At 41.8% G+C, this 1,139,581-nt stretch overlaps 1 protein-coding gene and 1 pseudogene across 4 annotated transcripts; one reads left to right on the forward strand and one right to left on the reverse strand.

Annotated features, from left to right (window-relative positions):
• The first annotated feature begins 84,956 nt into the window (after positions 1 to 84,956).
• Positions 84,957 to 865,840, forward strand: KCNH8 (potassium voltage-gated channel subfamily H member 8). 4 transcript variants are annotated; one of them, XM_077491398.1, is made up of 17 exons: positions 84,957 to 85,684; positions 468,892 to 469,125; positions 587,459 to 587,590; positions 608,324 to 608,448; positions 613,041 to 613,281; positions 628,607 to 628,764; positions 648,448 to 648,655; positions 701,538 to 701,618; positions 710,432 to 710,629; positions 725,681 to 725,880; positions 730,523 to 730,772; positions 751,389 to 751,603; positions 758,635 to 758,673; positions 781,783 to 782,117; positions 814,110 to 814,216; positions 852,485 to 852,564; positions 860,869 to 865,840. In XM_077491398.1, exons 1-17 carry the CDS (start codon positions 85,609 to 85,611, stop codon positions 861,586 to 861,588), a joined length of 3,399 nt encoding a protein of 1,132 aa, XP_077347524.1. In that variant the 5' UTR covers positions 84,957 to 85,608; the 3' UTR covers positions 861,589 to 865,840. The 4 variants fall into 4 exon arrangements, with proteins under 4 accessions (XP_077347524.1, XP_077347525.1, XP_077347526.1 ...); XM_077491399.1 differs by having other exon boundaries at positions 701,541 to 701,618; XM_077491400.1 differs by lacking the exon at positions 758,635 to 758,673.
• LOC143998222 (small nuclear ribonucleoprotein F pseudogene) lies at positions 228,518 to 228,964 on the reverse strand (annotated as a pseudogene).
• Positions 865,841 to 1,139,581: the final 273,741 nt, after the last annotated feature.

Below are 1,139,581 nucleotides of genomic sequence, written 5' to 3' on the forward strand. Positions count from 1 at the left end.
AAAGGACGTCGGGGGACGAGCGCGGGACTTTCGAGGGGTGAGGTAAGTAAAACGGGGGGCTGGGGGCTCAGGCAGTGTCAGATGTTTTTTCACCTTAATGCATAGAATGCATTAAGGTGAAAAAACATTTACCTTTACATCCCCTTTAATATTTAGAGGCAACTAAAAAACGTTATTGTTTGTTAAGATTATGCGTTTGTTGTCAGTTTTAGTAAAGATAGGGAGATTTGCTTTAAAAGAGTAGAACATTTTCACTTTGCAAAGTGACTATAAGGAGAAGTCATGATCGAGTATTTACAATGAACAGAGATTCACAATATTCACAAAAATAAGTGAACATTAGCTTAGTGAAATTAACATTTTTTAAATTTAAATCTGTTAGTGAATCAATCACAAAAAGTCAAATAAAACCTCTCACATTTAAACTAATTAGCACATTTCGCACGACCTAGAGCACTGTGTACATGAATGCAGTAAACTGTTTTTCCTAGCTCTTGCTGAATACAAGTGGAGCTGTAACATTATAATGTGCTAATTAATATCCTTAGAGCTGAGTAAACTAGATTTAACTGATGTAATATTCCATATTGGAATAGGCTGCATATACATGGCCATTATAAATCAGATAAGGGGCACATTTTTGTTAGTTTGGTAGTTTCCATCCCCTAAGTTTTTAAAGGTGAACTCCACAAATATGAAAAATGCCATAGGATGTATTCCTTTAAAAGTAAATACATTTAAATAATCATGTTGTGACTCTTGAGCTGCATTTTAATTTCAAAGTATTTTATTGTATATAAAAGAGTGAATACAGTGGAAAAGATATGCTATACAAACATCAAGATGGGAAGTATCTCTTGCACAGCCTATCCATGACTGTGCAGTTTGCTCATATGGGAGAAGGGTGAGGCAAACAAGAGGTTTAAAGTAGTTGCAAAGCTGACCTGTGATCCGACAGGAGGGCACCCCCCCCCCATCTGGCACCCCAACTGGGATCAATCTGTGCTCGATAGGAAGGACCCCCCCATCCCACCCCAGAGTCTCTCATTGGCAGAACTACACAGAGATCCCTTCCCTTTGGGAAACTACAACGCAGGAAGGCCTCCGTGTGGATAAGCCTGTCATTTTCCCATTAATAATGAACAGATGAAGAGAAGAGAAAGTGGAAAAGAGAAGAGGAATGGGTAAGAGGAGGAGATTGGAGGAGGAGCAGTAACGGGGGATGGGGGAAAGGGAAGAGAGGATGGAACATCAACTGGAGTTTACGGAAAATCTCAGGGAGGCATTGAGTTTGTGGTTGATGAAGATCCTACATAAATGGCCCAGGGCTCCCAGGTTGATTCAAATCTGTTGACCATGTCTGAGATTATGCTGGCTAGCTTTTCTTGTGACATTATCCAGGAGACTTTTCTAACAACTTCTAGGAATGAGATCTTGGGATTTTTCCAGGCTTTAGCCACTGTAAGTTTGGCCCCCAGAAATATGAGACGGATCAGTCTCCGGGAAGCTTTGGAGATGTTTGTGATATGGGCGTTGAGAAGGGCTACCAAAGGGGACCTGGGGATCTGGCTGCCCACAAGCCTCTCAATCAAATTGAACACCTTTCTCCAGAATGAGCGTATTCTGGGACACTCCCACCAGATGTGAGACATATTGCCGTTTAGCTTACATCCTCTTAAACAGAATGAGCTTATTCTGGGACACTCCCACCAGATGTGAGACATAGTGAGACATAGTGCCGTTTAGCTTACATCCTCTAAAACAGTGGTCCCCAACCTTTTTGGCACCGGGGACCGGCGTAGTTGAAGAAACTTGTGCCAAGGCCCAGGGGGGTGTATGCAGCTTTTCGCCGGCAATTTATCGGGCGATGGCTGGCGTTGGCGCTTCAATCATCCTGGCACCATCATTGATATGATGTTAGGATGATGGAAGCGCATTATTTCTATTATTACATTGTAATATATAATGAAATAGTTCAACTCACCATAACGCAGAATGTGCCAGAGTGTCACTTGCCACGTCGCCTGTCACCAGATGCAGATTGTCACTTTCCACGTCGCCTGCCTTCAGATGCAGCTTGTCACATCGCTTGTCACCAGAAGCATTTTGTCCCTTGCCACGTCGCCTGGCACCAGATGCTTTTTTTGTCCCTTGCCATGTCACCTGCCACCAGATGTAGCTTGTCACTTGCCACGTCACTTGTCACCAGATGCAATTTGTCCCTTGCCACGTCACCTACCACCAGATGCGGATTGTCACTTGCCATGTCGCCTGCCTTCATATGCAGCTTGTCACTTGCCATGTTATCTGAAATCAGATGCATTTTGTCCCTTGCCACGTCACCTGCCACCAGATTTGGATTGTCACTTGCCACATCCCCTGCCATCAGATGCAGCTTGTCATTTGCGATGTCGCCTGCCATCAGATGCAGCTTGTCATTTGTCACGACACCTGCCACCAAATGTGGATTGTCATCTGCCACCACATGACTGTTGTCACTGCAGTGGTGGCAGCACAGGTGGGCACATTAGTTCAGAGGCAAGCCTGCACTAATGGGTAGTAAGGAAGAACAGCGGTGGGGCCCAGTAGTGAGAGATGATCTCACCTGCCTCAGCTTCAACAGTATATCAGTGTTCTGCCGCGCTGTGTCGGCAGAGGAGCAGTAAAGCGGGTGGGCAGTGAGAGATGATCTCATCTCTCTGTTCCCTCACCTCACCTCACCTCCAGCGTTATAGCATCCCAGCTGTGAGCACGGAAGAGCGGCAATGCAGGCGGGTGGGCGGTTGGAGATGATCTCATCTCACTGCTCGCTTGCCTCCGTATAGCGGCCCCGCTGTGAGCGCGGAACAGCGGTGATGCGGGCGGGCGGTGAGAGATGATGTCATCTCTCTGCCTGCTCCGCCGCCGCTCATCAGAGAGTGCAGCCTTCGTGGCCCGGCTGCAAGCAGGCCACGGCCCGGCAGTGGGCCGCGGCCCGGGGGTTGATGACCCCTGCTCTAAAACATAGAGGGTCCGCCCCCAGAAACATTGAGGCAAGACGTGAGGGGGTGTAGTACCATCTCGAGAATATTTTTGAGGCTGGCTTCTATTAGTGTGGTGTTTAGGATGCCCTTTAAGGAGTTGAAGCTTGCTTTATGCCAGACCCCCAGATCCCAGTGGAATTGTAAATCTGACTCCCATTGTTGCATGTGAGGTGAATTATGAGATGGAGAGGTAAGTGATGAGTAAACCACCGAGACACCCCCCCCCCCCCCCCTTTGGTCCATGGCTTGACCACACCATACTTCGTATTCTGTAAATCATGGCGGGAAAGGTTTGTCCTTCCAGTTTTTGGAGAAAGTGTGAGATCTGTCCGAATCTGAACTTTTCAGAACTTGGTAGATCCAACTTTTTGGCACAATAGGAAAGGGTGATCAGGCCTGTTGCTGTGAAAAAATTTCCAATTCGGTATAGCCCCTTATCCAACCACCATTTAAATGCTTGGATGTTTTGTCCTGGGGGAAAGTCCGGGTTGTGGAATAGTTGAGTAAATGGTTTGTACACTGAGACTAAGGTTGCATGGGAATGCATTGCGTCCCAGAGAGCGAACATGTGGGAGAGAGGGTAGGGGCCAAAATCGAGGGGCGGGTTTTCGGTTTCGACCAGAGTAGATAGTCAAGGGTAAATTGAGGTACTGCCTGCCTTTCCATATGGACCCAGTCTGGTTTTTCATATCTCAAATAAATCACAGAGAGTTTTGCTATTCTGGCTGCCAAGTAATATTTGTGAAGGTGGGGTAACCCTAGGCCCCCTTTCTGTCTATGTAAATAAAGTGTTTGTTGTGGGATCCTGTAACCTGCCGCCCCCCCAAGTAAATTTGAGGATTTTGCTTTGGAGCGACTTAATTTGAACTTTTTTAATAGGGATTGGTAGTGATCGGAAAAGGTAGAGGAGTCTGGGGAGCAGCGTCATCTTTATTGAATTGATTCTCCCAAGCCATGATAAATTGAGTTTGGACCATCTTGAGCTGCATTTTGGGGTCTTACTTACTTACTCTGAAATATGCAACTGCTCCAATCCAAATATCACAATCCCCAGTTATGGTTTGGAGAGAAACGAGTAGATGTATTGGAGAGGTGAACACAATTTCTCCTCATACACTGCTTTAGGGTAATCTGAGCCTCTCACACCTTTGATCCATATCAGAACCTAGTGTTTGGTTGAAATATGGAATTAAAACACTCCAACGGACCTCTGGTTCCAGCACCGCATGGAGTAGCTGAGTCTCCCTCAGCTCTCGCAGCATGATCCGAAAAACGGCTTATAAATACTTGCCCGACCCCAGCCTAACACTCCCCCCCAGCTGCCAGCAACTTTCTGGGGGACCCTCCACTGTCTCAATGGATCGCTTTGTGGAGAAAACTGGCCCACGCTCTCTCACAGCTGCAATGGTACCCCATGCCCAGCCACAACTGGAGGCCCCGGCCTCAGTCTCCCTGGATAAGGCAAGGGATGAGCCAGCCATGGAGGTAAGCACTCGCACTCATACTGCACCCCCTCCCGACTCCAGACCCCTCTTCCCCCGCATCCTTCTGCCTCCTCACCAAGCCTGGGAGGCGACAACACCCACCGTATCACCCACGCAGTAGCAGCGCTCCTATCCCCCATGATAACCGCCTCAGTGGAAAAGGCGGTGGATGTGGGGATGAGGAAAATTAAGGCCCAATTAGGGGAACATTCCACTGGACTACATGAGGTGGAACATCGCCTCTCAAGTTTGGAAGAAGAGGTGTATCTACCGAACAAGCTTAGGACAAGACGAATCAATACATACTCCAAAAACTGCACGACCTAGAGAAAAGATCCAAAGGAGCAATCTGAGATTCGTAGGGGTTCCAGAATCTTTACAGTCATCAGCCATCGCGGAATTCTGTGCCATCGCATGGGCGACTTCGCCCCTGACTGCAAATCTCCTCGCCCCATCATCGCAAAATATCTTAACTACACTGACAAAACGACCATCCTGCAAAAGTTCAGGCAAATCAGATCTCTTCAAATCGATGGCAATTAAAATCTTGATTTTCGCAGACTATTCTTTGGAAGTCTCAAAAAAAAGGAAAGCATTTCAAAACATTTGTTCAGAGCTTCATCAGTGACAAATAAAATTCACTTTGGCCTTTCCCATGACCCTTTGCCTCAAAGCCCCCAATGGGGATCTTTTCAAGACCCCCCTGAGGCGGAAGTCTTCCTGTGTTTACTGCGACCTGATGCACACTGACTCCCAGCTCAGAGTTTCCCCACACTATAGCCCTCTGGACCAACAAAGCCAGAGGAAGGATTCCCCAAAACACTTCAGGTTGTCTGGACCTGCCCACCGGAACACCCCACGCTGACACACAGTCTCAGCACCCACCATGCCTTCCTTATGGACACAAACAATACTCAGTTCATGATCCCTAAGCCTAATTACATGAACTAAATGGGTATTTGAATCATACGCACCTGACTGTTCTCTTGTCCTTGCTCATGTCTTCTTTTTTACTGTATCTCTCTGCACTTCCATACTGTTGTTGTACAACACCTCCTATGGCCTCACTGTGTTTACCCTCCTCCTGGTCTGGCACCTACGTACAGCCCTCCACAGTGGCAAATGGCACTAAATTACACAGGGGGCCTACCCACCTTGACGCCGGATCGTCAAAGAGAGCTGGTTCACACAGTGACTCTATGTGGGAAAAAGTGAAGTTGTTCCAATGTTTTGTATTGGTTATGTTACCCGCCCCTACCTTCTCTGTCTGCCCCCCTCTTCCACTCCTTCTTCTCAGTGGCACTTATCAAACACCAGTCCATCCTGACATGTACTGACAGATTAATTCATCCCCTCAGTCCTCCAGTTGCTGTAAATAGTAAACTAACCCATACCACACACACACGTCTTCACCCACATGAGAGTTACCTCTTGGAATGTGAAATGGCTCATGTCCCCCTTTAAAAGACTCAAAATACTCCGTTACCTTAAAAGACTGAAGACAGACATCGCCCTACTTCAGGAAATTCACCTTACTCCCTCTGACTTCCCCCGAATGAGAAAGCTCTGGGTGGGCACTGTTCTGGGCTCCAGTTCACTCAATCCTGAAGCATGGGTTGTCATTCTCATCCACAAAACCCTCCCTTGAAAGGTGCTAACCGTGGACACTGACAACCAGGGCTGCTTCCTCTCCATACATATGAAACTGGGAATTAGAGAACTAGTAATTTCCAATGTATATGCCCCGAACAATCCCAGCAAACACTTTCTCAGTGAAATGAATACCTGGCTGCTACACGACCTGCACCTACTTCATATAGTTGGGGAAGATTTTAACACTATCTTGCATCCGTTAGAGGACAGATCTTCCTCCAAATGAATCCGACCATCACCCACAACCTCTGTACTTTCACACTTTGCATCCACAATTTACTCCCTTCACTTTCATGACATCTGGTGACTCTACCACCCAGCAGACAGAGAATACACCTTCTACTCCAACCCTCATAGCATCTTTACTAGAATCGACTACCTATTTTGTACTGACCACCTCATTTCAATGCTTTCAGGGGCAGATATTCATGATATTGTCATATCTGATCACGCCCCCATCTCGGTATCGTTAGACACCCCTGACTTACATCCCACTCCCCAGCTCTGGCATTTTCCCTCGTATCTCCAAAACAATTTAGACTTTCAACACTACAAGGAAGAAGCTTGGTCTGAATTCTCTGCAGCCAAATCTCCCCGTGCTGACAGCCCAAACCTCTTCTGAGAAGCTGGTAAAGCCTTCCTCAGAGGCCACATCATGTCCTATTTTGCTTCTCTCAAAAGGAATACCTTGGCAAACTAAAAGAAAGCCAGTGCTAACATATGATTGGCGCAACGATCTCTTTGCTCTAGGGATTCCCTTGAAAACAGGGAAAACTGGCAGGCAGCAAAGGACATTCGACATTTGGGCAGACACCCTCTAAAGGACACACAGGCCCCATTGGGAAGCCACCCTCCATAAATTTGGCAATAAAGCCAGCAAATTGTTAGTAAGACTCTGCAAAGGCCCCTTTCACCCGTCGCCCATTACCTCCCTACGGGACTCTACAGGTAACATAAAATCCACACAACAGGACAAAAACAAAATTATGCTTCAATACTATTCTTCACTATATTCCACAGACTCCATAGACATGAACACGGCCAAGTCTTTCCTGGACAGAATATCCCTGCCCAAGGTTTCTCCCTCCCAACTTGAAGCCCTCAATGCACCTATCTGCGCCTGAATTATCTAATGCCATTCGGAACCTAGCTCCCTCTAAAGCTCCAGGCCCCGACAGGTTTACAGGGGAATTCTATAAGGGCCTACAATCCATAACCGAGCCCACTCTCCTCATGGTCTATAATGGTATATGGTCTGGTGGCCCCTACCTGCCAACTGGGAAGCAGGCCATCATCAAACTACTTTCAAAAAAAGGCAAGGACCCCCAAGAGCCATGCTCGTACTGACCCATCTCACTCTTAAATCTAGATGTAAAAATCCTCCCAAAAATAGTAAATTCCAGACTAGCCACCATCATTCCCTCTCTGATCCACCCAGCCCAGTCAGGCTTTGTGAAAGGGAGAATGGCTACTATAAACATTCAGAAGGTGATGCTAGCACTGGAGCATGCCAAGAACAACTGGGGGGGGGGGGGGGGGATCATGCCAGCGTCACCGTGGACACAGAAAAAGCCTTTGAAAATGTCAGCTTTGATTGGATATCAATGGTCCTAGCAAAAATGAGCTTTACGGGTCCCTTCAAGCACCTCGCCTCCCCTGTGGCCAGGTTGGTGGTGGCTGGTCTCCTCTCGAATGAATTCCGTCTCTATAAAGGCATGAGACAGGGCTGTCCCTTATCCCCCCTCCTCTTTAACATTGCACTAGAACCCCTCTCTCGATATCTCATGCAACAGGCCCCATTGTATGGCATCAAAATTCGCACTCAAGAACTCCGCACATCACTCTTAGCGGATGACATACTAATTTTCTCGACCAACACCTCCCCCGACATGTCCACCATCAAAACAACCTTTGATGAATTCAGGCTCTGTGTGGGCCTCCGCATAAACTACAGCAAGAGCAAAATCCTCCCTATAGGCACATTAGCTATCCCTCCATGGGTTCACCACTCACCCTTCACAGTAGCCAACTCCTACATTACTCTAGGTATTAACATTGGGAAAATACCCTCTTCTATCTATCACCTCAACTATCCCCCATTGATAAAAAAAAACTCAAGAATTGGGTAGATTATTAAAATGGTCAGTTTTGCTCGACTACTATACCCACTCCAAACGATCCCATTGCTTTTGATACACAAAGATACCTCAATCCTAAACAAAGCCATCTCTAATTTTTTATGGCAAAACAAAAGACTTTTGCAAAACTGTATCTTCCCAGGCACGAAGGGGGCATTAGTCTCCCAAATATCAGAGCATATAATCTTTCTTGCTTATTGAGGATAGGTCTAGATTGTATTTCGCAACTCTCTTGCTACTCCAATTATTTTATGGAATCTTCAATGGCACACCCCTACTCCTTGGTGGCCCTCCTTCACTGCAGATGGAAAGCTACTCCCTTACCATTACAACACAATCTTCTGCTCAGAGACACAGGCATAGCCTGTAAGTAAGAAAAACACTAAAGCTATCGCCCTTTATATCCAGACATCTCCCGATTCAAGGAAATCCTAGCTTCCCACCGGGAATGGAATACAAACCCTTCTTTTTCTGGCAGCAAAGAGGGCTCACAAAATTCTCCAGCCTATGCACGGAAACAGGATGCCCCCTTCACTTCTCTGTCATCACAGAAACAATCTCCCTCCCTCAATCCCATGCTTTCCACTATGTGCAATGTGTCAGCTTCATGAGAGATTCATGCAGAGAAGAAAGGAAGAGATATCTGACGTCCTTCACAGATAAGCTACTACAAGGGGAGTCCTATAAAATCTCAGATATATAAAAACCTTTCTTATCAAAGACCATCCCCTCCATTGCTTCCTCATATGTGGCAAACTGGGGGAAAGACTCTATTGACCCAGACTTAGTGGATAAGATCCTTCAAGGTTATAAAAAGTCCCACCAGTTGACCCCCAATGAGGTCTGGAGAGAAACACATCTCAAGATCATGCACTGCGTTCACATACCCTTCCTTTTGGTTAAGAAGGTCCAAGGCACAGTCAACTGCACCATGTGTTGCCAGTCAAAACCATCCCACCCACCGATTCTGGGCATGTCCCTCTATCTCCACCTTCTGGAACCAAGTTATCTCCTACATTTTTGATATAACGCTGCTTAAATTACCTAAAGACCCCTTACTTCTCATATTTAGATACTGGGATGACCAAATACTACCGTGGTCCCCAACCACCCGTCCCTTCTATAAAGACTGGGCCTTGATCTGTCTCTTACTAGCCAGAAGACTTATTTAAAAAAACTGGACTTCATTGCATAGCCCACAGATCCTGCAACTCAAACGGGAGCTCCTAAAATTGCTTCATAAGGATAAACTTAATATCGATTTCAAACAAGAAAACTCCCATACACGTTTCTACTCCAGATGGTAGGCTTTCATGCAAGCGGCCCTGACTCAAGCAGAGTTGCAAACTTTTGAAAGGTTCTCATTCTCCTACCATGAGTCTCTCATTACTACCACCACTGAGGATGATATCTCCAGCTTTGACCCCACAAGTATGGATCTAGATGCTCTAACTCTCATCCAACCTGTCCACAATCTCTCATCTCTGGCTACTCCAACAGTCTCCGCCCCATACGTGGACATTCAACACATGTTGTCCCATTAGCTCTAGATGGCATCTCTTTATTATATGGTTTATCTCTTTTTACTGGTGAACAACATACTGGTGTTTGTTCCCCCCTCATCATTTCCCCCCCCCCCACTTTCTTCTCTCTCCCTCCCCTCATTTCTTTCCTTCCTTATCCCCCTGGTTACCACTAGTAGTCTTTTTTCTAGGGACCCTACATGTTGATACATCCAGTTACCTCATCATGGTAAATGTATCAGAGATACCTGTTGTACCCTACATTTGTTATTTGTTTTTACTCATGTCTGTAAGAGACTAGACTACAGTTTTTGTTTTATATATTGTTTCTTTTTTTTGAGAAAACTTATATAACCACTGTTATGTACTTTGTAACACTTTCTCTTTCAATAAAATCTATTGAAAAAAAAACACTCCAACAAGTTTTGTCTAAGGGATATCTTCTTACCTTTGACAGAATGAGAGTGGTATTGTTGCTTCTTTATTGTTCAATCAGCAAGTAAATGTGCAGACAACAACCATGTATTCCCAAGCTCCAGCAGAGAAAGAAATGTCACCTTCCTGGCTTAGCTAAGTAACAGAGGTACTGTATATGAATCATACAAATGACCAGACAAAATTATCAATCATTTGGCAGATATGCCAGTTCAGATACAGTGCCTTGAAAAAGTATTCATACCCCTTGAAATGTTCCATTTTGTCATGTTACAACCAAAAATGTAAGCGTATTTTATTGGGATTTTATGTGATAGACCAACACAAAGTGGCACATAACTGTGAAGTGGAAGGGAAATGATAAATAGTTTTAATTTTTTTTTTTTATAAATATGTGAAAAGTGTGGCACACAATTTAGCCCCCCATTGTAGAGTCACTTTTCACTGCAATAACAGCTGCAAGTCTTTTTGGGTATATCTCTACCAGCTTTGCACATCTAGAGAGTGACATTTCTGCCCATTCTTCTTTACAGAATAACTCAGGCTCTGTCAGATTGGATGGAGAACATCTGTGAATAGCAATTTTCAAGTCTTGCTCCAGATTCTCAATTAGATTTAGGTCTGGACTTTGATTGGGCCATTCTAACACATGAATATACTTTGATCTAAACCATTCCATTGTAGCTCTGGCTGTATGTTTAGGGTTGTTGTCCTGCTGGAAGGTGAACCTCTGCCACAGTCTCAAGTCCTTTGCAGACTCTAACAGGTTTCCTTCTAAGATTGCCCTGTATTTGTCTCCATCCATTTTCCCATCAAGTCTGAACAGATTCCCTGCCCCTGTGGAAGAAAAGCATCCCCACAACATGATGCTGACACCACCAATGTTTCACCATGTGGGCATGGTGTGTTCAGGATGATGTGCAATTTTAATTTTCCGCAACATATAGCGTTTTGCTTTTAGGCCAAAAAGTTCAGTTTTGGTCTCATCTGACCAGAGCACCTTCTTCCACATGTTTGCTGTTTCCCCCACATGGCTAACTGCAAATGGGACTTCTTATGGCTTTTTTTAAACAATGGTTTTCTTCTTGCCATTTTTCCATAAAGGCCAGATTTGTGGAGTGCCTTTGCCTCTGGGTGTCATGCTTGTGGATATCAGAGTGTTGCTATGCCTCATGGGATTTGTAGTTCTACAACAGCTGGAGGTCCTCTAATTGCATATCCCTGGTCTATCACATAAAATCCCAATAAAATACATTTACGCCTTTGGTTGTAACATGACAAAATGTGGAAAATTTCAAGGCACTGTATGTATTTAGCTGTTTGCCTGCAGTTCTATTTTAAATAGAAAATTGATCATTTTGATCAATAATTAGTCTGGCTTACCCCAATTTTTACACTTTTTGTAACTATGCATTTGTATTACTACTAATAATAATGATAGTTATCATTTTATGCTCTTTAATAGTATAATAGAGCAGTATATGGTTTATACGCAATTTAGGAATTTAAGAACTTTAACTTTGAAGAGAAACTCATTAAAGTCAATCAAGAATCATCCTTCAATCACTGTTCTGAGTGCTCTAAGCTAATGTAAGCTAATAACTGATTGGCTTTTATTGATGCTTGCACTGTGTACATAATTCCTGCTCATTGCACTTCTTATTAAATAAGCCCAGATGTCCTGTTTTGTGTAATTATATTGCAGTTGAGGTTGGTCTGTAGCAAATCTTGCCCAGGGAATAAAAAAAAATCTCTAGCTGCTTCATTACTAATTACTGGATTAGATTCTTTGTACTAAATTAGCAAATATGAGTTTTTTCAGATACTAGGGGAGGAAGCGAATATCATGAGATCATACAATCAACACAGTTAATGTTCAAAATTGGCACAGGCATTTACCCAAGTAGCTTGGGCAGCTGCATGACCCAGATGTTTAAATCAAATGTGCAGTTTTCTCTGCAAACAACATATGTGCCTTTTCCTCACTTCATCAACTTTGACATCTGAAACATAATGTTGTACATGTGTTTCATAAGTGGATTTTTAAATAATTGCTCTGGTGTCAGTCTTGCCTAGTAAAATTCTTTAAAACGCTTTATTTAGCTATATAAAAAATGCATACATATTTGGCTCCACAATCATATACAATTTTTTTTTATTTTTTTTTTTTTTGCCACCTCAGTGAGTTTTATGCAGGAGATTTAATTCACCTTGCAGCTCATTTATATCTCCTCCCAATTCTACATCATTGTGGCATATTTCCTTGCTTCTTTCCTTCCCTTTTCCTCTTTAACTCCTTAATCTTGGTCAAAAGAAGGAAGTTTTTTTTTTTTGTACGACAAGTGTAGGGTTTCCACAATTAACAAATATCCACCTTGCATACATAAGTAATACAGTGTGGCAGGGCGCCCCCGACCCGCACCTCGCGCCGGGTGCGCCCTCCACCCCAACCTCCCCATCCCTCCCACCCACCCCCCACTTCGAGCACACACTGCTAGCACGAGCCCCGCCAGCAATGAACAGGTGGCCAAAGGGCAGTAGCAAAAAGGGGAACAGAGGGGAACCAAGGAGAAGGGAACATCGTCGCCAGCGCTTCAGGAGGTACTAAGTCGCCCTCACAATAACCTCCTCTGGGGGATAACCCATATCGATCAGCCACGGGTTCCAGATTGCTCCAAATTTTTTAAGGTTGTTTTGCTTTATGAACATAGCTCTCTCGCACCAGATGGTAGAATTGATTGCATTTGACCAGTGTTTAAATGTCGGGGGGTTTTTGGCTTGCCAATTTACAGCTATCAGCCGTCTGGCCTGGTATAAACATCTCAAAACCGGCAGCTTAATTAAAGGGGAGATTCTATCCTCCTCAAGAATCCCTAATAAGCAAATCCTGGCCTCTGGTTTCAGGGAGATCTTAAAGATCCTGTTTATGCTAAGTACAATTTTTAACCAGTATTCATATAGTTTTGGGCATTTCCAAACCATATGGAAAAGATCCCCCCGTAACCCACATCTGGGACAACTATCGCTAGCTTTCCTCCCAATTTTCCACAGTTTATAGGGAGTATAATATATTCGGTATATAAGAAACAAATGTGACACACACTGCGAAGGGGCTATAGAGACCAGTCTCCCCTGCTCGAGGATCTTGTCCCATTGTTCCTTGGTTATCGGGCCCACATCACCTATCCACCCCAGCCTGCTCTTCTCCGGGCCCTCTCCCTTCAAGGTCCTTCCCCTAATTTTGGTATACAGTCTGGAGATCTGGCCTTTTACTTGCCGACGGTCAATGAGACCCTGGAGTAGAGGGATGTCGGTCCGTTCAATCTCAAGTGACCCGTATTGAGCTTGGATACCATGTCTAAACTGTAAATATTTGTAAAATGTCTTATTGGAAATATCAAATTCCTGTCTGAGGGCTTCAAAGGATTTCATTGCATTCCCATCGTACAATTGCACCAACCTATTAATTCCCTGTCTGGCTCATTCTAGAGATCTGTCTATATTCTTTAACTCATGTAAGTGTCGATTATGCCATAGAGGCATATAACCGGTTACCCCCACATATCCCAAAGTTTGTTTTGCCTTGTGCCATACCTTCCTCATTAGTGTATTGGTGGGGGATCTATGGGCAAATGAGTTAGCCTCTAGGGCTTCAACAAGTAGCTTATGGGGTACCCCGTCCATCATCAATTTGTGGTTTGGGGACCCTCCCTCTTGGAGCCCTGCCCCTTCTAGATGCTGGAGTTGGGCAGCCAAGAAGTATGAACTCAAGTGGGGTATGGCCAGTCCTCCCTCTGCTACAGGGAGCTGCAATGTCTGTAGACCGATCCGAGCATGCCCCTTTTTCCAGATTAAATCTCGGATAAGTGAGTCCATTTTTTTAAACCACTTCTGGTTAATCCAGATTGGGGAGTTATGTAAAATATACAATATTTGTGGCTGCCAGATCATTTTTATTAAATTACACCGTCCTGCCACAGAGAGAGGAAGGCCACACCACCTGTTAAGTTTCTGCTTCAGTTTTAATAGTAATGGTAGTAGATTTTCCTTGATATACTGATTCACTTCCCCGGAGATCCAGATACCCAGGTACTTCAAGCTGGGTACTATCTCCAGGCCCTGGATCACCGGTGGCGTCCATTGGGCCCCAGGTCTAAGCAGTGGTAGGAGAGCTGATTTGCTCCAGTTGATTACAAGGCCAGATTGTTGGCCAAACTCCCCCATCATCTGCACTACCCTGTTCAGGGTTGAATTCGTGTCCCCAATGAAGAACAGGACATCGTCCGCGAACAGGGCGATTTTATCCTCCCCTCCTCCGCGCCGGAAACCCTGGATGTCCAGGCGTGATCTTGCCATGACAGCCAGGGGTTCTATGGCTAATACGAACAAGAGGGGTGACAATGGGCACCCCTGTCTTGTACCTCTCTCCAACTGGAAAGCCTCTGAGAATTCAGACCCCAACTTGACTTTCGCCCTGGGCCGATTATAGAGTAGTTTTGTCCATTGGATAAATTGAGTACCAAGGCCAAACCTCTCCAACACTCCCCACAGGTAGCCCCAGTCCAGGCTGTCAAAGGCCTTAGTCGCATCCAGGGCCAAGATGGCTCCCGGCCCATCGTTGTCCCTGGGTGATTGAATATTAAGGAAAACTCGTCTGATATTGGTACTGGTTGTCCTGCCCGGAATAAAACCCGACTGGTCTGGATGTATAAGTTTATGAATGTATTTATTTAAACGGGTTGCTAAGGCCTTGGCTAGGATTTTAATATCTGAGCACAGCAAAGATATTGGGCGATATGAAGAGACTTCCTGTTGGTCTTTGCCTTCCTTAAGTATTAAAATTATGTTGGCTTCCAGCATTGAGGCGGGGAGTTCACCCACCTCAAGTGCATGGTTCAATGTCTCCAAGAGCTCCGGCAGTAGCGCTTCACCATAGCGCTTGTAGATTTCCGTTGGCAACCCATCTGGGCCTGGGGATTTATAGTTGGGCATTGCGGCTACTGCGTTTTTCAATTCCTCCAACGTAAGTGGGGCCTCGAGACATATTTTATCTTGTTCTGGTAATGTTGGAATTGTTGCTTGAAGTAGAAAATCCGTATCAAGAGTGCTTTGACCCCGCCGCGGTGATTTGTATAGATTATTATAGTAATCATAGATTACTCTCATAATCGCGGGGGGGTTAGAGACAAGGTCGCCGTTTGGCGACTTGATCACCTGCGCTGCTGTAGGGGAGCTATTAGTTTGGACCAGAAGGGAGAGGGCTCGACCCACCCTCTCCCCTTCACCGAAAAGGTGTTGCCGTTGGAATATTCGTCGGTTCTCTGCCTTTTTTAGAAGAGCCATTTTGTAGGCTTGTTGGCTATCTAGCCATAGCTTCTGCCTTTCAGCTGTTGGAGCATCTAAATATGCGCTTTCCGCCATGGTGACCCTATTTCTTATTGCTGACTCCTGTTCTCGAGCTTTCTTTTTAGTTATGGTAATTTGTTGAATTAATATACCTCTAATGTAGGCTTTGAGAGAATCCCACACTACTCCGGGTGAGGCTGTACCCTTGTTTATTAAAAGGAATTCCTTTATCTTATCCAGGAGAGGACTAGAGCTATCCATTAGCTCCAGCCAGCCGGGGTTTATCTTCCACTCCCTTGGGCCTGTTCTAGCTCCCAAGGACACCGTGATGGACAAGGGGGAGTGATCTGAAATCCCCCTTGCTCCATATTCGATGTCCTGTACCACTTCTGCTGCCTCTTTATTTCCAAAAATCATATCAATTCTTGACAACGTGAAGTAGGTCCTAGAAAAACAGGAGTACTGTTTCTCCTGGGGATGCCGCATTCGCCATAAGTCGCTCAGTCCTATTTCGGATAAGAGTCCCTGCAATCGCCCTGTTCTAGCCCCGTCAGGTTTAGGAAACCTATCCAGGTTCCCGTCGAGTGTTTCGTTAAAGTCGCCTAGTACTATCCACGGGACTCCCGGCTTATCCAGACAAAATGTCAGTAGTTTATACATTACCTCTAGCTTAAAGGGAGGGGGTATATATATATTGGCAAAGATATAATATTGCCCTCTCAACAGGCCATATAGAAAAACAAATCTGCCCGCCTCGTCGATAGAGGCCTCCTTACAAACAAAATCCGTGCCCCTCCTAACTAATGTACTCACTCCTCTTGAGTATGACGTATGGAAGGAGTGATAGTATGCTTGGAATTTCCGATTATTTAGCTGTGAAGCTGTACTGGGCGTTAGATGTGTTTCTTGCAGAAAAAGTAAACCTGGGCCCCCCTTCTCAGTTTCCAGCATAACCGCTGTTCGCTTCTTGGGATCTCCCAACCCCCTCACGTTCCACGATATAATGCTCACTCTACCCATAGCCGCTGGGAGTCACTATGCCGGCAGGGGGAGAGGGGGAAGGGAAACCAACCCTCTCACGGCAGGTCCCCCACCCCCCCCCCCCCAACCCGGCCCCCCGTACCCACAGTGTGCGCTCGAAGATCGCCCCTCCCTCCTACCCTCCCACCCACCCCTGCCTACCCATAGCCCTCCGCCCCATCCATCCCCTCTCCTCAAGGTGTCCCTTAACTCCCCCCCCTCCCCACCCCCGCCCCTCTGCCCATCAGGGCAACCCCTAGGGGTCATTATGGTGGCCCTCTTATGCATACACACCAAAGACCCAAGGCGCCCCGCCCCATCCCCCCCTCCCCTCAGCTTACCCGGAGGTCCGCCCCAGCTAATTCCAAGCATAATGTTCATATAACATCATATAACACCATCTTAATCAAGTATTCAATTGGGCTCATCCCCTCGTATAGATAGAGAGCGAGAAAAGACAAACTCACAAAAAAAAAAAAAGAAAAAAAAAATAAAAAAAAAAAAAAAAGGAAAAAAAGGGTTTGCATATATATATTATATGTTTGTGCTATTTTCCCCCTGTGTAGGTAGCCCTACTTAGTGCAATTTATCCCTAAATCCAATATAAATACAGTCCCATCGCTCTTATTATTCTATAATTGCTATTCCTTTGTTATACAATTCCCCCCAGTATAGTGAGAGAAAAGAAAAGAAAGAAAAAAAAAAAAAAAAAAAAAAAAGAGAAAAGGAAAAGAAGAAAAAAAAAAAAGAAAGGAGGGGGTGCTAGCTTGACCCCCACCTACATAATAGAAGGTGTCCCTAAAGTCCCATTTATTATATAACATTCCATCTCTAGTCGATAAGTGCGTTTGTGCCTATTGTGTACATACGATATACTAAATGTTTAAGTGTATTTGTTTCCCTTTTCCCCCCTTCCCTCCCCTCCTTTCCCCCCCCCATACCAAACTCACATTGCCTATACATATTACAATGTCTCGAATTACATAGCATACCATTCCTAAGCATAATAATTCTGCGAATATAATTGACTTAGCTAGTTGGTGATTAAAAATTTGAACGTGTAAATCTCGAATTAACTAAAAAAAAAAAAAAAAAAAAAAAAAGGAATCTTTCTTTTCTTTTCCCCCTCCCCTCCTCCCTCTCAAGGAGGGGAGGGAGGAGGATACCAAGAGGGATCCCCAGCTCCCCAGACACAATAGCACTGGGGAGTACTAAAGATCCCCCTCATGTTCCCCCAACCACCTCCTAGCCTCACTTGGGGTGCTAAAGAAGATGGTTGAGCCCAGAGCAGTGACGCGTAGTCGAGCTGGGTATAGCAGTGCGTAGGCTATATGATGTACTTGCAGAATACGCTTGATGGGGATGAATTCCGCCCTCTGCTTCTGGAGGTCTGGTGAGAAGTCCGGATAAAATGACACTCTAGTCCCTTTGTAAAAAATATCCCTTAACTCTCTGACTTTTTGCATCAGGATAGCTCGGTCATTATAATTCATAAATTTCAGTAACAGTGGTCTGATGCGGCCTTCTGGTAGCCTAGCTCTAATTGGCACTCTGTGTGCCCTTTCTATAGCAAAGAGTGCTGTAAAGGAAGCGTCCCCCAGGAGTTCTCTAAACCAGTTTTCCAAAAAAACTATGGGGTTAGAGCCCTCACTCCCCTCAGGTAGACCAATCAAGCGTACATTATTCCTGCGATTTCTTTTCTCAAATTCATCTAGTTTTGACGTCTGGATAGTAAGTTGCTTCTGAAGCCCAATTATTTTTTGCTGGAGCGGATAAAGCTCATCCTCCACCGTGCTTAATTTTCCCTCGAGTGCTGTAGTTCTTTCCACTGTATTACTCAGCAATTGGCCCATAGAGTGCAATTCAGCTTTAATGCTGGTTAGCTGGTTATCAAGGCCACGGATAGAATCTTTACAGTCATTAACTGCAGTCAAAATGTCTCGTAGCGTGGGTTCACCTTCCCCTGCTAGTGGGCGTATTATGGATTCTGCTGGTGCTGGTACATTGCATGTTTCCATACCTTCCACTAGCCCTGGGTTATTTGCTTTGTTGCCAGTTGGTGAGGGGGTAGGGTTTAATGCTAGGTGGCCAGTGCTTCTCCTTTCTGCTGTCGTCCCTAGTGGCCTGGACTGCCCGACTGTCTGGTGGTGACCCTTCCTAGTTGGAGAAGTTGCATGTGCATAGCGTTCGAGTTTTGCCGCTGCTGCTGCAGAGGCCTGACTTGCTTTTTCTTTGCCTGCCCGGGTTTTCTGGCTCCCCTCACTAAGGAGTGTGTCCTCCGTAGCTCTTTTACTAAGCATGGTCTGCGGCTAGGGACAGGTTAGCTAGAAATGAAAAAATGATTCGGCAGGAAATGTAGCAGCGGTGAAGAAAGCCCTCTATGCTATATTATTACAACACAGAGAAATGCCGCTAGTACAGCGACTTTAATCCCTATGCTTAATAATCTTAGTAAGCCCACACCAGGAACAATGCAATTTGCGTTTTTAAGTGCAGTTCAAATGGTATAACAAAGACCAGTAAATTTATGTTGCAATAGGAAGTGACCTTCAGCTCTCAAGCCCTTAGGGGACAATTCAGCAGTCAAACCGAGTAATTACACATTTTTGCTTATCGCAGGGGAAGCAGGGAAAAATAGGGAGTTTAAATGGAGGGTATCCGCCATATATGAATCTGCTTATAGTCAGTAATCATACATGCCAAATCTTGTCCCATGCGTTTTTTGCTGTATTTCAACCTCCACACCCCCCTCTCGTCTCCCCGTGTTACCGCTCAACCCGGGCCGATGCCACGGGTTGTACAGGTACTCCGCTTGGCAGATTCAAGGTTCCGGGATCCCCGTTCCACATGCGGTATTCAAAGAAGGACCTCTTCCGCGCCACAGTTCGTCCGCAATCTCGCGGCACTTTGGCCTGTGCAGTGACGCAATCTCTCCTCGGCTCTCCTCCGGGTACGCCGCTCGCACCACGCTTCACCTCGGGGACGCTAGGAGGGGATCTCGCGATAGCTGAATCACCCGCGGGATCTTCCTCAGCCACTACGGACACCCAGGCTCTGCTTCGCTCGGACTGCCTCCAGAGAGTTTACCGGGGAGAGAAGTAGGGTCAACGCAGTATAGACCGCATGTTCTAAGGGCGCTTCATCCAGGCAGCTAACGAGGGGGACGAGGGGAGGAACAGGCAGCGCTGCCTCTCACGCTCTCACTCACTCACTCATCCGGCCACGCCCCCTGCAATCATATACAATTAGTTGGGCATGGACATGACACAGCTTAAGCTTCCACTAATATATAAATAGTGATTTCTATGATCAGTTATGTTAAGTGTGATGTAATATTCTATCTATCTATCTATCTATCTATCTATCTATCTATCTATCTATCTATCTATCTATCTATCTATCTATCTATCTATCTGGTTCTGCCCTTTCACAGAATGAATACTCTTATATATTATGGCAAAAGCAGTGATGATGTGTAGTGCAGTAGTTCATGGCAACTAATCAAAAAGGTACCTAGATCGACTGCAGGGGGGGGGGGGGCGTGGCTACCGAGCTACTGCATGGACGTGTAAGCAGTTAGCTCCGTGCTAGAGTCCGGGAAAACGACGCCTTACAGAGAGCACTTCAGCTCCAATTTTACACTACCTGCTTGGGAACCATCCCTCACTCCCTCGCCATGGCCAAGAAGAGAAAAGGAGTCTCGCAGCTCCATAAACTCCAGCATTTCTTCCCGCAAAAAGACCGAGGCCTAATCCAAGATGGCGCCGGAGACGCTTCGTCGCCTGCCTCCAGCGGATCCTCAGCATCCTCGCCTAGCCCGGGACCCTGCACATCTGCTTGCCGAGATCCTCCGGATGTCTCCACTCCGCTATCCCGGAGCCCGGCGAAATCTAAACCTCGACTGACGGAGGACACGACCGCTGACAAGGTGAGCGGGGACCATGATGGCCTAGATGACACCAGGGAACTAGCCGAAACGCTCCAATCCTTTCCCACTACTAACCAACCGGTGTCTGACACCACGCTGAAAGACATGTTAGTGTCCCTTCGCAGCTCCCTCCACGCGGACCTGATGGACTGCATGAGAAGCTTTAAGGCAGACATGGGGGAGCTAGGCGACAGAGTGTCACATGTAGAGGAGAAAATGGGAGACTACGCTACCTCGTATAACTCACTGGTCGATGCCCATAATGAACAGGCTGACGAAGTGTCTTGGCTTAGATCAAAGGTCGCTGACCTCGAGGACAGATCCCGCCGCAACAACCTTAAAAATTAGGGGGGTCCCTGAAGTGGTCACCCCAGGTCAAATATTGCAATATGCTCAAGCTATGATGAGATCCTTTTTGCCGGACGCCACTGAATCTGATTTAGTGATTGATAGGATTCATCGTATCCCCAAGCCGTCCCACCTACCAGACAACATCCCTAGAGATGTTCTTATGCGGGTACATTTTTACCACATTAAGGAAAGTTTCATGTCTGCTCACCGCAAAAATAAGCAACCACCTGAATGCTATGCAAACATCCAACTTTTTGCGGATTTGTCCCAGTATACCATGCAGAAACGCAAAGCCCTGCTATCCATTACTAAAGCCCTGCGTAACCACGCCATCTTATACCGCTGGGGATACCCGGCTAAATTACACATTACCAAAGATGAGCAGGTGACTGTGGTGAATTAGTTGGAAGAGGGACTAACGCTTCTCCGCGCCTGGGACATCCTTCCAGCTCAATCAGAAGCACGCGCTTCTTCACCATCTTCAATGGATGTCAGTAAAACCTGGCAGGTTGTATCCAGGAAACACAAAGCTGCCTCCTCTAGGAGAGACACTTGATCTCTCCATTACATATTTCCACCACAAATATGAATACCCGGCTCTCCTGGCACGTATGCCACTAAGTGTTTCTACACCCCATGACATTTAGTGCAGTAATTCTGCCACGGGCTCCTGAGAAGGGCCCTTTTCTTAATATTGAGCATGATATAGCTCTAAGTTCTTTCTTTTTTATTTTATCTTTTTCTTCCTATATGCAGCTATGTTGGTTTTGTTTCTCCCTGCTTGCTGTTTTTCCTTTTTTTCTGCTCTACTCCCTCCCCCATTTCTTCCCAGGATGGACCCGCCATACTTCTCGGATTTTCCGTCTTATCTATGAAGACCACTTCCGCAGCTGGACATTCGATGACATCTGTCTGCCCAGTAATACATTGGTATGCTTACTCTTATCTTTCCCCTGTAGTTGTTGCCAATGGTAAAGGTAGTCACCTTTAATGCACATGGGCTTAACCACCCGGCTAAAAGAGCTGCCCTCTGGAGGGAGGCCGGTAGACTGAGAGCCGACATCCTATGTATACAGGAATCACATCTCACACTGCAGGACCAGCATAGACTTAATCACAGAAAATTCCCCCATGTTTTCCAGGCTTCAGTGTCACATAAACATAAAGGAGTTGCTATTGTTATCAGTGCTTCGGTAACCTTCACCCTCAAGTCTCTTGTCACCGATCCAGGAGGTCGTTATGTCATTGTCATTGGAGACATTAACAACAAACTCTATACAATAGTCAGCCTTTATGCTCCAAACTCTCATCAGCTGAGATTTCTAAAACGGCTATTGAAAAAAGTTGATGCAGTGAAGCAAGGTACTCTACTAATTGGGGGCGATTTCAACATCACCACGGACTACACTATTGACACTACATCTAAATCCAAAAGGCCTTTACCTACACTCCAGTCCACTCTGCACTCCGAAGACCTATATGATATCTGGAGATGCCAACATCCTGGTGAAAAAGATTTTTCATTCCATTCGGCTAGGCATAATACTCATTCCCGCATTGACATGATTGTTGGAGATAGAAGCCTGTTAAGGGCAACATCCTCCTCCGCTATCCATGATATATCTTGGTCGGACCATGCACCGGTCTCGATAGTGGTGGCGGAGAGGGATGTCCCATTGGGAGATTTTGTGTGGAGGGCCGACTCGAGTCTGCTTCGGATACCCAGATATGTGACCTCTTTAACAAATACACTACAGGAATTTTTTGATATCAACAAAAATTCTGTCTCTGATCCTATGACCTTGTGGTGTGCCCACAAGTCATATATGAGGGGTATTTTGTTACAACTCAGCTCCAAACTTAAAAAACAGAGATCAAGCAAATTAGACTCTCTGCTTCAAGAAATTAAAAACATTGAAGCTCAAAATAAGGTCACTCCTGGGGCTCCCCTGGCGGACAAGTTGACGGCCCTCCGTTATGAACTGAGGGGCTTACTTTTGAATTCTCCTGACAAATATATCAAAGCTCTGCAGCTTAATCACTACGCTTATGGTAATAGGGCTGGGAAATTACTCGCTAACAAAAAAAAGAACATAAAACCCGTAGTAGAATCCCCTTTATCAGAAATGCTCCTGATGGTACTAAAATTTCAGACCCTAGAGGTATAGCAGATGCTTTTGCCACATATTACTCCTCTCTCTACAATATAGATAAAGACCCTGACACAGTTCAACCCATGGAAGATGATATTCAAGCCTTTTTACAGACCCTTAATCTCCCAGCCCTATCCAATTCACAGCTGACATCTCTTAACGCCCCTATATCTGTGAAAGAAATACAAACAGCTATTCATACGTTACCCCTAGGCAAGTCACCTGGCCCTGACGGCCTCCCGAATGACTACTATAAAGTATTTAAGACAGTACTATCTCCGACATTACAAGCCGTTTTTTCCAGAGCAATTTTGAACGCCTCTTTCCCTCCAGAAATGCTTAGAGCATACGTAGTTACTATCCCCAAGCCTGGTAAAACTCCAGATACCCCTTCAAATTTCCGCCCTATATCTCTCCTAAACACTGATGTCAAACTGTATGCAAAAATACTAGCCTTACGACTTTTGGACATTCTGCCTTCCCTGATCAACCCTGACCAGTCGGGATTTACAACTGGTAGACAGCCCTCGGACGCGACCCGGAGGGTTGTCGACTTGCTCCAACACGCAAAATCCTGTCGGACGCCTTCTCTGCTCCTCTCTTTGGATGCGGAGAAGGCGTTCGACAGGATACACTGGGGGTATATGGTTCATGTCCTTAAAAAATTTGGGTTCACTGGACCCATATTATCAGCTATTCTAGCTCTTTACTCGTCACCATCTGCCCAGGTATATACTTCAAGCACATTGTCCCAGATTTTTAAAATCACAAATGGTACGAGACAGGGGTGCCCCCTCTCTCCTTCCATCTTTAATTTACTTATTGAACCCCTCGCAGAAAAAATTAGATCACACCCGGATATAATTGGCTTCACCTTTCAAAACACCTCCCATAAGATCAACCTATTTGCAGACGATGTCATCTTATTTCTGAATACCCCCACAAAATCTTTACCCTCCGCTCACTCTATTTTACAAAGTTTTAGCCAAATTTCATATTATAAAATAAATTTTTCCAAATCTTTAATCTTACCGATCAATGTTCCTACCAATCTTAGGGACACTTTACAAAACTTGTTCCCCTACACCTGGAGCGAGGTAGGCATAACTTACTTGGGTCTCCGGATAGTTGCTGACCCAACTGAGTTGGCTGATATCAATTACCGCCTGCTCTCTGACCATTTGCTTACAGAAACTACCCGAATATCCAAAGTAGAACTCTCATGGTCGGGGAGACTGGCATCCTTTAAAATGCTCCTCCTGCCACAAATCCTGTATGTTTTCCGTACATTACCTGTACCTCTTTCTCACACACACTTAAAGAAACTAGACGCCATAATTACCAAATATGTCTGGCAATCCAAAAGACCTCGATGCTCGAAAGCTCATCTACTGAAACACAGGAATGCAGGAGGGGTAGGATATCCAATACTTCTAGATTACTATAGGGCTTCACTACTTGTCCAACTTAAACAGTGGTTTCGGGATACAAAGTCCTCGCCATGGGGATCTATTGAACAAACATTAAGCCCTACTAGAACGCTGATGGCTATGCTTTTGATAGACATGTGGAAACCATTTCCACTTAAGACGCTTCCTTTGACTGTACAGGCCTCCTTGCTGGCTTGGAGAGCTCTCTGTGATGCCCCTTCGTCAGGTGATAACTTAATTAACATCCCCATTCCTCTAGACATATTGGCAGATATTATTCCTAATGTACCCATTAAAAGATGGAGGGATAAGGGGATTGAGACGGTTGCTGACTTATTCCATGATAATTCTATGAAATCTTTCAATGATCTCGTCAAACAATATGGGTTCCAAATTCAAGACAACTACCCTTATGGTCAGGTTTCCCACTTCTTTAGGTCGCTCCCATCCCATAGATTGTATGTCCACGAACTAGCGTGGAAATATCTTACTTCAACACAGACCCAAAAGAAGGGAATATCTATATTTTACTTACTATTTCAACAAAAAACAGTGTTTTCTAAAACATCATCTCATATTAAATGGGAAAGAGACCTGACAATCACTTATACCAATCAACAGTGGCAGTCCACATTTAGAACTTTGTATAAAGCTACCAGATGTATCACTCACTGGGAACTCCATCAAAAAATTGTCCTGAGATGGTATCTGACACCCTACCGCCTGAGTAAGTTCTCCCATGATCACTCACAACAATGTTGGAGAGGTTGTGGGGAAATAGGTAACCTTAAACACATCTTATGGTCTTGTAGAAACCTGAATAGTTTCTGGAATTCAGTGTTTCGTTTGATTTCCTCAACCACTGGGATACTCACCCCCCCTAATATAAGTCTTGCTCTTCTAAACCTGGGTATAGAGCTTTTCCCTCCAGATCTCTGCACCGTGGTTATCCATATACTTTTGGCTGCTAAATCGCTTATAACAAAAAAGTGGAAGAGTGCTGTAGCGCCAAATATATCCGATTTATACCATGTTCTTCAAACTACCTCTACATATGAAATCCTCCTCGCCCGGAAGCGGGGGTCGGAGGGAAAGGCCATACGGCTTTGGAAAATTTGGTTGGAACAGTTCCCTACATGAGCCTCCCCGAATAACTAATTTGAAGACTATTTATTATAATTTAGTAATTTTTCCTTTCGATGCAATGTATGTTACTGATTGATCCCTTTGAGATATGCCTGTTTAGAAAAGAGGTCCATCCGATACTTACCCAAACAACTACCTACCAATCATCTCCATCCTTCTTTGCTTACCCTTCTCTCTCTTCTTTCTGTCTTCCTTCTTCCTGTCTTCCCTCTCTCCCCCTATTGCATACGTTGGAACTTCTACATTCCTAAGTGTAAATTGTTATAGTGAACTTGTACTAGATAATGTTCCATTCTACTTTAATGCTACTGTTAACAATGCTGATGCTGAGTTACTTGTCCAATTCCTCATTCGTCTGCTACATGTTGTATACTTTTTCCTTGCCAAATCATTTTCTGATGTATGTATTATCCTTGTTCTGTTAACTAAAATTCTTTTCAATAAAAACTATTGTGAAAAAAAAAAAAAAGGTACCTAGATCAGTGATTAATTTCATTTCAATTCGTTTAATTATTGCCTTATCTGCCTATTATACTCATCCATACTAAACAATTCTAACTCCCAAGCCCTCTTAACTGCTCCAGTTGGGAAAAGGGACTTTGGTGCCACGCAAACCCCAGAGACATGGAAAAAAATCTGGGAGGCATGATTCTGCTCTCCCCACAATGTTATAACTTTAGAAAACTCTTTCAAAGTTCTGTCTCAATGGTACTTTACCCCAGCTAGAATTGTGAAATGCCTTCCCTCCTACCTCTCTACATGCTTTAGGGGATGCTCAGACCTAGGAGTCATGAAGCATATATGAAGGACGACTTCTAAGGTTAAGCTCCTGTGGATCAGAGTCTACAACATAATCAATTTGATGTTACGTATAAACCTGGGCAAAGATCCTTTCCAGGCGCTCTTACATAGACTGATCACAGGCATTGCCAAATGAGAGCATACCCTAGTGACACATATATTTTCCCCCGCGAAGCAGGCGATCGCAAGACCATGAAAGTCTCTGATTCTCAACTTCGATGAGGTGATAAGCCGGGTGCATTGTATTCTGGTGAATGAGAAACTGATGGCGATATTAACTGACACACATGACAATTTTTTTACGTATTTCACAGCCCTGGCTAGATTATTGCCCTCTAACACAACCGCTTACACACTTTCTAGAATTGTAATCCAACATTATGGGTCAACATACCTACAGTGAACCTCCAGGACAGAGGTGGTCTTCCTCCTCTCCCATCCCTGCCCCCTTTTTTAATGATTTTATTTTCTCTTCTCTTTCTCAATTTCCTATCTCTCTTTCTGGACTCTCTCTACTAAAGCACTGCCTTTCCTGTGTTTCTTGTTATGCCTTCAAGCAAAAGGGGTACTTATATTTTGTCCTATAGATGACTGCACTGCTCTCTATAGCTGAAAGGCTTTTTTTTTACAAAATAAAGCAAATTGCATTTCCAGGCAGGTTCTGATTGATTACATACTGGTACGATATTGCATGGGACGTTCACCCCTATGTTATTGTTGAATGTTACAAATTTGCCGAGAGGAACTTCTTCTGTATTGGTTCATATTCTTGCACAGATTTACATTTGCTGCCTAACTGGATGTTTGGATTACAAAACAGTTTACTTTTTCTTGTCATTTCTATAGAATATAATAAAACTAAAGCGAAAGAAAGTTTAATTATGATTGGCTGCTATGTGTTACAATTATTACATAACACATAGTATTAACATTGCTAGGATAAGGTAACTTTTTTTTTAATCTTTAAACTTTTTTATTTTATTTGCTTTATATTCAAATTTACAAATATTGCCACAAAGTAATCACATACAATAATTCCCCTTACAGACAAATTTCCCTTATCCCCCCTCCCATCCTCCCTCCCCCTATCAACCCTCCCCCCCTCCCATTCCCTCCGCCAATAATATTCCATTCAAACTTTATACAAAAGAAAATTTTTAAATAACATCAAACTTAAACAAATTACTCATTCCCTTCTCCCATCCCCCTCCCCACCTCTCATTCATTCCCTCCTTCATCCATCACTCTTGCAACTTACTCACCCTTTCTCATTGCTCACCCCACTTTCCCCATATTTTAACAAACTTCCCATAATTACCTCTTTTCCTATATATGTATTCCTCCTTTTTTATGTTATCTTTCACCCTTTCCATCCATTCCTTTACTGTAGGCGCTTCCCTCCTCTGCCATTTAAACGCAATTAATTTCCTCCCCTGAAAAAGGCATCTAATGACCGCTGTGTGGATATCCCTTCGTACCTCCTCTTCTTCTATCAATCCCATTATACAGATTTTAGCTTCTACTTCCAATGATAACCCAAACACTTTATTAATTTTCCCTATTATTCCTACCCAATATCTATATAATCTTGGGCATCGCCAAATCATATGTATTAAATCTCCTCTTCGGTCCCCACACCTTTGGCATTCTGCATCCTGTCTACTCCCAAATCTGAACAATTTGAGAGGAGTGTAATATGCCCTATGGATTAAATACATTTGAGATATACTATTTGATGGAGATAAGGAAACTTTCGCCCCCAATGCCAGAACCTTTTCCCACTGTTCTACCGATATTGGGCCCACCTCTCTTTCCCATTTTGCCTTTTTTTTCTCCTCTATTACCCCTTCTTGTTCTGTTCCCTTTAGATACCTATAGATCTCAGAAATACCTCCTTTCGATATATTATAGCTTATGATTCTCCTGAGTGCTGGCATCTTACTCCATTCCAACTTCCTGTTTCTAAATTGTGCCTCTAACGCATGTTTAATTTGTATATAATTAAGGAGGTAATAAGCCGGTAACCCATATTCATCCCTTAGTTCCTGAAATGTTTTCAGTCTCCCGTCCTTATATAGTTGTACTAAGAAGTGTATGCCCCTCCGATCCCATTCTACTAATCTCCCCATTTTCTTAATTTCCTCTAAGTTTTTATTTTCCCATATTGGTGAGAATTCTGTATATCCTCTGTACCCCAATATTACTTTTACCTCCTCCCAACACTTTACCATCAGTTGGACTGTGGGGCAGCTGGTCCTAAATGAGTCGGCTTCCACGGCTTCCGCGACCGTATTATGTGGAGTATCCCTCCCCAGGGGTCCACCCCCCCTTCCTGTCACTGCCACCAGGTTACCTCCCCTCATATACTGTAATTGGGCAGCCAGAAAATAGTATCTCATATTAGGTAGTGCCATCCCACCCATTTCCCTTGGTCTCTGTAGTACTTGTAAGCTAATTCTTGCCACACTGTTCTTCCATATCACCTCTCTAAACAAACTTTCCATTTTTTTAAACCAATATTTTGGAATCCAAACCGGTGAGTTTTGTATGACATATAATATTTGAGGCATCCACACCATCTTAATTAAGTTGCACCTACCGGCTACTGACAGGGGGAGGTTCTTCCATATTCTAATTTTACGTTTTAATTTTGACATAAGTGGAACTAAATTCCCTGCTATATACTGCCTTGGGTCTGCCGTCATATTCACTCCCAAGTACTTTATTTGTTTAACTGTTTCTATTTGGGATACCTGTACTGGCAGTGGGGTATCGAGGGGATCCACTGGTAGGAGGGCAGATTTTTCCCAATTAATTTCAAGTCCAGAGAAATACCCAAATTCTTTTATCAGGGTCATTGCCGCCACCAATGAGGGCCCCGTGTCCCCTAATAACAGCAATACATCGTCTGCATACAAGGCAACCTTTTCCTCTTCGTTCCCTCTTTTAAACCCCCGGATATCCTTCGCCTCTCTCAAGGCTATAGCCAGAGGCTCCATCGAGAGGGCGAAAAGCAGGGGCGACAAAGGGCACCCCTGTCTTGTCCCCCTCTCCAAATGGAACCCCTCTGAACATTCCCCATTTATTCTCACTTTCGCCCTAGGGCCTGTATACAGTATTCTTATCCATTGCATAAATCTCGGACCAAATTGAAATTCCGCCAACACCCTCCTCAAATAATGCCACTCCACACTATCGAAGGCTTTTTTTGCATCTAAGGACATAACTGCTCTATTCCCTTTGTTTTCTGAAGGAATCTGAATGTTTAAATAAGTGCGTCTCACATTCATATTTGTGGACCGCCCTGGGATAAACCCAGTTTGGTCCTGATGTATTAGTTTTGGTATTATGTTTTTTACCCTTGTTGCAAGTACTTTATAAGGTAACTTTAATGTGCATGTGCAGTGGTTACATCATCAGTCCTCACCCAACGGATGAAAAAAGAAGATGCTAGGCCCAGAAAAAGAGTAGAAGGATCTCATAACTACTATTGGTCCTTGTGTTTTATAATTAGCAAGTTTACCCTACCTACATGGAATTTTAGTGTGGAGTGGCCTCAACAGCATTTGTCATATTACCCCGTAGCTTCCCCTTTTTAAGTGATATGAGATCCTTCTAGTCTTTTTCTGGGCCCAGCATCTTTTCTTCACCCTTTGAGTGAGGACTGATGATGTAACCACTGGGCATGTACATTAAAGTTACCTTATCCTAGCACCTGGCTACATTCTTAGCATCTGGGACTCTACACTGTATTGCACTGCACATTCATGACAGTCAATGTACAAATCTAAACAATTGCTGGTATACAAGTAAAAATACTATTATTTGGCAGAAAAGACAAACAAAGCCTCTTTTACAAAAAAAAAAAAATTATAGCTTCTCTTTAAATGAATAATGTACTCAGATAAATAAATACAGAGGTCTCCATCACTGACAGGATCCAAAACTATTATGAATGCAATTTCTGAGTTTTGATTGGTTGCTATGGTTCACTGCAATTGATACACTGCTTAATTAAATTCTCCTGTACCTATCGCAAGGCAACCAATAATTTAATAATGCTATTCAGATTTTTAGCACATTTTAAGGGGAAAGGTTTACAAAAATGTGAAGCTTAATGAGTCAATTTTTTTTATGGTCACTCATGCTTCTATCATTAACTATCTACTGTGTCTGCATGTAGCTATATCAAAGAAGTAATACCCATCTCTATATAATCTTGACTCTTTGGGGTACCACAGAATTAGAAATTGCACTACAGTAACAAGTGTAATAGATCATAAATAAAATAACTAGAAAACGAGTGCCCATTCATTGAAAGGACTGAATACGTTGGTACCATGTTGGCAAGTGCTGAGGCATGCATTGGTGCAGTGGCAGTAAATGCATAGGTTGGTGTTTGTGCAATGGTGACAGAAATGAGGGCATGTGGGAAAGGTGGTGAGAGTGGGAGGGGAGGATAAGGGACAAGTGCAGTGGAGGGAGTGGGGGTTGGCAGTGGTGAGAGTAATGAGGGGGTGTAAAGGCACAGTTGTGGTGACATTTCTGGCATGGTGGTGAGAAGGGGGGAGTAGTGCAGGTCCATTGGGAACATGGTGATTGTAGGGGGTTTGCTGACCTGATGGCTGTCTGTTTCAACTTGTGCTTGTCCAAAGTGACTCGTGCCTAGGTTTAGCCACAGATGGGCAATAAATCAAGTGACTTCCATGCTGCCCTTCGGTTCCCCACTCACCAGATTCTTGCACCCCTACAGGGGTAAAATGCATGTAGTGAGTGTACTGGCTGTATCCAGAGAAAACACCTCCACCTTGGCTCAGCAGGCACTTGGGTATCCAGATCAATCTGTCCCTCCGGGGTTGAATCGCCTCCACTAGATAAGGTTGCAGTAATCACCTCTTCTGTATCGAACTGTAGGATATCCTCATGAATGAAAGAGACGGGCACTCATAGTGTGAATCCGGATGGTTTGTTTATTAAAATAAGTCAAAGTAAAAACAAGACTTGACACAGTCAAGTATAAAGCTAGCATGCCCTGGTTGCAACCCATGAACCCCAGGATCGGCGTGCGTTCCACCGACCAGAACTCTGCAACCAGAAGTGACATGAGTGCTTACCAAGCTCCGGCTTGGACATTTCATCATAGGACATCGTCTTAGGTGGTCCTACGACAAAAAATGATATAGGACACAGGATCAGTACACCCTCTATGACATCTACCTCACGTATTGGGAAATCACTCACCATTCATCTGAGAAGAGTGACAATTTTAAAGAATAACCCTTCAGGTGACAGGAATAATTATCACCCATTTATTACATATTCACCTAGGAGTAGTGACTCATTGTACAGGATCACTCTTCAGGTGATGGGCAGCACCACCTACCACTACATATACACAATCTTTTAACACAGAAGCTTCAATTGAATCACTCCAGGGGAGTCAGCAGCCTAGCCTACACCTAAGCATGAAACACAACAATTTATATATGAGGTTTAGTAGTGTGAGCTGCCAGGCTGTGTACAGCAGAAGCATGGGGGTAGAGAGGTGGTGTGAGCTGATAGGGCAAACAATTAGAAGACCCACTGCAACACAATCTCACATATTGAGGAACCACTTAGAATGCATTGCATGTGTTGCAGAGTGGACCTAGCATTTAATTCCTGAAGAGATCAAGATTTCCTTTAACCTGTAGAAATATTTGCAAATATTGACAAACAGTTCTGAGTACCGTAAATAGATATGCGTAACAATCAGCGCCACCAATTCCTATAAATAAAGTGCTAAATGCTACTAAGTAAATAAATATTCTAGTGCAAAATTGTATGAGTAACTAATTGTCCACAGCTGTTGCAACACTCTCAGTGAATCACAACACCGAACAGTAAACACTTATTCCAAAAGTGCAGCGCTGCCTCAAAAAAACATACAGTTGTGCTCATAAGTTTACACACCCTGGCAGTATTTATGATTTCTTGGCCATTTTTTCAGAGAATATGAATCTCTCATTTTCTTTCTTTTCTTTCACTCATGGTTAATGTTAGGCTGAAGCCATTTATTATCAATCAACTGTGTTTACTCTTTTTAAATCATAAAGAAAACAGAAACTACCCAAATGACCCTGATCAAACATTTACATATCCTGGTGATTTTGGCCGGATAACATGCACACAAGTTGACACAAAGGGGTTTGCATGGCTATTAAAGGTAAACATCCTTATCTGCTTGTTTGCTTGTAATTAGTGTGTGTGTATAAAAGATCAATGAGTTTCTGGACTCCTGACAGACCCTTGCATCTTTCATCCAGTGCTGCACTAACGTTTCTGGATTCTGAGTCATGGGGAAAGCAAAAGAATTGTCAAATGATCTGCTGGAAAAGTAGTTGAACTGTATAAAACAGGAAAGGGATATAAGAACATATCCAAAGAATTGAGAATGCCAATTAGCAGTGTTCAAACTCTAATCAAGAAGTGGACAATTAGGGGTTCTGTGGAAATGAAACCACGGTCAGGTAGACTAACTAACGATTCAGCCAAGACTGCCAGGAAAATTGTTCAGGATGCAAAGAAAAACCCACAAATAACTTCAGGTGAAATACAGGACTCTCTGGGGTTTATTTGCTAAAGGCAAACCCATTTTACACTACAAGTGCACTGCAAGTTGGAAATGCAGTTGCTTTAGATCTGAGGGGAAGATCTGAAATTAGGGGAAGCTCTGCTGATGTTATCATCTAATCATGTGCAAGCAAAAATGCTGTTTTTTTTTCCTTGCATGTCCCCTTCAGATCTACAGCAATTGAACTTCCAAGTGCACTTGCAGTGCATTTGTAGTGCAAAGTGGATTTGCTTTAGTGAATAAACCCCTCTGAAAACACGTGGTGTGGCTGTTTCAAGATGCACAATAAGGAGGCACGTGAAGAAAGAAGGGCTGCATGGTTGAGTTGCCAGAAGAAAGCCAGTACTACAGTATGCAAATGCCACAAAGTATCCCACTTATAATACACCAAACAGCACAGAGATGAGCCTCAAACCTTCTGGCACAAAGTCATTTGGAGTGATGAGACCAAAATGCAGCTTTTTGGCCACAACCATAAATGCTTAATTTGGAGAGGAGTCAACAAGGCCTATGATGAAAGGTACTCCATTCCTACTGTGAAACACGGTTGTGGATCGTTGATATTTTGGGGATGTGTGAGTACAAAGGCACAGGAAATTTGGTCAAAATTGATGGCGAGATGAATGCAGTATGTTATCAAAAAATACTGGAGGAACATTTGCATTCATCAGTCAGGAAGCTGCGCATGGGACATTGCAACAGGACAATAATCTAACACACAAGGCCAAGTCGACCTGTCATTGGCTACAGCAGAATAAAGTGAAGGTTATGGAGTGGTCATCTCAGTCTCCTGACCTCAATATGAATGAGCCACTCTGGGGAGATCTCACACGTGCAGTTCATGAAAAACAGCCAAAGAATTTACAGGAACTGGAGGCTTCATGCCAAGAGCAATGAGCAGCTTTACCATCTGAGAAGATAAAGAGTAAACACAGTTAATTGATAATACATGGCATAATACAGCCAAACACTAACTATGAGTAAAAGAAAAGTGTTTGTATTATTATTCATATTCTCTGAAAAATGTCCAAGAACGCATAAATTCTGCCAGGATATGTAAACTTATGAGCACAACTGTATATCACTTGTGCAATTGCCTATATTATTAACCAGTCTTATGTGAACTAATAAATATTTGCTCTAACAATGTGCTCCAAATATGTGCTCTAACAAATCTGGAGAGAGCTTTTTTATATTAGCCACACGCCATCTTCTTGTCATGTGGGATACCTTGCAGAAGCTTTATTGATGTAAGACCACTGTATTTCCCTTATTTAAGTACCCCTGCACAATGCATTTGCATGATATATATATATATATATATATATATATATATATATATATATGTATATATGTGTGTTCTATATATATGAATGTAATATGCTTTCTTACTAGACATTTGGCTCTATATGTTTTTAAATCCATGAAGAAGGGCATCAAGCCAGAAACGGTCTTACAAAGAGCCGTTATGTATCCAATTTTTATTCTACTTGGATTTGTATATTCCACATTAATTTTTTTTTAACTCATGAATATTTTGTATTATACTCAATAAACTCCTTTTTTTATACATACTGTGTTGGTTCCAGTCACCTTTAAAATCCCACTCCTTGGGGGTTTTCCTTTTTTGTTTGTTTTTGGTGACTATTAATCAGCTATTTTTCTGTGAATATTGGGTCCCTTTTTCCATAAGGAATTTCCAATGTATATAGTTCATATATGTATATTTAAATCTTGATTGTTGTGAGCTTCAGTCCTTATATACAAAAACACCACTGTGCTCCTCTGCTCTCCAACAGATCAACCTTAATTGTGCACACCGCCACCAGCTGCAATGCTTGCTCACCTCAGAATTCAGTTAAATTAACTCAGAAATGGTCTTTCTTTCCCTCTGCTGTGGTTTCTCTCCTCCATACTAGAAAAACTGCTCTCTCAATTCAAAAACCTCACAGGTGATTTCAGATGGATACAGCTAATGATCTCTCATGTAAAGATTCCTTCTACATTCTCCTTTCTTTACTCCAGGGACTCCGCTCTGCTATTCATTTAGACATTGTGCATTCGTTTTCATCCGAATGCATTTTCGTCCGAATTTCAGGTATTTTCGTTACCGTTTTAACAAACGAAAGTGCAGAATCCGTAAAATGAAAGATCCGACATAAACAAATACTTTATTTTCATTTTCGTTGTGACAACAGTTCGATATAGATAGGAGATTCGACATGACTCTGACAATAACAATCTGTGTCTACCGAATCTGTGGTCAAATGTGCCTAACCTTAACTCTATTAGTCCAGGATTATTCTACATAGAGAGAAAAGATTCGACCTAGAGAGAAAAGATTCGGCATAGAGAGAAAAGATAGCTGCTGGAATTAGGTGGGGGAAGCAAAATAAAAATAATGATGATGATGAATGTTATTGGCTGATTGTAACCAAAGAGGAAGAGCAGAAAAATAGCTAGCACTAAGTACACACGTACAGCCAACTTACTTTCACTTACAATTACTTGCAAAGAGAGACACACACACTGAATCATTTCAGAAGACAGTCAATCTTAGCTGGTCTGTTTGTCAAAGAACCTGAATTATTTAGCAATTAAGCATAAGCACAGCAGCAGAACAATAGGGAAGCAAGCTACAGTTCAACTTAACTTTTTCATAATAATCTGCTGCTATTGTGTTAGTGGTGTGAACTTGATAGTGATACTAGTGTTGCTAGTGTTGTGATAGCCTCAGAGGCTACCCGTGTTGCGCGCAGAGGGGGGGATTTATTATTATAGATTCTATATTATAGATTGAGATTCTACTGTATATAGATTCTATATACCCTATATTTTTACCTGTCTAATCAGTGATCACTACCACCAGTCCATTTTCTGTTTGAATTTTATACAATATACATTCAACATGAACGACAAAGATTCGACAAAGCACCGAAAAACATACAAACGTTGAATCTTTGGCTTATGGTGTGTGTCAAAAGTTCTAAGAAGATTCGACGGAGCAGCTAAAGCAAGGGTGTCCAAACTTTTTTCAAAGAGGGCCAGATTCCATGAAGTGAACATGCGTGAGGGCCGACCATTTTGCCTGACTTTTAAAAGTTTATTGCAAACGTAATACTATTCATTTCGTAACATTGATGACAATATATGATGATATATACTATATATATATATATATATATATATATATATATATATATATATATATATATATATTGCCTTGCGAAAGTATTCAGCCCCCTTGAACTTTTCAACCTTTTGCCACATTTCAGGCTTCAAACATAAAGATATAAAATTTTAATTTTTTGTGAAGAACCACCAACAAGTGGGACACAATTGTGAAGTGGAACGAAATCTATTGGATTTTTGAAACTTTTTTAACTAATAAAAAAATGAAAAATGGGGCGTGCAAAATTATTCGGCACACTTGTGTTAATACTTTGTAGAGCCACCTTTTGCTGCGATTACAGCTGCGAGTCACTTGGGGTATGTCTCTATCAGTTTTGCACATTAAAAGACTGAAATTCTTGCCCATTCTTCCTTGTAAAACAGCTTGAGCTCAGTGAGGTTGGATGGAGAGCGTTTGTGAACAGCAGTTTTCAGCTCTTTCCACAGATTCTCGATTGGATTCAGTTCTGGACTTTGACTTGGCCATTCTAACACCTGGATACGTTTATTTGTGAACCATTCCTTTGTAGATTTTGCTGTATGTTTGGGATCATTGTCTTGTTGGAAGATAAATCTCCGTCCCAGTTTCAGGTCTTTTGCAGACTCCAACAGATTTTCATCCAGAATGGTCCTGTATTTGGCTGCATCCATCTTCCCCTCAATTTTAACCATCTTGTCTCTGCTGAAGAAAAGCAGGCCCCAACCATGATAGCTGCCACCACCATGTTTGACAGTGGGGATGGTGTGTTGAGGGTGATGAGCTGTGTTGCTTTTATGCCAAACATATCGTTTTGCATTGTGGGCAAAAAGTTCGATTTTGTTTTCATCTGACCAGAGCACCTTCTTCCACATGTTTGGTGTGTCTCCCAGGTGGCTTGTGGCAAACTTTAGACGAGACTTTTTATGGATATCTTTGAGAAATGGCTTTCTTCTTGCCACTCTTCCATAAAGGCCAGATTTGTGCAGTGTAGGACTGATTGTTGTGCTATGGACAGACTCTCCCACCTCAGCTGTAGTTCTCTGCAGTTCATCCAGAGTGATCATGGGCCTCTTGGCTGCATCTCTGATCAGTCTTCTCCTTGTCTGAGCTGAAAGTTTAGAGGGACGGCCAGGTCTTGGTAGATTTGCAGTGGTCTGATACTCCTTCCATTTCAAAATGATCGCTTGCACAGTGCTCCTTGGGATGTTTAAAGCTTGGGAAATCTTTTTGTATCCAAATCTGGCTTTAAACTTCTCCACAACAGTATTACGGACCTGCCTGGTGTGTTCCTTGGTCTTCATGATGCTCTCTGCGCTTTCAACAGAATCCTGAGACTATCACAGAGTAGGTGCATTTATACAGAGACTTGATTACACACAGGTGGATTCTATTTATCACCATCAGTCATTTAGGACAACATTGGATCATTCAGAGATCATCGCTGAACTTCTGGAGTGAGTTTGCTGCACTGAAAGTAAAGGGGCCGAATAATTTTGCACTCACCACTTTTCAGTTTTTTATTTGCTAAAAAAGTTTAAAATATCCAATATATTTCGTTCCACTTCACAATTGTGTCCCGCTTGTTGGTGATTCTTCACAAAAAATTTAAATTTTATATCTTTATGTTTGAAGCCTGAAATGTGGCAAAAGGTTGAAAAGTTCAAGGGGGCCGAATACATTCGCAAGGCACTATATATATATATATATATATATATATATATATATATATATATATATATATCTTCTCCGCTCAGGGTAGCAAGGAGCTCAGACATGTCATGTTTAAAATTATATATATATAAATATATATATATATATATATATATATATATATATATATATATATATAAAATCTATCTTCTTTAGCCTCTGACCAATCCCCAAGCACCTCTCGGGTAAGGATGAGCTTGAGTGTTTTTTTTTTTTTTTTTTAAATAATAATCTTTTCTTTAGCCAGCCAAATCCACCAGCGCCTCTCAATATAAGGGTGAGCTCAGGTGTTTTCTGTTATTTTTTTAAATGATAATCTTTCCTTCAGCCAGCCTAATCCACCAGTGCCTCTCACTGACTGAAAGGAACCGTGTTATGTTATTTTTGCTGTGAATATATCTATCTTCTTTAGCTGAAAAAATCCCCTAGCGCAGCACTCATTGTTAGTATAAGCCGGGCTGTGTTGCTGGGCGTGTTGCTGGGGCATGTTCAGAAGTCGATGTGCCTGAGCCCGCAAGGAAACTGACAGTGCACAGCGTCACCGCCAATCACAAGCACTGTGACATTTCCCCCATCTCTGCATCTGCAGTCTGCAGATGCAGAGATTGGGAATAGTCACAGTGCCTGTGATTGGCTCTGCATGCTTTCAGCTTCATAGCGGCTCTGGCACATCGACTTCTGAACATGCCCCAGCAACATGCCCAGCAACACCCCCTGGCTCATCCTAAAAATGAGAGCAGTGCTCGGGGATTTGTTCAGCTAAAGAAGATAGATATATTCACAGCAAAAAAAATGAACATGCTCGAGCTTGGGGGCCACAGATGGATATATTATATATTGTATTGCCCTCTGATTGGGCTTCTTCAGTAGAATAATAGTAGCAATATAGGCAATTGCACAAGTGATATATGTTTTTTTGAGGCAGTGCTGCACTATTAGGATAGTTCTGAGTACAGATCGTCTCCCCTCACTAAACACGTATTTGTGGCTTTTACATATGACCTGATCTACTGAAATGAGCTCCAAATACATTATTTGTTTCTGGCATATGCTGGGATTGTTGTAAATTAGAGGAGATCAGTACACTGGGTCTGGGTCCTTCTTCCTACGAATGCACAGTAAAACCCCATAAACGTATGCAGGGTCAGGAGACAAATTAGTATCCTGGCCCATAAAAAAAGTCTGTTCAACTGCACACATATGCAGGGATTTGTAAAAAAACGACACTCCAGCCACAGAGAAAACATTGGTGGGTTGGATCAGCACAATGGGAGGGGGAAAGGGGGAGAAAACATTTAAGAAATGATGTTTGAAAGTTTCCTTATCATTCAAGTTAAAGGCAGCCATAAGTCAATTATATATACTGTATGTGCAATTTAATATATTGCAGAATAAATATTTTACCAATAAAAAGGCTGAACTCTGAACTGCTTGAAACATATTAGCGTGGACATTAAACTTATAATAGTTCAGATTCAGAACTATTCAGATTTAATAAGCTGGAAGTTTCCAAAAACATACTGAAAACCTATATTGCCTGCCATTTTGAGAAACCCCCTCTAAAGTCTTCATAGCCCACATATCACAAGGCCAGCAATGCAGATTAAAATATTAAGCCCCCCTTGACATTGTCATTAAATATCTGCATAAATGGGTTGAGCATTTTAAATAATCTTATTGCACTGCTGATTCAAAACAATGCAAGGGCACTGTTGATTGGTAGTGGCAGGCTATGTGATCTAGGCTGTCTTAGATGGGAGCTGGAGAGTAAGAGGTTTTTTTATTTTTTTTATTAAAGTGTTTAAAAGGTACATTTGTACCTCTTTTCACTCTAAATTAATACATTTCAATTTGGCAATGCTGTCATAGGCCTTATTAATGCATTTGTGGCATTTTAGTGGTAGCTATAAAACAATTTTTATTGTTTTATAAAGGTGATACAAAGGTAAGTGGTACAGGACATGTTGACTTTACAGTTGTAATTAACAGTCGATGCAATGGAGGGAGGGAAGAGGGAAGAGAGAAAGAAAGGGTAGAAAAAAAAGAAACAAAAAAGAAAAAAAAAAAACGAGAAAGAAATGGATAAGTAGGTGGTTACACAAACAGTAATGCAAATACTGGTTACTACACAGAATATATCTTATCAGGATTAAGATCTAGGTCACAGAATTCTTATATTTGTTGGTCCAAATTTTCCATTGCTTATCAAATAGACCGCACTTCAATGTATTTATAGCAAGAGCACGCTTTATAGTGTGGTGTTGGTTCACTCTTCTAATTAGGTCAGAGATGTTTACCGTCATGGCAGTTTTCCATTGTTGTAATATCATGGATCTAGCAGAAAGAAGGATGTTGGAAATAACAATCTGCATATCATGTGGAAATTGTTCAATACCCATATGTAAGATCCCTAGGGATGGATTGGGGTGAGTGACGATACCCGTGAGTGATGTTATTAGTTGGAACACTTGGTTCCAGTAACTAACCAAATTGGGGCACTCCCAAAACATATGCAGTAGGTGTCCTGGCTGTCCACAATTTCTCCAACATGTACTCTGGGCAGATGGAGAAAATCTTGCCAGTCTACACGGTGTGTATTGCCACCTGTTGATAATTCTAATGGTCATTGCCCAATGATTAATAGAACGTGAGGCTTTTTGGATTTCTCGAAATGTAGTTGTCCACTGATCATCCGTAAATGTTTTTCCTAAATCTGCCTCCCATTTATTAATCGATTTTGTTTTCACAAAGGATTGTTTATCCTGTAGAAGGGAGTAGAAAAGCGAAATGCCTTTCCTGGTGGGGCGTTCGCGAGTTAAGAAGTTCCATGCACTGGATGGCATTGTTATTGTAGGGGGAGGGTTACGTTTCAGAAAATGTGCCACTTGGATGCATGTAAATTGGTACTTGTTGGGGAGATTGTATTGAGCCATAATCTGTGTGCTGGAAAGAGCTGTACCATTAGACAATAGGTCTTGGATGGTATGGATACCGTGGTTGGGGAACTGCTTTAGGGACAGCATAGGGATTTTATGCTCGAGCAGGCTAAGCGGAAATTTGTATTCCACAGCATTTTGTGATTTATGGGTATGATGTAGGAAGAACCTCCATGCCTGTAGGGAGGCTATGAGGGTGGGGGCCATGGAATCGAGAGCCCAGGGTTTCCAGACATCACTCACGAGTAGTGCCACTAGATCTGGCATTGGGGCCATATGCCTTTCCAGCTCAACCCAAGGTGGTGAATCTATAGTTTTGAACCAGTGTTGGAGTTGGTCTAGTCTAGATGCCCACAAATAATCATAAACGTCAATTAGTCCCACTCCACCTACTCGGTTATTCGGGATCAGGTTGCTAGGAGAGCAGCAAGCTTTTTTACCATTCCATATGAATTTCCACAGAGTAGTAGACAAGGTCTTAAGGAAATGGGTTGGGATAGGTATAGGTATGGATCTGAACATATACAATATGAGAGGGAGAACTAACATCTTACACGCTGCCAATCTACCCATCCAGGATAGTTCAGTCTTGGCTATGCATTTAAGCGTTTCATCTATCTTTAGAAGCAGTGGCTTTATGTTGACAGAGACTAGGGATTTCGTGGAATTGGTGATTTTTATACCTAAGTAGGGTATGCTATCCTCTTTCCATACATACGGAAGTGTGGTTTGAAGTTGGAGTTTGATACGTTTGTCAATTCCTAAATCTAGAATCAATGATTTAGCGAAATTAACTTTATAGTACGAAATCTCACCAAAGTTTCATGGACTAAGGGGAGAGACCTGGATGGGTTTGTCAGCATCAGGACAACGTCATCGGCAAACAAATTGATAACGTGGTTATGAGATCCTAACACGTGTCCAGTAATATCGGCCTGGGATCTAATGGCCTCCGCCAGAGGTTCTATCATAAGGTTAAAAATGGTTGGGGATAGTGGACACCCCTGACGGGTGCCATTAGAAATAGGGAACGGTGTGGAGAGCATTCCAGCTGTTAAGACTTGGGCGGATGGATTGGAATATAAAGCCAACATTGCGTTGGAGATGAGACCGTGAAAGCCAAATTTTTGGAGGACTTCTTTCATATAACACCATTCCACCCTATCAAACGCCTTCTCTGCGTCTATGGAGAGCAGCAGAGAAGGCGTTTTAGTTAAATTAGCATAATGAACAATATTAATAATACGTCTTGTAGCATCAGAAGTTTGTCTCCCCCTGATGAAGCCCATCTGGTCACTCTTAATTAAGGAAGGCATAAACTCCGACAGTCTAAGGGTGATAAGTTTGGCGTAGATCTTTATATCCGTGTTTAGGAGAGAAATAGGTCTAAAATTACTAGGGGTAGTGGGATCTTTGCCAGGTTTGGGTATGGTGGTCACGTATGCTTTTAACATTTCATTTGGAAAGGATGCTGAGTGTGCTGCCTGTGTGAACATCTTTTGGAGATGCGGGGAAAGAATAGTGGAAAAGGTTTTGAAATATTCATTATTTAGTCCATCAGGACCGGGGGATTTCCCATGAGGAAGTGAAGTGATGACTGATGTTATTTCATGACTTGTGAACGGTGAATTCAGCAATTCAAGCTGTGTTTCGGAGAGTTTAGGGAGATCTAAATCTTTGAGGAAATGCTGTATTTTGGGAACAGTAGGTTGAGGAGTGTGGGGGTCGGTGCTAAGGTTATAAAGCTCACTGTAATATTGTGCAAAGTGGTTTGCGATTTCCTGAGGATTGATGATTTTATGATGGGATGTAGGGTGTATCAGGTGGGAAATCCTAGTTTTGGTGCGTATTGCTCTAATCCTATTGGCAAGATATTTGCCTGCTCTATTTGCACAGGCGTAGGTACGTAACTTCAAGCGTCTAAGGTAGAAATCATAGTTTTGGGCCAAGTGATCTCTCAATTTTTCTCTAAGTGAAGTTATTTGAGTAGTCTGCTGGTGAGAGGGAGATGCTTTATTAAGGGCTTCTAAATTGTGCATGTCGGAAGTAATGGAGTCTATGGTTGCAGTATACTTCTTTTTAGCTCTAGCTCCTAGCTGGATAAGGATGCCTCTAATAAACGCTTTATGGGCGTTCCAGAGTGTGAAGGGACTCTCTACTGAATGTTCATTTTGTTGGAAATATGTTTTAAGGTTTTGAGAAATCAGTTCCCTGGTACCGGGGTCCTGTAGTAATCTAACACTGCATCGCCAGATGGGTGACGAGGGGGAGACACCCTTCTCATGAATAGAAAGTGATATGGTAGAATGGTCAGACCACGTAATATCATATATCTCAGAGGATGAAACATTTTGTAAGGTCCATTGATCTGATAAAAAGAAGTCTATTCTGGAATAAGACCCATGTACATGGGAGAAGAATGTAAAGTCTTTCTCGTTGCCATGTGTGCATCTCCACACGTCGTACAGTTTTTCAGAATGTAGGACCTTATTTAGGCAGGTGTTGTTGTTACGTTTGACATTAGAAGTGTCAAGTTGTGGGTCGACAATGAGGTTTAAATCGCCACCAATAATGAGACTACCGTATTGGATAGATTGTATTTTACGGATTAGTCTATTCAAAAACCTAATCTGTCGGGTGTTTGGGGCGTATATGGATACAATGGTGTACGGTTTAGAGTTAATATCACCCTGGAGAATAATATAGCGACCATTGTCGGCTGTGATGGATTTCTTGAGATGGAAGGAGACTGTGTCACGGATGGCAAGAAGAACACCTCCGCTTTTTTTATTTGGATTATTTGCCAGGAATATATGTGGGTAGTTTTTGTGTGTACATTTGGGATGGTTGTCCTGTTGAAAATGAGTTTCCTGCACACATAAAATATCCGCCTTTAGTTTATGAGCTTCGGTCCACAGCGAGTAGCGTTTCACGGGGTGGTTGAGGCCTCTGGCATTAATGGAAACAAAAGTAATGGTCATATTTCAGGTGGGAAAAAATGTGCAGGTGTACTCACAGTGTCCTTCGAGAATTATTAGAGTCATCTGATCTCCATGAGGTTGACAGAAGAGATGCTGCCATGGTAGTTAGAAATGTAGTAGGACAGGAGATGAAGGGTCCATAATGTGTAGGTCCAGTGCTAATGAAACAAAGGGTGTAACCACAAAAATAAACAATAACGTATAGAATAGTAAAAATAGAATCATATAAGCGATCCATATGCAAACAAAGCTGCAGAAATGACAAATGTCAGGGGTAAGAACAAGGAGAGATGAAGAAATCCTTGTGTCCAGGGAGAGAACATATTTGTCAGCGTTGTATGATCATTTACTGCCATCAGTGACATTTTTGGGGGCTCGTCTGCGCGAAACTACTTGCCACTCGTCCGGAATAGGGCGTAGTTGTGTTGCAGGTGGTTCCAGAGGGCTTTGTTGTGGAAGTATGCCCCATTGACGCAAGAGTGCGATACCTTCAGCTAAAGTGGTAACTGTGTGCGTGGTACCATCATGTGAGATGGACAACTTTGCTGGGTAACGCCACTTGTGTGGTATATTGTGGTTGCGCAAGGCCTTAGTGATGGTCGCTAAGTTTCGGCGCAATTGCAGAGTATGCCTTGATAGGTCAGGGAGGAGGATCAATTCAGCATATTGAGAGAGGTTGTTGCCCCGAGTATGAAACGCAGTCATAATTTGTTCGTTGATATGATAGTAATGCATCTTGAGCAAAACATCCCGAGGGGTACCTTCAGGGAGAAATGCTGGCTTGGGGATTCTGTGAATCCTGTCAATGGTCAGTTCTTGAGGAGATAATGTAGGGATAATGGTGGAGAATAGCGTGTGTACATACTGCAGTAATTGATTTGGAGGTATGGCTTCAGGAACACCTCTGATTTTAATTTTGCACCTCCTAGAGCGGTCCTCGAGGTCTGCAACTTTACTCTTTAGCCATGCTATCTCTTCATCATGGGACTTGTGGGCCTCTACTAAAGTATTGAAGGAAGTAGTGCATTCCCCCATGTTGCGCTCCACTTGATCCACTCTATTACCTAGGGCCAATACTTCCCTATGGCAGTTAGTGACTTCTACAGTGAGGTCAGCTTGTATGGAGGCTTTGAGTGACATCAGCATCTCCTTAAGGACTGTATCTGAGACCGGTCGATCGGATGTGGGGTAGGCCACAATCAGGTCGGATGCCGGTGGATGTATAGCATGGCCTACAGGAGCAGATCCGCTTACCTCCATGTCACGGTCCGCTCAGTTTGCGTCTGGAGAAGATATCCGTTGCCTTTGTTTGGCTGGGCTACTAGTCGTTGGGCTATTCGTCCCAGAGGAGGAACCGCTGAGGGAAGTCGTTCGGAGGTGAGGTTGTTGCGAGGCCTGCTCCTGAATTTCAGTCACACACGATCCGGCGCCATTTTGTGTGATTCCGCGCGCTCTGAAGAGGTTCGGAAGTTTCCGCGGCGGTTGTTGATTCTTTCTATTTTTTGGCATCTTCGGTGGAAGCGAAGGTGTCTACACTGCGTTGTAGATAGGTTTATGTGGAAATATGTCACCGATGGAGTTGCGATAGGGTTGTTCTCTCCGGTGGTCGAACGGAGCTCTCAGCTCAAGCGTCCATCTTGGCGCTCAGTCGCCACGCCCCCATCGGTAGCTCCTCTTTAATAAGAACTATTTCCCAATAGTTGTATTTATTATACATCTTTTTATTACCATTGTAAAATTAGTAGAGCCAAACACCCCCCCCCCCCCCTCCCAGTTCGGTTCGCACCAGAACCTGCGAACAGACCTAAACTTCGTGTGAACTTTATAACCCTATTAAAGTCTATGGGACTCGAACGTTCAAAATCGAAAGTGCTAATTTTAAAGGCTAATATGCAAGCTACTGTCCTAAAAAGTGTTTGGGGACCTGGGTCCTGCCCCAGGGAACATGTATCAATGCAAAAAAAAGTTTTAAAAATGGCCAGGCTGTGGATATGATCCAGGAGATGGTTAAAGGCTGTGAATAGGATACAAGAGGTGGTTAGTGGCTGCGAACAAGATACAGGAGGCGGTTAAAGGCTGCGGACAGGATACGGGAGGTGGTTAGCGGCTGTGGACAGGATACAGGAGGTGGTTAAAGGTTGCGGACAGGATATGGGAGGTGGTTAAAGCTGCAGACAGGATACAGGAGGTGGTTAAAGGTTGCGGACATCTGTGATACTTTATCACACCCATAAATGGAACTTCCGCTGATCGGAGGGGGGAGCAGATACCTGTCAAATCCACAACGTAATGTCTGCCCCCCCCACTGCCTTCTGGGAGACACACAGGTACCAGAAGACAGCAGGGACCATTCAGGAAGAGCAGCATGACTCACACATGTGCAGTAGGAAACAGGCTGCGAAGTAGTAAGGCTTTACTTCCGGTTTGCCTTAGTAATGATGCCGACGCCTGCACACGTAGCCGAGGGATGACTTTGAGTGTCAACATTGCGGGCTCCCAGGACAGGCAAGTGTCCTTATATTAAAAGTCAGCAGCTAAAGTATTTGTAGCTGCTGACTGTTATTTTTTTTTATGTAGGCAGAACTCTGCTTTAAAATCTCATGAGGCACTGCCGCTTATCTGGTAACTGCTTTCTATGCAATAAAACCAGGAAATCTCCCAACCTACCCATCCCATACCAGTACCTTTCATCTCTTACCAGACTCCAGAGAGCCATGGAGTCAGTAGATGCCATTCTACTAGGAGTGAAATCTAAATAAATGCTCCATAAACTAGAACACATGATCATAAAACTGCACAGACTCCCAGTCTACAACTCACAACAGCCTTCAGCTTCGGCTCCTGGCATGATGTGGTGGTGACATATTAAATCCATGCCGCACTGCCTGCTCTGCCAGACCCCACCGGTGCTGAGCATTATCACATGTGCTGCTGGGCGGGCAGTAGTATGGTTTTTAATTGCCTGATACACCCCAATGTTTTGAAATAATAAGCTTTTGGTGGAGATACATTGGAGCCATGGTGTGGTTGAGAGCCGTCTAGTGGCTTCTAGTGGCTTTCTTTCATGCCATTCATTGAATACAATTGTGTTGTGATCTGGGATTGGTCACAGTGATCACATGGTACAGACAGAGCCAATCACAGCCCATTTGTACCATATGAATAGCTGTGGCTGGCCAATGACAGCTAATCACAACAATACACAGTGTCTACACACTGTCATTCAGTGAAAATATTTTCTTAACCACTTGCCGAACAGCCGCCATCATACAGCAGCAGGTTGGTATGACCCCGTAAATCACCATAGGTGTATGTCGGCACCTTTAAGGGTGATAGCAAGCTCGTGCGCACATGGAGAGGACCTGATGCATGTGGCCCCGGCACGAGAGCCAGAATGGGGACATGTGTATGTAAACACACAGATCCCGGTTCTGACATGGGAGGAGAGACAGATGTGCTGTTCCTAGTAGGAACAGTGAGTGATATGTCTCCTCCTCCAGTCAGCCCCATCCCCCCACAGTTAGAAACAAACATGAGGGAAACACATTTAACCCCTTGATCGCCCCTAGTGTTAACCCTTCCCTGCATTTTTATAGCACTGAACGCTGTATAAATGTCAATGGTCCCCAAAAAAGTGTCAAAAGTGTCTGACCCATCTGCCACAATGTCACAGTCCCACTAAAAATTGCAGATCGCCGCCATTACTAGTAAAAAAAAAAAAAAAATACCATAAATCTATCCCCTATTTACGTCAATTTTGTTTGAGTATAGCATCGCACGATCACGCAATTGTCAGTTAAAGTGATGCTGTGCCAGATTGCAAAAAATGGCTTGGTCATTAGGGGGAAATCTTCCGGTCTATCTGCAAGTGGTTAAAGCAGTGGAATTTACTGCTATAAGCAAACAAAGTATGCAAAAAAAGAAAAAAATCTTGATCAACTCTATAGATTGGTACAGTGTTATTATGGTAATACTGTATTGCTCTGGTTACAGCATTTTTTTTTTTACATACTGTCATCAGTCAGTGTCCCTGGTCACCACTACACCACACCAGTTATATGATGATGCTGCACTGCTCTGGTGACAGTATGTAAAAAAAAAAAGAAAAATTGAAAAAAAAATTGCTTTCTTCATTTTCCAAAAAAGTGTGCCAAAAAATTACAACTTCAAAAAATGTGCCATGCTTTTTACTGAATACCTCAGACTGTCTACTTTCCAAAAAAATCATTTAGGGGTATTTGTACTATCCTGGTATTTTCAGGTTTAAAGAAATGAGGCCGTTAGTACATCAGGATTGATTAATTTTCAGCTATATATACCATAGTTTGTGGACTCTATAACTTCCCTACAAACAAAATAATATACACTGATGTGGGTTATTTTCTCCAAAGAAATGCAGCAGAATACATTTTGGCCTAAATTTATGAAGAAAGATTATTTATTTGCAAAGTTTTTTTGCTTTTTTCTTTTTCATTTATTTTGGAAAAAAATATAAAATAAAACCCAGTGGTGAATACATATCACAAAAAGAAAGCTCTATCTGTGTTAAAAAAATTATAAAAATGTCATATGTCAGTGTTGCTCTCTGTCAGCCACAAGGGTACATTCTATATATTGTTATTAGCATTACTGTCTTGTTTATTATACCCCTCTTTTCCTTGGTATAAACCGAAGAGATGTATTTAATACAGTTGCCATCTCCCTGTTACTTGTGACCAACTTCTCCTGCTCATCTTTTATGGGGCCAATATGTCCCTACCTCACCTTTTTTATACCCCTGATATGATTATTTTGGAGAAAATTACATCCCTCGTGCTCAGAATCGCCCCCTTGGGTGGGCTGGAGAAGCTGATCCCTAGAACGTTTGGCTGCAATCCCCTAGAGTTAATATACTAACAGATATATGTGGCATATATATTCTCACATTGTTTACCCACTGCTTTGGTTTTATGACATGATGTGCATGCCGTAACTGTATGTTTACTTAGATTATTGTCTTTTACCATTGATTGTTTTCTCAGATTTTTTTCATGATTTCTAGTTGTTACTGGCCTGATTTACTCCTCCTAGGGCCAACATACTATTACCTTGCCCTCTCCTCTTGTTGTGTCTTCCCCTTTGCTGAACTTGTATTTGGATCTATGTCATACATTTTTTGGACTGTTGTCTGTTGTCTATTGGTAAGATGCTCCCCACCAATCCTTATAGTATTGTGTTTTATGTGTTAACTTCTCTTTGATTGTAACATTATATACTTACGCAATATATGTATGTTCGAATGATGTCATTGCAACTATGTATATATTTTTCTATGTATTTCCAGGAGTGATAACACATATCCCCTGAAGAAGCCTAAAAATCGGAGATGCATTATGGGATTGTAACTCCAAGATTACTATCTATTATAAATTATGTTTGTAAATATCAAAAATTAAATGATCCAATGTTTTTAATGCATTGAAAATTGTATTTTCACACACACACACACACACACACACACACACATTATATATATATATATATATATATATATATATATATATATATATATATATATATATATATATATATATATATATATATATATATATATACACACACACACACATTTTATCTGATGTTGTGATTTTGATCATTGTCACCTTAAAATTCCCTGCTCTTTGCTTGAGTATTCTTTTTCTTGTCTTGTCCAATATTGATGGGATGCGATTTCCTCTGGCCACCCTATCCTGTGCTATCAACAAGTTATTTTTTCTGCTCTGATATTATTTGTTACCACTTTATTGCTTTCTCTACTCTTCCACATTATTCCATTGTCAACAACAAGGTTCCCATACACAAGTTTCTCATTATTCACATTAGAACAATCGGACCGTCATAAGTATTCCAAAGACGTGATTCCACTGTTCAACAAAAGCTTACAACAAGCAGTTTGTGCACCACTGATTTATTTTTGTACCATAAGCAGAGAATAATAAAGAAATATCTGGCCTTTTTTCCACCTAACCAATGTATGCATACCCAGGTGTGATCTAATGTTTCACTCTGCAATTTGTCCTTCATATGGGCATTAAAATGACATATCTAGCACACACTAATGTCATCCAGCAAATGGTTAAAACATTTGTTTCTTACATCCACCATGTCAAAGGTTTGACTATTTGATGAAGCAGGAATCAGGTAAAGAATTTACCTGACCCAGGTTTTAGAAAATATGCTTCTGCTGATCCTCTGTCTGTGTCTATTCTCCAGGAGATTGCTCAAAACACATAATAAGGTAAATAGAGTAAATGTTATACAGTTGCATTAGTGATTTTAGATTTTTTCTTTTTTTTTTTTTTATGAGGTTATAGTAGATGTTAACCTATTTAACAGGACATGTCATGAGCATTTAATGACATCTGTTATTACTGAACTCTCATTTGAGAATGCCAGTTATCTGCCTGTCATTCTGATGCTTTAGCTACCATGCTGTTTAAAAGATCATTCACCCCAGTGGCAATGTTATACTACAGTTGCTGGTGGGCACTGCAAAGGGAGCAGTGCTGATGCATTTTAAATAATGTATTGCACTGTTTATTTTATTCTTTGATTATTCAGTTTTATTGAAATGTCAAAAATGTACATTTGATTCACTTTTATTCACCATCATGTTTCAGAGTGATGTAGTAGAATGGCATGCAGGGCAGTCATGTAAACTAAACTAATAGGATGTAAGGTATTTACATATATAAATATGTATTTACATTGGATACATTAGGCAAGGCTGTCTTGTTCAGCCTAACACATATGGTGTAATTGGGCCCTTAGCCCTGGTTCACACTGCCACGACTTGTCATGTGATTTAAGAGTTTAAAGTTGCATGACAAATTGCGGACCATTAACTGCAATGGAACCATTCTAATTGGTGCAACTCAAGTCGCTCTGACTTAGAAAAAGGTTCCTGCACTACTTTCGGTACGACTTCAATATGACTTGCATTAACTTCTGTTACAGAGGTCGTATACAAGCCATCACAAAATTGCGCAGGGATGTCGTTCAGTTTTGCGAAAGTCGCATGACTTTGAAGTCGTAGCAATGTGAACCCAGGCTAGGTAGATGATGTGGAACAAGTGTAAAGTCAAGTATTTTTCAAACTCTTCTGACACTCATTCACATCATGCTTGTTCTTGGACTGTGACTGAAACGTATCAAAGTCAGGTATGGCCAGGTGTTTAGCATTTCAGAATACCTGTATGTTTCCACTAAAGGTAATCCTCAAATTTTTTGATCATGTGCACAGCTGGATTTGCTCATATTTGTTATATGTTTCCTTGCCAATGCAGGAAAAAGTACAAGGTTCACTTAGCTTTATCTCTTTCAAGCACTATATTCACATTTTCTCACTTTCAGCACTTGCAGGTATGGGTGAGCATGTAACTAAGACAGTGTTTCTGAACTCCAGTCCTCAAGGCTGAAATCCTAAAAACATGACCTGTTGGGGTGCCTTGAGGACTGGAGTTGAGAAACACTGGACTAAGGCAATATTTGATACAACTGTAGATAGTTCATTACAGGCATTAATGCAGAGCTCCCCCCCTCCAAATCAAGCTGACACAGCACAAATAGGGATGAGCTTCGTGTTCGAGTCGAACATACGTTCAACTCGAACATTGGCTGTTCGCCCGTTCGGCGAAGTCCGAATGTTTTGGTCCATTCGCACCAAATTCGTGTGGCGCTCACGGCCCACAATGCACTGCGATGGCGCAGTGCATTGCTGGCTCATGATTGGCCAAGCATGCACTGTGACCCCGCATGCTTGGCCAATCGCAGCGCCAGCAGCGAGGAGAGCCATGATTGGCCACAGGCAGGATGCCTGTGGCCAATCATAGCTCAGGCTGTGTAGTGCACGCCCCACACTATATAAGGCCGCCAGCGCGGCGGCCTTGTGTAGTGTGTTGGCGTCTGAAGCAGTGGGTGTTCTGTGTACCTTCAACACAGTACACACCGATCGTTTTCGGCCGATTTTCGATCTTGCTGTTGTGTAGTGGTTGTTGTCTGCGTGCCCTGACCGCAGTATACACCGCTATATTCACCTCACCTATATAGCTAGTGATCTATCTTTTATAATAGAGCTTGCAGTCAGTAGTGTTAGGAGCTAGTGCGTGCTGTCTGCGTGCTCTGTACCCAGTACATACCGCTATATCCACCTACATAGCTCTTCTCTATTTGAGCCCACTTGCCATCTGCAGGAGTTATTGGAAGTTGTGTGTGCCTCCAGCACAGCACAGTATACATCTGTATATACCCCTTTATCTCTGGTGTTCTATAATAAAGGCATCTGCAGGAGTTAGTGGGTGTTGTGTGCCTCTAGCACAATATACACTACCCAACTGCTTTTTTACCCAACTCCTTCAGGCCATTACCATGTCTGGAAGGCCAGCAAGGAGAGGCAGACAGGCGCGAGCCGATAAAAGAGGGCAAGCAGGCTCTGTGTCTAGAGACAACAGTGCTGGTCGTGGGCGCGGTGCATTGTCATCAGCACGTGGCCATGGGACACGCTTGTCCTTCTTTTCGGCAGCTGGACATGTTGAGCCGCAACATGCCAACGACTTGGTAGAGTGGATGACCAAGCCCTCTTCATCCTCCTCATCCTCTCTCACCCAGTCTCAGGGCACTAGCAAAGCAGCTGCCAACGCATCCTCTTCCCTCCTCTCAATGTCATCATCAGTGACTCCTTCCCTAGACCCACCACGTCCTCCTGAGGAGTCTCCTTAACTCTTTGAGCACAGTGTTGAGTACATGCTCCAGGAGGATGCCCAGTGTTTTGTAGCCTCTGATGATGACACTCAGCTAGAGGAAGGCAGTAGCGTGAATGCAGAGAGAGGGGATGCTCAAGAAGGACAGCAAACTGGCAGTCATGTTCCACAAGCTGCAGCATACTGCCAGGTTTGCTACAGCGATGAAGAGGGTGGGGATGATGAGGGCACTGACTCCACGTGGGTGCCTGGTAGGAGAGAGGAGGAGGAGGAGGCACATGTCCAACGAGGCAGGATGCCCTCCGGGGGCCAGCTTAGGGGCAGCACACTGACTGAATCACACCGCAGAGCTCCGCCTGTGCAAGGCGCTGCCTCTGCACGTTATGCTAAAAGTTCTTTGGTGTGGGCCTTTTTTGAGACGAGTGCATCAGATCGCACCGCTGCTATTTGCAACATATGTCTCAAGCGTATCTCGCGTGGCCAAAACATCAGCCGCTTGGGCACCACATGCTTGACCAGACATATGTTGACCTGCCATGCAGCTCGTTGGCAAGCGTACCTCAAAGACTCACACCAAAGAACAAAGCGGCCCTCTCCTTGCTCCTCATCAGCTGGCATCTCCAACCCCACTAGACCTTCAGTCCTCTCTGAAACCTGCTCTGAGAGGAATGAAGTTGTAGAATTAGGTGTGTCACAGCCAAGTGTTTCCGGGCACTCTGCTAGCAGTACACCCACGTCCGATTATAGCAGGCAAATGTCCCTGCCCCAGCTGCTGGACCGGCGAAAGAAGTTCACTCCCAGCCATCTACATGCCCAGCGGTTGAATGCTAGCTTGGCTAAATTGCTAGCACTTCAACTGCTGCCTTTTCAGTTGGTAGACTCGGCCCCCTTCCGTGAGTTTGTACAATGTGCGGTTCCTCAGTGGCAGGTCCCCAAACGCCACTTTTTCTCACGGAAGGCGATTCCGGCTCTCTACCGGCATGTGGAAGGCAATGTCCTTGCCTCGCTGGACAGGGCGGTCAGTGGTAAGGTGCATATTACCGCTGACTCGTGGTCCAGCAGGCATGGACAGGGACGTTACCTGTCTTTCATGGCCCATTGGGTCACTCTTCTGGCAGCTGGGAAGGATGCAGGACAAGGTGCAGTAGTGTTGGAGGTTGTTCCGCCACCACGCCTCCAAAATGCTACTATTGGTTGTGACACACCTCTCTCCTCCACCCCCTCCTCTTCTTCTTCCTCCATGGCCTCTTCCAGTGCTCTGTCCTCAGAACCAGCAGTGCTCCGTAGGCGTTCCAGGGGCTACGCAAGTACGCAGGCAAAACGATGCCATGCCGTGCTTGCGCTGGTTTGTTTGGGGGACAGGAGCCACACTGGGGCGGATGTTTTGTCAGCTTTGCAGGGGCAGGCCGAGAGGTGGTTGACGCCACGCCAGCTTAAGCCAGGAATGGTGGTTTGCGACAATGGCACCAACCTCCTCTCCGCCCTCCGACAAGGACAACTGACCCATGTGCCCTGTGTAGCTCACGTCCTTAACCTGGTGGTGCAGCGGTTCTTGGGCAGGTACCCCGGCTTACAGGATGTCCTGAAGCAGGCCAGGAAAGTCTGTGTGCATTTCCGCCAATCATTTAATGCCTCTGCTCGGCTGGCTGAGCTCCAAAAGAAGTTGAACCTGCCCAAGAACCACCTTATATGTGACATGCCCACCAGGTGGAACTCAACGTTGGCCATGCTGCAGCGGCTGCACACGCAGCAGAGGGCCATCAATGAGTACCTGTGCGACTACGGCACCAGGACAGGGTCAGGGGAGCTCGGATTTTTCTCACCACGCCAGTGGGGCATGATCAGGGATGCATGCATTGTCCTGTCACCGTTTGAGGAGGCCACAAGGATGGTGAGCAGTGACAGTGCATGCATCAGTGACACTGTACCTCTTGTCCACCTCTTGGAGCATACGCTGCGTGGAATAATGGACAGGGCACTTGAGGCAGAACAGAGGCAGGAAGAGGAGGACTTCCTTGCCTCTCAAGGCCCCCTTTATCCAGACAGTGTTCCTGCTGTGCCACCCATCACACAGGAAGAGGATGAGGAGGAGGAAGAGGAGGAGGAGGATGATTGTGTCAGCATGGAGGTGGAGGCTGGCACTCAGCATCAGCAGCAGCAGTCTTGTAGGGATGATTTACAGTCCCAAGAAACACGTGGACTTGTACGTGGCTGGGAGGAGGTAGCTGCGGATCATGTTGTCCTTAGTGACCCAGAGGACTCCGGACTGAATGCCTCAGCTAACCTACGCTGTATGGCCTCCCAGATCCTGCAAAGCCTGCGGAAGGATCCTCGTATTCTTCGGATCAAGGAGAGGGACCATTACTGGCTGGCCACTCTCCTTGATCCACGGTACAAGGGTAAGGTTGCCGACCTTATCTTGCCATCGCAGAGGGAGCAGAGGATGAGACATCTCCGGGAGGCCTTGCAGAAAGGTCTGTGCAACGCGTTCCCAGAGACTGGGAGGTTACAAACTCCTGGTCCTGGACCACGTGTTGCTGAGGCATCGGTCAGAAGGAGCGGTGGAGAAGGTGGCCGTCTGACTGATGCTTTCAGACAATTTTTTAGTCTGCAGCCCCAAGGTATGATCGGTTCCAGCAACCATCGCCAGCGTCTGATTTACATGGTGCAGGAATACCTAGGGGCAAGGTCAGACTTGGACACCTTTCCCACCGAAAATCCTCTGGCTTACTGGGTCTTGAGGATGGATCACTGGCCAGAGCTTGCACAGTATGCAATTGAGCTACTGGCCAGTCCTGAATCCAGCGTTCTTTCGGAACGCACCTTCAGTGCTGCTGGTGGCTTTGTTACCGATCACAGGGTGCGGCTGTCTACCGAATCAGTTGATCGACTGACCTTCATCAAGATGAATCAGTCTTGGATCACCCACAGCTACCAAGCACCTGAAGCTGATGTAACCGAATAATTTTTTTTGAAATATCACATCCCTTCAAGACTGCCTATGCTGATGCTGAGTGACTGTCCTGTTATGTTGATTGTCTATCCTCTTCCTCCTCCGATGAGATGTTGGAAGAACATTTCTGTTTCTGGGTGATGCCATCAGCCCAATTTTTCTGCCCCTGTTTAACAGGGGCGTTTAAGTACAATTTTTGATGCAATGCTTTGCAGCAGGGCTAATTCCTGCAATAAAACAAGAGTATATGGGAGAGGTTGCAGTGTTGTGGGACCAGCACCAGTGCCTAAGGCCCAATTTTTCTGCCCCTGTTTAACAGGGGCGTTTAAGTACAATTTTTGATGCAATGCTTTGCAGCAGGGCTAATTCCTGCAATAAAACTAGAGTATATGGGAGAGGTTGCAGTGTCGTGGCACCAGCACCAGTGCCTAAAGCCCAATTTTTCTGCCCCTGTTTAACAGGGGCGTTTAAGTACAATTTTTGATGCAATGCTTTGCAGCAGGGCTAATTCCTGCAATAAAACTAGAGTATATGGGAGAGGTTGCAGTGTCGTGGCACCAGCACCAGTGTCTAAGGCCCAATTTTTCTGCCCCTGTTTAACAGGGGCGTTTAATTACAATTTTTGATGCAATGCTTTGCAGCAGGGCTAATTCCTGCAATAAAACTAGAGTATATGGGAGAGGTTGCAGTGTCGTGGCACCAGCACCAGTGCCTAAGGCCCAATTTTTCTGCCCCTGTTTAACAGGGACATGTAATTACAATTCTTGATATAATATTTCACAGGAGGGCCCGTTCCTGTGCCCACCCAGAGTAACTGTGAGGACTTATAGTGTTGTGGCACCAGCACCACAACCACCAAAGGTCAATTTTTCTACCACTGTTCAACAATGGCATATAATTACAATTCTTGATATAATCGTTCACAGCAGGGCGCTCCAGCGCCCACCAAGAGTCACTTTGAGGGCTTACAATGTTGTGGCAAAACCAACACCTTGTTCCGCCATTTCTGCAGACATATAGGGCAGGCCCCTACTTTCAAACATCCAACTTACAAACATCTCCTACTTGCAAACGGAAGGAGACAACAGCAAGTGAGATGAAAAAAAATGGACGACAAAACAAATTATACAGGGGTGATTACCCTTCCCTATGTTTTCCAAAAAGCTTAAAAATTTTTTTTTTTGACTGGAGCTACACTTTAAAAATGTACCAGTTGAAAATTACAAACAGATTCAACTTAACACAACAAACCTACACAGTCCCTGTCTTGTTTGCACCGCCTGTATACTGCTGTTCTGAGTATATAGGGCCTGGGGGCCACACGCATTTCCTTTTTTTAATATGGGTACGGGGTTCCCCTTAATATGCGTACAAGACCCAAAGGGGCTGGTAATGGGCAGGGAGGGCTACCCATGCCATTTTTCTCAATGATTTTCAACCATATTGCAGGAACCAGATATAACATTAAAACCGCAAGCAGCTTTAAATGACGTTATTTCCGTTAAATGTCATTTTGTGCAGGGACTGTTCTAAACACGGGAAACATGTGGCACTTCACAGGCATACTACAGACACCCCCCATGCACCATATTTAAAGGAATATTTCATTTTTTTTCCACTTTAATCGTCATTAAAATCAGTGCTCCAGGGGGCGTGGCCGGCAGCCGAGGAGTATGGCCGCGTAGTTAGAGAGCTCCGTCCACCGCAACATTCCGGAGCTTATCACCGCATACCTGGGCCTCGTTTCACAGCACTACTTACCTCTCCAGGACCGGGTAACCGAGGAGATCATGTCCCGCCGCAGAAAGGAGGCCAAGAGACTGAGCAGGATGACGGACTTCTACCGCCAGCCCCGCAGTGTACAAGCCCAAGATGGCGCCGGTAAGCAGCATGTCAGGGAACGTGGCACACAGGCAGAGGAGCATTCCCCCAACACTGAACATAGGCAGCCCCGTTCAGGATCATCCCCGGGGGATAAGCTCACTTCACCAGCGGCGTCCTCCACCTCCAGCCCAGTGAAGACAAAGCAACCCCACTTGCAGGAGAGGGAGGAGGATGACTTTGGTAACGCTTCCCTAAACGACACTAGGGAACTACAGGACTCCATCTTGGAATTCCCCACTAGTAACCAACCTGTGATTGACACCACATTAAAGGACATGCTAGTATCTCTTCGCAGCACACTACACGCTGACATTTTGTCTCTTGCAAGCAGCTTTAAAGCAGAGGTCAAAGCGGTGGGAGACAGGGTCTCTCATATAGAACATAAAATGGGCGAATTCGCAGGGACTATTAATGAAGTCATTGATGCCCATAATGAGAGAGATGATGAGCTTATTTTGATGAAAGAAAAACTGGCCGACCTTGAAGACCGCTCAAGGAGAAATAATGTAAAGATCCGCGGGATCCCAGAATCAGTTAAGCCAGCAGAGTTGCATGCTCACTTCCAAAAAATGTTGCAGGACGCTTTACCAGATGCCTCTGTGTATGATCTCGCTATTAATTGGATCCACAGGCTACCCAAGCCCAAACATATTCAGGATCACTTGCCCAGGGACACAATTGCCAGAATTCACTTATTTCAAACCAAAGACAAATTTCTTTTGCAAGTAAGAAACCCTGAAAACTTACCAGAATCAGCTCAAGGTCTGTCCTTCTTCCCTGACCTATCTTCTTTCACAATGCAAAGGCGAAGAAATATGGCGACTATTACGAAACCTCTACGGAATCATCGTATTCCCTACAAGTGGGCATACCCGGCTAAACTTTTGGTTTCCTATGAAGGGAAGACTTTCACAATCAAGACAGTGACAGAGGGCATGCGTCTTCTGAGTGACTGGCGTATTTTTCCAAGGGAAGAAGATACCCTTTCTGCGGGTTCATCCCCACGTCCAGGTTCCCCCACCTGGTCCAGGCCCGGCACAAAGTGTTGACCCAGGTACTCATTATAATATTTCAGTTTAGAGCTCCAGGACTTGGTGGAATTTCTAGCTCTCTATAAGCCCTCCGTTGATTAAGGGTATTCTCCCTACAGATTCTTTCAATCGCCTGTTTTTATTTCTGTTTTTTTCTCTGTTATTGTTATTTTTTTATTGACTGTTTTCGATTGCGCACTCTCTGGTGCACAAAGCGTGGAACACTCCAAAGCAACGCCTCTATAGTAGGCCAACGGACCATTCATATACCTATATGCAGTACCATTCCTGGGGACCACTTATCCTGACGGATTGTCTTTCCTTTATTTTGTTCTGTTTTCTTTTTGTTTGTTTGTTTTCTCCTTGTTGGGTGCTAACTCCTTGGCTCGGGCCAACACTAATTTCGTGAAGTTTGATAATTTTGTTATTGGTTATTGCCAATCAGACCTGTTGGGCAGACTCTTACCCCGGAGATCTGCAAAATGGGTTTCAAGATTACCTCATTCAATGTCAGGGGGCTGAACAGCCCGCAGAAACGTGGGCTACTTTGGAGAGAGGCGAAGAATCTGCGGAGTGATATCCTGTGTTTACAGGAAACGCATTTCCGCAGTTCCAAGCATCCGCAACTTCAAAATTACCACTATCCTACAGCTTACTATTCTAATGCACAAAAGAAACATAGAGGAGTGGCTATTTTGATAAGTAATTCAATCTCATTTAAATGTATCCATGTTGAATCGGACCAGTCTGGTAGATTTATTATTTTGATAGGGGAAATCAACAACGTTGCATACACCTTTATTAATGTGTACCTGCCTAATACCAGGCAACTCTCTTTTTTACGTAAAGTGTGGAAAAAGGTGAATGCAGTGCGCAAGGGATATCTGATTTTGTGCGGGGACTTCAATGCTGTCCCCAATCACTCTCTAGATGTTTCTACAAACCCTTCTAGAACAGGAAGCAGGGTTTCCCTTGCGCGCTTCATGGCCTCAGAAAGTTTGTTTGATGTATGGAGGTGCCAGCATTCCACAGAACGCGATTACTCTTATTACTCTACTGTACATAAATCTTACTCAAGAATAAATGTTTTTTTGCTTGATAAATTTCTACTCCAAAAAGTCAGCTCTTCCTCTGTCCATAATATTACGTGGTCAGACCACGCTCCGATATCCATTGAGGTGGAGGGGTGGCGTACAGAAACGAGGGCAAATAGATGGAAAAACGACACATTTTTATTTTCTCACCCGAAATTTAAAGCAGAGATCGCAACTGAACTGCGTGGTTTTTTCGAACTCAACGCCCCGTCGGTGACAGACCCTTTCATTCTTTGGAACTCTCACAAGGCTTTTGTGAGGGGCATCCTCATTAAAATGAGTAGCTCAGCCAGAAAACAATCCAACCTGAAGGTGCAATCCCTTATCTCCCAAATAGAGCACTTGGACTCAGTGAACAAACAAACCCCAGATCCCTCTATAGGCAATCAATTAGATAATTTGAGACACGAGTTACGCCTTTTGTTGATCTCACGTCAAAATAGGTCACTGGCAAATTGGAAAGCTAGGTTTTACCAACAGGGTAACCGGGCGGGGAAACTTCTAGCCAAGCAAATAAAAGAGAGATCGGTTCAGCAGAAAATCCCCTTTATTTACCACCCCGTAACTGGTTCTAAATTGTCCAATCCTAAGGATATTGCGAACGCATTTCGAGATTACTACAACGCTCTCTACAATCTAAAAGACGATTCGTCCATCTCTCAACCCTCCCCTGCTGTGATACAGGAATTTTTGGAGAAAATTTCTATCCCTAAGATAACTCAGCCACAACTAGATGTCTTAAATGAACCGATTTCTTTGAGCGAGCTATCCAAAACGATTCTGGCCATGCCTTTAAATAAATCCCCAGGCCCTGACGGATTCTCGGCGGAATATTATAAGGCATTCTACCCAATTTTGGGTGGGTACCTTCTTGACACCTTTAGGAAAGCCACCGTAGACTCCTCGTTTCCGTCGGAAATGCTATCCGCCACAATAGTGACACTCCCAAAACCGGGTAAATCCCCAGATAAACCTCAGAACTTCAGGCCTATATCTTTATTAAATGTGGACTTGAAGGTCTTTGCAAAAATTTTGGCAAATCGGGTATCAAGTATTCTTTCCACACTGGTCAAAAATGATCAGGTGGGCTTTATCCCGGGGCGCCAGGCGCCGGATGCAACCAGGAGGATCCTAAATTTAATTCATGCAGCCGAAATATCAGGTGTCCCTTCTCTGCTTCTGACTCTAGATGCAGAGAAGGCTTTTGATAGGGTCCACTGGGGGTATTTGGGACAGGTGCTCGATAAATTTGGTATCTTGGGAACTATCAATTCAGCCATCTCTGCTTTATATTCCACGCCCTCTGCCATGGTCTATACTGAAGGCATGTTCTCCGACTCCTTCCACATTACAAATGGCACTCATCAGGGGTGCCCGCTGTCGCCCCTGATCTTTGCCCTTTTGATGGAACCTCTGGCAGAAACGATCCGCACACATCCTCAAATAGCCGGTATTACGACATCCAAACTTACACATTCTATCACGTTATTTGCAGACGACGTTATTTTGACCCTAAAACACCCCTCTTCTTCCCTACAAGCAGTACATGATACCCTTGCACAATTTAATAAAATATCATACTATAAGGTGAATTCCTCAAAATCTAATATCTTAGCTATCAATGTCACTGAGCAAACTAAATGGCTTCTGGTGAAGTGATTCCCATACCCTTGGTCTGCAGACCCCATCCAATACTTGGGAATATATTTAACATCGCCTAGTGCCAACACTTTTAAGGTGAATTTTCCGCCCCTCATATCATCTATACAACAGGAACTTATAAGGCTGAAGAAGTTTTACTTATCATGGATGGGCAGATTGGCGGCATATAAAATGCTAATTCTTCCAAAGTTACTGTACTACTTCAGGGCCTTGCCAATTGCTATCCCTACGTCATTCTTTACTTCAGCCCAATCGCAGCTACACAAATTCGTTTGGGGGGACAAAAAACCCAGATGCCCATATTCTTATCTACTTAGGAAGAAAGATATTGGCGGCATGGGTTTGCCTGTTTTAAAGGACTATTATGTAGCGAGTCTACTAGACCAAACGAAATTTTGGATATGCCCCCCGGTGGAGAAACAGTGGGCCTCGATTGAGGGCTCTTGGCTTCTACCCGGTACGCCATACTCCACACTATTGGCATCTTCCTTTACCACCAAGACTTTTAAGTCGGCTTTCCCTATAGTGCAACTGGTTATGGACACGTGGAGAGGCTTCGTGAGGGACGGGGCGTTACTCCACCCCTCGATTGACATCTCTATCCCCCTCTCATCCATATGCACACACATCCCGGATTTGGATTTAGGGGTTTGGGAGAAGTCGGGTATTACATTGATCTCAGATTTGTTGGATTGTGGCATACCCCTTTCTTTTGAGTCACTTATGCATAAATTTGAATTACCTAGGTCGGAATATTTTACTTATAGACGATTAGTCTCGTTCCTGTCTCAACACAAGGGTTCAGTTATTTCAATTCCGCGACAAGCGTGGGCGTTCTGGTCTGATGCATCTAAAGTTAAAGGGGGCATTTCTTTATTCTATAATTTACTGCAAAATAAGAGCTGCTTTGTGAAATTCCCCCCCCCCCTTCATAAATGGGAAAGCGAACTTTCTGCAAAGTTCTCGGACGATCAGTGGAGGAACGCTATTAAAGGTAACAGTAGATGCATCAGATCGGTTAAGCACTGGGAAGTCTCACAAAAAATCCTACTTAGGTGGTATTATACCCTTTACATCACAGCAAAATTCACCCAGGGCAGTCCAAATACTTGCTGGAGAGGGTGTGGTAGGGTGGGCACTCTGTGCCACATGCTTTGGGAATGCCCCCTCATCAGAGGTTTCTGAAGAGGGGTGTTCTCCTTGACTGGCATCCTAAGTGTGGGATCTCCAGAGTTGGCGTTGTTAAGCTTAACTATTGATCAGTTCCCACCTTCCTTGAGATTGATAGTGACCCAGATTCTGTCTACAGCTAGACTATTGATAGCAAAATATTGGAAAAACCCCTGCCCCCCTGGCAAGGGGGAATTGGTCAGAAGAATTGATGAAACGTATAAGCATGAGCAGCTACTGGCTAGTATGGAAGGAAAATACTCAAAATTTTGTTTTCATTGGTCCCCATGGACTAACATTAGGAAAATTGCGTGATTTGATATTTTTTTTCTGTTGTTTTCATATACGGTGTTAAAATCCACCGTTATTTACCTGTTTTTTTTCTGTATACTTTGAAAAGTGCTACTTTTGTTATAGAACAAAATGGGGCTTGTTACCCTCTGGCGCCCAGTGGGTCACAGTGTACAATTCTATTAGTATGATGTAGACTGTAAATTGACACATGTATGTTTGCCATTGTTACCAAATGTCTGCCTTTTCTGTACACCATGCAAGCCTTTCAATAAAAAATATAAAAAAAAAAAAAAAAAATCAGTGCTCCCGCCAAAACGGCCGTTTTTAAAACTTTTTTTTGCATTGACCCCCTGGGGCAGGAGCCAGGTCCCCAAACCCTTTTAGGACAGTATCTTGCATATTAGCCGTTAAAATTAGCACTTTTAATTTCGAACGTTCAAGTCCCATAGACTTCAATGGGGTTCTAACGTTCGTACGAATTTGGGGTCCGTTCGAAAGTTCTGGTGCGAACCGAACCGTGGGGTGTTCGGCTCATCCCTAAGCACAAAGAAGCAAGAGTTATAATAACACCACTAGTATGAATCATTATACAGTTTCATTGATATAGCATTTCCTATAAGTTATGAAATGATTCACAGAAAGTTTAGTATACCTCATATATGCACATTAAGGCCTGATTCACAGGACATTAAAAAATAGCCTGTTAGAAACAAAATACTAAATACATAGCGGACACTTTAAATACAAGCTGACACACTCTGTTTGCAGGAGACTGAGAGGTTGAGCTCTCAGTGGCTCTCACTTCTTGTCAGAGGAACTGAGCTCAATGAACAGCTTGGACTCTTGGGCCAATGGTTCCAGCTGTCCAATAAAAAATGCTGCAGTGGAGGCATGCCTCTCACTGCAGTGTCATAGAAGGGGCATGTGTCTAAAAGACAAATGCTTCCTTCCAGCCCAGCCCTCTTAACTACAAGGAAAAAACAAGTGTTTATGTGTATAAGATTTACTTACAAAACCAAGTTTTTCTCACACAGTTAAGAGGGAGAATGAGAATCTGCTGCCTGCTGAAAAGGTACTGTTATATTCAAGCTAAATCATATATTTAAATGCTATGTGTTATAACATAATAATTTATTATTTATCTATTTACTGTGAAATTACTGGTTGGAAGTTATAACTTCAAACTTCAGTAATTTGTCCGTTAAGCCACATGCTTGAATACAGATTTTGCAAATGTAGTAAATTAGCATAAAAACAATATATAATAATTATTTGTTTACTATTTATGGTAATTTTTAACCCCTTGCCACCCAGGCCAACTCTGACACCTCTCTCCTACATGCAAAAATCATAATTTCTTGTTCATACAACACAGAGCCTTTGATAATTACTAAGTGGGTTAGATAGTCACCATCACGTGATTGGACACTGGCAACCCTAATTACAAGGCGAGTTCCTCCCCTATATAACCCCTCCCAAATGGAGAGTACCTCAGTTTTTTCAGCAGTGTCTAAGGTGGTTGGTCACGTTGAAGATGTGCTAAGAAGAGAGCTCTGTTTGATGGTCTTTACGGGGCCTAGGAGCTATACAACCGGATCCATACCTCGGGGGAATAAATATGTCTAAGATGGGTGGTAAACGGGCATCATGAAAGAAGAAACAAGGTTTTGCTTGTAATGTCTCTCTTTGAGGACTGGGCTCTGGGATCCAGCACTTTGGGGCACAAATTAAAAGTTGCATGAAAAGTTTTCTGGCAGAGTCTTCTACAGATCCAGGGAAGAGGATCCTGTAAGTAGTAACCCAGAACCCTGAAGTTTGGCACAACATTACCCGCCGTGATGGATGAAGGTTGGATCTGTCTGTTCTTAGCAGTTTCCTGCAGCGGGTATAAGGTAAGTGTAGACAATCCTAGGTATTTACCTTAAGGATTATCTTCTACGAGTAGTTTTCATGTCTCACCTGGTTTCCGCCACTAGAGAGAGTAAGAGACATACCTGGTGTTTACTTTCATGCCTTCCAGGATACACGCTTAGTGAAGCTGGTCTGTGAAGCCGCTCCCCTCCTCCGCTGCAGGCTCTGCCACATAAACTGAAAGGGGGATCCCACATAGCCTTGGGATCCTACTTAGACCTCCGGAGATCTCCTTTCTTCCACCTCACCCTCAGCCACTGCCATGATGGTTCTACGTGTGTGCACGTGCAGGGTGCGTGCTTTTACGATGGATTTCACAGGGAAGGAAGGGGACGTGGTTGCAAGTCTGACATGCACGTGCGGCGTGCATGGCGCATAAGTGTGCAGACGCAAGGCAGCAATGTTTAAAGCCCAAGCTGCCGGAGCCCCTGTAAGTGGTGGGACACAGAGCTGTGGGCAGTAAGCATCTCAGTGGATTTGGATCCAGGCATACCTAAGACACCTACTCAGCATCAGGCTGTTAAGTACTCTTTATCTATTGTACTTAGCCCATTTTCACTCCTATTTTGCTTTTTTGCACATTATTGATCACGATTTTTATTATTTTACCTATATTTTTTTGTCCCATATCCGTGTCCACGTTGAAAGTGGGTATTTATATTATCACAGTTCACATTGGAGCACAACACCATCACTCGAGTGGGGGGAAGGCTGCTGCAGTTTGCAGATGCCTAGTGGGAAGAGGTTTAGGACAAATGGGTAACCTCCACAGTGTCTCTGGGCTGCAAGCTGGAGTTTTGGGAGCTTCCATCCCGCTTTCTAAGGTTAAGAGTCTCCAAAGATTCAGAAAAAAGGAGACCCTTGCTTCTTGCCTTAGAACACCTGTTATCTCAAGGGGTGATTATATAAGTAGCTCCAGAAGAGCAAGGCTCAGGGTTCTACTCAAACCTCTTTACAGTTCCAAAACATTCGTTCTTTCCGCATGGAGTCAATCCACTCAGTGGTTTCCACCATACAGGGAGGAGAATTTCTGGCATAGATTGACATCAAAGATGCATATCTACATGTGCCAATTTTCCCCTCTCACCAAAGGTTTCTAAGGTTTGCGGTGGAGCAGCACCACTTCCAGTTTGTGGCCCTAACTTTTTGGCCCCACCCATGGTAAAGTTAAGGGCTCGAGGCACAGCAGTAACAGCTTATCTGGATGATTTGCTACTCATAGAACAGTCTGTAGTATGCTTAGACCGCAATGTCCTCAGCACAGTGAAGTATTTAGAGTACCTAGGCTGGATCCTCAATCTAGAAAAATGCTCCTTACAGCCCCTAAAAATGCTGGAATATTTGGGCATGGTCATAGACACAGTCCAAAGCAGAGTCAAAAGCCAAAGCCATAAAGGATTTTGTCTGAGTAGTCAAAGCAAGGAAAAATCCTTCCATTCGACTATGTATAAGGTTATTAGGGAAAATGGTAGCCTCATTCGAGGCTGTTCCTTAGGCCTAGTTTCACTCAAGACCTTTACAGAGCAGAATCCTATCTGCCTGGAACAAGAGAGTTCAAGCCTTGGGTACGTGTGCCTGTCACCATGGGTACACCCGAGTCTCAATTGGTGGTTACTAACAGAGAAACTACTGAAAGAAAAGCTCTTTGTTCCAGTTACTTGGAAGGTCATAACCACAGATGCCAGCCTTGCAGGCTGGGGAGCAGTTTTGGAAGAAGCCTTCCCAGGGAACATGGTCCAGAGCTGAAGGGCTCTTGCCCGTCAACATTCTGGAGTTTTGGGCAATTTGTCTGGCCCTAATGGCCTGGACTTACAGGTTGCAAGGCTGTCCTGTCCGGATACATTCAGACAACACTACAGCGGTGTCCTATATCAATCACCAAGGGGGCACCAATAGTCTGGATGTCCAGAAGGCGGTGAATCACATTTTTGCTTGGGCAGAAAGGCATGTACCTGTCTGCGGTCTTCATTCCAGATGTAGAAAATTGGCAGGCAGATTTCCTGTGCCTCCAGTATTGACACTTTGGGCCCATTTTGGACATTTTCATTTAGAGGTGTACTCACTTTTTCCAGCTGTTTAGACATCAATGGCTGTGTGTTGAGTTATTTTGAGGGGACAGCAAATTTACACTAAACACTCAGGGTAGCACCGCTCTAATTGTGAAAACCTTCAAAATTTACACTGTCATACAACCTGTACACTCACTACTTTACATTGTAGCAAAGTGTCATTTCTTCAGGGTTGTCACATGAAAAGATATAATAAAATATTTACAAACATGTAAGGGGTGTACTAACTTTTGTGAGATACTGTATATATTAAATGTCACCAGAAAAAAAAGCAGTATCACTATGGTGACATTGTATTTCTGGTTATTGGTGGTTATCATGTACAATGACTGGGTGCTCTGATATCACTGTATTTCAGTGCCGCCAACTATTATCTTTATCTCATGTCACTATGATCACCTCCATAGCAGTACATTGTCACCAGACTAGAACTGACAGTCCATATCCCTAATCAATGCTACACCAGTCATTTTCCCTAATCACCAACCCCCACTATCAGTGTCCTTAATCGCTGGGCCACTCACAGTGTCCCTAAACACCTCCGTTCACTTACAGTGTTCCTAATCACTGCCACCCACTCAGTGCCCCAATCGTTGCAGTATACTCACAGTGTCCCTAATCACCACAGTCTATTCACAGTGTCCCTAATCACTACCGCACCAGTCCTATTGTGCCTGATCACTGCAACACCAGTTACAGTGATCCTGATCACTGTCACACCAGTTATAGTCTCCCTGATCACTGCAAAAACCAGGCATATTTTCCTGTTCACAAACACACCAGTCATATTGTCACTGATCATCCCCATACCAGGTACAGGGTCCCTGACCACCACCATATAAGTTATAGTGTCCCTGATCACCACCACACCAGTCCTAGTGTCCATGATCTTTATTACACCAGTCATATTGTCCCTGATCACTGCCACACCAGTTACATTGTCTGTGATCACTACCACACCAGTGTAGTGTTGCCTCTGCCTACTGCCTGTACCAACCCTGGCCTGTTTATTGACCAAGTTTCTGCTTGCTACCTGGACTGATTCATTGCCCGTTTGCTGACCATGTCTCTGCCTGTGGCCTGAACTGTCCCATCTGCACAGCCTGCTGACTATATCACTGTGAGACACTAGGCCAGTGAACATGGCATTTTGGAAGCAGCCACATATCAGTAGGCTGGGCTTGCTTGGCTTATAATATACACAAGATACAATGTACACAAACAACCCTAGAACACTAAGTTAAGGATTATAGTGGTGCCATTTAGGTAAAATATCAAAAACGTCTTATTGTACAAAATGTAAAATATATGAACATGACATACAAGTATATAATATACCACATTAAAACAGAAAATGATGATACCCTCAGTGTTTTCCTCATCAATACCACTGCAGTTAGGGGATGAGTAGCTTGCTGTGGCTTTGATGCAGGGGCGTTTCATCGGACATTGCGCCCTTCTACAGGTAAAATATATTGCAGCCAAGCTCTCAGTTAATAAACAGAAGCATAAACAGTGTCATATTAAAAACAGAGTCAACTTCTCATCCATGTGTGACTTGGACTCTGGTCGTGCATTATCTTTCCGGACCTTAGCCCAAAAGTATTCCTTGCCGGATTCCTCTGCTTTCCACTATGGCCAGTGCCTCAGCTTTCTTCAGAAATCCTGCAGGGCGGAGCACTCGAGGTTCAAATCTTCTCTCATCGACACGCTTCTACGATAAGATTCCTACAAAATCTCTGAAATCTACAAACCTCTACTTCTCAAAACAATACCCTCTCTGCATTCATCCTCGGTATCTAATTGGGCGAAAGACTTTCCGGATGATGACATAGTCGAAAAGATTCTGTATGGCCTCAACTCAGTATATCGTCTCATCCCGAACAAATCTTGGAGGGAAACTCAACTTAAAATCTCACACAGAGCGCATATACCGTTCCTCCCATCGGGGATACCTCATACTTCTCAAGCTTCACAGTGCCCTCTTTGCCAACAATCAAAACCTACTCTTGCCCACCGCTACTGGTCTTGTTTGGCCATCTCCTCGTTCTGGGATCGCATATTGGCCTTCATCTTTGAAGTCACACTACTGAAGCTTCCCAAAGATCCGCTACTCCTCATCTTCGGATACTGGGATCCTAAACTACTCCCATGGTCGGCTGCCTCCTCACCCCCAGGCAAGGAATGGGCCCTGATTTGCCTGTTGCTTGCCAGGAGAGCCATTCTGGCACACTGGACTGCCACTACCACCCCTTCAGTTTCTCAAGTCAACAGAGACCTCAGGCACCTTCTTCTCAGGGACAAACTTAACACAAACCCACTCCAACCTAAAGCCACACAACGTTTCCATAGTAGATGGAACCTGTACATCGCCTCCAAACTCACTCCACAGGAACGGACCCTCCTCAAAGACCATTCTTTCACACGCACTGACCCCCTGCTACCAGCGAACTTTACTGCAGTGTGAAACTTTACTACCCAGTGTACAACACAGTATATCTTCTATTTTTTTTCAACGCCACACCCCCCACCATCAGTTGGGATCCCACCCTCCTCAGATGCGGACTGCTATACTATACCAGGCTTGGCAAGCCTCCCCCCCCCTTTTTCTCCCCCCCCCCCCCTCTTTCCTTCTAGCATTCTGTTATTTTTTTTTTTTTTATGCATATTCCATGTAGGACCTTGGCTCCCTTGAAGGATTCCATGGTGCCATGCCATGGCATCCGCAGATCCATCCAGTTGAGGTCATCCCCTTCTCCTTCTTGTAAGGGAGAATGGTTTGGCCTCCATTTCCTGCAAGGAGTAATATGTTTATGTTTTCAATGCATTTAATTGTTGATGTGACTACTTTCTCGAGATTCAGACAGCTCCTTTAAAAATGCCTTTATTCATCTTACGGTATTTTCTTTGTCTTGTACCTTCTTTTCAATAAAATTTATTTGAAAAAAAAAAAAACAGAGTCATATTAAAGGAGTTATCACAACAAGGCTTGAGGCAATGACACACTTGTGTCTTCCTGCTGCCATTCCTCACTAACCTCTGTAAACCTTGGCCATATTAGAAGCTGTGGATGGTGGACTAGACATTATGGATACTAGATATGTACCCACCCAAAACTATGCCTATAAAGGGCTGAGTGGACTACACTATGTGACCAGAGGGCTGGCAGGGGTTGGCTTTAGGATGACCATTTTGATATGACTCTGCTTATGCTTCTGTTTATGAACTCTGAGAGCTCAGCTGCAATATATTTTCCTGAAGAAGCGGGTTATGTCCTGTGAAACACACCTGCGTCGAAGCCACAGCGAGCTACTCATCCCCTTACTGCAATGGGGTTGATGAGGAAAACACTGAGAGCATCATAATTTTCTGTTTTTAATGTGGTATATTTATATACTTGTATAACGTGTTCATATATTTAAAATTTTGTGCAATAAAACTATTTTGATATTTTACATAATTGGTACCGCTAAAGTCCTTAATTTAGTGTGCTATGGTTGTTTGTGTAGTCTATTTCCATAATGAGGCATCGGACAATTCTTGTCCATCATTAGAGGGGCCTCTATTGAAGTCCCTCCTTCCATTTTGTTTTCTCTGGCAAGATACAATATCTGGCATATAATCAGCCCAGACAGTGAAAAAGTCTCACACATGTGGTATTGCCATACTCAGGAAGAGTAACGGAATGTGTTTTGGGTGTAATTCTAAGTGTGCCCATGCTGTGTGTGAGAAATATATTCTTGAATTGCCAACTTTGTGTAAAAATGTAATATTAATTTTCCTTCCCCATGTTCCTAAAAACTTGTTTGAAAAAAATGAACCATGCCTCCTAAAAAAATCCTTGGGATGTTTATTCCCCAAAATGGGATAATTTTGTTGATGTTTCCACTGTCCTGGTGCTCCAGGGCCTTCAAAAATATGATAGGTGCCCTCAACAAATTAGCGTCTTTTGAAATTTCATGGCCTTTAAAATGCTCCATCTCCCCAAAATTCTTTAACTGTTCAGAACTGTCCCAATACCAATTACATCTAGCTACTTTAAATCCCTTCAGACTATACTCTCTAAATGTATATGGCAAGGTAAAAAAGGCAGATACGCTAATGCAAAACTAATAAAGCAACGCCCTATTACCTGGCCTCAGTACTTGCACAATCAAGAGAGTGGTTTCTGCCCTCCCCTTCCACACTCTGGGGCAATATAGAAGCCTCCACTTTCCCAGGAGGTAATCTATCTACCTGGTTATTCTCCATCACCCTTGGAGCTAAAATCCCTTCATATGTTCCCCAACAATTTAAGCAACATTTAAAGCCTGGAACTCATTCCTAAAACTCAGCTCATCTTACCCCATCAAGTCCACTATTAAAATCTCCTTAGAGGCGTTGCACAATATTATAGAATCAACATCCTATGCAGTATGCTCTCTGACGTCACCCAAATGATAATACCCCTGCAACCTAGCCAAGCACTTTTATCTCTTGAAATGGAACATTGCTCAAAACAGCTCAGACATACCATGACCAATGTATAAATGTCAGCAAGACTTAATATTACCAGAAAATGGAAAAATCCTGACCCACTTACACTGTGGGATGTGGTAGTTATGACAGATGTACACTTCACTTGTGAACAAATCCTAGCATTAATGACCAACAACTTTTACCAAAAAAACATTCTCATTCTCTTTCCTGCATTTTCCAAAAACTTGTGGTGAAAAATTACATTTTAAAAGACACACTATGCCTTTCTCTTCAAAATGGGGTCATTTGTGGGTGTTTCCACTGTCGTGGTGCTCCAGGGCCTCCACAAATGTGATAGCTAGTCAGGAAACAAAATATGTAATTTATGCTCATTGAAAGCCCAAATGTACTCCTTGGATTTTAGCCTCCTCTATGCATCTAGGCTGTGAAAAAGTCCATAAATACAGGCATTGCAGAATGTGTTTTGTAATCATAAGTATGCCTATGCTGTGTGTGAGAAATAACTTGGTAAAATGACAACTGACCTTACATGTTAGAGCCTCAAGAAATGAGATAGGCAGTCAGTACATAAAGCTTGATCAATATATATATATATATATATATATATATATATATATATATATATATATATATATATATATATTTATATTTATATATATTTGTAGTCAGAGTCAGGATACTGGAGGTGACGTAACCCCAACTACGGCAACCTGAGGTGTTCCATGGTCACCCGTGAGAGTAAGCTTAAAAGAGGGCATACCCTGAGTATAAAAAATGGAAAAAAGGGGAAATGGCCAGGAGGGAACCCGGAAATGTAAGCCAACTAATACGTAGGGGAGGAGGGGGGATTATATGGCCCGACTCCTGCTACAAACACAGGCTAGCCAATGGCCAGCCTTCAAACTTGTAGTCAGAGTCAAGATACTGGAGAAGACGTAACCCCAACTTTGGCGACCTGAGGTGTGCATGTTCGCCCATGAGAGTAAGCATAAAAGAGGGCAAAAGAGACACCAACTAGGTACAGAAAGTGAAATCTTATGAAAAACATGACAAACAAACATAATCCAACAAAATAGTAAAAGTATGTTTGACTTCCACATGGGGATCAGGAATGTACGGACTATAGCAAGATGATTGCCAGTGTCCCATGTATTTGATGACATCGGATGCCGCAGATATTGCCCCGATCCTAAAAGAATGGCCCGTGAACTGTTTTGGGTTCAACTCCAAGTTTGCAATCAGAATCCTAATATGTACGATGAACTGACTGGAAGCAAGAGCCTGTGTAGGGAAGGGAAGCAATGGTCTGTCTAGCGGGGCTGCTGGAAACATGGTGCCAAGCTGATCCAAGACCTTCACTGGACATCAGACAGGGTTGGTACTGTAATAAATAATTACAAAGTCCTGCATAGTGATTGGAAAACCTGATGAGACAACCCTTGAGGAGATCTGGTGTGTGAATACCCATTCGGGATACCTCCCCAAGTCTGAGAAAACCAATGTAGCTAAGGAAGATCACTGCCTTGAGGACCCACCCCAAAGGGAGAAAGGGACAACCAATCTGCTAGATCACAGAACATCTGACCAGAGATAGGCAAGCGTGTGACCCCAGGCTTCCCCTGCATTTTCTGGGTACCTTTAAGCAAGGCTTTAATAGGATGAGCTGCAAAAAAAAAACTGTCTGTCAGGGTGGAGAAGTAAAAACAAGTGCTGTATACCTGAAAGGTATAGCTTAACCACTTGGCGCCCATACTACGTCTATTGACGTCATGGGCTTTTTCGGTGGTTATATCTGAATGATGCCTGAGGCCACAGACATCATTCAGATATCGGCGTTTTCAGCCGGCGATTCCCTGCACCATAAGAATGATCATAGCGGCTGTTCCGCTGCTTGATCGTTCTTACGGACGCCCCCCCTCCCGCCGCCCTCCAGTGCTTGTACCGACTCACCGCTTCCATCGGTGACAGAATCTGCCGCCAGTTACCATAGAGATTTCCGGACCAGATCGTCCCCGGAGTCTCTATGATCGTTCGGAGGCCGGGCGCGATGTTATGACGTCACGCCCGGCCTCGGTATTCAAATTAACGGCGCCGATTTGGCAGGGAAGCCAGGATCGTTTTTTTTTTGTTTTGTTTTATTCTTCCCAGCCTAGAGGTGAGATATGGGGTCTTATTGACCCCATATCTCACTGTAAATATGTCCGATCGTGCCATATTCCTATTACAAGGGATGTTTACATTTCTTGTAATAGGAATAAAAGTCATCAATTTTTTTATTTATTTTTTAAGTGTCAAACTAAAAAAATAAAAATAAAATTAACAATAAAAATAAAATAAAAAATGTAAAGCGCCCCTGTCCTCGTGAGCTCGCACACAGAAGCGAACACATACGTAAGTCCCGCCCACATATGTCGCCTATGGGGATTTTTAAATACCAAAGTTTGGCGCCATTCCACGAGCGCGTGCAATTTTGAAGCGTGACATGTTGGGTATCTATTTACTCGGCGTATCCTCCTCTTTCACATTATGCAAAACAATTGGTCTAACTTTACTGGGTTTTTTTTTTTTTGCATGAAACTGTTTTTTTTTCTGAAAAAAACGTGTTTGAAAAATTGCTGCGCAAATACCGTGTGAGATAAAAAGTTACAACGACCGCCATTGTATTCTCTAGGGTCTTTGCTAAAAAAATATATATAATGTTTGGGGGTTCTATGTAATTTTCTAGCAAAAAAATTAGGAATTTTACATGTAGGAGAGAAATGTCAGAATTGGTCTGGGCACAAAGTGGTTAATGGTATTAACCACTTGAGATCCGCACTATAGTCAATTGACGGCTACAGCGCGGATCTCCTTTTCCGGGACTACGTCTATTGACGTAGTCCCGTGTACGAGCGGCCTGCGCGCCCCCTGAGGGGCGCGCGTGGCGCGCTCTGTGATCGGCTAGTCCATGAGACTCGCCTGATCACCGATCCGTGCAAGGGGTCGATCCCGACCCCTTATCACGTGATCAGCTGTCAGCCAATGACAGCTGATCATGTGATATAACGGAGCCGGTAATCGGCTATTATTCCTCCTCGCGCTGACAGCGCGAGGAGAAAAAAAAAAGCCGATCACCGGCGGCCGTGATCGGGACATCAGTCCCGATCACGGCCAGCCCTGCTAGCGACCACCTGCCCCCTGCCAGTGCCCACCTGCCCCCTGCAGTGCCCCACTTATTAAAAGTAAGTGCCCCCCGTCAGTGCCACCCAGCAGTGCCCATAGTGCCACCCAGCAGTGCCCACAGTGCCACCCAGCACTGCCCACAGTGCCACCCAGCAGTGCCACCCACAGTGCCACCCAGCAGTGCCCACAATCTGCCTCAAAGGTGCTGCACCCCAGCATCAGTGCCCAGCAGTGCCGCCCATCAGTGCCCAGCAGTGCCGCCCATCAGTGCCCAGCAGTGCCACCTATCAGAGCCACCTATCAGTGCCACCTATCAGTGCCCATCAGTCCCATCTATCAGTGGTACCTATCAGTGCCCATCCGTGCCACCCATCCGTGCCACCCATCCGTGCCATCTTATCTGTGCCCATATTTGCCCATCAGTGCCGCCTTATCTGTGCCCATCGATGCCACCTTATCTGTGCCTATTAGTGCCGCCTTAACTATGCCTATCAGTGCCCACCAGTGCAGCCTATCAGTGCCCACCAGTGCAGCCTATCAGTGCCCACCAATGCAGCCCATCAGTGCCCACCAGTGCAGCCTATCAATGCCGCCTAATCAGCGCACTTCAATGAAGGAGAAAAATTACCCGTTTGCAAAATTTTATAACAAACTATTAAAACATGATTTTTTTTTTTGCATCTTTTTTGGTTTGTTTAGCAAAAAATAAAACTCCGAGCTGTAATTAAATACCACCAAAAGAAAGCTCTATTTGCAGGAAAAAAATGATAAAAATTTCATTTGGGTACAGTGTTGTATGCCCGCGCAATTGTCATTCAAAGTGCATCAGTGCTGAAAGCTGAAAATTGGTCTGGGACTGAGGGGGGTTTAAGTGCCCAGTAAGCAAGTGGTTAAAGGACAGTGACAACTTGTTATGAAAATAGGCCACAAAAGTCATCATGTACTTGATATCCCTACCCAATTGCAGGGATAGAGGGACATGAAGCCACAGAAACACCGCCATGCTGTCTTGTATGCCCGGAGCGTGTTCCTTGACAGTGATGCATACACCAGGATGGATGCCTGCAACCTGAGTGCATCTAATCCAATGTCAGCAGGGCAAATAGTGGAACTGGCCTGCCCACCTGATCCTCTTCTGAATGCTGTTGGAAGAAACGCCGGAAACCTGGAAATGCAAGCCGATTAATACGTAGGGGAGGAGGGGGGATTATGTGGCCTGACTCCTCCTACAAACACAGGCTAGCCAATGGCCAGCCTTCTAACATATATATATATATATATATATATATATATATATATATATATATATATATATATATATATATATATATATATATATATATACACAGTATATATACAGTATATACATTATATTACCAACATTATTGGGACACCTGCCTTTACACACACATGAACTTCATTGGCATTCCAGTCTTATTCTGTAAGGTTCAATATTGAGTTGGTCAACCCTTCACAGCTATAACAGCTTCAACTTTTCTGGGAAGGCTGCCCACAAGATTTAGGAGTGGGTATATAGGAATGTTTGACCATTCTTCCAGGAAGCACATTTGTGAGTTCAAGCACTGATGTGGATGAGAAGGCCTGGCTTGCAGTCTTCACTCTAATTCATCCCAAAGGTGTTCTATTGGGCTGAAATCAGGACTCTGCTCAGACCAGTCAAGTTCCTCCACCCAAAACTCATTCACCCATGTCTTTAAGGACCTTGCATTGTGCACTGGTCCAACTCATTTGGTGGAGGTGGGATAATGATGTGGGGTTGTGCTTGGCCCCACTGAAAGGAACTCTTAAGGCATCAGCATACAAGACATTTCCATGCTCCCAGATTTGTGAGAACAGTTTGGGGATGGCTCCTTCTTGCTCCAACATGACCCTGCACCAGTACACAAACAAGGTCCATAAAGACATGGATGATCTAGTTTGCAGTGGAGGAACTTGACTGGCCTGCACAGAACCCTGACATCAACCCGATAGAGCACCTGTGGGATGAATTAGAGCGGAGACTGCGAGCCAGGCCATCTCATCCACATTAGTGTCCAACCTCACAATGGCGCTTCTGGAAGGATGGTTAACATTCCCATAGATATACTCATAAACCTTGTGGATAGCCTTCCAAGAGGTGGAGAAGCTGTTATAGCTACAAAGGGTGCGGCAACTTAATATTGGTCCCTATGAACTAAGACTGGGATGCCATTAAGGCAGGTATAAAATGTATATCTGACTCTATCTATCTATCTATCCATCTATCCATCTATCTATCTATCCTATCTATGATATATATATATATATATATATATATATATCATAGTTTGTAAAATCTATCATTTTCACAAAGCCCGTTTCAAAAGGATTGCAGAAAAATTAGTATTATGCCCTGTACACGCGGTCGGACTTTCCGACGACAAAATCCGTCAGAATTTTTCCGACGGGTTTTGGCTCAAACTTGTCTAGCATACACACGGTTGCACAAAGTTGTCGGAAAATCTGATTGTTCTGAACGCGGTGACGTTGAACACATACAACGGGACTATAAATGGGCAAGTAGCCAATAGCTTTCGTCTCGTAACTTATTCTGAGCATGCGTGGCACTTTGTCCATCGGAATTTTCTACACACGATTGAAATTTAAACGATTGTATTTTGTTGTCTGAAAATTTTAGATCCAGCTCTCAAACATTGTCAGAAATTCAGACGGAAAAAGTCCAATGGAGCCCACACACGATTGGATTTTCTGACAACATGATCCGATCGCACATTTTCCGTCGGAAAGCCTGACCGTGTGTACAGGGCATTAGTTGTGCTCCATGCACTTCTTCAGAAGGGTATTATTTTGTGGATCACATAGTATACCTCATTGAAACATAGTGATAACAGTGAAAGAGGAAAAAAGTATGCCAGCATTGGTTGTGTCAGTGTAAGGAAAAAAGGAGGGGGAGACGGGGAAGGGGCATAAAGGGAGAGGGGGTTAGAGAAAAGAGGGACAGAGATGGAAGGGGGAGAAGTAGAGGAAGGGATGCAATGCAGCAAAGCTTAGCCCCAGAATCTCACTTCTACTGGTGTATTTTGTAATAGAAAAAAGTGCAGAGCAACTCAAAACATAGAGTAAGCCAGTATATAAGTCATTCTCTGACCACAATCCACCCAAAACTGAAATATCAGTTCTGGCTGGACTTGCTCTTTAAAATGCCTTATGGGCCATTTACATTTTACAGTGCATTAATCTGCATTAAGTACAGCAGTAAAATGAGAGGGCTGCCAATGCTCTAAAACATCCTGAAATTCAGACATGACCTTCTTCTTTTTAACACAACGCACCACAATGCACTGCTGTGCCTTAGTGTGTCTGGGTGCCATTTAAAATGAAATGTATTACAAAGAAGTAATGCATACTATGTGTGTTACTGTGTATTACCACAAAACAGGTATAAATGGATCCTCAAAGTATTTGCACATTGTCCACACTATAATATAGTAAAAGGCATTGATAAGAAAATTGATGTGCAAATTTGTAACCTACCAAGTCCCCACGTCTATGCTGCATATAAGGCTGTGTACTCTCCAGGCAAATAGTCCAGCCCCCAGAGACCCCAGCCACAGCCTTCTTCATTATGCCAGGGCCAAGCTACATATGAGGAATAGTGCAGCAATGACGTAGCTCCTGGCTATCTCTCTGAACACTTAGTGAGTCTCTTACATCTTCACAATTAGTCATATGCCCTGTACACATGACCGGTTTTCCAGTCGGAATAAACTCTGAAGGTTTTTCCGACGGAGTTCTAATGGACTTCCGTTGAAATTGTCTTGCGTACACACGATCACACCAAAGTAAGATCGTGAAGAACGTGGTGACGTACGTACAACCAGACTAGAAAAAGGAAGTTCAATAGCCATTAGCCAATAGCTTCCGTCTCATACTTGCTTCAGAGCATGCGTCATTTATATATATATTACAATATATGATGAAAACCTCCTGTTGGACTTTTTCTGTTGGACATTCCGCTCGTGTGTATGCAGCATGAGCCTGCTTTCACACTGAGTCGCTTTACAGGCGCTATAGCGCTAAAAATAGTGCCTGCATAGCACCTGTAAAGAGCCTCTCCTTCCTCTCACTCGAGTGTGAAAGCCCGATTGCTTTCACACTGGAGAGGTGCTCTTGCAGGACGGTAAAAAAAAGTCCTGCAAGCAGCATCTCCTAAAGCGCCCCATACACCGCTCCTAAAGTGCCCCTGCCCACTGAAATCAATGGACAGCACCGCTAAACCACTTGCAAAGCCCTGCTGCAGTGGCGCATTGTGGGCGGTTTTAACCCTTTTGCGGCTGCAAGCGGGGGTTAAAAGCGCCCCCACTAGTGGCCGAATAGCAGCACTAAAATGATGGTAAAGCACCACTATGGTAAACCGCCAATGCCCCAGTGTGAAAGAAGCTTTATTTTCAGTAACTTTAGTCACTTTATTAGCAATCCTCACATATAACTCATGAATGTCAGTCTTACCCATGACCTCAGTAGGCTTTGCCCTCTTTATTTGAGTGCATTGGGTTAGGGGCAATTCTGTAATTTCCTCTTCTTCAGTTTGACCTTCAATTTACCCCATATGACCATAGGGTGAAATAACATCAGGCCTTACTTGCTCTTTAGCATCCCCTGCAAATGCAACAGAAACTTTCATACTGTCACCATAGGGGACAGCAGACACTTTAACACAAACAGCTTGGCTTGAGGATTAAGGCCCCGTTCACAACTGTATTATCTACTGTGGTATCCAACAGCATAGAGCAGGCCACCATACCATGCCCCCACTGGCCACATGCCAAGCAAGGTACTAGATGACTTTTTACAAAGGAGCTTCCCTCCTGGTGACTCTCAGCAGGGTGACATTAACACATGCCTGTTGGACTGCTGAGCCAAATCTCTGAAGAAGCTTCCAGGGACACACACTGTTTGGTTGCTATGGGAGATTTCAATCTCTCACCTGAAGCTTGCTAGATTTTAACGACACTCTGAATCCTCTCTCCATGAAGAATCATTTCTTTAAACTTGCCACAATCCTCCAATATCTTTAGTACACAGTCAGCAGCACTGTCCCCACTGGCATTGCTAGGAGCAACTACACTCCAATTCTCATGGCACTCAAAGTGGGCTTTCCATTTGTGGTATATGGAGTCACCACTGCCAACAGACTTATTGTCTAGTCCCCAGAAGACTCCCAAACAGGCAGAGTTTGTACAGGCACCCGTGGGACTTCCACAGGTGGTGAAGACACCTCTAGTCACCAGACTCTGTTCATTATCTTAGCAAAATAGTCCCTCTTTCTTAAATACCCCATACCACAGACACTCCATTTTGTTCACTTCTTAGCACCAGCAGATTCCCTTGACCTGAACACATGCAATTTGCTACCTCTAACCACTTAACACTCAAAATAACACGTACTTCTCAGCAGTGGACTCTTATTTTACCCAGTGCCTACTTCCACCATATGTGGAAAGATTGGCTAGTATAGTGCCTCAAAGCCACTCACCAATTCTAAGGCTTTTCTTGCCCATTTTTAATAAACAAAAATATCACCAAACTCTTCTCTGGCCCATAGGCTTAAGCCATTGTCTGTTCCTCCAGAGAGTACTCAAGCTCTCTTGTACACACTCGCACCTCTGATTTCTCCTTTGCAGACACACAAACTTCTAGGGTGGGTGGAACTATGAACTGCCAACACCTAAAATCAGTGTACTGGTTACAGAAAAAATGCAGACATAGGGTTTGAGGGTACATCCCACCAAATGATCTAAAAAGCTTCTGACCTCTAGGATGCAATCCAGATCTTACTAATCCTAGAAGAAGCTGAAACTCCAGTCTTCTCTATAGGAGGCAAGCACACTGGAGCCCAAGTATTGACACGGATAAGAAACCCGAGTGCTACCAATTTTCCTTTATACTAAGCACAATGCACAACACTGTCTGACTTGTTATTTGTAGGATTTATGTGTTTTTAATGTTACCCTCAAAGTCATATGAAAAGACCTTCCCCCCACTGTTTTACATTCTTTTTTCATTGGTACGTGGCTCCAATGGTAATGCCAAGCTATCAGCCCTAAAATGGGACAGAATTTAACTCATAGATTTTAATTGGATTTGCCACATTTTGAACACGATTTTCTAAATCCTGGGGAATTAAACTTGGACTGATTCACCCCTCACTACCTCATAGCCTCACCAATAATGCTAGAATCTCTGTGGCTTTTGGGAAGTTTAATATGGACTGTAAGCATTCCATCTGCATTGGCCTCAGAGGTGTTTTTAGGAGCTGCAATATCTTGTCAGTGTAGCAAGGAATCTCCTCCACCTCACAGTAAAGGCAACCAATTACAACTGTGATGGTAGCTTTGTGTTCAGCATTGGGTACACAGATGATTCCTCAGAGAGCCAACTGCCTCTGAGCTACCGGTCTCTCCTAGGAAATGATTTATGTTCTACCTACCAAATGGGGCTGTCTTACAGTTACTTCACTTATATCATGCTGCTCCCTGTACTGTACACCGTAAATCTCTCTGCTGGAAACCCGACAGCTTCCTGAAAAAGACACGAACTTCTCAACTGCTGATAAAGGGTGTTGCTATTTTTATACAGAGATCTCCATTGCCGGTCCTTTGTGTGTTATTTTTCCTTCCTTCTCATAACACTGTAACCTCATAAATTGCAATTGTCTAGTAACAAGGTACATACTGCACTGTGACATCCAGGAGGAAGATTAAACACACAGGCTATGCTATGAATTCAAGTCTGAAACACAAAAGAATATATTTAACCATTTTCTTTGTGCCAGTCTGACCGTGTTGATATTTTTGGCTGCTGGAGTATTAAACAATTCCTGTTATATGGATTGTGATATTACATTACAGCAGCTGTGAGTTAATGGGTGGGTTTAAGTAAATGTAAAAAAAGATGATCCTTTATATTAATTGAATAGGACAAGTTTTTAAAGAAAATCTGACCATTTCTGGTCTTCTTCTTAAAAATCAAGTTGCCTGGCTGTCTGTGCTTTGAATAATTTAGTGCAGTTGTTGACCTGCAACAAGCATTCCATTTAAAAAAGTCTGCACACCTGGTCAATGCCTTTGAACATTCAGAAGCAACTGGATCAGAATAACAGTGACGGATAGCATTTTTAGAAGGGGAAGTCCGCAATAGCAGCCTGCATATTTTCTCACTACAGGCTTCATTGAAATGGTGTAGTGTGGATATCATGTAGTAGTTTTTGTCATGACTTTCACGTTATTCCATTCATATTGGCTGAAATTCCAGAGTAGGCTGAAAGTTAAAGTGCTCCCACTAGCTTCTAAATAAAAGAGAAGAGGTAAAAGAAGGAAGGATGACACAAACTTCTTTTTTGCATTTTTTTCCCAATTGTAGCTTTGACAGTACCATGTTTCATGTAGGGCAAGGGTCTTGGGCAGGACTCAGTATTCCAGCATTACTGTATTAGTAAGGGTGGAAGAGTTATGGCAGATTAATTGCTGCAGGCTAGAATAAACTCCCCTTTTTAATAACATGTAGTTATACAGCACTGGGGCACTATCAATTTCCACAGAAATACAATACTATTTCCCCTCAGGCAGAAGTCATTATAACTGCTTTCTGTCTTTTCACTGGCTTTGTTCAGTGTGGAGCAATAAAAATTTTGAATCTGCTTTAGTTTAATAATTATCAATAGTTTGGTCTACCATAGCCGATTTAACTATTTCAGAACCCCCAACCTTGTTTTATTTTAAACACTAATAATGTTTTAATGACCTGGATTGTTCATTACTATGTAAATCCTATACAGAAAAAAAAATATTTAATCCCCAAATTGATGACATTTAGTTTGCGAAATCACTGTGCATTGCATACTGTTGCTAACAAAAAGCATACTGGTGGATATTTACTAAAATTGGTGCAGATGGAATCTGGTGCATCTGTACATAGTAACCAATCAGCTTCTCACTTCAGCTCGTTCAGTGAAGCTTTGACAATAAAACCTGAGAGCTGATTGGTTAGTATTCACAACTGCACCAGATTTTGTGTGCACCAGCTTTAGTAAATCTCCCCCACCATTTTTTTTATCTTCTTTTCATTTCTTTTTCCTATCAATATTCACTAGCTTCAGATTTGGCTGGATATTACTCAGTACCAGCTTCCTAATGGTGACAGCACCCTAAAATAACTGCAAATTGAGTGTTGACACAGCCATGTATTATTTCTCTCAGAAACACAAATGACAGGGTGACAACTTAGATTACTATACAACTGTCTGAACTGTGTATCAATAAAACACTTGTTTCTAATATTTTTTAATACTTTGTTGCAGCTCAGTGCTACTGATCTCCTGCAACCACTTCCTGATCACAAGAATGGGCTCCAACAATCTCTACAAGGTTTTTCCCATGGTTGATTTCCTTATGGGGACAACAGTTGACCATGCCAGCATAATGTACACTATGGGGGTTATTTACAAAAGGCAAATCCAATTTGCACTGCAAGTACACTTTAAAGTGCACTTGGAAGTGAAGTCACTCTAAATCTAAGGGGTAGATCTGAAATGAGTGGAAGCTCTGCTGATTTTATCATTCAATCATGTGCAAGCTAAAATGCTGGTTTTTATTTTCTTTGCATGTCCCCCTCGGATCTACAGCGACTTTAATTCCAAGTACACATGCAGTGCAAAGTGGATTTTCCTTTAGTAAATAATCCCCTATATTACCAAAAGTATTGGGATGCCTATATTTACACACACATGATCTCTAATGGCATCCCAGTCTTAGTACGTAGGGTTCAATATTGAGTTGGCCCATGTTTGCAGCTATAACAGCTTCAGCTCTTATTGGAAGGCTGTCCACAAGGTTTAGGAGTGTTCTATGGGAATGTTTGACCATTCTTCCAGAAGCGCATTTGTCAGATCAGGCACTGATGTTGGACGAGAAGGCCAGCCTTGCAGTCTCCGCTCGAATTCATCCCAAAGGTGTTCTATCGGGTTTGAGGTCAGGACTCTGTGCAGGTCAGTCAAGTTCCTACACCCCAAACTTTCCCATAAATTTCTTTTTAAACATTGCTTTGTGCACTGGTTCCTGTTGAAACAGGAGGAGGCTATCCCCAAACTGTTCCAATAAAGTTGGGAGCATGAAATTATCCAAAATGTCTTGGTATGCTGATACCAAAAGAGTTGCCTTCACTGGAACTAAGGGACCAAGCCCACCCCATGAAATACAAGCCCACCCCATAATCTCCCCTCAACCAAACACAAAGCAAAGTTCATAAAGATATGGATAAGCGCATTTGGGGTGGAGGAATTGGACTGACCTGCACAGAGTCCTGACCTCAACCCGATAGAACACCTTTGGGATGAATGAGAGCAGCGACTGCAAGCCAGGCCTTCTCATCCAAAATCAATGCCTGACCTCACAAATGCACTCCTCACAAGCCATGCCCCTCTAATGCATTTCATCCTCTCATGGGCTTAATCATAGAGCTCTACTTTTTGATTACCCATATTTTGGAGCCCACATTCATACATACATTTACAATCAATCAGTGAGATAGTGTTAAAAAATGCAAAAAAATAAAATAAAAATAGCAGACGGGAACAGACCAAGAACTTGGACAAAGACCTTCATGGCAAAAAGCTGCATATTTAAAAAAAGAATGAAAATGACTACAACATTGTTAATAATACCATGTTAAAGTTTTTATGTTTTATTAATTCAATTTGCACATACTTTAAACTATGACCAAAACCCCCAAATCCTGATTTCACGTGCTAGTAACACCATACTGACCCATATTGTGCTTTATTATGTAAGCCCTAGTAAGCTTTCTGCTGCGAGTGAGTTGGTTGGCGTCAACCCTTGTCAAATTTGTGTGGCTTCAGCTTCTCTCCTCCCATGCCAGGTCCCTCTAATGCATTTCACCCTCTCATGGACTTAATCATAGAGCTCTACATTTTGACAGATTACCTATATTTGGAGCCCACATTAATACATACATTTGCAACCAATCAGTGAGATAGTGATTAAAAATGCAAACAAATTAGCAGATAGGAACAGACCATGGTCACCCCCCTAGGAAGAACCTGAACAAAAGACCTTCATGGCAGGTTCACCAGGTATTATTAAAATAAAAGCTGCAAAGAATGACAATGACTATAAAATTGGTATTATCTTTTAAAGGTTTTATAATGTTTTATTGATTACATTTATACTATGCCCAAATCCTGATTTCACATTCTATTGACACCATACTGACCCAAATTGTGCTTTACTATGTAAGCCTTGGTAAGCTTTCTGTTGTGAATGGATATACATTGAATCGTTATTAGTATACAGTATTAGCATTCTCCAGTTTTAAAAAGCAAGCACTCTTCACTATTTGTGACTTTAGGTGAGATGGTTGTAGCTAATGATGGCAAGATACACAGGCTTACTAGAAATAATTGTGGATGAGGCTGTCACGCTGCTAAAGTTGCCCTACATAACTCATTACAGAGAAGCACAAAAGATCCTCCTGTTTCCTTTGGAGGTGTGCGAGGCATTGTCTAGAGAGCCTGCAGAAAATGCAAGGAGGGATCGTCTCTCCAAATGAGGAATCGCTAAATGAAATAGAGAAAGGGCTGCATGCTCTGCTATCATAAGTCCCAGCTGCTCTCCTGGCTAGCGTCACTCCATCAGTCCTCCTGCTTTTGTATTGCAGACTAAAGTCACCGCTTGCAGGAACCTTTTTTCCTTTTTTTTTTGTGCTTTTACATGAATCTAAATATAGCTCTGTGGAAGGTTACGGTTCTGTAGAGTGCAATGGTGCAATTTAAGCCCACAGTACAAAGTGAATAATCAGCACGGGGCTGGAGGATTGAGAAGAGAGGAAAACAGGCTGTCACCTAATATTGATTATTTCCCTCCGAAAAAAAAAAAGGGGGCTAACTGATTTTGGCTTTTTTTTTTCTCCCCCTCCTATTTAGAGAACTACAGTCTGGTAACTTTGGTTTGGGTAATAGAAATACAGAGGCATTTTGCGGAGATTACATTAATCCATTGCTCGGGTTTGGAGAGAGCTGGCTGGGGAAGGTCACAGCTGTGCTGCAGCGTTCAGGATAAAGCAGACTTCTGGTGGACTGGGCGCTCCCAGGGATAATCAGGAGTCACCAGTGACTGCACCCCCCCCACCCCCTCCTCTTTTCACCACTACCACCTCACCCGCCACCTCCTCTTCCTCATTTCATCCCTCCCCCCCTCAGCACTTTCTTCCAAAACACCCTTGTTTATAAACTTTGATGGAGAATTACACACCGGGCTGGAAAAATGCCTGTTATGAAAGGATTATTAGCACCTCAGAACACCTTCTTAGATACCATAGCGACTAGATTCGACGGAACACGTAAGTCTTTACTTTGTTTTATGGTAATGCTTGCAGGGAGTGACAGCAGTCAGAGATCGCTGGCTGATTTCTATGCACTTTTATATTTTGTCATGGTTTTAGATTCATTAGTTAATAGTCTTTAGGTGGCATTTTGGATGTCACAATAACTTATTTATTGATCTGCTTCATTGCCACTTGCTGTCAGCTCAGTTATGTGTGTTATAAGGCAGTCATAGCAAACACTTATTACCAAGTCGTTATGGGAGATAAGGATTAGTGCATTTCAAGTTTACCGTGTGCACAGCTAGATTTCATCAGAGCGGACAGCTCCATACATGTACCTTGCGAACTTACAGATTTCAGCACCATGGATAGCTCCATACGGTTACTTTATGAACGTCTATATGTCAGCACCATGGATAGCTCCACACGGTTACTTTACGAACATCTAGATTTCAGCACCATGGATAGCTCCATACGGTTACTTTATGAAGATCTATCTTTCAGCACCATGGACAGCTCAATGCATTCACCTTGGGCGTATTGCTATTTCAGCACCATAGACAGCTCCATATAGTTACCTTGTGCACCTACAGATTTCAGCAGCACAGACAACCCCATACATTTTCTTTGAACACATCCAGATCTCCATGGGGAGCTCTGAACAGTTGCCTTGTACACCTAGAGATTTTAGCACAGGGGCAACTCCATACAGTTACTTGGTGCATATTAGTATTTTAGCATTATGGATAGTCCCATGCAGTTACCTCAGTATTTCAGCACGGCGGACAGCTCCATACAGTTACCTTTGCACCTACAGAATTCAGCACCATAGACCAGTGGTTCTCAAACTCAGTCCTCAAGTACCCCCAACAGGTCATGTTTTGGGAATTTCTCATAGATAAAATAGCTACCCAAAATACAAAGCCATTGTTTCTGATTTGCAGCACATGTGCAAGATTAAAGAAAACCTGCAAACATGGCCTGTTGGGGTTTTTTGAGGACTGAGGTTGAGAACAATTGCCATAGACAACCCCATACATTTTCATTGAGCACATCCACAAACAGTTGTCTTGTGCACCTAAAGATTTTAGTACTAGGAGCATCTCCATAAATTTACCTGGTGCACATCAGTATTTCAGCACCACAGACAGCTCCATACAGTTACCCAATGCACATCATTATTTTCATTATTTCAGTACCATTGGACAGCACTATACAGTTACCTTGTGCACCTACAGCACCATAGACAATCCCATACATTTTTTTGTGAACATCCAGATCTCAGCACCAGGGACAGCTACTATCAGTTGCCTTGTACACCTAGAGGTTTTAGTACGGGGGCAACTCCATACATTTACCTGGTGCACATCAGTATTTCAGCACCACAGACAGCTCCATACATTTACCTGGTGCACATCAGTATTTCAGCACCACAGACAGTCCCATGCAGTTACCTAGTGCACATCAGTATTTCAGTAACATGGATAGCCCCATGCATTTACCTGGTGCACATCAGTATTTCAGCACCATGGACAGCTCTATACATTTACCTTGTGCACCTACATATTTCAGCACCATAGACCAGTGGTTCACAACCTCAGTCCTCAAGTACTCCTAACAGGCCATGCTTTTGGGAATTTCTCTTAGATAAAATAGCTCTCCAAAATACCAAGCCATTGACTCTAATTTAAAGCACCTGTGCAAGTTAAAGGAAAACATGCAAACGTGGCCTGTTGGGGGTACTTGAGGACTGAGGTTGAGAACCACTACCATAGACAAAATCTCAGCACATCCAAATCTCAGCACCATGGATAGCTCCGACTAGTTGCCTTGTACACCTAGAGATTTTAGCACCAGGGACAACTCCATACATTTACCTGGTGCTCCTTCATATTTTAGTACCAGAGACATCTGAATGCATTTACCTTGTACAGTTCATGTACTCCTCAGCCTTGAGCTGTGTTATTGGGCTTGCTGTTTTCTGATGTAAATGCTTGCTTTTGAAGGGATTATGCTGACTGATCTATAGAGGGATGGCTACATTTTAGCAGGGAACAGATGCTGCTGAGCTTGAACTGCTATAGTAGTTAACCATTAGGCTATTTTACTTGAAAGCATCTCTGGTGAAAGTTTTATGTAATGTGAGTAATACTGCCACTGTGACTTTGCTGAGAAAGTAACCGGCCTCTAATTATTTTTACAGTGGATCCACTAAGTCAGGAATTGCATGTTTTACAAGTTCGTTGCTAAGTTGCTGAGCTGATAATATACACCAATCAGAAAAAAAGATATTGTCTAGTTATAGTATAACCATATTTAGGCCTATAGTATCGGTTTACAAACTATTAAAACAATTTATCATATAATCTTACAGCTGATGTGGAGTATTTTCTTTCTGTACAGTGTATTGTTTTTATTTTAGCTATGTGACATAACAACATTGTCTAGATTATTACTATTTATTATTATTATGTTCATTATTATTATTAGTAGTAGTACTAATAGTATTTTGCCTCTACTTTTGATTGTTGGCAACACATTGATGCCCTTTCCAATTTGTTAAATTAATCAAATTCCCCTGCTGATCTGTCCTGCTGTCTCTGTTCAAGGGAAAGCTTCCCTGTAACCCCCTTTGCCTCTGTACATGCTCACAGTTCTGTACTAATAGCCATCTCATGATTGATTCAACAGAAGGCTTTATGGAAGATGCAATTCTAGGATATTCAGCAAAGGAGTTATATTAATAACTCACCATGGATGTAAATTAGAACAGGTCAGGCCCCTATAAAATACAACGTAATAACAAAAAATGATCTGCCATGGTAATATTCTATATTTGTAGGAATGTGAATTCATTCCCTGTGAATAAATCCTCAGTTCTCTAGGAATAAGATTAGTGATTCTGTAAAGCAGATTGAAGGGAAAACATATTTAATAAAGATAATCTCAAGACTAATGTTTTGAAGAAATAAGAAATAAATACCCAATCGTGTCTGCCATTAGGAAAATGTAGTTGAGCATGCTCTAACTTTTTTTTAATCAGTAGTGTGTGTTCATTAATCAGTGTTCAGTGGTGCGCTTTACAGACATTATGCATAAAATAATTTTATGTACAGTAATGTTCTTTTTTTCTCCCTACTTGCTTACAACAAAGGCATGCTGAATGTAATATATGTTGGGGAAGTTTGGAAGCAGTCCTTAATGTGATCATATTGACAAGTTAATGAATTGGCAGGAGACTAGTACAGCAAAAAATTGAAAATATGTGAAGCTGCCATTTAACTCTTGTTGTCTGTGGTGTTAAATTTAGATATATATTAAATGCAATAATCTTTATAGAATTTATTTAATGGCTGGAAACTACTATATTTAATAATCAGTGTGAGGTGCAAAGATTTGCTTAAAAATATGGCATTTTTTCCCCCTAGATGATTCATTTTAAACTAGACCATGCACAAATGAATGAAGTTAATGCACTCTTTTAATTTAAGCATATCACATTGGATGGATACAGTATGCTGTCATCAATGATAGACTAATCCAGTACTGAATCTCTAATCCAAGGGAGAATTAATTATAATTCTAACCAACCATGCAGAAAGGGAATCCAGATTTCATCTGCAAATATGCCTCACTTAAGGCTTAACTTCTTTCTTAAATGATATTTTACACAACACACATTGATTTAGCACAAAATGAATGCAGAGAACTCAAGGTTGCAGCATGTTTTGCTGTAATGTGTTTGCACTAAAAATAATAAAACTGTAAAGAGGATTGAGGTCAAAATAACCCCATGTTCTATATTTAAAATGATGTGTCGTGACATAAATGTTACCAGTCTCAACTATATTGTTTTAATGTCATACATGTATAGCGAGTGAAACTAAAAGTTACCAAGCAACTCAGTTATCTAAAAAAATTATGCATGTTAATAGACATGTTATAATAAATCAAATAGTGTAGGTTGATGTACGATTGTCAGTTTTTTTAAGTGAATCCCATCAGTTCAAGTAAACCTGTCACAAACCTGGATAAATCAAGTATTTAATTAAATACTTGTATACACAGAGGTCACTTTCTGTTAAAAGCACATGTGAAATTATCAATCTACAGGCATCAAGCTGGGTCAAGTTACATAAACTGTTCATGCAAAAGTTGGGCTTGGCACTGACCCTCCTACCTTCTGAGGCACTCATCTGTTAATGAGGCTGCTCATCACTAAGGTGACCTGTATTAGGACAGGTAGGTGGGAATGGGTGAGGACACGTTTGAGATATAGTGTAAAAGTCAAAATTTGTATTTCATTTCACCTGCCTATATCTCCGGATATATGGATTGTTTTAAGATGCTTTCATCGAATATGATATTTGAACATCTGTCCCTAGTTTGTGAAAGGCTTATTTTAAGTAGATGGAATGCAAACTTTACTTATTCCCAGGTAAAGTTCAGATATATAGCATATTTCATAAATACAAGAAAATAATAGGATGTCTTTCATTTTAAGAGTGACCACAAGTGCTTCAGTTATCCATTTACAGCTGCTACTATTCATTATGCCTTTAAGTAGAACAGCAAACCAATCAAGCCTTTATATTGAGAAATAGTAAATTATTATGTCATATTGCATATGTATACAATATGTATGTTTCTGCAAACAACAAGTTAGTTGAAGGGCCTTTGCTGATTTTTAGGAGTTGTGACATATACGAAACCTGATCCCTTAACATTGAAACCATTTATGATATTTTTATAACATTGCAAGTTTGTTGGGCTCTATAATTTAATATGCTAAAATGAGATAAAGTTTGCTTTACTGTGATAATAAATGTAATGTAAGCATATTAGCACATTATCTCTTTTGATTGAAATGTCTAAATAAAAATAAAGGTTCAGTTTTGAACGAACACTACTTTAATTCATTTAAACATGACATATGCTTATTACTCCAGTGGCTAAGATCTGAGATGCAGATACGAAGCAGAGCACAATTAAATATTTAAGTATGAAAAAAGAAAGTATCAGGGCATAATAATAAGGAGGTTATGCCTAACTGGAATTGGCATTTTCCTTCATCCACTGTGGCAAGAATAAAGTAAAGAACGGAGAACAGTCACATGAATCATGTATCAATCAAATTCTAAGTGAAGTGGGACTTTGAATGTGCCTCAATGGGGTGCAAATAATAGTTTATAACACCATTTTAAAATAATATAGAAAAGCTTTATTTGCTATCTGTTGATGGGGACTTTAAAACATATTACAGTCTGAGAAAAAGTAAAGTTTACTGTTTCTTTGATCCAGGGTGTGCTGGTCCTGGTGTAAGATGTCAATGATATTTCCTACGCATTTCGCGGGAAACCTTGCTTCGTCAGGGCCTTTAAAGCAGCAAAAAAAAAACATATAAGTATTGAAAATGGCTTAAAAATACAGAGTTAACAACATTATGAAGTAATGTTGGGTAAACATGGATATTACATAAACAACATGTAAATAAACTTCTACAAGAACACTATGGGGGTTATTTATGAAAGGCAAATATACTTTGCACTGCAACTGCACTTGGAAGTGCAGTCACTCTAAATCTAAGGGGTATATCTAAAATGTGTGGAAGCTCTGCTGATTTTATCATCCAATAATGTGCAAGCTAAAATGCTATTTTTTATTTTCCTTGCATGTCCGGATCTACAGTGACTTTACTTTCAAGTGCACTTGCAGTGAAAAGTGAATTTTCCTTTAGTAAATAACCCCCATGTCATTGTGGCGCATTTGTGATTGTCCATTAGTAAAATCCAAATACATCAAAATATAATTTTGATAAAAAATACAGTTACATATCATCATGTTTCATGTGCAGCAGTGTCTCATTAACACAAGAAAAAGGACCCCTGGTCTCTCTCTGGCAAGACCCGATAGGGTATCCCCATGGGTTTACCAGGCTCATTGTTCCTCCTGGACTGATATGCTACCTGCAAAGTCTGAAGGTAAACCATAAATGAATGTATCTTTTAAAAATAGATTGAATATCTAGATGTACAACTAGATTACCCTCCTCCCCCTTCTCCTTTTTGGACGAATATTGCATTTGTGAGGCACCGCTGCACATCAAACAGTATGATATGTAACTGTATTTTTTTGTCAGAATTCTGTGTTGATGTATTTGGATCTTACTAATGGGCAATCACAAATGCTCACAAATGACATAGTGTTCTTGCAGAAGTTTTTTTTTTACATGTTGTATATGTAATATCAATGTTTACCCAACATAACTTCATAATGTTGTTAACTCTGTATTTTTAAGATATTTTCAATACTTGTTTTTTGTGCTGCTTGAAAGGCCCTGACAAAGCGGGGTTTCCCACGAAACACGTAGGCCATATCCTTGACATCGTACACCAGGATCTGGATCAAAGAAACAGTAAACTGTACTTTTTCTCAGACTGTAATATATTTTAAAGTCCCCATCTATGGTTGGCAAATAAAGCCTTTCTATATTCTTTTAAAATTGTGTTATAAACTATTATTTACACCCCACCAAGGCACATTCAAAATCCCACTTACCTATACTTCAAATTTTAACTTTGTAATTTTTAGGGACAGCGCCTCCGTGGAGTTATAATTATTCCACGTCTACTCTCACCCTTACATAATCATGTATCAATCAGATTACTCTACACCAGTGAACAAAATTTCCATTTTTTATGCTGTCTTTGTGCATTTGCAGTACAAATCTGTACATTTTCAGTAACATAGCATGCATGTATAAACCACATTTATCAACACATCCTTTTAAATAGCTGCCATATATGTATTAATGCGACTTCTATTGCTTATTAACCCATTGACTAAACAAATTAGCCATAATACTAATTATTTTTTGAAATTTGATAATAATTAAAGGATTGGTAAAAACCAGTATTAGGAAGTATATTAATGCATATGTATAGGAAGAATATTACTATACCATTACTTATATACTATTGTTTCAAACAGAATTATAGCTAAATATTAAATACTATAGACAATAGTATAAAAATAAATCAGTCCAGTTCCTGTAAATTTAAATACTAAAACAGAGCTTAAATAAACATGATCTTGTAAACAAAACCATAAAAGAGTATAAAAAAGTCCTCTGTGCAGTATTGGTGATGATAACAGTTCAATCAGCGTTAAAAGGTGATATTGGTGATTAAGTGTTGTTACAGCACCATCCACCAGAATTCCAAGAAATTCACCACGTGTAGCATACCTCCTCAGGGGGTTAAACTCACCAGACAAAGCTGATAAACAAGCCTTTAAGGAAGTATTCCCTCAATAGGTTACCATTGTGCCATCATCATCCACTGGGGTCCAACTGACATATGTGCTCCAAAAAACGTCATAGAAGAAGAAGAGAAGAATTGCACCTAGCGTAATCCTATTTTATTGAACGTTTCTCACATAAGCCAAACAACCCCCCTATAATATTCTACATACAGATATTAAATACACCAACTAATGTATTTTGTGTATTGTATTGTATTAGGAAATACTTATCTGTATATGAATAGTCTCTCAGTCAGCCTTTATATTTGCCTCCAGCAGTTATTTTCAGAGCCAGATTCAAAATGAGAGATAAAGCAATTTAAGCCATTTAGATTTTATTACATTTCACAAGGAGCTGGCTGATAGGAGAGCAGAGTTTAGGATGGAGATCATTAGTATGTTGCTTCACCACCTTCACTCTCAAAGTACAAAATTAGGTAGTCCTTGACCAAGCTATGTTGCTTTAACTGCAGTAGGAAAAAGTGATGTCAACATTTGTGCTGTTTGACAGAGATGCTTAGATTAGAAAACTGGCTATCATAATACGCATTTTTTTAAATATAAGGCAGGCCAGAATTATGTATTTTAACTATTAATTTAGCTGTATGCCTAAACTAACAATTTAAATCATGAACATCTGCTATACAGTATACAGTTAATAGTACACAGAATTTGAGGAAGGCTTTTTGAGGAAGGCACATAATTTGTGTACAGTATTGAAGAAGGAAGCTAGTATCCCACATGCCTTCTTTATATGTTCTACTCCTTTACCCAACCTTGTGTTTCATCCACATCTAGCTGCTTTATAGCCTGTAATATATATGTAGTTCACTACAGTGTTATAAGATTGGACTCCTCTTCAGAAGGGAGCAGGTAAGAATGGGTGTTAGAAGGAATTTCCCTTTGCACCGTTGACAGCTTGACTCCCTAAATTCCCACAATTCCTTCAGCAGATGGTAATATCAAAGTAACCTTTTACTAAGTGGTACCTTTATAAATGGTCCCATTATACATAGTTCATTTGTTCACTGTATACAGTATGGAAAAATGGTTGGTGGAAGTGGTATATTGGGGTTGATTTACGAAAAGACTGTTCACTTTGCAGTGGAAATTCCCCGTAGCTTAGCGAATGATGTGAAGCTCTGCTGAGTTTTATCTTCCATTATATAAATATATTTTTTTACTTTCCTTGCAAATTATTGGGTATTCTTTGCAAAATGAATATTTTTCACATGCACTAAGCTAAAGAAATAATTACTATGCAAAGTAAACAGCATATTTGCCTTTAGTAAATTAACCCTATTGTGTAATTTTTTATTATGTTGTATTTAGGTACAGTATCCAAGGGTGACAAAATATGTATTGTGTATATCTGTTATTAGTAAAATGTACTAGATTCCAAAGAACTGCAACCTGAGTTTTTATTGGATGTCATTGCTTAAATTAGGTGAAGCTTTGCTGACTTTTATCCTCCATTCATGTGCATGCAAAAATACTTAGTATAGGAGGATATTCCTGCGCCAAGTCAGGGTAGAAATAGATGGCGTACTGCTGCACGCCATCTGAGGGGAAATGTCTGAACCCAAAAGAATTATAAGTAAAAAGAGTAGTGGTGCGCTGTACTGGGGTGGGATTTGCCTACCCCCACGGAAACAGTATGCTATATCCACAATTAGACTCAGCAAATAGCAATCTTAAAAATAAAATAGGTATAAATATAGGTACAACATAAACTCAATTGCTCAAATAAAACATGTGTGTGAATCTGTGCGGCATACTACAATAGCAAGTAGTGATACTTTCAGTGTTCATAAAGTGGTAAAAAAACATTAATACGCAATCTATGATAAAGAATATAAAATATAAAATATATATATAAAATATAAATTGAGGCAAAATTCCAAAGTGCAACGTGTTGCGATAAGTTAGAAATCACATTAAAGTGCAAGTGCTCTAATGTAATAAAAACAGGCAACCTTTCAAATATATGCAAATATATGATAACAAACAACATTAGTATAAAAGACAAATGTCCATTTAAAGTGCAAGGTGCTGCGATTATTCTCGAAATTGCTAGTGCTCCAACGTAACAACTGTGATTAAATGTGGAAGAATTGCGATGGGGGGCAGTGCTGCTAGTGATGGGGAATGTATCCTTCGTGGTTCCGTATAATCTGGTGATAGGTGTACCCTTACCTTACAGCTGTAAGGTAACAGCATGTATAATGACCTTTGGGATCCTTGGTGGTATTTCCCTTTAACATCCCATTGTGGTGTTCCCAGATCCTGGCAGGTTATGTTGTCCCTTTAAGGGATTTATTTGGGATATTGCAGAAATAGGGTCCCTCAGCAGAATGGCATGTATGTGGGTTCAAGAAAACATGGAGGAAGGATGCCCCATAGTGTAGTATGTTTAAACAATCAGTTTTTATTTAAAAAATAAAAAAAATTAAAAAGACAAATACTCACAAACACAGAGTGCAAACAAGCGTTGTATAAACGACCAGCGGGCTTGGCGTGTGTAACTTGACGCATACTAAGCCCGCTGCTCGTTTATACAATGCTTGTTTTCTTGAACCCACATACATGCCATTCTGCTGAGGGACCCTATTGCTAAAATATCCCAAAGAAATCCCTTAAAGGGACAACATAACCTGCCAGGACCTGGGAACACCACAATGGGATGTTAAAGGGAAGCACCACCAAGGATCCCAAAGATCTATATACACGCTGTTACCTTACAGCGGTAAGGTAAGGGGACACCTATCACCAGAATATAAGGAACCACAAAGGATATATTCCCCATCACTAGCACCACTGCCCCCCCCCAATTGCAATTCTTCCACATTTAATCACAGTTGTTACGTTGAAGCACTAGCACTCTGTGCGATTTCGAGAATAATCGCAGCACCTTGCACTTTAAATGGACATTTGTCTTTTATACTAATGTTGTTTGTTATCATATATTTGCATATATTTGAAAGGTTGCCTGTTTTTATTAGAGCACTTGCACTTTATGCGATTTCTAACTTATCGCAACACGTTGCACTTTGGAATTTTGCCTCAATTTATATTTTATATATATTTTTTATATTTTATATTATTTATCGTAGATTGCGTATTAATGTTTTTTACCACTTTATGAACACTGAAAGTATCACTACTTGCTGTATGTGTGTTAAATGGTGTTGCGCTCCACACAAAAAATATAAATAAATTTATAGATATAGATACAAATATATATCTTAATATATAATACACAAATAATTATGAAATAGCTGCTTGTGACTGATTAAACTAGCAGTTCCAAAAAGTGAATAAGTGCCATCTAAGTAGTATCCATTCACATACAATATGACGGTTGGATCGTTTTAGACTAAAGTGCTTCCAGCGACAATAAACAGTAAAGTGCATCCAGTGTCCATAAAGATAACAAAACTAAAATGTTTGTGATGAGAATCCAAAGTTATGATTCAATCCATAAAGTGCATCAAGTGAAGAGAAAAAATAAAAATTATACAAATAATAAAAATAAAAATAAATACAAATTATGTGTAAACAAATATTAACAAAACAAAAAATAATACATTTCCAATAAAGTGCAATCAAATAATTAGATCGTGTTGGCTGTGGTCATGCCGTACGCTGTGCGCAGAGGTCGATGAGCAGGAGTCTATGATAACTGATATGAGTGATGGTTTATGACTAAGCACCTAGAAGGGACCACCTATATTACCCATACCACCTGATTGCTGGAAGTAATATCTGCTGTCTACCTTACAGCAGTGAGGTAAGGTAGTCATTGCACCTAGTGTGTGGACACCGATTGTTTGAAGATTCACAAGATCACCGGTGGAGTTTTACTTTGTGGTCACGGAGTCATTATATGCTTATGACACAGAGTGGATTCACATAGTGCACGTCTAAATATGGACTAATGTTTTTGTTATAGAAAGAGACATTGCCACCGCTATTGGATACTAATTATTTGATTGCACTTTATTGGAAATTGATTATTTTTTGTCTTGTTAATATTTGTTTACACATAATTTTTATTTATTTTTATTTTTATTATTTGTATAATTTTTATTTTTTCTCTTCACTTGATGCACTTTATGGATTGAATCATAACTTTGGATTCTCATCACAAACATTTTAGTTTTGTTATCTTTATGGACACTGGATGCACTTTACTGTTTATTGTCACTGGATGCACTTTAGTCTAAAACGATCCAACCGTCATATTGTATGTGATCCAACCGTCATATTGTATGTGATTGGATACTACTTAGATGGCACTTATTCACTTTTTGGAACTGCTAGTTTAATCAGTCACATGCAGCTATTTCATAATTATTTGTGTATTATATATTAAGATATACATGTATATCTATATCTATAAATGTATTTATATTTTTTGTGTGGAGCGCAACACCATTCAACACACATACAGCATATCTATTTAGGGGAGGGTTTGAGCCCCTGTCGGTGTTTTGCTGCAACCATAACTTTTTTCTTTTTTTTTCTTTTGTTTAAACATTGTGGCGCAAGGATAATTTATAGCTATAACTACTTGCTATTGTAGTATGCCACACAGATTCACACACATGCAAAAATACTACTTTTTTTCTTTACTCTCCTTGCAAATGATTGGGTATTTTTTGCAAAGTGAATTTTTGCCACATTCACTACAGTAAGGAAAAATTCCTATGCAATGTGAACAGCCTATTTGCCTTTAGTAAATTAACTTCATTTTGTACGCTAAGCTGTATTTATGTACAGTATCCAAGGGTGACAAGATATGTATTGTATATATGTGTTATTAGTAAGTTGATTCCATGGGAATGCAATAACCTGAGCTTTTATTGGACATTATTGCTTGTAGAACATTAGGCTTTTCATACAGAGTAATAAAATAAGTAATTTCATGTTATTGAGTGGTATGTCAAACCATTTGCCCTGCTCAATTACCATGGGATTATTGTGTTTGCAAATATGTTCCCAGAAAATAGGAAGCAAAACCAACTTCTGCTAAATAGTCAGCATGTAAGAAATTTAGAACTGTTTGTAAACTTTCAAACATATACTTTCTGGTATGTTCTAATAGATACAGTTTGTTGGCTTATAAAAAGATGCAAAAGTAGTTTAATGTTCTATACTGCTGTGAAGCACTAACACAGGATTTTTGCTGGAGTCGTTCTACCTCTCATATTTAAGAATTCTCAAGGTATTTCTGATGAATAGGAACATTAGAGTCCAACACCAGGTCCCACAAATCATATGTTTTTGTCACAATTAATTGGCCAGGGGCTTGAAAATCTATTTGTGCACATGGGACCCAATCAGTATTGCTGCAGGTAAAAGGGCAGTGTGCATGAACAATAAATTGAGACAGAACCGAGAGAGGAGAGACTTTTCTGAACGATTTTGATGAGTCTGATTTTGTTTTGGATAGGGTAGGGAAGGGTTTTGTTTTCTGTGTCCCATTTGGAAGATTTTGCTTCATTTCCTGCCCCAGAGATGCAGCAGAAAGTGAAAGGAATTCTTTATAGCATGGCAAGGTTTCCACCCTTGTTTCCAGAACAACTGTCAACATTAAAAGATTTACCTTCACTTTTTGTTCTGGTGAATCTTTAAACTATTCAAATTCCTATTGCTTTTTATTTAAGTGACAGAGTTGTTTCCCAGGAAAAACATAGATATTTCGTTTTTTTCAGCGGGGATGCAGACAGCGAGAAAAGTGTGTAAAAGTTAGGTGGTTTTACATATGTGTACATGTGATCTGCTAGATCTTGGCTTTTTAATATCATGACAAAGAAAACATGTTTTGGCTACACATAGACATTGAGTGTGAAAGTCATTATGGAATAGTACTATCAAGCGCCCTTTAGTAAATGCCTACTATCCTGCCATAGCCTGGGAACTGTCTCAGTGTACCAGATATGCATGAAATATGTTTTGCGTAAAAAAAAATTTAAAAAGAGAAAAGGTAATCAAAAATCCAGCATCCATCTAAATTTTAAAAAATACACTGAAATAGTAGAATGGGTCCTGATCCATGCTAAAATCCCTGGAACATTGAGGAAAGATGCCATGTCCCAGTATCCCATGTCTGGGAAGCATTATGATAAGGTCGATTTGCTCTGAATTGCTATTAGGCTATAAAATAAATGAATAAACCAGATGTAAAAATTCCTCCTTTACAGCTATGGCCACATTGATGTGCCTCTGTGTTATAGGATCTGAAGGCTTTCTGCAATACTCTTTGAAAGAACTGCTTGCTTAATATTATATTAAGCATGAGAAGTTTTACATAATGCATTTACATATACCAGATGCTGGTGTAATTATATTTTTAATTCTATCTTTTTTTTTTTTAAGCTAATTTTCTTTATTGAAGAAAGGAGTAAGACACGATTGTACATTACACCTATCTAGCTTACACAAGAATATTAACTTGGCAAACATGTAGAGGATGGTAAACAAGTACTAAGGTTTACAATGATCTGATAAAGTAGTCATATCTATAGTATATCAACATGCAAATATTCAAGGAGGGTGGTCTGGTTTAGACACAGCATATAGGTTTAGTAACATTGTAAGTATTCTAAAAGGAGAGATAACGTGCAGGATATGTGATACTCTGGGGCAAGAAAAATGGAGAAGAGAATGCAGACCCATTGCCCTCAAGTAAGGGCCTTTTATAATTTTTTTTTTTTTTTAATCTGAAGCTGGAATTCAGCATTTACAGATCTTACATGTTAGCAGAATGTAGTTAATGATCCAACCTGACATTATACTTTTGATACTATTTTTGGAAATTTCCTGATACAATTCCAAATATTGGCTACTAACAACATGGAAACATCAATATGTGGGGAAGTTTATACTTGTCTTAAATATGTGTGTTATAGGACTCTACATAAATGTTAACTTTGTCAAGAATAATTAGTTAATATAACAAAATCCCTAATCAGTGAATGGATACCGCTAAAAACATGTATGGCAATATCTGAATGTTAGTCAAAAATAATCTAAAATCAGAGTTCACATTTAGTTGTTTGGAAATGTTAACTTCTTACCTGAGGTTTACTTTCAATTTTGCATCATACTGTATTCATGTGTGCAAAGGGGTGTCACATTATTGAGATGCAGCTAAAAAGTTGTTGTTTATTTTTGTGGCTTTACTTATGTTCTACAGAAGTTGTAAAATCATTGTTTTGCAGCTTCCTCTTGTTTCCATGGTAACACTATCAGGAGTTCTATAGTGATTCATTATGACTTTTTTAGGGTTCTATCAGAATTGCATTAATCTCCCAGGTGCCACATTGTGTTCAATTGCTTATTTATGTGTATATGGACATGTTAATACTTTTTGTTTTTGTTTTTCATGTGCCATTTCAGTATTTGAATGGTCCACGCTAAAATAGTCAACTTGGATATAGTGACTATGCATGCACAGTGCCACACCATGCCACAAGCATGGTGATGCCATCACTGCCCACATGTACTATGTCTTATCCTTTATCATTGGCTGTCTAGTCCTCAGCCATCCCTTCCTGGGCTCACAATCACATACAAAAGTTGCTCATCCCCCAACTAATAGCAAGGGGCATAAATACCCCCTGTTCATAGTCTTATACAAATTTGATAGACTTATGAACTTTTTTGCTATAGTGGGACCCTACATAATTTGTTACTAGCTCCTTAACTCTAGGATAAGAAGAATTTTAGTAGCATAAAAAAAATATTTGTTTTAATAACAAAAGCCTTGTGCTTTTATTGTTTGTATATGGTTGCTAGTCAATTCAACATGTTGAGTTCATCACATATAACCTTTAAAAATGTTTCTCTTTTGTGAATCTCCATTGAAACTTTGAGGGGTCAACTGGTTTTATATAACCTGCTTAGAATGTACTTGACTGATAACTTTCCTTTAAAGGGGTAGTGACATTGAGCAGTGACTGCTAAGGACAGTAGAGCACAAGCTCTAGATTCTACCCTCTCTGCCACTGCTCAGGTACGTTTTGATGTTCAACCATGTGTCTAAAGTGTCTGAACTGGAGATTTTCTCAGCCTCTTTAGAGTTATTGCTATGATGGTCCTTCCAGAGCCTACCACAAACACAGACGCACAACACACATATCTGCTGTCTTTTGACATGTCTCTATTGATATCCCTTTAATTGTGTTTCCTTTATGTATGGCCCTAGGCTTCTCCCAATGTGCCACCAGACATACCCTAAGATGACTTTGGACATGAGGGAGGTTTGATTAACCTCCTTTTATAGCTGTCCTAGAATGGGAATGTATGGATCTTGCACCTCAAACTTGTACCAACACAACCAGTATGGTTCCATGCATACCATTTTTGTCTTTTAACCACTTTCAGACCGGACCAATTTGCTGGTCAAAGACCAGACCACTTTTTGCGATTCGGCACTGCGTCGCTTTAACTGACAATTGCACGGTCGTGCGACGTGGCTCCCAAACAAAATTGATGTCCTTTTTTTCCCACAAATAGAGCTTTCTTTTGGTGGTATTTGATCACCCCTGCGGTTTTTATTTTTTGCGCTATAAACAAAAATAGAGCGACAATTTTGAAAAAAACGCCTTATTTTTTACTTTTTGTTATAATAAATATCCCCCAAAACTATATAAAAAAACATTTTTTTCCCTCAATTTAGGCCGATACGTATTCTTCTACATATTTTTGGTAAAAAAATCGCAATAAGCGATTATTGATTGGTTTGCGCAAAAGTTATAGCGTTTACAAAATAGGGATAGTTTTATAGCATTTTTTATAATAATTTTTTTTTTTTTTTTTTACTAGTAATGGCGGCGATCTGCGATTTTTATTGTGACTGCGACATTGTCGGGGACCCATCGGACATTTTTGACACATTTTTGGGACCATTGTCATTTATACAGTAATCACTGCTATATAAATGCAGTGATTCCTGTGTAAATGACACTGGCAGTGAAAGGGTTAACCAGTGGGTGGCAGTGTAGGGGTTAAGTGTTCCTAGGGGTGTGTTACTAACTGTGGGGGGGTTGGGCTTTCATTTAGTGTACACTGATCTCTGCTCCAATCACATGGAGCAGAGATCAGCGTCACTAGTTGCTAGGCAGAATGGGAAAATGTTGTTTATACAGCATTTCCTCCATTCGGCCACTCCGTGAGACGATCGCGGGGATGCCCGCGGCGATCGAGTCCGCGGGTCCCGCGACCGGACTCACGGGGGTCCCGACCAGCGCGGGAGTGCGCCGCCGGCGGCGCGCTCCCGATGGCACGGCGGCAACTAATATTGGACGTACATGTACGCCAATATGCCTGCCCGTGCCATACTGTCGACGTACATCGTCGTGCGCTGGTCGGGAAGTGGTTAATGAAGACTAGGGCCTCTTTAGAATAAGTTCCCCAGGAAAACCCATACTTTCTTCTGGTGATCCTCGAATCCTACCTTTTCATCCTCTGCCAGAGTTTCAGCATATTCTGGACTTTCTAATGGCTTGAGGCCTGACATTGCTAGTGAGCATTAAGCAAGTGAGCAAGTAAGTGTTCTGGTGTGCCTTAAATGACTGGCAATTGCACTGATGGTCTTGCCATGTGCAATCGTACAGCACATTCCTGTGCACATGTCAGGCATGTACTTCTTTATGAGAATTCCATTTTTGGACAAGCTGGCACATACATGTATGATAGTTATAGGGAATGCCTTGGCTGATGTAAGGATACTTTTATTTCAGATAGATATATCACCTGCTTTCTTGCATGTGGAATACATGGTCTTGACATATATTACAATCATTAGCATAGGTAGGACAATCTGTGTTGAATGAAGACTGCAATGAGCTTTGTTGATAAGGGTCCTGTGCTCAACAATATTGAAATTAGTGATGAAGAGGGGCCATATTTAATTTAGCGTTTAATGTGCTTGAATGTACTCGCCACAATGTGTAACACTGGCAACTGTTATATACACTTTGGAAATTGCAGCATAAACTTGTAATAGCAAAAAATAAAAATGTTCTCTATATACTGTATGTTTATATATGATAACGTTGATATTTCTTTTAACTTTGTGCACAAATACATTTAAAGTGGAACTCCAGGCATTCATACAGCTAAACAAAAATATGGATATGTTGTAAGGGTGTGTTATATGGCCTATATTTGATGTGGATATCATTTTTTCCCTCTTTTCTCATCAAGGATTGTGCTAGAAGTATATTTTTAAATACTTAAATACAGGACATACAGTATATATCATAGTTGAACCATTTCTGGTGGAGTGGGAGTTTTTATGATGTGTTAAACAACAGTTAGTGCAACAGGTGTTGATTATAATGGTCACAAGTTTGTTTATTTTAAATAAAATTCCGTATAGTTAAGGATGAGAACATTATGTTCCTAGCATGTCTTTGATGCTAATCTTTATGGTATTCTCATTGTTTTAGTACTGAAAAGTATTTTAATAAAGATACAGTGAAAAAAAAATGTGTTGCAATATAACTTAATGAGAGATCACATAATCCATCACATCTGGCAGATGGTGGTAGATGAGAGATGCCATTATCCTTTACAAGTGACGGGTGACCCATTCATTCTCTTGTTTCTTTACATCCACTCCAAACTTGCAATTGACACAGGAGAAACATATAAAGATGGACATATTAATTCTGTGCCATTTAGGGGCAAGTTTTGTTTGTTGTGGTAATGGATAAGAGAAGTCAAGGTCATCATTTATAATGTTTTTGTTTTTTCTTTCATCTTTTTTCTAGATCAAGTTCTGTTTATGGCAATGTATTTTGCTAAGATTGATCTTGGAGTGTATAAAAACCCTGGCAATATCATATTTGTTAAATAAAGTTAAAAATAATAAATAAAGGTTTGGCTATCCCTAATGCCAGGTCTTATTATCTGACATCCCAACTTAAGCAATTAAATGGATGGAATACTATAGACTGAGAGGATCCCATACAACAAATCATATTCTCCTAATATGCTGATAGATCCATTAGCGTAGTCAATAGTTTTTTACCATTTTTATACAAACGTAGACATCCTACATTCTAGTTTATACTTAGGATCTGGACCACGGTTAAAAAATATACTCAGTAAGAGGGTTATACACAATATATGCCTATATGGAATAATCCACCACTGCCTGGAGTGGCAAAACTTAAAAGTTTTGATTTGTGGAAAAAGGCAGGTATTCAGTTTCTTAGCCAACTTTATTATAATAATGTTTTGCAGTCATTTAATAAACTGGCAGTGAAATATCATTTATCCAATAAATTCTTTTTTCAATAGTTACAGTTTTGGCATGCCTTGCAGAGCCAAGCAAATACCTTTTTATTAAAATATAATCCTTCATCAGTTGTAGCTTTGGCAGTTTCCACAAGATGTGCTAAACAGGGATTAATGGGAAATATATATTCCTCTATTCAAATGACAACTAGAATCAATTCACAAGGGTAGCTTTGGATGGTGGTACAAAGACCTAGAGACGCTTAGTGATGAGGAGGAATGGGCGGCAAGCTCTGAAAAATGTATTTAAGGTATGTTTATATTCCACACAATGTTTGACCCAACTATTTATCATTCATAGAGCCCAGCCCACTACACTCCTTTAAATCTGTATTCCTGGGGCAAAGCAACTACACCCAATTGCCCTAGATGTGCACACGGTACAGGCGCATTGCATCACTACTGGGAGTCCTCATTTGACATGTTTAATTCCTTGTGCTTAACACAAGTACAGCCTAATCCAAAAGTTACATTGCTGGAGGTTATACTGGAAGATACCCTCTCAGTTGAAGTGCACGTGATGTGGCTGAGAACTGTGTATATGGCACATAAACTTATTTTGTAGCAATAGATATCAAACTGTCAACCAATGACAAATCAATGGATTAAAGCAATAAATCTTAATTTCAGATGAGAAGAACTGACTTATAAACCTAGAAGATGTCTTAAGAAATTTGAAAAGATCTGGCATTGGTGGTTAGTGTCTAATCTGATTGAGCAATCAGAAGATTATATTAATGATATAGGAAAATAATAAAGAAATACAATATTGGAGCAAAATAAACACATATAAAACATGTACCATTATGGAATAATGTGAAGGAGGGCATTGAGATTGAGTCCGATGTATGTCCGATACGCAGATAGGGAAGGGATGTGCTTTTTTTATTCCTCTGTTGTAGGGTGGGATTATGTGATGGAAATGCTATGTGTTCTTCTTTTTTTTCTTTTCTTTTCTTGTTGTAGAATGTGAAAAAACACAATAAAAAATGAGCAGATTAACCCCCCCCCCCCCCTAACAATGACCCTTTCTTATTTGTTCCCATTTGGTCTATTAAAGACATAATTAAAGCCTTTTATTCTATCTGTTTGATAGGTGCAGAAATACCATCCTGATCCTGCCAGAAATATTGCATACACTGACAGGATTTTGTTACTACTTTTGCAACCTCTTTTTGTTGATTACCATACACCTTACTTCTATGGTAAAGAGAAGGAGGGTGTTCTGTAGTCCTAAAACACTTCTGTAGGGTGACAATGTTTCTTCTGCTTAGATATAATACACTGTGCTGTGTCTATATAAAAACTTTACTTAACAAATCTTCCCACCACTAATAATCAGTTTAAAATAGTACAAAATAAAATGTTGGGGCCTTCTTTCTTCACTAATAACTTTTAATTATAATTACTGTTTTCACAATAAAAATAATTCATTCATGAGTTTGGCTTAAAACCAAAGTTATTTATAGTTTTGAAAAATGGCAAAATAATTTGTCTGTTTGCGACCATAGCAAATATTTGCAAAAAGTATACATCCTGGCCTCTGAACTGTGGTTAGGTGGCTTGGGGGGGGGGGGGGGGGGCAATAATATGAGTTTTCTCATGTTCCATCTCACTCCCTAAAAAAAACCCAGGGTTCCCAATATCAGCAATTTTTGTCAGTGTGTGTTGGATAAATCTGTAGTAAGAAGGAAGACATGATAAGGGGATTGCAGGGAAATTATAGTTGCTGCTATACTATACAATGGGGTAAATGGGCTGTAAAGTACAATATGCAGTGCAGTGGTGCTATGCACAGTCAGTGTGTGTTGGAGAGAACTGGAGTAGATAGGGAGATTTAACATGGAGTGTTTAATAGGGAGAGTTTTCAGAGAGAGAAAAGTGCTGCTATACTATGCAGTGCTGATGAAAAGTGCCATATAAACAGTGCATTGGAGTTGTAAACAGTCAGTGTGTTTACAGTACTTCTAAAGCATGCTATACCCAGTGCTATATTGTACCACATTTCAATAAATTACAGTGTAGTGGGCTACATAGTGTGTAATATTCCTTTATATACAGTGCATAGAGTTTCTACAATATTTCTGGCTTTCTTTGTGTCAAATAATACAGTCTCATTTTGATTTCTTCCTATCATTTCTCTTTGAAACTGCAGGTTACAAAAGTCACTTACATAGTTTAAATTGAGTCATTACAATATGTATGGCCTTTTTCTGTTGTTTTTTTAAATGAAAAAACATGCCTTGTGTCTCCCTATGAAAATGTAACTGCAGCATACAAAAGCTGCTTACATAGTGTGTATCAAGTCTGTAAAATTTGTGTGGATTTTTTCTGTGAAATAATACTCTCTAATTTTGCTTTCCCAATTAAATTCTGCCTATCTCTCACTCTTAAATGAGAGCCTACTAAAGCTGCTTACATAGTGTACACAGAGCCTGTACAAAATTTCAGGGTTTTGTCTTCAATATAATACACTTACATTTTTTTTCCATGATAAAATCTGCCTTTTCTCTGCCTACATGTTGGTAAAAGTGCTAGCATAGTGGCAATATAGTCTGTACAATATTTCCAACTTTTGCCTCAGAAAAACCGCCATTGTCTTCCCCTCTTAAATTGTATCTTAGCTAAACTGCCTACATAATGTGCTGCAAGGATAAAAACTTCAGGGTGAAAATTGCCTCAGTGCTGGAATGTGGAGATTTGGTTTTGAAGTGTTTTACTGGATTCAGGTTTGACATTTTTATAAACTTTTAAGACAAAACAACGTGGTACTGTAAAATATAAGTTCACAATTATTATGAAACTTTTGCCATTGGCCAATTAGTATGATGCAGCGAGCTTTAGATTTATTTTTATAAGAAGAAAAATAACCCATAGCTAGATCTGTTGTCACTGTTACAACCTTAAAAAGCCTTTTTTTTTCAAATTGAAATTAATCAGAATCTGGTGCTGTTGTATTTAGGCCAAGCTTTATATTTAATTAGAAAAATCAATTACATATGCTAAATATGCAATGTTTGTGAAATTAGTATTGATTTGCAACACCAAATACAACTTAAAACATCTCCCATGCATGTAATAGAAAGGAATGGCATTTTTTTCAATGTCTTTCTTGAAGTCACGTAAAAAGGAGAAACTTGTCTGCACTGTATATTTTTCAGTACCCAGGTTCCTTTTGCTTGACAATTCCTTTTTGATTCGTCTTGAAGATACCTGTATATAGAATTTTATGGAGTTTAGATGAATGTTCACAATTTTCTGACTGAAACCAGGTTGCTCTGCTCATCCTTATCCTCTACCTTAATAGTAATGGTTGGAAGTCAGCTAGGGATCTGTGGTTTTATGCTAGTAAATTGGTGAGATGACACCTTTGGGTCATCGTGGATGTGGGCAACATCATTAGGCAGTGGGTAATTGTGATAGTGGGTGATCACTATTGACTTTTTCATGGCATGCCTTTATTTTTGAAATTTTGGGGGGGGGGGGTGAATAATAAGGGATACTGTACCCAACCTAAAAAAGCTCCAATAAAAAAAGGTAAACAATGTCCCCTAGCTTAGGAATCAGATGTTTTGAAAATGAGGCATTGGAAACTCATAGGTAAACAACTCTAGGCAAGAAGAACTGAATGTTATATAGCTACTGTATATGTGAGCCACACATACAATTACTATCTGCATTGGAAATCCTTAAAGAGGAAGTAAACCCTGATGAGTTTACTTCCTCTTTCATTCCCTGCAAAGGCAAAGCATAATGGACTCCTATGCATCGCATAGTAGCCCATTATGTGTCACTTACCTGACACAGGAGCCAGCGAAGTCACTGCTGTCCCCTGTAGTCCGGCGCATCCATCTTCTCGTGGGTCTCGCAGCTCCGCCGCTGTCATTCAGCGAAGCCGCGATGACGTCACTCCCGCGCATGCGTACGGGAGCCGAGACGCGCGGCATCTTCGTTATCGAGAATGCCACGCTCGGTGCGCTCAGTGCGCCTGCGCCCCGCTGTCTACGGCGCATGCGCCGTAGACAGCGGTGCCCGTCTTCGGGCAAATATCTCCTAAACCGTATAGGTTTGGGAGATATTTCTTGGACCTACAGGTAAGCCTTAATCTAGGCTTACCTGTAGGTCAAAGTGGTTTGTAAGGGTTTACAACCACTTTAAATTAAAACCATTTGCAGCAAGAATGTTAACTCACAGATAAGGGCAAATGAAACAACAGCTACAGTATAAATTTAGATATTGTTTAGCAATTATGCAAATTACCTTTAATGAACAATTTCCTGTTCAGTGGAGCATTGTTTATCAGAAATAGCATTTAATCATATCCAAATATTCTTTTATTTTTGTATTACATAGTAATCTCATAAAATGCTGTGTAATACACATATCTGTTGTGATTGTCTAAAGATGCTGGATCCAGAATGATTTCATTTAGTATCTATTGATAGTTTAGCTATTGATGCAAATCAGCTCTTTGGAACCAAGAGACATAAAGGTCACACTCCTACACTGAGATGACAACTTTGTGGGTTACCATAAAATCTTTAAAAGAAAGATAGTCAAAAATAGCACACCATCTTATAAATGTGAAACAACATCGTATTCAGGACATTTCTAGATGGCTGCTAACAGGAAGATTCCAAATTGAAAGGGACTATAGCCTAAATGCAAATCATGTGTCTGCTTGGAACTACAGTGCATAGAGGGTTCTCTTACATGTAGGGCATTCATTCAGTGTGCAAGGAACTGTGGGTAATGGGTGGCTGTAAAAAACTGGAATCCCTAACAAATAGTTAGTTTGAAAGCAATAACAAGGATATTAAACCAAAAATCACAAATATCTGAAACCTTCCAGCTTGCTGAAATATTCAGAAATTATGTAAACCCTACAGTGAAATATAATAAATTAATTACCCTGCATATTTGCAAGAGAGACAGTTTTTTAATGTTTTCTCCATAATTCTGTTTGTTTTAACCTGGTAATTCTGCTAGTTTTAAGGACCTTGGTTAATTTATAGTAAAAAGCTGACAATACTGTTAAATCACTGCTAAAACTGGTCTTAACAATCTCTCCCTGCAGGGTGGACATGTACTGTAACAGATCAGGCCTTGCAAGCCTATTGGGAGCTGCAATAATACTGGGCTTTGCCCATGAAATCCCCCCTAACACTGCTGCACAGGATGCGTGGTGGCATGATTCCTAGAATATCAGACAAAAAATATATTTTTTGAAATGTTTTCATCAGCATTGCTTGCATGTCAGTAAACTGCTCTGCATGCACTTCACTAACATCATTTCTTTATGCTAATATTTACATATTCTTTAAACTCTGCCAAAATATTATGGTAGTCAAATTTTGTACCTAATTGGCAAATAGTGGAATTCCTGAAAGGCTCTTTTTTACTGCACAGGTGTTTACTTGCTAAAACATAACATAAGGAATGAAATGTGTCTATGCAAAAAAAAAATTATGCTGAGTTGGCAGAACTTCAAAGCTATGCGTTTATGGTGCTTGCTGAAAACAAACTAATAACAACATTTTAGTTCAATGAGATTCCTTATTCAAGTCTAAATTTTTAAATAAAAAGAAACAACCACTACTTAAAGAAGAACTCTAAGCAAATTACAAAAATCTGTAAACACCTTTAAACCCATAAAATTAACCATGTCGATGCCCGTGTCTTCTTTTGCATTTGTTTCAAATTCTGACACCTAGTAGAAATCACTAGACATAAGTGATGTCTAGACATCAAGCTTTCGATAAAACTGGTAGATTGTACTGGCATAAAAAGATACTTGTATGTACGGTACAATATTCATTTGTGCTTATAGTAAAAAAAAAAAGAACAGTAGAAAAAAAAACATAATTACATATAGTTACCTATATTTTGTGCTGTCTCTTAAAGTTGTTAGATAGCAGCCGGAACAGCAAAGGATCAATTGCAAAGTGAAAAAGTTATAAATAAGTGCAGCTCTAATATACTGTCTTAGAATAAACCAAGGCTGAATATTTGTGCAAGGTGTACACTGTATGTGAAACCCTTGGATGGTGAAAAAAACGTTGATAAATGTGATTACATAGAAATTAAATGTACACAATATACAAGGGTAATTGGTGAAAACAAATCCTAAAGGGACATGGCACTCAATGTAATACTTAGAGTGACATATCGATCTATATAAGTAATTCAGAGTCCATAAATGGATGGGCAAAACATCATTATGACTTCAAATATAGGATTGTGCAGAAAAGTTGCAGAGAGATGATCCACCATCCACCCTCCAAAAGGATTGAGACGGAGAGCAAGAGGAATGATCTGTCCCATATGATGTAGTTATAAGTAAAGAAGGAAAAGGCCACATAGTGTAATTACATTAGGAAAGGATATTGTATAAAAGGAACACTCACATTTGTGAAAATAAAAAGCATTTGGTATAAAGTATGATGCAATGGCATCAGCAGAGCCTGATTCAACGCATTTCGTCTTATAAGACATCAACTGGGGTGCTGGTCCACTGCTGCCACTGCATTTAAATAAAGTAATGTTTTCCCCATAATGAGATACAGCTCTGTGGTGTTAATTGGATGTGTTAATGTTTACTTCCTGTCATGGCCAAAATGGCACAGTAGCGTGCGGTTCAAGCCTCATTCTGAAATGAAGGACAGCAGTGGAAATTATGTCACTGCATACACTAGAGTCATTGCACGCTGCTCGAGGTTATGTCTAACCAAGTCTAACAATCAGGCGCTGGAAAAGGAAATCAAGTCTCATTTTCAAAAACAAGCTTGACGGAAGCAATAAATAAACCTCCCCTATATATGCTCAGAGTCTGCAATGGGCAGCGAAGAGAAAAAAGACTAATGGTTGGAGATAGAAATCGATATAACAACCAATGCGAGAAGTGACTCAGTGCCATGCACAATGGGACGCCCTATGAGGTGGAAGGAGTCCTTGTGAATTTTTTGAGTAGTACATAGTTGGAATTCTGGGTGCAATGGGTACTAAAAATGCTCTTTCTTTTCTATTTAGGATATGTTGGTCATAACCCCTTGTAACAAGTTTTTCTAATTATTTTTTAAAAGATGAAGTGGGATTATTGGGTAATTCTTTCTGACTGTATCTTGGTCACTTAGGATCCTATACATTTTGTTTTTGTAGTTTGGTTAGTTCCTTAGTGCTAAGATTAAATACTCCTTTACCAATTAGGTTCTTCTTTTTTCTCTTCGCTGCCCATTGCAGACTCCGAGCATATATAGGGGAGGTTTATTTACTGCTTCCGTCAAGCTCGTTTTTTTAAAATGAGGTTTGATTGGTTTGATTTCCATTTCTTGCACCTGATTGTGAGGCTTGGTTAGACATAACCTCGGGCGGCGTATGATAACTCTAGTGTACGCAGTGACGTAAGTTCCGATGCTGTCCAAAGTCATTCATTTCAGAATGAGGCCTGAACCGCACACTACTGCGCCATTTTGTCTGGCACAGGAAGTAAATATTAACACATCCAATTAACACCACAGGGCTGTATCTCATTATGGGGAAAACATTACTTACGTACCCAAAAAGATTTGCAGCTATAATTACAGCGAAAGGTGATTCTACAAAGTATTGACTGGGGAGCTGAATACAAATGCATGCCATACATTTCACATATTTATTTGTAAAACATTTTGAAATCCATTTATCATTTTCATTCCACTTCACAGTTGTGCGCCACTTGTCTATCACATAAAATCCCAAATAAAATACATTTACGTTTATGGTTGCAAAATGAAAAAAATGTGGAAAATATACAAATGGACATTCTTCCTGATCCCCCAAAAGGCAATCAGATATTCCCTGGATCAACTTTACCTACAGATATTAGTATCCAGTTATATTATGAGCATTTAGAAAAAAAGGCCTTTTGTAGTTTAAGGTCTAGAGGCCTTTTTTAATACAATCTACTGAGCTGGTCAGAACCAGTTCTTGAGGGAGTCTATTCCACATTTTCAAAAGCTTTTACAGTGAAGAAACCTTTCCGTATTTTGGAATGAAATCTCTTTTTCCTCCAGACGTAAGAATAACTCTACAATGAGTACACTATATGGACCATTTATGTAGTTACATATGTTGATCGTATCCCCCTTAACCACTTGCCAACTGCCGGCCGTCAGATGACGGCCAGGCAGTGGACCTATTGTGGCAGGAGGGCGTCATATGACGTCCTCCCATTTAAACAGGGAATGCGCGGGATCATGCGCGCGCATCCCTGTTCCTTCGGTGGCGGCGTGTCACGGAGACACCGTACACCACTGAGGGGGCTGAACAGCCATTGGATATGGCTGTTTACCACGTGATCGGCCATGATGAAGTCACGGCCGATCACAGAGGGCTACATCCCCACTGTGCACGGTGTGTGCACGTGATCGTGTGCACGTGGTCGCGAGTGCGATGCACGTGCACGTCGGTGGTGGCGTGTTCCCGGGAACACTGCTCGTCACCAACGCTGGTAAACAGCCATTGGCCGGCTGTTTACCCATATAATCGGCTGTGATCGTTTCACAGCCGATCACTAAATGTAAACAAACCACGGTAACGAGATGTTACCGGGGTTCTCCTCCACACACACTGATCGAGCGTGAGGAGGAGATTGCGGTAACATCTAGTTACCGCCTACAGTGTACACAAATCACACTGATTTCCCCCCCAATAAAGAAGACCTGTCACCACCCATCATAGTACCTGTCACTCACAGTCCATCAGAGTACCTGTCACAGCCCATCAGAGTACCAGAGTACCTGTCACAGCCCATCAGAGTACCCGAGTGCCTGTCACAGTCCATCCGAGTACCTGAGTACCTGTCACAGCCCATCAAAGTACCCGAATACCTGTCATAGCCCATCAAAGTACCCGAGTACCTGTTACAGTCCATCAAAGTACACGAGTGCCTGTCACAGTCCATTCAAGTACCTGTCACAGCCCATCAAAGTACCTGAGTACCTGTCACAGTCTATCAGAGTACCTGAGTACCTGTCACAGCCCATCAGAGTACCCGAGTACCTGTCACAGTCCATCAGAGTACCCGAGTACCTGTCCCAGTCCATCTGAGTACCCAAGTACCTGTCCCAGTCCATCTGATACCCGAGTACCTGTCCCAATCCATCTGAGTACCTGAATACCTGTCACAGTTCACCTGAGTACCTGTTGCAGTTCATCTGAGCACCTGAGTACCTGTCACAGTCCATATAAGTACCTGAGTGCCTATCACCGCCCTTCAGAGTACACAAATACTAGTTACCAGGCCATCAGAGTACCCAAGTACCTGTCACCAGGCCATCAGAGTACCCGAGTACCTGTCACCAGGCCATCAGAGTACTCAAGTACTTGTCACCAGGCCATAAAAGTACTCAAGTACCTGTCACCAGCCCATCAGAGTACCTATCTGCAGCCCATCAGAGTACCTGAGTACCTATTTGCAGCCCATGCCTCATAGAATATACGTTGGGGTGTTTGGTTTTCAAAATGGGGTCATTTTGGGGGTAATTCCATTGTCCTGGTGCTCCAGGACCTTCAAAAGTGTGATAGGTAGGAATGAAATGAGATGTGTCATATATGTTCCTAGAATGCCTGAAGGTACTACTTCAATGTTCGGCCTCAGGCTGTGTAAAAGTCCTACACATGTGATATTTCCATACTCGGGAGGAGTAGCAGAATGTGTTTTGGGGTGTAATTTTTCCTATATACATGCTATGTGTTAGAAATATCTTATAAATTGCCAACGTTGTGTAAAAAAAATGCATTTTCATCTTTTCCATATTTTCCAAAAACTTCTGGAAAAAAATTTACCGTTCAAAAGATTCATTATGCCTCACAGATTATACGTTGGGGTGTTTGCTTTCCAAAATGGGGTTATTTTTTGGACAATTCTATTGTTCTGGTACTCCAGGGCCTTCAAAAGTGTAATAGGTGGCTGTGAAATTAGATGTGTAACTTTTGCTCGTAGAATGCCTAAAGGTGCCACTTCAATGTTGGTGCTCTGTATGTGGCCATGCTGTGTAAAAGTCTCACACATGTGGTATTGCCATACTCGGGAAGAGTAGCAGAATGTATTTTGGGGTGTAATTTGTTGTATGCATATGCTGTGTATGAGAAATAACCTGATAATATGACAATTTTGTAAAAAAAAAAAAATTTAAATAAATCTTCATTTTGCAAAGAATTGTGGGAAAAATGACAACTTAAAAAAACTCACCATGGTACTTACTTAATACCTTGGAATGTCTACTTTCTAAAAAGGGGTCATTTGGGGGGTATTTGTACTTTCCTGACTTGTTAGTATCTCAAGAAATGAGATACACCCGATGTACTGAAGGCCTGATCAGATGTTATAAATTTTCAGTGATTGGCACCATACTTTGTAGACTCTATAACTTTCACAAAGACCAAATAATATACACTAATGTGGGTTATTTTTACCAAAGATATGTAGCAGTATACATTTTGGCCACAATTTATGAAGAAAATTACTAATTAGCAAAATGTTATGACAGAAACAAAGAAAAAAGGCATGTTTGTTCACAAAATGTACAATATTTTTAATTTATAGCACTATAGTATTAAATACCACTACATGAAAGCTCTATTTGTGTGGAAAAAAGGACGCAAGTTTCATATGGGTACAGTGCTGCATGACTGAGTAATTGTCATTCAAATTGTGAGAGCGCTGAAAGCTGAAAATTGGTCTGGTCAGGAAGGGGGTGTAAGTGCACTATATTGAGGTGGTTAATCTCCTCTTCTCAATAGAGAATACATTCAGTTCAGCTAATATTTCCTCATAGCTGAGCTCCTCCATGCCTCTTATCAGTTTGGTTGCCCATCTCTCCAGTTCCCCAATATTATTTTTGTGAACTGGTGCCCAAAACTAAATATATTCCAGATGAGGTCTTACTAATGATTTGTACTGGGGCAAAATGATATCTCTCTCTTTCTGCAGTCCTACCTCTTGTAATACAAGATTAGAATTTTGCTCACTTTGGAAGCCCTGCTTAGCATTGTATGCTATTAATAAGCTTATGATCTACCAGAACACCTAGATCCTTCTCCCCCATTGATTCCCCCAGTTGTGATCCCCCTAGTATGTATGATGCATGCATGTTTTTTAGCCCTCAAGTGCATACCTTTACATTTTTCAACATTAAACCTCATTTACCACACAGTTACCCAATTAAACAGTGCATTGAGATCAGCTTGTAAATTGGAGACATCCTGTAAGGACATTATTCCACTGCGTAGCTTGGTGTCATCCGCAAAGACCAAAATGGTACTTCTAATCCCAGACCCCATATCATTTATAAATATATTAAAATGCAAGAGTCCCAACACTGAACCTTGGGGTGCACCACTAACAACCCTAGACCAGAGTACGAATCATTAACCCATACTCAATGAATACAGGCTTTTAGCCAGTTTTCTATCCATTTACAAACTGATTTTTTCCAGCCTATATACTTTACCAGAATAGCCATAGTGGGTTATTTGGGGCTCCCCAATACGCCTTTATATGCACAAAGCTGAAGATTGTATTTAATACATTTGCCTTCTCTTTTTCCTCAGTCACCCATTTTAGATTATTTTGTAAATGGGCTACATACTCAGACCTGACGTTTTTAATATTAATATCTTTTAAGAAGAATGTAGAATTCAAATTGTAGGTTTATTGCCCCGTTGTTACATTATGAATGATTTTTGTACCTCTGTACTACACTTTAACATTTGTATGTTATCAAGACATGAATATAAATAATTTTAAAGAGTGCAGTGTTCAGACACATTTCTAGCTGTCCTTCACTATAACAGCAGCTATAACCATGTTGTGATACCCTATAGAAAGCTCAGATAAATGGACTTAAGGACATGGGTTGTATACACCTCATGAAATGCATTTTTTGTTTCCGCACACCTCTCACACAATCTCCATATGAAACAATTAATTACACTGCAACAAGCAATATAATACAGTAATAGTAGCCCTTCTGGTGCTGATCCCTAATCAGTTCAACAAAGTTCATCTAGAGCAAGAAATGAAAAGAATTCTCACTCGCCGCTACAGTTATCTATTTCCTTTGTTGATGTAATTTACTACACAGCAGGTAAAAAGTTTAAAACACCAATGCTCTGGTGTTCTAAACTTTTTACCTGCTATGGAGTGAATTGCATCAATAAAGGAAAGAAATTGAACCTGGCCATCATGAGATCATTTCTTTTTATTTTCTTGCTGTTGATTAAATTTTATTACATTCAGCAAAAAAAAAAAAAAAAAAAGAATCCCTGTAATATATACATATAGGTCAAACGATAGGGTAGGGTTGTCATATAATTTCTTATTTTATCTTACAGTAAGTGTTAGTAGTTAGTAGTAGTGAAAGAGTGAACATGTAGTCTATAGGAGCTCTGCCCGAAACATAAAAAAATGCCAGATAACAGTGGGGAGAATGGAAGACTTATTTACCTCTAGACCTTAAACTACACAAGGTCATGTCAGAATAGCTCAGTGGCCCCATCATCAAACTTCAGATTATTTGATGCCCAGCACAGCAGTTCTCACACACTGCTCTCTATCTGTCAAGAACTGTTGCAGCAGTGACAGAAGAAATAAGAAGTGTGTGAAGCGTTGTGATGGTCACCCTTCTGTGTCACCCAGTGCCCCAATACTGCTTCTCCCCTCATCTCAATTATTTTTCCTGTACTGTATCTTTTCTCCACCTCAAATGTCCCTTCCTAATGCTCCACACCATCACCTACAGCATCCCCTCCTTATTGCCATTCTCCCTCCATTCAATTCTCCCCCTTGTGTTTCTCCTTCTCCTCCAGTGTACTAGTAGTGGGTAAGTGGCACAGCAACCACAAACCAGTGAGACTAGGGCATTTTCTTTGCAGCTCTTTGCATAGTCTGAAGCTCATAGGGTTTTAAAACACCACAAGTAATATGTACCCCCCAAGTAATATGTATCAGTATGTACCAGCAAAGGTGAAAGAAAGTGTAATGACTAATAATCACCTATTAGTTCTCATCGGTCATTATTTTGTCAATTTTTCTCAGTTCAAGAGTTGGGCCCCTCATACAACATTTTGCAAAATGGGCAAAGGGCCCTCTCAGCCCCTATTCTGTCTCTGAATAATAGCATGTGTGCCTAGTAAATGAAAGGTTTTCCCATATGTTGATTGTGTCTTCTTTAAAGCAAACCTGAAATAAAGATAAACCTGGTACTTCTGAGTATAGAGGCACACAATGTTCAGTGCCTGAGCAGCCATTTACAAGGCCTGAGCACTGTAAAATCAGGTAAGATGGATGGCAAGCTCTGTGAATAGGCTGACTTTATTATTTGATGTTTGTAGTTCTCCAGATGTCAATATGGGCATCTAAATAGTGAAACTAAGCAAAAATCTATATGGTGCCAGTTATACAACTTTAGCCTTGTTTTTCCTTAATAAAAATATACTTAAATACACGATAATGGATACATTGATAATGGATAATTTCACTACTGACAAACAAAGCATATAAAATAGTAGTAATCCAATTTTTATGATTAATATTATTTCTACTTTCTGTTGTCTGGTTGAGCAGAAAGGGAATGTGGTATCCATTTACTGTAAAAGAACAGCAGACATTTGTATATGCTTTTATTCTGTAATGGCCTGTCTGCAAGTTACTGTTGCTTAGACACTATTTCTTAAGAAACATCATTATGTTTAAATGTTTGTGTTACCAAACCAGCCTTGAAAGAAATCCAAGAATGTATTTTCTAAAGGCTTCATGACCTCTTTTTACTGTCAGTCCTAGCAACCACAATAGGATAGCCTAGGTAGTTCTAGAAACCGTTGACATATGCCAGAGAAAATATGCAAATACTGTACGTTCTGAAACTGTACATGATGGTCTGTTTGATGAAAAGTGGATACACCCACCACAAAATGTGCAGCTGCTCCATGGTTCAATAAACAGAGTTGTCAGTTATCATCCAGCTTCAAGTTGTCCAAATATGTTTAAGTAAAACAATAGCTAATGACAAATTCACATCACAGGAGGCAATAAAACTGCTGTTATAACACTAGCTTAGGTGGGAAAATATAAGAACAAAAGCAATACATGAACAAACCAGAGAAATTAACTTTAAACAAATGAATAGCAACCAATGTGTACGTTAAGAGATCACCAAAACGAAACTGGCTTATGCTGATACCATTCACCTCTTGTATATAACAGGCTTGTTTATTAACCACTGCAGCCCCGGAAGATGTGGCTGCTCAATGACCAGGCCATTTTTGCGATTTGGCACTTCGTCGATTTAACTGACAATTGCGTAGTCATGTGACGCTGTACCAAAACAAAATTGATGTCCTCTTTTTCCTACAATCATCTTTTGGTGGTATTTGATTACCTCTGTGGTTTTTATTTTTTGTGCTATAAACAAAAGAAGAGTAACAATTTTGAAAAAAAAAAAACACAATATCTTTTACTTTATGCTATAATAAATCTGCCACATTTTTTATCAAAAAAAATATTTTTTTCCTCAGTTTAGGCCAATATGTATTCTTCTACATATTTTTGGTAAAAATAAATCACAATAAGCGTATATTTATTGGTTTGTGCAAAGGTTATAGTGTCTACAAAATAGGGGATAGATTTATGACATTTTTATTATTATTTTTTGCTAGTAACAGCATTTTTTTATCAGGACTGCGACATTATGGCGGACACATTGATCACATTTTTTAAACCATTGACAATTATACAGCAATCAGTGCTATAAAAATGCACTGATTACTGTGTAAATGTCACTGGCAGGGAAGGGGTAACACTATGGGGCGGTCAAGGGGTTAACTGTGTCCCCATGTGGGTTTCTAACTGTGGGGGGGTGGGACTGTCTAGGAGGAGAGAGAGATCGGTGTTCATACATAGTATGAACACACATTCTGTCTCCTCTCCCCTGAAAGAACCAGGATTCTGGTTCTCGCTCTGTCACGACGACCAATCGCGGGAGCCTTGGAGTCATCGCACACACCAGCACTTGTATCGGCTCTGGGCACACGCAGCTGGTGGCCAAAAGGCAAAGTGATGTAAGGTAAGGTCGTTTCTCCCAGCCATGCCATTGTAAAAGTGTGGCAGCTGGTCGGCAAGAAGTTAAAGTGTTTTAGTAAGAATGCTCTATGCTTCAAAAATTTGTCAGAATGAAATCTGAACAGGACAAATGCACAGAACAAAAACTTAAATCTGATTAGTGGTTAAAAAATAATACAGATAGTTATTTGGATACACCATTTAATAAAAGACAACTGTTGTGCTGAGGTTGATTTTGGAGTGAAGTGATCCCACACAGAGTCTGTCTGCTTGCAGCTTGTTGTTGTGTATGGCTGGAGACAACAGTACCACTGGATACACACAATAACAACTTTAGTGTCGGGGTAGGACACATTCTAATCTAAATGCATTTTGCTTTGAATGGTTTTATATTGATAAAATGCTTTTACACTGTGCAGCACCTGTTTGTTCTCTGTGCATGTTCGCAAGGAAAGAGAATGAGGATTTGAGGAGGAGAGTGGACTGATTCATAATCCATTATTGGCTGGATTAGGCAGATTGTAACATGTGATACCAAACCAAAGTTTGCTGCTGATTAGCATTTGGTGAGTAGCTACTGTTTGTGGTGGAGGAAATTATGGCATTGACAGACACATTGGAGGAGAGATTTCTTTTGGGAAACAAACACTTTTTCTGGATGACCTTTGTTTGCACATGGATTTTGTTGCACCTGAGCTTGTTTAACTGCTTTGGATACATCATTCATTGGAATGCATGGGACACTTTATTGAATATATTAATTTGATTGCACAGGACACTTTAAACCTTTCCTACCGCCACCTTCTGGCACTTTAACTACTTGCCGATCGGCTACCATTGAGATACTGCAACAGGTCAGCTCTATTGAATGTAATAGGCACTGGGATTGGACAAAGGGGGACCAATCAGCAGGTCTGCAGGCCACCCGTTGTCACTCCCCAGAGAGGCAAAACGCTGTAAACAAGGAAGATTGCCATTCTGACAGGGAAGAAAATAGAGATCTTGTGTTCCTGCTAAGCAGGAACATGGATCTCTGTCTTCATCCAGTCAGACCATCCCTCACACAGTTAGCAAGCAACAACTAGGGACACACTTAACCCTTTGATTGCCCCTGATGTTAACCCTTTCCCTGCCAGTGTCATTAGTACAGTACCAGTGCATATTTTTAGCACAGATCACTGTAATAATGCCACTGGTTCCCCAAAAAGTGTCAAAAGTGTCAATTAGGTGTCTAATTTGTCCGCCGTAATGTCACAGTCCCACTAAAAATCGCTGATCGCTGCCACTACTAGTAAAAAAATAAATGAATAAAAATGCCATAAAAATATCCTATAGTTTGTAGACGTGAAACTTTTGCACAAACCAATCATTATAGGCTTATTGGGATTTTTATTTACCAAAAATAGGTAGCAGAATACATATTGACTGAAAGTGATGAAGAAATTAGATTTTTATTTTTTATTTTATTGGATATGTTTTATAGCAGAAAGTAAAATATATATATATTTTTTGCAAAATTGTTTTTTTTTGTTTATAGCGCAAAAAATAAAAACCACAGAGGTGATTAAATACCACCAAAAGAAAGCTCTATTTGTGGGAAAAAAAGACATACATTTTATTTTGGAACAGTGTCATACAACCGTGTAATTGCCAGTTAAAGTAAATCAGTGCCTTGTCACAAATAATGGCCTGGTCATTAAGGGGGTAAAACCTTCCAGGGCTGAAGCGGTTAAGAGCTTCTAAATGTCATGAGGCAGAAGTGAGCATTCAGGTCATGTGACCGCTGTGATTGGCTGTCACAGCAGTCACATGATCAGAAAACTGCCAATTGCAAGTATGCATCAGGAGCATGCCCTTCTCCACTTGTAATTGTGCATGCCCTTCTCCACTGATAATTGTGCTCTTCTCCACTGGTAATTGTGCAGGGTGCACGCTCTTAGAACAGAAATGTGTTTACATAGGACTGCGTATATGCGGCCTCTCACCATTAAATCCCACCAATCAAGAAGCAACATATATGAGAACCATATAGCACTGGACACTTTATACATTTTTCCATGCTATTCTTTTATTTATTCATTTATTTTTGCATGGCATTTGCAATATTTGCTTTGTTTTTCAGTTTTTCAGGGACACTTCATGAATTGGACTATTTATGCTTTTTATAGTTTGCACAAATTTCAGGAAGTTACACTGTGTATTATATTGTTGGGCATTGCGAAAAGGGTGCAGCATGGTCACCATGTATAGGTTATTTTGAAAGCTGATTAGCTTTTTTAGCGATAGCAGCTTTCTCTTTTCCAAATATTTGTTTATACATATTTATTTTTACATGGCAAAGGCTGTTTAAATGTGAATGCAACATATAAAAAAGTCTCAATGGAAAAGTCCTTTAAAATATTGCAGCAGCGCTTCCTGCCCAATCTATTTGACCGGACAAGCTTTTATACAGTTCATACATGAGCACACAGAGGAAACGGAGGAGGTCTATTATGGCTTTTGCCATGTTCTTGTAAAGAGAAACTTCCACCATACACTTGCGGGAAACTTCCCTTATGGGGATGCACGCACCAGAAATACAGCAGTATTGTGCTTTTAATAATAAACATGCATCTCCACCATTCCACCACAAAAAATATCACCAGATGTCAGTCATGCTATCAGGGGCTCCAGTAAACCATGTGAGAGGAATGAAATATTCACATAGTGTAATACTGCTAAAAAGTTTTATTATTCACAAACACCCCTTTATACAAATTAAGCATACCAAATAAAGGTTAAAATGAAGCAAAGGATAAAGTTCACTGTGCCTGTGGGTTTTCCCGGTCACTGGAAAGATGAGAGAGTGTCCGCTGTGTACAGCAGTGGTGTGCTTCCTAGTTCCTCGGCCCGTGGAACGCACACGTCACCTCCGATAGATCACATCACTGACGCGTTTTGTCACTTCCTGACTTCATCTGAGGGCGTCTTTTTAATTCTTGCAGTTAAAAACCCACCCCATTAAAAAAATCAATTCCAGAGACAAACTCTCCAGGTCCTCACTTTTTTCTTTAAAGCATTGCCTAGTGCTGACATTGCTCCATTAAAATTAACATCAGTGGTGGTCAGTTCATAAACAAAGAGTTAACATCAATGTGAATGCTACTCCGAAATTGTAGGACATCCATGAGAGAAGAGAAAAAAATTTAAAAAAATTATGATAAAGATGTTTAAAGCTGCCCACCTAGCAAAACACCGCTCTGCGCCTTGGGTGAATCAAATCCCTGTGATCACTGAGTGGCAAATATAAAATGCAAATGCAAATTAAGACAGCAGCTAGTTAAATATAATACATAAATGTGAATGCAATATATTAAAAAAGTCTCAAAGGAAAAGTCCTTTAAAATATTGCAGCAGCGCTTCCTGCCTGATCTATTTGACCAGACAAGCTTTCATATATAGTTCATACATGAGCAGACAAAGGAAAAGGAGGAGGTCTATTATAGCTTTTGCCATGTTCTTGTAAAGAGAAACTTCCACCATACGCTTTACCACATGCGGAAAACTTCCCCTATGGGGATGCACTCACCAGAAATACAGCAGTACTGCACCTTTAATAATAAACATGCTTTTACACCGGTCCACCACAAACTTCTACCAGATGTCAGTCATGCTATCAGGGGCTCCAGTAAACCATGTGAGAGGAATGAAATATCCACATGCAATACTGCAAAAAAGTTTTATTAATCACAAACACCCCCTTTATACAAATTAAGTGTACCAAATAAAGGTTTAAATGAAGCAAAAAATAAAGTTCACTGTGCCTGTGGATTTTCCCGTTCGCCGGAAAGATGAGAGAGCGGCCGCTGTGTACAGCAGTGGTGGTAGATCACGTCTGACGCGTTTCATCACTTCCTGACTTCGTCTGAGGGTGAGTAGCTTTCTCTCAGGCAGTTTTCCTACCTGGGAAGCAAAACCCCCCTTGGATTTAACACTGCCAAGGTGGCCTGGGAAAGAATCAGATTCCACCTCAGTTTCATACATTTGAATGAAAGCATGCAAGATAAAAAATACCATCTCTCAACCACCTCAACTTTCATCTTGCCTATATATATATATATATATATATATATATATATATATATAGCCTTGAAAAAAGTATTCATACCCCTTGCAATTTTCCACATTTAGTCATGTTACAACCAAAAACGTGAATGTAATTTATTGGGATTTTATGTGATTGACCAACACAAAGTGGCACATAATTGTGAAGTAGAAGGAAAATGATAAATGGTCAATAATTTGTAGAACCACCTTTCACTGCATTTACAGCTGCACGTCTTTTTGGGGATGTCTCTATCAGCTTTGCACATCTAGAGAGTGACATTTTTGCCCATTCTCCTTTGCAAAATGGCTCAAGTTCTGTCAGATTATCTGGAAAGCATCTATGAACAGTCATTTTCAAATCTTGCCACAGATTCTCAAATGGATTTATGTCTGGACGTTGACTGGACCGTTCTAATCTTTGATCGAAACTATTCCATTGTAGCTCTGGCTGTACATTGTCCTGCTGGAAGGTGAACATACACCTTAGTCTCAAGTCTTTTCCACCACACATAGCGTTTTGCTTTTAGGCCGAAAAAATACATTTTGGTCTCATCTGACCAGAACACCTTCTTCCATATGTTTGCTGTGTCCACCACATGGCTTCTCACACACTGACAATTGGACATCTTATGGCTTTCATTAAACAATGGCTTTCTTCTTGCCACTCTTCCATAAAGACCATATTTGTGACCTGCACAAATAATAGTTGTCCTGTGGACAGATTCTCCCACCTGAGCTGTGGATCCTGAGCTGTGGATCTCTGCAGCTCCTCCAGAGTTGCCATGGGCTTCTTGGCTGCTTCTCTGATTAATGCTCTTGTTGTCCAGCCTGTCAATATAGGTGGACACCATGTCTTGGTAGGTTTGCAGATGTGCCATACTCCATTTCATTCCATTCCATTCACTCCATTTTAGGATGATAGATTGAACAGTACTCCATGAGATGTTTAAAGATTGGGATATTTTTAACTTCACCCTGCTTTAAACGTATTCACAACTTTATCTCTGATCTGTTTGGTGTGTTCTTTGGCCTTCATGATGCTGTTTGTTCACTAAGGTTGTCTAAGAAATGTCTGAGGGCTTCACAGTACAGCTGTATATATACTAAGATTAAACTACACACAGATGGACTCTATTAATTAGGTGACTTTTGAAGACTGTTGGATCCACTAGATTTTAGTTAGGGGTGTCAGAGTAAAGGGGGCTGAATACAAATGCACGCCACACTTTTGATAATCAATAATGATTTGTAAAAAAATTGGAAAACCATTTATCATTTTCCTTCCACCTCACAATTATGTGGCACTTTGTTTTGGTCCATCATATAAAATCCCAATAAAATACATTTATATTTTTATATTTTTGGTTGTAACATGACAAAATGTGGAAAATTTTTCAAGGCACTGTAATATATATATATATATATATATATATATATATATATATATATATATATATATACCGTATTTATCAGCGTATAACACGTACCGGCGTATGACACGCACCCCTAGTTTAGGAGGGAATTTTAAGGAAAAAACTTTTAGGAGGGAAGTTTAAGGAAAAAAAAATTACATTTAGATGCCCATCAATGCAGCCTTATCATTGTCCATCTGCAGCCTTGTCAGTGTCATTTGCAGCCTTGTCATTCAGCCTTGTCTACCATTGCAGCCTTGTCAGTGTCATTTGCAGCCTTGTCATGCAGCCTTGTCAGTGTCATTTGCAGCCTTGTCATTCAGCCTTGTCTACCATTGCAGCCTTGTCAGTGTCATTTGCAGCCTTGTCATGCAGTCTTGTCCACCATTGCAGCCTTGTTATGCAGCCTTTTCCACCATTTCAGCCTTGTCATGCAACCTTGTCCACCATTGCAGCCTTGTCAGTTTTATTTGCCTCTTTTTTTTTAAATGTCGCCGCCGAGATACAGAGCCAGATGTCCTGTGTATCTCAGTGGCGTGCGGTAGTTCTCGGTGGCCTCCGGCCGCCTTTGGCTCTTCTCGGCAGCTTTCGGCTGCCTTCGGCTGTTCTCGGCAGCTTTCGGCTGCCTTCAGCCATTCTCGGCAGCTTTCGAGAACAGCCAAAGGCGGCCGAATGCCGCCATAAAGAGCCAAAGGTGGCTGAAAGCCACCCAGAGGCTCAGAACTGCGGGGGGTCAGCTTATAACACGCACCCGCAATTTTCCCCTGCTTTTAAGGGGAAAAAAGTGCGTGTTATACGCCGATAAATATGGTATATATATGTGTGTGTGTGTGTGTGTGTGTGTTACAAATGCCTACAATATATATATATATATATATATATATATATATATATATATATATATATATATATATATATAGACCAATATAACCACTCAAAAGCTGTAGATGTATATATCAGAATTTCCACTTTTGTTAGTTCATGCTCCAGAACAGTGGTCCCCAACCTTTTTGGCACCGGGGACCGGCGTAGTTGAAGAAACTTGTGCCAAGGCCCAGGGGGGTGTATGCAGCTTTTCGCGGGCAATTTATCGGGCGATGGCTGGCGTTGGCGCTTCAATCATCCTGGCACCATCATTGATATGATGTTAGGATGATGGAAGCGCATTATTTCTATTATTACATTGTAATATATAATGAAATAGTTCAACTCACCATAACGCAGAATGTGCCAGAGTGTCACTTGCCACGTCGCCTGTCACCAGATGCAGATTGTCACTTTCCACGTCGCCTGCCTTCAGATGCAGCTTGTCACATCGCTTGTCACCAGAAGCATTTTGTCCCTTGCCACGTCGCCTGGCACCAGATGCTTTTTTTGTCCCTTGCCATGTCACCTGCCACCAGATGTAGCTTGTCACTTGCCACGTCACTTGTCACCAGATGCAATTTGTCCCTTGCCACGTCACCTACCACCAGATGCGGATTGTCACTTGCCATGTCGCCTGCCTTCATATGCAGCTTGTCACTTGCCATGTTATCTGAAATCAGATGCATTTTGTCCCTTGCCACGTCACCTGCCACCAGATTTGGATTGTCACTTGCCACATCCCCTGCCATCAGATGCAGCTTGTCATTTGCGATGTCGCCTGCCATCAGATGCAGCTTGTCATTTGCCACGACACCTGCCACCAAATGTGGATTGTCATCTGCCACCACATGACTGTTGTCACTGCAGTGGTGGCAGCACAGGTGGGCACATTAGTTCAGAGGCAAGCCTGCACTAATGGGTAGTAAGGAAGAACAGCGGTGGGGCCCAGTAGTGAGAGATGATCTCACCTGCCTCAGTTTCAACAGTATATCAGTGTTCTGCCGCGCTGTGTCGGCAGAGGAGCAGTAAAGCGGGTGGGCAGTGAGAGATGATCTCATCTCTCTGTTCCCTCACCTCACCTCACCTCCAGCGTTATAGCATCCCAGCTGTGAGCACGGAAGAGCGGCGATGCAGGCGGGTGGGTGGTTGGAGATGATCTCATCTCACTGCTCACTTGCCTCCGTATAGCGGCCCCGCTGTGAGCGCGGAACAGCGGTGATGCGGGCGGGCGGGCGGTGAGAGATGATGTCATCTCTCTGCCTGCTCCGCCGCCGCTCATCAGAGAGTGCAGCCTTCGCGGCCCGGCTGCAAGCAGGCCACGGCCCGGCAGTGGGCCGCGGCCCGGGGGTTGACGACCCCTGCTCCAGAACACATAAAAATGATCCTGTTCATACTTTCCAGTATTTTTTTTACTATATATATATATATATATATATATATATATATATATATATATATATATATACCTCCCACTCATTCAGCCTACTCTATACTCTATCCCGGACAAGATAGATGTATCAGGATGATAAGTTTAGGGAAAATGTTATATTAAATAAAACCTCTTACATACACTATGCCATACATCATAGGTGGAAAAAAATATATATATAAATGCATTGGCACATAGAAGAGATCAGGAGTTTTTCACAATATTACAGATTTCACTTTTTGTTGAACGCATGAATCACATTAACATTGTGCAGTACACAATTTTAAAACTACCTTAAAATATAAATTAATCCAGCACCATGACAGGAGACAACAAAGAAACATTCTAGCTAGAAGCATTCTAGCTACAGTGACCACAGTTTTTCATGTTTTTGAGGGCATTTCTCAGTGTGTATCCCGATTTATGTAGAGGAAATAGAAAGTTAATGAGAGAGTTTCATTAAAGGGAAACTTGGACTGTCAGCATTTTTTCACTTTAGAATGACAGCAGTTAAAAAGGCTTGTAGGTATTCTGTTCCCCTGTGGTGGAGATATGAGATCCCACTAGGCTCAAGGAAAAGTTTTGGTAAAGGGATCTGAATTATAGTTATATCTGTAGGTAAGCTTCTGTGCTTTTCCATATTTCTGCACTATTAAATCCAGAGATGAACACCTCCAACACAGAAGGGGAATGAATTTAAAAAGTTTTGAGTACTAAACTCATTTTTGAACATACTTTGTAAAATATTGGATCATTTATCAAAATTAATTACCTTGTTTCCAAACTTCAAAAGATGCAATGGTTTTGGTGCTAGTGTTGCTATACTTGAATTGTACAAGGGTGAAGGAATAATAAATAAAACACTAGTAGAAGTTCAAAGAATCATGTAATCTACTACAGTATTCATAATATTGGTGGTGGAGGTGGCCTGTGAATAGAAGGATATTGAGCATAACAGTTATAAGTGCAACTAACATACTTTGCTAAAAAATGTTTATTTTAGTAGGTAACAATACTTTAGCAGTGGTGGTACAAGTATGCTATAGCAATCAGCACCTTTTCATTAGTACCCTTTACGCTAAAGCACCAACCTGACTTAAAAAAAAAAAAAAAAATATATATATATATATATATATATACACATATATATATACATACATATACATTATATATATATATATATATATACAGTGCCTTGCGAAAGTATTCGGCCCCCTTGAACTTTTCAACCTTTTGCCACATTTCAGGCTTCAAACATAAAGATATAAAATTTTAATTTTTAGTGAAGAATCACCAACAAGTGGGACACAATTGTGAAGTGGAACGAAATCTATTGGATAATTTTAACTTTTTTAGCAATCAAAAAACTGAAAAGTGGTGCGTGCAAAATTATTCGGCCCAGCGAGGATCTCTGAATGATCCAATGTTGTCCTAAATGACTGATGGTGATAAATAGAATCCACCTGTGTGTAATCAAGTCTCTGTATAAATGCACCTGCTCTGTGATAGTCTCAGGGTTCTGTTGAAAGCGCAGAGAGCATCATGAAGACCAAGGAACACACCAGGCAGGTCAGTAATACTGTTGTGGAGAAGTTTAAAGCCGGATTTGGATACAAAAAGATTTCCCAAGCTTTAAACATCCCAAGGAGCACTGTGCAGGTGATCATTTTGAAATGGAAGGAGTATCAGACCCCTGCAAATCTACCAAGACCTGGCCGTCCCTCTAAACTTTCAGCTCAGACAAGGAGAAGACTGATCAGAGATGCAGCCAAGAGGCCCATGATCACTCTGGATGAACTGCAGAGAACTACAGCTGAGGTGGGAGAGTCTGTCCTTAGGACAACAATCAGTCGTACACTGCACAAATCTGGCCTTTATGAAAGAGTGGCAAGAAGAAAGCCATTTCTCAAAGATATCCATAAAAAGTCTTGCCTAAAGTTTGCCACAAGCCACCTGGGAGACACACCAAACATGTGGAAGAAGGTGCTCTGGTCAGATGAAACCAAAATCAAACTTTTTGCCCACAATGCAAAACGATATGTTTGGCGTAAAAGCAACACAGCTTATCACCCTCAACACACCATCCCCACTGTCAAACATGGTGGTGGCAGCATCATGGTTTGGGCCTGCTTTTCTTCAGCAGGGACAGGGAAGATGGTTAAAATTGAGGGGAAGATGGATGCAGCCAAATACAGGACCATTCTGGATGAAAACCTGTTGGAGTCTGCAAAAGACCTGAAACTGGGAAGGAGATTTATCTTCCAACAAGACAATGATCCCAAACATACAGCAAAATCTACAAAGGAATGGTTCACAAATAAACATATCCAGGTGTTAGAATGGCCAAGTCAAAGTCCAGACCTGAATCCAATCGAGAATCTGTGGAAAGAGCTGAAAACTGCTGTTCACAAACACTCTCCATCCAACCTCACTGAGCTCGAGCTGTTTTGCAAGGAAGAATGGGCAAGAATTTCAGTCTCTCGATGTGCAAAACTGATAGAGACATGCCCCAAGCGACTTGCAGCTGTAATCACAGCAAAAGGTGGCTCTACAAAGTATTAACGCAAGGGGGCCGAATAATTTTGCATGCCCCACTTTTCATTTTTTTATTAGTTAAAAAAGTTTCAAAAATCCAATAGATTTCGTTCCACTTCACAATTGTGTCCCACTTGAAATGTGGAAAAAGTTTGAAAAGTTCAAGGGGGCCAAATACTTTCGCAAGGCACTGTGTGTATATATATATATATATATGTATATATATATATATATGTATATATATATATATATATATATATATATATGTATACACACATGTTTATACTTACCTGCTGTGTGCAATGGTATTGCACAGAGCCACCCCTTGCGGGGGCTTGCTATGGGCGCAGATGTGTTTCCATAGAAACACAATGCGGCTAGGCCCTGCCCCCCACTCTCTGCTCACTGGATTTGACTGACAGCAATAGAGGTGAATGGTTCCTGCTGTTCTCAGAAAAGCCTGTGAGACCACTAAGAGAGGGAGACAAGACCTGCAGCTGGGCACAGCATTGATACCTTTTCAATTTTTTGGACATTTTCATTAAAATAATACCTGGTCTTCCTAAAGACCCCTTTTAGGATGTCCTGCTATAGAGTGATACATTTCTGTCCCACCTCTCAGTTGTGCTTCTGCATTGTTTCCCTGTCAAGTGGGTTTCTAATGAAGACTACAATTGCCTATTTTAGTACACATTACACAACAGTGGGAAATGCCATGCAGCCACTGCTGAAGTTCATGAAGACTGAAAGTTGCTACAAAAGGCTGTAGGGGGTCAGCTGTACTGACATGCAACAAATGATGAAGAAAAAGGTAAAAGCAAGTATTTTATAAAAATTAGCAGCTGTTTGATTTAGCATATGCTTAAGTGAACAAAATGTAATACATTTAGGGTTTACATCTACTTTAAGTAGAGGCTCCTCAGAAAATAACACCTACAGGCATGGGTGCAGCAAATAATATGGAAGATCTAGCCCTGCTGAACAGTTATGAGAGGATGCATACTATGTTGGAAGCATAAGGAGAATTTTCATGTTAGTAATTTATTTCAAGATATGAGGAAATTATATGAATACATATAAACATAACTTCCCTTGACCTAATTGGTTGTTAAAATGGGAGACACAGTAAGGGCACTGGTGTGGCAGATGTTCAGTAAATCACTCTCTAAGAATGTCATGTTCCATATATTAATATATGTTTAGGTATGATTTGTGCCTTGATTTAGTATTCTGATTAAACACATTCACTCATGCCTTAAAGCCCAACTCATGGAGCAAAAAAGAGTCTAGGGGATAAGGAATAAGGTGTAATACTTACCTTGTTCCTCTCTCCAGCAGGCTCACTCCATCTAACCTCCATGTAACCAGTCTCCTGCAGTCTCATATCTGAGACTCTCCTGCAGTAGCGTGCTTGTCTCTTCACTCACAATGTGGTACTAATAGCCCTCCATTGCACCCGATGTTGCCTGAGTGCCTACACACAGGCCAATACATAAGAGAGAGAAGAGTGCTGGACCCTGCTGGAGTGAGGATTATGCTAAGCAATCCAGGCTCTTCCTCTACCCCTAGAGTTAATGAACATTTAAATCTTGCAGTGGGGGCACACTGAAAGGTTTTTTTTTATCCATCTGGGAAATTTGGCTTTAAAAATGTTTTACCATTTGTGGCATTGTGTGAAAATCTATCATAAAGCCACAAACGTTGCTATTTTCTAAAACAGCCCTTCTATATATGTCAAATAATGTACTGTGGCCTGTTCACAGTTATTAGAGACATTTTTCTTGTTTGACTGCTGCGGTACAGGACTGATTAAAACTGTCAGATGCAATTAGAGCATTTTTGTCAGGTAATTATAATTACACAGCTAGTTTGATGTTTTATAACAATCATCCCAATGCGTATACTTATTAAAACAAAGTGGTCATAATTTATTTGTATTGATCTAAAAATAAATTTCAGCAGGATAAGCAAGGATGTTGCAACCTGGAAGTATGGTTTTACATTTGTCTTCTAACTTAAGATCTGCCTAGTTACTGAGTTTTATGTAGAATAAAAATAAGTTAGTAAGACTCACCTAGCACTATCTAACATTGCTTAACTTCCCTCTCCTCCTCCCCTCTTATCCTCCCCCTTCCCCCCACCTTCCTGTTCCGTCTCCCTTATTTCTGCCCTGATGTTGCCCCTAACCAGGGGTAATGTTGTGGTAGGCTATTCGCTTAACACTCTGCATACAGCTATACCTGTTTCATTACAATATTTACAAGTCACTTAAGATATTGAATATTTGTTTTTATGTACAGTCAGGAAGTTCTTCATCTTGGACTATTGTACTGTATGCTTTATTTCAAGAAAAATCTATTGAAAATAAATAAGTAAATAAATAAGTCTGTAAGGACAAAAAGAAAAAGGAAAAAAAGAAGACTTCTGTATGTAGAGATATACACCTTTAGGCGGAGTTCACACATGTGAGGGGGGAATTGAAGCTCCCCTGTGAAGATAAAAAAATATTCATTCAGCGCTTCCTCTCCATTGTAGTTGTACATCAGCTGACCAGGGAGAAGGGGAGGTGTAGTGAGGAGGGGGAGGGAATTTGTGTCCAGAACGGAACACATCTGCGAATCAGATGTGTTCCCATTGAAGATCATGTGCCTGCAATTCGCTCCACACTGCCTAGAAAACAAACACGTTTTTTGTGCAATGTGGACTGCGGATGCAACAAACATATGTGAACCAGACCCATTGAAAAGAACATATTTTCAAATGTTCTACGAATTGGATGTGGTGTAAACAGCATCCAATTCGCATATATTGGAACCCAGCCTTAAAGAAAAAATGTAGTCTATTTTCTACGTGAGTATATTTTGGGTTATTGTTGTTACTGACTTATTTTACATACTTTATATTTTTATTATACAGTAGAACAAAGGTAGAGATTTGTAAATTAGCTATATTCACATTGACTGCCTGCTTTACAACTTTTGAAATTAGATACCAGGCACAAAGAACATTATAGAGTAATATAATTACGTTGTACAAAAGATAAAAAAAATATCAGAAAAAATATCAGAATCCTTGGGCAGCACTGCAAAGTAGAGGGTATATAATGAGAAACTACAATTACTCCAATGTACATATATTACTCCAATGTACATATATACAACATAATTATGTTTTTTAAAACCTAAAATGCACAATAATTAGAATATTTACACCAAGCTGATTTTTTTTTTTACATTTCTATAAAATAGAATGATTTTCAGTTGCTAATACAGTAGTGGATTTGTTCTTGCAGTGAAAATTACAAGCAGGATCATATTTAGGTATCAGGTTGCCCCAGGCATGATTGAATAATGAAGCCCTTTTGTACAAGTTCTACCTTATTTCATGTCATTATTTTAGTAAAAGCTACTGATAGAATGCTTTTTTTTGCAGATAGCATAATGTCTGCTCTGTATGCAGAGCTATGTTTTAACTGTACAAAGCATTAAACAAGAGAAAAGAGGTTTCCTGACTTATAACAAGTCTTCTGACTCCTCTCAACATCCCCTAATGCCGCGTAAACACGACCGGACTTTACGGCAGACTAGGTCCGATGGAATCAGTCCATTGGACAATCCGATCGTGTGTGGGCTAATCCAATCGTTTTTCATTTAAAAAAAAATCAGACGGACCTAGAAATAGAACATTTTTCAAATCTGTCCGACGGACTCAATGCCTATTGGGAAAACCGTTCGTCGCTATGCTGGTCCGACGGATCAAAGATCAAATACCACGCAAGGGAAGCTATTGGCTACTGGCTATTGAACTTCCTTTTTTTTAGTCCCGACTTATGTCATTATGTTCAAAATGAATGGACTTTCGAATGGACTTGGTCCATTCGTGTGTGTCCAAGTCCATTTGTTCAGAAGTCCGTTGGGAACTCCGCTGAAAATTCCGCCGGGAAGACCATCGGACCTAGTCTGCTGGAAAGTCCGTTCGTGTGTATGCGCCATTATATGTATGTTTTGAGACTTGTGCTCCCTCCACCCCAAAATCTTGTTGCCAAACACTAATCTACAAGTACCATATGTCAAAAACAGTCATGACTACAGGTACCAGAGATTATAAGAATTTTTAGTTCTAATGACCCCTTGGTAAAATCTATTCATGTATTACAAGGCTTTGGGAGGAGTTCATTGCATATCCATGTAACTGTCAGGTCAAAAACAGCTTTCCTACTAATTAGGAACCCATCCACAAAATGAATGGGGTGGGGGGGGAAGCCTACTTGGATATCCCTAAATGAGGCATAAATGGGGACCAGGGAAGGTAGGTCATAATTAGGTATGTTTTAGCAAGAACAAAAGGTGGTCACCGAAATGGACTAATATGCTGACCAACGATTCGGCTGCCAATTATTACATATGACAAGATGTGTTCAGTTACACCAGTCAGTCTGTGCTACTGGAGAAGGACTGTGTTTTCTCACCTGGACATTACGGCATAGTTGTATCCAAATATGACAGTAAACCTGCATAGGAAACAGCTGCCTCAAGTTATAGGGAAGCTATTATTTTGAGGATTTTGTTTACACTTTAATTTGCATTTTTGTAAAAAGGACTGGGTGTACGAAAGAATTGTACATTGTTATGCCTCAAACTGCACTTGAAAATATAATTAAATATTCCTATTTTCCTATCAGCTTCTGTCTGTTCTACAGCCTGCATTAAGTAGTACAGCTTGACTAGTATAGGGTTTAGTGCACCCTTCCTTGGACAAAGACCTGAATATAAAATATGTAAATAAGCATGTGTTATCCTAGAATGTTACAAAATGTTAAATAATTATTACAAAATGATATCCGCTTGTACAGCTACGGCTTCATTATTTTTCTACTTTGAGCAAGATTTGTTCACTTTTCCCTATTTAGGCTCATTTCACACTAAACACTGTAAAAGACTTCAATGGAGCCGCATCCAAAATGCAAGTACCGTGATTTTGCCACGTTTTGTGTTTTTTTTTAGCTGTACATTCACTGTATATAATTTGCTGCTAAGGAGGGGGCCAGGCAACATGCCCTCAATAAGGGGGTGGGTGCTTTGGTGCAGGGGGGGCTCTTCGCCCCCCACCCTAAAGCACCTTCCCCCCATGGTGATGGGGACAAGGGCCTCTTCCTGACATCCCTTGCCTGTTGGTTGTTAGGGTCCGTGGGCAGGGGGCTAATTGGAATCTGGAAGCCCCTTTTAACAAGGAGGCTCCCAGATACTGGCCTCCCCCTATGTGAATTAGTATGGGTTACATTTTACTCCTAACCATTCACCACTAAAAAGTTTAAAAAAGTTCCTCTGCCGCCGACCCACCTCTGATGCTGTGTCCCACTGATCTGTCCATGCTGATGTCAAGCATGTCTTAGAAAATGATGGGGCGTGGCCATTGAATGACATCATCCAGATGCCTGCCCCTTGTGATGTCACAAACCCATCATGCCCCGGTCGGTGATGCCACAAGGGACAAGGCCTCTGAAAGATGTCATCCAATGGCCACACCCCTGTCGTTATCTAAGACATGTTTGACATTGGCGTGGACAGATCAGCAGGACACAGCATCGGAGGAGGGTCGATGGCAATTGTGGCAGCAGAGGAAGAAGAACACCGGACAAAGAAGACAGGAGAAAGAAGAAGCGTGGAAGAAGAAGTGGGAGATGAAGACTGGAGGAGGAAGATTGCAGAGAAGATGGAGGAAGACCGGAGGAAGAAGCATGGAAGAAGAAGATATTTTTAATAAAAGATTTGTCAAAACCTGTCTACTGTATTTTTTCACACTACACTACTTTTTTGTGGTGAATAGGTAAGGGGTACAATGTACCCCATACTCATTCACATAGGGGGGCAGGCCAGGATTTGCGGACCCCCTGCCCATAGACCTCAGAAACCACTGGGCAAGGGTTGTTGGGAAGAGGCCCTTATGCCCATCAAACGCCCACCCCCCATGTTGAGGGCATGTGACCTGGTATGGTTCAGGAGTGGGGGGGGCACCTGCTCATCCCTTCTCTTTCCTGACCTGCCATGCTGCATGCTTAGATAAGGGTCTGGTATGGATTTTGGGGGTCCCCTCTGAATCCATACTAGACCCAAGGGCCTGATATGGACCACACCTGTTTTTTTTCACACTTTTCTTTAGTCGACAATTCTTTTTTTTTCCATTCAGCTGATAACTCATTGGTTATTAAGGATATGGTGGCCGGCTTCCTGGCGCCCTTCTTAGCAGCCAGCTTATATAGTGTTAAAAAATGCAAATGCGCAGCAAAATCGTGGTAAAGTTGCGGTAAAAACATGTGTCCAAAAATGTGGCAGGCACTGCATAAAGCACTGCAGAGCTCAAAAGTAACATGCATAGATGTGAATCGAGCCTTAAGGCTTGCTTAGATTATTTCTTTTAGATTGCTAATGTATGCTCTTTAAAAGTATGTACCACCATTCAATAACAAAGTAATTGAAAATGATTAGTAATATATCCATTTCCAGATGGCAATGGGTGCAGATTTTGCAGCATTTGGAAATATTTAGAAAACAGAAATAATATCAACATTATAAATAGCACAAACACAAACAGTACAATTAATCTTATCTATGAAAAAGGATCAGTAAACTTTATGTTGTACAGTCGGTGGTTAGCATTAAAATTGTTAGAGCTAAGCAACATCTGGTCATGAAAGCTAGGATGGATTTGTCTTTGAATTATAGCCAGCAGAAGCACTGCATGGAGGCTTAGCAAAACAACTTCCTTTTAAACATGACAATCATCTCTTTTGAGAGAAGCTGAAGTTATGATATTATATGAATTGACACATGATGGCTATGTCAAATTGAAAACATTTAGTTTTTTGGGAAAGACCAATTACCAGTATTAAAAAAAAATGGAGAAACACATCTTCCTATATCACAGAAGTGTTTGTACTGCACTTATAAACAATTACATTCTTGTTATAATTCTTGAACCTCCCTTTAACATGTGGAGACCTGATTCTTGATTGTGGAAAACACATACATTTTATTTTCAGACATTTTTAAAACAGCACTCAAAATAGAAAATTAAGCCTTGATATGCAGAACGAGAGCTAGGCTACCCATTTAGTATTTCAGTGTTTTATCCGTCAATTTTACATTGTATTTTTTTAAATGTATTTGCCTACTCCCAAACTGTCATCTGAAGTAAAGCACATAGCCAAGTATTATTCTCCACATTTTTTATTGTGCATTAAAAAAGAAAACAGATACAATTTTACTTGCTATCTGCCAATAAAACTTAACCAAAAAGTGCATTCTATGCATCCAAAAATATAACAAATCAAATAATTATTATTCAACCAAAAAATAAAATAAAAACCTCATGCATGTGTCCTGCTTCTTAACCACTTGCCGCCCGCCCTATAGCAGATAGACGGCGGCAAAGTGGTTTCATAATCCTGACCGGACGTCATATGACGTGATCAGGATTATGAGCCGCTGCGCGCCCCCGGGGCCGCGCATCGCGGCGATCATTGTTGCGGGGTGTCAGTCTGACACCCGGCAACTACGATCTCGGTAAAGAGTCTCCGACGGAGACTCTTTACCACGTGATCAGCCGTGTCCAATCACGGCTGATCACAGTGTAAATAGGAAAAGCCGGTGATCGGCTTTTCCTCAACGCGAGTAGAGGAGAGCCGATCGGCTGCTCCTCTGACAGGGGGGGTCTGTGCTGATCGATTATCAGCACAGCCCCCCCGAGGATGCCCACACTGGACCACCAGGGACGCCACCAAACCACCAGGGATGCCAAGGACAAGGTATGCCACCCTAGACCACCAGGGATTCCAGTCAGTGCCACAATGGATGCCAATCAGTGCCCATAATGGATGCCAATCAGTGCCCACAATGGGCATCACTGATTGGCATGCATTATTGATTGGCACTGATTGGCATCCATTAGTGCAATATATTATAATACAATGCCGCCTATCAGTTCCCATCTGTGCCGCCTATCAGTGCCTACCCATGCCCACCTGTGCCGCCTACCCATGCCCACCTGTGCCGCCTAACCCATGCCCACATGTGTCACTTATCCGTGCCAATTTGTGCCACCTATCAGTGCCCATCCGTGTCGCCCATCAGTGCCACCCATCAGTGCCGCCTATCAGTGCCACATATCGGTGTCCATCAATGCCACCTCATCAGTTCCACTTCATTGGTGCCACCTCATCGGTGCCCATCAGTGCCGCCTTATCATTGCCCATCAGTGTAACCCCATCAGTGCCCATCAGTGAAGGAGAAAACGTACTTATTTGCAAAGTTTTGAAACTGAAACAAAAAAAACATTTTTTTTTTCAAAATTTTCGGTATTTTTTTATTTGTTTAGCAAAAAATAAAAACCGCAGAGGTGATCAAATATCACCAAAAGAAAGCTCTATTTGTGGGAAAAAAATGATACAAATTTCATTTGGGTACAGTGTAGCATGACCGTGCAATTGTCATTCAAAGTGCATCAGCGCTGAAAGCTCAAAATTGGTCTGGGCAGGAAGGTGTTTAAGTGCCCGGTATTGAAGTCGTTATTATAGGGGGTTAACAATGCCACGAGTTTGTGAAAGCAGGGGTCCATCATCTGCAGATAATTCCGAAAATCATCTAGATTATTTATCTGAAGCTCCCACAAGGCATATGACATAATTGGTCACGATTAATAAAGCAACCAATTTTTGGTCTAAGAACTCCTCCTCCTCCTGTTCCTGGACTGGACTTGGGCCAAAGCAATAGCTCCAAGGCCAATAATAAATAACACCTTATCTCCTCTGATTCCACAACATGTCTGGTTAAGGAATGGCCATTCAGAAACTAACTGAAAAGCGCTAAATGAAAAATGCAAAATAAAAACACGTGAATCAACACTCACCAAACTTGTACTAACACAAAATTGGCACAAGGAGCCCAAAGGGGGTGCTAAAGAGCTGAAAAAGAGCTGAAAATATCTGAAAACCATGTAGTACGTCACTACATAAATTTTTGTTGGCTGACAATTTCTTGCCGTTTGTATGCAAGACAAAATCCAGGCACATGCCTTTGGACAAAAGTATGAGGTTTTGTCTGCAGAAAATCTGATTGTGTGTACGAGGCTTTAAGGTTACAGAAATAAATAGCTATGGAAAAATTATACATAATTACTTGATTATAAACAAATACAAGGGAAAGTCATATAATAAAAGGTAAGAAGAAATAAAAAAACTATAGGAAGGCATGTGTAATTGTAGACAGTTACGAACTCCTACATGCAAAAATGGTATAACTGAGAATAAAATGATACTGGTGCTTATGAATAATGTTTTGAGAAACATGCAACACTAAGTGCCCAATCAGCTGTGTCATGTATGTACTCATTATGATAACTTATAATTTATTGAGCTGTGAAATGCTCCTACCAAAAGTGTAAACACTGTATATTGACAAAATAGCTATATAAGATACAAACTGAGCACACCACTGCAGAAAGCAATGCTTTACTTTACAGCTTTGTCTATTAGCTCTCCTCTGACACTATTCCCTTGTGGTGCAGCAGTTAGAGAAAAGCAAAAGTTAGCAAAAAATATATATTAAGCGTTTACACAAGGGCAGCAGAAAAAAAACTTGCTTGTTTTACCTAAAGAGAAAATACAAACCTTTTCTATATACAGTAGTTACAAAATTAAGTTCAGAAATAATTGATAAGTAAAACAAATTGTTATTTTGCTGATTACTGATTGATCTGGTAATAATAAATAATTTAGACTTATTTGCATTTTATTGGACTCTTGCAACACAAAGTTGTATGTAGAAAGCAGAAGGGGTTTTGGGACTTTAACCACTTGACAACTGGGCACTTAAACCCCCCTCGGGACCAGACCAATTTTCAGCTTTCAGCGCTCTCACACTTTGAATGACAATTACTCAGTCATGCAACACTGTACCCAAATGAATTTTTTGTCTTTTTTTTCATACAAATAGAGCTTTCTTTTGGTGGTATTTGATCACCTCTGGGTTTTTTCTTTTTTTGCGCTATAAATGAAAAAAGACAGAAAAGTTTAAAAAAAAACACATTTCTTTGTTTCTGTGATAAAATTGTGAAAATTATTTTTTTTTTTTATATATATCATTTTTATTAAAGAATAACAGATACATCAGATAATACCGAATATAGTCATAGACAATTTTACATTGTAACATTCGACAACAACATACAGTGCAATACTTGGCTGAGGACATTACCGTTGTAACAAACTATCTTTTACAGTTATGAATAGTAACGGTGTCCACTCCAGCTGGTCATCCCATCATAGGACCCTATCTAGCCCCCTCTGGTGCCCCATCTGGGCTCACACTGCGCCAGAGGAGGTTCGACATGGGAAGGGGAATTAAGCAATCATATTCCAGCTAGTAGTACAATTTGCAATAATGTCTCGGCTTCCTAAGCAGTTAACAGACTTCATACTTCAGAGTTATTATTGTAGATGATATAGTTATAAGGGTATCAGGAAAGGGTAAGGGGAGATGGGGGAGGAGGGAAAGGGTTATGTCTTCAACGCCCGTACCAATCTTTCCAACATTTCTAAAAATTATTAATTTTTCTTCATACAAGAATCTCATAATGTTAAGGTTAATCTCATACATTTTTAAGACATAACACACTCCTGATTAATTGCAAGACAGCCTTGCTTGTTCTCTGTGTGTGGAGTCTTTCATGTGAATGCCAGAATTTACAGTTGCGGTTCAAAAATAATCAACCTGGCAATAAAACAAAATTGCCAGCATCTCTATGGTTTAATTACATCTACAGTATCTGGAAATTAAGGTAAAATTTTAATAAGAAAATGGAAATTGAAATAGCTTCCTCCAGAAGCATTGCTAGGGTGTGGTCCGCACCCGGGTGACTCCCGCCTGACAGTGAGGAAAGTCCTGGTATTTTTTATTTTTTTTCAGCTGACCCATTCACCCTGCAGCCCGCTGGGCTGGAACAACACACCTCCAGCGCCGCGCCACTACACACACTACTAGTATCTCCGCCCAGGCGGCACGGCGGCTGCACACTGTGAAGCTGTCCTCCTCTCCAGACTCCAGCTGCTGCCCGACACCCAGATTTGGAACAGGTGCAGGGGGGTGTTCTGGTGTCCACCGCCAGCCCGAGCCCAGGGTGAGGTGTGTGTGTGTGGGGTAGTTGCTATGGTACCAACACGCCACCAAAGAGCTGGTGGGGGAGGACTCTCAGTGTCTGGCACCCTGGCTGACCTGTGCTGTGCAAGCTATAGGTAATATATATATATATATATATATATATATATATGTATATATATATATATATATATATATATATATATATTTTTTTTTTTTTTATATATATTGTGTAATATAGCCCCCACCAGACCAGCTCACTCAGCTACTGTACTTATTATATCTAATATAATATATCTGTGTCCAGCAGCACCCCCCTTATTAGACAAACAACACTCACTATATTATATTAGCTGACTGAGCCACCCCCACCCTGAGCTGGTCTGATGATGATGATAGGGGGTGCTGCTAGACACAGATATATTATATTAAATATAGGCACAGTAGCTGAGTGACACCCACCCACCCTGAGTGAGCTGGTTTCATGGGGGGGCTCTGTGCCCACAGTCACCAGGTAGCTTAGCCCAGTGCCACCAGAGAGAGTGCCACACTGCCCAACGCCACTAGACAGAGAACCACACTGCCCAGTGCCTCCAGAAAGAGAACCACGCTGCCCTGCTCCACTAGAGAGAACTCCACATTGACCAGCACCACCAGAAAGAGAACCACACTGCCCGGAGCCACCAATGAGAGTGTCACACTGCCCAGCACCACCAGAAAGAGAACCACACTGCCAAGCGCCACCAGAAAGAGAACCGGACTGCCCAGTACCTCCAGAAAGAGAATCACGCTGCCCAGATCCTCCAGAGAGGACTCCACACTGCCCAGCGCCACCAGAGAGAACTTCACACTGCCCAGCACCACCAGAGAGAACTCCACACTGTCCAGCGCCACCAGAAAGAGAACCACCATGCCCAGTGCCACCAGAAAGAGAACCATGCTGCCCAGCTCAACCAGAGAGAACTGCACACTGCCCAGCACCACCAGAAAGAAAACCATGCTGCCCGGCACCACCAGAAAAAAAAACACGCTGCCCGTCATCCACCAGAGAGAGCGTAAAACTGCCCAGTGACACCAGAAAGAGAACCACACTGCCCAGCACCACCAGAAAGAGAACCACACTGCCCAGCACCACCAGAAAGAGAATCACGCTGGCAAGCACAACCAGAAAGAGAACCATACTGCCAAGCGCCACCAGAAAGAGAACCACGCTGCCAAGTGCCACCAGAGAGAGCACCATACTGCTCAGTGCCACCAGAAAAATAACCACGCTGCCCAGCACCACCAAAGAAAGCGCCACACTGCCCAGCACCACCAGAGAGAGTGCAACACTGCCCAGTGCCACCAGAGAGAGTGCCACACTGTCCAGCACCACCAGAAAGAGAACCACACTGCCCAGCACCACCAGAGAGAGTGCAACACTGCCCAGTGCCACTAGAATGAGAACCACACTGCCCAGTGCCTCCAGAAAGACAATCACCCTGCCCAGCGCCACCAGAAAGAGGATTTAGATGAGGAGGACTGGACACATGCCCTGGAAACACTCCCTTAGACATCTCCTTCCCAAAGGCTATCTCAACTTTTTATCATACATAGGGCACATTATACTCCACAAAAATTCTATGCCTGGGGAAAATATATAACACTGTTATGCCTACGATGCTCTCTATTTAATGGCTTTCTTATCCACATTCTTTGGCGAAGTCCAAAGCTTCATCATTATTGGGAAAAAATATTTATATCTATAAATTGATTATTCTCTACTGATATAACAGGAACACCAAACTTTGCATTATTGGGTATAATACCCGATGGTGCATTATCAGTAGAGATGTATACTATGTGGATAAGATTCCTATACTTAGCACATAAAGTTATTCTACAAAAATGGACATCCGTTGATCCTCCAACTCATAAACAATGGGCTGAGAAACTTAATTATATACTTAAGAGAGAAAAATTAACATATAAACATAAAGGTACACCCCAAAGGTTTGATAACATATGGTCACGCTGGATAGAACCTAGTAATGAATTATACGATGGTTTGGCTAGTAGAGAGGAGTGAAGGTAGACATGTGCAGACTAGAATATTTCGTTTCGTTTTTTCGTTTTCGTCCGTAAATTTTATTTATTTAGTTACTCCCGAAATTCGTTTTTATTTATTTCGTTTTTCGTGCAAAAATTGCATTCGTCCGAAAATCCACATGAATTACGGTCGAATCTGTCTTGGAAGGCTTATGGTATCTGTCGAATGGATAAAGAAGATTCGATGGAGCTGCTAAACTATATAGCCTATAGGCGGAGCATTCGATTGCCGAAATGTACGATTGCAGTGTCGTATAGTTGCGACGATCCCGTTGAATATTATTATAAACGTGCACCGATCCCGTCGAATATTATTATAAACATGCAACGATCCCGTCGAATATTATCATTTTTTTTTTTTTATTTACTTCCCCCACCCAATTCGAGTATCGTTTCTCTCTGTCGATTCTGTTCTCTCTATGTCGAATATTTACTCTCTGTCGAAGCTTTTCTATATAATAGGACTAATAGAGGTAAACGAAACTTAGGCACATTCGACCACAGGTTCAATAGACATATGGAGTCACGTCGAATCTCCTATTCTATATCGAACGGTCACTTCGAATCTCCTATTCTATATCGAACTGTTGTAACAACGAAAACGAAAAAAAGCATTTATTTATGTCGGATCTTTCGTTTTTCGGAAACTGCACTTTCGTTATCGTTTGTCAAAACGAAAACGAAAATACCTGAAATTCGGACGAAAATGCATTCGGACGAAAACGAATGCACATGTCTAAGTGAAGGTAGAGGAGATAGATGGGAGCAAGGAGCTGAAGTAGAAGGATGAGGAGTAGAAGAATGTAAAAGGAAGATAGTTTGATAATGCTTGGAGAAAGAAGCCCATAATTTGACGATTGATAATGGGGGAGTTCAAGCCGATGTGGAGAATTTATTAGTGCTTTCACTATTTTTCCTTTATTATATGTTAAGTTATGTTAGTCTGAGAGGTGCAAGGGTTGTTTGGTTGGTGTTTTTTTCTTATTTCATGATACTTTATGGATTATTTTGATATATTATTTGTTTGTATGTATTATAATAAAAATATAAATTATTTGATTACAAAACTAGGGGACAATGTGTCTTGAATGGGGGAGCTTTCCATTTCCCCCACAAGGTATCCTCCCAATGCTAAGTGTTGTGACCTGCTAGGGTTCAGGAGAGCTGGTGTATACTCACTATCCCTCCCTTTTCTAGCAAGCTAGGTTGTACCGCAATGCTCTGTACTAGATTCTGTTCTCTGTTTATAAATAATATATGTAAAGGTTTGGTAGGTAAGGTTGTTTTTTTGCTGATGACACAAAAAAGTTCAATAGGATTGATATTCCTGGAGCTGTCTGTAACATAGAAAATAGTTTGACATTGCTGGAAGATTGGTTAAAGCAGTGGAAAATGTAGTTCAATTTTTCTAAATGAAAAATAATGCATTTGTGTTGATGAGAACTAAGGAGGAAGAAAATTGGGGATATTTACTGTATTTAAGATGATTCCAAAATGAGAAAACAGTGTGGCCAAGCAGAAATAAAAGTGAATATAATTTAAGGGTGTATCAGTGATCACTGACAGGAGGAAGGAATTGTTGATTCCCCTAGGCCTCTTAATTTAGGATACTTAGAAAACTGTGTCCAGCTCAGGAGACATCACTTACAAAAACATAGAATAAAAAAATATATCAGGAGAGACCTCAGAAACTTAAAGTACAGTCATTAGTAAAAAAGGGTGTGGGAGACATGACTTAAATCTTTAAATACACTAGAGCAGGGGTCTCAAACTAGTGGCCCTCCAGCTGTTCCAGAACTACAAGTTCCATCATGCCTCTGCCTATGGGAGTCATGCCTGTAACTGTCCGTCTTGCTATGCCTCATGGGAATTGTAGTTCTGCAACAGCTGGAGGGCCACCAGTTTGAGACCCCTGCACTAGAGGGTAAATAAGGTTCAAGAGGGTAGTATTTTCAATATAGAGTTAAGATCGAGAACACAGGGAAATTACCTCAAACCAGAAAGAGCAAAGTTCAAAACTCACATTAGAAAGTATTATTTTACTAAATGATGAGTTAATGCTTGAAATTGTCAGAAACCATGAATCAGGCCGAGACAGAAGTACAATTAAATCACACTTGTGTATTAAATAAAAATAAAAGGTAAATAGAGTAAGCTTAGTGAAAGCATAGCCGGAGTCCAGTAACCAGATCAAAGTAGTCAGCGGGTCCAGAGTTCAATAACCAGATCAGGTAATCAGCCAGGCCAGTGGAACAACAGCAAGCAGGATAAGGAGCCAGAAGGGATGTCAGCAAACCAGTCTTTAAACAGAACCGCAGAAGATGGTTTCTTGTGATGTGACCAAGGCAAAGGCAGAGATGAAGTTAGCTGGACAGCTTTATGTAGGCGGATCAGACGAGCAGGATTAGGAACAGCTGGGTAACAGTGGAGAGAGATGAGAGCTAGCAGCTAGCTGACAGCTGAGCAGCCAGCCCAAAGAAGGAAGGGTTAAGCCAGCCCTGACAGAAATAGACTCTCAGCAGAGGTAGTGAGTCAGTCAACATTAAAGCGTAACTCCCCATTTGTTGAGAAAAAAAACATTCCCTCTGGGTGATCTATGTACATTGCAAGGATTATAACAACCTTTGTGGCAGATTCCTACCTTTTGTTATTTTGAAGAAATCTCTGTTTCTGTTTCTGTTTCTGTTTCTCTGTGCCCATGTGGAAAATTAATCTAATGGGAGTGGTTTCATAATTATCAACCAGCTGTGGCACCTGCAGAGCACTAATGAGGAAATCTGCTGGGCCTGCATCCCTGGACGTGTTCCTATTGGAAGTATCTTACCAAAAATTAAATTTTTGTTCCTGGGATCCCTGAAATCTGACTTGTATCTTAGTGCAGAATTCCGTGAAAATCAATGAGATAATCTCACAAGCAGGAAATTATGTTTCTGGAGTGTGTTCAGTACACATTCTGTGTACAGAACAACTCCAGGTAGCCATATTGCATTGCATTTTCTGAAAATGACAGCAGCTGCAGATTGAAAAGAAAAGGTAATTCTTAATAACATGCAATTGCAATATGACTTGTGTTGCAATTGTATATGCTATATTGTTTTTCCTGATTTGCTATTTTGTTTCCCCATGAAAGTGGAGTTACCCTTTATGTGGATTCAAAGAAGCTTGGGACAAGCATTAATCTACTGTTCTACTCTTCTAAAAGATTAAAAAATAGGGCAGACTTAATGGAGCGCTTGTTTTTTTTGTTTCCATGTTTCACAGTTTCCAGGCTGGGTTTGTAGATCCTCCCACCCCTACAAAAGGGCATCATTTTTTCAACTAACACAATTGATAGACATTATTCCTCCCAGAGAAACCACCAACACCAGCAACGTGTCATTGTTACTTCTATGGATTTAAATTATGGAGCGCTGCTCCATCTACAGACAATAAGAGTGAGACATTACTCCTTCTCCCCCTAGTTACAGGCCTTACGCCAATTTTTACTAACCCTAGCAAGGGATTTTTTTACTCCTACCCATCACTAAGCCCCAGGCTTACTCCCACTGATGCTGATACATTTTCAACTCCCACTCATGACACTGTGCCCACGTAAGGTCAAAAGGAATGTAACCTTGGCAATTGTTTAGAAATCTGAGGGATCTTGGGTTACACTATTCTATGTTATGCACAGTCATCCATGGTAAAGGATACCACTTTAGCTTTTAATATATTATGGTAGGCAGACTAATGATTTTTATATCTTTGCAAAAAATATGTCCCAGTCAAAATGTTTACAGTCAGTATATTATACATTTCTTAAGTTCAATAATTAAAAATATTCAACATTGTATCATTGTTCCATTTATTCTTCTTAAGCTAATGACTATGTAGTCATAGATTATATTGTAGACAGATGGCCAGATGTATATATCTTTTAAAAGGAGGAATACATTTAAAAGCTAATGAGGAATGAATATAGTGATTACATTTGTACACTAAGCTAAAGTTATAATTCTGCTAAATGTAGGTTTTATTAAAATAAAATAGTTTATGAATGAAAATGCAAATATTTTAAAATTTGAAGAAACACAGTGGCATTAGCAGTAGGCTGGGTCATGTATTAACTATTATTTCTCTCATATTTCCTGCAGGGTTAATGTGTTGGCATAACTATCATCACCAACCCAGCCTATTTCTGACATTTGTTGTTTACATGTTAATATCTGTATTTTTTACTAGAAAATGACTTATAACCCCAAAACATTATATAAATATATATAAAATATATATAAAATATTTTATGACACACCATATTTGTGCAGTGCTCTTACAAATGTAATTTTTGAATAAAAAAAAAAGAAAACAATAAAGTTAGCCCAATTTTTTTGTATAATGTGAAAGATGATGTGACGTTGAGTAAATAAATACTAGAATATGCAATCACGCTGCCTCTAAATCAGGATGAAATAATAACTAAAAAGTGACACTAAATGACTAAATAGGTAAGTGTTTCATATACAGTGCCTTGAAAAAGTATTCATACCCCTTAATATTTTCCAACTGTTGTCACGTTACAACCAAAAACTTAAATGTATTTTATTGGGATTTTATTTGATAGATCAACACAAAGTAGGACATAATTGTGAAGTGGAAGGAAAATGATAAACGGTTTTCCAAATTTTTTACAAGCAAATATGTGAAAAGTGTGGCGTGCATTTGTATTCAGCCTCTACAATACTTTGTAGAACCACCTTTTGCTGCAAATACAGCTGCAAGTTTTTTTGGGGATGTCTCTACCAGCTTTGCACATCTAGAGAGTTACATTTGTGCCCACTCTTCTTTACAAAATAGCTCAAGCTCTGTCAGATTGGATGGAGTGAACAGCAATTTTCAAGTCATGCTTCAGATTCTCAATTGGATTTAGGTCTGGACTTTGACTGGGCCATGCTAACACATGAATATGCTTTAAACTAAACCATTCCATTGTAGCCCTGGCTGTATGTTTTGGGTCGTTGTACTGCTGGAACGTGAACCTCCGTCAAAAACTCAATTCTTTTGCTGACTCTAACAGGTTTTCTTCTAAGATTGCCCTGTATTTGGCTCCATCCCTCATCCCCTAAACTCTGACCAGATTCCCTGTCCCTGCTGAAGAAAAGCATCCCCACAACATGATGCCACCACCACTATGTTTCACAGTGTTCTCAGGAGATGTGCAGTTTTATGTGTAGAGGTAAACTAGCATTTTGCTTTTAGGCCAAAAATTAACATTTTGGTCTCATCTGACTAAAGCCCCTACTTCCACGTTTGCTGTGTCCTTCATATGGCTTCTTGCAAACTACAAACAGGACTTCTTATGCCGCGTACACACGATCAAACAAGCGGGTGGAAAAGTCCGGCAAACTCAAGTCCGCCGGACAATCCCCCCGTGTGTAGCCTCCGGCATACTTTTTTGACCCGAAAGTACGGTGGACTTAGAAGGCAGTGTTGCACTCCAATCTTCCCGCCGGACTCGCATTTCGGCGGACAATCCGGCCGTGTGTGCGCCAGTCCGCCGTACTTTTGAAATGAACGGACTTTTCCCGCCCGGAGAAAAGTCCGCTCATTTCGAGCGGGTCTGCAGGTAGGTGGGGCCCGCGAAGGAGACGCCGCTGGCCCCGCCACCTGGTATGGACTTAAAGGGGAACCCCAACGTCGAAAAAAATCGGCGTGGGGGTCCCCCCAAAGTCCACAACAGACCCTTGTCCGAGCACGCTACCCGGCCAGCCAGGAAAGGAGGGGAGAGCGAGCGCCCCCCCCCCCCTCCTGAGCCGTACCAGGCCACGTGCCCTCAACATGGGGGGTGCCTTAGGGAAGGGGGGCCGCGCAGCCCCCCCACCCCAAAGCACCTTGTCCCCATGTTGATGAGGACAAGGGCCTCTTCCCGACAACCCTGGCCGTTGGTTGTCGGGGTCTGCGGGCGGGGGGCTTATCGGAATCCAGGAGCCCCCTTTAATAAGGGGGCCCCGGATACCGGCCCCCCACCCTATGTGAATGAGTATGGGGTACAATGTACCCCTACCCATTCACCTGTAAAATAAAGTACAAAAAAAACACAACACACAAGATAAAATAGTTTATTGCACAGCTCCGGGGGTCTTCCATCTTCGGGGGTCTTCTCGCCGGACTCCTCCGCTATCTTCTTGTAGCTCTTTTACTAGCGGAGGAGCCCGGCATTCTTCTTCGTCGCCGCGGCCTCTTCTTCCGACTTCGGGGGTCTTGTCCCCCTCTTCGGTTCTTCTGCCGGGCCACCGCGCCTTCTTCTAGCTCTTTTACAGGCGGTGGCCCGGTCTTCTATCGCCGCCGCTGTCGCCGCCGCCTTCCGTTCTTCTGTTCTTCTCTTCTTCTTCTTCTTCTTCAGATGTTGCCTCGCCGAGTCCTCCGCTCACAATGACGGGGACCGGGCACGCGGCGACTTATATAGGGACAAGGGGCGGGGTCTTCGGTGGATGTCACATGGGTTGATGTCACATGGGTTGAGGTCACATGGTACATGTTACTCCTAGAAGCGTGAGGGACACTTCCACATATTAACAGATTTGTGGAGTGCATGACTAATAGTTGTCCTGTGGACAGATTCTCCCACTTGAGCTGTGGATCTCTGAAGCACCTCAAGAGTTTCCACGGGTCTCTTGGCTGCTTCTCTGATTAATGCTCTCCTTGCCCAGCCTGTCAGTTTAGGTGAACAGCCATGTCTTGGCAGGTTTACAGTTGTTCCATATTTTTTCCATTTTTGGATGATGGCTTTAACAGTACTCCATGAGATGTTCAAAGCTTGGGATTTTTTTATAACCTTACCCTGCTTTTAATTTCTCCACAACTTTATCCTTGACCTGTCTGGTGTGTTCCTCGGCTTTCATGATGCTGTTTGTTCATGAATGTTCTCTAACAAACCTCTGAGGGCTTCACAGAACAGCTGTATTTATACTTAGATTAAATTACACAAAGGGGGACTCTAATAATTAGGTGACTTGTAAGGGCAATTAGTTCCCCTAGATTTTAGTTAGGGGTATCAGAGTAAAGTGGGCTGTACAAAAACAAATGCATGCCACACGTTTCAGATATTTATTTGTAAAAAAAAAATTTGAAAAATATTTATCATTTTCCCTCCACTTACCAATTATGTGTCATTTTGTGTTGGTGTATCACATAAAAAAAACAGTAAAATACATTTATGGTTTTGGTTGTAACATGATAAAATGTGGAAGATTTCAAGGGGTATGAATACTTTTTTAAGACACGGTATATAAAGTGCCAGTGTAAATTCAATCCATAAACAAACATGTAATGCAAAAAAGCCAATGCAGTAAATAATAAAGCTTTGTATAAATTGTACAATAAAAAATGTCTCTGTTTGATAAGGTGCTTCATAAAGAGGACAGCACAGTATAATGTCAATTTTCCACTTGTGATCCTTTCACCAGGTGAAGTGCAAGCCCACCTCCATTAAAGACCCCTAAGGGTCAACAAAGCATGTACATGGGTCAATCTGATGGACCAAACTCTGGTGTTCAGGTTCCTTTAGCCCTTGTACACACAGTCGGAGGTTCCGACAACCAAATCTGTTGGATTTTGTCCGACGGATTTTGTCCGAAACTGTTGTATACACACGGTCGGACAAAGTTGTCGGAAAATCCGACGTGATGGCGTTATTTCGTTACAACGGGACTATGTTCACGCTAGTAGCCAATAGCTTTGGTGTAGGAATTTGATCTGAGCATGCGTGGCACTTTGTCCGATCGGAATTCTCTACACATGATCGCAGTATGTCCGATCGGAGCATTTTGTCGGAAAATATTTCCGGCAGGTTGGAAAAGTTGGTCCGACGGATATTCTGACGGAAACAGTCCGATGCAGACCACACACAGTCAGAATATCCGACAAAACGCTCCGATTGGACACATTCCGACGGAATCTCCGACCGTGTGTACAAGGGCTAACATGTTACCACACAGCTCACATATTGGTCATAGGAAACAGAAAAACAACCTCCAATAGTGCAGTACCTGGGTTATTAGGCTCAACACACCACACAGAACCCGCTTCATAAAATAAACTCACATTTATTGGTAAAAAACAAACGTATAATAAAATCCAGCATCTCACATAAACCAGTGAAAACTCCTGCTGCTAGGCTCAACCTCTATGTGTTACTCCACCAATGCACGTGGCTTCATCTGGAGAGAACCCCACTGTGGCATCGTCTTTATGAAGCAGGGAGGGGCTTGTCGAGCACTGCAGGATTCTATGGAGAGATCAGATGAAAATGGACAGCCGATCCCCGCTGAGCAAGTGGATATCCATCCGCGTGAAAGGACCCTTAGTGTCTCAAGAAATTAGATCTCCAGTACATCGGGTGTGATCAATTTTCAATGATTGCCACCATAGCATGTAGACTCATATACTATATACTTATTTGGGTTATTTTTACCAAAGATATGTAGCAGTATAACTTCTGCCCAAAATTTCAAAAAAGAAATGACCAATTTGTAACTAAAAATGAATTACTAATTTGCAAAATGTTATAACCAAAACTAATAAAAATGCATTTATTTACCAAATTGTTGGTCTTTTTTTCATTTATAGCACAGAAAAATAAAAAAAAGACAGTGGTGCTTAAATCCCACCAAAAGAAATCTCTATGTGAAAAAAAGGACAAAAATGTCATATGCGTACAGTGTTGCATGACTGAGTAATTGTCATTCAAAATGTGAGCATGCTGAAAGCTGAAAATTGGCCTGGTTAGGAAGGGGGTATAAGTGCCTAGTGGGCAAGTGGCTAAACACCATTTACATATGTTGGCACGACTTACATATGCATACGTTTCTGCATGCAAGCTTGGAGGGACGGGTTGCTTTACACTTTGTTTTTATTTTATTCTTATTTATCTTACTTTTTATTTTTACACGGTCTCTTTAACCACTTCAGGACCGCCGTATTGCCAATGTACGTCAACACAATGGCACAGGCAGGCACAATCACGTAGATGTACGTGATTGCCTTCCAGCGGGTGGGGGGTCCGATCGGACCCCCTCCCACTGGTTACGGCAGTCCGGTTCGCTCCAGGAGCGCTCCGTGATGAGGGGATGGCCGTTGGTTTTTGGCCACCCCCTCTGGATCGCTCCTGGCCAATGAGAAGCTTCCTCCCACTGTGTATTGTTTACACAGGAAGGAGGAAGTGATGTCATTCTCCTCGGGGCGGTCTTTTTGACCGGACTACGAGGAGAAGACTAATAGTAAGTGTGCACCAACACTACACTGACATGTAGGTACACACAGGCACACAAACCCCCCCCGATCCCCCCCCGATCGCCCCCCGATCCCCCCCGCCCCCCCTCCCCCCCCAGTCACAGTGTCACTGATTGCATTGATCATTTCTTTACTGATCAATGCATTCAGTGTCAGTTGTGACAGTAAAAACTGTCAGGACAGTTAGTGTTAGGTCCAGGGTAGCCCCCTATCACCCCCAATAAAGATTTAACCCCCTGATTGCCCCTAGAGTTAACCCTTTCACCCCTTTTGCCAGTGTCACTAAGCGATCATTTTTCTGATCGCTGCATGTGTCGCTAGGTAGCTAGTTATTTTTTTAGGTTCACCGCCAGGTTTTTATATCGCTAGGTACCCCGATATACTACCCAATAATGGTTTTAACCCCCTGATTGCCGCTAGTTAACCCTTTCACCCCCTTTTGCCAGTGTCACTAAGCGATCGTTTTTCTGATCGCTGCATTAGTGTCGCTACAGTCGCTAGGTAGCTAGTTATTTTTTTAGGTTCACCGCCAGGTTTTTATAGCGCTAGGTACCCCGATATACTACCCAATAATGGTTTTAACCCCCTGATTGCCGCTAGTTAACCCTTTCACCCCCTTTTGCCAGTGTCACTAAGCGATCATTTTTCTGATCGCTGCATGTGTCGCTAGGTAGCTAGTTATTTTTTTAGGTTCACCGCCAGGTTTTTATATCGCTAGGTACCCCGATATACTACCCAATAATGGTTTTAACCCCCTGATTGCCGCTAGTTAACCCTTTCACCCCCTTTTGCCAGTGTCACTAAGCGATCGTTTTTCTGATCGCTGCATTAGTGTCGCTACAGTCGCTAGGTAGCTAGTTATTTTTTTAGGTTCACCGCCAGGTTTTTATAGCGCTAGGTACCCTGATATACTACCCAATAATGGTTTTAACCCCCTGATTTCCGCTAGTTAACCCTTTCACCCCCTTTTGCCAGTGTCACTAAGCGATAACTTTTCTGAACGCTGCATCAGTGTCGCTAGTGTCGCTAGGTAGCTAGTTATTTTTTTAGGTTCACTGCCAGGTTTTTATAGCGCTAGGTACCCCGATATACTACCCAATAATGGTTTTAACCCCCTGATTGCTGCTAGTTAACCCTTTCACCCCCTTTCACCAGCGATCACAGTATAAGTGTCACTGGTGACGCTGGTTAGCCAGTTAGTTATTTAGGTTCCCCGTCAGGTTTTTATATAGCGCCAGGGACCCCCATATACTACCTAATAAAAATTTGAACCCCCTGATTGCCCCTAGTTAACCCTTTCACCACTGATCACCGTATAAGTGTTACGGGTGACTCTGGTTAGTTTGTTTTTATAGCATCAGGGCACCCACCATTTATTACCCAATAAAGGTTTAACCCCCTGATCACCCGGCGGGTGATATCAATTAGGTTTTAGGGTCAGGGTCTGCGTCGCCCCAGGCAGCGCTAGGTTAGTGCCAGTACCGCTAACACCCACACACAAAGCATACACCTCCCGTAGTGGTATAGAATCTGAACAGATCAATATCTGATCTGATCAGATCTATACTAGCGTCCCCAGCAGTTTAGGGTTCCAAAAAAACGCATTGTTAGCGGGATCAGCCCAAATACCTGCTAGCACCTGCGTTTTGCCCCTCTGCCCAGCCCAACCAAGTGCAGTATCGATCGATCACTGTCACTTACAAAACACTAAACACATAACTGCAGCGATCGCAGAGTCAGGCCTGATCCCTGCCATCGCTAACAGGTTTTTTGGTAGCATTTTATATTCAAATCCGGAAGGCAGTGCTTAGTTTTCGGGGTCCCGTACGTGGCTAGGCTCCCAAAAAGTCCCCCACATGTGGTATCCCTGTACTCGGGAGAAGCAGCAGAATTTATTTTGGGGTGTAATTTGACTTCTGCCCATAGCATGTGTGAGCAATATATCATTTAGTGACAACTTTGTGCAAAAAAAAAAAAAGTTTGTAATATTCCCGCAACTTTTGGCAAAATATAAAATATTCCATGGACTCAACATGCCTCTCAGTAAATAGCTTGGGGTGTCTACTTTCCAAAATGGGGTCATTTGGGGGGGTTTTGTGCTATTTTGGCATTTTATGGCCTTCGAAACTGTGATAGGTAGTGAGGAGTTAAATCAAAAATTTGCACCCTTAGAAATCCTGAAGGTGGTGATTGGTTTTCGGGGTGCCGTGCGCGACTAGACTCCCAAAAAGTCCCACACATGTGGTATCCCCGTACTCAGGAGAAGCAGCAGAATGTATTTTGGGGTGTCATTTCACATATGCCCATAGCATGTGTGAGCAATATATCATTTAGTGACAACTTGGTGCAAAAAAAAAAAAGTTTGTAATATTCCCGCAACTTGTGGCAAAATATAAAATATTCCATGGACTCAACATGCCTCTCAGTAAATAGCTTGGGGTGTCTACTTTCCAAAATGGGGTCATTTTGGGGGGTTTTGTGCTATTTTGGCATTTTATGGCCTTCGAAACTGTGATAGGTAGTGAGGAGTTAAATCAAAAATTTGCACCCTTAGAAATCCTGAAGGTGGTGATTGGTTTTCGGGGTGCCGTGCGCGACTAGACTCCCAAAAAGTCCCACACATGTGGTATCCCCATACTCGGGAGAAGTAGCGGAATATATTTTGGGGTGCAATTCCACATATAACCATGGCATGTGTGAGCAATATATCATTTTATTTTTATTTATTTTTTTGTCATTATTCAATCCCTTAGGACAAAAAAAAAAAATATTCAATGGGCTCAACATACCCATCAGCAATTTCCTTGGGGTGTCTACTTTCCAAAATGGGGTCATTTGGGGGGGATTTGTACTGCCCTGCCATTTTAGCACCTCAAGAAATGAGATCGGCAGTCATAAATTAAAAGCTGTGTAAATTCCAGAAAATGTACTCTAGTTTGTAGACGCTATAACTTTTGCGCAAACCAAAAAATATACGCTTATTGACATTTTTTTTACTAAAGACATGTGGCTGAATAAATTTTGCCCTCAATGTATGACTAAAATTTAGTTTATTCGATTTTTCTTATAACAAAAAGAAGAAAATATCTTTTTTTTTCAAAATTTTCGCTCTTTTTCCATTTATATCGCAAAAAAAAAAAATCGCAGAGGCAATCAAATACCATCAAAAGAAAGCTCTATTTGTGGGAGGAAAAGGACGCAAATTTCGTTTGGGTGCAATATTTCATGACCGCGCAATTACCAGTTAAAGCAGCGCAGTGCGAAATTGCAAAAAGACCTCTGGTCCTTAAGGTGTTTATTGGTCCGGAGCTGAAGTGGTTAAATATTTTTTTTTTCACTTTTTTCCCATTACAAGGAATGTAAACATCCCTTGTAACATCCCTTGTAATAGAAATAAGCATGGCGGGTCCTCTTTAATGTGAGATCTGAGGTGAAAAAGACCTCAGATCTCACATTTACACTTAAAAGCAAAAAAATAAAAATAAAATAAAACATTTACTAAAGAAAACAAATTGGCCCTCTAAGACCGTTAGGCAGAAGTGATGCCAGACATCACTCCGATCCTCCAAGGGCATAGAGTCAAGTGGGGGCCATCTTGCGCTCACTCGATTTCCTGCCCATCACTCCAGGGGATTGGATTGTAGACATGAATTAGTTTTTGTCCGAATGCATTTTCGTCTGAATTTCGGGTATTTTCATTATCGTTTTAACAAACGAATGTGCAGAATCCTAAAACTGAAAGATCTGATATAAACAAATGCTTTATTTTCATTTTTGTTGTAACAACAGTTCGATATATTTAGGAGATTTGACATGATGCTGACAATAGCGATTTGTGTCCATCAAACCTGTGGTCGAATGTGCCCAACCTTAGCTCTATTAGTCCAAGATTATTCTACATAGAGAGAAAAGATTTGACATAGAGAGAAAAGATTAGAGATTATAGAGACAATAGCAAAAAAGGTTGAATGTGCCTAACCTAGCTCTATTAGACCAATATTATTCGACATAGATGGAAAAGATTCAACATGAAGTCACCGCGAGCGGACATTTATGGTCAGATGATCCACCCATAGGCTATATTAGAATTCTAATGTTTGTTGACTAGTAATAATAATTAATACTAGTGTCATACAACATTATAAGTCTACTATAGCTTTGACCGTACAGTTTAGCTGCTCCGTCGAATCTTCTTAGAACAATCGACAGACATCATAAGCCTTCAATGACAGATTTGACCTTAATTATTTCGGACTTTCAGATGAATGCATTTTTTAACAAAATGAAATAAATAAAAACGAATTTCAGAAGTAACTAAATTAATACATTTTTCGGACGAAATCAAAATTCTGAAACAAAATATTTCAGTGAGGCACATGTCTTTTGGATTGTTTCCCCCTCTACCGATGGCTCTGGTAAATGGGGAAATGACTGGGAAGTGATGGAAGGGGGGGGGCACCTCTCCTGTGGCCTATAATAGGGATCCCATGGTGAATCCGCAACCGGAACCACTTTTATCAGACACTGAATCATCTACTGTGTAAAAAAATACTGGGGTTATGGCAGCTAGCTGCTGCTATAACAACGGTATATAACAGTGATGGCGAACCTTGGCACCCTAGATGTTTTGGAACTACATTTCCCATGCACTGCAGAGTGCATGATCATCATGGGAAATGTAGTTCCAAAACATCTGGGGTGGTTCGCCATCACTGGTATATAACGTCAAAGTAAAGAGGTTAAAGCATGGCAGTTTGTTAGAAAAACTGTGTGAGGTCAGACAAGAATGTTACTTTACCACTGAGGAGTCTGCTTTCAATATGGCAGCTCTGCATGGAAACCAATCAGCTTCCAGGTTTTATTGTCAAAGCTTAATTGAAGAAGCTTATAGGCTACCATGCAAAGGTGCACTAGATTTTGCATTCTCCAGTTTTAGTAAATCAACCCCACTGTATAGAAAGCTCAGTTGGATTGCTCATCAGTTTTGTACATATATATCTTAACATTTCTGTAAAAAGGTCAAGTAAAGGCTATAATGTTAGATAAAGTTATACATTTAAAGAGGATAATACTATTCAGTGGTGGTAACATCACTGGCCTTTGGTAGTAAGTCCAATTTAATGTTTTTATTTGTTCCTTAATATTAGCTAAAGCCTATTTATTTATTTTATTTAAGTCATTTCTATACTGTCAGGGCACTTTCACACTGCCAGCATCCAGGTGTCGGTGGTAAAGTACCGCTATTTTTAGCGGCGATTTACTGTCATTTTAGCGGCACTATTCGCCTGCGAGCGCATCGGTTTTAACAGACAGTGGCTGAAAAAAGGTTAAAACTGCCTTGAAAACACAGCTGCTGCGGCGCTTTGCCAGAGGTTCGGTGGCACTGCCCATTGATTTCAATGGGCAGGGGCACTTTAGGAGTAGTGTATTCAATGCTCCTACAGAGCTGCAAAGAAGCTGCTTGCAGGACATTTTGTGATGTCCTGCCAGCGCAGCGCCTCAGTGTGAAAGCACTCTGGCTTTCACACTGGGATTGCAGCTGAGGCTTTTTTCAGGTGTTTTACAGGTGCTATTTTTAGCAGTAAAGCAAAAGATCTCCCAAGCAAAAATGGAAGCCAGTTCCTTAGAAGTGGGCAACTTCTTAAGTGGAATAAAATGAGACATCTTTGAGAACCAGCCAACCCCTAAAAAGATAACTGTGTTACTCTGGGAGTTGGGTAACTCCACAATGAAATCCATAGACAGGTGAGTACATGGCCTTGCTTCATTAAGTATGGGTTGTAGGAGGGCCACTGGAAGGTAGCCACGTAGACTAGGCCACCAGAATTGTTGGGAAATGGCCCAAAAGAGTTGATTCTTCCCAGGGTGGCCAGCAACCTTGGGAGAATGGTAAGTCTGGAGCACGGCAGTACGGAGACTCTCTGGGACAAAACAGCAGTCACACAGTTTCTCGGGAGGAGCATGGACCTGAGCAGCAAGAATTGTGTCACCCAAAGGAAAAGTGAGACTGGTGCAAGCCATAGCCAGAATAAGATCAGGGAGAATCACAGGAACCGGAACCAACTCCAACTTGGAAGTGGAGGGAAATTGTTCTGACAAGGCATCAGCCTTTACATTCTTAGTACTGGGTAAGAATGAGACAATGTAATTGAAACTTGACAAGAAAAGAGCCCATTGTGCCCTTCTGGGAGAGCGGTGTTTAGCCTCAGACAAGAATGTGATATTCTTATGGTTAGTAAGAATGAGAGCTGGCACAGTGGTTCCTTCTAGGAGATGTCTCCATTCTTTCAGGACTAAAATGATCGCCAAAAGTTCTCTGTCACTAATTTTGTAATTGCACTCTGCAGGTGAGAATTGCTTGGAAAATTAGCCACATGTCATGGTTATGCAGTGATCTTCCTGTGTTTGCTTACCTTTCCCCATGTCTTCAGACTAAGAAGCCAGCCTCTTCCACCTGGGGTTTTTTATAACCTCTCCTCTAAGCATGGCTCCACCCCAGGCCTATGAGGGAGCCCTATATTAACCTGTGCACTGCAGGCCTCAGTGCTGATCAACCATTGTGTATTCCATTGTGTATTAGCTTCCTGGTTCCTGCCGTGTGCTCTGCTACTGGTTTCCGTTTCCGATTTTGGCGTGTCTTGACTATCCCTGCTTGCCTGTGACCCTGACCTTTTGGCGTGTACCCGACTATCCTTGTCTGCTTGTGGCCCCCGACCTTGGCTTTGTCCCTCACCATCCCTATCCTCCTGTTGCCTACTGTGGGTGTGAGCTGGGGGATCCTGGGGGTCGCGACCTGGAGCCAGTTGCAGCCAAGTCCATCCTCACCACTGGAGGCTCTGGTGAACACCTGCTGGCTCTTAGACTCCGCGCCCCAGGGAATCTCACGCTCTATCCCCAGTGGGATCTGTCCCCCGTCTGCAGCAGTCAGCCGTAGGGTCCACAACCTTGCGGTGCACTCCGGATCCCTACGGTGTACGGGTACATTTTTAAAGTGTAGCTACAGTCAAAAAAACTATTTTTAAGCTTTTTGGAAAACATAGGGAAGGGTTATCACCCCTGTATAATTTGTTTTGCCGTCCGTCTTTTTCAGAGCACGCAGACAGCACGCACAATCTCCTACCGCTGACTGCAAGCTCTATTTAAAACGAGCAAGATAGTTAGCTATATAGGTGGATATAGCGGTGTATACTGCATTCAGAGCACGCAGACAGCACACACAATCTCCTAACACTGACTGAAAGCTCTATTTAAAACGAGCAAGATATTTAGCTACAGTATATAGGTGGATATAGCGGTGTATACTGCGTTCAGAGCACGCAGACAGCACGCACAATCTCCTAACACTGACTGAAAGCTCTATTTAAAACGGTCAAAATATTTAGCTATATAGGTGGATATAGCGGTGTATACTGCGTTCAGAGCACGCAGACAGCACGCACAATCTCCTAACACTGACTGACAGCTCTATTATAAAAGATAGATATATCGCTAGATATATAGGTGAATATAGAGGTGTATACTGCGGTCAGGGCACGCAGACAACAACCACTACAGAAGAGCAAGAACGAAAAATCGGCCGATAACGATCGGTGTATACTGTGTTGAAGGTACACAGAACACCCATTAACTGCTACAGATGCCAACACACTACACAAGACCACCGTGCTGGCGGCCTTATATAGTGTGGGGCGTGTACTACACAGCCTGAGCTATGATTGGCCACAGGCATCCTGCCTGTGGCCAATCATGGCTCTCCTCGCTGCCGGCAATGTGATTGGCCAAGCATGCAGGGTCACAGTGCATGCTTGGCCAATCATGAGCCAGCAATGCACTGCGCCATCGCAGTGCATTGTGGGCCGTGAGCGCCACACGAATTTGGTGCGAATGGCCCATAACGTGCGGAATTCGTTCGAACATAAAGCTCATCCCTACTCTCCATTCACACCTGAGACCTTTTAACAATAATGAGCCACATCACACCGGGGCAGGAAAATGACTAACTGGGCCCAGTTTGGACATTTTCACTTAGGGATGTACTCACTTTTGTTGCCAACAGTTTAGACATTAATGGCTGTGTGTTGAGTTATTATGAGGTGACAGCACATTTACACTGTTATACAAGCTGTACACTTACTACTTTACATTATAGCAAGTTTGTAATTTCTTCAGTGTTGTCACATGAAAAGATAGAATAAAGTATTTCCAAAAATGTGAAGGGTGTACTCAATTTTGTGAGATACTGTATATCATGTTGAATATGACTGCTCTGTTCTGGCAATATATTTCTTCTCTTCTCTTTTTAATGATTTTTATTGAATAGTAATATTGAATATTACCAATAATACAGAGTTCATTGGATAAAAAAGCTCACATATCATCCTTGAGGTATTGATATGTATACAAAGTGATATCACACTGAGGCACATTATAACTATCAACATTTGAAATGTATAGAAGCAAAGACCTGCAGAGCTTCGGGGCAAGCGCACCAAAGAACTAAACCACTGAAATATCAGCAGTAAGCTTTATGACTGGGCAGGGGTATATGAGTTGTAAAAACAAACCAACCATCATTCTGCTACCACATCATTAATTAAACATTAATTTGGTATAAGTGACAGCACTATTGGGGTTGTGAGACATCCTATGTTTGCTCAATAAGAAAGAAGAATAGAAAGAAAAGGGAAAGAAGAAGAAAGAATCTGACCAGAACTCCATGCTTCCCCCACTGGAACTTAACAGGATGGAGATTGTAATGTAGGTAACACAAACAAGAGTTCCTAACACTCTCAAATGTGGCTTCTTTGTCTTGCAATATGCCAATTAATTTTCCATGCAACATAATCCATGTAAGTTTATGTTTCGTAACATAGATGTCTACAACTGGTGATTTACATGCAGTAGTTACAGTCATTTTGACAGAAATCATAAAAAAGATGTGTTTGCAAATGTTTGGGAATTTTACCAATAGGCTAATTTAGGAGCCATGTCTGCGGCCTCTTTGGGATATTTACACTCTCGTCCAATCATGCTTGGCCTTGCGACAATTCTATCAGGTATTATCCATTGAACCTTCTTGGCCACAGCCTCTAAAGCTTTGGGACAAAGCATTGGGATACATTTTGGAAAGCCTGGCAGGGATCAGATACATTGTAATAAAACATTAAAGGAGAAGTCCAGTCTGAGCTTATTCAGCTAGGCTTTTCCTATGGGTCACAGGAGCGCAATTCGTTTGCACTCCTGTGACCAGTTTTTGGAAGAGAGAAGGCTGAAGTCTGCTCTCTGCTGACTCTGGAAGTCTGGACCCGCCAGGTGCCTGGACCGATGGCAGTCAGCCTCTCAGCGAGCCTCTAAAATGCTGAAATGGCTGATCTCCACCCCTCCACAGCTCAGCGCTCCAGTGAGCGCGGGGGAGTAGGGCAGAAGAGCTGCTGATTGACAGGCAGCAGCTCTTCTTTCAGGGAGGAGAGATAACTGAGCCATGTTGTAAAGCTTTAACAAAATTTGATTCCTCTGATAGCAGAGAAAAAAAGTGCAAGACAGAAATGACACTTAGTGCTCTTAATTGAGACACACTATAGAAGGATATGCATTGTTCATATTTCATGTCTAAGGTTTACAACCAGTTTAAGACTGTTGAGGGTACATCGTCCAGATTCACATTCAAAATTGCAAATTATATATATGTATACTTCCCATGGTAATACATAAAGGAGATATAGTGCTCTAGTGATTATATATATATATATATATATATATATATATATATATATATATATATATATATATATATATATATATATATATATATATATATATATATATATATATATATATATATACACAAAGCAAAATAGAAAAAAGCAAAAAAAACATTTGCACTTCTGAGAGATGGACTATGCCATCAATATGATTCGAAGTTTCACTGACTTTCTATAGTGGAGGACCCAATAATAAGCAGAACAGAAATACATTAAGAGAGAACCCACATAAGGAGGCCAGTTCTCAAGTGGGGCAAGCCTCCTGGGATCTGGCATGTCACCTGGTTATATGCCAAATTGGTGAAAGGGGAGCATTTCTTATGGAGCTCACTTTGGGTGACCTCCGGGTCAGTGTTGTCTTGGGTGGGATAGTAGAAACAATGTCCAATTATTTCATTATATTCTCTCTGCCCTGGAATGTGGAGAACTAATACAATTTACCACAATATGGAAAAGACAGGCAAAATGAAAATATTCATTTATATTTAATGTCCTTCTCTTGTAAATAATGAAGTAAGGGCTTGAAGGCTCACCTCTTTTGAACTATAGCTGGTGAGAAAACAGAAAACATTTGTTTCACATGGCCACAATGCCTTAGATCAGTTGTCTCTATTGCTTTCTGCATCACTTGCTCTTTGATACGATAGAAGTGAGGTTTAACTATAATACCTCTGGGATTTCCCTCTGCCCTGGGTGCTCTGTTAGCACAATCCACTTCCAATCTATGATTGGGATACATCTGTGATTGATTCAGGGAGACCACGCAATCTAAAATTATACCTGCAGGATTTATTTTCCAGATCATTCATTTTGGACAGAGTTCCCACTAATTAGGTGTGAAGATCTTTGATGCTTCCAATATTCTGGTTTGCTGTGCCTATGGTGGCATTTAGTTTTGTTTTAATAGTATCTATGCGGGCCCCCATATCCTTAAACTCTTTTTTTAGTTCAGTAGGAATTAGTCTGCTGACTTTCTCTAATCCCTATTCCAAGAGTTTGGGGAATTTAGCCAATATAATGGGATTGCTTAAAAATATACCAGCTGAGGCTGCAGTGGCTGTGCACTGGAGAGCTCTGGGTTATTCCCTATACTTGGCTGGATATTTATCGTGTCCTCTATAGATCTATCCAGGGAAGAAGATGTAGAGTGTTGGGAAGCTGCACCAGAGTAACCCTCAGCAAGCTTGTCCGATGATTGAGTAGAAAATAAAGTGGGTCACCCAGTCCAATGTCAGAGTCCTGAGCACTTTCTTGGGCAGCAGCACAGGAGCAGCTCTGTACCATATTGACCTCTATGGATGCCAGAGGTGCTGTCCCTGAGGCAGTAATTGCTGGTTGTTTGGACTTTTTCTTGGCCATCTGCTTGGTGTCTGGAATAAGCGGGAAGCTATATGAACTGGGTCAAAGCTGAGTCTTTTGTAGCCTCTGTAATCAGATGAATTTGACCGCTAAAATGCTAAACTGGAGAATCAAATGTCCTCCATTCCTGGCTTCACACATGCACCCCCATTTCTTTTCTTCTTATGTTGAATAGGAACTAGTTTGCCTCAATTTAGACTTTAAATCTGGTTGAAGAGTTTGCTTACATTTTTTTTAAACTTTCTGCAATTCTCAGACAATACTTCATTATGCCAATCTGCTGTATAGAGACATGTGGGTCAACATTGATTATCCCCTGGATGTCTCATGCTATATTGCTAGTGAAGTTACACTGTGGTATGTTTTACCAACATTGCGGCCCATGGCCCAGGTCATTAGATGTCTAACACAACACGTTAATTATGTTGTCTGTGAGACTTAAAAGTGTGACTAATGTAATCTCACTGCTGTGCAGACCATGACATACAGACATGTTAAAATGATTATAATTGGTAATTAAATTTTTTTACCTTTTTAAAGAGTTTTAACTAATTATACAATTGATACAAAAGTTACCTAAAGATCTCTACAGCTGAATGGTTTTTCTTGAGCTGTATGACAGTCTCCTGAACCAAGGATGATGAACTCATTTTCCAGACCAATTTAACTACTAAAGTAAGTGAAACATTGGTATATTTCAGAGATCGGAATTTTTATTTCTAGTAAATTAAATCTTTCTAATGACATGTTTACATATAAATTTGCATTACACTGCAATATGATTACATTATCTTGTTAGTGATAATCTAGTCAGTATTTTAGTTTAGTTTTAGTAAAGCATCTAGCTACATGTTTTTACTTGTAAAATCAGGTTTATTTAATAAGACATGCCAAAGTACAGTGAGGAAGTAGAAAGTGCAGTTAACTGTGTCAACCAATCATATTTCACATATCTGACTATAATGTACTGAAATGTAAATGGCTGAAAAAATGACTTGCACATATATATATATATATATATATATATATATATATATATATATATATATATATATATATATATATATATATATATATAAAGTATATATGTGTGTGTGCCATATGATAGACACAGACTAACACATATTGACATATGTATATGCAATACATATCAATATGTACAGTATCTTTTTAAAACACATCTTAAAATTCAGAGAATATATGATCATTTTGCAATGTATTTTATGCCTATTATTTATGCAATGATCCAATAAAATGCATGTATAGCCAAAATCCCCCATCCCACTTGGATAAACTAGGGAGTTAATTCCTTGCTGTCTGTGTCCCATTGGAGAAAATTGCCCTTACTTCCTGCCCCTGAGATGTAACAGGAAGTGAGAGGGAATTTTCACAAAATGAGGGGGAATTGACTATTACACAGTTGTCACCAGAACAGGTGTCCCAATAAGGATATTTCTATTTGACTTGTATTGGTGACATTTGTTAAATGTTGGATTTTCCATAACTTTCTGTCCCAGTGGCAATGGTTTTTCAGAACAAGTACATAAATCTTTCATGCAGGAAAAGGATAGTAATAAAAATCTAAATTTTAAAACTACATAATAAAAACAGTTTTTCTATACCAACAGTAAACTTTAAATTTGACCAAGCAGTATAAAGCATGTTTGAGGCTAGACAATTTATCCACTTCGATAATTATATTCATCTATACAAACTAGAGCTATCTAGAGCCCATATTTTCACTAATCATTAACGATCACCTACAGCAGACCTAAGGTTGATTCCACAAAAAAAAATTGTCACCAGCTGGTAACTCATCACAACAATATATAGTATACTTGGTTTCATTTATTAAAAGAATATGTAAAACCATTTACTAAAATTCTTAACATGTTACTGTAATTTTAGGATCGTTTTCATTTTTTAATCTGAAGTTTTTATTAAAATAACTATTCTTTCATAAAGGTTCTTGTTCTGACACTTCTTGTTATACGTTGGCAATGCCCTCTCTTTCATTTGTGCTCCTACATTGTCACCCTGTCCCATGGGATTGCAATGGAGACTACAAGAGGCTGCTTCAATATATATTAACCACCTCACACCCACGCTATAGCAGAAAGACGGCTACAGCATGGGCCTTACTTGCCAGGAATGTCCATGTACATCCTCCTGAGCATGAGCTGCCTGTGGCCCCCAACGTGGGGCATGCAGGGCATGCTCTGTGATCACAGAGTCAATTTATCCCAGCCCCTTACCATGTGATCAGCTATCAGCCAATGACAGCTGATCATGTGATATAAACAGAAGATCGGTAATCTTTTTTCTCCCCCCACACTGACAGCATGAGGAGAAAAAAAAGCCGATCACCGGCTTCTGTTGGGGGACATCGATCTCGCACATGGGGAGCCACCTCCGCCTCATCTGTGCCCACCAGTGCCACCGGCTAGTGCCCAGCAGTGTCACCTACCAGTGCATATCAGTGCTGCCTATCAGTGCCCTCCAGTGTCACCTATCAATGCCCATCAGTGCCACTTATTGGTGCTGCCAATCAGTGACCATCAGTGCCTCATAATCAGTGCCACCTTTCACTGTTGCCTATCAGTGTCACCTACCAGTGCCCCCCATCAGTGCCTCTTAGCAGTGCCCTTCAGTGTCACCCATCAGTGGCACCTATTAATGCCACCTATCAGTGCCCATAAGTGCCGCCTTATCAGTGCAGCCTATCAGTGCACATCAATGAAGGAGAAAAATGACCTGTTTGCAAAATGTTATAACATACTATAAAATTTCATTTTTTTTGTTGTTTTTTTAGCTAAAAATAAAAAAAGCAGTATTTAAATACCCCCAAAAGAAAGCTCTATTTGTGTGAAAAAAATTATATGAATTAAATTTGGGTAAAGTGTTGCATGATCACCCAATTGTCATTGAAGGAGTGATAGCGCTAAAAGCTGAAAGTTGGCCTGGACAGGAAGGGGGTTTACGTACCCAGTAGGCAACTGGTTAAGCAGGCTGGATCCACTGTTTGTCACCATAAGGAAACCTGCTCTGATAAATGCCAGAGAATCATTGCTGTATACATAAAATCAGGAAGCTAATGCAAAGATGCCACAGAAAATCAGCAGCACTAAGATGCAACTTTGATCTATGTGATAAATGTACATTGCAGGTATTAAAAAATACATTTGCTACAAATCCCTATTTGTTCCTCCTGTGAAGGAATAACTGGTTGTTCTTAATTATCTTTTGGGTACTGATTCTCTTTACAAGTGACTTTTCAGCTGATGCACCTACAGGGCTCTAATGAGGAAAGTTTCAGTGCCTGCATACCTTTAGATGTAATTAACCCTTTAGAAGAATCTCACCAAAAATTACACTTTTGTTGCAAAGGATGCCTAAATTTGACTTGTATCTTAAAGTGTCATTAAACCCACATCATAAAAACTATTAATAAATGCTGATATGCATGCTGTTCATACTCAGTCATTCGCTGTGGGATTTGTTTTCTGCATTCTGCAAAAACCTGATTGATCCTGCTCCTCTTTATCTCCAACTATTGTTCATGTCCCCAATACGGTTGGGAATTTTGCAGAGCAGTGTTGGCAGCTACTGCACATACTGAGTTTTCAGTGAGTTTCAGTGCTGAGAATTCCCTCCATATCACATCTGAGACTATACAGTCACACATGTGGGCATACACACAGTGAAAAAATACAGCCCACTCCTTCCTTCCTCCCCATGCCCATTAACCAGCTAAACACAATAATAGCGGGATATTACATATTGATTGATGGAGGCTTTACCTCCCTGTTATTCTAAAAGACAGGCTGGAGGGGCGGGACACAGCCTGTGACTAACAGAAATCTGCCCACACCATGCTATTGTCCAAAATAATAAAGATTTGATTTTAAATATATATTTGTATAATGATTTAAAACAGTCTATTGATACAACATTTTTATCCTTACTCTATATCCCAAAGACTGTTTTTTATTTTATTTTGAGCCTGTGGGGCTACCCCTGCTTATGTTTCCCTGCAGACAGGCTGGAAAGAGTTGGGTCATGTGACAGCTGTATAACGATTATGAAAAAGGGTACTTTTATTTTATTTATTTTTTATTAAAATAATTTACATACAGAAATAGAAGGGCCAATGTAAATTAAACAGTGCATGTTTGGTATAACTTTAATGAAGACTTCAGTGAGCTAGCCACATAAGAATAAAGTGAAATTTCTGAAGGTGTTCCAAGCACCAACTATGTATGGAACGGCTCCAACTTGCCATATTGCATTGAATTTTACTGAAAATGACAGTGATGTAGATTGAAATGGAAAGGTAATTTTTAATAACATTAAATTACAATATGGAGTGTGTTGCAATTCTATACGCCATATAATTTTTTAAAATTTTCTTTATTTTTCCACACCAAAGTGAACTTGGTCTATACAGTAAATAATATGAAAACAGTATTTAAGGCCGCGTACACACGCGGGGACTGTTCGCCCAACTTTGTCCGTCAAACAGTTTCGGCAAACAGTCCGCTCAAAATTAGCATGGACGGACATGCCCACACACGACGAACGAACAGTTTGCTGAAACCGTGCGCGATGACGTGAACGGCACGTACGACGGGACGAAAAATACGACGTCCTATACACTGCATTATAACTTTCGGCGTGTAAATCCTTTCTGAGCATGCGCGGAACTTAGTTTGACGAACAAGCCTACACACGGGCGGACTGTTCGCTCAAACAAGGTTTCAGCGGACAGTTTTACGGAATTTCCGAAAAACCTTGTTCGTCAAACTGTCCGCTGAAACTGTCCGCTGAAAGCCCACACACGAGCGGACTGTCCGCCCAAACACTGTTCAGCGGACAAAGTTGGGCGAACAGTCCGCGCGTGTGTACGCGGCCTTATTCTAAAAATTGTTTACAATACACAGTGCTTGAGCACAATACATGCTAATTAGTTGGGTTTAACCTTACTTAACTGGCATCTGGAGACACCCAGAACACATGAAAATGGATCAACTCAGTCAACTTTATATACAGGTTATAATAACTAATTTAGAAGAACAAACCTGACTGATACCCATGCTAAAACATTTACTTTAAACACTAATATAGTACACATAAGCTGTTACAAATCCACTTTATGTACACCACAATATGTAATATCTTGTTTCTTTCAAGTAAACCTTGCAAACAATTGAAAGCTTATCATTGGTCATTCAAAAAAAAAAAAAACCTTTTTCAGCTAGAGCCTACTCTAGCTAATCTGTGTAAGTAAAGCAAACAAAAGTTTCCAGCTACTACCCTGGTTTGTCAGAAAGCCTGTTTTGCGCTTTCCTCTGATCCTTGTACACTTTGGTACTAATAGTTTTCCTTTCTAACTTGGGATTTATGTGCTCCCACCCATCCTTCTTCTGTCTAGTGTCCACTAGACTCTAAAGCATTCTAATTTTAAAGGTGAGTGGTACTTGGCTTTCTGAGTTACAGGGACTAAGCTTAGTCCCAATCCAACTCTTACTAGTGAATTGAAATCGGGATCACAAAGTGAGAGACTTAAAGGAGAAGTAAAGCAAAAGCTTGTTCGTTCTGCAGTTTGTTCTGCACTCCTGTGACAAGTTTTCAGCCTGACAGATCATAGAAAATCTGTGCAGGGAAAAGCTGCAGGCGTCAGGAGGGTCAGAGATGCTGCTCGGAATGACCATGGATTGGGGGTGCAGGAGCATTTGTGGGGTGATCTGACTGATGGGGGGCACATATGGACCCCCCCAAGCCCCATGCAGCACCTAAAGCCAAAGGGAGTGGAAGAGGAGGGGCGACGGCTAATGGGAGGGAGCAGGGAGCGGGTGTGGTCGGATCGGGTGGAGGGGGTAATTAGTGCTGAAGGGGCAGAAGGGGGTGCAGTGGATAGGAGAGTGGAGGGGCAGTTTTAGATGGAAGGGTGCAGTGGGGATGGAGAGGCAGGGGGCAGGGAAGTGGCATGGGAGGGGGGCATGGGAGTCACATTAGGGGTTAATAACTCTGATCAGCGGGTTGTTTCAAATCTTCTTTTTATTATTATTTTAGAAAAAAAAAATCAACCATAATACATTCTAGTACATTTACAACATTATACATAAACCCCATTCAATATATACCGCCTTTATTATCATCAACATACCCCCAAACACACAAACAAAGTAAAAAATAAATAAAAAATAAATTAAAAAAAATCCACCTTACCCTTCTCTCTCCTCTTACCTCTCCCTCCCTTTTTACATTATAAATATTCCCTCAATCCATTTGAGAGCCTGAACTCTTCCCACTGCTTCCATACCATTGGTAACTGATTATTTATATATCCTTCTTCTCTTATTTGTTTTTCCATGTAACATATTTCGTTCAGTTCACATACCCATTCCCACACTGTTGGACTCACTGTTTCTTTCCATTTACGTGCTATTATTGTTCTAGCTGCTGTTGTCATATGTTGCATTATCCCATTTTTCATACTATCCAATGACTATCTGATGTAAGAGAGAATAATGCTACCTTCACATCTGGAGCCAATTTTTTTCCAGTCACTTTTTGGTATATCTCAAAAACATTTAACCAAAAGTTTTTTAGTTTTTTACAGCTGAACCAAATATGTTCCATTGTCCCTTTTTCTATCCCACACCTCCAACATTTCTCTGTATTTCCTTTGTTAATTTTTTTTAATGCTACTGGACTCCAATACCACCTCATTGTCACTTTATAATTTCGTTCTTGATGCTTTACCGCCGTTGAGGTTTTATGTATTATTCCTAAGATTTTTTTCCATTCTTCTTCTGTAATTATTTCTCCTAGTTCTTCTTCCCATTTTCTTATTCCTATTAAATCTCTAATATCTCCTGTAGGTAACAACGATACATATACTTTAGATAGTTTATTCTTATGATTCTGCTTTTTTAATATCAGCGGGTTGTAATCCACAGATTAGAGTTATAGAATTGTGCAGCAGGTGCTGCTGAACAATTCTGATATAAGCTTATGGTCATTGAAGTGACCATGCGCTTATAGGAGAGGGAGAAAGGAAGTCCATATGCCATACTTACTTGGCCACCTGCAGGCACTTCTGTTGGTCTATAAGGCATACGGACTTGGCAGTGAAAGGGTTAAATCTCTGATTTACTAATGACATGTTTGTCTATACATTTTAAAAAGTGTGACATTCCCATGTAGTCTAATTCAATCCATTTTCTGTATGGCTGACTTTTTGTGGTAGATCATTGTCAATTTGAAACACAGCACATGTTTATTTAAAGTGTTACTAAACCCAGTAATATAAAAATAGTTCAACCCCCCCCCCCCCCCCCCCCACACACACACACACAGTGCCCACAGCTTATACATTTTATTTTTACATTAATATACTGCCACTATATAGCTTTTTGGATGATCTCTATACCACAGTTACATGATAAACTGCACAGTTTCTCCAATGCTGAGAGTTCAGGTAGGAGAAGATTTCCACTACAGCCTGTATACACACCCACATGTCGGATGTCAATATCATGTGAACAGGCTAGCTCTGAGAACAAGTAAATGTTCTCTCCAGCATAAAAGACACAACTGAGCATGTGCAGGTTTGCTACCCTGCCTGTGTTAGCTGGCCTTCCCCATATAGACATTGCGGGAGGGAAGGATCTATGCATACAGGATAAAACAGCCTTTTTACACAATGCAGAGGATTAACCCCTTAAGTTCCACAGTGAGTATAACACGCATGCTATGCTGCATATACAGACTGATTTTCCTGTTGTGGGTTTAGTAACAATTTAACAATATTTTTCTAGCATCTTATTAGCATGCCTAGCTTTGACTAGTGTTGTCAGGAGATGGCCAAAGGTTATTTCTTAATGCCTTAATTAATCTTTTTTAAATATTTTTTCTAATGGCCTAGGATTCCTTCTGTCACAATTCTATTTAACAGAAATTGGGTAAATCTGAAAAATGTTATAGCTAATAGGAAAACTAGAAAGCCAAGGACAAAATTCCAAGCAATTATAATGCTTTGGCCAGGGAGCAGCAAAGCATAGATTTATTCAAAACAGCAATATTTTAAAATCTGTTCAAATTTATAGTTGCTTCTTCAGGCTTTTGCTGTTGTGCTTCAAGGAGAAGTATAGCTTGTGAATCATTTCATATAGTCCTGACAATATAAAACTATTAAAGGATATTCAAAATTTCATCAAAATTACACGTTGTTATCTATAATTGTATACACATTGAGCATTAACTATCAGTGCACTCTTTGGCCATTAAACAAAACATATACCATACTTTTTTAAGGAAAAAAAGGCCAATTATATACTTTATAGTACAAAGTGCAGCGTTCAGAAGTTCAGCATTTGGGTATGCACTACAGTACGTACAGAGTGCAGAGTTCAGGAGTGCACTATGTAAAGAATGTAGGGTTCAGGTGTGTGCTATGTAAAGAATGCAAAATTCCAGAGTGCATTAAGAACAGAGTACGGGATTCAGGAATATGCTATGTACAGTATGCAGGATTCAGTAGTTTGCTACATACTGAGTGCAGGGCTTAGAAGTGCACTACATACAGAATGCAGGATTACGTCACACACTAGTGCAGATTTCAGGGTTCAGGAGTGCGCTAGTACAGAAATCAGGGTTCAGGAGTACACTGCGCACAAGGGGTATAGGGTTCAGGAGTGTGCAACTTAGTTATCCACTCTTCCGACTCTTCTGCATGTTGTGGATCAACACGGCCAGCTGTCAAAAAAAAGGACAAGCATGCCCCACGGCCACATGCTGTGGATGCACTGTGTTCATGACCACCACTGTTGGCTGTAGACATAGAGCCTGCTTTAGTTGCCTGTGAGTGTCTGCTTCTCCTTGGTGGCCTTCCAGACATGCTGTAAAATTTTATTAGCAAAACAGTGCCTGAAGTTTACTAGAAAAAGTACACCAGGAATGGCCTGCAGTCAGATATAGGCTTGGCTAGACTAGAATGCAGTGGATATATATATATTTATGTAGGAGACTGTATATATATTTTATGCACTGCAGATCACTGAAACACCTTCCTGCCTGCAGTATATTAGAAACAGTACACCAGGAATGGACCGCAGAGAGATCTAGCTAAACTGTATGCAGTGGATATAGATATATATATATATACAGTGGTGTGAAAAAGTGTTTGCCCCCTTCCTCATTTCCTGTTCCTTTGCATGTTTGTCACACTTAAGTGTTTCGGAACATCAAACCAATTTAAACAATAGTCAAGGACAACACAAGTAAACACAAAATGCAATTTGTAAATGAAGGTGTTTATTATTAAAGGTGAAAAAAATCCAAACCATCATGGCCCTGTGTGAAAAAGTGATTGCCCCCTAAACCTAATAACTGGTTGGGCCACCCTTAGCAGCAACAACTGCAACCAAGCGTTTGCGATAACGTGCAATGAGGCTTTTACAGCGTCCTGGAGGAATTTTGGCCCACTCATCTTTGCAGAATTGTCCTAATTCAGTTACATTAGAGGGTTTTCGAGCATGAACGGCCTTTTTAAGGTCATACCACAACATCTCAATAGGATTCAGGTCAGGACTTTGGCTAGGCCACTCCAAAGTCTTCATTTTGTTTTTCTTCAGCCATTCGGTGGTGGACTTGCTGGTGTGTTTAGGATCATTGTCCTGCTGCAGAACCCAAGTTCGTTTCAGCTTGAGTACACGAACAGATGGTCAGACATTCTCCTTCAGGATCTCTTGGTAGACAGCAGAATTCATAGTTCCTTTTATCACGGCAAGTCTTCCAGGTCCTGAAGCAGCAAAACAGCCCCAGACCATCACACTACCACCACCATATTTTACGGTTGGTATAATGTTCTTTTTATGAAATGCAGTGTTCCTTCTACGCCAGATATACTTGGACACACACCTTCCAAAGAGTTCCACTTTTGTCTCATCGGTCCACAGAATGTTGTCCCAAAAGTCTTGGGGATCATCAAGATGTGTTGTGGAGAAATTGAGACGAGCTTTGATGTTCTTTTTGCTCAGCAGTGGTTTTCTCCTTGGAACTCTGCCATGCAGGCCATTTTTGCCCAGTCTTTTCCTGATGGTGGAGGCATGAACGCTGACCTTAACTGAGGCAAGTGAGGCCTGCAGTTCCTTGGACGTTGTTGTGGGGTCTTTTGTGACCTCTTGGATGAGTCGTCGCTGCGCTCTTGGGGTAATTTTGGGTGGCCGGACACTCCTGGGAAGGTTCACCACTGTTCCATGTCTTCGCCATTTGTGGATAATGGCTCTCACTGTGGTTCGCTGGATTCCCAAAGCTTTGGAAATGGCTTTATAACCCTTTCCAGACTGATAGATCTCAATTACTTTCTTTCTCAATTGTTACTGAATTTCTTTGGGTCTCGGCATGATGTGTAGCTTTTAAGGATCTTCTGGTGGACCTTACTGTGTCAAGCAGCTCCTATTTAAGTGATGCCTTGATTGTGAACAGGTGTGGCAATAATCAGGCCTGGGTGTGGCTAGAGAAATTGAACTCAGGTGTGGACAACCACAGTTATAGTATGTTTTAACAAGGGGGGCAATCACTTTGTCACACAGGGCCATGATGGTTTGGATTTTTTTTCACCTTTAATAATAAACACCTTCATTTACAAATTGCATTTTGGGTTTACTTGTGTTGTCCTTGACTATTGTTTAAATTGGTTTGATGTTCCGAAACACTTAAGTGTGACAAACATGCAAAGGAACAGGAAATGAGGAAGGGGGCAAACACTTTTTCACACCACTGTATATATATATATATATATATATATATATATATATATATATATATATATATATATATATATATATATATATATATATATATATATATATATGAAATACACTGCAGCTAACTGAATCACCTACCTGCCAGAAGTATAGTAGCAACAGTACACCCCCAGGAACGGACTGCAATGAGATCTAGCTAAACTGTATGCAGTGGATATATATATATATATATATATATATATATATATATATATATATATATATATATATATATATATATATATATACACTAGACTGACTGTATATATATATATATATATATATGAAATACACTGCAGCGAACTGAATAATCTTCCTGCCTGCTCAATCTAAATGACACTCTCCATCCATGCCGGAAACGACACACTACATGAGGCAGACATGCAGTCAGCCTTATATAGTGTGGGCGTGGACTTATTCCCCCTGAGCCATGATTGGCAAAAGGCACCCTGCCTTTGGCCAATTATGGCTCTCTTAGCTGAGGGTACTGTGATTGGCCAAAGCATATGAGTCATGGTGCATGCTCTGGCCAATCATCATACAGCAATGCACTGTGCTCCCACAGTGCATTATGGGCCATTACGTGCCACTCGGTTTTGGCGCAAACAGCCCATAATGTTCGGTTTTCGACAAACAGGCGAACAGCCAATGTTCGAGTCTAACTCATGTTCGACCCAAACAGAAAGCTCATCCCTACTCTGCAGGACTCTGTGGCTCTGCATAATGATAATTATGGATGTCACTGGAGAACTCAAGGAGAGACCCAAGGCAGCTACCCCAGTTACTTGGGTCTAGCAAAACTCATGGATCCTATGCTCCAACTTTTTACTCTACTGTCCTGCATATTTGGAGAGTAACATGTCATCTTAAGAAACCATTACTTTCTGTAGAAAAAGAAACAGAGAAGAAATCCAGAGGATGGAAAACACACAAACCAGGGGTACCCCTGTATGATAGGTCTGTATTATATAGCATGGATGTGATGAGGAGGGGAAGAAAGGGACAGGCCTTGGGCTCTTTTGCTGAAAATAACTTTTTCTTTAGAGTGACTTTACTTTTAAATATGAAATTCTCTAGCACAATCCAAATCCACCTGAAACCTAAAAACCCTATGCAGACAAACTTCTTGGGATGCATGCCTCCAGTTTCAAACCTTTAAGTTAGATCTTTGGTACAGCACTTTAGTCTATTTGGGCCTCTGTTTGGTGGGAGCCAAAAATCATATATAGAAGAATTATTTCTATCACTTCTGTAGATTGTTCAATGATGTAACCACTATCCTCTCCCCTTCTCTTATATAGCCGATGACAGCTAGGAGAGCTAGTGTTACTGTCAGGGTCGAACACATGCACCAGGTTTTTTTTTTCTTGTGAGTCAGTGGGTGGTGAGCATCCTGATTAATTATGGATTTACAAGGAGAAATTTTATTGGGAATTTTTATAATAAAGCACTCATCAAACTTTTGAGTGTCTATTTCTAGATTACTACAGAGGCAAATCCTGCTGACAGCAGATGAGTCATGGTTTTTAAAGATGCCGGCGGGTACCACCATTAAAATACTGCAAGTTTTCACTACTAAAATACCACATCACTACAAGAAATAGCGCATGCTGTATTTTAGCAGTGTTCTATAGTGAATTGTAAAAAAACATTTGAAAAAGCTATGAGCTATTTTGACACTGTTCTTTAAGTGGTAGATACTGTTTCCTGAATTGAGCCCAGTTTTGCTAAATTAAAATATATGTATGCTACCTTCCCTGATGTGCCGAGTGATAGAAATGTGTATATCATAAGTCTAGCTGTACAGAATTAGAAATCCTTTGACAAGTAAAGCACTATACTTTAATGTGTCAGCACATTGCCAGCCCATGAAAAAAATTCAGAATTAGTAAGCAGTACTTAATAAGCAGTCCATGGGCTTGTATTACTTATCTGTATAGCAGTTAATTGGTTTGAGTTTGCTAGATGATTATTATGCTGATGATTGCTATGCTGTATCAGAAACAACATAAACTATGCAGTAAAATAAACAAGTGAAATTATTTCTTTTGGGCATAGTCTGTTTGCGGATGCCTAATGAGTTGGAAATTGGTACTAGACATAAACAGTCACTTGGGTAATCTTTCAAAAGAATAAAAACCACGTATTTATTACATTTGTGAAACATTGATCATACGAAAAACTCTTTCATCTAAAGAATTTTAAAGTTTTAATACATGTCAAGCTCAGAAATTCTAAAAATGCATTTAGTTATGAAAGCCCAGAATGTAAGTGATCTTTGTATTAACCAATTTAGCCCCGGAAAAATGTACCGCCTTCCTTACCAGAGCACTTTTTGCGATTTTGCACTGCGTCGCTTTAACTGACAATTGCGTGGTCGTGCGACATGGCTCCCAAACAAAATTGACATCCTTTTTTTCCCACAAATAGAGCTTTCTTTTTATGGTTATTGGCCACCTCTGCAGTTTTAATTTTTTGCGCTCTAAACCAAAAAATAGCGACAATTTTAAAAAAGAGCATTATTTTTTACTTTTTGCTATAATAAATATCCCCAAAAAATATTTAAAACATTTTTTCCCCAGTTTAGGCCGATGCGTATTCTTCTACATATTTTTGGTAAAAAAAATTGCAATAAGCGTTTATTGATTGGTTTGCAGAAAAGTTATAGCATCTACAAAATAGGGGATAGTTTTATGGCATTTTTATTGATATTTTTTTTTTTTTTTACTAGTAATGGCAGTGATCAGCAATTTTTATCATGACTTTGACATTATGGCGGACACATTGGACAAATTTGACACATTTTTGGGACCATTGGCATTAATGCAGCGATCAATGCTAAAAATTGCATTGATTACTGTAAAAATGTCACTGGCAGTGAAGGGGTTAACCACTAGGTGGCACTGTAGGGGTTAAGTGTGTCCTAGGAAGTGATTCTAATGGTGGGGGCATGGGCTGTATGTGACATATCACTGATTAGCGCTCCCGAATTACAGGGAGTACTGATCAGTGTCAGTGTCACTAGGCAGAATGGAGAGATGCTTGTTTACATTAGCATCACCCCGTTCTTCCTCACCGCGAGACGATTGCGGGTATCCCCATGGACATCGGGTCCGCGGGACCCCTGTTCATGGAGCACCTGGAGGGAAGGCCTGCAAGCCAACTCTTAAAGGGCAAGGTACAGGTACGTTATTCTGCCTGCAAGTGCCCTTCTGCAGCAGTATATCTGCATGAGGCGGTCGGGAAGCGGTTAAAGCAGAGCCTTTTTTTTTATCACCCCCATGATAGTCATCAATTATGTTTTAAAAATCGGCATATTCTACATCTGAAAATGGTTTCTCTGTTATTACAATTATTGGTACTCCCTGTCCTTTTCCAGCAAGTGCCCATCCCGAATGTGGGCATCTGAAGCCCACTAGGAGTCTCTCGGCTACCCAGCAAGCACCTGCCGATCTCGCACATGTGCAGTGGGACTTTACCATGGTTAGAGCAATGAAGTCTAGCATTTCGTCATTTCAGGTTTAGAAATAACATGATGCTAACCGTGGAGTATGCCCAATGACTCCTGGGATTGATTACACTGGTATCCCAGGAGCTAATGCGAATAAGGATATGATGAATTGGACTGAAAAAAGGTACTATATATTTTTTTTTTTTAATTACACTATCCAAAAAGGAATGGTGGAGCGATCAGCAACACATGTGAATGTGCATGCGAATTAGGGTTGAACTTCACTTTAAGTTTATAGAGAATGCACTTTATGTTGTGTGAAGCTTTTTAGCACACTTTTTAATGTAATTAATGTAATACATATGCATCCAATATTCAAATTTCTTATTGTTTGTGTAAACCTTTTTTTAAATGACTTACAGTGATACCTCAGATTGTGAGTAACTCAATGAGTGGTTTGCTAAAAGAGCAATTTTTGAAAAATCGAGACTCGGTTTGCGAGTGCTGTCTGCTCGCAAAATGAGCAGGATTCAAGCCTCTTTGGTGTGCAATACTGCATTTGGACAGAGGTGCGGGAGTGCCTGTGACACATGAAGCCACTGGGATGCACTCGGAAACACTCGGAAACACTCCATTCCCGAGTTTTCCAAGCCTCTCCGAGTGTTTTCAAGTGCATCCGATCGGCTATGAACAGTTTCTGAGTGTCTCCGGCGACCCCCACCTTTGGCCACATGCAGTACTACATACAATAGAAGTCACTGTGGAATGAATTATCTAGGTTTCCATTGACTTCTATGGGGAAATTCGCTTTGATATACGAGTGCTTTGGATTACAAGTATTCTTCTGGAACGAATTATACTCTTAATCCAAGGTACCACTGTATATCTAAGAACGCATTCTTGTTTCCATGAAATGGACTATAGTCTAGCATTTTTAAAGCTGTGCTACTATCTCCAAAACTGGAAGGGCAATAAGACTGTTAATGTATCGGAGGTAAAGACACTAGTTTAACAAAACGACGTCTTCGAATGACTTAGCTATCAACCTGTCGTGTTCATCCTTGATGAATACAGTGTAGGGCTTCAGCCCTAAAGATTTGTTCTTATGACAACGATCATATGTACTATCTTATGTATAATGCATCCATTCACAACTGTGTGTTCCATTTCCCCGTTTACCTGTTTTCTTGTTTTATCAATCTCTGAAAACAATAAAAATCTACAGTTTCAAAAAGTCGTGCTACTTTTACAACACTAAAAGGATTATAACATGTTTTTAAGTTTTAACATTAGGTCAAAAACAATAAAATGAAATACAATAAGATTACATTAAATATTACCTGTCTTACTGTTAGTGCTGACAACCTTGACTCTCTTGAAGCGCTATGGTAGCTGAAGAATCTTCGGCATCTGACACCCTTTCTTGGAAAGTCGGATGTCTGTTCCCCTGTTGCATGCTGTAATTCTATTCCTGAACCTTATTTCCCTACTGTGTGGCAGGTGGGTTGAAAAATGCAAGCTGGAAAATGGTCTGCATCCTCGAAGCTGTACACTAGAATCTACAATTCCACACAGGCAAGCGATCTCTACTAAACACCACAGAACTAATATGGTGATGCCTGGACACCTTAAAAAGTGAAATGGCAATGTAAAGTGATCAAAACAGGGAAATTATATTTAAAACTCAGCCTCATCTATCTTGTGACCATGTTAGAAAAAATCCATTGGTTTTCTTTTGTTACTCTACATTGTTTAGTATTTCTTCTTTTAAAGTGCAAATCCTCCTATAGATATTTGCAGGGCTTTCAAATCAACGTATCTTTTACCAAAATTGCCATAACATGATGCGCTTAGAGAATTGCAGAATTTCCCCTTTATCATAGAAAGATTATTGACCGAAGGATTAGTCATTAGGGATAAGCTTCAAGCTCAGGTCAATGGAGGGTTTTACCCAAACTCTAGCTGTTTGAGGTTTTCTGAATGGACAAACTAAATGGCAAGATTTGGCCTGTTCACCCATGCCAAATCTCTGGCTGTTGCTAAAGCCAAGAGTGATTCATTTAGTGACAGTATCGCTACCGCCACTAGAAGAATGACTTCCTAGCATGCCCATTGGTTTGTTTCCTATCCTCAAACAGGTTAGTAGATATTCCAACGGGTCTAGTATCGATTTTTAGAAGAACTCCGCACTATTTTCTTTTTTTTTTTTCAGTGGAGTCCCCCTGAACATCCATACAGGCCCTCTTTAAGAACCTAAATCCCCTATCCCTTTTTGTTTGGGCTTTTGTTTGTGCGGGGTTCACTGTAAATCTTTACCAGACCCTCATCATGGATAAGGGTCTGATATATAGTAAATGTTGAAGAGATTTCCCAGCTGCTTTGCTTACAAACAGGATGAAGCCAGCCAGAAAATGTGACAATAGGTTTTTTATTTTTTTACATCCCCAGTCATGTTATTTACCCACTTGGTGACCACCTGCCCGCAATGTACTGCATGTGAGTGACTGCTGTGGGCAAAGTGACATATTAGTACATTGCTGCCTACCTCCAGATTTAGGGCATATGCAGCACCCATTGTGATTGTACACAGTGGATATGTCCTGGCCAATGATTCAAGGCCTGGAACTGCTGATTGGCTGTGTGAAATCACAGCCCAGAGCTCTGTGTTGGTAAACAACACAGAGCTCTGTACAGAGGGAGCAATCTGTCAGTTTCCCATCCTTGTAAAGCAAGGATATTTAACCCGTTCCCACCCAGTGTCTTTAGTGTAGTGACAGTGTATAGTATTACCACTGGTCACTGTATTAATGTCACTGCTGATGTCAGTGACAGTTAGTCAGTTCACCCCAGCGTCAGTTAGTGTCAGATTGCTTGCTGTACTATTGCAGTGCCAATATAAATCACTGATCCCTTAGTAGGATCTAAAAAAATATATAAAAAAAATAATAAATCCAGGATATATACCATAGTTTGTAGGCTCTATAACTTTCACACATACCAATCATATACATGTATTGGGATTTTTTTTTTAAAACATGTAGCAGAATACATTTTGGCCAAAATTTGTAAAGAAATTTGATTTTTTTATATGTTTTATATCAAAAAGTTAAGTTGTTTTTTTTCAACATTTTCAAAATGTTTTCATTTATATCGCAAAAAATAAAAAAAACGAGTAGTGATCCAATACTACCAAAAGACAGCTCTTTTTGTGTGAAAAAATAATCATAAAACATTTTGTTTGGGAAGGCTCAGCAATGGCATGCAATGCCAAACTGCTGCTAACAAAGCAAGCGAAATATTGGCATGCATTAAAAAGGGATCAACTTCAGAGATAAAATAATAATATATATATATAGTAGTATGCTGTCTAGTTCTGGGCACCAGTCCTCAGGAAGGATGTACTGGAAATGGAGTGAATACAAAGAAGGGCAACTAAGCTAATAAAGGGTCTGGAGGATATTAGTTATGAGGAAAGGTTGTGAGCACTGAACTTATTCTCTCTGATGCCTGAGAGGGGATATGATTTCAATTTATAAATACTGTACTGATGACCCCATAATAGGGATAAAACTTTTTCACAGAAGGGAGATTAACAAGACACGTGATCACGCATTAAAATATAAGAAAAGAGGTTTAACCTTCAACTACGTAGAGGGTTCTTTACTGTAAGAGCGGCAAGGATGTGGAATTCCCTTCCACAGGCGGTGGCCTCAGCGGGGAGCATCTATAGTTTTAAAAACTATTAGATAAGCACGTGAATGACCACAACATACAGGGATATACAATGTAACACTGACATATAATTACACACATAGGTTGGACTTTATGGACTTGATGAACTTGTGTCTTTTTTCAACCTCACCTACTATGTAACTTTGTAACATTGCATGACCACACCATTACCAGTTAAATTAACACAGTGCTGAATAGCAAAAAATGGCCTGGTCATGAAGGGGGTAAAATGGTCCAGAGCTCAGGTGGTTAAAGGAATTGTGTATTTCTAATGTTGCACTTTAAACTATTTAAAAACATCCACTCCCCTCATATTACCCATGCCCTTTTTACCAAAATGTAAATTGGCCTTGAAAAATTACAGAAAAAATTACAAGCTTTGACCCCCATAGTTCTGAATGGGTGTCATGGTTATGCAATAGTTTGTCTGCTTACCTGTTCCCATGTGTTCATCTAGAGACCAGCCGACCCTCACCTGTCTGCTTTTGTAATCCATCCTCTGGCATGGCTCCACGGTAGCTCCTATCAGGGAGCTCTATATTAACCTGTGCACTGCAGGCCAACGCTGCTGAACAACCTTTGTGTGTTAGCTTCCTGTTACCTGCCGTGTGCTCTTCTGTTGTTCCGTTACTGACTTTGGCATGTCCTTGACTATCACTGTTTGCCTGTGATCCTGACCTTTTGGCGTGTCCCTGACTATTCCTGTCTGCTTGTGGCCCTGACCTTGGCTTTGTCCCTCACTATCCCTATCCTCCTGTTGCCTACTGTGGGTGTGAGCTGGGGGACCCTGGGGGTCGCGACCTCGAGCCAGTTGCAGCCAAGTCCATCCTCACCACTAGAGGTGCTGGTGAACACCTGCTGGCTCTTAGACTCTGCGCCCCAGGGAATCTTACGCTCTAACCCCAGTGGGATCTGTCCCCCATCTGCAGCAGTCAGCCGTAGGGTCCACAACCTTGCGGTGCACTCCTGATCCCTACGGTGTGCATCTGTCACCTCGCCTCAAGGTGACCTGACAATGGAGTTCAGAGTTCTGTGTTCAGGTTTTGAATTTTTTTTTTATTGTTTGGCAAACCTCCAGTGACCTGAACTTTGCTTAGTTCACTCATCGCTATTAGTCATAGAGGATTTGCATCATGCTGAAACATGATTACATCTTATGCTGCATACACACGACCGGACTTTTTGATGGACTAGGTTCGGCAGTCTTCCCGATGGACTTTCGGCGGAAGTTCGACGGACTTTCTGAATGAATGGACTTGGCCACACACAAACGGACTAAGTCCGTTCGAAAGTCCATTCGGTTTGAACATGATGATGTAAGATGGGCCTAAACAAGGAAGTTCAATAGCCAGTAGCCAATAGCTGTCCTTGGGTTGTATTTGGTCCATCGGACTAGCACACAGATGAATGATTTTCCCGATTTTTGTCCGTCAGAATTGAGTCAGTCGGATAGATTTGAAACATGTTTTATTTCTAGGTCCATTGAATTTTTTTCCCGAAAAAGGATCAGACTAGCCCACAGACGATTGTATTGTCCGACTGACTTATTCCGTCGGACCTAGTTTGCTGGAAAGTCCGGTCGTGTGTACGCGCCATTACACTGTACTCAGTGTTCCCTATACTGCCCTGTTATGGGTATAGATATTTAAATTAATCAGAGGCAGTATTATAAGAACAAAGATTGTAGATTTAGCACCTGGTCTGCTTGCAGAGACGTTTGCAAAGCCAGTCCACCACTATATAAAAATAAACAGTCAGTGTAATTTTTATGGGTGGATTTATTTTTTATTTATTTATTTTTTATTTTGGTGACATGTAATTGCTGTCAAGTGGTGGGATCTGTATAATTCTGACATGTAACCAGTTGATGTCAGCCTTTACATAGGTGATGCATTATTTTTGCTTATTAGAATAGATGGTAAGGCAGAATGTGTGCATTGAGGTTGCTAAAATAGATTATCATATAGTATGATTTGTGCTAGTTTAAAAACATAACAAAACATAAAGCAACTGGCATACTCTACATGTAATATTATTCTGAGGCTCCGTTAATATATAGGCATTTTTGGGTGTTTTCTGCTCTAAGCCTCAGCTCTAAAAACGCCCAAGACAAATCCCATTCATTTTAATGGCCCATGTTCACATCTGAGCATTCTGTCCCCTAAAGCAAAATGCTTGTCGCTCAAAAAAGTACATGAGCTTCTTTTTTGGCAGATTACAGGCATTGGTGACCGTTTGAACTTTAAAACACCTGTACAAAAACACTGCAAAAACAATGCAAAAAAAGCCACAAAAAACACCTGAAAATTTCATGTAAAATAGCAATGCCTAGATGTGTACGGAGTCTTAACGTCTACTGGCATAAGCTTACAGATGAAAACACGTTTGAATATTGCTAGATATCTCTGAGAAGGAGCTGATAAATGAAGGTTAAGAATTGTACCAGAATGCAGTAGGGAAATATAATATAGTACAAGGGAAGCAATTTGTTATGTATGGATAAAGGCATTAGAAAATGTAATTTACAATTTTCAAATACTGTTTGCAAGTACATATAACTGCATACCAAACACATTTCATAAAATGTTTTTTCAAGAATCATACAATCTGTAACTTATTAGCTAAGTGTTTTTTATTTTTTTCAAGAGCTTCTTAAATATATAACCTTCATGGCTAAATAAACTACATTCATATTTAATACTCAATTCCAGATAAAAAATATCAACCTGACAAAAATGTAACTCTTTCCTACACTATTGAAAACAAAACAAAAAACAAACAAAATGTATTTAGTCTTTAAGGTAGCCATGCTCATAATCTGATATCTGTTATTTTGGGCAGTATGAAAAAAAATCAGGCTATCTATTGGGGTACCTCAGGTCCCCAGCACTAGCTTCTGAAGACCTCTTGCATTTGAAGTTGGAAAACATAATGTATTGGACTATTGTTCACGCAAAATTGGCAGCTCCCTGAGTCTCCCAAAGTCTTCAGTATGATTTACACTATGGATATTCATAGATGAATGCTGGTTAAAAAGACACACGATCAGACTTTAAAAAAAAAAAAAAACATGGATTTTTCTTCAAAGGTTGTTGGCTCCAACTTGTCTTGTATACACATGGTCACACAAATGTTGGTCAACAATTACGAACAATACGCACATGATATCTAAATTACGAATGCTAGTTTTACAAGACACTTGATTCCCAGCATGTGTGGACTTTTGTGTGACAGACTTGTGTACACATGATTGGAAAGTCGGACAACACAAATTTGTTGATGGAAAATTTGAGAACCTGCTAGCCAACATTTGTTGGCGGAAAGTCAGACAACAAATGTTTGATGGAGCATACACATGGTCGGACTTTCTGCCCACAAGCTCACATCCAACATTTGTTGTTGGAAAATCCGAACGTGTGTACAGGGCATAAGAGTGTTTACTGGCCTTGAGGAATTTTTTTTCCTGTTTTGCAAAATAACAGTGTAATTACTAGGAATGGATGAATATATCTGGTTTCGGTTTATTCTTCAAACCCATCTTAAAGGCCAATAATTGCAAACTTAAATCTAAAAAATCAATACTGGCCAATAAAGCTCTATGTAGGTGTTACAAAACAGTACAGTTCTTAAGCCTCATACACACGATTGGACTTTAAACAAACTTTCCCGTGGATTTCTGTACAAAGGGCATTGGCCGTGAACTTGTTAAGCATACACAGGGCAGGACTTTTTTAGCCAACTTTCACCAAATCACATGTTTTTTTCTGCTCTTTACTGCCACCCTTTGGTCAACTTCTGTATTGTTGTCTGATCCTTTGCATTGGTTCTGAGTATGCATATTTTTACTTTGAACTAAAGTCCTATGGTTTTCTGTACAGATGATTGGACTTTTGTTGCCGTAAAGTTTGTTTGCAGAGTGAACTTTTGTCCAATGAAAACTGAAAAAGTTTGACCGATGGAGTGTACACACGGTCGGATATTGCCTTAAAACAGCTAATTTGCATGTTTGTTGTCAAAATGTCAAATGTCAAATGCCTTTACAGATAGCTTCAGTGAAACCCTGTTATATCATCACATATTCTCCATGTATAATACTTTTTTACTTTTACATTATTTTTGACTTAAAGGTGGCAGCAGTGTCACCCAATTCTGATTAATTTCAAATGGGAAAAAAAATATTTCTTTAGGTAGTTTTGGATGCAGCCCTTGACCAAGTGGTAATAGACTTGAATTCAATGGTTGGATATTGAACAGATATAAAAGCTATAGGAAAGTTTACTCTTAAAAAATGAAGCTAAAACAAAGGTATTGGTATCAGACAGTGGAGGTGGCAGGAGCAGGTAATGGTGGTAGGTCGGCAGAAGGTTGAAAGAGCTGGAAATGGTAGCATGCCTGGTGATGATCAGGGCAGTCAGTAGAAACTAGCAATTGAGATGGGCCAAAAGAGTTGACAGGAGCAAATAATGGTGGGAGCAAAGGTCCAGCAAAGGTGGGAGGAGTTGGTAAAGATGGCATTCTAGGAAAAGTAGCAGGAGCTGATATTGGGGACAGGAGCTAGTAATGATCACAGTTCAGCAGAGGTGGAAGGAACTGGTAACTAGTGGCAGGAACTGGTAATGGTAATAGTCCAGCAGAGGTGGCTGTGCAAATACCGTGCAAGATAAAAAGTTGCAATGATGTAATTTTCTAGCAAACAAATTATGATTTTTACATGTAGGAGTGAAGTGTGAGAATTGGCCTGAATGCAAAGTGGTTAAGGGAAGCCAGACAGTAAAAAAAAAAAAAGGTATGAGACAGCATACTAAAAGTACCGTTGACATCAAATCAACTAAAACAAAGAATTAGAAACAAACACTCGTTTACAAAAATACAGTAAAGGTATTGATTAGCCAAAGAACTAGCAATCAGACTAAAAAGTACAGTTTCCTTCCTAAAGTTTAAAAGCCCTTGCAGGGTATTAATATTGCCTTCAATTAAGGGTGCCTATAGTTTTGGTTTAATGAGAATTCATACTCAACAAGAAACCAAAATTCACCACGATTAATTACTCCCAAGAAAGTTTTAACTCAGTCAGTTTAAAGTGATAGTGTTGTTTTGCATAGAGCAGCCCAGATCCTCTTCTTCTCGGGCCCCCCCCGATGGTGCTCCAGGCCCCTCCCTCCTGCCAAGTGCCCCAAAGTGAGCAGCTTGCTGTGGGGGAACAGAAGCATGTTCATTCACACAGAGAGCTGCATATTGACCCTAACCCCTCTCTCTCCTCATTAGCTCACTGGCTTTGATTGACAGCAGCCAATGAGGAGTGAGAGTCCCGAAGAGCCGAGGCTGTCATTTACAACCACTTTAAATTTGAAATTTAGAAATTCTGCATGTGCACAGAGTAAAAAGAAATAGTAGAAGAATACAGTTTCTGAAAAAATATAGGGATAAAAGTCAATTCCTGGAGCTGTGTTTTTTTGGCTAAAGGTTTGATGGCACAGAAAGCTGAACATTTGCTAGAAATTAATTTTCTACTCCCTTGGGGTCAAAAACAGACAGATCTTCACAGTTCCTAAATTCTTCATGGCAGAATTCCTCAGAATGCTAAAAATGTCTTTAAAGGGAACCTATCAAGATGTAAGTATAAGAGATGCTGTTGTTTACTTGTTTATGAAGGACCATGCTGCAAGCCTGTCATTCTTATCCTTGCTTTACTGCTTAGAGAGAAATCTATAACATTGAATGACACATATATGGAGTCTGAGAGGCTGCACACCCTGATAACAAATATTTGAAAAAAAAAAAAGGGGAAGGTTCAAAAGTATGAGTCAAAAATGTGTCTATAAATCTGTGACCACCTGTAAGTCCCATGGCCGTTAGTTGCCTCCCTTGGGGGGGAAGTGAGGACGGCTCCCCAACATTCTCCGGGACCATCAGTGGGTAAATCGACATTTTTTTTTTGTGTTTTATAATATAAGAACCCCCTGAGGAAGATCATAATCTTTAGGTCGAAATGCATTGGGGCTTTTCCCGATCATCGGACAGTACAGCCATAATCTAACCATTGTGGGTTGATATTTTTGAATATACACTTTTCAATTAATATGGTATTGTCAACTTTTTGTTTCCCATTTCCAATCCATTAGCCTTGCATTGTGTATACCAGAGCTCATATTTTAACTCTTGTATTAATATTGTCAAATTGTCATTTGATAATAAAATTAATATATATTTTTACAAAACCTTTTTGACTTATACTTTCTACTAAAAAAAAACACGGGGAAACTTCCTCTCTTTTTTCAAATACTGCTTAGAGAGTATCTAATCCTGAATGAGCAAGTACACATCAGGTATCATATCATATGCACATGTTGGTTTCAGGTCAATGCCTCTAAACGTAGTGAAGCTCAGATTAGCAAAACAGCCACGGAACTTGCACCTTCACCACCCAATCAATCAAGGTTTTACATCTGTTCAGTTTGTGGAAATATACATTTTGCAGAAGGTTTTGTTGATCCTACAAGCACATTCAAAATCTCAACACAACATAAAAAAGCTTGTATAAGTTTGTCACTTGGATTAAAGAAAAATGGACAGAAAAAACACCTGGGGCACCCTATGCCTAATCATGAATCCAGACCTGTTACTTTGTTCTTTTTCTTGTCAAGTCAGTGTAAACCAACACTGTATTGTATCATTCAATTCTATAGCATTTGTTTATTAGATATTTTAAATAATATTGCCTAATGTTAAGCTCTCCATATATTGATTTCTTCATTTAATGCTTACTGCTTTGAAAAATAACTATATCGTTGAACAAAAGTATGGTTAGTATTGCTTCTTTTAATTAAGTTTCAGTAAAAACTGTCCTTGTATTTTGTTAAAAAATCTTTTGTCTCTAAATCCTCAGATACTGTTTTGGAAATGCTTCTTGGACTACAGAGAATATCTAAAAAACGTCTTTGTGAAATAACTCATGCTGATATATGCAATTTATCAGCACTTTCATAACATGACCCGCTTCTTTAGAATTTAATTGCAGTGACTGAATAAAGTAGCATTGGTACGCAACAGCATTACATGAATCATAAGATATAATCCATCTCAAATGAAAAAAAGAGAAATTAGAATATATACAATGCGATCCAATATTGTGAAAGCATTCAATCTGCCAATTCATATTTTTTTATAAATGAAAATAAAATTGACTTAGTCTTTCTATTAATATACATATGCCAGAGCTGGTAAACATTTGTTTTACATTTTTTAGCGCAGTACATTTTTATATGTGTTGCTTAGATATATAACAAGGCAGCTTAATCCCCATTGGAATGAAATAAAGAATACCATGATGTATGTTATCATTAGAGATCAGTGCATCGATCCACACTTTAATGATTTGATCCAAATCAAATCAATTTATAGCCTGCAGATACTCATGAATATCATTACATCCACCTTTGACCTAGCAGCATTTAATCTCCCAGCTTCTTTATGAACATTAAAGAAAGCCAATGGGGCTTAAAGGTATACTAATAAGATCATATTATTGCACTTAGTAACCAACTTACAAAGAGTAACAGTGCCTTGCAAAAGTATCCCCCCCCCCCCCCCCCCGGAATTTTTCGTGGTTTGTTGCCTCACAACCTGGAATTAACATGGATTGTTTGAGAAATTGCATAATTTAATTTACAGAGCATGTCCACATCTTTGAAGATTTTTTTTATTGTGAAGCAAACAAAAAATAGGACAAAATAACAGAAAAAGTTAATGTGCATAACTATTCACCCCACTAAAGTCAATACTTTGTAGAGCCATGTTTTAGGGCTATAATAGCTCAAAGTCACTTTTGATAAGTCTCTATGAGCTTGCCACATCTTACCACTGGGATATTTGCCCATGTCTTGTCTTCTTTGCAAAACTGCTCCAGCTCCTTCAAGTTGGATGGTTTGCACTTGTGAACAGCAGTCTTTAAGTCTGACCACAGATGTTCTATTGGATTGAGGTCTGGTCTTTGACTAGGCCATTTTCAAGACATTTACATGTTTCCCCTTAAACCACTCAAGTGTTGCTTTAGCAGTGTGTTTGGGGTAATTGTCCTGCTGGAAGGTGAACCTCCATCCTAGATTTAAATTAGACACAGAGTAGTACAGGTTTTGCTGAAGAATATCCCTATATTTAGCACCATCCATCTTTCCCTTAACTCTGACCAGTTTCCCAGTCCCCACTGCTGATGGTGTTCTTTGGGTGATGTGATGCGTTGGGTTTACGATAGACATTTTCTTTAATAGACAAAAAGTTAAATTTTAGTCTCATCAGACCAGAGCACCTTCCTCCATACATTTTGGGAATCTCCAACATGGCTTTTCGCAAACTCAAAATGAGCCATTTTGTTTTTTGCTGAAAGGAATGGCTTTCTTCAGTCTACTCTGCCATAAAGCCCAGGTCTATGGAGAGTACAGCTTATTGTATCCTATTATCATAGGATAATATAGATACTCCAGTCTCTGCTGTGGAACTCTGCAGCTCCTCCAGGGTTCCCTTAGGTCTCTGTGCTGCCTCTCTGATTAATGCCCTCCTTGCCCGCTCCATGAGTTTTGGTGTGCGGCAAGAGCAGGTTTGCTCTTGTGCCATGTTCGTTCCATTTGGTTATGATAAATTTATTGGTGCTCCTAGGGATCATCAAAGAGTTGGATATTTTTTTTAAACCTAACCCTGACTCAACACCATTGTCCCTTACTTGTTTGGAGAGTTCCTTGGTCTTCACAGCAGTGTTTGGTTAGTGGTGCCTTGTGCTTAGGTATTGCAGCCTCCGAGGCCTTTCAAAAAGGTGTTTATATGTAATGATAGATCATGTGACACTTAGATTGCACACAGGTGGACATCATTTCACTAATTATGTGACTTCTGAAGGTAATTGGTTGCACCAGAGCTTTTTATGGGCTTCATAACAAAGAGGGTGAATACATACGCACGTGTTAATTATCAGTTTTTTATTTCTGAAAAATAGTTTCATGTATATATTTTTCTAATTTTACTTCACCAACTCAGACTATTGTGTTCTGATCCATCACATATAATCCAGATTTTAAAAAAACATTGAACTAAAGGCTGTAATGTAACAAAATAGGTAAAAAGCCAAGGGGGTGAATACTTTTGCAAGGCACTGTATTTTTCCAGTGTAGAGGGAAAAGGAAACAAAGTTTCTTGTTAGTTTACAAAGACAGAAAATACGTTTGAAACAATATAACTCTCCCTTCTCCCTGCAACTAGTCAACCTCGGACATCCTATAGTTAAAAAAAAGAATTGTAGGGGACATAACCAGATTGCAGATAAGTATTGCTGTTTGCGCTATGTTTTGTTTTTTCTTAGGGACCTAAAAAAACTAAAAACATGATTAACTATAATAGATTGTCTTTAGACTATGTTTTTGTTATAATCACTCCCTGTGGATGTTCAGTACAGAAATGTATGCACATTAATACCCTATATTTAACCCTAGACATGGTTTCTATATGAAGAGGAAACCAAGTGCAGGATAGACTTAGACAGATAACTGTTTGGATTCCATTTTAGTACATTTTTAGTAAGCTATTTAACATGGAAAGATGATTTGGTAATTTCAAAGGTTTTTTCATATGTCATATTTTTTACACATTGTGAATGAGTAAATCCAAAAGATGCTAGAGGCATAATAATAATAATAATAATAATAATAGCATTCTCCCTGCCCTTCCTTATTATAAATCCATCCCTTTTGGTATGATATTTAAGCAGAAATGCATACATTGTTTTTAATAAATTTTCCATAAAATAACACAAAAAACAAAACAGCGATATAACCTGTGGATTACAACCACTTGAGTTATACCACTGGATCAGATCAGGTCAATTGCTTAAGGAGTGGAATTGTTTATTATTTGTTCATCTCTAGTTCTAATTAGTGATGGACGAACTTCCGACGGGACGTTTCGCGAACGCGAAACGCGAACGGACACAAACGTTCGCGAAAACGACCGTTCGCCGCGGGCTCCATTGACTTCAATGGGAGGCGAATTTCGCAAACCTTTAGGTCGAATTTGCGGCCACGGGGTAATTATTAGGGGGTAGCACGTAGTCCCACCACCTGGACAATAGCATAATACATGTATGAGGTGAATTTGGGATCGATAACTACAAGCATTTTTTTTTTATTTGGGAAATTGTTCTGACAATTCAGGACTATGGAGCTAATGAAGGCAATGGAGGAGAGGGAAGGTCAGGGACCAGGGTAGGCAAACAAGAGGGTGCAGGAGATACAGAGCACTGACAGCAGCACCGTAATACAGAGCACTGACATCAGCACCGTGACATACAGCGCTGACAGCAGCTCCGTGACATACAGCGCTGACAGCAGCTCCGTGACATACAGCGCTGACAGCAGCTCCGTGACATACAGCGCTGACAGCAGCTCCGTGACATACAGCGCTGACAGCAGCTCCGTGACATACAGCGCTGACAGCAGCACCGTGACATACAGCGCTGACAGCAGCTCCGTGACATACAGCGCTGACAGCAGCTCCGTGACATACAGCGCTGACAGCAGCTCCGTGACATACAGCACTGACAGCAGCTCCGTGACATACAGCGCTGACAGCAGCTCCGTGACATACAGCGCTGACAGCAGCACCGTGACATACAGCGCTGACAGCAGCTCCGTGACATACAGCGCTGACAGCAGCTCCGTGACATACAGCGCTGACAGCAGCTCCGTGACATACAGCGCTGACAGCAGCTCCGTGACATACAGCGCTGACAGCAGCTCCGTGACATACAGCGCTGACAGCAGCTCCGTGACATACAGCGCTGACAGCAGCTCCGTGACATACAGCGCTGACAGCAGCTCCGTGACATACAGCGCTGACAGCAGCTCCGTGACATACAGCGCTGACAGCAGCTCCGTGACATACAGCGCTGACAGCAGCACCGTAAGCAGCCCCAGGAGGAAGTCAGCACAGCACAGGGATGGTGTGATCCCCTCATAATAAGAACCCCCAGGAGGAAGTCAGCACAGCACAGGGATGGTGGGAGCCCCTCATAATAAGAACACCCAGGAGGAAGTCAGCACAGCACAGGGATGGTGGGAACCCCTCATAATAAGCAGCCCCAGTAGAAATATGACACCGCTCAACCTCTTCAAAGAGGAGGGTAGGGGCATATAGTACGGTGTGCTTTTTTGGGTCAGGGAAGTGAGCCAAATGAATTAAGAAGGTCTGTGTGCTTGATTCCAAAAATTGTTTATAGACATATACATGGTCTACTGATCACATGTGTTGAATTCCTCCGAGATCCATGCCTCATTCATTTTTAGAAATGTGAGGTAGTTAACACTGTGGTGAGCTAGGCGAGTACGCTTATCGGTCACAATCCCCCCTGCTGCGCTGAACGTCCTTTCGGACAGGACACTGGATGAGGGGCAAGCCAACAGTTCGATTGCAAATTGGGCAAGCTCTGGCCAGAGGTCAAGCCTGCCCACCCAGTAGTCTAGGGGTTCATCACTCCTCAGAGCGTCCACATCGGCCGTTAACCCAATGTAGTCGGACACCTGACGGTCTAGGCGTTCCCTGATGCTGGATCCGGATGACACCTGTCGATGGGTCGGCTGAAAGAATGACCTCATATCCGAAGTCACCAACACATCTTCAAACCGGCCTCTTCTTGCAGGCGCTGTTGGATTGGTACCCGCAAATCCTTCTCTGGGAGTGGGAATTGCTCCTCTGCCAGCGCACGCAAAAGCAGAATGCAGCATTTCTCGAAGCAAGGCCTGGAAGTGCTGCATTCTGACAGCCCTCTGCGACGGCGGTAACATTTCCGCCATTTTGTGTTTGTACCGGGGGTCTAAGTACGTTGCCACCCAGTACTGGTCCTTGACCCTCATGCTTTTTATACGGGGGTCCCTATTAAAACACTGGAGCATGAAGGCCCCCATTTGCACTAAAGTGGAAGCGGTGTGGTGGCCTGGCTCCTGCTCATCATCCAGGATAATGTCGTCCTCTTCATTCTCCTCTCCCCATCCTCGCACAACAGGGATCCCAGAAAGGTTTAAAGCATGCTCTTCTTGCTCCTGCTCATCCGCCCCGGCACCATCCTCCTCTGACTCCTCATCAGACTCCTGTTGTTGACTTGTCTCAGATAGAGTAGCCCCCCCTGGGAATTCATCCAGCATTGCGACTTCCTCATCTTCCCGCTCCTGCTCCTCCACAGCCTGATCAATGACACGACGCAATGCACGCTCCAGAAAGAAGGCATAAGGTACCATGTCACTGATGGCGCCATGGCTGCGACTGACCAGTTTGGTGATCTCCTCAAATGGCCGCAGAAGTCTGCATGTGTCGCGCATGAGCAGCCACTGGCGCGGTGAAAAAAAACCCAGCTCCCCAGAACCGTTTCTTTCGCAGAGTTCATACAGGTAGACGTTAACTGCACGTTTCTGCTGGAGCAGCCTATCAAGCATATAGAAGGTTGAGTTCCATCGCGTCGGGCAATCGCAAATAAGACGTCTGACCGGCAGATGGTGTCGCCGCTGAATGTCAGCAAGGCGAGCCATGGCCGTGTAAGATCTTCTGAAATGGGCCGAGATTTTCCTTGCCTGCCGCAAGATGTCCTGGACCCCAGGGTATTTGACAAGGAATCGCTGCACGACCAAGTTTAAGACGTGTGCCATGCACGGCACGTGCGTGATTTTGCCCTGTTTCAATGCGCTAAGCAGATTGGCACCGTTGTCACACACCACTTTACCAACTGTCAAATTGAGCGGTGTTAGCCACTCATCTGCCTGTGAACGCAAAGCTGAAAGGAGTGCCGGGCCAGTGTGGCTCTTTGCTTCCAGGCACAACAGACGCAGCACGGCATGGCAACGTCTCACCTGGCATGTGGAATAGGTTCTGGGGAGCTTGGGCGGTGCAGTGGAAGAGACGCTAGCAGCGGAAAAGGAGGAGGCAGCTGAGGAGGAGAGGGAGGAGGATGGAGTAGGAGGAGGAGAAGAAGAGTCAGGCCTGCATGCAATCCGTGGCGGTAAAACCAAATCTACACGGGTGCCACGGGTTACATGCTTGACGGCCGTCAGAAGGTTCACCCAGTGGGCAGTAAAACTGATATACCTTCCCTGCCCGTGTTTGCTAGACCACGTGTCTGTGGTCAGATGTATCTTGGCACCGACACTGTGTGCCAGAGATACATTCACTTGCCGCTGAACATGGCCATATAGCTCTGGGATGCCCTTCTCTGAGAAATACTTCCTTCCTGGGACCTTCCATTGTGGTGTTCCAATGGCCACAAATTTGCGAAAGGCCTCCGAGTCCACCAGTTTATATGGCAGTAGTTGGCGGGCTATGAGTTCTGACAAGCCAGCCGCCAACCGTTGGGCAAGAGGGTTATCCGGCATCATCATTTTTTTACGCTCAAACATTAGGCCCACGGAAGCCTGCCTTTTTGCAGAAAAATGTGAGCTTGGCGTGATGGAAGGTGGAGTGGAGGACAATTGTGAGGAGAGAGGAGAAGGAGAAGTAGAAGACGAGGCTGGACGGTGAGAGCCTGCAGTGTGGCTTTGTGTGTTCCGTTGCTCCCACTGGGCTCGGTGATGGCTGCTCATGTGCCTTCTTAAGGCGGTCGTCCCTAGGTGAGTATTGGGCTTACCGCGACTAACGCGTTGACTGCAAAGATTGCAGATGGCAACGCTATTGTCAGCAGCGGACACGTTAAAAAAAGCCCACACTGCGGAGCCATGTGCCGGTGTCCTGGGAGCGCCAGATGTGACCGTACATGGTCGATGACTCGCTCCTGATACATTTGCAGTCTGCTTTGTCCCTGCTGTGCAATGTAAGTCATTGCTGCTTCTCCTCCCTATCTGCTGGTCCATATCTCCCTCTGAACTCCCCTCCTCTTCCTCTCTTGTGGGCACCCACGTGACATCACTAGACACGTCATCATCAACGTCACCTTCCCCACCGCTATAAGTAGAGTAGGCAGCAACACCGGGGACCAACCTCCTCCTTGGGCTGATCTGGGTACTGGCGTCAGACTGCTGAGTAGCGCTTGTTGCTACCTCCTCTTCCTGATCCAATACCAAGAGTGGCTGCGCATCAGAAATGTCCTCTTGATATGGATCGGAAAATAATTCCAGTGACTCAAGCGGAAGGTATGTGGTGGTGGTGGTGGTGGTCGTGTTGTTGGTGGTAGTGTCTTTGGGGGTGCACATAGCAGAGAGTGAAGAAGAGGGTGCAGATCGAGAGGATGAGGAGGGTGCAGAAGAGTAAGGCTGAGCGAGCCACTCAACCAAGTCTGGTGCATCCTTTAAAGTAATTGAACGCACCTTCTGCAACTTCCCACTTTGGCTCAAGCCTGTTGCTCCTGCCCTACCCCTACCACCCCTGCGGAAGGGCCTGCCTCTTCCTCTGCATGTCATTTTTTAAATGACCCTGTGACAAAACTCTTAGTCCCTATACCGCTGAAGGACTGCTGCAGTATAGGTGAGCGGTCAGCAGTGGTGCACGTCAACCCTATCTATTGTGGACCGATAGCGGTCCTTACAGAACAGCAGACTGTACCGCACTCAAGCCTATGTACCGTAGCACCCTATACCAAGTTACCAGTCCTTATAAGAACTTTTGTGGACCAAGCAGGTTGTGTATTAGTGTTTAGCAGACTGTACGTCAGTCCCTATACCGCTGAAGGACTGCTGCAGTATAGGGCAGCGGTCAGCAGTGGTGCACGTCAACCCTATCTATTGTGGACCGATAGCGGTCCTTACAGAACAGCAGACTGTACCGCACTCAAGCCTATGTACCGTAGCACCCTATACCAAGTTACCAGTCCTTATAAGAACTTTTGTGGACCAAGCAGGTTGTGTATTAGTGTTTAGCAGACTGTACGTCAGTCCCTATACCGCTGAAGGACTGCTGCAGTATAGGGCAGCGGTCAGCAGTGGTGCACGTCAACCCTATCTATTGTGGACCGATAGCGGTCCTTACAGAACAGCAGACTGTACCGCACTCAAGCCTATGTACCGTAGCACCCTATACCAAGTTACCAGTCCTTATAAGAACTTTTGTGGAACAAGCAGGTTGTGTGTTAGTGATTAGCAGACTGTACGTCAGTCCCTATACCGCTGAAGGACTGCTGCAGTATAGGTGAGCGGTCAGCAGTGGTGCACGTCAACCCTATCTATTGTGGACCGATAGCGGTCCTTACAGAACAGCAGACTGTACCGCACTCAAGCCTATGTACCGTAGCACCCTATACCAAGTTACCAGTCCTTATAAGAACTTTTGTGGACCAAGCAGGTTGTGTATTAGTGTTTAGCAGACTGTACGTCAGTCCCTATACCGCTGAAGGACTGCTGCAGTATAGGGCAGCGGTCAGCAGTGGTGCACGTCAACCCTATCTATTGTGGACCGATAGCGGTCCTTACAGAACAGCAGACTGTACCGCACTCAAGCCTATGTACCGTAGCACCCTATACCAAGTTACCAGTCCTTATAAGAACTTTTGTGGACCAAGCAGGTTGTGTATTAGTGTTTAGCAGACTGTACGTCAGTCCCTATACCGCTGAAGGACTGCTGCAGTATAGGGCAGCGGTCAGCAGTGGTGCACGTCAACCCTATCTATTGTGGACCGATAGCGGTCCTTACAGAACAGCAGACTGTACCGCACTCAAGCCTATGTACCGTAGCACCCTATACCAAGTTACCAGTCCTTATAAGAACTTTTGTGGACCAAGCAGGTTGTGTGTTAGTGATTAGCAGACTGTACGTCAGTCCCTATACCAATGAAGGACTGCTGCAGTATAGGGCAGCGGTCAGCAGTAGTGCACGGCAACCCTATGTATTGTGGACCGATAGCGGTCCTTACAGAACAGCAGACTGTACTGCACTCAGGCCTATGTACCGTAGCACCCTATACCAAGTTACCAGTCCTTATAAAAACTTTTGTGGACCAAGCAGGTTGTGTGTTAGTGTTTAGCAGACTGTGCGTCAGTCCCTATACCGCTGAAGGACTGCTGCAGTATAGGGCAGCGGTCAGCAGTAGTGCACGGCAACCCTATGTATTGTGGACCGATAGCGGTCCTTACAGAACAGCAGACTGTAACGCACTCAGGCCTATGTACCGTAGCACCCTATACCAAGTTACCAGTCCTTATAAGAACTTTTGTGGACCAAGCAGGTTGTGTGTTAGTGATTAGCAGACTGTACGTCAGTCCCTATACCAATGAAGGACTGCTGCAGTATAGGGCAGCGGTCAGCAGTAGTGCACGGCAACCCTATGTATTGTGGACCGATAGCGGTCCTTACAGAACAGCAGACTGTACTGCACTCAGGCCTATGTACCGTAGCACCCTATACCAAGTTACCAGTCCTTATAAGAACTTTTGTGGACCAAGCAGGTTGTGTGTTAGTGATTAGCAGACTGTACGTCAGTCCCTATACCAATGAAGGACTGCTGCAGTATAGGGCAGCGGTCAGCAGTAGTGCACGGCAACCCTATGTATTGTGGACCGATAGCGGTCCTTACAGAACAGCAGACTGTACTGCACTCAGGCCTATGTACCGTAGCACCCTATACCAAGTTACCAGTCCTTATAAGAACTTTTGTGGACCAAGCAGGTTGTGTATTAGTGTTTAGCAGACTGTGCGTCAGTCCCTATACCGCTGAAGGACTGCTGCAGTATAGGGCAGCGGTCAGCAGTAGTGCACGGCAACCCTATGTATTGTGGACCGATAGCGGTCCTTACAGAACAGCAGACTGTACCGCACCCAAGCCTATGTACCGTAGCACCCTAGACAGACCAAGTTACCAGTCCTGATAAAGAGCTTTGTGGAACAAGTGAGTTGTGAATGATTAGCAGACTGCAGCAGAAGGGCAGCAGTCAAGTATAATATTCTTTCTATATTTGGAAGAAAGAATATTATACGTGTACAAGCCTATTACCGTACCACTGATACCAGTCCTGAAAAGAACCTTTGTGGAACTAATAGTAACAGCAAGTCTTTAAAATTATCCTCACTGCCTGACACACTGCTTCCTGCCTGTCCCTATACAAATTGGCAAAAAAGAGTAGGCTGGAACGATTAGCTGGAACAGCTCTTTTGTGGACCTGATAGTAACAGCTAATGATGATGATGATGATGATGATGAAGAAAGACTAATCTGGCTGAGCTGTCCCTAAAATAGCAGCATACAGCGCTCTGTCCCTTTATCTAAACTGACAAAAGAAACTCAGGCTGCTGACCTAACACCTATACCAGTCCTGAAAAGAACTTTTGTGTACCAAATAGCTAGCGTTTTCTCTGTCCCTACTCCACACAGGATCCTTTCCCTACAGTGACAGAAGAAAGAATGTAAAATGGCCACCGGATCGGGTGTATTTATAGGTTAGGGGGAATGTCCAAGTGTCCATGAGCTGTCATGTCTCAATTGGTTGTCCTGTAACACATGATAAACGTGTCACGAAAGGTTAAAGTTCTTGTATACATTAAACACGTAAGTCCGCCGGGGCGAACGACGGAAAAAGGCGTTCGAACCCGCGGACGGCGAAAGTCGGAAATTCGCCGCGAAACGACCGCCGGGCGAACCGTTCGGCCATCACTAGTTCTAATATTTCACATCACATGGCTACATTTGTTGAGTCTGTGAGCTTACAGTCTGTGGGGTATAAGCTGCAAATCCGAAGTCTTTCAATGAAAATCCCCTCTGATGGCAATAAGGATTTTCACAGAAAACCACTAGATTTAGAAAAATAATGTAACCCTTAAAGCTCTGTACTTAAATGAATGACATACCACAATACATACTACAAACAATGTATTTCACTAAATAACAATAATAATAGCGCTGGCTGTGTGATAGAAATAATATCGTTCAGAATTTTTTAAGCTTTACAGCAAAAAGATATTGCACAGCATTTTAGACACCATTAGTCCTTGGTCATATTTGTGGCAGTTTTTTTTACAATTTCAAACAGTTTCAATTCACTGGGAATCCCAAATTTGATCTCAACCCCTTGGATTCCATTTATTGTTAAACTGAATTTACAAATTGGATCAAAAGCTCTATCAATTTTTTGTGGCATTGCAAGAAGCATTGCTAATCAATAACCCTTAATGCTGCTATTATTACTATTATTATTATTACTATCAACATCATGATCATCATCTTGATTATTCAGTATATTTGCAAAAGATACTGTGTCTGGTTTGAACCATTTTAAGGTGATGCCAGACAAAAATTGTACCAACTCTAAATTAGGTCTCTTTACTGTGCAAGCTAAAATACTGTTGTAAAAACTAAAAAATGCATTCACAGGACTTTTTCTCAACTTTTCAGAATCCTATGATTGCGGGAACAGCCACAGCACATATTTGTGGAATCCATGTGAGGTCAACGCGTTTTGGTTATTAGTGTCCTAATGATGGCCACGCTAATGGCCAAAACGTATTGACCTTACATGAGACAAACAGCATGATCAACGGTCAGGATTGTTTGGCCTTTTCAGTTCTTATTTTTGATTGTATATTAAACATTTTGTAAGCTGTAAAAGATTAAAATAAATAAATCATGAAAACAATAATAAAAGCATAACTCCAACCAAAACTTTTTTTTTTTGAGTTTTGGATACCGTGGAAAAGGTTTAGGACCTTTGTCAAATTGTATTGCTATTTGTGTGCCTATCTTGAAGATTTTCCCTAAGGGATCATTCAAACCACATGCAGTGCAGTGCTTTTTTTTCTGCATCAAAAAAGTATAAAAATTAGTTTATATGGATTCCAATGCATAGTTCTCCCCAGGGCAGTGTGTTTCAGAGCTTTTCAGTTCCAGAAAAAAAAGTGCAAAATGTAGCTTTTTTCCTGCACAGAACTGTACTGGAACGCAGTAAAAATCATCAAAAATGCATCAAAAACACACCAGATACCCCGCAAAGTGGAAAAAAACAGGAATAAAGAATAAAAAAAGCATCTGGAATGTATCCAGACCCGCATCAAAAACACATTGAAAATGTACTTGCAGAAATGCATTTGGAACGTATTTGGAAGACATTTTTGTGGTGTGAATGGGCCCTAAAGGTATTACTAAAACCTTATTTTAAAAATCCTATATTGTTCTAATATAAATGATGTAAGTATGCTCTTCTTTGATTAAATGTTTTTTAATACTTGTAATTAGATTTTGGATTTTTACTGAATCTAGATGCTTCCAAGTCCAGGTGCTCGCCTGTGTGTGTTGAACAGATGTGGAATTAGAGTATTTCTTTTGTCAATAAAGTTGTTTAAAAAAATTATGAAGGACCAAATCCTGTAGACAACAGCGTCCTTGTCATGTTGCCCCAGTGGGAGTTAGCTCCTAAGCTGAAAATGTAGCTTTTGCATAAAAAAACATGGCATTGAAGGGTTGTCACGCTAGGGCAGGAAGTGCCTTACGGGCAGTATCAAATATTATAAAAAGCACAAGTGAAAGCATGTATTACAAAAGCTGGTGCTTAAGCATAAGCTGCTACTAGGAAAGTTTTATTTTTGGGTTCACGTGCACTTTAAATTCCACTTAATTTGACAGGTATCAGACAATCAAGAATGCAAGGAAAAAATCTCTCCAATAAGGACACGGACAACAATAAAAACATATTTTTTTAGTGAGTGAGTAAGGGTAAGAACCCCTATTTTTTTTTTATCGATCTCTGTTTTCCACAGTGAAAACTCTATTTAATCAGATTACAGACAACGCCTAACTCCAAATTATTGGATGATGTCACATTGCTTCTAGAGCCTTGGGAATACAGAGCATCTAGAATCTTGCCCTCACAATGGTTTCTGCTCACAGTATCTAGCCTGCTCCAAATTTTCCAGGAATCTGAGAAGTATGGTGACTTTACGGCCATCAATGTGGAAGGCAGGAGTAAGAGGAGTATAAAGCTAGCCTTTTTCTTTATATGTGCATTTTGGAACCCTTAAAGTGTTACTAAAGTCAAAGATTTTTAAAAAAATTTGAATAACAAACATGTTATACTTACCTCCTCTGTGCAGTGGTATTGCACAGAGTGGCTCCGATCCTCCTATTCTGGAGTCCCCGGCGGAGATATTGGCCCCTCCTCTTTATTTTTGGGACTACCATAGCCAGCCACTGGCTATGGGGAGACCGTAGTCTGCGAGCTCCCAACCTGTGTGTACCTAGATCCCCCCTTTATTTTCACTGCATTTGATTGACAGCAGCAAGAGCCAATGGCTTCTGCTGATTCTTGAATGCTGTGTAAAGAGAAAAAGAGGGGAGAATAGATGCAGTCATGCACATCGCTGATCTCTTCTCCCCTCTTTTCCCCTTCACACAGGGAAGGGGGGAATCATAAATACTGAAAACTTTTTTACCTTAAAGCAAACAATGCATTAAGGTAAACAACTTTTTAGGTTTAGTAAAACTTTAACATAGTTTATTTTTAAAGGGATGGAGCCTTACAATGTACTGTAAGATAGGCTTCAAATACGTTTCTCTCTCAGTGAAAATGCTGCTTTGTGCATTCACAGTCCAGTGCTCTGTGTCAGAATATAAAAAAAATTGTGCTACCGATGCAAATCAAACAACTTATAATAAATCTATACCTTGGTTTGCTGCAATCAAATATATACCACCCAGTGGATAGGATAATAGAAAATTATTTAAAATATGTGGATTGCGCTAACTGCTATATAAATACTACTTTTAAACATTTATATATATAATATAAAACATAAATAAATAAATTCATGCTGATGTGTCTAGCTGTGCCAACTAAAAATATTAACTCTATGAAAACATCTTCCACTATCATTTACAATATTGCTAGTGACTGATCACCAGAAAGTGCAAGTGCCCCACATAAATAAAAACAAAAAATAATAATAATAAAATAATAATAATAATAATAAAATAATAAAATAATAATAATAATAATAAAATAATAAAATAATAATAATAATAATAATAATAATAATAATAATAATAATAATAATAATAATAATAATAATTATTATTATTATTATTATTATTATATATATATATATATATATATATATATATATATATATATATATATATATATGCAAAGTGAAAAATGAATTAAAAGGCTAGCGGTATACTCCTCTTACAGTACAATAGATGTCCTCAGTGAGTGATCAATAATAGCTTTCCTTTTTAAGTGCTTCTATATCCACCAGTAAATGTGACTTCACCACCACCTAGTGTAATGACCACTCACCAGATATACCAAAATATGCACCTTTGGTTTATTTAGGATAACCACTACATTGCATTGCGGCCTTTCTGAGCATGGAGAAAGGGATCTCGATCTATCACCTAGTCTGCCCCTGTGTCTCCGTGTAGAGGCGTGCATTCCAAACAGCAGCGTGCGTTCCAAACAGCAGCGTGCGTTCCAGGCCCCACTTTCACTAGCCCAGAAATTATGAAAATATTTCCCAGCAGCCTCTTTGCATCATCAGGTTGGGGGCTGCTGGGAAATATTTTTGTAATTTCCGGTCTAGTGAAAGTGGGGCCTGGAACGCACGCTGCTGTTTGTGTAGCGCCGTGCATTCCAAACAGCGGTGTGCGTTCCAGGCCTCAATTCCGCTAGACTGGAAATGACGAAAATATTTCCCAGCAGCCCCCAACCTGATGGTGCAAAGAGGCTGCTGGAAAATATTTTCCTAATTTCCGGGCTAGCGGAAGGGAGGCCTGGAACGCATGCCGCTGTTTGGAACGCACGCCTCTGTTGGAACGCAAGCCGCTACACGGAGACACAGGGACAAACTAGGTGATAGATCAAGATCCCTTTCTCCATATACATGGCTGGATAGCTTGGTGCCGGCTTGGGGGGTACTGAAGCATGCAAGTTAAGTTGAAGGCTGGCCGCAGGCCAGCCTGTATTTGTAGGAGGAGCCTGAGAGGGCTATTTAAACCTCCTCCTCTCTCAGGGCCAGTGTTGGTAGGTTTTCTGAGGGGGAGCATGTCTTTTCAGAGCAGCAGTCGGCCGCCTGCCTCCCTGGGTCCACTGGCTTGTGGTGGCCGCCCTGCCGTCACCCCCCCCCCCTTTTTTGTTTAACCATGTTCCAGCATGGAGGGGGGTGGCGGCCGTCGGCGGTTGTTTCCCCCGGCGTTCGGGTGTGGGGGGGGGACGGTTCATCCATCCGTCCTACTTCCTCCCTTCACCATCCACAGCTCTGGCTGGCGTGCCGCCCGCCCCCTTCTCCTGGTGCTCATGCTGGGGGGAGGGGGTGTCCTTTCGTTATGTTCCGCCTCGCTTGGGGGGGGTATTCAACTACTCCCCTTGAATGTGGCTCCACGAGGGAGCCACCTGCCTGGGGGTCGCCCACCAGCTCCGCTCTCCAGGCATCATTCCACTAGGGAGCCGCACGCCTGGTGGGTCTCGGATATGTGTCTCCTGGTGAGGGGAGGTGGAGATAGTCGGCCTCCCCCTCTCCCCTCGCAGGTACGGAGCACCCGCCGTTTCTCCTCGTGGGGGGGAGGGGGAGATAATCGGCCGCGCCGCCTCCCCCCCTTTCCATATGCCGTGTTCCGCCGATTCTCCTGGCGGGGGGGAGGGGGAGGTAATCGGCCGCGCCGGCCCCCCCCCCCACAGTGTGCTGTGCACCCGCCGGTTCTCCTGGCGGGGGAGGTAAACGGTCGCGCCGCCGCCCCCCCGCCACATATGCAGTACACCGGCTGATTCAGCCGTCCTTCACTCTCCCCTCCCTCAGCTCTCCAGCAGGCAGTCCTCTCGGTCTTCCTGCCAGGGGGAGGTGATCGGCCGTTCTTTGCCCGCATCCTCCCCTCCCTCAGCTCTCCTGCGTGCAGTCCGCCCCTCCCCCGGTTTCCCACCGGGGGAGGGGGGTGGGCGGTGGTCCTCCGCCTTGCGATCTCCCCTCGGCTCTGGGTGGCCAGGGTGCAGCCGCCCGGCGCTCATGGGGGGGGGGGGTGTTTGCGTCCTCCTCCTCGCACCTACTTCCTGGGCAAGAATGTTTCATTAGCAACAAAAATAAAATAACATCAAAGAGCAAGTCGATTGCTGCAGCCAATTTAGATGTTTTCTTTCCTTGAGTTATATTTTTATAATAAGCATGTCAAGAATTTCTCAGTGCGGGTCTGATTGTCCAGAAGAATATTACAATGAAGTTTTCTATCCTTCCAGTAATTTTCTGACATTCATTTCCATCTGTTTCAGTTTTCTACTTGGTAAAGTGTTTTGAGGATTGAGGACTGAAAATGGAATGAAAACGAAATGATAGTACAGCAGGGAAGTAACTGCAGAGGAATGACTCGTGACTTCCTTATGGCTTTATTCTGCTTTCTTATAATGGAAAATAAATGTTGAGCTCCTGGGCATTCCTTGTACCTGCTAGTTTAGGCTCAATTCACACAATGCAGGTGCAAGTAAGCATGCACGTGTTGCTGTGCTGCCCATTCACTTCAATGGGCTTCCCTACACATGAGAAATGCTCAAAGTCCTTGACCATGCGGTACCATGCGCTTCGGCTTTGCCATGCTATGCTCTGCCAATTGCTGCATTCACCCTTTTTGGTACTTTTGATGCACTAGGACCATTGAAATGAACATACACTACATCAGTGGTTGGAGGGGTGTAGTAAAAACACATCTCAACCAAGTTTTACTGCCTTCCAAATGTAAAACGAGCCCTTACTGTCCCCCCCCCCCTCTGAGCTGCTCATGGTGGGCCTCCTGAGCTCCACGTGTTGGGTCTCCCCCTCCCCCCCTGAGCTCCTTGTGGTGGGCCTCCTGAGCTCCACGTGGTGGGTCCCCCCCCCCCCGCCTGTGCTCTACGTGGTGGGTTTCCTCCGCCCCACCCGCCTGAGATCCTCATGGTGGGCCTCCTGAGCTCGACATGGTGGGACCCCCCTCCTGAGCTCCACATGGTGGGCCTCCTGAGCTCCACGTGGTGGGTCCCCCCCGCCTGTGCTCTACGTGGCGGGTTTCCTCCTCCCCATCCGCCTGAGCTCCACGTGGTGGGTCTCCTCACCCGCCTGAGCTCCTCGTGGCGGGTCTCCCCACCCGCCTGAGCTCCACGTGGCGGGTCTCCCCACCCGCCTGAGCTCCACGTGACATTTCTGTCACGGCGTTCTGTCCAGCGTTTCTGTCGCAGCGTTTCTGTCTCAGCGTTCTGTGCGGCTTTTCCGTCACAGCGTTCTGCGCTGCATTTCCGTCACAGCGTTCTGCGCTGCATTTCCGTCACAGCGTTCTGCGCTGCATTTCCGTCACAGTGTTCCGCGCTGCATTTCCGTCACAGTGTTCCGCGCTGCATTTCCGTCACAGTGTTCCGCGCTGCATTTCCGTCACAGTGTTCCGCGCTGCATTTCCGTCACAGCGTTCCGCGCTGCATTTCCATCACAGCGTTCCGCGCTGCATTTCCGTCACAGCGTTCCGCGCTGCATTTCCGTCGCAGCATTCTGCGCTGCATTTCCGTCACAGCGTTCTGTGCAGCATCTCCTGTTAGCAGTCTGTCCGGCGTTATTGTCATAGCGGTCTGTCCAGCATTACTGTCATAGCTGTCTGTCCAGCTTTTCGGTCATAGCGTTTCTGTCCAGCATGTCTGGCAAAGCGTTTCTGCCCTGGATGCCTGTGATAGCGTTCTGCCCCGGCATGTCTGTCGTAGCTTTCTGGCCCAGGACTTCTGTCATAGCGTTTTGCCCCTGGATTGCTGTGGCGTTTTTGAACCAGGATTTCTGTCTTTGCATTCAGTCTCAGCGTGTTTTCGGGATTTGCATTTCTGACTAGGATTCTGCTGTTGCGTCGCTGTCACAGTTTTTCTGTTAGCATTTCTGGCCCAGGATTTCTGGCATGTCATTTATGCCACAGCGTTTCAGTCTTGGCTGTTGCTGTCATTGCGTTTTGCCTCTGTTTCTGTCACTACGTTTCTGCTTCAGCATTAAGTTTCAGCGTCTTCTGTCATGGGTTTTTTCATCATGGCATGTTGTGTGTCTGTCTCAGCGTTTTCTGTCTCAGCGTTTTCTGTCTTTATGTTGCTGCCAATATGCCTGTCATGGTATTTCAGACTTGGTGTTCAGTCTCAGAGTTTCTCAGAGGGGCGTGCTTCACTCATGGCATACTCTGGTAGTCGTTCGTCTTTGTTGATTGTCATGTCCCATCGTGTCTGTGTCATGTTTGTACCTGGGTCAGGTAGCTAGGGCTCACACGTCAGGATCTGTCACGTCTATGGATCCATACGGGCTGAGGTTTCGTTTATTAATTGATTGTTGTCCTCAATCTTCTCGCCCGTATACCATACGTCATACGTTGCATGTTCAGTCACCACATCTATACGACTACCCACCATTGCCTGTGGGTACACTAGCCCTGAGTTTTCAGTTAATTACCTGCCTCTGCACTGCAGGTTACTCGGGCTCACTTACCACTTACATGTTGGGTGGGGGTCCGTCCGTCAGGTTCTTTTACGTGCAGTGGTCTTGGCTTTTCTGCTCATGTTTCATTCTTAGTTAGGCAGGGGGGGTATTGTGGTTCTCATGTCTGGTTGTCTGTCATTTCTCTAGTTTGTGTTTCAGGTTGGGCCGTCCTGGCATCCATACCGATATCATCCATGCTTGCTATCACTTCCTTCAGCCCGGCCATTGTTGGGGGCTACTTGATTGGTGCTGATGTCTTTTCACCACTGGGCTCACCCTTGGGTCGGAAGCGAAAAAAATAAATAAATAAAAAAAAAAAAAAAAAAAAAGATGTTTCTTCAGTTGATGTCCTGTTGTGCTGAGGCCCTGGCTACTGCCCAGGGATATATAGTGTCTCTCAGGGCGTTTGTTAAGCCACGTTCCCCGTGACGGTCCTTGGGGGCTAGGTTGGGCAGATGTCACAATGGTTTTGGATTCCACTCTTGGCTCTGATCTTGTTTGAACTTATTGCCTGGAGTTCCACTTAGGGACATCAGTCCAGTCGTCTTTTCCGATCCCCAGCTTGTTCCAAGTAGGGGGGGCTTGGGTATGTCTGTATCATGCCATGGGGACTATTTCCCTGGGAGGGAGTTTGGCCCTCCTTGGTTCAGGTTTCTGTCCCAGTTGTTGGGTTCAGGCTGTACCATGACCCGATCGTATCCGGTGGGACCTGGGTCCTGCGTCCGGTATGGTTTCTCCAGGTTGACAGCATTATTGCCATGGTGCATGGGCCTTATCTGCTTACTCTGTCACATCCATCAGGTTTCCAGCTTTTCGCACTCCTGCTAGTGGTCTTTTTGCCACTCACCCTCTTGGGGGGGGGGGGGATGTCTCTGGTCTATTTCACTGGTGTTCATTGGTGTATTTCGCGATCTTTGCAGGGGTTTCCTCGGGCCAGGCCTTGTTCCATTCCCCTCTCGTATCCTCTCATTTCACAAGCAGTTCATTCTCGGGTCTGGGTGTCATGGGCATCCGGCTCAAATTCAATCTTTCAGAGGATGTGCAGTTGGGTTAGAGTAGTGTCACAGGTTCGATAGGGGGTTTCCTTCTCATCGCCAAGTCAGGAGTCGGGGTGTTCTTTTACCATTGCGAACACTTTCCGGTTACTTTCTGGATACGTACTGCTGCCGTCCGGGAGCACACCTTTATCTGTGATGGTTCATTACCTTCCCTTCTTCACCTAAATTTTGTGTCTTTTTGCCCTCTTCTCAGGCATACTGACCAGCTAGGCCAAGGCACACCTCAGGCCTTGGTTCTTAGGAGTATCGCATTTCCCGCTTGAAGACTCTGACTACAAGTTGAAGGCTGGCCGCAGGCCAGCCTGTATTTGTAGGAGGAGCCTGAGAGGGCTATTTAAACCTCCTCCTCTCTCAGGGCCAGTGTTGGTAGGTTTTCTGAGTTCCCACCCACCCGTTCCCCAGTTTCATACATTCTCATAGTATTTTGTTCTTATTCTTACATTCAGGGTATGCCCTCTTCTCAGGCATACTGACCAGCTAGGCCAAGGCACACCTCAGGCCTTGGTTCTTAGGAGTATCGCATTTCCCGCTTGAAGACTCTGACTACAACTGTATGTTTTTGTAACCTTTTTAAAATTACGAGTATTTACACGCCACTTGGAAAGGCTGCTGGTGGATCCATCTTGTAACAGAGTGGTTATCCTAAATGAACCAAAGGCACATATTTTGGTATATCTGGTGAGTGGCCATTGCACTAGGTGGTGGTGAAGTCACATTTACTGGTGGATATAGAAGCACTTAAAAAGATAAGCTATTATTGCACTAAAGTGATCACTCACTGAGGACATCTTTTTTACGGTGGCACAGACTGTTTATGATGTTTTTATGGACTGAGAGTAACAATTTGCACAAGCATTCTTTCGGTATTTTTTATTTTTTGTGATTTTTAAATTTTTCGCTTTGCATATATATTTTTTTTATTTATGTGGGGCACTTGCACTTTCTGGTGATCAGTCACTGGCAGTACTATAAATTATATTGGAATATGTATATATATATATATATATATATATATAGAGTTAATATTTTTAGTTGGCACAGCTAGACACATCAGTATACATGTATTTCTGATATATATATATATATATGTGTATATATGTATATATATATATATATATATATATATATATATATATATATATATATATATATATATATATATGTGTGTGTGTGTGTGTGTGTGTGTTTAAAAGTGGTCTGTGTCAAAATAGTCCAGTTAGGTACAACTTGAAGTTAAAAAAGTTATTTTTTATATATATATGTGGAGACATTTTTTTTTTACTTGTTTTTATTTGGTTGTCTTTTGCTTTAAACAAGAAAGTGGAAAACAGGATTACTTGCCCCTGATAATGACAGAGAGTCCTCCCGCCCCCCCACATTACATTTTAGACAGCTGTTTCTAAAGTATAAAAACGCAGCTCCCAGGCTATCATAGTGCAGGCAACCAGCTTTTCCAGATCACTGGGAAGGCAGGTGGAAGGGTTTTTTCCTTTTCTTGTTTAAAGGATGTATAAATATTGTATATATGTAACAGATGGAGTATGTATTATGTGCAACATTTTCTATACTGTAGTTTTGCTGCATGCCAAAATACAGTAGCTTAAAGATTATCTTAGCATAAAATTAAATAATCATCTGCCACTATCTGTCGAGTAACCTCTATCAGGTTTTTATTAGATCAAAAGCTCTATAAGGATCTGAAATTCATGGGGCCTGTTATATTGCTTTTGGCACTGCTCTGTATTCATGTTTATTGAGAAATTTTGCATTGCAAGAGTTTTATTTTTTATTTTAAGTTTCAGATGGATGGTTTTCAATGGCAGATTGAAACGTTATTGATGAATTTAAAATGATAAATATTGATACGATATTATATATTAGAATATGATATGACTTGTTACTAGTGCAAAATAACCTTGGCAGTTAGTTTTTTTCCATATTTATTGTCATCTTGGACATATTCATCATTACTAGTGGTGGCTGGTACTCAAATTTTTTGGGGGGAGCAAACAAGCTGAAAAAAAACCCCATCAATTGCAGCCTCACTGTGCCCATCAAATGCAGGCACTGTGCCCATCAATTGCAGCCTCACTGTGCCCATCAAAAGCAGCCACTGTGCTCATCAAATGCAGCCACTGTGCCCATCAAATGCAGCCACTGTGTCCATAAAATGCAGCCACTGTGTCCATAAAATGCAGCCACTGTACCCATAAAATGCAGCCTATGTGCCATCAAATTCAGCCACTGTGCCATCAAATGCAGCCACTGTGCCCATAAAGTGCAGCCACTGTGCCCATCAAATGCAACCACTGTGCCCATCAAATGCAGCCACTGTGCCCATCAATTGCAGCCACTGTGCCCATCAATTGCAGCCACTGTGCCCATTAAATGCATCCACTGTGCCATCAAATGCAGCCCCCACCCACCTGCTGTCTGACTGGCACTTCCCCCATCTTGGTGAGGGGTCAGGCAGTGGCTAGCTGTGTCCTCCATGCTTTCTCTGTGTGTCTCTTCTTGCTTCCTGCTGGGGGCCCAATAGCAGTGCCTGTCCTTTCAGCCAATAAGGTGATGGGTATCAGACCCACGGTACCTTATTGGCGGAGAGTGTTGGGTGAGCAATACCCCCACATGACTGATATGCAGGAGTCCTTGTAAAATCAAGGATCATTGTCACTTTGAGCTATGCAGGCGCGCCATAACAGTTAAGTGCCTTCCCTGTACAGAGCCTAGAAGCATTGTTGTGCAGAACTGGGGGACCCCTCCCAAGTGACTCCTTTGCTCTGATGTGTTGCATGACACATTGCCAAAGATAAACCTCTGGGGACTTCTTTTTGCTATGAGTCAAGTGCCACTGCTTCTGAGGTCTGATTAGAAATTTTGTTGTGAGGTAATTTTTGTGGGAAGGCAGGACGTTTCTTGGGCAAGGAAGAATATTTGCTTAGGAAGCAATACTAAGGAGAAGCAGATTTGTTATTTTTTCCTTATGAAGTTTCTAAAGAGAAGGTACTCTTAAATTATGTATGCATGATTGTACATTACATGTATCTTTGTGCTGTGCATTAAGTACTCTTGACCACTCCACTCTGTATGCTCAAAGTGCAGTGACCAAGAATTATACAATGTACAGTGGGAAGGACCATGCAATGTATGGAACAGCATGCCAAGTGCAGCATTCAAGGATATAGTGAATTTTTTTTATGTAGTAAAATTCATGTGTTTTACTACAGGAAAACAGACAATTCTGAATAGGTCGTTAAACTGGCCATCCGTGGGTTATTTTTTTTTATTCAGCCAGATGGCTAAACGACCCATCCCTGCGGTGTGTGCTGCAGTGGCGGCCCGTCCATAGGGGTCACCCGGGCGCCGCCCCCCCCCTCCCATAGTGTAAAAAAAAGAAAAGAAAAAAAAGTAAAAAAAAGAAAAGTAAAAAAAAACAAAAAAACGGGCCATTTAAGACATTAAAAAAAACGTCACTTAACAATTCAACATAGTGTACTGTGGCGCCGGCCGCAGTGCACTATGAGAAGCGCCACATCGATGCAATCACAAGATTGCATCCATGGCGCTTCATTTGCAGGTTAAAAACCCACCTTGCGTGCGCACTGTAGAACGCCACACTGTAGAAACCCGCCTTGTGGCACACTGTAGAACGCCAGTGCGGCGCACTGTAGAATGCCGACTAGTTTCCGCCCGTAAAATCACTGTGATTCTACGGGCGGGAGCATTGTCATTCAAAGACAGGCAGGTCACTTCCGGATTTCGGCTGATTCACGAAACCCGGAAGTGACGTCGGCAGCTCCGTTCCTCAGCCCGAGCGGAGCTGCAAGACAGTGAGGTGAGTGGCATAATTGCTGTCTCTGGGAAAAAAATTAAATAATTAATTTACAAATAATTATTAATTACCAAATGCACCCCGGCCGGCCTAAGCCTTTACTAGACCACTCTCTGTTGTGTGCTGTGCAGGAATTATTATTAGAGCAATAAGCAATTTGTAAAAGAAACAAATAATTTAATGCTTCTTGCAGGAGGATCACATCATGCCATGCGGTATTCTTATTCAGCAAAGTGCATAGTAATGGTCTGCTCTGTTGCTTGTTGTTACTCACAGTTAATTTGCTGGCAAAGACATTTTTATAAACCTTTTTTGTATTTTAGTGTAAATATGAGATCTGAGGACTTTTTGACCCAGATCTCATATTTAAGAGGACCTGTCATGCTTTTTTGTATTACAAGTGACACCATTTAAAAAAATATATATATATAATAAATAAGAAAAAAAATTATTTTTAAAGCACCCAGTCCCGACGATCTTGCGTGCATAAGCGAACGCATACGTGAGTACTGTGCCCGGCCGCCCGCATATGAAAACGGTGGTCAAACCACACATGTGAGGTATCGCCGCGATCGGTAGACTGAGATCAATAATTCTAGCCCTCCTCTATAACGTAAAAGATGCAACCTGTAGAATTTTTAATACTATGGGTGGAAGGAAGTGGAATACAGGGGACGGATTGGGTGGATTATATAAGGGGTGTGGTTTATGAGAAGTGGGATGGGCCAAACGTGATGGGCGGGGTCTGGCGCCCCCCCATCCAAAAACTTCACCAGCCGCCTGGTGTGCTGTGTGTGTGGGACTACTCAGTATACACTGATTCATACTGCAGCTGATTGGCTGCATGCGCTGATGAGAAGTCGATTGATAGGTTGGCTTCTCATGAAAGGTAATGGCCATACAGGGATGGAAATTTCAATCCATGTATACAGGCATACCCCACTTTTAAGTACATAATGGGGTTTATTTACTAAAGCTGGAAAGTGCAAAATCAGGCTCACTTCTGCATAGAAACCAATCAGCTTCCAGGTTTTATTACCAAAGCTTAATAGAACAAGCTGGTTTTCAAAGCTAACTGGTTTCTATGCAGAAGTGAGCCGGATTTTGCACTTTCCGGCTTTAGTAAATAAACCCCATTGTGTACTTAAAAGGGGGTAGTTAGCTTTACAGTATTAAATGAGAAGATGGGACATCATATGATTTTTACTACTTTAGGCTTTTCACTTTATTATGGCCTAATTTACACTATTGTGTTATGGTAAAAAGTGCATGTTTCAACACCTCCCAACAGTGTCAGGGTCCATGAACAATGTGTTTTACATTTTTTTTTTTTTACTTCTTCTGGAGTTTTGTATTTGTTTCTCCTGCCTGTAGATGCAGCTCAATGATATTTTATGTGTCCATGCACATTAGGACATTTAGAGGCATACTTTAAAGAGGAAGTAAACCCTGATGGGTTTACTTCCTCTTTTTTTCCCTGCAAAGGTAAAGCATAATGGACTACTATGCATCGCATAGTAGCTCATTATGTGTCACTTACCTGACGCAGGAGCCAGCGAAGTCGCCGCTGTCACCTGTAGTCCGCCGCATCCATCTTGGTTGTGGCGTCTCTCGCAGCTCCGACGAATGACAGCGGAGAAGCCGCGATGACGTCACTCCCGCGCATGCGCACGGGAGTCGCGTCTCGGAGCTCCGACGCTGCCATTCGCCGGAGCCGCGATGACGTCACTCCCGCGCATGCGCACGGGAGTAGACAAATTTGGCAAATCCATTCTTGGACTTGCCGCATTTAGTGCGCCTGCGCGCCGCTGTCTACGGCGCATGCGCCGTAGACAGCGGTGCCCATTTTCGGGCAAATATCTCCTAAACCATATAGGTTTAGGAGATATTACTTGGACCTACAGGTAAGCCTTAATCTAGGCTTACCTGTAGGTCAAAGTTGTTTGGAAGGGTTTACTTCCATTTTAAGCTCAGCGTTTAGAGGCAGAAAAAAAAAACCCTTCTGGATTATGTTTTTGAGAGGAGCTTTAAGGCAGAAAACCCAGCTTAATGCTCCTAAATGCTTCTAAAAGCAGCACTTACGAGCATTTTCATTTTCAAGTGTATATTGAAAAATGAGCAGCAGGGAATGTTTTGGAAAAAATGCTTGTAAAAGCAAATGCCCACAAAACTCTCCTAAGCTCTTATAATATGCAATATACAATATGAGCTACTCTGAACACTTTTTATACTGCTTTTTCTGCAAGAGCTTCTGGCATTTTTACTGCTCCTAATGTGCATGGACCCTAAATGGATCCTAATGTATTTGTAATTTTTGGATTGCTCTCATTATGATTTCCCAAAGTATTTGTTATTTCTGCTATGTTCCCATTATGATTATATGAAGTGGAATTTTGTTATTTTCTGACAATCTTTTTCATGTCACTGTTTATTTCACTTATAGGCTCCATGCACACTGAAGCTCAAAAAAGCTTTTTCTGGATGCCAGATTGCTGGCAGAAAACGCTGGTTGAAAAACTTGCTTTTAACAGCGTTTTGTACTAGCGTTTATGAGCGTTTATTAGCGTTAGCGTTTATGGGCGTTTTCAATAAAAATACACAGAGGACACTCCAAAAATCCCACAGTACATTCCAAACTCCCACAATGCATTGAAAAAAATAGAATGCCGAACACTAATTAACGCGCGTTTATGAGCGTTTATAAGCGCTTATGAGCGTTTATCAGCGTTTGTCGTTTTTTTGCGGTGAAAATGGCACTTTGAACGCAAATTTCTGGCGTTCAGAAAAAAGTGCATAAACTCCACTGCTCATTAACCAGTTGCCGACCGCCGCACGCCGATGTACGTCGGTAGAATGGCACGGGCAGGCATAAGGACATACATGTACGTCCCTTGCCTCCCGCGGGTCGGGGGCCCGATCGGGCCCCCGCCCGGTGCCTGCAGCGGTCGGTTTTCGTCCGGGAGCGATCCGGGACGAGGGGGCGGCCATTCATTCATGGCCACCCCCTCGCGATCGCTCCCGACGAATAGAAATCCCCGGTGACATCACTTCCTCTCCTGTAATGTAAACACAGGAGAGGAAGTGATGTATTCTCTCCTCCGTGTCGGTATTTTTCGTTCCGACACGGAGGAGAGCGGATCGGTGAGTTGCACCAACACTCTACACACACAGTAGAACATGCCAGGCACACTCACACCCCCCCTTTACCCCCCGATCACCCCCCCAATTACCCCTGCCCCCCAGTCACAGTGACACCAATGTCATTTTTTTTTTTTTTTTTTTTTGCATTGGTGTCATTTGTGACTGTAATAACTGTTAGGGCAGTTAGAGTTAGCCCCCTTTAGTTCTAATGTACCCCCCTAACCCCCCCAATAAAGGTTTAACCCCGTGATCACCCCCCGTCGCCAGTGTCACTAAGGCTGGGTTCACATTGCAGCGGTTTATGAGAACGAATGTGATTCGCACCGCACTGCAGTGCAAATCACATCCGATCTCTGTGCGATTCGAGTTCAGCCATTCGCCGCACCCGCCGCACCCGCCACACCCGCCGCACCCGCCGCAAATTCGCACGGGACCCTTTTTTTGGCCCGCAGCAGAATCGGATCGCATGGGTGTTCACACCATGCGATCCGAGTTTGCAGATCGCACTGCGATATGCGAACTGATCTGGGGGTGTCAGTAACATTTCACTGACACTCCCAGCAGTTCGCATAGGGCAGTGTGAACTGCCGCCGGGAGGCATGCGATGCGGGAACCCGCCGCGGATTCGTGGCGTTCCCGCATCGCTCCAGTGTGAACCCAGCCTAATAAGCGATCATTTTTCTGATCGCCGTATTAGTGTCACAGGTGACGCTAGTTAGGCAGGTAGGTATTTAGGTTCGCCGCAGCTTTTTATAGCGCCAGGGACCCCCATATACTACCGCATAAAGCCCCCTGATTGCCCCCTAGTTAACCCTTTCACCAGTGATCACCATATAACTGTTACAGGTGACGCTGGTTGGTTAGTTATTTTTTTATAGTTTCAGGGCACCCGCCATTTATTACCTAATAAAGGTTTAACCCCCTGATCACCCGGCGGGTGTCATTTGTGACTAATAACTGTTAGGGCAGTTAGGGTTAGCCCCCTTTAGTTCTAAGGTACCCCCCTAACCCCCCCAATAAAGGTTTAACCCCGTGATCACCCCCCGTCGCCAGTGTCACTAAGGCTGGGTTCACATTGCAGCGGTTTATGAGAACGGATGTGATTCGCACCGCACTGCAGTGCAAATCACATCCGATCTCTGTGCGATTCGAGTTCAGCCATTCGCCGCACCCGCCGCACCCGCTGCACCCGCCGCAAATTCGCACGGGACCCTTTTTTTGGCCCGCAGCAGAATCGGATCGCATGGGTGTTCACACCATGCGATCCGAGTTTGCAGATCGCACTGCGATATGCGAACTGATCTGGGGGTGTCAGTAACATTTCACTGACACTCCCAGCAGTTCGCATAGGGCAGTGTGAACTGCCGCCGGGAGGCATGCGATGCGGGAACCCGCCGCGCATTCGTGGCGTTCCCGCATCGCTCCAGTGTGAACCCAGCCTAATAAGCGATCGTTTTTCTGATCGCTGTATTAGTGTCACAGGTGACGCTAGTTAGGCAGGTAGGTATTTAGGTTCGCTGCAGCTTTTTATAGCGCCAGGGACCCCCATATACTACCGCATAAAGCCCCCTAATTGCCCCCTAGTTAACCCTTTCACCAGTGATCACCATATAACTGTTACAGGTGACGCTGGTTGGTTAGTTATTTTTTTATAGTTTCAGGGCACCCGCCATTTATTACCTAGTCTCACTAGTGTACCCCTAAATTTAGGGGTGTCTACTTTCCAAAATGGGGTCATTTGGGGGGGGTTTGTGCCATCTTGGCATTTTATGGCCTTCAAAACTGTAACGCTCTTAGAAAGCCTGAAGCGGTGCTTGGTTTTCGGGGCCCCGTACGCGGCTAGGCTCCCAAAAAGTCCCACATATGTGGTATCCCCGTACTCAGGAGAAGCAGCAGAATTTATTTTGGGGTGTCATTTCACATATGCCCATGGCATGCATGAGCAATATATCATTTAGTGACAACTTTGTTAAAAAAAAAAAAAAAAAAAAAGTTTGTAATTTTCCCGCAACTTGTGGCAAAATATAAAATATTCCATGAACTCAACATGCCTCTCAGCAAATAGCTTGGGGTGTCTACTTTCTAAAATGGGGTCATTTGTGGGGGTTTTGTGCCATCTTGGCATTTTATGGCCTTCAAAACTGTAATAGGTAGTGAGAAGTGAACTCAAAAATTTACGCCCTTAGAAAGCCTGAAGGCGGTGCTTGGTTTTCGGGGCCCCGTACGCGGCTAGGCTCCCAAAAAGTCCCACATATGTGGTATCCCCATACTCAGGAGAAGCAGCAGAATTTATTTTGGGGTGTCATTTCACATACGCCCATAGCATGTGTGAGCAATATATCATTTAGTGACAACTTTGTGTAAAAAAAAATAAAAAATTTTTTTTTTGTCATTATTCAATCGCTTGAGGCAAAAAAATAAAATATTCAATGGGCTCAACTAAAAGCTGCGTAAATTCCAGAAAACGTACCTTAGTTTGTAGATGTGACAACTTTTGCGCAAACCAATAAATATACAGTTATTGACTTTTTTTTTACCAAAGACATGTGGCTGAATACATTTTGGCCTAAATGTATGACTAAAATTGAGTTTATTGGATTTTTCTAATAACAAAAAGTAGAAAATATCATTTTTTTTAAAAATTTGCGGTCTTTTTACGTTTATATCGCAAAAAATAAAAATCGCAGAGGCAATCAAATACCATCAAAAGAAAGCTCTATTTGTGGGAAGAAAAGGACGCAAATTTTGTTTGGGTACAACATTGCATGACCGCGCAATTACCAGTTAAAGCAGCGCAGTGCCAAAGTGTAAAAAGACCTCTGGTCATTTACCAGCAAAATGGTCCGGTCTGAAAGTGGTTAAAGCTGAAAAACGTCCATGTGTGCATGGACACATAGGCTAACATAGAGTGGAGTTTATGGGCTTTTAAAAATAATGCCCAAACTCCAATAAACTGCAGTTTATGAGCTCCAGTGTGCATGGAGCCATATACTTTATTTGCTGTTTATATGTAACAACATAAAAATGTGATGTAAAAATCACAATCACAAGGAAGATAACATACCATTGGTGGGATGTGTCCTTTATCCTGTTGTGTTTTGCTTTCACCAGAATCTTCCTCCTCTGATGCCCCCATTGCCATAATCTTTTAGTGTGATGGGATTAGTAGAACTAAGTTTGTGTTGAGTGCCCAACTATGCCTGCCCTTTCTGCCCAGATCCTGCCCATATCCTCCATTTATAGAAGCTGATACTACAACTTATATTCAAGAGCAAAAAAAAGTGTAGCACTAATTACTGCAAACAATATATTAAAGTACTCAAATAGTAATGATATGATAAAATGGTGAATACTGCAAAGAAAATAATAATGACGTTTCAATGTGCTCAGACAGTGACAATGTGTAAATAGCAGCAGTATATGCAATGCTTATCACAGATCAGAAATCAGTGTATATAAACAAATATACATGCATACACTGTATAGGGGATAACCCATGATGATGTTAAAATAAAAGGTCCCACACAGTGAATAGTCCAATCAAGTGATCTGTGATACAATTGCCCAAAGTTGTGGTGATATAACAGAAAATCCCACACAATGAATAGTCCAATCAAGTTATCAGTAACTCAATCGCCCAAAATTGTAGTCAGTGTGAGTCTTGAATCAATCTCGATAGCTTTACAGGTGGAAATCAGATAGAGAGATAAAACGCTCTTAAGTTGGATACAAGTAGCAAACAGCAATGTATCATACAGGCTTGAAGTGCTAGAATCACTAGCACACAGGGAGGACAGAGCCAGACGATCCAGGCTACAAGGCGGCCATCATGGAGAGTAGCGCCTATCCACACCAAACATCTTGTGATGAAAACGTCTCAGCAAAGGTTCCAAAATGTCTCAGAATAATCCCATGGTGTAAAAAACAAAAATGGAAAAGAACGTCAATAGTGCAGGTCAAAAATGATCTAAAACTTTATTTACATCTTAAAGTAAAACAGATGTGACACAAAATGAAAAAGATTAAAAGCAATGTGGGAAGGGTAAGATAAGCGTATTCCGATGCGTTTCGACACAATAGGTTATCACCTGGAGCGATATGCCCCACCCGAAAAAATAGAAAAAATAAAAACACTCTCGCCTCCTTGGAGGCCTCTCATCGACTTCCTGCTCTGTGCTTTGACAGTTCTTATATAGGTGTATTTCTGCCTGCTTTTAACATCCCCCTTGAGCTGCTGGATGCTCTCCTGTTCCATCTAACTTTCATTTGTTTGAAATGAGCAGTACGTTAGCTGTAGTGCATGGATACTACAAAATCTATAGTTTCTATTCAAATAAAAAGAGAGGGTGGCTATGTTCCTACATACAGTGGGATAATGGAAAATTAACGTGCCATCCTCTGGCATTAGGAAGTCAGATTGCAGGAGCAAAACAAAGACATTTGGAGATTAAGAGGAGGCTAGGAGCAGCAGAAGATACACTTTGAGATAATAATATATACTTTAATAGATATTTTTTAAATTAAAGTTTAGTGTCACTTTAACTTGAGTGCTGGCTGTAACTTCAAGCAAGCTTTCAGCAGGCTTTAGCAAACATCATAAGAGTTTGATTCCTTCTAAAAACGTACACTATGCAGTGCTAGAACCAACTTTCCAACAAAGATCTGTATTTAGCAGTTCCACAATAGAGCTGAATAGAACTTCTAGGGCTTCAAGAAAGGTACTGGAAACATTTTGAAGGTTAGCTAAACCTGAAAAAAAGGCAGCACCTGTGCAGTATAGTGTTCATGCTAGGTCTCTGTAAGATGCAGAATTGAGCTGAGTGCCATGACAATGAAACGGGCATTTCATCATGCTCAGGAGTTTCATCCTGCTCAAGAGTATTATCATCACAGGCTATCTAATAGCAGAAGACAGAAGATGCCAGGTGTGGATGAAGAATGGTTGGAAAAGGAACAGAGGGGCAATGCAGAGCTCACAGCTGTCATTGATGGAAGAGGGAAAACACAGAGGTAATTGCACAATAATGTACACGTATGCTGTATACACATGCATCTTATGGCAAATGCTTCCACACACCCTGATACATTAACTGACTTGGCTCCGCCTAAATGTTTCATAAATGGTTGGTGTAGCTGATGCACTTCAGACGATCAATTTATATATGTTGAATGTATCATCTGACAGAGGATTTGTATTTCTGTCCATCCAGTCCTGCATTTTACATAGATCTGCTAGACAGTACAGTTGAGTTGATGACCTGTGATTTTTATTCTACAAACAAAGAAATACAGCTGGGTAATCTCTGTGTTCCCAGCATGAGACAGGGCAGTAACTGAGCACCAGCAACCATGTCCTTTGTTGTTCTGCTCCGTCCTGCTGACAGTATTTTTCTGGTCAGCATATGTGTATATGGATGCACAGGGGCGTACCTAGAGCATTTGTCACCCGGGGCAGATCCTATATCTAGCACCCCCCCATCTGGCAATCATCTAAGTGAAATACCACTGGGCACACACTTACCACAGAGGTGCTTGTTTGCAGGACAAGAAGGCGTGGTATGATGCGCTTGGTGACAGTGGAATTAGGATGTAAATATTTCTGGGATGTTCGCTGGGTTGCAAAGCATGAAGAAAAGTGTGGTTCTGCAATGTGCAATGCATGTTAACCACAGGGACCAGGAAATGGGGACAGAAATGCATTCCAGCTGGCACTTCCTGCTGCTGTATGGGTCATTTCTGCCCCCCCCCCCCCGCATTGGTAGGTCACTGGATGAAGCACTGAATTGACTCCTAACTCTGCCATTCCCTCTCCCAGTCTGTAAGTTGCCCTACAAGTGAATTACATTCACATTAAAACACATTTATATCTGAACTTGATCTTTATCCTCAGTCTCGTTCAATTATATAGACTTATACCACTTACTCACTGCACTCTTTAACCACTTTGTTACTGGGCACTTAAACCCCCCTCCTGTCCAGATCAATTTCCAGCTTTCAGCACTGTTGCATTTTGAATGACAATTGCGCGGTCATACAACACTGTACCCAAATGACATTTTTATCATTTTTTCCCACAAATAAAGCTTTCTTTTGGTGGTATTTGATCACCTTTGTGTTTTTTTTTAAATGTAAAAAGATCGAATTAAATTTTTTTTTTATATTTTGTTAATTTTTTTTAAAACAGGTCATTTTTCTCCTTCATTGATGTACGCTGATGAGGCGGAACTGATAGGCACAGATAGGTGGCAGTGATGGACACTGATCGGTTATTCTGATAGGCAGCACTGTTAGGTGGCACTGATTGGCACCACTGGTGGGCATTGATAGGTGGCAATTGCAGGTGGCACTGGCAGGGGGTACTAGTGTGCACAGATGAGGCATAATTGCCTCTTCCTCTTCGGGACCAGTGTCCCTTGCAGATGAGCTGGTGAGCTGCTTTTTTTCCCTCACGCTGTCAGCATGAGGAAAAAAAAAAAGATTACCAAGCTTTTGTTTACATCATGTGATCAACTGTCATTGGCTAACAGCTGATCACACGGTAAGGGGCGGGGGAATAGCCCCTTAGTCGGATCGGTGATCACCCGAGTCACAGGACGTGCACAGGGAGCGTGTACAGGGGAGGCCATCATACGACGGCCTCCCGGAAATTCAGGTCTGCGCTGTGGCGGTCATTCGGCTATAGCGTGGACGTCAATCGGTTAATTTCACTGCACAGTTAAGCTCCCCACAGTGTGCATTAGGAGATGCTGTAAGTCTTATGGAGTATACCTCTTTTGCTGGATGGATACTCTTTCCTCCCCAGTCTTATTGTCACTTGCCCACCCTATAAATCATTTGATTTCAATACTTTTTATCATGGGACTCAGCATCGTATGGGTGGGTGTTACCACAGGTTCCTCTTTTCAGGAAGTTCGCTTCTGGCTACTCTCACCAGCCATACTGGCCCCTCTCACCAGCCATGATCTCCCTGCATAGAAGAGAGAAGCATATAGAAATAATGGAGATGTCACTGGGTCCAAAATATGGTATTAATGTTTAATGAATAATTTCATTAGCATGTTGGCGAGGAGGGAAAGCAGTAGTCAAGGTTGGCAAAATTTAAGTAGATTCAATTTTAAATGTAATTGATTTTAAAAGAAAACATACACTACCTACTTCAATTGATGTTTTTATATCTGCCTGGATTTCATCTTTAACCACTTCCCATCTGGCCACTGTATATAAATAGCAAGGTGGGACATGTGTCGTTCTGGGAAAACAAATCCATACTTCCTTCCAGAATGTGTGCTTATGTGCAGCCTTTCGGTCATGTAGTGATGTGATCTTGGATTACAGAATGGGGTACAGGGCTGCTATGATTAGTACCATCTGGTTGCCGTGGCTGATCTCAAAGATCACAGTAAATAACTGAAAACAGTGGCTGTCATTCATGACACCATTATTTAGTTCTGTGATCTCTGTTATGGGTCACAGTGTTCACATGGTACAGGGCCAATCACTGCAGTCCTGTACCATGTTATAGGTGTGGCTAATCACAGCTATCAGAGTAGTTCTCAATTAGAACTGGGCAAACAGTTTGAGCCAAACAAAAGTAAAGCCCAAACATCGCTTGTTTGCCCATTTAGTGAACACTCTAATTTGCAGGGTGCTGGGTGAGATATTCACCCACTGAGTGCCCCAAAATGCACTGCACACTGCACTCTAGGGCCCTAATTGGATGAAGCAATGCACTTGATAGCTGGTTAGGTGCAATGCTTTGCCCAATCAGGGCACAGAGCACAGTCATAGCCATGATTGGACAAAGTCCTGATGGCTTTGCCCAATCGTGGCTCAATGCTCATATTCCCACCCCACGCTATAAAAAGGTTCCTTCTTACTTCCTGAAGATGGCCTTTCCTGTTGGCTGAAATACATTGAGACTTGATTGGGTCATAACAACACCAGATCCACCCAAAAAACGAATACAGAAGGCGGCGACAGAAGACAGGGCCACCGCTAGTAAAAGAGCTGGAAGTATGAAGCAGAGGCCCAGCAAGAAGACTCGAAGAGGGGGACAAGACCACCGAAGTCGGAAGAAGAGGCAGTGGCGACAGAAGACCGGGCCATCGCTAGTAAAAGAGCTGGGAGAAGAAAGCGGAGGCTCGGCAAGAAGAACTGAAGAGGGGGACAAGACCCCCGAAGTCGGAAGAAGACCCCCGGGCGGCAGCGGCGGTGAAGAAGAAAGCCGGGCCCCTCCTAGTAAAAGAGCTATCAGAAGATAGCGGAGGAGTCCGGCGAGAAGACCCCCCCAAGACGGAAGACCACCGGAGCTGTGCAATAAATTATTTTAAAACCTTGTGTTGTGTTTTATTTACACTTTTTTCATCAGGTGAATGGGTAGGGGTACATTGTACCCCATACTCACTCACATAGGGTGGTGGGCCAGTATCTGGGGACCCCCTTATTAAAGGGGGCTCCCGGATTCCGATAAGCCCCCACCCGCAGACCTCGACAACCAACGGCCACCCCCGACTTCCGCCATAGTCCGTGGTTTGTCCGCCGCACCTAGTCCGCCGGAAAAGTCCGGTCGTGTGTGGGTACGTCCGCTCGTTCGGAAAGTCCGGTGGACCTCCGCTTCAAAGTCTGGCGGTTTGTCCGCCGGGCTGAGTCCGCCGGATAGTCCGATCATGTGTACGTGCCATTAGTGGTCATGCACAGGCTTATCCTGCAAGCACGGTTTGACTATCTTTTTAACTAAAGAAGTCAAACTGATCTGGTAAGCAGATTACATATCCATTTACTTTTGGGTGTCGTTTCTCTAAATCTATATTGAAGGCATCATTTAGTGGTTTTGGAAGATATCATCCCATTTGGAAGATTTATGCTGGTGGACTTTCACTAATGCTGTGTACACACGATCGGACTATCCGGCGGACTTAGTCTGGCGGACAAACCGCCGGACTTTGCAGCGGAGGTCCGCCGGACTTTACAAACAAGCTGACCTACCCACACACGACCGGACTTTTGAAATGAACGGACTTAGCCACACACGGAGAAAAGTCAGTTCATCTTGAACGCGGCTCCAGGTAGACGGGACTAGTGCAGGAAGTCAATGTTGCCGCCTCCATCAGCGAGATTGACACCTTGCTGGCCTGTTACCTGGTATGGACTTAAAGGGGAAGCCCTACACTGAAAAAACGGTGTGTGGGTCCCCCCAAGACCATATCAGACCCTTATCCAAGCACGCAGCCCGGATGGTCAGGAAAGGGGGTGGGGACGAGTGAGCGCCCCCCTCCTGAGCCGTACCAGGCCACGTGCTCACAACATGGGGGGTGCTTTGGGGAAGCACCCCCCAACCCAAAGCACCTTGTCCCCATGTTGATGAGGACAAGGGCTCTTCCCGACAACCCTGGCCGTTGGTTGTCGGGGTCTGCGGGCGGGGGGCTTATCAGAATCCAGGAGCCCCTTTAATAAGGGGACCCCAGATACTGGCCCACCACCTTATGTGAACGAGTATGGGGTAATAAATATAATATAAGGTTTTTAAATAATTTATTGCACAGATCCGGTGGTCTTCCGTCTTGGTGGGGGTCTTCTCGCCGGACTCCACTATCTTCTGCTAGCTCTTTTACTAGCTGAGGAGCCCGGCTTTCTTCTTCGTTGCTGCCGCCGCCCGGGGGTCTTCTTCTGGCTTCGGGGGTCTTGTCCCCCCTCTTCGGTTCTTCTTGCCGGGCCTCCGCTTCCTTCTTCCAGCTCTTTTACTAGCGGTGGTCTGGTCTTCTGTTGCCTCTGTTGCCGCATTCTCTTCTTTTCTTCTTCTTCCTTGAGATGTTGACTTGACGCTGTCTCTGGCCGCAATGACAGGGACGCGTTGTGCGGCGACTTATATAGGGATAAGAGGCGGGTGATGTCCTCCGGGACTGTGACATCATAAGGGGCGGAAACATCACCCAGTGACCCCGCCCCTTGTCCCTATTTAAGTCGCTACACAACGTGTTCCTGTAATTGCGGCCAGAGACAACGTCGAGTCAACATCTCAAGGAAGAAGAAGAGAAGGCGGCGACAGAAGACAGGGCCACCGCTAGTAAAAGAGCTGGAAGTATGAAGCAGAGGCCCAGCAAGAAGACTCGAAGAGGGGGACAAGACCCCCGAAGTCGGAAGAAGAGGCAGTGGCGACAGAAGACCGGGCCATCGCTAGTAAAAGAGCTGGGAGAAGAAAGCGGAGGCTCGGCAAGAAGAACTGAAGAGGGGGACAAGACACCCGAAGTCGGAAGAAGACCCCCGGGCGGCAGCGGCGGTGAATAAGAAAGCCGGGCCCCTCCTAGTAAAAGAGCTATCAGAAGATAGCGGAGGAGTCCGGCGAGAAGATCCCCCCAAGACGGAAGACCACCGGAGCTGTGCAATAAATTATTTTAAAACCTTGTGTTGTGTTTTATTTACACTTTTTTCATCAGGTTATTAAAGGGGGCTCCCGGATTCCGATAAGCCCCCCACCCGCAGACCTTGACAACCAACGGCCACCCCCGACTCCCGCCATAGTCCATGGTTTGTCCGCCGCACCTAGTCCGCCGGAAAAGTCCGGTCGTGTATGGGTACGTCCGCTCGTTCGGAAAGTCCGGTGGACCTCCGCTTCAAAGTCTGGCGGTTTGTCCGCCGGGCTGAGTCCGCCGGATAGTCCGATCATGTGTACGTGCCATTAGTGGTCATGCACAGGCTTATCCTGCAAGCACGGTTTGACTATCTTTTTAACTAAAGAGGTCAAACTGATCTGGTAAGCAGATTACATATCCATTTACTTTTGGGTGTCGTTTCTCTAAATCTATATTGAAGGCATCATTTCGTGGTTTTGGAAGATATCATCCCATTTGAAAGATTTATGCTGGTGGACTTTCACATATTTTATGACCACTAATGCTGTGTACACACAATCGGACTATCCGGCGGACTTAGTCTGGCGGACAAACCGCCGGACTTTGCAGCGGAGGTCCGCCGGACTTTACAAACAAGCGGACCTACCCACACACGACCGAACTTTTGAAATGAACGGACTTAGCCACACACGGAGAAAACTCAGTTCATTTTGAACACGGCTCCAGGTAGACGGGACTAGTGCAGGAAGTCAATGTCGCCGCCTCCATCGGCGAGATTGACACCTCGCTGGCCCGTCACCTGGTATGGACTTAAAGGGGAAGCCCTATGCTGAAAAACGGAAATGGGGTCCCCCCAAAGTCCATATCAGACCCTTACCTGAGCAGGCATCAACATGTGCCCTCAACATGGGGGGTGTCAGTAAAGTGTGAGTATAGTGTACCAGTGTAGTGTGAGTGCAGTGCAGTGTTTAACACAGCATTACATAACATTTAGTGCTGTATACAGTGCTGTTTTTGGTTGCTGCTGGGTTTTTTTTGTCCTGTGCGTGACTCCTTTTTTAAATTGTTAGCTGTAGTTTTTCTGACTGCAACGCAGTTGTTCCCCCTTTTTGTTTTTTTTTATATATTTTTTATAACATGTATTTTTTATAACATCCTCAATATAAAGTGCACCAAACACCACTTTTCATTGAATAAATTGCATCCAATTACACATTTCACAGTATCTATTGTAGCACTAACCCCCGAAGGAGCTGCTGGTTTTATTGGTGCTTACCGTTACCTCTTCTGCTCGCCTCCTCATCTTAGGGGGGTCCCATGGAAAGTAGCCCAAATGAAGATATATCAGACACGTGGTCCTTTTTGAAGATTTATTTAGGGGTAATACCAAAGAAAGACACAAGACACAGTCCTTCAATAGAGGGTTAGAGGATAAGGGGAGTTCAGGCATCTAGTAATTGCAGGTTAGAGGTATCAGTCATATCCAGAGGACAAACAGTTCCACAGACTGGATCCAGCACTCAACGGATAGGCCCCTCTCACTTGACCTAGCAGCCGATGATATGCTAAACAAAGTCTCTGCCACAGACTTGTTAATTGAACTTAGTGGTTCTTGAGAGTAGATGCGGCACAAAGTCTCTGCCACAGACTTGTTAATTAAACTTAGAGATTCTTGAGAGTTTTTAGGAAGAACTACCATACAGTACCAGATTCTTTCAGCCGACCCAGCGATACTGTAAGGATACTGATCTGGGATGCATCCTCAAACTGAGTTTCCAGGCTCCTCCAGAGACACCAGCCTTGCGCTTGGTCCTCCACTGGAAAAGTCCTTCCCTGGATCCTTCAGCTTTCCTTGGCTTCTCTCCGCAGGCAAGACAGCACAGGACCACCCCTGGATCAGTAGGCCCCAAGAAATTCCTGGGCCTACACTCTCAGTTGCGATGCCTCGGGCCAGCAGGCCCCGAGACACAGAAACCATGCAACACAGACACCAGGCCAGGAGGGCCCTGGGGTTGGGATCACAGACCCCCCGAAAACGAACCCAGAAAAATGGCGTTGGTATATTAAATACCCTCTCCCAGAATGCACAGCAGGGAAACCACACCCACTGAACCATTTCTGAGCAAGAGGCAATATTCAATGCATCCAGCCTGCTGTTGTTCCACACCCACTGACAGTGACAGCGACACCGACAGTCAGGTGGGAATCAGTGCAACCCAAATGGGCTGGTACAGAAACCAGAACTTTTATAGAAATTGTTCTGAGCCAAACTACAGCTTCAGATAATTACATTTGAAAAAACAATAGCGTCTGCTCATCAGGAGCAGGGCACTACACTATTATATTTGGGTGATAAGCCCCCCATCATGTCTGGGAAGCCAACAAGGCACAAGACCTTCCCATGCCACTGTGAGGGGGCCGGCAGCATCTGTGTCCACAGGCAAAGGTGAACATGGTCTGTTCTCAGGCAGGGCACATTTTTCTCTGTTTAGTGGTGTTGCCCATGCTATCCAGCCATTGCATGCAGAGGAGGTGGTGGACTGGAATACTATACCATCCTCATCCTCTATCACCAAAGTTGAGACTAGTGAGCAGGCAACCGCAGCTGCCAAAGCAGCTTATTCTACCTATTTGTCCACAGCTACTATTGCCATAGCAGCATCATGCATGGAGGAGTCAGCTGAATTATTCAAACACAGCATCAGCTACTTGCTTCTTGACAATTTGCATGCATTACTTGATTCTGATGCTGGGTCTGAGATTGAGGAAGGGAGTAACACGTGACTTGGATGACAGATAGAGCAGAGGAGGAAAGTGATGGGGAGGCACAACCCAAATGAGACAGTAGCTGTCATCTCCCAGCCCATGTCCCACAACTAAGCTGTATGGGTCTTTTTTTAGCACATGTGCAGCTGATCGCACTGTTGCAATTTGCAATCTCTGCAAGCATACCAAGTGTGGCAAAAACACCAGTCATTCGGGTACCATATGCTTGCAAAGGCATTTAACCCCCCACCATTCAGCCCATTGAAAAGAGCACCTGAAAGCCACACAAAAGGAACACTATTCTTCTCTTCCTACTCCCCTTTCGTGTCTACCCTCGCTATATCTCATGACTTCTTAGGCAGTTCCAGATAGTGTAATCCTCAGTGACCCCAAGGACACTGCTTTTCATGCTTCCTCAAACTTGCAGTGCATGGGCTCCCTTAGGAGGAGTAGAAGAGAAGGAAGAAGATGATGAGATGAGAGAATAAAGCAATTTCCAAATTAGCTTTGTAAATTTATTTTGAAACTTGAGGTTTTTGTTATAAATAGTTTTTGTATGTTTTGTTAAAAAAAATAATGTCCAACAATAACCTCAAAAGAAGTTTCAAAATAAATTTACAAAACTAATTTGGAAATTGCTTTATTCTCGCATCTTGCCATCTTCTTCCTCCTCTTCTACTCCTCATATATACAATACATGATTACACCTTATTAGAACTTCTCCAAGATGTCCATACAATGCCCCATAATATACTCTTCTGTATTGGCAAGCTGCATGTTCCTGTAGCCATCCACAGAGACCAGGTATCCCTTGTATTTCATACCCCACTTCAGTTTCACCATTGCTAATTTACCAGTAAGGCCATTATGGAATGGTTTTGGGTTTAGTGTCAAACTCATTCTGTCTCTGAAGCCACCACTGATCTACAGACCAGTGAAAGGGAGAAAAAATTTTTTCCTGTGAAATGCTCTGAGAATACACCGCTGGCGAGAGCAGGAAATGGCTAGAAATACTCTTGATGGATGATGAGGTCACTGACTCTACTTGGGTGCCTGATAGAAGACAGGAGGAGGCGGCACGACTCCAATGAGGCAGGAAAAAAAAATCACTTAAAAAGAGTGTGTTTACTCTATGGGACTTTACATTGGGTTGCTGGTACTCAATTTTAGTACGAGAGTAAAAAACTAATTTTCTAAAAAAATATATTTACTGTTGAAAGCTATAAAATTACTAACTATGACATATACCAAAAACATCTAAAATTGATGCACATTGAGGATATTGGAAATATACATGAGACATTAACCACATGCTGACCGGGCCATAACCGAAAGACGGCTACAGCACAGTCGGCTTATATTATATGCCCCCTGGGGCGTGCTTCCGGAAATATCCACGACCCCCGGTCCAGAAGGCCCGGTGCATCACAAATCACGGTAAATGCCCGCTGATAGCAGCTGTTTACCACGTGATCGCTCCATCAAATGACCATCAATCACTTGTAAACAAACTGGCGTCATGTAATGACGTTGGTTCCTCCCTCCCCTCTCTGTACCGCTCAGTACAGTGCGAGGGGAGAGGGGGAGAAATTGCAGCAGCGCTGTGGGCTGGATTTGTAGTGCCCACAGTGCTGCTCAGTGACAATACTCTGCAGTACTCTGCCCATACTGTGCAATACTCTGCCAATGCTATGCAACACTGTGCCAATACTCGGCCAATACTCGCCAATACTCTGCAATAAATTTTAACAGAAACAAAGAATTATTATTATTTTTTTTACCAAATTTTCTGTGTTTTTTGATTTATAGCGCAAAAAATAAAAAACCCAGTGGTGATTAAATACCACCAAAAGAAGTCTCTATTTGTGGGGAAAAAAATTACAAAAAATCATATGGGTACAGTGTTGCATGACTGAGTAATTGTCATTCAAAGTGTGAGAGCACTGAAAGCAGAAAATTGGTCTGGTTAGGAAGGGTGTTTAAGTGCCCAGTGGTCAAGTGGTTAAACCAATTCTATCAGAAAATAATACTACACAATAGAAACAATCCAATGTTTTGAGGTGTTTTGGAAGTAAAGCTCTTCTTTAGGGATAGTGGGTTTAATCACGTCAAATTGTGTGTCTACAATAGAGCAAAAAAATAAAAAGAGAACAATATCTGCAAGTATGTACAGTGCAATAGGAAATCAAAATATTAACAGTGAACATGGCCAAATTGATCAAATACATAATAACCATATCGCACAAAATAGTACATATATAGGTACTGACCATGTACATTACATGGATAGACTCTCCAAGACCTCTGTAGCATCCAGTGGGAGATCGATCTGCCACAGCTCCAGCTCCACAGGGACCAGAAGACAACAGGAACAAAGATAGGTGGAAGTAAGGGGGGGGGGGGGGAGACCAAGAGGCAGAAGAAAGCCCCAGAGATAGACCCTAGGTCCCCCAGATGGGCAGTGAGCCACAGCTGTCACAGCAGTTCCACAAAGGGCACCCCCAAACAATGCACGTCCCACTCCATGAAAGGGGGTAAACCAGGACCAAAAATAAAGGAAATGGTTCTCCACCTCTTCTAAGTCACTAGAAGAAATATATAAAAAGGTTACCATGTAACAAAATCTAGTAAGCCTTGCGGGTACATATAAAGAAAAATGATATACATATGTCCAACAAAACGTGGTAAGTTAAATCAAGACATACCCTCAATCCTGACTCGCAGTGTATGTAACCACAAGTATAGAGAGACAAAAAGAGACCATGCTTGAGTGATCAGACTGGGGGTAGAATGAATAATATAACCTCCTTCAGCTGTGTTAGGCTTCAGAAATCTGAAGAAATCAAACACAAAAGAGCAAAGTATTAGCTCTCCACATCAGTGCTGAGCTTATATAAAGATCATAATTCAGTCAAACAGTTTTATCAGCTAATGAACTTACCAAGCTGGGTTCAGTGTCTCATAATACACTGTGGTTTGCTGCATGCAGGAGGAAGTGATTGCAAAGCACCTGTTTAAATACAAGTGTCAGGCAGTAAAACAGCCCTGTGATAGGTCAGCTGTTATGTGAGGGAGGTACGGCAAGAGACATACTGGAATTGGCTGGATGCCCCCGAGTGCAGTGGTGTGCGGCGCCACTCCCCGCATGCCACCCGATAGATTGCATACAGAGGCAACATCCAATTAGGATGCCGCTATGGCGTGCCTATGTCAGGCATAGGCTCCGTGAATGCTGGAGCTGCATGGATCATAGGTGATGTCGCCCCGCCCCACCATCCAGTGACACAGACCCGCCATGTCCGTTGGCATGGTAACCATGCATCCAATGAGGCAGGATGTCCTTTAGGGGGCAGCTTAAGGGCAGCTTCCCTACTGCAGAGCTCCGCAGGTGCAGGGTGCTGCTGACTCCTCACTGATTTGGAAAGTTCCTTGCTGTGGGCCTTTTTTGACACTTGTGCAACAGATTGCACTGTTGCTGTTTGCAACCTATGTCTGAGGTGGATCAAGCGTGGCAAGAACAGCAGCCGCTTGGGCACCACATGCTTGACCAGACATATGATGACCTCCCATGCAGTCCACTGGCAACAGCACTCGAAAGACTCACATCAAAGAAAAAGGCGGACTTCTCCTTGCTCCTCATCTGGGATCTCCAACTCCACTATACCTCCAGTCCTCTCAAAAACCTGCACCGAGAGGAATGAAAGTATAGCAATAAGTGTCCCAAGTACTTGCAGCCAATCTCTTATCAGTACACCACCCTCTGATTTTCGCAGGCAAATTTCCCTATCCCAGTTGCTAAACTGTAAAAAAGAAATTCGGTCCCAGCCATCCACATGCTCAGCGTCTGAATGTTAGCTTAGCCAAGTTGCTAGCACTGCAACTGCTGCCTTTTCAGCTGGTAGACTCTGCCCCCTTTCGTGAATTTGTGGAATGTGCTGTACCTCAGTGGCAGGTTCCAAAATGCCATTTCTTTTGATGGAAGGCCATTCCGGCTCTCTACCGGCATGTGGAAGGTAATGTTTGGCCTCGTTGGAGAGGGCAGTCAGCAGTAAGGTGCATATTATCGCTGACTCATGGTCTAGCTGGCAGCTGGGAAGGATGCAGGGAAGGGTTCAGTATTGTTGGAGCTTGTTCCGCCACCACACCTCCAAAATGATAGTGGTGATTCTGCCACAGCTCTCTCCTCCACCCCCTCCTCTTCTTCTTCCCTTATGGCCTCTTCTGCAGATTTTTCCTCAGAAACGGCCATGCTCAGTAAGTGTTCAAGGGGCTACGCAAGCACTCAAGCAAAAAGATGCCATGCAATACTTGAGTTGGTCTGCTTAGAGGACAGGAGCCACACTGGGGATTAAATTCTGTCAGCTTTGCAGGTGCAGACCCAGGGGTGGTTGATGCCATGCCAGCTTCAGCCAGGAATGGTTATATGTGACAATGGCACCAACCTCTCTCCGCCTTCTAACAGGGACACTCTACCCATGTTCCATGTTTGGCACACATCCTAAATTTGGTGGTGCAGCGGTTCTTGAGCAGGTACCCAGGCTTACAGGATCTCCTGAGACAAGCCAGAAAAGTCTGCAGTAATTTCCACCAGTGCTCGGCTGGATAACATTCAAAGGAAATGCCCACCAACCGCCTCATTTGTGACATGTCCACCAGGTGGAACTCAATGTTGGCAATGCTGCAGTGGCTACACACACAGCAGAGGGCCATCAATGAGTATCTGTGTGAGTATGGCACCAGGACAGGGTCAGGGGAGCTTGGCTTATTTTCCCCATGCCAGTGGCTACTGATCAAGGATGCATGCACTGTCCTGTCACCATTTGAGGAGGCCATGAGGATGGTGAGCAGTAACAATGCATGCATCAGTGATACTGTCTCTCTTGTCTTCCTGTTGGAGCACATGCTTCATAGAATAATGGACAGTACACTTGAGGCAGAACAGCAGTAGGAAGAGGAGGACTTCCTTATCTCTCAAGGCCCCCTTAATCCAGATAGTATTCCTGTGGGCCTGCCAAACACACAGAAAGAAGAGGAGGAGAAGAAGGATTGTGTCAGCATGGACATGGAGGATAACACCCAGCAGCAGTCTTCAAGGATGGTTTTCAGTCCCCAGAAACCCAAGGAGTTGTACGTGGCTGGGAGGAGGTAGTTACAGATCATGTTATCCTTAGTGACCCAGAGGACTCAGAATCGAATGCCTCTGCAACCGTATGCTGCATGGCCTCCCTAATTCTGCAAAGCCTGCAAAAGGACCCTAGGATTCATGATATCAAGGAGAGGGATCACTACTGGCGGGCAACCCTTCTTGATCCATGTTACAAGGGTAAGGTTGCAGAACTCATCCTGCCTTCTCAGAGGGAGCATTTCCAGACCCTGGGACGTTACAATTTCCTGGTGCTGGACAACGTGTTGCTGAGGCTTCGTTCAGTCAGAGGAAGAGCGGTGGAGAAGGTGACCGTCTGACCGATGACAATTTTTCAGTCCTCAGCGCCAAGGTCTGATTGGTTCAAGCAACCATCGCCAGCATCTGCATTACAGGTGCAGGAATATCTAGGGGCAAGAGCAGACTTGGAGACCTTTCTAACAGAGTATCCACTGGGTTACTGGGTCTTGAGGATGGACCATTGGCCAGAACTTGCTCAATATGCAATTGAGCTACTGGCCTGTCCTGCATCTAGCATTTTTTCTGAACGCACATTCAGTGCTGCTGGAGGGTTTTGCAATGAATCATAGAGTGCGCCTGTCCACAGACTCCGTTGATAGGCTCACATTCATAAAAATTAATCAGTCTTGTATCAGCAGCTATCAAGCACCTGATACTAATATAACTGATTGATTATTCTATGGATTTGTGATCCTTTGAAGTCTTATTATACTTTTGGTTTGGGGCACCACCACCACTGCCTAAGGCCCAATTTTTCTTTCCCCATTTAATAGGAGTATTTAATTACAATTTTTGATCTAATATTTCACAGCAGGGCCCGTTCCTGCACCCAACAAGAGTATCTGCGAGGGGTTACAGTGTTGTGGCACCACCACCCAAGGCCCAATTTTTCTGCCCCTGTTTAACAGGAGCATGCAATTACAATTTGTGATCTAATATTTCACAGCAGGCCGTTCCTCCTCCCAACAAGAGTATCTGTGAGGGGTTACAGTGTTGTGGCACCACCATCACCACCAAAGGCCCAATTTTTCTGCCCTTGTTTAACAGGGGCATGTAATTACAATTCTTGATCTAATATTTCACAGCAGGGCCCGTTCTTGTGCCCACCAAGAGTAACTGTGAGGGCTTACAGTGTTCTGGTACCACCAACACCTAAGGCCCAATTTTCTGCAAAGTATATAGGGCCGGCCATATAGTATATATACTTCTGTTCAGAGTATACAGTGCCTGGGGGCCCCACCACACCATTGAAAATAAATTGGGTGTGGGGTTCTCCTTAATATCCAAATGGCCTGGTAATGGGCCTGGGAAGGGAGGGAACCCATGCCAGGGAACCCATGCCATTTTGACTTTTTTTGCTTTAGAAATGCCATTTTGCTGTGCTATTGTTCAAAACACGGAAAACTGTGCCACTTTACAGGCATAGACACCCTCCAGGTCTGATATTTAAAGGAATATTTCATTTTTATTGTTTTAAGCATTGTTAAAATCACTGCTCCCGAAGAAACGTTTGTTTTTAAAACTTTTTTTTGCATTGATACACATCCCCTGGGGCAGGACCCGGGTCCCCAAACACTTGTTATGGCAATAACTTACATATAAGCCTTTAAATTTAGCATTTTTGATTTTTCACGTTCATGTCCCATAGACTTTTAATGGTGTTTGCGTGTTCGAATGAAATTTTTGCATGTTCAAATGTTCTGCTGCAAACTGAACCAGGGGGGTGTTCGGCTCATCTCTATTCACCACCATATCAGTTCCAGAATCCCTGATCACTGCCCTACCACTCACAGTGTCACCATAAGGACTTGTTCACATGTACAATGCTTCCTGAAGAGCCACTTGTGTTCAGATCGCTCTTCAGAGAGCATTTGATAGGCAGTGGGAAGGTGTTTTATTGCCTCCTCACCACCTATTTTGTCCCCATGGACCCCGCAAAAGCACCTTTATTCACTTAAATGGGTCGCAATAGGTAGACATACAGGGGGTATAATTTCTGCAACAGCTGTGAAGCAAAGCATCGTGACTGTAGCATATGTACACCTCCGGCCACTGCTTCTGCAGCTAAAAGGGGTAATGGTTGAGGGGCAGTAAAACATCAGCTTATCAGCAAGGTTTTACCACCCCAAACCTCATGTGTGAACATGCCCTAATAGTGCAGCCAGTTCTCCAGTCATTACCACACCAATCACAGTGTCTCCAGGCCAGTGTAGCTAAAATCAGTGTTCCCAATTGTTACCACACCAGACCAGTACAGCAAGCAACAGTTTTGCTGATCACTGCCACACCAGTCCCGGTGTCATAAGAACAGTGTATGCCAGCAGCAATGTTCCTAATCATGCCACACCAGTCGCATTGACACCACACCAGTGTAAGCAGTGTTCCTGATTGCTACCACACTAGTTCCCAGTGTTAATAGATCAGTGTAAGCCAGCAACAGTGTTCCTGGTTGCTACTACCCACTTATCTCACCACACTAGTGCAGTGCTGCCTCTGCCTGCTGGCTGTAGTAACCCCAGCCTGTTTATTGACCAGATTTCTGCCTGCTGCCTGGATTGATCTTTTGTCTGTTTGATGACCATGTCTCTGCCTGCTGCACTGACCCATCTGTACATCTGTTTGACTATATTCCTGTGCAATACCAGTACCAGCCATTCCCTGTGGACAACTGCATTCCTGAAACCACAGGAACTCTTGTGGTCTTCTTTTCTTCAGCTTCCTGTACTTCCTGGCCAATGAACATGGCATTCCTGGGGGCAGCCACATATAAGTAGACTAGGCTTGCTTGGCTTATAGGAACTGGGTTTGCTATAGCTGATGCTACACTAAGCTATATTACCTCACTCAAATAGAGGTTACCATTACAGTGGATTTCTTTTTACGCAATTGGTTGATTTGTGTGGTATACAAGAGACGATGTCCAGTACATAATCAGTCCAAACAGTGAAAATGTCTCAGAAATGTGGTATCTCCATACTCGAGAAGAGCAGCAGAATGTGTTTTGGGATGTAATTATAATTATGAGAGTAAAAATCTGGTACCAGGACATCTCTGCATTAATTATTGATATCTTTATTTAATCCATCAAACCATAAAAAAGGAACCAATTCCTAAAAATTAGGGTGTTTCAGCTTCCTACTAAGGCCAATGTTAAGCAGTGTACACAGGATCGGATTTTCCGAAGGGGAAATGTGTGATGACAGGCTGTTGGTGGAAAATCCAACCATCTGACAATTGTTGACAAATGTTGGATGTGCTCATTGCCAATTTATCAACATTGATAGCAACCAGATATTATCAAATGAACAAAAATATAGGCCCTCACACTATGCAAATTGCCAAACACCCAGGGTGGTCTATCTTTTGACCTGTCCCTATGGTTACTTTTATGTCGGCAAAATGAAATTGAAACTGCATAAGAGGGTCTATAGACATGTACACAGCATGAAAACCTGTAACCCAGATCTCACATTAGGTAGATATCCTGGGGATGTTCACCAGGGTAAATTCCCCAATATTAGATTTTTGTTATTGGACCATGTCCATCCTAGCACCAAAGGTGAGGACTAGGACAAAACTCTGCTACAGAGGGAAACTAGGTGGATAATGGCATTATGGATCATCTCTCCACCAGGACTCAATGATTGTATAAGCTACTGCCCCTTTCTAGAGGGTTTTACATCAGGCAGATGGAAAGGACTGGGCTAGTTGCCCCTTCTAATCAACCTTGGCTGGCTGTCCCTCTCTTTCTTTTCTTTTTTTCTTTTTTTTCTCGGTCTCTTCATGTTGCTCTGTTGTCCTTTCTCCTCCTGGCTCTGTCTTCTTCCCCTCTTCCATTTTTGGTGAATTGAGGGGTATGCTCTTGGGGGTACACAGGAGAACAGGGAGCATGGTGTGTTCTTATCTCTAATTTATTTTCTTTGGCAACCATGTCATCTTGCTCTTTCATGTAATTGCTTCTATATATGGGATAGATGTTAATCTGTGTCCCACTAATTATAGTCCAATATGTGAGCTTATCCCCATTCCATATGAGCGTTTTAGGTTTCACCTTCCCCCTGTGATGTTTCTTCATTGTAATTTTATCTTTTTTCCACTAGAAAGCAATTTGGTCGTGGGGCTGCTGTGACTGCCCCCCAATGGTATTGTTTTGCTGTATAATAGATATACATTAGTTTTTGTTTTTGTTTTTTAACCTGTGATCACTTGGACTCATTTAGATGGAGTAGACTTTGCACTTGTTTTTTCTTTCCTCTTTTTGTATTTCTTTGGATCCTAAATTTAATTATGGTTCCATGTCTCCATGGAGCGCATGGCGCCGCCCTCTATTCTATGTGGAGGGACCATCATGCATTCCCCCACCTGGTGGGTAATTGGTGCCCAGTGCGTGCACTCTCGCTGCATCATTGCGCATGTGTGGGTGCAGCGGTTGATTGCACAGGCTTGGGCGTCCGTTGCCATTATTGAAATAGACCCCTGCTCTAGGCAATTCGATGAGCACTGCAGAGCGGGGTGCTGTTTGAACAGAGGGTCTCTTGCCTATAGGGTAAGCTTTGCCTTTGCTTTCTATCTGGAATCTATTTATATTTATATAATCTTTGACCAATGGCTACTATTGGTAATTATTTATACTCCCTTCTTTGTATAATGATCTCCCTTAGGAGGTCTAAGGCTAAAGGACTGGGCTGCTACATATGGATAAGAAGCCACATTTTAAGGCTTTCTCTAGTGCTATTACTCATAACCTACTAACCTTGGTAAATATTTCGTTTTTTCGTTTTTTATTGATTCCATTTTTTCTTCCAAACTATTTTTTGGCATTATATTGGATTAGATGATTGAAAATGGACATGGATACATAGGCACATTTCTTGTTTAGAAATATGGAACATATTGCATGGTAAGTGGTAGCTTTAAACACTGCTGTTCATCTGTGCCCTATGGTTGTCAAATATCCATGTTTATTTTATCTTAATTGCTATGATATGTTTTTTTTTTCAATTTTTTGTAAAAAGACAAAAGTATGACTGTATACACTACTATTAAAAAAACCCTGATGAAGGTGCTTGAACCAGAAATGCGCCGGGTACTGGAGACCACTTTATACCGGAGAGTAACAACTTTTTTTTGTCATGCAAACCATGTAACCTGTCTTTTTTCTCTTCTTTGTTTCTCCTTTTTTCTATTTTTGTACACGTCTGCCTTATTTTTTGTTATACGTTTTTGAATATACGGTCATTTTTATGATCGAATGATTTGATGTACACTCATGTGTGGTTGTTGCCTGCAAAGTCCCAATGAAGAGGGATTTTCTTCTCTTGATATACAATTATATGTCATATATCATTAAATGTCTGTTGTCGGATTTTCTGAGCGTGTGTACACAAGTCCATCAGACAAAAGTCCATGTACAAACACACATGCTCGGAAGAAAGGATAAGCCAAAAGCGGTCAGTCTTGTAAACTAGCGTTCATAATGGAGAATTAACATTCGTAACGTGACAGATTATGAAATCTTGAAATGCGGTGCATATTCTCTTCTTCTTTAATGGGATAATAATGAAGCTGCTTTGCTGGTGATACTGATGGAGTAAGTTCAAACACATTTTCAAAGGCTTTTTTTCTAGTTATAACAAAAATAATATTATTATGTTTTTTGGGTATTTTTTTGGGCAAGTGACCACAACACCATTATCCTGTAGTTTTTAAGATCAATGATACAACTATGTTGGTGTCCCTTGTCAATTTTATATTGTATTTTTTTAACTGTAACTGCCAACTGCCAAACTGTCATTTGAAGTAAAACACATAGCCAAGTATTATTCTCCACAATTTTTTTATTGTGCATTAAAAAAAGAAAACAAATAAAATTAGACATGCTATCTGCCAATAGAACTTAACCAAAATGTGAATTCTATGCATTCAAAAATATAACAAATCAAATCATTATTATTCATCCAAAAAATACAATAAAAGCCTCATGCGTGTGTCCTGCTTCTTAATATAGGAGGTCAACAATGCCAAGAGTTGGTGAAAGCAGGGGTCCGTCATCCGGAGATAATTCCAAAAATCATCTGTAATACTCTCATGGAGCTCCCGCAGCAAAGGCATAAAAAGGGGGGAGAATTTGGGACTTTAAATGAGGCAAATACCTCCATCCCGGTTATATAAGAGAAGAAGGAGAACAAGGTGGAACTTTAAATGAGACATGCAGTCAACAGTGGTGGGCATGAGCAATGGCGTGTTTAATTTAAATCATGATAAAAATATCAATAGTAAGATACATGATAAAACAGCAAATTTCATATATATACACATATAAGAACATGAATTACATGACAGTATGCAAACCCTTATGCTACATTAACTGAGAGACTTCCTAACTGCTTGAAATTGCTGGTAGCATTGCAAATATATATATGAATAAAAATAATAAATGGCAACAATTGATCAGTTTAAACATAGCATGTGCAAGCTAAAATGCTGTTTTTGTTTTTCTTGCATTTCCACATCAGATCTACAGCGACTGCACTTCCAAGTGCACTTTCAGTGCAATTACACTTTGCACTTGTAGTTTGCATTTGTAATGCAAAGTAGATTTTCCTTTAGTAAATAACCCCCATTGTCTGGGATTTGGGTGGTCAGTTGGTGATGAAAACACCATTGATTTCTGACAGGGCTAGCAGGTATTTTTCGATACTTGCTGAACATGTACTTAATTTTTTTTAAAGAAAACAAATGCATCTACCACATGCAAGGACTGGTAAGCTGAAATGTATTACATTTTTGTCATTGGGTTTAGATAACGTTTAAATCATCTTTTTATTGATATACTTATTTGCTTTGGGATGCTTCTTTTACGTTTTACATTTGATAGCTGTTGGATTGAGGGAATATCTGTGTGCTTGATAGGTTTCAGACAGAACCAAAAGAGAACATCCCTTCATTTGCTACAAAGACAATAATAAAACAAATTTTCTATCATAATGAAGCTATGCCAGTATTTTATTGTTGCAAATATGACCATAAAGGAGATTTTCCCTCATTTCCGGTTTAGGTGACAAGTGTCAGACAGAATAGAAAGCTGTGGCACACTTAGAAATTGGCAGAATAAGGCAGAGAACACAGACAACAATTACTGTAATTGGCACAAACAAATCCCCAATGAAAAATGCAAATGGTATTTAAATGCAGACAGAGTTTAAACACTCTACCCAAGATATTTTGAATAAAAAGACTGATTATAGCTGGGGTTGAGCATTGATTGCAGATTGGGGCAGGCAATTAGAGAAGCAGTTCACAGAAAGGAGATCTCTACAAATGACCCAGATCCTATAGCAACCCATTTTTAGATTCCAACGCTTGTATAGGGGGTTTGATAGGAAACAAAATTCATTCTAGAGCTCTGATTTAAAATATTGTGAGATTTAATGTATATTTTTATCTGTTAGTCAGGGAACTGATGGCTGATAATCACAAATCTCTAGTACTATTTCCACAGTATAAAGAACATCTTGTTGCCAACTGAGTGCTTCATGAATTTTGCATGATTAAATTAAACTCCAGATATAACACTACAACAATTCACTACTTAGCTTATTTTATATTTATATATTCGTATAAATATTTACCTCAAATTTATTATTCAATCTTGCCAAAAGTATTTTAAATCACTGATGCCTCTCATCAATAACTTAGTTGTAGGATGGTTGTGGCTCTTAATCTCACTACAGTTTAAGTATTTCTGAACAGTTATTTTTGGGAACAAAATTAACCCATACCTTTATGTACAACATGCCAAATGTATTGCCATTGTAAATTTGTAACAAGTAAATAATTATATTTCTAAAAATGTGTTTTGAATTTTACAGGCTGGTGGATCAATCCATAAAAGTATGTTTGAGGGAAATCAAAACAATATTGCAATGAAAATGAAACCAAAAGGGTTAATTCACAATAACATGACATTTTAGCTTTTTTTAATACAAATTTGTTGAATCACAATCAATGTCTATGACTTCGTATATCTGTCAATAACTTTGGCACTGAGATCATCATATCTAGCTCTTACTCACAAGGCACATAAGTCTTAGGGTCAGTTCACACTAGGACGACTTGTCAGGCGACTTAGCCGCCTGACAAGTAGCATCCCATTCTGTACAATGGAACCATTCAAATCAGAGTGACACAAGTCGCTCCGACTTAGAAAAAGGTTCCTGTACAACTGGGGGCTACTTGAGGCAACTTTCATTGACTTCTATACAGAAGTCGTTTTGCAAGTCGCCGCAGCGGTCGCGTTTGGGTCGCCTGAGGCAGTCGTGCTGTAAGTTGTGCTGCCTCAGTGTGAACCGGACCTTACTCTGGCTGTTTTTTTTTATATGTTTTCATTTACTTTTATTATTGCAGCAGGATAAGTGAGATTAAATGATGGCATATTAGGCTGAATTCTCCTTTTTAACATATATATACGAAACCAGTGGGCAGTTCAAATCAACTGCCACCCGTAACTGAAGTATTAATCTGATATGAATATGTCAATCCATTATGGCTAAACAAATTGTAATAACAAATGACAACCAATCACATTTTCTTTAACTTAAACCACATTACTTTTTATTAGGTGCTTAAATCCCCCATCTTCCCTTTCACCATTCTCCCTGGACCATCAGGACAGAAACTGAGGAGAAATCCAAAATGTGAAAATTTAAAGCTCCCAAACAGTGAGATTTGTCAAAGGTGGTCTATCCCATCATCTATATTTATATATTTATTTTTAGTTTCTTTTGTTTACAAAAAAGTTAAGGAAAGTTACCCCAGTGGGAACACAGGGAATATTAAAATAATCATTATTAAAATAAATATGCCTGTAGATTGGCATCAAAAAAGATATAGATTACACAAATAAAATCTAAGTTCAGAGCTTTCTTTTTTTGTGCAAAATATTAGAAATGGTACATTATAGTCAATAATAAAGAGAAAGGAGAGCACTCACATCCATAATTAAGGGAAATATACAAAAAGGAAAGGAGTACTGATTAGTAGACCTTGGTCGGACTTTAAAGGCATAAGAAACAACAAAGAAGTGTGAAAAAATTGGGCAGGGGCAAAATGATGTGGATAGTGGGGAACAAAAAACGATGGAAGGGCAGGTTTCTTGGCCTTAAAAGCCTACTAAACAATGTGGTCACTACCTGACAGGATACAAGCACCAGCACAAGGCTGTCTCCCAGGGGCCACACTTTATTGCTTTATTCTTGAAAGTCTGTTGTATATAGTGTGGACTTTGCTCTATTATTGCATCTGGATAATCCTGTCAGGTAGTCACCACATTGTTTGGTGGGCTTTGAAGCAGAAAGCAGAAACCTGCCCTTCTATCATTTGTTGTTCCACACTATCCACACCATTTTGCCCCTGCTCTTTGGATTTGTCTATCTAATTTTGCCTCCTACTTGCTAGCACATTTGGCTGGCTTTCCTGTGCATGTATACAGAGTATTATATCTATTAGGACGGTACTTTTTCGAGCTATTGCCTGCATATGCTTATTTGAGATGAATCTCTCTGCAAGACAGTGAGATCTGTTCTTTCTATTTTGCTATCTGTAGAACCTTGATTGTATCCTGAAGAAGCCTAATGGTGAAATGCATAGATACACAAGGACTCACTGTACATTATGTATTAGTATACATGATTTTTAATCTCTCTATGAATATTGTTTTTTTTAACACTTCTTTGTTGTTTCCTATGCCTTTAAAGTCTGACAAAGGTCTACTATTCATTACTCCTTTCCTTTTTGTATATTCCCGGTACATTATAATCATCTTTACATGTTTTACCAAGTTGGCTTCATTTTATGGTCTGGGCTTTTATGTGGCATTGGGTTCACTTTAAAAGCTGCCCTATAAGCTGTCTTTACTTACCATTGTTTTACTTTCTCATTGCTTCATTCAGTGGCAAAAAGAAAACATAGTGCCACTGGCTATATAACTATATATGGCTTTATGGCTATAAAACTTCTCCACAGGATGTGCATAGAGGATTCTTTACTGTAAGAGCGGCAAGGATGTGGAATGTGGTTTCAGTAAGGAGCATTGATAGTTTCAAAAAACAATTAGATAAGCAACTGAATGACCACAACCACTGCCAATAGCATAAAGCATGCAAGAGCTTATGTGCTTGCTCTATGCCAAAGTACCTCCAGGCCTTTCTAGACTAGTTGATTAAACATAAGCAAAGTGGACAATGTCAACCAAACTTTAAATGACATTCAAACAGGCTGAGGTCAAACCAGAAAAGGTATAAAGCGTCGGTACTCCTAACGAGTACATGCTATATGTTTAAATTTCATTTTTGCCTAAAACTGTAATGAGTTTTGGGACTAATTGTGCTAAATTGTACTTTGGCATTAGTTTGGCTGGGCTGTATAGAAGTTCTGCCTGGTCATAGGTGGGGTTGTACACCTGTGGGAGGCTATAGAACGCAGTCTGGTTGGACGCATTGGGTACCAATCTCTGTCTCGGAACCAATCAGTGGGAGTTTGTCTAGCTGCGTAATCCGGGAAGGGGTACTTAAGGTTCCCGAAGTCACGTGGTTCGGGGTTTTCTGGTCTAGAAGTTGTTGCTGGCTCCGTGGTCCTGGTCCTCCTGACCAGCCCCTGGGGGCCCTCAGGGCCTGGGGTGCGGATCCATCCATTTTTGAGTCTTGGAACTGGCTAGTTGTGAGACACAGTAACTGGAAGGAGGATTCTAAGGTGTTCCGGTGCCGTCTCGGGTTTTGGAGAGGCCCAGCAACTCTACATGCGACCAGGGGAAGACTCTTTGGTAAGAGAGCCACGCACAAGGCTGGCTGCTCGATAAGAGCCTGGAAGCTGAGCTGCCATGGACATTGATTGAATCCACAATTCTTATGGTATCACCGGACAGGCTGAAAGGTTCTGGTACAGTAAGAAAAGTTCTACCCTTCCAGTTGTAACTAAGTTTCCAAGTTTCCAGCCAAGTCTGTGTGAGAGACTTTGAATAGCTAGAAGTACCTGTTGGCTGCTAAACCCAAAATTTAAGGATTTATCCAACAGTTAAAGAGTCCAGTTGCGAGCAGCTGTTCCCTGGATTGTGTACAAAGAGAGAGACTTTTATTGAAGTCAGCAGTTCCAAGAACCTGAGCTAAACTCTACCTGATACATTCTATTCCCAACTTAGAGACTGAGTTTGTTCAACCGTTTTATGCAAAATAAAAATCCTAACAAGGAATTAACAAGTGTCGGTCTCTACAGTTACTGGGTTATCAACCCTGGGAACCCCTAGACAAGGACAGTGAGTACGAGCTGGAGAAGGTAATCGGTAAGCCCAGAAAAAGTTCAGCTGCTCCTTCGGGGGTAAGTGCTACAGGTAAAATAGTGCTGGATTGTCAAACAGAGAGAAAACAGGACAAAGAGTCTAGCAGGGCACTAAATCAGCTGTTCAGATACTGCACAGTGCCAAGAAAAGACAGATTTTACCAAAACAACCCCTTTTAAAGCTATCTATAGTATCTTCCAGAATATGTGAAAGAATATTTAGCATTTTCACATAGCAAAATATATTTTTCACATGTAAAGATTAAAGCTCATTTCCTCCAGCTGCAAAGCATGCCCTTTGGCCTTCTACAGTAACCTTGAAGTAATTATCTTTCTACTGAACTCTCTATTCTATTTTTTGCTGCTTAATTGAAAACAAAGTATCCTAACATCTGCTCTACAGCCATAAGGGTTACGTGCAATACAAAAATAGCAGCATTGATGAGCATAGGCGTGCATGGCCTATTGTATTAGGGAGCGCACCCCAAAGCTCAAACACACATGCTTGTATACTGTATATATATACATATATATATATATATATATATATATATATATATATATATATATATATATATATATATATATATATATATATATATATATACACTATATACAGTAGCAGCTGAACCAGCTGCCAGTCAGGAATGCAGGTGGAACCCCACATTATTGTCGGGATTTCCCCAAAGTCTGGAGTGGCTCAGTGATGCTAAAGCCCCCTGTCAGCTGATTTTGGGTTGCAGGAGAACAGAACTAAGTGCACTTCTGTGACCCACATAAGAAGTATGGCCAAAATAACTCTACTCCCTTCTGCTAGCAAAACTTCTTCTACATAAAACATTTACTTGTTTTCCATGTTCTAACCTGGCCTAAAATATGGCATATTTAAATAACCTAATATAAAAATAAGAATTTTACTGATAATGTGGGGTCAACATGTATACATGGCTATTGTGCCTTTTGGTAAATCTAGTCCTGTTTACAGTCAATAAATAGTCCAAGACTCTTGCACATGAAAACAACCATATGTGCCTAGATTTTAGCTAGCAGAAGTGTAAAAAAGGGCGTTATGGAAGCTATATAATTCTATTACAAAGTTATGCAAGTATGAGTTTACCTATCATTAACATTGTTTAAAGACTAGAGAGGCCGCTTTTTTATATACCATACAAGGGAGAGGGGCCTCCTTTTTATATGACTTCAAGGGTGACATAAGCAAAGTGATCACCAGCATACAATCAATAGTAAGTGAATCTCTTATTTGCCTCCATAATTGCATACTTTGCTTTTATGGTAGCAAATAAAATATTAATTTGATATTAATGGTGTGCCAGTGATCCATTGCTTATAGACTTTTTTTTCTGATAGCGCCATCTGTCAGTTCACTGCAGCACCCATCTGTGGTCTTTGGTTGTGAGGAGTGCACATTCATTTTCAAAGGTGAACATGTGAAAAACACAATTTCTTTATATTTCCTACTTGAGGATACCTTTAATTTGTTGGTGGTGTTATGAAAAATGATGATTCTTATGGTATTCTATAATCACATATTTAGCGTGTGCAATTGATTTTGTAAGATTTTACAATTAGCTTGGCTTAAATACAGCACATGCTCCTTAATCTATTTGATTTCAGCTTGAAGGAAAATAGCTTTTTTAAGGTGGTTTTGGTTGCAACACAGTTCTTTATCCAGCGGTAAAAGGCCTGAACTGAACAATGAAAGGAGTTGTCACAACAGATAAAAACAAAATTCCCATACACATGGGCCAAATGTCAGGAGCCGGGTAAAGAAAACCGCCATTCAGCCTGTGTGTAGGAAATCTGGCAGCCAACTGACTCTCGATCAGTACTCGCAGCCAATGGTGAAAAGCGTTGATTGGAGTGTTCTGATGGGAGACGTGTCCCCCAGTCAGAACGCAACAGCCTGGGGGGGAGATTTTTGTACTAACTTTGCATAGTATGTATCAGGCTTAAAGCAAAAGTCCTAACCCTCATAACAATTTGGCAGGGGAAAAGTAGTGTAATAGTATATATTTTGAACTTCTTTTTTCCACAGTACTGCATTGTATTGTATTACAATCTACATTGTTTTAGTCTGCAACCTCTGCAGGAGTTGGCAGGAAAAGGCACACAATCCTATGCATAGCAGCCACTTTATTTTAAAGTTCTGCTATTGTGCCCTTTTCCCTAAACTCATTATCAGGAGTGCATTTCAGCTATTTTGTTGGGCCTGCTAATGTTTCCTTTACCTCCCCCTCTTTCTACTCAAGAGCACATAACATTCATTCAAATTTTTTGGCCAGGTTCTTTGTGCTGCCATTTCATACTTTCCCCCATACTCCTCCTCAGGATCACATGGAAGATATTTTTGTTGGTCCTTATAATGCACCACTTTTTTCCTGCTTTTTCTACTCAAAGGCAAATAGCATACATAATATGTTTCTGGCAATGGCGGTATCTGGGAAAATCTTAGTAGGGTCCTTGACTCATTTCTGCAACCATTTGTCCTTGCTTTGCCATCCTTTTTAAAGGACATGATTCACTTTTTACAGTCCATTAATGAAATTACTTTGTTTGAGGAATCTTAGTTGCGATTAATGTCGAGGTCTTGTATAGCTCGATTCCTCACACGAAAGGAATCACTGTTATACAGAAAATTCTTCAACAAGGCTCCTGCTATGATTGAGCTTTGAAGAAGTTCATTATCAATGGACTCAAGTTCATTCTCAACCATAATTTATTTTCTTTCAATGACTCCCACTACCTCCAGGTGCAGGACGTTGCGATGGGGACTTGCTGTGCCCCATCGTACGCCGACCTGTACCTGGGGAAGTGAGAGCAGGCCCCCCTAGGTGGTGAGGACCTCATCAAGTACACGAGCCACATATCTACATGGCTCCAGTACATTGATTATGTCTTCGCCATCTGGGAGGACCCTGAGAAAAAATGTATGGAATTTTTCAATCTTATTAACCCTAATGATTACAATGTGAAATTTACCTTTACCTATGACCTCAACACACTCACTTTTTTGGATGTTCAGGTCAAACGGAATCCCGAGGGTAAAATTTGTTGCACCCTGTTCCGTAAGAGCACCAATGTGAACGTGATTTTACATGCAGACAGCTTTCACCCCACGCCCCTCAAAAATCACACATTCCCGATCAAGGCGGTGATTGGAATAAAACCTTACTTCAGTTAGAGCAGAGATGGATTTTCCAACTACACGCCACTCAATATCCAGGTTTAAATGAGTCTGTCTCGTTTGCCCCCGTTCCTGAGAGGTTTTTCCTCAGGAAAAACTCATTAAACTATTTTGTAAATCATTACTTATTAGTGAATTGTGACATTATTCATCGATTAATGTCACTCTGGACAAATTTTGCGTAATCTCTGCATTTCCTTTTTAATTACATAATTGTTTCATATGTTCTACTTTGTTATTTAGTTTCATTGTGATATGTATTTATTTGTTGATATTAGTAATTATGCTATACATGTAATTGGTTTTCTGCATGTCTGATTTTGTGCACATTTCCTCATGTTACTACAGTATTTTGGGCATAACAACATCCCTGTTTGTTGTTCAGATCCCTGCATGCTGTTTTGGCTGGGCCCCATTGGTGGGTGGTCTTCACGCCCTGTGCGCCTTCCCAGCAAGGGGGGCTGCTATAAATAGAAAGAAAGTGTTGATATTTTGAGTCTCCTATCAAAAATATCAACAGGGGAGTATGAGCATGGGGACTATTGCAGGGCACAGATAAACTTTTTTTACACAGAATAGTATCAAGACACTAATATTACATAAAAAGCGTTTATTCACAAACTTATATACAAACATAAAAATGCACGTCACACAGTGGTAGAGACGAATATGGTAATGATTCGACTAGTTTCGCTTTACAGCTTCATCAGGATATTACCTAAGTCTGAAAATACATAAATTTAGTATAACAAGATATTGTACATTCGTCATTACAGTATCAGACTATAATCATTTGCAAATGGAGACATGGTTAGAGTGTTTCAAAGTGGGACTGCGCTCCTACCTCTCCAAACCTATTCCCGTGCCTGGTCAAACCCAACGGTGCACATCAGGAAAAAGGATCCTTCCCGGCGACTGGGAGGGGATTATATTGTCAGGCTGGTGACTTGGATCCAAATCTAATTGACATAGACTGAGTATATAAAAAGATAAAATGATATGAGATGAAAATATGATAAGGTGCTACGAGTAGGGGAAAAGGGCTCCAGTGATGGAAAAAACACCGATCCGGAGAAAAGGGTGAGTAAAGATCACCAGCATAAGATATAGTGAACAACCGTTGAAGTGAGAGCGTGATTTGGTCCCAGACCTCAAAGAAGAATCCGCTTCAAGGTGTAAAGAGTGAGAGTGGTGTGGAAGATTATGAAAAAAGAGGATTGTGACTAATCATCACAAAGAAATACAAAAAGGAAGAAAACTCCACCAAGTGTAAATATCAACCCAGTAGTTAAACATAGTTACCCTCTCATCAAATTGAAAAGAGAAGAGAAAATATAATAATTGGTCCCGGAGGTACAGGGCAGGGAACTGGTTAGCCAGTAAGGTAATCGGCAGGGGATGTAAGACAACAGGACATGCGATAGGGATTTCCTTTTTTATTTAGTTGAGTAGTAAGTATAGAGCCCACAGTTCCTCAATGCCATACTGATAAAAGAAAGGCAAAGCATATTATCGTTTTTGTAACGTGAATAAATACCTCGATAGTCCCATATAATGTCCCAAGTTGTATCACTTACCCCTGCATCACCTGCACCCTGGATTTCCTCCGGGTCCGGTCGCCACCGCTGACTGGCGTATGGTACGCCATTAAATACCCCTCAACCCCGCTGTAGACGCAACGCCGTGTCGCCGGCGTATAACGTCAGCGGGGTCAATGGTCTGAGCAGGGCGCATGTCATTGACCTCCATGCGCATGCGCCCTAGTGCTCCGGGCACCAAAAACATGGCCGCACCGCTAGTATAGCAGCGTCGGTCCAAGCAGGTGTCCGGTAATGGGCGCATGCACGAGGGCCACAGCAGACATGCGCGAACTGCGCCTGCAAGAGGGGGAAGCGAACCGCCCCCTCGTACATCAGCACGGACAGGGAGAGAGGCCCCAACCCCACAGTCAACACTGGACGTGGGTGACCGCCCCCTCTCATCCGCAGACCAAATCAGCCGCCGGAAAATAAACCACCCGCACACCCCTGAGTATACAGGACTGATCAGGGACATCTGTCAGGAGATGATTGAAGCGCAGCAACACCTCTCAAGAGAATAAAAGGAGCAGTTTTATATTTAAATAGCACATGTCAAAAATTTTATGTATAGAATACCGTACAATAAAGTAGTAGATTACAAATATAAGAAAACAAAACATATGTACAAAGACATAAATATTTTTCTGCATTGATGCTATTAGGAACACAGCTGGTAAATATGTTCAACAGAGTCCCCACAAAACTTGGGGGCACCCCGCATGAAAGACAAATAGGAGGGGGGTTCCTTTGGACTCCCATTCAGGGATCCTACTATAGGCCATGAGAAAGGGATCTAAAATAAGATCCTTCAGAGTGGAAGACCACCTATTAAGAATTACGTATTGGATACACGCAATCGTTAGTATGGAATTATAAAAAGGCTTTAAATGTGTTGGTTTCATTGAGCCCAGGGGGGACAAGTGCATTTAATTTTTCTATACATAGGGCCTCTTTTTGTAGTAGTATTTTGTCCCTGTTGCCACCCCTGATATCAGCCGAAACCACTTCAAGTGCCACAAACTTCATAATTCCTACTTTAAATCGATGATATAAGCCGATGTGTCAGCCACTGGTAGTTAGTTTCCCATTAGTGGTATAATATATGTGGTCTCCCATTCTCTGTCTAAATTCGCGTATAGTTTTGCCAATATAGTATGCACCACACTGGCATGTCATTAAGTAGACAATGCCAGTGGTGCCACAATTGGCCGAACATTGTAGTCTGTAATTATCATTATTCGGGAGGATCACAGATGTTCCAGAAGCTATCCAGGGACACATAGAGCATTGGCCGCAGGGGAAGGTGCCCTTATGAACAGATCCCGGGTTAGATTGTATCTGATAGTGGCTGCTAGTCAGCCGATCCCTAAGTGATCTGGCCCTTCGAAATACAATTTCCGGGGTTTGCCTTACATATTGTGTAAGTATGTGATTCTCTGTGAGTAAATGCCAGTGTTTAGAGAGTATAGTTCTAAGTGTATCGTGATGGGCCGAAAATTGCGTAATAACTTTAACTGTTTCTGTCGTGGTTTTTTTCTTATTGGGGTACAATAAGGAAGTTCTCTTATGGCCCATCGCCCGATTAAAGGCCTTTCTTAAATTTGTAGGGGAATAGCCCCTGAGTAGGAGACGTTCTCTAAGGGCTGCTGCTTGTATGTAGAAGTCCTCATCTCTTGTACAGTTTCTGCGAAGCCGCAGGTACTGTGCAAATGGAATGCTACGTAGCAATGGTTTGGGGTGAGCACTAGATGCATGCAACAGAGGGGGACAAGTGCATTTAATTTTTCTATCCATAGGGCCTCTTTTTGTAGTAGTATTTTGTCCCTGTTGCCACCCCTGATATCAGCCGAAACCACTTCAAGTGCCACAAACTTCATAATTCCTACTTTAAATCGATGATATAAGCCGATGTGTTGGCCAATGGTAGTTAGTTTCCCATTAGTGGTATAATATATGTGGTCTCCCATTCTCTGTCTAAATTCGCGTATAGTTTTGCCAATATAGTATGCACCACACTGGCATGTCATTAAGTAGACAATGCCAGTGGTGCCACAATTGGCCGAACATTGTAGTCTGTAATTATCTCCATTCGGGAGGATCACAGATGTTCCAGAAGCTATCCAGGGACACATAGAGCATTGGCCGCAGGGGAAGGTGCCCTTATGAACAGATCCCGGGTTAGATTGTATCTGATAGTGGCTGCTAGTCAGCCGATCCCTAAGTGATCTGGCCCTTCGAAATACAATTTCCGGGGTTTGCCTTACATATTGTGTAAGTATGTGATTCTCTGTGAGTAAATGCCAGTGTTTAGAGAGTATAGTTCTAAGTGTATCGTGATGGGCCGAAAATTGCGTAATAACTTTAACTGTTTCTGTCGTGGTTTTTTTCTTATTGGGGTACAATAAGGAAGTTCTCTTATGGCCCATCGCCCGATTAAAGGCCTTTCTTAAATTTGTAGGGGAATAGCCCCTGAGTAGGAGACGTTCTCTAAGGGCTGCTGCTTGTATGTAGAAGTCCTCATCTCTTGTACAGTTTCTGCGAAGCCGCAGGTACTGTGCAAATGGAATGCTACGTAGCAATGGTTTGGGGTGAGCACTAGATGCATGCAACAGAGTGTTGCCTGCTGTTGACTTTCGGTAGAGACTTGTCTCAAGAGTTCCATCTGGATTTTTTAGAATATATATATCCAGGAAGGGAATCTTCAGAGAATCCGAAGACACCGTAAATCTTAAGTTCAGATTATTTTGGTTAATTACTTTAACAAATTCCAAAAGTAGTTTTTTTTGAGCCAGTCCAGATGATGAATAGGTCATCAATGAATCTGAACCAGCATAGAAGATACTCCAGATGGACCTGAAACAAGTCGCTCGAAAAAACTTGCCTCTCCCAGGCGCCTAAATATAGGTTCGCATAGGAGGGGGCACATGAAGTGCCCATGGCAACACCCTGTGTCTGCAAAAAGTATTGTTCCTCAAACAAGAAAAAATTACGAGTAAGGATAAACCTTAGTAATCGAAGGATAAATTCATTTAAAGGCCAGGAGGACTCCTCCTGTTCCATAAGGAACATCCTGGCTGTCTCGACTCCCCCCTCGTGGGGAATACTTGGGTAGAGTGCTTCTACATCCAAGGCCACGAGGAGGGAGTCGGGAGGAACCACGATGCCATCCACGTGTCTCAGGAGGTCCGTAGTGTCACGGATGTATGACGGAAGGCCTGGTAGTAAGAAACTATCTACAAACTTACTGGCATTATCAGTTAGTGAGCCGATACCCGAAATAATGGGTCGGCCAGGTGGTTTTCTTAGGTCTTTATGTGTTTTGGGCAAGCTATAAAAAGTGGGAGTGCGGGGAAATTTGGGAACAAGAAAATCCAGGTTTCCTTATCGATCCGATCCTGACAATAGGCTTCCATACAGATATGTGTGAATTCACTGATAAAATCTGATACTTCAACCAGAGAAATTGGTTGATAGCAGATCCTGTTATCGAGTATTTGATGGCACATGTCACGATATTGAGAACTGGACATAATAACCACATTGCCCCCTTTGTCTGAGGGTTTTATGACCAGTTCATTTCGCATTTCTAGGTTCTTGAGGGCCTTTTGTTGTTTGGAAGATAAATTCGATGTGTATGGATGCAAATCCGTTTTTTTGAGATCTCTGATACATTCGTATAAGAAAGCCCAAATCGTCGGACATGTCATCAAATCAGGGAATTTTTGGGATTTCAGTTTAAATTTACGGCTTTTAGATGTGCGTGACATCTCGGTATCAGGAAGATCCAAAGGTAAAGAAGTCACCAGGGTGTCACATTCCATCATGGGTTCCTCCGTGGCTCCCTCGTCATAAAGAAGAAGGAGATCCCGGAGGGCCCTGAATTCCTCCATTGTGAAATGCTTGGTCTGTTCTACTAATTCTCGTTCAAGGTTTGCATTCACTCGTTTATCATCAAAGATGTACTTAAATGTAAGATTTCTCGAAAAGAGGTAGAGATCTTTAATTGTCTCAGTTGCATTAATTGGTTTTAAGGGGCAGAAACCTAATCCCAATTTTAAAACCTGAATTTCCTCTGTGGACAGGGGAAATTGTGTTAAATTTATAATGTCTAGATTGGTTGATTGAGAGTGCTGGGAAGGGGAGTGGAAGGAAGTGTGGATTGTTTGCGGGTGAAGGTGTCTATTTTGGTTTGCTGTTTTTTGCTTTCCAGCTGTGTTGGGTCTAAAACATCCCCATCAATTGGGGATTTCCTAGAAAGAGCAATGGATCCCAAAACTTTTGGGATCACATTATGTAATGTGGAAGTACTAGGTGTAGCTGATAAAGAAGTGGGAGAAAGAGAAGTCTCTACAGTATTGTGTACCATCTTTTGTTTAGAGGACGACTTTTTTCCTTTGCCCTGAGTGTTCGGGGGGGGGAGCTATAACATCTGGGCTCCCTCTTTGTTTTGGTGAGTGACCTTTCTTGGTCATTGATGCCAATGAACACCTTGCCCTCAGCGTTCCCAATCACTTCCGGCATCCTGCGCCCTGCACACATGCGGTGCTGCGCGCCACGTCACAACGTCATGTCTTTTTGGCAGAAGTGACGACAGTGGTCGGGAACTTCTGCCTTTTGAAACACAGAGGGAGCCACACATGATGTGCTGCATGGCAGCCATTGGCATCCCTCGGCCAGTAAGGTAAATGGGAGGTGATACCAAACCAGCGGCAGATTCCAAATTAGTCCTCTATTAGGAGCACTATATAACCTTCAGCATGTGGGCTAATCAGGAGATGATCACCCTGCATCCTGGTGGACAATCGGATGTCTCCCTCTCCCTTCTAGGAGTAAGCAATACATATTTTATTTCTTTTCACCATGCTCACCTACCTTGTTTTGCCTGGATATGTTCTAACTTAACATTCTATTTGGCAGTCTTTATTAATAGGCATGTGAGCCATCAATCCCTTCTAAGATGCTCATTCAGGACAATATTGTTACTTTTGTTACCCACACAACCATCACTTCATTTCTTATTCACACACCTATTCACTCCTCTGTCACTTATTTTCACACATCCTTTGCTTGCATTATATATTTCAGTATTTTCTACTCACATTTTCTTGTTTTTCTTTTTATCAGTTCATCATTTCACATTAAACCCATCATTCATGGCACGTCACCATCCTTTTATATTTATTCTTCTTCCCACAATTCCAGTCTCACTGTCTATTTCCATATCCCTCATTTACTTTCCTTGTCTTTGTTTTTCACTTTTTTTTTATTTATTTTTGTTTTGCTGCCATTTTACTCACTTTTTTGATCATTTTTACCGTCCTTCATCTTGTTTTTCCATCCCTCACATTCATTTATTCTTTTTATTTTTTCATCACATCTGCTTAGTTTCACTTATTGTTTCCCTTTTTACTGTTATCACTTTCATTTCCTTCCTTCATCTGTATTTCACACACTCCTGTCACTTCCTTGTTTCCTATGTTCACCGTCCACCCACATTTTTTTGTAGTCTTTTATATACTTTTTGCAATTTTGCCTGTCACTCCCCCTCAATCCACACTTTTTCAATTATTTTTCACACAGTTCCATATCTTCCTTTTTCACATTTAACATCCCCACACACTACACTTTCTATGCTATTTCCTTTATCACCAGTATCATTGTCTCCTTTTGGTATTCACCAACATTATCCATTTTTCTTTTACTAAGTTTTGATATTCTCCATAGGCCTTATATCCAATTACTGTATTATTAATGTCTCACACAATATTTAATTAACCCTTTAAGTGGAGTTTCCCGATCATCCACATTAAGTAATATCCTACCATTATATATATATATATATATATATATATATATATATATATATATATATATAAATATATATATATTTTTTTTTTTCTGGCCTCATGTTTTGGAATTCTGCTGCAGGTTTTGACCCCACAGGGCCTGGTAGGCCCTGGGGGCATTTACGTGTGACTCCTTGTAAGCCGCACTCGGTGGTGTCGTCCAACCTTGGGGTACTCTTGACCTTCAGTACGTTGGATTATCTGCTAATACATATGGGATTTGGAGTTGAGAAAAGAGCCCCACCTCTTGCACTTATGTAACTATGGGAGATGGTCAGTGTTGCATATATATATAATCGGTCATGCATTTTTCCAAATTTGATATACTAAATGTAGTCTTTTTGCAGCAAACTTACCCTCTGAAGAAGACCCCAACAAAATGGGTCAAACTTACCCTCTGAAGAAGACCCCAACAAAATGGGTCGAAACACGTCAAGTTTTGTTATATTTATGACATGTTTGTTATTTAATGCCACGTACATTTTTTGTAATTGCAAAATCTGCATCTTGTGGGTATGCCCTTTTGAGAGGTCATATTTTAACTTTCATGGAAGATTTTGTATGTGAATAAAAAACTTTTATAATAGTACAACTTTCTTGAATCTTTGCATTTACTTACCTCGCTGCCAAAAAACCCTTTTGGGGGAACTTTCCCATATTATATTATTTGGGGTGTGCAACTTTACCTCTCCCCATATGCGTATTTCCCATGATTTAGGCAAATAGCATCTATTTTTTTTATTTGGCAAAGTCTTTTGTACTGCAACCCCTCATAAATAATGTAATCAAAGATTGTTGACTAATTTTCTTCTTCTATTCAAGGGAGTAAACAAAGAATTATTTTTGGCCTAATGCATCCTTTTTCTTTCCTCAAGGGTGCATAGCAGCTATTTTCTATGGAGTTATAATGCAGCCTTTTCATTCTCTAAGATGCATAACAGACATATTTTTTGGCTTGCTAATCTACACTCTTCCTCCTCCTCCCCCTAAAATGTGCATATAGGTAATTTTAAATAGACTCCTAATGGTGGCTGTTGCATCTCCTCTAGGGTACAAAACAGCATTTATTTTACCTGCTAATTCACTCTTTTGTGGTAGCTAGTAGAGTGTGTTTATATTTCCTCAACCAACTCTCAGCTTTCTTGTGAATTGACTTCCATGGGTACTGAAAATCCCCTACGTTGCCCCTCATTTTGTCTGCAAGGCACCTCTGCCCCTCCTGGGCACACAGGATAGGCATCACATATAGGTCCATTTGAGATAGACTAATATAGTCAATATATAGGCATATAGGTCTATTTGCTTATAATTTCTGCACTAAATCAAGACAAGTTTCTCATCCTGACAACTGCGACTATGAAAAAGCTGATCAAGCATGATCTTGTACTTGATCAGCTTCAGTGGGGTGAATAGGTGATATTGGGGGGTCTAATGTCTCCTTAAAGAAGACCTGTCATGCAATTTATACTGTTGCATACTGTAGTGATGTGTCAGTCCCCATGTAATGGCAATAATGTTAAGTAAAAAAAGGTTAACAAAATGTAAGTACACACAATAAATAATAAAAAAAAAAGGTAAATGCATGTTTGGCCTTTTTATGAGAACAATAATTGCGCTATTCACTTTATTTATCAATGTGTATGGCAGAGTAAAAACAATAATTCCAGGATTCTGTAAATAATAAGGTCTAAACACTTTAAAAGTATTGTCTATGGACATTTTTTAATACCAAAATTATAATATTTTCACAGAAAAAAAAATCCAGAAGTTTTACACAGAATGAATGCTCACTATGGGGGTCGATTTACTAAAGGCAAATAGAATGTACACTTTACAAAGTGCAGTTGCTCCAGAGCTTAGTAAATGAGCAAAAGCTCTGCTGACTTCCATTATCCAATAATCTGCAAGCAAAAATGTTTTATTTATTTTTTTCCTTGCATGTGATTGGGTATTCTTTGCAAAGTTCTGGAGCAATTGCACTTACAGAGTGCAACGGCACTTTGCAAAGTGCACAGCCTATTTGCCTCTAGTAAATCAACCCCTATGTAAGCAGGTTTAGTAGAAGGATATACTGGGCAGGTTTTAAACAAGAAAGCAAATTTAGACTGTGCACTTTGCAAGTGCAATTGCACTTATTTTCCGCAGAGTTTAGTAAATGTGAGGAGGCTCTGCTGATTTCCATTGTTTAATCATGTACAAGCAAAAAGTAATTTTTTTCCGTGTACCTGATTGGGTATGCTTTATAAAATGAAGCCCTTTGGTGGTCTACTTTAGTAGACTGCAGATTCCCAGTGATACAACAAGCAGGTTTATAATCAAGAAATTATTTCAGAGAAAAGCAGGAATTATTGTACTGATTCAATGCACAATTAGTGAGCAAGCAGGTTTTGATCAAGATATCAAGGAAAAGTTTATTATTTTAAAGAAAGCCAAATAAATTGCACAGACTTGATGCCCACTATGTAAGCAGTTTTATTAGGCCCCACATTGAGAGGTGAACACTATGCAGGTTTTAATAAAAAAAAAATCAACATTAACCACTTTCAGACCGGACCATTTTGCTGGTAAATGACCAGAGGTCTTTTTACACTTTGGCACTGCGCTGCTTTAACTGGTAATTGCGCGGTCATGCAATGTTGTACCCAAACAAAATTTGCGTCCTTTTCTTCCCACAAATAGAGCTTTCTTTTGATGGTATTTGATTGCCTCTGCGATTTTTATTTTTTGCGATATAAACGTAAAAAGACCGCAAATTTTGAAAAAAATGATATTTTCTACTTTTTGTTATTAGAAAAATCCAATAAACTCAATTTTAGTCATACATTTAGGCCAAAATGTATTCAGCCACATGTCTTTGGTAAAAAAAAAGTCAATAATTGTATATTTATTGGTTTGCGCAAAAGTTGTCACATCTACAAACTAAGGTACGTTTTCTGGAATTTACGCAGCTTTTAGTTTACGACTGCCTATCTCATTTCTTGAGGTGCTAAAATGACAGGGCAGTACAAAACCCCCCCAAATGACCCCATTTTGGAAAGTAGACCCCCTAAGGAAATTGATAAGAGGCATGTTGAGCCCATTGAATATTTTATTTTTTTGCCTCAAGCGATTGAATAATGACAAAAAAAAATTTTTTTTTTTTTTTTACACAAAGTTGTCACTAAATGATATATTGCTCACACATGCTATGGGCGTATGTGAAATGACACCCCAAAATAAATTCTGCTGCTTCTCCTGAGTACGGGGATACCACATATGTGGGACTTTTTGGGAGCCTAGCCGCGTACAGGGCCCCGAAAACCAAGCACCGCCTTCAGGCTTTCTAAGGGCGTAAATTTTTGATTTCACGCCTCACTACCTATTACAGTTTTGAAGGCCATAAAATGCCAAGATGGCACAAAACCCCCACAAATGACCCCATTTTAGAAAGTAGACACCCCAAGCTATTTGCTGAGAGGCATGTTGAGTCCATGGAATATTTTATATTTTGCCACAAGTTGCGGGAAAATTACAAACTTTTTTTTTTTTTTTTTTTTTTTCACAAAGTTGTCACTAAATGATATATTGCTCATGCATGCCATGGGCATATGTGAAATGACACCCCAAAATAAATTCTGCTGCTTCTCCTGAGTACGGGGATACCACATATGTGGGACTTTTTGGGAGCCTAGCCGCGTACGGGGCCCCGAAAACCAAGCACCGCCTTCAGGCTTTCTAAGGGCGTAATTTTTTGAGTTCACTTCTCACTACCTATTACAGTTTTGAAGGCCATAAAATGCCAAGATGGCACAAAACCCCCACAAATGACCCCATTTTAGAAAGTAGACACCCCAAGCTATTTGCTGAGAGGCATGTTGAGTCCATGGAATATTTTATATTTTGCCACAAGTTGCGGGAAAATTACAAACTTTTTTTTTTTTCACAAAGTTGTCACTAAATGATATATTGCTCACGCATGCCATGGGCATATGTGAAATGACACCCCAAAATAAATTCTGCTGCTTCTCCTGAGTACGGGGATACCACATATGTGGGACTTTTTGGGAGCCTAGCCGCGTACGGGGCCCCAAAAACCAAGCACCGCCTTCAGGCTTTCTAAGGGCGTTACAGTTTTGAAGGCCATAAAATGCCAAGATGGCACAAACCCCCCCCCCCCCCAAATGACCCCATTTTAGAAAGTAGACACCCCTAAATTTAGGGGTACACTAGTGAGACTAGGTAATAAATGGCGGGTGCCCTGAAACTATAAAAAAATAACTAACCAACCAGCGTCACCTGTAACAGTTATATGGTGATCACTGGTGAAAGGGTTAACTAGGGGGCAATCAGGGGGCTTTATGCGGTAGTATATGGGGGTCCCTGGCGCTATAAAAAGCTGCGGCGAACCTAAATACCTACCTGCCTAACTAGCGTCACCTGTGACACTAATACAGCGATCAGAAAAACGATCGCTTATTAGGCTGGGTTCACACTGGAGCGATGCGGGAACGCCACGAATGCGCGGCGGGTTCCCGCATCGCATGCCTCCCGGCGGCAGTTCACACTGCCCTATGCGAACTGCTGGGAGTGTCAGTGAAATGTTAATGACACCCCCAGATCAGTTCGCATATCGCAGTGCGATCTGCAAACTTGGATCGCATGGTGTGAACACCCATGCGATCCGATTCTGCTGCGGACCAAAAAAAGGGTCCCGTGCGAGTTTGCGGCGGGTGCGGCGGGTGCGACACGAATTCAGCCATACTATCTGTATAGCTGAACTCGAATCGCACAGAGATCGGATGTGATTTGCACTGCAGTGCGGTGCGAATCACATCCGTTCTCATAAACCGCTGCAATGTGAACCCAGCCTTAGTGACACTGGCGACGGGGGGTGATCACGGGGTTAAACCTTTATTGGGGGGGTTAGGGGGGTACCTTAGAACTAAAGGGGGCTAACCCTAACTGCCCTAACAGTTATTAGTCACAAATGACACCTGCCGGGTGATCAGGGGGTTAAACCTTTATTAGGTAATAAATGGCGGGTGCCCTGAAACTATAAAAAAATAACTAACCAACCAGCGTCACCTGTAACAGTTATATGGTGATCACTGGTGAAAGGGTTAACTAGGGGGCAATCAGGGGGCTTTATGCGGTAGTATATGGGGGTCCCTAGCGCTATAAAAAGCTGCGGCGAACCTAAATACCTACCTGCCTAACTAGCGTCACCTGTGACACTAATACGGCGATCAGAAAAATGATCGCTTATTAGGCTGGGTTCACACTGGAGCGATGCGGAAACGCCGCGAATCCGCGGCGGGTTCCCGCATCGCATGCCTCCCGGCGGCAGTTCACACTGCCCTATGCGAACTGCTGGGAGTGTCAGTGAAATGTTACTGACACCCCCAGATCAGTTCGCATATCGCAGTGCGATCTGCAAACTCGGATCGCATGGTGTGAACACCCATGCGATCCGATTCTGCTGCGGGCCAAAAAAAGGGTCCCGTGCGAATTTGCGGCGGGTGCGGCGGGTGTGGCGGGTGCGGCGGGTGCGGCGAATGGCTGAACTCGAATCGCACAGAGATCGGATGTGATTTGCACTGCAGTGCGGTGCGAATCACATTCGTTCTCATAAACCGCTGCAATGTGAACCCAGCCTTAGTGACACTGGCGACGGGGGGTGATCACGGGGTTAAACCTTTATTGGGGGGGTTAGGGGGGTACATTAGAACTAAAGGGGGCTAACCCTAACTGCCCTAACAGTTATTACAGTCACAAATGACACCAATGCAAAAAAAAAAAAAAAAAAAATGACATTGGTGTCACTGTGACTGGGGGGGCAGGGGTAATTGGGGGGGTGATCGGGGGGTAAAGGGGGGGTGTGAGTGTGCCTGGCATGTTCTACTGTGTGTGGGATGTGTTGGTGCAACTCACTGATCCGCTCTCCTCCGTGTCGGAACGAAAAATACCGACACGGAGGAGAGAATACATCACTTCCTCTCCTGTGTTTACATTACAGGAGAGGAAGTGATGTCACCGGGGATTTCCATTCGTCGGGAGCGATCGCGAGGGGGTGGCCATGAATGAATGGCCGTCCCCTCGTCCGGGATCGCTCCCGAACGAAAACCGACCGCCGCAGGCACCGGGCGGGGGCCCGATCGGGCCCCCGACCCGCGGGAGGCAAATCACGTACATGTACGTGCTTATGCCTGCCCGTGCCATTCTGCCGACGTACATCGGCGTGCGGCGGTCGGCAAGTGGTTAAATTGTATTATTTCACAGCCACAAAATGGACTGAAATATTGTTATTATACAGGATTTATATAGCACCAACGGTTTGTGCAATGCTTTAAAACATGTGGCAGACAGTTTACAATACAAGTTTACAATACAATTTAATACAGGGGGCAATAAAGGGGCCCTGCTTCTTAGAGCTTACAATCTAAAAGGGAAGGTCAAGTGATACAAAAGTTAATAACTGTGAGGGATGAGCGGATGGAGAAAGTAGAAATACAGTTGTTGGATGCAGGATAGGCTTCTCTGAAGAAAAGGTTTTTCGGGGATCACCTAAACGTTCAGAGTTGGAGATAGGCAGATTGGGATAGGGAGTTTTATAGGGTGGGAGAAGCTCTGAAAAGTCCTGGAGGTGAGCATGGGGTGAGGGGACAAGAGAAGGAGAGAAGGAGGTTTGAGAGGAATGAAGAGAACTGTTTGCTTGGTATTTTGAGACTAGGTTAGAGATGTTGCTAGGGCCAGAGTTGTGGATTGCTTTATAAGTTATTGTTAGTATTTTTAATTTAGTTTGTTGGGTGAGCAGAAGCCAATGGGGGAATTAGCAGAGAGGGGTGGGAGACACTGAAGGAGGATGAGCCTAGCAGCAGCAGCATTCATGCTGGACTGAAGGGGGGATAGCCTATGTAAAGGTAATCCAATGAGGAGGGAGTAGTCAAGGTGAGAGATAACCAGGGAGTGAATTAGAAGCTTTGTGGTGTTATTGGTTAGGAAGGTGCATATTTTGGAAATGTTGCGTAGGTTGAGGTGTCAGGCTTTGGACAATGATTGGATATGGGACCCAGAAGGAGAGTTCAGAGTCCAGGATTTTACCTAGTACCCTGGCATGCCGGAATGGGATGGATGTACATCATATACATAATTTAATCAAATGTTTAGGCTGCATTTGAAACAGGAGAGATTGCTGACTAGGTTATGTGTATATGTGAATACACTCTATAAGAGTCCCTATAAGAGTTTCCACATATATACAGCTAGATCTGAGGATTCTTAAACAAAAGTAGTAATTACCTTCAGAGCTTGTCATGCTGACTGCTTTTAAGGGCCCAGGACAAAGAAAGTGCACAACTTGGTAAAAATCCCTTACATCTCTCCCTATTCTTTCTGTACAGTGACTAATATAATGCTCCCCAATTGGTCACTGTACCTAGCAAATGTTTATTGGGCATAGCCTGATTGAAGGCTTCAAAGAAAAATGCTTTTTAGAACCCATGTGAGATGTGATAAGGGAAAACAAAGGCTAGACCTTTCAAATGGAAACATATTTACAGTAACACCAACAGGGAAGCTAGAAATGGTTTGATGCTGAAAAACACTCAATGGTCTACATATAAGCATGTTATGAGCAAAATAACCTATTCATGTGAGATAATATAATACATGCTTACAACCAAATATATCAATTATCAAGTAACTGTTACAGAGACATCACACTGGGGGAATGCGTCTACACCACTACACAATAGGACAGGTCCACCTCAACTTGACGGAATCCACTAAAGTATATAAGAAAATTCAATACAAAGCAATTTACAAAACTGAGATACATAATGTAATACCCTACATGAAAAGTCCCTCTAACCCAGGGTACATGCCATGGCATGAACAAGGGAAGAGCAGACCATACACAGTGCGATGTAACTGTAGATGCATGTTACAACTCTTTAAAAAAAAGTACAGGAAAGATTATTAAAGAAAAATTAAAAGAGGATTATGCACAATTTATACGTATCTAAATCCATATAATACATATGCAGATGAATGAGTTCTATATATCTGTAAACAAAGTGCATGCCTGAACACACATTACAAAAATATCCAATTGGTCCATATCTGTATGGGCCATACATAGTTAGATCCCAATCCATACATCGATCAAACCAGACAGCCATCTATTTAACCCAAAAATGATTTACAGCTGGCGGGCTCATTCAAGCATGGAGATGAGGTAGCATTTAAATGTATGGTCCATCTCATCTCCATTTGTAGCAAACTTTTGTGTCAGTCACCCCCTCCAAAGGTCCTGATGTATTATTTTTAATGCTAGGAAAGAGGCACGAGTAATACATATTAGTGCAAAAGCTACCTATGGGTGATTTTAGACTACCCAGCCGCATAGCATAGACCTGTTCACATATATGCATCCAAAATTGTCCCTACATATAACAAGCCGCAATCACATCTGATTAAGTATATAATATCCATTGTTTTTCAAGTGACAAAATGTCTTGGTCAGACTGTTTTTAATAAAAAAAAATTGAGTTTATTTGTTTCACTGAAAAAAAATCGAAATATTATAAGAACTTTCACTAGGCTGCATCTTGAATAAGATCCTCCCTAACAAGTGGGAGAATAGCGGCCCAGGAGGGAAGGAGTTACGGCTCCAGTGACCTGAAGGGAGGACCAGGAGGACTGGACATGATCTCCCTGCACAGGGCCAAGGAGCCACAGTCTTAGGAAGGCTTAGGAAGGGGAGTTGCGTTACCTGGCGGCAGCCATGTATCTCTAAGCCCAGAGCAGAGTTGCATGGACCTGGAGAGGGACCCCTTGGGAAAAGGGAGAGACCCTGTGGCTCACGTGGGTGAAGTTGTGGACCTGGAGGGCGAACGCACTGGAGCGGATTCGAACCCTCAGGAGGTGGAGGGAATCCCAAGAGGGATGGCTGAACCCTTGGAAGGTGAAAGCTTTGGTACTACAAAGCCACCAATGAATCTGCAAAAATCAGCAGGGCCAGGATGATATTAGACAAGGAGTAGCTAATATCCAAGATATGACAAAATTTCATATGGAAGTGTTAAATTCTCTGTTGGATCAGATTGACAATCAAGAAAATAGAGATCATAGGCAAAATATACTTTTAAGGGGCCTGCCTGAAATTAAACAGCATTCTTGAATTGCTTCCAAAGGTGATCAGCTAAGCTTGTTCCAGTCAATTCTGGAGCCATCCACACCAGATAAGATTTAAATAGATTGAGTCCATCGTGCCCTTACCCCTACCCCCAAAATGTAGAAAGACCAAGAGATGTCATTTGTAAATTACATAGATATCCAGTCAAAGAAGCCATCATGAAAGCAGTCCGCAATAAACCTACGGTTGATTTTGAAGGTGCACAAATTGCTCTATTTCCAGATTTATCCTATAGAACTCTTATGCAACAGAGAACGATTAAACCCTTGTTGGAAGTCTTACAAGCAGCTGAGGTTAAATATCATTGGGGATATCCCTTTAAGGTTATAGCAACATGGAATGGAAAAACAGCAACACTTAAAACTAAAGATGATTTGCTACACTTCAGAGAGGTGCTGGAGCTCCCTCTGGTGAACTTTCTGGATTGGAGACTGAATAATTGTAAACCATCACTACAACGACCAGAACAATGGCAACAAGCGCCGTTTAAAGGTCAACGGAAGATCAATGTGGAGAGAAAGGACTATAATTTGGTCTTAGAAGGACATGCCAGAGTAGGGGGATAAAGTTAAAAAGGTTAAGAGGGAAGGAGCAGATTGCCTAGAATTGATTGGGAGGGATATTCTTTAGGTGGGGAATGCTGTTTAGCTTTCTTTCTCTTTGTTCTCTCTTCCTCCCCCCTTTTTCTCCCCTTTTTTTCCTCTCCCTTCTTCCTCCCAAAAAATATCTCTTCTTTTTTTCTTTTCTTACCCCTTCTTTGGGGATATTGGAGGCAATGTGCTGAAATACCGCTAAATAAGACTATAAATGGAAGTCCGGGGTTCACAAGGTACTCTGTTCATGTTTTTATCCATCTTTCCCCCATTAGGCCAGTCCCAAGATAAGGGACTATGTTTTCTGCCAAGAGGCAGAAGAGGGAGGACTTTGTGCACAGGTGGTGCACCTCTGCACGGGCTCATCCTCCCTTTAGGGGAATGTGCCATAGACAGTGGCACAGTAGGTTATGGGTTTTAGATGGTTTTGTGTGTTTTTTTTTCTCACCTCACCAGATTCATCCAAGGTGAGAGAGTTCAGAAAGCCGGGAACAGACACCGATCAGGTGCAGCAGCATAGTAAGAAATTCAGGGAAATAGTGAGAGAATGACAAGTAGAATGAAGATTGCATCATATAATGTGAGAACTTTCACTAGGCTGCATCTTGAATAAGATCCTCTCTAGCAAGTGGGAGAATAGTGGCCCAGGAGGGAAGGAGTTACGGCTCCAGTGATAATGTGAGAAGGCTCTGCTCGATTGGTAAGAGGGGCCGTCTCTTGCATGAACTGCATCCCATGAAGGCAGAGATAGTATTTCTGCAAGAGACGTACAGTATTTCATGGCAGGGTCAACCCCTTGTATGCCTCTTTTTCCATATAATCAATGGTTTCATGCACCCTCACCCATTTCTAGGGCCATAGGAGTTACAAAAGTTATTCTTTTAGTCGCATTGGTTGTTATACCTGGAAAGCCGATTGCCCACTCTAAAAATGGTACCGGATGATGCCTGCAGCTGTGGGCATCATCCCGATATAACCCCCGAAAGCCGAGGCTGCATATCTGCGTACGCTCGGGGGGAAGGGTATAAACAATGCCCCTTAGTACTGACAGAAATACGAGCAGACCCTGAAGGCCACATTCTTTTTGTTAAGGGCAAGATCCAGGGTCAGTGTTATACCCTCGCTACTATATATGCCCCAAATAATCACACCGTTAAATTTCTATCTAAAACTTTGGACATTGTGGGGAGGTTCCGGGAAGGTTTACTGGTGGTGGGAGGGGATTTTAACATTACTTTGGACCCCAGTTTAGACACCTCTTCAGGGAAAACCTTTGTGTCTCATAAGGCTTTAAGGCATGTTAAACAGTGTACAGAAAAAATCACTTCCAAGAGGAGTCTCAAAAGAAGAAATGAAGAGGTTCCGCTTTGGAAGAAAAAGACAGCTACTTTGCGCAGAAGTAAACACACGTGGGAGGAAAATTAATCAATTTTAAATAGTATTTTATTAAAGATCAAAAACCACAATAATCTATAAATTACTTTGCCATCTGGCAATATAAACTAATTATGTTAAAATGGCAGAATGTGACACACCTAAATCGCATAAAAAACACACATATATGGTGCACCAAACAACCAAATACACATATATACATACAGACAATAGACTAACAGATCACACAAAATGGACTGGGCGCCTCAAATACCACATATTCATTCATGTCCTTGGGCGAAAATAGCCATAATTATTAATTACCAAGATATTAAATATAATAGGAGATCAATGCACATGTGGTCCCTAGGGTAGTGGAAACCTTAACTCACAATATTTAATGGAAAACTATGCCGTCTAATTTGTTGCTGCTGCCTATTTTTTCCTCAGAAAGGTATCAATTAAATTGTCTCCAGGTGACAAGTATAGTTAAATCCTTGCGCAAAATAGCATTTCAAAGAAGTCCCATTCCTAAAGATGCCGCTATGTCCACTAAATAGTCCATTCCATACCAAAAGATCAAATTAATTATGAAATTTGTATCAGGGAGTGCATGCTGCTTGTTATTGAAGGATCTCAACACAAAACATAAACAGTGCCTTCGCTCTCTGCATTTGGTGGACAGTTGGAAAGTGCTGCACGAGAAGGACAGGGATTTCAGCTATTATGCCCTGTACACATGATTGGACATTCCAGTGAAAAAATCCATTGTTTTTTTCAGATGGATTTTGGCTCAAACCTGTCTTGCATACATACGGTCGCATAAAGTTAAAGAAGAGAACTGCGCAATCCCTAATAATTCTATTAGGATGTAAACCACTCTACCTTAAAGAAGTGTATCTTGTGATCTATTATTCTAACACACCAAACTTATGACTAAATAAACCATAAGACATTACTTATAACTAAATACAATAAACATATATATTGCCCCTCATAGGTTATAAACCAAAAGGAAAAAAATATACAATTCTAAGTCAACGATTCAAAGAAAAGAAGCATGTAAACTAGAATCAAACAGTACTGAAAATGTATGTGATAACATAAAGTCCATTAAAAGTCCAACTGGAGAAACACCCTGTGTGGAAGGGATCTATTCAATCGTAAAACTTTTCAATCAACGTGAAGTAAAACCAGGTGCACCTCCACCAGACAAGTAATAATAGCCCCTTACCAGACGTCCCGGTAGGGAGCACTTAATCACAAAATGGGTCTGAAGATGGATCAAACTTGAGCCCTCCAAATGGAACACTTTAACGTAAGACAGGTTAGGAGATACGCCAGTCATAAACCATCCAGCAGGGGAAAACGCTGTTTGAAGCGGGACTCAGATGTGTAGCATTGTAGAATCAAGGAAGGTTCACCATAGGGAGGAAAAGATGCTCCAAATAGTGTAAAATCATTTATTAAAACAAAAATATAAAACAAGAGATGCACTTACAAACATGAAAGAACATCGGGCATATCATCAAACTGGGCAAGCGTCGGCCGATCGCGAACACCAATCGATATCCCTTCTGGTACCAGTTCACATGAGGCAAGTCAGCGTGTCACGCCACCCAACGCGTTTCGTGAAAAATTCACGTCGTCTGGGGTATGGGTGACACGCCATATTGCCTCCATTATATAGTGAATGTTGGAACAAGCCACCTCCTCCGTTGTATGAGGGCCTATTTCACTTCCGGGATCAAAGGACCAGGCCTCACTCTCATATCCAATAGAGTGCGAGCCTATTTCACTTCCGGGATCAAAGGACCAGGCCTCACTCTCATATCCAATAGAATGCGAGGTCAAAGGGCCAAGGCGGCGGAAGTGATCCATGCAATCACCCGCCCCTCTCTGTTTACGACTATAAAACGACGCTCCTTACAACGGCGTGACAACACGCCGTATGTAACGAGCGGATGACGCCACATCGTACGTCACGAGCGGATGACAACACGCCGTACGTGGCGAGCGGATGGACGGCGCACATCACCCACTACAAGGAAGTATGTGCGCTCCATCTGATGCCAAGTCTCGCTTTCAATACGATGTGCGTAACGAGCGGATGACAACCCACCGTACGTAGCGGGCGGGTGGGCGGCGCACGTCACCCCCTACAGGGAAGTGTGTGCGCTTCATCTGGTGCCATGTCTCGCTTTCAATACAGTGTAGTCATGGCTCCGGACCTCCATAGCAAATGAATCTTCCTCCATATCATGAAGGAGGAAGAATAAAGAACTATATATATATATATACCTCAAATAAAACTAAATTAAAAAGGGAGGAGGGGACTAGTCCAACCACAAAATTAAAAATTATTAACTAACACTTAATAATCAAAATGGATAAAACATACAGGGCACTTTGTAATACATGGCTAACTCATTATGTGGTTAAACACTTCATAATATTAAGATAGCGGTATTAACTAAGCTACAAAGTTCACCCACAGCAAAAAGTAAAAGGGGCATACACAACTGTATTATGTAGAACTCAGTACATTATGAGAAAAAAGATATTTCTCTCTCAAAATGGAAAGAATGGGAGCTTACAAGAAAAACCATCAAACGCTACATTGAGGTAGAAGAATCCACAAATATCCAGATCCCACAATGTCTGATGGAAAAAATCATAAATGCTTTGCGTCTGTGCCTAGAACACTGGCAGGAACAACACGTTAAGCATTATTAATAAACGCATTAACGTCTGTATCTGTGTTCATACCGTAAGGGGTGTAAGTTTTTAGTCTATGGATCTCCTAACCTGTCTTACGTTAAAGTGTTCCATTTGGAGGGCTCAAGTTTGATCCATCTTCAGACCCATTTTGTGATTAAGCGCTCCCTACCGGGACGTCTGGTAAGGGGCTATTATTACTTGTCTGGTGGAGGTGCACCTGGTTTTACTTCACGTTGATTGAAAAGTTTTACGATTGAATAGATCCCTTCCACACAGGGTGTTTCTCCAGTTGGACTTTTAATGGACTTTATGTTATCACATACATTTTCAGTACTGTTTGATTCTAGTTTACATGCTTCTTTTCTTTGAATCGTTGACTTACAATTGTATATTTTTTTCCTTTTGGTTTATAACCTATGAGGGGCAATATATATGTTTATTGTATTTAGTTATAAGTAATGTCTTATGGTTTATTTAGTCATAAGTTTGGTGTGTTAGAATAATAGATCACAAGATACACTTCTTTAAGGTAGAGTGGTTTACATCCTAATAGAATTATTAGGGATTGCGCAGTTCTCTTCTTTTTCTTTGTCTTTATATGTATATTTCACTTTGGGTATATATTAGAATTGCTGCATCACACATTTTCGTTAAGTATACACTGTAGCGCAGATTTCCTCCTCCTTTTTTTCTCTGTTCTTTTCCAAATAATAATCTCGCGGCTTCAGTAGATAGGTTCAGTCCTACACTATGGACATCTTTGAGTTTAGAAATAAGAGGGTGATAGACACGGCTGGGGTATTTGATTCTACACCCATATCTGCGGGTTCAGATATGAAAGGTGTATTCACCAGACTAAAAAATCTCACCACCTCCGAATTACATGCCCAGTGGGACATTGCATTCTTTGAGACATATCTCAGAGAGGGCATGGTCCCCAGGAGTCTCAGGTGGGAGCTGAGCCCACACAGGGATGAGTCCGACATGGAAGGGTGGCAAAAGTTTTTTAATGATTCAGGGCTCTGTCTTTTACGATTTCTAGCTCAAAAAAAGAGCGAGAAATTAGCCCGCCTTGATGAAGAAATCAAACTAATCAAGGAATCACTAGTTCCTCTGAGCACTACTGAAGAGTATAAGGAGTGTTCTAAGAACCTCCTTAAAACTCTTGAGAAAGAGGAGAAAGAGCAAAAGCTCAAGAAGAAAAAGAAGTTCATCAGGGACAAGGAGGATTACCAGTCTGGGATCATCTTTCTATGGCAGAAGAAATTAGCCATGGAAAGAGAACAGATGGATACTCTTCCTCCCAATGCTCCTAATAATACTCAGAGGGGTCCTCCTGAGGCAGTCCCAAGGGACAACATAGTGCATTATCCCACAGAATGGGTACAGGGTGTCAGAGTTACACCGAGCAATCAGGCCCATCCGGGCACAGGTCCATGGCAGCTACGAGGTAATACCTCTTTGTCTCTGGCATCTCCAAGACCCCCGTGGGCTTCCCCGGGGAGGGGACCCGTAAATGGGAGATACAATAACAAAAACAAGAAAAAGTACAATAAGGGCCCTTATCAGGGTGGTCATCAGAGACCTACCCTAACTCAAGGACCTGGCAGTTATCCAGTATGGGACTCCATTCAAGGGTTTGACCAAGAGAGGTCGGTATACTCCAATAGGAGAAATCAACCTTGGGAAGTTCCGACTCAAAACCGTTTCTTCCCATTGGCAGACTTTGAAGCCCCATACATGGGGAGCCAGAGAGAGGATAATCCCCAGCAAGCATCATACCCGATTAGATCACAGGGGTAGATCAAAGTGCAGTGTTTAGGCCCTCCCAACCCAGCCATGACTCCATCAATAATCGTGGGTGGGATTTTCCCAGGGACCACAGAGGCCTGAAAAGGCCTATAGAACCAAGAGGGGAGTCAGAGGGGGAGGCGGATACAAGCAGCTAAAACGAAAAAGGCACTAGGGGAGGGTATTTTTAATCTCAGCACCCAGGCACTTTCCAACCCCGAAAAACGGCTTTTGGATAAGGGTCTGAAATTTGCTCCACCAAGATGTCTGAGTAAATTTCAGACCTACATGGACATACACAAGTTTGTACGCAGATTAAACATCAAGCGGTACATGTTGGGTAACCCCATTCAGGAGAATAATAGGTCGAGTCCGGTCTTTCAACATTCCGGCCTTGCCAATGCATCCCTTTTCAATCCCCCAGGGACACTGGCTCCTAGTATCAAAGTCTTTAGGGATCTAGTACTTAAGGATTTGGATGGGATGAAAGTAAAAAAATGCAAACTTCGGGGGGGTGATCTGCAGAAGGGTTTGGATTCCCTCTGCAACAACAAGTCCCTTGTCATCAGACCTGCAGATAAAGGGGGTGGCATTGCCATCCTGGACAGGTGCGACTATCTCAAAGAGTTGCATCGTATTACTGATGACAGGGAGACCTATTCCCTGCTTAGCAGGGATCCAGTGATTAAATACAAAAAGGAATTAACAGGGATTGTAGATGAGGGCTTCCGTAGAGGGATCCTTAAGGACAAGGAAAAATCTTTCCTTATACCTATGGCCCCTAGAACCCCAGTTATCTATTATCTCCCGAAGCTACATAAGAGTACTACCTGCCCCCCTGGTCGCCCTATTGTTAGCGGTATAGACTCGGTGACGTCCAGGGTGGGCAGGTACATAGACTTTTTTCTTCAGCCACTTGTGAAGAAAATCCCATCATACGTGAGCGATACTAAGCAAATCCTCAATATGTTAAACTCCTTCAAACCAACCCCAGGCTTATGGCTTGTGACAGCCGACGTCACATCACTTTACACCATTATTCCCCATGAATTGGGTTTTGAAGCCGCCAGGGTTTATTTGGAGCAAGACTCTGGTTTAACACAGATCCAGATTGATTTCATTTTGGCCCTTTTAGATTTTGCAGCCAAGCACAATTATTTCTGGTTCGATAACCAGTTTTATCGTCAAGACAAAGGGGTTGCCATGGGGGCCAAATATGCCCCCAGCTTGGCTAACTTATTTATGGCCAAATGGGAGGAGGATGTCATCGATTCTCCCAGACGACCGGAGATAGTGCTGTGGGCACGATATATCGATGACGTCCTCCTCCTTTGGGATGGTGACGAACATGAACTCCATGCCTTTATGGAAGGGCTAAATAACAACACGAGAGGCATCAAATTTAGCTATGAAGCCAGCCAGGAAGGTGTGAACTTTCTACATTTAAACATCAAGGTTAATAGTGAGAGTTTTGTTACCTCCACCTTCTTCAAATCCACAGATAGGAATTCCTACATTCCTATGGGCAGCTGTCACTTGGACTCCTGGTTAAGGTCGGTCCCTTTGGGACAGTACCTACGCATAAGGAGAAACTGTTCTGATACCAACAAGTTTGATGAGCAAGCCAAGTTACTATCTCAGCGGTTTTCGGAGAAAGGCTACGCGGCAGACCTGTTGACCGAGGCTTATACAAAAGCACGGGAGAGAGACAGATCTACCTTGCTGGCAGATAGGGAGAGTGAGGTCGATGCCAATCAGTCTTTACTACCCTTCGTTACTACCTTCTCGATGCAACATCAGAAGGTTAAACAGCTTATCCGTAGACACTGGCATATTTTGACCAGTGATCAAACTCTTGGAACTATCCTACCGGAAGTCCCTAGAGTGATTTTTAAAGGAGTCTCTTCACTAGGCAATATGATTGCTCCTAGTGTACAGAACCCCCCTGTGAAGGACAGATGCTTCTTTCAGAACCTCAAAGGGTTCTATAGATGTAGGAATTGTCAGGTGTGCTCCTACAATAAGAACAAAAATTCTAAAATCCTTGAATTCGTCTCCACCAGTACCCAGAGAAGATATACAGTGGAGCCGTTCATCACATGCTCATCAGAAGCAGTGGTTTATCTCATCCAATGTCCTTGTGGGCTTCAGTACGTGGGGAGAACTAAGAGAGCCCTCAAGGTCAGATTGAATGAGCATATCGCCAACATTAAACGGGGTTTTGACAAACATCCCCTTTCTAGACATTATGACGAGAAACATGGAAGGGATCCGTCTAACACCTTGTACATGGGGATTGATAAGTACAAACCCCACTGGAGGGGGGGAGCTCTGGTCAGAGAGATCTCATGGCTGGAGATGTCGTGGATCCATAGACTAAAAACTTACACCCCTTACGGTATGAACACAGATACAGACGTTAATGCGTTTATTAATAATGCTTAACGTGTTGTTCCTGCCAGTGTTCTAGGCACAGACGCAAAGCATTTATGATTTTTTCCATCAGACTTTGTGGGATCTGGATATTTGTGGATTCTTCTACCTCAATGTAGCGTTTGATGGTTTTTCTTGTAAGCTCCCATTCTTTCCATTTTGAGAGAGAAATATCTTTTTTCTCATAATGTACTGAGTTCTACATAATACAGTTGTGTATGCCCCTTTTACTTTTTGCTGTGGGTGAACTTTGTAGCTTAGTTAATACCGCTATCTTAATATTATGAAGTGTTTAACCACATAATGAGTTAGCCATGTATTACAAAGTCCCCTATATGTTTTATCCATTTTGATTATTAAGTGTTAGTTAATAATTTTTAATTTTGTGGTTGGACTAGTCCCCTCCTCCCTTTTTAATTTAGTTTTATTTGAGGTATATATATATATATATATAGTTCTTTATTCTTCCTCCTTCGTGATATGGAGGAAGATTCATTTGCTATGGAGGTCCGGAGCCACGACTACACTGTATTGAAAGCGAGACATGGCACCAGATGAAGCGCACACACTTCCCTGTAGGGGGTGACGTGCGCCGCCCACCCGCCCGCTACGTACGGTGGGTTGTCATCCGCTCGTTACGTACATCGTATTGAAAGCGAGACTTGGCATCAGATGGAGCGCACATACTTCCTTGTAGTGGGTGATGTGCGCCGTCCATCCGCTCGCCACGTACGGCGTGTTGTCATCCGCTCGTGACGTACGATGTGGCGTCATCCGCTCGTTACATACGGCGTGTTGTCACGCCGTTGTAAGGAGCGTAGTTTTATAGTCGTAAACAGAGAGGGGCGGGTGATTGCATGGATCACTTCCGCCGCCTTGGCCCTTTGACCTCGCATTCTATTGGATATGAGAGTGAGGCCTGGTCCTTTGATCCCGGAAGTGAAATAGGCTCGCACTCTATTGGATATGAGAGTGAGGCCTGGTCCTTTGATCCCGGAAGTGAAATAGGCCCTCATACAACGGAGGAGGTGGCTTGTTCCAACATTCACTATATAATGGAGGCAATATGGCGTGTCACCCATACCCCAGACGACGTGAATTTTTCACGAAACGCGTTGGGTGGCGTGACACGCTGACTTGCCTCATGTGAACTGGTACCAGAAGGGATATCGATTGGTGTTCGCGATCGGCCGACGCTTGCCCAGTTTGATGATATGCCCGATGTTCTTTCATGTTTGTAAGTGCATCTCTTGTTTTATATTTTTGTTTTAATAAATGATTTTACACTATTTGGAGCATCTTTTCCTCCCTATGGTGAACCTTCCTTGATTCTACAATGCTACACATCTGAGTCCCGCTTCAAACAGCGTTTTCCCCTGCTGGATGGTTTATGACTGGCGTATCTCCTAACCTGTCTTACGTTAAAGTGTTCCATTTGGAGGGCTCAAGTTTGATCCATCTTCAGACCCATTTTGTGATTAAGCGCTCCCTACCGGGACGTCTGGTAAGGGGCTATTATTACTTGTCTGGTGGAGGTGCACCTGGTTTTACTTCACGTTGATTGAAAAGTTTTACGATTGAATAGATCCCTTCCACACAGGGTGTTTCTCCAGTTGGACTTTTAATGGACTTTATGTTATCACATACATTTTCAGTACTGTTTGATTCTAGTTTACATGCTTCTTTTCTTTGAATCGTTGACTTACAATTGTATATTTTTTTCCTTTTGGTTTATAACCTATGAGGGGCAATATATATGTTTATTGTATTTAGTTATAAGTAATGTCTTAAGGTTTATTTAGTCATAAGTTTGGTGTGTTAGAATAATAGATCACAAGATACACTTCTTTAAGGTAGAGTGGTTTACATCCTAATAGAATTATTAGGGATTGCGCAGTTCTCTTCTTTTTCTTTGTCTTTATATGTATATTTCACTTTGGGTATATATTAGAATTGCTGCATCACACATTTTCGTTAAGTATACACTGTAGCGCAGATTTCCTCCTCCTTTTTTTCTCTGTTCTTTTCCAAATAATAATCTCGCGGCTTCAGTAGATAGGTTCAGTCCTACAATATGGACATCTTTGAGTTTAGAAATAAGAGGGTGATAGACACGGCTGGGGTATTTGATTCTACACCCATATCTGCGGGTTCAGATATGAAAGGTGTATTCACCAGACTAAAAAATCTCACCACCTCCGAATTACATGCCCAGTGGGACATTGCTTTCTTTGAGACATATCTCAGAGAGGGCATGGTCCCCAGGAGTCTCAGGTGGGAGCTGAGCCCACACAGGGATGAGTCCGACATGGAAGGGTGGCAAAAGTTTTTTAATGATTCAGGGCTCTGTCTTTTACGATTTCTAGCTCAAAAAAAGAGCGAGAAATTAGCCCGCCTTGATGAAGAAATCAAACTAATCAAGGAATCACTAGTTCCTCTGAGCACTACTGAAGAGTATAAGGAGTGTTCTAAGAACCTCCTTAAAACTCTTGAGAAAGAGGAGAAAGAGCAAAAGCTCAAGAAGAAAAAGAAGTTCATCAGGGACAAGGAGGATTACCAGTCTGGGATCATCTTTCTATGGCAGAAGAAATTAGCCATGGAAAGAGAACAGATGGATACTCTTCCTCCCAATGCTCCTAATAATACTCAGAGGGGTCCTCCTGAGGCAGTCCCAAGGGACAACATAGTGCATTATCCCACAGAATGGGTACAGGGTGTCAGAGTTACACCGAGCAATCAGGCCCATCCGGGCACAGGTCCATGGCAGCTACGAGGTAATACCTCTTTGTCTCTGGCATCTCCAAGACCCCCGTGGGCTTCCCCGGGGAGGGGACCCGTAAATGGGAGATACAATAACAAAAACAAGAAAAAGTACAATAAGGGCCCTTATCAGGGTGGTCATCAGAGACCTACCCTAACTCAAGGACCTGGCAGTTATCCAGTATGGGACTCCATTCAAGGGTTTGACCAAGAGAGGTCGGTATACTCCAATAGGAGAAATCAACCTTGGGAAGTTCCGACTCAAAACCGTTTCTTCCCATTGGCAGACTTTGAAGCCCCATACATGGGGAGCCAGAGAGAGGATAATCCCCAGCAAGCATCATACCCGATCAGATCACGGGGGTAGATCAAAGTGCAGTGTTTAGGCCCTCCCAACCCAGCCATGACTCCATCAATAATCGTGGGTGGGATTTTCCCAGGGACCACAGAGGCCTGAAAAGGCCTATAGAACCAAGAGGGGAGTCAGAGGGGGAGGCGGATACAAGCAGCTAAAACGAAAAAGGCACTAGGGGAGGGTATTTTTAATCTCAGCACCCAGGCACTTTCCAACCCCGAAAAACGGCTTTTGGATAAGGGTCTGAAATTTGCTCCACCAAGATGTCTGAGTAAATTTCAGACCTACATGGACATACACAAGTTTGTACGCAGATTAAACATCAAGCGGTACATGTTGGGTAACCCCATTCAGGAGAATAATAGGTCGAGTCCGGTCTTTCAACATTCCGGCCTTGCCAATGCATCCCTTTTCAATCCCCCAGGGACACTGGCTCCTAGTATCAAAGTCTTTAGGGATCTAGTACTTAAGGATTTGGATGGGATGAAAGTAAAAAAATGCAAACTTCGGGGGGGTGATCTGCAGAAGGGTTTGGATTCCCTCTGCAACAACAAGTCCCTTGTCATCAGACCTGCAGATAAAGGGGGTGGCATTGCCATCCTGGACAGGTGCGACTATCTCAAAGAGTTGCATCGTATTACTGATGACAGGGAGACCTATTCCCTGCTTAGCAGGGATCCAGTGATTAAATACAAAAAGGAATTAACAGGGATTGTAGATGAGGGCTTCCGTAGAGGGATCCTTAAGGACAAGGAAAAATCTTTCCTTATACCTATGGCCCCTAGAACCCCAGTTATCTATTATCTCCCGAAGCTACATAAGAGTACTACCTGCCCCCCTGGTCGCCCTATTGTTAGCGGTATAGACTCGGTGACGTCCAGGGTGGGCAGGTACATAGACTTTTTTCTTCAGCCACTTGTGAAGAAAATCCCATCATACGTGAGCGATACTAAGCAAATCCTCAATATGTTAAACTCCTTCAAACCAACCCCAGGCTTATGGCTTGTGACAGCCGACGTCACATCACTTTACACCATTATTCCCCATGAATTGGGTTTTGAAGCCGCCAGGGTTTATTTGGAGCAAGACTCTGGTTTAACACAGATCCAGATTGATTTCATTTTGGCCCTTTTAGATTTTGCAGCCAAGCACAATTATTTCTGGTTCGATAACCAGTTTTATCGTCAAGACAAAGGGGTTGCCATGGGGGCCAAATATGCCCCCAGCTTGGCTAACTTATTTATGGCCAAATGGGAGGAGGATGTCATCGATTCTCCCAGACGACCGGAGATAGTGCTGTGGGCACGATATATCGATGACGTCCTCCTCCTTTGGGATGGTGACGAACATGAACTCCATGCCTTTATGGAAGGGCTAAATAACAACACGAGAGGCATCAAATTTAGCTATGAAGCCAGCCAGGAAGGTGTGAACTTTCTACATTTAAAAATCAAGGTTAATAGTGAGAGTTTTGTTACCTCCACCTTCTTCAAATCCACAGATAGGAATTCCTACATTCCTATGGGCAGCTGTCACTTGGACTCCTGGTTAAGGTCGGTCCCTTTGGGACAGTACCTACGCATAAGGAGAAACTGTTCTGATACCAACAAGTTTGATGAGCAAGCCAAGTTACTATCTCAGCGGTTTTCGGAGAAAGGCTACGCGGCAGACCTGTTGACCGAGGCTTATACAAAAGCACGGGAGAGAGACAGATCTACCTTGCTGGCAGATAGGGAGAGTGAGGTCGATGCCAATCAGTCTTTACTACCCTTCGTTACTACCTTCTCGATGCAACATCAGAAGGTTAAACAGCTTATCCGTAGACACTGGCATATTTTGACCAGTGATCAAACTCTTGGAACTATCCTACCGGAAGTCCCTAGAGTGATTTTTAAAGGAGTCTCTTCACTAGGCAATATGATTGCTCCTAGTGTACAGAACCCCCCTGTGAAGGACAGATGCTTCTTTCAGAACCTCAAAGGGTTCTATAGATGTAGGAATTGTCAGGTGTGCTCCTACAATAAGAACAAAAATTCTAAAATCCTTGAATTCGTCTCCACCAGTACCCAGAGAAGATATACAGTGGAGCCGTTCATCACATGCTCATCAGAAGCAGTGGTTTATCTCATCCAATGTCCTTGTGGGCTTCAGTACGTGGGAAGAACTAAGAGAGCCCTCAAGGTCAGATTGAATGAGCATATCGCCAACATTAAACGGGGTTTTGACAAACATCCCCTTTCTAGACATTATGACGAGAAACATGGAAGGGATCCGTCTAACACCTTGTACATGGGGATTGATAAGTACAAACCCCACTGGAGGGGGGGAGCTCTGGTCAGAGAGATCTCATGGCTGGAGATGTCGTGGATCCATAGACTAAAAACTTACACCCCTTACGGTATGAACACAGATACAGACGTTAATGCGTTTATTAATAATGCTTAACGTGTTGTTCCTGCCAGTGTTCTAGGCACAGACGCAAAGCATTTATGATTTTTTCCATCAGACTTTGTGGGATCTGGATATTTGTGGATTCTTCTACCTCAATGTAGCGTTTGATGGTTTTTCTTGTAAGCTCCCATTCTTTCCATTTTGAGAGAGAAATATCTTTTTTCTCATAATGTACTGAGTTCTACATAATACAGTTGTGTATGCCCCTTTTACTTTTTGCTGTGGGTGAACTTTGTAGCTTAGTTAATACCGCTATCTTAATATTATGAAGTGTTTAACCACATAATGAGTTAGCCATGTATTACAAAGTCCCCTATATGTTTTATCCATTTTGATTATTAAGTGTTAGTTAATAATTTTTAATTTTGTGGTTGGACTAGTCCCCTCCTCCCTTTTTAATTTAGTTTTATTTGAGGTATATATATATATATATAGTTCTTTATTCTTCCTCCTTCGTGATATGGAGGAAGATTCATTTGCTATGGAGGTCCGGAGCCACGACTACACTGTATTGAAAGCGAGACATGGCACCAGATGAAGCGCACACACTTCCCTGTAGGGGGTGACGTGCGCCGCCCACCCGCCCGCTACGTACGGTGGGTTGTCATCCGCTCGTTACGTACATCGTATTGAAAGCGAGACTTGGCATCAGATGGAGCGCACATACTTCCTTGTAGTGGGTGATGTGCGCCGTCCATCCGCTCGCCACGTACGGCGTGTTGTCATCCGCTCGTGACGTACGATGTGGCGTCATCCGCTCGTTACATACGGCGTGTTGTCACGCCGTTGTAAGGAGCGTAGTTTTATAGTCGTAAACAGAGAGGGGCGGGTGATTGCATGGATCACTTCCGCCGCCTTGGCCCTTTGACCTCGCATTCTATTGGATATGAGAGTGAGGCCTGGTCCTTTGATCCCGGAAGTGAAATAGGCTCGCACTCTATTGGATATGAGAGTGAGGCCTGGTCCTTTGATCCCGGAAGTGAAATAGGCCCTCATACAACGGAGGAGGTGGCTTGTTCCAACATTCACTATATAATGGAGGCAATATGGCGTGTCACCCATACCCCAGACGACGTGAATTTTTCACGAAACGCGTTGGGTGGCGTGACACGCTGACTTGCCTCATGTGAACTGGTACCAGAAGGGATATCGATTGGTGTTCGCGATCGGCCGACGCTTGCCCAGTTTGATGATATGCCCGATGTTCTTTCATGTTTGTAAGTGCATCTCTTGTTTTATATTTTTGTTTTAATAAATGATTTTACACTATTTGGAGCATCTTTTCCTCCCTATGGTGAACCTTCCTTGATTCTACAATGCTACACATCTGAGTCCCGCTTCAAACAGCGTTTTCCCCTGCTGGATGGTTTATGACTGGCGTATCTCCTAACCTGTCTTACGTTAAAGTGTTCCATTTGGAGGGCTCAAGTTTGATCCATCTTCAGACCCATTTTGTGATTAAGCGCTCCCTACCGGGACGTCTGGTAAGGGGCTATTATTACTTGTCTGGTGGAGGTGCACCTGGTTTTACTTCACGTTGATTGAAAAGTTTTACGATTGAATAGATCCCTTCCACACAGGGTGTTTCTCCAGTTGGACTTTTAATGGACTTTATGTTATCACATACATTTTCAGTACTGTTTGATTCTAGTTTACATGCTTCTTTTCTTTGAATCGTTGACTTACAATTGTATATTTTTTTCCTTTTGGTTTATAACCTATGAGGGGCAATATATATGTTTATTGTATTTAGTTATAAGTAATGTCTTAAGGTTTATTTAGTCATAAGTTTGGTGTGTTAGAATAATAGATCACAAGATACACTTCTTTAAGGTAGAGTGGTTTACATCCTAATAGAATTATTAGGGATTGCGCAGTTCTCTTCTTTTTCTTTGTCTTTATATGTATATTTCACTTTGGGTATATATTAGAATTGCTGCATCACACATTTTCGTTAAGTATACACTGTAGCGCAGATTTCCTCCTCCTTTTTTTCTCGGTCGCATAAAGTTGTCGTAAAATCAAATCGTTCAGAACGAGGTGACGTAAACCACGTACGACGGGACTATAAAGAGGGCAGTAGCCAATAGCTTTCATCTCGTAATTTATTCTGAGAATGCGTGACACTTTGTCTGTCGGAATTGTCTACACACGAAAGGAAATTAAACAATAGGATTTTGTTGTTAGAAAATTTTAGATCCAGCTCTCAAACTTTGTGTGTTGGATTTTCCGATGGAAAAAGTCCAATGGAGTCCACACACGATTGTATTTTCTGACAACACAATCCAATCGCACATTTTCCGTCGGAAAGTCCGACCGTGTGTACAGGGCATTATTCCAAAACATGTAATGTATATTCAAGGATCGATATGTTGCTGGTCGATCAATATTATTTGAATTATGTAAATTCATCAACTATTGAGTCAATCACCATATCAGACCATGCCAAAATAAGCTTAATGATATATCCTGCATTCACTGGGGGCATGGAAAGAACATGGCGATTGAATGAATCTATATGATAAACAGAAGGTGGAATCCCTGTCCTGCACATTAGCATTATATTTTGTGACCAATACATTAGAGGAGTTGTCTGACCAAGTGGTATGGGAAGGCCATAAGGCGGTCATCAGAGGTCAGAGGGGAATTAATTTCCATGGGGCCCATTTAAAATCTGGGGACATGCAAAGACAAGATAAACTGCGGGTAGATTTAAAACAGCTTCTTGTTCAAAATAAACACAAATATTTTGCCCACCATTTCCATGAACGAGGGAACAAGGGTGGGAGATTATTGGCTAGACAATTAAAGAAACAACAAGATCTACGCCATGTTCACACTATAAAGGTAGCCGATAAGCAGATAGTGGACACCCAAGCAGTAGCAGCTGAATTTTATTTTATTATTTCACCGCTTTTATGGGTCTCTATATAATATAGACTCAGTTCCTGTGGGTGGCGATCGACAGCAGGCGTGCGGACACAATTCAGGAGTATCTTGAGGCCTCAGAGCTGCAAGCTATTCCATCTGCGGGCCTAGAGGAAATGGAAAAAGCTATTTTTATTGAAGAGTTGGAAGGAGGCTTTAATTGGGTAAAAGCCCAGGACCAGATGGTTTCACTAATGTGTATTATAAAAAGTTTTCCTCAATCCTGTTGGCTCCTCTGTGCAAATACCTTAATTCTGTTTCAGTCTCTAACCCATTGCCTCTAGAGGCACTGTTGGCTTGTGTGACGGTTCTCCCGAAATCAAGGAAGGATTCTCAGTGCTATGCCAGCTATAGACCCATCTCCCTCCTCAACTCTGATACTAAACTCCTGGCTAAAATTCTGGCCTTTAGGTTACAAGACCATATAGATTCACCCAGATCAAACAACGTTTATGAAGGGCCGAGAGGCCAGAGATAATACTATTCAGGTCCTGCATGTATTGCATTGGATGAAAAAGGGATTGAACCAGACCCCAAGCATAGTAGTTTCAATGGATGCTGAAAAAGCATTTGATAGGGTGGGGTGGGAGTTTATGGTCAGAGTTTTGAGGGAGATGGGTCTGAGAGAAAGGATGATGGGGTGGGTGACGGCATTGTATGCAGATCCTAGAGCACGGGTTAAGGTCAATTGTAGATTATCAGATTATTTTGAAATACGGAATGGGATTAGGTAGGGATGCCCATTATCCCCATTGTTATTTGCTATGGCACTGGAGCCCTTTCTACGAACGATTAGGGGAAATAGAAGGATTAAGGGGATTTGTATCGGATCAACAGAATATAAGATCTCAGCTTACGCAGATGATCTACTGTTGTATCTTTCTTCTCCCCATGAGTCCTTGACGGAACTGATGTTGTAAATAGACAGGTTTGGCCTTATATCTAATTTTAAAATAAATATTGAGAAATCAGTATTAATGCTGAGCCATGTGCCTGTGAGGATGAGGAATACTCTACAACAATCTTTTCCTTTTGTTTGTCGCCTCCATTCTATATTCTATTTGAGGATTTAAATCTCTTCAGATGTAAAGCGCCTATATGATCTAAATTATGGACCCTTGGTGGTATCTATATTAAAAGATTTACAGAAGTCATACTCTGATGTAGTTCAGCAGGGTAAATGCGCTTAAAATAAGTGTAATCCCTAGACTTATTTATGTTTTACATACCATACCCATAACACTCCCACAAACATTCTTTAAACAAATATGAAGGGCTTTTATGAGCTTTGTGTGGGGAGATAAACACCCTAGGTTGGCATATGAGATTCTGAGGAGACCAAAATGGGAGGGTGGGGTGGGACTTCCAGACATAGTGACTTCTTTCAGAGTCAAGGCCCTGGTTCATTTTATGATCTGGTGCCGTGATTCTGCTAGTAAACTTTGGGTGCCTCTGGATAAAAACACTAGCAGGTGGGAACCTGGCTGTAGCCCCCTGAATTCCTGGATTTATATAGGGGGTTATCAGAATATGCTTCACCATTGACAAAAATAACACTATCTATTTGGGATAGAATAAATAGTATGGGGAAGGATTCCCCTGGTTCCCCCCGCAGAGTTTAGACCATTGGGGATGGATGGGAAGGGTGATTGTGCTAGCATGGCCCCCAAAGGGTATATTGCTACCATTGAGAGAATTGGTTTTGAGATTGGGGGAAATACCAATGGCCGTATGTAAATATTGTCAATTGATGGATCTGTTTAATAAGTAGAAGCATCAGGTTAGGCCAGAAAACCCAGTTACTATTTTTGAGGAAGGGTGTGTCAACTTATCAGAGATGGGACATATGTTGTCTTGAATGTATAAGCTGGTTCTGAGTGTCCAAAATATGACAACTCCCTATTTTATCTGAGAATGGGAAAGGGAGCTGGGTTATAATTTTACATCTGAACAAATTAAAAGGGTAATGGGGCAACACAACATACCTCAATAAGTTCCCATATACAGGAGATGTCATATAAGTTCCTGACAAGCTAGTATTGTACACCGGTTCAATTGTCTCAAATATACCCATCGACAGATGTTAACTGTTGGAGGGAATGTAATCAAATGGGTTACTTTCTTCATTTATGGTGACATTGTCCAACAATTAAAGTATGGTGGGAGGCGATAGCTTCTTGGATTAAGAAAATTACACTTAGACCTATAGAACCCTTCCAATTACATTTTCTCTTTCATGGGATGCCATCACATGCAGGGTTTTATAAGAGAAGCGTTACTCCACACTTGCTAAATGCAGCTAAAATATTGATACCTAGATTTTGGAAACAGTCTGGATGTCCCACTATAATAGATTAGAAGAGAGTGGTGGACAAAATAATGGAAGCAGAGAGATGCATACATAGAGTTAAGGACCAGCAGAATACATTTAAAGACACATGGGCAGGATGGCTGTACTACTCCTCAGAAATAGGGGCAGATTAAACCCTAAGGGGGATAGTGCTGTGTTTTGGATTGGATAGTCTGTGGGATGCATCTGGTGAGGGGAAATTTGGAGGGGGTGTTTTTTTTTCTACTCTCTCCTCCCTGGGAGGCACAGTGGAGAGATGATTGATTTAATCAAAGGAAGAGGATAATTTATAATGGTAAATTAGGCACAGGATAGGCAACATGTAACGAAAACCACACAAAGAAGGGTGGATTGGAATATTGAAATGAAAAGAGGAGAGGTATATGAAGTAGTAGGGGGAGGTTATACTGAATAAAAACACCAAATATAATAGAACACAAAAATAGTAATATGAAATTATACACCCCTTTTTTGTGTGTGTGTCTGTTTGTTTTTTGTTTAAAACATGTAATAGGGTGCTGTAAAGCCTCCTTCTTAAATTATATTTTGAATAATGTGTTGCACGAAATGAATTTTGGTAACATCAACTGAATTAGCTAATGACACACATTCATGCTAGGTTCACACTTCTGTGTGTGGCCGCGGGTGTAGAAATCACATAGATTCCTGCACCTGCAACCACCCGCAAAATGCACTGCTCTGTGAAAACTCATGAGGCTGACATTCATTCTGAGTGGCCCCACACGCATGTGAAATTACAGTGCGTGTGTGGGAAGAGCATGGAAATTGCATGGTCAAAAACCATGTGATTTCCCTGCGACCACATTTTTGAAAAGGTGCATGTGGAAATGCATTGATTTAATTTGAATGTGTTGCCATGCCCATGCAAATGCAGCATGCAAAAACACCTAGTTGTGAACCTAGTGTAAATGTTATCTCTCCTCATCTACTTCACGTGTCTCCAACACACACACTGACTGTAAAATAAAGGCTGGTACACACAATACGTATTTTTTTTAACAAAAGAAATTGAGAAGCTCACTGTACTAACTGTGCAATGTTAGTACAGTGATCACCTCCTCCCAAGTTCTCTGTTTTCTGACAGGGGGACCAAACACCCCCCCCCCCCCCCCACACACACACACAGAAAACACTGCTTTTACAGCATGCCCCATTCCTCAGTCAAACAGGCTGCTGTACACTCTGGCCGAATGTTGGCTGGTTCAACCGGACTATATTCAGCCATTGTGTATCAGCCCTAAGACTTTTCAGTAGCATTGTATAGGATAGCAGTAACTAGCTCTCCCTACACAGATTTTGTTTTCTATGTCTATATGATTCAGGTCTGTCCAACAAGTATAGCAGTTTACAGCAATCACAATCAGTAGCTAGCTCTACCTGCACATAATTTGTTTTATATACCCATATGTTTTAGGATTGTCCAACACACAGTTAGTGTATCTGTGAACAGTGTGTAAATAAAGCAGTTTCAGTAATCAATAGCAGCATTCACTATCCTTTTGCAATCTTTTTAACTACTCCATGCCTGCACCAACACACACTGACAAAAGGCTGCTGGGAACCTTGACTTTAATAGGGAGGGGACTAGCACATAAGACAACCACCATGATTGGCCCTTGAAGATACCTGCTCACAGTTCTGAGGCCAGGAAGTGCATTGTTGGTAACTGATTGTTATAGACTCAAAGGCTGCATTATTATTTTCTCGAACCATGAATTACTTGGGTTTGGGTTGAACTCATGCTCAAACTCATCCCTATTGGTTAATGTGAGTTACATCTTTTTTGCACAGCATAAGGTAATCGTCTGAGATCTTTACATCCAAAACTCACCTCTAGCAATTCTTTTCAGTTTTTCTTATAGAGTAGGAAAACAAAGAATCCAAAAATGTACTTGAAAAATTTAAAGAGGATGTACAATTATTTACTTTATTTTGTGTAATATATTAAGGATGATCTGCCAGCCGTTTTTAGGAATGTTTGTGTTTAGGTGGTTTGGCAAATAGTCAAACTAAATAGGACTTTGGCTGTGTCAAACCTCTGACTGCAGCAGGAAGTGAAACATTTAGAAGCAGTATTGCTACCACTGCTATATATCACAGCTTCCTGTTTATAGCTCTTAGTGGTTAGCTTAAAAAAAAAGAAAAGACTGGTAGGGATGCTGTAAAAAAATCATGGGTTCCACCCCAAAATTCATACCAGGTCTCTTATACATTTTAAAAGTGACCCTTACTGAGCATGCAATTGGCAGCCCAGGGAAGGGGGGATAAGTACGCAGCGTCCACTCCTTAACCATACTAAGCGATATACCCTCAACATGGGGGGGGGACCCCTCTGGCAAAGCACCTTGTCTCCATGTTAATGGGGACAAAGGCCTCTTCCCTACAACCCTGCCCTGATGGGTTGTGGTCGGTCTGTAGCACTCACACCAGAGCCCAGCAGCAGTCAGTTGGATGGGAAAGAGGGAAGGGGGACACACTACTGCCATATATGCTTCTAGGTTTAGACTGGATCCGTGGGGGAAATCACATACATTCCTGTTCAAATCACATGTGATCCTTTGCAGTGTGATTTGAGCCCTTTCATTTTGTATGGGCTCAAATCTCACCGCAAAGGTATCGGTTCCAGGTACAGGGGCATTTCCGTGAGTGACTGATACTGGCACTGATAGTGGTATCGGAGCACACCTAGTTGCAGTACAACATCATATCTAAACCTCAAAACAAAACTGTGATTGCAGCTTACTAATCCTTAGATTTCTGCCTAGTGATCCTTTCAGTAACACACTTCCTTTCCCAGTATAACAATGTTCATTTACACTACTGTATCAGAACAACAGAAACAGAGTGGGACTACTGAAAACCGCTATTTTCTTGTCTATTACATATATGGGTAGGATTCTGTAGTCCTCAGAGCAATATATTTTAAATCATAGAACAAACAACATAGTAAGTAATCATCTGACTTTATCAAAAAGATCTAACAAAATGATTTCAATAGTATATTCAAAAGATCAAAAGGGTGCAAATTAGAGAAGCTCATTGTTGGTCACTAAACTCTACCATAACATTTCTGATTTATAACACATAGTTGCATATTCCTATTTCTCATGGCATGGATCATTTTACTTGGACTTATAAAGTTGAAATGTGATCAAAAAAGGTTTAACATTTAATAACATCACAGCTTCCTTCTTTGGTAGTGTGTTACACAGAGCCATGTAACAGGTCAACCAGTTGAATTGGACAGCAGGCACATGTGCAATTACTTGGTCTTAAAGTGGTATTAAAGCCAAAAAACAAAAATGTTATATATTTCAGCTTACCAATTGTTAGTTATGGGGGCTGCATTCATTTTCTTTTCTAAGCTTGGTCTAGAGTCCTCCCACACTGGATGAATGAGCACAGGGGCACCATTGGACAGCAGCTTTTTTAGTCTTTGAGGAGGATGGAGTTAGATGGACTAGTACATTTTAATACATTAACACATTAAAGTGAACTCTAGGGCCGCGTACACACGGGCGGACTGTTCGCTCAACTTTGTCCGCTGAACAGTGTTTCAGCGGACAGTCCGCCCGTGTGTGGGCTTTCAGCGGACAGTTTCAGCGGACAGTTTCAGCGGACAGTTTGACGGACAAAGTCTTTCGGAAATTCCGAAAAACTGTCCGCTGAAACTTTGTTTGAGCGAACAGTCCGCCCGTGTGTAGGCTACTTTCGAAATGAGCAAACTGTTCCCGCTCGGAGGAAAGTCTGCTCATTTCGAGCGCGTGTACAGGTAGGCGGGGCCCGCGACGGAGACGTCGCGGGCTCCTCCGCCTGGAATGGACTTAAAGGGGAACCCCAACGCCGAAAAAAATCGGCGTGGGGGTCCCCCCAAAGTCCACAACAGACCCTTGTCCGAGCACGCTACCCGGCCGGCCAGGAAAGGGGGGCGAGCGAGCGCGCCCCCCCTCCTGAGCCGTACCAGGCCGCGTGCCCTCAACATGGGGGGTGCCTTGGGGAAGGGGGGGCCGCGCGGCCCCCCCACCCCAAAGCACCTTGTCCCCATGTTGATGAGGACAAGGGCCTCTTCCCGACAACCCTGGCCGTTGGTTGTCGGGGTCTGCGGGCGGGGGGCTTATCGGAATCCGGGAGCCCCCTTTAAGAAGGGGGCCCCCGGATACCGGCCCCCCACCCTATGTGAATGAGTATGGGGTACAATGTACCCCTACCCATTCACCTGTAAAATAAAAGTACCCAAAAAAAAAACACAACACACGAGAAAAAATATTTTATTGCACAGCTCCGGGGGTCTTCCGTCTTCGGGGGTCTTCTCGCCGGACTCCTCCGCTATCTTCGTGTAGCTCTTTTGCTAGCGGAGGAGTCCGGCTTTCTTCCTCCCCGCCGCCGGCCTCTTCTCCCGACTTCGGGGGTCTTGTCCCCCTCTTCGGTTCTTCTGCCGGGCCACCGCGCCTTCTTGTAGCTCTTTTGCAGGCGGTGGCCCGGTCTTCTGTCGCCGCCGCCTTCCGTTCTTCTGCCGGGCCACCGCGCCTTCTTATAGCTCTTTTGCAGGCGGTGGCCCGGTCTTCTGTCGCCGCTGTCACCGTCGCCGCCTTCCGTTCTTCTTCTTCTTCTTGTTCTTCTTCTTCTTCTCCAGGAGATGTTGACACGACGCTCTCTCCGGCCGGAATGCCAGAGCCGCCCTGCGCTGCCACTTATATAGTGCCAATGGGGCGGTGTCACATGGTATATGTCACATGGGTTGGTCACATGGGTTGATGTCACATGGGGACTATGACATCGTAAGGGGGCGGGGTCACCATGTGACATCAACCCATGTGACCAACCCATGTGACATATACCATGTGACACCGCCCCATTGGCACTATATAAGTGGCAGCGCAGGGCGGCTCTGGCATTCCGGCCGGAGAGAGCGTCGTGTCAACATCTCGTGTCAACAGCCGCGCGGCCCCCCCTTCCCCAAGGTACCCCCCATGTTGAGGGCACGCGGCCTGGTACGGCTCGGGGGGGGCGCGCTCGCTCGCCCCCCCTTTCCTGGCCGGCCGGGTAGCGTGCTCGGACAAGGGTCTGTTGTGGACTTTGGGGGAACCCCCACGCCGATTTTTTTCGGCGTTGGGTGTCCCTTTAAGTCCATTCCAGGCGGCGGTGCCCGCGACGTCTCCTTCGCGGGCCCCGCCTACCTGTACACGCGCTCGAAATGGGCGGACTTGCCTCCGCCTTACGTGGACGAGTCCGTTCATTTCAAAAGTTGAGCGAACTGTTTGGCAAACAGTTCGCTGAAACAGTCCGCTCAAAAAGTGCCGTGTGTGGGCAAGTCTGCTCATGCAAATTTTGAGCGGACTGTTGCGGCAACTGTTTGACGAACAAAGTTTCAGCGAACAGTCCCCGCGTGTGTACGCGGCCTAGCTCACACTGCAGTTACACAAGCAGTTACAGCATCAGTTTTTTACTTTTTTTGGGATAAAGGTTTTACATGAATAAATAAACACTGATCATTGTAAGCACCCCTGTCATTGGTTAATGTTTTTTGGAATAAGTTATCAGTGTGATCCATAAAGGTTTGCAGGATTTGTTTGACATTTTTTTACCCTCAAAAGTCAGACCATTTTCTATTTGTTTTACAGTAGATGTTACTATCTCATAGCCATTGTTTTCATATTATGTTAAAATTTCTATACTTACAAAGTTAACAGAATGGAATATATGAAAAACATTTGAAGAAACAATATGGTAGTCCAGGGGTCTCCAAACTTTCTAAACAAGGGGCCTGTTTACTGTCCTTCGGACTTTAGGGGGGCCGGACGGTGGCCATTGGGTGACATCAGTGGGAAAAAACAATGCTCAATAATTGGTGTCAGTGGGAGCAATTGTGCCCTATCTTTAGTGGCATTGGGAGGAAATTTGCCCCATCGATGAGGTCATTGGGCCCAGTTGTTGGTGTCATTGACATAAAGTGTGCCCTATTGTTGGTGTAATTGAGCACAATCATTGGTGTCAGTGGGAAGAATTGTACCCCATTGTTTGTGTCATTGGGCTGAATTATGCCCCATCATTTGTGTAATTGGGCCCAATCGTGTCATTGGGCGGAATTGTGTCCCATCATTGGTGTCATTGGGCGGAATTGTGCCCCATCATTGGTGTCAGTGGGAAGAATTGCTCCCCTTCATTGGATTCTGTGGAGTGGATGAAATAGTGCCCCAAGGGTAGGATAAAGTCAAGCAAAAGGCCACATTTGGCCCCTGTGCCACAGTTTGGAGACTACTGCTGTAGTCTAACCGTGATATTAAAGGCTTTTTTTTATTTTTAAAATAACAAATGTCATACTTACCTGCTCTGTGCAGTGGTTTTGCACAGAACAGCCTCAATCCTCCTCTTTTCAGGTCCCTCGCCAGTGCTCCTGCTCCCTTCCTTCTGGCAAATACCCCCAGAGCAAGTAGCTTGCAATGTGGGCATTGAGCCAAGGCTTTGCGTGTCCAATTTTATATATAGATAATAGTGCGCTTCTGGTTACTATGTAAAAATTGAAATACTGAAAATGTATCAATATACAATCCAAAAGTAAATGTGCATGTTCATTCATCTACAGAGCCGTGGCTCAGCCCCACCCATTCTCTCTCCTCATTGGCTTACTGGCTGTGATTGACAGCAGCCAATGGCCCCCGCTACGGTCTCAGTCAATGAGGAGGGAAAGTTCACAGAGAGGCGAGTTTCTATTGCACATTACTGGATCGCAGTTGGCACATGTAAGTATTAGGGGGCTGGGCGGGGCACTGCACAGAGGTTGTTTTGCCTTAATAGAGAATGCATTAAGGTTAAAAACCTCAAGCCTTTAGAACCACTTCCTGTGGATAATTTAGTGGATTGTGTTCTACTTTGCATTTTTTCTAGTTCATTAGTAGAGATGGGCTGAACAACCCTCTGTTCAGTTTGCAGCAGAATAGGAATGCCAAACCCCATTAAAGTCTATGGTAGCCGAACAGGAAAAATGAAGGCTTATATACAAGTAATTGGCCATAACAGGGGTATGGGGGTCCAGGTACTTCCCTGGGTGACATGTATCAATGTACATTTTTTTTTTAAAACAATCGTTATTCAGGAGCAGTGATTTTAACCTCCCTGGCGGTTTTTAGGTTCTAAACGCGGTACAATTATTTTGCATGAAAATTTGGCATTTTATATTGTAGTCCTGTAATTCTTAGCAATAACTCATTTAAATCTGTCCAAACCAGAGTCTAGCAGACATCCCGGGTATGATAAAGTTTGAAAAATGAAATCATAAATTATAATATAATAAATATTTATAAATAATTGTACCAAATAATAATATAACAATAATAAAAATGATTCAACAATGCGAGTATATACGGTAATCAAAACAAAAACACTGAAATTTGCTCAGTTGCAGAATTGTCACTGTCATTACTTTTCAATATTTGATGACGGATCTCCGCACAAATCGATATCCCTCAATTCTGCGAGTGATTCTAATTTATTATCGCTGTTTTCTAGCTGTCTAAAACCATTTTTGATGTAAAGGGATAGTTTTGGTTGCTATGGACAATCTCCAGTTTCCTGGCATAAAAACAGTTTTTATATTATAAAACTGCATGCAGGACACTGGGCAGACCTCTAGGGACAAAGGGGATGTGAAATAATTACATACAGCAATGTACTCTGTAAGCTTACATTATACTGTATGTATAGTGAGTGTTTCACTTTTTGAATTTGGCGCCGATCTCTGTCCCCGTGCGTCACAACGCTCGCAGGGCACGGAGATCGGCGATGTGATGAGTCGAGCGGAGGACGAGCCGCTCGTACAGTGCGGGGGCATCGCTGGATCCAAGGGAGAAGGTAAGTAAGCTCTTCCTGGATCCAGCGATGCGGTCCCGAGTCTGGCTCAGGGTTACCGCTTTTGGTATAAAAATTCCACCCCGAGCCAGACTCGGGAACACCATCAGGGGGTTAAAGTGGTTGTAAACTCTTGCAAAACACTTTGACCTACAGGTAAGCCTAGATTAAGGCTTACCTGTAGATCCAAGAAATATCTCCTAAACCTATACGGTTTAGGAGATATTTGCCCGAAGACAGGCACCACTGTCTACGGCGCATGCGCCGTAGACAGCGGCGCACAGGCGCACTGAGCACGGCATCGTCAACGATGAAGAAGCCGCGCGTGCCTGCTCCCGTGCGCATGCGCGGGAGTGGCGTCATTGTGGCTTCACCGAATGACAGCGGCGGAGCTGCAAGACCCAACCGAGAAGATGGATGCGCAGGACTACAGGGGACAGCGGTGACTTTGCTGGCTCCTGTGGCATGTAAGTGACACATAATGGACTACTATGTGATGCATAGTAGTCCATTATGCTTTGCCTTTGCAGGAAATGAAAGAGGAAGTAAACCCTGATGGGTTTACTTCCTCTATAATGATGCTTAAAGTGCAACAATAAAAATTATAATTTCCTTTAAATATAGTAATATAGTTGCCGGGGGGTGCCCTCTTGGTGCATCTGTAGCATGCATATATATATATATATATATATATATATATATATATATATATATATATATATATATATATATACCATACCATCCTGCTGAAAAAATGAAACAAATTTAAATTGACCTGCGGTTGCAATTGCCAACACCCGGCTATGAAAGAAATGTAAGAAAAAGATTAGCATGCACCGGTCTGTGACATTACAAGAGGGGTTGGGCCACCAGGTGACATTGCAAAGTTGCCCTGCCCCTACCTCTATTAGAATTGTCAAAGTGTGGAGGAGGCATTTGGCTATCCTAGAAGGCGGAAGATTTTTTGGGGATATTATCTTTCGGGTCGGCGGTGTGGCGGGCCGTGTGATTGACAATGTATTTACATCGAGAGACGCTGTTTTTTTATTTTTAATAAAGGATTTGTCAAAAACTTGTCTCCTATTTTTTTTTGCTAACACACTCTCTCTCTTTCTTTAAGGCATTTAAAGTGGTTGTAAACCTCTGACATGAAAAATTAACAAAGCATATCCTTCTATAATGTGTACTTGTCTCAATTATTGCACTAAGTCGGTTATTTACGAAAGGCAAATCTACTTTACACTACAAGTGCAAACTACAAGTGCAAAGTGCACTTGAAATTGCACTAAAATGCAAGGAAAATAAAAAACAGCATTTTAGCTTGCACATGATTGGATGATAAAATCAGCAGAGCTTCCACTCACTTCAGATCTACCCCTCAGATTTACAGTGACTGCACTTTCAAGTGCACTTTCAGTGCAATTTCAAGTGCTCTTTGCACTTGTAGTTTGCACTTGTAGTGCAAAATTGATTTGCCTTTTGTAAATAACCCCCTAGGTGTCATTTCTCTCTGCTGCGTTGTTCCTCTGCTATCAGCATGAACCACTTCTGAAAATGTTTCCTGATACCAAGAGATAAAAGCTGACGAGGAGGGACCTCCAGTTGATTGACAGCCTCAGCCCTGTTCCTGTGTGTTGTGTGAAGGGGCGTGTGTCTCTTCCCTCCAATTAACTGTCAGAATGCTCTTCACTGAGCTCTGCAGAGTGTAACCTCAACGCTCCGCCCCCTTTTTTTCTGAATTCTCAGACAAGCTAATGAATTCAGCAATTTTAATGGATATAGAGAAGAGAAGATTTCAGATACAATGTATGTAGGAAGATTTGTTTAATCTCTGTGTATCACCTGAAGATAGTCACTTCACTGGGTATACGTAATGGTTTACAACCACTTAAATTCAATCCCGGAAGGTTGTATGCTTCCTCCGGATGCTTTACATGCATACTTCTGAGTACTGCCCAAAGCAGATAAGGAACCTGGACCATGTGGCAAATATGGACCTATAGCCCCCCTTAAAGTTATTGTAAAGTCTCTTTTTTGTTATGAAAAATAACAAACATGGTATACTTACCTGCTTTGTTGCAGTGGATTTGCACAGAGCAGCCCAGATCCTCCTCTTCTCAGGTCCCTCTTATATGATCCTGGCCCCTCCCTCCTGTTTAGTGCCCCCACAACAAGCAGCTTGCTATGGTGTCACCCAAGCTGAGTCACAGCTCCGTGTATCCATTCAGACACAGAGCTGCTAAACCAGTCCCGCCCCCTTTCTATTCTCATTGGCTGTTTGACTTTGATTGACAGCAGCCAATGGCACCGCCCTGCTGTCTCAGCCAATGAAAAGTCCTGGACAGCCGAGACATTCTTACAACTTTGCTGGAGCTAGAGGGATCTCAGGTAAGTATAGGGGGGCCGAGGGGAGCTGCTGCACACAGAAGGCTTTTATCTTAATGCATAGAATTCAAAAAGTAAAACACACACATTACATACAGGATAATGTATTCTTACAGATTACATTGCTGTATGTTATTATTTCACATCTTCTTTGTCTCTAGTGGTCTCTCCAGTGTCCTGCATGCAGTTTTATATTATAAAAACTGTTCTTTATGTCTGGAAACTGGAGATTGTCCATAGCAACCAAAACTTTTCCTTTACATCAAAAATAGTTTTAGACCAGCTAGAAAACAGTGATTATAAATTAGAATCACTCGCAGAATTGAGCGATAGTGATTTGTGGGGAGATCCGTCATCAAATTTCTTCTGTGTTTTTGATTTGATTACATTATTGAATAATTTTTATTATTATTATATTATTATTTGGTAAAATTATTTATAATTATTTATGTAGCGGCCACAACCCTTGGCAGGGTGGCCTTAACTTTTGGGCTTACCGGTTACCTCTGCTTGGCTGGTTCTTGCACACCTAGGGGTTCCCAGAGTTAGTACCCAACACTTTGGATGCTGACACCATAAAAGTCCTTTAGAAAAGTTTTTCTTTACTTGCCCTCTGTTCTCATATGGGAACAGAGGGCAAGGGTGAAGAAACTCAGGCACCTTGAACTGCTAATATCAGAAAGTCTCTAGTACCACCCAGAGAGTAGCCAGTCGCAGCTGGGTGCTTCAAGGCTGAACAAATCTCTAGCCAGAGATTATGCCAGTCAGCACTTTGATCCAGAACTTGTGAAACCTTGGATCTTGAGTAACTTGTAACTGAAGTGAACAGGAACCTTTTTCCTCAGTACCTGGAATGTTCTCTGTCTTCTTAGCAGTACTGGAAAAAGTGTGTCCTTCACAACTCAGCAACCAGACACTTCTCAGGATGCCAGCTTGTTGGCCCTCCTCCGAAGAGTCCTCCCCCGGTCACTTACACGAGCTGCGTGCCCCTCCAAGCCGAGAGCACACCCGGACTCCTTGAATCCTCCCTCAGTTACTGCGCCTCAGACCAGCCGGTTCTGAGACTCGAGAACAGATGGATCCTTACCCCAGACCAGGCGGGTCTATTGGGGTTAGCCAACCGAAGCATGTTACGGAGCGATGAACGCTCCCGTGACCCTTCGCTGGGCTACCCCGGTCCAGAATCAGGAACAGACCGCTAAGGCCTCACGAACAGAACACGTGACTTCCACATCTTAAGTACCCTACCCCACACTCCTCAGTGGGGCCCGGCACACCCACTGATTGGCTCCGGGAAAGCTGATACCTAAAATGTCCAACCAGGCCTGGTTCTGAGCCTGTCATGTGCACCTAACTGTACACATGACCAGATAGAACTCTAACACAGCCCAGCCACAGCCCAGCCAAACTGATGTCAGTTAAACCTACATAATTAACCCTCAGTACCCCTTTACTGTTCTGAGGCAAAAACAAAATTTGTACATGACAGACACTTTGTCCAAAGTGTCATCGCTACATTTATTATATTATAATTTATGATTTCATTTTTCAAACTTTATCATACCCGGGATGTCTACTAGACTCTGGTTTGGACAGATTTAAGGGAGTTATTCCTAAGAATTACAGGACTACAATATAAAATGCCAAATTTCCATGCAAAATAATGGTACCGCTTTCAGCACCTAAAATCTGAAATAATTATACCGCCAGGGAGGTTAATGTAGTCCTGAAGCTTTTTGCTAGTTAGTGGCAAGTAGACTTTATTTTATTCCCTAATTGTTTTGTAATGACCAAGTAATGACACGTTGAGAGTAATTGACCATATACACTGAGCAAAACTATAAACGCAACACTTTAGTGTTTGCCCCGTTTATCATGAGCTGAACTCAAAGATCTACAACTTTTTCTATGTACACAAAAGGCATATTTCTCTCAAATATTGTTCACAAATCTGTCTAAATCTGTGTTAGTGAGCACTTTGGCAAGATAATCCATCCACCTCACAGATGTGGCATATCACTAGGCAGCCGCCTAGGGCGCACTGCTGCCTAGGGGCGCCCGGCCACTGGTTTCCCTTCCGCGTCTTCATGCTCTTCAGGCTGCAGCGGGTAACTAACTCAGTCTCAGGCAGCTGCTCCATCCGACCGGTAGTGTCATTAGAGGCGCGGCACAGCACTGGAGCCATCGCTAGAGGAACCAGAGCTGATGCTTCCTGTATAGTGTCGCCTCCTGTCACATGGGCAGGGCAAAGGGGGTGAAGTCAGGGGTGGAGCCAATTGGGGCGGCAAAATTAGGTTTCGCCTGGGGTGTCGAAAATGCTTGCACCACCCCTGATGATTAGATAACATGATTATTGCACAGGTGTGTCTAATGCTGCGTACACACGATCAGACTTTTCGATGGAATCTGTCGGAAAATTTGATCGTGTGTGGGCTCCAGCTGACTTTTCTTTCCCAAAAGTCCGATGGACCTAAAAATAAAACATGTTTCAAATCTTTCCGATGGGCTACTGGCTATTAACTTTCTTATTCTACGTCATCACATTCGAGTCCATCAGACTTTTGGAGTGATCGTGTGTGGGCAAGTCCATTTGTTGGAAAGTCCGGCGGACCTCCGCTGCAAAGTCTGTCGGATAGTCAGCCGGGCCTAGTCCATCAAAAAGTCTGATCGTGTATATGCAGCATTAGGCTGGCCACAATATTAGGCCACTCTAAAATGTGCAATTTTACTTTATGGGGGGAGGGGGGGGGGTCTAAAAATCAGTCAGTATCTGGTGTGACCCCCATTTGCCTCACGCAGTGCAGCACATCTCCTTCGCATAGAGTTGATCAGGTTGTTGATTGTGGCCTGTGGAATGTTGCTCTATTCCTCTTCAATGGCTGTGCAAAGTTGCTGGATATTGTCAGGAACTGGAACACACTGTCATATACGCTGATCCAGAGCATCCCAAACATGCTCAAACAGTGACATGTCTGGTGAGTATGCTGGCCATGCAAGAAATGGGATGTTTTTTAGCTTCCAGGAATTGTGTACAGATCCTTGCAACATGGGGCCGTGCATTATCATGCTGCAACATGAGGTGATGGTGTGGATGAATGGCACAACAATGAGCCTCAGGATCTCACCACGGTATCTCTGTGCATTCAAAATAACATCAATAAAATGCACCTGTGTTCGTTGTCCATAGCTTACGCCTGCCCATACCGTAACCCCACTGCCACCATGGCCCACTCAATCCACAACATTGACATCAGCAAACTGCTCACTCACACAACGCCATACATGCTGCCTGCCATCTGCCCTGTACAGTGAAAACCAGGATTCATCCCTGAAGGGAACACCTTTCCAAAGTGCCAGATGCCATCGAGTGTGAGAATTTGCCTACTCAAGTTGGTTACGAGGATGAACTGCATTCAGGTTGAGACCACGATGAGGACAACAAGCATGCACATGAGCTTCCCTGAGTTGGTTTATGACAGTTTATGCTGAAATTCTTTGATTATGCAAACCGATTGTTGCAGCAGCTTTCCAGGTGGCTGGACTCAGAGGATCTTAGAGGTGAAATGGCTGTATGTGGAGGTCCTGGGCTGGTGTGGTTACACATGGTCTGCGGTTGCAGTTGGATGTACTGCCAAATTCTCTGAAACGCCTTTGGAAACAGGTTAGGGTAGAGAAATGAACATTCAATTCAAGGGCAACAGCTCTGGTGGACATTTCTGCAGTCAGCATGCCAATTGCACGCTCCCTCAAAACTTACAACATCTGTGCCATTATGCTGTGTGATAAAACTGCACATTTTAGAGTGGCCTTTTTATGTGGCCAGCCTAAGGCACACCTGTGGAATAATCATGCTGTCTAATCAGCATCTTGATATGCCACACCTGTGAGGTGGGTGGATTATCTCGGCAAAGGAAAAGTGCTCACTAAGGCTAGGTTCACATTGCTGCGATGCGGGAACGCCGCGAATCCGCGGCGTTTTCCCGCATCGCATACCTCCCGCCGGCAGTTCACACTGCCCTATGCGGACGGCTGGGGGTGTCAATGTTATGTTAATGACACCCCCAGATCCGTCGGCATATCGCAGTGCGATCTGCCAACTCGCACAGGAATCGGATCGCATGGTGTGAACCCCCATGCGATCCGATTCCGTTGCGGACCCAAAAAAGGGTCCTGTGCGAGTTTGCTGCGGGACAGCTGCGAGTTCAGCCATACTATCTGTATGGCTGAACTCGCAGTGCTACGGAGATCGGATGTGATTTGCTGTGCGAATCACATCCGGATCTCCCCCCGCAGCAGTGTGAACCCAGCCTAACACAGATTTAGACATATTTGGGAACAATATTTGAGAGAAATAGGCCTTTTGTGTACATAGAAAAAGTTGTAGATCTTTGTGTTCAGCTCATGATAAATAGGGGCAAATGCAAAAGTGTTGCATTTATAATTTTCCGGTCAAGGGGAATGTTGCTCTGCTTTCTACAGATGCAGAAAAGGCATTGTATTGGATGAACTGGCAATTTATTCACAGTGTTTTACAGCATATACTGTAGGTCTGGGTCACCATATGAGATTATGAGATTGTTGTTAGAGGCCTGGAAATCTCTTTGTGTATCCTGGTTAGGTAGAGTAACTGAAATCAAAATGACTCTTCTGCCTAAACTCCTCTACCTGTACAGAGTTATCCCTATCCCAGTTCCGTCGTAGTTCCACTGAATTGTACAGTCTCGGGTATTCAAGTACATATGGGGGTCAACTAAGCCCAGGGTTCTGAGATCCGTTCTTCTCCGTGATAGACTTAGGGGTGGTCTTGGTATACCAAATTTTACTTGATACTGCCAAGCTGCCCAACTTGCTCAGATCACTCTATTTCACGCAACCAGCGAAATCCCCATATGGGTCAGTCTGGAGGCGATCAAGCTATATCCCCTACTGATAGCCAATGTACTATGGCAGTGATGGCGAACCTTGGCACCCCAGATGTTTTGGAACTACATTTCCCATGATGTTCTTGCACTCTGAAGTGTAGCTGAGCATCATGGGAAATGTAGTTTCAAAACATCTGGAGTGCCAAGGTTCGCCATCACTGTACTATGGATTCCGCCTTCAGCTCATGGCCCCATATCTAACCCGATCACAAGCCACTCATTAAAACTATGGGACAGGTTGCGTGGCCCCTATAAGCTGGTCTCTCCACATTCCCCTTTACTTTCCTTTCTAGGTCACCCATTGTTCTACCCTGCCTTCAAGGAGCCCGGGTCTTTTCGCCATTTGTCTCAGGCTGAATAATTGATCTTGTCACTGGTACCTCCCTCAAGCCTTTCCCGGTTCTTCAAGCCCAAAGCGGACTACCCTCTACTGAGGCCTTTCGGTACCTCCAAATAGCTCACTTCGTCAGAACAACGATTGGTTCTTGCTCCTCTCTTGACGGTATGTCTTTTTTTGAAAAGATAAGCTCCTCGGACCCCTACGCCCCAGGTATTATATCAGATATTTATACCCACCTAACCGCCCTCCCGACTGCCCTTCCTCTCTATGCTGCGCAGTGGTCCAAAGACCTGCAACTGACTCTTGATACGGAGGACTGGTCCAAAATATGGGCCAATACCAAATCATCCACCCAAAATGTAGTGGCTCTGGAGGCTAATTATAAAGTGCTTATGCGGTGGTATCTGGTCCCTGCTAGGATCTCCAAATTTATACCAAACTACTCGCCAGTTTCCGAGGCTGTGGAGGGAGGGGTACGCATGCCCATATCTGGTGGACATGCCCGATAGTGCAGCAATTTTGGCAAGCAGTATTTCAGATAGCTTCCACATTACTCCACGACACCTTGGCTCATGACCCGGCCCTGGCACTTCTAAACCACATACAAGGAGACTACACCAGAGCCCAATCCCGCCTCCTCCTTCAATTGACTACGGCTGCTAAACAGACCATCGCCAAAGCCTGGAAAACCCTGAATCTGCATATAGCTGAAACTAAAAATAGGGTAACCCAAGCCATTATCCATAGCAAGATTGAGGCAACAATATTGGATCGTGTCCCTCACCACTCTCGAATTTGGACTCCCTGGGCAGACAACTTTCTACCTCCAGACTTTGACACAAGCCTTCTTGTGCCATAAATTTAGTCCCCCCTGAAACTGAATGGTTTGATGGCCCTCTGGGCTCCCGTGTGGTCCCGCCGACACTGTCTCTTTCTCTCCCTTCCTGTCCCTTTTTTCTCTTGCTATGTCTCTCCTTCCTACTTTATCCTCCTCTCTTTCTCCATAAATTCCCTAGTTATGTTCCTTATGACAAGAACAAGGTCCTTTGGCTGACTATCCCCCATACCCTGCATTCTCCTCTGCCTCTACAATTTGTTTATTGTTTTATATTGATGTTGGGTCGGGGGTTATTCTCTTTTCTACTGGATGTCCTCTTAGCGAATACACCAGTATGTTCCCTTGTTCCAACTTAGAGTGCACTAGTAATTTGTTTGGAACCGTATAAACAACGTGATATATGCACTATGTTTTTTGTATCTGGCGTTATGTACCGTGCTCTCAGACTTGAATACTTCTGTCTGTATCTTCTGCTCTTATGTTGCTCGCAATAAAAAAATTTAAACCGAGATTATGAGATTGCTTCTTTGGAAATGTATCTGAACATAGTAAGTAAATTCTATCAATAAATCAACAAACTCAGGAGTTTGCCATGCTGATTTATTATACAGCCTTTTTTAAACATTCAAAATATGTACACATTAAAAAAAATTGCTTGACTCAAAAAGGGATATTTTAATTTATTTATCACTGTCGTATCGCTTTTACTCCTTCAATATTTTTGTTGAAGTCATGGACTTGTTTAAACTGTTATCATACTTTCTACATAGATTATTAATGCTCAGGTACAAGAAGCATGGTAGGCTAACATAACCTCTCTCTCTCTCTAATGATGTGTTGGTGAATCTAACTCTGTAATTCGTTTTTTTTTTTTTATATCTGCATATTTTGGCTTTCTAAATGTGTGTAGTCTCTATTTTCTGCCCTACAATATGCTCAGCTTGATGTCTGCACACATTATAATAAAATCTCTTATTTATGCGTATTTGCACCTGAAGTGCACAGATTCCTGAATGCATTTCTGCTTGAATTCTCAAGCCACACATTAGTAAATCCATCCGTTAATGTTTATGTATAAGGTGTATAAGAGCTTTTGCTTATTGAAATGTTTGCAAACATAAATGTGTGCTTGCAAATATGAAAGGGAAATATACTCAGCCCATACGAGCTACTACCAAATTTTTCTATAAATAGATAGTACAATATATTGTGTAAGTTATTCTGCACAGGGTATCATCATAAACCTATTTGTATTTTTTTTACATTTTGTATCATATCCGGAACTGGAATAAAACATCATTGTCCAGTCACCGAGGAAATATTTTTAAAACAGCTTTTACCAAGGAACTATCTTTTAACTTAGTTGTAAAGAAAACCTGTCCTTTCCTGACTATATTAGCCCAAAAAGTCCATAAAATATGAACTTTTAAAGTGAAGTTATGCTATCATATAGAGATGAACTAGGAATGTTAATTGTAACTAAGCTGAACCCAGAAAAAATGTATTTTTTTCCAGCTCTTTCTGAAAAGACATAAGGCACTGTGACCTTGACTGCTACATTTGAAAAAAGAATTGGTGAAGTTACTATTGCTCACTTTTCTCTTTGCAGGAGAGAAAGCTGTACCTGATAACCTGCAGCCAAAGGCCTTATTTACACAGATGGCTGAGGGGAAGGAAAAATGGGCAGTTGAGCCATGTTTTACCCATGGATTTTTTCTCAGAGGAAAGGTGCAGGAACTCTCCCCTTTTGAATAACCCATTGGTCTCCACCCCCTACTCACCTCAGTGTACCATCCCTTGGTTCCACCCCTTCCCAGTACTTCCACTTTTAGAGAATACTAGGTATTATTCAGTGGTGTTAGTTAAAAAGCCACACTAGATCTCCCCAGCAATAACAGATCCACCCCAGCAACAATAGACCCCATCCCAGCTACACTAGATCTCCCCAGCAATAACAGATCCACCCCAGCAACAATAGACCCCACCCCAGCAACAATAGATCCTCAGCGATAATAGGCCCCCCCGGCAACAATATATTCACTTAGCAACAAAAAAACCTCATCTCAGAAACAATAGATCTCTCCAGCAATAATAGATCCCCCACCACAATAGATTTCTCAGCAACAATAGACCCTCATCAGCAACAACAGATCTTCCAGCAGCAAGCAACAATAGACCTCTCCCCCAACAATAGATGCTTCCCAGTAACAATTGACCCCTCAGCAACAAAAAATGCCCCCTAGCAGCAACAGACCCCCCATACAAAACCCCCATGCATCCAGAATCATAGACTCTCCAGCACCCCTTACCATTGCATATATTCAGTGGAGGTGCCAGAAGTGTTTTTTCCCCACGTTCCCACTGTAAAAAGCCCTGGTTTTACCACCCCCAACCATACAGCTCAAAGTAGCTATGACAAAAATATACCACAAGCTGTATTTGGGAGGCAGTACCGCTGATAAACAAGACATGTTCAAGTGTGCTGCGCCGTGGTGCTGTTGCCTTTTAGGGGCTAAAACTTTAAAAATTATCTATTACAGATCACTTTTCAGAGTGGGCAATGACAGTTACGAGAGAAAACAAGCCCTAAGGAATACTTTGCTTCTTTATCTGTTTTGTTGATCTGTGCTTTCCCAACCTCTACTGCTGCTTCTTGATAATTACCCCACCAGTCATCAGATCACACGTCAATGCTGGTGGGAAGCCAGCTTTGAGATGGGAAATCAGAGTCCTGCTCCTTGTTGATTTACCAAACCACCTCCACACAGAAACAGATGAAAACAAAAAGGCATATAAAGTCATTAATGGGGAAAACATCAGCTACATTAAGCATAAATGCAATTTTGGTGACTAGTTCTTTGCCTGTTATGGTAAGTGATTAGCTTCCACATTACAAGTCTCCTTTAAAAACATAGAAGAGGCAGGCCACCCAAGAAAATATTTTTAGGTGCTTGTCAGCAGCTGGTTGTAGCAGCCCTGTTAATAATGCAACCAACACTAAAATAAATACCATACAAAGAAAACATTTATTAAAGTGGTTGTTAAGCCACTCTAACCTGTATACACTATCAACACTGCCTCCTATTGTAGTATCCCCCTCTGTGTGGGATTTATAAAAATAAATGCAGCAAATACCTAATTTCACTGCCGAGATTGCGATCACATGACTGACCAGCTTTCTCCTATATTCTCTGAGAGCTGCAGTGGGCGGGGATGAGATTCCTCTGCTGATGTCAGTCTGGAGGGGAGGAGGAGAGGAGGAGAGAGCTGGCTGGTCATGTTATTCGCAATCTCGGCTCTTAACCACTTTCAGACCGGACCATTTTGCTGGCTTAAGACCAGACCACTTTTTGCGATTCTGCACTGCATCTCTTTAACTGACAATTACGTGGTCGTGCGACGTGGCTCCCAAACAAAATTGATGTCCTTTTTTTCCCACAAATAGAGCTTTCTTTTGGTGGTATTTGATCACCCCTGTGGTTTTTATTTTTTGCGCTATAAACAAAAAAAGAGCTACATTTTTGAAAAAAATGCATAATTTTCTTACTTTTTACTATAATAAATATCCCCAAAAATCCCGATACATTTTATTCTACATATTTTTGGTAAAAAAAATTGCAATAAGCAATTATTAATAGGTTTGCACAACATTTATAGCGTTTACAAAATAGGGGATAGTTTTATGGCATTTTTATTAATATTTTTTTTTTACTAGTAATGGCGGCGATCAGCGATTTTTATTGTGACTGTGACATTATGGCGGACACATCGGACATTTTTGACACATTTTTGGGACCATTGTCATTTATACAGCAATCAGTGCTATTAAAATGCACTGATACCTGTGTAAATGACACTGGCAGTGAAGGGGTTAACCAGGGGGTGGCAGTGTAGGGGTTAAGTGTGTCCTAGGGGTGTGTTTCTAACTGTGGGGGGCTGTGGCTGTGTGTTAGGCAGAGATCAATGTCACTTGTTGCTAGGCAGAACGGGGAGATGCTGTTTACTTCCGCATCTCCCCATTCAGCTTCCCCGTGAGATGATCACGGGTATCCCCATGGCGATCGAGTCTGCGGGACCCGTAACCGGACTCACGAGGGGCCCGACTGGCGTGCACATGCACTGCCGGCGGCACGCATGTGATGACACGGTGGCATTTTTAAAGGGACGTTCCTGTATGCCCATATGCCTGTCCGTGCCATTCTGCCAACGTACATTGTTGTGAACCGGTGGGGAAGTGGTTAAATTAGGTATTTACAGCATTTATATTTATAAATCATTCACAGAGGAGGAGACTGCAATAGGAGGCAGTGCTGATGGTGTATACAGGTTAGTGTTATGAGAGCAGCAGGAGGGGGGGGGCTCACACACAGACAGAGAGGGGAGGGGGAGTTGGACACAGGAGCAGAGAAAAGAGCTGATAGCAGGCTGCTGATGGCAGAGGCATGTAAACTGACCACAGTGTCTGGTCTCAGCAGCCATGATACACCGTGGTAAGTTTACAGAGGGGTGGGGAGAAACTGACAGGATCAGCCAGGTTTTTTAGGTGTTACACAGGACAAAGACTGTGTCATATATCATGCTTTAACCACTTCAGCCCCGGAAGAATTTACCCCCTTCCTGACCAGAGCACTTTTTGCGATTCGGCACTGCATTGTTTTTACTGACAATTGCACGGTCTTGCGACATGGCTCCCAATCAAAATTGACGTCCTTTTTTTTCCACAAATAGAGCTTTTTTTGGTGTTATTTGATCACCCCTGCGGTTTTATTTTTTGCGCTATAAACAAAAAAAGAATGACAATTTTTAAAAAAAACGCATTATTTTGTACATTTTGCTGTAATAAATATCCCCCTAAAATATATATAAAAAATGTTTTCCTCAGTTTAGGCCGATACATATTCTTCTACATATTTTTGGTAAAAAAAAATCGCAATAAGCATTAATTGATTGGTTTGCGCAAAAGTTATAGCGTTTACAACATAGGGGATAGTTTTATGGCATTTTTATAAAAAAACATTTTTTACTAGTAATGGCGGCGATCAGTGATTTTTTTTTATCATGACTGCGACATTATGGCAGAAACGTAAGACATTTTTGACACATTTTTGGGACCATTGTCATTTATACAGAAATCAGTGCTATACAAATGCACTGATTCCTGTGTAAATGACACTGGCAGTGAAGGGGTTAACCACTAGGATGCAGTGTAGGGGTTAACTGTGTCCTGGGGAGTGTTTTTAACTGTGGGGGCATGGCTACGTGTGACATGTCACTGATCTCTGCTCCCGATCACATGGAGCATCTCCCCGCTCTTCCTCTCCGCTAGGCGATCGCGGGTATCCCCACGGCGATCGAGTTTGCGGGACCCACGACCCGACTCACGGAGCTTTCCATGGGCGTGCGCCCTCTTAAAGGGCAACGTACAGGTACGTTAGTTTGCCTGTACGAGCCCTTATGCCAACGTATATCGGCGTGAGCGGGTTGGCAAGCAGTTATAGGAGCAGGATCCTTTTTTGGGGGTTAACAAACACTTTAAGTCCTCACACACCGTTTTCTCCTTTACAAGCCCTAATGAAGGGACGTTGCTCAGCCCCCAGCTTAATTGCCTTATTTTACATTGGTATAAACGTGTATATTACCTGTAATATCACAGTGTGGTGCTTCAATTCTAGATCTATGTATTTCTGTAAAATGTTTGTTATTTCCTTGTTATGTGAAATCAGAAGGAAATAAGAAGTTGCAACAACAAGCAGGACATCAGTAGAATTCATATGCAATTAACAGAACTGCATATAAAAGTTTATTTTATAATAGTTAATACCTGTAAATATCAAATCTATCTGTATTAGCATGTTTTTGCATAAGTTACCAAGAGGAATATTTTTTAAATAACGCAAACAGTGATGGTGCAGCACTATTCCACATAAATTAGCAACAAAAATACAATAGCATGCAATAAATCATAAATGCACTAAATCAATATAAAAGATTATAGTGCACCTCCCCCATCATAATGTGTGTTCCCCATCAAAATGTGTGTTATAGAGTGTAAATAAATAGAACATGCTGTGTCCTAATTAAAAACAATATCATGCACACATTTTATATCAAATATCAAATAAGGAGGATATGCTCCCCATTGTACTACAACACACCTCCCCCTCTCATGAGCCGATCATATTATAAGAGACTTATTTATTTACATAACATATTGATGGGGGTGCACTATAGTTTTTTATATTTATTTATTGCACACTATCATATTCTTTTCACCTATTTATTTATTATACAATATAGCGCTGCACTATCACTGTTTTAGTTATTTTGGATACTCAGGAGGATATCAGTTGTTGAGCAACTAAAAGAGTGAACAGGATATACTACTTTTATCAACATTTTTAAAATGCCCCAATTTTTGTCCTTACAAAGTATTGTAGACTTGCCTCAGACTTTTTTTATTAACAATTGCGTTTATTGAATATGTGCAGCGGTACATACAAACAGAGGTACAAATAAGCTTAGTCAATCATCAGTATATATCAAATCATGCAGCAGATATGAGGAACCTGAAGAGTCATACTGTAATTTAAAGTGGAAGTAAACCCATTCATAAAACAGTTTCATTTCCGGCAACGTGCCGGAAATGTAACACTCCCATTGGTTGTGCTCTCAACCAAACTGTCAAACCATCCAATGGCTGGTGTCATAACTGATCACATGTGCAGCATCATGGCAGTTGTAGATTAAATAGAGGTAAAGATGGCAGCTTCCTTGGCTAAAAACGATAGGGGGGTTTACTTACACTTTAAGAAAGTGTTGTGCCTTATATAATGTACCTTAAGTAACCATGGCAAACAAGAGCTTAGCACAGGCGTGTGGTCAGTGCCTAACTTAAAGAGACATTAACAAAATGGAAAAAAAAGAGGGGGTGGGATAAGGAGGGTAGCAAGAGGATAGAGAGAAGATGTGGTAGCTTAAAAAAATATAGTACTCAGGTATCACTTAATTCCCCAAATATAGAACTGGAGGTATTACTGCCTGAAACAGTGAGACCCTGTACCTCCACCCAGCCAGCCCAAATCTTTTCAAATTTTCTGGACAGTTCTGGCTTATATATGTAAGCTTATATAAAAGAAAAACACCATTAGCTGCTGCTTTCCAGCTAGAAAATATAGGTGGGATCGGTAGTTTCCAACATAACAGTATTTCCCTGCTAGCATAATAGGTTGAGAAGAAAACAAACAACTTGGTATGTTTAGATGCCTCCACAAAATCAGTGAGTCCTAGCAACACTATCAATGGGTCCAAAGGAACAGACAGGTTACTAACTGCATTGATAGTGTCCAATACCCCAATCCAAAAGGGATGTAACTTTAAACAAGACCAGAACAAATGGGCAAATGTGGCCTCGGCCATATCACAATGGGGTCAGGCCGCTATCCTGTCAGGATAAATTGCAGCCAGTCTCTGAGGAGTATAGTACACTATGGATGAATTTCATTTGTATGAAGTGACCACAAGCAGATATCATGGTAGGGATATATTGCAGACGACAGTCCTCCCAGTCATCTTCCGTCAGGGATGGGATGTCCACCCGCCTTTTAGTATAGAGGGACACCATTCTAGGAGTGATCAGAGGGGATAGTAAGGAGTAGATGGATGACAACATTTTAGGCAAGTCTTCCTCTATTAACAAGCATTCCAGGGGATCAGTTGTTGTAACAGGGGAGGATGGAAATTGAGCCACAACTGCAGAAAAATGGAAGAACATCTGATTAGGCAGGTTGCACATGCGTTAAAGCTTCTCAAAGGAGAGAAGAGCACCCCGGGGCATTATATGGAGCAGTATCCTTATGGCGTACAGAGGCCCAGATGGCAGAGTAAACAGGTGAGAAAGTGTAGGATTACCCCAGAGTGAAGTATAGGGAGAGTAAGCTGCATTCATGCCATATTGAACCCTGGCCTGCTTCCAAACCTTCAGCGTCATCCTCATAGGAGTAGTGATAGCCAGGTTAGACAGTGGCCCCCCTCAAACATTAGAAAAAAAGATTACATTATACAGCATGCTTTATTTTATTTTTTTATTATTTAAATGAAAGTGCCGTGTCCTTTATGTACTTAAATCCAAACTCATCCTGATATGTTTATATGTTTATATGTATATATGTAATATATATAATATAATATATTTATATTTTATTTTTATTATTATACTGTATACATTTTTATAGTGCACATTCTGCATGCGTTTGATTTATTGCATTCATATGTAGGAACCATTCATTTATGGAGGACAAGCTCCTCAAAGAGGTTGCTTAGAATATATTATAGCCAGTACAGGATGTAGAGCATAGATATATTGAGAATCGCAATTAACCTACAACTGTGTAAAAACAGGTATTTTAGTGAAGACAGCATCAGTCATTCTAGAAGTGTAGTTTAAATTGCAAAATTTTAATTGTAATAGCACTCATCTGGAAAAGGCATGACCTACAAATTTACATCCAATATTAACTGATTCCCTGCTAATGCAAAATGTCTACTCAGGCAGTACTATACCAGACTAGGGCTAGCAGTCATTCTCGGATTAGCAGTTCCAGTATCTTAGCAAGGTATAAGGTATGAAGTGCAACAATTCATAAGGTATACGAAAGCCCATTATCTCAGTATTTATTTTAAGGTCACTTAAACTAATAATAATAAGATTTAGAAAATATTGGGGTTGATTTACTACTAGTGATCCACTTTGCACTGCTAGTGCACTTGAAATTGCACTGAAAGTGCACTTGGAAGTGCAGTCGTTGTAGATCTGAACAGAAGATCTGAAATGAGGGGAAGCTCTTTTCTTATTTCCCTTGCATATCCCCCTTAGATCTACAGCGACTGGACTTCCAAGTGCAATTACAGTGCAATTGTAGTGCAAAGTGGATTTGTCTTTAGTAAATTAGTAAATAACCCCCAGAGTTAGTGTTTTCAGTCAGCTGAATTTGAGCTGTTGTATAGTAATAATTTTCACTCTCACCGTGAGACACCAGGGGGAGCTTTAGGCTCCTTTTCCAATTTTTTCAGGCTCTCGCTTTTTTTTCTTTGATATGAAAAGCCTGTTGTTTATTCATACAAACAAAACCGAAAAGCAGGTACCAACAAAAAAAAAACACCACATCCCAAATTGAAACAAAGAATTAGGGGGACTGGAGGTCACAAACCTCGGGACTTTTTAGGTGTTGGTTATATTCAATTATATAAAGACAATTACAATTGTTTATGGTTAAGAAATTACATATTTTATTACAAAATTCATTAAAATAACAACATCACATGAGACAATTTGAAATTTGCATAATCAAGTTTTTCATTTTTAAAATAAACTTTACACATTTATCGTTCAATACCACACTTTTCTCTCATGTTTTGCTCTGCAGAGCTTCTTCAGGAGACATTGCGTGGCGACTATAGAACTATAAGCAACAAAAAATACTGTAAATGCTCATGCATGGGTCATATGCTTTTTATATATATATCCAAAAAAGATAAGAAAATATAAAATATATTTACAAACAAACAAACAGGGAAAAACTAATTATACTCTAGTCTTGGAATCTAGTCTCTAGTGTCTAGTCTAGAATCATTGAAAATGCACATCTGAAAGTAAAATAAAATAAAATAAAACAAAAACAAAAATAGCCTTACCAGAAATATTTTTTTTTAAATAAAATATATGTATATTTTTGTGGCACTGGAGAAAAATTCCAAAATTGATGATAGGTAAAGCCCCTGTGTCTTTCCCTTTAAATAGATATGTAGATGGGAACTATATCTGGTATTTTTCCTAAAACCCGGAAAAACAAAAAATAACAATGAATAAAAAAGCAAGTAGTATGTTAATGATTTTTACGCCCTCTTATTGTCCATGAATTAAATAGATAAATTACCATTTCTTTTTCAATTGAATTAATGCAATTATAAATAATCACATGGCTTCCTCAAAGGAAAAGAAAAGGAAAGGAAAACCTCAAAAAGACTACTTGCTTTTTTATTCATTGTTATTTTTTGTTTTTCCGGGTTTTAGGAAAGACAAAGATAGCAGTAAAACTCCTCCTAACGCTATCCAAAACCACAGAAAAAGTTTTGGTTGGACATGCACTTCAAAAATAGCTAAAATATACATGTAATTTATCCAAAATTTTTACAGCTTCCATTAAAATAAAATAGATGTTAGGTCCTTTACTTTACCACAAGTTTAGTTTAATGTGTAGAAGAGCATATTCTTATACGATTTGGAATTCAATTTTCGATTGCCTTTTTTGATAAAATAGACTTTCTTCTTTGACTAACAAATTATTTTAAAGCATATTTCAACTCAAAAACATAAAAATTTAAATCATTGGCATCTGCCAGATGACAAAGAGGAATGGAGGGATGGTGCATCCTCATCCAGCATTTATGGAATTTGAAGGAGGAAGACTCCACCAGAAGAAGTATCCATGAACATTGCACTAGTGGATGTGGAGTTGTAGGAAAGCATGCAAAAAATGAAAATAAAATAAAAAAATAAATAAAATGTATTTTTTTTTTTTTTTGTAGAAGAGCATATTCTTATACGATTTGGAATTCAATTTTCGATTGCCTTTTTTGATAAAATAGACTTTCTTCTTTGACTAACAAATTATTTTAAAGCATATTTCAACTCAAAAACATAAAAATTTTAATCATTGGCATCTGCCAGATGACAAAGAGGAATGGAGGGATGGTGCATCCTCATCCAGCATTTATGGAATTTGAAGGAGGAAGACTCCACCAGAAGAAGTATCCATGAACATTGCACTAGTGGATGTGGAGTTGTAGGAAAGCATGCAAAAAATGAAAATAAAATAAAAAAATAAATAAAATTTACAGGTCATGCACAGAAGGATCACATTACATTTTTAGATGTCACTTTATTTCACAGAGATGAAGTTGCTATAGGAAGCCCAGCTGGAGTAATTCTCTTTTACAGACTAGATAAGCACATGTCCGAGAAATTCCTGTTGGACACTTTATTTGGCTACATTAGAATTGTATTTTTTTAGGATTTTTTAAAAGGCTGCAGATGAATTAAGATAACAATTTAAAGAAAATGGCTATATATATATATATATATATATATATATATATATATATATATATATATATATATATATATATATTTAAATTGTAAATAGAGATTTTGGTGCATGAGGACATGACGTCCTCTTGTTGGGGGTGGGGCCTGACCATGGCGCTGAAAGTGAGCATGAGAGGGTGATCCAAGAAGATCTGTGGGAGATCTGTGGTGTGAGAGGTTGCGGTGTCCCACCTTATGACACTCCGACCCTCATTATTCCCCGCTGACCCCTTATGCGGGATACTTATGCTGGATACTGGTTCACAGTGAAGCTGAAACGCTACACCAGTGGGAAACCAAGTGAGCTGGGCATTCAGAAAACCCCTTGCTTCTCCCCTACCTGTTCAAGGAGACCGGCCGGGAGTGAGCTGAGCTGGGGAATTCAGTGAAGGGGTGTCCTGGTGGATGGTTCTTTGGAGCTCTCAGAAGGCATCACAGGAACGGAGAAAGTGGAAGAGAGCGGAGTGGAGCAAGGCCAGGAGATGCTGAGGCTCGTGTCAGCTGAGGAGGTGGTGGAGGAGGAGTAATCAGGGGGGAGATAGTGAGGAACCATGGGAACGGAGCACAAGGTAACATCTGAGCCTACCTGCCTAGTGAACGAGAGAGAGAGGGAGGGAGCGGTGAGTGCAGTAACAGATATGGAGCCAGAACAAAGAGGGGGGAAACCCTTGAGTCCTGGATGATAAGGCAATTAAATTCACACAAACATACACAGACCTGCTCCCTTGGGGTCTATCTACTGGTACTGGTTTAAAGCATCCCTTTTTAGTTAGTCTGCGATGCTCACCTATTCTAGTTTGCAGGGTACGTATTGTATGACCTACGAATAGAAGACCACATGAGCAATGCAGAACATATATAACAAATTCCATAAAAAAGGTAATACATTGTTTAATCTTGAAGGACTTGCCTCTATTAGTAGTTATTTCAGAGCAACCATGGGGAACTGATTGGCAAGTGAGGCAGACTTTCTTCCGACACTGAAAAATCCCAGTTCTACTATCGAAAAAAGTTCTAATGTCAATAAAGGATCCATTAAACATAGTGTTGCGCAACATTTCTGCCAGGTACATAACAAAGACTTTGGACAAATAGAAGTACTTGCCATCGACGCTAATTCCTAGAGGTACCCTAACGGAAAATGAAAGGTTCTCCCTTCTGTGCCGAAGGGAGAATTTTATGTATATATTTATTGAGTTCCCTCCTGCCTGAGAGACTCAATGAAGAAATTGATGTCCTCAGTGTGATTCAATAATGATTTAGTCCAGGCTGTTAGTATAATATCTTTGTGTCTTTTACTAATATTTCTAAAAATTCCTCCTGTTTCAGCCAATAATCAATTATCAATTCTCTTTAATACCAAGAATTCCTTACATTTTTTAGTATTTATGAAACTATAAAAAAAACAAATATATATATATATATATATATATATATATATATATATACACAGTGCCTTGCGAAAGTATTTGGCCCCCTTGAACTTTTCAACCTTTTGCCACATTTCAGGCTTCAAACATAAAGATATAAAGTTTTATTTTTTTGTGAAGAATCACCAACAAGTGGGACACAATTGTGAAGTGGAATGAAATCTATTGGATATTTTAAACTTTTTTAGCAAATAAAAAACTGAAAAGTGGTGCGTGCAAAATTATTCGGCCCCTTTACTTTCAGTGCAGCAAACTCACTCCAGAAGTTCAGCGAGGAACTCTGAATGATCCAATGTTGTCCTAAATGACTGATGGTGATAAATAGAATCCACCTGTGTGTAATCAAGTCTCTGTATAAATGCACCTGCTCTTTGATAGTCTCAGGGTTCTGTTGAAAGCGCAGAGAGCATCATGAAGACCAAGGAACACACCAGGCAGGTCTGTGATACTGTTGTGGAGAAGTTTAAAGCCAGATTTGGATACAAAAAGATTTCCCAAGCTTTAAACATCCCAAGGAGCACTGTGCAAGCGATCATTTTGAAATGGAAGGAGTATCAGACCACTGCAAATCTACCAAGACCTGGCCGTCCCTCCTAAACTTTCAGCTCAGACAAGGAGAAGACTGATCAGAGATGCAGCCAAGAGGCCCATGATCACTCTGGATGAACTGCAGAGAACTACAGCTGAGGTGGGAGAGTCTGTCCATAGGACAACAATCATTCATACACTGCACAAATCTGGCCTTTATGGAAGAGTGGCAAGAAGAAAGCCATTTCTCAAAGATATCCATAAAAAGTCTCGTCTAAAGTTTGCCACAAGCCACCTGGGAGACACACCAAACATGTGGAAGAAGGTGCTCTGGTCAGATGAAACCAAAATCGAACTTTTTGCCCACAATGCAAAACGATATGTTTGGCGTAAAAGCAACACAGCTCATCACCCTCAACACACCATCCCCACTGTCAAACATGGTGGTGGCAGCATCATGGTTTGGGCCTGCTTTTCTTCAGCAGGGACAGGGAAGATGGTTAAAATTGAGGGGAAGATGGATGCAGCCAAATACAGGAGCATTCTGGATGAAAACCTGCAAAAGACCTGAAACTGGGACGGAGATTTATCTTCCAACAAGACAATGATCCCAAACATACAGCAAAATCTACAAAGGAATGGTTCACAAATAAACGTATCCAGGTGTTAGAATGGCCAAGTCAAAGTCCAGACCTGAATCCAATCGAGAATCTGTGGAAAGAGCTGAAAACTGCTGTTCACAAACTCTCTCCATCCAACCTCACTGAGCTCGAGCTGCAAGGAAGAATGGGCAAGAATTTCAGTCTCTCGATGTGCAAAACTGATAGAGACATACCCCAAGCGACTTGCAGCTGTAATCGCAGCAAAAGGTGGCTCTACAAAGTATTAACGCAAGGGGGCCGACTAATTTTGCACGCCCCACTTTTCATTTTTTTATTAGTTAAAAAAGTTTCAAAAATCCAATAGATTTGGTTCCACTTCACAATTGTGTCCCACTTGTTGGTGATTCTTCACAAAAAATAAAAATGTTATATCTTTATGTTTGAAGCCTGAAATGTGGCAAAAGGTTGAAAAGTTCAAGTGGGCCGAATACTTTCGCAAGGCACTGTATATATATATATATATATATATATATATATATATATATATATATATATATTTATATATATATATATATATATATATATATATATATATATATATATATATATATATATTTGTATTTTTTTGTCCATTTTAAATATCGATTTTAAATACAATTTTCTTATGTATTTAATTTTTCATCACTATTTCTCTTCTTTCTTTTTTCTTTTTTCTTATTTTTATCATCATTACACAATTTTTCCTTCTCATCTTCCATTTGATTTATTATAATAATTTTTCTTGATTGCAATATATTCTTTGTATCTAAAATTGTGGGTCTATGCAATAATTGTACATCTGTATTTAATTACTTGTCTTTCGGACACAAGGGGCTAATGTCACAAGAGCTGACACTCTCCTCCCCCTCCCATTCACATGCCTATTTATCTTGCTTTGCCATCAGCGCCCGTGACTTTGACAAAGTGCAGGCACGTGAAACATGCTAGTCATGGTCATCATGGCATTAAAACGGAGTTGCCAATCTACCCAGAATTGGTCTCAGTACAGCATTGGTCTCATTGGCACAAGCCAGAGTGCCATTCAGGAAGCCAGGTCCCAGCGTGGTTGGCCAGTCAGCGGGCCGGTGGAATCTTCTGACGCAGTCTACAGTACACTTCTGGTCACAGTGAGTTTGCCATTCCTCGTTCCACCCTCTGTTGCACCTCAGCAAGTTGTAACCCTCCCATTCCATCATTCATGCACATTGCAGCCACAGAGTCTGCCACTGAGGCTTGGTACTTACGGATCGCTGACACTATCATTTCAGAGTACTTCATTCCTGACAGTGATTTATTTGATTTTACTGTTTGATTAGAATTTTCAATGTCAGACTTTTCACTTTGATGTGCATCCAATAAAATAACCTGATTGTTTACATTATCTACAACAATCTCTTATTGCTGACACCCATCGAGCGCTGCATGTTTGTCCGACTTGGGACAATTGCTGACTCAAGTGTGTCAAGAGACAGAAGGAAAACAGATAAACAAGCTCAAGAATTATTAAAATTAAAAGAACAAGTTAAGGGTATGCATTTAGATCAGAGGAGAATGTTATATAAACTAGAGGACCAGGAGAACCAAAATAGAAGACAGAATTTAAGGATCTGTGCTCTACCAGAAGAAAGAGGAGAAGATCTAAGAAAAATAATGAATAAAATATTAACCCTCTGTTGGATAAAGCGGTAGAGGACTGCTTCAAGATCAAGATTCAAAACATGGCAGCTGATCTACCTACGACCACCATTAAAATATGAAGGGGTGATCTCCAAATTTTCACAGACCTGGCGCCAGAGATGTTGGCTAGGCCAAGACCCCTCAAACCTCTACTGGAACAAATGCGAATTAAGAACATTAAGTACAGCTGGGGTTTCCCTGCATTTCTAATAGGCCTGAAGGATGGAAGATCAATGAGATTAAGATCTCCACAAGAATTCTGTAACAAATTGGACTTACAAGCTCCGGTTATCCTAGGATGGACAGAAGAAGAAATATTAACACAGAAGGAAGATGAACAATGGCTGCATAGAGCTGCAAGGCAGACTTAAAAACCAAAACAAAGATTAAGAATACCCCAGAGACTGAATAGAAACAGGTTGTGATGGAGGATGTGATAAGATAAACAGAATTTAATTTGAACAGAGCAGAAACAGAAGAGAATAAGTGGAAAAACTTTTTAGCAGAATAGGCTTAAGGGAGTGAAAAGGAGAACAGAAATGGATAGGGGTGAATCAGTCGCAGTGGGGTGAAAGGGGGACGGAGAGTTGGGACACTTGGATCACTGAAGCGCTCTGGGCCCAGCCCCCCTTTTTTGGGGGGGGGGGGTGGAGGGGAGGGATGGTCAGAGTCTCACCCCAGGATAAGAGAATCATTGGTGGAATGATGGAATACGGATCCGGCAGTGGTTCTGGGGCCGAAAAGGGGCCAAAGAGGGTGGGGTGGGAGGGAAAGGGGTCCCGGAGATCCCTACCTACGTGAGTTACATAAAATTGATTATTTTTCTCCCGGATAGGTTAGAAAAAGTGAGTACTGTGATTAAAGATGACATCAATAACATTTATATCATATAATGTTCGCTGGCTTAATACGCCAACAAAAAGGCATACAATTGTAAAGGAGGTTAAACAGTATAAAGCTGGGGTAGTGTTCCTTCAAGAGACGCATATTTCACACAAGGTTAATGTAAAGTTGTTCTCGAGAGACTATCCAACATGGTTTTATGGGGATTCTACAACAAAAAGAGCAAAGGGGGTAACCATTGGGGTAGCCAGAGGAGTTCAGTTCATACTGGAGGAAAGGATGACAGACCCTGAAGGTCGATACCTCTTCCTAAAAGGGAAACTATACAAAGTAGAATGTACCCTGGTAAACATCTATTCCCTCAATAATAACCCAACACATTATTTGAGGCAGATCATAGGGAAGTTAATGGCCTGAAAAAAGGAAGTGTGATAACAATGTTATAACAGGAGATCTAAATTTTTGCTTGGAACCAAGAATTGATAGTACGTCAGGGGCACAGGGGACTAAGAACGTACAGTTGAAAATAATAAAAAAATGAATTGTTTTAGTGTCAATTGCTGAACACATGGAGAATGAAGCACCCCAAGATAAAGGATTATACGTTCTACTCCCCTGTGCATGCGGCAAACTAAAGGATCGATTATATAATGGTCGAACATAGGTTTCTAGAATTGGTGACTAAGATGAATATCGAAATAACAACATTGTCAGACCATTCCCCATGAGCATGGAAATGAAGATACCTGGAACCCAAAGACAACTAAATTCATGGAGATTAAATGAAGAACAAATACAGAGTAATGAAGAGGAAGAGAAAATAAAAGAGGCAATAGAACAGCATTTTAAAATAAATGATAAAAAAGAGATAACAGAGGCCACCCTTTGGGAGGCCCATAAGACTTACATTAGGGGTATCCTGACAGAGATAGAATCAAGAAAAAAAAGGAAAGAAAAAAAGAAGATGGAAATATTAATAAAAGAAATACACGAATTAGAACAGTGATATAAAAAAAGGGAGAAGGGAGTGGCTTCTGGCACTAACGATAAAAAGGAACAAACTCAAAGAACTACTGGATCAGAAGATGAGGAAGGACTTCAATAGAATTATAAAAGATTTTCTTCCTTTCTGGGTACCTGTTTTGTATGGCTGAGTATTTATGTTGAAGGATCGTCTATCATCTCATCAGTGAACCTGCCATTCTGTATCATTTTCTGGATATCGTTCCAGGCCGTGATGGGTCCACGATTTATTACTACAAAAAATTTAAAGAAAATTTAAGAAGAAAGAGACACTAGGGTGAGAACATTGCTCTTGCTTCAGAAAATTAGAGAGGAGAATACCCCAGGTCTACTCCTGTCGATTGATGCATAAAAGGTGTTTGACAGGGTAGACTGGGGATTCATGATGAACACCTTGGAAACTATGGAGGTGGGCCCAAGGATGGCCCAATGGATTAAAGTTTTATATAAGTGTTCCATCCCAGATGTGAATGTCAACGGGACTTTATCTCCCCGCTTTGAAACATACAACGGAACGAGACAGGGGTGTCCCCTATCACCCTTATTATTTGTACAATCATTATAACCTCTGTTGGCAACAATAAACAACAACCCAGATATAGGAGGGATTAAATGGGTTGTAAAGGTTCATTTTTTATTTTCTAAATAGGTGCCTTTAAGCTAGTGCATTGTTGGTTCACTTACCTTTTCCTTCAATTTCCCTTCTAAATGTTTTTTTTTCTTTGTTTTCTTTGTCTGAATTTCTCACTTCCTGTTCCTCCTCAGTAAGCTGTTCAGTAAGCTGTTCTGGCTGACTAAACACCGCTTGGATGATAGTGTGAAGTTTACTGAGGAGAAACAGGAAGTGAGAAATTCAGACAAAGAAAAAAAAAATTAAAAAGGGAAAGGTAAGTGAACCAACAATGCGCTAGCTTAAAGGGACCTATTTAGAAAATAAAAAAACAAAGCTTTATAACCCCTTTAAGATAGGAGAGAAGGAACATAAAATAAGAGCTTACGCTCATGATGCACTGTTTTATATTTCTAATCTTAGGATTAATGCCCAAGCTAATGAAGACTGAAATATTATGGAGAATTATCTAACTTCAAAATAAATCTTTCTAAATCAGAAATTTTAAACATAAATATAAATAAACAGGTAGAATGGTGCCTACAGCAATAATTTCAATTCACTTTTAAGACAGAATTAAAATATCTAGGAATAAGATTAACATCATTCCCAAGGAAATTATACCAGATAAATTATATCCCATTACTAAATGTCAGAAACCATGAATCAGACCGAGACAGAAGTACAATTAAATCACACTTGTTTATTAAATAAGAATAAAAAGGTAAATAGAAAAGCGTAGTCAAAGCATAGCCAGAGTCCAGTAACTGGATAGAGTAGTCAGCCAGGCCAGAGTTTAATAACCAGATTGGGTAATCAGCGAGGCCAGAAGTCAGGGATCCAAGTAGAGCAACAGCAAGCAGGAAGAGGAGCCAGAAGGGATGTCAGCAAGCCAGTCTTCAAACAGAACCACAGGAGATGGTTTCTTGTGATGTGACCAAGGTGAAGGCAGAGGTGAAGTGATCTGGACAGCTATAAGTAGGGAGGTCAGATGAGCATGATCAGGAACAGCTGGTAACTGTAGAGAGAGATGAGAGCTGGCAATTAGCCGACAGCTGAGCAGCCAGCCCAGAGAAGGAAGGGCTAAGCCAGCCCTGACACCAAATAAAATAAAAACGGAAATAAGAAAAATAGCAACAAGGCCCCTCTCATGAATAGGACCAATAAATACCATAAAGATGGTAATAGTACTGAAAACTATGTACAAATTCCAAACCTCCTACCTCAGACATATTTGAAAACATTAAAAAATATAATAACTACGTTTATTTGGTAGAATAGGAAACCGAGAATCGCATTCTTGATATTAAGGAGAGACAAAATGCAAGGAGGGCTAAAGGTACTAGACTTTAAAAAATATTATAATGCAGTGTTAATATCACGAGTAATGGAGTGGACAAGAGGGAAAAATTAACAAAGATGGGTACAAATTGAGAACATAATGAATGATACAAGGTTTGGTAGAATCATTTGGATCCCACCTCAATATAGAGCGCTACACATGTGATGACACAAAATGTACTTAGAATATGGGAATATGGGATCCAATACATAAACAAGGTAAATGGGAATATAATTCTCCACTAAAATCACTGAAAAAAACAAACTATTTTACACCAGGAAAAGGGAAATTATTTGGATATTGGATAAAAAATAAAAATGCACAATTAAAGAATATAATGGAAAATGGGAAAATTTGCACATTTCAAGAATTAAAACACAAGAAAGATTGAATGGTGATTAATGAATGGTGGTGCCTTCAGTTGAAACACTTTGTCAGAACCTTGCCACAACCAATAAGATCAGTGGAAGATCTAAGGCCACTAGAAAGGCTGAGTAGGGCATCAAATACATAAAATGGTATATCACAGATTTATAAAATTCTAATGGCAGAGGAAGGGCTGGAGGCTCCGCAATACTTAAAAAAATGGGAAAAAGAATTGGAAAAACTAAGGATTACACAAAAATTAGGAACAATTTTGAGATTGGTACATAACTCCGCAGTTGACTCTAATACAACAGAGATGACTTATAAATGCCTCAACAGGTGGTTTATAACCCCAGACAAAATAAGTAAATATTAAACAGGGAAATCACCATATTGTTGTCAGGGTTGTATACTAGTGGGAAAGATGGCACATTTATGGTGGGATTGCCCAAAAATAAAAAGCTACTGGAAAGAGATCTTACAGTTAATAAAAGAAATTACTAACAGAGAAATATTAAAACCTTGGATGTGCTTGTTCCATGGGATAGAAAGTTCAATAAAATAATATAAACAATCTGTGATACCTCATCTGAACAATGCAACCAAAAGTCAGATACTAAGATATTGGCAAGAAACAGAAAGCCCCACAATAAAAGATTGGATCGGAAAGGTAGAAGAGACATATAACATGGAATATCTGAGATATAGTGGAGATGAGGGAATAGAAGGAATGATAAACAGATGGAAAGAGTGGAAGGCATTTAAGAAGAGAATTAGATATGTGGAGGCTGGAATTGATGACAGAGAAAAACCAAATAAGCTAAGAGGAACATTTACGAAAAGACAAATGCAGTTCACTTGTGGTGCAAAGTGGATTTGCCTTTCGTAAATAACCACGAAAGGCAATTGCAGTGCACTTGTAGTGCAAAGTGGATTTGCCTAAAGGCAATTGCAGTGCACTTGTAGTGCAAAGTGGATTTGCCTTTGGTAAATAACGCCCTTAGTCTTGGATTTGAGAAAATTAAAATAATTATTCAAAGGTATGTGGAAAATGTTAAAAATGGGGCAAAAGTGGTAGTAAAAAATAAATATCTCACTATACAGGTAATTATTTATCCACTACTATGGTCTTTAGAAAAAGAAGAAACAGTACTTTATTTAAGAGTTAAAGGCATGTTTACATGTGGTAGTGGTCATTGTCCTTCTTGTGCACATATAAAAGTAAGTAAAGGAAAAATAAAAATAAAGAATTTATATCTGCATCACTGAATAGACAATTCATCATAAAGTATTTTATTAACTGTAACACACATTATATTGTATGTCTGATAATTTGTGAGAAATTTTATATTCAGTATGTAGGTGACACCATCAGGAGATTAAGAGATAGGTTGAATGACCATTTAGGTAACATAATTAATGGTAAAAGAACAAATGTTCCTAAACATTTGTTGACATACACAATTCGGATATAACATATTTAAAGATACAGAGTATAGGGGAGATTGTAAAGGCAGAAAGAGGCATAGATACTGTGATGGGGTTTTCTTGAATCCCTTGGTCTGCTGGGAGGACCTATATATTTGGGTGGAGTCATATGGTCTATGTTCTGTGCCACCTGGATGGCTGTCTGGGTGTACGTGTGTCGTGTGCCCTGGGCTGCTAGGCCATAGGTTGGGCCTATCCTGGGGGCATCTGGCTGCTAGGCTGTGTGAGAGTCTATCCAAAAGTAAGAGAGCAGGGCAGGGTTGGGATTGCGGTTATCAGTCCAACCAGAAGGGACGGTTCTGCTGGCCGGAGAACCTTCCAGTGGTAGAAAGGAAGATGTCGCAACAAAGGGACCATCCACCTTATTATCAGGGACCACAGTGAGTAACTGGAGCAAGTACCAGAGCAGCATTCTCACCGAACGGGCGCAACGGAGAATCTGGAAACTTCAGGTGGTGATCAAGTCAGGGACTCAACCAGCAGATGTGACGCTTGCAGAGCAACCTTGTGTCAAGCTAGGGACTGAGCCAGTCAGCAGGGGTGAAGCTTGAAAGGTATCTGGAATGCTAAGCTAGGGACCCAGCAGGGAAGTGTGGGTGATGCTTGAGGTAGGTATCACCACAAAGATTGGAGGAGCTAAAGGGATTCAGAGTCAGTGAATCAGAGGGTCTAGTGAGAGACCGAGATCTCAGTGCTGAAGAACTACAAGAGGAAGTTGTAGTGAAGCTGAGGGAACTGTTACATTTAAGTTGGGAGCCGTTAAAGACTGTTGCCATAGGAAACAGCATTCCTGCATATGCAGATGTGGAACCTTGCTGGGGCCATTCCCTGCATGGCTGTTCTCCTATTGAAGTCTCGGTGTCTGCCAATTGAAATTACAGCTACTTAATACATATAGAACACGTGTGGGACTTTAAATGAGATCCACATAGACATGTGCCTCCATCCCTGTTCATTGGCAAAAAGGAGAGGGTTTGGTAGAATAAAAACAAGGTGCTATTGATTTTTAAGGTTCCGTGATATTTGCGCAAATGTTTATCAAATCAATATTTTGTTAAGAGGTTACCATGTTCAGTTTTATGTAATTATATTATATCCTTTGTATAATAATAATGATTTTTTATGATATTCCTGTCTCCATCATGTTGCCGTTATAGTCCACCATTGCAGGTACCAGAAACATTGTTTCCAGATATTTTCCTGTTATTTTTCTGTACAAGTACAGCTAATTTTACAAAATCCCTGCTAAATTCCCACTAAATATAAAAGGTGAAAATCGAACGTACACAAAAATGTAAATAACCAAATTTCTCTACAATCTGAAGATTTTCATTTTTCACTTAGGCCCCTTTCACATTGGGGCAGTGCGGGCGACGGCGGTAAAGCTAAAGCTAAAAATAGCGGCGCTTTACCGTCATTTTAGCAGCGGTATGCGGCCACTAGCGGGGTGGTTTTAACCCCCGCTAGCTTCCGAAAAAGGGTTAAAACCGCCAGCAAAGCGCCGCTTTGCCAGTGGTATAGCCCTGCTGCTCCATTGATTTCAATGGGTAGGAGCGGTTTAAGAGCAGTGAATACACCGCTCCTTCACTGCTCCAAAGATGCGGCTAGCAGGACTTTTTTCACCATCCTGCCAGTGCACCGCTCCAGTGTGAAAGCTCTCCGGCTTTCACACTGGAGTGAAAGGGGCCGTTTTTTTCAGGCGCTACACAGGCGCTATTTTTAGTGCTGTAGAGCCTGAAAACCGCCCCAGTGTGAAAGGGGCTTTATAGATTTCAGAGTTTGTAAAGGACCTACTAAATAGAAAAGCTTAACCTGTATTGATTAAATCAATAACACATATTTGTCAATTTAAAATTTTTGTTAGATGGTGAAAATCAAATGTATGCTATTGCATTGCTCTAAAATTCTGGAGGTTTTAATTTTTCACTTATAGCTTTCAGAGTTTGTAACAGAACCCCCAAACCAATGATTTTCTGAAGGCACATGACCTGTAGCATAAATAGAAGGTGCTACTGATTTTTAAGGTCCTGTGATATTTGCACAAATGTTTATCAAATCAATATTTTCACAAAAAATACTCTAAAATCATTATTACCAAAAAAAACAGCAAATTTTACTAACTTCCTGCTAAATACCTACTGCATATAAAACATAACCTGTATTTTGGTAATACATAACAAATATTTGTACATTCAAATTGTTTGTGAAATGGTGAAAATCCAGCATACACAAAAATGTCTCCTGCTAAATTCCTAATAGATATGAAATCTTAACCTGCATTGAGTTACACTCAAGTTTAAAAAAAACACTATTAATCCTTATTTGCATACAAAAACTTTCATTCCTGCTTAAATACTACCAAGGCCTTGTTCAATGGGGTGTGCTAAAGTGTGTTCCCATGGAAAGCCATGTTTACCTGCATGGAGATGTACAGGTGTTCTGTGCACCCCTGTGCAGGCAGTCCTAGTTATGTCAGTTGGGACTCAGCAGCTGCAAGGACAGATCTGACATCTGTTTTGGTGTAGGTGCATGGCCCCAAACGTAGACAGTGTGAGTTAAGGGATATGCACCCACATGGACGGTTTGGAGAAGTGGCTGTGTGCCTGCAGCCACTGTGTCCCAATTGATATGGATGGGACTACCTGCACAGGAATGCACTGAACACCTGTGCATTCCTCTGCAGCAATTGACATCAGTGGGACTGCCTGCATGTGCCTGCTTGTGCATCCCTGTGCAGTTAAATATGGCCTCCCTGTATAATGCCCCACATGAACGAGGCCTTAGGCCTTGTTTAGACTTGTGGTTGGGGGAGGCAAAATGTGCGGTTAAGCTGCATTTCTGTCACCCACCAAATGCCCCCCCTTAAGCTGCAATAGGTAATGGACAGGTTGACCCAGCTTGTAGTGATACTACCTGTCAAACATTACAAAATCAATGGGGAAGCACCACAAAAATCCTGCAACCTTGTGCAATGCATGCAGTTGTGGCGCATTTGTCAGAAAACTGGGGCTAAAACTGGTTATGAGGAGGGGTTGCATCACTTCCTCACCATCTGTCAGTATCCAATGGAGCACAATCTGTATAATAATAATAATAATAATAATATTTGTAATAATTTATAAAAAAAATTGGGGGGGGGGGGCTTTGGAGAGGCTTCAGAGGTCTAAACAGGCCTCTAATATCTTTTTTTTAGACAGAGAAAGGAATTAAAGACAGTCCCTCTCTCCGCAGCCTGAGCTTCCCCGCGGATGAATGAATAGGAGTCAGCAGAGAGTCTCACGTTTATCGCTGACTGTGTTGATCGCTGACTGTATTCCTTCAGAAAAAGAAGGGGGCTGGTAAAACACATGTTTACCAGCAACCACACTTTCCATCCTGACAGTTATCAGACAGTGGCTGCAGCTGGCAGAAAGGGGAGGAGGGAGAGCCAGACAGCGATTGCAGGTAGGAGGTCCAGCCATCAGTTAGGTGGGGGCACTGATGGAGCAGTCAAAGCAGCAGGGAGGGATCTATTTCGCCAAGTAGATCCCTCTGTGGTTGCTCTGCAGCACCGAAAGCTGGCAGGAAGGCAGAAGAGTGAAGCTGACAGTTGCAGGGTAGCCACAAGGGGATTAGGATTTGGGAGGTGGGAGATCAGTGCTGGGGGATCAGAGCAATGGGGCTGAAGTGGTAGGGTAAGAAAGAATTAGATGGGGTTGGGGAGCATTTTAGATGATAGCAAAGGCAGGTGGACTGGTGGAAGACACATCGCAGTGAAGCGTAGGCGGGGGGGTCACTTTTTTCGTCTTATCAGCCACTGATCAGAGCTATCAGTTTATTCAGCAGCATCTACTGGACAATTCTGCTATAAGTTCATGGTTACTGAAGTGATTTAAACCTGTTCAGCTGCAAGCAGTGCTGTAGGTGTAGGGGTCAGCCCCTAGGATTACTGAACTATATTGCACTGTGTTCCATCTATAATATATACAGCCTGCTATTTCCAGTTTAGCCACAAGATGTCACTGTTGCTGCCGACCCTTCAGAGGAGAGGAAACAGGAAGTGGCAGTGAGAGAGAACTGTGAGGAGTGTGTGGGCAGCTGAGGAATTCCTGTGCGGAGCTGAGGAAAAGTCAAGTATATCAGGGTAGCTTCAAAATTTAGATCTCCCAGACATTTTTCCATCAGCCTCTGAAAGGTTCCTGGGGCATTAGACAGCCCAAATGGCATCCTATTAAATTCAAACAGACCCATGGGAAGTATGAATGCTGTCTTTTCCTTGTCTTGTTCAGCCACCGGTACCTGCCAGTATCCACTTGCTAAATCCAAGGTGGAGAAGTATTTAGCCCGCCCTAGGGCTGTTAGGGACTCTTCGATGCGAGGCAGAGGATATGAGTCCCGCACTGTGCACGCATTCAATCTCCGGTAATCCACACAAAATCGAATGGTGCCATCCTTCTTCTTGACAAGCACCACTGGGGCTGCCCAGGGACTTTGACTACCCCGAACCACTCCTGAATCGATCATCTGTTTCAGCAATGTCTTCACCTCTTGATACAACTTGGGTGGAATCTGTCGATATCTCTCTCGGCTTGGGGGAGTGTCCCCCGTCGGTATCTCATGTGTGATAGCATCTGTGCAACCAAAGTCATTGGCATTGCGGGCAAACGCAGCTTGATTCTCCCACAGCATGGTTTCAACTGCTCGTAAATGATCCGGACTTAGAGCTTTCACATCTATCTCCATTTGTTCCAAGATGACTGTCCCATTCCATTCTGGGGTCGGTGCCTCTGCAGGCTTTGCAGTAACTGCCAAGGTCCAAGCAGAATTGCCTATCGGAGCTAGAGTCACTTCTCCCTGACTCAGCACTTCTCCCCGATGTAGGTACACGCGAGCCAGTTCCACTCCTGGCACCAGAGAGACTTCCCGTTGTCCAACGTTTACAGCTCTTATGGGTACTCGTCCATTTTGGACTACTGCCAGTGTCCGGGCCACTAGGACATCCTGACCTAACTCTCCCAGGCCTGCAGGCTCAATGATCACCTCCATACCTTCAAGGTTGCGGGAGGTTCCCACGGGCAAAGTCAGTATAGTCTCCCGATCAGGAGGGAGGGTAAGGGTAGCCCTTCCCGGCACTCGAATATTTCCTACAGACTGATGTACTGGGACACTCTTCTGTGTCCCACAAAACCGGATTAACCGTTGAAATGCCTTTTGCGTTGGTTTGTGTGGAGTGGCATTCTTCCAATAGCCCGGCCCCCTTTTAGTGAACATAATTTGATCCAACTCTCGCAGGATATTCATGCCCATTATCACCGGTACATCTTCTTTGAAGGTTTCAGGGACCAGCAGGATACCTTTTTTTCCAACTTCCTGTCCACACAGACGTACATTCATCCATACGACACCTGTGACAGGGATTTGTTGCTGGTTAGCTGCTGTGACCCGGATCAATGTCCCCTGTTCTGGCTTGGCCAGTGCTTGAAAGTAACGGTTGAAATATGACTCAGGCATGGTCGTTACCTGTGATCCGGTGTCCACTAAACAGTTGACTGGAATGCCTTCAAACTCGGCTCTTATGGTGGGACATCCTGCAACCAGGTGTTCGGAGCTGTGCTGAGTGGCCTGACACTCTACTTCCCCCGCAGTGTGCCTCATTACTGCGGGGGCCTGAAGTTTAACGCCGGCTCTGGGCGTCTAGGCAGGTCCCTCCGGCATTCTCTAGCGAAGTGTCCTTTTTCTCCACACCGCCAGCACTGAGCCTCTCTGCGTTGTTCTCTCTGTCTGTGTGCGGGAGGCGCCCGTAGGCCTGGACTGGCCGAGCTCACTGGAGGATATGGAGTTGTCCTGGATCTTCCAATGCCATACAGTCGGTGTAACTCCTCCATCACTTTCCCTTGAAAGCATGCTCCTTGATCTGAGTGAATCCATGGGGAAGAAAAGGGTTAAATCAATCTTTAACGGCAGCACAACATTGTTCATAATACATACAGTTAGACCAAATAAACTGATCAGCATTGTACCTGTTTGGTGGAACCCCTGCAGTAGACCTACTAGATCTCCGAAGGTCTTGTCTTTCTGTTAGGACTTGTCCTTCCTCCCTTGGAGCTGGTACTGGTTCTATAACAGGGGCTTCATCACGTGCAGAGTCAGGAACAATCCACCAGTCTTCAATATTATTCCCATCGGAAATGACAAATTCTGAGGAAGGGGCAGGGAGTGGTGTCCTCTGTGCAGGTATCCGATCTTCTGACCGACATGGCCGTAGCATATTCCTATGTAGAACCCTTCAAGCGACTCCAGACCATCTGCCGGTTAGTAGGCCAGAGATTGCAAGAAAAGACTTATACTGACCGTCCTCCCATCCAAGAGATTCCGTTGCAACCTGGAGACCGGGTGCTGGTTCGAGAGAAACGGCCCAGAGGCAAGTTGAGTGAGCGTTGGGAGGTACAGCCGTACAAAGTGATCAAGAGAGTGTATCCCAATGGTCCAGTTTACGAAGTTCGTGTTGAGAATGGGGAGTCGGCTTCAAGGGTTCTACATAGGAATATGCTACGGCCATGTCGGTCAGAAGATCGGATACCTGCACAGAGGACACCACTCCCTGCCCCTTCCTCAGAATTTGTCATTTCCGATGGGAATAATATTGAAGACTGGTGGATTGTTCCTGACTCTGCACGTGATGAAGCCCCTGTTATAGAACCAGTACCAGCTCCAAGGGAGGAAGGACAAGTCCTAACAGAAAGACAAGACCTTCGGAGATCTAGTAGGTCTACTGCAGGGGTTCCACCAAACAGGTACAATGCTGATCAGTTTATTTGGTCTAACTGTATGTATTATGAACAATGTTGTGCTGCCGTTAAAGATTGATTTAACCCTTTTCTTCCCCATGGACTATATAGCAAGGCCGAGGACGGCCACCTTTAAGCGGGGAGGCATGTAGGGGTCAGCCCCTAGGATTACTGAACTATATTGCACTGTGTTCCATCTATAATATATACAGCCTGCTATTTCCAGTTTAGCCACAAGATGTCACTGTTGCTGCCGACCCTTCAGAGGAGAGGAAACAGGAAGTGGCAGTGAGAGAGAACTGTGAGGAGTGTGTGGGCAGCTGAGGAATTCCTGTGCGGAGCTGAGGAAAAGTCAAGTCTGCCCTGAGGAGAGGGAGACTTTGTGTGGATAAAGAGTCGCAGTATCCAGCTAAAGATCGGGCACCTCGGGGAGAGAGAGAGAGCTGTGGTGATTTTGGGCCGCATCTGTGTTCATCCATCCGTCCCAGACGGGCAAGCTGCAGCACTAGGAACTGGACTTCACCTGCCTCATGAAGGAGGCCAAGACAAGGGACCCTCCAGCTGTCTAACAAACTGTGAGTGAGCACCGGTGCTGGATTGTGATAGGGAATAGTACAGTCCCTACTGAGATAGTACGTTGTAGAAACGTGTCCCGATAAGCGGGAATCAGGCAGGACATATTAGAAGAGGGTAGCCTGTATCACTGTGCATGTGTTGGCGGGAAAGCCATTTTGTGTACCACATTCCAGTTAGCCTTACTGTAAACTACTGTGAATTGTTAATACTGTTATCCTCCTCCTCCGGCCATTATATCTTACTGTTTAATAAAGCCGGTTTTTGTTTCAGCCTCCTTGTCTGCTGTCCCGTACTTGAAACCTGCATTGCGGTCTCCTATACCTCTGACCGCTACATAGGTCTGTACGCTGTACTTACCTGGCAGCGAAAGGGTTAATATACTGTCATTTTTTTGCCATTCCATGGGTGTGCACAATTTTAAAGCATGACATGTTAGGTATCTATTTACTCTATGTAATATCATCTTTTTAATTTTTTTCTTTAAAAATGGGTATTAGAGTGTGTTTGTGTGGACTAAAATTCATTAAAGTGTATTTTTTCCTGAAAATGTGTGTTTGATAAACTATTATGCAAATATCAGGTGGCATAAAAAATTGTAACAGCCAACATTTTAATACTTTAGGGCCGTTGCTTTTAGAAAATAAACATTGTTTGGGAGTTCCAAGTAATTTTCTTTGTGGCACATGTATATCAGAGATGTCATAATTGGCAGGGTAGGTACCGTATATACTCGAGTATAAGCCGAGATTTTCAGCCCCTTTTTTTAGGCTGAAAGTGCCCCCCTCGGCTTATACTCGAGTCACCGCCGTCTGCCTACCCGATCTGCGTGTCGTGCAGACAGACGGCGGCCATTCCACTATTCAAAAGCCGCGCCTCCCTGTCTGTGATAGGCGGAACACTCAATTTCCCAGCAGTCAGTGGTCCGCCTATCACGGACATCCGCTCATCCTCATACTACGGACGAGGATGAGAGGATGTCCGCGATAGGCGGAACACTGACTGCTGGGAAATTGAGTGTTCCGCCTATCACAGACGGAGGCGTGGCTTTTGAACAGTGGAATGGCCGCCGTCTGTCACAGACGAGGAGGAGAGGTCCGGCTTTTGAATCCTGGCATGCCTGCCGTATGTTTTTTATACATGCAGATCGGTGCAAAATGGCACACAGAGGCTGCAGAAGGACACAGAGGCTGCAGAAGGACAAAGAGGCTGCAGATTGGCACACGGAGGCATGCACAGGACACAGGAAGGCTGCAATGGACACAGTGATGGTCACAGGGATGGTCACAGGGATGGACACAGGGATGGACACAGTGATGGACACAGTGATGGACACAGGGATGGACACAGTGATGGACACAGTGATGGACACAGTGATGGACACAGGGATGGACACAGTGATGGACACAGTGATGGACACAGGGATGGACACAGGGATGGACACAGTGATGGACACAGGGAGGTATACAGCTGCAGATGGGCATTGTTGACCCTCTTTTCCACTCTTTTAAGCTGTAACAGTAGCTGCTGCATGTCTCACCCTCGGCTTATACACGAGTCAATAAGTTTTCCCAGTTTTTTTGTGGTAAATTAGGGGCCTCGGCTTATATTCGAGTCGACCTATACTCGAGTATATACGGTAAGTGGTGAAATAGCACTGCATCTAAACCATATAAAGTTTTGTGTAAAATAAAATGTTAGACTCCTCTGTGCCCCAGTACAAAACCGGTACCTTAGTATAAATCCAGGGAAGTTATCAGGTACTTCTGACATAGGTCACATGTTGTGCCTATAATAGTTTTATTCTTTTAGTATATTTTATTTATTTTCATCTGGTAATAAACTTATTGTCATAGTGTCATAGGGCGGCTACACTCACTCTCCTACAATATCTATGGAGGAGCAATATAGCTTACACTTGGACATCAACATTTTCAACCAGTGGAGAGGGTAGTGTTAGATGCCCCAATAGATTTAGATGGACTTCATACAGTTGACTAACAAATTAAAGTCTAACTCTAGCTAACATTTTAAAGTAAAAATGCATTTTTTTTCTTTTCAGGATACAAGTTTTAACTAAATGAATAAAAGCTGACAATTTTAGACACAGGACAACTTTCTTTTTTTTTTTAAATAAGTAAAAAAATAACCGACTTACTGGCAGGATCAATAGGTAATAAAAGGTAAAAATAGTGTAGCGCTTCTATGGTGATAAGTGTAATCAATATAAATTAAAAGGATAATCATATAACAGAGATCATATGAGTAATATGGATGGGTGAAGAAAAAGTCCAAAAATGGGCACAAATTTCCACAATGCAGCTGGCACGAGGATGGCCAAACCGCCTCAAAGCAGGAGGGAGATCCCACTAAACGAATGTGTCCATGTGAATCAGCTTGTCTGTAAACATCAAGGAAGGTAGATAAGTACTTCTTACCAACTCTGTTGGACTCACACAGTCGTATGACAGTTGAGTCTGAAAGGCTTGAGGTCACAATCTGGGACCAAGGAGTGGATCGGGGGAGGTCCGTCAAACTGGTAAGGAAACTCCAAACGGCTGTATGCCCGATGATGTATTTCACAGATGGAACATCAGGATAGTTTATAATCCAGCTCAGACGCGGCCCATTACACAACGATACTCCAATCACCCCAAGATGGGGAGGAAGATGTTTGGGGGTTTAGACCAAAAAAAAGAAAGGGAAAAAGAAAAAAGGGCTCCACATGGTGCGGGTCAGACGGTATAAAATAGTAATTTATTAAAGTCAAAAGATTATTAATGACTTAGTGATCACAAAAAATTGAATAAAAATGAAACTAAAAGCAATGTAGGGTGCCAACAGCTAGCCCAACGCGTTTCGACACATATGTCTTCGACAGGGGCATGTCGAAGACATGTGTCGAAACGCGTTGGGATAGCTGTTGGCACCCTACATTGCTTTTAATTTCATTTTTATTCCATTTTTTGTGATCACTAAGTCATTAATAATCTTTTGACTTTAATAAATTACTATTTTATACCGTCTGACCCGCACCATGTGGAGCCCTTTTTTCTTTTTCCCTTTCTTTTTTTTGGTCTAAACCCCCAAACATCTTCCTCCCCATCTTGGGGTGATTGGAGTATCGTTGTGTAATGGGCCGCGTCTGAGCTGGATTATAAACTATCCTGATGTTCCATCTGTGAAATACATCATCGGGCATACAGCCGTTTGGAGTTTCCTTACCAGTTTGACGGACCTCCCCCGATCCACTCCTTGGTCCCAGATTGTGACCTCAAGCCTTTCAGACTCAACTGTCATACGACTGTGTGAGTCCAACAGAGTTGGTAAGAAGTATTTATCTACCTTCCTTGATGTTTACAGACAAGCTGATTCACATGGACACATTCGTTTAGTGGGATCTCCCTCCTGCTTTGAGGCGGTTTGGCCATCCTCGTGCCAGCTGCATTGTGGAAATTTGTGCCCATTTTTGGACTTTTTCTTCACCCATCCATATTATTCATATGATCTCTGTTATATGATTATCCTTTTAATTTATATTGATTACACTTATCACCATAGAAGCGCTACACTATTTTTACCTTTTGCTTGTTGAACTTTGTTTGTTTTTGGTGTTGGCTGCTGTTTCGGCTGTTGTGGCTGTTTTTCTGTATATATTTGACTATAGCGCAGTGTTTTCCCCCTATTTCAATAGGTAATAAAATTGTGTCACATGACCGACTCAGAAAATAAAATACTGTTGTATTGATCTTTTATAACATATTTATTTCACTTCCAGTTCTTATATTAATACTAATGAAAAGTTCCCTGATTGAACACCTTTCACCACACTGTCAAAGCAGTAGAAAAATAAAAAAAATGTGGCTCAAGTTTCACCTGTGGTTTTATAATTAGTAACTCATTTAATATAATTTTAAAAGGGAACTTCGTGTTTTCAAATTAACAACTTTTCTACCATGGTATATTTTTTATTTTTTTTACACATGTGTTAAAATCTGATTTTATTTTTTTTTGCTATAAAATTACTTTATGCCCTCAAACAAATATAGTAAGTTTCCTGAAAGCAGAAGCCATGTGTAAGAAAATGGTAGCAGTTGTCATTTTTATATCACATTATGCTTACACAATTGTTCAAGTGTACAGTTTTAGGAAAAAATACACTAAAATGAATTTTAGTACACACTAATGCAATATAATATCCTTTTTTGGTAACAGAAAAAAGATAGCGTTACATTGAATAAGTATATACCAAGCATGTGAAGACTGAAAGTAAATCAATAGGCAAAACTTTTTTTTGCATTTTGGATAAAGCAAGGGAGGATTATAGCTCCTGCCAGATTGTTTCTTGTCATCTATATCCCATTTTGTAGATTTCCCTCTACTTCCTCTTGCATAGCCAAATCCCTGCAAATTAAGAGAATCCCTTGGGGACCCTCACGTCACCAGAACCATTGTCCCCATTGGAAGATTTCCCCTTATACTTTTCTGAGGACAACCCAAAATTTGTGATTTTCTTTTCTTTCACTCTCAATGATAATGGTAAACAGGAGAGTGTGAATTTCCTTAACAAGGGCACAGCAATAAAAACTGACAGGGGCTTATTAATCCCTATCCACTCTATCCAAAGCTAAAAAAAGTTTTGCCTTTGGTTATACTTTAAAATTACTTGTGAAATGACATAAAACCATGGTACCTAGAATTCTAGATGATGCTTTAAAAGCCTTTAGCCCTTGTACACACGGTCGGATATTCCGATGGACAATGTCCGATAGGACCATGTTGTCCGATAATCCGACCGTGTGGGGGCTCCATCGGACTGTTTCCGTCTGAGTATCTGACGGACCAAGTTTTCCAGTTGGGCTATAAAATTTTCCGACAACATGATCCGATCGGACTTTGTCCGATTGTGTGTAGAGAATTTCCGATCGGACAAAGTGTCACGCATGCTCAGATCAAATTCCTAGACCAAAGCTATTGGCTACTAGCCTGAACATAGTCCCATCGTAACGAAATTATGTCATCACGTTCTGAATGATCGGATTTTCCGACAACTTTGTCCGTGTGTATGCAACAGTTTCAGACAAAATCCATCGGACAAAATCCGTCGGACAAAATCCAACGGATTTGGTTGTCAGAATGTCCGACCGTGTGTACAAGGGCTTACAGGTTATCAGGTTAGAATTATCCATGAAATCTGGCCCTAAAATATTGCTCTCACGCTGAAGTTTGGGATGATACAGGTGACATGTGTGGTGCAATTTCTGTTTACATATGCATGCGAGCCCTATATGTACAGTACGTGAGCATTCGACTGTATATACAAGGGGGCTGGAGGTATATTGTTTTAAATTGTTATTTATTTTATGACAATCTGTTTTTTCACCTAACTCTTTTGCTATTGCAAGGGGTAAACAGGCCTTCTATGTGATAGCATGGGTAGGTTACAGGTCCTTTTTATGGAGACAAGTGGGTTCTTTTAGACCCCCCATGTCTCTCCTTTTCTCCTGTTCCTGTCCTAAGGGATTAGGCTCTGGGGGCAGAGTGAAACATGTTGGGGACGTGTCCTGGTTGGAGCCTGGGATGAGGATGTGTAAAGCACAGATAGTGCTTCATTCACTGCTTATCTGGCTATATTAACTGGGAAATGGCAGTACCTCTGTCCCAGGTTCCCCAAAGGAATGGGAAAGCCAAGCAGCAGTGAGCAAAACCAGTGTGAAGGGTAGCACCTTTTTAGTGCTGTATGTCATCGGTTCATTCTATAGCTACCCAGATCACTTTTACATGGCAGCCGATCACTGGCTAAAAAAACAAAACAATACCAAGCTCATGGCTGCAATCATGTTTATTTCAAACAGAAATATAGAAACATGGAGGCATGGCATGCATGAGCACTCTGTATGGCCACCTGAGCCGGGGGTTCTCTGTGCCAGAGAAGAACCGAATCATCCACGGGGAGCCTCAGACCTCCACAAGCTACCCAGTTTCCTGCTACCACTTCAAGAGTGCTACGGCCATGTCCTGAAAATGTAAAGATGAGCAGCGCCCGCAGAATCTCACAGCTTTTTTTCCTGCAGCCAACGAGCTGAGGGCGCCAAGGTAATGGCACCTCCTCAGCTTCCCACTCCTCCGTCTCATACACTGACCTGCCAGATGCAACTTTCGGGAACATAGACAGCCTGGCGGGACCCCTTTACCCCCATCAATCTGCCACAACTAGCCCTGTGTCAGACAGTCTAGTAAAAGCTTGAATGCGGATGAAATCCCAGCAGCCAGTCCCTTCAGAATGGGAGTCCGGGGATTAACCCTGCATATATCAACACTGTTCTGCAGTCCTCAATAGCAGCTTTTCCCCCCTCTGGCCAACCTGTAGCTGACACTACTTTAAAATAAATGCTTCTCTCACTACAATCCTCCTTACATGTAGATATTTCTTCTCTCATACACAAGTTCACTTCCTAAACGCAATCAACGGGAGAAAAAGTAAACTATTTCAAACCTAAAAAGGAGGAATGTACCACCACTATCAATGGTTTGGTTGATGCATACGATGACAGCAAGGACAAACATTTATGGATTAAAACTAAATTGACAGGCCTAGAAGAAAGGTCCTACCACAACAATATCAAGCTGCGAGGGGTCCCTGAAACTGTCCAAGCCAATGACCTTCAAAGATATGCATACAAAATGCTATCTTCCTTACTGCCTGACATTCCTCCCGTGGAATTATTGTTTGAACGCGTCATTGCAGCCATAACACCTAGACCTTTGCAATTGGCAGATACTATACCTAGAGATGTTCTTATGCAGATTCAATTTTTTTCAAGTGAAAGAGCAGTTGCTTTCCAAGGCATGGCCCCTAGGTTATCCTGCTACCCTGAAGATCACGTATAATGGCTCCACTTATGGCATTACGACTCTAAATGGTGGATTAAAGCTCCTACATTCATGGGACATACTCCTGATTAGGGATGAGCTTCGTGTTCGAGTTGAACATACGTTCGACTTGAACATTGGCTGTTCGTCCGTTCGGCGAAGTCCGAACATTTTGGTCCGTTCGCGCCAAATTCGTGTGGCGCGCACAGCCCACAATGCACTGCGATGGCGCAGTGCATTGCTGGCTCATGATTGGCCAAGCATGCACTGTGACCCCGCATGCTTGGCCAATCGCAGCGCCAGCAGCGAGGAGAGCCATGATTGGCCACAGGCAGGATGCCAGCTCAGGCTGTGTAGTGCACGCCCGACACTATAGAAGGCCGCCAGCGCGGCGGCCTTGTGTAGTGTGTTGGCGTCTGAAGCAGTGGGTGTTCTGTGTACCTTCAACACAGTACACACCAATCGTTTTCGGCCGATTTTCGATCTTGCTGTTGTGTAGTGGTTGTTGTCTGCGTGCCCTGACCGCAGTATACACCGCTATATTCACCTCACCTATATAGCTAGTGATCTATCTTTTATAATAGAGCTTGCAGTCAGTAGTGTTAGGAGCTTGTGCGTGCTGTCTTGCGTGCTCTGTACCCAGTACATACCGCTATATCCACCTACATAGCTGTTCTCTATTTGAGCCCACTTGCCATCTGCAGGAGTTATTGGAAGTTGTGTGTGCCTCCAGCACAGCACAGTATACATCTGTATATACCCCTTTATCTCTGGTGTTCTATAATAAAGGCATCTGCAGGAGTTAGTGGGTGTTCTGTGTACCTTCAACACAGTACACACCGATCGTTTTCGGCCGATTTTCGATCTTGCTGTTGTGTAGTGGTTGTTGTCTGCGTGCCCTGACCGCAGTATACACCGCTATATTCACCTCACCTATATAGCTAGTGATCTATCTTTTATAATAGAGCTTGCAGTCAGTAGTGTTAGGAGCTTGTGCGTGCTGTCTGCGTGCTCTGTACCCAGTACATACCGCTATATCCACCTACATACCGTAGCTGTTCTCTATTTGAGCCCACTTGCCATCTGCAGGAGTTATTGGAAGTTGTGTGTGCCTCCAGCACAGCACAGTATACATCTGTATATACCCCTTTATCTCTGGTGTTCTATAATAAAGGCATCTGCAGGAGTTAGTGGGTGTTCTGTGTACCTTCAACACAGTACACACCGATTGTTTTCGGACGATTTTCGATCTTGCTGTTGTGTAGTGGTTGTTGTCTGCATGCCCTGACTGCAGTATACACTGCTATATTCACCTCACCTATATAGCTAGTGATCTATCTTTTATAATAGAGCTTGCAGTCAGTAGTGTTAGGAGCTTGTGCGTGCTGTCTGCGTGCTCTGTACCCAGTACATACCGCTATATCCATCTACATAGCTCTTCTCTATTTAAGACCACTTGCCATCTGCAGGAGTTATTGGAAGTTGTGTGTGCCTCCAGCACAACACAGTATACATCTGTATATACCCCTTTATCTCTGGTGTTCTATAATAAAGGCATCTGCAGGAGTTAGTGGGTGTTGTGTGCCTCTAGCACAATATACACTACCCAACTGCTTTTTTACCCAACTCCCTTCAGGCCATTACCATGTCTGGAAGGCCAGCAAAGAGAGGCAGACAGGCGCGAGCCGATAAAAGAGGGCAAGCAGGCTCTGTGTCTAGAGACATCAGTGCTTGTCGTGGATGCAGTGCATTGTCATCAGCACGTGGCCATGGGACATGCTTGTCCTTCTTTTCGGCAGCTGGACATGTTGAGCCGCAACATGCCAACGACTTGGTAGAGTGGATGACCAAGCCCTCTTCATCCTCCTCATCCTCTCTCACCCAGTCTCAGGGTACTAGCAAAGCAGCTGCCAACGCATCGTCTTCCCTCCTCTCAATGTCATCATCAGTGACTCCTTCCCTAGACCCACCACGTCCTCCTGAGGAGTCTCCTGAACTCTTTGAGCACAGTGTTGGGTACATGCTCCAGGAGGATGCCCAGTGTTTTGTGGGCTCTGATGATGACACTCAGCTAGAGGAAGGCAGTAGCGTGAGCGCAGAGAGAGGGGATGCTCAAGAAGGACAGCAATCTGTCAGTCATGTTCCACAAGCATACTGCCAGGTTTGCTACAGCGATGAAGAGGGAGGGGATGATGAGGGCACTGACTCCACGTGGGTGCCTGGAAGGAGAGAGGAGGAGGAGGAGGAGGAGGAGGAGGAGGCACATGTCCAATGGGGCAGGATGCCCTCCGGGGGCCAGCTTAGGGGCAGCACACCGACTGAATCACACCGCAGAGCTCCGCCTGTGCAGGGCGCTGCCTCTGCGCGTTATTCTAAAAGTCCTTTGGTGTGGGCCTTTTTTGAGACGAGTGCATCAAATCGCACCGCTGTTATTTGCAACATATGTCTCAAGCGTATCTCGCGTGGCCAAAACATCAGCCGCTTGGGCACCACATGCTTGACCAGACATATGTTGACCTGCCATGCAGCTCGTTGGCAAGCATACCTCAAAGACCCACACCAAAGAACAAAGCGGACCTCTCCTTGCTCCTCATCAGTTGACATCTCCAACCCCACCAGACCTTCAGTCCTCTCTGAAACCTGCTCTGAGAGGAATGAAGGTGTAGAATTAGGTGTGTCACAGCCAAGTGCTTCCGGGAACTCTGCTAGCGGTACACCCACGTCCGATTATAGCAGGCAAATGTCCCTGCCCCAGCTGCTGGACCGGCGAAAGAAGTTCACTCCCAGCCATCCACATGCCCAGCGGTTGAATGCTAGCTTGGCTAAATTGCTAGCACTTCAACTGCTGCCTTTTCAGTTGGTAGACTCGGCCCCCTTCCGTGAGTTTGTACAATGTGCGGTTCCTCAGTGGCAGGTCCCCAAACGCCACTTTTTCTCACGGAAGGCGATTCCGGCTCTCTACCGGCATGTGGAAGGCAAAGTCCTTGCCTCGCTGGACAGGACGGTCAGCGGTAAGGTGCATATTACCGCTGACTCATGGTCCAGCAGGCATGGACAGGGACGTTACCTGTCTTTCACGGCCCATTGGGTCACTCTTCTGGCAGCTGGGAAGGATGCAGGACAAGGTGCAGTAGTGTTGGAGGTTGTTCCACCACCACGCCTCCAAAATGCTACTATTGGTTGTGACACACCTCTCTCCTCCACCCCCTCCTCTTCTTCTTCCTCCATGGCCTCTTCCAGTGCTCTGTCCTCAGAACCAGCGGTGCTTCGTAGGCGTTCCAGGGGCTACGCAAGTACTCAGGCAAAACGATGCCATGCCGTGCTTGCGCTGGTTTGTTTGGGGAACAGGAGCCACACTGGGGTGGATGTTTTGTCAGCTCTGCAGGGGCAGGCTGAGAGGTGGTTGACGCCACGCCAGCTTAAGCCAGGAATGGTGGTTTGTGACAATGGCACCAACCTCCTCTCCACCCTCCGACAGGGACAACTGACCCAAGTGCCCTGTGTAGCTCACGTCCTTAACCTGGTGGTGCAGCGGTTCTTGGGCAGGTACCCCGGCTTACAGGATGTCCTGAAGCAGGCCAGGAAAGTCTGTGTGCATTTCCGCCGATCATTTAATGCCTGTGCTCGGCTGGCTGAGCTCCAAAAGGAGTTGAACCTGCCCAAGAACCGCCTTATATGTGACATGCCCACCAGATGGAACTCAACGTTGGCCATGCTGCAGCGGCTGCACACGCAGCAGAGAGCCATCAATGAGTACCTGTGCGACTACGGCACCAGGACAGGGTCAGGGGAGCTCGGTTTTTTCTCACCACGCCAGTGGGGCATGATCAGGGATGCATGCACTGTCCTGTCACCATTTGAGGAGGCCACAAGGATGGTGAGCAGTGACAGTGCATGCATCAGTGACACTGTACCTCTTGTCCACCTCTTGGAGCATACGCTGCGTGGAATAATGGACAGGGCACTTGAGGCAGAACAGAGGCAGGAAGAGGAGGACTTCCTTGCCTCTCAAGGCCCCCTTTATCCAGACAGTGTTCCTGCTGTGCCACCCATCACACAGGAAGAGGATGAGGAGGAGGAAGAGGATGATTGTATCGGCATGGAGGTGGAGGCTGGCACTCAGCATCAGCAGCAGCAGCAGCAGCAGCAGTCTTGTAGGGATGATTTACAGTCCCAAGAAACACGTGGACTTGTACATGGCTGGGAGGAGGTAGCTGCGGATCATGTTGTCCTTAGTGACCCAGAGGACTCCGGACCGAATGCCTCAGCTAACCTACGCTGCATGGCCTCCCTGATCCTGCAAAGCCTGCGGAAGGATCCTCGTATTCTTCGGATCAAGGAGAGGGACCATTACTGGCTGGCCACTCTCCTTGATCCACGGTACAAGGGTAAGGTTGCCGACCTTATCTTGCCATCGCAGAGGGAGCAGAGGATGAGACATCTCCGGGAGGCCTTGCAGAAAGCTCTGTGCAATGCGTTCCCAGAGACTGGGAGGTTACAAACTCCTGGTCCTGGACAACGTGTTGCTGAGGCATCGGTCAGAAGGAGCGGTGGAGAAGGTGGCCATCTGACTGATGCTTTCAGACAATTTTTTAGTCCGCAGCCCCAAGGTATGATCGGTTCCAGCACCCATCGCCAGCGTCTGATTTACATGGTGCAGGAATACCTAGGGGCAAGGTCAGACTTGGACACCTTTCCCACCGAAAATTCTCTGGCTTACTGGGTCTTGAGGATGGATCACTGACCAGAGCTTGCACAGTATGCAATTGAGCTACTGGCCTGTCCTGCATCCAGCGTTCTTTCGGAACGCACCTTCAGTGCTGCTGGTGGCTTTGTTACCGATCACAGGGTGCGCCTGTCCACCGAATCAGTTGATCGACTGACCTTCATCAAGATGAATCAGTCTTGGATCACCCACAGCTACCAAGCACCTGAAGCTGATGTAACAGAATAATTGTTTTTGAAATATCACATCCCTTCAAGACTGCCTATGCTGATGCTGAGTGACTGTCCTGTTATGTTGATTGTCTATCCTCTTCCTCCTCCGTTGATATGTTGGAAGAACATTTCTGGTTCTGGGTGATGCCATCAGCCCAATTTTTCTGCCCCTGTTTAACAGGGGCGTTTAATTACAATTTTTGATGCAATGCTTTGCAGCAGGGCTAATTCCTGCAATAAAACTAGAGTATATGGGAGAGGTTGCAGTGTGGTGGCACCAGCAGCAGTGCCTAAGGCCAAATTTTTCTGCCCCTGTTTAACAGGGACATGTAATTACAATTCTTGATATAATATTTCACAGGAGGGCCCCTTCCTGTGCCCACCCAGAGTAACAGTGAGGACTTATAGTGTTGTGGCACCAGCACCACAACCACCAAAGGTCAATTTTTTCTACCACTGTTCAATAATGGCATGTAATTACAATTCTTGATATAATCGTTCACAGCAGGGTGCTCCAGCGCCCACCAAGAGTCACTTTGAGGGCTTACAATGTTGTGGCAAAACCAACACCTTGTTCCGCCATTTCTGCAGATCATATAGGGCAGGCCCCTACTTTCAAACATCCAATTTACAAACATCTCCTACTTGCAAACGGAAGGAGACAACAGCAAGTGAGATGAAAAAAGATGGACGACAAAACAAATTATACAGGGGTGATAACCCTTCCCTATGTTTTCCAAAAAGCTTAAAAATAGTTTTTTTGACTGGAGCTACACTTTAAAAATGTACCAGTTGAAAATTACAAACAGATTCAACTTAACACAACAAACCTACACAGTCCCTGTCTTGTTTGCACCGCCTGTATACTGCTGTTCTGAGTATATAGGGCCTGGGGGCCACACGCATTTCCTTTTTTTAATATGGGTACGGGGTTCCCCTTAATATGCGTACAAGACCCAAATAGGCTGGTAATGGGCAGGGAGAGCTACCCATGCCATTTTTCTCAATGATTTTCAACCATATTGCAGGAACCAGATATAACATTAACCCCCCTGACGGTATTCCCGAGTCTGACTCTGGGTAGATTTTTTATACCAAAAGCGGTATCCCCGAGTCAGACTCGGGACTGCATCGCTGGATCCAGGAGGAGGTTTACTTACCTTCTCCCTCGGATCCAGCGTTGTCTCCCCGCTGTACGAGCGAGCCGTGTCTCGCTCGATGCATTACATCGCCGATCTCTGTGCCCTGCGAGCGTTGCGACGCACGGGCACGGAGATCGGCGCCAAATTCAAAAAGTGAAACAAACAGTAAACATACAGTATAATGTAATCTTACAGATTACATTGCTGTATGTAAATATTTCACATCCCCGTTGTCCCTAGTGGTCTGCCCAGTGTCCTGCATGCAGTTTTATATAATAAAAACTGTTCTTTATGCCTGGAAACTGGAGATTGCCCATAGCAACCAAAACTGTCACTGTACATCAAAAATGATTTTAGACCAGCTAGAAAACAGCGATAATAAATTAGAATCACTCGCAGAATTGAGCGATAGCGATTTGTGGGGAGATCCGTCATCAAATACTGAAAAGTAATGACAGTGACAATTCTGCAACTGAGCAAATTTCAGTGTTTTTGATTTGATTACATTATTGAATAATTTTTATTATTGTTATATTATTATTTGGTACAATTATTTATAATTATTTATTATATTATAATTTATGATTTAATTTTTCAAACTTTATCATACCCGGGATGTCTGCTAGACTCTGGTTTGGACAGATTTAAGAGAGTTATTCCTAAGAATTGCAGGACTACAATATAAAACGCCAAATTTTCATGCAAAATAATGGTACCGCTTTTAGCACCTAAAATCCGAAATAATCGTACCGCCAGGGAGGTTAAAACCGCAAGCAGTTTTAAATGGTGTTATTTCCGTTTAATGTCATTTTGTGCATGGACTGTTCTAAACACGGGAAACACGTGGCACTTCACAGGCATACTACAGACACCCCCCAGGCACCATATTTAAAGTAATATTTCACTTTTTTTTTCACTTTAATCGTCATTAAAATCAGTGCTCCCGCCAAAATGGCCATTTTTAAAAACATTTTAGGCATTGACCCATGTCCCCTGGGCAGGAGCCAGGTCCCCAAACCCTTTTTAGGACAGTATCTTGCATATTAGCCGTTAAAATTAGCACTTTTAATTTCGAACGTTCGAGTCCCATAGACTTCAATGGGGTTCTAAAGTTCGTTCGAATTTGGGGTCCGTTCTAAAGTTCTGGTGCGAACCGAACCGGGGGGTGTTCGGCTCATCCCTACTCCTGATCCACCCAAAGATGCGAGCACACCTTCTGCTCCAACCATGATGATGCCAACATGGCAGCAAGCCTCCTGAAAAAACAAAAACAAGACCTAGTTGACATCCCACTTGTTCAACTTCTTTCTGGAAGAGAAAATTCTACTTTCTCCCTTTGCAAAATCAATTAACCTTTAAGTGGGCTAATTCTAGCACTTCCTATTTAGGCATCCAGCGAACCAAATCTGTTAAAGGTTTATTTTCAGAAAACTATTTACCCTTCCACCTAAAATGACAAGAACTACTTCAACTGGTTAAACATGATTTTTCCTGTCCTGGTAGACTGGCTGATTTCAAGATTATGCTTCTACCACAATTGCAGTACCTTTTTTACTCCCTATTCCTATCCTACAAAGCTACCTTAAATCCCTCCAGCCCTTACATAGCCAATACATCTGGTGGGGGAAAAACCTTGCTGTGCATGCGTCAAGCTCATTTGACATAGATCTTTAGGGGCTTTCAGCCAAACTGACCTCCAAGATTATTACTATGCCACTATTTTAATGCAAATTAAAGATTGGTTTCTCCCATCCCTTACAACCTTATAGGGGCAAATTGAATCCACTCTAACTCAGGGTTTTAATCTTTACACTTGTTTTTTTTTGGAATATGGTTAGGCACTTCTACCACTTCACTTCCTTCCCCTCTCATTATTGCTACCATATGGGCCCGGAGGAAACTTACTGGTGCAGCTTCTATTCATAAGCATACAATTTCACCCACTATAATTATTTAATTGCTGAATTACCTCATACCTGACCTTCCCCTTACCTCATGGATAGTGTCTGGAATATATATAATTAATCATTTGTTTACTGCACACATTGTTAAACCTTTTTACCAACTCCAACATGATTATCATTTGGCATTCTCTGCTTTATATAGTTATCTTTGCACATCTTATTGTATTGCTCAAATTCCTAACACTCCATACATTCTGCCTCAACGTGCTTGGTTATATTTTTCTTCCACCTCAGAAATGTATCACACTCTTTTATAATTTAATTCAACAGAAACATCTGTCAAATGAAAACCTCTGGTTTAATGAGAAGTAGATTTAGAAGCAATGGACAAGAGCATTTAAATTGATATATAAGGTGACTTACTGCTCCTCTCTATGGGAACTTACTCAAAAGATTTCCTTTCATTGGTACTCGACCCCTGATAGGATCTCTAAATTTGGTCGAAATAGTTCCCTTCTATGCTGGAGAGAGTGCAGAGAATAGGGTGATATTTTCCATATATACTGGAACTGATATTCCAATTTTGGCATAATATCTTCCAACTTTTATCTGATATTGCTGATAGTGTCGTTCCCCATCACCAGAGCTAGCTTTACTGAACTTAGAGGCTGTAGCCATTCTTTCCCCAATTAGACATATAGTCACACATATCCTCCTTGCAGCAAGACTTATGCCACGTACACACGACCGGACTTTTCAATGGACTTGGTCCGGCGGACAATCCAACGGACCTTGCAGATGGGGTCCGCCGGACTTTCAAACGAACGGACTTAGCCACACACGATCACTCCAAACGTCTGACAGATTTGAACGTGATGACATAGAATAAGGAAGTTCATAGTAGCCAATAGCTGCCCTAGCATCGGTTTTAGTCCATCGGACTAGCACACAGACGAACGGATTGTCCGCTAAAAGCCGAGTCCAGCAGACAGATTTGAAGCCAGTTTTATTTCTAGGTCCGCCAGACTTTTGGGAAGAAAAATTCCACTGGAGCTCACACACGATTGAATTTTCTGACGGACTCTGGTCGGCCTGACCAAGTCCACCGGAATGTGCGATCCTGTGTACATGACATTAGTGTAGCTAGGCTATGGGAATACACTCACCCTACTACCATTTTGGACACTTGTGCAAACCCATTACTCTTACGAATTGATGATGGTCTATGTCAGAGGCTTCTAGATTTTTCTCTTTCCACCAGGAAACTCTGACCTGGTTTCAGCAATAATGCTTTAACTATGCACTTACTATCCTGATAGATTTGTTTATGCAGCCATGTATTCCTGTCTAACTGATGAGGATATTTATAAGTCTGTACATGCAGTACACCTTAAAAATGTTTGGAATGGAGATGCCAGCCTATTTTTTGTTGCCACTAATCCCTTTGCTACATTTGTTTATACATTCAAAATTCAATAAAAAATCAATTGAAAAGAGAAATACTGAAACTTCACTATGGTCTTGTTTACACTGCATTCTCTCAGTGTGTGGTTTCACCTGTGCATTTACATGCATTTCTGATGCATTTTAGGTGCATTTGTTACACATCTGCAGTGTGTTTTTTTAGCATTATTTTTATATTTATTTTTACTGAATTGCATTTACATGTGTTTGGATTGGTTTGCAAGCAATCTGGAAAGTTCCACTGTGAAAAAATGCAGCATGCTGTACTTTTTAAACATACGTGAAAGCAGCGCTATTATGTAAACTAGGCTTTAATGAAAAACAGAACTTCCTCCTCAGCTCCAAATGGGACTTTCCCACTGTACCATTGGTGTCGGACACTGGGGGTAAGGTCGTCCGCAGATAGCCACAGTAGCAATTCCTACCTAAGGACTAAGGGGGCTGATACCGTGGCTATCTGTGCAATAAAACTGCATTAACATTATGTCATTAATGTGCAGCAGCTCTACTTTTGCTTCAGAGTATAAACTAGACTCATTGAAATACATTCATTTTTCTTGCATATGCATTTTACTGCATTTAAAAACGCATTCAACTGCATCTGGTGTAAACAAGCCCTTTCACCGCATAAGGTATAAATGAGCCCTAATGCTGTACATTTCTCTACTAGAGATTCAGATGGGCAGCTGGTGTATTGAGCTACCATTGTGCACAAAAATCTCTTATTCATCTCAGATTCAAATAGCATGTATACATGATCACTGCTCTAATTAAAACTGAAAGCTATAGCAGTATGTGTCATTTGCTTTGACTACTGAAAGACATACCCTATGCTGTAAAATGTGCAAACGATTTTGCAGAAAAACATACATAAGTAATTATCATACTAATTACATTGCCACTCTTTGATTAAATTGAGAGGCAGCCAAAGAAAGCTTGTATTCTAGGATGATGTTTAAAGACCGGATAATCCACTTGGGAAAATAAAAGAATAAACTTGGAATATACTGTAATGGGAGAGAAGGGTGCATTTACTAAAATCATTTACTCGAAGATGACTAACTCCTAATGCTGTCATTCTTGGTTGTGGGAGTTTTGTGAAATAACATAGGTACAATTAAAAGTACTTTTTATTTTTTTTTCATTACTGCATATAGAGAATTTGTAAAGAACTGTAGGAAAGAGAATTCAGCATATTGAAGAATTAGTTGATATATTATAACAATTCCATTATTCCATTTAAACTATCAATTAGTTTTTTGTTTTTGTTTTTATATTAGAATTGCACTAAACAGAATCAAATATTGAACCCAAATAATATTTTATTATTGAGAGGTTTGAATGGATGGAGGACTATTGTAAAGGTAATTGACTTAATGGGGTTGACTTACTAAAGGCAAATTTATTTTGTAAAGGAATTTTACCTTAGTGAATGAGGTGCAGCTGTGCTGATTTCCACACAATCCACACACCCTTGTGTGTGGATTGTGCAAAAATACATTTTTTTTCTTGCACTTGATTGGGTATTTCACAAATTGAATTTTCCCAACATTCACCAAGCTAAGGCTAAATTTTCTGATAAAGTGATAATTTTCTTGCTAAATAAACAGCATATTTGTCTTACGTAAATCAACCCATATGTATTAAAGCCATTGTAAAGGATTGTTTATTTTATTTTTTAATAACAAACATCATACTTATCTTCACTGTGCAACTTGCTTTGCACAGAGTGGCCACCATTCCTCGATTTCTGCAGTCCACCCGGCGGCTCTCGTGGCTCCTCCCCTAATCAGATAACCCCCTAGGAGAAGTGCTCTCCTGAGGGGGTTACGGTCCCGAGTCCAGCATTTTTATAAACAAGAATGCCGTACTTGGCCCTGCCCCCCGGTGCCTGAGTCATTAGATTTGATTGACAGAAGTGGGAGCCATTAGGTGCACTGCTATCAATCTATCCAATCTATCCAATCAAGTGCTGAGAACCCTGGGCAGAGAGAAAGAGTGTCCTTGCTGTTGGAAAATTCAGGTCTCAGGTAAGTAAAATGGGGGGGGGGGGGGGGGCGGTGACTGACACTTGTGTTTTTTCACCTTAATGCATAGGATGTTTACAACCCCTTTAAAATAGTTTGTTCCTTTTTGCAGACAATGGGGTTTATTTACTAAAGACAAATTGACTGTGCACTCTGCATGTGCAGTTGCTCCAGAGCTTAGAAAATTAGAGAAAGCTATGCTGACTTCCAACTTTCAATTCATGTGCAAGCCTAAATGCTGTTTTTTGTCTTTCTTGCATGTGATTGGGTACTCTTTGCTTTACTAAGCTCTGAAGCAACTGCACTTGCAGAGTGCACAGTCTGTTTCTTTAGTACATAAACCACCATATGTAATAGATATTTTACTTTGATTTAACCTAGAAAGATGCAACTATACACACGTGTTAAAGAATAATGTCATATATTATGTAATGCATTATTCATAAAGTCAATGATATCATTCAATGTATATTGGATAAGGTTAGATTCGATTCTCAAGTTAAACTCGTGAGTGGGACAATCCCTTATTTAGAAGGTTTCAGGTCCAATTTCAGGCCGAATTTTTGGCTGAATTCAGACCTGAAATGGGCCGATAGACACACTGGTCTCTTGTGCAATTCGCACCAGAGCCGCTGCAGAGATGTGTGAACTGGCTCCATAGAGAGGCGGTCACAATCCCCTGCTATGCGAATTGGATGCAGAGAAACCCACATCCAATTTGCAACAGTGTGAACCCAACCTTAATTATATGAGAGTTAGGGGGCTACATGGCTGTGGGCTTAGACTTCAGGCTTAGGCAAGGAAAACACAAACTTATCAATACAATGCACACATACACAAGCATACTTTCTCTTTGTTTTTTACTTTTATATCTTGAAATGTTACTTGTATCTAGCCTTCATACTTTGTACTTTTGATGAGTTTTGATGAGTTTTTGTGATCCAATAAAGCCACACTTTCATCTTCCTGGTAATTTCATTGAAATTGCAAACAATCACCTAAATCAGGGTTTTTCAACCTTTTTTTTAGTCAAGGCACCCTTTAAAATGGTACAGAATCCTGGGACACACCAGTCTGAGGGCTCGTTCACACAAGGAAGTGTTATTTTGCTTGTTCCCACATGTTGCATTCTTTAACCCTCCTGGCGGTATTCCCGAATCTGGCTCGGGGTGGAAGTTTTATACCAAAAGCGGTAACCCCGAGCCAGACTCGGGACCTTATTGCTGTATGCAGGAGGAGGTTTACTTACCTTCTCCCTTGGATCCAGCGATGTCCCCCCACTGTACGAGCAGCTCGTCCTCTGCTCGATTCATCACGGAGCCGATCTCCGTTCCCTGCGAGCGATGCGACGCACGGGGACGGAGATCGGCGCCAAATTCAAAAAGTGAAACACACAGTATACATACAGTATAATGTAATCTTACAGATTACATTGCTGTATGTAATTATTTCACATCCCCTTTGTCCCTAGTGGTCTGCCCAGTGTCCTGCATACAGTTTTATATTATAATATATAATATATAATAATAATAGTATATAATAAATTGGAATCACTCACAGAATTGAGCGATAGCGATTTGTGGCGAGATCCGTCATCAAATATTGAAAAGTAATGACAGTGACAATTCTGCAACTGAGCAAATTTCTGTGTTTTTGATTTGATTACATTATTGAATAATTTTTATTATTGTTATATTATTATTTGGTATAATTATTTATAGTTATTTATTATATTATAATTCATGATTACATTTTTCAAACTTTATCATACCCGGGATGTCTGCTAGACTCTGGTTTGGACAGATTTAAGTGAGTTATTCCTAAGAATTATAGGACTACAATATAAAATGCCAAATTTTCATGCAAAATAATTGTACCGCTTTCAGCACCTAAAATCTGAAATAATCATACCACCAGGGAGGTTAATAGGCTGCTGTATGCTCATGGAACATGCAAAAAAGGCGCTGGCATGATCTTTAAATCAGCTCCAACAAAGTGCTGTGGTACCATGCTTTTTATTCGACACAAATGTACATGCAATTGGTGGATGTATGTGGCCACCATTAAAAATGAATGTCACCCTTGCATATCTGCAAAAGACAGATCATTTTTCTGTGATGTGGGGAAACACATGATTTCACACACTGTGACCCCCCAAAAAAAATCCTCTCCGCTAGTACAAATCCCCCCTCCCAAATCCCCCTTCTAGCACAAATCCCTCCCCTGCAAATTCCCCCTGTTAGCACAAACTACCCCTTCTAATTTCCCCTTTCTAAATCCCCCCAGCACAAAATTTCTCATCCCACCACACCCCCTCATCCTCACAGGAATATTCACAGCAGCAGAGAATAGGGAGAGGTGCAGACTGTGCTCCCCCACCCTCACACACACATGCCCCAGCTCCTTTCCCTCCTGTCTGTAGGATTTGATTACAGGCCTCACCCACAAATTCACCTTAAATGATGGTCAGCTTTTAAGTACAACAAATCCTTAAAGGCAGACATGTTTTTCCTTCAGGAAAATGCACTTTCCCCCAACTTATAACCTAAAATGTTTACATCATTGCTTCCCTCAATTCTATCTAGCGAACAGTCCTATGAAAATGGGTGGAATGGCGATTTGTGTTTATAAATGGGTGTCCTTCTCATTGAAGAAACTCATTAGTGATCCAGACAGCCACTACGTATTGCTGGTGGGCCACCTGGAGGGCTCTTTTGTCACTTTTATTTCATACTGCACTCTGAATATGGGACAATTACCCCTTTCCCAAAAGCTCTTGCAAACTGTGACCCCAGATCTAGGGGGAATCATTGTGTTCGAGGATGACTCCAATGTGTTCCTTGACTTCATACCTGACAAAATGGAATGACTTTCAACCTCCCACAGGCATTTTCTGAAAATTATCTGCAAGCTGGCTAAAATGCTACATTACCACAATTGAATTCATATGTAACGGGAACTCGACCAATCTAGGAAAGACTACACCTTTTTTTCACAATATTACAATACCTAATCTAGAGTTGACCACTTCTTATGTTCTCATCAGCTGTATCTTTATTCAGCGACAGCAGAATAGTGAATTTGACATGGTTGAACCACTCATGTGACTCCCTGCAATGTTGTACTGGCCCAGCCCCCTGCAAACTGCATTACTAGTTACTTAATATACCCTCTGTCTGATTTGACATTTTTTATGTATTTTGCCCAGAATAGCCCCTTAAATACTTCTGTGGAGACTAATTGGGTGGCATTAGGGCTTAGGGGGCAGTTTATCCAGATTGTGTCACATTTGAAAAAAGCCTCTGACTCTCTGATTAGCCAAAAAGAGTGTAAGCTGTCTGACCTGCTTACCCAACATAAAGATAATCCAGATCTGAATCTTAGAGACAAGTTTGATTCCATTAGATTGGAACTGAACCTTTGCTTAAAGACTAAGGCAGAATAGAGCCTTAGATGGATGCAGACTAAGTTTATACTCAGCCTAACTGGGTACGTTGTTACAGTATCTCACAAAAGTGAGTACAACCCTCACATTTTTGTAAATATATTATATCTTTCCATGTATCAACACTGAAGAAATTACACTTTTCTATAATGTAATAGTAGACAGTGTACAGCTTGTATAACAGTGTAAATTTGCTGTCCCCTCAAAATAACTCAACATACAGCCATTCATGTCTAAACCACTGGCAACAAAAGTGAGTACACCCCTAAGTGAAAATGTCCAAATTAGGCCCAAAGTGTCAATATTTTTTGTGGGCACCACTATTTTCAAGCATTGCCTTAACCCTCTTGGGCATGGAATTCACCAGAGCTTCACAAGTTGCCACTGGAGTCCTCTTCCACACCTCCATGATGACATCACGGAGCTGGTGGATGTTAGAGACCTTTCTCTCCTCCACCTTCTGTTTGAGGATGCCCCACAGATGCTCAATAGGGTTTTGGTCTGGAGACATGCTTGGCCAGTCCACCCCCTTTACCCTCAGCTTCTTTAGCAAGGCAATGGATGTCTTTGAGTTGTGTTTGGATCATTATCATGTTGAATACTGCCCTGCGACCTAGTCTCCAAAGGGAGAGGATCATGCTCCGCTTCAGTATGTCACAGTACATGTTGGCATTCATGGTTCCCCCAATGAACCGTAGCTTCCCAGTGCCAGCAGCACTCATGCAGCCACAGACCATGACACTCCCACCACCATGCTTGACTGCAGGCAAGGCACACTTGTCCTTATACTCCTCACCTGGTTGCTGCCACACACGTTTGACACCATCTGAACCAAATAAATTTATCTTGGTCTAATCTATGCCCCTAGTCTGCTTGTCTACAGCAAACTGTTTGCAGGCTTTCTTGTGCATCATCCTTACAAGAGGCTTCCTTCTGGGACGCAGTGTGCGGCGTATGGTCTGAGCACTGACAGGCTGACCCCCATCCCTTCAACCTCTGTAGCAACACTCATACATCTATTTCCCAAAGACAACCTCTGAATATGATGCTGAGCATACACACTCAACTTCTTTGGTGGACCATGGCGGGGCCTGTTCTGAGTGGAACCTGTCCTGTTAAACCACTGTATGGTCTTGGCCATCGTGCTGCAGCTATCAGGGCTAGGCTCAGCCCTTCCTTCTCTGAGCTGGCTGCTTAGCCATCAGCTAATTGCCAGCTCCTATCTCTCCACAGTGACTCACCTGTTGATGATATCCTGCTCGTCAGTCCTGCTTACTTAAGCCATCAAGCCCATTCACCTTGGTCAACATTATGGAGACTTTCTCCTGCGCTCCTCTTGCTTGGCTGACATTCCTTCTGGCTCCAGATCCTGCTTGCTATTCCACTATGCTGATTCCTGTCATCCTGACTTTCTGGCTTGTCTGACTATCCGTTCTGGTTACCAAACTTGCTTCTATGTTTTGACTAAGTTTTTTCTATTTACTTTTATTATTAAACAAGTGTGATTTAACTGTACTTCTGTCTCAGTCTGATTCATGGTTTCTGACAGCAGCTCAGTTTCAGGGTCTACTTATAGCCTAGGCCATCTTTATGTAGAATAGCAATTATTTTTTTCAGGTCCTCAGAGAGTTCTTTGCCATGAGGCACCATGTTGAACCTCCAGTGACCAGTATGAAGGAGTGAGAGCGATAACACCAAATTTAACATACCTTCTCCCCATTCGCACCTAAGACCTTGTATCACTAATGAGTCACATGACAACAGGGAGGAAAAATGGCTAATTGGGCTTATGGGTGTACTCACTTTTGTTGCCAGTGGTTTAGACATTAATGTGTGTTGAGTTATTTTGAACGGACAGCTAATTTACACTGTTATGCAAGCTGTACACTCACTACTTTACATTGTAGCAAAGTGTCATTTATTCAGTGTTGTCACATGAAAAGATATAATAAAATATTTACAAAAATGTGATGGGTGTACTCACTTTTGTGAGATACTGTAGCCTGTAAACTTGCCCTCAGGGCCTACTGAATGACAATTCCAAAGATCGGACAGCCTGACAGACAGATCTATACCCCAAAACCCACAAAAGATACTGAACCTTTTCCACTCCTATTATGCTTCTCTATACAAAGAGCCGGAGACTTTGAGGCTGGGAGCTATAGATGATTTTATAAAATATTTACCTCTTCCATCCCTTTCTGTCTCTCATTGGGACATGATGGACGGTGCTATATATATATGGAAGAGTTAATGGCTGCCATAAAACATCAAGAAAAGCACCAGGTCCCTTACCATCCGGGAAACGGCAATTAAGCTCTTTACTAGATGATATCTGACTCCAGGTAATTAACATTGTCTATTTCCTACAGTATCTCCCCTGCATTAAAGAAGCTGACAAACACCGGGCACATTTATCCACTTGTTTTGGTAATGTACTTATATGGCCCCTATATGGAGTAAACTAAACTCACATTTGCATTGGCAATAGCAGGTGACCAACTTTTTCTTACTGCCACACAGTGTCTATTATTTGCCCCTATAAAGGAGGTCTCCACTTCTAATTCACACTATTTATGTCTCATCCAATGGGTAGTTGCCCTGCACTGGAAAACTTCCTCAGTTCCAAACTGAGAGCGGAGTACATCCACACTTTACATCATGCAATGCCTTACTATGAAAATTAGTGCAACCCTTGGTTTGATAATTGTAACATCTTTGATTAAATCATCCCTTAAATTTAGTATGGACTAAAATTCACCATTTGTCTGATGCCTTTCTTGTATGCATTTTTTGGAATTTTATTGTTTTATCAGCAGCTTTCCTAGAGATGTGATATCTATATACACTATGAGATGTACTTCTTTTGTACCATATGTGTTTAGTTCCCCAAAAAAGTTTATAAACTAAAAAAATAAAATAACATCTGGCGGTAGGCCTTGTATCCCTTCTGGGCTTTAACTGGAGCGGTTTAGGCACCAGGTGGGGAATGTTACTGTCATTAGATCTACATAAGGCCTTTGCTTCCCTGTCCTTACCCTTTCTGTTTCATATATTATGGAGATGGAACTTCGGACCCAAATTTCTGTCACTACTCTGTGTACTGTACTAAAATCCTTCAGCTAATATTGTAGACTTTGCACGTAAGTCGGACTTACTGCAAATCAGAACAGTGACTAGACAGGGCCGTCCTCTCTCATATCTTATTTTTGTTGTCGCTATTGAGACACTAGCTGTCGCCAGTAGGTCTAACCCAAATTTTCATGGTATATCTAGCAGAGGTAGAGTCCATAAATGCGCTTTATTTGTGGATGACCTCCTATTATTTTTCATGTACCCTATCACAGCTTGCCTAACTTATTTTCACTTATGTCCAAATTTGGTGTTATTTAGGGTCTGAAGGTCAACCAATCTAAATCGGAGGCATTGGACATTAATCTTCCTTCATCCACTTTGGCTTTAGTACGCGCCTCTTTTCCTTTTAATTGGTGTATGCAGGCCCTTCCTTATCTGGGGTAAAAACCACCCCTGGTGTCGACACACTGTATTAGACAAATTATGTTCCTCTCTATTCTTCCACAATGTGTGATCTAAAGAACTGGCAGAACCATACTCTTTCCTGGATGGGCAGAATAGCGGAGATCAAAATGACGCCCTATCTCAAGATTCTTTATTATTTTCAATCTTTACCAATACTGGTTCCGATAGAATTCCCAAAGTAACTTCAATCATTGGTCTTCAAATTTATTTGTAGCTCTGGAGATTGTAGATTAGCTCATTCTACTTTGTACATTTACAAATTGTGGAAAGGTCTCCCCACTTCCTCTGCTATTATAGAGCTGCCCAGTTGGTCCAACTTTATCAAATCTTTTCTATGACCTACAAACCTGATTGGGTTAAGTTAGAGATTCAAGCTAGTACCCCGCTCCCTACTGACCTTTTACTTTAGCTACCCCCTAAGGACCATAAAGCCATTCTCAGCCGCACTCTATCAATTCCCTATGTCTCTCGGACACAGTGTGCAAGATATATTCTCTTAAGTCATCACACACTTCAGTGGCTCCCCCTGCTGGAAACCTGCGCTTTCCCCCTGGACAAAACCCCCAACAGTTTACATGGTGTGTTAATAAGGGCCTATACAGAATAAGCCAGTTTAAAGACCACAAAGCAATCAGAAAGCCCTCTTACTTTCTGGAAACGTTACAACTGTCCCCCTTGGAGATGTTCTGCCTCACTGTTTATAGATGCTGTGTCAGCATTAGGTGTATATCTCCACCAGGACCTTCTATAAAAATAGGTGTTTGCGTGGTTCGGGGATGCATGGAAGTATTTCCAAGTTGTACACTTTGTTCATGGACCAGGGTTTTAAACTCTCTTACCATTGCCATGTAGCTTGGGAGTCAAACCAGACTATAGAGGAGGATGTTTGGTCCCAATGGTTGACCATGGTGCACAAAGGAATCCTCAATACCGTGGGGGAGGCAAATTATAAAGTATTGTGCCGATGGTATCTCATTTCAGCATGGTTAGCTAAGATTTACCGCCACTCATTACATTTTTGTTTCAGGGGGCTCTGGCAGGAGGGCAATATGTTCCATATTTGGTGGAGCTGCCTGAAGGTTCAGCAGTTCTGGCTCAGAATATTACATTTTATATACTCGGTGACCAGACTAAATATCCCCAAAAATGTTACGACGGCATTATTTTCTGATCTATCAAATGAGTTACACAAACATCTCAGAACACGCACCTTCTTTATTTTTCTAACAGCTAAAATGACCCTAGCGTGAACATGGAAATCCCCTGTGATTAACCTTGCATTAGTCAAACACAAAATTTGTTAGATCATGATTAATGAAAAATTGTCTAGTATGCTCCGGGTCAAACAACTTTGCTTTGAAAAAGTTTGGAACCCCTAGATTAGATAACTCCAATCTCCTTAATGGGTGGGGGTGGCACCGGTTTCAGCAGTCTGGGATGTGGTGATCAGCTGTATATCTCTTCTTTTGTCTTGCTTATTTTTCCTTTATTCAACAGTTTTTTTCTTTCTTCTAGTTTTTCTAATTCCCCATAAAGGCTTTGGCGTAGGCTTCAGGGCCTTTTTTAGCCTAGCCTAAGTATGGAAGTATGGAGTTCCTCTGTCTGGTACTTTGTCTGTTCTGGTAATTTTGTTTAGTTGTACAGAATCAATTTTTATTTTTTTAAACTAAGCATATACATAGTAGTTCTGTATTACCTCATAATGTGCAATTATAACCTCTATAGTACCTAACGCATAAGGAAGACCTCAATCACCAATCCCTGTAAACCTTCATTCTACCCCTCAGGGTGTAATTTGTTGAGGACTGCCAATTTAATATTGCTTAGTTGTGGTATGATTAGAATAAGATGTTATTTCACAATGTAACACCGTTGCTTGGTATTCGCTTGTACAAATGTGTACCTTATTGTTTGTCTGAACTTCTTCAATTTGTTGGAAAAGAAAACTATGTTTATTGAAGAAATGCATGAGGATTTGCACCAAGTTGATTCTAATTGTCCAAACTGTGTGATCCTTGGAGGATTTTGATGAAAAACATATTTTAAAAATGCAGAATAATATATTAAACAGATAGCTATGCTCACATAGAAAGGTGGTAAAAAGACATATTAGAATTTGATGTTGTGCACTCATCTTACATGACAGAAGCCTCTGCAGTAGAAGAGGGAGAATGTGAGGATTGGGATGTAATAAGACATAGAAAGGGAGTCAAAGTCTCATTGTCTTGATTATGTTTCTCCACGTAATCTGGACCAATGCAGACATCACTATGACCAAGATAAAAAAAATAGACAGAAAGTTAAATTTTTTTACATTTTTGATTGACACAAGAGCACAACTATCAGTGACAGGGCTAAGATTACATTTGTTATCAGGATCATCAGTTTGTGCAATTGTGGGATTTAATGGGGCAGGAAATGTTAATGCTTTTGTGTGTAGAGATGTTTCTTTTGAAATACCTGGCTATCTGAAAACTGAAATTGACATTTGGTATTTTCAAGGCTCTGGGAACGTTGTTGGGTCAGAAATAATGAAAAATAGAGTAACTGATCTGGAAAATGGAATGGTATTTTATAAATATTGTATCAATTGTAATCCTGTGGTAATTGACCCATATTACAGCCAAGTTGGCAATGGCCAGATTCCTGTGACAATCGGGAAACAATTGATACAATCACACAAAAAACTTTGGAGTCAAGGGAAGAACGAAACTGGGTTATTTAAAATTCTAAATCTTGAGGTTTAAAGAAAAATCACTAAAACAGTAACTATTGACACTAGAATCAATTGAACAAATATGTGTCATACAAGAACTTCTTCATAAGGTGTAAAAAGATATTCACTGTGATTGACATTGCTAATGGGTTCTTTTCACTACTTTTGGCCAACAGTTGTCAATATAAATTTACCTTTACATTTCAAAATGAGTAAACTATACAGGTAATATCATGTAGGCAATGTGTGACATTTTGGAAATACAGCAATTTCATGTGCATATTACCTGCAATCTGTAAGCATTATAGGAAAAAATGAACAGGATAACCACACTAGATCTGCTAGATTTGGAGTCTAGGGAGATTTACTATTTGTTCTGAAGAGTATCAGAAGTACTACATCCTCAGCAGCACAGTATTCTCCATTTGAATTGATGACATGAACCTTCTCTGTCTACACCATAGAGAGAAGCATTTTCACTTTCCTGCGTGCAGAGATTAGTACCTCCACATTCCCCAAAGTTTGAGAAAGTAATACAGGTCATGATCTTTTAGGAAAGTGGACCCAAAAGTAATTGGGAAGGTCGATTTGAAATTTTAGACAGTTTAGGAGACATGAGACAAGACCAATGACATCTCAATTTGGTGAAAAATGTTTATGTCAAGATAATGATGTTGCATTTACTTTTAAAAAATGACTTCTGAAATTCAGGAATGAAGAAATAACAAACCTAAAAAGAAAAAAGATTGCTTCAAAAGAACAAAGCAAAAAGTATTATGGAGAAAAAAAAATCACCATCACAGGTATTTTCCATATAGACAGCACTGACTGTGATGACACATATAATACACCTTCAAGGCATGCAGAGATTAATGCCTAAAACACTAAAACCTTACATAAGAAAGACATAATGCTTTCCAGGGAAAAAAAAGATTATTAACAATACTCAATGAGGACACAAATTATATATCTGTTGACATATTTGGATATGTTTGTGTAGGTGTAGGTTACGGGTATACTTGTATGGAATTGTATGTAATTGTTTTTCTTGCATGATCATGACAATGGAGAATGAGCAAGAATATAATCCAAAACAAATTTCAAATTTGTGAAAATGCAGTTGTCCATGATAATAAGACAGGTACATGGCAATGCAGAAAATTGTAATTATAGTTTTATAGACACAGAACATCTAAATATAAATGGCATTTAAATATATATATATATATATATATATATATATATATATATATATATATATATATATATATATATATATATATATATATATATATATATATATATATATATATATACAGTATATATATATATATATATATATATATATATATATATATATATACACACATGTCATTACCATTCATTATAATTATTACTACAGCATGGAGGCATGGTGAGTTTTTTGAAGTTGTAATTTTTTCCCCACGATTCTTTGCAAAATCAAGATTTTTTTAATTTTTTTTTCACAAAATTGTTATATTAGCAGTTTTTTTCTCACACACAGCATATGTATAGCACAAATTACACCCCAAAACACATTCTATTATTCCTAATCAGAATAAGGGTTTTTTGAGGCAACTTACAAGGCAACTTGAATTTGCCTCCAGGACAGGGGACTTTGCCAGTGGCCAATCACATAATAATCAGCTCTGTGGGAGGGAGGGGTTTGCCTAGAAAACTATTTTTACTTCCTGGAAAGTTGCTTCAGTTAAGACAGGGAATCCAACTTGGAGGCAACTTCCATTGAAATCAATGGGTACAAGTTGCTTAGAAGTCGATTGAAGTAGAACAGGAACCTTTTCTGAAGTTGGAGCGACTTCAGTAGTGTACATTAAGATGGCTCTCATTCACTTACATTGATTTTATCATGTTGCATGACTTGAGGCAACTTGGGACGACTTCAAGTTGGATTCAAAGTTTCCCCCTGTGTGAATGGACTCTTACTCTTACTTGTAAACATTTTGCAACATAAAATATTTCCATAGTGTTAATGCAAGGTTACACTGATCATAAAAGCACTTGTGAGTCAGTAGCTACGGACAGCACCAAGCCTATTATTTAGTGACCCATGCAGATAGCAGAGGGAAGAGAGATCATAGATAAATTGTGCAATGGGGGAGATTTACTAAAACTGGATCACTCAGAATTTGGTGCAGCCGTGCATGGAAACCAAGCTTCAAACTTCAGCTTGTTCAATTAAGCTCTATTTATAAAACCTAGAAGTGAATTGGTTTCTATGCAGAGCTGCAAGTACACATTATAGAAGGATATGCTTTGTAGGGATGAGCCGAACACCCGCTGCACCCGCTGGTTCAGTTCGCAGCAGAACATGTGAACAGGCAAAAAATTAGTTTGAACACCATTAAAGTCTATGGGACACGAACATGAAAAATCAAAAGTGCTAATTTTAAAGGCTTATATGCAAGTTATTGTCATCAAAAGTGTTTGGGGGCCTGGGTCCTGCCCCAGGGGACATGTATCAATGCATAAAAAAGTTTTTAAAATGGCAGTTTTTTAGGGAGCAGTGATTTTAATAATGCTTAAAGTGAAATATAACCGGATGGCCCCACCCCCCTCTGACACTACGGGGAAGCCATAGGGATGTCCCCATGCATCAGAGGGGGCTGGGTCATCCAGCGATGTCACTGTGTGGCCCTGCCCTCAGTTATAAAAGAGTTGTCGAAGCGAAAACATGTCACATGGCGGGAGCCTCCCATTGAGGCAGGTCGTTCGTGGTTTTTTTTCTTTTTTCGGTCCATCGGTGGAGCAAGAGAAGAAGAAGAAGACTCTGTGGGACAGTTTTATTTTTTTTGCTTTTTAATAAAGGACTTGTCCCCAAGCCGTGTCATGTCATTTTTACAATTTTCACACTTTTTTGGTGAAATGGTAGGGGTACATTTGTGCCCCATTACCATTTCACACGGGGGAGGCCGGGATCTGGGGGTCCCTTTGTTAAAGAGGGTTCCATGAATTCCAATAACCCCCTGCCTGCAGACCCCCACAACCACCGGGCAAGGTCCAGTGAAAGTAAATCTTAAGGCGTCAGCATACCTAGACATTTTGGATAATTTCATGATCTCAAGTTTGTGGGAACAGTTTAGGAATGGCCCCTTCCTGTTCCAATATGACTGTGCACATTGAAAGGAAAATCAGGAGACCAATCAGCTCATTTTTATGTCACTCTACTCTCTGCGAGCTCCTTGCACTGCGGCACAACTGATTGGCTCCTTATGCTGCTTTTCCTTCTCTTTCCTTCCTTCTTTCTTCCTTCTGAGCTTTGCTGTAAAAAGACTGCAAGAGGCTAATACCAAGTCAAATTCATGTATTTTCATTCTTTACATTTACATTTATTTTTTTTCTTTATTGCAGAGCTGAATTAATTTGTAGAGAACTTGTACTGTAACTATCACACTCCTTACATGTTTTTGTAGGGTGCTGTAGAGAACTGGTGGATGTTACTGCCAAACAATCATAGTAAAGCAGGGATCTTCACCAGCACACATTCGTATAGTGGCAATCTTTTCCTTTGTCATATTAAAGTGGTGTTCCGCTTAAAAAAAATGAATTAAAAGTCAGCAGCTACAAATACTGCAGCTCCAGACATTTAATAATTGGACACTTATCTATCCCAGGGTCCAGCGATGCAGGGGATCAAAGCCCTGCTCGTCTCCCTCTCTGCTCGGCGATGCTGGCATTTTAACTGTGGGCACCTGACTGTGGCTTCACAGCTGGGCACCCACTGTGCATGCGTGAGCTGTGCCGCACGATGTGACTGGTCACGCAATCATCTGGGACCTGTCACGTGTCCCAGGTGATTGACAAGAGGGAGGGGGAGAGGTGATCTCCCTTCTTATGCAGAGGGAAGTGACGTCAGGAGCCCAGGTGCCAAAGGAGAAAGACTACGGGGACCCCCTAGGAACAGGCATTTAGAGGTGAGTAAAAAAATTATAATTCTCCAAATGTTTTTTTTTTTAGCACTTTAATAATTTTTTTGTGGTGGAACTCCACTTTAAGTAACAGACATCGCAGGCTGGCATTTGGTACCTTGCCGGATCCCTTTTTCAAGGCAAAACAATGATCATGTGATGCTTGTCGCTTTATGTGAATTAAAGACAAGATTATCAATATACTAAGGTGTGCTGGGGAAGAGCCCTATTTAACTACATTCATTTTTATCTTTCATATGTGCCTTAAATTCAGCTATAAGAAAATAAAAAAACAACCTAAAGTGTATCAAATCACTATCAATTTTACTCATTGAATATGTATAGACCAGGCCCCTTATTTTTGTATTTCTTTAATCAAAGATGTCTTTCTTTTCAATTGGTTGGCATATTACACTGTATAGTTTTATATATAACTAAAATTTCCCTTGCTTTAAAAAAAAATCACTTTCATAATCTTAAATTCATCTGCCTATTAAGTTTTTTTTGTCATCTACTAGAACATAGAACTCATATCATCTATATTCTACTTTTTCTTGTACCGTGTTTCAAGCCAAAATGGACAACTGTTCATTTTGTAAACGTTTTTCCAAGTTTTTGCATTAAAGATGATGAATGTATTTTAACAAAAAAAAAAAACTCAATCTGTCTGTATGTCTATATACTGTGTTTTCTGTGGATTCTCAGTTCCCTCCCTTTTTCTAAAGCTATAATTACCTTTTTATAGACATCGCCTACACACGGGTGAACTTACCTGTCCTGCTGACCGGCCTGGCAGCGATCACTCGTTCTGAGCCCCAGTATAGCCGACTCACGGCTCCAAAGGCTTAGAAATCCCCAGCTTAATCTCCTAAATGTTCCCCATCAGGAGGGACATTTAGGGGCATTGTAATTGGTTGTCCTCTTCACATGGGTGGCGCAAACCAATCAGAACCTGCATAGACCGTCTTCTCAGCGGGCAAGAAGAAGAGAGAAAGCTGAGAGAATTTCTAAGCACTGGAGCCATGAGGCGGCTATACCAGGGCTTGGGACAGGTGATTGCTGCCATGCAGGTCAGCGGGACAGGGGGAGGGGACGAGATGGGGGTCCTGTGTAGGTTCACCTTACAGATTTTTCTGTAAAGGTGAACTTAAACTTTAAACTGAGTGACGTTACTGTCAGAGTGGCAAGGATGTGAAATTCTCTTCCACAAGCAGTGGTATCAGCAGGGAGCGTCAATAGTTTAAAAAACTATTAGATGGGTAACTTAACAACCACAACATACTGTATAGGAGTATACTATGAACTATTGACATAAACAAATACACACACACATCATAGGTTGAACTAAATGGACTGGTGTCTTTTTTCAACCTCACCAACTATGTAACTATGTAATTTGTAGCGATACCCCCGAAGGAGCTGCTCTTGTTTGTTCAGTTCGTTACTCTGCCTCTCAACTCTAATAACAGCCTCAGCTCCCTCTGGCACACTTGGCAATAGTGTAAGTGCAATTACCAATGAGAAACACACACGTTATGAGAGAGAGCAGAGGAATGACCCCCTTTGTGTCAGGCCTCTCTCTTCTGTCCCCTGACACCGCAGGACCGACATTAAACACTTTATTCACATCAACATGTAATGGCTAGGCTTCCTAGATAAACTGTCCCACACACACCCACTGCATACTGTATACAGAGCCCTGAATGTGTGTGTGCAAATCCGTATGGCACTAAAAGCTTCAGTCATTTTGAAGAAAAGATAAAAACGTTGTGTCTTCAGATAGCCAATTTTGTTGGTGTACTTAAAGTCCTGGATATCAGGGCCAAACAACACAACTGGCCCAGAATATCAAGTGAAGAAGGTAGGATCTTTATCAACAAGATGAGACAATGATGTCTGTATACAGTGTCCCAGAAATGGATAGCCTTATCCTTTATCCCTGCGGCACTACAAGTGTCAGCAAGGTGACTACCAGCAATGATGTCTGTATACAGTTTATTTATCTCCTTCTGTGGTACAGTGTCCGTGTTTCCTGCAAATGGGCAAAATGCCCCCTCACCCAATCCTGTGATCAAGGCCCTAATGAAAGTCCTGGAACAGGCAAGCTCTCCTGGCGACCTGACTGGTCACCTCACGTTGGTGCAGGTGCACCTGGGGTCCCCCTTTCTTAGGCTAGATGTTCCGACTGGCGGCGTGGGCCTGAATTTCCCAGTGAAATCACCTGAGAGACAGGTCTTCCTCTGTCTGGTGCTGACTGAGAATCTCATCAGGAAATAAAAATGGAGTCGCCCTTTTCCTGCCCACAGAGAATGCGGATCTTGGTAGTTCCTGTCACTATACAAGGCTATGGGGCCGCTCTGTGCTGAGACTTCATATATCAGAGTCCTTTGAAGCTGCTTTCTGCAGCTTAGTACAGTCCCTCTGACTAGCTACTGTACCTGTGTCTTTAATTGGCTCTCTTCCTCCTGCCAATAGGAACATAGGGGAGGCTGCAGAGTCAGCAGATGCCTGTGTTAACATGCAGTCAGTATAGAGAGAAGGGAAGGGGAAGAAACTCCTCATAGCTGCAGGCACTCTGAACTTTTTAGCTGTCAGCTTATCTGTGGTAATGCAAGTCTTTGGCTGCAGCACCCGTTACACTAATAGTTTTTATAAGGGGTGGAGTATTAAAAGTCCTTGTTGGATTTTCATGGATAATATATAGTGTTCCCCTATGATAAGGATGCTGTGAAATGGTGTTTGCAGGGATGCACCAATGCAGGTCAATTTGACACAGCAATCCTGCTAGGTCCGCCTAATATTAATTCAATATCTATTTTAAGCTAAACAGTCAAAATTTACCAAGCAGTCAAGCCGGAACAAAATTCACTCAAACCTCTGAAACCTATAAACTCTCCAAATATAACTAAAGCCTTGTGTGCTTACATTGAAGGAAATTGATTGATAATGAAAAATAAGGTGAAGTATGAAGTACAGATAAAAATTGCAGAACCACAAATCAAACTGAATCCATCGTGCACTTGCATGATAGCATGGCATAAGAAATTGTCTAGAATGGGTAATAATTATCATACAGTATGTTTTTGGCTGGTTCCATACTGTACCATCCTGTCACTGAGACTGAGACCTGACTGAGAATCATCACTGATAACTGCTTTCTATTACATGTTTTCCAAACAATATAGCAAATGAAACTAACATTGGATTGTGACCAGACCCGCAATGAGTCAGTAGCGGAAGGTAGTTGAATATGAGCAGGATCATGAAAACATCTTGTGTTGCTAAAATCTTGCTTCATTTTTCTTTTTTTATGACAGCTGCCTAACTTTTGCTTTAAAAAAAATGGCTGTGTCTGGCTTTAGTTAGTCCCCATGATGTTCAGCTAATTTCATGCTCAATGAATCTTTTTCTTGGATTTGAATGAAGGTGCCTGGTTTGATGAAACAAGATCAGTTTCTTTTAATTATACTGTATAAATCTCACAGGGACTACCATATGAGAAGAGCATGCTGATCTATAGTACCGTGTGCCGCTGCTTTTCTGCTGTTATTCTTTTTTCGCATTCAAATGTATCCCTTTCAAGTCGCATTTCCATAGAGAGCAGATAATTGCAGCTTGGGATGAAGGAGGACAGAGCAGATGCAAAACTTCTAGAAAACTATAGTAAGACCTGTGCTTCATTTGCTTTCATGTTTTAAAGTGGTCAGTCCCTGTGAGGATATTGTGTGTCATTATTATTCTTAATTGCAACCAACATAATTTGGGGATAATTGCTTTTCGGTCACCTCATGAATCTCTAGCCATTTTAGGCTTTTTAATTATGTTCATATTTTTCCCCTACAAACTGTAATCTACAATCATTTGGCAGATTTTTACTAGCTCATAACCAGTAATAAATAAGCAAAATAACATGCCTCTAGCCTGTATTTTGTTTATGTCTTATTTTACCAATTTTACAGTATGCTGGACTTTAACATTAAATGGATTTTTTAAAGTTAAAGAGTATGTACTGTAAATCCAACATATTCCTGATATGTGCCTGCTATACCATGTACTTGTATGAAAAAGTATCTTGTTCTCTTTTTATTGCTTCCTTTGTGTGAAATCCCTGGTGTCTCTGGTGGTCCCACTGTTTCCTTAAAGCGATAGTAAACCCTCTGAGGTTTTTTCTTTTGTCTGACCTGCAAGGGAAAAGGCACCGCATGCTAGCTCATTCTGAAATACTTACCTTAGAACGAGGCCCTGGCATCTCACCCGATCCACGCCGAGGGAGCTGACATGTTCCCTCAGCGTGTCTTCTGGGTATCGCGGCTTCGGCGCTGTGAGTGGCCGGAGCCACGATATCGTCACTCCCGTGCATGCGCGCGGGAGATTTCTTTCTGCCAGGGAAAGAAAGCCGAGAATCCCCTGTGCGCATGTGCCACTGCAGTCAGCGGTGCATTGCGAGAACCTGTACGGTTTAGGAGATATTTTTTTTTACCTGCAGGTAAGCCTTATTATAGGCTTACCTGTAGGTAAAAGTTGTAAAAAAAGACTATACAACCACTTTAATGCTGCGTACACATGACCGGACTTTCCGGCAGACTAGGTCCGACAGGATCAGTCCGTTGGACAATACGATAGTTTTTCATTCTAAAAATCCAATGGACCTAGAAATAGAACATGTTCCAAATCTGTCTGATGGACTCAAATCCTATCAGGAAAACTGCTTACCTGTATGCTGGTCCGATGGACCAAATATGATGCAAGTGAAGCCATTCGCTATTGGCTATTGAACTTCCTTTTTTAGTCCTGTCTTACATCATTACGTTCAAATCGAACGGGCTTAGTCTGTTCGTGTGTGGCCAAGTCCATTCGTTCGGAAGTCCATTGGAACTCCGCTGGAAAGTCATTCGGGAATACCATCAGACCTAGTCTGCCGGAAAGTCTAGTCGTGTGTATGTAGCATATTAAAAACTAACCACACTAAGCAAGAGAACACACCATGGTCAGTTATCTAGCTGTGCTGGAAACTCAGTGTGCTCTCCTCCAATGATGACACTTGTCCTGGCATGGAAGTTAAGTGTGCTGCTGTTTCTTCTCCCCAGCTCTTGTGCAGCTGAGAACAGAGGGAATTTGATTACTTTTAAAAAATGGAAAAAGAGTATTTCATTTTTTTTTTTATTATCTATTTACATATGTTTTGCATTTTATTTCTATTTTAAACTGAATGGGTTGTTTTACAAGGTGAGGGTTTACATACACTTTAATATAATGCAAAAATGTTTTTGTTTTTTTTTGGATAGAGTAGGCGGTGATTAAAGTGGAACTCCAGCTGTGTGTATTCCTTTCCACCCACCAACCCCACTCTCGGAGGCCTCCCTATCTTTTTAAAAATAAAATATGATATACATATTTTCGCTGAAGTCTTCTAGCCAGTCTGGTGACATTATCAGTCCTTCCTCTTTCCTCTGCTTTCTCCATGGTGGCTCTTCCTTCTGAACTGAGTGGCACTTGCTTAATGACATGTGAACACCGCTGAGACCTGGAGTACCGTGATCAATGAGCTCACACACACTGCTGCAAACACCAAGCGATGAACAGTAAAGCATGCAAGAAAAAACTTCCCTTACCTTCCCTGACAAAGCCAAATCCTCCTTCATTTGTGTCTCACATTCTCCCACTCCCAGACACTGCAGCCTACAGTGGGAGAATTTCCGAAACAGAGGCACTACTGTCAGTCCAAAAAGCAATGGGCAGAACTAGGCATAGCCAGCTTCTAACTGGCAAGCCACAGGCGATGCTGATAGCTATGCCCTTGAAACATTTTCTCATCCCACTGGAATACAAGCAGGCACAGCCTGCATGATAGAGGCAACTCAGCTCTGAATTCAGGAGCAATGCAGCATCCCTGTCAAACCATCACAAGAAATTCCATGAGGTTGACTCTACTGGAAGTCTCAACGGGTATTCAATAGGAGGCCATAGTTCACTAAAGATCCATGTAAAAATGGCACACCAGTAGATAATAGATTATTAAGATAAATGGTAGATAGTAAATTAATAAATAATAAGAAAATATACATTTTATTTACTCTTGGGTGCAGTGCCATGCATGGGTCCCAAGCTCAGATCATGTCTCATGTTTCAAACAATGCAACCTTAGCAATGGTGAAAGAGGCAGGAAGAAGGAAGGAAGAGGAAGGGAGGGGGCACATATACTAGCTCCTATGGCAAACCTTTCTCTAAAAGGGAGGCACAGAATGATAGAAGCTTCATGAATCAAAGACAGAGCTTCTTATCTTACACCCAAATCATAAGCCCGCAACCAAAACCTCCTGGTCTCCACCAACCGTCTTTGGGCAGACTATCTCCCCAAAGACCAAAGCGAAGAGTCTCTGGGTTATTTTAGACGCACAAATGTCAATGGATGCGCAAATAGGATCCGTAGTCAGTGGATCTCACCATCTGCTACGCATGCTTCGCAGACTCATCCCTTTTATCCCAAAGAATGACAAAGCAGTGGTAGTTGGAACCATCATTAATTCACGACTGGACTACGCAAACTTGCTTTACATAGGATTACCACAATATCAACTTGCGCGATTACAACTGATTCAAAACACGGCGGCAAGGCTGATAACAGGAAAAAAACCCTGGGAATCCATCTCTCCTTCGCTGAGGAGCTTACATTGGCTAACCGTAAAAAATCGGATCACGTTCAAGACCCTTTGCCTCACCCACAAATGCATGCATAGAGAAGCTCCGCAATACCTAATGGAGAAAATAAATCATTACACACAAAACCGCAGTCTTCGATCAGCCAACAAAAACCTCCTCCTCGTGCCCAAAGCCCGGTATAAATCCAAGGGGGAACGGAGATTCACTGTCCAAGGGCCTCGGCTATGGAATGCTCTACCAATCAACATCCGCCTGGAAGAAAATCACCTGGCTTTTAGGAAAAAACTCAAGACCTTCCTCTTTTAGCAGATGATCAAAGCTCGCCACAGCGCCTAGAAGCGATTCAGTTCGCATTGTGCACTATACAAGTATTTCATTCATTCATTCATTCAGGAATGGAGTGAAAATGTAGCCGCCAAGAAAATAGGAAGTGCCGCATGTCTGTATTTAAAAAATCATGGACCTGATGCCAATATCAGAGGAAAAACTACAAAGAATGTAATAACATTAGGTCAGATACCATTTATATATATATATTTTTTTTTATCTAAAGGTTTAGTGACACTTTAAGTTCTACATCTCTAAACATGGTCTTTTTTCTTCAAAGAATGAACCTGCTTCATAGGGGAATAATTTAATTCCATCTGCTGTTACAGTAGTTGGCATTGCATGACTTGGAACATCTGTAACATTGTACTGTTCTGCTATGACATAATATGGCAAACCTAGATAAGCTAGGCATATGTCAATTATATCAAATATAATACATTTTAAAAATATTCTAGGTTTGATTTTACTCAGAATTCTGTACCAATGACAAGTTGCAATCAGTGTTAGAGAATATCTCTACAACATGTCACTTGTCAGGACACAACCATGTCATCAGGCTTATATTTCAAGCACCAAGCAAAAAAGTCAGTGGAAGAAATCTGACTTGATGGGAAAATGTGTGATATAAATATGACATTTAGATGTGCGTCTTATTGAATAAATGTGACGTGACAGTAAATATGCCACATTGTGTAACAAATAATCCTAATAAATTGTTTTTACAGTCTCATTTACTGTAACTTAACAATTAAAAAGGCTAAAGAAATATATTATAATTGGGGATTTGTTCTAAAACTGTACTGCATCCTGCTCATGTATTTCCATGTTAAACAGAAGGTGGCAGGTTCAACTTTACATGTATAGATAATATTTAAAGTGGATTGACTGATTTTAAAAATAAATATATTCCAGGACTAAGGCTAGTCATACATGATTCTTTTTTCTTTTTTTCAGCAAGCGGGTTGAACAAAAGAAAACTTTACCAATTCTCCCATCCACACATTTTATGTGGATGGAGGAATCTCTCCCGCTGTACTATTGTAATCTCTCGGTGGGAAGCCTTCCCCACCAGCAGAATACAATGATCAGCTACAGTGCCCTGAAAAAGTATTCATACTCATTGAAATTTTCCACATTTTGTCATGTTACAACCAAAAACGTAAATGTATTGTATTGGAATTTTATGTGATAGACCAACAGAAATTGGCACATAAATGTGAAGTGGAAGAAAAATGATTAATGGTTTTCAAAATGTTTTACGAATAAATATGTGAAAAGTGTGGTGTGCATTTGTATTTAGCCCCCTTTACTCTGATACTCCTAACTAAAATTTAGTGGAACCAATTGCCTTCAGAAGTCACCTAATTAGTAAATAGAGTCCACCTGTGTGTAATTTAATCTCAGTATAAATACAGCTGTTCTGTGAAGCCCTCGGAGGTTTGTTAAAGAACCTTAGTGAACAAACAACATCATGAAGGCTACGGAACACACCAGACAACTCAGGGATTAAGTTGTGGAGAAGTTTAAAGCAGGGTTAGGTTATAAAAAAATCCCAAGCTTTGAACATCTTACAAAGCACTGTTTAATCCATCATCTGAAAATGGAAAGAGTATGGCACAACTGCAAACCTACCAGGACATGGCCGTGCACCTAAACTGACAGGCCGGGTAAGGAGAGCATTAATCAGAGAAGCAGCCAAGAGGTAACTCTGGAGGAGCTGCAGAGATCCACAGCTCAGGTGGGAGAATCTGTGCACAGGACAACTATTAGCCGTACACTCCACAAATCTGGCCTTTATGGAAGAGCTGCAAGAAGAACGCCATTGTTGAAAGAAAGCCATAAGAAGTCCGTTTGCAGTTTGAGAGAAGCCATGTGGGGGACACAGCAAACATGTGAAAGAAGGTGCTCTGGTCAGATCAGACCAAAATGTAACTTTATGATCTAAAAGCAAAACACTATGTGTCAGAAAACTAACACTGCACATAAACCTGAACATACCATCCCCACCGTGAAACATGGTGATGGCAGCATCATGTTGTGGGGATACTTTTCTTCAGTAGGGACAGGGAAGCTTGTCAGAGTTGATAGGAATATGGATGGGGCCAAATACAGGAAAATATTATAAGAAAACCTGTTTTTCCTTCAGGTTTACCAAATGTAGTGCAAGGGTCTGCCTGATTGCATACAAATTTAAACTCCTAAGGTTTGACCTCATATTATATGGTTTTGGTAAATCTGATGGAAAAACTCAGCAGAAAAACTGATAGTGTGTATGGGGAATAAGAGTCTGATAAAGACTTGAGACTGGGGAAGGAGGTTCACCTTCCAGCAGGATAACAAGCCTAAGCATACAGCCAGAGCTACAATGGAATGGTTTAGACCAAAGCATATTCATATGTTAGAATGGCCCAGTCAAAGTCCATACCTAAATCCAATTGAGACTCTGTGGGAAGACTTGAAAATTGCTGTTCACAGACGCTCTCTATCCAATCTGACAGAGCTTGAGCTATTTTGCAAAGAAGAATGGGCAAACATGTCAATCTCTAGATGTGCAAAGATGGTCGAGACATAACCAAAAAGACTTGCAGCTGGTTCTACAAAGTATTGACTCGGGGGGCTACATACAAATGCACACCACACTTTTCACATATTTATTTGTAAACAATTTTGAAAACTATTTATCATTTTCTTTCCACTTCACAATTATGTGCCACTTTGTGTTGGTCTATCACATAAAATCCCAATAAAAATGTATGTTTTTGGTTGTAACATGACAAAATGTGGGAAATTTCAAGGGGTGTGAATACTTTTTTAAGGCATTGAATAGCTGGCAGCACTGAACGTTTCGGAAAAGCCTGATAAGCTGGTTGTACACAAATCAATTAATAGACCAGCTAGCCCGTACATGGATTGACATTCAGTTGGTATCTGCTGAACCAGCCGAATTTCAATCCTTGTATGGCCGGATTAAAGGGTGACTTAAAATTTCCCATACTTGCTTATAAACAACAAAAAATCTAAGATTTTTTTTATACATAATGAAAAGCATATTCTGGTTGATTTTTTAGTCCCCATTTACACCAATTATGTTGAAGTTACAGGCTCTAAATGTGCATGTTTTTCAAGTTGGTGCGTTCATTGAGAATGGTACATGAGCTCACCTTCAAAGAGCAGCACAATGCAGTTGTGAAAAAATTGCATATTGCACCTATTTTTTTCATGTGTTGAGCTATATTGCAGCTCATTTATTTTAATAGACTGCCTAACTCAGTATACCACAACACACTTCAAAGCATGAAAATGTGTGCGTCAAAGTGTTGTGGTGTGAATAGGTCCTGGATAGTGAATACTAGTAAATAAGGTGAACCTGTGTTCACTTTGCTTTGAACACCCAATTCTTGTGAGAGGGAAATTTAAAAAAAATAGAATTTTTGCTGCATGTGATTGGTGGATAGTGGTGATTACAGCTTTAGATCATTTACTCACATAAATGAATGACCTATATTCCTTTAAGCGCATTTTGATTGGCTTTGTAACTAAATGAATGGATATTCAAGGAAATAAGATAGACCTGATCTGTCATGTATATATGAGAAGATTTCTGAGCATGTATAAATGAGAGAAGTGCATATATATCTGCATGAATATCCCCTGCCCCATTACCCAACTCAACAAAAGAAGCACCCCATGAAGGATCCACTGTGTTATATGCATAGGTGTGCGCAGCCTATTTTTAGGAACCCCATTGGGGGCCTTATTGAAAAATCAGGGGTTTAAACAGACCCCTGATGTCTCACTTTTGAGACAGAGAAAGGGACTGAGGACAGAGAATCCCCAGTGCCTTTCTCTGCAGCCAAGTAGCAGGGGGAATCTGCCCAGCACAGGGTCATTAGGGTGTGCCCAGGCACACCTGGCACACCCTGTGCGCATGCCTATGGTTAGTTGCCAAAGGCTGCTACAGCCTGGACTTTATCCCTATCAAATTCTGAGCATATAATATGTCACAAGAGCAAGCAAGTAAAATGTTGCTTTAAACACCAATGGCAATATCCATTTGCAATTTGATTCATGCACTGGGAAACCTAACAAATAATTCCCATTGAACTATGATTTACCAAGAGCAACTAGACATGTACACACTGAAATATTTTATTTCAGAATTAGATTTTCGTCCGAAAAATACATTTATTTAGTTACTCCCGAAATCCGTTTTTATTTATTTTATTTTTCGTAAAAAATTGCATTAGTCCGAAAATACAAATTATTAAGGTCGAATCTGTCTTTGAAGGCTTATGGTGTCTGTCAAATGTTCAAAGAAGATTCGACGAAGCAGCTAAACTGTATGACTCCATATAGTTTAGCTGCTCCGTCGAATCTTCTTAGAACTTTTGACAGACACCATAAGCCAAAGATTTGACGTTTGTATGTTTTTCGCTGCTTTGTTAAATCTTTGTCGTTCATGTTGAATGTATATAGTTCAAACAGAAAATGGACTGGTGATAGTGATCACTGATCAGACAGGTAACACGATAGGGTATATAGAATCTATATAGAATCTCAATCTATAATATAGAATCTATAATAATAAATCCCAGCCCCCCCCCCCCCACAACACGGGGAGCCTCTGATGCTATCACAACACAACACTAGCAACACTAGTATCACTATCAAGTTTAAAACACTAACACAATAGCAGCAGATTATTATGAAAAAGTTAAGTTGAACTGTAGCTTGCTTCCATATTGTTCTGCTGCTGTGCTTATGCTTAATTGTTAAATAATTCCGGTTCTCTGACAAATGGACCAGCTAAGATTGACTGTCTTCTGAAATGATTCAGTGTGTGTGTCTCTCTCTGCTAGCAATTGTAAGTGAAAGTAATTTGGCTGTACATGTGTACTTAGTTCTAGCTATTTTACTGCTCCTCCTCTTTGGTTACAATCAGCCAATAACATTCATCATCATTATTTTTATTTTTATTTTACTTCCCCCCACCCAATTCCAGCAATCTTTTCTCTTTATGGTGAATCTTTTCTCTCTATGGTGAATCTTTTCTCTCTATGTAGAATAATCCTGGACTAATAGAGCTAAGGTTAGGCACATTCGATCACAGGAACGACACAGATTGTTATTGTCAGCGTCATGTCGAATCTCCTATCTATATCAAACTGTTGTCACAACAAAAACGAAAATAAAGCATTTGTTTACGTTGGATATTACATTTTTCGGATTATGCACTTTCGTTATTGTTTGTTAAAATGATAACGAAAATACCAGAAATTCGGACGAAAATGCATTCGGGCGAAAACGAATGCACTTGTCTAAGAACAATAGCACAGGAGTAGCTGCCTGCCTTGAGACTCCCTTACTGAAATCTTACACAGAGCCATTTCAATAGGGATGAGTCAATCGGAGTAAATTGCACAGGAGTCCTGTCCGTCTTTGGCTCAGTTTCAGGTCTGAATTCAGGCAAAATTTTGGATCTGATTTGTCCCTTAAATGTAGAACAAAAATGCACTGGACGCCTGTCAGGCGTATCCATTTTAAGTGTGAACCCACCTCACTGTTACACCTCTGCAAGTAGGCGCTGTTTGTGTTTCAGGTTGAATGATGTATTACACATAAGTACAATGCCTTAGATAAACTCCAGTCACAGGTAGGGCAGTAGTCCAACCTAGTGTGCATCAGAAGGAGAGATCTTTTCATATTATGTATAGTGCTTTGAAAAAGTATTCATACTCATTAAAATTTTCCACATTTTGTCATGAAACAACCAAAAACGTAAATGTATTTTATTGGGATATTATGTGATAGACCAACACAAAGTGGCACATAATTGTGAAGTTGAAGAAAAATGATAAAGAGTTTTCAAAAGTTTTTACAAATAAATATCTGAAAAGTGTAGCATGCATTTGCTACCTACAGAAGCCCATCTGTGTATAATTTAATCTCAGTATATAACACAGCTGTGTGAAGACCTCAGAGGTTTCTTACAGAACCTTAGTAAACAAACAGCATAATGAAGGCCACGACACCAGACAGGTCGGGGATAAAGTGGTGAAGAAGTTTAAAGCAGTGTTAGGTTAAAAAAAAATCCCAAACTTTGAACATCTCAGCCCCCCTGAGTCAATACTTTGTATAACCACCTTTCGGTGCAATTACAGCTGCAAGTATTTTGGGGTATGTCTAGCAGCTTTGCACATGTAGACAGTAAAATTTTTGCACATTCTTCTTTGCAAAATAGCTCAAGCTCTGTCAGATTAGATAGGGAGGGTCTGCGAACAGCAGTTTTCAAGTCTTGCCACAGATTCTCAATTGGATTTAGGTCTGGGCTTTGACTGGGCTATTCTAACGCATGAATATGCTTTGATCTAAACAATTCAATTGTAGCTCTGTCTGTATGTTTAGGGTCATTGTCCATCTGGAAGGCGAACCTACGCCCCAGTCTCATGTCTTTTGCCGACACTAACAGGTTTTCTTCTAAGATTCAACAAACAAAATGATAAAAACAGTGTAGCGCTTCAATAATAAATGTGGTCAGCATAAATTATAAAAATAAAGACAAAGGTCATATGAATATGAATGCCTAAAGGAAAGTCCAACATTGGCCGCACATTCCACTATGTCGCAGGCCCGAGGGTGACCGAACCGTCACAGAGGGGGGAAAACTGGACTAGGCGAGTGTATTCATGTGAGTCTGCTTGACTGTAACATCAGAGAAAAGTGGATAAAATACTTCTTACCGACTCAGTTGGACTCATACAGTCATATGACAGTTGAGTCTAGAAGGCTTTAGGTCACAGTCTGGGACCAAGGAGTCCAAAGAGGGAGGTCTGTTGAGCTGATGGATGAGCTCCAAACGATTGTAGGCCCTGTAATGGATCCTTTCAAATGGAACGTCAAGGTTGTATGTAGTCAAGCTCAGACGTAGCCCGTTGTACTGATGCTCCAATCTCACCCAAATGGGGAGGGAGATGTTGTAGAGGTTTAAGCCGGAGAAACAGAAAAAAGGAAAAAAGAAAAAAGGCTCCACATGGTGCAGGTCAGGCGGTATAAAAAAGGTTGATTTATTGAAGTCAAAAAATAATTAATGACTTAGTGATCACAGCTGTTGGCACCCTACATTGCTTTTAATTTCTATTTTAGACTTTCTATGTGATCACTAAGTCATTAATTATTTTTTGACTTCAATAAATCAACCTTTTTTATACCGCCTGACCTGCACCATGTGGAGCCTTTTTTCTTTTTTCCTTTTTTCTGTTTCTCCGGCTTAAACCTCTACAACATCTCCCTCCCCATTTGGGTGAGATTGGAGCATCAGTACAACGGGCTACGTCTGAGCTTGACTACATACAACCTTGACGTTCCATTTGAAAGGATCCATCACAGGGCCTACAATCGTTTGGAGCTCATCCATCAGCTCAACAGACCTCCCTCTTTGGACTCCTTGGTCCCAGACTGTGACCTAAAGCCTTCTAGACTCAACTGTCATATGACTGTATGAGTCCAACTGAGTCGGTAAGAAGTATTTTATCCACTTTTCTCTGATGTTACAGTCAAGCAGACTCACATGAATACACTCGCCTAGTCCAGTTTTCCCCCCTCTGTGACGGTTCGGTCACCCTCGGGCCTGCGGCATAGTGGAATGTGCGGCCAATGTTGGACTTTCCTTTAGGCATTCATATTCATATGACCTTTGTCTTTATTTTTATAATTTATGCTGACCACATTTATTATTGAAGCGCTACACTGTTTTTATCATTTTGTTTGTTGAACTTTGTTTGTTTTTGGTGTTGGCTGCTGTTTTTGGCTGTTGAGGCCTTTTTCCACATATACTAAATTGTAGCGCAGTGTTTTCCCCTTAACTGTATTTTCTTCTAAGATTGCTCTGTATTTGGCTCCATCCATCTTCCCATCAACTCTGACCAGCTTCCCTGTCCCTGCTGAATAAAAGCATCCCCACAACATGATGATGCCACTACCATGTTTCGCAGTGGGGATAGTGTGTTAGGGGTGATGTACAGTGTTCAGTTTTTGCCACACATAGCGTTTTGCTTTTAGGCCATAAAGTTTAATTTTGGTCTCATCTGACTGGAGCACCTTCTTCCACATGTTTGCTGTGTCCCCCTCATGCTTCTCACAAATTGTAAACAGGACTTCGTATGGCTTTCTTTCAACAATTGCTTTCTTCTTGCCACTTCTATAAAGGCCAGATTTGTGGAGTGCACGATTAATATTTATCCTGTGGACAGATTCTCCCACCTGAGCTGTGGATCTTTGCAGCTCCTCTAGAGTTACCATGGGCCTCTTGGCTGCTTCTCTGATTAATGGTCTCCTTCCCTGGCCTGTCAGTCTAGGTGGACAGCCATGTCTTGGTAGGTTTGCAATTGTGCCATACTGTTTCCATTTTCGGATAATTAATTGAACAGTGCTCCGTGAGATATTCAAAGCTCTGGATATTTTTTTATAACTTAACCCTGCTTTAAACTTCTCCACCAATTTATCCCTGACCTGTCTGGTGTGTTCTTTAGCCTTCATGATGCTGTTTGTTCACTAAGGTTTTCTAACATCTGAGGTCTTCACAGAAAAGCTGTGTTATATACTGAAATTAAATTACACGCCAATGGACTCTATTTACTAATTAGGTGACTTCTGATGGCAAATGGTTGCAAATGCATGCCACACTTTTCAGATATTTATTTGTAAAAATGTTTGAAAAACATTTATAATTTTCTTTCCACTTCACAATTATGTCCCACTTTGTGTTGGTCTATCACATAAAATCCTAATAAAACGCATTTATGTTTTTGGTTGTAACATGAAAAAATTTAGAAAATGTCAAGGGGTATGAATACTTTTTCAAGGCACTGCATCTAAGAAGGCTACCAATGGATGTTACAACTCCATTTTGCACACCACAGCATTGCTGCTTTCCTGTATCAAATGGCGGAGTGCCCCCTTTCAAGCCCTGTAAAAGTGATTGGGTGGCTGTAAAACTGCTTGTATTACTTTTGAATAAAAGCCGGTCGCTGGTTGTTAAAGCCATGATCCTGGTATAACCACCTGCTCTCTAAGCCCTTGTACACACGGTCGGACATTCCAATGGAAAATGTCCGATTGGACCGTGTTGTCGGATAATCCGACCGTGTATGGGCTCCATTGGACTGTTTCCGTCGGAATATCCGACCGACAAAATTTTAGAGCTGGGCTATAAAATTTGCCGACAACATGTTCCGAACGGACTTTGTCCGATCGTTTGTAGAGAATTCCGATCGGACAAAGTGCCACGCATGCTCAGATCAAATTCCTAGACTAATGCTATTGGCTACTAGCCTGAACGTAATCCCGTTGTAATGAAATAACGTCACCACGTTCTGAACGATCGGATTTTCCAACAACTTTGTCCGACCGTGTGTATGCAACACCAGTTCCTGACAGAATACGTCAGACAAATCCGACGGATTTTGTTGTCGGAATGTCCGACCGTGTGTACAAGGGCTAAGACATATATACGTATTGTAGATGGCAAGTTGTTAATTTAAATCTTTTTTAAAAGGTTTTTTCACAAATCAAAATTACTTTGCAGAAAAAACTAGATGTCATTTGTTATCAAGTAGGCATAAGCCATTTCATGCAATTTAACAGATAGCTGTTTCTCTTATATATAACGTGTTGTGCTCATTTTGTTCTTCTTTTCAGTATCCATCATAAATAAATCATTTGGAAAATATACTGTTGCACTTATAAATTATTACTTTGTAACCAAGGGCTTACACATGCGCACTTATTACAATTATACACAATGTCTAACATTGGCTTTGTTCCATGTTTTTAGCCATGCAATTTCATTAAAAGGGATGCTCAGTACTTAGTTGATTGTGCTTCTCAAGTGTAATTCCAGTTGTTAAATACTGCGCTGGCTCATTATTATAGCTAAAGGAGGGTGCGAGCACAAAGGAGGACCCACTGTTTCATAATATTTTTCAGATGTATGTATCATATCAAATGTCAAATCAACAACTATAAACAAATAACAAAACATCAGATATTTTACATTATAAGTTCACTTTCAGCACTTATTCTTTATTTTAACTTGTCCTCTCAACCTAATAAATGGAGTTGTCTGTGTGAAGTACCCATTTTTCTGAAACCAACCGTTTAAGATGAGGTCCTCAAACTTTGAAGAAGCTGAGAAGAAGAGAGACGGGCTTGGTATTTAAAATCTTGAGCTGTCTATCTCTCGTGCCCTCCCTTAAAGCTCAAATCCAGGTTTAATTTAATTGTAAATAGTTCATTAGGACCAAGCTGGCCCAAACAAACTATTTTACTAATAGATGTTCCTGCTGTCAGCATTGCATAAATTGTATGAACCATCAGCTACATAAAGTATACAGGTATGTGTTCCAGCTGCTGTACAATTTTGAGTTGGGCTGAGTGCTGTTCATTCATTCATGGAAAGCTTTGTATTTTATGAATGAATACAAGGCTTCCTCTGATCGACTGTAATGCCCTGTGCACATGGTTGGACTTTCCGACATACAATGTGTGATCGGACTGTGTTGTCGGAAATTCCGATCGTGTGTGGGCTCCATCTCTTTCTGTCGGAATTTCTGACACATAAAGTTTGAGATCTGGATCTAAAATTTTCCGACAACAAAATCCGATTGTTTAAATTCGATCGTGTGTAGACAGTTCCAAAGCACAAAGTGCCAGACATGCTCAGAATAAATTACTAAATGAAAGCTATTGGCTACTGGTCTCTTTATAGTCCCATCATACGCGTTTTACATCACCTTGTTCTAAATGACTGGATTTTCCGACAACTTTGTGTGACAGATTTTGTCGTCGGAATGTCCGACTGTGTGTACAGGGCATAAGAGATACTGAGTGCAGATATTCAGCTGCAACAGGGATGACCAGTTCAGTGTAGCTGTACATAGGAAATTTAAAATAAATAGGATTAAAAAAAGTTTATTAATGCACACAACACAAATGCCACACCAACAAATCATATGCAAAGCAAAAGTAAAAAATAAACATGACAGTGAAGTAAAACCATACCAGCAACTTAACTATAACACACAATATATAAATGGAGGGAAGCAGACACAAACAGGGCAGGACCTGGGTGAGGGCTGGGATCAATATGAGCAGAGATGGGGTAACAGGATACAGCGTACTAGATGCAAGGTACAGGATAAGGCAGGGATCAAGATAATCAACGAGCAGGTATATGGTTAAGAGGCAAAACAGTGAAGCACTGATGCAAATAAATGAAGAGGTCATATACCTTCCCAGCAACTAGCATCAGGTGGAACCTAATTACTGGGATCTGCTGGCTCCTGACTGCTGGAGACACCCACTGGTGGCCACTGTAACTGCACCCTTCAGATCTGGGAACCACAGTGTTACCAGCAGGTGATCCAGATCCTGAAAGTCTCCCCTCTTAAATAGTGGCCTCCAGAAGCATCACTTGACCTTGAACATAATAGTCCATGTCGCTTGCACTGAATAAGTCCACAAAGGAGAATATTTCACTTCCGCCATGTCTGAAAACGTTTCCAATTTCCTTAGGCCATGGTCCTTCAGTCTGCAGGATACCCCACTGCCAGGGTCTGACAACTGGCTAGGTGCCTTGCTGCCAGGGTCTTAAATTGTCTGGGTTCCTTGCAACTAGGGTCTGGGAGCTTATTGGGTGCCCCACAGGTCAGATCCTTTAGAAGATGCAACTCTATAACCGCGTACACACTATCTGACTTTTCGATGGACTAGGTCCGGCGAACTATCCGACGGACTTTGCAGCAGGGGTCCGCCGGACTTTCAAACAATCGGACTTTGCCACACACTATCACTCCAAAATACCACCGTATTTGAACGTGATGACGTACGCCCAGACTAGAAAAAGGAAGTTCATAGCCAGTAGCCAATAGCTGCCCTAGCAGCGGTTTTCATCCATCGGACTAGCACACAGACAAGCAGATTTTTTGACTTGACACGAGTCTGTAGGAAAGATTTAAAACATGTTTTATTTCTAGGTCCATCTGACTTTTGGGAAATCAAAGTCCGCTGGAGCCCACACTCGATCGAATTGTCAGACGGATTCCAGTCCGCCGGACCTAGTCCATCGAAAAGTCCAATCGTGTGCAGTTCCCCATAGGCAGCACATATCCCATCACTGGGATCCCATGGCCCATCTGAAGGCTTAACATTGGATTCTTTAACCTATATAGGTTCCCTGATGCCAGGGAGTCCGCTCACCACTGGACATTCCACATCTGAGTTACTAGTCTGGTTGCTAGAAATTACTTTGCATTTTAACAGCCACCCAGGACTTTTGAAAGCACTGGTTTCCCAACACAAGTCCTCTAATGCATTTTTAAAAATGCTTTTAACATAGTGGGGAAAGCAGGTTTTTATGATTGTGTTCAAGCCCATTGGGGTATTAAAGCCCATTTCCTGTTCTACTGACAACAATGTATCCAGTCCAGAAGAGAAATCTCAACTGGTGACACACTGATAAAAGGCTGGCACTTCTATCTTTCCCTCACTCTGCCAAAAAAGGTTTTTACTATTGTTTTGCCCTTGTGAGAAAACTTTTCCTTTTACTTTTTATCCTGCACACAATGTTATCAAAAGGAAACTCAATGTAGATGTCCCTAACAGGGACAACAATAAGACAACAATACAAATATAACTAATCTCCACTTTGGCTGGTGTTGCCCTTAAACTACACAAGCTTGACAAATACTTTTTAAAGCCATGGAAAACATTTAGACATACAAACAGATCTTTATACCAAGCCTAAAAGAAGGACAAAAAGTAATAGTTAAAATCTATTATACTAATATTTCTTAATAGAGGTTTTCTAGTGCCATTATGTAATTACAAACATAAATCTAGCTGTGCACTGGAATGTATGAATCTCTTTCCAGTTTTACAAATAGCCTAATAAGATGAGCATACTTATAGGGTGTGAAACACAAAGATGACCTCAAGTACTGCTGTACAGTCACAGGTGAGGTGTAGAGAGGAAAATAGAATGTCAATAACCATTTTTCCTATAACCACTCATCAGATATGAGGGGAACATTATACTAGCTTTGTGATCAATGCTTGCAGCTCTAGGAGTAAAGTGTAAGATGTATATGGGCTTATATTTCAGATTGTGGAAATTCATAACTCATACAAGGTTTTCAAATTTGACAAGCTATTAAAATAAATCTGGTTCTTAAATTACCTACCTTGTACAATCTTTGATGAGATGTCAAATATTTCACTTACCACTCTAGGTGATACCAGGCTCCATGTGCCAATCACATCTCACATGCTGGCCTGGCTAGTCTCCACCAAAGCAAATAACTGTCCCAGCAACAAGAATACCACACACAGACAAGCAAAATAATATTCTTCCCTTAATAAAATAGTCAGCAGGAACAAGTTCTATTCTGACATTTTTTGCACTAAGCACAGTGGTTTCTCAAAGAATGTTTGATGAGATTTACCTATGTGAGCTTAAGCTAGATACACACTTTTTTTTTTTTTCGTTCAACCCAGCAGGCTAGGGTCAAGTCCTATGGTTAGTGTAAAGACTCTATTAATTGTAGATATGAATTATTGGCAGTAGCAGTGCAATTTGAGGACATCTCCATAGCATATGTACCAGTGGGCCCTCTTCACTATTGCTAGGGCCAGATTAACATAGGGGCTATTGGAGCTGTGGCACCAGGCCCTAACATAAAATAGGCCCCCTGTCACACACCACACAAAAAAGCAAACAAAACAAAAAACAATCAGGCTTTGAGGGTCGTAGCTTGGTGACCTGTGGGTATGCAGCTGAAGTCCTACCCCACCACTGGTCAAAATTTGGGGCTCCTACAACCTATGATTCTGGAGATATGGGGCTCCTTGCACAGCCTGTCAGAAGCTACATACAGAGTGGCCAGTAAGGACCGAGCCCTTTTTTGAGATCTGTTCCAAGTTAAAATCATTTTCTTTGCTAGAAAATGACCCAAACATTATGTATATATATATTTTTTTTCAGACACCCTAGAGAAAAAATGGTGGTTGTTGCAATACTTCACACCATATTTGCACAGCAGTCTTACAAACACAATTGTTGTTGGGAAGAAAACAGTAAAGTTAGCTAATTTTTTTTATATTGTGAAAGATAATGTTATGCCATGTAAATTCATATCTAACATGTCATGCTTCAAAGTTGTGCCCGCTCGTGGAATGGTGACAAACTTTGACCCTTAAAAATCTTTATAGGCAATGTTTAACAAATTCTACAGGTTACCAGTTTTGAGTTACATTGGAGGTCTTTTACTATAATTATTGCTCTCACTCTAACAATCGCAGCAATACACACGTGTGGTTTGAACACCGTTTTCATATGCGGGCATGACTTCTGCACGCGATCTCGGTGGGACAGGGTGCTTTACATTTTTTTTAAGATAAATGTGATCTTGCGATGAATCTGCCACAGAGACCACTTTTATTTGAAAGTGGACCGAAGGGGGCATGTATCTAAAAGACAAGTGCTCCCTTCCAGCCCAGCCCTCTTAACCTTCCTAGCGGTAATCCCGAGTCTGGCTCGGGTTGGGATTTTAATTACATAAGCGGTAACCCCGAGCCAGACTCGGGATCGCATCGCTCGATGCAGGGGAGGACACAGGGAGAGTTACTCACCTTGTCCCCTGGATCCAGCGATGTCCGCCGCGCTGTGTGATCGAGCTGTCCTCCGCTCGATTCACAGTGCCGAATGCCGCCGATCTCTGTTCCCTACGACGTTACGGCGCACGGGAGCGGAGAACGGCGGCAAATTCAAAAAAGTAAAAACACACAAAACACACACAGCACTGTAATCTTACAGATTACAGTGCTGTATTAAAAATACACACCCCCCTTTGTCCCTAGTGGTCTGTGCAATGCCCTGCATGCACTTTTATATTATAAATACTGTTTTTTACTGCCTGGAATTTGGAGATTGTCCATAGCAACCAAAACATGTCCCTTTTTCAGTTTTTTTTGGATTTGATTACATTATTGAATAATTTTTATTATTCTTTATTATATTATAAACTTTATCATACCCGGGATGTCCGTTAGACTCTGGTTTAAAGAGATTTCAGAGCGTTATTCCTAAGGCTGCTTTCACACTGCAGCGGGAGCGGCGTCGGCGGTAAAGTGCCGCTTTACCGTCGTTTTAGCGGCGGTGTGCGGGTGCTAGCGGGGTGGTTTTAACCCCCGCTAGCGGCCGAAAAGGGGTTAAACCGGCCCGCAAAGCGCCGCTGCAGCGGCGCTTTGCCGGCGGTATTGCCGCGGTGTCCCATTGATTTCAATGGGTAGGAGCGGTTTAGGAGCGGTGAATACACCGCTCCTTCACCGCTGCAAAGATGCGGCTAGCAGGACTTTTTTCACCGTCCTGCCAGCGCATCGCTCCAGTGTGAAAGCCCTCCGGCTTTCACACTGGAGTTAAAGGGGCGCATTTTTTTTTAAAGAAACTTCATGAATAAAAAAAACAGACTGTATAGTTTGCCCTATTTTTTTGTATAATGTGAAAGATGATGTTCCGCTGAGAAAATAGATACCTAATATATCACGCTTTAAAATTGTGCACAGTTGTGGAATGGTGCCAAACTTCAGCATTTATAGCGGTTGTATAGTCTTTTTTGTAAGTTTAACCTACAGGTAAGCCTATAATAAGGCTTACCTGTAGGTAAAAAAAATACCTCCTAAATTTGTACGGCTAGGAGATATTCCCCTCGCAATGCGCCGCTGACTGCAGCTGCGGAAGTGCAAGGGATTCTCGGCTGGAAGCCTGGCAGATGCCGGACCCTACCCGAAAGAAATCTCCCACGTGCATGCGCGGGAGTTATGATATACCCGGAAGACATGCCGAGGGAACATGTCAGCTCCCTCGGCGTGTATTGGTTGAGATGTCGGGGGCTTGTTCTAAGTTAAAGCGGGAGTCCACCGGGACTCCGCGTTTTTTTTTTTTTAAAAGCCAGCAGCTACAAATACTGCAGCTGCTGACTTTTAAAATAGTGACACTTACCTGTCCAGCGCGCCCGCGATGTCGGCACCCGAAGCCGATCTCTAGGTCGCCTGTCGGGTCCTGCCGCCGCCATCTTGGGTATGGGAATCAGGAAATGGAGCCTTTCGGCTTCATTTCCCGGTTCCCTACTGCGCATGCGCGAATCGCGCTGCGCAATAAGGACGCTCCCCGCTGCCTCTGGAATCTGTGTGTTTCCCAGCAGGCAGCGGGGCACTTGCGGGAAGGGGCGGGCACTTGCGGAAAGGGGCGTAAGTTACGCCCCTTTCCGCAGAGAGCTATCCTGGAAGTGGGTGCAGTTACCTGGATTATCCAGGTAACTGCACCCCCCTCCCCCCTGAAAGGTGCCGATTGTGGCACCGGAGGGAGGGAGGGTTCCGATGAGCGGAAGGTCCACTTTAGGGTGGACCTCCGCTTTAAGTATTGCATAATGAGCTAGTATGCAGTGCATACTAGCTCATTATGCCTTTTCCCTTACAGGTGAGAAAAAAAAACGTCAGCTGGTTTACTCCCACTTTTACAGGTTACATGTGTACAGTTATAGAGGAGTAACTTGCAAAGTGCAGTTGCACTCTGCAAGTCCAGTTGCTCTAGAACTTAGTCAATGAGGTAAAGCTTCACCTTGCCAAGAATACCCAATTACGTGCAAGGAAAACAAAAACAGCATTTTTGATTGCACATGATTTGGATGATGGAAGCCAGCAGAGCTTCTGGTCATTTACTAAGCTCTGGAGCAACCTCACTTGCACAATGCAACTGTACTTTGCAAAGTGCACAATCTATTTGCCTTTAGTAAATCAATCCCATAGAGTCAAAGATTATGGATAGCCAAGCTCCTTTGATATTCTGGTTACTGTAACATGGTAGGTTTTATTCTGTAATGACCCCCTTTGAAGGAAAGAAGCTCTCTAATTTGAGAGTTCATCAGACCAAACCATCTTTGAGGAGTTGTGCAAAATGTAGAGTAGTTGGAGCATTCAGGACATCAAAATGAAACTTGCCTTACCCACATCTGACAATGGTAAGTGGCACAATTGTTGAACTCTTTACACATTTTAGATGATATAGGCTTCAAACTTAATAAAGTGCCTTTTGCTAGCCAAAATCTGGAGCCAAAGTTAATATAGGGTTCAGCATGAGAAGAACTGATTTGTCCAAATTAATAGTGAAACCTGAGAACTAAAACATATCAAATATATCAAAGATGATATAGATTCTCCTGTGTCACTCAAGATTAGCAACAGGTCAACATCATTTTTTAACAGAGACCCTAAAGAATAAAATGGGAGTCTTTGCAATTTTGTATATCACGCGGTATTTGCGCAGCGGTTTTGCAAATTAAATATTTTTGGAAAAAATACACGTTAATGAACCAAAAAAAAAGAAAAACACAATAATTACAAAAAAATTTTGTATAACGTGAAAGATGATGTTACGCTGAATAAATAGATATCAAATATGTCATGCTTTAAAATTGTGCACGATCATGGAATGGCGACAATCTATGGGACCTAAAAATCTCCATAGGCAACACTTTAACCACTTCAATACAAGGCATTTATACACCTTCCTGCCCAGACCACTTTTCAGCTTTCAGCACTGTCGCATTTTTAATGACAATTGCACGGTCATACAACATTGTACCCAAACTAAATTTTTTATCATTTTGTTCCCACAGATAGAGCTTTCTTTTGGTGGTATTTCATCACCTCTGGGATTTTTATTTTCTGCTAAACAAATAAAAAAAAGACTGAACATTTTGAAAAAAAAGTGTGTTTTTCGTTTTATTTACAAAACTTTGTAAATAAGTACATTTTCTCCTTCACTGGTGGGCACTGATGGGGCTGCACTGACGGGCACCGATGGGCACTGATGAGGTGGTACTAATGAGGTGACACTGAGGAGGTGTCATTCATGGACACTGATGATGGGCACTAATGTGCGGCACTGATGGGGCACTGATAGGTGGCACTGATAGGCAGCGCTGACGGGCACTGATAGGCAGCACAATGGGCACTGATAGGCAGGATGGATGGGCACTGATAGGTGGCATGGATGGGCATGGATGGGCATTGATAGGTGGCACTGATGTACTGTAATGTATGTCACTGATGGATGCCAGTCAGTGCCAAACAATAATGCCTGACAATCAGTGATGCCCATTGTGGACACTGACTGCCTGGTGGTCCTAGTGGTGTCCCTGGTTGTCCAGTGTGGTCATCAATTGGGGGCTGTGCTGATAATCAATCAGCACAGACCCCCCATCGGAGGAGCAGCTGATCGTCTCTCTTCTACTCTCGTCTGACAGACGTGAGTGAGGAAAAGCCAATCACCGACTCTTCCTGTTTACACTGTGATCAGCCATGATTGGACACAGCTGAGTGGTAAACAGTTTCCTTCAGAGACTCTTTACCTAGATTGGTGTTGCAGGGTGTCAGATTGACACCCCACAACAATGATAGCTGCGATGCGTGCCCCCGGGGGTGCTCAGCGGCTCAATATCCTGAAGACATCATATGATGTCTGGTCAGGATGTTGAAACCACTTTGCCGCCATCATTTTGCTATATGGCGGGTGACAAGTGGTTAAACACCTTGTGTTACAGAGGAGGTCTAGTGTTAGAATTATTGCTCTCGCTCTAATGTCCGAGGCAATGCCCCACGTGTGTGGTTCGAACACTGTTTACATATGCTTGCGTGACTTACATATGCTTTTGCTTCTGCACGGAGGGATGGGGTAGCTTTAAAAAAATATATTATTATTATTTATTTTACTTTTTTTTTTTATTCTTAGACTGTCCCTTTATTTTATTTCTTTATCACTTTTATTCCTATTACAAGGAATGTGAATATCCCTTGTAATAAAAATAAGGATGACAGATCCTCTTTATAAAGAAATCTGGGTTGAAAAAGACCCCAAATATCTTCTTTACCTTTAAAAGCAAAACATAAAAAAAAATTATCTCTCTCTTAAAAAAAAAGATTTCTTCCAGCCTGTCCCAGAAGACGTGATGCCGCTCTGGTCCTCCAAGACCATAGAATCAATCAAAGAATGTTAACTCTTTGATCGACAGAAGGAGAGCAGCGCCATCTAAGTGCAGCATTATTAAGACATTTATTCCATAAAAGACTATTGGTAACTCATAAGATGTATGAGATGTCAGCGCATGTAGGATTAATAATGTGGTTCAGCAGCTGATGGGTCCAGGGACTGGGCTATGTTAAATCAAGGATCACGCATGCTCAGAAGGCACGCTCCTCCCCGTTCTCTCTCCAACCAGAAGTGATGTAGACCGCTGTCTGTGAGCCATCCTGAGTGTCTGGAAGCGATGGGAACCACCAGCCTCCTTGGACCCATCAGCTGCCTCTTTACCAATGAGAAGATCATCTTCCTCACTAGTGGATGAACCACATTATTAATCCCACATACGCTGACATCTCATACATCTTGTGAGTTACCAATTGTCTTTTATAGAATAAAATGTCTTAATAATGCTGCACTTAGATGGCGCTGTACTCCTGTATTTGCCTTCCACGGAGTTACATCTAGCCTGTCACGAGCTGGCAGCCACCCACAGTCAGCTTATCTAAGAACAATTCAAGTGTCTTTGTGCCACAAATGTACCCCTCATCATGAAGTCAATGTGAAAGAGAATTCTAATTATCCACTCTCTCTTTATTCAGCTGATTGAGTGCGCATGATTGAACTTACTTAACTCTTTGATTGCCTATAGGAGCAGCTGGCCACACCATCAGATCATTTCTCAGGTGAACAGTAAGCCCATGAAACACTGGCAAGCAGCGGGGGGGGGGGGGGGGTGTATCCTCCCACCATTTTGGAAACCGTTCCAGCAACTCATGAGTAATGAGGGTAAACCCCTTACAAGCCACAACATATATATATATATATATATATATACGTATTGCGGTTGGCAAGTGGTTAAGGGCTATTTTCTCTTTCCTCCTCAAAATCACCTTTGCTAAAAGTTCTATTGCTATTGAAAAAGCTGTGGTGACAAGAGACACCTCTGTGTTGTGCTTCTACCTAAATATTGAGATATTTATATGTAGCCTGGCTTTTGTCAGTGGGGAGTCATCCTCTCTCACAGTTTCAGAAACCATTCAAGCGGCTCATGAGCTGATCAGACCAGTTTCATGAGAAATCCGGCCGCCTGCTAAAAAAAAATTGTACTGGGGTTATGGCTGATAAACCACTTACAAGCCACAACGTATATATATATATACATATTGCGGTCGGCAAAAGGTTAGGGGCTTTTTTTTTTCAACTTGAGGTTTAGTAAAGTTTTACAATATTACATCAAAATGCAAAGGTAAATAGACAATGCAGTAAGAGAGAGTACAATGAAGGGAGAATGTTCAAGACATAGTGAGTAAACTATAAATCAAGAGTAGGAATGTCACTTATAAAGTCGAGAGGCAAGACTAAGCGAGGAGATGAGTAGACAAGTGGTCATAATGGGTGTAAGGGAAGACTTCCCCACTGGGGAGTTGAGAGTTTAGTTTAAGATTGTGCACTTAGGGTCACAAGGGACTTAGGGACTGTAAGCCAGAGGTCCCAATTTTTGTTGAAAGCGGGAATTGGAAAGTGAGCTCTGGCAAACATATATTCCATTAGGCAATGTTTATTTAAAATGGATATCACTTCTGTTAGAGTGGGGGGGAAGGGGAGATTTCTATTTTCTAGCAATAGCCAATTGCAAAGCATTGAAAATATGGGACAGTATATGTGGAAGATGTGAGGCCAGAAATCAATGCTTAAACCCAATAGAACCAGGACAGTAGGTGCAGTGTAACAGTTGTTCCCAATGTAGCATTACAGAGGTTTTGGGTACACAAGAAAATTCAGTGAGGTACTTGTAGATGTGCAAGATATCTCTCTTGTGTAGACATGAGCATTCGTAGAGTGTGAGGAGGTTTGTGAAGAAGGGTTTTTCTGACCAATGTATATGGGAAAGGGCTGAGCTGAGCCTGAGGTACTTGAAAACATCTTTGGATGAAATCTGGTATTTGACTTGTAGTTGTTAGAAGAAAAAAAGTATGGAGCTTTGAAATAGATCCCCAACAGTGGTGATACCAGCAGCGCGCCATTCCAATAGTGATATATCTGAGAAAACAAGATGCAGGGCCTTTAGCAGGAGGTGGGGTAGTAAGTGGTGGGGATACCCCTGATACGATGATACAGTGACTGCCATATTTTGATGGTCTCATTGATGGAGCTGAGATAGGAGTGAGTTTGGTGTTGCAAGATTAGGGCACTAAGGACCAGTTTGGGTTGGGTTGCAAGGACAGATCTTTCTATCTGGAGCCACGTAGATTGTAGTGTGGGGTTCCACCATGCCCTTGCTTGATCTAGGATGGTTGCTTTAAAGTAGATTGAGATGTTCAGTGCTTTCATTCCTCCAAAAGATACAGATGAACATAAGTTGGTGTGTTTAAATCTGGGACATTTTCCATTCCAGATGAAGGAGGTTATAATAGTTTGTATTTTATGAAGCTGAAAGTGTAGAAAGGGGAGAGGCATTGTGCGAAAAACATAGAGGACATGAGGTAGAAGATACATCTTGGATAGAGCGATGCAGCCCGTCCAGGAGGCTTGTTCATGTTGGAGATCTTGTGCAGCTTTTTGAAGCTTTGAAACAAGTGTGGAGAAATTAAGAGGAAGAAGTCGAGAGGTAGGAATAAAGGAGTAAAGGGCCAGTATGGCTTATAAAATAGATCCTATAAAGCCAAACTTTTCAAGAACAGCTCTTAAGTAAGTCCAGTCGACTCTATCGAACACCTTCTCTGTATCTAGCGAGATAAGCAGAGACGGCATTCGTTGTGTGCCATCCGACGCTTGCCTACCAGCCACAAACCCCACCTAATCCATGTGGTCTACTTAAGGGATAATGTTGAAGAGCTACATGGCAAGTAATTTAGCAAGGTTTGTTGTCAGTGTTTAATAAAGAGATGGGTCTGTAGCTGGCAGGATCGTCAAGGGGTTTACCAGGTTTAGGGAGGGTTATGATGGTGGCTTCTAGTGTTTCCATAGGACTGAAACCCGTGGTCAGGATATGATTGAGGGAAATTGCTTGTAGTATTCATTACTAAAGCCATCAGTACCCGGGGCTTTATGTAATGATAGAGAGGTACTGGCTTTCTCAATTTCAGATATCATAAATGGAGCAGAGAGTTTTTGTAGCTAATCAAGAGGTATAGATGGCAAGTGCAGGTGGTCTAAGAAATGGTGGATGTTTTCGGGTGATGGGGGTAAGACAGAGCTGGTGGAGGTAAGGTTGTATAGGGTCTCATAGAAAAAACTAAATTGGATTGCAATGTCTTTAGGGTTAGTGAGTCAAACATGGGAGGGGTAGGTGAGGTGTGAAATTTTAGTAGAAGCTAGACGTCATTTAAGTTGTTTGGAGAGGCAGGCTCCAGATTTGTTGTGTTGCGCATAGAAATGGAGGCGAAGTTGCTTAAGTGTAAGGTCAAAATTGTTATGGAGGTGTGCACTAAGGGGTTGTCTTGTGAGCCATAGTTCAGAATCCAGTTGTAAGGATGGTTGGGCATAGTTGGTACATTCGAGGATGTGAATGTGTTGCAGCAGTCTGTCAGTAGTAGCATTAAGTTGTTTTTGCTCATGGGCTCCTAGTTGGATAAGAATACCCCTAATATATGCCTTATGGGCATTCCATAAAACAGTGGGATTGGTAGCAGAGTCAGTATTCAGTGAAAAAAACTTCTCAATTTCTGATATATTCCTGGTAGTGACGCTGGGAAATGAGGGAGGTGTTGAGTCTCCAGGTCATCCCTTTTGGGTAGGGAACAGTTTTAAGGAAATGGGGGCATGATCAGACCATGTGATTATACCTATTTTGCCTATCTGAACTGATTGAATAGTATATTTATCTACCAGAAATATATCTACCCTAGAATAGACTTTGTGTGTGCATGAAGAGAAGGTATAATCTCTCTTAGTATCATGAAGACAAGGCCATGGGTCATAGAGGTCTTCTGAGCGTAAGAGAGAAGAAAGAGCTGTGGAGAGTTTGCAGGCAGGGTTGGAGGAGTCCAATGTTGGGTCAACTGTTTGGTTGAAATTTTTACATTTTATTAATGTTGTTTGTCTGAAAGGGGTGAGTGTTTCCATTATCATGATGTAAAATTGTTTTTGGTTGGTATGGGGGGCATAAACATTAGCGGTAGTCAGAGTATGGTCATTGAGCAAGACATTTAATATTAGGACTCTACCATCAGGCTCAGCCTCAGAGTGGAGCAATTTAAAGGAGACTGAGGAGCATATGGCAATCAGTACCCCAGTTTTTTTCCTTGGGGAGTTGGCAAAGAAACAAAGTTGTAATTGTTTGTAGGAGCAAGCAGGACGCTTACAGGAGATAAAGCGAGCCTCCTGAACACATTATATGTCAGTGTTATACATGAGGGCTTCTTTCCACAGTAAACTCCTTTTGAAGGGAGACTTTAAACCCTTAGCATTAAGAGATGTAATATTGATGGACATGATGCATAGTAATAGGGTTGGTTTTCCTGGGGGAGAGAAAGATCTCTCCTTCTAGAGTTGCACACAAAAAGGAGCAATTATATAGCAAGTACAGTTTATAAGTGACAATCAGTGTCTGAAATAATCAACAGAAAAACCTTAACCTGAAAGGTAAGATATGAAAAGAACAAACAAAAAACAACTTGTACTGGAGTACTTGGCACTCCTTTCTTCTCAGGGGAGAAAGAATATGAGAAACGCTATCAGAGCAAAGCTCAGTTAGGTCCCACATGACTTCAAAAAGAAAGCTCTAAGAGCATTGAGATACCATCATGGTCACCTGGCGGTGCTGGTTAGGGCAGAGGCTGCAATAAACTATGAGTGCAAGGGTGTGGAGTTAGTACCCCTGTGTCTTCGGTTATGCATAGGAGGACCTTGCGGTTGTGGGTCAGGTGGAGGTAAGATGATAAGTCCCCAATTTAGCAATCTTTTGATGCCCTCTGTTGGGTTGAACATGTTGGTGGACTGGGTCTGGTAAGCCACTACTAGTTGGTGAAACCCCATTTGCAGGAGAAATTATACTCCTTAAGGACCGTGGTGACTCTGGAGAATTTTTTTGCATTTTTGAGCTTGAGAAATATCCATGTAGAAAGTCTTTGCAAAGTAAGAATCTGGCAATGAGGGCGCTGATCGGGCTACAGCCATTATACACTCTTTGATATGAAAGAAATGAGTGCGTGCTAGTACATCACAAGAAACCGATGAAGGTAAGTAGTTAGGTTTGGCAATTCGATGAGCATGATCTATGATGAGATTAGCCTGGCATAGTTGTGGAAGGAGCTTAAGGAACAGTTTTTGAATGTAAGGAGTCAGATATGGAGGTTTAATGGTTCATGGTATACCCCTAAATGTAATATTGTTCCTCCTAGATCGGTCTTCCAAATCTACTAATTTTGCCTGTTAAAATCAGATTTCCTCAGCTTGGTGATTGTGGACATCAGCCATTTCATTATAGGTTGCAGAGTGTTCTGACATTAATCTCTCTAGGTCATCCATGCAGTCCTCCACTTGGTCATTTCTAGAATGGAAATTAGATATGGAGAAGCGCAGTTCTTTGCGGAGATCTTTTTGCAGGGATAGGAGCATGAGCGTCAAAGTGTGCTCAGATGCAGGCTGATCACTGGCAGGATGGGCTGCATCTGAGCTGCAAAGCTAACAACACTGCAAAGCTAACTGACCAAATTATTAATTAGCTCATGTTGCACAAATGCACAGAGACTTTATAAGGTCAAAGTAAAGGCCTAGCGTTTAGTCAAAATAACAAATAATAGCAGCTAGTAAGTCAGTGCAGTGTTCCTCAGGGTTTATATCTCCAGGAGCTTCCCGGTGGTCCTTATTATGGGGGTTCTTTGATAGGAAAAGGTGTTGGGGATTGTGCTGCCCACTTACCTCGATCAGTAGGTGAGAGTAGAGGTAAATTTGGGCAGTGGTATTGTGCTATCCATGTCCTCCTCAGCGTTATTGCTGCCCTGTGGATTGCAGGTATCCAGAGGAGAGGAGCTTGGCACCGCTCTAGTGCCATCTTGGTTGGTATGCATAGCCAAAGGGCTGAAGAAGTTTGTGAGGTAGCATGGTTTCGGGTGGCTGTTGTTCCTCTTCCTAGTCATACTGCCCCGTGTACTGTCTCCTTCCTCTCTGGTGTAAAAAAGAGGGGAGAAAAGTCGCTGGGAGCTTCAGATACTCGCTATGGATTCTAAGGTTGAGCAGAGCTGGGAGATTAGTCATCCATCGTGCTCCATGGCCGATTAAGGGCTATTTTCTCTTTTCTCCTCAATATTACCTCTGCTAAAGTCATATTGCTATTGAAAAGGCTGTGGTGACAAGAGACAACTCTGTGTTGTGCTTCTACTTAAACATTGAGACATTTATATGTAGCTGACTTTTAAACAGGAGATGAGATTTATCCAGCCTATAAATTCTGGTCCCAAGCCAAATTTCTCCAAGACAGCCCAGGCTGAATTGGTATTTTAATTGATAAAATCAATTCAATATGCAATGTTGAAATGTAGATTTTATGGCATGGCTGGATGTTTCCAAGGAATACATGTTTTCAGGTCTACATTTTAAAAATATCCCTGGAAATCAGAGGTGGTTAATATGGAGGAGTTCAATGTTATTTTGACTAAACGCTAGGCCTTTACTTTGACCTTATAAAGTCTCTGTGCATTTGTGCAACATGAGCTAATTAATAATTTGGTCAGTTAGCTTTGCAGTGTTGTCATATTAAGGATTGAATTTTCTTCATCTAGGTTATCTTGAAAAATTTTATATGCAAAAAAAAAAAAATTCAGGGAAGATTTTTATTTATTTTTTATAATCGTTATTTTATACATTTTTTATTTAAACAATATACTGTACATAAAATAAATTTGACAAAAAGGAATGGACATATTATACAATAAGCATTACATAACCTTACCCCATTGAAATCTGACAGTGGGGTAATTTCTTATCATTTACTACGTTTTAAAGTTATTCCGAAACTTCAGAAAAATCCCCTATCAAAAAAATTGTCTCTCAAAGTGTCCACAAAACTTAGGTCTCCCTGCTAACCTAAATAGGGTATCTCTAACCTATTGTATATCAATAATGATATCCATATTCCCTTAATTAAATGATCAACTAATATTACTATCAAATTTCCATTACACACCAATACATACAAAAACTTTCATATAACACTGGAAAGATATTTTTAAGTCTAAAACCCACTGCTAATAATGAGGCACTAAGAAATATTATAAATTATTTTATAAAGATAATTTGGTATAACACAGTGTTATTTGAGTAATGGCTATATGTAACCATGGGACACTGATATTTCTTTGCTAGACCTACAGGTTTACCTCCAGTAATCTCTGCTCCATTTGCGAAAAAGCTGAAGCCTATTTTTAAACTGACAGTTTTAGGCTAATTAAAAGGAAGAATTGTTTCATATTACAGGAAAGAGCGGTAAATGGTAATAGCCAAAGCTCTTAATGAATCTCTGATTTATGACCAAGCAACCTTTTCAAAGGTTAGCATAGGATTTTCATTTCAAGGTAAATAAATACATTTTAAATTATTGAAGTTTGTATTATTATGTTTGACAATGTCCTTAGCTCAGTCAGATTGACTTTCTAAGTGAAAAAATAGCATACGCAATGTTTACATTCCCTGGTAATTTAAAAGATGGGTTCACCTTTGAAGAAAAAAAAATATATAAAACAAATGTGCATTTATATTTTGTTTTTCACAGAAGACTGCAAAACATTGCACCTGCGAGCAGTAGATCATGGGTTCAATGTCAGACTCCTGCAGATAACACCTACAGCTTTCGGCCCATAGCTACATGTGGGCTGTCATTTTGAAAGCTGCAGGACCTGTGAATGAACTACAAGGGCGCTCATCAGTACCCTCACAGTCCATTAAAAACTACAAGCCATCTGCCATGGTGGCAGACAGGTCAGGACTTGTATTTAATTAATTCACAGGAAACTGTAAATGAATGGTGCAACTGTGTGGGTGGAATCTGCATGGCCACACTCTTTTCAAAAAGTGATAGTGAGTGCAGGAAGAGGAACCTCTGCCCACTGTCATTAGGGAAGGAGGATCGGTGGTAGAGGCAGCAGGAGCTGGAACATGTTACATGTTTCACCCTAAATATGGGTGGATTATGTATAACATATTCCAAAAGTAAACGCATCCTTCAATATCTATGAAGGTAAGCCAAAATGTAAACTCTTACATGCAGGACTGGCTATGTCTTAGTGAACATCAAATAGAACATAATACATAATGCACTGAATTATTAAAAGTGCTGTATGAAGAACTTTTTTTTACATGAGTGCCTTTTTAGATTTTAATGCAATTCTGGAAGAAAAGTTAATGCTAAACAAAATGTTGAGCTTTAACAAAAACAAAATCTGGTCTGTCATATATTAATTATTTTGTTTATTTGCCATTCTGTATTGTATAGAATTTTTTTTTTTTATAATTTCATCAGTCTCAATATAGAGCTACATCCTGAGCATGCCATCGACTACGTTATTTACTAAACTGCACATAGCATAGCGAAGTCTTCACACAACAGGCTGCTTGTGCATGTATAGTATCAGATGAAATGAAGGCATTGTGACCAGTTTTTGACTCTACTGAATTGAAATGGTTGACAAAAGTAGGTGCTTAGCAGGCAGATCAGTCCCTTCTCAGGCATCTTCTAAATGGTTGAACCAAAGTGGTAAACTGAACATTTTGGATGAGGCTAACTAAATCTTAGAAGATGGAGGATTGGTGGTAATGAGCTGCATGATGAAGCATGCATGCAGAGATTTTATGGCTGTTGTCCAAATCTTGACTAGGGATATGTGAATTTAATATTTTTATTTCCTGAGCTTATTGTTAGAACTATGAAAGTTCAACAAAATGTCTTAGTTTTGGAAAGCTTTATTGGAGTCAATGGAGAAAGTAAAATGTAGGCATTTTGGTGATTTTTAAGGATGCAATTAACCTTTTAAGGGTGCGGCGAACTTTAAATGATGACAATAAACATTTCTTTTAATTAATATGGTGCTGTTATTGTGCCAAACAGCATTCTGTTATTAGCCTTAATTTATTAATATTATTTTAAGTTTTCTTCACAGAATGAACAATGTAAAAAAAAAGGGTACACAAATAATAACCAGAAACAGTAGAAAGAGAAAAAAATTAAATATACCCCCCCCCAGAAAAATAGAATTAAAGATACACACATTAAAAATTTAATTTCACACATTAAATAATTTTCCCCATGCTGTATCTGTGTCAAATTCGTTCTTGTTTTCTTGTTTGAATCAATTTGCAGATCTTAAACACCCCCTTTTCTCTCCTGAACTCCTACAAGGAAGTTAATAGCAAAATTATTGTTCCAATCTGTAACTAAAAATGCCAGGACAGTATGAAAACCTCTAGAATAACCATTTTTTGGAACGTAGACACCCCAAGGTGATCTATTCTTTTCCACAATTTTTAGGAAATTAAGAAATGCTGGTTAAAACATGCAGCTTGGTAATGGGGCACTACATACATATAGGTGATACATAGAGGATGGTGAGGATGGTGGAGGTTAAGGGGTTAATGGGCAGGTCATATGCAGTGGTAGGATTCAGATTGGGAGGTTAATGTGCAAATGCACAAGGTAAGGCAGATGAAGGAATTCATATACAGATCAGCCACAGAGACAGACTGGAGATCAGTCTTGTAGAAGTGAAGGGGTGAAAGATTTAACAGTTGAGTTGTAAGAGGAAAAGGGGAAGATCAACACTGTAAATAGTAATATGCTTACATTTGTGTTAGCTGTGATTGGCTATAGATCACAAGGTACAGAGACTCTTGGATACTGTTTGTGTACCAAGCTGTCCAATTATGGCTCAGTACACAGCTATTGGCAAGTCCACTGGACACTAGATGGCTATTTATGTGGGAGTGTTTATAAAAGGTGCTAAATAACTGTCCACCACTTTGCCATTCAAAAACATCCGGTGGCACAAATGTACAGTGGTGTGAAAAAGTGTTTGCCCCCTTCCTCATTTCCTGTTCCTTTGCATGTTTGTCACACTTAAGTGTTTCGGAGCATCAAACCAATTTAAACAATAGTCAAGGACAACACAAGTAAACACAAAATGCAATTTGTAAATGAAGGTGTTTATTATTAAAGGTGAAAAAAAATCCAAACCATCATGGCCCTGTGTGAAAAAGTGATTGCCCCCTAAACCTAATAACTGGTTGGGCCACCCTTAGCAGCAACAACTGTAACCAAGCGTTTGCGATTACGTGCAATGAGGCTTTTACAGCGTCCTGGAGGAATTTTGGCCCACTCATCTTTGCAGAATTGTCCTAATTCAGTTACATTAGAGGGTTTTCGAGCATGAACGGCCTTTTTAAGGTCATACCACAACATCTCAATAGAATTCAGGTCAGGACTTTGGCTAGGCCACTCCAAAGTCTTCATTTTGTTTTTCTTCAGCCATTCGGTGGTGGACTTGCTGGTGTGTTTAGGATCATTGTCCTGCTGCAGAACCCAAGTTCGTTTCAGCTTGAGTACACGAACAGATGGTCAGACATTCTCCTTCAGGATCTCTTGGTAGACAGCAGAATTCATAGTTCCTTTTATCACGGCAAGTCTTCCAGGTCCTGAAGCAGCAAAACAGCCCCAGACCATCACACTACCACCACCATATTTTACTGTTGGTATAATGTTCTTTTTATGAAATGCAGTGTTCCTTCTACGCCAGATATACTTGGACACACACCTTCCAAAGAGTTCCACTTTTGTCTCATCGGTCCACAGAATGTTGTCCCAAAAGTCTTGGGGATCATCAAGATGTGTTGTGGAGAAATTGAGACGAGCTTTAATGTTCTTTTTGCTCAGCAGTGGTTTTCTCCTTGGAACTCTGCCATGCAGGCCATTTTTGCCCAGTCTTTTCCTGATGGTGGAGGCATGAACGCTGACCTTAACTGAGGCAAGTGAGGCCTGCAGTTCCTTGGACGTTGTTGTGGGGTCTTTTGTGACCTCTTGGATGAGTCGTCGCTGTGCTCTTGGGGTAATTTGGGGCGGCCGGCCACTCCTGGGAAGGTTCACCACTGTTCCATGTCTTCGCCATTTGTGGATAATGGCTCTCACTGTGGTTCGCTGGATTCCCAAAGCTTTGGAAATGGCTTTATAACCCTTTCCAGACTGATAGATCTCAATTACTTTCTTTCTCAATTGTTCCTGAATTTCTTTGGGTCTCGGCATGATGTGTAGCTTTTAAGGATCTTCTGGTGGACCTTACTGTGTCAAGCAGCTCCTATTTAAGTGATGCCTTGATTGTGAACAGGTGTGGCAATAATCAGGCCTGGGTGTGGCTAGAGAAATTGAACTCAGGTGTGGACAACCACAGTTATAGTATGTTTTAACAAGGGGGGCAATCACTTTTTCACACAGGACCATGATGGTTTGGATTTTTTTTCACCTTTAATAATAAACACCTTCATTTACAAATTGCATTTTGTGTTTACTTGTGTTGTCCTTGACTATTGTTTAAATTGGTTTGATGTTCCGAAACACTTAAGTGTGACAAACATGCAAAGGAACAGGAAATGAGGAAGGGGGCAAACACTTTTTCTCACCACTGTAGTTCTGAAACAAATGAACAGATGTGACCTATAAAAAAAGAGATCTGGGAATTAGTATGACAAGCAGAGCATTATGGGTATAAAAACTATTCCTTTTTAAAATAAAAGGTTAAAATAGAAAAGTGCACACAATGCTGGAGTGAGTTTTGAGGACTTGAGAAAATGTTAAACAGGACCTGATATGTGGAAGCTGTACCCAAAAGAGGTAACTAGCAGGGCTGTATTTTCCCATGGGCACTGCCCAGGTGCCCTAGGTGCATGGGTGGCTGCTGCAGTTATCCCCCTAGTAGGGGGAATCACATGTGGACACTGAACAGTGCGGGTGATCAGTGTGGGGAAATAACTGAAGCCAGCTGGAGGATGAGCCACAAAATATCAGTTCTAGTTATTTCCCCCACCCGCCACATTGATCACTATAGGATTTCCCTCTCTGCCTGGGCCCCCCTGTGTGCCCCCTACAGCACTGCTGACTTCCCTTCTCTCCCACTGGCAGCCACTGCAGGCACACAGGGGGATCTTCAGGATGGAGAGTGGGGAAGAGGCCCGCAAATATGTCATTTACCGGTGCCTTCTTTTTGTAAGTGAAGCAAGTTATCAGTATTGATCTCTCACCGTATTCATTCATAACTGATGCATATTTTAGCCACATGCACGGTTTGCTGTAGCTCACTACCTATGATGCAAGTCACCATCTCCCTGGTAGGAGCCCCAGTGCATTACTTTGCCCAGGAGCCCATGATGCTGTTAAGGTGGCACTGGTAACTAGAAAGCAAAGGACTAGTCACCAGTATTGCCTAAAGTTTCCCTGCAAGTGACCTTTCCCTATTACTGACTTGTCATTCCTTGTTCTGGACTGTGTCTTCATGTGGAGGCTTCCATCTTAGTAGAAGGTTGCCTCCTTATCAGAGATTTGTGGTGAAGTCAGTGGCTGTTGAGGCACTGGCTAGTATCAAAGCCAGATATACACAGGTTACATACGCCATGAACATTGGAGTGAAAGCAAAAATTCTAGCACTAACGCTAAACATGTAACCTGTAAAAAAATGTAATGCATCGCCTTTGGAGATTTTTAAGTACCAAAGTTTGGCGTCATTCCACGAGTGTGCGCAGTTTTAAAGCATGACATGTTAGGTATCCATTTACTTGGGGTGACATCATTTTTCACATTATACAAAAAAATCGGGCTAACTTTCGTTTTTTTTATATATTCATGAAATCTGTTTGAAAAATTGCAAAATACTGTGCAACATAAAAAGTTTCAATGACCATCATTTTATTCCCTAGGATGTCTGCTAAAAAATATATATAATGTTTGCGGGTTAGTAATTTTCTAGCAAAAAACATTATGATTTTTACATGTAGGAGACAAGTGCCAGAATTGGCCTGGGTGGCAAGTGGTTAATTACTATAAGTAAGTAATATACAAATAATTACCGTATTTGTCGGCAAATAAAACGCACTTTTTAAAATCAGAGGAAAATCATGGGTGCATGTCATACGCCGATCCCCGTCAATCTCCTGCTTATTGTGAGGAAAGGAGCGAGCGGAGCCGAGATACACAAAGCGAATGTACTCTGGCTAGACTTGGCTCCTCTCGCAGTCCCGACCCCTGACTGTGAGCAGAGCCGAGTCTAGCCGAAGTACACTCGGCTTTCTGTATGTCGGCGGCGCTCACTCCTCTCCTCTCACAATCAGTGGCGATGGGCGGGACTGTGAGCATAGCCGAGTCTAGCCGAAGTACACTCGGCTTTGTGTATCTCGGCTCTACTCGCTCCTCTACGCTCAGTCAGCGGAGATCGGCGCCAATTTTAAATCAGGGCAATGCTGCAAAGAGACTAGCAATGCTGCAAAGACACTGGGCAATGCTGCAAAGACACTGGGCAAGGCTGCAAAGGCACTGGGCAAGGCTGCAAAGGCACTTGGCAAGGCTGCAGATGGACACTGGGCAAGGCTGCAATGATGGACAAGGCTGCGAATGGACACTGATAAGGCTGCATTGTACGTACATATTGCTTTTAAGGTAATTTTCTATATTTTAAAAAATTTACTAAAGCGGTACTTAACGGACGAATTACTGAAGTTTCAAGTTATAACTTCAAACCATTAATTCTACAGTAAATAGATAAATAATAAATTATTATTTTATAACATATAGCTTAACCACTTCAGCCCCGGAAGATTTGGCTGCTCAATGACCAGGCCATTTTTTGCGATACCGCACTGCATCGCTTTAATTGACAATTGCACGGTTGTGAAGCTTTGTACCCAAACAAAATTGACGTTCTTTTTTTCCCACAAATAGAACTTTCTTTTGGTGGTATTTGATCATGTCTGCGGTTTTTATTTTTTGTGCTATAAACAAAAAAAGAGCTTCAGTTTAGAAAAAAACACTATATAAATAAAAAGCACATTGTTTTCTCAGTTTAGGTTGATATGTATTCTGCTACATATTTTTGGTAATAAAAATCACAATAAGCGCATATTGAGTGGATTGCGCAAACGTTACAATTGGTCCAAGGCTCCAAGCTGTCCATTAAGCTCAGTCCCTGTGACAAGTGAGAGGTACTGTGAGCTCATCCTCTCAGTCTGCTGCAAACAGAGTGGCTGCTCTGTATGCTCTGTATGTTGTTTCTGACAGGCTGCACAAGAAGCCCTGTATCTCCAGAACTAGAAGGAGCCCGACATTTTGACCAGTGGTGGGTTAGGATTTGGGGCCCCAAAGCTTGATCGTATTTTTTTTTTTATGTTCATGGTAGGTTCCTGATCCTTATGTCCGAGCTCCCTGCAATGAGTTATACTTTTATTTGTTGAGCTAGTATAAGCAGGAAGTGATGTGCTTGTGCTGAAAGTGTAAGTAGAGGAGTTAATTCACACTCAGATATAACATTTTTTAAAATGCCACCCAACTGAAGTACTGAGGAAAAAAATGGTGAATGTAGCAACCAACCCTTGCACACTTGTGGGCATGGCTGAAAAAGTGGACATTGCCATTAAAGTGGGTGCTGCTTCAACATGTATTGCTTGTGCTGTGCCACCTTCCCTCTTTTCTTTTGCTATGGTTTAGACAAAATAGGGCCCTGTGGTACGCTGAAAAGATTGTGGTAGTAAATAGGTGTCAATGATGGTGTAACTGGCAGCAGTAACAACTTCAATAAGCATCAGGGTCAGAAATTACCCCCAAGGGTCAGGGCCAGCAATGATTAACCTCCAGCAAGTGTCAGGGCTGCAATAACCCCCAAAAGTATCAGGGTCATAAATAATCCCCAACAAGTGGCAGGGCCAACAAGAACAACCCCCAGCATGTGTCTTGGCCAACAAGAACAACCTTAAGCATATGTCAGGGCCCACAAGAACAACTCCCAGTATGTGTTAGGCCCAACAAAAACAAACCCCAGTATTTGTCAAGGCCAACAAGAACAAATCCCAGCATTTATCAGGACAGCAAGAACAACCTCCAACAAGTGTCAGGGCAGGAAGAATAATCTCCAGCATGTGTCTTTTTTGCAATAACCCCCAGTGAATGTCAGTGCAGCAATAAGCCCCAGCAATTGTCAGGGCCAACAAAAACAACCACCAGCATGTGTCCTGGCTATCAATTATAACCTTTAGCAAGTGTTAGGGGCAAAGTTTGTTTGGAGTGGGGTTGTGCAGCTGGGTGTATTGACTCCTCTATTTCAGTGTTTCTCAACTCCAGTCCTCAAGGCGCCCCAACAGGTCATGTTTTCAGGCTTTCCATTATCTTGCACAGGTCATTTGATCTGTTTCACTGCCTTAGTAATTACCACAGCCATTTCATCTGAGGGAAATCCTGAAAACATGACCTGTTGAGGCGCCTTGAGGACTAGAGTTGAGAAACACTGCTCTATTCTGCTTGCTGACTGTTGGGCAGAGACCAGTGGGGGATCAGCATTGGGCTGTATTGGAGGGCTCACTGCAAAACTAAAGGTGATGGAGTGGAAGTCTTCTCCACAGGGCATCTACTGACTGTACAGAGATAATAGGCAGGCTTTGTCATAGCCAGGGGCCTTTCTGCTTGTAGTAATGAAGTGACGCTGCATTTCTGAGGTAGCGGTGCCTTGATGCGGATCTTTTGTTCTTGTGGCTATTAATAATGCTCAAGTGGGGTGGGTGTTTAGGGTCTGTAGCAGGACCAGGCCATAAGCTCAGCAATAAGATGTACCTGCACATCTTTCCTCACAGACTCAGAGAATAGGTGCAGGCTCTCAGACCCCCCCCACACACACACACACACACAGACACACACTTATTTCACAGAGTACAGGGTTTAGGAGTGTGTATTACACAGGGCTTAGGGATGCATATTGTGCAGGAGTGTGCATTGCATGGAGTGCAGGATTCAGGTGTGTTTGCTGCAGGGTGCATTGCTCAGGAGTGTGTATTGTGTAGTGCTCAGGAGTGCACGTCTCACAGAGCTCAGAATTAGGTAACATACTGGTCAGTGTACAAGCAAAAATTACCCCCTCCCCCCAGTAAAGGCTCTCCTCCTAAATTAGCCCCAATATAGACTCCCACCCTGGTACAAAGTTCTTTCCCACCACCCCAAAATCCCCACCCCCAAGTAAAGAGCAAGCCTGAAGTGATCTTTATAACATATTTAGACATATTGTATGTGTGAGACTTTCTACTTCCATTTTTCCAGCCTCACTGTCCAGTACAATACCTTTGTTCCAAGTGTCCAGTGTTTTTGCTTTTTAGCTGTAAGGGATGAGTGGCAGGCAGACACAAGCTGAGTGACTTGCTTGTGAGCCATTTATCTGTGATTACAGATAAGTCAATCAGATTGTGTGTGCCTACTGCCCACCCCTTTCTATTTTATCATTACAGTGCCTTGACTATCCAGGTCCAGGGCCTTCAGGTTGTTATCAGAAAGTACATGTAGATATTAGATGGTGTCAGCTACAGTAATTTAACTGCTTAAGGACCACATGCCACAGTTGTACTGCAGCAGGTTGGCTCCCTGCGTGAATCAATGTCATTGTACGTTGGTTCGCTAAGTTGCAGGAGGGTGCCGCCAGTGGCATGCAAGGTAAAGGCAAAGTAAACAAGGTGGATCCCCCTTTTGACAGATGACATGAAAGAGATCTGTTGTTCCCAGTCATCCGGAACAGTGATTTCTGTTATGTTCCAGGCAGTCCATCTCCCCTACAGTTAGAACACACTGAGGGAACACAGTTAACCCTTTGCTTGCCCCTAGTGTTAACCCCTTCCCTGGACATCATATGACATCCTCCCAGAACAGCAGCGCCCATTGTAAAATGATGGCTGGGCAGAAAGTGGTTAAAGTGGTTGTAACCCTAAAAAAAATCATGCTGCTGTCCCTTTAAGGCAGGAGATATAGCATAGTGCCTTTGCCCTGTCAGTTTCCCCTTTCTATCTTTCCCAATACCTGGCTGATCTTGCCTGGTGCTGTCTCTCTCTCTCTCTCTCTGTAAACTGACCATGTTTATTATGGCTGCTGATACATGATACATGCCTCCCTCATCCCACTTTCTGCTCTCTGCTGTGAGTCTCTCCCCTCTCTCCCTCTCTCCCTGCCAGTCAGCTCAACGTGAGGTCTGATCACCTCCCCGCCCTTCCTGCCACTATTGTTGTACACTGTACAATACTATGTTAAAATCGCTGGCATCACCTCTTGTTTACTAATATATATAGTATATATAGTATAGTCTCCCTCTGCTGGCTGGTGGGGAATCTCAGCCCCTCCCTTTGCTCTCCTTAGATCGGGGACAGAGAGCAGTGACTGCACAGTGGATCTGTTGAAAAAGGTATTTATAATATAATCTTTAAAAATTTAACACACTGTGCTTAATATATGCTTAAGGCAGAAAGGATGCCAGTGATTTCAGCTAGACTTAACAACCTCTTTATTTAAGATGGCAGTACTAGTGGTTCTATAATCTCTGTGGGAGGCAAACAATATCTAAAAGTCTAAAAATTTAAAAAATTATATCTAATGACAGAGCTAGTTCAAATTCACTTTGTATATCACTCTTGTAATTTCATGTACCACAGATTACACTTCAGATGACACTTAAATTAAAATAAAGATGAATACATGAGTAAAATAGTTTCAGTGGCTATACTATATATACTATTCAATAGAAAAAAGCATCAGTTAGATATAGCTTTGTAGATTTCCATAGGCCCTAGAGTAAAGGAAAGCCTTTTTCCTATTTAAATATAGACATTAACCCACCAAGGAATGTAATATATAACATGCATACATAATGTTATCATAAATATAACATCTAAGGTACATTCCAGTGTAAGAAATTTCTGTATGATCACAATGTTTTTTTTTTCTGTTCATTTCATGAAGTTGGTGTTTTGCTGCCTAGTTTCTCCAATTAGTGATCACTTTTTCTATCTTGTGTGCAATTTGGTTCAGTGCATTTAGTATAATATGTAGTAATAAAATGAATCACCCTACTATAAGTTCAACTAGTTAGGCTGGAAATAAAGACAAGATTTAAGTTGGAAAGAAAGGACGCTACAAACATGTAGTACGGGAATTTGCATTTGCTTCTTAGAACTTGAAATGCCAGAAATATGAGTAAAAATTATTTGAGTTGAATAATTTACTTTTATACACAGACAAATTTTTTTTTGATATTAACATACATTTTGTATCACAAAATTAGCCGCGCTAATCATAACATGATACAAAACACACCAATAAAGTGCAAAAAGTTAAAATAATTATGTAAGTCCACTTTGAATACATAAGATGAGAGCAATGGTCCCAATCAAAAGATGTATACACCACTGTGTGGTAGAAGGTGTCAAAAAATGTCCATATTCACCATGTGGGCCATCGCTAAAACAACTGAATTGACTCTTACCAGAATCAGTCAGATTAGGCGAATTTGCCTGCAAGAAGTGTTCTATGAGGCCAGGTTCACACCTATGAAAATTAGATGTGGGTTTCCCCGCAACCAATTCGCATAGCAGGAGAATGTGACTGGCTCCCTATGGAGCCGGTTCACATATCTCCATTGCACCCCCGGAGCACACTGCACAGAAATGCTGTGTGTCTTTGGCTCTGTTTCAGGGCTGAATTCAGGCATGGATTTGGCCCTGATTCGTCCCTGAAACCGGCAACAGGGACACAAAGCGCTTCTGTGCGATCCGCAGCCAGTTCCAGTGTGAACCCGGCCTTATACAATGCTAAGACCCATGTGGTTTAATCAGATCCACATGTTATCTTGGATTCACCAGTGGTATACTAGATATACAATACATGGCAACAGTAGTGATGCAGGATTCCTCTGTAATTGCGGTGCAAATCCATCCTTAAAGTGCACAAGAGAATCAGTTTAGTTGGTGAAGTCAGGTCTCCGCACTCTGCTTGCCTCTTTCCCTGAGAACCTGCTTCATATTAGGGCTAGGTTAACACAGGCAGCAAGCACAAAAGGAAATCCTGTTCAATGTCTGAAGATTGGCAATTTAGAAAGTGTGAGTGGTCTACAAAGACTTTTTAACACTTTGCAATTACCAATTGAACATGACTAAATGTTCAAAAACAATGAAGTAGTATTGTCTTGGGCTTAGATCTCTCTCTGCCATTTGTGGCTTTAAAAGGTTTTATAAAAGATGTATCATATCAGTTAGCCCATTTTGAGAAAAGCCATATAATCATTAAATACCCACAGCACATTTTATTCTAAGTTTGTTTGTGCAGGTTAAATAAAATTAATAAATAATCAATCTACAGAGGTAAATTGATTTACTAATGTGACATGAAATTGTGCTTACCTACAACATCGAGTCATGTACAGAGGAATTTAAAAAATGTACATCATTGGATGTTTGAAGCAATGACGGCTTCACTTCACTAATGCAGACCTACCATTGTAAGAAAAAAAAACAGATTAGAGCTGCTTTATTTGTTTTCATTAGAGACAGAAGATTTGCCTTAATATACAGACATATTCTGCTCTATTCTAACCAATGGAACTATTCCTGAAAAGATCATTTACTCTTCTGGCTGGTAACCTAACAAGCAGTACCATGAGCTATTGATTGTGTTTTGGGGATATACATAAAGGAAACAAACTGAGAATATGCCTTTGAACTGATTTCATTTCATTTTATAGGTGACATGTTGGAGCAGATTTTTTGCAGACTTTATAGTTCCCTACAGTATACATCATTTCATCATACAGAAAAACATTCCTACATGGTTCTCTAGTACACATTGTACAGCTTATGCACAGATTTGGGGTTTATACACATCTAACTTCAAAGGCAAACTACATTTTTAATCAGAGTGGTCATCATTTAATTATTGTACAATGTTTTATTAACATAATACCAGACTTTACTTGGTTACTGGTATATTTTCATAATTATATTTCCCAAATTTTTCTTATTTTAATTATAATGCTTATTTTATAAGTAAGACTGTGGAATTTGGCTTGGCATCCTTATAATGAGTGACTGCTGAGATAAAACACAGCTTTATGCCACCCAGAGATAATTGTTTTCCAAATATCTAAGTACACTTGGATTGAGAGAGGGTTGTAAAGGGCAATTATTGTATAGCACCCCTAAAAAGGAAGCACTGCCATTGTATACAATGAGCCCATAAAACTGCCCAATGCGCAAATGTAAAACACTGAAAATGAAAACATTAGTGAACATTTGAATTTTTGTCATTAGTCATATTTACACACACACATATACACTATATTACCAAAAGTATTGGGAAACCTGGCTTTACACACAAGAACTTTAATGGTATCCCAGACTTAGTCCGTAGGGTTCAGTATTGATTTGGCCCATCCTTTCCTTCAGCTCTTCTGGGAAGGCTGTCTACAAGGTTTAGGAATGTGTGGGGCATCCTCAAATGGAAGGTGGAGGAGCGCAAGGTCTCTAACATCCACCAGCTCTGTGATGTCGTCATGGAGGAGTGGAAGAGGACTCCTGTGGCAACCTGTGAAGCTCATGCCCAAGAGGGTTAAGGTAGTGCTGGAAAATAATGGTGGTCTAACAAAATATTGACACTTTGGACCCAATTTGGACATTTTCACCTAAGGGTGTACTCACTTTTGTTGACAGTGGTTTAGCCATTAATGGCTGTGTGTTGAGTTATTTTGAGGGGACAGCAGATTTACACTGTTATACAAGCTGTACACTCACTACTTTACATTGTAGCAAAGTGTAATTTCTTCAGTGCTGTCACTTAAAAAGAGATTATAAAATATTTACAAAAATGTGTGGGGCGTACTCACTTTTGTGAGATACTGTATATTTAAATGTAGGTGGCTACACACACAACTGAAAAACATACCGGTATATAGAATATAGGAACTGTTTTACCTGACAAAGGATATGAAATTCAGTTGAGCCAGTCTTGCAGTCCTTACATCTTTGGAGTGGCCACAGACAGATCTGCGGCATCCACAGCATCTGAACCACAATTTTGTTAATAACCATGGTCAAAGCACCCCATAGCCTGTTGATTGAACAATAAAGGAGTACAGGTTCACCAATAAGTCTCCCTGCTGTTTCCTTCTGTGTACATGTTTCCTGTCAAAGTGCAAGGATTAATGATAGCCTGATTAGCTCCTACTTTTTTAAATGAATATACAGTACATGGCATGGTTTCATATCTATCTGAACACTGACTTAAAAAATATTAGTACTTCCCTTTAGGTTAACCATAGACGTTAAATGTGGGTTGGTTTTTAACTCTAGAATTTACAGAAGTGATCTTTCCATTAATGTGCCTGATATTGAATAATATGCCCATATTAAATGGAAACATTCATTGGTCTCTGGTGGGGAAGAACCATATGTACCTGGGTTTGGTTTGAGGTTCTCAGAACATGACTAAAGTTTAGGTGGCAAATACAAACCCCATTAAATTAAATTAATTATTATTATGCAGGATTTATATACATTTAATGGAATCTAAATGTTAAAAATATGAATAGCAATTTTCTAGGCTAATAGGCAAGGAATTTTGAAACACTGCTCTGGGAACATGTACCAAAGCACAAAAATATTTTTCAAAAATTCCTTTTGGTGGGGAGAAATTTTAATAATGCTTTAAGGGGAACACTAAAATGTGTATTTCCTTTAACTAACATGCCTGGGGATGCCTTTAACTTCCTAGATTAGCAGAGTGCTGAACTATTCAACCAACAGTTCTGAAATTCTCTACCTATGAGGAGAAGGGGTGTGTGTCTTTCCTCCAATCAGTTGTCTTGGCTGTATGCCCAGGCTCCACTACAGTGCTGAACATGAAGAAAAAATCTCCTAAGACAATCTGAACTTTCTAAAGAATATATAAAGCTGAAGAAAGCAGATATGCTTGTAAAACTTATGTAGGGAGGTTTGTTTCATCCTTGTGTATCATCTGAGGCTGTTCACTTCACTGGGTTTTACATCCATTTTAAATTTACTGTCTCAAAACCAACTTTTACAAAGAAAAGTGCTGTTTCAATTACTGCCAAATTACAGTATTTAGCTGCTTTACTTTGTAAACAATGACTTGGGATTCCCTGTATCTATGCCAGACCCTTATCCTACACTGTGAAAAATATTGTGCTACTTAAAAAAATTGAGGCAACTATTTGCATCAGCTTTTTAAGTACTGTCAACTAAACATATTTTGTCTGACTCGTTAGACTTCTCATGTTTTCAACTTTGTTGTTTTAACCAATTGAGATCCGTGCTATAGCCGAATGACGGCTACAGCTCGGACCTGCTTTGCCGGGACTAAGTGTATTGACGTTGTCCCGTGCACGAGCGGCCTGCGCACCCCCTGAGGGGTGCGTGCGGCACACTCTGTGATCAGCGAGTCTATGAGACTCGCCTGATCACAGATCGGGGCAAGGGATCGATCCCAACCCCTTACCACATGATCAGCTCATCATGAGATCACAACAGAGCCGGTAATCGGCTATTTTTCCTCCTCACGCTGACAGCGTGAGGAGAAAAGAAAAGCCGATCACCGGCAGCCGTGAGAGGGACTTCAGTCCCGAACACGGCGAGCTGGGGCCAGCTCATCAGTGCCCACCTGCTCCCTGCCAGTGCCACCCAAGTATAGGAAAAAGTGCCACCCATCAGTGCCACTCATTAGTGCCACCCATTAGTGCCCATAGTGCCACCCATCAGTGCCCATAGTGCCACCTATCAGTGCTCACAGTGTCACCTATCAGTGCCCACAATCTGCCTCAACAAACAGTGTTTCACCTCCGTGCCACATATATGTGCCCATCAGTGTCATCTACCAGTGCCCATCAGTGCCTATCAGTGCCGCCCATCAGTGCCCAGCAGGGCCACCTATCAGTGCCCATCAGTCCCATCTATCAGTGGTACCTATCAGTGCCCATTAGTGCCACCCATCCATGCCACCCATCAGTGCCATCTTATCTGTGCCCATCTTTGCCCATCAGTGCCGCCTTATCTGTGCCCATCAGTACTGCCTTATCTGTGCCTATCGGTGCCATCTTATCTGTGCCTATCGGTGCCACCTTAACTGTGCCTATCAGTGTCCACCAGTGCAGCCTATCAGTACCCACCAGTGCAGTCTATCAGTGCCCACCAGTGCCTCCTCATCAGCACATTTCAATGAAGGAGAAAAATGACCTGTTTGCAAATTTTTATAACAAACTATTAAACATGATTTATTTATTTTTTACATCTTTTTTTGTTTGTTTAGCAAAAAATAAAACTCCCAGCTGTAATTAAATACCACCCAAAGGAAGCTCTATTTGTGGGGAAAAAAATGATAAAAATGTAATTTGCGTACAGTGTTGTATGGCCGCGCAATTGTCATTCAAAGTGCATCAGTGCTGAAAGCTGAAAATTGGTCTGGGCAGGAGGGGGGTTTAAGTGGCCAGTAAGCAAGTGGTTAAGTAAAGCCAACTCAATTTTTTTAAATTTATTGACCATAGTGTTTTAAGTTAGGAAAACTAACTTAATTTGTCTGAAACTATAGTTTTAAGTAAAGCCAAGTAAATGTTTGCAGTTTATAGACCATAGGTTTAAGTAAAGCCAATTACATTTTTACAGTTTATGATAGGAACATGTACATTAACTTATTCATTTCAAGTATTTAAATAGCACTGCCAATTTACATATGCTTTACATTTACATCTGTCCCTGCCCTCAAGAAGCTTTCAATCTAAGATTCCTAACTAACATTCATGCATACACATACTAGAACCTATTAACGCAGGAGCCAATTAACCAACCAGCATGTCTTTGGAGTGTGGGAGGAAACCTATACTGTCACATGCTAGAACATACATTAATGTCTTCCGTCTCACTCTAGGAAGGATATCCTTTTTCTTCCCACCAGGGTTTGCAGATCTCCTAATATTTCTTTAAACAACCTTGTCTGACATATACAGATTTTTCTTTCCAAATTGTCTCATTCATGCCTCGCTCACATTCTGTACAAGATGGGGGTGAAACCGATTGCAACTTTTGTGCTATCAGTTTCCTTGTCTGAAATAGACATCTAAGGATTGCACTCTGGGTGCATCTGGGGTTTCCCTCCCCCTCTACAAACCTTAATAGACAGAGCCTTACATCCTGGTTTGGAGGTCCTCTGAATACCTAACTTATAATTCCAGATACCTCCTTCCAGACCCGGAATAGCTTCAGACACCTCCACAACATGTGGATTAAATCACCTTCCATTTCCCCACATCTTGGACAACTAGCTACTAATCTACAGCCAAACAAAAAAAGCCTTTGAGGGGTATAATAAGCTCTATATAGCAGAAACAGATGTGACATCATTTGGGAGGGGGGGGGTAAAACCAAGGGGCTCAATTCAAGGATTCTACTCCATTGCTTTTCCATTATATTTCCTACATCTTGTTCCCAAGTCCTCCTACTTGGTGGAACCCCTATCCCTTCCAGGCTCCCCTTATGCCGCGTACACACGAGCGGACTGTATGGCGTACTTAGTCTGGCGTACTTTCCGCTAGACTGTCCGTCGGACTTTACGAACGGGCTACTTGCCCACACACGGCACTTTTTGAGCTGACTAATACGGCGTATTAAGTCCGCCGTACTATCCGCCCTACTTTTGAAATGAACGGACTCGCCCACACACGCGGAGGAAAGTCCGCTCATTTTGAGCGCGTCTCCAGGTTGGCGGGGCCCGCGAAGGAGACGTCGCTGGCCCCGCCGCCTGGTATGGACTTAAAGGGGAACTCCAACGCCGAAAAAAATCGGTGTGGGGTCCCCCCAAGTCCACAACAGACCCTTGTCCGAGCACGCTACCCGGCCTGCCAGGAGAGGGGGGCGAGCGAGCGCCCCCCCTCCTGAGCCGTACCAGGCCGCGTCCCCTCAACATGGGGGGTGCCTTGGGGAAGGGGGGGGCGCGCGGCCCCCCCACCCCAAAGCACCTTGTCCCCATGTTGATGAGGACAAGGGCCTCTTCCCGACAACCCTGGCCGTTGGTTGTCGGGGTCTGCGGGCGGGGGGCTTATCGGAATCCGGGAGCCCCCTTTAATAAGGGGGCCCCCGGATACCGGCCCTCCACTCTATGTGAATGAGTATGGGGTACAATGTACCCCTACCCATTCATCTGTAAAAAAAAAGTACAAACAAAACACAACACACGAGATAAAATACTTAATTGCACAGCTCCGGGGGTCTTCCGTCTCCGGGGGTCTTCTCGCCAGACTCCTCCGCTATCTTCTTGTAGCTCTTTTGCTAGCGGAGGAGTCCGACTTTCTTCCTCGCCGCAGGCCTCTTCTCCCGACTTCGGGGGTCTTGTCCCCCTCTTCGGTTCTTCTGCCGGGCCACCGCGCCTTCTTATAGCTCTTTTACAGGTGGTGGCCCGGTCTTCTGTCGCCGTCGCCGCTGCCTTCCGTTCTTCTTCTTCTTCTTCTTCTCCAGGAGATGTTGACTCGACGTTCTCTCCGGCCACAATGCCAGGGACGCACTGCGCGGCCACTTATATAGGGACAAGGGGCGGTGTCACATGGCTTTATGTCACATGGGTTGGTCACATGGGTTGATGTCACATACTCATTCACATAGGGTGGAGGGCCGGTATCCGGGGGCCCCCTTATTAAAGGGGCTCCCGGATTCTGATAAGCCGCCCGCCCGCAGACCCCGACAACCAACGGCCAGGGTTGTCGGGAAGAGGCCCTTGTCCTCATCAACATGGGGACAAGGTGCTTTGGGGTGGGGGGGCCGCGCGCCCCCCTTCCCCAAGGCAGCTCCCCATGTTGAGGGCACGCGGCCTGGTACGGCTCAGGAGAGGGGGTGCTCGCTCGCCCCCCTTTCCTGGCCGGCCGGGTAGCGTGCTCGGACAAGGGTCTGTTGTGGACTTGGGGGGTACCCCCACGCCGATTTTTTTGGCGTTGGGGTTCCCCTTTAAGTCCATACCAGGCGGCAGGGCCAGCGACGTCTCCTTCGCGGGCCCCGCCTACCTGGAGACGCGCTCGAAATGAGCGGACTTTTCTCCGAGCGGGAAAAGTCCGCTCATTTCAAAAGTACGACCGACTGGCATACACACGGCCGGATTGTCCGCCGAAATGCGAGTACGAAAATATATATATATATTTTTTTACTTTCTGCTATAATACATATCCAAAAAAATATAAAAAACAAATGTATTCATCAGTTTAGGCCGATATATATTCTCTACATATTTTTGTGAAAAAATTGCATTAGGCTTATATTGATTGATTTGCGCAAAAGTTATCGCATCTACAAACTATGGGATAGATTTAGGCATTTTTTTTTATTGTTTTTACTGGTAATGGCGAAAATATTCGGTTTTTAGTGGGACTGCAACATTGCAGCGGACAAATCTGACTCCAAATCACACTTTTTGGGGACCAGTGACATTATTACATTGATCAGTGCCATAAAAATGCACTGATTAATGTATAAATGACACTGGCAGGGAAGGGTAAACACTAAGGGGCGATCAAGGGATTAAGTGTGTTCACTGGATGTGTTCTAACTGTAGGGGGATGGGCTACCAGGTACATGACAGAGATAGTTGTTCCCGATCACTGGGAACAGAAGATGTCATCTGGCAGATTGGGGAGATGCCTTATTTACATAGGCAGATCCCTGTTCTGCCTCTGTATACAGCAATCATGGGTCGCCGGAGGACATTGAATCCACCAGACCTGCAGGCACACTCCCATGGCATGCCCGCTATCTCCTGTGCAAAGACCGGCGTACACCTACAGAGGTTTGTGCAATAGAGAGAACCTACTGATGACAGAGGGTGTGCAACTCTGACAAAAGTGATGACAGAAACGCGTCAGAGCGTTGTTACACAGCTATCTACATAGTTGGCTTATCCTCGTCTGTCCTTCCCGGGAACACCGTGGAAGTAGTGAGAGGTTAGAGGGGAATGCACGACTGACATAGTATTGATGTTACATGCCCTTATATAATGCAAACATTGTGAGTGTTTTTTGTGAGATAATTTTAAATGAATAAATAATTGTTGTACTGGATTACACTATGTGGAATTTTTTATCTATTGCTTGCAATGAGCAAAATACAGATGAAAATTGTCCCATGAACAGCGATTATCCCTTTGATTGATAAGCATGTTAATCAGCAAGGTCTGGTAAGTGGATTACCTGCAGGGCTGTGGCACAAGTGGTGTAGTGATGGAGACTTGGAATCGCTGCTAATATTTTTCTTCCACGATCATCTAGTTTATACTCACCTGCCTTTTCTTAATGGACTTTCGCTGAGTGGATCACCATTTGATACTTTGTTTAAGTGTACTCTTAAGCAATTTAATTGATATTTTTAAATATTTGCTATTTTTGCACTAGCGCTGCTAATGTTTTAGAAATTTTTCTTTGACATATATTTGATGCATCTTGTTTTATCAATATTTTTTCTGTGTGTGCTGAGGGAGGGATACTGAACATAGTTTTTTTATCTCTCATTCTTTGAGATCGCTGTTCATACTCTGTATGAGCAGACAATCTGTCTGTTCTCCCCTCAGAGAACCGGAAACTGTGTGTTTACACATACAGTTCCTGGTTCTCCGTGTGCCAGTGGCAATCGTGGGAGCCTGGAGGTGATCAAGCTTGCATCGGCTTGGGGGGCGAGCAGGGGGTGCACGCCCCTAGTGGCCACAGGGTGAAGCAACATACGTTGTTTCACCCAGCCGTGCCATTCTGCCGCAGTACAACTGCTGTGGCTGATCGGCAAGTGGTTAAAGTGTTTTGTCTGGGGTGGGTTTAAACCCTGTACTAGGGTATTTTTTGCAAAAATATATTTATTATTGCATATAAAAAGATTGTTGAGTCTAAAGTTAGACAGTTTCACACCAAGTAACAAATAAGACTCTGGGAAAGTATTGACAATAATAAGCAGTGGATCTACTGTGTATTTGCTGTAAAAGATATGTGTGAGGCAGCAGAGAGACAGGGTCTATTTTAAGAATATACATTTAAGGTTTTAAATTTGACTGGCATAAGATGTTTGCAGTTTGTTTTGTAACTCACTGCCCAACAATTTTGTCAAAATAACAAAATAAGTGCTTTTTGCTTAAGGAATGGAAACTATATTTGTATGATTATATATCTTTGTATCTGTAGTTTTCTTTTTAAATGAAAATGCTCTTTAGATTTATAGAGAGGCATTCACAGAAAATGATGGGGTAGAGGAGAGGAAAGGTGCATTTTTTCATAAATTTTGATGAGCGAATCAGGCAGTGAAAAAAAAAAATATGCCACCAGCAACAATTAGGAAATGTGCCCTGTTAAAATGACTAGCAGCCCAAAATTAATGTAGTGCATTTGAACAGAATTAGGAAATGTGATGAGGAAATGTGCCATATTAAGAAAACATGCAGCCCGAAATAATGTAGTGCATTTGGAGAGGAATAGGCTGTGAAAAATAAATTGCAACCAGCAACAATTTAGAAATATTCTCTGTGAAAAAAACAAATGCAGCCTGTTATGACTGTGGTGAATGTTGACTGGAACAGGTTTTAAAAAAATCTGCAGGACCTTGGCAACATTAAGATGTAAAAAGCCTTTCCTGGGGGGCGTGGCCGACCGAGCGCTGTGATGGACGCTTGAGTCTACAGCTCCGCTCGTCCACCGGAGAGATTCGCTGTGTACGGAGCGCACCGGCAACCATCCACACCGACCAGCAGCGATCGTAGTGCCTTAACACCGAGGGGATGTCCCGGCGAAGGAAAACTACGCCGCAACCCCAGAAATTACAAGCTTTCTTCATGAACAGGCCGCGCGATCTGCCACAAGATGGCGGCGGCGCGAAACTGCCACACCATCCGCACCAGGCCGCAAGGCGCCACACGGACCAGGAAGGACAGGTAGCGGCTGCTACACGGCCCGGAGGGCACAGCAGCTCCACTTCAGGCTCCTCCAGCCCTACCACCCGGAGTCCGGTTAAGTCCAAGCCGCGGATGAGCTCCCCAGCTCCAAGCCTGGACATGGAGGTAAGCGGACAGCAAGGCACTCATACACCACAGGCCTCACGACTGCCGGACCCCATAGCAGAGTTTCCTACAGAGGACAGGCCTGTGTCAGATACTGTGCTGAAGGAGATGTTGCTTTCTCTTAGATCAGCTTTGCATACTGATATGGTGCAGGCAATTAACCAATGTCGCTCTGAAGTGCAAGCTGTGGGTTGCAGGGTGGATAGAATAGAACAGCAATTGGAAGAACATGCAGCCTCTCACAATGTCATGGTGGAAGCGCATAGGGCCCATGGGGAAGAAATCGCATGGCTCAAGGACAAGGTCGCAGACCTTGAGGACAGATCTAGAAGGAACAATTTGAAATTGAGGGGTGTCCCTGAATCAATCTCTCCATCTCAACTTCTACAGTATGCCCAAACACTATTCTCCACATTGATACCTGATCTGTCTGTACAAGACCTGATAATTGATAGAATCCATAGGATCCCTAAGCCTTCTTATCTCCCTGAAGGCACCCCACGGGACATACTAATGAGGATTCACTTCTTCCAAGTTAAAGAACGCATTCTCCACACTGCACGCAGTGCTGCTACTCTGCCATCACAATATGCTGACATGCAATTATTGCCTGACTTATCTAGACACACACTGGAAAGACGGCGCAATCTGGCTACTATAACTAAAGCCCTGAGGAACCACAAAATTCTCCACAAGTGGAAGTACCCTGCCTCTTTGATTGTGACACACAACGGTGTTTCAAAAACCATCATAACACTGGATGAAGGTATAGCTATGCTCAGGGAATGGGGGATTTTGCCTGAACAACATACACAACTACCTCCTACCCAAGACCCCAGGTCTATTCCAGCAGAATGGCAAGTGGTGTCCCACAAACGCCATAGCAAGAAACACACCGGTGGCAGCTCATAAGCTTATTTCTGAAGTCATTCATTCTCTCCGGCGACTAGGAGCCTTTTGAGTCTCCTTTCACCCCCGTTCATCAGTTAGCAGCTACGACTGCACGTGGATCAGTTTGAGATCCCATTTTTATGATGACTTTACGTTCTTTTTTTCTTGTTCTGTCTTGTTTTTATCTCTTGTTTTTTACATACAGCAGTCGACCTTGCCTTCACCTGTATGATTTCCTGACGTCTCTCGAGTTTTCCACAGAAGCCTGTCTCCAACGGACTACGCATGGTATAGTAGATAACACCGCATTGCCTCTCATTTGCATCCACCTTCTCGGTATAAATGACCATTAACTGCATGTCACTGAATGCTCGGGGGCTTAACCACCCTGCCAAAAGATTCTCCTTATGGAAAGAAGCAAACACACATAAGGCTGACATACTTTGCGTGCAGGAAACCCATTTTCAAACACACAAAACCCCTGCTTGCAGTCATAGAGACTATCCGCATGTTTTCTTGGCTTGTAACCCGAATGGCAAAAAAGGTGGAGTATTATTAGCAATAAGGAACACTATCACATTTCAATTGAAGGAGTCCTTCATAGATGACGGGGGGAGATACCTCATCGTCACCGGTGATATCAACTCCCAGCCATATACCATTGTGACTCTTTATGCACCGAATTCACATCAGACTCGCTTTATAAAGAAAGTATTCAAAAAGACTCACTCAATGCTGTACGGCCAGGTCATTATTGGTGGGGACTTCAATCTAATTGCCGATCCTAACCTCGACACTACATCTACCGTTCTCAAAAGACCTATCGTTCTACAACCTCTTCTACATACCTATGAATTGTTCGACACCTGGAGGTGTTTACATGCAAATGAAAAAAATTACTCCTTTTTCTCTAAGAGACATTGTTCGTACTCACGCATAGACCTTTTTTTGACGGACAAATGGTTATTACAACGCATATCAGATGCTCGAATACATGATATCACTTGGTCTGACCATGCAGTCATTACAATGTCTATTCAAGAACAGGGTGTCCCCCCCTCCTCCCCCATCTGGCGCTGTAATGTTAGAACTATTCAGGAACCAACACTACTTCCGGTGATCTCTCAGCACCTCACAGAATTTTTTCAAATAAACAATTCTCCTGATACAAACCCTTTTACACTCTGGAATGCTCATAAAGCATACATGAGGGGCATTCTAATCCAATTGGGAGCCAGGGAAAAAAAGAAACATACACAAAAATTAAAACACGCATTGGATACTCTTCACAAAATGGAAGCTCAAAACAAACAGTCTCCGTCGCCATCTCTGGCTACAGAAATATCCAAGATTAGGGAAACTTTGAGGGAATTGCTAACACACCAATATGATAAACATCTACGGAGATTGCAACTTCACACTTATGCAAATGCCAATAGAGCAGGGAAATACTTGGCTAATAGAATTAAACAGGCTCGTGTGAAAACTAGAATTGCGCATATCCTACACCCTACCAAGCAGTACAAAATTACCAACCCACAAGAAATTGCGAACCAATTTGCTGACTACTATGAATCCTTATACAACTTACATAAAGATACCACAGTTCCCCAACCCATGATGTCAGATATCACTAATTTCCTTGCACGGATTAACCTCCCTTCGTTGACGGAAGATCAATTATCCTTGCTTAATGATCCATTCTCGATTCGGGAAATTTCCCAAATTATAATGTCCACTCCTAATGGTAAATCCCCGGGCCCAGATGGGTTTAGCAATGAATATTACAAGGTCTTCAAGGAGACTATAGCCCCATACATGTTAGAAACCTTCGAAAAAGCAAAACATGGATCACACTTTCCTCCTGAGATGCTGAGAGCTCATATTGTGACCCTTCCCAAACCCGGTAAAGACCCCAATACACCCGCCAATTTTAGACCCATATCATTACTCAACTCAGATATAAAAATCTATGCTAAATTATTAGCCAAACGTTTGATGCACATAATTCCACATATTGTTAAGCGCGACCAGATGGGTTTTGTGAGGGGGAGGCAAACCTCTGACGCTACACGTCGTATTATAGATATTGTCCATCATGCTGTTAAATCTAGAACGCCTTCTCTGCTTCTTTCAATAGATGCAGAGAAGGCGTTCGACCGTGTTCACTGGAAATATATGGAAGCGGTATTGACTACTTTTGGTTTCCGAGGCCCCATAGTGACTGCGATAATGGCTCTATATTCATGTCCGTCAGCACAGGTATACTCCTCGGGCATATTATCCAAGCCATTTAATATTTCTAACGGCACACGCCAAGGCTGCCCTTTGTCTCCTACAATCTTCAATCTTATGATGGAACCTCTAGCAGAAACTATTCGAGCACACTCTCATATTACAGGGTTTACGTTGGGACATCAAAAACATGTCATCAACTTATTTGCCGATGATGTTATACTTATGTTGACGGACCCAGGCACCTCTCTCCCTCAGGCTCATAAGGTGTTATCCACTTTTGGGGAAATATCATACTACAAAGTGAACTTTACTAAATCTCTAGTCTTAGACCTAGGGGTGTCTCACTCTACAAAACTTACTCTCCAAAACACTCTACCATACACTTGGAGTAAGGGTTCCATTAAATACTTAGGCATTAATATAACCAATACCACCTCCACATTAGCTGCGGCAAATTTTGGTCCTCTTATAACCAAAATATCCCACCAACTCAATGAGATAGCAAAAAAGGAACTGTCCTGGTTAGGCAAAATAGCAGCCTTTAAGATGGCCATTTTACCACAGATCCTTTACTTATTTCGTTCATTGCCTATCCCAATTCCGTTGCGCTTTATTCGTGAAATGTCCACAACATTATGGAAATTCACCTGGGGAGGTAGGAGAGCTAGATGTTCTCGTCCCAACCTCCATCCGCACAAAAGAGTTGGGGGAATGGGATACCCGGACTTATTAGATTACCTATGGGCCACTAGACTCGACCAACTCCGCCATTGGTTTCTCCCAGTAGACCAACCGTTATGGGTAGACCTAGAAAAAGCACTACTGCAGACTACTGACGTCCGCCTATTTCTACTGAGTGATATGTGGGAACACTGGCCTTTGGGACACATGTTGCCTTCGGTGCAAGTCTCTCTTCAAGCATGGAGACTCCTCCTCCAACTTGACTGTACTGCCTCGCAAATTGTTCCTTATGATTTCCCCATTGAAATACTGGAGGCAAAACTCCCCCTGCTTTCGACGGTACAGTTGAAGGCGGGAGGAGCCATTTCCATGTCAACACTGTTTGCCAATGGCCAACCAAAATCTGCTGACAGCATTATGAAGGAATTTAAGCTTCCGACCACATTATGGTTCTCCTGTCTCCGCATCTCCCACTATTTGAGGACACATCCACTCCCTGAGTTATTCCTACCCCCTAAAGTATGGCATTTCTACTCTACTGCCCAACACTCTATTAAAGGCATCAATCTCTTCTATAATCTCTTCCAGGATAAAACATCTTTCCATAAAACACCGAACCTTAAACGCTGGGAGAGAGATTTATCCACCAATTTCACTAACGAACAATGGTCTCATGCTTTCCAGTCTATTCACCAGGCTTCTCACTGTGTTTCACATTGGGAAATGACCCTAAAAATTCTCAATAGATGGCATTATACACCAGTTAGAATCGCCACTTTCTTTCCAGGTTCATCACCACTGTGTTGGAGAAATTGTGGTCAAACTGGCAATCTACTACATATGTTATGGGAATGCCCCAGCCTAACTAGCTTGTGGAATAATGTATTCCGCCTTCTCTCATCCCTCACAGGTATTCTAACATCCCCCAATCCTGCCCTGGCTTTACTGCACATAGGTATCAATAATTTCCCCCCGGGAGACAGACCAGTTGTTACCCATATCCTACTGGCTACTAGGAATCTCATCCTACAACATTGGAAAAACACCCAAGCCATTAATGTTTCTGACGTACACACCTTAGTTAATAGATACCACACATTTGAACGCCTCCTAGCCATCAACAACCTAAATTGCCGCAAATTTGATAAAACTTGGGAAACCTGGTGCAAGAGCTTTAAACCTCACTCGTAGAGTAAGACCTTGATTACTTTACCAGCCTTAGGTTGGAGAATCATATTGTACTGATCTGCATATGAATGTTCTTGAAACTGCTGTGGAAAGCATACTGTGTGTACCAATGCGTATTTACTGATATGTCTTATTTGTTTTTATTTTATTTTTTTTTCTTTCTGTTTTGTTCTTGCATACTAATTATCCATGTATCTTGCTTCATTACATGTAAACATTGTTGAACATCAATAAAAATTATTGATTTAAAAAAAAAAAAAAAAAGCCTTTCCTCCCCCTTTCTTTCCCTCACCCCCAAATTGCCAAGATACATTGTAGTTAATGTCCATGAGATGATTTGGCTTGCTTTCTTCAAAGCTGACAGACTTTTGATGCCCCCTGTGTAGTTTATGTAGGCCACAGTTATAGCATTGTTTGTTTGCACTCAGATTGGGTATCCTTGCAGAAGGGGGTCCCCTGTTGCAGATCCATCCTTATTGTATGAGCTTCTGGATGTTGATGGGGAGATTGGCTTCCACTGATGACTATGTTCTCTGCATTGTGAGGGATTGGAACTCCTCCCCAGTCTCAAAGATGGGCATCTTTTATTATAACTTTCCAGTTATAAGGAAGGAAAGACTTATCATCCCCTCATAACATACCATTGCCACACACAAATCTTTCTGGGCTGAAAATGGCACGGTGCTAACCTGGGCCTGACTTTTTTTGGGATCCTGTCTTTCAGGCATATGAGCTGCAACAAAACATGGCACTGTTTTGACTGAGGCATTGCATATGCTCTGGGGTGGTTAGGGGAAACTGCTGGTTCCCATGACTCTGAGGATGAGGCCAGTGTGAGGGAGCAGGTACAGCTGACTGTGCTATCACCACTGGAGGCACCACCAGCTCCAGCAGTGTGCCCATCTTTAATTCTTCCTAATTGGTAGTAGATTAACCAAGTGTGTAAAGGATAGGTAGCATCCCTGCCCACGCTTACTGACCACATATCAATGGACATTTGTTCCTTGCTGCTCATAGCATGGTCAATACTACATTCCATGTATCGGTGATGAGAAGGGATGGACTTTTCTGCAAAATATTTGCTTCTTGGTACCTGCCACTATGGTGTAGCTTTGGCTGTACACTTGGAAGGAGTTGATTTCATAAGTTTGAATAGAAGCAGGTGCAGAAGTTTTGTTACTCTTATATTAGGATACTGGGCTTGAGGGCAATTTAGGAACAAAATTACTTTTTCTCTTTTGTTCTAGCAACTGTGAAGAACACCAGTTTTGGAAATTATGCTTCTGGAGACAGTGGGGTGGATGTAGATACATTCTACCAAGGTTCAAGCTTTCCTTTTAACCTCCTCAGCCCAGCAGCATGACCCTGTTCTCATTTTACAGAGTTTTCATATATTATTTCAAATGTCTTTAAAATAACTTGTAAGAATTACCTCCTTGAGACTAGAGACAACAGAGACGATTACAGCAAGAGTATGTAGTGGGGTAATGTGGAAACGGAGGAGGAGTAGTGTAAAGCTTTTGCTGCCGACCTGTCTCATTAAGGTGCTGCTTCCACCAACCTCTTTGGTGAACAAGAATATGTATCTCCTCACACTGCAATCCACACTAATTTAGCACAATATAGCACAGTATAGAAAGGTATAGCAATTCATTTGCTATACACAGGATTTCAGCTGCCCAACACATACTTACAAATTGCTGCTAAGATCCCATGCTTTTATAGTGAGGGGACTGGCACATAACAATGTCCACATTATTGCCCCTTCTAAACCAACTGGCTAGAGTTCAAAGGCTAGGCATTGGGGTTAAAAAGCTAGGCAGTGTCTGGTTGCAAAGAATTTGGTTTGACAAATTTCCTCTTTAATTTGCTGGGACAGAGCAGTTCGAACGTGTTGGTTTGTTCATCACATGCAAAGCCGTACATCTTCCCAGCAGTCCAGGCACTGGGACTGATTACACTCTTATTAACTGCACTCACTGGCTTCACCTCAAGCATCCTTGGTTTGCTGGGTCATTACATGCCTGCAGAGTAGATTTGAGTGGATTATTTTATTCTATTCACGAATATATAATTTTTTTTTACTACACTATGGTCCCTGCACTGCCTTCCCTTTGCCCCATTTAGATGGTAATTCTCAGCTTGCCAAAGGCAGGGGGAAGGGATATGTTGTAATAAACCACACAGCACAGAGCTAAGTGTAATCTGAGACCTGGGTTGAGAGAAAGGACACACCCTTATCTACACAGCCTCAATGGGCAACATGCACATCTGAGGTCGTCACTCACCTGCTCACCTGTTGTGTGTTGGAAAGAGGAGAGGGAGGGTTAGGCCATCACTAAGGATTTCATGGTGTCTGTAAAAGCTGTCAGAAGTGACTCATGCCGATAGTGAGAGAGAGAGAGAGCAGACAGGATCCACACTAAGTGCTATAGACTGAGGCAAGTACACACTGTATGAACATATGCTTTGTTCATTTTTAATTTCAGAGGTTTACAACCCCTTTAAACACTTCCCACCCAGGCTTTAGCAGATTGACGGCCGAGAAGTGGTTCTGTTATCCTGACTGGGCGTCATATGACGTCCAGCAGGATTACATGCCGGCACGCGCCCACAGGGGCATGCAGCGCAGCGATCGCGAGTACGGCATCTCAGTGTGACACCCTGCATCTCCGATCATGATAAGGAGCCTCTGTCATGACCAATCACAGCTGATCATCGTGTGAACCAGGAAGTGTCAGTAAATGCCATTCCTCGGTTCGTGCTGACAGGGAGAGCTGATCGGAGGGGGGATTTGGGGGCTTTCCCTGTCAGAGGGGGATCTGTGCTGATAATCAGCACATTTGTTATCAGCACAGCCCCATCAGCTGTGCCAATCATCTGCCAATCAGTGCCCAGCCATGCCCCAATAATAAAGGCGGCCAGTGCCCACCACAGTGCCAATCAGTGTGCACCACAGTGCCAATCTGTTCCCATTACAGTGCCTGTCAGTGCCCAGCGGTAACACCTGTCAGTACCTCATCAGTACCTCATCATCAGTGCCCCCTGTCAGTGCCAATCAGAACCACCTATCAGTGCCCATCACAGCCGCCTGTCAGTGCTCATCTGTGCCACCTATCAGTGCCCATCAGTGCCGCCTATCAGTGCTCATTAGTGCTGCATATCAGTGTCGCCTATTGGTGCCCACCAGTGCTGCATATAAGTGCCACCTATCAGTGCCCATCAATTCTACATATCAGTGCCTCCTCATCAATGCCCATCAGTGCCAACTTATCAGTGATTCCTCATCAATGCCCATCAGTGCCGCCTCCTCAGTGCCCGTCATTGAAGTGGAAAACAAAATTTTATTACAGAAATTAAGAAAAACTTTATTTTTTTCAAAAATGTTGGCCTTTTTTAGTTTGTTTAGCAAAAAAATAAAAACCCCAGAGGTGATCAAATACCACCAAAAGAAAGCTCTATTTGTGTGAAGAAAATTATAAAAATTTAGTTTGGGTACAGTGTTGCATGACCGCACATTTGAAAGCTGAAAATTGTCCTAGGCAGGAAGGAGCGAAAGTGCCTGCTACTGAAGTCTGATTGTCTATACCCAACTCTTACTTCTTTTTTTTATCTATAATGCCATTATTGCTGTAATTTATACTGTTTTTATTTACATTTTACAGGTTTTCTGTAGAATTGTACTGCTAATTAGATAGTAGACTGGTGGCATATTGCAACTTATAGATGTAGCACCAGATATTAGGCTAATGGCAATATAAAATACAAGAGCTCAGTAGCTTGGTCAGAGAATGTACAGTGATTTCACCCAGGAAAAGATATCCATTATATGTTAATCAAATCTAAAACATTTTATATGACTATTAGTCTAGCAATGAGTCATAAAACAGCAGTTTAAAATTAAATTATGCTGATCCCATTTTGATTTTATCCACAAACTGTTCATGAAAGAATGTTTCCTGCAGGCAGCAGTAGATTTCAATATCTAGATTAATTTGGAGTGCCTCTTAAAGTGGAAAGAAACACTAAATTAAAAATGTAATCAGTCAAAATGTACAAATAGACTTGGAAAGAAATCCCAAGCAATCGTCATTTAATGAGGCATGAATATAACGAGGAGAACATTTTTCAAAATAAACATAAAAAACTAGCTCTCAAAAATATTTATTAATTTTGTTTTACCAAATGTTTTAAATTAATGTTTTAGCAAATGTTATTACAGTATTGGGACAACTCACGATACAGAGTAGAAAGTATAATTGCAGACAGATAAAGCCAAATCAGTACTAAGAACTTACTGGGGGAGTGGCTGCCATGTGCATTATCAATGGTAGCTGAAAGCAATACATGACACAGAGACCAGAAACTAGAAATTCCCTATTTGTCTGAGGTCTCTCCATGCAGTAACACAGACGATTACCTCCACAGCTTCCTTATATACAGCAATGCTGTAAGTGAAGCCTTCAAGTGTATTTCTATGCATCAAGACAAACGGTATGCCTCTGGTGCATGCCCTGCGTTTCTAAACAAAGGGGTCTGTAAATCTAACCTATAAATGGATGTTTTGGTGCAGCTGTCCATGGTAGCCAATCAGCTCCTAACTTCAGCTTGTCCAAGCTTGGACAATAAAACAGGGAAGCTGATTGGTTTTTATGCAGAACTGCACCAGATTTTGCACTCTCCAGTTTTAGTAAATCAACTCCTGGACACAGGACACAGGTCCGTTGACACATACCGCTCCATAGAGGGCAATGGATGATCTGATTGGGTCTGCCTGAAAAACTGACAGGGGGACCCAATCAGTCCGCCAGTGTGAAAGAGCCTAACACACCTATGCTGTGTACCCACTCGATCCCCATCCCCCAGCACATCTCTGTACCCCCTTCACCCTACACTTTCACACCATGGTCAATCATCAATCACTGTTGATAACAGTCTGTGGTCAGCATCTCCCCCTACACCCCAGATCACTTCTGTTGCAGTTCACTATGCAGTGGGGGGAGATGGGAGGCAGCTCTGTGGTTTCCGCGGGGGGGGCAGAATCTCCCTTGGGCTTGTAGTTCTCTTCTTGAGTCTATACAGTGGAGAGGGGAGGAGCCTCTGACACAGAGCATCTATCAGCAAGCGTGTACAAGCAGAGCGACTCACGTGTACACTGAAGCGTGAAACTGATAGTTGCCTGGGTCAGAGACCCCTCCCCTATCCATTGTACAGACTCAGGAAGAGAACTGCAAGCTCCAAGGAGATCCCACCACCTGAGGCCACCAAAAAGCCGCCAATTGTCACCTCCCCCCACTGCAGCATAGTGAAGTGACAGGCAGAGGTGCAGGGGGAGATGACAGGTCTTGGGCCCCCCCGCCGCCCCTAAAATCTGGGGACAAATCCAGGGACAGAAAGTCTCTGGGGAAAGTGGGCTCAATCGGGGGACTGTCCCTGGAAATCGGGGACGTCTGATCCCCCTATTTTGAGAAGCAAACTGTATTTTGAACCTAATGTCTATGGTTAAAGCACTTTAAATTGTTATTGGGTGCACTTCATTAATAAAGTATTTTCTGTATAGAGTCTTTAATGTAATGTTTCCTTTCTTTGAGGTGATTCACTTTTTCTATCTTTTGTAAGCAATTTAAGAAAACGTCATTGTAATTTTCTTTCAAGATCAAACAAGAACAAATCAATATTATTTGAATCCGTTGTCACGGGCCCTTAAACGCCGTGGGGCCCATGGGCCGTACTTACTTTACGTATTTGGTAATCTGGCATTAGCTGCAGATGTAAAACCTAAGTTTCTTTTTTTTAATCTGCATTTGCTCGGTGGGAGTGTTGTGCCTGTTCATACCCAAAAAGCAACTTAGCAAGCTGTTATTTACACACCAATGTCAGGAGGCACTGAGTAGCTCAGATGAGAGACTTTCTGCAGGTATATGCATGCACGGACAGCTTTTGTAGTCAGCTTCCTGCTGTTGTTGTTAGCTATGTTGTTTTAAAGTGGCTTCAGAATTTTCACTATTGAAATAATGAACCTAATACATGACATTATTTTCTGCTTACAGTACTCACTAAAAAAAGAAAATGGTACATTTCCTGGAATAATCCACTCATCTTTAAAGCGTATGTCAAGCCAAAACATTTTTTTATTTTCCTTTCAGACACAACAACAAAGGGTTTGAACTTTTTTACTGCTATCCGGGGCTTCATTAGATAGATTTACATTTTCCTGGATAGGAAGTGAAAGGAACTCTCCAACAAAAACACAGGCAGAAATACAAATGATTTCTTTAGCAGAGTAGCCAGATTTATATTTGTGTCTGTGTCCCTGTTGCACCTTTTCTCTCACTTCCTGTCTGTTGAACAGTGAGGGTAAATCACTTCTACTCTATTCAAAACTAAAAAAAATAAAATAAAGGTTTTTCCAGGACACTTTAAGTATGAGCGCGTTATTCTGGGAAATCCACCAATTTATTTTTATTTTTTCAGTGAGAACTGTATGAAGGAGGCAATGTGTTATATTAGGCTTAATGTTAGAAAAATAGAAATCCAGCATTCAATGCAGAAAATGCTATTTCCTTTTGGGAGACAAAAGACTTATGCCTTCAGTTATCGGTTATCAGGTCTTGTATTTAATGTATTATTTAAACTGTCCATTCCGCTGAAAAAAAATTTGATATGGCTTTGTATGTTTTATCTGTATGTGCCATTGACTCTGATTGTGTGTAGCAGTGAGAAAATGTAAAATATAAGCAGTACAGAACATGAATGGTTAAATTGCCTACCAGTAAAAAGAGCACATTTTGAGAAAGTGAAAAAATGGCTATGACAGTGATGGACAGCTTATTATTCGAGGAAACTATACAAAGTATATAACGTGTGGGAGCTGAGCAAGGATAAGTCAAACAACTCAGCGTCATTAAGAATTCATTTCAATTCATTCATTTTTGGTTATTTTAATGGTGCCCAACAAAAATGAAAAAAAAAAACTTTTACCTTTAGTTGCATAATCAAAACCAGAATTGTCATCACTTTGACATGAGAATGACATGATTATATATATTTTTTTTATAAATGTTGGTTCAGGTTTGGATTAGCAACACTGTTCTGGTTTAAGTGTAAGCCCTTGTACACACGGTCAGACATTCCGACAACAAAATCCGTCGGATTTTGTCTGATGGATTTCATCCGAAACTGGTGTTGCATACACCCGGTCAGACAAAGTTGTCGGAAAATCCAATCGTTCATAACGTGATGACGTTATTTAGTTACGACCGGACTATGTTCAGGCTAGTAGCCAAAAGCTTTTGGTCTAGGAATTTGATCTGAGCATGCGTGGCACTTTGTCTGATTGGAATTCTCTACAAACCATCATGTTGTCAGAATTTTTTTATATCCAGCTCTCAAACTTTGTTGGTCCGATGGAAAAAGTGAGATGAAGCCCACACATGGTCGGATTATCCGACAACACGGTCCAATCGGACATTTTCCATCAGAATGTCGACGTGTGTACAAGGGATTACAGTGTATATTCATCTAAAAGTAGGGAAGTGGGTAAAGTGGGGAAGGATTAAAAGCCTTACAGTATTGTATTTTTCTGCTATCTGGTGCTCTGTTAGTTTAACTCCAGGCAGATATAAAAGGACAAATCAATGTAGCTCTCTAATCATTAATACATCATTACATGTATTTTTTAAATAAAGGTAGTGTAAAAACCTGAATTAGATCCCGTATCAGGATTTGCAGACCCTATACAACAGAGCTTTAGTGTAAGAGGAAGCAGCAGGAAAAAAAAAAGCAATCTGTTTATATTCTTAAAAGAAACATACTTAAAGAGGGTTTCCACTGGAAACAAAAATATTAAAAGCCAGCAGATATAAATACTACAGCTGCTGACTTTTAATAAATGGACACTCACCCATCCTAGGGTCCATAGATGTCGGCAGCCAAGACCTTATTCCCTCGGCTGCTGTCGTGAGGGAATAAGGAAGTGCAGAGTTGCGGCTTCACTTCCTGGTTCCCTACTGCGCATGCGCGAGTCGCGCAGCACAATGGGAATGGTCCGTGCTGTCGCTGGGACCCGTGTGTGTCCCCGCAGACAGCGCGCTGGGACAGGAAACAGTATAGACTCCCGTGGGAGTCTATGTCCGGAAGTGGGTGCAAATACCTGTCTTAGACAGGTATCTGCACCACCCTCCCCCTGAAAGGTGCCAACTGTGACGCTGGAGGGGGGAGGGTTCCAGTGAGCGTAAGTTCCACTTTAGGGTGGAACTCCGCTTTAATAGAAGAAAAAGTAGAGTAAAAGAGAATTGAGCTTGTTGTGTTGCTTCTCCTTGACGGTCTCATTTGCACATGGCCAGACAGTGGATTGCTGGGGCTGGAATCACAGGTGTATGGAAACCACTGCAGCTAATAAAGCTGTAGAAAGCAATGACAGGCTAACAGGTGATGCAACTGGGGTTCTTTTATGCCAATCAAACCTCCAGAAAAGCGTTCTTATGGATATGGGGTATATCGGATAATATAGGGATCAACCCCATCGAAGAAGCAAAGATGAAGAAAAAAGGGAAGAACATAGCATAATTCTGTAAAGGGAGTTTTATTAAAACTAATAATATCAGATGATTCTTATTTAAGCGAAATGCACTGGTCTGTTTGCTGAGCTGCTCATTACTGCTGAATTGTCTATTTTAAGTGCTTGTTGTTATTTGGAGCATGTAAGTGCAATTCCTTCCTATTAGTTTTAATAAAACTCCCTATATGGAATTATGCTATGTTCTTCCCTTTTTTCTTCTTCTTTGCTTCTCCGATGAGGTTTGATCGGCATAAAAGAACCTTGAACCCCTGGGATTATATTATTAAGCCTGTTAGACCCACCAAGTATATGCTTGTTTGTGTCCACGTCCTCTTGTAAGCGATTCTTGCTGTCGGTGGTGGATCACGTTTGTCACTTGCTGGGTTGGACTTTCACGGAATCACTACTATGTTTTATAGTCACTTGTAATTTGATGTCACATATTCATTTGGACACTCTCTGGAACAACATTTTTCTGGACTTTTACACAAGTTTAGAATTTTTTTTATTTTAGTTGGTGATTCACATTGGACTATATTATTTATGTCACTATATGTCACTATTTTTATATGAGTTATTGGATTACTGTATTATTTATTATTGATTTAATTAGCGCTGCACTTTTTCTCCCTATATATGCATTTTATTTGCACCTCTTTGTGCTGGCTGCTAATACTAGGGTAGCGCGGTATTTATATACATTCTAGATGCAACTGGGGTGGCTAATCCACCCCAGTTAACTGCAGCTAACCAATCAATGTGTGGATACATGCAAATAGCGGTAGACAGTTGCAGTTTCTGTCAGCTTGACATTGTTTATTCAGGCTTTCTGGCTTAGGCTATTCACAAACACCTGTGATTTCAGCTGATGTTTGGTCCCAATTACAGGCCTGAATGAGCCCCTAATGCCCAGTAACAGTCTAGAACAGGTCCAGGATGACCTGGGCTCAAACAAAATCAGTTGAATGATGATGGTGATTGAGGACTGGTGATTGGTGGCTAAAAAATCCTGGATGAGAAATCTCTAGATTGAAGGAGACTATTGCATCGAGAGTTGTTTTTATATGATCTTTTTTATGTGGTATTTATTTTTATCTAATTATTTTTTGTCTTGAGTCTGCTTTAAAGTTAAATTAAAGGTAAGATTAACCACTTAATCCCTGAGACATTTTGCTGGCCAAAGACCAGACCACTTTTTGCGATTCGGCACTGCATCACTTTAACCGACAATTGCGCGGTCGTGCGACGTGGCTCCCAAAAAAAATTGACGTCCTTTTTTCCCACAAATAGAGTGTTCTTTTGGTGGTATTTGATCACCCCTGCAGTTTTTATTTTTTGCGCTATAAACAAAAAAAATTGTAAATTTTGAAAAAAACGCATTATTTTTTACATTTTAATAAATATCCCCCAAAAATATATAAAAAAAATATTTTCCACAGTTTAGGCCAATACGTATTTTTCTACATTTTTTTGGTAAAAAAATTGCAATAATGGTTTATTGATTGGTTTGCGCTAAAGTTATAGCGTTTACAAAAAAGGAATCGTTTTATGACATTTTTATAAAAAAAAAAATTTTTACTAGTAATGGCGCTGCGTTCAAAATGAACGGACTTTTCTCAATGTGTGGGCAAGTCCGTTCATTTAAAAAGTACGGCGGACTCCCGCCATAGTCCGGCGGTCCTAGTCCACCGGAAAAGTCCGGTTGTATGTGCCTGGTCCGCTTGTTGGGAAAGTCCGGCGGACTTTCCGGCGGTTTGTCCGCCAGAGAAGTCTGCCAGATAGTCTGATCGTGTGTACGCGGCATAAGAGACATTTCCATGGCTTCCTGTTCTGAGATGCAATGAGAGGAAATCTGCCCAACAGGGACATGGAAGGCAAATAAAAGAAGTTACAAAAATGTAAACCCTTCCCTAATTGACTGAAAGGCTCTTAAACCTCACCTTGTTTGTGGTAACATAATCCCCACAATGAGAACAACCAATGCAGGGTTAAGGGACCTGCAGAAAACCTATTAAATACTCTCTATAGAAGAGGTTTATCTAGTAAGCAGGACACTTTTTTTCACACAACATTATATGCCTAAAATTTAAACTAGCTTTAGTTTTTAGGTTTTAGTGACCTAGAGCGTATGTTGATATATGAATGCAGCTTGCTTTCAGCTGCATTTGCTTGCATTTGACATCAATTTGAGACTTATTGACAGGTGTATTTGACCTAACGTTAAAGTCTATTAAAAATATGTTTTATGAGATTTATGCTTGTCTTATTTGTAAGTAATGTACCTGTAAATCAATATTTTGTCAATATGTAATACATAAACTATTATGAATGTATTCAATTCTAAATATTAACAATACCATATACAGCCATTCACAACTCCATGCCCCCCAGCTACATCAACAAATTTGTCTTAAAATATCACTCAAGCTGTCCTCTTCACTTCTCCCAAGACTTCCTGCTCTCTAGCTCTTCAAGATTTCTCCAGAACCTTCTCCCTTCCCCTGGAGGTCCTTACCCAAATCTGTACGACTGTCTCTTACTCTGTCTGCCTTTAGGAGATTTTTTTTTTTCAGGGAAATTCTATCCCAGCTCTACCTAACAACGTGAATTTTTTAATTCACACCTAAGGGTGATGGACTGGCCAAGTATGTCTCCAGACCTAAAATCTATTGAGCATCTGTGGGGCATCCTTAAACAGTAGGTGGAGGAGCGCAAGGTCTCTAACATCCACCAGCTCCATGATGTTGTCAAGATGGAGTGGAAGAGGCAGTGGCAACCTATGAAGCTCTGTTGAACTCCATGCCCAGAAGGGTTAAGAAAATGCTGGAAATATTGGTGGCCACACAAAATATTGACACTTTGGGCCCAATTAGGACATTTCCACTTAGGGATATATTCATTTTGTTGCCAGCGGTTTAGACTTTAATGGCTGTGTGTTGAGTTATTTTTTAGGGGAGAGCAAATTTACACTGTTATATAAGCTGTGCACTCACTACTTTACATTGTAGCAAAGTGTAAATTCTTCAGTGTTGTCACATGAAAAGATAAAATATTTTACAGTTGTCAGCAGTAAAGGTATAACCTTTACAAAATTTCTTCCCCTGACCTGCTCTACTGGCAAACGTAAATCTTTAGACTTCTCATTACTTTTTGTCCCAGTGACAATGGTCACAGGGTCAAATAGAAGGTCTCCTACCAGTGATAACACAAACAGCAATAAAAACCAGGGAATCTAAGGAAGGCCATAGATGATTTGATTTGCATTCCTGCAATTGCTCGATTCCCCCATCAACAATGTCAATGTTGATGTGGGATCCCCCCCACTATGATATGGTATTCATCTGGCAGGGGAGCACAGTGAGCCTTCCTGGCTGGGATAACACAAAACATTACTACTGTACTGAAGTAGATTAATCAAGAACCAGTTGAGATTCAATCCATCTATGGCAGGCTGTTTTTACACTGATGTAATGCCATATGACTGCACCCTGGAAGCAGCACAGTGTACCCGCTGGTTTGGTGATGGTTAGCTTGTCTTTCCCATAGAGTTCTATTAGGTCCAGCAGTTTTGGTGCACTTTCTGAAAGAGCACCAAAACAGTCAGCAGCAGCTGCAGTATTTGTAGCTGCTGACTTTAAAAAAAAAAATTTCGGAACTCCACTTTAAGTCTTAAATTTGGGCTAATCTTTTAAATTGAAAATCAACATCTATTCAGATGATCTATTAAAAATTGTCACTGTACTGGTGTAGAACCATGTGAACCACTCTGTAAAATCCTAAAGGTTTTATAAAATGTTAGCAGTAAATGTACAAATAGTTCTACATTAGTGAACTGCTTATGTGTCCTAATGATTTGGTAACTTGCAACACTATTTGACAAATGATTCACCAAACTAGAAAAATAACTTGCAAAAAACCCTGAAGCATGTTACATTCTCTGCTTTACAATACTGTACATCAATGCTGAATTTTTTTTTTTCAGTATATAACAATGGAGTTTTTGACAAAGATACATTGATCATTAATAAAAAATGAATCATATATTAATCATGTTTATTATTTTTCACTAGATAAAAATATCAATGTTCATGAATTTGTTATATACAGAATTCTTTCATGCTTTTTTGTGCTTTCATATAGCAACTACCTACTTTATTGGTAACTAGTGATAAGTCCATTGATCTTTCAAGTCATTAACTGATTAGGTTGATTAATGGCTGGTTGATGGCTTATGAAAATCTATAATTATCATCTGTTCTATGATCCAATTCTTATTAAGGCAGAGTGTGAAGCATTGCTTTCTTATCGTACATCACGGGACACAGCGCCATAGTAGTTACTATGTGGGTTATAATCCACCTTCAGGTGATGGACAGCACGTCCTAAGATAAAAAGTACACTCCCCATATATCCCCTCCCACTACTGTGAGTACCTCAGTTTTTTCGCCAGTGTCTAAGGTGTTGGTCATGAGTAAAGATGTGCTGTGCTGAGCTCCACTGGAGCAATCCTCGCTGGGGCTAGCCATGCAGCCAAATCCATTCAAAGTGTCTTTTTGGTACCCGGGCATTGTGTCTGAAGAAATGAGGTCTTGACTGTAAACACTTCTCTTTTAGAGAGCTGGACCCTGGGATCCAGTACTTTTGGTAGTAAGGCCATAAAGTTTTACTGACGGTGGTGCAAACCCAGCATTGTGGGTTTCCTCAAGGATCCCCAGCTCCTGAAGTTTTAACAGAAATCACCATGAAGGGTGAAGATTGGGTCTGTTGGTTTTACTGCAAAAAAACCTGTGGCGGGAAAGGTAAGTGGAGTTTTTCTAAGACATTTTTACATTTTCTTATGAATATCTCCTTTAAGTTAGTAAATGGAGGCTGTATAGAGCACATACCTTCTCACGCTTCCTCAGAGAGCTCATGATGTGTCCGGAGCAGCTTTCATTTCCTCCAGCCAGCAGCAGACCTCCGATAAGTCTGGGGGTTTTCTCCCTACCAGACGCCCCCCACCTGTGATATTTGCTACCCCTCTTTATGAGAAAGAAGCACTAAGAAAAAAAAATGGCACGCCGCACTACTCGTGGCTTCCAGGCTCTCCTTGCCATTTCCCCCCTCTCTATAAGATCCCATAGGATCAGAGGCCCATGCTTGCATGAGAAAACTCTTTTTTTTAAAGAGAGGGGGGCCATAGGCGACGGAGGGGGGCTAGGCTTAGTGCTGCATTGGCATCCTTCAAGGTCCAGTGCAGGAAAGAGTGTTTTTAACAGCACTGGTGTTATTGCTGCAAGCTGTGGAGGGACACAAGAGCGTAGAGAGGTATGAAAGAGGTTGGTGACACAAGCATTCTTTTTGACACATTTACTATTGCATCAGGCTGAGCATTAATAGCAGCGGCAGTGGCTAACTATTGCTCAAGCAATGGATGCGATTTATTCTGGTAGTACCTCTGCTTTGTGCATCGGCCTATATTCATAAAGGGAGGGTTGAAACACCCCCAAAAGCTAAAAGGGTCTCCCTCAAGCTCTGGAAAGCCTACTCTACAAATGGCATCCTCCCCTGAGAGGTGGTGGCTGGTCAGAGTGAGCATCGGGGCCATGAAATATTTGCAACTGTTTTCAACACTGCAATCCCTGTTCATTTTACTCTTTTTCCTCAGCCATGGTAGGTTTTTAAAAGAAGTTTAGTGACTTTAATCACATCCCAGAGTGGTTAATCGCATCCTAGTTTGGTCAAAATGCAACAGGTTCTCTTCCATTTTCCTAAGACCCTCAGACTGAGGACTAGGGACAGGAGAAGATCATTCCCTCAGGGGACCGTGGTGAGGCTGATGACTCCTCTTCTGAGATGTCAATTGTGGGAAAGTCAGCTTTCACAATCTGTAAGATTGATGATACAATTTCTTGCTGAATGATCCACTCCACATTTATGTACCCTTAACTGAGTGTTTGGGTTAGCTAAAGCCTCCTCAAGCTGTGCATGCTTTTTCCGGTCCATTCTTGGTTGGGAAAAATTTTTGTATCTGGAGGATCACCCAGATAAGCATTATTTTCCATTCTAAAATGTTTTCACACTTTATCCTAAGGTAGAGAAAATTCACTAAGCGGGGTATACCAGCAATTAACTCTACTATATCCTTTGTGAGTACTTATGACTTGTCTGGTAGACATTATTCAAATACTTAGGGGTCCAATGGATAAAAGGTTAGAACTCCCATTTAAAAAACAAAACAAAAAACACTTTTTTCTCTGGCGGGTTGAGTGTGTCGGCCTGCACTGACAGTAGTTGGTTAATCATTGAGAAACCAGTTTTAACAGGTGTTTAAGGTTATCCAGGAGGCAGCTTTATGTTTACAATAGTTGCTATCACAGATTGTGCCTTCGCTAAGCATCATGCAAGAAGCTCCTGGCTAGTCTTCCCTTTTGTGGTAAGACAGCTATCTGGAGATATTTTGGATATATCCAAAGAATTTCTAGCAAAGAAAGATACCCCATTTTACCTTTTAAGTGAATGAATGAATGTGTTTTTTTTATTTCAATGCTCCTTCTTCTGTGCCAGGGGCATCAGCCTCCAGGTAGTCACAAAGGCCTCCGCTGTCAGGTTCAAAAGGTAATCCTCAGGGTTAACCCCAGGGACAAAAGAGGTCTTGAGGGAGGAAGCCTACAAGATACTGTAGCCTCCTTATTAGAAGGTGCCCCCGCTTGCTCAATAGGGAGAATTCTTCTACAATTCTCAAGGATCTGGCAGAAGGAATGTCAAGATGAATGGGGGACTTCCTCAATAGCTCCAATGTACAAACTGGAGTTCCAAGAGTTTCCATCTCCTCGTTTTCTCAGATCAAACGTTCCTAAGGATCCAGAGAAAAATAAATCTTTCTCTCTAGTATTGGACCATCTTTTGGCAAAAAGTGTTCATGGTGGCCCCCATGTAAGAGCAGAGATTGGGATTTGGTTAAATCCAAATGGAAATTCTAGATCTCAAAAATCTAAAATTCAATTGCTGAATATAATATCTCCCTTGTTTGCATGAAGATGCATATCTCCATATTCCTATTTCCTCACTCACTAGTAATATTTTCTTTCAAAGTGGAAAATCTTCTTTTTCAGTATGTAGTTCTGCTTTCCGATCTAGCTACTACACCTTGAGTACAAGGTTCTGGCTCCTTTTCTAGCCTGATTGAGGGCCCAAGGTATAACGATTATGGTTTACCTAGTTGATCTGTTCTTGTTAAACCAGTCCGCAGCCCGCTTAGACCAAAAGTATGGTCACCACATTCGACTACCTGGAATATCTAGGTCGGATTCTCAACCTAGGCAGAATCTTCTTTGGGTCTGATCATGGGTACACCCAGAAAAGGGTATTCATACCCCAGGCTAAGATCAGCACCATAAAGGACTGATCTAGGCAGTCGAAGCAAGATGTTTTTCTACTATTCAACTTTGCTTGAGGTTGTTGGGAAAGATGGTGGCCTCATTCGAGGCCATTCTTTATGCTCAGTCTCATTCTAGACTGCTGCAAAGCAGTATCCTATCGACTTGAAACAGAGAATTCAAGCTCTATATTCCCAGTGTGTCTGACTCCAAAGCCTACGGCCACATCACCCTAATAGCGCTCAATCTCATCTGATCTTGCGATCTTGGAGTCTAAGCAGGGTCAAGCCTGGTTAGTACCCGGATGAAAGACCACCTGGAAATACCAGGGGCTGTAGGCTGAGTGCGCCGGAGCTTCAGTTTATGAGTAACATCCAAAAATCTGCGAAGGGGAAAATCCTTCTTTCATTACCTGGGAAATCATTATCATAAGTACCATTATATGCCAACCTTTTTTTTTGTTTAGGTTGGGGGACAGACCTGAAAGAGGCAGCTGTCCAGGAGAAGTGGCCTAGATCATAAATGGCCTTGCCCATTAACATTTTAAAAATTCAGGCAGAATACTTGGTTCTGATGGCCTGAACGTTCAGTTTAAGGTATTGTCCTGCTAGAAGTCAATCAGTTTATGCCACAGTAATGGCCTATATCAATCACCAAGGGGGCACAAGAAGTTGTGCGGCCCAGAGGAAGTTGAATCTTATCATATCTTGGGAAGAAAACAATGTACTTTGCCTATCGGCAGTTTTCATTCTAGGAATAGAAAATTGACAGGCGGACTACTTGAGTCGCCAGCAGTTTTTCCTTGGAGAATGGTTCCTTCACCCCAATATCTTCCTTTCAATATGTCAAGGATGGGGGATCCCAGACATAGATCTGTTTGTGTCCAGGATCAAAAAAAAAGATTGACACCTTTGTGTCAAGAACAAAGGATCCGCTAGCATGTGGAACGGATGCCTTGCTATTCCCGTGAAATCGGTTCTCACTGATTTATGCATTCCCTCCTATTCTGCCTGCATCCACAACTTCTTCACAGGATCAAGCAGGAAGGGAAGTCATTGATTCTTGTGAACCCCAGCGGGGTCCAGGAAATCTTGGTATGGAGAGATTGTAGAGATGGCAGTAGGAAATCCATGGACCCTACCTTCATGGCCAGACCTTCGCTTGCAAGGTCTGAAGTTCCATCCTACTTTACAAACAATAAATGTAATGGTTTGGCTATTGAGGCCCACAATCTGACCTGGGCTGTCAGGTTCTGTAGTTTTCTACCTTGGTTTTTGCAGAGCCAGCCTCCATGGTTATATATTATGGAGTCTGGGAAACATATGTCTCCTGGTGTGAAACCAGGAGCTGCACCCCAGGAAATAAGTCTAGGTAGAGTCCTTGATTTTTTTTCTGCAGATGGGGTGAGAAATAAAGCTGTCCTTGAGTGCTTTCTAAAAACAGGTCTCGGCCTTATTGGTATTATTTCAATGACTACTTGCTTTGCATTCTTTGGTCCATAACTTTATTAAGGGGATAACTCAGCTTAATCTCCAGTTAAGTAACCCCTGAACCCTTGGGACTTGAATTTAGTTTTGTTGGCATTACAAAACAGCCTTTTTTAGGCCGATACAACATATTCCCTTTGTCCTTTTTTGACAAGGAAACAATTTTTTCTGGTAAAATATCTGCTGCAAGAAGGGTATCAGTATTGGCTGCTCTTTCTTGTAAAGAGAAATATTTTTGCTGTTCATAAGGATGAGGTAATATTGCATCCTCATCCTAAATTTGTAGTGAGAGCAGTCAATGTCTACTTAAAGGCAATTGCTCAGATTCGGAAAATGGATGTTTTTATTCATGTTGCCTGAAGGTCCTAAAAGGGACAGGCAGCATCGAAATATACTATTCTAAATAGATTTGACAAGTAATCATTGAAGCTCATGGTTAAAGAGTTGGATTCCACCCTCCCAAATCAAAACACACTCCTCTAGGGCTGTTATTGCTTCCTGGGCAGTGTATCACCAAGCCTCTATGGCTCAAATCTGTAAGGCTGCAACTTGGTCTTCAGTCTATACATTTACCAGATTTTAACAAATTGATGTAAAAAGTCATGAGGATATCACCTTTGGGTGCAGGGTACAGCAGGCTGCAGTATTAGCCTTCTAGTCTCTTATTGCCCTACTTTTTGTTGTGTCTCCCTCGCTTCAGTTGGCATTGCTATGGGACATCCCACATAGTAACTACTATGGCTCTGTGTCCCATGATGTACGATAAGAAAATAGGATTTTTAAAACAGCTTACCTGTAAAATCCTTTTCTTTGAAGTACATCATGGGACACAGAGGTCCCTCCCTCCTTTTGTATACATGTGTATTGCTTTGCTACAAGACTGAGATACTCCCTGTAGTGGGAGGGGTTATATAGGGAGTGCACTTTTTATCTTAGGGCGTGCCAATGTCCATCACCTAAAGGTGGCCTATAACCCACTTAGTAACTACCTTGGCTCTGTGTCCCATGATGTACTTCGAAGAAAAGGATTTTACAGGTAAGCTGTTTTAAAAATCCTATTTGTGAATGCAGATGACTGGTTTGTTAGTATTTGGTAATCCTGAATCTGGAGCTTGGAGGTTTCATAGTGTTTTTCAATCCTGTGTCTAGGTGTTTTTGGAGGCTTGCAGGTTGTGTGAGCATATTGGTGTGCAGATTCAGCAAAGCTCAGGGATCCCATCTTGGAGACAGAGCTGTGTACTTCAGCCAGGTGGGGCTGTATGTTCCTGCCAGGAGACTGCACTCCATGTTGGGGGGATTCCTTGCCCACAAAACTGGGAAAGTTTGGACATCTGTGCGATTCTGGGGAGACTGAGATAGCTGAGGCATCTAGCGAATCCAGGGGCTGGAAGGTGTCTGTAATTCTCTGGTGGAGTGAAAAAGCCTGGGGTGCGAAGCGGACTCTATCTAGAAGTGGGCCCATGCAGTGAGATGCTGCAACTAAAGGCTGAGTGAGCCTGAAGAGCCAGAAAGTTGGGAACTAAGACCAGTGGTACTGCTGACAAGAGAGCCAGGTGGCTCAGCATTTTCTATATACTGTTTTGTTGTTTGAAAATCCCTGTGTGTGACTCATTGCATTTGACATTTTTATTTTATTTTGATTAAGAAAACTGCAGTCATGACTCACTAAAAAAAAATGCATCTACCACATCTACGCTATGAGCTTGATCACCTCTATGTTTATATAATAATAAAAAAAAAAATATATATATATATATATATATATATATATATATATATATATATATATATACTGTATATACACACACACACACAAGCCTGAATATTGTCCGGTAACAGCCATTTCAACAGAAATGGCCGGCTTCTGCTGTACAGGCAGGGGGAAGAAACCAGCATCTGATTGGCATCCAATCAGTGCTGGCAGCCAATGGCTGCAAGCGGTGACCGGGGGGGATGGGGGGGCAGAACACAAAGCTTAATGGGGAGATTGATGTACTAACATTGCAAAGTTAGTACAGCAACCTCCTCCTGAGCGCCTCCGTTTTTCTTGTTCAGCCCACTAGGTTGGGTGGAAAAAACTGATAGTGTATACCTAGCTTTAGAGTTAGAGCTAGGCACTTAAAGTGCTTGAAGAGGAACCACTGTCAATAGAAACAGCTTTACTGAGTGTCCAGTGTTTTACTGGACCCAAAGGACTGTCCATTAGAAAAAAAAGTAAAAAAAAAGCTGGCTATATCTAGTCTAGAGGCATGAAGGATTGAAGATTACAAAGACTCTGGCTAACTCTTCAGCAACAGTATATTAAGTTCACAAGGAGTGCATTGGTTTTAATATGGTAATTGTTGGTTATCCTCGCGCTACAATGGTTAAACAAAAGAGCTAATATGGTTGCAGCAAACCACAGACAGAGGTGCAAACCCTCCCCTCAAATTATAATTATGATAAAGAATGGTGTTGCGCTCCACACAAAAACTAAATTAAATCCAATAATAGTGAATAAATAATCGCATACAAAATCTAAAAAGCACACCTATGCGATTATCACAAACAATTAATTTAAACTGTATCTATACCCTATATACATAAAATCATTATAAAGTGACTAATAAGATATTCAGGTAATACACATATTCCTAGTATCATTTATAAAGTGATCAGTATAGAAATTCAAGTAGTCTACGTATTCCTAATAAAGTGCAAGTGAAACAATAAATAGCGGAATCGCAGGTAATAATAGTAATAATCCAAAAGAGTGTGCAATCCAAAATGTGTCTCAATCCATAAAAGTGCATCCAAGTGAAAAAAATTATATATATATATACGTTAGAAAATTGTATAAAAGTAAGATCCAACAAATAAATAAACAAAAAAAAAAAAGTAAAACTAGATATAAAACACAATCCAAAAAAATTCTTAAAGTGTCTTAATTTGTCGAAAAAATAGCAATCCGTATCAGGTCATGCAAATAAGTGAGTCCACACTGTGCTGTGTAATAGGCTAATTCTGTGAACAAACACGGGATAGTTCCACCGGTGATCTTACAACTCCTCAAAGCAGGTGCTCGCACACTGAGTGCAGTGGGTACCTTACCTCACTGCTGTCAGTTAGACAGCAATACGCGCCAATGGTTAAGGTGTATGTCCTCAGCTGATATAGACACCCCAGGCAATTCCCTCCAGGTACTCAGCCATGGACCACAGATCAAACCCGGAAAAAAGAAGAGGGGCTCCAATAGTGAAGTAATGTCAAACAGGTTTTATTGTAAAAAGGACATAGTCCTGGGTACTCACATTTATTAGCACAATCAAGAGCAAAAGTTACAGCTAAAAAACGAACGGACTCCTCGTTCGTACCCCGGACGTCGCTTCCGGTATCCTCCAAGGCCAATCCTACGCGTATAGTCATTGATCACGTGACTTCATCAGGGACTAAAGCATAGGAGGTGAACGAACGTTTAAATAGTATCTATAATTCGCGGCCATTTTCGTGTAGCCCGTAGTGCCTATTACTATTAGCGATCGTAAATCTTGCCACGTGGCCATTTTCTAGTAGTCTCTAATACCGATCGCTTCGCAGCCATTTTCTTATAGACTCTTAGGGAGTGGTAGTCAATGTTCGGTTTTAATACGTTTAACAACTCCTAGATCTGCTTTAAAAAGAGCAATAAGGGGGCGTAGTTTGGACATGGCTGAAGACCTGCTTACCCTGAGCTCCTGGTTTCCTTCTGGCAAAATACAGTGTTGCAATGACTCTTCTCCCTTGGCATGAGCTCTGCCGAATGCCGGCAGAAGTAAAACTCCTCTTGGGTGGATTTTAACTTCTCCCTTGACCCAAAAGTGGATACTTCTACGGGCTTGTCTTCCATTTCTCCTGGTGCATTCAAGCAAGTCCTGCAGGCTCTACATAGGGCTAAATTGACCTATGTTTCAGGACTGCTACACCCTAACAAAAAGGTCTATACGTCCCACATAAAACTTGAATTACCCGGTCAGATCATGCCCCTAATATACTAAAACTCACCCTCCCTTTTCTTCTTCTTAGCATTGGAGACTTAACAAGAGTCTTGTGCAAGACAAAATGGTAGTAGAAGACATGGTCAAAGAGCTCCAAGTTTACTTTAAAACTAATAACACCCTGGACAGCAACCCAGGGATAGGGGGGAAGCTCACAAGACTGTAATCAGAGGTATCCTGATTATACTTGCTGCGAGAATCAAACAAGACCAAGAGGCTAAACTTGCAGCTCTGCTAGCTTATACCCAAGAACTTGAAACTATACACAAACATACACCTGACGCTTCCTTTGAGAAGGAACTCTCCAGCCTCCGTAGACAGGTCACATCCCTGTGTAGCCCTAAAAATAAACCAGATCTAAATCGGTGGCGATGGGCATTTGCTATGCCTTCATCCCAAATTAATGTCTTGAGATTCTGAAATCAAAACTTTACTTTAAATGGACAACCTTGAAATATTTTTACACTTCCATCCCTCTATCTGTAAATCAGACCTACACATAAAATTTCCCACTGCTGCATCATAAAATACTTGACTTACGCTATAAATATAATAAAGATTTTTTTTCCAGGTTCGGTCGGTGCAACATTATCAAAATGTATGTCCTACCCAAACTTATTTATATGTTTCAATGCAATGTCACCTCCTAACTCCACCCAACGATATAGTGCCATTGCTGTACCTGATATGCTGAAATATTACCAAGCAGCCCACTTAGGGAGACTGATTAGTGTAGACATTCTGATCTTAAAATATGGCCACAACTTGAACAACTACAGAGCAATTGGCTCTTATACTGGGCAGGCTAGTGCTTTGAGGACTTTCCGCCAACCCTTAAGACACACCTGACCCTAGGACCCACTTTGAAGGTGTGCTTCTGTACCTGCTCCACCATTTTGTTATCTACAGTCCACTCCCATTTCTACCTGATCTTGAGGAAACCCTGCCTCCCTCCGGGGCTCCAAGAGTGACCCTTTCACTTTCTCCTGGAGACGCAATGTTTCAAAATCTCTCACTTTTTGGACTCTGCTCAATGACCCTCTATCTCAACATTGATGTTGCTGACAAGACGGTACCACATTCACATTTTGAGAGCTCTACAGCTCTGGCACTTCTTGAGCTGCTTCCCATCCCCTGACAGCTTTCAGCAACTGTTAACACAATTTGAATGACTTTCGGCTGACACTAGCCCTCTTCCCCACACACACTCTCAGATGCGCTCTTTGCTGATTATGCTGCCTGATGACTTTACACATGCTTATCTCCATAAGTGGGAAACAGCACTGAACAGAACCTTTACTTTAGTTCAATGTAGGTGTATAATTCATCTTCCGTTGAAATCATCCATTTGCATGCAAGTTGAAGAAAGCAATTTCAAAATCCTCATGGGATGGTAAGGCACGCTGATGGTACTCCATAAGTACCCTGTTTCCCCTAAAATAAGACCTAGTGTGGTTGTCGGTGATAGCTGCAATAAAAGCCCTACCCCCCAAATAAGCCCTAGTTAAAGTCCTTGTAGGTCTTCTTTTCAGGGTAGGGCTTATTTTTGAGGAAACAGAGTAGGGCTTATTTGGGTGGTAGGGCTTATATTGCAGCCAACACAGACAATCACGCTAGGTCTTATTTTAGGGGAAACAGGGTATTACCCCTCTATATTAAACTGCTGCTGGAGCCGCCAGGGGGAACAGGGGACTCCCCTACATATTTGTTGGTCCTGCCCTAAACTGGAACATTTTTGGAAGAAGTGCACAGAATCATGCAAACATTTACCAATTATATCCTCCCAGAGCACCCAGCCATCTATCTCTTATATGTCCTCTTATATTTCCAAAAAAACATTAAAAAAATTGTATGCCATCTACTTAACACCACCAAATCGAGAAATCCATGCCCTCCCTCCATTTCTCACGAGAACTGAAGAGCTGAATATAATGGAACATTTAGACCTTTTAATTCAAAATAAACATGAATCATACTCTAAAACCTGGATCCATTGGAACTTGTTTACATTCTCAGATAAGGGTAAAGTCCTTCTCAGATCTGACACTCAGTAAACCACTACATCTTCTTATCCTCTTTCCAGTGAACCTCCCACCCCCCCCCCCCCCCCCTTTTTAATTTTCCTCTGCCCTTTCTTCACCTACTCTTTCTCTTCGGCATTCCCACTTTGACCTCAGGTTCCCACTATATCTACCTGCTTGTTAGACTAAAGTCCTCTGTCCTATGCATTCTCACATTTTTTGTAAGGTTCTGTTCAACATTAGTTCAGTTATATGAAGGCATTGTTGGTGTCTTCCTTGGTAGCTGACTTGCTGATTGCATTCTCTGCCTACACATCTTTGCACTTTGTGGTTTTATGTACTTTTTAAAATCTTTATAATGACCATAGTATGACTTTATACAACACTGTATATGAGTGTTCTTTTTGCATCTTGTTTTCCTAAGAATGCTGGACATCTTAAATAAAGAATTTGCAGAAAAGGAGAAATAAAGCAAAAGTACTATGTAGCACTCCAAAGCAGGAAGAAGACTTTAATAATAATGGTCATATATAATTAGGCATTAGTGATGGACAAACTTCCGATGGGATGTTTCGCGAATGCGAATCGCGAATGCAAATCGCGAATGCATGCAAAAGTTTCGCAAACCGCAAGGTTCGCGGTGGACCCCATTGACTTTAATGGCAGGCGAACCTTAAAAACCTACAGGTCATATTTTCAGCCACAAAATACTAGCTGTGCACACATAGTCCCACAACATGGACACTGACATAACAAAAGTATTAAGTGAATCTGGGATCGACAATGACAAGCATTCTTTTTTTATCTGTGAAATTTTGACAATTCAGGAGTGCATGAAGGCCATGGAGGAGAGGCAAGGGCAGGCTATGAAGGGGGTGCAGGAGATGATCAGTGCCACAGTCAGGGCAGCGCAGTCCTGTGCCACTGTCCCAGTGTGCCAACATGTGCTTGATCCCCTCCCTCTGCCCGGCCCTTACCCCCACCTATGCAGGGCTCCACTGCGGTGGTCCGGAGGTGCCAGTCCAGTGCTGATCCTCAGCCATGGTGCTGGCACTGCCTGCTAATTGGCTTCTCTGCTGCTATCTCCCTCACTGTCTGAAACCAGCACTGCGATAGAGACTGAGCACTGAGACCAGCACCGTGATAGAGAGCACTGACACCTGAACTGAGATAGAGAGCACTGACACCAGCACCATGATAGAGAGCACTGACACCAGCACCATGATGGAGAGCACTGAGACCACACCAGCACTGAGATAGAGAGCACTGAAACCAGCACCGAGATAGAGAGCACTGACACCAGCACCGAGATAGAGAGCACTGACACCAGCACCATGATAGAGAACACTGACACCAGCACCATGAGAGTACTGACATCAGCACCGTGATAGAGAGCACTGAGACCACACCAGCACCGAGATAGAGAGCACTGATACCAGCACTGAGATAGTGAGCACTGATACCAGCACTGAGATAGAGAGCACTGACACCACACCAGCAACAAGATAGAGAGCACTGACACCAGCACTGATACCAGCAACTCGCTGCTGGACCCAAAAATATGACACCGCTCAACCTCTTCAAACAGTAGGGTACGGGCATTTAGTACGGTGTGCTCTTTTTGTACAAGGAAGTGAGCCAAAGGTAGACAAAAAGGTCCGTGTGCTAGATTAAATAAATTGTTTATAGAGTTATGCATATACATGGTCTACTGGTCACATGTGTTGAATTCCTCCAAGATCCATGTTTCATTCATTTTTATAAATGTGAGGTAGTCAACACTGTCGTGAGCTAGATGAGTGCGCTTATCGGTCACGATCCCCCCTGCTGTGCTGAACGTCCTTTCGGACAGGACACTGGACGAGGGGCAAGCCAACAGTTCCATTGCAAATTAGGCAAGCTCTGGTCAGAGGTCAAGCCTGCCCACCCAGTAGTCCAGGGGTTCATCACTTCTCAGAGCGTCCACATCGGCCGTTAACCTGATGTAGTCGGACGCCTGTCTGTCTAGGCGTTCCCTGATGCTGGATCCGAATGAGAGCTGTCGATGGGTTGGCTGAAAGAATGACCTCATATCAGAAGTCACCAACACATCTTCAAACCACCCTCTTCTTGCAGGCACTGTTGGATTGGCACCCACAACTCTTTCTCTGGGAGTGGGAATTCCTCCTCTGCCAGTGCACGCAAAAGCAGAATGCAGAATTTCTCGAAGCAAGGCCTGTAAGTGCTCCATTCTGACAGCCCTCTGTGATGGTGGTAACATTTCCGTCATTTTGTGTTTGTACCGGGGGTAGCCCTTGGCTATCTTGGGGCGTGGCTATCTGGCAAAATTAGTTGTGGATTAGCTTGAGTTCTGGGTGATGTGTGGTGGTGCTGGACAGAGGGAAACCAAGGAGATTGCTGGAAACACCCACACTGGCCTCTAATCAGCTGTGCGAGACTGAGTGTGAGGAGTATGAGCCGGTGAGTGCACCCACAACGGGGGTTTTTCATGATCACAGTTGGTGTGGTGAAAGAGCAAATTAATTTTGGCAGACACTGATTATCACTTTTCACGTGGACTTCATTATTCGGATTTCATCTATTCGGATTGATATATATATATATTTTTATTTGTTGATTCACGGATTTTTATGTACTTTAATTAATTTTGAGTACCTGTGTTTAGATTGGTTAATATTTATTTGATTTAATTGCACTGGGATATTTTGGGTTATTAAGTTATATATATAATTTTTGGGATATCTATATATATATTTTTGCATGTTTAGCACTGTTTATATATATGTAAGGGTATACAAGTGGATGTTACTGTTATTTTGTTTTTATTTTTAGGCAGGGTGAGGTTAAAGAGGAGGGCTGGTTTAAAAAAAAAAAAAAGTAAAAGTCAGCAGCGGCAAACACTGTAGCCAACTGACTTTTAATAAGCACACTTACTTGTCCAGGGCACCCCCGATGTCAGCCGCCCGAGGCTGACCCGTCCCTCGGTCTTGGGTCCCGGCACCGCCATTTTGGCTAAGGGAAACAGGCAGTGGAGCCTTTGCGGCTTCACTGCCCGTTTCCTACTGTGCATGCGCGAGTCGCGCAGCGCTTTGTGATTGGAGCGCGCTGTGTTCTGGGACACACAGTTCCCAGAATACAGCGCGACCCATTACCCAGAAGACGCCGCACGGAGGAGAGAAGACCAGAAGATCTCCGCAGAGGAGGAAGAGGCAGATTAGGATGATGTGCCTAGCAACAGGCATTTCTGGTAAGTTAAAAAAAAAAAATTCATTATTTTTTCTGATTTTGTTTTTTTCAGGGTGGCCCTCCACTTTAAGCATTCACCTACTGAGCGCTACATGTCACATCATTTTTTGGGTTTTTTGAAAATTATTGCACTGATTTGATCTCATCAAATGGTCGCAGAAGTCTGCAAGCATCGCGCATGAGCAGCCACTGGCGCGGTGAAAAAAAACCAAGCTCCCCAGAACCTGTTCTGCCGCAGAGTCCGTACAAGTAGTCGTTAACTGCACGTTTCTGCTGGAGCAGCCTATCAAGCATATAGAAGGTTGAGTTCCATCGTGTCGGGCAATCGCAAATAAGACGTCTGATCGGCAGATGTGTCGCTGCTGAATGTCAGCAAGACGAGCCATGGCCGTGTAAGATCTTCTGAAATGGGCCGAGATTTTCCTTGCCTTTTCCAGGGTATTTGACAACGAATCGCTGCATGACCAAGTTTAAGACATGTGCCATGCATGGCACATGTGTCATTTTGCTCTGTTTCAATGCGCTAAGCAGATTGGCACCATTGTCACACACCACTTTACCAACTGTCAAATTGAGCGGTGTTAGCCACTGATCTGCCTGTGAACGCAAAGCTGAAAGGAGTGCAGGGCCAGTGTGGCTCTTGGCTTCCAGGCACAAGCGACGCAGCACAGCATGGCAACATCTCACCTGGCATGTCGAATAGGTTCTGGGAATCTTGGGCGGCGCAGCGGAAGAGACGCTAGCAGCGGAAAAGGAGGAGTCAGCCGAGGAGGAGAGGGAGGAGGATGGAGTAGGAGGAGGAGAAGAAAAGCCAGGCATGCATGCAATCCGTGGCGGTAAAACCAAATCTACACGGGTGCCATGGGTTACACGCTTGACGGCCGTCAGAAGGTTCACCCAGTGGGCAGTAAAAGTTATATACCTTCCCTGCTCGTGTTTGCTAGACCACGTGTCTGTGGTCAGATGTATCTTGGCACCGACACTGTGTGCCAGAGATACATTCACTTGCCGCTGAACATGGCCATATAGCTCTGGGATGCCCTTCTGTGAGAAATACTTCCTTCCTGGGACCTTCCATTGTGGTGTTCCAATGGCCACAAATTTTTGAAAGGCCTACGAGTCCACAAGTTTATATGGCAGTAGTTGGCGGGCTATCAGTTCTGACAAGCCAGCCGTCAACTGTTGGGCAAGAGGGTTATCCGGCGTCATCATTTTTTTACGCTCAAACATTTGGCCCATGGAAGCCTGCCTTTTTACAGAAAAACGTGAGGACGGCATGATGGAAGGTGGAGTGGAGGACAATTGTGAGGAGAGAGGAGAAGGAGAAGTAGAAGACGAAGCTGGACGGTGAGAGCCTGAAGTGTGGCTTTGTGGGTTCCGTTGCTCCCACTGGGCTCGGTGATGGCAGCTCATGTGCCTTCTTAAGGCAGTCGTCCCTAGGTGAGTGTTGGGGCTTACCGTGACTTATGCGTTGAATGTAAAGATTGCAGATGGCAACACTATAGTCAGCAGTGGACACGTTAAAAAAAAGCCCACACTGCGGAGCCATGTGCCGGCGTCCTGGGAGCGCCAGATGTGACCGTACATGGTCGATGCCTCGCTCCTGATACATTAGCAGTCTGGTTTGTCCCTACTGTGCAATGTAAGTTCTGCCTGCTTTTCCCCCATATCTGCTGGTCCATATCTCCCTTTGAACTCCCCTCCTCTTCCTCTCTTGTGGGCAACCACGTGACATCACTAGACATGTCATCATCAATGTCCCCTTCCCCACCACTATAATTAGAGATCTCGGAGTAGGCAGCAATACTGGGGACCAACCTCCTCCTTGGGCTGATCTGGGTACTGTCGTCAGACAGCTGAGTGGCAGTTGTTGCTACCTCCTCTTCCTGATTCAATGCCAAGAGTGGCTGCGCATCGGCAATGTCTTGTGATGGATCGGAAAATAATTCCTGTGACTCAAGCGGAGGGTATATGGTGGTGGTGTTGGTGTTAGTGTCTTTGGGAGTGCACACAACAGAGAGTGAAGAAAAGGGTGCAGATTGAGAGGATGAGGAGGGTGCAGAAGAGTCAGCCCCTGTACACACGGTCGGAGATTTCCACAACCAAATCCGTCGGATTTTGCCCGTCAGATTTTGTCCGTCGGATCTTGTCCGAAACTGTTGCATACACACGGTCGGACAAAGTTGTCGAAAAATCCGATCTTTCAGAACGTGATGATGTAATTTCGTTACGATGGGACTATATTCAGGCTAGTAGCCAATAGCTTTGATGTAGGAATTTGATGTGAGCATGCGTGGCACTTGGTCCGATCAAAATTCTCTACACATGATCGGAGTATGTCCGATCGGCCCAGCTGGTCGGGAAATATTTCCAACATGTTGGAAAATTGGGTCCGACGGATATTCCGACGGAATCAGTCCGATGCATACCACACACAGTCGGATTATCCGACGACACGGTCTGATAGGACACATTCCGACGGATTCTCTGACCGTGTGTACAAGGGCTAAGGCTGAGTGAGCCACTCAACCAAGTCTGGTGCATCCGACCAAACTTCGCCGCAAACTGACCACCAGGCAAACCGCAAGGCCATCTCTATTAGGCATCATGCACATTGTAAGCTTAACCGCTTAGCCTCCAGAAGATTCACCCCCTCCATGACCAGGCCATTTTGTGCGGCACAGCGCTGCATTAATTTAACTGACAATTGGGCAGTCATGCAACACTGTAACCAAATAATTTTTTTAATTTTTTCCCCACAAATAGAGATTTCTTTTGATGGTATTTAACCACCATTGCATTTTTTGTGCTATAAACAAGAAAAGACCAATTTTGAAAAAATGTAACATAAAACATCCAATAAAAAAATAGAAAAAAAAATGTCTTCATGAATATAGGCCAATATTTATTCTGCTACATGTTTTTGGTAAAAAAAAAAATACTAATAAGCAAATATTGATTGGTTTATGCAAATGTTATAGTGTCTACAAACGATGGTATATATTTATGTGTTTTTTATTTATTTATTTTTTTAATACTAGTAATGTTTTATTAAACATAAAACATCCAATAAAAAAAATAAAAAAAATAATTTCTTCATAAATGTAGGCCAATATTTATTCTGCTACATGTTTTTGGTAAAAAATAATAAATAATAAGCAAATATTGATTGGTTTATGCAAACCATAAAAAATGTTTTTTATTTATTTATTTTTTAATACTAGTAATGTCGGTGATCAGAGGCAGACAATCGGGCACTAATTGACACTTTAGGCACTTTGTGGTGATCAGTGCTAAAAAATATGCACTGTATCTGTATTAATGATACTCACTGGGAAGGGGTTAAACATTTAGGGTGATCAACGGGTTAACTGCGTGTCTAGCCAGTGTTTTTGTGTTCTGTATGTGCTGCTTTGCAGGAACACAGAATCCATCCCTTCCCCCCTATCAGAACTGCAAGCTGCCTTGTTTACATACTCCACCTCCCTGGGCTAAACAAAAATGCACATATAGAGAGTTTTTGTACAGGAGTTTAGGGGAGCTTAGTAGTGTTGCTGTAGCTGTGATTTTTAAGGACCCTTACAATGTTTTTTTTTTCTGGCTGCAAATTCCCCTGCCACTAAACTCCTGAAAATGCTTATAGTGTGCATGGACACATAGGCTAACATGGAGGTGTTACTATGCTATGGTAAGGCATTAAAATGTAAAATATGTCTGAGGTTGAACAACTGAGACGTTATATAATCAATTTTGAAATTGAAATGCTTTGTTACAATCAAGACTACATTTTTTTTTCTCACATAATAACCCCAAAAAAAAACTACCCAGTATGTACAAAATTAAGCTATGTAGCTAGTTTTATTTTGGCCCAAGCAATTATCCCAACACCGATCCAAAAATATTGTGTCTGATAATACCAATTTACATCATATTTCAATGATTTTATTACTGTGATGTACTGACAAACCTGTAAGAAATTCATTCTTTAACAGAGGTTGAAAGAGGCAAAGAATTCCCCTTGGCTGTTAACTGCCACGTTAGATTCATTCAATTTAGATCATAAAGAAGCCACAATTTCCACTGCAGTGAAAGCAGTGCTAATCCCACTATCAGTTTAATTATGTGGAAAAACTGATGCCAAACTTATCATGCTAACTCATGGTAACAAAATCACTGCAGATGTCAAAATAATCTTATAGTTTATATGCAATGTACATGACTACATATATTTTTCTTTATATGCATTATATGTATTTATTTGACTATGGAAAAATAAGCAAATAGCAGGAAGGTTACAAAGTGGCTATATAGTGGGCCTTCCTATCTGTACCAGAGACAATGGTCCCCAGGATTAATAATGAGGGGAGATTTAGTAAATCAGCTTCATATTCTTAGGGGAAGATTGTTGGTAAAACAAATTGGTCTGGCAGCAGGGTTTCTTTAACCAATTCCCACCTAGCCTATTGTAATAGTAAGCATTGGCTCTTCCGGGGGGCACACAGCATCATGATCTGTTAGCGCTGTGTCCACTGGGCACAAAGGATTACAGTGATTGGTACCGGGCCAATATAATTGTGTAATCGATGTAAACAATCACAGTGATCATATGATCACAAGTCAATGACAGTCATGAATGGTATCCATTCAGGATAGCATTGTTTATTTCTGTGATCTCTGTGATTGTTCACTGTGATCACAGGGTACATGGCCAAACAGAGCTGCCATGTACTGTGTGATAATTGTAGCCAATCACAGCAATTACAAAAGTAAACAACTAATGAAAGTCATTCATGGCAGTTAAAGAAGAAAGAAACCCCCCTTGGGGCGGGACTTTTAAAGCCAAGTGCATAAAGTAAAAAATGAACATATATCAAAATAGAGAACTAATGAAGATATAAAATCACAATACAAATTTTATTAGACATTGAGATAAAACCAGAAATGGCAGCTGGTGTATTGATTAGTGCATTTGCAATATACAAAACCATGAAGTATATGTTACTAAAGGTTCTTTAAAAGACTCATTATGGCTATTAACCACTTGCCGCCTGCCCTATAGGCAAATGACGGCTGCAAAGTGGTTTCAAAATCCTGACCGGACGTTATATGACGTGATCAGGATTTTGAGCCACTGTGCGCCCCCGGTGGCACGCATCGCGGCGATTATTGTTGTGGGGTGTCAGTCTGACACCCTGCAACTACGATCTTGGTAAAGAGTCTCCGACGGAGAATCTTTACCACGTGATCAGCCGTGTCCAATCATGGCTGATCACAGTGTAAATAGGAAAAGCCGGTGATCGGCTTTTCCTCACTCGCGTCTGTCAGATGCGAGTAGAGGAGAGCCGATCGGCTGCTCCTCTGACAGGGGGGTCTGTGCTGATCGATTATCAGTGCAGCCCCCCCGAGGATGCCCACACTGGACTGTCAGGGACGCCACCAGACCACCAGGGATGCCCAGCACAAGGTAATCCTCCCTAGACCACCAGAGATGCCAGTCAGTGCCCACAATGGATGCCAATCAGTGCCCATAATGGATGCCAATCAGTGCCCACAATGGGCATAATTGATTGGCATGCATTATTGATTGGCACTGATTGGCATCCATTAGTACAGTATAAAATAATACAATACCGCCTATCAGTGCCCACCTGTGCCGCCTATCAGTGCCCACCTGTTCCGCCTATCTGTGCCGCCTATTCATGCCCATCTGTGCTGCCTATCCATGCCCATCTGTGATGCCTATCCATGCCCAACTGTACCGCCCATCCATGCCAATCTGTGCCAGCTATCAGTGCCAATTTGTGCCACCTATCAGTGCCCATCCGTGTCAACCATTAGTGCCACCCATCAGTGCTGCCTATCAGTGCCACATATCAGTGTCCATCAATGCCACCTCATCAGTGCCACTTCATTGGTGCCACATCATTGGTGCCCATAATTGGTGCCCATCAGTGCCGCCTTAGCAGTGCCCATCAGTGTAGCCCCATCAGTGCCCATCAGTGAAGGAGAAAACTTACTTATTTACAAAGTTTTGAAACTGAAACAAAAAAAAACATTTTTTTTCAAAATTTTTGGTATTTTTTATTTGTTTAGCAAAAAATAAAAACCGTAGAGGTGATCAAATACCACCAAAAGAAAGCTCTATTTGTGGGGAAAAAAAGATAAAAATTTCATTTGGGTACAGTGTAGCATGGCCGCGCAATTGTCATTCAAAGTGCGACAGCGCTGAAAGCTCAAAATTGGTCTGGGCAGGAAGATGTTTAAGTGCCCGGTATTGAAGTGGTTAAAGCATACCTTGGAGTTTGTGCTTTCCAAAATGGGGTCATTTTGTGGGTGTATCTTCTGTCCTAGTGCTCCAGGGCCTCCAAAATATGATAGGTAGTTATTTATATAATTTATGCCCCTTGAAAGCCCAAAGATTCTCCTTGGATCTCGGGCCTTCTATGCAAACTAGGCAGGGAAAAATCTCACGTATGTGGTATCCTCATACTCGGGAGGCATAGCAGAGTGTGTTATGGGGTGTGATAGGTATGACGATGTTGTGTGTGAGACATTACGTGTTAAAATGACAATGTTATTTGATTTCTTCATATTTCAACTTCTAAAAACTCACCATGCCTCTTAACCACCTTCAGACCGGACCATTTTGCTGGTAAATGACCAGAGGTCTTTTTACAATTTGGCACTGCGCTGCTTTAACTGGTAATTGCGCGGTCATGCAATGTTGTACCCAAACAAAATTTGCGTCCTTTTCTTCCCACAAATAGAGCTTTCTTTTGATGGTATTTGATTGCCTCTGCGATTTTTATTTTTTGCGATATAAACGTAAAAAGACCGCAAATTTTGAAAAAAAATGATATTTTCTACTTTTTGTTATTAGAAAAATCCAATAAACTCAATTTTAGTCATACATTTAGGCCAAAATGTATTCAGCCACATGTCTTTGGTAAAAAAAAAGTCAATAATTGTATATTTATTGGTTTGCGCAAAAGTTGTCACATCTACAAACTAAGGTACGTTTTCTGGAATTTACGCAGCTTTTAGTTTACGACTGCCTATCTCATTTCTTGAGGTGCTAAAATGGCAGGGCAGTACAAACCCCCCCCCAAATGACCCCATTTTGGAAAGTAGACACCCTAAGGAAATTGATAAGTGGCATGTTGAGCCCATTGAATATTTTATTTTTTTGCCTCAAGCGATTGAATAATGACAAAAAATAATATATATTTTTTTTTTACACAAAGTTGTCACTAAATGATACATTGCTCACACATGCTATGGGCATATGTGAAATGACACCCCAAAATAAATTCTGCTGCTTCTCCTGAGTACGGGGATACCACATATGTGGGACTTTTTGGGAGCCTAGCCACGTACGGGGCCCCGAAAACCAAGAACCGCCTTCAGGTTTTCTAAGGGCGTAAATATTTGACTTCACTCCTCACTACCTATTACAGTTTTGAAGGCCATAAAATGCCAAGATGGCACAAAACCCCCACAAATGACCCCATTTTAGAAAGTAGACACCCCAAGCTATTTGCTGAGAGGCATGTTGAGTCCATGGAATATTTTATATTTTGCCACAAGTTGCGGGAAAATTACAAACTTTTTTTTTTTTCACAAAGTTGTCACTAAATGATATATTGCTCACGCATGCCATGGGCATATGTGAAATGACACCCCAAAATAAATTCTGCTGCTTCTCCTGAGTACGGGGATACCCCATATGTGGGACTTTTTTGGGAGCCTAGCCGCGTACGGGGCCCCGAAAACCAAGCACCGCCTTCAGGCTTTCTAAGGGCGTTACAGTTTTGAAGGCCATAAAATGCCAAGATGGCACAACCCCCCCCCCAAATGACCCCATTTTGGAAAGTAGACACCCCTAAATTTAGGGGTACACTAGTGAGACTAGGTAATAAATGGCGGGTGCCCTGAAACTATAAAAAAAATAACTAACCAACCAGCGTCACCTGTAACAGTTATATGGTGATCACTGGTGAAAGGGTTAACTAGGGGGCAATCAGGGGGCTTTATGCGGTAGTATATGGGGGTCCCTGGCGCTATAAAAAGCTGCGGCGAACCTAAATACCTACCTGCCTAACTAGCGTCACCTGTGACACAATACAGTGATCAGAAAAACGATCGTTATTAGGCTGGGTTCACACTGGAGCGATGTGGGAACGCCACGAATGCGCGGCGGGTTCCCGCATCACATGCCTCCCGGCGGCAGTTCACACTGCCCTATGCGAACTGCTGGGAGTGTCAGTGAAATGTTAATGACACCCCCAGATCAGTTCGCATATCGCAGTGCGATCTGCAAACTCGGATCGCATGGTGTGAACACCCATGCGATCCGATTCTGCTGCGGACCAAAAAAAGGGTCCCGTGCGAGTTTGCGGCGGGTGCGACACGAATTCAGATACAGATAGTATGGCTGAACTCGAATCGCACAGAGATCGGATGTGATTTGCACTGCAGTGCAGTGCGAATCACATCCGTTCTCATAAACCGCTGCAATGTGAACCCAGCCTTAGTGACACTGGCGACGGGGGTGATCACGGGGTTAAACCTTTATTGGGGGGGTTAGGGGGGTACCTTAGAACTAAAGGGGGCTAACCCTAACTGCCCTAACAGTTATTACAGTCACAAATGACACCCGCCGGGTGATCAGGGGGTTAAACCTTTATTAGGTAATAAATGGCGGGTGCCCTGAAACTATAAAAAAATAACTAACCAACCAGCGTCACCTGTAACAGTTATATGGTGATCACTGGTGAAAGGGTTAACTAGGGGGAAATCAGGGGGCTTTATGCGGTAGTATATGGGGGTCCCTGGCGCTATAAAAAGCTGCGGCGAACCTAAATACCTACCTGCCTAACTAGCGTCACCTGTGACACTAATACAGCGATCAGAAAAATGATCGCTTATTAGGCTGGGTTCACACTGGAGCGATGCGGGAACGCCATGAATCCGCGGCGGGTTCCCGCATCGCATGCCTCCCGGCGGCAGTTCACACAGTGCGATCTGCAAACTCGGATCGCATGGTGTGAACACCCATGCGATCCGATTCTGCTGCGGGCCAAAAAAAGGGTCCCGTGCGAATTTGCGGTGGGTGCGGCGGGTGCGACACGAATTCAGCCATACTATCTGTATGGCTGAACTCGAATCGCACAGAGATCGGATGTGATTTGCACTGCAGTGCGGTGCGAATCACATTCGTTCTCATAAACCGCTGCAATGTGAACCCAGCCTTAGTGACACTGGCGAGGGGGGGTGATCACGGGGTTAAACCTTTATTGGGGGGGTTAGGGGGGCACATTAGAACTAAAGGGGGCTAACCCTAACTGCCCTAACAGTTATTACAGTCACAAATGACACCAATGCAAAAAAAAAAAAAATAAGCAATTGGTGTCACTGTGACTGGGGAGGCAGGGGTAATTGGGGGGTGATCGGGGGGTAAAGGGGGGGTGTGAGTGTGCCTGGCATGTTCTACTGTGTAGTGTAGTGCTTGTGCAACTCACCGATGCTCTCTCCTCGGTGCCGGAACGAAAAATACCGACACGGAGGAGAGAATACATCACTTCCTCTCCTGTGTTTACATTACAGGAGAGGAAGTGATGTCACCGGACATTTTCATTCGTCGGGAGCGATCGCGAGGGGGTGGCCATGAATGAATGGCCGTCCCCTCGTCCGGGATCGCTCCCGAACGAATACCGACCGCCGCAGGCACTGGGCGGCAGGCAAGGACGTACATGTAAGCCCTTATGCCTGCCCGTGCCATTCTGTCGACGTACATCGTCGTGCGGCGGTCGGCAAGTGGTTAATAAATACCTTGGAGTATCTACTTTCCAAAAAGAGGGGGGTATTTGTACTGTCCTGGCATTTCGGGACCGGAAATTAGATAGTTTAAAATAGTTACGTATCACCACAGAGTGGTACTGTGGATACAATATAAAATAAAACATGCCACGTCTCGATATTTGAAATTATTAGGGAAAATGATTTTTGTTGAAAATGATGGCCTTTGTAGGCATAACACACAAGTTTTAGAAAGTTTAACAAAATTTATTTACAAAGTAAAAATACTAGAAGCAAAAAACATATAGAGATTTGCATAAAACACTAATTGCTTCAGAGCATAGAGATTACACTGTCAATGTAGTCAACTTGGATCATGTATCAATCAAAAACTCAAATAATTATACTTGGATCTAACAAGTGATAATTTTACATAAAAGAAACAATATACAGACAGTGTATTGTAGATGACTCAACTCAAATTGCCCTACATGTTACGCGTTATACACACGCTTCATCAGGAGCTTTTGGCGTTTTATTCCCTCTTAAGGGTAAGATAAACGTAGGTTCGAGCGGGGAATGGTGATTTAAACCTTGGTATACAGCCAAGGGCAGGAAAGATTGAGGGAACTTCTTTGCCCTAATTAGGGTGTGATCTAGTAATATGTAAGCTGAAGTGGTCCCTCGCTCGATGACGCGGTGCTGTCATCAAGCGGGGGAACGTGAGGAATCTTCTATCTCAAAGACCACGGTGGTCATTAACCAGCAAAAGACATTAATTCTTCCTATTTTGGGAATGTCCTGGGACTGACTTTACCTTTAGCTGAATACTCCTGGATAACCCTGGTTAAACCTAAAAGCAGTGACCACTTCAACTTACTTATTACTAGATCACACCCCAATTAGGGCAAAGAAGCTCCCTCAATCTTTCCTGCCCTCTCCCTGGAGTTTTAGAAAGGATCCACTTCTTCCTAAAGCTTTGTATGGTACAAAAGCATTGGACAGAGCCAATTGGAATAAGTATACATACTTTTTTTTGTACCAGCGTTTGGCCTCATGGGCAATTAAGTACAGCCCCATCATCTGGTCGTTGAAGTCCACCCCTCTCATTTTACAGTTGTAGTCGTGGACACAGAGTGGCTTCTCAACACCAGCTGCCATTGTAATTTGGACTGCCATATCTGCATGAAGGGAAGGCAGAATGAAAACGTTCCGTTTGTCCTTCCACCTCACTGCAAGCAATTTATTTCACCTAAAGTAAGCTCTCTCCCCCTGACTAAGCAAGACATTTATAAGCCATTGTGGAAAGCCACAATGATTCGATTGCATGGTGCCACGTGTGCCAATTCTTAATTGAAAGAGGTGTCTAAAAAGAGGCACGCTTGTGTAAAAATGATCCATGTATAAATGGTACCCCTTTTGGAAAAAGGGTGACACCAAGTCCCAAACAATCTTACCACTGCTCCCTATGTAGGCTGGGCAATTGGGGGTGGGGGCTCCACACTGCTATCTTTTGCCTCGTAAACCAGGAAACTACATGTATAGCCTGTTGGCATATTACAGAGCTTATACATTTTGACCCCATATCTGGCACGCTTGCTGGGGGGAAACTGTTTTAAAACAAGGCGGCCAGAAAAATTAGTCAGGGACTCCTCAATGCAGACATCTTGTTTGGGGATATACAAGGCTGAAAATGTTTGGTTGAAGTGATTTACGAGGGGCTGAATTTTATGGAGTTGATCATATTCAGTGTCACCCTGAGGATGATAGAGTTCATTGTCGTTGAAGTGTATAAACCGCAATATTTTCTTGTATCTAGTCCTGGCCATGGCAGCAGAGAACACAAGCATGTGGCGGATTGGGTCAGTGGAACAATATGACCACAGATCACTCTTTTTTAGTATTGCCCTTGATGAGGGATAGGCCTTTGACATTTTGGCCAATACATTTATAGGTACCTAGTGTGGCTCACAGGTAAAAAAACACCTGGTTGTCAAAGAGTGTGTGAACTGCTACAAAAAATGTAACTGCTAGTGCTAGTAGAGATCAGGCCTGACTCTGCTAATGCTGTGGTTTTGTGTACTGTGTATTGGAAGTGACAGTAATCTACTGATCCTACACTTGCTTGAGGGGCCGGAGGGGCTCAACGCAGGTGCTGGCAGGTGTTGGGGCTGACCCTGATAACGTTGCATGTCTTGGAACACTATACTGTTGGAGACACTAGTGTAGTTCTGATCAGATCAAAGATATTGATCCGTTCAGACACTATTCTAGTAATGGAGGTGTATAGTGTGTGTGTGTGTGTGTGTGTGTGTGTGTGTGTGTGTGTGTGTGTGTGTGTGTGTGTGTGTGTGTGTGTGTTAATGTTACTGGCAATCAAAGGGTTAAAATCTGATGCTATCTTGACTCTAACTGATGCTGATGCTGAGGCTAACTGATGTCACCCATGGCACTAATACAGTGATTAGAAAAAAGATCTGTACACTGTACTAATGACACTGTGACAGAGAGTGAAAGAGTTAACGGGGGGGGCAATCGGGGAGTAAAACTTTATTAGGGAATATGTGGTGGGACCCTGATGCTATATAAGACTGACACTGACACTAACTAGCTAACTAGCATCATTTGTGACATTAATACAGTGATTAGAAAAAAATATGTACTAAGGACACTGTGGCAGGGAGTAAAAGGGTTATCTAGGAGTGATCAGGGGGTAAATCTTTATTAGAAAATATATGGGGGGTACCCTGAACCTATCTGGGACTGATGCTAACTGCTGCTAACTTTCACTGATGCTAACTGGCGTCACCATTGACGCCAATACAGTGACCAGTAAAAAATATGTACACTGTACTTGATGACACTGTGACAGGGAGTGAAAGAGTTAAATGGGGGGGCAATTAGGGGTTAAATATGTGCCTATGTGTACTGGTGTCAGTGCAGTGCTTGTGTACTCATGGTAGATGCCTCTCACGCTGGAACTGAAAATGACTCCAGGAGGGGAGATTGCATAATTTCCTGTGCCTGTGTTTTTCCATTACACAAGCACAGGATGTTTTGCCATTGGTCAGAATCAATCAGCAGGTCCAGACTACAAATCATTGGCCTGGACCTGATGACTGATTGGTTCTGAATCAAATCTGATTGCCACGGGGATGGTGGGTGCATGTGCCCCCTAGCCGTAGGTCTGATTCACATACCGGTACGTGATTTTGCATAGCCGAGCCACCCTGCTGCAGTAAATGTACGTGGGTGATCTGAAAGTGGTTAAATAAGATTTACTAACGTTTACACATTGGAAAGAAACAGCTGTGAATACATTACAAAGGGTGGACAGTCATCATCTCAAGTCCCTGGATGGGATACCAGTTGGGTAGTTCCTGAGAATATGCAGGAACTGCGCCAGTTTGGAAGTTTTTAAAGAGAAGGCCAAACTAATGTTTAAGAGGTTTAGAAAAAGGGGTACTCCAACAAGCAGATGAAAAGGGCCCGGAAGAGAAGTCTAGTAATAGAGTAGAACTATTAGAAGGAAAAGGCAGAGATAAGAAAAAAAAACATTGTATAAAGAACCAGTGAGATTTGTTACTGAGTATGGGACACAGTGAAAAACCATTAAAGAGGTGATTGTCTAAACACTGGCATGTATTTATAAGGTGCCATATACTAGCTAATATATTTGACCCCTGCTCAAAATGACTGCTCGAAGGGCTCAGAATTTAGGGGACTTTATCTTTTCTTAATTTAAATGTTTTATTTTGGAAGAAAGCAAGAAATATATTTTTACAAAAATCATACTTGACAAGGTGTTAGTATCTATCTACTAAACGGTTATACATTAGGTTCAATTTTCCCCAAAGCATAAAAACTCAATGCATCAAGAACAACTATATCGCTTTAGTCATACATTCAGAAACACAATCCCATGTCTGGGAGCCTTAAAGTGCCCCGGGCTCGGGGGGGGGGGGGGGGTGGCTCTTTATGATGTCAATCCGTCTCTTCCCTCCTATTTTAATCAAAAAGAAAAGACAAAACCATCCCAAAATCTAGAAAGCATAACACAAAAAAACAAGAAACCCAAAAAAAAATCTCCTCCCTCCCTCATGTGCCTTTTTCTCTTGGCCACTAAATTTTTGAACAAATCTCCGGACCTCTCTCCATAAACCCTCTATTCTGGAACAAGACCAGAAGATATGCAGCAATGTCCCACATGCCTCCACACAGCGCCAACAGCTATCTGATATTTCCGGATAGCATCTTTTAGAAAAGCCAGGGTGCGGTACCACTGAAACAGAATTTTAAAATTAGTTTCTTGCCTTTTTGTACAGATTGAAGATTCAAACATGGTATATACTATATTAGTTCATTGCTTCTCCAAGAAGACTCGGTCCAAGTCCATCTCCCACCTCCTAAAAAATGGTAGTCGAAAGTCCTCCAGGGGTGCGGCCAACAATGCATACATCTTTGAAAGAGTTTGAGGAAGTGGGCCATTCCCGTTACAATATTTCTAAAATGATTTTAGATTACGTTCATAACTACTTAAGGAAGTTAAAGTGTTAAGAAAATGCCTCAGCTGCACCGCTCGCCAGAAATCTAATTAATATGGTAGGGGACTGTCTAATTAGTTATGAATACATAAGGAAGCCAAAGAGGATGTGGTTAACTTCTTATCCAAGAAGTAATAGTATGCTTCCTTGTGGGCACTACCATATTTTCCCATTTGATAATAGATTGGAGGTATTCACGGATGCAGATGGAATTTGTAAATATCAGATTAAATTACTTATAAATTGTTCAACACTGAGAATGGTTTATTGCCTGGAGTGTCCTTGCAATAAAGTCCATATTGGTAAGACCAACTGACAGTGAGGGTCCACATCAATGAACACTTCTGTGATACCAAAGAAAGACAGTCCCCTTGCACACCATTTTGCAGCTTTTCATGAGGGTAACGTGAGGGTTAGGTGGAGGCCTTGAAAGTTAAAAGTATTTATGTATTGCGTCTGTCAGCAAGGTGTGGATAATTCACAGTTTTACTAAGAAACTAAAAAGAATGGATTTATAGATTGAACACCCTTGTTCCTAGGGGGTTAAATGTGAAACTTCCAGGTCATTTTGGATAAATAGACTCACTATATTCCCACAGTGAGTTAATGTTATGAAATAAATAATTGTTGCTGTATATTCAAATCTATTTGGATTTAGTATTGTATATGTCTGGTTGAATAGTGCAAATAAATATTACTTTTGTCAAAAATCTCTTTCTCTATGTATGTCATACTTCTGTTATTGTGTAAATACCATATTAAATACTACATATTTCATACACATAGGGAGGGTAGGAAAGAATATTTTTCAGTCAAATAATGACACATGGCAGCAGCTTCTTTTAAAGATTTAGGGGCATACCATTATGCAAATTTCTTATGGAAGAAATACCAGTGAAGGAAAGTGCCCCCTACGTCCTGATAGAACCAGATACACCTCATTGCTGAAACGCATTGGCATTGTCATGATGTTCTGACATCACCAGGGTTACGCCACCCATGTCTTGAGCCTATATCTTCCAACAGATAACCCTGGTAACAGGGCTGTCTTATCCCCAAGTGCAACCAAAGCATTTGACAGTGTAGAAGGGCCTTATTTATGGTGAAGTTTTGGCAAGGTTTGGTGATTCAGGGTATAATTTTATAAGATGGACACAAATGATTTACTCAGCTCCAATGGTGTGATTGAGAATAAATGTAGCTCATGTCTCATTTGTTGCTCACCCTTGCATTAGAACCATTGGTGGCCTTACTCAGAGAGTCATCTGAAATTCATGGTTTCTGAAGGGGCCCATGGAAGACAACATTTCTCTTTATGCAGACACAACTTTACTGAATTTAGGAGATAGGACTGAATCCTTGAAAGCCACCATGTCTCATATAGAACACATTTTCAGGGTTCACCATCAACTGAAGCATATCAGTGCTCTTGCCCCTAGACATTATTACTCAGCCAGTACAAGCCTGCACCCTACAATTTTAAATTGCTCAGTCCTTCAAATACCTAGGAGTCTTGGTCACTCTAAACCCTCAAGAATACTTGGAGTTTAATCTTCAACCATACTGCAATTGTTTAAACAGAAATGTACTAGTTGGTGTAAACTACCTCTATCTGTGTTGCGGTCAAATTAGTAAAAATGGTATGGGCACCCCAATTGCTTTATATATTGCATAATTCTTCCATATGGATATCTCAAGAATGGTTAAATAGACACACAGTTTAGGCAGTCCATCTGGAAACAACAAGCAGCTAGAATTAGCTACAGTACTTTACAATATGTTAAGGACCAAGGGATTTGGCAGTCCCAAACCCTTGAATTTTCGTTCTAGATGCTCAACTCCAGCAAAAAACAGGATGGCATATGGAAGATAGCTTGGATCCTATAGGGGAGATTTACTAAACACTGGTGCACACAGAATGCAGTACAGCTGTGCATATTAACCAATCAGCTTCTAGATTTTATTGTCAAAGCTTAGTTGAGCAAGCTGAAGTTAGAGGCTGATTGGTTACTATGCACAGTTACACCACATTTTGTGTGCACCAGTTTTAGTAAAAATCTCCCCTTATATGTAGAATGCTGGAAATATATCTCCCAAATGTGCCATGTTGTTGTCCCATGGTGGGAGATTTACTAAAACTGGAGAGTGAAAAATCTGATGGAGCTCTGCATAGAAACCAATCCAATTTCCGGTTTTCTTTTCAAGGCTTAACTGAACAAGCTGAAGTAAGAAACTGATTGGCTACCATGTGCAGCTATACCAAATTCTGAGTGTTCCAGTTTTAGTAAATCTACCCCATGGCATCTTTGCTAAAAATAATTTGACAGTCATTAAGCATGAGCATGAAGGTATCCAGATTTCTTGAATGCAGTGAATGCAGCTTTTTGAGATAGGAAGCTGTCAGGTTGATGGGAAGCATTTGAAGGTGGCATAGTATAATTGGAAGCAGGGCCTTTTTTCACTACCATTGTTCCTTCAGCCCCAATACCCAAAAGGTCAGTAGGTCATTAGATCGTTGGAGAATTTTCTGTAGTAAGGTTTCGTAATTTAGTCAGAGGAGAGCTTGAGGTGGAAAGTTGTATCCCTAGATATTTAAAAGTCAATTTAGGTGCCCGAAAGAAACCAGAAGATGCAGAAATTGAGTTTCTCAGATGTCCTGATATAGCAATTGCTAGCATTTTTGAGATGATGACCCCTTTCCCACTGGGTCATTTTGCAGGCTTCTGCTGTCTCTCCAATGTGAGAGCCCCAAGGGCTTTCACACTGGAGCAGTGCTCTAGAAGGATGGTAAAAAAGTCCTGCTAGCAGCATCTTTGGAGCGGTGAAGGAGCAGTGTATACACCACTCCTTCACCGCTCCTGTCTATTGAAATCAATGGGGCAGTGCAGCTATACCACCAGCAAAGCACTGCTGCAGCAGCGCTTTGCGGTGGTTTTAACCCTTTCACGGCCACTAGTGGGGGAGTGAAACCCCCCGCTAGCGGTCTAATACTGCCGCTAAAACGACGGTAAATCGGCGCAAAAAATATCGCTGTTTTACCTTTGATGCCACTCCCGCCCCAGTGTGAAAGGGAGCAGTAGATCCCTGTCATGTCACTAGGTAGAACAGGGAAATGCCTTGTTTACATAGGCATCTCCCCATTCTGCCGCTCTGTGACTCATTCGCGGGACACCAGAGAAAAGCGAGTTTGCGGGACCTGCGGGCAAGGTCACGTGCTTGCAGACATTGCCCATGATTTAACGGGGACATACCTGTACGCCCATTTGCCCAGCCGTGCCATTGTGCCGATGTACATTGTCGTGCACTGGTCGGCATGTGGTTAAAACACAGCATAGTGTTTGTACTTTACGTTTGCTCTCCTATTTTTCTCCCAGTGTTATTTTATTGCTCTGCTAAGCACAGTGGCTTAGTGGTACCTTACAGCATTAGGCTCCTTGACACAAATCCTGGCAAAGGACACTATCTGCTTGGAATTTGCATGTTCTCCTTGTGCTAGCATGTGTTTCCTTCCACACCTCGCAGATATGCTGCTAAGTTAATTGGCTTCTGTCTAAATTGGCTCTAGTTTGTACTGTATGTGTGTATGTTTATGCATGTGAGGTGAGGATTTTAGATTTTAACCTCCTTGAAGGCAGGAACTGATGTAAATATGCAGTATGTAATGTGCCACATAAAGTGACTCCCATTAAAAACTTGTTGCCCTTAGTGCCTTCATCAAGCCTTATGTAAACGTAGCTCTATATTAATTAGGGAATAATTACATGCATATATGAATGTGGCTTGGTATCAGGCTCTTTCTTGCAATCTTGAGTGCAATCAGCACTCAGAATGGAAACATGAGCAAGTTGATGAAAGGAAAGGGTAGGCTGACAGAAAGATGAGCTCATCAATCTGCTGTTTATCCTTTCACTGTTCAGTCTCAGAGTGGGGTGAGGAAACCTGTGTTACCTAACATATCAAAGAAAAATAGGGTCTCTTGCCCTGCCAGAAAGGACTGTGCTCTCTGGTAGAGCTGTGTAAATGTGGGTAACGAATAAACAGAAATACAATGACATTGCCAAGTAAAATAGCTCCCTTGTAAAATACATCTGAGTATTAACTGTTTGCCTGGTGTTCAGCTTTAACCACACACATCACTTTTTAAAAGATATCTTCACCTTTTATGAAAAAAGGTAAAAAAAATAAAAATAAAAAAAAAGGTACAATGTGCACTTATTTACACTGGAGCCTGTAAAGAATTGCACCCGCAATCAGCAGATCGCAGGTGCAATGCCCAGATCCTGCAGAATTTCAGTACACTGTATGCCCTTACCTCCAATACAGGCTGGCAGGAAGAATCAATTAACTATGAAGACGCTCACTAGCACCCTAGCAGTTCATTGAGAACTACAAGTTGCCAACAGTACTTGTAGTTCATTCATTCATACGGTATAACTCTGTGAATGAAAGATGTGGCCATGTGGGTGCAGACCAGCATGGTTGCACTATTTTTTTAATTGTGACAACGGGTGCATGGATAAGATCCCCTGCTGGCTGTCAGAGGTAGGGGGAGATCAGGGGGAAAGGAGGCAAGATCTGGAACATGTTACATGTCCCACCCTAAATACAATTAGAACAGGTAACATGGTCCAACGGTGAACTTAGCCTTTCAATAGCTAACATTTCCTTTGGGTACCTTTGGCCTTTCTATAGATAAATGTTTAACACTTTTTTAAGTTGTACATATAAAACAAAAGCTATAATAAGTGATACAACTCCATTAGAAGGGGACACAACATTGAATACAAGTCTTTGAGATCCAATGTAAATACAGAAGGAGGAGGTAGGGATTTTCTTGAAGTACTCTTATCGTGTTGGTACTTTTAGGATGGTTGTCTAGCCCCAAGAGTTAAGAATTAAAAATAATTGCTTCTGTGAAATGGTAGACAAAAGCATTTAACAAATGTTTTCATTTATGGGGACAAAGGGCTACTCCATGCAGTGAAAATTAAGATTTCAATGGTGACATCGTGGGTGGGAGGAGACAGCCCCACCTTTAGTCAGCATAAATAGTGGTAGCTCCAGAGGGTACCTTTGAGCAAGAAAGAAAGGGGACTATTGTGGTACCAATGTATAGTAAGTCAAATTTGAAAGATATTAAAATACAAATAAATATTTATTAAAGAAATAGTAACAATAACATAAATTTGAAGAAAACAATCACAAGAAAAACCACATAGTAGAAACACTACATATTAAATACATAAAGTTCAGAGATTACAATATTGTCAAGTACCCCTCGAGTAAATCAGGGGCCGTTGGATAGAGGGTTTGGACGTATTCCTCGACCGGTTTCGCAACAACAAAGCCGCTTTCTCAAGAGGCGTCACCCATAAAATCTATCAAAATATAACAATTATTTATTATAGAGAATTCATATATAAAATTGAATATATAGAAGAAAAATATAGCATTGTCACTAAAAAACATAAGAGTCATAGACTACATAATTTAGGGCACCTCAGCAAATGCCTCCTCTGCCTTTTGGGATTACTTTTCTATGTGGGTGAGTCATTTGATTTTTTCTATAATACTCCAGTGTTACTATTATGTAGTCTATGTTTCTTATGTTTTTTAGTGACAATGCTATATTTTTCTTCTATATATTCAATTTTATATATGGATTCTCTATAATAAATAATTGTTATATTTTGATAGATAATAAATAATAAATATTTATTTGTATTGTAATATCTTTCAAATTTGACTTACTCAAAGGTACCCTCTGGAGCTAACACTATTTGAGCTTTTTGTTTCCTTATCCAAACCTCTATGGGATGATGGTACCCTCTCCAATAATAATTCATTTACAAGGCGACATCAAATTTAATCAGCATAAACTGAAATGTGTAAAAGGAAATGCTGACTACTAGAATGGGAGATTGCAAAATGGCTTTCCAGAGTCATGGTCATCTGGATTAAAGCCCAACTATGGATAGACTGTAAAAGGGTTAATGCCTCTATTGATTTCTGCATCCCCATCAGGTAGACTTCTCCTCACTTTCTGTCAGGAAATCCAACAGAGTAGGGAAGGATTAGAAATCCCCAATAGGGTCATAGATAGAAATAACAAAATAAATATTCCACACTCTATCAAAAATGAAAAGGTTGGATGAAGCAGGGCGTTAAAGTGGAAGTTTGCTCTTCTAAATTGTATGGCTCTGATCAGCACCCTGAGCAGCTTGTTTGGTAAATTGTTTTTTGTGTATTTAGAAATATGATTGTATTATTTGATAAATAAACAGAAAAACTTTTTTTGTGCTCAGTGTGATTATTCTATACCCAGAGCTGCACCTGTTTCACATCCAAATACAAAGATGTACAAAAAAACATATATACATAGAACAGGTGCGCTAATGAAATGTGCAGTTTCCTGGGTTCACCCACACCAGCATGAATAATGGTGTAGGAAACACTCCAAACAATCCCATGCCCCCCACCACAAATGAGCCTCTTACTGGATTCTATGGATCTCCAATGACAGAGATCTTATCAAATCAGTTGGTTGGCAGTGCACTTTGTATGTAATCCATTTTGTACTTTTGGACTGTTCACACTTATTTGTTTTTTAGCATGTATTTTATTATTTATTTGGTAGAGTATCTGTTCTATGTGTATATATTATATGACAAATACCCTAAAATCCTTAGGGTTACTTAAAGCTGGTATGCAGTTCTGAGGCTATCCTTTAATTAAATACAGCAGACTGCAAGATACTGTTTTCACACTTCAGCCTGTGTCCTTACTGTGTCTCTAGAGAATATTATTATAAACTAGTAATTGTATTAATGTCTTTGCTTAAGAGATAGCATATTGATGCATCCATAAACATTTCTAGATAGGGGAATTGTGTTTCCACCATAACAAATATGACATACAAAATGTGTTTTTTGATACATATTATATATATATATTATATATTTTTTCATTTTGCATTTGTTTTACAGACAGTAACTTCATTCTTGCAAATGCTCAGGTGGCTAAGGGATTCCCTATAGTTTACTGTTCAGATGGCTTCTGTGAACTTGCTGGGTTTGCACGAACGGAAGTCATGCAGAAGAGTTGCAGCTGTAAATTTTTATATGGTGCTGAAACAAATGAACAGACAACACTTGAAATTGAAATGTCACTAGAGGAAAAGAGTGAATTCAAGGGAGAAATCATGTTTTACAAGAAGAATGGTAAGTGTTTTTTTTCTCTTTAAGGTTCTCCTGTATTGTTTTTATTGTTAAGTGCCTTGGAGGTTTGAGAAATGCCATTTCAGCAGAGGCAGAAGAGAAGCTCTTCTGCCTCTACACTTTCTGTTGTTATTCCCAGTCATAATTTAGCTTTAAAAACCAAATGAGTAGAAAGGTCAGTGTTGATATATGCAGCCTAATAAATAGGCTGGTGGTAAACATTTATTTACCTGTAAATGTAACCTTTAATATTTATTAGGTCACACTTACGAATATTGTATGTTACATTAAGATAAGAGCAGAAACCTGAAAAGTAAATGTGTGTATAGCATTACATCAAGAATGTTTTATTGCAAGAACCATGCATTCCTCTGCTACTGATAACAATGATGTAATTTAAGGGTTAACAGTTAATATATGTAAATCTTCAGCTATACTTATATTAAGCAGTCTTCCTGTTAGTCTGGAATAAAGTAATACCATTTAGTAGTAATCGCTTTAAAGTCAAAGTGCCAAGTATATCTTAATCGTATTCTTTATTCTACCATACTAAATTTGACAGAGAGTACAAAGAAATTAAAGGCGAGCCTCACAGCTTATGGTTAAATGTGTAGTTGAAATAGATACAGTATAATATATTTACTGCTTCACCTGCCAAAGGATTTTCACCTATGTTTAACAGTGGCATACCTACAACTGACTCCCGATATGAATCAATTTTTTTAACACCCATCTAAACAATAATGAACAGTAGAGAAATGCAGTTGGTGAACATTGTATCCCCTTGCATTGGTGGTAAATAAGAAATCCTTTACTGGTCAGTAGGGATGAGCTGAACACCCCCCGGTTTGGTTCGCACCAGAACTTTCGAACGGACCGAAAATTCGTATGAACTTTAGAACCCCATTGAAGTCTATGGGACTCGAACGTTCAAATTAAAAAGTGCTAATTTTAATGGCTAATATGCAAGATACTGTCCTAAAAAGGGTTTGGGGACCTGGCTCCTGCCCCAGGGGACTAGGGTCAATGCCTAAAATGTTTTCAAAAATGTCCGTTTTGGCGGGAGCATTGATTTTAATGACGATTAAAGTGAAAAAAAGTGAAATATTCCTTTAAATATCGTGCCTGGGGGGTGTCTATAGTATGCCTGTGAAGTGCCACGTGTTTCCCGCGTTTATAACAGTCCCTGCACAAAATGACATTTAACGGAAAAAAGTCATTTCAAACTGCTTGCGTTTTTGATGTAATATCTGGTTCCGGTAATATGGATGAAAATCATTGAGAAAAATGGCATGGGTAGCCCCCCTTGCCCCTTTGGGTCTTGTATGGATATTAAGGGGAACCCCGTACCCATATTAAAAAAAGGAAAGACGTGGGGCCCCCAGGCCCTATATACTCAGAATAGCAATATACAGGAGGTGCAAACAAGACAGGGACTGTGTAGATTTGTTGTGTTAAGTAGAATCTGTTTGTAATTTTGAACTGGTACATTTTTAAAGTGTAGCTCCAGTCAAAAAATAAATTTTTAAGCTTTTTGGAAAACATAGGGAAGGGTTATCACCCCTGTATAATTTGTTTTGCTGTCCTTCTTTTTTCATCTCACTTCCTGTTGTCTCCTTCCGTTTGCAAGTAGGAGACGTTTGTAAGTGGATGTTTGAAAGTAGGGGCCTGCACTATATGCTCTGCAGAAATGGCGGAACAGGGTGTTGGTGTTGCCACAACATTGTAAGCCCTCAAAGTGACTCTTGGTGGGTGCTGGAGCGCCCTGCTGTGAATGATTATATCAAGAATTGTAATTACATGCCATTGTTGAACAGTGGTAGAAAAATTGGGCCTTTGGTGGTTGTGGTGCTGGTGCCACAACACTATAATTACTCTGGGTGGGCACAGGAACGGGCCCTGCTGTGAAATATTATATCAAGAATTGTAATTACATGCCCCTGTTAAACAGGGGCTGAAAAATTGGGCTGCTGGCACTGGTGCTGGTGCCACGACACTGCAACCTCTCCCATATACTCTAGTTGTGGTGCAGGAATGAGCCCTGCTGCAAAGCATTGCATCAACAATTGTAATTAAACGCCCCTGTTAAACAGGGGCTGAAAAATTGGGCTGGTGGCATCACCCAGAACCAAAAATGTTCCTCCAGGGGGGCGTGGTCTCGGCATGGAGGAGTGAGGACGCTCGATCAGGGAGCTCCCGGTCCGTGACCCCTCCATAGCCTCGTGTAACAGTCTGGCCGCACATTTCGGCATCCCCAGCAGCACAGTACGCCGCCAGCGATCCACCGCACCGGCGGAGATACACCGAACGGCGGTATGGACAAGTTCCTGGTGCCGCTCCAGCCGCCGGCCTCCACGCCTGATCCGGCCAAGATGGCGCCCGCGGCCTCCGGCGCGTCCAGCCCAGCACTGCACAGGGAAGGTGAGAGGGAGACACAACACTCCCACGACTTACCTCCATTCTCCCCACCTAGCGACCTGTCTCCCTGCCTCCCCCGCTCACTGTCCATGGCCTCCCTGGGCAGCTTGGAGCACAGCGGCCTGCAGCCGTGGCCCTCCTGCGGACCGCAGTTCTCCCAGGGGCCACCCCTTAGAGATTCCCTCACCCTGGCGACAAGCAGCCAGCCTGCGTCTGCCGCAGCTTCACAGGGGGGAGCACAGGTTTATTATCCACCCACCTTTCTGGGGGACAGTACAGTGTGGTCCCTGCTCCAAAATCTTCCAACAAAAGAAGATTTTAGCTGCATGGCAGCCAGGATTGAGACGACTCTAAGGACTGAAATAGCAAGTGTTAAGCGAGAAGTGGCAGCCACAATCACCCGAGTCGCAACCTTGGAAAATGATGTGACCTCAGTGACCACAGATCTAACAGGTTTGAAGGGCACACAAGACACCCTGACCGACAGAGTCGCACAGTTGCATCTGCTAGTTGACGACCTTGAAAATCGCAATCGCAGGCGTAATATCAGGATCCGGGACTTGCCTGAAGCGACTGGTCCCTCTGACCTTAAAGCAACAGTCACGGCCATCTTTAACGCTTGCTTAGATCGCCCTGCTGACACACAGATTACTATTGACAGAGTCCACAGGACAATGGGACCCAGGGGCCCCACGGAGGGCAGGTCACGTGACGTCCTGTGCTGCCTCCATAGCTATTCGGTGAAGGAAGATATCCTACAGGCGGCGTGGCACAAAGGCAGCGTAGATTTTGACGGAGCGCAGGTTACTTTACTACCAGATGTCTCCCGGAGGACCCTACAGATGAGACGCTGCATGCGGCCCCTCCTGGAGAAATTGAATGAACGGAGGATACCCTACAAGTGGGGTCACCCATTCCACCTCATAGTTCGCAAGAATGGCAGGCCTGTTACACTACGTCACCCCTCTGAAGTTCCATCGTTCTTGGATACGCTGGGTCTCCCACCGATTGCTGTTCCTGATTGGCTGGCGTTTGTTGTCCCGCAAAGCTCTCCAGCAGACGAACCCGACCCTCAGGCCAGGCCGCAGAGATCAAGAAGAAACCGCCGACCACCTCGCCGGAGAGCGCAAGCACCTCAGGACCATGAACCATGAGAGTGAGTAGCGCTTTCCCTCCCAGTTTGATGTTTGGAGAACATGTGGGGGGTTTTTTTTTTTTCTCCCCCCCCCCCTTTTTTTTTTTTTATTATTCCCCTCTTTTTGTGCTTTGTGCCTTTAATTGAGAGCTAACCGGTCCAGTCCTTGCCGGAGCTCCCCATGGTTGGCCCCGGTAGGGGAGGGGAGGTGGAACGTAGGGGTCCCCGATCAGCCTGGCGACTAGCCACGGGTGTAGCCTGGAACCGGCTGCCCATGCCTAAGACCTTTATGCAGTACTGTTCCTGGGCCCTTTCGGACACCATCAATGGATTGTCAACCTTTGTTGGAACATTGCCCGTATTGACTGAACATCTTTGGGCTACCCCCCACACCCCCTCCCCCCCCTACTTTTTCCTTTGCCGTCTGATGGACTGGACGAAATAGACTGGTCGTCCCCCTGGGTTCCTTGGAAGGAGGCAGTCTAACACCCGAGACAGTTGTGGGGCCTGGTCGCCTGGCTGTGCAGGGGCACCCCCCCCCTTGTTTTTTATTTTATTTTACTTCTTATTTTTATTTTTATTTTATTTTTTTGCCCCCCCTCGCCGGAGGGTGGGAAGGGGATTTGGGGGAGGGGGCGGGAACCTGAGTGATAATGGGACTGGTATGCAATGTACTGTTTATTGTATTTGGATGCTCTTACTTTTTCTCCCTCTGTTCTCCATGATTTTCCGCAGACTGTTGTGAAGATATGTTAATATCCGTTATTTTTGTTAAATGCTGTTGTGTTGCCGTTAGGTTGATGACGTTATCTCCTGCAGGCCTCTTTGGGGCTGCAGGGACCAAGGGCTACAGGGGGGGTACTGCGCTGGGGGTTCCTCCCTCCGCTGTGCCTTACCCCTACCCCCAATAGGCCTTTCTGCCTTAACCGGCAGGCTTTCTCCGTTAGGAGCTTTAGAATTTCCCCGTTCTTCCCTTACCTCCACCCCTATCCCTTCCCTCTCCTAGCCAGATCTACTCCTTGTCTCCCCCTGTCCGTCTGCATGTCCTGCCACTCCTTTAACCTTTGCACCTCCCCCTACTCTCAGACCCTGGTGGTGGGCCCAAGACCGGTTCAGCGGCTGCCATGGCTGTGAAACTGGTCTCCTGGAATATTAAGGGGTTAAACATACCAGAAAAACGGTCCAGCTGCCTTGCGGAGCTGTGGCGGTTGAGGCCTCAGGTGGCTTTTTTACAAGAGACCCACTTCAGGTCTGACCAAATACCGCGGCTGTACAGTAAACATTTCCCTATAGCATACCATAGCACCTCTTCTATATCAAAATCGAAGGGAGTGTGTATCCTCCTAGCTAAAAACTTGCCTTGGAAGTTGTTGGATATCCAGACCGATAGTGAAGGGAGGTACCTCTTCCTCAAGGGTACACTGAACTCGCAAACCTTCACGCTTGCCAACCTCTACATGCCAAATGTCGGCCAGCTGCCTGCTCTGGAAGCGTGCCTATCTGCCCTGGCTGCGTTCTCAGAGGGTACCTTAATTGTCGGAGGTGACTTTAACCTTACCTTAGACCCCCACAGAGACTCGTCGACGGGTACCTCTGCCCTGTCTATGCGTACCCACTCCCAAATAAAGGATCTCATTCACTCTTACCGTTTGATGGACGTTTGGCGCACTCTCCACCCGCAGGAAAGGGACTACTCTTTTTATTCTGCTGTTCATGGCTCTTATTCACGCATAGACCTGTTCTTGGTAGCCCATGGCGCCCTGCCACTAGTCTCTGATGCTCAGATTGGGCACATTGCTTTATCCGATCATGCACCGGTTCTCTTAACACTGAAGCTTCAACCAGAATCGCGGGGCCAGTCGTGGTGGCGACTGAATGAGTCGCTCCTGAAGGACACAGACACCCACTCGGACGTGCTCCGAGAATTACAGGGCTTCTTTGAGAACAATCAAGACTCCGTCCCTAACCCTCTTACGGTCTGGGCAGCCCATAAATGTTATATTAGGGGCATTCTTATTAAGCATGGGCACAGGCTTAAGGTTGCCAGAGCTAAAGCTCTCTCTGATCTTATCTCTAGGCTACACGCGTGTGAGCAGCAGCACAAGTCACTGCCGACGGCCGCGCTAGATGCAGAAGTGAAAGACCTTCGGGAGCAAATTAGAGAATTCTCTCTCTTTCAAGCGAAAAATAGACTTATGTGGGTACGTAGAACGTACTATGAGTATGGGGACAAATGCAGTAGGTCCTTGGCCAACGCCCTACGAGCTCAACGGAATTCGTCTTTCATCCCGGCCATATCTTGTCCCACGGGCGCAAAAATTTATGACTCTAAGGCCATTGCGGAATGCTTCCGATCTTTTTATGAGGACCTGTACAACTTACACCCCCAGGCGTCAGCGAACGCCACACAGGCCCGATCCGCGGCTATAGACGCATATCTGACTTCGGCGAACCTACCCACCCTTGCACCGGAAGAGATGGAGACACTCTCGCAGCCGATATCACCGGAGGAACTGGCGGCCGCGCTGCGGGACTCTCCCAAGGGCAAGGCGCCTGGCCCGGATGGGTTCACAACCCCTTACTACAAGACTTTTCTCCCCTTGTTGTCTACACCCTTTGTCTCGGCCTTTAATGCCATATTGGAGGGCCGGCCTATCCCACCGGAGCTTTTGCAGGCCAGCATTTCAGTTATACCTAAGCCAGAGAAGGACACTCTTCTCTGTGCTAGTTACAGACCTATCTCCCTCCTGAATTGTGATCTGAAGTTGTTCACGAAGATTCTAGCGGAGAGACTGGCACCTATCCTTCAACGCCTGATACCGCTGGACCAGGTGGGGTTTATTCGTAATAGGGAGGCCAGGGATAACACCACCAGGACCGTGGACGTTGTAGAACGGGCCAGGCGCCTTAAAGTTCCACTTATGCTACTATCGGTTGACGCAGAAAAGGCGTTTGATAGGGTGAGCTGGCCCTTTTTGCTGGCCACCCTACAACGCCTGGGGGTCCCTCCCCCTATGATATCCTGGATAACGGCTTTATATTCCACTCCGACAGCAGTGGTCAGGATTAATGGGATTGCGTCATCTCGCTTCTCTATTAGCAATGGGACGAGGCAGGGATGTCCCTTGTCCCCCCTTCTCTTCATAATCTCCCTTGAGCCCCTACTCCAACACGTCAGGCTTAACGCTGATATCAAGGGGTTGGACACCCCGACATGTCACCATAAAGTCGCTGCCTTTGCTGACGACCTCCTCTTTTATATCTCGGAGCCACACACCACCTTACCGAATCTGCTTTCGGAGATAAGGAGGTATGGAACTCTCTCAGACTTCAAAATCAACTTGCAGAAGTCAGAGGCGCTTAACATTTCCATACCCCGCTCCGTTCAGACGTCTATAAGCAAAAACTTCCCCTTTCGTTGGGCATCTAATGCCATACAATACTTGGGAACTAAGATACCCCCAGACCCGCAGTTGGTTTTCCGGCTAAATTTCCAGCCCCTCCTGAAAACCATCACCTCGGACCTGGAGAGGTGGTCACGTTTGGCGACCTCCTGGTTCGGAAGGTGTAATGTGCTCAAAATGAATATAATGCCGCGGATCCTGTACCTTATGCAGGCCCTGCCAATACGAATCCCCCAGTCATTCTTCAAGACTCTACGATCCGTCTTTATCAGATACGTTTGGCAAGGCAAACCCCCAAGGCTCAGTCGAACCTTATTACTAAGACCGAAACACAGGGGAGGGATTGGACTCCCTGACCCAGCTTGGTACTATACAGCAGTCCATATGAACCGGACGGTTGACTGGTGTAGGCATTTGAAGGATAAACTGTGGGTTCGTCTTGAACGAGAGTCCATGCCCTCCCCGATTGAGGGTCTGCCCTGGGTTGGGCCTATCTCTTCGGGGGTGACGTTGGCACACCCCCTTGTTGAATCCACGCTACGAGAGGTGGCCAGATACTTTTCACTGGCGGGGGTGCCCAGCTTTCCCTCACCAATGACCCCAATTATTGGACACCCGCAATTTTCTCCGGGCACGGTCGACCGGTCCCTTCGCCTCATTCCGGACCAGGATCTGATCAGAGCTTCCCACTTTTTGGGCCCGAGGGCATGGAAGAGTGTCTTGACTATTTATGAGCAGTTGGGGCACACTGCCCTGGGCAGGTGGAAACTGACCCAGCTCTCTCACTTTCTGAAATCATTGCCCAACAGTGAAAGCTTTCGCAGACCGTTAACTCCATTCGAGGACCTGTGCTTGGGTGAGGGACCGATCCGTGGGTCTCTTTCCCAATCATATGGGATCTTAATGGACCTTCTATCCCGGGGAGACCCAACGTTTATAGGAAAATGGGAGAGGGACCTTGATGTCAGCTTTTCGACAGAACAAAAGGCTCGGGTCCTGCTGTTTGCACACAAGTCATCCCTATGCAGCAAGTACCAGGAAATCACATACAAGATCTTGACCCGTTGGTACAGGACTCCCACGGTCTTAGCAGCCATGTTCCCGGGGCATAGCCCTGGGTGTTGGAGATGCAGTGCACATGCAGGTACCCTGCTCCATATATTTTGGGAATGCCCGCAATTGTCCCATTTCTGGGGGCAAGTTCTCAAGATCATACTTGATCTCACAGCTGTTGATCTTCGGACTGACCCAGCGGCAATCTTTCTTAACCTGACCCCACTTTCTGGAAAGAGGTTTCGTAAGTCACTTTTAAAACACCTTTTGAACGCAGCCAGGGCATGCATACCTAGTATGTGGAAGCAGCAGGCCGCTCCGACGGTGTCTCAATGGTTTGCGAGAGTTTGCGACATCTATCGAATGGAACAGCTTACAGCGTCCTTGCATGATAGAGAGGAGGAACACACCGCTCGATGGATGCCTTGGAACCTGTTTAGGTATTCCGATGCATACAGAACTTACTTGTGATGCTTGACATGGGAATAGAGAGACGGTTCCGGTATGGGCTCACCACCGGGATCACCGCATTCTTTACCTCCCTCTGGGGACCGTTAGGGTCCACACCACCCCCCCTTATTCCCCTTCTACCTTTTAACCCATTTCCCCCCCCCCTCTTTTTCCCTCCTGTCCCTTAACCTTCCCACCACCCACCCCCCTTCCATTCCCTCTTCCACTCCCCACATTTCCGATAAAAATATCTAGTGATTGCGCGGGCCTTACCATGCTATTCACCCAGTTTTCTTTCTAAATACCGGCTGGCCGTGGGAGTGGCTCCGACTGGGCTTCCCACTATGTGAGTGACCCCAAACAATTAACAAAGACCCCTTGGGGTCGGCCTAGAAGGGAACACTCCACGTGCCGCATTACTATAAAAGGAAGTACCGAGCAAGAGACTCAAGGTACCCGGTAAGAGTTGGGGCCTTGGCTACTCTAGGTATGATACAGTTGTACTGTTATAAACTATCACATGCTCCCCACCATGTACTGACTGTATTATGTGTTGTATTGAGAAGACTGGGCGTCTATTGTTTCTTTTACAGTTTGCTTCTGTATTACCTGCAATCCATAAATAAAGAATTTAAAAAAAAAAAAAAAAAAAAAATGTTCCTCCAACATATCAGTGGAGGAGGAAGAGGATAGACAATAACAGAACAGGACAGTCACTCAGCATCAGCATAGGCAGTCTGTGATATTTCAAAAAAAAAAAATATTTGGTTACATCAGCTTCAGGTGCTTTGTAGCTGTGGGTGATCCAAGACTGATTCATCTTTATGAAGGTCAGTCGATCAACCGAGTCGGTGGACAGGCGCACCCTGTGATCGGTAACAAAGCCACCAGCAGCACTGAAGGTGCGTTCCGAAAGAACGCTGGATGCAGGACAGGCCAGTAGCTCAATTGCATACTGTGCAAGCTCTGGCCAGTGATCCATCCTCAAGACCCAGTAAGCCAGAGGATTTTCGGTGGGAAAGGTGTCCAAGTCTGACCTTGCCCCTAGGTATTCCTGCACCATGTAAATCAGGCGCTGGCAATGGTTGCTGGAACCGATCATACCTTGGGGCTGCGGACTAAGAAATTTTCTGAACGCGTCGGTCAGATGGCCACCTTCTCCACCACTCCTTCTGACCGATGCCTCAGCAACACGTTTTCCAGGACCAGGAGTCTGTAACCTCCCAGTCTCTGGGAACGTGTTGCACAGACCTTTCTGCACAGCCTCCCGGAGATGTCTCATCCTCTGCTCCCTCTGCGATGGCAAGATAAGGTCGGCAACCTTACCCTTGTACCGTGGATCAAGGAGACTGGCCTGCCAGTAATGGTCCCTCTCCTTGATCCAAAGAATACGAGGATCCTTCCGCAGGCTTTGCAGGATCAGGGAGGCCATGCGGCGTAGGTTAGCTGAGGCATTCGGTCCGGAGTCCTCTGGGTCACTAAGGACAACATGATCCGTAGTTACCTCCTCCCAGCCACGTACAAGTCCACGGGTTTCTTGGGACTGTAAATCATCCTTACAAGACTGCTGCTGCTGCTGCTGCTGATGCTGAGTGCCAGCCTCCACTTCCATGCTGACACAATCATCCTCCTCCTCCCCCTCCTCCTCGTCCTCTTCCTGTGTGATGGGTGGGACAGCAGGAACACTGTCTGGATAAAGGGGGCCTTGAGAGACAAGGAAGTCCTCCTCTTCCTGCCTCTGTTCTGCCTCAAGTGCCCTGTGCGAACGTGTCGACGTCACCCCAGTTGTGTTCGTTCGTTTTAGACCAGGAAGGACGGGTTGGTCTCTGCGTTGGCGTGTGTCCGGCCGGTGCACGCTTCTGTTTTGAGCCTGCTTTTAAAGTCTTTTATGTAAGTGTATACGTTCGTTACTTGCAAATTAAAATCATTGGTTTTACACTATCTGGAGCCTATGTTTTTCCCTATGTGATACCACGTTGAGTTGGGAGTGACATGTGGAGCAACAGCCATAGCCCTATTGTGTGAAAGATTTGGGATCGCCTGAGGGGGAACCGCTACCCGGATATCCTTTGATTGTTTTTGCCTGTGGTGACCCTCTGTAACGGGGGGTCGCTCGGATCTGGTAAGGAGCCAATTCATTCATTTGGTGATGGGAAAAGCACATTATACTCCTGAAGAAGATTATTAATTTGTGCACTTCCAATTCAGCTATTCATACGAAGTTTTTCTTCACTGGTGTTTATTTACCATATGGACACTTTACAGCAATAATTTTTCATATAATCATATGGACATTACATAGAGTTTTTCAAAATATTTTTCTTGGTAATTTATTTTATGCACCTTTTCAGTTTTAAGAAAACTTTCATTCTTTATTTTTAGGGGTATATACACAGAGATCTATACAATCTGTACTGTGTTTGGGTGACTCACATCATTGACACGCACTTGTGCCTTATCTTTGTATTTAATTTTACATATTTGTATATATAATAGTATGCACTATATTTTTTGAGGTGGCCTTAGAGACATTGAGACAATAAGGTTTATACTGTGGGTTTAGCACACACACATATTCCATTCACTTTGGGAATTTGAGGTTAGCGCAGTTCTCTTTTTTTCTAGCTTGTGGAACATGACTGCCAGATTTCTGTCCTTCTTGAGCATCCCCTCTCTCTGCGCTCACGCTACTGCCTTCCTCTAGCTGATTATCATCATCAAAGCCTACAAAACACTGGGCCTCATCCTGGAGCATGTACCCCTGTAACACTGTGCTCAAATAGTTCAGGGGACTCCTCAGGAGGACGTGGTGGGTCTAGGGAAAGAGTCACTGATGATGACATTGAGACGAGGGAAGACGATGCATTGGCAGCTGCTTTACAAGTACCCTGAGCCTGGGTGAGAGAGGATGAGGAGGATGAAGAGGGCTTGGTCATCCACTCTACCAAGTCTTCGGCATTATGCGGCTCAACATGTCCAGCTGCCGAAAAGAAGGACAAGCGTGTCCCATGGCCACGTGCTGATGATGACAATGCACCACGTCCACGACCAGCACTGTTGTCTCTAGACACAGAGCCTGCTTGCCCTCTTTTATCGGCTCACGCCTGTCTGTTGTTGGCCTTCCAGACATGGTAATGGCCTGAAGGGAGATGGGAAAACCAGCAATTGGGTAGTGTATATTGTGCTGGAGGCACACAACTCCCACTAACTCCTGCAGATGCCTTTATTATAGAACAGGAATTAAAGGGTAGATACTGGTGTATACTGTGCTGTGCTGGAGGCACACAACACCAACTAACTCCTGCAGATGACAGATGGCTCAATTAGAGAAGAGCTATATAGCTAGCTATATAGGTGGATATAATGGTGTATAGTGCGGTCAGGGCACGCAGACAACACGTACAATCTCCTACAACTGACTGCAAGCTCTATTACAGAAGAGCAATATAGCTAGCTATATAGGTGGATATAGTGGTGTATACTGCGGTCAGGGCACGCAGACAACACGCACAATCTCCTACAACTGACTGCAAGCTCTATTACAGAAGAGCAATATAGCTAGCTATATAGGTGGATATAATGGTGTATACTGCGGTCAGGGCACGCAGACAACACGCACAATCTCCTACAACTGACTGCAAGCTCTATTACAGAAGAGCAATATAGCTAGCTATATAGGTGGATATAATGGTGTATACTGCGATCAGGGCACGCAGACAACACCCACAAACTCCTGCAGATTGCTAAAAGCTCAATTACAGAAGAGCAAGAACGCAAAATCGGCCGATAACAAACGGTGTATACTGTGTTGAAGGTACACAGAGAACACCCACTAACTCCTATAGACGCCAACACACTACACAAGGCCGCCGCGCTGGCGGCCTTATATAGTGTGGGGTGTGTACTACACAGCCTGAGCTATGATTGGCCACAGGCATCCTGCCTGTGGCCAATCATGGCTCTCCTCGATGCCGGCGCTGTGATTGGCCAAGCATGCAGGGTCACAGTGCATGCTTGGCCAATCATGAGCCAGCAATGCACTGCGATGGTGCAGTGCATTGTGGGCCATGAGCGCCACACGAATTTGGCGCGAACGTGCGAACAGCCGATGTTCGAGTCAAACGTATGTTCGACTCGAACATGAAGCTTATCCCTACTGGTCAGTCAATAAATGCCCTTTACATTGGTAATCAATGAGAGAAGGACCCATTTGTATTGGTAGTCAGACACTACAAGGATGACTGGTGGTCAGTGGGGGGTGCCCTTTATATTTGTAGTCAGTGAGATGAATATTCCATTACAGATATCGAACAAGATTGTGGTTAATTACCTAGAAGAATAGATGAGATGCACTTCCTATATCATGCTGCCAACTCTTTGGAGTGATGTTGTCACTGGAACTTTACAGACACAGTCATGTGACAGATCAGTCCATCTGAGCATCTTGCATGCAAACAATATACAACATTTATTTTATCGTACATTGCAGAACACAGAGTGGCCTTATTATTGCTTATTATTGCTTACTCATAGGATTGCACACAACCAACAGGTGATTGGACACTGACAAAATAAAGGAAATCCTCCCCTATATAACCCCTTCAGAAGGTCATCAATTTTTTTGCCAGTGTCTGAAGGTGATGGTTACTGCTGTGAAATTCTCTTCATAATGGCAACAGATTCTCAAATGATTTTTTTAAGAAAAGGAGAATGTTTTTTTCTGAATCCATTCCTCCAGTTATTATTGCTCAGCTGAAAAGGGCCCAGATCCCACTCCAGATGAGTGGATGTGACACAGTGATTGCTTTTAATGCCTCAAGTTGGCGCTGGACCCTACGTGCATGGAACCCTGTGCAGTGATTCTGACAATGTGTTTTTTCAGTAAGGTGCTATACAGCTTAAGGGCAGTGGAACGCAGTCAAGGATTGAGTCCCTAAGAGCCCTCTAAGACACAGCCAACAATGGTTGGTGAAGATTGGACTCCTGGTGCAGAACATGTGTCCTGCAGCAGAAATCGTAAGTGTTGGTGTGTATTTTCCCAGTGTCAAATCACCTGTAGGTGGCACATAACCCTAGGAGTAAGGGATGTCCTGTGATATACTCCAAGAAAAATATTTCACAGATAAGTCAAAAATCCAGTTATTGCCTATGCATTGGGTGGATTGCTTCTACTTCCTTGCCTTTTACACACCACCGCTGTTCAGAACGTCCTGTTATTTACTCCTATCTATTTCTCTGCATTGATAGATAGGTAGCATCGCTATGTCATGGTTAAGCTCTGCAGCTTCTTTTGTCATAACTCTATCTACAGTCACCTTACTGCATTAAGGGGGTTAATAGCACCACTTTTGTCCAATGAGCAGTGTGGTACCAATGAAGTACTACACCTATCTCACAAAGAAGTAAAGTGATTATTCTAGCTATGCAATGTGGGGGAGAATGTTAAAGCCGATAAGTAGCTGACCAGATTTACCAAACTTTAATCAGATAGAACATTAAACAGGGAGTATTTGAATCGTGTATTTTTTCCTGAAGTTACACCTAAACAATTGATTAAAACCATGTTTATAAGATAATTTTTTACATGTGTTATATCTGATACTACTAAAGGCATATAGTCTTAGATCACCAAGACAAGAACCATAGCATCAGTTACAAACTATAATAATGCAGTATAACATTACATTTTAGCCGTATACATAATATATGGATGCAAATGTAGACATATCTATGCAAATACAAAAATATATAAAAACTGGTGCTATAGTAAAATACGTAAGTATAAAGATAGCACATATTGAAGACAATTGGTAAATATCCCATATGTTCTCTGGGTGTTACAGGCATGGGAAATAGGATAACTACCTTAGAGGCTGAGCTAGCAAGCTAAAGAGGCTGACCATGATGCATCTTTAGCTTGCTAGCTCAGCCTCTAAGGTAGTTATCCTATTTCCCATGCCTGTAACACCCAGAACATATGGGATATTTACCAATTGTCTTCAATATGTGCTATCTTTATACTTACATATTTTATTATTCCTTTCAGTGTATAGCTATCCTGTTCTCCTACTTTACTCTCCTGAAAAAGCGGAGAATCCACAAAACATGTTGAGAGGTTGATTTATAATGTTCATAGGACTGGAGATAGCTATCAACGTTAGTGAGACCCCAATAGAAATGGTATGACCACTCAGAATTAAATCAATAAGCAACACCCAGTGTTTTTAAACCTATGTTGATTGTATGTAATAAACTTTATTGATTTTAAACAATATTATTGTAATGTCTTGTGTACCAGGAAAATCCTGCTTGCCAACCCTTTTTCGTCTAGATTTTAATAGTTATTTGGGATGTTGGTACCTATATGTTTTCATGCATTGATATACCTGAGCAGTTAGTATATAATATTTATTAAACATGACATGGGTAGCTAGGCACTGTTCTTGATAAGACTTTTAGAGGACCCCCTGAACAAATATGAAAAAAAAAGGCATGGAGTACCTGGCCAGGAAAGGGAGGGGCATTAAATGTTAAGTGCCCCCCCCTTCCTGAGCCATACCACGTACTTGTCCTCAACATTGAAAGGGTAGCTTTTGGAGGGGTGCTCAAAGCCTCTCACCTGCACGGCACACTGACCAGCTGTTGATATGCACAAAGGCCTTATCCCCATATACCTAGTCCAGGGGATGTGGAGTTTGATGGGAGGACTTCCAGAAATCTGGAAGGGGGACTTCCAGGTTGGATGCCAATATAAAGTTTAGCATGGATTTGAGGAAACCTCATGCTTTTTTGTGTTTTTTTTTTTTTTGCCTGGGGTCCCCTTCACATAAATATCACACACGGAAAATGAATTACAACCCCAAAACCTTATATCTACATTTTTAATCAGAGGCCTTAGAGAATAAAATGGTGGGTTTTTCATATTTTTATGTCACGTGATATTTGCACAGCATTTTTTTCTCCCAATTCTTTGGAATAAATACACTCTTTGCACAAAAACACAATAGAATATCCATTTTTTTTGTAAAATATAAAATATTTTGTCACGCAGAGTAAATAGATACCAAGCATGTCCCATTTTAAAATTGCGTCTGCCTGTGGAATAGCGCCAAACTGTGGTACCTAAAAATCCCCATAGGCCTACACTTTAAAAACCTTTACAGGTTACCAGTGTTTAGTTACACGGGAGGTCTGGAGCTAGAATTATTGCTCTCACTCTGATGTTTGTGGCAATACCTCACGACTGTGAGGTGATCACCATTTACATATGCATGAGGAGCTGGTGTGCACATTCCCATTTCTGTGCAAGGATTGGCAGATGGGGGCACTCATTTTTTTATATTTTAATATTTATTTTATTTAAATAAACAACAGGTCCTCTTTGTGGAGAGAACCCAAATAATAGACCCCAGATCTCTCTTCTGGCCTCCAATGCAGGCAATCAGACACAGATCGGTCAGATCAGCCACTCCACTGGCCAGTAGCTGGGAAGTAAACACAAAGCCAAAAACGGAAGTAAGAAAATCCTTGTTGCTTCAGCTTTCTGATGTCGCACAGTGGGAGGAACAACATCGGTTCCTCTCACTGCGTGCCTGCAGCCAAATGCTCCAGATTGCATCCTTACCAGGCTCCCCAATCACTTGGTGGAGCCTGTCAAAGGCAGCGAGGGACCCCCTGCCGCCGCTTGTAAAAAGTGGCTCTTTAGTCTCTCAAATTACTTTTACTGTCTTCAGAATTGCCGGATGCATAGACTGATACTTCAGTTATTGCTGCAGCTGCAGTGTTGACTTTTAGATATCGCCCTTCCTATTCAGCAACATACCAATATGTTGCTGGACGGAATTGGCTACAGATAAAGGTCTTGTAGGAATTTTAAGGGGTGCTCCATGCTGTTTTTTGTTTTATTCTTAAAGTATTTTTTTGCAAACAACTGGTATGCTAAAGGCAAATAGGCTGTTAGTTTTGTGGGGGAATGATTCCTTCATTTAGTGAATGCAGGAAATACAATCTACAAATAAAACACAATCATGTGCAAGGCAAGTAAAAAAAAAATTGTATTTTTATTTGCTTATGTTTGAATGATGGAATTCAATAGATTCATTCACTTCTAGTAAAGTGACAATCCCCTTGAAAAATGAACAACCTTATGTCAACGTGAACCCCATTGTGTACTGTGCCTTGGCTACATAAGAGAAATGTATAGTTCCACCAAAATCTATACCAGACACTTATCCGGGCATTAAGTCTGACTGGTTAGGAAAGGGAGGGGCAGCGAGCGTACAACCCCCCTGAACCATACCACACCACATGCCCTCAAGACTGAGAAGGAACCTTTCAGGTAGGATGCAAAGCCCCACCTTCTTGTGAGACATGTTGCCCTCATGTTGATGTAGACAAGGGCTTCATTACTACAAGCCTGGCCCAGTAAATGTGAGGGTTTAAAGGGGGGCTTAATTGGAATCTGGAACTTCCTTCAGTATGGGGCCTCCAGATATCTGAACCTCCCCACACATGAATGACTATGGGGTATATAGTAACTCTTGTTATTCATTAACACAAACTATTTAATTAATAAACAAACATAAAGACATTGTAGTAAAAGTTCTTTCAAAATTGTTCCCTAATATAAATCCAACATCAATCACATTGTCCTGTCAATCACTATGACTGATGCACCATCAACCTAATGTCATAAATACGATGTCCTGTGCCACACTGAATGTCTCCTACCAGATTCCAGTAACAAATAGCAGCTCCAAAGCTCCCTATTTGATGTCAGAAATGTATTTAGTCAATGACATCACTGGAGATGTTTGCTAAGACCCCTTTCACACTGAGATGTTTTTCAGGTGCTTTTGGGCTTAAAATAGCGCCTGTGAAGAATCTGAAAAACAGCTCCCCTACAGTCTCAGTGTGAAAGCCAGAGTGCTTTCACATTGAGGTGAATCTTTGGAGCCGCAAAGGAGCGGTGTATACACTGCTCCTAAACCGCACCTGCTCATTGAACTGAATGGACACCGCTGCCAAACCTCCGGCAAAGCGCCAATAATGCAGTGGCGCTGCAGCAGCACTTTGTGAGACGTTTTAACCCTTTTTCGGCTGATAGTGGGGGTTAAAAGCTAGCGGCCAAAAAATCCCACAAAAACAACGGTAAAGCGCAGCTAAAAAAAAATTCTTTACCACGCCCCAGTGTGAAAGGGGCCTTACAATTTGAAACAAGCTGGTGGGTAGGCAGAATTTATCATTCAATGCGATAGTAATACTGCCATTAAAAGAACTGACTTCTATCTGCAGGAACCAAAAGCTCAGAAGGTGGGGAGCACTCTCCCTTTTGCTCAGTGCACAACCCTGCAAGTCCATTTTAGGTATTCTGCATCGCACCTGGATAGCTGGTGGTTCACAATGCCCTCTGCGATCCGCTGCAGGTGTCGATACAAAGTTAATAACATCCCCAGATTGGTTTGCAGTTCACAGTGCAAACTGTGAAATGGTGCAGGAATTGGATTGCGTGGGTGTGAACACCCATGCGGTCCGATTCCAGTGCAGACCAAAAAAGGGTCCTGCACCATGTTGGCCCGAATGCGATGAAAATTCAGTCATACAATCTGAGGATTAACTACTAGGGATAGGCCAAATGGACCCCTGTTCAGTTCGCACCAGAACTTTTGAAAACCTCGAAAGTTTGGACCCGAACAACGAACCCCAAGTCACATATAAGGAACAGAGTGTCGCGCTAAAAATAAATAATAAAAAATAGATGAAACATAAATGTGTGCAGACCCAAATAGCCTGTGTAAATGTGAAATTATCAACACACAATCCAGATAATAATCACACCATTTCCATGTGCATATATACATAGAAGAAGAAAATATGCAAAAATAAGAGTCTTTTAGTGAACACTAGTACAGTCTTTCACAAAAAGACAATCAGATGTCCCCTTTAGTGAAATGAAAAAGATGAAAAGATGGAAATATCCTTCAATCCTCAGATATATAAAATGTATACACCCTTGTGTCGACACCACCACCTGAGACGGATGTAGGCTTACCGAACGCCTTTGACCCAAACAAACATATGCCCGAAGGGTCCAATAGGCTTTACTCAAAGACGACTGTAGAGCACTCTAAAGAGTTTAGAGGACACCTTGCTGGATCTGGAGGCAGAGGCAGGAGTGTGACCTGTTCTTTGACTGGTGTATACTGGTTCCGTGTGATTTGGCTTCGGACGGGATTTTGTTTAATCATCCAGTTCCAAGTTCCAGTGTTTGTCAACTTGAGTGTTCTACAGTCATCTTTGAGTAAAGCCTAATGGACCCTTCGGGTGTATGTTCATTTGGGTCAAAGGCGTTCGGTAAGCCTACATCCGTCTCAGGTGGTGGTGTCAACACAAGGGTATATACATTTTATATATCGGAGGATCAGAGGATATTTCCATCTTTTCATCTTTTTCATTTCACTAAAGGGGACATCTGATTGTCTTTTTGTGAAAGATTGTACTAGTGTTCACTAAAGGACTCTTATTTTTGCATATTTTCTTCTTCTATGTATATATGCACATGGAAATGGTGTGATTATTATCTGGATTGTGTGTTGATAATTTCACATTTACACAGGCTATTTGGGTCTGCACACATTTATGTTTCATCTATTTTTTATTATTTATTTTTAGCGCGACACTTTGTTCCTTATATGTTATTTGAACTAAAACATCAATTTTGAGTGTGTTAGCGGCTTTTTGTTTAAGATAGCACAGTGTTTTTTGTTTTTTGATTCAACGAACCCCAAGTCAATGGCACCCAAACGTCAAAATCAAAAGTGCCCAGTTTGAAGGCATATATGCAAGTGATTGGGCATACAATGGTTATAGGAGTCTGGCAAAATCGGGCAGTTCAATAAAAAGCGTCTGACATTCGGCGTGTGTGTATGGTAGCCGGTCCAAAAGAAGACGGACATTGAGCCGCATGCTGGAAACCTAGCAGTCGACTGGCTCTTAGTGCTCTTAGCCAATGACTGAAAGTGCTGATAGGAGTGTTCTGGTGGGGGGGCTGTCCCTGTGTCAGAACACAATCACAATAGAGCAGCATTGGGAATCGCTGTACTAACATCAGATTGTTAGAACAGCAGCTCCGATGGGAGCTGTCAGTTTTTTTCCATTCAACCTAGGGGGTTGCATGAAAAAAAAAAACAACTAGTGGTGTGTTACAATGCTTTATCTTCTCAAAAGTTAAATGAGTTACATGGTAACATCATAATGTAAAAATATATGTGTTAATACAACTATAATGACTTTCTCTTGATGGAATCAAGTGTTACTATAAGGGATCGTAATAGGTAATAATAGAGCTTGAACATGTCATTATTTATTATTCCATAGTTTGTAAAATCACACATGAAATGCTTGTCATTAAAGTTTACTAGGAATAAAACAAGGAATAAAAGAAGCAGGCTTCAACCTTCCAATATTGCACTATACATTTCCAGACAGTTCAATTAAAGTCATGACATTTTGCCAGCTCTCATGGTTGGCATTTAGCACCTTACTGTGGTCTTGGCATAAAATCAACCCTATTGTGTATGACATATGCAGAGAAAAAAAGACTCCAATTCACTGAGGGCTTGTCAGCTTGGAGAAAGTGCTAAATCCAGCCCAGACTATTTATATCAATAGCATAGAGCTTGAGATAAAATTGACTTTACAGTGAAAATTGCTTTTTAACATTTTTGGAACAACAGCTGAAGAGGGAGGTAATAAAAAACTGATAGGAGAAGAAATACATTCATACAATTCTAAAGACAAGTGAGTATGGTTGTACAGTATTTTAATTATAAGAAAATAATTAGTAGTGTAATTAAAAAAACTGAAACATTAAGAGTTCATTTAACCATTGTGTGCAGGGAGTCTACATATTATCATGATGTTCCAAGGGTCACATTATCATTGAACTGTAGCTACATTGCATGCAATTCTGTGAGTAATTACAGCAGGATGTGTAGTTTATTTGAGAAATCAGAAAGGCGAATACAACAATGGTCAATGAACAGTGAACAATTTCAAATATCCTTATCTTTCCTGCTGCAGAATGCTCACTTATAGACCAGGCCTTTTTAGGCACTTTTTGTTTAACAATGTAACAATCTGTATTTTTTGCTAGTGAATTACTTAGGACCCCCATACATTACGTATATATATTTTTAAAGCAGAGGCCCTAGAGGATAAACTGGTGAGATTTTAAATTTTTTATGTCACACGGTATTTGCGCAGTGGTTTTTCAAACACAATTTTGGGGGAAACAATACACTTAATCCAAAAAAACACAATAAATAACCAATTTGTTTGTAAAATATAAAAGATGATGTTATGCTGAGTAAATAGATACTAAACATGTCCCACTTCAACGGCAACAAACAACATAAATTTTACTATCCATAGGTGACTCTTTAAAAGCTTTTAGAGGTTTAAAATTTACAGAAAAGATCTGGTGCTAGAATTACTGCCTTTGATTTGATGTTCCCGGTGATAAAACACATGCATAGGACAATCGGTGCTTGGGCACTTTAAAAAAATGTTTTAGACCCCTTTCACCGTGCCAGCATTTTTCAGGCGATACAGTGCTTAAAAATAGCACCTGTATAGCACCTGAAAAAAGCTGGCAGGGCGTCAAAAAAAGTCCTGCCAGCAGCTTCTTTGGAACTCCTCCACCGCTGCTTCCCAGTGAAATGAATGGGGCAGCGCTGCGATACCTCCTCCGGCAAAACGCCACTCTGGCAAAATGCAGATTCGGCGGTAGTTTGCAGGCGGATTTAACCCCTTTTTGGCTGCTAGCAGGGAGTTTAAAACTGCCCTGCTAGTGGCCAAATAGTGCTGCTAAACCTACAGTAAAGAGGTGCTAAAAATAGCGCCGCTTTACTGCCGACACCCGGGCGGCTCAGTGTGAAAGCCCTCTTAATTATTAATTAAAGCGGGACTGTACTGTGGAAAAAAATATTAAAAGCCAGCAGCTACAAATACTACAGCTGCTGACTTTTAATAAATGGACACTCACCTGTCCCGGGGTCCAGCGATGCCGGCAGCCGAGGCCGATCGATCGCTCAGCTCTCGGCTGCTGCCGCCACCATTCTAGGTGAGGGAATCAGTAAGTGAAGCGAATCGGCTTCACTTCCCGGTTCCCTACTGCGAGTCGCGCAGCGCAATAGGAATTGTCCGCGCTGTCTCTGGGAACGGTGTGTGTCCCAGCAGACAGCGCGGCAGGACAGGAAATGCCCACGGGAGTCTATGCCCGTAAGTGGGTGTAAATACCTGTCTTTGACAGGTATCTGCACCCCCCTCCCCCCTGAAAGGTGCCAATTGTGACACCGGAGGGGGGAGGGTTCCGATCAGCGGAAGTTCCACTTTAGGGTGGAACCCCGCTTTAATTCTTTTTGTTTTTAACTGTTGCTTTAATTCTTTCTTTTTTTTGGATAACGTTTATTGCTGTCACAATGTAAATATTCTTGTGACAGCAATACTGCTACATATGGCAAAAATGATTAGTAACGGTAATGGTTCCAGCCCACGGACTACAGAGCCCACACTGTTGTGTAAATTGTTTTATGGATGAAAAAAAGATAAGCTTTCATATGTGCTCTGATAAACCCAAAAGCAAACGTATTATATTGCAATTTATTAATTCTTAGATGTGATGGCGGCACTACTTTTCTTTTTAGGCTTTCTTTCCTTTATTTTCACCTGGTGATCTTGCCAGTGAGTCTCTTGTTTTTCATCAGAACAAGCTTTCCTGCAAATGTAGCAGTTTAGGTGTTAAAACAAACTATATACCACTAATCAATGATCAGCTTTTATTTATTTTAGTATTTATGTAAAACCTTTACCCCAAAAGAAAAAAAAATGTTGCTATAACTGCTTTTGTAGATCGGGGATGCCATGCAGGACTCCTGAACACTTGTCTGTGTATCTATCTGCTCCTACTTTGTAAGGGCAGGCAGATACACACTGACAGGAAGAGAGAATGAACTAGCAAAGCGCTCAACACCGCTATGGTAGTTTATTGAAATTACAAGCTGACAGCTGCAAAGACTGTCGGTACTTGTAGTTTCCCATTCACAGAGCACAGAGTTATTTTCAAACACTGACAGTGGACACCCGGAAAAGGTGCCCACTTGTCCATCAGGTATCAATATCGAGGCCCATAACTATAATTAGTGAAATAACAAATGGTTAAATGCCCATACACTATACTACCCTGTTTCCCCGAAAATAAGACCTAGCGAGATTGTCGGTGATGGCTGCAATATAAGCCCTACCCCCAAATAAGCCCTAGTTAAAGTCCTTGTAGGTCTTCTTTTCAGGGTAGGGCTTATTTTCGGGGAAACAGGGAAGGGCTTATTTGGGGGGTAGGGATTATATTGCAGCCATCACCGACAATCACGCTAGGTCTTATTTTCGGGGAAACAGGGTATGTAGTATTATTTTGGTAATTTATCATTATTTTTTTTTTGCTGACTATTTTTCCTCTGCTGGTCATTTTTTCTCTGCTGATTATGTTTCTAGTTTTGTATCTGGCATCTCATTCCTTTTGTAATAGGGAATATTCACTTTTTTGAGTAGTGTGTAACCTTTTGGGATCGGGGGAAGGATGCAATTTTCTTTTTCTTTTTCCTCTCCTCTTTAAGGTTAGTATATGGAATAGAATCTCTCTCTTTTTTTGTGTTTCCGTTTTTTGTGTTTAAACAATTTTCTGAAGAGGAGATTTTATTTTTCTGAAGTTGCAACAGCTGAGTCTGATTTTAATGAGATGCACTAGTGCTGTCATGTGATTTATATGTTATAAATGTGCTTGTAGTTTTTGCAACTTCTGTGGTTTGACAAAGCACTTCTATAGTGTGAAACACGTGAACCTACCTGCATTTCCCCTGCCTGTACCCATCCAGTCCTTTTAATATTTATGCTTCAATAAAGACTTCATACTTTACATTCTGTGTGGGTGTGCTGCCGATCTGAAGATTCTCTGTTCTATGTTTGCTGCTGCACCCCACCTCACAAAATCAACATTGGAGTGTTACCAATTGCATCACCTGTGAGCAGCGCTCTCTTTTTCATAATACTATGTAGTGTTAAAAAAAACATGCCAAACAGAACTAAAATGGGAATAAAATAAAATAGTATAGGATATACAACAAACAGACAAATTCCGTGCACAGTATAAACAAATAGGCAGCTAACATTATATTAACGGTTCCTGTAAAATGTAAAAATGGAACCAGGTAGTCCACTTGTGATTAAAACATACTAGGTTATCAGAATTAAAGCCACTAATATAGTCATAATGGAAAAAAGTATTGACTGTATGAAAAACTTCAGAAATTGTCGGGACATGGGTGATTTTCCATTTTTTTAGTACTCACCAATCAAGCTGCTCTAAGGATATGTGCCACAGTAGTTCTATGTTGGTGAGGATATTTATCTAAAGATATAATCAGTAACACTAACTGCGGGGCAGGCTTCATTAGAATAGCAGTTATCTTGGAAATTAACTGCATTCCAGAAATTTTGGATACATTTGCAATCCCAAAGGATATGGAATAAGTTACCAGTGGATCCACGGTGCCGTTAGCATAGCGAGGAGTGATCTGAATATATCTTATATATTTATAAGGTGCAAAATAACCTCTGCGCAATATTTTGAGAGCATTGTCCCAATGGTCAGTACAGTGAGACATCATGAAATTATGTTTAATTGCAGCATGCCACATACCAATGGTAAATCATTTTCCCAGTTCCTTTTCTCAGGCAAGCATAGAAACTGGTTTACAATCATCCTTAGAGGAACACAAGAAGCTATAAAACCATGAAATACCTCCCTTCTTGTTGAATGATGATTGGATATAGTTCCATATGGTGGAATTTATTTGCAGAGTGGTTAGGGAATGTAATCTGCATAATGATAAAGGAGGCCCCCTTTTGACTTTTCTTCAGTATGGAGACCATTCAAGGTCGGACAGCCCTGTGAAAGCCAAGTGGTAATGTTTAACATTGGGATTAAGTATTGATATACGTACTTTGAGTGAGATATTGGGTTTAGGTAAAGTTATTATAACTACTTGTAGCATTTGTGGAGGAAAGGAACGGAAACTAAAATTTCTCCAAATGCATTATAATATTCGTCAGAAAACCCATCTGCTCCAGGAGATTTGTTGTTGAAAAGTGAACGTATTACCTTCTGGATTTTGTGAGAAGTGATGGGCGCATTTAACAACATGGTAGGGTCAATTGCAGGGCGCTTAATAGTATCCAAGAAGGGAGAAGTAACTTCTGCTGTTAGTTGGACCACAGTGGGGTCATCCTTCAAATTATAAAGGGATGAATCATATTTTTGGAATACATTGGCAATGTCTTTGGATGATAGCATGGCAGTTATGAGTAGAATAATAATAATGAACGTCATTTCCGGTTCTGGCGGCAGTCTGATGACCAAGGACATCCTGTTGTTGTGTCCGCTTGGCGGCACCGGAAATGACATTAATTTCCGGTTCTGGCGGCAGTCTGATGATCCGGGACGTCCTGTTGTTGTGTCCGCTTGTCGCCATGATGCTGTGATGTCACATGTCACGTTTTGGCGCCATGGAGAGGGCTATTTCAACCTGGCCTGCCATGTGAGAGACTGGGAGTGTTTGGAAGCTCAGGAGGTTCGTCCTGTGTATTGTTGTCAGGTAAAAAGGCACTTTTGTGGGTTCTCAGCTAGAGTACTTGTTGAGCATACTTTTCTGTGTGCCCCCAGGGGCTGAACTTTGCATAATTGTGTCTTTTTTACACTGCAAGGTGGATAGGACCTGGTTCGGTTTGGACGTTGTGGGTCTGCTGTGGTTGGGAGCGGGAGTGTTAATCCTTAAAAATATTCTTTGAAGAGGATCTAATTTGGTGTAGATGTTTCTAAATTGTTTTCCCCTTTCTTGGAGGTAAGGGGAATGTTTGATATCTGGACCTTGGGAGGGATGTTGTTGTTTAATTCAAATAATATTTTTTTTTTGTTTTCTCCTTCACGCACTTGCAATTTTTGATACTGGATTATTGTACTTTATGGTTATTGCCTTGTTATTTACGTTATAAAGATTTGCAGTTTAGATGTGTCTTTTTTGTGAATTGATTTTTCCTTCTTTTTTCTTTTTATGTATAGTTTAAAGAGTAACATATTTTCTTGTGTGATATGAATATTCCTATTCCCGTGTTCCTGAAGAAGCCGACCAAGGCGAAACATGTTGAACGTATTGGGATGGAACCTCTGTTGGTCTTTAAAGAGAACATCACCTGCGTTTATGTATTAGGTGTCAATCATAGACCTTAGGGAATTGTATTAACAGCTTGACTATCTTTATATTTTGTGAAGTTTATGTAAAAATAAATTTCTATTTTTTACAATTTTTTTTAGAAGGGGACAATTTTTACTGATCCTCTGGAGTTTTAATTTCAGATAGCAGTGAGTTTACAGCTTGTATCTTCCGCCTCCTTTCCCGTGATGCCATCTGAATTAAAAGACCTCTACTAAATGCTTTATGGGCACAACAAACATCAAATATGCTAGTATCTAAACTAGGGCTCCGCTGGGAAAAATCCCTTAGATGTGCTTAAAGGTTTTCCTGTTTAGTTCGAAGAGATAAAAGAAAATTGTTATTATGCCTTAAAATGGAAGGGCTGACACTATGTTAGTCTTTTAGCTTCACAGAGACTAAAGCGTGGTGTGACCCCATATATAATGGAGTAAATTTAGGAGGTCAATAATCAAGAAGTTTGAATGATACTGAGCCTTTTACTGCAATCATGACCCCTCTTTTTTTTTTCTCTTGGCATACAATTTGTGGGACTATTACTAATGAGTACATTTTGGTGCTTTGTCTTTATGCAAAAGGGTCTCCTGTATACACAGAACATCAGCCCTTAGTTGCTTGGTCTCTGTCCTTCATGTATAAGGCCTGTTCAATCCATGTACATTTAACACAACAATCTTAAGATTGTTAACATAGAGATAAAAGGATATAGTGAAAAAACGCTGCGTATGATAGATATGTCCATAATGTAGCAAGCTAGTAGATATTACCTGAGAGATGCTCTCCAGTTGGGTTTAAGGAATATGGAAAAAGTAGCCAGATCTTCCTTATATATTCCTTATCATGATCCTATGAATTACAGTACCAGTAGTGAAGGATAGAGGATCAGGTGCACGAAAAAACAGAAAATCAGTCAACAGCAAATAAAAAAAAAATAGTCATTAAGAACATTGCGAGCAAGCTCACTGAGCAGTATTTGTGTCAGGTCTGGGCTCTCAGTCCTTCCTTATCTGTGCTCAGGTTGCTCAGCTGTCGGTTAATTGCCAGAACTCATCGTTCCACAGTGGCTCACCTGTTGATCATCTCCTGCTCATCAGTCAAGCCCACAGCCAGCTCCTCCTGGCTATTTAAACTGCCTGGTTCATTTTATCAATTGCCTTTGCCTTGGCCATACATAACTAGAGACTCTCTGATGTGTTCCTGTTGAAGACTTGCCTGGCTGACATCCCTTCTGGTTCCTGATCCTGTCTGCAGCCTCTGACTCGCCGATTTCCTGGCTTGTTCTGACTACCCAATTTGGCTACCGAATGCTGGCCATGTTTGGACTACATTTACCAGTTGTACCATTTTTACCATTTTTTTAAAAGGTGTGTTTTTTTTACTGCATTTTCTGTCTCCATCTGTTTCATGGTTCCTGAGAGTAGGCGAAGGCGATGAATTCAGAATATGCAGGCAATCCACCTGGTGGTAAAAAAAATTCCAGGTTGAATGAGCAAGATCACCACATGGATCAGTTTGCCATAGCATTACAGATGCTCATGATTCACACTGCTCACCTGGATCCTCCCACGGTGGCTATTCTGGTACAACCTGTGTTGCAGACTGTCCCTGCTGCTGCTCCATTCTCTGTGCAGTCACCCGCTCTCGAATATTATCTCTGTAAGAGGTATGCCTGGTTCCCACAACGCTTCCCCAGTGATTTGAACTGGGTTGGGTATACTTTTCTTTTTTTGGAAGACAAGTTTTATTGAGTTTTATGCAAAAGTATACAGGATATGCATGCATTGCAAGTCATATCAAAGAGACATAACCCAATAAGGAGAAAACAAATATATGCATACATACACTCCAAAAACATGCTGGTAGGTTAATTGGCTTCTGTCTAAATTTACCCTAGTATATGAATGTGAGTTAGGGACCTTAGATTGTAAGATCTTTGAGGGTAGGGACTGATGTGAATGTACAACGTACAGATGCACAAAAAAAGTATGTGAACCCTTTTGGAATGATATGGATTTCTGCACAAATTGGTCATAAAATGTGATCTGATCTTCATCTAAGCCACAACAATAGACAATCACTGTCTGCTTAAACTAATAACACACAAAGAGTTAAATGTTACCATATTTTTATTGAACACACCATGTAAACATTCACAGTACAGGTGGAAAAAGTATGTGAACCTCTATACTAATGAGATCTCCAAGAGCTAATCGGAGTGAGGTGTCAGCAAACTGGAGTCCACTCAATGAGATGAGATTGGGGGTGTTGGTTACAGCTGCCCTATCCCTATAAAAAACACACACCAATTCTGGGTTTGCTTTTCACAAGAAGCATTGCCTGATGTGAATGAGGCATCGCACAAAAGTACTCTCAGAAGACCTGTGATTAAGAATTGTTGACTTGCATAAAGCTGGAAAGGGTTATAAAAGTATCTCCAAAAGCCTTGCTGTTCATCAGTCCACAGTAAGACAAACTGTTTATAAATGGAGAAAGTTCAGCAATGCTGCTACTCTCCCTAGGAGTGGGCGTCCTGTAAAGATGACTGCAAGAGCGCAACGTAGACTGCTCAATGAGGTGAATAATAATCCTAGAGTGTCAGCTAAAGACTTACAAAAGTTTCTGGCATATGCTAACATCCCTGTTAGTGAATCTACGATACATAAAACACTTAACAAGGATAGATTTCATAGAAGGATATGACAGAGGAAGCCACTGCTGTCCAAAAAAACATTGCTGCACATTTACAGTTTGCACAAGAGCACCTGGATGTTCCACAGCAGTACTGGCAAAATGTTCTGTGGACAGATGAAACCAATGTTGAGTTGTTTGGAAGAAACACATAACACTATGTGTGGAGAAAAAGAGACACAGCACACCAACATCAAAACCTCATCCCAACTGTGAAGTATGGTGGTGGGGCATCATGGTTTGGGACTGCTTTGCTGCTTCAGGGCCTGGGCGGACTGCTATCATCGAAGGAAAGTGAATTCCCAAGTTTATGAAGACATTTTGCAGGAGAACTTAAGGCCATCTGTCCACCAGCTGAAGATCAACAGAAGATGGGTGTTGCAACAGGACAATGACCCAAAGCATAGAAGTAAATCAACAACAGAATGTCTTAAACAGAAGAAAATACACCTTCTGGAGTGGCCCAGTCAGAGTCCTCAACCCGATTGAGATGCTGTTGCATAACCTCAAGAAAACGATTCACACAAGACACCCTAAGAATATTGCTGAACTGAAACAGTTCTGTAAAGAGGAATGGTCAAGAATTATTCCTGACCGTTGTGCACGTCTGATCTGCAACTACAGGAAATATTTGGTTGTAGTTATTGCTGCCAAAGGAGGTTCAACCAGTTATTAAATCCAAGGGTTCAGAAACTTTTCCCACCTGCACTGTAAATGTTTACATGGTGTGTTCAATAAAAACATGGTAACATTTCATTTTTTGCGTGTTATTAGTTTAAGCAGACTGTGATTGTCTATTGTTGTGACTTAGATGAAGATCAGATGACATTTTATGACCAATTTGTGCAAAAATCCATATCATTCCAAAAGGGTTCACATACTTTTTTTTGCAACTGTATATGTAAAGCGATGCGTAAATTGGCGGTAATATATAAGTACCTTAAATAATAATATTAATAATAAAGATAATAAATAAACCAACAAAAAGCAACAATACTCGTGATGAATGTTTTCCATTTACAGCATGGACTATATGTAGATTATGGATTCAGGAGACACAGGTTGACAAGGACTGGAGCCATCTGTCCCAGATTTTATTATATTTGGCCGGCACCCTCTATTGATGTAAATAATCTTTTTGTATGGTAGGGTATTATTGATTTCAGCAATCCAGGCAGCCACTGTAGGACTGCGGCCTGGATCCAATTACGAGCTATAATCTTTCTACTGTAGCTACAAAAAAGGTTTCATACAGGAATCTTGGGATCAAGCATTGTTTGGGATGAAGTGACACCGGTGAGCCCACCTAATCATGTAGGAAATGGACAATCTGTGACTAGTACCCTCAAATATGGAGGCAGTGCCAGAGTAGATGGCCAAAGGTGCCAACTGATATAAAACATCTGGGGGCACATGGAGCTATGCGAAGGACAGTCAAGTAGGCCCTATGTGTTATGTAGACTTGTGTAAGCCTATCCAAAATTTTGGGGGATACAACAATGCAGGTCTCCAGAGCTTCGTCCCAGTCCTCATCATCCAACTCCCCAACATCATCAACCCATTTAGTCTTAACAGTGTAAGCGTCTGGAGTAATGAGCATGTTGTAAAAAATATATATAAGTTGTTGTGGTTCATCACTAAAAATTATGTTAAGTGCATCCAGGGATGGTAGGTTAGAATAGGAGCCTGTGAACTGGGTATACATGGCATAGCGTACCTGGAGAAAATGGAAGAACATATAGTTGGGGAGGTTAAATTCTTCCTTTAGTCGAGCAAAGGTTTTAATGCTCCATTCATGAGAATGTGGGACAGTAATTAAACTCCCTTAGATATCCATATAGTAGGATGGGGTATCTGAAGGAGTTCTGGGAGAAGTTTGTTGTACCACAAGGGAGTATTAATATGGAACCCAGTAGTTCCCATCTTGGACATTGCCAGGTCCCAGAGCCGCTTGTGATGAAACAACAGACCAGATCGGTTTGGGATCTCCAATGAGCCATTCAAGCCACCCAGCATATCCCTAAACATATGTGGAATTCAGGAGTCCGCTGAGTGACAGACCAAGGCCAGGTATCTATTTTTGTCAATATTATCAACATGAAAAAAATGCGAGAGCTGTGCCATCAGGTAATATGATCTGGAACAGGTAGGCCCCTAGGGAAGTTGGGATCTGAAGAGCCTTCCAGGATAGTTTGTGTCTACTGGGCCCCCAAATAAAAGATTGTAACAAAGTGTCCATGGTTTTAAAATATCTAAGCGTAATGTAGACTGGAAAGTGCCATAGTACATCTACAGGAGAATAGTACAGGAGAATTTTAGGTAAAAGTATAATTTTTACTAGTTCCAAGAGGCTCATAACTCCCAACTTCAATTTGGCCAACGCCTGTGTCTTAGCTTTAATCAGTGAGCGTAGAGGCTCTACATTCAGTGAGACATACTCAGCTATATCCCTAGAAATCTGGACCTCCAAGTGTTTAAAAGTGCTAACTCTGTGTAAGGGCATGTTAGCCTGGTCTTCGGATGGGGGAAATGTATCTATGGGGAGAATCTGGGATTTGTATTTTAAGGCCTGAGAATCTACCAAAATTGTCTATGATCTGCAATGCAGTTGAAAGGGAGGGGCCAGAGTAAGCCAGATAAAGGATTGTGTCATCAGTATATAGCCCCACCTTTTCCACCACGGATCCAGATGTTAACCCTCTAACATCAGGGTATTCCCTAAGGGCCATTGCCAAGGGTTCTACAGCCAGTGCATATAGGAGGGGCAAAATGGGGCACCCCTTGATAGTGGGAAAGGGCCAGACATCAACCCATTTGCTATCACTCTAGCCTGTGGTGTATCATGGAGTACAGTGAGCCATTTGACAATGTTGGGGCCGAAACCGAAGCAGCAAAGGCAGCAAAGGCACTGCCACAGGTACTGCCACTTAACCGAGTCGAATGCCTTGGCTGCATCAAGGGAAACTACTACTCTAGAGTCCATTAGATCTTGGGAGGCCTAAAGGTTCATGAAAAGATGTCTGGCATTGAATGCCATTTTTGTGGCCAGCGCAATGCCAGTTTGATCTGAATGTATTAGTGAAAGAATAACTTTGCTTAAACATAGAGCTAGGATTTTGGCCAAAATTTTGATGTCTGTTTGTAGCAGGGAAATAGGCCTATGCAGTTCCGATTGATGGGGTCCTTGCCTGGTTTGGGGATAAGGACTAGGAACACTGCCCTCATAGATTCAGAAAGGGTTGCGGCCTCAAATATGGCATGATAAAGGGCCATAAGTCTAGGGACCAGGACATCTGAAAACTGGACATAGAATTCAATGGGCATGCCATCGGAGCTGGGAGCTTTAGCCTTTGCTAAACTAACTGAGCTAGAGCAAGGGTAACATATCCACCTGTTCAGCAGTTAGTTTGGGCAGATCCAGTGTTCCCAGAAGGTTCAAGAGATCCTGTAGACTAGACATGTGCATTCATTTTCGTCCGAATGCATTTTCATCCGAATTTCAGCTATTTTCATTTTCGTTTTGACAAACGATAACGAAAGCACAGAATCTGAAAAACGAAAGATCCGACATAAATAAATGCTTTATTTTCGTTTTTGTTGTTACAAAGGTTCGATATAGAATAGGAGATACGACGTGACTCTGACAATAACAATCTGTGTCTATAGAACCTGTGGTCGAATGTGCCTAACCTTACCTCCGTTAGTCCAAGATTATATAGAGAAAATATTCGACAGAGAAAAAAGATTTGACAGAGAGAAAAGATTCTGCAAGTTACTGTCCTAAAAAGTGTTTGGGGACCCGGGTCCTGCCCCAGGGGACATGTATCAATGCAAAAAAAAGTTTTAAAAACTGCAGTTTTTTCGGGAGCAGTGATTTTAATAATGATTAAAGTGAAACAATAAAAGTGTAATATTCCTTTAAATTTCGTACGGGGGGGGGGGGGGGGGTGTCTATAGTATGCCTGTGAATGGGGCGCATGTTTCTGGTGCTTAGAACTGTCCCTGCACAAAGTGTCATTTATACAGGAAAAAAAGTCCTTTAAAATCACTCTATTAGGAATTGTCGGCTCCGTAATACAGAGAACACTCATTGAAAGTCATTGATAAAAAAATAAATAAATAAAAAAGCGTGGGGGTCCCCTAAATTTAATTACCAGGCCCTTCAGGTCTGGTATGGATATTAAGGGGAACCCCGCGTCAAATTTAAAAAAATTGACATGGGTCCCCCTAAAAATCCATACCAGACCCTTTATTCGAGCACGCAACCTGGCAGGCCTCAGGAAAAGAGGGGGGGATGAGAGAGCGCCCCCCCTCCCTCCTGAACCATACCAGGCCACATGCCCTCAACATTGGGAGGATGCTTTGGGGGTCTGTGAGCCCTCAAAGCACCTTGTCCCCATGTTGATGTGGAGAAGGGCCTCATCCCCACAACCCTGAGCGGTGGTTGTGGGGGTCTGCGGGCAGGGGGCTTATCAGAATCTGGAAGCCCCCCTGTTTGAAATGGTAAGGGGGTACAAAAGTACCCCTACTATTTCACAAAGAAAGTGTAAAAAATAGTTAAATAAGACAAACACACTTTTGAAAAATTCCTTTATTAAAAATAAAAAAAAATAAAAAAAAGATTCCAGCGGTGGTAATCCACTCTTGCTATCCAGCGACGGACGATCATCTCTCCGGGGTCCAGCGATGGCTGATCTGAATCAGCGCAGCGAATTTATCTATCTTCTGTCTCCACGGAGGAAATACTGTGGGGATTCCGGCGGCCTGACGTTTGTTATGTGCGGAGGGCAGGGCCACCCGTCACCAGACCCCGCCCCCCTCTGACGCAAGGGGAAACCCGGGCTTCAGTGCGTTTCAGCCTATCACGTAGACTATGCACATTCCACGTGAGAAACTTCAACCTGGCCATAGTATATGCGTGAAGTAAGACAAAGGCACCCTGGTCATGAGCAGCCTATAAAAAAGCATTGGCAGGTAGGAAATATTATGGAAAATGTTCACCAGCAAAAAAAAGAACAAAATAACACCCCAACACTCCCAGCTCTACATATTCCCCAACTTGTGCAAGCATAAGTCCCAAAACAGAACAAAACACATGTGGTCCCAAGGTAAGCACCAGCTCAGTGTCTGAGACTGGGGTATCAATCTTGTGAAGTGAGCATCCCAGCAAGGGGGCGAAAATCCTCTGACAGGCACTGCGTGCATTCGGGTGCTGGAGGAACAGTCCCCCGTGGTATGCGGGTGAGATGTAAATCCAACCCCAGAGCTGTTCCATGTCCACCAGCGGTTACTAGGCATAGTATGTTTCTATATTTGAATGACATTGCAAACTGGTCGATGAGCCGCCCAAAATTATTAACATGTGGGGTGCACTGGAACAACTGAGAAGTTGCATATGCATCATAACAGGGGCTAAGAGAAAAGAAGAAACACAATGCCCCCATCGAACTAGAAACTGAGAAACAGGGGTCATGCCCATAAAGTACTCATGGCTCAAGAAGGATTTAATAGTTCGAGCCAATCAACAAAAGCTTCTGGTACCTGAAAGAAATGGACGTGGTCCTCTCTGACCACATGGGGATGAGTGGGGAAAAACATGGCATACTAGCGGATTCACAGTCGCCACTTGATTTTGGTGAACTGGCTGCTTTTTGTGTTGTACCTCTGCGGAGAAGTCAGGGAATGCCAAAATCTGATGGTTATGCAGGGGATGTTACAATTTTCCCTAGCTAGGCATAAGATAGCATCACGGTCTCTGTAGTTAAGAAACTTGGCAATAAAGATGTGTGGAGGCGCTTCCTGAGGTGTTTTTTTTGCAGGTATTCTGTGAGCACGTCCTATAACGAACAATTGTGAGAAGGCCTCTCTGCCATATGTGTTGATGAGCAGGTCTTCCAGAAATGTGGCCGGGTTATTACCCTCCCCTCCCTCCGGGAAGCCTACAAAGCAGAGATTATTTCACCCAAATGATTCTCCAAATCGTCCTGTTTCTGCAAAAGCTGGGCGATGAGGCTGTGTGCCTGATCCGTCAACTCGTGCAGGGGCGGGTGAGCTTCTTCCATGCGTTCCAAGTGTTGCTCTTACTCACCCACTCTCTCCTGCAGATGTTGCATATCCTGAAGGAGTAGGGAGATATCCACTTTCACCTCCTAAATCCTTGTATTGAGGAAAGTCTGACAGGTAGCAATCGCCTCCAGGATTTCTGCTTGATCAGCCACTCTTTGGCCTGTGGGTCTCCATCCTGTCGGCAGAACTGATCAAGTTTTGTGACTGTGTCTATCTGTTTTGTGGGGGTCACCGAGGCACTGCAGGTAAAATACTGGGTGTATATCTCAGGAAATATAAAATCAGGATCTCGTAGGCGGAGCTCAGCTCAGGCACGTCTTACCATATGCAGCTTCAGGCCACGCTCCTCAGGTTGAGATATACTTTGAGATGCTGCCCAGGCGTTCCCCACAGACAGATGAAAAGTAGGCTTCATCATTTCTTTGCTTTCTGATGGAGCCTTGGCATGTGCCCGGGTGGCCCCACCTCCTTTGACACCTGTTGTACCTGGTACCATTTTCAAACCATTTCAAACAGGCGGGGCGGGATCTGGGGGTCCCTTTGTTAAAGGGGACTTCCAGATTCCAAAAGTCCCCCGCTCGCAGACCCCCACAAAAGTCTGCTGGTTTGGATCTCTGGGGGCCCCCATGCTATTTTTTAAAATTAAATTTTGGTACGGGTTCCCCTTAAAATGCATTCCAGACCTGAAGGGCCTGGTATGGAATTTGGGAGGACCCCCACTCAATTTTTTTTTTTTTAATTTTGGTTTGGGGTTTCCCTTAATATTCATACCAGACCTGGTAATGGACTGGGGGATCCCATGCCATTTTTTCAATTACTTTTAACTGTATTTCCGGGATCCGACAATTAATTATAGCCACTAGTGATTTTAAATGACTTTTTTTCCTTTAGAAATGTCATTTTGTGCAAGGACTGTTCTAAACACAGGAAAAATGCACCACCCAGGTACCAAATTTAAAGGAATATTTCACTTTTATTGTTTCACTTTAATCATTATTAAAATCACTGCTGCTGAAAAAACTGCTATTTTTAAAACATTTTTGCATTGCTACATGTCCCCTGCAGCAGGACCCAGGTCCCCAAACACTTTTTATGACAATACCATGCATATAAGCCTTTAAAATTAGCACTTTTGATTTCTCCCATAGACAATTCATTATAGCCATGAGTTTTAAATTACTTTTTTTCCTTTAGAAATATAATTTTGTGCAGGGCCTGTTCTAAACACGGGAAAAATGTACCACTTTACAGGCATACTGTAGACCCCCACCAGGTATGAAATTTAAAGGAATATTTCACTTTTATTGTTTCACTTTAAGCATTATAAAAAATTACTTGCTCCCGAAAAAACTGTCGTTTTTAAAACTTTTTTTTACATTGATACATGTCCCCTGGGGCAGGACCCAGGTCCCCAAACACTTTTTATGACAATAACTTGCATATTAGCCCTTAAAATTAGCACTTTTGATTTTCCACGTTGTCCCATAGACTTTAACGGTGTTCACGTGTTCGAACAAATTTTTTGCCTGTTCGTATGTTCTTCTTAGAACTGAATCGGGGGTGCCAGGAGCATCATGTCCACATGTCCATCATACAAAGTATGAGAACTGCTGCCGATTACATCATTGAATTCCCTACTCTGGCAGCAGAGGTCATTTGGAAAAGTGATGCTCTTGTGGCTGCTTTTTGTCATGGTCTCTCAGATAACCTCAAAGATGAGATAGCAGCCCGAGACATACCTACATGTCTGGAGAAGTTGATCATGTTTGCCATTCTCATTGACTCCAGACCCAGAGAGAGACATTAGTTTAAGGAGCGCTTGTGGAAGCCTCCTTTACGTTTGGCTCAGAGTTTTGCAATCCCACCCTTGCCTCCCTCACCTCCCATGCCTTCTGGCACCAGTGAAGTAGAACGCATGCATTTGGACTTCACACATCTCTCTGCAGAGGAGAGGGTCTTTAGGAGTAGGGAGAGATTGTGCCTTTATTGTGGCCAGGCAGGTCACTTTTTGAAGTCTTGTCCTACCCGTCCAGGTAGGGATGAGCCGAACACCCCCCGGTTCGGTTCGCACCAGAACTTGCGAACGACCCCCGCGTTCGGCACGAACGTTAGAACCCCATTGAAGTCTATGGGACTCGAACGTTCGAATTGGAAAGTGCTAATTTTAACGGCTAATATGCAAGATAGTGTGCTAAAAAGGGTTTGGCGATCTGCCTCCTGCCTCAGGGGACATGGGTCACTACAAAAAAAAGTTTTAAAAACTACCGTTTTGGCGGGAGCACTGATTTTAATGACGATTAAAGTGAAAAAAAAAGTGAAATATTCCTTTAAATATGGTGCCTGGGGGGTGTCTATAGTATGCCTGTGAAGTGCCACGTGTTTCCCGTGTTTAGAACAGTCCCTGCACAAAATGACATTAAACGGAAATAACACCATTTAAAACTGCTTGCGGTTTTAATGTTATATCTGGTTCCTGCAATATGGTTGAAAATCATTCAGAAAAATGGCATGGGTAGCCCTCCCTGCCCATTACCAGCCTATTTGGGTCTTGTACGCATATTAAGGGGAACCCCGTACCCATATTAAAAAAAGGAAATGCGTGTGGCCCCCAGGCCCTATATACTCAGAACAGCAGTATACAGGCGGTGCAAACAAGACAGGGACTGTGTAGGTTTGTTGTGTTAAGTTGAATCTGTTTGTCATTTTCAACCGGTACATTTTTAAAGTGTAGCTCCAGTCAAAAAAAATATCTTTAAGCTTTTTGGAAAACATAGGGAAGGGTTATCACCCCTGTATAATTTGTTTTGTCGTCCATCTTTTTTCATCTCACTTGCTGTTGTCTCCTTCCGTTTGCAAGTAGGAGATGTTTGTAAATTGGATGTTTGAAAGTAGGGGCCTGCCCTATATGCTCTGCAGAAATGGCGGAACAAGGTGTTGGTTTTGCAACAACATTGTAAGCCTTCAAAGTGACTCTTGGTGGCCGCTGGAGCGCCCTGCTGTGAACGATTATATCAAGAATTGTAATTACATGCCATTGTTGAACAGTGGTAGAAAAATTGACCTTTGGTGGTTGTGGTGCTGGTGCCACAACACTATAAGTCCTCACCGTTACTCTGGGTGGGCACAGGAAGGGGCCCTCCTGTGAAATATTATATCAAGAATTGTAATTACATGTCCCTGTTAAACAGGGGCAGAAAAATTGGGCCTTAGGCACTGGTGCCATCACACTGCAACCTCTGCCATACACTCTAGTTTTATTGCAGGAATTAGCCCTGCTGCAAAGCATTGCATCAAAAATTGTACTTAAACGCCCCTGTTAAACAGGGGCAGAAAAATTGGGCCTTAGGCACTGGTGCCATCACACTGCAACCTCTGCCATACACTCTAGTTTTATTGCAGGAATTAGCCCTGCTGCAAAGCATTGCATCAAAAATTGTACTTAAACGCCCCTGTTAAAGAGGGGCAGAAAAATTGGGCCTTAGGCACTGGTGCCATCACACTGCAACCTCTGCCATACACTCTAGTTTTATTGCAGGAATTAGCCCTGCTGCAAAGCATTGCATCAAAAATTGTACTTAAACGCCCCTGTTAAACAGGGGCAGAAAAATTGGGCCTTAGGCACTGGTGCCATCACACTGCAACCTCTGCCATACACTCTAGTTTTATTGCAGGAATTAGCCCTGCTGCAAAGCATTGCATCAAAAATTGTACTTAAACGCCCCTGTTAAACAGGGGCAGAAAAATTGGGCCTTAGGCACTGGTGCCATCACACTGCAACCTCTGCCATACACTCTAGTTTTATTGCAGGAATTAGCCCTGCTGCAAAGCATTGCATCAAAAATTGTACTTAAACGCCCCTGTTAAACAGGGGCAGAAAAATTGGGCCTTAGGCACTGGTGCCATCACACTGCAACCTCTGCCATACACTCTAGTTTTTTTGCAGGAATTAGCCCTGCTGCAAAGCATTGCATCAAAAATTGTACTTAAACGCCCCTGTTAAACAGGGGCAGAAAAATTGGGCTGCTGGCATCACCCAGAACCAAAAATGTTCTTCCAACATATCAGCGGAGGAGGAAGAGGATAGACAATCAACATAAAAGGACAGTCACTCAGCATCAGCATAGGCAGTCTTGAAGGGATGTGGTATTTCAAAAAAATTATTCGGTTACATCAGCTTCAGGTGCTTGGTAGCTGTGGGTGATCCAAGACTGATTCATCTTGATGAAGGTCAGTCGATCAACTGATTCGGTGGACAGGCGCACCCTGTGATCGGTAACGAAGCCACCAGCAGCACTGAAGGTGCGTTCCGAAAGAACGCTGGATTCAGGACAGGCCAGTAGCTCAATTGCATACTGTGCAAGCTCTGGCCAGTGATCCATCCTCAAGACCCAGTAAGCCAGAGGATTTTCAGTGGGAAAGGTGTCCAAGTCTGACCTTGCCCCTAGGTATTCCTGCACCATGTAAATTAGACGCTGGCGATGGGTGCTGGAACCAATCATACCTTGGGGCTGCGGACTAAAAAATTGTCTGAACGCATCAGTCAGACGGCCACCTTCTCCACCGCTCCTTCTGACTGATGCCTCAGCAACACGTTGTCCAGGACCAGGAGTTTGTGACCTCCCAGTCTCTGGGAACGCGTTGCACAGAGCTTTCTGCAAGGCCTCCCGGAGATGTCTCATCCTCTGCTCCCTCTGCGATGGCAAGATAAGGTCGGCAACCTTACCCTTGTACCGTGGATCAAGGAGAGTGGCCAGCCAGTAATGGTCCCTCTCCTTGATCCGAAGAATACGAGGATCCTTCCGCAGGCTTTGCAGGATCAGGGAGGCCATGCAGCGTAGGTTAGCTGAGGCATTCGGTCCGGAGTCCTCTGGGTCACTAAGGACAACATGATCCGCAGCTACCTCCTCCCAGCCACGTACAAGTCCACATGTTTCTTGGGACTGTAAATCATCCCTATAAGACTGCTGCTGCTGATGCTGAGTGCCAGCCTCCACCTCCATGCTGACACAATCATCCTCCTCCTCCTCTTCCTCCTCCTCACCCTCTTCCTGTGTGATGGGTGGCACAGCAGGAACACTGTCTGGATAAAGGGGGCCTTGAGAGGCAAGGAAGTCCTCCTCTTCCTACCTCTGTTCTGCCTCAAGTGCCCTGTCCATTATTCCACGCAGCGTATGCTCCAAGAGGTGGACAAGAGGTATAGTGTCACTGATGCATGCACTGTCACTGCTCACCATCCTTGTGGCCTCCTCAAACGGTGACAGGACAGTGCATGCATCCCTGATCATGCCCCACTGGCGTGGTGAGAAAAAACCAAGCTCTCCTGACCCTGTCCTGGTGCCGTAGTCGCACAGGTACTCATTGATGGCCCTCTGCTGCGTGTGCAGCCGCTGCAGCATGGCCAATGTTGAGTTCCATCTGGTGGGCATGTCACATATAAGGCGGTTCTTGGGCAGGTTCAACTCCTTTTGGAGCTCAGCCAGCCGAGCACAGGCATTAAATGATCGGCGGAAATGTACACAGACTCTCCTGGCCTGTTTCAGGACATCCTGTAAGCCGGGGTACCTGCCCAAGAACCGCTGCACCACCAGGTTAAGGACGTGAGCTACACAGGGCACATGGGTCAGTTGTCCCTGTCGGAGGGCGGAGAGGAGGTTGGTGCCATTGTCGCAAACCACCATTCCTGGCTTAAGCTGGCGTGGCGTCAACCACCTCTCGGCCTGCCCCTGCAGAGCTGACAAAACATCCGCCCCAGTGTGGCTCCTGTCCCCCAAACAAACCAGCGCAAGCACGGCATGGCATAGTTTTGCCTGCGTACTTGCGTAGCCCCTGCAACGCCTACGGAGCACCGCTGGTTCTGAGGACAGAGCACTGGAAGAGGCCGTGGAGGAAGAAGAAGAGGAGGGGGTGGAGGAGAGAGGTGTGTCACAACCAATAGTAGCATTTTGGAGGCGTGGTGGCAGAACAACCTCCAATACTACTGCACCTTGTCCTGCATCCTTCCCAGCAGCCAGAAGAGTGACCCAATGGGCCGTGAAAGACAGGTAACGTCCCTGTCCATGCCTGCTGGACCATGAGTCAGCGGTAATATGCACCTTACCGCTGACCGCCCTGTCCAGCGAGGCAAGGACATTGCCTTCCACATGCCGGTAGAGAGCCGGAATTGCCTTCCGTGAGAAAAAGTGGCGTTTGGGGACCTGCCACTGAGGAACCGCACATTGTACAAACTCACGGAAGGGGGCCGAATCTACCAACTGAAAAGGCAGCAGTTGAAGTGCTAGCAATTTAGCCAAGCTAGCATTCAACCGCTGGGCATGTGGATGGCTGGGAGTAAATTTCTTCCGCCGGTCCAGCAGCTGGGGCAGGGACATTTGTCTGCTATAATCGGACGTGGATGTACCACTAGCAGAGTTCCCGGAAGCACTTGGCTGTGACACACCTAATTCTACACCTTCATTCCTCTCAGAGCAGGTTTCAGAGAGGACTGAAGGTCTAGTGGGGTTGGAGATGCCAGCTGATGAGGAGCAAGGAGAGGTCCGCTTTGTTCTTTGGTGTGGGTCTTTGAGGTATGCTTGCCAACGAGCTGCATGGCAGGTCAACATATGTCTGGTGAAGCATGTGGTGCCCAAGCGGCTGATGTTTTGGCCACGTGAGATACGCTTGAGACATATGTTGCAAATAGCAGCGGTGCGATCTGATGCACTCGTCTCAAAAAAGGCCCACACCAAAGAACTTTTAGAATAACGCGCAGAGGAAGCGCTCTGCGCAGAGGAAGCGCTCTGCGCAGGCGGAGCTCTGCGGTGTGATTCAGTCGGTGTGCTGCCCCTAAGCTGGCCCCCGGAGGGCATCCTGCCTCGTTGGACATGTGCCTCCTCCTCCTCCTCCTCCTCCTCCCTCCTTCCAGGCACCCACGTGGAGTCAGTGCCCTCATCATCCCCTCCCTCTTCATCGCTGTAGCAAACCTGGCAGTATGCTGCAGCTTGTGGAACATTACTGCCAGATTGCTGTCCTTCTTGAGCATCCCCTCTCTCTGTGCTCACGCTACTGCCTTCCTCTAGCTGAGTGTCATCATCAGAGCCCACCAAACACTGGGCATCCTCCTGGAGCATGTACCCAACACTGTGCTCAAAGAGTTCAGGAGACTCCTCAGGAGGACGTGGTGGGTCTAGGGAAGGAGTCACTGATGATGACATTGAGAGGAGGGACGACGATGTGTTGGCAGCTGCTTTTCTACTACCCTGAGACTGGGTGAGAGAGGATGAGGAGGATGAAGAGGGCTTGGTCATCCACTCTACCAAGTCGTTGGCATGTTGCGGTTCAACATGTCCAGCTGCAGAAAAGAAGGACAAGCATGTCCCATGGCCACGTGCTGATGACAATGCACCGCGTCCCCGACCAGCACTGTTGTCTCTAGACACAGAGCCTGCTTGCCCTCTTTTATCGGCTCGCGCCTGTCTGCCTCTCCTTGCTGGCCTTCCAGACATGGTAATGGCCTGAAGGGAGTTGGGTAAAACAGTAGTTGGGTAGTTTATATTGTGCTGGAGGCACACAACACCCACTAACTCCTGCAGATGCCTTTTTTATAGAACAGCAGAGTTAAAGGGGTATATACAGATGTATACTGTGCTGTGCTGGAAGCACACACAACTTCCAATAACTCCAGCAGATGCCAATCGGGCCCAAATACAGAACAGCTATGTAGGTGGATAATAGCGGTATGTACTGGGTACAGAGCAGGCACACAGCACGCACTATCTCCTGAGTGACACTGCTGACTGCAAGCTCTATTGTTAAAGATGGACCACTAGCTATATAGGTGAGGTGAATATCACGGTGTATACTGCGGTCAGGGCACGCAGACAATAACAAGAAAACAGCAGAGTTAAAGGGGTATATACAGATGTATACTGTGCTGTGCTGGAAGCACACACAACTTCCAATAACTCCAGCAGATGTCAATCGGGCCCAAATACAGAACAGCTATGTAGGTGGATAATAGCGGTATGTACTGGGTACAGAGCAGGCACACAGCACGCACTATCTCCTGAGTGACACTGCTGACTGCAAGCTCTATTGTTAAAGATGGACCACTAGCTATATAGGTGAGGTGAATATCACGGTGTATACTGCGGTCAGGGCACGCAGACAATAACAAGAAAACAGCAGAGTTAAAGGGGTATATACAGATGTATACTGTGCTGTGCTGGAAGCACACACAACTTCCAATAACTCCAGCAGATGTCAATCGGGCCCAAATACAGAACAGCTATGTAGGTGGATAATAGCGGTATGTACTGGGTACAGAGCAGGCACACAGCACGCACTATCTCCTGAGTGACACTGCTGACTGCAAGCTCTATTGTTAAAGATGGACCACTAGCTATATAGGTGAGGTGAATATCACGGTGTACACTGCGGTCAGGGCACGCAGACAATAACAAGAAAACAGCAGAGTTAAAGGGGTATATACAGATGTATACTGTGCTGTGCTGGAAGCACACACAACTTCCAATAACTCCAGCAGATGCCAATCGGGCCCAAATACAGAACAGCTATGTAGGTGGATAATAGCGGTATGTACTGGGTACAGAGCAGGCACACAGCACGCACTATCTCCTGAGTGACACTGCTGACTGCAAGCTCTATTGTTAAAGATGGACCACTAGCTATATAGGTGAGGTGAATATCACGGTGTATACTGCGGTCAGGGCACGCAGACAATAACAAGAAAACAGCAGAGTTAAAGGGGTATATACAGATGTATACTGTGCTGTGCTGGAGGCACACACAACTTCCAATAACTCCAGCAAATGACAATCGGGCTCAAATAGAGAACAGCTATGTAGGTGTATATAGTGGTATGTACTGGGTACAGAGCACGCAGACAGCACGCACTAACACTACTGACTGCAAGCTCTATTATTAAAGCTAGATCACTAGCTATATAGGTGAGGTGAATATAGTGGTGTATACTGCGGTCAGGGCACAGACAGTAACCACTACACAAGAGCAAAATAGTAAATCAGCCAAAAACGATTGGTGTGTAACTGTGTTGAAGGTACACAGAACACCCACTGCTTCAGATGCTAACAAACACTACACGAGGCCGCCTGAAAGGCAGCTTTATATAGTGTGGGGCGTGCACTACACAGTCTGAGCTATGATTGGCCACAGGCAGGATGCCTGTGGCCAACCATTGCTCTTCCCGCTACTGGCGCTGCGATTGGCCAAGCATGCGGGGTCACAGTGCATGCTTGGCCAATCGTGAGACAGCAATGCATTGCGCCATCGCAGTGCATTGTGGGCCACACGAATTTTGCCGTGAACGGCCCAAACGTTCGGAATTCGGCGAACGCACGAACGACCAATGTTCGAGTCGAACATGCGTTCGACTCGAACACGAAGCTCATCCCTACCGTCCAGGAAAAGCCTGCACCTTGAGATCCTGTAGGGAACAGACCTTAGGTAGCGTTGCTACATTCCCAGTTATCCAGAAGGATAAGCCCCTGGTGCCGGCTACCTTTTCTTGGTCTGAGTCATCAAGATACAGTCTCTAATCGACTCTCAGGCTGCAGGCCTTGTTCATAGATGGTGCCTTTGTGTCTAAGTACTCGATTCCTATGCAGCTTCATCCCACTCCACTTACCATTGACACAACCCCTCTTTTGATTGGCTCCATGTTGATGTTCTTTCCCGGTTGCCACAATGCAGTAAGACATGTTTTCAGAAAGTGGCTAAGGTTTTGTGCACCTCTTACCTCTCCTTCTTGCCAGAGGAGTACCGCAAATTTAGTGATGTCTTTGACAAGGGTCAAGCCGGTTGTTTGCCTCCACACCAGTTGTGTCAGTGTGCAATTGACCTTCAATCCGGTGGTATTCCCCCCCATAGCCGGGTTTACCCTTTATCTGTCTCAGAGGATAAAGCTATGGAGGACTATGTTGCTGATGCATTTTCTTGAGGATTCATTCACAAATCCTTGTCTCCTGCTGGTGCTGGCTTCTTTGTTAAAAAGAAGAGTGGTGAACTGAGACCTTGTATTGATTATTGGGGCCTCAATCGTATCACGATTAAAAACGCCTACCCAATTGATTGCGCCTCAAGGGTGCAACGTTTTTCACAAAGCTCAATCTGAGAGGGGCATACAATCTTGTGTGAATCAAGGAGGGCAATGAATAGAAAACTGCGTTTAACACCAGGACAGGACATTATGAATACCTTGTAATGCTGTTTGGCCTTTGTAACGCTCCTGCAGTTTTTCAGGAGTTCATCAACGATGTCCTCTGAGCTATGGTGCAGCAATGTATGGTGGTTTATCGCAACGATATTCTCATATATTCTAAATCTCTAGAGAGGCACCACACAGATATCTCCCATGTGCTACAGAGGTTGAGAGATAACCAGTATTGTAAGTTGGAGAAGTGCAAGTTCCATTGTGAACAGGATCACTTTAAACAGACCTACTCCTTTACTTGTGCTGACTCCCACCTTTCCTATCTGGGTATAGGTCTGTCTGACTTTGGCAAACTCTTCGATATTAACTACCCCCCAATGATTTCCAAATAAAAAAAACACTTAAACAATGGCTCCCTTTACATATTCCCTTCATTGGGAGGATCACAGCCGTTAAGATGGTTATCCTCCCCAGGCTCCTATACCTATTTTGTTCCCTTCCTGTTGGACTCTCTAATGCCTCATACACACGATCAAACAAAAAGCATCCTCTGGGACTATGACATCATAATCCATTGATGTCCCTATATAAGTCGCCGCACGCCGCGTCCCTGCCATTGTGACCATAGACAGCGACGAGGCAACATCTCCAGAAGAGAAGAAGAGGAGAACAGAAGACGGCGACAGCGACAGCGGCAGCGGCGACAGAAGACCGGGCCACCGCTTGTAAAAGAGCTAGAAGAAGGCGCGGTGACCCGGCAAGAAGAACCGAAGAGGGGGACAAGACCCCCGAAGTCGGAAGAACAGGGCGGCGGCGAAGAAGAAAGCCAGGATCCTCTGCTAGTTAAAGAGCTAGCAAAAGAGCAGAAGATGAGTCCAGCGAGAAGACCCCAGAAGACAGAAGAAGACCCCCGGAGCTGTGCAATAAACTATTTTAACCCTTGTGTGTTGTGTTTTTTTTTTTACTTTTTTCACAGGTGAATGGGTAGGGGTACATTGTACCCCATACTCATTCACATGGAGTGGGGGGCTGGGATCCGGGGGCCCCCTTATTAAAGGGGGCTCACAGATTCCGATAAGCCCCCCGCCTGCAGACCCCGACAACCAATGGCCAGGGTTGTCGGGAAGAGGCCCTTGTCCTCATCAACATGGGGACAAGGTGCTTCGGGGTGGGGGGGCCGCACGGCCCCCTCCTTCCCCAAGGCACCCCCCATGTTGAGGGCACGCGGCCTGGTATGGCTCAGGAGGGGGGTGCTCGCTCGTCCCCACCCCCTTTCCTGGCCAGCCGGGTAGCGTGCTCGGATAAGGGTCTGATATGGACCTAGGTTGGGACCCCAAAGCCGATTTTACGGCGTAGGGATTCCCTTTTAAGTCCATACCAGGCTACCTGGAGACGCGCTCAAAATGAGTGCTTTCCTCCGCGTGTGCTGGCGAGTACGTTCATTTCAAAAGTACTGCGGATAGTCCGGCGGACTTAGTACGCCGTATTAGTCCGCCGCAAAAGTACCATGTGTGGGCAGGTAGCTCATTCGAAAAGTCCGGCGGACAGTCCGGCGGAAAGTCCGCCAGACTAAGTCCGCCGGATAGTCTGCTACGTGTGTACGCGGCATAAATCTTATTTACTCAACCTTCAGTCCTATCTTAATCAATTTATCTGGTGTGACAGGCCTCCTAGATTTACCAAAGATGTCCTGTACCGTTCCATGAAGAGAGGTGGCCTGGGCGTCCCTCAAATCTGGCTTTATTATTTAGCTTGCAGACTTACGCAACAAGCCCAGTGGTCCATCCGCAACTCAAGGGTACCTTGGGTCCAATTTGAAAGTGAATCTATCACTCCCTTATATCTCCCTGGACTAATGTGGTCTTCGCACCAACAAATTAATGAACTGCACAAAAAAAACATATAGTAGCCACTAGTCTACAATTATGGCAACAATACAAGCTCAAATATAACCTGACTTCACCAACTCCTTTAGGGGCCTCTTACCTTGGTGACCTTAGGTTTTTCCCAGCATATAAACACACAGAAGCAGTCTAACTCTGGATGGAACACAAAGTAACCAATTTGGGTGACTTTGTAGCAGGCTCGAAATGTATCACATTTCCAGATCTACAGAACCGATATCCATTCCCAGATGATGAATACTATCGCTTCCTACAAATTTGGCATTTTTTTCTAGTATCACAACCCCACCCAGGACCCGACTACCCTGTTTGAGGATATATGTTTTAACTCCCCTCAACAGAAGGGTCTTATATCAATAGAAAATATACTGTATATACAGATAGCCGCACTTAGGGATAAAAAGGGGAAACACAAACAACAAACTTTAAGGTTGCTGCCACCCTTTAGTTCCTCAGGCTTTGTTAAAAGTCTGTGGCTTATAATATTTAAAGTGTTGGTATGGGCTCTTGGCGCTACCTCTATTGGGTTACTTTAACCTCTATTCAATTATTTATTACCGGTATCAGGTGACCCAAAATATTTATCAGGTACTGGGTGACATCAAAAAAATTTGTACAACCCCATGCCAACCTTATATGTACACCAATAATTTCAATAGCATACACTAAGGTAATGGCTCTCAGAGGAAAGGAAGCAAAGGGAAAAGAAAAGGCTAAAGCGAATAAACCAGAGGGTAAAAGGAACAAATAGGTAGATGGAGGGTAAATAACAAAATAACCTTATATTTATGCCCAACATGCCCCCCTCTCCATTAAGGCCGCCCCAAAGGGTATCCCCCCATACACAGTGCAAAGGCCCAAAAAATTCTATATATAAAGATATTCCCCCTTACACAGTCTCACTCCTCTGTATTCGCAGGCAATACTACAAACTCTATGTATAGTACTATCGTGATTTGAGCATAGATGCACAAAAATTGCAACCTGGTAAAGTGCATATCTGAATTATAAACCAGTATGATACATACGTTTTACAATAAAAAATATATAAAATGCAAGCAATGTAGCAGTGATACAAGTGGTACAAAAAATTCAAGAAAAGGAGTCCAATCATTAATTAAAAAAATTATGAAAAAAGAAATAAAAAATGATATATATAAAAAATAAAGAAAAGGATTTATATATAAAAAAGAAGAAGAAAATTTGGTCCTCAATATATAAAGTTCAGCAGGTATCTTGTGATTTTCATCAACATTCAGGTTTCCAGTCTCAAGAAAGAGAAAAAAGGTGACTTTTGTGATCAAAATATATCTGGGGACTTCCGTGCTTTTTCCCCCTTTGGGTCCCCACTCACCGGATCCACATCCCCCTAAGGGGTTATAGGCATATAGGATTTCCACCACTGTGCGCCTTGCTCCCGGCGGTTCCTCCTGCCAGCTGTATACTTGACACTCTGTCGGTGTTCCTTTTCTCCAAATGGTGATTTTCCTTTTATCAGCAACGATCTATGGCAGACAGGGTCGTTCCTCAAAGGGAAAAAAACATTTTCTCATAGTGTAGTATGTCAGTCACCGTGAATTTTTCAAAAACGTTTAAGATCATTAGATATACAAGAAAGATCGTTATCTTTACAGGATATTGCAAAGAAACTGGTCCTCCGTCCAGTATTTATTAGAAAAACGCCATAACAACAAAAGGGTTCAATAAAAAACAGAAATTAAAGACTGGGAGAGAAGGCTGGAATAATATGTGTAAATGCACTAAATCTTTGACAATTAGAGAAACTGCCATTAAATTGATGACTCGATGGTATTATTATATATACTCCGGCACGCCTACATAAGATATACCCCCTCACCCCCCCCCCCCGACTGTTTTAGGGGCTGCAATCGGTTAGGCACTCTTAGACATATATTCTGGGACTGTGAAATAATTCAACCAACTTGGCGGGAGATGCTGGGGTTACTTAATAAATTAGCTGGTCAGTCATTATCCTTAACGTACCAACACTGCCTACTTTTCCAGACCCCTCCGGACATCCCCAAGCCGCTGGTGAGGCCGATTCACTCAATATGCATGGCCATTAACTGGACAATAGCCTTAAATTGGAAGACACCCGTTGTCCCCTTTGTTCAGGTCCTATCATGCACAGACCATACGATGTTAACTTAAAAGATTTTTCATACAGGATTCTATTTCTGCATTTGACTAAAAATGGAACCCTTGCTTTCTATTCAGACTTCGAGATTGACCATGTCTTGTTCTTTATGGTTAATTTTTTCTTTTTCCTTTTTTTTTTCTTTTTCTTATTATATGTTTCCTCTGAAGAAGGCATCTTTCATACTTATCCTTCACCGCCTACAGCTTTTCATCTGATGTAGATGTAAATGTTTGTGTTTCATTTGTATAGGGCTGGGGATGAGAATATGTCACATACCTCTCTTGTTTATTGCTAAGTTATAGCTTCTAAGCTGATGGATGTCGTTATTGACTTGGTATGATATTGTTTCTTTTGTATACATTTCAATAAAGATTTTTGAAAATGAAACCCCTGACTGATATGGTTAGAAAGGATGGTAACCCACAGAATTGGTCTCTGGATTCCATTAAAGCCTTTGAGTCTCTCAAATGTGCCTTTGTTTCTGCTCCTGTGTTGGCACATCCTGATCCTACTCTACCCTTCATTCTTGATATTGATGCATCTGAGACTGGACTGGGCACCCTTCTGTCTCAACATCCTACCTCTGAGAGCGTTATACATTCTTGTGACTACTTTTCTAAGGAATTGTGCAATTACGAGATTGGGGACAGAGAATTGTTAGCTATCATTTTAGCCCTTAAAGAATGGAGGCATCTCCTCAAAGCTACTACTGTACCAGTTCTCATTCGGACTGATCATAAGAATCTCACATTATTGTCTGAGGCGAAGCATTTCTCTCCCAGAAGAGCACGATGGTCTCTTTTCTTGTCAAGCTTCAATTACATAGTCTCATTCTTACCCAGTACTAAGAATGTAAGGGCTGATATATTGTCACAGCAGTTTTCCTCCGCTTCTAAGATGGAGTCGGTTCCTGTTCCTGTGATACCTTCCGACTGTATTCTGGATAAGGTTCATACCAGTCTCACTTCTCCTTTGGATGACATAATTCTTGTTGTGTTCCTGTTGAAGACTTGCCCGGCTGACGTCCCTTCTGGTTCCTGATCCTGTCTGCTGCCTCTGAATCACTGATCTCTGGCTCCTCGATTTCCTGGCTTGTTCTGACTACCTGATTTGGCTACTGAACCCTGGCTATGTTTTGACTACATTTGACTACATCTAGCAAGTGAAAAGGACGACGGAGCCGGTGGGTTCTATCCCCACCACAAGTTCTCTCTCTGGTACTGAAGGTAGTAGAGTAGAAATCATCTGTTGCACACACCAGTGGAGATCCGCTGGGAGAACAGTTTCCGCCATCCCTCTAAATTTCACATTGTTCCTGCTGGATCTGTCCCCCAGATCAGCTAAATTAGTTTTAAGTAGTTTCACCTGTCTTCTTGCTCATTGTGTGCATCCACCAGCTCATTGTGGCCTGTGGCAAATTCCCCCATTTTATTCTCTATATAGTGAACTCTGTCCCCAATTTGTTTACCTCCTCTTTCACTTGTGATACATACAGTGTGCCCTAATCCTCTTACAGTGAGCCCTTGGTTACCATACCAATGTGTCCTGATTCCTGATCACTGCCACACCAGATTCATCATTATGTTCATTGTTTATGAATTCTTCCAATATTTTGGCGAATGTCCAGCAAACCAAATGTTTTCTCTCTAATTATAGCATTGCTTAAATCGCATAACATATTGAACAAATTATAGCATTGCTTTATCCAATAACATATTGAATAATATTTATATTGAAAATGTATTTCCTATAGCTGCTTAGTTTAATTTATTCCATACAGCAATATTGTTGGTTTTCAGAGTAAAGTAGATGCATACATAATTTAATTTGCTAAAGCAATGTGCATCATAAAGAATTATTTATTTAAATACTTGGTTTCCTCTTGGTTACAGCTTTTGCAGTCAAAAGACGGATACAGAACATTTGTCAGGGCAAGTTTCATGATATTGATAACACTGTATTTGCAATAAAATGACCACTTGTAGTCTGTAATCTCATGTAACATGGTGACAACACAGGAAAGCAAATGGGAGACCTTTAGGATCATCATGTATTACTTTAACCAACTCAAAACCAGCATATTACATCCCCTTCCTGTCCAGATCATTTCCCAGATGTTAGTACTGTGATAGTTTGTATCTTTTATTACATTTTTGTGTAGATGTAAAACATTACATATCATTCAAAAATATATATACAAATCATTAAAAAAACATAGGAATGATCACTCCTAGAATATATATCTTCTTCAAAGCTTTCAAAGTTCTTCATAAAAAAGGCTCATATTTCCTTAGCTTATTCCCTCAGTTCCCCTCCCTCAAACCCTCCCCATTTTTCAAAATGAGAGGCATAAACAGCAAAGAGCAATGAGCTGTGGAAAAAGAACACACTTCTCATTTTCCAGGAATACTCCATTCCAATGACAACACAATAATCCACAAAAAAAAAACATATATTCCCTTAACAACAAAAGCCCACTTAAAGGGCCTCCCTCTACCCTCTCACCCATACATTGAAAACCAATGCTATGGCCCACCAGGCTACTGCCTAATTTATAGGTGCACAGCCAAGCAAGGCATCCCTTGGGGGCCTTTGTATGCCCGCGTCAACCCTCAGACCTCATGCCAAAATTTGGGGATGGGTCTGGGGGGGGCACATGGTGGGCACAGCCATTCCCCAGTGTTGTTCCCCCCTTGAGCAAATCCTTTTCCCTTACTGGCCTACCTTCCCCTAACAAAAAACCTTACTAAATCCTTATCTCCTATTTTGTTCTATTTTTCAGATTCTATACTTTATTCCATAAACAATCTTTTAACTTCCCCCATTCCTGTTTTTTTCCCCCCAATTGCTCAGGTTAATACATGGCAGATCTAATTTACTGCAAAATTCCTTTAAGCTGAAATACCCTGATTTTTTGCTATAATTTTTCTCATTTTTGTTTGCTCTACTGTTTGCTCTACTGGAGGGGAAGTTATCGCATCTGCACTCTCTATTACTTTTTCCACTACCTGATCCACTTTATATTGAACCAAATTACAGTTCCCGCTTTCTGCTTGATTTGTTTTTGCTCCTTTTCTCCCCATTACTCCTTCCCACCAAAAGGGTAACACATATATTATCATATGTTATTATCTTGCAGAGGATCAAACTATCAAGCCTCTACCTCAGTAGACAGTAGACAGGTTACTTAGCAATTTAATGGCTGTGTGTTAAACCTGATAGATAAACCAAAGGAGGAAATAAGAGAGGGTATATCATTTAACTTAGCGGGATATTAGTGAGATGTTGATGAGGGAATATCTTCCACTTCAAAAAGCAACAGGGAGAATAGATATTCAGGTAGGTAAGCAGGTAGATATACCAGTATATATGCAGGTAGTTATGCAGGTAGTTATGCTGGCAGATGTGCAGGTAGTTAAACATGTAGTTGTGCAAGTAGTTATGCAGGTAGTTATGAAAGTAATTATGCAGGTACTTATGCAAATACTTTATGCAGGAAGATTAAGCAGGTAGGTATCCAAAAGTTTATACAGGTAGGTATGCGGGTTGTTATGCAGATAGATGTGCAGGTAATTATGCAGCAGTAATGCAGATAGAAATGCAAGTGTCCTGTCACCATACCAAGGGGCCTTGATCACCATACCAGTGTGTCCTCATCACCGCCACACTACATCGTGATCACCACCATACCCAGGGCTGCTGATAAGCCAGTACAACTGGCCCTGTTCTACCGGGCCTGGCCAGCGGGGGGTGGGAGGGGTCAGGGTAATCTAAACAGAGTTCAGAATTTAAAAAAATCTGTAACTGCACAGGGCTGACCGAGGGAGGAGGAGAGTGTCACCCCAGGAGCCTGGATATCGCCACTGCTCAGATAAGACACTCCTCGGGTCTATGGATAAGAGAGGAGCAGACTTGTGTTCCTGTCAGCACCCGAGCCTCCCTCCCCCTCCTTGGGAAGGACAGAGCAAGCAGGACAACACACCAGAGCTCTCCTCAAGGCAAGATAACAGATGACAGATTGCATTCTTCTCCTGTGAGTCACCATTGTTCTACCTCTGTACAAATCTGTGTTGTAAACTTGCACTTTACCTCAGCAGGACAGGTATGGAAGTAGTGAAAGTAAAATACTTGAATAGGTTAGGAATATAATGGAACTTTTCAGTTACTACACTCAGCTATATTTCACAAAATTATTCTTTTTAATATATGTGTATGTAGTATATATTTATGTAGCACCTGAAAAGTCCCAGTATATTCCTAACATATTCATAAAGTTGAGCATAAACAGCAAAGAATGTGTGTATATGTATATATATACATACACAGTATCTCACAAAAGTGAGTACACCCCTCACATCTTTTCATGCGAACGCTGAAAAAATTACACTTTGCTACCATGTAAAGTAGTGAGTATACAGCTTGTATAACAGTGTAAATTTTCTGTCCCCTCAATATAACTCAACACACAGCCATTAATGTTTAAACTGCTGGCAACAAAAGTGAGTACACCCCTAAGTAAAAATGTCCATATTGAGGCCAAAGTGTCAATATTTTGTATTTCCACCATTATTTTCCAGCACTTCCTTAACCGTCTTGGGCATGGAGTTCACCAGAGCGTCACAGGTTGCCACTTGAGTCCTGTTCCACTCCTCCATGACGACATCACAGAGCTGGTGGATTTTAGAGACCTTGTGCTCCTCCACCTTCCGTTTGTGGATGCCCCACAGATGCTCAATAGGGTTTAGGTCTGAAGACATTATTGGCCAGTCCATCCCCTTTAGCCTCAGTTTCTTTAGCAAAGCAGTGGTCATCTTGGAGGTGTTTTTGGGGTCATTATCATGTATACTGGCCTGCAGCCCACTCTACAAAGGGAGGGGATCAGGCTCGAATTCAGTTTGTCACAGTACATGTTGGCATTCATGGTTCCCTCAATGAACTGAAGTCTGCTCTCTGATGACCTCACAGGAATCAGTCCACGTCATCGCAACAATAAAGTCTGGATGCGCCAGGTGCCTGGACCGATGCCCATCTCAGCCTCTCACAGAGCCGCTGAGAGCCTGAGATGGCTGCTCCCCGCCTCTCTACAGCTCAGAGCTCCAGGGAGCGAGGAGGGGCAGAGTGGAGAGCTACTGCCCTTCCACAGCTCAGCGCTCCAATGAGCAAGGAGGGGCAGAACGGACAGCAGTGCATTTAACCACTTGCTTACTGGGCACTTAAACCCCCCCTCAGTCCCAAACCAATTTTCAGCTTTTAGCGCTGATGCACTTTGAATGACAATTGCGCGGGCATACAACACTGTACCCAAATGAAATTTTTATCATTTTTTTCCCACAAATAGAGCTTTCTTTTGGTGGTATTTAATTACAGCTCAGAGTTTTATTTTTTGCTAAACAAACAAAAAAAGATGCAAAAAAAAAAAAAATCATGTTTAATAGTTTGTTATAAAATTTTGCAAACGGCCCCGGGTCCGGACGGATTCTCCAACGGTTATTATAAGAAGTTTGGCCCTTCTCTGGCTCCTTATCTGGTGAAAATGTTTAACTCTCTCAGGGATGGTACTGCCATGCCTTTGGACATGAACTCGGCATTTATATCGGTGATTCCAAAACCTGGTAAAGATGCCAGCGTGGTAGGCAATTTTAGGCCTATATCGCTTATCAATAATGATATTAAGATAATGACGAAAATACTGGCGAATAGGCTCTCAAGCTTTATCTCCCGGTATATCCACAAAGATCAGGTGGGGTTCATCCCTGGGAGACAAGGACCAGACCAGATTAGACGCGCAGTAGATGTTATTGCACTCCTAAAGGCACAATGGGACGGGGGATCCCCGCAACAGGGGTTCCTGCTGTCCATTGACCTTCATAAGGCCTTTGACTCTATTGATTGGCGGTACCTTACGGATATTCTGGAGAGGTGGGGGTGCGGTAAATACTTTCTTAACCTCATATCGGCTCTTTATTCTAATCCTTCGGCTCAGGTGCGTCTGTTGGGCAGATATTCTAACAAGTTTGGTATTGGTAGGGGGACAAGACAGGGGTGCCCATTATCTCCACTTCTTTTTGCCATAGCCATAGAAACTTTAGCCATTGCCTTACGTTCTAACCCCGACATTAGGGGGGTCAGGTGCGGGTCTGGCGAACATAAATGCGCCCTCTATGCGGATGACCTTCTTCTTTTTGTTACATCGCCCCTGACCTCTATGCCCATCATTAATCGGACTTTATTAGATTTTAGTAAAATCTCGGGACTCCGGGTCAATATGGAGAAATCTTTAGCCCTGAATGTTACGCTACCTACCGATGTGCTAGCACAACTTTCGAATAATTTTACCTTCTCCTGGGCACAATCCCAGCTTCCATACTTGGGAATAAAACTCACTTCAGATATACACACTCTATTCAAAGCTAATTATCCCTACATGGCCCAAAAATGCAGAGAGGATTTAGTACGTTGGTCTGGTTGTGGCATCTCCTGGATGGGTAGGATTAATGCGGTGAAAATGACACTTCTACCACGTCTATTGTACTTGTTCCGCTCGCTCCCAATTCCAGTCCCCAAAACATTCCTTGACAAAATACAAACGGATATAGTGAGGTTTGTCTGGGGGAAGAAAGGCTATAGGTGCTCCTCAGCCACACTCTACCGATTGAAATCTCAAGGAGGGTTGGGCCTTCCCAATTTATGGGGTTATTATCAAGCGGCACAACTGGCCCAGATATCAATGGCTTTCTCGGTTTCTGTAAAACCGGACTGGTTATTGATGGAAAGGCAATCGATTCCCCACCACACAATAGATTTCCTGATGGGATGTTGTCCCAAACGCAGACCAGCGATTCTAGCTCCCACTCTCTCGCATTCATTGGCGCTTTGTTCCAACCTATTCAAACGGGGCTCTTTGATCTCTCCACTGAAACCTCTGACTCACATTTTTCATAACGGGGATTTTCCTCCGGGGGAAAATATAGAAGCTTTTAAATGGTGGACGGATAAGGGGTTATACAGAATCGGACACTTCTTTTCCCCTTCCGGCCCTCTTTCTTTATCACATTGCAAAAAGAAACTAGATATGCCTGATTCGGAAATGTTCAGATTCACACAAATTTCACACTTTTTGAATTCCATTTGGACTTCAAAACCTCTTCCTCCTTTTATAACGCAATATGAGCAATGGTGTGCGCAGGTCACGGACCAGAGGGGGGGCATTTCCCTGATTTACGCGGCTCTCATGGGGAAGGACAACAAACCCCCCTATGCTCTCGCGTGGGAAGCTGATTTGGACAGCTCATGGGATTTGAAACAGTGGTTCGGGGCCTCGATGAGAGCTCACAAAGGTATACTCAATATTTCGCTAATAGAGGCAGGTATCAAAGTACTGTTTCGATGGTACTATGTTCCTTCCAGGCTGGCAAGAATTTTTCCGGGTTCCTCACCAGGGTGTTTCAGAGGATGTGATCTGGGAGGAGATATGTTTCATATCTGGTGGTCCTGTCCACGCATCCGTTCCTTCTGGAGGAAAGTGTTTCGTACAGTTAGTTCAATTACGGGGATCGCTGTACTACCACACCCCAGTTTAGCCTTACTTAATCTTTCCATCCCGGCTTTGTCCAAACATTTACAGCAATTAGCGTTTTTTGTTTTCCTTGGGGCTAAAATTACGATAGCTAAGGCCTGGAAGAAACATACAGTTTCGTACAAGATGTTCAGATCCAAGGTAACATGGATTATGGTGCAAGAACAAATAGTGGCCAAGTGGCATGACAAAACAGAAAGATTCCGGTTGATCTGGGAACCTTGGGCGACATTGTGTAATATCTCTCTTATTCCAGGAGTGCAGCCAGGTGTTTTGTCTTCTAGGACAGGTAACATTTGATTCAGCTTTTTACACTGCCTTTCTTTCTCCTCTCCCCCCTTTTTTTCCCCCCCGTTTTTGTTTCCCTTTTTCTCACGTTTTCTCTCTTCTCTTCTTCTTCACCTCCCTTGGTGTTTTGGGATGGGCCCCAATTGGGGTTCTAAGGGAGATGGCAGCGATGTTGTTGGCCGGTCTTGGCCCGATATTTCTTTGGGCATCCCAGGTTTCTGAACTTTGTTGAGATGGGTGGGGGGGTGTCCTGGTCTTGGCGGGCGGGCCTAGCCCTTGGTTTGCAGCTTGATCCCGTTTGGGGCACCAGGGGGTCTGTGGCTCGTGTGCTTTGATTAGACATATCACCCCACGGGGCATAATTGCTTGGTATGGGTACAAGATAATACTAATGTTTTTTCAATGTACTTCCTGTTGGCTTTATTGTTTAATTTGTCAATATTCTGATCTAGAGACATATATGTCTAGCTCTGCGTAGCCTATGTATGAGCAGATTTAGCTTGTATTGTATTGAGGAGTATTTTCCTTTTTTTTGTTCTGTTCTGATGCAAATCTTCAATAAACATTATTAAATTTAAAATTTTGCAAACGGGTCATTTTTCTCCTTCATTGAAGTGCGCTGATGAGGCGGTACTGATAGGCTGCACTGGTGGGCACTGATGGGCTGCATTGGTGGGCACTGATGGGCTGCATTGGTGGGCACTGATAGGCTGCACTGGTGGGCACTGATAGGCATAGTTAAGGCGGCACTAATAGGCACAGATAAGGCGGCACCGATGGGCACAGATAAGGCGGCACTGATGGGCAAAGATGGGCACAGATAAGATGGCACGGATGGGTGGCACAGATGGGTGGCACGGATGGGTGGCACGGATGGGCACTGATAGGTACCACTGATAGATGGGACTGATGGGATCTGATAGGTGGCACTGATAGGTGGCTCTGATAGGTGGCTCTGATAGGTGGCACTTCTGGGCACTGATGGGCGGCACTGCTGGGCACTGGTAGATGACACTGATGGGCACGGATATGTGGCACTGGGGTGCAGCACCTTTGTTGAGGCAGATTGTGGGCACTGCTGGGTGGCACTGTGGGCACTGCTGGGTGGCACTGCTGGGTGGCACTGTGGGCACTGCTGGGTGGCACTGTGGGCACTGCTGGGTGGCACGGACGGGGGGCACTTACTTTTTTTTAATGTGGCACTGGCAGGGGGCAGGTGGGCACTGGCAGGGGGCAGGTGGGCACTAGCAGGGCTGGCCGTGATTGGGACTGATGTCCCGATCATGGCCGCCGGTGATCAGCTTTTTTTTCTCTCCTCGCGCTGTCAGCGCGAGGAGGAATAATAGCCGATTACCGGCTCCGTTATATCACATGATCAGCTGTCATTGGCTGACAGCTGATCACGTGATAAGGGGTCGGGATCAACCCCTTGCACGGATCGGTGATCAGGCGAGTCTCACAGACTCGCCGATCACAGAGCGCGCCGCGCGCCCCTCAGGGGGTGCGCAGGCCGCTTGTGCACGGGATTACGTCTATTGACGTCGTCCCGGAAAAGGAGATCCGCGCTGTAGCCGTCATTCGGGTATAGCGCGGGTCTCAAGTGGTTAAAGAAACTAATTAAAAAAAGCTTAGTAAATTGTGCAATGATTATGCTACTATTGATGCACTTTTTTTTGCCTTTAATTAAATCTGAAAATTCAACAGATATATTAAAGGAGAAGTCCAGCCTAAGCCTGTTTGGAAACTTGCAAAATGAATTACACTCCTTTGACCTGTTTTCAGCAGAGAGCGGACTGAAATCCGCTCTCTGCTGACCTCACAGATGTCAGTCCAGGACATTGCAACAATAAAGCCTGGATTCTTCACGTGCCTGGACTGATGCCCGTCACAGCCTCTTAGCGAGCCGCTGAGAGCCTGAGACAGCTGCTTCTCATCCCTCCACAGCTCAGCGTGCCAGTGAGTGAGGAGGGTCAGAGCAGAGAAATACTGATTTACAGTCTGCAGCTCTCTGCTTGGGGAGCTATGAGAACTGAGTCACCAGTGATGTTTGATCGCTCAGTTCTCAGTGTTGTGGTGTAACGTATGCCGCACAAAATATCCTTACCTTATATTACTCTAATATTAACTAGTATTATGAATACTACAAAGATTGCAACCTTGCATTTTTCTGTCAATTTAGTATTATCTCCTACAAAATAAGTTGCTAGTGCTGGGGGAGGGTCCACAATGCAAATACTGTAGATATGCATGCCTGTAAAGCATTCTAAAAATTGTTCAAAATATTTGTTAAAAAAGTATTGATTTCCTTCATATTGCAGTGAAAATGAAGTCTGCATCCAAGTGCAACATAAAAAAAATCTCAATAAATGAATATTCATAGTTCTACAATCTTCAATATGGTTAGTATTATTTCTTGTAACGAGACTAGGCTAGGTTTGTAAAAATGGCCTGTGGCCATATGTCAAGAGTGTCACTTATAGCACAGAATAACAGCAAATGAATTTGTGAAATTCAGAATGTGGCCTAAATTCTGTGAGTGACATGGCAATCAGGCGGTGGGTTCTCCCACAGGGATCCCTGTGCTCTTTTCAATGTAAGAAAGGACATATTGTCTCAGCATGCAGTGTAATCCAGTAAGATGATGAATAAGCACTGTCTGTTCAGTGTGAAGCTATGGTGTCTGTGGTTCTTACTCTAGTTCAAAATGCATGTGTGGTATTTCCATAAATTACTGTAAACATCAGGTAGGGGTTGGCAGTGATGAACGTGCAGGCTTTCATTTTTCATCTGCCTTCTTACTATAAAATATGTATGGAAGAAGTCTTCTTAGCGATGCAACCGGTCGGGTAAAGGAGCTGTTTCCAGCTATCATGTTCCCGTTTACAGTATCTGGATGTTTTAATGCGGTCGCCTATGTTGTATACGGCACTGGTTTTTATCTGTACAAATGTAAGTGCAATACCTTTTATTAAAAGAGTCTTTTGGGATTTTACACTATCTGGCATCTCCTTCATTTGCATGGTTAAATCTGGTCGTGGGGTAAATGGACCCTGGTCTGATTATTCAGTGAATGTTATTCATTTGTTCTGAGGACACATCTCCAGCTGATGACCCCTGCAAAGATAGCCTGTTTCACCCTCTGTAATAAAGGGTCCAGGCTCTCTGGTAGGAGTCTAGGTTGCTTGAGGTGGCAGTATATGCACGAGGTGGAGGCTCTTCTGGATTCATCTGAAATTTCACAGATTTGTGTTTTCTTGAGTTTTTCTACAATTGTACTAGTTTCCATCAACACATTGTGAGCAATTCCATGTTTAGCACAACACTGTTTTTGTGTTAGCTAATGTAAATATAGCTTACTTTACTGGTACTGCTGAATATTTACTTTGTAATGGATTCATTTTATTTGTATCATATATTTTTTGCACAAGCATGGTGTTTCTTATGTATGCAGACTTTCTTTTCTACAGCTGTTTAAAGTGATACATTTTAACCACTTGGCGCCCAAGGTATGTCATATGACGGCCTCGACTTTCCAGGGTTATATCTGAATGATGCTTGGGGCTACAGATATCATTCAGATATTGGCATTTTCAGCCGGCGATTCCCTACACCATAAGAATGATCATAGCGGCTTTTCCACCACTTGATCGTTCTTGATCGTCCCCCCCCTCCCGCCACCCTCCGGTGCTTCTACCGACCCCCTGCTTCCTTCGGTGAGTCGGACACAGGATCCGCCAGCCCACGGATGGTGATCATAGAGATTTCCGGTGGACTAGATGGTCGCCGTAGTCTCTATGATCATTCGGAGGTGCGATGTTATGACGTCATGCCCGGCCTCTGCATTCAAATAACGGCGACGCCTTGGCTGGGATGCCGTGATCGTTTTTTTATTTTTTTATTTTAGACTTCCCAGCCTAGAGGTGAGATGTGGGGTCTTATTGACCTCGCTCTAACGTTCGTGGCGATACCTCACATGTGTGGTTTGAACACTGTTTTCATATGTGGGCGGGACTTATACATGTGTTCGCTTCTGCGTACGAGCTCACGGGGACAGGGGCACTTTACATTTTTTTTATTGTTAATTTTACTTTTATTTTTTAGTTTGACACTTTAAAAAAATAAAATAAAAATGTGGATTACCTTTATTCCTATTACAAGGAATGTAAACATCCCTTGTAATAGGAATTTGGCATGATCGGACCTATTTACAGTGAGATATGGGGTCAATAAGACCCCACATCTCACCTCTAGGCTGGAAAGCCTAAAATAAAAAAATAAAAAAATCACGGCTTCCCAGCCAAGGGTGCGCCATTATTTGAATGCAGAGGCCGGGTGTGATGTCATAACATCGCTCCCAGCCTCCGAACGATCATAGAGACTCCGGCGACCATCCGGTCTGCTGGAAATCTGTATGATCCCCATCTGGGGGCCGGCGGATCCTGTGTCCGACTCACCGATGGAAGCGGTGAGTCGGTAGAAACACCAGAGGGCGGCAGGAGGGGGGGACGTCCCCTCCCGCATCCCGTAAGAACGATCAAACGGTGGAACAACTGCTATGATCATTCTTATGGTGCAGGGAATCGCCGTCTGAAAATGCCCATATCTGAATGATGTCTTTAGCCTCAGGCATCATTCAGATATAACCCCCGGAAAGTCAAGGCCGTCATATGACGTACTTTGGGTGCCAAGTGGTTACGCAGAGGCTGTAGGAAGTGCAATTACCATTTTTTCGCTACTTATATATGGAGATTCTATACAATTACACTACAAAGTACTTTCATCAAATTATTGTGTTTTTTATGATAGCAGAAGAGGGGGATACCTTGGGCTCCTCAACTCCAAAGTGAAACCCGCCATTTTTCTACCTCCTGAAAGTCCAGCTACCCCCAACTCCTCCACACCATTTTCTCCCTTTCCAAAGTCCAGACCCCAATTTTCCTATCCCCACAAATTCTAGCCCCCCTTCTCCTTGTTTTTCTGTCTCTCTAAAGTCCAAACAGGCTCCCACCATTTTTTGCTTTTCCAACGTCCAGCCCCCCTACCAATTTTTTTTCTTTCAAAGTATTTTATTGGGTTTTAACACAAATACAATTCAGTATAGACTCAATCTCATCGTTGGACTGCAAGGTCCAGTAACAGGAAAGACAGAGTGGTAACATAAGGAACCATAGAATAACAGTAGCTAATCTTAAGGTGTTTGGTGGTTAACAATAATATTTTATAGTAGGCCAGTAGACATCTCAGTACTTTGTGTTCTGAACCCCTGGCACTGCAGGGGTAAGAACTGTTTGTCTGGAAAATCGCCTACAAAAGACTCACTGCCCAGTACTGAAATCCCAGGCCGCGGTCCCACCTGGGGATCATGAGAGGGGTCAGCCATCCCACCCAGGAGTCACCCGGAATCCCACCACTTTGAAAATTCTATGTCCTCCCCAGGCCAATGCCCCCCCCCCAGACCAGCTGCGGGCTATCTGAGTTACCAGCCCTGTTCTTCACAGCCTTTCGTGTTAATGTGTAACTGACTAATAAGAGGGTCTAGAAAAACTGCTGCTGTAACGATTGCATGATAGCCTGTTTGAAACTTTTTCTACTCCTACTTCATCAATTGGGGGTGTAGGTACCTCTGCTCATTAAAACAGAAGTTGGGAACAGAGTGTCCCAGACAGTGAAATAAAGGAAAGGGAAGGATATAAAGAAGAAGGGGTCCAGGTTCATCTAGGGTTCAGAGTGATGTGCCTGGGCACAGCGAGATGTTACATTAAGAGGCCCAGGGCTCCCAAATAGCGTTGAACCTTTTTATTCTATCTTGCAGTTTTGATACTATATTTTCTTGTGCCATTATTCATGATACTTTTCTCTTGAGTACCCTAAAGGGTACAGTAGGGTTTTCCCATGCCCTTGAAAGTGTTATCTTGGCTCCTAAACGGATATAATATGTGATAGCTTTTAAATGTTTGGGTAACCCAGGAATAGGACAGTTCAAGAGGGCAATGGTAGGGTCAGGGGTTATAGTGGAGTCTGTTATTATCCTTATAGTGTGAAAGCCTTTTTTCCAATAAGAACTAATGCGGGGGCACGACCACCAGATGCGGAACATAGTGCCTTCCAGAACACATCCGCAGTAACATAAGGGCAATGTCCCCGGGTAGATCATTGCCAGCCTGGAGGGGACATAGTACCACCTAGTCAGGATTTTGAAATTAGCGTCTATCAGGGAGACACTGAAAATACCTTTGAGGGAGCATTGAATTGCCTAATACCATACTACTGGCTTCCAGGAGCATCCCGTATCCATCTCCTAGGCCCAAGCATATGCTGAGATAACGTACCTGCTTGCCAGAGAGGAATATATCAGAAATATTCCCCCCCTCTGATCCATGTTATTTGGGCACCACTGCTCATATGGGGTGATGGTAGGGGGTTCCTGCCTGTTAGCCCCCAATGAGTGAAGGAAATGTGTAATTTGGGAGAAGCGGAAAATTTCAGAGTTGGGCATTTCCAGTATCTTTCTGTTTCAGAGTGATGGGGCCCGCCAGGGTAAGAAAGTGGCCAGTGCGATAAAGGCTTCTGTTAGTCCACCAGCTGAAGGCTTTGATATCAAGGCCAGGGGGAAACCTTGGGTTGTGGAATATATGTGACAGGGGCTTCAGGGGGGAGATCAGAGAGTGGTTTGTATAAAGTGTGTTGCACAGTGCCGCTGAGTAAGAAAGAGTCAGGGGCATTAATGACGTTCTTGAACTTGTATCTCTCCAGAGGAGATGGTCTGTGGTATGTAAGAGAACAGCCTGCCTTTCCATGGAGAGCCAATTAGGCTTGGGGCCTCTAGAGTAGACTGTGGAGATTTGAGCGAATTGTGCCAAATGATAATACCACCACAAATTCGGTAGACTTACTCCTCCCTGTGATTTCAACCTAAGAAGAACCTCTTTGGGGCATCTGTACCTTTTGTTCCCCCACACAAATTTCACTATCCGAGACTGAAATTTACTGAGAAATAGTTTCTTTAAAGGTATTGGGAGAGAGTGAAATAGGTATAATATTCACGGGAGGAGGGTCATTTTTACTGCATTAATTGCCCAGCCAGAATAGACCACATCTGGACCATTGCTCTTGGTCCCCTCCACATTTCTTTATCATACGGGGGTAATTTGTGTGGAAGAGCTTACGGATGTCATGGGTGAGCTTAATGCCCAGGTATGGGATGGTGTCAGTTGCCCAAGTAAAGGCAAAGTTTTTTTTAAGTTGTGTGAGTACAATAAGACCAATACGTTTAGGGCTATGGATTTAGACATGTTAACCTGCAATCCCGAGAGCTGATTAAATTTCTGTAGGTTCTTATATATTGTAGGGATAGAAGTCAAGGGAGAGGAAATGAATAATAGTAAATCATCTGTGTATAGTGCGCACTTGTGTTCCCCACATGTAATCCCCTTAATGTCGGCATGGGACAAGATCACGATAGTCAGAGTTTCAATGGCCATCGCGAAGAGGAGGATGGAGAGCAGGCAGCCCTGCCTAGTTCCCCTTCCAATGCCGAAGGTGTCAGAGTATCTGCCCATCAGTCGCATTTGTGCATTCGGGGAAGAGTACAAAGATTGGATTATGCCTAGGAAGTGTGGGCCAAAGCCCCATCTTTGAAGGATTTCATAAAGATATGGCCATGGCACCGAGTCAAATCCCTTATGAAGGTCTATTGAAAGAAGGAAACCCTTCTGCGGCGGACCACAATCCCATTGGGAGTTAAGTAGGTAGTAGTGATGTCTACCATTCTTCTAATCTGGTCAGGTCCTTGTCTCCCAGGGATGAAGCCCACCCGATCTCTGTGTATGTACGTAGCTATGAAACTCGCTTCTCTGTTCTCTGAACTTAGTCATTAACTTGATATCTTTATTAAAAAGCGAGATCGGACGGTAGTTACCGACCTCGCTCAAATTCTTCCAGGTTTAGGGATGACAGAGATACAGAGATGCAGAGATGCAGAATTAAGATCTTTTCCTAGGGGGGCTCCATCCCTGAGAGAGTTAAAGAACCGGGTCAGATAAGAGGCCAGATCGGACCAAATTTTTTGTAATATCCTGTGGAGAAGCTGTCTGGCCCAGGCGCTGAGCCCAATTTAAAGGAGTTGATGGCATCTAAAACCTCTTCAGTTGTGAATGGGTTCTCTAGACGTTCCTCGTGATCTTTGGATATTGAGGGTAAAGGGAGGCTGTCAAGAAAATTATTCTTGAGTGCTTGGGAAGGTGGGGGTTGGTTTTGTAAAGGTCTGAGTAAAACTGTAAGAATGTCTCCATTATTTTGGGTTGATTCTGGGCCAGGTCCCCGGAGGCGAAATTAATTTTGGGGAAGTACATCATGCGTTATTTGGGCTCAGTTTGGTAGTGAGTCTGGATCCAATTCTGTCTTTTTGGGAGTAAAATTTAGCCCCAGTCCATCTAAGGTGTTTCTCAGTGGCCCTTGTGAGGGAAAGGTTGAGGTGGGCACGTGCTGTATCTAGCTATGCCAACGTTGCTTATGTAGGGTGGGGCTTGTGTGCCTTAGCAAGTGTTTGATATTCCTCTGTTCACTTCTGTATTTCTGCCCTGTGCTCTGTCTTAATTTTAGAGGAGAGCTGAATGAGCTTTCCCCTGAGAGCCATCTTTTGAGCTGCCCATAGTATCGTTGGGGATACCTCATTGGTGGCATTTTCAAAAAAGTATGCTTTGATGTCTTGTTCTATAAGCGTGCACTGTAGAAGGTTGCTCGAAAGGGCCTCATTAAGATGCCATCTGAAATGGCCCAAGTTACCCGATGACTGCTGTGTAACTAGGGTGACAATAGAGTGGTCTGAAAGGGGGGTATCTATGATTTTAGACCCTATGATTAATGGGATTGCTGTTGAGTGTGTGAAGATGTGGTCTATCCTGGCATAGGAATTATGGGGTGCTGAAAAATGGGTGTAGTCTGCGTTGGGGTTTACCTTTCTTCATCCCTGCGGAATGTAGGCAGGAGAGCGATTTTCACTTTTGGGGCTTTTGGGGGCGTTTGGATTTTGATTTCCCTGTTGTTGTCCAGGGAGAAGTCAAAAGAGGTATTGAAATCTCCACCGAAGAAGATCATCCCTTTGAAGTGTTTTTGTAGTTTGCACTGTATCGAGTTAAATCATTTTCCCTGGCCCTTATTGGGTGTATAGTAAGAAACAAATGTATACAACTCCCCATCGATGGTGCCCGACACCAATACATAACGACCTAAAGGGTCTGAGATAATTTCAGGTTGGGAAAGGTTAATATGTCTGGCCAAACATATGGCTACTTCTTTAGTTTTGTTTTCGGCAGATGCGTTATAAAATTGTGGGTAACGCTGATGTAAAAAAGGGGGTTTATAAGAAGCAGGAAAGTGTGTTTCTTGTAATAGAAGGATATTGGTGTGCATGGAATGGTATAATTGAAATAATTTCTGGCATTTGATAGGGGAGTTGAGTCCCTGGGTGTTGTGTGTGATGATTTTAAAGGTGAGGGTTGGGGGGTTTGCGTTAGCCATGGATCAGCGATAAAGACAGCACTGAAATGGTACATGACCTACCTCCTCCCGGAGGGAAGCCTGGGTGGTGGAACCAGTCTCTCCGTGAAGCTGAAGCTCAGGACCCTGAATGAATAAACCAAATGCTCCTGGAAAATCTGGAAGAGGATAGAGAATAAACAGAGAGGTAGGAGGGGAGGGGAGGGGAAGAAGAGGAGCAAAAGGTTATATATGTAAATGCAAACAGCTCACCGTATTGGCTCAAAAAGTGAAGAATCGGGGCACCCCCTAGTCCCTTCCCACCTCGGGATAGGAATAGGCCTGCCATTGCCCACCCCTTAACCTGAAGGCTGGAGAACCCTGAGTCAGGGATTCTTAATCATCCCCTATGGGCACACTAGGTGCCTATGGAGACTGGGGGAGGTGCACTGAGTCCATCACAGCCCCACCATTAGAAAAAAAGGAAGAAACATACTTTAACATCGTAAAATGAACAGAACGCCCCCATGACTGGTAAAATTAGGGTCATGAACACACACCAGGCTCCTTCCCCTGGGCCTGGCACCCACCCCAGCCCCCCAACATTTGGAGGAGCCCAGGTTACACCACGCTCTGGAAGAGGAGCAAAGTCACTGCAGCGCACTCTTTGGGGTGAATCCCCCTCAGTGGAGTAGGCATTCAAACAGTTGCCTAGGGAGCAAGCGGGTCAATAAAAAGTGTTCTAAACTTTGGAATGGGTGAACACATCCCGGAAACTCTAATAAACAAATAAAGTTTTGTGGAAAAGAGTAACTATAAATGAACATCAGGTCCATCAACCAACATGGTTGAACGTAGAGGCTAATCACACAGTCTCTTCCATCCCCAGCTTGAGCCCAGAAGGGGGAGCCCTACATCCCTTAAATACCCCTATCTACGTTGGAAGAGGGAACAGATAACCATAGGGCAAAAAACCGGGGAGGAAAGTCCTGTGGTTAAAATAAAAAACTCAGCAGGGGAGATTTGGGGGTATACCCCGATAACAGGACTAGGTAAAGTCACAAACCAGATCTCTGGTTTAAAAGGATAAGTGGACCAGCACGTCGGTAAAGTCTCTTTGCACCTCTTAGAGTGTTGTTTCAGCCATGTGGGTTGCAGAGGGCTTGCCGGTGGTGGTCTCTTCAATGATGAGGTGGGGCCTTTGTTTGCAGGTGTGGGGAGATGCTCCTGAGAGAGTAGGCCTAGATGGAGGAGCAGATGTTCCCATTCCACCAAAGAAGAGAAGCCATACCCTTTGCTGCGATACGACAAATTCAGGTGAACCGGGAAGGACCATCTATAAGGGATCTCCTTCTGCATCAAAATCTGAAGTAGCAGTTTAAGCGATCGTCTTTTCTGCATGGGGAGAGGTCGGGAAATATCTGAACTGCATGTCTATGAATGCTAAGGGCGTCTGCCCCTCTAGCCTTCCTCATCACCTCCTCCTTCATGGCGTAAAAATGGGGTTTTACAATAATGTCCCTGGGGAGACCATTGGGGCGAGGGAGCTATGCTCTATGAGCTCTGTAAAGTTCCAGGCAGTGCTCAACAATGTCAAGAATTAGTCCTTTAATAAGAGACTTAACCAATGGGTGTACCTCTTTCATCGTTTTGGGGAGGCCCTTTATTCTATAAGTTGTACCTTCGTGACCTCTTCTCAAGGTCATCGATCTTTTAGAGAGCGGTTTCTAGCTGGTCCTGCACATCTTGGAGTATGGCTGAGGTTTGATTGATCCTGACCACAGTCTGGTCTGCTTTCTTTTCTATTACTTCAATTCTCATTCCCAATTGTTGCAGGTCAGCATGAATGGATAAAGTAATTTTGGCAGCGTTAAGTGCAAGGCTCCTGGATAACATCTGTGAGAAAGCCTGTATCATTGAGGGAAAGTCAGTAGGAGCATGGGGGATGTCAGGAGCATGCCTGTATGGGGATCCAGCATAGGTGTAGTGGGAAGACCTATCCCCATTCTTCCTAGCAAGGATTCAGTGGAGGAAGGGAAGGGAGCCATGCACAGTGTGGAGTGTGTGGTATCTGGTGACTATGGAGGGGCCGTGTCCTGGTCGGAAATGGAGTCCTCAGCTTCAGCTCCTGTGTATCTCCTTCGTGGTACGGCCACCATTTTCGCATAGCTGAGCGGGCTGGCAGTGGCGGTTATCTGGTGGGTTAGGCTTCTTCTAGCCAGAGCCAATGACATCCACTTAATCCCGGGAGGTTCACCAGTTCGGTTGTCCTGGTGTGGTGTGCTGGCAGGTGCTCTGAACGCTGCAGTGGCGGGTTATGGGACCGTGGTGGCACGGAGCTCTAGAGGGACCCGGCAATCTTGGGAGCTTCCGCACATGCGCCTTACCCCACCACCAATTTTTATGTCTCTTCATACTCAGGCCCATAAAGCTTTTGATGATGGGTCAAGGTATTATATTTTTATATGTATTAACATTGTAGCTTCCAAATTCCATTATTTCTAAGCCCTGTAATATCTCTATTTGTAACTGATGTATTTTTCTTTGTTTTTATACAATGGTTATTTATTTTTCCAATAGTAAACATTCCCGTAAATATAGCTAATTTGTTTTACAAATTCCCTTATCTCAGCAACTCTTACATCAATCTTACCCTGTTACAATTTTTCATTGTTTACAGTGCTGTGTGATCCTATTTCTTAGTAAAAAAAAAAATTAAAACTTCCATACTCTGTCCCCAGTGTATCCAGTTCTGTCTCAATAAAAATATCCTTCTGGTGGGCAGTTTTCCATTGGAGTTTAATGTGCCAGTGACAGGACACTGTTTTGCATCAGCAGAACAGAGACAGCTTCACAAAACTACTGTCCATTTTTATCTGGCAGTCAAAGCAGGCCTATTACCACTTGATAAGACTGTGTTGATGCTAAACACCACAGCAACAATATACATCACTAAGTGGTCCCTTAATCTATTTAGTGATGTGCTGTATAATAATATTTAAAAAGAATACAAAGTTTAATCTCAAAATTAGATAATGTTTAAATATGAAAGTGATTGTACAGATTTATTAAGAAAACATGCAGGTTTAAAGTATTCCCTAAGCATGGTCCAAAAGACTCCTAATGTCTCCTTAAGGAGAACCTGTCAATTCTATGCATTATGACATAGGGGCTTGTTAGTCAACTTGCAATGGCAATAAAGTTAAGTATAAAGAAAAAGAGTAAAAAAAAAAGGAAACACCCTCTCCACTGCTGTATTTTTTTAAACATTTTTTTTTTCACTGGTGCATGTCCCCCATGGCAGTTTCCAGCTCCCCATGCCTTTTTTTTTTTTTTACAATACCTGCTCTTTAAGTCATTGAATTGGCCAGAATTCTTGAGCTGATTTGTAAAAAATGTAATTTATGAATTTCTCAACATTCATGCAAGCGTAACGAAAAATTCCCATAATAATTGTGTGTAATAGTTTCCTTCTTGCTTTTCATGGGGTGAAAATAAAAACCACTAACAGTTAATCCCAAAAGAAAAATAGCTGAACAATATTCATTCATGGGAGGTAAAAGAATAAGAACATTAAACCAGCAGGGATAATGCTGTGTGGGAGGGACTCATGTGCAATCTTTGGAGAATCTTGTGACAGCTTACCCCTCGTTGTTAGATAGTCAAAGTCATCCTACTAACTAATGACTCAGATGCCGGCGCTATCCTTACAGCAAGTGATCCTTCCCTGCCCTACAACTGATTAATGATGGATGTACAGTACATCATGGGACATTATTTTTTTCTTTAATAAAATACTTGTCAAACATTTGAGTGTCTTTATTTTTAAGTTACACTTCTATTTTTGTGAATGAGTAGGGGTGTGTAGGGCTGGTATATTGGAGCCCTCTTTATTTTTAAAGGGGGCTTTCAGATTCAGATAAACCCTCCACCTGCAGACCCACCAGGCCAAGGTTATAGGGTACATGGGAACAAGGTGCTACCCCCATGTTGATGGCATATGGTCTGGTATGTTTAAGGGAAGGAGGCACATGCTTATCCACCCCCTTTAATGGCCACTCAGGCTGCATACTCAGGTAATAGTAAGGTATGGGTTTTCGAGGGGGTTCAAACTTCTTTTCTTGTTTTGTGTATGAGGTCCCCCCTTAAAATCCATACCAGACTTAAGGGGCGTGGTGTGCCCCCCCTTAAACTCTGTACCAGACCTAAAGAGCCTGATATGAATTTTGGGGCACCTAAAACTGTTGGGCAGGGATACGTCCCTGGTTGTTAGGATACTGACTGGTAGCAGCTCCCTAACAACCAGGAGGAAGTTGTCACAGGTCACTGGTAATAATATCACTGCTAAATGGTTCACTTCAAACTGCAGCTTGAATGTTCTAAGCTTATTAACTCTCATGGTTGAATGTTCTTAAGCAATTTTTCTATCAGGATCAAATGTTAGGAGCTGTTTCACTCACCTAGTGAAAGGCAACAATAAAACAGAAAACATGTGTTATGCTTGCATGAGTGTGGAGACCTTGAAAAGCTATTTTCTTTATTTGAAAAATAACAACAGGTAGGTACTGCAATGTCAATGTGTTGCAACTCCTATGTGAATTGAGGATATAATAGTGCGACACTCTATCTGTAAATACAAGTGTGCACAATATAATTCAGTGCTAGTATTACACATATTCAAAATTGATACCGTGCTTAAATGCAATTCATGTGAACAGATACAAAAATTGTGATCCTATACTGTCCATTAATTAAATCAAAATTGTAAGCTATAAAGTGACAAAAACTTTTCAAATCTGTGCCTTTGTGATCCTTATAGTCCCACCTATAGGTATTGCACTCACCCGAACAATTCACACCGCACAGGGGTATCTAGCTTTCACAGTATTTGCCACTGTGCAGCAATCTCCGGATCTGTCCTTTATTTATTTATCTATTTATTATAATTTATTTATTATTATTTATCAGTTATTCCTTTCTTCTTTAATTTGTGCCCAGAGAAAACATACAATTGTGAGAGGAAGAGCACCACTCTACACAGCCGCTTCAGGACCGGTCCTGAAGTGGCTGTGTAGAGTGGTGCTCTTTCTCTCACAGCTGTATGTTAATGCTAGCACTGGATTATATCATTATACCACTTTGCACTTGACACTTTGTATACACTTGTATTTTTGTATATACGATTTTTTTGTGTTTAATATATTTGATATGAGAGTTATTTTTACACCTCAGAATAGGATCTAATAGAGGGTCACAGTTCGGATAGAGTGTCGCACTATTATATCCTCAATTCACATAGGAGTTGCAACATACAAACAGCACCATACTTACCTTTAATTATTTTTCCCTTGCACTTTACATCCCACTTAGGTGGTTGTACCGGTAGGGTCAGCAGTTCATTACCAGCAATATCTATAGCCATAAGCCTGGGACCATGCATATATTTTGTATCCCTAGTATTAAAATTCACCTTTTATAGACTTCAATGGGGTTTCCATGCTAAAATCAGGTTTAAGTAGACTTGTAGAATGATTAAAACCCAGATCATCTGTTGAAAAGAAATCGTATCACAATAATAAATACCATGGAATATTAAAAACTACTTGACGTGTAGGCTGGACAAAATAATAGAAAAAATAATTTGTACATATATACAATTTATACACATATCCTTATGTTTTATGTCTTATAAAATACTTTAAGTACAAAACAATATCTGTTAATTGGCCAGTAATCCAGTGTTCTCTTAGCTTCCAATATTGCGTTGGCAATAATGTCTCTACTGCTCTGAGACCCTAACCAGTGGTATTAGCACTGCTGAGCTCTCCCTACTGGACTACAGTACACATGCCCTTCTCCTAAACTCTGTAACATGGAGGGTGTTTCTGAAGTCCAGCAAGTAAATAAATAAGGCAGGAATCACCATGTTGCTTATGATTTTAGCGTACCAGAGCCAATGTTGTCAGAAGCTCATTGAAATTCCAGTTGGATCAATTGATATTTTTCTGTAATTTCAGCATTTTTTGCAGAGAAAAAACATACCAATATGTATGTGTTTTGCAGAGATGTGCAAGATGTGCTGAATATGTTTTCTTTTTTTCTCTTAATTTTGTCCAGACATTTTAACACAAACCTGTGCAGGTCTCTTTCTAGAAATGTAGGATGCATGGCATCTTTGGCCTCAATACAGCTATCTCTGACTTTAATACAACTGAATCACTGACTCAGAACAGCATGTGACATCTGAGGTCAAAACGATGTCAGCACTTCTTTTAGGTCAATAGTAAGACAGCTAACATCTTTAGAAGGAGAGGCCAGTAAGGGCAGCCTCCATATTTAATTTGGTAAATTTAATTTAAAAAAAAACATATCTAGCTATCTAGCACTTTATTATTTGGATTTTAACCCACAATTATTTAAACATCTAATATACAGTATAATATATATATCTTAAAGCATAGGACCAATTATCACTATTCTCAGAGGTCCAGGCATAGAGCACATATTTACATTCACAACATTCATTGTTTTCTACACTAGACAAAGAACCATCTGTTCAGGGACACATCCATAAAGTCTCTAAGCGATCTTTGTTGTGAACAAATGCCTTGACGAGGTCTTCTGAAAATGACCTGACTACTGTAATATAGGAGCACATTTACAAGTTAAAGCATAATAAGTTTACAACGGGCATCTATATACAGCTATCATTTTAAACAGTTAGAATACAATTCTTAGAATACAATTCTTAAATATATATTAATGTTTATATATAAATATATGAGTTATCTCCCAATTCAAAATTCTTCTCCATATATAGTTATGGCAATGGGGCATGTCCATTTAACTGGTAGCTATAGGAATATAGATGTCTCCTCTTTTCGCCCAGCTGTTTAATGTAGAATAAAGGAATAATAATCATCCTCCTGGTGTTCTGCTGTAAGCATGCTCAGTGTTAGGTTAAACAACACTGTGCAAAGCAATATACGCTTGATCGGCTCAGTGTCCAACTTCTGTGACTTCCAAGTGTTGCTAGGCAGAGGATTACAGGAGGCTGATATCTAGCAAGATTTCAATACATATAATATATCAATGTAAAAAAAAAAAAAATATATATATATATATATATATATATATATATATTCATTTTCTAATAAATATAGCCAATGATTTAATTTGTCATATTATATATTTACCTGCTTTTTAGAATAGTGTTAAGAGCAAGGATGAGCAGATCTGTTCATGTTTTATTCCCAAACAGTTTTGCATACCTTGCTTGAAGTTCACATTGAACCTTATTGAAGGGGGGGGGGGGGGGGGGTGTTTTGCAATTCTAATTTAAGGGCTAATCAGCAAGCTATTGTCAGATAAAGGCAACAGAAGTCAGGCACTGCACATGCAGCAATGTTGAATGTAACAATTATTAAAAAAAAAAAAGATCTACCTTCACTGAGCTGTCAGCTTTCCCTAGCAGCTCCAACAGGCTCTGACATTATGGCTGTTGTGAGCCCACCCTACTATAGAAAGAGGACTGGGTCATCCATTTCTTTAAATTATTGTGACTTATCTGATCAGGGGAAAAAGATATGCACTGCATTATATGATGTGCTCTATTTCTTTCAGAGAACCTGTAATGTTTTTAGCCAAATGTATGTGATTCAAGAACTTCCCAAATTCTGGGAATTCTCTACAGAACCATAGTAGTTCAAGCACAGTGGCGTATCTAAAGTATGGGGGCACAAAAAAACCCCACCCATCCTCTTGCGGTCACCTCCCGCACTAATCTAGACCCGGCGCCACGGCCGGCTTGCTGGAGCGCGTCACCGGCACAGTACTTCCCCTAGCAAGTAGTTAATTGGCCTGGCATTGGCTGGTAGCGGGGAGGGAAGCAACAGGTGCCCCCATGATGGCCAATGAGTTGACTGGCCAGACCGCCTGGGTCTACATAGGGTAGGGTAGGGTAACTGGCGAAGGCAGAGCCGAATGCTCTACCTACCCTCCTCTGCATCATCTTCTTCCCGGAGCGGGGTCTCCTGGGTCTGTGTGACATTACTGTGATGTGAGGTCGGTGATGGTGAGGACTGTGGAGGGGAACCTAGAGACTGGAGAAGAGACATCACCTGATGAGACTAGAGAGAAGAGAAAAAAATGGATGACGGGGAACCCCCAGGCAGCAGGAACTGCAAGGATTAGCACTGTAGCCTAGCAGCAGGTACTAGTACTTAACTTAATCTCCACAATCTTGATCATCATGTGCATGTGTACCAATAACCAGTGGAAACAGCCAAGCAGAAGTGAAGCAAGCAATCAAATATAGTGCTCAAAAAATATGGATTAAATAAATATGCTTAGCCATAAATATCATATAGTGTAATAAAGTGATTTGTGCAAGTAGTACCTGCTGTTGCACAAATCACTTTGTTACACTTTATTTTTGATATCTATCGCTATGCAAATTTATTTAATCCATATTGAGCACTATATGTGATTAGCTGCTTGCTTCTGCTTGGACCTAGCACACACGCACTTGAAGTCATCATGTGCGATTGTGCGTGTGTGCCAAGCAGACAGGGCCGGTGTTACTACTAGGCAAACTAGGCAGCCACCTAGGGCACCCAGCCACTGGTGATCCTACTCCCTCTCTACCTCTGTACAGTGTCAGGGGCACTGGCACAGTATTTTTGGGTGCTGGTAAAGTCGCATTTATGGGTGCTGATGTTAGTGCATTTTGGGTGCTGGTGAGGAAGAATTTATGGATGCTGATGTTACTGAATTTAAAATTTTCTGTAGGGCCAATCCATAATTTGTTAGTTGGAAGATTAAAGAGTTTGACTTTTAGTTTTGTTAACTGTTTTTTTTTGTTAAGGTTATCTGACAGATGGGTTTCAAATGTTTTGACAGGGGCGCAGTTTCAGTGCTTGCCATAGATGCCATTTTCACTAGATACCCCTCTGCTCAAACATGAACCTCATTGCAGAGGTCCTATCAAACAAGTTCTTGAGAGATATAAGGTGTTGGTAGGTGTTTTATACCCAAATCTTTCAGAAACTGTAATATAGATTTTTGGTTGACTACCTGCACATTTTTCAGTTCCATTCAGCAAACCTAGAATTGCAAAAATATTTAATTTTAGAGGTAAATTAGAAAGCAATGACTACACACTACTGTCCAAAACCAACCCATTGGGGGCATTTCTAAGGCCGCGTACACACGGGCGGATTGTCTGCCCAACTAAGTTCGTCAGACAATCCGACAGACAGTCCGTTCAAAATTTGAATGAACGGACTTGACCACACACGATGAGCAGACAGTCCGCTGAAAGCGTGCGTGATGACGTGTACAGCACGTACGACGGGACTAGAAAAACGATGTCCTATACACTGCAATGCAACCTTCGGCCGTGTAAATCCTTTCTGAGCATGCGCCATACTTAGTCCATCCAACTTGCCTACACACGAGCGGACTGTCCGCTGAAACCAAGTTTGGACGGACAAAACCAAGTTTGAACGGACAAAATTACGGAAATTCCGTAAGACTTTGTTCGCCAGACAGTCCGCTGAAAAAGTCCGCTGAAGCCCACACACGAGCGGATTGTCCGCTGAAACACGGTTCAGCGGACTAAGTTGGACAGACAATCCGCCCGTGTGTACGCGGCCTAAGGCTTCCCTACTATGCATGTTTGCAGAAAGATCTTTTTGCATAAAAGATCATTCAGTGGCTGGATCATCAATTGGTTCCCAACTGTCTGTGTCATATAAGTAACTTTTTTCTGAAGTTTTTCTTTAAAGTATTTTAATTCATATATGTGTAGCAAATGTGCTCAATTCACATCCCAGATGATTGTTAGAAATAATCTCCAAAGTAAGATGAATGAAGACATTAAACTGATTATAAAGTTTTTTTTTTTAAATAACCAACATGTTATACTTACCTGCTTTGTGCAAGGGTTTTGCATATAGCGATCCTCCTTTTCTCGTGTCCCCCAGCGGCCCTCCTGGCTCCTCCTCCTCATCCAATGCCCACACGGAGAGGAGCTTTCCATGGGAGCACCCGTGTGGGTGAGCTCCCGAGTCCTGCTGCTGCGTCCATTGACACAGACCGCAGGATTAAGCCCCACCCCTAGACTCTTGTGTCACTGGATTTGATTGACAGCAGTGGGAGCCAATGGCTGATGCTGCTATAAATCTATCCAATGAGAACCAAAGACAGCAGCTGGAGCTGCTGTGTTTGTCCCCATCGCTGGAACGTTTGGGCTCAAGTAAGAAAAAGAGGGGTTCTGGGGGCAGCTTCAGCGCAAAAGGTTTTTCACCTTAGTGTATAGAAAGCAATAAGGTGAAAAATCACAAGGGTTTACAACTCCTTTAACTTGATTTTTTTTCCCTTTGTATTCATGCTGGATATTGTATACTGTATGTAGGTAACTTATATATCATACCTTTGACTGGGAAGCAATACTGTACTTACAAGGCTTGGACAAGTCCTGCAAACTGACAGCTCAGTCCTGCAGATTACAATGAGAAATCACATCTATCTGAAAGAGCTAGGGTGGGGGGTTCACTTTGGCATTATGTATATACAGTATAAATGCACGTTATGTTCTTTATAAATGATTTTCAGTACATAATTTGATTAAGGACCGAAGAGTAATAATGTGGTGAAGATTGAAAGTGTTGCCTCATGCTTCTTGAAATGTATTTCCTAATAATGTAATATATACTTTAATTGAAGAGACTGGAGAAACCATAATTTGTAGTGCAATTACATTTTATTAAAGGCTTTACACATGATTTTTCAATATAGTGTTATTCACAACAAAACCTCATTCATTCTAACCTCAATCATTAGAAAAATGTATGTATTATACCTAACAGTAGTACCAATTTCAAAACACCATAGTCATTGGTTAATATCACGATGCAAAATTAATATTACTATGGTAAAGGAAGTTTTAAGCAACATCTATTATAATTTCAGCTCAATGATCACAAATGATTGCATGTACTGTATTGTATTTCAGAAAGTTTACTTTAAAATGCATGTAGCGTGCTGGATGCCTTCTTAAAGGCCAGCTGAACTTTAAGTATAAATCAGCTAAATACATTTCACATGCATCAAAACATAAATATGTTTCACGTCTAAGCTGGCCATGGATCTTTTTTTTTTTTCATTCACCAGTGGATTGAATGAAAAAAATGAACAGATTCCTCCATCCACACAAGTAAGGCCGCGTACACACGGGCGGATTGTCTGTCCAACTTAGTCCGCTGAACAGTGTTTCAGCGGACAATCCGCTCGTGTGTGGGCTTCAGCAGACTTTTTCAGTGGACAGTCTGACGAACAAAGTCTTACGGAATTTCCGTAAGACAGTCCGTTCAAACTTGGTTTTGTCCGTCCAAACTTGGTTTCAGCGGACAGTCCGCTCGTGTGTAGGCAAGTTGGACGGACTAAGTATGGCGCATGCTCAGAAAGGGTTTACACGGCCAAAGGTTGCATTGCAGTGTATAGGACGTCGTTTTTCTAGTCCCGTCGTACGTGCTGTACACGTCATCACGCACGCTTTCAGCGGACTGTCTGCTCATCGTGTGTGGTCAAGTCCGTTCATGCAAATTTTGAACGGACTGTCTGTCAGATTGTCTGCCGAACTTAGTTGGGCAGACAATCCGCCTGTGTGTACGCGGCCTGAGGTGGAAAGAGGTATCTCCCCCATTGAGAAATTGTATTTTCTGACTCTCTGCTGTCAGAATACACTACAGACAAACAGAGACATCTCTGCTAAAACAGCCAAATTTTGATTCATCTACAGTAGGTGACCGCGATATTGTGTCAATTTCGCCGCTTTTATCGGTGAGATTGACACCCTGCGAGCCCCTTCGTGGGAGCCAGCGCCGAGCTGGCTCACATCGGGAAAGGAAAAATGTTTATTTTCCTTTCCCGATAAGCGACAAGCATCGCTGGCCGGGTTCACACTGGTGCGGGGATCCGAATTGGATTCCCGCCAAAACCAGGCACTGTATTTGGTATGAATCCTAAGGGAGAACTCCACGCCAAATAAAATAAAAAAACGGCATGAGTTCCCCCTCCGGAGGCATACCAGGCCCTTAGGTCCGGTAGGGATTTTAAGGGGAATCCCCTACGCCGAAAAAAACCGCGTGGGGTCCCCCCAAAATCCATACCAGACCCCTATCCGAGCACGCAGCCCGGCCGGTCAGGAAAGGGGGTGGGGACAAGCGAGCGCCCCCCCCTCCTGAGCCGTACCAGGCCGCGTGCCCTCAACATGGGGGGTGGGTGATTTGGGGGAAGGGGGTGCCCTACGGCCCCGCCACCCCAAAGCATCTTGTCCCCATGTTGATGTGGACAAGGGCCTCTTCCTGACAACCATGGCCTTTGGTTGTCGGGGTCTGCAGGCAGGGGGCTTATCGGAATCTGGGAGCCCCCTTTAATAAGGGGGCCTCCGGATACCGGATACCCACCCTATGTGAATGAGTATGGGATACAATGTACACCTACACATTCACCTGTGAAAATAAAAAATAAAAAAACACAACACACAAGGTTTGAAAATAATTTATTGCACTGCTCCAGGGGTCTTCCCGGTCTTCTGTCGCCGCCACCGCCGCCGCCGCCTTCCGTCCTTCTTCTTCTGGAGATGTTGACTCAACGCTCTCTCCGGCCGCAATGCCAGGGACGCGGTGTGCGGCGACTTATATAGGGACAAGGGGAGGGGTCACCGGTTGATGTCACATGGTGACCCCCGCCTCCTTATGATGTCACAGTCCCAGCATCCTCCAGGACTGTGACATCATAAGGACTGTGACGTACCATATGTGGAACAATGTTTCTTGATAGACTTTTTTTATTGCCTTTTTACTAATCTATCTTTGAGCGAAAATGCTCCTTTGAAAGTAATCGAGGGAAAGGGAGAAACAAACCGCCTTACTTTTTCATCATCTATTAGGATAGACCAATGTCTTAGAATACTGTGAATTTCTTTGTGCTGTAATGAAAACCGCATAATCATGCATGTAACATTATTTTCCTTATTCCCTGTGACCTTAGATTTGGATAACAAAGTTTCTCGTGTCTGTTTGATCGTACGATTGTACGCCTTTCAGAGACAGCAACAGCTGTACCCCCAATCCAAATCGGAGGTACTGTCCATATGATATTGAGTTCTTCAAGGGTGCAGGATGGAAGCTAGTCACATGAACGACTGTATTTACAGCCGTATCCTTTCTATGTAGACTCTTGGTTAGGTTACCTTGAGAGTCCTGTTGAATTTTTACATCCAAGAACGTGACAGACTTCACATCGTAAGTCATAGTAAATTTTTGATTAAAATGGTTGATATTCAAAGCATCAAAAAATTCAAACAACAGTTCTTCTATACCTTCCCAAACCACAAAGACATTGTCGATGTACCTGAGCCACGTTTTTATGTGGCCCAGGTACCCAACGAGGCCCTTGTCTCTGGGAAGGGACCACTCCCACTCCCTCAGGTACAGATTGTGGTAGCATGGGGCACAACATGTCCCCATCGCTACGCCCTGCACCTGGAAGTAGTGGGAGCCATCAAAAGAAAAGTAGTTATTGTGCAAAATATGACTCAGACCATCCATAATGAAGTTATTGACATTTATATCATAGCGCAAATTACGTTGTAGAACATTTCAAATTGTGAGGAGACCCTTTTTATGTGGAATCGGAGGATAAAGAGATTCAACATCAATGGTCACTAAAAGACTATTGGCAGACAACTTAAGCTGATCAATTTTCTGAAGGAAGTCAATTGTATCCTTGTTATGACAAAGGTTTTTGTTGATTGTGCCATTTTTATAAATTGTATACAAGAATTTGTAGAAAATTTGGTTGGATTTTTTGATATGTCTAATGTGGATGGTCTTATACCAATCACCATTATCTAGTATTTTCCGACACATTTGTTTGTACCCAATGTTGTCCATTAGGACAACATTGCCCCCCTTATCTGAGGGTTTGATCAAAATTTGATCATTGGTGCAAAGCGATGATAATGCCCTATTTTCGTCAATGGAAATGTTTCTTGAAATGTGATGATGTCTACGAGAGAGTTTAGACAGATCTTTCAGCCGTCCCCACCAAGTGTGCCCTGTGGCTCCGCCCATGGCTTGCTGACCTGGATTCTAAACAGGTATCGCACGTCTGGGCAGCCTCAATCCAAGACTTCTAGACTGTCAAGAGGGTTTCTTCAGGCCATGACTGGGCCTTCAGCAGCGCTCCCAGGCTCAGGTGTGTTCCTACCTCTCTTCTTGCCTCAGAAGAAAAAAGGCTGATTCTTTTAGCCTACATAGAATCTTTATTGGAACAAGGTGTCAAGGTGTTGCTATCCCTGTCCCAGACAGCCATCGAGGCATGACAATTTACTCTCCTCTCTTTATGGTCCAAAAGAAGAATAGTGCATGGAGACACTTCATAGACCTGACCCACCTGAACCATTTTATCAAAAAATAAAGGTTCGAGATGGAGACACTGTCCACAATCCAGCAGTCAGTCCAATCAGAAGACGGTCTGGTTTCCATAGATCTCAAGTCCGCTTATTTTCATGTTCCTGTAGCAGCGGACTTCTCCACTTCTCCGTGGGCCAGCTTAATTTACAGTTCACGTGCCTTCCCTTCTGGCTGTCGCCATCTCCACGTGTCTTTTCAAAGGTCTTGTTGGCTGTTGTGGCTCTGCTGAAAACCAAGGATCTGTCTCCATCATTACTTGGACAATCTCCTCCTGCTGGCCCAAGACAAAGATTGACTCCTAGAACACAGGGGTCAGGTCATCTCCACTCTCCAGGAATTCGGGTTTCTCCCAAATCTAGAGAAGAGTCAGCTGGAATTGTTTCAGTCTCTTGTGTTCCTCAAAGCTCACTTCAACACAGCAAGAGGCATCATCTCCTTACCCGAGAAGGTTGCGATAGTTCAAGACAGGATTCGTTCGGTTCACTCTTCTTCTCACCTCCATGCCCTACAGTGTTTGAGGATCATTGACACCATGGTGGCCACGATACTGATGGTGAAGTGGGCACAGTGGAAGATGCGGTCCTTCCAAAAAGGCTTTCGTCAATGGTCAGGCAACAAAGCCCAGCGTATTCGCATTACATCGGCCATGAAGGGCTCCTTTCCTTGGTGGCTCCAGTAGAAAAACCTATGCAACTGTCACTCCATCCTTCCCATCACATGGGTCACAATAACGACAGATGCCAGCAACATGGGCTGGGGCACTCACTGTCTGGCAGAGGTGGCCCAGGGCTCCTGAGACTTTCCTACTCAAGGGACAGTGTCAAACATCCTAGAGCCATGGCAGCGTTCCTGCCACTTATGGCATTTCACCATCTGATAACAGAGGCCTCTGTATTGCTCAGACTAGACAACTTGATGGCAGTAGCCTACATAAGAAGACAAGGGGGTACTCAAAGCTTGTCCCTGCTTAAAGAGGTGGAACCAATTATGACCTGGGCTCAGAGGAACCTGGTCAATATAACAGCAACATATGTACCTGGGTCCAGAATGTCCAGGCAGACTTCCTCTCTTGAGTCCTTTTAGACAACAACGAGTGGTCTCTCCATGAGGTGGTGCTCAGATGGATCTTAACCTTGGGGATCTCCCAGGAAGTTGACCTCTTTGCCTCCCCTTGCAACAAAAAAATGGCGTGGTACTATTTGAGGTTCTGGGACCCTCAGGCCTATGGGATAGATTCCCTGACATACCAATGGTGGATCTACAGAGCTTATGACCCCATTATCCTCCAGTTCCTGCAGAGAGTCAAGTCAGAAGTAGCGGAGGTGAAAGCCATAATCCCTTAAGCCCCGTACACACGAGCGAACTTTTCAACATCCAAAGTCCGACGGAATGATTCCGTCAGACTTTTCGATCGTGTGTGGGCTGCAACGGACTTTTGATTCGCAAAAGTCTGACAGACTTTAGAAAATGGAACATGCTTCAAATTTTTCTGACAGAACTCCGCCGGACCCAGTTCCTACCGAAAAATTCGCTCGTGTGTATGCTATTCCGACGGACTAAAACCGATGCTAGGGCAGCTATTGGCTACTGGCTATGAACTTCCTTATTCGAGTCCAGTCGTACGTCATCACGTTCGAATCCGTCGGAGTTTGGTGTGATTGTGTGTGGCCAAGTCCGCTCATTCGAAAAGTCCGTCAGAACTCTGTCGGAACTCCGGCAGAACTCTGGCAGAACTCCTTCGGAAGTCTGTCGGACATAAGTCCGCTCGTGTGTACGGGGCTTTACTGGCTCAACAGGCCTTGGTTTCCCCTCCTAATGCTTATCAGTGTCTGAGAATTGATCCCCTTGCCACTCAGACCAGATCTTCTGTCAGGATACCACACTACAACCCTGCCCGGCTCACTTGGCCTGGTTCTTGAAAGGGGAGGGCTGGAGGCATGAGGGTGCCCTGAAGAGGTCATTCCCACACTCCTCAGTGCAAGAAGAAGAAGCACCAACCAGGTATACGGAAGGATATTGGCTAAATTCACAAGCCACGTGTACTCCAGATCCAACTCATGTAGTGCCACCTGGTAGTTCATGACATATTAATCTTGAGCAATCAGAACTGGATATCTACTTGTCTGTCAGTTCCCTCTGTATACAGGTGTCAGCAATCTCAGCTTTCCCTGGGGTGTCATGGGCCAGACACCCGCTGGTTCAGCAATTCTTCAAGGGAGCAGTTAGGCTCAGACTGCAGAGGAAATCTAGGTTTCCCAAATGGAACTTCCCACTAGATCTTGAATTTTTCTTGCAGCTCAACAAACCACTCTCAATCAGAGAACTTATTCTTAAAACTGCCTTCCTGGTAGCCATCACTTCGGCAAAGAGGATTTCCAAAATCCAGACTTTAGGGTCAAAAGAACCCTTTCTAAACCTTTTCTAGGACAGAGTGGTTCTAATCTCGATGCTAGGGGCAAACCCCAAGGTCCCCACAATTTTTCATGAGAATCAGGAAATCATGCTTCCCACCTTTACATCAGCTGGAAGTCTGGAAATGCATCCCCTCGATGTGGAAGTCTCCTTGAAACAATACCTAGAGGCTACGGATCTTTTTGATAGTCTGACTATCTCTTTGTCCTATTCCATTGGAAATTCCTGGGGACTATGGGCTTTCATCAGATCCAGAGAAGAGAAGAGCTTGGCTCCTCCTGAGGAGGGTACAGCACACTCAACCAGAAGTGCCTCGACTTCATGGGCATCCTGTCATCAATCCATACATTTATGTCTCATTATTGTGTTGAACCAGCTGCTCTGTCTTCTGTCAATTTTGGTTTGAAAGTACTGTCGGTTGACGGTGTTAATTAAATCTTTGTTCAGCATTTTTCCCACCCGGGTGTGTACAGCGAGTTATTTCCCACACGTTGCTGCCATGGAGTCTGTCAGGAAAATTGAAAATTCCTATCAAATACTTACTGTAATTTTCCTTTCCTGATGGACTCCATGGCAGCAGGAGTTCCCTCCCAATGGCTGGAGTAGACCAGTTATTGAACACAGCCGCTGGCTGGGAGCAAAGATTTATGGGGGTAGAGTCCTATAGGGTAGTAGTGGAGGCAGGACTAAACCCACACATTGCTGCCATGGAGTCCATTAGGAAAGCAAAAAAAGTATTTAAAAGGAATTTTCCATTATTAATGCTCATAAGCTGCAAGACCTAGAAAACCAACTTTGACATAATAATATTAGGCTGGTGGGTTTCCCAGAACACTCTGAGGGAGCAACCCCTACAGAATTTGTGGAAACATGGCTATGGGAGACGATTGGGAAAGAACATCTTTCTATTTCCTTTTCAGTTGAAAGAGCACATTGAGTACCAAAAGGCCCTTACCAGCAGGAACCCCCCACGATCATTTGTATACGATTGCTCAATCAACGAGATAGAGACTTTATCCTCAGAAAAGTAAGAGTATTGAAGGATGTTCTTTTTAATGGAACTAAAGTCGTGTTCTTTCCGGACTTTCCTCCAGATGTACAAAAAAAGCGCATTCAATTTTGAGATGTAAAAAAAGGTTGCAGGCCCTGCAATTACCATATTCAATGCTATACCCTGATTTGTGGAGGCAAATCAAGTTGCACATTTTTTCATAATCCACAGGATGCCACTGAATGGCTGAATAGATGGATGAAAAGAGATGATTTTATAAAAAATCTTTTTTTTCCTTCTTCTCTATCTTTATAAATGAGAGGTGATTTGTTTTTTATGTTTTATATAGAACTGGGGAGATAGTCCTTTAAATTATTATGTAATGGACTCTCTATACTTTGTTCCTATGGGAAATGGTTGGTTGCTGATTTTTTTTTTTTTTTTTGTAGGAATACACATAGACATGTGTTAATGTTTTGGAGATCTTTTTTGAATAACTTTCAATATTTGTTTCTAACCATTGGAAAAAGTCCAATATGTGTATATTGTGATGTTTTTTCTTATACAAGACCCTTTAGAAAATTATCATTGAGGGGGATGGTATTTTTTTAGCGGTCTATGTGAGATTAGCACATGCTTTGGAATTTTATTATTTTTTTGTTTATTATTATTAGTTTTATCTTTTTCTTTTTAGTAAACACTCACCAGATAGCTAAACTGATTATAGAAACTCTCTTCTCACATTATTACAAAGAAGGGACCTTTTTCGATAATTGGAAAGGAGTGTTTGATTTAAAGCTATGTTAAATTTAATGCAAATGATAGCATCTTGGAATTTTAGGGGGATTGGCGACCCAGTAAAGAGACAAGCAATGTTCACTACATTAAAACAGTTTTCCCAGTCTATTATCTGCCTACAGGAGACCCATTTAAATATACATAAATTAAATTACTTGAAGTGTATACAATATAGTAGGCAATACCACTCTACATATACTACATATTCTAGAGGTGTATCTATATTGATAGCAAATTATGTTAATTTCTCCTTCAGGCAGGTACAAATAGACACTAAAGGTCACTATATCTTTTTATATTGCATATTGTATAGAAAATCATATGTGCTAGCTAATATATATATATATATATATATATATATATATATATATATATATATATATATATATACCACCCCCAAATTCCCCATAGATGCCTAACCACTTCCCTACCCACCAATAATCCTATGAGGTTAGCAGGTGGAATCTCCCATCCTAGGCAGACGTCATATGACGTCCTCAGCTTCCCGGCTGTATAGGGGGTGCGCATGCACTGCTGTGTCCCTCAGGAGCCGATGCACATGCCCGGTGGCCGCGATGTCCACTGGGCACCCGCAATTGCTGGTGAGAGAACAGGAAGGTGGATTTGTGTGTGTAAACACACAGATCCACGTCTTGTCAGGGGAGAGGAGACAGATCGTCTGTTCCTAGTATATAGGAACATCAATCGGTCTCCCCTCTAGTCAGTCACCTCCCCCTACAGTTAGCATAACTCCCTAGGTAAAACATTTAACCCCTTGATTGCCCCCCTAGTGTTAACTCCTTCCCTGCTAGTGACATGTATACAGTAATCAGTGAATATTTATAGCACTGATCATTGTATAAGTGTCACTGGTCCCAAAATAGTGTCAAAGTGTCCAATCTGTCCATCGGAATGTCACAGTCATGATAAAAATCACTGATCACCGCCATTACTAGAAAAAAAATAATAATTATAAAAATGGCATAAATCTATCCCCTATTTTGTAGGTGTAGGCAACTTTTGTATAAACCAATCAATATATGCTTATTGCAATTTTGTTTTACCAAAAATATGAGGAAAATATTTTATTTCTTTTTTTAAAATTGGGGATATTTATTATAGCAAAAAGTAAAATATATTGTGTTTTTTTCAAAATTGTCGCTCTTTTTTTGTTTATGGCACAAAAATTAAAAACCGCAGAAATTGTCAAATTCCACCAAAATAATTTTTGGGGGAAAAATTATAAAAATTTCATTTGGGTGCAGTGTTGCATGACCGCGCAATTGTCATTCGAAATGTTACAGCGCTGAAAGCTGAAAAATGGCCTGGGCAGGAAGGGGGTGTTAGGTACCTGATGTTGAAGCCCGCCTTGTAGGAGGAGACCTCTCTTACAATGCTGGTTCAGGAGCCACTGGAATGGGAACAGTGGTCTCGAGAGCACAGTGGGTAGGAGTGCCTGCTGGAATAGGGCCGCTGGGCTGACAGCAGAGAAGAGATCCCTCTGGATGGCTGGACGGCTGGCGGAGCAGGGCTGGGAGTTGATAGAAGAACTGAGGAATGCAAGCAGCAGTTACTGGAGCCAATGAGAGGAACCACAGGCACAGTAGAACACTGAACGGGCAGCAGGCTGGAGCAGGGTTGGACAGTCCGGGTCAGTAGGCAAGCAGACTTGTGGAAGCAGCAGGCAGAGGCAGCATCGGTAGAACTGGCAGAGGTCGGCAACGGTATCACAGGCAGAAGTGGTAGCAGGGTCAGGCGGGCCGGGTCGGGTTTGGAGAGAGCAGAGAGGTCAGACGAAGCCGGGTCGGTAACAAGTAGCAGATGATCAGGTTCAGGTTATCAGATACACAGGAGCTGAGACGAAGCAGCGCCGCACCAGCGCACTTGGAGAACCTTTAAGTGGTCAGTGGCGGCAACAGCGCTATCGCGCACACCCGTGCATCACTCGTGCATGCGCATGCGCCGGCAGCACGTGCCAACGCCCACCAGTGTGAACATGCTGAAGCTCAGTTAGAAAAGAAGCGTGCGTGCGAATGCGCGCACGCCGCTGTGCCTGTCTATCGCTGGTAAGTCCCTGACAGGGGGTGAAAAGTCCCTGTATTGAAGTGGTTAAAGAACTATTGAATTTTTGTTCAGATAAAAAAGATGTCCCTGGGTTAATAGTGGGAGATTTTAATAATTATCTCGACCCTTCTCTAGATAGATTTGGATTGGCTTCCATTTCTGTAACTCCAGTATGTACCTCTTTTGCTGGCTATATTTTGTAGACTGGTCTCATGGATGTCTGGATAATGCTACATGGAAGAGTGTTTTCCTGCTTCTCTAGTACCCATGAGACCTTATCTAGAATTGATTTGGCATTAGCAACCTCAATGATGCTACCTGCGATATCCAAGGTGACCTATGCAGCTAGAGGATTGTCAGATCATTCCCCGTTGGTTCTTAAGTTAGCTTTAAATTCAATTAAGAATCACCCTCTATGGAAAAGTAATCCCCATTGGTTTGACTTTTTTCTTTCCAAGCAGAAAATAATATTCAACATCTTGGCATATGGTACTGTTAACAAGCCCTCTGTATCTTCACAGATCTATTGGGGCTCCTTAAAAGTTTACATGAGGGGCTTATTTATCCCTGAAAATTCAAGGATCAGAAAATTGTAAATCAGTACTGCTTGGACCTGGAAGAAGGGGACATACCTCGAAAGCTTGTCCTGAAAAATTGTATGTTAGTGCAAATAAAAAAAGTATCACGGACAGTACTCAATTTTCTCTGTCACAATTGCACTAATACGGCTACGATCACATTAAGTAAGGATCAAAAAGAAATCTAGGTCTTGGGAATGCTCAGTGACTGAAGATGTTTTAAAGGCTGAACTTCAATACATAGCGAATCCTACTATAGGATATATACAACAAAGTGGGTACAAAAACAACAGATATATGCTGATATTTCTCGTAAAAAAGCAGAACACAAACACTTTTTCCTCCAACAAGCCTATTTTGAGGATGAGGAAAACATGGGTCATCTTTTAGCAACAATAGTAAAAGTTCAGAAACCAATAACACAAGTAGTAGAAATACAAGTTTCTCCAACTGAATTTGAGCAAACTACTTTGGAGATTTCATCAGCGTTTGTTGATTTTTATAAAAACGTGTACAGTAGTAAAGTATCCTATAAGGAGGCTAAACTACAACTTTTTCTCAATTCTATTATGTTACCAGAACTACCAGTGGCTGATAGGGAGATGTTGGATCAGCCCTTGACACTGGAGGAACTACAATTTGACTCTGTTAGTTTGTCTAATAATAAGGCTCCAAGTGTACATGGGTTGCCAGGGGAAGTATATAAGGTTTATGGAACTGATTTATTGCCTGAACTATTGGAGGTTTTGATACCTCATTGGAATATGGTCACCTTCAATACTCCATGAATGAAATAATTATTATAGTTTTGTTAAAACCAGATAAAACCCCTAATAACCGTGAACCATATTGCCCAATATCATTACTTACGTCGGATGTGAAGTTATTGGCAAAAGTGTTAGCAATTAGATTGGCAAAAGTAATGTCTAAAAAAAGTGCATATAAATAAATCTGGTTTTATTCTAAATAGATCTATTGCAGTGAATATAAGGTGCCCATTTCTTAACCTGCAAGGTCCATCTGAAAATCTGGGTAATAGAGCTATATTGTCACTTGATGCAGCAAAAGCCTTTGATAATATAGAATGGGATTATCTATGACATCGCTTCGAAAAAATTTGGTTTCGGATCTCAGTTTATAAACTAGATACAACTCCTTTACGCTGCACCGGTGGCACGGGTATGGGTAAATTAACATATATCGGTGCCTTTTCCAATGCAATGAGGAACAAGACAAGGATGTCCACTATCACCCTTGCTTTTTGCATTGGCTTTGGAACCGTTGGCTGCCTCTATCTGACAATCATCAAATATTATTGGGTTTCGTAGACCCTTAGGAGAGGATAAGATTGCCTTATATGCAGATGATACACTTTTATTTTTGGGAGACACATTATCTTCTTTAAAGGCAGTGATGTCTTTAATTAACAACTTCAATACAGTGAACTCGTCCCCCCCCCCCCCCCCCCACCCAAACCAATTCTCAGCTTTCAGCTTCAGTTTAAATGACAATTGCGCGTTCATGCTATGCTGCACCCAAACAAAATTTTTATCTTTTTCTTTCCACAAATAGAGCTTTCTTGCGGTTTTTATTTTTTGCTAAAAAAAATGAAATTTAGAAAAAAAATAAGGTTTTCTTTGTTTCTGTTATAACATTTTGTAATTAAGTATGTTTTCTCCTTCCCTGATGAGGCTGCACTGATGGGCACTGATAAGGTGGCACCAATGAGGTGGCATTGATGGGCACTGATGATGGACACTGATATGGGACACTGATGGGTACTGATATGTAGGAATTAATATTCAGCACTGATGGGCATTCATAAGCAGCACAGATGGGCACTCATAGGTGGCACTGATGGTTACTTATGGGTGACATTGATGGGCATTGATAGGTGGGCACTGATGGGCATGGATAGGTACTGATAGGTGGCACTGATGGACACTGATAAGTGGCACTGATTGACACTGATAGATGGCACTGATTGGTATCATTGATTAGGAGGCACTGGCAGGTATTGCTGGTGGGCACTGATTGGCATCATGTGTGGGCACTCATTGGCATCATGTGTGGGCACACATTGCCACCCATGGCCACCTGGGGTGCAATATCTGGTGGCCATCAGTGATGGCCATCCCTGGTGGTCCTGGTACCATCCCTGGTGATCCTGGGTGAGCATCTGAGGGGGGCTGCACTAAGAAAATAATTAGCATCGACCCCCTGTCAGAGGAGCAGCTGATCGGCTCTCCTCCACTCGCGTATGTCAGACGCGAGTGAGGAAAAGCCAATAAATGGCTGGTCCTGTTTACATCGTGATCAGCTGTGATTGGACACGGCTGATCATGTGGTATAGATTTTCGGTCAGAGACTCTTTACCTAGAATGGAGTCCCCGCGGTGTGCGCCCCCGGGGGCGCGCAGCCACTTGTTATCCTGACCACATCATATAAAGTCCAATCAGGATATCGCAACCACTTTGCCAACATCATTTTGCTATATGGTGGGCGGCAAGTGGTTAATAATATATGGCTCCTTCTGAGGTTTTATAATTAATTGGGATAAATCTATATTGCCTGTTGACCCCCTGGTGACCAATCTGCTAAATTCAGCTTCCCAAAAAGCTGTAGTTTCTACATTTAAATACCTAGGTGTACAAGCCACATCAGAAGTAAATACATATGCGGAGAGGAATTTGGTCCCATTGTTTAAGCGGTTCAAGCAAGTGGGAAAAATTTGGAGTAAACTCCCTTTAACGATAATAGGTAGAGCTAATCTGATAAAGATGATATGGATGCCACAATTATTATACTTGTTGCATAATTGCCCTGTATGGCTTCCTCGGAAATTCTTTAAACAAATAGATACTTTGTTTAGAGAACTTATTTGGAAATTTAGCCCTTTCATGACACACTATCAAATTTTCTGCTTATTTTTTCCTTCACGTTTACCAAAAACATTTAGTGCAAGGGCCAACCTGATTGCATACAAATTGAAACTCTTAAGGTTTGACCTTATATTATATGGTTTTGGTAAATCTGAAGGAAAAACTCAGCAGAAAAACTGATAGTGTGTATGGGGCTTAAGCCTATTTCTGACATTTGTTGCTTACAGGAAAAATCTGTATTTTTTGCTAGAAAATTACTATGAACCCCCAAACTTTATATATATAATTTTTAGCAGAGAATCTAGAGAATAAAATGGCGACCGTTGCAAATTTTTTTATATCATACTGCATTTGCTCAGAGGTCTTTCAAACACAATTTTGTAGACACTTTCACGAATTAAAAAATAACTAAACAGTAAAGTTAACCCAATTTTTTTCTATAATGTTAAAGATGATGTTATGCCAAGTAAATAGATACCTCATATATCATGCTTTGAAATTGTGCACATTCTTGGAATGGCGACAAACTACAGTACCTAAAAATCTCTATAGGCAGAGCTTTAAAGTGCTAGAGCTAGAATTATTGCTCTCACTCTGAAAATCATGGCGATACCTCTTATGTGGGATTTTAACATAGTTTACAAATGTTGGTGTGACTTACGTGTGCGTTTTCTTTGCTGCGTGAGCTCGCGGGGATGGGGGGAACTTTAAAAAAAAAAATTATTATTTCTTTTATTTACCAGTATTTCTGTTTTTTACACTTTTGAATTTTTTTTTTAGCACTTTCCAAATTAAATTTGTTACCTTATTTTTAGACAAATAGAACTTTCTTTTGGTGGTATTTAATCACCGGATGCGTATTTTTATTTTTGTTAAATGAAAAAAGACAGAAAATTGTGAAAAAAAGTATTTTTCTTTTTCACTGATGATGAGGCTTCACTGATGGGCACTAATGAGGCTGTACTAATGTGCACTGATGAGGCTGCACTGATGAGATGGCACTGATGGGCACTGACAAGCTGCACTGCAGCGGTAGAGAGAAGACAATTGCTGGAACTGGGAGAAGGTCTGGTATGATCGTCATTTTCGAGTGTGGATTTGAATGCTGGATTCTCAGACCATCCTCATGATCGGCAGTCTATAGTGGTGTATGGAGGATTTCTGTGATTCGATCTGCCATTTGAGGTTTCCTGGAGGAAAAGGCCCTGGCCGGGTGTTAGCCACAACAGCTTTAAATCTTGTGCAGCTGGGAGACAAGCGCAAAGGTGAAAAGGAAAGGGATGTTTGTCTGGTGCAGTCTAACTGTGGATTTACATGCCAGATTAAAGCTTGCTTCCCGATAAGGGCTGTATCAAAGGGGGGCTCCACTCACACACACCCCTGTTTAAGCAGTGCATGCGTGGAGGTAATTTTTGTTGGTGTCAGGATTCTACACTTATTTTCACCTGAATTGTCTGTAATGGATTTTCTCTATAGCATTTGATAATCACTACCAGCATTTGATATATGGACTGGATACACAGAACATGGATTGCAAAAACAGATTGATGTTAAACTAATTGTTTTGATACAATAGTTATTTGTTAAACTATTTGTTTTCATACAATAGTTATTTATATTTAGCGCTGCTGAAATCTTTTTTAAAGATTTTTAGTTTTTACAATGTTTGAATAATCCTATGAAAAAGATGGGAAATGTAAAATGAGTATGCAATGAAATAATGCATAATCAGATTATTTACTTGCATAACTCAACATTTCCTGTTAAAGTCAAGCCTGGTCCTACCCATCAGGCCTTTTGAATCTCCCTATTATCTGTGTTTATCTTCTGCTGCCTATACTTCTGGTTCCACAATGTGTTTTTTTTTTTTTATACGAAGGACTTACATTAGCATGCAAATTAGGGGACAGTTCACACTGGTTAGCAACAAAAATTTGTTGTCTGATCAAATACTCTTTAAAAATTGGGGTAATGCCACCTTGCAAGTTTGTATGTTAATAGTGCATACTAGAATTCTTTGTTAAATATATCCTCCCTTTTGAGATACATCACTTTGGCAAATCACAAGATTTTTTTAAGTCTGTGTAATGCTGATTTGTACCTACAGCAAAGTTTTCTTTTAATGTAATGCAAACTATCTTCAGAAATATTTATTTTTGTAAATAGTGAAGCTCTATTTTATATGTTGCTTTGTACTAAAAACAAAATAATTTAGAAACAAATATATGTTTACATCCCATAAGACCGATTCTGCATGTGAACTATATAACACAATTGTTGAAAATATGATTCTCCCAAGGAGCAATCTTTTTTAGAAGGCTCTTCTGCAAGTAGTTTATCAGCTCCGAAAATCTAACACCTTATCTATGAGGCTTTCAGTCGGATTACTGCTATTATTCCTGTGTACATGGTATAATAACTTTGAACATCCCACTTCAACAAACAGACACTGATTTGTCATACTTCAGAAAAGCATGGTAATGAAAAAGATTGACGATAAACAGTTTCTAAAGGTGTAACATATTTTATCAGCAACAGCATGGTATTTGTATTTTGGCATCCTAGAATAAAAGGTATTAGCTTCTGCAGACTACTCAGCACAAAAAGTAATTCCCTAAGTAGTAAGTCTTGTCAGCTCAAGGAAACATTATGGAAACATTCTGACTTCAAGGACTGCAAGAAAAGTAGGAGAAAAAATACAAATACAGTATATTAGAAAAAGAAAATGATATTTGCAATGCAAGTGCATAAAATATTTTTGAAAAAAAACAAGACTTAAAATATAAAAAGAGTTTCAGTAAGAAAACAGAACACTCCCTTCAGTATGTAAGCTTTTCAAACATTTTGACTGTATGTGGGGGTACCTGTTCCTATGTATGCGCTCATCAATGCTCTGGACCAGGCGGGGCTGCGTTCATGTGAAAGTCAACATTATGGCAGTTCCCAAACTTAGAGATGAGCCGTGCACTGTGTGCAGTAGTTAGATGTACAGAGTTCATCTGTGGGCATTCCAAAAACAGTCTGTACACATTTTCCCAGATGTGTGTTGCATTTAAGAGGGACACTGCTGAGCTCATGCCCTCTCCACCAGTCCAGCGACCTCACTCCCAGTGACAGAATTGGGTTCAACCGAGAGCTAGCACAGACCTCTGCATGCTCAAAATTAACTCTTTATCTCTTCCATACCATGTAGCTAGGTATATGGGACCCTAGCTCCCTATGCAAGTTGCACACACACACAAACAGAAAACCCCCATATATATATACTATTCTATGCCGACAGTTGATCCAGAGGAAGGGAAAAAAAACAATAGAACAATCCAGTATGCACCAGTGGGGGGGGGGGATCCTCCCTGATTCCCCATGGGTCAATCAGATATTCCCTGGATCAATTACCCCTTTTGTTATTATCTCTAAATAGTATTATCAAGATATCATTTGTGCATTTAGGAAAGTATCCAGTTATTTTTTTAGAAGCACTATTGAGCTGGCTAGAACCAGTTCAAGGTTTGGGAACGGTGACACATACTTTATGCAGACACCCTTATTTCCTCCCCCTCCTTGTATTCTTCATCACAGGGATTGAGGCAGAAGACTACTGACCCTGAGACAGCAACGAGTCCTCTTCTTCCCCCTACTGCTGTGCCTCCATTGCTCAGTTTACTAAGCCTTATAGTGTCTGCTCCAGAAGGAACACAAGACTGCATCACTTATTATATCACAGCTCATTATTCCAATTAACACTTCTAAAGGTGCCAAGATGCTGCATACATCTTAAACCACTGATGCTGCATTCTAGCGCTCATATCATAATCACACAAGTAATCATTGATGAACCACTAATGCATCATATTTTGCATTGAGTTCCAGTATTTGGTGGTATAAAATATCACCAGTTTTCAGACAGCTAGTGTTAGGGCTGCATTTCTGCCAGGCAAACGTTGGTGGGGAATGATACAGGACTTCTTGGAAAGCAGGGTACCCAACCACATGCAAAATGAGAGGCTGCATAGGTTTTGAGACACATTGAGGTGCTTCTCCCACTGAGCTTTGTGGTGCAGAGCCAAATGTCTCCTCATTCACAAATGGTTGGTACATTGGGCCCAAATGGTTGGTACATTGGGCCCAAATGGTTGGTACATTTACCATGGCTTATGTGCTACAGGCAAAAAATGGGCACACTTTAGTGGATTAGCCCTAGGATATAGCAGTGGTCTGCACCAATCAGAGGCATCCACAAGCAGTCCACAATCTTATCACCCCCCCCCCCCGATCATCACTGGAGCTTATTTTACAGTAAGATGTAACTCCATAAACTACACTGACTCTTGCAGGACCTGCATGATGTCCCCTCTCTCTATGGTCATGGTGCTCCCTTCTTCATCCCTTCATCTACAATATCTGAAACAAGAAATTCTTGCTCATGACCAAGATCATCTTCCTGCAGCAAGTGATTGATGGTGCAATTAAATAATTCCTCCAACTTCCCCATGCCAATTTGGGATACGGCAAAGTTGAGGAGGAGAAAGAATGCATTATCAGCAGCTGCAGACAAAATGGCTATGACTGTAGAGCATGATCACCCTGAAACAGAAAAGCCAAATCTACCCTATCTCTATATAATTTGGTCCACTCGCTACTTTGTCATGCATAACCTGTTCACTCCCTACTACTTCAAAGTGCAGAAGTTCTGTCTCTTCCTTTGGAATAAATGGGATTACATAACTTTAATAGCAATATAGCAATAGGGGGAATAAAGATGTGGTGCTTTGGTGCACAATACTTTACCACACTACCTTGTGAGCAATAGATAACTCTGCTTGTGTACAGTACAAACCACAAATGTAAAAAATTACCCTAGAAAAACAAACAAATAAAATATATTTGTTGGGGAGGGGATTTTTTTTACTCCAAACCAGCATAAAATGATATAAATATATATATATATATATATATATATATATATATATATATATATATATATATATATATATATAAATATATAAATAGAGAGAGAGAGAGAGAGAGAGAGAGAGAGAGTGCCTTGAAAAAGTATTCACACCCCTTGAAATTTTCTACATGTTGCCATGTTACAACCAAAAATGTACGTGTATTTTATTGGGAATTTGTGTGACAGACCAACACAAAGTGGCACATAATTGTGAAATGGAAGAAAAATGATAAACGCTTTTCAAAATTATTTTACAAATCAATATGTGAAAAGTGAGGCATGCATTTGTATTCAGCCCCCCTGAATCAATACTTTGTAAAACCACCTTTCGCTGAAATTACAGCTGCAAGTCTTTTTGGTTATTTCTCTACCAGCATTGCACATCTAGAGAGTGACATTTTTGCCCATTCTTCTTTGCAAAATAGCTCAATCTCTTTCAGATTGGATGGAGAGCGTCTGTGAACAGCAATTTTCATGTCTTGCCACAGATCCTCAGTTTGATTTAGGCCTGGGCTTTGACCGGGGCATTCTAACACATTGTAGCTTTGGCTGTATGTTTAGGGTCATTTTCCTGTTGGAAGGTGAGCCTCTGCCCCAGTCTCAAGTCTTTTGCGGACTCTAAAAGGTTTTCATCTAATATTGGCCTGTATTTGGCTCCATCCATCTTCCCTTCAACTCTGACCAGCTTCCCTGTCCCTACTGAAAAAAAGCACTCCCACAACATGATGCTGCCACCACCATATTTCCCGGTGAGAATGGTGTGTTCAGTGCGATGTGCAGTGTTAGTTTTCAACCACGCATAGCATTTTGCTTTTAGGCCAAAACATTTAATCTTGGTCTGATATGACCAGAGCACCTTCTCCCACATGTTTGGTGTTTCCCTCACGTGGCTTCTTATCATAGACCGCAAATGGGACTTCTTATGACTTTCCTTCAACAATGACTTTCTTCTTGACTCTGCCTCAAAGGCCAGATTTGTGGAGTGCACGACTAATAGTTGTCCAGTGGGAAGTTTCTCCTTCTGAGCTGTGGATCTCTGCAGCCCCTCCAGAGTTACTATGGGCCACTTGTTTGCTTTTATGAATAATGCTCTCCTTTTCTGTGTGTTTAGGTGGATGGCCATGTCTTGGAAGGTTTGCAGTTGTGCCATATTCTTTCCATTCTCAGATGATGGATTGAACAGTGCTCTGTGAGATGTTCAAAGCTTGGGATATTTTTTTTATAATCTTATCCTGCTTTAAACCTCTCCGCAACTTTATCCCTGACCTGCCTGGTGTATTCATTGGCCTCCATGATGCTGTTTGTTCACTAAGGTTCTCTAACAAACTTCTGAGGGCTTCAAAGAACAGCTGTATTTATACTGAGATTCAATTACACACAGGTGGACTCTATTTACAAATTAGGTGACTTCTGAAAGCAATTGGTTCCACTAGATTTTAGTTAGGGGTATCAGAGTAATAGGGGCTGAATACCAATGCACGCCATGCTTTTCAGATATTTATTTGTAAAAACATTTGAAAACTATTTTTCATTTTCCTTCCACTTCACAATTATGTGCCACTTTGGGTCTATCACATAAAATCCCAATAAAATACGCTTACGTTCCTGGTTGTAACATGACAATAATGGAAAATTTTGTAGGGGTATGAATACTTTTTCAAGACACTGTGTATATATGTATATATATATATATATATATATATATATATATATATATATATATATATATATATATATATATATATTTATATATATATATATATATATATATATATTGTACAGTATATACAGTATCTCACAAACGTGAATACACCCCTCACATTTCTGTAAATATTTTATTATATCTTTTCATGTGACAACACTCAAGAAATGGCACTTTGCTACAATGAAAAGTAGTGAGTGTACAGCTTGTATAACAGGGTAAATTTGCCGTCTCTCAAAATAACTCAACACACGGCCGTTAATGTTTAAACCGCTGGCAACAAAAGTGAGTACACCCCTAAGTGAAAATGTCCAAATTGGACCCAATTAGCTATTTTTCTCCTCCGGTGTCATGTGACTCGTTAGTGTTACATGGTCTCAGGTGTGAATGGGGAGCAGGTGTGTTAAATTTGGAAGTTCAGCATGGGTCCTCATGGCAAAGAACTCTCTGAGGATCTGAAAAAAAGAACTGTTACTCTACATATAGATGGCCTAGGCTATAAGAATATTGCCAAGACCCTGAAACTGAGCTACAGCAAGGTGGCCAAGTCCATACAGTGGTTTAACAGGACAGGTTCCACTCAGAACAGGCCTTGCTATGGTTGACCAAATAAGTTGAGTGCACATGCTTTGTGTCATATCCAGAGGTTTCGCAAATAGACATATGAGTGCTGCCAGCATTGCTGCAGAGGTTGAAGGGGTGGGGGGTCAGCATGTCAGTACTCAGACTCGCACACTGCATAAAATTGGTCTGCATGGCTGTTGTCCCAGAATGAAGCCTCTTCTAAAGATGATGCAAAAGAAAACCTGCAAACAATTTGCTGAAGATAAGCAGACTAAGGACATGGATTACTGGAATCATGTCCTATGGTCTGATAACACCAAGATAAACTTATTTGATTTAGATGGTGTCAAGTGTGTGTGGTGGCAACCAGGTGGCAACCAGGTGAGGAGTATAAAGACTATATATATATATATATATATATATATATATATATATATATATATATATATATATATATATATATATATATATATATATACAGTATATATGTCAATTGTATTTTTTGTGGAACTGTCCATTTTCCCAAACTTTTTTTTCTCGGCTTACAAAACTTTTTACATTTTTTTTTTTAGCTATGAACTATGGCTGGCTGGAAATGTCATTCGTACGGCAATTATTTTTCATTCTGGGAATGTTCACCCAATTCCCATGAGAAACTATGAGGAATTGTTCAAAGACTTAAGTTGGACTTAGATAAGTCATATTACCAGAGACTTGTGGACCTATATAGCCCAAACATCTTTTCTGTAGTTATTTAACTTCCAGACCGCCTCATGCCGATATACGTCCTTATTTGAAGGAGGATATCATTGTTATGGCAGCATCTAGCTGTTATAACCCTGGTATCATCTTGTTCAGCTGGTGGTCCACTTCAAGATAAAAGTGGTCTCTGCAGCCTATTCACCACAAGATCACTTATAAGTGGCAGGAGAGGGCCCCCTCCCGCCGTGCCAGGGTGCCATCCACCACTTACCGGAGCCGTCGGCAGTGGTGGAGGCAATCAGGTCCTTCTGCTGGCTGGACATGGAGAAAAGTGAGGGGAAGATTGCCCCCACCCATTTCTATGACATTTCAGGGCGGAAGTGACATAAAAACATAATTTCTGTCCACAACTCTTAAAGGGCCTTTTTTTAATTATTTTTTAAATTATTTTTTTAATGAATTGTTTTATTGCATTTTATTGTATATATGAGATCTGAGGTCTTTTTGACCCCACAACTCATATTTAAGAGGTCCTGGAATGCTTTGTATTCCCTGTAATAGAAATAAAAGTGACACAATTTCTTTTAAAAAAAAAACTGTGTAAAAATGAACCGCTTGCTGACCACCTCACGCCAATGTACGTCGGCAGAAGGACTCGTACAGGCAAACTAATGTATCTGTATGTTGCCCTTTAAGAGGCGGCCTGCGGGCCGATCGGGAGCAGAGATCAGTGACGCGCCACACGTAGCTATGCCCTCCCACAGTTATAGACACTCCCCAGGACACACTTAACCCCTACACTGCCCCCTAGTGGTTAACCCCATTCATTGCCAATGTCATTTACACAGGAATCAGTGCATTTGTATAACACTGATTACTCTATAAATGACAATGGTGCCAAAAATGCGTCAAAAATGTCCAATGTGTCCGCCATAATGTCACAGTCATGACAAAAATCGCTGATCGCCGACATGACTAGTAAAACAAATTATTAATAAAAATGCCATAAAACTATCCCCTGTTTTGTAAATGCTATAACTTTTGCGCAAACCAAAATACTACCAAAGGAAAGCTCTATTTGTGGTAAAAAAAAGGACATCGATTTTGTTTGGGAGCCACGTTGTACGACCGCGCAATTGTCAGTTAAAGCGATGCAGTGCCGAATCTCAAAAAGTGCTCTGGTCAGGAAGGGGGTAAATTCTTCCAGGGCTGAAGTGGTTAAAAAAAAGTTCAAATAAATAAGAATTATTTTTTTTAAACGTGCCCCATCCCGCCAAGCTCGTGTGCAGAAGCGAACCCATATATGAGTAGCGCCTGCATATAAAAATGGTGTTCAAACAACACATGTGAAGTATCACTGTGATCAGTAGAGTGAGAGCAATAATTCTAGCCCTAGACCTCCTCTGTGACTCGAAACATGCAACCTGTAGATTTTTTAAACGTCGCCTACGGAGATTTTTAGGGGTAAAAGTTTGTCACCATTCCATGAGCGGGTGCAATTTTGAAGCATGACACGTCGGGTATCAATTTACTCAGCGTAATATTATCTTGCACAATATTAAAAACAAATTGGGCTAAAATGATTAGCCTAAAAAAAATTAGCTACTGTTGTCTTATTTTTTCATTCAAAAAAGTGTATTCTTTCCAATAAAATTGTGCTTGTAAAACCCCTGCGCAAATACGGTGTTACAGAAAGTATTGAAACAAACACCATTTTATTCTCTAGGGTGTTAGAACATTTTTTTAAATGTATAATGTTTGGGTTCTAAGTAATTTCCTAGCAACTTTCTTTTAACTTGTAAACAACACATCTAAAAAAGAGGCTCGGTCCTTAAGTGGTTAAAATGTCAGAAGTATGAACTTGTATTAAATATAACTTTTTGCATGATATTGCTTGTAAAACAACGGTCATGCTTCTAAATCACCTAAAATAACTAAAATATATTCACATAATAGAAGTAGCTTGGGTAAGCCGTGAAACATTTTTAATATAAGTCTAGCTATATCATAACCTGGATAAATGGGAACCTTCACAGGCATAATACTTCTGTTATAATTTTGACCCCTGTAATTCAAATGCTGTAATTCCTTCAATGATCTCTGCCCAAAGAGATCACACTGCTCCTACTAACAATGCCTTTGTCTACTTTTCTTTCAAAAGCCATACATGTTCACACATCACCCAGTGCCAACATCAACATCCACTTCCTGGCTCAGATATGCTGACTCAGAAATAGGACAGTCATGAAAAAAAAAAAAACCTGGTGCCCGTACAGTTTTAGGCTGTGTTAACAATTTTCTGCCACTGAGTAGCCCCCTGCTGCAGCCTCTTACCTTTTGATGCATTCTCCTGCATGTAGCAGACAGATGACATCATCGCAGCCTAGACAAGTCACTTGAGAACTACTTTTTAATGATAAAGGTAGTGAGTAATTTTCCTGGTAGCACGTATTGTGAAATTTTTAGGCCTATCCAGATTTGTTACTAAAGTTACTAAAAGAAAGTTCACTTTAAAAATGTTTTTGTGAAATGTGTGCTTAAAAGTCTTAGTAGTAACCCCCTGCATAACAGGGGGTTACAGGTTAATATAAAAAAAAAGCACATGTGTGTTCATACAGAATGGAAAACATTGTAAAATAGTTATAGTGGTGGAACAATGTTTAGACAAATCCAGGTGTGTAAGAAATCCTACATTTCTGCACTTGTTTCTAAACACTATATGTGGAGGTATGTGAATAGGAGTAACATGAACTTACTAAGATATTAATAAATATAGGAAAGTCATACAGTGCTCATAGGTTTACATAACCTGGCAGAATTTATGATTTCTTGGCCATTTTTCACACAAAAACTTTTCTTTCACTCATGGTTAGTGTTTGGCTGAAGCCATTTATTATCAATCAACTGTGTTTACTCTTTTTAAATCATAATGACAACATAAACAAGCCAAATGACCCTGATCAAAAGTTAACATACCCCAGTTCTTAATATCGTGTATTGCCCCCTTTGACATCAATGACAGCTTGAAGTCTTTTGTGGTATTTGTGGATGAGGCTCTTTATCTTCTCATGTGGTAAAGCTGCCCATTCTTCTTGGCAAAAGCTTCCAATGCCTGTAAATTATTTGGCTGTCTTGCATGAACTACACGTTTGAGATCTCCCCAGAGTGGATCAATGATATTGAGGTCAGGAGACCGAGATGGCCACTCTAGAATCTTCAATTTATTCTGCTGTAGCCAATGACAGGTCGGCCTGGCCTTGTATTTTGGATCATTGTCATGTTGGAATGTCCAAGTACATCCCATGCACAGCTTCCTGGCTGATGAATGCAAATGTTCCTCCAGTATTTTTTTGATAACATACTGCATTCATCTTGCCAACAATTTTGACCAAATTTGTTGTGCTTTTGTAGCTCACACATCCCCAAAACATCAGCGATCCACCTCTCCAACTGTAGTGTTTATGGTTGTGGCCAAAAAGCTAAATTTTGGTCTCATCACTTCAAATGACTTTGTGCCAGAAGATTTGAGGCTTGTCTTTGTGCCATTTGGCATATTGTAAGTGGGATACTTTGTGACATTTGCGTAGTAATGGCTTTCTTCTGGCGACTCAACCATGTAGCCCATCTTTCTTCAAGTGCCTCCTTATTGTGCATCTTGCATTCCAAACAATTTTCCTGGCAGTTGTGGCTGAAATTTTAGTTGGTCTACCTGACCATGGTTTTGTTTCAACAGAACCCCTAATTTTCAACTACTTGATTAGAGTTTGAACACTGCTGATTGGCATTCTAAATTCCTTGGATATCTTGTTATATCTCTTTCCTGTTTTATACAGTCCAACTACCTTTAACTGCAGATCCTTTGACAGTTCTTTTGCTTTCCCTATGATTCAGATTCCAGAATCATCAGTGCAGCATTGGATGAAAGATGCAAGGGTCTGTCAGGAGTACAGAAACGTATTGACCTTTTATACACACGCACTAATTACAAGCAAACAGATCACAGGTGTGCATGGTTCCTTTAACCACTTACAGACCGGACCATTTTGCTTGTCAAAGACCAGACCACTTTTTGCGATTCGGCACTGCGTCGCTTTAACTGACAATTGCGCGGTCATGCAACATGGCTCCCAAACAAAATTGACATCCTTTTTTCCCACAAATAGAGCTTTCTTTTGGTGGTATTTGATCACCCCTGCGGTTTTTATTTTTTTCGCTATAAACAAAAATAGAGCGACAATTTTGAAAAAAACACATTATTTTTTACTTTTTGTTATAATAAATATCCCCCAAAAATATATAAAAAAACATTTTTTTCCCTCAGTTTAGGCTGATACGTATTCTTCTACATATGTTTGGTAAAAAAAATTGCAATAAGTGATTATTGATTGGTTTACGCAAAAGTTATAGCGTTTACAAAATAGGGATAGTTTTATGGCTTTTTTATTAATAATTTTTTATTATTTTTTTTTTTTACTAGAAATGGTGGCAATCAGCAATTTTTATTGTGACTGCGACATTGTGGCAGACATTTTTGGGACCATTGTCATTTATACAGTAATCACTGCTATATAAATGCAGTGATTCCTGTGTAAATGACACTGGCAGTGAAGGGGTTAACCAGTGGGTGGCAGTGTAGGGGTTAAGTGTTCTTATGGGTGTGTTACTAACTGTGGGGGGGTTGGGCTTTCATTTAGTGAACACTGGTCTCTGCTCCAATCACATGGAGCAGAGATCAGCGTCACTAGTTGCTAGGCAGAATGGAGAAATGCTGTTTACACGGCATTTCCTCCATTCAGCCATCCCGTGAGATGATCGCGGGTATGCCCGCGGCGATCGAGTCTGCGGGACCCGCGACCGGACTCATGGGGGTCCCGACCGGCACGCAAACGCGCGGCCGGTGGTGCACTCGCGATGGCAGGGCGGCATTGAAGATTGGACGTACCTGTACGCCAATATGCCTGCCCGTGCCATTCTGCCGACGTACATCGGCGTGCGCTGGTCGGGAAAGATACATCGGATCGGTTTGATTCAGATAGCATTTGGAACTACACCTCACCCTGGATGACCAAAACTGATGGTCAGAATAATCCCTTCGTTCAGAGAAAATGTGATGTCTCTTAGGTGGGTGCATGCAAACATTATAGAAAATTACATTCACCAGAGCCGCGAAAAACACAAAAGCAAATAAGGGATAGACAAGGCTCAGACAACATTATATAATACCCAATACAACTCCTACACTTCCCCAATAAAAGATATTCCTGAAATGGAGATTCATCGAAAACTGACACTATAGTTGGTCACAGGGTTGACCTGTTTGGGTAGCAATGAGAGGCGACACAATTGGAAGAGCACCACCACACAACTTCCACAGCTCAAGGTCCACTCTTTCTAAATGGAGAGGTGGTTCTGTACCCTCAAACATGTGTTCCAGTTTTTCACCAGTACACTAGATCTTCCATTCATTACTTTCACGTCCTCAACCCCCCTTAAGCCACAAATAAAAGCATTGCTAATCTATTTTACTGATTCAAAGACCCCCTAAGTGCCCAATAACTTGTTGTTTCTTGTCTTTTTACCTCTTCACAATACTGTTATGTCCATCATTTTACATTCCTAAAAATGGCACTTCTCCTCTCACCTAGGGAGACGTTCCGCTTTAATTTTAATGTGCAGAATAATTTTTTATGTATGGGCTTTCATCCTTGTTTTATTCCATAGTTGACCCTTTAAAGTGCTCCATGATGGAATAATTCTCTCTTCACAGAGTGCTGGTGGGAGGATTTCAAGCTTTCCACAAAAATTGTGCAGGACCTCCAGTGTCATGGTTATGCATTAGAGTTGTTCTCCTTACCTGTCTGCGTGTGTTCATTTCTAGAGACCAGCCGAGCTTCACCTGACTGCTTTATTTCCTTCCTCTGGAATGGCTCCACCCTAGCCCCTATCAGACTGCACTATATTAACCTTTGCACTGCTAGCCTATCCTGCTGATCAACCTTTGTGTATTAGCTTCCTGTTTCCTGTCGTGTGCTCTGCTTCTGATTTCCGTTACCGACCTTGGCGTGTTCTGACCATCCCTGCTTGCCTGTGACCCTGACCTATTGGCGTGTACCCGACTATTCTGTTCTGCTTGTGGCCCCGACCTTGGCTTTGTCCCTCACCATCCCTATCCTCCTGTTACCTACTGTGGGTGTGAGCTGGGGGACCCTGGGGGTCGCGACCTGGAGCCAGTTGCAGCCAAGACCATCTTCACCACTCGAAGCTCTGGTGAACACCAGCTGGCTCTTAGACTCCGCGCCCCGGGGAATCTTACGCTCTTACCTCAGTGGGATCTGTCCCCCGTCTGCAGCCCTCAGCCGTAGGGTCCACAGCCTTGCGGTGCATCCCCAACCCTACGGTGTGCACCTGTCACCTGGGCTCTAGGTGACCTGACAGTTTGATCAGCCATGGACCCGGCTGACGTGCCGCTCCCTGCACTCGATCCATTGCAGGGCATAGTGCGGAGACTCGAGACCCAGGAATCTAATCAGACTCAGGTGATGCGATTCCTCCAGGATCTGGCTTCTCGCTTCGAGCAGCTACAGGCTTCCTTGGGAACCCCGAACCCGCAGCCTCAAGTACAGTCTGCGACTGCACCTATCGCACCAGTCGCATCCACGCATTCATTAGTACTGCCTGCTCCGTCCCGTTTCTCTGGGGACTCCAAGGCCTGCAGGGGCTTCCTCAGCCAATGCACCATTCATTTTGAGCTCCAGCCTCAAAACTTTCTATCCGATCGGGCAAAGGTAGCCTATATCATTTCCCTCCTCTCCGGTGAAGCTTTAGCCTGGGCTGCCCCCCTGTGGGAGAAAAATGATCCAGTGGTTTCCAGCCTGTCCGACTTCTTGAAGCTCTTTCGTAACATCTTTGAGGAGCCAGCTCGGGTTTCTTCTGCGGCTAGTGCCCTTTTACGCCTTCGCCAAGAATCTGGTTCAGTGGGCCAATATGCACTTCAGTTCCGTATCCTTACAGCGGAATTGAGCTGGAACAATGAGGCCCTGGTCGCAACCTTTTTACATGGCCTCTCAGACCGAGTGAAGGACGAATTAGCAGGAAGAGCTATCCCCGCCGGTCTAGACGAAGTCATTTCCTTATGTAATCAAATTGACATTCGCTTCCAGGAGAGGTCCTTAGAAAAAAGACGCCAGCACCTCCCAGGTTCTAGTCAGCCTGAGCTTTTTCCCCGTCGCCCTGTGGAGCATCCTCCGTCTGCTGAGGAGCCCATGCAGCTGGGCCGGACCAGACTAACCCCCGAAGAACGTGCTAAACACAGAACTCTGGGCTTGTGTCTTTATTGTGGGGGAAAGGGTCATTTTCGTGACTCCTGCTCGCTCCGTCCGGGAAACGCTCGGGTCTAATACATTTGGAAGGTGGAGTATTGGACCCAGAAACATCACCTTCTCGTCTCCTTCTTCCGGTGTTCCTCCATGTAGGCACTTCTCCCCAATCAGTCCTAGCATATCTGGACTCCGGGGCTGCCGGCAATTTTATGGACTGGAGAACTGCCTCTTCTATGAAGCTTACCCTTTCTCCCCTCGCTACTCCACTAGTAGTCTCGGCAATTGATGGCACTGTGCTCCCAGGGGGTCCTATCCGTTTCCAGACGCTACCTATTAGGATGTCGGTAGGGATACTCCACCAGGAGTGGATCTCCTTCCTCATCCTACCCAAGGCCTCTACCCCCATTGTATTGGGTCTTCCTTGGCTGCAGCTCCACTCGCCACATGTGGACTGGGTATCTGGGCAGATCCTGGCCTGGGGTCCTTCGTGTTTCTCGTCTTGTCTTTCCAAGGTGACCCCCAAGAGGAAACTTCCCATTGCTACCACATCTGTCTCGTCCGATCTTCCTGCGGCTTATAGCGATTTCCGGGATGTGTTCTGTAAGAAGTCTGCTGAGGTACTTCCTCCTCACAGATCTTTTGACTGTGCTATTGACCTTGTCCCTGGAGCAACCCTGCCCAGGGGTCGTACCTACCCTTTATCCATTCCAGAGACCCAAGCCATGTCTGAGTATGTCGCTGAGAATTTGGAGAGAGGTTTCATCCGGAAATCCTCATCGCCTGCAGGAGCAGGGTTCTTTTTCGTTGCCAAAAAGGATGGCACCCTCAGGCCCTGCATTGACTATAGAGGTTTAAACGCTGTGACTATTAAAAACCGTTACCCCTTACCTCTAATATCTGAGCTATTTGACAGGTTGAAGGGGGCTTCCATTTTCACTAAATTGGATCTCAGAGGTGCATACAATCTCATTCGAATACGAGAAGGTGACGAATGGAAGACCGCATTTAACACTAGGGACGGGCATTACGAGTACTTGGTTATGCCTTTTGGTTTGTGTAATGCTCCAGCTGTGTTCCAGAACTTTGTCAACGAAATATTCAGGGATCTACTGTACCAGTTTGTTGTCATCTATCTGGATGACATTCTCATCTTTTCCCAAAATCTGCCTGCTCACAGAAACCATGTACGCACCGTACTTCAGCGCCTTAGGCCGCGTACACACGGGCGGACTGTTCGCCCAACCTTGTCCGCTGAACAGTGTTTGGGCGGACAGTCCGCCCGTGTGTGGGCTTTCAGCGGACAGTTTCAGCGGACAGTTGGACGGACAAAGTCTTTCGGAAATTCCGAAAAACTGTCCGCTGAAACTGTGTTTGAGCGAACAGTCCGCCCGTGTGTAGGCTACTTTCGAAATGAGCAAACTGTTCCCGCTCGGAAAGTCCGCCCATTTCGAGCGCGTGTACAGGTAGGCGGGGCCCGCGAAGGAGACGTCGTGGGCTCCGCCGCCTGGAATGGGCTTAAAGGGGAACCCCAACGCCGAAAAAAATCGGCGTGGGGGTTCCCCCAAAGTCCACACCAGACCCTTGTCCGAGCACGCTACCCGGCCGGCCAGGAAAGGGGGGTGAGCGAGCGCGCCCCCCCTCCTGAGCCGTACCAGGCCGCGTGCCCTCAACATGGGGGGTGCCTTGGGGAAGGGGGGGCCGCGCGGCCCCCCCCACCCCAAAGCACCTTGTCCCCATGTTGATGAGGACAAGGGCCTCTTCCCGACAACCCTGGCCGTTGGTTGTCGGGGTCTGCGGGCGGGGGGCTTATCGGAATCCGGGAGCCCCCTTTAAGAAGGGGGCCCCCGGATACCGGCCCCCCACCCTATGTGAATGAGTATGGGGTACAATGTACCCCTACCCATTCACCTGTGAAATAAAGTACAAAAAAAAACACAACACAGGGAAAAAATATTTTATTGCACAGCTCCGGGGGTCTTCCGTCTTCGGGGGTCTTCTCGCCGGACTCCTCCGCTATCTGTGTGTAGCTCTTTTGCTAGCGGAGGAGTCCGGCTTTCTTCCTCCCCGCCACCGGCCTCTTCTCCCGACTTCAGGGGTCTTGTCCCCCTCTTCGGTTCTTCTGCCGGGCCACCGCGCCTTCTTGTAGCTCTTTTGCAGGCGGTGGCCCGGTCTTCTGTCGCCGCTGCCTTCCGTTCTTCTGTCGCCGCCTTCGGTTCTTCTGCCGGGCCACCGCGCCTTCTTGTAGCTCTTTTACAGGCGGTGGCCCGGTCTTCTGTCGCCGCTGTCGTCGCCGCCGCCGCCGCCGCCGCCTTCCGTTCTTGTTCTTGTTCTTGTTCTTCTTCTTCTTCTTCTTCTTCTCCTAGAGATGTTGACTCGACGAGCTCTCCGGCCGGAATGCCAGAGCCGCGCTGTGCGGTCACTTATATAGTGACAATGGGGCGGTGTCACATGGTATATGTCACATGGGTTGGTCACATGGGTTGATGTCACATGGGGACTATGACATCGTAAGGGGGCGGGGTCACCATGTGACCAACCCATGTGACATATACCATGTGACACCGCCCCATTGTCACTATATAAGTGGCAGCGGAGCGTGTCCCTGGCATTCCGGCCGGAGAGCTCGTCGAGTCAACATCTCCAGGAGAAGAAGAAGAAGAACAAGAAGAAGAACAACAAGAACGGAAGGCGGCGGCGGCGGCGGCGGCAGCGACGACAGCGGCGACAGAAGACCGGGCCACCGCCTGTAAAAGAGCTACAAGAAGGCGCGGTGGCCCGGCAGAAGAACCGAAGGCGGCGACAGAAGAACGGAAGGCAGCGGCGACAGAAGACCGGGCCACCGCCTGCAAAAGAGCTACAAGAAGGCGCGGTGGCCCGGCAGAAGAACCGAAGAGGGGGACAAGACCCCCGAAGTCGGGAGAAGAGGCCGGCGGCGGGGAGGAAGAAAGCCGGACTCCTCAGCTAGCAAAAGAGCTACACACAGATAGCGGAGGAGTCCGGCGAGAAGACCCCCGAAGACGGAAGACCCCCGGAGCTGTGCAATAAAATATTTTTTCCCTGTGTTGTGTTTTTTTTTGTACTTTATTTCACAGGTGAATGGGTAGGGGTACATTGTACCCCATACTCATTCACATAGGGTGGGGGGCCGGTATCCGGGGGCCCCCTTCTTAAAGGGGGCTCCCGGATTCCGATAAGCCCCCCGCCCGCAGACCCCGACAACCAACGGCCAGGGTTGTCGGGAAGAGGCCCTTGTCCTCATCAACATGGGGACAAGGTGCTTTGGGGTGGGGGGGGCCGCGCGGCCCCCCCTTCCCCAAGGCACCCCCCATGTTGAGGGCACGCGGCCTGGTACGGCTCAGGAGGGGGGGCGCGCTCGCTCGCCCCCCTTTCCTGGCCGGCCGGGTAGCGTGCTCGGACAAGGGTCTGGTGTGGACTTTGGGGGAACCCCCACGCCGATTTTTTTCGGCGTTGGGGTTCCCCTTTAAGCCCATTCCAGGCGGCGGAGCCCGCGACGTCTCCTTCGCGGGCCCCGCCTACCTGTACACGCGCTCGAAATGGGCGGATTTGCCTCCTCCTTACGTGGGCGAGTCCGTTCATTTCAAAAGTTGAGCGAACTGTTTGGCAAACAGTTCGCTGAAACAGTCCGCTCGTGTGTGGGCAAGTCCGCTCATGCAAATTTTGAGCGGACTGTTTGCCGAAACTGTTTGACGAACAAGGTTGGGCAAACAGTCCGCGCGTGTGTACGCGGCCTTAGAGAGAACAATCTCTATGCCAAGATGGAGAAATGTTCCTTTGAATGTTCCGAGGTCCTGTTTCTGGGATGTTTTGTTTCTAGTGAGGGTCTTCGCATGGATCCCGGAAAGGTCTCTGCCATTACCAACTGGCCCCTTCCTGCTAGCCTCAAGGCCACACAGCGCTTCCTTGGCTTCACAAATTATTATAGGCAGTTCATAAGGAATTACTCTTCCATTGCTGCGCCTGTTATCGCTTTGACCAAGAAGGGTGCTAATGCCAAAGACTGGTCTTCCGAGGCTGTCTCTGCGTTTCACGATCTGAAACAGGCCTTTGTCTCTGGACCCCTCTTGAGGAGACCAAATCCTGAAGACCCATTTTTTATTGAAGTAGACGCTTCTTCGATGGGGGTGGGAGCTGTGCTTCTTCAGGACTTTGAGAAGAAACGTCAACCATGTGCGTTCTTCTCCAAAAAAAATTCTCAGGCAGAGAGAAATTATGCCATTGGTGATCGGGAACTTCTCGCAATTAAATTGGCGTTGGAGGAGTGGCGTCATCTCTTGGAAGGTTCCCCTCACTCCATAACGATCTTTACTGATCATAAGAATCTACAGTACCTACAGAATGCTAAACGTCTGAACCCCAGACAGGCCAGGTGGAGTCTCTTCTTTTCTCGTTTTAAATTCACGATTACGTACAAACCTGGTTCCTGCAACGGTCGAGCTGATGCGCTCTCTAGGTCATTTGACACCTTGGACGAGGAGTCCAACCCTGATCCTGAGCCGATCATTCCTACCTCTTGCATTGTTGCCCATTCTACCACCCTGGAATCAAAGATTCCTCCTGGTAAGACCTTTGTTCCCACGGAGCTAAGAACCAAGATCCTTCGTTGGGGACATGATTCCAAGATGGCAGGTCATGCTGGGTTCCTCCGATCCTTCCTGCTTATCAGTCGTCACTACTGGTGGCCTAATCTCCGCTCGGATGTAAAAGACTATGTTAAGGCTTGTCACGTCTGTGCTCAGTCTAAATCTTCCACTCAAGCCCCTGCTGGTCTTCTCATGCCCTTGCCCATTCCTAAGGAGCCCTGGTCTCATATCGCCATGGATTTTATCACTGATCTTCCACTATCGGAGAATAATACGGCCATTTGGGTAGTAATCGATCGGTTCTCCAAGATGGCTCATTTTGTTCCTCTTCCTGGTCTCCCTTCTGCCCCTGCCTTGGTTCCCATTTTTGTACGAGAGATTTTCCGCCTTCATGGTGTTCCTTCGGATGTCGTCTCGGACAGGGGTGTGCAATTTACTTCTCGTTTTTGGGGAGCCTTTTGCAAATCCCTCGACATTACCTTGGATTTTACCTCTTCTTATCATCCCCAATCCAATGGCCAGACTGAGAGAGTTAATCAGGAGTTAGAGGTCTTTCTCCGTACCTTGGTCTCTGCCCATCATGATGATTGGGCATCACTATTACCGTGGGCTGAGTTCTCCCACAATAATCATGTTAACGTCAGTTCTCAGAAAACACCCTTCCTCACTGTTTATGGAAGACATCCTCAGCTTCCCCTTCCTATGATTTGTTCTTCTGACATTCCAGCTTTGGCTACTGTTCAGGAATCATTCAATTCCATGTGGGCTGACGTTCATGATTCCCTCCAGAAAGCTGCCAACAAATTCAAGAGTTTTGCTGACCGTCGCAGGCGTAAGCCACCCTCTTTTCAGCCAGGAGACAAAGTCTGGCTCTCCACCAGGAACATCAAACTCCGGGTTCCTTCCCTCAAATTTGCCCCAAGATTCATTGGTCCATACACCATAATTTCTAAACTGAATCCGGTTTGTTTCAAGCTCCAGATTCCCAAAAGCCTCAAAATCTCTAACTCCTTCCATGTTGCCCTTCTAAAGCCGTTAGTCCTCAATAAGTTCTCTCGTCCTTCCCCTACCATAGCACCGGTCTCTGAGGATGATCAGGAGTACGAGGTTAGCCAAATTTTGGATTCCCGACTCTGTAGAGGCATTCTCCAGTACCTCGTGCACTGGAAAGGTTTTGGTCCTGAGGAGAGGTCGTGGATTTCGGCTTCTGAGGTCTTTGCACCTCGTCTGTTGAGGAAGTTTCATTTGAAGTTCCCATCTAAACCTGGTCCCAGGCGGGGGAGGGGGAGGCCTCGTAAGAGGGGGGGTACTGTCATGGTTATGCATTAGAGTTGTTCTCCTTACCTGTCTGCATGTGTTCATTTCTAGAGACCAGCCGAGCTTCACCTGACTGCTTTTATTTCCTTCCTCTGGAATGGCTCCACCCTAGCCCCTATCAGACTACACTATATTAACCTTTGCACTGCTAGCCTATCCTGCTGATCAACCTTTGTGTATTAGCTTCCTGTTTCCTGTCGTGTGCTCTGCTTCTGATTTCCGTTACCGACCTTGGCGTGTTCTGACCATCCCTGCTTGCCTGTGACCCTGACCTATTGGCGTGTACCCGACTATTCTGTTCTGCTTGTGGCCCCGACCTTGGCTTTGTCCCTCACCATCCCTATCCTCCTGTTACCTACTGTGGGTGTGAGCTGGGGGACCCTGGGGGTCGCGACCTGGAGCCAGTTGCAGCCAAGACCATCTTCACCACTCGAAGCTCTGGTGAACACCAGCTGGCTCTTAGACTCCGCGCCCCGGGGAATCTTACGCTCTTACCCCAGTGGGATCTGTCCCCCGTCTGCAGCCGTCAGCCGTAGGGTCCACAGCCTTGCAGTGCATCCCCAACCCTACGGTGTGCACCTGTCACCTGGGCTCTAGGTGACCTGACATCCAGAAACTGTAGGACAGCTGTTCTCCCATAGTTTTTTGCTTTTCTTCTTATTATTATTCCAGGGATTCCCTATCGATATTGAATATTTTCAGCTCTTGTTGTTGTTCTATAAGCTTATAGTCATTGTGACGTAATAGAGTCTCAAAAGCAAGATCTGCATATATAAACAGTTGTGCCCATTCAAAAGTGATAGAGGCATAGGCCCTCAGTTTCTCCATTACCCTAGCTTTATCTTCATAATATTGAAAACAGCTAAACAGGTCAAAATACTCTGGGGTTTATTTACTAAAACTGTAAAATCAGGTGCATGACAAAGTCACCTATGCAAAATCTGGTGCAGCTGTGCATGGCAACCAGTCAGCTTCTAATTGTTCAATTAAGCTTTGACATAATTACCTGGAAGCTGATTGGTTGTGGCCTGTTCTGATTTTCTTGAACTTATAGTAAAACAGTTCTCTATCTTGGAGTTTTATAATGGACTTAACATGTTCATCCAATTGATCTTCCATCTCCTCCACTTGATGTAACACACACTTAATCTCTGTCCTGATGGAATTTATTTCCATATCCAAAGTCTGTCGAAACTGATCCAGCATACCCACAATATATAATTTTTCCAGCAAAGCCTGCATTATCATTGAAACTTTAGTGGTCGCCTGATCCAATCCAAGAAGAAGTTTGGTGGATTTTGATGAGTAATGGGACAGCTGCATTGTGTTCTACTGACCAGTCTGTGACTCACTTCTCGCCTCTTCATCTCTGGACTTCCACTCAAGGGTTGAATGCTTGATCTCCAGGAAACCGACTCAGAGCTCCAGCATGTAAATACCCTTTCTGTCCAAAAAACACAAATGGGAGAATATAAGGAAATTATTCCAATAGTGGGAGAAAAATCCCACTTAGTTGTCACTAGAACAAGTGACTACATTTGGCTTTTTTTCCGTTTCTATTTATTTGCTATTTATTAACTTCCTATTTATTATGATGCCATTACTTACTGTCCCATTGAAAATGTCAGGCAGGGAAGATAGAGATGATCCATCTTCTCAAGAGGGGCACAAACAGCAATAAAACCTGACTGCCTGCATGCGCATTTGTACGATCAATATGTCCATGCTCATTTCTATTAGCAATGCGCCTATACTAATTTCTATGAGCAAAGCTATGCGTGTGTGCATATCTATGCGCCAGTCGCCATACTGGAATTCCCTTACAGTCAACTGATCCAACACTGAATGTGATAATAATAATAAACTATTTTGATGTGCTCACTAAAATCACTTTGGCTATTTGCTTCCCAGGTTTCCTATAAATGTATAACTATTGTACTACTACATAATGGGGAAACATAGACCAGTGTTGCACAGAACAGGAAGCTATCACAATTCACATTTCACTTGACCTAAAAAAATATATATATTTCAACAGGTGTTGTTACTCAGCAACCATACTAAACAATTGAAAACCACAGGCGAGAAAGTATAAAAAAAGAGCAAGAGAGAAATGTAATAATGTAATGTACTGTAATTTGTAATAAAACGAGGGAAACATAAACACCAAACAGGTATCCTTCAGTATAGAAGGCTAAATCATGAAAGCAAGGTATTTTTGTAGGAATGGGGAAAATTATGTTTTATTTTAGTAAGCTATATTTAACACAATTTGTTAAAAAAAAATCAACACAAACATATTTGTAGATTTCTACCTATAAAGCTTTTGTGGAGATGGCCATGGTAGCGCTGATTTTTTGTTTTTCAAAATGAGTGCCAAGTTGTAGCTCTGGGAGAAAGAAGTAAGTCAATTAAAGGAACAGAGGAATAATGATTCTGTGAAATCCTGACTACAGATTGTAAATTGTTGCTGTGGTACAGAGAAGAGAAATTTGGCAACTATATAAAAGCATAAATGTCTGCAGACTGAAAAAAAAAAAAGTTTGATTTTTTTAACAAATTTAAAATCATTAATGTTTCAATCATATTTTGAATAGTTAAAAAAAAACAAGCTTTTACTCTAAAACCGATGTACAGTGCAAATTTAAAGTGGAACTGTAGTGCAGGTGAGCAGTGGCAGCTCTTATCATAATGTGCAAGTATGTACAACCATGTGATGTTCCCGGTCTCCTTGTGCTAGCCATCCTGAGACAGTATATTGTGGTCCCAGGCTCTTGGGAAGAGTGAGAGAGCCCGGGAACCATGTGACAGGGTTGCGGCGAGGTTCTGGTGGGGTGCCTGCAGGGGACCACACTGTCAACGCTGGAAAGTGATCAGGGTCCAAACAGCCACCTGGATTACTTTTATGTTAGAGCAGGGAGAGAGAATGATGCGGTCCAAGGCACCATAAGTAATTGACCTCCATCCCAAATTTAAACAAAGAAGAGGGAAAGTTTGGTTGGCGGGACATTGAATGAGGTCAATCACTATATAAAGTAAATGTGGAATATAGAACACAGTGTTGCTTTTATGGGTTCCAACAAAAAGGGGGGAGTTTTTTGGGGGACTATGAATGAGAGATGCATGCCAAAGAGCAGTCTTGGCAAAGAACATTTTATTATACCATGTGAAATCATATACAGCATACTAAATGACACAAAAAAGGCATACACAGAATCGCATACTCTCAGGGCATGCTAAAAACCACATATAAATATTGACGCCACGGTACTTGCCATATCATAAGGTAAAAACAAGTCCTGCACAACATGGGCCACTGGACGGGCTGAATGGTGTTGGAAAATCTAGAGTAAAACAATATAATAGACATAAAATCATCTGTATGGCCATCATGCATCTATGGATGTGGATTGAGATCAGTAGTATATGCTGAATGTATAATATTTTTGATGAAGAGTGTGAAAAGCTCATACAACAGGTCAGATGAAGGGAAAAACTGAGCATAGATGAAAAAACAGATACTCAGAAACCACCAAAGATGAAAGAGAAAGAAAGAAAGGAAGGTAAAGAAAGGAAAGAAAAGAAAAGGAATGGAAAGAAAAGAAAAGAAAATAATATCCTGGGAGAGATAGTGAAAAAACCAAAGAGAATGATGAACAAAGTGCTAAAGGTATACCTTTACCTTTATACATGTGAGAGACGCCAGACCAGCTGGAGTGCTGACAGGAAAAGGAGGGAGTACCGCGATACTGCAGATGGATTTGGTTGTTGCACATCACTTTTTGGGAGTATCCTGAAGTTGTGTGTTGACCAGAAGGATAACAGCCAGGGCTGGGATGGCTGACATAGGGGATGATCAACAATGCTGGAAGTTGCTGAAGGTTGTGGAGATGTTACTACCTCATCACCTGTGGTGAAACACAAGCTACTTGTTTGCCTTGACAACGCATTTTGCGTGCATGCGCCTTTTCAAAGTCAAGATAGGCAACTCAGAAGAGGGATATATGTGGGCATCACATGATGTTACATCTCTTTACACAACTATACCCCATGTGGTAGGCCTCAAGGACATACAACATTTCCTCACCTATAATGGAGACATCAATTCCTTGCAGTCACATTTTCTAATTAAATCAACTAAATTCTGTTTAAAACATAATTACTTTACTTTTTTTTAACAATTTCACTTACATGTGACACACGGAGCTCGTGTTTCCATCTCCCTGCTGATCGTTGCCTCTGCCTCCTCCTTCCTCTCCAGCACGTCCAGCCATCTCTCACATGCTAGTGAGTGGTCTGTACACTTGGCCACAGTGCAGCATGGATATTGGCACCCCCCCCCCAGCAAGGTTTGTCTCCCATAGCTGGATGCTGTTAGCCCCTCGTTACTCTGTGGACTTCTGGTGACACCGTAAGCCTGCTTTATTATCTTTTATTACTCCCAACTCCTCCTTGCCTGACAACAGGATTGGATTTTATAGCTATTATTGAATAAACTATGTGTATTCATGTTCAACTGCCTTTTGTGAGCCTGCTTTTTCCACTAACCCATTGAGCACTAGATCATTTTGTTTTTGTGAGGAAAAACTAGCCCAAGCTTATGGCTGCTACTGCTACTACGCCCAAAGAGCTCAACTGGTTAAAGTGACACTAAACAATATCCTTATTCTCCAAAAATAATTCATACACATCCACTACTTCATGGCCCTGTATTAAATTGGTGCTTACTGTATTTTTTCTGCCTTCTTGTAATATCCTCCATGATCTCCCATACCTCTCCTTACCCATCACTTCCATTTTTTGGAATGAGCAGAGCATCTTAGTTGTAGTCACGGGCACTGTTGTATGCTCAATACACATCCAAAAATTCAAATTGAAGATTTAAAGCAGGCTGTGAGCAATGGAAGCAATGTGAGCAATGGAAGGGACTTGTTTAAGTTAAAAATACATACTTGAATAGAATTTTTAAACTGGAGTTTAGTCCGGTATTTTATGTATTCTTAACTTAAAGCGGTAGTAAACTCTCTAAAAGATACCCTATTTAAGCAACATTCTAATGTAAATATCGATTTTCAATCAAATGGGCACTAAAAGCATGTCCAAAAATCATTCTTAAGCCCCGTACACACGAGAGGACTTATTTCCGACAGACTTCCGAAGGAGTTCTGCCGGAGTTCCGACAGAGTTCTGACGGACTTTTCGACTGAACGGACTTGGCCACACACAATCACACCAAACTCCGACGGATTCGAACGTGATGTCGTACGACTGGACTCGAATAAGGAAGTTCATAGCCAAGTAGCCAATAACTGCCCTAGCGTCAGTTTTAGTCCGTCGGAATAGCATACACACGAGCGAATTCTTCGGTAGGAACTGGGTTGGGCGGAGTTCCGTCGGAAAAATTTGAAGCATGTTCCATTTTCTAAAGTCCGTCAGACTTTTGCGAATCAAAAGTCCGTTGCAGCCCACACACGATCGAATAGTCTGACGGAATCATTCCATCGGACTTTGGATGTTGAAAAGTCCGCTCGTGTGTACGAGGCTTAACTGTTTTTTTTCTTTTATATTCTAAACGCTATCATCGATATTAGCCACCGCCATAGGAACTGTGGTCTTTTGGGTTCTGTATTCTATTTTACTTCCGCCCGCAGTAGCTATTATTGTCCCTAATCCAGCGCTATCCAAGGTGTTCACGATCCTCTTCACATTGCAGAAGCACAGTCAAGTCTTGTGTGATGTCGAGGCTGACGTCGACACTTGGAAATGACACAGCCCCAACATAGACCCTGCATTTTTCCGGCAGGATCTCTGCTTGCCAGAAAAATAGGAAATAAGGCACATGCGTGGGTGATGTCAGAAGTGAAAAATATACAGAATACAGGAAAGGCAAGCAGGTAAGCAAACTTTTGTATGGTGCAACTTGTTTTAAACCTTCAATTGTCCATTTACATGAAAGTCGTCAGTATGGGTATACAACCACTTTAAACAAGTCCCAGCCCCAGTCTCCCAGCCTCCTTTAAATCCCCATTTATTTATTTTTTGCTTGCCATCAATTTTCTGTATACAAAACTTAAAAAAATTGTAAATGTAACAACTGACAGCATAAATGATTCAAGAAGTACATTTATAATATGCAGAACAATATATGAAATATTCATTTTTATTTGCAACAATAAATGTTCTCTGTTGTTTAGTATATTTTTACTTCAACTTATTTTATTGTACTTTACTAAATAGAATATATTTTATTTGCAGAATGGTGCAAATCATGATGTACCAAGTGCCCCATATTGTATCAAAATTTGTATTTTATATAAGCATTTTCAGAGAATATTTTTTACTGTGATTCTATTTATATTAAGTCATACTTTTTTCTGCTTTCTGCATTAGTTACATTGATATACTGGACATTAGGTCTTCTGAGGCAGGATGATGAGGGGAGACAACTTTCTAATTAATCAAGTGAAAGACATACGCTGTAAATAGCAAATTTTAAATATCACAGTCAGCACACTGGGAATTTTTCTAATAAAATAGTTAAGTTATGATCAATATGAGGTTCAAAGTAAAAGTGTAATTTGGATGTAATAAGAAGCTTCATTAGAACATTTTAATGATCCCAGAAGATAAATGTTGCATTTAAATCAATGCTTTACTTCCACAAAGAGGAGTGCTGCTAAGCTTCATCGGATGAGACAAGCAGATTTACATTTACTGAACAGCTGTGGTTTCTCGACTATTGACCTTTCCAATAAGATTTGGTTAAAATTACATTAGCTGCAGCTCTAGATTTGTACTTTTTTGTTTCAGCAGTGTGCTTGTATTTATTATGCTGATTTGTTAATTTATTTTCTTTTTAGGTACTTCATTCTGGTGCCTATTGGACATTGTTCCCATAAAGAATGAAAAGGGTGATGTGGTACTTTTTCTGTCATCATTTAAGGACATTACAGATACAAAAATTAAAATTGCACAGGGAGAGAAAAAAGAAGGTTTGTATCTCTTTACTTTTATTAATCAATATGACATGTATTATATAGTTTTGATTGAAAAGCTTACTAGCCAGCAACAGGATAATAATGAAGGAGACAACTAAATATCAATGCTTGATTTTCGTATGAGGTATGTTTCACTCTAGAAAGTTTCAGATACTCCAGCATGGAGGATGCCTTTTCCTCCAGAAGATTATAACTATGATCCCTATGACAGAACCCATAGCAGGGAACTATTTGAGCTGTTTTTGTTTGGTGGGACGGTATCCTACCAGAGTCAATATTGAATGCAGGCAAGTGAAGAAGTGACTCCCAAAAAGACCACAGCTTTGGTACATCCATTAAAAATGAACACTCTGTGATTATCCTACATCATGTCCATACTGTGCCTAGAAAGAAACCCTCTTTTTCTTTTCTCTCCAAAGTACAGCCTCTTTCATTACACATCTAACCCAATCACTCACAAGATTACCTATCCAGGGTGGCCTTGTTTCCATTGTCTACAAAGACCACAGTGATTGTCTTTCCTTGAAGAAACCCCCCCCCCCCCCCCCTCTTTGTGCCTTGCACTATCCCACACATAGTGAAAGGCATGTTTACCTGCACCCCTCACTAACCACACCTAGGCTTTGGGATATTGGAGTATCAAAAAAGTTAATAAATACGTCTAGCACTATCCCCATAAGGCTAGAATGAAACAAATAACCAGGAATAGCGTTCTCCCTTTGTACAAGATCTTGAACTGTCCTCCTTTACAGACACTGACAGTCTTTAAGATTAAATTCAAAAGCCCCTTAAGGACTAGCAATGCTCAGTCCCTTAGAAAGTAGCACTTTGTGTAGTAATCAACATCCAGGAGTATATCCCACTCCACTGTAGACACTGTTCCCAGTTCTACTGCCTGCAGGACTACCAGCCCACCTGGCTGCTTCTTCATCAGCCCACCCAGCTAGTTCTTCATCAGCCCATCCAGCTGCTCCAAAGATCTTCCAGGGCAAGGTACAGGAAGGGTTAAGTACAATGCTGTCCTCCAAAAAGGCTTGCTACACGTGGCAGTCTTTCCACTTGTGTATCTCTGGGTGTGCTGATGTACTCACACTGTCCTGCTTGCTCCCTGCTGCTCCTTAGGCAAGATTACTTTCAAACTGCACTGCTGTCAGGATTTTTCCAAGCCAGCCAGATCTGCAACCTGGAGGGCGAGCCCCCCCCCCCCCCAAACTTCACAGTCTCATCAGCACAACATCTTCAACCAAACTCCCCTGCTGACATGAGTCATCCATATTTAGAGGCTGGCTCAGCCTCCCTGCCAGGCTCACTGCCTGGGGATTGGCCAAGCTTCCCTAAGTATGCAGATCAACCCTCTTGGCCACTGCCCTCTAGCTTCTAAAAATGTATTTAAACTCCCAGAACCAGGGGGAAGCACCAGAGACCTGCCTCTGTGAGTCATCCAGCCTGACCTGCAGTAAACCCTGACCCAGATTCCAGAATCACACTTACCATGAGTCATACACATAAATTTACCTATATTAACCTGATAGTACACTAGAGGGCGTCACATGCTATTTGATACCTGAAATGCTGTCACTAAGACACGTTTTCCACTATTGCTGTTCCTCTCAGTATTATCTCACTCATCCACGCAAACTTTCACCCATTCCCAATCACCTCCTCCCCTTTACACTTCCCTTGAGAATCTCACACCCCTAGACTCCAAGAGCTAAAAGAAAGGTGCATCCTCACCCTTTACCCCTTCACCAATACCTGATTACCTCCCCCCACCCTGATTAACTAGCTCTTCCCATATGCCACATCTCACCCTTTCACATTCCTACAAACATTTAATCATATAATATGGTTTTTGCTTCTTTGGGATGTGACCCTACTTTAATATCCCTCAGTGTCAAGGGATTGTATAATCCAGAAAACAGAATTTCCTTACTCAGGGAGCTCAAAAAGAAACATACTCAAATTGTCAGAAAAAAAACGAAGAAATGGGTTCAGCAACCTAGTGCATTAACAAACCACATATGGCAGAGTATAGAAAGACAAATATACACTCACAAGAAAGCCACTTAGTATTCTGCCGTAAGTGGTTTTGTTAATGCACGCAATTGTTGCAGACTTTTCCTCTGTTTAATTGTAGCTGCTATTGTGGATTTCTCCTTTATCACCAAAAGTAGCAAGACTTCACACTCAGGTGGCCTACTGAGAATGTCTCATCATTCACACAAATCTAATTAATATCAATAATGTTTGTAATATGTGTGTAATGCCTGCTTATATGTGTTACCTTTTGCTGGGCTAATGTCACACTCCCTAACATTTAATAACAAAACAGAGAAAAACACTGTTTAAAATATTTGACCAAAAAAGTAAAGAACATCAGGAGAAATAATACGAGTGGTACCTCAGCACTTTATACATAGTCTATTGAGACCCCTGTGAGAACACCCAAACAAATGGATTTTCAATTGAGTGAACCTTTTGCTGAAGTGTGAAGTGAAACATTTAGCAGTAGTATCAGTATCACTGTTAAATGTTAGAGCTTCCTGCTCAGGGCTCTTAGTTCTTAGTTGCTGGCCTACTAACAACCAGTGGCCCAGAACATTCAGTTGTAAGCTGGGAATTCTTGACTGACAGGTAAATGTAAACAAACAGATGGGATAGTATATGCCCCCCCCCCCCCCAAAAAATGTATTACCAGACTCTTTAGGTCTAGTATGTATTTTTAACCCCTTGAAGGCACATTTGATAGGAAAATAGCTGTACTCTCTAGGGTCTTCAAAAACTCAAACCACTTCTACACACCCTCAGATTGGTTGACACCTGGCACACAATGCATCCAAATGGGACGTTTCTTTCTATTTGCCACCACATGGTAAATAATCATGTATTGATTACCTGTTATGGCCTCCTCAAACTGTGTAAAGTAGAGATAGGAATACAATTCATATATATTCATGCACCCATCCCTATAACTCCCACACAGAAACTACACCATAGAAATGGCGACAAATTCTCACCTTACTCTGTAAACCAATCTGCTTTCAGGCACATTGAAACTACACCTTGCAACTATTTTGCAGAAAACCTTTCCACAGATATCTTGCTAATGTTTGCATGGGAATAACACACAATAACACACATGCACACAAGTAAGTATTTCATAAATATAGGGTCCAGAATTAAAAAGATAGAAAGGGAGCATGGCCAAGTCGGGCATGTGAGCGGATCATTCTCATAGAGCTCTCGCATATAATCCCCTTATATATCCTCTCCCTGGCCATAAATGCACCCACAATCACCACTACTGCCTGCTGCAGACTCCCTGGATCTCAGAGATATCCAGGAAGCCACGATTACACATCATAATGTCAAAAGGAGGAAAGGGTAAGGGAGGCACAGTGGCCCAGAACAAACAGCATGGCGCTGATGCGTCTCTCCCACAAAGAACTACGAGGGACACGGAGAAATCAATAGAACAGGGAGCCAAGAGTAGGCTTCCCCATCTTGCAGGTAAAGCTAACCTTGGGGACATTCTATATTATACCAAACTTTCTGAGCTGCAGGGACAGGTGGTGGTTGGAGCAGGTTTTGATCCGGAAGCTTCACATGCAGACACAGCTACAGGGCAGGGTACAGATGTGCAGGGTACAGGGTACAGGGGTGGATGCCATGTCATTGCCTGATTCTGAACACTTATTAGGTCAGGAGGATTATGTATGTACAAAATAAGATTTGAAAAACACTTGTTCACGCATGCATAGATCTTTGGGGATAGCCATATACTCCATTCTCCTGACAATATATTTCAAGCATGGATCATCTAAGGTCCCCATGGGAAATTTTCACATGACAGCATCTCAATCAGCCACAGCCATGGAATTCCCTATAACACAGCCATACTTAACAAAGAATGCTGGTTAGATAGTTGACCTAATATGAGCACATGGCCTTATATGGTTAATAACATTGTCAAATTATGGTCATCTGGCCACATTAGTTCAATTATGTCATCGGCATTCCCACCCCCTTTGTCACACGTGGCTGCCAGGTGGGAAATTCCATGTCCGCAGCAGATTATGATGTTGTCATGCTGTTATGTGAAAGTTTTCAACTGATTTCTTAGCTCATCCCTAATTTATAGCATTAAAAAAGCTTAGGGCGAGTTATGCATTTTACCAAAGCTATAACTGACCAATTCAACAACATGATTCTGCCCTATACAACCTTCCCCCTCAACACAAAACAGCAACACAGAGAGAACAAGGGCCCAGACTCTCCTAAAGTACCTACACAAGAGTAAAACACCCACACTAACTAAGAGCCTCCCTTCTTGAATGACCTTTTACATAGGAGGAACCCAATATTCCTCAAAGATCTTAAAGTTCTAGTTAAAATAGTTGACAAACTGTATGCTACCCTAGTTGGCTAAAATCATTGGCCTTGACTCACTGAGCTTAATGCCAGGAAGAGAGGCTAGAGACAACACAGTCAAAGCTATCAACATCCTGCATTTGGCCACATTACATAGAGTTGAAGGCCTTCAACAGGGTGGTTTGGGAACTAAATGCAAGCTACTATTTTGCGAAATAGGGTTTTATTTTAAAATGAAGACCTGGTTCTCCTCTGTACCAACAACCAACTGTGAAAGTCAAATTAAATGGATCCTTCTCTGATCCAATATACATATATAATTTCACAAGATAGTGATGTCCCCTATCCCTATCCCTCTTCATATTGACTCTGAAATCCTTCATTAGGAACATTAACCATACAGAGGCAATACTTTTTATTAATATTTGGAACAAGGGGTATAATGTGCTGCATTTGCAGATGATCTATTTTTCTTTCTCTCATAACCCCAGGTGATTGTACAAACTCTACTAAAAGAACGTAAACTGTTTGGCTATGTATCTGATTCCAGCATGCCCAGGCTTATTAACACCACTCATGATACTCCTGAATAACCAAATCTAGAACTCAAAAATTACATCATAATTAATAAATTCAAACATTATTTTACACAAACTCTTTTTTGAAATAGCCTGCTCCACTTTACTGCTAGTCCATAGTAAAGGTTATTATGTACTGTAAAAGCTTCAACTGCAAGGCATTTAAATTTAAAAAATATTTCAAAAGCAACCAATTATCTTAAGTTTCACTTATCCCAATATTATATGAACATGTATATTCTTATTTCATAATATGACCCAGAGGTTAGACAGAAGTGCTTTATTCTAACAAGATTTGAAACGGAAGTAGGACCAGGGAGCTTTGAGTTTAGCAGTTTTTATGTTGTGGTATATTCTTTCATATATCCTAAGCTGCTGACTCAAAATATTCTCTGTTCTATTATATATTCAACTAATCTGGTACTAAAACTTTAAATATATTTATATATTTTATCAAAGTACAATGTTCCCTCTGAGCTCATTAGGAGAAGGAACCATTGCCACTATAGAATGAGGATGGGGGCTTCCAAGAAGTTTTCTCAGTGTAAAATCATTGCTTTAATTGAGAAAGACAATTATATAGAGATAAAGATATAGTCGTTTTCTTATGGAAAACATTTTTTGCAAATCCTTCTGTAAAGCCTGTGTCCAAAAAGAATTATTAAGTGTTACTCTGCAGAACATATTGCATACTATGTCCTTCCTGTCTTTAACCCCTTCCCGACCAGCTGTCGCAGTTATACTGCAGCAGATTGGGTCCCCTGGACGAACCATCATATCTATACATCGGCTCATCTTTTGACCACTAGGGGGACGCTCACCCACGGCGCGATGCCGGAGCTGCTGCGCGTGCCCAGTGGACGTGATGACCGCCGGGCACCCGCGATCGATCCACACAGAGACAGAATGGAGATCTGTCAATGTAAACAGACAGATCTCCGTGCTGTCAGAGGTGAGGAGAGGAATCTGTTGTTCATACTAAGCATGAACAACGATCGGTCACCTCACTCAGGCCATTCCATCCCCCCACAGTTAAAATCACGCCCTAGTAATCCTTTGATCACCCCCACTGTTAACCCCTTCCCTGCTAGTGACATTTACACAGTAATCATTGCATTTTTATAGCACTCATCGCTGTATAAATGCCAATGGTCCCAAAAATGTCTCAAAAGTGGTCAATCTATCCACTGAAATGCCACAGTCCCGATAAAAATCGCTGATCACCGCCATTACTAGTAAAAAAAAAATAATAATAAAAATGCCATAAATCTTTCCCTTATTTTGTAGATGTTATAACTTTTGCGCAAACCAATCAATATACGCTTATTGCGATTTTTATTAACAAAAATATGTAGAAGAATACACATTGGTCTAAACTGAGGGAAAAAATTTGCTTTTTTTAAAAAAAATTGGGGATATTTACTATAGCAAAAAGTACAAAATATTGTGGGGGTTTTTTTTTTAATTGTCACAAAAGGCTGTCAATTTTGTTTGGGTATAATGTCGCATGACCGCACAATTTTCCATTAAAGCGACCCAGTGCCGTATCGTAAAAAATAGCCTGTTCGTTGAGCAACCAAATCTTCCAGGGCTGAAGTGGCTAAACCATTTTTTGCTTTTGTTCCACACTTCAACAACAGTAATGCCATGGCTATCTCAAGCTAGTTTCTACATATTTTTAAAATACTTTATCTAAGACTACTCAGTTTCAACTGAGTAGAGAAAATGTTTAAACACTGATTCCTTTTCAGTTCCCTTTTAGTTTAAATAATCTGTGCATTCAGTTACAAAAAAAATTCTAGCAAAACTGTGCATCATTACTGCTATGGCTTAAAATATATAGAAGATGTTGGTGGAAGGGGCTGAAAAGGATCCAAAGCTGATTTTTTTTCCTCAGTGTGAAGTTAAATACATAATATCGAGTACAATTATTCAGTTTAGGCAGCTTTCTAACATGAAGGACCCAAAAGGTGCCTAGGGTAAAGAATGTAAGGTCCAAGAAAAGTACCACAGCAAAAAATATATAATCACAGAAGTCCAATGATAACCAAGATAATAATCCAAAATGTTTCAGGGGCAATCATTTTACTATTCTTCGGAAATTAGATGGTCAGGCCCTGGTGAAGGGGGAAAGTTATAGCCCCTAAAATGCATTTGCCTATTGTTTTATATATTAGAGTAGATGTAAACCCAATCACAAAAATCTCACATCATTTTGAACATGTTTAAATATTTTCTATGCCCTGTATGTTTTGTATTCTATTCTTCGATAAACATTTGTTGAGATTTTTTTTTTAAGTCATTATTCTTATCTAAAAATCTAAAGCCTCAGTATAAGTAATACATGGTAATCCTGCCGTACATTTCCCAGTTCAGGCACTTCCTATTCTGAAGTGACAGCCCTCTATACTTATCTCCCAATTACTGCTTGCTTTGTCACTCTTCCACTGCTAGAAACTGTAAGCAGCCATGCCAATGCTTACAGGACAGGATTCATACCCCTTGAAATGTTTCACATTTTGTCATGTTAAAACATTAAAACTAAACAAATGCAGTACTATGTGGTATATCACTCACTAAGGTGAATATATATATATATATATATTTATGGCCGAAGCCCTATGGCCGATACAATACAAGTTTATCATAAGATACCCTATATGAAATGGACCTGAAATGGACCTTACTTACGGCCGAAGCCCTATGGCCCTACGTATCTGAACAATACAAGTTTATCATAAGATACCCTATATGAAATGGACCTGAAAGTGTGCCCTGGTCTAATGGACGGTGATTAGAAATGATTAGAAATGAATGAGTTTGAAGAGAAATGTTTTGAGAAATGCCCTAAAAAGGGGATGGGAGGGTGGGTATTGCGCACAGGAAACCGACAAAGACCACAGGTGAGTGGGCTGGTTAAATACCCCCGGGCTCCTCCCATAAATTCAGGCCACCATACTGGCCTTCTTACTTACGTATCTGAACAATACAAGTTTATCATAAGATACCCTATATGAAATGGACCTGAAAGTGTGCCCTGGTCTAATGGACGGTATACCAAAATAAGGGGGCAAAAACACTTAGGTAGGGGTAAGAGTTTTATTGTTTTCAGCTTTATCTTTATTGAGCCAGTTGGTTGAATGCCCGAGACATTTCTACCTGTGGGTTAGGGATGTATCGAGCGAAGCAGGCCGATTTCCACCTGCCCAATCTTTTGATGACGTGGTCCGGGACCCCGTGCCGGGATGTGGATGAAGCTGCTCCGATGCGGAAGGAATGGCCGGAGTACTCACCGATTGAGGAGAAAATTGCGGAGGAGAATCCTTACATGCTTAATGAACTGGCGGTTCGTTAATGGTTTGACCGGGAAGGGCAACAGAGGACTAGAGTCCGGGAGCTCGGGTAGTAGAGAGAGTAACTGCGAAAGTACAGCGACCGGGCACCAGGCGTTGTTGGTTTTGTAGAGGTGGATATCTACGCCGGTGCCTGCCTGCTGAGTCTTGGTTACCGAGAGGTGGAGAATGAAGTGGTCCTGGTGACGGATCAGATGACGTCTGCGAAGGACTGGACTGTGTGTGCTGTAATGGGTGAACTCGCTGGGCCGTAGAAAGCCATAGTAGGCTAGATAAATGGCCGCCTGTATGACGAGACTGGGGAGAACACCGAAGGGGTAGCTGATAAGCATGGTGGACATGTCCCTGAAGATGGAACTGGTGATGGGGAGCCGTTTGACCTTGTCTGGTGGTTGCTGTTTCTGAATGCCGCGCAGGACGGCTCGGATAGCGTGAGACGAGAAGATGGATGGTTTGGTAGGATCCTGTAATGAGAGGTAGTGCTGTATGCCAGCTAAGTATAACCGGATGGTGTTGAAGGACAAGGCCAGTTGACTATAGCAGTACGAGGTGAAGGCTAGTATATGCCTGGCATCTGTTGGGGTGCCTACTGAGGAGGCAACCAGAAATGTATTGAACGCTTTCCAGGCTACCTGGTAGGCTTTCAGAGTGTTGTCTGCGAGTGATCGGTTGATGAGCCGAGTGGCTCCATGTAGATGCAGCTCTAGTCCAGGGTCAACTGAGACCAATGTGGGATAGGAGCTGACACCGTATCTGCTCCGGGAACCTGCCGGAAGAAGGACAGGAGATTAAAACGAGACAGTGCGTCAGCAGCAAGGTTGTATTTTCCTGGGATAAATGTGCAGTATACATTAAACTGATGTCGCAGAGACAGCTGCACCAGCCTGCGAAGGAAGGACATCACAGAGAGAGACTTAGACCTGCCTTTGTTGATAATTTTGGCTGTGGCCTGGTTATCAGTGGTAAAACCTACGGTTTGTCCTGTCCAGGTATGACCCCAGAGCTGGGCGGCTGCTACAATGGGGTAGAGCTCGAAAAGGGATGAAGACTGACTAAACCCAGGGATCAAGAGTATTTGAGAAGGCCAGGGTCCGGCGAACCAATGGTGGCCAAAAATAGCCGCAAATCCTGTGGAGGCTGCGGCATCTGTTACTACCTGTGGCGAGAGAGGTGAGATGGACGGGATGAACAGGGAGATACCATTCCAGGTGGACAGGAACTCGTCCCACATTGATAAGTCTGCTATGGCTGCGATGTCCAGGCTAAGGACTTGATCCGGGTCTTGTGCCTGAGAAAGGCAGACCAACAGGCGCGAGATAAAGGAGCGACCTTGTGGAATTATTCGCATGGCAAAGTTGAGCATGCCTAATAGCGCCTGTAGCTGCCTCTTTGTACATCCCCTGGTGCAGGTGAATTCGTGGAGGACTGCCCTGATGCGGGTCAGTTTGTCGAGGGGCAGGCTGGCCTGCATGGTGCTGGTGTCGAGATTGACTCCGAGGAAGGTGATAAATTGTGCGGGCCCGTCAACCTTATGTTCGGCGATGGGGACGTTGAGATTCCCAAAGACGGTCCTTAACTTACCAAGGTCCCTTGGAGGTATGCCTGGCTGTTCAATCAATAGAAAGTCATCCAGGTAATGGATAACTTGCTGACAACAGGCCTTGTGCCGAAGGATCCAAGCAAGAGACTGTGCGAACGTGTCGAACAGCCAGGGGCTGCTCTTGGAGCCAAATGTTAATTTAGTGGCAAAATAATATTGGTCTCTCCATTTAATGCCGTGCCAGCACCAGAGGGATGGGTGAATAAGCAACAGCTGTGAAGCCACCGATGAGGAAGGTGGCTAGTGAAGGAGTGGGGTGCATGGTGAGGTAGAAGCCCAAGCATAGGACGTCTATGCGGCTCAGTCATGAGCCCTTGCGAGCTTTAACCTCACACAGGTTCCTGGGGTGCGCTCTGTGACATATGACACAGACGTGCAATAGGCGGCACTGGCTAAAATTACATGAGCCATAGTTGTAATTATTGCAAATGGCCGCACCCCCCATGGTTCGAACCGAACGTCCAAACTTGTCCACTTGAGCCTTTGGTGTAGGGCCTGATGAGCCTTGGCCTGTGCCGGAGGTGGAGGGGAACGCTACTGGGCGGCTAGCCGTGGCGTTGGCGCACCAGGAGACGGTATGGGTGGAGGACTGGCAGATGGCACACAGAGGTGAACGAAGGCCGGCAAAATGCCGGCAGAACAATTCGGTGTCCATAAGGCTCCAGTCCGTGGGGGATTGGAACTGTGCCAGTTTAGCGGCTACTTAGGCGGAGAAGGAACGATGGTAATCGTAGAAGGCGAAGCCTCCGTATTTGTAACCTAGGTCCACCACTGTGTGGAGGTACAAGTCCAGCTCTTCCCTTCTGGCGGGGGATGCTGAACAAATGACGTCTCTAAGCATCCCAAAGGCTAGGGCAAACTCTGGGATGGAGAGTTTGCAGTTCAGCCTAGGATCCTTGGCTTTGAGGACTACGGAGACGTCTCCCCATGTGTAGGCCTTGTTTTCTGCAAGGTCGTGGACTGAGATAAGCAGGGAGGCAAGGTTGATATCCTTGCCATCCAAGATGTCCTTCCTTATGCCGGCCAGCACCAGATGTGCTGGGTGGACAACAGGACATGTCCCTGCGTTACCTGTCGGCAGTGGTAGCGGGACTGAAACTGGAAGAGGGGTGGTTGTGGCTGGGTGAGCCTCTAGAAGCGTCACTCTGGTCTGGACGTCCGTGACCGTGTTGTTTAAGGACGACACCATTGAGTGCAGTTGAGAAATAGCCGCTGAGATTGACTGGAGAGAAGCTTGAGGTGGGGTACTGGGCCCGGCTGTAGCTGGCGGGGTAGAGAGGAGCCTGAAAAGCTCTGCCTTCCTAGCGGTAGCGGGGAAGGGAATGCCCTTGCGTCTCAGCTCTGCTGTCAGCCTGGGGATAGTCCAACCCCTGTAGGACTGTATGCTGTCGCTCACTGAAGGCGGGCGAGGAGACAAGGGGGCGGTAAGGTCTTCGCTGCCGACTTGGGACATGGCTCCAGGTGAATCGTGCCCTAGGAGTGATGTCCTATCTCTCTGGGGACGAAGGATGGACAACCGGAACCTATAGAGGGTGACATAAGTCAAGACTGTTTCTCTATTTTACCAAGCGAATCCACCTGTTGCTGAGTGCCAAGGCGGGAGCGAACGTGTATACATATATATATATATTGTCACGAGCCTTCACACATATATATATATATATATATGTATGCCAGCATGGTTGCTGTCGCATTTTTTACGCCTTCCCCTCTCTCTCTCTTTTTTTTTTTTTACCTGGGAAGATAACGTCCAAGCTGGTGCAGGGTGGACCTACTGAACTTGACTGACCTGGAGAGAGAAATAACAGATGACAAACTGGTGAGGAGCCTAACAAGTAAACTGGAGAGTGACGTAAACGGTTGGCTAATACGAGCGAGGTGCACCGGTGAGTAGACAGTTTCGTGATAATTCCTTTTATTATCACCACCATTTATTCATCATTTTCTTTTTTTTTTTTTTTTGCTGTCCCAATCCGACGTATCATTTGCGTAAAGGATAAAGTGTGGGATGACCTGTGTCCAATGCGGGAGCATAAATAAGTGCTGTAACTGTGACCGTACAATAAGGCAGCCTGTGGAGAAAGTGAAATGTGGCCGTTCCCTCTGGGGCACACCAAACCGAATCGATGCATCACGGATGCTACTGGATTCGAGTCGGAGCGCTGTAAATGACAGTGAAATGAAGTATGATTGCCATGACAGAGGCACGAAATGGTCGTGTCGCAAGTGCAACTGACAACAAAGCGGACTCTGGAGCATGTACTGAAATGTGGAAAATAACCTGGGGCGAACCGGAACGAATCGGTGCATGTGAAGGTGCGACTGGATTCGAACTGGAGCACGGAGCGTGACAGTGAAATGAAATGAACAACTTCTGTCATGACAGAGGCCTGGATCGGCCGGCCGTGAACTGAGACTGGAACCGAACCGGTCTCTGGAGCATGCACTGAAATGAGGCTGAAAAAATACCTGGGGCCGTTCGGACGAATCGATGCACAGGGATGCAACCGGATTCGAACTGAACGCACTACGTGACAATGAAATGTTTCCCATGATAGAGCTACGAATCGGAGAGGACGCAGCCTGCGACCGTCAACGAGCGGGTTCTAGAGCATGTACTGAAATGAGGCCAACGCAACTGGGACACGTCGATCGAACCTGTGCATTGAGAATGCGACTGGTTTCGATTCGGAACGTAATAGGTGACAGTGAAATGATTCCCATGACAGAGACCCGGATCGATTAGCAACGAGTGGGCTCTGGAGCATGAACCGAAATGAGGCCGAGCAACTAGGGGCACACCGGGACGAATCAGCGCATTTAGCGGATGCGACTGGATTCGAATCGGAGCCCAGTGTGTGACAGAAATGAGTGAAATGATGAAATGACCTACGTGAGCCAGCTGTGGCAGAGGTACGAATCGTTGTGCCGTGTGATGCGACTGGCAACGATTTGTCTGTGGAACACGGTGATGAGGCAGACAACATAACAAGTTACGAAAATAGTGCAGTTTTTTGTTCAAGCAGTTTTTTGTTCAAGCAATTTCTACTAAAATGAGGCCCGTGAAATGAAGGGCACTGCGAAAATGGTGCGTTTTTGAGTGATAACAACCCGGTTTCGTAACGAATGACTCGAGATTTTCAGGGTTTAACGATACTCAAAAAATAGAAATGTTTCTAGTAAAGGAAGGTCAATCGAGACCCTTACCTGCGGCAGTCGAGCCAGAGACGTTGTACAAAACACGAACGGGAACGAAAACCACGAGACTTCTAGTAGAGAGAAGTTATCCGAATGGCAACGAAACTCGAGCAGTCGACCTAGTGAAGTAGTATTGCGCACAGGAAACCGACAAAGACCACAGGCGAGTGGGCTGGTTAAATACCCCCCGGGCTCCTCCCATAAATTCAGGCCACCATACTGGCCTTCTTACATATATATATATATATATATATATATATATATATATATATATATATATATATATATAATTGCCATGGGCAATGCACAAGTAAATGTTGGAGCAACTTGAATTCCCAAAGAATATGAATGGTAAAAAATATATAAATGAAAAAATACTTGTTGTCAAGCAAGTGCACAGTAAAAGGAATAAAAAAATTTAAGTAAACATCAAAATATCAAAATTATTAATTTCAGCAACTCCACAGTGAGAAAACTATATATGTATATTTAAAAGTTATTTTCAGCATGTCCACAGTCAAGAAAAAATAAATAAATAAATATATATATATATATATATATATATATATATATATACTGTCCCATAAAGTGACTTTGTGATGATGATGCAAATAATATTAACCGTGACTTCACACACTTGCTCCCCCCGTGTGACTGCGCTCACCTCCAATTGTGTGGCTCTAAGTAGCAGGATTTACAGGCTCCCCCAGGTGTAATCCAAAGATGGTATCCTCAATTTAAAATACAAAAGAGGCCAGATAGTACATTAGCGTTTAAATATAGAAATTTATTGCAGGTAAACAAGTGGCTGTGGATTGGTTCTCTTACGTTTAAAACATTTGGACACTCTTCATTGGTAGCTTGCAAGACATCTATCTACATTACAACCTAAAACATAAATGTATTTTATTGGGATTTTATGTGATAGGCCAACACAAAGTGGCACATAATAGTAAAGTGGAAGGAAAATTAAAAATGGTTTCCAAATTTTTTACAGATAAATATGTGAAAAGTGAGGCATGCATTTGTATTCAGCCCCCTTTACACTGATACCCCTAAATAAAATCTAGTGGAACCAATTACCTTCAGAAGTCACCTAATTAGTAAATAGAGTCCCCCTGTGTGAAATTTAATCTCAGTATAAATACAGCTGTTCTGTGAAGCCCTCAGAGGATTGTTAGAGAACCTTAGTGAAAAAACAGCATCCTGAAGGCCAGGGAACACATCAGACAGGTCAGGGATAAAGTTGTGGGGAAGTTTAAAGCAGCGTTAGTTTATTAATAAAATATCCCAAGCTTTGAACATCTCACGGAGCACTGTTCAAGCCATCATCCAAAAACAAAAAGAGTATGGTGCAACTACAAACCTACCAATACATGGCATCCACCTAAACTGACAGGCTGGGCAAGGAGAGCATTAATCAGTGAAGCAGCCAGGAGATCCAAAGCTCAGGTGGGAGAATATGTCCACAGGACAACTCCTAATCATGCACTCCACAAATCTGGCCTTTATAGAAGAGTGGCAAGAAGAAGAACCATTGTTAAAAGAAAATCATAAGAAGTCTTGTTTGTAGTTTGCGAGAAGCCATGTGGGGGACACAGCAAACATGTGGAAGAAGGTGCTCTGGTCAGTCGAGACCAACATTTTTGGCCTAAAAGCAAAGAGCTATGTGTGGCAGAAAACTAACAGTGCACATCACCCTGAACACAACATCCCCACTGTGGGACATGGTGGTGGCAGCATCATGTTGTGGGAATGCTTTTCTTCAGTTGATGGGAAGATGGATGGAGCAAAATACAGGGAATTTTGGTCAGAAAAAGCTCTGATGGTTTTCCTGACGGAATTCCGACAGGATTTCGCGCAAGCTGTCTTGTATACACATGGTCACACCAAATTCTGACCATCAAGAACGCGGTGACGTACAACACGTATGACGGGACTAGAAAAAGGAAGTTCAATAGCCAGTAGCCAATACCTTCTGTCTTGTAGTTGAATCTGAGCATGTGTGAGTTTTTGCACGTTGGAATTGCATACACGCGATCAGAATTTCCGATAGAAACTTTTCCATCAGAAAAATTGAGAACCTGCTCTCAATTTTTTGCTGACGGGAATTTGGCCAGCAAAATTCCGATGGAGCATACACACAGTCACATTTTCTGACGAAAAGCTCTCATCGGTTTTTTGCTGGCCGAAATTCTGACCGTGTGTACTTGAAAAGACTTGAGACTGGAACAGAGGTTCACCTTTCAGCAGGACAATGACCCTAAACATACAGCCAGAGCTACTATGGAATGATGTAGATTTAATCAACTTTCAGACCGGACCATTTTGCTGGCTTAAGACCAGACCACTTTTTGCGATTCAGCACTGCGTCGCTCTAACTGACAATTGCACAAACAAAATTGACGTCCTTTTTTTCTCACAAATAGAGCTTTCTTTTGGTGGTATTTGATCACCCCTGCGGTTTTTATTTTTTGCGCTATAAACAAAAAACGAGTGACAATTTTGAAAAAACGCATTATTTTTTACTTTTTGCTATAATAAATATCCCCCAAAAATATATCAAACATTTTTTTTTTCCTCCGTTTAGGCCGATACGTATTCTTCTACATATTTTTGGTAAAAAAAATCGCAATAAGCGACTATTGATTGGTTTGCACAAAATGTATAGCATTTACAAAATAGAGGATAGTTTTATGACATTTTTGACACATTTTTGGGACCATTGTCATTTATACAGCAATCAGTGCTATACAAATGCACTGATTCCTGTGTAAATGACACTGGCAGGGAAGGGGTTAACCAGGGGGTGGCAGTGTAGAGGTTAAGTGTGTCCTAGGGGAGTGTTACTAACAGTGGGGGGCGTGGCTGTGTGTTAGTGAACACTGATCTCTGCTCCAATCACAGGGAGCAGAGATCAGTGTCACTTGTTGCTAGGCAGAACGGGGTGATGCTGTTTACTTCCACATCTCCTCGTTCAGCCTCCCCGTGAGACGATCACAATCGGACTCAAGAGGGTCCCGACTGGCATGCACGCGATGGCACAGCGGCAATTTTAAATGGACGTACCTGTACGCCAATTTGCCTGCCTGTGCCATTCTGCCGACGTACATCGTCGTGTGCTGGTCGGGAAGTGGTTAAGCATATTCATGTGTTAGAATGGCCCAGTCAAAGTCTGACAGAGCTTGAACTATCACATAAAATCCCAATAAATACATTGACGTTTTTGACTACAACATGACAAAATGTGGAATATTCCTGGGGTATGAATATTTTTTTCAATGCACTGAATGTTTTGGCAATCACACTACCAGCAAGCATGTTCTGAGCAGTGACATGCAGCTGCCACTATAACAAGTGCTTGTAGGCATGAAGGGGGTGAATAGTGGTTGGAGTAGATCATCAGCATTAGGATGCAAGAAAAGGTTGTACAAAAAGGGTGAAAATACTATTTTGTAAAGAAAAAAGCATGACAATTGTATATCATATGTGGTGATTTAGAATAATGAATATGCTGTTCTAACAGATCTAAAGACCTACTTAATTATCACTTTAGTGATTAGAATTACCAAAGAAAAGATTCACATTCTAAAAGTAGATACTGTATGTTTAACTCTTTCCTGCCAAGAGTATGCATATATGTGGCCTCAGGTTTAGGGAGTTATACCAGGGTGATGCCCGCAGCTGCAGGCATTATCCTGGTACCATTTTTTACAGCCAGCGGTCGGCTTTCCAGGGATAACAATTAATGCAGCTAAAAGCCACTATATTGTTATCCCGGAGGAGCGGGAGGAGACAACCCCCCTCCCGTCGCCTTCCGCCGCTCTTACCGGGCCTCCACTTTTGGCGGCTAGAGACAGACTGGCACGAAGCCGGAAATGGCTTAGTTCCAGTATTCTCTCTGTAAACACGGAAGTGATGTCACAACGTCACTTCCAGTTTAATTGGCTGCCAATGATTTGCCGGTTTTCAAAAAATATAAAGTATTCAGAATCATTTTCAGCGATCTGAATACTTTGAAGTGCAAGGGAGGGATTTGGGGTCTTTTAGACCCCCGATCCCTCCATAAAGAATACCTGTCACCACCTATTACTGTCACAAGGGATGTTTACATTCCTTGTGACAGCAGTGAAAGTGATCAAAATGTTTTATTTAAAAACACAATGTAAAAAAATAAAAATAAATGAAATAAAATTATTTTTTAAAGTGCTCCTATCCCTGCAAGCTCGCGCAGCAAAGAAAATGCGTATGTAAGTAAATGGTGTTCAAATCCCACATGTGAGGTATCACCGCAATCATCAGAGCAAGAGCAATAATTCTAGTACTAGACCTCCTATGTAACTCTAAGCTGGTAACTTTGAGTCTTTTAAAACTTTTCCTATGGAGATTTTTAGGTACCGTAGTTTGTCGCCATTCCACGATTGTGTACAATTTTAAAGTGTGACATGTTTGGTTTCTATTTACTCGGCATAACATAATTTTTCACATTATACAAAAAATTGGGCTAACTTTACTGTTTAGTTTTTTAAAATTCATGAAAGTGTCTTTTTCCCCAAAATGTTGTGTTTAAAAGACCGCTGCACAAATACAGTGTGACATAAAATATTGCAACAATAGCCATTTTATTCTCTAGATTCTCTGCTAAAAATATATATATAATTTTTGGGGGTTCTATGCAATTTTCTAGCAAAAAATACAGATTTTAACTTGTAAACACCAAATGTCAGAAATAGGCTTGATCATGAAAGGGTTAACTAATGACTGGTAGACTATGTTACTCACCTGATATTTTTACAGAAGAAGAGGAATTGTTAAGGGGCTTTAGCAGGGTAAAAGCAAGGATTTTTCATTTGATTTGCAAAGAGATTTGCTGAAAGGATTGACCTAGTGCACTGAGAAATTAAATTAGGTCACGTGGATGATTGTGAAAGCAGTGTTTTCTACTAACCATAATATGATTGCATGTAAGAGGTGTAAATAATTCAGAAACTAATGTAAAATATATCAAATGGTAAATGTTTCACAATAATACCTTTTTTTTGTCTGAATTATGTTAATGTATGATATAATGGCATATTTTTGGTTCTACAGTACAGAAGTTTAAATCATAAGCCTATGTTTAACCTACATGAACATGTGTGTTACTATATAATAATAAGGCATCAATGCTAGAGACGTTTCTGCACTTTTTCACACATGTTTAAAAAATAATTTTAGTCTTGAATAATACTTATTATATACTTTCTGAAAGCAGAGCCCCTGGAGAATATAATGGTGGTTGTTCAAATTTTTTTATGTCACGCAATATTAGCTCAATGGTTTATCTAGTGCAAAATTTCAGAACAAAACACTAAAGTCAATTTTGTGGCACACAAACACAATACATGACATACATTTTTGGACAAAATATAAAAGATGAGGATGACCCAGGCAAGCCTTAAAATTTATTGTTTTCCTATTCATTGTACAGCCTTAGAATAAAGCAATTGAGGTAGCACAATGTGAGCTAAGTTTGCATGATGATTCTGTGTGTATAATCTTGAAGTAGTAGGGGAAAAAAAGGTTCTAGTGATGACTGTCTGTATTACATAGAAGCTACAGGGAGCATACTTAATTTAATTCAGGGTCAAAACGTATAAGTCTCATTCGCTATTTTGAATAGAGGAGTGGTTTGGCTGAAGTGTATTAGCAATGCATGGCTTGGATAATCGTTATCAATGAATCAGTTAGCATATGTGCAAACAAATTTATTTGAGAAGAAATATGGTGTCTAGTAATAAAATGACAGTACTAATGGTTTTTAGGCAACACAAAACTTCCAATGATGAAGGTATACTACTGATTTATTTGTTCCAGAAACAATACTCAAAAGTACCATATATTCTGTTGAACTTTTGGTGAATGCCTGTGATTTAGCACATGTATGATTTACTGTCAAGATTGATGTTGAAGAATTTTGCTATAAACCTCAAGCAAGAACCTTTTTTCTACAAACATATGATGATTCATCAATCAAACTGCAACTAAAAACATAAGTCCAATGTATCAGTTTTTGTAAAAGCAGAATTTGTATTTGCATATATTTACCTATATATTAGGGACAGAAGTTTTAAATAATATATTGTTACATAGTTACATAGCAGGTGAGGTTGAAAAAAGACATAAGTCCATCAAGTCCAACCTTTGTGTGTTATTATATGTCAGCATTACATTGTATATCCCTGTATGTTGCGGTCGTTTAGGTGCTTATCTAATAGTTTTTTGAAACTATCGATGCCCACCATTGAGACCACTGCGTGTGGAAGGGAATTCCATATCCTTGCCGCTCTTGCGATAAAGAACCCTCTATGTAGATTAACGTAAAACCTCTTTTCTTCTAATTTTAATGAGTGGCCACGTGTCTTGTTAAACTCCCTCCTGCGAGAAAGTTTTATCCCTATTGTGGGGTCACCAGTATGGTATTTGCAAATTGAAATCATATCCCCTCTCAAGCAACTCTTCTCCAGAGAGAATACGTTTAGTGCTTGCAACCTTTCTTCATAACTAATATCCTCCAGACCCTTTATTAGTTTTGTTCCCCTTCTTTGTAATCACTCCATTTCCAGTACATCCTTTCTGAGGACTGGTGCCCAGAACTGGACAGCATACTCCAGGTGCTGCCAGACCAGCGTCTTGTAGATTGGGAGAATTATCGCTTTATCCCTGGAGTTAATTCCTTTTTTAATGCATGCCAATATATATGTTTGCTTTGTTAGCAGCAGCTTGGCATTGCATGCTATTGCTGAGCCTATCTACTAGGACCCCCTAGTGTATAGATTGCATTCATATCTTTGTCACCCAAATGCATTATTTTACATTTTCTACATTAAACCTAATTTGCCATGTAGTTGCCCACCCCATTAAGTTGTTCAGATCTTTTTGCAAGGTTTCCACATCATGTGGAAAAGTTATTGCCCTGCTTAGCTTAGTATCACCCGCAAATACAGAGATTAAACTTTTTACCCCATCCTCCAAGTTGTTTATGAACAAATTAAACAGGATTGGTCCCAGCACAGAACCCTGAGACCCCACCACCCACCCCTGACCATTCCAAGTATTGCCCATTTATCACCACCCTCTGAACTCACACCTTGGAGCCAGTTTTCAATCCATGTACTCACCCTATGGTCCATGCCGACAGACCTTAATTTGTACAGTAAATATTTATGGGGAACTGTGTAGATACTTTTGGAAAATCCAGATACACCACGTCTTTGGGCCTTTCTTTATCTAGATGACAACTCATCTCCTCATATAAGGTTAATAAATTGGTTTAGCAACATCCCCAATAGTTTACATTTGCTGCTCCTCTAGACATACAGATTTGTCAAATGATTGCTCTTAGTGATATGGAAAATGTAACTGTAATGCAACAATGTTTCCTCATTTTCAATTGTCAAAGTCATCTCAAAGAAATGTTGTCTGCTCTCTTGATATTCCAGCTTGAATCTTTTGTTCACATCGGGGAAAAGCATTGAAGTCTGACGTTATATTTTATTACATTCTAAAAAGTGCTATAGAAGTACATCTCTGAAAGGTTAAAATTGCATGTGGTGATATCTAATTGCTTGTTACTTTTGTTCCACAGAAAAATACAGAAAAGGAAAAGCAGGGTCCCATTTTGAGGCAGCAAGGAGACGGAGTCGGGCTGTTCTTTATCACATCTCTGGTCACCTACAAAGGAGAGAAAAGGGCAAATTAAAGCTTAATAAAGTAAGAATGCCATATGTGTGTATCTGCGGCATGAAATTATAAAGTGGTCCCTAATGTGTTATAATGCTAAGACTATATATAATTTATATGAAACATGTGTACGCAAACCAAGATCTTTAAATGTATATATTTACTATACTACTAATAGTCTCGTTTTTCACCAATATTTGCCCTAATGCCTGTGATTATTGTGTATTTTGTGGAAAAGTGCTTGTGTTAGCGCTATAAAAATAAAGACCCCAACATGTACTGCAGGCTGCATAGAAATATAAGTAATACTATTACAATTAAGAACACTAGATAATTACTATAAACTTATCTATATTGAATATTAAAAAATACATTAAAGATGTTTAATATAATACTGAATGTGTTGTTTGAGTCATGGCTTGCCATTGAATTTTAATAATGATAAATAATAACTAGGTAAAAAAAAGTCAGTTTGGGTGAAGAAACCTTATGAGATTCCTGTTACTACAAGGGTGATCACACATGTATCAATATAATCATTTAATTTAATTTAATACAATACTTTAACGAAAATAAACCAAAGACACTAAACTCGGCTCTTGATGAAATGAGTTGTCTATGGCATAATTTTGTCAGCCACTGTTGAGGAAATGCATAAATAATTTATTACATGCATTTATATAGTACTGATAATTTATGCAGCAGTTTACATTTACATCAGTCCCTGCCTTTAAGGACTAAGGTCTCCATCTCACATGCATGCACATAAATACAAGAGCCTGTTTAGGCAGGAAACAAATCACCTACCTGCAAGTCTTTGACATATGGAAAAAATGGGTTGCCCAGACGAAATGCGTGCAAGCACAGGATGAACATGCAAATTCCATGTAGATAGCATCCTGGCCAAGACTCACACAAGGAAAGAATACTAACCACTAACTCACTGTGCTTCATGAGTATTTAAGAATCATAATATAGAGAATCATAATATAGGACAATTCAGCACAATATGTAATCGATCATTTAGACAATGACTGATAGATTGTATTTTCTGTTGTAAAGTGCAGAACAATACCATGTCCGTGACAATGTATAATATTTTACAGGTAATTGTACCTAGATCAAGTACAAATTGCTGTGCATAATCACCATAAGGGTTTGTACAGATGGATGTTTAACATATAATCACATAAATCCCACTGTTATTCTTTCCAAAATCTCTACTCTGCACTCCTATTCAGCAGGTAGCATACATAGGGCAAGCAATACACCTGTTGCAACAGCATCAAGTACTGAATTATGTTTTTAAAGTGGCAATGCAGAGTTGAGCAAAGCACGCATGTGCATTGTAATATATTACTGTATAAGTGCACTTTTAAGGGAATTTTTTTCCTGTTAGATATACAACATACTTTACTCACTTGACTTGATGCAAGTCCAACACCAGCCAAAACATTGCAATTCAATTTAGATTGAATTTACAGTGAGAAAGAGTTAGAACCTAGGTAGGATTTTTTATTGCCACCTTTATTCCGATTGGCGTAGATGGAAATCTCTCAAATGGGGATACAGACAAAAACAAAATACATTTTTGCTGATTGAAGAGGGCTTAGATCTGCTTCTGCTGTCTGTGAATTCCTCTCTCTGGTGACAGCCCAATCCGCCTTTTCTTTGTTAGTTCGTCACAGGGATAGAAGAGAAAATCTCCTATTTGGGTTACAGGAAGCTATAAAAACCTAACATAGATTTTATGCAGTCTTATTCTTTACAATATAAAAGGCAGTAGAGTTACAATACAATAAAATATAAGAGGGTTAAGAGGGCCCTGCTCAGATTTAGCAACCCTTAAATAGGGTAGCTCTGATATAAAAGTTATAAAATTATAAATTAAGTTAAAATAAAAAATACAGGAAACACTGAATATAAAATATGTTTTTAAGTCATGGGAAAGAAATAATGATTTATTTTGTAAAAGTTAAGTGATGTTAGGCAGGGAATGAGTAGAGTCTGAACCACATTAGTAGTTTAAACCATATGTAAACTTCCAAAACAAAAATTGAATATAATGCAGCTTACTAATTCTTAGATGTGATGGCCATATTTGTTTTTGGTTTTTTAACATTTTCAGCATGTAAAGAAAATACCTGCTGATCCTGATGCAGGGTCCTTTTCATTACCCATGAGTTGAATAGAAAACATAAACATCATTTTCTTTCTTGTGTAAACTATGATCCCATCAATTCCCCATGTAATAGAGATAGACAAAGACAGACAGACAGTATATAAAGTCCAGTTTTTTAATTTGTAGAATCACCAGGTGAAACAGTTAAAGCCTGACAAAAAATAAAACACTGCAGCCACCACATCTACGAAATGTAAGCTGCAATATATACTAAATTTTGCTTTTGTATTTGGATATGCTTTAACATTTGTTGCAGGAAAGAAATGGATTTGTTAGGAGAGATGAAAAATGGTAAAGGGAGGAAAAATAATCTTTAAGACACCTTTCACACATTCGCGGTAAAGCATTACTCATTTTAGCACCACTTTACCGCTGTTTAAGCGGCTCTTTTGCACCATTCTTAGACCACTAGTGGGGATCTTTTAACTCCAAAGAAGGGGTTAACAACACCAGTGTTGTGGCACTTCCAATTCACTTTTCAGGCGCTTCAGCAGCGATGTCCATTAATTGCAATGGGCAGGGGCATTTTGGGAGCGCTGTATACATCGCTTACAAACTGCCCCAAAGATGCTGCTTGCAAGACTTTTCCAAATGTCCCGCATGCACACCCCCCAGGGTGTGAATGCACCCATTGCAAAGAATGGGAGGCAGTTTTCAGGCACTTTACAGCCGCTATTTCTAGTGCTAAAACTGCTTTAGTGTGAAAGGGATCTAAAATAGATATTGTACTGTAGGCCCAAACTTCAATAAAAAGTCGGAACAATATTCCATTGTAAAACCAATACTTTGAAAATAGTATACATTTCCTTGAAATTTTCCACTTTTTGTCATGTTACAACCAAAAATGTAAATGTATTTTATTGAGATTTTATGTGATAGAACAATACAAAGTGGCACATAATTGTGAAGTGGAAGGAAAATTATAAATGGTTTTCCAATTTTTTTACTAATAAATATGAAACCAATTGCCTTCAGAAGTTACCTAATTAGTAAATATAGTCCATATGTGTGTAATTTAATCTCAGTATAAATACAGTTGTTCTGTGAAGCCCTCATAGGTTTGTAGAGAGCCTTAGTGAACAATCATGAAGACCAAGGAACACACCAGACAGGTCAGGGATAAAGTTGTGGAGAAGGTTAAAGAAGGGTTAGGTTATAAAAAAAAATTATCCCAAGCTTTGAACATCTCACGGAGCACTGTTCAATCCATCATCTGAAAATGAAAAGAGTTTGGCACAACTGCAAACCTACCAAGACATGACCTTTGACCTAAACTGATGGGCAAGGAGAGCATTAATCAGAGAAGCAGCCAAGAGGCCCATGCTAACTCTAGAGGAGCTGCAGAGATCCACAGCTCAGGTGGGAGAATCTGTCCACGGGACAACTATTAGTTGTGCACTCCACAAATCTGGCCTTTATGGAAGAGTAGCAGTAAGAAAGCCTTGTTGAAAGAAAGCCATAAGAGGTCCCGTTTGCAATTTGCAAGAAGCCATGTGATGACACAGCAAACATGTGGATGAGGGTGCTCTGATCAGACCAAAATTTAACTTTTTGATCTATAAAAAACGTGTGGCAGAAAACTAACACTGCATATCACCCTGAACACACCATCTCCACCGTAAAACATGGTGGTGATGGCATCATGTTATGGGGATGCTTTTCTTCACCAGGGACAGGGAAGCTGGCCAAAGTTGATGGAAAGATGGATGGAGCCAAAAATAGGGAAATCTTAAAAGAAAACCTGTTAAAGTCTGCAAAAGACTTGAGATTGGGGTAGAGGTTCACCTTCCAGCAGGACAACAACCCTAAAGACACAGCCAAAGCTACAATGGAATGGTTTACATCAAAGCATATTCATGTGTTAGAATGGCCCAGTCAAAGTCCAGACCTAAATCCAATTGAGAATCTGTGACAAGACTTGCAAATTGCAGTTTACAGATGCTCTCCATCCAATCCGACAGATTGGATGGATGAGCTATTTTGCAAAGAAGAATAGGCAAAAATGTCACTCTCTGGATGTGCAAAGCTGGTAAAGACATACCCAAACTTGTAGCTGCAATTGCAGCATAAGGTGGTTCTACAAAGTATTGACTTAGGGGGGCTGAATACAAATGCACGCCACACTTTTCACATATTTGGTTGCAAAATTTTTTCAAAACCATTTATCATTTTCCTTCCACTTTACAATTATGTAATGCTTTGTATCACATAAAATCTCAATAAAATACATTTACGTTTTTGGTTGTAACGTGACAACATTTCAAGAAGTATGAATATTTTTTCAAGGCACTGTACATACTTGGTTATATACAAGCGCAAATCTAATAATGTGCCCAAAACGTATTGAGGTACAGAATATTTTAAAAGGGACTGGTCCTTGTTGAGCTATATAACTACAAGATAATTACTTTAATAAAATTTGTTTTTGTTTGTTTTACAGAACGTTTTTGTAGATAAACCAGCAATTCCTGAATATAAGGTTTCAGATGCAAAAAAAACAAAGTTTGTCATTTTACATTTTAGTACCTTCAAAGCAGCCTGGGACTGGCTAATATTATTAGCAACGTTTTATGTTGCTGTTACTGTACCTTACAATGTATCCTTTGTGGACAATGATGACCTATCATCAACAAGAAGCACAACTGTTAGTGATATTTCCGTGGAAATCCTTTTTATTATAGGTAAGGTTGCTGCTGTTTGGTCATGTTTTCTAACACACTTTTTTGTGTATAAATAATGTGATATGCAAATTGAAATGTTACCTGTAGTATAAAAAATGGTTTTCCAACATTCCTAAAATTAGATCGTGCACTCTAAATCCAGAATTCCAAAATGCATTTAGCACTTAAAATCATTTAAAGGAGACGTAGAACCAAAGCTCTATTGGCCCTACTTCTCCTGGAGATCACAGGAGTGCATTCCTATAACCTGTATTCACCCTGCTGTTGGCTGACACCACTCACCCAGTCCAGACTCTGAAGAGATCTCCACTTTAATGTCAGGATCCACCCAGATACCTGGACCAATAGCTGGATCAGCCTCTAGGTGCACCCATGAGACCTTAAGTCAGCCACTCTCACCCCTCCACAACCCAGTGCTCCAGTGAGTGCTGGAGGAGCAGAGCACAGAGCCAGTGAATTACAGTCACCAGCTCTCTACTGACTAAAGATCGAGAATGAAACAATCAGCAGTTTTTGATCACTCAGCTCTTGGTGTACAGGCAGCGGGGGACAGATGCAGCATCGGATCGATGCCCTCTATGTGAATATACTGTATATGTTTTTTTTTAATCCCTAACTTTTCTTTTAAATGATTTTATTTGGTAGGACATTTTGGATTGTTACAATTTAATCTCTTGCTTCAGTGGAATGCCATACACAATTTCTTTATATTATACAAAAATGACAGTTTACTTACAGTGAGATCAGAGGTTGCAGCCTACATCAATAAGTGTTGAGGAGAGTTAGAGGCACTGTCAACTTTGTATTAATATCTGCTTCCCCATTGGAGTGAATTACCTTCATTTCCTGTTGTGTCACCAGAGCTCCATAATACCAATCTTGCCTCATATGATAGAGATACTTTAAAGCATATTTAATACCAAAAATGCAATATGTTGGAGATTACCAGTCTTCAGGTGGGGTGGGTGCATTACTTTTTGTTTTTTTTTACTTTTTTTTTACTAATTTTTAAATTCAGATCCTGCAAATAAAACATTTCCTGTCCTGCTTTTCCAGTCATAAAGCTTGCACATCAAATAGGTCTAATTTTTTTTAACTGCTTCCCGACCAACCGCTGCAGTTATACTGTGGCAGGTTGGCTATACGTCAGCTCGCAGGATCAGGATAGCAGGCGCATGCGCCCACTGCACAGCAGGGGTGCCTATGCTCGTGCACGACAGTCGCAATGGCCACCGGCCACGAGCGATCGTGACCAGGAGATACAGAAGAGGGATGAGCGTGTGTAAACACACACTTCCCTGTTCTGACAGGAGTGACAGATTGTGTGTTCCTATTAGCTAGGAACCACGATCCATCACTTCCTAGAGTCAGTCCCCTCCCACTTCAGTTAGGATCAACTCCCAGGGAACACAGTTAACCCCTAGATCACCTCCTAGTGTTAACCGCTTCACTGCCAGTGACATTTTTACAGTAATCAATGCATTTTTATAGCATTGATTGCTGTATTAATGCCAATGGTCCCAAAAATGTGTCAAAATTGTCCGATGTGTCCGCCATAATGTCACAGTCATGATAAAAATTGCAGATTGCCACCATTATAAAAATAATAAATACATTTTTTTTTAAGAAAATTGTTGTGACAACAAAATGTATTGAGGCAGAGCTAAACAGGGTGAACTCACCATGCAGGAGCCCCAGGGCACTCACATTTAGTGCAACAAGCTGTGGTTATACTTACTGAGAAAGTGCCTGCAAGACTTATTGTTTAAACTGCACTGATGTCTTTGCATATGGGCTGATTTTTGCTTTTCAAGATGTAAGTGTATATGTTTTCAACAATAAATGGTTACTTTTAAAAGGTGCTTATGCTATGTGAGATTTCTTTCCTGCGTGGTGATTGAGTATCCTGAGATTAAAAGCGGCAACCCACACAGGGAACTCTAAATTATTATCTATAGATGTTTGAGCGAGTATGCCTCTTTTGAGGAAGACAGGCAGGTATATAACATTTGTGTGTTCAGGTCCTGTGGCCTTGTGAAGGGAAGCACAGATGATAGGTGGAAATTTTTTCACTAATGGATGATTCATTTGTATACACTGTTTAGGGTCTGTATTCATTGTCCTCTATACTGAAAAGTGACTGTTTTCATTGAATTGGTACTTTGTTTCACTTTTCACTGGGGGGGGGGGGGTTCTGCACACGCTTGGGTATTTGTAGTACAATAGACAAATTTGTTATTGGAGCACTAATTTACAATGTATGCTGTTTTCAATTCACTTAAGGCATGCCATACATTATGTTATTTTCCTTCAACCAGGGGTCGAAGGAAAGAAAATTGCTTGCTTCTCCCAATGTTGATGGGGAATCCCTCCCACTGCACTAGTGCATTGTGACAGTGGGAGGTTTCCGCCATCAGAAAACAATGATCAAACAGTGATCAAATTAAAAAAAAAGAAAATCGGACAGGCTGTCTGTACCAATGAGTGTGGTCATTCAGTCAGTATACGGCTGGCTTAAATCAGTATTCTTTGTTTTTTTGTTCACTACACTGTAGTTTAATGTATAGACAGAAGGTATTTGAATACTTACTGTATATACAGTATAGTAGTGTACTTTATTAGAGTTTTTTTTATATTATTTTATAATTCCAACTCCATTTTTGTCATGTAGCTGGTCAGAGGCCGAAGTGCTGAGAAGGCTTCCCTTGCAGCTAAGTGCAGAGCGCCCCCTGAAGGTGGTACAGGGAGTTCTATACTCAAAGAAGCAGGGGTTGCCAGCTGCAACAGGCTGAAGTGATGAAGAGATGTCTGCTGGAAGGTGGCTGATGAGCAGGGTGGGCTGCTGGGCAGGAGTCTCTCAGGAGTAAAAGATGAGACTTGACAGCAGGGAGAGCCAGGAGCAGAGTCAGGAACTAGGCCACAAGTCATACACAGAGGATCAGCCAGGGGTAAGCCAGGGTCATATAGGATCAGCAGGCAGAAGTGGAGTCACTGGAACAAGCCAAGGGTCAAAGCCAGGGAATGGAGGTAACAGGGATTGATAGTGGGAACAAGAACTCAGGAATACACAGGGAAGCTGAAGATCATCCAGTAGTTAATAGTTGCCTTTAAATAGGCCACCGGGCTCCAGAGTCTATCATGTATTGCCGGAACTTTGGCGTACCTGCATGCACACCGGAGAATATATCCTCCTGACCGTTCTTGCCCATGTGTGCATACACATTAGCAATGGAAAATTTGTGTATGTCAATCCGCGATTCTGCTGGCCATTTATAGATATGGCAGTTCTTCTGCGGATTGTTCTCTGACACATTTCAAGTGCAAAATTGGTTTATTATGATATTCCAATGGAGTTTATGATGAATAGCATATGTTATGCTGTTACAAAATAAGAGAAGGGGATAGTGTGCTTATGTAACTTTGTTTATCAATACTATGCGTGAGATTTATATTGATTACCTAGTTCCTTTTAATTAACTCAGCAAATGAGATTAGGTATTGTATGCTCAGCAAGTGCTGACTAATGTGCAAATAAGTCAGGGAATCTGACATATCCTAGACCAGTGATGGTGAACCTTGGCACCCCAGATGTTTTGGAACTACATTTCCCATAATGCTCAGCTACACTGCAGAGTGCATGAGCATTATGGGAAATGTAGTTCCAAAACATCTGCGCTCGCTCGCCCCTCCTTTCCTGGCCGGCCGGGTAGTGTGCTCGGACAAGGGTCTGTTGTGGACTTTGGGGGGACCCCCACACCGATTTTTTTCAGCATTGGGGCTCCCCTTTAAGTCCATACCAGGCGGCGGGGCCAGCGACGTATCCCCGCCTACCTGGAGACGCGCTCGAAATAAGCGGACTTTCCTCCGCGTGTATGGGCGAGTCTGTTCATTTCAAAAGTAGGGCGGATAGTACGGCGGACTTAGTATGCCGTATTAGTCCGCTGAAAAAGTGCCGTGTGTGGGCAAGTAGCCCGTTCGGAAAGTCCGACGGACAGTCTGGTGGGAAGTCCGCCAGACTAAGTACGTCGGACAGACGGCTACGTGTGTACGCGGCTTAACACAGACCTATCAAAATGTTTATCCACATCAATCCAACAGCAGAAAAAATTACAAAATATGTCAAAGCCAAGAAGAAAGTTAACAAAACACACATTTGAATTGCCCCTAATATATATATAGTTCAATCCCTTTTCTTCAAAATGTCACAATAAGTCATGTTCCCCTGTTGGGACAGGAGTCAAAATGTAGCAGACAGGAGCCAAGGCTTATATACAATAAAGTAGTGTTTGTAGATCCTCAAATAGGACAGCCATAGCTTTAAACATCTCTTGCACATTGCACATATACAGTACTTATATATTGAAAGCTCAACTCCATATAATGTGAATGGAGGAATTGATCCTGTAATGGAACAAGGTCAAAATATGCCTATCCCAAATGTATTTCCACATAGGGGATGAAAACCCATGTGATTATAGGTTTTCACAGACTACAGTGCTTCTGTAGCCACCTAGAGCTACACTAGGATTAATGTAAGAGAAATGGAAAGTCTATAGCATGGCCACCCAACAGGAAAGGGGCAGCTCCCCTGTACAAGGTCCTGAGTCAACCTAGTAAACATAAATATTGAAAAGAGCAGAGGGCATCTCCATTAAAACATAGACTCTGCAAACCAGCAAATTGTATAAATATAATAATGCACTCACATGTAGTGGAGGAAGAATCAGCATATCATCCATGGAGGACTTGTCACCACTGGCAGATATAGGCAGGAAGACAGCTGGTGTTGTGCTTGTTTTGCACAAAAGTTATAGTGTTTACAAAATAGGGGATACATTAATGGCATTTTTATTATACATTTTATTTTTTACTAGTAATGGCAGTGATCAGCAATTTTTAGTGGGACTCTGAGATATACCTAATATTTTGAGGGACCTTTGGAGTGGCCAGTGTGTCATTTGCCAAAAATTTAAAACCATTTTTCTTTTGTAAATTTCATAGCTTTAAAAAATCTAAACAAAACACTGCTCCATGCCAAAATGAATTGTTCTTTTTTTTTTCTTGCACTTGTACATGTTCCTTTGTCTCCCCACTCCCCATGTTATTTTTTACAACCATTTGCATATTAGCCCAGAAAATTGATCTGACAGATTCAGCTCCCATTGATTTCAAAGGGGTTCAGTTCTGAACTGAACTTATTTGAAGTTTGCCAAACCCTGCTCAAACCGAACGCAGGGCAATTCAGCTCTAATGATGATCAAGCCAAATACCGATTACCAGCAGAAAGAGAATGAACGCTGTAAAGTGCTCATTATTGCAGTGAGAGATTTTACAGCATGTTGGAGCTTCTTTCTAGTCATTCAGCACTTGTTCTTTTTTCTTTATCCTGCTGAGGTTAAAAAGATAACAATACATCTTTATGCTGAGCAGCAAGGAGGCAGACAAACAGATCTCGTATTGCTGTGTTTCTTAGATTTGGATTTGCCCTTGTCTCTGTGCCCTTATGAGGAGATAGGGTTTGCAATTCATTAGTTAATTTCAATCAAAACCTAGTACATCCAATGAAGTTACTATGGCTCACCCCACTACACAACATGTAATATAAACTTATTTGGCAACAATTTAGAATTTATCTCCCAGTGTTCTATAGAAATGTTATATAGATTGATTTTTTAACTGATGTCATTCCTCAGTTCTCAATCACTTGTGTATAGGATTATAAGCAATGTTGGATAGCGCTGTGCTTGTGCTATGTTAAAATATATGCATATACAAATATATGCAACTATTAGAATAATATGTGTATTTGAACATTTATAATGTTCTGTAAAAAAAAAGATAGCATTTACAACTTATATTGTAGTACACCTTCACACAAATGAAGCCATAAATAAAATAGATGAAATGATGCAGCCTTTTTCCAAGAAAGTAATCCAGTTAGATATATAGTGCAATTTAAGTGTTACATAGAAGCTATTTCCTTTTTTCGTGGACACACATATTGCTTTTCTGGGTGAGGTACAGCATCAAGGTCACAAAACCTTTTTTGTCCTAATCTACAAACCCATCTCCCTTTGTTATTGGAACTGAAGGAAAATGCCATATATTACAGCAACATTTCTGAGACAAGCTAAAATTTAATAGATCACACTCAATTTAAAATATAGTTCAATTATAAAATAGTTCAAAGCAACATAGCACTTCTTCACTTCAAAGACCAATATTCAGTTTTTTTCATCATATATCTAATACCTATATACTGTTTTAAATGTACACAAAAGCATAAATACGATATACTAATTTTAGTAAAGGGACTATCTAATACCACATTTTTGCTTGAGTTTTAAGATAGTGTAGTGGCTGCTGCTAGATTGGGAATATGTTTAATTCAACATCAGTTACAGTGTAGGGCAATGGGTTCAATTCACAAAGCTTTACCGCATGCGATAAGGGAATAATATTACTCATTTGCATACATTATTGCATGCGGTAAAGTAAGACCAATTCACAAAGAATAAAAAAGTTTATGCGGTATTTACTTAAACAAGAAAAATGGGCCAGTAAATACCGCATAAAAAGCAGCTAAATCCAATTCACAAACAGACCAGAGCATTAAAAAGCATGCGATAATTACCACCAGGGTTTAGCTGGCGGTATCACATGCAGTATTTGTAAAAAAACAAATAGCTGGTTGCTAAGGAGCAGGCCAGGAAGTCGGCTGCTTTGTCCTTAACATTCAATGACTTATCAGCTGTCAGCGGGCTTCCTCACTAATAGCTGATTTTAAAAAAGCTGACAATTAAAAATTATGAAAAAAAAACATAAAAAATGGCATGTGGTCCCCCCAAAATCCATACTACACCCTTATTCATTATGCAGCCAGGTAGGTCTGGAAAGGGGGAGACGAGCAAGCATCCCCCCTCCTGAACCATACCAGGCCACATGTCCTCAACATGGGGGGGTGGCTGCTCTGCCCGCCCACCCCAAGCATCTTGTCCCCATGTTGATGGAGACAAGGGCCTCTTCCCGACAACCTTGGGTGGTGGTTGTGGGGATCTGCAGGCAGGGGGCTTATTGGAATCCGGAAGTCCCCTTTAACAAAGGGGACCTCCAGTTCCCGGCCCACCTATGTAAATGAGAATGGGGTACATTTTACCCCTACCCATTCACAAAAAAAAGAAGTGTAGTGTGACAAAACACAAGAGACTTTTTTGACAAGTTCTTTTATTAAAAAGTCTTCTTCCTCCAGTGTTTCTTCTCCCTCCAGTGTTTCTTCTTTCTCTTTTCTCTCAGGTAGTTTCTTTTACCTCAAGTATTTCCTCTCCCTCTTATCTCTCCAGTGGTTTAATTTCCCTCCGCTGTCTTCTCCCTCTGCTGTCTTTTCCCTCTGGTGTATCTTCTCTCCCTTCTCTCTCCGGTGATATCTTCTTCATCCACTGCTGCTATCACTTCCTGCTAAAAATAAAAAAACACAGACTTCCTCTGATGCTGGCTGCCTCCATTGTGTTGGCTCCCTCTGTCTGACATTTCTTATATAGCAATGGGGCGGGCCATCCGGTGACATCACCCAGAGATCCCACCCCATTGTGATGTTGGGTGATGTCACAAGAGGTGGGTCTCTGGGTGATATCACCCAAAGGGCCTGGTATGGACTGGAGGGACCCCACACTGTTTTTTTTCACAATTTTTATTTGTTAGCTTGTTTTTTTTAAATCAGCTATCAGCGGGGAAGCCCGCTGACAGCTGATGATTAGTCGGTTGTTAGTGATGTGGCTTCCAGACCCGCTCTTTAGTAACCAACTCAATGCAGTAAATTACCGCATTAACTAATGCAGTCATTACGGCTAAATTGAACAAATACCACATGTGGTATTTAACTACAAATTTTTTGTGAATTGAACACTTGCACAATTGTTACCACATGTGGCATTTTACCGCATAGGATTAGCTGTTATTTAAATCTTAGTGAGTTGACCTTATTGTAAGCCTGCTGCTGGATTTCCCTTAAAGTGGTTCTAAAGACTCAAGATTTTTTAACTTCATGCATTCTATGCACATATACTTATACTTACCTGAGCCCGCTCTTCCTCCAATGATGTGCACTAGAGCCTTGGCTCTCCAGGGATTCTCCCTTCTCATTGGCTGAGACAGCAGCAGGAGCCAATGAGGAGAGAAAGGGGTGGGGCCAACCACAGCTTTGTGTGAATGGACACACAGAGCCGCAACTCCGGAGAGAACATGAGTGGGTGTCCCCATTGCAAGCTGCTTCCTTCAATATTACTTAAAAACTGCTGGACTTTCGAATGAGAGGACCTGCCCACACACGACCGGACTTTTCCGGCGGACTAGGTCTGGCAGACAAACCGCCGGACTATGGCCGGACTTTTGAAATGAACAGACTTGCCCACACACTGAGGAAAGTCAGTTCATTTTGAATACGGCTCCAGGTTGAACACGGCTCCAGGTAGACGGGACTAGCAAAGGAAGTCAATGTTGCCGCCTTCGGTGGTGAGATTGACACCCCACCAGGCCCCGTCACCTGGTATGGACTTAAAAGGGAAGCCCTACACCGAAAAAACGGCGTGGGGGTCCCCCCAAAGTCCATATCAGACCCTTATCCGAGCATGTAGCCCGGCCAGTCATGAAAGGGGGTGGGGATGAGCGAGTGCCCCCCTGAGCCGTACCAGGCTGTGTGCCCTCAACATGGGGGGTGCTTTGGGGAAGGGGTCCCTGCTGCCCCCCACCCCAATGCACCTTGTCCCCATGTTGATGAGGACAAGGGTCTCTTTCCGACAACCCTGGCCGTTAGTTGTCGGGGTCTGCGGGCGGGGGGCTTATCAGAATCTGGGAGCCCCTTTTAATAAGGGGGCCCCCAGATACCCGCCCCCCATCCTATGTGAATGAGTATGTGAATAAGTATGTACCCCAACCCATTCACCTGGTGAAAAAAAATGTAAATAAAACACAACACAAGGTTTTAAAATACATTATTGCACAGCTCCGGGGGTCTTCTCCCGTATTGGGGAGTCTTTTCACCGCACTCCTCCGTCATCTTCTGCTAGCTCTTTTACTAGTGGAGGAGCCTGGCTTTCTTCTTCGTCGCCGCCCGGGGGTCTTCTTCCAACTTCTGAGGTCTTGTCCCCCTCTTCGGGGATCTTGTCCCCCTCTTCGGTTCTTCTTGCCAGACCTCTGCTTTCTTCTCCCAGCTCTTTTACTAGCGGTGGCCCGGTCTCACAGTCCGGCGGACAATTTTGAGTCAAAACTTCTTTCTAAGTCTGCCGGACTATTGGGGAAAAAAAAGTCCGCCAGAGCCCGCACACGGGCGGATTGCCCGGCGGACTCTGGTCCGCTGGACCAAGTCCGCCAGATAGTCCGATCGTGTTTACACAGCATTAGAATCACTTAAGTCACCAGGATGTCATTGATATTTTATGTAGCAGCAAAGTGGTCATTTGTTTATTATTTTCCAGTCTGAGGAAAACAATATTGACTTATACCAGTCACCAAAATGTCTGTGAACTTGCCAAATTGCTTAAGACAACTGACAGGCTGTGGCTGCATTATTTGGTTACTCAACAACAAAACTGACACTTTTTTAAATTTCAGTCTAAGAAAAATCTGTTAGAGACTGAATTACTAAAGGAGTTCCGAATCTTTGTTAACAACTGTGTTTATATAGCCTTTAATTACCCAGTCATTTAAAAAGCTAATTCCTATTCAGTTTGAATACCCAATAATGTGCAGATGGTTTTACATTTATGGATAATTTAAGGGAATAATTGTGAAGATTCTTAACCACTTAAGCCCCGGACCAATTTGCAGCCAAAGAATTTGTGATTATTGATTGGTTTGCGCAAAAGTTATAGCGTTTACAAAATAGGGGATAGTTTTATAGCATTTTTATTAATTTTTTTTTTACTAGTAATGGCAGCGATCAGCGATTTTTATGGTGAATGTGACATTATGGCGGACACATCAAACATTTTTTACACATTTTTGGGACCATTATCACTTATACAGCAATCAGTGCGATTTAAATGCACTGATTCCTGTGTAAATGACACTGGCAGTGCAGGACTTAACCACTAGGGGGCAAGGAGGGGTTATGTGACATTATGTGTTTTTTTTTATTGTAGGGGGGCGTGGACTGGCATGTGACGTCACTGATCGTCTTTCCTTATAACAGGGAACAGACGATCAGTGACAGCCACAGTAGGAAGCATGGGGAGAGGTTTGTTTACACAGACATCTCCACGTTCTTCAGCTCTGTGACCCGATTGATATATATATGTATATATATATATATATATATATATATATATATATATATATATATATATATATATATATATATATATATACAGTGCCTTGAAAAAGTATTCCTATTCCTTTTGTCATGTTACAAACCAAAAACATAAATGTATTTTATTGGGATTTTATGTGATAGACCAACACAAAATGGCACATATTTGTGAAGTGGAAGGAAAATGATAAATAGTTTTCCAAATTTTTTACAAATAAATATGTGAAAAGTGTGACGTGCATTTGTATAAAGCCCCCTGAGTCAATACTTTGTAGAACCATGTTTTCACTGCAATTATAGCTGCAAGTATTTTTAGGTATGTCTCTACCAGCTTTAAAGAGTGGAATTTTTGCCCATTCTTCTTTGTGAAATAGCTCAGTCAGATTCGATGGAGAGCGTCTGTGAACAGCAATTTTTAAGTCTTGCCACAGATTCCCAATTGGATTTAGGTCAGGACTTTGACTGGGCCATTCTAAAACATTCATATGCCTTGATCTAAACCATTCCATTGTAGCTCTGGCTGTGTGTTTATGTGTGTTTATGGTCATTGACCTTCTGGAAGGTGTGCCTCCACCCCATTCTCAAGTCTTCTGCAGACTGTAATGGGTTTTCTTCTAAGATTGCCCTGTATTTGACTCCATCCATCTTCCCATCAACTCTGACCAGCTTCCCTGTTCCTGCTGAAGAAAAGCATCCCCTCAACATGATGCTGCCACCACCATGTTTTATGGTGGGGATGGTGTGGTCAGGGTGATGTGTAGTGTTAGTTTTCTGCAACACATAGCGTTTTGCTTTTAGGCCAAAATTTAGGTTCTCATCTGACCAGGGCACCTTCTTGCACATGTTTTCTGTATCCCCCACATGGCTTCTCGCAAACTGAAAATGGGACTTCTTATGGCTTTCTTTAAACTATAGCTTTCTTCTTGCCACTCTTCCATAAAAAACAGATTTGTGGAATGCACAACTAAAGTTGTCCAATGGTCAGATTCTCCCACCTGATCTGTGGATTTCTCCAGCTCCCCCAGAGTTTCCATGGGACTATTGGCTGCTTCTCTGATGAATGATTTTCTTGCCAGTCAGTTTAGGTGGATGGCCATGTCTTGGTAGGTTTTCAGTTGTGCCTCTTTCCATTTTCAGATGATGGCTTGAACAGTGCTCCGTGAGATGTTCAAAGTTTGGAATTTCTTTTATAGCCTAACTCTACCTTAAACTTCTCCACAACTTTATCCCTGTCCTGTCTGGTGTGTTCCTTGGCCTTCATGATGCTGTTTGTTCACTCAGGTTATCTAACACACCTCTGAGGGCTTCACAGAACAGCTTTATTTATGCAGAGATTAAATTACATGCAGGTGTACTCTACTCTTAGCTTGTATCCATGCAGGCCAGAACATATTATCTTCACATATATCTCTAGACAAGTAGTGCCTAGGCTTGTGTATACAAACAATGAGATTCAAACCTCATTGTTTTACACATTCTCACTTCAAAGGATCCCATGCTGGGATATGCAATGAAGGGAGGCCAATTCAAAATCAATACTTAACTTCCCAGAAACATTCAAGTTGATCTTCTGCTCGGAATAGTCACAAGCATTTGCATTAAAGGGGGCTGACTTATGCAAAGAATAGGGATTGGAGATGTAGCAAGTCCTTAACCAGCAATAGGAAAGGTTACCAATCAGAGCCACGCTATGCCAACCAATGAGGCATCAGCCTGTAATGATATACACAGACTAGGTGGGAGGTCAGCATACACTTTATGGAAGAACAACCATCAGAATGGAACCTTGGTGAAAGGGGTAATTATGGTCTGCATTTTACTTGTAACTAAATATGTGTGTAGATTAATGTTTTAAGGAATATACCCTGTATTCCTTCATGTAATTCTCTTATTTTAACCTAATATTTTCTTCCTTGGTGTAGACTATATTTAGATGGTTGTGTATTAGATAGACTTTCAACTACTCACCAATAAATGTTCTTATTGTGTTAAAGCTTTCACTCATGGTCAAAGAACTCTCATTTAACCCAAAGCATATCTGAGAGATATTACATTTTAAATATAATAAATGGGTAACGGGTGACTTCTGGAAGCAATTGGTTACACTAGATTTTAGATTTTTGGGTATTAGGGTAAAAGGGGCTGAATATAAATGCACCCCACACTTTTCAGATATTTCTTTTTTTAAATTGGAAAATGATTTATCATTCTCCTTCCACTTCACAATTATGTGCCACTTTGTGTTGTTCTATCACATAAAATCTCAATAAAATACATTTATGTTTTTGGTTGTAACATGACAAAATGTGGAAAATTTCAAGGGGTATGAATACCTTTTCAATACACACAACCCCTCCCATCATGACTATATACAGTATGTTGTTTTGTTTTCATTGAAATATGAAAATACAACTTCTGTGTTCTCCCTTATTTTTTAGACTGCTGTCATCAATGTGCAAACAATAAGTTAAACCTTTGCTTTCTGTTTGATACCTGAACTCACCGATGACAGCTTCCAATTTAGCTTATAATACAAACAATTAAATATGTATTTACTCAGCTGCAATAGTCTGAGTCATTACAAAAACTAGTTTTTGTTGTTACACATAGAAAAATAATTTCATAACAATTAGTTTCTATCAAAACATGTGAAGTGACAGACTGAAAATAATTGAAAACATTGTGAAGACATAAAGGAAAACAAATAAAAAAAGAAGAAATAATAATTTGTAATACAAAAATAAAGGTTTACATTTTGAAAAATAAAAGCCTTCCTACATCTTTAATTTAAACACCCCAGTATGTCTGAAGCTCTTTAAAATTTCTAGTAGTTATTGGACTTTGGAATTCTGGGAGATTAATTATCGTGGCCTTATTCCTACAGTGCTTTCTATTTAGTTAGTTAGCTAGTAAGTTAGTTAATACATTGTTTCATAGTTAGTCAGGTTAAAAAAAAACACAAGTCAATTTAGTTCAACCAATAAAAGAGAAAAAAAATAATAATCATACAATCCCATATACCCAATCATATACCCACAGTTGATCCAGAGGAAGGTGAAAAACCCCAGCAAAGCATGATCCAATTTGCTACAGCAGGGGAAAAAATCCTTCCTGATCCCCAAGAGGCAATCTGATATCCCCCATATCAACTTTACCTATACATGTTAGTACTCAGTTATAAAATGCACATAATTATGAAGTAGTAGAGTTGAAAAAACATAATAAAACATAATATAAAGTATCAGTGGAAATGGATACCACAAATCAGATGTATTTGTTTGTGTTTTCCTGAATAGATAAAGTGATAGGGTAACGGTGCCAGATATAAATACCTAAATGTACTAGAACTGCACCTAAAATTATTGCGGACTAATAACTCCTAAATTTTTTTATAAAGGGCGCAAATGACCAATATTAAAAATAAAAAATACACAGTGTTATACAATTAATAAAGTGCATAAATGATAAATAGATCTGGAATGTCCATAACAAACACTGTTATCAATTCTTCTTGTGTATGCTCCAACACCGTGCTTCTAAAGTGCAATGTGCTCCAAAAATCTCATATACAAAAGTGCTTCACTGAAAGTGATAATAGAATGCGCTCACCAGATAGCCTCTGCCACCATGTAACCATAAGGCATGTATTTGTAGAAATCTCCTTATTTCATTGGTTTAGCCCCTTCAGGAATCTCATCACAATCAATCATCCATATGCAGGAGAAACCGGATCCCAATTCAATATGCAATGACATATAAACGTAAAATTATTTAAACTTATGTATTCTCTACTGCATGTGTCCAACTTTCATCATATGATTCTGTGGAATTGGCTCCACAAAGAGCCACAGAAGGCAAGAATAGTGCAATATTTCTTTTTATTAATTGCTTAAAATTATAGCACTTACATAGTCTGGTATAAGGTACAGGAAACTTAAAAGCAGCTACAGGGCAAGCAGAAGCTGGTCCGATACTGCTATGTGACACGCATGATGACACACGCTTGAGAGTGAAATGCATTAAAGCAAGGCCTGACATGCACAATAACAGGAGCCCTCCACTTCTGCTCTGGTATCTGAGAGGTACACCGCATGCCGCGAATCACATTGCGGTATTGGACTGGCTTCTGTTTGCCCTGGAGCTGCTTTTACGTTTGCTGTACCTTATACTGTACTATGTAGGTGCTATAATTTTAAGCAATTAAAAAAAGCAATATTACACTATTCCTTCTGTGGCTCTGAACCAATTCCACAGAATCATATGATGAAAGTTGGACACATGCAATTCGAGGATACATATGTTTGAAGAATTTTCCTTTTATATACAATTGCATATTGGATTGGGCTCTGGTTTCTCCCGAATATGGATGATTGATTGTGATGAGTTTCCTGAAGGGGTTAAATCCCCGTTAATGCTTTTTCTTGCCCCGGGACATTTTTGGAGAATGGCCTACAGGCTACTAGTAGGCATATAAGAGTCTCCGGTTGGTTTGAGGTGAACTGACCAGCTCTGGGGGTCATATCCAAACAGCATAGGGATAGGATCCTTGGTGATTTGGAAATGAGTGACTCTGTTCATAGGCCACATTGTCCCAAAAGACATAAATGTGTGGGCACAACCAGAGACTATATGTAAGAGAGGGCCTGGGCATGTGCAAATGGTTTTAACACTAGTAAGATGTTGCTCTTTTTGCTATCAGAGCAGGGTAGGGTATCCTTCCTCTGACTCATTCGGTCCCTTTTTCAGCATTGCAGCTGTGAGGAAGAGAATTCACAAAGCCTATAACTTGCATAGAACTGTAAATCTACATTAGGTTTTTCAAGGTATTAATTTAATTGTACAAATCCCTAAACATTTGTTTTAATGCTATGAATGCTACAACTTTACCATGTGTACACATGTATGCAGCTATATGCAAGTTTGATTAAATGCATGTATGAATCGTGAAGTACATTGTTTTTGTAATTCTTGATATAAACTTATGGCACTGTATATCACATGTCTTCTTTCTTTGCCAAGCAGATATTATTTTAAATTTCCGAACAACCTATGTCAGCAAGTCTGGCCAAGTTGTATTTAAGGCAAGATCAATTTGTATCCACTATGTTACAACCTGGTTCGTCATTGATTTAATTGCTGCCCTTCCCTTTGATCTCCTTTATGCTTTTAATGTCACTGTGGTAAGTGAATTGTTCTGTATTTTTACTTGAATAAAGAACAAATAAAAATAATGCAGATTGTCAATATACAGTATATATATATATATATATATATATATATATATATATATATATATACATGTTTTTCTTTTTTGTTTACTATAAACAATATATGTATATTTAGTGTGTTATGTATATTATAAATATACAAAATTGTCTAATATATTTTTTCATCCCTCTTGCTTAAAAAGGACAATAATATTCTGATCACAAATACATATGGTCTATAAAATGTTTCTATCTTTTTTTTGCACAAAATTCAATTCTTCACTATCTCTTTTCCCTCTCACCATACCTTTAGATGCATATCCCATGCCTTTGTGTCTGTATCCTGTTACCCTAGGTGGCCTATGAATCAGCAACATTTTATACATGCAGGATTTAAAATTTGCTGCTTGGGGTCTATGCTGTACTTTGAATTCAGTTCTCTGAGCTTCTGAATCCCAAATACAAGATACAATAAACATTATAAGACTGCAATATTTTATTGCTCACACTTCAAGCAGCATGTATTTTAATACATTTTTTAAGAGCAATTTGACTTACAGATATAGATAAAGTGTAGAATTGACAGCTCTGTGTATCTGTTTTTGTGAGATATTAAAAATATTTCACATTGGAGACAGAAAAATACTTTACAGTCAATGTAAAAAAGTGTGTATTATTTAAAGTTGATGGAGAGACTGAACTATTTTCTAATTTTACAATTTTATCAATTTAATTACCAATGTTAAACTGTTTATTGTATGACTTTTGATTGCACGTAAGTGCTTTAACTATGTTTCATACTGTTTTGTCCTTTTGGGGTTTTTCTGGCAACTTTCCTTTTTACCTAAATTAACTTAAAAATAATGCGCCTCCTTATTCATTTACACTTTATTATTTCCCCTGAACAAAAGTCACTGTAGGAAACAGTATAGAACCTATATATAAACGGTCTCAGATAACTGTATGCAAATTCTGACTTTCAGAAAGCTGTCATTTGCATAGGCTTAAGCACACCTCTCCACCCTTTTTGACAATGTTCAGGGCTGACAATAGGTCACTGAAACATCAAGTGCTATGATGTGTAGAAGGATGGGTGGGGGTCTGCCAACTCTGCCATACCCTGTAGCGTGGAGCTTTTATTAAGAACCAACAGTGCAATAAATAGGTGCAAATTTACATACAGGTGCCATGTGGCTTCCATTGGTAAAGCGTATTTTTAATGGTCTAGTTAGAATATAAGTTCACTTTATTTAGAACATTCTTTTTAAATGGTAGCGGTCTGATTAGTTAAAAGTCAAAGAACATTTCTGAAATATAATTTTTTAGTAATGAAACTGACAATGATTTATATATTCGTACGTTATGACTCAATTTAAACAAATTGTCTGCTTAAAAGTATAATTTTCCAAGTTATTTGAATTCTGATGGGCCAACCCACTATACCGTGTACCCACTATTATATTTCCAACATTTTCCCTATTTTTATAACGATAATTGGAGCAACTTTTAGTAGGTAATTATAGATTTGCAAGAGTAGGTCAGCAGCATGCGCAGTGTACCTGAGATACAAATGCACAAGCTAATTCAGCTCTGTATTCAGGAATACATCATGTACTATTGTAAATGCAATCAATGTAAGTACCTGGAATTGACTTGGTATCAGTCTCTTGCAATGCCCTGTATAGCAGAGTTTAGGTAGCCATGAGGAAAAGCAGCATAATGAGCCAGTCAATTGTGCTGCAGGGCTCATGTGCTAATGAGTAAACATGTTTAAGAAGAGAGAGAGCAGAATGACAGAGAGATGGGTTAAGCACTGTGCTTCTTCTTCTTTCACTGATCAGTCACAGGCTGGAGTAGGGACAAGACAAGTAATGCCGCGTACACACGATCAGACTATCCGGTGGACTTAGTCTTGTGAACAAACCGCCGGACAGTCCGCCGGACTTTCCGAACGAGTGGACCTGCCCACACACAACCGGACTTGTCCCTCTCTTCGGTTCTTCTTGCCGGGCCTCCCCCGAAGTCAGAAGAGGAGGCGGCTGCGACAGAAGACCAGGCCACCACTAGTAAAAGAGCTATAGGAAGAAAGCGGAGGCCCAGCAAGAAGAACCGAAGAGGGGGACAAGACCCCCGAAGAGGGGGACAAGACCCCCGAAGTCGGAAGAAGACCCCCGGACGGCGACAAAGAAGAAAGCCGGGCACCTCCGCTAGTAAAAGAGCTAGCAAAAGAGCAGAAGATAGACGAGGAGTCTGGCGAGAAGACCCCCCAAGACAGAAGAAGACCTCCAGAGCTGTGCAATAAATTATTTTAAAACCTTGTGTTGTGTTTTATTTCCATTTTTTTCATCAGGTGAATGGGTAGGGGTACATTGTACCCCATACTCATTTACATAGGGTGGGGGGCTGGTATCTGGGGGCTCTCAGATTCTGATAAGCCCCCCGCCCACAGACCCCGACAACCAATGCCCAGGGTTGTCGGGAAGAGGCCCTTGTCCTTATCAACATGGGGACAAGGTGCTTTGGGGTGGAGGGCTGAAGGGCCCCCCTTGCCCAAAGCACCCCCCATGTTGAGGGCACACAGCCTGGTACGGCTCAGGAGGGGGGCACTCGCTCGTCCCCACCCCCTTTCCTGACCGGCCAGGTTGCGTGCTCGGATAAGGGTCTGATATGGACCTGGGGGGACCCCTACGCCGTTTTTACAGTGTAGGGCTTCCCCTTTAAGTCCATACCAGGTGACGGAGCCAGCGATGTGTCAATCTCGCCACCGAAGGCAGCGACATTGACTTCCTTCGCTATACCCGTCTACCTGGAGCTGTGTTAAAAATGAACGGACTTTTCTCCATGTGCGGGAAAGTCCGTTCATTTCAAAAGTCTGGTGGACTAGAGCACAGACTCCAGCAGACAATGTTTGAGTCGAAACTTCTTTCTAAGTCCCCCGGACTTTTGCAAAAAAAAGTCTGCCGGAGCCCACACACACAGGCGGATTGTCCGGCAGATAGTCTTATCACGTGTACGCTGCATAAGTGTTACTTAAAGTGTTGCTAAACCCAGGACCCTGCATTCACTATATCTGGTTTCCAACAGTACACAGAACATGGAAATGTAATCATTTTAGTAAATGTAAATTGCTAAATACTTTTTTTCATCAGCAGTGTATAGCAATCTTGTGATGTCTATGGTTAAAGCTTGTAGGAGGAGTTTTCATATTGCATTGGCTGTCCTATTACAATGCAGGACCCCTGCCCCCTCTGTCTGAACAGTGCTGATTGGTCCTGTGCTGATCACATGCACTTTCCCAAGAAACTCTCTAGCAATACACATAGTGTAATGATCATGTGCAGCCTGACTTTAGTAACTCCGTGTTTTGGAGTCAGTGGAAGAAGAGGAGGATCTGTGCATTAAGGGTCAAGCAGCCTTTTTACACAACGCAGAGTATTAACCCTTTAGGTTCCACCGTGATTATAACAAGCATGCTTTTCTGCATACACAGACTGGTTTTACTGTTGTGTGTTTAGTAACACTTTAACTTCATCAGGTCTTCTGCCCTGTTAGACAGGACTGTGCAGTGTGATAGAGCTATGTAAATCTCAGGACTGGATGGACAGAGATATTTCTTCATCAATTTAGGCCAATTTGTTTTCTGCTACTTATTTTTGGTTAAAAAATCCCACTAAGCGTATATTGATTGGTTTTCTCAAAAGTTATAGCGTCTACAAACTATGGGATATATTTTTTTAATTTTTATTGATTTTTTACTAGTAATTGTGGCTATCGGTGACTTATAGTGGGACTGCGATATTGCGGCAGACAAATTAGACACTATCTGACACTTTTGACACTATTTTGTGGACCAGTGACACTAATATAGTGATCAGTGCTAATATATGCACTGTCACTGTACTAAATACACTGGCTGTGAAGTGGTTAACATCAGGGGCAAGCAAAGGGTTAACTATATGCCTTTCTGGTGATTTACTATAGTGTGGGAGAGGCTTTTACTAGAGAAAGGCATAGATACATGTTCCTGCTTTGTAGGAACACAGGATCCATGCCTTCCTTACTGACAGAATGGCAACCTGCCTTGTTTAGACAGGCAGATCGATGTTCTGTCTGTGTACAAAACAACACTGGGACCCGCTGATCAGCTCCCGCTGTATAGAATCACAGTGGGAGCGAGTCGCCAGTGACGCGCAATCGCGCCTGATACCTGGAAGTACAGGATCACGTACTGTATATATATATATGAAAATTAATGTATCAAATGGAAGACACATCATGCTTACTTCCCTTTGACATCAGAAGAGGTCCAATAGTGCCATCAGCATAGAACTGGCAGAAACCAGTGAGACCCTTGTACACCATCTACTGCCTGGAGAAGTATGGCCATAAGTGGTCTGCATGGAAAAATTGCAGCCAAAATTATATACCTCTGATGTGGAAACAAGGCTAAGTCACTGAACCATGCATTAAAACAGGAATCTGGGGGGGGGGGGGGGCGTGGCCTGACGGCGGAGCTGCATGGACGTGTGAGCCCTGAGCTCCGAGCGAACGGGGACTACAGCAGCTATTAGCGACTCAGCTTGGTGGCCCTCTACATCGCTACGGTGGTGGGACACATCACAGCACCGGGAGCCATGTCGGGGAGACGCCACCCGCATCGTAAGCCACAAGGCTTGACAGATTTTTATCCGCTCAGCGGCAGAGGGGTGGACCAAGAGGGCGCCGAGGCCTACACGCTGCGGAGGACCGCATCCAAGCACAAGACAGTGAAAAAAGGTACACTCTCCATAAATAGAGACTTAGATGAGGAGAAATTCGCCTCCCCCTCAACCCCATCCTCCCGCAGCCCTGTTAAAGCCAAACCTAGGCTAGATGAGGGCGGATTGAGTCCGACGGCGAGCCAGGCCTCGGACTCAGGTGAGGACACAAGAGACTTGCCTGAGCCAATCGAGGCATTCCCCACACAAAACCAGCCTGTGCTGGACACAGTCCTGAAGGACATTCTGCTATCCTTACGCAGCACATTGCAATCCAATATGGCCAAGCATATGCATAGATTCCATACAGATATACAAGAATTGGGCACTAGAGTGGATCATATTGAGACAAAAAATTGAAGAATATGCTGGAACTATAAATGATTTAGTGGACGCTCACAATGAGCGGGAGACGGATATGGAATGGGTTAAGGCAAAGATGGCGGACATGGAGGACAGATCCAGGAGAAATAACCTTAAAATTAGAGGTATTCCTGAATCCATACAAGAATCGGATCTGACCCTCTATGCCGCCAACATGTTCAAGGCATTACTCCCTGAACTTAGCGACTTGGATGTCACGATTGATAGAATCCACCGCCTGCCAAAACCAGCTCATTTGTCAGAGCAAGTGCCTAGGGATGTTCTCCTGAGACTACACTTCTTTCACGTAAAGGAGCAATTGATGACACTTATGCGGAAACAAGAATTGCTCCCGTCGCAATACCACCGATTGCAATTCTTCAGTGACTTGTCGCAATACACCCTGCAAAAGAGGAAAAGCCTTAACACAGTGACCAAGATCCTACGTAACCACAAGATCATGTATCGCCGGGGCTATCCCACTAAACTCTCTATCACCAAAGATAATCGCTCCTTCACCATAATGTCTCGGGAAAAGGGCATCGACCTACTCAGAGAGTGGGGCATACTGCCAGAAGAGGAGGAGGGCGCCACAACTACCAGCACTCCGCATGGTTTGCCACAGGTATGGAGGTGAGTCACCGCCAAAAATGCTATATCGCACAATTGACAGAGGGCTACATAGCTCCTTCACTTTTAGTCCCTGAACAGGACTGACTTTATACCAGGACCAAACTTATCCCCTCGTTATAGGTTTGGCTTAGCGCTGCTTTTGGGGGTCAAACACCTCCCCAAGGATCGATGGACGTAGGTTGCAGATTCCCCAATGCCATCTTTGGCTACTTGTTGACTTTATGTTTTCTTTTTTTTTACTTTCTTTGTCTCTTCTTTTTCTTTTTTTCCTTCTTGGTGCTTGGCTGCTGAGGTTCATGCCCGACTCCCGGATTTCATCGCCCCGAGGAGACGCCTTCCCCTTCAATGCACGCTGGAAATGTTTGTCGCATCAATACTGCCTTTACTCACTTTCGTGCCTTTTTCTGTGAGTATTAATACAATACCTGTTTTGGTCTCTCGTGCCTTACTCGAACCACTTCACGCTTAGCTATGCCTCTTAATATTATCTCAATCAACACCAAGGGACTGAACCACCCTGTGAAGCGTAAATCCCTATGGAAGGAGGCCTCCATGTATAACAGTGACATTGTGTGTGCACAAGAAACTAATTTTTGCAAGAAGGCACCACCCAAATGCACGCATAAACGGTTTCCCTTTTAGTTCACTGATAACGCAGAAACTAAGACCAAGGGGGTCTTAGTGGCAATTAGAGATACTGTGGCCTTCAAACTACTTGAACAAATATCGGACCCTCTGGGTAGATACCTGATATTGATTTGTGAACTGAACTCCAATATATATACCATAGTGAATGTTTATTCCCCCAATAGCAGACAGGTGCATTTTTTCAACAGATTGATGAAAAGGGTTAATTCATGTAAACAAGGTCGGGTACATATATGTGGGGATTTTAATATCACTCCGGACCCCCAGATAGATTCTACTACCACCGTTACTAGAATCCAACCATCCTTGTTGCAGTCTGTCCACGGGCAGGGGTTGTATGACGCCTAGCGCTGCTTGCATGCCAATGAAAGAGATTATACCTACTTTTCTCCGCCACATGGAGTTTACACCAGAATCTATTTTTTCTTGGTGGACCAACAACTACTTTTGCAGACAGTATCAGCTGGTGTGAACTCGATAACATGGTCGGACCATGCGTCTATAACCCTGTCCGTGGCAGTCTCCTATAATCCGAGCACAACACCAGTCTGGAGGTTGAATACTTTCATACTGCAACAACCAGACCTGAAACAAAAAATCTGCACGCATTTATCGAACTTCTTAAGCGACAATGAAGGGTCGTGACTAGTCCCTCTGTTCTATGGAATGCACAAAAAGCATATATGAGGGGTATATTCATACAGCTGGGGGCCGGGGTCAGGAAGAGGAGGCAGCAAAGACTTAATGCATTAATTAAAGAGATAGCAGAATTGGAAACACAAAACAAAAATCAATTCTCCCAAGCCAGCTCTCAAAAACTATCTACACTCAGATCTGACCTTCGACTTCATTTATTAGAAAACTTTGAAAGGGCAACGAAACGACTGAAAATGACTTATTACTCCACAGGTAATAAGGCGGGGAAGCTGCTAGCGCATACCATCAGAGGACACAGATATAAACACAGAATACAATTCTTACTGCATCCTACCACTAACCAGAAGCTTTGCCACCCACAGCAAATCGCTGATGCCTTCAGTTCTTATTATAGCAAGCTATACAACTTAAAGGACGACCCGCTCACCACTCAACCCACATCAGAGATTATCGACAAATTTTTGACTGACCTACCCATACCCAAACTGACACTAGACCAGACCCAGTACCTAAATACCCCATTCACTATGGAGGAAATCCAGAGAGCTATTGATTTACTCCCGATAAATAAATCGCCTGGCCCAGATGGTTTCAGTGGGGAATATTATAGGGCATTTAACTCTATATTGTCACCTCTATTGCTACAAGTCTTCCAGTCTGCTGCTGCCTCGTCTTCCTTTCCTCGGGAGATGCTGGAGGCCTTGACTGTTGCGTTGCCAAAGCCGGGGAGGGAGCCCACCTCCCCATCAAACTTCAGACCAATATCGCTGCTAAATACAGACGTAAAACTTTATGCTAAAATCATAGCTCTACGCCTAGTTAATATTCTACCCACAATCATACACCCGGACCAAACCGGGTTTACCAAACATAGGCAAACTTCAGACGCCACACGTCGCATGATAAATATTATCCACCTCGCACAGGCGCAGCGAAGGCCTTCTCCGATCCTATCCTTGGATGCGGAGAAGGCCTTCGATCGGGTGCATTGGCTGTATATGACTAAAGTGCTGGAATCCTTTGGTTTCTCAGGATTAGCGTTGTCAACGATCATGGCCCTATACTCAGAACCCTCCGCTAGAGTTTATACGTCTGGTATCCTCTCAACCCCATTTAATATTTAGAACGGTACAAGGCAGGGATGCCCCCTGTCACCCCTAATATTCAATTTACTAATGGAACCCCTAGCCATTCATATTAGAACCCATCCGGATATTTCCGGTTTCCCTTTAGGTAATCAAACGCATTCTATCAGCTTGTTTGCAGACGACGTGGTTGTGATCATGACGGAGGTGGGCTCCTCTCTGGTGGCAACACATGCTACTTTGAAACTGTTTAGCCAAGGGTCATATTATAAAGTGAATGATAATAAGTCATATATATTGGGATTAGGGATTGATAACTCTATTAGCAGGACACTCAAGGACCAATTTCCCTATGCCTGGAGCACTAAAGGAATCAAATACCTTGGAGTTGTTCTTACTGATAAAACAGAACGTCTGTTTGGAGCTAATTATACTCCATTCCTAAGTGAACTTCCCCTGAAACTCCAGACAATCAGCAAGATGGAAATGACATGGTCAGGCCGACTAGCGGCCTTTAAAATGATGGTGCTTCCTCAGTTTATTTACTTATTTAGAACTCTGCCCATCCCAGTGCCAAACGGTTTCTTCCGCACGGCACAAGCCAGGCTGAATGAATTTTTGTGGCAAGGGAAAAAAGCTAGGTGTGCTTTCCAAAAATGAATTAAAGCCAGGACAGCAGGAGGGGTAGGACATGTTGTCATCCAAGACTATCACATCGCAGCGATCTTAGCTCAATTAAAGTATTGGTTCCCGGGGAATCATAACCCTCGATGGAGAGAAATGGAGTCACATCAATCTCCCAATGGAAGGCTGTGCGACTTACTTATGGCTAGCAGGTGTATGAAACGCTTCCCACCACACATGCCGCCCACTATGACAGTAGCGCTCAAGATGTGGAATCTTTTTTCTAAGGCTTCTTTAACTGCCGCTCCAGTCAAGGTCATACAGCATTCCATTACAAGCTTACAATTACTAGTCCCTAATCTACATGTTGCACATTGGGAAACTAAGGGAATAGCCTCAGTAGATGATTTGAAAATTGGTCCCGCCCTTAAAACTTTTCGAACACTCCAGATTGAGTATGCATTGCAGCCCAAGGACCACTATGCATATACCCAAATTTCCCATTTACTACCATCTATCGCAGCTACGTCCACTACTATACCCTGGCAGACTTACGATTACTTTTACAATCCAAACACTTCTCTGAGAGGTATTTCCTTGTTCTATGGTTCTTTACATCAGAAGAATGTTTTTCTTAAATCCCCCTCGATGAGCACGTGGGAGATAGATCTACAAGTAGACTGGTCCATTGAACAATGGAAGGCTGCCATAGCATCTGTATATAGAGCCATCAAAAGTGTAAACTTATGGGAACTATACCAGAAAATCTTACTAAGGTGGTATCTAACCCCCACGAGATTAGCTGGGTTTGACCCGAAAAAGTCTCCACTTTGTTGGAGACAGTGTGGACAGAGGGGATCCCTAATGCACATCCTCTGGGTCTTCCTGAAATTAAAAAAGTATTGGAGGGAAATTTTTAGAGTTATAGGCTGCATCTCAGGAACACGAGTGACATGTGATCCGGGACTAGCGCTTCTATCTCTGGGAATAGATATTATCCCCCACTCGCATAGACACGTCTTGTCCCAAATTCTGCTGGGTGCACGATTGGAAATAACAAGGAGATGGGCAAACCCAGAACCCCCTAGTGTAGCAAAAGTAATCGAGACGGTTAACCTACACATTACATACGAAATTATGTTCTCGGCTTCCCAAAACAGATTTCACTCTAGATTTCAAATTTGGAGACCATGGGTAGATTGGCACAAACATTATAGCAATATACGCAATGTAGTATAATCTGAAATAATCTAAATGAATATAACAAGGCGAAGAGCAGAGCTTCAGTACCAAATACTTCTTTGTTTTCCTTTCTTCTTTTCCTCTTTCTCTTGACTCCTTTTAAGTCTCTCTTGAGTATGTTTCTTATTTTGTCTTTTCCTATTTTCACTGCTACTCTACATGCTAATATTGACACACATCCATGGCTGTAGACCTGACCAGTGGGTTTCCATATTATCTGAAGACAGTTCAAGGACTGAGGATAGAAATATAGAGGTTGTGACTAGTGGCGTTATTGGAGCTAACAAAACTCAGTTGAACTCGGTGGAGGAGATATGTGGTGGGCCCTTGACTTCCAGCTGCAGTGTGATCCCCTGGGGGCGGCTGGTGGTGGAGGACCCTTAATGTCATAAACTAATAGAGGTATGACGCGGGGTGTGCGCGGACACCTCACGCTCAGCTTAGGAGTGCCTTATGTTGTATTTTCCTTTCTCCGTAATGCCTTTCTAAGATTTTGCTTGTAAGACTTACATTGTCTGCACTCTATGTATTGTGTATCAGATGGATGTATTTATATTTGATGGAAAAGCATTACTGTTTGTATGTTCTATATATCTTTTTGAAAAATAAAAATTTTATGAACGTAAAACAGGAATCTGGGTGCAGATGCAAATATCAGCAGGTGCTCTGGACTGAGTCAAACTGTGATAAATTTTGGTGTGGCAGGAGACAATTTGTTCACCGAAGATCTGGAGAGCAATACAATGATGAGTGTCTGCAGGCAACAGTGAATCATGGTGGAGGTTCCTTGCAAAGTCTTTGGCCGCGTACACACGCGGGGACTGTTCGCTCAACTTTGTCCGTCAAACAGTTTCAGCGAACAGTCCGCTCAAAATTAGCATGGACGGACTTGCCCACACACGACGAACGAACAGTTTGCTGAAACCGTGCGCGATGACGTGAACAGCACGTACGACGGGACGGAAAATACGACGTCCTATACACTGCATTACAACTTTCGGTGTGTAAATCCTTTCTGAGCATGCGCGGAACTTAGTTTGACGAACAAGCCTACACACGAGGGGACTGTTCGCTGAAACCAAGTTTCAGCGGACAGTTTTTCGGAATTTCCGAAAAACTTTGTTCAGCAGACTGTTCGCTGAAACTGTCCGCTGAAAGCCCACACACGGGCGGACTGTCCGCCGAAACACTGTTCAGCGGACAAAGTTGGGCGAACAGTCCCCGCGTGTGTACGCGGCCTAAGGCTGCATTGCCACAAATAGAGTTGGAGATATGGTAAGGATCAATGGTGTTCTCAATGCTGAGAAATAGAGATATATACTTATCTATCAGGGATGTTTGTAATTGGCTTTAAAGGCAGGTCAACAACCCTAGACATACAGCCAAAGTCCTTAAGAACTATCTTCAATATAAAGAAAAAAACTAAATCCTGGAAGTGATGTTTTTGGTCTTCACAAAGCCCTGATCTCCACACCATCAAGTCTCTCTGGGATTACATGAAGAGACAGAAGGATTTGAGGCAGTCTACATCCACAGACGATCCATGGTTAGTTATCCAATATGTTTGGAACAACCAATCTGCCGAGTTCCTACAAAAACTGTATGCAAGTGCACTTAGAAGAATTGATGCTGTTTCGAAGGCAAAAGGAGGTCACGCCAAATATTGATTTGGATTTCTTTTTTGTTCATTTACTTTCCATTTTGTTAACTGATAAAAAATAAACTATTAACATTTCTATTTCTGAAAGCATTCTTAATTTACAGTATTTTCTCACACCTGCCTAAAACTTTTGCACAGCAGTGTATATCATACATTTTAGGAGTTTGCTAACTTATTATGGGTGGGAGTAGGGTCAACATCAACATCCCACTACAAACAGATAGTCTTTCAAAATGGCCTGTTCCAAAATCAACAAAAATGATATCATGAAAACTTGGGTTTACAATCAATTAATTTTAACACACATTCTGCATTACCTACAGACCCCTTCATAAAAGCATTATGGAATAAAGTTTTTTTAATGCTTGCTTTTAATGCTTGACAAAAAGACAGGGATAAATAGGGTATGTTTTCATGGTATGCTAAATTGTTTTGATAAGCATAGATAAACAATTGAATGTCTAATGCCGCATACACAGACTTTTTTTCCGACAGAGTTCCGCTGAAACTGACTTGCCTACACATGATCACACCAAAGTCCGATTGTTTAGAACACGGTGGCATACAACATGACAACGGGACTAGAAAAAGGAAGTTCAATAGCCAGTAGCCAATAGCTGCCCTTGCATCATTTTTGGTCCGTCGGAACAGCATACAGATGAACGTTTTTCCCGATAGAAATTTATTCTGTCTGAAAGATTTAAAACATGTTCTATTTCTAGGTCCATCAGAATTTTAAAAAAAAAGTCAGCTGAAGCCCACACAAGATTGGAATATCCGGTGAAATTATTCCGTCTGACTTTTTCTGCCGGAAAGTCCGATCGTGTGTACACGGCATTACAGTATTGTTTTAATGCTTTCATGAGCTTTTTTCACAGTTGTAAACTCTATTGCATAACATTTTTTGAGGGAAAAACAGCTCTAAACCATGAAGCTCTGCCCTAAAACTGAAGACTTGTCAATCTTTTAAACTTTTTACAGCCTTTAAAGTGTATCTAAAACCAAAACTTATTAAAAATATTTTGGATGGATTGTGGATTGGTTAAAAGGCATTTTAAGACCTGTTTCCCATTGGGGAGATTTCTTTTTTCTTCCTGACTTGTAGACACAACAAAAAGTAAGCAGTAAAGGAAGAGTAAAGGAAATAACCCTTAGGCAGTTAGACAGTTATCCCCGATACAAGTGTCCTTATCAGAAAATTTTGTTTCTTTCAGTCCCACCAGTCATCACCAGGATAAATAGTGGAGCATGAGTTGTCTAGTTGGGACATATACAGTATATATATATATATATATACAGTACAGACCAAAAGTTTGGACACACCTTCTCATTCAAAGAGTTTTCTTTATTTTCATGACTATGAAAATTGTAGATTCACACTGAAGGCATCAAAACTATGAATTAACACATGTGGAATTATATACTGAACAAAAAAGTGTGAAACAACTGAAAATATGTCTTATATTCTAGGTTCTTCAAAGTAGCCACCTTTTGCTTTGATTACTGCTCCGCACACTCTTGGCATTCTGTTGATGAGCTTCAAGAGGTAGTCACCTGAAATGGCTTTCCAACAGTCTTGAAGGAGTTCCCAGAGATGCTTGGCCCTTGTTGGCCCTTTTGCCTTCACTCTGCGGTCCAGCTCACCCCAAACCATCTCGATTGGGTTCAGGTCCGGTAAATGTGAAGGCCGGGTCATCTGGCGCAGCACCCCATCACTCTCCTTCTTGGTCAAATAGCCCTTACACAGCCTGGAGGTGTGTTTGGGCTTATTGTCCTGTTGAAAAATAAATGATGGTCCAACTAAACGCAAACCGGATGGAATAGCATGCCGCTGCAAGATGCTGTGGTAGCCATGCTGGTTCAGTATGCCTTCAATTTTGAATAAATCCCCAACAGTGTCACCAGCAAAGCACCCCAACACTATCACACCTCCTCCATGCTTCACGGTGGGAACCAGGCATGTAGAGTCCATCCGTTCACTTCTTCTGCGTCGCACAAAGACACTGTGGTTGGAACCAAAGATCTCAAACTTGGGCTCATCAGACCAAAGCACAGATTTCCACTGGTCTAATGTCCATTCTTTGTGTTCTTTAGCCCAAACAAATCTCTTCTGCTTGTTGCCTGTCCTCAGCAGTGGTTTCCTAGCAGCTATTTTACCATGAAGGCCTGATTCACACAGTCTCCTCTTAACAGTTGTTCTAGAGATGTGTCTGCTGCTAGAACTCTGTGTGGCATTGACCTGTTCTCTAATCTGAGCTGCTGTTATCCTGCGATTTCTGAGGCTGGTGACTCGGATGAACTTATCGTCCGCAGCAGAGGTGACTCTTGGTCTTCCTTTCCTGGGGCGGTCCTCATGTGAGCCAGTTTCTTTGTAGTGCTTGATGGTTTTTGCCACTGCACTTGGGGACACTTTCAAAGTTTTCCCAATTGTTCGGACTGACTGACCTTCATTTCTTAAAGTAATGATGGCCACTCATTTTTCTTTACTTAGCTGCTTTTTTCTTGCCATAATACAAATTCTAACAGTCTATTCAGTAGGACTATCAGCTGTGTACTGTATCCACCTCCTGCACAACACAACTGATGGTCCCAACCCCATTTATAAGGCTTGAAATCCCACTTATTAAACCTAACAGGGCATACCTGTGAAGTGAAAACCATTTCGGGTGACTACCTCTTGAAGCTCATCAACAGAATGCCAAGAGTGTGCAGAGCAGTAATCAAAGCAAAAGGTGGCTACTTTGAAGAACCTAGAATATAAGACATATTTTCAGTTGTTTCACACTTTTTTGTTCAGTATATAATTCCACATGTGTTAATTCATAGTTTTGATGCCTTCAGTGTGAATCTACAATTTTCATAGTCATGAAAATAAAGAAAACTCTTTGAATGAGAAGGTGTGTCCAAATTTTTGGTCTGTACTGTATATATATATATATATATATATATATATATATATATATATATATATATATATATATATATATGCATATAGTGCATTGCTACTGATGCAATAACTCTAATATCAAACCTTGTGCAAATTATATTCGTAAATTTAACAGTACAATCATCACAATCTCCCACAACATAAAGTAAATATATATTACAATTTTTGATTGCTGTGAGTATCCGTTAATATCGTTCACCACTGTTCTTCTCTTTAAACACTACGTAGTTGTGCACACCTCCACCAGCTGTTATACCTGCTCACCTCAACAATGAGTCAGGCAGACTCAAATATAGATCTTTTACTCTCACTCCTCTCCCATCCACGGTGGATCCGCTGTTCACTTTCATGCCTTTACTGTCTCATCAACTTCCAGTGGGGAGGAGTTGAGCCCATGATGTCACGTAGCCATGATGGTGAGTGAGCGGACACTATAATATTATACATGTGAGTTTTTCTTTTTATCTTGAAAGTGTCCTTTTTAGCAGGGGGTTATTTAATACATTTTAAAACAGAGAGCACTATGTTTCCTGTGTTTGTGATTGCATGATACTGGAAGCGATAACCCAGGAGTTGAGGAGAGTCTAAGGAGTGAGGTTATTTATAAGAGAGATCTACTCTTTACCCATGAGAATCACACTGGAAGTTGTTGAAACAGCAAAGGGCTGAAGGTGAACAGCTGATCCACCATTGATGGGAGAGATCATTGAGGAGTGAGAGTAAAAGATCTATATTTGAGTCTGCTTGACTCATTGTTCAGGTGAGCAGGTAGAGGTGTGCATAACTAAGTAGTTTTTAAAGAGAGAACCATGGTGGTGAATGATATTCATGGATACAGCAATCAAGAATTTTCATATGTATTTTTAATAAGGACTTTATGTTGTGGGAGATTGTGATGATTGTACTGTTGAATTTACTTAATTAACCACTTGAGACCCGCGCTATAGCCGAATGACGGCTACAGCGCGGATCTCCTTTGCCGGCACGACGTCTATTGACGTCGTCCCGTGCACGAGCGGCCTGCGCGCCCCCTGAGGGGTGCGCGTTCTGTGATCGGCGAGTCTATGAGACTCGCCTGATCACTGATCCGAGCAAGGGGTCGATCCCGACCCCTTATCACGTGATCAGCTGTCAGCCAATGACAGCTGATCATGTGATATAACTGGGCCGGTAATCGGCTATTATTCCTCCTCGCGCTGACAGCGCGAGGAGAAAAAAAAAGAGCCGATCACCGGCGGCCGTGATCGGGACATCAGTCCCGATCACGGCCAGCCCTGCCAGTGCCCACCTGCCCCCTGCCAGTGCCCACCTGCCCCCTCATCACTAAACATCATTAAAAAATAAGTGCCCCCGTCAGTGCCACCCAGCAGTGCCCATAGTGCCACCCAGCAGTGCCCACAGTGCCACCCAGCAGTGCCCACAGTGCCACCCAGCAGTGCCACCCAGCAGTGCCCACAATGCCACCCAGCAGTGCCCACAATCTGCCTCAACAAAGGTGCTGCACCCCAGTGCCACATATCCATGCCCATCAGTGTCATCTACCAGTGCCCATCAGTGCCCAGCAGTGCCGCCCATCAGTGCCCAGCAGTGCCACCTATCAGAGCCACCTATCAGTGCCACCTATCAGTGCCCATCAGTCCCATCTATCAGTGGTACCTATCAGTGCCCATTAGTGCCACCCACCCGTGCCACCCATCTGTGCCACCCATCCGTGCCATCTTATCTGTGCCCATCTTTGCCCATCAGTGCCGCCTTATCTGTGCCCATCGGTGCCACCTTATCTGTGCCTATTAGTGCCGCCTTAACTATGCCTATCAGTGCCCACCAGTGCAGCCTATCAGTGCCCACCAATGCAGCCTATCAGTGCCCACCAATGCAGCCTATCAGTGCCCACCAGTGCAGCCTATCAGTGCCGCCTCATCAGCACACTTCAATGAAGGAGAAAAATGACCTGTTTGCAAAATTTTATAACAAACTATTAAACATGATTTTTTTTTTTGCATCTTTTTTTGTTTGTTTAGCAAAAAATAAAACTCCCAGCTGTAATTAAATACCACCAAAAGAAAGCTCTATTTGTGGGAAAAAAATGATAAAAATTTCATTTGGGTACAATGTTGTATGCCCGCGCAATTGTCATTCAAAGTGCATCAGCGCTGATAGCTGAAAATTGGTCTGGGACTGAGGGGGGTTTAAGTGCCCAGTAAGCAAGTGGTTAATATAATTAATATAATTTGCACTAGGTTTGATATTAGAGTTATCATGCCAGTAGCGCTGCACTATATACACATATATATCAACTTTTTGTCAATTGTAGTGAATCCACTGAGAGTTTACAGCAGCTGCAATATTTTTTATATATTTTATGCACAGTGTTTGGTATTTATAATTTTGCACTTAGCGCTTTCGTTAAAATTAGGGGTGGCACTGATTGTTACATACACACAATATAAAGTATATAGCAAAAAAAAAAAAAGGGTTCTAAACCATCATGACACACAGAAGACATATGCAAGGGATATAACACCATTAATTTAATAGCTTTAATAGCTAATACATATTGAAGTTTACACAAATCAGCAATCCTCTGTGCTATAAATTTTTAGTCTGTAGCCCGGTTAATTAAGTCGTACTCACCTGATAAATTAATTTCAGTAGAATTGCTTAACATACAGCTCAGCGATGTAGAAAAATTGCAACTCATATAAAACATATATACAGAAACATTTCTAACTTAAGATTATTTTTCTATTGCCTTTATCATTTAAATTAAATGCCGACAGGACAGTCCTCAAGCTGTCAAAGATAGAGCCATAAATTAATACACACGGAAAGCAAAGAATCTGTGTTCCTTTTTGTACACATAATAATTGGCTATGTGTGGATATTTCTTTTCATTTGAATTCCATAAGCTGATTAAATATTTTGAAAAACAATTTTTATAAGATTTAGGAAAAACATTCTAGGTTGTATATGTTTGTAATAATTATGAATCCTTTATTTACACAATTATTAACATTAACAAAAATAACTTAATGTAAGCCTATTCTAAAGCTTAAACATTAAATAAAAATATTGTTTTTCTATTTTTAAAGCTTTTTTTCAAAGTGTTAGTTTGGATTTTGCCAGAACACCCTAAAAATACAAAACTTTGCCATTTAAGTCACACAAATGTAAACTGGTTTTGTAAAAATTTTTACATACCATTTTAAATCCAATACATTTTGAAACAGTTTCTTTTCTTTTTTTTTTCTTTTTTTTAACAATGCTTTCCATGCTGCCTTCTATCAATGACGTTGGCATATGCCCACAAAAGGACAACCTGGTATGCACCAAGGAATGAATGCCAAATGTTAGTCTTTATCTCTCCACTCTAAAATAAAGGGCCTTTCAGTTCTAAAAAAAATCTGCATTTTACACCAGGGGTGGGATTAAGCAGTTTTCAGGTCAAATATTCGTCCCTTTCTTTTTATTTTTTTCGTTTTTATCAGCTTCAGTTGTTTCCATAATCAATCCATTTGTCACTTTCTTGATTCAGTGCAATAATGTGAACACTATATACATATATATATATATATATATATAAATACACTACGTATACATTTGAATCAATCAGTAATTAGAAAAGTGGTTCACTGAGATCTTGGCATTGGTGAGTATGCTTCTCTAAGGGATACTGTAGTGTTAAGGATGGGCTTAAAGTAAAGTGTGAAGGCTAGTGCTAAGGTCAAGGTTTAGGTGTTTATGGAGCAGGTTTATTGGTAAGTGTAACTTTTAAGGGCTACATGCGTTTACATACATTTTAATTTGTAATGGTAAGACTTAAAGTTATGCTAAATTGTTAGGCTTGCTGTTCATGTAAGGGCCAATTTTAGGGGTTAAGTGTTATAGTTCATGTAAGAATAATTTGACGTTTTAATGCCAGGCAGCAATAGGTTATAGGTAATGGACATTTTTGGTCAACATCACAAAACTAGACCATCAACTTTCTCAAGTCTCGACATAAAAATAAAAATGTGTATAAAATTACTTTATGGCTAGTCCTAAATTAGACTTTAACATTGTAGATACAAATATAAATATTATATACACTTTAATTAAAAGGTAATTTCACCAAAAAGTTAATTTTTTTTTTAAATTGACGGATTTAAAAAGGAAATCTCCATCTAGTAAAATTAATTGTCCTTATTGTTACCTGTTTCCTATTGTTATTGTTTCCTATTACCTCATTTGAAACTTATTGGATGCTTACTGGTTAGATTGGGTGAACCTTTAAATATAAAGCAAACAACAAAAAAATTCAGGTAAAAAAAAAACTGTTTCAGTATACTAAAGTCAGATTGTACTTAAAAAATGTTCTAAACAAAGCTAAACAAAGATAAATAGGTATTGCTTGGTATGTATGCTATCATTTAATAGCATTATACCGACACTATAGAAAGTTCCATTCATGTCCTGTTTTGTCATCATTATTATTCAGTGTTTCCTGTCTGAAAATTCCTATCACTTCATAGTATTGCTTCCAAGTCATCATGTTATTCTCTTGTTAATGTTGTCATACCCTGTATGTACGAATGAAAAAAAAAAAAACACAGTACCTAACATACAATACCAATAATATATGATATAATGTATATTAAAATTATGTACTCAAAACAGTATCACTGACAAAGAACAATTATAAATGTATTTTATGTAGCAAAAAAATATTAGCAGTATGTATGTCTATTTTTTTATTTATTCCTCCTGCATTGCTTCTTCTAGATTACATTTTTAATTATTATTTCAATTTGTTTATATTTATTTTACCTCCAACATGCTAAATGTGTAAATACTTTGTGTAAAAAGGTGGTTCAGAGATATGAAATAATGTTTCTCTGTACATTATATGAGGCTGACTGAATATTCCATTTATTATTGAAGAAACCACTCTTTTTTTCTAAATTATAATTTTTTTTGTTTTATTACAATGGATAGTGAACAGTGAAGAAGGTTGCAAAAAAATTAACATGTAGTAACATCATTACTGTGATTGCTCTATAGGTTTCACTTGTTCATCTTTTGAAAACCATCAGATTGTTACGACTTTTACGCCTTCTTCAGAAGTTGGATCGTTATTCTCAACATAGCACTATAGTGCTTACTTTATTAATGTCCATGTTTGCCCTTTTGGCCCACTGGATGGCTTGCATTTGGTATGTCATTGGGAGGATGGAAATGGAAGAAAATAATCCCCTTACTTGGGATATAGGTAAGGAAATTTATGTTATACTTACCCTATTAGTAATACGGAACTTTACTCATACCAACTTCATAAAAAAGAATGTTCTTTAGCAAGAAACATACATTTCATATTAATAATTATGCTACCAAAATTAGTTTGTGCTGTAAATTTCCTCCAGCAATGTTACTGTTTCTTTTTGTTGGAGGCTGCCAATTTGATGAAGCCCAGGGATCCTAAACAGCAATAAATCTTTAGGCTGTCACCAAATTGGCCTCTACATTTTAGCACAGTGCAGACATATATAGAGCACCTGAGCATGTACAGAGCAGGGTGAGATGGTGTATTACTGGATTTTAAATAGTATAGTCACCTGTTTTTAATGTTTTCCATAGCTATACCTGCAAAAGAGGTCAACCTGAAATGATCTAACAGGACTTCATTTTTTGACCACAGTTCCACTTTAGGAAGCATTGTGTCAGTATATTTTTTAAATTGCTCAAAATGATAAATGCTGGTCTATTTTATATTGGTCTTTCATACCCATGTGTTAAAACATAGTGACTTCATTCACAAAGAATTAACCTGCAGCTTGAAGATACCACTGCAGCTTAAAAATGGCAGTGTCCCTCGCTAGAATGCTGTTATAGTTAGATTTAGCTACAGTATTAAAAATGAATAATAAAAAAAAGAAGTTTTTTTTTTTTTTTTTGTAAACCTATAATAACAAAAGAGATCAATAGCAGTTTTAAAACTCAGCCATGGCTTAAATCCTATGGTGCAAATCTAAACTCTTTCTCTTATCTTAAATGTTGATTGTGCAAGAGTTGGCTAACAGCAGAGTCCTTCTGTATCAAATTTGATTGTCAATACATGTAACAACTCCCAGCAATCAAGTGTAAAGTTTCATACCAGAAGACTTTGCTGTGTGCCTGCTAAGGTACACCAAATATAATAAAAAGCATAAGCAAGCAATTTATTATAATAGTGTACCAAATAAAATCCTTGTATGTCCCTAATATAAAATGTAAACATTATTTACGTGGGCAGATTAATCATAGAGTTAAAATCAAATCAACTTACGCATACTACTTAAAAATAATGGAATTTAACAGAATATATTTGTCTTTAAAGGCTGTCTTTTGCACAATGTTATACTGTAATTGATCACTGAATCCTATATGTCCCACCAAACAACTGGCTAGTGATCTTTTACCCATTTTTTATTTTCTAAACATTGCTTGTATCTTATGAGAGATCATTTATATAAAAAGTAAATTGACCTAAAATTACCTAACACGCCTAAAAAAAGACATGATTATACAGTATATACCAGAAGGGTGCATATAAGTATGACCAAAACCAATAAGCTATTGGGATCTTCAAAGTTGGCAGTCTGGAAGGTGTACAGTGAACTGACCAGAACACAAGACTTACATTATTTGGAAAACATCTCTTAAGGGATAAACGTTGGAGATGTTGAGTGGCTAGGGCCATGATGGTATATCATACCGTAAGTGCCAAGCACAACAGTTACAGTGACAACACAGTTTTAAGTACAAGGATATGTATAAAAATGCTTTACATTGCATTCCTCATGATAAAAATTTGGTTGGCAGGACAGCTGGTCATTTAGCCTATTGAGAAAGAAAAGTCTGTAATCGAAGCCTGCATATTTCTATTGTGATAGCATTCTTTTAAGTCTGTACTACTGAAGGATAACTTCAATAGAAGATCTACTGTATATTATTAGGTTTGTGCAATACAACTAGAAGGCCAGGTCTCCATAGTGGTTGTATTGCTGTGGGGTCGCTAAAATACCAAATAACACATATGTACTTATATACAGATTCAGTAATATTTTATGCATTACATTTTCTTGCTAATTGTCCTACCAAAGTAACTGCTTCACTTAAACATCAACACCTATGTTGTTTTTGCCACTTAATGATAATTGTAATCAGACAATGTAAACATTTTTTTATTGTTTTGATGCTTTGCAATTAAAATGTTTTACATTTAATATTGCTTGGGTGGTTCGTCAAAAGGAACGATTTGTTAAAACAATGATGTAATGTTTATTGTTTTTTTTGATTTGTAGTAAATCATGTTTCTCCTATCTTTAAGAAAAATACTTCTAGTGATTTATGCTAATTATAATGGCACATAAATATTTAAAATTCCTAAATTTTTGTTTACAGTGACAAAAGTTGCTAACAAATGTCTTCCTCAGTGTACTGTAATGAGTGTTGAGATGGTAACTGTCCAAATACTGTATTTATTTGAGTTGTTTCATTCCCTTTCTAAATTTACTTGTGGAAGTCTTTCTACTGTTTATTAATCTGTGCATACAAGTGCACTGTATATTGTTTTATTTATTATACTAGTTTATTTATTGTGAAATCCATTTTTAAAATTATGGCATCAATAATTCCCCAAGTTTTGTTAATCCACAATGAAATTGTATGTTAAATTTCAGCACTGAGTGATATTACAGTACGCAATAGTTTATACAGTACAACCTGTTAATTAAATTTAGGTGAATAATGTATTAACCCGGATACTGTGACCTATAGGTCATATATTACCCATTTTTTATGTGTTTGGATAAAGTTTAAAAGGCTGAGAATAACTCTGGATTTTATTGCTGTCTGTGTCCCTTCTTGGTAGATTCACTCTTCTATTCGTCCAGCTCTCCATTATCACCAAGATAGAAAGTGATGGGGAATCCAATATTTTAGAATTACCACCAGAGTAAAAGCTGAGCAGAAAACTTTATTAGGGAACATCTGTTTTACTGACAACTGCCTAAAAAGTGAATTCCTTTTACTGTAAAAAATGTTTCCGATCACTTTCTGTTGTATCAGGAAGTGAAGGAAAATCTCCCCAATGGGCCACAGGCAGGAAAAAAAATGGGCTGGGGTTCAAACTCTGTCTTAATCTATCCAGAAAAAAAAAATAGCACACATACATTTTATTATCTTGGTGTGAATTAAGTATTATCTTGCTATAAAGAGTCATTCTGAGCTGATTCAGAACTCACATAGGTAAATTTACATATTTCCAAGTAATCCAATTCTAGAACATATAGATACATGCTTGCACATACTGTAAAGATAATATTATTGTATAGTAAGGGCTAAAGTGTGATAGAATTGCTAAAATATTTTATGTGCATTTGATGGGTGTATATACTCCTACTAATTAAACTGTGCACAATAAAAGCAGGAATGCTGGAGATGGCAAAGTGAACAGTGGATTCACATAATGTGTATACTGATTAGCATGCTTTGATGCACATTAAGCGCACTTGATATGACACATGTTGGCATGCTTTTTTTTTTTTTTTTAATACTTTGCATTATTTTGCATTTTTTTCCGAAGCAGAAGCCAAAATACTTTATTTTGTTTTCCTTAATAGCCACTGCAGCATGTGTTGATATTTTACAAAGGGGGCGATTCACTAAGAGTTAAATAATGGCAAATAAAATGTGGTAGCTCCTGTGTTAAATCAGTTTTGAAAGTGCAATTCAAGAGTTGTTTGATAAATAATTACTGCAGTAACATTTAGATAATGCAATAATTACCGTGTACTTTCATGCAGTAAATTATTACATTGAGCTGGTTGTGAAGGAGCGGGGTGGGAAGCTGGCCTCCACACATCCTTAACAACATATGACTCATCAGCTATCAGTGGATTCTCTGATGAAAGCTGAATGTAAATAAAACATGTCGACAATTAAAAATTCAGGAAAAAAAACAGCATGGGGAATCCCCCCTTCTATCCAATGCTTAGCAGGTTCTTTGGGTCTGGTATAGATTTTACGCCAAAATTTTTTTCAAAACAGAGTGGGGATCCCCCAAGATCCATACCAGACCCTTATCTGAGCATGCATCCAGACAGGTTAGGAAAGGGAGGGGATGAGCGAGTGCCCCACCCCTCCTAAACCATACCAGACCACATGCGCTCAACAAGGGAGGGTGCTTTTGGGCAGGAGCTCTGCTCCCTCAACCCAAAGCACCTTGCCCCCATGGTGATAGGGACAAGGGTCTCTTCTCCACAACCCTGGGATGCGGTTCCGGGAGTCTGCGAGTGGGGGCTTTTCAGAATCTGTAAGCCACAGATCCTGCCCCTCCATGTGAATGAGTAGGAACCCTATACTAATTCACATAGGAGTAGGGGGCCGAGATCTGGGGCCTCCTTGTTAAAGGCGGCTTCCAGATTCCGATAAGCCCCCCTCCTAAAGACGCCCACAGGGTTGTGGGGAAGAGGCCCTTGTCTCCATAAACATGGGGACAAGGTGATTTGGGGTGGGGGCAAAGCCATTTAAAACAAAATGGAGTGAGGTTCCCGCCAAAATCCATACCAGACCAGAATGGCTTGGTATGCATTGGGAGGTACCCCACGCTATTTTTGTTTCATAATTTTTAATTGCCGGCATGTTTTCTTTACATTCAGCTGATGAACCATCTGTTGTTAAGGATGTGGCAATTGGCTTCCCACCCCACTCCTTAGCAACCAGCTATGGGGGGACCCTTGTACTGGAAATAGGCAATTAATTTAATTCCAAATACATTTTTTAACCCATTTAATGTATTTTTCAGAACTTTCGTAAATCTAAAATTCTATCGAAAATGCGTAAATTCGTAAATTTGAAATTCGAAAATCCAAAAACCCAAATATTAAAAAATCTGAAATAAGAACTATTAAAGTATAGGTTTTTGAATTTCCTTTCAAATTTCACTGTTAGTGAACGTAACGAATACAAATTTATCCGAAGTTATGAATTATCCAAAATAATGAATGTTGTATCTAAGTGTATCTAAGTGAATGGAACGTAACAAATTAATAATAATAAATAACAATAATAATAATAATAATAATAACAATTTTCATTATTATTATTTATTATTAATTTGTTCCGTTCCATTTGTTTAGATGTGGCGTTCGTTATTTCGGTTAATTCGTAATTTTGGATAAATTCGTCTTCGTTACATCCACTAACAGTCAACTTTGAATGGAAATTCGAATACCTATAATTTAATAGTTATGCCTTGTACACACGGTCGGAAATTCCGACGGAAAAGGTCCGATCGGATTATATTGTCAGAAAATCCGATCGTGTGAGGGCTCTATTGAACTTTTTACATCGGAAATTCAGACGGAAAAAATTTGAGAGCAGGATCTCAAATTTTCCGACAAAAAAATCCGATCAGACTTTTTCTGATCATTTGTAGAGAATTCCGATCGGACAAAGTGCCACACATGCTCAGATAACATTACGAGACCAAAGCTATTGGCTACTAGCCTCAACATAGTCCCATCAGATTTTCCGACAACTTTGTCCGACTGTGTGTATGCAACACCAGTTTAGGACAAAATTCGTCAGAAAAAATTTGATGAATTTTGTGGTCAGGATGTCCGACCATGTGTACAAGGGCTTAGTTATTATTTAAAATTTTCAGATTTTCATTCTTCGAATTTTTGGATTTTCTTTCTTATTTTTGGATTTTCGAATTTTTAAATTTATGAATTTACAAAATTTATAATTTACGAATTTTCAAACCGAATAAAATGAAAACAAACAAATTTTTCGGCAGTGTCTACCTCATACTGTTTCTGATAAATAGCTCATGCTATACCGCCAGCAAAACCCTGGTGATAAATATTGAATTTTTTTAACTTTCTGTTCCATTTGTAAATTGGAGCTGTTTTTTTTGTCGGTATTTACCAGGACATTTTGCATTTTGCAGTAAAAACTGCATTATCAGTCTTCTTTTGTGAATTTACTTTTTATTACCACATGCAACAATTTATGCAAATTTGTCACATGACCATGTTATCATATGCGGTAAACGTTATCGAACTGACCCCGATGACTTGCAATGCTTTGTGCTGCATTTTCACCCATTGCACATCTACACCGAGCATCGGCAGTAAAGCTGTGCCACTTTACCGTTGTTTTAGCGGCGGTATTCGGCCGCTAGCAGGGTGGTTATAACCCCTGGTAGCAGCCCGAAAAGGGGTTAAAACCACCCGCAAATCACTGCTGCAGCAGCGCTTTGCCAGCGGTATAGCCGTGGTACCCCATTGATTTAAATTGGTAGGAGCAGTGAAGGAGTGGTGAATATACCGCTCCTTCACTGCTCCAAAGATGCTGCTAGCAGGAATTTTTTTACTGTCCTGCTAGCGCACCGCTCCAAAGTGAAAGCCACCCGGCTTTCACACTGGAGTGAAAGGAGCTGCTTTTTTCATGTGCTATTTTTAGCGCTGTAGCGCCTGAAAAATGCCTCAGTGTGAAAGGGGCCTTAGTGTGATATAGGACTATTGGAAACCATGGATTTCAGCTTTCTATTGCATTGAGCCTTGCTTGAGAGGTGCAGTCCAGTGCACCCAAATGATAATGTGTGAATGGGCTCTAACTGATATTTCCAGTGGGTTGCAACCAACCCCCTGTTACGTTTAGCTTCAAATGCTCATTTTCAGATGTCAAACTATTTTATTTCCCCTAGGCCCCCATTCACATGGATGCACTGATCAGTACAACCATGCAGAGATCAGTGTTTACATGCCCAGGAGGCAGAGGTAGTCTGTTTAGCCATGTGCAGCCAGGCTGTTCAAATAAATGACAAGTGCATTGTTGCATTGATCTTTACGCACATCCCTGGGTGTACATCCATGTGGGACTAAAGCATGTCTCAGAACAGAAATAGACCATGCTCAGAGTCATGCATGTATATCGCAGCCATCTGCCTATCATTGATTGGAATAGGCTTGCTGCATGCAGCTGCATGGACCACCTTTGCCGCCTTGCAAGGTAAACACATCCCTCTGTGTGGGTATACTGATCAGTGTGCCCATGTGAATGAGGCCTAAGAAGGTTGAGAGTAGCATTGTCTGTGCAATTATAAAAAAGAGTTTTTAATTCTAGCTAGGGAAATCTATCAATATATGGTGCTGAGATACATGAAAACATTTTTGTTTGTACTCATCCCTACTGCAAACTTTTATGAAATTCAGGTTAACTGCATTTATTCACATTGGTGCTCTGTTTATATCAGTACTTTAAAAAGAAAATAAGTATACAACATCTAGAACTGCAAACGTATGCCTTTGTTTTTCTTTAGTCAAACAAAGAATTCATAAAGTAGGCCTAGCATCAGATATATTTCTTCATATCACTTGCATGTAGTACAAAGTATTTTATAACATTTGCAGGTATGTATTAACTCAGAAAGAAATTATTATTATTACAGTCCTAATGTCAGCAGACAGCTTGTACAATTTATATTTACAGCAAAAAGGAAATATAACATCACATAAAAGATGCATGTCCTTACTTGGGTATCTAAATATATGACTGGCACTTTTCATTGTGATTTTTTGAGATATTTAAGAATTAATCACATCATAGTACAAGCAGCTAGAGCGGTCAGTGATGGCTTATTTTAAAGCCCTTTTACTGCCTTTTAAGAGTATGTGTATACTCAAATTCCTATAGTCTTGGCACAGGTGCACTTTAGGGTCTACAGGTGCTGTTTAGGATCTATATAATTGATGCATGGGCCATTCTTTTTACACAGTTTATGCATATTAATACCCCAAATTTCATTTTTAATTTAGTAATGTCAAGTCGTGTATCTGGTGAAATTTAGATAGGGGGTCATATATCTGTGAACATATATTATGGTTGCTTAAATAAGAGTTATTCTTTTGTTTTTTAAATATTCATTTAACAGAATCATACCATTATATCTCATTCCATGTAAATAAGTTCTGAAGTTCTGAATATCCAGTCCATGTCAGTAGACAGCTTGTACAATTTATATTTACAGCAAAAAGGAAATATAACATCACATAAAAGATGCATGTCCTTACTTGGTTATCCAAATATATGACTGGCACCTTTCATTGTGATTTTTTGAGATATTTAAGAATTAATCACATCATAGTACAAGCAGCTAGAGCGGTCAGTGATGGCTTATTTTAAAGCCCTTTTACTGCCTTTTAAGAATATGGGTATACTCAAATGCCTATAGTCTTGGCACTGGTGCACTTTAGGGTCTACAGGTGCTGTTTAAGGATCTATATAATTGATGCATGGGCCATTCTTTTTACACAGTGTATGCATATTAATACCCCAAATTTCATTTTTAATTTAGTAATGTCAAGTCTTGTATCTGGTGAAATTTAGATAGGGGGTCATATATCTGTGAACATATATTATGGTTGCTTAAATAAGAGTTATTCTTTTGTTTTTTAAATATTCATTTAACAGAATCATACCATTATATCTCGTTCCATATAAATAAGTTCTGAACTCAGAAAAATTAATAAAATTATATTTAAAAAAAAATAAACAAATACAATCAATAAAAAAATCATAAAAACAATAAATCCACTCAAATATAGCTCCAAATAAAACTATATCCAGTTCATCATCCAAAATTATGTGAAATTGATTTGCAATATATCCTTCCTCAGCAGAAATGAAGTGCAGTTTTTCATACTTATGCACACCGCACCACAGTGTTTGTCCACTGCATGCCTAGTAAAACATGCTTACCAGAGCAATTTTACCCTCTGTATAAGAGAAGTCAATATGTATTTGAATGTTAGGGACCCTCTGTGGTAAGATGTAACATTCATCACATTCAGGTCTTTTTTCTGATCACCCTCCAATTCTCCAGGATATTCATTAAAAGAAAATCCATAGCATACAAACATTCAGGTACATTTTATTAAAGAGTGCCAATATACTATAAAGATTAACAACTTAAGCCCCGGACCAATTTGCAGCCAAAGGACCAAGCCCCTTTTTGCGATTCGGCACGATTCCACCTTCACCTAGCCACAAAATCATGAGTCATCAGTGGGAATGCACGCAACCACTTTCTAGCAGTTACCTCATTATACTAGAACTACATGGAAATTTTTAAGTTATTTGGGAGGGAGTTGTTGAAATATAAACAAATGGAACTAATGGCTCCTTCATTGGGATGAGCTTTGGGTTTAAACATGACTTTCAATCAAACCCAGCCTGTTTGACAAACCCACAGTTTGGCAAATGAGCCAACAGGCTAGCCATTTTTGGCCAGTGTGCCCATCCAAATCTCAGCTGATGTTTCTGATAGCAATATTACCACTAAATTACAGAGTGCCAGTGCTGCTAGAATTTAAACAACAGGGCAGGAGATCCTAGTTGACATAATTGATCAACTATGTTCAAGACCATCTTTGGTCAGTGATGTCACCTGGGATCCCCACTGCTATGTTTACTTTCCAGTAATATTGGGGAGCTGTGATTTGCCACGGGAATAGTGGTGGGGTAGCATCATCTTGGTGGAAGTTCGTCATGGTGGTGGGTCAGCATATTCTGATTTTCGTCATCATAATGTCCCGAACAACATGATAGGTACTTGACAATAAAACCTGCAAATATAAAACCTGAATCAAGATAGGCGCTGTCCCCACCCATATAGTTCACTTGGGTGCATCTTTATAAAATCACTCCACTCCGGGTGTTACAGCTCTTTCCAAAGTCCACTGGGTGGCAGACACATCTATGAAGTATAAAAACAAAGGAGAGCGCACACCAGCCCTAGTGTATTAATGTTTATTTAAAATAACCAATGTTAAAAAAACAGGTATTGCACTCACAGACTGCCGATGTTATTATGGCATTCAGATCAAAAAACCCCTCCACGGCTGCCTCTTCTCCCAATTTGCAGGCTCTCTATGATAACATCGGCAGTCTGTGAGTGCAATACCTGTTTTTTTAACATTGGTTATTTTAAATAAATGTTAATACACTAGGGCTGGCGTGCGCTCTCTCTTGTTTTTATACTTCGACAATAAAACCTGGAAGCTGATTGGTTTCTATGCAGAACTGCATCAGATTTTGCACTCTCCAGTCTTAGTAAATATCCACCTATGTCTGTTCTGTGCCCCACCCATGTCTTCTATAGTAAGGGGCTATCCTATCCAGAAGTCAGTTTATTGATCTGTCTAAATCTTCTGGTCTGGCAAAGAGCTATGAGATCTAATATGCTTTAAAAAGACATTCTCCCAGGTGAATCTGCACAAGAAAATAGCTGGGATTGTGAATTTAAACCCACAGGATTTGCCTCAAGTCTATAATAATGGCATAATGAGCCCCATTGCTGAGAGCCAAGTAACTCACAAATTTAGAAAAAGATTTATGAACACAGCATACGTTTTTATTTCATTCAGTGGCATAACAATAGCCAAAGCAGCAGTCCATGCAGCTGTTATGGGGCCTGGGGGGTGAAAGCAGCACCATTAGGGAAGCAGTTGAGGTGAATCAATCTAACATACAAAACCTATGTGCATGTGAAGATAACACAAATCTAGTACTGTACAGTATCATTAAGGATTTCAGAGGTTGCTGTTGACACTGACCAGGTATCCCTGAGATATTTGCAGTCAGGAATAGACATGTGCATGATGAAAAAATTTGGTTTGTTTTGTTTCGTTTTGATTAATTAATCTAGTTATTTTATTTTGTTGAATTCATTGATTCATTCAATTAGTATTTGGAATTCATATTCGGATTTGTGTTATCTTCACATGCACATCAGAATTTTCGAATTTGCTTCGAATTTACAGATTTTTTTGTTTCGTTATATTGCTTCTTCTTTTTACTTCAGACCAGTCACATACCCCAGTGGACAAACTGGTTGATCTGAGAGCCCTGCCAAGTATATACCTACCCAGGTTCATTTTGAGACACTTCCTGGGTTGAAAATGCCCTTTAACACAAAGTTAACTTCATTGCACACTCGGTCATGGAGCTTGCCTTACCAGTGAAAGACCCATCCCCAAATCCAGATCTTGCCAGACCTCTCTAGAAACTCACTAAGCAGATGATCATTGTTGAAGCCCATCCTTTAAAAGATTTGTCAGGCCAGAACTTTATACAGATGAGGATATGCCTTTCAGGTTATCATTTGTGAGGATGCTATCACCTACGTTTTCAGGTCTCCAACAGATGTCCCTGGCCTGTGTGAGATTCCACTGTGGCTGGACAACTGTCTCACATACCTCCCTGACCCAGGAGCCACCATGCCATCTTCAAGCTTCTACAGCTTGCATCACTTTAGCAGAATAGATGGCAATCACAATCTTTTTTATGGGATTGGGATCGATGAGAGCATTTAGTAGGTTACTTACAATGCTCTCTTCTGTCTTACCTAACACCCCCCCCCCCCCCCATTTTGATTAATTGCTGGTGGCTTCACTGTTGTGGAGATTGGTACCATGGAGGCATATCCGGATTTTCTTTTTAGTTTCACTGAATGCTATTTTACTATTGTGAGCGCCTGTGTGCCACTCTGTGTGGTGTAACATGAAATACTACATGGGGAATACCACAAATGTTTAAAATAATTGTCTCATACCCTATTATAAGATCCCTGTGACACTACATTTCTATAATGTTACCCCCTATGTTTCTGTTGACCTGTGAGAAGATCATGCTGATACACTGTCAGTGCTTACTGAACTCCATGTTGACTGGATTGCTCCTGACCCACCATGGAATTATCTCTCCCACCATAGATACACTAGTACATTGAACTTTGGTCCACCCATTAGTACCCCAAGACAACTCCCACATATCTACCAGCAAATCTCAGCTCTTACCTCTCTCTATATCTTCTGCCCTCTTATCCTCCCAGTGGCTACCTCCTACTGGTCTTACTTTTTTGTTTCATTCCTGTTCCCAGTACTGTTATTTTTGCACCTGCCTGCCCTTTAGATTTTCTTTATCCATGTCTCTCTTTCTCCCCCCCCCCCCCATTTTTTGCGTCCCTTCCTACTCATATTTATCCCCTAACAGACCTTAAAATCTATATGTATTATGTCTCTCAATGCTCATGGCCTCAATGTCCCTGAGAAACATAAAATGTTTCTTTGCAAGTTTTGAAGACAGAATTCTAAGACTGCATTTCTTCAGGTAACATATTTTCAGACAGTGAGAATCCCAAACATGCATGATAAATGTTGTCTTACTAGCTACTACAATAGTTCTCCAAATAAAAAAAGTGGTAATAATAACTACTAAATCAGTCCCATGGGTTGCCAGACTGCCCCATGGGACTAGAAGGTAGATATGTATTTCATAAAGGTATGGTTGGAACTTAGCCGATTACCTTGGCAAACTTGTATCTACCAACCAAAACCGCTTGTTAGGTACATGGTGTTGAAGCCCGACTTGTAGAAGGAGACCTTTCTTACAACGCTGGTTCAGGAGCCACTGGAATGGGAACAGCGGTCTCGAGAGTACAGTGGGTAGGAGTGCCTGCTGGAATAGGGCCGCTGGGACTGATAGTGGAGAAGAGATCCCTCTGGATGGCTGGACGGCTGGAAGTTGATAGAAGAGCTGAGAAATGCAAGCAGCAGCTACAGGAGCCGATGAGAGGAACCACAGGCACAGCAGAACACTGAACAGGCAGCAGGTTGGAGCAGGGTCAGACGGTCCGGGTCAGTAGGCGAGCAGACAGGTGATAGCAGCAGGCAGGGAAGCGTCGGTAAAACTGGCAGAGGTCGGCAACAGAATCACAGGCAGAAGTGGTATCAAGGTCAGGCGGGCCGGTTCGAGTTTGGAGAAGGCAGAGAAGTCAGACGAAGCCGGGTCGGTAACAATAGCAGATGATCAGGTTCAGGTAGTCAGATACACAGGAGCTGAGACGAAACAGTGCCGCACCAGCGTACTAGAAGAACCTTTAAGCGTTCAGTGGCGGCAAACAGCGCTATTGCGCTCGCGCGCACGCCAGCGCACCACTGGCGAAGTGCAAGCGAACGCGCACACGAACACGCACACGTACGCGCGCACACCGGAAGCACGCGCCGACACCTGCCAGTGTGAACGCGCTGAGGCTCAGTTTGAGAAGAAGCACGCGTGCGCATGTGTGCATGCAGCTGTGCCTGTCCATCGCTGGTAAGTCCCTGACACCGCTACTGATTTTTGGATCTTGCTTTAAAATTGCTGACAGATTTTAAAGAAGGCCTATTTATTATAGGTGGGGACCTCAAGCTTGTTTTAGATCCTTCCCTTGATTCCTCTAAACTCCCTTTTAACCCCTCCTAAGCAAACCCTCTGTCACCTTAATAAGTGTCCTAATTTTCACCAACTAGTGGATATTTGGCACATTCCACTCCTGTTTCTTCACAGGAACCTTTAGTTAATGGACTCTAGCATCGCCAATACTACTGCATGTTATCTGACCATGTCCCTATAATCCTTGATCTTGATCTGAAAGACCACTTAGCAAAACTGGAGGCTCAATTAATTAATCCCATTTGCAGGACAAAGAGGATGTGGTTGTTATTACGAAAGAGCTAACATTGTTCATTGTGTCTTACACCACGCCAGAGATTTTTCCTTTTACAATTTGGGAAACACACATGCCATACATACAAAGGCTCTTTATCAGGCATGGTGCACAACTAGTAAAGTGAGAAACCATGCCAACTCATGACCATGCTTAAACAGATAAAAGACATGGAGCTCTTTACATAAACATTCTGTGACCCTTGGTGTAACATCTAAACTGACTCAGCTTCAAGGGGTTGATTTATTAAAACTCAAGAGTGAAACATCTAGTGGTAGCTCTGAATAGAAATCAACCAGTTTCCAGGTTTTTTTGTCAAAGCTTAATTTATCAAACTAAAGTTAGAAGCTTATTGGCTACCATGCACAGATGCATATGATTTTGCAGTCTCCAAATGTAGTAAATCAACTCCCATGACTACTTACATTTCTGTGTCTCACAAAGTTTAAGACATCCCTAGTGAAATGACAAAGATATTACTATGAATACAGTAGTCATTGCGGAAAATCTCTTGCACATGCCCTTTGGCATCAGTATGCTGAAACCTTTGTACCATATTTCTGTAGCCCCTGTTCCCAAAAATGGGGCTATAAGGTAAATTTAGTTTTTGGCTGAGCTATAATCAGCTCAGATTGATTTTACATAGTTTATTTGGTTCTGTTCCAATTTGACTGTGTTCTGCATTTTCCACTGTTGCCAGTAGGTGTTACTGGTACCACAGGACAGTGTGAGAACAACAACTAAGTTAAGCTGTAATGAATATCCTTTTTCCAGAAACAGCCCAGTAAGAGGTTCCTGCCTCTGTGCATTCTGGGAAGGGGTATTTATTTGGCAGGTGCCACGTGCTTAGGGGAGTTCTCACCTCGTGCCCCTACTGGCCCGGAGCTACGTTGCTGCAAGCTGTGCAAGTGAAGCCTATCTGAGGCCTACTAGTTCGGAGGTGGTTCTTAGGCTGTCTTACCTGTTTGGAAGAAACCAAGCCAAGAGGAGATCCAGGGGAGGACCCTTGCTTGGGAGAGCCAGGGTCGGCTTATAGGTTCTGGTACTGTGAAGCTCTTCTACAATCCAATCAATGTAACAAACTCCGGGCTGCTAAGTTTGTGAGAGAGACTTATCCAGGCATTTATTGGTTGCTAGGTCTGTGTGAAAGAAGAAAGCTGCGTTTTTGTCTTTTAACTTAAGGAGTCTGTAAGTGATCTGCTACAAAAAAGGGTATCTGCAACCTCTCCTCAACCTCTTTACTACTACTTCTTTCAAGTTCTTCATTAAAACATTGAAAACTGCCTAAAGTGACTGGCGGCAATATTCTTTTTCCAGAAACAGCCCAGGAGGAGGTTCCTGCTGCTGTGCATCTGGGAAGGGGTATTTGTCTTTTAACTTAAGGAGTCTGTAAGTGATCTGCTACAAAAAAGGGTATCTGCAACCTCTCCTCAACCTCTTTACTACTACTTCTTTCAAGTTCTTCATTAAAACATTGAAAACTGCCTAAAGTGACTGGCGGCAATATTCTTTTTCCAGAAACAGCCCAGGAGGAGGTTCCTGCTGCTGTGCATCTGGGAAGGGGTATTTATTGGACAGATGCCATGTGCTTAGGGGAGTTCTAACCTCATGGCCCTTCTGGCCTGGGGATACATTGCTGAAAGCTGTACAAGTAGGCCCAGAAGCCTGTCTGGAGCCTACTAGTTCAGAGGTGGTCCTTAGACTGGTTGTTAGACCATATGTTGTCATCAACCAGTATAGGAGCAGAAAAAGAAAGGGGGAAAACAAAAACTATTTAAATACAGGACTATCACACCCCCCAACTAATAAAAGTGTTAATAATGAAACTTTACCAACTATCCCATTCTTTACTAATACTCAATTACATCCCTGCTTTCCCCTTCCGTGTGATTTCCCCTTATAACTACCTCCCGCATAGTGAGTATTTAATCGTGTACCCATGAGTGTCATCATAAACTCATCTCCCCTACCCAACCACACCCCACCTTGCCCACTTTACCACCCTCTCCCTTCCCTCCCTACCACCCTCTTTGCCCATCAGAGCTACCCCCTAGAGTTTCAGCCGTGACCTTCCTGATTTCCTTACACCATTCCCTTAAAGTAGTCTCTTTAAGTGTACATAATATTTGTTAAGTTTGCATCAAGAATAGGGGGCTGAACTGCCCCCTAGCACTCATACCCACCAACGTTTTAAACTCAACTAATGCAGTCCACCCCCTCCCCCTCTAGCCCACCTATAATAAATAAAGAAGAAAATTATACATAATAAAAAAATAAATACTAAAACACAATATTTCCTATTCATCCACACCCCCCTACCCCTATATCTGTGCCCCCCCCCCCCTCAAGGTCTACTTAATTTCCTGCTAGTATCAACCTATATTGGAATGATTTAAAAGTTCTTTCTATTTTCATCAAGCCATTTAACTGCCTCCGTCAGGAAATTAAAGAAAAAAGTTCCCCAAGCTGCCATCACCTGCAAACGAGCTGGGTACAGGAGAGAATATTCCATTTTATACTTAATCATTTCACGCTTGATTGGGGTGAATTACGCTCTTTGTCTCTGGAGGTCGGAGCGAGAAATCGGGGTAAAAGGAGATCCTAGCCCCCTCAAACCTAATGTCCCCCATTTCCCTAGCTCTTTGCAGCAGAAACACTTTATCGTTGTAATTGAGAATTCTCATCAGTATCGGCCTAGGCCATTCGCCCTTATGGTGAATTCTTGCGGGGGACCGATGTGCACGTTCTATCAAAAACATAGAGCTAAAAGAAGTTCCTCCAAATGTATCTCTAAGCCACCCTTCTAGAAAAGATGTCAGATTGAGGCCTTTACTCCTCTCCGTAAGGCCTATAATTCTTATATTGTTTCTTCAATTCCTATTTTCCATCTAATCTAATTTGGCAGCTTGATTCTTTTTTGTGTTTTTAAGCCATTTTATATCACACTTCATGGGGTTAATATCATCCTCGACAAGGCTTACCCGTTCTTCCAGGTCAGAGGTCCTTTGCGCGGTTTTAACCATTTCTTGTCTTATAGCTAATAATTCATCCTTCATGCAGCTTAGTTGACCATCAAAGGTAGAGATTGCCTCCTTACACTCCTTAATTGCATTTAGGATCTCACGTAAAGTGGGCTCGTCCTCCAATTCTATCAATACCAGGAGGGAGGAAGTTATAGATGCTGATACTTCAGCTACAGCTGCATTTGGGATAGTATTTAAAGATTTACCTCCCCCTGGGCCCTTAGTGATAGCCGTTTTGTTAGTGGTAGGGGTAGGAGGATTTGATAAATTGGAGGAAGTCCTCCCTGGCTCCTTCTATCTGCCGCAGAGTTTTTTTGGTCTTTATTCTGGGCTGCTGGTTGCTGGGAGCTCCGTTTGTTGGATGAACCCAGTGCGGAATGAGCATATCGCTCTAATTTAGTGACCGCAGCCAATGCCAACTGCATGCTTTTATCCTTTGCAGAGAAAGTAATCTGCTGCCCTTCCTGAGGTAAATACTCCTCTGGTTGTCTTTTCCTTGACATAATTAAATTACTCAACAGCTTGGCTATAACAAAGAGAGAAAAAAAAGGAGGAAGCCCACTGCTCAGTCAATTTGCTTTAGTATGTATATTACTGTTCGTTCTGCTACTGGTACAAACCACCAGCCAACCAAGTCCAACTCTGCCAGCTAGAATCGCGGCTCAGCCTTTCCCCCCAACATATCTGCACTATGGTTAAACAAGGAGATGGAGCAAGTATGTGTATGCAAACATAGGGCCAAAGTGAATATTCTCTTCAGAGCACTTGTTTGCACTTATTGCACTTATTTGCTTAATCAAATCTGTTCAGTGTTCAGTGTTGTTTAAAGTCATTAGAAAGAAGCAGTCAGGTAAGTAATTAGATAAATCTATTTAAAAACAAGACCTCACTGCCACCGCCAGTCCACAAAGGGAGTCACTCTGGGTCTTCCACAACATGATCGGAGCTCGAGGCACCTACAGGCAGAGTCTCGGGGCCGAGCGTTACCTCCACAACATGGAGCAACCACCGGGGGGCATCCAAAGAGGTACTATCCCGATAACAGTAGCGATGATGCAGCAACAGGGATACCATGCGGATTCTAACGAGATCTTCAGCCCCTTCCTTTCCTGTGGGTTAGCAGAGTTCACGGCACTTCACAGCACCTCGCTCTGCTCCGAACAGAACAAACGGCAACAACAGGTCTGAACAGCAAGGTCTGAACAAGCAGAAGTGGCTGCCTCAAAGGAAGATAACGAAAGCCGTTGGCCAGCCTCAGAGAGCCCAAAGAGTGGCGGGTTAGAGCAGTCGGCTCATACTAGGCAGTGCAGGGGGGAGGAACTGCAGCTTGCGCTCACTCCTCACACATTCTCACACCCATCCACATCCGGTCACGTCCCAAGTGTAAAAACATTTTTACTGACACCCCCAAACTAAGGTATAAAGTAGCAACTTGAAGTGAAGGGCTGTAAAGATAAATAGTCAGAGCCCCAGGCTCAAAAAAAGGCTTGCTTACTAACATGGAACACCAGCCCTAAATATGTACATAGAACCAGTAAAAATTAAAGGGAATCGGGCTTTAAGTGGTGATTCCCTGATGATATGTCATACACAAAAAATCATTAAAACACAATACAAAAAAACACATAGACAAATACACAGAATGGGCAGCCCATTCTGTGTATTTGTCTGTGTGTTTTGTGGTATACACTTAAATAAATATGTGTTTTAATGATTTTTTGTGTATGCTATATCATCAGGGAATCACCGCTTAATTCCCATTTCCCTTTAATTTTTACTGCTTCTATTTAAAGTAACAACGTACTGTGTCTTATGATCATCAGCATTAGGATAATCACACAGCACAGCAGTGGCTCTGTCACAGTGTGCCACATGACAGTTGAGTGCTGTTGAGTGCTGACCTTGTTATGGCTGTACTGTGCTACAGTTTGTAACACACAGCCATAACTTATCCAAGTTAGCACCCAAAAGCATGTGGCACACTGGGACAGAGCCATAGATTGCTTGCCATGCTGTGTGAGTATCCTAATGCTGATAATCATAGGACATAGTGAGGATTCTGGGAACTCTATCCAGATATTAGTATGTCACTCACTGTGTGCTGGATTGCTGTCACACCATCTTTCACCACCAGGATTAGTCTCCTTTCAGTATCTCATATTCGTCTCCGTACCTGTCATGGTACCTGGTACATAGTAGAAAATGTGCTGACAGTTATAAAAATCAGGTTACTGGCAAGAAATAGTTAGATGAACTATGTAGCAGAAATAATAAATAACTTGCCGTGCTAAATGTGATAATGTACAAACAAAATAGTAACTCCATTATGTGAAATCCCAAAAAAATTGGGACTTTTATCGTATTCTTTAGTATACACACAAATTGGACATTATTACTCTATCTATTTTGGATTTCACATAATGGAGTCACAATTTATTTGCACAAAATCACATTTAGCGCAGCAAGTTATTTATTGTTTATGGACATAAGTTCACTGCACACACTACTGTAGTGTTCTTTATCACCTTTGCAAGACTTTAAATCCTACCCAATGATGAAATACCTGGAACTGGGCTAAAATATTTTTTGGCAGAAATTATCCATCACTGACATTTTCCCCTTTGTTTATCTTAGGAAACAAAGCCTTCCCACTGGGCATTCAGGTTCTCCCATTTCTAGCCATTCAAGAGACTGACATTTATCCAGCCCAGGATTTTATCTTCAGTCATAAATGGATTTCTCTAATTGTCCTTGACACAGATGCAAATTGTATATCCCTAAACCCTTGGGGACAGAGACAACTCTTAAATATTCTACTTTCTAGCGTTACTTCCCCCTGCAACTTAGTTTGAGTGTCCTGGTTTTACTATTTATTATTTACGGACATAAGATCACTCCACCAGGGAAGGCAGCTGGCCGAAACTATAATTGCACAGCGCAGGTTGCGGTGCGAAATTACAGTATATACCTACACCCCAAAAATTATTAAAAAGTCCCTGCAATGCTCCCACCTTCTGGGCCCCTCTGGTGACCTAATGGGACCCAGGAAAATATATTTATACACCCCCTATTCATGTAGGAGTGGGGATGTATTTTAGTAAGATCTATTTCTTTATTTGGGAGGCATTACCTATAAAGCTGCCTGAGCCCCCTTTTTGAGCTGATAGGCCTGGACCTGGTACAACAGGATCAGTTGTACTGCCTTATCAGTGGCCATGAGTACTAGGTGCTATTTAATATTTGTGGACTATATATATTTTATACATGCATGTGTTTGGTTAATATTTTTTGTACAATTAATGATCACAATGCTGCATTAATAATTTATTTGTTGTATTAAATATAATTGTTGACTAGTGTTGATACCGTGGGTTGTTATTGAGTAATCCTTTATAACAATTTTCTTGCACACACTACTGTAGTGTTCTTTATCACCTTTGCAAGACTTTAAATCCTACCCAATGATGAAATACCTGGAACTGGCCTAAAACCTTTTTTGACAGAAATGATCCATCACTTTTCCCCTTTGTTTATCTTAGGAAACAATGCCTTCCCACTGGGCATTCAGGTTCTCCCATTTCTAGCCATTCAAGAGACTTACATGTATCCAGCCCAGGCTTTTATCTTCAGTCATAAATGGATTTATATAATTGTCCTTAACATAGATGCAAATTGTATAACCCTAAACCCTTGGAGACAGAGACAACTGTTAAAAATTTAACTTTCTAGCCTTACTTCCCCCTGCAACTCAGTTTGAGTGTCCCTTTGACCTGTTTTGGAATGCAACTCATGTATAGCCTTTTCCTATAAGCTACTTCAGCAGGAGGACCTCTCCTCTTCCTTTCACTTTTTAGTGCAGTGGGAGAAGGACCTTGGTTGTACCTTCATTTAGAGTAAAAAATCCCACATCTTGACTCAATCTATCAAAATCTCTATCTGCAGTAGATACTAGTAATGCAGATACAAAAATTTGACTGTTTGGTAATTGACACCACAGGTCCTTTATCCCTTCTTTTCCAATGTGCCCTCCTCATGCTGGAAATTTGGAAACAGTGATGGAAATTTTCTTTGTATCTTCTGGTTATGTTCATCATACAGAAATGGACTGACTACTAATTACCCAGATTTTTTTTCATTCCATCATAATACCATCCCACTTCGGAGATACAAGTACTTTGTCCTAATCCATATGGTAAACGCAGCCCGTGCCAGCATTCCCATGCCCTAGAAACAATCTACCCCACCTATGGTAAAACAATAGTTTGATAGGGTAAACAATACCATGCTTATGGAAGATCTCCCCAGTTAAGCTAAAAATACCACCATGAGATTCCTTAATGCCTGGTTTTATTGGAAGGAACATAGAACTACTGATGACCAGAAATCGTGCCTGCCAATGGGCTAATGTGTCCCCTATCACCACCCCACTCCCATCAGTTCCTACCCCTAGATCTTTCCACCTCCCTTATTTTTTTACCCTTCCCCCTATTCTCCCTTCTAACCCCAGGACTGGCCTGCTGAGAAGACCCTAACTAATATGCACCTTCCCCAGGACCCTTACATTAAGTTAGCCCCTTACTATTATAGCAGATCAGCCTGAAGCCATGTGTCTCTCTAAGAGCACTATGTAATTTTACCCTTGTTACTGCAAATTTCTTCCTCTCTATTCTTAAAGTGAAATCCATTATGCAATTCATTATACAATATTATGATGCAATGCTTACTGCTCTCCTATTTTATGTATAAAATGTTCATGTTGTTCTAAAGCATTACAACACCCACTGTCAGAAATGTGAATTAAAAAATAAAAACTTTGAGCCTATTTCTATACTATAAAATTGCTTTTGTTTTGATGTTTGACCTCTGTTTTGTCTATTATTATTACCTAAGAGTTGCTCTTATTTTCTGATATGACATACAGCCCACCCTTGTACTCTGTATACATGGGCATTTTTATTTGTACCGTTATATCTTTTGTTACAATTCAGATATTTGTACACTCTGTGACAATTTCTTCTTTGAAAATTCAATAAAAAACTACAATTTAAAAAATAAAAACCCTTTTGCTGGTTCTGTAAGTTACAGTACATAACCCAAAACTTGTAAATTGGCTAAAAGTTAACTATTTCTTGGATATCATAGTAACTCCAATGTATGCAAGGTAAAGCACTGGAAGAATAATGGAAAATGTAATTGCACAAGTGTTGAGCTGTCTACTAAACCCCCTCCTCTCATTAATGTGGGTTTTCAGGAACAGCTGTATCAGTTAGTGAATGAGTTATCCTGACGTCAATCAGTGAATGAATCATCCTGTCTAATCCTCATTTACTAGTGATAGAAAGAACATCCATTGTCCACATATTGTATGCTGAGTGATGAGAGCAAGGATAGTGAGAAAGTCAACCAGCGCTAAAAAAAACTAAAACAGTGAAAGAAAATAAAGGAAAAAATGCAGCTAGAATACTGTAGGTCAAATTACCAAATCCCACATTTCAAAATATAAATATCTCAGTACAGCGCAAAAACATAAAACTCTTTACAGTGAAATACTAAATGCATAAATAAAAGTCCATATAGTGAATGATACAATATACAGTGATCAAGAAAGATCAAAAAAGAGTCCACTTGTGTAGTGTGTCTTTAATCAATATATCCAGTGACGATGTGATCCCTTCACCAATGAACTAGTTGGACTCTCACCTCATCGAATGGACCCCTGATAAATCAGATAGGTCAAAAACACATGTTCCCATCAAGGGTGAAGTATAAGGCTACAGCAAACCAAACGGAAGCTTTTCCAGATAGAATCTCCTCAATGTCATCAGGTCAGGATAATGTCATATATGAAAAAGACAAGCAAATCTAGTGCTCTCCGTTTGATAACAATTTATTAAAACAGATGAATAAAAACAAATTTCCACTCACATTTCTAAGCACTGATCTCCAGTGCTGAGTGCAAAGCAGGAAATAACATGCATGGATCAGTGTGTCAGCTGGCGGATGACGTCACGACGCGAGTCACGTGGTCCGTACGCGTTGCGTCCCAGGGATAGGGCGGGACTTCATCAGCGGTGACGGAATGACGTCGGACGGCCGCTTTATACTAACACACTAAATTTAAACCAATAAACAGCGGAGTTATGCGCAAGGCAAGTACCGCTACTAGCGTGACACCGGAACATACATCTGTAATCGTTCCATACACAGAAGGAAAGGAGAGGGCATATAGAAAACTTTATAAGCACCAAAATCAATATTTAAAACAAAATTAAAATCAAAACCAGAGAGAGGCGTACGTCAAGTCCGCTAATTAGGCAACAAAATATCGCCCACTAATAGTTCTCGCATAAAACATGCAGAGAAACGAACGAGACGTTGCCCAAACGGACAGTACGAAGCCTTAAACGAATCTCCCGGTAGGTCGCATGACCAATGATAAGAACTAACGAATATACCCGCAAATGCCGCTGACGTCATCAGAAAGCTACACTGATCCGTACATGAAGAATAAACAAACAAGCATACCTATAATTAAACACATACCATACAGGTAAGAAAGAAATCAAAAAATATGTACAAAAAATATGAAAATAAAAATAAAAATAAAAATAAAAATAAAAATAAAAATAAAAATAAAAATAAAAATAAAAATAAAAATAAAAACAAACATAGAAATAAATAATAAAAAAATATAAAAATATATGAAAAATAAAAATAAAAATGAAAATAAAAATAAAAATAAAAATAAATATAAAAATAAAAATAAAAAAATCACAATGACTATGAAAAGAATCAGATACTATAAAATAAAATAAAATAAAACAATTATCTGTCCGAAATGAAACAATTTAAATCAAATTCCACATTTAAACCTCCCGGGGCAAGAACCCGTGTTTCATGTATCCAATAGGATTCACGTTTGCTTAATTGGCGTATGAAGTTACCTCCACGCCAATGTTTGGTGACCTTCTCAATCCCCCAAAAGCTCAAACTCCTGGGATTCTGGGAATGCACCAATTTAAAATGGCGAGACACATTATGAGTCTTCAGGCCCTTTTTAATATTATTTACGTGTTCACCCAACCTCACATGTAGAGGTCTGGAGGTTCTACCGATATATTGGAGACCACATCCGCATTGTAACATATATACCACCCCTATGGTGGAACAAGTAATGAGTTTATCGATCTTGTATTCCTTATTATTACTAGTGGCTATGAAGGATTTTCTCCTTTTCATATTGCATCTAGAGTGCCTACAGGCCGTGCATCTACCACACGCGTAAAAGCCGGATAGAAAAGAAAAAAGCCTGCTTTCAGTTTGTACAGGGGGATCAATAACACTCGGTGCTATTTGGTCACGCAATGATGGAGCCTTTTTATATATGAAAGAAGGCCGTGCGGGTAACAATGGACCCAACACTCGGTCTTGTTTCAGTATAAACCAATTTTTGGCCACAACTTTTTCAAATTTTTTAAAATGTACGTTATAATCAAGGACCATTCGGAAATTAACCCCTTCCACACCTGATTCTTTTGCCTTATCTTTAATCAGGAGGGACCTATCCATCTGCTGAACCCTGGATATTTCATGTTCAAGAGCAGATGGATCATAACCCTTTTCCCGAAACCTAAAGGACAATGTGTGGGCTTGATCCACAAAGTCATCCATGTAAGAACAATTCCGCCTTAGTCTAACGTACTGTCCCCTGGGGATATTGCATAACCAAGACTTATGGTGGCAACTCCCCAGAGGAATGTACGAATTCCGGTCAGTTGGCTTAAAGTGGTTTTTTAATACTAGCCCATCATTTGCTTTGGTGATCTCTAGGTCAAGAAACACCAACCGTTCTTGGCTGATATTCCACGATAACTGGATGTTTTTGTCGTTAACATTCATAGTACTGACAAATTCATCCAATCCTCGCCGATCACCATCCCATACTAGAATGAGATCATCAATGAATCTATTGTAGCAGATTAATTCCTTGGGGCGATTCCGAAAAACAACTTCCTCCTCCCAGTGGGCCATAAATAAATTGGCCACACTGGGAGCAAACTTGGCCCCCATGGCAACCCCCCTTACTTGTAAATAAAACTGATGATTAAACCAAAAATAATTCCTAGATAAACAAAAATTCAAGCATTTGAGAATATATTTTTTATGACACTCTGATAAATCGGAGTAAGTGGACATGGCCCACTGGACTGAAGCTCGCGCGTCACTGTGTCCTATAATAGTGTACAATGAGCCGACATCGGCTGTCACAAGAAAACAGGAGGCCGTAATATCCAATGACTCAAGAATTTGAATAATATGTTTAGTGTCTTTGAGGAATGCTTTGGTTTTAAATACCAGGGGTTGTAGAAAAGTGTCAATGTACTGACCCACTCTGGAGGAGATAGAGTCAATACCGTTAACAATAGGCCTGCCAGGCGGATTAACACAATCCTTATGGATTTTTGGCAGGCTGTATATGATGGGGGTACGGCAAAATAATGGGTCAAGAAAAGATCCCTCTTTTTTATTGAGAATGTTTTTATGTTTCCCTTCTTCTATTAGCCAATGTAATTCATCCTTATACTGTAACATAGGATCTTTGTTCAAAATATGATATGTGTCAGTATCACTGACAAGTTTGTTCATTTCGGACATATAGTTAGTTCTACTTAAAATTACCAGTCCCCCTCCTTTATCCGCGGGGCGTATGACTATGTCATCCCTGCTCCTAAGGGAATCAATTCCCAATTTAATAAACTGGGGATCCTTTACTTTGCGCACTTTAAGATTGTCTAGATCATTTATAACAACATTCTTAAAAACCTCCAAAAACTTGTTGTCGGTGTTTAAGGGGTTAAACGTGGATTTATTACGGAGATTTGAGTGATGATTTTCAAATATTTTCACCTGTCTGACAGGGTTGGATAGAAAATATTTTTTCATGTTCAAATTCCTAACAAACTTTTGGATGTTGACATATGTATGGAATTTACTAAAATTCCTAACCGGAGCGAATTTTAGACCCCTATCTAGAACTTTTAACTCATTATCGCTTAATGGACATCCACTTAAGTTGTATATGCCTGCCCCTATTGGGGTTTTTGTTTTTTGAATTCTCCTGCCCCCTCTCCTTCCTCTCTCTCTTTTCTTTTTCGGACCTGATTGCCCGACTGGGGGGTTCCGTACGGTTGCTGTCTCCACCACTCCTGATGGATAGGTGGAGGTGCAAATGGTGGATGGATGGGCTGGTGAATAGGGGGCTGCACATAAGGGCCCCTTCCGGGTCCACTCTGTGCGCCTAAAAAATCCCCTCCCTCACCGGCTCCTCCATATTGTAATGGTGCATACCTATTAGACACAGGAAGAGTATATCCCGGTTGACCACCATACGGAACCCTCTGATGGGACCCATAATCAGACTGATACCCACCCTGTCTGCTAGGGGAATGGTAACCATAATAGTACTGAGACTCATTAACAGGGCCTGCCCTGGAGTCAGAATTCCTGTCACGGTTACCATTACCTCTACCTCTTTTCTTTCCGTAATTGTTACGGGGTCCCCTATTATATGTACCTCCCCTCGGTGCACTACTCCTAGTGTTACAGGGATCTGGCACCAGATTTTCCGGAATAAAGGTGCCTACAGAACCAAGTGGCGGTATAGGGGCCATAGCATCAACCTCAATAGGAGTATCATAGTGGATATCTCCCTCGGTTTGATTCATTTTTTGCCATTTAAAGACATTACCACCATTGAAATCATCTGAGTCTCTTATGAACTTTTTCTTTTTCTTATTTTGGACCTCAAAGTCCCACTTTGCCATCTTGTCCTTTAGTTCAACAGAGAGTCTAATGAAATCAGGAGTGTCTTTAAATGATTCAATGGAGTGTTTAATCTCATTGATCTGACTATCTAAAATGGTCATTTTTCTTTGTTTACGTTTCAACAAAAATTCCATTAATTCTAGACCTTTATTAAGAAAAAAGTTTTCCCATTCCAACATGGAATCCCTATCCAGGAGTCCATCGTTAGGAGGAACGTCCCATCTTAAACGACGTGGTATTAATCTAGCCGAAATATATTGCTGGAAAGAAACAATATCCCACCAAGCTTTAACCTTTTTCTCAAAAACATGACCAAGCTTTCTAAAGGCCAAAACCACATCCGGGGTTTGTTCAGAAATAGGGGTACGTGAAAAAATATCACTTAATTTAACCTCTCTATTTTCCAAATATTGAAATACATCCATATTAGCTGCTGAAATTGTAGTAAATTGGTGCAAAAAAGATAGTGAGAAAGTCAACCAGCGCTAAAAAAAACTAAAACAGTGAAAGAAAATAAAGGAAAAAATGCAGCTAGAATACTGTAGGTCAAATTACCAAATCCCACATTTCAAAATATAAATATCTCAGTACAGCGCAAAAACATAAAACTCTTTACAGTGAAATACTAAATGCATAAATAAAAGTCCATATAGTGAATGATACAATATACAGTGATCAAGAAAGATCAAAAAAGAGTCCACTTGTGTAGTGTGTCTTTAATCAATATATCCAGTGACGATGTGATCCCTTCACCAATGAACTAGTTGGACTCTCACCTCATCGAATGGACCCCTGATAAATCAGATAGGTCAAAAACACATGTTCCCATCAAGGGTGAAGTATAAGGCTACAGCAAACCAAACGGAAGCTTTTCCAGATAGAATCTCCTCAATGTCATCAGGTCAGGATAATGTCATATATGAAAAAGACAAGCAAATCTAGTGCTCTCCGTTTGATAACAATTTATTAAAACAGATGAATAAAAACAAATTTCCACTCACATTTCTAAGCACTGATCTCCAGTGCTGAGTGCAAAGCAGGAAATAACATGCATGGATCAGTGTGTCAGCTGGCGGATGACGTCACGACGCGAGTCACGTGGTCCGTACGCGTTGCGTCCCAGGGATAGGGCGGGACTTCATCAGCGGTGACGGAATGACGTCGGACGGCCGCTTTATACTAACACACTAAATTTAAACCAATAAACAGCGGAGTTATGCGCAAGGCAAGTACCGCTACTAGCGTGACACCGGAACATACATCTGTAATCGTTCCATACACAGAAGGAAAGGAGAGGGCATATAGAAAACTTTATAAGCACCAAAATCAATATTTAAAACAAAATTAAAATCAAAACCAGAGAGAGGCGTACGTCAAGTCCGCTAATTAGGCAACAAAATATCGCCCACTAATAGTTCTCGCATAAAACATGCAGAGAAACGAACGAGACGTTGCCCAAACGGACAGTACGAAGCCTTAAACGAATCTCCCGGTAGGTCGCATGACCAATGATAAGAACTAACGAATATACCCGCAAATGCCGCTGACGTCATCAGAAAGCTACACTGATCCGTACATGAAGAATAAACAAACAAGCATACCTATAATTAAACACATACCATACAGGTAAGAAAGAAATCAAAAAATATGTACAAAAAATATGAAAATAAAAATAAAAATAAAAATAAAAATAAAAATAAAAATAAAAATAAAAATAAAAATAAAAATAAAAATAAAAACAAACATAGAAATAAATAATAAAAAAATATAAAAATATATGAAAAATAAAAATAAAAATGAAAATAAAAATAAAAATAAAAATAAATATAAAAATAAAAATAAAAAAATCACAATGACTATGAAAAGAATCAGATACTATAAAATAAAATAAAATAAAACAATTATCTGTCCGAAATGAAACAATTTAAATCAAATTCCACATTTAAACCTCCCGGGGCAAGAACCCGTGTTTCATGTATCCAATAGGATTCACGTTTGCTTAATTGGCGTATGAAGTTACCTCCACGCCAATGTTTGGTGACCTTCTCAATCCCCCAAAAGCTCAAACTCCTGGGATTCTGGGAATGCACCAATTTAAAATGGCGAGACACATTATGAGTCTTCAGGCCCTTTTTAATATTATTTACGTGTTCACCCAACCTCACATGTAGAGGTCTGGAGGTTCTACCGATATATTGGAGACCACATCCGCATTGTAACATATATACCACCCCTATGGTGGAACAAGTAATGAGTTTATCGATCTTGTATTCCTTATTATTACTAGTGGCTATGAAGGATTTTCTCCTTTTCATATTGCATCTAGAGTGCCTACAGGCCGTGCATCTACCACACGCGTAAAAGCCGGATAGAAAAGAAAAAAGCCTGCTTTCAGTTTGTACAGGGGGATCAATAACACTCGGTGCTATTTGGTCACGCAATGATGGAGCCTTTTTATATATGAAAGAAGGCCGTGCGGGTAACAATGGACCCAACACTCGGTCTTGTTTCAGTATAAACCAATTTTTGGCCACAACTTTTTCAAATTTTTTAAAATGTACGTTATAATCAAGGACCATTCGGAAATTAACCCCTTCCACACCTGATTCTTTTGCCTTATCTTTAATCAGGAGGGACCTATCCATCTGCTGAACCCTGGATATTTCATGTTCAAGAGCAGATGGATCATAACCCTTTTCCCGAAACCTAAAGGACAATGTGTGGGCTTGATCCACAAAGTCATCCATGTAAGAACAATTCCGCCTTAGTCTAACGTACTGTCCCCTGGGGATATTGCATAACCAAGACTTATGGTGGCAACTCCCCAGAGGAATGTACGAATTCCGGTCAGTTGGCTTAAAGTGGTTTTTTAATACTAGCCCATCATTTGCTTTGGTGATCTCTAGGTCAAGAAACACCAACCGTTCTTGGCTGATATTCCACGATAACTGGATGTTTTTGTCGTTAACATTCATAGTACTGACAAATTCATCCAATCCTCGCCGATCACCATCCCATACTAGAATGAGATCATCAATGAATCTATTGTAGCAGATTAATTCCTTGGGGCGATTCCGAAAAACAACTTCCTCCTCCCAGTGGGCCATAAATAAATTGGCCACACTGGGAGCAAACTTGGCCCCCATGGCAACCCCCCTTACTTGTAAATAAAACTGATGATTAAACCAAAAATAATTCCTAGATAAACAAAAATTCAAGCATTTGAGAATATATTTTTTATGACACTCTGATAAATCGGAGTAAGTGGACATGGCCCACTGGACTGAAGCTCGCGCGTCACTGTGTCCTATAATAGTGTACAATGAGCCGACATCGGCTGTCACAAGAAAACAGGAGGCCGTAATATCCAATGACTCAAGAATTTGAATAATATGTTTAGTGTCTTTGAGGAATGCTTTGGTTTTAAATACCAGGGGTTGTAGAAAAGTGTCAATGTACTGACCCACTCTGGAGGAGATAGAGTCAATACCGTTAACAATAGGCCTGCCAGGCGGATTAACACAATCCTTATGGATTTTTGGCAGGCTGTATATGATGGGGGTACGGCAAAATAATGGGTCAAGAAAAGATCCCTCTTTTTTATTGAGAATGTTTTTATGTTTCCCTTCTTCTATTAGCCAATGTAATTCATCCTTATACTGTAACATAGGATCTTTGTTCAAAATATGATATGTGTCAGTATCACTGACAAGTTTGTTCATTTCGGACATATAGTTAGTTCTACTTAAAATTACCAGTCCCCCTCCTTTATCCGCGGGGCGTATGACTATGTCATCCCTGCTCCTAAGGGAATCAATTCCCAATTTAATAAACTGGGGATCCTTTACTTTGCGCACTTTAAGATTGTCTAGATCATTTATAACAACATTCTTAAAAACCTCCAAAAACTTGTTGTCGGTGTTTAAGGGGTTAAACGTGGATTTATTACGGAGATTTGAGTGATGATTTTCAAATATTTTCACCTGTCTGACAGGGTTGGATAGAAAATATTTTTTCATGTTCAAATTCCTAACAAACTTTTGGATGTTGACATATGTATGGAATTTACTAAAATTCCTAACCGGAGCGAATTTTAGACCCCTATCTAGAACTTTTAACTCATTATCGCTTAATGGACATCCACTTAAGTTGTATATGCCTGCCCCTATTGGGGTTTTTGTTTTTTGAATTCTCCTGCCCCCTCTCCTTCCTCTCTCTCTTTTCTTTTTCGGACCTGATTGCCCGACTGGGGGGTTCCGTACGGTTGCTGTCTCCACCACTCCTGATGGATAGGTGGAGGTGCAAATGGTGGATGGATGGGCTGGTGAATAGGGGGCTGCACATAAGGGCCCCTTCCGGGTCCACTCTGTGCGCCTAAAAAATCCCCTCCCTCACCGGCTCCTCCATATTGTAATGGTGCATACCTATTAGACACAGGAAGAGTATATCCCGGTTGACCACCATACGGAACCCTCTGATGGGACCCATAATCAGACTGATACCCACCCTGTCTGCTAGGGGAATGGTAACCATAATAGTACTGAGACTCATTAACAGGGCCTGCCCTGGAGTCAGAATTCCTGTCACGGTTACCATTACCTCTACCTCTTTTCTTTCCGTAATTGTTACGGGGTCCCCTATTATATGTACCTCCCCTCGGTGCACTACTCCTAGTGTTACAGGGATCTGGCACCAGATTTTCCGGAATAAAGGTGCCTACAGAACCAAGTGGCGGTCCCTGGGACGCAACGCGTACGGACCACGTGACTCGCGTCGTGACGTCATCCGCCAGCTGACACACTGATCCATGCATGTTATTTCCTGCTTTGCACTCAGCACTGGAGATCAGTGCTTAGAAATGTGAGTGGAAATTTGTTTTTATTCATCTGTTTTAATAAATTGTTATCAAACGGAGAGCACTAGATTTGCTTGTCTTTTTCATATATGACATTATCCTGACCTGATGACATTGAGGAGATTCTATCTGGAAAAGCTTCCGTTTGGTTTGCTGTAGCCTTATACTTCACCCTTGATGGGAACATGTGTTTTTGACCTATCTGATTTATCAGGGGTCCATTCGATGAGGTGAGAGTCCAACTAGTTCATTGGTGAAGGGATCACATCGTCACTGGATATATTGATTAAAGACACACTACACAAGTGGACTCTTTTTTGATCTTTCTTGATCACTGTATATTGTATCATTCACTATATGGACTTTTATTTATGCATTTAGTATTTCACTGTAAAGAGTTTTATGTTTTTGCGCTGTACTGAGATATTTATATTTTGAAATGTGGGATTTGGTAATTTGACCTACAGTATTCTAGCTGCATTTTTTCCTTTATTTTCTTTCACTGTTTTAGTTTTTTTTAGCGCTGGTTGACTTTCTCACTATCTTTTTTGCACCAATTTACTACAATTTCAGCAGCTAATATGGATGTATTTCAATATTTGGAAAATAGAGAGGTTAAATTAAGTGATATTTTTTCACGTACCCCTATTTCTGAACAAACCCCGGATGTGGTTTTGGCCTTTAGAAAGCTTGGTCATGTTTTTGAGAAAAAGGTTAAAGCTTGGTGGGATATTGTTTCTTTCCAGCAATATATTTCGGCTAGATTAATACCACGTCGTTTAAGATGGGACGTTCCTCCTAACGATGGACTCCTGGATAGGGATTCCATGTTGGAATGGGAAAACTTTTTTCTTAATAAAGGTCTAGAATTAATGGAATTTTTGTTGAAACGTAAACAAAGAAAAATGACCATTTTAGATAGTCAGATCAATGAGATTAAACACTCCATTGAATCATTTAAAGACACTCCTGATTTCATTAGACTCTCTGTTGAACTAAAGGACAAGATGGCAAAGTGGGACTTTGAGGTCCAAAATATAAGAAAAAGAAAAAGTTCATAAGAGACTCAGATGATTTCAATGGTGGTAATGTCTTTAAATGGCAAAAAATGAATCAAACCGAGGGAGATATCCACTATGATACTCCTATTGAGGTTGATGCTATGGCCCCTATACCGCCACTTGGTTCTGTAGGCACCTTTATTCCGGAAAATCTGGTGCCAGATCCCTGTAACACTAGGAGTAGTGCACCGAGGGGAGGTACATATAATAGGGGACCCCGTAACAATTACGGAAAGAAAAGAGGTAGAGGTAATGGTAACCGTGACAGGAATTCTGACTCCAGGGGCAGGCCCTGTTAATGAGTCTCAGTACTATTATGGTTACCATTCCCCTAGCAGACAGGGTGGGTATCAGTCTGATTATGGGTCCCATCAGAGGGTTCCGTATGGTGGTCAACCGGGATATACTCTTCCTGTGTCTAATAGGTATGCACCATTACAATATGGAGGAGCCGGTGAGGGAGGGGATTTTTTAGGCGCACAGAGTGGACCCGGAAGGGGCCCTTATGTGCAGCCCCCTATTCACCAGCCCATCCATCCACCATTTGCACCTCCACCTATCCATCAGGAGTGGTGGAGACAGCAACCGTACGGAACCCCCCAGTCGGGCAATCAGGTCCGAAAAAGAAAAGAGAGAGAGGAAGGAGAGGGGGCAGGAGAATTCAAAAAACAAAAACCCCAATAGGGCAGGCATATACAACTTAAGTGGATGTCCATTAAGCGATAATGAGTTAAAAGTTCTAGATAGGGGTCTAAAATTCGCTCCGGTTAGGAATTTTAGTAAATTCCATACATATGTCAACATCCAAAAGTTTGTTAGGAATTTGAACATGAAAAATATTTTCTATCCAACCCTGTCAGACAGGTGAAAATATTTGAAAATCATCACTCAAATCTCCGTAATAAATCCACGTTTAACCCCTTAAACACCGACAACAAGTTTTTGGAGGTTTTTAAGAATGTTGTTATAAATGATCTAGACAATCTTAAAGTGCGCAAAGTAAAGGATCCCCAGTTTATTAAATTGGGAATTGATTCCCTTAGGAGCAGGGATGACATAGTCATACGCCCCGCGGATAAAGGAGGGGACTGGTAATTTTAAGTAGAACTAACTATATGTCCGAAATGAACAAACTTGTCAGTGATACTGACACATATCATATTTTGAACAAAGATCCTATGTTACAGTATAAGGATGAATTACATTGGCTAATAGAAGAAGGGAAACATAAAAACATTCTCAATAAAAAAGAGGGATCTTTTCTTGACCCATTATTTTGCCGTACCCCCATCATATACAGCCTGCCAAAAATCCATAAGGATTGTGTTAATCCGCCTGGCAGGCCTATTGTTAACGGTATTGACTCTATCTCCTCCAGAGTGGGTCAGTACATTGACACTTTTCTACAACCCCTGGTATTTAAAACCAAAGCATTCCTCAAAGACACTAAACATATTATTCAAATTCTTGAGTCATTGGATATTACGGCCTCCTGTTTTCTTGTGACAGCCGATGTCGGCTCATTGTACACTATTATAGGACACAGTGACGCGCGAGCTTCAGTCCAGTGGGCATGTCCACTTACTCCGATTTTATCAGAGTGTCATAAAAAATATATTCTCAAATGCTTGAATTTTTGTTTATCTAGGAATTATTTTTGGTTTAATCATCAGTTTTATTTACAAGTAAGGGGGGTTGCCATGGGGGCCAAGTTTGCTCCCAGTGTGGCCAATTTATTTATGGCCCACTGGGAGGAGGAAGTTGTTTTTCGGAATCGCCCCAAGGAATTAATCTGCTACAATAGATTCATTGATGATCTCATTCTAGTATGGGATGGTGATCGGCGAGGATTGGATGAATTTGTCAGTACTATGAATGTTAACGACAAAAACATCCAGTTATCGTGGAATATCAGCCAAGAACGGTTGGTGTTTCTTGACCTAGAGATCACCAAAGCAAATGATGGGCTAGTATTAAAAAACCACTTTAAGCCAACTGACCGGAATTCGTACATTCCTCTGGGGAGTTGCCACCATAAGTCTTGGTTATGCAATATCCCCAGGGGACAGTACGTTAGACTAAGGCGGAATTGTTCTTACATGGATGACTTTGTGGATCAAGCCCACACATTGTCCTTTAGGTTCGGGAAAAGGGTTATGATCCATCTGCTCTTGAACATGAAATATCCAGGGTTCAGCAGATGGATAGGTCCCTCCTGATTAAAGATAAGGCAAAAGAATCAGGTGTGGAAGGGGTTAATTTCCGAATGGTCCTTGATTATAACGTACATTTTAAAAAATTTGAAAAAGTTGTGGCCAAAAATTGGTTTATACTGAAACAAGACCGAGTGTTGGGTCCATTGTTACCCGCACGGCCCTTCTTTCATATATAAAAAGGCTCCATCATTGCGTGACCAAATAGCACCGAGTGTTATTGATCCCCCTGTACAAACTGAAAGCAGGCTTTTTTCTTTTCTATCCGCTTTTACGCGTGTGGTAGATGCACGGCCTGTAGGCACTCTAGATGCAATATGAAAAGGAGAAAATCCTTCATAGCCACTAGTAATAATAAGGAATACAAGATCGATAAACTCATTACTTGTTCCACCATAGGGGTGGTATATATGTTACAATGCGGATGTGGTCTCCAATATATCGGTAGAACCTCCAGACCTCTACATGTGAGGTTGGGTGAACACGTAAATAATATTAAAAAGGGCCTGAAGACTCATAATGTGTCTCGCCATTTTAAATTGTGCATTCCCAGAATCCCAGGAGTTTGAGCTTTTGGGGGATTGAGAAGGTCACCAAACATTGGCGTGGAGGTAACTTCATACGCCAATTAAGCAAACGTGAATCCTATTGGATACATGAAACACGGGTTCTTGCCCCGGGAGGTTTAATGTGGAATTTGATTTAAATTGTTTCATTTCGGACAGATAATTGTTTTATTTTATTTTATTTTATAGTATCTGATTCTTTTCATAGTCATTGTGATTTTTTTATTTTTATTTTTATATTTATTTTTATTTTTATTTTTATTTTCATTTTTATTTTTATTTTTCATATATTTTTATATTTTTTTATTATTTATTCTATGTTTGTTTTTATTTTTATTTTTATTTTTATTTTTATTTTTATTTTTATTTTTATTTTTATTTTTATTTTTATTTTTATTTTTATTTTCATATTTTTTGTACATATTTTTTGATTTCTTTCTTACCTGTATGGTATGTGTTTAATTATAGGTATGCTTGTTTGTTTATTCTTCATGTACGGATCAGTGTAGCTTTTGATGACGTCAGCGGCATTTGCGGGTATATTCGTTAGTTCTTATCATTGGTCATGCGACCTACCGGGAGATTCGTTTAAGGCTTCGTACTGTCCGTTTGGGCAACGTCTCGTTCGTTTCTCTGCATGTTTTATGCGAGAACTATTAGTGGGCGATATTTTGTTGCCTAATTAGCGGACTTGACGTACGCCTCTCTCTGGTTTTGATTTTAATTTTGTTTTAAATATTGATTTTGGTGCTTATAAAGTTTTCTATATGCCCTCTCCTTTCCTTCTGTGTATGGAACGATTACAGATGTATGTTCCGGTGTCACGCTAGTAGCGGTACTTGCCTTGCGCATAACTCCGCTGTTTATTGGTTTAAATTTAGTGTGTTAGTATAAAGCGGCCGTCCGACGTCATTCCGTCACCGCTGATGAAGTCCCGCCCTATCCCTGGGACGCAACGCGTATGGACCACGTGACTCGCGTCGTGACGTCATCCGCCAGCTGACACACTGATCCATGCATGTTATTTCCTGCTTTGCACTCAGCACTGGAGATCAGTGCTTAGAAATGTGAGTGGAAATTTGTTTTTATTCATCTGTTTTAATAAATTGTTATCAAACGGAGAGCACTAGATTTGCTTGTCTTTTTCATATATGACATTATCCTGACCTGATGACATTGAGGAGATTCTATCTGGAAAAGCTTCCGTTTGGTTTGCTGTAGCCTTATACTTCACCCTTGATGGGAACATGTGTTTTTGACCTATCTGATTTATCAGGGGTCCATTCGATGAGGTGAGAGTCCAACTAGTTCATTGGTGAAGGGATCACATCGTCACTGGATATATTGATTAAAGACACACTACACAAGTGGACTCTTTTTTGATCTTTCTTGATCACTGTATATTGTATCATTCACTATATGGACTTTTATTTATGCATTTAGTATTTCACTGTAAAGAGTTTTATGTTTTTGCGCTGTACTGAGATATTTATATTTTGAAATGTGGGATTTGGTAATTTGACCTACAGTATTCTAGCTGCATTTTTTCCTTTATTTTCTTTCACTGTTTTAGTTTTTTTTAGCGCTGGTTGACTTTCTCACTATCTTTTTTGCACCAATTTACTACAATTTCAGCAGCTAATATGGATGTATTTCAATATTTGGAAAATAGAGAGGTTAAATTAAGTGATATTTTTTCACGTACCCCTATTTCTGAACAAACCCCGGATGTGGTTTTGGCCTTTAGAAAGCTTGGTCATGTTTTTGAGAAAAAGGTTAAAGCTTGGTGGGATATTGTTTCTTTCCAGCAATATATTTCGGCTAGATTAATACCACGTCGTTTAAGATGGGACGTTCCTCCTAACGATGGACTCCTGGATAGGGATTCCATGTTGGAATGGGAAAACTTTTTTCTTAATAAAGGTCTAGAATTAATGGAATTTTTGTTGAAACGTAAACAAAGAAAAATGACCATTTTAGATAGTCAGATCAATGAGATTAAACACTCCATTGAATCATTTAAAGACACTCCTGATTTCATTAGACTCTCTGTTGAACTAAAGGACAAGATGGCAAAGTGGGACTTTGAGGTCCAAAATAAGAAAAAGAAAAAGTTCATAAGAGACTCAGATGATTTCAATGGTGGTAATGTCTTTAAATGGCAAAAAATGAATCAAACCGAGGGAGATATCCACTATGATACTCCTATTGAGGTTGATGCTATGGCCCCCATACCGCCACTTGGTTCTGTAGGCACCTTTATTCCGGAAAATCTGGTGCCAGATCCCTGTAACACTAGGAGTAGTGCACCGAGGGGAGGTACATATAATAGGGGACCCCGTAACAATTACGGAAAGAAAAGAGGTAGAGGTAATGGTAACCGTGACAGGAATTCTGACTCCAGGGCAGGCCCTGTTAATGAGTCTCAGTACTATTATGGTTACCATTCCCCTAGCAGACAGGGTGGGTATCAGTCTGATTATGGGTCCCATCAGAGGGTTCCGTATGGTGGTCAACCGGGATATACTCTTCCTGTGTCTAATAGGTATGCACCATTACAATATGGAGGAGCCGGTGAGGGAGGGGATTTTTTAGGCGCACAGAGTGGACCCGGAAGGGGCCCTTATGTGCAGCCCCCTATTCACCAGCCCATCCATCCACCATTTGCACCTCCACCTATCCATCAGGAGTGGTGGAGACAGCAACCGTACGGAACCCCCCAGTCGGGCAATCAGGTCCGAAAAAGAAAAGAGAGAGAGGAAGGAGAGGGGGCAGGAGAATTCAAAAAACAAAAACCCCAATAGGGGCAGGCATATACAACTTAAGTGGATGTCCATTAAGCGATAATGAGTTAAAAGTTCTAGATAGGGGTCTAAAATTCGCTCCGGTTAGGAATTTTAGTAAATTCCATACATATGTCAACATCCAAAAGTTTGTTAGGAATTTGAACATGAAAAAATATTTTCTATCCAACCCTGTCAGACAGGTGAAAATATTTGAAAATCATCACTCAAATCTCCGTAATAAATCCACGTTTAACCCCTTAAACACCGACAACAAGTTTTTGGAGGTTTTTAAGAATGTTGTTATAAATGATCTAGACAATCTTAAAGTGCGCAAAGTAAAGGATCCCCAGTTTATTAAATTGGGAATTGATTCCCTTAGGAGCAGGGATGACATAGTCATACGCCCCGCGGATAAAGGAGGGGGACTGGTAATTTTAAGTAGAACTAACTATATGTCCGAAATGAACAAACTTGTCAGTGATACTGACACATATCATATTTTGAACAAAGATCCTATGTTACAGTATAAGGATGAATTACATTGGCTAATAGAAGAAGGGAAACATAAAAACATTCTCAATAAAAAAGAGGGATCTTTTCTTGACCCATTATTTTGCCGTACCCCCATCATATACAGCCTGCCAAAAATCCATAAGGATTGTGTTAATCCGCCTGGCAGGCCTATTGTTAACGGTATTGACTCTATCTCCTCCAGAGTGGGTCAGTACATTGACACTTTTCTACAACCCCTGGTATTTAAAACCAAAGCATTCCTCAAAGACACTAAACATATTATTCAAATTCTTGAGTCATTGGATATTACGGCCTCCTGTTTTCTTGTGACAGCCGATGTCGGCTCATTGTACACTATTATAGGACACAGTGACGCGCGAGCTTCAGTCCAGTGGGCCATGTCCACTTACTCCGATTTATCAGAGTGTCATAAAAAATATATTCTCAAATGCTTGAATTTTTGTTTATCTAGGAATTATTTTTGGTTTAATCATCAGTTTTATTTACAAGTAAGGGGGGTTGCCATGGGGGCCAAGTTTGCTCCCAGTGTGGCCAATTTATTTATGGCCCACTGGGAGGAGGAAGTTGTTTTTCGGAATCGCCCCAAGGAATTAATCTGCTACAATAGATTCATTGATGATCTCATTCTAGTATGGGATGGTGATCGGCGAGGATTGGATGAATTTGTCAGTACTATGAATGTTAACGACAAAAACATCCAGTTATCGTGGAATATCAGCCAAGAACGGTTGGTGTTTCTTGACCTAGAGATCACCAAAGCAAATGATGGGCTAGTATTAAAAAACCACTTTAAGCCAACTGACCGGAATTCGTACATTCCTCTGGGGAGTTGCCACCATAAGTCTTGGTTATGCAATATCCCCAGGGGACAGTACGTTAGACTAAGGCGGAATTGTTCTTACATGGATGACTTTGTGGATCAAGCCCACACATTGTCCTTTAGGTTTCGGGAAAAGGGTTATGATCCATCTGCTCTTGAACATGAAATATCCAGGGTTCAGCAGATGGATAGGTCCCTCCTGATTAAAGATAAGGCAAAAGAATCAGGTGTGGAAGGGGTTAATTTCCGAATGGTCCTTGATTATAACGTACATTTTAAAAAATTTGAAAAAGTTGTGGCCAAAAATTGGTTTATACTGAAACAAGACCGAGTGTTGGGTCCATTGTTACCCGCACGGCCTTCTTTCATATATAAAAGGCTCCATCATTGCGTGACCAAATAGCACCGAGTGTTATTGATCCCCCTGTACAAACTGAAAGCAGGCTTTTTTCTTTTCTATCCGGCTTTTACGCGTGTGGTAGATGCACGGCCTGTAGGCACTCTAGATGCAATATGAAAAGGAGAAAATCCTTCATAGCCACTAGTAATAATAAGGAATACAAGATCGATAAACTCATTACTTGTTCCACCATAGGGGTGGTATATATGTTACAATGCGGATGTGGTCTCCAATATATCGGTAGAACCTCCAGACCTCTACATGTGAGGTTGGGTGAACACGTAAATAATATTAAAAAGGGCCTGAAGACTCATAATGTGTCTCGCCATTTTAAATTGGTGCATTCCCAGAATCCCAGGAGTTTGAGCTTTTGGGGGATTGAGAAGGTCACCAAACATTGGCGTGGAGGTAACTTCATACGCCAATTAAGCAAACGTGAATCCTATTGGATACATGAAACACGGGTTCTTGCCCCGGGAGGTTTAAATGTGGAATTTGATTTAAATTGTTTCATTTCGGACAGATAATTGTTTTATTTTATTTTATTTTATAGTATCTGATTCTTTTCATAGTCATTGTGATTTTTTTATTTTTATTTTTATATTTATTTTTATTTTTATTTTCATTTTTATTTTTATTTTTCATATATTTTTATATTTTTTTATTATTTATTTCTATGTTTGTTTTTATTTTTATTTTTATTTTTATTTTTATTTTTATTTTTATTTTTATTTTTATTTTTATTTTTATTTTTATTTTCATATTTTTTGTACATATTTTTTGATTTCTTTCTTACCTGTATGGTATGTGTTTAATTATAGGTATGCTTGTTTGTTTATTCTTCATGTACGGATCAGTGTAGCTTTCTGATGACGTCAGCGGCATTTGCGGGTATATTCGTTAGTTCTTATCATTGGTCATGCGACCTACCGGGAGATTCGTTTAAGGCTTCGTACTGTCCGTTTGGGCAACGTCTCGTTCGTTTCTCTGCATGTTTTATGCGAGAACTATTAGTGGGCGATATTTTGTTGCCTAATTAGCGGACTTGACGTACGCCTCTCTCTGGTTTTGATTTTAATTTTGTTTTAAATATTGATTTTGGTGCTTATAAAGTTTTCTATATGCCCTCTCCTTTCCTTCTGTGTATGGAACGATTACAGATGTATGTTCCGGTGTCACGCTAGTAGCGGTACTTGCCTTGCGCATAACTCCGCTGTTTATTGGTTTAAATTTAGTGTGTTAGTATAAAGCGGCCGTCCGACGTCATTCCGTCACCGCTGATGAAGTCCCGCCCTATCCCTGGGACGCAACGCGTACGGACCACGTGACTCGCGTCGTGACGTCATCCGCCAGCTGACACACTGATCCATGCATGTTATTTCCTGCTTTGCACTCAGCACTGGAGATCAGTGCTTAGAAATGTGAGTGGAAATTTGTTTTTATTCATCTGTTTTAATAAATTGTTATCAAACGGAGAGCACTAGATTTGCTTGTCTTTTTCATATATGACATTATCCTGACCTGATGACATTGAGGAGATTCTATCTGGAAAAGCTTCCGTTTGGTTTGCTGTAGCCTTATACTTCACCCTTGATGGGAACATGTGTTTTTGACCTATCTGATTTATCAGGGGTCCATTCGATGAGGTGAGAGTCCAACTAGTTCATTGGTGAAGGGATCACATCGTCACTGGATATATTGATTAAAGACACACTACACAAGTGGACTCTTTTTTGATCTTTCTTGATCACTGTATAATGAGAGCAAGGATGTCTTAAAACAAATGTGGCTTCCAAATATCAGTGGTAAAAATCAAGTATATGCAGTATACAGTACATTATGTACCATTGACAATATTATTGGTCTTTTTGTCAACATAAATTGCTAGCAGTGGCAAGTATAAAATACTCCAGTGGGCTTTTTTAATTATGCAGTGAATATGGCTTGCAACATATATATATATATATATATATATATATATATATATATATATATATATACGGGCTGCACTTGCAATGTGTTTGCTTTACTTAAGTGTTCACTTAGGAAATGTTCACTGAGTTTTAAAAAAATACAGTGAAGATGTGTTCACTCCATTTAGCCAATCAGGTGCTATCTGAAATTCTGTGTTTTGTAGTTCCCTAGTATCATATTAGGTATTTATATTCATTGTAATGTAAACATACATGCTTACATTTTCATACTATTCATTTAAGAAGTTTACAGCAAGTTTAAATAAATTTAGCAAGTTGTAACATTGTTTTCTTAAGTATAATGTTTGTGATCAATAAGAAATTAAATGTTGATACATTATGTAATTTTATAGCGTGCTATAAAAAGGAGACAGTGGGTTCCTATCTTTATTCAATTCCTTTGTTTTCTTCAGAATATTTTACAGTATTCAGGCATATAGTTTTAGAATGTATGGGTTTGAAGGTTACCTAGGTTTGGACCTTGCTGAATTTAGACCTTAGCTGAATTAATCACCTCAAGCCCGGACACTTTCACCCCCTTCCAGTCTGGGCCATTTTTCATCTTTCAGCACTGTTATAATTTGAATTACAATAACTTAGTCATGCAACACTGTACCCAAATTAATTTTGTATCATTTTCTGAGACAGATAGATATTTATTTTGGTGGTATTTAATCACCACTGATTAACTGTGTTTTTTTAAAAATTTTGCTATATAAGTGAAAAAGTTAAGTAAGAAAAAAAACACACATTTTACTTAGTTTCTGTTTGAAAACTTTGCAAATAAATACTCTTTCTTCATAAATTGAGGGCAAAATATATTCTGCTACATTTCTTTGAGTAAAAGAACTAAAATCAGTGTACATTATTTAGTGAAATGTATAGAGTCTACAAACTATGGTATATATATATTATATATTTTATATATATATATATATATATATATATATATATATATATATATATATATATATATATATATATATATATATATATATATATATATATATATATATATATATATATATATGTATATATGTATATATGTATATATGTATATATATATATATATATATATATATATTTGAAAATTGATCAGTCCTGAAATACTGACTGCCTATGTCATTTTTGAGGCCCTAAAATGCCAGGGCAGTACACATCCCCCTCCAAATTAAACCTTTATGGAAAGTAAACATGTCAAGGTATTTAGTAAGAGGCATGGTGAGTTTTTTGATGTTTACATTTTTTGTCACAATTTTATTACAAATTAAGAAATTAAATACATTTTTTTCATAGTTATCATTTTTAACAAGTTATTTCTCACACACAGCGTGGGCATACTTACATTTACACCCAAAACACATTCTGCTATGCCTTATGAGTATGATGATACCACATGTATGAGACTTTTTCACAACCTTGATGCATAGAGGGGCCCAAAATCCAAGGAGCACCTTCAGGCTTTCCAGGGGCATAAATTACGCCTCTCATTTCCCTACCTATCACATTTTTGGGGGCCCTGGAGCACCAGAAATGTGGAAACATCCACAAAATTACCCCATTTTAGAAAACAAACTCTCCAAGGTATTTTCTGAAAGGCATAGTGAGTCTATTGAAGATGTCATTTTTTGCCACAAGTTTTAAGAAAATGCAGGAAAGAAAGTGAAATAATGCACTCACTGCATGTAATGAAAAACAGGTATATCACTACGGTAGTGGTATCCCCAGTATGATGGCTCCAACTTGGAGTTCGGCCTGCAAAGTGCTGGTCTAGTGTGCAGAGATCGGCCAGCTCTCACAGCTAAGCAGCTTCCGGGTATGTTTGTCAGTCTTCAGGGGTCACCTAGGAAGATGTCATGATGGCAGCAAGCACCTCCCCTTTGTCAAACCAAGAATCCAACTTGGTTTGTTAAAGGGGCAGTGCTTGTTGCCCTGAAAAGCATAGCCATTCCCTGAACATTTTGATGTCATTCTCGATGACTCCCAAAGACTGTCGAACATACCGAGAGTCAGCTGCAGCCTGACAGTCTTCCCGTACAGTTCCCCAACTGCTTCCCAGCCAAACTCTGCAGTAACCAGCTGATTGCCTGCCAATCTCTGCACACCAGACCAGTAGCTTGCCTGTCAAAACTCCGTTAATTTCTCTGCACTACCATAGTGACATGCCTGTTTTCCATTACATGCAGTGAATGCATTATATTTATTTTACTTATTTACTTTCCATATGTTACATTTCCTGACTACCTATCATGTTTTTGGAGTCTCTGGAGCACCAGGACAGTGGAAACACATTTTGGAGAGTAAACGCCTCAAGGTATTTTTTAAGAGACATAGTGAGTCTTTCAATGATGCAATTTTTTGTTAAAAGTTTTCAGAAAATGTGTAAAGAAAACTAAAATATTTTTTTTTACACAATGTTTACAATTTAATAAGAAATGTCTAACACACAGCATGGGCATACTTAGAATTACACAACCACAAAACACTTTCTTCTAGTTCTCCTGAGTATGAAAATTCCACATGTCTGAGATGTTTTCAGTGTCTGGACTGATTATGTACCAGACATTGTATCTTGTGTATTACACAAATCAACCAATTGTGTCAAAACCAATCTACTGTAATGGTCACCTCTGAATGAATAATCAGAGAATATAGCTTAGTGTAGCATCACCTATAGCAGTCCCAGTTCCTAAAAGCCAAGAAAATGTAGTCTACTGATACATAACTACCCAAAGGATTGCCATGTTCACTGGCCAGGATGTACAGAAGCTGAAGAAAGGAAGAACAAAAGTTTTGCAGTTGTTCAGGTCATGATGGCTGTAAAAGTTATCATTTATCGCTCGTTTATCACTTGTATAAGCTTCATTCCTGCAGCCATTGAGAAATACTGTGATAGCTGTAATTGACCACAGAAATGGTCCTGTACTATGTGATTTCTGTGACCAATAACAGAGATCACACAGTAGTAAAAAATGATGTCAGTTAATTGCAGAATGTTTACTATTGTCCAGTGATCGCATGGTAGCAGGGCCATCAACAGCAACCCAGTATAGCAATCAGTGTTCCCACTGTGTACTGTGGAAACAACGGACGCAGATCATGCCAATGCTTGCTCCCAGCGATCTCATACAAGTGGTAGATGCATGAGGAAGTATGGGTACATGTACCCGCATGGGCACTGCTTCCATCCAGTCATTTATATATTATGGCCGGACGGTAAGTGGTTAAAGACATTAATGGTATAAAAGTGTAACAATGTAAAGCAAGTGGGTTGTATAAATGGAAGGTGAAAAGAAGGGGGAGGGGGTGTATGTAAGCAACAGTCAATACCATTCCAGTGAGCCGACAGAGTAGGTATTTGAGGTTATATTATTACATTTTCAAACTTGGCAAAGTAAATGGCAACTACACCTTCAGTAAATCAATCCAAATCGTGTACATCATGTATCCAAATGTGTAATTTATAGTATGTAAACAATGTAGTAAGGCCCTTTTAAATTTGAATATATTGTCCTTTAGCATTGCAATTTTAGATTTGTTTTGAAAATACTGGCTATATAGGCAAAACTGGCTACATAGGCAAAACTGGATCATAAAAAAGGGTATTTCTAATATGTCACTGATTGATGGATAAATCTAATGGATGGATTTACTGAAAGCACACATATATATTTAAACACTATGCTCTTGCTAGCTTAAAGCAATGTATTGCATGAAAAACTGTAACTGAATAGGGGACATCATGTCTTTCAGTACTTTGTATGGAACCCCAAGGCTGCTCACAATACATGGTGACAACCATGCTCACTAAGTATTTTAAATGCTAATGATAATTTTCCTCAGGGAAAGTGTTCTACCACTGTCATAGTTAGGAGTCCTGCAACCTTTCCAATAGCTTTTTTTAATTCCTGTTTGAGGAATTACTGTTTTTTTCAGGGTATTTTGTGGCGCTATATTGCTGGTTTATGTTACAGGTGATGTTGTTAATCCATATCTGTTTATGAACATTGTAATACTTACAATTAATAAAGGAACCAGTTTCAGATATGGCATTTATTTTTAAGTTGTACACACACCTTTCAGAACAAAGATAGGATAAATATCTTCTTAAAATAGATAATAATGAACATTTTAATAGAGTGGTGCTGTTTCCCTAAACCTAGTTTGACTCCTGCCGCCCAACAGTCTATTTATTAATCTTTCCCAGCATAATGTCCCATGCTGGGGATATTTTAATACATGCACCCTCTCTCCCTTTAGAAGCCAGAAGTGAACACTTTGCACATTTGATGACTCTCAGTTTTGGCTGTCACCAACAACTTGGGCCCCTAATGATCATTATGTGATAACTATAAAATAGCGATCACACATACGTTGAGGGCTTCATTGGCAAAATAATTCTTCAACATGCAGATAAACACTGCCACCGTCAGGCTGCCATAGGATCTGTAGTGTGGCTGTAGGTACTGCAGTGCCATCTATTCTATTAAATAGTTGTCAGATGCAATGAAATTATTAAAAATTGTTATAAATTAATTAAACAAATCATAATTTGTCTACTTTTAAAAAAGAAACACAGGGCAGTTTTTTAAATTAAATTAAAACAGTATACTAAATGAAATGTAGTTATGCAAATTAGTTGTAGAGTTAAATTCAACTACGCATTACCACATGCTGGCACTGCTAAGTTTTGCTTGCCATCTAGGCATCAGTGATCTCTGGTTATATAATAATAGTTTGCAATTTACTAAAGGACTAAAGCATGTTAACTTTGCTGAGTTTTTCCATGGCATATACTGTAAGTATCCTCCATTTAAGACACTCACTCCAGCTTTCTCCTGGAACTTGGGTGCAGGCTGGAAGGGAGCCCTCCTCACGCCAAGCATGCCAAAGAAAAGAACAAGACAATCACACATAAATAACATACAAATGAACGTTTATTTCATTGATAACCACAGCTACAATCCTCACCTAGAGACCACCTGAATTTCACTGCAGGGCTTAGTCGTAGATGGTTGGTATGGTTTGTCAAAAGGGAGGAGATTTTTATACACTGCAGGCTAATGCAATCAAACACACTCTGGTGTTGTCTAAAGGCACAGACGTAGCATCAGTTCGCATATATGTATACATACAAGTATATTTGTAGGAGCCCAACATTTTTCCTGTAATCCACTGATTGCAGGTGCAAAGTTTTACAGGCTCCTGCAAATAAATAGTAAATGCTCTTTTTCCTGCACAAATATGTTCATTTACTATTTTTTTCATAACGGTGAACATAACCTTTAATGCTGACTGAGAAACCATTTGTACATGATCCGTTTGTGTATTTGTGTATGATCATAAAATATGTGACTCACCTTAATAAGTGCTACTCGAGCATTGAGTGTGTCTGTATTTATACATTTCTGAATAATAATAATCGGGTCATTAGGGGATGCAAATGGAGAAGAAAAATTCCCAGCAGTTGGAAACAAACTGCTCCCCTGGGCAGGTCAAGATGTTTCACAACAACCAGCCCTTAAAATCAGTCAATATGATCCTCTTGAAATAAAATGTTAATTAAATGCCGAAATAAATGTATATATATGTATATATATATATATATATATATATATATATATATATATATATATATATATGAAAAATGTCCTCCTTATATTCTCCCCAGTTAGTATGAGTTCATGTTCCTGCATTCTTGATTTTGGTTTTGGTTTCATTTAAAAAAAAACTGCCCTCTTATTAAACCATCTGATGTATTTAAAGGTTTTAATCATGTCTCCCCTTTCCCTTCTTTCCTCCAGACAGTACATATTAGGTTCCTGAAGTTGCTCTTGATATGTTTATTTTTTGTTCTCCATCTCTGGACTCATTCTATCTTATCAAAATCTTTTTCTAAGTAAGGTCTCCAGAACTGGACACATTATTCTAAATGAGGTCTCACTAAAGGGAAATTAAGTCCTCCTTTCTCCTGCTTGTGATCCCTCTAGTGATACATCCTAGAATTCTGTTTGCTTTTCCCAATGCCTGGTTACACTGTTTGCTCATTTTGCAATCGTCTGATAATAAATACCCTCAAATCTTTTTCCTCTGTAGTGCTGACAAAAACTGTACCCCCAATGTTGTACTATCTCACGGGATTCTTTTTCCCTAAGTACATTGTTTTATATTTAGAAAGATTGAACTGCAGTTTCCACTTCTTTGACCAATCTTCCAGCAAAGCCAAATCATGTTCTATGTTACAGACACCTCCAGGGATATCAACCCTATTGCACACCTTTGCATCATCAGCAAAAATACATATCTTGCCCAACAAACCTTTAGTTATAACACTTGTAAAAAAATTAATGAAACAGGACCTAGTACCTGAAAGAAAGACCTTGTGGTAGGCCACTGGTGACTGATCTCTGTCCTGAGTGAGCCCCATTTACAACCACACTCTGATATCTATCCTTTAGCCAACTTCATAGCCACTGAACCACCCAGGGGTTAAGTCCTAGCTTATACAACGCTTGCATCAGATCATGATGTGGAACAGTATCAAATGTCAAGACAGAACGCAAACAAATTTCATAATCACGCTTTATTTCATTTTGTTTTCTGGTGAGAATATAAGGAGGCATTTTTTCATATATATGTATATATATATATATATATATATATATATATATATATATATATATATATATATATATATAATAGATATATATATATATATATACTATATTACCAATAGTATTGTGACACCTGCCTGTACACCAACATGAACTTTAATGGCATCCCAGTCTTAGGCCATAGGGTTCAATATTGAGTTGGCCCATCCTTTGCAGCTATAACAGCGTCATCTCTTCTAGGAAGGTTGTTCACAAGGTTTAGGAGTGTGTCTATGGGAATGTTTGACCATACTTCCAGAAGCGTATTTGTGAGGTCAGGCACTGATGTGGACAAGAAGGCCTGGCTCACAATCACTCTAATTCATCCCAAAGGTGTTTTTTCGGGTTGAAGTCAGGCCAGGCAAATTCCTCCACCCCAAACTCATTCTTCCATGTCTTCATGGACCTTGCTTTGTGTACCAGTCCAAATCATTTGGTGGAGGGGGACAATAGAACACCTTTGGGATGAAACATTCCCATAAAACAGTGTTCCTCAACTCCAGTCCTCAAGGCGCCCAACAGGCCATGTTTTCAGGATTTCCCTCAGATGAAACAGCTGTGGTAATCACTAAGGCAGTGAAACTGATCAAATCACCTGGGCAAAATAATGGAAAGCCTGCCACTAAAGTTCATGTGCCTGTAAAGGCAAGCATCACAACACATATATACAGTCGTGCTCAAAAGTTTGCATACCGTGGCAGAAATTGTGAAATTTTGGCATTAATATTAAAAATATTACGGATCATGCCAAAAAGCTGTCTTTTATTTAAGGATAGCAATCACGTGAAGCCATGTATTATCACATTGTTTTTTGGATACTTTTTAAATCATAATGATAACAGATATCACCCAAATGGTCCTGATAAAAAGTTTACATACCCTGGAATGTTTGGCCTTTGTACAGAAACAGAAGGTGGCACACACAACTTAAAATGGCAATTAAAGGTTATTTTCCCACATGTGTGGCTTTTTAAATCACAATTAGTGTCTGTGTATAACTAGTCAATGAGTTTGTTAGCTCTCACATGGATGCACTAAGCAGGCTAGACACTGAGGGATGAGAAGGTTGAAAATAACATCTAAAAGACCTGTGTAACAAGGTAATGAAACTTTACAAAGATGGAAAATTATATAAAAAGATATTCAAAGCCTTGAATATGCTAGTCAGTACTGTTTAATCACTTATTAAGAAGTGGAAAATTAGGGACTCTTTTGATACCAAGCCAAGGTCAGGTAGACCAAGAAAGATTGCAACCACAACTGGTGGAAGAATTGTTCAGGATACAAAGAAAACCCCACAGGTAACTGCAGGGGAAATACAGGCTGCTCTCCAAAAAGAGAATGTGGTTGTTTTTGAGGAGCACAATTCAACGATACTTTAATAAAAAAGAGCTCCATGGTTGAGCTGCATATTGTAACCAGGCTTTTTGTGGAACTTGCACAGTAAAGGCTTCTTTCTGATAACTTTACCATGCAGCTCTTCTTTGTTCAAGTATCATCATATTGTGCTTCTTAAAAACAACAGAACCATCTTTTTCCAGAGCAGCCTGTATTTCTCCTGAGGTTACCTGTGGGTTTTTCATTGTTATCCTGAACAGTTCCTGTGGTAGTTGTGGCTGAAATCTTTCTTGATCTACCTGACCTTGGCTTGGCATCAAGAGATCCCCTAATTTTCCACTTCTCATTAAGTGATTGAACAGTACTGTCTGGAATATTCAAGACTTTGGATATCTTTTTATTTCCTTTTCCATCTTTATAAAGTTTCATTACTTTGTTATGCAAGTCGTCTGACTGTTATTTTCTACCTACTCATAGCTCATGGTCTAGACTGCTTAGTGCATCCATGTGAGAGCTAACAAACTCATTGACTATTTATACGCAAACACTAAGTGTGATTTTAAAAGCCACACAACCTTCTGTGTCTGTACCAAGGCCAAACATTCCAGGGTATGTAAACTTTTTCTAAGGGCTATTTGGGTGATTTCTGTTCTCATTATGATTTAAGGATCCAAAAAATTATGTGATAATAAATGACTTCATGTGATTGCTATCCTTAAATAAAAAAAATACAGTTTTTTGGCATGATCAGTCATATTTTCAATATTAATGCCAAAATGTCACAATTTCAGCCAGGGTATGCAAATTTTCCAGCACAACTGTATATGTACTTTTATTTCAGGATCTAATTAACATTTTAATTCAAGAAAATAATATTGGCTGAATTTAAGTGCTGGTTGTTGTGAATCATCTGCATTTAAACATGTTTGCTGTATTCAATCATATACCCATGCTCTTGTTAGAGAAACAGTGTTAGGGTGGCCAAAGACAGTTCAAATCTTGGCTGGTTCAGCCAAGATTTGAAGGAACCAGCCAAGATTTGAAGGAACCAGCCAAGATTCGAACAATGTATGGGCAGGCTGAATTTTACTTGTTGTGGTTAGTATAGCCACAAGCAATAATCACTGTCTTGTCCTGGCATGGATGCCCCCCCACCCCCCCCACCGGGAGAATAAAATGGTGGCTGCAGGAAAGAAATTTGCTCCATGTAAGGGCTGATTTAGAGGTCAGATTAGGTTCTTCTCTTGATTTTGATGATCTCCTGTTCATTGTTCAATGGAAGTTGTCATTAGACACTCTCTTTGAATATCCAAACAACAACAAGTACAATCTTAGGGTCATAGGAGGAATATAACCATCCCAAATCAATTTTTTGTATTTAACTCAAGGCCTTTGTAATTGTTTTACCTTGGAAGACTATGGGAGTGAGGCTAAAATCATGGAGGAGAAATTTCTTGAACGGTACTATATTATTAAGAATGCATATTTCAAAGCCAAGAGTATCCCACAAGGGATGCTTCTACACAAGAATTAAAAAGAAGAAAAGAAAACATGCCAATTAAGATCCCACATCCATTATCTTCTTAAAGAGAAAGTAAACCCTAATGGGTCTTACTTCTTCTTTATTACCCTGCAAAGTAAAAGCATAATGGGCTAGTGTGCATCGCATATTAGCTCATTATGTGCCACTTACCTGCAAACGAAGCCTGCGATGTTCCCACTGGTGGCCGCGTCTATCTTCACCTCTCTTCCTTCCGGGGCCATGGACTCTGGCTCTGTGACTGGCTGGAGTAGTGTGACATCACTCCCACGATAATAGCACAGGCCCTATAGAAATGGCACGATCATGCCCTTTATTTAGTGAGCATGTGCCGATGATGTTGGCGCAAGCATATATGGTAAATAGCTCCTAACCCGTGCAGGTTTAAGCGATATTTCCAGTACCTACAGGTAAGTCTTATTATAGGATTACCTGTAGGTAAAAGTGGTGTTTAAGGGATTAAAACCACTTTAACCTGTTACAGTATATACATAAATAAAATGCATTGTTCACAGATATTTTCCAATTTTACAAGGCAATATGGGTTTACGAAAAGCTTTAGATATTGGAGTCCGTTTTGTTTCTAGAAGAACACCTACCAGAAGCAATACGTTATGACCTAGCTTGTTTCTCTCTAACAAGAACACAGGTACGTGGTTGAATACAACAGGCATGTATAGATGTGGACACATGAGTTACATATTATTAAATCACACACAAATGGCCTGTCAGTCAACATTAAATGACTAGTAAACCGCCAGACCAAGTATGTTGTAGGGGAGGGAATGATTTCTCTCTCCTAAGTAAAAGGGAGGGCTATAGGCTTTTTATGATAGACACTAGGATCCCCAAATAAATAAACTTTGAATGGGAAATTACACATTCTTAGGAGTAAAATTCACGTTCTCTTGAAGATTACTTTAATTCAAAGCCCTAATCTATCCTCATCATTATCTTCTTCTAATTGTTTTCAAGATAATGATCATTTTGTTGAATGCTGTTTAGTTCCAATGTATGAATCATGACTCTGAATTTTTCATCCATGTTCTTCTGGTGATAGGGGTTCTATTATTAATTTTATGTTTTGTGGGTTTTTATATTTTATCAAGTGTTATGTTTCTGTATGTAATATATTTTTTATAGTTTTATGATAGTAACTTTCGTTTACATTAGCATTGCTTACTTACATGTAAAGGTATACTAGCAGGTTGATTTGTCTGTATACTCATATATGCTGTTATCCTGGCACTCTATACTTGATATTATGAATATGTCTAATACATAGAACCTTATGTAATAGTCAGGATATTGCAAACCAATTCTATGTCTGTGCCTCAGTAACACCTGAGTGTATTTGATTGTGGTAACCTTTTGACCCCCCCCCCGCCCAAGCTCTGCACAGTGAAATGTATTAGTATCAGTGTTTTCTAGGTAGAAACTACAGCTGTGTTTTTTGCTGAAATAAACTTTATTCTTTTGTCTGTGTCATTGTTTTTTGGCTGTCTTGCTTTTTTTTTCTGTGAAAATCATAAAGTTGCCATTTTCCAGCTTAGCTTGTCAATCAAACTCAAATGCCACTAGTAAATCTACTGCAGCTATACACCAATCACATTACAATCTGGGCATTGTTTGTCTAGAATGGAAATTTTTGTGAATGTTTAAGGCAAGCGACACTAAACATTTTTGAGCTTGTACCAAAAATATCTTAGTTATATGTAGTTGTATATGAATTTTCCCCAATTTGTTTGATTGAGAACCTTGCTTTGGTGCTGCATATATTAAGTCACAAGTTGAAATGATTATTTTATTGAGAAATTATATTTTAATCCCTTATAAATAAAATGACACATGAAAATGTAACAAATTAGCAAAATGTCAAACAAAAATACTAAATTCAAAAAATACTAGATCCTTATTACACTACTGTCATTTTTTTCCCCTTCCTGTTTCTCTGGGTGTATTCACAAAGAAGAAACTAATAAGTCCGGGAAGTGGATTGTAACTGTGTCAAACAGCATTGAAACTAAGGCTCTAAAATTCCGCCCTAAAAGTAAGTGCATTATTTTATCCTCATTTTTGAGTATAATTTAAAGAAATTTGCCCCACTGACATGTTACAATAAAAGTTGTAAACAGCCCCACATACCTTTTAGTTAAAAAATATATTTTATACACTGAAAGCACAGTGGAAATATGGCCCTCCATTTTTTTTTTATGATTACATGCCACCTAAATACAATTTATGCAAACGGCCATTTTTTATGATACTAACTAACACTAATTAAGCCAAAATGTAAGTAAACTTATTGTGGCATCAAATGCACAAAATATTAACACAGATATAATAGATTACAAGTCAAATTAATCTCTTTATCTCATACTTAAAAGTGGCTCTCCTTTTAAAAAGTCTATAACTTAACTCCTTTCCTATTTATTTGCTTCCCTTGTTTGTGTATAATTTTTTGACTGTCTTGTGGTTTTGTGAGCTTTTTGGTGACAAAGTGTGGACATTTAATGTGGATTTTTCATATCATAATCAGGGAAAATACTTTGCCTTGGAGTCTTATTATTTTTGAGCTTTTGGAAGTTTGGAAAGACTCTGGTTAAAGGTATCATTCATTATGAGTTCCTAACATAAACAGAATGTAAACTATATCTCCAGTACAAGCCTGCACTGTTAGATGAGAACAACTGGAAGCTGCCCAAACCTTTCCAATGTATAGAAACTCAGTTATCTGTTGTGATTGATTATCTTAATTTCATACATTGTCAAATGCTTAAAAGTGCTGAGATATTATGTATAGAGCTGTTTTTATGTGTAATGTATTAGGAAGCTGGAGAGCAATAAATGCTTACTTTCAATTGCCCACAAGTAATTATGCTATAAAATGCTAATTAATATTTTATTATGTGCACTTGTTTTAATGATAAATTTTGGATTACCTACATTGCCAGTTCTATTAAAATTGTAACTGAATTAACTTAAGGATCATTTTATACAATGTTTCCTTTTTTGTAAATTTTTATATATTTTTTATCTTGTTTTTTGTTTATGGATTTTATATACATTTAATAAGTTTATTCTTAAATTACACAAATTTTATCCACATTTTATTATACTGTTCCTTGAGTCTTTTAAGAACTGCAACCTGGACAGCCATCATAGTCTTAATTTCATGATCTTAATCCTCTCTCCAGACTTAAACTACATGCAAAGTTGTAAATTACTGATGAAAGGGAGTTTTGTAGACCCCCCTGAAATGTATTGGCGGTTTTGAAAAAGCTGTGACCAATATATCTTTTTGGAGCTATAAGAATAGTGTGGCCCTCCTCTTTCTACTATTCCATGACTAAATATGGTTCATGAAACATTCTGCCTTCATACTAAGGCCATTCATCAATTAACTGTGTACATTTTTGGAATACATGTTATGTACAACTGGCAGTTTTTAAAACACAGAGTTCCTAAAATAAGTTACTTGTAATATATGAGAAAACAATTGATAGCTAACTTAAAGGTCATTTAATTGACTGAAGAATATAATGAGCCCAGAAATTCTTCAGATGTAGATGTAAACAAAACAAATGATATATTTTGCTTGCATTATTCTATTTGTTTGAACTCTTCCATTCACATTGGTGTATTATGTGATTTTCTTTGCACAGCCTCAATAAATTCAAGCAATGGGTTTATTTCAATCATTGTTTTACTTGCCTCAATCAGGCTGTGAAGAGGTGTGGTAATAAGTGCTTATAATTGTCAGACTTGATAATTGTTGTTTGAACCAACCTTCCTGCATTTTTGGACTTTCAAAACACGTTGAAGAAGGTTAAAAAAAGATAAAAGTCCATCCAGTTCAACCAGCAAAGAAAAAAAACACACACAAATAGAAAATCTCCATATACACTATCCAATAGCCACAGTTAATCCAGAGAAAGGCAAAAAAAAAACTTCCTGATCTCCCGAGAGGCAATTGGATATTCCCTGGATCAGTTTAACCTACAAATATTAGTATCCAGTTATAGTATGTGCATTTAGGAATAAATCTAGACTTTTCCTAAAACAATCTACTGAGCTGGCCAGAACCAGCTCTCGAGGGAGTCTATTTCACATTTTCACAACTTCTACTATGAAGAAGTCTTTCCACATTTGGAGATGAAATCTTTTTTTCTTCCAGACATAAAGAGTGTCCCCTTGTCTTCTGTGATGACCTTATAGTGAATAACTCTACACCATGTTCACTAAATTGATAATTTATGTTTTTTTTCTTAGAACCACCAAAGATTATATATATATTTTTCTAACAGGATAATAAAAACAGTGTAGCGCTTCAATGATAGTGAACGTGATCAACATAAAAAACAATAATATGTCAAAAATCACATAAATATAAATGCCTAGAGAAAAGTCCAACATTGGGCGCTCATTCCACTATGTAGCTGGCATGGGGGTGACCGAACCGTCACAGAGAAAGAAGGTAAAACACTAGGCGAATGTATTCATATGGATCTGCTTGACTGTAAACATCAGTAAAGAGTGGATAAATACTTCTTACCGGAACAGTTGGACTCACGCAGTCATATGACGGTTGAGTCTAGAAAGCTTGAGGTCACAATCTGGGACCAAGGGGTATAAGGAGGGAGATCCGTTGAGCTGGTGGTGGAGCTCCAGGCGGTTGTAGGCCCAATAGTGGATCTTTACAGATGGAACATCAAGGTAGTCAAACTCAGACGCAGCCTGTTGTACCAATACTCCAATCTCCCCCGAATGGGGAGGGAAGTGATGTGAAGGTTTAAACCAAAGGAACAGAAAAAATGAAAAAGAGAAAAAGGCTCCACATGGTGCGGGTCAAACGATATAAAAAAGTTGATTTATTGAAGTCAAAAGGTAATTAATGACTTGGTGATCACATAAAAAATATAAAATGAAATTAAAAGCAATGTGGGGTGCCAATTGTTGGCACCCCACATTGCTTTTAATTTCATTTTATATTTTTTATGTGATCACCAAGTCATTAATTACCTTTTGACTTCAATAAATCAACTTTTTTATATCGTTTGACCCGCACCATGTGGAGCCTTTTTCTCTTTTTCATTTTTTCTGTTCCTTTGGTTTAAACCTTCACATCACTTCCCTCCCCATTCGGGGGAGATTGGAGTATTGGTACAACAGGCTGCGTCTGAGTTTGACTACCTTGATGTTCCATCTGTAAAGATCCACTATTGGGCCTACAACCGCCTGGAGCTCCACCACCAGCTCAACGGATCTCCCTCCTTATACCCCTTGGTCCCAGATTGTGACCTCAAGCTTTCTAGACTCAACCGTCATATGACTGCGTGAGTCCAACTGTTCCGGTAAGAAGTATTTATCCACTCTTTACTGATGTTTACAGTCAAGCAGATCCATATGAATACATTCGCCTAGTGTTTTACCTTCTTTCTCTGTGACGGTTCGGTCACCCCCATGCCAGCTACATAGTGGAATGAGCGCCCAATGTTGGACTTTTCTCTAGGCATTTATATTTATGTGATTTTTGACATATTATTGTTTTTTATGTTGATCACGTTCACTATCATTGAAGCGCTACACTGTTTTTATTATCCTATTTGTTGAACTTTGTTTGTTTCTGGTGTTGGCTGCTCTTCTGGCTATTGTGGCCATTCTTCACTTATATCAAATCACAGCGCAGTGTTTTTCTTTTTAATTATATTTTTCTAACACCCTAGAGAATAAAATGGCGTTCATTGCAACACACCGTACTTGTAAAAAATACACTTTTTTAAATAAAAAAATAAGACAACAGTAAATTGTGAAAGATGATGTTACATTGAGTAAATTGATATCCAACATGTCACTCTTCAAAATTGCGTCCGCTCATGGAATGGAGACTTTTATCCTTAAAAATCTCCATATGCGACATTTACAAAAATTGTACAGGTTGCATTTTTTTAATTAGAGAGGAGGTCTAGGGTTAGAATTATTGCTCTCGCTCTAATGATCGCGGTGATTCCTCACATGTTTGGCTTGAACATTGTTTTCATATGCGGGCGCTACTCACGTTTGTGTTCGCTTCTGCACACAAGCTCAGTGGGATGGGGCGCGTTTAAAAAATGTTTAGATTTTTTTCTTACTTATTTTACCTTTTATTTTTTACACTGTTCTTTTAAAAAAATGATCACGTTTATTCCTATTACAAGGAATGTAAACATCCTTTGTAATAGAAAAAAAGCATGACAGGGCACCGGAGCACGATGGGGGGGCCCTCTCCCGTCCTCAATAAAAGAGATCTCGCAGTGAATATGCCGCAGAGATCACTTTTATCTGAAAGCGGACTGTCTACTGAAGAAGAGAATAATAGGGTTATGGCAGCTATCTGCTGCCATAACAATGATATTCCTCTTCAAAGTACCACCGTATAATGATGGCAGGTGGTCCGTAAGTGATTAATACAAGAAAGGATTTTGTTAGCTTTGGAAACTGCGGCTTGGCATTGCATGCTATTATTAATTTGGATGTAAACCTGATTCATGAAATTTGAGCTGGACACAAATAGCTGCAGTGTTTTCTTATCTCTCTTCAAATGTCCCGTAGCTGTCTCCTGCCCCATTCTTCTGTTATCAGCCTGACAACTTCTAACACATGTGATAAAAGCAGCCTGAGTTTTGTGTTGGGGAGGATTCCATAAATAGATTGGCAGAGTGCTGAATGATTCAAATAACAGATCTGAAAGTATCTACCTATGAGGAGAAGTAGTGTGTGCCTTTCCTCCAATCAGCTGTCTTGGCTGTATGCCCAGGCTTCACTGCAGTGCTAACCAGGAAGAGAAAATCTCCTAACACGATCTGAACTTTCTAAAGAACATATAAAGATGAAGAGAGCAGATATACAAGTAAAACCTATGTTGGGAGATTTGTTTCATCCCTGTGTATCATCTGAGGCTCTTCACTTCACTGGGTATATGTGAGGGTTTACATCAACTTTAAGCTTATAATCTACCAGAACACCCATCTCCTTCTCCACCATTGATTTCCCCAGCTGTACTCCCTCTAGTATGTATGATGCATGAATATTTTTAGCCTCCAAATGCATAGCTTTACATTTAACTACATTAAACCTAATTTGCCACACAGTTTCCCAATGCATTGAGGTCATCTTGTAAGTTGGAGACATCCCGTAAGGATGTTATTCCATTGCATAAGTTGGGGTACACCACTAATAACCTTAGACCATACAGAGTATGAATCATTAACCAATACTTTCAGTAATACGGTCTTTTAGACAGTTTTCTATGCATTTACAAACTGATTTTTCCAAGTCTGTAGACTTTACCTTGCACATTAGCCATGTGTCATTAGCCATGTGTAGGGAACTATGTCCAATGATTTTGCAAAATCTAAGTATACTATGTCCACAGCCACACCTTTGTCTAAGGTTTTGCTCATCTCCTCATAAAAATAAATCATATTTGTTTGACAACTTCTATCTTTCATGAATCCATGCTGACTATTGCATACATGTTTTTTTTTCTAGCAAAATCTCATCTATGAAATCTTTTATTAAACTCTTACCAACTATAAAAGTTAAACTAACAGGTCTATACTTACCTGGTAAAGACTTTGACCCCTTTTTCAATATAGGCACTACATTGGCATTACGCCAATCCAGTGATCCTTTGCCAGTCATCAAAATTAGAAATAATGTTTTTGAAATGACAGAGCTAAATTCTTTCAGGTCCCAATTCAAAATGACCCAGTAAAGCTCTGGGGATTTCCAAATAACTTACAGTGATTTGAATGTTTTACTGTATGTGAGATTCTCTAAGACCTTCTATATTACCCTAAAATCATTTATATGAAGAACACTGAACAATTATTTTACTGTTAATGTGCTGCATTAGCTAAAATCATGGCAAGTCTTGATTAAGTAAGGCAAACAAAGGAATTTTACCTTGACTTAGTGAATGCGGTGAAAATTATGGATGGAATTCAGCAGAGCTTCACCTCATTGCCGCCCAGCCTATAACAAGATGATGGCTGGGCAGGCATCTTATTGATCCAGGTGGATGTCATATGACATTCTCCTTGATCCCGCCCTATGCATAGCCGCACAGTGGCATGATCTATCACTGTTTGCGTCCACCAGACACAGCCAATGAATGATTAGTGTACCAGTTCGCTGCCAATACCATGTGACTCCTGTGACCAATCACTGCAGGTCACCCAGACAGTTGTAAACAATGAGTGGCTTCCTTTCATGCATTAATTGTGTACAATTGTGTTGCTAGCTGTGATTGGTTTGTAAGATCACATGGTATAGACAGGGCCAACCATAGCCCATCTGTACTATGTGATTACCTCTGGTCAATCACATCTAATCTAAACAAAACAAACTAAATGAATCAGTTTCATTCAATAAAATGCTTGCTTATAGTAATGTAATGCACTGCTATAAGCAATCTTAATGTGTAAAAAAAATGAAAACTCTGATCACTTTCCCAGAGTAGTATAATGTTACTATGGTAACATTATATTGCTCTGGTCACAGCGTGTTTTTTTTTTTGTACTGTCATATTCAGTGTTCCTGATCACCACCACACCAGACGTATGCAATTAAAGAACAAGAAATAACATTGATAGTTATGACTTTACATAGGAGTATGTATACCTCTCGTTCAGACATGGAAACTCAACCAAGGCTTCCAGGCGTTTGTATAATTTGTAAGGGTATTTTTTTTTAAGGCAGAACTAGATTAAGATGGAATTTAACATCTGAAATGTTTGGAATCAGGGAGCGAAACTATTTTTTTTAAAAGTCTTAATTTTCCAAAAAAATTTTGACAAAAAGTTACAACTTCAAAAAACTCGCCATTCCTCTTAATAAATACCTTGAACTGTCTATTTTCCAAAAAGGGATAATTTGTATATGGTATGTGTACTGTCCTAATGTTTTTGGGCCTGAATAAATGAGAAAGAGAAATGTCGTCAGGCCATCAGAATCAATTTTCAGGTATATACAATAGTTTGTGGACTCTATTACTTTCACACAGACTAAACAATATACACTGATTTGGGTTATTATCACCAAAGAATTGTAGGAGAATACACTTTGGCCTAAATTTATGAAGAACAATTTCTCTGTGTTCAATCATTCATTGATCATTCAGCACTACACACCAATTTTATAACAGAAATGTAAAAAAAAAGCAAAAAGTAAAAAACCCAGTGGTGAGTAAACACCACCAAAACAAATCTCTAGTTGTACTAGTTAAAAATGTTGTTTGGGTACAGTGTTGTGTGGCCACACAATTGTCATTCAAAATGCGACAACGCCGAAAGCTGAAAATTGGCCTGGGCTGGATGGGGGTGAAAGTGCCTGGTATTGAAGTGGTTAAGCTAAATGAAAATTATTTTGCAAAGTGAAAATTCCCTATTTGCTTTTAGTAAATGAACCTTAATGTGTCATGAATAGAATATCTGTCTGCCTATGGCTCTTTTTTTATCTGTCTATTGTGCATTAAGTAGCCTGACTCTAATCAATTGAATTGATAGAAAAATGTGGTGCTGAGTTGTGGAAAGCAATATGTGAATCTTCATGTTTTGGATTATATTGCTTTGATATATCTTATAGTATACTTTTAAAGCATGCATTTTACTGTGAGCAAAAACAAGAGATTCTTCTTTATTTATTAAAATGTTTTTCAAATATTAATGTTATGTTGATTTGGATATATACAATATGCCTGTGGAGTCAATTTTATTCTAAGCGCCAATGCCTGTCCACTGTTAACACTGTTAGACAATTAAGTATCAGTTTACATTTTTATCAAGGGGATAGGATTTCTATATAAAAGGAAATATGTAAAGGAAGTATGTACTAAAAAATTAAATTTGTATGCCAAAAAGTTTAAAAATTATACATTGGGTGGGAATACAATCCCACCATACATTACATAAAAGCATAGTGGCAGTAGTCAGATTTGACTAAAGAGTTGCCTACGTGTTTCGTGGTCATATACAGTATACATTGTACATTTTCACAAATTCCCAGTGTCATTGCACTGGTAATATTCACGATTAACAAAAGACTAATAGGGCCAATTTACTAAAGGAGTAGAGAATGGTGACTTTCAAAGTGAATTTTCATGTATCTTGTGAATAAGTTGAAATAAAGTGAAAATTTAAGTTGCAAATGAAAAACTTGGTTGAAGTTGAGTGTGAATGTTGTCTAAAAATAATTATAAATAGACCTCTAAATATGCTTGTACAACCATAACTTATAAAGAATGAGTATTTGAAGCCTTGCCTAAGTCCAATTGTAATCTGTATTCTTTAAATACTGAAGAAACACCAACATCTTCACTTGTTCCACATGTATGTTGAGCCTGGAAGTGCTCCTGTATTTTCTATGGGATGTTTGGCCTCCATGCAATGGGTAAATCCAACATCAAACATGCAATTCTTAGCATAAATATAATGGTTTTCTGTGGTGGCCTTTGGGATCTTATCTGACAGGGTCTTACATTTTATTTTTATACATTATATTTAACTGTGGCCCTTTATTATTTGGTCAGAGCAAACAGTCTAAAATATGTACCTTGCTATAAAAGTTTCAATTACTCATTACATAAATGTGACATTGTGCTATTGTTAGGTATCTTCTAAGCGTGGCAGTAAACTATGAAAAAAAAACTGAAAAAAACTGTTGTATCCTAATAAGTTTGTCTTATCTGGCACTCAAATCTGCTGCCTGGGGATGACTACTATAACTTGTCAAGTATGTAATAAGTCATGTAATAGGACTATGGTCATGAATTTACATTTTTATTAAATATGCTTTTTACCCTGCTTCTATTTGTTTCGGCAGGCTGGCTTCATGAATTGGGGAAAAGACTGGAGTCGCCCTTCTATAGCAATAATACACAAGGTGGTCCCACCATTCGAAGCACATACATTGCATCCCTCTATTTTACACTCAGCAGCCTGACTAGTGTTGGATTTGGAAATGTTTCTGCTAATACAGATGCAGAAAAGATATTCTCCATTTGCATTATGCTAATTGGAGGTAACATTTTTTTTTCTTCTATAAATTTGTACTAAAACTGCTAAATACGTTTTACATAAGCAAAGTCCCTTATGTTGTAACTTTCTTGTTTAGTTTATGAATAGTGTGTTTAAAAAAAACTAACATACATTTTCTATAAAACTGTTAATCTATAAAGTAGTATAAATAATATTCATTCAGAGAGTATCCTGAATAAAGTATAACACTGTTAAAACAATCATAATCATGTATACTGTTAAAATTAATAAATGTAGCAAGAACCACGCATGATGCATAAATCAATTATTACAATTGTATTGTGCATTTACTTGTCCATTTGTGTTTGTCATCCTGCTGGTAGGTAGCCATTGGATGTTCCATTTGTGTGGGATGCCCTGTTAGCAAGTATCCAGCACAGTTGACATAATTAGAGGAAGTGTATATCAGGCCTGTCCGATCCCCAGCCGTTGGTCTCCTGACAGGTGGCTTTGAGATGGGGAAAGTCACTAATACCATAGAACATGTTTAATGTGATGTCACACAACTGCCTATATACTTCTAAACCATCTTTGCTCTTGACAAAGCCCACACAGAGCATTTAATGGCTACTCAAACATAAGAATAAGTGCACAATACAATTTAAATAATTGATTTATTTATGTGTGGATCTTGCTACAATGATTTAACAAGATACATATTTCATCATGGATGTCTTAACAGAGCAATTATCTGTAGTATTAATACTATTAGTACTGCTGCTATGAGTACTGTCACTACTAATACTATGGGAATACTTCAGCAAAAAATGCACCAAAATATCCTAAGATCTATGGACTGCATCGCAGCAAATTAGCACAGGATCCTTACCCAAACTCACATTGCAGTCATGCTGCATTGACTGGAATGACCACCATTGAAAACAATGCTTTTTTCATTATCATGCAATTCTGTGTAACTCAAGTCACATCAAAAATTGCACTAATGTGAACCAAGCCTAAAAGATAGTCCTGCAGACTGGTTGTACCCAAGTTCATTGATCAATCAAATTGGTACATTCAGCCTGCCATTAACGGTTCGAATCTTGGTTCCTATTGAACCAGCCAAGAATCCAACCATGTGTGGCTGGCCTTAGTCACATACATAGTGGGGTTCCACTGCCCTAAACATTTTTTTTTTTTTGGTACAACATCAATGATTATGTCCTTATACCTTAACTATAACTTATAACTCACTTGTTGCATGTTTTCAGGGTTAAAGATGTCCGTTTTCTATTCTAATATCAAGTTTTAATTGCGGTTGTAGCCGGGTCTCATCTTGCCTGTGGGCATGTGAAGCCCACATGCGTTCTCTTCCGGGATACAATGCTGCTGATCAACCAGCATGCACTGCGCGTTGTATCCCCGATGTCGCGCATGTGCAGTAACAGTAAATAGGAGCGCCATCAACAGCTCAGGTTGCCATCGCAACGGGCGGCGTCATCGGAAGTCCCGCCCCATTGTGATGGCAATGGAGCTGTGCAAGTAACAAAAGATATCTAGCACCAGGCCGCCGCACTGACTCCTGGGAACTATGACACAAGCTCCCAGGAGACAGTGCGGATAGAGTATATTGCAAAATATCTGCACTATCCCTGCCCATATCTGCGATCACCATAGACAGGAAATAGACAACATCACAAGAAAAAAAAAGGTACTGTAGAAAAGAAAAAACCTTCAGTTTTTGAATGATGACATGTATTAAATCAGCTTGAGATATTATGTTAAAATCAGGTGGAGCTCTGCTTTAAAGCTGAACTGCAGTTATGATGCAAATTGCATAGTATTTGCATACAATGTGAAAATCAAGCTATTTGAATGCATTATAGTGGGACACTGGTTTACAATTACACAGTACAGTCTCATTTCCAGTGTGCAAAGTGTGCTGGGAAGTTTATGTGTTGTGAAATGATGAGTTTGCATGGCTAACCTAAACATTACTTTTAATAAATCCCCACTTGCATTTGATGTGAGCATCAAACTTTTTAAATGCATTATAGCACTTCTTATTTACTGTTTTATTACAGGACCCTAGACTTCTTCCCAGCCCCCACCCTTCATTCCCACATCCCCCTTGTATTATTATTATAGAAGTAGATTCAAGGCTAGGGTTGGAGGTAGCATTTAAGAACCATTTTAGACAAGGAAAAGTGATGTTCAAGCTAGCATCATTAGGGAAATTGTTTTAAGATGGATAAAAAAGCACATTTATCACATAATTTTTTATAAAAAATTTTAATTAATAAATAAATATATTACTAAACAAGATGATATGGTTTCTGATACAATACCTAGAAAAAGACTTACTAATATTCAAGTTTTCACAAGAAGTAAAAGTAAAAATAAAACAATAAACCAGCACAGTGTGCAAAACATGCAACTAATATTCTCTGGCTTAATAAAAAATACTAACTTTCATTATTCATGTACTTTATAATCATCTATGTTAAAATGCTTCAGTGCAAATTAGATATTTAAAATTTCACATAAGATGCTAATTAACCCATGTTAATCTATTACAATGTATTTCCAAACATTTGTTTTTCTGATTTTTTATTTTCACTAATTACTAACTAAGTAAGGTTTTCTAAAAAATAATGTAATTTATTACTAGGGGTAGCTACTGATTTAATGAAAAAATATGCTTCATCCTCAAAAAGATCACTGAAGGCGGGCTACTTAAATGAAAATTATAAGATGTATTACACTAATTAGCTCAGCAGTATATAAATGCTCCTGGATTAACATTTTCATTTTAACAACATTCTATACATCAGCAGGTAAAAAAAAACAATTGCTAGCAAATATAAACAACTTGTGAATTAACCTATGTATATATATATATATATATATATATATATATATATATATATATATATATATATATATATATATATGGACATATACAGTATATATGTATACAGTATATGTAGATGTATTTACTGGTATATAATATACAATAAGAGATAGATTAGATTAGATTAGATAGATAGATAGATAGATAGATAGATAGATAGATAGATAGATAGATAGATTGTATTTTATCAGTATTGCTAACAAAACATTGTATGATAATATGACCTTAAAAGACAGCTAGTCTAGTCAGCATTAGACAAATTACACCAGTTGCAGCTTCCATTATTTGCATTCTTAATTCTGTCTTCATGATGGTTTATGTATCAAGTTTTTAAAGGTTAATTAATTTTGCATTTTTTATTCATTTCTCCTACTTTGTGCAAAGTGAGAGGGTCTGCCTGCAACAGTCACCTAATCATTTCCAGTAATGGGAAAAAAAACAACTGCTAGAAAAAACTGTAAGCCATTCACATGAGCAGGAAATAACATTTGTTGGAGTATTCCGGGATGTAGCTACAGGGGTCACAGGGGTCACAATTTGTGACCTGGCCCTATGCTCCAGGGCCCCCCCCCCCATACACCTGAATAGGAAAAGTGGCAGCCTATAAAGAAACCAATCCTCTCCATCTTCCTCCTGCAGCCGCTGAATGCCTGATTTTTCCTCTTCTCCCACAGGCATTCAGTGGCTGCAGGAGGAAGATGGAGGGGTTCAGTTCCTCTATAGGCTCCCACCCCTCCTATCCAGTTTCCCTCTGCTTTCCCCAGGCCCCTGTGCTTTCTCCAAATCCTCTGTGCTCTCTCCACTGGAGCCTGTTCTAGAGGGGTGCTGTGATGGGTTGTGTTAACACAACTCACACATGGAAGAGAATTGTGGATTTTTTTTTTTTAAAAGTGTCATCTTGCCTCCAGGCTGCAGAATCTGTGTGTGAGGCACTGCATCCCAGTTCTGTCAAATGGCCACTGCGGTGCAGCTTGCTTCTTGTCACAGGATCCTATGTGACTTCCAGTCATACACAGATGCTGCTGCTTTGCAGGAGCAGACTGTGGCTGTCTGGGGTTGGGATTGGCATCACTCGGGGTGTGGGCAATGATTCCATTCTGAAGGCACCTGCAAGAGCACTTTGACTTGCTGATCTGTGGGGGAATTATGGCTGTGCCCACTGTGTCATGCTAATCTGGGGGATGAGGTGGGGGATCATGGCTGCGCACACTGTGACTGTGACTCTGGGAGGGGGGAATTGTGATTGTGTACACTGTGACATCCTAATCTGGGGGGAGGGATTGTGGCTGTGTACACTGTGACATGCTAATCTGGGGGGTTGAATTGCGGCCGTGCACACTGTGACATACTGATCTGGATGGGGGGGGGGGGGGGGATTGTGGCTGTGGACACTGTGACATCCTAATCAAAGGGGGGATTGTGGCTGTGAACACTGTGACATGCTAATTTGGTGGTGATTATGGCTGTGCATACTGTGACATGGCAATCTTGGGGGGATTGTGGCAGTGAACACTATGACATGCTAATCTGGGGGGGTGAGGTTGGGGGATGCACACTGTATCCGCGGCAATCTACGGCATGTCCGGCCCCTCTTCCATTCCACTCGCTGTCTTCTGGGAGACACACGGGTCCCAGAAGACAGCAGGGACCAGTCAGAATGTGCAGTGCCGCTTACACATGCGCAGTAGGGAAAACAGGCTGTGAAGCAGCAAGGCTTCACTTCCTAAATTCCCTTACTTAAGATGCCGACGCCTCCACCTGGAGCCGAGGGACGGGTCGACTTTGGGTGAGGACATCACAGGCACCCTGGACAGGTAAGTGTCCTTATTTTAAAAGTCAGCAGCTGCCTTATTTGTATCTGCTGACTTTAATAGTTTTTTTTTTGCCAGGGAAACTCTGCTTTAATGATTTTAGTGTATTTTTAGTGAAAATGGTGATATGAGCAAAATTTGCACAATTATTGTGGGGCCTAAAAAATCAGTAGCACTTTTGTTTTATTCTACAGGTCATGTGCTTTCAGAAAAATGTCTAGTTTGAGGGGTCTTTTCAAATTCTGAAAGCTGTAAGTGAAAAATGGTAACCTCCGGGTTTTTTGAGTAAAATGTTTTTATTTACAGTTTTGTGCACAAAAAGGTGTCATTTAAAATGTACAAATATTTGTTATTTATTAACTTAATACAGTTTTAACTGTTATATTTACTAGGAATTAGCAGGAATTTTTTACATTTTACAATATATGAATCCATTATTAACGATTTTAGTGTATTTTTAGTGAAAATATTGTTTGATAAACATTTGCACAAATTTCTCAATGCCTTAAAAATCAGTAGCACCTTTTTTTTATTCTACTGGCCATGTGCTTTCAGAAAATGTATAGTTTGGGGGGGGGGGGGGGGGGTCTTTTACAAATTCTGAAAGCTGTAAGTGAAAAAGATTTTTAACGAAATTTTTGCATACGTCCGATTTTCACTATTTGTCAAATAGGCTCAATTTTAAATTTACAAACATTTGTTATTTAATAACTCAATATAGGTTAAGCTTTTATATTTAGTAGGAATTTAGCAGGAAATTTGTAAAATGTGCTGTGATTGTATCTGCTAATAATGATTTTAGTGTATTTCTAATAAAAATATTGTTTTGATTTGCGCAAATATCGTGGGGTCTTAAAAATCAGTAGCACCTTCTTTTTAATCTACCCGTCCTATGCTTTCAGAAAATATATGATTTGGGGAGTCTTTAACAACCTCTCAAAGCTGTAAGGGAACAAGATGTTTGTGTACGTTTCAGTTTTTTTTAACATTTTTGCAAAAAGGCATAATTTAAAAATTACAAATATTTGTTATTTATTAACTAAATACAGATTAGGCTTTTATATTTGGTGAGAAATGTACTGTGTTTTTATCTGCTAAAAATTATTTTAGTGTATTAACAAAAAATATTGTTTTGATAAATATCATTGTGTCCTAAAAATCAGTGGCACCTTATTTGTATTCTACTGGCCATGTGCTTTCAGAAAATATAAGGCTTGGGGGGTCTTTAAGAAACTCTGAAATCTGTAAGGGAAAAAGAAAAAAGCAATGGAAAAATTGTAAAAAATGGCCTGGCCATCTGAGTCTAAAAATGGAGCACAGGGCCTGGCAGCGAAAGGGTTAAGGATAGCTTGCTGCAGTTAGAAAGGGAAAGTTAAGGTCTACTAACTTTATATAATAAAATGGCTTTTGTAGCAATTATGTATGCTAAACAGGATGGCTCAGCCCTTGTGAAGCCATGGTGAAGCTCAACTCTTGCCATTGTTTTAGTTTTGCATAGATTTAAAAAAAACAAAATATAATATTTTAATTGCTGTCTCTAACCTCAATTGGTCGTTTTAACTCTTGTCCTGTGCTTTTGAAACCCTGTCACAGCAGGACAAAAAAAAGGGAATAGTGATCACTATAGTAGAATGTCACAGTATGCTAGTAAAAGCCTGATACAGTTTCAAGCCCTGTCCACATTTCTGAAAAGAACATATTTTTGTTGCAGTCTCTATCCCAACTTGAGAGAAATCCCATTACTTCCTGCCTCAACAGGAAGTGAGAAGAAATCTTTCCAATCGTGACACAGACCGCAATAAAAAAAAGGATAGGAAGTTTATTCCTGCCCCACACTCTCCAAAACGAAAAAATATGTTTTGCCTGTAAATGAGCTTTAAAGAAATCTAAAAAATTTAAAGTAACGCAATCAGTTCCTTTTTTGAGAACTGCCCAAAAAATGACATGTGTTTTTATAAACATTTGAATATAAGACAGTGGTCTACTACCTTGTACAAGAAACACCTCTTTAAAATAATCACAGTATGTTGCTTTGCAGCCTGAAATTAAGACAGACATAGTTTTTGTTTTATCCAGATGTATTTACTCAGTGTAACTTATCAGATCTAAGTGAAAGATATAACACCAACATGACAATAAAAAAAAATAAAAAACAGAATCATTAAGTTGGATAAAGGTTCACCCCTTGAGTCAGTATTTTGTTGAATCACCTTTTGCTTTAAATACAGCCTTTAGTCTGTTGGGATATGTCTCTACTAACTTTGTACATTTAGACTTTGCAATATTTCCCCACTCTTCTTTGCAGAACTTCTCAAGTTCAGTTAACTTTGTTGGTGACAATTTGTGGACTGCGGTCTTCAAGTCATTCCCCAGATTTACAATTGGGTTTATGTCTGAGCTCTAATTAAGTCATGCAAGGACATTCACATTTTTCTCATTCAACCACTGTGTGGTCATTTTTGCTGTGTGCTTTGGGTCATTGTCATGTTGGAAGTTAAACCTTCTTCCCATTGACAACTTCCTGGCAGAGGACAGCAGATTTTCCTCAAGAATTTGCTGGTATTTTGCCCCATCCATTCATCCTTCTATCCTGACAAGGACAACCAGTCCCTGCTGCAGAGAAACACCCGCATAATAGGATATTACAACCTCTATGCTTCACTGTAGGAATGGTGGTATTTGGATGGTGAGCTGTATTGGATTTCACATATCGTTTAGTTTTGAAAATTATATTTTATGGTCATCTGACCATAACACCTTTTCCTCAGAAAAAGGCCTCAGAATCTTCAAAGTGTGTTTTGGCAAAGCTCAATCAGGCCTTTCTTGAGGAGTGGATTTTTTTCTTGAAAACCTCTCATACAAGCCACATTTTTGGAGAATTTGTGATATTGTTGTCACATGCACACATGTCACATGCACACAATGGGGGTTACTACAAAAGGCAAATCCACTTTGCACTGCAAGTGCACTTGAAAGTGCACTTGGAAGTGCAGTCGCTGTAAATCTAAGGGATAGATCTGAAATGAGTGGAGGCTCTGCTGATTTTATCATCCAATCATTTGCAAGCTAAAATGCTGTTTTTATTTTCCTTGCAAGTTACCCCTCGGATCTACAGTGACTTTACTTCCAAGTGCACTTGCAGTGCAAAGTGGATTTTCCTTTAATAAATTACCCCCAATGTCACTCCTTGTCATAACTTTTTGCAACTGCTTCAGAGTTGCTGTAGGCTTCTTAGTAGCTTTTCTGACCAGTTTACTCCTGGCTCTTTTATCCAGTTGAAAGCAACGTTCTGATCCATGGAGGGTCTGTGTTGTACTAAATACCTTCTACTTCTTAATAACAGACTCCACTATGCTTATAGGCATTGATAAAGCATTTGACATGTGTGTGTATCCATCACCTGACTTGAAACTGTCCACAACTTTATCCCTGAGATCTTTTGACAGTGCCTTGCCACCCATAGTTGATTTTTAGGGTTGCACCGATACTGATACTAATATTGGTATCTGTGCAAATACCGAGCATTTGCATGAGTACTTGTACTCATGCAAATGCTCCGATGGCTAATTCGATACCTGGGTAGTCAAGGGATGATCGGTGCAGAGGTGAAGGCAGCTACAAGCACCGATCTCCCTGTATAGATTTCAATAAAGCAACTGACTGAGGCTTTTCCTACTCTCCCTCCTGCAGCTGTCAGCTGCTTTATTGAAATCTATACAGGGAATTAATGCTTGTAACGGTCCCCACCACCACACCAATCAACCCTAACTGTCCCCTGTATCCTACTCCTCGTTCCTAAGGTCCCCCCATGTCTTTCTCCAATCCCCCTCTGTCCTATGCTCCCCCTCCGTGACCTCTTCCACTCCCCCTCCACTCCCCCTCTGTGTCCTCCTCCACTCCCCCTCCACTCCCCTTCCATGTCCTCCTCTGCTCCCCCTCCGTGTCCTCCTCTGGTCCCCCCTGCCCCGATCTGTCAGGATGGAGAACAGAGGAAGGAGCCAGTAAATCTGCCATTTATCAGCTCCTTCCTTTTATGAATGCATAGAGTCAGTGATCACTGACTCTGTCCTTTCATATTAGAGCATTGTAAACTGTGTTTACGATGCTTCTGTTTATGAATGAACAGGAGCCGCTGTCTCCTGTCCATTTATCTTTAGTGCAGCTGAGACTGCAGAGAAAGGGACTGGGGAATCTGTGTCCTTAGTCCCTTTATCTGTCTCAAAGGGGAGATGTCAGCCCCCCCCCCCCCCCCCAAAGAAAAAAGCATTGTAAAAAAAAAATTAAATTGTAAAAAAAAAAATTGTAAAAAAATAAAAAATAAACTACTGACACAGTCCATGCCTCATCAGTGCCACCTATCAGTGCCCATCAGTGCTGCATATTAGTGCTACTGTCACATAGCATTAAAAAAAGAATTGGTAATCGGTATCAGCGAGTACTTGAAAAAAAGTATCAGTACTTGTACTCGGTCTTAAAAAAGTGGTATTGGTGCAACCCTAGACTTGCACTTTCAGGGACTGAAGTTCTCCAGGAAAGCTCTATTTATGCTGAGCTAATCAAAATGGCCACAGCCGATCACAGTTGAAAGTCAAATGGCTTTGTGTGCCATTGACAAGCTAATTAGCTATACCTGATTGAGTTTGCTAGTCATTTTTGGGAGGGGTGATCCTTTTTCCAACTCAGTGATTCTGTATTTAATTTTTTTTTTCAGACATGTTGGTGTTATATCTTTCACTCGGATGTTATAAGTTGTACTGTACAGCTGGATAAAACAAAAACTGTGGCTGTCTACATTTCAGGCAGGAAAGCATCAAAATGTGATTTTTTTAAAGAGGGTGATTATTTTCTATACCCACTGTAAATACGAATGTGCTGTTAATGACATCTTTGTGTTAAAATATTTTACATTTGTCACTTTTTCTTATTTGCAGTGAGTCATTGTTTATTATGAATTATGTAAACGTTTGTAGGCACTGCAAGGCACATCAATCAAAATTTACCTGCATACACTATTCAGTTCAAATAGCAATACAAACATAGGCATCCTAATCTATTTCTCGTCAAAAGCTGTCCAACTCCAATCCTTCTTCAAGGACCACATACAGGATCTGGGGGGAAAGCCTGCGTATATGCCTACTGGAATAAGCTGCTTATCTTATTATTTTCTGCTACTTATAAAAATCCTAAAACTGTAGAGTTGTTTTACTAAAACTAAAGTGTACAAAATCTGGTTCAGGTCTGCGTGGTAGCCAATGAGCTTCTAAATTCAGTTTGTTCAATTAAGCTTTGGCAAGAAAAAAAAATGGAAGCTGATTTGTTTCTATGCAGAGCTGCATCAGACCAGAAAACTCTCCAGTTTTAGTAAATCAACCCCTGCGTGACTACAATGCCACTGTTGTATTCAGCTGGTTTGACTAATGGAGCAGTGCATACAAGCACATGCAGTACAAAGGGAGGTCAAAGTCAAAATGGTATTAAACCCAAAAAGAAACATTTGTTAAATTGCAGCCTACCAATTACATATACGTGATAGTTGCATTCATTTTCTTTTTTAGGCTCTTTCCTTTATATTCACCTAATGATGCAGCCAGTAAGTCTGCCATTTTTCATCTTCCTTTAACAGACCAAGCTGTCCAGACAAAGTAGTTAGAAGGTTGAGACAAACCATTTAACCATGACAGCTAGCCTCACAATGGTCAGCTTTTATTTATTAGGTAAAACCCTTATCCCAAAAGATAAAAAAAAACAGTTTGCTGTATCTGCTTAACCACTTTCAGACCGGACCATTTTGCTGGTAAATGACCAGAGGTCTTTTTACAATTTGGCACTGCGCTGCTTTAACTGGTAATTGCGCGGTCATGCAATGTTGTACCCAAACAAAATTTGCGTCCTTTTCTTCCCACAAATAGAGCTTTCTTTTGATGGTATTTGATTGCCTCTGCGATTTTTATTTTTTGCGATATAAATGGAAAAAGACCGCAAATTTTGAAAAAAAATGATATTTTCTACTTTTTGTTATTAGAAAAATCCAATAAACTCAATTTTAGTCATACATTTAGGCTAAAATGTATTCAGCCACATGTCTTTGGTAAAAAAAAAGTCAATAACTGTATATTTATTGGTTTGCGCAAAAGTTGTCACATCTACAAACTAAGGTACGTTTTCTGGAATTTACGCAGCTTTTAGTTTACGACTGCCTATCTCATTTCTTGCGGTGCTAAAATGGCAGAGCAGTACAAACCCCCCCCAAATGACCCCATTTTTATTTTTTTTTTACACAAAGTTGTCACTAATTGATATATTGCTCACACATGCTATGGGCATATGTGAAATGACACCCCAAAATAAATTCTGCTGCTTCTCCTGAGTACGGGGATACCACATGTGTGGGATTTTTTGGAGCCTAGCCGCGTACGGGGCCCCGAAAGCCAAGAACCGCCTTCAGGTTTTCTAAGGGCGTAAATATTTGACTTCACTCCTCACTACCTATTACAGTTTTGAAGGCCATAAAATGCCAAGATGGCACAAAACCCCCACAAATGACCCCATTTTAGAAAGTAGACACCCCAAGCTATTTGCTGAGAGGCATGTTGAGTCCATGGAATATTTTATATTTTGCCACAAGTTGCGGGAATATTACAAACTTTTTTATGTTATTTATTTTTTTCACAAAGTTGTCACTAAATGATATATTGCTCACGCATGCCATGGGCATATGTGAAATGACACCCCAAAATAAATTCTGCTGCTTCTCCTGAGTACGGGATACCACATATGTGGGACTTTTTGGGAGCCTAGCCGCGTACGGGGCCCCGAAAACCAAGCACCGCCTTCAGGCTTTCTAAGGGCGTTACAGTTTTGAAGGCCATAAAATGCCAAGATGGCACAAACGCCCCCCAAATGACCCCATTTTGGAAAGTAGACACCCCTAAATTTAGGGGTACACTAGTGAGACTAGGTAATAAATGGCGGGTGCCCTGAAACTATAAAAAAATAACTAACCAACCAGCGTCACCTGTAACCGTTATATGGTGATCACTGGTAAAAGGGTTAACTAGGGGGCAATCAGGGGGCTTTATGCGGTAGTATATGGGGGTCCCTGGTGCTATAAAAAGCTGCGGCGAACCTAAATACCTACCTGCCTAACTAGCGTCACCTGTGACACTAATACAGCGATCAAAAAAACGATCGCTTATTAGGCTGGGTTCACACTGGAGCGATGCAGGAACGCCACAAATCCGCGGAGGGTTCCCGCATCGCATGCCTCCCGGCGGCAGTTCACACTGCCCTATGCGAACTGCTGGGAGTGTCAGTGAAATGTTAATGACACCCCCAGATCAGTTCGCATATCGCAGTGCGATCTGCAAACTCGGATCGCATGGTGTGAACACCCATGCGATCCGATTCTGCTGCGGACCAAAAAAAGGGTCCCGTGCGAGTTTGCGGCGGGTGCGGCGGGTGCGGCGGGTGCGACATGAATTCAGCCATACTATCTGTATGGCTGAACTCGAATCGCACAGAGATCGGATGTGATTTGCACTGCAGTGCGGTGCGAATCACATCCGTTCTCAAACCGCTGCAATGTGAACCCAGCCTTAGTGACACTGGCGACGGGGGGTGATCACGGGGTTAAACTTTTATTGGGGGGGTTAGGGGGGTACCTTAGAACTAAAGGGGGCTAACCCTAACTGCCCTAACAGTTATTACAGTCACAAATGACACCCGCCGGGTGATCAGGGGGTTAAACCTTTATTAGGTAATAAATGGCGGGTGCCCTGAAACTATAAAAAAATAACTAACCAACCAGCGTCACCTGTAACAGTTATATGGTGATCACTGGTGAAAGGGTTAACTAGGGGGCAATCAGGGGGCTTTATGCGGTAGTATATGGGGGTCCCTGGCGCTATAAAAAGTTGCGGCGAACCTAAATACCTACCTGCCTAACTAGCGTCACCTGTGACACTAATACAGCGATCAGAAAAATTATCGCTTATTAGGCTGGGTTCACACTGGAGCGATGCAGGAACGCCACGAATCCGCGGCGGGTTCCCGCATCGCATGCCTCCCGGCAGCAGTTCACACTGCCCTATGCGAACTGCTGGGAGTGTCAGTGAAATGTTAATGACTCCCCCAGATCAGTTCGCATATCGCAGTGCGATCTGCAAACTCGGATCGCATGGTGTGAACACCCATGCGATCCGATTCTGCTGCGGACCAAAAAAAGGGTCCCGTGCGAATTTGCGGCGGGTGCGGCGGGTGCAGCACGAATTCAGCCATACTATCTGTATGGCTGAACTCGAATCGCACAGAGATCGGATGTGATTTGCACTGCAGTGCGGTGCGAATCACATTCGTTCTCATAAACCGCTGCAATGTGAACCCAGCCTTAGTGACACTGGCGACGGGGGGTGATCACGGGGTTAAACCTTTATTGGGGGGGTTAGGGGGGCACATTAGAACTAAAGGGGGCTAACCCTAACTGCCCTAACAGTTATTACAGTCACAAATGACACCAATGCAAAAAAAAAAAATGCAATTGGTGTCACTGTGACTGGGGGGGGCAGGGGTAATTGGGGGGGTGATCGGGGGGTAAAGGGGGGGTGTGAGTGTGCCTGGCATGTTCTACTGTACGTGTGGTGTGTTGGTGCAACTCACCGATCCTCTCTCCTCGGTGCCGGAACGAAAAATACCGACACAGAGGAGAGATCACATCACTTCCTCTCCTGTGAGGAGAGGAAGTGATGTCATGGAGCATTTCTATTCGTCGGGAGCGATCGCGAGGGGGTGGCCATGAATGAATGGCCACCCCCTCATCCCGGATCGCTCCCGAACGAATGCCGACCGCCGCAGGCACCGGGGGGGGGCCCGATCGGGCCCCCCACCCGCGGGAAGGCAGGGACTTATATATACGCCCATATGCCTGCCCGTGCCATTCTGCCGACGTATATCGTCGTGCGGCGGTCGGCAAGTGGTTAAGATGTGCTAGCTGGAGTTCAGTTTCAATTTGTTAGTCAATTCCATCTAATTCTGCTAGTTTAACATGACCCTCTCCCCATGTGCCTGTTTTACTACTTCATCCAGAATGCAGACACCCTAAGATAGAAAGTGTGTTACTGGCTGGACCACCAGGTAAATAAATGTCTAAAACCAATGCAGCCACCACATTAAAGAGGAAGTAAACCTTGATGGGTTTACTTCCTCTTTCATTCCCTGCAAAGGTAAAGCATAATGGACTACTATGCATCGCATAGTAGTCCATTATGTGTCACTTACCTGACACAGGAGCCAGCGAAGTCACCGCTGTCCCCTGTAGTCCGGCGCATCTATCTTCTCGGTGGGTCTCGCCGCTCTGCCGCTGTCATTCAGCGAAGCCGAGATGACTTCACTCCCGCGCATGCGCATGGGAGCCGCCACTCGCGGCATATCGCAGTTGACCACGGCGCGCTCAGTGCGCCTGCGCGCTACTGTCTACGGCGCATGCACCGTAGACAGCGGTGCCTGTCTTTCGGCAAATATATCCTAAACCGTGTAGGTTTAAGAGATATTTCTTGGACCTACAGGTAAGCCTTAATCTAGGCTTACCTGTAGGTCAAAGTTGGTTGTAAGGGTTTACAACCACTTTAAAGGATTGGTACGCTGCAATAATATTACATTTTTGTTGTTAGGTTTAATACCAATTTAAATTTCTATAGACTGAGAATGCAAGTATCTGGTCCAAAAAACAAAGTTTTGACACAGGTCTTCATAGTGTTATTAATTCCTTAAGAATCAAATTATTTACAGAACAGAGATATAATTACAGGCTTTTCTGATCATGTATACTGTAACCTGAAATTTACTTCCTTTTGATTGCCAGTTTACTTCCTTCTAAGGCAGGGGTGCTCAACCTGTGGCTCTCCAGCTGTTGTGAAACTACAAGTCCCATCATGCCTCTGCTTTTGGGAGTCATGCTTGTACTTTTCAGCCTTGCCATGCCTCATGGGACTTGTAGTTCCGCAACAGCTGGAGAGCCACAGGTTGAGCATCCCTGTTCTAAGGTGTATCAACCTTCTTCAAGCCTTAGCTACCATACTTTGGTGCACTGTGAAGCACATCTCATGCATACGTTTGTACACACCCTTGAATGTTTATCTGAGGTTGTGTTTGCTTTCATTTCATATGTGACTTATAATAAGGACAATATAGCTGTGAAGTGATGTGCACACATTCTAGGCATCTGCAAAAAATAGTCAATGCTATTATTGGAAATTTTATGGTGCCCTTTTACTGTAAAGCATTAATGTACTCTGAAAATTAAAAATAACTAACATTTGTTGACTCCATGCTCCCCAATAATTTTAAATCTAACAATATTTTTCTATTGATTTAGCTTTGATGCATGCCTTGGTTTTTGGTAACGTGACAGCTATAATCCAGCGATTGTACTCCAGATGGTCACTTTATCACACAAGAACCAAGGATCTGAAGGATTTTATACGGGTACACCACCTTCCACAGCAACTGAAGCAGAGAATGCTTGAATATTTCCAAACCAATTGGTCAGTCAATAATGGGATAGATTCTCATGAGGTAATGTACAGTTGAAATTCTTCATTAGCAAATTTAGAAAACTTTTTTGGCAAGAACTGTTTAAAAAAATGCTTTATAAATAAATCTTAAATAAATTATTTAATAGTGATGCCAAGATGTTTCATGGAAATCATAACTAGTAGAGCAAGACTGTGCAATAAAAATGAAATGCTTGCTTCTATCTATCAATCCATAACTATTCTTCAAGTGTGTTCAAGAGCACATTTCATTTAGAGTTTAAAAAAAATCAGTTGATGTCAACTTACTGTCTTTCTTGTGCTTCATAATATTCCTTTGGCATGACTATGGCTGTTGGAAGAGTGAGGTGTTAGCCCTTGTACACACGGTCGGACATTCTGACAACCAAATCCGTTGGATTTTGTCCGACGGATTTTATTCCGAAACTGTTGCATACACAAAGTTGTCGGAAAATCCGATTGTACATAACGTGATGATGTTATTTCATTACGACGGGACTACGTTCAGGCTAGTAGCCAATAGCTTTGGTCTAGGATTTTGATCTGAGCATGCGTGGCACTTTGTCAGTCGGAGTAGGCTACACATGATCGGAGTATGTCCAATCGGAGCATTTTGTTGGAAAATTTTACGGACAAGTTGGAAAACTTGGTCCGTCAGATACTCCGACGGAAACAGTCCGATGGAGACCACACACAGTCGGATTATCCGACAAAGCGGTCCGATAGGACACATTCCGTCGGAATCTCCGACCGTGTGTACAAGGGCTAAGATCTTTCCAGTGCTTTGCATTTTTGTATTTTAACACTGCCTATCATAAAGTACCCATAGACAAAAGATGGCAGTCGTCTGTTCCACATAATTTGTCCCGAAGCTGATTACAAGCTCATGTCTGTGGCCAGCTGAACTTTGAATAGGGCAGCAGTAAGCCTTTTTGTGATCAGGTTAGAACACCTGTCACAATTGCCCTTGTACCTGCACTGATAAACTGCTACAGCTCCCATTTCCTACTCCATCCTTTCGTAGAAGATTTCTGCTCAATCGAGCTGTGCTTAACCACTTAAGGACCGAGCCTCTTTCTGAGATTTGTTGTTTACAATTTAAAAATATTTTTTTTTGCTAGAAAATTACTTAGAAAAAAATGTTCTAACACCCTAGAGAATAAAATGACAGTTGTTGTAATACTTTCTGTCACACTGTATTTGAGCAGCAGTCTTACAAGCACACTTTTTTGTGAAAAAATACAATTTTGAATTAAAAAATAAGACAACAGTAAAGTTAGCCCAATTTTATTTTTTGGATTGTGAAAGATAATGTTACGCCAAGTAAATTGATACCTAACATTTCATGCTACAAAATTGTGCCCGTTCGTGGAATGGCAACAAACTTTTACCCTTAAAAATCTCCGTAGGTGGTGTTTAAAAAATTCTATAGGTTGCATGTTTTGAGTTACAGATGGGGTCTAGGGCTAGAATTATTGCTCTCGCTCTACTGATCCTACCGGCGATACCTCACATGTGTGGTTTGAACATCATTTTCATATGTCTGCACTACTCATGCTTCTGCATACAAGTTCACCTGGACAGGGGACGTTAAAAAAAAAAAAAAATCTTATGTATTTCACCTTTTATTTTTACACTTTTTTTTTTTTAATCTCACTTTTATTCCTATTACAAGGAATGTAAACATCCCTTGTAATAGAAAAAAGCATGACAGTACCTCTTAAATATGATATCTGCGGGAACTCTACCACTTCTTCAGGAGGCACAAAACTGGATAGAGTCTGAAATAAAAATAACAAAAATATACATAATATCCAAAAAATATATATAATGCAAGGCTGATAAGTGGGGGAAAGAAAAACGACTGACGCTTACCAACACACGACAAAGCCAAGACAGTGGCACTGCCAACGCCTCCCTACATCGGACATGTTGGAAATATGTGGGTGGATGAGTTGATGCTAAGTAGCAACTATAAAAAAATTAAAAAATCACAAATATATGTATATCAAGGAAAGGGACTTATAACCATGTGAAAGACAGAAGAATAAGCCCCTGTACACACGGTCGGAGATTCTGCCAACCAAATCCGTCGGATTTTGTCCGTCGGATTTAGTCCGACGGATTGTGTCCGAAACTGTTGCATACACACGGTCGGACTAAGTTGTCGAAAAGTCCGATCTTTCAGAACGTGATGAAGTAATTTCGTTACGATGGGACTACATTCAGGCTAGTAGCCAATAGCTTTGATGTAGGAATTTGATCTGAGCATGCGTGGCACTTGGTCCGATCAAAATTCGCTACACATGATCGGAGTATGTCCGATCAAACCAGTTGGTCGGGAAATATTTCCAACATGTTGGAAAATTGGGTCCGACGGAGATTCGGACGGAATCAGTCCGATGCATACCACATACAGTCGGATTATCTGACGACACGGTCCGATAAGACGCATTCCGATGGATTCTCCAACTGTGTGTACAAGGCTTAAGAAAGAAAGGGGAGCACACTGAGAGGGAGAAAAGGGGAAAATGAAGGGAAGGGGAGAGGGATAAGGGAAAGGAAGGTTGAAATACATACGATGGGGGAAAGAAAGGTGAGCAAGGGACAGAAAAGTGAGGGGGAGAGTTTAAGAAGGGGGGGACAAGGAAGGGGAAAGAAAGAAGGTGGGAGAAGGGGGGTGGAAAAGGGGTAAAGAAAGATGGGGAGAAGTGGGGAGAGGGGAGTGAAAACTGAGAAAAATATGGGGGTGAGTAAGAAAAAGAGGGGGGAAGAAAAAGGGGAGGGGAAGGAGAGGTAAAAGAGGGGGTGAGCGGTGAAATTTAATCCAAGAGCCCAATAAATGTTTATAAATATGGCTAACCTGAAATAACCAAGGGAAACCATACAAAGCTGGGGGGAAGAGGGGCTTCAAGGGCACACAGGAAGGTGTACTACCGCATATACAATTCAAGGGGAAAAGCATGACTGGAAACAGCTTGCTGTACTTCAACAAAGACTGCTGCACATGGACCTAGAGATCTAAAATGAATAGGTCTCAATTAGGCTAGTATAGATGGCGAAAGGTTTGTTGCAATACTGGATCACTGTCCATCAGTAGTAAACAACAACCAATGGGAAGATTTAATTAAATCACGGCTTACCTGAGTGCCGACTGGTTATCATGCACCCCCCCCCCCCGGCAAACATCCACCACAGTAATAAGTGGGCTGGAACCTGCTTAAATAGTTCCCAACCTGGCGATCGTAGCACACATGTGACATCGCTGATCCCCCACAGTGTGCATGCGTGAAAATCGTGCATGTGCATGTGAGCAAAGATCGTGGCCAAAGGGCCAAGAAGCCCAAGCTGTAACATGTGCAGGTGAGGGACAGTCTTGAAAAGGACTTGGGTGACATGCTCCAACCCAGATCACATGCCCGCCAAGAAAGGAAAGAAAAGGCAATGCGCAAACAGTGTCATCAGCTCATGTGTGAGGACACCTTAAAGCAACAGTACCCCCATTATTTTAAAGATGCTTAAATCACTATATATACAACATGAACATCATAGTACTTGCTAAGTATGTAATGGTATACTGGAATGTCAAAGTTTAACCAGATCAACATTGTACCAAAAATAGAACCCCCTGTTAAACTGTAATGGATGCATAATCTGAACAAGATTAACCATATTTAAATGAATTATTTCGTAAAAATATTTCTATATGGTTGGGTTGCATAATTCTTTATATCTTTATTTGTTCAGAGCTTACCAGACATAAATTTACTGGGGCAATTATACATTTAGCAAATCCTGGGTTGTAGATGGCAGTCCTTTTCTGTCTCATCATAGCTTAATTTAGTTAAAGAGGAAGTAAACCCTGATGAGTTTACTTCCTCTTTGATTCCCTGCAAAGGTAAAGCATAATGGACTACTATGCATCGCATAGTAGCCCATTATGTGTCACTTACCTGACACAGGAGCCAGCGATGTCACCTCTGTCCCCTGTAGTCCGGAGTGTCCATCTTCTTGGTGGGTCTTGCTGCTCCGCCGCTGTCATTCGATGAAGCCGCGACGATGTCACTCCCGCACATGCACACGGGAGCTGCCACTCGCGGCATATTGCCGTTGACAGCGGCACGCTCAGTGCGCCTGCACGCCACTGTCTACGGCACATGCACCATAGACAGCGGTGCCTGTGTTTTGGCAAATATCTCCTAAACCGTGTAGGTTTAGGAGATATTTCTTGGACCTACAGGTAAGCCTTAATCTAGGCTTACCTGTAGGTCAAAGTGGTTTGTAAGGGTTTACAACCACTTTAAAATAAATATTACAATGTGGTAGAGTAACCCAAAGTTCCCCTTTAAAACAGCATTTTTTTCTTGCATGTTGCACAATGTTGCCCAAGTGTCATTATTATCTGTATTGTCTGTTTTCTTTTCAGTAACATTTCTAGCTATTCTGATTGCCAAAACTTGTCTGTCTTACAGAAATCAATTTAGATTTTTATTACAACAGTAGCTGCAGGATTATTTATTTTTAAATGGTGACACAAGTATCCAAGTTAGAAATCCGTAGGAGAGATTTGTTACATCTCTAAATGGTTGAAAGCTTGATATCATGCTAAGCCTGAAATGATAAATTTTTCTAAGCTGCATTAATTCCATGTCTGAAATTGACAGCTCCTGAAAGAGTTTCCAGATGAGTTACGTTCGGATATAACCATGTACTTGAACAAGGAGATTCTACAACTATCCCTTTTTGAGAATGCTAGCCGTGGTTGCCTCAGGTCTCTGTCTCTTCATATCAAAACTTCTTTCTGTGCTCCTGGAGAGTACCTACTTCGGCAGGGAGATGCATTGCAGGCAATTTATTTGGTGTGCTCAGGGTCCATGGAAGTTCTGAAGGATGGGATGGTGTTGGCTATTCTAGGTATGTACTGTAATAAATGTTTCAGTGCAATATCTTAAAACCTTCTGTAAAATGACATGTAAATACAGTATATGCAAATATTATATACCGGTATGTTAAAAGTTAAACACTATTTCTTAAAGCTAATAACATGGCAGTTTTTCAATAAACAGTGCTTTAGAAAACAAAATGTTTTTCAGTTAGGGTTTACAGCAACTTTCACAGCATAGACCTAAAATAATGAGTCGGTACAGTAGTATATATTTCTCAGTGCACAGTTAGAGAAATCCACTTTATTTCTAATCCCCCAGCTGCTGTTAATTCTTGTCACTGTGAAAATATGAGTAATCCAGCATTTCCAAAAAGCCATACGTCCCTCCACCCCCCCAAAAAAGGTGCTTTTTGTCAAAATGTTATATAAATTCCCAAATTCAATAAAAGTCCAACATCTAAGTCTTCTCTTATGTGATACATTATTTCCTTTTCCCTTATAAATATATTAAACTCTCACCAGATATTTGAACCAGAACAAAAAAACTGTTGGTCATGCAACACTTGATAAAATATCAACCAGATTCTTCAGATATGCTACCTCTTTGCCAAATCAGTGCTATTCCTTCCTTATACACTCTCTGCAGAATATTCTCAAAAGAAACAATAGTGTAGCATGTTAAAAAAAAAAAAAACATCTCATACATCAATATAGTTGTGCTCACATGAATCTATGATCATAAACTACAATTGCAAAAGCATTAAAGTCCCCATGCAAGTTCTCCTCTTTGTGTCACACACTACTTATTGCCCTTCCAACACAGGGCTCAATAATGCACAAATGCAGCTGATTCCTCATTTAAGGCATTTAAACTGGACAGAATAAAAGAAAGCAAAAGGATCATAGTTTAGTATTGTCCAAAAAAAGTTTTTTATTAAGTGATACAAATACTCACACTGGTGGCTACCGTAATTCCAGTTCCGGTCTATGTGTCTGACGTGTAAAAGAAGTGATTTTAATTGATTGATTTTAATTCTAAAACCTTTTTTAATCTGGAAACATGGAATAATGTTCAGATAAAACGTATGTCAAGGGAGCTCAGAATGTCAGGACCGGGCAGATAGTGTCTTAATTGGATGGATGAAGTCGTCTACAAACACTTAAGGCTGCACTCAAAGAGGGGAACAATTTCTAGTAGAAAACAGATGAAAGAAAAAAGGCACCTCTAAGTGTGGAATTAAAACTTTTAATATCCCCAAACAAGATTAAAAACACTTACAGAATCGAGGATAAGAAGAGGCATAACATGGATGTATGAAACATTAAGCCCCAGTGTATCACAGCTTTCTAGGGATAATGATATGCAGCAGCAGAAGGTCCCAGGATAACCAGCAGATGAACATCCCAGGCTCTGGGAACACTGGTGAAGCAATCGCGCTGTCCGATTCAGCATGGAGCAGGAATCCCGAAAATCATCGGAAGGGGAGGACAACTAGCACGGACCGCAAACAGGAAATATGTCATTAAATAGCATTTCGGAACTACTGATTGGTTCCTTCTTCAAGCCAATCACCATTGTCATTGGCTTGATATCGTTATCCCTGGAAAGCTGTGATACCTCCTAATGCTGGATCACCTGCTTCATATATCCATGTTATGCCTCTTCTTATCCTTGATTCTGTAAGTGTTTTTAATCTTGTTTGAGGATATTAAAAGTTTTAATACTGCACTTAGAGGCGCCTTTTTTCTTTCATATGGAATAATGTTCACCTATATAAATAGATTGCTTGCTCTTGATGAAATAAAAACAAAAGAAAAACACTTACCAACTAATTTACCAATTAAATTCCTAATTTACCACTTATTGTCTCAAATTGAGTGACAATAGGAAATAATTAGGTAACTTGGCAAGCTATTGTACCCATCTCTCAATAACAACATTTGAAAAATTCTAAAAACATATGGTCAACTGTTGCACAATGCTCAGAAGGTTTTTTTTTATCAGCCCCCTTAATACTTACCTGAGCCCCATCTCTGTCCAGCGATGTCGAGTGTCTCAGCCATCCAATATTCTCCCTTCTGATGGGATGAGAAACAGCAGTGGTGCCATTGGCTCCTTCTGCTGTCAAGCACAGTCAATTGGCCAATCAGGAGCAAGAGGTGGTGGGGCTGGGCCACAGCTCCATGTCTGAATGGACACACGGAGCTGTGACTTGGCTCGGGTGCCCCATAGCAAGCTGCTTGCTGTGAGGGCACTCAACAGGAGGGAGGAGCCAAGGGCACAAAAAGGGGGACCCGAGAAGAATAGGATCAGGGCTGCTCTGTGCAAATCCACTGCACAGGGCAGGTAAGTATATCATGTTTGTTATTTTTATAGAAAAAAAAGAGACTTTACAATCACTTTTAAAAATCTCATGCGCATTATTTAAATATAAACTTGGTTGTATTTTGTCACCACAATACTATCATGCTACTTTAGTCCAAATCATTCTTCACATGTCTCTCTGCTCTTTGGATAGAACTTTTGAACCTATTTTTTGGGAATGCAAAACATGTTTGGACCAGAGTTTACATTATGATCTATACTGTACTAGGTAAATCTATCAATTGAAATCTTTTTTTACAAGTTCTAGTAAGTAAATAGTGAGGATGGCAAAGTGCTCCTTTTAACCACCTCAATGTCATCATGCCTCACCCCCTTCTTTTACAAGTAATTTTTCAGTTTTCAGCGCTGTTATAGTTTGACTGACAAATACTCATTCAAAACAGTGCCCAAAATATTTTTTTTTTTTTTCTGAGATAGATAGAGATTTCTTTTGGTGATTTTTAATAATCACATATATGGAAAAAACAACAATTAAAAAATGCTTTACATATATAAAATGCCAGGACACTGCAAAAAACAAAACAAAATGACCCTGTTTTGGAAAATAACATTCAAAGGTGATCTTATTTTTTTCCACAAGTTCTTGGAAATGAAGAAACAAGCTGGCATTGGGGCAGTTTAGGTACACACAAATACATCCACCTGCTCTAGTAAAGGCATCATCCACTCACCCTGGTTGGCAGTGGTGTACTAACTAGGGGGTGGGGGGTGCGGACCGCCCCAGGTGACACACATTGGGGGGGGTGTCAAGCGGCTCCCCTGTATGAAACAGTGAGAGTGGGACAGGCTTGGTAGTGCAGCCGATGTGACATGCTGAGCAGGGAGACCTCAGGCAGACTGACCCATTGTCACAATGCTCTCACTCTCTGTTAAATTCTAACAGCCCAGTGAGTGGGTACAACTCCCCCCCTCCCTCCACAGAGATGGAAGAGTCTGCATTAGCTCTGCCCCCTCTCTCCCCGGCGTGTCCCATCCATGCTCCGTGCAGCCCATCTGCTGAGCTGTGCTGCGTCTGAAAGGAATTTGGGGGCGGGAACATTTAAACAGTGTGAGCAAGAACATCCAAGTAAGTTATCAGCACTGTTCCTGTGTCCAGACTCTGCCCTCTCTCTCCCAAATCTCATTCACTCCCCCTCTTTCCTCTGTTGTCCTCCAGAGTCTTTCCATCATGTTCCCATCATATTTCCATCATGTTCCCATTATGTTCCTTTACCAGGGTTTACACTAGTGTGTTCATAGCATGTTCATTGCATGTGATTCGCACTGAATTTCTGTGCAAATCACATGCAATGTCTGTGCGATGCAAATTCAGCCATACAAACTGTATGGCTGAAATCGCATTTGCACCAAAATGGTGAGAGACCCTTTTTTTGGTCTGCACTGGAATTAGATTGGATGGGTATTTACACCTATGCACTCCGATTCTTGCACCATTTCACAGTTCTCACTGCGATTTGCAAACCGATCTGGGGACGTCATAAATTTTACATTGACACCCGTAGCAGCTTGCAAAGGGCAGCATGAACAGCCAACAAGCAACATGCAATGCAGGAATCTGCACTGGAATCTCGCTGAATCCTGCATCGCATATATGTGAACCAGGACTCAAGTGGGTTCACACTGATGCGCTGTGGTTCAGTTGCCTCAATTTTCACTACAGTCCCACAAACTTCTATTAGGTTACACATTTTTGCACCATTTTCTGAAAGCGCACCAAATGTCCTCTATACTGAATCTTTCAGAAAACACAGTAAAATTACCCCAGCTAATAGACGTCTGTGGGACTGCAGCTAAAAATTAGGATTATATGCAGAAAAACTGCATATACCCTAGCACTGTGACAAACTCCAGGACACCAGTGTGAACCCAAAGGCTTCAGGGTGCTGTGTAATGTAAAGGGGTCCTGAAGTGCAGGGGGTTGTGTAATGTAAAGGGGTCCTGAAGTGCAGGGGGTTGTGTAATGTAAAGGGGTCCTGAAGTGCAGGGGGTTGTGTAATGTAAAGGGGTCCTGAGGTGCCGGGGGTTGTGTAATGTAAAGGGATCCTGAGGTGCAGGGGGTTGTGTAATGTAAAGGGGTCCTGAGGTGCAGGGGGTTGTGTAATGTAAAGGGATCCTGAGGTGCAGGGGGTTGTGTAATGTAAAGGGGTCCTGAGGTGCAGGGGGTTGTGTAATGTATAGGGGTCCTGAGGTGCAGGGGGTTGTGTAATGTAAAGGGGTCCTGAGGTACAGGGGGTTGTGTAATGTAAAGGGGTCCTGAGGTGCAGGGGGATTGTGTAATGTAAAGGGGTCCTGAGGTGCAGGGGGATTGTGTAATGTAAAGGGGCCCAGAGGTGCAGGGTGCTGTGTAATGTAAAGGGGTCCAGGAGGTGCAGAGGGTTTTGTAATGTAAAGATGTCCTGAGGTGCAGGGTGTTGTGTAATGTAAAGGGGTCTAGAGGTGCAGGGTGCTGTGTAATGTAAAGGGGTCCAAAGGTGCAGAGGGGTTTGTAATGTAAAGGTGTCCTGAGGTGAAGGGTGTTGTGTAATGTAAAGGGGTCTAGAGGTGCAGGGTGCTGTGTAATGTAAAGGGGCCCTGAGGTTCAGGGGGTTGTGTAATGTAAATGGGTCCAGAGGTGCAGTGTGCTGTGTAATGTAAAGGTGTCCTGAGGTGCAGGGGGGTTGTGTAATGTAAAGGGGTCCAGAGGGGCAGGGGGTTGTTTAATGTAAAGGGGCCCTGAGGTTCAGGGGGTTGTGTAATGTAAAGGGGCCCTGAGGTTCAGGGTGCTGTGTAATGTAAATGGGCCCTGAGGTTCAGGGGGTTGTGTAATGTAAAGGGGTCTAGAGGAGCAGGGGGTTGTGTAATGTAAAGGGGTCCAGAGGTTCACCGGTTCTGTAATGTAAAGGGGTCCAGAGGTGTGTAATGTAAAGGGATCCAGAGCTGCGGGGGGCTGTGCAATGTAAAGGGGCCCAGTTGTGGAGAGGGGTACAAAGTAGTGACAAAGAGATATTGGGGGATGCAGAGGTATGCAGGGGACACAGTGCAGTGTCTTTACCTTTTTAAAGTGGGGGGGTGCCAGATATAGGAGTCGCCCCGGGTGCCAAATGCTCTAGGTACGCCTCTGCTGGTTGGCTCTGTGCTTTTAGTCCATGATCTTCACTGTTTAAATTCAGTAGGATCAGACACATTTTGCTTTTGTTTGCCAAGTGCAAAATAAGTGATCTCTAAAGTCTGAAAGACTCATAAAAAATGGCCAAAATGCTCCCATACACTATTTCAAAATGTATTAAAATATGGTATCTATTGATAAAGCAGAAATAAGCATTTCTAGTGTGTAAACTCTATAATATCCATTAACCTTTGTATCCTGTATGTAAGGGTAGATTCTGACCTTCCCCAGGTCCAAACACCCCTCCTGCCCCTCACCACTATCAGCTATTTAAAGCGGTTCTGCACATATATTAATAACATTTTCCCATTCTGTTCCCTCCAGACCGTACATTTGATAATGCCACAGTTTTTATTTTTTTGATTAATCTACCTTTTGTAATTAGTAGTCTTTGATTTTCATCCCCTGCGGCGATGGGTGGTCTCTTGCGGGGATCAGCATCACTTCCTGCTGAACCCCGCACTGTCTCCTGGGATCTCGTCCAAGTAATCCCAGGAGACATTGCGGCTAATACAGCGGAAAGCTCGCGGGATTTCGGCTAATACAGCCGAAATCTCGCGAGATTTCGAGAACTTGACGTCATTACGCCGGCCACGTTTGGAGGGCGATTTGAATTTCGCCATTGTTCTCCAGGGCAAACAGGTAAACATGACACAGCTCTGTAGCTACAGAGCATGTGCGAGAACTGGCAAAGCATGCTGGTTAGAAACCCAGGAAATAAGGAAGAAGTTTTGCTTGTGGGCTTCACTTGCCCACAACAAAAATGACAACGGCCGAACAGTGTGAATATAAATGAACATTTTGCACAAAAACGGACATGCAGCAGTCAGAAAACTAAGACAAGTAAGCCTTTTTATATAAAAACATCAATGTTAAAGCATAACCATAAAAAAAAAAATTTTTTAGCAGTGCAGAACCGCTTTAACAGCATAGACTTAAAAATAATAGGTCTCTTTATTAATTTAAATGACAAAACTGAATTAACCAGTTCTCACATTATGTCATAGTGATCTGGAACTCGATATTATTAGCATAAACCAAAAAATACATGATTAGTTTGGAATTGCACTGCCTGTAATGAAAATCACAATGATGTACAGTATTTAAAAGCAAACCAATCATTGTCACCTACCAAATGACCAGCTATAGACAAGGTATGATAGCATAATGCAGCATAATTTTGAGATGATTGTGTGCTCCTCATGGAGCTGACAGCTGCTCATTAGCTCTTCAGCTATAGAACCGCAGCTATTTTTAAATGAGTCATAATCAGTACAATATGGGGATATCTTAGCAGTGAAATGTAGAAATAATGGGAATTAAGTAAATTTGAAAAAAATATTATATCTGATATTATATTTTTCATAAATGATTTCTTTTTTTATAAGAATCTGGAATGGTTCAGTTATTATAATATATACATATTGCTCAGTGCAAGTCTGATGTTCAGCTTTGTTTCGACTAGCAGCACATTGGTAACATTATCTTACTTTATCAGCTCATGTGTGTTTACATCAGTTTTAGCCAAACTTCAACAGAAACTTATTTTGTTCTGAATAGAGTTGGAAAGCATTAGAGCCTCTGTCTGATTTTTGCAAATTGAACCACTTCAGCCCTTGAAGAATTTACCCCTTCCAGACCAGAGCACTTTTTGCGATACAGCACTGCGTCATTTTAACTGACAATTACGCAGTCATGCGATGTTGCACCCAAACAAAATTGACATATTTTTTTCCTCACAAATAGAGCTTTCTTTTGGTGGTATTTGATCACGTTTGCAGGTTTTTATTTTTGTGCTATAAACAAAAAAAGAGCGACAATTTTGAAAAAAATGCAGTATTTTTTATTTTTTGCTATAATAAATATCTCCAAAAAAAACAAATTTCTTTCTCAATTTAGGCTGATATATATTCTTCTACATATTTTTGGTAAAAAAAAATAGCAATAAATTTATATTGATTGGTTTGCGCAAAATGTATAGCGTCTACAAAATAGGGGATAGATTTATGGCATTTTTATTATAATTTTTTTTTAGTAGTAATGGTGGCGATCTGCAATTTTTATAGTGACTGCGACATTATGGCAGACACATCGGACACTTTTGACACTATTTTGGAGCCTTTGTCATTTATACAGCGATCAGTGCTATAAAAATGCACTGATTACTGTATAAATGACACTGGCAGGGATGGGGTTAAACACTAGGGGGTGATCAAGGGGTTAAGTGTGTCCTAGGGAGCGATTCTAACTGTGGGGGGGTGGGCTACCACTGACATGACAACGATCACTGCTCCCGATGACAGGGAGCAGTAGATCCCTATCATGTCACTAGGCAGAACAGGGAAATGCCTTGTTTCATTTCCTCGTTCTGTCACTCCATGACACAATCGCGGGACACCGGCGGACATCACATACCTGGACCCACGAGCATGGTCACGGAGTATGCCTGCTCACAATGCCGCATCTTAACCCCCCTGGCGGTGTTCCCGAGTCTGGCTCGGGGTGGAGATTTTGTATATATATATATATATATATATATATATTCTCTGCATTCAGTGTAGCCTGTATCTACAGTGCATTCCGTGGTGTACTGTTTCTAATACATTTCTGGTGGTGTACACAATATACAATACAGTGCAGCAGATGTACACTTTCTAATACACTTTAGGCACTGTACACAGTATCTAATATAGTGTAGTGCGGTGTTGCAAAACAGAAAATACATCATGTCCGGAAGGCCACCAAGGAGAGGCAGATGTTCACAGGCCACTAAAAGACGACAAGCAGCCTCTGTGTCTACAGTCAACATTGGTGGTTGTGGAAATGGTGCATCCTCTGCAGGTGGCCGTGGGGCACCTTTTTTTGCTGCTGCTGGCCGTGTTATTGAGCCACAGCATGCAGAAGAGTTGGTGGAGTGGATAACAAAGCTGTCCTCAGGCTTAGAGTAGTTTGCCTTCCAAAGCAGCTGCCAAAGTGGCCTATTCCACTCGCTAATTGTCCACAGTCAATCCTTCCATAACCCCACAATCATGCACGGAGGAGTCCCCAGAATTATTTGACCACAGTGTTGGATATATGCTGCTGGAGGATACGCAGCGATTTGAAGGCTCTGATGTTGGTTCCCAAGTTGAGGAAGGGCATAACATCAGCCACAGAAGGACAAGAAACTGGCATGTTTCACAGCAGGGCCTGTCCCTGCACCCAACAAGAGTACCTGTGAGGGGTTACAGTGTTGTGGCACCACCACCCCCCAAGACCCAATTTTTCTGCCTCAGTTTAACAGGGGTATGTAATTACAACTTTTGATAATATTGCACAGTAGGGCTTGTTCCAGCGCCCAACATGAGTATCTGTGAGAGGTTACAGTGTTGTGGCACCACCACCACCCAAGGCCCAATTTTTCTGCCTCTGTTTAACAGGAGCATGTAATTACAATTCTTGATATAATATTTCAGAGCAGGGACCATTCCTGCCCCCAACGAGAGTAACTGTGAGGGCTTACAGTGTTCTGGTACTGCTAACACCAAAGGCCCAATTTTATGCAAAGTATATAGGGCAGACCATATAGTATATATACTGCTGTTCAGAGTATATAGTGCCCCACGCCATTTTTTGTGTCCCATAGACTTTAATGGTGTTTGCACATTCAAGGTTCTGCTGCGAATTGAACCGGGGAGTGTTCGGCTCATCCTTATTTATAAGCAGTGAAACTCTGCTCATACAAACTCAGAAGGGGGTTGATTTACTAAAGGCGAAATTACTGTGCACTTTGCAAAGTGAAGTTGCCCTCTGCAAGTGCAGTTACTTCAGAGCTTAGCAAATGAAGTAAGGCTTCATTTTGCAAAGAATGCCCAATCATGTGAAAGGATAAAAAAAAAAAAAACAGCATTTTTGCTTGCACATGATTGATGATGGAAGTCAGCAGAGCTTCTGCTTATTTACTAAGTTCTGAAGCAACTGCACTTTCAGAGTGCAACTGTACATTGCACAGTGCACAGTCATTTTGCCTTTAGTAAATCAATCCCAAAGTGTCTATAAAGCACATAAACATTACATAAACTGTGAAAAATGTGTAAAAAATATCACTCAAAAAATGCTGTTTTCTATATTAATGTTTAGGGATGAGCTCGGTGTTCGAGTCGAGCGCATTTTGCGGGTGTTCGCCTGTTCAGTGAATCCAGAACTTTGTGGGCCGTTCATGCCATATTCATGTGGGGCTCATGGCCCACAATGCACTGCGCCATCGCAGTGCAGTGCTGGGTGATGATTGGCCAAGCATGCACTGTGACCCCACATGCTTGGCCAATCACAGCACTGGCAGCAAGGAGAGCCATAATTGGCCACATACATCCTGGGGCTCAGGGGGGTTTAGTACACACCCCACACTATATAAGGCTGCCAGCTCTGCGGCCTTGTGTAGTGTGTTGGCGTGCAAGCAGAGAGCAGGCTAGGCAGGGACAGTATCATCTTTGCTTGTTAACCTAGCACAGTTACAGTGGGTGTATTGTGCCTCCTGCACAGTATACACCTGAAGCTACCCCTTATTGCTGGTGTTGTTATGTTTCTTTAACACGGGCATCTACAGCAGTTACAGTGGGTGTAGTGTGCCTCCTGCACAGTATACACCTGAAGCTACCCCTTATTGCTGGTGTTGTTCTGTTTCTATACCACGGGCAGCTGCAGCAGTTACGGTTGGTGTATTGTGCCACCTGCACACTATACACCTGAATCTATCCCAATTGCTGGTGTTCTTCAGATCCTATACCACAGGCAGGCAGCTGCAGTAATTACAGTCAGTGTACTGTGTCATCTGATCAGTGTGCACCTAAAGATACCCCAATTGCTGGTTTTCCCACCTCCCTGCAGGCCATTAGTATGTCTGGAAGGCACACAAAGAGAGGCAGAGAGTCACGAGCCAATAAAAGAGGGAAAGCAGGCTCTGTGTCTAGAGACAACAGTGCTGGTCGTGGACGCGGTGCATCGTCATCAGCACATGGCCATGGGACATACTTGTCCTTATTTTCGGCAGCTGGGCGCTTTGAGCCACATCATGCCAAAGACTTGGTAGAGTGGATGACCAAGCCCTCCTCATCCTCCTCATCCTCTCTCACCCAGGTTCAGGGTACTGGCAAAGCAGCTGGCAATGTGTCCTCTTCCCTCGTCTCAATGTCATCAGTCATTCCTTACCTAGACCCACCATGTCCTCCTGAGGAGTCCCCCGAACTGTTTGAGCACAGTGTTGGGTATATGCTCCAGGAGGATGCCCAGCTTTTTGAAGTCTCTGATGATGATACCCAGCTAGAGGAAGGCAGTAGCGTGAGCGCAGAGAAAGGGGATGCTCAAGAAGGACAGCGATCTGGCAGTAATTTTCCACCAGCTGCAGCATACGGACAGGTTTGCTCCAGTGATGAAGAGGGAGGGGTTGATGAGGTCACTGACTCCACATGGGTGCCTGATAGGAGAGAGGAGGAGGAGGCACATCTGCAACAAGGCAGGATACTCTCCGGGGGCCAGCTTAAGGGCAGCACCCTGACTGAATCACACCACAGAGCTCCGCCTGTGCAGGGTGCTGCCTCTGCGCATTATTCCAAAAGTTCTTTGGTGTGGGCCTTTTTTGAGATGAGTGCATCAAATCGCACCACTGCAATTTTACAACATATGTCTCAGGCGTATCTCGTGTGGCCAAAACATTAGCCACTTGGGCACCACATGCTTGACCAGACATAGATTGACCTGCCATGCAGCTCGTTGGCAAACGTACCTTAAAGACCCACGCCGAAGACCTTGCCTTGCTCCTCATCAGCTGGGATCTCCGACCCCACTATACCTTCAGTCCTCTCTGAAACCTGCACTGAGAGGAATGAAGGTGTAAAATTAGGTGAGTCACAGCCAAGTACTTGCGGGCACTCTGCTAGCAGTACACCGACGTCCAATTGTACCAGGCAAATTTCTCTGCCCCAACTGCTGGACCGTCAAATGAAGTTCACACCCAGCCATCCACATGCCCAGCAGTTGAATGCTAGCTTGGCTAAATTGCTAGCACTTCAACTGCTGCCTTTTCAGTTGGTAGACTCGGCCCCCTTCCGTGAGTGTGTGCAATGTGCGGTTCCTCAGTGGCAGGTTCCCAAACGCCACTTTTTCTCATGGAAGGTGATTCCGGTTCTCTACCAGGATGTGGAAGGCAATGTCCATGCCTCGCTGGACAGGGCGGTCAGCGGTAAGGTGCACATTACCGCTGACTCATGGTCCAGCAGGCATGAACAGGGACGTTACTTATCTTTGGGTCACTCTTCTGGCAGCTGGGAAGGATGCAGGACAAGGTGCAGTAGTGTTGGAGGTTATTCCGCCACCACGCCTCCAAAATGCTACTACTGGTTGTGACACACCTCTCTCCTCCACCCCCTCCTCTTCTTCTTCCTCCATGGCCTCTTTCTGTGCTTTGTCCTTGGAACCAGCAGTGCTCCGTAGGCATTCAAGGGGCTACGCAAGTACGCAGGCAAAAAGATGCCATGCTGTGCTTGCGCTGGTGTGTTTGGGAGACAGGAGCCACACTGGGGCAGATATTTTGTCAGCTCTGCAGGGGCAGGCCAAGAGGTGGTTGACGCCATGCCAGCTTAAGCCAGGAATGGTGGTTTGCGACAATGGCACCAACCCCCTCTCCGCCCTCTGACAGGGACAACTGACCCATGTGCCCTATGTGGCTCACGTCCTTAACTTGGTGGTGCAGTGGTTCTTGGGCAGGTACCCGAGCTTACAGGATGTCCTGAGGTAGGCCAGGAAAGTCTGTGTGCATTTCCGCCAATCATATAATGCTAGTGCTCAGCTGGCTGAGCTCCAAAAGGAGTTGAACCTGCCCAATAACCACCTTATATGTGACATTGTGGAACTCAATGTTGGCCATGCTGCAGCTGCTGCACACGCAGCAGAGGGCCATCAATGAGTACCTGTGCGACTACGGCACCAGGACAGGGTCAGGGGAGCTCGGTTTTTTTTCACCAGTGGGGCATGATCAGGGATGCATGCACTGTCCTGTCAGCATTTGAGGAGGCCACGAGGATGGTGAGCAGTGACAGTGCATGCATCATTGACACTGTACCTCTTGTCCACCTGTTGGAGCATACCCTGCATGGAATAATGGACAGGGCACTTGAGGCAGAACAGAGGCAGGAAGAGGAGGACTTCCTTGCCTCTCAAGGCCCCCTTTATCCAGGCAGTGTTCCTGCTGCCCCACCCATCACACAGGCAGAGGACAAGGAGGAAGAGGAGGATTGTGTCAGCATGGAGATGGAGCCTGGCACTCAGCAGCAGCAGTCTTTTAGGGATGATTTACAGTCCCAAGAAACCCGTGGACTTGTACCTGGCTGGGAGGAGGTGGCTGCGGATCATGTCCTCCTTAGTGACCCAGAGGACTCCAGACCAAATGCCTCAGCTAACCTACGCTGCATGGCCTCCCTGATCCTGCAAAGTCTGCGGAAGGATCCTCATATTCTTCGGATCAAGGAGAGGGACCATTACTGGCTGGCAACTCTCCTTGATCTATGGTACAAGGGTATTATTGTGGACCTTATCTTGTCATTGCAGAGTAAGCAGTGGATGAGACATCTCCGGGAGGCCTTGCAGAAAGGTCTGTGCAATGTGTTTCCAGAGACTGGGAGGTTACAAACTCCTGGTCCTGGACAACGTGTTGCTGAGGCTTCGGTCAGTCACAGAAAGAGTGGTGGAAAAGGTGGCTGTCTGACTGATGCGTTCAGACAATTTTTTAGTCCGCAGCCCCAAGGTATGATCGGTTCCAGCAACCATCGCCAACGTCTGATTTACATGGTGCAGAAATACCTAGGGGCAAGGTCAGACTTGGACACTTTTCACACCGAAAATCCTCTGTCTTACTGGGTCTTGAGGATGGATCACTGGCCAGAGCTTGCACAGTATGCAATTGAGATACTGGCCTGTCCTGCATCCAGCGTTCTTTCGGAACGGACATTTAGTGATGCTAGAGGCTTGGTAACCGATCACAGGGTGCGCCTGTTGACCGACTCGGTTGATCGACTGACCTTCATAAAGATGAATCAGTCTTGGATCACCACCAGCTACCAACACCTGAAGCTGATGTAACCGAATATTTTTTTTTTAAATGTCACATCCCTTCAAGACTGCCTATGCTGATGCTGAGTGACTATCCTGTTATGTTGACTGATTATCCTCTTCCTCCTCAATGATCCTGCTGATAGCTTGGAAGAAAATTTTTGATTCTGGGTGTCGCCACCAGTGGCTAAGGCCCAATTTTTCAGCCCGTGTTTAACAGGGGTGTGTAATTACAATTTTTGATGCAATACTTTGCAGAAGGGCTCATTCCTGTACTCCAACTAGAGTATCTGGGAGAGGTTGCAGTATCATGGAACCAGCAACAGTGCCTAAGGCCCAATTTTTCAGCCCCTGTTTAACAGGTGCATGTAATTACAATTCTTGATATAATATTTCACACAGGGCCCATTCCAGTGCCCACAGAGTAACTGTGAGGACTTACAGTTTTGTGGCACCACCACAACCACCAAAGGCCCAATTTTTCTACCACTGTTCAACAATGGCATGTAATTACAATTCTTGATATAATAGTTCACAGCAGGGCACTCCAGTGCCCACCAAGAGTCACTTTGAGGGCTTACAGTGTTAACTTGTGGCAACGCCAACACCTTAGGGCCAAATTTCTGCAGAGCATATAGGGCAGGCCCCTACTTTCAAACATCCAACCTACAAACGTCTCCTACTTGCAAACGGAAGGAAATAACAGGAAGTGAGATGAAAAAAGACGGACGGCCCAAAAAATTATACAGGGGTAAAACCGCACGCAATTTTAAATGACTTTTTTTTCGTTAAATGTCATTTTGTGCAGGGACTGTTCTAAACACGGAAAACACATGCCACTTCACAGGCATACTATAGACACCCCCCAGGCATGATATTTAAAGGAATATTTCACTTTTTTTCACTTCAATCATCATTAAAAAATTTGCATTGATCCATGACCCCTGGGGCAGGAGCCAGGTCCACAAACCCTTTTTAGGACAATATCTTGCATATTAGCCTTTTTGAAATTAGCCGTTTTGATTTTGAACGTTCGAGTCCCATAGACTTCAATGGGGTTCTAAAATTCGTATGAATTTTCGGTCCGTTTGAAGGTTCTGGTGTGAACCTAACTGGGGGGGGGGGGGGGTGTTCGGCTCATCCCTATTAATGTTATTCAAAAAATATATCCCATGTGCTCTTCACTGCTGTTTACAGAAATGCGCACCCTTTCATACTGTACTCCAACCTGCTCACCTTCACAGAGGACCTCCTAAACTACAGGTGGCCATAAATTACTCAAAATATCACACAAAGGGTTACACTCTCAAATTTCTCTCCATATATGTGGTTAAAAAAGATAAAACAGAAATCATAATGCTCACTGCAGCAAAAACAGTTACTCCATCCACTTTCCACCCAGTGTTTTAAAACTTCTCATCTTCTTTCCTAAAGACCCCTTCACTTATCAGGAGCCTATAAGTACTTGATGGATATAAAAGGATAGAGAACTTCAAATACTTCTCACGCACAGCCCAGCTCAAAGAGAAAGAGAGAATCTCATAGCGCTCATTGTAGTATTTATTTGAAGTTTCCACAGAAATAAAAGATACACACATAAGGCTTAAAACACATTCAACTCCAAATTTTTTAAAGATAGTACACACAGCATTGACAATGTATAATGCTCTGCACTAATAACTTCTTGCATTCCACATCCTGCATTGTGATGACGTAATCAGTGTCACTTTACTGATGCATTGCATACATTATGGGACTTCTTCAGAGGTTAAGAGTCCCAATGCCATTCAGACCCATATATAGCCACCTTGCCTCATAGGATAACCATGGTTACAAATAAAAATCGCTCCAAGGCAGAGCCAGAGCACCTCCTCTCCACCATCTTAAAACCTTATTTTTAATCCGCTGGTACTTCTAGCTACTCTTATTAATTGTATAATGTATGGAGAGGTGTGCTTACCTAATGAATTAGGATACACTATACAAAACACCTGTTGTTTATTGCATGAATCTTCATTCAGCTGATATGGTGTAACCCGCTAGGGGGCCTACTACGAATGCCAGTGTCAGGAGGGCTCAGAGGCTGATTAAGTATGTTTGGAGACAATGGGAGCAGGTATGTTTGTGATGTAACTGTCGGGCCCTATGCTGTCATTCAAGACACTTCCAAACAAATCCAGGACAGTTAATAAGAATGCTGTAAACTGATGCAAGTATGAATTTGGCCTCTTAGTCAATAAAGAAAGCAGGCATAGGTAGAAATAGTGTGTTTTAGTAACTCGTAGATAATTATGAGCATAGAGAAAACTCACCCTAGACCCAATCATCCTTAAAACAACTTTATGGCATGTAATGGGGTATCTTTACTAAAGGCAAATAGGTTGTTTACTTTGCAAGGGTAGTTGCACTGTGTAAGGGAATATACTGCAGAACTTAGTGAATGTGGTGAACTTTCACTTTGCAAAGACTACCCAAAACATTTTAAGGAAAAAAAATAGCATTTTTTCTTGCCTGTGATTGGATGATGGACATTATCATAGCTTCATCCCATTCAGTAAGATCTGGGGAAAATGCCCTTGCGCATTGCAATTTCCCTTGCAAAATAACCAATCTGTTTGCCTGTAATTCAACCTCAATGTGTGCAAATCATCAATAGAAATTAGCAAACTTCCTTAAATATTCTCCAAACCCAATGAGCACAGTTAAAAACCAGGGTAAATTCAACAAAACAGATGCCTATGCTTAATTGTTTGAAGTCAGGAAAATATTACTCATATAATCGAGTACTTGATTGTACATACCTTACATAAAGCAGTTAATATTAGGATTTTTGCATCATTGTAGAATGATCAAAACATGTTACTTCTGGGAATGATAGGATAGGACGGGGCCTGAAGACCAGAGCACTAGGGAGTTCTAGTGTGCAGAGAAAGCTGCAAGCAATGCAGATGCGGCACATAAGCACAGGGATGCTATGAGGCAGCCTGTGGAACTATGCCAAAAGCCTAAGTTTAAAGTTTAAAGTGGAAGTAAACCCATTGATTTAAACAGGAATGCTAACTGCACATTGGCTGTGCTCTCAGCCAAACTATCAAACCATCCAATGGCTGGTGTCATAACGAATCACATGTGCAGCATCATAGCAGGTGAAGATTAAACAGAGGCAAACATGGCAGCTTCCTTGGCTGAAAACGATAGGGGAGTTTACTTCCACTTTAAGGCCTGAGCAACGGCAGTGCAAGAGTGAGTCAAGAAGCTAAAGTTCTTTATTTTAATGTTTTGACGTGGTGGTGAAAACTCCTGTGAGGGTAACCTTTCATTGTGTGGAACTTTTTACTTTCTCCTTTCAATAAAAGTGGGCCAGTAAGCCCTAAACAGTCTCTCTGGCTGGAATAAACTCATTGGAGCTGCACTACACTTGAGCAGTACCCCACATATCACAGTAAGAATGATTTGGGTTGTTCTAAGGGTCTCTTTCCAACAACCCTTGGCTGGTGGTTGTGGGGTTCTGCAGACTGGGGGCTTTTTAGAATCTGGAAGCTCCCTTGAATATTAAATGTGCCCCCAGATGTCTGCCCCCTCTTGTGTAAATGAGTAGGCGTATGTAGTCCCCCCTCTTGTGTAAATGAGTAGGAGTATGTAGTCCCCCTACTCATTCACAAAAATAAAAGCTGTAACCTAAAAATAAACATAACCAAATGTTTGACAAGTCCTTTATTTAAAAATAAAAAATAAAAAATCTCAAAAATGTTCTCATTGGAAATCCATTATCAATCACAATATCCACCTGTCACCACTTGACATCTCGCTGACAGAAAAATCCTGATTACCTAGCACATTCGACCAATCCTGACAGTAACCCTAGCCAAGTGACAACTGACTGAGCTGTCATCAGCTGTTTAAGAGAAGGGGCAGGGACAGTAGTAACATCATTAGCCAAATATGGCCATGACTATATTTGGTCAATGTTAGTGATGTCCCTGCTATCCCTTCCCCTTTGCCTAAAAGACAGTGACAGCAGGAAGCTGTCATATATAAATGATAGAATTACCATTTCTATATATGATGCACAGCTCCTGTTGAACAGGGAACCGGGTGGGCTAAAGTTCAGGCATTGTCCAAACACCTGAACAGCTATCCATTCTATTATCCACATAATATTTATATTGTTTCACTAAATTTACAGGGTAACATCTGGGTTTGCAAAAGCAGTAGATGCACACAAAGTAAATTTATATTATCTGTGGCTATTGAAGAAATGAAAGCTCTTGTGCCTAAAGTTTAGTTTTTACCTAGCCGGGAAAAACATTACACACAGGTTGGATATTCATCATTTGTTTTTCCTTTGTGCATTCTCTTCTACAACCAGATAATTGCATCAAATAGTTTGTGCATTTTAGATTTTTTTTTTAAAACTATAGTTTTGAATTTTGCAACTAAACAAAAAAAAAAAATCATACATATAGTAGTTAACAAAATTTAAAAAATAAACACTGCCATCAAGCTCAACGTAGCAATTCTTACAAAACAAGCCCAAGCTGATTCAGTGGGGATTAATATATATAAACTAAAATATATAATATATAAAATAAATGCGATCTTAGCTTCTTTATTTTTAACTGTATAATCCAAATTCCATTGAAAAGTGAAATGAGATAAGTAATTCTACAATTTGAAATTAAATCTAAAGACAAAAGTGTAGATATGTGTATCTAGGTTGCCTAATCACTGCTGGAGGTTAATTGATTTGCATTAGAAAGACTGAGCAAGTAATTTTTTATCTATCATGCAGTTTGTAACGTTTACAATAAAGCATTATATGTAACATAGGAATCTTAGAAATAGTTTAGCTTCTCTAAAATGCTTCCTTAATGTATTTTTATCATTGTAATCATAGATTAATAGTGTTGTGTGCCATTGGGAATATTCAGACTGAGCACAGGGGGTTTGTGCTTCAGGAACTCACACACAGCAAATTAAGTTAAAGTGGTTCTAAAGCCTAAGCAATTTTTTTGAGAATGCATTAAAGTATAAAATGCTCTGCTTTGTGTCCCCCCATGCCATTCCTAAATGCTTACCTGACTCTTCCACCGATCCAGTGCCATGTCCATCTGCAGAACCGCTGCTGTCTCTTCCTCTTCTCACAGGAGACTCTGAGAGCAGCTGGAACCATTGGCTCCTGTTGCTGTCAGTCAAGGGAGCAGGGGGGCGTGTACGAGCAACGCTGTGTGTGTCTATATGTCTATGCAGGGATGCCTCCTCAGCATATGGCTTGCTGAGGGAGCTCTCATAAGAAGGAGGGGGGGAGAGCACCAGCGGGAGGACACCAGAAGCTGGTAAGGGGCCACTCTGTTCAATACCTATTGCACAGAGCAGGTAAGTATAACACAGTAAAACATGGGGCTAATTTATAACTGTATCCTGTTGAGTTCACTTTGTAGACAGAATTTTGTGATTTGAGGAAAGATGATCATGTAACTTTGACAGGTCATGTGACAGGGCTTTCTTCCTTTTGTATTGTTTACAACTACCTAATAATTTTATTTTGCTTCACCATCTTCAGACTCCAGTGCCAGCAAGGCTCAATACACATTTGCACATTCCTGAACCACATAGATGTATTTTATAAATGTGCAGAGCATTTTTATTTTTAAAGCACCAATATGGTAGAGGTACAGCTGATTTCTATGCTTTTTATGCACACAACTACTTCGATAGCAACAACTGAAGACAAAAAGTAAAGCAAAAACAGAACTATAAGCAACAAAACTGTTATTTTAAAGTTATTTCTGAAGACAAGGTTTTGTAAAATTAAAAATGTTGCATTTTTGTCCAAGACCAGCAGCATAATGCTAAGCATTGTACAGTTTTTGTCAGAAATTGCCATTATGAGATATAGGTGGTAAGTTACTAAAGCAAAATCCACTTTGTACTACAAGTGCAAACTACAAGTGCAAAGTGCACCTGAAATTGCACTGAAAATGCACTTGGAAGTGCAGTCGCTGTAGATCCGAGGGGAACATGCAAGGAAAATAAAAAACAGCAGTTTAGCTTGCACATGATTGGGTGATAAAATCAGCAGAGCTTCCCCTCACTTCAGATCTACCCCTCAGATTTACAGTGACTGCATTCCCAAGTGCACTTTCTGTGCAATTTCAAGTGCACTTTGCACGTGTAGTTTGCACTTGTATTGCAAAGTGGAGTTGCCTTTCGTATATAACCCCCATAGGGTTATATCTTCTGTTTCCTATTGTTCCTTTTTGCTATTTTCAATATAGAATAAAAATAAAATAAATAAATACATAATATAATTTTCTAAAATTCTTACCAATTATCTATGCAGTATCTTATGACCTTAAAATATTGCTTTTGCAACTGTAGAAGAGATAAAATCACATACAATCTTTGAATGTCAAAAGAGTGAATTTAGCTGTGCCCTGCTTTACTGGAAATTGACCTGTATAAATACTAGGCAAAGTAATAGGTTTGTTGTAGAGGAGAGGCCCTGAGCAGGCGATACTCACTTTCTCTAAGCAGGCCAGGAGTCACAAGGACAAGTGCTGCCAAAAGCTTCCATGTGAGAGTGTTCAAGTCCGATGATTGGTTGTTCAGTAACAGAACACCACATTGTGAAAACGTCTGTGGAAAGTAATGTGTTGCCCCTTTTTCTAGAATTTCTGGACAATTTTGTGGCATAACAGAACACAGGAAGGATAACCAAAAGGATAATACTGAGTGTGTTTGGCCCCTTCTCTGAAGTAAACTTGTTTTTTGCCTAGTATGGACAAAATACAGGTTTGCTTTAATTACCTAATCAAGGTAAAAAGCAACATACCGGTAAATGTTCTCTAAACTCTATTGGTCATGAGCTTCACTATATTTTAGCTGCAGGTATTATTCCAGTACAAATAAAGCCAAAGAGCCTCTGAACTAGAAGTAAAAATAATTCATAAATAGATATCTACAATACAAGTCTTGCTATGACAGTCTTCCAGTGCAGTATTTTGTTGACATGGCTTTTTCTACTTACAGGTAAAGGAGATTTGATTGGAGCAACTTTATCAATTAAAGATCAAGTAATAAAAACCAATGCAGATGTGAAAGCGTTGACCTACTGTGATCTACAGTGTATTATTCTCAAAGGCCTTTATGAAGTTCTGGACTTTTATCCAGAATATGCACATAAATTTGTAGAAGACATTCAGCAAGATCTTACATATAATCTTCGGGAGGGTCATGAAAGTGATGTAAGTATATATGTTAATGACCATAAATCATAAACACATATAGATATAAATCATCTGTCAAGCTTGATTACTTGCTACATCATTTATAGCATTATTTAAAAATGTTTCCTTTTCAATTATTTTAATTAATTTTTTATACATATAAATTCATTCCATTTCAATTCAATTCAATTGCATATAAATATATACAAGCATATACAAAACATTCATAATAAACAGAACATAGAACACAATCAACATAACTATGGACCCATCTCATAATATACTCCATCATATTAGAGGTATTCCATCGTGTTAGAGGTATTCCATCATCCCACGACCCACCCAGTCCCCTGACCCCCCCCCCCCCCCGCGATGGGACAAAACAAAATAAAGGGGGAAAAAAGAAGAAAAAAAAAAGGGGGGGACACGATCACATTCCCTAGTATTACCCTCACTTATTTCCTATAGTATTTTTTTAAATATGTTTTTCTTGTTCCCACTAAGTCTGTTTCATTACTATTCGTGTATTACAGAACATCAAAATGCTAATTTTACTCTAAGATGGCACACACAAAATTGAAAAAATACAATAACAAGTAAAAATGTGTTTCAGGTAGAAATTTGCCTTTAATTTCCAAGGAACTATAACTATAACTCATTGTGTCTCATTGTGTCTTGGAGTTCTTTTAGGGTTTTGTTCTCTTGTGTTTGAGTGAAAGAGGGTTTTTTTAATATTAGGATCAGCATGGTATTTTCTTAATCTGCATTTAACTGTATCTTCAGCTTAATTTTGAGGTGAAATGCAATCTACCTATACAGTAATTTGTAAAAGTAATTTGCAGACAAGGGTATAAGTGAAAATTGGGCAGGGGTTAAGTGCTATAGCTTAATAAATAGTTTAAATTTAATTTCATTATTTAACCAATTCATTACTATGCATTCGGGAGGCACATGACTGTTTTTTCCACCATATGTTTTGGATTACTATAATGTATGTAGTTCAGTATGTAGTGCATGTGTATGCTGTGTTTGTGTAATTTGTGTGTGTGTGTGTGTGTGTGTGTGTGTGTGTGTGTGTGTGTGTGTGGTATTATATTTCTGGTTTATTTAGTTATTATTTTATTTTTTTATATTGTGGGAACTTTGAACAAATATCACCGTCTGTTCAGTTTTGAGATAAAGAAAGAGATTGAGAACACAGAGCTCAGTGTGGAGCACTTTTGTTTTAATTCTCAAACTGAATAGATAGTAAGCATGTTATTCATGTTTACTATCTATTGAGTTATGAAAGAACACTGAAGTGTTCAGTATTGAGCACTTGTGTTCATTCAGAAAATTGAAGGAACTATCTGGAACATATTAACCAACCCTCCACTTGCCATTCTGAACAGATCAGATCCTGTTCACCACTGCCTGTTCTACTCTGTGCCCCTTCCACAACTTTCTGTTTCTTCTGGTACAAGTATGGGGAGAGCAGCGGGAATCAGATAGCATGTTTGCAGGGGACACAGATGGGAGTTGATTGTCACCGCATTGACATCTAGGGGAAGACAGATACAATAACTATTGAGGGCATATCTTGCCACCAGAGACCCCATGACATATAAGAAGCTAGTGGGTAATTCAGGTGAAGAAGCTTTAAAATGCAAATATAAAATTTGGATATGTGATTTTATTTAGTTTACTCTTCTATACTTACCGTATGTAGATATGGCCTTGAGCATCTTTACACAATTAAGCATGTTAAGCCTGACTCAAAAAGGAATGAGACTCTCATTTGTTTCTTAATATCTATGAAGGATGAAACTACTTTTTTTTATGTCGTGTGCTCCATGACAACTTAGAGCTGCCAGTCTGGAAGTTTAATTAAGTCTTATGGGAATAAAGGGTTGAGTGTAATCCAAGTATCAACAAATGTCATTTTTTTACAAAAAGGATGTATAAACATTTTCAACACAGATCATCCATTCTTCATTCTTACATTTATAATAAATCATATTTAAAATGAGCCAAAGGGGAGGAAATTAGTGTCCCGGAAAAAATATGCCATCTTACTGTGTAATTTAAGGCAGGTCAAGCATAATAATCAAGATTTCAAGAGCTAGTTATGCCAAACTGAGTCAAGGAGCACTTTTTTAGGAAACCAGGGAAAGGACTTTTTTTGACATAAAAATGACAGCATCCGTTAAAGGATAAGTTCACCTTTTGTAACATGTTACATACATATTCATTTTGACAATTTTTTTAAAATGCAGTCATGTGGAGCTCTGCCTGCTCAGCTATGTAATTCATTCACAGTGGATTGAATCATCCTATCAGGGTGTAACTGCCTGCTCATATGAGGTACGAGCAAGCAGCTTACACAGACTGTCTGCTAGAATCCTGCATTGTGCAATGCTTAGCAACCCTTCAGACTGGATAGATAGATAGATAGATAGATAGATAGATAGATAGATAGATAGATAGATAGATAGATAGATAGATAGATATGGCATCCCTCTCTGCTATAAAACTTCTGCAATATGATTACAGCTTGAACCATTGACTACCAACACAGCTGTATTTATGCTAGAAAAAAACGTAAAAATATTCCCTAAAGTCCCATACACATCAGATTTACTGCTGATTTTTGTCTTCAGATTTGGTAAATCTAAATAAAAAAATCAACAGAAAATCTAATAGTGTGTATGGGGCTTTAGATTACCAGTGCATGCTTTAACATTTGCAAATTGATTCATTGAGCTCTTTAAAGCTCTTGGATATACAGCCGAACTACCTTGTATTTAGCAAGGTATATATATATATATATATATATATATATATATATGTGTATGTGTAATGTATATAACTTTTCACTTTTTTTTTTTCACTTGTTTGGATGCTTAAAAAGGACACAGATGCACTTGGGCAAAGTGAATTATAACGTTAAAGGAACATGACAGTCAAATATTAAAAAACACACTGGGGGCATTTAATGATGCCTTTATGACTATTTTCTAGTAGTAGTTTCCTTTAGTAGTTTCCTAATTCAGGCAAGCATTTGTGTCAGTTTCAGCAGGGTTACCAACTTGTGTGCCAAATTCAGGTAGTTCTAACTACCGCAACTTTAAGAACCTTTTGCTATGGAAGGGACATATTATTAAAGAATTATAACCAATTTCACAGATTAGGAAACTGCTGATAATTAAGACCGTCTCTGATATGGCATACAGGGAGATACCAGTGCTCAGAGTAGGGCATGTCTGTGTGGGGAACCTGTCATACATGAAACAGCTTCTAATACAGGACTCTATCACTGACCTTCTTCAGGTGTTTGTATTCAGATGATGACATTATCCAAATATGACAATACCCATATTTGCTAAATTATTCGAGTCACAGAGAAGATGGACCTGAGGGGGGACTTGGTCACACCACCTGTTAGGTGGCCAGAGCCTGATGAGGAACTGAGAATCTAGTTCCTCTTCGGGTCCGACCTTAATTTTCATTGGCAGAAAATGGCACTGTGTGGATTCCAAAGGTGCCATTGGACTGAATAGCAGCTATGGATCTACCAATTGCCATGCACTGTCAATCAACAGCAAGACAGGCCAGATAGAAAACTAGTTTCCCAGTTCCCAGTTAGGCTTTGCAATTTCTAAGAGGCAGCTCAGCAGAATTCTTAAGGGTGTCTATGACAATAGTTTAAGTATTTATTCAGTCAGAAACAATAAGCTGAATTTGTAAATACTGACAGTATATTTACCTGATATTTCTATTTTTATTGACCTGCAGCAAATCAGAGTATGAGAGTTCTATCATCCTGATTCCTAACATATTTAGGACATAGGGAGCTGTACAGGTGTTGTTCAGGTAGGCTTTTGCTGAGGGAAAAGCACAGGAAGAACTTCATAAAATAAAATAAATATATTCATTTTTAGCCCAGTGAACGGGCTAGGGTCTAAGAAATCATGTAAGCTGAAGAGCTGGATTATACGAATAGTGACTATACAGTATGTTGTGATAACAACTGTAGCTGAACAGTATACATATTTGGGCAAAATAAAAATGGTACAGGTATATGAATAAATAGCAATTTGGCTAGAATGCATCTTTAACAATGTACATCAAGCCAATTCTCTATGGTTGTAAGATGTAAAGAAGAAAACGACTAAAGACAATTTTCTGTAAACTGGCAAAGTATCATAACCTAAAAGAAAATTTAAGAAGCAAAAGCCCTTTCTGTAGAGATAACAATTTAAAAAAAACTGAAATAAAGGAAGTGGAAAAAATACAGCTTTATTGGCAGAATCAATAAGTATATTTCAAGGGGAACCAGAAAAAACATAATTACTGAGTCAATGCTATTGACAGACTGCATCATATATGATATTTTCTTTTTTTTTTTTAGCCCATAGTTTGCCTTTAGCATTACAACTTTCTATTTCACACTTTTATACACACATTACTTTAAAACCAACAAAATTTAACAAAATAGGGTCAAGTGTTAAAGTTAAAACAAACAGGTGCCACCAACATTTTTAAATAGGCTGTTTACTGTGTTTATGTGGTCTGCAAGCTTTATCAGTTATACACATGTGACGTAATTAAAATAAGACCATTGTGTTCACAAATACCATGAGAGATTGGTGCCTCTGCAAGCCTGAGGTACCAATCTCTCAGGTTTATACTCTCTATTCAGATGCTGGCAAATATAGAGCACATCTTGATTGAAGATATATTATTTGGCACACAGACACCACTGCACACTGTATTAAACTCCAGTGTAGGGTAAATAAAAGATAGGCTTCAGCTCAAATCCCTGCCCATCAGTCATGCCCCTCTAACATTTTTCACCCACATTAGCCTTAAAGTGATTGTAAACCATCCTGTTTTATTTTTAAAAATAACAAACATGTTACACTTACCTCCACTGTGCAGCTCATTTTACACAGAGTAGCCCCAATCCTCCTCTTCTGGGGTCCCTCTGCAGCTCTCGAGGCTCCTTCTTGCATCAGATAACCCCCTAGGAGAAGGGGGTTACCGTGTGGGTGCTACCGAGTCCGGCATTTGTGTCCATAGACACGAATTCCAGACCCGGCCCTGCCCCCGGTGCCCACGTCATTGGGTTTGATTTACAGCAGAGAGGGAGAGCACATCTCTGCCGAGGGGAATTACAGGGCTTGGGTAAGTAAAATGGGGGGGGGGGGGGGCTGGGAGGCCGGTCACTGGCAGAAGTTTTTTCATCTTAATGCATAGGATGCATTAAGGTGAAAAAACACGAGGGTTTAAAACCCCTTTAATCTTCGATTAGACCTGTATGTCACATAAGTCCATTGTGTGGCCACACATATACTTGATGTGCAGGCTGCCACTAAGAAAAATGCAGCTTCCATAATGCAGGGTCTTTGTTTATCTATGCAAGTTGTGCTGTTTATCAGAATGTTGGACTGGATATAGGAGCACATAGACACAAAACTTCTCAGGATGTAAGCCACTAAACTGTGCCTTGGCTTCTCTATGATTTCAAGGCTGGTAGATTAAAGGTTTGCTTGGCTTTTATAGTCTACTGGAATGGAGTTCACCTCATGAGGGAATTGAGGCTGCCAATCTTGACCTTCTGAAAATCCTAGTTGTCTAGGTTGTCATGCCAATTCTCGACTTTAGTCCAAGTACTGACCAGAATAAGCATGTAGAAAGACAGTTTTGAACTTACTTGTCGCTTACATGTTCTGAGTCAGTGACTTGAACTCAACGAACAGCATTTCTTGCATGACAGCTAGTATGTTCAAATATTTATATAAAAAGTTGCACTTCCTATATACTAGCCTATGTGTGTAAAAGTGTATATTTATTGGTTATTTTGATGTTGAGATTTTGGTATCCACTTGCATATTTATTTACTGACTAATTTATTAATGATTTACACATGCACCAGCACCTTTGTTTTATTCATGGTTTATATATGCACTAGCACTTATTAGGTATTTGCATTATTTAATATTGATTGTTATAAAATATGATTTTTTTCCCTATGGTATTGATTTATTTATTCTTTTGTACACACATAGGCTAGTATATAGAAATCGCACCTGTTTATATAAATAGTTCTTTCCGTTTCTTGTATTCAAACATTCAGTGTGCTGCATCCAAACATACACTAAGGCTCCATGCACACTGAAGCTGATAAACTGCAGTTTATTGGAGTTTGGGCGTTTTTTGTAAAAGCCCATAAACTCCACTCTATGTTAGCCTATGTGTCCATGCACACATGGACGTTTTTCAGCTTTAATGAGCAGTGGAGTTTATGGGCTTTTTTCTGAACGCCAGAAATTTGCGTTCAAAGTGCCGTTTTTCAGCGGCAAAAAACGACAAACGCTCATTAACGCTCATTAACGCTCATTAACGCTCGTTCATTAGTGTTCGGCATTCTATTTTTCAATGCATTGTGGGATTTTTGGAGTGTTCTCTGTGTATTTTTATAAAAAACGCCCATTAACGCTAACGCTGTAAAACGCTCATTAACGCTCATTAACGCTAGTATAAAACGCTGTTAAAAGCAGGTTTTTCAACCAGCGTTTTCTGCCAGCAATCTGGCATCCAGAAATAGCTTTTTTGAGCTTCAGTGTGCATGGAGCCTAAGAGTAAAAACAATCTATTCACATATATAGTAGTGTTTAAATAGTTTAGTAAGGGCTGCCTGTATAATCTCACATACCAGTTTTGCTTTAAGGAGAGAAATGACTACTTTATAAGTGAAGGCGTTCAATGAGTCTATTTTCAAAATGGAGTATGCGACTTTCAGAAACATTCTCTGGTGGATAACCATCCCGGGCCATACATTTTAAGTGGAAGTAATTAGTTCTCAACCAATGAATGTTTGTTAAAATCACTTTCTCTGCTTTATACATAGACTCCAAGTGTTTGTCAGTGGCACAAGAAGTGTCAGGTTTCAGTTCAACACTTAAGAACAGTGCCATATGAGTGCAGTTCATATAAGATGGATTACATTCTGCATATTCTCTGTTTTAAATTAACTAAGAATTATTTTCTTTTTTGTTTTATTTTAGAGAATGTCAAGACTCTCTTGCAAATCAACTTTGTCACAGGTACAAAACATAGGGTGGTGTCCTGCAATCAATGTTAGAATTCAACATTAACAGCCTTATTCATGAAAGGTTTTTGTACTCTAATATATAATACACATTTTTTTTTTTTTTGCTTTTCTCTTTCTACCATAAAATTTGCATTAACATTTTTATGTAATTTATTGCTACTGATGCAAAATATAAAAAAAAAAAAATCCAATATTATTACTTTTATAAGAATATGTCTAAATTTAAATATGTGTGCTTTTATTACTTACCAATTAACCAATGTTAACAAAATGAATATAGGACTTTATAATCAAGAAGATTTTTATTTTTTTATTGTATATAACTATATCATAAAACTTTAGATTTTACCCAGGTTTATACATAAGGCTTTTATGAATATGGCTATAAAAGGACCATACCCCCCCCCCCCCCCCTCCCCAAAAAAAAAAAAATCTGTTTACTAATATCTTTGTATGGTATATATATTTCTTATTATGGGATGGTTGTATATAATTTCTTGTTACAGGATTACATTTAGAGTAAATGTAGTTTCCATAAAGATATACATCATTCTGGCCATAGACAGGCTACATTTTAATTGCTACTAATGTATTAACTGTTTAAGATTCAATCTTTTCTTCAAAGAACCTCAGAGTTTATGGGGTTGAAGTATTTAAGAATATAACTTGTACGCAACAAAGTAAAGGGTGGCTTAAATTATTGACTGAGATGACATTTTGTTCACATCATTCATCCAGTCAAGCTACTGAGAAATCATGGATCTTGAATAGCCTAAAATCAATTCAACTGCATCTAATGTACTAGGTTGGTCAAATGCCTCTTATATCCCAGACAGTCAAAATCCTAAGGACAGTGTAAATATTTTACTCATCCAGAAAATTATGTGATGAAAAAAAGAAAAAAAAAGACTTCAGTTGGAAGAATGCTTTGCTTTCCTTATGAAGTTCTCTTCAAGTCTTTGGAGAACACCAAAAAAATCTGAGATTTGTTAGGTTAGGTGAAATATCAACCTGTCTGTGGCCAGGGTCATACGTCAGCCTGTAGAGATCACTATCATGTACTTCCATTGTTTTTATTCTTGTATGCATAACCACTATGATTTTTTTTCCAAAGCTTAATTTCTGTTTACTTTTTTGTTTTGAAAAAGTCAGAGAGAAAATACATTTCTTTTAGGACAACATCTCTCCCTTTCCTTTTTTATTCTGTTTGGCTAAAACGTTTGTGGCTAGGAATACATTTTGTCTAATAATCTTGCCCGATGTCTCATTTGAGTATGCCTTCAGCTCTTGGTAGCCATGAAAGGTCTACTGAAAGCAAGATATGCACATTTTAGCTTTATTTTGGCTTGCAGAGGTGAACAGCAAGGTAAATAGGAGTGCTTGAGAGCCACACAAATGCATTATTTAGCATACAGCATTTCTCTGACATGTTGGAAATTCTTTTTGTTACAAGCTGACAAAGGAGGAAGATTTTCACTGTCGTATACTGTATATTTGTTGGCAGAAATAAGAAAAATAGGTTGTGGAGCTTCTTAGGGGTTTATAATTTGGGAAGAATTTGATCAGGCCATGGTTGAGAGAACAGCCTATCTATGGCACTCTAGGAGTTGATCCAGATGAATTTTTGATAAGATGTTTGCTATTAGCGAATATAAATATGTTTATCAGTTAATTTGAGTCAGAACTCACCATCGTATCTGTCACATTAAGGGATCAGGCTCAGAGACCAGTAGTTATAGCAGTAGAGGGACTCCTGCTGACAAGCAGGATTGGTATACAAGCAGGTCACGCTGGCAAATAACGCAGACTCATCTGAGGTGCAGAGTCTAAGCACTAACCGGTGTTCCCCAGAGCTCATCACAGTGGAGATAGGTTTATCTATGTGTTAGTACCAGGTCACGGTGCTTAGCATCACCCCACCAGAAGGTAAGCAAGCCAGGTCCAGCGGATATAGCAAGTAAGGATCAAACAGAAGCGTAGTCAGTAAACAAGCAAAAGGTTAGTAACAAGTAGTTGCAGGTTGGGATCAAGCTGAAGCATAGTCAAGGAACAAGCCAAGGGTCAGTAACGAGTGGTAGTAAAGATACGGATGGCAGCATGAAAGACAAAAGTGAGAAACTGGCAGGAGAGAGCACAATAATCTAGCAAACAGAAAGTGCAGAGACATGGCTTAAATCAGGAATTTCATGGGAGGAGCAAAGAGTTCAAGGTTCAGCAGAAGTCAAGGCACAAGGCAAGGTTATCCAACGAATCAGACAGGGTGCTGTCCAGTAACTCAGGTAGCTCAGCAAGAAGAATCATTGCCAGACACAGCAGGGGTCACAAGTTCAAGTCCAGGTCCTGACAGTACTCCCCTCCTCCCTGGACAATTTAGGGCCAGGTTTGTGAGAAAACCTTTGGTAATTTTTTTGTTATTCTAGGAGCATGAACATTTTCCTCAGGCTCCCAAAAAAAATGTTCTGGCCCAAATCCTTTCCATTTTACCAAATGTTGTAATTTGTTCCTAAATATCCTGGGATCAAGAATTTTCTCCACCACAAATTCTTCTTTACCCTGAACCTCAACAGGTGCAGGAGATGGAAGAATTATTCCAGAAAAAGGATTTTCACAAAATGGTTTGAGTAGTGATGTGAAAAACGGTATATCTTCATACAGTCTGGAAGGTTTAAGTGAAATATGACTGATGATTGATTTGAGCACATATCTGGAAAAGTCCCACAAACTTTCGGCCTAACTTTGTAGGTGAAACATGGTCCTTCAAATTTTTGGTTGATAACCAAACTTTGTCACCCACATGAAAGTTAGGAAGCGATCTTCGTTGTCTATCAGCTACCTTCTTGTAACATTCCAAGGCATTACTAAGCTTCCCTCAAAGTCCCAATCAATTTCTTCGAAATTTCCTGCAATGTAGGTAATCTTTTGGTAGCAAAAGGAACTGGATGATATCTAATGTTTAGGTAAAAAGGACTTTGAGAAGTGGAGCTATGTTTACAATTGTTATAAGCAGTCTCTGCTGTAGGAAGATAATCTACCCAATCATCCTGAAGAGACAGAAAAGGCTTCCTTAATTGCCAGCAACTCTTCATTTCCAATGTCATAATTCCTTTCAGCTGAAGATATTAATGAGAGAAGTAAGCGCAAGGATGAAGCTGCATCTTTAATCTGCTTTGCTGAGAAAACATAGCTCCCACGGCAGAGTCTGAAGCATCCACTTCCATGATAAAAGGTAGTTCAGGATCAGGATGTACCAATATTGGTGCAGAAGTGAAAAGAGTCTTTAGCTTGCTAGAAGCAGTCTGTGCCTCGGATGACCACAAAAAGGCCACCCCTTTCTTTGTCAGCTGTGTAATTGGTGCTATCACCTTAGATTTTGCTTAGAAGTTGGCAAACCCAACAAATCTTATCTCCCTAATGTTTCTAGGGGCAGGCCAATTTACTACTGCTTTGATCTTCTCTGGATCCATGTGCACTCCTCCTGGAGAAATAATATACCCCAAGAACTGGACCTTGGTTCATTCAAACTCACGCAAGGTGGAGTCTTTCTTTTCAACAGAGAAAAGGATGCTCCTGTAGGAGATGTTGAGTGTCTGATAAAGTCCTTCTCTAAATTCTCATCCAGCCACTCCATGAGCACCTTTAATTCAGGTTCTGACAGAGTGAATAGGCGGCCGAAAGGTATTTCTGCCCCTGAGAGCAGCTCAATCGGACAATCACATGATAAGGCAGTAATTGATCGGCATTCTTCTCATCACAGACATCATGGTGTTGTGGAGGCAAGTTGTCATATGACTGGGTAGTTACCACTTCGACTTGTGACTCCTGGATTGTGAAGAACTTGTTTGAAGTTCGCTGAAATGTTCCTTGCAATGGTGGAATGCAAAATGTATTGTCTGTGCTCTCCAATTGATGGATTTATTGTGAATAGAAATCCAAGGAATGCCCAGGATGACAGGAAATTTAAGTGAGGTAATCAGCTGGAAGCTGATAAAATCACAATGGTCAGCCTCAAATTGGAGTACCAGACGAACTGTATCATGAGTAACTGGTCCTGGCGATAAAGATGAACCATTAACAGTCTCCATTTTAATAGGGGCAGATTTATTTATTGCTTGAATATTATTGCTTTGGATGAGCTCTATATCCATAAAGTTCCCCCCAGCCCAAGAGGCCAGCATAGCAAATCAAGGAAACTCTCAGTAATAAGTTTGATTGGGATGAAAAAATGAGACAGCAAGAATTAACTTTATTTTCTTCATGGATTAATGGGGCGATAGACTGGGTAATGAATATAATTTCTTCAGGCACCATACTGTCAGTCACAGCAATTGTTCTTTTAACTTTGTTGGGACAATTAACTGCATAATGCCCAGAGTCCCCACAGTATAGACATAAGTTCTCAGAGCGTCTTCTCTCTTTCTCCTGGGTGAAAATAGATCTCTTAATAGCGTCAACCTGCATGGGTTTGGGAGTGTTATATTCTGTAAAAACTTTGGATCCGTCTGAACAAACTGACTAGCAGTGAAACAGAGGCCACCATTACTGCCAGACATTCCCAGTCTCCCCTTCCTCCTTTCTGTAAGTCTCTGATTGACTGGGATACATAATTGGATGAAAACCTCAAGATCATTAGGAGTCTCCTTTCTGGCAAGCTCATCTTTTACCTGTTCAGAGAGCCCTTGGTGGAACTTACTCTTCTGCACTGCTGGGCTCCAGGTGGCATCAGCGATCCAACATCTCAATTCTGCTGTGTACTGAGCAACAGAGCGCCTACCCTGCCACAAACTATGCAACTTTGTTTCAGCAGTAGCGCAGCAGTTGGGATAGTCAAAAACCTGGTTCATCGCAGTCCAAAAAAACACAAAATTATTAGAGTGCCGATGTTGTTCTTTATACGGGAAGGCCCAAGCAAGAGCTTTCTTAATCAGAAGGTTGATAACAAACATTACCTTCCTTTTCTCAGAAGGAAATGCAGCAGATTGCATTTGGAAATAAATGCTACATTGGTTAAGGAAACCCCTGTAATGACGGCGGTCTCCTTTGAACTTAAGTGGCGGAGGCATACGTGCATTAGCATCATCTTGAGAACTTAAATTTAACAACCATCTCTGCAGAGCACGGATTTCCTCCTGTTGCCCTTTTACCACACTTTCCTGTTTAGAAATTTTTCTTGGTAGGTAATACCGAACTCTTGAAGCTCTGCAATTTGCTGCCTAAAAGGAGTCACAGCATTTGCTTTAGCTGCTTCCATGGTTGGGCCAGATTATTCTGTCATGGTCAGGGGTCAGGTTCAGAGACCACTAGCTTTAGCAGTAGAGGGACTCCCACTGAACAGCAGGATTGGTATGCAAGTAGGTCACCCTGGCAAATAATGCAAGCTCATCTAAAGGTGTGGAATCTAAGCACTAATCGGTGTTCATCAGAGCTATTGATGGTGGACAAGGGTTTAGCTGCATATTAGTACCAGGTCATGGTCCTCAGGATCTCCCCACCAGGAGGTGAGCAATCAGGGTCCAGCGGATATAGCAAGTAAGGATCAAACAGAAGCGTACTCAGTAAACAAGCCAAAGGTTAGTAACAAGTAGTTGCAGGTTGGGATCAAGCTGAAGAGTAGTTGAGGAACAACAGCCAAGAGTCAGTAATGAGTGGGAGTAAAGATATATAAGACAAAAATAAGAAAATGTAAATGTATTGAAAACACAGAAAGGTAAATATTTAGATATTTTGAAAAAAATCAAAGTGCAGTAGTAACTCTTTAGTATTTTTTACTATTAATTTTCTGTTAATCTGACTATATCTGACTAAATTTGATGTCGATTGATATATATTTCTGTACATTGTCTATTAGAGCTGACTTTCCAATGGTTTAACCTATTTTTCTCTTGAAATTTTGCAAATTAACTTAAACAAAACTGCTCATGAATAGGGTTGAGCGGACACCTGGATGTTCGGGTTGAGGGGGGATGCAATTGCTGGGACATCTTTTACCTTAATGCAGGGAATGCATTAAGGAAAAAATGTTCTGCCTTTGTAAAAGAAAATACAATTTAATTTTCTTTCTTAATTTTCTAAAAACTTGTGGCAAAAAAGTGATCTTCAAAAGACTCAACATGCCTCTAATTAAGTAAGTTGGAAGGCACGCTTTGCAAAATGTTGTAACTTTGTGGGTATTTATCTTGTCCTGGCACTTCAGGGCCTCAAGAAATGTGATAGGTAGTCAGAAAATCAGTTGCATTATTTATGCCCCTTGAAAGCTTGAAGGTGCTTCTTGGATTTATTGGCCTTCTATGTGTCTCATGCATGTGTTCGCCATACTAAGGAGGAGTAGAAGAAGGTGTGTTATTGTTTAATTGTAAGTATGCCCATGTTGTGTGAGAGAAGTATGTTAAAATGACAACTTTGTCAAATAAAATCAAAATGTATTAACTTTTTTCAATTTCCAAAAAATTGTGGCAAAAAAATACAACTTTAAAAACTCCCCATGTCGCTTACTAAATATCTTTGAGTGTCTACTTTCCAAAAATGGGTCATTTGGGGGTGTTTGAACCATCCTAGCATTTAAGAATGTCACAGTTTAGCCTGCAGTTTCCTGCCTGTGTAATTCTTACCTCCTTGCTGCAGTGGTTCTACTAGACCTCTGATTCTTTTCACATATATCGTTTGGCTTCTGTACTCACTCATGGGCATCAACTGCTATACTGTGGGCTTTTCTTTAATTCCCTTCTATCACTTCCTGGCCCCCCTCCTAGTTTGCTTCTTAAAATAAGACATGCTCAATGCAGCCCACGCTGCCTGAGCACCTTCCTAGCTCTCTGAACTTCTGGTTACCTAGTATTTTGTGTATTCAGTGTCTGACCTCCCATGTACTTACCCCAGCTTCATCTTCCATTTGTGCTTGCCTGCGTTTTTTCCTGATCTCAGTTTGTCTCCTGGATGCTCTTCTGTCTCCTGCCATCTGTAATCTGCACAAGTGAGTGGTCTCAATATTGTCAGCAGGGCATACCTGGGGGCAATGACCTGGATCCAGCTTGCTGCAAGTCCATCCCCTCCATCAGGCCCTGGTGAAGAAGCAGGCTGGGGCTTAGAATCCTTGCCCTGGAGAACACACGTTTGCCATTCAACAAAGTCTCCTACCCCAGTAACCTGACAAAGAAATTAGGTAGAAAGTCAGTACATCAGGGTTGATAAATTTCAAATTTTTATACCATAGTTTTCAGACTGTATAACTGTCACACAAATTAAATAGTATGCACGTATTTGTTGTTGTTTTTTTTTTCCAATGAAATATAGCAGAATACATCTTGATCTAAATGTATGAAGAAAGAACATTTATTTTCAAATTATTTATCATTATTTTTAGCAGAAACAGAAAAGGAATAGAGTTTCCTTTTGTTCAAAAACGTTGGTCTTTTTCTCCTTTATTTTTCTCCTTTATTTGCTTTTTCCTGACATGGCATAGAAAGGGTCCTAAGGTAATATTAACTATAAAAGGAGATAAAGGGCAGCCCTGTCATGTTCCATTTTGCAGATCAAAACAGTCTGATAAGATATCACTATTTTTACCTTCACAGATGGATGAGAATATAGCACTTAGAAACATCGAAACATAGAAGTGACAGCAGAATAAAGGCAAAGTGGTCCATCGAATCTACAATTTTTTTATTGTCTAGTTTATAAATGCACTAAATTTCACACGGACATGAACTTTAATGGCATCCCAGTCTTAGTCCGTAGGGTCAATATTGAGTTGGCCCACACTTTGCAGTTAAACTAGCTTCAACTCTTCTGGGATTAGGAGTGTGTCTATAGGAAGTTTGACCATTCTTCCAGAAGCACATTTCTGAGGTCAGACACTGATGTGGACGAGAAGGCCTGGCTCGCAGTTTCCGCTCTAATTCATCTCAATGGTGTTCTATCAGGTTGAGGTCAGCACTCTGTGCAGGCCAGTCAAGTTTATCCACCCCAAACTTGTTGGGAAAGCAACAGCAACAATATATATATATATATATATATATATATATATATATATATATATATATATATATACATTATACCTTTTTATCCAGCAGGTGTCACTGCAGTAGTATAGTGTGTATCTATGGTAATGTAATGAGAGGAAATGGTTTGTCTTTCCTTACTATGTTCTTGTATATTCCTTTTTCTTGTTCCATGATAAAGACATGATGTAAGATATGTATCTAGTAAGCTATTGCTGCAAACAAAAAGCTTCCAGTGCTTGATTTCAATACTCTGCACTATAGATTATGGGTCCCAGCATACCCAGCAGACATCCAGACACTGGAGAGGATATTGCAAGTCTGTGAGTACTGTATGCAAGCTACTGAAAGATTGCAAGTGGCTCAGATGTGAAGTTAGCAATAGCAAAAGCTGAACAATGCCCATTACCAGCTGTGGAAGTTTAAACTAGAACTGTTTCTCAGCAAGGATGGCTTGTGGCAAATGCTGAATACAGACAGACTCACAAACAGAGAGATGGATGACTGGGACAGGAAGGATAGACAGGCAAAAGCTATGAGCCTATTAGTGGAAGATGACCAGCTTATCCACATAAGAACAGAGAAAATGGCCAAAGGTATGTGGACTTCATTACAAAAACTGTATGAGCTTTCAAGTCTAAACAGCAAGCTATTTTTATTTAGAAAGCTGTATAAGATGACACTAGAATAAGACCTGGTAACATTATGTGTGACCACGTGAAAGCCATGCTAGAGATTATAGAGCAACTACGCACCATCTGAGAGAGCATCAAAGATAACCATACTGCTCCCATGCTCCTCTACAGCCTTCCAGAGACATATACTGCTCTTATTAACACTTTAAATACCAGACCCGAGCAGGAGCTGACACTTGCATATGTCAAGGGGAAATTAATTGATGAATATGACAGAAATAAAGAAATTATGCCCCATGATGAAAAGATGCACAAAGGCACAAAGCACAACAAAGAAAGCAGAGCCTGTTTTTGCTGTAAAAGGACTGGTCACTTAAGAATGGACTGTTCTATCTTGAAAGCCAAACAGCGAAAGCTAAAGCTTTCCACAAAAGAAAGAGTCAAAGCAATCACAAAGCAAACTACAGACACATCATGGAGTGACACCTTTAAAGTGACACAGAGGGGCAAGCCACGCAGCTGGTGCATAGATTCCGGAGCAACAAGCCACATGACTAGTGATGAGATCTTCCTCAAACATTGATTACAGTGCAAAAGACAAAGTTTTCCTAGCAAACAGAAAACACATCATCTCAAGGTAAAGGCCAGGGCTTTCTGAACTGCATTACACCACAAGGTAAGCAGAGTACCCTTGTAAAGAAAGTGTTGTATGTTCCAGAACTAGAAGGCAGCCTTCTATCAGTGAAAAGTCTTGAAAGCAACAGTCTCACACTTAAGTTCCAGGGTGATGAATGCACAATTCACAATAATAAGCGATGCCTCGAAAAATGAAAACTGGATGATCACCTATACATGCTCATCACCACAGACCAGCAAGCCAATATAGTCTCAAATGACCTACACAGCAAATGTATTCACTTATGGCACAGGCGGCTGGGGCACAGAAGTCCAAAAGCTATACAGGACATTATATAGAGAGGCTTATCAGAAGATTTGACAATAGTGCCTTAGAAAGTGCTCATGAAATGCAAGTGCTGTATTGAAGCAAAAGCCACACTTGCTTCCACAGGTGTCTCAAAGAAAAACTACCCACCCCTACAGCTCATACACAGTGATGTATGTGGTCAAATGAAAACTCCCACGTCTGGTGGGAACAGATATCTACTGACTTTCATTGATGATTATTCCAGGTACACAACTACTTATCTGAAACACAAGAATGAAACATTAGAGACACTTCAAGAGTTTGTTGCCATGTCTAGCAACAAATTCTAATGAATTCCAGGAATAATATGCACCAACAATGAAGGACAATACATAAGCAAATAAGTGGCTTCATGCCTGAAGAGACAAGGCATAGGACAACCGCAACATACACTCCTGAACAAAATGGTGTAGCAGAATTATATAAATGTAATTTGACAACGTACATGCTGTTGAGAAGGGGTGTTGGAAAAGCAGCAGCAAGTAGCTTTTTGTATTGTGAACAATATATATGCATTATAACTTTATATCCAGCAGGTGGCACTGCAGTATTATAGTGCGTGTATCTATGGTATGTAATGAGAGGAAGTGGGTTGTCTTTCCTTACTATGTTCTTGTATATTTCTTTTTCCTGTTTCATGATAAAGACATGCTATAATATATGTTCTGCTAATCCTCCATAAAAGCAAAGCTATTGCTGCAAACAAGAAGCTTGATTTCAATACTCTGCACAACATAACTCACTCATCCATGTCTTTATGAACCTTGTTTGTGCACTGGTGGGCAGTCATGTTGGAACAGGAAGGGGCCATCCCCAAACTGTTCCCACAAAGTTGGGAGCATGAAATTGTCCAAAATGTCTTGGTATGCTGAAGCCTTAAGAATTCCCTTCACTGGAACTAAGGGGCCAAGCCCAACCCCTGAAAAAAAAAACCCACACCATAACCCCCTCTCCACCAAATGCTTTGGACCAATACACAAAGCAAGGTCCATAAAGACATGGATAAGTGAGTTTGGGGTGGAGGAACATGATTGGCCTGCACAGTTTCCTGACTTCACTCCAATAGAAAACCTTTGGGACGGATTAGAGTGGAGACTGCGGGCCAGGTCTTCTCGTCCACATCAGTGCCTGACCTCATAAATGCGCTTCTGGAAGAATGGGTAAACATTCCCATAGACACACTCCTAAACCTTGTGTACAGCCTTTCCAGAAGAGTTGAAGCTGTTATAGCTGAAAAGGGTGGACCAACTCAATATTAAACCCTACAGACTATTAACACATAAAAAGGAACACCATTCAGAGAAAAGGACAATGCTGCACACCACAGAGAATTGTCAAAGAGGGAAATTCCCCCATATGGGGTTTTCTAGGCAGCAAATAATACAAAAAAATGAAGAAAAAAATGCTACAAACGAATAAGAATAGACTTCAATTTTATTGGACAAAATAACAAAAAAACGGAGTATTTTTTAAATAATGAATGTGGGAGGATAATTGGTTAAAATAAGAGCTGTGGTACAGTAGATATAAACATTAAAGCACCAGCGCATGTGGGAACATTTGCAACATTAAATAATGTACAATAGTCAAGTGCTACAATGATGGTAATCCTGACACATTTCGACCCCACCGGGTCTTCTTCAGAGGATTTGTATGGTTTAAAAGCAGTAGCATAAATTGAAGTACCGTATATACTCGAGTATAAGCCGAGATTTTCAGCCTCTTTTTTGAGGCTGAAAGTGCCCCCCTCGGCTTATACTCGAGTCACCGCTGTCTGACTGCCCGAACAGCGTGTCGAGCAGACAGACAGCGGCCATTCTACCTTTCAAAAGCCGCGCCTCCGCCTCCGCCTCCGCCTGTGATAGGCGGAACACTCAATTTCCCAGCAGTCAGTGTTCCGCCTATCACGGACATCGGCTCATCCGAGGATGAGCCGATGTCCGTGATAGGCGGAACACTGACTGCTGGGAAATTGAGTGTTCCGCCTATCACAGGCGGAGGCGGAGGCGCGGCTTTTGAACAGGGGAATGGCCGCCAGGGCGCCGACGAAGAGCGGCGATCCTGGCATGGGACGACACGGAGGCTCGGGACGGGACGACACGGAGGCTCGGGACGGGACGACACGGAGGCTCGGGACGGGGCGACACGGAGGCTCGGGACGGGACGACACGGAGGCTCGGGACGGGACCGGACGGATGGATGGATGGACACACACACAGGGATGGATGGATGGACACACACACAGGGATGGACGGACACACAGGGATGGACGGACACAGAGGGATGGACGGACACACACAGGGATGGACAGGCATATCTCACCCTCGGCTTATACACGAGTCAATAGGTTTCCCAGTTTTTTGGGGGTAAATTGGGGGCCTCGGCTTATACTCGGGTCGGCCTATACTCGAGTATATACGGTATATGCAAGAAAAAACACAAAATGTGATATAATAAAATCTGATCACTATAACTATATCATATTATCTTTATAATTACCACTTGCATCATGTTGCACAGTGTCTCCTGGACCTATATCATCAGGGTAGAGTCCCTCATCAGATCCCACCAAAGACCCCCGGCCGGTAGGGCACACTAGTCAGAGGGGACAACAAACCTTCCCGACCTGGCTTGCGAGGAGTCACAGCGTTAGGTTCCCAAAATCCCGGGTGGGTAGCCGAGGGCAAGAGGCGCACCTGTGGTTGAGCATCAAATATCACCTGCATCAGTCTCCTAATTAATATAGATATTGTCAATGTGATAGACATGGGTGTCTAAAAATTAATACAAGAAAAAGGATGAATAAGTATCAAGGAAAACCTAAGGGCTACATCTCTGAAGGAAAAAAAAAGGAGAGGAGGACAGGGGAAGGGGAAGGAAAAAATGTGGGGAAAGAGAGGGAGGAAGGACATCCACATGTTTTCCTTCCCCTTCCCCCGCCCCCCCTTTTTTTTTCCGTCAGAGATGTAGCCCTTAGGTTTTCCTGGATACATATTCATCTTTTTTCTTGTATTAATGTAAATGTCACTGGCAGGGAAGTGGTTAACATTAGGGGGCAATCAAGGGGTTAAATGTGTTCCCTGGGATGTTTTTCTAACTGTAGGGGGACAGGACTGACTGGAGGAGGAGAGAGATCGCTGTTCCTAATCACAAGGAACAACAGATCTCTCTCTCCTCTCCTGTCAGAATGGGGATCTGTCTGTTTACATGGACAGATCCCCATTCTGACTCTCTTTCCTGCGATCGAAGGTGGCCTGTGGACATCGCGGTTGCTGCCCACGCGCATTGGGTCTCCCCCATGCAACGGGAATGCACGTGACTGCTATAGCTCTTAAAAGAGCCAACGTACAGCTATGCCAATTCATGGAAACGAGCCGACCTGCTGCAATATAATGACGACGGCTGGTCGGCAAGTGGTTAAACCTAAAAACAAAAATGTAGTGTGCATTCGTTTACCAGTCCAAAGATGTGCTGGCTGCATTTATTTTACACTTTCTGAACTTCATTTTCCTTTTTTCTTCTTTTTTCCATTAGGCGATCTAACTATAAAAGGCACTGTCCCAACAACACACTTAAACAAATGTAAAACACTTTCAATATATTTAAAAGACTAAAGGGGAGACCAAAGGGGAGTAAGGCCTGGTTCACACTAGTGAATGCGAGAATCCTGTGAATTCAGTTCCTGCATCGCACCTGAATTGCACAGTGAGATTTGTGAACCACTGCGGGTGTCAATGTAAAGTTAACGACACCCCCAGATCAGTTCACATATCGCAATGCAAACTGTAAAATGGTGCAGGAATCCGATCGCATGAGTGTGAACACCCATGTGATCCGATTCCAGTGCAGACCAAAAAAAGGGCCCTGTACCATTTTGGTGCGAATGCGATACGATTTCAGATATATTGCTGCTATGGCTGAAATCGCATCGCAAAGACATCGCATGTAATGTGAACAACGATGCGGTGCGAATCACATGCGATGTCTGGCATAAATAAGAAAAATCTCAGTGTTGATTTATCAACACTTTAATACTTCTCTATCTCCTTCATTGCTGTGATGCTGTATTTTTTGTTTACTTTTTATATGGTATCTTGTTAGACTTTCATGATAGATCTCATTAGACTGACATTACTTTTTTATCATCATTCTCTTCTTAAGACCATTGTAATATCATGAAATCTGCAGTACACCATTGCATTGTATTAATCTGTGTAAGCTGTTCTGCACACCTCATTACTGCTGCAATTCCATTTTTATAGAGGGGTAACTAGAAATTATGGGATTCAATAGCAAAATGTTAGTGGGCCCCTTGGCTAAATATCCCTGTAGCAATGCCCTGTGTCAACTGTGACAGTAAGCTTCATTGATTTAGAGACCAGTGCTTTGAAAAAAAAAGTTATATTTGTAGTAGCAATAATACTAATAACTATAATGATTTTTTATATAAAGACAAAATTATTGATGATCTTTCACACAATCACTTTACAGTATAACCTTAACACAAACTTCTTTAAACTCTAGCTTTTTTAAACTTCTTTGTAGAACTATAAATCTCAGCTGCTCTCTAATGTTTTTGTACAGAAGAAACTCAGATTTTTACTGCATTAGGCATACAGGATCAATTTCAGTCTGTAGCAGAAGTTCAGAGGGCAATAAATGTGGATTTCTAGGACAGATATGCAAATACTTTACACTGCACAGAGGGGGGTTCTGTGACCAGCAAAGATCCCAAGTTCTGACTTTAGCCCTTCTATGCTGCAAACTTCAAAGTTTAGTTTTCTTTAGCTTCTTAGTTTTCTTTAACCTTTTCTTTAACCTCCCTTGTGGTATGATTATGTCAGATTTTTGCTTCTAAAAGCGGTACAATTGTTTTGCATAGAAATGTGGCGTTTTATATTGCAGGCCTGTAATTCTTAGCAATAACACACTTAAATCTGTCCAAACAAGAGTCTAGTAGATATCCTGGGCATGATAATGTTTGAAACACAAAATCATAAACTCTAATATAATAAATAACTATAAATAATTATAAAAAATAATAATATAATAATAATAAAATTAATTTCCCCACGATCCACTATCACTCAATTCTGCAAGTGTTCTAATTTTCTATCGCTGTTTTCTAGCTGGTATAAAACCACTTTTGACGTAAAGGGACAATTTTTTGTTGCTGTGGACAATCTCAAGTTTCCAGGCAGAAAGAACAGTATATATAATATAAAACTGCATGCAGGGCATTGGACAAATCACTAGGAACAAAAGGGATGTGAAATGATTTCATACATTAAGGTAATCTGTAAGATTACAGTGTACTGTATGTGTTATGAATTTTAATTTTTTTAAATTTGCCGCCGGGCTCCACCCCCCATGTGTCACAGCACTCACAGGGAACAGAGCCTGGCACACATGACATTGGGGCAGAGGACAGAGCCCGCAGACACATCGGGGGAACATTGCAGGATCCTGGGGACAAGGTAAGTACATTGCACCAGAATCCTGCAATGCAATCCTGAGTGAAGCTTGGGGTTACCGCTAATGGTACTGAAATTTAACCCTGAGCCACACTCGGGAAAACTGCCAGAGAAGTTAAGGCTAGGCCATCCCAGCAAGTTAAAACAGTTACAGACAAATCCATTAAATAAAAATGTCCTCAGCTAGTGCATCATTTTTGTTTTTATAAAGGACTTTTTTTTACAGTGTGGTTGTTTTAATTTACCTTCAGGAAGGGCTAGCACCACTAGATGACAGATCGCTGTTGGTTTGTATATAAACAGCAGCTGGCATGTGAAAGGAATGTAGGTAGTCTAGGGGTAGGTTAACCCTCGATACCTCTGTCTAAGGTGTGACTTCCAATCCCCACAGGCCTGTGAGATTAGCCCATTGAGACATTGACACAAGACAACAAATCTCTTCGATCAAATCTAATCTTTATTCGTTGGAATATTGTGAATATTTAAATGGGCTTTCAGAAAGTACCGCACTTTAAACATGTCATACAAATTATTCAATCATACACAAGTACAGTCTATGACAAAAGTGAAACTCATTTATAAAATGTCACATGATTTCAAGTAAATAGAAACTATATTATGAGAAACAAAACTAGATTAGCAAGACTTGAGCATATCTATTCGTGAAGTGGATGTTAGAGACTCACAAAATGGAAACTGATTATTATAAAATGGAAGCAGTTAAGCTAAATATTCCTTCAATTCCCTCTTTGATCGTATAAGATGATCTCTACATTCTATGTTGTGTTTTAATACTTCTTTGGGATTGTGGCGTAGATGAGATGTAGTTTGCTACATATCCAACATTTTTCATACCTGGATTTTTGAGCCTAAGAATACCTAAATTTTAGCAAAAGCATCTTATCATTAAAACGATCTCCAATCTCTCTTTTGGTTCTAGCTTGTGTCACTGTAATGTTCTATTGTGTGTGTGTGTGTGTGTTCCCACAGATACTTTTAATTGCACCCAAATCTTCAGGGTGGTAGATAACGTTTGTGATGATCCAGGTGGGTAGGAACACTGTCAGAGAGATCAGGATCAGTAGGCAGAATGCCTTGCCAGAAGTCTGTGGTGAAATAAGCGAGGTCATCTTCTCTGGCTGGTCCTGCTTTCTCAGGAACTCCTCCTTCATCTGCTTGGACTTCTGCTTGAGGGCCTCCTGTATCCAAGATCTCTTTCCTGCTCTTGGGGCTTTGGGCAACCTTTTTCACTCGGTTGGCATGGATTCAGGACTAGCAATTTTCCACTAGGGTGGCTGTTTTGGTCACTGCAACTACTGTGGTAGGAGGTCCAAAGGGATACTCTTGATTCTTACTTCTGTTCAGCTGTTGGACCACCACGGTGTCTCCCACCTTGAAGGGGTGAGTAGCTTCCTGTGAAGAACAAGGAGAGGTGTGAGCAACATTTCTCTCAGCTGTATCCAACATTTCAATCAACTTCCTGACGTACTCTTCCTGTATTAAGTCTAAATATCCCTTTTCTATCATTAACGGTGCTCTGGCCCATGGGGTGGGGAAAGGTCGACCCATCAGAACTTCAAAAGGTGAATGCCTGTTGTCTTGGAAGGGGTCATTCTTATTTCTGCCAGGACTGCTGAGAGGACCTTCTTCCAGTTGGCAAAGGTTCCTCCTGTGGCTTTTCTTATTTTGTCTTTTATTGTTCTGTTTATTCTTTCTACTATCCCTGAGCTCTGAGGGTGGTAGGAAATGTGAAACTTTCATTCTGTCTTGAGAGTTTTTACCAGGTTCTGGCAGATCCTTGATACAAATGCAGGTCCATTGTCTGAGTTTATTTGAAATGGGCATCCCCATCGAGGAATGATTATCTAAGTGAGGATCCTCACTACTGTTTGTGCATCTTCTTTTGTGGTTACAAAAAATTCAACCCATCTTGAGAACAAGTGTTATTTCAAATGAATAAAATAGTAGTGCTAATATTCACAACTAAATGAATAAACCTAAACAATCACCCTGTGAGAAAAGTGATGAATAATAGTGTCCATAAAATCCAAACTCAAGTCTGTGAATAATTCATTAAATAAATAATTAAAACATCCAAGTGATTATACTCAAAAAGTGAACAGGTAATCTTGAAGCAATCTTCCACCACACCATATGTGTTCAGTGTCACCGCTCCCTTAAGAAATGCACTCACCAATAGAACATGCCTTGCACTCTCTTGCTCGGAAATATCACTTAATATCCCCCCAAGGGTATCAAACTACTCTAAAGGTGTTCTTTAACAATTTGCACTCCACATGTAAAGATAAAAAGTGCTTCCAATAGTGAAGTATAGTGAAACTATTTATTAAAACAGCACATGAAATCTTCAATTATTGTAATTACATCCTTTTCAACAAAGGCACTTCAACATACACTTTAAAAAGTGGGGAGCTCGCAGTGGTAACGTGATGTAGTGCGGTCTCGGTGGACCCGAAAACAACTTGTAAGTCTCGCCCTCCACTCCGCTCGCTCTCCTATCCACTCCACCTTTCTCCACTTCAAAAGCACTGCACACTCAATGGCCTGTAAATCTGAACGTTAAAAGTTCCTAATGGTTGCCGTGTAGCCACTCCCAGACATATTTCGTCAATACGACTTAATCATTGGGGTTCATCTTGAGAACATGTCCACAATTACCAAAAGATATATCTTTTGCCTGGTTTGGGCATGTGTATGAAGTCAATCTGCAAATGTGTAAAAGGAGTTGTTGGATATATCAAGTGTTCATGTTTGGCCTTGAGTGGGTTGTGTGGGTTGTTCCTGATACATGTGATGCATCTTGATGCATAATCTTTGATTAGCCAAGGAAGTTCTGTAATGTAAAAATCATTCTCTAGTAGTTGACAAGTGGCCTTCCAGCCTCTGTGACCTATTCCATGGTACTGGGAAATAAAAAGTGATGCACTAGCTACTGGTATACATGGCTTCCCCTCTTTGCAGATAAGTCCAGTCTTAGGATCTTTCTGAACACCTATTTTGTCCCAATCTCTGAGATCAGCTTCTTCTGCATATCCCTGCAAATCTGAAAGAACCTGATCAAAAAAGGGCAATTCTGGTGCAAGCATGGTCATTTGGATCTGTGCATTTTGTGAAGTAGCAGCTTGTTTAGCACCTAAATCAGCCAGAGCATTTCCCCTAGCTATCTCTGTTTGTTGGCATGTGTGTGCTCTGCAGTGTTGTGGAAGATCAATCAGACCTGGGTGATGTGTCTTGGTGAATGACGTTTATACAATCATGTTGTGGCACAACCTCATCCTGCTCTCCTTTTAATCCTAAAAGGGCATTTAAGATTGGTGCTGGTCCTGCAGTGGGAGAAGTATATTTGATGTGCAGTTTTGGATTAGACAGCAAGATAACCTCATGGCTTCTCAACCTTTGAGCAGACATGTCGTGTATGTAAATTCTTTCAACAGGATTGATACATTGTGGGTGGTGTGAAGTGTAGGGTCATGCCCCAGAATGAAAGAAGTGGCTATCTCAACCATCATCGCACAGGATGCTAAAGCTCTGAGACATGCAGGCATGCCTTGAACCTGCACTTGAACCATCTTTGAAAAAAAAAGCAATAGGGTGCAACTTGCCTCCATGTTCTTGAGCGAGGACACCTGACAAAGTTTTGTAATTTTTCCTTGCAAACAAATGAAACATTGTTCCAAAGTTAGGGAGGCCGAGCCCTGGAGCCGTTACCATACCATTTTTCAAATACACATAAGCATTGCACATTTCATCTGACCATTTTATACAGTCTGGCATGTCTGAACCTGTGGCTTGTCTCAGGAGATTGTCATAGTAGGAACAGTCAGATATCCATGGACGGCAGTAACCAATCATACCAAGAAAAGTAAGCATGTCTTTCTTAGTAAGTGAACAAGAACCACAGCTCTTTTGTTATTGGCTTTCCTTTCTCCTTTTGAGAGTACAAAACCAAGATATTCAACCATTTCCTGACACCATTGCAATTTTTTCTTGGACACTTTGTGACCACTTTCAAAAAGACATTTCAAAAGATCCATCCCATCCTCCAGGGCGGCCACGCGATTAGAACAGCAGATGAGGAGATCGCCCACATACTGCAGCAGGGATGAACACTGTCTTGGTATCCAAGCTCTGAGAGTAGTTTGTAGGACAATGGAATAGACTGCAGGGGAGTCTATATAGCCCTGGGACATTCTACACCATGTTAGTTTGAGTTTTTTTTTTTTAAACAGAAAGCAAAGATTGTCTGTGTCTCCTCATCCACAGGGACGGAAGAAAAAATGCGTTTGATAAATCAATCACAGTAAAATACTCTGCATCGGATGGTATGGTGGTAAGTATTTATGGTACATCAGGCAATATTAGGGCAATCGGTACCACTAGGCTATTGATGGCCCTTAGGTCTTGTACAAAACTATAATCGCCATTTGCCTTCTTTAATGGGAGTATTGTAGGGTGAGACAATTTCCCTTTTCTTAAGAAAAAAAATCCTCGAATATTGGCTGTAAGCCATCCTCTTGGCTGTCTCTGTGTGTAACCCCCTCTTTGTTCTTGCCCCCTCCCTCTGTATCCCCCTCCTCTCTTTTTTTTTAAAGTTTCCCTTTTGATTTCCCGAGAAATCATTTTGATAATGTGTCTGCACTGGTGTTTGCTTAGGAATGTCAAAACATCCTGCAGCGTCCTTCTCTGTCAGCTTCTTGCAGAAATCAGTTATTGTGCTTGTAGCCCACTCTGATATTTGCTGTGTGTCCTCATGTGATGAGGTCTTTCGTGCAGCTCTTGATCTGGTTGTGGAATGTAAGGGGGAGGAGGTGGGGCGCATGGTACAGGCATAGAGAAGGTTGATTTAACCCTTAAATCCACCATCCCATGACTCTGTTAAACCCATCGTGGACAATGTTTGGGTTAGGATGCTATAGGGAGCCTCGGTCCAGCCGGGGATCTCCACAACATTTTTATTTTCATCTTTATTTTTCTTTCTAAACATTCTGATTAGGTTCTTGTAGATACTGGGTCTTTTATTTCTTGGAAAAATGCCAATAAGCACTACTTATGGCCAGAGGTTCCCCTGATCACAAGCAAGCTTTGCATAATATTACTTTTCTTATTTTTATAACCAAACCATTTTTATTTATATTTCAAGTGCCAACAGATTCAAACAGTACTTTCAATTGCTGTAGTACTAATGCCTCAAGCAATTCCCCGCTATCTATTACGATCAGTGAGATATTCGCACTTGAACCCTGTTGGCAAAAAGCCAAATATCCAAATTTTGCACCTGACTTAACCTGCGCAAGAGATGTCAGTAGCAAAAATAATTATTCAAATATCATGTTTTGATCAAAAGTTAGACTCAGTGTATCCTACCAACTATGCTAATGTATGTATTACCTTAAGGAAGGGTTATTAACACTGCTACTATGCTCACTATCTTATACTTTAGAGTCAAAACATTCATATGTAAATCATTAAGAGTAAACATCAATACATCACTGGATACTGTAACATCACTCTACGTTATGATTGGGGAACTTCCATCAATCACAAAAAGGAGTCAGGAATTCACCGCAAGACACGTCTGTCACCTTTTATTTAAGCACCAAGACCCCAAACTGAAAGGAATGTAGATAGTCTAGGGGAAGGTTAACAATCAATACCTCTGTCTAAGGTGTGACTTCCAATCCCCACAGGCCTGTGAGATTAGCCTAGCCCATTGAGACAAAGACACAAGACAACAAAGTCTCTCTGAGCAAATATAATCTTTATTCTTTGGTGTGAATATTTAAAGGGGCTTTCAGAAAGTACCGCCCTTTGAACGTGTCATACAAATTATCCAATCATACACAAGTACAGTCTATGACAAAAGTGAAACTAATGATTTCTAGAAAATCATGTGCTTTACATGAAGCGTGAGGTAACTCACAAGAAATAGAAACTAGATTAGCAATACGTGCACCTAGTTATATGTGAAATGGAGTACATAAAAGACAACAAAAGAAGAAGCTGATTATAATAAAATAGATGCAGTTAAGCTAAATATTCCTTCAGCATGGAACTGGAATTAAGCAGCAGTAGCACTACTGACTCTAATGACAGATCTCCACAAGTTTCTGTTTATAAACAAATTGGCAGGGATCCTTGTTGACATCCTTGCCCAAACAGGGCTGTGTAGCAATGGGTAGCATTGTCAGTCGGCGGGTCGACATAATTAAGCAGCAATTATGATTGACATGGATCTACATGGATGATGTGACTGAAGTTGGATTTACATTGTGGAACATTGTTTTTCTTTTTTGTATTAGGAAAGGACTTGTTTCATTGGGTGGTTGCTTTATTTTATATATATATATATATATATATATATATATATATATATATATATATATATATATATATATATATATACACACACATATACTGTTTTTATTGTGAATAGGTAACTAGGAATACTATGTACCCTGTACTAATTCACGCAGATATCTCAGGGCCTGCTTGTTCTAATGTGGCTTTCAGGTTCCAAAAAGTTCCCCACCCACTGCAGACCCACATCTCTTTTAGAAGACAGCATGTGGGGATGAGGCCCTTTTCCTTTTCATCATAGTGACAAGATGCATTGCAAGGGGGAAGCTTCGCTGGTGTCCTCCCAGTGTTGAAAGCATGTGGACTGATATGGTTCAGGAAGGGGATTCCATGCTTGTTTCTCTCTCTCCTGGCCAGAAAGGCTATATGCATGGATAATGGTCTTTTCGTTCTAGAAGGACCCCACATTGAAGTATTTTTCTTTTAAAGAACTGTCTAACATATTAACATTTTCTGAGTATCTAATTGATGGTTCCTACCACTCTGCTTTTTGAACATTTCACTGCATGAAGATTTCATTTTAACTTATAAAAAAAAAAAAAATGCAGTGTGATGTTGTCAGTCATCACACGATTATTCTATATTATATTGTATCCGCATCTTGTTATTTCACATGGGGATAGTGCTCTCATTTAGAATTAATGGTATACTCTGGTAGTAAATATTAATGGGGTTTATAGCTGGCAACAAACCTAAAAGGTAATATTGTCAAACTTTGACCTTATTTTTTATCTGCGACGGCCTAAAAATATTCAAACAGGTCATTTAAATAAAATACTGTTGTATATCGCCTAGTGATTTTCAAACGTATTTCTTTATTTAACCATAATAGGCCAATACCTGTCGTAAATGTATAGTAACACAATGAATTAGAATCATAGTAAATGCAAATTTCCACTCTGAAGTCTAATGTTCCTAAATAAAATATTAACAATGGTAATAGTAATGCTATGTTCCTTCTAAACAAGATTCAGTATCAGGGCTTCCATATACAGTACAGAAATATATATTCAAATTGTATCATTCGTGTATTTACATTAAAATGAAAAATGTATTGTAAACACATTTTATTTACTCTTTTACTATTATAAAAAAACTAAAACTGAACTGTATCATTGGTTTGTATATGTATAATTTTAAGCTGCCCTAAAACAGTACAATCTGGTTGTAGGATATCTTGTGTTTTTTTTTTGTTTTAATCTGATCATTTCATGATTATAATATACATGATGGGGGTTTTCTAACAAAATGTATTGTATGTTCTGATTGGGTTAAATTGAAAACTGATTAACTAAGACATACTGTTTTTTTTTTTGTTTTACCTAGCCATAACATGTGGTGTTTGTATTTGCGATTGTAATGTCCATTAATAATATTTCTTTGATAGTTTGCAGGGAAATACGTTTTTTATATCTTTATTGTGTATAATAAATAAAATACACAGCATGTAGTAGCAGGCTGGGAGTAGAAGTTGTGCAACAACTGTAACATTAGTGTTCGGCATAAGAAATTAATTTTATTCCTCTGTTGTCTTTGCTTTTTCAATACTAGCATCCAAACATTGAGAAACATGACGTCATAAAACACAATAGTCTATTAAACCATTAACAATCTTTGAATATTTTGTTTTTTTAGACAGAACCCAGGGGAAATGGCAGTGTAAATAAAAGGCTATCATTCATTGTGGAAGATGATGATGATGACACAGGGGAGGATGAACCCTCTTCTCCGTCTACTATACGTACAAGGAACACAAAGTACAAAAAGTCTTCAAACAGCTCTCTAGGGATTAATCTGAAACCATTCTCTGGAAATGTCCCATACAAGTCACCAAATAAATCTTCAAACCTTAACTCTGCAAGAACAAGGATAGAAAATGAATCATTCCTTAACAGCAGAAGACGGGATAAGAATTTAAGACTTAACCTTCCAACAGTTACAAGCCTAGGACCACCGGATTTAAGTCCCAGGTACTTCTTCCATAACATATATTTCAGCCTATATCTTAATTTAGAACAGACTAATTTTACGTTAATGGACACTGGTAAATGCCTGCTACTTTAACCCACTACCTTAACTCCAAATGTCACAAATAAAATGTAAGTCATTTGTATATTAGCACATACACAAACTGACGTTATGAGGATTAAAATGCATTTGTAACAAATACTGTAAATTATTAGTAAAGGGTGTTTTAGAAATTTCTGGTTGAGACTATACAGTGCCTTGAAAAAGTATTCATACCCCTTGAGATTTTCCACATGTTACAACCAAAAACATAAATGTATTTTACTGGGATTATATGTGATAGACCAACACATAATTGTCAAGTGTAAGGAAAATTAAAAATAGTTTTCAATTTTTTTTTTTTGCAAATAAATATTTGAAAAGTGTGAATGCATTTGTATTCAGCCATTTACTCTGATACCCCTAACTAAAATCGAGTGGAACCAATTGCCTTCAGAAGTCACCTAATTATTAAAGTTAAATTACCCTCAGAGGTTTGTTGGAGAACCTTAGTGAACAAACTGCATCATGAAGGCCAAGGTACACACCAGACAGGTCAAGGATACAATTGTGGAGAAGGTTAACCATTTAAGGACCGGAATATTTGCCTCTTTAATGACCAGGCAATTTTTTGCGATACTGCACTGAGTCACTTTAACTGACAATTGCAATGCTGGATCCTAACAAAATTGATGTTCTTTTTTTCCCCACAAATCCCACAAAACCTCTGTGGTTTTTATGTTTTGTGCTATAACCAAAAAAAGAAAATTTTGAAAAAAATATATATTTTTTACTTTTTGCTATAATGGGCTGATGGACTGGGGGGAACTCATGCCGTTTTTTCAATGAATTTTTTCTATATTGCTGGGATCCAACAATACATTACAGCCACAATCAGTTTTAAATTACTTTTTTTTCTTTAGAAATGTAATTTTGCTGTGGCACTGTTCCAAACACTGGAAAAATGCATTTCTTTACATGTATACTAAGGACAACCCCCAGGCACGATATTTAAAGGAATATTTAATTTTTATTTTTTTACTTTAACCACTTCCCGACCAGCGCACGACGATGTACGTCGACAGAATGGCACGGGCAGGCATATTGGCGTACAGGTACGTCTAATATTCAATGCCGCCCTGCCATTGGGAGCGCGCCGCCGGTGGTGCGCTCCCGCGCTGGTCGGGACCCCCGTGAGTCCGGTCGCGGGACCCGCGGACTCGATCGCCACGGGCATCCCCGCGATCGTCTCACGGAGCGGCCGAATGGAGGAAATGCTGTGTAAACAACATTTCTCCATTCTGCCTAGCAACTAGTGACGCTGATCTCTGCTCCATGTGATTGGAGCAGAGATCAGTGTTCACTAAATGAAAGCCCAACCCTCCCAAAGTTAGTAACACACCCCTAGGAACACTTAACCCCTACACTGCCACCCACTGGTTAACCCTTTCACTGCCAGTGTCATTTACACAGGAATCACTGCATTTATATAGCAGTGATTACTGTATAAATGACAATGGTCCCAAAAATGTGTCAAAAATGTCCGATGGGTCCCCCACAATGTCGCAGTCACAATAAAAATCGCTGATCGCCGCCATTACTAGTAAAAAAAAAAAATAATAAAAAATTATTAATAAAAATGCTTTAAAACTATCCCTATTTTGTAAACGCTATAACTTTTGCGCAAACCAATCAATAATCACTTATTGCGATTTTTTTTACCAAAAATATGTAGAAGAATACGTATCGGCCTAAACTGAGGGAAAAAAATGTTTTTTTATATGTTTTTGGGGGACATTTATTATAACAAAAAGTAAAAAATAATGCGTTTTTTTCAAAATTGTCGCTCTATTTTTGGTTATAGCGCAAAAAATAAAAACCGCAGAGGTGATCAAATACCACCAAAAGAAAGCTCTATTTGTGGGAAAAAAAGGACGTCAATTTTGTTTGGGAGCCACGTCGCACGACCGCGCAATTGTCAGTTAAAGCGACGCAGTGCCGAATCGCAAAAAGGGGTCTGGTCTTTGACCAGCAAATTGGTCCGGTCTGCAAGTGGTTAATCATTATTAAAATCACTTCTCCTGAAAAAAAACTGCCATTTTAAAAACTTTGCATTGGTACATGTCCCCTGGAGCAGGATGTGGGTCCCCAAACAATTTTTATGGCATTAACTTGCACATAAGCCTTTAAAATTAGCACTTTTGTTTTTTCATGTTAGTGTCCCATAGACTTTGACTGTGTTCTGTGGCTTTTCGAATTTGCCCCGAACACCACTTAATATTCGCTGTTCAGCAAACAGGTGAACACCAAATGTTTGAGTCGAACTTACGTTCTAAACATTGGGTTCATCTCTAGCGGTGATCAGTGATTTTTAGTGGGACTGTGACATTGTAGCGGACAGATCGGACACTTTTGATACTTTTTTGGGACCATTGATATTAATACAGTGCTCAGTGCTATAAAAAGGCACAGATTACTGTATAAATGTCACTAACAGGGAAGAGGTTAACACTAGGGGACAATCAAGGGGTTAAATATGTTCCCTGGGAGATGTTTCTAACTGTGGGGGTTAGGGGACTGACTGGGAGTAGAGAGAGATTGCTGTTCCTAATCACTAGGAACAGACGATCACTCTGAACTCCCCTGTTCACCTAAACTGGCAGGCCGGGCAAAGAGCATTCATCAGAGAAGCAGCCAAGAGGCCCATGGTAACTCTGGAGGAGCTGCAGAGATCCACAGGTCAGGTGGAGGAATCTTTCCACAGGACAACTATTAGTCATGCAGTCCACAATTCTGGCCTTCTGGCCTTTATGGAAGTGTGGTAAGAAGTAAGCCATTGTTGAAAGAAACCCATAAGATCTCCCATTTGCAGTTTGCGAGAAGCCATGTGGGGGACACAGCAAACATGTGGAAAAGGGTTCTATGGTCAAATGAGGCCAAAATTTTACTTTTTGACCTAAAAGTAAAACGATATGTGTGGCAGAAAATGAACACTGCACATCTCCCTGAACAAACCATCCCCACCGTCAAACATGGTGGTGCTAGCATCATGTTGTGGGGATGCTTTTCTTCAGCAGGGACAGGGAAGCTGGTCAGAGTTGATGGGAAGATGGATGGAGCCAAATACAGAACAATCTTAGAAGAGAACATGTTAGAGTCTGAAACCTTTAGTCTAAAAGACTAAAGGCTGGAGTGGAGATTCACCTTCCAGAAGGGCATTGAGCCTAAACATACAGCCAGAGCTACAATGGAGTAGTTTAGATCAAAGTATATTCATGTGCTAGAACGGCCCAGTCAAAGTCCAGACATTAATCCAAACGAGAATCTGTGGCAAGACTTGAAAATTGCTGTTCACAGATGCTCTCCATCCAATCTGACAGAATTTGAGCTATTTTGCAAAGAAGAATGGGCAAAAATTTCACTCTCTGGATGTGTAAAGCTGGTAGAGACATACCCAAAAAGACTTGCAGCTGTAATTGCAGCCAAAAGGGGTTCTACAAAGTATTGACTCAGGAGGCCTGAATACAAATGTATGCCACACTTTTCAGATATTTATTTGTAAAATATTTTGAAAACCATTTATCATTTACCATCCACTTCACAATTATGTGTCACTTTATGTTGGTCTATCACATAAAGTCCCAATAAAATAAATTTATGTTTTTGGGTGTAACGTGACAAAATGTGGAAAATTTCAAGGGGTAGAAATGCTTTTTCAAGGCACTGTAAATAAAAGTTAACTCTGCAATTGCAGGAACAGATTCACAGGATGTAATTACTTTCTCCAGTGATCAGATCATTGATTAGAGCATTACGTTATTGGCTGATGGGCACATACGCAGAATGGCCGGCACTATTGGTTGTAGACAGCTGAGTCCCCCACTGTCTGCCAAGCAGCGGTGGCATTGCATAGCCTTCTCTGTTGACATGCTGATTGGAATGCAATCTGGGTGATGCTCCTCAGATCTAATATATGGACATAAACAAAGTATTTATTACAATCAAAAGTACAATTGCATATATATCAACGATATATTCAGCAGCTGTGTGGACACTGATCTCCATGCCAGTAAAGTGGAGGCTCTGATCAATAAAACCCCTATCCTATTTAATATTAAATCTAATCGGGAGCATTTCCCGGATTGCAGCCTGATCGGCATGTCAACAGAGAAGGTTCCGTAGCATCACCAATGCTAGACAACCAGTGGGGATCTTAGCTGTCTAGCAACTGCCCTCCCCACGCATGCACCCATCTGCTCCATAATTAAATGCCACTGGGTCCAAATGTGCTGCCACCACTGTCATGGAGTCAGAGACGCCAGACCACTACTGTCAATAGCAGAAAGAGAACAGCAAGAGGAGGGTGGGAACCCCAATGGTGGTGGAACGCCAAGGCCTGATCACAAGTGTGACCCTGGTAGTTTCACCACTGCCTCAATTGGAGAATTCCCCTATCCACATAGAAGGTGTACAATGGTGGGATTGTATCTTTTTTTTTGTTTGTTTAACCATCAATGTATAGGCTGCCTGAATGCTAACTTGAACGGAGCAAGTTTGTGAAGCTCTTGGAAGAACAGAAAGGGGACGGGAGATAGATAGGGGAGAAAAGAAAGACAGGGACAGTTCAGAGATCACAGTGTACTGCACTGCTCAGTGTTCACTCACCTGAGGGCCGAGGCTGATATCTGGTGGCTCAGACAGCAGCATCATTCATATTTCCTGCCCATATATCTCCATTCTGTCAGACACAGCTGCATGTTGGGGATAGGAGAGTGAGCGGGGCAGACAGGCACAGGGGGAACTGAAGTGGGAGGAGGAGCAGCTGTATTCCTCTCTCTTCTACCATCCGTGAGGGGATCGGGAGTATGCTCGCTGGGCTGTGTGAGAATGTTGCAGACACTAGGCTCAGCTGCAGCCACGGTCTTCAAACTTACAGACTGATTCTCCTGTCCCAGGCTGCTTTTTCAAACTGTCCCTACAGTAATGGTGGTGTGACCTTTGCGACCCTGGAAATTCCTCCACTAGGCAGAACAACAGCTAATAAGCTATAATAATACATGTAAACAATGGAAACAAAAGCCCGCTTTTTCAGAATTATGTTTTTCCATATCGCCTGCATACTTCATGTGGCCCAAAGACTGCAATTGTTTTCTCTACTGTCCACTGAGTAATTCAGGTGTTATAATCTCAATCTTCTCCTCCTAGACACATTCAGTAAACCCAATAGCCCACACATGTGCCCCATACTACTTAAAGCAGCTTTTGATCAGAATAGGCTGCCTTGGTAGCACTCACATTGAATAGAGATTACAATTAGCTATGAAAAGACATGCTTTTAACACTTCCTAAATTTGCTGACAAATTCCTAAGCTCTTTACGATTTCAGCTTGCTGTTTCAATGAAAAGACTATAGAATACTGAGTCACACTGAAAGGCATGTGACTGGGAGTCCAGCAATCCTGCTATCAAGGATCTTAATGCCATTGGAGGAACTGTTGATGTCACCCCAGCTTTTAAAATTCTCATTATCTCATTATGACACCTCAATAATGCTGAGATATACTTCTATTTGCAGTGCAATGATGCAAGACTTTATGCTGGTTTGCAACAGGAAAAAAAAAACAAGCAGAGTTGGACTGTATAATAATTAATTTCAAGGAAGGTTAAGATAAAATTTCACTTAAAGATACATTATATCTGTTGTTTGGTTCTCTTTAAGGGAGTTTTTTTTTTTTTTAATACAGAAAACTTTGCCATTTTTTAGTAAATCAGGCTTGCATTATTTTAGCCTTTGAATATATTTCTGTAATTCAAATAACCACAACCTGATGTTACTGATCTTTAAATCTAATGAGTTTGATTTAAAAGGCAGTTATTAGCACCTCCCAAAGCACATCATATAACAGAACACAGGAATCACATTAACACTCATGTTAACAGTGTAACCTCATTCATTGTTCCTGCTATTCACTAAGTCAGATGTTAATAAAATTTTCATCTGGGGACTTCTGAAATATTTGGCCTGAGGCGAGGCAGGCAAAGTGTCCTAATGTAATACAATACCACCCCTCTTCATTGCAGACACCAGCAGTAAAAAAGCTGTCTAAAAGTAATAAACCTGAGGAGATGGCAGTTGTCCTCTCCTGGGATTTTGTTATATGACTGATTAGCTCTAACAGTTGCACAGTTGCATACGTTCAGCAATCGGTAACAGCATTGATGGTATATTGGGACAAAACTGTCAGTGAAAGAAGTTCAGTAGAGGATAGTACTGGAGAGGTATTAAGTCTCCAGTTAATTATTTCAGGTTACTATATTGCCTACAGAAATAAGTGTCATGATGGGTGACCTTGAAAGCTATTGGTAGCCTCAGCATTGCTTCCTCTGTATCCTTCCTACTCATAAAATACTTAGTTTTTAATAAGTTTATGTTGTTATACTTATTCTAAAAAATCATTAACCATCAATGTTTAAAACAAAATGATTACACCAAAAAAATTAAAAAAAGAACTACTTCTAAAAGGAGCACTTACTAGTGCTACTAGTCTTGGTATGCCTTGAAAGTGGCAATATGACTAGAAAATGTGTGCCTGAACTGACATTCACCAAATCAGCAGATCTGTGAATATCCAAGAGTCTAAAAAAAAACTGCCAATCTGCAAGGCAATTCAATTTAAGGTGCCCCCCAAATCGTATGTGCACTGGAAACAGGTTCTTCGAACAGCAACATATATTGATTTGACACTGCATTTTTGAGAAACTTCCAGCATAGCAGATTTTTATCATATAGATATTATAATTAAAGTGCAAATTTGAAAAAAAAAATCTGTTACAAAAATGCTGTTTTAGGATTCTTATGACTAGTAGACATCTACATGTGAAATATTTAAACATATAGGGAATGTAGCTACTCAACTTGGTCATCAAGTCTCTGATGGGCAGTTCTGAGCTACTCCAGCCCTCTACTCATTCTCTATTCAGCTTGATACTCCAAGGGTTGAGAACATGGTTTACTTGGCAAAGGATTCATGTTTTGATTTATACAGTCCTGATATTTTACAGAGCTCAACCACACAGGACAGCCAGGTGGATATTACTTCCATCCTCCTGACTGAACAGTGAAAGAGCATTGATGAGTTTATACATCAGCCTACTCTGCTATCGCCTCCTCTTAGCATGTTCCTTCTCAACAAACTTGCATGCATCATGCCAGTTTAGCTCCCAATCTTGCCCCTTCCCTTCCATGTCAGTTCAGATACTAGTCTCATATACAAATATACATTTCATAATTCTTTAATGAAATAGGAGCTGCATTAATTTATGTCGTTATATCTGCCCAGAATGAGACTTTATTCTAGTTATTCATATATCTAATTATATTATTGCAATACAAATAATGACAATTACAATAAAAAATTGTGAATCAATATAAAGTGTCCCGTGCTCCTAAAAATAAAGTGCATCAAGTAAAGTGCATCAATTAGCCCTTGAACATTCCGACAACAAAATCCGTCGGATTTTGTCCAACGGATTTTGCCTGAAACTGGTGTTGCATACACACAGTCGGACAAAGTTGTGGGAAAATCCAATCGTTCGTAACGTGATGACGTTATTTCGTTATGACGGGACTACGTTCAGGCTAGTAGCCAATAGCTTTGGTCTAGGAATTTGATCTGAGCATGTGGGGCACTTTGTCCAATCGTAATTCTCTACAAATGATCGGACAAAGTCCGATGGTATCATGTTGTCCGAAAATTTTATAGCCCAACTCTAAAACTTTGTCGGTCGGATATTCAGACGGAAACAGTCCGATGGAGCCCACACATGGTTGGATTATCCGACAACACGGTCCGATTGGACATTTTCCGTCGAAATGTCAGACTGGGTGTACAAGGGCTAATAATGTTCCATGCTTCAAACAGCGTGCATATATCTTCAGTAATGCAAAAATCTTCAATCTTCATCCACAATGTGCACATCCTAGATGTGACCACCACCTTTGCACTCTAGCAACTCACCAGAAGGAATAGTAACACCAGCCTTTTATTATCTAATCCATGGATCAGCTCTCCTCCAGCCTCAAAAGGATTCCTCCTCCTTCCGCCAAATATATCCTCAGTTTTTACTGGTTCATAGAAATTCCAGTGTTAAGCCAGTCCCGTCACACTACACTGCACACTTTGGAATAACTTTTATCAGGCAAGTATAAGGCAGCCCCAGGCAGAGGAGAATGCAGATACTATTGCATGCTGGGACTATGGATGGAGAGGATCAATAGCTGCAGCCTGTCACCCCAGTTGTGGATGAGGATTGAAGACTCTTGGATTAATTAAGATATACAGTATGCACATTGTTTGAAGCATGGAAAACTTTGATTGATGTACTTTATTTGAAGTAATTTATTCTTTGGAGCACAGGACACTTTATGTTGATTTGTGTACTTTGTATGAATTTTGAGTTTTAATTTTGGAAATATATTAGGTATACATTAATGATAGCAGCTGCACTTTACCAGAATAAATGTTGTTTGTTCTGTGGGCATTTTTATAATACAAAATTCCCCTTACTGCTACAGACACTATTGTGCTGCCTAAACAGTGGTAGTGCCCCAACATAATTTGATTCAGAACTTAATTTGCTCAGTTGCTTTATGGGAATAAATATATCTAGGTCACCAGAAACCTATTTTTCCAGACATTTGACAGTGACATCCCAAAAGATTTAAAAAGATTAATGTCCTATACAACTTTGGGGACTGGAATTGCAATTGCCAGGAGTTGGAACTAGTCAATGGTGACTCCTAATTATGTTAAACAAAAACAAAATTGGATTCGAATTAAAGAATTTGTTACCCTGGCATTTTATATTCCTGATGTGTGCCTGATGTGCTATGTACTGGTATGAAATATTACCCTGTTCTCTTTGTATTGCTTCCTTTGTGTGAAATCCCTGGTGTTCCTGCCAGTTCCTCTGCTTTCATATTCAAAACTGACCACACTAAGCAAGAGAACTCACCATGGTCAGTTCTCTAGCTTTGCTGGGAACTCAACCTGCTCTCCTCTAATGATCGGACTTGTCCTGACAGTCCCCCCACCCTCCCTCCTCTCACAGCCTTTCACTGGGAATAACAATTTACTGTTGCTTCTCCTCCCCCTAGCTTTTATGCAGCTGGGAACAGAGGGAGCAAATTGAATGTGATCACTTAAAAAAGGGAAAAAGGTATCTATATACACACATATATATATATATATATATATATATATATATATATATATATATATATATATATATATATATATATATATATATATAGTACAGACCAAAAGTTTGGACACACCTTCTCATTCAAAGAGTTTTCTTTATTTTCATGACTATGAAAATTGTAGATTCACACTGAAGGCATCAAAACTATGAATTAACACATGTGGAATTATATACTGAACAAAAAAGTGTGAAACAACTGAAAATATGTCTTATATTCTCGGTTCTTCAAAGTAGCCACCTTTTACTTTGATTACTGCTCCGCACACTCTTGGCATTCTGTTGATGAGCTTCAAGAGGTAGTCACCTGAAATGGCTTTCCAACAGTCTTGAAGGAGTTCCCAGAGATGCTTGGCACTTGTTGGCCCTTTTGCCTTCACTCTGCGGTCCAGCTCACCCCAAACCATCTCGATTGGGTTCATGTGCGGTAAATGTGGAGGCCAGGTCATCTGGCGCAGCACCCCATCACTCTCCTTCTTGGTCAAATAGCCCTTACACAGCCTGGAGGTGTGTTTGGGCTCATTGTCCTGTTGAAAAATAAATGATGGTCCAACTAAACGCAAACCGGATGAAATAGCATGCCGCTGCAAGATGCTGTGGTAGCCATGCTGGTTCAGTATGCCTTCAATTTTGAATAAATCCCCAACAGTGTCACCAGCAAAGCACCCCAACACCATCACACCTCCTCCATGCTTCACGGTGGGAACCATGCATGTAGAGTCCATCCGTTCACCTCTTCTGCGTCGCACAAAGACACGGTGGTTGGAACCAAAGATCTCAAACTTGGACTCATCAGACCAAAGCACAGATTTCCACTGGTCTAATGTCCATTCTTTGTGTTCTTTAGCCCAAACAAGTCTCTTCTGCTTGTTGCTTGTCCTCAGCAGTGGTTTCCTAGCAGCTATTTTACCATGAAGGCCTGATTCACACAGTCTCCTCTTAACAGTTGTTCTAGAGATGTGTCTGCTGCTAGAACTCTGTGTGGCATTGACCTGTTCTCTAATCTGAGCTGCTGTTAACCTGCAATTTCTGAGGCTGGTGACTCGGATGAACTTATCGTCCGCAGCAGAGGTGACTCTTGGTCTTCCTTTCCTGGGGGGGTCCTCATGTGAGCCAGTTTCTTTGTAGCGCTTGATGGTTTTTGCCACTGCACTTGGGGACACTTTCAAAGTTTTCCCAATTGTTCGGACTGACTGACCTTCATTTCTTAAAGTAATGATGGCCACTCATTTTTCTTTACTTAGCTGCTTTTTTCTTGCCATAATACAAATTCTAACAGTCTATTCAGTAGGACTATCAGCTGTGTACTGTATCCACCTCCTGCACAACACAACTGATGGTCCTAACCCCATTTATAAGGCTTGAAATCCCACTTATTAAACCTGACAGGGCATACCTGTGAAGTGAAAACCATTTCGGGTGACTACCTCTTGAAGCTCATCAACAGAATGCCAAGAGTGTGCGGAGCAGTAATCAAAGCAAAAGGTGGCTACTTTGAAGAACCTAAAATATAAGACATATTTTCAGTTGTTTCACACTTTTTTGTTCAGTATATAATTCCACATGTGTTAATTCATAGTTTTGATGCCTTCAGTGTGAATCTACAATTTTCATAGTCATGAAAATAAAGAAAACTCTTTGAATGAGAAGGTGTGTCCAAACTTTTGGTCTGTACTGTACATATATATATATATATATATATATATACACACACACACACTGAGCAAAATTATAAACACAACACTTTTGCTTTTGCCCCTATTTATCATGAGCTGAGAGCAAAGATCTAGGACTTTTTCTATGTACACAAAAGGCCTATTTCTCTCAAGTATTGTTCACAAATCTGTGTTAGTGAGCACTTCTCCTTTGCTGAGATAATCCATCCACCTCAGAAGTGTGGCATATCAAGATGCTGATTAGACAGCATGATTATTGCACAGGTGTGCCTTAGGCTGGCCACAATAAAAGGCCACTCAAAAATGTGCAGTTTTATCACACAGCACAAAGCCACAGATGTCGCAAGTTTTGAAGCAGCTTGCAATTAAAATGCTGACTGCAGCAATGCCTACCAGAGCTGTTGCCCTTGAATTGAATGTTCATTTCTCTACCATAAGCCGTCTCCAAAAGCGTTTCAGAGAATTTGGCAGTACAGCCAACTGGCCTCACAACTGCAGACCACGTCTAACCAAACCAGCCCAGGACCTCCACATCCAGCATCTTCACCTTCAAGATCGTCTGAGATCAGCCACCCGGACAGCTGCTGCAACAATTGGTTTGCATAACCAAATTTCTGCACAAACTGTCAGAAACCATCTCAGGGAAGGTCATCTACATGCTCATTGTCCTCATTGGGCCTCAACCTGACTGCAGTCCGTCGTCGTAACCAATTTGAGTGGGAAAATGCTTACATTCAATGGTGTCTGGCACTTTGAAGAGGTGTTCTCTTCACGGATTAATCCAGGTTTTCACTGTACAGGGAAGCATGTATGGTGTCATGTGGGTGAGTGGTTTGCTGATATCAACATTGTGGATCAAGTGGCCCATGGTGGTGGTGGGGTTATGGTATGGGAAGGATGTATGCTATGGACAACGAAGACGTGCATATTTTATTGATGGAATTTTCAATGCACAGAGAAACAGTGACGAGATCTTGAGGCCCATTGTTGTGTGATTCATCCATGGCCATCACCTAATTTTGCAGCATTATAATGCACAACCCCATTTTGTAAGGATCTGTACACAATTCCCAGAAGCTGAAAACATCCCTTCTTGCATGGTCAGCATACTCACTGGACATGTCACCCACCGAGCATGATTGGGATGCTTTAGATCAGCGTATACGACAGCGTGTATACGCCGATCCAGAGCCAATATCCAGCAACTTCACACAGCCAATGAAGAAGAATAGACCAACATTCCACAGGACACAATCCACAACCTGATCAACTCTATGTGAAGGAGATGTGCTGCACTGCATGGGGCAAATGGTGGTCACACCAGATACTGACTGGTTTTTGGACCCTCCCAATTCAGTAAAACTGCACATTTTAGAGTGGTCTTTTACTGTGGCCACCCTAAGGCACACCTGTGCAATAATCAAGCATCTTGATATGCCACACCTGTGAGGTGGATGGATTATCTCGGCAAAGGAGAAGTGCTTACTAACACAGATTTGTGAACAATATTTGAGAGAACTAGCCCTTTTGTGTACATAGAAAAAGTTGTAGATCAGGGGTCTTCAAACTATGGCCCTCCAGTTGTTCAGGAACTACAATTCCCATCATGCCTAGTCATGTCTGTGAATGTCAGAGTTTTACAATGCCTCATGGGATGTGTAGTTCCACAACAGCTGGAGGGCCGTAGTTTGAGGATCCCTGTCGTAGATCTTTGCGCTGAGCTCATGATAAATAGAAGCAAACACAAAAGTGTTGCATTTACAATGTTATATATATATATATATATATATATATATATATATATATATATATATATATACAGTAGGTGCCACCGATATTGTGTTTCCAGCGCGATCCTGTCGCACTGGTTCCTGGCGACAGGCTTCTCTAACCAGCGCGATCCCGTCGCACTGGTTCTCGTGCTGGCTGCAATAGGAAAATTTAATTTTCCTATAGTAGCGAGCGAGAGAGCGGCGATAATGTCGCCTTACTAATGAAACCTGCATGCCTTTGGGGGCATACCAGGCCCTTAGGTCCGGTAGGGATTTTAAGGGGAATCCCCTACACCGAAAAAACGGCGTGAGGGTCCCCCCAAAATCCATACCAGACCCCTATCCGAGCATGCAGCCCGGCCGGTCAGGAAAGGGGGTGGGGACGAGCAAACATCCTCCAGGACTGTGGCATCATAAGGGGGAGGAGTCACCATGTGACATCAACCAATGACCCCGCCCCTTGTCCCTATATAAGTCGGCGCACACCATGTCCCTGGCATTGCGGCCAGAGAGAGCGTCGAGTCAACATCTCAAGAGGGGGACAAGACCCCCGAAGTCGAAAGAAGGGGCGGCGGCGATGGAAGACCGGGCTTCCGCTAGTAAGGAAGAAAGCGGAGGCCCGGCAAGAAAAACCGAAGAGGGGGACAAGACCCCCGAAGTCAGAAGAAGACCCCCGGGCGGCGGCGAGAAGACCCCCCAAGATGGAAGACCACCGGAGCTGTGCAATAAACTATTTTTAACCCTTATGTGTTGTGTTTTATTTAATTTTTTTTCACCAGGTGAATGGGTGGGGGTACATGGCAAACCGATACTCGTTCACATAGGGTGGGGTGCTGGTATCTGGGGGCCCCCTTCTTAAAGGGGGCTCCCGGATTCCGATAAGCCCCCTGCCCGCAGACCCGACAACCAACGGCCAGGGTTGTCGGGAAGAGGCCGTTGTCCTCATCAACATGGGGACAAGGTGCTTTGGGGGTGGGGGGCCGCAGGGTGCCCCCTTTCCCCAAAGCACCCACCCCTCCATGTTGAGAGCATGTGGCCTGGTATGGCTCAGGAGGGGGGGGGGGGGGGCGCTCGCTCGTCCCCACCCCCATTCCTGACCGACCGGGCTGAGTGCTTTTTTTTTCACTGTAGGGGATTCCCCTTAAAATCCCTACCGGACCCAAGGGCCTGGTATGCCTCCGGAGGGGGGACCCATGCCGTTTTTTTTTTATTTGGCCTGGAGTTCTCCCTTAGGATTCATACCAAATACAGTGTCTGGTATTGGTCGGAATCCAATTCGGATCCCCGCACCAGTGTGAACCCGGCCTCAATGTCAGCGATGCTTGTCGCTTATCGGGAAAGGAAAATAAACATCTTTCCTTTCCCAATGCAAACCGGCTCGGCAATGGCTCCCACGACGGGGCTTGCAGGGTGTCAATCTCGCCGATAAAAGCGGCAAGATTGACACAATATCACGGTCGCCTACTGTATATATACATATATATATATATATATATATATATATATATATATATATATATATATATATATATATATATACACAATGTTTTGCCTTTCATTTCTATTTCAAACTGAATGCATTGTTTTACAAGGTGATTGTTTACAATCACTTTAACGACAAACTCATCTGCCTAATTAAAATGACTCAAAGCAAATTTGATATGATGTGGGACGCATGGATATGATACATATCAGGGGACATGTGAGATCTTGGCACATCCATATTATACCTCTCTCTCTTTCTTTCCACTAACTTTCTTTATTATCATTTTTTATTTCCTCTACTTCTATTAAGAAGTTATTATAATCATTAAATACGGTAATAGGTAATTTGTCTTCTTTACCAACTTTACCTACTCACCAATATTATGGAACTAAATGTACTGTATAACAAGACATATAATGGCATGCTATACTGTATGAAATTTAATTATAATCATTTTTTCAAGTTTGTATTATACAAACTTTGAATAAGGCAATTATTCTTTCTCATATTAAGATAAGTTCATCCTTATTAATTGTTGAATGTTGCATTGCTAAAACAACAGTGGCCAAATGACAATCACTTGTTTTTTTTTTTGGGGGGGGGGGGGGGGGGGTTACTGGATTTCTTGTTTTGATAATCTTCAAACAGACTGAAATATAAAAATGAAAAAAAATACCTAAAATCTCTAGTCATGTGACACTCCTGTTCTTAGTCCTTTGCCTGGAGAAGAGCTTTAAAGCCCATTTAAACCCTTGCTATTTATTAGGCTTTTGCAATTAGTTTCGTAACGAATCGAAATTCGGCCAAATGTTGCATCTTTCGGACATTCGGATGCATCCGAATGTCCGAATAAAAAAATAACGAATAACAACGAATACGAAAGAAATATAACGAATGAATTTGAATGAATTCGACATGATTCGGTAATTCTTTAAAGATCTAATGAAACAAAAGGTCAGCTCAAAGTAAATCTTATAGTCCAATCAGCTAATTAATTTTGTGCCGGAGGTTGGATTACTGGCAAAATGCATTCCTGAGAACTGAGTAAGAAGGGTGTTGTATTGTATTTGAGCTGAGGAGAAGAGACGTTGTCATGGTGTGTGTTAAAAGATTCAATAAACAAACGACTTTCCAAACTACGAATCATTATCACGAATGTCTACACATACATAAATAGCGAATTTCAGCGAATACGAACGAATGAATTTGACACTCTACGAAAAATAACGAATTATCCGAAAACGTATTAACGTAACATAACGAATATAACAGCACAAGCGCACAAGAGAAAAGGAGAAAAAAAAAGAGCTGATCACGGCCAGCCCTGCCAGTGCCCACCTGCCCCCTGCCAGTGCCCACCTGCCCCCTGCCAGTGCCACATCATTAAAAAATAAGTGCCCCCCATCAGTGCCACCCAGCAGTGCCCATAGTGCCACCCAGCAGTGCCCATAGTGCCACCCAGCAGTACCCACAGTGCCACCTAGCAGTGCCACCCAGCAGTGCCCACAATCTGCCTCAACAAAGGTGCTGCACCCCAGTGCCACATATCCGTGCCCATCAGTGTCATCTACCAGTGCCCATCAGTGCCCATCAGTGCCGCCCATCAGTGCCCAGCAGTGCCACCTATCAGAGCCACATATCAGTGCCACCTATCAGTGCCACCTATCAGTGCCCATCAGTCCCATCTATCAGTGGTACCTATCAGTGCCCCTTAGTGCCACCCATCCGTGCCACCCATCCGTGCCATCTTATCTGTGCCCATCTTTGCCCATCAGTGCCACCTTATCTGTGCCCATCTGTGCCGCCTTATTTGTGCCTATTAGTGCCGCCTTAACTATGCTTATCAGTGCCCACCAGTGCAGCATATCAGTGCCCACCAATGCAGCCTATCAGTGCCCACCAATGCAACCTATCAGTGCCCACCAGTGCAGCCTATCAGTGCCGCCTCATCAGCGCACTTCAATGAAGGAGAAAAATGACCTGTTTGCAAAATTTTATAACAAACTATTAAACATGATTTTTTATTTTTTTTGCATCTTTTTTTGTTTGTTTAGCAAAAAATAAAACTCCCAGCTGTGATTAAATACCACCAAAAGAAAGCTCTATTTGTGGGAAAAAAATGATAAAAATTTCATTTGGGTACAGTGTTGTATGCCCGCGCAATTGTCATTCAAAGTGCATCAGCGCTGAAAGCTGAAAATTGGTCTGGGTAGGAGGAGGGTTTAAGTGCCCAGTAAGCAAGTGGTTAAAAAAACAGGGTTGTACCACAACTCTCAAAAACAAAACAGGAACTGTCTCTCCAGCAGACTGACACTTTCCCAAGCACTGTTCTAATCAACAGTGCTCTCTCTTTCAGAGCAGTGCTATAAATTGAAGCAGTCTTGTGGGAGGGTCTTTCAGACCTTTGGAGTGCTCGACAGCTACTTTTTTGAAAGATCTGTGGTTTCAACTCACCTATGTACTTAGAAATGTGAAAACAAAGTTAAACTAAACCACATGTATTATATCATGCAGGATGGCTGATGAATGGTATTGAATAGTTATATTAGGTGAGAAAATATATAAATGAACAAGCACAGTTAAAATACCTGTTATTCATTTATTGATGCCTTAAAGTGGTTGTAAACCCTTACAAACCACTTTGACCTACAGGTAAGCCTAGATTAAGGCTTACCTGTAGGTCCAAGAAATATCTCCTAAACCTACATGGTTTAGGAGATATTTGCCGAAAGATAGGCACCACTGTCAACGGAGATATGCCGTGAGTGGTGGCTCCCCTGCGCGGGAGTGACATCATTGCGGCTTTGTCGAATGACAGCGGCGGAGCAGCAAAACCCACCAAGAAGATGGATGCTCCGGACTACAGGGGACAGCGGTGACTTCGCTGGCTCCTGTGTCAGGTAAGTGACACATAATGGGCTACTATGTGATGCATAGTAGTCCATTATGCTTTACCTTTGCAGGGATTTAAAGAAGAAGTAAACTCATCAGGGTTTACTTCCTCTTTAATACTAACTAAAATGTAAAACTACATAATTTCAAATGTTTAAAGAATGTTTAAATGTATAAATATAATCTCTTTTTATACATTGCCCAGTGATAATTTAGGTCTGTATTTACAATAAATCACTAATGGAACAGTACCTAGAGCAACACCAAATCTTGCAATCATTTTTCCTTATTTGGATTTCCTCTTATGACCACCTCTGGATATTTGTGATTTAAATCAACAAAAGAACTGTAGGAGTAGTGAGTTATAGGGGTCTTGAGAGGATTCAGATAATGTTTTTTGTTGAGGAACCATGAAACATCTCTGTGTACTATCGTTTGGTGGTCTACACAGTATTCTAGCAGTTTTTTAAATAATCACATGAGAACCAAAACAACAAATAAGTTGGAACAAATCATTTTTGTAATTTATCTAATTTCTTAAAATGACAAAACCATAGGATACCACAGGCACCATAGCGCAGCCTGCATTTTATGAATGAGATGCAAAATGCAATTGTACTGAGTATGACAAAGACTGGATGGCAATGAACCCCATAAATGTCTAAATGTTTGATCACATTTATGCATACAAGTGAAAAGCATATAATAATTAGGAAAGGAAGAGGCTATCAGTGTGTTTCTCAAATAAAATAGTAAGCTTTTTCAGGAAGCAATTAGTCATTCAATTACTCCGGAAAAAGTAATATGTTATTACGCCATATACACTTTTTTTGTTACATAATATTTACTAGACATGAGGCATAACCATACAACTGAAATACCTTTTAAAAATAATCACATGATACAATGGGTGGAGTTTGTAAAAAAGGGATATTATTCATTCAGAAATGCCTAGGGTAGCATAATGTTCATAGCATACGGTATATCAGATCCCAGCTTTCTGACATTTATAGAAATGGTTTCATTGTAATGGGTTATTTTTTATTAAACACAGGCTTTTATCTGTTGGATTCCAATTTATTTGCTTTTTTTTTTTTTTAAATCAAATATTCAATTCAAATCTAACAAGTTCCTTTTAATTTTACTTTCATTAACATAATAAAAAAAATATGGAGTTAAACTCATTCACCATTTTGAGCCTAATTCGCTATTAAATACAGCCTTTTTAGTCATAATAGGGATATGAAAGGCTCTTGCATCTAATAATAGTGTCATTTTATCTATTCTGCCCTTTTATTCCTCATGTCTTGACACACAGGAAATAGAGAAACTGACCTGGATCCTCTGCCTCGGGCACTCACAAGTACCAGCCTCAAATGATTGACAACTTTCACAAATAAAAGGCAAAGCAAGAATGTCAGCTAAACTAAAATAGACTCAGCAAGGGGGACTCATTTGTCTCTGTATAAAATACATGTATAACAGTCAAGCAGTGTAGCTCCATTTCACATGTATGTTTTATGTGAGCTTTATCCATCTATGCAGTATTGCAGATAAAAATATGCAAGTTTCACTAAAAATGGATGTGTGTTTAAATGATATCTAGTTATATTTAACATGCACACATAATATAACTGTATGTATAACAATACATAACTTGCCTGTGCTCGCAATTATATAAGGTTATAGTGACATATAAGCAAATTTCATTGTACAGGCCGTGGTACATTACTTATGTGCCTCGGGCTCAAAAATAATTACATTGTCAGCAAATCATGGAGTACATTCAGGCTTGTAAAGGGATTTGCTCAGTTGTCCGTGTCTGAAGACCCCAGTATATTGAAAGATGACAGTACCTGCAGTCATTAATGTACCAATCATTTACATTTTTTTTAGTGCAAACTAATTGTTTACAATACTGCTAATGATAATTAAAATAACAAAACAACAATGCTAATAAGGTAAAAAGTATAAATGAGATAAATCACCCTTCTGTGAGCTTTAAGGACTGTAAGGAACTATAAGGATACATTTCTTAGCCATGTAAATATGCAATCCCATCAGTTACATAACCCCAGGATGAAATCTGATATAAGGATATATTGTTCTTTATAATAAACTAAGCCTGAGATTCAAGAAAATCTCTGCATGACATAAGTGAATCATGTATTCACTTAGTGAACATACATCCCTTGAGCAGACTGCCATTAGCAGTTTTGTAATAAATTGGATGTTCCCCTTCTTTTATTGAAAACTCTGCTGTACAGCTGTACATTGTAAGTAGTCTGTTTATATTGGCATACGTTTTCAAAGCTTAACCACCCCGGAAGATTTGGCTGCTCAATGACCAGAGCACTTTTTACAATTTGGCACTGTGCTGCTTTAACTTGTAATTGCGTGGTCATGCAATACTGTACCCAAACAAAATTTGCATCCTTTTTCCCCACAAATAGAGCTTTCTTTTGATGGTATTTGATCGCCTCTGTGATTTTTAGCTATATAAATGGAAAAAGACTGAAGATTTTGAAAAAAAATTATATTTTTTTACTTGCTGTTACAAATCCAATAAACTCAATTTTAGTCATATATTTAGGCCAAAATGTATTCACCCACGTTTTTGGTTAAAAAAAAATGTCAATAAGTGTATATTTATTGGTTTGCACAAAACTTAGCATCTACAAACTATAATACATTTTCTGGATCTTGTGCAGCTTTTAGTTTATGATTGCCTCTCATTTCTTGAGGTGCTAAAATGGCAGGGCAGTACAACCCTCCCACCCAAGTGACCCCATTTTGGAAAGTAGACACACCAAGGAAATTGCTGAGAGGCATGTTGAACCCATTGAATATTTTATTTTTTTGTCATAAGTGATTGAAAAATTAAAAAAAAAATGACACAAAGTTGTCACTAAATGATATATTGCACACACACACGCCTTGGTTATATGTGGAATTACACCCCAAAATACATTCTGCTGCTGAAGACAGTGATTGGTTTTTGAGGTCCTATACACAGTTAGGCTCCCAAAAGTCTCACACATGTGGTATTTCCGTACTCAGGAGAAGCAGTAGAATGCATTTTGGGGTGTAATTCCACATATGCCCATGACATACTTGAGCAATATATCATTTAGTGAAACCTTTGTGACAAAATATAAAATATTCCATGGACGCAAATAGCTTGGGGTGTCTAATTTTCCAAAAGTGGTCAGGGTTTCTAATTTCCCAAAAGCGGTCATTCGGGGGGAGGGTTTAACTGTCCAGGCATTTTATGCACAATATTAGAAGTTTATGTCACACATCACCCACTCTTCTAACCAATTGAAGACAAAGCCCTGTCTGACACTTTTTGTTTACATTAAAATTCAATTTTTTTTGCTAGAAAATTACTTTGAACCCCCAAACATTATATGATTTTTTTTAAAGCAAAGGCCCTACAGATTAAAACAGTGAGTGTTGCAATTTTTTTTTCACACAGTATTTGCGCAGCTTTGAAAAAAAAACACTTTTTTAAAATTGATTGCACTAAAACACACTATATTGCCCAAATGTTTGATGAAATAAAAAAGATGATCTTATGCCAAGTATATGGATACCAAACACGACAGTGCTTTAAAATTGTGCACAAATGTGCAGCGACGACAAACTACATACATTTCTAAAAGTCTTTAAAATCCTTTACAGGTTACCACTTTAGATTTACAGGAGACGTCTACTTCTAAATTTACTGCCCTCAATCTGACCTTTGCGGTGATACCTCACATGCATGGTGCAATTGATGTTTACATATGACACCAGACTGACGCTTGTGTTTGCCTTTACCCTTAAGCATGGAGGGCAACAGGGGTGCTTTTTTTATAATTTATTTTGCTTTTTTATTTTATTTTTAAACTGTTCCTTTCATTTTTATTTTTTTATCATGTTTATTGTTATCTCAGGGAATCCCTCTCTGATAGCAATAGGTAGTGACAGGTACTCTTTTTTCAAAAAATTGGGGTCTATTAGGCCCTAGATCTCTCCTCTGCCCTCAAAGAATCTGACCACACCAAGATCGTTGTGATAAAATGATTTTCCAATTTCCCAGTGGCACTGTTTATATCCGGCTAAACCTAAACCATGAAATGCTCGTAGCTTCCAGTTTCTTAAGCCATAGAGATGATTGGAGCCATTCTGGTCTCAGTTCAGCTCTATGGTCAGCTAGAGGAACCACTGGCTTCATTCTTGGGTTCCCTGATGGGACAGGAGAACCCTAGAAAACCACGGAAGACAGTGGAAGGGGGCATTCCCTCCCACTGCTTGTAAAAGCAGTCTAGAGGCTAATTAGTTGCTAGGATTGCTTTTACATGAAAGCCAACCACTGACTGAAAAGAATGATACCAAGATGATACCTAAACCTGCAGGCATCATTCTGGTATAACCACAATATACCAGTATGTTGCTGGTCCTTGTTGGGCATATTTGTAATGTTCTTTTTCTCATAGAGCTTGTGGTCTGAACGAAAAAAAGAGATTGATCGGTGGGTATGCCCACCATTAGAATACCGTCCTTCAGCCACCCACTTCTAAAGATGATCATATATGCACCATTTTTTTTTTAACTGTGGTGGTGAAATCACCTCCTACAGCGCTGGAGTCGCTGATTTACGTATCGTGAGAGCAAATGCCGTTGCTGTCACGATACTGCAAACATGACTTATTATGGCTTTCTTTCAACAATGACTTTCTTCTTGCTACTCTTCCATAAAGGTCAGAGTTGTGGAGTGCATGACTAATAGTTTTCCTGTGGACAGATTCTTGCACCTGAGCTGTGGATCTTTGCAGCTCCTTCAGAGTTACCAGGGGTCACTTGGCTGCTTCTTTTGATTAATACTCTTCTTGCCCAGCCTATTAGATTAGGTTGATGGTCATGTCTTTGTAGATTTGCAGTTGTGCCATACTCTCTCTATTTACAGAAGATGGATTTAACCTCCATGAGATGTTTAAAGCTTGGGATTTTTTTTATAACCTAACCCTGCCTTAAACTTCTCCACAACTTTATCCCTGGCCTGTCTGGTGTGTTCCTTGGCATTTATGATGCTGTTTGTTCACCAAGGTTCTCCAACAAACCTCAGAGGGCTTCACAGAATAGCTGTATTTATACTAAGATTAAATTATACATGGGTGGACTCTATTTATTAATTAGGTGACTTCTGAAGGCAATAGATTCCACTAGATTTTAGTTAGGGTTATGAGGCCGCGTACACACGCGGGGACTGTTCGCTCAACTTTGTCCGTCAAACAGTTTCAGCGGACAGTCCGCTCAAAATTAGCATGGACGGACTTGCCCACACACGACGAACGAACAGTCCGCTGAAACCGTGCGCAATGACGTGAACGGCACGTACGACGGGACTAGAAAACGACGTCCTATACACTGCAATGCAAACTTCGGCGTGTAAATCCTTTCTGAGCATGCGCGGAACTTGGTTTGACGAACAAGCCTACACACGAGGGAACTGTTCGCTGAAACAAAGTTTCAGCGGACAGTTTTTCGGAATTTCCGAAAAACTTTGTTCAGCAGACTGTCCGCTGAAAGCCCACACACGAGCGGACTGTCCGCCGAAACACTGTTCAGCGGACAAAGTTGAGCGAACAGTCCCCGCGTGTGTACGCGGCCTGAGAGTAAAGGGGGCTGAATACAAATGCACACCACACTTTTCAGTTATTTATTTGTAAAAAACTGTGAAAACCATTTATCATTTTCCTTCCACTTAACAATTATGTGCCACTTTGTGTTGGTCTATCACATAAAATTCCAATAAACTACATTTACGTTTTTGGTTGTAACATGACAAAATTTGGAAAATTTCAAGTGGTATGAATACTTTTTCAAGGCACTGTATAAAAAAATCTATCCGGGAGGTATTTGACATAGTTTATTCATTGAAAAATACAATTCTGCTGATTGTTACGATATTGGTGTCTGGAGGCAGAATTCTGTGACCCTTTGAGACTAAATACGACAAATATACCTTTCTTAGCACAAGATTCCTATTTTAAACACTTGTCTTTAGGAACATTTCATAGCTCATGCTGAGTTTTTCCTCTTTTCCCAGTAAGTCATTTTGTAGTAGCAGGCTGTAAAGGTTACCTCTCCTCAGCATGTTGTTAGCATATCATCATCAAAAAGCATGCCTCTGCCGCTTTCAAGTAAAGCGTGGTTGATTCTTTCTGAAACCCTACTTTGTTCCTGATTGTATGTTATAGAAGTCTGGAACATGATTCCATGCTTCTTCGGAATAGTTTATGTTTTACTATTGGTGTGAGCAATTATCTATTTTGGAATAATTTAGGCATCTTGTCAGATTGTGGAATACTTGGGTAAGATATTGTTTAACTTTATCTGGAACTTCACCTTTGCTGTGTATACTTTGAGTAGTCATCAATATGAATGTATACATCTGAGAGAATTAATTTAAGGGGCTATCAGACTCTGCTGTTGCTATTTTTAGGAAAAGATTTGATGGTAATGTTTCTTTTTATGCAACTAGAACATTTCATTATTTGACTGCATTGTTCTTTTTTTTTGCCACTGACATGCTAACCTTCAGCTAATTTCATAATAGTTTCAGGATTTCTGAGTCTAAGATGACAGTGCCAGACAGGGCCATGGTTAGAAATAATGGGGCCCCATACAGCCTACATGACAGGGCCCCCTTCAATCACACCCTTGACTCCATCCCTGGCCTCAAAACAAAATGCAGGTTTGTTGCAGTTGACATATGTGTTTGCTGTCATTTACATATGTGCGCTGGACCAACGTGTGCGTTTGCAATTGGGCATAAGCATGAAAGAGTGGAAGCAGATTAAATTTCTTTTACATTTTAATATAATAGTTATTTTATTTTTATTTTAAATTTTATTACTGTATTTTTACATTTTTGTTTCTCTTTTTTGCTATCACAAGGGAGGAAAAACATTCATGGGTATGGGCCATGACAGGGCCTCTTTATGGCAAGATCTGGGGTCTTTTAGATCTCATATCCGTCCTCTGGCCTCCAAAGCATCCAATCAATCCAAGATTGTTTTGATCAGATGCCTGTTCAAGCCGGTAATGGCTTGTTTACATGAAACCAAAACCGGAAGTGATAAAATCCTTGTCACTTCTTGTTTCTGACATCACACAGTGGGAGGAACAACATCCATCCCTCTCACTGTGTCCCAGGAACCGGGTGCTACTGGTCGCATCTTAAAGGCAGTAAAGGCGGTGGTGGGAGGGGGGGTGGCCTGTAAAAGTAATCCAGTGGCTTTTTAGTCACTAGGATTACTTTTACTTTGTGCAGAATCGCTGGGCTAAAAAATTATATCTTGATCATTGCTGCAGTGATGACCAAGATATCACCCTGGATATCACACTGGATGGGAAGTGGTTAAAAGGAATTGGTTTGTGGGGGTGGGGTTAAAAACACAGCTCTGCTGCACATGTTTACTGCTCCCCCAAATGCAAGTTTAATGTAGAATTTCACCATCTTTTGGTCATCAGCATTATGATTATCACGCAGGCACCACAGTAAGCAGGTGCTCTATTATGGCTCTGGCTGTTGGATGCTGACTTATCTTAACTTATGGCTATACTGAATGTTATAGACTGTAACAGTACAGCCATAACAAAGTCAGCACACAGAGCCATGAGGGAGCACCTGCTTACTGTGATGCCTGTGTGATTATCATAATACTGATGATAACCTGCTGTGCTCTGAGTTATATAATAGTGAGGATTCTATGCTCTATTCTTCGCTCACTGTGTCCATTGCAGCCATGCTCTCCTCCTGCTTGCATGTCAGCACCTGAGTACAGGAGACGGGATGTACATATGCCCAAAAATGAAGAAATAGTCCCTCCACTGCATGTGTGTATGTGGGTCTGATGGGACCCAGGAAAATGTAATCACATTCCCCCCTATAAACAAGTAGGAGTGGGGGGAACATTTAGCAAACTCTATTTATTTAATGCAATAATGAAATGTAATGCTACCCCCCTGTGGAGCTGATAGGGCCGGGCCCAGTACAATATGACTGGTTATACTGCCCCATCAGTGGTCCTGGTGCCAGGTGTGATTCCCATTCAAATGTTTTTCCTCTTTGACATTATTAACCACTTCACTGCACTGCAGCTGGCACCAGTTATATGATTTTTTGTTTGGCTAGTACGTAGTTGTTACCGCTGAATGGCGCTACATTTTCTTGATTGATGAGCTTCCTTACTAGCAATGTATTACATTGAAGAGCTGGAACATAAAGTACATCTTTTATAGGTGTCTTTCTAGTGACTCTTTGAGATTGAGGACAATGCAGATAACATTTCCCTACTCCCTGTGAGACCATCTGATTTACATTAACCGTTGGAATTATTTCTGCCTTGCTTTGATCCTGCTGTGTGAAGACATTTTTCATGCTCAGTATATAAAGCTTCTATTTTTGCATTTAAACTTTTGGATAACTTGTCTCTTTTGCTGATTCATTCTAGATTTCCAAATGCTGCAGTTCACCTTTTGGTGGCCTGGCTTCCTGTTCATTTACAAATTGAAGTAGTAAACAGGATGGACACAGGGAACAAGTGTGTTCACTGTGTTCATTTAGAAAAGTAAGGAGCCAGTAAATTATATATTTACTAGCCCCTCCCCCCACTCTCCATCCCGATATATCCCCTGTAGCAGCTGAAGGGTGAGAAGAGGAGGGAAACTAGCAGCACTGTGGGGTAGGGGGCCAACGCCAGGGGGAAGTCTGAGCACTAAGGAGAATCGGCACCTAGTGATTAAGGAGTGCCCAGGCACACCTGGCACAGCCCCTGCGCACGCCTATGCATGCTGCCTATATGCTGATATTATTGCAGTTGGTGCAGATTCTGCTGTTGGTACAGATTCTGCTGCCCTGCTTTTACTTCTGTTTTTTTTTCTTATATTCATCCAGCTGGATCATTCCATCTGGCTATCCATTAGCTTAGTCTAGTACAGCTTTCAAATTAAGTACAGTTTATTGTTATGTGGTATTAAACCCACAATGAAACATTTGTTATGCAGCTTACCAATTCTTGACGTAGCACCTTGTTGTTTAGGCAGGGTTGTTAACCTATTTAGTTTGCCAGGTATTAATTGTCCTGGCTAATTGTAAAAAGGTCCACTGATTTCCCCCTAACTCTGGAATTGCTGCACTTCTCTCTTCTGTCACTAGTTGGCATTGTGGCTGGTGGCATTAGATAGACAAGAGCATAGCAAGGGCAGATTATGAATGGATGAGGTGTAGTCAAGGGTTTCTTTAAGCCCCTTGGCCTGCTGGGAGAGCCTATTTAATTCGGTGGAGTCAGGTGATCATGGTTCTGTGCCACCTGGATGGCTGTCTGAGTGGACGTGTGTTATGTCGCCCCAGGGTGCTAGGCCAGAAGCCTGAGGCCTATCCCGGGGACATCTGGCTGCTAGGCTTCCTGAGGCCTATCCAGGAGCAGGAGAAACAGCGTAGTGGGAAAGAAGTGGGAAAGCATCAGCAAGTGCCAAACCAGGAACCCAACAGGATAGCAGGGATGACGCTTGGAGAGTATACAGTAGGATAGCTGTGGAAGAGCTCAGGGGATCCAGGTAAGACTGGGATCTGGAAGTCTAGCGAGAGAGCTCAGTGAGTGAAGCTCTACAGTGGAATACTGCAAGATAAGTAAGCCAACTATGCCTAGTAACCCACTCTACAAAGAAGGATGGAGGTCACCATTAGACCTCTAGGGGTCGGGGCCCCTGCTACATTAGATGTGATGGTTGCATTAGTATTGATTTTAGGCTTTATTTCCTTTATTTTCATCTGGTGACCTGGTCAGAAAGTCTTTTGTTTTTCAACAGAGCAAGCTCTTCTGCAGTTAAAAAGTTGAGACAAACCATTTACCACTGACAGGTATCCCAAACAGGAAAAAAAGCTGTGTAACTGCAGTGCAAGCTGAAGTTTTGCTTCAATTTGTTTGGATTGTGTAACTGTGGTGTGAGCTGAAGTTTGCCTTTAAAGCATATACTCACCTTCAATCCAGTGATGTGTTGTCCCAGAAGTCCCCACCGGCCACTGACATCTTCAGGTGGCTGGCTTCCAGGTCTCGATTGCCAGCTTCTGTCATTGGTCAGGCCGAGACTACATCATTCCTAAGAATGTGCGGCAGACAGGCAGGTAAGTAGCTTTAGTGCAAAAGAGACAAAGAATGTCTCTTCTGCATTAAAAACCCTGCCAGTTCTGCTAGTAAAATAAACACACTCCTCCCCCCAGGCTGAGGATGCTGCTGTCCAAAGGTGACCCCCTCCCTGTGCTCATTCATCTAGAGTGGGGACTCTGTACAGCCAGATCATCAGGTGAAAGCAGAGGGAAAATGGAAAAAAGATGCAGCCATCATATTTAGTGATTGGTAGGTTACAATATATTTCATTTTTTTGGTGGGGGGTTAATATCTCTTGTGTACTTTCTGTAGCCCCTCCCACTTTTATTCTTCTGTTTATCCCTGGTGTATGTGTACAATTTAATCATAATTTTAGCTCTATGAAATAGTACTTTTTGATCTTTCTCTGTCCAGTCATCTGTAGGTTGTTTAGGTGTAGGTTTTTGTATACACTTCATTTTACTCTTTCCTATCAGCAGCATTTTCATTGTAAACTCATGGACTACTAACAGTGTTTTGATGAAAAACTGTTAGTAATCATCAAATATGCTTTCTGAACTTTTTTTTTTTCCGAGACAGTTTTCTGTAATTCTGAGCTGTATCTAAAACTAAAGGGCAGTAGCTGGGTCCATAAACCGATGTAAAGCTGCAGGAGATATGATTCTTACCAGGCAAGATGACACTTTTCCTTTTACCTAATACCTGTAAGCTAAGTACCATGCTTTCCTTATCAAGCATCTGCAGCCTCATTTCTAAGCTAGCAGCAGCCCTGGAATGAGATCTTACAGTTTATGTGAACGGTTATTTTCCCGGAGGAGTAGTGCATACTTAGAGCAGGCTGTTAGCAGATTCATGAGTCATTCAGCAGCAGTAGTGCATTAATTTAAATATGTTTGGGATAAATATAGGTCTATACTCTGAACAAGGTTAATTTATATATATATATATATATATATATATATATATATATATATTATTATTATTTTTTTCTTATTTTTAATTTTTTTTATAAAAGGGGCAGACTTAATGGATCACTTAGTATTTTTCTATTGTCATTATTGTATGTTTCTAAGTTTGGTTAAAAAGACACAATTATTGAATTATTGTATGGGTTTCTTAACCACTTAAGCCCCAGAACATTTTTGCAGGCCAAAGACTAGAGCACTTTTTTGCGATTCGGCACTGCGTCATTTTACCTGACAATTGCGTGGTCATGCGACGTGGCTCCCAAACACAATTAATGTCCTCGTTTTCCCACAATTAGAGCTTTCTTTTGGTGGTATTTGATCACCCCTGTGGTTTTTATTTTTTTGCGCTATAAACACAAAAAATCGTAAATTTAAAAAAAACTCATTATTTTTTACATTTTGCTATAATAAATATCCCATAAGAATATATAAAAAAATTTCCTCAGTTTAGGCCGATATTCTTCTACATATTCTTGGTTGAAAAAAATTACAATAAGCGTTTATTGATTGGTTTGCGCAAAATTTATAGCGTCTACAAAATGGCATTTTTATTAATATTTTTTTTTAAGTAATGGCGGCGATCAGCCATTTTTATCATGACTGCGATATTATGGTGGACACATCAGACATTTTTTACACATTTTTGGGACCATTTTCATTCATACAGCAATCAGTGCTATACAAATGCACTGATTACTGTATAAATGACACTGGCAGTGAAGAAGTTAACCACTAGGTGACAGTGAAAGTGAGCCCTGGGGAGTGTTACTAACTGTGGGGGGCAGGGCTGTGTATGACACATCACCAATCTCTGCTCCGATCACAGGGAGCAAAGATCAGTGGCACTGTCACTAGGCAGAACGGGAGATGCTTGTTTACATTAGCATCTCCCTGTTCTTCCTCCCCGTGCGATGATCGCGGGTATCCCCATGGTGATCAGGCCCACGGGACCCGTGATCAGACTCATGGAGGTCCCGATGGCACACACGTGATGGCATGGCACCAAATTTAAAGGGACGTACCTGTACGCCCATTTGCCTTTGCCATTCTGCCGAGGTACATCGGCATGCACCGGTCGGCAAGTGGTTAAATTGACTCAAAAGGCTGAAGGTTTTTTTACCCTAATGCATTTTTGCTTTAAGGTAAAAAACTTTCTGTGAACAGGATTCCGCCAGGTCCACTAAATACTTTTTTGAGACAGATCTTGATCCAGTGCTGTGTCAGAGAGCAGCTTTCTCTGTTCTCTGTCTCTCTCCTCACAGGACAGAGAGGCAGTAGTGGAAGCCATTGGCTCCTGTGGCTGTCAATTAAATCCTGTGACGAGGGAGTAGGGGGCATGGCTGAGCCACGCTCCCTGTGTCTATTGGCTTGGGAAGTGGCTTCTTATAGGGGAAGAGCAGGTAAGTATGGCAAGTTTATGATTAAAACAAAAACTTTTTTGAAGGTTTAGAATCACTTTAATCCAGGTGTGGCAACAACAAGTTGTTAATTGTTTTGGTATACAATGTATGGCATATTGTAGAAGTTATTTGAAATATCTGGATGCCTTTATTATTATATTGTGTTTTATTGTTCTTCATAATTTTTCAAAAATTAATAAACATTAAAATATTTAAACAATCGCACATCCCCTCAATAGCCAACCCGTTGGTATCTCTACTCCACCTGGGATAGAAACATTTTCTCCCAGATCACGGGTAGTAATAATAAATCTCCTACTTGCAGCAAAGCTGACTATCACTAGACTTTAAAAAGCTTACAGACCTTAACCACTTGCCGCCCGCCCTATTACAAATTGACGGCGGCAAAGTGGTTTCATAATCCTAACCGGACGTCATATGACGTGATTAGGATTATGAGCCACTGCGCGCCCCCGGGGGCGCGCATCGCGGCGATCGTTGTTGCGGGGTGTCAGTCTGACACCCGGCAACTACGATCTCGGTAAAGAGTCTCCGACGGAGACTCTTTACCATGTGATCAGCCGTGTCCAATCACGGCTGATCACAGTGTAAATGGGAAGAGCCGGTGATCGGCTTTCCCTCACTCGCGTCTGTCAGACGCGAGTAGAGGAGAGCCGATCGGCTGCTCCTCTGACAGGGGGGGTCTGTGCTGATCGATTATCAGCACAGCCCCCCCGAGGATGCCCACACTGGACCACCAGGGACACCACTAGACCACCAGGGAAAAGGTAATAAAAATCCATAATCCTCCCTAGACCACCAGGGTGCCAGTCAGCACAATGGGTGCCAATCAGTGCCCATAATGGATGCCAATCAGTGGCCACAATGGGCATCACTGATTGGCATGCATTATTGTTTGGCACTGATTGACATCCATTACTATAACACCGATGCCGCCTATGAGTGCCCACCTGTGCCGCCTATGAGTGCCCACCTGTGCCGCCTGAGTGCCCACCTGTGCCGCCTGAGTGCCCACCTGTGCCGCCTATGAGTGCCCACCTGTGCCGCCTATCCATGCCCACCTGTGCCGCCTATCTATGCCCACCTGTGCCGCCTATCCATGCCCACCTGTGCCGCCTATCCATGCCCACCTGTGCCGCCTATCCATGCCCATCCGTGCCGCCCATCCGTGCCGCCCATCCGTGCCAGCTATCAGTGCCAATTTGTGCCACCTATCAGTGTCCGTCCGTGTCGCCCATCCGTGTCGCCCATCCGTGTCGCCCATCAGTGCCGCCTATCAGTGCCACTTCATTGGTGCCACATTGGTGCCCATCAGTGCCACCTTATCAGTGCCCATCAGTGTAGCCCCATCAGTGCCCATCAGTGAAGGAGAAAACTTACTTATTTACAAAGTTTTGAAACTGAAACAAAAAAAAACATTTTTTTTTTCAAAATTTTCGGTATTTTTTTATTTGTAGCGCAAAAAATAAAAACCGTAGAGGTGATCAAATACCACCAAAAGAAAGCTCTATTTGTGGGAAAAAAATGATAAAAATTTCATTTGGGTACAGTGTAGCATGACCGCGCAATTGTCATTCAAAGTGCGACAGCGCTGAAAGCTCAAAATTGGTCTGGGCAGGAAGGTGTTTAAGTGCCCTGTATTGAAGTGGTTAATCTTCAATGTGAGATGGAGAGACTAGTAGCTAAAAAAAAAACATATGCATAGATAAATGCCTTTTTCAGTGGTCTTCATGGTTATCACATCCTAGCTGCACTGTGCAAATATAATGTTTCTTGTAAACCACTAGTTCATTTGATTGGTTTGCTGATGCTCCCTTCCCTCCCTCCCCTTCCTCCCCTTCCTCCCCTTCCTCCCCTTCCTATCCTTATCCCCTCTCCTTCCCATCCAAACCCCCTCCCCTCCTCTGGAGCCACCTATATCAATACCTCCGTATGGAGGCATATGTTTACTGATCTGTATTGAATTTCACACTGCAATGACTGTTATTTTCCACAATTTTTTACCTGTGCTCCAGTTGGAACATCTGACAACATTTCACATGTAAATGCTAAATCTTTATATGAAACAAATAAAGAATATTGAAATATTGAAATATTAAAACACTATTTCAGTGGTGAACAAAAATAACTATATGTGTACAAAAATGCATCAGACTCAGTATTGAGTTATTTTTTCAGTACAAGCACACTAATACAACAGCAATCACCATACCTATTATATATATATATATATATTATTTAAATCATGTTGGATTATGCCCTGCAGGTTCAAATTTTACTTTAAGGTATTAAACAGTAACTATATTTTCAATTTAACAGAGTTGTTGATGGGATTGAAGATGATAATGGTAATGAAGAAGGTCAAGCATTTGACTTTGAAGCTTATCAAATGAGACAACAAGCACGATTAAATCAAACCACAGGAGGTAATGTATAACAGTTGGTTAAGATAGATGGATTAACATTACAGTGTTGCTTAATTAACTATTGATAGGATGGGTCATGAGCTCACTGAACTATACCTGGTTCAAGGAGAACCAGGTCCATATGTGTGGCCAAACCCTACAATGGTAGGATTTAGACAGACAGCAGATTGGCTCTTTTTTAATAATCTCTTAAATCAGGGGTCTCCAAACGATGGCCCTCCAGTTGTTCAGGAACTACAATTCCCATCATGCCTAGTCTTGTCTGTCAATGTCAGCATTTTACAATACCTCATGGTAAGTGTATTTCCGCAACAGCTGGAGGGCCATAGTTTGTAGATCCCTGAAATATAACCAAATCTTTAGCATAATAATCCTTTAAATAATCCTGTAAAAAGTGCATCAGGAACCTATCAGTCTATTCCACTACCAATAGATGTCTTGAATATGTTTATCCCTTCTCTACACGTCCATAAATGGACGGATCTGTGCATACATCTCTTACAGGACCTATTTTTGAATCATGTCTTGAATCCCTTAATTGAAGTCCAAAGCACCTACCATGTACCAGGATTTGTATTCATATATCCAAGTTGCACACTTACTGCAGCATAATCGAATACACCTGTCCTTTCACATGAACTTGACATTATATCTCTTCTACGAACCCCCCATGAGATATATTTGTACTTTTTCCTTATTTAACGCATTCACCCTTAAAACCTTTGGCTGAATTAGCATTGTTACACCTTACTAGCAATGAGATTCCCATCTAGAATTCTTCTGCTATCTTATTGTTTAGTAATATTATTGATAATGTGTCATTTGTATTGTTCTTATGAAAGAGTACTTGCAATGAAAAATGACTTCTTGACTACATACATTTCAGCTTATGAGATAATTGGCTCAACCATTCCTATTGTAATACATAACAAGTTAGCTTTCCTATGGAGCTCCTGCTTATATTTTACACCATATACTTAATACTTTATTATTTTTCACACCTGTTAGTATTCCTTTTCTTATTTACGTTACCTTTGTTAACTGCCCATGCTTAAGAAGGCTTGGCAAATACTGATGTTCTTCTAGATCTGTTAGTTCTTTGACATGGCTTGTGCTACTAGGTATATGCTAAATTATACCAGATCCTATACATGTGTTATCCATTATCTTGCTTATCTACATTTCAGGATTTTTCATCTCTATAGATTGTCAACTTAATGTTTGTTAACTTTTGATAACAACCCAAATAAAAATTAATTTAACATAAATAACAATATAAACATCTCCCTAAATCCAACATTTACCCATTCCAGCTTTTTGTAGATTTATGTGTTACACTGGGAGCTGCGCCACTACCATTTAACAAAATCTCCTGCATTAAATCTACATTAGTTTCTGGGGAAAAGTTATCTACCATTGGTCCAAAAATAAGTCCCGCTTTAGCTTGAACATTTTTCTATGGCTCACATGACATGAGTTCGGTGCCATTTCAAATCAAAGGTTTGCATCAAATGTGAAAATTCATATTTTATGTCTTTGTCAACCAATACCTCTTGAGTGAATTAATGTGAATTAACACCTTAATTTTATTGTTGCTAAATGTGGATTTTTTTGTTTCATATTATGGGAGGGGAAGATGAGACCCCTGCTACTATTGTAATTAAGATGTCATGTCAGAGGATGGACAGGGGAAAACGTATTGCTATAAAAAAAAATGACAGAAAACCCGGGGTTGATTCATTCCGCAAGAGCTCACCAATACTAGACTTGGGTGGACCAAACCTTTAACGTTCTTCAATTTTCAACAATGCTATCACATAGAAAAGTTTATTATTATTAGCACCATCATTAGAAGCAGATAGTTTAGCTTGATTTTTTTTCAATAGTTTGCTGAAAAGTTTGTGCTTTATTCTATATAAAGCTTTGTACTTATGAGCTTCTGAAACTATGCCCAGGAATATCAGAAACAGAACAGGAAGAAAGCAAGCCAGCTTCTTGAATTTTGAAAGCAAGCCAGCTTTGGCAGGTGCCTTAGGCTTGAGTCTCCTAATGCCTCAGAGAATTGCTTCTTACTTTTAAAGCCAACTCCTAGTTCTCCAGCAATACACCTCACAATGAGAAGACTGCAGTGAGTCTACATTACTTATATGAGAGAAAAGAGATGCATGACTAATAAGGATTATCTTTTATTTCTTTCATAAAACACTGTTTGCTAGCTTTAGCTTATTAAGGAGAAAGAGCCAACAATCTGTCTGAGACCTTATCAAATAACCTCCTTGGAAATCACTTACAGTATTTCACAAAAGTGAGTACACCCCTCACATTTTTGTACATATTTTATTATATTTTACATGTGGCAACACTGAAGAAATGCCACTTTGCTACAATGTAAAGTAGTGAGTGTACAGCTTGTATAACAGTGTAAATGGGATGTCCCCCAAAATAACTTAACACACAGCCATTAATGTTTAAACCACTGGCAATAAAAGTGAGTACACCCCTAAGTGAAAGTATCCAAATTGGGCCCAATTAGCCATTTTCCCTCCCTAGCGTCATGGGGCATGTTAGTGTTACAAGGTCTCAAGTGTGAATGGGGAGGAGGTGTGTTAAATTTGGTGTTATCACTCTCACTGTCTCATACTGGTCACTGGAAGTTCAACATGGTACCTCATGGCAAAGAACTCTCTGAGGATCTGAAAAAAAGAATTGCTGCTCTACATAGATGGCATAGGCTTTAAGAAGATTGCCAAGATCCCACAGTGGTTTAACAGGACAGGATGCACTCATAACAGGCCTCGCTATAGTCGACCAAAGAAGTTGGGTGCATAGATGTATGAGTGCTGCCAGCATTGCTGCAAAACTCGAAGGGGTGGGGGGTCAACTTGTCAGTACTCAGACCATACGCCACACACTGCATCAAATTGGTCTACATGGTTGTCACATCAGAAGGAAGCCTCTTCTAAAGATTATGCACAATAAAGCCAGCAAACATTTTGCTGAAGACAAGCAGACTAAGGACGTGGATTACTGGAACCATGTCCTGTGGTCTGATGAGACCAAGATAAACGTATTTGCTTCAGATGGTGTCAAACGCGTGTGGCGGCAACCAGGTGAGGAGTATAAAGACAAGTGTGTCTTGCCTCCAGTCAAGCATGGTGGTGGGAGTGTCATGGTTTGGGGCTGCCTGAGTGCTGCCAGAACTGGGGAGCTACAGCTCATTGAGGGAACCATGAATGCCAACATGTACTGTGACATACTGAAGAAGAGCATGATCATCCCCGTACAGAGACTGGGCCGCAGGGCAGTATTCCAACATGATAACGACCCCAAACACACTTTTAAGATTACCACTGCCTTGGTAAAGAAGCTGAGGGAAAAGGTGATGGACTGGCCAAGTATGTCTCCAGACCTATATCCTATTATTATCCTCAAATGGAAGGTGGAGGAGCTCAAGGTCTCTAACATCCACCAGCTCTGTGATGTCATCATGGAGGAGTGGAAGAGGACTCCAGTGGCAACCTGTGAAGCTTTGATGAACTCCATGCCCAAGAGGGTGAAGGCAGTGCTGGAAACAAAATGGTGGCCACACAAAATATTGACACCTTGGGCCCAGTTTGGACATTTTCACATAGGGGTGTACTCACTTTTGTTGCCAGTGGTTTAGACATTAATGGCTGTGTTGAGTTATTGTGAGGGGACAGCAAATGTACACTGTTATACAAGCTGTGCACTCACTACTTTACATTGTAGCAAAGTGTAATTTCTTCAGTGTTGTCACTGTCAATAAAATATTTGCAAAATGTGAGGGGTGTACTCACTTTTGTGAAATACTGTATATCACTTATCTCTTGCTCATAGCTGGGCTGAAAAGGGGGATGATGAGCCAGGTACAGAGAATAATGCCTGTGCCAGGTAAAAGCTCTGTATACAGCTGACAGCTGTATGCCATGCAGTATAATTGCATATGTAATTTAAATTCCACTTGTGAAAACAGAATATTGGGGTGCAATTGCTAATTGTTGGGCAGTCATCTATATCCTTCTTTCAGCCAGCTGCCAAAAAACACGGTCAGCTGCCAGAAAAAAGGACAAGCGTGTCCCATGGCCATGTACTGATGAGGATGCACTGTGTCAACGACCAGCGCTGTTGCCTCTAGACACAGAGCCTGCTTGCCCTCTTTTATTGGCTTATGACTGTCTGCTTCTCCCTATTGGCCTTCCAAACAAACTAATGGCCTGCAGGGAGATGTAGCTGCACAAATCTGGGATGTATATACTGCAGCTAGCAGAACCAACTGCCTGCCTGTAGTATTATTAGTATAAGAACACCAGCAATTGTCTTCAGGTAGCTTTATGTGCACACTGTGAAGAGGACATGGTACATAGTACACCATAGTACACCAACTGTAATAACTGCAGCTGCCTGCCTGTGGTATAGGATCAGAAGAACACCAGTAATTGGGGTAGCTTTAGGTGCACATTGTGCAGAGTACACAGTACACCAACTGTAATGACTGCAGCTGCCTGCCTGTAGTATAGGATCAGAACAACACCAGAAATTGGTGTAGCTTTAAGTGCACACTGTGCAGAGTACACAGTACACCAACTGTAATTACTGCAGCTGCCTGCCTGTGGTATAGGATCAAAGAACACCAGCAATTGGAGTAGCTTTAAGTGCACACTGTGCAGAGTACACAGTACACCAACTGTAATTGCTGCAGCTGCCTGCCTGTGGTAAAGGATCAGAAGAACACCAGCAATTAGGGTAGCTTTAAATGCAGACTGTGCAGAGTACACAGTACACCAACTGTAATTACTGCAGCTGCCTGCCTGTGATATAGGTTCAGAAGAACACCAGCAATTGGGGTAGCTTTAAGTGCACACTGTGCAGAGTACACAGTGCACCAACTGTAATTACTGCAGCTGCCTTCCTGTGGTATAGGATCAGAAGAACTCCAACGATTGGTGTAGCTTTAAGTGCACACTGTGCATAGTACACAGTACACCAACTGTAATTACTGCAGCTGCCTGCAGTATAGAATCAGAAGAACACCAGCAATTGGGGTAGCTTTAAGTGCACACTGTGCAGAGTGCACAGTACACCAACTATAATTACTGCAGCTGCCTGTGGTATAGGATCAGAAGAACACCATCAATTGGGGTAGCTTTAAGTGCACACTGTGCATAGTACACAGTACACAGTACACCCACTGTAATTACTGCAGCTGCCTGCGGTATAGGATCAGATGAACACCATCAATTGGGGTAGCTTTAAGTGCACACTGAGCAGAGTACATAGTACACCAACTGTAATTGCTGCAGATGCCTGCCTGTGGTATAGGATCAGAAGAACACCAGCAATTGGGGTAGCTTTAAGTGCACACTGTGCAAAGGACACAATACACAAGAGCAAATCTAGCTAAACTGAATACAGTGTATATATATATATATATATATATATATATATATATATATATATATATATATATATATATATATACACACACAACACCTAGGATGCATATATATATATACACAATACACTCCCTGCAGCTAACTGACTCGCCTCCTGCTTGCTCTATCTAACTCAAATGAAATGAAATAACACTGTCTATCTCTCTCGCTCTATCAGCACGCCGGAACACACTACACAAGGTCGACTTCCAGATGGCCTTATATAGTGTGGGGCGTGTACTAAACCCCCTGAGCTATAATTGGCCAAAGCCACCTTGGCTTTGGCCAAGTACGGCTTGCTGTACAGATGGCGCTGTAAATTGGCCAAGCATGCGGGTCATAGTGCATGCTTGGCCAATCATTAGCCAGCAATGTACTGCGATGCCACAGTGAATTATGGGTGCTGTGACACGGCACTGGAATTTGGAGCAAACCGCCCATAAGTTTTGCAATTCAACGAACGGTCAAACAGCCAATGTTCGAGTCGCAAATGGGTTCGACTCGAACTCGAAGCTCATCCCTACTACTAAGACAAGGTACCAAACTTTTTCTAACGCCCACCTAACCACCTGCTCACTGGACCCTGTCCCCTCGCAAATGCTACTGTCAACCTCTGGCTCTATGCTACACTCTTTAACTCGCATCTTCGTTCTCCAATACCCAATGGGCACTACTCTGTACTACTACTCCTGGATCTCTCTGCTGTCTTTGACACAGTGGACCACTCTTTTCTCAAAAAAAAAAGTATATCCCATTTGGTCTTAATGACTGTATGCTGGTTCTCATCCTATCTATCCCATCGCACCTCCAGCGGCACTTACAATTCTAATTCCCCTTCCCCTCTTGCTTTCTCTGTCAAAGATCCCCAGGGTTCCCATATCATTACAATATCATTTCTACAACTGATGACACCCAAATGTATCTCTCTACCCCTCAACTCACTCCACACAAATCCCTAATTTACTAACAGACATATCAGACTAGATGCCCCCCCCACCTTCTCAAACTCAATCTATCCAAACCTGAGCTCATAATATTTCCTCTGCCATGTGCCCCTTCCCCTGACTTCTCTGTCAAGACTGATGGCTTAACTATCAACCCGTCCCCACATGCCAAGGTTCCACATCCAATCAATGTCTAAAACTTGCTGCCTCAACCTCCACAACATCTCCAAAATATGCCCCTTCCTAACCAATGATGCCACAAAACTCCTTGTTCACTCCCTGGTCATCTTTCACCTTGACTACTGCAACTCCCTCCTCTTTGGCTTACCTTTACATAGACCAGGCCATCATGAATACTTCTCCCAAACTCATTCACCTTACCAATCCCTCAGTGTCTTCAAACAAATGCAATTCAAAATTCTAACAACTTACAAAGCCACCCACAACTCCCCCTTCTACATTAACCTAGTTTCAAAATAACAACCTAATTGTAATCTTTGTTCCTCTCAAGACCTCCTGCTCTTCAGCTCCCTTGTCACCTTCTCCAATTCTTGCCTCCATGACTTCTCCCAAGCCTCTCCAATTCTCTGGAACTCCCTACCCCAATCTGTCCAACTATCTCCCAGTCTGTCCACTTTATATGGTCCCTGAAAACCCTTCTCTTCAGAGAAGTCAACCCGACTCCATCTAACAACTGTACTTTTATTTTCCCAGTCAGCTCATCCCCCACATTTATTACCTTTTGTATCACTTCACCCTCCCTCTTAGATTGTAAGCTGTAATGAGCAGAGACCTCATATTTCCACTGGATTAAATACATTTTTAATTGTACTGTCTGCCCTCGTGTTGTAAAGTGCTGCATGAACTGTTGGTGCTATATAAATACTGTATAATATTAATAGTAACAATACTAAAGATGCCTTTTTTTGTGTGTTTATGCGTTAAACTAGAAAAATACCTAACTTTCAAAACTCATATTTAAAAAATGCTATTCCCAATTGAAATAGATTTTTAGCACCAAAACCGAGTAGCCAATTTTTAATTTTGTAGTTTTTCAGGATAAATGAGAGGAAAAAATAAATCCTCTTTGGGCACATTGTATCATTACCTATTGATAGTATTTCATATCTATTACAGGTATACCAAAATAGGGTAGACAATTCAACATCATAAAGGAATGGGGAGAAGAGGTAAAACTAGAAATCAAACACATTCAGAGTATAAAGATATACAGTGGTGTGAAAAAGTGTTTGCCCCCTTCCTCATTTCCTGTTCCTTTGCATGTTTGTCACACTTAAGTGTTTCGGAACATCAAACCAATTTAAACAATAGTCAAGGACAACACAAGTAAACACAAAATGCAATTTGTAAATGAAGGTGTTTATTATTAAAGGTGAAAAAAAATCCAAACCATCATGGCCCTGTGTGAAAAAGTGATTGCCCCCTTGTTAAAACATACTATAACTGTGGTTGTCCACACCTGAGTTCAATTTCTCTAGCCACACCCAGGCCTGATTATTGCCACACCTGTTCACAATCAAGGCATCACTTAAATAGGAGCTGCTTGACACAGTAAGGTCCACCAGAAGATCCTTAAAAGCTACACATCATGCCGAGACCCAAAGAAATTCAGGAACAATTGAGAAAGAAAGCAATTGAGATCTATCAGTCTGGAAAGGGTTATAAAGCCATTTCCAAAGCTTTGGGAATCCAGCGAGCCACAGTGAGAGCCATTATCCACAAATGGCGAAGACATGGAACAGTGGTGAACCTTCCCAGGAGTGGCCGGCCGCCCAAAATTACCCCAAGAGCGCAGCGACGACTCATCCAAGAGGTCACAAAAGACCCCACAACAACGTCCAAGGAACTGCAGGCCTCACTTGCCTCAGTTAAGGTCAGCGTTCATGCCTCCACCATCAGGAAAAGACTGGGCAAAAATGGCCTGCATGGCAGAGTTCCAAGGAGAAAACCACTGCTGAGCAAAAAGAACATCAAAGCTCGTCTCAATTTCTCCACAACACATCTTGATGATCCCCAAGACTTTTGGGACAACATTCTGTGGACCGATGAGACAAAAGTGGAACTCTTTGGAAGGTGTGTGTCCAAGTATATCTGGCGTAGAAGGAACACTGCATTTCATAAAAAGAACATTATACCAACAGTAAAATATGGTGGTGGTAGTGTGATGGTCTGGGGCTGTTTTGCTGCTTCAGGACCTGGAAGACTTGCCGTGATAAAAGGAACTATGAATTCTGCTGTCTACCAAGAGATCCTGAAGGAGAATGTCCGACCATCTGTTCGTGTACTCAAGCTGAAACGAACTTGGGTTCTGCAGCAGGACAATGATCCTAAACACACCAGCAAGTCCACCACCGAATGGCTGAAGAAAAACAAAATGAAGACTTTGGAGTGGCCTAGCCAAAGTCCTGACCTGAATCCTATTGAGATATTGTGGTATGACCTTAAAAAGGCCGTTCATGCTCGAAAACCCTCTAATGTAACTGAATTAGGACAATTCTGCAAAGATGAGTGGGCCAAAATTCCTCCAGGACGCTGTAAAAGCCTCATTGCACGTTATCGCAAACGCTTGGTTGCAGTTGTTGCTGCTAAGGGTGGCCCAACCAGTTATTAGGTTTAGGGGGCAATCACTTTTTCACACAGGGCCATGATGGTTTGGATTTTTTTTCACCTTTAATAATAAACACCTTCATTTACAAATTGCATTTTGTGTTTACTTGTGTTGTCCTTGACTATTGTTTAAATTGGTTTGATGTTCCGAAACACTTTAGTGTGACAAACATGCAAAGGAACAGGAAATGAGGAAGGGGGCAAACACTTTTTCACACCACTGTACAGTAGAGGAAATTGTTTTCTCCATCTTAATATTAAAGCTATACAGTATCTATGTCTTATTCCCCTAAAGGAATTCTGCCAAAATTAGCACATATTAGGTATTAGGCATGAATTACAAAGTGAAGAAAGGGGGTTAATATATAAATGTAATATACTGTACAGCTATTATGTAGCAACCAGGTATGCCATTGTTTCCAAAGGAATCCTATTTGCCATTTTTAAAGGCGAACACACTGTATGTACTTGAGTATAAGCTGATCAGGCAGTATGTAAGAAATGTCTGGTATTTGTAAGGTCATTATTTAAATAAAGCAAAGCTAGAGCAGGGGTCTGCTTTAATAATAAGCTGAGAACAAGGGTGATAAAAGGAAAAACAAATTCCCAGAATGGGAGTTTTTTTTTGTGCAAGTCCACTAGATGTGGAAGAGCATGCCTCTATCAACACAATCTCTCCAACAAATGGGGGGAGTGTTGCGAAATATCCTTGACAGTCATTGTAGGGTATAAGACACATATGACCAACATACAAACAAATACTGCAGGATAATCACTATCACCAAAATATTCATTTGATTATTGATCAAGCAGCGCTATAATAATTGATCGTTAATGCTGTTAGTGAATATTATTATTAATCATAAAATATATAAATAAATACATAAATTAACCAATTCAATAGGCCCAGTGAAAAACAACGAATAAACCAACAGTAATCAGTCTCTGCATTTATACATTAATATTGGTCAGTCCATCCTTCACAAAAAGGTGCCCAAAAAATAGATAGATTCTTAGTGTTAGTGAATATCACCAAAAGGGGGTTTGTCACTCATCACGAAACTCCCCTGGGTGGAATGCACGTGTGAAGGTGGTATATTAAGTCGGATAGTGGTGAAGGATTTTCCAACACTAAGAATCTTTCTATTTTTTTGGGCACCTTTTTGTGAAGGATGGACTGACCAATATTAATGTATAAATGCAGAGACTGATTACTGTTGGATTATTCATTGTTTTTCACTGGACCTATTGAATTGGTTCATTTATGTATTTATTTATATATTTCTTTTTTTTTTTTTTTTTTTTTTTCGTTTCAATATTTTTTATTTTGCATCAAGAACAGTAAACAAAGTCAACGTGAAAATGACTAAAACATAGTGAAAGACAATATAGAAATATGGACAGTCTTAAGTTTGAATATGTCAAGCCAGTTTGCAAGCATACAGAGCATTATAATACTGACTCGAATCCAACACGAAATACATATGATGGGAAGTACACATTCATGTAACTGAGGTAAACATTTGCCTCTAATAGGCCTGAGCTAACGTAGGCATTTGAACAAAATCCCAGTCAAATAAGGAAGAAAATACATAAAAAATATAATGGTCATGGAAGGAGGGAGGGATCTCCGCCCCCCCATAAGGGCTCTTTGCTGTGGCCGAGGGCCCCTATCCCCCTGCCAAAAATAAAGACAGATAGGACCAGGAGTAAATCCACAAGGGTTATTAAATTATATACGTGAGCCATCATATGTAACCAAAACATGTAGCATGGCTATAATGCAAAAGTAATCCTGAGATGAATGGAACAACATCCCGAACGGGCACAGAAGCCCAGTGCAACTGGATGAAAGTATGTAAATCAGGTTTCTGTGAACCGAGTGTAAAATACTGAGATCCACATTGCGATGCAGGAACTGGCCCTGAAATCAGCTGGCCCGGCCCAACTCCGCAATGAAGCGTCCACTAAAGACCGTCTTTCACTAGGCTCCTTAGAAGAAGGTGAAGAATAAAAAATAGTAGAAAAGGAGAAGAAGAGGAAGGGAGAAAGATATAAAGAAGGTAAAGGGAAGTGGCATTTTCCTACAGGAGTCGCCTGGGGGTAACAGAACCGTAATCAGGGTCTAAATCCGGGAGCATTTATGTGGATAGAGAAACTCCCACAAAGTGCGCCCATGGTTCCCAAGTGGCCCTGAATTTATCCGAGCGATCCAGGAGTACGCTTGCCGTCTTTTCTTGTAACATAATCCAGGAAATTTTCCTTTTGGCCTGTATAGTGGAAACAGAGGGCTGCTTCCAGGCTTTGGCAAGAGTGAGCTTAGCACCCAATAAAATGAAAGTGATGAGGCGTTGCGTACTCCTGGAGGCTCCCTCTGTAGGGAAATTAAGAAGTGCCACCAAAGGAGACATCTGAACCGGTGTTGCAGAGACTCTGGATATCCAGGTAAAGATCCTATACCAGAACTGCCGTATTCTAGGGCATGTCCACCACGTGTGTATCATGTCACCTCGAAGGCCGCATCCCCTGAAGCACAGTGGGGAGGCGGAAGGGAACATTTTGGCCAATTTCGAAGGGACTAGGTACCATCTCGTTAGCACCTTGACACCAGCCTCTATCATACTTGGGTTAAGGATACCTCTGAAGGATTTCAGGAACACACCATGCCACTGCTCAATGCTCCAGGATTGGTTAAGGTCCTCTTCCCAGGCCAACATGTAAGATGTCTTGGACTTTGTGGAAGACAGTGCCTTATAAATGACTGAAATCCCCCCCCTCTGCTCATCGGACCGACAGCACCATGTTTCATAAGACGTCACCTGAGGACCACTGGGAAGGGACTTGCATTTTTTGTGTAGGAAATTTGAGATCTGAGTGAATCGAAATATTTCAGTGGGGGGCATATCAAGTTTGCTGGTGCAGTAGGCTTTAGAGATTGGGCCCACTGGTCTGAGGAAATGACCTATTCTATATAGCCCCTTGTCCAGCCACCATTGAAAGGCTTTAATGTTCAGGCCCGGAGGGAAGTCTGGGTTATGGAATAGGTGAGATAAAGGTTTTAATTGGGAAATTAGGGAGCAATTATGTTTAAGTCCATCCCAAACTGCGAAGGAGTGCGAGAGAGTTGGTGAAAGGATCGGAGGTCTCATCTTTTTAGGGCTCCACATCAGGAAGTCTAGCGTGTGCCTAGGTACCGCTTGTCTCTCTATCTGTATCCAATCAGGCTGTTCCCATCTAGAATAGACAGCTGACATCTGTGTCAATTGGGCTGCTTGATAATATAGACGTAAGTTTGGAAGTCCCAAACCACCTTCCGATTTGGATCTGAATAAAATAGATTTAGAAAATCTATGTCCACCCTTACCCCAGACAAATTTTATAACTTTAGCTTGAAAGCGTTGCAGGCGTACTCTATCCACCGGGATGGGAAGAGCCCTGAAATAATACAGAATGCGAGGGAGCAGCGTCATCTTTATAGCATTGATTCTACCCAGCCAGGATAGGGACAGCCCAGTCCACCCGATGAGATCCTCCTCCAATTTGCGGAATAACGAAGGGTAATTAGCTTGATGGAGGAGATCGATCCTAGTGGTTAATTTAATCCCCAGATACGATATTGATGAGTCACTCCAGGTGAACTTGAAGCTGTCCCTAAGCCTTTCTATGAGTGAGCCAGGGATATTAACATTAAGAGCTTGAGATTTCTGATAATTAACCCTGAGACCCGAAATCGATCCAAAGTCATCTAAGAGACTACAAATATTGGGCAACGAGGTCAGGGGGGAAGAGACGAACATAAGGATGTCGTCCGCAAATAAAGCACATTTGTGTTGGATAGAACCGCAATGGATACCTTGTATATTTGGGTTATGCCTAATGGCTATGGCCAGGGATTCGATCGCTATTGCAAAAATTAAAGGGGAAAGCGGACATCCCTGTCTTGTCCCTCTGGATATGGGGAAAGATTCCGAATAAAATCCCTGCAGACATACCTGGGCCGTTGGGGACGAGTACAGGGCGCGCAAGACATTGAGAAAAGACTCTCCAAATCCCCAACGTTGTAGGGTGGTGAAAATATATGACCAGTGTACAGAGTCAAACGCTTTTTGGAGATCCAAAGACAAGAGGCATCCCTGTCTGGTAGATTTCCCGTCCCAATTCGAATTAAGAAGCGATATGATGTCTATGGCCCTTCGAGTTTGGTCCGGACCTTGTCGACCCGGAATGAATCCCACTTGGTCCTTGTGTATGTATAAGCTAATGAAGGAAGCCAGACGGTCCGCAAGGATCTTGGTCAGAATCTTTAAATCATTATTGATAAGAGAGATTGATCTATAATTACCGACTGAACTGGCATCTTTATTAGGCTTAGGGAGAACAGTGATGTAAGCCTCATTGAGAGAGGAATCTAAACTCCCCCCCCTTCGGAGAGTGTTGAAAAAACGGGCCATGTACGGGGCAAGCGTAGGGGCAAACGCCTTATAGTAGGGAATCGAAAACCCGTCCGGACCAGGGGCCGAATGCGTTTTCAAATTTTTAATCACCGCGCACACCTCATCCGCTGAAATGGGCGAATCCATCCTAGATTTGTGTCTATCTTCTAGTGAGGGGATCGGGAGGGTATCTAGGAATTTGTTAATCTCTGCAGGGGATGGACTATGAGTACTACTGTACAATGATGTGTAAAAGTCGTGGAATTTGCGCATAATGCGCTGGGGATTCTGGGACATAGAGCCTCCTTGTATTCTGATTCTGGGGAGAGCCGGGGATCGGAATTTAGGTGTCAATCTCTTGGCCAGCATAGAACCAATGTTATCACCCTGATAGTAGAATCTTGCTCTATTCCAGCGCAGCCATTTTTCGGCTTTGGTGGTTAGGGCCAAGTTCAAAACCACTCTAGCAGCATCAAGTTGGGGAATGGGGACCGAGCTTGGGTTCTTTTTATGTTGTTTGGCTAGTTTGGTGTACTCCCAGTCCAGATTTTCAATATTAGCTTTGTTAGCTTTGTTGATTTGTGAAGAAAGTTGTATAAGTTGACCCCTAATTACCGCCTTATGGGCAGCCCACAGGCAAGTGGCATTTATGTCAGGTGTATCATTTGTGGCAAAGTATTGAAGGATGTTTCGTTCAATTTCTTGAACGTTAGCGGGATCACTCAAAATAGACTCATTAAGTCTCCAACGTCTACTCGGCCTGTGGTTAGCAGGACGAGAGAGGCACAAAACTACCATTGAGTGATCTGACCAGACCACCTCCTTAATACTAGCCCTTGTAGCCAGAGGAATAGAGGCAGATTCGACAAGGATGTGGTCTATCCGGGAGAAGGAGCCATGAGGGTTAGAATAGTGAGTAAAGTCTTTTAGGGTCGGATTCACTTCTCTCCAGATGTCGACCAAACCTCGCTGAAAGAGCAGCTTGGCTATACGTAGGCTTTGATTGGTAGGTCTGGTCAGGCGCTTGCCAGGAGGGCGTGACTTGTCTAAACCCTGGTCAAATGCGGTATTGGAGTCCCCACCGAAAACCACAGTACCTTCCAGTAATGGCGATAGAGTAGAAAGCATACGTTTAAAAAAGGCTAGCTGGCCCTTGTTGGGAGCATAGTAAGAAACTAAAGAGTACAGCTTTCTATCGAGATCACCCACCACTAACAAGAACCTACCCTCCGTATCCTTGAATTCGGATTTCAGTGTAAATTTGCAGCGTTTAGAAATAAAGATGCCCACTCCCCTAGTTTTATCCTCTGCATTGGCCAGGTAAAATAGAGGGAATTTAGAGTGTATAAAGGAGGGGTTAAATCTTTTAGGGAAGTGTGTTTCCTGAAGCAGAGCCACCTCTACCCCATGTTTGTATAGATACTGAAATACTTTGCGACGTTTAATGGGAGAGTTCAGTCCCTGGGAATTGTGGGAGATAATTTTGAGTGGGGATAGTGGAGGCAAGGGCGTATCAGTCATTGAGCAGAGAGGGGGGGCCGCCATAGAAATCAAAAGCACTTACCCCACAGAGCCCACCAAACCCAATCCATACTACCAACCATGGAAGTAGCCCCTGAGGAAGATGAATGTTCCGATGTAAGGAACCTCCGGCGACTCCTGCAACGAAAGTGTAAAAATAAATACAGAGGGAAAAAAGAAAAGAGAGAAGGATAGATAGAAAGACGGGTGACAAGAGAGCCAACCGTATAGTGGAGGGGACAGAGCCCTCAACAAGCAACGACAAAACATTCACACAAACCGTCCCTTAAAAAAATTGGGACATGGTTTGTCCAGTCACTAGGACCAATACGCCCCAGTAAGCCAGAGAAATGGTGGGTACATGAGTACCGCCGCAGCAGGCAGGCCCCAACAATTATGGGTAAACCATAAAACATATAAAAATAAGCTGAAATAAGGCACCATTACAACCAAGGCTCTCGTGTCTCCACTATGATTAATAAGTTGGGATAAGCTAAAGTGGAGGGGGATGACCGAGAGCCCGTCATGCAGCAATAAATGTGTAAAAAATCAACATATGAAAAATGTAAGGAAAGTGTACACAAAGGAACATAGAGGACACCTGAAACTAAGAGGAATTTAAAGTCACGGACATTTGGCAGGTAGATGAGCAAACATAAACAAAAAAAAAATCACCGGCCTCACGTGTGGGCGAGGATAGGAGCCAATAATGAAACCCAAGGTATCATTCAGGGAGAAACATATAAGGACCAAACACATCCCCCCCCCCCCCAGAAACATGCATGAGAAGGAGTGGGACACGGGGAGAAACAATGGGAAGTCCCAAAGGGGGTCACACGACCTAGTCACTCTCCAAAGTCCGCCTCATGTCCACCGTGGATGGGAGAGGCAGCAGTAGACAAAGGAAAGGGACAGGATCCAAGGCACAAGTGGGGTGGCATTTGCTCCCGGGGAGCTTCTGAGAGGTTACAAAGAACTTGGACAGCTTGTGGTTGGTGCTCTCAGGGGGGACCAGTTTCCTTAGACTTTTTGGAACGTACTGTCTCCCACACTGGAGGCAGGGGGCTGGTGGGCAGTTGTCTCTTGGCAGATTGTAGCGTGTTTCCATGAGGAGCGTGATTTGGAGTCTGGCTGATGAGGCCTAGCTGCAGCAGGAGTTTTTCCCCTTCATGCAGGGAACCGAAAGTGTAAGCTTTGCCTCTCCAGACAAATTTGAGCTGGAATGGAAAGAGCCACCAATATTTGATTTCTTTCTCCATCAGGACTTGAAGCAGAGGTTTCAATGTTCTCCTTTTTTGGATAGTAGACGGAGATAAGTCAGCGAAGATCTGCAGATGATGGTTATTTATATATTTCATGATTAATAATAATATCCACTAACAGCATTAATGATCAATTATTATAGCGCTGCTTGATCAATAATCAAATGAATATTTTGGTGATAGTGATTATCCTGTAGTATTTGTTTGTATGTTGGTCATTTGTGTATTATTTGTAGAAGTTATTCACCTTTGGGAAGAATAAATACAAGCAGCAGTTTGATTAGAGACTCTTCAACTTTCAGAAGATATACACACATTTTTGTGTGTAAGCGCCTATGTTTATACATATTGATGGTATAGGGCGTACAAGTATAAACTATTGTGGCATTGTAGGGTATAGTACCACCAATGTAATAGCTAGGGAGAAGATTACCAGTGGGTAACATATTTGGAGATTCTGATTGGCAGCCATAAAACTTTAAAGGATAAGTTCACTGTTTAAAAAATTTTTTTTTTTGCAGATAACAAAAATGCGCAATTATTATCCTTTTTTCTTAGGAGCCTGTAAAGAATTGTACCTATAATCAGCAGATCATGGGTGCATAGTCAAGCTCCTTCAGGCTGTAAGTACAGCTGTCTAACCATATTTCCTGTACAGGCAGACAGTTATGCCGCGTACACATGACCAGACTTTCCGGCGGAAAAGGTCAGACGGAATCATTTCATCAGATATTCCGATCGTGTGTGGGCTTCATCTGACCTTTTTCTTCAAAAATTCTGTCGGATCTAGAAATAGAACATGTTTTTAATCTTTCTGATAGAATCAATTCCTATCGGGAAAAACGTTCATCTGTATGCTATTCCGATTGACCAAATATGATACAAGGGTAGCTATTGGCTACTGGCTATTGAACTTCCTTTTCTAGTCCCGTCATACTTCATCACGTTCAAAACGAACGAACTTTGGTGTGATAACGTGTAGGCAAGTCAGTTCGGTCGGAAATCCGTTGGAAAGTCCGTTGGAAAGACCGCCAGAGTTTGTTCTGACGGAAAGTCCAGTCCCATGCACGCGGCATTACTGAAGTTCAGGAAGCTCAATCAGAGCCCTTGCAGTTCATAGAGAACTAGAAGCTGCCTGCCACAGTGGTAGATGGGAATTGTAGTTCATTCATTCACAGAACTCTTTTTGAACTGTTTTTGAATTGTGACAGTGCTAGAAGGTGATCTCCCAGATTCAGGCAGGTACTTTCGTAACCTGTTACATGTTACACTCTGAATATAGTTAACATGTTACTAAAGGTGAGCTTATCCTTTAAAGCCATTAAGAGGTCTGGGATGTTTATGCTAGGTCCTTCTCCCAAAGTTGCATGAAGTGTCTTTTTCCCACTTGCAAAGGTTGTTTAAGCATATGGTTGAAAAAGGATACTGATTGGAATGTACTACTTAGTAAGAGAGCACCTTATTAGGTATTATGTTCTCTTCCTAAGGTATGGAGAGTAGGATATACATTATATTGTTAAAAGTATTGGGACACCTACCTTTACATGCACTTTGAACTTTAATGGCATCCCAGTTACATAGTAGGTGAGGTTGAAAAAAGACACAAGTCCATCAAGTCCAACCTATGTGTGTGCTTATATGTCAGTATTACATTTTATATCCCTGTATGTTGTGGTTGTTCAGGTGGTTATCTAATAGTTTCTTGAAACTAGCAATGCCCCCCGCTGAGACCACCACCTGTGGAAGGGAATTCCACATCCTTGCCGCTCTTACAGTAAAGAACCCTCTATGTAGCTTAAGGTTAAACCTCTTTTCTTCTAATTTTAATGAGTGGCCACGAGTCTTGTTAAACTCCCTTTTGCGAAAAAGTTTTATCCCTATTGTGGGGTCACCAGTATGGTATTTGTATATTGAAATCATATCCCCTCTCAAGCGTCTCTTCTCTAGAGAGAATAAGTTCAGTGCTCGCAACCTTTCCTCATACCTAATATCCTCCAGACCCTTTATTAGCTTTGTTGCCCTTCTTTGTACTCGCTCCATTTCCAGTACATCCTTCTGAGGACTGGTGCCCAGAACTGGACAGCATACTCCAGGTGCGGCTGAACCAGAGTCTTGTAGAGTGAGAGAATTTTCGTTTTATCTCTGGAGTTGGTCCCCTTTTTAAAGAGGAAGTAAACCCTGATGAGTTTACTTCCTCTTTCATTCCCTGCAAAGGCAAAGCATAATGGACTACTATGCATCGCATAGTAGTCCATTATGTGTCACTTACCTGACACAGGAGCCAGCGAAGTCGCCACTGTCCCCTGTAGTCCTCCGCATCCATCTTCTTGGTGGGGTCCCGCAGCTGCGCCTCTGTCATTCGGCGAAGCCGCGATGACGTCACTCCCGCGCATGCACACGGGAGCCGACACGCGCGGCAGCTCCGTCGTTGAGAATTCCGCGCTCAGTGCGCCTGTGCGCCGCTGTCTACGGCGCATGCGCCATAGACAGCGGTGCCTGTTTTCGGCCAAATATCTCCTAAACCATATAGGTTTAGGAGATATTTCTTGGACCTACAGGTAAGCCTTAATCTAGGCTTACCTGTAGGTCAAAGTGGTTTGTAAGGGTTTACAACCACTTTAATGCATGCCAATATTCTGTTTGCTTTGTTAGCAGCAGCTTGGCATTGCATGCCATTACTGAGCCTATCTTCTACTAGGACCCCAAGGTCCTTTTACATCCTGGATTCCCCCAGAGGTTCTCCCCCAGCGTATAGATTGCATTGATATTTTTGCCACCCAAATGCATTATTTTACATTTTTCTACATTGAACCTTGAGCCATGTAGTTGCCCACCCCATTGATTTGTTCAGATATTTTTGCAAGTCTTAGTCCATAGGGTTCAATATTGAGTTTGCCCACACTTTGTAGCTATGACAGCTTCAACTCTTCTAGGAAATCTGTCCACGAGGTTTAGGAGTATTTCTATGGGAATGTTTGACCATTCTTCCAGAAGCGCATTTGTGAGGTCAGACACTGATGTAATGATGAAATTGTCCAAAATGTCTTGGTGTGCTTACCCCTTAATTGGATTTCTTCCCCATTAGACCTCAGGAAGAAGCCAGTAAGTCTTTTAGATTGTGCAGAGCCATTCTGACAGTGGGTGACTGGTGCCTTGGTCATTGTGGGGCAAAAGCAAGATGTGCAGCTGAGATAAAAGGCTGCAGTTGCTTTGGGTTGCTGATCTAGTGTGCTTTCCAGTTGTAGCTTTGAGCACAAGCGCACATACTGATGTGTGGCCAGGCCAAATCTCGAACCATGTATTCATTTCAGAATGTGAGTGGAAATGAGGGGATGGGAGGCGCGTGATCTAATGCATGAATCAAAGTGATATAGTTTATTCATAAACAAAATAGATGAGTAAAAAGAAATTTCTACAAATGTATAGGTTACACGACATTCATTCAATATTAGTTATGAACAAGGTGGGCTAACGTGTTCCGAGGTGTTCCCTCTTCCTCAGATCCTTGGAAAGTAAAAGAAACTCTGTAGGATGTGGTAGATATACATGAAGAGGGGTGGCTGATTAGGAGATGTGTCCCATGGTGCCTTAGATCCTGCACCTTCCATCCTCTCATTTCCACTCAGCCTCTTTCGGACCACCCCTGGTCAGTTTAGGCAACGGGACATGCATGATCGCCCTATACTACGTACCATTCAAAATTACTACTATTTTACATTAATACCGCCTGCAGGAGTGCAGGAGAAACACTTTTTCTGTTTATACCATTCATTTTAGAATGCATGCTGTATTTTAGTTCTCTCATGTTGAGGAATATTAACTCCTGTGGCCTGCAACTTCCATCATTGTCTTTATGAGGATAGTATTGCAGTTTGCTGATTAAACTTACAGATATTCATGGCACTAAAGTAAACATATCAATGCCTGAAATACTCATCTGCCAAAACCAAATTTTTAGCTTTGGTTAGAAGTCTTTCAAAATCTAAAACAACACCCAAAATTCAACATCTTACATTTAATTACGGTAATCTGCAAGTGCATTTGAGCAGTCTGAAGTCTAACTGTGGAAATACCAGTACTTTATGATATCATAGTAAATCCTCAGTATAATTATTTAGGTTCCATAGGAAATGAAATTTCCCTGCTGACATTCAATCTAACAGTGTGTTTTCTAGGTAATATGACAGCTCGTTGACCCAAATTTATCAACCAGCATAATTTACCACACAAGGGAAAATACCACTTGATACATTATTATATGGATCTGATTTACTTGAGATAAAATTACACCATTAGATAAATGGGTCGCCAACATGCAAAATACATTCCATTAAGATGGCAAATTGTTAAGCAGATTTTTTTTTAAATCTTTACTAGATATGCAGTATTCTTATTTTTTGTATTGCACAAAGCATTTGTCCTCTGACTTGATGACCATCCACATTAATTCAAACACCACAGCTTAATGCAGTCTGTGGGATAGACTCCCTTCCCCTTTCTAGTGACCTTCCTATCATTAAATATTGCCCAAAATGGATATTGAATGGATTGTCATGAATGATATTCACATATAAAGATATACAGGTGATGTAATACACTATATATATGTCACAAAAAACGTCACTTCATGATCTCTGGTGACTATGCATATACGAGTTGTTGGTGATGCATGGACTCCCTTGCTTTAGCACAAATCTCTAGTCTGTGGTGAATGACTGGGAAAAACCTTTTTGACGCACTATTTGGGCACTGGTCTAGATGCCTCCTGTTGACACTGGAGGACAATTGCAACTAATATTAAAATTTTGGTTCCTCATTCAAGATGTACTCATAGCATATTAAGAAAGCAATTTCCTTTCTATAATGTGTATTGCAACCCTGAAGAAGAAAATCAAATTCAAAACACGTTGGGTGTTCAGCAATTATCATTGTTTGTTCTCTATTGATTCCATCTTAATACAGTATCAGTAACTTGTTTCACATCATTTTTAAGATATATTGTAATGTTTTACACAATTTGTATTAATAAAGATTTATCAAATTTTATACTACTTAAAAATACTATTCACTTGACACTATAATGACCCAGTACCGTTAAAGTCCCATTTTGAGGGTTTTTCTTTATACAAGCATTGGGGAGCAGGTGTGTTTTGTGTTATCGCTCTCATTCTCTCATACTGGTCACTGGAAGTTCAGCATGGCACCTCATGGCAAAGAACTCTCTGAGGATCTGGAAAAAAGCCATAAAAATGGCATAGGCTATAAGATTGCCAAGACCCTGAAACTGAGCTGCAGCACGGTAGCCAAGATCATACAGCAGTTTAACAGAACAGGTTCTACTCAGAACAGCCTCGCCATGGTCGACCAAAGAAGTTGGGTGCACGTGCTCAGTGTCATATCCAAAGGTTGTCTTTGGGAAATAGATGTATGAGTGCTGCCAGCATTGCTGCAGAGGTTGAAGAGGTGGGGGGTCAGCCTGTCAGTGCTCAGGCTATACGCCGCACACTGCATCAAATTGGTTTGCATGGTTATCGTCCCAGAAGGAAGCCTCTTCTAAAGATAATGCACAAGAAAGCCTGCAAACAGTTTGCTGAAGACAAGCAGACTAAGGACATGGATTACTGGAACCATGTCCTGTGGTCTGATCAGACCAAAATAAAATAATTTGGTTCAGATGGTGTCAAGCATGTGTGATGGCAACCCGGTGAGGAGTACAAAGACAAGTGTGTCTTGCCTACAATCAAGCATGGTGGTGGGACTTTCATGGTATGGGGCTGCATGAGTGCTGCTGTCACTGGAACCTACAATTCATTGAGGGAATCATGAATGGCAACATGCCAACATGTACTGTGACATACTGAAGCAGAGCACGATCCCCTCCCTTTGAAGACTGAGCCACAGGGCAGTATTCCAACATGATAACAACCCCAAACACACCTCCAAGATGACCACTGCCTTGCTAAAGAAGCTGAGGGTAAAAGGTGATGGACTGGACAAGCATGTCACCAGACCTAAACCTTATTGAGCATCTCTGGGGCATCCTCAAACAGAAGGTGAAGGAGCACAAGGTCTCTAACATTCACCAGCTCCGTAATGTCATCATGGAGGAGTGGAAGAGGATTTACATTGTTATACAAGCTGTACACTCACTACTTTACATTGTAGCAAAGTGTCATTTCTTCAGTGTTGTCACGTGAAAAGATAGAATAAAATATTTTCAAAAATGTGAGGGGTGTACTCACTTTTTGGAGATACTTTAAGCATTCACAGCCTTTGCCATGACACTCAAAATTGAGTTCCGGTGCATCCCTTTTTCAATGATTATCCTTGAGATGTTTCTACAACCTGTTTGGAGTCCATCTGTGGTTAAATTCAGTTGATTTGACATGATTTGGAAAGGTACACACCTGTCTATATAAGGTTCCACAGTTAACAGTGCATGTCAGAGCACAAACCAAACCATAAAGTCCAAGGAATTGTCAGTAGACCTCCAAGATGGGATTGTATCGAGGCACAGATCTGGGGAAGGGTACAGAAAAATGTCCACAGCATTGAAGGTCCCAGTGAGCACAGTGACCTCCATCATCCGTAAATGGAAAAAATGTGGAACTCTTTGGAGAGTGGACCGCCTGGTCAAACTGAGCAATCGGGGGAGAAGGGCCTTAGTCAGGGAGGTGATCAAGAACCTGATGGTCACTCTGACAGAGCTTCAGCGTTTCTCTGTGAAGAGAGGAGAACCTTCCAGAAGAACAGCCATATCTGCAGCACTCCACCAATCAGGCCTGTATGGTAAAGTGGCCAGACGGAAGCCTGTCTTCAGTAAAAGGCACATGATAGCCTGCCTGAAGTTTGCCAAAAGGCACTTGAAGGACTTTCAGATCATGAGCAACAAAATCCTTTGGTCTAATGAAATAAAGAGTGAACTCTTTGGCAAGAGTCATGTCTGGAAGAAACCATCTCATCACCTGGCCATTACCATCCCTACAGTGAAGCATGGGGGGGGGGGCAGCATCCCGCTGTGGGATGTTTTTCAGTGGCAGCAACTGGGAGACTAGTCAGGATCAAGGGAAAGATGAATGCAGCAATGCACAGAGACATCATGGATGAGAAACTGCTCCAGAGTGTTCTGGACCTCAGACTGGGGCAACGGTTCATCTTCCAACAGGACAAGGACCCTAAGCACACAGCCAAGATAACAAATGAGTTGCTACGGGACAACTCTGTGAATGTACTAAAATATATGAATGTAATAACATATTTACAAACATGTGAGGGGTGTACTCACTTTTGTGAGATACTGCATCTGAAAAGTGATCAATTGATTGTACCGATGGCCTATTTAATTTAAAATATCCCCCAAATGACCCAATTTTGGAAAATAGAAAGTCCAAGGTACTTAGTAAGAGGCATGGGTTTTTTGAAGTTGTAATTTCATGTCATAATTTTTTGGATAAAGTAATTTTGAAAAAAATGTCCCCTTTTTTTACATACTGTCACAGTGATCAGGGAAACTGACTGGTGACAGTACGAAAAAAAAAAAGTATAATTTCTTTTTATTACTTTTTTTTTTACAATTTTTTTTTTTAAAACACTGTAACCAGAGTGATATAATTTTATCATAGTAACATTGTATTACCCTGGGGAAATGATCAGAATTTTTTTTTTATACATTCTGTTTACTTAAATCAGTGAATTACATTGCTATAAGCAAGCATTTTACTGAATGGAACAGATTCATTCAGTTTTGACATGTGACCTGCCGTGATTGGTCACGACAGTCACATGGTACTGGCAGTAAGCCAGAATACTGAACAGTCATCGGATGTGTCCCGTGCACACAGCCAGTGACAGATTGCACCAGTGTGTGGCCCCACGGCCGTGCGAGCAGTGCTTCCTGACAGGACGTCATATGGCGTTTAATCAGGATGGAAAAGCCACCTTCCTGCCTATAGCAGGATGATGGCTGGGCGGGAAGGTGTTAAATTGAGTAAACTGGGTTGAAACAGTACAATCCGGAGTCAGACCAGCCACACCAAACCCAATATTACAAGCAATGCAAATAACCTTGGTATTTCTTGAAATAACTGGAACAAGTAGAGGTTAAAGTGGACCTGTATTCCAATGTTAACATAGAGCTTTGTTCACAGTAAAGGAGAACAACAAGTGAATATGCTTGGAGAATATTTTGTTTCAAGTTCCCTATTTGCTCTGGTAGTATACCCAAAAGCCAAAGCATTCAATCAAAAAGTCTCAGTAGAACAGAATGACCAGAACTATCCTTGATTAATTACTCATTCAGTAGACATAATGTAGCAAAAGGTGCAGACTTTGCTAATTGGCAATAGGGGGAGCTTGGAGTTGTATTTTTTTCCATAAAATGCTAACATGCATTTAAGATTATGAATATAAAAAAAAATAAAAAAACACTTTTTGTTAAACTATTTTCTCGAGAGGTTAATCACTGCTCCAGGCTGAATCCATACTGCTACAATAATGCTGGTGCCATAATTGTATCTATATTATTTTGAACCGGCATCCACTTGATGACTACAAAGCCAGCCTGCAGGTGCTGCAATTATGTGGGTCCCATAAGTCTCATGCATGTGTATGCCATATCCAGTGCAGTATGAAGTGGTCAACAAACTACAGAAGAGCTACTGTGAGATGAAGTCTGCTGTAACTTCATACATCACTGGGATTGAGAACTCCACATCTAGGATGCAGAGAATTCATTGTTTACTGTGCGTACCTGCCAAGTGGGGGCTCATTTTCAATAATCTAAAGGAATGTGTCCCTATTTTCCTACCTTGTTGCGAGTTTTAAATATTTATCTAAGTTCTGCATTAACATAGCTTTTTGTTAATATTTGGGTATAACTCTTCTTTAACATTTGATAGCAAGTGCTTGTGAGCATGTGCCCTATGCATATACATCATGTTGACATATCTACCACACTGTTCAGCAGTTCTTTTTCCAGAAAGGTTCTTGTTCTCTCACCGCATATTTGTCACATGATAAAGCTAGCCAAACCAGATAGAAATTACTGGCCTTGGCAGTGCAGCTATACAAATAAGCCTGGGCAGAGCTCTCATAGACTATCAGCCTGGCTTGTTATAATTATGCCCATTTTTATTAGACATTCTCTACATCTAGACTAGTCCTTTACAGTTAAAATCTTTGGATTAAAACTTGCTGCTATATTCCATATTAATGGTATTGAAAGGATTTATTTTTTTCTGATGGCAGGGTTGTTTTTTATGATAGGTATTTTATATTTTATTTAGCTCTACAGTTCTATTTCTGTTTTACTTCTATGAAATATCCAGAAAAGCATTGGGTTTATGTGGTACTGAAATATTCAAATAACATTTAAAAAAAAATCCAATTAAACAGTGGTCCATGATCTCCCAGAGCATTATACTACAAGCTCTAGTTTTCTACATACAGTACCTGTATCAAGTTTTACTTCCCATTCTGGGTGCCAGAGACATGTTTGTAATGATCATTTTTTTCTCCTGGGAATAGGAAGCTTTCCTGCCAATTCTAAAGAGTCCTGGGAAAACCCAAATAAAATCTCAAATGCTTAGGAGCTAATTGGGATTTGAATGTCAATGAGATGACCCACACACCAGTTTTGTAATTTCATCCATGCATTTTCAAGAAGCCAAGGTGTAAACACTATGGGGGTTATTTACGAAAGGCAAATCCACTTGAAAGTGGAAGCTCTGCTGATTTTATCATTCAATCATGTGCAAGCTAAAATGCTCTTTTTTATTTTCCTTGCATGTCCCCCTTGGGTTTACAGCGACTTTACTTTCAGTGCACTTGCAGTGCAAAGTGGATTTTCCTTTAGTAAATAACCCCCAATGCATCCCTCACCAAATCATGTTTAACTATACTGCTAACAGTCTTGGTACTTAGGAGTTATTTACTAAAGGAAAATCCACTTTGCACGGCAAGTGCACTTGGAATTGCAGTCGCTGAAGATCCGAGGGGGACATGCAAGGAAAATAAAAAACAGCATTTTAGCTTGCACATGATTGGATAATAAAATCAGCAGAGCTTCCACTCATTTCAGATCTACCCCTTAGATTTACAGCGACTATACTTCCAAGTGCATTTTCAGTGCAAAGTGGATTTGCCTTTTGTAAATAATACCCAATGTACACCCATGGCACTGCTTTTAGAGCATTATGCATTTTGAAAGAGACAACAGTAATAACTGGTTTCTTTCAAACTTTAACTGTCTAATTAAACTTTTGAACAGGAGAAGGATACGTTCAGCTATATGTGTAATTAGAACTTCAATATACCATATTGAAAAAAAAACATTTTTCAGCAAAGCAATTAACCCCCCTGACGGTATTCCCGAGTCTGGCTCGGGGGGGAATTTTTATACCAAAAGCGTTATCCCCGAGCCAGACTCAGGACTGCATCGCTGGATCCAGGAGGAGGTTTACTTACCTTCTCCCTTGGATCCAGCGTTGTCTCCCCGCTGTACGAGCGAGCCGTGTCTCGCTCGATCTATCACGGACCCGATCTCCGTTCCCTGCGAGCGTTGCGACGCACGGGGACGGAGATCGGCACCAAATTCAAAAAGTGAAACACACACATTACATACAGTATAATGTAATATTACAGATTACATTGCTGTATGTAAATATTTCACATCCCCTTTGTCCCTAGTGGTCTGCCCAGTGTCCTGCATGCCGTTTTATATACAGTGGTGTGAAAAAGTGTTTGCCCCCTTCCTCATTTCCTGTTCCTTTGCATGTTTGTCACACTTAAGTGTTTCGGAACATCAAACCAATTTAAACAATAGTCAAGGACAACATAAAGTAAACACAAAATGCAATTTGTAAATGAAGGTGTTTATTATTAAAGGTGAAAAAAATTCCGAACCATCATGGCCCTGTGTGAAAAAGTGATTGCCCCCCCTGTTAAAACATACTATAACTGTGGTTGTCCACACCTGAGTTCAATTTCTCTAGCCACACCCAGCCCTGATTATTGCCACACCTGTTCACAATCAAGGCATCACTTAAATAGGAGCTGCTTGACACAGTAAGGTCCACCAGAAGATCCTTAAAAGCTACACATCATGCCGAGACCCAAAGAAATTCAGGAACAATTGAGAAAGAAAGTAATTGAGATCTATCAGTCTGGAAAGGGTTATAAAGCCATTTCCAAAGCTTTGGGAATCCAGCAAACCACAGTGAGAGCCATTATCCACAAATGGCGAAGACATGGAACAGTGGTGAACCTTCCCAGGAGTGTCCGGCCGCCCAAAATTACCCCAAGAGCGCAGCGACGACTCATCCAAGAGGTCACAAAAGACCCCACAACAACGTCCAAGGAACTGCAGGCCTCACTTGCCTCAGTTAAGGTCAGCGTTCATGCCTCCACCATCAGGAAAAGACTGGGCAAAAATGGCCTGCATGGCAGAGTTCCAAGGAGAAAACCACTGCTGAGCAAAAAGAACATCAAAGCTCGTCTCAATTTCTCCACAACACATCTTGATGATCCCCAAGACTTTTGGGACAACATTCTGTGGACCGATGAAACAAAAGTGGAACTCTTTGGAAGGTGTGTGTCCAAGTATATCTGGCGTAGAAGGAACACTGCATTTCATAAAAAGAACATTATACCAACAGTAAAATATGGTGGTGGTAGTGTGATGGTCTAGGGCTGTTTTGCTGCTTCAGGACCTGGAAGACTTGCCGTGATAAAAGGAACTATGAATTCTGCTGTCTACCAAGAGATCCTGAAGGAGAATGTCCGACCATCTGTTCGTGTACTCAAGCTGAAACGAACTTGGGTTCTGCAGCAGGACAATGATCCTAAACACACCAGCAAGTCCACCACCGAATGGCTGAAGAAAAACAAAATGAAGACTTTGGAGTGGCCTAGCCAAAGTCCTGACCTGAATCCTATTGAGATGTTGTGGTATGACCTTAAAAAGGCCGTTCATGCTCGAAAACCCTCTAATGTAACTGAATTAGGACAATTCTGCAAAGATGAGTGGGCCAAAATTCCTCCAGGACGCTGTAAAAGCCTCATTGCACATTATCGCAAACGCTTGGTTGCAGTTGTTGCTGCTAAGGGTGGCCTAACCAGTTATTAGGTTTAGGGGGCAATCACTTTTTCACACAGGGCCATGATGGTTTGGATTTTTTTTCACCTTTAATAATAAACACCTTCATTTACAAATTGCATTTTGTGTTTACTTGTGTTGTCCTTGACTATTGTTTAAATTGGTTTGATGTTCCGAAACACTTAAGTGTGACAAACATGCAAAGGAACAGGAAATGAGGAAGGGGGAAAACACTTTTTCACACCACTGTAATAAAAACTGTTCTTTCTGCCTGGAAACTGGAGATTGTCCATAGCAACCAAACTGTCACTTTACATCAAAAATGATTATAGACCAGCTAGAAAACAGCGATAATAAATTGGAATCACTCGCAGAATTGAGCGATAGCGATTTGTGGGGAGATCCGTCATCAAATACTGAAAAGTAATGACAGTGACAATTCTGCAACTGAGCAAATTTCAGTGTTTTTGATTTGCTTACATTATTGAATAATTTTTATTATTGTTATATTATTATTTGGTACAATTATTTATAGTTATTTATTATATTATAATTTATGATTTCATTTTTCAAACTTTATCATACCCGGGATGTCTGCTAGACTCTGGTTTGGACAGATTTAAGAGAGTTATTCCTAAAGCCGCGTACACACGGGCGGACTGTCTGTCCAACTTAGTCCGCCGAAACACATTTCAGCGGACAGTCCGCTCGTGTGTGGGCTTCAGCTGACTTTTTCAGCGTGCAGTCTGGCGGACTAAGTATTTCGGAATTTCCGTAATATTGTCCGTCCAACTTTGGTTTCAGCGGACAGTCCGCTCGTGAGTAGGCTAGTTGGACGGACTAAGTATGGCGCATGCTCAAAAAGGATTTACACGGCGAAAGGTTGCATTGCTGTGTATTGGACGTCCTATTTCTAGTCCCATCGTACGTGCTGTACATGTCATCGCGCAAGCTTTCGACGGACTGTCTGTTCATCGTGTGTGGTCAAGTCCGTTCATTCGAAAGTAGGACGGACTGTCCGTCGGATTGTCTGACGGACTTAGTTGGCCAGACAGTCCGCCCGTGTGTACGCGGCTTATGAATTACAGGACTACAATATAAAACGCCAAATTTTCATGCAAAATAATGGTACCGCTTTTAGCACCTAAAATCCGAAATAATCGTACCGCCAGGGAGGTTAATATGTGCCTAGAAAGCATGTCAAATCTCCTACCTGTGGGTTTGAAATATAAACATGAAATGGTAATATTGAATGTTCATATTTACTTCTGTAAGTAATTTTTTTGACTTTTTTTTTTGTTCTGAGGATAAAATGAAAAAATAAAAAAATACAAATACATTCTGTTTATTATTACATCCCTTTTACTCACATACCTGAGAAATCCTACTTTAGTAATGTACACGAACATGTAGCATTTTATTAACATTACTAAGAACAATAAGGGTAATAAAGCATATGAAGAGTGTAGCTGGACTTATTTGTATGTTATAATAATGGTTATAATAATGGTAATAAACATCACCATTTAATTCTCCACAAAAGAAGAAAAAAACAGAATTTTCTCTTATAAAGCGGTAATAACTAAGACAGCTATTATTTATATAGCAAAAAATATCATTATGAAATATGCGAACTTCTAGGTCAATGTGAATTTAGCACAGACTAAATTTGAGTTTTATTGAGCTACTACTAACATAGCTATGACAATAGGGATAGTGAAGAAAAGCAATCATTTTCTCTAGTCTTTAGAGCAGTTCCTTTTGGGAAAACATTTTTACAGTATGCTGTGCTTGTTCTAAAAGTGTCTTCTCAGCAACACATACTGTATACTGCTGCAATATATTGCCATGTCAAACCCCTCCCAGTAACATATTCATTAACTCAACTGCTGGCAACGGCAAGTAACTCTGTTATAGCTGTGTGATCTTTCCTGCTGTGTCTTTCTTATTGTTGGTGTGTTCTTGTAATTGGAAAGCTGCTGCTTCTATGTCTGTTTTTGTCAACAATCTGAAAATAATTGAAGTATTTATTTATTTTATCATTCTTACCCTGTTTGCATGAGTAAATGTATATGGGATTTATTTGTGTCTTATCTGTGAATAATTATAGTTAGGTTAATTTCCAAGATCATTTAATATATAAGTATATAGAATTAATTGTGGACAAGCATCTAGCAGTATGGGTATTGTACACTTCCGGTCATTTTGAATACGCATTTAAAACACACTTACTAACCTAAACAAGCTTTCTTTTAACTAAATAAAGCTAATATTTAGTAATTATTTGGGTTTGTTAGGTTAAATGTAATGTCAAATGCAGTCATAATTACCTATGATTCTTTCACATTCAGTAGGTTTAATTGTTTTGAGAGGGTTACATTCAAACAATAAATACATAACAAATAATGCCGCGTACACGTGATCGGACTATCCAGCGGACTTAGTCAGGCGGACCAGAGTCCGCCGGACAATTCGACCGTGTCCGTGTGTGGACTCCAGTGGACTTTTTCTTCCCAAAAGTCCAGCGGAATTTAAAAGAAGTCGTGACCGCCGAGTCCAGGGGACAATCCGCTCATCTGTGTGCTAGTCCACCGGACTTTTCAAATGAATGGACTTGCCCACACATGGAGTAACGTCCGTTCATTTTCAACGTGACTTGAGGTATGACAGACCAGTGGAGGAATTCAATGTCGCTGCCTCCATCGGTGAGATTGACACCTTGCTAGCCCCATTGCCTGGTATGGATTTTAAGGGGAACCCCTACGCCAAAGTCCATATCAGACCCTTATCTGAGGACGAACCTGGCCGATCAGGAAAGGGGGCGGGGGCGAGCGAGCGCTCCCCCCCTCCTGAACTGTACCAGGTCGCGTGCCCTCACCAAGGGGCGTGGGTGCTTGTCTCCCCATGTCTCCCCATGTTAATGAGGACAAGGGCCTCTTCCCAACAACCCTGGTCGTTGGTTGTCGGGATCTGCGGGCAGGGGGCTTATCAGAATCCAGGAGCCCCCTTTAATAAGGGGCCCCCAGATCCCGGCCCCCCACCCTATGTGAATGAGTATGGGGTACATAGCACCCCTACCCATTCACCAGAGGGAAAAAATGTCAATAAAAAAACACACTACACAGGTCTTTAAAGTAGTTTATTAGACAGCTCCAGGGGTCTTCTCCCAACTTTGGGGGTCTTCTCACCGGGCTCCTCCACTATCTTCTGCTCTTTTACCACTCTTTTACTAGCGGGGGAGCTCGGCTTTCTCCTTTGTCATCGCTGTCTAGGGGTCTTCTTTCGACTTCGGGGGTCTTCTCCCGCTCTTCAGTTCTTCTGCCAGGCTCCTCTGATATCTTCTTCCAGCTCTTTTATGGGGAGGCTGGAACTGTGACATCATAAGGGACGGAGTCACCATGTGACATCACCCGGTGATCCCGCCCCTTATGCCTATATAAGTCACCGCGCAATGCGTCCCCGGCATTACAGCTGGAGAGAGCGTTGTGTTAACATCGGAAGAAGATAAGAAGAACCAAGAAGAAGAAGACGGTGCCGGCGCCGATGGCGGTGACGGGGGGAGAGACGAACGAGAAGACCAGGCCAACTTTAGTAAAAGAGCCGGAAGAAGATAGCGGAGGAGCCCAGCAGAAGAACCTGAACATTGGTTATCAGCACAGCCCCCCATGGATGCCCACACTGGACCACCAGGGATGCCACCAGGACCACCAGGGAACGCAAACACACATGGATGACCAGGTATGCCCCCATGCCCACCAGGGGTGCCACACAGTGCCCTAAAAGATGCCAATCAGTGCCCAGAAATGATGCCAGGCAAGGCCCACTAAAAATGCCTGCCAAATGTCTCCTCATCAGTGATGCTCAGCAGTGCCACCCATCAATGTCCATCAGTGCCACCTATTAGTACCCATCCATGCCCATCAGTGCCCACCTATTAGTGTCCATCAGTGCCCATCTGTGCCACCGATCAGCTCTCCTCTACCTGCTTCTGTCAGACGTGAGTGAAAAAAAGCCAATAAACGGCTCTTCCTGTTTACACTGTGATCAGCTGTAATTGCACATGGCTGATCATGTGGTAAAAAGCCTTCATCAGAGACTGACTGACATGCCGCACCACCGATCTCCACGCTGTGTCATTTATGAACAAATTAAATGGGATTGGTCCCAGCACAGAACCCTGGTGGACCCCACTACCCACCCCTGTCCATTCCGAGTACTCCCCATTTATCATCACCCTCTGAACTCGCCCTTGTAGCCAGTTTTCAATCCATGTACTCACCCTATGTTCCATGCCAACGGACCTTATTTTGTACAGTAAACATTTATGGTGAACTGTGTCAAATACTTTTGATACAGGTACACCATGTCTATGGGCCTTCCTTTATCTACATGGCAACTCACCTCCTCATAGAAGATTAATAGATTGGTTTGGCAAGAATTATTCTTCATCAATACATGCTGATTACTGCTAATAATACCATTCTCATTACTAAAATCTTGTATTTAGTCCCTTATCATCCCCTCCATGAGCTTGCTATTGATGTTAGGCTAACTGGTCTGTAATTCCCAGGGATGTATTTTGGGCCCTTTTTAAATTTTGGTGCTACACTGGCTTTTCTCCAATCAGCTGGTACCATTCCAATCAGTAGACTATCAGTAAAAAATTAAGGAAAATGGTCTGTCAATTACTTGACTGAGTTCCCTAAGTACCCTTGGGTGCAAGCCACCTGGTCCCGGGGATTTATTACTGTAAAGTTTCCCAAGTCTAATTTAAATTCTGTCCTCTGTTAACCATGGAGGTGCTTCCTGTGATGTGTCATGAGGATAAACACTGCAGTTTTGGTTACAGCCCCCCGATTCCCTTGTGAAGACTGAGAAGAAAAAAAATTCAATACCTTTGCCATCTTCCCATTCTTTGTAACCAGATGTCCTTCCTCATTCTTCATGGAGCCAATATGGTCTGATCTCCCTTTTTTACTGTTTACATTGAATTTTTGGGGATTTTGTTTGCTTTCCTCCGCTATGTGTCTTTTTCGTGTTCTATCCCTAATTTCACCCTTACATTTCATGTTGCATTCTTTATAAAGTCCGAATGCTGATGATGATCCCTCAACCTTGCATTTTTTGAAGGCCTTCTCCTTTGCTTTTATATACATTTTTACATTGGAGTTAAGCCATCCAGGACTTTTGTTCACTCTTTTAAATTTATTATCCAATGGGATTCATTGGCTAATGCCCTAATTTAATATGCTCTTAAAGCAAACATATCTCTCCTCCGTGTTTTTTGTTCCTAATATTTTATCCCAATGTATGCCTTCTAGCAAGGTTCGTAGTTTAGGGAAGTTGGCTCTTTTGAAATTCAGTGTCTTTGTATTCCCTTTATGTTTCCTATTTGCATGATTTATACTGAAGCCAATTCACCTGTGATCGCTGTTACCTAAATTGCCCCGTATTTCCACATCCGTGATCAGGTCTTTATTGTTGGTAATCAGCAGATCCAGTAACGCTTTATTTCTAGTTGGTGCGTCTACCATCTGAACCATGAAATTGTCTTGCAAGACATTTACGAACTGGCGAGCCTTAGACAAATGCGTGGTTCCCTCCGCCCCATCTATGTCTGGATAATTAAAATCCCCATTATGATAACACTTTCCATCCTTGCTGCTAATCCAAATTGTGATAAGAGATATGTTTGCCCTCAGGTTAGGGAGCCTATAGCATACTTCCAGTATTATTTCCCCTTCACTTCATCCCTCCAGAGCTCTATCCATAAGGATTCCACATCCTCCTTAGCACCCTTAGTGTCATCTCTCACATTCACTTGTACATTATTCTTGATATGTAGGCATACCCCTCCCCCTTTTGTACCCCCTCTATCCCTGCGATAATGGGTATACCCTTAAATGGTTGGCAGCCAATTATGATAGCTGTTGAACCAGGTCTCTGAAATTCCCACAAATCCAAATGCTCCTTGTACAACAGTATCTCTAGTTCACCCATCTTGTCCGCCAGGCTCCTGGCACTGGTGAACATGCCCCATAGTTTAGACATCCCACGTGGTTAAAACATGAGAATGTTAAGCAGACAGTTGCCATAGCAGAATAATAATTGCCACCAGGTTGATGAGAGAAGCTTCTATGGATACCCATAATGGGATATGAAACAAACCACTGGGTGATGCCAAACCAATGTATGGGAAGGGCATATGACCACAAGTACATATAAAGGCTATATCTCCCAATAGGGGTGTCTGGGTCCAAGGGTGGCACTGAGGGTTTTTTTTTTTCATTTCCCTTATCGGTCGTCTCAATTTCAACATCTTGAGTCCCTTTAGATATGTCACCTGTACTATCTCTTACACACATTCAACAGTGATACATCTTTTGTTCAGACTTAAATGTTCAACCATTTTCATGTTGAAAAATATTTCTTTCCACTCAGAATCCATGTATTCGTTACACCGAGATATGTATTCTTTAAGATCTTTTGTACTGTTTTGACTTTCTTTGATTGGATTGTTAACTTGTAAATATTAATAAAAACATTGAAACAAAAAATAAAGGATATGTCAATCTATATAAATTATACAGTATATGTCCACATGAGCTGGTACTGCTAGAGCATATGCCAATGAGTCCTGGAAATGCAAATGCAGAAAAAAGAGATCCTCTGTGCATTCAAATGTGTGGAGCACATAGCAACAGCTAGCAACAGTGTGGTTGTGTGTATCTGATGCAAGTCAGTTAAAATTGCATGAGTAGACAGATGGGTTGTGGTCTGTGGGAAAACTCATCAATTGTGTCTGAGGTCTCTAAACTGTTGTTAAGGGCCCAAGGAATCCATATATTAAACAAAAGCAGATGCTGAATTACTATGTCCTCTTTTATCAGAGTAAATGTGTTTTTACATGCCACTTACATCCATAAGATGTAACAAATAAAAAGCCCCACATGTGACCCAGTGCTGGTGAAGCGAGGTACCATCTAAGTTGCCTGTGGCCACCAGATAAACAAAGCATGGGAGGATGGGAAGGTGGATGGACCAGCCAGGAGGGAAAATGGCAGTGGTGAGTAATGTGTATTCCAAACCCAGAACAACTATTGACCAGACTGGAAATGGCATTACAGGAAATGATGTCACAGGAAGTGATATCTTGCCAAACAGGATCCAGAATTCTGTACCTTGCTTCATTCAACACAGAGTCACATGTGGGGCTGTGGATTTGTTATCTTCTGGATGTAAGTGGCACACTATATATGTTCTTTACTTAATCAAGAGGACATAGTGTTTTAGCACCTGCTTTGTGCTCAATATATGGATTCCTTGGGACCTAACATAAAATTGATGGGTCTTCCTAGAGACCATATACAGTACCATCTTGTTACTCATGCAGTTTTAATTGACTTGCACTGTTGGTATGTGCTCCACATATTTGAGTGTGCTGAGGATCTCTTTTTTGTCTATAATAGAATATCACGAGTTGAATTCCAAAGTGAGATTTGAGCTGTATAGTAATATTTTGAAATGCAGGGTAAACTAACAATGATGGTACAAGAAGTTTGCTCATAGAATCAAAGCAGATATGCCCACAGAGTGTGAATCCATAAAACACATTTAGTAAAAGTAAAGTACAAGGCTACTGACATGAAGATCATAAAAACAGAACTGTGTATAAGAAACATAGTAGTAAACAAATCCAGATATTCTAGAGAATGCATACAAGTATGGCAACGTCACCTGCATTAGGTCTGCCCAAAGCTAATACTAATTTAATAAATGTGTTTTATGGATTCACATGTGAGCATATCTGCTTTGATTTTATGAGTAATCTTGTACCATCACTATGACCATATACAGTATCTCACAAAAGTGAGTACACCTCTCGCTTTTTTGTAATTATTTTACTATAGATTCCAGTAAGAGTACATCCAAGCTTTCTGACACTCCTCCTTACACAGCAGTGGCTGTCACTCTTATTTGTGACAGTTGTTTTCATCTATGAACATTTTAAAATGACTCATAATTTATATTATATTTTTCACATAAGTTAGTGGACCACATGGATCAAAATTGGTCTGGTCCCTGCTAAACCGGCCAAACTTTGATCCATTTATGGCTCGCTTAAGACCACCAAAGGACTTAGAATAGACAAGAACAACTGTGACATACATAGTCATAATTTTTCTCAAATCAAGTAAGGTATACGCTATTCGGGAACTTAGGTAATGATGATATATTAACTATTGTTTTGCCCATCCCTGAGATATTATAATCATTCCAAAACTTCCGAAAATCTTTACAATACCTTAAGGGTGGGGATTAATTGCCTTACCTTGAGTGCTGCAATTGTTCATTGGAAAAATATGCATGTAGTTTAGTTGGTATCCATGAGAAGGGGACTTTGTGGTAAAAGGTTGACAAGGTAGTGACAGTTTATCAAAAGGCCTTTGTATGTTGGGTGTCTAGGGGTGCAAGAGTTGAATACAGAGCTGGTAAATGAGAGTGGAAGATATAAAGGATTTAGACAGGGTTTAGTGTTGAGGGAACTATTTGAGGGTCTAAGTCTATGGGGTTTGTAAGTACAAGATGTGACAATTAGTCTAGAAGATAATAAGGAGTCGGGTCTAAATTGTGTTGTGTAGCTTGCTGTTATGTAGATTTTGAGTTTGAGGCTACTGTAGCAAAAGGGGAAGAACTGTCAGAAAATTCACAGTTCTAATGCCATGCAAAGGTGGTCATCACTGAAATTTGCCAGTTGGAGTTTACTTATTGTCCATTCTTACAAGAGACGAGGAGGTGAAAATATGCACATACAATGAGGTTCAGGGTGTATGTTTTAAAGAATATATAGTTGCATTCATTTGTGTATTTTATATACAGTATGTCTGGAGTTCAGCTTTAAGACTTTGGAGAATAAGTAGGAGCTATTGAGTTTACTCTGACTGCATAGGTTAGTGACTCAGAAAGTATTGCAGCCAAGCATAGCTAGGTAACCAATATCATGAGGAGGTCAGTTTTGGCAGCCCCAATAAGCATCTCAAAATCAGCGCAGGCTTCCTTTAAAGCTCAAAGTTGCATTTACTACCTGGTAGAGAACACAGAGCATGCTACACATACCGCAAAAAAATTCATCAAAGTACATAGAACGAAAAGTTAGTCAAGTTCTCCTGCGCCCTGCCTCCTTCTTGATGGCAGTAATAACAGCCAGGAGATGCAGTCTTACTTTTGTATCTACTATGCTTTATTCACTTGCAGAAAAAAGTGGTAACCTTTAATCTGACAAGTAAAAAAAAAAGTTTGTTATTTCTCTTGATTTACCCCCTATTAACCCTTAGTTTAACCTAATCAGCCCTAATTAACTATTGTTCCCCTTCTCCAATCAATTATTTTTTTCCCTGTTAATTTTTTTGTCAGTTTATTTCTATTTTATTAACCATTAATATTCAAACTTGATTTCATGTTTATTTGTTTGTTATTTATTTGTGTCACATCAGAAAAGTGCAAAATTGAAAAAAATAACAAATCCTTTATTTCATTTGTAACTAACTAAGCAATTCTGTGTGCCAGAAATATTATTTTAGTGTAATTTTAAACAGGAAAAATCACAGTAAAAGACTGATATCTACCATAAAACATTTTTTCAAGCTATCACTGGTCATAAAAGATAAAACTGCAGCTTTCTTGAGTTTATAGTCTAAGGATTGCATAAAAAAATAATGTTTAATATAATAAAAGAAAGCCTAGTTTGTCTATATACCGTATATTGTATAGTGACAAATGAACATGTCCATAGCAGAAGTTATCCATAGGGAGTTTATACATATGCGATTTGAAACATTAAAATTTGAATTATTCTAAAACTGATTCTTTTTTTATTTGCATTATGATGCTGTCAAGTTTACATTTCTTTTTTTTTTCTCTTTTATTCTACAGACTTTTTGGATTTCAACCCAGCAATGCTTTTCATTACAGCAGAAGAAACCAAACAACAAATAACAAGACTCAATCATGAGGTACATTTTTTTGTTAATATAGCAGACTTTTTTTTAGCTTTAAGTTAAGTCTATTAACTTTTAACTATTAACTGAGTTTTTATGCTTAATTTTTTTTAATCCCATTGCATTCTTCATAATTATAAAAATAAAGATTCCAACAGAAATAATGGAACTTCCTGGCATTGGCAGATATTTCACACTGTAGCATGGGAAAGATATTACAGAATATATGGTAACCTTGCTTAAACATGTAGCATGTACCAAAAATGAAACTATCAATATTGGGTCAACTGGCCTTTTAATAGGGTAAAGTGGGGCTTAGTGAGAAAAGGCTAGAAGACTAAAGTTGTTTGTGCTTCCTTCAGAAAGCAGTCAGTTTTAAACATTTATTTTATCAGATGTCTTTTATGAATTTTGATTCAAATCTAATTGATGGTTGCTATGAGCTAACACAGATATTCGATATTTAAAACACCACTGTAAATAACTCCTAAAGCCTGAGTCTTTCTACTCTACAGGTATAAATGTGGTCAAAGATGATTACAGATGTTAATGCAGTATGTGTTTGTGTGGATTTGCTCCAGTTTAGCCTATACTTCCTATAATGCATAATTATTGACTGACCATCTTACACGCTCATTCTAACATGTGTATGACTGTAGTGAGGAGGTTAGAATGAACACTATCTCTTCAGGGGCATTGGCTAATGTGAATGGTCTATGTACTCTGCTTAGGCCTGTAGTATTTGTTAATTCTATGTGATTGATTTTCTAAAGGAAAATAGGCTGCTCAGTTTGCAAGGGAATTTGCACTTTGCAAAGGGATTTTCCCTTGGCTTAGTGAATGTGGTGAAAATTCAACTTGCAAATAATGCCCAATTAAGGGCAAGGGAAATAAAAACTGTATTTTTGCTCGCACATGGTTTGAAGGTGGCAGAGCATCACCTCATTCAATAAGCTAAGGGTAAAGTCACTTTAGTACAACAATATATGTAGGTGTTTTAGATCAGTGGCAATTTTTTAGCACTAACGGCAGCTTCATAATTATATAAGAAATTATATAAGGAATTCAGGAATTCTTTATTTTTTTTACACCTTATGATTGCTTATACTAGTAAATTTAATCGGTATAAGAAACCATTTCTACTGAATGAAACGTATTCATTCAATATCTTTTGTTATGCTTAGCTGCGATTGGGCAAAGCTAATCACGTGGCACAGATGGGCTGTGATTGGTCCTGTCTGCACCATGTGATCACTGTGACCAATCACAACTAGCAACACAACTGTATACAATGGATGGTATGAAAGGAAGCTATCCATTGTTTACAATTCTCATGTGATCTGCTGTGATTGGTCACAATGATCACATGGTACTGGCAGTGGGCCAGTATAGTGATTAGCTGCTTCGTGGCCACGTGAGAGGCATATTGTCCACCCAAACCGATGAAAGTCCCACCCAGTCTATAGCAAAATGACGGGTAAACTGCTTAAAGGAAGAAGTGTTACCTACAGGCATTACAGTGTATATGCCTTCTTATGCAACGTTAACACCTAATTCACAAAAGCAGAGTATTAACATCATTTTTACTTGGATGAAATGTTACTGTACTGTAAATGTCCCTCAGAAAATACATTTATTTTGTAGGAAGTTAAAGGTGTACTCGTAAGAGCAAAGCTTTAGCAAACAGATCCCCTTCATTTGTATGTGATATTGTTTTCGGTACACAGGATCATAAAGGATTGCTTCAAAAGGGAATACACACAATTCATGTTTTTTATATGTGGTTAACAACTTCAGCCCCAGAAGATTTGGCTGCTGAATGACCAGGCCATTTTTTGCAATTCGGCACTTCGTCAACTGGCAATTGCGCAGTTGTGCAGCGCTGCACCCAAACAAAATGGGCGTCCTTTTTTTCCCACAAATAGAGCTTTCTTTTGGTGGTATTTGATCATCTCTGTGGTTTTTATTTTTTGTGCTATAAACAAAAAAAGAGTGAACATTTTGAAAACAAACACAATATTTTGTACTTTTTGCTATAATAAATATCCCCATTTTTTTTTTTTTAAAAGCTATTTTTTTTCTCAGTTTAGGCTGATATATATTCTTCTATATATGTTTGATAATAAAAATTGCAATAAGCGTATATTGATTGGTTTGCACAAAAGCTATAGCGTCTACAAAATAGCAGATAGATTTATATAATTTTTTTTTTTTTACTAGTAATGGTGGCAATCTGTGATTTTTATCAGAACTGTGACATTATGGCAGACACATCGGATACTTTTGACATATTTTTGGGACCATTGGCATTTATACAGCGATCAGTGCTATAAAAATGCACTAATTACTGTATAAATGTCACTGGCAGGGAAGGGGTTATCACTAGGGGGCGATCAAGGGGTTAACTGTGTTCCCTGTGTGTATTTCTAACTGTAGGGGGAGGGTACTGACCTAGAGGAAATGACAGATCATGATTCCTAGATATTAGGGACTCACGATCACAGAACAGAACAGGGATTTGTGTGTTTACACACACACGTCCCGGTTCTACCTCTCGTGCTAATGATCCATCATGCCCGACGGTCATCACGATCATCGGCCATGAGCATTGGCACCCCCCGCAGTGCAATGCCTGCTATCCCACTTAAAGGAGCCAATGTATAGCTACGACGGCTCGTGGGATTGTGCTGACCTGCCACAGTATAATGACGGCGGCTGGTAGGCAAGCGGGTCATATGGACAATTTGATATTGGTTAAGCACTAACAAAATGTAATTTAATATTAAATATTTGTATTTAATTTTAACCATGGCTGGGAATTAAAAGTTTTTTTCTCAGAGATAGCACATCTTTAGCCCTGGTTCACACTAGTGCATATTGAAATTTAACATGTCAATTTGCATTTCAAATCAGCGGCAATTGCCGGTAATGGCACTGTCCTAATCGGTGCAATGCCGCACTTGCGGCACCACACACCGATTTCAAAAAGTCGTTTCTGTACTACTTTTTGCGATTTCAGTTTGCAATTTCCATTGACATCTGTGAAATCGGGATTGACTTTGCACAGGACTTTGACTGCTTATGTCATTGTACAGAAACAATGGCAAGGAGAAATAAATAAATAAAAGGCATGCAACATTCTGTGCTTTCCCAAAGTGCAAAGCCTGGCATGCTAGTATGCCCATCAATGAAAACTGAATGAATCAGGACTGTTACCCGTGTACTATATTGGAGATTTAATATCTCTCAGATATGATTTGGGTTAAATGAGAGTTCTTTGACCATGAGTGAAAGCTTTACCACTATAACAACCTTTATTGGTGAGTAGTTGAAAGTCTATCTAATACACAGCCATTTATATAAAATCTACACCAAGGAAGAAATATTAGGTTAAACTAAGAGAATTGCATGAAGGAATACAAAGTATATTCCTTAAAACATTAATCTACAAACATATTTAGTTACAAGTAAAATGCAGACCTTTCCCATAATTACCCCTTTCACCAAGGTTCCATTCTGATGGCTGCTCTCCCATAAAGTGTGTTTCCCTCCCAACTAGTCTGTGTATATCATTACAGGCTGATGCCTAATTTGTTGGCATAGCAAGGCTCTGATTGGTTAGCTTCCCTATGCTTGGCTAAGGACTGGCTACATCTCCAATCCCTATACTTTGCATAAATCAGCCCCCTTTAATCCAAATCCTTGTGACTATTCTGAGCAGGAGATTAATTTGAATTTTCCCAGGAAGTTAAGTATTGATTACGGGTTGGCCTCCCTTCATTGCATATCCCAGCATGGGATCCTTTGAACTGAGTATGTGTAAAACAATGAGGTTTGGATCCCATTGTTTGTATATACAAGCCTGGGCACCGACTTGTCTGGTCTACTAGAGATTTCCGTGAAGATAATATTTTACGCCCTTCATGGATACAAGCTAAATTAAATATATTCCTAATTACAATATTTTACAACTATTAATGGAGATTTCACATAAACTCATAAGGCAACAGAACCCTTCCATGCTGATACTAGCCAAAATGCCATTGAGCACTCAGGTTCTTCAACAAGGAGGGAGGGGTGTCTCAAACGATAATACCCCTAACAAAGCATTACCCTGGGTTTTATAGGGTTACCTAAGAAGTTATTCAGTAATTACTGTGTTGGGCTTTTACATACAGTCCTCTTTGAAATACCTGTGCTGATTTCCCAATTGAATAATAGGTTTGTATTTAAATGAAGCACTGCTTTTAATTACTACATTACTTTAGATCTAAAGTCCCCTCACAATTTTTTATAATTTGGATGCTGTTACATAATTACCACAGTGGGAATTTAATTTTGTATATCAAAGTTTAGCACACTAAGCCTCAGATGGTGTTGTCAAAATTCTGTGTTCACATTTTACAACACATCAACACCATTACCTCTCTCCAGGCTTCTAGGGTAAAGTCCTGTGGATAAGGCTAGCTCATAAGCTCCTAAGAAACGATTATTGTGCAGCATCCTTCTAGAAATTTGTTTATGGTATTTGTTTCATATGAATGGTGCATTAGGCACCTTAGTTAGAATATGCATTTAATCCATTAAAGATAGTTTCCAAAGATCCGAATCTGAAATGTTTAATCCATTAGAACTAATGTGAAACAACTGACTTGCATTATTCACCTCAGTGGTAAATAACTATAATTTGTGAATAAGAAACATAGTGAAGGTTTCTACTGACTCGTGTGCAGTATGAAACTCACATTTAAAGTATCATAGAAAAAATAAATAATAAATTTAGCATTTCTAAAGAATGTGTAATAAAACAATGTACTGCTATTTTAGGGATGTCCATTATTCATAGATGTGTTTTCACCGGAGATTTTGATTTGATGTTTTAAGCAATATTTACTACACATAAACAGTAGTATAGGAATTTGATTGATGGTCTCTAAGGATACCATATTTTGAAGAAAGACAATCTAGCAAATATATTAGCATCTAAGTTTACATGAGTTGAGATCGAGTGTGCAGGATTATTAAACACAATTGAGTGACAGTTGCCATTTTTATGGTAATATCAGACTTCATCAGATACACATAGCGATCAGATACTAGCAGCATTTATAAGTATTTACTCCCTTTTTACAAGGTTTTAACACCATGAAAAGGGTCCACAATAAAAGCTTCTGCAAGCAACTGGAATGAGAAAATAATTTGGTTGGCCCCATATCTTTTTGTTCAGCCCCAAAAAATCAGTGGTGGCAACTCCCAGAATTAGGAACCAAGGTCACTTTTCAATCTGAAAGGAGATGATTAAAATCTTGTACTGTACATACAGCTGGGTCACTGAGATCTGGTGCTATAGGAAGGGATTATTATTATGTTATAATTCAACAAAAACACTCACTGGCCAATATATCAAATGCAGGCTTTTACTGACCTCTGAAACTCTGGTTGATGGTGGCTTACCTAAAGCTAAAGCAGGTTCTAGTGGTCCCCATGCAATTGCCCCTTTTGCCCATAAACAGTAATTGGACTGACCTTGAACCTCATATGTGCCACTGATATCTATGTTCCTCTAGCAAATATAACTATGCCAAAACTTAGCACAGCAAAAAGGCAACTGTATATGACCACCTTAAATCTCTGCATTGCATCACTCATTTGCTCAGCAAATCTCAGTCTGAAAACAAACGCCTAGTGCCATCATAATTTTAAATTAAAATCTGTGTTGAGATTTTTAATGACTGTTAAAATGTTATTTAAAGCATTTCTTTCAAGCCCACAAAATACCATTTTATTCATCTGTCAAATCTATATCAGAAATCAAATAGCTAGGCAATTATATTATTCAGACTAATTGGTGGCATTTGTAACTTCGAATGTCAGTAAATAATGTACCTGTCACATTATCTATGTATCTGACAGCTGAGTTTATGTTTATAATGAGGATATGCTGTCAAGACAGGGCAACATCATTCTTTACAAATTGGTCTATTTATTTTCTCTAGACTAGTGGCATTAAAGTGACCTAAATATTTTTGGTTAATAGATAAGTAAGTCATGCTCTCTGCTATGGTTAATATATTGTTTTCAAGGGAAAAGAATATAATAGAAGACAAAATTAAAGGTTGAGGTGTTAAAGCAGCCAGGTTATTTATTTACCTTTACTTTTGTTGAAGGAAAAGGTTAAAATTAATACTTTTTAGAATATGAAGAAAAACTGTGCGTATTTCCTCTCATATGAGCGCTTAATGGATTGGGCAAAAAAATAATTCAGCACTAAATAGGAATAACCTATGGCCAATTTAAATCTAAAGCTGCTACCATAAAAACCCAAACCAGGGTTCAAAAAGACACAGTAAACAAATAAAGATATAGGCAACGCTAAACACTATTGATTTAAAATACCAAAAAATATATAAAAAGATATATATATATATATATATATATATATATATATATATATATATATATATATATATATATAAAATAAAAAAATTGCATAAGTGTCCGTAATAGATAGCAGTAAAAGTCCATGAGATAATCCAAAGGTAAGTATAATTCTGCTTGTAGGATGGTAAACTGTCACCAACACCACCACACGCGAAGAGACAGGAGTACTCACATCCCCCTCTAGATTAAACTCTTACCGAATAGGATAAGGGAATAAACAGATAAATAACACTTGTTTAAAATCCTTATATCCAGTCTCCCAGGCCCAACTGCATCAGCATAGAAAAAGGAAAGGACACAATAAATAGTGTAATCCTGTTAAAATTATTTATTTCCTTAAGCAATACCCCCTTTAGGTCTTGCACTTACATCAATCACAAAATATCAAAGCATAACATCATACGAGGTAAACAGCTTGCACGAACGGGAATCACACAGTGTTTCCTACCGCAATGAGATGTATATCTGGCTGTAGTGAGCTCCGAGTCTCTGAGCGGTGTACTGAGATTACTGATAGACGTCATTAAGCCACACCTTGATGCGTTTCATCATCAATGACATCATATGAGGGCGTGGCTTAACAACATAACGGCCTGAGTTATATACCGCTGCTGATTCACAGGAAAATAACCCGTGGAGTCACATGGCATTGCAAACACTATCCGTACATAAGAATCCAGACTAATGCCGCGTGCACACAATTGGTTTTCCCGTCAGAATAAACCCCAGAGGTCTTCATGTGTGGTGGTGTTGATGACAGTTTACCATCTTGCAGGCAGAATTATGCTTACAATTGGATTATCTCATGGACTTTTACTGCTATCTATTATGGACACATATGCACTTATTTGATTTCACTGCATGATTATTTTATATATATATATATACATCCAATGGGGCCCCAGGGTATAAGGGGTAGAGTTATGCTCTGATTCGTCCTAGATTTGTTCTAAGACCCATATGCTCATCACAGTTCCTAATTCAAGTTAGTTTATTAGAGGCTACAAAAGCAATATATGAAATGGTATTATGGTGTCACAAGCTTGCTGCCAGGAAAGAATTTCTGAGACAGCAGCATGAATACGCATCTGCAAACCAGTGAATTGTAGGCCATCACTACTCCCTTTTTTAAGATTTTTAAAAGCAGGTGAATTGTCTCTTTAGTAATGCTACTATTGTGGGTCTGCTGCCAGTGACAGGATCACATGAAATAAAAAGTTTTCATTGAGTAAGATCATGATCTAAAACTATAAGTACACTCAGTTAGTTAGAATGTCACATACTTTATCATTTTAGGATGCAGTCCATCCCTTTCAAAGAAATTGTGCCCAACTAAGAAGTCAAACCAGTTCGCTGGAAACCTAACTCTTCTTTCTTGCACCAATATTTGAGCCACCTATTTAACCCCAAAAGCTTCCATTATATCTTTTGTTGCAATTTAACTTCTTGCAATCCATGTAATGTATATGTGCAGTATACTGTATATATACAGTATGCACAATATACTATCTGGATGGCTTATTCTTTAAGCCTTTTTGTTTCATTAGTAATTCAGCAAAGATCTTGGTTGTAGTCTGTTAAATGCATATAGCTACTAGTACAATAATATGAAAAAGCTATATGCAAAATAATAAGGTAAAATTTCAAATTATGATCATATTCTACAAGCAAGTAAAATTGTAAAAGTCACATAGTAGGTGACTGACATTCATTTTAAATGACCAAAATATGTGGTCATAGAAAATACCTTTTTTACCCTTATAATGTCTACCATAAATGGTCAGTTAGAGGTTTGTAGAAAAATGAAATTTTTGTTTATTTTGCTAGATATATTGTCTAGATATATTGTTAACTGTTTCTGTTTATATTTTTTTCTAGGTCAGTACTTTAACTCATGAAGTATCCCAGCTCAGCAAAGATATGAAGATTGTCATGAATATTTTAGAAAACTTGTTAGCTGCACAAAGACCAGTTGGATATTATTCAACTTATGGTACAGTGATAGATGGAATGGGTACAACAATAGGTTCCCCAATGGATCAGATGCAATCTAGAATGACATGGACAACAAATCAAGCTTGCATGCAAAGGCAAGGTTCCCTGGTTGGAACTCCAACACAGCTGTGTCAAGGTACAGTTGTATCTGACTTGTGGAACATGGATCCTTCCAGTGTAGGAAGCAGCCCCCAAAGAAATGGATCAAATGTAGAGAATTCATTAGAAGGTGAATATTACTACACGGCAGGCCTTGGATATTCTCCGTCACATTATCAAGTTATTCAGGCTGACCAATATTCTTATTTAAAGTGTACATCTCCTCATTCGGACACCACATTAACTCCTCTGCAGTCTATCTCTGCAACTCTTTCTCCATCTATGTGTTCATCATCTGACACTTCTCTGCAGCTTGTGCTGCCAAGTAGATCTGAAGAAGGTTTTAGCCAAGGAGCAATTAGTTCACTAAGCCTTGAAAATCTGCCAGGTTCTTGGGATGTAGAAGGGACAGTTGGCATCTCTGGACAGTCAACGGAGGAATATCCCCAGGACATTGTTACAAGTACAATAGATTTTAAAGATGACAAAGCCATAAATGTATAATGATGACTGACCAATAGTATTCAGCAGAAGCAGCAATGTAGAAACTCTTTTATGCATGAGACTGCAAAGACACATGGAAAAGTTGGTTTTGTTTCAACTATTTTGAAAAAGATATAACTAAGAAATTAACACAAAAAAGCACAGTACCTTAACATATTTATTTAGAAGTGCTGAGAGTGTGTTTTCTGTTACTTATGTAAGCTATTGGTCTGTGTTCCAGGTTTTTTAATGCAGACTGAAGACCCTGAGGGTCAAAACAGCTGGGATTCATATACAAAAGAACACATGACCACATATGTCGTAGGGAGTTATTATATCACAAAGCAAAACGCTCTTTCCTGAGTGCCTGATTGTCATTTGCAAACAATAGCACTGTCAATGCTTGCTTCAGGTGACCATGATTCCTGCTGTCTATTTGTCAGTTCAGAGAAGACATAGGGACAATTATCGCTGCATGTCATCTCCTAGACAATCAACCAAACAGAGTTGGTAGATGGTGGGTTAACCGTTGCACGTTATTTGTCATTTTAATGAAACCTCTTTATTTATCAGAAAAAAGCTATTTTTATATTCTTGGTATGAAATATGTATTTAAACGATTTAAAATATTTATAACTAAATGTCTTTTTTTGGTAAGAGCTTGCAGTTTTCAAGAGAAATGCACAATTCTTATGCATATTGTATTAAACGATTTATTATTCAGAAAAAATAAAAGTGTACATAATTAATATAATATCCCATTTGCATGTAGGTTGGATGAATGTATGCATCTGATATATTTTAGAGTATTTACAATGCCAAAACGGTTGAATTTCTGAAATCATATATGTAAGATAAATAGTTAAAAATAGTATATTCATAACATTTATTATACTTTATTCAATATAAAATTAGCACAGCTCTTCTTTTATTTTGGGAAACAAATAATATGTTTTTATTTCTAGGCGACCTTGATTAAAAAATCAGAAAAAAATAATAATATACACTATATCTTTTTTTTTTTCTTTCATAACGGTAAAGTTAGCAAGTTCGGTAACCTTGCTTTTTTTGCAGAAATATCACCAAAGCAAACATTAGAGCGCTACAAGCAGCTATTTTTTTTTTTATCTTGAGACTTAAACATTTCTTCTTATTAGTGTAGATGATATTTTCATTATTTCTGTTCTGCATTATTTATGTAGTTCTTTAGAAATTTGTTGTCATCAGTCTGTGTAGAGTGTCACTTTGCTTTTGTTAATAATTAAGGAGAGAAAACATGAAAATAAACAATATTTTAACCAAAGACTAATTAATGTTGATGTCTGGATTTTGTGAAATAAATTTATCTCAAGGTTTTATCATTATCTCAGGGCCTTTACTTAAATGTACTTTGCTTCCTTTCTACTTTCACTCCTGTCAAACCCCGCATTTCCTAATAATGAAAATGTTTTCCAAAATAGGTTTTAAAAACAGCAAGGTGGTCCTGATCACATACAGGTTTAAGTATGATAGACTCACTGCTCGCTATATTATATAAAAGTGAGTAAAGGGTTATCCAGACCATTAGCTGGCAACCTAATTACTCCCACAGAATTTACATTACAATTTTAATGTCTCTCAGTACCAGTACACTCAGTATAGAGTGATATAATAATCAATTTGTAATTTGTCACCTTCCAGTCATTTAATCCCACAGAGGCTATGAGCAATAAAGTTAGTTTTGATTTCCTTTTGTTGTACTATGAGCTCCCATTCTTTCTGGAGGTTTCCAATGCAATTGCAGTATAGATGGAAGATGTGATCACTCCTGCATCATCTAGGCCTATCTCAGGAAGTCCTACCAACTGGACTTACCCAATACAGCTTCAGGGTAAAATTTCCAGGGGTCACATTTTAAGGTGCCTAAATTACAGCTTTCAAATAGTGCTTATGTAGTTTTTTTTTACTCTCATTGCCATCAATGCCTTGGTATTGTAAGCTATAGATGGTATTAATAATGTGACAATATGAAAACATTAAGCCCAATAAATTCTCCTAATTCTCCAACCATGGAGAAATCAATGCTAAGGGAAAAAATAATAACACATAATAAGTATTATCTAGACCTTTCTTTGCATACAAATGAAAAAACAGAAGGGCTCCATTTGTAGTTCTCACAAGGCTATATTCATGTGCATATATGGTAAAGTAAAGCACATTCAAATGTTACCACTTTTTGATGAACCAAATGCATAATAAGGTATACTACACCATGCAGTTGTGATATATGTTAGTAGATTATATTTCCCCATATGTGAACACAGGCCCACTCTAGTCTACTGGCTCACATATAAACAAAATGCCTAAGTGAGGAAGGATGAAGAATATTACATGTGAGCATTATCAAGTGGAGACAACAAGCACCTCTCTTTCTCCCTTAGACCCCTTTCACACTGAGGGCATTTTGCAGGTGCTATAACATTAGAAATAGCGCCTGCAATCCACCCTCAAACTGCTGCACCATTGTCTCCAGTGTGAAAGCCCGAGGGCTTTCACACTGGAGTGGTGCGCTGGCAGGACGTCAGGAAAAGTCCTGCCAGCAGCTTCTTTGGAGCGGTTTTAAGCCTTTCTTGGCCATTAGCAGGGGTAAAAGCGCCCCACTAGCAGCCGAAATGTGCCGCAAATCCAACGGTAAAACGCTGCTAAAAATAGCTGCATTTTACCACCGACGCTATGGGTGGTGCAGTGTGAAAGCCCTCTAAAAAAACAGCAAAGGTTTTTACATAAATGCACCTGTTCTACCACTGCGAATGTAACTTACGTAGTTGTACCAGTGGGGAAAATTTAATCATTATGCCTGTGCTGACTTTTTGATTACTTTCTTTAACAGTTATTTTTGTGTAGGTAATATGGGTTTAATTCTATTGTTAATTGTTCAGAGCTGGAGGACAAAAGAAGAAGCACAATTCATATATACAGGGATATCAGTAAAGCAATAACTAAAAAAGCAGACACCATATTTTGATTAAGCTTGTTCTCCATACTTTTCCGTAGACTGTAGGGATAGGAAGTTTACTGGTTTGTGGTGATGGCATCATGTGCATGGCAGTATTTCATTTGATTCCATTTCTTCCCATGGAATAAAGCAAAACTGAAACATACAGTAAAAGAGAGCACAAATATATATGTCAGGTTTGAATTCTGTCCCAATAGCTTTTGATTATCTGTGTTAAAATGCAGCACTGTCACCTTCTGCAAGCACTACTCTTCTCTTCTTCCTTCCTCTTCCTAATCATTTAAATGGGAATTGTAACTGCTTAGGATGTCTGTGAACACCTTTGCAGCTGTTTTCATCTTGCCTAGCATAGCAATTACATTCACTTTCTTATAAAGACAAAGTCAAGCACACATACTTTATTTGAAAATGAGTGATAAAACTTTCAGATAAATGTGTTTCATTAATTAAATCCAGTCCCGATTTTGCTAAATATATATTCTGTAACTAATGTATGAGAAGAAAATATATCTTCCAATCTTTACATGAAGGCTTCCAAACAAGCATGGGGTAAAAGGATTCGATTGTAACTGTTTTTTTTTCTTTCTAGAATTTTAGTAGGCATACTAAATGTATGTGTTATTTATTAGAAAGGGATTTACATTTCTCATGTTTTTGGTAGGATATTATACACATGGTGCAAAAGTTGGCTAAAACGTTCTTATCTTTTCCTAAATAATTCTTATGGACCAATAAAAGGTACATTATACTGTATATCACTATTGTAAAAATGTATGATTAATAGTAGAAAATCAGTACTGTAGAAATTTCAGTACCAGTAATATAAGTTCACTGTTTTTCATTTGTATTTATGTTTATTTTAAACAGGCAGAATGTGCAAGTTTTGTACATATGGTATCTTTTCAGCCTTAAGAGTCAGTAATTGCAATAACAAATACTGTAGACATTTCCCTTCCTGTAGAATATAATGATTTTTTTTTCAGCGTAAAAAACATGACCTATATGTTCATTCTGTATGAACGGGTAATGTTTACATGCTTTTAATTAAACATATTAAAAATATTGTCTTCCTTAACGTTGTTTGTATGTTGTAATTCACACATTTCCTCCATGTTGATTTGCAGTAAGCGCAAATGGTATTTAAGCAGACTTTGCTTCTGGGGAAAATTAAAAACAACCTTAAGAAAATATCTATGTACATTCAATAAATACCTGTATTCCATGTTTCCATTGTTTGCTTTTCTGGTTTACATAACTCCACAAATAATTTAATCTGATGCCCCCTTGTTTATTATTATCATCATTAAAAGATTGTTGAAAAAGATGCTGAGTTTCCTTCCTATACACCCAGTACATCACTTAAGAAAAAAAACAATCCCGCCCTTAGCATTTTACACTCTCAGACATTACTCTTCCAAACCTTCCTTTTTATAACTACCAAGTAAAATACATTCGGACAGCCCACCCATAGAGGATTCAAGCAAGCCCCACAAAGCCAGCAACCATATTACATATGTAGGCCACACATCAGCTTTTCTTCAAAAACCTTATTAAATAAACAGCCCCTCACACTCCCGCAGACTCTTACCTGACTAACTAGTCAGAGTAAGGCAGGATAGACAGACAGAGGGGATGTGACTGGCTGTCTAATTAAGTTATTGAACAATAAATAACTGTGTTTAACAAAATTGTTGGACAATTGTAGGATGATATAGAAGACCCAATGGGGTATTGGTGTATTGCAAGACCTTTTGATCCGCTAAAGTTGGGTGGTTCTCACTACATTTTAAGAAGAACAAAAGCACAGAGGCTGTGTGCATCCAGTTACACAGCAACATATTGGGGGAACAGTTTATTTTACTTGTGTCCTAGAAAACCTTGGGCCTGATACTTTGAAAAATGGGATTCCTTTTTGCAATGAAACGTCTGCTTTCAAACAATATAAAGCCTGCTATACACTAGTAAATTTTCAAACTAAAATTTTTTAAATAATAATTCGAACATTCGTATGAAAATTCTTTGTACATTAGATGACTGAACAAATGTTGTTCGAAAGTACTTCAAAAACTTTTTTTGCTTTTAACATTTGATTTTGGAATGAATGTAATTTCCTGAACAAAAACCACATACACTGTTGGAAATTTGTTTGCTGGAGAAAAAGTTTCCACCCAACTCATTCGAATTTTCTTGTCACTGTGGTTGAAAATAAATGTCGATTTTACCCCACTAACACTAACAATTAGAAAATCAAAAACTTTCTTAATATGAAAAAAATTAAATGAAATTCTACTAGTGCATAGCCAACTTAAATCTATAAACACACTAGCTACTTTCATTTAATATGTGTATAATGTTAAATGTTAGTTAAGGACGTTACTTATTCATGAAATGTGACAGCTGTTGGGTTAGCCAGAACACTTGTTCATAGTGGATTAACTATCCTGCTAGGAACACTTTCAATAACAGAGCATAAAATACAAAGCAAGGCATAAAAAATACACACATTTTATCATTAAGAATTCTGATGGCAGATCAACCATATATGCAGTGTATACTTCACTCTATATAATTATAATTAGCCCTTACATCTTTTGTAAATGTTCAAACAATAACACAACCGAAAATATATATGATGTATTTAACTGCTTCCCGACCAGCGCATGAAAAGCAGAAAAACACCTGTAATCTGCCCAAAAAGAAGCTTGTGTCCTTTTTTGAACTTCAGGCATTTTGCTGCAGGTGACAAAAAGCACAGAATTGAACATGTGCTATTGAAATGAATAGGATTTTGCTTTTTGGTCATTTTTCGGACATTTTGTTTCTGGCGTTTTATGAGCTGAAAATGCTCAGGTGTGAATACAGCCTTAAACCCCATACACACTATCAGATTTTCTGCTGATTTTTGTCTTCAGATTTACCAAAACCATGTAGTGCAAGGGCCTGCCTGAATGCATACAAATTGAAACTCCTAAGGTTTAACCTCATATTATATGGTTTTGGTAAATCTGAAGACCAAAATCAGCAGAAAATCTGACAGTGTGTATGGGGCTTTAGTCTGACTTACTCAGCAAGTTGACACACAGGAATCTTCTGTATTAAACTGCATTGTATGTAATGGCTGGCAGAAGTCCACCAGCTCGTCTGACGTTCCCATTTTACTGATTCTATGTTTTTCAACGCTGGCGGCAGCACACACGCGCTGGTCGGGACCCCCATGAGCCCGATCACAGGTCCCGCAGACTCGATCACCGCGGGGATACCTGCGATCGCCTCAAGGGGAGGAAGAATGGGGAGATGCTAAAGTAAACAAGCATCTCCCCATTCTGCCTAGCAACAGTGACACTGATCTCTGCTCCCTGTGATTGGAGCAGAGATCAGTGATGTGTAAAACACAACCGCACCCCACACAGTTAGCAACACACCCCTAGGACACACTTATCCCCTACTTAATAAAAATGCAATAAAACTATCCCCTATTTTGTAAACATTATAACGTTTGCGCAAACCAATCAATAATCGATTATTGCGATTTTTTAACCAAAAATATGTAGAAGAATACGTATCGGCCTAAACTGAGGGAAAAAAAAAATTCTATACATTTTTGGGGGATATTTATTATAGCAAAAAGTGAAAAATAATGTTTTTTTTTTGTAAATTGTCGCTCTTTTTTAGTTTATAACGCAAAAAATAAAAAACACACGGGTGATAAAATACCACTAAAAGAAATCTCTATTTGTGGGAAAAAAAGGTTTGTCAATTTTGTTTGGGAGCCACGTCGCACAACCGCGCAATTAGATATGTTACCCCTAAACTATTACTTTTCAGAAAGGGAAAGAAAGAGATCATACTGTTGGGATGGGTGCAGAAAGGGACTGGTAATTACAAGAGATTAGACTATTTTAAACCTTATCTGCTTTTACAAAGAACTTTATTCCCCATAATCCTTCTTTTATCAATTCCAAAATGTTGCATTCCTTGTCATTAGAAACAAACCATGAAATATAAGAGACTTGAAAGAAAGGGAGAATAAATGTTCTCACAAGCTTGTTGTCACAAGGGAAAAGACAGGGGCACCTCTTAGAGTAACATTAAAGTGTGTCTCCAGCAGCAACCACTTCAGATCAGCTTAAAAAGAATCTATTGCAGCTGAAAGAGTAATCTTAGTAGCCAACTCTTGTCCAGGGATCTTCTGTGAATTGCCCTGTTGAAAGATTGCACAGTATCTAAATGCAACTGTATAAATAAAAAGTAGCAAACACACAAGGGAAATTCTTGTCTCAGCAAACGGCCATGTGTAACAAACATCACCATAACAGTGCTTGTTAAATAATGACTGTGAGAAAAGGAAATGCGGAAATGTAATTCTCACAATCAGAAGGAGATATGAGGACACAGAATTGTCTCTATCAATGGAATAAACATTTTGTCTTTAATAAAGTTATTAAAAAACATTTTAATTGTAAAAACAGCATAAAGCATGACTATACTGAGGCCCCAGCTAAGCAACTAATGGTAAATAATAACATAAACATAAATGTGACTTGAATTACATTATAAATACATTACCCCAAAAATTCAGTCTGAAAATATTCTGGTAGTTCCAGAGGCTATTTTAAAGCTGACCAGACGCCTCCAATATGTACAAAAAGAACACAAGTGCCATTGGCACAAAAGGTCAATGCGATCACTTTACTTACAGTATGTTTGAACTCAGTATTGAGTAGGTTCAATGGAAGATTCAAGATCAACATAAAAAACACTGCAAATCAATGCCCCTCTCTGGAACCTGTGTACACATACAATGAAAATGTCCCAAAAGAGAGATTATGGTGAGTATTAAAATTATTGAGTATTATTCAGTATTATACATACAAACATATGTATTGACCATATCCTGAGAGACAAATTCACACTGCTACTTTCCAAGTAGTAATTAGACATTGGGTGACATTAACAAGAAAGAAGTGTGTCTTTGAGTCCCCGTCCACACTGTTGCGACTTCAGATGCGACATGGGATTTACAAATCACATCTGAAGTCACATCTAATGTATTTCTATTTCTAATGTATTTCTATGGCGCTGTCTTAAAAGGTGTGATTTGAAATAGCGTGATTTGAAAAATAGTTCCTGCGCTATTCTTGGCAATCTCATGTGCCACTTGCATTGGCATGAAATCGCACAGATTTTGGCAAGATGCACATTAAATTGCACTGGCTGGTGGCTGTAAAACCATGCTGAATTAGCTTGATTTCAAAGCCGCATTTGGTGTGAAAGGGGGGCTAAAGGTTAATTTTCTAGTGTTGTATTTTCACATGCTGCAAGACAGTGACTAACTGTTAGTGCTGTGTATTTACTTCAAGTAACTCTCCAGCCTCTCTTCAATCATATCTTATTTATAGTGGTGTAACCATACTATGATGGTAATTTCATGCTGTTGAAAAATGATTAATTTGATAGGTACAGCAACTGTTATGATACCATTCTAGCTGGTAGTATGCTCTTAATCATCACAGTTGTGGATTGTTGCATACTACCTGTGAAAAGCAGACTTTCTTGACAATTGATTCATTTATCCTATCTAGCAATTGTATGTTGTATACTGCAAATACGGTCACACACTATAATACAAGCTTTTGTTACAAGACTTTTTCCTGGATTCTTACAAAAAATGTTATGGATTTAATACTCACCATGATCTCTCTTTTGGTGCATATTAATTGTACGTGCATGCAGATTTCGGGTAGTGGCATTGATTTCTTTTTGCTGACCATGAAACTTCCATCCATCTATTGAGTCCCCACATGATTATAGTAATCATATAGACCTTTTGCTACACTTCCAGTGAGTCGGTACGCAGATATCTGGTACTTTCTTTGTATTTGACAGTCACTATCTTATACTGTATAATATACAGATTGAAAAAAAACTCTCCCTTTAATAAACCGACTTTATCCATTTTAAAATGATCATCATCCCCTCTTCAGGAGTAAACTGTGGAAATGTAATGTACTGTAATCTCACAAGTGATCACCTCCCTAATTAATGAGGGTTTATTAAGTTTCTTAAAATTCACAACATAAAACGAATACAATATAACATTTAAAAAAATCATCATATCACATATCACAATGCTAACCCATAAGATTAGAGAATTCATAGGTGAAAAGCAGAGTACAAGTAAATAATAACATCAATAATAACAGACTGCCCCAATACATGTATTGATTTTCAAAAAGTAGTAGGAAATGGTGGAGGGAGGAGGCAGGGCCAGAGTATTATTGATTCCTCACAGCTCCACCACTGCCTGTCAGCAAGCAATCCAGCTCTACATTAGTCACTCAATGAAAGATCAAAATTAATGATGTGATGTTAATCATGTGACCACCAATAAGCTGCAAAAGATAGAGCAAAAAACCATGGCAGGTTATACCAATCAGACGCGTTAGCACCATTGTACTTTGTATAGCAAGCAAAGTCTCCAGATAATAGTCCACTTGATAATAAATTATTTATGTATGTATGTATGTTTTCACATAAAACATTCCTGTATAATAAACAATATAATTTATGTATATAAAGCATAGATAGATAGATTGTTCCAAACATCTTGGAGAACTAACCACAGATGTTCTGTGGATGTTGGCTGCATCAAATCCTTCTGTCTCTTCATGTAATCCCCAACAGACTCAATGATATTGAGACTGGTACTTTGTAGGAGCCAAAGAACCACTTCCAGGATCTGTTGTTCTTCTCTTTACACTGAAGATAGTTCTTAATGACATTGGCTGTATGTTTGGGGTCAATGTCCTGTTGCAGAATACATTTTGGGTCAATTACATGCCTCCCCTGTGGAATGGCATGATGGACAAGTATCTGTCTGAATTTCTCAGCATTGAGGACACCATTGATCGAGCAAACTTAAAGACCGTAGACACAGTGGTCATCCATGGAAAATGATTGCAGCAGATGAAAGACAAATCATGCTTACTTCCCCTCAACATCTGAAGATTTCTGACAGTGCCATCAGCACAGAACTAGTGGAAACCAGTGGACCCATGCACCCCCATCTACTATCTGGAGAAGTTTGGGCAGAAGTGCTCTTTATGGAAGAATTGCAGCCAAAAAAATTATCTCCAGAGTGAAAACAAGGCTAAACGACGCACATATGCTTGAAAAGATAGGAACTGGTGTGCAAAAAATGGCAACAGGGGCTCTGGACTGATGAGTCAAAATTTGAAATATTTGGCTGTAGCAGGAGGCAGTTTGTTCACCAAAGGGCTGGAGAGTGGTACAATAATGAATGTCTGCAGGCAACAATGAAGCATGATTGAGGTTCCTTGCAAGTTTTGGGCATTTCTGCAAATTGAGTTGGAGATTTGATCAGGATTAAGGATGAGCCAAACAACCCCCGGTTTGGTTCGCACCAGAATTTGCGAACAGGCAAAAAATTTGGACGAACATGCGAACACCGTTAAAGTCTATGGGACACAAACATGAATAATCAAAAGTGCTCATTTTAAATGCTTATATGCCAGTTATTGTCATAAAAAGTGTTTGGGGACCCAGGTCCTGCCCCATGAGACATGTATCAATGCAAAAAAACATTTTAAAAATTGCAATTTTTTCGGGAGCAGTGATTTTAATAATTGCTTAAAGTGAAACAATAAAAATTTAATATTATTTTAACCATAGTGTCTGGGGGGTGTCTATAGTATATAGTATGCCTGTAAACTGGTACAGCTTTCCCATGTTTAGAACAGTACCACAGCAAAATTATATTTCTAAAGGAAAAAAGTAATTTAAAACTGATTACGGCTGTAATGAATTGTCAGGTCTCAATATAGATAAAACTCATTGAAAAAAACGGCACAGTTTCCCTCCACCCAGTTCATTATCAGGCCCTTTGGGGGTACCCCCGAACTAAAAATGTAAAAAACAATTGTGTGGGCATCCCATAAAAAAAACATACCAGGCCCTTCAGGTCTGGTATGGAAATGAAGGGGAACCCAGCATCAATTTTAAAAAAAGGGGTCCCCCAAAATCCATAAGGGACCCTTCAGGTCTGGTATGGATTTTAAGGGGAACCCTAAACCAAAATCAGATCTTTATCCGAGCATGCAACCTGACAGGCCACAGGAAAAGAGGGGAGATGAGAGAGCGCCCCCCCTTCTGAACCGTACCAGGCCACATGCCCTCAACGTGGGGAGGATGCTTTGGGGTAACCCCAAAGCATCTTGTCCCCATGTTGATGGGGACAAGGGCCTCATCCCTACAACCCTTGCCCAGTGGTTGTGGGGTCTGCGGGCAGGGGGACTTATCGGAATCTTGAGACCCCTTTAACAAGGGGACCCCCAGATCTTGCCCCCATGAGATGGATCTGTAAATCCATCTCATGCTGCGTGACGGACCGAAAAAAGAAAAAAAAAGCTGCAACAGCTCTGCCTCCATGGGAGGCTCCCAGTGAGTGCCGCTTCTTCTGAGTGACAGCTGTTATATAGCTGAGGGCGGGGTCACCCAGTGACATAAACAGGTGACCCCGCCCCCCTCTGACACTACGTGACATCAGAGGAAGGCAGGGTCTCCCGTTTACGTCACCAGGTGGCTCCTCCATCAGATATATAACAGTTGTCACTAAGAAGAAGCGTCACTCGGCGGGAGCCTCCTGTAGAGGCGGAGCTGTTGTGGCTTTTTTTTCTTTTTTCAGTCCGTTGGGTGGCGTGAGATGGATTTACATGGTGGGACATTTTTTTTTTATCTTTTAATAAAGGACTTGTCCCAAAGTGTCTTCTGTCTTTTTTACAATTTTTGACACTTTCTTTGTGAAATGGTAGGGATACAATGTACTCATTACCAATTCACATAGAGGGGCCTGGATCTGTGGGTCCCCTTGTTAAAGGGGGTTTCCAGATTGTGATAAAAAAGCCCCCTGCCCACAGACCACCACAACCACCGGGCAAGGGTTGTGGGGATGAGGCCCTTGTCACATCAACATGGGGGTAAGATGCTTTGGGGGGGGCCAAAGCATCTGTATTTGTATTTCTCAGCATTGTATCGACAATGCTGAGAAATACAGGCAGATGCTTATCCATTAGGGAGGCATGTGATTGGCCCCAAATTTATTCTGCAGCAGGACAACAACTCCAAACATACAGACAATGTCATTAGGAAATATCGTCAGTGTAAAGAAGAACTAGGAGTGATGGTTTGGCCCTCTGATCTCAACAGTATTGAGTCTGTCTGGGATTACATGAAGAGAGACAGAAGGGTTTGAGGCAGCCTACATCCACAAAAATTGGTGGTTAGTTCTCCAATATCAAAATCAAAATATAAAATCTGCGCTTAGTAAAAAATATTACAGTGAAGAAAATTAAGAAAACAGCAGCTGAACACAATAACCCAGATACTAGGCCTAAGTAACAAAAATGTGAATAACAGTGCAGCGCTTGCTATTGAATAAATTTACAAATACCTAAATACAGTAAATACATTTTCATGAAAAACACTTTAGTGTTAGTGATTCCGAAAACTGAACATCAGTGATGAGAGATATTATGCAAAAAGTTATTTAGTCGTTAAACCAAAAAAATTTCCAAAAAATTAATGTTAATGCAAAAAAGTGTATTTACCAAAAATTGTTGCTAGAAAAGCAAACAAAAGACAAAACAAAAACATTCAAAGAAAGTCCCCTGCCTTGAATGTGTGAAAGTGACTTTTCAAGGTCCCATACACATGAAGATAATTATTTATCGATGAACAAAAAATAAAATTGATTGATCATATGAGATATAGGTGAACAAAAAATAAAGTTGATCCCGTGTATCTCAGGTGAAGGTGCTTGACCCCGTAAACTTTTTCACAGCAGCAACTCAAGTAAGTAATGCAGGCTTACCAGAACATCTAATAATGTGCGCAGATACGAATTCCCAAACGTTTCGAATCGGTCGAGACGGTTCCTCGGACGCTCCACAGTCACCCGGACGACTCGAATCCTCTTTCCGGGCGGGAAGGTAAAACACAGCCCACACCTTCGGGTGTTCCGTGATCGAAGTCCGTTCCGGTCTGTTCGGAAGTCTCAAGGTGTCGTATCATCGAATGGATAAAAAAAGATAAAGCACGCCCAATCGTGTGATAAAGTTTCAAACACGTGGAATTTATTTCTCAACCAAATACATGTTGGAAACTACGAATGACTCGATCGAGTCGCATAAAATTAGTCGTAACATAAAAAACGGTTTTGCTAGCAAAAGTATAAGACGAGCAGATAAAAAATAGCACGAAGTGTAAGCGTATCTACCCGACGATCGTTTCGTCACAATATGACGTCATCAGGGGTACGCCCACACCCTCGTGCTAAAACCTTTTATATCCTATGGGTAAGGTAGGGAGCCCTGCCATAGGTGCAGACAAAAAACGTCCGTTCATGATAAATTTAACCACCGAATGACCAATTTATTCGAACAAGTTCCCATCTATTGGGAAAGATGGAAAAGGTACCGGAAGTGGTGGGGTGTCCCCTACCCAACAAATATATTCCAGCACAGTCTACAACAAATTTGTTCGAATAAGTAAATTTGTAAAATAACAAATTTATTCGAATATATTCCAGCACAGTCTACAACAAATTTGTTCGAATAAGGTTAGAATTCCCTCTTATTGTTTAATAAAAACTTTTACTCAAACATTAAAAAATGACTATTGAACAGTGCAAACATTCGATTCAAATCCAAGCCCCCCCATTTTTTCAATGCCACATACACTGGTGGTGACCAATACCACCCAATTTGACCGCAAATGTGGTCCAAAGATTGGTGGCGGGTTCAAAAATTGAACAAAGCTAGTGGGTGCGTGTAGTTTAAAAACAACCATCCACAAAATCATGAAAATAAGCAAATATGATGTTGTAATGAAGGGCCTAAACAGCATTGACTACCCACCATTACCCATAGTCCATTCAAAAAACTTCATAGGTAGAATATGTATACTGAGCTTAGAAAAATATTACATTTTTTCTTTTTTACAGAAGATGTAAAAATCATGTCACAAAAATTATACGAAAGTACAAACAATAATAATATAGTTAGTCCACAGGGCATAAACAGCTTGTATTAACTGCAAACTAGACACACTAAAGAGGGGGGCATCAACCATTATTGATAAAACAGTTGATGTCCCATTCAATGTTGAGTCCCCCAGGGATGTGTGTACCTAATTTGTGTATCCAATTAGTTTCTGCTCTTGAGATAGTGCGCTTAGCATTACTGCCGCGCCAATGCGGAATATATTTCTCTATAGCTAGAAAAGTGGTGCCTCTTGGGTCGCGGTTGTGTTTTAAATCATAATGTTTACTAACATTGTGTTTATCAAAACCTTTGCAGATGTTGGTTATATGCTCTCCCAGGCGCACATGTAACATGCGTACTGTGCGACCCACATATTCTAAACCACATGGACACCTAAGCAGGTACACGACACACTTAGTGGTGCATATGATAAATGTTCGAATAGGGTAAGTGAGGTAAAGTCAGTAAATCTCCTACCCCGTAACACATTTAACTTACAGGCTCTACATTTCCCACAAGGGAAAAAACCTTTCAAGTCTCCAAAGAAAGTGGGTCTTATCGGGGGATCAGGGACATTAGGAGCAATCATATTTCTCAAGCTGGTAGCACCCCTAAAAATCACATTTGGTCTGTCGGGTAACTCAGGACCCAAAATTCGATCATTTTTAATAACTGACCAGTGTTTCCGTAGGATTCTTTTGACAGCCCAATGTTGGCTGGAGAAAGTTGTAATTAAAGATACCCCATAGTTGTCTATGTTACCAGTCCTAGGTTGTTTGTCGACTAACAATGATTGGCGATCTCTACTGTTAACCTCCGTTATGGTGGAATCAAGAGAATCACTATTATAGCCCTTAGCCAGGAATCTCTTCTTTAAAATTAGTGCCTCCCTGAAGAAATCATCATTAAAAGTACAATTGCGCTTAAGGCGCAGAAACTGGCCTTTAGGGACAGCTGACAGCCAAGATTTATGATGGCAGGAATCTAACGGAATATAACTATTCCTATCCGTTTTCTTAAAAAACGTTGTGGTAATCATGTTGTTGTCCCTAATAGAGATGTTCAAATCCAAAAATTGGATGTTAGTGGGACTCAGGACATGACTGAGAACTATCCCACGGTCATTATTGTTTAGATGGGACAGAAAAAGTTCTGCTGATAAACTGTCTCCATCCCAGATAAACAGAATATCATCGATAAACCTTTTCCAGGTCACCAATTCAGGAGGTTTGTTACTCAAGACAATATCCTCCTCCCACTTTGCCATGAAGAGGTTGGCCATACTGGGAGCGAATTTGGCTCCCATGGCCACCCCCTTCACTTGCAAAAAATGGGTCCCGTCATGCCAAAAATGGTTATGCGTCATGGCGAAAAAAAGTAGTTCTAAAATATAATTGCGCTGAGTCACCGAGATACTGTTATCTTGGGCTAGAAAATGCTGTACTGCATCATAGCCCAACTGATGGGAAATTGCCGTATACAGCGAAGCTACATCCGCAGTGATCAACAGATAAGTGGGTTTCCATTCAACCACTTGTAAAATATTGATGACATGCTTAGTGTCCCTCAAAAAGGATGGGGTGCCCACCACCAGTGGTTGTAGATATCTGTCAATATACTTCCCTATACGGGAGGTTACAGAATCAATTCCACTGATGATGGGCCGCCCTGGTGGATTCTCCAAAGATTTATGTATCTTTGGTAAAGAATACATGACCGGCAGGCGTGGCGCCAAAGGTACCAAAAAATCTCTCTCTTTTTTATTCAGAATGCCCATATTAAACCCTTTATCGACCAACTCTTTTAATTCACATTTAAACTTAGTCGTGGGGTCTGTGAGTAATGGAGAGTAGGTCTCAGAGTCTGACAAAATCCTAGTCATCTCATTAGAGTACATAGTTTTATCAATTATTACTATTGCACCCCCTTTGTCAGCCGACCGGACTACTATATCCTTCCTATTCAGCAATGAGTCTAGTCCTGTCTTAAATTTCCGTGTTGGTTGGACTGGTCTCAACCTCAAATCGTTGAGATCTTTTATTACCAAATCACCAAAAATGTTTATATTGGGTGCTGTATTGCTGGGAGGATTAAACAAAGAGGCGTTTGATAAACCAGAATGCATAATTGTTGTAGAATCCCTAGCCAATTGACGGGAAGGGTTGCTCATGATATACCTTTTTATGTTCAATTTGCGTGTGAACTTTTGAATGTCTATGAAGGTCTGAAATTTGTTTAGATTCTGAGGAGGCACAAACTTCAAGCCCTTACTGAGAGTCTGCAATTCCTCCTTTGATAACTCCTTATTACTGAGATTGATAATGCCGCTAATGTCTAGGTCCTTCTCCTTTTTGGTGTGAAGACGTTTCCCCCCTCTGCACCCTCTCTTGTGTCTCCGTTTCTCTTGTGTCCCCCCCGAGTGCCTTCCTGAAAACCCTGTTGATAGTAACTACCACCCGAGGGTTGAGTGTATGATGGTTGGGAACCACCATGACCCCTAAGGGGTCCAGAGTGCCCCATCCTTTCATCCCCAAGGGGGCCATATCTATTAAAGGTCTCAACTGTGCACTGTTATTCACATTTTTGTTACTTAGGCCTAGTATCTGGGTTATTGTGTTCAGCTGCTGTTTTCTTAATTTTCTTCACTGTAATATTTTTTACTAAGCGCAGATTTTATATTTTGATTTTGTTATTGTTTGCCAATACAATTAATTTGCTGCTGGTTCATCTATAATGGATGTTTTTGAATACAGATCCCAAGCGGTCATTGATACCACGGGGGTCTTTGATGGGAATGAGAATTCTAGGGATGATTTATCAGGTTGTTTTCTGAGGTTGAAGAACTTAACTATATCTGAACTTCACACTAAATGGGATATAGCTTACCTAGAAGAATATGTAAGGGAGAATATGGTCCCCAGAAGTCTGAGATGGGAAGTGAACCCACAAAAGGAGGATACCGAGATAGCTGAATGGTTCAAATATTTCAATGAGGCAGGGGTTCAGTTTTTGAAATTCCTGATTGCTAAGAAATCGAGGAAACTTGCCTCATTGGACTATGAGATCAGTTTGATAAAAACCAAGCTCGTCCCCTTTAAAAACGATCCGGAATACACGCAAAGATCTGAAGGATTAAAAACTATTTTGACTAAAGAGGAAACTGAACAAAAAGCTAAGAAAAAGAAAAAAAAAATACAATAGGGACAAAAAGGATTATAAGGACAATGTTGTGTTTAAATGGCAGGTCTCTATGGAAAACCTGGCCCCCTTGCCCCCCAGGGGAGACCCAGGTTTATATCCCCCCAGTCTTATTGAGGGAATAAGAGGGGGTGGTGTTGGTGATTCTAATTCCTCTTGGGGCTACATAAATCAGGCCTCTCCGGTGCACACTGAACGAGGAGTGGGTCCATTATCACAGCCGTATCCTCAGCCTTCCAGAGGAAGGATGGACAAGCGTAATTTTAATCACCAACAGTATCCAACTCCATCTAATTATCATCAACATCCCACTTCAATGGCGCCTCCCCCACCCTGGCGATCCAGAGGTGGTAAACCTTTCTTTCAGGGAAAAAAAACATTTCTACAGGGTAGAGGTGACAGTAGGGATAGGAGACCCCCCTCGGATTTGAGGGATGTGGGATCCAACTACACAGTTGAGACCTTTAATAGATATGGCCCCCTTGGGGATGAAAGGATGGGGCACTCTGGACCCCTTAGGGGTCCTGGTGGTTCCCAACCATCATACACTCAACCCTCGGGTGGTAGTTACTATCAACAGGGTTTTCAGGAAGGCACTCGGGGGGGACACAAGAGAAACGGAGACACAAGAGAGGGTGCAGAGGGGGGAAACGTCTTCACACCAAAAAGGAGAAGGACCTAGACATTAGCGGCATTATCAATCTCAGTAATAAGGAGTTATCAAAGGAGGAATTGCAGACTCTCAGTAAGGGCTTGAAGTTTGTGCCTCCTCAGAATCTAAACAAATTTCAGACCTTCATAGACATTCAAAAGTTCACACGCAAATTGAACATAAAAAGGTATATCATGAGCAACCCTTCCCGTCAATTGGCTAGGGATTCTACAACAATTATGCATTCTGGTTTATCAAACGCCTCTTTGTTTAATCCTCCCAGCAATACAGCACCCAATATAAACATTTTTGGTGATTTGGTAATAAAAGATCTCAACGATTTGAGGTTGAGACCAGTCCAACCAACACGGAAATTTAAGACAGGACTAGACTCATTGCTGAATAGGAAGGATATAGTAGTCCGGTCGGCTGACAAAGGGGGTGCAATAGTAATAATTGATAAAACTATGTACTCTAATGAGATGACTAGGATTTTGTCAGACTCTGAGACCTACTCTCCATTACTCACAGACCCCACGACTAAGTTTAAATGTGAATTAAAAGAGTTGGTCGATAAAGGGTTTAATATGGGCATTCTGAATAAAAAAGAGAGAGATTTTTTGGTACCTTTGGCGCCACGCCTGCCGGTCATGTATTCTTTACCAAAGATACATAAATCTTTGGAGAATCCACCAGGGCGGCCCATCATCAGTGGAATTGATTCTGTAACCTCCCGTATAGGGAAGTATATTGACAGATATCTACAACCACTGGTGGTGGGCACCCCATCCTTTTTGAGGGACACTAAGCATGTCATCAATATTTTACAAGTGGTTGAATGGAAACCCACTTATCTGTTGATCACTGCGGATGTAGCTTCGCTGTATACGGCAATTTCCCATCAGTTGGGCTATGATGCAGTACAGCATTTTCTAGCCCAAGATAACAGTATCTCGGTGACTCAGCGCAATTATATTTTAGAACTACTTTTTTTCGCCATGACGCATAACCATTTTTGGCATGACGGGACCCATTTTTTGCAAGTGAAGGGGGTGGCCATGGGAGCCAAATTCGCTCCCAGTATGGCCAACCTCTTCATGGCAAAGTGGGAGGAGGATATTGTCTTGAGTAACAAACCTCCTGAATTGGTGACCTGGAAAAGGTTTATCGATGATATTCTGTTTATCTGGGATGGAGACAGTTTATCAGCAGAACTTTTTCTGTCCCATCTAAACAATAATGACCGTGGGATAGTTCTCAGTCATGTCCTGAGTCCCACTAACATCCAATTTTTGGATTTGAACATCTCTATTAGGGACAACAACATGATTACCACAACGTTTTTTAAGAAAACGGATAGGAATAGTTATATTCCGTTAGATTCCTGCCATCATAAATCTTGGCTGTCAGCTGTCCCTAAAGGCCAGTTTCTGCGCCTTAAGCGCAATTGTACTTTTAATGATGATTTCTTCAGGGAGGCACTAATTTTAAAGAAGAGATTCCTGGCTAAGGGCTATAATAGTGATTCTCTTGATTCCACCATAACGGAGGTTAACAGTAGAGATCGCCAATCATTGTTAGTCGACAAACAACCTAGGACTGGTAACATAGACAACTATGGGGTATCTTTAATTACAACTTTCTCCAGCCAACATTGGGCTGTCAAAAGAATCCTACGGAAACACTGGTCAGTTATTAAAAATGATCGAATTTTGGGTCCTGAGTTACCCGACAGACCAAATGTGATTTTTAGGGGTGCTACCAGCTTGAGAAATATGATTGCTCCTAATGTCCCTGATCCCCCGATAAGACCCACTTTCTTTGGAGACTTGAAAGGTTTTTTCCCTTGTGGGAAATGTAGAGCCTGTAAGTTAAATGTGTTACGGGGTAGGAGATTTACTGACTTTACCTCGCAGGGGACGGGACTCACTTACCCTATTCGAACATTTATCATATGCACCACTAAGTGTGTCGTGTACCTGCTTAGGTGTCCATGTGGTTTAGAATATGTGGGTCGCACAGTACGCATGTTACATGTGCGCCTGGGAGAGCATATAACCAACATCTGCAAAGGTTTTGATAAACACAATGTTAGTAAACATTATGATTTAAAACACAACCGCGACCCAAGAGGCACCACTTTTCTAGCTATAGAGAAATATATTCCGCATTGGCGCGGCAGTAATGCTAAGCGCACTATCTCAAGAGCAGAAACTAATTGGATACACAAATTAGGTACACACATCCCTGGGGGACTCAACATTGAATGGGACATCAACTGTTTTATCAATAATGGTTGATGCCCCCCTCTTTAGTGTGTCTAGTTTGCAGTTAATACAAGCTGTTTATGCCCTGTGGACTAACTATATTATTATTGTTTGTACTTTCGTATAATTTTTGTGACATGATTTTTACATCTTCTGTAAAAAAGAAAAAATTTAATATTTTTCTAAGCTCAGTATACATATTCTACCTATGAAGTTTTTTGAATGGACTATGGGTAATGGTGGGTAGTCAATGCTGTTTAGGCCCTTCATTACAACATCATATTTGCTTATTTTCATGATTTTGTGGATGGTTGTTTTTAAACTACACGCACCCACTAGCTTTGTTCAATTTTTGAACCCGCCACCAATCTTTGGACCACATTTGCGGTCAAATTGGGTGGTATTGGTCACCACCAGTGTATGTGGCATTGAAAAAATGGGGGGGCTTGGATTTGAATCGAATGTTTGCACTGCTCAATAGTCATTTTTTAATGTTTGAGTAAAAGTTTTTATTAAACAATAAGAGGGAATTCTAACCTTATTCGAACAAATTTGTTGTAGACTGTGCTGGAATATATTCGAATAAATTTGTTATTTTACAAATTTACTTATTCGAACAAATTTGTTGTAGACTGTGCTGGAATATATTTGTTGGGTAGGGGACACCCCACCACTTCCGGTACCTTTTCCATCTTTCCCAATAGATGGGAACTTGTTCGAATAAATTGGTCATTCGGTGGTTAAATTTATCATGAACGGACGTTTTTTGTCTGCACCTATGGCAGGGCTCCCTACCTTACCCATAGGATATAAAAGGTTTTAGCACGAGGGTGTGGGCGTACCCCTGATGACGTCATATTGTGACGAAACGATCGTCGGGTAGATACGCTTACACTTCGTGCTATTTTTTATCTGCTCGTCTTATACTTTTGCTAGCAAAACCGTTTTTTATGTTACGACTAATTTTATGCGACTCGATCGAGTCATTCGTAGTTTCCAACATGTATTTGGTTGAGAAATAAATTCCACGTGTTTGAAACTTTATCACACGATTGGGCGTGCTTTATCTTTTTTTATCCATTCGATGATACGACACCTTGAGACTTCCGAACAGACCGGACTTCGATCACGGAACACCCGAAGGTGTGGGCTGTGTTTTACCTTCCCGCCCGGAAAGAGGATTCGAGTCGTCCGGGTGACTGTGGAGCGTCCGAGGAACCGTCTCGACCGATTCGAATCGTTTGGGAATTCGTATCTGCGCACATTATTAGATGTTCTGGTAAGCCTGCATTACTTACTTGAGTTGCTGCTGTGAAAAAGTTTACGGGGTCAAGCACCTTCACCTGAGATACACGGGATCAACTTTATTTTTTGTTCACCTATATCTCATATGATCAATCAATTTTATTTTTTGTTCACCGATAAATAATTATCTTCATGTGTATGGGACCTTGAAAAGTCACTTTCACACATTCAAGGCAGGGGACTTTCTTTGAATGTTTTTGTTTTGTCTTTTGTTTGCTTTTCTAGCAACAATTTTTGGTAAATACACTTTTTTGCATTAACATTAATTTTTTGGAAATTTTTTTGGTTTAACGACTAAATAACTTTTTGCATAATATCTCTCATCACTGATGTTCAGTTTTCGGAATCACTAACACTAAAGTGTTTTTCATGAAAATTTATTTACTGTATTTAGGTATATGTAAATTTATTCAATAGCAAGCGCTGCACTGTTATTCACATTTTAGTTCTCCAAGATGTTTGGAACAACCTACCGGAAGTGACCAGACAATGCCTGGAGGCTTTGTGGTTATGCATTATGTGTGAAATGCATTGAGACTGCGCCACTGCTTTTGGTTGTCATCACTTCTGGGTACCGTCTGACATAATTTTGGACCTTTTGAAATACATGCCCGGCTCTGCAATGTGAGCGACAGGGCTGTAATATATACAGAGGCTGTACATGCTGGTGCTTCTTAAAGCGCCTTATACATGTGAGTGTTCAATTTGTACATTTTTATTCCCTGATTTTTAAGAAATATACTGCACTATGAGAATATTTTATTGTGCTTGTGACTTTTCTCAGTTGTGAAAGGACATCTGGGCTGAATCTTTGATGACTGTGGGATTGTTCCGCCCTTATACCTGTATCCATCTAAAAAGCAATTTAGGTCTTAAGTGACCTTATAGGGTTGGTGAGTGCCCATGGTTGAGCACTTTTTGGAAAATTTCACCTCACAAGATTATTTAAAGACACAGTGTTTTGGTAACTTTTTTTGCTACGGCTTAGAAGTGGAGTATATGTATCATGATAATTGTTTATTATGTACTGTAATGTTTGTGGAAATGTGTAGATATGATTTCATTATTATCATTTTTGGGTTTATGAATAGAACACTGCTATCATTTATTATTGTTTTGTATGAATAGATAGATCATAAGAAAGGAATAATGCCTACTTTTAAACTATACAATTACATATTATCATATATTTAAGTGTTCTTGCATAGCAAGACCACTTACTGTTATTTCACATATATATTATAAATATATGATCACAGAAAAAGGGTTTAACTGACATTTTATGCTGCTGAAGAAGTAATTTAAATATTTTCTAGATGTGGAGAATTTATCTTAAGTATACAAACTGAAGTGAGCTATTCTGACATATATGCCCATTTACAGCCCAATGACTCGTATTTTTAAGTTATCTTCCACGAATAGTAAGAAGACTTAAACTGAATTCTCAATTCTGATGTTCTGGAGATTTAAATCCACCTATGCTTTATTGCTGTATATGGCTTAGAAGTCCAGTTGTCATAACTTGAGTTTCCAGATGAACAAACCTACTGTGGCTATAACAAGGGGGTCCCATTTCTTCCTTCAGTAGGATTTTTAAATTTATTTTTTGTTTTGCTAAATTACACAAGAGGTGGTAAAAAATACAAAAACTTGGAGGGGCCCAAGAGTATTAAGGTAATAACCACTCCTAAAAATACAAATTTTCAAGAAATCCCCAGTCTGCTTTTCATATCTGTCTATATCAAATAGTTTACATGGTCGATAAGGGTACAAAACTGGTTAATGAATAAAAGAATGCTGCTCTATTCTCAGAATAATTTTCTGTTCCATCTGACCTATTGAGCTAAATTAGTAAAATATGGCAAAGGGCAATAATGACTTGGAAAGCATAAAAAGGCTGAGTACACATGGACAATTTCTATTAGCAATACTAAAATAATAAATCACTAGTGGTTAGCTGTCAATCATTACAATTAAAGAGCAATGAAGTATAGTCTGCAATAGCAATTATTCGCTAATAATCCCACAATCTTCCAAGCATATGCTGTCAATTGTTATTAAATGTGTATCAATTGTTAGCAAATTATCGCAGGAGATTTTACTAGCACGATCACGCTATCAAAAACTTCCCATGAGCTCCCAGAATAAACATAGCCATGCATAGCTCAGTTTTTTTCATTCAGGCAGGAGAATGATAAAAAACTGAATTATTTCCGCCATCCACACATTCGAGGCAAATGTGGGAATCCTCACCGATCTGTCATTGCATTCTTATTGCGGGACTTCCTGCTATAAGAATTCACTGATCAGCATTGCAGCCAACTGATTGAAGAAACATTTTTGAACAAGCCCATTCATGAGAAGGCTCATTCTATCGAGTTCTCATGAACAGGAACAACTATAGATGGATTAAAATCCTCCCAGTCCCTGCTTAACTGGCTGCATTTCAATCCATCTATTGCCAGCTTTACACCCAGCAAGTAGTCAAATTTAGACATTTTATTAACTAAAAGATGAGCTCAGATTGTTTAAGCCACTCTAGTCCATATATTAACACTGCACTGCCTTATTATATATTGTAAGCCATGGGGAAGTTTACTTCTAACTGGTATATATCAGAAAGTCACAACCTTGAGCCTCTGCTCTTTTATTAGTTGAACACTGTCAAGTGCATAGCTTCTCTTGTCTGTGTCAATCTAAAGCCCAGGGCACCTCATTATCAATCATGTTTATCATACACACAAATGACTAATTGAGTCATTTAAAGCAGAACACTCTCTTAAAGAACATTGAATATTTGTAATGCTTATGCTGCTAGCATTAGTAAATGGATAGGAAACCATATCATATTTGTTTGTTTTAAACTTTTTTATTTATAATTTCTTCAGTTACTTCCTGGTTTCCATGCCTAGGCAAATGATTTCATACACACCAGGAGTCTTCAGCAGGGGAGGAGGGGCATCTCGGCTAAGCACACCCTCTCCAGGTGGGTTTCCAGGAAGTAAATATTACATGAATCATCTGCCCTTACTCAAGATGGCCATGGCCTGCAATGCTAGGAGTGTTTTTCAAAGTGATTTCTCAACAAAATAAAACATAGAGACATGGATGGACAGAGGAGTTTGCTTTCAATATTAAACATTTATTAAATCACAATTTTGTTGGTGGTGCTCAGATGAAGTATAGTTTTATGCAGTGTTACAGAGCAGCAGGCATTCTTGAATTTTAACAAAAGATGTGCCCCAGTAGAAGCTGTGGCATCTATTATAATGTTACTAAGACCCTGGTTATTTTTGATGATACTGTATTGCTTTTCTGCTGGACCAGTTACAAACAAAAAGGTATCACTAATCATAATCATGAATAGGTAACAAAAATCAAAAAGAAACTTTTTAAAACCCATCTTCATGTGAACTTATCACACTCACCTCCAACAATTTTGTCAGCTTTACCTTAACAAAATAACTAAAAACCCTTTTTACTCACCATCACATTTTCCTTCCTGGTCCTCTCATGAACATGGCATTTTAAGCTTTTAGATTTTTTTTTAACTAACACAATAATTACCTAGAGGAGCGAAGGGTAGTGGTACCCAGAGAACAGTTTAGGGTGAATACATGTTAGTATATAGTGTACAGGACGCCGTGGCTGGGTCCTGGAAGGACGCTATATTTCCCCTCTGTTTGGGTTGTGGTCTTTTTAAATGAATAAAATTGATTAACCCACCTGTTAAGGGAGTGCCTTTAAAAAACAAGACAGGAAGTGGTAGATGGGTGTGGAGGAGTGGAGAAGACATGGTGGATGGTGTTTATTTTTGACTGCAGCAACTGAAGTGGACAGCAGTGTCCTGTTTGGAAGGCTCCTGGCAGGGGAAGCTACCTGCCATCAAGATCAAGCTCTGTTTTGATAAGGACAGCTGTTCTGGACTTTGCAAGTCAGTGAGACTACAAACCTTTTTCCTTTCGTTTTTGGCTGCTGTAAAGCTATTTAAGTTAATAAACCCTTTGTTGTATGAAAAGCCTGTGTCCTGCGATCTACCTGGTTCTCCGAACATTACAAGTGGTGCTCGAATGCAGGCAGGACAAAGTAACAGGCGTATTTCTTGCTATTTTTTATTTTTTTTGCATTGGATTTGAACTGACATTTAAAGGGACAGTACAGTGAATTTATGTCCTGGATTAAAGCTGCACAACTGGTGAAAGCTGAAACAATGGAGGAGCTAATTAAACAGCTGTCCTTGGCTAATATGCAAGCGCAGACTCGCCATGAGGAAGCTAATCAGCGCTTAGCAACCCAGCTGGAGGTACAAAAAACGCACCACAATGAGACGCTGGCTCTGCAGCAAGAAAATACTCGCCTGTTGGTGGCCCAGTTAGCAGCCCAGCAAGCGACCCAACAAGGGGTGATGCAGTCTCAGATAACTGCCTTAAAAGAAGCAGTGCAGCAGCTTTCTCAGGGCCGTGAACATGTGGCCGTTGCCCCTGGCAACCAGGTGACCATAAGGGCAAGCCATTTCTTGCAGAAGTTGTCCCTGAGTGATGACGTAGAGGCGTTTCTGGCAACATTTGAGAGGACGGCAGAGAGAGAAGGGTGGCCCCAGGACCAGTGGGCCGGCTTAATTGCTCCTTTCCTTACCGGAGATCCTCAAAAAGCCTATTTTGACCTACCACCAGAACATGCTAAAGATTATCAAAAACTAAAGGCAGAAATACTGGCTCGGTTGGGAGTGACTACGGCTGTTCGGGCCCAACGAGTGCACCAATGGAAGTATCGTTCAAACCAGCCACCGCGATCTCAAATGCATGACCTGGTGCAACTTGTAAAAAAATGGCTGCAGCCCGAAGTGTTGTCTGGCCCCCAAATTGTGGAGCGGGTCGTGCTGGACCGATACTTAAGGTCACTGCCAGACGACCTTCAACGGTGGGTCAGCCATGGAGACCCCAAAACCGCGAACCACCTTGTCGAGATGGTGGAACGATATACAGTGGTGGAGGATCTGCTTGGTCCCGCCAAGCGTCAAGGGCCCAGTCTGCCAAGGCCTTTCCGACCAACTGCCGCCCTTCGAAAGGATGTCCCCAGGAGCCCTGGAACCAACACCCCGGAAGGCCAAGAGTCACGCCCGTTACCCCCTCAGCGACCTGTTCCTGATCGGAGAGGAGGGGATGTACAATGTTGGCGATGCCATGCCTGGGGCCATACCCGGGCCCACTGCCCATTGCAGGAAGAACCCATGGAATGCGGGGTTCTTCGGAGGGGGTCTTTTTATGCCCATAAATCGTGTACAACACATCTTGACCTTGGTGAGAGGAATTTTGAGTGTGAAGTCCAAGTGAACCACCACCCTGCACGGGCCTTGCTGGACTCTGGAAGCATGGTAACCCTGGTTCACCCTAGAGTAATTGGGAAGATCGGTCCGGTAAGCAAAATTTTGCGGGTTGTGTGCATTCATGGGGACACTAGAGAGTACCCTCTCATCTCGGTGTCCATCTCCACAGCATGTGGCACTGGTACTCAAGAGGTGGGGGTGGTAAAGAACTTGGTACATGACGTTATCCTAGGACGAGACTGTCCATTATTTGCAAAACTTTGGAGACAAGGAGAACTATCTGAAAGGTCCAGAGACTGGGAAGAAACTAGTCCCTCTGTTCCTGTTGTGGAGGGTAATAACCCTGAGATGCCACATATTCGTAATATGGACCCAGTGGATAAAAACGCCAAGACTTTGGTTAATAATGATGAAAATAGTGCTGATACTGTTAAGGATGTCAATATGTGGGGTTCTCAGACCTACCTGAACACTGAGGGGGGGGAACCTTCCCCGATTCAGGTAATGCTGGGGGAAGACGATGAGGAAATGGCCTCTACCCCTGACTTGCCAGATTTGGGTGTTCCCCAGGGGGCATTTGGTACTGCCCAGATGCAGGACCCCACTTTGGCCAGGGCACGGGAACAGGTTGTAGTAATAAATGGGTGGCCCCAAGAGCCAGGTGCTAATGAGCGGTGGCCACATTTTTCAATATGTAATGAATTGCTTTATCGGGTTACTAAAGTGAGAGAAAATGTGGTAGAACAATTATTGGTACCCCAACAATATAGACGCAAGGTCCTGGACCTGGCCCATGATGATGTTTTAGGGGGACACCTGGGAGTTGAAAAGACGGAGGCACGGATCGCCGACCGGTTTTACTGGCCAGGCTTGAAAGCAGAGGTAAGGAGATACTGTACCTCTTGTCCCACCTGTCAGTTGACCGCTCCGGCGACCCATTTCCGGAGCCCGTTGGTCCCTCTGCCCATAATTGAGGTCCCATTCGAGAGGATAGCCATGGATATAGTGGGTCCCTTGGTAAAGTCAGCTCGAGGTCATTCTTACATACTAGTGATCCTCGACTATGCCACTCGATATCGTGAGGCGCTACCCCTGCGGAATACCTCCTCTAAGGCTATTGCACGGGAGTTATTCCAGTTGTTTACACAGACAGGTTTTCCCAAGGAAATACTCACAGACCAGGGCACCCCGTTTATGTCGAAGGTTATGGCTGATGTATGCAAACTGTTCCGGATTAAACAGCTGCGCACATCGGTCTACCATCCCCAAACAGATGGATTGGTAGAACGTTTTAATAAGACCCTTAAGTCTATGCTCAAGAGAGTGGTACAAAGGGATGGGAAAGACTGGGACTGCCTGTTACCAGCTCTCCTGTTTGCTATCCGAGAAGTGCCCCAGGCCTCCACTGGGTTTTCGCCCTTTGAATTGGTATATGGGCGGAGACCTCGTGGATTACTGGACTTTGTTAAAGAAGAATGGGAAAGTGAACCAATTCAGCATAAAAGTGTTCTTGAATATGTCTCTCAAATGCAGGAGAGGATCCGAACTGTGATGCCACTAGTTAAGGAACACTTACAAAAAGCCCAGGAGACTCAACGACGGGTCTAAAATAGGGCAGCCAAAATTAGGAACTTCCAAGTGGGGGATCGAGTAGCAGTGTTGATTCCCACTGTGGAAAGTACATTCTTGGCCAGATGGCAAGGCCCTTTCGAGGTTGTAGAAAAAGTGGGAGAGGTAAATTATAGAGTCCACCAGCCAGGCAAGAGGAAACCCTTCCAGATATATCATGTAAACTTGTTAAAGCCCTGGACAGACAGGGAACCAGCGACCTCCCTGGCTAGTACAAAACTTGAGCCTCGGGTTGGGGTGGAGAGTGTCCAAGTAGCAAATACCCTGTCTAAAACCCAAAGTCAGCAGGCAAAGGAGTTCTTGCAGAGAAATAAAGAGAAATTTTCAGACTTGCCAGGGCTCACTAGTGTCATAGAGCATGATATTGTCACAGAACCAGGAGTCAAAGTTTTTGTCCGGCCCTGCCGCATCCCAGAGGCTCAAAGGAAGGCAGTTTCAGAGGAAGTAAAAAAGATGTTAGACCTAGGGATTATTAAGGAATCGCAGAGTGAGTGGTCGAGCCCGATTGTGTTGGTACCGAAGCCCAACGGGACTCTGCGATTCTGCAATGATTTCCGGAAACTTAATGAAGTTTCCCAGTTTGATGCCTACCCTATGCCCCGGGGGTAGATGAGCTTATCGAGAGACTAGGTCCAGCCAGGTATATCACTACATTAGACCTTACCAAGGGGTATTGGCAAATACCGTTGACTAAGGCTGCTAGAGAGAAAACTGCTTTTTCTACCCCAGAGGGGAGTTTTCAGTACAAAAGGATGCCTTTTGGACTGCAAACTGCTCCAGCCACGTTCCAGAGAGCAATGTATAGGATTTTACGACCTCACCGGAAGTATGCCTCAGTATACTTGGACGATATAGTCATTTTTAGCAAAGACTGGGAATCGCATTTGCCCAAAGTGCAGGCAGTGCTGGACTCTCTTTGGAAGGAGGGGTTTACAATAAACCCTGAAAAATGTGCTTTGGGAATGGAGGAAGTGAAATACCTGGGTTATATCGTGGGTAGAGGGGTAGTTAAACCTCAGGTCAACAAGATAGAGGCTATACAGAATTGGCCCCACCCCCTCACATAAAAGCAGGTACGTGCATTCCTGGGCATGGTGGGATACTACAGGAGGTTTGTACCCAACTTCGCCACGTTGGCGGCTCCGTTGACCGATCTGACTAAGGGTCGGAAATCGGTCATGGTGGAGTGGAATGCAGACGCTGAGAAGGCTTTTTTGGAGCTCAAGTCGGCGCTGTGCCAACACCCTGTCCTGGTAGCACCTAATTTTTCAAAAGAGTTTGTTGTCCAGACTGATGCTTCCGATGTAGGATTGGGAGCGGTGTTGTCACAGGTTATTCATGGCGAGGAACACCCGATAGTCTTCCTCAGCAGGAAGTTAACACCAGCGGAGAAAAACTATGCCATAATTGAACGAGAGTGTCTGGCCATTAAGTGGGCTCTGGAATCCCTCAGATATTACCTTTTGGGAAGGAAGTTTAGGTTGATTTCTGACCATGCCCCTTTAACATGGCTGAGACAGGGAAAAGGGACAAATGCCAGGGTTACCCGGTGGTTCCTGGCACTCCAGGAATTTAAATTTGTAGTGGAGCATAGGCCCGGGAGACTGCATCAAAATGCAGATGCCCTCTCCCGAGTCCATTGTTTGAGCTCCACTGTTGCCTCCACCTCCTTGGCGTTGGGGCACAGGGGGGGGATATGTACAGGACGCCGTGGCTGGGTCCTGGAAGGACGCTATATTTTCCCTCTGTTTGGGTTGTGGTCTTTTTAAATGAATAAAATTGATTAACCCACCTGTTAAGGGAGTGCCTTTAAAAAACAAGACAGGAAGTGGTAGATGGGTGTGGAGGAGTGGAGAAGACATGGTGGATGGTGTTTATTTTTGACTGCAGCAACTGAAGTGGACAGCAGTGTCCTGTTTGGAAGGCTCCTGGCAGGGGAAGCTACCTGCCATCAAGATCAAGCTCTGTTTTGATAAGGACAGCTGTTCTGGACTTTGCAAGTCGGTGAGACTACAAACCTTTTTCCTTTCGTTTTTGGCTGCTGTAAAGCTATTTAAGTTAATAAACCCTTTGTTGTATGAAAAGCCTGTGTCCTGCGATCTACCTGGTCCCCCGAACATTACAATAGTTATAAATATGTGTCCTTTTTATGAATTGAACAACACTATATTTAAAGCGTTGTTAAATTCTGTAGCCAACAGAAAAAATTGTAAGACTAAAATATGCCGAAACCCATTGATAAAAGTATGCCTGCAACAAAATAATGTCTTAATGATGTTGCTTATGAGTATTAATGATTCAGAAGTATTTTAAAATGCATTTTAGATAAGAACTCTAAAAACACAAAAAACATATGATTCATGTATTTTTGTTTCTGGATGAATAGACATCTTTCATATTTTTTTCATGAGAATGAGAAAATGGATGGATGCCTCTAATTCAAAGCACATTTCTAAGACCATAAAAAGAAGAGCTCGCTATTAGTATGCTTCACATACCATTCGTAATTTTAACACGCTAAAGGGCATTTTAATTTTTAGAATTAAGGTTTTATATTTTATTAAAAGTCGTTATACTATGTTCAGTTATTAGTATAATGAGGAAAGCATACATACATAACAATATTTAAAGCCAGAGTTTCTCTTTTTTGCTAATTTTAAATTGCTCTGATTGAGTTTTTTGCTTTGTTGGATTTGGTGCAGAAACATACTGGGGGTCTTCAGCTGCTTTGAGCTGTGCCGCAGTTTTAAGAGAGGGGAAATACAGTATACACGTATAAAAGGCACAGAAATAGCTCATTCCAGTTAATCTTGCTCTCCATTAATCAATGATACGCACATCCCCTAGCTGGGAGCACAGATCATTTTGATTTATGGTCCACACTTTACAAAGGTGCCTTAATACAGTAGTGTGGCTTTACATGTATTTGCAAATTTATGCAATGAAATTTCTGTCTTTAAACTAAATTGTTGAAGTGATGGGTAATCTCGAATGAGCATGGAACTGCAAGGGAGCACAGGTCAGGCAAGTAGAAAAGGGTCTGGGGATGCCCTTTGCAGACACATTGATATTGATTTACTAAATGGTGCAGCTCTGTATGGAAACCAATCAGCTTATAGGTTTGTTGTCAAAGCTTAATTGAACAAGTTGAAGTTAGAAGCTGATTGGCTACCATGCATTGCTACACCAGACTTTGCACTCTCCAGTTTTGTTAATGAACCCCATTGTCTCTATGCTCTGTATTGGCATTTAGAGATGAGCTGCTGGTTGTGATGAAATTTTTTTGCTCAGAGGTTTGGCAAACAGACAAACTAAATTGGCGTTCAGTCAAATTGAATCTCCAGTGGCAGTGGAAGTGAAACATTTATCAGCAGTATTACTACTGCTCCTAAATGTATCAACTGGTTGTTATGAAACTTGCAGCTGCCAATCAATGTTCTACCAACCATGAGTCATCCAAAATCAGTGTGACCCTCCTCTTTTTATTTATACAAGATCCTTTAGGTCTGGAATACATTTTAAGGGGAACCCTATAAGAGTGGATTATTGCAGCTATACAGTATTGTTTCTGTCACGGGTACCAGACATCATTCACCATGCCTGATGCAGATCTGCATTGCTGTACAATGTGGTTGATGATGGATGACTTTGTGGGACTTTTTCTTTTTTTTTTCAACTAAAGGACTAAAAAAGTTATAGCATGCTTATTTACTGTCTACTTTTTGTTACTTTGTACCCCTTACCCATTCACATGGGGGAGTCACTATCTAGGGCCCCCTTTATTGTTAAAGGGGGCTTCTAGTTCCCAATAAGCACCCTGCCCACAGGCCCCCACAACCACAGGAAAAGAGCTGTGGGTCAGAGGCCCTTGTCCTCATCAACATGTGGACAAGGTGTTTTGCCAGGGGGGATCTTTCCAGGCAAGTTACCTATGTTGAAGACATGTGGCCTGCAGTGTTAATTTTAGTCTTAGGACTAAAATGGAATTTTAGTTTTAGTCCCATTTTAGTCCTCTCCAATTGTTTAGTTTTAGCCGTATTTAGTCGAATAAATCTCCAGTACATTTTAGTCGACTAAAACGTAGGACATTTTAGTAATTGTAATTTAGTTGTAGTCATAGTCTTTTGACTAAAATGGCATTTTAGTTTTAGGCTTATTTTAGTCTTTTGACTAAAATGGCATTTTAGTTTTAGTCCCATTTTAGTCTTCTCCAATTGTTTAGTTTTAGCCGTATTTAGTCGAATAAATCTCCAGTACATTTTAGTCGACTAAAACGTAGGACATTTTAGTAATTGTAATTTAGTTGTAGTCATAGTCTTTTGACTAAAATGGCACTTTCGTTTTAGGCTTATTTTAGTCTTTTGACTAAAATGGCATTTTAGTTTTAGTCTCATTTTAGTCTTTTGACTAAAATGGCTTTAAGTTTTAGTCGTATTTTAGTCATATCAATTGTTTTAGTTTTAGTCATATTTTAGTTGAATAAAATAGTATTTAAATGTTTTAGTCATTTTAGTCGACTAAAATGTTTTAGTCGATTAAATTAACACTGGTGGCCTGGTATGGTTCAAGATAAGGGGCTCATGTTCATTTCCCCTTTCCTGACCTGCCAGACAGCAGGCTCAGGTAAAGGGTCTGGTTTGGGTTTTAAGGGAAACCTCAAGATTTTACTTTAATTTTTTTACATGGCGTAGCATCTTAAACACTTCAATACAGGGCACTTTCACTCCTTTCCTGCCCAGGTCAATTTTCAGCTTTCAGTGCTGTCACAATTTCAATGACAATTGCTTGGCCATGCAACACTGTGCTCATATGACATTTTTATAATTTTTTTTGAGACAGATAGAGCTTCCTTTTGGTGGTATTTATGCACCACTGTATTTTTTTTAAAAAGACTGAAACGTTTTTCTTAGTTTCTGTTATACAAATTTTGCAAATAAGCAATTATTCACTGACGTGTGCTATTGAGGCTGCATTGATGGGCACTTATAGGCTGCACTGATCTGTACTGATGGGACTACACTGATGTGCACTGATGAGGCTGCTCTGATGGGCACTGATGAGGCTGCACTGATGGGCACTGATGAGGCGGCACTAATACGGCGGGACTTATGTGCAATGATAAGCTACAATGATGAACACTGATGAGAAGGCACTGATGAGTTGCACTGATTAGGCGGCACTGATGGGCACTGATAGGTGGCAATGATGGGCAGTGATAGACTGCACTGATGGGCACTGATAAGCTGCACTGATTTGCATTGATCGCCACTGATCAGTAGAGATGGCCTTGAGGTTCGCCCGGCGGTTGGTTCGCGGCAAATTTTGCTCGTTCGCAGTTCGCCAAGCCGGCGGACATATGTGTTTACATTGTGAAAGAACTTTGACCCATGATGACACATCCATCATGGGGTACAGGACAGCCAATTGAAACATTATAGCACATGGACAATTGGACATACCCCCTACCTTATAAATAGACCTGATCTGGCGGCCATTTTACATTCTGTCTTTTGTCAGTGTAGGGACAGGACGCTGTGTGGAGCAGGGACAGTCAGTTTAATCACTAGCTATTACTATTAGATCCACAAAAGTCCTTTTAAGGACTGGTATAGGTGTACAGTATATAGGGTTGTAATACACTTAGAATATACTCTCTTTCAAAGATACAAAGCATATTCTGGTGCACCGCTGTGCTGCTGAGTGCACTGCTGACCGATTCTGCAGCTGTATTTTGTCAGTGTAGGGAAACGAAGCTGCGTGGAGCAGGGACAGTCAGTTTAATCACTAGCAATTACTATTAGGTCCACAAAAGTCCTTTTAAGGACTGTTATAGGTGTACAGTATATAGGGCTGTAATACACTTAGAATATACTTTCTTTCAAGTATATTATGGTGCACTGCTGACTGCTGTGCTGCTGAGCTTGCTGACCGATTCTGCAGCTGTCTTTTATCAGTGTAGGGAGGGACAGTTTGGTGTTTGGAGCAGGGACAGTCTGCAAATCACTAGCTACTAGATCCACAAAGGTCCTTTTAAGGACTGGTATAGGTGTACAGTATATAGGGTTGTACATGTATAATATACTTTCTTTCAAATATAGAAAGCATATTATACTTGACTGCTGTGCTGCTGAGCTGATTGCTGCCCGATTCTGCAGTTGTCTTTTATCAGTGTAGGGACTGAGGGACAGTTTGGTGTTTGGAGCAGGGACAGTCTGCAAATCACTAGCTACTAGGTCCACAAAGGTCCTTTTATAGGTGCACAGTATATAGGGTTGTACATGTATAATATACTTTCTTTCAATTATAGAAAGCATATTATAGTGCACTGCATGCAGTGCTGCTGACTGATTCTGCAGCTGTCGTTTCTCAGTGTAGGGAGGGACAGTTTGGTGTTTAGAGCAGGGACAGTCTGCAATTCACTAGCTAGCTACTATTAGGTCCACAAAGGTCCTTTTAAGGACTGGTATAGGTGTATTATTTGGTGTGCAGTATATAGGGGTGTAATACACGTCTAAAATACTTGCAAATATAGAAAGCATAGTATAGTGCATTTCCACTGTGCAGCATTGTGACTGCTGAGCGGTTCTGCAGCGATACTACAAAGAGTGACAAACGCAATTAAAAAAAAGTATTATAACTGGTGTGATAGACCAGTGGCCCCCAAAAACTAAAGATTGAAGCGGGTGTTATATACCTTCTTCCACATACATACTGAACTTCTCTAGAGACTTTTGTCACGGGTCATTTAAAAAATTACAGGCAGAGGAAGAGGCAGGCACTTTCGCAAGGGTGGTAGGGGTAGGGCAGGAGCAACAGGCTTGAGCCAAAGTGGCAAATTGCAGAAGGTGTGTGCGATTATGTCAAAGGACGCATCAGACTTGGTTGAGTGGCTCACTCAGCCTTACTCTTCTGCACCCTCCTCATCCTCTCGATCTGCACCCTCTTCTTCCCTCTCTGCTGTGTGCACCTCATATACACTACCACCAACACCACCACCACAACCATATACCCTCCGCTTGAGTCACAGGAATTATTTTCCAATCCATTCACAAGACATTGGATCAGGAAGAGGAGGTAGCAACAACCACCACTCAGCAGTCTGACGACAGTACCCAGATCAGCCCAAGGAGGAGGTTGGTCCCTGGTGTTGCTGCCTACTCCGAGATCTCCAATTATATCGGTGGGGAAGGTGACATCGATGATGACATGTCTAGTTATGTCATGTGGGTGCCCACAAGAGAGGAAGAGGAGGGGAGTTACGAGGGAGATATAGACCAGCAGATAGAGAGGAGAAGCAGGCGGAACTTATATTGCACAGGAGGGACAAAGCAGACTGCTAATGTATCAGGAGCGAGGCATCAACCATGTACGGTCACATCTGGCGCTCCCAGGATGCCGGCACATGGCTCTGCAGTGTGGGCTTTTTTTAACGTGTCCGCTGCTGACAATAGTGTTGCCATCTACAGCCTTTGCAGTCAACACATAAGTCACGGTAAGCCCAACACTCACCTAGGTACGACCGCCTTAAAAAGGCACATGAGCTGCCATCACCAAGCCCAGTGGGAGCAACGGAACCCACAAAGCCACACTCCAGGCTCTCTCCGTCCAGCCTCATCTTCTACTTCTCCTTCTCCTCTCTCCTCACAATTGTCCTCCACTCTACCTTCAATCATGCCGTCCTCACGTTTTTCTGGAAAAAGGCAGGCTTCCATGGGCCAAATGTTCGAGCGTAAAAAAATGATGACGCCGGATAACCCTCTTGCCCAACGGTTGACGGCTGGCTTGTCAGAACTGATAGCCCGCCAACTACTGCCATATAAACTGGTGGACTTGGAGGCCTTTTGAAAATGTGTGGCCATTGGAACACCACAATGGAAGGTCCCAGGAAGAAAGTATTTCTCACAGAAGGGCATCCCAGAACAGTGTCGGTGCCAAGATACATCTGACCACAGACACGTGGTCTAGCAAACATGGGCAGGGAAGGTATATAACTTTTACTGCCCACTGGATGAACCTTCTGACGGCTGTCAAGCATGTAACCCGTGGCACCCGTGTAGATTTGGTTTTACCACCACGGATTGCATGCAGGCCTGCCTCTTCTTCTCCTCCTCCTACTCCATCCTCCCTCTCCTCCTCGGCTGACTCCTCCTTTTCTGCTGCTAGCGTCTCTTCCGCTGCGCTGCCCAAGCTCCCCAGAACCTATTCGACGTGCCAGGGGAGACGTTGTCATGCTGTGCTACGTCTGTTGTGCCTGGGAGCCAAGAGCCACACTGGTCCTACACTCCTTTCAGCTTTGCGTTCACAGGCAGATTTGTGGCTAACACCGCTCAATTTGACAGTTGGTAAAGTGGTGTGTGACAACAGTGCCAATCTGCTTAGTGCATTGAAACAGGGCAAAATTACACACGTGCCATGCATGGCACACATATTAAACTTGGTCGTGCAGGGATTTGTTGTCAAATACCCTGGGCTCCAGGACATCTTGCGTCAGGCAAGGAAAATCTCAGCCCATTTCAGAAGATCTTACACGAACATGGCTCACCTTGCTGACATTCAGCTGCGACACAATCTGCCAAGCAGACGTCTTATTTGCGATTGCCCAACGTGATGGAACTCAACCTGTACTAACTCTGCGGAAGAACAGGTTCTGGGGAGCTTGGTTTTTTTTCACAGCACCAGTGGCTGCTAATGCGCGATGCATGCAGACTTCTGCGACCATTTGATGAGATCACCAAACTGGTCAGTCGCAGCCATGGCGCCATCAGTGACATTGTACATTATGCCTTCTTTATGGAGCGTGCATTGCGTCGTGTTATTGATCAAGCTGTGGAGGAGCAGGAGCAGGAAGATGAGGAAGTTGCAATGCTGGATGAATTCCCAAGGGGGCTACTCTATCTGAGACAAGTCAACAACAGGAGTCTGAAGAGGAGCCAGAGGAGGAGGTGCTGGGGTGGATGAGGAGGAGCAAGAAGAGCATGCTTTAAACCTTTCTGGGATCCCTGTTGCTGTGCGCGGATGGGGAGAGGAGAACAAGGAGGACGAAATTATCCTGGATGATGAGCAGGAGCCAGGCCACCACACCGCTTCCAGTTTAGAGCAAATGGGGGCCTTCATGCTCCAGTGTTTTAACAGGGACCCCAGTATAAAAAGCATAAAGGTCAAGGACCTGGATCAGTTCCCTGATTATCAATGTAAACAATGTACTGACAGCCTTGTTGGTTATTGGCTCTCTTTTCGGCAAACAGACACAGCATGTGAGGAAAGCATTGCTGATAATCAGCAAGCCTGTTTACATGTGATCAGCTGTGATTGGAAACAGCGGATCGCATTGTAAATGTCAGCAGTGATTGGTCCTTTACCCCGATCTGTGATCAGCTTGGCGACCATTGGACGACCATTGGATGACCGTGCTGTAGCCATCTGTGAGGTATTTTGTGTGTGGTCCCCCATTAACCTCTATACCAGACCTTAGTCTAGGATAAGTATCTGGTGTAGATGAAAGGAATCAAAAGAAACAAACTACTGACATGCATTAATGTGCAAGTTCAACTTCAAAGCAATATGACCTTACGGTTTAGAGTGAAATTGCATAAATTCATGTGCAAACATTGGATGAGACAGAGAGGCAGGGTGGTGATATCACACGTTCCACCTTGTCCAATCAGAAAATGCTTTCCGTTCATTGAGAAGTGCAAAGCTTTCTCTAAATAGCAGCCATGTCCAGCAGCCAACCTCCTGTGTTCACTATGCAGCAGGGCAAGCTCTTGACATGGAACTTGGAAATTAGTGGAGATCACTAGTGTGGTATTTGTGATCACTAGTAGCGGTGTCTACTAAAGTAATTTTCAGCTTCCAGGGGATCCCACAGATATAGTATATACAGTGTAAAGTTACATTGGTCCAAGCTGAACTAATGTAACTATGTAAAAATGTTTATACCTGGAATTCATTTTTGATCGATTCACCAAGATAATTAAGCTTATTGTTTTCAGCAGGATATTTCCCCTCACTTTCTGACCAGGTAAAGGGTGTCAAACAGAATATGAAGTGGCAGAACCGCACCAGCAGAGAAACAGACAGCAATAAATAGCCTTCCACAGGTGGAAGTAAAGAACAACTGTTCAATTCCCCCATCAACACAGTCAGTGTAGATGGGGGAAAGCCTCCAGCAGTGCTATTATGTTCTGCTGGTGGAGGGCACCGGGAGGCTTCCCAACCAGCAGAATACAAATGATCACTGCTAGCGATTATAGTCACCAGCAGTAATCAAATGTAAAAAATTTAACAGGCTGTTCATTGAATGATTAACTTAGGTAAAATGAGCCTGTCCATACATGGATCAAAACTTGTCCAGTCCCCAGCCGAATATGTAAGGCCAGCTTATCTCTTCCCAGTTCAATCAAAACGAAAAAAAAAGGTCTAATGCCACGTACACACGACAGGACTTAAGTCCGGCAGACTTCCGACGGAGTTCTGACAGAGTTCTGATGGACTTTCCGAATGAACGGACTTGGCCACACACAATCACACCAAAGTCCGACAGATTCAAACGTGATGACGTATGACTGGACTAGAATAAGGAAGTTTATAGCCAGTAGCCAATAGCTGCCCTAGTGTCGGTTTTAGTCCGTCAGACTAGCACACACGAGCGGATTTCTGGGTCCGGCAGAGTTCTGGCGGAAAAATTTGAAGCATGTTCCATTTCTAAAGTCTGTCAGACTTTTGTGAATCAAAAGTCCGTTGCAGCCCACACACGATCGAATAGTCTGCCGGAATCATTCCGTCAGACTTTTGATGTTGAAAAGTCCGGTCGTTTGTACGGGGCATAATTGGAATTGGCATTGGGCATAGAACTCTGTGATCTCCTGTTTCAATACACTGTAGAAATTGCAACTGCTGAGTGTGGGTAGATCTATTTTCTGCAAATAATGCATAGGCTACAACAGTAATGCCTTGTACACACGGTTGGACATTCCGACAACAAAATCCATCAGATTTTTTCCGACAGATTTTGTGCCAAACTTGTCTTGCATACACACGGTCGGACAAACAATTGGAAAAAGTCTGATTGGGTTTTGTTGTTGGAAAATTTCGGATCCAGCTCTCAAAATTTTTCCGTCAGGATTTCCAACGGAAAAAGTCTGATAGAGCCCACACAAGATCGGCTTTTCCGACAACATAATCCAAATCAGACCTTTTCCCTCTGAAAATCCGACCGTGTGTACAGGGCATAAGAGTGGACATGAATGTACGGAGGTTGTGTCACAAAAAAGTAGTTGTATACTACAATGTAAAACTTAATATAGGATTATTAGCTAGTCTACCAAGCAGTTAATCTAAAAACAGCAGGCAAATGCAGTAAAACAGCTATCTTTACTGCTAATTGAGATTTCAAATTTTAGTTTTATTTGGAGTGTTCCTTTTTGGGGAATAATAAAAAATAAAAGTCCATTTTATCCAGTCTAAATATGTAAAATAAACATAATTTACTCCTGTGAAGATTATAAAAATAACAATGGACTACATAGCAAATACTGTATTTTTTTTCTTGGGAAATGCCCAGCTAGTTTTTGCTTTCAAATCTGACTTCTGTACTGTTGACTGGTCCCATATGGTTGTAATATATGCTTCTTTCAAATGACTTCCTAATGGGACATGAAAAGCTCAGTGGCTGTGATACCCCCAACTGCTGCCGCCTGTTTTAGTAATCTGCTCTCAGCAGCAGATCTCTTCTCAAAACAACTGCAGTGCCAAAAGTTTTTTTTTTCAGTAAGTAAATAAGCACTTGAGAAAAGCAAATGACTCTAGAATAATTACCTTCTAATACTGTTTTTCCATTTTTAAAGCAGAATTTTACAGCTGACATTGTATATGTCAAAAAACATTCATGTGTCCTATAAAAGTAATATATATTACTTTGTGATTAAGGGTATTTTTATGTTTACAGTGCTGCCAGTTATAAGGTTGTAAAGTGTATTTTTTCACTTTTACTTTATATTTGTTATGTGTCATTCACATAGTTTACCATAGAAAATAAATAAATAAACAAAATGTTCTGCTTACATTTAGTTTTCTCTTTTCTGAAAACTCCACAATTGAAGTTTTCATTTGCAATGTAGGTATTGTAGGGCCTGGGGAGTTCATGCTTCTCATAATTAGCAATGTCCCTACAGTGTAAATAAATCTCATTATCGGTTGTAAACTAGATTTGACCACTGTTGGTAATGAGGGGAAACTCAGTGTATCCCTCTATGTCAGTGGTGACAGTTTGAGTTGCTTTTCATTTCAAATTGTTACGTTTCCATGGGTGAATGTAATAGTCTCTAACATTCGATCCTAAGAGGAAAAAGCCATAAGAACATGCAAGCATGAGAGGTAATATTCACCAATAGAGAAAATAGTCTAATACTGCAGGCTAAGAACATTCAACCAGCAGAGGAAATAATATCAGGAAGACCTCAGCACTGTGTACAGTCTATGGAGATTTCTGTGCGGAATGGCTAATTGAATGGACATTCTGCTGAGTGAACCTCAAGCTGCAGTGTAAAGTAAAACATTTTTCACTGATATTATTACTAATGCTAAATGTGACAGCTTCCTCCTGGTCATTGGGGAGCTGTCACCTGCAGGTGTCCTAACAACCAGTGACTCATCATGACTCATTAACCACTTGATTACTGGGCACTTAAACCCCCTTCCTGCCCAGGCCAGTTTTCAGCTTTCAGCACTGTTACTCTTTGAATGACAATTTTCACACAAATAGAGCTTTCTTTTGGTGGTATTTAAAGAGGAAGTAAACCCTGATGAGTTTACTTCCTCTTTCATTCCCTGCAAAGGTAAAGCATAATGGACTACTATGCGATGCAGGAGCCAGCGATGTCACCGCTGTCCCCTGTAGTCCGGTGCATCCATCTTCTCGGTAGGTATCGCTGCTCCGCCGCTGTCATTCGGCGAGCCGCGATGACGTCACTCCCGCACATGCGCACGGAAGCCGCCACGCGCGGCATATTCGCTGTTGACGGTGCCACGCTCAGTGCGCCTGCACGCATGCGCCGTAGACAGCGGTGCCTGTCTTTCGGCAAATATCTCCTAAACCATGTAGATTTAGGAGATATTTCTTGGACCTACAGGTAAGCCTTAGTCAAGGCTTACCTGTAGGTCAAAGTGTGTTGGAAGGGTTCACAACCACTTTAATCACTACTGATTTTTTTTTTTTTTTTGATAAACAAAAACATTTTTTTAATAAAAAACATTTTTCATAGTTTGTTATACAATTTTGCAACATGTGCAGGATCAATGTTCCATTTACTCCAGACATAATCAACTTTTTTTTTATCTCACGTTATCACGCGAGGGAAAAAAAGCAGATTACCGTCTTCTATTTACATCATGTGATCATCTGTCATTGGCTGATCATGGACTCGCTGATCACAGAGCGAGCTGCGCTTCACATGCACGGTAGGACGTATATGGATGCCCCCCTGGCAAATTAGGCCCATGCTGTAGCCATTTTTTCACTATAGTGTAGATGCAAAGAGATTAAGCTGTCAGCCAGGGATTCCCAACTGACCACTGAATGTAAACAAACAGCAGAGATAGTGTAAAGAAATATGGTGTCCCCTTAAAAGCGGAGTGGAGGGAAGGGACACACCCCCATGTACACAGGCTAATAGAAAAAAAATATACATTTTAAATTGCCATCAACAATATTTATACTAGCTGCTAATGTGTATCCATGCACTTTCTGCATGCTTTTATTGTTTGTTTGTAGCGTGGATATGATCACGCTTGTTTATATAAGACCATGCAATTGCCAGTTAAATTAGCAAAGTGCTGAATACCAAAAGATGCCTTGGTCATGAAGGAAGTAAATTGTGATATTACTTTTGAATTTTTTTCTTGCTCCCTTTTTGTCATTGTATAACATATAGATATTTGTAGATTATACGCTATCAGTGTGTTCTATCGTTCACTGCAATCTGTGCTTACCAATTGACAAAATAAGGTATCAGCCACACATGTACTGTATTGCGCTGAATGAGCCAACTAGCTCCCAACTTGCATTGTGAGAAAATGTGTATCTCTTCTAATGGTATTATAATGTTTTTCTGTTTTATAAGATGAAGACACTTGATAAATCTAGTCCAAGCTAATCTCTTTTATACTTCTACAATTAAAAAATCCTCATCAATATCTACAAAACATTGATAAGAAAATTAAAGTGATTGAAAAGGCAGAAGGTTTTTTATCGTACTGCATTCTATGCATTAAGATAAGATATATGTGTGCAGCAGCCCCCCTAATACTTTCCTGAGCCCCATCTCTATCCACAAGCCCCTCAGCCTTTCTGGGATTCTCCCTCCTAATTGGCTGAGACACAGCAGCGGCGCCATTGGCTCCCACTGCTGTCAATCAAACTCAGTTAGCCGATCAAGAGAGAGAGGGGGCAGGGCCGAACCACAGCTCCATGTCAGAATGGATACATGGAGCTGCTGCTCGGCTTGGGTGCCCCCATAGCATGCTGCTTGCTGTAGGGGAACTCAATAGGGGGGAGGGGCCAGGAGCTCCAGCCAGGGACCCGAGAAGAGGAGGATCACATGTTTGTCATTTTAACCACTTGCAGACCGGACCATTTTGCTGGTCAAAGACCAGACCACTTTTTGCGATTCGGCACTGCGTCGCTTTAACTGACAATTGTGCGGTCGTGCGACGTGGCTCCCAAACAAAATTGACGTCCTTTTTTACCACAAATAGAGCTTTCTTTTGGTGGTATTTGATCACCCCTGCGGTTTTTATTTTTTGCGCTATAAACAAAAATAGAGCGACAATTTTGAAAAAAACGCATTCTTTTTTACTTTTTGTTATAATAAATATCCCCCAAAAATATATATAAAAAAAAAATTTCCCTCAGTTTAGGCCAATACGTATTCTTCTACATATTTTTGGTAAAAAAAATCGCAATAAGCGATTATTGATTGGTTTGCGCAAAAGTTATACATTTACAAAATAGGGATAGTTTTATAGCATTTTTATTAATAATTTTTTATTATTTTTTTTTTTTACTAGTAATGGCGGCGATCAGCGATTTTTATTGTGACTGCGACATTGTGGGGGACCCATCGGACATTTTTGACACATTTTTGGGACCATTGTCATTTATACAGTAATCACTGCTATATAAATGCAGTGATTCCTGTGTAAATGACACTGGCAGTGGAAGGGTTAACCAGTGGGTGGCAGTGTAGGGGTTAAGTGTTCCTAGGGGGGTGTTACTAACTGTGGGGGGTTCGGCTTTCATTTAGTGTACACTGATCTCTGCTCCAATCACATGGAGCAGAGATCAGCGTCACTAGTTGCTAGGCAGAATGGAGAAATGTTGTTTATACAGCATTTCCTCCATTCGGCCGCTCCATGAGACGATCGCGGGGATGCCCGCGGCGATCGAGTCCGCGGGTCCCGCGACCGGACTCACAGGGGTCCCGACCAGCGCGGGAGCGCGCCGCCGGCGGCGCGCTCCCGATGGCAGGGCGGCATCGAATATTGGACGTACCTGTACGCCAATATGCCTGCCCGTGCCATTCTGTCGACGTACATCGTCGTGCGCTGGTCGGGAAGTGGTTAATAGAAAAAATAAACCAGACTTTACAATCACTTTAAGTACATATACAATATGTTTAAATAATGAGAACTTATGAAGCCTTGATTGAAAATTTTCTTATGATATGTGAAACAGCAAATAAGAAGAGAATTGTTCAAGTCAGATTTGAACTCTTGGCCCTGATAATCACAGCAAAGATGGTCAAGATGTTGGATTTTTATCTTCTCTCCCAAAAGACCTGATCGTATATAGCTGGCATAAAGTCATTCTTCATGAGGGCTAAGAAGAGTGCCTTACAGTTTTATGAGAGTTTACTGAATGCCCCAAAGTTTACAATGTAGTACATCAATGTTATGTCAAACTATTTGCTCAGATAAATATATATATATATATATACAGAGAGAGAAAGTATGTCTCTATTGTTGTGCTAGGTGACATTTATCAGTGCAATAAGAATAAATGTTGTTTTCTGAAAAAACAATATTTTGCTAAAGAGATGATGAGTGGAGGGATAACAGAGTGCTAATTAGCTTTTAAAATAAAATGATAACATAATACAGTTATTCTTTTTTTGATGGATTAAACCAACAGGAAAAAAAATAACAATGAACATAAATGGCATAAACTAAAAAGATAAACAAATAAATCAACAAGTACATAAAGGTAAATTCCAGTCAATATTAAATTCTGATTTTCATAGAGGATTATTAGCACATCTGATGAAGTGTTAGTGATTTTTCACTGTGGATACCATCGTGCTCCAGATACAGCCCTACTGGAATTATGGAGCATCATGTTTTCCATCTTTTAAAAGTCCAGGGGGGTTCTCAGATCTTGGCCACATAGGTGACATTGCATAAAATCCTCAGGACAAAAAATGTAAGTACTTCTGCACATCTGCCATTAAGATATGAACTTGCCCTGAAGGCAACTTCAATACTTAATACAATCTTTATGCCCTAGGTTCCCACAATGCTTCAAGAAGCCACACCCTACTATGCTACTTCAGGCATTCCTTCTGTGCAAACCACTTGTATCATACTCCAACAGCTGGATCATACCCAAGCCAATCTAGGCATGAGTCTATGGACTGATAGATATCCAGGGAGCCCAGATACAAGCTTAATGCTCCTGCAGGAAACCAGGGAAGTAATGCAATTAGTCAAAGTGTTGTAACTGTCTTTTATGTCAAAAAAGAGGATACAATTGCAGACAGGCAATCGAATGGGATGTTAAAGATGACTAACTAATAAGCTGCTCCCCAATAGTGTAGGGGTTACCTATACTGTGAATCAATAAAATCTATGAGGGGGCGCATAAACAAATTCTGTGATAATTTGAAAAATAAAGTGCAAAGTACAATAAAACATACATTTAAGCTTATGATAATGTGAAAAGTCCTTGTAAATAAAATTCATAATGAATCTTCTATATCTTTGTATTCCTTTTTTCTTCAACATAAACCACCATCATTGCTTATTTACCCAATAGTGCACATAAATATGTAAACTCACCAAATAGTCATGACCTCTTAAATTAAAAAGAAGGTCTAAAATCTTGAAAGAGACTTGCAAATCCAGGTGTTTTTAGACCTTCTTTTTAATTAAAGAGGTCATGGCTATTTGGTGAGTTGACATCTTTATGGGCACTATTGGGTGAACAAGCAATGGTGGTGATGGTTCACAACAGTGGTTTATGTTGAAGAAAAAAGGAATACAAAGATATAGACGATTCATTTTAAACTTTACAAGGACTTTTCACATTATCACAAGTCTAACTGAATGTTTTATTGCACTTCACACTTTATTCTTCAAATTATCACAGGATTTGTTTATGTTTCAAATTAGCACCCCCCAATAGATTTTACTAATGGAATGGGATGGGTCATGCTAGTGAAACAATGCAAATGGAATGGCTTCTCTGTGCGTTGTTCAATACTTAATGTCAACCAAAGGACTCAAAGGACTGGTGGGTTTCTGTACTTTGTAATCTCAAGTCACTAAAGTCAAGTGAAGACAGTGTGAAATAAAAATGTATCTGATTTTTTTTATTTCAGAGTAGAGACTCAAAAAGTACTGATGTCAGAGAATTAGCATGGCATTCAAGTGGCTGGAGTTTACAAAAGTAGCAGGCTCCCCCTATATATTGCAGCTTACCAATTATTAGATGTGGTGGCTGCATTTGTTTCTTTGATTAGGTGTTTTCCCTTTATTTCCATGTGTTGATCTGGCCTGTATGTCTATTATTTTTAAACTGTGCAGCAAAAGTGGCAGTTAGAAGGTTGAGACAAATCATTTGAGGGTCAGCTTTTATTAATTTATGTAAATTTTTATATCCATTATTTTATTCACATTGGCGATAATGAATGAACAACGTGTAGACAGTGCGTAATTCAAGGCCACTCACCCACTGGCCAGGTCACAAGGTGGAAAAAAAGTAAATATATATATATATATATATATATATATATATATATATATATATATATATATATATATGCAGACACTTCATTTAAGGATTGGTAATCTGGATTATGTTACATTTTTGCCAGTGGAGTTGACTTACTAAGGGCCTGTGTTGATGGGTTTGGGACTTAATTTTTACATCAGTCTACGGTGCTTTTATTAGATTATTTAGAAATCCTTGACAGGTGCATTTGACCTGAAATTGCTCTCCTTTTGACCTGTATTTGATTTGCTTCAAGCATGTTTTACATTCCAATTAACGTGTAAAGAAATGCAAAACCCATTTGAAGCAAGCAAAAGCTCATTGACACAAGTCCTTAATAAACAGAAATTGTTCACTTAGCTTAGTGATAAGATGAAGGTGATGTATTCATTCAGTCTCTGTCATGCAAGAGATTTACATAAACCCCCGTTGGTGGTGAGCCCTTATTACATACATTATCTCTAGCACCAACGACAAACGTACACGTTGTGATTATACTGGCACTGGAAATATACACTAATTAGTTCCTTTACCAGTAAGTGGCTTGTCAGACAGGGAACTCCAAAGGTCTCTGAACTTGATGTTATGATTATTTAATGTAAATGAAAATTAAATACAGTTATTCACAATAGACGTAGACATTATTTCTGCAATGTTCTTTGACACTTGTTCTACTCACTTTATTAGTTTAAAGGTTATCAAGTTAGCCGTGATACTATTAATGTTAATTAAACAAAATATTCTCCATTAGGATTAAAAGTGTCTTTTGCAAAGGTAAATATGAACATTAATATGGTTCTTTTATGGATCTTAAAGAGGTTGTGAACTCTTTCAAAATAAAAGAAAAAAAAACCTGTATGACAAAGGCATAATGAGCAAGTATGTATTGCATACTTGCTCATTATGAAATACTTACCTTAGAACAAAGCCTTCCAGCGGCCCCCGCACACTACTGAGATGTCTGACATTTTCCCCGGAGCTTCTTCCTTGTTTGCAGGCTCCGGTACTGTGAGTTGTGAGCTCGCCTTTAGGTAAATGTCTGCCGAGGAAGATTACTTCCTCTTTAAACATTACTGTAGATTTTCTTTTGCATAAAATAAAATCTAACCTGGGTTGTTACTCACTATAAAAACAATGCATATTTTTAAATAAAACTTTGATACTTTAAGCCCTTGTACACACGGTCGGATATTCCGATGGACAATGTCCGATAGGACCGTGTTGTCGGATAATCCGACCGTGTGTGGGCTCCATCAGTCTGTTTCCGTCGGAGTATGCGACGGACTAAGTTTTCCAGCTGGGCTATAAAATTTTGCAACAATATGATCCGATCGGACTTTGTCCGATTGTGTGTAGAGAATTCCGATCGGACAAAGTGCCACGCATGCTCAGATCAAATTCGTACACCAAAGCTATTGGCTACTAGCCTGAACGTAGTACCATCGTAACGAAAATTACATCATCACGTTCTGAACGATCAGATTTTCCGACAACTTTGTCCGACCGTGTGTATGCAACAGTTTCAGACAAAATCCATTGGACAAAATCCGTCGGACAAAATCCAACGGATTTGGTTGTCAGAATGTCCGACCGTGTGTACAAGGGCTTAGTATATAACTGGTATTCTACTTTCTTTCCCTAGATTCTGCATGAATAAACATACTGTCTGTACACTAACCAGTCCAGCCTTAAAGCAAAGCTAATGTTTTTTTTTTTTGTTTATTATTTTGTAATTTACTTTCAAAGTAAAAAATTGTGAATACAAGCATAATTGCCAAACTATGGGAGTGATTTACTAAAACATGTGCACACAGAATCTGGTGCCGTTGTATATAGTAACCAATTATCTGCTAGGTTCTATTGTCAAAGCCTAATTGAACAAGTTAAAGTTAGAAGCTCATTGGTTACTATGCACAGCTGCCCCTGATTCTGTGTGTATCAGTTTTAGTAAATCTATGACTATGAGTCTTGTAACTTTTTCAAGCGTTTTCTCAGAATCAAGATAAACTAGGTTTTTCTCTGACCCCTTGCATTGATCTTTGCTTGCTGCAAAGCCCAGGGGTCTTAGGCTTTCCACATTTTCCTTTAGGTATGTCATTGCGGTCAAATATTTATATTAGGGATGAGCTGAACAAATCTGAATTTGAGACAGATTCAAGAAACTTTACTGAAGCAACAGACATTTGATGGGATTTTAACGGTGCCATGAGACAATAGAAAAACAATTTAAAATAGGGTAAACTGTACAGTACAGTTAAATGCATTCATATACAGATGAAAAAAAATATTTTTTTATTCACTCAGTCCAGCTACTAGTCACCAGTCAGACCGTCTGCATGGTACAGGGGAAGAGGTGCCGTGTGGCCACAGGAGACAGACCAAGACCAAGTTAAGACAAATATTCATTCTTAAGCCCCATACACACTATCAGATTTTCTGTTCACTTTTTCCTTCAGATTTACCAAAACCATGTAGTACAAGGGCCTGCCTGATTGCATACAAATTGAAATTCCTAAGGTTTGACCTCATATTGTATGGTTTTGGTAAATCTGAAGGACCTCCTCCCCTGTACTGTACAGACGGCTTGGCTGGTGTTTACCCAATACGACAGCTACTAGTCACCATGAGTTTGCACGGTACAGGGTAGGAGGTGCTGTGTGGCTACAAGAGACAAACTAAGACCAAGCTAAAATAGACAAATATTCAATCGGTGTGTGTCTCCTGTGGCCACGGGGCAGACTAGACACACCATTGATCATGTAATTGACACGTGTTGGATTTTAATTTGTTTGATTTTAACTATTTACAAATAAACTATGAAGTTTTACATTATAAATAGTTTTTCTATTGTCTCATGGCACCATTAAAAAATCATCACATGTCTGTTGCTCTGTGAATATTATTCCAGGGGTGGGGTGCCTGATATAGACATGCCAAATAACCACACTACAATAACAATATTTTAGGATATTTTAAGAACTAGAAACAAGGATTTTAATGGTGCCACAGGTATAAACAAAAGATATTTTTCAAGAAAAGATTTATTTATTTATCTCAAAATGCTAAAAAGAGTGAAGGAATGTTCACTCTCAAAAATAAAGAAAAACATAAAATTCTCATCACATGGCAAGGAATAATAATATGCATATGAGGCTATATGTAGCTGTATAAATACCTGTTTGGCTCTACATGTTTCGCTATATTTCTTTTTCAGAAGTTGTAAGTCATATATTGGCTACAATGAGGTACAAAAATGTATAAGATATCAAACATGAACAATTTAATACAAAATCATGATAAACAAGTGAATATCACAAAATACAATATGTAGACAGAAAACAAAAGCAAGAAACACAACAAAGGGCATATAAAGAGCTCTGCTCAAATAGTTTATGGCTCTATGGATCTCACAGAAGGATGTGTGCGCTGGCAATGAAACCTACCCATCATGTTGTATGATAAATACATTTATTAGAGTCCTGTTATTCAGGTAAGAGAGGCAGATAAAGGAGCATCAAATCCAGCAATGGGAATTGCAGAGTGGACACCAGAAAAAACAAAAATATTGTTCCTAAATAAATATAATAATACAGAAATGAGGGTCAATCCTTCCTGTATATTTGCAAAAATAACTTGAATGAATGAAAACAGAATATATTTATATAATTAAAAGAACAGAGGAGAACTAGAGAAGATAGGGAAAAAGAAAAACACAAGAAAAAGAAAAGGGGGGGTAGGAGGGGGAGGAGGGAAGGGGGGTTGTAAGAAGGAAGCGGAAAAAGGGGGGGGCGGAGAGGGGAGGGAAAAGGAAGAAAGAGAAGGACAGCGCAAAAGAGGTGGGTTTAAATTACCTTAAATCAACATGCTAATCCAAGAACCCCCATTCTATATGACCTACCCACAAATCATAAAAACCTTGATTGGTCACCAGGTAGGCCGATCCTATCGGGTAATGGTTACCTGGTTAAGGCAGCCAGCCAGCTGGTTTACAATTACCTACATCCTCATGTATTATCTCCTTTTCAATATTTTTATTGATTTTACAAAATAGAGTATAAAAGCTTGTAAAAGATAAATGTTCGTGTCACGGCCAACATGGGCAAATATTGGTGTAGGTGTAAGCAGAACAAGATTGCACTTAGTGCATAGTACAAAGAAATTAATTTTGCATGACAAATTCTAAGCGGCAATCGAGGCATTTAATGTGAGCCTGAGCACATAACTTTAAGGTAATGGGAGTATCGGGAGCCAGGCCTGCCACCACTAATGGGATCCAACTGTTGTCAGACTAACTCCAACCAGGTGTCTCTGCCTCCAGAGACAGAACTCCCTCTTGAACAGTATTCATGGATCAAGAAGAAACAGAAAGAGGCACAAATCATCTATACGGCAATAGAGGGCAATGCATCCCCAATTTAAAGAAGCCATCTTTCGAGATCGATTACTGGCTTCCGGAAGTCAATTGCGTAATCGACAATAGTTACTTATACTCTGTTTGATGGGCATGAGGCTTTTTGCAGCAGAAATAGAGTGTTTGGGAACGTCAAATACCCTTTTAAAAAAAGCTACAAACTCTGGGTAACTCAAAACAACGGGTTTTTGCGTTTCCCATAGAGGGTTTCCCCAGGCCAAACTACAGAGGTAATCAAATAGCACCAAAAGAAAGCTCTATTTGTGGGAATAAAGGAAGCAAGTTTCGCTTGGGTACAGCATTGCATGACCGCACAATTACCAGTTAAAACGACTCAATGCCAAATTGTAAAAGCTGCTCTGGTCAGGAAGGGAGTAAAACCTTCCGGGGCTGAACTGGTTAAAAAGTGTAGCACGATGTCATCCATCTTCAATCACATCATCCGACGGTCCAGAGAAAAAAAACTGAAAAAACTCAGCCTCCATAGGAGGCGTCCCCACGACTGTAGTTTTTTTTCTTTGACAGCTGTTATATAGGCCAGGGTGGGGCCACCCAGTGACATAACCGGATGACTCCACCCCCTTCTGACATCATGTGATGTCACCTGACACCAGATGGGGCGGGGTCACCTATTTATAACCCTAGGTGGCCCTGCCTCCCTCTGCAACCTTGCAAAAATGCTGCAGTTAGCGGGATGCCTTTCATTGAGGTGGAGTTTCGCGTTTGTTTTTTTCTCGGGACCGTCGGATGCCGTGATCAAAGATGGATTTATTTTGCGAGCATTTTTTTTTTTTATAAAAAAACTGTCTCCTGTCTTTTTTACTTTGTTTCCTGCGAACGTCCCATAATGTTCTAAATTGGGTGAACGGGCGAACTCCCGATGTTCGAGACGAACTTTGGTTCATCCCTTGTTACATAGTTACAAAGTTAGCTTAACCACTTTCAGACCGGACCATTTTGCTGGTAAATGACCAGAGGTCTTTTTACACTTTGGCACTGCGCTGCTTTAACTGGTAATTGCGCGGTCATGCAATGTTGTACCCAAACAAAATTTGCGTCCTTTTCTTCCCACAAATAGAGCTTTCTTTTGATGGTATTTGATTGCCTCTGCGATTTTTATTTTTTGCGATATAAACGTAAAAAGACCGCAAATTTTGAAAAAAAATGATATTTTCTACTTTTTGTTATTAGAAAAATCCAATAAACTCAATTTTAGTCATACATTTAGGCCAAAATGTATTCAGCCACATGTCTTTGGTAAAAAAAAAGTCAATAATTGTATATTTATTGGTTTGCGCAAAAGTTGTCACATCTACAAACTAAGGTACGTTTTCTGGAATTTACGCAGCTTTTAGTTTACGACTGCCTATCTCATTTCTTGAGGTGCTAAAATGGCAGGGCAGTACAAAACCCCCCCAAATGACCCCATTTTGGAAAGTAGACCCCCTAAGGAAATTGATAAGAGGCATGTTGAGCCCATTGAATATTTTATTTTTTTGCCTCAAGCGATTGAATAATGACAAAAAAAAATTTTTTTTTTTTTTTTTACACAAAGTTGTCACTAAATGATATATTGCTCACACATGCTATGGGCGTATGTGAAATGACACCCCAAAATAAATTCTGCTGCTTCTCCTGAGTATGGGGATACCACATATGTGGGACTTTTTGGGAGCCTAGCCGCGTACGGGGCCCCGAAAACCAAGCACCGCCTTCAGGCTTTCTAAGGGCGTAAATTTTTGAGTTCACTTCTCACTACCTATTACAGTTTTGAAGGCCATAAAATGCCAAGATGGCACAAAACCCCCACAAATGACCCCATTTTAGAAAGTAGACACCCCAAGCTATTTGCTGAGAGGCATGTTGAGTTCATGGAATATTTTATATTTTGCCACAAGTTGCGGGAAAATTACAAACTTTTTTTTTTTTTTTTTTTTTTTTAACAAAGTTGTCACTAAATGATATATTGCTCATGCATGCCATGGGCATATGTGAAATGACACCCCAAAATAAATTCTGCTGCTTCTCCTGAGTACGGGGATACCACATATGTGGGACTTTTTGGGAGCCTAGCCGCGTACGGGGCCCCGAAAACCAAGCACCGCCTTCAGGCTTTCTAAGGGCGTAAATTTTTGAGTTCACTTCTCACTACCTATTACAGTTTTGAAGGCCATAAAATGCCAAGATGGCACAAAACCCCCACAAATGACCCCATTTTAGAAAGTAGACACCCCAAGCTATTTGCTGAGAGGCATGTTGAGTCCATGGAATATTTTATATTTTGCCACAAGTTGCGGGAAAATTACAAACTTTTTTTTTTTTTTCACAAAGTTGTCACTAAATGATATATTGCTCACGCATGCCATGGGCATATGTGAAATGACACCCCAAAATAAATTCTGCTGCTTCTCCTGAGTACGGGGATACCACATATGTGGGACTTTTTGGGAGCCTAGCCGCGTACGGGGCCCCGAAAACCAAGCACCGCCTTCAGGCTTTCTAAGGGCGTTACAGTTTTGAAGGCCATAAAATGCCAAGATGGCACAAACCCCCCCCAAATGACCCCATTTTGGAAAGTAGACACCCCTAAATTTAGGGGTACACTAGTGAGACTAGGTAATAAATGGCGGGTGCCCTGAAACTATAAAAAAATAACTAACCAACCAGCGTCACCTGTAACAGTTATATGGTGATCACTGGTGAAAGGGTTAACTAGGGGGCAATTAGGGGGCTTTATGCGGTAGTATATGGGGGTCCCTGGCGCTATAAAAAGCTGCAGCGAACCTAAATACCTACCTGCCTAACTAGCGTCACCTGTGACACTAATACAGCGATCAGAAAAACGATCGCTTATTAGGCTGGGTTCACACTGGAGCGATGCGGGAACGCCACGAATGCGCGGCGGGTTCCCGCATCGCATGCCTCCCGGCGGCAGTTCACACTGCCCTATGCGAACTGCTGGGAGTGTCAGTGAAATGTTACTGACACCCCCAGATCAGTTCGCATATCGCAGTGCGATCTGCAAACTCGGATCGCATGGTGTGAACACCCATGCGATCCGATTCTGCTGCGGGCCAAAAAAAGGGTCCCGTGCGAATTTGCGGCGGGTGTGGCGGGTGCGGCGAATGGCTGAACTCGAATCGCACAGAGATCGGATGTGATTTGCACTGCAGTGCGGTGCGAATCACATCCGTTCTCATAAACCGCTGCAATGTGAACCCAGCCTTAGTGACACTGGCGACGGGGGGTGATCACGGGGTTAAACCTTTATTGGGGGGGTTAGGGGGGTACCTTAGAACTAAAGGGGGCTAACCCTAACTGCCCTAACAGTTATTAGTCACAAATGACACCCGCCGGGTGATCAGGGGGTTAAACCTTTATTAGGTAATAAATGGCGGGTGCCCTGAAACTATAAAAAAATAACTAACCAACCAGCATCACCTGTAACAGTTATATGGTGATCACTGGTGAAAGGGTTAACTAGGGGGCAATCAGGGGGCTTTATGCGGTAGTATATGGGGTCCCTGGCGCTATAAAAAGCTGCGGCGAACCTAAATACCTACCTGCCTAACTAGCGTCACCTGTGACACTAATACGGCGATCAGAAAAATGATCGCTTATTAGGCTGGGTTCACACTGGAGCGATGCGGAAACGCCGCGAACCCGCGGCGGGTTCCCGCATCGCATGCCTCCCGGCGGCAGTTCACACTGCCCTATGCGAACTGCTGGGAGTGTCAGTGAAATGTTACTGACACCCCCAGATCAGTTCGCATATCGCAGTGCGATCTGCAAACTCGGATCGCATGGTGTGAACACCCATGCGATCCGATTCTGCTGCGGGCCAAAAAAAGGGTCCCGTGCGAATTTGCAGCGGGTGCGGCGGGTGTGGCGGGTGCGGCGGGTGCGGCGAATGGCTGAACTCGAATCGCACAGAGATCGGATGTGATTTGCACTGCAGTGCGGTGCGAATCACATTCGTTCTCATAAACCGCTGCAATGTGAACCCAGCCTTAGTGACACTGGCGACGGGGGGTGATCACGGGGTTAAACCTTTATTGGGGGGGTTAGGGGGGTACATTAGAACTAAAGGGGGCTAACTCTAACTGCCCTAACAGTTATTACAGTCACAAATGACACCAATGCAAAAAAAAAAAAAAAAATGAATGAATGGCCGCCCCCTCGTCCCGGATCGCTCCCGGACGAAAACCGACCGCCGCAGGCACCGGGCGGGGGCCCGATCGGGCCCCCAACCCGCGGGAGGCAAGGGACGTACATGTATGTCCTTATGCCTGCCCGTGCCATTCTACCGACGTACATCGGCGTGCGGCGGTCGGCAACTGGTTAAAAAAAGACACAAGTCCACCTAGTTCAAAAAAAATAATTATACAATTCCATATACATAATCGTATACCCATAGTTGATCCAGAGGATGGTAAAAAACCCCAGCAAAAGCATTATACAATTTGCTACAGCAGGGGAAAAAATCCTTCCTGATCCCCTGCGAGGCAATCGAATATTCCTTGGATCAACTTTACTTATAAATGTTAATACCCAGTTATATTATGAGCTGGCCAGAACCACCTCTGAAGGGAGTCTATTCCACATTTTCACAGCTTACTGTGAAGAAACCTTTCCATTTTTTCCTCTAGACATAAAGGGTGCCCCCCTGTCCACTGTGATGACCTTAAAGTGAATAACTGAACATCAAGTTCACTATATGGACCCCTTATGATTTGTACACAATGATCATTTCCCCCCGTAATCTCCTCTTCTCAAGAGAGAATACATTCAGTTCCTCTAATCTTTCCTCATAGCTGAGCTCCTCCATGTCTCTTAGCAGTTTGGTTGCCCTTCTCTGCACTTCCTCCAGTTACATGTCATCCCTTTTTAGAACTGGTGCCCAAAACTGAAGGACATGTTCCAGATGAGGTCTTACTAATGATTTTTACAGGGGTAAAATGATATCTCTCTTCAGAGTCCATATCTCTCTCAATACAAGAAAGGACTTTGCTTATATTGGAAACTACAGCTTGGAAATGCATGCTAATATTAAGCCTATGATCTACCAAAACCCCCAGATCCTTCTCCACTATGGATTCCCCCAGTTGTACTCCCTCTAGTATGTATGATGCATGCATATTTGTAGCCTCCCAAGTGCATAACTTTACATTCATCAACATTAAACCTAATTTGCCATATAGTTGCCCAATTAAATTAAGTTGCATTGAGGTTGGCTTGTATGTGGGAGACATCTGGCAAGGACCTTATTCCACTGCATAGCTTGATGTCATCTGCAAAGACTGAAATGGTACTTTTAATCCCAGACCCTATATCATTTATAAAAATATTAAAAAGTAGGGATCCTAACACTGAACCTTGGAGTACACCACTAATAACCTTAGAACATTCAGTGCAAGAATCATTAACCATTAGGGCTCCTTCACACAGACGTGTCCGTGTACAGAGCCCACTCTGCTCAGATGGGAGATCGCTCCATCGATCCCTGCTGAGCAGGAAGATGACAGGTCGGTCTCTGCACACTTTGCAGGGACCGACCTGTCAGAGCGCCACTCTCTCCTATGGTGGATCGGATGAAGATGGACCGTAGAGTCCGTCGTCACCCAATCCGATCCGTAAGATGGATGGAAAAATTGTTTTTTTCTCCATCACACTTTTTTTCAGATCAGAGCGACATTCATCACTCCATAGAGGTCTATGGAGTGTCCGTTCAGGTCCGCCTAAAAAATTGACAGGCGGACCTGAACAGACAGTGTGAAAGAGGCCTTACTCTCTGAATTCTGTCTTTTAGCCAGTTTTCTATACATTTACAAACTGATCTTTCCAAGCCTGTAGACTTTATTTTACATTACATTAGCAGTGTGTGGGGAACTGTGTCAAATGCTTTTGCAAAATCCAAGTATACTACGTCCATAGCCACCCCTTTGTCTAAAATTTCACTTATCTTCTCATAAAAAAGAAATCAGATTCATTTGACAACTTCTGTCTTTCATGAATCCATGCTGACCACTTCAAATTTTTACCCCCTTAACCACTTCAGCCCCAGAAGGATTTATGCCCTTCCTGACCAAGTCCTTTTTGCAATACGGCACTACGTTGTTTTAACTGACAATTGCGCGGTTGTGTGACGTTGTACCCAAACAAAATTGACGTCCTTTTTTTCCCACAAATAGAGATTTCTTTTGGTGGTATTTGATCACCTCTGCATTTTTAAACAAAAAAGACCGACAATTTAGAAAAAAAGCTATATTTTTAACTTTTTGCTTTAATAAATAACCCCCCAAAAATAAAAATAAACTAATTTCTTCCACAGTTTAGGCCAATATGTATTCTTCTACATATTTTTGGTACAAAATAGCAATAAGCATATATTGATTGGTATACGCAAAAGTTATCTCGTCTACAAAATAGGGCATAGATTTATGGTACTTTTATTAATATTTTTTTATTAGTAATGGTGGCAATCTGCAATTTTTATCATGGCTGTGACATTGCGGCGGACAGATCTGACACTTTTGACACTATTTTGGGACCATTGGCATTTATACAGCGATAAAAAGGCACTGATTAGTGTGTAAATGTCACTGGCAGGGAAATTGTTAAACACTAGGGGGAGATCAAGGCGTTAACTGTGTTCCCTCAGTGTGTTCTAATTGTAGGGAGGATGGGCTCACTAGAACATGACAGAGATCACTGCTCCCGATCACTGGGAGCAGTAGATCCCTGTCATGTTGCTAGGCAGAACAGGGAAATGCCTTGTTTACATAGGCATCTCCCCATTCTGCCTCTCCATGCCACGATCGCGCCAGCGGAGTGTGCATGCCCGCTAGCCGTGGATGACACAGCAACATATGGGTACGTTGTTTTGCGTACCAGTGCCACTTTACCGATATATATCGGCGTGAGCTGGTCGGCAAGTGGTTAATGACCAAGCCATTTTTGCGATATGGCACTGCGTTACTTTAATTGACAATTGCGTGGTCGTGCAACGCTTTACCCAAATAATACCGATGTCCCTTTTTTCCTACAAATAAAACTATCTTTTGGTGGTATTTGATCACCTCTGTGTTTTTTTTTTGGGGGGGGGGGGGGTTTGCGCTATAAACAAAAAAGAGTGACAATTTTGAAAAAACTTTTTTTTGAACAAACCTAGTTTCTACAACAATTTAGGCCAATTTGTATTCTGCTACATATTTTTGTTAAAAGAATCCCAATAAACGTACATTAATTGGTTTGCGCAAAAGTTATAGCGTCTACAAACTATGGCATATGTTTATGGCATTTTTATTTATTTATTACTAGTAATGGTGGCGGAAAAATCGGACACCTAACACCTAACTGACACTTTTAACACTTTTTTGGGAACCAGTGACATTATTACAGTGATCAGTGCTAAAAATATGCACTGTTTCTGTTTTAATGACACTGGCAGGCAAGGGGTTACCATCAGGGGGATCAAAGGCTTAAAGCGGAGGGCCGTTTAAAAAAAAAAAAAAAAGTCAGCAGCTGCAAACACTGCAGCTGCTGACTTAATCAGCCCACTTACCTGTCCAGGGCGCCCGCGATGACGGCCGCCCGAGGCCGACCCGTCCCTCGGCTCTCGGGTCCCGGCGTCACCATTCCTTGTAAGGGAAACAGGCAGTGGAGCCTTATGGCTTCACTGCCCGTTTCCTACTGCGCGTTTCCAAATGCGCGAGTCACGCAGCGCTTTGTGAATGGGACACGCTGTGTTCTGGAACACACAGTTCCCAGAACACAGCGCGACCCATTACCCAGAAGACGCCGCACGGAGGAGAGAAGACAGAAGATCTCCGCGGAGGAGGAAGAGGAAGATTAGGATTATGTGCCTAGCAACAGGCACTTCTGGTAAGTAAAAAAATAAAAAATAAATCATTTTTTTTTTTTTTTTTTTTTTTGTAATTTTTAATATTTTTTTTTTTTTCAGGGTGGCCCTCCACTTTAAGTGTGTCCCTAGGAGGTGCTTGCTAACTGTGTGGGGGATGGACTAACTGGGTGAACACAGAGATCAGTGTTCCTGCTTGACAGGAATAGAAAATCTCTGTGTCCTCCCTGTCAGAACAGCGATCTGCCTTGTTTACATAGGTAGATCACCGTTCTGCCTCTCTGGGAAACGATCACTGATTGGCTCCCCCTCTGTCCAATGGGCGCGTGCCCACAGTATCTATTGCACGGAATCAAATACAGGTAAGTAATTTTGCACAATAGAGCTGCCTTGCTGCAATATACATATGCAGTGGGTGATCTTTAAGTGGTTAAAATATTTTTTTTCCAGCAAGAACTTACCTAGGTGGTCTTTTATCAAACTCTCCAGTATCTTCCCAATTATTGAAGTTAAACTAACAGGTCTATATTTTTTTATATTTTTAAATAAAGGCACCACATTTGCCCTACCCCAATTGAGTGGTGCTATTCCAGTTATTATTGATTCCCTAAAAAGTAGAAACAATGGCTTTGAAATGACAGAGATCCTTTTAGGATCCGTTGGTGGATGCCATCTGGTCCACGTGCTTTATCCACCTTTACTCTGTCTAAATATTTCTGGACCATATCACTTTTGAACCATTGTGGATCATTTGGGGCTATGTCAATGCCATCCCTATTATGCTCCTTTGTATAAACAGAGCTGAAGAAAGTGTTTAATAAATGTGCCTTCTCTTTGTTCGTAGTCACCCACTTCAGATTATTTTGTAAAGGGCCTACGTGCTCAGACCTGACCTTTTTACTATTAATATATTACTTTAGCCACACTTTCTCATTGGAACATGTATCATAAATTTCATCTGCTGCTGGAATAGTATAAAACAGTGGCAGCCTGTGCATTTTGGGTGCATTGGGGCGCCGCCCCCCCTTAACCCCTCTGCCACCCTTCCTATTTATGTGCCAAGCCCCTTTTACGGTACCGGACACATGAATTGGCGGGGGTGTGTATTTTGTAGCACATGATTAGATCCAGAGGCTCTAATAGGCTTCAAAATAGGGTAGGCTTGGGGCGCAGAGCACTGCATCCCTATCCTACCCTGTTGTGTGATGATAGCAAAATGTATTTTCTTTATGGTCACACTACAGTTCCCCCCCCCCCAATCAGGAGGTAGGTCTGTGAGACCTGTTTCCTGATTGGTCAAAGCACCAGAAGGCCTTATTAGATGGCTAGGACTTTGGTGGAAGAGGAGAAACACAGGGGAGGAAGCCTGAGGAGAGGACACCAGAGTCACCACTGACCACACTGGAGGAGAGGAGGAGGATAGCCCCACCACTGCAGGAGAGGAGGAGGACAGCCCCACCAATGCAGGAGAGAAGGAGAGCCCTGCCAATGCAGAAGAGGAGGAGAGGCCCGCCACACAGTGGGTAAGTGCTGCCAAACCACCCACGGGTAGGCCGGCTGGTGGTCAGTGGTGTGGGTGGTCAGCAGTTTCAATGCTGTGCCACCCGGTGGTGGGGGGGTTGGTACATGGTTGCCACCCCCCAAAAGGAGAGCCCACCAGCCGCCACTGATATAAAATATGCACTGTCCTTCTGATTTTGCACTCTCTAGTTTTAGTAAACTAACCCCTAAATGTGACAGTTTCCAGCTCAGGATCGCTATTAGAGTGCTGGCAGCCATTGAATTTCCAGTGACATGTCCTTGCCTGGCCGTTCGGCTGTTAGCCGAGGATTCCTGTCTAGGAAAGTGGAAAGATAGAACTGGACCTCTAGGTTTATCTTGCTGGTTTTATTATTCTAGGCAAAAAATAGGGAGAGGGATGGGACTGTGTGTGAAAAAGTTTGGTCTGTCTGACCCAAATAATGAGAAAGAGCAAAGACACCTAGTATCAAAGGTACGGTGAGAGACCCCTTAGGGTCGTTAACCACTTCTGCCCCGGCCTATAGACATATGACGCCCACAGATGGGATCTCCCATCCTGGGTGGGCGTCATATGACGTCCTCTGATTCACGGGCGTCTAGGGGACGCGAGCACGCCGCCGGCGAATTGCACGCGCACCTGCGGCATCGCTCAGGACTTGGTGCATGTGCCCAGTGGTCGCTATGTCTGCCGGGCACCCGCGATTGCCCAGGAACACAGCAGGACCATGGATCTGTGTATGTAAACACACAGATCCACGTCCTGTCAGTGGAGAGGAGACCGATGGTGTGTTCCCAGTACAGAGGAACACCGATCAGTCTCCTCCCCTTGTGGGTCCCCTCCCCCCACAGTTAGAATCACTCCCATAGGGAACATATTAACCCCTGCAGCGCCCCCTGGTGTTAACCCCTTCCCTGCCAGTCACATTTACACAGTAATCAGTGCTATTGTATAAATTATAAATTATAAATAAATAAATAAATAAATTATAAATTATAAATATGTATTGTAGAAATTCTATACCCATCTGAGTTAATAACAAAAACCTCTGAAGAAGGACCTCTAGTCCATAACATGTAAGGTGTTATATACACTCTGTTGATCGTCACTAGTCCTTCCTGCACAAGAACAGTGACCAGCCCATACAATTGTATCATTCAGGGTATGGCTTTTAGGTTTCACATGTTTTGTTCTTATATGTATACTATTGTCAAGTTGTAATAAAAATGTATACTTTTTTGTTGGTGTCAGTGGGAGGAACAGTGCCCCATTTTTAATGTCAGTGGGAGGAACAGTGCCCCATTGTTGGTGTCAGTGGGAGGAATAGTACCTAATCGTTGGTGTCAGTGGAAGAAATAGTGCCCCATCATCGGTGTCAGTGGGAGACATAGTGTGCCATTGTTGGTGTTAGTGGGAGAAATAGTGTCCCATTGTTGATGTCAATGGGAGGAATAGTGCCCCAGTTTTGGTGTCAGTGGGAGAAATACTGCCCCATCATTGGTGTCAATGGGAGACATAGTGCCCCATTATTGGTTTCAGTGGGAGAAATAGTGCCCCATTGTTGGTGTCATTGGTAGGAATACCGCCATATTGTTGCTGTCAGTGGGAGGAATAGTGCCTAATTGGCTTAAAAAAAGGGTGGGCTCAGGTGCATCACACTACATCCTGATCCCACCCAGTTGTGTGACATTAGTGAATTAATATAGGCTCCCAGCCAATTCTGTCTCAGGACCCACTTTCTATTCGGCCAGGAAGAGAAGTAATGCCTTCTCTTCTCCACAGAGCTCTCACTGGGCACCAGGGTCAGAAGCGGATGGACGCAAAGATTTCCGGTGCAGGGAGCAGTGTGTGTACCGAGGCCAGCCTGTTCAGGGGGAGGGGGTGTTGGTGGCGGTATGTGTGAGTGAGGGGGCAGGTTTGTTTGCCCCCCCAAAATATTTAGCACCAGCCACCACTGTTCCACATAGATACCAATGTAAATGTAAAACAATCCATAACTGGAATTCAACTTTAAAGTCTATGTATTGCTCCATTCAGTGCAGATTTCTTTTAAAGGTGTTGGGAAAAATATGTCACACAACCTATGTTTACAAGTTGACACAAAATGACAAAAAAATGAAATCATATGTGAAATGCAAGAAAACATTAATAATTAACAAAACTTTGCAGAGAAACAAAAGAGATCAATACATGTTTGAACAGTAACAGAGCAGCATCTTGTGTCAGAATGTACCATTATTTAACCAGCACACCTCACATGACAAAGCTTGTGATCTGCAGTATATGAGTTAAAGGAGGTTCCGGGTCACATACAATAGTATCTGATTAGGCTCACATTCTCAGACATATCTATAGCTAGAGGAAGAGCAAGATAATAATGACTTGTCACAAACTAACAGCCTGTCAACATGAGGTAATCCTAGATTAAACAGAACAGCTACAGTATCACAAGATGACATTGTATCAGAGATGAGAAGCAAGGTTTCAGTTTTTAGAATAAAAGTATTAAGAGAGATGCTATTAATGGAGAAACATCTGTAATTTCATACAGAATTAAAAAATGGAAATTAGTTGTACAGAATTGGTGTTTTACTTACTTTTACAAAGTATTTTAAATTGATAAGGCTTTAAAAGGGTACAGGTAACGATGGCTGTAATGGAACTTGTTCTATGAAGTGACATATGCAATTGTAGCTATTCTTCAGTGCATACCACGATGGCAATTTTAATGATATGAGTTTTGACTATTATAGCAGACCCTTGAGAAAATATAAATGTACGGTTACATTAAAATTCCTAATGCATAATATAAGAACACATTTGGGAAATAGCTAAAAAATATGTTGCTGCAATAATGAAAATCTAACTTCCTACAGTAGCTAATCACTGGCACTGCTAAAAGGGTGTAGGATGACCATTTTTTTAAATGTATGTAGAACAAAAACTGATTTTATTACAGCTTACTAGTTCTTAAATGTATGTTGCATTCATTTCATTTTTATTATATTTCAGTGCTTTTGTATTTTATTTTCACCTAGTGATCCAGACAGTGACACACTTTTTAGTGTGACCACACTGTCTCACTGTCAGGGATGGGCTCTCAGCAGCTCCCTTCTCTGTGCTCAGGCTGCTCAGCTGTCAAATAATTGTCCACACTCATCATTCCACAGTGGCTCACCTGGTGATCATTTCCTGCTTGTCAGTCTTGCCTAAAGCCAGCCCCTTCTAGCTGTTTAAACTGCCTTGTCCATTCCTTTCGTACCTTCAACTGATCATCAATATATCTGGATATTCTCTGCTGTGTTCCTTTGAAAGACCTTGCCCGGCTGACTTCCCTTCTGGTTCCTGATCCTGTTCTTCTGCCTACCGACTATGGTGATCTCTGGTTTCCTGATTACTGGCTTGTCTGACTATTCACTTTGGCTCTGGCTTATGTTTTGACTATGTTTACTGATCTGTACCATTTTACCATTGCATTAAAAGGTGTGATTTTTACAGAATTTCCTGTCTCAGTCTGATTCATGATTCCTGATACTCACTGAGTAGCATTCTGTATCTTTGGAGGAGCAGCATTGACACCTCCCCACTCTTTTCATCTCCATTACATAGCGAGGAAGGGTTGTGCAGTTCACAAAAGATAGCTTTGCTCCCTATTTGAGTTGAGTAGGCAAGAAGTTATAAGGATAATGAATTTTGGTAAGGATCAAAATGTGTTTTTCTGTACATGCAGAACATGTTCTTATAATTAAGTAAGAAAATGAATGCAGCCACTGCGTCTAAATACTGGCAAGCTAATATATATTATTATTATATATTATAATTATAATTATTAGTATTATTATTTTTTGTAGGAAGCCCAAATCCCTGCTATATGAACAGGATAGGTTCTCAGTTGATTCATTAATGTTTTCTTATATTATGCTGGTTGGATAGTAATATAACATGTGCGATGTCACATGATCAATGTCAAGGTTTTTAGAAGGATTGTGATGTAAGATATCTTATGCCTTGGGATTTATCATGTGACTCAGCTCTGAACAGAGCCTTGAAAAATGCCACTGCCTTCCTGTCCCAGTCATCACTCCATTTCTTGTGCAAGAAGTTAGGCTTAAATATTAGGTGGAATTCATATAGCAAAAAGCTGATTAGGACTATAGAGCCACTCTATGTTTAAAGCTACACTTATGTATATCCTTTTTGTTTAGACCACATGTGTGTCAGGGCTGAGCTCAGCCTTTCCTTCTCAAAGCTGGCCACTCAACAGTTGGCTAATTACCAGCTAATATCTCTCCACAGTGACTCACCTGTTGATGATATCCTGCTCGTCAGTCCGGCCTACTTAAGCCGTCCAGTCCAGACGATCTCTGCCTTCACCTTGGTCACATCTCTAGAGACGCTCTCCTGCATTCCTGTTAAAGACTTGCTTGGCTGACATTCCTTCTGGCTCTAGATCCTGCTTGCTGTTTTACTACACTCATCTCTGGCTCCCTGATGTTTTGGCTTGTCTGACTATCCATTCTGGTTCTGTTTTGACTATGTTTACCTTTTTTTATTATTATTAAACAAGTGTGATTTAACTGTACTTCTGTATCAGTCTGATTCATGGTTTCTGACAATGTGTATCTGTAAAGCAGATATATTAAACATAGCAAAGGTATAAAGACATGGAACCTCAACATCTGCCCACCCTCAATCAAATTCCTGGAGCACCTGAAACTCTCCTGGATGATGATGCCAATTCAGCCAAAGGGTAAAAACAGTGCATCCAGGGTGGGTGGTTCATTATTTATTTTCTTCACAGATAAGGCAATAGTCAGCATCTGTTAACATAGAAATGTATAGTCTTTGGGATTGATTTACTAAAACTGGAGAGTTCAAAATCTGGTGCAGCTCTGCAAAGAAACTAGCTTCCAGGTTTTTTTGTCAATGCATATTTGAACAAGCTCAAGGTAGAAGCTAATTGGCTACCATGATATTTTGCATTCTCCAGTTTTAGTAAACCAACCCCCTTGTCTATATCTCGTTGTGTGAGATGAGCTTTCTGTTGGTGCAAGGCAAAAAAAAGATGTGCTTTACAGGAGAAGCCAAACTCAGAATTGTGCCACCCAAACGTATTGGTCTAAATATAGTTGTTAACTCTTCTTCCCTAAGGGCTACAATTCCTTTAGTCTTTGCTACACCTTGTATTAGATTCTTTTGACAGGAGATAAATGTTATGCCTTTTGCAATGTCCAACTGAAAATTGTTAATATCTACCATAACTCCCACTGTTTATCAGGTTTGCTAACTGTCCAGTTGTAAGAAATTGCATTCAATTTACCAAAGAGAAAAATCTCACCGTATTCAATTAAATAACATCTCATAGAAAAGGACACAAAATGATTGCCTTTGGGGAAGGGATATTTCAAAACAAACAAAGAAACAAATGTATCCTTCTGTTTAGGATATTATGAAGCTGTGTGTACATTTGTCAAATAATTTTATTGTGAAGATGGCAATATTTTGTACAAATAAACAAAAAAATTACAAAGTAACACAGCTGAAAGGAGCATATATATATATATACAATATATTACATTTCCTAAAAACTTACTGATGCTTCATGCAAGAATAAATGTTTTTTTCTTTGTTTTCTGTTTTATATATATATGTATGTATATATATATATATATATATATATATATATATATATATATATATATATATATATAGTATAATAGATTGCTAAGTACTTCGCTAAATTGATAGGAAATGTTTCTCTCCTGTAAAGCACATCTATTGAGTAAGCTTCCTTATGTGACACTAAGCATAGATATCAACCTGAAAATTATAAAAAGTGCAGTCCAAGACACTTATAGAGTGCCACACAATAGCAGCATGTTTTGTGCATTGAGGTACATTGCATTATGTCATGCAGTCAAAATAAAAGGAATAGGTTGTAACTCATCTCAACACTTTTGGTGCTGCTGAATTTTTTTGTAATGTACCCTAATACATACACATTGAGAAAAATCTTAGAGTCATTATTGGTGCCAGTGGCCATGCTAAAAAGCATTGGTGTCAGTGAACACAATAATAACCACCAACTTTGAAGTCAGTGGATGCAATAATACTCACCAGCATAGGTGTCAGAGACTGCAAAAAAAAGCCTCAACATTGGTGCTAGTGAACACAAGATGATGACTCCCAGCACTGGTACCTATGACCCCAGTAATAACCCCCAACATTGGTACAAACAAAATGGGCCGCTGCATCCTTCTACCTGAGGCTGCTCCTCAGGTAGAAAGATGCACTTTGTGCTGTCAGTCCAATAATCAAAGTCAGATTTTACGCATGGTGTGCAGCCCATTATGTTTGTACTGAAGAGTGTCAGGAGTGTAAACAGGATCCTGGGATTCAGCACCCAGCTGTTGCACAAAATGAAGAAGGGAACAGGAAGCTTGGGAGCTGTAAGGCTTGGGGTGATTATATAACCCTAGCATTGGTGTCAGTGGCCACAAAACATAATCCCCAGCATTTAGGGCTGGTGACTGCAATAATAACCCAAGCATTAGTGACAGTGCCAGCAATAAAACCTCTTGTACTGTCCTCATTATCAGTGCTATTTAACTCCACCCCTCCATCTTCTTCTCATTGTTGGACAATACACTGGTATTTTTTGACTTCCTTCACATTGGTGGACAGTGATAGTTATGAACAGTTGATCACCTATATTTCACTTTCTTCATAACTTATAAGTGGTAGTTTATTTATGTACACCTGGTGCAAAAATAAACATATTTCTTTCACATTCGTACAGTTTCTAAAAGATATTTAAAAGACTATAGTTTTCCTTTCAGTAGAAAACCATACAACACTTTAGTGGTCTCAATAATACTGCTAATTTGGAATCTGCTAAATGCAATAATAGTGGATAATAATGATAACAATAATAAAGGAACACAGAATTTTATAGGTGCCAGGAAATTCACATAGGAACAAAACAGTAGCTCTGGGGAATTAAGGTGAAATAAAATGCAGACCAAAAGCAAAGTATCAATGCAAATTAGACTTTAAAAAGACACTGACAAATGTACTACTTTGCCATGTCTAGGATGAAATATGAGACTGGAAACCACCAAAATGGGAGGATAGAATGAGACAGCAGGCACAGATGGAAAAGATGATACACAAAGTTAGACATTCAGAAGGAATAATTTTAGTTATTAACCAGGGAATTTAACCCTACCTAATGAAAGAACAAAAAGTAATGTATAGTATGTTACAAATACGAAGCACAATACATTTAGCTATTAAACATTTTATAAGTATATAGAAAGCCTTGATATATTTCTGGATATATAAAGGCTGTCTCTGTGTGGGACGTTATGGTATTTAAAATGAAGATGTGAGGTGCTCCATGTATCTAGCATAAAAGCAGCCCTTATTTATTTCAATAACATATTTTTAACGTTGAAGTTAAGGTGTGGACTATTTAGCATAGTTACTTTCTAACTTGTAAGTATGCATGTGCCATAACTGACTGATCCCTGTGGAAGCTGGAAATATCTGTAGTATTCACTGTTACAGTGATCGACACTAGTTTCTGGGTCCCATGCCAATTAGTTTCCCTGCTGCTTAGTGAGCACAGGGAGACAGTTGCTCAACACAAGTGCCATTCAAAGAAAAATTTGCCCAGTGAATGCAAAATGTTCTCTGACCAATGTAACTATGTATAATAGTCCATACCTAAACTTTATATTTAATTTTTCTGACATTTTTTTTTTTTTTACACAAAACATGACTCCTTTTTTTTTTTTTTTTTTTTTCTTCCATGAAATTTTTTATTAGTATTAAAAGAAGCAAATACAGAAATGCAAAATGTGAAATAAATGAATAGACATTGTGCGTATTCGCATACTATTACAGGATAAATCTGACCAAACCCTTTTTTTTAACTAGCAGAATCAATTTTTTTTATTGTATCTTTTTTTTTACAATAGATTTTATTGAAATAAATTGCATTACAAGATATGATAATGACGATAAGTCATTTTCATATTTCGCTAGGCATATACAATGTTGACTAGGCATTGTTTACATAGGTTGCAAGATTTAGTTGTAGCCTAGTAGGAGTTTCTCTACTATATCTGCATCTGGAAAGTGTCTGCCCCAATTTGTTGCTGATGAGGATGCTATAGTAGGAGTTATCTTTTGAATGAGAGGTTTGTCAGAGATAGTAAAGGAGCCTTCTTGGAGCAGATGATCTCTAATAGTCGCTCTGAATCTTTTGCCCTCCTCTCTGCATGAGTTGCGGATGTAGCTGACACATTGCCAAAAGTGAAAGGCATGTGACTGGGGAAGAGAGAATTTCTAATGAATGACTGTGAAGGTATGGGGTAGCCCTGTTTCCAGGTCGCAAAGGGTAGAGGATTTTGTGAGGCCTTTTCGTTGCCACATAGAGAAGGGTTTCTGTTCCATCCACAGTGGGAAATGTGGGTTACCCTGGATTGGAAGGTGTCTGGACATAAAAGGGGAGAGCTTCAGACATTTTCTTACTTCTCTCCAGGCTAAGGCAATGCACTGTAGGAGGAAATTGTGTTGCATGGTTGATGGTATAGATTTCCACTTGCAGTGAAGGAGGACTACTAAAGAGTAAGGGTGGGCCATCAGTGATTCAATCGAGTAGTTTGAATAGTGGAAGGATTGTGATATCCAATCTAGGCCTATTCAGAGAAGGCATGCTAGGCTGTTGGCTCTGACATTGGGAAGATTAATATCCCCTTTGCGGTATTTTTTAGAGGATCTTGACTTCTAGGTTATGTTAAGTGATATAGGTGAAAGTCATTTGAGGATGGCTTGGTTTCCCATAGGTAGGTAGGGGCCCCCTGACCATATGCCCCTATAGACATTGAGGAGGGTGGGCTCTGTTATTTTTTTTGTAGGGTTTTGTAGAATTCCCCTGTGAACCCATTGGGGGCCTGGGGCTTTGGAGGGAGCTAGATTTCGATTGGTCACATATATTTTGAATAAGGAAATGGGTGCATTTAAGGTCTTGAGTTGGGAAGGAGTTACCATTGGTAGAGATATTTTATCGAGAAAAGTTTGTGCAACTTTCTTGTCTGTAGGGTCAGTGGCATACATGGATGTATAATATTGTAGCATGATTTTATTGATCTCTTGTTGTGAAGATTTAATGGTGCCTGAGGTGTCTCATTAAGAGGTAATATATGTGGGGTGGTAAGGGCCTTTGCAGAGCCTTGCCAGCAATATGCCCGCTTTGATGCCAAATTTGTGGAGACTGGTGTCCATATGAGCCCTTTTTGTCCGTTCAAATGCGTCTGCCCAGGTGTCAAAGGCTCTTTTTGCTGCCTGCCATTTTGTTCTGTTTTTAGGAGAGTCTAGGCCTTATAGATAACGTTGTGCTAGGGTGTGTTTTCTGTAAGAGGCAGCATATGAAATGATCCTACCTCAGAGGAAGGCCTTGCCAGCTTCCCAAAATAGGTTTTGGTTGTCAGCGTGGGATGAGTTGGCTGAAGAAAATTCTTTCCTCCCCTCACCCTCCCCCGAAGCCCCCACCAATATTTTACAAAAAAAAAGTTATACTTATGCTTTCTTCATATTTCTTCTGGCTAGTCATGTGACATGCAGAGTCCTTGCTCTCTTTTCAGGCACTGGGTGGTCATCAGTGATGCAGGGATGGAAACATGATAGCTATGTGGTGACACTCTCTGTATCGCTGTACTGTTCATGCAGGTAACATGGTGATGCCACCCCTCCAGGAGATGAGTCCTTGACATCCTCCACTCACAGGAAGTAGGCTGAATGACTCTGGTCTTCATTTAACCGAGAAGAGGACTGATGCTGGATGAATGGAGCAGTGATTTCTCTATTTTGTTTCTGCAGCAAGGCTACTAAATTGTAAAATAACATTTAAAGTGGATGTAAACATACTTTCATCCTTTCAGAACTACTGCCATATTGGTTATCTATAAGGATTTACAGGGCATGCCCCCTGTATGTATCCTTACCTATCAAATGTCTCCCCTCTGTATGTAATGAGACCCAAAAAACTGCAGATTCTGTGGGTGGGTCTGTTGAAGGAGCTCGGTGGGTGAAGTCTTGATGTCAGTAGACTCCCCGCCCACCTCTACACTCCCCTTGTCAACATGCATTTTCTCCTGTGTTTTTCCTACACTGAACTTCTGCAGGTCTTGTGGATTATGCCCCATGATCACTAACATCCAAAAGAAAGGAGAGGGGATGGGAAGTACACAGAATGCCTTTCTCATACTTGTGCATGAGATATGTAAATCATCTGTCACTCGCAGCAAGGGGAAGAAACATCTATTTCTCTGTCTGAAAGTTTTTATCTCACTGAAAAAAGATAAGAGGACTGCTCAGAGCTGGATTAACTCTTTGAGGCAAGACTGGGCACAGATGACATGAAATCCTATACTGTACAAGGTACAAGCCTCAATTAAATTTAAAGAGATCGGGTTTACATCCACTTTAAAGGCAGATTTAAATGGGTTTAATGTTTTAAACAAAAATTTTAATTTTTTGAATTGTCATTTGTAACACAGCTAAACTAGTATCTAAAAAACAATTTGGATTCTTCACTGAATAAGATTCTTGTGTTAGATAAGAAAAATAAAATATTGTTAAAGGCGATGATGATGTTTTCAGATATAAGTCATTTTAATACTTTTAGTTATCATGAGACAATTTGTGCTCCAACCATAGTGATGATTCATAATGTTGATGTACAATATCAGTTGTCCCTGCATATATTTTGTATAAATAATGCTCTACGGTTTTGATAAATGAGGATATTAGCATGTTTACTATTTAGCAGGATATATGTCTGTATGCTAGTGTCACGAAAAACTGTGAGGCAGCTAGACAGATCTTGTAGTAAATTGTCAGTCAAACATGAAAAGGAATCAGAAGCAGCATGATATAAGTAATTTCCCCAAATGTGAACAGATGGCAATTCACATCATTAATATAAAAAGTGAATTTTTAACTTTTTTCTTCTTTTTTGGAATGACATGGTTTGGATAACCTTCAAAAAGCATGAAATTGGACAAAGGAGCTCAAGTAGTAGAAGAAAAAAAGGCATATCTTGACCTCTGCAATCTGTTACTCTGGAGGTAACAGGCACATACAACTGCCTGGTCTTTGAAAAATGTAAAATTATTTTTAAATGATCCAGAAATGTTTAAAGAAAAGTTAAAATGACAATATCATTGAAATATATAGACACAATAATCCAAACATTGCTTTGCATTACCATTCAGCATGAGAATTTATCTGCTAGACAGTGGCTGGTGCTCAAAATTTTTGGGAGCGCAAACAAACTGAAAAATGTAACTGTTAGTAATGTAACCATTTAATTTATCTGGTGATTATGTATCATTACATAATGATACATAACCCCTGCTGGGTAAAATTGTGCCCGTCAATTGCACTCAATTGCACTGTGCTCATAATGAGCGGTTTACTAAAACTTAAATACTAGCGCTAGGTGACACAGACTAATAATAATACAAAACTGCAGCACTGTCCACAGAGTGCTAAAACCCCAAATTATAAATATACATATATACAGCGCTTGTAGAAATACATGTGCTCATATAAAGTGCTTAAGTGCTCATGAAATTTTTTACTAAAGTGCTACATATAACACATAAATACCAAGTTGTACCGGCGCTCAACCTCCCCCCTTCTGTGCTTAAGGGTCCGCTGCAATCCCAGTCTTAGTCCCCCCCCAGAAAAAACAGGGTAAGTAAATGATGTATATATATATATCTTTAGGGGATTGCGCCTCCCACTCACTATTTATACTACCCCCTTCTCAATAGAGTATGCTTAATAGTACTTATATTCACTAAAGAATCACTGTGCCCCCATATTATCCAAAATATAGACATTAATTTATAATTGCAAAAATTATAGCGTCCTTATTGTGCGATATTTTAATTCGATTGCTCCAACTGTGCCGTCTTAATCACCGTTCATCTTCTAATCAAAAGTCCACTTGTGTCAACTAAAATAACCAAAACTGTGCCACCGTCACCAAGCAGAATGGCCACTCACCAGATGTCCCCAATCAGTAAGCCTTCGGTTCATTCAACGGATAACCAATCCACAACACATTCCTCCCGTTAGCAATTCCTCAACGTCCATATATTCATACAAAATTAAATGGAACCAATATAGTGTAAAACCGTTTTAACTTTAATGGAAAAATCAATAAAAAACGTATTGCACTCACATTTCAAAGTGTCTATTGGCCGACACCAAGCCTTTCCAGCAATGAGAAAACCGTTCTAAAATCGGGCAATCCACTGATGTTCCGCAGGTGGTGTTAGTCTCCCTCCACTGGGCCGACCTGTTCCTGGCTTGTATTCAAGGACCGTATATCTCCCACAACTCCTACACGTTTCGCATTTGAGCGTCGTCAGGAAGCTGTGGGAGCCCTCCCCAAACCCCCCTTTTATAATGCCCCCAATTACCTGTTACTGTGCCACCGAAAGTGACGCTGCCACCATCTTGTTCCCGGAAGTGCATACCCGACCTTTCCCTATTTACAAACTGGCCCCTTCCCTATAATCAATAATACCTCTACCTTTAAATCATTGTTTGTAATTAGGCCAGTAGCAGGCATTTTATCTCCTTCTTTAGTTGGTTCCCCAACCTTATGATTCCGTTTGGGATCTCACCCCCTGTTTGTACCCGAGGTGGGTTCCGCCATCTTATTATAGGGCAATAAGTAGTAGAAGAAAGTAGTATTGTTCCATGTAATTGATTTAATTAACCCCCCCCCCCCGGCTATTAGTGAAATAGTGAAAATATTGTAAAATGAAGCTTAGGCCGCGTACACACGCGGGGACTGTTCGCCCAACTTTGTCCGCTGAACAGTGTTTCGGCGGACAGTCCGCCCGTGTGTGGGCTTTCAGCGGACAGTTTCAGCGAACAGTTTGCTGAACAAGGTTTTTCGGAATTTCCAAAAAACTGTCCGCTGAAACTTGGTTTCAGCGAACAGTCCCCTCGTGTGTAGGCTTGTTCGTCAAACTAAGTTCCGCGCATGCTCAGAAAGGATTTACACGCCGAAAGTTGTAATGCAGTGTATAGGACGTTGTATTTTCCGTCCCGTCGTACGTGCCGTTCACGTCATCGCGCACGGTTTCAGCAAACTGTTCGTTCATCGTGTGTGGGCAAGTCCGTCCATGCTAATTTTGAGCGGACTGTTTGCTGAAACTGTTTGACGGACAAAGTTGGGCGAACAGTCCCCGCGTGTGTACGCGGCCTTAGGGTACCTACTGAGGCAATAACAAATAATAATAATAATATAATTAGCACTAATATACTTGTTTGGTCATTGGAGTATAGATGTACTAGACAGGAAGGATAAACAAACTGTAATTTACATAAGGGTGGGGCCTAATGGTAAAGCTGGGATTGATGTTGTGGGAGTTACTAGCTGTAATGTGGGGAATTGTCAAAACCACACTTAAAATGGCGGCGGAGGACTTCCGGTGCCCAACTTCCGGCCCCGGACTTCCGGGGTAAACATCCGGTGATGCACTTCCGGTTAGACAGGAAGTAGCTATATGGATATAGTCCGGTCTATCCAGAAAGAAAAAGATGAGAAGGGTGATGTAGAAATGTATTTAGAGTAAGGGGATTAGGAAATCGGCCACTGAGGATGTTAGAAATCATATATCTGGGGGGGGCGCATGCGCGGCTTCGAACAGGATGGACGCCTGAGGTCTTAGCTCCGCTCCATTCAGGACATTCATCAAGCCCCAAGGGCCATAAATACCGAACGCTGCAGTTGATTTAACATCCCTCGAGCCGCGGAACCTCGGTGCATGCCGTCAAAAAAGAAAAAAGCCCGGGGCCCCGCTCAGAAGACTCTTACCCATTATCTCCTTCGTACACGGGAGCAGCCCAGCATGGCACAAGATGGCGCCGACGAGAGAAGTTTCTCCCCGGGTCCCGCTACCTCGCCGTGGCCTTCGCGGCCCCCTTCTCTCTCTCCAACAGCTAACTGTGAGTACCCTGGCGCCCTCTCCAAAGCTGATATTGAAGATAGTCTGGAGACTATGTACAATAGACTAGCATCTAAATTTCAGTCCGAATTGCATAAAACGTCCCATGCTCATGTCACAAGAGATCTCGGCCCTGGGAGCTAGAACGGAGAGACTGGAGACAACACATGACGAGTTAGCCATAGCACACAATGATCTCAGCAGGGAACATGAAGCACTGGCATCTGCTTTTAAACTGATTCAAACACAAATCGAAGACCTTGACAACAGGAACAGACGCAATAACTTGCGCCTCCGTGGAGTTCCTGGGTCTGAGACAGAGCTTATTCCTACGGTCATTAGACTGTTTAAATTCCTGCTTCCACACCATGACTCGGCCATGTTTAAATGTGACCGCATACACAGAGCCCTCCGCCCCAAGCCCCCAGAGGATAAACCTCCCAGGGATGTCATCCTTTGCATGAAAGACTTTCTTGTTAAGGAGGAGATCCTGAGAGCTGCTTGCAACAAGCAAAGGATAACTCTTGATGAGCACTTCATCCAGATCTACCCTGATATCGCACCCGCAGCCCTGGAGAGAAGAAGGGGCCTGAAAGAGATCACCACCGTTTTACAAACAGCCCGGATTAGGTACCGATGGGGATTCCCTTTTCGCTTGTTGATCACTCATAATGGCACTACCTATTCCGCCACCACGGTCCTGTAAGGCCAGGAGATCTTGGTAAAACTCGGCCTCCTGGATGCAGCTGCAATTCGCAGACAACCCTCCACCCCCAGAGCTACACTAATATGGCAAACACCTCCGACTAGGAGAGACAGACCCAGGATACAGTATGAAGTTGGTGATCGTGTGGAGGACAGTCCTCGTTAAATGACACCCACCCCGGTTCGCTTCAAGTTCAAAATGCGGCTAGCACGGACAACCCAGAGGAAAGAAAAACCCTGTATTTTCTCAAGATGGTCCTTTTTAAATTTTTTTCGTTTTTTGTTTTTCGCTCTCCTCTCTGGGTTCTTACCTCTCCCTCCCAGCTGTTGGTTGCTCTTTTGGTTGGCAATGTCTGAAATTGTGCAACCTAGCTGGGTGTGAGACCTTGTTGTCTCGTTATATGATGCTTTTTCTAGGTTGGGAACGATCTCTCATCAGTTCCCGATTTTTTTACTAAAGTTGGTCCCCAGGACTATTTTAGGTCCTAGTATCGTTTTTTCAGTTAATTCTCTTATTCCAAAATCTCTTTTTGTTTTTTTTTTATGTTGGTCAATCATTTTTCGAGCAGTATGATGTTTTTGATGTGTATGATCTAACTCTGTTATTTATCTCTGTATTAGCAATACTATTGGAGTTACTTACCTGCCCCCAGGACCTGGTGAACTTATGGAAGGATGTGGCGGTCCCCCTGGCGAACTCTGCATAAGGGAAAGTATTATTTTTATTCCCCCCTCCCTTTTTATCCACTGCACTTAGGCCCTCAGTTATCCTACCACTCTCCTACGAACCATGGCAATAACTTGTATCTAGCATAATGTCAAGGGATTTAACTCCCCCACCAAAAGGCGTAAGGCGTTTGCCTTTTATAAACAGCTTGGAGCCAAGATCCTCTTACTCCAAGAGACACATTTTTCCCACGCTTCCCACCCAAAATTTCTTCATAAGAATTTCCCTCAAGCTTTTTACTCACTCCATTCAACCAAAGCCAGGGGTGCCGCCATACTCCTACACCCCTCCTTCCCAATGGAGGTTAAACAAATGTTTAGAGATAAAGAAAGTCCCTTTGTGATTATTAAGGGGATAGTCCATAACAGAGAACTTACCATTGCCAGTATTTATGCCAGTATTTATGCTCCCAATGATGGCCCTACTGCTTTCTTTAGGGCTTTTTTGGAGAAACTTGCTCACTACCACTCCCCCCATATGATCATAGGTGGGGATTTTAACTCAGTGGCTAATGCTACTTTAGACCGTCCATCAGCAACAGTTGCCTCTAGGGCTTTTTCAAAATCTCTCACCAACGGCTTGCAGGATCTTCAGCTCATTGATACCTGGAGGGCACATAATATAGGTAGTAAGGAATTTACCTTCTTTTCCCACCCGAATAATAGTTATGCGAGGCTGGATTACATCTACACCTCCCCGGTCATAAGGGAGGCCACAATTCACCCCTGCGTGTGGTCAGACCACCAAGCCACATCCTTTACCACAGGGTTCATTAGGCTTGCCCCTACACCCCACTCTTGGAGATTAAATGAATCTATTCTTTCAGACTTAGCAATTGGATCCCAAATAGCTCAATCTTTAGAGGAGTATTTTGCCCTTAACGCCCAACCGGATATGCAGCCTTCACTTCTCTGGACAGCGCATAAAGCTGTCATTAGGGGTGAAATTATTAGTCTATCCACGGCCCGTAACAGGAGCAAAAAACTTAGAATGGTAGAGTTAACAAAGGAGCTTGACAGTTTATATAAAAATACATCCTCTCTACATTTAGAGTCCACCCGGCAGGCCATTGAACAAAAGCGATTAGAACTCGACTCCCTTTTATCAAGCAAGGCAGAAAAGGCACTCCGATGGACTAAAGCCCGCTACTTATTATGTAACAACTCGGCCTCGACACTCTTCGCTAGGAGACTTTCAAACTCGATCCGCCCTCCCCATTTATATAGACTATCTTCTAAAGATGGATTAGTGACCTCGCACCCCAAGGAGGTGCTTAAAATATTTGAACAATTCTATGCCACTCTATTAGGGCCACCACACACTTCCGCATCCCCAGAGGATTTAACATGGCTCCACGATATCCCCATCCCAACCTTGAACACCTCACAAATTGGTGAACTTAATGCCCCCATTAAAATCCCGGAAATTTTACATGTAATTAAATCCTTGAAAACAGGTTCTGCCCCAGGCCCTGATGGTTTCTCGTCCTTATATTACAAGAAATTCTTCACAATCTTAGCCCATAGAATGGTCCACCTTTTTAATTCGGTTCTACAAGGAGGTAACTTCCCAGATGAAATGTTATTGACCAACATGTCCCTAATCCCAAAACCAAACAAGAATCACACTCTGCCCCAAAACTATAGGCCCATTTCGGTTATCAATAATGATTTAAAAAATTTTAGTAGGATATTAGCAGACAGATTGGCCAAGATCATCCCCTCCCTTATATCCCCCTTCCAATCAGGTTTCATTCCACACCGTTTATAACTGATAATATACGTTTAGCAACCAATATCATCCAGGATGCTAACTTATTCTCCCGCAAACTCCTTTTGCTCAGCCTTGACATACAGAAGGCGTTTGACAGCGTCTCATGGGACTATATTAATGATCTCCTACCACGGATGGGCTTTCAAGGGGAGTTTCTAGTAGGATTCCAAGCCCTTTACTGTAACCCTAAGACTCGTATTAAGCTCCCCGGGTGTAACTCTGAGTATTTCCCAATAGGTAGAGGCACCAGACAAGGGTGTCCCCTCTCCCCCTTAATTTTTGCCTTGGCCCTTGAACCCCTAGCTATAGCTCTATTGAGAAACCCCGACATTACTGGATACACCAAAGGTAACTCGATGTACAAATTCTGCATGTATGCAGACGATGTCTTAATGTTTTTGACAAATCCCCATATTTCACTCCCCAACCTCTTTGGGACGTTATCAAGCTTTGCAAAGGTCTCTGGTCTCTCTATTAATGTCTTAAAATCTATTGCCCTCCCAGTAAATACAATTACTCCTTCACATGGGCTAATTCACACCTGTCCTATCTAGGTGTAGGCCTGCCCGGAGACTCTTGAAAACTCTTTGATGTCAACTACCCCCCACTGATCTCTAAATTGAAAAGAACGCTTAAGCACTGGCTCCCTCTACATATTCCTTTTATTGGTAGGATCACTGCCCTCAAGATGGTTATTCTCCCCAGGCTGTTATATTTGTTTCGCTCCCTTCCTGTCAAACTTTCTAGATCATATCTACATAACCTCCAATCCCATCTCAATAAATTTATTTGGGGCGAGAAAAAAAAAGATTTACTAAAGACGTCCTGTACCGATCTATGAAAAAAGGGGGCCTGGGTGTCCCCCAAATATGGCTCTATTATTTGGCATGCAGCTTTACGCAGCAAGCCCAGTGGTCAATTCACAATTCAAGGGTACCATGGGTTCAATTTGAAAGAGATTCTACTATACCGTTTTATCTCCCTGGACTTATGTGGCCCACTCATCAACCAAACACTGCACTGTGCACACTGAACACCATAGTAGCAGATGGTCTGCAATTATGGCACCGATACAAGAGTAAATACAGCCTTATCTCCGAGATTCCTTTGGGCACCTCTTATTTGGGCGACCCTAGGTTTCCCCCAGCGTACACTCATCCTGAGGCGTTCCAAATATGGGTGGAGTACAAGCTTACCCAGTTAAGGGACTTTGTAACGGGCTCCAGATTTATCCCATTTTTGGATTTACAAACCCATTACCGACTCCCTGAGGTTGAATATTACAGATACTTCCCAGATTCGGCATTTCTTCCTATCCCACTATCGAGTCCAGACCCAAGACCAAATTACCCTCTTCGAAGATTTATGTTTCAACTCCCCACATCAAAAGGGGCTTGTTTCTCTAGTTTACAAGTCCCTTAAAGGGGTGAATGATTCTCAATCATTTAAATATAGATCCCAATGGGAACGAGAATTGGAACTGGGAACGAATGCAATAGATTGGGGGGAAGGCTGGAATAATATGTGTAAATGCACTAGATCTTTAACGATTAGGGAAACTGCCATTAAATTAATGACCCTATGGTACTCCACCCCAGCACGTCTACATAGGATATATCCCCTCACCTCCCCTAACTGTTTTAGGGGCTGCAATCGTCTTGGCACCCTTACTCATATTTTTGGGGACTGTGAGATAATTCAACCAATTTGGCAAGAGGTACTGAAATTGATGGACAAGTTAGCTGGCCGGTCTTTATCCTTAACGTACCAGCATTGCCTTCTTTTCCAAACTCCCCCTGACACACCTAAGCCGTTGGTGACGCTGATACACTCAATCTGTGTATCTATGCTCTGGACGATAGCATTACACTGGAAAACTCTGATGGTCCCATTAACTCAGATCCTCTCACGCACAGATCACATGATGCTAACAGAAAAGATTTTCCATACCTTGCAAGATACGATTCATACATATGATCTGAAGTGGAATCCCTGGTTTCTATTCATACTGCAAAGATGACCACACCTCATGTTTTATATTGTATGATTTAATTTTTTTCCTCTCCTGCTGGTTGACTTTTTTTTTTTTTTCTTGTTTACTTTGCCCTCTTTTTCTTTAAAAAAAATAAATAAAATATAATGACATAGTTCATTTTACCATCCAATTGCGGATAGTTGTAAGATGTGCAATAGCGTATGTTGTAACTGCATGGACCTTGATGTGAGTATAGTTTGCTTGCTTATTTTGTATGGCCATATGGTCCAGTTTATGTACGGATAGATGTCATCTGTGACTTTATGATGATCCTGTTTTCTTTTTGTTCTTTACTTCAATAAAGCTTTCTTGAAAACAAAAAAGAAATCATATATCTATAGCGGGGGGGGTTAATTAAATCAATTACATGGAACAATACTAGTAAGGGCATTATTGCCCTATAATAATATGGCGGAACCCACCTCGGGTACAAACGGGGATGAGATCCCAAATGGAATCATAAGGTTGGGGAACCAACTAAAGAAGGATAAAATGCCTGATACTGGCCTAATTACAAACAATGATTTAAAGGTAGAGGTATTATTGATTATAGGGAAGGGGCCAGTTTGTAAATAGGGAAAGGTTGGGTATGCACTTCCGGGATCAAGATGGCGGCAGCGTCACTTCCGGTGGCACAGTAACAGGTAATTGGGGGCATTATAAAAGGGGGGTTTGGGGAGGGCTCCTACAGCTTCCTGACGACGCTCAAATGTGAAACGCGTAGGAGTTGTGGATACAAGACAGGAACAGGTCGGCCCAGTGGAGGGAGACTAACACCACCTGTGGAACATCAGTGGCTTGCCCGATTTTAGAACGGTTTTCTCATTGCTGGAAAGAGAAAAACAAAGAAAAGGCGCCTCTAAGTGTAGAATTAAAAGCTGTTTAATTTCCCCAAAAAGGGTTAAAAACACTTACAAGATATGTAGACTGGCAGAGCATATCATTAATATCCATGTAGGTGGTCCGGCATGAATGCAGTGGTCACTGGCATATACCAGTTCTTTAGGCTGTGTGTGTCCAGTAGCAGGGAGGTCCAGGGGATGCCAACAGGAAAATCAGCAGGGAGCTCCAAGAGAACTGGCAGGCCAGCCCGCAATCACAGTCTCAAAACACGAGGATCCTGGAAGTGACGTCAGCGGCAGGAGACAATAACCAGCAACCAGCGTGGACCACAAACAGGAAGCAAAACAGGAAGCAGTCATCAAAGAGGGACGCGTTTCGGAACATCTCATTGGTTCCTTTATCAGGTTGATAGAGGTTGATAAAGGAACCAATGAGATGTTCCGAAACGCGTCCCTCTTTGATGACTGCTTCCTGTTTTGCTTCCTGTTTGTGGTCCACGCTGGTTGCTGGTTATTGTCTCCTGCCGCTGACGTCACTTCCAGGATCCTCGTGTTTTGAGACTGTGATTGCGGGCTGGCCTGCCAGTTCTCTTGGAGCTCCCTGCTGATTTTCCTGTTGGCATCCCCTGGACCTCCCTGCTACTGGACACACACAGCCTAAAGAACTGGTATATGCCAGTGACCACTGCATTCATGCCGGACCACCTACATGGATATTAATGATATGCTCTGCCAGTCTACATATCTTGTAAGTGTTTTTAACCCTTTTTGGGGAAATTAAACAGCTTTTAATTCTACACTTAGAGGCGCCTTTTCTTTGTTTTTCTGTTTCCTATTCAGAGATTGCTTCTCTCCATAAGTGCAGCCATAAGTGTGGAAGATACCCTATTATAGACTTTCTGGTTCCTAAAGATATCTGTTTTTTGCTTGGTCCTGAAGTTCAGAGCGCCCTTACAAACTGTATCTGGATTATTATGTCATTGCTGGAAAGGCTTGGTGTTGGCCAATAGACACATTGAAATGTGAGTGCAATACGTTTTTTATTGATTTTTCCATTAAAGTTAAAACAGTTTTACACTATATTGGTTCCATTTAATTTTGTATGAATATATGGACGTTGAGGAATTGCTAACGGGAGGAATGCGTTGTGGATTGGTTATCCGTTGAATGAACCGAAGGCTTACTGATTGGGGACATCTGGTGAGTGGCCATTCTGCTTGGTGACGGTGGCACAGTTTTGGTTATTTTAGTTGACACAAGTGGACTTTTGATTAGAAGATGAACGGTGATTAAGACGGCATAGTTGGAGCAATCGAATTAAAATATCGCACAATAAGGACGCTATATTTTTTGCAATTATAAATTAATGTCTTGTGTATATATTTTGGATAATATGGGGGCACAGTGATTATTTAGTGAATATAAGTACTACTAAGCATACTCTATTGAGAAGGGGGTAGTATAAATAGTGAGTGGGAGGCGCAATCCCCTAAAGATATATATATATATACATATAACACATGCATATAAATACAAAAAAAATCATCTCAAATATTGTGCAAAGTGCTCCAATCAAAATAAAGTGCTTTAGTGCTCCAATGATAATTCCAGGTGATGTATGCCACGCTCCCCTCTTGTGACCCCACTCACCAGAAATTATGGACCCTCCGCTTTGCAGTCTGTGTGTCATATACGCTTGTGATCTATTGATCTGGTGAGATGGGATGAATTCCTCAGAAACTCTACATATAAACAGGGGTCTTGGGCATGGTCAGAAAAACACATCCACAGGCTCCCAAAAATAGAAAGAGAAGCTAATAGTGAAGTATTGCAGGGTCACACAATAAGTGCATAACAAGCACCACTTACTAGACTATGGAAAAAAAAAGACATCAGTAAAGAGAACCACTCTTCCAGGTTCGCCGCTGCTCGGCGTGCATTCCATGGAGGGCGGAAGTGACGCCAGTGATTCAAAATAGCCGGTAAGGAGTCAATGCATTTCGGCCATGCCTCAGGGCGGCATCAAGGATATCACCTCCAGCTACACAGCTCAAATTTATATCCGAGGAGCATTATCTTCTCTTTCATCAACCAATAGAAATGGCAATTCTGAAGGGTGTACAAGTGCCAACTTCCTCCACCCTGATAATATCACTTCCTGTTTCATTTAATAATAATTTGAAAAAACATACTATACAAATTAATACTACTCATAAAATACATGTATATTGATACATATCCCTTAATAAAAAATATTAATTTAATTAATCTTGAAAGGTGAATCTGAAGATATGAAAAAATAAACTAGAATCAAATGAAATATAAAATGGAAATACAAACAAAATAAAAAATTCAATAAAATAAAATAAAAATAAATAAATAAAAATGTATTAAAATAAAAAATAAAATGAAATATAAAAATACAAATAAATGAAAAAAATAAAAAAAATTAAAAAAGATATAATAAAAATAAAATACATATGAAAATAAAAATAAAATAAAAATGAAAATGAAAATAAAAATAAAGAATAAAAAAGAAAGTAACAATGAAAAATAAAAATTGACAAAGCTAAAAAAGAAATAACCAATAATTGATATAAAATGAATACCAGTGGAAAACGAAAATTTACTAGTTGGATAAAAAACAATTGAGGTCAAGCTCTATATTCAAACCCAACGGACTTATAGTTCTCTTGAGATTAGATCCTCTCCAATGCACCTCTACCTTATCAATTCCACAAAAAAGACAAAACCCGAGGGTCTCTATTGTGGAACAATCTAATATGGTTTGATAAGCTATGATGCTTGAAACCCTTTTTAATTCTATTGACATACTCTCTCAGCCTTATTTCCAATTTTCTTGTGGTTCTCCCCACGTGTTGAAGACCACAGGGAAAAGACAGAAGATATGTGACATGTGTGTTTCCACAAGTGATACATTCGTTTATCTCAAAGGATCCCCCCTGTGAAAAGGACTCAGTGGGTGGGTGGTTTTCCTCCTCCGGGACTTGGAGGTTCTACAAATCTCACATTTCCCACAACAGTAGAAACCCGTTTGATCCAAAAAGATGAAAACCTTACTTGGAGGATTGACAACATTATGTGCCAACTCCACCCGTAATGTGTGTGGTTGGTATAAATGAACTGCGGTTTAACTGGCAAGATGCTTTTCAATCCCTATCTTTTAGTACTAAAAGCCAATGTTCTTTCATAATTTGTTCAAACTCTTTGTATTGACGGGTATACCCAGTCACTAAGGCCATTCCATATTCCCTTCTCTTATTGTCCCTAGCTTCCCTAGGTCCTCTCTATCCATATCTTTTATGGCTTCTTTTGTTATTTTAGATCTTTTAAATTATAACCTTTCTCATGAAATCTTCCCACAATTATGTCAGCCTGTGTATCGTAATCCTCCTGCTTATCACAATTCCTCCTCACTCTCAACATCTTTTGGGAATAACACCTAGCCATCTAGGAGGATGGCAACTCCCCAATGGAATATATCCATTGCTATCCACATCTTTGAAAAACGTTTGAGTCAGCGATAGTTTATTTTTTCATATCTTCATATTCACCTTTTAAGATGAATTAAATTTATATTTTATATTAAGGATATATATGAATATACATGTATTATGAGTAGTATTCATTTGTATAGTATGTTTTTTTTTTTCAAATTAGTATTAAACGAAACAGGAAGTGATGTTATCAGGGTGGAGAAAGATGGCACTTGTACACCTTTCGGAATTGCCGTTTATATTGGTTGATGAAAGAGGAGGTAATGCTCATTGGATATACATTTGAGTTTGTGTAGCCAGAGGTGATGTCCTTGATGACGCCTTGGGGAGGGGCAAAACGCGTTGACACATTTCTGGCTATTTTGAACCACTGACGTCACTTCCGACCTACGTGGAACACATGCCGAGCAGCACCACACCCAGAAGAGCTGTTCTCTTTACTGATGCCTGTTTTTTCCATAATCTAGTAAGTGTCGCTTGTTATGCACTTATTGTGTGACCCTGCAGTACTTCACTATTAGCTTCTCTTTCTATTTTTGGGAGCCTGTTGGATTCATTTTTTCTGACCATCACCAAGACCCCTGTTTATATGGAGAGTTTCTGAGGAATTCATGCCAATAGAGCATGTTTACACAGGCGTCATGCCTCCAATAGCACCCCTGTGTCCAGCGCCCTTAACACACCCTTGCACCCCTATTGACGGGCCACCACTGCTACTAGATACAATATTTTATTTAAGGCCAACTATATTTTCTCAACTTTTTTCTCTTTATAGTCCTGTACCACTCTATGGTATACAACCACTATACCACTCTAAGTAGGTAAACCCACCCTGAATGGCACCCTGTGCCACAAAAACTACCTTTTTTAACCACTTCCTGCCCATGCTATAGCCGAAAGATGGTTACTGAGTGATTGTCCAGTTCTGGGAGGGCGTTAAAAGACATCCTCCCAGAACTATGGCCCCTTTGTGCCTCCTGTGGCGCGCATCGGCATGCTCTGTGACCGATGCGTCCTTCGGACACAGCTGATCACAAATTGTGGTAAAGTCAGAGTGCCCTTTTACTAGACTTAACAAAAATACACCTCCTGTGCAGAAATGTAGTGTCCAAGTAACGGGATTGAGAATAACTCCATGTTACCAGGGTCTAGCCACAAGCCTTGCTGCTAAGTAAACAGACAAGCGGAGCCTTTTCATGACGTCATCAAGTACCGTGGAATTACCGGAACTACAATCTGTGTGCCGGATGGAATTTTGTACAATATGCATTGTGATTTTACTCTTGTAAGTATAATTTATTTTCACCAAAAACAGCTTTATTAAATTTACTACACCATGAGGAGTTCTTACCCTTTTTGTCCCCATATGGACATGTGTTGATCTAAAGGAAGTTATCCTTTGTTGGGTTGAGGCGGTCATTTTGGCATTCTATTGGGAGATGTGTCACTGCCTGTGATCTACTGGTTGAAGCTCTTGTTGACCACTCTGAGTAAGGGGGTCATGGGGGTCTTCATTTCATCCCTGCTTGCAAGGAGAGTACCAGAAGACACTGTCAGACACGGATGGATGGGTGAAGCAAAGGAGAGCCGAATAACGAACCAAGATCAGGGCAGGCAGCAGCCAATGTAATCAGGAGAACTAGCTGAGTCAGTACACAAGAGATCAGTTCACGAGAGGTCAGGTAAAGCAGGTTACATGAAGGGCGCTCAGGAACAAGTGTTGCCCAAGCTAATAGAAACTAGATATGTGATTCGTTGATTCGGGAGGATCCGAAATATATTCCTACGGCCACACCGCTCATTGCCCTGGATTTGACTTGGTGCCTCTTGGATTCTCTGTACATGAATATTCTGAAAGACAGTCTGTCATTGCACAGCAGGACAAATGATCTCTGTTTGCCAACTCTCCCTCTACTTTCTGAGCTCTATTGTACAGAGAATCCAAGAGGCACCAAGTCACATCCAGGGCAATGAGTGGTGTGGCCGTAGGAATATACCAACTACTGGAACAGAGTGCTTAAAGGGATACATCCTCCATGCAGTTCATGTCCAGCGGGAGTGATTTAACAGTGGCGATATTAGATCTCTGAGATGGGATCAGTATAGCTGGTAAGCGTCAGTATTGTTGGTGGTGGAAAGTCCTTTTCTGCAACTTTGGTGACACTCTTTTCATTGGTGTGGTGTGACAAAACACGGTGGAGACGACAAGCAGAATCATTGTCTAATGGGAAATGGACTAATATCCTGAACATTTGCATATAGATTCTTTTTCGTTTTTTGCCGGGATTTTTGGATTTATTTATTCATATGTTTTTTGCACGATCAATTTATTTATACTTATAACACATTGGATTGAATCATTATAGCGCAGCTTTTTTGAAAAAACTGGTATTTGAAATTTGAAATTTTTTTTGTCACAAATTTTTCTCAACTTTTCATTTTACATTTTTTTTCAATATTTGAATTTGAGAATAGCGCTGTATTATATGGGTTTTATTAAAATACTAGAATACTTTTATATAGCCAGGATTATCCTCCTGCAGAAAGTCAGTGATTGGTGAAATAATTCTGTTGACCCCTCATTTCCAGTTTGCAGGGCTTTGGCAATATTAGCAGAAGAGTAGATGAAGCAAGTAGAGTGCTCATTAGCAGACAGCTGCACAGCAGATTTCTCGAGGCAATGGCTGGTGTTAGTGCTTCAGTCATTGTGACACCATGTTTGATAAGGTGCCAGGATGACTGAAGCACATTATTTATATTATTACATTGTAATATAAAATGAAATAGGACAACTCACCATAATGTAGAATCAAAATCAGTGGGAGCCCTGAGTGTGTCATTTGGCACCATAGCCTGCCACTAGATGCAGCTTGTCACCTGCCACCAGATGTGGCTTGTCACTTGCCACATTGTCTGCCCCCAGATGCAGCTTGTCACTTGCCACTGTAACCTGCCACCAGATGCAGCTTGTCACTTGCCACGTCACCTGTCACCAGATGCAACTTGTCACTTGCCATGTCGCCTGCCACCAGATGCAGCTTGTCACTTGCCACAACGCCTGCCACCAGATGTAGCTTGTCAATTGCCATGTCACCCTCCACCAGATGTGGCTTGTCACTTGACATTTGTCTGCTACCAGATGCAGCTTGTCTCCTGCCACCAGATGCAGCTTGTCACTTGCCAGCTCACCTGTTACCAGATGCAACTTGTCACTTACCACGTCACCTGTCACCAGATGCAACTTGTCATTTGCCAATGTCGTCTGCCACCAGATGCAGCTTGTCACTTGCCACATCGCCTGCCACCAGATGTAGCTTGTCAATTGCCATGTCACCCTCCACCAGATGTGGCTTGTCACTTGCCATTTTGCCTGCCACCAGATTCAGCTTGTCTCCTGCCACCAGATCCAGCTTGTTACTTGCCACCAGATGCAGCTTGTCACTTGTCACGTTGCCTGCCACCAGATGCAGCTTGACACTTGCCACTTCACCTGCCACCAGATGCAGCTTGTCACTTGCCACCAGGTGCATCTTTTCCCATGCCCAAAACTCTTCTCTCTGCCCCTCCCCAGCTCTACAGACTCCAAGTGAGTAAACCAGCACATGCATAGTTGCTGGGTCCTATCCAAGAGTGAGAGTGGAACAGCAGCTATGTGAGGCGGGTGGTGAGAGACAGGGCTGGTGCTACTACTAGGCAAACTAGGCAGCCACCTATGATGTCCTGCTGCATACGGCGCCCAGCCACTGGTGTTCCTACTCTGTTTTCTCTGCAGCAAGCAACTAAGTCTCAGCATCAGCAGGCACACATAGTGTCAAAGGCGCAGCGGCAGTGGAGGACTGTGTCCCGACTCCCGAATTAATGTAAGCAAGCAAGCATTCATTGATGGGTACTGGTAGACCGCATTGATAGGCGCTGGGGAGGCTGCATTTGATGGGCACTGCTGGGCTGCATTTGATGGGTGCTTCATTAAAAAGGTGGGGTAAACATGGGCAGGGCAAAGAGGGTGGAGTCAGGAGTGGAGCTGAAGGGATCAAAGAAATTAGGTTTAATGGGCGGCACAGTGGTGTAGTGGTTAGCACTCTCACCTAGCAGTAAAAAGCATCACTGGTTCAAATCCCAACCATGACACTACCTGCCTGGAGTTTGCATGTTCTCCCTGTGCCTGCGTGGGTTTCCTCCGGGTACTCCGGTTTCCTCCCATACTCCAAAGACATGCAGGTAGGTTAAAGCGGAGGTCCACCCTAAAATGGACCTTCCGCTCATCGGATTCCTCCCCCCCTCCGGCACCACAATTGGCACCTTTCAGGGGGGAGGGGGGTGCAGTTACCTGGATAATCCAGGTAACTGCACCCACTTCCAGGCTAGCTCTCTGCGGAAAGGGGCGTACATTACGCCCCTTTCCGCAAGTGCCCGCCCCCTTCCGCAAGTGCCCCGCTGCCTGCTGGGAAACACACAGATCCCAGAGGCAGCGGGGACCGTCCTCATTGCGCAGCGCAGCGCGGCTCGCGCATGCGCAGTAGGGAACCAGGAAATGAAGCAGAAAGGCTCCATTTCCTGATTCCCATACCCAAGATGGCGGCGGCAGCACTCGAGTGTCGATCTAGAGATCGGTTTCGGGTGCCGACATCGCGGGCGCGCTGGACAGGTAAGTGTCACTATTTTAAAAGTCAGCAGCTGCAGTATTTGTAGCTGCTGACTTAAAAAAAAAAAAAAAAAAACGCGCAGTCCCAGCGGACTCCCGCTTTAATTAGCTTCTGTCTAAAATTGTCCCTAGTATACGAATGGGGATCTTGGATTATGGGCTCCTTGAGGGTAGGGTCCAATGTGAGTGTGCAATGTAAAGGGATAGGGACAATTGTAGACACTCACTCAGGTTGAACTGGATGGACTGGTGTCTTTATTCAACCTTACTAACTATGTAACTATGTAACTATGCAACTATGTAACCTAGGGTGTCAAAAATCCTTGCACATCCTTGGTGAGAAATGTAATCTCTCTGATTGCTCACCGCACTACTAACAGAGCAGCCTTCATAGCCTAGCTGTGAGGGTGGATCAGCAGTGATGTGGGACGGGCAATGAGAGATGATGTCATCTCTCTGCTTGCCTGCTGTACCTCTTACAGCTCAGCCTTGGTGGCTCCGGGTGCAAAAAGGCCATGGACCAGCAGCGGTCCCTGGCCCGGGGGTTGGGGACCCCCATGCTCTACAACACAGGATAAAAGCATGCCAGAAGAGCATGAAAGCTATGTACTATTGTTATTTATGAAGCTTTTCACAACAGTGCTTGACATTACAGGGCAGTGAGTTGAATTTTTCCAAAATTCATATTTGCTGCATCTTTTATGAATTTCTTTGTAAAAATGCTTGTTAAATTGTAAACTGGGCTTCAAAAGCTGCTCCCAGGAAAATAAAGTTTCCTTTAAAAGTGAAATTCCACTTTTAAAGTGAACAGCCTATTTGCATTTAGTACGTCAACTCCATTATCTCCACCTTAAGAAATGCCATTACCGTATATACTCGAGTATAGGCCGACCCGAATATAAGCCGAGGCCCCCAATTTACCCCCAAAAAAACTGGCAAACTTATTGACTCGTGTATAAGCCGAGGGTGAGACATGCCTGTCCATCCCTGTGTGTGTGTCCGTCCATCCCTGTGTGTCCGTCCATCCCTGTGTGTCCGTCCATCCCTGTGTGTCCGTCCATCCATCCCTGTGTGTCCGTCCATCCATCCCTGTGTGTGTGTGTGTCCATCCATCCATCCATCCCTGTGTGTGTGTGTCTCCATCCATCCATCCATCCATCCCTGTGTGTGTGTGTCTCCATCCATCCATCCATCCATCCCTGTGTGTGTCTCCATCCATGTGTGTGTGTGTGTGTGTGTGTGTGTGTGTGTGTGTGTGTGTGTGTGTGTGTGTGTGTGTGTGTCCAGCCTACCTTTGTCCCGAGCCTCCGTCCCGTGCCTTGCCTCCTTGCCTCCGTCCCGTGCCTTGCCGCCTTGCATCCATCCCGTGTCGTGCCTTGCCTTGCCTTGCCTTGCCTTGCCTTGCCCCCGTCCCGTCCCGTCCTGTGCCGTGCCGTCCCGTGCCCTCTTCGTCGGCGGCCATTGTAAAGTTCAAAAGCTGCGCCGCCGCCTTCGCCTGTGATAGGCGGAACACTGAATTTCCCAGCAGCCTGTGTTCCGCCTATCACAGACGTCGTATCATCCTCGTCCGTAGTACGAGGATGATACGATGTCCGTGATAGGCGGAACACAGGCTGCTGGGAAATTCAGTGTTCCGCCTATCACAGGCGAAGGCGGCGCCGGAGGCGCGGCTTTTGAATAGAATGGCCGCTGTCTGTCTGCTCGACACGCTGATCGAGCGGGCAGACAGCGATGACTCGAGTATAAGCCGAGGGGGGCACTTTCAGCCTCAAAAAAGAGGCTGAAAATCTCGGCTTATACTCGAGTATATACGGTAAGTTGTAATGTTTATGCATTTAAACAATGTATAGGAATGTATCATTTCACACATTTTAAAAATATGGGACAAGTGTGTGAAGCCTAATTGCTCACTACAAACAAACACTCACTGATGTAATTGCTTCTTGCTGTGTCAGTGTTATTTAGTGTTTGTAGTTCTGTTAACTTGGTTTGTTTTTTATAGGAGGGGAGAGGACTGATTTACAGTTCTCTCAGGATTTGTAAGTCTTCATTTGGGACCCAGCATTCAGACGTTTGCACTTATGGGCACAGATGAGACCGCACTTATGGGCACAGACGGGACTGCACTTATGGGTATAGATGAGGCCGCAGTTATGGGCGCAGATGAGACCGCACTTATGGGCACAGATAGGACCGCACTTATGGGTTCTGATGAGACCGCACTTATAGGCACAGATGAGAGCACATTATGGGCACAGATAGGACTGCACTTATGGGCACAGGTGGGACCAAACTTATGGGCTCTGATGAGACCGCAATTATGGGCACAGATAGGATCACACTTATGAGCACAGGTGTGACCAAACTTATGGGGTCTGATGAGGCCGCACTTATGGGCAAAGATTGGACCACACTTATGGGCTCTGATGAGACCACACTTATGGGCTCTGATGAGGCCACACTTATGGGCACAGATGAGACTGCACTAATGGGCACAGATGAGACTGCACTTAGGGGCATAGATGAGACTGCACTTATGGGCACAGATGGGACTGCATTTATGGGCTCTGATGAGACCGCACTTATGGGCACAGATGGGACTGCACTTATGGCCATAGATGGGACCGCGCTTATGGCCATGGATAGGACCGCACTTCTGGGCTCTGATGAGACCACACTTATGGGTACAGATGGGACTGCACTTATAGGCTCTGATGAGACGGCACTTAAGGCCCCAGATGGGACTGCACTTATGGGCACAGATTGGACCACACTTATGGGCTCTGATGAGACCACACTTATGGGCTCTGATGAGGCCACACTTATGGGCACAGATGAGACCGCACTAATGAGCACAGATGAGACTGCACTTAGGGGCATAGATGAGACCGCACTTATGGGCACAGATTGGACCACACTTATGGGCTCTGATGAGACCACACTTATGGGCTCTGATGAGGCCACACTTATGGGCACAGATGAGACCGCACTAATGGGCACAGATGAGACTGCACTTAGGGGCATAGATGAGACCGCACTTATGGGCACAGATGGGACTGCATTTATGGGCTCTGATGAGACCGCACTTATGGGCACAGATGGGACTGCACTTATGGCCATAGATGGGACGGCGCTTATGGCCATGGATAGGACCGCACTTCTGGGCTCTGATGAGACCACACTTATGGGCACAGATGAGACTGCACTTAAAGGGTTTTAAGGAGACTGCACTTAAGGCCCCAGATGGGACTGCACTTATGGGCACAGATGAGACCACATTATGGGCATAGATAAGACTGCACTTATGGGCACAGATGGGACTGCACTTATGGGCACAGATGGGACTGCACTTATGGGCACTGATGAGACCGCACTTACAGGCACAGATGGGACTGCACTTATGGGCATAGATGAGACCATAATTATGGGCACAGATGAGACTGCATTTATGGGAACAGATGGGACCGCACTTATGAGCACAGATGGGATTGCACTTATGGGCACAGATGAGACCGCACTTATGGGCACAGATGAGACCGCACTTATGGGCACAGATGGGACTGCACTTATGGGCATAGATGAGGCCGCACTTATGGGGACAGATAGGACCGCACTTATGGGTTCTGATGAGACCGCACTTATGAGCACAGATGGGATTACACTTATGGGCACAGATGAGACCGCACTTATGGGCACAGATGAGACCGCACTTATGGGCACAGATGGGACTGCACTTATGGGCACAGATGAGATCACATTATGGGCACAGATGAGACCGCACTAATGGGCACAGATGAGACTGCACTTAGGGGCATAGATGAGACCGCACTTATGGGCACAGATTGGACCACACTTATGGGCTCTGATGAGACCACACTTATGGGCTCTGATGAGGCCACACTTATGGGCACAGATGAGACCGCACTAATGGGCACAGATGAGACTGCACTTAGGGGCATAGATGAGACCGCACTTATGGGCACAGATGGGACTGCATTTATGGGCTCTGATGAGACCGCACTTATGGGCACAGATGGGACTGCACTTATGGCCATAGATGGGACCGCGCTTATGGCCATGGATAGGACCGCACTTCTGGGCTCTGATGAGACCACACTTATGGGCACAGATGAGACTGCACTTAAAGGGTTTTAAGGAGACTGCACTTAAGGCCCCAGATGGGACTGCACTTATGGGCACAGATGAGACCACATTATGGGCATAGATAAGACTGCACTTATGGGCACAGATGGGACTGCACTTATGGGCACAGATGGGACTGCACTTATGGCCACAGATGGGACTACACTTATGGGCACTGATGAGACCGCACTTACAGGCACAGATGGGATTGCACTTATGGGCATAGATGAGACCATAATTATGGGCACAGATGAGACTGCATTTATGGGAACAGATGGGACCGCACTTATGAGCACAGATGGGATTGCACTTATGGGCACAGATGAGACCGCACTTATGGGCACAGATGAGACCGCACTTATGGGCACAGATGGGACTGCACTTATGGGCATAGATGAGGCCGCACTTATGGGGACAGATAGGACCGCACTTATGGGTTCTGATGAGACCGCACTTATGAGCACAGATGGGATTGCACTTATGGGCACAGATGAGACCGCACTTATGGGCACAGATGAGACCGCACTTATGGGCACAGATGGGACTGCACTTATGGGCACAGATGAGATCACATTATGGGCACAGATGAGACCGCACTAATGGGCACAGATGAGACTGCACTTAGGGGCATAGATGAGACCGCACTTATGGGCACAGATTGGACCACACTTATGGGCTCTGATGAGACCACACTTATGGGCTCTGATGAGGCCACACTTATGGGCACAGATGAGACCGTACTAATGGGCATAGATGAGACCGCACTTATGGGCACAGATGGGACTGCATTTATGGGCTCTGATGAGACCGCACTTATGGGCACAGATGGGACTGCACTTATGGCCATAGCTGGGACCGCGCTTATGGCCATGGATAGGACCGCACTTCTGGGCTCTGATGAGACCACACTTATGGGCACAGATGAGACTGCACTTAAAGGGTTTTAAGGAGACTGCACTTAAGGCCCCAGATGGGACTGCACTTATGGGCACAGATGAGACCACATTATGGGCATAGATAAGACTGTACTTATGGGCACAGATGGGACTGCACTTATGGGCACAGATGGGACTGCACTTATGGGCACAGATGGGACTACACTTATGGGCACTGATGAGACCGCACTTACAGGCACAGATGGGACTGCACTTATGGGCATAGATGAGACCATAATTATGGGCACAGATGAGACTGCATTTATGGGAACAGATGGGACCGCACTTATGAGCACAGATGGGATTGCACTTATGGGCACAGATGAGACCGCACTTATGGGCACAGATGAGACCACACTTATGGGCACAGATGGGACTGCACTTATGGGCATAGATGAGGCCGCACTTATGGGGACAGATAGGACCGCACTTATGGGTTCTGATGAGACCGCACTTATGAGCACAGATGGGATTGCACTTATGGGCACAGATGAGACCGCACTTATGGGCACAGATGAGACCGCACTTATGGGCACAGATGGGACTGCACTTATGGGCACAGATGAGATCACATTATGGGCACAGATAGGACTGCACTTATGGGCACAGGTGGGACCAAACTTATGGGCTCTGATGAGACCGCACTTATGGGCACAGATGGGACTGCACTTATGGGTTCTGATGAGACCGCACTTATGGGCACAGATCAGACCACATTATGGGCATAGATAGGACCACACTTCTGAGCACAGGTGGGAGCAAACTTATGGGCACAGATGGGACTACAGTTATGGCCACAGATGGGACTGCACTTATGGGCTCTGATGAGACGGCATTTATGGGCTCTCATGAGACCACACTTATGGGCACAGATGGGACCGCACTTATGGCCACAGATGAGACCGCCTTATGGGCACAGATAGGACTGCACTTATGAGCTCTGATGAGACCACACTTATGAGCACAGATGGGACCGCACTTATAGGCTCTGATGAGATCGCACTGATATTGAAGTTTATTGAGATATCCATGCATTAGAGGGTTCCACCATTATTGTGATATTGATTAGTAAGTTGACGTTGCACTTTTTTGTTTTCATGCCGACATTTACTTTGATGTAAAGCAGCATGTCTCGGCTCTCTTTTTGGTGCGGCTGGGAATGTTCTCATATACACCATACAAGCACTGATTGCTGTAAGCCCTTGTACACACGGTCGGACCTTCCCGACAACAAAATCCGTTGGATTTTGTCTGATGGAATTTGTCCGAAACTTGTGTTGCATACACACGGTTGGACAAAGTTGTCGGAAAATCCGATCGTACGTAATGTGATGACGTTATTTCGTTATGACGGGACTACCTTCAGGCTAGTAGCCAATAGCTTTGATCTCAGAATGCGGGGCACTTTGTCCGATCGGAATTCTCTACACACAATCGGACAAAGTCCAATCGGATCAAGTTGTCGGAAAGTTTTATAGCCCAGCTCTAAAACTTTGTCCGTCGAATATTCCGACGGAAACAGTCCGATGGAGCCCACACACAGTTGGATTATTCGACAACACGGTCCAATCGGACATTTTCTGTCGGAATGTCCGACCGTGTGTACAAAGGCTTAGAAAGATCTTAAAGCTACAGCAGGAGGAGGACTATTTCTAATACTGAATTACAGCAGAGCACAGTGTGTATAATATATAATTATAGGCACGTGTCTACAGTTCAGTAATAATTATATAAAACAAGTTTATCTCCTGTTGTGGCTAGAGAGGGGGGAGAGCACAAACATGCTTTGCATTTATAAGGCTGTAACCTACCTATCCTGCTGTGTGTTTCATTCTGAGTAGTATGGCTTGCTGGCTGCAGAATGAGGGGTGTGGTCTATGTTGAAGTGGGCTTGTTCAGATTTAACATGTATAGTCCTAGTATACCCGCCCACATTCTCTCCAATTCCTGAAGCATGATGGGAATTGTAGTTATTAGTCATTATAGTGTAAGAGAGAGTAGAGGATATGATGTAATCACTGTTCTAACAGCTCCTCCTTGGCAGAATACATGATGCATTTTTTGAACTACGGAGAAAATTCAATTCGACTTTTCTCTTCAATGGTAAGGAATTTCACAAATGTAATAGCTGTTTAGTGTTTTGAGGGTGTGTGTGTGCGAGGATGGGGGATATACTAATGGGTGATTTTTTTTTTTTTTTGCTGATCCTGGAGCTCTGCTTTAAAATTTTGAAAAGTTGCCTTTTATGGTCACTGTCTTACCGGATTTTACCAAAAGGTAGTAGTGCAGGAAAAATAGGTAGTTATGGTTCCCATTCTCTGTAAAACCTCGAAGCTGCAGGAAAACACGGATATCCCTAAAATGTCATGTACAAGTGACAACTTTAAAACTTTTGATATTCATTTTTAGAAAAAGTGTATTAAAAAAAATGCCAAAAACACAACAGAAGCGCTAGAAAATAGCACATTAACAAAAGTAGTGAAAGTACTTGATGTTTGGAAGCATGCCTTTTTTTGATTATCTTTAATCCAAATAAAAAAAGGTTATATTTTTAAACTTTAAAAATGCTTTTCATATTCAGGATTCCCTTTATGTCTTTTTTATTTTGCTACCCACTGTGTGTAATTATATTTTGTTAATAATATCGCTTTCAAAAATGATTTAACAGTATTTACGTATAATAATGTGATTATGGTGTACCATGAAAATCCTAGGACAATCTGACATTATTTTAGAAAAAAAAAAATATGATAAATAGGTATAGTTATTAAATATGAAGGCATAGTTAATCAACACAACTTCCAGGTTAATTTAGCTGCCTGACCCTAATATTTTTCAGTGCATGCATTGTCTAAACATCAATATATCTCTTTTTAAACATAATAAAAGGACTTGTTAATGTAAAGGTTGAAGAGTGAACTACAGACAGGCCATATTTTGCAAAGAGGTAATTGTTGTTTATTTATATTTTATGTATTTCCTAATTTATACAATGCATGACAATTACTACTGAAAAGTAATTTCCGGGGCTCATTAAAGTAGGGTCACCAGATCACAGTAAATGGTACATTTAGTTTGAAGTACTGGTCTTAAAGGAAACCTACATTGAGAAAACTGCATTGACTGTGATTGCTTACTTCTGAGTTAACCACTGAGTTTAGTAGTTTGAGTCATTGGGGGTTATTTACTAAAGGAAAATCCACTTTGCACTGGAACTGCACTTGGAAGTAAAGTCACTGTAGATCCAAGGGGGACATACAAGGAAAATAAAAAAAATGCATTTTAGCTTGCACATGATTGGATGATAAAATCAGCAGAGCTTCCCCTCATTTCAGATCTACCCCTTAGATTTAGAGCGACTGCACTTTCAAGTGCACTTACAGTGCAAAGTGGATTTACCTTTCGTAAATAATCCTCACTGCTCCATGGCAAGTAGACAGCAAGTAAACAAGTCATAACTCCTAATCTGCATGTGATCGAAGTAATTAATTATAAATTATATTAAAAAAAAAGCAGACTATTGGTTTCCCCTCTACCCACTCCTAGACAATCTATAGCTTCCAAGAATTAAGTATAATCACTTTAATTCTTCTGCCATGGTTTTGCTTATAGTGACCATGGAGCTTCAGCCCCTTTTAATGGGGGTTTCCTTGTAGCTGACCATTCATGACACTCCCTTGACTTATTGTCATAAGTGTATTGTAATCAGTGAGTGATTGCTTACCAAGTAAATTGGCAGTGTCCTTGCTAAGAAGAAGGGGTTGAGGTTTTGACATATGTACCCTCCCACATTTCAGCACTGAATTTCAGTGTAATTGGACACTGTCTATCACTGGATAATAGTTGTAGGTAAAATATATGTCATTCTTAAAAAATACATGCCAAAATAAAAGCATTGTACACATTCATATGTTTTTATTTTATTTATCCCTGTTTAATTTGTTTGCATTACCTTGTAATGATGGACTCAGATGTTGCATCTGCCATTTGTTTGTAGTGTGATGAAAGGTTTTATTTCCCTATGTCTATGTTACTTAGCTCGTCCCTATTTACTAAGGGGGCAAGAAACTTCTAGTTCCCACCATGCAGCATACAATCCATGCCTAGCCATTACCTCTGTGTTGCATCAAAAATGTGGGCATGTTAATGTAATTAAAACATATCTCTTCCAACATGGTGTTCGCTCTGTTAATGTTCTGCCATTTTGGAGCTGTGTCAACCTGTACCAGTGCTAGACTGATGGACCCAGGGATTGTGGGATATATAGTTTCTTCAAAGGAAGTATCAGTTCTCAGACTACAGACAGAGTATAGTGCCTTGCCGCATGCATCATTTTTGAATGCAAACAGAAACTTCTGACACTAAAATGTAAATACTTAAAGTGGTTGTAAACCCTTTACAAGCACTTTAACCTACAGGTAAGCCTAGATTAAGACTTACCTGTAGGTGCTTGAAATATCTCCCTGTATGGTCTAGGAGATATTTGCAAATCGCCGTACAGCAATTTCTTCTGCGTGTGCTCCGGAGTTAGAAAGGACACGCTGTGCCGTTTCTATCTTGGGTAATGCCGTTAAAGGCAGCTCTCACGTGCACGCAATGTCACCCGACTCCGACCAGTCACAGAGCTGGAGTTCGAGGCCCCGGAAGGAAGGAAGGGGTAAAGAATGGATGCTCGTAACTAGTGATGCATAGTAGACCATTATGCTTTACCTTTGCAGGGAAACAAAGATTAAGTAACATCGATCAGAGTTTACTTCCTCTTTAATCTACTATAGGCTGTGTATACAGGGCAAAAATGACACCATGAAATTACATGATCAATGGTATGTAAATAGTAATAATATTGCTGCAATAACTCAATGCACAAGCAGTAGAGGCATTTTCCAAAATAGCTAAATGCAGCTACTAAATTATAAGTTTAAATTATGATGCCAAAGTTTCAAATAAAATTGCCATTTGTTCATTTAGTGTATACATTCAGAATTTTACTGTTTTTGTTGTCTTGGACAAACACTTTATTTTCTTGAGGATGTTTATAATTTATCCCTGTCAGTAAATGAGTCTGAGGAATGCACCTGAGTTCCTCCACAACTATCCCTGAAGAGCACTGACTGAGCCTTCAGATCAAATAACAATGTATGCAAGTAAACACAAATAAAAACACAGAAAACAATGGTTGCTATCTGAATTACAAGACCGCAAAGTCAAAGACAAGATCCACCCATCACCTGCCTTGTGATTGATCACAATCTACCCATCAATCACAGGCAGATGATGGGTGGATCTTGTCCCCACCTTGCCAACCTTCCATCTGAAGTACTCCTCTCCCACCTGCAGAGCACCACACAGAAAAGTGACACTCCTACGTGTACTGCGCTGATCCATGCCAGCCCTTTTTCCTCATTCATCCCCGGTGCTCGTACGTGACACCATATGGGATGGACAAGAATGAAGGGCTGGCAAAGATCAGCACACCAGAAGAGGTAGCTGAAAGATGCCACCAGCACATCGCTGCTCTGCATATGGTGGCAATCTCTGCCCTGTTGACCCCTGTCCTCTGCCCTTCTAGCCCTTATGCTCTGCTGACCCCAATTATTTGCCCTGTTGATCCCTGTGCACACTGTATACTGCCCTACTGACCCCTGTACACTGCCTTACTAACCTTTGTCCTCCACCCTGCTAACCCTGTACACTGCCCTGACACTGACCTCTGTACTCTGCTCTTCTGATCCCTGTACACTGCCCTACTGACCCTTATCCTCTTTCTTACTGATCTCTGTCCGCTGCACTGCTGACCCCCTGTTCTACACCCTGCTGACCCCTGTCCTTCTCCCTGCTGATCCCTGTTCTGCACCCTGCTGACCCCTGTCCTCCTCCCTGCTGACCCTATTTCCCACCCTGCTGACCCTTGTACACTGCCCTATTCATTGCCCTGTTGAACCCTGTTCTTCACCCTGATGACCCCTTTCATATACTTAACTGACCCCCTGTACACTGACCTACTTACTTCTGTACACTCTCCTGCTGACCACCCATCATCTGCATGATGACCTCTCATCATCTGCCCTGCTGATTTCCCATCCTTTTCCCTGCTGACCCCCTGTCCTCTGCCCTGCTAACTCCCTGTACACTTCCCTGCTGACCCCACTGTACACTGCTCTATTGACCCCTTTATACTGATTTGCAGACCAATACAATCTGCCCTACAAACTACTAACCCCTGTACTCGGCTCTAGAAACTACTGACCTCTGTACACTGCTCTACATTCTAATGACCTTTGTACACTGCCCTACAAGCTACTGACCCCTGTACATTGCTCTAAATACTAATGACCCCTATACACTGCTGTGCATACAGTGACATTCAGTGGTGTTATCAACACTGATAAATACTCCAAGAACAGCACACAAAGCCATTTTAAACAAAGAGAACATTTTTTATTCGTACAAAAAGGCAAACAAGCAATACTTCCAGCAGCAAACAGGAAGTGGCTTAGCTTTAGCAAAATTACAGAATAAAGTCCACTTTTCTTCTGCACAATAACATAGAACAATGAATCACCAACTCAAGGCTATTACCCACAGGAAGAATAGGCCTCTCTCAGCAAAGTTTAGCAGTTCAGCCATTTTTCCAGACACTCTTCTCACTCTTAACTCCCACTACTCCACACCTGCTCTATGGCACTTCCTGTCTTTTAAGGGTCACTCCCTCCCTGCAGGTAAGTTAATTCTCTGTTGCCCCTAAAGGGACCACAACCTAGTTATGGATGAACCAAAGAATCCATGCCAGACCCATCCTTGGTGTCCTGTACAATACCAATGATCCCTGTACATTTCCCTAGACACTACTACCCTCTGTACACTGTTCTACAGTCTACTGACCTCTGTACACTGCAATACATCCCACTAACCTTTGTACAATGCCTCCAATGCCACTGACCTTTGTACATGGGCCTAAATACAATTGACCCCTGGACACTGGCATACATACAGTATTACTTACACTGGCCAGAGCTTGCCACAGCTAGTTGGGTCAGAACTCACAGCTGACAGTCCAGAATGAGGCCAGCCAGATCTGAAACCCGTTGAGCAAGTCAGCCTGCAGTACCAGTTGTTCTGACTTCCTGATGGACTCCATGGCAAAAATTGTGAATGAAAGTGAATGGTATGTTTCTCACTGTAGCTAACTGCTATAGCTAGGTAGTTAGCTAGTTAGCTAGGTAGGCTAAGTTTACATATTTAGACCTCATGTAGACTGGACATAGAAAAAGGCTGCTTATACAGGCTTTCAGTGTTTTTTCCCCTGCCTGTGTAAGCAATTGTATGTTAGCTTATGTGTCCGTGCACATTTGGGCATTTTCAGGCTGAAAAAAAACATAACAAGGGGATTTTTGAGAGGAGCATTCTGCGTTTTAAAGTGTACCTTGATTATAGTGAAAAATAAGCAGAAGAGAATGTTTTGGAAAAATGGTTCTAAAAGCAAATGTCCATAAACGTGCATAAACTCTTGTGCAATATGAGCCACCATGAGTGTGTTTTGATTCATTCCGGAAGCCCCCATACACACGGTTGGAGATTCTGGCAACAAAAACCGTCGGATTAATTCCGACGGATTCATTCCGGAAGAGGTCCGGAAGTGATGTTGCATACACATGGTCGGACTCAGTTGTCGTAAAATCCGATTGTACATAACGTGATGACGTTATTTCGTTACGACAGGACTACGTTCAGGCTAGTAGCCAATAGCTTTGGTCTAGGAATTTGATCTGAGCATGCGTGGCAATTTGTCCGTTGGAGTAGGCTACACATGATCGGAGTATGTCCGATCGGAGCATTTTGTCGGAAAATTTTACCAGCAAGTTGGAAAAGTTGGTCCGTTGGATATTCCGACGGAAACAGTCCGATGCAGACCACACACAGTCGGAAAATCGGACAAAGCGGTCCGATAGGAAACATTCCGTCGGAATCTCCGACCGTGTGTACAAGGGCTTAGAGTTACCAAAACCATATAATATTAATTTAAACCTAAACACTACCAATTTGTATGCAATCACAAGCCCTTGCACTACAGTGGTTGTAAAGGAATATTTTTTTGAGAAAACAAACATGTCTATACTTACCTGCTCCATGCAAAAGAATTGCACAGAACGGCCCCGAACCTCCTCTTCTCAGGTCTACTGCAGGGCACTTATGTCTCCTCCTCTCTTGCTGGTGCTCTCAATAGGAAACCGATTCCCATGGGGCACTCATATGGGCTCGCTGCCGAGCCCCGCTGCTGCGTCCATTGACAAAGACAGCAGGACTCAGCCCCATCCCCACTCCATTGTCACTGGAGTTAATTGACAGGAATTGAAGCCCACGGCACATGTTGCTATCAATCTGCCCAGGAAGGATGGACAAAGCCAGGAAAGCCGCAGCTCTCATGAACAGCACTGGATGGTGGTGGTTCAGGAAAGTATAAGGGGGGTGTGAAGGTGAGTCTGTGACACAGAAGGGGTTTTTACTTTAATGCGTAGAATGTATTAGTGTAAAAAAACATGAGGCTTTATAAGGTAAAGCTAAAGGAAATGGAACAAGACAATTGTATATTGTATGGCTTTTTTTATGTTTTTAAAGTTGTCTTCATGCTCTCCTTTCTTTTTATTGGGGCCTTGCTAGTTAATCTATTTTTAAAAAAAGGCACAGCATCCTGATGATCTTTGATTTTTTCCAGATCTTTCAGGTATGTCTCCACCTCTCAAAGGTTGCATACCCCTGCCTTAGACTGTGCAGTCCAAGAGTAAGACAATGGTTCCTGATATTCTTTGTCCATAGCTGCTTATAACACAGATGCAACTCAAAAACCATAGCAGACTTGAACAGTACACCATCGTTTTTTATGGTGTACTCTGCCAAAGTGAACATGTGCTTTATCTATAAAGTACATATAAAACCCAAGGATATGTTTAACACAAATTTTAAAATGCTTGTGAATGACCTGCATTGAAATGTCTTCTATTTTAGATCTACATCATCCTTAAGAAAATAACATTTCAAATTAGGATTTTACAGCTAAAGTATAAACGATCTTATTAGGTATTCCTTTTCTTAATTTTTTTTAAAGGGTTTCTGAACCATTATGACAAATAATGCCCTGGTTTATAAAGATTTTTTGCCTTCCTCTGAAGTTTATGAATCTGAAAAGAGCTACTTATTTATTTTTAATAAAAGGTTGAATGTTGCGTGAATAGACTTTTCAGGCCAACTGGATGTATATTTTGTCACTTAAGTTTGTCTATGTATGCTGCAAAAATGGTACTGTTGTACCTTGAGACTCCAGTTCTATGCATTGAACAATAATTATAATAACATGTATCCATTAAAGAAAAAGAATGACTCTGTCTTTCAGATGCCACAATGTCTTTGCCTGACAAGGCAAATATTTCTTCCTGTTTGATGATTTATGCCTGAAGTCAATGACGGGAATATTCATTGTTCAAAAGTCACATCTTTAAGTTTGTTTCTTATAGCTGATGAGCTGAAAAAATAATTGTAAGTCATCCCCCTCTCCTGACAGTAGCGTAGGCTAATAATAGATATTGGTTTGGGAACAACATACCGAACAGTAAATTATATTCTCTTGTGAAAAATACACATATCTAAAAACTTGTATGTATCGCATCACTGTCACTGTAACGAGCCAAGAGCATGAAGTGTCAAGAACCCAAATGTTGTAGTGCTTATTAGTTCAGCCAATGAGTTTCTCTCTGTAAACCTTATGGTGAGATTTAAATAGATATAATGACCAACAAATACAATAATAAAATAGGTTTTAGTCTGGTCACATGCTACATATTTTCATTCATTATTTAAATTTTTTTAACATTTTACGTGTTCAGAGTACATAAAATAGAAATATTTGCAATATACTGTATATATACAGTATATATAGAGAATTTTTTAAAGCAAACCGATTTAAGTACATTTTGTCTACCATCCGGTAGAGTAAAAAGAAGAAGAGAACTCTCAAAGTTCATTTTTAACCTCCTTGTACCTGAATGTTCTCGTGAGCATGGCACTGCATGCTCAGCTTTTTGTGGGCATAAAGTAAATGTGATAGCTTGAAAAGAAGAAAAATGAAAATTGGGACCTCCAAATCATAGTGGAAAGCTGGCCAACGCCAAAAACCAAATACAGGTATTCCTCACTTAATGACCAGGTTCCATTCCAAAGACCAGGTCGTTAAATAAATTAGTTGTTAAATGAGGAGCCACAAGTAATCAATATTTTAAGTATTCTTAACTATTGTACTGTACTGTGAAAAAAAAGAAAAGATATCCCCAGAGTGGGTTTTTTTACAGCATATATTACCTGTGAATGCTAGTAGATATGTATAGTAAGTGCCGACATAAAGCGGATAATTAGTAATATAAATGTTTTATTTAATAAAAAAGAGGATTAAACAGGCGACACAGTGATCAAGGACTAGGCTCCACTATATGAATAAAAATATATAGTATTACATATGCATACAAAGTTTATAACACTTAAACCCTGTTGTAACTATAATTGCAATAAAAGATGGATAATATGGACCCTTTACGCGTTTCGACCCTCTCGGGGATCTTCTTCAGAAGGTTTTTATCTATTATGAAAAGGAAGACAAACATAAATATATATCCATACATAATGTACTGTAATATACTAGAAATAATCTGCTGTAAGCAGAATATACATCAAACATTGCATAGTTACAAGGTTAATAAACAATTGGTATACATCGCAAATAAATACCTATATAATCCACGTAGGAGATCCTCTTTAAAACATGAAGTCCACCACTTCTCCCATATCCTTCATAGATGTGCCCAGACTTCTATGGCTGGAATTAGTCGCTATGCTCTACCCATAGGAGGAGCGGGGGAACGGAGTCCAAAAGGTAAATGGCTTGCAAGGGATCACACCCCTATTGCCACCTCCAATGTATAATACAGTGGAGGAAGGTATAGGTGTAGATAGACAGGGGTCAAGGGGGGGGCCAATCTATAATAAAATGAAAAAGAAAAGAAAAAATATGGAATATGTATATATATAGGAGAATCCCTATTACAGGGATACCCCCTCTATATAAGGAGACAAGGAGTGCACCCGAATGAGAAGGGGTATGTAAATACAGGAGTGAAACATACTGATTGGAGGTATAGTGCTGCAAGTGATTAAGAGATGGACAGAAAAAGGAGAAATAAAAGCCCATAGGTGTGGATACACCAGAAAAGACCGCAACAGCAGGCTACAACACCTCGTGAGGGAAAAGAAATAATAAGTGAAATAAAACACACCATATAACAGAATCCAACACAGCCCAGCGTGACTGGGGGATCCGACGCAGCCCGGCGTGAATAAGGTGAGTATAAGATAAAACAGTGTGTGTATACCTGTAGGTAATATCAAGTGAATACACGTTTAAGAGCAGAGCCCAAAGAGGCAATGCTGTAAAAGTAGTGAACAAAGGTTTGTAAGCTTTGCAATACAGCCCCTCTCAATCTTGCATTGCCGCAGGATACAAAAAGCCCTTGGTCTGAAAACAAACAAAAGGTCACATTGAACTTCTGCAGGCAAAGCTATATATGGAGTAGTATAAAGAAAGTTCCAATAAGATAGACCGGTAACTTACCCTTCACATAGGATCAGTGCAACTGGTGTCCTGTCAAAAACGGGATAGATTGCTAATGCATGGGGGTGGTATATAAACACCCTATGCGTAATTTGATCAGCTGGATCAATTTACACCCCATCAATAGTCCCAGCTGTCTAATCGTCTGCCTAATGGTCGCCATATTGGCCGACCGGATGTGGTCCCCTCGGCGTTCCGGAAGTCACCTTCCCAAGATGGCGGAAAGGTACACAGTAGCGCCGCACCGGCGTGACGTCGGTGCATCGCGTCATACGCGCATAACGCGCGTGCGCTGTGAGGCACCACATCCGATACTGTCCCGGAATGCCGCCGACCAGGCATATTATCCCAGGGGAAGGGTGGTACCTACCCGTACATCCCCCGGGAGGATCGGGGAGGGGCATGCGCGCGCAAATGCCGATCCCCTCTTCTGGCCGGGAAGCCATACCAAAGGAGTCCGCCCTATATGCAACAGATAGAAAGTAACAATAATGGCACCATCTAGAGGAGGAAAAGGAGAGATGCACCCGGACTTCCTAACATAAAACATAAAAACATTTAAAGTAAAATTACAAAGCAATATGTCAGAAATGTAACATTAACATTAACATTATTCCCTAGTGATTGAACGGCTTTATACTTTACATAAGGAAAGTATCTGCTTGTAGGTGTATAAGATATGACAAGCTGGTTATAAAGTAAAAAGATCATATACAAGTGCTCCATTCCCACATCACACGTATATGCATATGCGCGCATATCAGGGCCAGAAAAGGAAAATAATAATAGTAAATGAAGACAATCAATATAATTGTCTTAGTGAGTAATCAATAAAGGGCCTACACACATATGGGCATATGCACACGTGTAATGTGTTAATTTTGTAACTACTTTAGGGGCAGTGAGTAGTATTTAGGGCAAAAACACAGGGAACGGAAACACAAACAAAAGGATATTTATATTTTGGAAAAAAGGACAAAAATAGAAAGAAAATATAAATGTGGTAAATTCACATTCTATTATTGTGTTTTACCTGAAGTAAAACCTTTCAAAAATGGGGCAAATGAGATAGCTTCATTTAACCCTGGAGAGATGGTGGCATTAAGTTTATAGATCCATCTCTGTTCGAGTTGGAGAAGGTACTTATTCCAATCTCCTCCTCGATTCGGAATATGGATACAGTCAAGAGCAACGAAAGTGATTTCCGGCATCTTATAGTCATGTACAGTAACCATATGTCGTCCAAGGGGTAAATAAAAATTGCCAATCTCCATATGGTAAGTATGTTAAGCTATCCTTTTGTGTAGTTCTAACTTTGTTTTCCCCACGTAGTATGCCCCACACTCACACTCCATGAGATACACGACCCCACGTGTCTGACAATTGACAAAGTGAGATGGGCGAAATGTTCGGCCGTTGGGGAGACGAAAGATTTTGTCTCGTTTGATGTACTTACAAGAGGAGCAATGCCCGCAGGGGAAAGAACCAAAAACTGAGCAGTGTCCTGCTCGTTTTGTTTCATCTTTGTATTCACTTTGTACCAACTTATCATAAAAAGAAGTGGCACGTCTATAAGCAATTGAAGGATGTTTCGGAACCAATTTCCCAATTTTTTGGTCATCTTTTAAGATAGACCAGTGTTTCTGGATGATATTGCGAATCGAGGTGTGTTGTCTAGAAAAACGAAGGATGATCCTGGCAGCATGCATGCCAGGGTCATCTCTTGCTGCCTTAGGATGCAGAAGGTTGCCGCGAGATTGTACTAGCGACCTATTGTATGCCTTACGCAGACATGATCGGCTATAGCCACGGGCTAGAAGTCTAGTCTGTAATTGAGCGGCTTCAACCCTAAATAGGGCATCGTCCGAACAATTCCTACGTAGCCGCAGGTATTGGCCATAGGGTATGGACTGTTTTAGATTCGTAGGATGGAAACTATCTGCATGGAGTATAGTATTCCCAGCGGTGCTTTTGCGATACAGAGTAGTAAGGATTGAATTAGTAGGGGAACGTCCGATTTTTATGTCCAAAAATGAGATCAGATGATGGTTATATGACATGGTAAATTTTAAATTGTACTTGTTCACATTGATATGAGATATACATTTTAGCAGTTGGTCCTCCGTGCCCTCCCATATGACGAGGATGTCTTCAATATAACGCCGCCACAACCAAATGTGGCGCGTGAGATCGACAAGATTCTCGTCAGATAGGAGAGATTCTTCCCACTCCCCCAGGTACAGATTGGCGTAGGCCGGGGCACAACATGTGCCCATGGCCACGCCCTGTACCTGGAGGTAGTGGAAATTGTTGAATACAAAATAATTGTGATACAGGATGTACTCCAAACCCTGAATGATAAAATCATTCAAGGTCTGGTCATACAGCCACCTGTGTTGTAAGATGTTTCGTATAGCTACAATCCCCTCGGTGTGGGGTATCGAGCTATAGAGTGCTTCCACATCAATTGCTACCAACCAAGCATTAGTCGGTAGAGTCAGGCCATCAAGGGTCTGTAGCAAGTGTATAGTGTCCTTGATAAATTACAGCATTTCCATCACAAGGGGCTGCAGAAAGGAGTCAATCAATTTGCTGAGATTTTCAGTTAACCCCCCCCCTCCCGAGATGATGGGTCTACCGGGCGGGTGAGATAGATTTTTGTGAATTTTGGGGAGACAGTAGAAAGTAGCTTCCGTGGGAAACTTAGTGCTAATGAACGAGTGTTGGTCTCTGGTGATACTGCCCATTTGTAACGCGGTATCTATCAATTCATAAAACTGTTGATGGTAAGTGAGTATTACCCTGATTGGAATAATCTTATACCAGTCAGTGTTGTTCAGTATGTCCTGACACATGCTGACATAATCAGCGTTGTCCATTAGCACCACATTTCCTCCCTTATCAGAGGGTTTGATAGTGATATTAACATTATTCCCTAGTGATTGAACAGCTTTATACTCTTCACTGCTTAAGTTGTTGGGATAGATTTGCTTGCGGCGAAGTTTGGAAATATCCTTCAACACTTGTTTGACGAAGATCTCAATACACGGATTTAAACTCAATGGGGGAAAGGAACCCGAAGATTTTTTTAGGGACAAATTATATTGCACCGGATCACCAGTATTTTCCAGGAGAGACTCTAAATCTATCAGATCTATCAGGTCCAGGGTGTTGTTTTCCTCATATAACAATGTTAGGTCCCGTAAGGCCCTAAGTTCTCTCATGCCTAATTTGGGCGTCTCATGGTCCTCCGTGTCCACACTTTCCTTCGCATGCAGACTCCGAAGAAGGAGTCAACGTGCGAAAAGTTGGACATCGGTTGTCACCTCAAACATGTCAAACTCTTCCTGTGGGCAAAAAGTCAGACCTTGTGAAAGTACATTTATTTCTGTTGAAGTCATAATGTGAGACGACAGATTAATTATACTCATGGGTTCAGTAAAATTCTGGTGACAAAGGTATCCAGATTGCCCAGTCCCCTGTTGTTTGGGGGAAGGGGAGATCCCCGTGTGGCATTTAAAGTATTATGTCTTATCTCGGGAACATGTTCTATAGTGTTTAGGTCTCCCCTGGAATGTGTTGAATTTGTAGTGTCCTGGGTGGATGGATCTATTATCATACCCATTGAAGGGTTCATTTGGGGTCCTTGTCCCATTGGGATTCGATGTGGGAACCTGTCTATTATCAGATTTTATTTGGGTCTCCCCACCAGTGTTGTGTTTCTTCCTTTCTTGATCAGGAGAATCTCTATTATGGTTTCTCTTGGGTTTCCTTCGCCCCTTATTTGATGTAATAGGTTTAGAATAGCCAATGGATGCATTATTGGGTTGTAATGCATCCATTTCCTTGTTGTGAGTGTGTTTAGCGATATTGTCTTTTGAAGTGGATATATTTGTGTTCCACTTGTAGGCCTGGCCTTCAGAGAAGATCGATTTATCCCTCCAAAACTTTGTTTCCTTCTTACGCAGAATGTCACGATTAAAGGCCGACAGACCATCGCCAAGTTTGGTCCGCAGGCCCAAAAGGCGCGCACTCTGCGAGAAGGGTTTGAGGGCAACTTCTAAGTTGCTAATCTCACTATCAAGAAGTGTTATTTGTCTATTGTATTCCCTGATGAGAATAGCCATCATTTGTTGGGAGCATGTTTTTAAATTATCCTCCCATTCTATCTTACATTCATTACCAATGTGATCCATGTTTGGGAAGATCTGGACACGAAGTCCTAAGGGGTTAATATTGTTTTCAATGTATCTCTCGAAGGATTTAATATGCCAAAAAAGTGCTGACTTCTTTTCTAGCACTTTGGTAAATTTTGAAAAAAGAGTAGAGATTTCTGTCTCTGCTCGATCACCATTCTCGAACTCAGTCTCATAGCTAGACATTAAATTATTCCAATCATCACCTTGAAAGCTATTCATATTAACAAATAACAAAAAACAGTCAGCAATTACCTATAAATGCCAAATTCAAATAATGATACACCAAGTAGAGCTCATGTCCCAGACCTCTTGTGTTACAGAATGAGGAAGGGTGTTTAGCCACCCGGGTTTTAGAGACTAGAAAAAATGGACAGTAACAACCCAATATAGGGTCAGAGGGCGCTGATCACCCCTAGTGCATTGAAAAAAAAGAAAAGATATCCCCAGAGTGTTTTTTTTTACAGCATATATTACCTGTGAATGCTAGTAGATATGTATAGTAAGTGCCGACATAAAGCGGATAATTAGTAATATAAATGTTTTATTTAAAAAAAGAGGATTAAACAGGCGACATAGTGGTCAAGGACTAGGCTCCACTATATGAATAAAAATATATAGTATTACATATGCATACAAAGTTTATAACACTTAAACCCTGTTGTAACTATAATTGCAATAAAAGATGGATAATATGGACCCTTTACGCGTTTCGACCCTCTCGGGGGTCTTCTTCAGAAGGTTTTTATCTATTATGAAAAGGAAGACAAACATAAATATATATCCATACATAATGTACTGTAATATACTAGAAATAATCTGCTGTAAGCAGAATATACATCAAACATTGCATAGTTACAAGGTTAATAAACAATTGGTATACATCGCAAATAAATACCTATATAATCCACGTAGGAGATCCTCTTTAAAACATGAAGTCCACCACTTCTCCCATATCCTTCATAGATGTGCCCAGACTTCTATGGCTGGAATTAGTCGCTATGCTCTACCCATAGGAGGAGCGGGGGAACGGAGTCCAAAAGGTAAATGGCTTGCAAGGGATCACACCCCTATTGCCACCTCCAATGTATAATACAGTGGAGGAAGGTATAGGTGTAGATAGACAGGGGTCAAGGGGGGGGGGGGGGCAATCTATAATAAAATGAAAAAGAAAAGAAAAAATATGGAATATGTATATATATAGGAGAATCCCTATTACAGGGATACCCCCTCTATATAAGGAGACAAGGAGTGCACCCAAATGAGAAGGGGTATGTAAATACAGGAGTGAAACATACTGATTGGAGGTATAGTGCTGCAAGTGATTAAGAGATGGACAGAAAAAGGAGAAATAAAAGCCCATAGGTGTGGATACACCAGAAAAGACCGCAACAGCAGGCTACAACACCTCGTGAGGGAAAATAAATAATAAGTGAAATAAAATACACCATATAACAGAATCCAACACAGCCCAGCATGACTGGGGGATCCGACGCAGCCCGGCGTGAATAAGGTGAGTATAAGATAAAACAGTGTGAGTATACCTGTAGGTAATATCAAGTGAATACACGTTTAAGAGCAGAGCCCAAAGAGGCAATGCTGTAAAAGTAGTGAACAAAGGTTTGTAAGCTTTGCAATACAGCCCCTCTCAATCTTGCATTGCCGCAGGATACAAAAAGCCCTTGGTCTGAAAACAAACAAAAGGTCACATTGAACTTCTGCAGGCAAAGCTATATATGGAGTAGTATAAAGAAAGTTCAAATAAGATAGACCGGTAACTTACCCTTCACATAGGATCAGTGCAACTGGTGTCCTGTCAAAAACGGGATAGATTGCTAATGCATGGGGGTGGTATATAAACACCCTATGCGTAATTTGATCAGCTGGATCAATTTACACCCCATCAATAGTCCCAGCTGTCTAATCGTCCGCCTAATGGTCGCTATGTGGTCCCCTCGGCGTTCCGGAAGTGACCTTCCCAAGATGGCGGAAAGGTACACAGTAGCGTCGCACCGGCGTGACGTCGGTGCGTCGCGTCGTACGCGCATAACGCGTGTGCGCTGTGAGGCACCGCGTCCGATACTGTCCCGGAATGCTGCCGACCAGACATATTATCCCAGGGGGACGGGTGGTACCTACCCGTACATCCCCCGGGAGGATCGGGGAGGGGCATGCGCGCGCAAATGCCGATCCCCTCTTCTGGCCGGGAAGCCATACCAAAGGAGTCCGCCCTATATGCAACAGATAGAAAGTAACAATAATGGCACCATCTAGAGGAGGAAAAGGAGAGATGCACCCGGACTTCCTAACATAAAATATAAAAACATTTAAAGTAAAATTACAAAGCAATATGTCAGAAATGTAACAAACAGCATTTAATAATTAATATATCTTTTACAGGTAATCTGGGTATACATAAGGAAAGTATCTGCTTGTAGGTGTATAAGATATGACAAGCTGGTTATAAAGTAAAAAGATCATATACAAGTGCTCCATTCCCACATCACACGTATATGCATATGCGCGCATATCAGGGCCAGAAAAGGAAAATAATAATAGTAAATGAAGACAATCAATATAATTGTCTTAGTGAGTAATCAATAAAGGGCCTGCACACATATGGGCATATGCACACGTGTAATGTGTTAGGCCGCGTACACACGCGCGGACTGTTTGCCCAACCTTGTTCGTCAAACAGTTTCGGCAAACAGTCCGCTCAAAATTTGCATGAGCGGACTTGCCCACACACGAGCGGACTGTTTCAACGAACTGTTTGCCAAACAGTCCGCTCAACTTTTGAAATGAACGGACTCGCCCACGTAAGGAGGAGGCAAATCCGCCCATTTCGAGCGCGTGTACAGGTAGGCGGGGCCCGCGAAGGAGACGTCGCGGGCTCCGCCGCCTGGAATGGGCTTAAAGGGGAACCCCAACGCCGAAAAAAATCGGCGTGGGGGTTCCCCCAAAGTCCACACCAGACCCTTGTCCGAGCACGCTACCCGGCCGGCCAGGAAAGGGGGGCGAGCGAGCGCGCCCCCCCTCCTGAGCCGTACCAGGCCGCGTGCCCTCAACATGGGGGGTGCCTTGGGGAAGGGGGGGCCGCGCGGCCCCCCCACCCCAAAGCACCTTGTCCCCATGTTGATGAGGACAAGGGCCTCTTCCCGACAACCCTGGCCGTTGGTTGTCGGGGTCTGCGGGCGGGGGGCTTATCGGAATCCGGGAGCCCCCTTTAAGAAGGGGGCCCCCGGATACCGGCCCCCCACCCTATGTGAATGAGTATGGGGTACAATGTACCCCTACCCATTCACCTGTAAAATAAAGTACAAAAAAAAACACAACACAGGGAAAAAATATTTTATTGCACAGCTCCGGGGGTCTTCCGTCTTCGGGGGTCTTCTCGCCGGACTCCTCCGCTATGTGTGTGTAGCTCTTTTACTAGCGGAGGAGTCCGGCTTTCTTCCTCCCCGCCGCCGGCCTCTTCTCCCGACTTCGGGGGTCTTGTCCCCCTCTTCGGTTCTTCTGCCGGGCCACCGCGCCTTCTTGTAGCTCTTTTACAGGCGGTGGCCCGGTCTTCTGTCGCCGCTGTCGTCGCCGCCGCCGCCTTCCGTTCTTCTTCTTCTTCTTGTTCTTCTTCTTCTTCTCCTGGAGATGTTGACTCGACGAGCTCTCCGGCCGGAATGCCAGGGCCGCGCTGTGCGGTCACTTATATAGTGACAATGGGGCGGTGTCACATGGTATATGTCACATGGGTTGGTCACATGGTGACCCCGCCCCCTTACGATGTCATAGTCCCCATGTGACATCAACCCATGTGACCAACCCATGTGACATATACCATGTGACACCGCCCCATTGTCACTATATAAGTGACCGCACAGCGCGGCTCTGGCATTCCGGCCGGAGAGCTCGTCGAGTCAACATCTCCAGGAGAAGAAGAAGAAGAACAAGAAGAAGAACAAGAACGGAAGGCGGCGGCGGCGGCGACAGAAGACCGGGCCACCGCCTGTAAAAGAGCTACAAGAAGGCGCGGTGGCCCGGCAGAAGAACCGAAGAGGGGGACAAGACCCCCGAAGACGGGAGAAGAGGCCGGCGGCGGGGAGGAAGAAAGCCGGACTCCTCCGCTAGTAAAAGAGCTACACACACATAGCGGAGGAGTCCGGCGAGAAGACCCCGGAAGACCCCCGGAGCTGTGCAATAAAATATTTTTTCCCCTGTGTTGTGTTTTTTTTTGTACTTTATTTCACAGGTGAATGGGTAGGGGTACATTGTACCCCATACTCATTCACATAGGGTGGGGGGCCGGTATCCGGGGGCCCCCTTCTTAAAGGGGGCTCCCGGATTCCGATAAGCCCCCCGCCCGCAGACCCCGACAACCAACGGCCAGGGTTGTCGGGAAGAGGCCCTTGTCCTCATCAACATGGGGACAAGGTGCTTTGGGGCGGGGGGGCCGCGCGGCCCCCCCTTCCCCAAGGCACCCCCCCATGTTGAGGGCACGCGGCCTGGTACGGCTCAGGAGGGGGGGCGCGCTCGCTCGCCCCCCTTTCCTGGCCGGCCGGGTAGCGTGCTCGGACAAGGGTCTGGTGTGGACTTTGGGGGAACCCCCACGCCGATTTTTTTCGGCGTTGGGGTTCCCCTTTAAGCCCATTCCAGGCGGCGGAGCCCGCGACGTCTCCTTCGCGGGCCCCGCCTACCTGTACACGCGCTCGAAATGGGCGGACTTTCCGAGCGGGAACAGTCCGCTCATTTCGAAAGTACAGCGGACAGGCCCACACACGGGCGGACTGTTCGCTCAAACACAGTTTCAGCGGACAGTTTTTCGGAATTTCCGAAAGACTTTGTCCGTCCAACTGTCCGCTGAAACTGTCCGCTGAAAGCCCACACACGGGCGGACTGTCCGCCCAAACACTGTTCAGCGGACAAGGTTGGGCGGACAGTCCGCCCGTGTGTACGCGGCCTTACAGTTACAGTAAATTATATTCTCTTGTGAAAAATACACATATCTAAAAACTTGTATGTATCGCATCACTGTCACTGTAACGAGCCAAGAGCATGAAGTGTCAAGAACCCAAATGTTGTAGTGCTCATTAGTTCAGCCAATGAGTTTCTTTCTGTAAACCTTATGGTGAGATTTAAATAGATATAATGACCAACAAATACAATAATAAAATAGGTTTTAGTCTGGTCACATGCTACATATTTTCATTCATTATTTAAATTTTTTTAACATTTTACGTGTTCAGAGTACATACAATAGAAATATTTGCAATATACTGTATATATACAGTATATATAGAGAATTTTTTAAAGCAAACCGATTTAAGTACATTTTGTCTACCATCCGGTAGAGTAAAAAGAAGAAGAGAACTCTCAAAGTTCATTTTTAGCCTCCTTGTACCTGAATGTTCTCGTGAGCATGGCACTGCATTCTCAGCTTTTTGTGGGAATAAAGTAAATGTGATAGCTTGAAAAGAAGAAAAATGAAAATTGGGACCTCCAAATCATAGTGGAAAGCTGGCCAACGCCAAATACCAAATACAGGTATTCCTCACTTAATGACCAGGTTCCATTCCAAAGACCAGGTCGTTAAATGCATTAGTTGTTAAATGAGGAGCCACAAGTAATCAATATTTTAAGTATTCTTAACTATTGTACTGTACTGTATTGTGAAAAAAAATGTCTAAACACAAAACTCCAGCTCAATAATGTTGTTTTAATTTGCATAAGTACAGACACAAATGAAAATTCTGTACTGTACTGTACAATACAATATAAAATAATAAAACAATCAGCGCAAGCACAATATATGAATAAAGAGGGATATGTAGCTGAATACCATAAGGTAAATCACAACACCTCAGAAATAAAATAAAACAGTCAGATTAGTGCAGCGCAAAATAAAAGTCCATATATTGATACAATATATAATACCAGCCTGTGTCCCCTTTGAGGTATTAAGCGAAATGAACCTAAGCCCTTGTACACACGGTCGGAGATTCCGACAACCAAATCCGTCGGAGTAATTCCGACGGATTAATTCCGGAAGAGGTCCGGAAGTGATGTTGCATACACACGGTCCGACTAAGTTGTCGGAAAATCTGATTGTACATAACGTGATGACGTTATTTCGTTACAACGGGACTACGTTCAGGCTAGTAGCCAATAGCTTTGGTCTAGGAATTTGATCTGAGCATGCGTGGAACTTTGTCCGTCGGAGTAGGCTACACATGATCGGAGTATGTCCGATAGGAGCATTTTGTCGGAAAATTTTACCGGCAAGTTGGAAAACTTGGTCCGTCGGATATTCCGACGGAAACAGTCCGATGCAGACCACACACAGTCGGAATATCCGACAAAACGGTCCGATAGGAAACATTCTGTCGGAATCTCCGACCGTGTGTACAAGGGCTTAGTGTGTTCCGGTCCTTGGACTTCCTGTTCTGGGACTTTTAGTTAATCACTCTCCCTATTGTGACCAGGTATGGTATTTATATACTTTTATTTTACCTTATGATTATGCCTCTGCAAATTATTGGCAAGCGCCATTTTTTTAATATTGGTTATAGGTTTTTTGCATCTCGTGTCAGTGATTATTTATGGTATACCCGTGTTCCTTTGGAGATGATGAGCGATACGAACCTCAGCTAGTTCCAGTCCTTGGATTTCCAGTTCTGGGATTTCCAGCTACTCGTTCTCTCTATGGTAACCGGATTAGTATTTAAACATCTGGGTGACTTGTTAGCCCCACTCTGCTGACAAAGTCCCATAGGATGTATCATGTATGGAGGGGGAGCTACTGTTCGGATGTCACCTGCAGTCATCTCTAACAGTGCGTCGTGTTTTTCACTGGCGGTGTTACACACGCCGTCACACGCGCTGCTTTTTATATCTTTTGCATTGATAGCTTGTCCAGATTTTTTGTATGGCTATCAGCCCTTTATACCTTTCGTGGGATTTTATATTTTGTGGAATCTTTCAATAAATTATTTTTTGCGGAGTGCACTTATTTTCTTCCATTGGATACACCGCTCCTTGGATCATCTGCTCCATCCAGCTCATCCATCCATTACCTTTATCCCATTTGTGGATATATGCCTGTATGACCTGCTGTTAGTTCAGAGATCCATCACATCTGGTAAGCATTTGGATTTGATGTTGGTGGATGACCAGTCACTTATACAATATTGCAGATCAGAATTGTGTTTCTCCCTCACGAGGTGTCCCTGCCTAAACATTTGAGGAGAAACAGCCAGCACTAAATATATTTTTCTTGAGTCTGGCCCTCCCCTCTCAAAAATCCATACTTGGCTTATAATGCCAGATCATTAATTTAAATCTAAATGGGAAACAGATCTCCAGATTAAGTTCACTTCCCAATCATGTAAGAAACTATATTCGTTTTCAAACCATTATATGAATGAATATCAAAAAGTTGTTCACAAACTCACCATATTTAGCTCCTCAGTTAGAGCCATTATCCAAAAGATAGTGTCATGTACCTTGTGGCAAAGTCTGACATGTAGAGGACGGCCTCTCTTACAGCCCAAGTCAAGGACCACTGATGTTGTGACAATGGCCACGAGAGCACGTCAAGGTTCGAGTGCCTGTAAGATGTTCTGTCAGCCATGGCGGTGGGCAGCGGGTGCGTTGCCAGAGACAGGTCAGATCATTGGAACAGCAGATGGCAGCAGAGCCAGCAGAACCAGGACTGGGGAGACAGCAGGTGACAGGTGCTTAACAAGCAGCTGGCAGGTAGCAGGTACAGAAGGACTGGCAGCACTAAGCAGGTAAAGACTAGCAGGGACAAGGTAGCATGCAGAGCAGGACTGGTAGATAACTGGATGCAAGGTCAGACGATCCAGGTCTGCAACAGGTGGTCAGGTACAGGCCTGGATGGCAGACAGAGAATGGTCGAGATATGAGCTGAGTTCAGCAATGTAGAATCAGGCAGATGATCAGGAGGCAGAGCAAAATCTAGCGACAAGCCAAGATCAGGGCAGATAGCATTCAAGCAAGGTCAGGACAAGCTGGGTCAATCACAGGAATCCAACACAGAAGAAGATACAGGAATAGTTGTAGATCAGACAGCAAACAACTTGCGCAGCTACTGCACTTATATAGGCAAATGGGCACCAAAATTAGCCAATGCATGCTCTGGTGTGTGCACGTGCACATGTATGCACATATACGCGTGCCTGCACACAATAGTACGAGAACCCACAGGCATGCGCCTGTGCATTCATGTGTGCCTCAGAGCTTTACTTGTGCTATGGCTAGCATGTTCCTAACAGATACTGTAAATAGCATGTACTGTAACTACCCAAGGACCCTGCTTTTTTCCTTTAACATTGTGATTATGATGTTTCTAAGAAAACGCACAAAAAGTAGATTTAATGAATCTTGCCGGTAATGCTAGGTTATGTATCCTGTTTCTTTAAAAGCAGAATATGTTCTTTAAGATTGCCCATTGGCTTTCCATGATTAACAGTATAATGTTTGCAGAAAAAACAACCCAAGCTCTGAAAAGTCAACCTCAGACACATAACACTACTGTATTGATTTTACCTAAGCAAATGGTTATAGAGGCTTCCTCAAACTCAAACTTGATATTAAAGTGGTCCTCCACCCTGAAGTGGAAGTTCCGCTCATCTGATCCCTTCCCCCCTCCGGTACCACAATCGGCACCTTTCAGGGGGGAGGGGGGTGCAGTTACCTGGATAATCCAGGTATCTGCACCCACTTCTGGGACAAGACCCCCGCAGACCGCCGCAGATGCCCCGCCCCCCCCTGTTGTGTTCTGGGAAACACACAGGACACGCATGCGCAGTAGGGAACCGGGCAGTGAAGCCGCAATGCTTCACTTCCCGATTCCCTGACAGAGGATGGTAGCGGGGCAGCAGAGAGACGAGCGATCGCTCGTCATCTGCCGCCGACATCGCTGGACCCTGGGACAGGTAAGTGAGAATTTATTAACAGTCAGCAGCTGCAATATTTGTAGCTGCTGGCTTTTAATATTTTTTTAACGGTGCAGAACCACTTTAATCTCACAGCTGTATTTATGTGCCTATGACTCAGGCTGGACCCTCAAACATATGCTCCCCTGTGCTCTTACACTGTACAGGTAACTTTATCCCTACACCCATATGTTCTCTTTCCCTTCCTTTTCTTTTCTTTTCCATCTTCATGCTTGCACTTGTCTTCAGAAAATCAGAAACCACCTAACCTGCTATTGGACAGTAAACAATAACCGCAAACCAGTTTTGATTTTTTTTTCAACTTGTTAAGATGTCCTTTTTACCGGCCTACATAGTCAACTGCAGGTCACTGTCAAGAAAGATAACTTTCATCATAATTATGGTGTATATCAGTCACAAAATACTTCAGTGTTCACAGATGTTGCATTTTGTGAGCCAATTATATGCTTGATACATGCTCCTAATAATGATGCTTTTGTCCATATATTCTATTAGAGAAAAAGGGCATTTGGCTAAATATCTAGAATTACTATTTTAATACAGTGTTCCTTAAAATCTCATGAAAATAGGAGATACAGCTTGGTACGGTTTAAGGCCCTGCTGTTCACTATAATCAGCCTTGCAGCTTATCAACCTTTCAATGCACTTAGGCCGCGTACACACGCGCGGACTGTTCGCCCAACTTTGTCCGCTGAACAGTGTTTGGGCGGACAGTCCGCTCGTGTGTGGGCTTTCAGCGGACAGTTTCAGCGGACAGTTTGACGAACAAGGTTTTTCGGAAATTCCGTAAAACTGTCCGCTGAAACCTTGTTTCAGCGAACAGTCCGCTCGTGTGTAGGCTTGTTCGTCAAACAAAGTTGCGCGCATGCTCAGAAAGGATTTTCACGCCGAAAGTTATAATGCAGTGTATAGGACGTCGTATTTTTCGTCCCGTCGTACGTGCCGTTCACGTCATCGCGCACGGTTTCAGCAAACTGTTCGTTCGTCGTGTGTGGCCATGTCCGTCCATGCTAATTTTGAGCGGACTGTTTGCCGAAACTGTTGGACGGACAAAGTTGGGCGAACAGTCCGCGCGTGTGTACGCGGCCTAAGAAGGCACATAGATGAACTTCTGTTATGTTTGTGTTTTCTACAGTGTGACTCCCTCAGTGTGTGTGGGGGGAGCTGTTCCTCTCCTGTAGCTAGGTAAGAATTTTATCTAAGATGGGGGCACCTAGACAGAGTACACATATTCACATCAAAGTACTCTAATACAAGCATCGTCTCTGATAATTGTATTTGACGATGATGCTTATAAGACTTTGTATTGCTTGGTGTCTATTAAAGTTTCTTGTGTTAAAAGCCAAGAAAGCGTAGACCTCTGTAGTGTATTAATGCTTTTACTAAAGAGAAAAGCTGCACATACAACTGCAGGAAACACAACTCATAGCAAAAAACTATATTGTCTTAAGCAAATAAGCATGTATAGCTCATGTGATAAGCATAAGTATACTAATCAGATGCTTAACTTTCCTAGTGGTAAAATCTTCTCCTTGCTTCTTAGAGACCAGCACAAAACATGTTTCCTCCGAAGTCTCCAGAACAAGTCTTGTCTCATTGTCTTCCAGAACTCTGTTCTTTGTCATAGCACATGGCCTGTTCCAAAATCCTCCCTTTTTCTAACTTCCTGTTACATCATAGCCTGCAGCTTGACTTCACAAAAACTAACTGAACTGGTTCATTAGCATATCAATAGGGGAGGTGTGGCTTCAAAAACAGCACATGGTCTGAAAAAGCTAACTATTCACATATGATTATGCTATAAAAATAACCCAAAAATATCCATAGCAACATAGACTTAAAGACGGTCATTTCATTTAGAGTGACATCTTGTTATAAAGGGATTTATTTATGATTGTGAAGTTTTTTTAAACTCATAAAAACTAATGAAATAATTTAAAGCTTCTAGCATTCTCTCCCATTTTTATTTTTTTATTTGACAGCCTTTAGATGCTTCCAGATAACAAGATAACAAGAAAATATCCAATATCAAAGAATACTTATAACAATCACAGATAAATAAATCATGTACTGTGCTATCCCCTTAATTATCTGCTGAACCTGCAGCAAAAACCTAACAATTGTTAATTTAAGTGATGTGCCTATAAATCAAATCCAAGAACATAATAATAATAATATATGAGCAACTAAAGCCGTCATTCAGCTTACAACATCATATAGCGTGAATATACACACATTTCATAAAATATAAATATTGATACAAAAGTGATCCATAAAGTGCTCAAGTGCATATAAGTCCATGATACTCTGACAACCCAGGATCAGTTTTCAGTGTCCTTAATACAGCAATAATAAATGTGACTTGATAGGTGACTGTGAATATAACTATCTGGAGCAGTGATTAAACACAGGTGCTCCCCATTTAAAGGTAATGGCCGCTCACCTCACAGAGTGTGACCTCACAATTAAATTAGGTCAATGCACGCTTTTGAATCATCAAATCGGATTCCAGGTCAGGTTGCAAGGTTCAAACGCTGCTTAAAGATGTAGCCTCCTCACATATAAATATAAAAAAAACTCCATAGTGTGATACCGTTTTAAAAGATTTTATTTACTGCAAACAAAGCCCTATTATAGGGTACTCACATGGTTCTGATGTATTAGTGCACCGCTCTATAGCATGTCTTAATAGCGCCAAGCCGTGTATGAGATTGTGTGCTCCTACTCCATAAGGTAGACCAGCTGTCTCCTGCTCCTTCCAGTCCCCTCCCCTACACGTTTCGTTACAAGGAAAATTTCATATCTTCATCAGGGGTATGCTAATTGTATGGTGGTGCTGACTGTTAAATACCTGCCCATTTTCTTGTTGCTCAAAACATATGATTTTTTCGTTGGCCAGTTTCATGTGGTTTATTACATAGACATGTCCGGAGGCCATTTTAGTGTAGTAAATTCAAATACTCATAAGCTTAATCCCTCTCGCTAAAGTACCCTAATAGGTGACACCAACAGGACTATCTACGCTCCATCCTGCTAAGTTTAAGTAACTTGAGGGCTAAATCAGCCAAAAAACGAACTCCATAAAATAACGCTTGAACCCTAGATGGCGGTATGGAGCGAGCGCACAATCCCATCTACAGATCAGCACATACAAAACCTAACAGTTAACAATAAATCATATACAATAAAATCATAAAAATCTCATAATGAGAAGCTGCACAAATATACCTAATTTTAATATCAAACCAATATAAATCTGAGAGGAATCCAAAGATTCTGCTTAACTCAATTAAAATACACACATGTGCACACCTCCAGGTGTATAACAATAATGCGCACTAATCAAACCCTATGTTGTAAATGATAAAAAGCCCATTATTAAAATGTATTTGCTCACCCACCTCCATACATATGACCAACTACCATGTCAGAAAAAGGGTGGTAAAACATGTCATAAAAAGGGTGGTAAAAAACACGGCTTAACCCCATAATTGTTGCTGATACCTCACAAATAAATAACCATCACTTGGAACCAGCAGCACTAATGTCAGGTCACCTGAGACCAGGTGACAGATGCACTCCGTAGGAATCGGAAGTGTGCCGCTAAGATAGTGGATAGCAGACAGAGGAAGATTACTGTATAACCATGGAAGTACCCCCCTTTTATGAGGCCTCCCCCTCCCCTGCCTGAGTCCAGGCTTAAAGGGAAACTTCAGATGGAACCTCCTCAACAGACGAGGAGCAAAGACCTCAGATGCAGTGATCCAAGACCTCTCTTCAGGGCCAAACCCTTTCCAATGTACGAGGTACTGAAGAATGCCTTTTTTATGGAGGCGGGAATCCAAAACTTGACTAACCTCGTATTTTAGATTATCCTCAGAGACCAGAACCGAGGTAGGGAAAGGACGAGAGGACTTATTGAGGACTAAAGGCTTTTTGGGAATGAGTAAGGGCATAAGAAGACCATCAGGAGTCTGAGCAGGGTCCCCCAGACCCTTAAAGATGAGCTGGACATCCAGCACAGGACCATCAGACTGGGCAGAGGTCAGTGGATCCCTGATGTCAGGTTGGTTAGAAGGTGACGTGTCACGAGAGTCAAGCTGGATAGCTGAAACACAAACAGAATGCAGAGAGCCCTGAGAAAAAGATTGAAAACCCCACCCAAAGGATGGATTGAGCCTCTTAAACGGGTTTGAACGGACATAGTAGCAGTAGGGGGAGGCCAGGATACAGAAGGTCCTGAACAAGAAGCAGGAAGCTCACTGGGCATGGGCTGGACTGGCATGACTGGTGCAAAGGCTGACTGAATAGTATAATAGTAGTAGAGTAGAGTAGAAATCTCAATTGCATCACAGGGCGTAGCTACTGTGGAACTTGCAGACAAGTTAGCCTGGCTGTGCGTCCAAGGGAGTTTGGGGACAGACAAAGGTAAATGGTTATGCAAACTAGAGTGAATGATCGGCTCAGGTTCATAGGTGGGCTCCTCATTCAGAGTGTCACATAATCTAGAGAGGGCATCAGTCCAACTATTGCAGGACACATCCCAGAAATCGCTATATACAGCGGGAAGAGCAGAAGATTCTAGGATGGTGGCAACAGGAAGTTTTTCTTTTGGGGTAATCTTGAGTAGGCAGGAAGAAGAATGGAAAGAACCCTAAGCCAGGATCTGTCCAGTAGTCCAATCAATGTGTGGAGAATGAAGCCATAACCAAGGAAGAGCTAATATGATAGGAGATCAGAAGCCTTAGGTAAGACAAGGAAGGATATCCACTCCTGGTGGAGTGTCCGCACCGACATCTTAACAGGGAGGGTCTGGAAGCAGATAGGACCCCCTGAGAGAACAGTGCCATCATTCGCCAAGACCACCAATGGCGTTGTAAGGGGCAAAATGGTAAGTCTCATGGAAGATGCAGTTTCCCAATGCAGGAAATTGCCAGTGGCTCCGGAATCCATATGTGCCGAGACCGAACGAGAGGAAGCGCCAACATGAAGGAATACAGAAAGAAGAAGATGCGAAGGTGATATCTCAGGGTCTAATACTCCACCTTCCAGATGTATTAGCACCAAGCGTTTTTGATGAAGAGAACAAGTGTCACAAAAATTACCTTTGACCCCACAGTAGAGGCACAGGCCCAGAGTTCTGCGCCTCTTCGGGAGATAACCTGGTCTGGTCCAGCTGCATAGGTTCCTCAGCAGGCAGGGGGTGCTCCACAGATTGAAGAGAAGGGACAGGGAGCTCAGGCTGTCTAAAGAAAGAGGAGTGCTGGCGTCTTTTTTCCAGGGCCCTCTCCTGAAAGCGAATATCAATCTGGTTACACAAGGTGATGACACCATCCAGATCAGCAGGGAGGGATCTTCCTGCCAATTCATCCTTCACTCTGTCGGAGAGGCCATGTAAAAAAGTTGCAACTAGGGCCTCATTATTCCAGCTCAATTCAGCTGTGAGGATACGGAACTGAAGCGCATACTGTCCCACAGAAGCGGACCCTTGAAGGAGACGTAAAAGTGCTGGCTGCTGAGGAGACACGACCCGGTTCCTCTAAGATATTCCAAAAAAGTTTCAAGAAATCAGACAGGCTAGAAACCACTGGATCACTCAGTTCCCACAGAGGAGGAGCCCAGGCTAACACCTCGCCGGACAGGAGGGATATAATATAGGCTACCTTCGCCCGATCGGAAAGGAAGTTTTGGGGCTGGAGTTCAAAATGAATTGTGCACTGGTTAAGGAACCCCCTGCAGGCCTTGGAGTCCCCAGAGAAGTGGCCCGGAACTGGCAGTTGTAATGAATGTGTCACTGCGACTGATGGGACTGGTGCGATAGGTGCAGCAGCAGATAGCGGTTGAGGTTGTTGAACCGGGGATCCTATGAGGTCTGAACCTGTTCAAAACGGGAGGCCAAACCCTGAAAGAATCGCATCACCTGGATCTGATGAGATTCCTGGGTCTCAAGTCTGCGAACTAGGCCCTGCAACGGATCATCTGCGGGTAGCGGCACATCAGCCGGGTCCATGGCTGATCAAACTGTCAGGTCACCTGAGACCAGGTGACACATGCACTCCATAGGAATCATAAGTGCACCGCTAAGATAGTGTACCCTAGGACTGAGTTCTGTGGATTGTACCCAGGGAGGTTCAGGAAGCCGGTCTACTGGATCATTAACACAGATCCCAGTTGGAGCTAGAGCATAGATTCCCCAGGGCGCACAGTCCAAGAGCCAGCAGGTGTTCACCAGAGCCTCTAGTGGTGAGGATGGACTGAGCTTCAGTCTGGCTCCAGGTCACGGCCCCTAGGGTCTCACCGCTCATGCTCACGATAGACTATAGGAGAAGGGAACAGCATGCTGGAACAACAAGGATAGTAAAGGGATAAGGCAGAGGTCAGGGCAACTAGCAGACAGGAACAACAGAGTACACGCCAAAGGTTCAGGGTCACAGGCAGGCAGGGATAGTCGGGGGCATGCCAAAAGGTCAGGGTCACGAGCATACAGGAATAGTCGAGAATACGCCAAGGTCGGTAAAAGAGACAAGCCTAGAGCACAAAGCAAGCAGGAAACAGGAAGCCAAACACACAGTGAATACACAATGGTTGATCAGCACTGCTGGCTTGCAGTGCACAGGTTAATATACGGTTCCCTGATAGGGCCTGGGGTGGAACCATGCTTAGAGGAGAGGGTATAAAAACCACCAGGTGGAAGTAGCTGGCCTTGTAGTCTGAACACATGAGGATAGGTAAGCAGACAGAGGAAGATTACTGCATAACCATGACAACTAATAAATGTCTAAACCCATATCAATCGGAACCACTCATCAAAAAGTATTGTTTTAAAATAAACAATAAAAATAAATACAACTAAAAATAAATATAAATAAAAATAACAATGAAAATAAAATTACAAAATGAAGTGATTTTTTTTTTTTATAATTGTTAAGGAAACATTTCAAATCAAAAACCTTATTTAACCCCCCTGGTGAAAGAGAGCTTAATTGTTGTATTGATTCCCTCTTGCTCATTTCTCTGACAAAATTGGAACCCCTCCAATGATGCTTAGGTGCCTCAATATCTCAAAATTGCATTCCCTCTGTCTTTTTTTTATGTTTGTCCCTAAAGTGGATAGACAAATAATGCTTATCATATCCCTCTTGAATGTTTCTCACATGTTCCTCCATTCATGTTTTCAGTGCCCTCTTGGTTCTGCCAACATATAATAGATTGCATGGGCATTTAATTGCATACACCACCCCTATTGTGTCGCATGAAATTAAGTCCCTAATTACATGTGAGCAGCTAGTATGGGGATTTATAAAAGACTTCAGTTTTCTAATATTCCCTGGGACCCTTACACAACTGTAACATCTACCACATCCAAAAAATTCATGTCCTTCATGTCCCAAAACAACACTGGCTTAACTGCATCACCTTGTAGTTGGTGGTTCAACTACATTGTGCACCAGCTTATACCTTAAATTAGGTGCTCGCTTGTAAACTATTTTGGGTTGGTCAGGTAGACTGCCATTCAGGTGAGCATCTTTTTTTTTAATTTCCCAATACCTCGTAATAATTTGGTCCCTATTTGTACATTATAATTAAGGACAATACAGGTACCTATATCACCATTCTGTGTTAAGCTCTGATCTTTATCCCTTAAGAGACTCTCCCTATCCAGGTTCCCAACCTTTTCTTTTTCATTGTTTAAAAAATCAGTCCTATATCCTTTATCCCTAAACATTCCACTCAATTTTTCTGCTTGTGTTTCATAATCTGCATAATTTGTACAGTTTTTTCTAATCCGCATAAACTGCCCTCTTGGAATATTATTAATCCAGGGTCTGTAATGGCAGCTGGTTGTGGAAATATATGAGTTACGGTCTGTATCCTTACAAAAAGGTTTTAGTTTCTATTCCTTGAGGTGTATTAAACATCAATAAATCCAAAAAATGTATGTTTACCTTACTGATAGTCCATGTCAAGCTAACATTTTGGTCATTGCTGTTTATAGAGTGTAATAATGACTCCATGTCTTCAACTGTTCCTCTTCATATCAACAAAATGTCATCAATAAAGCACCTATATAACATCACCCTTGGTTCCACGTTATCTAAAATACCCTCCTCCTCCCATCGGGCCATATACAGATTCGCTACACTTGGCGTGAATTTAGCGCCCATAACAACACTTTTTAACTGCAAATAAAACCTGTTCTCATACCAAAAATAATTGTGCTTCAAACAAAACTTTCGGCTTTCCAAAATAAATTTGTGTTGGCTCCATCTCATATTAGAATTCTTATACAATGTCCACTTTACTGCCCTCACAACCCCCTGATGATCGATGTTTGTATACAGTGAGGCCACATCTGCTGTGGCCATCACTGTATCCACATCTGTAACACATTCCTTCAACAGCTGTGTTGTATGATTTGTGTCTTTTAAATAGGCCTTAGTGCCTTTTACTAGGGGTTGCAAGTGTATATCAATATATTCTTCCAATCGGGAGGTGAGTGATTGTATCCCACTTAAATTGGTCTACCGAGGCAAATTTCCTTGTTTTTATGGATTTTTGGGATATAGTATATGATCTTACATACCGAGGGGATCAAATATTTTTCTTCTCTTTTATTCAGCACTTCATTCTCAATTCCATACTGAACTAAACGTTCCAGCTGGATTTTATATTGTTTAGTTGGAGTAGATTCAAGTACCTGATATGTTCCCCATCAATATTTTTTTATGTTAAGTTTTCAAATTAATTTATTAATTCCTATATAGGTTTCAAATTGATGTAAACCCTTTTTAGGGGCATACTTGATGCCCCTATCCCAAGTTAATATTTCTTGCCTGGTCAGCTCAATCCCACTAAGGTTGTATATCCCTTCACCTAATCCTCCCGTCTTCTTTTTTTGTTGTACCCTTCTTCCTCCTTGTTGTCCCCTTTTTCTGCTTTTCTTTCTCCCCTGATGTCCTCCCCCCTTCCCTTCTCTAAAAAAAGGATTTGTAATGATGTTCAGTAGCTTATATAAAGGCTGGTAGCTATTATATATAGGGACCTCATACTGTTCAGTAGGTGGTCTGTCATACCTGGCTCGCTGTGGTTTAGGTGAGTAGTAATGACCCTCATCCTGAGGGGGTCTTCTATATGGAGATGGTCCCCCCTAATGATAGTAATCACCTTGTGGAGGGCCCCCTAAAATGTGGTGGGCCACCTCCCCTTTAGGGTGTTCTATTCTGATAGCCCTGTGGATAGTGACCTCCCTGCTGGGGTCCCCCATTGTAGGGAACATTCCCTGAGTGATTCCCTCTAACCTGGTAGTTGTTCCCCTGATATCTTCTATTCCAAATTCCCCAGTTTGGTGGGTATCCATGGTATGAGGGTCTACCTCCATTCCCATTGGAAACCCTATTGTCATAATAAGGTTTTCTGTTGTTATATTGTGGTCCATAAGAGTTATCCGGTCCTCTTTCTGGATAATATATTGGGGATTGTTCCCTCTTATCTTGTGTGGCGGGCTGCTGGTGTTGAATATATTGCTGGGAAGCCTGCGGTGTTTTAAATCCCACATTTTTATCTCCCATTTTATTTCCTTGTTTAGAAGGGGAATTTGGTTGGTTACCACTACCCCCTCTCCGCCTCCATGTTGGCCTGCCATCGAAATACTTGTTTTTTCTGATAATCTCCTCTGTCCCTAAGATATTTCTTTTTCTTTCCATTTTTGTTTTCTAAATACTTTTTTTTTGCACATTTTTTGTAATATTCCAATCTGCTTGGCATATTCTGCGGTCGTCTTAAAAGGCTCTATTTTCTCCCGAAATCCCTAATTTTACCCTGAGCTATTCTCATTTTGCGTTGCTTTCGTTTTATAAGAAATTCCATGAACTCTTTATATTATATTTACATTTTATGAAATGTGTGTATATTCACGCTATATGATGTTGTAAGCTGAATGATGATTTTAGTCGCTTATATATTATTATTATATTCTTGGATTTAATTTATAGGCACATTACTTTAATTAGCGATTTTGTTTTTTAGGTTTTTGCTGCAGGTTCAGCAGATCATTAAGGGGATAGCACAGCACATGGTTTATTTATTTATCTGTGATTCTCACACATTAGAATGGGATGTGATTAGTGCTAGCAAGTGTCATTATACTATTTTAAGATAGGGGAACTTTGATTTGGTAGCTAGCAAGACCTTTACTATTTTTTGTCATATACTAACAATCACCACCTATAAACTCTATATTGCAAATATACACCGATCATATGTGCTGGTCCACAGGAAAAATAAAAACACTACACTATTAATATAATATTTGAATTTAAGCTAAAAATAAATCCACAAACTTGCAAACCATTGAATATTAGATGTATTTCTAGACACCTCAAAGAAGGAAAGCGGAAAAATCCAGCATCCTTCCTAATCCCTTGTGACACAAACTGAAAAATGGAAGGAAAATGGTCTCAAAATTATAATTTTCCTACTTTGAAAAAGATCCAGCAATAGGCTGAGAAAGAATTGATTAATATATGAAGTTTAGGAATAATGACTTTAATCATCATAGGAAATTCAAAGCTGGTGCTGCAAAGTTTATTTTGTTACTGAAATAATAGCCAGTTTTAGCCTTGAATAATATCTGTTTCTCATAGATAGCCAAAAGCCAACTTGGCTAAATTCTCCAGGGAGAATATAGATATTCATTTATTCCATGAAAATGTACAGCTGTCACTGCTGTGCTAAATTTTGGCTAGGGGCTAAACTAAAAGGAATTTTAGGCTTGCTAAGTGATAAAGGCAATTTAAATTTTAATTTGAGATCAATTGTCTCATTTGAAAGCATTTTTAAGCAAAAAGTATACTTAACCTTTGACTAATTTAACAAATAAATTCACAATTTTAAATTGTAAATGAATTAGTTTAACATGCTAATGATTATATCTGACATCAAGCCAATGCACTCTTTTTCTACCTATTGACTAAAGGTAAAGGTCATGATAAAACTGCATTCTAAGCAGATATAAAATGACTCAAATTAACACAGTTCTGTAATCAATAATACATCATTAAATGTATTTTTTAAATGTAAGCAGTGTAAGTACCTGAACTTGAATCTGAATCAGCATTCAGCCTCTTGTGGTAGTGTGAGACGAAAAAGTATAAGAAGCATTCCAATAGGAAGAAAAAGTTCAGTAACAGAGAGATAAGCTAATCACTTTGCTGATTCTCCTGTAAAAGTGATTGCTGATTTGATTCAGACTTAAAAGTGTTCCTAATTGCAAGATGCAACTGCATCATTTATTTAAATAATAAGATTTATTGTTTCCCAAACATTTGTTTTGTACCACTGCTTTGCCAAAAAGGTGTTTTTTCAAGTTTTTCTAGTTCTGAATAGATTGTGGGATGGTTAAAATTCCTGTTAGGGGGTGTGGCTTGACCTCGCAGAAGATGGCTGCTTAACTCTAGAGCTCCTGCTGACAGGGATAGAATTTTGAAGACTAGGGATGGTTATCACTCTAGAAACTCCTCAACATTCCGATCATGTTTGTCCCACGAAATGACTGGCAGATCGGCTCAAAACATCCCGGAGATGTTCTTGACCCAGGGAATATGGCGCCGGCCTCCACCTCACAGGGCCCTCAGCGATCAGTGTCTGGTCCTAATGGAGCTACATCCACCACACAGAATAAAAATACTGATGGAGGGATTGTTCTCAGTCCGCATCAGCAGCCAAGCCTGAATGACCTTAGGTCTGTGGCAGCGGACATTAAAGACACCTTGAAGGCAGCCATCATGGACCTAAGAATAGATATCCAGGCTATAATGGGTAGACTCCAAGTGGTAGAGAAAACAACAGCTCTACACTCCACAGAGATCCACAGAAACTACATGATTGTGGACACGCACACCAGGCAGCTCAGAGATATGAATCATCATTTAGAAGACCTGGATAACCGCAGCAGACGCCATAACCTTCGCTTAAGGAATCTGCCAATAAAAGTGGATGCAAAACATTTACAAGCAAAAGTCACCACCATCTTTAATAACATGCTCAAAAGACCCAGGGACACACCAATAGCAATGGAGAGAATTCACCATGTGTTTAGACCGAAGGGGAAGGACACTGACCTGCCTAGAAATGTGGTATGCTGCATCTTCGACTACCACATCAAAGAGGAATTGCTGAGGAAGGCACGTGCCCTGGGACCATTAATGCACAATGGTGTGGAGCTCCTCTTGTTTCAGGACCTCTCAAGCATTACCTTACAATGCAGAAGGGAACTGAAGCCCCTTCTGGCAGTACTCCACACTAAAGGCATTACCTATCGCTGGAAATTCCCCTTCGGTCTAGCAGCAACCTCACAAGGACGCTCAGCTCTCCTCAGAGTCCCCGAGGACCTCCACCATTTCTGTGTAACCCTGGACATCCCACTCACAGAAGTCCCGGAATGTTATGCAGAATTGTACCCTGCTTAAATGCCTACACCACGCTCCAGATCCTAACCGATGGAGACCCAAGAGGTACGATACCGGCGGCACCGTTCCCCATCGCAGGCAAGATCACAACATCAAGGCTCACAACCCCCTTCAATCAACAGCCTGATGAAACCTCCACACACTCGCAGAGCCAGAAGGGATCGCTGGATAACTGAAGCTCATGCAGAATGAGAAGAAAGCTTCCCTCGGACTGTTAAGGTTCTGTTTTTCTTTGAACAATTATTAATACCCGTCTTACATTGCTTTTTTGAGGCTCGGTTATCCCAGTTGTTTTTTTATTTTACATCCATTCTATTTGATATGTTTGCCTGCCATAAATGAAACTAACTGTGGTCATAACTGAGAGAACTAACTAACCCTCTGACTACATTGATACAGGGAACTTAACCCCCTCATGTGTGCTAATAGACATCGCTAGACTCTACCCCACACAAGGCTAGTGTACAACCTTTTCAATTGATCCTTTGTTTCTTTCATATAGGCAAAATCTTCCACAGTATGCCTGCTCCAATGTCTCATCCAAGAGGGACTGATCCCGAGAGAGCAGAGGGCATACAGTGGTGTGAAAAAGTGTTTGCCCCCTTCCTCATTTCCTGTTCCTTTGCATGTTTGTCACACTTAAGTGTTTCGGAACATCAAACCAATTTAAACAATAGTCAAGGACAACACAAGTAAACACAAAATGCAATTTGTAAATGAAGGTGTTTATTATTAAAGGTGAAAAAAAATCCAAACCATCATGGCCCTGTGTGAAAAAGTGATTGCCCCCTAAACCTAATAACTGGTTGGGCCACCCTTAGCAGCAACAACTGCAACCAAGCGTTTGCGATAACGTGCAATGAGGCTTTTACAGCGTCCTGGAGGAATTTTGGCCCACTCATCTTTGCAGAATTGTCCTAATTCAGTTACATTAGAGGGTTTTCGAGCATGAACTGCCTTTTTAAGGTCATACCACAACATCTCAATAGGATTCAGGTCAGGACTTTGGCTAGGCCACTCCAAAGTCTTCATTTTGTTTTTCTTCAGCCATTCGGTGGTGGACTTGCTGGTGTGTTTAGGATCATTGTCCTGCTGCAGAACCCAAGTTCGTTTCAGCTTGAGTACACGAACAGATGGTCGGACATTCTCCTTCAGGATCTCTTGGTAGACAGCAGAATTCATAGTTCCTGTTATCACGGCAAGTCTTCCAGGTCCTGAAGCAGCAAAACAGCCCCAGACCATCACACTACCACCACCATATTTTACTGTTGGTATAATGTTCTTTTTATGAAATGCAGTGTTCCGTCTACGCCAGATATACTTGGACACACACCTTCCAAAGAGTTCCACTTTTGTCTCATCGGTCCACAGAATGTTGTCCCAAAAGTCTTGGGGATCATCAAGATGTGTTGTGGAGAAATTGAGGCGAGCTTTGATGTTCTTTTTGCTCAGCAGTGGTTTTCTCCTTGGAACTCTGCCATGCAGGCCATTTTTGCCCAGTCTTTTCCTGATGGTGGAGGCATGAACGCTGACCTTAACTGAGGCAAGTGAGGCCTGCAGTTCCTTGAACGTTGTTGTGGGGTCTTTTGTGACCTCTTGGATGAGTCGTCGCTGCGCTATTGGGGTAATTTTGGGCGGCCGGCCACTCCTGGGAAGGTTCACCACTGTTCCATGTCTTCGCCATTTGTGGATAATGGCTCTCACTGTGGTTCGCTGGATTCCCAAAGCTTTGGAAATGGCTTTATAACCCTTTCCAGACTGATAGATCTCAATTACTTTCTTTCTCAATTGTTCCTGAATTTCTTTGGGTCTCGGCATGATGTGTAGCTTTTAAGGATCTTCTGGTGGACCATACTGTGTCAAGCAGCTCCTATTTAAGTGATGCCTTGATTGTGAACAGGTGTGGCAATAATCAGGCCTGGGTGTGGCTAGAGAAATTGAACTCAGGTGTGGACAACCACAGTTATAGTATGTTTTAACAAGGGGGGCAATCACTTTTTCACACAGGGCCATGATGGTTTGGATTTTTTTCACCTTTAATAATAAACACCTTCATTTACAAATTGCATTTTGTGTTTACTTGTGTTGTCCTTGACTATTGTTTAAATTGGTTTGATGTTCCAAAACACTTAAGTGTGACAAACATGCAAAGGAACAGGAAATGAGGAAGGGGGCAAACACTTTTTCACACCACTGTAAGTGTGTCCTTGGACTTATTTGCAGTACCGATCTCATAGATAGACAATAGACCTACAATATCAGCTCTAGGTATATTATGCTACCAAGGAAAGTAACATGTTAAAAAATATTTGACGGTACTAAGGGTTAATAATATGTAAAGGTTTATGCATCATTGGAGGGGAGGGGGACTTGGATGACACCCCACCCCCTACCAATTCAATTAGTATCGCATACCATAGAAGACAATTCAAATTTTAATGTAAAAAAATATACATAAATCATTTATTTAGAAATTCAATAAAAGTAGTGAGTACCGTTACATTTAAAGTCATAGGTATAAATACACAACTCCTATTCCTGACAATGACAGTACTGCAGTCACATACACATAATGCTACGTCCAAAAACGTCTACATGTTTCTCATGTCATTATCACTCACCACATATGGTGAGGGGAGGAAAGAGGGAGGAGAGATAGAGGTATCTCGAATCACCCCACAACTGCACTTAAGCACTGCCAAATCTACAATCCAAGCACTGCTCCAATTTATCCCATATGTTTAACTTTCATTACAGGGCGGGTGGTTTTCCGAGTTTCTCCCTCTTTAACCTCCTTATGCTATTACTGATATTATAAAAATAACACAAATGCAATATGTGTAAATAAACAATACAGAGATCCACATGAACAATGTAAAGGGTCCTTACAATATATGTGGACAAATGATAAAGAGATCCACGTGAACCGTACTACGTAGATCAACCAAATAATGTGAAAAACAAAAAACAAAACATTTTCCTATGACACGTAAGAAAATAATCGTCCCCTTAAGCAACAAATAGTTCTTCTTCAGTAAGGAGTGATCCAAATTGACAGGAGTGCCCAACTTCCAGTAAATGTAAAATGGAACACTGAAGGTACCATCATAGCGACACCCTTCCAAAGCTCCTTATGCAGGTAATACAGCGTACTGGATAAACAGAAATAAGTAATGGGTACTCTTACCCGAAGGTGTGGACCCACACACCTTAGTGTGAGTCAGTCAGGCGTCAAGCTATAATGAACAGCAATCTTCTCAAAGGGATGGTGTAAACCTCCACTCCGCCAAGCCGTCTTCCATACTCTGTATAAACGGGGTGTCCAATGTAGGATATCCTCAGCTTAAACTCCAATGTAGGAAGTACTCACATCGTAGTAGGTGTATCAAAAATAAGAAAGGGGAAAAGAAAAAAAGAAAAAGGTCTCCTCATAGAGTAGAATGCTCTATGTGGCAATAAGATTGATGTGTTTGAGTCTTCCACCACTTCTACTATATATCATATGAAATGTTTTTCCACTTGCACGACACGTTTTTTGGTTTACCTCATTACTTGTCCATGCAAGCGGCAATATGTAGGTCGTACTATCAGAACATTTTCAGTACGTGTTAATGAACATATTACTAACATCAGGTTGGGATTGACTAACCATAGCGTACCTAAGCATTACTTGCAGTGTCACAACAAAAATCCATTTGGGACCAAGTTATCAATGTTTCCTCTCCACATTGGCAGGGTGAATCCAAAGTAAGGGGGGTTTCTAAATTAGAAACCTTTTGGATTTACCAATTAAAATGTTATTTTCTGTTTGGGTTGAACCTTGACTGGGAGGTAAACGCATTTATTAATAAGGCGTAGTAGATGTGGCAATTTTCCTGAGTAGGGCTGGTTTCAACATTTGTTATATAATAATGGAATTTATATTTCTGCTGTTTTAGTTCTGTGATCTCTTATGTTTTGGTTGAGGATATGTGGTTGTTGGCCATGTATTTATATTTTTATCCTTTGCTGTTATTTATTTAAATTTTTTCAGTAATTGTTTTTTTTTTGTTAAGGTGTTTTTGGCTGTTCTGTTTAGAGACATGTGGTTTATAATCTGGCCACTAGAGGGGGTTATGACTAGTATCTGTGCTATGTCCTCAGAGGAGAGGAGTTTTATACAAATTTCCCTTTTCCTGGTCATTCTCTGTTCCACTTATGGGAATGGTTTTAGAGAAGTGTAAGTGACGCTATACCCTTCGCACTGGCGACGTGTGGGGCCACGTGGTGATGTATGGTGATGGCGCTGCGGTGACCCCCCAGTGGGGAGGTAGTTTGTGACTCCTCCCCCCTTGTGATGCGGCGGAGAGCGGTCTTCCCCCACAATAATGTGTCCTTTCTTTTCCTTTTGTTACGGCTAATGGTGATTTTCCCAGAGTGAGGAGTGGGGCGCAACGCCTTCCATCTGGCGTAGTGCTGAGATTTAGGGCACCGTGATGATGTGTGGACGTTAGGGGTGAAGGCGTTGCACTGTCTCTTTCAATGGGAGGTTCCCTTTGCCAGTTGTTCCTTCCCTGTGACGCAGTTGTGGACGGGTTTTTACCGCGATAGTGCATCCCGCCCCTATGTACAGTCCCCTCTGACATTTGGCGTTTCCCCAGAGATGCTAGGCTCTTATCTTTTGGGTTAGGGGTGGCACGGATGGGCGGATGTGACGATGGATAATGTGTCCCTTGTGTATGATTGCCCTTTTTCTTTTTCCATTAGGAGTCATATGCACATGGGGGTGGTCCCTGTGGGATGGGGGCTGACGCTTTGATTTCCTTTCTCAGTGATCGGTCTGTTCTGAGTGGGATGGGTACTGACACTTTGCCCTCTACTCTCATTGATAGGTCTATTCTGTGTGGTGTCAGCAATAGATGTCAGGGGTGTTTTTAAAAAACATTGCTTGAATTTTGATTTTCTTTCTCAGTGATAGGTCTGTTCTGAGGGGGATGGGTGCTGACACTTTTCCCTCTCCTCTCATTGATAGGTCTATTCTGTGTAGTGTCAGCAATAGATGTCAGGGGTGGTTTTAAAAACATTGCTTGAATTTTTGCCGCTTGTGTCTCTAGACAACATCTGATGCTAATTGTAATTGAATGGATGTGTATTTATAGCGTGGGATTTCACAAGCAGGCTATGCCCCATTTGAAGCAAGTTATTGCGAAACATGTCGGGTACTTAGCCTGCTGGCGAGATTTTCCACACATCCAGACGATTTGTTGTTGTTTTTCTTTTTTTGTACCCCTCTTCACTGCGGGCTTGTACATGCATGTATTTCTAATTTTATATATTTTTTTAATAAACATATTTTTTTACTGGATTTAATCTACTCTATGAGGAAGCCTTTTGCTTTTTTCTTTTCCCCTTTCTTATTTTTGACACACCTACTACGATGTGAATACTTCCTACGTTGGCGTTTAAGCTGAGGCTATCCTACATTGTACACCCCGTTTATACAGAGTATGGAAGACGGCTTGGCGGAGTGGAGGTTTACACCATCCCTTTGAGAGGATTGCTGTTCATTACAGCTTGGCGCCTGACTGACTCACACTAAGGTGTGTGGGTCCACACCTTCGGGTAAGAGTACCCATTACTTATTTCTGTTTATCCAGTACGCTGTATTACCTGCATGAGGAGCTTTGGAAGGGTGTCGCTATGATGGTACCTTCTGTGTTCCATTTTACATTTACTGGAAGTTGGACACTCCTGTCAATTTGGATCACTTCTTACTGAAGAGGAACTATTTGTTGCTTAAGGGGACGATTATTATCTGTTTTTTGTTTCTCACATTATTTGTTTGATCTACACCAAGGGTCTCAAACTGGCGGCTCTCCAGCTGTTGAGGAACTACAAGTCCCATCATGCTTCTGCCTGAGGGAGTCATGCTTGTAACTGTCAGCCTTGCAATTCCTCATGGGACTTGTAGTTTCACAACAGCTGGAGGGCCGCCAGTTTGAGACCCCTGATCTACACGGTACGGTTCACGTGGATCTCTTTATCATTTATCCACATATATTGTGGGGATCTTTACACATTGTTCATGTGTATCTCTGTATTTTTATTTACACATATTGCATTTCTGTTATTTTTATTATGCTTAGCTTATGCTATGCCACTATGCAAAAAAAAATTCAAATTTTTCACAAGTAGGTGATTTTTTCACTTTTAGCGCTGCATTTTTTGTTTTTTGGTTTTCTATGCAATTGTATCATTGTTGATGCTGGCTGCTTTATATATTGTTTCTATTTGGTAGCGCAATTATATATATATTGGGAACTAATACTGATATAGTCACTGCTTTAGCCCTGGCTACCCCTTCGGGGAAGCCAAGCGTAGACAGAGCTCAACTTGACAGGACGTAAGCCTCCACCTCCGGAGACAGGATGCACACACACCACTGGTGTCTCAGGGGAACAGGCTAAGGCTGCCTGACATAGATAGAGAAGCTGTGCAATATACAAGGAAAGGTATAAACCGCACCCCTAGGAATTTTACGAAGGGAAACTATTCTAATATATTAATCAATCGATCGCTCCTTATAGTCCTGATTTTTCCCATTATAACAGAATATACATTGTGTTCAGAAATGATCTTCCTATTGCTTCCTCACCATCTCAATTCTGAGAATTATTCCAGTTTATGTCGGCCAATGTCTGTATACTTACCTAGACATGTAAGGACATCCTCACCCATGCCGGGCAAAATCCGACTAATATGGCTACCCGCTGCCTTGGAAACACAGAAAAAACACCTTACCCTCCTACATCCAGGACATCCTATGAAGATAACCCCCTTCCACAGCTGAGATAACTAGACTTAACCCCTCAAACATTAGGGGATACACCACCAGTAAGACATATAGGTTAGCCCACCTTACACCCCAATATCTCGGATGGGATTTAATTGAAACCGAGGGGTAACACACATCATTTAGATAAGATAGCATCTAACCGAGCACACTGTTATAGATGGGGGTATATCTTATCTTATTTTATTTTAGCTTATTTTAGTTTGTTAAACACAATTCATGGGAATGCTCTGACGTGCTTTAAAGTTCTCTGAAAAGCCCCACTAAAACCACCTGGCTTGTCTACCTATTCACGGTCTATGAATAGGCTGGATGCTCCCATTCGATAGGGCTCCTTAACCACACATAAACCATCCTCATGTTCCACCTTTCTTTTTATTTTCCCTAAGTCGACAGGACACTACCCACTCTGACAGGTTATCTTCTACACTAGAGTCCATTCACTTTCCCACACAGTGGTTTCAATTGTGACCCTTAACTATATATTTTACCTGAATCTGAACACCACTGACCCAATCCGGCTGCACCCAGTTCAAGGTGCACTTCAAACTCGGATTAGCGAGCAGGCATCACTAGTCACCGGAATAACTATATTGTTCTTGGTACAATACACCTCCCTTTCACACAACAGAGGCCAACGTACATACACCTCAGCACTAAGCAATTTTAAGCTTTTCATACCTTAGCACTTTCCACCTCTTACCCACTCCAGTTAAGGTTACATTTAGCTACCTTGCTGGGTAACCCACCACTGGTATACTACCCTACATAACACCATAAAATAATCTTTTTAATTCTCACAACTTCAATACCGACTATTCATCGGTTAAGACCAACAAATAACCAAAGAGGCAATTCCCAAATCACAAAATGTCTCCTAATAAGACTGATACTCCTCCAAAGGCTAATCACAAAACAATCGCTAAACTGGTCTCGCTATATACAAGGGGCCTTAATACGCCTGGAAAACTCTCACAAACTCTCCTATCCATACGTAAAACTAAGGCAGACATTGTGTTTATTCAAGAAACACATTTCAAGAGAGATAACGTTCCAAAACTATCAAACCTACATTATCCAACAGCACAGCACACAACTAACCAAAGCAAAAGGGGTGTCTATTCTTATTTTAAAAAAATTCCACTCCAAATAGCGGAATCCCTCCTAAAGAGGGGCGTTTTCTTTTCGTCAAAGGCTCATTATATGGTAAACGCCTAACCCTAGCTAAAATTTATGCCCCAAATGTCAAACAAGTAGGCTTTTTCAGACGTATCCTGCAAAAACTCGCTTCATTTCAAGAAGGTATTTTAATAATTGGGGGTGAATTAGCATTCACTGCACTACAGGCAATTAAGAAATGTCTCCAAGATCTATCGCTACAAGACTCCTGGCGCACATTAAATCCTAAGACTAAAGATTACACCTTTTACTTCAATCCCCATGGCAGTTACTCCAGATTTGACTACTTTTTTATATCACAGCGAGACCTTCCCATGCTCCTTAAAACTACCATCGCACCAATGTACATATCGGATCATCATCCCATCACCATGTGTATTGAATTCAGGACAGCGTCCCCAGTTATGGCGTCTAGATCCATCACTGCTCAGACACTAGGATAGTTTCCACCATTCATGACAGACTCACGCAATATTTTCAAGACAACAATACATCTGAAATCTCCCCAATGACTAAATGGGAAGCCCATAAGTGCACTATACGGGGGGAACTAATTGTGATTGCCTCCGAAAGACTGCATGAGAGGCAAGCACACATTTCCAACCATGCCAATCGTATTCATGAATTTAAAAAAAATACACAAAAATACACAAGCACTCTCCACCCTCCATGAACTCACCCAAGCCAGAACTGAACTGATAGATGCACTGAATAAGATAACAAAACTTAACTATATACTATCACAAAAATTATTTTATGAATACGGCAATAACGCCGGCAAATTCAGATAGCGGACCGATTTGTTCAATATTTACACAACTTTACAATCTTAGAGCTCAACCCACCCAGGAAGTCACAGAAAACAGACTACAACTAATTAAAAACTTTTTAGCACAACAGGACCCCAAACCCATTTTAGATGCAGAAGCGTCAAGCTTGGAATAACCTCTGTCTAATGCCGCGTACACACGAGCGGATTGTATGGCGTACTTAGTCCGTCGAAACATATTTCAGCGGACAATCCGCTCGTGTGTGGGCTTCAGCGGACTTTTTCAGCGTGCAGTCCGGAGTACTAAGAATTTCGTTTTTTTCGAAATTCTGTCCGTCGTACTTTGGTTTCAGCGGACAATACGGTCGTCAGTATGCTAGTTCGACGGACTAAGAATGGCGCATGCCCAGGGGGGGGGCGTGACCGGACGTGAGTGGGAGTGTGAATGAGTGAGGAGTGAGAGCATGGTGCAGCTCTCCCCTTCCCTACCCTACCTGTCTGCCTGACCTGAGCTAGTGGACCTGTTCCCCCACCGCCTGGGCTGCTGGAGCTTGAAGGAACAGCCTTTCGCTTGGCTTCGGGGTGGCTTCTCCTGTTCGAGCGGGAGCTGCTTGTCCGCTCGTGTTCCGCCGCCGTCTGACTCCGGGATTCGCTAGACTGCTCTCAGCTTCACTGGTGTGGTAAGGTATCGGCGTGGAGGAAGCCGGGAGTCTCGGAGGACAACGCGGGATCTCGAGCGCTCCAGCCACGCTGCTTGTTGCTTCTACTGTGTGAGGAGGCTTCCCCACGCTGCTAAACCTTACATTGTCATCATAGAGGTAATACCTTTCTTGCTGCAAGGCTTTCTTGTCGGCTGGTGCTATAGACCTATGCAGAGCTGAAGACTGTCCTTAAAAAAAAAAACTCCCTTTGAAAATCCCTTGAAGGGATGTGGCTCTGAACTTGCTATATTTGGACGGGACTTGTCGCTCTGATATAATTAATCTGATGGTTTAAACAACACTTGGAGACAGGAGAGTGTCATTAAATAGACCGGGGGCATAGATTTCAAAGCTGGCTGATTGCTACTATTTTCTCTTTGCTGGAATGTACCACCTTACCGGATTGTTCTGTGACTATAATACCGGCTTGTTTATAATTACTGCAAACATCCTTTTCTGTTGCTTGTAATACTGTGCAAGGGGTTAAAGGGCCGGGAGACTATTTATTTCTTATGAAAGGTTTACTCCTCTGTATATTTGATTGTAATGCTGCACTTCCGTATAGTTATTCCCTCCCGCTTTGTTTACTAAACCTCAAGTTGGGGTCACATATGGGGGGCGCCCTATATAGTCGCTTACACTCTGTTCACATGGCGATTAAATAGTGCTAAATAGAGCTAAGGAAACTGTCAACACACCTATTAATTCGCTACTCTTGGGTTGGGAATAATACCGGGGTCCGCTGATGTTTTAGTGGTAAAATCCCGGTATTATCCGAATCATGTCTAGGAAGAAATCTCCTGAAGAGCAGCCTCCTTTGGAGGGGTCCCAGATTACTCGTTCGGCTAAGACCAACCACATGGCTTCGATTGCGGCAGCAAAATTAGAACGATACGCACACTCGGGCCCTGGTTCACCCCCTAAGACAAATACACAACAGAATACTTTACAGAATAAAGATCTGAAAAATTTGTCTGGAGATAGGAAAAGCCAAGGTCCTTCTGCAATTAACCCTCAAACTCCAACGGTGTCTAAATCTGGAGGGGCTAAGGGTCCAGGGGGAGCTAAAACCTCAAGGGCTAACGCAAACAGAGAAGTGGCAGATTCGTCAGCTAGTAACACTATCTCTACACCAGAAATGCTGGAAGGGGAGCCTACATTAACAGACATTCTAAATGCGATCAAAGATTGCAAAGTCTCAATATCCAGCTTTGATAGCCAGCTGCGATCTATTAAAGAGGAACTTTTATTTATGAGGGAAGAACTAAACAAAACCATTTTGAGGACCACTGATCTTGAGGAACGTATAGGTGCGGTTGAAGATGAACTGAGCCCTTTGAAGCAGGAAGTCGCATTGCTTAAAAATATGGTCGACTCCCAGGCAGCTAGACTGGATGAGATGGAAAACAGGAGTCGAAGGAATAATATTAGGGTATTAGGCCTCCCCGAGAAATGCGAGGGTGCTGATTTAATAGGCTATCTGGAGGGGTGGTTTCGAAAACTTTTTGGTGCCACCGCTCTTAGTCCCCTATTTACAATTGAACGTGCGCATCGGACTCCAGCGAAGGTGCGCCGTACGGGGGACCACCCTAGGCCTATATTGATTAAGGTGCTTAACTATCAGGATAAGGTGTCCCTACTGAGGGAGGCTAGGGAGAAGGGGGATATCAGGTGTGAGGGGGTTAGGATCTCCTTATATCCTGATTTCTCCCCGGACCTCCAGAAACGTAGAGCTGAATTTATCCCAGTCAAACGCAATATGATTAAATATAAGTTAGAATATGCTCTTTTATACCCAGCTAGGCTGAGGGTAAGAGCACTTGGTACGACGTTTCTTTTCAATTCACCGAGGGAAGCATCCCAATGGCTAGAAGAAAACAAAAAAGAATTATAGACCTGTGTAATCGAGTTGGTTCTTATAAGCAATTTAAGTTTAATTATCTGCAATTAGGTTGGGTGGTGGGAGGGAGGATAAAGAGGTAAAAATGGGTAAGAGATATAATATATGAGAGATAAACATTTATTTGCACGTTCACTATATGTATAAAAATGAGGGGGGGGGGGGGGGGGTTGTAGTTTGAGTGATGGAGGGTAATAGGATTTCTATGGGTGAATGTAGAGGGGTGTATATGTGGTTTTGGGTTTTTTTGATGTATGGAACACGGAGTGTTGAAAGCGTGGGTAAGAGAAACTGGAAGGTCACGGGTCAACCCCTTGGGGGATGCCCTGCAGATGGGAGGGTAGGGAGGGGGGGGGTTCAAAGTCTGGGTAGGGGGAGGGGCATAAGGGGAAGGGTGGGAAGTAGAGCACTAATATTCATATACACACAATTAATGATCTATCTTTTGAGAAGAGGTGAGAAGAGGTATTACACTTGGGGGGATAGTTACCAAAGGTATGTACCTGGGAACGACACGTATATAATTATTTGGGGAGGAGTAGCTTTTTTCTCCTTCTCTTTTTCTTCTCTTTTTTTTTTTTTTTTTTATTGCTTTTTGCTGTAACCAGCTTATTATATTGGCAGTTAGCACGTAATGCCGTCAAAACGAATTAAGGTAATATCCTGGAATGTTCGGGGTTTGGGAGATCCGACCAAGAGAGCGGTGGTGCTATCAGCACTAGAGGGCCTAGGGCCTGGACTGCTCTGTTTACAGGAGACACACCTGACCGCTGAGACGGTCCCGCTACTGCGTGGTCGGAAATTTCAAACCCAATTTCACTCGGTGTTTTCCTCATATGCAAGAGGGGTGAGCATCTTAATTGATAGGGAGGTTTTGTTCTCATGCTATAGTAGCTGCATAGATACAAAGGGTCGGTATATTTTTTTATATTGCTGTATTGAAAATAATCCATATGTGATAGCTAATATATATGTCCCACCCCCATTTAAATTAGAGATTTTACACAAGCTAATTGTGTTTATGATGGATAAGACAGATATCCCTGTGATAGCAGTGGGAGATTTTAACGAAGTTTTGAACAAGGCTTTAGATAGATTTCCAATTGCAGTCCCAGTAACTGCAGGGAGCGAGACGAGACTGTCCCGTTTCCTGCAGGAAGTGGGACTGTGCGATCTGTGGCGCACCCGGCATCCTTCAGAGCGACAATATTCCTGTTTTTCAACGTCCTTTTTTACCCTGTCTAGATTAGATATGGCCTTGGTGAATAATCAAGCTTTGGCCTTTGTGGAGGCAGTATATTACGGCCCAAGGGGGATCTCAGATCATTCCCCCTTAATACTGACTCTTATTGTGGGGAATAAGCAACATCCCGGGCAATGGAAAATTAATCCTTTATGGTTAGAAATGTTGGACAATCCAGAACGCTTAATAACCGAATTGAAGAATTTTATTTATATTAATGCGGGCACTGCATCGGCGGGAGTAATTTGGGACTCTTTAAAAGCTTTTTTAAGGGGACTCTTTATCCAGCAAATAGCTGGAAATAAGGCTAAGATGAGGACCCAGGAAGAGCAGGCCAGGAAGGCAGTAATAGGGGCAGAACAGCAATACATTATAAACCCAACCCCATCTACTCAGAAAATATGGATGGAAAAGCAGCACGAATACACTATGACTATTAGAAGAAAGATAGATAATAGATGTATTTTTCAGAGACAAGTGAATTTTGGGGAGGGTGAAAAAGTGGGTCGCTTATTATCTTTATTGGTTAAAACAAACACTACCCCTTCAATGGTACTAGCGGTCAGGACCCCACAGGGGGAGATTACCTCCGATCCTATTATGATTAAAAACATATTCTATCATTACTATCTCTCTCTTTATAAATCCCAGAGGGTAGGAGAGCTGGGTATGGTGGCCAAATTCTTAGGAAATATTAGTATACCAACAATGTCAGTAGAAGATCGTGCTGTAATGGAGGCCCCAATAACAATTGAGGAACTCCGTAAAACGGTGGCAGAGATGTCCAATCTGAAATCACCTGGACCTGATGGGCTTCCCATTGAGGTTTATAAAAAATACGGTGAAGTCCTGCTGCCGGAGTTGTTGGAGACATTGACCCAGTCCTTGGTGGCAGGGACGTTGCCTCCTTCAATGTTGGAGGCTAATATAGTGGTTCTCCCAAAGGAGGGGAAAGATCTAATGGACCCTGCTTCGTATCGGCCGATCTCGCTGCTTTGTACCGATGTAAAGATTCTAGCAAAAATTCTGGCAACTCGCTTAAAAAAGCTTATACACAAGCTCATCCACCCTGATCAGTCGGGTTTTATCCCGAACAGGTCTACTAGCATTAATATACGCAGAGCCCAGTTGAATGTCCAGATCCCGGTAGATGATGGTGGCCCCAGGGCAATATTAGCCTTGGATGCAGCCAAGGCTTTTGATTGTCTTGAGTGGGAGTATTTGTTTGAAGTTCTTTCTAGATTTGGGTTTGGTCCAAACTTTATTAAATGGGTAAAAATGCTTTATACTAATCCAAGGGCAAAAATTAAAATTAATAATGAATACTCTGAGGCGTTTCAACTAGAATGGGGAACGAGGCAGGGTTGTCCCCTTTCCCCCCTGCTCTTCGTTCTGTCAATGGAGCCATTGGCCATAGCCATTAGGGCAAATTCAGATATTCAGGGATTTAGGAGGGGTCAGAAGGAGGAAAAGATCTCACTATTCGCCGACGACATCTTGCTCTTTTTGGGAGAGGCTCAAGCCTCGTTGAAAGCGGCTATGAAAATGATTAAGGAATTTGGTCAAGTATCTGGATTGGCTATCAATTGGGATAAATCGGCATTACTCCCGTTAGATATGGGGACCACCGATACAATACAAGACACGTTCACTTTAAAGGTGGTAGACAAGTTCAAGTATTTAGGGGTCTGGATGGCAAAGGATGTAAAAGGGTATGTGGAAGATAATCTAGCTCCCCTTTTGTTTAAACTTAAAGACAAGGCAGATATTTGGAGTCGCCTCCCCTTATCGATTGCGGGTCGCTGCAACCTGGTCAAGATGGTTTGGCTCCCTCAAATCTTATATGTTCTCCATAATTCACCTGTATGGATTGGCGCGCGGTGGTTTAAAAAAATAGAATCTCTGTTTAGAGATTTCATATGGAAAAAGGGGCCGCCCAGGATAAGCCTACGGACGTTGCAGTTACCGATGGAAGATGGGGGGATGGCGGTTCCACATCCCAGGCTTTATTATTTGGCAGCACAGATGCAGCATATAGCAGGTGCAGGAATATCAAGCGAGGGTTTGCCACATCATAGCCTACTGATGCTAGGATGCCCCCACAATACACTCATTGAGGCCCTTGAGGCAAACTCATTTGGGATAAGTTGTCCAACAATCCATCAGATTGTTAAACTCTGGAAAACAGTCAAAACTATATTAAGATACCAGGGAGTATCCGTATTGGCTCCCTTATGGAACAATAGAAACCTTGCTGAAATAGCTAAAGTGGAAAGATCTAGGGAATGGGCGAACCAAGGTATAAACTATCTAATCCAAATATTCCAGGGCTCAGAAATTAAATCATTCAATAGTTTAAAATCTGTGTTCTCACTGTCGAACAGGGCCTTTTACAAATATATACAGGTTAGGCATGCAGTTCAGTCCCAATTTGGACCTCAAAAGGTTCAATGGAGTCAGATGCCCGTGCTGTCGCAGATTGCGACCCAGGATAAGCTTAAGGGACTGATTTCATATATGTATGCTAGACTAGGGGACGAAATGTTGAACCACGATGCCTTGCGTAAAACCAGGGAAAAATGGGAGAAAGATGTAGGCCCGCTGTCTAACTCCGATTGGGATCGGATAATCGATTACGGTACAAAAGTTTCGATTTCCCCTTCCCAGAAAGTTTCTCATCTTTTCTTTTTCTATCGGGTGTATCACACTCCCAAGAAAATGTTCAAACTTGGTTGGAGAAACAATGACCATTGCCCAAGATGCGGTATTACTGGCGATTTTATTCATATGCTCTGGAGATGCCCAAAGTTGTTTAGATACTGGACACAGGTCATAGACCAGATAAATAAAGTTTTTAACTTAACACTGAAAGCAACAGCTAGGACCTGTCTTTTGACTATCCCTGAGGACCGTACAGTCCCAAATGCCATTAAAACACCAGTGATCAGATGTCTTTTCCAGGCAAGGAAAATAATCGCTCAACAATGGCATTCACACTTAGGTCCATCAGTTGAAACCTGGATGGTAAATATAAAAAAGGCAATCGCTAATGAGAGGGTCTTTTTTATTAGACAAGGTAACATTAGGAAGTTCAAGAGTCTATGGGGGCCTAGTTTGGGGAAGTTAGGCATTCTATTGTAGATGAAAGAGCTGTAGATCACTACTGGGTATCACTGGGTATCTGACGTCCCTTTTTCCCTTTCTATACAGGTTTTTACTTTCCCTGTTTGTGTTTCTTTTTATTTATTTTTTTTCTCTTTTTCCCTTTCTCTTTCTTTTTTCCTTTTTTCTCTTTTCTTCTCTCTTCTTTCTTTTTTCTTTTTATTTTTGTCCTCTTTTTCCCTTAGGAATTTTTTAGCTAATTGGTGAATGTTATTGCTATAGAACCAGGAAGAGGAATAATAATTATTTATAATCAAGTGTGTGTAGGAAGTTCGCGGGACTGGGATGGCGGGGGGGTGGGGGGAAATTGTTTAAACTTTATTTAGGAAGCGCTAGGGGAATAGGTATAATTATGGTGTACACTATGCATAGGTTCATTTAAGTCTATTTATAGGATGTATATTTAATATATCAAAAACAATGAACTCTTAACTTTTTACTTTGTGATTTACAAATAATTTGTTTTTGTAAAAATGTACGCAATTAAACGTGCCACGATGATGTGGAACTGTGAATGAGACACTAATGAGCGACAAGCTGATTCTAGTCTCTGGCGGAAAGTAACTGATGTGGCAAAAAAAAAAAAAAAAAAAAAAAAAAAAAAGAATGGCGCATGCCCAGAAAGGATTTACACGGCGGAAGGGTGCTTTGCTGTGTCTTGGACTTCCTATTTCTAGTCCCGTCGTACGTGCTGCACACGTCATCGTGCAAGCTTTCGACGGACTGTTTGTGCATCCGTGTGTGGTCAAGTTCGTTCAGTGGAAAGTACGACGGACTGTCCGTCGGATTGTATGACGAACTAAGTACGCCATACAATCCGCTCGTGTGTACGCGGCATAAGGAGGAATTAGACGCTGTTCTCAAACAATTGAAACCAAGCAGGAGCTCTGGCCTGGATGGCCTGACAGTAGGATACTACAAGGTGTTTGTTGACACCCTTCACCCACATTTAAGTGCATTTAATTCCATATCTCCAGACAACCCTCCTCCTCTAGACCTCCCCGCTGTACATATCACTATTATTCCAAAACCTGATAAAGACCCATCTTCAGTATCCAACTATAGACCAATTTCTTTACTGAATGTGGATCTAAAAATGGATCTAAAAATGTATGCAAAAATACTAGCTAATAGAATCTTGCCCCTCTTAATGAACCTTATCTCTTTGGACTAGGTAGGTTTTGTTCCAGGAAGAGAGGCAAGAGACAATACCCTAAAAGCAATTAATATACATAAATGGCTGACTTCAAGAAAACAAAACAGATTCTTTCTTTCCTTGGATGCAGAGAAGGCATTTGACAGGGTAGCCTGGAATTATATGACAGAAGTCCACAAACAAATTGGCATACGGGAGTGCATGCTACAGTTTATACTCGCATTATACTGGAGTCCGACTGCTAAGGTTCCAGTCAATGGACACCTGTCGGATGCCTTCTCCATATCTAATAGGACACATTAGGACTGCCCCCTCTCACCACAAATTTTTGTCCTAACGCTAGAACCCTGTCTTCAACGCTTAAAAGACAACCTGGACATTAACCACTTTACAACCGGTGCACGCCGATGTACGTCCATTTTTTAAAGAGGGATATCTCGGTAACGGCAGCAGCTGCTGCCACAATCAGGATATCCATCTCTTCGTGTGTATGATAATGGTGATCTCTGTGGCGGGTTCGCTGCGAGTGCCACCCCCCTCCCGCCACTCTCCCGCACCCTCCGCCGCTTACCAGAGCCGTCGGTAGCAGCGGAGGTGATCGAGAACTGTCTTGTCTGTGGTATGGAGACGAGTGAGGCTAAGATGGCCCCCACCCGTCTCTACACCATAGCAGGGCAGAAGCGATGTCAAAATGTCACTTTCGCCCATACCTCTTAAAGGCACATTTTTTCAATGTCATTCTTTCAAATGACAATTTTTTTTATTGCATTTATGAGATCTGAGGACTTTTTGACCCCAGATCTCATATTTAAGAGGACCTGTCATGCTTTTTTCTATTACAAGGGATGTTTACATTCCTTGTAATAGAAATAAAAGTGATCCAATTTTTTTTTTAAAACAGTGTAAAAATGAATAAAATCAAGTAAAATAAATAAGATTTTTTTTTTAAAACACCCAGTCCTGACGAGCTCGCGCGCAGAAGTGTGAGTAGCGCCCGCATATGAAAACGGTAGTCAAACCACACATGTGAGATATCGCCGAGATTGGTAGAGTGAGAGCAATAATTCTAGACCTAAACATGCAACCTGTAGAATTTTTTAAATGTTGCTTATGGAGATTTTTGAGGGTAAAAGTTTGACACCATTCTATGAGCGGGCGCAATTTTAAAGTGTGACATGTTGGGTTTCAATTTACTCGGTGTAACATTATCTTTCACAATATAAAAAATAAACTTTTGTCTTTTTTTTATTTAAAAAAGTGAATGTTTTCCAAAAAAAGTGCGCTTGTAAGACCACTGCGCAAATACAGTGTGAAAAAAAGGATTGCAATGACTGGCATTTTATTCTCTAGGGTGGTAGAAAAAAAACAATATATAATGTTTGGGGGTTCTAAGTAATTTTCTAGCAAAAAAAACAGTTTTAAACATGTAAACACCGAGTATGAAAAAGAGGCTCGATCCTTAAGTGGTTAAAGGTATCTCCAAAGCACAATCCACTTTCAAACTATCAGAGTTTGCAGATGACATCTTCTTATTCCTCAAAGACCCACACATCATTCTACTCAACCTCCTCAAAGAGCTCACCCTATTCGAAACCCTAGCCAATCTTCAAATCAATTTTGCTAAATCGGAAGCCTTAAATATATCCTTGCCAACTGAGATAAAAACCCAATGCCAATCTAATTTCCCATTTTAAATGGAAACCAAACTCCATTAAATACCTTAAAATCCACATACCGACCTTATTATCAGACTTATATAGCAAAAATTATATCCCCATCCTCCAAAATATCCAGAAAGATCTCAAAGCCTGGTCATCAGGTATGTTCTCTTTGTTTGGCAGGTCCTCTATTATTAAGATGACCATATTACCAAAATGTATCTATATGCTCCAAACAGTACTTGTAAAATTACTACAAACATTTTTTTCTACCTTTTCTAAAAACACGTGCGAATTTCATTTGGAATAGAGCTCAAGCTAGACTGAGCTACGACAGACTGACTTTACCCAACATTAAAGGTGGCCTAGGTTTACCTGACATTAAAAAATACTATTTGGCATGTCAACTGACTAGAATAGTAGATTGGAATATATACACAGGAACCAAAGCATGGATTGCCATAGAACCTTCTCACACCTACCGCTCAAAAATATTCCCTGGATCAACATGTGCCACATTTCACAACAATGCAAGCAACACCCCCTGATCGGCACCACACTGCAAACTTTCAAAGCAACGTGTGACACTATTTCGAATCTCGTCCTCCCCAGGCTGCTTACACCAATTAGACATAACCCTGATTTCTTTCAGGGAGTCGAAGGATACTTTATGCCAGAATTAGGAACCCACTCAGACCACTCTGTAACAATATCCACTGAAGGTATATTGTTACGATTGTCCACACAGAATTCACTGATGACAAATCGCCAGATCCCTTTATGGTCCTATATACAACTTAGACATTTTCTCACTGATCCCCAGACACGTCAGGCATTCTCGAAAAAACAATCACAGTTTGAATCTTTATGCACCTCCACTGAACCGCAACGCCACTTAATCTCCATCATTTACTCCATCCTTTTTATTTATATATATATATATATATAATTATTGCATGTACACAATGGGAAAAAGATCTTGGCATCACCCTCTCTGACGCAGAGTAGGGGAAGATATACGCTAACATACACAAAGGCTCAATCAATGTGACAGCCCAAAAATGGTTTTAAACTGCTCTCCAGATTGTACAAACCCCCCCCTCATACTACACAAAATCAATCCAGAGACTCCACCCATTTGCTGGAGATGCCATACCAAGGAAGGTTCACTTCTACACATTTGGTGGGAATGCCCCACAATCCTAGAATTCTGGACTGATGTATTCCGACTCACTTCCAAATTTACAACACTCCAATTAGAGTTCTCCCCCAGCCCAAGCATTGCTCCACCACTCACAGTTACCGATGAAAACCAACCGTCTCTACCCCTACCACAATGCCACAAAACTATGTATCCCGGTCCTCTGGAAATTGTCGAATTCACCTAAGATAGCAAACTGGATTAAGAGAGTAAACAAAATAGTCACAATGGAAGAACTTGTACACCAAGCCTATAACTCCTCTTCCACGTATAGGAACACCTGAGCCTGTTGACATAACTTTCAAATGCAATTCAAATATACCCAACTTTTAAGTTAGAGATTCAATCATCTTTAAGCTGTTCCATTCCAACACCCAAATCTGCCTTAATCACTGAATAAAATCTATGGTAGAGACCAGGCAATCCTGCCTTCATTCAAAGTAGTACTGAACATTGGCAGAGAGAAGATATATTAATCCAATACACCTCTTATACCCCCCTTCACTTCAAAGATACTGAAGATGATACATAGACCAAACACAGACTCTACAACGGGATCACAAAACCCATGTATCTCTACCCCATCATACAGAATAATAAATTCGCTATACCTATATTTAGATGATGATGATAGATAGAAGGCTAATGATAGACAGAAGACTTATAGCCAGTTTTTTTCTTCTCATTGTTAATACCAACAATACTTCAATTAAATGTATATTGACTGTACTAAAAGCTTCTGTTTGTATTGCTTTATCAGCTGTCACCACATGTTTATTGCTGACATACTATTTTAACACACACATGCTGTTATTATCTTTCTATTATTGTGTTTTAATTCAATAAACTTTTTCTTGGCAAAAAAAATGGACATCTGTGTTCCTGTTAGCCCTTGTACACACGGTCAGAGAATCTGTCAGAATGAGTCTTATCGGACCGTGTCGTCAGATAATCCGACTGTGTGTGGTATGCATCGGACTGATTCCGTCCGAATCTCCGTCCGACCCAATTTTCCAAAGTGTTGGAAATATTTCCTGACCAACTGGGCCGGACGGACCTAACCGATCATGTGTAGAGCATTTTCATCGGACCAAGTGCCACTCATGCTCAGATCAAATTCCTACATCAAAGCTATTGGCTACTAGCCTGAATGTAGTCCCATCGTAACGAAATTACGTCATCACGTTCTGAAAGATCGTATTTTTCACCAACTTGGCCGGACCGTGTGTATGCAACAGTTTCGGACACAATCCGTCAGACTAAATCCGACGGGCAAAATCCGACGGATTTGGTTGGCAAAATCTCCGACCGTGTGTACGTGGGCTTAGTCCTTTTTTATGTATTTGTCCTGTTGGCGAGATTACACTTCATATCCTATGCCAGAGACACACTAAAAAGTAAGAGGGGCTACCTCCAAAGAGAGGGATATCCCTTCTGAAACAGTTGTCATCAGAGCAGGTGTCCCCAATAAAAGTTTTTTTCTTTGGCAATTAAAAAATGTTGGCTTTCCAGTCATTACCTGGACTATCATTAGTAATGGTTACCAGGACCAATAATAAGGGTTGATCTCCACAGCAGGGACACATACAGCAATAAAAACTAGACGTTCCAACACTTCCACATTCTATCAAAAAACAAAAAAGTTGCCTATCCAACTTAGGGGAGCTAAAGCCCCATACACACTATCAGTTTTTCTGCTGAGTTTTTCCTTCAGGTTTACCAAAACCATGAAGTGCAAGGGCCGGCCTGATTGCATTCAAATTGAAACTTCTAAGGTTTGACCTCGTATTATATGGTTTTGGTAAATCTGAAGGAAAAACTCAGCAGAAAAACTGATAGTGTGTATGAGGCTTTAGTGTTACTAAGCATAGGACCTATGCCTGGTTTCCCACAGTACACAGAACATAGAAATGCAGTTATTTTAGTAAGTATAAACTGCTAAATACCTTTTCTCATCAGCAGTATACAGCAGTCTTGTGACTTCTATCAGTGTCTGGCTAAAGCTTTATGAGAAGTTTTCATTCTCCTCTGACTGTCCTATGAGGCTGCAGGACCCCTGACCCTCTGTTTAGTAACACTTTAACTGATTCTCAAATATTGTAATATTTTTCATAAGCAATAAGTTATCTTTGAAACAAGTTTTCAATGACCCCTGTAGCTGCAGCCACAGTGGAGAAAATAATCAAAAAGCACCGCAGAAACACTGACAAAGTGCAGAATACTTTCAAGATGGCTCTCTCATAAGCTCAGCAAACTCTGCTCCTGTAATACCTGTTCTGTGTTTACATTAGAAAATAAAGTGGTCCTAAAGGCTAAAGGTTTTTTTTACCTTCATGCACTCTATGTATAAACTTAAAAAACCCTCAGTGTGCAGCTTCTCCCTGCAGTCTACCTTTTACTCGCCCTATCCCAATCCAATGATTTTCAAGAGAGCCAAAGCTCTCCTGAATTTCTGCCTTGTCATTAGAGACACAGCAGAGGGAGCCATTAGCTCTCGCTGCTGTCAATTGCAGCCAGTGAGGAGGAAGTGGGGGTGGGGCCATTGAGCGCTCTGTTTGTCTCATAGACACACAATAATGTTTGCTAGCAGCTATAGCTACAGGCAATAATCACATGCAAAATCTGACTGGCTGATTTTAACCACGTTGATCGATTTATTAACTCGGGTACAATCAGCTTGTCTATACATGGTTTGAATCTCAGCTGGTCCCTGCTAATTTTCCCGAGATTCTAACCCTCTATGGCCAGCTTAAGAGGACTTCTGGGCTCCAACTGTGAATTGTAAAGGCAGCAAAATGCCTGCAGCTACAAAAGTCAGTGATCGTTTGTTTTAAAGCTCATTTACTAATTAAAAAGTATATGTGAATATATTCATGAGTGTAGCCTGGCCACAGGCAAGGTCACATTCACTTTAAAGAGCTGGAATCTAATTGAGACTCTCCTACAGTAATAGAACCTTCTTATCTGTGGTTCCGATCAAAGGTACATAACCTATAGTTCATAAGGCCAACTGGGCTCCAAGATCTCATTTCTTAACAACTTTTTTTAGAAACTAAATTGTTGTTGTCAAAATAGCACAGTTTAATACACCAAACAGAAGAGCAAATACATCTGTTTTACTGGTTTAAATCACAAGGGTCCTTCTGGTGGCTTGTAAATGTCACACAGATTCACTTTTTTTAAGATGGCTACTATAAACCAGCAAACAAGCACAGATGGTGAACAAAGCCCAGATCAGTATACGAGTGGTCAGGCACAGGATACACAAGTACAAATGGCAGGATTAATAGGTTCCAGTTAAACATGGCACTCAGAGTCATCAATTTCAAATGATCCTGACAAGGCATCAGCATGGGCATTTTTATAACTGGGCCAGAAGGTGATGTCAAAGTTAAAGCTGGCAAACAAGAGAGCCTATCAAGCTTTTCTGGTATTTAAATGTTGAGCAGGTTGCAGATACTGGAGGTTCCTATGATCATTATAAATCATTATAAATCAGGATAAGATGTAGAGATCCCTCCAGTAGATGTTGCCATTCTTGCCAGTTTGAGAACCAGAAGTTCCCTAATCCCGATAGTGTAATTTCTTTCTGCAGCCAAAAACTTCTTAGAGAAGAAGGCACAAGGATGGAGCTTACCATTATTAATTTGGAGAAGAATAGCCCCCACTCCCAAGGATGAAGCATTTATTTCCAAGAAGAAAGGCTGGAAATTGTGAGGACATATGATAATAGATACAAAAGGAAAGGCCATTTTGAGTTTGTAGGAAAGCCTCGATTGCCAGAGGAGGCCAGGTTCAAGCATTAGAACCCTTCTGAGTCCAAGAAGTGATTGGGGCCACCCTAGAAGAATAATCAGAAATGAACTGGCAATAGAAATTGGTAAACCCCAAGAACCGCTGTGTAGCTTTCAGACTAGAAGGATGAGGCCAGTTGGAGATGGCCCAAAGTTTGACTGTATCCATAAGCAGCCCTTTATTCATGACTATGTAACCTAGGAACTGTGATGCCCCGTACACACGATCGGACTATCTGGCAGACTTGGTGTGTGTGGGCTCCAGCGGACTTTTTTCCCCAAAAGTCTGGCGGACTTAGAAAGAAGTTTTGCATCAAAATTGACTCGGCAGTCCCGCGGACAATCCGCGTGTGCTAGTTCGCCAGACGTTTGAAATGAACGAACTTGCCTGCACACAAAGAATAGTCCGTTCATTTTGAATGCTGCGGCTCCAGGTAGACTGGACTAGAGAAGGAGGTCAATGTCACTGCCTCCATCGGCGAGATTGACACGTAGCTAGCCCTGTCACCTGGTATGGACTTAAAGGGGAAGCCCTACGCCAAAAAAACGGCGTGGGGTGCCCCCCGAAGTCCATATCAGACCCTTATCCGAGCACGAAGCCTGGCCGGTCAGGAAAGGGGGTGGGGACGAGCGAGCGCCCCCCTCCTGAGCCATACCAGGCCGCGTGCCCTCAACATGGGCGGGTGCTTTGGGAAAGGGGGAAAAGGGCCCTGCGGCCCCCCATGCCAAAGCACCTTGTCCCCATGTTGATGAGGACAAGGGCCTCTTCCCGACAACCCTTGCTGTTGATTGTCGGGGTTTGCAGGCAGGGGGCTTATCAGAATCCGGGAGCCCCCTTTAATAAGGGGGCCCCCAGATACTGGCCCCCCACCCTATGTGAATGAGTATGGGGTACAATGTACCCCTACCCATTCACTTGGTGAAAGAAGTGTAAAAAAAAAAACACAACACAAGGTTTTAAAATAATTTATTGCACAGCTCTGGCGGTCTTCCGTCTTGGGGGTCGTCTCGCCGGACTCTAGCGGAGGAGCCCAGCTTTCTTCTTTGCTACCGCCGTCCGGGGGTCGTCTTCCGACTTTGGGGGTCTTGTCCCCCTCTTCGGTTTTTCTTGCCGGGCCCCCACTTTCTTCCTATAGCTCTTTTACTAGCGGTGGCCCGGTCTTCTGTCGCCGCAGCCTCTTCATCCGACTTCGGGGGTCTTGTCCCCCTCTTTGGTTCTTCTTGCCGGGCCTCCGCTTCCTTCTTCCAGCTCTTTTACTCTTCTGTCGTCGCCGCCGCTGCCTTCTCTTCTCTTCTTCTTCTCTACTTCTTCCTTGAGATGTTGATTCGACACTCTCTCTGACCACAATGACAGGGACGCATTGTGCGGTGACTTATATAGGGACAAGGGGCGGGGCCACCAGGTTATGTCACATGGCGACCCCACCCCTTATGATGTCACAGTGCCAGAGGATGCTGCGATGCCTACTCCACCGGCAAAGTCCGGTCGTGTGTGGGCAAGTCTGCTGGTTTGGAAAGTCCGGCAGATAGTCCAATCGCGTGTACGATGCATGACTGTACATAAGTACTGATGATGAGTGTTCAAATCAGGATAAAAGATGAGTATGTCATCCAAATACACAATGACATGTATAAGAGATCAAAAAAAAAATTATTAACAAAGTTCTGGAAGATGGCTGGGCGTAACACCAGCCAAAGGGCAATACTAGATGTTCATAATGCCCATCTCTGGTGTTAAAAGACGTTTTCCATTCATCACCCTCTCGGATCCTAATCAGATTTTATGCTCCACAGAGGTCAAACTTAGTGAAAATTAGAGCATCTCGAAGCCTGTCAAAAAGCTCAGAAGTCAAGGGTAGTGGGTATCGATTCTTAATGGTGATGGCATTGAGACCTCTACAATCAAATTAGGGTCAGAGCATACCATCTTTTTTCTCTACAAAGAAGAATCCAGCCACAGCAGGAGAATTAGACTTACAGATAAATCCTTTCTGCTAATTTTTCTGGACATATTGAGACATTGCTTGAGTCCCATGGATGGAGAGAGGGCAGACTTGACCTAAAGTAGTGTCAGTTTGGAAGTCAATTGTGCAATCATAGAGACTATGAGAAGGCTAACTGTCATCAGCTTTTTTTGGCAAAAAAATGTCTTGGAAGGCCTGATAATGCCGAAGGAGCATCAGAGAGTTGGTGACCTCAGCCACAGGTACACAGAGAGGCAGACAAGTCTGATAGCATTGTGACCACACTTTTGAAGGGAGTTTTGAAGGACTGCCCTCCACTGGAGGGACAGCCAGCAGCAGGAACTGGAACAGGACCCAGAATGGAGTTTGAGAAGTGGACACAACCTGCAGCTGATCAATACAGGAGGAAAGTTCCTGCAGACACTGTATAATCCATTTTTGATATACCTAATGGACATCAACTCTCTGCGCCAAACACTGACGTTGCTCCAGAAGATGTTGCGGTGACTCCACGGAACTCATGGCCTGAGCAAACTGTCAAGTATCTGTGGTAGTGAGCCCTTGTATGCAAGGGTTCCACAGAGTGTGGAGTCTAAGCCCCATCCTGCTTCTTTACCAGAGCCCCTGATGGTGGGGATGGATTTGCAGCAAGATGGAACCAGGTCACGGCTTCCAGGTATGCCCAGCTGAGGATGCGGAGACAACTCATATATGTGAAGTACAAACAGCAGGAGATGACAGAAACTCCAGGAGACAAGCCAAAGTCAGGACAGGCAGAAAACAAGAACAGACAGTAAATGAAGCCCCGGTCAGTATATGAGTAGTCAGGCACAGAATACACAAGTAAAAAGTGAATGGGCACTCAGAGAACTGTGAACTTGCTCAGGCAATGTGGGGTATACTGGGCATGTCTTATATAGGCAAGTAGACTTTGAGGTGGGCCAGGAATAGATGGACAGGAAAATGACGCCAATAGGTGAGCACAGCCAGACCACGCATGTGAAAGGAATCAGGAAAGAGAAAGCATTGCAGCAAGGAGGCAAGAATACGCAAGCAGGAAACTGCAGGCAAACTTCTGACACATTACTTGCTGGTGGTCATAGTGGATAGATATACGTACTACTGTACATAGCTTCAATCTATAAATATAGTTTACCCTGCTGAGAGGACAATAATTTACATTCCCCCTGTGGCCCAGCAGTAGATACCTGCTCTTGATGCTAATTATGATACCTTGTTTTGCCGGTCTCAGACTAGCACTTGGAAATAGTTCTTCCTAATTATGTGATCATGATCTAACTAAATAAATCTGTTGAGTTGTATAAAAGTAAATTAACAAAATAAATACAGACATATAATTATAATAATAAATATTCAAATTGTGAATCACAATAAAATGAATATATATGTGAATAAATACATAAATAAAAAGTCCCAAAAGCCATAGAAGTTTATGAAAGAGGAGAGGAAATAATCACATTAACGTGCTGGAAAAAATCCAAGTGCTCTATTTGTGTACCTTGAAACAACCATGGAAATCCTGTGCCTCTACTCTTCACCAGTGTGCACTCCAGCAAGAGGGATATTGAAGCCTCTTACCAGAAATTTAGACCTCTATACAAAAGGTCTAACCAAGTTTAAGGGAGAAAACCCTCACTGGATGGCTGCATCACCACTCAGCTTCAATCAGAAATCTATAAGTCTACCAGATGGCTACAAATACCACCAATCGCCAATCCTCAGGCCGACAGCTCTCACCAAAAGATGAATAAAAAAACTCCCAGCAGAGTTCAATCCAGGTAATTACATGCAAAAAGAAGGGTTCACTCATCATGTAGCAATAAAAAGCAAGTTTATTATAAACAAGGTATCAAGGCAACGGACGTTGTCATCATTGCCTGGGTGATGATGTCCATTTGGATGAAATGCGTTGGCCAGAGTTTCGGCAGTAAAATCATCACGCCCCCAGAGGTTTGCGATGCTGTTTATGTGATATGTTCTAAAACTTCTCTTAAATGTAAGTAGATACCTTGCTTTTGATAAACTTGCTTTCTACTCTTTCATGATGAGCGATCCCTTTCTTTTTGCATGTAATTATTAGGATTGAACTGGAAGTTTTTTGATTCAACTTTTAATGCGAGCTGTCGACCTGAATATTGCCAAATGGTGGTATTTGTAGCCATCTAGTGGACTGGTCTATTCCTGATTGAAGCTGAGTGGTGGCCCATTAATCCATCCTTCCAGTGAGGGTTCTCTCTCTTAAAGTGGATGTAAACTCTCACATATACCCAGTGAAGTGAACAGCCTCAGATGCCTTCTTATATCCTTTTGAAAGATGGAGGAGATAAGGGTAACTTCCATAAATGCAAAAGGATTAAATGTACCGGAGAAACGAAAGATACTCCTTAATGAACTAAAACGATCCAATACGGACGTGGCGTTCATACAAGAAACACACTTCAAAAGGAGTGACCTTCCGTATCTCCAGAATAGATTTTTCCCATGTGTATACCATGTACATAATCAAGTATCGAAGTCGAAGGGAGTGTCCATCTTAATTTCGAACCGAATACCCTGGGCTCTCCTGGATATGCGGAAAGATGTAGATGGACGCTTCCTTTTTATAAAGGGACAAATAGGGGGGGTAAAAGTAACGTTAGCTACTATTTATGCGCCAAATGTACATCAGGATAATTTTATAAATAAAACTCTGACAAAATTAATGGAATTTGCAGAAGGAAAAGTGATCTTAGGTGGAGATTTGAATATACCATTAAACCCTAGGGAAGACACATCAACGGGAGTCTCATCAGTCCCTAAGGGGGTCAGGGGGAAGATAATGCGGAAGTTGCAAGAGATGCATCTAGTGGATGTATGGAGGCTGCTACACGAAGGAGAGAGAGATTATACATTTTTTTCAAATCCACATCAACTCTACTCCCGCATCGATCTCTTTCTGATACCCCATTATTTACTGCCAGCAGTACAGAAAGTAGAGATAGGAAATATAACGTGGTCAGATCACGCACCAGTGACACTACAGATATCCATGTCATGCCCGGCCCTATCCAAGGGGCGCCAATGGCGGCTAAACGAAAGTCTGTTGCAGATTCCCGAAATTCGGGAAGATGTAGGGAAAGAAATGGAAATGTACTTCCAGATAAATGACGCCCAGGGGAGTGATCCGGGCATGATATGGGAGGCACTTAAGGCGGTAATGAGAGGAGTGCTGATTAAACATGGCTCTCGATTAAAGAAAATAAGAGAAGAACAGATGGTAAAATTAGCAGATGAAATTCAGAAGTTGGAGACTCTCCACAAGAATATACAAATTACATCTATAGGAAATGAGTTGGCACATCTGAGGAGACAGTTGACCGATCTCCTCCGATGTAAAGCGAAGGCGGCAATACAGTTTGGTAGGAAAATTACGTATGAACTAGGGGATAAGTGCAGCAAAGCATTAGCAGGGAAACTTAAAGAAAAGGGGAAGATGGTTTATGTCCCTCATATTAAAGGGGAAAATGGACGTCTGATCTCCCGACCCAGTGAGATAGCTGAAAGATTTGGAGAATACTACTCTGGGCTATACAATTTATCACTACCCCGAGTACCCCAGGCTAAAATGGAGGAGTATCTATCAGAAGCAGGCCTATGTAGGCTCTCTTCCATGGAACGTAGTAGACTGGAAGCCCCTATAACGACAGAGGAGTTAAATGCAGTAATGAAAACAGTTAAACAAGGGAAAGCACCGGGGCCCGATGGATTTTCAATCCAGTACTACAAGAGTTTCCTCCCAATCTTAGGTTCGCATATGCTAAAGGCCTTTAATGCAATTGGCCAAGCTGCGGCCCTCCCACAGGATGCACTTAGAGCACATATCTCGGTAATCCCAAAGGAAGGGAAGGACCCTGCGGACTGTGGGAGTTACCGACCTATCTCATTGTTAAACTGTGATCTGAAGCTTTTCACCAAACTGTTGTCTTCTCGCCTCCAACCATTATTAAATCAACTGGTACATCGAGACCAAGTAGGGTTTATCCCTACTAGGGAGGCGAGAGACAACACTGTTAAGGTACTCAACCTGGTCCACTATGCCAATCAAACTAGAACGCCCTCTATTTTTTTAAGTACAGACGCTGAAAAAGCATTTGATAGGGTGAACTGGAGGTTTATGTTCGAAGTATTGAGGCATATGGGACTAGGTGAGCATATGATAAGGTGGATATCTGGAATATACTCCTCTCCGCAGGCCGTGGTTAAAGTCAATGGGGTACTCTCAGAACCGATTAAAATCTCAAATGGGACACGGCAGGGGTGCCCACTTTCCCCTATGCTGTTCGCTCTCTCGATAGAACCGTTATTGAATAAAATTAGGCTAAACGCAGATATTAAAGGTCTACAAGTTGGAGATAGGAGCTATAAAATCTCTGCTTATGCAGATGATCTGCTGTTCTCTCTGGTTAGTCCACATATCTCACTGCCAAATTTAATGAAGGAAATAGATGAGTATGGTGCATTGGCAAATTTTAAAATCAATTATTCAAAGTCAGAGGCAATGGGGGTAGCCCTCCCCTGGGAAAAACAACAAATGTTACAACCCAACTTTAAATTTAAATGGGTAGGGACAGCCCTGAAATACCTGGGCACACAGATCCCAGTAAAAATAGAAGAGACATTTAAGTTGAATTTCCCCCCGCTTCTTAAGGCAGTTAAAATATTGTTAGAGAAATGGCAACAGGGACGTCATTCATGGTTTGGCCGCTGCAACTCTATTAAAATGAGTATTCTGCCAAAATTTTTATATCTACTACAGGCCCTACCAATAGAAATCCCATCTGCTTTTTTTCGTGAAATAGACACAGTGTTTACGAAATTTATTTGGGCAGGTAAACGACCGAGGATCAGTAGAAGCCGGATGACTATGCTAAAAAGAGATGGAGGCTTAGCAGTACCAGATTTACTTAAATACTATAAGGCAGTGCATATTGGGAGGATTATCGACTGGTGCCGACATACAGAATTTAAGATTTGGATAGAACTAGAACAAGAAATGTGTATAGTACCTCTCCGAAGAGCGATTTGGTGCTATACAAATCTACCAGATTCTATGAAAAAGCATCCGCTTATAGGCCCAACATTACAAATAGGATTTAGAATTAGTCAGAACCCTAAATTCTCGTCAGCGCATTCCCCATTAGTTCCGGTGCTAGGTAACCCCAGTTTTAAACCAGGAATGGAGAGGAGAGACTTTAAGAACCTGCGGGAAAAGGGGTATATGCAGGTATCACATTTTCTACAATCTAATGCCTGGCCAACAGTGACTACTTTGACTCAACAAGGGGGCCAATTTGAAGTGAAGGTGTGGCAGGCAATGCAGCTCCGGCACTTTTTTTGAGTCATTAGGTCCAGCAATAAACTATAAACAAGATCTAACTAGATTTGAAATTTACTGTGAAGAGAAGGAACCTCTGTCTCGAACGATATCAAAGATATATACATTGCTTATAGCCCCCCCAGATAATTATGAGATGCCATGCTTTGTAAAGTGGGAAAGGGACTTGGATAGGACATTCTCATTAGATCAACGTCAGAGGATGATATACCTCTCGTTAAACACATCAATCTGTACTGGAATTCAGGAATTGAATTACAAACTGCTGACGAGGTGGTATTATACCCCATCGAAGCTCCAGAGGTTTTCCCCTGGAGCATCAGATCAATGTTGGAGGTGCAACGGGGGACGGGGGACTTTACTACATATTTTCTGGACATGTCCCAGGATCAAACAGTATTGGAAAGACGTGCAAAAAATTATGCAAAAATTTACAGAATATCCAATAACGGAGGACCCGGCTTTTTTCTTGTTGCACCTCTCACATATCCCAATAAGAAAATTTAAGGGCTCGGTATTGTGTCACATGGTTAATGAGGCTAAGGGTTGCATTGCTCGTTCCTGGAAAGACTCCAAACCACCAACAATAACAATGTGGTTAAATAAAGTGAGGAAGGTGGGGGCTGTGGAAGATTTAATATACTCGGCCCAAGACAGAAGCGAGCAATATGCCAGGATATGGGCGGGATGGAATGTTTTCCTCTCTTCAGAAGAGGGAAAGAAACTGCTGGGGAATAGGGAAAGATAAGGAGATCACCATGTAGTGGGAATAAGTAAATCATATGGGCTGGAAGCAGAAGGGGTGTTCTTTTTTTTCTTTTTTTTTTTTTTTTTTTTTTTTTTTTCCGGAGGGTGGGAGGGAAGGGGGGGAAAAAAAAAAAAAACTAAAATAAAAGGAGGGAAAGTGGAATACATAAAAACAGTAGAGATAAATAAGAAATGGGCTCTCAGTTATGTAAACCAGGGAAATTGTATTTTTGGTAGAGATTAAAAGGGACTGAGCACCGACGAATGTTTGTATGTATTTATGAAAATGTATGTAACTGGACTATGTAACCTCCTTGAAGTTTAAATAAAGATTATTTAAAAAAAAAAAAAAAAAAAAAAAAAAAAAAGAACAGCCTCAGATGATACACAGAGGTGAAACAAATCTTCCTTCATAAGTTTTACTTGTATATCTGCTGTCTTCAGCTTTATATATCCTTTAGAAAGTTCAAATCGTGTTAGAGATTTTCTCTTCCTGTTCAGCACTGGAAGTGAAGTCTGAGCATACAACCAAGACAGCTGATTGGAGGAAAGGCACGCACCCCCACTCCACATAGGCAGAGACTCTCAGAGCCACTCTGTGAATAGTTTACCTCTCTTCTAATCTATTTATAGCAACCTCCTGTGACACAAATTTCAGGCTGGTTTTATCACAGTTGGCGGAGAACTTGTCAGAGGTTATAATGCTGATAACAGAAGAATGGAGCAGGAGAAAGACACAGGACTTATTGCTTTGAAGAGAGATAAGAAAACACTGCATATATATGTGCCCAGCTCAAATTTCATGAATTGGGTTTACATCAACTTTAAGCGCGGTTAGAACTTTTATATAGAGGTCTAAATTTCTGGTAAGAGGCTTCAATATTCCTCATGGTGGAGTACACACTGGTTTAGAATAGAGGCACAGGATTTCCATGGTTGTTTCCAGGCGCGCAAATACAGCACTTGGATTTTTCCAGCACTTTAATGTAATTATTTCTTCACCTCTTTCATGAACTACTGTATATGTCTTTTGGGACTTTTTATTTATTTATTCACATATATACATTTTATTGTGATTTATGAGTTTATTTTGTTTGATCATTCTTGTATTAGCCCTTGTACACACGGTCGGAGAATCCATCGGAATGTGTCCTATCAGACCGTGTCGTCGGATAATCCGACTGTGTGTGTGGTATGCATCGGACTGATTCCGTCGGAATATCCGTCGGACCCAATTTTCCAACATGTTGGAAATATTTCCCGACCAACTGGGCCGATCAGACATACTCTGATCATGTGTAGAGAATTTTGATCGGACCAAGTGCCACGCATGCTCAGATCAAATTCCTACATCAAAGCTATTGGCTACTAGCCTGATTGTAGTCCCATCGTAACGAAATTACGTCATCATGTTCTGAAAGCTCGTATTTTTTCGCCAACTTTGTCCGACCGTGTGTATGCAACAGTTTCGGACAAGATCCGACAGACAAAATCCAACGGGCAAAATCCGACGGATTTGGTTGTGGAAATCTCCGACCGTGTGTACAGGGGCTTAGTATGTGTTGATACAGTGAGTGTTGCTGTCCTTTATTTGGTGATTGTTCTGATTTTGTCATATCTCAAATAGTTTTTTAAGCAACACTTTGCGCTGGATACTTTTGGTATTATGGTATATGTGATCATTCATGGTTGCGCAGCTCTCTTATCTCTTTAGTGAGGCTGTTAATGATTTGCTCTGAGGTTTGCTTTAGTGCTTTATGAAGTATACGCTCAAATTGTTGTAAAAGAGCTTGGGAAGCAGTAGAAACCTGTGTGGAATTTTGTGAGAGATTCGGTTCACTGTCTGACTCTCCTGGGGAGATTGGCTGTGGTAATCTTTCCCTGTGTGAGTCTACTGAGGCCGTGTATGAGGTAGGGGTCGGCGCCATCTTAGTTGCGGCTCTCGCCTGTGAGTCCTTTCTGAGGGGATTCTTTGCCTTGGCATGGCTGCTTCCCAACACCATTTTTGGTGGCCAAAAATGAGACAGCTGGTTCCCAGAGATTAGCGGGGGAAGGTGGGTACCGTATTGTCTTGTGGTCTTCGCTTTAAGTGCTGCTTTTCTCCTCAGCAGTGCAAAGCTCTAGCAGTGCATGATCACCCAGTTAGACTCACTAGTTCAGAGGCACCAGCAAGAACAATTGTCTCCTGCTGATGTCAATCACAGGCAGTAAATTACACTTTACACAATAATCTACTAAAAAATATAAATATAAATATAAACAATTATTATTGCAATAATGTTAAGTAGTAGTAGTGATTTTCAACATAATTCCCTGAAAACTAAACAGAATACCTCAGTCATCTGTTTGGAACTTATCTGTAACAAGCTGTACAAAATTTAATCAGACCTGGGTAGTGATCCTTAGAAATGCTGTTTTTTTTTCCTTTTATAAATAGCAAAAACTCCCAAGAGATACCTAGCACAAAAAATACCATTTGTATTTGTATCACAATGTTAAATGTCATCTCCATATACTGTGCACCCTTTCTACAAAATTAAACCAAATGATGGAAAAGTTGGAAAATGAAAGAGATTTTATAAGACATATAAAAGTAGTTTATAACACCATTTTAGCTAACATAAAGGAGATACAGAAATTGATTATATATACTTGATTACACTGTAACATCCTATACAATTACAAAGACCTTTAAATAGCCTTTTGAGAACTGAAGCATTGATTTGTGCTGTTGTGGGGTTATGTATTGAAATCCACTGAAAACTTGTCTGATTTGGGTGTTTCACTTGTGACCGACAGATCAATATTGTGTGATTAAATAAGAAGCGTTGCTAGCCAAATGACACCACCGACATGTTCTCAGGAGCTGCAGGTCATTGGTCTTGCCGGTCTGCAAAAATAGAAGCTACAAGTTGAAGTGTACAGGAGGTATGCTGCAGATACTGAAGGGTCACATTAATCACCTAGTTACTCAATACAGGCAAGTAAAGCAATTAAATAACTGCAAAATAATAGGTACAAATATATATTTTATGTGATGCAATTAGTCTGCATATTGCTTGTAATTAAAGAATGATGGCAATGGAAAAAAGAGACCTTTAAACTTCCTGTCAATGTTCACCTATGATTCATCCAACCTATTTAATAAAGCAGTACAGAGTACAGTAATCATATGCAGTGCAGTAACTAAAAAGGCTTGTTAAATTCTAGTTTTTCACATTTAGATCAGTAAAATATAATCTTTACTTGGCTATCATTAAATTTTTCACTTTGTACAATGTCATTGTGTACTGTTTTATTTATTAGACCCATATACTTCTCTTTTTTAGAATATTGCCTCTGGAGACTTGGAGTAATGATGTATTAAAGTGGACCTGGACTCAGAAAGTGAACATTTGCTATGTCATAGAGAACATGTAGAAAATGTATGTGGATAAGTTTGTGAAGAAAAAATGTGGGAATTTAAATATGCCAATGAGAACAGAATATGAATCTTTGATATATAAAATGACATATTTTTTATTGTTTCACATAAAAAAACACTCTACACATAGACTATCTATGAATACATGTTTTCACAATAATTTGAAGCTCTTTGGAGGTTTTTGGAAAAATGTATTTTAACCACTTCCATACCAGGTCCGTGTCATATGACGTCCGAAAGAAGACTCTGTCCCTCCGAGGGGCATCATATAAAGTCCTGGGCTCCTCAACGCTCAGTCCATCCCAGATTAGTGTAAAGAGCCCATAAAAATCGGCTCTTTACCACATGTCCAATCACAACCGGTCACATGCATTGTCCTCCTGCAGGGACGTGCAAAGTGGTGATTGGGGATGAGGCGTGTCACACTGACACAGCCCATCCATGAAATTGTCTCTTTACCACGTGACCGGCTGTGTCCAATCACAGCCGGTCACAGAATGTCAACAAATCATGGTAACAAGCTGTTACTGGGCTCTCCTCCTCACACACTGATCATGTGTGAGGAGGAAATTGCGGTAACAGCTTGTTACCGCTTACAGTATACACCAAACACACTGATTTTTCCCCCCCAATAAAGGGGACCTGTCACCACCCATCAAAGCACCTGTCACCAGCCCATAAAAGGACCTGTCACAGCCCATCTGAGTACCTGTCACCAGCCCATCAGAGTACCCGAGTAGCTGTCACCAGCCAATAAGATTACCCAAGTACCTGTCACCAGCCCATCAGATTACCTGAGTACCTGTCACCAGCCCACCTGAGTACCTGCTATCAGCCCATCTGAGTACCTGCGTTCCTGTCACCAGCCCATCTGAGTACCGAGTACCTGTTACCAGCCCACCAGAGTACCCGAGTACGTGTCACCAGCCCATCAGAGTACCTGAGGACCTGTCATTAGCCCATCAGAGCACCTAAGTACCTGTCACCAGCCCATCAGATTACCCGAGTACCTATCACCAGCCCATCAGATTACCCAAGTCCCTATCTGCAGTACCCGAGTACCTATTTTGCTTTCTGTCACCTGTCACCAGCCCATCTGAGTACCTGTCACCAGCCCATCTGAGTACCTGAGTACCTGTCACCAGCCCATCAGAGTACCCAAGTACCTGTCACCACCCCATCCAAGTACCTGTCACCAACCCATCTGAGTACCTGTCACCATCCCATCAGAGTACCCGAGTACCTGTCACCAGCCCATCAGAGTTCCCGAGTACGTGTCACCAGTCCATCAGAGTACTTGAGTACCTGTCACCAGCCCATCAGATTACCCAAGCACCTGTCACCAGCCCATCTGAGTACCTGAAAGTGCAAGTGCCCCTCGTGCTACTGTGAGCACAGTAAATGACTAGTGGCAAGTGATAGATAGTGGCTATTGTTATTTTTGGTTCAACCTTCCTCATTTCACATATATTCTATAATTCATTTTTTTTTCTCACACACTTAATTGTCAGCTTCAATCACGGCTCACTCTTTATCATCCAATTCTTACTTTTTTAATTTATTTTTCAGAATCTGATCTGCGGCCCATATGTGCATACCTCATACTCTGGCATTGTATTGTGGCTGTCCGCTTCTCCCGTTGGCTGCTGTTTCCCACTACCCCTTCTCCATTCCTCTGTGTTTCTTGGAGAGTTATGGCTTAGGGGGCAGGGAATGTGTCCCCGCCTCAATCCAGGGGTAGACGGCTCATTCAGTGCCACCCTCCTATTCCCCTTTTTGGGTTTGTTGGGCTATTTACCTGGACGCAGCCAAAGGTAATGCATTTACTTTTAAACCTGCTCTCTTTTTGAAAGCAATGATTTTTCATTTGAGACTGTGATTGACCTATTTACTCATTCATTCCATCTCCTTTTTTAGCCATTTTTTTGATGCATCCCACTCCTGATGATTGGCTGAAATTGCCATGAAACGCGTAGAGTCCATACTCAGGGATGCCAAGTCAAGCTTGCTACAGTCATGAAATTCTTGTATTATTTATATTTATTAGGATAACCATGTTCACCTGTTCTGTATATCCATTCAATTTTGTAATTGTGATGGCTTGTACCAATTATATCTATCTATTATATACATTAAATATGTCAATATGATTATTACTACAATTAATTATGCTTCTTATTGCATGATCTATGTATTATATATTATGATACATTATATATATATATATATATATATATATATATATATATATATATATATATATATTCATTTAGTATTTGTATTTAATTTATTAGACTGATTAGCAACTCTCTATGGTTATACAGACTTTCGCCGCAGGGACAGTGACAATTAATTTAATTTTAGGTATCCTAGACCATTTCAAATACATATCCATGCCTCATTTAAAGTCTCACAACCCACTTTCTTCATTTCCTTAATATAGGGATGGAGGCATGCTTATGTTGCATTGGGGTGCAAACAGGTCACGTGCTTTTTTTTTATTATATGATAGATAGTGTGATTGATGCAGCAAAATCTAAAAGTGTATCGCAACACACCAAAAAACTGTAAATAGTATATAAAGTGATCTTGAGCAACAAACTATGCTAGGAACAATTGAGGTAAAAAAAATCCCAACATATAAAACCTATACATATAAAATGTATGTGTATCCACATAAAATGGATAATGGGTCATGAAACAAATAAATCATTGTGCAAAATAGCAATGGGTCAAGAACAAAATAAATGAATGTGCAAAATAGCAATAAAGTGTCCGTAGGTATATCTCAATTGATGAGTAAAATGATGAGTCAAAAAGCAGATAAATCCATGTACAAAATTGCAAAAAAGTGTCTGCAAGTATATCTCAATTAATGAGTGAGGAAAAAAAATACCAATGCAGTGTAAAATAAAACTAAAATAGTCCTTTAAGTGAAGATAAGGTGCAAAGTTTATAATGTCTTCACAGATGGATGGATCCAATATGCGCGATGTGAATTAATGCACATACACATAAATGTCCATATATCCTGGTAATTCCGCAGATAGTCTTATAATCGTAAGGTCTCCCAAAACTCTCACCTTAAATATATAGATCAATGGCATCCATAAATATCAATGGTCTCCACTATCTTCTATGGGTACTTCTTTCAGACATATACGCCGTAGATAACCTCATAGATACTCCTCCAGTGGACACACTACTCCATTCAATTGTCCCAGTTTTCATCCAGTACCAGGATGCCAGATCCCACCAGAAAGCCGACACTGTACATTGCTGATCACAGGCAGTGAGACATTTCCCAATATGTGCAGCTGCGGACTGAGTCAGATTAACCGAGTACCTGTCACCAGCCCATCAGGTTACCTGAGTACCCATCACCAGCCCATCAGTGTACCTGAGTACTTGTCACCAGCCCATCCAAGTACCCAGATACCTGTCACTAGCCCATTAGATTTCCTGAATACCTGTCACCAGCCCATCTGAGTACCTAATTACCTGTCACCAGCCCATCTGAGTACCCGACTACCTGTCACCAGCCCATCAGAGTACCCAAGTACCTGTCACCAGCCCATCAGTTTAACCGAGTACCTGTCAACAGCAGTGTTAATTTTGGCAGCAAATTTCGATTTTGTTTTAGTCTTAATCTTAGGACTAAAATTACATTTTAGTTTTGGTCCCATTTTAGTCTTCTGCAATTATTTTAGTTTTAGTTTTATTTAGTTGACTAAATCTCCAGTACATTTTAGTTGACTAAAACTCATTTTAGTTGTCTAAAATCTAATGGGTGTAATTATATTGTAATGCATTAGTTAACCTTTCTCTACAATTTCTAAACTCATTATATACTGCTGGAGTGAAAAATTGAATATGTTATTATTTATGGTATTGAGGTATTAACATGCACTACAGACCAGTGTTCATTTTGAGGTCAAATTTCAATTTAGTTTAAGCCATTGTCTTTTGACTAAAATGGCATTTAGTTTTAGTCCCATTTTAGTCTTTTGACTAAAATGGCATTTTCGTCTTTGTCATATTTTAGCAGACTAAAATAGTATTAATTTAGTCGACTAAAATGTTTTAGTCTACATAATTAACACTGGTCACCAGCCCATCCGAGTACCAGAGTACCTGTCACCAGCCCATCCGAGTAACCGAGTACCTGTCACCAGCCCATCACAGTACCCGAGTACCTGTCACCAGCCCATCCGAGTACCCAAGTACCTGTCACCAGCCCATCAGAGTACCCGAGTACCTGTCACCAGCCCATCCAAGTACCCAAGTACCTGTCACCAGCCCATCAGAGTAATTGGAAAATGGAGTAATTTTGTGGGAAATTCCACTGTGCTGGTGCTCCAGGACCTTCAAAAGTGTTATACGAAGGAATGAAATGATATGTGTAATTTATGCTCCTAGAATGCCTGAAGGTACTACTTCAATGGTGGACCTCTCTATGTGGCCAAGCTGTGTAAAAGTCTCACACACATGGCATCGCCATACTCAGGAGTAGCAGAATGTATTTTGGGGTGTCATTTTTGAATTGGACATGCTATGTGTTAGAAATATCTTATAAATGGACAACTTTGTGTAAAAAAAAAAATATGTTTTCATTTTCTTTCTATGTTTTCCGAGGACTTGTGGAAAGAAAATTAACCATTCATAAGACTCATTATGCCTCATAGAATATACGTTGGGGTGTTTGCTTTCCAAAATTGGGCCATTTTGAGGGTAATTCAATTGTCCTGGTGCTCCAGGGCCTTCAAAAGTGTAATAGGTTGTTAGAAAATGTGTAAGTTATGCTCCTAGAATGCCTGACAGTGCTCCCTGCATGTTGTGCCTCTGTATGTGGCCAGACTGTGTAAAAGTCTCACACATATCCTATAGCCATACGAGGAACAAGTAGAAGAATGTATTTTGAGGTGTAAATTTTGCTATGTACATGCTGTGTGTTAGAAATATATTATAAATTGACCACTTTCTGTAAAAAAAAAATGTGTTCATTTTCTTTCCACGTTTTCCAAAGACTTGTGGAAAAAAAATAACCATTCAAAAGACTCATTATGCCTCATAGAATATACCTTGGGGTGTTTGCTTTCCAAAATAGGGTTGTTTTGTGGGCAATTCCATTGTCCTAGTGCTCCAGGGCCTTCAAAAGTGTGATAGGTCATAAGGATGTTATGTGTAATTAATGCTCCTAGAACGCCTGATGGTGCTCCCTGCATCTTGGACCTTTCTATGTGGCCAGGCTGTGAAAAAGTCCCACATATGTGGTACAGCCATACTCGGGTGGAGTAGCTGAATGTATTTTGGGGTGTAATTGAAAGTGTTCATATGCTGTGTGTGAGAAATAACTTGTTTTTATGGAAATTTTGTGTAAAAAAATAAATAAATAATAATTTCTTAATTTTCCCAAGAATTGTGGGAAAAATTACAACGTCAAAAAACTCACTATGCCTCTTATTAAATACCTTAGACTATCTACTTTCCAAAAAGGGTCATTTAGGGGGTGTTTGTACTTTCCTGCCATTTCAGGGCCTCAAGAGTTGAGGCCATCAGTACAGAGTCAGTGTGAGAGCACTGTATTGAAGTGGTTAAAGAGTGCTGTTTTTTTATGTGAAACAATAAAAATTTTGTAATTTTATATATCAATGATGCTTATATGGGATGATGCCAGTGTGAACTTAATTAAAAGGAAAATACATGTCACTTTTTCACTTACCAGATGTAGAAAATTTGGTTTTGCTTGAACAGCACCTGAAAACAAAGCACTCCTGTGTTTCATAGTTGTATATAAGAAATCACCTAAGACAATGTTAGGAGTGGGATTCGAAGATTTCTCCTCTGTGTTGTTCACTGTTCTCCTTGCTGGAACAAAAGTTGTACACCATGTGTTAGGATCCTGTTATGAAACACAGGAGTTGATTTATGAAAGGCAAATAGGCCGTTCACTTTTTAAGGGAAATTTGTCTTTCATTTAGTTATGTGGTGAGAATTAATTTTTCAAAAATGTCTAATCATACAGGAAAAAAATAACTGTATTTAAGTTTTGCCGGGTCATTCAATAAGTTTGGGAAAAATTCTCTTAAAGCAGAGTTCCACCCAAAAATGGAACTTCCGCTTTAAGGAAAAGTGACCCCCTGACATGCCACATTTGGCATGTCATTTTTTTGGGGGGTGAGCGGAAACCCTCTTTTTAGAAGGTTCCAGCTCACACTTCCTCCCGGGGCTCCATGACGCCGGAAAGGAAGATTACCTCTCCCCCTCCCTCGCGGCAATCATCTGGGGCACATCACAGGTCCCAGATGATTGCCTGGCCAGTCAAAGCGCGCAGTGCAGCTCGTGCATGCGCAGTGTGTGCCCAGATGTGAAGCCACACCCAGACCACCCACAGTGACAATGCCGTCACTGCAGAGAGGAGGGGGAGATGAGCGGGGCTTCGTTCCCCCGCATTACTGGTAAGTGTCTGATTATTAAAAGTCAGCAGCTGCAGTATTTGTAGCTGCAGACTTTTAATTGTAATTTTATTTTTTAAAGCGGAACTCCACTTTAACAAGCAAACAGCCTTTACTTTATGCCTTTAATAAATTAACCCCACAGAGTTTAATATATCTGCTGACATCCACGATAACTTGGGAGGGAACCCCACTGCAAGGTGAATTTGTAGGATAGCTGGAGTTTCGGTTATATTACTCCAGGATGCTCATAGCTACAGAAGTCATTGATGACTTGTTTTAAAGCATTTTTACTGCTTGTTAAGTTTCACATGTTTACTTTGAAAGTAAAAGACATGGTGGTGTTTCCTTGAAACCTGATCCATGTACTAGTTCCAGAATGTGTTCATGCCTCACTGTAATGCGATCTTAGTTCAAACTTTACAATGCTTACATAGCAGATAAAAAGTACACCACATAGTAGTTATCCTGGTTCGGTCCCAAGTTCGCAAAGCCATGCTTTACATCTTTTATGCTGTTAGCATTCATCCATGACAGTTGAATCAACCTGGCTATCACATAAAATATTTTATTGCTACTGAAGGTTGGAGAGGTATTGAAGGAGAGTCATGAAGCAAACCATGATTTATGGGAGCTTTCTTGGTTTTGTGGTTTCTGTTCCTAAATATAGATCATTCAGATAAGAACGTGGTAGTGGAAAATATATTTCAATGCACCTTATACTTGATGTCATTTTCCTACCTAAGATATAAATTTTTTCAATCAATCTTAGATGACAAGCTAAGTTCAGTTTGCAACTTACCTAAAGACTGTGCACAACTCAAACCAATTTCAAACAGAAAAAATGCTTACAACTCGCATGAAAGTTACTTTGAACTCTATTTTCCCTTGCAGATGATTTTTTTCTAATTTCATATCTACGTATTTCGAAATGCACATATTTTTAATATATTGTCATTGGAGTATTCCAAAATATTCTCATGTGTACTGCTCCTTTTTCCTTTCTTAATCTATGTAATATTAAATATTATGCATGTAATCAACTAATCATGAGACAATTTATGAAAATAATTTATTCTTCATGGCTCAAGCAATTACACTGCACCACTTGTGTCAAGTCTTCAGTATAAGTTCTGTGGACACAACCAAGTGAAGCTATTGTGTAATTCATGAGCAGTATGGATTTGCAAAAGAAAAATTTAAATATGTCAGCAAAAAAAAGAGTAGTGCTGAACATAGGAAGACAGACAAAGGTCCTTATAACATGGTGTCACATTTTAGAAGTTAGCATACAACATATCCTTAATACAATTGCCTAGTGTAGAATTGGGAAAATGTGACCATGAGTTATAATGAAACATCATCTTATTTTCGGAAAACAGAAATTGTTGTTTCTGCATTTTGACCCAGAATTTCTTCTTTTTGGTTACCTAGATTGACCTGAAAATTTTTTACACTATCCAGTTTCTGCCATTGAAGTGAAAATATCCTATATTCATATGCACACCATCAATATTAAGCCCATCACTGACGTAACGTAAGTATATGTTGAAATTAATTTACTAAAGTAGTAGAGGCTCTTTACTTTGCAAAGTGAATGTTTTTTGAGTAAAATTAAGCTGTACTCACTTTAACCAACCAATCATGTTCTAGAAAAAAAAATATTTTTGCATTTACCTTGCACATGATTGGATATGTAAAGTAAACACAAGTATACCTTATTTACTCTTATTCACTTTTTAAAGTCATCATTCACTTTTTCTAAGTGAACAGCCTCTACTCCTTTAGTAAATCAACCCTATGGTGTGCAATTCAGATTCTTATCAAACCAGAAGGTTGCTAGGGTTTGCTTGAGCTATGACTGAACGACCACCCCCCCCCCCCCCCCCATTTGATGGTCCCTGCATAGTTTCAGGGCCACTGTCACTTGGTCAGCTGCATGCCACCTATGATCAAGCTGTCTGTATGACATTCTGATCACCACAGTAAGGGGGCTGGGGCGGGACATTTTTTCTACTACCTTCAAGGAATTGGTTTTAGCACTTGAAAAATATTTCAAGAATACCCTGGTCTTAAACAGTTGGGAAAGCCCGCACTATATTATATCTGACAAAAATCACTTTTACTTAGGTAGATGTATTATTTTAAAATTGAAAAAAAAAAAAAATCCTTGTAATGAAATACATGGCATAGGACACTCTACAGAAAACCCAGGCAGCCAATTGTCACTTGCAAAGTTATTATTTTCTGTATCCTGCAAGACATTTCTCTCTTCTGTTTTATGATGGCTTATACTCTCATTTTAATCAATAAATACTATTTTCATTCAACAAAATATGCAAAATGTCCTGCTGAGACTTAATTTAAATTCTGACTACTTGTAATATTTGTTAAAGTCGACTGTTAATTAAACACAGTATTTCTTGTGTACAAATGTAATTGTGCCAAGTTTCAAGTCTAAAAATGATAACTCAGCTTAATTACAGAAATCATGAGAAATGTCCAGTGAGAATTTAAAGCTTAAAGTTTTAAACCAGTAATAAAATTGGAATTCTGCAACCAAAAAACTACACAAAGGACAAGCTTTGTAAAAAAATACTTTGTATATACAGTATATCAATGTATTTATTTATATACTGTATTTACGGACCTTGCTTTGTACACTGGAGCACAGTCATGTTAGAACAGGAAGGGGACATCCACAAACTCCGCAAGAAATCTGAAAAGTCTTGGTATGCTGTTGCATTTAAAGTTCTTTTCACTGGAACTAAGGGGCCAAGCCAAACCCCTGAAAAACAAACCCACACCTTTGTTGGGTATGTCCGGCTTGAGGTAGAACACTCAGAGAATTAGCATCTCATACCAAATAGTTTAGTCATATGAAGGCATAAGGGAAAAATGGGATTTTCACAGTGCTGGCAAATGATAATGAAAACCAAGAAATAAAATATATAATGATTTAATGAGAATATGGTTAAAAATATATACACAAAACCACTTGAGTCATAGAGGGTCAACAATTGGTAATACAGGTGGTCAGAGGTGACTTATTCAGTTTTGAAATAGCTTTTTCATATATTAGCCCATCATGTATCGCATTTTGCTTCATCAGGAGATATACGAATAAAGGATGCGTATAAAACTGTACAAGAATATGAACAAGAAGGAAGTACAATTAGATATAGACTAATGTAACATGAATAATCTTGAGTACAGACTAGGGATGAGCCGAACACCCCCCGGTTCGGTTCGCACCAGAACTTGCGAACGACCCCCGCGTTCGGTACGAACGTTAGAACCCCATTGAAGTCTATGGGACTCGAACGTTCGAATTGGAAAGTGCTAATTTTAACGGCTAATATGCAAGATAGTGTCCCAAAAAGGGTTTGGGGACCTGCCTCCTGCCTCAGGGGACATGGGTCACTGCAAAAAAAAGTTTTAAAAACTGCCGTTTTGGCGGGAGCACTGATTTTAATGACGATTAAAGTGAAAAAAAAAAGTGAAATATTCCTTTAAATATGGTGCCTGGGGGGTGTCTGTAGTATGCCTGTGAAGTGCCACGTGTTTCCCGTGTTTAGAACAGTCCCTGCACAAAATGACATTAAACGGAAATAACACCATTTAAAACTGCTTGCGGTTTTAATGTTATATCTGGTTCCTGCAATATGGTTGACAATCATTGAGAAACATGGCATGGGTAGCCCTCCCTGCCCATTACCAGCCTATTTGGGTCTTGTACGCATATTAAGGGGAACCCCGTACCCATATTAAAAAAAGGAAATGCGTGTGGCCCCCAGGCCCTATATACTCAGAACAGCAGTATACAGGCGGTGCAAACAAGACAGGGACTGTGTAGGTTTGTTGTGTTAAGTTGAATCTGTTTTTCATTTTCAACCGGTACATTTTTAAAGTGTAGCTCCAGTCAAAAAAACTATCTTTAAGCTTTTTGGAAAACATAGGGAAGGGTTATCACCCCTGTATAATTTGTTTTGTCGTCCATCTTTTTTCATCTCACTTGCTGCTGTCTCCTTGCGTTTGCAAGTAGGAGATGTTTGTAAGTTGGATGTTTGAAAGTAGGGGCCTCCCCTATATTATAGCGGTATGTACTGGGTACAGAGCACGCAGACAGCACGCACTATCTCCTAACACTACTGACTGCAAGCTCTATTATTAACCACTTGTTAGCCCAATGTTTGCATAAAGTGAAAGATGAAGTTATGCTGAGTAAATAGATATCAAACATGTCACTCTTCAAAATTGCACATGCCCGTGGAATGGCGCCAAACGTCGCTACTTAAAAAATCCCCATAGGCGACGCTTTAATTTTTTTTTTACTGGTTACATGTTTTGAGTTGCAGAGGAGGTCTAGGACTAGAATTATTGCTCTCGCTCTAACATTCTCGGCGATACCTCACATGTGTGGCACATGTGAGCACATGGGGACATGGGCGCTTTAATTTTTATTTTATTTTTTTATTGTTCATTTTACTTTATTTATGTTAGTTTGACATTTTTTTCCCCAAAAATATATTTTTGATCACTTTTATTCCTATTACAAGAAATGTAAACATCCCTTGTAATAGGAATATGGGGTGACAGGTCCTCTTTACAGTGAAATCTGGGGGGTCAATATGACCCCACATCTCACCTCTAGGCTGGGAAGCCTGAAATAAAAAAAAAAAAAAGATTATGGCTTTGATCGTACTGGCGAGTTGGTAGAAGCACCGGACGGCGGTGAGGGGTGGGGGGCGTCTATGGCTGGGTATTTCAGGGTATCACCGAGTATGGCTGGGTATCTCTGAGTATGGCTGGGTATGGCAATTTATGGCAGGGTATTACAGAGTATTGGCGGGGTATTGGCGGGGTACTACAGAGTAATAGCAGGGTACTGCAGAGCATTGGGGGGTACTACAGAGTAATGGCAGGGTACTGCAGAGTATTGGGGGTACTGCAGAGTAATGGGGGGTACTGCAGAGTAATGGCAGGGTACTGCACTGCAGAGTAATGGCATGGTACTGCACTGCAGAGTAATGGCGGGGTACTGCAGAGTAATGGCAGGGTACTGCAGAGTATGCACTGGTATTGCAGAGTATTGGCAGGGAATTGAGGGGTTAAATTCGGTGAGCAGCGATGTGGGCACTGCAGATGCAGCCCACATCGCTGCTGACACCGATCTCTTTCCCCTCCGCTGTACCGATCGGTACAGAGAGGGGAGGGAGGAACAGGCGTCATAACATGACGCCGGTTTGTTTCCAAGTGATCACTCCGTCATTTGACAGAGCAATCACGTGGTAAACGGCCGCTATGAGCGGCCGTTTACCGTGATCCGTGATGCGACCTGGCGGTCACGGATGCTCTCGAGTGCGCACACCTCGGGGCACGCGAGAGCAGAATTCTGGGAGGCCGTTAATTAACGGCCTCTCAGAGTTAAACAACCCCCCTGAAGCCGTTAATCGGCAATGGGCAGTTGTTAAGTGGTTAAAGCTAGATCACTAGCTATATAGGTGAGGTGAATATAGTGGTGTATACTGCAGTCAGGGCACAGACAACAACCACTACACAGCAGCAAGATAGGAAATCAGCCAAAAACGATTGGTGTGTACTGTGTTGAAGGTACACAGAACACCCACTGCTTCAGATGCTAAGTAACACACTACACGAAGCCGCCTCAAAGGCGGCCTTATATAGTGTGGGGCGTGCACTACACAGCCTGAGCTATGATTGGCCACAGGCAGGATGCCTGTGGCCAATCATGGCTCTCCTCGCTGCCGGCGCTGCGATTGGCCAAGCATGCGGGGTCACAGTGCATGCTTGGCCAATCATGGGGCAGCAATGCACTGCGCCACCGCAGTGCATTGTGGTCCGCGCGCGCGTCACTCGAATTTTGACGCGAACGGCCCAAACGTTCGGAATTCGCCGAACGGCCGAACAGCCAATGTTCGAGTCGAACGTACGTTCGACTCGAACACGAAGCTCATCCCTAGTACAGACATATAAATATTTATAAAAATTAGGTGCATGTGTCCCCTGCCAAAATCCTCCCCCAAAGTAGGTAAACCTACCACGCCTGCACCAACTATACCTTTAGACACTGCTACTAAGGTGAATAACTCTGAAACTATTGGTCTTTCTGCAAGTTGCCCTACACCAGTTGATGGTTAGCACCCATTTTTTTAGGGAGAGATCAAACTCCGACTCAAATTCAGGATACAGACATTTAGCCTCACCATGTAACAATGACCATACCAAACTAGAAATCATGAATCTTTCTTCTCATTCACTATCTGATGAGGAGATACAGGTATTAAAACTTGGTTTAACGTTTTGTCATGATTCACAAATGGATACATTTCACCTAATAAAGGATTTACATCTTTTTGTGCAAAGACTTCTGTATAATGTAATATACGACAAACCTAATACAGATCTATTATGTCAATATGACCCCTCTAATATTCAACAATAGATGAGAGTCAGGCTTTGGAGGATCTGATGGATTTGTGGGAGGAAGGACACACTGAAGATGCTGGGGATGTCCACCGTCGGTGTGTTGCCCCCCCCCCTGTATCCTTCAAACTTAAATCAAGAATGTTCCCCTTGTTGAATATCAACCCCAATATTTGGGCTTTTGTCCAACAAAGAACTCAAGTTTTTGAAGATTTACATTTTAAATTCCAAAAAAACTCCAACCTCTTTCAAACACAAAAACAGGCTATTACGTTGTTGCAGACCAATTCATAAATAATTATCAAACCTGCTGATAAAGGGGGAAACTGGCGATTATGAATATTTCTATGAAAGCATATGCTTCAATATTCTAAACAATAGAACATGGTATCAATCTGTAAAACAGTATTAGAAAATTTCTGTATTGCATACCGTACCATTATTCTTAGAGCATATCATAAGGGACAAGAATACCTAGAATTTTCTAAACATTAAAGATCCAAAAGTACCTACATGTTATGCTTTACCAAAAATACACAAGTCAAAAACTAAACCACCCGGCCGCCCCATAATTTCTGGTTGTGCGAGCCTGACCGAAAATGCTAGTTCTCGAGTTGACAATTACTTGTACCCCCATGTTACATCCCTTTTTTCTCATATCAAAGACAGTATAGATTTGTTGAAAACAATTCAAGGTATTTACCTCCCCAAGGATAAATGGCTTGTTGCCTTGGATATAGAAAGCCTGTACAACACCATCCCCCACAATAAGGGATTGGATGTTGTCACAGGCCATTTATGTGAAAATTGATTACTCGCTACTCGAACCAACACTCTCAGGTTAAACAAATTCTTGGAAAATTTTGGCCACTTCTCTCTGCTGACCCTGTAATTAGGAAATACATACAAAATTACTCTGAAATTACCTAGAGTTGCTGGTGCTGGCAAATGATAATGAAAACCATGAAATAAAATTTATAATACTTTAAGCCAGTAAAGTGGGGGCTGCACATACGGGGGTTTTTCCAAAGAAGTGTTTTTTTTGTTTTGTTTTTTCAAAAAGTTTTTATTGAGATATACAAAACTGAAAATAATAACAATAACAGCATTTGTAAGAACATTATACAAAGAGATTTTAGATAAATGAAACCATGTAATCTAGGGGCCTTGAACAACAAGTCAAGGTGGATTAGCTAGAGAGATATAACAATTTACATCAGGACAGTGTCTAGAGGTGACAGCTGGGACTGTGACATCATAATGGGCGGGGACATCATCCGGCGATGTCCCTATATAAGTCACAGCTCGCCGTGACCTTGTCATTGTGAGCAGAGACAGCGACGAGGCAACATCTGAAGAGAAGAAGAGAAGAACAGAAGAAATCGACAGCAGAGACAGAAGACCGGGCCACCGCCTGTAAAAGAGCTAGAAGAAGGCGCAGTGGCCCGGCAAGAAGAACTGAAGAGGGGGACAAGACCCCTGAAGAGGGGGACAAGACCCCTGAAGTCGGAAGAAGAGGGCGGCGGCGAAGAAGAAAGCCAGGCTCCTCCACTAGTGAAAGAACTAGCAAAAGAGCAGAAGATAGCGGAGGAGTCCGGGGAGAAGACCCCCGAAGATGGAAGAAGACCCATGGAGCTGTGCAATAAACTATTTTAACCCTTGTGTGTTGTGTTTTTTTTAACTTTTTTTCACAGATGAATGGGTAGGAGTACATTGTACCCCATACTCATTCACATAGGGTGGGGGGCCGGGATCCGGGGGCCCCCTTATTAAAGGGGGCTCCCGGATTCCGATAAGCCCCCAGCCCGCAGACCCCGACAACCACGGCTAGGGTTGTCAGGAAGAGGCCCTTGTCCTCATCAACATGGGTACAAGGTGCTTTGGGGATGGGGAAGGCACCCCCCCATGTTGAGGGCACGCGGCCTGGTACGGCCGATTTCTTGACGTAGGGGTTCACCTTTAAGTCCATACCAGGTGACGGGGCCAGTGACGCCTCCTTTGCTGGCCCTGGCTACCTGGAGACGCGCTCAAAATTAGTGAACTTTTCTCCGGGCGGGAAAAGTCTGTTCACTTCAAAAGTGCAGTGGACTAACACACACACGGCCGGATTGTCCGCCGAAATGCGAGTCCGGCGGACAGATTGGAGTGCAAAAATACTTTCTTAGTCCGCCGGACTTTTGGGTAAAAAAAGTCCGCCGGAGCCGACACACGGCGGGATTGTCTGGCGGACTTGAGTCCACCGGACTTTTCCACCGTATTGTTTGATCATGTGTACGAGGCATAAGTCTTACCTAAATAATGGGTTCCCTTATCTTTACAATTTTGGCCTTTTGGTGCTCTTGCAGTTTGATTGTGGTGTGAACAATTTTGCTCTGCTAGCTGTGTGCCTAATATTACCTCCAGATTGATTAATTGCCAGATTCAATCCACACCCAACATAGTATAAAAACAAGGCCTTCTTTACCTTTCCCTCCAATCGCCTAAACTTTTGCAACTTCAACTCTTCTCTCCTCTATTCTGCACTGCTTTCACATGTGCTGCCCTTTAGGAGATACACAGCAGTGCTATTAATTCTTAATGAACCCCTCACACATCTGCTGGGATGTGCGTAGTCACATGAACCACAATTCACAGTGCTGTGGCACCGTGTTATTTTGAAAAAGGGTTCCACTTCCAATTTGCTTACCTACAGAACAGGCTGTTAGGCTTAATGACCTCAGTTGTAGGCAGGAATTTCAAGCATGCCCCTTTACCTCCCCGATGGGCAGCATTCAGCAGAAGTGATGGTGGATATAACTTCAGGGGGGAATGATATACAGGGTCTGCAGGTGAGTCATCTGTACACAGCAATAGGCAGAGCTGAGCAGCATTAGTAACAGAACTTCACACTGAGATATCGGGACACAGCACAGGACTAAAATTTCAAGGGACAAGGTGATTTGAATTGGGATAGCTGGCAAGTATGATGCAGTTGCTTTGGGCCCCAGAATGATGACAGGGCCCTGGGCAGATGCCCCTTTTGCCCTTCCTTAAAGATGGCCTGTACACATGTAACAAGCAACAAGGCTTAGAGAACTGTGAAATTGTTTAGGCAATGTTGGGTACATGGAGCATGTCAGTGTACTATGGCAGGAGACAAAAATAAATCCTGGAGACAAGCTGAGGTCAACGTGGGGGGCAGGCAAAAACAGATGGTAGACAAAGCTGGGGTCGCTACACAGAAGTCAGACACAGAATACATGTAATAGTAGGCAAACAGGAGCTCGGAGAACTGGGAGGGTTGCACTGAGCATGTGTTATATAGAGAAGCAAACTGGGAGGTGGACCAGGAAGTGATGGCAGGGAAAGGAAATATAAACCCACAGAATAGCAGGGGACACTCTGGGAGCACAGAATCCAAACAACACATGTGAAAGGAATGAGATAACTAGGAGAAGCAGTGAAGCAAGAAGGTAAGACTTACACAGGCAGGAAAACTGCAGGCTAATTCGTGACATACAGAGCTTCGTAAAACAGGATTTTTTTTTACCAAAGCTGATAAGGATACAGCTAAACATGTAAAAAAGAAACCCTGGCTAAATGTAAGAATAAAAATTATTTAATTGTAATATTTCATGTTTACTTCACCTATAATTGTACCAGAGAGCTCATATTGTGATCCGGCGACCCCACATTTATACATTTATTAGTAATAGCAAGTCCCAGCAATCGTGCTCATCTGTCTCTCAGACCAAGATGAGGCGCAAATGGAAGAATTTTTTTAGCGACCTACAGCAGCTGCAACTCCAAGAGGTTAATGGAGTGAGAGGTGATGGAGCCTCCTTTTCCCTTCCTCCCTGAACAGGTAGCTTTGGTGGGAGAGCCAGATTCAATTTCATTGGACAATGACACAGACTCACAGGAAGTTCAGGAAGTATTTAGCTATGCTTTCCACAAACCAGGACATTGAAGAAATGTTTCTGTACATGCCCAACACGTCAGAGCTCCACACTGACCTACAGGGTTTTTGCTAGTGCCTCAACTTTGTAGAGACTGCACTCATGTCCATTACTGTTATATCACACAGCTACAGAAGACTGTCTCCATTTACCACCAATTCAGAATTGGAGACTGCAAAACTGGAATCATGGTCAAGTCCACCTACCCCTCAACTCCAGGAACTTTCTCTTGGTGAGCAACAGATCCCTGTTACCTCTGCTTCTCAACACAACAGGATCTCCTCAGTGACTGCTAGATAAGAAGATCGGTTTATATAACCTTTTCATTTTTGGTGTTTATTTTTTTAAATCATATTTTGGTTGGACACATATTTCCATTTTCCTGAAAAACCAGGGATTTTTGTTCAAAGGATGTTGGCTCAAACTTGTCTTGCATTGACATGGTCACACAATTGTTGGCCAACAATTACGAACGGGGGAACGTGGGAATGTGGTGATGTACAAGACGTATGACAACCTGAGAAAAAGGAAGTTCAATAGCCAGTGCGGCTCCTTCTGCTTGATTCCAAGCATGCGTGAACTTTTGTGCGTCGGACTTGTGTACACACGATCGGAAATTCCAACAATAAAGTTTTATTGGTGGAAAATTTGAGAACCTGCTGGCTAACATTTGTTGGTGGAAAATCCGACAACAAATGTTCGATGAAGCATACACATGGTCGGACTTTCCACAACATGCTCGCGTCCAACATTTGTTGTCGGAAAATCCCATCACGTGTACGCATCATTACAGATAGTTTTTGGTCCTTTTAGGATGGTGTTTGCTCACAATGGTTTTGTTGATATGTTAAAGAAATTGTTTTGCTCACTATATTGCATACTACTTAACCGCTTCAACCCCGGAAGATTCTACCCCCTTCCTGACCAGAGCACTTTTTGCAATTCTCCACTGTGTCGCTTTCACTTTTTATATAAATTGGTCCATGCAGACAAGGGTCTTCATAATTTCAAATACATTGTTAAATGCTAATGCTATACCTGTAGTCCTTTTCTGTCATCCATGAAGCAAATGTTTCCATTCCTATATCTTGGCTTATTTACAGAACACAACACTCCTTGGGTGCTCACCTCCAGCATTGCAAGAGTAAGCATGCTTACTGGTTCAAAACAGGAACAGTGTGCTCTCTCCTTTCACAGAAAAGTCTCTGCAGTTGCACATCTCAACCAAAATTCTCATGCTGCTGTAGCTTCTTTGCCTCTCATACTCTGGACTACAAAAATGGCCACCAAACCTCCTTCTTTCAAGAGAACTAAGGATATTATAATTTTTGTTGTCCTCAAAGAAGAAGACCCAGCTGCAATTTTGTTGTAGCCCATGTCCTGGAAATAAGCCACAATGTAGGAAAGTAAACACAGGGAGTATGCATTAAACACAATTTTTACAAACAACACAGTGTATTTTATATTACTGGGGCCCCTTGTCTGCATGAATCAGTTTATGTAAAAAGTGAACTTTACCAATGCAATCCGGGTAAAAAATATTGACTGGGAAGCACATGGCAAGGTGCGTCCCAATTGAATTTTGTGGACCTACCACATTTGGCATTCTGAGAGAACTGGCAGCAACAAACCTTAAATATGTAAATATATATATATATATTGTTCTCAGTTTGAATAAAATTGTGTATCAGAACAGTAGCACTTTAATATCCAAATAAAAGATAAAAAAAAAAACACAAAATAGGTTCACTTTCCTTTTAAATACTCACAACCCGGTGCACAAATAAATATCAAATTGTGTGCATGATAATGGTCAAGTACATAATCAATATCAAGTGATAAATAAATGGAAGTGCATAAAAAATAAATACACAGATAAATGAATCAATAGTGCATATATAATGAATTAAATCAATAATTAAAAAAGTAAAATTTGATGCCAAAGAGTTCAAGCCAAACAGCTACTGTGACCAAACCAATGCAATCTATTGTTCCTCCAAATGCGCCCACACCTTAAAGTTCACAGGAGTCTTATCAGAAGCAATAGGCCTCTAAATTATAGGACTTAATTTATATACATATGATGTCATAAATCAATGCTCTCCACTGACCCCAGCTCCGGTATATTCAAAAGTGACCCGCACTCTTTCACAACATCAATCCCAAAGTTACCGCCATGAAGATAGAAATGCCAATGAGTCACATCATATAATAACACAAATAAAACAATTTATTTGTTCGCAATAAGGTACTCACAATCTAGAAGATACAGAAAATAGCATTGCTGCACTCGAGGTGGCAAACCTGATGACATCACATCTAGGCTCCTTCCGACACGTTTTATTGACAAGGAACACACCAATTTTGTGTTTATAAGCAACAAAAATTAAGCATACAATTCAATGACCATAGGTTGCTTATCCTTCCCGAAACCAGGACTGTCAAACAAATAAAAATGACAAGCAAATCTAAAACGAGGGGTAGAAGTGCTGTCATAGAAGTAATATATGCCTTGATAATGTGACCTCTCCCTCCCCTGACCTTTCCAACAAATAGAAAGAAAGAAGCTAAGCTGATGACAGCTGAAGAAAAAGTACCTCAGCACTGCAATTCAAAAACTCAATCATAGTTTGTTAAAGTAGATGTAAAGGCAATCACCAAAATCTCATATATGCGTTAAAGAGGAAGTAAACCCTGATGGGTTTACTTCCTCTTTGATTCCCTGCAAAGGTAAAGCATAATGGACTACTATGCATCGCATAGTAGTCCATTATGTGTCACTTACCTGACACAGGAGCCAGCGAAGTCACCGCTGTCCCCTGTAGTCCGGCGCATCCATCTTCTCGGTGGGTCTCGCTGCCCCGTCGCTGTCATTCGGCGAAGCCGCGATGACGTCACTCCCATGCATGAGCCGTAGACAGCGGTGCCTGTCTTTCGGCAAATATCTCCTAAACCTACACGGTTATTTATTGGACCTACAGGTAAGCCCTAATCTAGGCTTACCTGTAGGTCAAAGTTGGTTGTAAGGGTTTACAACCACTTTAACATGATAATATCCTGTGGAAAGCTTATTTTTTATTTCACTACTAGCTTTCATGAAAATAACAGATGGTGATACTGTTACTGATTTATTATTCATCACTGGTATTTATAAAGCGCTGATAACGTACACAGAACTGTACATATTGTACTTTCACATCAGTCCCTGCCCTGAAGGAGCTTACAGTATTAGGTGTAAAGGTCCTGGTTTGGGAACTGTGTGTTATGAAGTGACAACACTTTGACCCTGTCTCCTACAATCTCCTGCCTGCAGATGATCCTGTCACATAGTGTCCCAAGAAAAACTATCTGCTTCTGTGTTGACGCACATTGCTTAGTCATATTCCACTGTTGTCACCAATCAAAAGAGATCTTTCATGAAAATGAAAGGTCTGCGCTCTGGAAAGCCTCCAACCCTCCAAAAACAAATCACTCACAAAAGCTATTCAACCAATTTGCGACCGACTGCCATTGTTGTACTTTGGCTGTTTGAAGTCGAATACTGTTTACAAAAAAAATAATTTTAACTTGTAAACACTGAGTCTGAAAAACAGGCTCAGGCCTTAACTTAGGCAAAATAAAGCTGAAGAAAATATATATCTTGACCTGGCTTCCAACACTTCCAAGAGGTTCAGTTTGTGTTACTCTTCCTCCCCAATGCCTTTAGCTAAAATTCCTATTATAGGGGAGTATTCTTGTGGGATAAAAAAGCACCCAGCTATCCCAAGAGGCAGTACCAAGGCACAGTGACATCACCCAAGCCTTCTTGAAGCTTTGGAAGACATGGCAATCTGTATTTTTAAATTGCCTTTGGTCAGGGACAGGCTATAAAGAGGCTGCAGGACAACAGCGGTATTGACAAGTAACATTTTCAATGAAAAACGGTTTTAAAAAAAAACCTTCCCTCTACCACCACCAAATTCTCCAAGATAGACAACATTTTGCTACCTATATGGCATTCAATAAAGGTCATTACCTACTTTAATAGACTTGTCAGTGCTTACTAATTTCTTCCTAAGCACTTTATTAGAAACCACCCCCCATGATTTCCCTATTGTAGCCAAAGAACATTGCCTATATGACTGCTCAGCCCTTTTATAGTGAAGGACTGAGTTATCTGAAAGCTTCCTTACTGGTCCTTCTAACCCAGCTGACCTAAGTTCAAAGAACAGGCTGTGCAATATGGTTACTATGGGCCGTGAACCACTAAAATGCAAGATTTACCACAAAGTCATGACAGCAGCAAACCCAGACCTAATACCTAGTTGTCATAATGAATACAGTTCATCCAAAGAAGCCTTTCTGTAGTATTCAGGAAAAACATTGGACATTTTTTTAATCTCCAAAATAGGAAACCAAATACTTTATTACAATGTTTTTAGGACTTCTCAAGTCATCTCAGTAAATGAGCTATTAATTTCACAAGTAAACGTTTTCTCTTAAAATGTACCTTGCTTCAATATGCTAACAAGCTATACCAGCTAGAAATATAATATAATTTTACAAGCTGGCCTCCACTACATTATTTACAGAAATATATGATATACTTTTTTAAATGAAGCCATGTGCATGTATAAGAAATACATGAAATTAAGGAAAATTCAACCTATTAACAAATTACTATATTTTGTTGATGAACTATAGTCTCTCATGGTATTTTTTTAGACATAAAATGAAGTATGAATGATTTAGAATACATTTTCTGAAAACAGAAAGCAGTGTACTACCTTGCTTAGGCACTATAAGAAAGATGTTAACGGAAAGAGGGACTTCAAACTGTGCATTAAATTAAAAATCTACAGAGTTTATAGACACCTGTTCTGAAGTATACTAAGATCTGGGTGATTCAATACTAAGAAACATATTTTACAGAAGACAAAAAATAAGCCATGTCTAAGACCTAAATATAGACCCAGATATAAAGTATATACTTATTAATGCTTATATGTGCTAATTTATGTAGTGTGAAAATGATTGGCTAAAGGGCTAGGGCATAATACTGGGGGGGGGGGGGGGGGGGGGTAGATTAGATTAGATATTTATTTACTATATCTAAATCAGTGTTTCTCAAAATTTTTCCAGTCAGGGCACCCTTGAAAAATATTTTCAGTCTTCAGACACCCCAGTCTAAGGCTTGGTTCACATCATTTATGAAATGCGCGCAAAATTGTGTGCGTTCCTGACATGTAGACAAACACACAACTCTTTACCAGACATGCAAGGATGTTATTATTCTTAATGGTACCCTCACACATTGGCAAATGTGGTGCATTTTCCTTGCAGAGCAATTAGAAATAAAAAGATAAGGGAATTCTTTCCCTGTGCTTCTGTGAGGCAGCCCACTGAAATGAATTTGCTGTCCTACAATGTGAACCAAGGGTTTCTTTACATGTGGGGTTACATGGTGGTAAAACCACACGCTTTTAATACTTTTTTATTTTTACCATGTAGATGTATGAGTGCTGCCAGCATTGCTGCAGAGGTTGAAGTGGTGGGGGGTCAGCGCTCAGTCCCTAACGTTTGACATTGCCCGCTGTCCCAAAAGTGGACTGCACTACCAAACCGTTTTCATAGCGTGCCCTGCTTCCATATCTCGGGTCTCCCTAGTAATGCAGATGATGATGTGCCTACACCACATTTTTTTTTAAGTAAGCAAATGTTATTCTTTTAACCCTTTGCAAATAACTTACACTTCCTCCGTTTTCTTCTTTCATTATAGTTTTATATCTGGGGGGCTCACCCTCTCTCTGGGTTCTAGAGGAGCAGTAAGCAATCTACCTAAGAGTGACTCTTATTGACATTGGGACATGTAGAGGATCACGTTTGTTAACATTCAGATGACTTTTCTGCACCACAATACATTGTTCTTCTTAACCCCAGTGCCTTGCCCTCTGCTTGCCTTTTTTTTTTCATTCCCTCTTCTGTTCATTCACAGAAAACTTTATATTTTGTGACTGTGTTCACATAATACAAAACACTCTGTATTTGGTCAGGAGGAGGGAAGGGGAGGGGTGGAAACAGTGACTGCATGTGATTCTGCAGATACTGAAGCTGAGACCAGAAGAACAGCAATAGTTATTCTTCCAGTGCTCCAAAAAAAAAAGGTAAACTTTAAATTAAAGAGATAAAAGGTAGCATTCACCTTGGACCCATGGTAATCAGGCACATTTTATGTGGCTAAATTCCTGGAGTTCAGCTTTAAGAAAACATGAACAGTTTATTTTATCTTATAATATCATAAAGAAAAGCCAACACATTTTGAAGGTTCCAAAGCGGGACACTTCATCATGGCTAAAAAACATAAAAAAGCATATTCAATACTGATTCAATACAGAAAAACTTGCTGCATTAGATGATATTTTGCTATAGGTTTAGGATTACATTTTTTTGTACCCTAATACCAGTATCAGTAACAAAAACTGTATCATAACAAGTTCTCAGTTTGCTTTACATAATGACCACAACGTATTAGAGCATTTTTACAATTGTTTATTGAAATTTTATTTTTATAATGAATTAATTAAAGCAGCATGTATCATGTTATATTCATATATCTGTTAATTAAAAATATATTACTAACAATAATTTTAAATTTCTGCTCCCATCCGGTCCATTTTTACTATGGCCAAATGGGAGCAACGGCCCTGCAAGTGGATGTACCTGTACATTTTCCCGCATTACCTGCTCATGACCAATCACAGCGAGCACGTTATAGGTTTACTACTGTGTGAGCTTGGTGGCTGGTCTCTGCAATCACATAGCACCGGGACAGATCACAGACAAAATCCATTTTATTTAATTTCCTAATTTTTCTAAAAATTGTGGCAAAAAATTAAAACTTAAAAAAAAATCACCATGCCATTTACTAAATACCTTGGGTTGTGGGAAGAATGGTCAAACATTCCCATCAACACACTCCTAAACTTTGTGGACAGCCTTCCCAAAATAATTGACACTGTTATAGCTGCAAAGGGTGGGCCAACTCAATATTGAACCCTACGGACTATGACTGGGATGCATTTAAAGTTCATGTGCGTGTAAAGGCAGACGTCACAATACTTTTGGTAATATAATGTATATATAAGATAGTTTGTAAACTCTAGAACTTTTACACAGACTAAATAATGTACACTGATTTGGGTTATTTTTACCAAAGAAATGTAGCAGATTACATTTTGGCCTAAACTTATGAAAAAATTGTATTTATTTACACAATGTTAAAACAGAAACTAAGAAAAATGTGTTTTTTTTTCAAACTTTTCAGTCTTTTTTCATTTACATGACTATGCTAAAAGATGAAAATTGGGCTGGGCTGGAAGGAGGTGAAAGTTGCCGGATTCGAGGTGGTTAAATTATTATTTGTTAAACCAAGATGTGGATGATATTGCTGAGATTCTTATGGTATTAAAAGCTTACAGAAAATCCACAACTCTTTTTGTTAGCAGAGATACTGCTTTTTTCAACTTTTATTTTTATTATGTGTGAAAGAATAATATTAAAACTTGCTAAATGTCAGATTCTTGGGGTGCAATTGTATTTAAGAGAAAATCCATGGGCACATAAAAAAGGAACAATTTCATAAAGAGACAGACGCTGTATGGCATTATACAGACCTCTTGCGAAAGATCTATACACAGGCCTTTTGTATTTAGTTTAGCAAACAGCATCACAAAAGAAGTTGTCTTGACCACTTCAAATGTCAGTAACCTTCAGGTTTTGTCCCCAAACCTCTTTCTATAGTACGTGGTGTCAGCAGACAGACTAAAGTATATGACTTTAGGTTTAAAGTCTGCTTAATATTCTCAGTGATTATTCATAAGTAGAAGTGCTCATAGACAAGTTGATCTTAAGCACTTGACCTCCGGAAGATTTACCCGCTTCACAACCAAGCCATTTTTTACTGCAATGCGTTACTTTAGCTGACTTAACTGAATTGCGCGGTCATGCAACACTATACCCAAATAAAATGTATGTAATTTTTCCTGTTGACATAATTATGACCATAGAACTACATCTACAAATGCCCCTAAACATAATGTGTGGGCAGGGTCTTAAAGTCAAGGCTTGTATTTTTTTGGGCGTGGAAAAAAATCTATGTATGCATGTGGAGTGGTATAGACAGCAGAGGATGATAGGCATAGTTCATTATTCATCTATATTCATCAGAATGCTGCTTCTCATTTCACTGTCAGTCCCAGGCCAATCCAAGCTATCTGACAAGGAAACTAGAGGAATAATGCATTCTACAACCACAACAAAGATACAGTCCAACATGGTAACTTACAGTATACAATATATAGGATTTAGTTGCAAGTCGTTGGATGATACTTCAGAAATATTCTTGAGCATTGCCATCACCAACACCACCAGCTTTAAGGACTGACAAACTGCCCCAATGACCCAAGACTGAAGGCTTCATGAAAAGTTGATGTCTCTGAATAAAAAGGAAGGTCTTTGCAATGCAATGATGCTTTTAAACATTTCCAGCAATCTCAGTGAGACTTCTTTTATAGTATACTTAAAGCTTTCTTTTCTGAAAGCAATATCTGGGCAACAATCATATATGTTTGCATATGAAATTACTTAAAGTGGAAGTAAACCCATCCACAAAACAGTTTCATTTCTGAAATGTAGCACTCCCATTGATTGTGCTCTCAACCAAACTGTCAAACCATCCAATGGCTGGTGTCTTAACTGTCTTAACTGATCACATGTGCAGCATCATGGCAGTTGTAGAATAAACAGAGGCAAAGGTAGCAGCTTCCTTGGCTGAAAACGATAGGGGGGTTTTCTTACACTTTAATTCGAAAGGGCTGAACTTATACATTGATACAGAACCATAACATATAGTAAACACGTATCAGTGGGCACATGTTCAAAATGATGAAAGGATGAATGTCCCACTGAGCCGGTCTGCAAATGTATTTCTCTGTGGTAAAAGCATGCTTGGATAGATATTTAATTTTTGGAGACAATAGATATTTTAAACATGTAAGAAACCCATATTAATAGAACATGAAGCATTTAGATACACTTACTGGGAATTAAACTGTACAATTTGTATTTCACTTTTGGTCACCAGAAAGATCATGCCTACAGGGAACAGATGTTAATGGGTGTCAACCCCAAAAACATAAAAGATATTTATAAATTGGCAATCGCTTCCAATTGGCAGTTTGTATTTATACTGAGATATTTAGCCTTAGAAATCATTTAAATTGTAGTTAACCAGTTCTAGGAACAGCCATCACATCCACATCCTGAAATTGACAAGAACACATGGAAAGGAGATAAACTCCCATAAAAAATAAGACTTAAGAGGATATGAAGTTGTCACTGAGGTGAGCAGACAATCTTAATGGTTAAAACATTTTATTTATTATTTTACAAACATGATTGAAATTGTGTATAGAAGAATAGAAACATATCACAATGTGTAAACAACAGCACAAAGCTAGAGTTTATGATTAATACTTATTTCCAGCAAGGGTATAAATTTAGTTAATTGATACAGAGTAACCCAACGCATTTCGCAGAGTTGTACCTCTGATTCTTCAGGGAAACTCAGTATATATCTAATTATTGTTAGATTTAAACAAAAACATCATTACAATCACAGCAATCTATGTATATGTTCATCTTAACCAAAAAGATCAATGATACATACAAAGAATAAACCATTAGAAAGTGTTCAACTTCATCAAAATATGACTGTGTATCTGTGTATGGATTCAAGGGACCAGGACTGCAAGTTGGCCAAGTAGTCCATGGTGTCAGTACCCAGGACCAGGTCTGCTAGACACTTAATCGCACACAGTTGGATTCAAGCGGATGCAGTTTATATGCTCAGAGTACTATGGTATAAACACAAAATATCAAATAGCCAGACCAGCACAACATAGTCCATAGCCCAATCAACAAAACTAACATCCATACCCAATAATATCAACAGGAGACCAACATCACACTACCCCACCGCACCCCTATACATATTCACATACGCAGCCACCTCCAACCATCATCCATCCCCCACCCCACATACATACAGACCAATCATCCACTCCAAAGCACCAACTTCCTCAATGAGAAAAGGATGGGGTGGCCCAGCACAGGCAGCACAATGACAATCCAGCAGTCCCCTAATCCCAACCTCCTACCTATTGCAGACCACCCCACCCTCCTATTCCCATGGGGATAGGGCACAGATACCCACTAGCTCCCCCTATAGCATCTCAACAAATAACCTATTACAGCTGGATCCATCCATAAGTGACTCATGCCCCCACAAAACACACACACTCCCCCCCTTACACACCATAATGACCCCACCCCACTCCAAACTCACAATATGACCATAAATTACATCCTCAGGAGTCTTACACTAGCATGCAGGCATTGGTGTGTCCCACCCCATTGATATTAAAGCCTCCAGTGTAGTTAATCCATATGGCATGCCGCTGTCCATAACAATTTACAATTTGTAAAACAGTTCGCTGAGGCACCACATGTAGCCTCATAGGTGATGTCTGCTGCCGGAATGTAGCCCGGCTAGTGACGCCGCCACCACGCTATACAGTATATGTGCGATCCCACCGGGCACGGCTGGGCCAATCCTGGCCCACTGACGTCACGTCCAGTGTAGATGCCCCTACTAGGGCATGTGCTTCACAGTCCACAGAGCAAACACAGCATCCGGGGCTGTATTGATCCACACACAGCACCCTCTCCCAGCCAGAGAGTCATTCCAGCAAGGAATAAAATGGAAGAGCACAGACTGTAGCCCCCTCATCCATCAGGGATGCCTGAGTGTATGCCAAATGACCAAAAACCAACTATAGCAGTTCATAGGTCCGTCACCTCACAGAACAAACATACACATTTTGTAGTAGAATTTTTGCATTAATTCATCACAATCATTAAAATCAAACATCAATATCAAATAATCTAGAAGCAAATCTACACTCTAACGGGAGATTAACATTATTTTGGTCAGTGCACAGAAATCCCAAATGGGGAAAAATTAACCCCTAATGGGCAAATTTCCAACTAAAGAAACTACTTAAAGGTGAACGCCGTATTTACACAGGAGGTGAAGTATATAGGAGACCTACATCAATGTAGTATAGGGGATCCTGTATACGTCTTCCAAAGGTGCATTTGGTTTTACCAATGTAAAATGCTCCGCAAGTACACAATGCTACTGTATATATATTACTCCTACTGGCTGACAGCCCACATACGATTTTGATTTAAGTATTCCACCCCTTGGGAGTGGGAGTCTATTCCCCTCCCTAACCTAGGGGCATTGGTAACATTCACCACAACGGTAGCACCACAACGGTAGCACCACAACAGTAGCGTCACAACCTTCAACGGGGTCTAGGGGTAAATAGTGGCTGTGAACCAAACTATCCCTAACCAACCGGGCTCTGCGAAACACAACCTCAGGCCGGTTGTTAACATATTTAGAGATGGTACTGTCTTCAGCTAGGAAATGCCAGTTTCAGGCAAGAATTTCTCAAAATTGCTCCTGATGAGCAGTATATTTTATTGACACCGTGGACTACTTGGCCAACTTGCAGCCCTGGTCCCTTGCATCAATAGAAACATACACAGGCATATTTTTAAGTTGGTGAGCACTTTCTAATGGTTTATGCTTTGCATGTACCATTGATCTTTTTGATTAAGATGAACATACGCATAGATTGTTGTGTTTGTAATGTTTTTCTTTCAATCTAACAATGACTAGATATATACTAAGTTTCCCTGAAGAGGTGGAGAATTACTCTGTATCAATGAACTCGATTCATATCTTTGCTGAAAATAAGTATTAATCATCAGCTCTAGCTTTGTGCTATTGTTTACACATTGTGATATGTTTTTATTCTTCTATATACAATTTTAGACCCCATTCACACCTGAGCGTTTTGTAGCTGGACGCCTGAAGCTACAAAACGCTGGAGGGGAAAAAATCCATTATTCTTAATGGAGATGGTTCACATCTCCACTCCAAGTTGCCTGAAGCCCTACGTCTGAAGCTCAAACAAGTTCCGGACCCTTTTTTGTCACGCGAATCGGGCTGATTTGGGCGTTTTTCTTCTTTTAACATTGGTGACCTTTTGCCCTGCACAAATTCGCGGCAAATCGCGGTAAAAAACGTGGTAAAAACGCCACGAATCGCGCTAAAAACGTTTGAAAACGCTACGCTCAGGTGTGAATGCAGCCTTAATCAGGTTTGTACAATAATAAATAACATTTTTTAACCATACAGACTGTGTGCTGTCCTCAGTGACAACCTCATATCCTCTAAAGTCTTACTTTTATGGGAGTTTATCTCCTTTCCATGTGATTTAGCCTTAGATACACTTATGAATTACCCAAAACACATTACATTTCAGTCTTGGTATTTAAAATACGTTATTGGATTTTATATTTTATTTAAAATAAGCAATATTGGATAGTTTACCTATCTTACAAAGATATATTTCTACTTTGATGGACAGAAAGTTGAGGATTAGGTCAGTTGTTACTTTATCTGCAAATACATTTGCTTGCTTATCAGAAATGAGGTTCAGGCGCACAGCATGCTGGGTTTGTAACAAATCCAGGGTGTTGAAGTTTGCTGTACCAGCAAAGTTATTGTGAAATTCCTCAGACCAAATTTTAAAGGACACATAAGGTCCTACCTGACGTCAACTGTGGTCAGCAGGACTAGAATGTCCAATAATGGGGAGTTTTGCTATGTACAGACCCCCTCACTATTAAAGGATGGGTTCCCAGTGGCCATTAGTCAGTTTGTGTTGAGACAACCTGAATTTTAACAAAAAAGTAGAATATAATAAAATGTACCACACACACACACACACAAATATGTTTGAATGCCGTCAGTAAAACACATACTATATCTGATGATTGTTTATTTGTATCAATTTACAAAATGCAAAGTGGGCGCACAGAAAAAAAATCTAAATCAAATCAATATTTGGTTTCACTATCCTTTGGCTTCAAACCAGCATCAATTCTTACACTTATGTACACTTGCACAAAGTCTGGGATTTTGTAGGATTAGAGTCAGATGTATAATTAAACAATTATACCAAGCAGGTGCAAATGATCATCAATTTCATATGTAGGCTGAAACACAGTTATTAACTGAAACAGAAACAGCTGTGTACAAGACGTAAAGTGTTACTAAACGCACAACATTAAAATCAATCTGTATATGCAGTAAAATATGCTTGTTATACACATTGTGGAACCTAAGGGAATAATCCTGTAAATTGTGTAAAAAGGTTGTTTGATCCTGTCCCCAATACATCTTCTGATAGAACAGAGCCTTGGGGGCATTCTGCAGATGCTCAGTTTGGTGTATATTTCTAGAGAGTTTTTTATTTTTTTGGGAGGATGCATGTGATCAGCACAGGGTCAATCAGAACTGTCCATACAGAGGGTCTTGGGTCATGTAGTCTCATAGGACAATCAGGGGAGAAGGAAAACTCCTCCTACAAGCTTTGACCAGTGGCAGGCGCCATATAAGCTGGGGACACACATGCTGCCCAGGAGGATTCTGATGGTGCAGGAAAAAGGAGAATGCCATTTTAAGTAGCTGACACTGCGTGTTCCCATGTGGGGGGGGGGGGGGGCGCTGAGCGTGGAGGAGGGCTGGAGGAGCTGCTAGGATGTATTCCTGGATAAAGATCTTCACCATGTAGTTGGTGTCAATCTGCCGTGACTAGGGAACACAGGACTTGCACTTTGGAGAAAGTCAGTGAGGAAGAAGTAAAAGGAGAACTGTTGAGAGTAGTGCAGAATGCTATGGCCAGGGAACACAGCGTTTGCAGTTTATGGACTGGCTGGGAGCAGTAATCTGCTTATTGCCATGTGCTAGGCTGTCGGGAAGAGGTACCAAGTATCTCTGGTTCTTTAAAGCAGTCCACTCCAGTAATACCATCCAAAAGACTGTGTAGCTATCAAATTCACTGGGCCGCCAGGGAGAGGTATTGTATGTCTCTGGCTTATTGATTTGCTGTAGCAATGCCATTCAAGAGACTTTATTACAGTAACAAAGTACAGCCATCAAATTGGGGTTATTCAGCGTGATCCCTTTTTGTCTTACTGGAAGTGATGAGACAGGAAGCTAACAGTTTTTCAGTAAAGGATTTGTACAACAGGAGATCGAGGAAGTGATACTCTGCAGGAGTCAGTGCAGAGGAGGAAGAGGAGCAATAGTCTTTAGAGATATGCAGGAGAACATACTGTGAATGTTATAGAAGTGGATCATTTTAGGGCTAAAGCTACTAATCAATGTTCTACAAATGTGATGACAATTCAGTAAGTGCTATTGGCAGCCCATATCTTCCTTTAAACCAACCAAGTTGTATCCCGCAGTAAACTCATTGTCTCAGAAATTATATATGGGGGTCTGGCAGCAGAGTGATTTGGTGGATGTTTGTAACCCATAGCAACCTACCGCTACATACTATCTACAGCATAAAGAAGAACAAGGAGTCCTGGAAGTGATGGTTTTGGCCCACACAGAGCCCTGATCTCAACAAAATCAAGTCTGTCTGTGATTACATGAAAAAACAGAAGGATTTAAAAAACACTGGGGGAAGGTGAATGGGAAGTGCTTGCAACAAGTACAGCACCCTGGGCAGTAAAGTCATCTTGAGGGCATTGCACCGACCAAACCACCTTAACATGAGCGAGTGCCAATGGAGAAGATCTGCTTTGAGGCGGGTAAGTAAGGGTATGAAGTTTGTTGAGTAGAGAGTGGAAGGGTCGGGGGTGATATCGACACCCAAGTAGAGTATCGAGTGAGTTGCCCAGTGGAAGGGGAACACCGGGCGAAGTGATGCGATCAGGTGTTTTCCCCCTGTGATATTCAGAGCGGACAATTTGGACACATTAATTTGGAAGAAAGAGAGAGCATCATATACTTGTAGGGACTGAAGGTGTTTTGGAAGGGAGGTTAGTGGATCAGTTAGGAAAAAATCAAGTCATCTGCAAATGAGGCCACTATGTGCATCCCAGAAGCTTTCTGGAATCCGGTGATGACAGAATCTACCCTAACCGTGCACAAGAAGGACTCTAAGGTGAGTATAATAATCAAGGGGGACAGGGGGCAGCCCTGTCGTGTGCCGTTATGGATGTTGAAGAAGTCTGATCTTGTTTCATTGACCTTTACTGCTGCTGTGGGGGTTGAATAGAGGGATTGTCAGCCTGACCGTAGACCAACTTGTTCTAGAGTGGCTCGCATGAAGGACCAGTTCACCTGGTAAAAGGCTTTCTCTGCGTCCGTGGACAACAAGAGAAAAGGCCGATTTGAGGACCTGGCTGCATGGATCAAGTTCACCTCTCGGATGGTATTCTCTTGTGGTTGGCAGAAAGGCATGAAACCTGCTTGGTCTCTGTAGACAAGACACTGGATATGTGGAAGCAGCCTATTTTCCAAAATGTTGGCAAATAATTTCAGCTCCATATTCAGGAGCGCTATCGGGCGATAATTTCTGCAGCGCAATAGGTCCTTTCCTTCCTTCGGAATAAGAGAGATGTAGGATCGCAATGTTTTAATCCGGAATGACTCAACGTCTGAGTTTAATGCCAAAACCAGCAGTTGAGAAAGGGTCTCAAAAAAGGGTGAGGCCGTCCAGGCCAGGGGCCTTCTTAGGCTTTGAGTGGGCCAAGGCCATCTCAAGTTTCGCAACCGTAATTGGCTTTTCCAGTTCCTCCTGAACTGCAAGAGAGAGAGATGGCATGCCAGAGGAGGCGAGATAGGACTGATGAGTGGTCACGGCAACAAGAGGGTGGTCCGGAGTAGGGGAGCAGTCTAAATTGTATAGGCCCTTGTAGAAGGATCTGAACTCTGTCGCCATGTCAGAGGAAATATGGAGCTTCTGCCCTGAAGAACCCATGATATGGGAGATGTAGGTTTTCATGCGTGGACCTCTCAGTGCCTTAGCTAGTAACGTGCCCAGTTTGTTAGAGAATTCTTACATTGTACGGTGAGCCCATGGTAGAGTTTGCTTTGTTTTGTGGAATAGGAACACACGGAGCTCCTCGCAAACTCGCAGGAGATCCTGGTATGTGGAGGCTGGCCTTATGGGAGCACTCTAGATTGCGTAGCCGGGCGAAAAGTTCCTCCGGTGAGACCTCTCCCTCTTAAGGTGGGCTCCTATTTTGATCAATGCACCCCGGATCACTGTCCTGTCTTGTGAGCCTCCCATACCACTAAAGGATTAGTGACCTAAGTCTCATTGATGGCAAAGTACTCACACATGGTGGTCAGGAGCTTGGCACAGATGTCTGCTGTTTGAAGCAGGGACTCCAATCTCCAGGATGGTGGAGTCTGGGTAATAGGGCCCATTTGGAGGGTCATATGAATCGGGGCCTGGTCTGAGAGAGAGATAACATCAATGCTAGTATTACTAGTCTAGCCTTCTATTTCTGAAAGCATTCTTAACACTTTTTACACCTGCCTAAATCTTTTGCACAATACTGCATAATTGGATTGTATTTTTTTTCTTTGGGGGGGGGGGGGGGAATATTTTATTTTATTTTCAGTTGCTAGGCCTTTTTATGTTATTTTGTGCAGCATAGACTTGTTGCTGACACGGCAAAAGCTGTTCTTTTGTCTGTGGCATATCACCATTTCACGTGTGCGGCAAAGTAGTGTGCCAAATAGGGATGAGCCGAACACCCCCCGATTCGGTTCGCACCAGAACTTTCGAACGGACCCCAAATTCGAACGAACTTTAGAACCCCATTGAAGTCTATGGGACTCGAACGTTCGAAATGAAAAGTGCTAATTTTAATGGCTAATATGCAAGATACTGTCCTAAAAAGGGTTTGGGGACCTGGCTCCTGCCCCAGGGGACATGGGTCAATGCCTAAAATGTTTTTAAAAATGGCCGTTTTGGCGGGAGCACTGATTTTAATGACGATTAAAGTGAAAAAAAAAGTAAAATATTCCTTTAAATATGGTGTCTGGGGGGTGTCTGTAGTATGCCTGTGAAGTGCCACGTGTTTCCCGTGTTTAGAACAGTCCCTGCACAAAATGACATTAAACGGAAATAACACCATTTAAAACTGCTTGCGGTTTTAATGTTATATCTGGTTCCTGCAATATGGTTGAAAATCATTGAGAAAAATGGCATGGGTAGCCCTCCCTGCCCATTACCAGCCTATTTGGGTCTTGTACGCATATTAAGGGTAACCCTGTACCCATATTAAAAAAAGGAAATGCGTGTGGCCCCCAGGCCCTATATACTCAGAACAGCAGTATACAGGCGGTGCGAACAAGACAGGGACTGTCTAGGTTTGTTGTGTTAAGTTGAATCTGTTTGTCATTTTCAACTGGTACATTTTTAAAGTGTAGCTCCAGTCAAAAAAACTATTTTTAAGCTTTTTGGAAAACATAGGGAAGGGTTATCACCCCTGTATAATTTGTTTTGTCGGCCATCTTTTTTCATCTCACTTGCTGTTGTCTCCTTCCGTTTGCAAGTAGGAGATGTTTGTAAATTGGATGTTTGAAAGTAGGGGCCTGCCCTATATGCTCTGCAGAAATGGCGGAACAAGGTGTTGGTTTTGCCACAACATTGTAAGCCCTCAAAGTGACTCTTGGTGGGCGCTGGAGCGCCCTGCTGTGAACGATTATATCAAGAATTGTAATTACATGCCATTGTTGAACAGTGGTAGAAAAATTGACCTTTGGTGGTTGTGGTGCTGGTGCCACAACACTATAAGTCCTCACCGTTACTCTGGGTGGGCACAGGAAGGGGCCCTCCTGTGAAATATTATATCAAGAATTGTAATTACATGTCCCTGTTAAACAGGGGCAGAAAAATGTGGCCTTAGGCACTGCTGCTGGTGCCACCACACTGCAACCTCTTCCATATACTCTAGTTTTATTGCAGGAATTAGCCCTGCTGCAAAGCATTGCATCAAAAATTGTACTTAAATGCCCCTGTTAAACAGGGGCAGAAAAATGTGGCCTTAAGCACTGCTGCTGGTGCCACCACACTGCAACCTCTTCCATACACTCTAGTTTTATTGCAGGAATTAGCCCTGCTGCAAAGCATTGCATCAAAAATTGTACTTAAACGCCCCTGTTAAACAGGGGCAGAAAAATTGGGCCTTAGGCACTGGTGCTGGTGCCACCACACTGCAACCTCTGCCATATACTCTAGTTTTATTGCAGGAATTAGCCCTGCTGCAAAGCATTGCATCAAAAATTGTAATTAAACGCCCCTGTTAAACAGGGGCAGAAAAATTGGGCCTTAGGCACTGGTGCTGGTGCCACCACACTGCAACCTCTGCCATATACTCTAGTTTTATTGCAGGAATTAGCCCTGCTGCAAAGCATTGCATCAAAAATTGTAATTAAACGCCCCTGTTAAACAGTGGCAGAAAAATTGGGCCTTAGGCACTGGTGCTGGTGCCACCACACTGCAACCTCTGCCATATACTCTAGTTTTATTGCAGGAATTAGCCATGCTGCAAAGCATTGCATCAAAAAATGTAATTAAACGCCCCTGTTAAACAGGGGCAGAAAAATTGGGCCTTAGGCACTGGTGCTGGTGCCACCACACTGCAACCTCTGCCATATACTCTAGTTTTATTGCAGGAATTAGCCCTGCTGCAAAGCATTGCATCAAAAATTGTAATTAAACGCCCCTGTTAAACAGGGGCAGAAAAATTGGGCCTTAGGCACTGCTGCTGGTGCCACCACACTGCAACCTCTCCCATATACTCTTGTTTGATTGCAGGAATTAGCCCTGCTGCAAAGCATTGCATCAAAAATTGTAATTAAACGCCCCTGTTAAACAACATATCAGCGGAGGAGGAAGAGGATAGACAATCAACATAACAGGACAGTCACTCAGCATCAGCATAGGCAGTCTTGAAGGGATGTGATATTTTAAAAAAAATTATTCTGTTACATCAGCTTCAGGTGCTTGGTAGCTGTGGGTGATCCAAGACTGATTCATCTTGATGAAGGTCAGTCGATCAACTGATTCGGTGGACAGGCGCACCCTGTGATCGGTAACAAAGCCACCAGCAGCACTGAAGGTGCGTTCCGAAAGAACGCTGGATGCAGGACAGGCCAGTAGCTCAATTGCATACTGTGCAAGCTCTGGCCAGTGATCCATCCTCAAGACCCAGTAAGCCAGAGGATTTTCGGTGGGAAAGGTGTGCAAGTCTGACCTTGCCCCTAGGTATTCCTGCACCATGTAAATCAGACGCTGGCGATGGGTGCTGGAACCGATCATACCTTGGGGCTGCGGACTAAAAAATTGTCTGAAAGCATCAGTCAGGCGGCCACCTTCTCCACCGCTCCTTCTGACCGATGCCTCAGCAACATGTTGTCCAAGACCAGGAGTTTGTAACCTCCCAGTCTCTGGGAACGCATTGCACAGACCTTTCTGCAAGGCCTCCCAGAGATGTCTCATCCTCTGCTCCCTCTGCGATGGCAAGATAAGGTCGGCAACCTTACCCTTGTACCGTGGATCAAGGAGAGTGGCCAGCCAGTAATGGTCCCTCTCCTTGATCTGAAGAATACGAGGATCCTTCCGCAGGCTTTGCAGGATCAGGAAGGCCATGCAGCGTAGGTTAGCTGAGGCATTCGGTCCGGAGTCCTCTGGGTCACTAAGGACAACATGATCCGCAGCTACCTCCTCCCAGCCACGTACAAGTCCACGTGTTTCTTGGGACTGTAAATCATCCCTACAAGACTGCTGCTGCTGCTGCTGATGCTGATGCTGAGTGCCAGCCTCCACCTCCATGCTGACACAATCATCCTCCTCCTCCTCTTCCTCCTCCTCATCCTCTTCCTGTGTGATGGGTGGCACAGCAGGAACACTGTCTGGATAAAGGGGGCCTTGAGAGGCAAGGTAGTCCTCCTCTTCCTGCCTCTGTTCTGCCTCAAGTGCCCTGTCCATTATTCCACGCAGCGTATGCTCCAAGAGGTGGACAAGAGGTACAGTGTCACTGATGCATGCACTGTCACTGCTCACCATCCTTGTGGCCTCCTCAAACGGTGGCAGGACAGTGCATGCATCCCTGATCATGCCCCACTGGCGTGGTGAGAAAAAACCGAGCTCCCCTGACCCTGTCCTGGTGCCGTAGTCGCACAGGTACTCATTGATGGCCCTCTGCTGCGTGTGCAGCCGCTGCAGCATGGCCAATGTTGAGTTCCATCTGGTGGGCATGTCACATATAAGGCGGTTCTTGGGCAGGTTCAACTCCTTTTGGAGCTCAGCCAGCCGAGCACAGGCATTAAATGATCGGCGGAAATGCACACAGACTTTCCTGGCCTGCTTCAGGACATCCTGTAAGCCGGGGTACCTGCCCAAGAACCGCTTCACCACCAGGTTAAGGACGTGAGCTACACAGGGCACATGGGTCAGTTGTCCCTGTCGGAGGGCGGAGAGGAGGTTGGTGCCATTGTCGCAAACCACCATTCCTGGCTTAAGCTGGCGTGGCGTCAACCACCTCTCGGCCTGCCCCTGCAGAGCTGACAAAACATCCGCCCCAGTGTGGCTCCTGTCCCCCAAACAAACCAGCGCAAGCACGGCATGGCATCGTTTTGCCTGCGTACTTGCGTAGCCCCTGGAACGCCTACGGAGCACCGCTGGTTCTGAGGACAGAGCACTGGAAGAGGCCATGGAGGAAGAAGAAGAGGAGGGGTGGAGGAGAGAGGTGTGTCACAACCAATAGTAGCATTTTGGAGGCGTGGTGGCGGAACAACCTCCAACACTACTGCACATTGTCCTGCATCCTTCCCAGCTGCCAGAAGAGTGACCCAATGGGCCGTGAAAGACAGGTAACGTCCCTGTCCATGCCTGCTGGACCATGAGTCAGCGGTAATATGCACCTTACCGCTGACCGCCCTGTCCAGCGAGGCAAGGACATTGCCTTCCACATGCCGGTAGAAAGCCGGAATCGCCTTCCGTGAGAAAAAGTGGCGTTTGGGGACCTGCCACTGAGGAACCGCACATTGTACAAACTCACGGAAGGGGGCCCAGTCTACCAACTGAAAAGGCAGCAGTTGAAGTGCTAGCAATTTAGCCAAGCTAGCATTCAACTGCTGGGCATGTGGATGGCTGGGAGTGAACTTCTTTTGCCGGTCCAGCAGCTGGGGCAGGGACATTTGCCTGCTATAATCAGACGTGGGTGTACCGCTAGCAGAGTTCCCGGAAGCACTTGGCTGTGACACACCTAATTCTACACCTTCATTCCTCTCAGAGCAGGTTTCAGAGAGGACTGAAGGTCTAGTGGGGTTGGAGATGCCAGCTGATGAGGAGCAAGGAGAGGTCCGCTTTGTTCTTTGGTGTGGGTCTTTGAGGTACGCTTGCCAACGAGCTGCATGGCAGGTCAACATATGTCTGGTCAAGCATGTGGTGCCCAAGCGGCTGATGTTTTGGCCACGTGAGATACGCTTGAGACATATGTTGCAAATAGCAGCGGTGCGATCTGATGCACTTGTCTCAAAAAAGGCCCACACCAAAGAACTTTTAGAATAACGTGCAGAGGCAGCGCTCTGCACAGGCGGAGCTCTGCGGTGTGATTCAGTCGGTGTGCTGCCCCTAAGCTGGCCCCCGGAGGGCATCCTGCCTCGTTGGACATGTGCCTCCTCCTCCTCCTCCTCTCTCCTTCTAGGCACCCACGTGGAGTCAGTGCCCTCATCATCCCCTCCCTCTTCATCGCTGTAGCAAACCTGGCAGTATGCTGCAGCTTGTGGAACATGACTGCCAGATTGCTGTCCTTCTTGAGCATCCCTTCTCTCTGCGCTCACGCTACTGCCTTCCTCTAGCTGAGTGTCATCATCAGAGCCCACAAAACACTGGGCATCCTCCTGGAGCATGTACCCAACACTGTGCTCAAAGAGTTCAGGAGACTTCTCAGGAGGACGTGGTGGGTCTAGGGAAGGAGTCACTGATGATGACATTGAGAGGAGGGAAGACGATGCGTTGGCAGCTGCTTTGCTAGTACCCTGAGACTGGGTGAGAGAGGATGAGGAGGATGAAGAGGGCTTGGTCATCCACTCTACCAAGTCGTTGGCATGTTGCGGTTCAACATGTCCAGCTGCCAAAAAGAAGGACAAGCGTGTTCCATGGCCACGTGCTGATGACAATGCACCGCGTCCCCGACCAGCACTGTTGTCTCTAGACACAGAGCCTGATTGCCCTCTTTTATTGGCTCGCGCCTGTCTGCCTCTCCTTGCTGGCCTTCCAGACATGGTAATGGCCTGAAGGGAGTTGGGTAAAAAAGCAGTTGGGTAGTGTGTATTGTGCTATAGGCACACAACACCCACTAACTCCTGCAGATGCCTTTATTATAGAACACCAGAGATAAAGGGGTATATACAGATGTAACACTACTGACTGCAAGCTCTATTATAAAAGATAGATCACTAGCTATATAGGTGAGGTGAATATAGCGGTGTATACTGCGGTCAGGGCACGCAGACAACAACCACTACACAACAGCAAGATCGAAAATCGTCCGAAAACGATCGGTGTGTACTGTGTTGAAGGTACACAGAACACCCACTAACTCCTGCAGATGCCTTTATTATAGAACACCAGAGATAAAGGGGTATATACAGATGTATACTGTGCTGTGCTGGAAGCACACACAACTTCTAATAACTCCTGCAGATGGCAAGTGGGCTCAAATAGAGAACAGCTATGTAGGTTGATATAGCGGTATGTACTGGGTACAGAGCACGCAGACAGCACGCACGCAGATAGCGGTGTATACTGCGGTCAGGGCACGCAGACAATAACCACTACACAACAGCAAGATCGAAAATCGGCCGAAAACGATCGGTGTGTACTGTGTTGAAGGTACACAGAACACCCACTGCTTCAGACGCCAACACACTACACAAGGCCGCCGCGTTGGCGGCCTTATATAGTGTGGGGCGTGCACTACACAGCCTGAGCTATGATTGGCCACAGGCATCCTGCCTGTGGCCAATCATGGCTCTCCTCGCTGCTGGCGCTGCGATTGGCCAAGCATGCGGGGTCACAGTGCATGCTTGGCCAATCATGAGCCAGCAATGCACTGCGCCATCGCAGTGCATTGTGGGCCGTGAGCGCCACACGAATTTGGCGCGAACCGACCAAAATGTTCGGACTTCGCCGAACGGACGAACAGCCAATGTTCGAGTCGAACGTATGTTCCACTCGAACACGAAGCTCATCCCTAGTGCCAAACCTTTGGCAAATCAAACACAAATGTGTTCACTGATGTACAGACCTTCACTAGGGGAATGTCCCCATGTTTTCATGTTATCTTTTCACCTATCTTTATATAATAGCATTTATAGACAGATGAACAAAATGTATATTGTACATTTTTTTCTGATCAAGGTAAGATACAAGCAAAGTGCAGTATCTCAGAGCAACATCATTATTATTAATGTCCCTTACTGATAAAACCTGTGTAAAGAGAAATCTAATTGGAAGCCATGGGTGACTGCACTCTGCATATCACCATTGCTTATTGCATTACCTAATTAAAGAGCCTTACTTTACTTAAATCATTGTGAATTATAACATCACAGAAAAGATCACTGTGTACCACTATCATTTAGAAGTCAACTAGGTGAATTCCAGCCTAAGAAACAAACAAATATTTGCAATGTGAGCGTGGGATTGTATAAAAATGTAATATATTCATTTATTAAACTAACAATTTTAACTGTATGAATAAGTAAACCAAGTGCAAAATGGCAAATGTGTTAAAAACTACATGTACACAAAGTATGCTTAAATTAAACAGCAATTTTGCTATTTAATAAGAAACTGCAAATAATAACCCTGTATGCTTATCACTATTTATGTAAAAAATTGTAGAACATGTTTTGTAATGAGCTACTCACTTTTGGTCTCTTTCACATGGACATGTTGATGCTGTAAATCAAGGTGGTTGAGGTGTGTTTTTAACATGCCTCAGCCATCTGGCAAAGGTTGCCAGATGGCTCTATCCACAAAGTTGTGGCTGCTAAGCCCTGCTTTGCATTTGATGGGCGAACCTGCCTTTCAACACTCCCCATTGAAGTGAATATTGTCGTGCCACAACCCCAATGCAACCATGTCTAATTGCTAGACAAAAACACTATGTGCATACACAAGGATCTCTAATGGTGCAAAATAGGTCCTGTCGGTGCCAGCCAGCAAAGATGTATCTCTGAAAGTAAAAAAAAGTAATATAGGAGTCTTATAATGGTGATCATTAATAAATAAAAGAATAGGATCAAAACCAGAGAGAGTAGAAAGGGGATTTGTAAGCAGGCTGGGAAGCAAACATTGGATCAGCAGGCTGAGCAACAGGCAGAGGCACATCAGACTGGGCAGCCCCGGAATCAGCACACCACAGCCGGGCGGCAGCCACGGAATCCACACAGTCCAGCCAGGCAGCAGCCCCGGAATGAGCACAGTCCAGCCGGATGGCAGCCCCGGAATCAGCACAGTCCGGCCGGGTGGCAGATGGTAGGTCACCCACGGCAGGCAGCACCATGGTTGAGAAATGGACCCCATCGGCAAGTGGCAGCATGGAGGAGGAATGGACCCCATTGGCAAACGGCAGCATAAAGGAGGAATTTACCCCATTGGCAAGCGGCAGCATGGGGGAGGAATGGAGCCCATCAGCAAACGGCAGCAGTCATAAGCATGGAGGAGGACTGGATCCCATCGGCCATCAGCCATCAGCATGGAGGAGGACTGGATCGCATCAGCAGCACTCATCAGCATGGAGGAGGACTGGGCACCATCAGCAGCAGTCATCAGCATGGAGGAGGACTGGGCACCATCAGCAGCAGTCATCAGCATGGAAGAGCACTGGGGACCATTGGCAGCAGTCATCAGCATGGAGGAGGACTGGGCACCATCGGCAGCAGTCATCAGCATGGAAGTGGACTGGGGACCATCGGCTGCAGGCATCAGCATGGAGGAGGACTGGACACCATTGGCAGCAGTCATCAGCATGGAGGAAGACTGGGCACCATCGGCAGCAGTCATCAGCATGGAGCAGGACTCCGCACCATCAGCAGATAACATAGATAAGGGCAGAGTTGCAAGAGCAGAAAAGTTTTGTTTATTTTTGGGCTTGGATACTGGAGTCCTGCACGTAGTTGCATTGCACTGACCAGAGTGTACTGCTGATGGAAAGGTAGTAACAGCACTGGGGGAAATAGAGGAAAGAGTAGCAGAAGTACAGGAAGAGCCCTGAGACGTTGCTATGGGCAACGGTACTTCAGGGGGAGCTTCCAATGGATTACATACAGAGGAAATGTGGTTAGTAGTGGCAGGATACTGATCTACAGGAGGTAAGGAATGCTCAGTAGCAGCAGAGGAACAGGTTCTTGATCCTTAGCAGCAGATCTGATTTTATGTAACTCATCTTGCACTGGGGATATGATCTCTGACCAAGCTTATAGCAGAGGGTGAACTAAAGTCAGTTTGTCTCTTTTTTGCTCACTTTGCTTAATTAAACAGTGCACAGCACAATACAATCCAACACCACCTGTTGTAAATACGGAATACTGTTGCAAAAATGAACCTGCGCAATGTTTCAGTAACCATCCCAAAAATCCAGCCTGGTACATAGTAAATGAAGGAATGAAAACATTATGGTCCTGAGAGTTAAACTGAAAAAACAGCTCAGAACAGACCTGAATCAAGGGTTGCACATTACTGAGAGTGAATCTGCCCTCAACAGCTAAGGCATGTGAAGTCACAATGCTTCCCAAGAGCTCCTCATCTGTGAACGACACAAATCTTTAGCCTTTACCGCAAGCTGAACATGGCAAATAAACTTCAATCCAAGCATTCGGACAAAGGCAAAAAAACTCCAGTAACTGGCTGAGTGTAGCAGATCTGGTCGTTAGGGGGCATCACTATTATGTCAGCAATCAGCGGGTAAAGAGACATGTAGCTGGAGCCAGGTGGGGCTGATCAGAATCTGCTGGCTTCTGAGAGACACCTGCTGGTGGACACTGGAACTGCAGCCATTGACACAGTGAACCCCAGTGCCAACCCTGACAGTTAGAGTGGAAATTACATATTGTCCATGTCACATTCTAGCTTATTTAGTGCCTTGCAAAAGTATTCACCCACTTAGCTTTTTACCTATTTTGTTACATTACAGCCTTTAGTTCAATGTTTTTTTTTTATCTAAATGATATGTGATGGATCAGAACACATTAGTCTAAGTTGGAGAAAGTAAAATTAAAAAAACATATACATAAAACTATTTTTCATAAATAAAAAAATAATTGTCATGTGCGTATGTATTCACCTCCTTTGTTATTAAGCCCATAAAAAGCTCTGATGCAACCAACTACCTTCAGAAGTCACATAATTAGTGAATTGATGTCCACTCGTGAAGTGTCACATGATCTGTCATTACATATTCATGCCTTTTTTAAAGGCCCCAGGGGCTGCAACACCTAAGCAATAGGCACCAGTAACCAAACACTGCCATGAAGACCAAGGAACTCTCCAAACAAGTAAGGGACAATGTTGTTGAGAAGTACAAGTCAGGGTTAGGTTATAAAAAAAAATCCCAATCTTTGATGATCCCTAGAAGCACTATGAAATCTATCATTACCAAATGAAAAGAACATGGCACAACAGCAAACCTGCCCAGAGACAGCCACACACCAAAACTCACAGACCGGGCAAGGAGGGCATTAATCAGAGAGGCAGCACAGAGACCTAAGGTAACCCTGGAGGAGCGGCAGAGTTCCACAGCAGAGACTGGACTATTTGTACATAGGACAACAATAAGCCCTACGCTCCATGGAGTTGAGCTTTATGGTAGAGTGCCTAAAAGAAAGCCATTACTTTCAGGAAAAAAACAAAATGGCACGTTTTGAGTTTGCGAAAGGGCATGTGGGAGACTCCCAAAATGTATGGAGGAAGGTGCTGGTCTGATGAGACTAAAATTGAACTTTTTGGCCATCAAAGAAAATGCTATGTCTGGCGCAAACCAAACACATCACATCACATCACCCAAAGAACACCATCCCCACAGTGAAACATGGTGGTGGCAGAATCATGCTGTGGGGATGTTTTTCAGCAGTCGGAACTGGAAAACTGGTCATAGTTAAGGGAAAAGATGGACGGTGCTAAATACAGGGTTATTCTTGAGCAAAACCTATAGCAACATGTGTGTAATTTGAGGCTAGGACAGAAGTTCACCTTTTAGCAGGACAATGACCCCCAAACACACTGCTAAAGCAACACTTGAGTGGTTTAAGGGGAAACATGTATATGTGCTGGAATGGCCTAATCAAAGTCCAGACATCAATCCAATAGAAAATCTGTGGTCAGACTTAAAGATTGCTGTTCACAAGCGCAAACCATCCAACTCGAAGGAGCTGGAGCAGTTTTGCGAGGAGGAATGGGCAAAAATCCCAGTGGTAAGATGTGGCAAGCTCTTATCCAAAGACTTATCCAAAGCGACTTGGAGCTATGATAGCCACAAAAGGTGGCTCTACAAAGTATTAACTTTAGAGGGGTGAATAGTTATGCACATTTACTTTTTCTGTTATTTTGTTCTATTTGTTGTAATTTAAAAAAAAAACAATTTACAAAGTTGTGGGCATGTACTGTAAATTAAATGATGCAAACCAGAGGGATAAATACTTTTGCAAGGCACTGTATAGGCCCTTTGGCACCAACACCATACAAGTGTACCAACACAAATACTAATGTGTTCGCAAAACCATGTCTAATACATGTCTGTTACTGACCTTATGAACAGAAGCACGGTCTTCTAGTAGTGAAATGCCCTGTACCTTCCTTACACAGTTGTCCACTCAGAGTTGTGGACTCAGGAAGCTCCACTGTACTTGTTATATCCCAGAAAAGGTAAAGTTATTCATGGAAGTTCTGTTACCAAATTATTATAGGTATACTGTACCAGACCTTAGTTATATTTGTGATTCCATTTCCACCTTTTTCCCCTTTGAACTTGATATATATACACACACACACACACACACACACACACACACACACACACACACACACATACATATATATATATATATATATATATATATATATATATAAAATTAAAAATGTCAATAAAAAGACATTTTATTTAATGTACAATATAGACCTGATGCCTTGTTTGTCAGGTTACATGTGTCAATAATGTAGTACTGTATACTTGCATTGTGCATATAAATGCACAGTCACACATTAACACGTGTGCGTATTTTATATCTAGCATATTTTATGCATGCTTTATGCCGCGTACACACGATCAACAATCCGGTGGAAAAGTCCGGCAAACTCAAGTCCGCCAAACAATCCCCCTGTGTGTAGCCTCCGGCATACTTTTTTGACCCGAAAGTACGGCGGACTTAGAATGCCGTGTTGCACACCAATCTATCCGTCGGACTCGCATTTCGACGAACAATCCGGCCGTGTGTGTGCCAGTCCGCCGTACTTTTGAAATGAGCGGACTTTTCCCGCCCGGAGAAAAGTCCGCTAATTTCGAGCGGGTCTCCAGGTAGGCGGGGCCCGCGAAGGAGACGTCGCTGGCCCCGCCGCCTGGTGTGGACTTAAAGGGGAACCCCAACGCCGAAAAAATCGGCGTGGGGTCCCCCCCAAGTCCACAACAGACCCTTGTCCGAGCACGCTACCCGGCCGGCCAGGAAAGGGGGGCGAGCGAGCGCCCCCCCTCCTGAGCCGTACCAGGCCGCGTGCCCTCAACATGGGGGGTGCCTTGGGAGGGGGGGGCGCACGGCCCCCCCCACCCCAAAGCACCTTGTCCCCATGTTGATGAGGACAAGGGCCTCTTCCCGACAACCCTGGCCATTGGTTGTCGGGGTCTGCGGGCGGGGGGCTTATCGGAATCCGGGAGCCCCCTTTAATAAGGGGGCCCCCGGATACCGGCCCCCCACCCTATGTGAATGAGTATGGGGTACAATGTACCCCTACCCATTCACCTGTAAAATAAAAGTACAAAAAAAACACAACACACGAGATAAAATACTTTATTGCACAGCTCCGGGGGTCTTCCGTCTTCGGGGGTCTTCTCGCCGGACTCCTCCGATATCTTCTTGTAGCTCTTTTGCTAGCGGAGGAGTCCGGCTTTCTTCCTCGCCGCCGGCCTCTTCTTCCGACTTCGGGGGTCTTGTCCCCCTCTTCGGTTCTTCTGCCGGGCCACCGCGCCTTCTTATAGCTCTTTTACAGGCGGTGGCCCGGTCTTCTGTCGCCGCCTTCCGTTCTTCTTCTTCTTCTTCTTCTCCAGGAGATGTTGACTCGACGATCTCTCCAGCCGCAATGCCAGGGAAGCGCTTATATAGGGACAAGGGGCGGTGTCACATGGCTTTATGTCACATGGGTTGGTCACATGGGTTGATGTCACATGGGGACTGTGACATCGTAAGGGGGCGGGGTCACCATGTGACACCAACCCATGTGACATAAAGCCATGTGACACCGCCCCTTGTCCCTATATAACTGGCCGCGCAGCGCGTCCCTGGCATTGCGGCCGGAGAGATCGTCGAGTCAACATCTCCTGGAGAAGAAGAAGAAGAAGAAGAACGGAAGGCGGCGGCGGCGACAGAAGACCGGGCCACCGCCTGTAAAAGAGCTATAAGAAGGCGCGGTTGCCCGGCAGAAGAACCGAAGAGGGGGACAAGACCCCCGAAGTCGGAAGAAGAGGCCGGCGGCGAGGAAGAAAGCCGGACTCCTCCGCTAGAAAAAGAGCTACAAGAAGATAGCGGAGGAGTCCGGCGAGAAGACCCCCGAAGACGGAAGACCCCCGGAGCTGTGCAATAAAGTATTTTATCTCGTGTGTTGTGTTTTTTTTTGTACTTTTATATTACAGGTGAATGGGTAGGGGTACATTGTACCCCATACTCATTCACATAGGGTGGGGGGCCGGTATCCGGGGGCCCCCTTATTAAAGGGGGCTCCCGGATTCCGATAAGCCCCCCGCCCGCAGACCCCGACAACCAACGGCCAGGGTTGTCGGGAAGAGGCCCTTGTCCTCATCAACATGGGGACAAGGTGCTTTGGGGTGGGGGGGCCGCGCGGCACCCCCCATGTTGAGGGCACGCGGCCTGGTATGGCTCAGTAGGGGGGGTGCTTGCTCGCCCCACTTTCCTGGCCAGCCGGGTAGTGTGCTCGGACAAGGGTCTGTTGTGGACTTGGGGGGGACCCCACGCCGATTTTTTTCGGCTTTGGGGTTCCCCTTTAAGTCCATACCAGGCGGCGGGGCCAGCGACGTCTCCTTCGCGGGCCCCACCTACCTGGAGACGCGCTCAAAATGAGCGGACTTTCCTCCGCGTGTGTGGGCGAGTCCGTTCATTTCGAAAGTACGGCGGATAGTACGGCGGACTTAGTACGCCGTATTAGTCTGCTGAAAAAGTGGCGTGTGTGGGCAAGTAGCCCGTTCGGAAATTCCGACGGACAGTCTGGCGGAAGTCCGCCAGACTAAGTACGTCGGACAGACGGCTACGTGTGTACGCGGCTTTATAGGCAGCTTTTTTATTAACCACTTGCCGCCCACCAACAGTAGTTTTACTGCGGGCAGGCAGCACAGTGGATCACAATGCTCGGTACCCAGCTGTTATAAGCAGCCTGGGTATCAAATGATCTGTATGATTGGTCATAGTGATCACGTGATTACAATGTAAACAAACAGTCATGAATGGTTTCCATTCATGACTGTTTGATTGGTGTTGTAAAGCTGTGATTGTCACAAAGCTATCACATGGTACTTGACACACTGTACCATGTGATTAGTTGTAGGCAATCATGTCAACAGAAATTAATCACTTAAGCCCCGGACCAATTGTCAGCCTAAGGACCAGAGGTCTTTTTACAATTTCGCACTGCACTGCTTTAACTGGTAATTGCGCAGTCATGCAATGTTGTACCCAAACGAAATTTTCGTCCTTTTCTTCCCACAAATAGAGCTTTCTTTTGATGGTATTTGATTGCCTCTGCGATTTTTATTTTTTACGATATAAAAGGAAAAAGACTGAAAATGTTGAAAAAAAAAAGATATTTTCTACTTTTTGTTATAAGAAAAATTGAATAAACTCAATTTTAGTCATACGTTTAGGCCAAAATGTATTCAGCCACATGTCTTTAGTAAAAAAAATGTCAATAAACGTATATTTATTGGTTTGTGCAAAAGTTATAGCGTCTACAAACTAGAGTACATTTTCTGGAATTTACACTGCTTTTAATTTATGACTGCCTGTCTCATTTCTTGAGGTGCTAAAATGGCAGGGCAGTACAAACCCCCCCCCCCCCAAATGACCCCATTTTGGAAAGTAGACACCCCAAGAAAATTGCTGAGGGGCATGTTGAACCCATTGAATATTTTTTTTTTGTCCCAAGTGATTGAATAATGACAAAAAAAAAAGGTTTACAAAAAGTTGTCACTAAATGATATATTGCTCACACATTCCATAGTTATATGTGGAATTGCACCCCAAAATATATTCTGCTGCTTCTCCTGAGTACGAGGATACCACATGTGTGGGACTTTTTGGGAGTCTAGCCGCGTACGGCACACCGAAAACCAATGACTGCCTGCAGGATTTCTAAGGGTGCAAATTTTTGATTTCACTCCTCACTACCTATCACAGTTTCTAAGGCCATAAAATGCCAAAATAACACAAACCCCCCCCCCCCCCAAATGACCCCATTTTGGAATGTAGACACCCCAAGCTATTTACTGAGAGGCATGTTGAGTCCATGGAATATTTTATATTTTGCCACAAGTTGCGGGAATATTACAAACTTTTTTTTTTTGCACAAAGTTGTCACTAAATGATATATTGCTCACACATGCTATGGGCATAAGTCAAATTACACCCCAAAATAAATTCTGCTGCTTCTCCTGAGTACGAAAACCAAGCACCGCCTTCAGGATTTAAATATAAAACGCTACCAAAAAAAACTGTTAGCGATCGCAGGGATCAGACTGACTCTGCGAACGCTTCAGTTATGTGTTTAGTGTTTTGTAAGTGACAGTGATCGATCGATACTGCACTTGGATGGGCTGGGCGGAGGGGCAAAATGCAGGTGCTAGCAGGTATCTGGGCTGATCCCGCTAACAATGCGTTTTTTGGGAACCCTAAACTGCTGGGGACACTAGTATAGATCTGATCAGATCAGATATTGATCTGTTCAGATACTATACCACTACGGGAGATGTATGCTTTACGCGTGGGTGTTAGCGGTACCGACACTAACCTAGCGCTGCCTGGGGCGACGCAGACCCTATCTGACCCTAAAACCTAATTGATATCACCCGCGAGGTGATCAGGTTGTTAAAACTTTATTGGGTAATAAATGGTGGGTGCCCTGATGCTATAAAAAGCGAACTAACTAACCAGAGTCACCCGTAACACTTATACGGTGATCACTGGTGAAAGGGTTACCTGGGGGCAATCAGGGGGTTGAAACCTTTATTAGGTAGTATATGGGGGTCCCTGACGCTATATAAAAACCTGACGGGGAACCTAAATAACTAAATAACTAACCAGTGACACTTATACGGTGATCACTGGTGAAAGGGTTAACTCTAGGGGCAATCATGGGGTTAAAACCTTTATTAGGTAGTATATGGGGGTACCTAATGCTATAAAAACCTGGCGGTGAACCTAAAAAATAACTAGCTACCTAGCGGCACCAGTGACACTAATGCAGCGATCAGAAAAAGGATTGCTTAGTGACACTGGCAAAAGGGGGTGAAAGGGTTAACTCTAGGGGCAATCAGGGGGTTAAAACCTTTATTAGGTAGTATATGGGGGTCCCTGACGCTATATAAAAACCTGGCGGTGAACCTAAAAAATGACTAGCTACCTAGAGGCACCAGTGACACTAATGCAGCGATCAGAAAAACAATCGCTTAGTGACACTGGCAAAAGGGGGTGAAAGGGTTAACTCTAGGGGCAATCAGGGGGTTAAACCTTTATTAGGGGGGTAGGGGGCTACCCTGGACCTAACACTAACTGCCCTGACAGTTTTTACAGTTACAACTGACACTAAATGCAATGATCAGTAAATAAATGATCACTGCAATCAGTGACACTGTGACTGGGGGGGCGGGGGAGATTGGGTGGGGGATCGGGGGGTGACAGTGTGCCTATGTGTACCTACATGTCAGTGTAGTGTTGGTGCACACTTACTATGTCTTCTCTCCTCGCAGTCCGGTCAAAAAGACCGCCCCGAGGAGAGTGACATCACTTCCTCCTGCCTGTGTTTACACTACACAGGCAGGGGAAGCTTCTCATTCGCCAGGAGCGATCAAGAGGGGATGGCCAGAAACCAACGACTATCCCCTCATCCCGGATCGCTCCTGAAGCTAAACGGACCGCCGCAGCCAGTGGGAGGGCGTCCGATCGGACCCCCCACCCGCTGGAATGCAGGCACGTACGGGTACGTGCTTGTGCCCGTCCGTGCCATTCTGCCGAAGTATAGTTACATGCGGCGGTCCTAAAGTGGTTAAGCTGTCATAAATGGAAAGCCATTCATGACAGTTAGGCCGCGTACACACGGGCGGATTGTCTGCCCAACTAAGTTCGTCAGACAATCCGACAGACAGTCCGTTCAACTTTTGAATGAACGGACTTGACCACACACGATGAACAGACAGTCCGCTGAAAGCTTGCGCGATGCAACCTTCGGCCGTGTAAATCCTTTCTGAGCATGCGCCATACTTAGTCCATCCAACTTGCCTACACACGAGCGGACTGTCCGCTGAAACCAAGTTTGGACGGACAAAATTACGGAAATTCCGAAAGACTAAGTCCGTCAGACTGTCCGCTGAAAAAGTCTGCTGAAGCCCACACACGAGCGGATTGTCCGCTGAAACACGGTTCAGCGGACTAAGTTGGACAGACAATCCCCCCGTGTGTACGCGGCCTCACTGTAACTGTTGCTTATAACAGTGAACATCACTGTTATAAGCAATAACAGTGTAAAAAAAAAATCCTGACTCATACTGTCACCAGTCAATATCCCTCATCACCACCACACCAGTCATATGATGACAGCCTGTATTTCTCTTGAGGTTACCTGTGGGTTTTTCTTTGTATCCCGAACAGTTCCTGTGGCAGTTGTGACTGAAATCTTTCTTTATCTACCTTACCTTGGCTTGGTATCAAGAGATGCCCAAATTTTACAGTTCTTATTAAGTAATTGAACAGTACTGACTGGCATATTCAAGGCTTTGGATATCTTTGTATATACTTTTCCATCTTTGTAAAGTTTCATTACCTTGCTACACAGGTCTTTTGACTGTTCTTTTCTACCTCCTCATGGCACAGTGTCTAGCCTGCTTAGTGCATCCATGTGAGAGCAAACAAACTAATTGACTATTTATACACAGACACTAATTGTGAGTTAAAAAGCCACCTTCTGTGTCTGTACCAAAGCCAAACATTCCAGGGTATGTGAACTTTTGATTTGGGTGATTTCTGTTATCTTTATGATTTAAAAAGGATCCAAAAAACGATGTGATAATAAATGGCTTCATGTGATTGCTATCCTTAAATAAAAGACAGTTTTTTGGCATGATCAGTCATATTTTCAATATTAATGACAAAATTTCACAATTTCTACCAGGGTGTGCCAACTTTCAAGCACAACTGTATATACCATAGTTTGTAAACTCTAAAACAGACTAAATAATATACACAGATTTAGGTTATTTAAAGAAATGTCATAAAAAAAAGTTTGCCTAAATTTATGAAGAAAGATTACTTATTTTCAAAATTTTAAAACAGAAAAAAAGTGTTTTATTTTCAAAATATTCAGTATTTTTTTGTTTATAGCGCAAAAAAACACAATGGTGATTAAATATCACCAAAAACCTCTATTTGTGTGTAAAAAAATGATAAAGATTTAATTTCCATATAGTGTTGCAGTTAAAGTAGTGCAGTGCTGAATAGCAAAAAATACCCCGGTCATAAAGGGGGTAAAATTTTCCAGAGGTCAAGTATTTAAATTATTCTGAAAGCAGTGGTGAAAAGCTAAATTAACATTACATACATTCATACATACAGTATATAATATATTATTTATGTGAGGATGCCATCAGACATGTGCTAGAGGCCTCACTATACTCACGGGGGTGCCACAGGACACAGGCCACCGACAACAGTGCCAAGGACTGACATGCTGCTAGTGTGAGGACCCCTGCGGTTGGTACAGAATGATCCTTTGATTGTGAGATCCATCTTCTGGTATCAATGAGATTTGGAGAGGAAATATCCCGAGACAGAGTGTCCGTGTAAAATTCCGGTGTATGTGCGCATTTTCCAGTGATTTCTGGTAAGAGTTTTATCTGTTATCTGTACTCCCCTGCTTCTCTACATGTGTGGAGGTGTTGATGACAGCAGCTTTATATCACAGAATTTGAAAGATCATTGGACTCTCTCATCACTCTTTGTGCAATTAACACAGCATCTCTCTGCAACTCATTATGAACTAAATTAATGTTTAAATGTATGCACTTTAAGATAGCACTCTGTGAATACCATAGTGTGTTCTAATTTGTATAGCGCTGCCTTTTTGTGTTGTGTTTAATATATTATTTATGTTTAACCATACAAATTCAATGATATAAGGATTATACAATTCAGCAGTATATATTCCACCTAATGTATTGCATCCCAATGTATCATACTGTATACAAAGTAGGTTGCATAACTCCCCTGTGTTCAATAGGCTGCTCTTACGTTAACCCATTCTGCAGGCATCTACTTGGACACTTCACATAAAGTATCACAGCGACAGTTCTAATCAATTAAGCTGTCTATTCAGGTGTGAGACATATTTGCCGACTTGTTTCATTCAATGTTGCTTTTACGAATGAATTAAATAATTTATTTCCATGCTATGTATTATACATAACAACTAAAGGTTACTGAAATCTTCTGTTTCCATGAGGCCATGAATCAAGGCAAAATCATAAATTGTATCTCATGCGCTCCTATTGTAGGTCAGGTATACAGTACAGTGTCTTGCAAAAGTATTTACCCCCCTTGGCATTTTTTCGTGTTTTGTTGCCTCACAACCTGGAATTAACATGGATTGTTTGAAGATTTGCATTATTTAATTTACAGAACATAATTTATTTATTTATTTTTTATTTTTTTTATTTACAGCATTATTTAGGGTGGCACAGTGGTGTAGTGGTTAGCACTCTTACCTAGCAGTAAGAAGGGTCACTGGTTTGAATCCCAACCACGACACTGCCTGCCTGGAGTTTGCATGTTCTCCCTGTGCCTGCATGGGTTTCCTCCAGGTACTCCAGTTTCCTCCCACACTCCAAAGACATGCAGGTAGGTTAATTGGCTTCTGTCCCAAATTGGCCCTAGTATATGAATGGGGACCTTAGATTGTGGGCTGCTTGAGGGTAGGGACCAATGTGAGTGTGCAATGTACAGGGATGGGGACAATTGTAGACACTCACTCAGGTTGGACTGGTGTCTTTATTCAACCTTACTAACGATGTAACTATGTAACATGCCCATAACTTTGAGGATGTTTTTTTTTATTGTGAAGCAAACAACAAATAGAACAAAATAACAGAAAAAATGTGCATAACTATTCACCCCTCTAAAGTTAATACTTTGTAGAGCCATATTTGGCGGCTATCACAGCTCCAAGTCGCTTTGGATAAGTCTCCATGAGCAAAACCTTGCAAAACTGCTCCAGCTCCTTAAAGTTCGATGGTTTGCGTTTGTGAACAGCAATCTTCCGTCTGACCACAGATTTTCTATTGGATTGAGATCTGGGCTTTGACTAGGCCATTCCAACACATGTTTCCCCTTAAACCACTCAAGTGTTGCTTTAGCAGTGTGTTTGGGGGTCATTGTCCTGCTGGAAGGTGAACCTCCATCCTAGCCTCAAATAACACTCAGATTTCTATAGGTTTTTCTCAAGAATATCCCTGTATTTAGCACCATCCATCTTTTCCCTTAACTCTGACCAGTTTCCAAGTGCCGTCTATGCTGTTCTTTGAGAGATGTGATGTGTTGGGTTTGCGCCAGACATAGCGTTTTCTTTGATGGCCAAAAAGTTAAATTTTAGTCTCATCAGACCAGCACCTTCCTCCATACATTTTGGGAGTCTCCCATGTGCCTTTTTGCACACTCAAAACGAACTAAAGGCTGTAATGTAACAAAATAGGTAAAAAGCCAAGGGGGGTGAATTCTTTTGCAAGACACTGTAAATGGTTCCTTCAGTGATTTTTCTAAGTCACTGCAATCAGTAAGCAATACTAACACAATGCCCCACTGTCACCTGGTATATGTTGTGTCCACATGCTTTTTGGAAAAAAGAATCTACATGTATGTTTTATCTCTATTTGTTATGTGTTCTCAGTCTAATTTATATATAATAAAAGCATGGACTGAATTTCGATGTCACATTACCTTAAAGCGGGAGTCCACCGGGACTCCACGTTTTTTTTTTTTTTTTTAAAAGCCAGCAGCTACAAATACTGCAGCTGCTGACTTTTAAATAGTGACACTTACCTGTCCAGCGCGCCCGCGATGTCGGCACCCGAAGCCGATCGCTCACTCGGCTGCCGGGTCCCGCCGCCATCTTGGGTATGGGAATCAGGAAATGGAGCCTTTCGGCTTCATTTCCCGGTTCCCTACTGCGCATGCGCGAGCCGCGCGGCGCAATCCGGACGGTCCCCGCTGCCTCTGGGAGCTGTGTGTTTCCCAGCAGGCAGCGGGGCACTTGCTGAAGGGGGCGGGCGCTTGCGGAACGGGGGCGTAACGTACGCCCCGTTCCGCAGAGAGCTAGCCCGGAAGTGGGTGCAGTTACCTGGATTATCCAGGTAACTGCACCCCCCTCCCCCCTGAAAGGTGCCGATTGTGGCGCCGGAGGGGGGGGGATTCCGATGAGCGGAGGTCCATTTTAGGGTGGACCTCCGCTTTAAAGTCAATCTCTAGGTAGATATGAAAGACACAAATGAATGCAAGTATGCACACTAAATCATCATTAATTGTATTTTTTAAATGCAAGAGGTAAGTACCAGAATTTGACCTGGTATCAGCCCTTTCCATTTCTGTATAGCAGAACTAAAGTGTAAGAGAAAGTAGTAGAACACGTAGTCAATCAGTTCATATGCTGACAAGAGCCATGCTGCTAGTGGGGGAAAGCTGACTTACACTGGCTAGTCACAGGCTGGGTAAGGTCCAGTACAACCTGGGCTAGGGGAAGCAGGTTGAATGGTGCTGGCCATTAGTGAAAAGACTAGTTACATTGAAAGAGAATTTAATGGTGCCTAACCAAAAATTCAGATGTTAATTTGTTTAAAAAAATTTAAATAATACATATTTTATTGTGTGTACATAACTCATTAATTGAACAGAACACATATGCTTCTGCCTAGAGGTTGAACACAATACTGTATTTCCACCGAATATAAGCCCTAGCATGATTTTTCAGGTTGCTTGTAATATGAGCTCAACCCCAAAACTAAGCCCCAGTTAAGATAATCAGCCACACTTGATGCCTTTAGTAATATTTTGATCCCCTGACAAGATGAGTGCAAAAAGAAAGAGCTATTCCGTCGAATACAAGAAAGAAGTCCTGGAGGCAAAAATCTTACGGCTTTCTGTAAAGAGATGAAGTTAGATCTCTGATTGGTCCGAAAATGGTGAGCAGAGTACAGTAACCCCAGTCAACAGGTGGACGAGGGAAATGCTAAGAAGCATTGTGGCATTTCCTGAGCTGGAAGACATCATCTGTGAATGGATTTCTGACAGGAGAACAAAGGATTTGATTTTGCACAGGGCTGATAATCAAGCAATTGCCCTTGCAATGGCACCACTGTTAGAAATATCCCTAGAAGAATTCAAAGCATCACAACACCGGCTGGATGGCTTCCTTCAGTGGAATGAACTATCGCTAAGAAGATCGTCAACTCTGTTCAAGCTGGAAGATACCAAAGTTTTAAACATGCACTTGCATTCAAGTTCTTTGTTGATGACATCGACTTTTCTTTTCTGCAACTCTCCACCATGATTGGTGTGGAATCCATGAAACTGCAGTGTTTATGAGCCAAGGATCTCAAACGACAATTTATCATAGGGGTGCCTCGTCAATCTACATTCCTTCCACTGGTTATGAAAGTGCACGTTTTACCTGTATTTTGGTAATTCGTTTGGATAGAAAGTCCCACCTCTAATCATCACAAAATGCAAGAAAGATAAGATTGAACTTGTTTCAGGCGTTTATGTTCTTGGAACCAAAAAAGCTTGGTGCACACAAGCAGTTATAAAGAAGTGGGTAGATTTAATGCTGCCACTTGTTTTGTGAGGTGGCCAAAGAGGTGTGCTAGTCTGGGATTCAGCCAGCACACACAGCGCAAAAGACATGCAGAGAGGAGAATAGATCAAGTAATGATTGCTGCAGGAATGACTGCTTATCTCTAGACTATTGATAAATAAGTCACTCAAGGACAATTTCCGCATGGCTATCAATGAATATACTAAAAACGGATTGGAGAGAAATCAGCGTAGAAACTTTGTGAAGCCTAGCCTGCCAGAGGTTGTGACATGGGTGAAGAATTCATGGTATAAAATATCTGACAGCTGTGTTTCCATTGCTCTACGAGCAGGCTACATTTTGCTGGTAAATGACCAGAGGTCTTTTTACAATTTGGCACTGCGCTGCTTTAACTGGTAATTGCGCGGTCATGCAATGTTGTACCCAAACAAAATTTGCGTCCTTTTCTTCCCACAAATAGAGCTTTCTTTTGATGGTATTTGATTGCCTCTGCGATTTTTATTTTTTGCGATATAAATGGAAAAAGACTGCAAATTTTGAAAAAAAATGATATTTTCTACTTTTTGTTATTAGAAAAATCCAATAAATTCAATTTTAGTCATACATTTAGGCCAAAATGTATTCAGCCACATGTCTTTGGTAAAAAAAAGTCAATAACTGTATATTTATTGGTTTGCGCAAAAGTTGTCACATCTACAAACTAAGGTACGTTTTCTGGAATTTACGCAGCTTTTAGTTTACGACTGCCTATCTCAGTTCTTGAGGTGCTAAAATGGCAGGGCAGTACAAAACCCCCCCAAATGACCCCATTTTGGAAAGTAGACCCCCTAAGGAAATTGATAAGTGGCATGTTGAGCCCATCGAATATTTTATTTTTTTGCCTCAAGCGATTGAATAATGACAAAAAAATAATTTTTTTTTTTTTTTTACACAAAGTTGTCACTAAATGATATATTGCTCACACATGCTATGGGCATATGTGAAATGACACCCCAAAATAAATTCTGCTGCTTCTCCTGAGTACGGAGATACCACACGTGTGGGATTTTTTGGGAGCCTAGCCGCGTACAGGGCCCCGAAAGCCAAGAACCGCCTTCAGGTTTTCTAAGGGCGTAAATATTTGACTTCACTCCTCACTACCTATTACAGTTTTGAAGGCCATAAAATGCCAAGATGGCACAAAACCCCCACAAATGACCCCATTTTAGAAAGTAGACACCCCAAGCTATTTGCTGAGAGGCATTTTGAGTCCATGGAATATTTTATATTTTGCCACAAGTTGCGGGAAAATTACAAACTTTAATTTTTTTTTTTTTCACAAAGTTGTCACTAAATGATATATTGCTCACACATGCTATGGGCATATGTGAAATGACACCCCAAAATAAATTCTGCTGCTTCTCCTGAGTAGGGGGATACCACATATGTGGGACTTTTTGGGAGCCTAGCCACGTACGGGGCCCCGAAAACCAAGAACCGCCTTCAGGTTTTCTAAGGGCGTAAATATTTGACTTCACTCCTCACTACCTATTACAGTTTTGAAGGCCATAAAATGCCAAGATGGCACAAAACCCCCACAAATGACCCCATTTTAGAAAGTAGACACCCCAAGCTATTTGCTGAGAGGCATGTTGAGTCCATGGAATATTTTATATTTTGCCACAAGTTGCGGGAAAATTACAAACTTTTTTTTTTTTTTTTTTTTCACAAAGTTGTCACTAAATGATATATTGCTCACGCATGCCATGGGCATATGTGAAATAACACCCCAAAATAAATTCTGCTGCTTCTCCTGAGTACGGGGATACCACATATGTGGGACTTTTTGGGAGCCTAGCCGCGTACGGGGCCCCGAAAACCAAGCACCGCCTTCAGGCTTTCTAAGGGCGTTACAGTTTTGAAGGCCATAAAATGCCAAGATGGCACAAACCCCCCCCAAATGACCCCATTTTGGAAAGTAGACACCCCTAAATTTAGGGGTACACTAGTGAGACTAGGTAATAAATGGCGGGTGCCCTGAAACTATAAAAAAAATAACTAACCAACCAGCGTCACCTGTAACAGTTATATGGTGATCACTGGTGAAAGGGTTAACTAGGGGGCAATCAGGGGGCTTTATGCGGTAGTATATGGGGGTCCCTGGCGCTATAAAAAGCTGCGGCGAACCTAAATACCTACCTGCCTAACTAGCGTCACCTGTGACACTAATACAGTGATCAGAAAAACGATCGCTTATTAGGCTGGGTTCACACTGGAGCGATGTGGGAATGCCACGAATGCGCGGCGGGTTCCCGCATCACATGCCTCCCGGCGGCAGTTCACACTGCCCTATGCGAACTGCTGGGAGTGTCAGTGAAATGTTAATGACACCCCCAGATCAGTTCCCATATCGCAGTGCGATCTGCAAACTCGGATCGCATGGTGTGAACACCCATGCGATCCGATTCTGCTGCGGACCAAAAAAAGGGTCCCGTGCGAGTTTGCGGCGGGTGCGGCGGGTGCGACACGAATTCAGCCATACTATCTGTATGGCTGAACTCGAATCGCACAGAGATCGGATGTGATTTGCACTGCAGTGCGGTGCGAATCACATCCGTTCTCATAAACCGCTGCAATGTGAACCCAGCCTTAGTGACACTGGCGACGGGGGGTGATCACGGGGTTAAACCTTTATTGGGGGGGTTAGAGGGGTACCTTAGAACTAAAGGAGGCTAACCCTAACTGCCCTAACAGTTATTACAGTCACAAATGACACCCGCCGGGTGATCAGGGGGTTAAACCTTTATTAGGTAATAAATGGCGGGTGCCCTGAAACTATAAAAAAATAACTAACCAACCAGCGTCACCTGTAACAGTTATATGGTGATCACTGGTGAAAGGGTTAACTAGGGGGCAATCAGGGGGCTTTATGCGGTAGTATATGGGGGTCCCTGGCGCTATAAAAAGTTGCGGCGAACCTAAATACCTACCTGCCTAACTAGCGTCACCTGTGACACTAATACAGCGATCAGAAAAATTATCGCTTATTAGGCTGGGTTCACACTGGAGCGATGCGGGAACGCCACGAATCCGCGGCGGGTTCCCGCATCGCATGCCTCCCGGCGGCAGTTCACACTGCCCTATGCGAACTGCTGGGAGTGTCAGTGAAATAATGACACCCCCAGATCAGTTCGCATATCGCAGTGCGATCTGCAAACTCGGATCGCATGGTGTGAACACCCATGCGATCCGATTCTGCTGCGGACCAAAAAAAGGGTCCCGTGCGAGTTTGCGGCGGGTGCGGTGGGTGCGACACGAATTCAGCCATACTATCTGTATGGCTGAACTCGAATCGCACAGAGATCGGATGTGATTTGCACTGCAGTGCGGTGCGAATCACATCCGTTCTCAAACCGCTGCAATGTGAACCCAGCCTTAGTGACACTGGCGACGGGGGGTGATCACGGGGTTAAACCTTTATTGGGGGGGTTAGGGGGGTACATTAGAACTAAAGGGGGCTAACCCTAACTGCCCTAACAGTTATTACAGTCACAAATGACACCAATGCAAAAAAAAAAAAAAATGCAATTGGTGTCACTGTGACTGGGGGGGCAGGGGTAATTGGGGGGGTGATCGGGGGGTAAAGGGGGGGTGTGAGTGTGCCTGGAATGTTCTACTGTATGTGTGGTGTGTTGGTGCAACTCACCGAACCTCTCTCCTCGGTGCCGGAACGAAAAATACCGACACGGAGGAGAGAATACATCACTTCCTCTCCTGTGTTTACATTACAGGAGAGGAAGTGATGTCACGGAGGATTTCCATTCGTCGAGAGCGATCGCGAGGGGGTGGCCATGAATGAATGGCCGCCCCCTCATCCCGGATCGCTCTCGAAGGAATGCCGACCGCCGCAGGCACCGGGGGGGGCCCGATCGGGCCCCCCACCCGCGGGCAGGCAGGGACTTATATATACGCCCATATGCCTACCCGTGCCATTCTGCCGACGTATATCGTCGTGCGGCGGTCGGCAAGTGGTTAAGGAGAGCAACAGGCAATGGAGACGCAAGAAATTCAGGACAGAATTTGGGGGTTTGGAGAGGTATGACAATGTTCCAGAAGAAGTAACATGACTGTATTTGAATAAATGTAGATTGTTGTACATAAATAAAGAAGACATCCCCCGAAAACAAGCTCTAATGTGTCTTTTGAAGCCAAAAATAATATAAGACCCAGTCTTATTTTCAGAGCAACACAGTACCTCTAAAGTATCTCACTTAACTCACATTCAATATTATGTGTAAATCACATTATACCGACATCTATAATTGGTTTATATATGGTTATTCAGTACGCTCAATCATTTAAATTGATCTCAGCAGTGGGATAGAGGTGTATGAAGTATTTCAATGTGTTTCGCTATCGACTTTCTCAGGCAGTAATCTGGATAATATGAACAAGGGTAGGTATAGTACAAGGTACTTACAGCAGACAGTAAAAAAAAAAACACATCTCCGTAAAAAATTTCATAATTTACATGTGTCAAAAATGTTTGCCCCCTGTGTCATAGGTGTCACAAATCAATGGGGAAAAAGGGTGATCACAGGGGGAGACTTGGTGAACCCAAAGCCAATAGGGAGACAGTTTGCAAATATAATAATAAAGGCAACCATATTAGTTATATGGTTGTATTGAACGTGGATGGAAGACACCCACATGCCCTTTTTGGTCTGCTGCTACTTTGGGCCACATTACATAGCCTTGCTTTTTGATGTTATTTTAGTCATCCATGATATTAATACATTGTGCTATTTATTCACAACTATCTTTGGTTCCAGCAGTGGTTTGCTCTGTTGGTGGCTGCGGTCTCTGTTTGTCCCGGGAGCTGCGATATGCAAAGGTGGGGTCCTCCTCCCTTGCTGTCCCCTCCTTTCTGTCAGATGCGCCGAGCCATCTGCACATCGGTGCCATGCCTGTCATGTGATCTCCGCGGTCCAACGGTGTCATCGAATTATTACATGGCTCCATGCCTACCATGTGACGTCTTCATTGTGGCGGCGTCATCATAGGTGGCCAGGAGACATTCGCACACGTATGCACCTCTCCTTCCCAGGTGGTGAGCACTGTTCAGCCACCTTACATGGCGTTAGGGATGTAGCATGCGGCACCCACTGGGGATTTAAGTGGGAGGGCTGACATGGGGGCTCCCTTATTTCACACTGCCTTTCCATATCATACATGGAGGACATACTGGTACGCACCATATACCCCATTTGTTGGGATACTCCCATGCACATTTTCGCACTCTGCACTCTAGGTTATGCTTCATTGTTTTTTTCTATGCCATAGATGACCTATTGGTACCAGTTTTATTTTTCATTCCTCAGTCTATGTTCAAGTGGTTTTTCTAGCAACTCACAGCACTCCCCTTCTATTTTTATGTCCACTGTATTGAAGGGTTGTTCTGCATAATATGTAGACTTATAAATTACCATTTACAGTGTGCTATAGCAGCATTTATGAGAATATATATATATATATATATATATTGCAATTGCCCATCCTGAACAATGAGGCACATCAGTGAACACATCTTTCCATCTTTAAGCCATGCCTGCCCCCCCCCCCCCCCCCCCACACACACACACACACACACATATTCACCCAGTGGTTTGCTGTCGGTTCAACCCCTTCAGCTCCCAGGCCAGACATATCCCGTGGCCGACTCCTGAAAGATCACTTTTTGGAATCTCTGCTTTGCCGATTTGTAAGCATGGGGCTTTTTTTAGGGCCTCTATTTGCAAAAAAAATACTTTTGTGATATATACCTTCAATTGATACTTTTCTTTTTTTAAATATACTGCATATAAAGATCTATCCCCGAAGAAGCGAGCAGTGGCTCACAAAAAACATGTTGAGTTTTAGATGCTTGTATAACTCTTTGTATCCAATACAACACATGTGAATGTTTATAAGCAATCTGTTATTATGCTACCTTCAATAGCTTGGCTTTTTATGTCCATGTATTTACTCATGATTTCAATAAACTATGTAACCATGTTTATTTCCATCTTTGTTGGCCCCCGTGCTCACCTCACTCAAAGTCCCATGGGCTATTTGTTCTTTGCCATATTAGTTATACGTCCCGCATTTCTAAGGCCGCGTACACACGGGCGGATTGTCTGCCCAACTTAGTCCGCTGAACCGTGTTTCAGCGGACAATCCGCTCGTGTGTGGGCTTCAGCAGACTTTTTCAGCGGACAGTCTGACGGACTAAGTCTTTCGGAATTTCCGTAATTTTGTCCGTCCAAACTTGGTTTTGTCCGTCCAAACTTGGTTTCAGCAGACAGTCCGCTCGTGTGTAGGCAAGTTGGACGGACTAAGTATGGCGCATGCTCAGAAAGGATTTACACAGCCGAAGGTTGCATTGCAGTGTATTGGATGTCGTATTTCTAGTCCCGTCATACCTGCTGTATACGTCATCGCGCAAGCTTTCAGCGGACTGTCTGTTCATCGTGTGTGGTCAAGTCCGTTCATTCAAAAGTTGAACGGACTGTCTGTCGGATTGTCTGACGAACTTAGTTGGGCAGACAATCCGCCCGTGTGTACGCGGCCTAAGAGATACAGTATATACTTTGTTACTCGCCCCTTGTTAGTATCTGTAGTAATTTACCTCTGTTTACTGTCAAAATTATATTATGATATATGTGTCCAGAGCAAAACAGATTGCATTATATATTTCTGTACAGTATATTCATTTGTTTACTTCGTGTTTAATATGCATTCATACCCATGATACAGGTCAAGGGGGCATAACATCATTATCAGTCTGTAACCACTATCAAAAGAAACAAATACATCAATCAACCATTATCTTCTTTTAGAAGCCATTACAGGCTACATCCTAGTATATTCAGTATATGTTATATGTAAAACCAAAATCTACTTTTTCAAACGCTGAATTCTTTATTTGTGGAATTGACATTACATTTTACCAAAAGCCTATGAAGACAGAGGCCCATATAAGAGCTTACATAGATGGCTATGTTTGTCAAATGCAGCCCTTCTTGATCATAAGCAGTGTTGCTCAAATGCATACATTTGAATGGAAAATACAGAGAAAAGATTGTGTCTGTCCCGATTTAACCACTTAAGCCCCGGACCATTTTGCTGGCTTAAGACCAGAGCAATTTTTGCGATTCGGCACTGCAACGTTTTAACTGACAATTGCGCGGTCGTGCGACGTGGCTCCCAAACAAAAATGACGTCCTTTTTTTCTCATAAATAGAGCTTTCTTTTGGTGGTATTTGATCACCTCTGCAGTTTTTTTTTTGCGCTATAAACAAAAAAAGAGCAACAATTTTGAAAAAAAATGCATTATTGAAAAAAATGCATTATTAATTTTTGCTACAATAAATATCCCCAAAAAATATATTAAAAAAACTTTTTTTTCCCTTAGTTTAGGCCGATACATATTTTTGGTAAAAAAAATCACAATAAGCGATTATTGATTGGTTGGCGCAAAAGTTATAGCGTTTACAAAATAGAAGATAGTTTTATGCCATTTTTATTAATATTTTTTTACTCGTAATGGCGGCGATCAGCAATTTTTATCATGACTGTGACATTATGGCGGACACATCTGACATTTTTGACACATTTTTGGGACCATTGTCATTTATACAGGGACCATTGTCATCTATACAGCAATCAGTGCTATTGTAGAAGAATACATATCGGCCTAAACTGAGGAAAAACATTTTTTTTATATATTTTTGGGGAATATGTATTATAACAAAAAGTAAAAAATTATGTGTTTTTTTCAAAACTGTTGCTATTTTTTGTTTATAGCGCAAAAAAACAAAAACCGCAGAGGCGATCAAATACCACCAAAAGAAAGCTCTATTTGTGGTAAAAAAAAGAACGTAAATTTTGTTTGGGTACAAGGTCGCACGACCGTGCAATTGTCAGTTAAAGTGGCGCAGTGCCGAATCGCAAAAAGTGCTCTGGTCAGGAAGGGGGTAAATTCCTCCGGGGCTGAAGTGGTTAAGTGATAAGCAATGAAATAAGAGATATTTTTAATCTCTATTGTATATTTTTTTTACTGTTGGAGGCATACAGTGCCTTGAAAAAGTATTCATAACCCTTGAAATTTTCCACATTTTGTCATGTTACAACCAAAAACATGCATGTATTTTATTGGGATTTTATGTGATAGACCAACACAAAGTGGCACATAATTGTGACGTGGAAGGAAAATGATAGATGGTTTTAAAAAACATTTACAAATAAAAATCTGAAAAGTATGGCGTGCATTTGTAGTCAACCCCCCTAAATCATTGTTTTGTAGAACCACTGCAATTACAGCTGCAAGTCTTATTTTTTGCCCACTCTTCTTTGCCAAATAGCTCAAGCTCTATCAGATTGGATGGAGAGCATCTGTAAACAGCAATTTGTAAGTCTTGCCACAGATTCTCAATTAGATTTAGGTCATTCTAACACATGAATGTGCTTTGATCTAGACCATTCTATTGTAACTAGGGCTGTATGTTTAGGCTCGTTGTCCTGCTGAAAGGTGAACCTCCTCCCCAATCTCAAGTCTTTTGCTGAGTCTAGCAGGTTTTCATTTAAGATTGCCCTGTATTTGGCTCCATCCATCATCCCATTCACTCTGACCGGCTTCCTTGTCCCTACTGAAGAAAAGCATCCCCACAACATGATGCTGTCACCATCATGTTTTATGGTGGGGATGGTGTGTTCAGGGTGATGTGCAGTGCTAATTTTCCGCCACACATGTTTTACTTTTAGGCCTAAAAGTAAAATTTTGGTCTCATATGACCAGAGCACCTTCTTCCATATGTTTGCTGTGTCCCGCACATGGCTTGTCGCAAACTGCAAACAGGACTTCTTATGGCTTTCTTTCAATAATGGCTTTCTTCTTGCCACTCTTCCATAAAGGCCAGATTAGTGGAGTGCATGACTTCTAGTTGTCCTGTTGACAGATTCTCCTACCTGAGCTGTGGATCTCTGCAGCTTCTCCAGAGTTTCCATGAGCCTCCTGGCTGCTTCTCTGATTAATGCTGTCCTTGCCTGGCCTGTCAATTTAGGTGGCTGCCCATGTCTTGGTAGGTTTTCAGTTGAGCCATACTCTTCTACTCTTTCCATTTTCAGATGATGGATTTAACAGTGCTTTGTGAGATGTTCAAAGCTTGGGATATTTTTGTTATAACCTAACCCTGCTTTAAACTTCTCCACAACTTTATCCCTGACCTGTCTGGTGTGTTACTTGGCCTTCATGATGCTGTTTGTTTGCAAAGGTTTTATAACAAACTTCTGAGGGCTTCACAGAACAGCTGTATTTATACTGAGATTAAATTTGAGACAAGTTGACTTTATTTACTAATTAGGTGACTTCTGAAGGCAATTGGTTCCGATAGATTTTAGTTAGGAGTATGAGAGTAAAGGGGCTGAACACAAATGTATGCCCCACCTTTCAGGTATTGTTTTGTAAAACATTTTGAAAACCATTTATAATTTGCCTTCCACTTAACAATTATGTGCCACTTTGTGTTGGTCTATCACATAAAATCCCATTAAAATACATTTACATTTTTGGTTGTAACATGACAAAATCTCAAAGGGAACAAATACTTTTTCAAGGCACTGCACATAAAGTCCCATTAATGCCTATACTATAAACATTTTCATATTCAGGGATAATGACTCCTGCAGTATATTAATAATTATGGTATTGTGGTGGCACTCCATCATTATCTCTTTAATGGCTAGTCAATAATTCAGGCATCTGAGGTCATTCATAAATTTTCTTATCTCTCTGAAAGAAGGACTTTCCCTTTCTACATGGAAGCAATGAGCCCATGAAACGATGGTGTCAACTTACTTGCCTCAAATGAGCCCCAGTCATCTACAAAGGGTCACACATCATTTTCAATGAATGTAGTGCTACACAAAGCTGTCAGAGACTGAAGACATACAACTAGAGGTGGTCAGACACTGCAAACATGCTATGGGGGTTGTTGGAGACTAAGGACCTGTTTTAGGTGATAGTCAGCCTGGAGACATGTTACATGAGATCACTGCTATTCCACATTTGTGCTCTTAACAGCCCCTAAATATTTACTTGTGCAACATTTTATATTTCTCTTAACAAGATAATAAGTACTCAGAGGAACGAAAAAAAAACATAAAAAATTGAAAATGGATGGACAGCACAGAAAAAATAAGAATAGTGTGAGAGAAATAGACAAAACCATTAAGTACTAGAATCCACTCTTTCACTGGCTTCAACAAGCAACAAAACAGGACATTGTCTGCGGGGGGCCTCGAGGACTGCATTCTAAAATGTTTGTTTTCTAATAGTCAGTGAGGACAATTTGGTGATCGTTCTCAACTGTAGTGAAGGTGAAGGAAGGAAATTTGTTCTCATTTCTTATCTTAACTGTTATTGTGGTCCTCAGTCAGGAATAATTGTACTTATTGTAATGTGCTTGTACTTGGAAAAGAGTTAGAACTTTTTGTAGTCACAAAATACATTATTTTAACCACTTGCTTACTGGGCACTTAAACCCCCCTCAGTCCCAGACCAATTTTCAGCTTTCAGCGCTGATGCACTTTGAATGACAATTGCGCGGGCATACAACACTGTACCCAAATTAAATTTTTATCATTTTTTTCCCACAAATAGAGCTTTCTTTTGGTGGTATTTAGTTACAGCTCGGAGTTTTATTTTTTGCTAAACAAACAAAAAAAGATGCAAAAAAAAAAAAAATCATGTTTTAATAGTTTGTTATAAAATTTTGCAAACGGGTCATTTTTCTCCTTCATTGAAGTGCGCTGATTAGGCGGCACTGATGGCTGCATTGGTGGGCACTGATGGGCTGCATTGGTGGGCACTGATGGGCTGCATTGGTGGGCACTGATAGGCTGCACTGGTGGGCACTGATAGTTAAGGCGGCACTAATAGGCACAGATAAGGTGGCACCGATGGGCACAGATAAGGCGGCACTGATGGGCAAAGATGGGCACAGATAAGATGGCATGGATGGGTGGCACGGATAAGTGGCACGGATGGGTGGCACGGATGGGCACTGATAGGTACCACTGATAGATGGGACTGATGGGCACTGATAGGTGGCACTGATAGGTGGCTCTGATAGGTGGCACTGCTGGGCACTGATGGGCGGCACTGCTGGGCACTGATGGGCGGCACTGGGGTGCAGCACCTTTGAGGCACATTGTGGGCACTGTGGGTGGCACTGTTGGTGGCACTGCTGGATGGCACTGTGGGTGGCACTGTGGGTGGCACTGTGGGTGGCACTGTGGGTGGCACTGTGGGTGGCACTGTGGGCACTATGGGCACTGCTGGGGGGCACTGATGGGGGGCACTTACTTTTATTCAGGATAGCACTGCGGTGGGCAGGTGGGCACTGGCAGGGGGCAGGTGGTCAGCTGTATTGCTGGCCGTGATCGGGACTGATGTCCCGATCACGGCCGCCGGTGATCGGCTTTTTTTTTCTCTCCTCGCGCTGTCAGCGCGAGGAGGAATAATAGCCGATTACCGGCTCCGTTCTATCACATGATCAGCTGTCATTGGCTGACAGCTGATCACGTGATAAGGGGTCGGGATCGACCCCTTGCACGGATCGGTGATCAGGCGAGTCTCACGGACTCGCCGATCACAGAGTATAAAAGGTTGTATAAAAGAACAATATAGGCAATTGTTTCTGTATAGTGCATACAAAATTGGATTTAAAAGCAGATCTTCATATATTATATATAAATATGTGTGTGTATACAGTATATAGATAGATAGACATATATATAGATATATAGATAGATAGATAGATCGATCGATCGATCGATCATTAGATATCTATCTATCTATCTATCTATCTATATATATATAAATATATATATATACCATATAAAATCTTAAGGACCTTTAAAGTGATTCTAAAGCTAAAAATATTTTTTACCTTAAAGTGTATGTAAATTTGAGCTGGGCACATCTATCTGTAGTGTTTTTATCTCTCTTCAAAGCCCTATGTCCTGTGGCTTTGTCCTGCTCTGTTCTCCTGTTATAAGCCTTATAACTTTTGACAAGCTCTCCGAGACGAGAGATAGAAGTGTTTTTGCCGGGGGAGGTTGCTATAAATAGATTAGCAGACTGCTAAACTATTCACAGGCACGCTCTGCATGTGCGGGGAGGGGGTGTGTGCCTTTCCTCCAATCAGCTGTCTCACAGTGTCTAGCAATAATCCACTCCTACAGATGAACGAGGAAGTGAAAAATCTAACAGGATGTGCACTTTCTAAACAGTATATAAAGATGAAGCAGATATACATGTAAAACTTATGTAGGGAGATTTGTTTCATCTCTTTGTATCATCTGAGGCTATTCACATCACTGGGTATATGTGAGGGTTTACATCCACTTTAATGCACTCCTTGTATTAAGGTAAAAAACATTTTCTATTTCTCTACCCCCCCTCCCCCTTCCATGTGTGAAGGGGAAGAGAGGGGAGAATAGATCTAGCACTGTGCGTGGCTGCATCTATTCTCCCCTTTTCCTCTTCACACAGCACTCAAGCAGCAAGAGGAGCCATTGGCTCCTGCTGCCGTCTCATGAACTGCAGAGAGGAGATAGTGGCGGGTGGTGCAAGTCTATAAAGCGTGGCTCCATAGACACACAGCTTGGGAGCGTGCAGACAGTGTGTGCCTCCATAGCAAGTGGCTTGCTATGAGGACACACACGAAGAAGAGGAGGAGCCAGGATCGCTACCGGGAACCCCGAGAAGAAGAGGATCTGGGTCGCTCTGTGCAATACCACTGCACAGTGCAGGTGAGTATAAAATAATTGTTATAAAAAAAATATTATTTGACTTTAGTAACACTTTTAACTGGTTGCCGACCAGTCGCCGCAGTTTTACTGCGGCAGAATGGCACAGCTGGGCGAAACTGCGTTTCCTTACATCAATTCGCCTTTTGGCCACTAGGGGCTGACTACTGCGCACACGCTTGTGACAGAGCGAGAATCGGGATCTGTGAGTTCTATCAGGGGAGAGGAGACAGATTGTGTGTTCATACTAAGGATCTCTCTCTCCTCCTAGACAGTCCCATCCCCCCTACAATTAGAATACACCTAGGGAACAGAGTTAACCCCTTGATTGCCCCCTAGTGTTAACCTCTTCCCTACCAGTGACATTTATACAGTAATAAGTGCATTTTTATAGCACTGATCGCTGTATAATTGTCAATGGTCCCAAAAATGTGTCAAAATTGTCCAATTTGTCCATCACAATATCGCCCTCCCAATAAAAATCGCACATTGCTGCCATTACTAGTAAAGAAAATAATATTAATAAAAAAATGTCATAAATCTATCCCCTATTTTCTAGATGCTATAACTTTTGCGCAAACCGATCAATATACACTTATTGAGATTTGTTTTACAAAACACATGTAGAAGAATACATATCGGCCTAAACTGAGGAAAAAAATATTTTTTTTGAAAAAAAAAGTGGGGTATTTATTATAGCAAAAAGTAAAAGATATTGGGGTTTATTTACTAAAGGCAAACCCACTTTGCACTACAAGTGCACTTGGAAGTGCAGTCACTGTAGATCCGAGGGGAACATGCAAAGAAAATAAAAAACTGAATTTTTGCTTATACATAATTGGATGATAAAAATCCAGCAGAGCTTCCCGTCATTTCAGATCTTCCCCTTGGCTTTACAGCAACTGCACTTCCACGTGCGCTTGCAGTGCACTTGTAGTGCAGAGTGGATTTGCCTTTAGTAAATCAACCCCTTTGTGTTTTTTCAAAATGATCGCTCTTCTTTTGTTTATCGTGCAAAAAATAAAAACCGCAGAGGTGATCAAATACCACCAAAAGAAAGCTCTATTTTTGGGGAAAAAAGGATGTAAATTTTGTTTGGGTACAGCAAAAAATGGCCTGGTCGTTGAGCAGCCAAATCTTCTGGGTCTGAAGTGGTTAAAGAAATTAGTTGACAAAATAAGAGCATCATTTAATTCTCTCACAATTGTTCATAATTTTACATTTGTGAACCAAAATCTTACTGCATTTGGCCAGCTTGTATATGGCTACCTTACCTGGGGGTAATATTATTGTACAATAGGAGGGGGTAACTGTGTCTCACCTGGCTGTAGTTCTGTACCATAGGATAGCCACGAGCCATTGCGTCGTATACTTCACCTGGGAGTAATAATTTTTTACTATAGTACAGTCAGAAGAAGGAGGAGGGGGTAACTGTGTCTCATACCTCACCTGGCTGTAGTTCTGTACCATAGGATAACCAGGAGGAGGTGAAGGGGGTCGTTGTGTCTTATACCTCACCTGGGAGTAATCATTTTTTACTATAGTACAGTCAAAAGAAGGAGGAGGGGGTAACTGTGTCTCATACCTCACCTGGGGGTAATATTTCTGTACCATAGGACAGCCAGAACGAGGAGGGTACGTGTACCTTAAATTTCATCCTAGGCTATTATTACTTTACCATAGATAGCCAAAAGGAGGAAAATGGGGGTAACTGTGCTCCACCAAACTCTCCCAGCCTTTTGACTCTGAACATCACTGCTCTCCCATCACCTACAGTTCTCTAGGTGAAATAACCACATATACCCAGAGGTTGTCATTGTGACTTATGTATCATCAGGGGTGGACTGACAACTCATGGGGCCCCTGGGCAATAGGAGATTATGGGGCCCCCAGGCAATCAGAGATTATGGGGCCACACAGTATACACACACACAGTATACAATCACACACTATACACATACATGTACACACAGTATACACAGACATGTTTCTATTGGCTGTGAAGGTACCGGAGAGGTGGGGCAGCTATAATCTCAGGATTTTTAGACCAAAAAGATGGTAGTAAGGGGACATTTCAGAGACAGATGTAAAAAAAAACACAGATTTTTACATACTGTCCCTGGTTTTACTGAGGCTGGCAACCTTGATGGGGCCCCCTAATGGCCTGGGGCCCTTGGGCAGTGCCCGAGTGGTCGAATGGTCAGTCCGCCCCTGTGTATCATACATACACAAGTAAACAAGGAAGGGATGGGGTACAGGAAGGACCTTGAGAATGCATACTACTGATACACAAAGATGGTGAAAGCCAGAATGCTGCATGCTTTCTAATGGAAATCGCTTGACTAGGACACTTATCAACACACATCCTTAATCTGATCATTAGTAGCTGCATGTACTATAGATGAAATCTTATTTTAGTCTCAGTTTATATAATATTCTTCTCCTTTGTGTGCATTGCTGCATAGTAACATTTATCTAGGTGAGTCACGTGTCACCGATAACATCCTAACTATTCTTTATAAAAAAAAGAACAGCTGGAAATGAAAGAAAAGCCTGTGTTTAATGTCTAATATGCAAATAGGTACCGATAATGAACAGAAATCCTCTGTCCATGTAGTACTGCAGATACAGCCCCAGTATACAACTGTACTCCCCTAATGATGTCAGGATAGTAAATATAAAACGCAGTTCAAAGCGTAAACTGTCTAAGCTAGCAAGGACATGTAAGATGCATGCTGTTCCATTATTTCACCAAAATCAAAAGCTTAATAGAAACACGCTTTGCTGTGCCTTTTTTGAAACATGTTCAGAACAAAACTAAACTTCAATACATTGCTAATGTAGCTATTTTGAGAAAAAAGGAGAAATAATTAAACACGCAGAAAACAGTTCACCCATTTAAACAGTGTATATAGTATTAATGTTTGATACTTCAATTCTACTGTATGCTTTCAGTTTTACCTGACTACAGTTAGCTGTTGGGGATATAAATCAGTATGATCCTCTGGCGCCCCCTTCTGCTCCTGGATGGAGTTGCTCATTTAAAGCGATACTATAATGTTAATTTAGAGAGCACATGCTGTATACTGATTATGCAAATTATTATTGAATCTATTCCTTTATAACTTTGCGTTTGACATGCTTCCATTATTGTATAAAATGTACAGATGTCTGTATTTAAAGTGAAGCAGAAAGCGAATGTTCACCTAAATAAGGTGAAGCCATGTTCACTTTAATTCAGTTTCTTTTTTCAATTTCCTTGCTCATAAATAGCTATTTAGCATAAACTCAGCTTCACATTATTTATTAAGCTAAAGGACCATTCACTTTGCTAGGAACACCTTATCGGGTTGATTTATTGAAGGAATAGAGGTTGTTCGCCTAGCAAGATGCACATTCACTTTTCAAACGCGACTGTTACTTAATAAGGTGTTCATTTTGAATACCCAATCATGTGTTAGAAAAATCCTTTTTTTATTTCTCCCACACATGATTGGGTATTCAAAATGAAACCAGGTTTTAACTTATTTGTCAACATTTATATTGCAATGTGAACATTTGTTTTTTTCATGTTAGGAAATCATGTCCTTGTGTTTCTTCAAGACCTACATCTCATTATACTTGCTGCACTCTGTGTATCAAACAAGTTTAAATGTTCCATAACCTTAGTAAATAGGGTGAAGCTGTGTTCTCCTTCATCATTCATTTTTGTTTAAGGAAAAAAATCAATTTTATTTTATTTTATTTGTATAAGAGTAATTCTAGGGAACAAAGATTTTTCTTACTTACAAAGGTAAGTGAACATTCACGTTCCCAACCACGACACTACCTGCCTGGAGTTTGCATGTTCTCCCTGTGGGGGTTTCTTCCGGGTGCTCTGGTTTCCTCCCACACTCCAAAGACATGCAGGTAGGTTAATTGGCTTCTGTCCAAAAATGGCCCTAGTATATGAATGGGGACCTTGGATTATGGGCTCCTTGAGGGTAAGAACCAATGTGAGTGTGCAATGTACAGGGATAGGGACAATTGTAGACACTCACTCAGGTGGAACTGGATGGACTGGTGTCTTTATTCAACCTTAGCAACTATGTAACTATGTAACTTTCCACTTGCCAAGTGAGCAGTCAATAGGCTTGATTTACTAAAGTCAAATAGAGCATTCACTTTTCAAGGGAATGTTCCCTTAGTTTAATGAATGAGGTGAAGCTCTGCTAACTTCCAACATCCAATCATGTTCAAGTAAAAATGTTTATTTTCCTTGTATATAATTGGCCATTCTTTGCTAAGTGGATTTTCGCCACATTCACTTTTAAAGGGAAAATTCCCTTGCAAAATTAAAAATCTATTGTCCTTTAGTAAATCAAACCCCTAAACCTTGGCAGCAGTGTGATAAAGCAGAAAGACCTACCTGGTAGACTTGTAGTAAGACAAAAAAAAGCAGAAATGCAGTTTTACTAGGACTGAGTACAGACATACCCCACTTTTAAGTACACAATGGGGTTTATTTACTAAAGCTGGAAAGTGCAAAATCAGGCTCGCTTTTGCTTAGAAACCAATCAGCTTCCAGGTTTTATTACCAAAGCTTAATTGAACAAGCTGGGGTTAGAAGCTCATTGGTTTCTATGCAGAAGTGAGCCAGATTTTGTACTTTCCAGCTTTAGTAAATAAACCCCATTGTGTACTTAAAAGTGAGGTATTCCTGTAGAATGATTGCTTAGCTACACAAATGTGTGTTAACTGTGAAAACCCAATTAAATGCAGGGGAATTTAAGAAGAAAAGCATTCCTCGTGTACACAATTGGATAATTGAACTGAACATAATTTTATATTATTTGCTATGCTAAGTGAACATTCTCTACTTCTCTACTCTACTAGGAAAGCTACTGAGAAGGATGCAAATCCTGCCTATGTAATGGGGAATCTTCATTATTAATAATTTTAGCATAATGAACAGTTGCCAATAAAAGAGCTTGAATTGAATGTATAATACTGTATATAAATAGATTGTGATAATAAACACAAATTCTGAGGTCATGCAGTACTGATGATATCTGTCCACCAGTGGCAGCCGGTCCATATGGGGTGCCTGGGCGCTCCCTCCCCCCCATGCATGCATCCGGCCCCTAATCTACATGTGGAGCACCAGACGCATGGATTTCAATAGGGTTTTTTTATGAAGCACATGATTAGAGCCCGAGGCTCTAATTGGCTTCAAAAAAGGTGGGCTTGGGACACAGAGCACACACAGTGCGCTATGAGCCCACCCATTTGTGTGACATAAGGGAGGAAGGAGAAGACTGAGGGGGGGATACAGAGGCCGGGACATGGAGAAGAGAAGTGGGGAAGCTGCCGCTGATGGATTCAAACATGTGAGGGAGCCGCTCTCTTCCTCCCTACTCTGCCTGGCTCAGTTCATTCTCTGCCAGCAGCAGGCATTCCCATGTGCTGAGCACCAGGTGCACAGGGCAAGTGATCCGTGACTGGGGGGATGTGAATATGGTGCGTGGTTGCGGGCTGGAGCGACCAGGGGGGTCCGTGGTCAGGTTCGTCTGCTGTCCCCCCCCCCCCCGACAGATGGAGCACCAGCCGCAAATTGCTGTCCACATGCATATAGCACAAGTAAAATCATTTCTCCTATGTGCCAGACACAGTGAATCACAATTACTGGTAACCAGATACCAGGTATGATGTGATTACTTTGACTGGTCATAGCGATCACATTATACCAATGTAAACAAACTGTCATGAATAGATTAGCATTCATGAACAGCTTGATTACATTTGTGATCCGTGACTGACCCACAGCAATCATATGGTACCTGGCTACCTGTACCAAATTTTAGCTGTAGTCAATCACAGATTGACCACCATAAGCAAGCTGTTTATGAATGCTAACCCATTCATGACAGCTAAAACTTTTGCTTATACAGTGAAAGAAAGGGCAGCATACTTTAGTATGTCTTAGACCCCTTTCACTTTACGGGCTCCACCGCGCTAAAAATAGCACCTGCATAGCACCTGTAAAGCGCCGCTCCTGTCTCTCCAGTGTGAAAGCCCGAGTGCTTTCACACTGGAGCAGTGCGCTTGCAAGACGTTAAAAAAACTCTTGCAAGCAGAGTCTTTGGAGTGGTGAAGGTGCGTTGTATATACCGCTCCTGCCCATTGAAATAAATAATGAAGCGCGGCTATACCCCCGGCATAGTACATCTGCAGCAGCACTTTTCTGTGGCTTTAACCCTTTCTTGGCCACTAGCGGGGGATAAAAGCGCCCCGCTAGCAGCCGAATAGCACCGCGAAATTGACGGTACTGCCGACGCACCCACTGCCCCAGTGTGAAAGGGGCCTTAAAGGTTTATTTTGCTCAATAAACTTTGTAGAGTGGATTGGAGCACAGAATCATCTACACCATCACTGCCGACACCAAATAAAAAAAAGGAAGTGAAAAAAAATTTGTGTTTAGCCCTTTAAGAGCAGTCAAGCACACCAAAGGCTCTACAAGAGCAGTCAGTGTCTGAAGCGAAAGGTTGACTTGGATCTTCCTCTTTCTCCAATCTCTAGGCTCTTCACCCTATGCAAGCAGGCACAGGTACCTTAGTTGTTGAGCTGTGACATCTTCTTACGCTCTTCATCCACCTCAATCCTTTTGACCCTCCAGCAAGGCAGCTGAAATCCTTTAAGCATTAAAAAGAGAACCCCATTTGGGGCAAAAACTATAAAAGAACATCCATGTCATAGTGGCATCCTCACCAGGCAAAACCCCAGGAGGGAAGACTCTCCTCTCCTGGCAGGAGCCCAGGAGCCATAACCTGGAAGACAAGGACCCCTATAGAAGGTCCTCCAAATATGTATTGCCTTCACCCGCATGCATCAGTGGAATAAGCCTCTCAGTGTCTGGCTAAAGAAAATAGATCTTCATAACCCCTTATATTATACCTTCCTACACTAACTACTGGAAATAAGTCCCCAGAAGCAGGCAGAAGCAAACAATGCCCTGGACTTCAGGAGAAACCTAATGAGCCCAGATAACAAGAACAAGCATAGGTTAGCTACAGTTTAGCTGCAAACACTTACATTTGGACCAGGCATACTTCAACTTAAGACAGGGTCCCTACAAGCAGGAACAATCTGTTGTTACTGTATATATGCAGCCTGAGTAATACTCTGATAGAAAAAAAATATCATAAAATATATATATTTAAATAGGAATAAAATATAACCAAGGACATGTGCTGGATGCATCATCAGTTGGCATACAATTTATTAACCTGCCACCTGCCCCACCCTATTAGATTGGAAGCTCTTCTGAGCAGGGCCCTCTTAATCCTCTTGTATTTTATTGTATTACAACTGCATTATCTCCCGTTTATATTGTAAAGCGCTGCATAAACTGTTGGCGCTATATAAATCCTGTATAATGATAAGAAGAAGAAGAATTAAAGCTGCTATCAACACAATACATCAATGTGAAAGCATTAGGCACTGCATTTATGCAAGCATAGGGGCATGTCCTAGTTATATACATTTTCAGTGAACCATTTAACAACTTCCATTCTTTACATGAATTGGCCTGAGCTACTGCTCTGAAAAAAGAAAAAAACTGACAGACTGCACAATTGTCTAACACTTCAACATGGTTTGATGCCATTTTGGAAAGTTTCCAGGAAGGCTTGTCAGATATAATTATATGAGCAGTATTAAAACCTTAAATAGATGGAAATAAAACAGCTCTAGGTTATAATGAACATATATTTATACATATATGTGTCTATAATTATATATCATATCAATAAATATTAATATTATAATAATGTAATTTAATATAATAATATAATATATTAATATTATATATTAAATCTAATATATAATGTTTTACAAAGGCTTGTAGATATGCATATTTTTTACAATGACATATGATAATGTGGGGAATCACATATGATTTTATATACAATTATAAATCCCCACTTGTGCTGCCAGTTTAGTACAGTATTTGACTGTAGTAGTTTCCAAACCTCTGCTCAGGAACCATGTTTTCCAAATTTTCCCATAGAATAATAGGTGAAAATATTATCTCTTTGAGGTTGGGGAAGTTGCTGACCCAACCCTCATCGGCATGATTGATATGCACCAGGGTTTGGTGCCAGTTGGAGCATCTGTGTCCGAACTCTGCATGTGTTTCTCAGATTACTAAAATACTTAAAACCTAGCACTATTCCAAATTGCCAGATTGTCAGCCTAATGCCGCGTACACACGAGCGGACTGTATGGCGTACTTAGTCCGTCGAAACACATTTCAGCGGACAATCCGCTCATGTGTGGGCTTCAGCGGACTTTTTCAGCGTGCAGTCCGGCGTACTAAGAATTTCGTTTTTTTCGAAATTCTGTCCGTCGTACTTTGGTTTCAGCGGACAGTACGGTCGTCAGTATGCTAGTTCGACGGACTAAGAATGGCGCATGCCCAGAAAGGATTTACACGGCGGAAGGGTGCTTTGCTGTGTCTTGGACTTTTTATTTCTAGTCCCGTCGTACGTGCTGTACACGTCATCGCGCAAGCTTTCGATGGACTGTTTGGGTATCCGTGTGTGGTCAAGTCCGTTCAGTGGAAAGTACGACGGACTGCCCGTCGGATTGTATGATGAACTAAGTACGCCATACAGTCCGCTCGTGTGTACGCGGCATAAGGTTTGAGTCATAAGAATACTTAAGAAACAAAATACTAAATGACATACTTACCTTAGATACACTATGCAGCATTTGTCCTGTATATAAGGCACATTTGCAGGTTGAAGAAACATTCATCAGCATCTGTTCCTTAAAGTGGAACTATAGTCTCTCAATCAACATTGGCTATTTTTAATTTGTATGCTGCTAGCCTTAGTATATAGATAGACAAGAATATTATATATTCTTGTTTTAGCCTTTTTTTTTCTACAATTGCTTGGTTTCTTGGTTAATGGCCTAGGCCTAAATGATGTCATACATCCCAGAAATTGTCATGGGCATTTTTTTTTTCATCTGGAGGAGGGGAGGAAAGGCTTTCTCAGCTAAGCACACACTCCTGCCTGAATGATAAGGGCAGATGGATTCCAGTAAGTAAATGCTACATGAATCATTTTCCCTTATGATGGCTAGGGGTGTATTTCAATGTGATTTCTAAACAAAATAAAGCATGAAGACGTGAATGAATAGGTGGGATTGCTTTACATATTTAAAATGATTTAAATAGCACTTTCAGCTTGTAGTGCTCAGATACAGTTCAGTTCCGCTTTAATGGGAAGTTACATCTGCCGTTTATAAAATGGGCAAATGTTACATTTCGTGAACATTTACTGGCCAGCCACGTAACATTAACCACTTCAATACCGGGCACTTATACACCTTCCTGCCCAGACCAATTTTGAGCTTTCAGCGCTGTCACATTTTGAATGACAATTGCGCGGTCATGCTACATTGTACCCTAATTAAATTTTTATCATTTTGTTCCCACAAATAGAGCTTTCTTTTGGTAGTATTTGATCACCTCTGGGATTTTTATTTTCTGCTAAACAAATAAAAAAAGACAGAAAATCTTGAAAAAAAAACATGTTTTTTTTTGTTTCAGTTACAAAACTTTGTAAATAAGTACATTTTCTCCTTCACTGATGGGCACTGACTGGGCTGCTGTGACGGGCAATGATAAGGCGGCACTGATGGGCACCGATGAGGTGGCACCATGAAGTGGCACTGATAGGCGGCACTGATAGGAGGCACTGATATGCGACACAGAGAGACACTGATAGGTGGCACAAATAGGCACTGATAGGTGGCACGGATTGTCATGGATAGGTGGCATGGATTGGCATGGATGGGTGGCATGGATAGGTGGCACAAATGGGCATGGATAGGTGGCACGGATGGGCATGGATAGGCGGCACGGATGGGCATGGATAGGGGGCACGGATGGCCACTGATAGGCAGCTAGGATGGCCACTGAAAGGCGGCTAGGATGGGCACTGATAGGCGGCATTGTAATTTAAAGTATTGTAGGGATGAATCCCAATCAGTGCCAAACAATAATGCATGCCAATCAGTGATGCCCATTGTGGGCACTGATTGGCATCCATTATGGGCACTGATTGGCATTCATTATGGACACTGGATGGCATCCCTGGTGGTCTAGGGGGCCATACCTGGTTCTGGGCATCCCCTGGTGGTCTGGTGGCGTCCCTGGTGGTCCAGTGTGGGCATCCTCAGGGGGGCTGTGCTGATAATCGATCAGCACAGACCCCCCCCCTGTCAGAGGAGCAGCCGATCGGCTCTCCTCTACTCGTGTCTGACAGACACGAGTGAGGAAAAGCCGATCACCGGCTCTTCCTATTTACACTGTGATCAGCCGTGATTGGACACGGCTGATCACGTGGTAAAGAGTCTCCGTCGGAGACTCTTTACCGAGATCATAGTTGCAGGGTGTCAGACTGACACCCCGCAACAACGATCGCCGTGATGCACGCCCCCTGGGGCACGCAGTGGCTTAATATCCTGATCACGTCATATGACGTCCGGTCAGGATATTAAAACCACTATGCCGCCGTGCTTTTGTTATAGGGCGGGCGGCAAGTGGTTAAAAACATTCATCAAGTGGCAAATTATTGAATTTTCTTAAAAAAATGTTTATAAATATCCCCTTTGTCCCTCCTAAAGGCACACTGTCATGAGAGGTTTATGGGGAATGTCATTAATTACTACCAGTGACTCTCATTTGGGATTGTTAGTCACCTGGCTGTCATGTCATGTCATGCTATGTCATGCTTTGCCTTGAGATTCAATGCTGTCCAAGTAGCTGACCTGGGAAATATATAAATATAAAGAGGTCTTAACTTTTCTGGCACTCATTTAAAGAGGAAGTGAACCCTGGTGGGTTTTACTTCCTCTTTATTTCCTTGCAAAGGTAAAGCATAATGGGCTTCTATGCATCGCATAGTAGCCCATTATGTGTCACTTACCTGAAAGCAAAGCCCGCGATGTCACCGTTTTCCCCACTAGCAAGGAGTGTTCATCTTCACTCCTCTTCCTTCCAGGGCCAGAGTCGCGTGATGTCACTCCTGCACATGCGCACAGGAGCCACCAGTCACGGCATGACCCCTATTACAAATGGCACAATGTGCTCTTTCTAAAGTGCGCATGCACCATTGACATCCGCGCTCATCTTTTTTTCCAGCTATTCCAGATATTTCCAGCACCTACAGCTAAGCCTTAATAAAGGCTTACCTGTAGGTAAAAGTGGTTGTACAGGTTGTACAACCACATTAAAGCATGTATGTTCTCAGGGCGTGGCCTGGAGCGGCATGCGATAGGACGTGAGTGAGCAGAGCTCCGCCGGCCTGAATATCCTACAATAGAATCCTGAGACCCAGAACACTGACCCGTGCCAGATACAAGCACCCCCCGGACTGGACACCCCCCGGGAATATGTCGCCGCTGAAAAGGAACACCGGAGCGGCTGCTAGGCTGGCGCAATACCGCCATGACAAATTGGACCCCGCTAAACAAGATGGCGCCACCACACAGGGGGAGGAGAGCGTCCAGAGCGCCCAAAGCACAGACACAGCCAGGCTCCTGAAAGCAATCACAGCATGCCAAGAAGCTGTAACATCATGTCAGACCAACCTCACAGTGCAGATTGAGGAGGTAAAAGTTGATATTTCTCTGGTCAGACGGGATTTTCAGAAAATTAGGGAAAGAGTCACAGAGGCAGAGACCCGCCTGAGCAATGTGGAGGATTCCCTCCCCCCCCTTGCAGATATCCTCAGATGTCATGCAGGTTAATCAGATTTTGCAAAAGCAAGATGATATTGAGAACAAGCTCCGTAGGTGCAACCTGCGCTTCATAGGTTTACCCGAGGGGGTGGAGGGGAGAGACCCCCAACATTTCTCGAAACGCTCCTGGCAGATACATATGGAAGGGAATCGTTCTCCCCCACATTTGTAGTGGAGCGGGCACATAGAATGTCGGGCAAACCACCGCGACCTGGAGCATCCACCCGCACGTTCGTAGCCAAGTTCCTGAATTTCAGAGACGGGGATGCTATCCTCCGCCTCAGTAGGGAAAAAGGCAACATCCCATTTGGCAACAAAACAGTTGCAATCTTCACCGATTTTTTTGCAGAGGTCCAGGGGAAGCGCAAGAACTTTATGGAGGTGAAACGTCGCCTGCGGATCAAGAATGTGAAGTATGCCATGTTGTTCCCAGCTCGACTGCGGGTGGAAGGCAAAGATAGAGTGCATTTCTTTGAAGACCCAGAAGCGGCCATGCAATGGCTAGAGAACCGGGAATCGCACAGATAAGTACATGTATAAACTTTGCTTATGCCTGTACTATTCGCCCACATACGGTCCCTTCTCCCTCATTTGCCTCCCCCCCTTTTTTTTTCCTCTTTCCCTTTGGAAAACTTTATTTTTCAAATTTTTTCTCCCCTGGTCTATATGACCTATTTCTTGCCTCCTTGCAACATCACCCCTGTTACCAACAGCTACAGGGCGGACTTGTAAATGCATAATAGCATTGCTTATATCCTCCACAGCCCTTTGGCTCAACATTGTACCTGAAAAGAGGAGGCAGATCTCCTACCCTCGTTTATTTCATACATCACCCACCAACATATTCACACCCAAGGGCGATGTCTGTTTGTAAGACTCGCGGCGGGTGTAGCATCTGATTGTATACCGACATTGCTCTCTGATTCAGATTGCCACCTTAGCCTGAAGGGATTGTGCCCCATGTTTTCAAGGTTGCCCCAGCCTACCCAAATTATTTACCCAAGCTGGGGCCTTCTTTCGTGCAACTGCACTGGATATACTACCCGTGACAAATTTGCAGCATTCTACTTTGCGATTCACTCTAGATGTGCCCTACTCAAGCTATATTCACCTATCGCAGGGTCATCTCATTACAGGTACCTTCTCCTGGAACTATCTTATGTGGTTCACCCCACCAACAGACTCACATAAATCGGTGAGCATAGTCCTACATCGTGTTACATAGCACAGCGAAGTTTCGCCCCGTGCTCTACAATGCACAACCTGAGATATCGGTTGACAAAGAATATGCATATGTTGTAACTTTCTGAAGCCTTTCCTTCACAGGTTGGACAATGGTTATGCCCTGTTGGCAGTTAGGGAGCAATGCTCGCACTAGTTGGGGTCAATGCAGGGCGGGGAGGGGGGATGTACGGTTCTTAATGATTGAAAATGTTCACATTTCTTTAGCACATATATATCTTCTTTGGTACCATATCCCTGTAATAGTGCCGCTGGGGGGATCCGAATCCTGGAGCTTCAACATACTATGGCCACACTAAAATTCCTTACATGGAATGTGCAGGGAATGAGAGACCCCATTAAAAGATCTGCAGCGTTCGGACAACTGAAAAAACTGAAAGCGGATGTGGTGGCTTTGGTAGAAACACACGCTGAAGGCCCAATACTGAGGGCGCTCCGGCAACCCTGGATAGGATGGCCTTTATCAGTAGCAGCAAACAGCCCCCCCAGCCGCTGGTGGAGTGGCACTACCCCCCCTCCAGTGGCACTAAGACACTCCCCCACCAACACTGCTGTCCTTACCTTGGATGCAGGCAGTGAGAGCGTGCCAGGCTCGTGGGAAAGCTTCTACGATGTCCTCTCCTGGAGCTGCTTCCGTGGTGTCTCCTCTCTCCTCCTCCCGGCGCTAGGAGTCCAGTAGGAATCACCAGACATTTTGGCCAATCATCAGTTTCATACTTGCTTCCCGATTGGCTGGGAAAAGGATCAGTGTTGCCACATTTAATTTTCATTCACTGTTGCAACACACCTGGGTGGGCTCCAGGCGAAATGCTCTGCATCTCCAGTCCACCCTATTTTAAAGCCTGTGGCTCTAATCTGTGCTTCAAAAAAAACCCCTGGCCCTGCTAATTCATATGCCCGGTGACCCGAAAGGGGCCAGGAACACGAATAGGAGGTGGCCGTGGCATCCATTATGCATATAGGGATGGCGAGGACAGAGGGACGGGCCTAATGGACGGGCCGCCCCTGCTCTTTATTGCACCGCAGTTGAATTTACCTGCTATTTATCAAGAACATATTTGAGTATTATCCGTGACTGTCCATTAAAGATTATCTGTCAGATTAAAAATATGGGAGTTGCCATTGCTGGCCTGTATTTTTCAGTTGCACTTTCATTCGATTCATTACTTAAGAAGCATTCATATAAGTCAGAAAATATTTTTATTTTTTAAACGCATTACACTTTTTACATGCAATATACCTACATTACCTGCAACAAACATACATTGTGAAGTGCATCAACATCTTATATGATCTGGAACAAGCATGCATATATCAAGTGTAACCTGGAACTTGAATGTGCATATTAGGTGTTCCAGGATTTTCTAGATCAGTAATTTGACAGTTAATGTAAGGGCATGTCCACACCTAGTGAGGTAGGGCTGGGTGGGCAGATATTCCAGTGCAGCCCAACCACAAGACAAGGCAAAATGCCTTGTCTCCTACCTGCCCTAATTATGTTGCACCACATGCAACCAAAAATCTTGTTTTAGTTTTTTTTTTATTTATATTGTACATGACTACATTTTGAGAGTAAACACTATTTTACCTTGTTTATAAAGGTAAGGGGAAATTCCAAAGCAGTCTCTAAATCAAACCCTACCAGTCAGATGACCCATTAAACAAAATGGGATAACTATTTAAGCAAATTATGTACACGATTAGTTGCAAATCAAGCTGCCTGTAATTTAGAAAAGTTTCTGTGACAGGTTTAAAGCTCTCTGCATCTGTGTTCCTGTGTAGCCAAGTGCTAAAGTTTGCAAAGTTTTGAAACAGATTTATTGCTGCAGATGAGACAGATTTTCACACTAAACAGATGCATAAATAAAAAGTGGATTCTTATCCACATTGGCATTGAGTTGCTGCCAATCACATGGAAGCAACTCAATGCATTTAGGCATCTAGGTGTGGTGAAGACGACTTACTGAATTTCAAACCCAGCATCAGGATGCGTAAGAAAGGGGATTTAGGTGACTTTGATCGTGGCATGGTTGTTGGTGCCAGACAGGCTGGTTTGAGTATTTCAAAAACTGATGATCTACTGGGATTTTCACACACAACCATCTTTAGGGTTTTTCAGAGAATGGTCCAAAAAATAGAAAATATTCAGCATGCGGCAGTTATGTGGACAAAAATGTCAGAGGTCAGAGGAGAATGGGCCGACTGGTTCGAGATGATAGAAAGGCAACAGTAACTTAAATAACCACTTGTTACAACCAAGGTATGCAGAATACCATCTCTTAATGCACAACACATCAAACCTTGAAGCGGATGGGCTACAGCAGCAGAGGACCACACCGAGTGCCACTCCTGTCCGCTAAGAGCAGGAAACTGAGACTACAATTCACGCAGGCTCACCAAAATTGGACAATAGAAGATTGGAAAAATGTTGCGTGATCTGATGAGTCTTAATTTTAGCTGCAACGTTCAGAAGGTAGTCAGAATTTGGCGTAAATAACATGAAAGCATGTATCAATCCTATCTTGTATGGAAAAATTCAGGCTGGTGGTGATGGTGTAATGGTGCGGGGGATATTTTCTTGGCACACTTTGGGCCCCTTAGAACCAATTGAGCATTGTTTAAATGCCACGGCCTACCTGAGTATTGTTGCTGACCATGTCCATCCTTTTATGACTACAGTGTAGCCATCTTCTGATGGCTACTTCCAGCAGGATAATGCACCATGTCACAAAGCTCAAATCATCTCAAACTGGTTTCTTGAACATGACAATGAGTTCACTGTACTCCAATGGCCTCCACAGCCACCAGATCTCCATCCAATAGAGCACTTATGAGATGTGGTGGAATGGGAGATTCGCATTATTGATGTGCAGCCAACAAATGTGCCGCAACTGCATGATGCTATCATATGGACCAAAATCCCCAAGGAATATTTCCACCACCTTGTTGAATCTATGCCACAAAGAATTAAGGCAGTCCTGAAGGCAAAAAATAGGGTCCAACCCAGTACTAGCAAGGTGTACCTAAAAGTGGCCGGGGAGTATATATATCTACTGCTTATGTACACAGCCTTCCAGTGCGACATCACATTAAATGGCAACATAAAGAAACTCATCACATTGCTTCCCCACACCCAGAAACAATATCTTGACTGCAGGAAAGACAGTTTTGTCACAATGACCCTCTCAATGCTGTCTAGCGTAGTGAGTAGATTACCCTTTCTGTAGCAGTGGGAGATCTTTCTGGATGTGAAAATGGTGTAACCTGCAGATTAAGTCCAGCACAGGTCATATCAAAAAACTGACCAACTGTGATTTCCCAACAGTTTGGAAACTGTCTGTTTCGGATGGCCAGACTCAAAGAGCAGGCACGATAATACATCTATAAGAGGAGTCCTCCCAGGAAGGGGAGAATAATTTCCTACCTGGTTAGAGTTCAGCAACTAGTGGCTGGATTTTTATTTTTTTACTCAGAAACCAAATTGGTACTTTGCCCAATTGCAGATTCCCTAATTCAGAGGCAGAAACAGAATGACTGAGAAAGTGCACAAGAGGGGGGGGGGGGTCATGCTAAAAGCAACTCCCCCAAACAACCCCACAAACCCCAAAAAGGATTTATGAGGAATAAGACTGGTGCATACCAGGAAAGGGTCAAAGGTCCATGGGAATGGGATCTGTCTGTCTGAACTGTCTGTCAGTGCTTGTACTGTCTGTAAGTACACCATTAACCTGTTTAGTAGTATGCTTATTAAGGTGGATGACTGGAGTGTCTCTATTATTCAGAGATCCTGTATCAATAAATTCCCTTTCATAGGGAAAAAAAGCCCTTTCACATTGTCAACAGAAACCTCAATTCGTCATCTCTAGTTCTTGTTGAAAAATGCTTTCTACAAAGCATTTGTGGGAAGGTCTTAGCAGCTGTAAGAGCTCCAAAAGATCCTATGTTTGAAACATCCACCTGATAAACCAACTGCATTGTAGAATGCACTACACAATCACGTTACAAGCAAATGCTTGTAAATCTGAGTTAAATAGAATTTTCTGAGATACAGTCTCTGAAGGGGTAGACAGTAGGAACTCTAAATTTTAGTCGCCATGTTGGTCTGTTTCATGCTTTTAGTCTGCACACCATAACATTTATGGCATTGGAACATATTCCTACCGATGTTAGAGGAGGAAGTAATGACAATGTTGGAATCCCATTTTTTAAAAGTCACAAATTTTCCTGGACTAAATGAAATGCTAAGTTACAAACCCTTTCTGTAAAGAATACCTTTGTCTGAAGGATATTTTTTCCCTCTTTGCTCTATCCCCCCCCCCCATTTTCCCAACCCCCTGCTTCCTCCCCCAAATACAATACAGTTTAATACAGTAGGAATCAGAGGGCCCTGCTCCTTGAAACTTACAATCTAAGAGGGAAGGCCAAGAGATACAAGGGGTGATAACTACAGGGGATGTGCTGATGGAGAAGATAAATGTACAGTTGTTAGGTGGGGGCCAGATAGGCTTCTCTGAAGAGATGAATTTTCAGGGATCGTCTGAAAGTGGGTAAAGTAGGAGAAAATCGGACAGATTGGGGTAGAGCATTCCAGAGGATGGAAGAGGCTCTAGACAAGTCCTGAAGGCGAGCATGGGATGAGATGACAAGGGAGTTTGAGAGCAGGAGGTCTTGGGAGGAGCGAAGAGAACGATTAGGTTGGTATTTTGAGACTAGATTAGTGATGTAGCTTGGGGCCAGGTTGTTGATGGCTTTGTAAGTTGTAGTTAGTATCTTGGATTTAATTTGTTGGCTGAGTGACAGCCAATGGAGGAATTGGCAGAGGGGTATAGCAGATGCTGAGCGGTTTGTGAGGTGGATGAGCCTGGCAGCAGCATTCATGATGGACTGAAGTGGGGATAGCCTATTTAGAGGAAAGCCAATGAGGAGGAAGTTGCAGTAGTCAAGGCAAAAGATGACCAGGGAGTGGATTAAAAGCTTTATGGTGACATTGGTTAGGAAGGGGTGTATCTTGGACATGTTGCAGAGGTTGAGGCAGAAATTTTGGATAGTGATAGGATGTGGGGCCGAAAGGTTAGTTCAGAGTCCAGGATTACACCTAGGACCTTGGCGTGAGTAGACAAGTTGATAGTTGAGCCGTTGATATTAACAAAGAAATCAGGGGAAGTGGCACCTGAGAGAGGAAATATCACAAGCTCGGATTTGGATAGGTTGAGTTTGAGGAAGTGATGGGACATCCAGGCTGATATGTCTGCTAGTAAGTTGGTGATGCGTGAGGAGTCAGATGGAGAGAGCTGGGGGTTAAAGAGATAGATTTGGGTGTCATCAGAGTGAAATTTGAATGTCGTGGGTGGCAATCAACTGACCCAGGGAGGTGGTGTAGATTGAGAAAAGAAGTTCAAGAACAGAACCTTGGGGGATCCCAACGGAGAAAGGAAGAGGAGAGGAGGAAGTAGAGCTGTATTAATTTTGTATTGTGTTACACTATTAATGTGCCTGTTTTTTTTCCCTTTGAAGCTCCAGCTACAAGGATTTCACCTCCTCCCTTGCCCTGTTAGTAATGTAATCAAAGCAGGTTTTTGAAACTCCCACAAAGTCAAAATCCTCCCCATGTATCAGTAGTTCCAGTTCTGTGATTATATTCACCAAGCCACTGGCATTTGTAAACATGCCTTTTAATTTTGTGCCACAGCATATTATTTTCTCCTTGTGTGTTCTGAGGCTGCAATAGGATTCTGTCAGCCTATGCTTATTGGTCTGCTCTACACTATACTACACTACACTAAAAACACTGACCACAGTACCACCCTCTGATCCTCACTCACTGCCTGGAACAGCTTCCTCTGATCCACCACCACCTAGTTTAAAAGTTCCTCTAACTTTTTGGCCATCTACTCATCCAATAGAGCCTCACCCTCCACATTTAGGTGCAGTCTGATAATAAGGTGCAATTGTGAAAGGATTTGAGTCAACTTGTGAATTCTCCCTTGTGTCACACACCACATTCTTACCAAACATACTGTCTTTCCACCCCAGGGCTCAATAAAGCAAGAAAATGGCTGACTTTTTACATTCCTCCTTCAAAATTCTTAAAGTTTCCTCTGGTACTCAGATAGAAAGGATAAAATAAAGCAAAAAGCTCATGTGCAGTATTAGCTCAAATTGCTATTTATTGAGTGGTAAAAATGCTCATATTGTCTCAGAAAAATTTGAAGGAGGTGCTATAGCTCATATCTAATAAATGGCCCAAACTCAGCCCCATCCCAAATGGCATAACAAATTGAAAAACAAGTGGTCTCCTCTAGGATAGGGACTTTCAAACGGACTGAGAGGCCAATGAAGTATACAAAGTATAATAATATGTATAATTTTTAAAGTGGTTGTAAACCCTTACAAACCACTTTGACCTACAGGTAAGCCTAGATTAAGGCTTACCTGTAGGTCCAAGAAATATCGCCTAAACCTATACGGTTTAGGAGATATTTACCCGAAGACAGCCACTGCTGTCTACGGTGCATGCGCCATAGACAGCGGCGCACAAGCGCACTGGGCAGGCCGCAGATCGCGCCGATATGCCGCGAGTGTCGGCTCCCGTACGCATGCGCAGGAGTGACATCATTGCAGCTCCGGCGAATCACAGTGCTGGAGCCGCGAGACCAGTGCCCAGCATTAACACCTGTCAGTACCATCCCAATCAGTGCTGCCCATCAGTGCCATATATTAGTGTCCATCAATGCCACCTATCAGTGCCAATCAATGCCACCGATCAGTACCCATCAATGCCACCCGTTAGTGCCCATCAGTGCCACCTGTCAGTGCTGCTTGTCAGTGCCCATCAATGCCGCCTATCAGTGCCCATCAGTGCCGCCAGTCAGTGCCCATCAGTGCTTCCTGTCAGACCCATCAGTGCTGCATATCAGTGCCACCTATCAATGCCCATCAGTGCTGCCTATCAGTGCTGCCTATCAGTGCCCATCAATTCTACATATCAGTGCCTCCTCATCAGTGCTGCCTCATCAGTGCCGACTCATCAGTGCCCGTCAGTGAAGGAGAAAACCAAATTTTATAACAGAAATGAAGAAAAGCTATTTTTTTTCAAAAATGTAGGTCTTTTTTAGTTTGTTTAGCAAAAAATAAAAACCACAGAGGTGATCAAATACCACCAAAGGAAAGCTCTATTTGTGGGAACAAAATTGTTTGGGTACAGTGTTGTATGACCATGCAATTGTCTTTCAAAGTGCTACAGCTCTGAAAACTCAAAATTGTCCTGGGCAGGAAGGAGCAAAAGTGCTTGGTATTGAAGTGGTTAAATACCAAACAATGAAATATAATCTTCCATCAAAACTCAGTTGTAATAAAAAAAACTCAAATCAATTCCACAAAAGTTTAGTTTGGATGGATTCTTATTAGGAACATCATAAAAATGTCTTAATAGGCTATGATTTTTTAAAGCCCTTTTTGATGTTTTGGATATATTTGCAACGTCTGACATGTCATTTTTTCATCATTTGGCCAACATAATGAAGGTCATAATAAAGGTTTTAAATGTAATGATATATTTAATCTGATATTTTCTTCCTGTTGACATTCGATTTAAAGCTAATAATCCTTTCTTATGGAGTTTCCAGTTGATTTTCATATATTACACTTTCTACAGGAGTAACATTTCTTCAAATCAATCATACTCTATATCCCATTTTGGTTTGACAAGGAGAAAATTTTAACTAGACTACTTTTAAGATTAACTTCCTTCCGATAAATACCGTACATTGTGGTTTATTCGTAATAAGAGGTCTCAGTACTCAATCTTTTTTCAAAATCGGCCAAAATGTTTTCACAATCTTCTCTACTTCTTTATATTGATTTCATAAAATCTAAAATCATCACATATTCCAACATATTATTTATTTTCTTCTCCTTATGTGCCTGTCTCTATTTGCCTCACACAAAATAATCTTCACTTATTTCATACCTTACCTTCTCTAGCTTACCTATATCATACCCTTAGTTAATAAAGCTATTCATTATATTCTCTGACTGAATCAGATAGTCAGAGACTTTGGAACAATTCCTTTGAATCCTTGTAAATTGTCCTTACAGGACATTGTTTATCGATAAAGGGTGGTGGCATCTCGTGATCCAGATATAGCCATTCTGATTTGTTTGTTTTTTAAATGTATTCTAGCACAAATCCTTTCTTCATTCACAAATATATTCAGTTCCCAGAAATCTATAATTGTTTTACTGATAGTTTTGGAAAATTCAATACCACATTCTTTATTATCAATGAACGCAAAAAAGACTTCAAATAACTCAACCTCTACTTCCCAAACTATATAAATGCCACCTGTAAACCTCCAAACAGAGCCCAGAGCCCCTTTCATCCCCTTCCAAAGATGGGTCTGTGCTCCCATTTCCCCATGAAAAGGTATGCTCAGGGGAAAATTGTGCCCCATAGCAACATTCTTCTTTTATGTATAGTACTGCCCATTGTACAAAAAGACATCCCCAACTTGATGGCCTGGAAAATAAACTTTATTTGTATTCTCTTAATAATAATGAACTTTGACATTTTAACTACTTTCATTCCATGGTGGTTTTCTATATTGCTCTACAAATAGGCTAGGCCAATAGTAGCAAAGATGGTATTTTCTCTAATTTTCATCCCTCCAAGATATTTATCACATCCTGTATTTATACATCCTTGTATTTCATTAGGATCGGCTGGATATAGTGATCAGCATTTTCCCCAATACTAGCATGAATTTAATTAATCCCACTCATTATGGGTCTAACCAGGGGCTTTTCCTGATTTTTGTGTATCTTGGGTAGGTAATAAAGTGTAGGTATTCTACATTCTTTGGTGACCAAATATTTAGCCTCCTTCTGGTTCAAAATCCCTTTGCTTGCTATACCAAATTTTTCAATTCCTACTTAAACTTTATCATTGGATTTGCTTTTAACTTCTCATAAGTGGTTCCATCACATAATATTTTATCAATTTCTTCTTCATAATCTTATCTATTAAGCACTACTATTCTCTCTCCTTTGTCTGCTGGACATATGACAATCTCCATTTTGCTTTCTGGTTCACCATCCACCATCTGCTTAAAGACCTCAACCTGTTGTATGGAGGCAATCTGGGGATTTAAAATGTACTTATTACTAAGGCAACAATGAATAATTCCTTGTCCTATACTCGATTATTGGCCTTCTGGGTAGGGCCCAGTAGGGTAGCATACTACTTTTCTAACTTTTAAACCTGTTCAAATCAGTATATGTGTAAAACATTTTTAGATTGGATTTGGGAGCAAACTTAAGGCCCAGATCCAATACTTTTGTCTCTTCTTTATTCTCTCTGGGGAGTATGTATGAGGAAGGAATGAAGGAGAAGCACTGATTTGGTGAGGAAGTAGCATATGTGGAGAATATGTTATTATTTCATCAAGCGTTGTATGACCCACTGTTTTATGGGGTCAAAATATCTGGTGAGAGTTTAATAATTTTATAAGGGAAGAAGGAAAAGTTTAACACATAAGAGAAGATTTAGAAGTTGGACTTTTATTGTGTAGCACCCCCTTGTGTACATAGTGTATAGGTTAGGCAAGTTTAGTTATGTTCCACTGTAGTCATTGGAGCCAGGATTATTTGTGGCCATGTACAGTTCAGCTGGCAGGCTCTTAGGGCTGAGTCTCCGTCGCCTCCCCCTGGCCTCTGGAAACTTCCAGAAAAGTCCAGCAATTAGTGGGCGGAGGGATGAAGACAGAAGCCTGAATATTAATGGAGCTCTACCAATCCCTGGGTGAGGACGACCTAGAAGGTGGAGAGTTTGCCCATAAATGCTCAAGAGCCTGGCCAAGTGGGGAGAAAATCCAGGATCCAGATGCCTGGAGGGGACCGCTGTGCTGGGGGGCTCTGCTTCCTGGTAAAAGATGTGCGGTGGCAGTAGACAGAAAGTAATAGAGAGGAGAAGGAATCAGAGAGGGACTCTCACCTCTTCATTCTCCTCTTGACTGGTTGAGACACTCTGCCAAGCGAGTGGGACCTGAACAGCAGGAGGCCTGAGTAGAAGTCACCATCTATGATGTATGATTAAAAGGGACAGCGTAAGTAACCTCTACACTTTTTACCCCCAAAGCCTACAAGGGAGATTGCAGCCGAGTACAGTATTTAGCTAGTTTTTAGAGGGACAGTATACTGTTATCTTCCACCTTTGCTTGGGGAATTTACAGTTGGAGCCAAGTGTGCTGGCATTTTACAGGGAAGATTAAAGTACCTGAACTCAAGTTGGGGCTTGTGGCAAGCCAGGATGTACAGTTATTCCAAAGGGAGTACAGTGTGGGTTCTTTGCTAGAAGTCTGTGATCATTGTCCTCAAGGTTCTACATTGACCAAGTTTTGGACGTCACATCCCATCCTATAAAAGTTACTATCCTAAAATAAAACAACAAAAACAAAGCCCTTGGACTGGTTTTCTGACTACAGTATGTGTGTCTGCTGAAAATGCATGTTGCCTAGCTGTGCAGAAAAAGGGGGACCCAAAATCCAGTGGCTTCTAAGGGAATAGCACTACAATTGACTTTGGGGATTTGCATTTAATATTTGCACATGTTACTTTGGAGGGTGGATGATGTTTTGGAAGCGCTAGATTACTTATGCAAATAATGGTGTGCTTATTCAGCAGTATAAAATATATAAAGTATCTATCCAAGCAACTAAAACAGAAATATTATAACACAAAAGTGAATATCATCAAAAAGTCCAAACAATGAAAAATGTAAATAAAGTGAATAAAAGTCCAATTCTGATTCTAAGATGAGTGACTGTCCCTCACTCTTGCAAGTATGTAATACAATCTGTGCCACAAATCAATGGATGTGCAAAACAACGACCACCACCTCAGAGTGAATAGGCCACTCACCTCAAAAGAAAACCATTACGGGTCTAATCAAGCCTTGTGTGTAAGTAAAGTGGATCTTCAATCATCAGGTACACCAGCTCCGGTCAATAAGGACACACACTTTTTTGGAAAATAATTTCTCAGATGTTGGTCAAAATATATAAATGAGTTCATTGCGCAATTCCATTTAAAAAAGATATATTAAACATAAGAATTGTGCACTCACAATTTCCACACTTTGTATAGAATGCAAATAAAATATCAAGGCGGTGATAATTCCGATGTACCGGACACCGGAAATGACGTCACCCGCTTCACCCGACGTGTTGCGCCACTTGTCATGTGTCTTCTTCAAAGGGATAGGCTTACTTATAGTTTTACTGCATCTGCCCAGAGGGACAAGAATTACCAGCTACTGGGGGACTGGGAATAAAATCAATGTCTCTACCTGAGTGCTGATATATGTGTACTAGAGTGCGCTTGTTAAATTTCCTAATCTGCCTTTCTGGTGTGGCTCAAGGTATAGGCAGTATTTCTGAGAATACTTGCTTTGGAAGTCCTTCTTTTTAATATTGTTTCTAAGTCCCTAAAAACATGTTTTAGGATGCTCCATCTTCATCTACATTTGGGTCCAGCTGGGTCCCCCCCACCCAACCCCACCCAAAAATCTGTCCATTCGATCCATGATGTGCCGAACCCAAGCACCCAGTAAAAGAATAAACTGTTCAGCTGTGTCACGTACCTTACAGCGGAGTCAGACTGCTGAGGGTGGCCTCTCGCACGGTTCCGGTCACCACGCCCCTGGAGATGGGAACAGGGAACGTGAGGACACGAAAGGGTGCAGGTGCCTGCAGATGGAAGTAGAAGGCCTTGAAGATGCTGGGTCCTCACGGTAGAAGAGATGTAGATTGGTCACGTAGGTAGGCACCAGAAGACCAGCAGGCGTGCAGGGAACACTACGTGTCTGAAACAGGTAGGATCGGCAACTGGCAGGCAATGCGGCACAATGACAGGAGACAGGTGCGAAATCAGGAACAAGCAAGGGGTCTGGTAACATGCAGGCAAAACGAGGTACCGAATCGGGAGACAAGCCGAAGTCAAAAGTCCAAGCCAAGGTCAGAGGTGGACCAGGAATCCAAGAGTGGGTATCAGGAACGGGTCAAAGGAGCAAGGATCACAGGAGCAAGGCCACAGGAGCAAGGTTTCAGGAACAAGGTCACAGGAGCAATGATCAAGTCTTACAGGAACAGCTGAAGACGATCCAGCATTGGTGTCAGGCCAGGACCCTGTTTATATAGAGGGAAGTGAGCCAGGATTGGTGGAAGTGGCCGTCCGTGCGTGAAGACGTACATCCGTTCAGTTTGCGCGGGTGTTTTCGCGTGTTCGGATTGGCGTACAGCCACGTGTTCGGATTAGCATACGTCCGTTCGTCCTGGAATTCGTACGCCTCTGACGGAGACACCTCGCATGGCGCCTGGAACGAACAGGAACTACTGCTATACGGGAGCGGGCATAAGTACGGTGAGTTCCCTGACAGTGCCCCCCCCTTAAGGGCAGCCTCCGGGTGCCCCTTTGAACCAACCTTTGAGAGCGATGAAAAGCCCGTATAAGCCTCTGGGCATGAAGATTCGCTTCGGGTTCCCAGGAATTTTCTTCGGGGCCGAAGCCTTTCCACTTAATCAAATATTGGTTTTGTCCTTGGCGCTTCCTGTAACCTAGAATGGCTTCGATCTCAAACTCCTCCTCACCATCTATCAAAATAGCTTCTGGAGAGCATAATTCCCGATCTGGAAAGGAATTGGGTACATCAGGCTTAAGTAGAGAAGTGTGAAATACAGGATGAATTTTAAATGAGCCGGGAAGTTCAAGTTCATAGGCTACTGAATTAATTTTCTTCTTAATTGGAAAAGGCCCCAAATATCTGGGTCCCAATTTTTTAGAGGGACACGCCAGTTTCAGATTTGCGGTTGACAGCCATACACGATCACCGATCTTTAAATCCAGTTCTCCCCTTCTCTTCCTGTCAAAAAATTTTTTATCGTCCTCCTGAGCCTTAGAGAGGGTTTCTTTAAGTACCTGATTGTTGGTAACAAAGAAATTCAGCCTATCCTGGACAGCTGGTACAGGAGAATCCGGTAAGGATGTTGGTAGGAAAGAGGGATGAAAACCAAAGTTAGAATAAAATGGTGACTGGTTAGTGGCGGAATGAATAGAATTATTAAATGCGAATTCTGCTAAAGGTAGTAACGAAGCCCAATCCTCCTGAGAAAAAGAAGTGAAACAACGTAAATATTGTTCCAAGGTTTGATTAGTGCGTTCGGTCTGCCCGTTTGTTTGGGGATGGTAAGCTGAAGAGAAATTTAACTTGATACCCAGAGTTTCACACAATGATTTCCAGAATTTTGACGTGAATTGGACTCCACGATCAGAGACAATATCACCGGGAATTCCATGGAGTCTGACAATTTCTCTAATGAATATTCTGGCTGTCTCGGTTGCAGATGGGGTTCCCTTCATGGGAATAAAGTGTGCCATTTTAGAAAAGCGATCCACCACCACGAAGATAGAGGAAAATCCTTCAGAGGGGGGAAGCTCAACAATAAAGTCCATTGCGATCTTATCCCATGGTCTTTCAGGGATAGGTAATGGCCTCAATAATCCCCAGGCTTTATTTTTGCTGTTTTTATTCCGGAGGCAGGTTGAACAAGAACTAACATAGTTCCTGCAGTCTTTCGCGAGGTTTGGCCACCAGAAATGCCTTTGAACTAAATTTGTTGTTTTGTGACTCCCGAAGTGACCCGCCAGAGGATAGTCATGACAAACCTGTAAAATGGAGGCGCGAAGGTTTTGAGGGATGAATAATTTGCTTCCTCGCCAAAACAGACCATCTTTTTCTTGAAGGTTCATATCTGGAGGGATGGATGCACCTCGGGATGACTGTCGAACCTGTGATAGAAAACTGGTTTGTGTTAATAGGAAGTTTCCAGCTTGCAAAATAGTGTCTGGAGGGGATGAGGCTTCAGTTTCAGAGAACATGCGGGACAATGCGTCGGGTTTACTGTTCTTGGATCCTGGTCTGTAGGTTATGTGAAAATTAAAACGGGAAAAGAAAAGAGCCCATCTTGCCTGCCGGGGCCTGAGACGCTTAGCTGTTCTGAGATATTCCAAATTTTTATGATCTGTAAAAATCAATACTGGATGTGTTGCCCCCTCAAGAAGGTACCGCCATTCCTCCAAAGCCAGTTTGATTGCTAGGAGTTCTCGGTCTCCCACATCGTAGTTTCTTTCTGATGTATTGAGTTTTTTGGAAAAGAACGCTACAGGATGCATTAATGATTTAGGCCCTTGGCGTTGAGACAGAATGGCACCTACGGCGTTTTCTGAAGCGTCTACTTCCAGAGTGTAAGGTAGAGCAGGATCAGGGTGTTTGAGTATTGGGGCTGATGTGAATAATCCTTTTAGTTTATTGAACGCAGCTTGGGCCTCGATGGACCATCGAAAACGGTTTTGTTTGCTGGTCAGTTGCGTGATGGGGGCAATAACACTGGAAAAGTTTTTGATAAACTTCCTGTAAAAATTAGAGAATCCAATGAAGCGTTGTACCCCTTTTTTATCAGTTGGAGGTGGCCAGGATAAAATGGCTGAAACCTTTTGAGGATCCATCTCTATTCCCTCAGTTGATATTACCAGACCCAGGAAGTGAATGGTCTGCCGTTCGAACTCGCACTTCTCGGCCTTGGCGTAAAGCCCATGTTGCCTTAATCTCAGGAGAACTTGTTTCACATGGTCACGATGGGTTTCTAGAGAGTCTGAAAATACCAAAATATCATCCAAATAAACAATTACAAATAAATCCAAAAAGTCCCTGAAAATGTCATTAACAAAATGTTGAAAAGTGGCTGGGGCGTTGCAAAGTCCAAATGGCATGACCAGATACTCAAAGTGGCCAAAACGTGTCCGAAAAGCCGTTTTCCATTCGTCCCCCTTACGGATTCTGATTAGATTATAGGCCCCTCGTAAATCCAGCTTTGTGAATATTTTGGCTGATCGAAGTCTCTGGAATAATTCTGGAATTAATGGAAGGGGGTAGCGGTTTTTAATCGTTACTTTATTTAAATCCCTATAATCCACACATGGGCGGAGCGAATGGTCCTTTTTTTCAACGAAAAATATTCCAGCACCGGCTGGAGAAGATGAATGTCGAATAAATCCTTTCTTGAGGTTCTCATCAATGTATTCTTTGAGGACCAGGAGCTCGGGTTCTGATAGAGGGAATATCCTCCCGAATGGAATTTCGGCTCCAGGCAATAACTCGATTGGGCAATCGTAGACCCGGTGAGGAGGTAGTGTGTCCGCCTTTCTTTTGTCAAACACGTCCAGGAATTTGTGGTATGTGGTTGGGACCAACCCCTGGAGCTCAGATGTAGGACCCGAACAGGCAATGACCGGAACCAGGTTGTTTGAGGTCCTGACACAATTTTGGAGGCAGTAAGTGGACCGAAACACTACCTCACCGGTTATCCAGTTTATTTGGGGATTATGGGCTTGTAACCATGGCATTCCCAAGATGATTGGAAAGAGTGGTGAAGAAATGACATCCAAGCAGATTAATTCTTGGTGACCGGATAGAATGTTGGCGAGCAGTGGTTGAGTCTCATGGGTAATGGGACCTGATCTGATGTTGGATCCATCTGCTAACCGTATAGAAAGTTGGCGTTGCTTGAGTGCCAATGGAATGTTGTGTTGCAGAACGAGAGTATGGTCAATGAAGCAACTACAGGCGCCCGAATCAATTATAGCTTGGACCTGTAGTGTTCCTCCTGGCAGCTTTAAGGAAAAAGGAACAGCTATATGAATTGATTTCGTCAGAGGTAATGCATTGGATACAAGAGGTGAGTCTTTGAACTTACGATTTTTATTGGGACATGCATTCGCATAGTGACCAGTTTCCCCACAGTAGAGGCAAAGGTTATTCTGACGCCGGCGTAGCTTCTCCTCTGAAGACAATGGTGAGCGAAGTAATCCTAGTTGCATTGGTTCTGGAGCTTCGGAGATGGGAGCAGGTGTAGAGGTAGGAGGATAATTAGGAACCTTGGGTAACATCCAGGTGGGGCGAAACTGACCAACTCTTTCAGCTCTCCGTTCCCTAAGACGGCGGTCAATTTGGATTGATACCTGTATGAGGTCTTCCAAAGAACTGGGAACTTCGATGCGGGCTAATTCGTCTTTTAATGGTTCGGACAGTCCAATGCGGAATTGGTAACGTAGGGCGGCGTCGTTCCAATGAGTGTCAGAACTCCACCGCCTAAAGTCCGTCACGTAATCCTCTACAGGTCTGCGACCCTGTCGTAGAGCATGGAGACTGGCCTCAGCAGTGGTGGCACGCTGAGGATCATCGTATAATTTAGCCATCTCATTCAGAAAAGAGTCCGTGGTATCAAGCAGGGAGCTGGCCTGTTCCAAGAGGCGATGGGCCCAGGTCTGAGGTTCCCCGAGAAGCAAGGAGACGATGAACCCAACTTTTGTGCTTTCCAAGGAGAAGGTGCGAGGCTGTAGCAGGAAGTATAATTGGCATGCATTACGAAAAGCACGGAATTTGCTGCGATCTCCGGAAAATCGCTCTGGTATAGGAACTCGAGGCTCCGGGGATGGCACCACTATTGCAGGCATGGATGCTGGAGTTGCCGGACTGGCGGACCGAGACGCTGTAGCCCCTTGGGAGGCAGTAGTGTTTGGAGATAATGACTCCACCCTCTGCTCGAGTTGATGGTAACCATCTTGCAAGCCTTGAACTGCTTGGGTAAGGGCAGAGATCTGTTGGCACAAAGCGTCCAGAGGTGAGGCCCCCCTGTCTGACTCCATGTTTCTGGCTGGATCGTACTGTCACGTACCTTACAGCGGAGTCAGACTGCTGAGGGTGGCCTCTCGCACGGTTCCGGTCACCACGCCCCTGGAGATGGGAACAGGGAACGTGAGGACACGAAAGGGTGCAGGTGCCTGCAGATGGAAGTAGAAGGCCTTGAAGATGCTGGGTCCTCACGGTAGAAGAGATGTAGATTGGTCACGTAGGTAGGCACCAGAAGACCAGCAGGCGTGCAGGGAACACTACGTGTCTGAAACAGGTAGGATCGGCAACTGGCAGGCAATGCGGCACAATGACAGGAGACAGGTGCGAAATCAGGAACAAGCAAGGGGTCTGGTAACATGCAGGCAAAACGAGGTACCGAATCGGGAGACAAGCCGAAGTCAAAAGTCCAAGCCAAGGTCAGAGGTGGACCAGGAATCCAAGAGTGGGTATCAGGAACGGGTCAAAGGAGCAAGGATCACAGGAGCAAGGCCACAGGAGCAAGGTTTCAGGAACAAGGTCACAGGAGCAATGATCAAGTCTTACAGGAACAGCTGAAGACGATCCAGCATTGGTGTCAGGCCAGGACCCTGTTTATATAGAGGGAAGTGAGCCAGGATTGGTGGAAGTGGCCGTCCGTGCGTGAAGACGTACATCCGTTCAGTTTGCGCGGGTGTTTTCGCGTGTTCGGATTGGCGTACAGCCACGTGTTCGGATTAGCATACGTCCGTTCGTCCTGGAATTCGTACGCCTCTGACGGAGACACCTCGCATGGCGCCTGGAACGAACAGGAACTACTGCTATACGGGAGCGGGCATAAGTACGGTGAGTTCCCTGACAAGCTGTCATGTTATTGTGACAGATTGCCCTGTCTGTCCTTCTAATAATTGAGTCCACCAGTATCTGTCTAACCTTTCATGTAACCTTGACCCCATCCTCACTGGAGGAGTTGTTCCCCTGGCAGCTAGGAAATCCCTTTCCTACGTTAATGCCATTCCTTGATTGATAAACCCAACATCACGCAGCCAGGCACATTTATTGGGATGTGGCAGCTTAGGACTGTCTTGTCAGTCTATTTTTTGTGCACCTATGTTTTAGCTTATATGGTTAATGCAAATGTGAAAATAATAGTTCTCTAAGTAGGAATGGAAAATTCCTAGATTTGCATGGAGATTTTGGATAGTGCTCCAATTTTAAATTAATTGTTGTTCACTCATTATACATCAGACAGCATATTACCTGTGAATCTAGTGAATTCATGAATTTGCATTATTTGGAGCCTTGTAAATCTCAGATTGGGACTTGTACAACAGGGCCAACTGCAAGTAGAATGGGACAATATTATTTTGACATCATGGCCAGATCTAGGGGTTTGCTAGGATCCCCAGATTGCAGTGGTGCCCCCCGAGGCAAGCTCGCTCATGGACGTTGTGCCTGACTGCTGAGCTCCTTCCCTCCATTCCTGCACTCAGGGCAGGAACAAGGGGAGGGCAGCCTGGAGCAGTGAAGTCTGGAAAAGAGAAATGACAGAGAGGAGAGAGCCAGGAGGTGATGGGAAGTGCACAATATTATTACCCGCACCTATCCACATTTTCTGCAAGCCAGGAGATGAGCGGCCCTTGGAAAAGCTAGGGGGTAGGTAATCAAACTGTGCACACTCCAATGTAAGAGCAATCCTGTGTCATCTGCTATATAGAGGAGAGCTGTTCTGACAGGAGGGGGAAAGCACAGCACAACCACCATCTCCTCCCGGATCTGTTTAAGTGTGGTATACGGTGTGTAAGTTGGCGCATATTTTACACAATGAAGGGAATTTAAACCACAATGGAGGGGGGGATAATTTGTGTTTGAGATGGGAGGGGGCCATTTGTGCTGGAAAAGTTAAAGGGATTTGGGGAGATTTGTGCTAGGATAAATGGGGGAATACAGTCGTGATTATAAGTTTACATACCCTGGCAGAATTTATGATTTCTTGGCCATTTTTCAGAGAATATAATGATAACACAAAAACTTTTCTTTCACTCATGGTTAGTGTTTGGCTAAAGCCATTATTATCAATCAACTGTGTTTACTCTTTTTAAATCATAATGGCAACAGAAACTACCCATATGACCCTGATCAAAAGTTTACATACCCCAGTTCTTAATGCCGTATATATATTGCCCCCTTCAACATCAATGACAGCTTCAAGTCTTTTGTGGTATTTGTGGATGAGGCTCTTTATCTTCTCAGATGGTAAAACTGCCCATTCCTCTTGGCAAAAAGTTCCTGCAAATTCTTGGGCTGTCTTCCATGAACTGCACATTTGAGATCTCCCCAGAGTGGCTCATTGATATTGAGGTCAGGAGACAGAGATGGCCACTCCAGAACCTTCACTTTATTCTGCTGTAGCCAATGACAGGTCAACTTGACCTTGTGTTGTCACTTTGGAATGTCCAAGTACGTCCCATGCGCAGCTTCCTGGCTGATGAATGCAAATGTTCCTCCAGTATTTTTGATTACATACTGCATTCATCTTGCCATCAATTTTGACCACATTTCCTGTGCCTTTGTAGCTCACACATTCCCAAAACTAGGGATGCCTCGATACCATTTTTTTTAACACTGATTACGAGTACCGATACTTTGCTTTAAGTACTCGCCGATACCAATTACCGATACCTATCGCCTAGGAAGAGTAGGTAAAGGGGTGGTTTGGAAGGAGGGGGTGCAGGGGAGCTGAGTGAGGCTGGGGTAAGAGCAGGGTGGGGGGAGGGAGTAGGGTGTAAGTGAGGGCTGGGTGTGGTATGTGTGGCTGGGTGTGGTATGTCAGGAAGATAGCTGAGGGGGTGAACTACAAGTCCCAGCACACCTCACCTGTACTCCCACACACAGCTCATCTGTCACTGATTCACATCTCTGTGGGATCGCCCCTCTGGATTTAGCAGGGTGTCTCCCTCCTCATGCTGCAGCCGGTCTCACCTGGCAGAGGGAGGGTCCAGGACTCCTTCAGCTGTCACTCTCTGGCTTTCCTGATTAGCTGATTGGGGGGCAGGCAATCGGTTGCTGAACACTTTCACACAGTGAGGAGCCGCAGGAGAGAGGTGTTGCGGGGCAGGCAGTATGAGATGATGTCATCTCTCTGCTCCCTGCCACACCTCCGACACTGAGACAGAGCACTGGCTTTGAGAGCGGTGATGCAGGGGGGGAAGAGAGATGATATCATTTCTGCCTTCCCAGCCGCTCGCTTCTTACATTTACCCTGCGCTCTCATGCCGGCAGCCCAGCATTTCTCTTGCCGGCCGCCCGCACCTTCGGCCCAGCTACAGAAGGGCCATGGCCCGATAGTGGGCCGGGGAGCGGGAGTTAACAACCCCCGCCATAGACAACTGACATGGTTGTTAAGGATGCAGCGGCCCCATTGCTTAACAACCAATAATAACCTCCAATAATTTCTTTACATTTCAGCTGTTAGCAGGGCAATCCCGCCGACAGGTGGAAAAAAACAAACTATAAGGTATTGGTCCCGGGTATCGGTACATTTCCACGAGTACCGATACCTTTAAAAATGCTTAGTATCGGCAATCGATACCAATACTGTTATCAGTATCAGTGCAACCCTACCCAAAACATCAGCGATCCACCTCCTTACCTTTCATCATAGGCCTTGTTGACACCTCTCCAAATGTACCATTTATGGTTGTGGCCAAAAAGCTACATTTTGTTCTCATCACTCAAAATGACTTCTTGCCAGAAGGTTTGAGGCTTGTCTCTATGCTGTTTGGCGTATTGTAAGCGGGATACTTTGTGGCATTTGTGTAGTAATGGCTTTCTTCTGGCAACTCAACCATGCAGCCCATCCTTCTTCGAGTGCCTCCTTATTGTGCATCTTGAAACAGCCACATCACGTGATTTCAGAGAGTCCTGTATTTCACATGAAGTTATTTGTGGGTTTTTCTTTGCATCCAGAATGATTTTCCCGGCAGTTGTGGCTGAAATTTTAGTTGGTCTACCTTATGGTGGTTTGGTTTTAACAGAACATCTCATTTTCCACTTCTTGATTAGAGTTTGAATACTGCTGATTGGCATTCTCAGTTCTTTGGATATCTTTTTATATCCCTTTCCTGTTTTATACAGTTCAACTGCCTTTTCCCGCAGATTCTTTGACAATTCTTTTGCTTTCCCCATTACTCAAAAATGTCAGTGCAGCACTGGATGAAAGATGCAAGGGTCTGTCAGCAGTCCAGAAATGCATTGGCCTTTTATATACACACACACACTAATTACAAGCAAACAGATCACAGGTGAGGATGGTTACCTTTAATAGCCATTCAAACCACTTTGTGTCAACTTGTGTGCATGTCAGACCAAAATCCCCTGGGTATTTAAACCAGGGTCATTTGGGTAGTTTCTGTTGCCATTATGATTTAAAAAGAGTAAACGCAGGTGATTGATAATAAATGGCTTCAGCCAAACACTAACCATGAGTGAAAGAAATGTATTTGTATTGTCATTCATATTCTCTGAAAAATGGCCAAGAAATCATAAATGCTGCCAGGATATGTAAATTTATGAGCACAACTGTATGTGCTAGGAGGGGGTTTAGGGGGAATTTGAGACAAATTGAGAGGGGGATTGAGGGGAGTTTTGTGTGCCTATTTGTGCTAAGAGGGGTGGGAGATTTAAGGAGGGGGGTGGGGGAGGTATTTTTACTCGGAGGGGGAATTTGTAAGGTAGAAAACTTCTGCTGGGGGGGGGTTGGATAAGGAAGGAGGATTTGTGTTGGGAAAGGTAATTTAGAGGGGGTTGTAGGAGTAGGAATTTGGGGGTAATTGTCCTGGGGGGAGAAATCCGTGCTAGGAGGGAGGATTGGGAGGGATTTGTTCTAGGTGGGGGTATTTGGGCTAAGAGGAGGGACTGGGGGAGGAGTTAGGGTTGTGCTAGGAAGAAGAATTTGTGCTAGGAGAAAGGGATGGGGGTATTTATGCTAGAAGCAGGATCTGGAGGAAGGCTTTGTGCTAGGATTTTTAGATTTTTTTGGGTAAGGGATATTTGTGCTAGGAAGGGGAAATTTTGGGCATTGGAACCAGGAGGTGGGATTGGGGGGCAAAGATTTTAGCTGAGGGGGGGGGACTTAAACAGGGAGGAGGAGGAATTTTTGCACTTTTTGTTTGGGGAGTATTTTGGCTTGCAGACGGAATTTAAGCTTAGGGGTGACCATGCTGATTAGTGCTGTTTCTTTTTTTGTTGTATTTTTTTTTGTTTTATTTTTTGAGAAGGGTGGATTTATGCTGAGACAGTATGCTCACACATCGGGGGGCATAGTTTGTCATCTTCACCCTGGGCGCTAGATGACCTTGTCCTGGCAGTGCCTGCACTACACACAGGGCACTCAACAGATTTCCTCCTCCCCACACCAGGACATAGCTGAGAATGGATTCCTTTACAGACATAGCCTCAATCTGCATGGTGTATAGCTGGCTGCTATGTTGCAGTTCTGACCTGTGTAATCCCTAAATAGGAATGGCAGTGCAGCTGCAGTAGCCAGCTACACACTGTGCAATTTGACGCTGTGTCTGTAAGGGCATTTGATTTCAACTATGTGCTGTGTGGGGAGGAAGAAATCAGCTGAGTACTCAGGCTGTGTGCAGTGCAGGGATGGGAGGAGGAGTTCTGCTGAGTGCTCTGCCAGCAGTGACCCTGCCCTCTTCTCTGTTGCATACTATGTTCTGCCCTGCTGACCCTTGTACACTGCCCTACTGACCCCTGTCCCCAACCCTGCTGATCCCTTGTATCCCACCCTGCTGACCTGTGTACACTGCCCTGCCAACCCCTGTACACTGCCCTGCTGACCTCTGTTCTCTGCTCTGCTGACACTGTCCTCTGTTCTACTGACCCCTGTACACTGCTCTTCTGAACACTGTTTTCTGTTCTGCTGAGCACCCTTCCTCTGCCCTATTGTCTTTGTCTTCAGCCCTGATAACCCATGTTCTCCACCATGCTGACTCCTGTCAGTTGCTCTGTTGACCCCTGTCCTCTGCCATGCTGACCCACATCCTCTGCCCTACTGACTGCCTGTACACTTTCCTACGGACATCTCATCCTCTGCCCTTCTGACCCCCTGTAGACTGCCCTGCTGACCCCTGTCCGCTGCCCTGCTAATCCCTCTACACTGCCTTAATAACCCACTGTACACTGCCCTATAAACTAATGACCTCTGTCATCTGCCTTACAAACCACTAATCCTAATCTTTCGGCCTGCTGACCCCTTGTACACTATCCTACTGACTCCTATATACTGCCCTGCTGACCTTGCATACTCTGCCCCCCTGACGTTTACTACACATATCAGTCAGGCTAGATAAATCCCTGTTTGGCATACAGGGGCTATTTTATGAAAAGTGGACCAAAGATAAATTATAACAAATAAGGCTTTTTTTTTTTAAACAAGAAATCTGACAGGCTCTCATTGAGTTTTGGCATATCAGCACCACCATACAGTATGTGGAGAGAAAAAGAGAGAAAGGAAGGACAGATAGAGAATGAAAAGGATAAATGGAGAAAGAAAAACAATAGCTAGATTGGACTATCTGTACAGATCTAGAGAACAAGAAAATATAGACAGAAGGAGGAAGAAAGAGAGAAGGAAGACAGACAGAGAGAGGGAGAAAGAAAGAAAGAAGGATAGAGAGGGAGAATAATGTGTGGAAGCAGGGAGAAAGAAAAAATAGTCACACAGTGTTGAGAGAAAGGACTATGCATGCGTGCAGAGCAGTTCACAGAACTGTGCACAGAATCAGGGTAGTGTGCATATCTACACGAGCACTAGTATACTCATGAGTGTGCACATTTGAATTCACTTTGGTGCCCAGTGGCGTATTTAACCTCCCTGGTGGTATGATTAGTTCTGGTTTTAGGTGCTGAAAGCGGTACAATTATTTTGCATGGAAATTTGGCATTTTATATTGTAGTCCTGTAATTCTTAGGAATAACTCTCTTAAATCTGTTCAAACCAGAGTCTAGCAGACATACCGGGTATGATAACGTTTATAATATAATAAATAATAATAAAAATTATTCAATAATGTAATCAAATCCAAAAACACTGAAATTTGCTCATTTGCAGAATTGTCGCTGTCATTAGATTTAGTGTTTGATGACGAATTTCCCCACAAATCGCTATCGCTCAATTCTGCAAGTGATTATAATATATTATCGCTGTTTTCTAGCTGGTCTAAAATCACTTTTGACATAAAGGGACATTTTTTGGTTGCTATGGACAATCTTCAAATTCCAGACAGAAAGAACAGTATTTATAATATAAAAGTGCATGCAGGGCACTGCACAGACCACTAGGACAAAGGGGGTGTGTAATTTTTTTATACAGTACTGTAATCTGTAAGATTACAGTACTGTGTGTGTTTTGTGTGTTTTTACTTTTTTGAATTTGGCGCTGATCTCCGCTCCCGTGCGCCGTAATGTTGCAGGGGACGGAGATCAGCGGCATTCGGGCACTATGTGAATCGAGCGGAGGACAGCTCGATCACACAGCGGGGGGACATCACTGGATCCAGGGTACAATGTAAGTAACTCTCCCTGTGTCCTCCCTGTATCCAGCGATGCGATCCCGAGTCTGGCTCGGGGTTACCGCTTATGTTGCTAAAATCCCAGACTCGGAAAAACCGCTAGGGAGGTTAAAGCACTGTAAGACTCAAGATCATTGCTGAGTGGTCATCAGCTCCTGTGACAAGTGACACTGCTTGTTCCTGTGATATACCTGGTTTGCTTTGGACTATGCCAGATCTTGATCCCTTCAGTACCTGACCTCTGGCTTGCATCTTGACTCCGCACCTTGCTTATCCATTCAGATCATCTTTTTCTCATGTGATACTGACCTCAGCCTGGCTCCTGTTTACCCTCTAATCTGTCAAATCTGTACCTCTGCTGCCTGCCCGTCACCAACTTCTGCCTCTCTGACCACATTCCTGCTTTTGCAAGCCCTGTGACATCTGGCACGAGTTCCTGTTCCTCATCTTCAACATTATTGCAAAATCCCTCTCTTCTGCTGGCCAGTACTCGCTGCAGACTAATGTGCCATGCCATGTCCTGTACTACTCTGTCATCAATCTCAGGGGACAAACAGGACAGGAGGTGTGAGGGTGAGCCTTTATATCAGTTCGGCCTCTACCAGGTAGGTGGCAGACCAAAAAATCCAATAAAGATTGAGTTTAACAATAAAAAAAAAGGAAGAAGGAAGGAAAGAGAAAGAAAAGGAGAAAGAAGATAAGCAATAGGAGGAAAAGACAGAAGCAAAGAAGGAAGAGAGATTGAATATAGACAAAAGGAAAGAGAAAGGAAAAGAGAAAGAAGGTACGAAAGAATAAAAACAGAGGGAGGGAGAGAATGTGCATCTCTATGTATGTGTGCATAACTGTGTGTGCGTAGTGTGTATACACTGTAGTCAGTGCCAATCCTTTTTTTTTTGCAATTCCACTACATAACAATTTTCTTGGCTTTGGAAATGGAAGGCATAAGGCTTATGACAAATGACTTTAACGCTCCAATTTTTATGCCGACATCATGCATTCCAGAGTTCTTACAGTGCTACTGTTTCATAAAGTCTGTTACATTTCAACAATGCTCTCTTATCTGTGCTTCTGAGTGATTGCATTTTACAGAACTGTTTAGCACATATTGCGAGTCAAAGCAAGACAGAATTCAATAGCCCGTTCTGAGACTTACCAATAATGGGTTTTAGAAAGATGAAAAGGCTGGAGAAGCATTGATTCAAGTTCACTTCAAATCTGACTTCAACAGGGAACCTCTATTCACTCAGCAAGAACAGATTGGCAATAGGAATCACGCGCTCTTTATTTAGTCCTTATTTTGATTTTGCAGACTGTCTGAACAATGTTATTTTTACCAGCAGTGGAACTGGGTAGAAAATTTTGGCCGAAGAAAAATAAATGAATGTGCCAATGTGCTTATAGATGAATGAGCTTCACACAATTATAAACAGCAGTGCACAAAATCAAAAAAGACAAAATAGAAATGGTTTGCTCAGATTTGTTTTGTGCTTGAGTCTTGATGTATAAACATTTCAAAGAAACTTACACTGACTACTCTTGCCTGATTTACCTTAAGTTTGCTCTACATAAAAATTATCAGAACCGTAAATGTAACAGCTGTCAGCGTGAATGAGTTGCACATTTTCTCAAAGTATTGACAAACAGTAAACAAGCTGCAGGGCTCTAGGAACAGCACATCATATGGAGCACAACATAAGTAAAGGCAACAAACACTGATGATTATTTCAGCTACCAGCATACTTGCTAATGTAGACAAAAACTCACCCAAGCTCTACCGCATGTTTATAGGATGATGAGCTGAATAACGGTGCTCAAGCCATTGTGTCCCATACACCAAAATTGCAAAAAGAATGTCGGCAACTCGATTGTTTCTTCTTAAATCTTTATTGAGCACAAACAGCAGTGCGACATCAAAATGCTAACATGTTTCGGCAAAAACCTTCCTCAAAGCATACTTGCTAGTACCATTACCTTACATGCACTGTAGTGGGGTTTCTCAATTATAGTACTTCATTTCCTTTAGCAAGTCGTGTTTTTAGGGGTTCCTTTAAGTGAGACAACTGAGACTGAGACCCTTCACCCTTCCCCATAGGAGGAGTTGTTTTTTTTTTTTTTACGAAGGTGAACCATCATCCATGTCTAAAGTCTTCTGTATTGTGAGGACCCCACCAACAGGAAGTTTCCATGCCACCAGAAAGGGACATGTACAGCAAATATGGACTCTCCTCCTCAGCATAAAGAATATAAAAGACTTGGGAGCTGGAACATCAAATGACCATGGATCCTGGTGAGTATTTTTGGCATTTAGAACTACGCGAAAGTTAGAGGGGGGCAAGCAGTGGGGATGCAAAGGGTAGGAGCAGGTTGTACAGAATTCAGTTTTAAGTAATCTATGGAATAACAATAAAGAAGATCTAAACCCAAAATTGATTAAATCAGGTTTTCTAAAGCACTGCATATCAAAACACTTGCCGTATTTTCACATATCGTTTTTTTTGTTTTGTTTTTTTTGTAAAAAAAATACTGCTTTCAGATTTTTTTCATCTCAGTGATACACATAAAAATATTGAAAACATCTTTGGAAATGACACCAACATGTTTAAGCCTATACTGAATTGAAGTTATTGGGTTTAGATCTACTTTAACTATAATGTAGCCATCACTGTGAATAAGCACATAATGTTTCACCATGACAGTTCAAATAGCCTTTTTTTTTTTCATCTTTTTTTTTCATCTCAATGCTGCATATAAAAATATTGTAAACATCTTTTGAAATGACTTTGTCATATTTAGGGAAATATGGCATTTAAGTTATTGAAAACATCTTTGGAAATGACATAAACATGTTTAAGCCTATACGGAATTTAAGTTATTTGGTTTAGAGCTACTTTAACTATAATGTAGCCACCACCATGAATAAGCACATAATGTTTCACCATGACAGTTTCAATAGCTGTTTTTTTTTTGGGGGGGGGGGGGGGGGGGTTCATTTATTTTTTTCATCTCAATGCTGCATATAAAATATTGGAAACATCTTTTGAAATTATATTGACATATTTAGGGCTATATGGCATTTAAGTTATTGAGTTTAAATGTCATGTAGCCACCACTAAGAGTAAGCCCATAATGTTTCACAGTGGCATCTTGAAGTGACATATTTCATGAAAACGAAACAGATGCACAAATTGCAAAAAACACAGCAACCAACCAAAATCATCTTTCTTTGTTCTACCTGTTTTTTGTGTTAGAGTGAACAAGTCTTGATCTTGGCAACAAATCAAAAGCAGCATATTTTCAAGTGCTTACAGGTAAAAAGGGACCGTTGATCTGATGTGGATAATTTTAACATCAGTCCAAGGTCAGAATGGGATTACCTTAGAAAACTTTTAAGATGGATTTTGTGTCAACTCGCATATGTGTGAGACATTGAAGTAACAACTAAAACAAGTGTTTTTAAGAGCCCATTCGAATTTCAAACATTGTATGCCAGATCCGTCAAAATGTTTTACAAACAGGTCAGAAGTAAACCCATTTAGGCAAGGTCATCTTACACCAACAATAATCCTTCTTTAGAGTCATTTATTAACCACTTAAGGACCGCCGTATTGCCAATGTACGTCAACACAATGGCACAGGCAGGCACAAGCACGTACATGTACGTGCCTGCCTTCCAGCGGGTGGGGGGTCCGATCGGACCCCCTCCCGCTGGATACGGCGGTCCGTTTCCCTCCGGGAGCGTTCCGTGATGAGGGGATGGCCGTTGGTTTTCGGCCACCCCCTCTGGATCGCTCCTGGCCAATGAGAAGCTTCCTCCTACTGTGTATTGTTTACACAGGAAGGAGGAAGTGATGTCATTCTCCTCGGGGCGGTCTTTTTGACTGGACTACGAGGAGAAGACACAAAGTAAGTGTGCACCAACACTACACTGACATGTAGGTACACACAGGCACACAAACCCCCCCCGATCCCCCCCCGATCGCCCCCCCGCCCCCCCCCCCCCCCAGTCACAGTGTCACTGATTGCAGTGATCATTTCTTTACTGATCACTGCATTCAGTGTCAGTTGTGACAGTAAAAACTATCAGGACAGTTAGTGTTAGGTCCAGGGTAGCCCCCTATCACCCCCCAATAAAGATTTAACCCCCTGATTGCCCCTAGAGTTAACCCTTTCACCCCCTTTTGCCAGTGTCACTAAGCGATCGTTTTTCTGATCGCTGCATTAGTGTCGCTACTGTCGCTAGGTAGCTAGTTATTTTTTTAGGTTCACCGCCAGGTTTTTATAGCGCTAGGTACCCCGATATACTACCCAATAATGGTTTTAACCCCCTGATTGCCGCTAGCTAACCCTTTCACCCCCTTTTGCCAGTGTCACTAAGCAATCATTTTTCTGATCGCTGCATCAGTGTCGCTAGTGTCGCTAGGTAGCTAGTTATTTTTTTAGGTTCACCGCCAGGTTTTTATAGCGCTAGGTACCCCGATATACTACCCAATTATGGTTTTAACCCCCTGATTGCCGCTAGTTAACCCTTTCACCCCCTTTTGCCAGTGTCACTAAGCGATCATTTTTCTGATCGCTGCATCAGTGTCGCTAGGTAGCTAGTTATTTTTTTAGGTTCACCGCCAGGTTTTTATAGCGCTAGGTACCCCGATATACTACCCAATTATGGTTTTAACCCCCTGATTGCCGCTAGTTAACCCTTTCACCCCCTTTTGCCAGTGTCACTAAGCGATCATTTTTCTGATCGCTGCATTAGTGTCGCTACTGTCGCTAGGTAGCTAGTTATTTTTTTAGGTTCACCGCCAGGTTTTTATAGCGCTAGGTACCCCCATATACTACCCAATTGCCCCTAGTTAACCCTTTCACCAGCGATCACAGTATAAGTGTCACTGGTGACGCTGGTTAGCCAGTTAGTTATTTAGGTTCCCCGTCAGGTTTTTATATAGCGCCAGGGACCCCCATATACTACCTAATAAAAATTTGAACCCCCTGATTGCCCCTAGTTAACCCTTTCACCACTGATCACCGTATAAGTGTTACGAGTGACTCTGGTTAGTTTGTTTTTTATAGCATCAGGGCACCCACCATTTATTACCCAATAAAGGTTTAACCCCCTGATCACCCGGCGGGTGATATCAATTAGGTTTTAGGGTCAGGGTCTGCATCGCCCCAGGCAGCGCTAGGTTAGTGCCAGTACCGCTAACACCCACGCGCAAAACATAAACCTCCCGTAGTGGTATAGAATCTGAACAGATCAATATCTGTTCTGATCAGATCTATACTAGCGTCCCCAGCAGTTTAGGGTTCCAAAAAAATGCATTGTTAGCGGGATCAGCCCAGATACCTGCTAGCACCTGCGTTTTGCCCCTCTGCCCAACCCACCCAAGTGCAGTATCGATCGATCACTGTCACTTACAAAACACTAAACACATAACTGCAGCGATCGCAGAGTCAGGCCTGATCCCTGCGATCGCTAACAGTTTTTTTGGTAGCATTTTATATTTAAATCCGGAAGTCAGTGCTTGGTTTTCGGGGGCCCGTACGTGGCTAGGCTCCCAAAAGTCCCCCACATGTGGTATCCCCATACTCGGGAGAAGCAGCAGAATTTATTTTGGGGTGT

The sequence above is a fragment of the Lithobates pipiens genome, unplaced genomic scaffold (assembly GCF_037356315.1).
Source record: "Lithobates pipiens isolate NorthernLeopardFrog02 unplaced genomic scaffold, aLitPip1_a1.2 Scaffold_19, whole genome shotgun sequence".
Lineage (NCBI taxonomy): Eukaryota > Metazoa > Chordata > Amphibia > Anura > Ranidae > Lithobates > Lithobates pipiens.

Coding starts and splice junctions, on each gene's coding strand:
- KCNH8 (XM_077491398.1), top strand. CDS start 85,609: ATGCCTGTTATGAAAGGATTATTAGCACCTCAGAACACCTTCTTAGAT. Junction 608,449..613,040: donor GCAAATTAAAGCTTAATAAA/GTAAGAATGCCA, acceptor TTTGTTTTACAG/AACGTTTTTGTAGATAAACC. Junction 628,765..648,447: donor ATGCTTTTAATGTCACTGTG/GTAAGTGAATTG, acceptor ATTGCTCTATAG/GTTTCACTTGTTCATCTTTT.